The sequence below is a fragment of the Schistocerca gregaria genome, chromosome 9, assembly GCF_023897955.1.
Source record: "Schistocerca gregaria isolate iqSchGreg1 chromosome 9, iqSchGreg1.2, whole genome shotgun sequence".
NCBI lineage: Eukaryota > Metazoa > Arthropoda > Insecta > Orthoptera > Acrididae > Schistocerca > Schistocerca gregaria.
Genome location: NC_064928.1, coordinates 209,647,882 through 210,750,514, shown reverse-complemented (window position 1 = coordinate 210,750,514; position 1,102,633 = coordinate 209,647,882). Strand labels below are relative to the sequence as shown.

The 1,102,633-nt window shown below is 41.7% G+C and overlaps 2 protein-coding genes, 4 long non-coding RNA genes and 1 other non-coding gene across 30 annotated transcripts; 3 read left to right on the top strand and 4 right to left on the bottom strand.

The window, feature by feature from the left end:
- Positions 1–12,228: 12,228 nt before the first annotated feature.
- On the bottom strand, positions 12,229–38,114 carry LOC126291926 (uncharacterized). The gene is made up of 3 exons (XR_007551920.1): positions 38,013–38,114; positions 35,279–35,325; positions 12,229–12,538 (listed from the first exon to the last, which is right to left on the bottom strand). It is a non-coding gene; the product is annotated as an uncharacterized LOC126291926 (long non-coding RNA).
- Positions 38,115–61,960: 23,846 nt separating this feature from the next.
- On the top strand, positions 61,961–247,154 carry LOC126291927 (uncharacterized). Of its 2 annotated transcripts, none has more exons than XR_007551922.1 (3): positions 61,961–62,080; positions 218,259–218,305; positions 245,995–247,154. It is a non-coding gene; the product is annotated as an uncharacterized LOC126291927 (long non-coding RNA). The 2 variants fall into 2 exon arrangements; XR_007551921.1 differs by lacking the exons at positions 218,259–218,305; positions 245,995–247,154 and adding exons at positions 64,749–64,795; positions 87,333–87,758.
- LOC126291931 (uncharacterized) lies at positions 117,132–124,563 on the bottom strand. The gene is made up of 4 exons (XR_007551939.1): positions 124,480–124,563; positions 121,836–121,884; positions 118,059–118,149; positions 117,132–117,176 (listed from the first exon to the last, which is right to left on the bottom strand). It is a non-coding gene; the product is annotated as an uncharacterized LOC126291931 (long non-coding RNA).
- LOC126291928 (uncharacterized) lies at positions 185,783–406,514 on the bottom strand. Of its 10 annotated transcripts, none has more exons than XR_007551928.1 (5): positions 406,431–406,514; positions 400,922–400,970; positions 397,104–397,213; positions 275,925–275,969; positions 275,405–275,461 (listed from the first exon to the last, which is right to left on the bottom strand). It is a non-coding gene; the product is annotated as an uncharacterized LOC126291928 (long non-coding RNA). The 10 variants fall into 10 exon arrangements; XR_007551930.1 differs by having other exon boundaries at positions 397,123–397,213; XR_007551927.1 differs by lacking the exon at positions 397,104–397,213 and adding an exon at positions 276,834–276,943.
- A 2,000-nt stretch (positions 406,515–408,514) lies between these two features.
- Positions 408,515–408,587, top strand: Trnaa-cgc (transfer RNA alanine (anticodon CGC)). Its single transcript has one exon. It is a non-coding gene; the product is annotated as a tRNA-Ala (tRNA).
- Positions 408,588–419,621: 11,034 nt separating this feature from the next.
- On the bottom strand, positions 419,622–453,253 carry LOC126291515 (transmembrane protein 50A-like). Its single transcript, XM_049985020.1, has 3 exons — positions 453,222–453,253; positions 426,842–427,005; positions 419,622–421,118 (listed from the first exon to the last, which is right to left on the bottom strand). The coding sequence occupies exons 1-3, from the start codon at positions 453,251–453,253 to the stop codon at positions 421,012–421,014; spliced, it is 303 nt and encodes a 100-aa protein (XP_049840977.1). The 3' UTR covers positions 419,622–421,011.
- Positions 453,254–526,858: 73,605 nt separating this feature from the next.
- Positions 526,859–1,079,269, top strand: LOC126291618 (echinoderm microtubule-associated protein-like 2). 14 transcript variants are annotated; one of them, XM_049985155.1, is made up of 21 exons: positions 526,928–527,317; positions 756,976–757,065; positions 959,003–959,254; positions 970,567–970,717; positions 980,517–980,786; positions 987,628–987,699; positions 1,015,769–1,015,924; positions 1,019,501–1,019,650; positions 1,021,281–1,021,353; positions 1,025,395–1,025,448; positions 1,027,306–1,027,407; positions 1,031,231–1,031,326; positions 1,038,696–1,038,933; positions 1,044,471–1,044,628; positions 1,052,155–1,052,409; positions 1,053,132–1,053,269; positions 1,058,323–1,058,439; positions 1,065,078–1,065,122; positions 1,067,099–1,067,186; positions 1,072,716–1,072,942; positions 1,078,228–1,079,269. In XM_049985155.1, exons 2-21 carry the CDS (start codon positions 757,011–757,013, stop codon positions 1,078,351–1,078,353), a joined length of 2,823 nt encoding a protein of 940 aa, XP_049841112.1. In that variant the 5' UTR covers positions 526,928–527,317; positions 756,976–757,010; the 3' UTR covers positions 1,078,354–1,079,269. The 14 variants fall into 14 exon arrangements, with proteins under 14 accessions (XP_049841121.1, XP_049841122.1, XP_049841116.1 ...); XM_049985154.1 differs by lacking the exons at positions 526,928–527,317; positions 756,976–757,065 and adding exons at positions 800,449–800,600; positions 897,693–898,057; XM_049985159.1 differs by lacking the exon at positions 1,065,078–1,065,122 and having other exon boundaries at positions 526,909–527,317.
- Positions 1,079,270–1,102,633: the final 23,364 nt, after the last annotated feature.

Below are 1,102,633 nucleotides of genomic sequence, written 5' to 3'. Positions count from 1 at the left end.
GTTGGGCAGCTACCTCACGCATTTCTACTACTCAGTGGCTTTAATGTGCATAATCCCCTTAAAGGTTCTCCTAGAACCTGGCAGAGGTGCCCTCTTGGCTGACCTTAATCAACTCAACCTCTTCTGCCTTAACACTGGAGTTCCCATTTTCCTTCCCAACTCCTCACATACTCACTTCCATTTGGACTTATCCTTTTGCAATGCGCAGCTTGCTATCGTCTTGAGTGGTCCGTTCTTTCTTACGCCTACGAGAGAGACCATTTCCCATGTGCTGTATGCTGACTCCTACCCCATCTGTGTGCATACCCAAATTGCAACTTACTAAGGTTGATTAGCAGCTGTACTCCTCCCTGGCCACATTCAAAGAACAAGATTTCCAGTCATGATGACCAGGTGCAATATCTCACAAGCATTACCCTTTCTGCTGCAGAATGTTCCATTCCTCAAACTTCCTCTTCACCACATCATGTCCCTGTCCCTTGGTGGACTGAGGCATGGGCTAACACAAATCCTGCCCTGATTTGTCCTCTCAGTATTTTTAACAGTCATCCTATGGTGGCAAACTGCATTCATTACAAAAAGAAGCATTCCAAGTAGCTCTCTGGGACCGAGATCAATTTGCCAGTTATCGGCCTCCTGTTAGAAATGCCACCAGAGGGTACTACCCATGGTTCGGAGCAGACTTTGTCGGGATAGTTTACATATGTCTTAAAGGGTCTACCATTTCAGTTCCCCCAATGTCTCTGTGACACTCTGCTATGGCATAAACAAACCTGTAGCAATTTGTGCTGCCCCTCCTTGTATACATGAAATATCCCCTCTTAGTAGTATGTGGTACAAGTCTGACACACGTGAGCAATTTCTAAGATGGATCACATGACTGACTGCTTTTTAATCTCTTTCGTAAACTGATTGCACTTCACCAGTATTATACCAATCACTGAAATCTACCACCTGCTTTACCCATGAGTGAACCAATGTGAACATTAGATTTCATTTACCCAAAATATAGGATACTATGGTTCTTTTCCCTTTTGTAAAGTGCACAGTTCTAAATTTCTGACCATTTAGAGCATGTTGCCAATTTCTGCCCCATGTTGCAATCTTATCAAGTAACTGCATCATCTCCAAAACGCCTGATTTTACTATTAATATGGTCTGCAAGATCATTAATATACAATACGAAAAGCAAGGGACCAACACACTTCTCTGGAGCACATCCCAGTTACTTCCAAATCTGACGATGACTCTCCATGTAAGATAAAATGATGTGTCCTCTACCACAAAGTTCTCAATTCAGTCATAAATTTCACTTGATACCCCATGATTGTATTTTTGACAATAAGCGTAGTTGCGATAATAAGTCAAATACTTTGTGGAAATCAAAACACTGTGTCTACCTGGTTGCCTTGATCCAAAGCTTTCAATATGTCATCTGAGAAAAGTGCAAGCTGAGATTCACACGATCAAAGTTCCCAAAAACCATGCTAGCTGAAAACTGAAGACACCATTCTGTTAAAAATACCTTATTATGTTTGAACTCAGAATATGTTGTAAGATTCTACAAGAAATCGTCATAAATACTGGATGGTAGTGTTGCGGATCGCTTCTACTACTGTTCTTGTAGACATGTGTGACCAGTGCCTTTTTCCAAGAACTAGGCATGGTTTTTTGTTTGAGGGATCTACAGCAGATTATAGGGAGAAGAGGGCTAATTCAACTGTAAATTCAGTATAGAATCTGACAGGGATTCCATTGTGCTCTGTAGCTTTGTTCACTTCTAACAATTTCAGCTGTTTCTCAACACTACAGACACAAATACTTCTTTCATTCATTTTTTCAGTGGTACAAGGATTATTTGGGGCAATTCTCTTGGGTTCTCCTGTGTAAAGGGACATTTACAGAGTACTTCCATATTTATCTATGCAGTGTGTGGCCAGTTATTCTTTTAAATTTGAGCCAGAGTTAGTCTACATGCTAGTTTACTGAACACACCCATCTTTCTACTTGTTTTAGTTGTGCTTTAAGTTACCATTGTTCCCACAACCACGTCATGGTCAGTGATACCAGTGTCGAAGTGGACATCCTCAAAGATGTCTGGTATATTTGATGAAATTAGAGCCAATATATTTCTATTGCGAATGGGTCCCCTGAATCTGTTTAGTACAATTTCACAGGATGTCTTACCACACCAACCACTAACAAAATTATTTCCCCAATTAATTATTGGATGATTGAAGTCTTCACCGATGTTCAGTGTGATTGGGTAGCTGGAGTACAAGTGAACTGACATTTTCTCAGAACTTTGCGGTTACATGAGGAGATGAGTCTGGTGGGCGATAAGTTCCTATCATTATTTTATACCCACCCCTGCTACTGAGTCTTGTCCAATCAGGCTCACATGCAGTTTTTCTACTTCAGTGGATCCGAGTTTTTTGTCTACAGTGTCAAATACACCATCACCTTTCTCCATTTGCCTATCCTTTTGATATACGTTTAATTTTTCCTCAAAAAATCTCATTGCTTTCAATTTCAGGTTTCAAGCAGCTTTCATTGAGTTTCATTGCTTTTCACAAGTACTTCAAAGTCTTGCACTTCGTTATGAATGCTTCGGCAGAGTACCACCTCTCACCTGTGAGAGGCATTTACACTTATACTTGTGGGTTTCCTACAGCCCCTGGATGGTGAGCTGCCTAACCTAAAAAAAAATCTCTTGGGTGCACTGCACAGTCAGTAACCTGAGTAGCAGCCTCTGATGTGTAGTGCACATGTGACCTATTTATGGGGACCCTACAGTTCACAACACTACAGCACAGGCCCAGGAAGTTGCAGCCTCGCTTGTCACAGAACTTCCGAAGTGTCTGGTTCAGTCCTTCCACTCAACTCACCACCAAAGGGCCACGATCAGTTTTGGAGACAATGCTGCATATTGTGAGCTTCATTGAGACTTAATGCACAAGGCCGGTATATCAAGTTTCTCTGCCAGTCGCTGGAATGACCCAAGAGTCACTTATTCAGTGCCCAGACGAAAGGCATCATGTGTTCCAATGCACACCTCAATCAGCAGTTTGTTGTACTCTGTTCCCTAAATGGCTGCCAGAATAGCATCACACTGAGTGCACCTGGTGTCCTTTCCTGTCCCTCGCTGACATTTCCCGAAGGGATACAACCATTCACCATACATTTGGATTGCCAATGATTGAGACCCCTACCTTTTTGTGTTTTCCCAAAACAGGTGAAGTGAGTCCCACTGTCTTAGTTTTTCAGTGAAAGACAGCACATAAAACTTCTTGGTTATGGGGATTGGTATAACACCTTGAGTCCTCCCTGGCCCCAAGTCGACCCCCCACATGACGCCTAGATCCACCATTGACAGGCTACTTGCAGGGAAGTGGATGAGTAATGACAGATGCAATACTGTCTGCAGAGGAGACAAGATGTATACCAGAGGAATGTACTTAAGGTACCTCTGGTACAGTTACCACAGGTACACAAATCTCAGCAGCTCTTCAAACACACTGATTCACAACAGCTGACAATCGTTTTACAGTAGTCGGGGTGATTTCCAGTTGCTTACAAATGTCAACCAACTCACCCCATGTCTGGTAACAGCAATCACAGTGGAGCTGCATTTTGGCTGTTGCAGTGTATTACAGGTCAGTGAACAAAGGGCTATAAATTAAACCTGCTCATTATTTCTTAATCTGAGCTAAAACGGTGCTAATTCCCTATAAGGACTGAAGCAGATACACAAAAAGATTTCTGTTGAGGCAACACAAACATTATAGAATTCACTAGTTTCCTAAAACGTTTTTATGTTTATTACAGTTGTTTGCAAACTGGAAAACAGACTTATGATAAAGGCAGAGAATGTATATGACTACTCTTCCTAATGGGAAATGAGATTGTAACACAAAATGTTAGTTAGAATATCTGCTACAGTAATTAAAACCCCAATTGTTTGTAGATTATGTGAAGCAGGATTGTAGCTTCCAAAAATTTTGAAATGCACAGTCATTTGCATTGATACACAACTAAATTCAGGGTTGATGTATACTTTGGCAGAACTGTGACCCACAGATGCTGATTTTCTATGAATTATATTAGATACCAAGACACTGTTACCACTAACTTATGAAAATATAGTTTTGTCATTCTCAGAAAATTCTGAAAGTGGACTATTCCTCATGTAATTAGACAAGGAATTAGCAAAATGTTGTTTTGAAGAATGCTAGCCCTACTGTACTTGAAAATTTTGAAAGACAATCTAAATTCATCCTACAATTGACAACACTAGTTTTTACAATATACCAACAGCTATTGATACAGTAAGTGAAGGATCACACAGGACAAGTGATGCAAACAAGATCACATGCAAATATACAACTTGAAATCTACACACAATCTTGTGCAAGCAGTCTCAAACAAGAAAAGATAAGGAAGCTGGCTTTTATATGTAAATAAATTTGTGTATTGTGCAGGTTTGTCACTTTGCTTATTCTGTGCACACTTCTACACTTGGGTACAAAGAAAAAACACTGCAGTGTAAGTTTATCTAGATCAACATGATGAAGCTGTGCAACCGCAACAAAAAAAGCACATCATCTGTAATAATCTTCGTTACTTTCAAAACTGTCCCTGATTGTGACCTTGTGCCATTAAGTGTCCCTAAAATAAACAGGACAAGCAGCATTATTACAGCATGCCTCACACACATGGGGCTTAACATTGACAAGGGCCATAATTCCTGCTGTTATCTCCTCCTTAATTACAACAGCATCAGAATATTTAAAATAATGAATTGCAGCTTTTTTATGGGATCCATTGACCCGTAACTTGTCTATTTCAGTATAGTGACAAATAGTGGCTAATGCAACAGTACCAAGCCTTTGTATATGGTAAAAAGCATTTTATTTTTGCAAAGGGCAATGTTTCATCCATTTGTCTGAACTCTAGGTAACTTGGCCACAATAGCCAATGACGTACAACCTCGAACTTTGTACATCGGGCTGGATGAAATAAGTTTAGAAGAGACGCTTGAACATCTATCATTTTTTTGGTGCAGATCAATTCAGATTTAGTGAGGGGACCTGCAAGAGTACTAAGTCATCATTTCAAACATTACAGAAAGTTCTAAAGTTAAGACTAACTTGTGGCTAAACACGGTACAAAGTCTTGCTAGATAACAATTGCCTTTCTCATCAGACAGAACTCTCAGGTGTACACTACAGAATGTGAAGTTTAGATCTGGTGTACTGAGAGAACACATTGGTTCCCTCAAGATCAAAGTGCATCTCATGTTATCAGAATTAAGACATGCAGTTCTTATGATAATCAGTTTAGTTTGATTCCACCACTGGAGTAATAACCGAATATTGGCTGTATCATTTGTAATGTTACTATACCACCTGCAAAATTTTGTTCTGAAAAAGTAGAACAATAGTTCACCATTATACTTGGCCTTCCTTCCAAAGTTCATATGTCGTGAACACAATTACTGCAATTGTCACCGAATGTGAGGCATCTGGTATGAAAATTGATCATGTGGTATCTGATGTGTGTGCAAAATCAAGCTCTATGGCTAGAGTTCAGAACTACAGTTGGTAGGTTTATTAATTGTAGAGACTCTGGGTAACATTCTCATAAGAGGAAGCTAATTTTGCTAGCTGATCCAATACATTTTAAAATATTCGAGAAAACACTTGGTCAGTGGGCAATCAATCTTTCTTCTGCAAAATACTATTGGAAAAAGGTTTCCATTTAATGAGGTACATATCAGTCATATGAAGCAGCTATTTGAGACACACTGGTTTACACTTGAAACTGGAACCACAACAGCACAAGAGCTGCTTGATGCAAAACTAGTGACAGAATGACATATGGTTTAGTTACTTCTGATAAACATTGACTGTTCCTGCCATTGAGTATGCTGTCAAGACAGGGAAAGTTCTGAGGAATGCTTTGACCACAGTATGGTTCTTAAAGGATGTTCGTAACTTGTTTTGTCTCATGACATCCAGAGCTCCAAGTATGCCACTTGGTGGCAGTAAAAAACAAATGTAAGCAGTCAGGTAGATATACCGATAAAAAGTGCCTATTTACAGCTTTTGTACGAGATTGTGTGTTCTTTACCACCACCTTTGTTCCTTGCTTGTTGTGCTTTCCTTTCATAATTTTGCTCTCCAAAAGTATTTCCCGTACGTCACATTTCTCTAGGTACAGATATAATACGTTATTTCATTACAAACTAGCTTTGTTAATGAGTATATTCTTTCACAAATTGGGAAGAAACAAGTCAAAATCTATAGAATTATAGTCAGTATGTGCACAGGCTTTAAAAAGTACGAGTAATTTTCGGTAATCAGTGCTCATCTTTGGACAGTGTAACATGTTTTTCTATGTCAAATCACGATCTAGCAGTTCAAAATGGAAAACATAATCGACATTTTATCAAAAGCCAGAGAAAATAGTTGATGCAGTATACTAGGAAGTCTTCCTGCTTTGGTTAGATGTAACAAGGCTACCGTTACTGATTGTATTTTTAGTATGTATAATGCATTTGTGTCCCACATTACACTGTTGCCCAAAACTCCTTTGTCAAAAATGTTACATTAATATTATGTCACTGTATACAGTAATAAGCTTTGTACCTTGACAATAAATGACACTGAATACTGTGCTCTAAAAAAAGAAAGGTATTGCAGTTGAAAATGTTGCTAGTTTAAAGTCATGGTGGTTGTGCTGGCGTATGGTTGTTACTGCTAAATTTTTTAAAATTGTCAAAACTTTAGAAATAAGATGTTTGTCTGCAGCTTTAAATTTTCCTTGTAGCAACGATATTTTGCAATCTAATATTTGTTACTCTATATTTGAGGAATCAGTAGTACCCTACAGATACTTGCAGCAATACAAACTATTTGAGCTTGCTGAAGTTCTAGTAAGTAGAACTACAAAACCTGGCACTGAAGTTAATCATGATGAAAACTAGGAAGAAAAATATTGTCACATTATGCTACTATTTTTGTTGCTGGAAATCCAGATGTTTGGTTCAAACCTGGTGCACTACCATATCAATACATTCAGCAACTGGGTTGCATTATAAGGCAGTGGCAGTGTAGTGTGCTGGAGCTCGTAACAACTTGATAGCTGCGAATTATGTGACATTAGTATTAATGCAAACATTTTGTTACGAAATTTTCACTTTATGGGGTTAATTAATTGGGCAGACAAGGGTACACAATGTCAGCCAATGAGTAGGATCGGCATTAATTATTTGCTTCATGACCAGTTGTTGCCATCATCAGCACAGTTCGCCACCTCTGCCTTAAGAAAAATTTTACACGACAGTTAAGATGGCTCTTATTTTAAAAATAGCCAAATACATTGTTGCAACCCATGGGTACATAGCACAATGGGACACAGTATGGTCGCCCTGAAAAGCAGACCATACCACAGTAGTCAGAGCTTGATGGTGATAGTTGGAGACATTGAAGCGAAGTTTAGTCACTGATTTCAGCCAAGGTGAAGCATGCAGTTTTATTCTGTCTTGTTATCTGGAAGTGTGAAGACTTATCGAGGGAACATGGGCGAGTTAGTAAATCTTGGTGAGCTGAAGAATTATCAGTGAGAACAAAAAGAGGGCGATTGGCTAACATAGGAAAATAGTGTACTCACAGCATTTTACTGTGGATTGGTTGTAGTTTTACACTTTCGGGTACATGGATGCTGTTTTGTTCACGATCTATGGTGACTAGATAATTCTGTGTCAATATTTTTCTCTCTCTCCATAGCAAACTAGTGTTCATGTGTTAGCTACTAGATGTATAAATGTTAGCCTCAACTTAGTTAGAAAAAGTGAATATATCTACATGGGCACTGATGCATCTTTAGATGTTTGAGTTGTAAAGCCTATGTCACATGGATTTTATAACTATGCTTAAATTGGTATTGCAATAATATTGTATTGTTATTTATTGAGCATTTATTTTATCATATACAGTGATTAGCAATTGACATGTTACATTGAGTTTGTAATTATACAGTAAATTAATAACATAGGACTACAGTGGTAAACCCTAAATAAATTACCAGGTGATGAAGTCGGTATAAATTTGGAAACTGAATAAATCATGGAATAATGTAGGTAGAGAGGTGCAAATCGACACTCATGCTTGAAATGACATGGGTTTTATTAGAACCAAAAAATACAAAACTTCTAAAAATTTCTGACAAATGGCACTTATATGATCAGAATAGCAATAATTAGCATAACAAAGTAAGACAAAGCAAAGATATTCTTTACAGGAAATGCTCAATATGTCCATCATTCCTCAACAATAGCTGTAGTCGAGGAATAATGCTGTCAACAGCACTGTAAAGCATGTTCGGAGTTATGGTGAGGCATTTGCGTCGGATGTTGTCTTTCAGCTGAACTAGAGATGTCAGTCAATCACAATACACTTGCCACTTCAGGTAACCCCAAAGCCAATAATTGCACAGACTGAGGTCAGGGGACCTGTGAGGCCAAGCATGACAAAAGTGATGGCCGAGCACAGGATCACCAAACGACGTGCGCAAGAGATCTTTCACGCGTCTAGCAATATGGGGTTGAGTGCCATCCTGTATAGACATCGTACGTTCCAGCAGGTGAATATCAGCCAGGCCGGGGATGATGCGATTCTGTAACAAATCCCAGTACCTCGCACCAGTCACGGTAGCAGTTACAAAACCAGAATCGTGTAATTCCTCGAAGAGAAAGGCCCAGTAACGGTAGATGTGGTAAATGCAACGCATACCGTGACTTTCTCGTTGTGCAATTGAGTTTCCATGACTGTGTCCCTCGCCATATTAGGAACTATAACACTGTGTCCGTAAGTAACTGTGCAAGCGTATTTACAAACAATGCACTCAGTGCATACAATGTCAAAATAGTAAGTATGGTTAAGTTTCAATAAAAATGTGAAAGTTTACTCGCCTTTGCAAAAATGACAATAACAGCCTTGCCAACAATGTGACTGCTGGTACAACACTGAATGTTTCATAAATGAAGCATGTTTTGTTGCTACTTCATACAGTATTGCTGGTGGTACCGCCTACTGGTTTTGTTTTCAAATTACAGTGATTTCCAAAACTTGCCCCCTATGGAAAACTTGCCTGTACTTAGCTGAATTCCTCAGTTTGATGTGATACTGTTCTCTTATGCCACTGTCTCAGTTGTAATGTCTCTAATGTATTTCAATTTTAATTTTCAGCATATGGACATCCGAGGCACCAGAAGTCTTAAGGTATTCTTCGTTCATGTTCAAAAGCCTCGAAAAAATTATTCAGTAGCATTGGTACTTATTTGCGTGCGCATGCGCACGCCTCATGATGTTTTTTTTTCTTTTAGTTGGGCAACTGCGATGCAGTAGACAATCCAGAGGCGCTGGAATTTCAGAGGTATGGAATGGTCATGGGAAGTGGATTAGTGATTAATCATTAAGCACTGGTGTCAGCTAACAATTTTAGTAAAAGCACTTACCTAGGACGGGACTAGACATTGCATGTCTATGTATATAACCTATCCATATTTGATAGCTGGTTCCTCTGTGCATTAAAATACAATTACCAACATAATACATCCCTAAATTTATTTTAATCCATTGGATGCTTTGCTCAGTCAACTTTCATTACTAATGTGATGCTCATTTGGTTTATTCTGGGAAACTGATAAATTATCCAGAATTTTTCAATTTCAACTTTGATAGAATGTTTTCATGAATTATTGGTAGATAATACTTTGGAACTGATGGGGCATACTGACAGTCCTTTAAATCTTTCATTTAGTTTTCTCCACACCCTCAAATTTGAGACATTTCTCAGACTTCATCAGATAGGTTGACCTTCCAGAGAGACTGTACTAGGATATTGATGTTCATAAAGTCATAAAATACATACTCCACCCCACCTGGAGTGCTGCTTGGTTTTAGAATGCAGCTTGTTATTGCAATATAATTGTGGGTTTTTGTATGCTGTTGCAGCCTGTTTACACTGAGTAAACATCTGTACATGAATGTCAAAAATGTACATAAAGCTCAGCCAAATATACGAGTAAGTGCAGCAAAGATGACTTTGGCTTTTCAACCATTTTTTTCTGTTTACCTTATTAAAGGAAATGGTTGTGTTCCACATAATACAATATATGAAACATTTCATAATGGGTTTAATGCATTTGTAAGAGTTTAGTTTCATTAACTGGCTACAAACATTAGCAAGTTTACTGGTATTTTCTAGTTCAGCCTTTATAACCATATTATAAATTTAATGTGGCTGAAAAGTGCAGCAGTAGCTCTTGTAAGTATTTGTGGCCATTGTGTAGTATAACAGTTCAGTGAATGAAGTAATGTACTGTGCCAGGAAAGATTTATAAATGGTACAATTGCTGTTTTAGGCTTGGTCCTGACGTCTGAAGGAAATGGACCCCCTAGAATCAGTGTCGCACCAGGTAAGTTATGTGCACACATAATGGGCGTATTGATGACTACTTCAAAACTTTGAAAATGCAATGATTTATTCATTTAACTTGGGCATGGATTTGGTGTCATTTTATAGGCAAATGATTTACCTTACACTTCCATAGGCCCAATGTGACTCTTTGGGTACACAGCACACACTCCACCTGAAGCAGAGGTCTTGGCAATGTGACCACAGTGTCACATATGACTTGTTCAGTTGCGGGGTATTCTGACTCAGAAATACAGTAGAGATGTCGAGGAATGTTCATGGGATTTTCACTGATGCAAATTCTACTTTTCATTTATTTAACCACTTGCATGAGAAGTTGACTACACAGTAAAGATAGCCTTTCCATTGTATCTTTCATCCAAATTGTTACACTACCACACGAGATCCTTTAATCAATCAAGAGCAGCGATGGGCGCTCTTTTTTGTTACGAAATTCTATGTCCATTTGATAAACTACTTCTGCTTCCTGCAAGTACCTATTAGTAATTTTTCTTTTTCTTTTAGTTCAACTGTGATGGTGCAGCAGTCAACATTACATCCAGATGAACCTGAATTATGAAGGTAGGGAATAGGCATATCCAGTGGACCAGCATCACTGTAAATCTTTGTGCACAAGTGTCAGTTTGGCTGTGATCCAAAGTAGAATGTGAAGCTAATTATTTTACATATAGATATTTGACTGGCTGCAGTGTTTCTACAAACCTAGCATACACAGGAAAATTCCCAGTTATGAATATAATTCACACATCTCCACCTTTTCCCCCCTCAGTCCCTACTTGAGCTTTCTGAGCTTTACGATGCTGCAAAGTTTTTCTGTTGATTACAAATCTGGGGGGAGTTCTGTTGTGACACTTCTGGCATGACTGCTGTGACAACACAGAGTATGCAGGCGCACGTGTGCACGCACGTTTGTGTTTTTCTTTTAGTTTGGCTACTGTGATGGTGCTGGAGTCGACATTGAATCCAGAGGTACCAGAATTTCAAAGGTATGGAATGGGCATGTTTAATGAAATTGGCGATAAATCTTTTTGCCGATGTCAGCCGACAATGAGTAAATGCACTTATGATGTTACTGGAAATTGAATTTCACATTTGATAGGCTGTTTCTGTGGAACACAATATAAAAAATTGTGCCCTCAAATTAATTTACTCACTTTGGAGGCTTTGCTCAGTCCTTTTTCCTTACTGGCGTGACACTTACGGGGTTTGTTCTGGGAAACCATGATAAAATGTCTAGAATTTATCAGGTTGCACTTTGATAGAATGCTTTCATGGATTATTGACAGAATAGTTTCGAATTGATGGGACATATCGACAGTCCTTTGGATCTTCCCTTTAGTGCTCTCCGCACCCTCTAATTTGACAAATATTTGTTTCACAGGTTTAATAAGATAGATTGACCTTATAAAGACACTGCACACAGATATTGATGTTCATGACATCACCGATCCAGCCCCTTCCCTGTTTCCATTCCAGCACTACACAGCCGTCATTTCACCGCCACACCCAGTCTTAATTTCTTTTATTTTTATTTCTCTCCTTTCTGCTACTTACCCCCCCCCCCCTCCACACCTTCTCTCCTACCCTCCATCTAAACTGCAAAGGCCTTAATGGCAGAAAGCTATGGTTGTGTCAATCTTCTTATTGTGCCTATTGCGACTCAGCATCTACGCTAAATGGCAAGTAGCAACTTCCCTTCTCTCGTATTGTTACATTCCATCCTGGATTTTCCATTGTTTCACTTCATGTTTGTTCATTAACAGCGTAGTTAGTGAAGTTCGGCTGAATGTCGACAATGTCGTACAGAGCGAAGCAATTGTTACAGCACATCATTTGGAATTAAGCGTGTAAGGGACTGCTGGGGCACACATCCTGTCCGCTGTAACAGCGATGGCGTGTTGGGGTGGCACCCGCGCGGCTGCAAACTGCGCCGAACCATTCAGCAATATCAGTGTGTTGCAGTTGTTTCCTGTGACCGGCTGGCTGGCAGCATGGCACCCATCTCTGTTTCTCTGCATGGCTCCCATTAAAACGCCTGAAACAAATATTCCACAATGGTGTACTGGCTTTAAGGGTACAGGTTATTAGCTGTGGAAGAAGATGCAACTTGGTTAAAAGCATTTATTGTTCAGTAAGCTGATTTTTCGCTGTTCTGAGAATTTTTTGGCGTGATAACGGGTTTATTGTGGCTTCACAACTGAATTGCACTGTGACTGCTACTTAGGGTATGTCACACACACATTGTACTACACACTTACATTTGTTCTTATGGTCGATGCGCTGCCCGAGCATCTCAACACACAAAATGCTACACATCACACACTAAATGTTTCTGTCGAGCGAAATTTGTTTTAATTGACTCCGAACGGATCACTATCTACTATTTTTATACAGTCAATTTACTGTTCACTGAGCACTGCACTATGACCATCACTCAACAGTTGACTTATCCTGACATATATTGGTGCAGATTCAACCGTCATTTTCTGTCCCTGCTACACAGAATATTCTGTCCTCCCCTAGATTGTTTATGCACACAGTTTGTTTTTAATGCATATGAACTGTTCCTGCCAATCACTCTTCTATATTGAGTTCATTGTGTTTACCACATTCATTACACACTTTTAGTATTGTTACTAGGCATATATGACTTTTGTAATTATTTCAATGATTTGTGATTTTTGCTACATAGTTTTCTTTTCCTTTTTCGGTGTAGCTTGCCAGGTTATCACCCACCTAGCAAACAGATTTTACCATGTGCATGACAGCTGGACTTCGGCATATTGCTCAATAAATACTTCATTTACTATTAGAATTTTTTAAAAAATGATCTGTCCTACCGGACTCCAGTGTAGTTTCTGCGTAGACTCGCGATTCGTGTACTGCGTAATTAATATTCGAGGACCTGCACCAAGTACACAGGCTTCAATTGAAGCATCGTTACATACAAAGTGTAGGTTACACGAAACAGGTCTGTCTTTGAATATTGCTCCAGTGCCTTTCTCTGATCGCATTACTCCACATAATTATTTTGTACTGCAGTCATTTTTTCCAGTAGAGACCCTCTCAGGGTTCCTTAATTCGAACACAGTTACACCTATTACATTACTATATGAAATCGCATAATTAATTGTACATACTACCTACAAATGAAAAATGATTCAAGAAATTATTCATTACTTTGTCAAAAAAATTGTTCATTCCTTGGTGAGCATATAGTATTTTACAGACACTAATTGTCTGCTAACAAAATCTTCAATTTGCATGTTATTGCCTAGTTTATCGAGTCTATTTTCATGCTGTGTTTACCTATTACATGTCTTTCTCAAAATTTTGAATACACACAAATTCTTTCTTAAAACTAACATACTTAAACGCTAAAACACAATTGAAATCATCTTACTGCTACTATTTACATCTGGCAGGTCATTGAATAAATAATTTCACATCTTTACGTGGATACAATCTTTATTTTCCCCATCTGGGGGTGTGCTAACAAACAGCTGCAGCATTCGTGCGGCACCTTTCCACTGTATTTCTGTTTGTTGGTTACACCTCTGTCGTACTTTTTTCTCTTCGCAGCAAAACTGGTGAAGTTGTCCCATACCTCTTCTCTTTTCCTCTCGTTTCCACCCTGGCTAGTAGTCTCAGGAAAGGCGTCAGCGATTCATTCTTTGTCATATAAATCCCTTTCAATATCTCTACTGGTGTGTATTCTGTACTCGATTTGGGCGCTAAATTATGTATTTTTACAAATTTAGGTACCCACTCAGGTCATTTTGTGTGTCGGTTTGCAATGTAAATTCTAAGGAACTCATTCAATTCTCTGAATGTTCTTTTGACTAAACTTTCTTCTGGATGAAACCCGGATACCAGAACATGCTGTATACCTTGTTCCTGTAGATAATTTTTCCAAGTGTGACCCGTGAAGTAAGTGGCATCGTCAGCTATGGTTTCAGGTTTCCCCACTTGAGGCAAGTATTGTTGATTGATCCATTCGACTATGCTTTTGGCAGTAGCTGATTTCATACAATAAATTGTCAAGTATGTGGAAAAAATATACAGTGCCAGTATATATTTCGTACCTCCTCTGGCCGTGGGATAGGGATCTGCTATATCCAACGATACTAACTGAAGCGGCTGGAGTGGAACAAGACTAAAGGAGAAACTTATATCTGGAAATGAAAACCACTTTCACAGAGGAAACTGAGGAGCAGATCAACCATCCGTGGATTGTCTGCTAATATTAAATTTAAGGAAGCAGGAAGACAATACTTAGCACAGAGGGTCGTAAGAAGGGGACATGCCACCAATAAGAGATATCGTCAGTCTGACACCACAACCACATTTTGGGGGTGGGTCATCACATAGTGGGAAACAATGGGTGAGCCATGTATGGCCGATATGTAAAAGGCATGAAACAGTGGATTCCTTCTGAGAGGGGTGGAAAGAAGTGCCCCAAACTGCAGTAGACTCCTTGATTGTGCAGAGTTTACTACTATGAGCGGTAGCACTCCAGATGGCATTCCACTGTTGGGCAAAGAGATTTGACGTAGATCTGCATATCCACAGCTGGAATCGTGAAAGGAAATGGGGGTAAAGTATCTGCTTTTCTAGCCAAATGGTCAGCCAATTCATTCTGTGGACTTGGGACACACAATGATGACTGAACAGGTGACAAGGGCTGAGAGGTGGTCATGGATGGCAGAGACCAAGGGGTGATGAGAGCAGCATTGTTCAATAGCCTGTAGGCTGCTCAAGGAGTCAGAACAAACTAAAACACTATGGAAGGAGGCCTGAGAGACAAAAAGGGAGGGCACTGAATGGCTAGAAGCTCTGCTGTAAATAAACTACATGATCCTGGCAACAAGTGATGCTTGAAGCCAGTGGGGGATGTGAAAGCATATCCCACCTTATGAGTAGTCTTAGAACCATCTGTGTAAAAGATAGTAGCAACCTGGAACTCTGCAAGGACTTCACATACAAGACACCTGTATACCACAGGAGCAACAGAGACCTTAGGACCCTGGAAGAGATTGGCCCTAATCCGTGGTCTAGGCTCTGTCCAAGGGGGGAGGGATACGGGAGGAAAGACACGGGGTGCAGTCCAGTGAGCGCAGAGAGATCCTGGCAAGGGATAGTGAGACGTATGCCAACCGGCAATCCCACCTGTGGGCGGGTGTTAGGAGGGAGAGATCCCTCATTGGCAAAGAGCACAGGGCACACAGGATGGTCAGGGAATTGGCGAATGGTGACTGTGTAAGAAACAGTTGGTTCGGTCGGATGTGTGGAGGGGTATCCCTGCTTCTGTGAGGAGACTAACAACAGGATTATGTGCAAAAGGCGCTAATAGCCAGACGCACCTGTCAATGATGGACAGGGTCATGGAGTTTCGAAGTGGAAGGAGCTGCTGAACCATAAACCTGACTGCCATAATTTGAGTCTGGACAAAACTAGAGCACAGTGAAGATGGAGAAGAGTGAAACAGTCTGCATCCCAAGACATGTGGGTTGGTTGGTTGGGGTTTAATGGACCGAACAGCAAGGTCATCAGTTACTTATTTCAAATGTGGTCCATTCCAATAGTGTGACATCTCAGAAATATCAGAACAATAAAAGGGAAAAGGCTAAAAAATATAAAAGGGCAGTCATGTTGTCAATGGTAAAAACAAAATGATGTAAGTCAGCAAGAGACCAAACCTAACGCTATGCTGAAGCAGCAGAAGCAAGATCATCTGTGATGTAAAAGGTGCAACCGCTAGAATGTAGACATACGTATGGGAAAAGGAGACTAACCAATCCTAAAAAAAATTATGAAAATGGAGTAAAAGGGAAGAAAAGAGGATCTCGGTCAGGGAGGGGAGACTGGAATCTCCCAACACTTCTTACAGTGGGAGATACCCCAACACTCACTGCCCTGCCCCAACACCAGAGAGAAATTAAAAACCTTAAAACTGAGAATAAAAACCACTTTCCCAGAGGAAACCGAGAACCAGGTCAACCATCCAGGAATCGTCAGCCAACATCAAAGGTAAAGTGCGGGGAGAGTCTGTACTTGGCACACAGAGCTAAAAGAAGGGGCATTCAACTAAAATGTGGGCTACTGACAAAGGCTCCACAACCAGAAAGTGGGGGTGGCTCATCACGCAAAAGAAAACCATGGGTCAGCCTGGTATGGCCAATGTGAAGACGACGTGTGGTGAAGTCCTTTCGGGAGAGGCGAAAGGAAGAATGCCACAAGCCTGGTGACACCTCAATTGCACAAAGTTTATTAGACAGGGAAGTATCCTCCCAAGAGTTGGCCCATGATTGTGCAAAGTGGGATTTGATGTGAAGCCGTAAATCCGCTGCAGGAGGGGTTACAGAAAACGAGGGATAAGTGACTGCTCTCCCAGCCAAACAATCAGCGAGCTAATTACCCGGGATACTGAAATGGCCAGGGACCCAAAGGAAGCCAACGGAACTAGCAGCACGGTGAATATCAGCGAGATGGTCATGGATGGCAGTGACCAAGGGATGCCGCGAAAAACACCAGTCAACAGCCAGAAGGCCACTCATTGAGTCCGTACATAACAAAACACGGTTGTGTGGGGACTGTTTAATAAAGGTAAGGACCTGGGAAATTGCCATCAATTCCGCAGTAAACACCCCACATTTAAGTGGCAGCAGATGATTTTCGGTTCCAACTTGGAACATGAAGGCATATCCCACATGATCAGCAGATTTAGAGCCATCAGTGTAAAAAACAACAGCATCCCCAAACTCTCATAAAATTCGGCGGAAAAAAGAATGGAACACCATCGGGGGGGATGGACTCTTTCTGACCTTAGTGGAGATCCATTCCAATTCGAGACCAAGGAACTAACGGGGGGGGGGGGGGTCTAGGAATACAGGGCAAAGAAGCAAGCTGAAAATCACGGCAAAGAGAGACAAGGCGGAGCCCAACAGGTAAACCCACCCTCGGGCAGTAATCAGGTGGGTGACGTCCATGGTCTTTGAACAAGATAGACTAGGAAGGTTGAGTGGGAAAGGAACAGACAGCGAGTGCATAAGACACCAGAAGCTGGGACTGTCAAACAGAAAGGGAGGGGGATTCCAGCTTCAACCAGGAGACTATCAACACGGCTAGTAGGCAAGAAACCTGTGGCCGAACGGATACCACGGTGGACTGGATCCAGCACGTGCAGTGTGGAAGGAGCAGCCAAACCATAAACTTGACAACCATAGTCCAAGCGAGACAGAACTAGAGCACGATAAAGACTGAGAAGGAGGAAGTGGTCCGCACCCCAAGAGGAGTGGGCAAGGAAACAAAGGACATTGAGTTTACGGCAACATCCTACCTTCCGAAGTCTGATATGGGGCAGCCAAGTGAGCTGCTTGTTGAAAAGAAGACCCACAGGCAGTCTGTGCATTGAGATAGAACTCTGGATCAGGGTGGATCGTATTACGGTGACAGAAGTGGACTACCCACGATTTTAAAGGAGAGAATTGAAATCCATGCGAGAGGATCCATGCAGAGGCACACCGTATAGCTCCCTGGAGCTGCCACTCTGCAGAGGCCATTGAAGAGGAACTAACCCAAATGTAGAAATCTTCAACATACAGTGCAGGGGTGACCAAAAGGGACCGACAGAGGCCATAAGTCCATTGACAGCAATGAGGAAAAAGATACTCAGGACAGAACCCTCTAGGATGCCTGTCTCCTGGGTCCGTAGAGAACTACAAATAGTACGAACCCGAACTCTGAATGACCGATGGAACAGGCACTGACAGATAAAAATCTGGAGTGGGCCCCGAGGACCCCACTGATGAAGGGTAAGAAAGATGTGATGGCGCCAGGCCTTGTGTAGGTCAAAAAAATACTGCAACCAAATGGCAGCACTGGGAAAAAGCCTGCCGAACTGCAGATTCCAAGCGAAGTAAATGGTCGATTGGAAACCATCTCTCTCGGAAGCCACACTGGTAAGGGGACAATATATCCCGAGATTCGAGGACCCAATTGAGCCGACTGGCTACCATCTGTTAAAGTAACTTACAAACAACATTGGTCAGACTATTTGGCCGATAGCTGTCAACAAATAGGGAGTTCTAAATGGGCTTAAGGACAGGAACCACAATGCTATCCCTCCACTGAGAAGGGAAGTCACCCTGGAGCCAGATACACTTAAACACCTGGAGAAGATGTTGCCGTTGTGGAGCACTGAGATGATGAAGCAGTTGGTTATGAATGGAGTCTGTGCCAGGGGCCGTATCATGAGAAAAAGAAAGTGCGGAAAGAAATTCCCATTCAGTAAAAGGTTCGCTGTAAGATTGTGACTCACAAGGGGTAAAACATAAGGTGGAAGCTTCAGCCCTCTGTTTCCGGTGGAGGAAAGCAGCCGGATAGGAAGCTGATGCTGATGCCATTGCAAAATATGTCGCAAGATGTTCTGCGAGAATCAATGGGTCCGTGCAAAGGCCATCTGGGAGGTGAAGGCCGGGAAGGGTGGACTGCCGATGGCAACCTTGGAGAGAGCGAAGTTTAGCCCAACATATCCACTTGCTCTGTTTGATTAAATAACTGGCTTTAGCACGAAGGCGCTTAAAGGTAATAAGGCTGGCAATGGATGAGTGCCTCTTAAGGTGTTGCAAAGCTCGACGGGAATCACGGACGGCAATGGCAATGGCTGTACACCACGGGACTTGTCGGCCACTAAATGGTCCAGAATAGTGTGGTACAGCAAGGCTAGTAGTGCGAACAATTGCATCAGACGCACCATGGTGGACATCATCAATACAGCCCGACAAAGAGGGAGAAAACACGACCTGTGCAGCATAGAGAGACCACTCAGCGCATTGGAAAGACCGACGCGGTAACCTGCCCATCGGGGAGCGGTAAGGGAGAAAGAATCAACGGGAAATGGTCACTATCACAAATGTCATTGTGTGGCAACCAGTGTAATGAAGGGAGGGGAGAGGGAGAAGAAAACAAGATCTATGGCAGAAAAGGTACCATGACCGGCACTGAAATGAGTAGGGGAGCCAGCATTAAGAAGGCACAAGTTGTGGTCTGCAATAAACTGATCTTAAAGAAGATCTCGTGTAGATGGAAATGCACTGCCCACAAGGGATGATGAGCATTAAAATCCCAGGAACGAGGAAGGGAGGATGAAGTTGCTGAAGAAGGGCAGTCAAGGGAGCAGGTGTAAGAGTCCTGTCAGGAGGGAGATAAAGATTGCAAACTGTGACCGAGTCCAGGTGGACCCTAACGGCAACCGCTTCCAATGTAGTTTGAAGAGGAATCCGCATGCTAGCAATGTCTCTAAGGACCAAAGTACAAATGCCACCAGAAGCCGGCAGGGGTCCGACCCAATTTCGACAGAAAAAACAGAACCCACAGATGGTCGGTGAGTGATCAGTAAAATGAGGTTCCTGCAGATCCACACAAGCTGCAGAGTAAGATGAAATAAAGGATTTCAATTCTAGAAGGTGATTAGTATCCATTACAATTCCATTGGATAACCACAGAACAATGATTTAAATGGGGTTGAACAGGCTAAAGCCAGTCATACCGCCGGGTCACCGCCCATCAACAAGTAGGGAGGTGACATCCATGAATGACACGTCAGAATCTGGTGGTGAAGGCAGGGATGGGACTTCTGGTACACCAGAGGCTCTTTCTCCCGGGACATGTTTCTTCTTCTTTCCTGATTGAGATCGAGGAGGGCTGTGTGGCATAAGGAGCCAGCTGCAGCAAGATTGGGAACAGAAAGAGATCAGGCGACGTGGGGGCCTACAGAAGCCGGTTCTCGCGTGGCAGCAGACCTTTGGCCTGGAATGGGGGCGCCCTTGACCAGCAAACACCGAAGGATTGGGGTAAGGAAAGGGGAGGAAGGGGTGAAAATTTAACTAAAGCCTAACCAGATGTCATGGACACATGGTGAAGACGTGTATACTTCTTACAAGCCTGTGTGTAGGTTAAACGATCAAGGGACTTATACTCCTGTTTCTTCTTTTCCTTCTTTTATACTGGGCGATCTGGTGAAAGTGGAGAATGATTGCCATGACAATTAACACAAACAGGAGGGGGAACACAGGGACTCCCCTCATGGAGTGGATGTCCACAGTCACCACAGAGACAGGCCTGCAAACAGCTGGAAGACATGTGTCCAAAACGCAAGCACTTAAAACACTTCATAGGAGGTCAGATGTACGGCTTCACATCACATCACTAAACCATAATCTTTACTTTATCAGGGAGGGTATCCCTCCAAAGGCCAGGATAAAGGCACCAGTATCAATATGATTGTCGTTAGTACCCTTCTGAACACGCCGAACAAAGTGAACACTGCCGCCCGAGATTGTCCCGAAGTTCCTCATCAGTTTGAAGGATGAGGTCCCTGTGAAAAATCACACCTTTAACCATATTTAGAGACTGGCGGGGGTAATGGACACAGGAATTGTGCTAAGATGGGTACAGGCACAAAGGGCCACAGACTGGGCAGCTAAAGCAGTTTTGATCACCAACTAACCCGACCGCATCTTGCTCAGGGAGTTCACTTCGCCAAACTTGTCTTCAATGTGTTCCACAAAGTGGGGGAGAGGTTTCGCCCCTAGCCGACAGGCCTGACCCTCTTCCCAGGGGGTAGCCATGGAAGGGAAGGCCAAAGGGGCAAGAGAAGCAACACTCAGAGAGACGGCTGCAGAAGAACGGCCAGAGTTCTGGAACCCGTATGCATTTCATTTGCATAGCGTCTGCCCTGATACCACCCACTCCGGTCAGGGAGTGTCAAAAGGAGGTGATTACACAACAAAGCCAAATTGTAAAACCAACAGAACCAGGAGGATAGCGGGGGCCAACATAAGCAAGGACACCAGGAGATGGAGGGGGGGGGGGGGGTGAGTGAGGGGGAAGGGGAAGGAAATGCAGCCCTGGAAAGAATGAAGGCTGCAATAGCTCGAGGCCCCGTGCTCGCGCCACGCACGTATCCACAAATGAGTTGTGGACCCCCTTGGGGGTGGTGAAGTAGGCATGGAAATTAAGTTAAAAAGTCAGGTAATGAAAATCAGCAGGGAAACTGAAGGCTTATGGCTGTAATGGACAAGTTATTGAAGTATGTGCTTCAGGACAAATAACGATCTGAGTCAAATACAAGTGACACATGCACTTTTTATGAGGGATTCTAGCTAAGATGAGGTGGGACAAAATAAGAAGTTGAAGTATGGAAATTCAGATCAATCTCAAAGAAAACTGAGTTAAATGGGCTGAAATGGTTTGGTCATCTTAAAAGAATGGGAAAAGAAATGCTACCATGAGCAGCTCTGGAAGGGGCAAAATGTGGATGAAGACCAATATCAAGAGCATAAACAAGACAGAGCAGGTGAAGGATGAATAACGAGTGAGGACTACAATGAGCATAAATGCTGAAGAATATACTCTAACAAGATAGGAGGCTTTGGAAGTGAGTGGCACATGCACAAAAAATTCAGGAAGAACAAGACAGCTAACATGCATTTTACCTGCAATTCTCATGTGCAACAGCACAACTATGACCCTTAAAATTTTTGGTTAACTATAGGAGTAACATTATTACCAGCAGAAATACACAGCTATAAATGCTGTAAGAAATACAGTACAAACCACACAACGTTTTCGAAATATTCCATCCAAACACTAATCACATTCAGTCCAGTTACAGGGACAGATTATTCAACAGTTCACCCAATACTAGTTTGACACACTGTGACCAGCCACAGAACACAGGCAATGTGAGGGAAGATCATCAACTACTGCACAATTACGAGCAAAAATATGGAAGCATAGAAGGTAGGTTCACCATTTCACAGCACACACCACAAACACCCTTGCAACATGGGACAAGACTACCTGCATTTTCCATGCATATCACAAGTGTCCCAGTCCGAGCTGACAGGCAGACAGAAATGGGGTGTCCTCATGGCAGTGCAGTTTGGTTGTATTGCACTGTAGTGTAAAACCTGAAATGAAAACTTCTGTCACCTCCCAAGTGCTCCAAGTTAACGTAAGAGGTAACAGTTGCTACAGCATGAAGCACAAATAGGATTTTTTAATATTTATACCTGGCAAGTAACCTACACAATTAGCATTAACAATATGCTTTAAGTAGGTATCCATACATTGTTAAGTGTCATTGCAGATTCTTTTTACATCACCTCCAACGAGAGTGAGCTTTCCAATTTGGCCCAGTGAGCATATCCGATCTATTCTTTGAACTCACTACACTTAATCGCTGCATTGGAACTTTCTGGTGAAAGTCCATGAATGTGAGAACAAAGTTCTTTGCCAGTAAGTACTGTCAGCATGGCCAGGTCAATTTCCCCACTGGTGGGTGCTGCAATATACATGTGAGTGATAAGTCTACAGTCGACAGGACACAAACATTCTCCTTTCGAGTGAGGTTCTTTGGAGAAGACTGTCAGTGTTCGTTTCCCACATTATCGTATGTATGTATTGCATTCGTGCGGTACAATAAAAGTGATTATTGCCAGTATAAAATCCACACAAAGGTTTCCCTTTATATAGTGAAATTACCCCGTAACTACGTAGTGTTACAGTAGACAAGTTTCTTTAGCTATTTTCCGCACCGTCTCATATTGACACGTCATCTGCACACAACCTCTTCCACAACATCGACGGCGTCATTGAGCATATCAAGAAGCTTGACACGATGCAGCAAATCCCCTAAGTTCACAGTGCCACAGATTCCTACAGCCAATACCGACTTCATCCACAACATTACGTTTCCAACTGCACCGGGTGTACTGGCAGTTCCTGGATATTGCCTCGGAAAACCAGCCCAAAGGACACGCCAATATTAGACCAAATGTGCTCCCAATTTCATCACCCGCGTCGGTACCCCTACCACGAGTTTCAAACATTCCGTCCACCGGCTCTCGTGGTCCACCAGCATTGCAGTTACAAATTCAGCCCCCACCTTTTGTTCCCAAACATCCAGAAATTTGGTTCACTACTATGGACAACATTTTCATGCTGCAACATAGTCAATGATTTTGAACAGTTCACGCTAGTGATATGCAACCTGGATCAACATGCTTCGTCAGTGGTATCAGATATAATTATGCAACCACCACCACCACAAGCCTACGCCACCCTCAAGACGGCATTAATTTTGCGTTTCACAAAATCTGTGGACTGGCAGATAACACAGCTCCTGTACCACGAGAAATGCGGTGACAGGTCACCTTCCGACTTTTACCGGCATTTACATGCTATGGTGGACCCTTCCGTTTTCTCAGACATTACTTGTGCACATCTGGCAACAGTAGTTACATCCACAAGTGTCCTTAACCTTAACTGCTTTCAAGGGCCGGCCATTAAGCGAGTTGGTGCAAGTGGCTGATACAACGCACTCCCTGCTCAACTTGCACACCACAGTGGCCGCCGCCGCCCCAACCACCTCAGCCAACGACACCAGCTGAGCATGGCCGGAGCCGAGTGACGCGGCGCCTCCAGTCTGTGTTGCTAGGACCGCACAACGAGCGCCAGACGTGACCGAAGGTTTCTGATCTCTCCACGTTGCCGTCTGTCAGCTGACCGCCCAGCTGCAGTGGCTAGAGCCACATGACGTTGCAGCAGCTGACACGCACATTTGCGTCATTGCCAGCCGACACGCCCGCAGTGTCACGCAAACAACGGCACCGGTTATTGCTGGTTCCACCAGCGTTTCAGCCCGCAAGCTACGAAGTGTACGGCACTGTGCTCGCACCCAAATGCATCCCACGCCCCAAATGCCTCCCACTGCCTGCTTTAGTCGCAGCCAATCATGACAACAACAGCACCTAAACTCACAGATGCATGGGAGGAGAACACCCCCCCATTTCAGCACAAGCCGCCTACATTATGCGGATTTTCTTCTCCCACAGCTTCACAAAGACTTTTCATTCCTTATCACTGAAGGATGTATGTTTTTGGTTGACGCCGGCTTAGATGTCAGCACTGCCTGTACACTTCTTCCCTTCAGACAAACGTGCCGAAGAGACCATTCTGAAAGCAGTCAACAATTCAGTCATCCACAAATACGGACAGAAAATATTGACAGTGGACATTTAGCTAACAGAAAAATGCAATTGGACCTTCATCATTGCCGATATCGACCAACCTATACTAGGTGTTGATTTCCTGGCAGAACATGCACTGTCCGCCGATTTACACAAGTCACAATCGTCCATTCTGCCAATGGATGGGTTAACCCAGGAATACAAGGATGCCCGAGGGTAGATAGCATCAGCACATCCACCTGGGAGGACACCATAGCGACGAAGGAATCTGACCTGCAGATGGCTCAAATGACATCAAAACTGTTGACAGCACAACAGGCTCTTGCTCTTTCAGCCACAAAGGTGACACCCAAGCCACAACGTGGAACAAGAAAAAACAGGGCAAAGCATGAGACGGAGCACCACATCCGTACAACTCCAGGCCCACCAGTCTCCTCACACGTTCACAGGCTTGCACCCGATCACTTGCAAGAAACCGAGACCATTTTCAACGAGATGCTACAAGAAGGAACTATACAGCCATCCAACAGTCCGTGGTCCTCTCCTCTACACCTCGCCCATAAAAATAATGGGTCATGGCACCCATGTGGTAATTATCAAGCTTTGAATGCCCAAACTGTTCCAGACAGATACCCTGCGCCACATATACAGGATTTCACCTATTCACTGGCCAGGGCGACCATATTCAATGTTATAGACTGCCGTAAGACTTATAATTAGGTCCCAATGGCAGAGCAGGACATACCAAAGACTGCAGTGACAACCCCGTTTGGGCTGTTTGAATCTTTGGTGATGCCATTCAGGCTGAAAAATGCTGCCCACACATGGAAACAGTTTCTGGGCAGCGTGCCAAGAGGGCTACCATATCGTTTCACTTATTTAGACAATATTCTGATGTTTTCGGGGAATGTTTCTGACCATCAGAAACGCGTAAACGAGGTGCAAATCATAAACGAGGTGCAAAGCAGGCTTAGTGCTCATGGAATAACACTTCACAAGGACAAGTGTGTGTCTGGGGAACCCGTGATTACCTTCCTGGGTTATGAAGTGTCAGCTCAGGGCATTTGGAGTTGTGTAACCTACCACGGCCTCAAAACTACCACGATCTCCGACGATTCCTAGGAATTATAAATTTCTATCGTCGCCACCTCCCTGGAACGGCAGCAATCCAGATGCCACTGAACAATGCCTTGGCCGGACACTCCCATAGACACCTGAGATGGATTCTGCTTTCAAGGCACTGCAAAACAGCCTTCACAATGCAGTGGGGCTTGCACACCCTGCACCAGGAGCTCAGATTGCCCTAGTAGTGGACGCAAGCCAAGTTGCAATCGGTGCAGCACTGCACCAGAGAGTGAAGGGTCATTGGCATGTTTCTCGCAAAACCTATAGACGAGTCAAACTGAGTGCATACGACAGGGAACTCCTTGCAATGTATGAAAGTGTCAGGCACTTCTGCCCTTTCATTGGGGGCAGGCAATTCACCATATACACTGACCATAAACCACTCGTGGCACCTTCCTACAAAATCAGCGATTCATGTTCCCCGCTAGGCCCGCCATATGGAGTTTATATGCCAGTTTTCAACAGACTTGCATCACATCCATGGTGCCGACAACATTGTGGCAGACTATTTCTCGCACATTAATGGGATAAGTCCAATGTTGGATTATTCCAAATTGGCAAGGGCACAGGCTTCAGACCACGCAAGATGGCATTGAGTGAACATTTTTCGTTTAGTGATGTCTCAGTTTCTTTAAAAAGTGATAGTGAGGTTTGTAAAATTTGCGTGAAGGAGGTCAAAAGAGGTATCCTGAGTGCCGACTGCAAGTACTGGTACCACGATAAATGCGTCAAAGTCAATTTGAAATATATAAAAGATGAACATGACTGGACATGCCGACAGTGCTTCTTAAGTGCCACGGAAAATGAATTGACGAACACGCTGAAGACAAAAGAGATAATAAGCATGTTAACAGATGATTTAGTGTCAATCAATACAAAATATCAAGAACTTTTGAGGAGACATCAAGAGTTAGAAACTAAATATAAAGCAGTGGATTGGAATTATCACCTAACTCTAGGCAACGCCGTTGTTAATAGTCATTCCGCACAGAAAATGTGGCGTGTGCCGTTAAAAAACAAGCAAGCAAGAACCACATGTAAGTACAGCCCTAGTGATACCATTATCAAACAAATTCTCAGCACTAGTAGCAGATTGCAGTAACGCAACAGACATTAACGAACCAGAAAGTAATCACGAAACTCCCACTAAAGAACCAAAAAAGAACTTGCCAACCTTAAGATGCACCAAAGAGCTGCTTCTGTATGCCAACAGTCTTGGAAAAAATCTATCCAAACATTTTCACAAAATTAAGACTTCAAAGCATTCAGTTTTCACGAAAATGAAGCCTAGTGCAATGTTAAATGCAGTGGTGGAGAATATTACAACAGAAACAAGTCAATTTAACAAAGATGCTCACGTTGTGATTATTGGCAGCAGCAATGACGTATACGAAAACGAAAGCAAGACAGCCCTGCGATGCTTCCTTAACATATTACCAAAACTATATCAAACGAACATAGTCACCACAAACGTGCCAGTGGACATGATTTACCACTGTTTTGTGTAAACAAGGAGATTTGACACTACAATTCTGAGCTACAGAAACTGTGTGATAAATTTAGCCATGTACATTTGATAGATTTAATTAAGATGAGTCATGATGAACATACGAAACACGGATTCCGCTTAAATAGGAAAGGAAAGGCCAAGCTAGTTTCCCACATAAGCAAACTGTGTGAAGAAAGCTCCAATTGCTCTGGGCTACAACCACGAGACTTCTTTAGAATAAAGGACCATAATAATAGTTTTCAGGGATGTATTTCCGTTATTACTGAGTCCCGTTCGTGCAAAGAAAACCCAGGCTGTGAAATAAGTGATCAATCATTGCAGGTCAGTTCTAAAAAGACCAGTGTCTGCAAAATGTTGTAAAAAGTGTAACTCAATTTTGATTCATGCAATATGGTTAATAAACAAGAAGGGGTAACACCCTTAAAGTTAATGCAGTTAAATGTGCAATATCTCAGAAACAAACTAGACATTCTACAAATATTCACAGAGGAACACTTGCCACATGTACTAGTACTAACGGAACATGGTCCAAAATGCAGTGAAATAATTTATTGTAGATTAGAAGGTTACATACTAGCAAATAAGTTACTGTAGGCAAAACCATAAAGGTGGTGGTGTGGCCATTTATGTTAAGGATATAGAAGCTAAAAAATCCTTTCTTGAACACCACACCAAAGAAGGATCAATTGCAAATAACTGGTATTGTAGATTGTATTTTATTGGTCCTGTTGTCTACATAGCAGCTTCTGCTTAAGACACTGGACAAGTCATGTTATAAATATACAGGCTGAAAGTCATTTCAGGGCATACATATTTACGCTTACAATAATACACTTAAGTATTTATATAACATTTCATTAATTTAAATATTCAATGGACTAAAAGGAGGGCTGTAAATATGACTAGAGATTTTCCAAATGTATTGACCTCAGTGATAGCTTTTATGTTTTCAGGAAGTTTGTTATAAAGCTTAACTCCCATGTGAAAAGTACCTTTTTGGCACAGTGCTGTGCTGATCTGAGTCATATGTAAGTTTGTTTTGTCTGGTAAAGTGCCCATGTATATCAGTTTTTTTGCAGTCTCCGGTCCTTGCCTATTGCATTTAATTTAAAGAACAAAAGGGTTTCCATAATGTGTACACATGGTAATGGAGGAATACCGGATTTCTTAAACAGGGGTTTACAAGAGTCTCTAGGCTTGGACCCAAACAAGATTCTAATGGCCCTTTTTTGTAGTTTAAAAGTGCTATTAGCTGTTTTAGAGTTTCCCCGGAAGGTGACCCCATATCTAAGACGTGAATGAAAGTACACATGATATGCATTCAATAGTGTTTTCTCACTACAGCATGATTTTAATGAACAAAGAAGGTAAGATGTTTTGCTCAGTTCTGCATTGAGATGTTCAATATGCTTATTCCATCTGATGTTACTCTGCAGCCAAAATCCTAAGAATTTGGTTTCATTACTGTTACCAACTGGTTCGCCATAGATAGACTGATGGGATAAACATGTCCTTGTTAGGAACATTGTGGAATTTTAGAGCACCGGTTTTCTTACTGTTTATTACAAGCGGATTACTCTGTGCCTAGCTCCTAAGTTGTTTCGTGACCGTGTTTACTGTCTGCTGTAACTGTTCATCACCGTCTCCTTTTCGTAGAATCATGGTGTCATCTGCAAATATGATTTTTTGTGTGCATCAATATTTAGGCTTAGATCATTTATGTACCGAAGAAACAGAAGGGGATCCCAATACGGATCCTTGGGGTACTCCACATTTTATTTGTTTATAGTCAGATAAGTTATTAGATACAGTTTTTAGTTCAATATTTGTGTGCTTGACGCACACTGCCTGCATACGATTAGTCAGGAAGGAACTGATGCCCACTTGTTGGACAGACCTCGAATACCATATCTTTCTAGCTTTGATAGCAGAATTTTATTGTTCACCATGTCAATAGCTTTTGACAAGTCAATAAAGACTCCTATTGTTTCCTGTTTTCTGTCCATCAGGTTTAGGATGGAACTGATGCACTCACACAGCAGTTGTCGCTGGCCTCTAATTTCTGAATACATGTTTATTACATAGGATGCTGTTTTTATTTATAAATTTCATAAGTTTCTCATACATAACTTTTTCCAGTACTTTAGAGATGCAGGATGAAATTATGATGGGTCTGTAGTTATTTACATTGTCTGTATCCCCTTTTTTATATACAGGAATAACTTTTGATGTTTTCAACACATCAGGGAAAGTGCCTGCCTGAAGTGAGCAGTCGCATAAGTGTGCGAGTACTTCAATTAGGTTTGAAGCGCTCCTCTTTAACACTGTTGCAAGTATACCATCAATACCTGCCGATTTGGAATTTCTTAGTCCTTTTATTGCTTTAGCTACTTCATCTTGAGAAACAGAACTGATGTACATTGAACCTCTACGTGCACTTATTTTATATTCATTTGCCTGGATGCTCTTAAAGTTTGATTGTAACATTTTCAGCAACACCTGTGAGTTGTTAAATGTGTTGGCTACTTCTAAGGGATTTTTTACTTTTTATTTTTTATGATAGTGTTATATTTTTGCAAGGTTCTCTGTATTCTCCACAGAGTATTTTTATAGTATGCACGTACTACAGGTGAGGAATTTTTTGAGTTACATATTTCATGCAGTATGTCTTTTCGTAAACCCTTATTCCCTTTGTGATCCAGCTGTATGTTCTACAGTTTCCCTGTATGGTTAATGTTTTCAGTGGGAATGCAAGTTCAAAGAAATGGGTACTCTGCAGTAATGATCTTAAGTTACCATAGCATAAAGTAATTGGCGTATATAGGCCACCAATTGCTGATGTAATGCTGTTTATGGATAAACTTGGTTGTGTTATTGGTCAGGCTGGTTCTAATTACCTTACTTATATTAGGTGACTAATATAGATGCAAACTCAAATAGTATAGTAAACTTTAAACTCAGTGATGTACTGACCTCATACAATCTTGTAAATATAGTGAACTGACACCAGAGTGACGGACACACATTCCACTAGAATAGATTATAGCATAATCAACAAAGATGTTATAGATAAGGTAAATTACAGTAACTCAGATTTTCTTTATTCTGGTCACTTCTGTCAGGTGATAGAATACAACAATTCAGTTGTGCCTAAAATAAAAATTGTGCTACATAAAGGAATGCTAAATACCTCAAATATTAATGCTCTTAAAGACAAACTAGCGAATGAGAAATGGGATTGTGTGTACCAGGTAAAAGGGTAGGATGAGAAATTGAATGAATTCTACTCAACCCTACTGCATCATTATGAATATAGTTGTCCAGTCAGAAATCCAGAAGGTAGTTAAACACTGTCAAAATGGAAGTAATCCTAGACAAACTCCCAACAAATCCGATTATGCTCAGGCACAAAGTACATGATCTAAACCAGCTTTATAAAGCTACTGCTATGCAAGATTTCAAGGAAAAATACAATAGGGCTAAGCAAACTTTTAAAACTGAAATTGTCCACCTAAGAAAGCAGATTAACATAAGCAAAGCATCTTGGAAATTGATTGACAAATACCAAAAAGGTCCCAACAAGATGAACATGGAACCACTCAGCATAAGACATGGTGGTAACATTATAGAAGACCCAGATACTATATAAAATTTTTAATAACTACTACATTTCTGGGGAACAATCAACCCATATTATAGATTAACAGATAGAGACCCAATGCCATCTCACCCAGTGTACCGAATTTGAATTTGTGGAAGTGAATGAGCAGGAAATTTGAGGGCAATATACATGCTAAAGAAAACTTCATCTGGACTGGATGGTGTATCCAGTACTATTACTAAAGCGTGCTTAAAATAAATCTCTAAACCTCTTACCTGGTTAATTGCAGCATTAGAGGAAACATGTATCCAATGGTTCTAAAAATGAATGTAGTGAAACCAGTGTATAAAAAGGGAATAAGAAAGACATCTCCAACTACAGACCAGTATCATTAATTCCAACTTTTAGTAAGATATTTGAAAGCATTATCCTCTCTCAGCTAAGTGCCTTTTTCACAAAACAAACTGCTTGTAGATTCGCAGCATGGCTTCAGAAAAGAGCTAAGTACAACCAAAGCAGTTACACAGTTCATCCACGAAGTTTACTGTCTGTTGGACCAAAAGATGCAGACTGCATGTATATTTTTGGAGCTGACAAGAGCATTTGATACGACAAACCATGGGATACTTCTTAAAAAGCTGAACTCCTAGTATTGGGGATCAAGCCATGAATCTTATAACCACATACCTGCTGAATCTTAAGCAAAACACTAAATTGTCATACAAGCTAGATAATAAAATCATGAACTCCCAGTCCACCAGTGAACCTGTATTACAAGGTGTACCACAGGGCTCAATACTTGCACCTTCTCCCTTATCTATATTAACAACATTGCACAACCCATTAACTCCCATATTGTAAGCTATGTAGATGACACGTCAATCTTATTCTATGGGAGTGAATCTAATGTGCTAGAATCTCTTGCTACTAGTGGTGTAACTGAAGTAACAAAATAGTTCAGTGAGCAGGGACTCGAGGTGAATGTCACCAAATCTCAACTACCGACATTTCAACCAGGCAGTTCTCACCACAACAATATGAATAGTGTGTGTGTGTGTGTGTGTGTGTGTGTGTGTGTGTGTGTGTGTGTGTGTGTGTGTGTATAATATCTCTGCAACAGAAAATAGTCACTGTAAATTCCTGGGTGTGTATGTTTATGAAAATTTGCGGTGGACGTACCACATTAATTTCGTATGCTGAAAAGCCAGTAGTGCCATATATCTCTTCAGCCAGCTCGCAAAGATAGTTCCTAACCAAGCACTGAAATTTGTACATTATGGAAAACTTAACCCCCTTCTCAATTACGGAATTGAACTGTGAGACTATGCAGCTGATGTACATCTAAAAAGAATACTACTACTACAGAAAAGAGCAATAAGACATACATGGGATGGGACAGAGATTCATGTCACGAAATGTTTGTGCAGCACAAATATCTGACAATATATTCTCTCTACATCTTCAAAATAGTTGTATTTTTTATAAGTTAACCAACAGCAGCTATCAAGGGCAGCGATGTACATGATAACACTAGAAAAAGTAACTATTTCCATAACAGAACAATGTTAAAAATGATTGATAGAAGTCCATATATCAGTGGTTTGATTTGGTATACCAAGCTACCAAACACTAAGAACGTACACGGGAAATGTTTTCAAAACAAAATTAAAATCTTTTCTAATAGAAAAATGTTTATATTCTCTCAACGAATTTTGAGGTAGTGATTGTAACATGAGGCATTAGCATATCAGCTGTAATGTGATAAATGTAAAAAAAAAAATAGAAGAAGAAACAGCTACAGAATAGTGTATTTTATAAGTGTAAATATAACCATAGTATTAAGTCTAACATTTGCAAAAGCCATCATTACGATGGCTCCACACAGAGAAAAGGTAAATAAATAAATAATGTGCAGCTGCAGTCCTTGTGGGTGGACTCTTCCACTGGCCTACATTCACAACTTGTGGACACCCCCTGCAACCCATTTCAGATATGGTGCGACACATCAATGGTTAAACCACGCCCATACACGAGTCCCCAGTTCCGACGAAAGGTATTTGACAGCATTCACAACCTGGCACACCCAAAATCCAATGCCTCAGTGAAGTTAGTGACAGACCATTTTGTGTGACCTTCAAGAAAGATACATGGGAGTGGGCCCACAGCTGCTATCAGTGTCAACGTAGCAAAGTGGGATGCAATGTTCACATACCAGTAGGACAATTCCCAACCCCAACAGCACGTTTTGGGCATTTACACATTTACTTGGTTGGACCCCTCCCCCCTTCAGAAGGTTATAGGTACTTGCTTACAGCTGTGGACTGTTGCACACGGTGGGCAGAGTCTACACCAGTAAGGGACATTTCCGCAGATACTACTGCACGGGCATTCTTGGAAACTTGGGTAGCTCATTTTGGGTGCCAATATTTCGCTACCAAGGACGCCATTTTGAGTCGACACCGTTCCAACGACGGTCTAAATCCTGCGGCTTCCAACGTAACCAGTCAACTAGCTACTTCAAAGGCTGCTCTGATGTGCCACGAGGACTGACTCGAGCATTGCCATTGGTTTTGCTGGGGGTTATGGACCGCATTGAAAACAGACATCAGTCGTCCCTCGGCAGATTTCGTATATGGAGAACCACTATGTGTTCCAGCAGAATTCCTCGCACCAGTTCCTCTCCCAGATGAGACAACTACCCCAACTCTTGAAACAAATGAGGAAGCAGGCAGAGATGCTATGTGCAGTCCCGATGTCTCAGCATGGCATGCACCCAGTGTTCATACCCAAGTCCTTCGATACTTGTTCCCACATCATGCTCCGCACAGACCTGGCCCATCATTCTTTACAGCCACCATACACTGGACCGTACCAAGTGCTAGGACGGGGCGCGCACACAATGGATATCTTCCTCCAGGTAAAGTCGACCAAGGTTTCCATTGAGCGGGTAAAACTCGCTCGGACAATGACAGCACCGACTGCAATCTCACAGACAACCTCAGGCACAACTCGCAACGAACCCACACCGGAGCTCCACACCAGGGGACCTGACGCAGCAGCAGCGGAATCATCAAGCAGCACCCACTCCCGCACTATCTGGACTTGGGCAGGCTGGGAGGTGAAGTTTAAGTACCCCACCATACAGGGCGCTCCGCACTTCGAGGGGGGGGGGGGGGGAGTGTCAAGTCAATAGGACACAAACATTCTCTGTAAGAGTGAGGTTCTTCGGAGGAAACAGTCAATGTTCGTTTCCCACGTTAATGTATGTACGTACTGCGTTTGTGCGGTAAAATAAAACTGATTATTCCCAGTATAAAATCGATATAGTGAAATTACCCCTACATACATCTATCTGAACTGAACTTGGCATCTGGCTATGCTCCCCATCAGTGTCACTACTATTATGTTTCGTACTACACTAGCCACCGGTTTACATATTTTATCTTCCTTCTGCTTCATGATCAACTACTGATTAACACCAAATCTGGTATTAGGATGAAAACCATGTATAAAACCATTAATCTCTCAATATCATGTTTCCCAACAATCACAATAAATCATATTGGAAAATGTGTTTTGGAAAGAGATTTTACGCTGTGGATATTTTTTGCATTTTCAGTTCTAAACCCAAGATATTTAATATCCTGTCTTGTGTTCAATCTGCAGGAATTATGAGCTTGCCCAATGGAACACTGATGTTTTCAGATTCATGGGTCTTTTGCTGGGATTGTGGTTATTGGATGAATAGTTAATTATTAGGTCAAGCCGCGACAAACCTTCACTGGCTTGTGCTATATAGCATGATCAAGGAAAAACTCACTCCCCATCAAGAGCTCTTATATTTGTGCAACATCTAACATGACACATTTATATGAAATTAGTAATGAGATCTCTAAATCTTTTTACCTTATGTATCCCACCATGTTCTTACAACAAATTGTACCAGTGATGACATTTTCAGGTGACCTTCCAAGTCAGAGCTCTACAGCATTTATCAATAGGTCTTTTTCTGAGAGACAATAGCTACTGTAAAATCACTACAGAATCTGTTGGATCTTAAAGAAACTCAATATTACAGAAAAACAGACTTCACAAAATATAAGCCTACCACCCATTCAACATAGTTGAAGTTCAGTATTTTAACAAACTGCTTGCTTTATTGAAAAAGCAAACTTCAATACATTGGCCTACTGTTACTGTTTCAATAGGAAAGTGCATTTAATATCTAAAGACAAAGCATTTGACTTAAGATAGCTAATGTTTCTTGGCTTAACCATTTCTAAGCAGTTTATTGTGCCTCTAACAGTAACTGAAATGTGCTTATGTGCAGTAACACTAGGATCAAGAACAGACATTGAGGTATAGCTGCATGAATAAGTGGCATACTGCTGTTGAATGACAAACAGCAACTCCAAGGAAAACACAGGAAAATGACAGGCATTAATAACTAATCTAACATGCCTTCAGCACAAGATGTGCTTATGTAACATGCAGATACATTACCGGTACATCGTCTTTATCTCGTCAGAAATGTTGACAGCATGGACAATCTGGAAGGGAAAAAAGCACAGATCATTACATTGCCACAAATATTTGAACAGAAGGTAAAATCAATTAATCTTACCGACACTTTTAGCAGTTACATGCACAGTTGTAGAAAACATTTATTTCCACTGTGTAGCCTTTATATTTATGGAAAGTACTAAACAGGACCTGTGCCCAACTATTCATGCATTCAAACTACTTAAGTGTGAATTAATCTTTAGAATAAATCAAGTACCAGTAAATTTTAATCAAAGCCATTATTTGAATCAGCAGTTACTCATATTGCACTGTATCAAAAGCTTTAATTCACTGTGGTTTAGTTGGCCAACAACTTTTGAGACATTGTTTACAGTATTTATAAATAATCCACTGAATTAGTTCCTAGTCAATGGAAGCCTAATGCAACGTATGTCCCTCTGACTAAATACTGTTCCTGATTTATATCAGTGACAGTTTGTAATAAGGTGTTACTGTTTTCTGTGAACACTACTCTTTCTGCCAAAGGAAAAAAGTGCTACACATGCTGTAGCAGCAGCAACAGGTGTGCTCTCTGGAAACAATGAAGAGTGGTAGATCAAAAATTAAAATTTACAGAGAAAAGACATGATCTTATATGCTGCCTCAGCAACACTGAATGCCAGGATAAAATGAAGGCTGTCAGACAGCTGAGCTTCACATTTCACAGTGAAGTATCAATGACAGTTTGCACAGTGCTGCTGTGATGGTGGCACCCCTACTGATACACACAAATTAATGCGACAAAAAGATGGTCAGGATCATACCAAAAGAACGGAGCACCTCTTAGGGAAATGATCAATTTACTCATGCCTCATCAGTGTCAAGGAAAATGAATGAGGCTTTCAGTAAGAAGCTGATGCCATCCCATAGAAAGAGCAGCACTGAAATGCGAAGTCTAAAACACACCTACAGTGAAAGCAAGAGAAAGATGAAGAAAGTCTGCTAAACTGAATGCATACAAAAGCAACTTGGCAGAAACAATACCATGTCAGTTATCAAAAATAGCCAGACTGACCCCAATTTTTACAACCATTACCTAAGAACACAGAAAATTACTGCAACCTGCAAAATGCTTATAGACTACATCACTGAAAGCAGATAATGCAAGCAAAGCTATCTCAGGAAAGAGGAATTATTGGTAAAAAAAAAAACACCTGGAAACAGCACAGATGCAGATCTACAACTCAAAGGAACCAGAAATCTTAATGAATGAATACTCAAGTCACATTGCTAGGGAATCGCAAGAGAAATCTCCAGGTGTTTTTCACCTGAAGGACTAGCCACCACTCACAATGGTGCTTTCTCAAAGCAAAGAAAATATGCAATTTAAACAAAAAATTCGCAGGCTTACATGATATCCCAGTCAATGTCCTTAAATGCATACACATAAAAACTCAACAATAGTAATTAATGAACCTTACAATCTGACCGCTTTCCTGCATACACGAAACCAGCAGAAGTAATACCAATACTAAATTTTGGTGATGCAAAAAAATTTAGAAAAACCACACCAATTTCTTCATTATCTAGCATTTATGAAACTATAGAAATGAAAACTTGCCTAATGACATACCTACATAAACACAACCTTCCCTGCAATCAACAATTCACTTTCAGGCCTGCAAGAGGTAAACAGTCAACTATAGTGCAGTTTATTGGAGTTGCACTCCAAGCACTAGACACGGGCAAGAAAGTAACAGCATGTTTTTGGATCCATCTAAGGCATCTGACAGCACTTATCCTTTATTGATAGATGTAACTTGAGAAATAAAATTGAGTAGTATGTCGACGAACTGGTCAAGTCATTATTAGAAAACCAGATGTAAAGAGTTGAAATCTCGCACTTCTGAAAAACTAGTAGTAAAGTATTTATCTAACTCAAAACATAAGCATAATAATAATAGTGTTATATGAAAAACAATACTACTCGTACAGCTATACATATCGTTATGTACTTTTGATGCAGTCATAACTGGTAAAAGACGCATATCTATTAATATAGCAATACTGACGGAAGTTGCAAAACATTCTGTAAAATTATCTACCGGTATGTAACTTTCTGTTGACATCTACAACCATCCTCACAGAACGTAAATAACAGCATATGGAGACAAAAAGGTGTCAGATATCGAATAGAACATTTGCCTTACAATCTATACCCAAACATGCGACCAGCATCATTATTATAAATTAAGTAACGAGAGACTTTACTGGATTCAAGAACACGTATGGTATCAACAGCAAAATATAGACGGCGTTATACTGCCGGATAAACAAACCAACCTACAAATTACCCACACTTTATATACCATTACTCTGAAGAAGGCGAAATCTTTAAGACCAGTACGTGGATAACATCGTGCAGATGCTTACACTATTATTACAATACCGGTTGAAGTATAATTATGAAGTTAATGTGACCTAGGCTTTACAACTTTAAACATCAGCGCCATTTCGATTTATTTATACATCTAGTAGCTAACACGAAAGCTATTTTGCTACGGAATAAATAAATATATATATGCGACGCAGAATTACTTAAAATCTCCGTAATGGGTGAACAAAACACGGAATTCGTGAACCGGAAAGTGTACAACTACAGCCAATCCAAAAGCAAAACGCTATGAGCACACTATTTTCCTATGTTAGCCAACCGTTCTCTCTTTTTACTTACTGCTAATTCTTCAGCTCACCAAGTTCTATTAACTCAACCATGTTCCATCGATCACACTTCACACTGGCGGACAACAAGACAGAATGAAACTCCGCGCTCAGCCTTGGCTGCAATCAGTGACTCAACTTTGCTTCAATGTTGCCAACCCTATCGCCATTAATCTCTGAGTAGGGTTGAATGGTCTGCTTTTCAGAGAGACCAGACAGGGACATGGGTTACAACAACGTATTTGGCTTTTTAAAAATAAAAAAGTCATCTTATTTTCCTGGTAAAATTTTACTTATGACAGCGTCGGCGAAACGTGCTGATGTTGGCAACGACTGGTCATGACGCAAATAATTAATGCTGATCCTGCTCATTGACTGCCATATTATTGTGTGTACCCTCGTCTGCACAATGAATTAATTAATTTTCCCCATAAAGCGAAAATTTCGTAACAAATCGTTTGCATTCATACGAACATCACATAATTCCCAGCTATCAATGGTCGTTGCCAACTCCAGCACACTACGCAACGATCTGTCTGCGCAAATGTCTGCGCACATTACATCTGCGCAGACAGATCGTTGCATGTGGACAGAAGATTTGCGCCAACCTGAAGTGTGTGCAAACCTGGAAGTTGGAGTTGGAGGTTTGAGCGAAACCTTTCAAATCTGTGGGTTCAAACCACATCTGCGCAGACAAGTTGGAGCGTGTGGACAGGAGATCGCCGCAAATCTGGCGCGAAACAGCTGTTTGCTCAGTCCAGTGTTTGTATTTGTGCGCATAGGACATTAAAATGACTGATACTCGTCAGTGTTATTGAGAGTTTGGAAGTGAATTCATTCAAATATATAGAAACCACCCATGTTTGTGGAAGATTAAAAGTAAAGAATATAGTGACCCAAGACAAAAAGACTGCAGCATACAATGCTCTAATTGAAAAATTGCGGGCAGTTGACGCCTCGGCAAACAGAGAAACAGTAATAAAAAAAGAAAAAAATCGTAGCGAACTGGCGAAATTATTTGCAGATGGATGTCTAAACTTATAATTATCTCTTAAGGCTTGTAACCCCTCATGTTATGAGAAAAAATACTTGTATGAGAAAGGCAATTTCTCCTCATAAACGGCTAGCGTAACATTAAGATTCCTAGCAGCAGGAAGGAGCTACAAGGATTTGGAATTATCAACCGCAATATCGAAACAAGCATTAAGTAAAATAATACCCAACACATGTGAAGCTATTTACACTGTCCTGAAGGATAAGTTCATGAAGGCAAGTCAAGTAAATTAAGTCTGTCAGCGAACTGTTTACCGAAAAGAGTTATCCAAAGTTCAGAAATCTAGAAGATCTGGTGTAAGAGTAGATCAAGTATACCAGCCAACGTTATGGTATTTTGATCTGCTTGGCTTTCTTAGTGATCAAGAAACGCCGAGACCAAGCAGGAGTGCAACTGAAGATGAAATTGGAGTGTCAATGTGCCAGGAAATGGAACACGAGGTAATGTAAAACAAAACAGGTTCGCCCTGCAACTCTCGCTGTAAATGTACGTGAGAAAACTGCTTTCGCTTTAGCAGCCACTGTCAGCACCATTTTGACCGCCTTCTCTGTTTCCTGCGGTTGGTCTGAATGTTTTTTGCAACACAACTTGCGAACACAGACCACAACAGAACTTCTTCCATTTCTATATTTCAAATTTAACTGAATTAAGTTTTTGACGTTTACGGGGAGCGTAGTCGCTTGTCACTGACATTTCTTTTCTACACCGACAGATGGCGGGCGAGTAGTAGATTGGGGTTGTGTCGTGTGAACACACCACATTTGCAGCAATCTTTTCCATGTACAGATATCTGCGCCAATGTCTGCGCAGACAGATCGTTGCGTGTGGACCGGGCTTTATAACGCAACCAAGTTGGCGAACATAATAATAATAATAATTTTACTGTCGTTCAGCTGATGACAGCAATAGACTAAGTCAAGAGCATATATTTCGACATAAACTACTATATCGATGTAAATTCGTTTACATAAAATAGGTACACGTTAGAATACAATATTTTCATCTTCAAAGAATTCATCAGTGGTGTAAACCGGATTGTTCACTAGTAGCTTGTATAATTTAGCTTTAAAGATATTTACGGGCAGTTCTTTAAAGTCAGCACTTAGTCTATTAAATATCCTTAGTCCAAGAACTAGGTAAGAGTTATGCGATTTTGATAATGTATGATATGGTACGTCTACAGATGTTATGTTTCTAGTATTATGGCTATGGATATCACTTCTCAACACAAAATTGGACACATTGTTTCTAATGTACATTAAAACATTGTAGATGAACAAGTTTACTACTGTCAAGACACTGCAATTTAATGAGCAGAGGTTTACAGTCTTCTCTTTTATCAGAATCCGTTATTATTGTTATTACTTTCTTCTGCAAAAGCAAAATGTCATTTACATGACAGCTACTACCCCACAGTAAAATTCCATAAGAGATGATGCTTTGGAAGAAGGCAAAATATGCTCATCTCACATAGTCATTGGGAACATGTCTTTTTAAATTTCTGATTAAATAAATAACATTAACCAAATTTCATTTCTCCCTACCAATACACACAATTTGTTGACGGTTCTCTAGAAAAGACCTGAACATATATATACTGTTGTCATAAAAATCATAGTAAACTAGCTTATTCAGCACAGTGTCATGCTCTACACAGTCAAAGGCCCTGCTCAGGTCACAAAATGTAGCCTGGGCATAGTCCCTAGCCTCGAACACATCTAGGACTAATTTTACGAGGGAGTCAATTGCATCCATTGTGGATTTACCTTTCCTAAATCCAAACTATTTATCACTAATTATATTTAGTTTACCCAAGTAGGCGCTAACTTGCTCATACATAATCGTTTCCAAAATTTTTGAAAAACTGGGGTTATGGATATGGGTCTGTAATTAGTGCGGCAGTTCTTTTCCCCTTATTTGTATATGGGCACAACTCTAGAAATTTTTAGTATTTCAGTTAACTTACTTTCAACTAGGCATTTGTTAACATAAAAGTTTAAAGGATAAATCATACAATCACTAACATCTTTCAACAAATTACATGACATATCATAGTAATCGACACTAACTGAAGGTTTGAAGTTTTTCACTATTTTTAGGATATTATTTGGACTCACTTCTGTGAAAGTGAATGTGCTAGGGGGAAGCTTTTCAAAGCAGCTGCCCATAATACTAAGTGCATTTTCAGGAGTTTGATTATTGAACTACTAATTTCTTCAATGGACTGAATGCAATATTTATTAAATTCTTCTGGGGTGATGGCAATTTGCTCTTTGTGTTTAGTGTGTGCAATGGCGTTTATTACACTCGAGGCCTTCTTGCATTTATTTTTAGATTTTTCAATGTTTACTACGTTATGCAGATTCTTTGCTTCATTTATTGCCTTCATATACTTGCATTTAGCTTCAGCATACAGGTCTTTATACAGTTGTGATTTACTGGTTCTGGACAGACTAGAATACAGCGTAACAGTATTTTTCAGTTGCCCTAACTGTTGAGTATACCATTCCTTCGTTTTCCCTTTCTTGTAATTACTGCTAATATTCACTGTACATTTTTTCAGAGGGATGTTATTTTCAAATACATTTAAAAAAATGGAGAAAAACTTTGTGAATACAATATCAGCTGAACAGTGTTGAAGCCTAATAAAACATGTCTCCCAACTGAAATAAGTGAGGGCATGTCTAGAACTATCCATCCTCTCTCTGCTCACTGGTCTAGTAATCACAGTTTTAGATTCTGGTTTCGTGCAGTCTGAAGTTACATTATTAAGACTAAGATATACTGCATCATGGTCCGAGAAAGGGACACTAATTACATCAGTGGACATACCAAGTTCTCTTAATATTTGTAAATATATTGTCTAGACAGGATGAGCCTCTGGTAGGTTTGCAGTTAACATAGTACAGATTAAATTGTCGAAGCACATTTTTGAGCTCTGTCACAGTTTTTCTGTCCTGCAGGACATCAAAACTTGATTGATATCCCCTCCAATGACAACATTGTATTTTTTCCATGTCAGTATACATATGTGCATTAAGATTCCTCAAGTTTCTCCAGAAAGATATGGGGGTCTCCACTAGGTGGCCTGTACACTACTACTACCATTAGTTTAAGGCTCTCAATTATTAGACTTGACATTTCAAAATGCATTTCATCACAAAGGGTATTGAGATCTATCCTGCCACAGTTTGGTGCAAGAGGTGTTTTTGCATGTATTGCTACCCCACCACATAAGACTGTACTCTTATTGACACACTATAATTCTGAAGATTTTGACTCCTTTGTTTCTTCCCAATTTATAAATGAATATACTCATTAACAAAGCGAGTTTGTAACGAAGTAATGTACATGTTTCCCGTATCAAGTGACATACTGATAGTTGCAAATACTTTTGGGACCAGAGAGAAAAAATATAAAAGGAAAGCAAAACAAGCAATGATCGAAGGTGGTGGTGAAGCGCAACACACAAAAGGGTGTAAACAGGCACTTTTTATCCTTGTATCTACTTGACTGCTTACATTTGTTTATTACTACCAGCAAATGCCATAGTTGGACCTCTGTATGTCATGAGACAAAACAAGTTATGAACATCCTTTGAGAGCTATACTGTGATCAAAGCATTTCTCTGAAAGTTTCCCTGTCTTGAGAGCATACTCAATGGCAGGAGCAGTCTGAATGTTAATCAGAAGTAACCGAACCATCTCTCATTCTGCCACGGCAGTTTCCAATAACATTTTGGGGAAGGAAGAGTGATTGCCCACTGACAAAGTTGTTTCTCAAACATTTTAAAATGTGTTGGATCAGCTAGCAAAATAAGCTTCCGCTTATCATCAGGATGCTACCCAGAGTATATTAATTTCATACACCTACGTGCAGTAGTTTAGAACTCTAGCCATAGAGCTTGATTTTGCCCATACGTATCAGATACCGAATGATGAATTTTCATACCGAATGCCTCCCATTCGTTTACAAGGGCAACAGTTGCATTCGTGACATATGAACTTTGCAAAGAAGGCCAAGTATAATTGCAACTTATTGCATGCTTCCGTATTGTAAACATTTTCAGAACACAATGTAGTGTACACCTGAGGGTTCTGTCTGAAGAGAAAGGTAATTTGTTTTCTAGCACGACTTTGTGCCCTGTTTTGCCGCAAGTTAGTCTCTCTTTAGAGCTTCCTGCAATGTTTCATCTGATGACTTGCTACTCTTGCAGGTCCCCACTGGTAAAACTGAATTGAAAAATTATGTAGAACCGCAAAGAACTTGTCGTTTTCAGCAAAAACCTTTCTCTCCCATTTCTGAGGGAGGTTCAAGTGTCTCTTCTAAACTTGTTTCATCCTGCACCTCATGTACAAAGTTCTTCGAGATTGTAACCTTATTGGCTGTTGTGGCCAAGTCACCTAGAGTAATACTGATCGTGTGCTCTACTGAAACTGCTTCAGTCTATCAGACAAATGGATAAAACTTTGCTGTTTGCAAAAATAAAATGGTTTTCATCACATACTAAGTTTTGATACTGTTGCTTGAGCCACTAATTATATCTCATTATAGTGAAATGGATAAGTTACAGGTGAATAGATCTCAAATCTGCAATTCATTATTTTAAAAAGACAAACAAAACCTTGATATGACAAACAATATTCCAACACTGTTGTAATTAAGAAGGGCGAAATACTTGCTGTTATGGCCTTTGCCATTACTGTTAAGCCCCATGTGTGTAAGGTATGCTGTAATAATGCTGATTCTCAGGTTTAATTTAGGGACCGTTACTTAATGGCACAAGTTCGCAGTCAAGGACAGTTTTGGTAATAACTGAAAGATTGTTAGCAGATTATGTGCTTTGTTGGTGCTACACAGTTTTATTATTTTGATCGAGATGAACTTACCAAGTGAAAAACCCTTGCAATACACACATTTATTTACATATAAAAGGCGGCTTTCGAATCTCCCCTTGTGTGAGACTGCTTGCACAAGATCATGTGACAATTTTATGTTCTGTGTTCGCATGTGTTACTGTTTGCTTCACTTCTCCTGTGTAATCCTTCACTGATTGTATCGATAGCCGTTTGTTTTATGATATTTTATGAAATTTCGAGCATCTGCAAGCTCTGTGATAAACTAGTGTTGTTATCGTCAATTGTAGGCTTAAGTTAGATGGTGCTCTTTCAAAAGTTTTAAGGACATTAGGGGTATCCTTGTTCAAAACATCCTTTCTCTAATTCATTATCCAATTACATGAGGAATAGGTCACTTTCAGACTGTTTGGACGCTTACAAAACTATATTTTCAGAAGTTAGTGGTACAAGTGTTTTGGATATGTATTTTAATTTGTAGCACATCAGCATCTGTGTGTCACAGTTTAGCCAAAGTATACATCGCACCTGTATTTCATTGTGTATTAACGCAAATAAATGTGCGTTTTTTAAAATGTTTAGTAGCTACAATTCTCCTTTGCGTAATCAACGAGCAATTGGGGTTTAATTACTGTAGGAGATATTCTAATTAACATTTTGTGTTATATGTCATTTCCCCTTAAAGAAGAGTAGTCGTATATGTTATCTGCATTCATCATAAATTAAATCTGTTTTCCAGTTTGCTAGCAACTGTAATTAACATACAAATATTTTAGGAAACTAGTGAATTCTATAATGTCTTTGTGTTGCCTCAACAGAAATCTCTTTTTGTGTATCTGCTTCAGTCTGTATGGGCAATTAGCACCTTTTTAGCTCAGATTAAGAAAAAATCAGCAGGTTTAATTTATAGCCCTTTGTACACTGACCTGCAAAACACTGCAACAGCCAAAATGCAGCTCCACTATAAATGCAGATCGACTGTGATTGCTGTTACCAGACATGGGGTGTGTTGGTTGACATTTGTAAGCAGCTCGAAATCACCCCAACTACTGTAAAACGATTGTCAGCTGTGGTGAATCAGTGTGTTGGAAGAGCTGCCGAGAGTCGCATACCTGTGGTAACTGTACCAGAGGTACCTTAAGTACACTCCTCTGATGTGGATCTTGTCTCCTCTGCAGACAGTACTGCATCTGTCATTACAAAAATGTTGTAAGAAAAGCTAAAACAATGGCAAATGACAAATACATTGAAAATTCAAAAAACTAATCTAAAGCTATATGGGAAGTTATAAAAAATCAAACAACAAGTGAAACTAAACAATATAAAAATATGGACTTATGTTATGAAGGACAAATGATTTCTTGCCCAACAGAAATTGCAGGGATCTTCAACAAATATTTTGCAAATGTAAGTGAACAGTTGGTGAGTGGACCGGACGAACACAACAAAATATCACCTCCATGATGCAATAGTGTGAGAAATGTGTCTTCATCTTTGTTCCTTTCACCCACAAATTCTGAAGAAATTTTATCAGTTATAAAAACCTTGAAAATGTGGTACTCCTGTGGAATTGATGGAATACCAGATGCAATTATTAAAAAATGCTGTCTTGCCTTAGCTGAACCCTTGACACATTTGTGGAACAGCTCACTGGCATCAGGAACCTTGCCCTCATGCTTGAAAACAGCAAAGCTGAAACCACTGTTCAAAAAAGGAAATCCAGAATGTGTTTCAAATTATAGACCAATAGCCCTACTGCCTGTATTTTCTAAAATTTTAGAAAAAGTTTTTATAAGAGATTGTTTGATTTCCTAAATAAAAATAAAATTCTATCTCCTTCACAACATGCCTTCAGGAAAGGCTATTCAAGTGAAAGTGCAATATTTGAATTTCTTAATGAAATATATGCTAAACTGGATGCAAGTGAGTTTGTGACAGGCATATGTCTCGATTTATCTAAAGCTCTTGACGTCATTGACAATAATGCCTTACTGCAGAAGCTTGACCAGTTAGGAATTAGAGGTATATCCAGTGAGTGGCTCAAGACATACCTATGTGGTCGCAAACAGGTGGTTGAAGTGCAATATACTGACCATAACAAAATCAGCTACTTCTATTCAGGATATGAAAATGCGAAATATGGTGTCCCTAAAGGATCAGTATTAGGACCCAGTCTGTTTCTCCTCTGTGTCAATGATCTTATGTAGAACAAGTAATTGCCAAACTACCCTCCAATTTGCAGACGATACAAGCTTCCTTATTAGTGGTAAAACATAAGAAAAACTAAAAGACTCCACTATACAAACAATGAACAGTGTAGAACAGTGGTTCATCTACAACAAGCTAATTATAAACAAAGAAAAGACAGTAGCACTGAACTTCTATAATGTTACAGGAAGACACCACCCAAATATAGAAATAGAACTTAGGGACAGAGTTCTTGAAAGTGTTAACAGCACTAAATTTCAGGGACTCTGGCTCCAGAACAACACAAAATGGGAGGTACATATTGAATATTTGCAAAGAAAACTAAGCATAACCTGTTACATGAAATGGATCTTAAAAACTTGTTGCAGCAAAGCCAGCCTGTTAAATGTATACTACTCCTATGTGCATTCTGTAATTAAATATGACATAATCTTCTGGGGCAATACAACAACAAATATTAAACTTTTCAGAATGCAAAAGAGAATACTAAGAATTATTGAAGGGGTAAACAATACGAAATCGTGCAGACCCATATTCAAAAAACTGTCAGTTCTTCCTCTTCCTTGCATTTTTATCTACGAAACATCAGGTTTCATCAAACAATATATTGATAGACACGCACATACCTTATTAAAAAATGAAGATATACATGCACACAAAAATCTGACCTTCATGTGACACAGATGAGAACATCATTGTGCCAAAAAGGCACACTAGATACTGGGATAAAGATTTTCATAATCTACCTAAACATATTAAATCAATAGGTAAACCCTGTAGTTTTAAGGCTGAAGTGAAGGTATATTTAATTGATCTTTGCTTTTACAGTCTGACAGAATATATAAAAGCCAAACAACAAAAATAAACACGCATTATTAATATTATACTTTGTATGTTGCCTGTGATGTTTGTTGTATTTAAGAATCTGTGCTAAATTACCTGACTATCTAGTCCTTAGCATTGCAATACAAACTGTATTTTTATCTTGTAAATACCTAACCATGTCCAATATCCTTGTATATATTCTATACATATAGGATTTGAAGGACTAAATAAATAAATAAATAAATAAACTCATCCACTTCCCTGCTACTAGCATATCAGTGGTGCATCTAGGTGTCATACGGAGGGTGGACTTGACCATGGATGACTCAAGGTGTTATACCAAACTCCGTAACTAACAAGTTTAAAGTGCTGTCTTTCACTTAAACAAACTGAGCCAGTGGGACTCACTTCACCTGTTTTGGGAAAACACGAAAAGGTAGGGGACTATAAATCATTGGCAATCCAAATGTATGGCATATGATTGTATCCCTTCGGAAAATTCCAGCGAGGGACAGGAAAGGACACCAGGCGCACTCAGTGTCACGCTATTCCAGCAGCCGTTGAGGGAACACAGTTCAACAAACTGCCGATTGTGGTGCACACTGGAAGAAATGATGCCTTTCGTCTGGGCACTGAAGTGACTCTTGGGTCATTCCAGCGACTGGCAGAGAAAGTTGAGGAGACCAGCCTTGTGCATTAACTTTCAATGAAGCTCACAATATGCAGCATTGTCTCCAGAACTGATCGTGGCCCTTCGGTTGTGAGTTGAGTGGAAGGACTGAACCAGACACTTCGGAAGTTCCGTGAAAAGCGAGGCTGCAACTTCCTGGACCTGTGCCATAGCGTTGTGAACTGTAGGGTCCCCATAAATAGATCAGATGTGCACTACACAACAGAGGCTGCTACTCAGGTTACTGACTGTGCAGTTCACCCATCTACATCTACATCTACATCTACATCTACATGACTACTCTGCAATTCACATTTAAGTGCTTGGCAGAGGGTTCATAGAACCACAATCATACTATCTCTCTACTATTCCACTCCCGAACAGCGAGCGGGAAAAACGAACACCTAAACCTTTCTGTTCGAGCTCTGATTTCTCTTATTTTATTTTGATGATCATTCCTACCTATGTAGGTTGGGCTCAACAAAATATTTTCGCATTCGGAAGAGAAAGTTGGTGACTGAAATTTCGTAAAAAGGTCTCGCCGCGACGAAAAACGTCTATGCTGTAATGACTTCCATCCCAACTCGTGTATCATATCTGCCACACTCTCTCCCCTATAACGCGATAATACAAAACGAGCTGCCCTTCTTTGCACCCTCTCGATGTCCTCCGTCAATCCCACCTGGTAAGGATCCCACACCGCGCAGCAATATTCTAACAGAGGACGAACGAGTGTAGTGTAAGCTGTCTCTTTAGTGGACTTGTTGCATCTTCTAAGTGTCCTGCCAATGAAACGCAACCTTTGGCTCGCCTTCCCGACAATATTATCTATGTGGTCCTTCCAACTGAAGTTGTTTGTAATTTTAACACCCAGGTACTTAGTTGAATTGACAGCCTTGAGAATTGTACTATTTATCGAGTAATCGAATTCCAACGGATTTCTTTTGGAACTCATGTGGATCATCTCACACTTTTCGTTATTTAGCGTCAACTGCCACCTGACACACCATACAGCAATCTTTTCTAAATCGCTTTGCAGCTGATACTGGTCTTCGGATGACCTTACTAGACGGTAAATTACAGCATCATCTGCGAACAACCTAAGAGAACTGCTCAGATTGTCACCCAGGTCATTTATATAGATCAGGAACAGTAGAGGTCCCAGGACGCTTCCCTGGGGAACACCTGATATCACTTCAGTTTTACTCGATGATTTGCCGTCTATTACTACGAACTGCGACCTTCCTGACAGGAAATCACGAATCCAGTCGCACAACTGAGACGATACCCCATAGCTCCGCAGCTTGATTAGAAGTCGCTTGTGAGGAACGGTGTCAAAAGCTTTCCGGAAATCTAGAAATACGGAATCAACTTGAGATCCCCTGTCGATAGCGGCCATTACTTCGTGCGAATAAAGAGCTAGCTGCGTTGCACAAGAGCGATGTTTTCTGAAGCCATGCTGATTACGTGTCAATAGATCGTTCCCTTCGAGGTGATTCATAATGTTTGAATACAGTATATGCTCCAAAACCCTACTGCAAACCGACGTCAATGATATAGGTCTGTAGTTAAATGGATTACTCCTACTACCCTTCTTGAACACTGGTGCGACCTGCGCAATTTTCCAATCTGTAGGTACAGATCTATCGGTGAGCGAGCGGTTGTATATGAGTGCTAAGTAGGGAGCTATAGTATCAGCGTAATCTGAAAGGAACCTAATCGGTATACAATCTGGACCTGAAGACTTGCCCGTATCAAGCGATTTGAGTTGCTTCGCAACCCCTAAGGTATCTACTTCTAAGAAACTCATGCTAGCAGATGTTCGTGTTTCAAATTCTGGAATATTCCATTCGTCTTCCCTGGTGAAGGAATTTCGGAAAACTGCGTTCAATAACTCCGCTTTAGCGGCGCAGTCGTCGATAACAGTACCATCGGCACTGCGCAGCGAAGGTATTGACTGCGTCTTGCCGCTTGTGTACTTTACATACGACCAGAATTTCTTCGGATTTTCTACCAAATTTCGAGACAATGTTTCGTTGTGGAACCTATTAAAGGCATCTCGCATCGAAGTACGTGCCAAATTTCGCGCGTCTGTAAATTTTAGCCCATCTTCAGGATTTCGCGTTCTTCTGAACTTCGCATGCTTTTTCCGTTGCCTCTGCAACAGCGTTCGGACCTTTTTTGTGTACCACGGGGGATCCGTTCCATCTCTTACCAATTTATGAGGTATGAATATCTCAATTGCTGTTGCTACTATATCTTTGAATTTGAGCCACATCTCGTCTACTTTCGCATAGTCAGTTCGGAAGGAATGGAAATTGTCTTTTAGGAAGGCTTCTAGCGGTACTTTATCCGCTTTTTTAAATAAAATTATTTTGCGTTTGTTTCTGATGGATTTGGAAGAAATGGTATTGAGCCTAGCTACAATGACCTTGTGATCACTAATCCCTGTATCAGTCATGATGCTCTCTATCAGCTCTGGATTGTTTGTGGCCAAGAGGTCAAGTGTGTTTTCGCAACCATTTACAATTCGCGTGGGTTCGTGGACTAACTGCTCTAAATAATTTTCGGAGAATGCATTTAGGACAATCTCGGAAGACGTTTTGTGCCTACCACCGGTTTTGAACAAGTATTTTTGCCAACATACCGAGGGTAGGTTGAAGTCCCCACCAACTATAACCGTATGAGTGGGGTATTTATTTGTTACGAGACTCAAACTTTCTCTGAACTGTTCCGCAACTGTATCATCGGAGTCTGGGGGTCGGTAGAAGGAGCCAATTATTAACTTAATTCGGCTGTTAAGTATAACCTCCACCCACACCAATTCGCACAGAGTATCTACTTCGACTTCACTACAAGATAAACCACTACTGACAGACACCAACACTCCACCACCAATTCTGCCTAATCTATCTTTCCTGAACACCGTCTGAGACTTCGTAAAAATTTCTGCAGAACTTATTTCAGGCTTTAGCCAGCTTTCTGTACCTATAACGATATCCGCTTCTGTGCTTTCTATTAGCGCTTGAAGCTCAGGGACTTTTCCAGCGCAACTACAACAGTTTACAACTATAATTCCGACTGTTCCTTGATCCAAGCACGTCCTGTAATTGCCAAGCACCCTTTGACATTGCAGCCCATCCCGCACTTTCCCGAGGCCTTCTAACCTAAAAAACCGCCCAGTCCACGCCACACAGCCTCCGCTACCCGTGTAGCCGCCAGCTGAGTGTAGTGAACTCCTGACCTATTCAGCGGAACCCGAAACCCCACCACCCTATGGCGCAAGTCAAGGAATCTGCAGCCAATACGGTCGCAAAACCGTCTGAGCCTCTGATTCAGACCCTCCACCCGGCTCTGCACCAAAGGTCCGCAGTCGGTTCTGTCAACGATGCTGCAGATGGTGAGCTCTGCCTTCATCTCATAAGCAAGACCGGCAGCCTTCACCAAATCAGATAGCCGCTGGAATCCAGAGAGAATTTCCTCCGATCCAAAGCGACACACGTCATTAGTGCCGACATGTGCCACCACCTGCAGCTGGCTGCACCCTGTGCTCTTCATGGCATCCGGAAGGACCCTTTCCACATCAGGAATGACTCCTCCCGGAAAGCACACGGAGTGCACACTGGATTTCTTCCCCTCCTTAGCCGCCATATCCCTAAGGGGCCCCATTACGCGCCTAACATTGGAGCTCCCAACTACCAGTAAGCCCAACCTCTGCGATTGCCCGGACCTTGAAGGCTGAGAATGATCCTCTGAAACAGGGCAGGCAGCTGCATCTGGCTCAGCCAGAGACAGTGCCTGAAACCGGTTTGTCAGACGCACCGGGGAGGCTTTCTGGTCAGCTTCCGGGGACGCCTTTCGCTGCCTGCCACGCCTTGGAACGACCTCCCAATCAACCACAGGCGAGGGCTCAGCTCCACTGCGGGCAGCAACCGGGGCAACCACAGCGGCAGACCGATCTGGGGACAGACGGGACGAGGTTGACATCCCCGTGATACCCGAGTCCGGCTCCCCACAGTGGTGCCCTTTGGCAACAGCCTCAAGCTGCGCGACCGAAGTCACCGCCGATTGCAGCTGTGAGCGAAGGGATGCCAAGTCAGCCCTCATCCGAACACAGCAATCGCAGTCCCTGTCCATTCTAATCGATGTTTAACAACAGTTACTGAAACACGAGTCGGTGCCTAGATAACGCAAGCGGAACACGCAAAGAATGTATCAACTAACCTGTACAAATGCCTAACGACTGCGCTACAATCTGCTGAATTTACGATTACAGTAACTAAAACTCGAAACTGCACCTCCTATACGAAACTCACACGCAATTTAAATAAGAATCTACGAAGTAAACACTAAAGCGCGATGCTACAACTGTCAAATACTATAATACGCCCGAAATATACGAATTAAACAAAGCAAGTACCCAAAAACACGCAAAGAAATTAAACTATGTAACAAATAAGAAGCTAGGGTTATACGGCTTGCTGCTGCAGCTGCTTATCCAACGGCGGCAGGGAGCACACTGACTGGCCAACCGACTCTGGCCGTTCACAACAAAAACAGAAGACAGACGACTACGCGAATTTGCACTATTCAGGTACTAAGGCGCGATGCTACAACCCTCAAATACTATAATACGCCCGAAATATACGAATTAAACAATGCAAGTACCCAAAAACACGCAAAGAAATTAAACTATGTAACAAATAAGTAAGCTAGGGTTATACGACTTGCTGCTGCAGCTGCTTATCCAACGGCGGCAGGGAGCACCCAAGAGTTTTTTTTTATTTTTTTAGATTAGACGGCTCTCCATCCAGGGGCTGTGGGAAACCCAGAAGTGTAAGTGCAAGACTGAAAGAAATGCCTCCCACAGGTGAGAGGTGGCAAACTGCAGATGCATTCCTAACAAAGTGCCAGAGTTTGAAGTGCTCGTGAAAAGCAAGGAAGCTCAATGCAAGCTGCTTGAGACCTGAAATTGGCAACAGTGAGATTTTTGAGGAAAAATTAAATGTATATCACAAGGATACGCAAATGGGAAATGGAAACGGTGTGTTTGTCACTGTAGACAAAAAACTCAAGATGCACTCAGGTAGAAACTGAAACTGCATGTGATCCTGATTGGACAAGAGTCAGTATCAGTGGTGGGTATAAAATGATAATTGGATCCTTCCATCACCCACCAGACTCGTCTCCTCATGTAAGAGCAAAGTTCTGAAAAAACGTCAGTTCACTTGTACCCAAGTTCCCCAAACACACTATTATCATTGGTGGAGACTTCAATCATCAAACCATTAAATGGGTAAATTACAATTTTGTTAGTGGTTGGTGTGGTAAGCCATCCTGCGAAATTGTACTAAAAGCCTTCACTGAAAGCTACCTAGAACAGATATTTAGGGAACCCAGTCACAATAGAAATATACTTAATCTAATGGCTTCAAATAGACCTGACATCTTTGATTATGTCCACATCGACATAGGTATCTGTGACCATGACATTTTTGTGGGAACAGTAATTACCTAATGACACAGGACAAGTAAAACAAGTAGAAAGATGGATGTGTTCAGTAAAGTAGATAAATAAATCAGTGTGTATCTCAAAGTGGATCTTATAACTTTCATCATAGGGCAGGAGCATGTAGAGGAAGTCTGGCTCAAATTAGAAGAATAATTGACCACATGCTGCATAGATAGGTATTTAGTAGAGCAATTCACAATGTGAGGGAACCTCCATTGAACACAGCCACTGAAAGAAACTTTTAAAGGAACAGATTATGTTATAAAAGGGGTTAAAAAATTGTAGGGCTATAGATAGAGAGATACTGAATGAATCACAAATGGCTGTCAAGAGAGCAATGCTTGATGCCTTAAATGACTACAGTAGCAGACTATTATCAAATGACATTTCACAAAATCCTAAGAAATTCTGGTCATTTGCAAAGGCTGTTAGTGGCACCCAAGTTAGTATCCAGTCTTTAGTGAATGAGACAGCAACTGAAATTGAGGGGAACAAAGCAAAAGCTGAAATGCTTGACTCTGTTAGTAAATGTTCGTTTACAAAGAAAAACCTAAGAGAATTGCTCCAATTAATCCTTGTACCACTGAAAAGATGAACGAAATAAGTATTTGTGTCCGTGGTTTGGAGAAACAGCTGATATCGGTAAAACTGAACAAAGCTTCAGAGCACAATGGAATCCCTGTCAGATTCTATACCAAATTGTATCTGAATTAGCCCCTCTTCTCACTATAATCTGTCGTAGATCCCTCAAACAAAAAACCATGCCCAGTTCTTGGAAAAAGGCACAGGTCACACATGTCTACAAGAAGAGTAGTAGAAGCGATCCACAACACTACCATCCAGTATCTATGACGTTGATTTCTTGTAGAATCTTGGAACATATTCTAAGCTCAAACATAATGAGGTATTGTTAACAGAATGGTGTCTTCAGTTTTCAGCTAGCAGGGTTTTTGGAAACTTTGATCATGTGAAACTCAACTTGCACTTTTCTCAGATGACATATTGAAAGCTTTGCATCAAGGCAACCAGGCAGACACAGTGTTTTGAATTCCACAAAGGATACCATCCCCTTGATGCCTCAGAACATGTCCTACCAACCGATCCCTTCTTCTGGTCAAGTTGTGCCACAAACTTCTCTTCTCCCCAATCCTGTACAATACTTCCTCATTAGTTATGTGATCTACCCATCTAATCTTCAGCATTCTTCTGTAGCACCACATTTCGAAAGCTTCTATTCTCTTCTTGTCAAAACTATTTATCGTCCATGTTTCACTTCCATACATCGCTACACTCCATACAAATACTTTCAGAAATGATTTCCTGACACTTAAATCTATACTCGATGTTAACAAATTTCTCTTCTTCAGAAACGCTTTCCTTGCCATTGCCAGTCTACATTTCATATCCTCTCTACTTCGACCATCATCAGTTATTTTGCTCCCCAAATAGCAAAACTCCTTCACTAATTTAGGTGTCTCATTTCCTAATCTAATTCCCTCAGCATCACCCGACTTAATTCGACTACATTCCATTATCCTCGTTTTGCTTTTGTTGATGTTCATCTTATATCCTCCTTTCAAGACACTATCCATTCCGTTCAACTGCTCTTCCAAGTCCTTTGCTGTCTTTGACAGAATTACAATGTCATCGGCGAACCTCAACAGTTTTACACTCCTGGAAATGGAAAAAGAACACATTGACACCGGTGTGTCAGACCCACCATACTTGCTCCGGACACTGCAAGAGGGCTGTACAAGCAATGATCACATGCGCAGCACAGCGGACACACCAGGAACCGCGGTGTTGGTTGTCCAATGGCGCTAGCTGCGCAGCATTTGTGCACCGCCGCCGTCAGTGTCAGCCAGTTTGCCGTGGCGTACGGAGCTCCATCGCAGTCTTTAACACTGGTAGCATGCCGCGACAGCGTGGACGTGAACCGTATGTGCAGTTGACGGACTTTGAGCGAGGGCATATAGTGGGCATGCAGGAGGCCGGGTGGACGTACCGCCGAATTGCTCAACACGTGGGGCGTGAGGTCTCCACAGTACATCGATGTTGTCGCCAGTGGTCGGCGGAAGGTGCACGTGCCCGTCGACCTGGGACCGGACCGCAGCGACGCACGGATGCACGCCAAGACCGTAGGATCCTACGCAGTGCCGTAGGGGACCGCACCGCCACTTCCCAGCAAATTAGGGACACTGTTGCTCCTGGGGTATCGGCGAGGACCATTCGCAACCGTCTCCATGAAGCTGGGCTACGGTCCCGCACACCGTTAGGCCGTCTTCAGCTCACGCCCCAACATCGTGCAGCCCGCCTCCACTGGTGTCGCGACAGGCGTGAATGGAGGGACGAATGGAGACGTGTCGTCTTCAGCAATGAGAGTCGCTTCTGCCTTGCTGCCAATGATGGTCGTATGCGTGTTTGGCGCCGTGCCGGTGAGCGCCACAATCAGGACTGCATACGACCGAGGCACACAGGGCCAACACCCGGCATCATGGTGTGGGGAGCGATCTCCTACACTGGCCGTACACATCTGGTGATCGTCGAGGGAACACTGAATAGTGCACGGTAGATCCAAACCATCATCGAACCCATCGTTCTACCATTTCTAGACCGGCAAGGGAACTTGCTGTTCCAACAGGACAATGCACGTCCGCATGTATCCCGTGCCACCCAACGTGCTCTAGAAGGTGTAAGTCAACTACCATGGCCAACAAGATCTCCGGATCTGTCCCCCATTGAGCATGTTTGGGACTGGATGAAGCGTCGTCTTACGTGGTCTGCACGTCCAGCACAAACGCTGGTCCAACTGAGGCGCCAGGTGGAAATGGCATGGCAAGACGTTCCGCAGGACTACATCCAGCATCTCTAGGATCGTCTCCATGGGAGAACAGCAGCCTGCACTGCTGCGATAGGTGGATATACATTGTACTAGTGCCGACCTCGTGCATGCTCTGTTGCCTGTGTTATGTGCCTGTGGTTCTGTCAGTGTGATCATGTGATGTATCTGACCCCAGGAATGTGTCAATAAATTTTCCCCTTCCTGGGACAATGAATTCACGGTGTTCTTATTTCAATTTCCAGGAGTGTATTTCTTCTCCATGGATTTTAATACGTACCCTGAATTTTTCTTTTGTTTCCTTCACTGCTTACTCAATATACTGATTGAATAACACCGGGGAGTGACTACAACCCTGTCTCACTCCCTTCCCAACCACTGCTTCCCTTTCATGTCCCTCGACTCTTATAACTGCCATCTGGTTTCTGTACAAATTGTAAATAACCTTTCACTCCCTTTCTCTTCAGACAGAACTCTCAGGTGTACACTACAGAATGTAAAGTTTAGATCTGGTGTACTAAGAGAACACATTGGTTCCCTCAAGATCAAACTGCATCTCATGTTACCAGAAGTAAACATGCAATTCTTATGATAGTGAGTTTGGTTTGACTCCACCATTGGAGTAATAACTGAGCATTTGTAATGTTAGTATACCACCTGCAAAATTTTGTTCTGAAAATGTTTACAATATGGAAGCATGCAATAAGTTGCAATTATACTTGGCCTTCTTTGCAAAGTTCATATGTCACGAATGCAACTGTTGCCCTTGTAAACGAATGGGAGGCATCGGTATGAAAATTCATCATTCGGTATCTGATACGTATGGGCAAAATCAAGCTCTATGGCTAGAGTTCTAAACTACTGCACGTAGGTGTATGAAATTAATATACTCTGGGTAGCATCCTGATGATAAGCGGAAGCTTATTTTGCTAGCTGATCCAACACATTTTAAAATGTTTGAGAAACAACTTTGTCAGTGGGCAATCACTCTTCCTTCCCCAAAATGTTATTGGAAACTGCCGTGGCAGAATGAGAGATGGTTCGGTTACTTCTGATTAACATTCAGACTGCTCCTGCCATTGAGTATGCTCTCAAGACAGGGAAACTTTCAGAGAAATGCTTTGATCACAGTATAGCTCTCAAAGGCTGTTCATAACTTGTTTTGTCTCATGACATACAGAGGTCCAACTATGGCAATTGCTGGTAGTAATAAACAAATGTAAGCAGTCAAGTAGATACAAGGATAAAAAGTGCCTGTTTACACCCTTTTGTGTGTTGCACTTCACCACCACCTTCGATCATTGCTTATTTTGCTTTCCTTTTATATTTTTTCTCTCTGGTCCCAAAAGTATTTGCAACTATCAGTATGTCACTTGATACGGGAAACATGTACATTACTTCGTTACAAACTCGCTTTGTTAATGAGTATATTCATTTATAAATTGGGAAGAAACAAAGGAGTCAAAATCTTCAGAATTATAGTGTGTCAATAAGAGTACAGTCTTATGTGGTGGGGTAGCAATACATGCAAAAACACCTCTTGCACCAAACTGTGGCAGGATAGATCTCAATACCCTTTGTGATGAAATGCATTTTGAAATGTCAAGTCTAATAATTGAGAGCCTTAAGCTAATGGTAGTAGTAGTGTACAGGCCACCTAGTGGAGACCCCCATATCTTTCTGGAGAAACTTGAGGAATCTTAATGCACATATGTATACTGACATGGAAAAAATACAATGTTGTCATTGGAGGGGATATCAATCAAGTTTTGATGTCCTGCAGGACAGAAAAACTGTGACAGAGCTCAAAAATGTGCTTCGACAATTTAATCTGTACTATGTTAACTGCAAACCTACCAGAGGCTCATCCTGTTAGACAATATATTTACAAATATTAAGAGAACTTGGTATATCCACTGATGTAATTAGTGTCCCTTTCTCGGACCATGATGCAGTATATCTTAGTCTTAATAATGTAACTTCAGACTGCACGAAACCAGAATCTAAAACTGTGATTACTAGACCAGTGAGCAGAGAGAGGATGGATAGTTCTAGACATGCCCTCACTTATTTCAGTTGGGAGACATGTTTTATTAGGCTTCAACACTGTTCAGCTGATATTGTATTCACAAAGTTTTTCTCCATTTTTTTTAAATGTATTTGAAAATAACATCCCTCTGAAAAAATGTACAGTGAATATTAGCAGTAATTACAAGAAAAGGAAAATGAAGGAATGGTATACTCAACAGTTAGGGCAACTGAAAAATTCTGTTATGCTGTATTATAGTCTGTCTAGAACCAGTAAATCACAAATGTATAAAGACCTGTATGCTGAAGCTAAATGCAAGTATATGAAGGCAATAAATGAAGCAAAGAATCTGCATAACGTAGTAAACATTGAAAAATCTAAAAATAAATGCAAGAAGGCCTCGAGTGTAATAAACGCCATTGCACACACTAAACACAAAGAGCAAATTGCCATCACCCCAGAAGAATTTAATAAATATTGCATTCAGTCCATTGAAGAAATGCACTTAGTATTATGGACAGCTGCTTTGAAAAGCTTCCCCCAAGCACATTCACTTTCACAGAAGTGAGTCCAAATAATATCCTAAAAATAGTGAAAAACTTCAAACCTTCAGTTAGTGTCGATTACTATGATATGTCATGTAATTTGTTGAAAGATGTTAGTGATTGTATGATTTATCCTTTAAACTTTTATGTTAACAAATGCCTAGTTGAAAGTAAGTTCCCCGAAATACTAAAAATTTCTAGAGTTGTGCCCATATACAAATAAGGGGAAAAGAACTGCCGCACTAATTACAGACCCATATCCATAACCCCAGTTTTTTCAAAAATTTTGGAAAGGATTATGTATGAGCAAGTTAGCGCCTACTTGGGTAAACTAAATATAATTAGTGATAAATAGTTTGGATTTAGGAAAGGTAAATCCACAACGGATGCAATTGACTCCCTCGTAAAATTAGTCCTAGATGTGTTCGAGGCTAGGGACTATGCCCAGGCTACATTTTGTGACCTGAGCAGGGCCTTTGACTGTGTAGAGCATGACACTGTGCTGAATAAGCTAGTTTACTATGATTTTTAAGACAACAGTATATATATGTTCAGGTCTTTTCTAGAGAACCGCCAACAAATTGTGTGTATTGGTAGGGAGAAATGAAATTTGGTTAATGTTAGGTACAGAGTGCCTCAAGGGTCTGTGCTTGGACCTTTACTGTTTATACTAATGATTAATGACCTCCCTTATTCATAAATTCTCATACAGTATTGTATGCCGATGACACAACTTTTCTACATAAAAGCTCTGATCTAGGTACACTGAAAACACTGACCGAAAATACCCTTGCTCAGTCCTCATTATGGATCAAAGCTAATGGCTTCTTGCTAAATGAAAACAAAACCCAGACACTTTACTTTAGCCTCAAAGAGATTCCTAACTACCAGGAATTAGGAGCTGTTCAATTTTTAGGTGTTACTATTGACAATAAATTGACGTGGGAACCACACATTAAAAATATATTGGCTAGGCTTTCAAGAGTTATTTATTTAATCAGAAATTTAAAAAGACATGTTCCCAATGACTATGTGAGATGAGCATATTTTGCCTTTTTCCAAAGCATCATCTCTTATGGAATTTTACTGTGGGGTAGTAGCTGTCATGTAAATGACATTTTGCTTTTGCAGAAGAAAGTAATAACAATAATAACGGATTCTGATAAAAGAGAAGACTGTAAACCTCTGCTCATTAAATTGCAGTGTCTTGACAGTAGTAAACTTGTTCATCTACAATGTTTTAATGTACATTAGAAACAATGTGTCCAATTTTGTGTTGAGAAGTGATATCCATAGCCATAATACTAGAAACATAACATCTGTAGACGTACCATATCATACATTATCAAAATCGCATAACTCTTACCTAGTTCTTGGACTAAGGATATTTAATAGACTAAGTGCTGACTTTAAAGAACTGCCCGTAAATATCTTTAAAGCTAAATTATACAAGCTACTAGTGAACAATCCGGTTTACACCACTGATGAATTCTTTGAAGATGAAAATATTGTATTCTAACGTGTACCTATTTTATGTAAACGAATTTACATCGATATAGTAGTTTATGTCGAAATATATGCTCTTGACTTAGTCTATTGCTGTCATCAGCTGAACGACAGTAAAATTATTATTATTATTATGTTCGCCAACTTGGTTGCGTTATAAAGCCCGGTCCACACGCAACGATCTGTCTGCGCAGACATTGGCGCAGATATCTGTACATGGAAAAGATTGCTGCAAATGTGGTGTGTTCACACGACACAACCCCAATCTACTACTCGCCCGCCATCTGTCGGTGTAGAAAAGAAATGTCAGTGACAAGCGACTACGCTCCCCGTAAACGTCAAAAACTTAATTCAGTTAAATTTGAAATATAGAAATGGAAGAAGTTCTGTTGTGGTCTGTGTTCGCAAGTTGTGTTGCAAAAAACATTCAGACCAACCGCAGGAAACAGAGAAGGCGGTCAAAATGGTGCTGACAGTGGCTGCTAAAGCGAAAGCAGTTTTCTCACGTACATTTACAGCGAGAGTTGCAGGGCGAACCTGTTTTGTTTTACATTACCTCGTGTTCCATTTCCTGGCACATTGACACTCCAATTTCATCTTCAGTTGCACTCCTGCTTGGTCTCGGCGTTTCTTGATCACTAAGAAAGCCAAGCAGATCAAAATACCATAACGTTGGCTGGTATACTTGATCTACTCTTACACCAGATCTTCTAGATTTCTGAACTTTGGATAACTCTTTTCGGTAAACAGTTCGCTGACAGACTTAATTTACTTGACTTGCCTTCATGAACTTATCCTTCAGGACAGTGTAAATAGCTTCACATGTGTTGGGTATTATTTTACTTAATGCTTGTTTCGATATTGCGGTTGATAATTCCAAATCCTTGTAGCTCCTTCCTGCTGCTAGGAATCTTAATGTTACGCTAGCCGTTTATGAGGAGAAATTGCCTTTCTCATACAAGTATTTTTTCTCATAACATGAGGGGTTACAGGCCTTAAGAGATAATTATAAGTTTCGACATCCATCTGCAAATAATTTCGCCAGTTCGCTACGATTTTTTTCTTTTTTTATTACTGTTTCTCTGTTTGCCGAGGCGTCAACTGCCCGCAATTTTTCAATTAGAGCATTGTATGCTGCAGTCTTTTTGTCTTGGGTCACTATATTCTTTACTTTTAACCTTCCACAAACATGGGTGGTTTCTATATATTTGAATGAATTCACTTCCAAACTCTCGATAACACTGACGAGTATCAGTCATTTTAATGTCCTATGCGCACAAATACAAACACTGGACTGAGCAAACAGCTGTTTCGCGCCAGATTTGCGGCGATCTCCTGTCCACACGCTCCAACTTGTCTGCGCAGATGTGGTTTGAACCCACAGATTTGAAAGGTTTCGCTCAAACCTCCAACTCCAACTTCCAGGTTTGCACACACTTCAGGTTGGCGCAAATCTTCTGTCCACATGCAACGATCTGTCTGCGCAGATGTAATGTGCGCAGACATTTGCGCAGACAGATTGTTGCGTAGTGTGCTGGAGTTGGCAACGACCATTGATAGCTGGGAATTATGTGATGTTCGTATGAATGCAAACGTTTTGTTACGAAATTTTCGCTTTATGGGGAAAATTAATTAATTCATTGTGCAGACGAGGGTACACACAATAATATGGCAGTCAATGAGCAGGATCAGCATTAATTATTTGCGTCATGACCAGTCGTTGCCAACATCAGCACGTTTCGCCGACGCTGTCATAAGTAAAATTTTACCAGGAAAATAAGATGACTTTTTTATTTTTAAAAAGCCAAATACGTTGTTGTAACCCATGTCCCTGTCTGGTCTCTCTGAAAAGCAGACCATTCAACCCTACTCAGAGATTAATGGCGATAGGGTTGGCAACATTGAAGCAAAGTTGAGTCACTGATTGCAGCCAAGGCTGAGCGCGGAGTTTCATTCTGTCTTGTTGTCCGCCAGTGTGAAGTGTGATCGATGGAACATGGTTGAGTTAATAGAACTTGGTGAGCTGAAGAATTAGCAGTAAGTAAAAAGAGAGGACGGTTGGCTAACACAGGAAAATAGTGTGCTCATAGCGTTTTGCTTTTGGATTGGCTGTAGTTGTACACTTTCCGGTTCACGAATTCCGTGTTTTGTTCACCCATTACGGAGATTTTAAGTAATTCTGCGTCGCATATATATATTTATTTATTCCGTAGCAAAATAGCTTTCGTGTTAGCTACTAGATGTATAAATAAATCGAAATGGCGCTGATGTTTAAAGTTGTAAAGCCTAGGTCACATTAACTTCATAATTATACTTCAACCGGTATTGTAATAATAGTGTAAGCATCTGCACGATGTTATCCACGTACTGGTCTTAAAGATTTCGCCTTCTTCAGAGTAATGGTATATAAAGTGTGGGTAATTTGTAGGTTGGTTTGTTTATCCGGCAGTATAACGCCGTCTATATTTTGCTGTTGATACCATACGTGTTCTTGAATCCAGTAAAGTCTCTCGTTACTTAATTTATAATAATGATGCTGGTCGCATGTTTGGGTATAGATTGTAAGGCAAATGTTCTATTCGATATCTGACACCTTTTTGTCTCCATATGCTGTTATTTACGTTCTGTGAGGATGGTTGTAGATGTCAACAGAAAGTTACATACCGGTAGATAATTTTACAGAATGTTTTGCAACTTCCGTCAGTATTGCTATATTAATAGATATGCGTCTTTTACCAGTTATGACTGCATCAAAAGTACATAACGATATGTATAGCTGTACGAGTAGTATTGTTTTTCATATAACACTATTATTATTATGCTTATGTTTTGAGTTAGATAAATACTTTACTACTAGTTTTTCAGAAGTGCGAGATTTCAACTCTTTACATCTGGTTTTCTAATAATGACTTGACCAGTTCGTCGACATACTACTCAATTTTATTTCTCAAGTTACATCTATCAATAAAGGATAAGTGCTGTCAGATGCCTTAGATGGATCCAAAAACATGCTGTTACTTTCTTGCCCGTGTCTAGTGCTTGGAGTGCAACTCCAATAAACTGCACTATAGTTGACTGTTTACCTCTTGCAGGCCTGAAAGTGAATTGTTGATTGCAGGGAAGGTTGTGTTTATGTAGGTATGTCATTAGGCAAGTTTTCATTTCTATAGTTTCATAAATGCTAGATAATGAAGAAATTGGTGTGGTTTTTCTAAATTTTTTTGCATCACCAAAATTTAGTATTGGTATTACTTCTGCTGGTTTCGTGTATGCAGGAAAGCGGTCAGATTGTAAGGTTCATTAATTACTATTGTTGAGTTTTTATGTGTATGCATTTAAGGACATTGACTGGGATATCATGTAAGCCTGCGAATTTTTTGTTTAAATTGCATATTTTCTTTGCTTTGAGAAAGCACCATTGTGAGTGGTGGCTAGTCCTTCAGGTGAAAAACACCTGGAGATTTCTCTTGCGATTCCCTAGCAATGTGACTTGAGTGGTTCCTTTGAGTTGTAGATCTGCATCTGTGCTGTTTCCAGGTGTGTTTTTTTTTTACCAATAATTCCTCTTTCCTGAGATAGCTTTGCTTGCATTATCTGCTTTCAGTGATGTAGTCTATAAGCATTTTGCAGGTTGCAGTAATTTTCTGTGTTCTTAGGTAATGGTTGTAAAAATTGGGGTCAGTCTGGCTATTTTTGATAACTGACATGGTATTGTTTCTGCCAAGTTGCTTTTGTATGCATTCAGTTTAGCAGACTTTCTTCATCTTTCTCTTGCTTTCACTGTAGGTGTGTTTTAGACTTCGCATTTCAGTGCTGCTCTTTCTATGGGATGGCATCAGCTTCTTACTGAAAGCCTCATTCATTTTCCTTGACACTGATGAGGCATGAGTAAATTGATCATTTCCCTAAGAGGTGCTCCGTTCTTTTGGTATGATCCTGACCATCTTTTTGTCGCATTAATTTGTGTGTATCAGTAGGGGTGCCACCATCACAGCAGCACTGTGCAAACTGTCATTGATACTTCACTGTGAAATGTGAAGCTCAGCTGTCTGACAGCCTTCATTTTATCCTGGCATTCAGTGTTGCTGAGGCAGCATATAAGATCATGTCTTTTCTCTGTAAATTTTAATTTTTGATCTACCACTCTTCATTGTTTCCAGAGAGCACACCTGTTGCTGCTGCTACAGCATGTGTAGCACTTTTTTCCTTTGGCAGAAAGAGTAGTGTTCACAGAAAACAGTAACACCTTATTACAAACTGTCACTGATATAAATCAGGAACAGTATTTAGTCAGAGGGACATACGTTGCATTAGGCTTCCATTGACTAGGAACTAATTCAGTGGATTATTTATAAATACTGTAAACAATGTCTCAAAAGTTGTTGGCCAACTAAACCACAGTGAATTAAAGCTTTTGATACAGTGCAATATGAGTAACTGCTGATTCAAATAATGGCTTTGATTAAAATTTACTGGTACTTGATTTATTCTAAAGATTAATTCACACTTAAGTAGTTTGAATGCATGAATAGTTGGGCACAGGTCCTGTTTAGTACTTTCCATAAATATAAAGGCTACACAGTGGAAATAAATGTTTTCTACAACTGTGCATGTAACTGCTAAAAGTGTCGGTAAGATTAATTGATTTTACCTTCTGTTCAAATATTTGTGGCAATGTAATGATCTGTGCTTTTTTCCCTTCCAGATTGTCCATGCTGTCAACATTTCTGACGAGATAAAGACGATGTACCGGTAATGTATCTGCATGTTACATAAGCACATCTTGTGCTGAAGGCATGTTAGATTAGTTATTAATGCCTGTCATTTTCCTGTGTTTTCCTTGGAGTTGCTGTTTGTCATTCAACAGCAGTATGCCACTTATTCATGCAGCTATACCTCAATGTCTGTTCTTGATCCTAGTGTTACTGCACATAAGCACATTTCAGTTACTGTTAGAGGCACAATAAACTGCTTAGAAATGGTTAAGCCAAGAAACATTAGCTATCTTAAGTCAAATGCTTTGTCTTTAGATATTAAATGCACTTTCCTATTGAAACAGTAACAGTAGGCCAATGTATTGAAGTTTGCTTTTTCAATAAAGCAAGCAGTTTGTTAAAATACTGAACTTCAACTATGTTGAATGGGTGGTAGGCTTATATTTTGTGAAGTCTGTTTTTCTGTAATATTGAGTTTCTTTAAGATCCAACAGATTCTGTAGTGATTTTACAGTAGCTATTGTCTCTCAGAAAAAGACCTATTGATAAATGCTGTAGAGCTCTGACTTGGAAGGTCACCTGAAAATGTCATCACTGGTACAATTTGTTGTAAGAACATGGTGGGATACATAAGGTAAAAAGATTTAGAGATCTCATTACTAATTTCATATAAATGTGTCATGTTAGATGTTGCACAAATATAAGAGCTCTTGATGGGGAGTGAGTTTTTCCTTGATCATGCTATATAGCACAAGCCAGTGAAGGTTTGTCGCGGCTTGACCTAATAATTAACTATTCATCCAATAACCACAATCCCAGCAAAAGACCCATGAATCTGAAAACATCAGTGTTCCATTGGGCAAGCTCATAATTCCTGCAGATTGAACACAAGACAGGATATTAAATATCTTGGGTTTAGAACTGAAAATGCAAAAAATATCCACAGCGTAAAATCTCTTTCCAAAACACATTTTCCAATATGATTTATTGTGATTGTTGGGAAACATGATATTGAGAGATTAATGGTTTTATACATGGTTTTCATCCTAATACCAGATTTGGTGTTAATCAGTAGTTGATCATGAAGCAGAAGGAAGATAAAATATGTAAACCGGTGGCTAGTGTAGTACGAAACATAATAGTAGTGACACTGATGGGGAGCATAGCCAGATGCCAAGTTCAGTTCAGATAGATGTATGTAGGGGTAATTTCACTATATCGATTTTATACTGGGAATAATCAGTTTTATTTTACCGCACAAACGCAGTACGTACATACATTAACGTGGGAAACGAACATTGACTGTTTCCTCCGAAGAACCTCACTCTTACAGAGAATGTTTGTGTCCTATTGACTTGACACTCCCCCCCCCCCCCCCCCTCGAAGTGCGGAGCGCCCTGTATGGTGGGGTACTTAAACTTCACCTCCCAGCCTGCCCAAGTCCAGATAGTGCGGGAGTGGGTGCTGCTTGATGATTCCGCTGCTGCTGCGTCAGGTCCCCTGGTGTGGAGCTCCGGTGTGGGTTCGTTGCGAGTTGTGCCTGAGGTTGTCTGTGAGATTGCAGTCGGTGCTGTCATTGTCCGAGCGAGTTTTACCCGCTCAATGGAAACCTTGGTCGACTTTACCTGGAGGAAGATATCCATTGTGTGCGCGCCCCGTCCTAGCACTTGGTACGGTCCAGTGTATGGTGGCTGTAAAGAATGATGGGCCAGGTCTGTGCGGAGCATGATGTGGGAACAAGTATCGAAGGACTTGGGTATGAACACTGGGTGCATGCCATGCTGAGACATCGGGACTGCACATAGCATCTCTGCCTGCTTCCTCATTTGTTTCAAGAGTTGGGGTAGTTGTCTCATCTGGGAGAGGAACTGGTGCGAGGAATTCTGCTGGAACACATAGTGGTTCTCCATATACGAAATCTGCCGAGGGACGACTGATGTCTGTTTTCAATGCGGTCCATAACCCCCAGCAAAACCAATGGCAATGCTCGAGTCAGTCCTCGTGGCACATCAGAGCAGCCTTTGAAGTAGCTAGTTGACTGGTTACGTTGGAAGCCGCAGGATTTAGACCGTCGTTGGAACGGTGTCGACTCAAAATGGCGTCCTTGGTAGCGAAATATTGGCACCCAAAATGAGCTACCCAAGTTTCCAAGAATGCCCGTGCAGTAGTATCTGCGGAAATGTCCCTTACTGGTGTAGACTCTGCCCACCGTGTGCAACAGTCCACAGCTGTAAGCAAGTACCTATAACCTTCTGAAGGGGGGAGGGGTCCAACCAAGTAAATGTGTAAATGCCCAAAACGTGCTGTTGGGGTTGGGAATTGTCCTACTGGTATGTGAACATTGCATCCCACTTTGCTACGTTGACACTGATAGCAGCTGTGGGCCCACTCCCATGTATCTTTCTTGAAGGTCACACAAAATGGTCTGTCACTAACTTCACTGAGGCATTGGATTTTGGGTGTGCCAGGTTGTGAATGCTGTCAAATACCTTTCGTCGGAACTGGGGACTCGTGTATGGGCGTGGTTTAACCATTGATGTGTCGCACCATATCTGAAATGGGTTGCAGGGGGTGTCCACAAGTTGTGAATGTAGGCCAGTGGAAGAGTCCACCCACAAGGACTGCAGCTGCACATTATTTATTTATTTACCTTTTCTCTGTGTGGAGCCATCGTAATGATGGCTTTTGCAAATGTTAGACTTAATACTATGGTTATATTTACACTTATAAAATACACTATTCTGTAGCTGTTTCTTCTTCTATTTTTTTTTTTACATTTATCACATTACAGCTGATATGCTAATGCCTCATGTTACAATCACTACCTCAAAATTCGTTGAGAGAATATAAACATTTTTCTATTAGAAAAGATTTTAATTTTGTTTTGAAAACATTTCCCGTGTACGTTCTTAGTGTTTGGTAGCTTGGTATACCAAATCAAACCACTGATATATGGACTTCTATCAATCATTTTTAACATTGTTCTGTTATGGAAATAGTTACTTTTTCTAGTGTTATCATGTACATCGCTGCCCTTGATAGCTGCTGTTGGTTAACTTATAAAAAATACAACTATTTTGAAGATGTAGAGAGAATATATTGTCAGATATTTGTGCTGCACAAACATTTCGTGACATGAATCTCTGTCCCATCCCATGTATGTCTTATTGCTCTTTTCTGTAGTAGTAGTATTCTTTTTAGATGTACATCAGCTGCATAGTCTCACAGTTCAATTCCGTAATTGAGAAGGGGGTTAAGTTTTCCATAATGTACAAATTTCAGTGCTTGGTTAGGAACTATCTTTGCGAGCTGGCTGAAGAGATATATGGTACTACTGGCTTTTCAGCATACGAAATTAATGTGGTACGTCCACCGCAAATTTTCATAAACATACACACCCAGGAATTTACAGTGAGTATTTTCTGTTGCAGAGATATTACACACACACACACACACACACACACACACACACACACACACACACACACACACACACACACACACACACTCTATTCATATTGTTGTGGTGAGAACTGCCTGGTTGAAATGTTGGTAGTTGAGATTTGGTGACATTCACCTCGAGTCCCTGCTCACTGAACTATTTTGTTACTTCAGTTACACCACTAGTAGCAAGAGATTCTAGCACATTAGATTCACTCCCATAGAATAAGATTGACGTGTCATCTACATAGCTTACAATATGGGAGTTAATGGGTTGTGCAATGTTGTTAATATAGATAAGGGAGAGGGTCCAAGTATTGAGCCCTGTGGTACACCTTGTAATACAGGTTCACTGGTGGACTGGGAGTTCATGATTTTATTATCTAGCTTGTATGACAATTTAGTGTTTTGCTTAAGATTCAGCAGGTATGTGGTTATAAGATTCATGGCTTGATCCCCAATACTAGGAGTTCAGCTTTTTAAGAAGTATCCCATGGTTTGTCGTATCAAATGCTCTTGTCAGGTCCAAAAATATACATGCAGTCTGCATCTTTTGGTCCAACAGACAGTAAACTTTGTAGATGAACTGTGTAACTGCTTTGGTTGTACTTAGCTCTTTTCTGAAGCCATGCTGCGAATCTACAAGCAGTTTGTTTTGTGAAAAAGGCACTTAGCTGAGAGAGGATAATGCTTTCAAATATCTTACTAAAAGTTGGAATTAATGATACTGGTCTGTAGTTGGAGACGTCTTTCTTATTCCCTTTTTATACACTGGTTTCACTACATTCATTTTTAGAACCATTGGATACATGTTTCCTCTAATGCTGCAATTAACCAGGTAAGAGGTTTAGAGATTTATTTTAAGCACGCTTTAGTAATAGTACTGGATACACCATCCCGTCCAGATGAAGTTTTCTTTAGCATGTATATTGCCCTCAAATTTCCTGCTCATTCACTTCCACAAATTCAAATTCGGTACACTGGGTGAGATGGCATTGGGTCTCTATCTGTTAATCTATAATATGGGTTGATTGTTCACCAGAAATGTAGTAGTTATTAAAAATTTTATATAGTATCTGGGTCTTTTATAATGTTACCATCATGTCTTATGCTGAGTGGTTCCACGTTCATCTTGTTGGGACCTTTTTGGTATTTGTCAATCAATTTCCAAGATGCTTTGCTTATGTTAATCTGCTTTCTTAGGTGGACAATTTCAGTTTTAAAAGTTTGCTTAGCCCTATTGTATTTTTCCTCGAAAACTTGCATAGCAGTAGCTTTATAAAGCTGGTTTAGATCATGTACTTTGTGCCTGAGCATAATCGGATTTGTTGGGAGTTTGTCTAGGATTACTTCCATTTTGACAGTGTTTAACTACCTTCTGGATTTGACTGGACAACTATATTCATAATGATGCAGTAGGGTTGAGTAGAATTCATTCAATTTCTCATCCTACCCTTTTACCTGGTACACAGAATCCCATTTCTCATTCGCTAGTTTGTCTTTAAGAGCATTAATATTTGAGGTATTTAGCATTCCTTTATGTAGCACAATTTTTATTTTAGGCACAACTGAATTGTTGTATTCTATCACCTGACAGAAGTGGCCAGAATAAAGAAAATCTGAGTTACTGTAATTTACCTTATCTATAACATCTTTGTTGATTATGCTATAATCTATTCTAGTGGAATGTGTGTCCGTCACTCTGGTGTCAGAGTTCACTATATTTACAAGATTGTATGAGGTCAGTACATCACTGAGTATAAAGTTTACTATACTATTTGAGTTTGCATCTATATTAGTCACCTAATATAAGTAAGGTAATTAGAACCAGCCTGACCAATAACACAACCAAGTTTATCCACAAACAGCATTACATCAGCAATTGGTGGCCTATATACGCCAATTACTTTATGCTATGGTAACTTAAGATCATTACTGCAGAGTACCCATTTCTTTGAACTTGCATTCCCACTGAAAACATTAACCACACAGGGAAACTCTAGAACAAACAGCTGGATCACAAAGGGAATAAGGGTTTACGAAAAGACATACTGCATGAAATATGTAACTCAAAAAATTCCTCACCTGTAGTATGTGCATACTATAAAAATACTCTGTGGAGAATACAGAGAACCTTGCAAAAATATAACACTATCATAAAAAATAAAACGTAAAAAATCCCTTAGAAGTAGCCAACACATTTAACAACTCACAGGTGTTGCTGAAAATGTTACAATCAAACTTTAAGAGCACCCAGGCAAATGAATATAAAATAAGTGCACGTAGAGGTTCAATGTACATCAGTTCTGTTTCTCAAGATGAAGTAGCTAAAGCAATAAAAGGACTAAGAAATTCCAAATCGGCAGGTATTGATGGTATACTTGCAACAGTGTTAAAGAGGAGCACTTCAAACCTAATTGAAGTACTCGCACACTTATGCGACTGCTCACTTCAGGCAGGCACTTTCCCTGATGTGTTGAAAACATCAAAAGTTATTCCTGTATATAAAAAAGGGGATATAGACAATGTAAATAACTACAGACCCATCATAATTTCATCCTGCATCACTAAAGTACTGGAAAAAGTTATGTATGAGAAACTTATGAAATTTATAAATAAAAACAGCATCTTATGTAATAAACATGTATTCAGAAATTAGAGGCCAGCGACAACTGCTGTGTGAGTGCATCAGTTCCATCCTAAACCTGATGGACAGAAAACAGGAAACAATAGGAGTCTTTATTGACTTGTCAAAAGCTTTTGACATGGTGAACAATAAAATTCTGCTATCAAAGCTAGAAAGATACGGTATTTGAGGTCTGTCCAACAAGTGGATCAGTTCCTTCCTGACTAATCGTATGCAGGCAGTGTGCGTCAAGCACACAAATATTGAACTAAAAACTGTATCTAATCACTTATCTGACTATAAACAAATAAAATGTGGAGTACCCCAAGGATCCATATTGGGATCCCCTTCTGTTTCTTCGGTACATAAATGATCTAAGCTTAAATATTAATGCACACAAAAAATCATATTTGCAGATGACACCATGATTCTACTAAAAGGAGACGGTAATGAACAGTTACAGCAGACAGTAAACACGGTCACGAAACAACTTAGGAGCTAGGCACAGAGTAATCCGCTTGTAATAAACAGTAAGAAAACCGGTGCTCTAAAATTCCACAATGTTCCTAACAAGGACATGTTTATCCCATCAGTCTCTATCTATGATGAACCAGTTGGTAACAGTAATGAAACCAAATTCTTAGGATTTTGGCTGCAGAGTAACATCAGATGGAATAAGCATATTGAACATCTCAATGCAGAACTGAGCAAAACATCTTACCTTCTTTGTTCATTAAAATCATGCTGTAGTGAGAAAACACTATTGAATGCATATCATGTGTACTTTCATTCACGTCTTAGATATGGGGTCACCTTCTGGGGAAACTCTAAAACAGCTAATAGCACTTTTAAACTACAAAAAAGGGCCATTAGAATCTTGTTTGGGTCCAAGCCTAGAGACTCTTGTAAACCCCTGTTTAAGAAATCCGGTATTCCTCCATTACCATGTGTACACATTATGGAAACCCTTTTGTTCTTTAAATTAAATGCAATAGGCAAGGACCGGAGACTGCAAAAAAACTGATATACATGGGCACTTTACCAGACAAAACAAACTTACATATGACTCAGATCAGCACAGCACTGTGCCAAAAAGGTACTTTTCACATGGGAGTTAAGCTTTATAACAAACTTCCTGAAAACATAAAAGCTATCACTGAGGTCAATACATTTGGAAAATCTCTAGTCATATTTACAGCCCTCCTTTTAGTCCATTGAATATTTAAATTAATGAAATGTTATATAAATACTTAAGTGTATTATTGTAAGCGTAAATATGTATGCCCTGAAATATACTTTCAGCCTGTATATTTATAACATGACTTGTCAAGTGTCTTAAGCAGAAACTGCTATGTAGACAACAGGACCAATAAAATACAATCTACAATACCAGTTATTTGCAATTGATCCTTCTTTGGTGTGGTGTTCAAGAAAGGATTTTTTAGCTTCTATATCCTTAACATAAATGGCCACACCACCACCTTTATGGTTTTGCCTACAGTAACTTATTTGCTAGTATGTAACCTTCTAATCTACAATAAATTATTTCACTGCATTTTGGACCATGTTCCGTTATTACTAGTACATGTGGCAAGTGTTCCTCTGTGAATATTTGTAGAATGTCTAGTTTGTTTCTGAGATATTGCACATTTAAGTGCATTAACTTTAAGGGCGTTACCCCTTCTTGTTTATTAACCATATTGCATGAATCAAAATTGTTTGAGTTACACTTTTTACAACATTTTGCAGACACTGGTCTTTTTAGAACTGACCTGCAATGATTGATCACTTATTTCACAGCCTGGGTTTTCTTTGCACGAACGGGACTCAGTAATAACTGAAATACATCCCTGAAAACTATTATTATGGTCCTTTATTCTAAAGAAGTCTCGTGGTTGTAGCCCAGAGCAATTGGAGCTTTCTTCACACAGTTAGCTTATGTGGGAAACTAGCTTGGCCTTTCCTTTCCTATTTAAGTGGAATCCGTGTTTTGTATGTTCATCACGACTCATCTTAATTAAATCTATCAAATGTACATGGCTAAATTTATCACACAGTTTCTGTAGCTCAGAATTGTAGTGTCAAATCTCCTTGTTTACACAAAACAGTGGTAAATCATGTCCACTGGCACGTTTGTGGTGACTATGTTCGTTTGATATAGTTTTGGTAATATGTTAAGGAAGCATCGCAGGGCTGTCTTGCTTTCGTTTTCGTATACGTCATTGCCGCTGCCAATAATCACAACGTGAGCATCTTTGTTAAATTGACTTGTTTCTGTTGTAATATTCTCCACCACTGCATTTAACATTGCACTATGCTTCATTTTCGTGAAAACTGAATGCTTTGAAGTCTTAATTTTGTGAAAATGTTTGGATAGATTTTTTCCAAGACTGTTGGCATACAGAAGCAGCTCTTTGGTGCATCTTAAGGTTGGCAAGTTCTTTTCTGGTTCTTTAGTGGGAGTTTCGTGATTACTTTCTGGTTCGTTAATGTCTGTTGCGTTACTGCAATCTGCTACTAGTGCTGAGAATTTGTTTGATAATGGTATCACTAGGGCTGTACTTACATGTGGTTCTTGCTTGCTTGTTTTTTAACGGCACACGCCACATTTTCTGCGCGGAATGACTGTTAACAACGGCGTTGCCTAGAGTTAGATAATTCCAATCCACTGCTTTATATTTAGTTTCTAACTCTTGATGTCTCCTCAAAAGTTCTTGATATTTTGTATTGATTGACACTAAATCATCTGTTAACATGCTTATCTCTTTGGTCTTCAGCGTGTTTGTTAATTCATTTTCCGTGGCACTTAAGAAGCACTGTCGGCATGTCCAGTCATGTTCATCTTTTATATATTTCAAATTGACTTTGACGCATTTATCGTGGTACCAGTACTTGCAGTCGGCACTCAGGATACCTATTTTGACCTTCACGCAAATTTTACAAACCTCACTATCACTTTTTAAAGAAACTGAGACATCACTAAACGAAAAATGTTCACTCAATGCCATCTTGCGTGGTCTGAAGCCTGTGCCCTTGCCAATTCGGAATAATCCAACATTGGACTTATCCCATTAATGTGCAAGAAATAGTCTGCCACAATGTTGTCGGCACCATGGATGTGCTGCAAGTCTGTTAAAAACTGGCATATAAACTCCATATGGCGGGCCTAGCGGGGAACATGAATCGCTGATTTTGTAGGAAGCTGCCACGAGTGGTTTATGGTCAGTGTATATGGTGAATTGCCTGCCCCCAACGAAAGGGCAGAAGTGCCTGACACTTTCATACATTGCAAGGAGTTCCCTGTCGTATGCACTCAGTTTGACTCGTCTATAGGTTTTGCGAGAAACATGCCAATGACCCTTCACTCTCTGGTGCAGTGCTGCACCGATTGCAACTTGGCTTGCGTCCACTACTAGGGCTAGCTGAGCTCCTGGTGCAGGGTGTGCAAGCCCCACTGCATTGTGAAGGCTGTTTTGCAGTGCCTTGAAAGCAGAATCCATCTCAGGTGTCTATGGGAGTGTCCAGCCAAGGCATTGTTCAGTGGCATCTGGATTGCTGCCGTTCCAGGGAGGTGGCGACGAAAGAAATTTAAAATTCCTAGGAATCGTCGGAGATCGTGGTAGTTTTGAGGCCGTGGTAGGTTACACAACTCCAAATGCCCTGAGCTGACACTTCATAACCCAGGAAGGTAATCACGGGTTACCCAGACACACACTTGTCCTTCTGAAGTGTTATTCCATGAGCACTAAGCCTGCTTTGCATCTCGTTTATGATTTGCACCTCGTTTACGCGTTTCTGATGGTCAGAAACATTCCCCGAAAACATCAGAATATTGTCTAAATAAGTGAAACGATATGGTAGCCCTCTTGGCACGCTGCCCAGAAACTGTTTCCATGTGTGGGCAGCATTTTTCAGCCTGAATAAAGATTCAAACAGCCCAAACGGGGTTGTCACTGCAGTCTTTGGTATGTCCTGCTCTGCCATTGGGACCTAATTATAAGTCTTACGGCAGTCTATAACATTGAATATGGTCGCCCTGGCCAGTGAATAGGTGAAATCCTGTATATGTGGCGCAGGATATCTGTCTGGAACAGTTTGGGCATTCACAGCTTGATAATTACCGCATGGGTGCCATGACCCATAATTTTTATGGGCGAGGTGCAGAGGAGAGGACCACGGACTGTTGGATGGCTGTATAGTTCCTTCTTGTAGCATCTCGTTGAAAATGGTCTCGGTTTCTCGCAAGTGGTAGGGTGCAAGCCTGCGAACATGTGAAGACTGGTGGGCCTGGAGTTGTACGGATGTGGTGCTCCGTCTCATGCTTTGCCCTGTTTTTTCTTGTTCCACGTTGTGGCTTGGGTGTCACCTTTGTGGCTGAAAGAGCAAGAGCCTGTTGTGCTGTCAACTGTTTTGATGTCATTTGAGCCATCTGCAGGTCAGATTCCTTCGTCGCTATGGTGTCCTCCCAGGTGGATGTGCTGATGCTATCTACCCTCGGGCATCCTTGTATTCCTTGGTTAACCCATCCATTGGCAGAATGGACGAGTTGTGACTTGTGTAAATCGGCGGACAGTGCATGTTCTGCCAGGAAATCAACACCTAGTATAGGTTGGTCGATATCGGCAATAATGAAGGTCCAATTGCATTTTTCTGTTAGCTAAATGTCCACTGTCAATATTTTCTGTCCGTATTTGTGGATGACTGAATTGTTGACTGCTTTCAGAATGGTCTCTTCGGCACGTTTGTCTGAAGGGAAGAAGTTTACAGGCAGTGCTGACATCTAAGCCGGCGTCAACCAAAAACATACATCCTTCAGAGTGATAAGGAATGAAAAGTCTTTGTGAAGCTGTGGGAGAAGGAAATCCGCATAATGTAGGCGGCTTGTGCTGAAATGGGGGGGTGTTCTCCTCCCATGCATCTGTGAGTTTAGGTGCTGTTGTTGTCATGATTGGCTGCGACTAAAGCAGGCAGTGGAAGGCATTTGGGCCGTGGGATGCATTTGGGTGCGAGCAGTGCCGTACACTTCGTAGCTTGCGGGCTGAAACGCTGGTGGAACCAGCAATAACCGGTGCCGTTGTTTGCGTGACACTGTGGGCGTGTCGGCTGGCAATGACGCAAATGTGCGTGTCAGCTGCTGCAACGTCATGTGGCTCTGACCACTGCAGCTGGGTGGTCAGCTGACAGACGGCAACGTGGAGAGATCAGAAACCTTCGGTCACATCTGGCGCTCGTTGTGCGGTCCTGGCAACACAGACTGGAGGTGCCGCGTCACTCGGCTCCGGCCATGCTCAGCTGGTGTCGTTGGCCGAGGTGGTTGGGGCAGCGGCGGCCACTGTGGTGTGCAAGTTGAGCAGGGAGTGCGCTGTATCAGCCACTTGCACCAACTCGCTTAATGGCCGGCCCTTGAAAGCAGTTAAGGTTAAGGACACTTGTGGATGTAACTACTGTTGCCAGATGTGCACAAGTAATGTCTGAGAAAACGGAAGGGTCCACCATAGCATGTAAATGCCGGTAAAAGTCGGAAGGTGACCTGTCACCGCGTTTCTCGTGGTACAGGAGCTGTGTTATCTGCCAGTCCACAGATTTTGTGAAACGCAAAATTAATGCCGTCTTGAGGGTAGCGTAGGCTTGTGGTGGTGGTTGCATAATTATATCTGATACCACTGACGAAGCATGTTGATCCAGGTTGCATATCACTAGCGTGAACTGTTCAAAATCATCGACTATGTTGCAGCATGAAAATGTTGTCCATAGTAGTGAACCAAATTTCTGGATGTTTGGGAACAAAAGGTGGGGGCTGAATTTGTAACTGCAATGCTGGTGGACCACGAGAGCCAGTGGACGGAGTGTTTGAAACTCGTGGTAGGGGTACCGACGCGGGTGATGAAATTGGGAGCACATTTGGTCTGATATTGGCGTGTCCTTTGGGCTGGTTTTGCGAAGCAATATCCAGGAACTGCCGGTACACGCGGTGCAGTTGGAAACATAATGTTGTGGATGAAGTTGGTATTGGCTGTAGGAATCTGTGGCACTGTGAACTGAGGGGATTTGCTGCATCGTGTCAAGCTTCTTGATATGCTCGATGACGCCGTCAATGTTGTGGAAGAGGTTGTGTGCAGATGACGTGTCAATATGAGACGGTGCGGAAAATAGCTAAAGAAACTTGTCTACTGTAACACTACGTAGTTACAGGGTAATTTCACTATATAAAGGGAAACCTTTGTGTGGATTTTATACTGGCAATAATCACTTTTATTGTACCGCACGAATGCAATACATACATACGATAATGTGGGAAACGAACACTGACTGTCTTCTCAAAAGAACCTCACTCGAAAGGAGAATGTTTGTGTCCTGTCGACTGTAGACTTACCACTCACATGTATATTGCAGCACCCACCAGTGGGGAAATTGACCTGGCCATGCTGACAGTACTTACTGGCAAAGAACTTTGTTCTCACATTCATGGACTTTCACCAGAAAGTTCCAATGCAGCGATTAAGTGTAGTGAGTTCAAAGAATAGATAGGATATGCTCACTGGGCCAAATTGGAAAGCTCACTCTCGTTGTAGGTGATGTAAAAAGAATTTGCAATGACACTTAAAAATGTATGGATACCTACTTAAAGCATATTGTTAATGTTAATTGTGTAGGTTACTTGCCAGGTATAAATATTAAAAAATCCTATTTGTGTTTCATGCTGTAGCAACTGTTACCTCTTACGTTAACTTGGAGCACTTGGGAGGTGACAGAAGTTTTCATTTCAGGTTTTACACTACAGTGCAATACAACCAAACTGCACTGCCACGAGGACACCCCATTTCTGTCTGCCTGTCAGCTCGGACTGGGACACTTGTGATATGTATGGAAAATGCAGGTAGTCTTGTCCCATGTTGCAAGGGTGTTTGTGGTGTGTGCTGTGAAATGGTGAACCTACCTTCTATGCTTCCATATTTTTGCTCATAATTGTGCAGTAGTTGATGATCTTCCCTCACATTGCCTGTGTTCTGTGGCTGGTCACAGTGTCAAACTAGTATTGGGTGAACTGTTGAATAATCTGTCCCTGTAACTGGACTGAATGTGATTAGTGTTTGGATGGAATATTTCGAAAACGTTGTGTGGTTTGTACTGTATTTCTTACAGCATTTATAGCTGTGTATTTCTGCTGGTAATAATTTTACTCCTATAGTTAACCAAAAAATTTCAAGGGTCATAGTTGTGCTGTTGCACATCAGAATTGCAGGTAAAATGCATGTTAGCTGTCTTGTTCTTCCTGAATTTTTTGTGCATGTGCCACTCACTTCCAAAGCCTCCTATCTTGTTAAAGAGTATATTCTTCAGCATTTATGCTCATTGTAGACCTCTCTCGTTATTCATCCTTCACCTGCTCTGTCTTGTTTATGCTCTTGATATTGGTCTTCATCCACATTTTGCCCCTTCCAGAGCTGCTCATGGTAGCATTTGTTTTGCCATTCTTTTAAGATGACCAAACCATTTCAGCCCATTTAACTCAGTTTTCTTTGAGATTGATCTGAATTTCCATACTTCAACTTCTTATTTTGTCCCACCTCATCTTAGCTAGAATCCCTCATAAAAAGTGCATGCGTCACTTGTATTTGACTCAGATCGTTTTGTCCTGAAGCACATACTTCAATAACTTGTCCATTACAGCCATAAACCTTCAGTTTCCCCTGCTGATTTTCATTACCTGACTTTTTAACTTAATTTCCATGCCTACTTCACCACCCCCAAGGGGGTCCACAACTCATTTGTGGATACGTGCGTGGCGCGAGCACGGGGCCTCGAGCTATTGCAGCCTTCATTCTTTCCAGGGCTGCATTTCCTTCCCCTTCCCCCTCACTCACCCCCCCCCCCCCCCTCCATCTCCTGGTGTCCTTGCTTATGTTGGCCCCCGCTATCCTCCTGGTTCTGTTGGTTTTACAATTTGGCTTTGTTGTGTAATCACCTCCTTTTGGCACTCCCTGACTGGAGTGGGTGGTATCAGGGCAGACGCTATGCAAATGAAATGCATACGGGTCCAGAACTCTGGCCATTCTTCTGCAGCCGTCTCTCTGAGTGTTGCTTCTCTTGCCCCTTTGGCCTTCCCTTCCATGGCTACCCCCTGGGAAGAGGGTAGGGCCTGTCGGCTAGGGGCAAAAGCTCTCCTCCACTTTGTGGAACACATTGAAGACAAGTTTGGCGAAGTGAACTCCCTGAGCAAGATGCGGTCGGGTTAGTTGGTGATCAAAACTGCTTTAGCTGCCCAGTCTGTGGCCCTTTGTGCCTGTACCCATCTTAGCACAATTCCTGTGTCCATTACCCCCGCCAGTCTCTAAATATGGTTAAAGGTGTGATTTTTCACAGGGACCTCATCCTTCAAACTGATGAGGAACTTCGGGACAATCTCGGGCGGCAGAGTGTTCACTTTGTTCGGCGTGTTCAGAAGGGTACTAACGACAATCATATTGATACTGGTGCCTTTATCCTGGCCTTTGGAGGGATACCCTCCCTGATAAAGTAAAGATTATGGTTTAGTGATGTGATGTGAAGCCGTACATCCGACCTCCTATGAAGTGTTTTAAGTGCTTGCGTTTTGGACACATGTCTTCCAGCTGTTTGCAGGCCTGTCTCTGTGGTGACTGGACATCCACTCCATGAGGGGAGTCCCTGTGTTCCCCCTCCTGTATGTGTTAATTGTCATGGCAATCATTCTCCACTTTCACCAGATCGCCCAGTATATAAGAAGGAAAAGAAGAAACAGGAGTATAAGTCCCTTGATTGTTTAACCTACACACAGGCTTGTAAGAAGTATACACGTCTTCACCATGTGTCCATGGCATCTGGTTAGGCTTTAGTTAAATTTTCACCCCTTCCTCCCCTTTCCTTACCCCAATCCTTCGGTGTTTGCTGGTCAAGGGCGCCCCCCTTCCAGGCCAAAGGTCTGCTGCCACACGAGAACCGGCGTCTGTAGGCCCCCACGTCGCCTGATCTCTTTCTGTTCCCAATCTTGCTGCAACTGGCTCCTTATGCCACACAGCCCTCCTCGATCTCAATCAGGAAAGAAGAAGAAACATAAGTCCCATCCCTGCCTTCACCACCAGATTCTGACGTGTCATTCATGGATGTCACCCCCCTACTTGTTGATGGGCGGTGACCCGGCGGTATGACTGGCTTTAGCCTGTTCAACCCCATTTAAATCATTGTTCTGTGGTTATCCAATGGAATTGTAATGGATACTAATCACCTTCTAGAATTGAAATCCTTTATTTCATCTTACTCTGCAGCTTGTGTGGATCTGCAGGAATCTCATTTCACTGATCACTCACCGACCATCTGTGGGTTCTGTGTTTTCTGTTGAATTTGGGTCGGACCCCTGCCGGCTTCTGGTGGCATTTGTACTTTGGTCCTTAGAGACATTGCTAGCATGCGGATTCCTCTTCAAACTACATTGGAAGCGGTTGCCGTTAGGGTCCACCTGGACTCGGTCACAGTTTGCAATCTTTATCTCCCTCCTGACAGGACTCTTACACCTGCTCCCTTGACTTGCCCTTCTTCAGCAACTTCATCCCCCCTTCCTCATTCCTGGGATTTTAATGCTCATCATCCCTTGTGGGCAGTGCATTTCCATCTACACGAGATCTTCTTTAAGATCAGTTTATTGCAGACCACAACTTGAGCCTTCTTAATGCTGGCTCCCCTACTCATTTCAGTGCCGGTCATGGTACCTTTTCTGCCATAGTTCTTGTTTTCTTCTCCCTCTCCCCTCCCTTCATTACACTGGTTGCCACACAATGACCTTTGTGATAGTGACCATTTCCCGTTGATTCTCTTTCTCCCTTACCGCTCCCCGATGGGCAGGTTACCGCGTCGGTCTTTCCAATGCGCTGAGTGGTCTCTCTATGCTGCACAGGTCGTGTTTTCTCCCTCTTTGTCGGGCTGTATTGATGATGTCCACCATGGTGCGTCTGATGCAATTGTTCGCACTACTAGCCTTGCTGTACCACACTATTCTGGACCATTTAGTGGCCGACAAGTCCCGTGGTGTACAGCCATTGCCATTGCCATTGCCGTCCGTGATTCCCGTCGAGCTTTGCAACACCTTAAGAGGCACTCATCCATTGCCAGCCTTATTACCTTTAAGCGCCTTCGTGCTAAAGCCAGTTATTTAATCAAACAGAGCAAGTGGATATGTTGGGCTAAACTTCGCTCTCTCCAAGGTTGCCATCGGCAGTCCACCCTTCCCGGCCTTCACCTCCCAGATGGCCTTTGCACGGACCCGTTGATTCTCGCAGAACATCTTGCGACATATTTTGCAATGGCATCAGCATCAGCTTCCTATCGGGCTGCTTTCCTCCACCGGAAACAGAGGGCTGAAGCTTCCACCTTATGTTTTACCCCTTGTGAGTCACAATCTTACAGCGAACCTTTTACTGAATGGGAATTTCTTTCCGCACTTTTTTCTCATGATACGGCCCCTGGCCCAGACTCCATTCATAACCAACTGCTTCAACATCTCAGTGCTCCACAACGGCAACATCTTCTCCAGGTGTTTAAGTGTATCTGGCTCCAGGGTGACTTCCCTTCTCAGTGGAGGGATAGCATTGTGGTTCCTGTCCTTAAGCCCATTTAGAACTCCCTATTTGTTGACAGCTATCGGCCAAATAGTCTGACCAATGTTGTTTGTAAGTTACTTGAACAGATGGTAGCCAGTCGGCTCAATTGGGTCCTCGAATCTCGGGATATATTGTCCCCTTACCAGTGTGGCTTCCGAGAGATGGTTTCCAATCGACCATTTACTTTGCTTGGAATCTGCAGTTCGGCAGGCTTTTTCCCAGTGCTGCCATTTGGTTGCAGTATTTTTTTTTTTGACCTACACAAGGCCTGGCGCCATCACATCTTTCTTACCCTTCATCAGTGGGGTCCTCGGGGCCCACTCCAGATTTTTATCTGTCAGTGCCTGTTCCATCGGTCATTCAGAGTTCGGGTTCGTACTATTTGTAGTTCTCTACGGACCCAGGAGACAGGCATCCTACACGGTTCTGTCCTGAGTATCCTTTTCCTCATTGCTGTCAATGGACTTATGGCCTCTGTCGGTCCCTTTTGGTCACCCCTGCACTGTATGTTGAAGATTTCTGCATTTGGGTTAGTTCCTCTTCAATGGCCTCTGCAGAGTGGCAGCTCCAGGGAGCTATATGGTGTGCCTCTGCATGGATCCTCTCGCTTGGATTTCAATTCTCTCCTTTAAAATCGTGGGTAGTCCACTTCTGTCACCGTAATACGATCCACCCTGATCCAGAGTTCTATCTCAATGCACAAAGACTGCCTGTGGGTCTTCTTTTCAACAAGCAGCTCACTTGGCTGCCCCATATCAGACTTCGGAAGGTAGGATGTTGCCGTAAACTCAATGTCCTTCGCTTCCTTGCCCACTCCTCTTGGGGTGCGGACCACTTCCTCCTTCTCAGTCTTTATCGTGCTCTAGTTCTGTCTCGCTTGGACTATGGTTGTCAAGTTTATGGTTTGGCTGCTCCTTCCACACTGCACGTGCTGGATCCAGTCCACCGTGGTATCCGTTCGGCCACAGGTTTCTTCCCTACTAGCCGTGTTGATAGTCTCCTGGTTGAAGCTGGAATCCCCCTCCCTTTCTGTTTGACAGTCCCAGCTTCTGGTGTCTTATGCACTCGCTGTCTGTTCCTTTCCCACTCAACCTTCCTAGTCTATCTTGTTCAAAGACCATGGACGTCACCCACCTGATTACTGCCCGAGGGTGGGTTTACCTGTTGGGCTCCGCCTTGTCTCTCTTTGCCGTGATTTTCAGCTTGCTTCTTTGCCCTGTATTCCTAGACACCCCCTCCCCCCCCCCCCCCCCCCGTTAGTTCCTTGGTCTCGAATTGGAATGGATCTCCACTGAGGTCAGAAAGAGTCCATCCCCCCCGATGGTGTTCCATTCTTTTTTCCGCCGAATTTTATGAGAGTTTGGGGATGCTGTTGTTTTTTACACTGATGGTTCTAAATCTGCTGATCATGTGGGATATGCCTTCATGTTCCAAGTTGGAACCGAAAATCATCTGCTGCCACTTAAATGTGGGGTGTTTACTGCGGAATTGATGGCAATTTCCCAGGTCCTTACCTTTATTAAACAGTCCCCACACAACCGTGTTTAGTTATGTACGGACTCAATGAGTGGCCTTCTGGCTGTTGACTGGTGTTTTCGCGGCATCCCTTGGTCACTGCCATCCATGACCATCTCGCTGATATTCACCGTGCTGCTTGTTCCGTTGGCTTCCTTTGGGTCCCTGGCCGTTTCAGTATCCCGGGTAATCAGCTCGCTGATTGTTTGGCTGGGAGAGCAGTCACTTATCCCTCGTTTTCTGTAACCCCTGTAATCCCACTTTGCACAATCATGGGCCAACTCTTGGGAGGCTACTTCCCTGTCTAATAAACTTTGTGCAATTGAGGTGTCACCAGGCCTGTGGCATTCTTCCTTTCGCCTCTCCCGAAAGGACTTCACCACACGTCGTCTTCACATTGGCCATACCAGGCTGACCCATGGTTTTCTTTTGTGTGATGAGCCACCCCCACTTTCTGGTTGTGGAGCCTTTGTCAGTAGCCCACATTTTAGTTGAATGCCCCCTTCTTTTAGCTCTGTGTGCCAAGTACAGACTCTCCCTGCACTTTACCTTTGATGTTGGCTGACGATTCCTGGATGGTTGACCTGGTTCTCGGTTTCCTCCGGGAAAGTGGTTTTTATTCTCAGTTTTAAGGTTTTTAATTTCTCTCTGGTGTTGGGGCAGGGCAGTGAGTGTTGGGGTATCTCCCACTGTAAGAAGTGTTGGGAGATTCCAGTCTCCCCTCCCTGACCGAGATCCTCTTTTCTTCCCTTTTACTCCATTTTCATAATTTTTTTTAGGATTGGTTAGTCTCCTTTTCCCATACGTATGTCTACATTCTAGCGGTTGCACCTTTTACATCACAGATGATCTTGCTTCTGCTGCTTCAGCATAGTGTTAGGTTTGCTCTCTTGCTGACTTACATCATTTTGTTTTTACCATTGACAACATGACTGTTTCACTCTTCTCCATCTTCACTGTGCTCTAGTTTTGTCCAGACTCAAATTATGGCAGTCAGGTTTATGGTTCAGCAGCTCCTTCCACTTCGAAACTCCATGACCCTGTCCATCATTGACAGGTGCGTCTGGCTATTAGCGCCTTTTGCACATAATCCTGTTGTTAGTCTCCTCACAGAAGCAGGGATACCCCTCCACACATCCGACCGAACCAACTGTTTCTTACACAGTCACCATTCGCCAATTCCCTGACCATCCTGTGTGCCCTGTGCTCTTTGCCAATGAGGGATCTCTCCCTCCTAACACCCGCCCACAGGTGGGATTGCCGGTTGGCATACGTCTCACTATCCCTTGCCAGGATCTCTCTGCGCTCACTGGACTGCACCCAGTGTCTTTCCTCCCATATCCCTCCCCCCTTGGACAGAGCCTAGACCACGGATTAGGGCCAATCTCTTCCAGGGTCCTAAGGTCTCTGTTGCTCCTGTGGTATACAGGTGTCTTGTATGTGAAGTCCTTGCAGAGTTCCAGGTTGCTACTATCTTTTACACAGATGGTTCTAAGACTACTCATAAGGTGGGATATGCTTTCACATCCCCCACTGGCTTCAAGCATCACTTGTTGCCAGGATCATGTAGTTTATTTACAGCAGAGCTTCTAGCCATTCAGTGCCCTCCCTTTTTGTCTCTCAGGCCTCCTTCCATAGTGTTTTAGTTTGTTCTGACTCCTTGAGCAGCCTGCAGGCTATTGAACAATGCTGCTCTCATCACCCCTTGGTCTCTGCCATCCATGACCACCTCTCAGCCCTTGTCACCTGTTCAGTCATCATTGTGTGTCCCAAGTCCACAGAATGAATTGGCTGACCATTTGGCTAGAAAAGCAGATACTTTACCCCCATTTCCTTTCACGATTCCAGCTGTGGATATGCAGATCTACGTCAAATCTCTTTGTCCAACAGTGGAATGCCATCTGGAGTGCTACCGCTCATAGTAGTAAACTCTGCACAATCAAGGAGTCTACTGCATTTTGGGGCACTTCTTTCCACCCCTCTCAGAAGGAATCCACTGTTTCATGCCTTTTACATATCGGCCATACATGGCTCACCCATTGTTTCCCACTATGTGATGACCCACCCCCAAAATGTGGTTGTGGTGTCAGACAGACGATATCTCTTATTGGTGGCATGTCACCTTCTTACGACCCTCTGTGCTAAGTATTGTCTTCCTGCTTCCTTAAATTTAATATTAGCAGACAATCCACGGATGGTTGATCTGCTCCTCAGTTTCCTCTGTGAAAGTGGTTTTTATTTCCAGATATAAGGTTCTCCTTTAGTCTTGTTCCACTCCAGCCGCTTCAGTTAGTATCGTTGGATATAGCAGATCCCTATCCCATGGCCAGAGGAGGTACGAAATACATACTGGCACTGTATATTTTTTCCACATACTTGACAATTTATTGTATGAAATCAGCTACTGCCAAAAGCATAGTCGAATGGATCAATCAACAATACTTGCCTCAAGTGGGGAAACCTGAAACCATAGCTGACGATGCCACTTACTTCACGGGTCACACTTGGAAAAATTATCTACAGGAACAAGGTATACAGCATGTTCTGGTATCCGGGTTCATCCAGAAGAAAGTTTAGTCAAAAGAACATTCAGAGAATTGAATGAGTTCCTTAGAATTTACATTGCAAACAGACACACAGAATGACCTGAGTGGGTACCTAAATTTGTAAAAATACATAATTTAGCGCCCAAATCAAGTACAGAATACACACCAGTAGAGATATTGAAAGGGATTTATATGACAAAGAATGAATCGCTGACACCTTTCCTGAGACTACTAGCCAGGGTGGAAACGAGAGGAAAAGAGAAGAGGTATGGGACAACTTCACCAGTTTTGCTGCGAAGAGAAAAAAGTACGACAGGGGGGTAACCAACAAACAGAAATACAGTGGAAAGGTGCTGCACGAATGTAGCTGTTTGTTAGCACACCCCCAGATGGGGAAAATAAAGATTCTATCCACGTAAAGATGTGAAATTATTTATTCAATGACCTGTCAGATGTAAATAGTAGCAGTAAGATGATTTCAATTGTGTTTTAGTGTATAAGTATGTTAGTTTTAAGAAAGAATTTGTGTGTATTCAAAATTTTGAGAAAGACATCTAATAGGTAAACACAGCATGAAAATAGACTCAATAAACTAGGCAATAACATGCAAATTGAAGATTTTGTTAGCAGACAATTAGTGTCTGTAAAATGCTATATGCTCACCAAGGAATGAACAATTTTTTGACAAAGTAATGAATAATTTCTTGAATCATTTTTCAATTGTAGGTAGTATGTACAATTAATTATGCGATTTCATATAGTAATGTAATAGGTGTAACTGTGTTCGAATGAAGGAACCCTGAGAGGGTCTCTACTGGAAAAAATGACTGCAGTACAAAATAATTATGTGGAGTAATGCGATCAGAGAAAGGCACTGGAGCAATATTCAAAGACAGACCTGTTTCGTGTAACCTACACTTTGTATGTAACGATGCTTCAATTGAAGCCTGTGTACTTGGTGCAGGTCCTCGAATATTAATTACGCAGTACACGAATCAAGAGTCTACGCAGAAACTACACTGGAGTCCGGTAGGACAGATCATTTTTTTAAAAATTCTAATAGTTAATGAAGTATTTATTGAGCAATATGCCGAAGTCCAGCTGTCATGCACATGGTAAAATCTGTTTGCTAGGTGGGTGATAACCTGGCAAGCTACACCGAAAAAGGAAAAGAAAACTGTGTAGCAAAAATCACAAATCATTCAAATAATTACAAAAGTCATATATGCCTAGTAACAATACTAAAAGTGTGTAATGAATGTGGTAAACACAATGAACTCAATATAGAAGAGTGATTGGCAGGAACAGTTCATATGCATTAAAAACAAACTGTGTGCATAAACAATCTAGGGGAGGACAGAATATTCTGTGTAGCAGGGACAGAAAATGACGGTTGAATCTGCACCAATATATGTCAGGATAAGTCAACTGTTGAGTGATGGTCATAGTGCAGTGCTCAGTGAACAGTAAATTGACTGTATAAAAATAGTAGATAGTGATCCGTACGGAGTCAATTAAAACAAATTTTGCTCGACAGAAACATTTAGTGTGTGATGTGTAGCATTTTGTGTGTTGAGATGCTTGGGCAGCGCATCGACCATAAGAAAAATTTAAGTGTGTAGTACAATGTGTATGTGACATACCCTAAGTAGCAGTCACAGTGCAATTCAGTTGTGAAGCCACAATAAACCCGTTATCACGCCAAAAAATTCTCAGAACAGCGAAAAATCAGCTTACTGAACAATAAATGGTTTTAACCAAGTTGCATCTTCTTCCATAACTAATAACCTGTACCCTTAAAGCCAGTACACCATTGTGGAATATTTGTTTCAGGCGTTTTAATGGGAGCCATGCAGAGAAACAGATGGGTGCCATGCTGCCAGCCAGCCGGTCACAGGAAACAACTGCAACACACTGATATTGCTGAATGGTTCGGCGCAGTTTGCAGCCGCGCGGGTGCCACCCCAACACGCCATCGCTGTTACAGCGGACAGGATGTGTGCCCCAGCAGTCCCTTACACGCTTAATTCCAAATGATGTGCTGTAACAATTGCTTCGCTCTGTAAGACATTGTCGACATTCAGCCGAACTTCACTAACTATGCTGTTAATGAACAAACATGAAGTGAAACAATGGAAAATCCAGGATGGAATGTAACAATACGAGAGAAGGGAAGTTGCTACTTGCCATTTAGCGGAGATGCTGAGTCGCAATAGGCACAATAAGAAGATTGACACAACCATAGCTTTCTGCCATTAAGGCCTTTGCAGTTTAGATGGAGGGTAGGAGAGAAGGTGTGGAGGGGGGGGGGGTGGTAAGTAGCAGAAAGGAGAGAAATAAAAATAAAAGAAATTAAGACTGGGTGTGGCGGTGAAATGACGGCTGTGTAGTGCTGGAATGGAAACAGGGAAGGGGCTGGATCGGTGATGTCATGAACATCAATATCTGAGTGCAGTGTCTTTATAAGGTCAATCTATCTTATTAAACCTGTGAAACAAATATTTGTCAAATTAGAGGGTGCAGAGAGCACTAAAGGGAAGATCCAAAGGACTGTCGATATGTCCCATCAATTCGAAACTATTGTCAATAATCCATGAAAGCATTCTATCAAAGTGCAACCTGATAAATTCTAGACATTTTATCATGGTTTCCCAGAACAAACCCCGTAAGTGTCACGTCAGTAAGGAAAAAGGACTGAGCAAAGCTTCCAAAGTGAGTAAATTAATTTGAGGGCACAATTTGTTTTATATTGTGTTCCACAGAAACAGCCTATCAAATGTGAAATTAAATTTCCAGTAACATCATAAGTGCATTTACTCATTGTCGGCTGACATCGGCAAAAAGATTTATCGCCAATTTCATTAAACATGCCCATTCCATACATTTGAAATTCTGGTACCTCTGGATTCAATGTCTACTCCAGCACCATCACAGTAGCCAAACTAAAAGAAAAACACAAACGTGCGTGCACACGTGCGCCTGCATACTCTGTGTTGTCACAGCAGTCATGCCAGAAGTGTCACAACAGAAATTCCCCCAGATTTGTAATCAACAGAAAAACTTTGCAGCATCGTAAAGCTCAGAAAGCTCAAGTGGGGACTGAGGGGGGAAAAGGTGGAGATGGTGTGAATTATATTCATAACTGGGAATTTTTCTGTGTATGCTAGTTTTGTAGAAACACTGCAGCCAGTCAAATATCTATATGTAAAATAATTAGCTTCACATTCTACTTTGGATCACAGCCAAACTGACACTTGTGCACAAAGATTGTGATGCTGGTCCACTGGATATGCCTATTCCTTACCTTCATAATTCGGGTTCATCTGGATGTAATGTTGACTGCTGCACCATCACAGTTGAACTAAAAGAAAAAGAAAAATTACTAATAGGTACTTGCAGGATGCAGAAGTAGTTTATCAAATGGACATAGAATTTCGTAACAAAAAAGAGCGCCCATCGCTGCTCTCGATTGATTAAAGGATCTCGTGTGGTAGTGTAACAATTTGGATGAAAGATACAATGGAAAGGCTATCTTTACTGTGTAGTCAACTTCTCATGCAAGTGGTTAAATAAATGAAAAGTAGAATTTGCATCAGTGAAAAACCCATGAACATTCCTCGACATCTCTACTGTATTTCTGAGTCAGAATACCCCGCAACTGAACAAGTCATATGTGACACTGTGGTCACATTGCCAAGACATCTGCTTCAGGTGGAGTGTGTGCTGTGTACCCAAAGAGTCACATTGGGCCTATGGAAGTGTAAGGTAAATCATTTGCCTATAAAATGACGCTAAATCCATGCCCAAGTTAAATGAATAAATCATTGCATTTTTAAAGTTTAAGTAGTCATCAATACGCCCATTATGTGTGCACATAACTTACCTGGTGCGACACTGATTCTAGGGGGTCCATTTCCTTCAGACGTCAGGACCAAGCCTAAAACAGCAATTGTACCATTTATAAATCTTTCCTGGCACAGTACATTACTTCATTCACTGAACTATTATACTACACAATGGCCACAAATACTGACAAGAGCTACTGCTGCACTTTTCAGCCATATTAAATTTATAATATGGTTATAAAGGCTGAACTAGAAAATACCAGTAAACTTGCTAATGTTCGTAGCCAGTTAATGAAACTAAACTCTTACAAATGCATTAAACCCATTATGAAATGTTTCATATATTGTATTATGTGGAACACAACCATTTCCTTTAATAAGGTAAACAGAAAAAAATGCTTGAAAAGCCAAAGTCATCTTTGCTGCACTTACTTGTATATTTGGCTGAGCTTTATGTACATTTTTGACATGCATGTACAGATGTTTACTCAGTGTAAACAGGCTGCAACAGCATACAAAAACCCACAATTATATTGCAATAACAAGCTGCATTCTAAAACCAAGCAGCACTCCAGGTGGGGTGGAGTATGTATTTTATGACTTTATGAACATCAATATCCTAGTATAGTCTCTCTAGAAGGTCAACCTATCTGATGAAGTCTGAGAAATGTCTCAAATTTGAGGGTGTGGAGAAAACTAAATGAAAGATTTAAAGGACTGTCAGTATGCCCCATCAGTTCCAAAGTATTATCTACCAATAATTCATGAAAACATTCTATCAAAGTTGAAATTGAAAAATTCTGGATAATTTATCAGTTTCCCAGAATAAATCAACTGAGCATCACATTAGTAATGAAAGTTGACTGAGCAAAGCATCTAATGGATTAAAATAAATTTAGGGATGTACTATGTTGGTAATTGTATTTTAATCCACAGAGGAACCAGCTATCAAATATGGATAGGTTATATACATAGACATGCAATGTCTAGTCCCGCCCTAGGTAAGTGCTTTTACTAAAATTGTTAGCTGACACCAGTGCTTAATGATTAATCACTAATCCACTTCCCATGACCATTCCATACCTCTGAAATTCCAGCGCCTCTGGATTGTCTACTGCATCGCAGTTGCCCAACTAAAAGAAAAAAAAAATTATCATGAGGCGTGCGCATGCGCACGCAAATAAGTACCAATGCTACTGAATAATTTTTTTGAGGCTTTTGAACATGAACGAAGAATACCTTAAGACTTCTGGTGCCTCGGATGTCCATATGCTGAAAATTAAAATTGAAATACATTAGAGACATTACAGCTGAGACAGCTGAATTCCTCAGTTTGATGTGATACTGTTCTCTTATGCCACTAAGTACAGGCAAGTTTTCCATAGGGGGCAAGTTTTGGAAATCACTGTAATTTGAAAACAAAACCAGTAGGCGGTACCACCAGCAATACTGTATGAAGTAGCAACAAAGCATGCTTCATTTATGAAACATTGTGTTGTACCAGCAGTCACATTGTTGGCAAGGCTGTTTTTGTCATTTTTGCAAAGGCGAGTAAACTTTCACATTTTTATTGAAACTTAACCATACTTACTATTTTGACATTGTATGCACTGAGTGCATTGTTTGTAAATACGCTTGCACAGTTACTTACGGACACAGTGTTATAGTTCCTAATATGGCAAGGGACACAGTCATGGAAACTCAATTGCACAACGAGAAAGTCACGGTATGCGTTGGATTTAGCACATCTACCGTTATTGGGCCTTTCTCTTCGAGGAATTACACGATTCTGGTTTTGTAACTGCTACCGTGACTGGTGCGAGGTACTGGAATATGTTACAGAATCGCATCATCCCCGGCCTGGCTGATATTCACCTGCTGGAACGTACGATGTGTACAGGATGGCACTCAACCCCATATTGCTAGACGCGTGAAAGATCTCTTGCGCACGTCGTTTGGTGATCCTGTGCTCGGCCATCACTTTTGTCATGCTTGGCCTCACAGGTCCCCTGACCTCAGTCTGTGCGATTATTGGCTTTGGGGTTACCTGAAGTGGCAAGTGTATTGTGATTGACTGACATCTCTAGTTCAGCTGAAAGACAACATCCGACGCAAATGCCTCACCATAACTCCGAACATGCTTTACAGTGCTGTTGACAGCATTATTCCTCGACTACAGCTATTGTTGAGGAATGATGGACATATTGAGCATTTCCTGTAAAGAATATCTTTGCTTTGTCTTACTTTGTTATGCTAATTATTGCTATTCTGATCATATAAGTGCCATTTGTCAGAAATTTTTAGAAGTTTTGTATTTTTTGGTTCTAATAAAACCCATGTCATTTCAAGCATGAGTGTCGATTTGCACCTCTCTACCTACATTATTCCATGATGTATTCAGTTTCCAAATTTATACTGACTTCATCACCCGGTAATTTATTTAGGGTTTACCACTGTAGTCCTATGTTATTAATTAACTGTATAATTACAAACTCAATGTAAGATGTCAATTGCTAATCACTGTATATGATAAAATAAATGCTCAATAAATAACAATACAATATTATTGCAATACCAATTGAAGCATAGTTATAAAATCCATGTGACATAGGCTTTACAACTCAAACATCTAAAGATGCATCAGTGCCCATGTAGATATATTCACTTTTTCTAACTAAGTTGAGGCTAACATTTATACATCTAGTAGCTAACACATGAACACTAGTTTGCTATGGAGAGAGAGAGAGATATTGACACAGAATTATCTAGTCACCATAGATCGTGAACAAAACAGCATCCATGTACCCGAAAGTGTAAAACTACAACCAATCCACAGTAAAATGCTGTGAGTACACTATTTTCCTATGTTAGCCAATCGCCCTCTTTTTGTTCTCACTGATAATTCTTCAGCTCACCAAGATTTACTAACTCGCCCATGTTCCCTCGATAAGTCTTCACACTTCCAGATAACAAGACAGAATAAAACTGCATGCTTCACCTTGGCTGAAATCAGTGACTAAACTTCGCTTCAATGTCTCCAACTATCACCATCAAGCTCTGACTACTGTGGTATGGTCTGCTTTTCAGGGTGACCATACTGTGTCCCATTGTGCTATGTACCCATGGGTTGCAACAATGTATTTGGCTGTTTTTAAAATAAGAGCCATCTTAACTGTCGTGTAAAATTTTTCTTAAGGCAGAGGTGGCGAACTGTGCTGATGATGGCAACAACTAGTCATGAAGCAAATAATTAATGCCGATCCTACTCATTGGCTGACATTGTGTACCCTTGTCTGCCCAATTAATTAACCCCATAAAGTGAAAATTTCGTAACAAAATGTTTGCATTAATACTAATGTCACATAATTCGCAGCTATCAAGTTGTTACGAGCTCCAGCACACTACACTAGACTGCCACTGCCTTATAATGCAACCCAGTTGCTGAATGTATTGATATGGTAGTGCACCAGGTTTGAACCAAACATCTGGATTTCCAGCAACAAAAATAGTAGCATAATGTGACAATATTTTTCTTCCTAGTTTTCATCATGATTAACTTCAGTGCCAGGTTTTGTAGTTCTACTTACTAGAACTTCAGCAAGCTCAAATAGTTTGTATTGCTGCAAGTATCTGTAGGGTACTACTGATTCCTCAAATATAGAGTAACAAATATTAGATTGCAAAATATCGTTGCTACAAGGAAAATTTAAAGCTGCAGACAAACATCTTATTTCTAAAGTTTTGACAATTTTAAAAAATTTTGCAGTAACAACCATACCCCAGCACAACCACCATGACTTTAAACTAGCAACATTTTCAACTGCAATACCTTTCTTTTTTTAGAGCACAGTATTCAGTGTCATTTATTGTCAAGGTACAAAGCTTATTACTGTATACAGTGACATAATATTAATGTAACATTTTTGACAAAGGAGTTTTGGGCAACAGTGTAATATGGGACACAAATGCATTATACATACTAAAAATATAATCAGTAACGGTAGCCTTGTTACATCTAACCAAAGCAGGAAGACTTCCTAGTATACTGCATCAACTATTTTCTCTGGCTTTTGATAAAATGTCGATTGTTTTCTATTTTGAACTGCTAGATCGTGATCTGACATAGAAAAACATGTTACACTGTCCAAAGATGAGCACTGATTACCGAAAATTACTCGTACTTTTTAAAGCCTGTGCACATACTGGCTATAATTCTACAGATTGACTATTGTTTCTTCCCAATTTGTGAAAGAATACTCATTAACAAAGCTAGTTTGTAATGAAATAACGTATTATATCTGTACCTAGAGAAATGTGACGTATGGGAAATAAATACTTTTGGAGAGCAAAATTATGAAAGGAAAGCACAACAAGCAAGGAACAAAGGTGGTGGTAAAGAACACACAATCTCGTACAAAAGCTGTAAATAGGCACTTTTTATCGGTATATCTACCTGACTGCTTACATTTGTTTTTTACTGCCACCAAGTGGCATACTTGGAGCTCTGTATGTCACGAGACAAAACAAGTTACGAACATCCTTTAAGAACCATACTGTGGTCAAAGCATTCCTCAGAACTTTCCCTGTCTTGACAGCATACTCAATGGCAGGAACAGTCAATGTTTGTCAGAAGTAACTAAACCATATGTCATTCTGTCACTAGTTTTGCATCAAGCAGCTCTTGTGCTGTTGTGGTTCCAGTTTCAAGTGTAAACCAGTGTGTCTCAAATAGCTGCTTCATATGACTGATATGTACCTCATTAAATGGAAACCTTTTTCCAATAGTATTTTGCAGAAGAAAGATTGATTGCCCACTGACCAAGTGTTTTCTCGAATATTTTAAAATGTATTGGATCAGCTAGCAAAATTAGCTTCCTCTTATGAGAATGTTACCCAGAGTCTCTACAATTAATAAACCTACCAACTGTAGTTCTGAACTCTAGCCATAGAGCTAGATTTTGCACACACATCAGATACCACATGATCAATTTTCATACCAGATGCCTCCCATTCGGTGACAATTGCAGTAATTGTGTTCATGACATGAACTTTGGAAGGAAGGCCAAGTATAATGGTGAACTATTGTTCTACTTTTTCAGAACAAAATTTTGCAGGTGGTATAGTAACATTACAAATGATACAGCCAATATTCGGTTATTACTCCAATGGTGGAATCAAACTAAACTGTTAATAAGAACTGCATGTCTTAATTCTGATAACATGAGATGCATTTTGATCTTGAGGGAACCAATGTGTTCTCTCAGTACACCAGATCTAAACTTCACATTCTGTAGTGTACACCTGAGAGTTCTGTCTGATGAGAAAGGCAATTGTTATCTAGCAAGACTTTGTACCGTGTTTAGCCACAAGTTAGTCTTAACTTTAGAACTTTCTGTAATGTTTGAAATGATGACTTAGTACTCTTTCAGGTCCCCTCACTAAATCTGAATTGATCTGCACCAAAAAAAAAAAATGATAGATGTTCAAGCGTCTCTTCTAAACTTATTTCATCCAGCCCGATGTACAAAGTTCGAGGTTGTACGTCATTGGCTATTGTGGCCAAGTTACCTAGAGTTCAGACAAATGGATGAAACATTGCCCTTTGCAAAAATAAAATGCTTTTTATCATATACTAAGGCTTGGTACTGTTGCATTAGCCACTATTTGTCACTATACTGAAATAGACAAGTTACGGGTCAATGGATCTCATAAAAAAGCTGCAATTCATTATTTTAAATATTCTGATGCTGTTGTAATTAAGGAGGAGATAACAGCAGGAATTATGGCCCTTGTCAATGTTAATCCCCATGTGTGTGAGGCATGCTGTAATAATGCTGCTTGTCCTGTTTATTTTAGGGACACTTAATGGCACAAGGTCACAATCAGGGACAGTTTTGAAAGTAACGAAGATTATTACAGATGTGCTTTTTTTGTTGCGGTTGCACAGCTTCATCATGTTGATCTAGATAAACTTACACTGCAGTGTTTTTTTTTTTGTACCCAAGTGTAGAAGTGTGCACAGAATAAGCAAAGTGACAAACCTGCACAATACACAAATTTATTTACATATAAAAGCCAGCTTCCTTATCTTTTCTTGTTTGAGACTGCTTGCACAAGATTGTGTGTAGATTTCAAGTTGTATATTTGCATGTGATCTTGTTTGCATCACTTGTCCTGTGTGATCCTTCACTTACTGTATCAATAGCTGTTGGTATATTGTAAAAACTAGTGTTGTCAATTGTAGGATGAATTTAGATTGTCTTTCAAAATTTTCAAGTACAGTAGGGCTAGCATTCTTCAAAACAACATTTTGCTAATTCCTTGTCTAATTACATGAGGAATAGTCCACTTTCAGAATTTTCTGAGAATGACAAAACTATATTTTCATAAGTTAGTGGTAACAGTGTCTTGGTATCTAATATAATTCATAGAAAATCAGCATCTGTGGGTCACAGTTCTGCCAAAGTATACATCAACCCTGAATTTAGTTGTGTATCAATGCAAATGACTGCATTTCAAAATTTTTGGAAGCTACAATCCTGCTTCACATAATCTACAAACAATTGGGGTTTTAATTACTGTAGCAGATATTCTAACTAACATTTTGTGTTACAATCTCATTTCCCATTAGGAAGAGTAGTCATATACATTCTCTGCCTTTATCATAAGTCTGTTTTCCAGTTTGCAAACAACTGTAATAAACATAAAAACGTTTTAGGAAACTAGTGAATTCTATAATGTCTGTGTTGCCTCAACAGAAGTCTTTTTGTGTATCTGCTTCAGTCCTTATAGGGAATTAGCACCTTTTTAGCTCAGATTAAGCAATGATCAGCAGGTTTAATTTATAGCCCTTTGTTCACTGACCTGTAATACACTGCAACAGCCAAAATGAAGCTCCACTGTGATTGCTGTTACCAGACATGGGGTGAGTTGGTTGACATTTGTAAGCAACTGGAAATCACCCCGACTACTGTAAAACGATTGTCAGCTGTTGTGAATCAGTGTGTTTGAAGAGCTGCTGAGATTTGTGTACCTGTGGTAACTGTACCAGAGGTACCTTAAGTACATTCCTCTGGTATACATCTTGTCTCCTCTGCAGACAGTATTGCATCTGTCATTACTCATCCACTTCCCTGCAAGTAGCCTGTCAATGGTGGATCTAGGCGTCATGTGGGGGGTCGACTTGGGGCCAGGGAGGACTCAAGGTGTTATACCAATCCCCATAACCAAGAAGTTTTATGTCCTGTCTTTCACTGAAAAACTAAGACAGTGGGACTCACTTCACCTGTTTTGGGAAAACACAAAAAGGTAGGGGTCTCAATCATTGGCAATCCAAATGTATGGTGAATGGTTGTATCCCTTCGGGAAATGTCAGCGAGGGACAGGAAAGGACACCAGGTGCACTCAGTGTGATGCTATTCTGGCAGCCATTTAGGGAACAGAGTACAACAAACTGCTGATTGAGGTGTGCATTGGAACACATGATGCCTTTCGTCTGGGCACTGAATAAGTGACTCTTGGGTCATTCCAGCGACTGGCAGAGAAACTTGATATACCGGCCTTGTGCATTAAGTCTCAATGAAGCTCACAATATGCAGCATTGTCTCCAGAACTGATCGTGGCCCTTTGGTGGTGAGTTGAGTGGAAGGACTGAACCAGACACTTCGGAAGTTCTGTGACAAGCGAGGCTGCAACTTCCTGGGCCTGTGCTGTAGTGTTGTGAACTGTAGGGTCCCCATAAATAGGTCACATGTGCACTACACATCAGAGGCTGCTACTCAGGTTACTGACTGTGCAGTGCACCCAAGAGATTTTTTTTTAGGTTAGGCAGCTCACCATCCAGGGGCTGTAGGAAACCCACAAGTATAAGTGTAGATGCCTCTCACAGGTGAGAGGTGGTACTCTGCCGAAGCATTCATAACGAAGTGCAAGACTTTGAAGTACTTGTGAAAAGCAATGAAGCTCAATGAAAGCTGCTTGAAACCTGAAATTGAAAGCAATGAGATTTTTTGAGGAAAAATTAAACGTATATCAAAAGGATAGGCAAATGGAGAAAGGTGACGGTGTAGACAAAAAACTCGGATCCACTGAAGTAGAAAAACTGCATGTGAGCCTGATTGGACAAGACTCAGTAGCAGGGGTGGGTATAAAATAATGATAGGAACTTATCGCCCACCAGACTCATCTCCTCATGTAACCGCAAAGTTCTGAGAAAATGTCAGTTCACTTGTACTCCAGCTACCCAATCACACTGTGAACATCGGTGAAGACTTCAATCATCCAATAATTAATTGGGGAAATAATTTTGTTAGTGGTTGGTGTGGTAAGACATCCTGTGAAATTGTACTAAACAGATTCAGGGGACCCATTCGCAATAGAAATATATTGGCTCTAATTTCATCAAATATACCAGACATCTTTGAGGATGTCCACTTCGACACTGGTATCACTGACCATGACGTGGTTGTGGGGACAATGGTAACTTAAAGCACAACTAAAACAAGTAGAAAGATGGGTGTGTTCAGTAAACTAGCATGTAGACTAACTCTGGCTCAAATTTAAAAGAATAACTGGCCACACACTGCATAGATAAATATGGAAGTACTCTGTAAATGTCCCTTTACACAGGAGAACCCAAGAGAATTGCCCCAAATAATCCTTGTACCACTGAAAAAATGAATGAAAGAAGTATTTGTGTCTGTAGTGTTGAAAAACAGCTGAAATTGTTAGAAGTGAACAAAGCTACAGAGCACAATGGAATCCCTGTCAGATTCTATACTGAATTTACAGTTGAATTAGCCCAAGTCTCACTATAATCTGCTGTAGATCCCTCAAACAAAAAACCATGCCCAGTTCTTGGAAAAAGGCACTGGTCACACATGTCTACAAGAACAGTAGTAGAAGCGATCCGCAACACTACCATCCAGTATTTATGACGATTTCTTGTAGAATCTTACAACATATTCTGAGTTCAAACATAATAAGGTATTTTTAACAGAATGGTGTCTTCAGTTTTCAGCTAGCATGGTTTTTGGGAACTTTGATCGTGTGAATCTCAGCTTGCACTTTTCTCAGATGACATATTGAAAGCTTTGGATCAAGGCAACCAGGTAGACACAGTGTTTTGATTTCCACAAAGTATTTGACTTATTATCGCAACTACGCTTATTGTCAAAAATACAATCATGGGGTATCAAGTGAAATTTATGACTGAGTTGAGAACTTTGTGGTAGAGGACACATCATTTTATCTTACATGGAGAGTCATCGTCAGATTTGGAAGTAACTGGGATGTGCTCCAGAGAAGTGTGTTGGTCCCTTGCTTTTCGTATTGTATATTAATGATCTTGCAGACCATATTAATAGTAAAATCAGGCGTTTTGGAGATGATGCAGTTACTTGATAAGATTGCAACATGGGGCAGAAATTGGCAACATGCTCTAAATGGTCAGAAATTTAGAACTGTGCACTTTACAAAAGGGAAAAGAACCATAGTATCCTATATTTTGGGTAAATGAAATCTAATGTTCACATTGGTTCACTCATGGGTAAAGCAGGTGGTAGATTTCAGTGATTGGTATAATACTGGTGAAGTGCAATCAGTTTACGAAAGAGATTAAAAAGCAGTCAGTCATGTGATCCATCTTAGAAATTGCTCACGTGTGTCAGACTTGTACCAGATACTACTAACAGGGGATATTTCATGTATACAAGGAGGGGCAGCACAAATTGCTACAGGTTTGTTTATGCCATAGCAGAGTGTCACAGAGACATTGGGGGAACTGAAATGGTAGACCCTTTAAGACATATGTAAACTATCCCGACAAAGTCTGCTCCGAACCATGGGTAGTACCCTCTGGTGGCATTTCTAACAGGAGGCCGATAACTGGCAAATTGATCTCGGTCCCAGAGAGCTACTTGGAATGCTTCTTTTTGTAATGAATGCAGTTTGCCACCATAGGATGACTGTTAAAAATACTGAGAGGACAAATCAGGGCAGGATTTGTGTTAGCCCATGCCTCAGTCCACCAAGGGACAGGGACATGATGTGGTGAAGAGGAAGTTTGAGGAATGGAACATTCTGCAGCAGAAAGGGTAATGCTTGTGAGATATTGCACCTGGTCATCATGACTGGAAATCTTGTTCTTTGAATGTGGCCAGGGAGGAGTACAGCTGCTAATCAACCTTAGTAAGTTGCAATTTGGGTATGCACACAGATGGGGTAGGAGTCAGCATATAGCACATGGGAAATGGTCTCTCTCGTAGGCGTAAGAAAGAACGGACCACTCAAGACGATAGCAAGCTGCGCATTGCAAAAGGATAAGTCCAAATGGAAGTGAGTATGTGAGGAGTTGGGAAGGAAAATGGGAACTCCAGTGTTAAGGCAGAAGAGGTTGAGTTGATTAAGGTCAGCCAAGAGGGCACCTCTGCCAGGTTCTAGGAGAACCTTTAAGGGGATTATGCACATTAAAGCCATTGAGTAGTAGAAATGCGTGAGGTAGCTGCCCAACAAGCTACAGGAAGTCTGACCTGGTGACATCGAATAATGGAGGGATATAAACGGTACAAAGGGAAAACATCAGGTGAGGCAGGAAAAGGTCAATTGCAACAACTTGAAGATGGGCTGTCAGTGAGATGGGTTGCCTATGAATCTCATTCAGCATGATGCCTGCAGGAGATGGAATGCTGACCTTGGGAGGGGGTGGTGGGGGGGTGGGGAGGTGTAAACAAACTGGAGAGAAATGTGAAAGCTCAAAGCAGTCATAAGAATAGAATTTTCTTTGCTGAAGGCAGAGTACAAGGGGATGGTGTGATGCTAAAAACAGCCATAAATTTTCTTTGTGGGGCAGAAGGCTACCAATGTTCCATTCGAGGCGGCATGAGGAGGAAGAAATGAATGGGCGTCATCTCAGTACTGTTGATTGACAGTCTGAAGACTTGCAGCTACACTGCATAGGAGGAGGATCCTGCTCCATGAGGTCAACAGAATCATCGACTTGCTTGTGCTGTAAGTGTGTGGAGTGCAACGCAGGAAACCTGTTTGTGGTGGGCAGTGGCGACATACAAGCTGGTCAGGCTAAGGTATCACATGGCAAAACCATTGAAGAGAATCTTCAAGATGGCCATGGAGAAGACTGTTTGCCTTTGTTGGACTTCTTTGAACCTTTCCAGTTAGCAGAGGAAGACACTGGTGTTTGGCTGGAGGGATGTAGGGAGTGTTCACAGGAGAACTCCTTTTGTCTTCCGGTCACAGGTTGTGTACCTGGTGGCTTCACTCCTTGAGGCTAGAGTCTGGTGGCTTGTTGCACAACTGGACAGAGGGATGGTGATGCTATTTTGATACTGGGCAATTTCACAGTCTCAGAGCTGAATTTGAGGTCACATGTCTGTGTGGCCATGTCATTCATGGAGTGAGAGGTAGCAAGAAGAGAACTAAGTGGAGAACACACAGCTTGCGACTAGCCAATAACTTGCAGGTGACTGGGGAAGGCTCTTTTTCCTTTATGTGGATCTCCTGCTGATAATGATACACAGGACAATCCCAAGAGGCAGCAGCATGACTGCCATGAAATTGATACAGCACAGAGAAGGAGGTGGACGATGCCCTCATATGCATCCTTACCACAGGTTAGATATTTGGGTGCGTGTCACAAGACGTTCTGGTGTGGTTGAATTTATGACACTCATAGCAGGGTATAGGGTTGAGAATGTAGGGTCAGACTGTGGTAATTTCATAGCCTATTTTGATTCTGGACGGAAGCACTACTTTGTCAGAGGTGAGAAAAAGAAAGCAGGTGTGCACTTATGAGAAATCTACCTTTTTGATCACCCGGCAACTTAATCTGAGAGGTTAGATTGGATTTCAGCCTCCGTCAGACTGTCTAGCAGCCTAATGTATGGAACACCACAGGAAGAATTCTAAGTTCTATGGACAATGACACAGAAAGGATAGCCAGTTGTTCAGCTTGAGAATCCGAAGTTGTCTACAAAAGCAAAGTGCCACACCTCTAAACGAGAGCAGGATTTCAAAGGCCGGCAATGGCATAAACACAATTTTGAAAAATGAACCGATTTACCATTGCTAAGGACTGACCATCTTCAATACGTGAAACCACAAGGAACCACGTTGCAGCTGACAGGGTCTTTGAGTTATTAGCCTCATTACCTTTATGTTTTGTAGATGTTAATTGTGATGATCGGTTCATTGTGAGAAAATCTCCACGATTGCCAGCATCTCCAGTAGCATGCTCTTTCTAACTGGAGGTCCCCTTCACAGGGGGGCACACCTGCCTTTGGTGATTGTTTACACCTCAGGTCACACCTCCGAACACCTGACTGAAGGACCATTTGGGAATTTGGCAGCTCAGGCAATCACCCCTTCCTGGGCCAGGGTGTACGTAAAAACCCTGCCTGTTGACCCAGGGCTAAAAATCACATGTTACACAGTCACCTGTTATGCAGCAGACATGTGTGCCGGCCATCAGGAGCGTATGAGAAGGAAGAAAGAGGAACCTCAAATGCCCAAGTGCAGTAAAGAAGGGAGAAGGGAATCAAGCAAATGAGGGAATGAAAGACAGTGGTGAGACTGTTCTTATGTCAGTGACAGACAATGTGGAACATCCAGATATGTTTCCCACAGAAAAGGAAAAAGAATAGGAGGAGGATAGACATGCACCACAGAAGGGAAACGATGCTATGAAGGCTGGGGACGTGTGGTAGCCAAGCATGAACCCCTCAAAGTGTGATGAGCCCCCAGAGGGTACACCATGTGTGGTAACTGCACTAAGTAAGCATAACAGACTGCTGAGTCGTGTTTGTTGTTATTCAAACTATGAACCACTTTAAAACTGTGACGAACTTCAGTTGTGTGAATTGTTAATGTTCTAGTGAATGAACAGTGACAGTTTACATTCATGCTAGAGCGACACTTCACACAACACAAGACAATACATGTGCTACTCAGAACATTTTTCCTATGTTGCTACAGTGTGCAGTGATATATGGAAGACTTATTCTGCCATATTTTATGTTTTTCACAAATGGAACAACCATCAATTGGATTGGCAACACGTGTGCCCACACAGCAACCCAGCTCCATCACACGTGCCTGCTTTCATTGTCCCACCGGTCAGCAGCAAGATACATGAAATGTGCCGTGTGACAGTGACGTCACTCCTACGAGATGGAGTTAGTGGCAACAGTGCCGCCACTGCTTATCAACTTGCTTCACTTGTCTGCACAGTTGATGATGTGCTCGGAGCGATGACTGTTCTCACCACACTGCCGCCACTGTGTGCTCAAGCCAGTACATTTTATCAGCAGACCAAACTAATGAAATGTCCAAAGCAGAAATTTTTCGATGAAACATGGACAAGTGCATGCCAAGAGTACAGTAAAGAATACATTCATGCGTTTTCTCCTTTGTCAAATTATGTTTACAGGTGAAGTGACATTTATGGAACTTATGACTTTTACCATAATTTGTGGATGTTTTAATGAGATGACTGATCTGTCGGACCATAAAGATTAAAGACAATTGTTGTAAATACCAAAATTAAAAAAGTTCCTATGTGAAAGTTTACCTGCTACCTGACCACTACATTCAATTGAATTCAACTTTTTATTTTCTATGTTATAAAACTAAAAAGTATCTTTCAAAGAGGGCAATGAAACATTTATTTTTGTGTGTAGGTAAATGTAAGCCCCAAAGGTATTTTCTTTAAATTGCCTTATAATGTAAAATTGTAATAAATTCTTAAATGTGGCAGCAGAGATGTTAGAAGCAATGAAGGAGAGCAACTGTATTTTTAATTGGCAAATAGCACATGGGATTGAGTTACAGCAAGGAAGAAAGAGAAGGGCGGAAGGAATCCATGCTGTAGATGCTTGGGAGCGAAGTTCTTCCCCGAATGGCAAATATCAGGGAGAGGAAATGTAGGTGAGGAGGTCAGTCCACAAAGGAGGACCAGAAACACTGAAAAAGAAAGACAAGGAGAACAAGAACAGGAAGGAATACAAGAAATGTGACGTATCCAGGTCGACATGAGAGCGCCGAGAGATTGGAAAGAGTGGGCAGAGGTGAAGGAGCCCACGAAAAGAGGGGCATAATAAAGGAAACAGCATGGGAATGAGCCACAGTAGCTCAGGGCCCAGTGTGCACCATACACAAACTCGTGTAAGAACCACAAGTCCCCTGGGGGAGGTGTTGGTTGGTTGGTTGATTGGGGTTGAAGGGACCAAACAGCAAGGTCATCAGTCCCTTGTTACAAAGACGGTCAGTTCCGACAGAGGGACAGCTCAGAAGAGTCAAAAACGATAAAGGTAAAAAGTAAAAGGCTAAAAAAAAAAGTGCAGTTGTGTCGTCAATGATAAAAACACAAGGAGGGAAGTCAGTAAATGGGCAAACTCAAGAGAGGAAATATCCCACCTGTGAAGCAGTACAAGCAAGACCACATGCTATTTAAAAGCGTTCAACCGCCAGAGTGTAAAAGGGCGGATTGTAAAAGGGATTAAACAAACCTAAAAGGCGATAAAAACAGTAAAAGGGAAAAAAGATAGAACATGGCCAGGGAGGGGAGTCAGGAATCTCCAAGCACAGCCTACAGTGGGAGACATCCCAACCCTCACCGCCCTGCCCCTACTCCAGAGGGAGATGAAAATCCTTAAAACTGAGAATAAAAACCACTTTCACGGAGGAAACTGAGAACCAGTTCAACCATCCGGGAATCGTCTGCTAATATTAAGGGTAAAGTGCAGGGAAGTCTGTACTTAGTACGCAGAGCTAAAAGAAGGGGGCATTCCACCAAAATGTGGGCCACTGACTGGAAAGCTCCACAACCACAAAGTGGGGGTGGCTCACCACGCAAAAGAAAACCATGGGTCAGCCTGGTATGGCCGATGCGAAGACGACAGAGGGTGGTTGAGTCCTTTCGCGAGAGGCGTAAGGAAGAACGCCATGGGACAGGTGTCACCTTAATCGCACGAAGTTTATTAGACAAGGAGGTAGCCTCCCAGGATGTGGCCCATGATTGCGCAAAGTGGGATTTGAGATGAAGCCGTAAATCCGCCACAGGAGGGGTGACAGGGAATGGGGGGTAAGTGACTGCTCCCCCAGCCAAACGATCAGCAAGCTCATTTCCTTGGATGCCCACATGGCCAGGGACCCAAAGGAAGCTAACAGAGCAAGCAGCATGGTGGAGATCAGCGAGATGGTCATGGATGGAGGAGACCAAGGGATGACGGGAGAAACACTGGTCAAGTGCCTGAAGGCCACTCATTGAGTCTGTACATAACAAAACGCGATTGAGCTTGGACTGTTTAATAAAGGCCAGGGCCCGGGAGACCGCCATCAATTCCGCAGTGAACACCCCACATGCATTTGGCAGGAGATGATTTTCCATGCCTACAGAGGAGGTGAAGGCATAGCCCACACGATCAGCAGATTTAGAGCCATCAGTGTAAAACACAACAGCATCCCGAAACTCAGATAAAATGCGGCGGAAAAAACAACGGAACACCATCGGGGGAACGGAATCTTTCGGACCTCGGCAGAGATCCATCCGAACTCGGGGCCGAGGAACTAACCAAGGAGGTGTGTTGGGGAGGGAACGTGAGATACAGGAAAAGGAAGGAAGCTGAAAATCACGGCGAAGAGACGCTAGGCGGAGCCCAACCGGTAAACCCGCCCGAGGGCGGGAGTCAGGTGGGCGACTTCCTTGGGCAGGGAACAGGATAGAATAGGAAGGATGAGTGGGAGAGGAACGGACAGCGATTGCATACGAAACCAGAAGCTGGGAGCGCCGAACGGAAAGGGGGGGGATCCCAGCCTCAACCAGGAGACTATCTACAGGGCTAGTCGGGAAGGCACCGATGGCCAAACGGATACCACGATGGTGGACCGGATCCAAGAGGTGCAATGTAGAAGGGGCAGCTGAACCGTAAACTTGACAACCATAGTCCAAGCGAGACAACACTAAGGCCCGATAAAGGTGGAGGAGAGTGGAACGGTCAGCACCCCAAGAGGTGTGTGCAAGGAAGCGAAGGACATTTAGTTTACGGAAACATCCTATCTTCAGGCGTCTGATATGAGGCAGCCAAGTGAGCTTGTTGTCGAAAAGAAGGCCAAGGAAACGAAACTGTGGGACCACAGGTAATCGTTGTGCATTGAGATAGAGCTCTGGATTGGGGTGGACTGTCACACGGCGACAAAAGTGGACCACTCGCGATTTTAAAGGAGAAAACTGAAATCCGTGTGAGATGGTCCATGCAGAGGCACGCCGTATAGCACCCTGGAGCTGACGCTCTGCAGCGGCCATCGAAGAGGAACTAACCCAAATGCAGAAATCATCCACATACAGAGCAGGAGTGACCAAAGGACCGACGGAGGCCACAAGTCCATCTATAGCAATGAGGAACAGAAGTACACACAATACGGAACCCTGAGGGATGCCATTCTCCTGGGTTCGCGGAGAACTCAAAACTGTACCAACCCTAACCCTAAACGAACGATGAAACAAGAACTGGCGGATAAAAATCGGGAGTGGGCCCCGAAGACCCCACTCATGAAGTGTAAGTAAAATATGATGGCGCCAAGCCGTATCATAGGCCTTGCGAAGGTCGAAAAATACAGCAACCAAATGGCGGCGCTGGGAAAAGGCCTGCCGAACTGCGGATTCCAAGCGAAGTAAATGATCGATCGGAGACCGTCCCTCTCGGAAGCCACACTGGTAAGGGGACAACAGACGCCGAGATTCGAGGACCCAAGTGAGCCGACGGGCTACCATCCGTTCAAGTAACTTACAAACAACGTTCGTCAGACTAATTGGCCGATAGCTGTCGACGAACAGGGGGTTCTTACCGGGCTTAATGACGGGAACCACGATGCTATCCCTCCATTGAGAAGGGAAGTCACCCTGGAGCCAAATACGGTTAAATACCCGGAGAAGATGTCGCTGTTGTGGAGCACTGAGATGTTGAAGCAGTTGGTTATGAATGAAGTCTGGGCCAGGGGCCGTATCATGAGAAGAGGAGAGTGCGGAAAGAAGTTCCCATTCAGTAAAAGCGTCGTCGTATGATTCTGACTGGCTGGGGGTAAAACATAAGGCGGAAGCTTCGGCCCGCTGTTTCTGGGGAAGGAAAGCAGCCGGATAGGAGGCTGATGCCGACGCTGTTGCAAAATGGGTCGCAAGGTGTTCCGCGAGAATCAACGGGTCCGTGCAAAGGCCATCCGGGAGGTGAAGACCCGGGAGGGTAGACTGCCGATGGCAACCTTGGAGAGAGCGAAGTGTAGCCCATACCCGCGACAGAGGGACAGCAGAACCGAGGGAAGAAACAAAGCGTTCCCAACACATCCGTTTGCTCCGTTTGATTAAGTAACGGGCCCTTGCGCGAAGGCGTTTAAAGGTAATAAGATTGGCAACGGATGGATGCCTCTTAAGGTGTTGCAAAGCTCGACGGCGATCACGGATGGCAACGGCAATGTCGGAACTCCACCAAGGGACCTGCCGGCGGCGAAATGGTCCAGATGAGCGCGGGATAGCAAGGCTAGCAGCGTGAACAATCGCGTCAGACATGTCACGTATGACATCATCAATACCATCCGACAATGAGGGAGAAAAAACGACCTGTGCAGTATACAGAGGCCAATTGGCACGTTGGAAGGACCAACGAGGTGATCTGTCCATGGGGGAGCGGGAAGGGAGCGAGAGAATCAACGGGAAGTGGTCACTATCGCAAAGGTCGTCGTGCGGTGACCATTTTAGGGAAGGGAGGAGGGAGGGAGAAGAGAGAGAAAGATCAATGGCAGAAAAGCTACCATGACCGGCACTGAAATGGGTTGGGGAGCCATCGTTAAGAAGGCACAAGTCGTGGTCGGTAATAAACTGGTCAATGAGATGACCCCGACTAGATGGAAATGCACTGCCCCACAAGGGATGATGTGCATTAAAATCGCCAAGTATAAGGAAGGGAGGAGGAAGTTGCTGAAGGAGGGCACTTAAGGAGGCAGGTGTAGGAGTTCTGTCAGGAGGGAGATACAGATTGCAAATTGTGACTCCAGAGTCCAGGTGGATCCTAACAGCAACTGCTTCCAATGTAGTTTGGAGAGGAATCCACGTGCTGGCAATGTCCGTTCGGACCAACGTGCAAACTCCACCAGACGCCCGTAGGGGGCCGACCCGATTTCGACAGAAAGCACGGAAGCCACGGAGGGTTGGTGAGTGACCACCAGTAAAATGAGTTTCTTGTAGAACCACACAAGCCGCAGAGTAAAACGAAAGAAGGGATTGCAACTCCGGTAGGTGACGATAATAGCCATTACAGTTCCACTGGATAGCCAAAGAACGATGAGTCAATTGGGGGGTGAACAGGCTAATGTCAGTCATGCCGGTGGGTCACCACCCGTCACCGACAAGGAGGGGGCGACATCCATGAATAACAGGTCAGAGTTAGGTTGTGAAGATGGGGACGAGACCTCTGGCGATACCAGAGACTCCTTGTCCCGGGACTTGTGCTTCTTCTTTCTTTCTGTTTGGGATCGTGGAGGGCTGTGCAACAAAATGGAGCCAGCCACAGCAAGATCGGGAACAGAAAGAGAGCGGGCGATCTGAGGGCCCGCAGACCGTGGTTCTCGTGGTGGCCGCGTGGCAGCAGACCTTTGGCCTGGAAGGTGCCGGGAAGGGGGATCCCGCGAGGGGCGCCCATGACCGGCAGACGCCGAAGAAGCAGGACACTTCTCCAGCCGGGGAGAGGAAGCGGTGCCCGGGGGGGATGGTGTGGGAACCGCAGGGGGAGGGCGGAGGAAAGGGGTTTGGGACTGGGGTAAGGAATGAGGAGGAGGGGGTGAAGATACTGCTGAAGCATAACTAGTTGTCAGGGTCACTGGATGAAGGCGTGTATACTTTTTACGGGCCTCGGTATAGGTGAGACGATCAAGAGTCTTATACTCCTGTATCTTTTTCTCTTTCTGATACACTGGGCAATCCAGTGACCGTGAAGAATGATTTCCACGACAATTTACGCACACAGGAGGGGGAACACAGGAACTTCCCTCATGGAACGGATGTCCACAGTCACCACAGAGGGGGGCCTGCGAACAGCGCGAAGACATGTGGCCAAAACGCAGACACTTGAAACATCGCATAGGTGGTGGGATGTATGGCTTCACGTCACACCGATAGACCATAATCTTGACCTTCTCAGGGAGGGTGTCCCCTTCAAAGGCCAAGATAAAGGCACCAGTGTCAACGCGGTTGTCCTTCGGACCCCTCTGAACCCGCCGAACAAAGTGAACCCCCCGCCGGCTTAGATTGTCCCGAAGTTCCTCATCAGATTGAAGGAGGAGGTCTCTATGGAAAATTACACCTTGCACCATGTTCAAGGACTGGTGTGGGGTAATTGACACAGGAATCGTACCAAGATGGGTACAGGCACGGAGAGCTGCAGACTGGGTAGCTGAAGCGGTTTTAATCAACAGCGACCCAGACCGCATCTTGCTGATAGAATCCACCTCGCCAAACTTGTCTTCGATGTGTTCAACAAAAAACATAGGTTTCGTATGAGTAAAAGTATCCCCATCAGTTCTGGCGCAAACCAGATAGCGAGGGAAAGGTTTCGCCCCCAGCCGACGAGCCTGGCCCTCCTCCCAGGGGGTAGCCACGGAAGGGAAGGCGGAAGGGGCAGAGGAAGCAGCACGTGAAGAATCTTTTCCAGTCAAAGAGACGGCCGGAGAACGGCCAGAGTTGTGGACTCTTATGCGTTTCATGAGCATAGTGTCCGCCCTGATACCACCCACTCCGATCAGGGGCTCTCCTCATGGGCGCCACCCAGCCACAGCAAGGGCCGTCTGGCACGGCGGCCATTGCTGGGAGTTCCGATGCTCCAGGACGACAAGCAACCACTCCTAGGCTTACATGAGGAGGTCACAGCTCAGGCATCAGACGTGTGATCCCTGTGTTTTCAGGGGGCTCAACCAAAAGGGTACATAGCGACCCCACCACACGGGCTGGCTACCGTGCTGGCTATGGACCCTAGCGTCAAACAACGACGTAAAGGAAACGATGGAATCAATGATGATGGCACACGCCGGAGACACTAGGTAAGGTGCTCTTCCCCAAATGGCTCACACTACGGAAGAAAATTTAGTGATGGAGGTCAAACCCCAGAGGGGACCAGAGAATACCAAAAGGATGAAGGAATTACAGAACAAGGCCGAATTGCAAGGTCAACAGAACCAGGAGAATAGCAGGGCCAACATAAGGAAGGACACCATAAGTAGGGACACCAAGAGAGGGAGAGGAGAGGTCGGAGGGAAGGATGAAGGACAGGAAAGGAGGGGAAGGGAAAGGAAATGCAGCCCGGAAAAAGAAGGAAGGCTGCAATAGCTCGGGGCCCCGTGCTCGCCACGCACGTACTCACGAAAGGACCGCGAGCCCCCTGGGGGGCTGGGGGAGGTGTGGAGGGGTCTACTTAATTTCTTCTTACATGTACAGGTGAATCTCTGCCATTTGAGTTAACACGTAGTTTTATTTAGACGAAATTTAGTGGAATGCGTTGCATCACGAACCAGATGACTAGCATTCATACTCTTCTCATTGCTGCAACCACAGGAAACACCCAATTTCAATAGGACGTGTTTTGTAGTTGTGTTCACAGACAACAGCAGCTGAGCTTAGGTCTGTTCTGCTAATATAGTCAAGCATTCCCCACTGCAACGAGAATTCAGTGGCACTCAGTGTGCTGATGTCAGCCAGTAAGAGCACTTAACACAATCTTAAAGTGGTTGCCGATTTATTCCATTTGTCATTGCTGACGGTTGTGGAATGTGACAAATACTACATAAACAAGGAGAAATGTATGGGATACATGCTTTCTTCAAGCTCAAAAGTCCAGTATGGACATACCGCTAATGTCACTTGAAACCATCAACACAATAATTAGTCCTGCCTTGACCTGCACTGCTATTGTTCATGAGACCAACTGTAGTAGACTTCTTGATTATACGGAGTTCCTTCTTTCACAATGAATTGGTTTTTTTAAATTTAATGTGAGGCAAGCGAGCACTGTGGCCAACTTATTACACTGACTCTTAGTATGGCCTGACGTGGGAACAGTTCACAAGACTGTGCATGGGACTTTCTGAGGTCACATGCTGTATTCATGAAGAGCTGTCTATTGACATGTGTGATCATTCAGTTGAAAATGCATGAGGCAAGCATGACATCCAATACAATAACAATAACCTCAAGTAAAGATATCTTTGGTTTATGCTTTCTCTTTACTGAAGGGTAAGTTAGCCCCTAATTTTTTTTTATAAATATGTGACGTTCTGCATTCATGAGGACCAGCCAGTGGTGAAAGGAGAGACTGAAGTGCTTGCACGAGTTTATTTTGAAACTTACTATGTTTTCTTAATACACCAACCCAGGAAGTGATACTCGCCGATTTACAATCAATACATAGAGGTAGAATTATATTAATGGTACAAGTCTCATACCTTTTAGAAACACCAACCCAGAAAGAAATGTAAGAGCTCACATCACAGGACACGAACCAGCTATTTCATACTTTGTTACTCTGCACTTATAATTATTACACCATGATCAAGTTGTGAAACTTTAGTGTTTGTTGTGCTGTAGCTGAGGCATCATGAAGGCCTTAACTGTCTTATCATTTGACAATTTTAACAAATCATACAAAAAATTTATTTTTTAAATATTTCATATGCTGTTCCCTTCAGATACTTGCTTTCGTAACATGCTTATTACAGTACACAAACTGTCAAGTAGGAAATCCAGTATGGTACTTCCCAATAACCCTTCATTTAACAGTAATTGATATCTATGGTAGTTCCTGCAGTTTTTGATATAGCCTGTCTCTTGGCAGCTGCCAGAGAATTAGTTGCCAATTGGTTGACATTCACAGTGTCATAAGAAATGCAGAAAATATCAAACAACTCCACCTGGTGAACTGACCTGTACAGAGTTCTGACAGAAGTCATGTCACACTCCTATTGGCCAAAGTCTTCAATTGCGGACCTGCTCACAACTGTCGTTCTGCAACATCTAATCAAAATCAACTGTGGACAGGAGCACTGTTTATCTAAACAGGTTCGAGTGTGACGAATCTCAATGTGGTTGTGGCAAACCAATTCGAGGCTTAGTCAGAGCTGTACTGAGAGGTGACAGAAGTCGTGTGGTACCTCCTAATATCTTGTTATCTCCATTTGCCCAGTGTAGTTCAGCAGCTGGTGGCATGGAGTGAACAAGTTGTTGGAAGTTCCCTGCACAAATACTGAACCATGGTGCCTCTACAGATGTTCTCAATTGGTGAAGTGTTGCCAGTGAAGGTACTGAGCATGAACTGACATCTCGAGTATATCCCGTAAGTGTTCAATTCGACTGATGACGTGGAATGTGAGTGGCTAAACCATTTGCTCGAACTGACCATAATGCTCTTCAAGCCAGATGCAAACAGTACTAACCTAGAGACATGGTATGTTGTCATCCATAAAAATATTATCTATTTTTGGTCACCAAATGGCTGAAAACAACCATTCCAGCCAATATTTCTGTTGGACTACAGGACCCATTCCATTCCATGTAAACACAGCCATCACCACTAGCTTGCACAGTGTAGTGTTAATTTGGGTCCATGGCTTCATGGGGCCTACACCACACCAACCATACCATCAGCTATTACCACCTGAGATCTGGTCACCTAGGGTCCAACTGATATGCTCCGAGGCCAACAAGAGGTGCTGCTGGTGATTTCCTGATGTTAGCGAAGGCATTTTCGTCAGTCTGCTGCAATAGCCTATCAATACCACATTTTCCTGCACCGTCCTAGCAGACACTCATTGTAAATCCCACATTGATTTATGTGGTTATTTCACAGTGTTGCTTGTCCGTTACTACTGTCAACTCTATACAAATGCCACTGACCTGTCATTAAGGGTGGACCGTCAGCCACAGCATTGTCTCCAATACGAGAAAATGCCTGAAATTCACTGAAACCACCAAACCTTAAGTATTTATTGGAATCTGCCATTACTAACACAGAACCTACGACAAATAGCCAGTCACCAAGCCTCTATCCTTGCCAACCTCAAGATGAAGTAGCTGGCTGACGGCCACAGACACCAAAGATGTTGAGTGGACTAGCTTCATGACAGCATACACACACATCTTTTTGAATGTTTTTGTTAATCAATTGGAGAAAGTTATCATAAACATAGAGTAGTTAATTAGCTCCGGTGAGAAAAACGTGACCAATTTTTCTGCAATACATTTTACATTCGCACGAGAAAACATTGCCAATTCATACTAACCACGAAAAAGCCCACAGCTAAATTTTTCACCTGTGTAGGTGTGTTCCATTTTTAGTCATAATTGCATTTTCTTTAAAATTGGACAAATAATTGTTCTGCAGAAGTTGATGGGGACTAGGAGCATACTTACGTCTTTTGTGAATACTCACCGAGTTATGATGAGAATGAAAGTGGCTGTGTCAGCCACTTGTATTACGTAGCAAATGGGACAGAAGTGAACAGGCGACAGATTTGGAAATATGGGGAAATATAAGAAAAAGCCACTGTATTTGGAAAAATAAATGTTCTCATGTCCCACAAACTCAGAAATAAACATTTGGAAGGAACAGCCAAGTACTTCTGAACCACAGTAAGCTGGAATACACAGCCATTTTTCTTAATTCATTAGATGAAACTTGTCCCAGATAATGTTCCAACAGACACTGCTTATGAAATGTAGTACTAAATGCAATTGACTTAATATAAAAAATTAGTTTCTATTTTTGTCTACTTTTATTATCAAAATATAGGTGATCAATAATTTTTATACTTAGTCACAATACTCCTTGTCAATAAAATGTTGTCAAAGAGCTTCTTGAGAAAGGATGGTCTTATTCTGGTAACAGCAATTTTCTTTAACTGCCTTACAGTTTTAGTTTTTAAAGCAAAAAGTGTTCTACATATGCCACATACTCAATATTTACTTAAAAATCAATTGAATCTTTCAGTTAAGGTGTATTAGCTATATGTAATACAATAAATACATTAATAATATTGATACAAACTGTAAGAGGCACACAAATTATTTTTTTTTTACTTTAGAAACACCTGGGTTCCCTGATCACCACTGGGGTACCAGGCTTGATGCGTTACTCTTTGTTTTACATGGCGAGTTTCCCCAGTAGGCCTATTACCCATGATGTCCACACATGCACACACAAGAATCTAGTTGATTCTTGGAGCAAGCATGACACTACAGTACAGGGTGTATTAGAAAAGAACTTTACAAATTTGAAAATTTAGACCAACTTATACAGGTAACTTACAGACAGGCTTGGTGCCATGTTGACAGAAAACTGACTGTTTTGACTTGTGTGATACGCTAGTACAAAATTGTGCTAACCCAAGCAGAAGCAGCAGATGGTGTGTGCTTTATTTTGACGAGTGTGGGCCAACTACACAATGTAATTTTTGTACAGAATATGGTGAAGATCCTCCTCGTAGGCCTATCATTTTTGAGTGGTCGAAGTGTTTTACTGGAAATATTCAGTATGACATCCTGAAGTCATCCCTTGGCACATGGCAAACATCAAGTGGGACTAGGCCTTATGTTCAGTCCTACAAAAATCAACCCAGCATTCTCTTCTACAGCTCCAGTCCCATGTACAACTGCCATGTGTGAAGTAAATATACGCACTTCAAACCGTACAAGACCTAAAAAACAGTAGGACTGATTATAGGATCTTGTGTGGAAGAGTAACAATTTGGATGAAAGATACAATGGAAAGGCTATATTTACTGTGTAGTCAACTTCTCATGCAATAGGTTAAATTAATGAAAAGTAGAATTTGCATCAGTGAAAAACCCATGAACATTCCTCGACATCTCTACTGTATTTCTGAGTCAGAATACCCCGCAACTGAACAAGTCATATGTGACACACTGTGGTCACATGGCCAGGACCTCAGCTTCAGATTGAGTGTGTGCTGAGTAACCAAACAAAGTCACATTGGGACTATGGTAGTGTAAAGTAAACATTTCCTTATAAAATGACACCAAATCCATGCCCAAGTTAAATGAATAAATCATTCAATTTTCAAAGTTGTGAAGTACTCAATACACCCATTATGTGTGCACATAACTTACCTAGTGCAGCACTGAGTCTAGGAGGTCCATTTCCTTCAGAAGTCAGGACCAAGCCTAAAACAGAAATTTTACCATTTACAAATCTCTTTCCTGGCACTGTACATTACTTCATTCACTTAACTGTTATGCTACACAATGGCCACAAATACTGACAAGAGCTACTGCTCCACTTTTCAGCATTCGAAAGTTTCAGTGTACACAGGAATGTTTCTGGAAGCATTAAATTTATAATATGGTTATAAAGGCTGAAACTAGAATGTACCAGTTAACTTGCTTGTGTTCATAGCCAATCAATGAAACTAAACTCTTACAAATGCATTAAACCCATTATGAATTGTTTCTTACATTGTGTTACCTGAAACAACCATTTCTTTTAATACAGTAAGCAGAAACAAAATGCTTGAAAGGCCAAAGTCACATATGCTGCACTTTAACTCTCATATTTGGTTGAGCTTCATTAACATTTTTGACATGTAAGTACATATGTTTACTCAGTGTAAACAGGCTTCAACAGCATACAAAAACCTACCATTATATTGCAAGAACAAGCTGCATTCCAAAACCAAGCAGCAATCCAGATGGGGTTGGAGTATGTATTTTATTACGTCATGAAAATACATATCCTAGTGCTGTCCCTTTGGAACGTCAACCTATCTGATGAATTCTGTGAAATAGATGAGTCTCAAATTTGAGGGTGTGGAGAGCACTAAATGAAAGATTCAGAGGACTGTCAGTATGCCCTATTAGTTGCAGAGTATTATCTTCCAATAATCTATGAACACATTCTATCAAAGTTCAAATTGAAAAATTCTGGATGATTTTTCAGTTTCCCAGAATAAACCACCTGAGCATCACACTAGTAATGAAAGAGGACTGAGCAAAGCATCAAATGGATTAAAATAAATTTGTAATTTTATTTTCATGCACACAGGAACCAGCTATCAAATATGGATAGGTTATATACATTGACATTCAATTTCTAGTCCCATCCTAGGTAAGTGCTTTTACTAAAATTGTCAGCTGACTCCAGTTCTTAATGATTAGCACCAATCTACTTCCCATGCCCATTCCATACCTCAAATTCGGCTGCCTCCGGATTCAGTGTCGACTGCATCGTAGTTGCCGAACTAAAAGGAAAAACAAACATGGTTATCAGATGGTACGTGTACACACACACACACACACACACACACACACACACACACACACACAGTGAAAAAACATGCTCAATCTCTAAAGAACGTTCCATAACTTAACTGAATTTCAAAGTTCTGCATGAGACTGAATTGGGGTAGTGCAAGTTCTGTGCCAGTCAGATTCCATATTTTTGCTAGAACCATAACTTCTGCCGATTTTGGACACATTATGCAGTCTGAAGTGAGAGTTACTGGACAGAACTAGAACTAAGAATTGTTTTAACATTGCACTACAAGAAACCTTTTAGACTTTTGTACTCCGTGTGACAGCAGAAGTAGGTGGTGGTGGTGTGGAGCAGCCCACACTGGAGGCATGTGGAACAGTTCGTAACCCGAGTGTGACACTCGGGTAATACTATGAAGAGCTATTCAAAATAAAGCACTCAGTAATGACTACTTGTGGTGGTTTCACAAAACAATGCCCTAACAGTTATCAGTTACCAGTCATTAGCTCAATTTACATGGGGCTTTAACATATGCCCCTGCCCAGGCTATGCTCCGAACAAGGTCTACCTGTGCATCCACAATGAAGTGGGTTGGCAGCAACACTGACAAACTTTGTGATGCTGTAACAGGCTACATGCAACCTCAGTTGGCAGAATTTTGTGCAGGTGCATTTTGTCAACTTCTTATAAATGCTCACACTTGAACAGGCCCCCAAGGAAACAATAAAATATGCAATTTTATGATTTTTCTAATTAAATTATTTCAATTATACCAGTACTTTATCTGTAACTGGAAAGAGGACTATGCACAAAACCCTGTGCACTTATGACTGTTCCATTTCTGAACAATCCCATGAACATACAAGTCATACTTCTGATGCCATGTCTTACCGTTCATACTACTATAGAAAGACAAGATGCTCAATGTTCCCATGTCTATGTTCTAGTCCAGTTTACTTGATTTTACACAATACTCCAATAAACATTCTGACAGACAATCTCAATAATTTTGAAACAATGTACAGTTTACTGTTGAAACTGACTGCACGAAATAAAATGATGGCTGTGAAAATATGCTGTTTTTCTTTCTCACTGTCAAACCACAACAGCACAGCATCTAAACCATTAGAGAAATTTCATCTTCCACATAATCTTACTCTCATGTAGTTTTAAGACAAACTGGATACAAAACAGTGAGCCAATTTTTTTTTCTTCCTCAGTTGATTTTAACAGGAAACAGAGACTGCAAGAAAAGTAAAAATTACCTATTAGCAGAAGGTACTTGCAGGAAGCAGAGCTAAATAGTTTATCAAATGAACATGTAATATGGGAACAAAACGTGCCCATTTAAAACACACACACACACACACACACACACACACACACACACACACACACACACACACACACACACACAGTTACATGAGTACCACACAAAATGAATAAAAATTTGAGACAAAAATGAGAATACGATACCTTACAAATTCTGGTGCTTCTGGATTTAATACAGACGTCCATATGCTGAAAATTAAAATTGAAATACATTAGAAAGAGACATTACAAATGAGAGTGACATTAACAGAACATTAAGAAATATGCTAAGTACTGGAAACATAGTGTTGTGGGAAGACATTGAGCAGGAACTGAAAACTAAATAAGACTTCTCACAGGATGCTGAGGAAGTAGGCATAGAAATAAACTGAAGTCAGGTAGTAAAAATCAGCAGGGAAAAGGAAGGTTTTTGGTTGTAATAGACAAGTTATTGAAATATGTGTTTTCAAATATCTATGAAGCATGCAAACCAGGACAGGAAACCACACAAAAAATTTCCGACAGGGCAGAAAAACTACTCGCAATTTTGTTATGTATGAGGCAATTAGCGAAAACAAAAATCATAGTATAACAATGTACTCTGTAAGAAGACAGGGTGCTTTGAAAATGAGCTGCACATGCACAAACGTTTCAGGAAGAACAAGACACATGCATTTTACCTGCAATTCTCATGTGCATCAGCACAACTAGGACCACTAAAATTTATTTAATTAACTGTAAGAGTAAAATTAGTACCAGCAGAAATGCAGCTATAAAGGCTTCAAGAAATACTGTACAAACCAAACAATGTTTTCAAAATAGCATTTAGTTACTCTCAACTAACATTCCATTCAGACACTAATCACATTCAGTCTGTTATAGGAATAGATTATTCAACAGTTCACCCAATTCTACTTTGACACACTAACAGTGACCAGCCACAGAACACAGGAAACATCTGAGGAAAGATCAGATACTGCTCACTATTTAGCAGGAATATGGAAGCAAATAAGGTAGGTTCACCATTTCACAGCACACCACATACACTCTTGCAACATGGGACAAAATGTTACCTTCATTTTCCATACGTACCACGAGTGTCCCAGTCTGAGCCGACAGGCAGACAGAAATGAGATGTCCTTATGGTAGTGCAGTTTGGTTGTATTGCACTGTGGTGTAAAATCTGAAATGAAAACCTATGTCACCTCCGAAGTGCTCCAAGCTAACTTAAGATGTAACAGTTACTACAGCATGAAGCACAAACTGGATATTTTAATATTTACACCTCGCAAGTAAACTACATAATTATTTACTAGTGACAATTGCTTTACGTAAGTATCCGTACATTGTAAGTGCCACTGCAGATTCTTTTTACATGACCTCCAATGAGAGTCCACTTTCCAATTTCGTCCAGTGAGCATATACTGTCTATTCTTTAAACTCACCATACCATAAAACTGCATTGGATCTTTTCCTGGCAATAGTCTGTGAATGTAAGAACAGAGTTCTTTGCCAGTGAATACTGTCAGTTGGTACAGCTTACGTAGGGATATTGGAGTGTTTTATTTTTGATGTGTTGTGGTTTTGTTTTTTGTGGTTGTCAGTGTTGGTTTTTTCGTATCAGTAGTTATAGTTGACCTATACATATCAAGGAAAATGACCTATTCCAATTTTCATATTTTTAAATGTAGGTGCATGTGTTTTGGTACCTTCTGCAGCTGTGAAGGGAAATATACGATTCCAATTTTCATTGTTTTTCTTTTAGGCATTGGTGTTTTTGTACTGTCAGCTGCCGTTAACCTATATAGGTCAAGGTAAGTGTCCAATTTCTGTAGATTTTGAATTATTTTTTGTTCGTCATCTTCTGTGTTTTGGAATCATCATGCGTTTTTTTTACTGTTTTATTTAGCTTGTTCACTCCTATAACCCCCAATATCCTGCAGCTGTGCCATTAGTTTTATTCTATTTTTGGAGGGAGATGATATTGCCTACACGTATTTTCGTGTTCGTTGCCATGTGTATCTAGTGAGACAGGCGCCATATTGGAGATGCTTAGAACAGCAATTTCCACCATATTGATGACATCTTGGATCAAAGCAGATGGGTGGAATCTGACACTTCTGTATTCCCAAACCTCACACTGTAAGGCCGGTAAGGAGGACCGCCACAGTTTTGGTACCCTTTACCATCCTGAGCTTGTTCAGTGAAGAAAATGTGCCATTCTGCATTCCAAAGTCCCAAAACCTGACGATGTAATGCTGAGCGAAGGTCTATTTCCAGAAAGCCAATAGCAAGAGATGGCCTGTTAGTAGCCAATTTAGCCAGGCGATCACCAAGCTCGTAGTCAGTGATCCCAACATGGCCTGGGGTCAAAATGAAAACTGCTGAGCACCCACGACAAAGGAGAGGAAGGGAGTCCTGGATAGCTATGACCAACAGATGGCAAGGGAAGCACAGGCCGATAGCTTGCAAACTGCTCAAGGAGTCACTGCAGATAGTGAAGGACAGTCTCAAGCAGAAGCGGACATGGTCCAGTGTGTGCAAGGTGGCTAACAATTCTGCACTAAAGAAACAACCATCTGCACCAAATCTAATATCAGGATAAGAACCGTGTACAAAAGCACATTTATCTCCCATTATGTTTCCAAACCATCACAATAAACCGTACTCAAAGGGGGTTTTTGGGAAGATATATACAATATATATAAAATAGAAAGAAACTTCCACATGGGAAAAATATATTAAAAACCAAGATTCCAAGACTCACCAAGTGGGAAAGCCCCGATAGACAATAAAATAACACACTAACACACACAAAATTTCGAGCTTTCGCAACCGGCAGTTGCTTTGTCAGGAAAGAGGGAAGGAGAAGGATAGATGAAAGGATGTGGGTTTTAAGGGAGAGGGTAAGAAGTCATTCCAATCCCGGGAGCAGAAAGACTTACCTTAGGGGTAAGTAACTGTTGGTTGCAAAAGCTAGAATTTTGTGTGTATGTTTGTGTGTCTATCAATCTGCTAGCACTTTTGTTTGGTAAGTCCCATCATCTTTGTTTTTATACATATAAATCTTCACTGCACCCTTTGTTTTTTGCATTTTCCGTTCTAAAACAAAGACATTTTACAATCTGCCTTGTGTTTAATTTGTAATACATTTGAGCTTGCCCAATGATGATTCCACACTCACAGGCCTTGTGCTGTGATTGTGGTTACTGGATGAATAGTTAATGGTCACAATCAAGCAGTGATAAAAATCTTAATAGTATTTTATTCGCTAAGATGTTCGCAGACAAACTCACTCCAAAGAGCATTTGTATACATGTAACATCTATTATGGCACCTCATTTTTGTATGAGTAAGGTGGTCCCAAACTCTTAGGAACACTGAGGAGAACAAAAATAAACAGACAATAGCTAACGAACCTATAAACTTTTGACTTGCTCACTCCACAGCTGAGGCTGTATCTATTACACTACCAAAGTGTGAATCTGCCATGTCATTTATTAAAGTCACCAATGGGTTATTAATAATTTATACTAAGAATGGCCATTTTTGTATCTCATGAAAGCACCATTGCCTTAATAGTGCAAGTTTTAATAGCATAACAACAAAATATGAAAATTCTTTAACCATTACATTACGTTTCCCACCATGTTCTTACAACATATTGTACCAGTAATGACATTTTCAAGAGATCCTCCATGCCTGTGCCCTGAAAGATTTATTGATAGGTTCTAAGTTATAGAAGCCACCAAACATGAGCTTCAGTTGATTAGAATTAAAGTCCATATATCATTTCCCAAATATTGCTCGAGATGCAGACATGACAGAAGACATCTGACGGCAAAGGCTGATGTGACAGTCTTCAGGAATCCTGTAGTAGCTGAACTCCGTAGCAGCCGCATTTCACAGCACAGTTGAGAGACCCAACTACTCCTGTCCAAAAAACATCACTCGTAGTATTTCACTACAAGCTCTCATATCCAAATTCACTGGCTTCACAAATGCAAGGCAAATATCTCCTCAACCTATACCCCAAACTACACTTTAGATCACGGTCAATACAACCTCCATTCCGAAAGTAATGTCTATGTAAAAATAATACTGCCTAGGTTCTCTTCCTAACTGCAACATCACACTGCTCATCTTATTATGGGATGAAGCTGACATCCAGTAACACGTTCAGATAACCGTTAAGCACATTTTAGTCCGAAAGGGACTAGGCTAATGAAAGTATCTGAATTCATACCTACCTCCACTTGAGAACTATCACTTATGGCAGTTTACAAGTTTTCTATGTAACAAAGTGACAATTACAACATATTACTTTACTTCCACATAAATCTGAGTGCCTTTGAGCCTCACCAGTGCTAATTATCTGTTTTTCTGAGAAACAGCTATTCTGTCACTAAGGAATCTATCAACCTATCCTTTTTGAGATAATTACAGAAAGGCCACTCCACAGACTTTACAAAATATGGGCCTACCATTCATTTGACATAGTTTAACTTAACTACGTTAAACGGCTTGATTTATTGGAAAAGCAGTCTTCAATCCTTTGACATAATATTACCATTTCAGTAGCTACAGTCAAACCATTTAATTCTGTGAAGAGATCTAATGTTTCTTAGCTTAACCATTTCCAATGAATTTATTGTGCTTCAGACAATAAGTGAAATTTACTAGTGTGTAGTAACACTTCGATCAGCATGAAACATTAAAATGCAGTTGCATTTATATAGTGCTAGCATGAGTACATGTCACACTGCTGTTTAGTGAAAAATAACTCCAAAGCACACAGTACAATGACAGGCATTAATGACAAACATACTTTCAGCACAACATGTGCTAATGCAACATGCAGATACATACCGGTACAACATCTCTATCTCGTCAGGAAACTGTTGACAGCATGGGCACTCTGGAAGGGAAAAAAAGCATACATCATTACTTCGTCACAAATATCTGAACAGAGGTTAATTGATTGATCTTATTTTAACTTTTACTAATGACATGCACACTAGTCCAAAACATTCCTACAATTTACACATCTCCACTGTGTATCCATAACATGTACAGGAAACACTGGATAGGACTTTTGCCTAACTTTTCATACACAGGAACTAACAACTAACAACATTATATTTAAAGTGAGTGCAAAACAGCAGTTACCTATCTACATAGTTTACTACTTCAATTTTTGAGTCGTCGTTTACATTATTTGTATGTGGTGCTTTATTGAATTTGTCCCTGGTAAAGGGAAACTCGAAAGGTCATGTCCATCAGTAAATTCAGTTCCTTCTTTATGTCAAGGTCAGTGTGTAAGAACAAGTATGTTTGTTGTTGACACCACCCTTTCGACTGAAGGAAAGACTGCCAAGCTCTACTGTCAAACATGTTCTCTCTGAAATCAACATGGCTCATGAAAAATTAAATTAATCATGGAAAAAATCATATGCAGCTTCAGCAACACTGGATGCCAGGATCATATGAATTCTGTCAAACTGATGGGTTTCATGATTGTGCTCTTTCGAAGTATTTGCGATCCTCGTAAGACATGGCAAGACTAAATCATGCATTAACTGCCCAGCAGCTTGGGACAGTGTATTATGCACCATTACATAGCCACATTAGGTATGTTTCACTGTTATGGGGATGCTTCATGTTAATGAATATAAAGCTGTCATGATCATAAAATCATGCACAAGACTGGAGCACAACTTGTTAGGAAAATGAAAATTTTCAGCCAGTGTGTTTTTATACCTCATGGCTTTCATTCCAAGGCAAACAGATACAAGGACATAAAATGAACACTGAAATACCAGCCTGGAACAAGACAGCACTCCAATTGTCTCAAAAATTTCAACACACTTCCTTTAACAGTCAATGCCTAACACCAGGTTTATTTAAAAAGAAAGTGCAAAAATCTGAAACAGCATCCATTATACTCCGTACACCCAAGTGACTTAAAATGATACTGTTTTTGTCACATACAATAAGGTAGAGGCACCACTTATGCCATGTTAAGGAAAACACAAGACACTAGATGATTACTGTAAGGAAAAATTTACACATTACTTGAAAATCATATGTTTGAGAGTCTGTACATCGCAACCGTGTAGGAACAAATCTAAGTTCAATAATGAAAGCAAAAAATAAATTGTATATTTCCCTAGTTTCGGCCACAAATTCTAGGCACAAAGTCTTTTCCTCACTTTTTGCCTCTGCATATTATAAAACTGTGGCTTTCATAACTGCATTATTAATTGCTAGGAAGTAATTTGTTCTTTACACATGCACACAGCAATTCAATGGAACAATTAAGAAGTATTGTAATTACTGGCTGAGAAAAATATGCCTTTTCAATGCATTTTTGCATAGATTCACTAGAGATTTTCCTTACAGTGCAGCACCGAACCAAGTCTATCATCACACCACCCCTGAAGACAGAATGTGGGCTACTGTGCACAGCATATTCTAGGGGATATAGGTACGAATTTTTAATTCTTTATGTTCAGGGAATACTATAAAACGCTTGGAGTAGCAGTCATTTTCTCAGTAACAACTTCCAGCACAACTTTTATGCGAAAATACTTTTATTTCTTATTCTTTGGATGACTCAAACATTTAGCAAAAAAGTGTTATATATTTCGTAACTTTTTGTATATTTTACTATGCTTCAAGGATTAATATCATATGCTCAGTCAAAAATTACGTTTATCTTGGTATAACAATATGAAAACTATTTAAATAAGCCTACTTCAACTAGCATCGTTAGAATCTGTATTACCGACAATTTCTACAAATTTTTAAAAGTATCCAAAATAGAATGTATGCACTTATAGCTGTAAGCATGGCCATAACAGAGAAAACTATGGATCTGCTGACTCTGGCATGTCTTTGGGCACTACCATACTGAACTTCTAAGAAATAAAACTATAATACTTAACCAATATATCCCAACACATCAAGTTTCTTATGTCTTATTCAAATGCGTGGAATATGAAAAATCAGCTTATGTTGCTTAAGGAGAAACCATAAAACCGCAAGATACACCTTTTCATAAAATTGTGACACCAAATAGAAACAAAGAAGCAAGTGCTTCCATGTCTGAAAGAATAGCACTTCATGTTTTTGTAATAAGCTATTGTAAAATTGATATTCAAAAGAAGCTTAAAATTCATTAGGCCTAACTGCATCGAAGTACCCATAAGGGGTTTAGTGAGCCGAACTGGAGCCTTGAGCCTATATCCTCAATGTGAACAATCATTTCTGAGTATTAAAAACTATACTCTCATGTATAAACTACGCACGTGACCATGACAGTTTCTTCAGTCATTACTGGTAAATAACGCAAATGTATTAGGAGAATTACTTAGAAACCCTAACACCGTGAACAAATTGCTGCGCAAGTAGATTAATGCGAAATGAAACACGACGCGTTCCACTGCCTTATTTAACTAGTCCAATAGCTCGTCCTCTATCCCCAAACCAACCTGTAGTTTATGTGACTTACCCATTATGCTTCCGCTACCACTCAGCCAAATAACACTGACGACTGCTACACCAAGACTGACGTCTAACTAGAACTGCGCGCTCCGCCTTGGCGGAAATCAGTGACTCATCTTTGCTTCAATGCCGCCAACCTTACCACCGGCATCAGCAGCGCACAACTTTCAAGCTCAGTCGGAAATTACTGAAAATTTTTCGAAATGACCTCTAATGAAATCATTCTTGCTGGCGTTATTCGGTTCGTTCGATTAAAGATGTTGTGATATATCATGACTGTTTGTAAATGGTCTTACTGCGCAAGCGCAATGCCATGATCATCCTGACATCTTTGTTGTCTTTCCGTTACTCGAACCCACATTTTGTATTTTCAGAACGCGAAACATCCTTCAACATTATATTCGATTTCATTCTTTCGAAGCTACATTACCATATTTTACATATAACGTATTGTAAGTCCAACTAAGCATGGTAATAAAATGACATGCTTAGTTGCACTGAAAATTCCACATCGTTGTATGAACGTATTACCTTCAGTCTAGTTCTGTCGCTTAATTTGGGAGGCACAAATCCCATCCTTGTACGCATATAATTGACATAAAATAGTTACACAGTTGTACAAGTGGAGCGCAGTTTCAACAGGTCGGAACAATATTTGAAAAAGCACAATTTCCCTCTAATATTACCTTTCTTTTCACTCTCGCAATCAATTTTCGAAATGGTATGTACATCTTGATGTACGCAACAGGTGCATTAAGGTATAACAGATGTCACAATAGGTAATGACTTTGTGTGTATTCACCCTCCACACATGGCTAGCAAAGAAAAACATTGAGATGGTTGCAGTCCACGTAGCCTGCATACAAAAAACATTCTCTCACATCCAATTTGCATGACTGCTTAATTTTGGACTTGCTAATTTCGTATTTCTTTGATCGTGTATGAGAATAAAGATATGTTTCAACAGATAGTGATGAAGCAAACAGGCTCTACTATTCTCGGTAAAAAATGTGTTTCATTTATGTTGACAAGTTGTACATTTGAATTCCTTATTAGAAAGTTTTCTTTTTTATATAAAAGTTTCTGTTGTGTGAACATGGAGATTCATTCTTTTTTCTTTATTAGGACTATTCCGTTAATTGCTGTTATTTCCAGACAGGCTTAGATGTTCTTAGTGTATAGGCAGTGCCAAGTACCGGTCATTCCTCTCGTGGTTGTTTTCTAAGATAATGATTATGACGATAAAACCATGGAGGTAGAATAAGGAGAGATGGCGCTACAGACTTACGCTGTAAGTTGTTTTGAAGCCACTGGGCGGGGCCTGCCGCCATCTTGGATCCCCTAAAACATTAGCAGACGAGTGTTTGCAATTGCTTCTTGTTTATTATTTCTGTCTTGTGCATGCGATATTTATTTTATATAGTAAATGTTACACTATTTTAGAGAACAACACAGCATAAGGAACGCAACTTCAAACCTTTTTTGGTCTTAAATGCGTACTCGATACAGTAATACGACACGAAAATATGACGCTTCTGGCCTCAGACCGTAATTCCTTTTTGTTTATACACTTCGAATAACCGAGATTATAAGTATGTGCTATGAAAAGCGTGCTTTCTTAATCCATGTCCATTCACTTTCATTGTATTTGTGTTGATAATTAATAAAGCAGAACTCCAAAAGCAATGATTGATAGTTTAGAGGCACCTATTTGTATTCGTTGCATTTTCAAGTAAAATGGCAATTTTAAACGTTCAAGTTCGCAAGAAACTTACCTTATTTCCTTTGGTGTCTCGTAGATGTATGGAGGAATGATATGAACAAGTCATCTGTCATGTCAACAAAGTGAAAGATTCGTTAAATTACGAAGGAAAAGAACGGAATGTAAGATTGTCAGGCCCAATGTAGCTTACACATCTGCTTTGTTCATAAATTGTACCTACCAAGTGACATTCAGTGTGCCAAATAACATCAATTTACAGGGTAACAGGACGACACAGTGACTAATGTAATGATCTAAATAGCCTGGACTTATCCCAATAGGGAACTTTGCTTTAACAAATATGGAACCCTTTAAGTCAATCAATCAATCTCTTTATTCATCCGTTAACAATATACATTGTATGGATGTAGTCAATTACAATATAGTTTCTGATATTTTATGTGTTGCAAAAACTTGCATAATAAATCCGAATATTTTACATCACTTTATATAAATAATCTTACTTTCCCCTATTAGACAATTACAATATAATTTCTGTTATTTAATGTGTTACAAAAATTTGCATAATAAATACAAGTATTTTACTTCACTTTATATAAATAATGTTACTTTCCCATATTTAGATATTCTTCAATGTTGTAAAAACTGTTTCTTATTAAAAATTGTTTAAGATCTACTTTGAATTTATGACATTCTTTAATTTTCTTTATTGCAGCAGGCAATGCATTAAAAAGTATTTTGGGCTGGTAGTTGACACTTTTTTGGTATAGTGCTCCTTTGTGGGCCTCTCTGTGAAAATCATCTCTATTTCTTGTTTCGTGTTTATGAATCTGATTATTTACTGTTGAAAATTCCTGGTGAGGTTTCAGAAAGCACACACATTCATATATGTATAAGCTAGGAAGAGTCATTATTTTAAATTCTTTAAATATTTCCCTGCATGACATTCTACGGGGAACCCCTTTCATTATTCTAATAGCCCTTTTTTGAAGTTTGAAAGCTTGTTTTGCCATACCTGTATTTCCCCAGAAGATCACACCATATCTAAGCAAACTGTTCATATAAGCATAATAGGCACACAGCAATGATTCAGTGTTGCAACAGTCCCGAAGCATTCTAAGCACATAGCAGCATTTACTTAGTTTTTTACTCAAAGCTTCTAGATGCTTTTCACATCTCAAGTGCTCATCCACCCATATACCTAGGAATTTTGTATGTGGAGCTTGTGCAATAACATAGCTCCCTAGCTCAGCTTTTACTGTTCTTCTAGTTTTATTTTAATATTACTGAAATTCATCAATGCTATTTTATCCTTATTTATGATCAACGCATTATCACTAAACCATTTTCCTGTCTCATTTATTGTCCTTGAGACACTCTGTTGTAGATGAAAATGCTAGTTTCATCAGCGAACATCACCGTTTCTGCCACTGTCAGATGCTTTGGCAAATCATTTATAAACACCAAGAACAACAGAGGGCCTAACACGGAACCTTGGGGCACTCCATAGCTAGTTTTTTTGAAGTCAGAAAGATACTCTTTGCCTTCATGGTATATTTGTACTTTCTGTTGTCTATCCGAGAGATAAGACTTGAACCATTTGAAGGCAAGTCCCCGGACCCCATAAAATTCTAGTTTCATAAGCAATAAATCATGGCTGATTAGATCAAACGCTTTAGATAAATCTAAGAATATCCCGCAGCTTAACTCATTCTTGTCCAAGGCATTTAGGACCATTTTCATGAATTGGAAGACTGCCGTTTCTGTGGACCTGTTCTTTCTAAACCCATTTTGAGCATTAGTCAGTATTTTATTTTTATTCAGAAAGTCAGCTAGCCTTTCATACATTACTCTTTCTATTACTTTAGAGAAACCTGACAATAATGACACTGGCCTATAATTATTTATGTCAGCTGTACTATCCTTTTTGTGTAGTGGCTTTACTATGGAGAGTTTTAGTTTTGATGGGAACACCCCTGTCCTGAAAGAAGTATTAATAATGTCAGCTAGGTTAGTATCTATACTGGTAGAACTGTGTTTGATTACCTTGTCTGGAATTCCGTCAATACCACAAGACATTTTATTTTTTAGTTTATTAATAGCATTTCTAACTTCACATTCTGTTACTGGGTACAGAAACATCGTCTTTTCACAAGTTGGTACTTTTATGTTTTTGTTGTTTGAATTGCATAGACCTTTAATTAGGTTCGGTGCTATGTTCACATAATGTTCATTGAATATATTGGCTATCTGTTGAGCATCTTCTATCACTTTCCCCTCACTTTTAATTTTGAAGTTATGGGTCTTGGTTTTACGTTTTCCTATGCTATTGTTTATAACCTTCCAAATAGATTTTGATTTATTGCTTCCCTTGTTAATGTATGAATCATTGCTTAGCCTTTTTGCTGCCTGTAAAACTTTCCTATAGACCCTTCTATATTTCCTATAGTATGGTTTAATTGTTGTATTTATTCTAGCATGTTTGCTTAGGTTTCTAAGGGTGATTGCTGACTTTTTAATCCCTTGTGTTACCCATGTTTTTGTCTTCTCACTAACTTTAATTCTTTTTAACTGGAATGCCACATCGTAGCAATATTTATAATCAGTAAAAAAACTGTCATACTTTTTGTCTACATCATCAGTTTGTTCTACGCCCCACTGCACCCTTTTTAGCATACTATTAAAAACCCTTATGTTGTTTGCATTAATAAGTCTTCTTTGTACATATTTTTCAGTGATCGTGCATTTCTTAGTGTTCTCATTCCTTATCATCATTTTTAAAGCCATATGGTCAGAAAAGCCTGTATCTATTACTTCAATATTGTACTCACAGCTTTGTTTGTTGGTAAATATCTGATCAAGTGTTGTTCCAGACCCCTCCCCATATCTGGTAATTTCCCACACAGTAGGTTGCATGTTGTATGACTTAAACAGATGTAGTAATTGTGCCTTGTTCTTATTACTTTTGTTAAAATTAATGTTGAAGTCACCAAGAACTATTGTGCATTTTGACCTGCCTCTCAATTCATTTAAAAGATCATCTATATAATATAAGAATTGGTTAAAGTCACCTGATGGAGACCTATAGATGCAAGCAATGATAGTTTGACAGTCTGTAAGTTCACAAATACAACATTCAAAATCTTTTTCTGCACACTTCACCTTGCTAGGTTTTATCTCTTTAGATTTAACATTGCTTCTAACATAGATGCATACACCTCCACATTTATAATTTTCCCTGCAAAAGCGACTTATTAAGTTAAAGTCTGGTATACTTGCTGCACAAATCTATGTGTCCCGAAGCCAGTGCTCATTGATACACACCACAGAAACCTCCTTAACATTACAATTTAAAATTACTTCCAGCTCACTCATTTTGTTGCATAGTCCTTGTACATTCTGATACAGCAGGGTCCAGCTACCTAGATTTGGTGCACAGCTCACCGTAGTGTCCCCTTCAGGCTGCCTGGTAGAAAAAAATCCTTCAAGTGTGAGGGTCTTGTCACTCTTCTTCTGATTGGCAGTCTACTAATTGTGTCTATTGGACTGGATGCTGTTGTCGACGGTGCTGGTGTGTCTGCTGCAGCTGCTAAAGCTGACAGATTCTCTGCTGCTACTGGTTGTTGTTGATCTGCAGCTGATGATGATGATGCTTCTGTTGCTCGTTGTTGTGCTGCTGCTGTTTCTGGTAATGTCGGAGACCCAACTGTTACCGCTGATAATCCTGGTTCTACTGTTACACGCGAATCTTGTTTTGGTGGAATTGGGATTGGAGTCCCTTGCTCTATCGACGACTCATTAATGAATTTAATTATTTCCGCACTCATAATTTTTTTCCCTCTTGTGTTCATGTGGAGACCGTGACTTGTAAAGTGCTCTCTATTCACACTTTCTATCTTTATAAACGTCGCATTCACGTAACCTCTACAGATTTTCTCATATATTGTGTTTGCTCTCACAATTTCAATGTTTACGCACGAGTTTTCCATCAGATCGTGCCTTCGTGGAACACTGACAATGTAGAAATGTACTTTAGGCATTCTCTTGATTTTTTCCTTCAGGATTCTCGTTGCACGCGAAGTTTCATTGCAATAAACATCATTCGCGCCCCCGATTACGATGCAATTGTTACCGGGCGTCAGAATGTTGTCACAGCTCTTCAAAACTTCGCGTAGTGGCGCGCCTGGCTTGATAATTCCTGTTACGTTAAGGTCAGGGTGATTATTTCTCATAATTTCTGTAAGTCCTCTACCATGACTGTCAGCAAATATATACGTCTGTTGCTTGGATTCTTGTTTACACATCGCATTGCTCTTTAGGTTTCGTCTACGAATATTCACTTTCCCTTTTTCAGCATGGCTATTTAGGTCTAAGTTTCTTTGTCTTATAATACTCACATTGTCTTTTTCCACAATTAATTCACTTTTATGTTTTTGTGTGAGTAGGTTGTTCATATATCTGATCATGGTCGCACTGTTTACACTTTTCAAGGTCTGATCTTTACGATGTTTACAACTAGCACTTACTAAACCGTCTTGCCTTACCGGTATATGAGACACTTCAGACGATTCCCGTAAGCATCTTGCCGCATTTTCTAGTGTTTCCGTATAGTCCCTGATGGCGTCAAGCTCTTTCTGAAGTTCGTCGAGTATATTTAATTCTAAACCTGCGTAGCACATTTCAGTTGCGTTTTCGCGGCCGTTACACTCCATGTTACAGTCACATTGAATTCGTACATCTTCTTGAATAAAGCAATACGAATGGCTCCATTTATGATTGAACTCGCATATCCTAATACCATTTAGCACAGTTTCCCCACATATAACGCACTTGGTTGATACTACATCGTTAAAAACTGCAGAGCGATTTAAAATTACGCGTATACTTGCCGCCATCTTGACCACATTCTTATAATTTAACCACTGTAACAGGTGTTCCGCACATTTTAATAAAGATTTAACTAACTACATGTAGTTACATTACTTTTATATTAAATTATTGCATTTTAAAACATTAGTCCCCATTTCCAGGATATTTCTTGCCAGAACTTTTCAGCTACTTGGGAATAACCAAACACTGAAAACCAAGTGTATTGCTCACCTCCAGAGAGCTCTTCGTGATGGATTGATGGGGAATCTGAAGTCAAATCACAGAAATAAAACCATACTGTAAAACTTTACAGTGCATCAGAGTTTCAAGTATATATAAGGAAATAGCGCTTAAATAAGTCCACTTACGAATGAAATGAGACTTGTTTAAACTTTAGACTACAATCAGAACGATTAGTACACCCGTAAGCGACGCAAGCTGGCATTTTTTTTTTTTTTATCGAAACACTTCACAACTAAACGGAATCAAACCACCAGAAGCGAATGTTTTGGGGTAGCTAACATGGCGATTCTTCACTTGGGTTGGCTTCAAGTTTGTGACGTCATGACAACTCCTCTTATTTTTACCTCCACGGATAAAACACTATATTCTGTTAATCAATAATGTACCAAAGATTGGAATTCTATAAATTTCAGGTGTAAACGACTGTAGTTAAGAAGTAACGTGAAGCCTAGAGAAGGTAATACGTATATGTCGAAATATTTCTTGTGAAGGCAGTGTTTCATTCCGCGTTACTAACCAATTTCTACTGCGCAGCCATTTTCAGGTAAAAGTGTATCAGTGTTCGTACATAAAGCAGTAACAGATCATAGAAACATCATATGTCATACAAGAAATAAAACATTAGAGAATATATCATTAATACCTAATTTTGTAAACCACATTACAAAAAAAACCATATCCTTAATCATAGTTACAAAATGCATTCGTAGGCTACGGCCAGATTCATGATGACGTAGCCGTGTTTGGTGTTAACGCTTTTCATTGTGATTTTCGGATTCCCAGTTTTCCGAGTATTCTCTCGTGAATCATTCTTTATCATGGTACTGTATATGATCTGTTAATGCTGTAAGTGCGATGAAACGAAAATGGAGACTAGAGGCTGAATGAACAGTTGAAACTAGGCAACAATGTGAAATTAAACGTTCTGTTTCAAATAAATTGGCATGCTCCACGGAAAAGAATAGGCTATTTCAGTTAAATATGTACATAACCACGGGAAAAATCAGATTTGTAGAAGCACAACTTTTTCAAAAATAACTGCAACGTTCTGCAAGCGATTTATGCTTGCTTTGCTAATAATCAAATCAGAGAATTCAAATAAGTCATTACAACAAATAAAACATGCGAAGTGAATATATTTAAATTCACTCGACAGCTCCCATCCACAGTAACTACATTTGTTTTCGTTTGATGCTTCTTATGCACAGAAGCGAGCAATAAGAATTCTGTGGGGAGTACATCCTAGGCACTCGTACAGCGATCTGTTTAGAGCTCTACAAATCCTTGCAACACCTGCCAAATGGATTTTTTCTCTGATGTGCTTTGTTTCAAAAAATAGCAACTTATTCAAAATCAATACCACATACCACAGTTAGAACCCCCGAAGGAAACTGGATAACCAATATGAGCAAAAAAGGAAAAGCATGGTCCATAAGGGGGGTTTTATACAGAGGCACCAAGACTTTTAATGCCCTCCCACTGCGCATTAAAGAACTGGTTGGAAAACATACCAAAGTTTAAAGAAAATCTGAAGCAGTTCCTTTTAGATGAATCTTGTTACAGTATTGATGAATTTCTTAGCAAAAATGCATGGAGTCTCTTGTTTGTGCTTAAACCTTACTGTGTGACCTGTGCAATTGATTAATCATACTTGGTAAGTACAGTGTAACTTAATGCAATACCCAAATTTATGTATGTCTGTATATGACACCTGTATAACTTAAGAACTATACCCAAATTTATGTATGACTGTATATTCTTTCAGGTGTCCTGTATCTTAACTAGTATGTAAGGGTATATGCTAAACTTAACAGTTTCTTTAATCTAATGATAAGATCAGTGTATCTGTGACAAAACAATAAGCTGTAAAAACCTTGACTCGTTCTATATCCAGGGATATGTTCCCATATGGATCTATAGAACACGAAATAAATAAATAAATAAATACTCAAGGAAAGCTGCCTTACCGTAAAGCACATATTAGCTTTGCAGCCGTTGTCTTTGGAATCGACGGCATAAATTCCTGTGAGTGGTCCAGATGGTTCTGAACTCCTGATTATCCAATGGATCTCAGTAGAAGGGGCTATGGCTAGTCAGGGTCGACTGGAAATTGGAGAATCTCGTGGCAGAACTTAGATCCCTGATCTAATCGTTTCTCGGATGGACCTACTGTTGTACGGATTTTTCGATTTTTGTTCAAAATGATAATCCCCACAAGAGCGACGAATAGCACCTATGTTTCCCCAGGGGACAGCTGTACAATCTCATGATAAATCCAGAAATAGCTTATCGTGGAATAATTAAACCACTGCATAACATGGTGATTTGATTGATTGATCGACCTGTCTTTAAGCATTTTACATGTACCTGATAGCATTTTACACACATTGTATAGTGGCTTAATAAGTCACATTTTGAACATGTTACAGAAATATAAATGGATTATACTACACATATGTAACAATCAGTAAATATAAATACATTAGCCAGAATGTAAAAAGGAGGAGCAATATATGTGTGGCAGTACTTGTGCTGAGACAATCATTTTAACAGATATAAATGAAATATGCTTTAAACATGTTAATCATTCAGTAGAAATTGGAGTATGAAAATACAGCACAGAAAAGTATGACATAATAAACGTAATAAACAAAAATAGCACAAATAATATACTGTTCACATCATCAGCAATTTTAGTGGATTAGATCATTCATATAACATATTTTTGATTCTGTCTCATAGGACATGTTGTGTGCTGAAGTTTGTGACATATTAAATAATTGTGTACCTGTGTATGTGTAATTATTTTAGTTTTTTTTTTATTTTTGTGACTGGGATCTAAATCATCTGCTTTGACATGGGTCACACTTATGCATAATCTTTCACAATTCATGGCTGTCTTGGATTTCCTTGGTATGCACCGAGCAGCTGAGAAAAGAGAGGAATGTGTCAGTACATGATGCATAGTTTTTTACTCAGCAATGCACGACATGGCAATTTTCTGCCAAATAAATATTATTTTCGCCTCTTAACAGTATTGCATAAATGAGGTGGCTGTGCAAGAAGGGATAAGTGTTCAGCAATAGCATGTCAGTCACACAAGTTATAAGTTTACGTAGTAAATATGTGACTTGGGCTAACTTTGTGTGTACGTAGTTAGTGCGAGTTTCCCATGGTAATTGCAAATTGAGATGAATGCCAAGAAGCTTAAGTGAGGTACTTCAAGAATATTTAGAGTGGTTAATCTGTAATTAATTTACTCAGAACCATGTAATGGAAATTCTGAGTTATTGTGTACTTTTCTGCTTGAGTGTGTCCGAGTCCCTATCAACTGTATTAAAGGTGGTGTCATCTGCATATAAATCATTTATGTGAATCATGAAAAGGAGAGCTGCGTGGATTGGCTGCGTTATCTGAGGTGCCATATCATATACTGTGTGGCCCCTACTACCGGTGGTTTGAGTCCTCCCTCGCGCATGGGTGTGTGTCTTTTTCTTAGCACCTCAGAAGTTAGTTTAAGTAGTGTGTAAGTCTAGGGACCAATGACCTCAGAAGTTTGGTCCCTTAGGAATTCACATATTTTTTATGAAAAGGAAAGGTCCAAGCACAACACTAAGAATGTTGTTAGCAGATAGATACTTACGGATTTGGAGTAGGGGACCGAGCGAGGTGGCGCAGTGGTTGGCACACTGGACTCTCATTCGGGAGGACGATGGTTCAATCCCGTCTCCAGCCATCCTGATTTAGGTTTTCCGTGATTTCCCTAAATCGTTTCAGGCAAATGCCGGGATGGTTCCTTTGAAAGGGCACAGCCGATTTCCTTCCCAATCCTTCCCTAACCCGAGCTTGCGCTCTGTCTCTAATGACCTCGTTGTCGACGGGACGTTAAACACTAACCACCACTACCACCTGGAGTAGGGGTTGCAAGCAGTACTTTGTTAATGAAATGGCAACAGTTTTCAGAGACTTTAGTGATCTCGTACAGATATGATTTCATGAATGAAGACTGAAACGGTGAGTGAAAATACGAACCAAGGCCAGGAATCGAACCGAGGTTTCCAGTTTACCAGGCAAGTATGTACGCTACTAAGCCACAATATAGATCATGTGATCTTAACATATTCAATGGGTGACGCTGCTTTGACATCTTTAACTTTATTTCACTATCTATATCTCCAAAAATTAGTATTCTATAGTTGCAATATTAGGAAAATGCAAGATGGGTGAAGTAAATACGTTGTTGATGATGGTGATGTTTCGGTGAGGGATTGGGATGTGGAGTTGTGTAATTATTTTCCATCATTTGATGCAGTTATATTCTCATATATCATGAGGCAGAATTGTCAGTTCTGTTAAAAATAAACACAAATTTAAAAAGATACATACAGCAACAGATGGTAAAAAAAATTCTCAAAAAGGCACAACATGTTTGGTTCTGCTCATCTAGGGGCACTATGCCAGTGGAAAGTGAAACACGTGATGAGGAAATAATAAAAAGGGTGGAAACTACAACATTCTTAGGTGTCCATATTGATGAGAGTTTAAATTGGAAAAAGCACATTTTGAAACTCTTAAAACCACTTAGTTCAGCCACATTTGCATGTAGAATCATTTCAAATTTTTGAAATCAGTAAGATGACATACTTTTGCAAATTTTCATTCAATAATGTCATTCCTCATGAGCCATGGACCTTGCTGTTTGTGGGGATGCTTGTGTGCCTCAGCGATACAGATAGCCGTACCGTAGGTACAACCATAACGAAGGGGTATCTGTTGAGAGGCCAGACAAACGTGTGGTTCCTGAAGAGGGGCAGCAGCCTTTTCAGTAGTTGCAGGGGCAACAGTCTGGATGATTGACTGATCTGGCCTTGCAACATTAACCAAAACGGCGTTGCTGTGCTGGTACTGCGAACGGCTGAAAGCAAGGGGAAACTACAGCCGTAATTTTTCCCGTGGACATGCAGCTTTACTGTATGATTAAATAATGATGGCATCCTCTTGGGTAAAATATTCCGGAGGTAAAATAGTCCCCCATTCGGATCTCCGGGCGGGGACTACTCAGGAGGATGTCGTTATCAGGAGAAAGAAAACTGGCGTTCTACGGATCGGAGCGTGGAATCTCAGATCCCTTAATCTGGCAGGTAGGTTAGAAAATTTAAAGAGGGAAATGGATAGGTTAAAGTTAGATATAGTGGGAATTAGTGAAGTTCAGTGGCAGGAGGAACAAGACTGCTGGTCAGGTGACTACAGGGTTATAAACACAAAATCAAATAGGGGTAATGCAGGAGTAGGTTTAGTAATGAATAGGAATGCGGGTAAGCTACTACAAACAGCATAGTGAACGCATTATTGTGGCCAAGATAGATACAAAGGCCACACGTACTACAGTAGCACAAGTTTATATGCCAACTAGCTCTGCAGATGACGAAGAAATTGAAGAAATGTATGATGAAATAAAAGAAATTATTCAGATAGTGAATGGAGACGAAAATTTAATAGTCATGGGTGACTGGAATTTGAGTGTAGGAAAAGGGAGAGAAGGAAACATAGTAGGTGAATATGGATTGGGGCTAAGAAATGAAAGAGGAAGCCGCCTGGTAGAATTTTGCACAGTGCACAACTTAATCATGGCTAACACTTGGTTGAAGAACCATGAAAGAATGTTGTATACATGGAAGAATCCTAGAGATACTAAAAGGTATCAGATAGATTATATAATGGTAAGACATAGATTTAGGAACCAGGTTTTAAATTGTAAGCCATTTCCAGGGGCATATGTGAACTCTGACCACAATCTATTGGTTATGAACCGTAGATTAAAACTGAAGAAACTGCAAAAATGTGCGAATTTAAGGAGATGGGACCTGGATAAACTGACTAAACCAGAGGTTGTACAGAGTTTCAGAGAGAGCATAAGGGAACAATTGACAAGAATGGGGAAATAAATACAGTAAAAGATGAATGGGTAGCTTCGAGGGATGAAGTAGTGAAGGCAGCAGAGGATCAAGTAGGCATAACGATGAGGACTAGTAGAAATCCTTGGGCAACAGAAGAAATATTAAATTTAATTGATGAAAGGAGAAAATACAAAATTGCAGCAAATGAAGCAGGCTAAAAGGAATACAAACATCTCAAAAATGAGATTGACAGGAAGTGCAAAATGGCTAAGCAGGCATGGCTATAGGAGAAATGTAAGGATGTAGAGGCTTATCTCACTAGGGGTAAGATAGATACTGCCAACAGGAAAATTAAAGAGACCTTTGGAGAAAAGAGAGCCACTTGTATGAACATCAAGAGCTCAGATGGAAACCCAGTTCTAAGCAAAGAAAGGAGTATTTAGAGGGTCTATACAAGGGCAATGTACTTGAGGACATCATTATGGAAATGGAAGAGGATGTAGATGAAGATGAAATGGGAGATATGATACTGCGTGAAGAGTTTCACAGAGCCCTGAAAGACCTGAGTCGAAACAAGGCCCCCAGACTAGACAACATTCCATTGGAACTACTGACGGCATGGGAGAGCCAGTACTGGAACACGTGAGGCAATACTGATCCTATGACTTATCTTAGAAGAAAGATTAAGGAAAGGCAAATCTATGTTTCTAGCATTTGTAGACTTAGAGAAAGCTTTTGACAATGTTGACTGGAATACTCTGTTTCAAATTCTAAAGGTGGCAGGGGTAAAATACAGGGAGTGAAAGGCTATTTACAATTTGTAGAGAAACCAGATGGCAGTTATGAGTCGAGGGACATGAAAGGGAAGTAGTGGTTGGGAAGGGAGTAAGACAAGGTTGTAGCCTATCCCCGATGCTTTCCAATCTGTATACTGAGCAAGCAGTAAAGGAATCAAAAGAAAAATTCAGAGTAGGTATTAAAATGCATGGAGAAGAAATAAAAACTTTGAGGTTCGCCGATGAAACTGTAATTCTGTCAGAGGCAGCAAAGGACTTGGAAGAGCAGTTGAGTGGAATGGACAGTGTCTTGGAAGGAGGATATAAGATGAACATCAACAAAAGCAGGACGAGGATAATGGAATGTAGTCGAATTAAGTCGGGTGATGCTGAGGGAACTAGATTAGGAAATGAGACACTTGAAGTAGTAAAGGAGTTTTGCTATTTGGGGAGCAAAACAATTGACGAGGGTCGACGTAGAGAGGATATAAAATGTAGACTGGCAATGGCAAGGAAAGCGTTTCTGAAGAAGAGAAATTTGTTAACATTGAGTATAGATTTAAGTGTCAGGAAGTCGTTTCTCAAACTATTTGTATGGAGTGTAGCGATGTATGGAAGTGAAACATGGACGATAAATAGTTTGGACAAGAAGAGAATAGAAGCTGTCGAAATGTGGTGCTACAGAAGAATGCTGATGATTAGATGGGTAGATCACATAACTAATGAGGAAGTATTGAACAGGATTGGGGAGAAGAGAAGTTTGTGACACAACTTGACCAGAAGAAGGGATCGGTTGGTAGGACATGTTCTGAGGCATCAAGGAATCACCAATTTAGTATTGGAGGGCAGCGTGGAGGGTAAAAATCGTAGAGAGAGACCAAGAGATGACGACACTAAACAGATTCAGAAGAATGTAGGTTGCAGTAGGTACTGGGAGATGAAGAGGCTTGCACAGCATAGTGGAGCATGGAGAGATGCATCAAACCAGTCTCAGGACTGAGGACCACAACAACAACGTCAAATGGAATAATGTTGTGGGTTAACTCATCTTCAGGAATGAGTCTTCATTCCACAGAAATGCACTGCAAGAAAAAGTATGTAGTGCTCACCCACAATCACCGAGTACACATCTCTTTAAGGGAATTCTGGCTACTGGTTCACAGTATATTTATTCCGTCATAAAGTTTGTTGTAAATAATCCACTACAGTTCAAAAGAAACAATGATATTCATTATTACAATATCAGGAGGAGAAATGACATATATCACTCCAGATTATGATTGTCTTTAGCACAAAAAGCAATGCACAGTGCTAAAACAAGACTTACGTTCACTTACACAGCGATATCAAATGTCTTGATAATGTCCTGACAAATGATCATGGTAGTGAGTGTTATATTAAAATGTTTTACGTTTTTTATGTTACACTTTCTGAAATGTTCCACACCCATGGGAATCATTTCGTTTTTTGTGTCTATGGAATGAAAACTGAATCTAGTCTTATCTAATTTAACCACACAATAAAATTTGAAAATAAACTGAGAACGTTTTTCTTTGACAACTTCTGTTTCATAGAAGAATTTCTGTTATGGTAATGTGTAAAAAGGAGTCATTAGGTATCACTAACTGACATCTGTATATCTTCTTCCTTTTTGTAAGACAGAAATGTTCAGAATGTAATCATACATACAAATGAGTTTGTGATGTGAATGTAAAATGTCTCATTCCACATAATTATGATATATCATGTAAAATGATCCATGGAACATGTAACTAACTGACACCGGTACTCTCAGAATCAGCCGTGAGCAGCATTTTGCAGCTTGTGCTCTAGAAGCAGAAATTAATGACAAGGTCATAGTTTTACGTTTTAGTTCATGAAGTACAAAATGTAAAATTTTATGAAAAGAAAAAAGTACTATCTTATGGCTATAATACCAATGAGTCATTGTTGAAATCAGCTAACTCATCCAAAAACGTGGGTGTAACACTTTGTAGGGATATGAAATGGAATGATCAAGTAGGTTCAGTTACGGATAAAGCAGGTGGCAGCCTTCAGTGTATGGTGGAATACTGTATAAATGCAATATGTCTACCAAAGAGATTGCTTACAAATCACTCGTGTGACTGGTATTAGAATATTGCTCAAGTGTGTGGGATCCATACTAGATAGGACTAACAGGGGAGACCAAACGTGTACACAGAAGGGCAGCACAAATGCTCACAGGTATTTTTAATCCATTGGAGAGTGTCACATAGAAACTGAAGGAACTCTTGAAGACAGATGTAAACTACCGCAAGAATGTCTGTTAACAAAGTTTCAAGAACTGGCTTTAAATGATCACTCTAGAGATATGTTACAACCCCCTATGTATTGCTCACAGAGGGATCTTCAATCAATCATTCTTCCTGCATACTACACTTCACGCATGAACTGAATAGGAAGGAACCCTAATAACTGGTTCAATCGGATGTAACCTCTGCCATACACCTCACAATGGTTTGCAGAGTATAGATATACAGGGTGTTACAAAAAGGTATGGCCAAACTTTCAGGAACCATTCCTCACACACAAAGAAAGAAAATATGTTATGTGGACATGTGTCCAGAAACGCTTCCTTTCCATGTTAGAGCTCATTTTATTACTTCTCTTAAAATGAGATTAACAATGGAACGGAAACACACAGCAACAGAATGTACCAGCGTGACTTCAAACACTTTGTTACAGGAAATGTTCAAAATTTCCTCCGTTAGCATGGATACATGCTTCCACCCTCCGTCGCACGGAATCCCTGATGCGCTGATACAGCCCTGGAGAATGGCGTATTGTATCACAGCCGTCCACAATAAGAGCACAAAGAGAGTCTACATTTGGTACTGGGGTTGCGTAGACAAGAGCTTTCAAATGCCCCCATAAATGAAAGTCAAGAGGGTTGAGGTCAGGAGAGGGTAGAGGCCATGGAATTGGTCCGCCTCTACCAATCCATTGGTCACTGAATGTTTTTGAGAAGCATGCAAACACTTCGACTGAAATGTGCAGGAGCTCCATTGTGCATGAACCACATGTTGTGTTGTACTTGTAAAGGCACATGTTCTAGCAGCACAGATAGAGTATCCCATACAAAAACATGATAAAGTGATCCACTGAGCATAGGTCACAGAACATGGGGCCCAATCGAGAAATCTCCAACAATGCCTGCCCAAACGTTCACAGAAAATTGGTGTTGATGACGTGATTGCACAATTGCATACGGATTCTCGTCAGCCCACACATGTTGATTGTGAAAATTTACAATTTGATCACGTTGGAATGAAGCCTCATCTGTAAAGAGAACATTTGCACTGAAATGAGGATTGACACATTGTCGGATGAACCATTCGCAGAAATGCACCCGTGGTGGCCAATCAGTTGCTGATGGTGCCTGTAAACGCTGTACATGGTACAGAAACAACTGGTTCTCCTGTAGCACTCTCCATACTGTGACGTGATCAAAGTTACCTTGTACAACAGCAACTTGTCTGACGCTGACATTAGGGTTATCGTCAACTACACGAAGAATTGCCTTGTCCATTGCAGGTGTCCTCGTCGTTCTAGGTCTCCCCAGTCGCGAGTCATAGGCTGGAATGTTCCATGTTCCTAAGATACCAATCAATTGCTTCGAGCCTCTTCCTGTCAGGACACCTTCGTTCTGGAAATCTGTCTCGATGCAAACGTATCACGCCACGGCTGTTGCCCCTTGCTAATCCATACATCAAATGAGCATGTGCCAACTCCGCATTTGTAAACATTGCACTGACTGCAAAACCATGTTAGTGATGAACACTAACCTGTTGATGCCACGTACTGATGTGCTTGATGCTAGTACTGTAGAGCAGTGAGTCGCATGTCAACACAAGCACTGAAGTCAACATTACCTTCCTTCAATTGGGCCAACTGGCAGTGAATTGAGGAAGTATAGTACATACTGCTTCCCCCCATGAACCATGGACCTTGCCGTTGGTGGGGAGGCTTGCGTGCCTCAGCGATACAGATGGCCGTACCGTAGGTGCAACCACAACGGAGGGGTATCTGTTGAGAGGCCAGACAAACGTGTGGTTCCTGAAGAGGGGCAGCAGCCTTTTCAGTAGTTGCAGGGGCAACAGTCTGGATGATTGACTGATCTGGCCTTGCAATATTAACCAAAACGGCCTTGCTGTAATGGTACTGCGAACGGCTGAAAGCAAGGGGAAACTACAGCCGTAATTTTTCCCGAGGACATGCAGCTTTACTGTATGATTAAATGATGATGGCATCCTCTTGGGTAAAATATTCCGGAGGTAAAATAGTCCCCCATTCGGATCTCCGGGCGGGGACTACTCAGGAGGATGTCGTTATCAGGAGAAAGAAAACTGGCGTTCTACGGATCGGAGCGTGGAATGTCAGATCCCTTAATCGGGCAGGTAGGTTAGAAAATTTAAAAAGGGAAATGGATAGGTTAAAGTTAGATATAGTGGGAATTAGTGAAGTTCGGTGGCAGGAGGAACAAGACTTCTGGTCAGGTGACTACAGGGTTATAAACACAAAATCAAATAGGGGTAATGCAGGAGTAGGTTTAATAATGAATAGGAAAATAGGAATGCGGGTAAGCTACTACAAACAGCATAGTGAACGCATTATTGTGGCCAAGATAGATACGAAGCCCACACCTACTACAGTAGTACAAGTTTATATGCCAACTAGCTCTGCAGATCTGAAGAAATTGAAGAAATGTACGATGAAATAAAAGAAATTATTCAGATAGTGAAGGGAGACGAAAATTTAATAGTAATGGGTGACTGGAATTCGAGTGTAGGAAAAGGGAGAGAAGGAAACATAGTAGGTGAATATGGATTGGGGCTAAGAAATGAAAGAGGAAGCCGCCTAGTAGAATTTTGCACGGAGCACAACTTAATCATAGCTAACACTTGGTTTAAGAATCATGAAAGAAGGTTGTATACGTGGAAGAACCCTGGAGATACTAAAAGGTATCAGATAGATTATATAATGGTAAGACAGAGATTTAGGAACCAGGTTTTAAGTTGTAAGACATTTCCAGGGGCAGATGTGGACTCTGACCACAATCTATTGGTTATGACCTGTAGATTAAAACTGAAGAAACTGCAAAAATGTGGGAAATTAAGGAGATGGGACCTGGATAAACTGAAAGAACCAGAGGTTGTACAGAGTTTCAGAGAGAGCATAAGGGAACAATTGACAGGAATAGGGGAAAGAAGTACAGTAGAAGAAGAATGGGTAGCTCTGAGGGATGTAGTAGTGAAGGCAGCAGAGGATAAAGTAGGTACAAAGAAGAGGGCTGCTAAAAATCCTTGGGTAACAGAAGAAATATTGAATTTAATTGATGAAAGGAGAAAATATAAAAATGCAGTAAATGAAGCAGGCAAAAAGGAATACAAACGTCTGAAAAATGAGATCGACAGGAAGTGCAAAATGGCTAAACAGGGATGGCTAGAGGACAAATGTAAGGATGTAGAAGCTTATCTCACTAGGGGTAAGATAGATACTGCCTACAGGAAAATTAAAGAGACCTTTGGAGAGAAGAGAACCACGTGTATGAATATCAAGAGCTCAGATGGCAGCCCAGTTCTAAGCAAAGAAGGGAAGGCAGAAAGGTGGAAGGAGTATATAGAAGGTTTATACAAGGGCGATGTACTTGAGGACAATATTATGGAAATAGAAGAGGATGTAGATGAAGACGAAATGGGAGATACGATACTGCGTGAAGAGTTTGACAGAGCACTGAAAGACCTGAGTCGAAACAAGGCCCCCGGAGTAGACAACATTCCATTAGAACTACTGACGGCCTTGGGAGAGCCAGTCATGACAAAACTCTACCAGCTGGTGAGCAAGATGTATGAGACAGGCGAAATACCCTCAGACTTCAAGAAGAATATAATAATTCCAATCCCAAAGAAAGCAGGTGCTGACAGATGTGAAAATTACCGAACTATCAGTTTAATAAGCCACGGCTGCAAAATACTAACGCGAATTCTTTACAGACGAATGGAAAAACTGGTAGATGCAGACCTCGGGGAGGATCAGTTTGGATTCCGTCGAAATGTTGGAACACGTGAGGCAATACTGACCTTACGACTTATCTTAGAAGAAAGATTAAGAAAAGGCAAACCTACGTTTCTAGCATTTGTAGACTTAGAGAAAGCTTTTGACAATGTTGACTGGAATACTCTTTTTCAAATTCTAAAGGTGGCAGGGGTAAAATACAGGGAGCGAAAGGCTATTTATAATTTGTACAGAAACCAGATGGCAGTAATAAGAGTCGAGGGGCATGAAAGGGAAGCAGTGGTTGGGAAAGGAGTGAGACAGGGTTGTAGCCTCTCCCCGATGTTATTCAATCTGTATATTGAGCAAGCAGTAAAGGAAACAAAAGAAAAATTTGGAGTAGGTATTAAAATTCATGGAGACGAAGTAAAAACTTTGAGGTTCGCCGATGACATTGTAATTCTGTCAGAGACGGCAAAGGACTTGGAAGAGCAATTGAACGGAATGGACAGTGTCTTGAAAGGAGGATATAAGATGAACATTAACAAAAGCAAAACGAGGATAATGGAATGTAGTCAAATTAAATCGGGTGATGCTGAGGAAATTAGATTAGGAAATGAGACACTTAAAGTAGTAAAGGAGTTTTGCTATTTAGGAAGTAAAATAACTGATGATGGTCGAAGTAGAGAGGATATAAAATGTAGACTGGCAATGGCAAGGAAAGCGTTTCTGAAGAAGAGAAATTTGTTAACATCGAATATAGATTTATGTATCAGGACGTCGTTTCTGAAAGTATTTGTTTGGAGTGTAGCCATGTATGGAAGTGAAACATGGACGATAACTAGTTTGGACAAGAAGAGAATAGAAGCTTTCGAAATGTGGTGCTACAGAAGAATACTGAAGATAAGGTGGATAGATCACGTATCTAATGAGGAGGTATTGAATAGGATTGGGGAGAAGAGAAGTTTGTGGCACAACTTGACTAGAAGAAGGGATCGGTTGGTAGGACATGTTTTGAGGCATCAAGGGATCACAAATTTAGCATTGGAGGGCAGCGTGGAGGGTAAAAATCGTAGAGGGAGACCGAGAGATGAGTACACTAAGCAGATTCAGAAGGATGTAGGTTGCAGTAGGTACTGGGAGATGAAGCAGCTTGCGCAGGATAGAGTAGCATGGAGAGCTGCATCAAACCAGGCTCAGGACTGAAGACAACAACAACAACAACAGTACATACTGATGAAGTTATAATGAGCTCTAAAATGGAAATTAAGTGTTTCTGGACACATGTCCACATAACATCTTTTCTTTATTTGTGTGTGAGGAATGTTTCCTGAAAGTTTGGCCGCACCTTTTCGTAACACCCTGTAGATGTAGTTGAAACTTTCATGAGTGACAGCAAAGTGCGGTAATGGTGCAGAAAGCTTGAAGTAGGACATACAGACATTCATAATGTAGAAGTAGATGTTTGCAAAACATGGTGACATAGGCAAGTTAGTTCTTGAGATTCTTTCATAATATCGCAGTCTGTGCACGGGACAGAAAAAAAAGTTGAGCTGGTGGGGAAAATTAGGACCTTTAAGACATGACTTTCAGTGCTATAAAAGAAATGGAAAGCTTAAGGCCAGAGAAGGTAACTAGCAGTTGGAAATGCTAGCAGGAAAGAAAGGCCACAGGAAGAGAACAGTATGAGAGAGCTTTCTCACTGGTACTGAAAATAGTTTGTCCTGTACCTTAGCTAAATAAGAATGTAACCATACATGTAGATGTAGGCTAATCACAGCAGGCTTTCAGCAGAAAAGCAGCAATTTTAGGAAAAAGCAGCAAAGAGGAGGAAAGTCCTAATAGTTAGTAGTCACGGAAGAGGTGTAGACCAGTTGTTATGCGAAGAAGTAGGGACTGCATGCTAGGTCACAATTTTTTACAACCCAAGTGCCAGTCTTATGTAAGTGATAGAGGATGTAGGTTATATGAGTAAATATTTTGGAGAGGATGAATACAGTGTAATAGTGGGTAGAGCAGGAAGCAGTATTCTCAGGGACAGTGGTTACAATATCAAGAGCGACCTGCTAAATATAGCTTCAGCGACAACCTGTACAAATGCTGAAATGTTTCCTGTTCTGAGTATTACATATTAGTATACAACCCAAATACCAAATATCTCCCATCTCTGTATATTTTACAAATGCGTATTGTCACACACTACATGGCAGAATGCAATGTTAATGAAACCTATGAAGCTTTGAGTAGCTAACCAAGTAACAGTAGTATTTAGAAGTAATTTATCAAGAAAAATTGTAAACAAACAGAATGGTTTGAGATTTTGATAAAACCTGTATGTTTCACAAAAACAACTTACGATCAAACTAAGCAATACATTTGGAACTTAAGGAAATGTTAGCTACAAAATCCAAATTTTAAATTACAAGAAAATCAACATTATAGGTTTTGCATTATTTGATCCACCATTAAAATACTTGTTTGTACAGAAAATCATGAAATCCAAGGTAATCATTATTATGTGCTAATTTGGTGATTTATTACATGTAAAACCACAGTAATGGAAACATAGGTAATTGGCTTTTTAAATTACGAGAATACAACATGTATTGTAAATATATATTATATTTTCATATTTTGTCAAAATCTGATAACTTCATAATAATAATAAAAAAAAACAGCTTAATGAGGATATCAAGGAATATGTCTGGAATTCATGAAAATGTCATCCACAAAAGCAAATTTATAACTAAGAAGAAAATCAATATTTTGCATTTTGCATTAATGGATCAGATATAATAGATTATTTTGTACAATAAATTATGAAATTCACAATTAAAACCACTATGTATCAATTTGGCAATTCAAAATAAGTACCAAGAAGATTTAAAGTGGTGTTAGTTTTTAGAAAACCTGGATCCAGCCTGCAAAGACAGGTTTACACCCTGGATTCTACATAGAGGACTACCAAAGACAAATACTTGTATGAAGGTTCACTGCTGGTCAAATGTAAAGCATAAACATTCATGCTTGATTTGTAGATGGTATGTAATGCTATGCACAGTATACATTAACAGTGGTGGCAAGTGACAGTTTATAAACTTAGCACCTTTGGACATGCTTCCACTATTGGCCTGAAAGCCAATGATCATGCCATTTTGTATCAAATAACTCACCCTGTTCCTGTAGCACGACAATGACTGTACTATTTCTCACATTGCCCCCCCCCCCCCCCCTCACCCACATTGACATACTTCATATACCCTGCACTGCTAGTGCTGCCACATGGTGTCTGCAAGTAGTTATTATACAGTGACGTCAACCATAGGTGATGGTCACATTAATGTGACCTTGTGACCTGACTGCGTATATCTAAACAGTAATAGGAAAAAATAATTTAATAGGATAGATAAATAAAAAATCTACTCACCAAGTGGTGGCAGAAAAAACGTAAAAGAATGTTATAATTAGGCAAGCTTCCAGAGCCAGTGGCTCCTTGTACAGACAGAAGGGTGGAAGGGGAAGAAGAGGGATGAAGGGAAAGGACTGGAGAGGTCTAGGGAAACAGGTATAGTTCAGGAAAGTGATCCACAACTGCGGTCAGCTGAAACTTACAGCAAGGGATGGGAAGGAAAGTCTTTCCTTATCCCGTTTGGTAAGTCTCGCCTGACCTGCAGTTCTGGGTGACTTTTCTGAAATCTACCCCTTTTCCTAGACCTCTCCAACCCTTTTCCTTCACCTCTATTCCTTTCCCTTCAACCCTTCTGTCTGAAGGAGTCACTGGCTTGTAAGGCATGCCTAATTATAACCTTTTTTTTATGTGTGTGCCACCACTTGGTAAGTAGATTTTTTATTTATCCTTATTTTACCAGTAATAGGAAAAGAATGATTGCAGAATCTTCAATAGGAGGACACAAAAACCTCATGGGAATATTCCTGTAGTCATTGTCATTACAGCAGCACTTTTTTGGACTAATCTGATTTAAGGTTATCAGTATTAAAATAATTAAATGTACCTGAAAATTCAGAGTTTAAAAATGTGAAGACAAAAGAAGGGTAAAATACACATATTCTAACAAAGTATTACAAGGCTAAAAACTAAAACCAATGAACTATATGTTTTTCTGAATATAATTTGATAACAGACAGAGGTATGCTGAATATGGATGGATATAATGTAACATCCAGTTACTGCATATTAGGTGTGTGAAAGGAGGAGTTGCTATTTAATTTAGGATGGGATATAAAGACAATGACACTTGTTGATTTTGCAGTGATCAGCATTTTGAAAATTGTGATGCAGAAGTACATTTTCATGGAATGGCAATAACAATAGTCACAATATACAGCGCTCCATCTGGAAATTTTCAATTATTCATGAAACAACATTGTGCACGATCAAATTTCTTGATTATTAAGCAGAATGAGGTAATATTAAGTGGAGATGTAAATTTAATTTTTTAAGAGCATACCTATGCTAGGGTTATAACTGAGCTCCTTGGCATTTCATATAATCTGGCTCCCCTCATATGATTTGCAACAAGAGCTATGGAAACCAGGAGCACTGCTTTTGACAACATTTTTATAGGTATATCAAGACTGCAAAGTTCTAGTTTAATTCCCATAGGTAATGGAATGGCCTCTCAGACCACGATGCTCAATCGCCGATGTTCAGAGTGCATCACATAAGTAAAAACATTGGAAAACTGCCAAGGAGTCAATTTTAACCAGGGAAATGATTAAGACAATGACTAATAATAGCATGGTTGCAGTTAAAATGCACTTTATTATTTGCAGTGTTACAATCTCATAAAAGTTTAACAGGCCTAAAGCTCAGAGTACACAACTCTCCTCTCGAGATATTCGACTTGTGTCTGCCACCACACTGGTCAAAGAATCTTATCTCCTGCACTGCTGCTATAGCTGGTGACGTCTCCACAGCACCTGAGAATCCATAATTTGGAATATTGTCTTCATTTTCCACTTGGAATTGCATATCAGGTATTCCACTGTTGCTCGTAATTGTTCAGGAGGTGAGGTGCAAGGGTGGTTTGAAAAGTTCTCGGAACGGAATAGAAAAATGTACTTACATTACTCAAACTTTTTTATTTTTCAATGTAGGCTCCTTGTAGAGTAATGCACTTGGTCCAACAATGTTCTAGTGCCTTGATTCCATCTCGAAAATGAGTTTCCTCCAGGCCTGCAAAATAGTTGTCAACTCCAGGTATCAATTCTTCGTTTTAAGTTAATCTTCATCCAACAAGAAAAATGTTCAGTTTTAGGAAGAGATCGAAGTCTGACAGAGCCCTATCAGGTGAATAAGATGGGTGTAGCAACAATTCATACCTTAGTTTGTATAATTTTGCCGCCACAGCTACAGCACGTGTATACGGGCCATGCATTGATCAGGTCGTGGCACCGATCTTGCACATAATCTTTTTCGTTTCTAATTCTTCAGTTAAAACGTGATATACCCTCTCAGATGACATCTGGCAAATGTGAGCAATTTCATGCACTTGCAATCAGCAATCCTCCATGACCATTTTGTTCACGTTTGCAATGATTTCTGGAGTAGTGACACATCTTGGCCGGCCACTGCGCTGATCATTATCTAAGCTCTCCCAACCAAATTTAAATTCATTTGTCCACTTCGCAATAGTTGAATATGAAGGAGCAGAGTTCCCCTGTGTATTCTGGAAATCGGCATGAATGTCCTTTGCTTTCATACCCTTCCTTATGAAGTACTTACTCACAGCTCGAATCTCGATTTTTTTCATCTTTGCAAATCACTACACAGGAACAACAACAGAGCCATGTTACCACCACAGCTCTCTTCCATGAACACTGACTTGACATTTGTTTACAGACAACAGTCCAATGAATATCGCATGAACAACTTGTTGCCCTAGCGATGACCTCTTGTGATGATTCTGAGAACTTTTCATAACACCCTTGTAATCACTTCTGAACCCATGTTAATGAGAAAATATTCGTTTTGAATGTGGTCAAAGATGTACAGTCTGGTAGTAAAGTGAGAAGGGAGCAAGCAGAACATTTTGCTGGCATATCATGGAGTTAGGCATCTTGAACTGCTGTTATAATCCGATGGTCCTATAGCAGGTCATCCTACCCATTAGGGTTGTTGCGAAGTGGCCTACAGCTTCGTGCTTCATTGCCAAATTGTGTGTGAAACCAGTAGAGTGTGGCCTTGACACTGCATCTGTGTACAGTATACTGTTGCGAGATGCACAAGTGTTTTGATTGTCTGTAGGTCACAGCCCCGTGGAGTGGGGTTAACATTGTGCTCGATATGGTATGGCGTGGTCAGGTCTGTTCAGCTACTTCTTGCTGCTTGGTGTGACCTAATTTGCTGGGTGTCCCATTACATGGCTTTGTTGTTGGCAGTATTCATACATGATCTATGTTGCAACACTTTAAAAATCGTATCTGCAATGTTAATTTCTGCTCCAGTGCTTTGTGTTCATGCAAAATCAATGTGAGTTGCAATTGGGGCTGGTAGTTTGACAATTCAGAGTGTCCAAAGTGAGTAATTGGGCATGAGATTAATGTCGAAAAGCATATGTAGCCAGCACCAAAGATGAGAAGAGTGTCCTGGTTGCCATATGATTGTGCTATATATCTTGTTTTAATTATGGCTGTGGTGCCTGTTGAGAGCACTGGGGTAGTGCTGACTTCACAGCATCATATTTATTGTTATTTGGGGAGGGGGGGGGGGGTGCCAGATTATGTCTGATAATGTCTGTAATTTGCCTAGGTTCCACAATAATGCGGTGAGTTTTACTATCGCCAGAAATGCTGTGGATGGCTAGTAAGCAATCAGCAATTGTGAAACACGTTGCCATTTGGTCTGGATGGAATGACAGTAACTGAAGGTATGAACTAAAATGTACAGACATGCCACAGATGTATGACTATGCTAGTTGCCCTGTTGGTGTCTGGAGGGACAGAATGAATGAACTCTCAGTTTATGAATGAAGAGCAGTTTTAAGTCTGGTGCGGATGTCTGTAAACAACTATGTGGTGTGGTAAGAGTGGGTTGATTGGATCCATACACAGCAGGGTGGTCATGCCAGTTTCAACGAACTAATCCTGATTTGCGTTTGCAGCAGTCTGTCACACTGTGCCTTGATGGTATGCATGCAGTTTACATTCATGAACAAAGTCAACCAAGTAGATTTTCCCTGGGTACCCATTGTTCAGTGGTGTTGTGAAGACTGGCAGCACTGCACTGAAACATGTATTCCTCTTTCACCAGTGGCAGCTACTGAACACATTTTCATGTAGTTCATGATGATGCATCCTTTTGAAAGTCACTGTCTTGTCACCAAATTTTTGATGCATTATAGTTGTAGAATGGCTCAATGTTTATGTGCAGTAGTCAGTTCCTGGAACAGATATGATGGTGGACATATTGAGCATTTCCTGTAAAGAACATCATCTTTGCTTTGTCTTACTTTGTTATGCTAATTATTGCTATTCTGATCAGATGAAGCGCCATCTGTTGGACATTTTTAGAACTTATGTATTTTTTTGGTTCCCTGATGTATCACTGGAGTATTGTGTCTGGTTTCACAGCCTTCTGTAATACAGGTATGGAGACTTTGAACATATTGTACTGGGATTCCATTCATAAAAGGTAAGAACTTTCATTCAAATGCCTCCACAAATAAAAGTTGAGTGGATTTTGGTATGGAGAGCATGAAGGCCATGTTACTACCTAACTATATGTCACAATCTGTTATTTAGAAGCCAGCGGACATTAACACTAAAATGAGGCAATGCTCCATTGAGCACGCAATATACGAATTGTGACAATAAAGTAATGAGGCTGATTTTCTTTGCAAGATGTGGCCAGGCTTGCATAGCCACAATATCTTTGACCTTGGTTTATAAGCTGCTTCTAATTTAAGTGTTACATCGATGCAACAGCTCAGTCGTGAAATGTGCTTTAATAAGTTAACACTTACTTGTATCTCTCATGGAAATGGGACCACATAATATTGCTCAACGTTATGCCATTTCTTTTTGCGCTAAATTGGTTGAAACGTGATGGCAACTTACGGTTAGATTCAGAAGGCTTTTGGAGAGGAGATTATGTCAAGAGCTCAAGTTTTTAATTGGCGTAAAATGTTTAGTGAAGGCAGAACTAATGATGAAGATGAAGACCACAGTGGATGACCTTAAACCTCATGAACAGGTGTCAACTTGGCCAAGGTGGGTCAACTCATATGATCTGATCGAAGATTATACGCAAAAATGATTGCAGAAGAACTGAACATCAATCGATAAACAGTTCATCTAATAATAACTGAAGATCTTGGTAGGAGAAAGGTTTATGCAAAAATGGACCCCAAAGATCTCACACCACAACAGCGAGAAACATGGAAAAATGTGGCAGCTGATCTGTTAGAGCAAATGGAAATCAATCCAGAATTACTTGTTTTGTAAATAAAACTGCCTTTTCCTGCTGCAGGAAACCCATCAAAATATTGCCCCATAACATGCCTACCAACAATATACAAAATATTAACTTCAGTCATTACACCGAAATTAATGACACATTCAACACAGAACGAAATTATAAATGAAGAACAAAAAGGCTGCTGCAAAGGAGCACGAGGATGTAAAGAGCAACTGATAATAGATACAGAGGAGACATATCAAGCTAAAACTAAAAGGTCGCTGCACTACGCATACGTCGATTACCAAAAAGCTTTTGATAGTGTACCCCACTCATGGTTACTACAAATATTGGAAATATACAAAGTAGATCCTAAATTGACACAGTTCCTAAACATAGTAATGAAAAATTGGAAAACCACACTTAATATCCAAACAAATTCAAATAATATCACATCACAGCCAATACAGATTAAGCATGGAATATACCAAGGAGATTCAGTAAGTCCTTTCTGGTTCTGTCTTGCTCTGAACCCACTATCCAACATGCTTAAATAATACAAATTATGGATATAATATTACTGGAACATACCCACATAAAATAACACATTTGTTATACATGGATGATCTAAAACTACTGGCAGCAACCAATTACTAAAGGTAACAGAAGTATTCAGCAATGATATAAATATGGCTTTTGGAACAAACAAATGAAAGAAAAATAACATAGTCAAGGGAAAACACACTAAACAAGAACATTACATATTGGATAACCACAGCAACTGCATAGAAGCGATGGAAAAAACAGATGCCTATAAATATCTAGGATACAGACAAAAAATAGGAATAGATAATACAAATATTAAAGAAGAACTAAAAGAAAAATATAGACAAAGACTAACAAAAATACTGAAAACAGAATTGACAGCAAGATACAAGACAAAAGCTATAAATACTTATGCTATACCAATATTGACCTACTCATTTGGAGTAGTGAAATGGAGTAACACAGGCCTAGAAGCACTCAATACACTTACATGATCACAATGCCACAAATCTAGAATACATCACATACATTCAGCAACAGAAAGATTCACATTAAGCAGAAAGGAAAGAGGAAGGTGATTTATTGACACAAAAAGCCTACATTACGGACAGGTAGACAATTTAAGAAAATTCTTTATAGAACGAGCAGAAACTAGCAAAATACACAAAGCAATCACTCATATAAATACATCGACTACTCCATTGCAATTTCATAACCACTTCTACAATGCTTTAGATAACATAGCTTCAACAGATACGAAGAAAGTAAATTGGAAAAAGAAAACACTGCAAGGCAAGCACCCGTATCATCTAACACAGCCACACATTGATCAAGACGCATCCAACATGTGGCTAAGAAAAGCAATATATACAGTGTTAAAGAGTTTGGTATGCCATTTATGACAATCAGTGACTATGCTGCAATCGGTATTGTAATAATAGTGTTGTTGTTGTGGTCTTCAGTCCTGAGACTGGTTTGATGCAGCTCTCCATGCCACTCTATCCTGTGCAAACATCTTCATCTCCCAGTACCTACTGCAACCTACATCCTTCTGAAATAATAGTGTATTGTCATTTATTGAGCATCCATTTTATCATATACAGGGTGTTTCAAAAATGACCGGTATATTTGAAACGGCAATACAAACTAAACGAGCAGCGATAGAAATACACCGTTTGTTGCTATATGCTTGGGACAGCAGTACATTTTCAGGCGGACAAACTTTCGAAAGTAGTTACAATTTTCAACAACAGATGGCGCTGCAAGTGATGTGAAAGATATAGAAGACAATGCAGTCTGTGGGTGCGCCATTCTGTATGTCGTCTTTCTGCTGTAAGCGTGTGCTGTTCACAACGTGCAAGTGTGCTGTGGACAACATGGTTTATTCCTTAGAACAGAGGATTTTTCTGGTGTTGGAATTCCACCGCCTAGAACACAGTGTTGTTCCAACAAGACAAAGTTTTCAACGGAGGTTTAATGTAACCAAAGGACCGAAAAGCGATACAATAAAGGATCTGTTTGAAAAATTTCAACGGACTGGGAACATGACGGATGAACGTGCTGCAAAGGTAGGGCGACCGCGTACGGCAACCACAGAGGGCAACTCGCAGCTAGTGCAGCAGGTGATTCAACAGCGACCTCGGGTTTCCGTTCGCCGTGTTGCAGCTGTGGTCCAAATGAGTTTACACCTCTATCCATACAAAATTCAAATGCGGCAACCCCTCAGCGCCGCTACCATTGCTGCACGAGAGACATTTGCTAACGATACAGTGCACAGGATTGATGACGGCGATATGCATGTGGGCAGCATTTGGTTTACTAACGAAGCTTATTTTTACCTAGACGGCTTCGTCAATAAACAGAACTGGCGCATATGGGGAACCGAGAAGCCCCATGTTGCAGTCCCATCGTCCCTGTATCCTAAAAAGTACTGGTCTGGGCCGCCATTTCTTCCAAAGGAATCATTGGCCCATTTTTCAGATCCGAAACGATTACTGCATCACGCTATCTGGACATTCTTCGTGAATTTGTGGCGGTACAAACTGCCTTAGACGACACTGCGAACACCTCGTGGTTTATGCAAGATGGTGGCCGGCCACATCGCACGGCCGACGTCTTTAATTTCCTGAATGAATATTTCGATGATCGCGTGATTGCTTTGGGCTATCCGAAACATACAGGAGGCGGTGTGGATTGGCCTCCCTATTCGCCAGACATGAACCCCTGTGACTTCTCTCTGTGGGGACACTTTTAAAGACCAGGTGTACCGCGCCAGAATCCAGAAACAATTGAACAGCTGAAGTAGTACATCTCATCTGCATTCCGCCAGACACGTTGTCAAAGGTTTCGGGTAATTTCATTCAGAGACTACGCCATATTATTGCTACGCACGGTGGATATGTGGAAAATATCGTACTATAGAGTTTCCCAGACCGCAGCGCCATCTGTTGTCGACAATTGTAACTACTGTAATTTCGAAAGTTTGTCTGCCTGAAAATGTACTGTTGTCCCAAGCATATTGCAACAAACGGTGTATTTCTATCGCTGCCCGTTTAGTTTGTATTGCCATTTCAAATATACCGGTCATTTTTTAAACACTCTGTATATAATAAAATGGATGCTCAATAAATGACAATACACTAGTATTTCAGAAGGATGTAGGTTGCAGTAGGTACTGGGAGATGAAGATGCTTGCACAGGATAGAGTGGCATGGAGAGCTGCATCAAACCAGTCTCAGGACTGAAGACCACAACAACACTATTATTACAATACCGATTGCAGCATAGTTACTGATTGTCATAAATGGCATACCAAACTCTTTAACACTAGCTAATGCTCAAAATGAGACTGATTTGTAACAAAGTAGAAATAACAAAAGAAGAAGCAGGAAAATGGTTAGAGATAACTGTTTGTTTGTAAATGAGAGGAAAAAAAGAGTAGGGATGAATTTCAGCCACGTATCGAATAAAGTAAAGCCCAATATACTTTTGAAACTAGGTGAACAGAAGATTTTACAAACTTCAAACACATAATTTTTAGGTATCTGGTTAGACAAGCATCTAAAGTGGGATAAACACATTAAAATGCTAAATAAAAAGCTAAGTAAATGCAGCTGCATACTCAGAATGTTGAAAAACTGCTGCAGTGGAAAAAAAACAGTAATATGTGCTTGTTATGCTCTTATGCATAGTCTAGCGCAGTATGGTGTCTTATTTTGGGGTAATTCAAGTCTGGTAACCCGGTCTTTCGTTATTCAAATATGAGCATTAAGAATAATGAAAGGGGCTGCACCAAGAGAGTCCTGCAGGTAAATTTTCAAAGAATTTCAAATAATGTCGCTTCCATCATTATATATCTACTAAAGTATCTGCTTTTTCAAATCTCACCAATTTTCTTCTTTAAATAGTGAGTGCCATGATTACCCAACAAGACACAGGAATGATGTCCACAGATAAACACACAAAACAGCCCAATATCACAAAAGTGCAATATATCACCCCAAAATCCTTTTTAGTGCTCTTCCCTTAAGCATCAAAAAGATAGAAAAGTTTTACATTTTTTAAAATAAGCTTAAAAACCGTTATTAAGAGAATGTTTTTACATTGTTACAGAGTACATGGATTTTCAGAATCTAGTGACATAGTGGTCAATGATAATTCATGTTTAAACAAATGTATGAAAATAGTCTGCCTGTAAACACTATAATTAATTATTGTTTGTTCTGTTATTCTCTACTATACGCTGAATGAGATATACTGGGTGGTCAAAAAGTCAGTATAAATTTGAAAAATGAATAAACCATGGAATAATGTAGATAGAGAGGTAAAAATTGACTCACATGCTTGGAATGACTTGGGGTTTTATTAAAAGGTCACAAAATGTCTGACAGATGGCGCTGGACAGCAAACGTCAGTGAAGGTCCATTGACAAATGCAGCTATGGCGAGAATGATTTCAAAGTTCAAAGCCACGGGTTGTTTAGACGATATACCCCATAATGGTCGACCAAGCACAAGGCGTAATGCTGCTGAAACAGTTCAGGAAGAAATGGAGACTGTAGCGGGTTCGTCTATGCACGGAGAAGTCAGTGCTCGTAAAGTCGCACATCGCACTGGCATTCCATACACTACTGTTTGGTTGGCACATAGGCGTACCCTCCGATGCTATCCGTTAAAAATCCATCGGCATCATGAACTGTTACCTGGCGATTTAGTGAAGCGGAGGGCATTTCTAGTGTGGGCGTTTTAAAAGATGGCGGAAGATGACAATTGGTTGAGTAACGTGTTGTGGACCGATGAAAGCTCATTTCACCCTCCGAGGGTCTGTCAACACCCAGAACTGCAGAATCTGGGCTACCGAAAATCCTAGAACTGTCATGTAAACAATACTGCACAATGAGAAAGGCACGACATGGGTTGTACCACATATACCATTATCGGGCCTTTTTTCTTTGAGGAAATGCACGATTCTGCTTTTGTAACTGATACCGTGACTGGTGCAAGGTACGGTGATATGTTACAGAATCGCATTATCCCTAGCCTGGGTGATAAACACCTGCTAGAACGTACAATGTTTATACAGGATGGCACTCAACCCCATATTGCTAGACATGTGAAAAATCTCTTGCACATCTCATTTGGTGGTGATCGCTCAGCCATCACTTTCGTCATGCTTGGTCTCCTAGGTCCCCAGACCTCAGTCCGTGCGATTATTGGCTTTGGGGTTACCTGAAGTCGCAAGATTATCGTGATCGACCGACATCTCTAGGGATGTTGAAAGATAACATCCGACGCCAATGCCTCACCATAACTCCGAACATGCTTTACAGTGCTGTTCACAACATTATTCCGATTATTATTATTATTATTATTATTATTATTATTATTATTATTGTTGTTGTTGAGGAATGATGGTGGACATATTGAGCATTTCCTGTAAAGAACATCTTTGCTTTGTCTGTCTGACTTCGTTATGCTAACTATTGCTATTCTGATCAGATGAAGCGCCATCTGTCGGTCATTTTTTGAACTTCTGTATTTTTTTGGTTCTAATAAAACCCCATGTCATTCCAAGCATGTGTGTCAATTTGTACCCCTCTATCTACATTATTCCATGATTTATTCAGTTTTTAAATTTACACTGACTTTTTCATCACCCAGTATATGTAGGTTTTACCATCGTAGGCCTATGTTATTAATTTACTCTATAATTACCAACGCAAATAATGTAACATGACAACTCCTATATTATTGTATATGATAAAATGGATGCTCAATAAATGACAATAACAATCACTATTATTACAATACCGATTGAAGAATAGTTATGAAATCAATGTGACATAGCCTTTACAACACAAACGTCGAATGATGCATCAGCGCCCATTTAGATTTATTCTCTTTTTCTAACTCAGTTGAGACTAACATAACTTATACATCTAGTAGCTAACACATCAACGCTAGTTTGCTACGGGGAAAAAGAAAAAAATGCGATGCAGAATTATTTAAAATCACCATAAATGGTGAACAAAACACAGCATTCGTGTACCTGAATGTGTACCACTCAACCAAAACCACAGTAAAACGCTATGGGTACACTATTTTCCTATTCTATCCAATCCCTCCCTCCCTCATCCTCCCCCCCCCCCCCCCCCCCCCCCAAAGCAAATTCTTCACCTCATCAAGATGTATCAACTCACCCATGTTCCCTAGAACACTCTTCACACTGACAGAACAGGAGAGAATGAAACTGCGTGCTTCACCTTGGCTGAAATCAGTGACTCAACTTTGCTTCAATGTCGCCAACCCTATCACCATTAAGCTCTGAATAGGGTGGTATGGTCTGCTTTTTCAGGGCGGCCACACTGGGTCCCAATGTGCTGTGTACACACGGGTTGCAACAAAGTATTTGGCTTTTTTTTTTAAATAAAAATGTCATCCAGTACAATTTTTCTTAAGGCAGCGGTGGCAAACTGATTATGTTGGCAAAGACTGGTCGTGAAGAAAATAATGCCGATCCTGCTCAATGGCTGACATATTATTGTGTGTACCCTTGTCTGCACAATTAATTAATTAACCCCGTAAAGCGAAAATTTCGTAAGAAAACATTTGCATTAATACGAACGTCACTAAATTCCCAGCTATCAATGGTCGTTACCAACTCCAGCACACTATGCTGCCATTGCCTTATAATGCAACCCAGTTGTTGAATGTATTGATATGGTAGAGCACCAGAATCGAACCAAACATATGGATTTCCAGCAACAAAAAATAGTAGCATAATGTGACAAAATATTTTTTTCCTAGTTTTCATCATGATTAACTTCATTCACAGTGACAGGGATGGATTTTGTAGTTCTCTCCTTACTAGAGCATCAGCAAGCTCAAATAGTTTGTATTGCTGCAAGTATCTGTAGGGTGCTGCTGATCATTTAGAAGCCTCACTTATATGAAGAGTAACAAATATGTTGCAAAATATTGTTGCTACAAGGAAAATTTAAAGACGCAGACAAAAATTCCATTTCTTAAGTTTTTGTTACAATTTTAAAGAATTTAGTGGTAACAACCATACGCCAGTACAACAACCGTGACTAAACTAGCAACATTTTCAACTGTAATGCCTTTCTTTTTTAAAACACAGTATTCGGAGTGTCATTTATTATCAAGGTACAGTCAAAGTTTATTACCAGTGACGTAATATTATTGTACCATATTTTTGACAAAGAATTTTTGGGGCAACAGTGTAATGTTGGTCAAATGCATTATACATACTAGTAATACGAAAAACCGTCAACTGCAGCCTTGTTACATCTAAATAAGGAAAGCAGGAAGACCTAGTATACATCGTGAACTATTTTCCCTGCCTTTTGATAAAATGTCAATTGTGTTTTTCATTTTGAACTGCTTGTTCATGATCTGACATAGAAACACACATTACACTGTCAAAAGATGAGCACTGGTTACCGAAAATTACTGGTACTTTTTAAAGCCAGTGCTCATACTTACACTATAATTCTACAGATTTTGACTATTGTTTTCCCAATTTATGAAAGAATATACTCGTTAACAAAGCTAGTTTGTAATGAAATAATGTATATTATTTCTGTACCTAGAGTATTATTTGACGTACGGGAAATAAATACTTTTGGAGAGCAAAATTATGAAAGGAAAGCACAACAAGCAAGGAACAAAGGTGGTGGTAAAGGACAACACACAATCTCGTACAAAAGGCCTAAATAGGCACTTTTTATCGGTATATCTACCTGACTGCTTACATTTGTTTTTTACTGCCACCAAGTGGCATACTTGGAGCTCTGGATGTCACGAGACAAAACAAGTTACGAACATCCTTTAAGAACCATACTGTGGTCAAAGCATTCCTCAGAACTTTCCCTGTCTTGACAGCATACTCAATGGCAGGAACAGTCAATGTTTATCAGAAGTAACCTAACAATCTGTCATTCTGCCACACTAGTTTTGCATCAAGCAGCTCTCGTGCTGTTGTGGTTCCAGTTTCAAGTGTAAACCAGTGTCAGTCTCAAATAGCTGCTTCATATGACTGATATGTACCTCATTAAATGGAAACCATGATTTTCCAGTAACATTTTGGGGAAGGAAGATTGATTGCACACTGGCCAAGTGTTTTCTCGAATATTTTAAAATGTATTGGATCAGCTAGCAAAATTAGCTTCCTCTTATGAGAATGTTACCCAGAGTCTCTGCAATTAATAAACCTACCAACTGTAGTTCTGAACTCTAGCCATAGAGCTTGATTTTGCACACACATCAGATACCACATGATCAATTTTCATACCAGATGCCTCCCATTCGGTGACAATTGCAGTAATTGTGTTCACGACCTATGAACTTTGGAAGAAAGGCCAAGTATAATGGTGAACTATTGTTCTACTTTTTCAGAACAAAATTTTGCAGGTGGTATAGTAACATTACAAATGATACAGCCAATATTCGGTTATTACTCCAATGGTGGAATCAAACTAAACTGATTATCATAAGGACTGCATGTCTTAATTCTGATAACATGAGATGCAGTTTGATCTTGAGGGAACCAATGTGTTCTCTCAGTACACCAGATCTAAACTTCACATTCTGTAGTGTACACCTGAGAGTTCTGTCTGATGAGAAAGGCAATTGTTATCTAGCAAGACTTTGTACCGTGTTTAGCCACAAGTTAGTCTTAACTTTAGAACTTTCTGTAATGTTTGAAATGATGACATAGTACTCTTGCAGGTCCCCTCACTAAATCTGAATTGATCTGCACCAAAAAATGATAGATGTTCAAGTGTCTCTTCTAAACTTATTTCATCCAGCCCGATGTACAAAGTTCGAGATTGTACGTCATTGGCTATTGTGGCCAAGTTACCTAGAGTTCAGACAAATGGATGAAACATTGCCCTTTGCAAAAATAAAATGCTTTTTATCATATACTAAGGCTTGGTACTGTTGCATTAGCCACTATTTGTCACTATACTGAAATAGACAAGTTACAGGTCAATGGATCTCATAAAAAATCTGCAATTCATTATTTTAAATATTCTGATGCTGTTGTAATTAAGGAGGGGGTAATTACTGCTGTTATGGCCCTCACTGCTAATGTTTTTTAATGTTAACCGCGTGCGCGTGGGGGGGGGGGGGGTGGGGGGGGGCGCGCATGGTGTAATAATGCTGTTTCTCAGGTTTAATTTAGGGACACTTAATGGCAGAAGGTCACAATCAGGGGCAGTTTTGATAGTAACTGAAAGATCGTTACAGATGATGCACTTTGTTGTCGCTGATGCACTGTTTCGTTATATTGGTCTCGATGAACTTACACTGCAGTGTTGTTCTTCGGCACCCCAGTGTACAAGTGTGCACAGAATAAGCCAAGTGAAAAACCTGCGCAATACACACATTTATTTACATATAAAAGCCAGCATCCTTATCTTCTCTTGTTTGCGACTGCTTATACAAGATTGTGTGCAAATTTTTAGTTCTGCATTTGCATGTGCCCTTGTTTGCATAATCCTTCACTTACTGTAGAGATCGCTCTTTGTATTATGATATATTGTAAAATTTCGAGCATCCACTAGGTCTGCAATAAACTGATGATGTTATCGTCAATTGTAGGATGAATTTAGATTGTGGTCTTTCAATATTTTTAAGTATAGTAGGGCTATCTTTGTTCAAAACAACTTTTTGCTAACTCCTTATCTAATTACATGATAAATAAGTCAGTTTCAGAATTTTCTGACGCTTACAAAACTATATTTTCTTAAGTTAGTGGTACCAGTGTTTTGGGTATGTATTTTAATTCGTAGCAAATCAGCATCTGTGGATCACAGTTCTGCCAAAGTATACATCACCCCTGAATTGCTTTGTGTATCAATGCAAATAACTGTGTGTTTGATAATTTTTGGAAGCTACAATCCTGCTTAATGTTATCTACAAGATATTTGGGGTTTAATTACTGTAGCAGATATTCTAACCGACATTTTGTGTTACAATCTCATTTTCCCTTTAAGAAGAGTAGTCATATACATTCTCTGCCTTTATCATAAGTCTGTTTTCCAGTTTGCAAACAACTGTAATAAACATAAAAACATTTTAGGAAACTAGTGAATTCTATAATGTCTGTGTTGCCGCAACAGAAATCTTTTTGTGTATCTGCTTCAGTCCTTATAGGGAATTAGCACCTTTTTAGCTCAGATTAAGAAATAATGAGCAGGTTTAATTTATAGCCCTTTGTTCACTGACCTGTAATACACTGCAACAGCCAAAATGCAGCTCCACTGTGATTGCTGTTACCAGACATGGGGTGAGTTGGTTGACATTTGTAAGCCACTGGAAATCACCCCGACTACTGTAAAATGATTGTCAGCTGTTGTGAATCAGTGTGTTTGAAGAGCTGCTGAGATTTGTGTACCTGTGGTAACTGTACCAGAGGTACCTTAAGTACATTCCTCTGGTATACATCTTGTCTCCTCTGCAGACAGTATTGCATCTGTCATTACTCATCCACTTCCCTGCAAGTAGCCTGTCAATGGTGGATCTAGGCGTCATGTGGAGGGTCGACTTGGGGCCAGGGAGGACTCAAGGTGTTATACCAATCCCCATAACCAAGAAGTTTAAAGTGCTGTCTTTCACTGAAAATCTAAGACAGTGGGACTCACTTCACCTGTTTTGGGAAAACACGAAAAGGTAGGGGTCTCAATCATTGGCAATCCAAATGTATGGTGAATGGTTGTATCCCTTCGGGAAATGTCAGCGAGGGACAGGAAAGGACATCAGGTGCACTCAGTCTGATGCTATTCTGGCAGCCATTTAGGGAACAGAGTACAACAAACTGCTGATTGTGGTGTGCACTGGAACACATGATGCCTTTCGTCTGGGCACTGAATAAGTGACTCTTGGGTCATTCCAGCGACTGGCAGAGAAACTTGAGATACCGGCCTTGTGCATTAAGTCTCAATGAAGCTCACAATATGCAGCATTGTCTCCAGAACTGATCGTGGCCCTTTGGTGGTGAGTTGAGTGGAAGGACTGAACCAGACACTTCGGAAGTTCTGTGACAAGCGAGGCTGCAACTTCCTGGGCCTGTGCTGTAGCGTTGTGAACTGTAGGGTCCCCATAAATAGGTCACATGTGCACTACACATCAGAGGCTGCTACTCAGGTTACTGACTGTGCACTGCACACAAGAGATTTTTTTTTAGGTTAGGCAGCTCACCATCCAGGGGCTGTAGGAAACCCACAAGTATAAGTGTAAATGCCTCCCACAGGTGAGAGGTGGTACTCTGCCGAAGCATTCATAACGAAGTGCAAGACTTTGAAGTACTTGTGAAAAGCAATGAAGCTCAATGAAAGCTGCTTGAAACCTGAAATTGAAAGCAATGAGATTTTTGAGGAAAAATTAAATGTATATCAAAAGGATAAGCAAATGGAGAAAGGTGATGGTGTATTTGACACTGTAGACAAAAAACTCGGATCCACTGAAGTAGAAACAAACTGCATGTGAGCCTGATTGGACAAGACTCAGTAGCAGGGGTGGGTATAAAATGATAATAGGAACTTATCGCCCCCCAGACTCATCTCCTCATGTAACCGCAAAGTTCTGAGAAAATGTCAGTTCACTTGTACTCCAGCTACCTAATCATACTGTGAACATCGGTGAAGACTTCAATCATCCAATAATTAATTGGGGAAATAACAATTTTGTTAGTGGTTGGTGTGGTAAGACATCCTGTGAAATTGTACTAAACAGATTCAGGGGACCCATTCACAATAGAAATATATTGGCTCTAATTTCATCAAATATACCAGACATCTTTGAGGATGTCCACCTCGACACTGGTATCACTGACCATGACGTGGTTGTGGGAACAATGGTAACTTAGCACAAAGGACAGAGTACAACTAAAACAAGTAGATAGGTGGGTGCGTTCAGTATACTAGCATGTAGACGAACTCTGGCTCAAATTTAAAATAATAATTGGCCACACACTGCATGGATAATGAGGGAAGTACTCTGTGAATGTTCCTTTACAAAGGAAAACCTGAGAGAATTGCCCCAATTAATCCTAGTACCACTGAAAATCAAATAGGGGTAATGCAGGAGTAGGTTTAATAATGAATAGGAAAATAGGAATGCGGGTAAGCTACTACAGACAGCATAGTGAACGCATTATTGTGGCCAAGATAGATACGAAGCCCACACCTACTACAGTAGTACAAGTTTATATGCCAACTAGCTCTGCAGATGATGAAGAAATTGAAGAAATGTACGATGAAATAAAAGAAATTATTCAGATAGTGAAGGGAGACGAAAATTTAATAGTAATGGGTGACTGGAATTCGAGTGTAGGAAAAGGGAGAGAAGGAAATATAGTAGGTGAATATGGATTGGGGCTAAGAAATGAAAGAGGAAGCCGCCTAGTAGAATTTTGCACAGAGCACAACTTAATCATAGCTAACACTTGGTTTAAGAATCATGAAAGAAGGTTGTATACGTGGAAGAACCCTGGAGATACTAAAAGGTATCAGATAGATTATATAATGGTAAGACAGAGATTTAGGAACCAGGTTTTAAGCTGTAAGACATTTCCAGGGGCAGATGTGGACTCTGACCACAATCTATTGGTTATGACCTGTAGATTAAAACTGAAGAAACTGCAAAAATGTGGGAAATTAAGGAGATGGGACCTGGATAAACTGAAAGAACCAGAGGTTGTACAGAGTTTCAGAGAGAGCATAAGGGAACAATTGACAGGAATAGGGGAAAGAAATACAGTAGAAGAAGAATGGGTAGCTCTGAGGGATGTAGTAGTGAAGGCAGCAGAGGATAAAGTAGGTACAAAGACGAGGGCTGCTAGAAATCCTTGGGTAACAGAAGAAATATTGAATTTAATTGATGAAAGGAGAAAATATAAAAATGCAGTAAATGAAGCAGGCAAAAAGGAATACAGACGTCTCAAAAATGAGATCGACAGGAAGTGCAAAATGGCTAAACAGGGATGGCTAGAGGACAAATGTAAGGATGTAGAGGCTTATCTCACTAGGGGTAAGATAGATACTGCCTACAGGAAAATTAAAGAGACCTTTGGAGAGAAGAGAACCACGTGTATGAATATCAAGAGCTCAGATGGCAGCCCAGTTCTAAGCAAAGAAGGGAAGGTAGAAAGGTGGAAGGAGTATATAGAAGGTTTATACAAGGGCGATGTACTTGAGGACAATATTATGGAAATAGAAGAGGATGTAGATGAAGACGAAATGGGAGATACGATACTGCGTGAAGAGTTTGACAGAGCACTGAAAGACCTGAGTCGAAACAAGGCCCCCGGAGTAGACAACATTCCATTAGAACTACTGACGGCCTTGGGAGAGCCAGTCATGACAAAACTCTACCAGCTGGTGAGCAAGATGTATGAGACAGGCGAAATACCCTCAGACTTCAAGAAGAATATAATAATTCCAATCCCAAAGAAAGCAGGTGCTGACAGATGTGGAAATTACCGAACTATCAGTTTAATAAGCCACGTCTGCAAAATACTAACGCGAATTCTTTACAGACGAATGGAAAAACTGGTAGATGCAGACCTCGGGGAGGATCAGTTTGGATTCCGTCGAAATGTTGGAACACGTGAGGCAATACTGACCTTACGACTTATTTTAGAAGAAAGATTAAGAAAAGGCAAACCTACGTTTCTAGCATTTGTAGACTTAGAGAAAGCTTTTGACAATGTTGACTGGAATACTCTTTTTCAAATTCTAAAGGTGGCAGGGGTAAAATACAGGGAGCGAAAGGCTATTTATAATTTGTACAGAAACCAGATGGCAGTAATAAGAGTCGAGGGGCATGAAAGGGAAGCAGTGGTTGGGAAAGGAGTGAGACAGGGTTGTAGCCTCTCCCCGATGTTATTCAATCTGTATATTGAGCAAGCAGTAAAGGAAACAAAAGAAAAATTTGGAGTAGGTATTAAAATTCATGGAGACGAAGTAAAAACTTTGAGGTTCGCCGATGACATTGTAATTCTGTCAGAGACGGCAAAGGACTTGGAAGAGCAGTTGAACGGAATGGACAGTGTCTTGAAAGGAGGATATAAGATGAACATTAACAAAAGCAAAACGAGGATAATGGAATGTAGTCAAATTAAATCGGGTGATGCTGAGGGAATTAGATTAGGAAATGAGACACTTAAAGTAGTAAAGGAGTTTTGCTATTTAGGAAGTAAAATAACTGATGATGGTCGAAGTAGAGAGGATATAAAATGTAGACTGGCAATGGCAAGGAAAGCGTTTCTGAAGAAGAGAAATTTGTTAACATCGAATATAGATCTATGTATCAGGAAGTCGTTTCTGAAAGTATTTGTTTGGAGTGTAGCCATGTATGGAAGTGAAACATGGACGATAACTAGTTTGGACAAGAAGAGAATAGAAGCTTTCGAAATGTGGTGCTACAGAAGAATACTGAAGATAAGGTGGATAGATCACGTAACTAATGAGGAGGTATTGAATAGGATTGGGGAGAAGAGAAGTTTGTGGCACAACTTGACTAGAAGAAGGGATCGGTTGGTAGGACATGTTTTGAGGCATCAAGGGATCACAAATTTAGCATTGGAGGGCAGCGTGGAGGGTAAAAATCGTAGAGGGAGACCGAGAGATGAGTACACTAAGCAGATTCAGAAGGATGTAGGTTGCAGTAGGTACTGGGAGATGAAGCAGCTTGCACAGGATAGAGTAGCATGGAGAGCTGCATCAAACCAGTCTCAGGACTGAAGACAACAACAACAACAACCACTGAAAAGATGAATGAAAGAAGTATTTGTGTCTGTAGTGTTGGGAAACAGCTGAAATTGTTAGAAGTGAACAAAGCTACAGAGCACCATCTGTCGTAGATCCCTCAGACAAAAAATCATGCCCAGTTCTTGGAAAAAGGCACTGGTCAAACATGTTTACAAGAAGAGAATTAGAAGCAATCCACAACACTACCATCCAGTATCTATGATGCTGATTTCTTGTAGAATCTTAGAACATATTCCAAGCTCAAACATAATGAGGTATTTTGAATGGAATGGGGTCCTCAGTTTCCAGCTAGCATGGTTTTTGCAAACACTGACCATGTGAAACTCAACTTGCACTTTTCTCAGGTGACATATTGAAAGCTTTGGATCAAGGCAACCAGGTAGACACAGTGTTTTGATTTCCAAAAAGGATTTGACTCATTATCACATCTATTCTTATTGTTGAAAGTACTATTATATGGGGTATCAAGAGAAATTTGTGACTGTATTGAGAACTTTGTGGTAGAGAGTTGACAGCATCTTATCTTAGATGGGAGTCATCGTCAGATTTAGAAGTAACTGGGAGTGCTCCAGCTAAGTTTGTTTGTCCCTTGCTTTTCGTATTGTATATTAATGACCTTGCAGAGTATATCAATAGTAAAATAAGGCTTTTTGCACATGATGCAGTGTTATTTAATGAAGTACTGTCTGAGACAAGCTGTATAAATATTCAGTCACTTCTTGATAAGATTGCAGTATGGGAAAGAAATTGGCAACATGCGCTAAATGTTCAGAAATTTAGAACTGTGCACTTCACTGATATATGTCGCTGTTATATGAAATGCAATGTTTGCATAGCTTCACTCATGGGTAAAGCAGGTGGTAGATTTTAGTTGATTGAATACTGGGGACAAGCAATCAGTCTACAAAAGAGATTAAAAAGCAATCAGTCATGTGATCCATCTTAGAATTGCCTGGATCCGCCTAGCTCGATTTCTCACCAGGTTATTCCACAAACTTTACCTACGTATGACATTCCAACTCACAGTTTCTCAGCAGTACTTTTGTGCATCAAGTGTAATATTGATGATCGGCATATGGCCAACGAACAATGTGCAAGGTCAGTCCACTCCACTGTTTCAAAGCAGGTTAGACAAATACTAATTAATTTTCTCTCTTAGTGGTAAATTTGTGTGCGATTGTGATAATTTATAACTATTATTTTACTTGGCTGCTTCTTTTAATTAATGGCATTCCAGTTAATTTCCTATGATAAAAATTTATTTTTTCCATTACCACTACACAGCACCACACTAAAAAAGAGAAAATGTCCATTTCTAAAATAATTATTCAACTGCCACCCAGCGTGGGGGCTCAAACTAAAATTCATTAAGGTACATATCTCTTGTTTTACTTTTCGTGAACGAACTGCACCAGTGCAGTCCTGAGGAAATAGATGTGGAAGTGGAAAATAGATTCCTGTCAGAGATGATGAATTTCACCTTGGCTCCACACTGCACTTCTGCATAAAAGCTACGGTTGCTTAGATGTTGCTATCTTAGTATACTGCAGTAGTTAGATCCTGCACAGTCATATTTTGTGGTCAGTAGAATCATTTCATTGTGCTTTCAGCGTAGAGTATTATAGCTATTTTTGCACTCTAGCATGAAATTAGAGCTATCACTAAGCTGTTATATGTTGAAGTGACCTCGTTTCATTTCGTTGTTGAGGTTAGAGTGAAGGAGCGTTCCATTTTTTGGCATAGTTGTTTGTGAAATAGCCAAAAATGAGTAAATTCGCAAACATGGACACTGTACAAGAAACTACTAACAAAGATGTTGCCAATGTTAGCAACGTTGCAGCTGACTTGTTAGCAACTTAAACTGAGCCAGATAATGTAACAGTAGATGTAACCGAGTAGTCTCAATCTGCAGTGGATGCCGAACAAAGTCCTGCACCCGCTGCAGACCCAGTTGCTGCTTTATTAGGCAGAATCTCACACCTGAACAGAGGCAATGAAGTGAAAGCTGCAAAAGAAAGAACGCGAGTAAGCACAAGCTGCCAGGGAAAAAATAATATGATAAAGTGCTCATTAAACAAATCCCAGAACCAATCAGGACATGCGATGAAATGCAACCTGCAAGAGAAAATAACACTAAGCACTAGTAGTGAATCTGAATGCCAGCTTCCACAGTATTGCTAAAGAAGTGTCAGTAATGCCCAAGGTCACTGAAGACTGGCCAAAACAGTAACTAAATTAATAGGTAATGTCAGTGCTTTGCAAGAGCCACAGAAAACCACTGAAGAGACAATAGAATCAATGCAAGCAGTGCAAAAGAAGATGGAAGTGTCTATTGTGCAATAAGCACAGGTAGTAAGTAGTTTCTCTCTCCAACCAGATCCAGCTGCTACAGGTAAAATAGCCGAGCAAAGTGAGACTACAAATAAATTCCTCAACTGGTTGAGAGAAAACAAAATTGTAAATGATCCCAAAATTAATAAAATAATAGCCACTAATATAGTGCAGGTTAAGCAGGTTGTTTTGTTTTAGGGCACAAACCCAAGCAGCAATATAAACAGTTAAAAAATGGACATTCTGTCAGGAAGTGGCGGATAGTTAAAACTTGGGCACAATGTGTACGAAGTGGTGGGGAGGAACCATTATCAAATGATGGCTAAACAGGCAGTGCCCGAAATGCAACCCCCAAAATGCAACCTACTTAAAATGACAACCTCCTGGCAGGAGGGCTAACACGAGGTCTTGCAAGCTGCTGAGACCTAATAAGACTGAGCTTATTCCAATGAAGGGAGGACCAACAGTGATGCCAAAGGGACAAAACCTCCTGACAGCAACACAGATCATCGGAGGGAATATAGGAACTCGCAGTCTGAGGTGAGAGGACTGCAGCCTCATCAACAGCGTCAACAGCCTAATTTCCTATCACCAGGAACCCGCATAAAGATCACAGTGGCTCCACCAAGAGTGAGCAAGTTGTAAGCATACTGTCATATCGCTGGCTCGGTTGTGGAGTATCTTTGTGGGCAGCCGCACCTGTAGAGTCGAGTACGGGACACCGAACTGTTCTTTGTGGATAGCTCTGCATGTATGAAGCATTGTTAGTAGCGTGAGAACGCGCATTCGATCATTGCGTTTCCGCATCATCATTAATGACCCGCGTCATGCCGGTTACACATGCGCTTGTCCGAATGATGATATGGACTATTAATCATTCATTAATTGGGATAACACTTCTGAATTAGAATGTAAACAGTGCAACCTGCGACTTACTTTTATCGTCTCAGAATATAGTTGTTCATATCAGACGTAGAACAGTGTTGTTTTTTGACATTGAGTGGCTCCTCTAACTTGCTTGCATATTTCTGTAGGTAATTCCAGGCAAGCCAGCTGTGGAGCAAAATAATACGACCACCGTGAAATTACCAGGTACACAGTGTGGGCAGGGCGCATAGTCGAGAACAGCAGAAGTGGAGAGAGCAGTTTAAGGTACCCCCAACCCCATTTGTACTCACGGGTGTGCTACATGGTGACGTGTATTCAGGACCTGCAATTTCAGATAAGAAGTGCTGTATAATTAATTTGGTGAGTGAACTATTTCTGTATAACTGTTAATTTGGATTGTTGAGTGATGGCACACTAGCTGTGGGATGTGTACATCAAAGAACTTTTAAAACAGTGTATATACTCGTCCGATCCATGACGGTGCAAAGAGCTAGTGCTACGAAGTAAACATATTCCACAGCGGTGTGCTTTTGGTGATACTAGCAGCATCTATGTGCAAAAAGGAACAGTTATTTGGCAGCCATTACGGAAGACGACACTAGTGGCATCTATGAAAACTTTTTGGCAGCTATAATGATGTATGACGTGAACGACACCTAGGAGCGACGCTGCAAATATTACCACGTTTTGCAGAGAGTGTGCAGTGCTGACAGCCAGACAGCATCAATTGAGTCACCGCTACTGAACACCCGTGACTACAGAGCCAGCAGACAATGCTAAGTAAATCTCCCATCACAATGTTACCTCATGCAAGTGAAACAATGATAGTAATTCACTGGCAGTGCAGATAATTACGTAATTACGAACTGTGACAGTTAAAACTCTTTTGTATCATTAATTTAATATTACGAGACATTGCTTACTTGCCGCTCATATACTAAAGTAAATGTCACTACCCGACCCTGCTTACTTAGTGGTCTAATTTTAACAACAGTTAATACAATTGCAAAACTGTACTTACATTAGCTTATACTTCATTCTTTTTCTTCTGTACTTGATCTTGTATGTTATGTGTGCTTCTGAACACGAATTACAGTATTGAATGCATACAGTGTTGCAGTTTGGTTGTGGTTATTGCCATCCATTCTATGCTACGAGTGTTACAGCACTTTGTTTATTTTTTTGCCTGGGTGGTTCAATATGTCAAGTAATGAGCTTGGTATAACTGCAGTAGACAAGGATATGAAAGCAGTCTCTTTAGGCAAAGTAATCAGTTGGAGACAAAAACAGAAGCAAGGAGTAATGAATTGTTGGATTCCAGTATAGGGGACAGTAGTTTATTAACAGAGATGGGAAGTCCAAATGTGGTGTCGTCACCAATCATGGAAACACCAAAGAGAGATGAGTGTAAACTTAGGCCTGACGTGTCCATCATTGACATGCTCAAAACTTGATTGCAGGACAACCACAAACAATTAAGGGAAGATATTAAGTGATCAGTAGAGCATAACAACAAACAATTGAAGAAAGATATTAGGCCATCAGTAGAGCAGATGAACGACTCAGTAAAAAGATCAGCGAGATTAATGAGGCTAAGAAAATAGGCTGAGTAAAATTATCAGAGGCTAGATGAACTTACCATTCGGTTTGAGGAGAATGTTGCAGGCAGAACTAGATGTTTTGAAAATGTAGAATCTGAAGTCAGAGAAGTGAGGGAAGAACTTACTACAAAGGTTGAGGTTTACGATGAGCATTTTGAAGAACTGGAAGTGAAACACTAAACACAGGATATCAGCTGTTGCGCTAAAGCAGGATGCGTGCGCACGGCAAGTAGAAGTGGTGTACAGTGAGGTAGGCAAGACTAAGGAACAGGTCGGTCAGCAGGTGAAAAGTGAAGTGAAATCACTATTGCATGATGGAAGCATTGCTAGAGGTAGGTCAACTGGTATACAAAATGATGAGGTCTTCCTTTGCATAGGGAATTTAAAAGAACTACGAAGCAAATGGGAGATGGCATCCTAAAGATTTCTTAGATCAATTTAAGGGCATGTTACCTGAATTATGGGATGAACAAAGAAAGGTATGCTTCGTTGCAGCAAGATTGGAAGGTGGGCTACTAGGTAAGACACATAGGAAGTTTCCTATCGAGCATGAACCCTAGGAATTCTTTAGTTCCAGTGGGAGGCAGGCCAGGATACCAGTTCTCCAGCAGGAGTCTTAGGCCTTCTCCAAATTCAAAAGGACAGGAAGTCTGGGATTTCCACATAAACCCAGTCACGACACAGGTGGACAAGTGGACAAAGTAACGAGATCGAGAATTGCCGAACACTGCACTCAAAATCCACACTGTGCATTTGTCATAAAAGGGTGAGACTCTAGCCGCCATACCAGATGGGTACAAATCACATTCCATCATGCAGCAAAAAAAACATGAGAGAGAGCTAGAAGGAAGATACTTGTCCTTCCCAGAGAGAGAGCCAGAAGGAAGATATTTGTCCTTCCCAGACTTTACACCAACATCTAGGAAGTGAGCCATCTGCCCAGATGCGGTTGTATGTTATTGCCCACAAGAGAAAGGTTCTACAATGTCTGGACAGTATCTGGCCTTGTGGCACCACTTTTTTCCGATTGAGGAAAGCAGGGTGATAGTGGGAAGAGGTCAAAATTTCTGAAAAATGGCTGTCCTAAGTGTTGGAGATTGCAACAGGGTCCACAATGACACTGTCCGCTACTGTCAGGCCAGTAACTGGCAAATTGATCTTGGTCCCAGAGAGCCTTTGGAGTTTGGCCCGTATCACAGAAGAAGGGGTGGAACTGTTAAAGTAAGTATTGAATGAAATCCAGCTAGATTTTTTCTATCCCAATGAATACAACAACACTTTGCACACAGCTGTATGTAATGGATGCAGTTTGCCACCATAGGATGACTGTTAAAAATGCTGAGAGCACATATCAGTGAAAGATTTATGTCAGCACATGCCTCAGTCCACCAGGGGAGCGGGACATGATGATGTGAAGAGGAAGTTTGATTAATAGAATACTCTGCAGCAGAAAGGATAACGCTTCTGAGGTATTGCACCTGGTCATCATGACTGAAAATCTGTTCCTTTGAAGGTCACCAGGGCACGTACTGCTGCCTATCAGCTTTAGTAAGCTGCAATTTGGGTATGCACACAGATGGGGTAGGAGTCAGCAAACTGACAGCACATGGGAAATGGTCGCTCTCGTAGGTGTAAGAAAGAACGGACCACTCAAGATGATAGCAAGCTGCGCATTGCAAAATGATAAGTCCAAATGGAAATAGGTGTGCGAGGAGTTGGACAAGAAAACGGGAACTCCAGTGTTAAGGCAGAAGAGGTTGAGTTGATTAAGATAAGCAAAGAGGGCACCTCTGACAGGTTCTAGGAGAACCTGTAAGAGGACTATGCACATTAAAGTTACCAAGTAGCAGAAATGCTTGAGGTAGCTGCCCCACAAGCTACAGGAAGTCTGACCTGGTGACATCGAATAATAGAGGGATATAAACAGTTGTTGTTGTTGTTGTTGTTGTTGTTGTTGTTGTTGTTGTTGTTGTCTTCAGTCCTGAGACTGGTTTGATGCAGCTCTCCATGCTACTCTATCCTGTGCAAGCTGCTTTATCTCCCAGTACCTACTGCAACATACATCCTTCTGAATCTGTTTAGTGTAGTCATCTCTTTGTCTCCCTCTGATTTTTACCCCCCACACTGCCCTCCAATACTAAATTGGTGATCCGTTGATGCCTCAGAACATGTCCTACCAACCGATCCCTTCTTCTGGTAAAGTTGTGCCACAAACTTCTCTTCTCCCCAATCCTATTCAATACTTCCTCATTAGTTATGTGATCTATCCATCTAATCTTCAGCATTCTTCTGTAGCACCACATTTCGAAAGCTTCTATTCTCTTCTTGTCCAAACTAGTTATCGTCCACATTTCACTTCCGTACATGGCTACACTACATACAAATACTTTCAGAAACAACTTCCTGACACAAATCTATACTCTATGTTAACAAATTTCTCTTCTTCAGAAATACTTTCCTTGCCATTGCCAATCTACATTTTATATCCTCTCTACTTCAACCATCATCAGTTATTTTGCTCCCCAAATAGCAAAACTCCTTTACTACTTCAAGCGTCTCATTTCCTAATCTAATTCCCTCAGCATCATCCGATTTAATTCGACTACATTCCATTATCCTCATTTTGCTTTTGTTGATGTTCATCTTATATCCTCCTTTCAAGACACTGTCCATTCCATTCAACTCCTCTTCCAAGTCCTTTGCTGTCTCTGACAGAATTACAATGTCATCGGCGAACCTCAAAGTTTTTATTTCTTCTCCATGGATTTTAATACCTACTCCAGATTTTTCTTTTGTTTCCTTTACTGCTTGCTCAATATACAGATTGAATAACAGGCTACAACCCTGTCTCACTCCCTTCCCAACCACTGCTTCCCTTTCATGTCCATAAACTCATAACTGCCATCTGGTTTCTGTACAAATTGTAAATAGCCTTTCGCTCCCTGTATTTTACCCCTGCCACCTTCAGAATTTGAGAGAGTTTTCCAGTCAACATTGTCAAACAGTTTCTCTAAGTCTACAAATGCTAGAAACATAGGTTTGCCCTTCCTTAATCTAGCTTCTAAGATAAGTCTTATGGTCAGTATTGCCTCACATGTTCCAACATTTCTGCGGAATCCAAAATGATCTTCCCCGAGGTCGGCTTCTACTACTATTTCTATTCGTCTGTAAAGAATTTGCGTTAGTATTTTGCAGCTGTGACTTATTAAACTGATAGTTTGGTACGAAGGGAAAACATCAGGTGAGAAAGGAAAAGGTGACGTGCAACAACTTTAAGATAGGTAGTCAGTGAGATGGGTTGCCTATGAATCTCCTTCAACATGATGCCCGCAGGAGATGGAATGCTGACCTCAGGAGGGGGAAGGGAGGGAGAGGGTGCGTGTGTGGAATGGGGGGCAGGTGAGTGGGGAGGAAGGTTAAAACCAACTGGAGAGAAATGTGAAACCTCAAAGCAGTCTTTAGTATGCAATTTTGTTTCCTGAAGGAAGATTAGAAGGGGCATTTGATGCTAAAAGCAGTCAATTCTCTTTGTGGGACAGAAGGCTACCAATGTTCCGTTCGAGGCGGCATGAGGAGGAAGAAATGAATGGGCGTCATCTCAGTATTGTTGATTGACAGTCTGAAGACTTGCAGCTACACTGCATAGGAGCAGGAGGATCCTGCTCCATGAGGTCAACAGAGTCATCGACTTGCTTGTGCTGTAAGTGTGTGGAGTGCAACGCAGGAAACCTGTTTGTGGTGGGCAGTGGCGACATACAAGCTGGTCAGGCTAAGGTATCACATGGCAAAACCATTGAAGAGAATCTTCAAGATGGCCATGGAGAAAACTGTGTGCCTTTGTTGGACTTCTTTGAACCTTTCCAGTTAGCAGAGGAAGACACTGGTGTTTGGCTGGAGGGAAGTAGGGAGTGTTCACAGGAGAACTCCCATTCTTTACAGTCACCAGTTGTGTACCTAATGGCTTCGCTCCTTGAGGCCAGAGTGATGGCTAGTTGCACAGCTGGACAGGGGGATGGTGATGCTATTTTGACACTGGACAATTTCACAATCTCAGAGCTGAATTTGAGGTCACATGTCTGTGTGGCCATATTCATGGAGTAAGAGGTAGCAACTAGAGAACTATGTGGAGTACACACAGTTTGCGACTAGCCACTAACTTGCAGGTGACTGGGGAAGGCACTTTTTCCTTTACCTGATCTCCTGCTCATCATGAGACACAGGACAATCCCAAGAGGCAGCAGCAAGACAGCCACGAAATTGATACAGCACAGAGAAGGAGGTGGACGTTGCCCTCATATGCATCCCTACCACAGGTTAGACATTTGGGTGCGTGTCCCAAGACATTCTGGTGTGGTTGAATTGATGACACTGGTAACACGGTATAGGGTTCAGAACGTAGGGTCGGACTGTGGTAATTTCATAGCCTACATTGATTTTGAACTGAAGCACTACTCTATCAAAGGTGAGAAACCAATTGTGACAACTGCGCAATGAATAAACTGTGTTAGCAGATGCTTCATAAATGCCTGCTCAGAAACACAAATAACTGTGCTAAGCAACAGACTTGAGTCTGTGTGTTATTCAAACCACAAACCACTTTAAAACTGTGTGACAAACTTCAGTTGTGTGAATTGTTAATGTTCTAGTGAATGAACAGTGACAATTTACATTCATGTTAGAGTGACACTTCACACAATGCAACACATGGGCTAATTAGAATGTTTTTCCTATGTTGCTACAGTGTGCAGTGATATATGAAAGACAGTCTGCTATATTTTATGTTTTTCACAAATGGAACAGCCATCAATTGGATTGGCAACACGTGTGCCCACACAGCAACCCAGCTCCATCACACGTGCCTGCTTTCATTGTCCCACCGGTCAGCAGCAAGATACATGAAATGTGCCGTGTGACAGTGACGTCACCCCTACGAGATGGAGTTAGTGGTAACAGTGCCGCCACTGCTGATCAACTTGCTTCACTTGTCTGCACAGTTGATGATGTGCTCGGAGCAATGACTGTTCTCACCACACTGCCGCCACTGTGTGATCAAGCCAGTACATTTTATCAGCAGACCTAACTAATGAAATGTCCAAAGCAGAAATTTTTCGATGAAACATGGACAAGTGCGTGCCAAGAGTACAGTAAAGAATACATTCATGCGTTTTCTACTTTGTCAAATAATGTTTACAGGTGAAGTGACATTTATGGAACTTATGACTTTTACTATAATTTGTGGATGTTTTAATGAGATGACTGATCTGTCAGACCATAAAGATTAAAGACAATTGTTGTAAATACCAAAATTAAAAAAGTTCCTATGTGAAAGTTTACCTGCTACCTGACCACTACATTCAATTGAATTCAACTTTTTATTTTCTATGTTATAAAACTAAAAAGTATCTTTCAAAGAGGGCAATGAAACTATTTTTGTGTGTAGGTAAATGTAAGCCCCAAAGGTATTTTCTTTAAATTGCCTTATAATGTAAAATTGTAATAAATTCTTAAATGTGGCAGCAGAGATGTTAGAAGCAATGAAGGAGAGCAACTGTATTTTTAATTGGCAAATAGCACCTGGGATTGAGTTACAGCAGGGAAGAAAGGGAAGGGCGGAAGGAATCCATGCTGTAGATGCTTGGGAGCAAAGTTCTTCCCCGAATGGCAAATAGGGAGAGGAAATGTAGGTGAGGAGGTCAGTCCACAAAGGAGGACCAGAAACACTGAAAAGGAAAGACAAGGAGAACAAGAACAGGAAGGAATACAAGAAATGTGACATATCCAGGTCGACATGAGAGTGCCGAGAGGTTGGAAAGAGTGGGCAGAGGTGAAGGAGCCCACGAAAAGAGGGGCATAATAAAGGAAACAGCATGGGAATGAGCCACAATAGCTCAGGGCCCAGTGTGCACCATACACAAACTCGTGTAAGAACCACAAGTTCCCTGGGGGAGGTGTGGAGGGGTCTACTGAATTAATTTCTTCTTATATCTACAGGTGAAGCTTTGCCATTCGAGTTAACATGTTTTATTTAGACAACATTTAGTGGAATGTGTTGCATCACAAACCTGACGACTAGCATTCATACGCTTCTCATTGCTGCAACCACAGGAAATATCCAATTTGAATAAGACTCCTTTTGTAGCTGTGTTCACAAACACAGGCAGCTGAGCTTAGGTCTGTTCTGCTAATGTAGTCAAGCGTTCCCTGACTGCGACAAGAATTCAGTAGCACTCATCTCAGTATGCTTCTGTCAGCCAGTACGAGCACTGAACACAATCTTGAGAATGTGGTTGCCGATTTATTCCATTATTCATTGTTGACGGTTGTGGAAAGTGACAAATACTACATAAACAAGGAGAAATGTATAGGATACATGCTTTCTTCAAGCTCAAAAGTCCTGTATCGAAATACCGCTAATGTCACTTGAAACCATCAACACAATAATTAGTCCTGCCTTGACCTGCACTGCTATTGTTCATGAGACCAACTGTAGTAGACTTCTTGATTATACGGAGTTCCTTCTTTCACAATGAATTGGTTTTTTTTAAATTTAATGTGAGGCAAGCGAGCACTGTGGCCAACTTACTACACTGACTCTTAGTATGGCCTGACATGGGAACAGTTCACAATACTGTGCATGGGACTTTCTGATGTCACATGCTGTATTCATGAAGAGCTGTCTATTGACATATGTGGTGATCAGTTGAAAATGCAAGAGGCAAGCATGACATCCAATACAGTAACAATAACCTCAAGTAAATTTATCTTGAGTTTATGCTTTCTCTTTACTGAAGGGTATGTTAGCCCCTAATATTTGTTTATAATATGTGTAACATTCTGCATTCAAGAGGGATAGCCAGTGGTGAAAGATATTCAAGTGTTTGCACGAGTTTATTTTGAAACTTACTACTGTTTTCTTAATACACCAACCCATGAAGTGATACTCGCTGATTTATGAGTAATACGGAGAGGTAGAATTTCCATACGTTTTAGACTACCGGAGAACTAGTTGCCAGTTGGCCGACATTCACATCGTCAAACGAAACACAGACAATATCTAACAATGCCACCTGGTGAACTGACCTGTACAGAGTTCTGACAGAAGTCTTGTCACACTCCTATTGGCCAAAGTCTTCAATTGCGGACTTGCTCACAACTGTCGTTCTGCAACATCTAATCAAAAACAACTGGACAGGAGCACTGGTTATCTAAACAGGTTCGAGTGTGATGAATCTCGATGTGGTTGTGGCAAACCAATTCGAGGCTTAGTCAGAGCTGTACTGAGAGGTGACAGAAGTCGTGTGGTACCTCCTAATATATTATCTCCATTTTCCCAGTGTAGTTCAGCCGCTGGTGGCATGGAGTGAACAAGTTGTTGGAAGTTCCCTGCACAAATACTGAACCATGGTGCCTCTACAGATGTTCTCAATTGGTGAAGTGTTGCCAGTGAAGGTACTGAGCATGAACTGACATCTCAAGTATATCCCATAAGTGTTCAATTGGACTGATGATGGGGAATGTGAGTGGCTAAACCATTTGCTCTAACTGACCATAATGCTCTTCAAGCCAGATGCAAACAGTACTAACCTAGAGGCATGGCATGTTGTCATCCATAAAAATTCCTTCTATTTTTGGTCACCAAATGGCTGAAAACAACCATTCCAGCCAATATTTCTGTTGGACTACATGACCCATTCCATTCCATGTAAACACAGCCGTCACCACTAGCTTGCACAGTGTAGTGTTAACTTGGGTCCACGGCTTCATGGGGCCTACACCACACCAACCATACCATCAGCTCTTACCACCTGAAAACTGGCCACCTAGAGTCCAAGTGATATGGTCAGAGGCCAACTAGAGGTGCTGCAGGTGATTTCCTGATGTTAGCGAAGGCATTTGCGTCTTCTGCTGCGATAGTCCATCAGTGCCACATTTCCCTGCACCATCCCAGTAGATACTCATTGTAAATCCCACATTGATTTATGTGGTTATTTCACAGTGTTGCTTGTCCGTTACTACTGTCAACTCTATACAAATGCCGCTGACCTGTCATTAAGGGTGGACCGTCAGCCACATCATTGTCTCCAATACGAGAAAATGCCTGAAATTCACTGAAACCACCAAACCTTAAGTATTTATTGGAATCTGCCATTACTAACACAGAACCTACGACAAATAGCCAGTCACCAAGCCTCTATCCGTGCCAACCTCAAGATGAAGTAGCTGGCTGACAGCCACAGACAACAAAGATGTTGAGTGCACTAGCTTCATGACAGCATACACACTCCTCTTTTTGAATGTTTTTGTTAATCAATTGGAGAAAGTTATCATAAACATAATCAGTAGTTAATTAGCTCCGATGAGAAAAACGTGACCAATTTTTCTGCAATACATTTTACATTCACACGAGAAAACATTGCCAATTCATACTAACCACGAAAAAGCCCACAGCTAAATTTTTCACCGGTGTAGGTGTGTTCCATTTTTAGTCATAATTGCATTTTCTTTAAAATTGGACAAATAATTGTTCTGCAGAAGTTGATGGGGACTAGGAGCATACTTACGTCTTTTGTGAATACTCACTGAGTTATGATGAGAATGAAAGTGGCTGTGTCAGCCACTTGTATTACGTAGCAAATGGGACAGAAGTGAACAGGCGACAGATTTGGAAATAGAAGAAAAAGCCACTGTATTTGGAAAATATAAATGTTCTCATGTCCCACAAACTCAGAAATAAACATTTGGAAGGAACAGCCAAGTACTTCTGAACCACAGTAATCTGGAATACACAGTAATTTTTCTTAATTCATTAGATGAAACTTGTCCCAGATAATGTTCCAACAGACACTGATTATGAAATGTAGTACTAAATGCAATTGACTTAATATAAAAAATTAGTTTCTATTTTTGTCTACTTTTATTATCAAAATATAGGTGATCAATAATTTTTATACTTAGACACAATACTCCTTGTCAATAAAATGTTGTCAAAGAGCTTCTTGAGAAAGGATGGTCTTATTCTGGTAACACAGCAATTTTCTTTAACTGCGTTACAGTTTTAGTTTTTAAAGCAAAAAGTGTTCTACATATGCCACATACTCAATATTTACTTAAAAATCAATTGAATCTTTCAGTTAAGGTGTATTAGCTATATGTAATACAATAAATACATTAATAATATTGATACAAACAGTAAGAGGCACACAAATTATTTTTTTTTTTACTTTAGTAACACCTGGGTTTCCTCATCACCACTGGGGTACCAGGCTTGATGCGTTACTCTTTGTTTTACATGGCGAGTTTCCCCAGTAGGCCTATTACCCATGATGTCCACACATGCACACACAAGAATCTAGTTGATTCTTGGAGCAAGCATGACACTACAGTACAGGGTGTATTAGAAAAGAACTTTACAAATTTGAAAATTTAGACCAACTTATACAGGTAACTTACAGACAGGCTTGGTGCCATGTTGACAGAAAACTGACTGTTTTGACTTGTGTGATACGCTAGTACAAAATTGTGCTAACCCAAGCAGAAGCAGCAGATGGTGTGTGCTTTATTTTGACGAGTGTGGGCCAACTACACAATGTAATTTTTGTACAGAATATGGTGAAGATCCTCCTCGTAGGCCTATCATTTTTGAGTGGTCGAAGTGTTTTACTGGAAATATTCAGTATGACACATCCTGAAGTCATCCCTTGGCACATGGCAAACATCAAGTGGGACTAGGCCTTATGTACAGTCCTACAAAAATCAACCCAGCATTCTCTTCTACAGCTCCAGTCCCATGTACAACTGCCATGTGTGAAGTAAATATACGCACTTCAAACCGTACAAGACCTAAAAAACAGTAGGACTGATTATAGGATCTTGTGTGGAAGAGTAACAATTTGGATGAAAGATACAATGGAAAGGCTATATTTACTGTGTAGTCAACTTCTCATGCAATAGGTTAAATTAATGAAAAGTAGAATTTGCATCAGTGAAAAACCCATGAACATTCCTCGACATCTCTACTGTATTTCTGAGTCAGAATACCCCGCAACTGAACAAGTCATATGTGACACACTGTGGTCACATGGCCAGGACCTCAGCTTCAGATGGAGTGTGTGCTGAGTAACCAAACAAAGTCACATTGGGGCTATGGAAATGTAAAGTAAACATTTCCCCATAAAATGACACCAAATCCATGCCCAAGTTAAATGAATAAATCATTCCATTTTCAAAGTTGCGAAGTACTCAATACACCCATTATGTGTGCACATAACTTACCTAGTGCAGCACTGAGTCTAGGAGGTCCATTTCCTTCAGAAGTCAGGACCAAGCCTAAAACAGAAATTTTACCATTTACAAATCTCTTTCCTGGCACTGTACATTACTTCATTCACTGAACTGTTATGCTACACAATGGCCACAAATACTGACAAGAGCTACTGCTGCACTTTTCAGCATTCGAAAGTTTCAGTGTACACAGGAATGTTTCTGGAAGCATTAAATTTATAATATGGTTATAAAGGCTGAAACTAGAATGTACCAGCTAACTTGCTTGTGTTCATAGCCAATTAATGAAACTAAACTCTTACAAATGCATTAAACCCATTATGAAATGTTTCTTACATTGTGTTACCTGAAACAACCATTTCTTTTAATACAGTAAGCAGAAACAAAATGCTTGAAAAGCCAAAGTCACATTTGCTGCACTTTAACTCTCATATTTAGCTGAGCTTTATGCACAGTTGACACATATGTACTGATGTTTACTCAGTGTAAACAGGCTTCAACAGCATACAAAAACCGACCACTATATTGCAAGAGCAAGCTGCATTCCAAAACCAAGCAGCACTCCAGATGGGGTGGAGTGTGTCTTCTATTATCTCATGAACATCAATATCTGAGTGCAGTCTCTTTGGAAGGTCAACCTATCTAAGTCTGTGAAATAAATGTTGATCTCAAGTTTAAGTGTGCGGAGGGAGAGTACTAATTGATTCACAGGACTATCAGTATGCCCCATCAGTTCCAATAATCCATGAAAACATTCTATCGAAGTTCAAACTGAAAAATTCTGGATAATTTATCAGTTTCCCAGAATAAACCACCTGAGCATCACACTAGTAATGAAGGAGAACTGAGCAAAGCATCCAATGGGTGAAAATAGATTTCTAATTGTATTTTCCATGCACACAGGAACCAGCTTATTTGTAGTCCCATCCTAGGTAAGTGCATTTACTAAAATTGTCAGCTGACACCTGTGCTTAATGATTTATCACCAATCAACTTCCCATGCCCATTCCATACCTCAAATTCTGGCGCCTCCGGATTCAATTTTGACTGCATCACCAGCACAGTTGCCGAACTAAAAGAAAAAAAAATAGTAACATTAATATATCTGAAAAACAACATTAATATCTGAAGATGTACACTCACTCAGTCACTCAGCTTGGGAAGCCATGTAACTCCCTGTGTTGTTACAGCACCCGTGCCACAAGCTTCACAACGGAAATCCCCAGATTTGTAATCTACATAAAATCTTTGCAGCACTGAAAAGCTCAAAGCTATTTACACTCACCACAAAATTAGAGCTCTACAAGGGCGAATTGATAGAGAGAACTTAAGACAAATTGTGAAAAAAACATGCTCTATCATCAAGATAACTTTTCATATCTGCCAAATGTTTATTTCGAAGTTGTGCACAAGACTGAATCAGGGTAGTGCAAGTTCTGTGCCAGTCGGATTCCATATTTTTGCTAGAACCATAACTTCTGCCGATTTTGGACACATTATGCAGTCTGAAGTGAGTTACTGGACAGAACTAGAACTAAGAATTGTTTTAACATTGCACTACAAGAAACCTTTTAGACTTTTGTACTCCTTGTGACAGCAGAAGTAGGTGGTGGTGGTGGTGGTGGTGGTGGTGGTGTGGAGCAGCCCACACTGGAGGCATGTGGAACACTTCTTAACCCGAGTGTGACACTCTGGTAATACTATGAAGAGCTATTCAAAATAAAGCACTCAGTAATGACTACTTGTGGTGGTTTCACAAAACAATGCCCTAACAGTTATCAGTTACCAGTCATTAGCTCACTTTACATGGGACTAACATATGGCCCTGTCCAGGCTATGCTCCGAACAAGGTCTACCTGTGCATCCACAATGAAGTGGGTTGGCAGCAACACTGACAAACTTTGTGATGCTGTAACAGGCTACATGCAACCTCAGTTGGCAGAATTTTATGCAGGTGCATTTTGTCAACTTCTTATAAATGCTCACACTTGAACAGGCCCCCAAGGAAACAATAAAATATGCATTTTTATGATTGTTCTAATTAAATTATTTCAATTATACCAGTACTTTATCTGTAACTGGAAAGAGGACTATGCACAAAACCCTGTGCACTTATGACTGTTCCATTTCTGAACAATCCCATGAACATACAAGTCATACTTCTGATGCCATGTCTTACCGTTCATACTACTATAGAAAGACAAGATGCTCAATGTTCCCATGTCTACGTTCTAGACCAGTTTACTTGATTTTACACAATACTCCAATAAACATTCTGACAGACAATCTCAATAATTTTGAAACAATGTACAGTTTACTGTTGAAACTGACTGCACGAAATAAAATGATGGCTGTGAAAATATGCTGTTTTTCTTTCTCACTGTCAAACCACAACAGCACAGCATCTAAACCATTAGAGAAGTTTCATCTTCCACATAATCTTACTCTCATGTAGTTGTAAGACAAACTGGATACAAAACAGTGAGCCAATTGTTTTTCTTCCTCAGTTGATTTTAACAGGAAACAGAGAGACTGCAATATGGTTTGTAGGCTTATGACCAGAATACTACTGTGATACAGAAATCAGAAGTTTTGTATTCCTACCAATTTGCAGGTGACATGACTATACTTTCACTGAAGCTACTGTCCACAGGTCCATCAGCTGAGGCTTCCCATAGCTCATATAGCAATGATATCAAGCTACTGTCTTACCCATTTTCATCAACTTCAGTTCCTAACAAATGTTACAATACACAGAGGGAGGCAATGGGGATTGAAGAGCACAGGGGAGGGGGTGAAGGAGAGGCAAGAGAAAGATGACCGAGGAGAAAGGACTGAGGAAGAGATGTATGAAATATTCAATTACCATACATATTTAGTAACTGGGAAGCTTTGCATATGCGATTTTTATAGTCACACAGCAGTCAATCAAATATGTGCATAAAATGATTACATAGGTTGACGGCTACCTTGTGTCACATCCTAAGTGCTTTTACACAAAAATTTGAAACTGCTACTAGTGCAGTAACATTTATCAGTGATGCTGATCCACTGGTTATGTCTATTCCATACCTTTGTAATTCAGGTGCATCTGGAGGTAACGATGACTGCTGCACCATCACAGTTGAACTGCAAGAAAATAAAAATTACTAATAGTGGAGGGTACTTGCAGGAGGCAGAGATAAATAGTTTATCAAAAGAACATGTAATACGGGAACACACACACACACACACACACACACACACACACACACACACACACACACACACACAGACACAGAGAGAGAGAGAGAGAGAGAGAGAGAGAGAGAGAGAGAGAGAGAGAGAGAGAGAGAGAGAGACTGATACATAAGTACCAGAGCAAATGAATAAAATTTTTCGAGACAAACGTGGGAATACAATACCTTACAAATTCTGGTGCTTCTGGATTCAATACAGACGTCCATAAGCTGAAAATTAAAATTGAAATGCATTAGAAAGAGACATTGCAACTGAGAGTAACATTAACACAACATTAAGAATTATGCCAAGTACTGGAAACATAGTGTTGTGGGAAGACATTGAGCAGGAACTGAAAACTAAATAAGACTTCTCACAGGAAGCTGAGGAAGTAGACATGGAAATAAATTGAAGTCAGGTAGTAAAAATCAGCAGGTAAAAGGAAGGTTTTTGGTTGTAATAGACAAGTTATAGGAATATGTGCCTTCAAATATCTATGAAGCATGCAAACCAGAACAGGAAACCACAAAAAAAAATTGGACACATTGTTTCTAATGTACATTAAAACATTGTAGATGAACAAGTTTACTACTGTCAAGACACTGCAATTTAATGAGCAGAGGTTTACAGTCTTCTCTTTTATCAGAATCCGTTATTATTGTTATTACTTTCTTCTGCAAAAGCAAAATGTCATTTACATGACAGCTACTACCCCACAGTAAAATTCCATAAGAGATGATGCTTTGGAAGAAGGCAAAATATGCTGATCTCACATAGTCATTGGGAACATGTCTTTTTAAATTTTTGATTAAATAAATAACTCTTGAAAGCCTAGCCAATATATTTTTAATGTGTGGTTCCCACGTCAATTTATTGTCAATAGTAACACCTAAAAATTGAACAGTTCCTAATTCCTGGTAGTTAGGAATCTCTTTGAGGCTAAAGTAAAGTGTCTGGGTTTTGTTTTCATTTAGCAAGAAGCCATTAGCTTTGATCCATAATGAGGACTGAGCAAGGGTATTTTCGGTCAGTGTTTTCAGTGTACCTAGATCAGAGCTTTTATGTAGAAAAGTTGTGTCATCGGCATACAATACTGTATGAGAATTTATGAATAAGGGAGGTCATTAATCATTAGTATAAACAGTAAAGGTCCAAGCACAGACCCTTGAGGCACTCTGTACCTAACATTAACCAAATTTCATTTCTCCCTACCAATGCACACAATTTGTTGACGGTTCTCTAGAAAAGACCTGAACATATATATACTGTTGTCATAAAAATCATAGTAAACTAGCTTATTCAGCACAGTGTCATGCTCTACACAGTCAAAGGCCCTGCTCAGGTCACAAAATGTAGCCTGGGCATAGTCCCTAGCCTCGAACACATCTAGGACTAATTTTACGAGGGAGTCAATTGCATCCGTTGTGGATTTACCTTTCCTAAATCCAAACTATTTATCAATAATTATATTTAGTTTACCCAAGTAGGCGCTAACTTGCTCATACATAATCGTTTCCAAAATTTTTGAAAAAACTGGGGTTATGGATATGGGTCTGTAATTAGTGGGGCAGTTCTTTTCCCCTTATTTGTATATGGGCACAACTCTAGAAATTTTTAGTATTTCGGGGAACTTACTTTCAACTAGGCATTTGTTAACATAAAAATTTAAAGGATAAATCATACAATCACTAATATCTTTCAACAAATTACATGACATATCATAGTAATCGACACTAACTGAAGGTTTGAAGTTTTTCACTATTTTTAGGATATTATTTGGACTCACTTCTGTGAAAGTGAATGTGCTTGGGGGAAGCTTTTCAAAGCAGCTGTCCATAATACTAAGTGCATTTCTTCAATGGACTGAATGCAATATTTATTAAATTCTTCTGGGGTGATGGCAATTTGCTCTTTGTGTTTAGTGTGTGCAATGGCGTTTATTACACTCGAGGCCTTCTTGCATTTATTTTTAGATTTTTCAATGTTTACTACGTTATGCAGATTCTTTGCTTCATTTATTGCCTTCATATACTTGCATTTAGCTTCAGCATACAGGTCTTTATACAGTTGTGATTTACTGGTTCTGGACAGACTAGAATACAGCATAACAGAATTTTTCAGTTGCCCTAACTGTTGAGTATACCATTCCTTCGTTTTCCTTTTCTTGTAATTACTGCTAATATTCACTGTACATTTTTTCAGAGGGATGTTATTTTCAAATACATTTTAAAAAAATGGAGAAAAACTTTGTGAATACAATATCAGCTGAACAGTGTTGAAGCCTAATAAAACATGTCTCCCAACTGAAATAAGTGTGGGCATGTCTAGAACTATCCATCCTCTCTCTGCTCACTGGTCTAGTAATCACAGTTTTAGATTCTGGTTTCGTGCAGTCTGAAGTTACATTATTAAGACTAAGATATACTGCATCATGGTCCGAGAAAGGGACACTAATTACATCAGTGGACATACCAAGTTCTCTTAATATTTGTAAATATATTGTCTAGACAGGATGAGCCTCTGGTAGGTTTGCAGTTAACATAGTACAGATTAAATTGTCGAAGCACATTTTTGAGCTCTGTCACAGTTTTTCTGTCCTGCAGGACATCAAAACTTGATTGATATCCCCTCCAATGACAACATTGTATTTTTTCCATGTCAGTATACATATGTGCATTAAGATTCCTCAAGTTTCTCCAGAAAGATATGGGGGTCTCCACTAGGTGGCCTGTACACTACTACTACCATTAGCTTAAGGCTCTCAATTATTAGACTTGACATTTCAAAATGCATTTCATCACAAAGGGTATTGAGATCTATCCTGCCACAGTTTGGTGCAAGAGGTGTTTTTGCATGTATTGCTACCCCACCACATAAGACTGTACTCTTATTGACACACTATAATTCTGCAGATTTTGACTCCTTTGTTTCTTCCCAATTTATAAATGAATATACTCATTAACAAAGCGAGTTTGTAACGAAGTAATGTACATGTCTCCCGTATCAAGTGACATACTGATAGTTGCAAATACTTTTGGGACCAGAGAGAAAAAATATAAAAGGAAAGCAAAACAAGCAATGATCGAAGGTGGTGGTGAAGTGCAACACACAAAAGGGTGTAAACAGGCACTTTTTATCCTTGTATCTACTTGACTGCTTACATTTGTTTATTACTACCAGCAATTGCCATAGTTGGACCTCTGTCTGTCATGAGACAAAACAAGTTATGAACAGCCTTCGAGAGCTATACTGTGATCAAAGCATTTCTCTGAAAGTTTCCCTGTCTTGAGAGCATACTCAATGGCAGGAGCAGTCTGAATGTTAATCAGAAGTAACCAAACCATCTCTCATTCTGCCACGGCAGTTTCCAATAACATTTTGGGGAAGGAAGAGTGATTGCCCACTGACAAAGTTGTTTCTCAAACATTTTAAAATGTGTTGGATCAGCTAGCAAAATAAGCTTCCGCTTATCATCAGGATGCTACCCAGAGTATATTAATTTCATACACCTACCTGCAGTAGTTTAGAACTCTAGCCATAGAGCTTGATTTTGCCCATACGTATCAGATACCGAATGATGAATTTTCATACCGAATGCCTCCCATTCGTTTACAAGGGCAACAGTTGCATTTGTGACATATAAACTTTGCAAAGAAGGCCAAGTATAATTGCAACTTATTGCATGCTTCCGTATTGTAAACATTTTCAGAACACAATGTAGTGTACACCTGAGGGTTCTGTCTGAAGAGAAAGGTAATTTGTTTTCTAGCACGACTTTGTGCCCTGTTTTGCCACAAGTTAGTCTCTCTTTAGAGCTTCCTGCAATGTTTCATCTGATGACTTGCTACTCTTGCAGGTCCCCACTGGTAAAACTGAATTGAAAAATTATGTAGAACCGAAAAGAACTTGTCGTTTTCAGCAAAAACCTTTCTCTCCCATTTCTGAGGGAGGTTCAAGTGTCTCTTCTAAACTTGTTTCATCCTGCACCTCATGTACAATGTTCTTCGAGATTGTAACCTTATTGGCTGTTGTGGCCAAGTCACCTAGAGTAATACTGATCCTGTGCTCTACTGAAACTGCTTCAGTCTTTCAGACAAATGGATAAAACTTTGCTGTTTGCAAAAATAAAATGGTTTTCATCACATACTAAGTTTTGATACTGTTGCTTGAGCCACTAATTATATCTCATTATAGTGAAATGGATAAGTTACAGGTGAATAGATCTCAAATCTGCAATTCATTATTTTAAAAAGACAAACAAAACCTTGATAAGACAAACAATATTCCAACACTGTTGTAATTAAGAAGGGCGAAATTCTTGCTGTTATGGCCTTTGCCATTACTGTTAAGCCCCATGTGTGTAAGGTATGCTGTAATAATGCTGATTCTCAGGTTTAATTTAGGGACCGTTACTTAATGGCACAAGTTCGCAGTCAAGGACAGTTTTGGTAATAACTGAAAGATTGTTAGCAGATTATGTGCTTTGTTGGTGCTACACAGTTTTGTTATTTTGATCGAGATGAACTTACCAAGTGAAAAACCCTTGCAATACACACATTTATTTACATATAAAAGGCGGCTTTCGAATCTCCCCTTGTGTGAGACTGCTTGCACAAGATCATGTGACAATTTTATGTTCTGTGTTCGCATGTGTTACTGTTTGCTTCACTTCTCCTGTGTAATCCTTCACTGATTGTATCGATAGCCGTTTGTTTTATGATATTTTATGAAATTTCGAGCATCTGCAAGCTCTGTTATAAACTAGTGTTGTTATCGTCAATTGTAGGCTTAAGTTAGATGGTGCTCTTTCAAAAGTTTTAAGGACATTAGGGGTATCCTTGTTCAAAACAACCTTTCTCTAATTCATTATCCAATTACATGAGGAATAGGTCACTTTCAGACTGTTTGGACGCTTACAAAACTATATTTTCAGAAGTTAGTGGTACAAGTGTTTTGGATATGTATTTTAATTTGTAGCACATCAGCATCTGTGTGTCACAGTTCAGCCAAAGTATACATCGCACCTGTATTTCATTGTGTATTAACGCAAATAAATGTGCGTTTTTGAAAATGTTTAGTAGCTACAAATCTCCTTTGCGTAATCAACGAGCAATTGGGGTTTAATTACTGTAGGAGATATTCTAATTAACATTTTGTGTTATATGTCATTTCCCCTTAAAGAAGAGTAGTCGTATATGTTATCTGCATTCATCATAAATTAAATCTGTTTTCCAGTTTGCTAGCAACTGTAATTAACATACAAATATTTTAGGAAACTAGTGAATTCTATAATGTCTTTGTGTTGCCTCAACAGAAATCTCTTTTTGTGTATCTGCTTCAGTATGTATGGGCAATTAGCACCTTTTTAGCTCAGATTAAGAAAAAATCAGCAGGTTTAATTTATAGCCCTTTGTACACTGACCTGCAATACACTGCAACAGCCAAAATGCAGCTCCACTATAAATGCAGATCGACTTTGATTGCTGTTACCAGACATGGGGTGTGTTGGTTGACATTTGTAAGCAGCTGGAAATCACCCCAACTACTGTAAAACAATTGTCATCTGTGGTGAATCAGTGTGTTGGAAGAGCTGCCGAGAGTCGCATACCTGTGGTAACTGTACCAGAGGTACCTTAAGTACACTCCTCTGATGTGGATCTTGTCTCCTCTGCAGACAGTACTGCATCTGTCATTACAAAAATGTTGTAAGAAAAGCTAAAACAATGGCAAATGACAAATACATTGAAAATTCAAAAAACTAATCTAAAGCTATATGGGAAGTTATAAAAAATCAAACAACAAGTGAAACTAAACAATATAAAAATATGGACTTATGTTATGAAGGACAAATGATTTCTTGCCCAACAGAAATTGCAGGGATCTTAACAAATATTTTGCAAATGTAAGTGAACAGTTGGTGAGTGGACTGGACGAACACAACAAAATATCACCTCCATGATGCAATAGTGTGAGAAATGTGTCTTCATCTTTGTTCCTTTCACCCACAAATTCTGAAGAAATTTTATCAGTTATAAAAACCTTGAAAATGTGGTACTCGTGTGGAATTGATGGAATACCAGATGCAATTATTAAAAAATGCTGTCTTGCCTTAGCTGAACCCTTGACACATTTGTGGAACAGCTCACTGGCATCAGGAACCTTCCCCTCATGCTTGAAAACAGCAAAGCTGAAACCACTGTTCAAAAAAGGAAATCCAGAATGTGTTTCAAATTATAGACCAATAGCCCTACTGCCTGTATTTTCTAAAATTTTAGAAAAAGTTTTTATAAGAGATTGTCTGATTTCCTAAATAAAAATAAAATTCTATCTCCTTCACAACATGGCTTCAGGAAAGGCTATTCAAGTGAAAGTGCAATATTTGAATTTCTTAATGAAATATATGCTAAACTGGATGCAAGTGAGTTTGTGACAGGCATATGTCTCGATTTATCTAAAGCTTTTGACGTCATTGACAATAATGCCTTACTGCAGAAGCTTGACCAGTTAGGAATTAGAGGTATATCCAGTGAGTGGCTCAAGACATACCTATGTGGTCGCAAACAGGTGGTTGAAGTGCAATATACTGACCATAACAAAATCAGCTACTTCTATTCAGGATATGAAAATGCGAAATATGGTGTCCCTAAAGGATCAGTATTAGGCCCCAGTCTGTTTCTCCTCTGTGTCAATGATCTTATGTAGAACAAGTAATTGCCAAACTACCCTCCAATTTGCAGACGATACAAGCTTCCTTATTAGTGGTAAAACATAAGAAAAACTAAAAGACTCCACTATACAAACAATGAACAGTGTAGAACAGTGGTTCAGCTACAACAAGCTAATTATAAACAAAGAAAAGACAGTAGCACTGAACTTCTATAATGTTACAGGAAGACACCACCCAAATATAGAAATAGAACTTAGGGACAGAGTTCTTGAAAGTGTTAACAGCACTAAATTTCAGGGACTCTGGCTCCAGAACAACACAAAATGGGAGGTACATATTGAATATTTGCAAAGAAAACTAAGCATAACCTGTTACATGAAATGGATCTTAAAAACTTGTTGCAGCAAAGCCAGCCTGTTAAATGTATACTACTCCTATGTGCATTCTGTAATTAAATATGACATAATCTTCTGGGGCAATACAACAACAAATATTAAACTTTTCAGAATGCAAAAGAGAATACTAAGAATTATTGAAGGGGTAAACAATACGAAATCGTGCAGACCTATATTCAAAAAACTGTCAGTTCTTCCTCTTCCTTGCATTTTTATCTACGAAACATCAGGTTTCATCAAACAATATATTGATAGACACGCACATACCTCATTAAAAAATGAAGATATACATGCACACAAAAATCTGACCTTCATGTGACACAGATGAGAACATCATTGTGCCAAAAAGGCACACTAGATACTGGGATAAAGATTTTCAATAATCTACCTAAACATATTAAATCAATAGGTAAACTCTGTAGTTTTAAGGCTGAAGTAAAGGTATATTTAATTGATCTTTGCTTTTACAGTCTGACAGAATATATAAAAGCCAAACAACAAAAATAAACACGCATTATTAATATTATACTTTGTATGTTGCCTGTGATGTTTGTTGTATTTAAGAATCTGTGCTAAATTACCTGACTATCTAGTCCTTAGCATTGCAATACAAACTGTATTTTTATCTTGTAAATACCTAACCATGTCCAATATCCTTGTATATATTCTATACATATAGGATTTGAAGGACTAAATAAATAAATAAATAAGTAAACTCATCCACTTCCCTGCTACTAGCATGTCAGTGGTGCATCTAGGTGTCATACGGAGGGTGGACTTGACCATGGATGACTCAAGGTGTTATACCAAACTCCGCAAATAACAAGTTTAAAGTGCTGTCTTTCACTTAAACAAACTGAGCCAGTGGGACTCACTTCACCTGTTTTGGGAAAACACGAAAAGGTAGGGGACTATAAATCATTGGCAATCCAAATGTATGGCATATGATTGTATCCCTTCGGAAAATTCCAGCGAGGGACAGGAAAGGACACCAGGCGCACTCAGTGTCACGCTATTCCAGCAGCCGTTGAGGGAACACAGTTCAACAAACTGCCGATTGTGGTGCACACTGGAAGAAATGATGCCTTTCGTCTGGGCACTGAAGTGACTCTTGGGTCATTCCAGCGACTGGCAGAGAAAGTTGAGGAGACCAGCCTTGTGAATTAAGTTTCAATGAAGCTCACAATATGCAGCATTGTCTCCAGAACTGATCGTGGCCCTTTGGTGGTGAGTTGAGTGGAAGGACTGAACCAGACACTTCGGAAGTTCCGTGAAAAGCGAGGCTGCAACTTCCTGGACCTGTGCCATAGCGTTGTGAACTGTAGGGTCCCCATAAATAGATCAGATGTGCACTACACAACAGAGGCTGCTACTCAGGTTACTGACTGTGCAGTTCACCCAAGAGGTTTTTTTTATTTTTTTAATTTTTTTAGATTAGACGGCTCTCCATCCAGGGGCTGTGGGAAACCCAGAAGTGTAAGTGCAAGACTGAAAGAAATGCCTCCCACAGGTGAGAGGTGGCAAACTGCAGATGCATTCCTAACAAAGTGCCAGAGTTTGAAGTGCTCGTGAAAAGCAAGGAAGCTCAATGCAAGCTGCTTGAAACCTGAAATTGGCAACAGTGAGATTTTTGAGGAAAAATTAAATGTATATCACAAGGATACGCAAATGGGAAATGGAAACGATGTGTTTGTCACTGTAGACAAAAAACTCAAGATGCACTCAGGTAGAAACTGAAACTGCATGTGAACCTGATTGGACAAGAGTCAGTATCAGTGGTGGGTATAAAATGATAATTGGATCCTTCCATCACCCACCAGACTCGTCTCCTCATGTAAGAGCAAAGTTCTGAAAAAACGTCAGTTCACTTGTACCCAAGTTCCCCAAACACACTATTATCATTGGTGGAGACTTCAATCATCAAACCATTAATTGGGTAAATTACAATTTTGTTAGTGGTTGGTGTGGTAAGCCATCCTGCGAAATTGTACTAAAAGCCTTCACTGAAAGCTACCTAGAACAGATTTTTAGGGTACCCAGTCACAATTAGAAATATACTTAATCTAATGGCTTCAAATAGACCTGACATCTTTGATTATGTCCACATCGACATAGGTATCTGTGACCATGACATTTTTGTGGGAACAGTAATTACCTAATGACACAGGACAAGTAAAACAAGTAGAAAGATGGATGTGTTCAGTAAAGTAGATAAATAAATCAGTGTGTATCTCAAAGTGGATCTTATAACTTTCATCATAGGGCAGGAGCATGTAGAGGAAGTCTGGCTCAAATTAGAAGAATAATTGACCACATGCTGCATAGATAGGTATTTAGTAGAGCAATTCACAATGTGAGGGAACCTCCATTGAACACAGCCACTGAAAGAAACTTTTAAAGGAACAGATTATTTTATAAAGGGGGTTAAAAAATTGTAGGGCTATAGATAGAGAGATACTGAATGAATCACAAATGGCTGTCAAGAGAGCAATGCTTGATGCCTTAAATGACTACAGTAGCAGACTATTATCAAATGACATTTCACAAAATCCTAAGAAATTCTGGTCATTTGCAAAGGCTGTTAGTGGCACCCAAGTTAGTATCCAGTCTTTAGTGAATGAGACAGCAACTGAAATTGAGGGGAACAAAGCAAAAGCTGAAATGCTTGACTCTGTTAGTAAATGTTCGTTTACAAAGAAAAACCTAAGAGAATTGCTCCAATTAATCCTTGTACCACTGAAAAGATGAACGAAATAAGTATTTGTGTCCGTGGTTTGGAGAAACAGCTGATATCGGTAAAACTGAACAAAGCTTCAGAGCACAATGGAATCCCTGTCAGATTCTATACCAAATTGTATCTGAATTAGCCCCTCTTCTCACTATAATCTGTCGTAGATCCCTCAAACAAAAAACCATGCACAGTTCTTGGAAAAAGGCACAGGTCACACATGTCTACAAGAAGAGTAGTAGAAGCGATCCACAACACTACCATCCAGTATCTATGACGTTGATTTCTTGTAGAATCTTGGAACATATTCTAAGCTCAAACATAATGAGGTATTGTTAACAGAATGGTGTCTTCAGTTTTCAGCTAGCAGGGTTTTTGGAAACTTTGATCATGTGAAACTCAACTTGCACTTTTCTCAGATGACATATTGAAAGCTTTGCATCAAGGCAACCAGGCAGACACAGTGTTTTGAATTCCACAAAGGATACCATCCCCTTGATGCCTCAGAACATGTCCTACCAACCGATCCCTTCTTCTGGTCAAGTTGTGCCACAAACTTCTCTTCTCCCCAATCCTGTTCAATAGTTCCTCATTAGTTATGTGATCTACCCATCTAATCTTCAGCATTCTTCTGTAGCACCACATTTCGAAAGCTTCTATTCTCTTCTTGTCCAAACTATTTATCGTCCATGTTTCACTTCCATACATCGCTACACTCCATACAAATACTTTCAGAAATGACTTCCTGACACTTAAATCTATACTCGATGTTAACAAATTTCTCTTCTTCAGAAACGCTTTCCTTGCCATTGCCAGTCTACATTTTATATCCTCTCTACTTCGACCATCATCAGTTATTTTGCTCCCCAAATAGCAAAACTCCTTCACGACTTTAGGTGTCTCATTTCCTAATCTAATTCCCTCAGCATCACCCGACTTAATTCGACTACATTCCATTATCCTCGTTTTGCTTTTGTTGATGTTCATCTTATATCCTCCTTTCAAGACACTATCCATTCCGTTCAACTGCTCTTCCAAGTCCTTTGCTGTCTTTGACAGAATTACGATGTCATCGGCGAACCTCAACATTTTTACAGTCCTGGAAATGGAAAAAGAACACATTGACACCGGTGTGTCAGACCCACCATACTTGCTCCGGACACTGCAAGAGGGCTGTACAAGCAATGATCACACGCGCAGCACAGCGGACACACCAGGAACCGCGGTGTTGGTTGTCCAATGGCGCTAGCTGCGCAGCATTTGTGCACCGCCGCCGTCAGTGTCAGCCAGTTTGCCGTGGCATACGGAGCTCCATCGCAGTCTTTAACACTGGTAGCATGCCGCGACAGCGTGGACGTGAACCGTATGTGCAGTTGACGGACTTTGAGCGAGGGCATATAGTGGGCATGCAGGAGGCCGGGTGGACGTACCGCCGAATTGCTCAACACGTGGGGCGTGAGGTCTCCACAGTACATCGATGTTGTCGCCAGTGGTCGGCGGAAGGTGCACGTGCCCGTCGACCTGGGACCGGACCGCAGCGACGCACGGATGCACGCCAAGACCGTAGGATCCTACGCAGTGCCGTAGGGGACCGCACCGCCACTTCCCAGCAAATTAGGGACACTGTTGCTCCTGGGGTATCGGCGAGGACCATTCGCAACCGTCTCCACGAAGCTGGGCTACGGTCCCGCACACCGTTAGGCCGTCTTCCGCTCACGCCCCAACATCGTGCAGCCCGCCTCCAGTGGTGTCGCGACAGGTGTGAATGGAGGGACGAATGGAGACATGTCGTCTTCAGCGATGAGAGTCGCTTCTGCCTTGGTGCCAATGATGGTCGTATGCGTGTTTGGCGCCGTGCAGGTGAGCGCCACAATCAGGACTGCATACGACCGAGGCACACAGGGCCAACACCCGGCATCATGGTGTGGGGAGCGATCTCCTACACTGGCCGTACACATCTGGTGATCGTCGAGGGAACACTGCATAGTGCACGGTAGATCCAAACCATCATCGAACCCATCGTTCTACCATTTCTAGACCGGCAAGGGAACTTGCTGTTCCAACAGGACAATGCACGTCCGCATGTATCCCGTGCCACCCAACGTGCTCTAGAAGGTGTAAGTCAACTACCATGGCCAGCAAGATCTCCGGATCTGTCCCCCATTGAGCATGTTTGGGACTGGATGAAGCGTCGTCTTACGTGGTCTGCACGTCCAGCACAAACGCTGGTCCAACTGAGGCGCCAGGTGGAAATGGCATGGCAAGACGTTCCGCAGGACTACATCCAGCATCTCTAGGATCGTCTCCATGGGAGAACAGCAGCCTGCACTGCTGCGATAGGTGGATATACATTGTACTAGTGCCGACATCATGCATGCTCTGTTGCCTGTGTCTATGTGCCTGTGGTTCTGTCAGTGTGATCATGTGATGTATCTGACCCCAGGAATGTGTCAATAAAGTTTCCCCTTCCTGGGACAATGAATTGACGGTGTTCTTATTTCAATTTCCAGGAGTGTATTTCTTCTCCATGTATTTTAATACCTACCCCGAATTTTTCTTTTGTTTTCTTCACTGCTTACTCAATATACTGATTGAATAACACCGGGGAGTGACTACAACCCTGTCTCACTCCCTTCCCAACCACTGCTTCCCTTTCATGTCCCTCGACTCTTATAACTGCCATCTGGTTTCTGTACAAATTGTAAATAGCCTTTCGCTCCCTTTCTCTTCAGACAGAACTCTCAGGTGTACACTACAGAATGTAAAGTTTAGATCTGGTGTACTAAGAGAACACATTGGTTCCCTCAAGATCAAACTGCATCTCATGTTACCAGAAGTAAACATGCAATTCTTATGATAGTGAGTTTGGTTCGACTCCACCATTGGAGTAATAACTGAGCATTTGTAATGTTAGTATACCACCTGCAAAATTTTGTTCTGAAAATGTTTACAATACGGAAGCATGCAATAAGTTGCAATTATACTTGGCCTTCTTTGCAAAGTTCATATGTCACGAATGCAACTGTTGCCCTTGTAAACGAATGGGAGGCATCGGTATGAAAATTCATCATTCGGTATCTGATACGTATGGGCAAAATCAAGCTCTATGGCTAGAGTTCTAAACTACTGCAGGTAGGTGTATGAAATTAATATACTCTGGGTAGCATCCTGATGATAAGCGGAAGCTTATTTTGCTAGCTGATCCAACACATTTTAAAATGTTTGAGAAACAACTTTGTCAGTGGGCAATCACTCTTCCTTCCCCAAAATGTTATTGGAAACTGCCGTGGCAGAATGAGAGATGGTTCGGTTACTTCTGATTAACATTCAGACTGCTCCTGCCATTGAGTATGCTCTCAAGACAGGGAAACTTTCAGAGAAACGCTTTGATCACAGTATAGCTCTCAAAGGCTGTTCATAACTTGTTTTGTCTCATGACATACAGAGGTCCAACTATGGCAATTGCTGGTAGTAATAAACAAATGTAAGCAGTCAAGTAGATACAAGGATAAAAAGTGCCTGTTTACACCCTTTTGTGTGTTGCACTTCACCACCACCTTCGATCATTGCTTGTTTTGCTTTCCTTTTATATTTTTTCTCTCTGGTCCCAAAAGTATTTGCAACTATCAGTATGTCACTTGATACAGGAAACATGTACATTACTTCGTTACAAACTCGCTTTGTTAATGAGTATATTCATTTATAAATTGGGAAGAAACAAAGGAGTCAAAATCTGCAGAATTATAGTGTGTCAATAAGAGTACAGTCTTATGTGGTGGGGTAGCAATACATGCAAAAACACCTCTTGCACCAAACTGTGGCAGGATAGATCTCAATACCCTTTGTGATGAAATGCATTTTGAAATGTCAAGTCTAATAATTGAGAGCCTTAAGCTAATGGTAGTAGTAGTGTACAGGCCACCTAGTGGAGACCCCCATATCTTTCTGGAGAAACTTGAGGAATCTTAATGCACATATGTATACTGACATGGAAAAAATACAATGTTGTCATTGGAGGGGATATCAATCAAGTTTTGATGTCCTGCAGGACAGAAAAACTGTGACAGAGCTCAAAAATGTGCTTCGACAATTTAATCTGTACTATGTTAACTGCAAACCTACCAGAGGCTCATCCTGTCTAGACAATATATTTACAAATATTAAGAGAACTTGGTATGTCCACTGATGTAATTAGTGTCCCTTTCTCGGACCATGATGCAGTATATCTTAGTCTTAATAATGTAACTTCAGACTGCACGAAACCAGAATCTAAAACTGTGATTACTAGACCAGTGAGCAGAGAGAGGATGGATAGTTCTAGACATGCCCACACTTATTTCAGTTGGGAGACATGTTTTATTAGGCTTCAACACTGTTCAGCTGATATTGTATTCACAAAGTTTTTCTCCATTTTTTTAAAATGTATTTGAAAATAACATCCCTCTGAAAAAATGTACAGTGAATATTAGCAGTAATTACAAGAAAAGGAAAACGAAGGAATGGTATACTCAACAGTTAGGGCAACTGAAAAATTCTGTTATGCTGTATTCTAGTCTGTCCAGAACCAGTAAATCACAACTGTATAAAGACCTGTATGCTGAAGCTAAATGCAAGTATATGAAGGCAATAAATGAAGCAAAGAATCTGCATAACGTAGTAAACGTTGAAAAATCTAAAAATAAATGCAAGAAGGCCTCGAGTGTAATAAACGCCATTGCACACACTAAACACAAAGAGCAAATTGCCATCACCCCAGAAGAATTTAATAAATATTGCATTCAGTCCATTGAAGAAATTAGTAGTTCAATAATCAAACTCCTGAAAATGCACTTAGTATTATGGACAGCTGCTTTGAAAAGCTTCCCCCATGCACATTCACTTTCACAGAAGTGAGTCCAAATAATATCCTAAAAATAGTGAAAAACTTCAAACCTTCAGTTAGTGTCGATTACTATGATATGTCATGTAATTTGTTGAAAGATATTAGTGATTGTATGATTTATCCTTTAAACTTTTATGTTAACAAATGCCTAGTTGAAAGTAAGTTCCCCGAAATACTAAAAATTTCTAGAGTTGTGCCCATATACAAATAAGGGGAAAAGAACTGCCCCACTAATTACAGACCCATATCCATAACCCCAGTTTTTTCAAAAATTTTGGAAACGATTATGTATGAGCAAGTTAGCGCCTACTTGGGTAAACTAAATATAATTATTGATAAATAGTTTGGATTTAGGAAAGGTAAATCCACAACGGATGCAATTGACTCCCTCGTAAAATTAGTCCTAGATGTGTTCGAGGCTAGGGACTATGCCCAGGCTACATTTTGTGACCTGAGCAGGGCCTTTGACTGTGTAGAGCATGACACTGTGCTGAATAAGCTAGTTTACTATGATTTTTATGACAACAGTATATATATGTTCAGGTCTTTTCTAGAGAACCGTGAACAAATTGTGTGCATTGGTAGGGAGAAATGAAATTTGGTTAATGTTAGGTACAGAGTGCCTCAAGGGTCTGTGCTCGGACCTTTACTGTTTATACTAATGATTAATGATCTCCCTTATTCATAAATTCTCATACAGTATTGTATGCCGATGACACAACTTTTCTACATAAAAGCTCTGGTCTAGGTACACTGAAAACACTGACCGAAAATACCCTTGCTCAGTCCTCATTATGGATCAAAGCTAATGGCTTCTTGCTAAATGAAAACAAAACCCAGACACTTTACTTTAGCCTCAAAGAGATTCCTAACTACCAGGAATTAGGAACTGTTCAATTTTTAGGTGTTACTATTGACAATAAATTGACGTGGGAACCACACATTAAAAATATATTGGCTAGGCTTTCAAGAGTTATTTATCTAATCAGAAATTTAAAAAGACATGTTCCCAATGACTATGTGAGATCAGCATATTTTGCCTTCTTCCAAAGCATCATCTCTTATGGAATTTTACTGTGGGGTAGTAGCTGTCACGTAAATGACATTTTGCTTTTGCAGAAGAAAGTAATAACAATAATAACGGATTCTGATAAAAGAGAAGACTGTAAACCTCTGCTCATAAAATTGCAGTGTCTTAACAGTAGTAAACTTGTTCATCTACAATGTTTTAATGTACATTAGAAACAATGTGTCCAATTTTGTGTTGAGAAGTGATATTCATAGCCATAATACTAGAAACATAACATCTGTAGACGTACCATATCATAGATTATCAAAATCGCATAACTCTTACCTAGTTCTTGGACTAAGGATATTTAATAGACTAAGTGCTGACTTTAAAGAACTGCCCGTAAATATCTTTAAAGCTAAATTATACAAGCTACTAGTGAACAATCCGGTTTACACCACTGATGAATTCTTTGAAGATGAAAATATTGTATTCTAACGTGTACCTACTTTATGTAAACGAATTTACATCGATATAGTAGTTTATGTCGAAATATATGCTCTTGACTTAGTCTATTGCTGTCATCAGCTGAACGACAGTAAAATTATTATTATTATTATGTTCGCCAACTTGGTTGCGTTATAAAGCCCGGTCCACAAGCAACGATCTGTCTGCACAGACATTGGCGCAGATATCTGTACATGGAAAAGATTGCTGCAAATGTGGTGTGTTCACACGACACAACCCCAATCTACTACTCGCCCGCCATCTGTCAGTGTAGAAAAGAAATGTCAGTGACAAGCGACTACGCTCCCCATAAACGTCAAAAACTTAATTCAGTTAAATTTGAAATATAGAAATGGAAGAAGTTCTGTTGTGGTCTGTGTTCGCAAGTTGTGTTGCAAAAAACATTCAGACCAACCGCAGGAAACACAGAAGGCGGTCAAAATGGTGCTGACAGTGGCTGCTAAAGCGAAAGCAGTTTTCTCACGTACATTTACAGCGAGAGTTGCAGGGCGAACCTGTTTTGTTTTACATTACCTCGTGTTCCATTTCCTGGCACATTGACACTCCAATTTCATCTTCAGTTGCACTCCTGCTTAGTCTCGGCGTTTCTTGATCACTAAGAAAGCCAAGCAGATCAAAATACCATAACGTTGGCTGGTATACTTGATCTACTCTTACACCAGATCTTCTAGATTTCTGAACTTTGGATAACTCTTTTCGGTAAACAGTTCGCTGACAGACTTAATTTACTTGACTTGCCTTCATGAACTTATCCTTCAGGACAGTGTAAATAGCTTCACATGTGTTGGGTATTATTTTACTTAATGCTTGTTTCGATATTGCGGTTGATAATTCCAAATCCTTGTAGCTCCTTCTTGCTGCTAGGAATCTTAATGTTACGCTAGCCGTTTATGAGGAGAAATTGCCTTTCTCATACAAGTATTTTTTCTCATAACATGAGGGGTTACAAGCCTTAAGAGATAATTATAAGTTTCGACATCCATCTGCAAATAATTTCGCCAGTTCGCTACGATTTTTTTCTTTTTTTATTACTGTTTCTCTGTTTGCCGAGGCGTCAACTGCCCGCAATTTTTCAATTAGAGCATTGTATGCTGCAGTCTTTTTGTCTTGGGTCACTATATTCTTTACTTTTAATCTTCCACAAACATGGGTGGTTTCTATATATTTGAATGAATTCACTTCCAAACTCTCGATAACACTGACGAGTATCAGTCATTTTAATGTCCTATGCACACAAATACAAACACTGGACTGAGCAAACAGCTGTTTCGCGCCAGATTTGCGGCGATCTCCTGTCCACACGCTCCAACTTGTCTGCGCAGATGTGGTTTGAACCCACAGATTTGAAAGGTTTCGCTCAAACCTCCAACTCCAACTTCCAGGTTTGCACACACTTCAGGTTGGCGCAAAACTTCTGTCCACATGCAACGATCTGTCTGCGCAGATGTAATGTGCGCAGACATTTGCGCAGACAGATCGTTGCGTAGTGTGCTGGAGTTGGCAACGACCATTGATAGCTGGGAATTATGTGATGTTCGTATGAATGCAAACGTTTTGTTACGAAATTTTCGCTTTATGGGGAAAATTAATTAATTCATTGTGCAGACGAGGGTACACACAATAATATGGCAGTCAATGAGCAGGATCAGCATTAATTATTTTCGTCATGACCAGTCGTTGCCAACATCAGCACGTTTCGCCGACGCTGTCATAAGTAAAATTTTACCAGGAAAATAAGATGACTTTTTTATTTTTAAAAAGCCAAATACGTTGTTGTAACCCATGTCCCTGTCTGGTCTCTCTGAAAAGCAGACCATACAACCCTACTCAGAGATTAATGGCGATAGGGTTGGCAACATTGAAGCAAAGTTGAGTCACTGATTGGAGCCAAGGCTGAGCGCGGAGTTTCATTCTGTCTTGTTGTCCGCCAGTGTGAAGTGTGATCGATGGAACATGGTTGAGTTAATACTACTTGGTGAGCTGAAGAATTAGCAGTAAGTAAAAAGAGAGGACGGTTGGCTAACATAGGAAAATAGTGTGCTCATAGCGTTTTGCTTTTGGATTGGCTGTAGTTGTACACTTTCCGGTACACGAACTCCGTGTTTTGTTCACCCATTACGGAGATTTTAAGTAATTCTGCGTCGCATATATATATTTATTTATTCCGTAGCAAAATAGCTTTCGTGTTAGCTACTAGATGTATAAATAAATAGAAATGGTGCTGATGTTTAAAGTTGTAAAGCCTAGGTCACATTAACTTCATAATTATACTTCAACCGGTATTGTAATAATAGTGTAAGCATCTGCACGATGTTATCCACGTACTGGTCTTAAAGATTTCGCCTTCTTCAGAGTAATGGTATATAAAGTGTGGGTAATTTGTAGGTTGGTTTGTTTATCCGGCAGTATAACGCCGTCTATATTTTGCTGTTGATACCATACGTGTTCTTGAATCCAGTGAAGTCTCTCGTTACTTAATTTATAATAATGATGCTGGTCGCATGTTTGGGTATAGATTGTAAGGCAAATGTTCTATTCGATATGACACCTTTTTGTCTCCATATGCTGTTATTTACGTTCTGTGAGGATGGTTGTAGATGTCAACAGAAAGTTACATACCGGTAGATAATTTTACAGAATGTTTTGCAACTTCCGTCAGTATTGCTATATTACTAGATATGCGTCTTTTACCAGTTATGACTGCATCAAAAGTACATAACGATATGTATAGCTGTACGAGTAGTATTGTTTTTCATATAACACTATTATTATGCTTATGTTTTGAGTTAGATAAATACTTTACTACTAGTTTTTCAGAAGTGCGAGATTTCAACTCTTTACATCTGGTTTTCTAATAATGAATTGACCAGTTCGTCGACATACTACTCAATTTTATTTCTCAAGTTACATCTATCAATAAAGGATAAGTGCTGTCAGATGCCTTAGATGGATCCAAAAACATGCTGTTACTTTCTTGCCCGTGTCTAGTGCTTGGAGTGCAACTCCAATAAACTGCACTATAGTTGACTGTTTACCTCTTGCAGGCCTGAAAGTGAATTGTTGATTGCAGGGAAGGTTGTGTTTATGTAGGTATGTCATTAGGCAAGTTTTCATTTCTATAGTTTCATAAATGCTAGATAATGAAGAAATTGGTGTGGTTTTTCTAAATTTTTTTGCATCACCAAAATTTAGTATTGGTATTACTTCTGCTGGTTTCGTGTATGCAGGAAAGCGGTCAGATTGTAAGGTTCATTAATTACTATTGTTGAGTTTTTATGTGTATGCATTTAAGGACATTGACTGGGATATCATGTAAGCCTGCGAATTTTTTGTTTAAATTGCATATTTTCTTTGCTTTGAGAAAGCACCATTGTGAGTGGTGGCTAGTCCTTCAGGTGAAAAACACCTGGAGATTTCTCTTGCGATTCCCTAGCAATGTGACTTGAGTATTCATTCATTAAGATTTCTGGTTCCTTTGAGTTGTAGATCTGCATCTGTGCTGTTTCCAGGTTTTTTTTTTTTTTTTTTTTTTTTTTTTTTTTTTTTTTTTACCAGTATTTCCTCTTTCCTGAGATAGCTTTGCTTGCATTATCTGCTTTCAGTGATGTAGTCTATAAGCATTTTGCAGGTTGCAGTACTTTTCTGTGTTCTTAGGTAATGGTTGTAAAAATTGGGGTCAGTCTGGCTATTTTTGATAACTGACATGGTATTGTTTCTGCCAAGTTGCTTTTGTATGCATTCAGTTTAGCAGACTTTCTTCATCTTTCTCTTGCTTTCACTGTAGGTGTGTTTTAGACTTGGCATTTCAGTGCTGCTCTTTCTATGGGATGGCATCAGCTTCTTACTGAAAGCCTCATTCATTTTCCTTGACACTGATGAGGCATGAGTAAATTGATCATTTCCCTAAGAGGTGCTCCGTTCTTTTGGTATGATCCTGACCATCTTTTTGTCGCATTAATTTGTGTGTATCAGTAGGGGTGCCACCATCACAGCAGCACTGTGCAAACTGTCATTGATACTTCGCTGTGAAATGTGAAGCTCAGCTGTCTGACAGCCTTCATTTTATCCTGGCATTCAGTGTTGCTGAGGCAGCATATAAGATCATGTCTTTTCTCTGTAAATTTTAATTTTTGATCTACCACTCTTCATTGTTTCCAGAGAGCACACCTGTTGCTGCTGCTACAGCATGTGTAGCACTTTTTTCCTTTGGCAGAAAGAGTAGTGTTCACAGAAAACAGTAACACCTTATTACAAACTGTCACTGATATAAATCAGGAACAGTATTTAGTCAGAGGGACATACGTTGCATTAGGCTTCCATTGACTAGGAACTAATTCAGTGGATTATTTATAAATACTGTAAACAATGTCTCAAAAGTTGTTGGTCAACTAAACCACAGTGAATTAAAGCTTTTGATACAGTGCAATATGAGTAACTGCTGATTCAAATAATGGCTTTGATTAAAATTTACTGGTACTTGATTTATTCTAAAGATTAATTCACACTTAAGTAGTTTGAATGCATGAATAGTTGGGCACAGGTCCTGTTCAGTACATTCCATAAATATAATGGCTACACAGGGCAAATAAATGTTTTCTACAACTGTGCATGTAACTGCTAAAAGTGTCGGTAAGATTAATTGATTTTACCTTCTGTTCAAATATTTGTGGCAATGTAATGATCTGTGCTCCACAACGGATGCAATTGACTCCCTCGTAAAATTAGTCCTAGATGTGTTCGAGGCTAGGGACTATGCCCAGGCTACATTTTGTGACCTGAGCAGGGCCTTTGACTGTGTAGAGCATGACACTGTGCTGAATAAGCTAGTTTACTATGATTTTTATGACAACAGTATATATATGTTCAGGTCTTTTCTAGAGAACCGTGAACAAATTGTGTGCATTGGTAGGGAGAAATGAAATTTGGTTAATGTTAGGTACAGAGTGCCTCAAGGGTCTGTGCTCGGACCTTTACTGTTTATACTAATGATTAATGATCTCCCTTATTCATAAATTCTCATACAGTATTGTATGCCGATGACACAACTTTTCTACATAAAAGCTCTGGTCTAGGTACACTGAAAACACTGACCGAAAATACCCTTGCTCAGTCCTCATTATGGATCAAAGCTAATGGCTTCTTGCTAAATGAAAACAAAACCCAGACACTTTACTTTAGCCTCAAAGAGATTCCTAACTACCAGGAATTAGGAACTGTTCAATTTTTAGGTGTTACTATTGACAATAAATTGACGTGGGAACCACACATTAAAAATATATTGGCTAGGCTTTCAAGAGTTATTTATCTAATCAGAAATTTAAAAAGACATGTTCCCAATGACTATGTGAGATCAGCATATTTTGCCTTCTTCCAAAGCATCATCTCTTATGGAATTTTACTGTGGGGTAGTAGCTGTCACGTAAATGACATTTTGCTTTTGCAGAAGAAAGTAATAACAATAATAACGGATTCTGATAAAAGAGAAGACTGTAAACCTCTGCTCATAAAATTGCAGTGTCTTAACAGTAGTAAACTTGTTCATCTACAATGTTTTAATGTACATTAGAAACAATGTGTCCAATTTTGTGTTGAGAAGTGATATTCATAGCCATAATACTAGAAACATAACATCTGTAGACGTACCATATCATAGATTATCAAAATCGCATAACTCTTACCTAGTTCTTGGACTAGGGATGTTTAATAGACTAAGTGCTGACTTTAAAGAACTGCCCGTAAATATCTTTAAAGCTAAATTATACAAGCTACTAGTGAACAATCCGGTTTACACCACTGATGAATTCTTTGAAGATGAAAATATTGTATTCTAACGTGTACCTATTTTATGTAAACGAATTTACATCGATATAGTAGTTTATGTCGAAATATATGCTCTTGACTTAGTCTATTGCTGTCATCAGCTGACGGCAATAAAATTATTATTAATATTATGTTCGCCAACTTGGTTGCATTATAAATCCCCGGTCCACACTCAACGATCTGTCTGCGCAGACATTCTCGCAGATATCTGTACATGGAAAAGATTGCTGCAAATGTGGTGTGTTCACACGACACAACCCCAATCTACTACTCGCCCGCCATCTGTCGGTGTAGAAAAGAAATGTCAGTGACAAGCGACTACGCTCCCCATAAACGTCAAAAACTTAATTCAGTTATTTTGAAATATAGAAATGGAAGAAGTTCTGTTGTGGTCTGTGTTCGCAAGTTGTGTTGCAAAAAACATTCAGACCAACCGCAGGAAACAGAGAAGGCGGTCAAAATGGTGCTGACAGTGGCTGCTAAAGCGAAAGCAGTTTTCTCACGTACATTTACAGCGAGAGTTGCAGGGCGAACCTGTTTTGTTTTACATTACCTCGTGTTCCATTTCCTGGCACATTGACACTCCAATTTCATCTTCGGTTGCACTCCTGCTTGGTCTCGGCGTTTCTTGATCACTAAGAAAGCCAAGCAGATCAAAATACCATAACGTTGGCTGGTATACTTGATCTACTCTTACACCAGATCTTCTAGATTTCTGAACTTTGGATAACTCTTTTCGGTAAACAGTTCGCTGACAGACTTAATTTACTTGACTTGCCTTCATGAACTTATCCTTCAGGACAGTGTAAATAGCTTCACATGTGTTGGGTATTATTTTACTTAATGCTTGTTTCGATATTGCGGTTGATAATTCCAAATCCTTGTAGCTCCTTCCTGCTGCTAGGAATCTTAATGTTACGCTAGCCGTTTATGAGGAGAAATTGCCTTTCTCATACAAGTATTTTTTCTCATAACATGAGGGCTTACAAGCCTTAAGAGATAATTATAAGTTTCGACATCCATCTGCAAATAAATTCGCCAGTTCGCTACGATTTTTTTCTTTTTTTATTACTGTTTCTCTGTTTGCCGAGGCGTCAACTGCCCGCAATTTTTCAATTAGAGCATTGTATGCTGCAGTCTTTTTGTCTTGGGTCACTATATTCTTTACTTTTAATCTTCCACAAACATGGGTGGTTTCTATATATTTGAATGAATTCACTTCCAAACTCTCAATAACACTGACGAGTATCAGTCATTTTAATGTCCTATGCGCACAAATACAAACACTGGACTGAGCAAACAGCTGTTTCGCGCCAGATTTGCGGCGATCTCCTGTCCACACGCTCCAACTTGTCTGCGCAGATGTGGTTTGAACCCACAGATTTGAAAGGTTTCGCTCAAACCTCCAACTCCAACTTCCAGGTTTGCACACACTTCAGGTTGGCGCAAATCTTCTGTCCACATGCAACGATCTGTCTGCGCAGATGTAATGTGCGCAGACATTTGCGCAGACAGATCGTTGCGTAGTGTGCTGGAGTTGGCAACGACCATTGATAGCTGGGAATTATGTGATGTTCGTATGAATGCAAACGTTTTGTTACGAAATTTTCGCTTTATGGGGAAAATTAATTAATTCATTGTGCAGACGAGGGTACACACAATAATATGGCAGTCAATGAGCAGGATCAGCATTAATTATTTGCGTCATGACCAGTCGTTGCCAACATCAGCACGTTTCGCCGACGCTGTCATAAGTAAAATTTTACCAGGAAAAATAAGATGACTTTTTTATTTTTAAAAAGCCAAATACGTTGTTGTAACCCATGTCCCTGTCTGGTCTCTCTGAAAAGCAGACCATACAACCCTACTCAGAGATTAATGGCGATAGGGTTGGCAACATTGAAGCAAAGTTGAGTCACTGATTGCAGCCAAGGCTGCGCGCGGAGTTTCATTCTGTCTTGTTGTCCGCCAGTGTGAAGTGTGATCGATGGAACATGGCTGAGTTAATACAACTTGGTGAGCTGAAGATTTAGCGGTAAGTAAAAAGAGAGGACGGTTGGCTAACATAGGAAAATAGTGTGCTCATAGCGTTTTGCTTTTGGATTGGCTGTAGTTGTACACTTTCCGGTACACGAACTCCGTGTTTTGTTCACCCATTACGGAGATTTTAAGTAATTCTGCGTCGCATATATATATTTATTTATTCCGTAGCAAAATAGCTTTCGTGTTAGCTACTAGATGTATAAATAAATAGAAATGGTGCTGATGTTTAAAGTTGTAAAGCCTAGGTCACATTAACTTCATAATTATACTTCAACCGGTATTGTAATAATAGTGTAAGCATCTGCACGATGTTATCCACGTACTGGTCTTAAAGATTTCGCCTTCTTCAGAGTAATGGTATATAAAGTGTGGGTAATTTGTAGGTTGGTTTGTTTATCCGGCAGTATAACGCCGTCTATATTTTGCTGTTGATACCATACGTGTTCTTGAATCCAGTAAAGTCTCTCGTTACTTAATTTATTATAATGATGCTGGTCGCATGTTTGGGTATAGATTGTAAGGCAAATGTTCTATTCGATATCTGACACCTTTTTGTCTCCATATGCTGTTATTTACGTTCTGTGAGGATGGTTGTAGATGTCAACAGAAAGTTACATACCGGTAGATAATTTTACAGAATGTTTTGCAACTTCCATCAGTATTGCTATATTAATAGATATGCGTCTTTTACCAGTTATGACTGCATCAAAAGTACATAACGATATGTATAGCTGTACGAGTAGTATTGTTTTTCATATAACATTATTATTATTATTATTATGCTTATGTTTTGAGTTAGATAAATACTTTACTACTAGTTTTTCAGAAGTGCGAGATTTCAACTCTTTACATCTGGTTTTCTAATAATGACTTGACCAGTTCGTCGACATACTACTCAATTTTATTTCTCAAGTTACATCTATCAATAAAGGATAAGTGCTGTCAGATGCCTTAGATGGATCCAAAAACATGCTGTTACTTTCTTGCCCGTGTCTAGTGCTTGGAGTGCAACTCCAATAAACTGCACTATAGTTGACTGTTTACCTCTTGCAGGCCTGAAAGTGAATTGTTGATTGCAGGGAAGGTTGTGTTTATGTAGGTATGTCATTAGGCAAGTTTTCATTTCTATAGTTTCATAAATGCTAGATAATGAAGAAATTGGTGTGGTTTTTCTAAATTTTTTTGCATCACCAAAATTTAGTATTGGTATTACTTATGCTGGTTTCGTGTATGCAGGAAAGCGGTCAGATTGTAAGGTTCATTAATTACTATTGTTGAGTTTTTATGTGTATGCACATTTAAGGACATTAACTGGGATATCATGTAAGCCTGCGAATTTTTTGTTTAAATTGCATATTTTCTTTGCTTTGAGAAAGCACCATTGTGAGTGGTGGCTAGTCCTTCAGGTGAAAAACACCTGGAGATTTCTCTTGCGATTCCCTAGCAATGTGACTTGAGTATTCATTCATTAAGATTTCTGGTTCCTTTGAGTTGTAGATCTGCATCTGTGCTGTTTCCAGGTGGTTTTTTTTTTTTTTTTTTTTTTTTTTTTTTTTTTTTTTTACCAGTATTTCCTCATTCCTGAGATAGCTTTGCTTGCATTATCTGCTTTCAGTGATGTAGTCTATAAGCATTTTGCAGGTTGCAGTACTTTTCTGTGTTCTTAGGTAATGGTTGTAAAAATTGGGGTCAGTCTGGCTATTTTTGATAACTGACATGGTATTGTTTCTGCCAAGTTGCTTTTGTATGCATTCAGTTTAGCAGACTTTCTTCATCTTTCTCTTGCTTTCACTGTAGGTGTGTTTTAGACTTGGCATTTCAGTGCTGCTCTTTCTATGGGATGGCATCAGCTTCTTACTGAAAGCCTCATTCATTTTCCTTGACACTGATGAGGCATGAGTAAATTGATCATTTCCCTAAGAGGTGCTCCGTTCTTTTGGTATGATCCTGACCATCTTTTTGTCGCATTAATTTGTGTGTATCAGTAGGGGTGCCACCATCACAGCAGCACTGTGCAAACTGTCATTGATACTTCGCTGTGAAATGTGAAGCTCAGCTGTCTGACAGCCTTCATTTTATCCTGGCATTCAGTGTTGCTGAGGCAGCATATAAGATCATGTCTTTTCTCTGTAAATTTTAATTTTTGATCTACCACTCTTCATTGTTTCCAGAGAGCACACCTGTTGCTGCTGCTACAGCATGTGTAGCACTTTTTTCCTTTGGCAGAAAGAGTAGTGTTCACAGAAAACAGTAACACCTTATTACAAACTGTCACTGATATAAATCAGGAACAGTATTTAGTCAGAGGGACATACGTTGCATTAGGCTTCCATTGACTAGGAACTAATTCAGTGGATTATTTATAAATACTGTAAACAATGTCTCAAAAGTTGTTGGTCAACTAAACCACAGTGAATTAAAGCTTTTGATACAGTGCAATATGAGTAACTGCTGATTCAAATAATGGCTTTGATTAAAATTTACTGGTACTTGATTTATTCTAAAGATTAATTCACACTTAAGTAGTTTGAATGCATGAATAGTTGGGCACAGGTCCTGTTCAGTACATTCCATAAATATAATGGCTACACAGGGCAAATAAATGTTTTCTACAACTGTGCATGTAACTGCTAAAAGTGTCGGTAAGATTAATTGATTTTACCTTCTGTTCAAATATTTGTGGCAATGTAATGATCTGTGCTCCACAACGGATGCAATTGACTCCCTCGTAAAATTAGTCCTAGATGTGTTCGAGGCTAGGGACTATGCCCAGGCTACATTTTGTGACCTGAGCAGGGCCTTTGACTGTGTAGAGCATGACACTGTGCTGAATAAGCTAGTTTACTATGATTTTTATGACAACAGTATATATATGTTCAGGTCTTTTCTAGAGAACCGTGAACAAATTGTGTGCATTGGTAGGGAGAAATGAAATTTGGTTAATGTTAGGTACAGAGTGCCTCAAGGGTCTGTGCTCGGACCTTTACTGTTTATACTAATGATTAATGATCTCCCTTATTCATAAATTCTCATACAGTATTGTATGCCGATGACACAACTTTTCTACATAAAAGCTCTGGTCTAGGTACACTGAAAACACTGACCGAAAATACCCTTGCTCAGTCCTCATTATGGATCAAAGCTAATGGCTTCTTGCTAAATGAAAACAAAACCCAGACACTTTACTTTAGCCTCAAAGAGATTCCTAACTACCAGGAATTAGGAACTGTTCAATTTTTAGGTGTTACTATTGACAATAAATTGACGTGGGAACCACACATTAAAAATATATTGGCTAGGCTTTCAAGAGTTATTTATCTAATCAGAAATTTAAAAAGACATGTTCCCAATGACTATGTGAGATCAGCATATTTTGCCTTCTTCCAAAGCATCATCTCTTATGGAATTTTACTGTGGGGTAGTAGCTGTCACGTAAATGACATTTTGCTTTTGCAGAAGAAAGTAATAACAATAATAACGGATTCTGATAAAAGAGAAGACTGTAAACCTCTGCTCATAAAATTGCAGTGTCTTAACAGTAGTAAACTTGTTCATCTACAATGTTTTAATGTACATTAGAAACAATGTGTCCAATTTTGTGTTGAGAAGTGATATTCATAGCCATAATACTAGAAACATAACATCTGTAGACGTACCATATCATAGATTATCAAAATCGCATAACTCTTACCTAGTTCTTGGACTAGGGATGTTTAATAGACTAAGTGCTGACTTTAAAGAACTGCCCGTAAATATCTTTAAAGCTAAATTATACAAGCTACTAGTGAACAATCCGGTTTACACCACTGATGAATTCTTTGAAGATGAAAATATTGTATTCTAACGTGTACCTATTTTATGTAAACGAATTTACATCGATATAGTAGTTTATGTCGAAATATATGCTCTTGACTTAGTCTATTGCTGTCATCAGCTGACGGCAATAAAATTATTATTAATATTATGTTCGCCAACTTGGTTGCATTATAAATCCCCGGTCCACACTCAACGATCTGTCTGCGCAGACATTCTCGCAGATATCTGTACATGGAAAAGATTGCTGCAAATGTGGTGTGTTCACACGACACAACCCCAATCTACTACTCGCCCGCCATCTGTCGGTGTAGAAAAGAAATGTCAGTGACAAGCGACTACGCTCCCCATAAACGTCAAAAACTTAATTCAGTTATTTTGAAATATAGAAATGGAAGAAGTTCTGTTGTGGTCTGTGTTCGCAAGTTGTGTTGCAAAAAACATTCAGACCAACCGCAGGAAACAGAGAAGGCGGTCAAAATGGTGCTGACAGTGGCTGCTAAAGCGAAAGCAGTTTTCTCACGTACATTTACAGCGAGAGTTGCAGGGCGAACCTGTTTTGTTTTACATTACCTCGTGTTCCATTTCCTGGCACATTGACACTCCAATTTCATCTTCGGTTGCACTCCTGCTTGGTCTCGGCGTTTCTTGATCACTAAGAAAGCCAAGCAGATCAAAATACCATAACGTTGGCTGGTATACTTGATCTACTCTTACACCAGATCTTCTAGATTTCTGAACTTTGAATAACTCTTTTCGGTAAACAGTTCGCTGACAGACTTAATTTACTTGACTTGCCTTCATGAACTTATCCTTCAGGACAGTGTAAATAGCTTCACATGTGTTGGGTATTATTTTACTTAATGCTTGTTTCGATATTGCGGTTGATAATTCCAAATCCTTGTAGCTCCTTCCTGCTGCTAGGAATCTTAATGTTACGCTAGCCGTTTATGAGGAGAAATTGCCTTTCTCATACAAGTATTTTTTCTCATAACATGAGGGCTTACAAGCCTTAAGAGATAATTATAAGTTTCGACATCCATCTGCAAATAAATTCGCCAGTTCGCTACGATTTTTTTCTTTTTTTATTACTGTTTCTCTGTTTGCCGAGGCGTCAACTGCCCGCAATTTTTCAATTAGAGCATTGTATGCTGCAGTCTTTTTGTCTTGGGTCACTATATTCTTTACTTTTAATCTTCCACAAACATGGGTGGTTTCTATATATTTGAATGAATTCACTTCCAAACTCTCAATAACACTGACGAGTATCAGTCATTTTAATGTCCTATGCGCACAAATACAAACACTGGACTGAGCAAACAGCTGTTTCGCGCCAGATTTGCGGCGATCTCCTGTCCACACGCTCCAACTTGTCTGCGCAGATGTGGTTTGAACCCACAGATTTGAAAGGTTTCGCTCAAACCTCCAACTCCAACTTCCAGGTTTGCACACACTTCAGGTTGGCGCAAATCTTCTGTCCACATGCAACGATCTGTCTGCGCAGATGTAATGTGCGCAGACATTTGCGCAGACAGATCGTTGCGTAGTGTGCTGGAGTTGGCAACGACCATTGATAGCTGGGAATTATGTGATGTTCGTATGAATGCAAACGTTTTGTTACGAAATTTTCGCTTTATGGGGAAAATTAATTAATTCATTGTGCAGACGAGGGTACACACAATAATATGGCAGTCAATGAGCAGGATCAGCATTAATTATTTGCGTCATGACCAGTCGTTGCCAACATCAGCACGTTTCGCCGACGCTGTCATAAGTAAAATTTTACCAGGAAAAATAAGATGACTTTTTTATTTTTAAAAAGCCAAATACGTTGTTGTAACCCATGTCCCTGTCTGGTCTCTCTGAAAAGCAGACCATACAACCCTACTCAGAGATTAATGGCGATAGGGTTGGCAACATTGAAGCAAAGTTGAGTCACTGATTGCAGCCAAGGCTGCGCGCGGAGTTTCATTCTGTCTTGTTGTCCGCCAGTGTGAAGTGTGATCGATGGAACATGGCTGAGTTAATACAACTTGGTGAGCTGAAGATTTAGCGGTAAGTAAAAAGAGAGGACGGTTGGCTAACATAGGAAAATAGTGTGCTCATAGCGTTTTGCTTTTGGATTGGCTGTAGTTGTACACTTTCCGGTACACGAACTCCGTGTTTTGTTCACCCATTACGGAGATTTTAAGTAATTCTGCGTCGCATATATATATTTATTTATTCCGTAGCAAAATAGCTTTCGTGTTAGCTATTAGATGTATAAATAAATAGAAATGGTGCTGATGTTTAAAGTTGTAAAGCCTAGGTCACATTAACTTCATAATTATACTTCAACCGGTATTGTAATAATAGTGTAAGCATCTGCACGATGTTATCCACGTACTGGTCTTAAAGATTTCGCCTTCTTCAGAGTAATGGTATATAAAGTGTGGGTAATTTGTAGGTTGGTTTGTTTATCCGGCAGTATAACGCCGTCTATATTTTGCTGTTGATACCATACGTGTTCTTGAATCCAGTAAAGTCTCTCGTTACTTAATTTATTATAATGATGCTGGTCGCATGTTTGGGTATAGATTGTAAGGCAAATGTTCTATTCGATATCTGACACCTTTTTGTCTCCATATGCTGTTATTTACGTTCTGTGAGGATGGTTGTAGATGTCAACAGAAAGTTACATACCGGTAGATAATTTTACAGAATGTTTTGCAACTTCCATCAGTATTGCTATATTAATAGATATGCGTCTTTTACCAGTTATGACTGCATCAAAAGTACATAACGATATGTATAGCTGTACGAGTAGTATTGTTTTTCATATAACATTATTATTATTATTATTATTATGCTTATGTTTTGAGTTAGATAAATACTTTACTACTAGTTTTTCAGAAGTGCTAGATTTCAACTCTTTACATCTGGTTTTCTAATAATGACTTGACCAGTTCGTCGACATACTACTCAATTTTATTTCTCAAGTTACATCTATCAATAAAGGATAAGTGCTGTCAGATGCCTTAGATGGATCCAAAAACATGCTGTTACTTTCTTGCCCGTGTCTAGTGCTTGGAGTGCAACTCCAATAAACTGCACTATAGTTGACTGTTTACCTCTTGCAGGCCTGAAAGTGAATTGTTGATTGCAGGGAAGGTTGTGTTTATGTAGGTATGTCATTAGGCAAGTTTTCATTTCTATAGTTTCATAAATGCTAGATAATGAAGAAATTGGTGTGGTTTTTCTAAATTTTTTTGCATCACCAAAATTTAGTATTGGTATTACTTATGCTGGTTTCGTGTATGCAGGAAAGCGGTCAGATTGTAAGGTTCATTAATTACTATTGTTGAGTTTTTATGTGTATGCACATTTAAGGACATTAACTGGGATATCATGTAAGCCTGCGAATTTTTTGTTTAAATTGCATATTTTCTTTGCTTTGAGAAAGCACCATTGTGAGTGGTGGCTAGTCCTTCAGGTGAAAAACACCTGGAGATTTCTCTTGCGATTCCCTAGCAATGTGACTTGAGTATTCATTCATGAAGATTTCTGGTTCCTTTGAGTTGTAGATCTGCATCTGTGCTGTTTCCAGGTGGTTTTTTTTTTTTTTTTTTTTTTTTTTTTTTTTTTTTTACCAGTGTTTCCTCTTTCCTGAGATAGCTTTGCTTGCATTATCTGCTTTCAGTGATGTAGTCTATAAGCATTTTGCAGGTTGCAGTACTTTTCTGTGTTCTTAGGTAATGGTTGTAAAAATTGGGGTCAGTCTGGCTATTTTTGATAACTGACATGGTATTGTTTCTGCCAAGTTGCTTTTGTATGCATTCAGTTTAGCAGACTTTCTTCATCTTTCTCTTGCTTTCACTGTAGGTGTGTTTTAGACTTCGCATTTCAGTGCTGCTCTTTCTATGGGATGGCATCAGCTTCTTACTGAAAGCCTCATTCATTTTCCTTGACACTGATGAGGCATGAATAAATTGATCATTTCCCTAAGAGGTGCTCCGTTCTTTTGGTATGATCCTGACCATCTTTTTGTCGCATTAATTTGTGTGTATCAGTAGGGGTGCCACCATCACAGCAGCACTGTGCAAACTGTCATTGATACTTCGCTGTGAAATGTGAAGCTCAGCTGTCTGACAGCCTTCATTTTATCCTGGCATTCAGTGTTGCTGAGGCAGCATATAAGATCATGTCTTTTCTCTGTAAATTTTAATTTTTGATCTACCACTCTTCATTGTTTCCAGAGAGCACACCTGTTGCTGCTGCTACAGCATGTGTAGCACTTTTTTCCTTTGGCAGAAAGAGTAGTGTTCACAGAAAACAGTAACACCTTATTACAAACTGTCACTGATATAAATCAGGAACAGTATTTAGTCAGAGGGACATACGTTGCATTAGGCTTCCATTGACTAGGAACTAATTCAGTGGATTATTTATAAATACTGTAAACAATGTCTCAAAAGTTGTTGGTCAACTAAACCACAGTGAATTAAAGCTTTTGATACAGTGCAATATGAGTAACTGCTGATTCAAATAATGGCTTTGATTAAAATTTACTGGTACTTGATTTATTCTAAAGATTAATTCACACTTAAGTAGTTTGAATGCATGAATAGTTGGGCACAGGTCCTGTTCAGTACATTCCATAAATATAATGGCTACACAGGGCAAATAAATGTTTTCTACAACTGTGCATGTAACTGCTAAAAGTGTCGGTAAGATTGATTTTACCTTCTGTTCAAATATTTGTGGCAATGTAATGATCTGTGCTTTTTTCCCTTCCAGATTTTCCATGCTGTCAACATTTCTGACGAGATAGAGACGATGTACCGGTAATGTATCTGCATGTTACATAAGCACATCTTGTGCTGAAGGCATGTTAGATTAGTTATTAATGCCTGTCATTTTCCTGTGTTTTCCTTGGAGTTGCTGTTTGTCATTCAACAGCAGTATGCCACTTATTCATGCAGCTATACCTCAATGTCTGTTCCTGATCCTAGTGTTACTGCACATAAGCACATTTCAGTTACTGTTAGAGGCACAATAAACTGCTTAGAAATGGTTAAGCCAAGAAACATTAGCTATCTTAAGTCAAATGCTTTGTCTTTAGATATTAAATGCACTTTCCTATTGAAACAGTAACAGTAGGCCAATGTATTGAAGTTTGCTTTTTCAATAAAGCAAGCAGTTTGTTAAAATACTGAACTTCAACTATGTTGAATGGGTGGTAGGCTTATATTTTGTGAAGTCTGTTTTTCTGTAATATTGAGTTTCTTTAAGATCCAACAGATTCTCTAGTGATTTTACAGTAGCTATTGTCTCTCAGAAAAAGACCTATTGATAAATGCTGTAGAGCTCTGACTTGGAAGGTCACCTGAAAATGTCATCACTGGTACAATTTGTTGTAAGAACATGGTGGGATACATAAGGTAAAAAGATTTAGAGATCTCATTACTAATTTCATATAAATGTGTCATGTTAGATGTTGCACAAATATAAGAGCTCTTGATGGGGAGTGAGTTTTTCCTTGATCATGCTATATAGCACAAGCCAGTGAAGGTTTGTCGCGGCTTGACCTAATAATTAACTATTCATCCAATAACCACAATCCCAGCAAAAGACCCATGAATCTGAAAACATCAGTGTTCCATTGGGCAAGCTCATAATTCCTGCAGATTGAACACAAGACAGGATATTAAATATCTTGGGTTTAGAACTGAAAATGCAAAAAATATCCACAGCGTAAAATCTCTTTCCAAAACACATTTTTATTGTGATTGTTGGGAAACATGATATTGAGAGATTAATGGTTTTATACATGATTTGGTGTTAATCAGTAGTTGATCATGAAGCAGAAGGAAGATAAAATATGTAAACCGGTGGCTAGTGTAGTACGAAACATAATAGTAGTGACACTGATGGGGAGCATAGCCAGATGCCAAGTTCAGTTCAGATAGATGTATGTAGGGGTAATTTCACTATATCGATTTTATACTGGGAATAATCAGTTTTATTTTACCGCACAAACGCAGTACGTACATACATTAACGTGGGAAACGAACATTGACTGTTTCCTCCGAAGAACCTCACTCTTACAGAGAATGTTTGTGTCCTATTGACTTGACACTCCCCCCCCCCCCCCCCCCCCCCCCCAAGTGCGGAGCGCCCTGTATGGTGGGGTACTTAAACTTCACCTCTCAGCCTGCCCAAGTCCAGATAGTGCGGGAGTGGGTGCTGCTTGATGATTCCACTGCTGCTGCGTCAGGTCCCCTGGTGTGGAGCTCCGGTGTGTCACAGCTGTCTGGCTCTGCGGAGGTGTGGGTTCGTTGAGAGTTGTGCCTGAGGTTGTCTGAGATTGCAGTCGGTGCTGTCATTGTCCGAGCGAGTTTTACCCGCTCAATGGAAACCTTGGTCGACTTTACCTGGAGGAAGATATCCATTGTGTGCGCGCCCCGTCCTAGCACTTGGTACGGTCCAGTGTATGGTGGCTGTAAAGAATGATGGGCCAGGTCTGTGCGGAGCATGATGTGGGAACAAGTATCGAAGGACTTGGGTATGAACACTGGGTGCATGCCATGCTGAGACATCGGGACTGCACATAGCATCTCTGCCTGCTTCCTCATTTGTTTCAAGAGTTGGGGTAGTTGTCTCATCTGGGAGAGGAACTGGTGCGAGGAATTCTGCTGGAACACATAGTGGTTCTCCATATACGAAATCTGCCGAGGGACGACTGATGTCTGTTTTCAATGCGGTCCATAACCCCCAGCAAAACCAATGGCAATGCTCGAGTCAGTCCTCGTGGCACATCAGAGCAGCCTTTGAAGTAGCTAGTTGACTGGTTACGTTGGAAGCCGCAGGATTTAGACCGTCGTTGGAACGGTGTCGACTCAAAATGGCGTCCTTGGTAGCGAAATATTGGCACCCAAAATGAGCTACCCAAGTTTCCAAGAATGCCCGTGCAGTAGTATCTGCGGAAATGTCCCTTACTGGTGTAGACTCTGCCCACCGTGTGCAACAGTCCACAGCTGTAAGCAAGTACCTATAACCTTCTGAAGGGGGGAGGGGTCCAACCAAGTAAATGTGTAAATGCCCAAAACGTGCTGTTGGGGTTGGGAATTGTCCTACTGGTATGTGAACATTGCATCCCACTTTGCTACGTTGACACTGATAGCAGCTGTGGGCCCACTCCCATGTATCTTTCTTGAAGGTCACACAAAATGGTCTGTCACTAACTTCACTGAGGCATTGGATTTTGGGTGTGCCAGGTTGTGAATGCTGTCAAATACCTTTCGTCGGAACTGGGGACTCGTGTATGGGCGTGGTTTAACCATTGATGTGTCGCACCATATCTGAAATGGGTTGCAGGGGGTGTCCACAAGTTGTGAATGTAGGCCAGTGGAAGAGTCCACCCACAAGGACTGCAGCTGCACATTATTTATTTATTTACCTTTTCTCTGTGTGGAGCCATCGTAATGATGGCTTTTGCAAATGTTAGACTTAATACTATGGTTATATTTACACTTATAAAATACACTATTCTGTAGCTGTTTCTTCTTCTATTTTTTTTTTACATTTATCACATTACAGCTGATATGCTAATGCCTCATGTTACAATCACTACCTCAAAATTCGTTGAGAGAATATAAACATTTTTCTATTAGAAAAGATTTTAATTTTGTTTTGAAAACATTTCCCGTGTACGTTCTTAGTGTTTGGTAGCTTGGTATACCAAATCAAACCACTGATATATGGACTTCTATCAATCATTTTTAACATTGTTCTGTTACGGAAATAGTTACTTTTTCTAGTGTTATCATGTACATTGCTGCCCTTGATAGCTGCTGTTGGTTAACTTATAAAAAATACAACTATTTTGAAGATGTAGAGAGAATATATTGTCAGATATTTGTGCTGCACAAACATTTCATGACATGAATCTCTGTCCCATCCCATGTATGTCTTATTGCTCTTTTCTGTAGTAGTAGTATTCTTTTTAGATGTACATCAGCTGCATAGTCTCACAGTTCAATTCCGTAATTGAGAAGGGGGTTAAGTTTTCCATAATGTACAAATTTCAGTGCTTGGTTAGGAACTATCTTTGCGAGCTGGCTGAAGAGATATATGGCACTACTGGCTTTTCAGCATACGAAATTAATGTGGTACGTCCACCGCAAATTTTCATAAACATACACACCCAGGAATTTACAGTGACTATTTTCTGTTGCAGAGATATTACACACACACACACACACTATTCATATTGTTGTGGTGAGAACTGCCTGGTTGAAATGTCGGTAGTTGAGATTTGGTGACATTCACCTCGAGTCCCTGCTCACTGAACTATTTTGTTACTTCAGTTACACCACTAGTAGCAAGAGATTCTAGCACATTAGATTCACTCCCATAGAATAAGATTGACGTGTCATCTACATAGCTTACAATATGGGAGTTAATGGGTTGTGCAATGTTGTTAATATAGATAAGGGAGAAGGTGCAAGTATTGAGCCCTGTGGTACACCTTGTAATACAGGTTCACTGGTGGACTGGGAGTTCATGATTTTATTATCTAGCTTGTATGACAATTTAGTGTTTTGCTTAAGATTCAGCAGGTATGTGGTTATAAGATTCATGGCTTGATCCCCAATACTAGGAGTTCAGCTTTTTAAGAAGTATCCCATGGTTTGTCGTATCAAATGCTCTTGTCAGGTCCAAAAATATACATGCAGTCTGCATCTTTTGGTCCAACAGACAGTAAACTTCGTGGATGAACTGTGTAACTGCTTTGGTTGTACTTAGCTCTTTTCTGAAGCCATGCTGCGAATCTACAAGCAGTTTGTTTTGTGAAAAAGGCACTTAGCTGAGAGAGGATAATGCTTTCAAATATCTTACTAAAAGTTGGAATTAATGATACTGGTCTGTAGTTGGAGATGTCTTTCTTATTCCCTTTTTATACACTGGTTTCACTACATTCATTTTTAGAACCATTGGATACATGTTTCCTCTAATGCTGCAATTAACCAGGTAAGAGGTTTAGAGATTTATTTTAAGCACGCTTTAGTAATAGTACTGGATACACCATCCAGTCCAGATGAAGTTTTCTTTAGCATGTATATTGCCCTCAAATTTCCTGCTCATTCACTTCCACAAATTCAAATTCGGTACACTGGGTGAGATGGCATTGGGTCTCTATCTGTTAATCTATAATATGGGTTGATTGTTCACCAGAAATGTAGTAGTTATTAAAAATTTTATATAGTATCTGGGTCTTTTATAATGTTACCATCATGTCTTATGCTGAGTGGTTCCATGTTCATCTTGTTGGGACCTTTTTGGTATTCGTCAATCAATTTCCAAGATGCTTTGCTTATGTTAATCTGCTTTCTTAGGTGGACAATTTCAGTTTTAAAAGTTTGCTTAGCCCTATTGTATTTTTCCTTGAAATCTTGCATAGCAGTAGCTTTATAAAGCTGGTTTAGATCATGTACTTTGTGCCTGAGCATAATCGGATTTGTTGGGAGTTTGTCTAGGATTACTTCCATTTTGACAGTGTTTAACTACCTTCTGGATTTCTGACTGGACAACTATATTCATAATGATGCAGTAGGGTTGAGTAGAATTCATTCAATTTCTCATCCTACCCTTTTACCTGGTACACACAATCCCATTTCTCATTCGCTAGTTTGTCTTTAAGAGCATTAATATTTGAGGTATTTAGCATTCCTTTATGTAGCACAATTTTTATTTTAGGCACAACTGAATTGTTGTATTCTATCACCTGATAGAAGTGGCCAGAATAAAGAAAATCTGAGTTACTGTAATTTACCTTATCTATAACATCTTTGTTGATTATGCTATAATCTATTCCAGTGGAATGTGTGTCCGTCACTCTGGTGTCAGTTCACTATATTTACAAGATTGTATGAGGTCAGTACATCACTGAGTTTAAAGTTTACTATACTATTTGAGTTTGCATCTATATTAGTCACCTAATATAAGTAAGGTAATTAGAACCAGCCTGACCAATAACACAACCAAGTTTATCCACAAACAGCATTACATCAGCAATTGGTGGCCTATATACGCCAATTACTTTATGCTATGGTAACTTAAGATCATTACTGCAGAGTACCCATTTCTTTGAACTTGCATTCCCACTGAAAACATTAACCACACAGGGAAACTCTAGAACAAACAGCTGGACCACAAAGGGAATAAGGGTTTACGAAAAGACATACTGCATGAAATATGTAACTCAAAAAATTCCTCACCTGTAGTACGTGCATACTATAAAAATACTCTGTGGAGAATACAGAGAACCTTGCAAAAATATAACACTATCATAAAAAATAAAAAGTAAAAAATCCCTTAGAAGTAGCCAACACATTTAACAACTAACAGGTGTTGCTGAAAATGTTACAATCAAACTTTAAGAGCACCCAGGCAAATGAATATAAAATAAGTGCACGTAGAGGTTCAATGTACATCAGTTCTGTTTCTCAAGATGAAGTAGCTAAAGCAATAAAAGGACTAAGAAATTCCAAATCGGCAGGTATTGATGGTATACTTGCAACAGTGTTAAAGAGGAGTGCTTCAAACCTAATTGAAGTACTCGCACACTTATGCGACTGCTCACTTCAGGCAGGCACTTTCCCTGATGTGTTGAAAACATCAAAAGTTATTCCTGTATATAAAAAAGGGGATACAGACAATGTAAATAACTACAGACCCATCATAATTTCATCCTGCATCACTAAAGTACTGGAAAAAGTTATGTATGAGAAACTTATGAAATTTATAAATAAAAACAGCATCCTATGTAATAAACATGTATTCAGAAATTAGAGGCCAGCGACAACTGCTGTGTGAGTGCATCAGTTCCATCCTAAACCTGATGGACAGAAAACAGGAAACAATAGGAGTCTTTATTGACTTGTCAAAAGCTTTTGACATGGTGAACAATAAAATTCTGCTATCAAAGCTAGAAAGATATGGTATTCGAGGTCTGTCCAACAAGTGGGGATCAGTTCCTTCCTGACTAATCGTATGCAGGCAGTGTGCGTCAAGCACACAAATATTGAACTAAAAACTGTATCTAATCACTTATCTGACTATAAACAAATAAAATGTGGAGTACCCCAAGGATCCGTATTGGGATCCCCTTCTGTTTCTTCAGTACATAAATGATCTAAGCTTAAATATTGATGCACACAAAAAATCATATTTGCAGATGACACCATGATTCTACTAAAAGGAGACGGTAATGAACAGTTACAGCAGACAGTAAACACGGTCACGAAACAACTTAGGAGCTAGGCACAGAGTAATCAGCTTGTAATAAACAGTAAGAAAACCGGTACTCTTAAATTCCACAATGTTCCTAACAAGGACATGTTTGTCCCATCAGTCTCTATCTATGACGAACCAGTTGGTAACAGTAATGAAACCAAATTCTTAGGATTTTGGCTGCAGAGTAACATCAGATGGAATAAGCATATTGAACATCTCAATGCAGAACTGAGCAAAACATCTTACCTTCTTTGTTCATTAAAATCATGCTGTAGTGAGAAAACACTATTGAATGCATATCATGTGTACTTTCATTCACGTCTTAGATATGGGGTCACCTTCTGGGGAAACTCTAAAACAGCTAATAGCACTTTTAAACTACAAAAAAGGGCCATTAGAATCTTGTTTGGGTCCAAGCCTAGAGACTCTTGTAAACCCCTGTTTAAGAAATCTGGTATTCCTCCATTACCATGTGTACACATTATGGAAACCCTTTTGTTCTTTAAATTAAATGCAATAGGCAAGGACCGGAGACTGCAAAAAACTGATATACATGGGCACTTTACCAGACAAAACAGAAACTTACATATGACTCAAATCATGGGAGTTAAGCTTTATAACAAACTCCCTGAAAACATAAAAGCTATCACTGAGGTCAATACATTTGGAAAATCTCTAGTCATATTTACAGCCCTCCTTTTAGTCCATTGAATATTTAAATTAATGAAATGTTATATAAATACTTAAGTGTATTATTGTAAGCGTAAATATTTATGCCCTGAAATGACTTTCAGCCTGTATATTTATAACATGACTTGTCAAGTGTCTTAAGCAGAAGCTGCTATGTAGACAACAGGACCAATAAAATACAATCTACAATACCAGTTATTTGCAATTGATCCTTCTTTGGTGTGGTGTTCAAGAAAGGATTTTTTAGCTTCTATATCCTTAACATAAATGGCCACACCACCACCTTTATGGTTTTGCCTACAGTAACTTATTTGCTAGTATGTAACCTTCTAATCTACAATAAATTATTTCACTGCATTTTGGACCATGTTCCGTTATTACTAGTACATGTGGCAAGTGTTCCTCTGTGAATATTTGTAGAATGTCTAGTTTGTTTCTGAGATATTGCACATTTAACTGCATTAACTTTAAGGGTGTTACCCCTTCTTGTTTATTAACCATATTGCATGAATCAAAATTGTTTGAGTTACACTTTTTACAACATTTTGCAGACACTGGTCTTTTTAGAACTGACCTGCAATGATTGATCACTTATTTCACAGCCTGGGTTTTCTTTGCACGAACGGGACTCAGTAATAACTGAAATACATCCCTGAAAACTATTATTATGGTCCTTTATTCTAAAGAAGTCTCGTGGTTGTAGCCCAGAGCAATTGGAGCTTTCTTCACACAGTTTGCTTATGTGGGAAACTAGCTTGGCCTTTCCTTTCCTATTTAAGTGGAATCCGTGTTTTGTATGTTCATCACGACTCATCTTAATTAAATCTATCAAATGTACATGGCTAAATTTATCACACAGTTTCTGTAGCTCAGAATTGTAGTGTCAAATCTCCTTGTTTACACAAAACAGTGGTAAATCATGTCCACTGGCACGTTTGTGGTGACTATGTTCGTTTGATATAGTTTTGGTAATATGTTAAGGAAGCATCGCAGGGCTGTCTTGCTTTCGTTTTCGTATACGTCATTGCCGCTGCCAATAATCACAACGTGAGCATCTTTGTTAAATTGACTTGTTTCTGTTGTAATATTCTCCACCACTGCATTTAACATTGCACTATGCTTCATTTTCGTGAAAACTGAATGCTTTGAAGTCTTAATTTTGTGAAAATGTTTGGATAGATTTTTTCCAAGACTGTTGGCATACAGAAGCAGCTCTTTGGTGCATCTTAAGGTTGGCAAGTTCTTTTCTGGTTCTTTAGTGGGAGTTTCGTGATTACTTTCTGGTTCGTTAATGTCTGTTGCGTTACTGCAATCTGCTACTAGTGCTGAGAATTTGTTTGATAATGGTATCACTAGGGCTGTACTTACATGTGGTTCTTGCTTGCTTGTTTTTTAACGGCACACGCCACATTTTCTGCGCGGAATGACTGTTAACAACGGCGTTGCCTAGAGTTAGATGATAATTCCAATCCACTGCTTTATATTTAGTTTCTAACTCTTGATGTCTCCTCAAGTTCTTGATATTTTGTATTGATTGACACTAAATCATCTGTTAACATGCTTATCTCTTTGGTCTTCAGCGTGTTCGTTAATTCATTTTCCGTGGCACTTAAGAAGCACTGTCGGCATGTCCAGTCATGTTCATCTTTCATATTTTTCAAATTGACTTTGACGCATTTATCGTGGTACCAGTACTTGCAGTCGGCACTCAGGATACCTATTTTGACCTTCACGCAAATTTTACAAACCTCACTATCACTTTTTAAAGAAACTGAGACATCACTAAACGAAAAATGTTCACTCAATGCCATCTTGCGTGGTCTGAAGCCTGTGCCCTTGCCAATTCGGAATAATCCAACATTGGACTTATCCCATTAATGTGCAAGAAATAGTCTGCCACAATGTTGTCGGCACCATGGATGTGCTGCAAGTCTGTTAAAAACTGGCATATAAACTCCATATGGCGGGCCTAGCGGGGAACATGAATCGCTGATTTTGTAGGAAGCTGCCACGAGTGGTTTATGGTCAGTGTATATGGTGAATTGCCTGCCCCCAACGAAAGGGCAGAAGTGCCTGACACTTTCATACATTGCAAGGAGTTCCCTGTCGTATGCACTCAGTTTGACTCGTCTATAGGTTTTGCGAGAAACATGCCAATGACCCTTCACTCTCTGGTGCAGTGCTGCACCGATTGCAACTTGGCTTGCGTCCACTACTAGGGCTAGCTGAGCTCCTGGTGCAGGGTGTGCAAGCCCCACTGCATTGTGAAGGCTGTTTTGCAGTGCCTTGAAAGCAGAATCCATCTCAGGTGTCTATGGGAGTGTCCGGCCAAGGCATTGTTCAGTGGCATCTGGATTGCTGCCGTTCCAGGGAGGTGGTGACGATAGAAATTTATAATTCCTAGGAATCGTCGGAGATGGTGGTAGTTTTGAGGCCGTGGTAGGTTACACAACTCCAAATGCCCTGAGCTGACACTTCATAACCCAGGAAGGTAATCACGGGTTACCCAGACACACACTTGTCCTTGTGAAGTGTTATTCCATGAGCACTAAGCCTGCTTTGCACCTCGTTTACGCGTTTCTGATGGTCAGAAACATTCCCCGAAAACATCAGAATATTGTCTAAATAAGTGAAACAATATGGTAGCCCTCTTGGCACACTGCGCAGAAACTGTTTCCATGTGTGGGCAGCATTTTTCAGCCTGAATAAAGATTCAAACAGCCCAAACGGGGTTGTCACTGCAGTCTTTGGTATGTCCTGCTCTGCCATTGGGACCTAATTATAAGTCTTACGGCAGTCTATAACATTGAATATGGTCGCCCTGGCCAGTGAATAGGTGAAATCCTGTATATGTGGCGCAGGGTATCTGTCTGGAACAGTTTGGGCATTCAAAGCTTGATAATTACCGCATGGGTGCCATGACCCATAATTTTTATGGGCGAGGTGTAGAGGAGAGGACCACGGACTGTTGGATGGCTGTATAGTTCCTTCTTGTAGCATCTCGTTGAAAATGGTCTCGGTTTCTTGCAAGTGATCGGGTGCAAGCCTGCGAACGTGTGAGGAGACTGGTGGGCCTGGAGTTGTACGGATGTGGTGCTCCGTCTCATGCTTTGCCCTGTTTTTTCTTGTTCCACGTTGTGGCTTGGGTGTCACCTTTGTGGCTGAAAGAGCAAGAGCCTGTTGTGCTGTCAACTGTTTTGATGTCATTTGAGCCATCTGCAGGTCAGATTCCTTCGTCGCTATGGTGTCCTCCCAGGTGGATGTGCTGATGCTATCTACCCTCGGGCATCCTTGTATTCCTGGGTTAACCCATCCATTGGCAGAATGGACGATTGTGACTTGTGTAAATCGGCGGACAGTGCATGTTCTGCCAGGAAATCAACACCTAGTATAGGTTGGTCGATATCGGCAATGATGAAGGTCCAATTGCATTTTTCTGTTAGCTAAATGTCCACTGTCAATATTTTCTGTCCGTATTTGTGGATGACTGAATTGTTGACTGCTTTCAGAATGGTCTCTTCGGCACGTTTGTCTGAAGGGAAGAAGTGTACAGGCAGTGCTGACATCTAAGCCGGCGTCAACCAAAAACATACATCCTTCAGTGATAAGGAATGAAAAGTCTTTGTGAAGCTGTGGGAGAAGAAAATGCGCATAATGTAGGCGGCTTGTGCTGAAATGGGGGGGGGTGTTCTCCTCCCATGCATCTGTGAGTTTAGGTGCTGTTGTTGTCATGATTGGCTGCAACTAAAGCAGGCAGTGGGAGGCATTTGGGCCATGGGATGCATTTGAGTGCGAGCACAGTGCCGTACACTTCGTAGCTTGCGGGCTGAAACGCTGGCGGAACCAGCAATAACCGGTGCCGTTGTTTGCGTGACACTGCGGGCGTGTCGGCTGGCAATGACGCAAATGTGCGTGTCAGCTGCTGCAACATCATGTGGCTCTAGCCACTGCAGCTGGGTGGTCAGCTGACAGACGGCAACGTGGAGAGATCAGAAACCTTCGGTCACGTCTGGCGCTCGTTGTGCGGTCCTGGCAACACAGACTGGAGGCGCCGCGTCACTCGGCTCCGGCCATGCTCAGCTGGTGTCGTTGGCCGAGGTGGTTGGGGCGGCGGCGGCCGCTGTGGTGTGCAAGTTGAGCAGGGAGTGCGCTGTATCAGCCACTTGCACCAACTCGCTTAATGGCCGGCCCTTGAAAGCAGTTAAGGTTAAGGACACTTGTGGATGTAACTACTGTTGCCAGATGTGCACAAGTAATGTCTGAGAAAACGGAAGGGTCCACCATAGCATGTAAATGCCGGTAAAAGTCGGAAGGTGACCTGTCACCGCGTTTCTCGTGGTACAGGAGCTGTGTTATCTGCCAGTCCACAGATTTTGTGAAACGCAAAATTAATGCTGTCTTGAGGGTGGCGTAGGCTTGTGGTGGTGGTTGCATAATTATATCTGATACCACTGACGAAGCATGTTGATCCAGGTTGCATATCACTAGCGTGAACTGTTCAAAATCATCGACTATGTTGCAGCATGAAAATGTTGTCCATAGTAGTGAACCAAATTTCTGGATGTTTGGGAACAAAAGGTGGGGGCTGAATTTGTAACTGCAATGCTGGTGGACCACGAGAGCCGGTGGACGGAATGTTTGAAACTCGTGGTAGGGGTACAGACGCGGGTGATGAAATTAGGAGCACATTTGGTCTGATATTGGCGTGTCCTTTGGGCTGGTTTTGCGAGGCAATATCCAGGAACTGCCGGTACACGCGGTGCAGTTGGAAACGTAATGTTGTGGATGAAGTCGGTATTGGCTGTAGGAATCTGTGGCACTGTGAACTGAGGGGATTTGCTGCATCGTGTCAAACTTCTTGATATGCTCGATGACGCTGTTGATGTTGTGGAAGAGGTTGTGTGCAGATGACGTGTCAATATGAGACGGTGCGGAAAATAGCTAAAGAAACTTGTCTACTGTAACACTACGTAGTTACGGGGTAATTTCACTATATAAAGGGAAACCTTTGTGTGGATTTTATACTGGCAATAATCACTTTTATTGTACCGCACGAATGCAATACATACATACGATAATGTGGGAAACGAACACTGACAGTCTTCTCCAAAGAACCTCACTCGAAAGGAGAATGTTTGTGTCCTGTCGACTGTAGACTTATCACTCACATGTATATTGCAGCACCCACCAGGGGGGAAATTGACCTGGCCATGCTGACAGTACTTACTGGCAAAGAACTTTGTTTTCACATTCATGGACTTTTACCAGAAAGTTCCAATGCAGCGATTAAGTGTAGTGAGTTCAAAGAATAGATCGGATATGCTCACTGGGCCAAATTGGAAAGCTCACTCTCGTTGGAGGTGATGTAAAAAGAATCTGCAATGACACTTAAAAATGTATGGATACCTACTTAAAGCATATTGTTAATGTTAATTGTGTAGGTTACTTGCCAGGTATAAATATTAAAAAATCCTATTTGTGTTTCATGCTGTAGCAACTGTTACCTCTTACGTTAACTTGGAGCACTTGGGAGGTGACAGAAGTTTTCATTTCAGGTTTTACACTACAGTGCAATACAACCAAACTGCACTGCCACGAGGACACCCCATTTCTGTCTGCCTGTCAGCTCGGACTGGGACACTTGTGATATGTATGGAAAATGCAGGTAGTCTTGTCCCATGTTGCAAGGGTGTTTGTGGTGTGTGCTGTGAAATGGTGAACCTACCTTCTATGCTTCCATATTTTTGCTCATAATTGTGCAGTAGTTGATGATCTTCCCTCACATTGCCTGTGTTCTGTGGCTGGTCACAGTGTGTCAAACTAGTATTGGGTGACCTGTTGAATAATCTGTCCCTGTAACTGGACTGAATGTGATTAGTGTTTGGATGGAATATTTCGAAAACGTTGTGTGGTTTGTACTGTATTTCTTACAGAATTTATAGCTGTGTATTTCTGCTGGTAATAATTTTACTCCTATAGTTAACCAAAAAATTTCAAGGGTCATAGTTGTGCTGTTGCACATGAGAATTGCAGGTAAAATGCATGTTAGCTGTCTTGTTCTTCCTGAATTTTTTGTGCATGTGCCACTCACTTCCAAAGCCTCCTATCCTGTTAAAGAGTATATTCTTCAGCATTTATGCTCATTGTAGTCCTCACTCGTTATTCATGCTTCACCTGCTCTGTCTTGTTTATGCTCTTGATATTGGTCTTCATCCACATTTTGCCCCTTCCAGAGCTGCTCGTGGTAGCATTTCTTTTCCCATTCTTTTAAGATGACCAAACCATTTCAGCCCATTTAACTCAGTTTTCTTTGAGATTGATCTGAATTTCCATACTTCAACTTCTTATTTTGTCCCACCTCATCTTAGCTAGAATTCCTCATAAAAAGTGCATGTGTCACTTGTATTTGACTCAGATCGTTATTTGTCCTAAAGCACATACTTCAATAACTTGTCCATTACAGCCATAAACCTTCAGTTTCCCCTGCTGATTTTCATTACCTGACTTTTTAACTTAATTTCCATGCCTACTTCACCACCCCCAAGGGGGTCCACAACTCATTTGTGGATACGTGCGTGGCGCGAGCACGGGGCCTCGAGCTATTGCAGCCTAAATTCTTTCCAGGGCTGCATTTCCTTCCCCTTCCCCCTCACTCACCCCCCCCCCCCCCCTCCATCTCCTGGTGTCCTTGCTTATGTTGGCCCCCGCTATCCTCCTGGTTCTGTTGGTTTTACAATTTGGCTTTGTTGTTTAATCACCTCCTTTTGGCACTCCCTGACCGGAGTGGGTGGTATCAGGGCAGACGCTATGCAAATGAAATGCATACGGGTCCAGAACTCTGGCCGTTCTTCTGCAGCCGTCTCTCTGAGTGTTGCTTCTCTTGCCCCTTTGGCCTTCCCTTCCATGGCTACCCCCTGGGAAGAGGGTCAGGCTTGTCGGCTAGGGGTGAAACCTTTCCCCCGCTTTGTGGAACACATTGAAGACAAGTTTGGCGAAGTGAACTCCCTGAGCAAGATGCGGTCGGGTTAGTTGCTGATCAAAACTGCTTTAGCTGCCCAGTCTGTGGCCCTTTGTGCCTGTACCCATCTTAGCACAATTCCTGTGTCCATTACCCCCGCCAGTCTCTAAATATGGTTAAAGGTGTGATTTTTCACAGGGACCTCATCCTTCAAACTGATGAGGAACTTCGGGACAATCTCGGGCGGCAGTGTTCACTTTGTTCGGCGTGTTCAGAAGGGTACTAACGTCAATCATATTGATACTGGTGCCTTTATCCTGGCCTTTGGAGGGATACCCTCCCTGATAAAGTAAAGATTATGGTTTAGTGATGTGATGTGAAGCCGTACATCTGACCTCCTATGAAGTGTTTTAAGTGCTTGCGTTTTGGACACATGTCTTCCAGCTTTTTGCAGTCCTGTCTCTGTGGTGACTGTGGTGACTGGATTGCCCAGTGTATCAGAAAGAGAAAAAGATACAGGAGTATAAGACTCTTGATTGTCTCACCTATACCGAGGCCCGTAAAAAGTATACACGCCTTCATCCAGTGACCCTGACAACTAGTTATGCTTCAGTAGTATCTTCACCCCCTCCTCCTCATTCCTTACCCCAGTCCCGAACCCCTTTCCTCCCCCCTCCCCCTGCGGTTCCCACACCATCCCCTCCGGGCACCGCTTCCTCTCCCCGGCTGGAGAAGTGTCCTGCTTCTTCGGCGTCTGCCGGTCATGGGCGCCCCTCGCGGGATCCCCCTTCCCGGCACCTTCCAGGCCAAAGGTCTGCTGCCACGCGGCCACCACGAGAACCACGGTCTGCGGGCCCCCAGATCGCCCGCTCTCTTTCTGTTCCCGATCTTGCTGTGGCTGGCTCCATTTTGTTGCACAGCCCTCCACGATCCCAAACAGAAAGAAAGAAGAAGCAAAAGTCCCGGGACAAGGAACCTCTGGTGTCGCCAGAGGTCTCGTCCCCACCTTCACAACCTGACTCTGACCTGTTATTCATGGATGTCGCCCCCTCCTTGTCGGTGACGGGTGGTGACCCACCGGCATGACTGACATTAGCCTGTTCACCCCACAATTGACTCATCGTTCTTTGGCTATCCAATGGAACTGTAATGGCTATTACCGTCACCTACCGGAGTTGCAATCCCTTCTTTCGTTTTACTCTGCGGCTTGTGTGGTTCTACAAGAAACTCATTTTACTGGTGGTCACTCACCAACCCTCCGTGGCTTCCGTGCTTTCTGTCGAAATCGGGTCGGCCCCCTACGGGCGTCTGGCGGAGTTTGCACGTTGATCCGAACGGACATTGCCAGCACGTGGATTCCTCTCCAAACTACATTGGAAGCAGTTGCTGTTAGGATCCACCTGGACTCTGGGGTCACAATTTGCAATCTGTATCTCCCTCCTGACAGAACTCCTACACTTGCCTCCTTAAGTGCCCTCCTTCAGCAACTTCCTCCTCCCTTCCTTATACTTGGCGATTTTAATGCACATCATCCCTTGTGGGGCAGTGCATTTCCATCTAGTCGGGGTCATCTCATTGACCAGTTTATTACCGACCACGACTTGTGCCTTCTTAACGATGGCTCCCCAACCCATTTCAGTGCCGGTCATAGTAGCTTTTCTGCCATTGATCTTTCTCTCTCTTCTCCCTCCCTCCTCCCTTCCCTACAATGGTCACCGCACGACGACCTTTGCGATAGTGACCACTTCCCGTTGATTCTCTCGCTCCCTTCCCGCTCCCCCATGGACAGATCACCTCGTTGGTCCTTCCAACGTGCCAATTGGCCTCTGTATACTGCACAGGTCGTTTTTTCTCCCTCATTGTCGGATGGTATTGATGATGTCATACGTGACATGTCTGACGCGATTGTTCACGCTGCTAGCCTTGCTATCCCGCGCTCATCTGGACCATTTCGCCGCCGGCAGGTCCCTTGGTGGAGTTCGGACATTGCCGTTGCCATCCGTGATCGCCGTCGAGCTTTGCAACACCTTAAGAGGCATCCATCCGTTGCCAATATTATTACCTTTAAACGCCTTCGCGCAAAAGCCCGTTACTTAATCAAACGGAGCAAACGGATGTGTTGGGAACGATTTGTTTCTTCCCTCGGTTCTGCTGTCCCTCTGTCGCGGGTATGGGCTACACTTCGCTCTCTCCAAGGTTGCCATCGGCAGTCTACCCTCCCGGGTCTTCACCTCCCGGATGGCCTTTGCACGGACCCATTGATTCTCGCGGAACACCTTGCGACCCATTTTGCAACAGCGTCGGCATCAGCCTCCTATCCGGCTGCTTTCCTTCCCGAGAAACAGCGGGCCGAAGCTTCCGCCTTATGTTTTACCCCCAGCCAGTCAGAATCATACAACGACACTTTTACTGAATGGGAACTTCTTTCCGCACTCTCCTCTTCTCATGATACGGCCCCTGGCCCAGACTCCATTCATAACCAACTGCTTCAACATCTCAGTGCTCCACAACAGCGACATCTTCTCTGGGTATTTAACCGTATTTGGCTCCAGGGTGACTTCCCTTCTCAATGGAGGGATAGCATCGTGGTTCCCGTCATTAAGCCCGGTAAGAACCCCCTGTTCGTCGACAGCTATCGGCCAATTAGTCTGACGAACGTTGTTTGTAAGTTACTTGAACAGATGGTAGCCCGTCGGCTCACTTGGGTCCTCGAATCTCGGCGTCTGTTGTCCCCTTACCAGTGTGGCTTCCGAGAGGGACAGTCTCCGATCGATCATTTACTTCGCTTGGAATCCGCAGTTCGGCAGGCCTTTTCCCAGCGCCGCCATTTGGTTGCTGTATTTTTCGACCTTCGCAAGGCCTATGATACGGCTTGGCGCCATCATATCTTACTTACACTTCATGAGTGGGGTCTTCGGGGCCCACTCCCGATTTTTATCCGCCAGTTCTTGTTTCATCGTTCGTTTAGGGTTAGGGTTGGTACAGTTTTAAGTTCTCCGCGAACCCAGGAGAATGGCATCCCTCAGGGTTCCGTATTGAGTGTACTTCTGTTCCTCATTGCTATAGATGGACTTGTGGCCTCCGTCGGTCCTTTGGTCACTCCTGCTCTGTATGTGGATGATTTCTGCATTTGGGTTAGTTCCTCTTCGATGGCCGCTGCAGAGCGGCAGCTCCAGGGTGCTATACGGCGTGCCTCTGCATGGACCATCTCACACGGATTTCAGTTTTCTCCTTTAAAATCGCGAGTGGTCCACTTTTGTCGCCGTGTGACAGTCCACCCCGATCCAGAGCTCTATCTCAATGCACAACGATTACCTGTGACCATAGTTTAGTTTCCTTGGCCTTCTTTTAGACAACAAGCTCACTTGGCTGCCTCATATCAGACGCCTGAAGATAGGATGTTTCCGTAAACTAAACGTCCTTCGCTTCCTTGCCCACACCTCTTGGGGTGCTGACCGTTCCACTCTCCTTCACCTTTATCGGGCCTTAGTGTTGTCTCGCTTGGACTATGGTTGTCAAGTTTACGGTTCAGCTGCCCCTTCTACATTGCGCCTCTTGGATCCGGTCCACCATCGTGGTATCCGTTTGGCCATCGGTGCCTTCCCGACTAGCCCTGTTGATAGTCTCCTGGTTGAGGCTGGGATCCCCCCCCCTTTCCGTTCGGCGCTCCCAGCTTCTGGTTTCGTATGCAATCGCTGTCCGTTCCTCTCCCACTCATCCTTCCTATTCTATCCTGTTCCCTGCCCAAGGAAGTCGTCCACCTGACTCCCGCCCTCGGGCGGGTTTACCGGTTGGGCTCCGCCTAGCATCTCTTCGCCGTGATTTTCAGCTTCCTTCCTTTTCCTGTATCCCACGTTCCCTCCCCAACACACCTCCTTGGTTAGTTCCTCGGCCCCGAGTTCGGATGGATCTCTGCCGAGGTCCGAAAGATTCCGTTCCCCCGATGGTGTTCCGTTGTTTTTTCTGCCGCATTTTATCTGAGTTTCGGGATGCTGTTGTTTTTTACACTGATGGCTCTAAATCTGCTGATCGTGTGGGCTATGCCTTCACCTCCTCTGTAGGCATGGAAAATCATCTTCTGCCAAATGCATGTGGGGTGTTCACTGCGGAATTGATGGTGGTCTCCCGGGCCCTGGCCTTTATTAAACAGTCCAAGCTCAATCGCGTTTTGTTATGTACAGACTCAATGAGTGGCCTTCAGGCACTTGACCAGTGTTTCTCCCGTCATCCCTTGGTCTCCTCCATCCATGACCATCTCGCTGATCTCCACCATGCTGCTTGTTCTGTTAGCTTCCTTTGGGTCCCTGGCCATGTGGGCATCCAAGGAAATGAGCTTGCTGATCGTTTGGCTGGGGGAGCAGTCACTTATCCCCCATTCCCTGTCACCCCTCCTGTGGCGGATTTACGGCTTCATCTCAAATCCCACTTTGCGCAATCATGGGCCACATCCTGGGAGGCTACCTCCTTGTCTAATAAACTTCGTGCGATTAAGGTGACACCTGTCCCATGGCGTTCTTCCTTACGCCTCTCGCGAAAGGACTCAACCACCCTCTGTCGTCTTCGCATCGGCCATACCAGGCTGACCCATGGTTTTCTTTTGCATGGTGAGCCACCCCCACTTTGTGGTTGTGGAGCTTTCCAGTCAGTGGCCCACATTTTGGTGGAATGCCCCCTTCTTTTAGCTTTGCGTACTAAGTACAGACTTCCCTGCACTTTACCCTTAATATTAGCAGACGATTCCCGGATGGTTGAACTGGTTCTCAGTTTCCTCCGTGAAAGTGGTTTTTATTCTCAGTTTTAAGGATTTTCATCTCCCTCTGGAGTAGGGGCAGGGCGGTGAGGGTTGGGATGTCTCCCACTGTAGGCTGTGCTTGGAGATTCCTGACTCCCCTCCCTGGCCATGTTCCTTCTTTTTTCCCTTTTACTGTTTTTATCGCCTTTTAGGTTTGTTTAATCCCTTCTACAATCCGCCCTTTTACACTCTGGCAGTTGAACGCTTTTAAATAGCATGTGGTCTTGCTTGTACTGCATCACAGGTGGGATATTTCCTCTCTTGAGGTTGCCCATTTACTGACTTCCCTCCTTGTGTTTTTATCATTGACGACACAACTGCACTTTTTTAGCCTTTTACCTTTTACCTTTTATCGTTTTTGACTCTTCTGAGCTGTCCCTCTGTCGGAACTGACTGCCTTTGTAACAAGGGACTGATGACCTTGCTGTTTGGTCCCTTCAACCCCAATCAACCAACCAACCAACCATTTTTCACAGGGACCTCATCCTTCAAACTGATGAGGAACTTCGGGACAATCTCGGGCGGCAGAGTGTTCACTTTGTTCGGCGTGTTCAGAAGGGTACTAACGACAATCATATTGATACTGGTGCCTTTATCCTGGCCTTTGGAGGGATACCCTCCCTGATAAAGTAAAGATTATGGTTTAGTGATGTGATGTGAAGCCGTACATCCGACCTCCTATGAAGTGTTTTAAGTGCTTGCGTTTTGGACACATGTCTTCCAGCTGTTTGCAGGCCTGTCTCTGTGGTGACTGGACATCCACTCCATGAGGGGAGTCCCTGTGTTCCCCCTCCTGTATGTGTTAATTGTCATGGCAATCATTCTCCACTTTCACCAGATCGCCCAGTATAAAAGAAGGAAAAGAAGAAACAGGAGTATAAGTCCCTTGATTGTTTAACCTACACACAGGCTTGTAAGAAGTATACACGTCTTCACCATGTGTCCATGGCATCTGGTTAGGCTTTAGTTAAATTTTCACCCCTTCCTCCCCTTTCCTTACCCCAATCCTTCGGTGTTTGCTGGTCAAGGGTGCCCCCATTCCAGGCCAAAGGTCTGCTGCCACGCGAGAACCGGCGTCTGTAGGCCCCCACGTCGCCTGATCTCTTTCTGTTCCCAATCTTGCTGCAGCTGGCTCCTTATGCCACACAGCCCTCCTCGATCTCAATCAGGAAAGAAGAAGAAACATAAGTCCCGGGAGAAAGAGCCTCTGGTGTACCAGAAGTCCCATCCCTGCCTTCACCACCAGATTCTGACGTGTCATTCATGGATGTCACCTCCCTACTTGTTGATGGGCGGTGACCCAGCGGTATGACTGGCTTTAGCCTGTTCAACCCCATTTAAATCATTGTTCTGTGGTTATCCAATGGAATTGTAATGGATACTAATCACCTTCTAGAATTGAAATCCTTTATTTCATCTTACTCTGCAGCTTGTATGGATCTGCAGGAATCTCATTTTACTGATCACTCACCGACCATCTGTGGGTTCTGTGTTTTCTGTCGAAATTGGGTCGGACCCCTGCCGGCTTCTGGTGTCATTTGTACTTTGGTCCTTACAGACATTGCTAGCATGCGGATTCCTCTTCAAACTACATTGGAAGCGGTCGCCGTTAGGGTCCACCTGGACTCGGTCACAGTTTGCAATCTTTATCTCCCTCCTGACAGGACTCTTACACCTGCTCCCTTGACTTGCCCTTCTTCAGCAACTTCATCCCCCCTTCCTCATTCCTGGGATTTTAATGCTCATCATCCCTTGTGGGCAGTGCATTTCCATCTACACGAGATATTCTTTAAGATCAGTTTATTGCAGACCACAACTTGTGCCTTCTTAATGCTGGCTCCCCTACTCATTTCAGTGCCGGTCATGGTACCTTTTCTGCCATAGATCTTGTTTTCTTCTCCCTCTCCACTCCCTTCATTACACTGGTTGCCACACAATGACCTTTGTGATAGTGACCATTTCCCGTTGATTCTTTCTCCCTTACCGCTCCCCGATGGGCAGGTTACTGCGTCGGTCTTTCCAATGCGCTGAGTGGTCTCTCTATGCTGCACAAGTAGTGTTCTCTCCCTCTTTGTCGGGCTGTATTGATCATGTCCACCGTGGTGCGTCTGATGCAATTGTTCGCACTACTAGCCTTGCTGTACCACACTATTCTGGACCATTTAGTGGCCGACAAGTCCCGTGGTGTACAGCCATTGCCATTGCCATTGCCGTCCGTGATTCCCGTCGAGCTTTGCAACACCTTAAGAGGCACTCATCCATTGCCAGCCTTATTACCTTTAAGCGCCTTCGTGCTAAAGCCCGTTATTTAATCAAACAGAGCAAGTGGATATGTTGGGCTAAACTTCGCTCTTTCCAAGGTTGCCATCGGCAGTCCACCCTTCCCGGCCTTCACCTCCCAGATGGCCTTTGTACGGACCCGTTGATTCTCGCAGAACATCTTGCGACATATTTTGCAATGGCATCAGCATCAGCTTCCTATCCGGCTGCTTTCCTCCACCGGAAACAGAGGGCCGAAGCTTCCACCTTATGTTTTACCCCTTGTGAGTCACAATCTTACAGCGAACCTTTTACTGAATGGGAATTTCTTTCTGCACTTTCTTTTTCTCATGATACGGCCCCTGGCCCAGACTCCATTCATAACCAACTGCTTCAACATCTCAGTGCTCCACAACGGCAACATCTTCTCCAGGTGTTTAAGTGTATCTGGCTCCAGGGTGACTTCCCTTCTCAGTGGAGGGATAGCATTGTGGTTCCTGTCCTTAAGCCCATTTAGAACTCCCTATTTGTTGACAGCTATCGGCCAAATAGTCTGACCAATGTTGTTCGTAAGTTACTTGAACAGATGGTAGCCAGTCGGCTCAATTGGGTCCTCGAATCTCGGGATATATTGTCCCCTTACCAGTGTGGCTTCCGAGAGATGGTTTCCAATCGACCATTTACTTCGCTTGGAATCTGCAGTTCGGCAGGCTTTTTCCCAGTGCTGCCATTTGGTTGCAGTATTTTTTTGACCTACACAAGGCCTGGCGCCATCACATCTTTCTTACCCTTCATCAGTGGGGTCCTCGGGGCCCACTCCAGATTTTTATCTGTCAGTGCCTGTTCCATCGGTCATTCAGAGTTCGGGTTCATACTATTTGTAGTTCTCTACGGACCCAGGAGACAGGCATCCTAGAGGGTTCTGTCCTGAGTATCTTTTTCCTCATTGCTGTCAATGGACTTATGGCCTCTGTCGGTCCCTTTTGGTCACCCCTGCACTGTATGTTGAAGATTTCTGCATTTGGGTTAGTTCCTCTTCAATGGCCTCTGCAGAGTGGCAGCTCCAGGGAGCTATATGGTGTGCCTCTGCATGGATCCTCTCGCATGGATTTCAATTCTCTCCTTTAAAATCGTGGGTAGTCCACTTCTGTCACCGTAATACGATCCACCCTGATCCAGAGTTCTATCTCAATGCACAAAGACTGCCTGTGGGTCTTCTTTTCAACAAGCAGCTCACTTGGCTGCCCCATATCAGACTTCGGAAGGTAGGATGTTGCCGTAAACTCAATGTCCTTCGCTTCCTTGCCCACTCCTCTTGGGGTGCGGACCACTTCCTCCTTCTCAGTCTTTATCGTGCTCTAGTTCTGTCTCGCTTGGACTATGGTTGTCAAGTTTATGGTTTGGCTGCTCCTTCCACACTGCACATGCTGGATCCAGTCCACCGCGGTATCCGTTCGGCCACAGGTTTCTTGCCTACTAGCCGTGTTGATAGTCTCCTGGTTGAAGCTGGAATCTCCCTCCCTTTCTGTTTGACAGTCCCAGCTTCTGGTGTCTTATGCACTCGCTGTCTGTTCCTTTCCCACTCAACCTTCCTAGTCTATCTTGTTCAAAGACCATGGACGTCACCCACCTGATTACCGCCCGAGGGTGGGTTTACCTGTTGGGCTCCGCCTTGTCTCTCTTTGCCGTGATTTTCAGCTTGCTTCTTTGCCCTGTATTCCTAGACACCCCCCCCCCCCCCCCCCCCCGTTAGTTCCTTGGTCTCGAATTGGAATGGATCTCCACTAAGGTCCGAAAGAGTCCATCCCCCCGATGGTGTTCCATTCTTTTTTCCGCCGAATTTTATGTGAGTTTGGGGATGCTGTTGTTTTTTACACTGATGGCTCTAAATCTGCTGATCATGTGGGATATTCCTTCATGTTCCAAGTTGGAACCGAAAATCATCTGCTGCCACTTAAATGTGGGATGTTTACTGCGGAATTGATGGCAATTTCCCAGGTCCTTACCTTCATTAAACAGTCCCCACACAACCGTGTTTTGTTATGTACGGACTCAATGAGTGGCCTTCTGGCTGTTGACTGGTGTTTTTCGCGGCATCCCTTGGTCACTGCCATCCATGACCATCTCGCTGATATTCACCATGCTGCTTGTTCCGTTGGCTTCCTTTGGGTCCCTGGCCGTTTCAGTATCCCGGGTAATCAGCTCGCTGATTGTTTGGCTGGGAGAGCAGTCACTTATCCCTCGTTTTCTGTAACCCCTGTAATCCCACTTTGCACAATCATGGGCCAACTCTTGGGAGGCTACTTCCCTGTCTAATAAACTTTGTGCAATTGAGGTGTCACCAGGCCTGTGGCATTCTTCCTTTCGCCTCTCCCGAAAGGACTTCACCACACGTCGTCTTCACATTGGCCATACCAGGCTGACCCATGGTTTTCTTTTGCGTGATGAGCCACCCCCACTTTCTGGTTGTGGAGCCTTTGTCAGTAGCCCACATTTTAGTTGAATGCCCCTTCTTTTAGCTCTGTGTGCCAAGTACAGACTCTCCCCGCACTTTACCTTTGATGTTGGCTGACGATTCCTGGATGGTTGACCTGGTTCTCGGTTTCCTCCGGGAAAGTGGTTTTTATTCTCAGTTTTAAGGTTTTTAATTTCTCTCTGGTGTTGGGGCAGGGCAGTGAGTGTTGGGGTATCTCCCACTGTAAGAAGTGTTGGGAGATTCCAGTCTCCCCTCCCTGACCGAGATCCTCTTTTCTTCCCTTTTACTCCATTTTCATAATTTTTTTTAGGATTGGTTAGTCTCCTTTTCCCATACGTATGTCTACATTCTAGCGGTTGCACCTTTTACATTACAGATGATCTTGCTTCTGCTGCTTCAGCATAGTGTTAGGTTTGCTCTCTTGCTGACTTACATCATTTTGTTTTTACCATTGACAACATGACTGCCCTTTTAGATTTTTTAGCCTTTTCCCTTTTATTGTTCTGATATTTCTGAGATGTCACACTATTGGAATGGACCACATTTGAAATAAGGAACTGATGACCTTGCTGTTCGGTCCATTAAACCCCAACCAACCCACATGTCTTGGGATGCAGACTGTTTCACTCTTCTCCATCTTCACAGTGCTCTATTTTTATCCAGACTCAAATTATGGCAGTCAGGTTTATGGTTCAGCAGCTCCTTCCACTTCGAAACTCCATGACCCTGTCCATCATTGACGGGTGCGTCTGGCTATTAGCGCTTTTTTCACATAGTCCTGTTGTTAGTCTCCTCACAGAAGCAGGGATACCCCTCCACACATCCGACCGAACCAACTGTTTCTTACACAGTCACCATTCGTCAATTCCCTGACCATCCTGTGTGCCCTGTGCTCTTTGCCAATGAGGGATCTCTCCCTCCTAACACCCGCCCACAGGTGGGATTGCCGGTTGGCATACGTCTCACTATCCCTTGCCAGGATCTCTCTGAGCTCACTGGACTGCACCCCGTGTCTTTCCTCCCATATCCCTCCCCCCTTGGACAGAGCCTAGACCACGGATTAGGGCCAATCTCTTCCAGGGTCCTAAGGTCTCTGTTGCTCCTGTGGTATACAGGTGTCTTGTATGTGAAGTCCTTGCAGAGTTCCAGGTTGCTACTATCTTTTACACAGATGGTTCAAGACTACTCATAAGGTGGGATATGCTTTCACATCCCCCACCGGCTTAGAGCATCACTTGTTGCCAGGATCATGTAGTTTATTTACAGCAGAGCTTCTAGCCATTCAGTGCCCTCCCTTTTTGTCTCTCAGGCCTCCTTCCATAGTGTTTTAGTTTGTTCTGACTCCTTGAGCAGCCTGCAGGCTATTGAACAATGCTGCTCTCATCACCCCTTGGTCTCTGCCATCCATGACCACCTCTCAGCCCTTGTCACCTGTTCAGTCATCATTGTGTGTCCCAAGTCCACAGAATGAATTGGCTGACCATTTGGCTAGAAAAGCAGATACTTTACCCCATTTCCTTTCACGATTCCAGCTGTGGATATGCAGATCTACGTCAAATCTCTTTGCCCAACAGTGGAATGCCATCTGGAGTGCTACCGCTCATAGTAGTAAACTCTGCACAATCAAGGAGTCTACTGCATTTTGGGGCACTTCTTTCCACCCCTCTCAGAAGGAATCCACTGTTTCATGCCTTTTACATATCGGCCATACATGGCTCACCCACTGTTTCCCACTATGTGATGACCCACCCCCAAAATGTGGTTGTGGTGTCAGACTGACGATATCTCTTATTGGTGGCATGTCCCCTTCTTACGACCCTCTGTGCTAAGTATTGTCTTCCTGCTTCCTTAAATTTAATATTAGCAGACAATCCATGGATGGTTGATCTGCTCCTCAGTTTCCTCTGTGAAAGTGGTTTTTATTTCCAGATATAAGGTTCTCCTTTAGTCTTGTTCCACTCCAGCCGCTTCAGTTAGTATCGTTGGATATAGCAGATCCCTATCCCATGGCCAGAGGAGGTACGAAATATATACTGGCACTGTATATTTTTTCCACATACTTGACAATTTATTGTATGAAATCAGCTACTGCCAAAAGCATAGTCGAATGGATCAATCAACAATACTTGCCTCAAGTGGGGAAACCTGAAACCATAGCTGACGATGCCACTTACTTCACGGGTCACACTTGGAAAAATTATCTACAGGAACAAGGTATACAGCATGTTCTGGTATCCGGGTTCATCCAGAAGAAAGTTTAGTCAAAAGAACATTCAGAGAATTGAATGAGTTCCTTAGAATTTACATTGCAAACCGACACACAGAATGACCTGAGTGGGTACCTAAATTTGTAAAAATACATAATTTAGCGCCCAAATCAAGTACAGAATACACACCAGTAGAGATATTGAAAGGGATTTATATGACAAAGAATGAATCGCTGACGCCTTTCCTGAGACTACTAGCCAGGGTGGAAACGAGAGGAAAAGAGAAGAGGTATGGGACAACTTCACCAGTTTTGCTGCGAAGAGAGAAAAGTACGACAGAGGTGTAACCAACAAACAGAAATACAGTGGAAAGGTGCCGCACGAATGTAGCTGTTTGTTAGCACACCCCCAGATGGGGAAAATAAAGATTCTATCCACGTAAAGATGTGAAATTATTTATTCAATGACCTGTCAGATGTAAATAGTAGCAGTAAGATGATTTCAATTGTGTTTTAGCGTATAAGTATGTTAGTTTTAAGAAAGAATTTGTGTGTATTCAAAATTTTGAGAAAGACATGTAATAGGTAAACACAGCATGAAAATAGACTCAATAAACTAGGCAATAACATGCAAATTGAAGATTTTGTTAACAGACAATTAGTGTCTGTAAAATACTATATGCTCACCAAGGAATGAACAATTATTTTGACAAAGTAATGAATAATTTCTTGAATCATTTTTCATTTGTAGGTAGTATGTACAATTAATTATGCGATTTCATATAGTAATGTAATAGGTGTAACTGTGTTCGAATTAAGGAACCCTGAGAGGGTCTCTACTGGAAAAAATGACTGCAGTACAAAATAATTATGTGGAGTAATGCGATCAGAGAAAGGCACTGAAGCAATATTCAAAGACAGACCTGTTTCGTGTAACCTACACTTTGTATGTAACAATGCTTCAATTGAAGCCTGTGTACTTGGTGCAGGTCTTTGAATATTAATTACGCAGTACACGAATCAAGAGTCTACGCAGAAACTACACTGGAGTCCGGTAGGACAAATCATTTTTTTAAAAATTCTAGTAGTAAATGAAGTATTTATTGAGCAATATGCCGAAGTCCAGCTGTCATGCACATGGTAAAATCTGTTTGCTAGGTGGGTGATAACCTGGCAAGCTACACCGAAAAAGGAAAAGAAAACTATGTAGCAAAAATCACAAATCATTCAAACAATTACAAAAAAGTCATATATGCCTAGTAACAATACTAAAAGTGTGTAATGAATGTGGTAAACACAGTGAACTCAATATAGAAGAGTGATTGTCAGGAACAGTTCATATGCATTAAAAACAAACTGTGTGCATAAACAATCTAGGGGAGGACAGAATATTCTGTGTAGCAGGGACAGAAAATGACGCTTGAATCTGCACCAATATGTCAGGATAAGTCAACTGTTGAGTGATGGTCATAGTGCAGTGCTCAGTGAACAGTAAATTGACTGTATAAAAATAGTAGATAGTGATCCGTTCGGAGTCAATTAAAACAAATTTCGCTCGACAAACATTTAGTGTGTGATGTGTAGCATTTTGTGTGTTGAGATGCTCGGGCAGTGCATCGACCATAAGAACAAATGTAAGTGTGTAGTACGTGTGTGTGACATACCCTAAGTAGCAGTCACAGTGCAATTCAGTTGTGAAGCCACAATAAACCCGTTATCACGCCAAAAAATTCTCAGAACAGCGAAAAATCAGCTTACTGAACAATAAATGCTTTTAACCAAGTTGCATCTTCTTCCACAGCTAATAACCTGTACCCTTAAAGCCAGTACACCATTGTGGAATATTTGTTTCAGGCGTTTTAATGGGAGCCGTGCAGAGAAACAGAAATGGGTGCCATGCTGCCAGCCAGCCGGTCACAGGAAACAACTGCAACACACTGATATTGCTGAATGGTTCGGCGCAGTTTGCAGCCGCGCGGGTGCCACCCCAACACGCCATCGCTGTTACAGCGGACAGGATGTGTGCCCCAGCAGTCCCTTACACGCTTAATTCCAAATGATGTGCTGTAACAATTGCTTCGCTCTGTACGACATTGTCGACAATCAGCCGAACTTCACTAACTACGCTGTTAATGAACAAACATGAAGTGAAACAATGAAAAATCCAGGATGGACTGTAACAATACGAGAGAAGGGAAGTTGCTACTTGCCATTTAGCGTAGATGCTGAGTCGCAATAGGCACAATAAGATTGACACAACCATAGCTTTCTGCCATTAAGGCCTTTGCAGTTTAGATGGAGGGTAGGAGAGAAGGTGTGGAGGGAGGGGGGGGGGGGGGTAAGTAGCAGAAAGGAGAGAAATAAAAATAAAAGAAATTAAGACTGGGTGTGGCGGTGAAATGAGGGCTGTGTAGTGCTGGAATGGAAACAGGGAAGGAGCTGGATCGGTGATGTCATGAACATCAATATCTGAGTGCAGTGTCTTTATAAGGTCAATCTATCTTATTAAACCTGTGAAACAAATATTTGTCAAATTAGAGGGTGCAGAGAGCACTAAAGGGAAGATCCAAAGGACTGTCGATATGTCCCATCAATTCGAAACTATTCTGTCAATAATCCATGAAAGCATTCTATCAAAGTGCAACCTGATAAATTCTAGACATTTTATCATGGTTTCCCAGAACAAACCCCGTAAGTGTCATGCCAGTAAGGAAAAAGGACTGAGCAAAGCCTCCAAAGTGAGTAAATTAATTTGAGGGCACAATTTTTTATATTGTGTTCCACAGAAACAGCCTATCAAATGTGAAATTCAATTTCCAGTAACATCATAAATGCATTTACTCATTGTCGGCTGACATCGGCAAAAAGATTTATCGCCAATTTCATTAAACATGCCCATTCCATACCTTTGAAATTCTGGTACCTCTGGATTCAATGTCGACTCCAGCACCATCACAGTAGCCAAACTAAAAGAAAAACACAAATGTGCATGCACACGTGCGCCTGCATACTCTGTGTTGTCACAGCAGTCATGCCAGAAGTGTCACAAGAGAAATCCCCCCCAGATTTATAATCAAAAGAAAAACTTTGCAGCATCGTAAAGCTCAGAAAGCTCAAGTGGGGACTGAGGGGGAAAAGGTGGAGATGTGTGAATTATATTCATAACTGGGAATTTTTCTGTGTATGCTAGTTTTGTAGAAACACTGCAGCCAGTCAAATATCTATATGTAAAATAATTAGCTTCACATTCTACTTTGGATCACAGCCAAACTGACACTTGTGCACAAAGATTTACAGTGATGCTGGTCCACTGGATATGCCTATTCCCTACCTTCATAATTCAGATTCATCTGGATGTAATGTTGACTGCTGCACCATCACAGTTGAACTAAAAGAAAAAGAAAAATTACTAATAGGTACTTGCAGGAAGCAGAAGTTGTTTATCAAATGGACATAGAATTTCGTAACAAAAAGAGCACCCATCGCTGCTCTTGATTGATTAAAGGATCTCGTGTGGTAGTGTAACAATTTGGATGAAAGATACAATGGAAAGGCTATCTTTACTGTGTAGTCCACTTCTCATGCAAGTGGTAAAATAAATGAAAAGTAGAATTTGCATCAGTGAAAAACCCATGAACATTCCTCGACATCTCTACTGTATTTCTGAGTCAGAATACCCTGCAACTGAACAAGTCATATGGGACACTGTGGTCACATTGCCAAGACCTCTGCTTGAGGTGGAGTGTGTGCTGTGTACCCAAAGAGTCACATTGGGCCTATGGAAGTGTAAGGTAAATCATTTGCCTATAAAATGACACCAAATCCATGCCCAAGTTAAATGAATAAATCATTGCATTTTCAAAGTTTTGAAGTAGTCATCAATACGCCCATTATGTGTGCACATAACTTACCTGGTGCGACACTGATTCTAGGGGGTCGATTTCCTTCAGACGTCAGGACCAAGCCTAAAACAGCAATTGTACCATTTATAAATCTTTCCTGGCACAGTACATTACTTCATTCACTGAACTATTATACTACACAATGGCCACAAATACTTAAAAGAGCTACTGCTGCACTTTTCAGCCATATTAAATTTATAATATGGTTATAAAGGCTGAACTAGAAAATACCAGTAAACTTGCTAATGTTCGTAGCCAGTTAATGAAACTAAACTCTTACAAATGCATTAAACCCATTATGAAATGTTTCATATATTGTATTATGTGGAACACAACCATTTCCTTTAATAAGGTAAACAGAAAAAAATGCTTGAAAAGCAAAAGTCATCTTTGCTGCACTTACTCGTATATTTGGCTGAGCTTTATGTACATTTTTGACATGCATGTACAGATGTTTACTCAGTGTAAACAGGCTGCAACAGCATACAAAAACCCATAATTATATTGCAATAACAAGCTGCATTCTAAAACCAAGCAGCACTCCAGGTGGGGTGGAGTATGTATTTTATGACTTTATGAACATCAATATCCTAGTACAGTCTCTCTGGAAGGTCAACCTATCTGATGAAGTCTGAGAAATGTCTCAAATTTGAGGATGTGGAGAAAACTAAATGAAAGATTTAAAGGACTGTCAGTATGCCCCATCAGTTCCAAAGTATTATCTACCAATAATTCATGAAAACATTCTATCGAAGTTGAAATTGAAAAATTCTGGATAATTTATCAGTTTCCCAGAATAAATCAACTGAGCATCACATTAGTAATGAAAGTTGACTGAGCAAAGCATCTAATGGATTAAAATAAATTTAGGGATGTACTATGTTTGTAATTGAATTTTAATGCACAGAGGAACCAGCTATCAAATATGGATAGGTTATATACATAGACATGCAATGTCTAGTCCCGTCCTAGGTAAGTGCTTTTACTAAAATTGTTAGCTGACACCAGTGCTTAATGATTAATCACTAATCCCCTTCCCATGACCATTCCATACCTCTGAAATTCCAGCGCCTCCGGATTGTCTACTGCATCGCAGTTGCCCAACTAAAAGAAAAAAACATTATCATGAAGCAACAAAGCATGCTTCATTTATGAAACATTCAGTGTTGTACCAGCAGTCACATTGTTGGCAAGGCTGTTATTGTCATTTTTGCAAAGGCGAGTAAACATTCACATTTTTATTGAAACTTAACCATACTTACTATTTTGACATTGTATGCACTGAGTGCATTTGTTTGTAAATACACTTGCACAGTTACTTACGGACACAGTGTTATAGTTCCTAATATGGCGAGGGACACAGTCATGGAAACTCAATTGCACAACGAGAAAGTCACGGTATGCGTTGGATTTACCACATCTATCGTTATTGGGCCTTTCTCTTTGAGGAATTACACGATTCTGGTTTTGTAACTGCTACCGTGGCTGGTGCGAGGTACTGGGATATGTTACAGAATCGCATCATCCCCGGCCTGGCTGATATTCACCTGCTGGAACGTACGATGTCTATACAGGATGGCACTCAACCCCATATTGCTAGACGCGTGAAAGATCTCTTGCGCACGTCGTTTGGTGATCCTGTGCTCGGCCATCACTTTTGTCATGCTTGGCCTCACAGGTCCCCTGACCTCAGTCTGTGCGATTATTGGCTTTGGGGTTACCTGAAGTGGCAAGTGTATTGTGATTGACTGACATCTCTAGTTCAGCTGAAAGACAACATCCGACGCAAATGCCTCACCATAACTCCGAACATGCTTTCCAGTGCTGTTGACAGCATTATTCCTCGACTACAGCTATTGTTGAGGAATGATGGACATATTGAGCATTTCCTGTAAAGAATATCTTTGCTTTGTCTTACTTTGTTATGCTAATTATTGCTATTCTGATCATATAAGTGCCATTTGTCAGAAATTTTTAGAAGTTTTGTATTTTTTGGTTCTAATAAAACCCATGTCATTTCAAGCATGAGTGTCGATTTGCACCTCTCTACCTACATTATTCCATGATGTATTCAGTTTCCAAATTTATACTGACTTCATCACCCGGTAATTTATTTAGGGTTTACCACTGTAGTCCTATGTTATTAATTTACTGTATAATTACAAACTCAATGTAAGATGTCAATTGCTAATCACTGTATATGATAAAATAAATGCTCAATAAATAACAATACAATATTATTGCAATACCAATTGAAGCATAGTTATAAAATCCATGTGACATAGGCTTTACAACTCAAACATCTAAAGATGCATCAGTGCCCATTTAGATATATTCACTTTTTCTAACTAAGTTGAGGCTAACATTTATACATCTAGTAGCTAACACATGAACACTAGTTTGCTATGGAGAGAGAGAGAGATATTGACACAGAATTATCTAGTCACCATAGATCGTGAACAAAACAGCATCCATGTACCCGAAAGTGTAAAACTACAACCAATCCACAGTAAAATGCTGTGAGTACACTATTTTCCTATGTTAGCCAATCGCCCTCTTTTTGTTCTCACTGATAATTCTTCAGCTCACCAAGATTTACTAACTCGCCCATGTTCCCTCGATAAGTCTTCACACTTCCAGATAACAAGACAGAATAAAACTGCATGCTTCACCTTGGCTGAAATCAGTGACTAAACTTCACTTCAATGTCGCCAACTATCGCAATCAAGCTCTGACTACTGTGGTATGGTCTGCTTTTCAGGGCGACCATACTGTGTCCCATTGTGGTATGTACCCATGGGTTGCAACAATGTATTTGGCTGTTTTTAAAATAAGAGCCATCTTAACTGTCGGGTAAAATTTTTCTTAAGGCAGAGGTGGCGAACTGTGCTGATGATGGCAACAACTGGTCATGAAGCAAATAATTAATGCCGATCCTACTCATTGGCTGACATTGTGTACCCTTGTCTGCCCAATTAATTAACCCCATAAAGTGAAAATTTTATAACAAAATGTTTGCATTAATACTAACGTCACATAATTCGCAGCTATCAAGTCATTACGAGCTCCAGCACACTACACTACACTGCCTTATAATGCAACCCAGTGGCTGAATGTATTGATATGGTAGTGCACCAGGTTTGAACCAAACATCTGGATTTCCAGCAACAAAAATAGTAGCATAATGTGACAATATTTTTCTTCCTAGTTTTCATCATGATTAACTTCACAGTGCCAGGTTTTGTAGTTCTACTTACTAGAACTTCAGCAAGCTCAAATAGTTTGTATTGCTGCAAGTATCTGTAGGGTACTACTGATTCCTCAAATATAGAGAGTAACAAATATTAGATTGCAAAATATCATTGCTACAAGGAAAATTTAAAGCTGCAGACACATCTTATTTCTAAAGTTTTGACAATTTTAAAAAATTTAGCGATAACCATACGCCAGCACAACCACCATGACTTTAAACTAGCAACATGTTCAACTGCAATACCTTTATTTTTTTAGAGCACAGTATTCAGTGTCATTTATTATCAAGGTACAAAGTTTATTACTGTATACAGTGATGTAATATTAACGTAACATTTTTGACAAAGGAGTTTTGGGCAACAGTGTAATGTGGGACACAAATGCATTATACATACTAATAATACAAAAATCAGTAACGGTAGCCTTCTTACATCTAACTAACCAAAGCAGGAAGACTTCCTAGTATACTGCATCAACTATTTTCTCTGCCTTTTGATAAAATGTCGATTATGTTTTCCATTTTGAACTGCTAGATCGCGATCTGACATAGAAAAACATGTTACACTGTCCAAAGATGAGCACTGATTACCGAAAATTACTCATACTTTTTAAAGCCTGTGCACATACTGACTATAATTCTAGATTTTGACTTGTTTCTTCCCAATTTGTGAAAGAATATACTCATTAACAAAGCTAGTTTGTAATGAAATAATGTATATTATTTCTGTACCTAGAGTATTATGTGACGTACGGGAAATAAATACTTTTGGAGAGCAAAATTATGAAAGGAAAGCACAACAAGCAAGGAACAAAGGTGGTGGTAAAGGACAACACACAATCTCGTACAAAAGGCCTAAATAGGCACTTTTTATCGGTATATCTACCTGACTGCTTACATTTGTTTTTTACTGCCACCAAGTGGCATACTTGGAGCTCTGGATGTCATGAGACAAAACAAGTTACAAACATTCTTTAAGAACCATACTGTGGTCAAAGCATTCCTCAGAACTTTCCCTGTCTTGACAGCATACTCAATGGCAGGAACAGTCAATGTTTATCAGAAGTAACCTAACAATCTGTCATTCTGCCACACTAGTTTTGCATCAAGCAGCTCTCGTGCTGTTGTGGTTCCAGTTTCAAGTGTAAGCCTATGTCAGTCTCAAATAGCTGCTTCATATGACATATGTACCTCATTAAATGGAAACCATGATTTTCCAGTAACATTTTGGGGAAGGAAGATTGATTGCCCACTGGCCAAGTGTTTTCTCGAATATTTTAAAATGTATTGGATCAGCTAGCAAAATTAGCTTCCTCTTATGAGAATGTTACCCAGAGTCTCTGCAATTAATAAACCTACCAACTGTAGTTCTGAACTCTAGCCATAGAGCTTGATTTTGCACACACATCAGATACCCCATGATCAATTTTCATACCAGATGCCTCCCATTCGGTGACAATTGCAGTAATTGTGTTCACGACCTATGAACTTTGGAAGAAAGGCCAAGTATAATGGTGAACTATTGTTCTACTTTTTCAGAACAAAATTTTGCAGGTGGTATAGTAACATTACAAATGATACAGCCAATATTCGGTTATTACTCCAATGGTGGAATCAAACTAAACTGATTATCATAAGGACTGCATGTCTTAATTCTGATAACATGAGATGCAGTTTGATCTTGAGGGAACCAATGTGTTCTCTCAGTACACCAGATCTAAACTTCACATTCTGTAGTGTACACCTGAGAGTTCTGTCTGATGAGAAAGGCAATTGTTATCTAGCAAGACTTTGTACCGTGTTTAGCCACAAGTTAGTCTTAACTTTAGAACTTTCTGTAATGTTTGAAATGATGACTTAGTACTCTTGCAGGTCCCCTCACTAAATCTGAATTGATCTGCACCAAAAAAATGATAGATGTTTAAGTGTCTCTTCTAAACTTATTTCATCCAGCCCGATGTACAAAGTTCGAGGTTGTACGTCATTGGCTGTTGTGGCCAAGTTACCTAGAATTCAGACAAATGGATGAAACATTGCCCTTTGCAAAAATAAAATGCTTTTTATCATATACTAAGGCTTGGTACTGTTGCATTAGCCACTATACTGAAATAGACAAGTTACAGGTCAATGGATCTCATAAAAAAATCTGCAATTCATTATTTTAAATATTCTGATGCTGTTGTAATTAAGGAGGAGATAACAGGAATTATGGCCGTTGTCAATGTTAAGCGATGTGTGTGAGGCATGCTGTAATAATGTTGGTTGTCCTGTTTATTTTAGGGACTCTTAATGGCACAAGGTCACAATCAGGGACAGTTTTGAAAGTAACGAAGATTATTACAGATGTTGTGCTTTTTTTGTTGCTGTTGCACAGCTTCATCATGTTGATCTAGATAAACTTACACTGCAGTGTTTTTTCTTTGCACCCCAGTGTAGAAGTGTGCACAGAATAAGCAAAGTGACAAACCTGCACAATACACAAATTTATTTACATGGAAAAGCCAGCTTCCTTATCTTTTCTTGTTTGAGACTGCTTGCACAAGATTGTGTGTAGATTTCAAGTTGTATATTTGCATGTGATCTTGTTTGCATCACTTGTCCTGTGTGATCCTTCACTTACTGTATCAATAGCTGTTGGTATATTGTAAAAACTAGTGTTGTCAATTGTAGGATGAATTTAGATTGTTGTCTTTCAAAATTTTCAAGTACAGTAGGGCTAGCATTCTTCAAAACAACATTTTGCTAATTCCTTGTCTAATTACATGAGGAATAGTCCACTTTCAGAATTTTCTGAGAATGACAAAACTATATTTTCATAAGTTAGTGGTAACAGTGTCTTGGTATCTAATATAATTCATAGAAAATCAGCATCTGTGGGTCACAGTTCTGCCAAAGTATACATCAACCCTGAATTTAGTTGTGTATCAATGCAAATGACTGTGCATTTCAAAATTTTTGGAAGCTACAATCCTGCTTCACATTATCTACAAACAATTGGGGTTTTAATTACTGTAGCAGATATTCTAACTAACATTTTGTGTTACAATCTCATTTCACATTAGGAAGAGTAATCATATACATTCTCTGCCTTTATCATAAGTCTGTTTTCCAGTTTGCAAACAACTGTAATAAACATAAAAACGTTTTAGGAAACTAGTGAATTCTATAATGTCTGTGTTGCCTCAACAGAAATCTTTTTGTGTATCTGCTTCAGTCCTTATAGGAAATTAGCACCTTTTTAGCTCAGATTAAGCAATGATCAGCAGGTTTAATTTATAGCCCTTTGTTCACTGACCTGTAATACACTGCAACAGCCAAAATGCAGCTCCACTATAAATGCTGTTCTCAGACGCGATGCGAGTTGGTTGACATTTGTAAGCAGCTGGAAATCACCCTGACTACTGTAAAACGATTGTCAGCTGTGGTGAATCAGTGTGTTGGAAGAGCTGCCGAGATTTGTGTACCTGTGGTAACTGTACCAGAGGTACCTTAAGTACACTCCTCTGGTGTATATCTTGTCTCCTCTGCAGACAGTACTGCATTGTCATTACTCGTCCACTTTACTGCAAGTAGCGTGTCAATGGTGTATATAGGCATCCTGTTCAGGGCAGGAGTGAGCCAGTGAGGACTCGGGGTGTTATACCAATACCCTTAACTAACAAGTTTGAAAAGCTGTATCACTGAAACAAACTCAGCCAGTGGGACTGACTTCACCTGTATGGGGAAAAACACAAGGGTAAGGGTCTGTAAGTCATTGGCAATCCTAATGTATGGTGAATGGTTGTATCCCTTCGGGAAATGTCAGCGAGGGACAGGAAAGGACACCAGGTGCACTCAGTGTGATGCTATTCTGGCAGCCATTTAGGGAAAAGAGTACAACAAACTGCTGATTGTGGTGTGCACTGGAACACATGATGCCTTTCGTCTGGGCACTGAATAAGTGACTCTTGGGTCATTCCAGCGACTGGCAGAGAAACTTGAGATACCGGCCTTGTGCATTAAGTCTCAATGAAGCTCACAATATGCAGCATTGTCTCCAGAACTGATCGTGGCCCTTTGGTGGTGAGTTGAGTGGAAGGACTGAACCAGACACTTCGGAAGTTCTGTGACAAGCGAGGCTGCAACTTCCTGGGCCTGTGCTGTAGCGTTGTGAACTGTAGGGTCCCCATAAATAGGTCACATGTGCACTACACATCAGAGGCTGCTACTCAGGTTACTGACTGTGCAGTGCACACAAGAGATTTTTTTTAGGTTAGGCAGCTCGCCATCCAGGGGCTGTAGGAAACCCACAAGTATAAGTGTAAATGCCTCCCACAGGTGAGAGGTGGTACTCTGCCGAAGCATTCATAACGAAGTGCAAGACTTTGAAGTACTTGTGAAAAGCAATGAAGCTCAATGAAAGCTGCTTGAAACCTGAAATTGAAAGCAATGAGATTTTTGAGGAAAAATTAAATGTATATCAAAAGGATAGGCAAATGGAGAAAGGTGATGGTGTATTTGACACTGTAGACAAAAAACTCGGATCCACTGAAGTAGAAAAACTGCATGTGAGCCTGATTGGACAAGACTCAGTAGCAGGGGTGGGTATAAAATGATAATAGGAACTTATCGCCCCCCAGACTCATCTCCTCATGTAACCACAAAGTTCTGAGAAAATGTCAGTTCACTTGTACTCCAGCTACCTAATCACACTGTGAACATCGGTGAAGACTTCAATCATCCAATAATTAATTGGGGAAATAACAATTTTGTTAGTGGTTGGTGTGGTAAGACATCCTGTGAAATTGTACTAAACAGATTCAGGGGACCCATTCACAATAGAAATATATTGGCTCTAATTTCATCAAATATACCAGACATCTTTGAGGATGTCCACTTTGACACTGGTATCATTGACCATGACGTGGTTGTGGGAACAATGGTAACTTAAAGCACAAAGGACAGAGGACAACTAAAACAAGTAGAAAGATGGGTGTGTTCAGTAAACTAGCATGTAGACTAACTCTGGCTCAAATTTAAAAGAATAACTGGCCACACACTGCATAGATAAATATGGAAGTACTCTGTAAATGTCCCTTTACACAGGAGAACCCAAGAGAATTGCCCCAAATAATCCTTGTACCACTGAAAAATGAATGAAAGAAGTATTTGTGTCTGTATTGTTGAGAAACAGCTGAAATTGTTAGAAGTGACCAAAGCTACAGAGCACAATGGAATCCCTGTCAGATTCTATACTGAATTTACAGTTGAATTAGCCCAAGTCTCACTATAATCTGCTGTAGATCCCTCAAACAAAAAACCATGCCCAGTTCTTGGAAAAAGGCACTGGTCACACATGTCTACAAGAACAGTAGTAGAAGCGATTCGCAACACTACCATCCAGTATTTATGACGATTTCTTGTAGAATCTTACAACATATTCTGAGTTCAAACATAATAAGGTATTTTTAACAGAATGGTGTCTTCGGTTTTCAGCTAGCATGGTTTTTGGGAACTTTGATCGTGTGAATCTCAACTTGCACTTTTCTCAGATGACATATTGAAAGCTTTGGATCAAGGCAACCAGGTAGACACAGTGTTTTGATTTCCACAAAGTATTTGACTTATTATCGCAACTACGCTTATTGTCAAAAATACAATCATGGGGTATCAAGTGAAATTTATGACTGAATTGAGAACTTTGTGGTAGAGGACACATCATTTTATCTTACATGGAGAGTCGTCAGATTTGGAAGTAACTGGGATGTGCTCCAGAGAAGTGTGTTGGTCCCTTGCTTTTCGTATTGTATATTAATGATCTTGCAGACCATATTAATAGTAAAATCAGGCGTTTTGGAGATGATGCAGTTACTTGATAAGATTGCAACATGGGGCAGAAATTGGCAACATGCTCTAAATGGTCAGAAATTTAGAACTGTGCACTTTACAAAAGGGAAAAAAACCATAGTATCCTATATTTTGGGTAAATGAAATCTAATGTTCACATTGGTTCACTCATGGGTAAAGCAGGTGGTAGATTTCAGTGATTGGTATAATACTGGTGAAGTGCAATCAGTTTACGAAAGAGATTAAAAAGCAGTCAGTCATGTGATCCATCTTAGAAATTGCTCACGTGTGTCAGACTTGTACCAGATACTACTAAGAGGGGATATTTCATGTATACAAGGAGGGGCAGCACAAATTGCTACAGGTTTGTTTATGCCATAGCAGAGTGTCACAGAGACATTGGGGGAACTGAAATGGTAGACCCTTTAAGACATATGTAAACTATCCCGACAAAGTCTGCTCCGAACCATGGGTAGTACCCTCTGGTGGCATTTCTAACAGGAGGCCGATAACTGGCAAATTGATCTCGGTCCCAGAGAGCTACTTGGAATGCTTCTTTTTGTAATGAATGCAGTTTGCCACCATAGGATGACTGTTAAAAATACTGAGAGGACAAATCAGGGCAGGATTTGTGTTAGCCCATGCCTCAGTCCACCAAGGGACAGGGACATGATGTGGTGAAGAGGAAGTTTGAGGAATGGAACATTCTGCAGCAGAAAGGGTAATGCTTGTGAGATATTGCACCTGGTCATCATGACTGGAAATCTTGTTCTTTGAATGTGACCAGGGAGGAGTACAGCTGCTAATCAACCTTAGTAAGTTGCAATTTGGGTATGCACACAGATGGGGTAGGAGTCAGCATACAGCACATGGGAAATGGTCTCTCTCGTAGGCGTAAGAAAGAATGGACCACTCAAGACGATAGCAAGCTGCGCATTGCAAAAGGATAAGTCCAAATGGAAGTGAGTATGTGAGGAGTTGGTTGGTTGGTTGGTTGATTGGGGTTGAAGGGACCAAACAGCAAGGTCATCAGTCCCTTGTTACAAAGACGGTCAGTTCCGACAGAGGGACAGCTCAGAAGAGTCAAAAACGATAAAGGTAAAAAGTAAAAGGTTAAAAAAAAAAGTGCAGTTGTGTCGTCAATGATAAAAACACAAGGAGGGAAGTCAGTAAATGGGCAACCTCAAGAGAGGAAATATCCCACCTGTGAAGCAGTACAAGCAAGACCACATGCTATTTAAAAGCGTTCAACCGCCAGAGTGTAAAAGGGCGGATTGTAAAAGGGATTAAACAAACCTAAAAGGCGATAAAAACAGTAAAAGGGAAAAAAGATAGAACATGGCCAGGGAGGGGAGTCAGGAATCTCCAAGCACAGCCTACAGTGGGAGACATCCCAACCATCACCGCCCTGCCCCTACTCCAGAGGGAGATGAAAATCCTTAAAACTGAGAATAAAAACCACTTTCACGGAGGAAACTGAGAACCAGTTCAACCATCCGGGAATCGTCTGCTAATATTAAGGGTAAAGTGCAGGGAAGTCTGTACTTAGTACGCAGAGCTAAAAGAAGGGGGCATTCCACCAAAATGTGGGCCACTGACTGGAAAGCTCCACAACCACAAAGTGGGGGTGGCTCACCACGCAAAAGAAAACCATGGGTCAGCCTGGTATGGCCGATGCGAAGACGACAGAGGGTGGTTGAGTCCTTTCGCGAGAGGCGTAAGGAAGAACGCCATGGGACAGGTGTCACCTTAATCGCACGAAGTTTATTAGACAAGGAGGTAGCCTCCCAGGATGTGGCCCATGATTGCGCAAAGTGGGATTTGAGATGAAGCCGTAAATCCGCCACAGGAGGGGTGACAGGGAATGGGGGGTAAGTGACTGCTCCCCCAGCCAAACGATCAGCAAGCTCATTTCCTTGGATGCCCACATGGCCAGGGACCCAAAGGAAGCTAACAGAGCAAGCAGCATGGTGGAGATCAGCGAGATGGTCATGGATGGAGGAGACCAAGGGATGACGGGAGAAACACTGGTCAAGTGCCTGAAGGCCACTCATTGAGTCTGTACATAACAAAACGCGATTGAGCTTGGACTGTTTAATAAAGGCCAGGGCCCGGGAGACCGCCATCAATTCCGCAGTGAACACCCCACATGCATTTGGCAGGAGATGATTTTCCATGCCTACAGAGGAGGTGAAGGCATAGCCCACACGATCAGCAAATTTAGAGCCATCAGTGTAAGGAAGGATGAGTGGGAGAGGAACGGACAGCGATTGCATACGAAACCAGAAGCTGGGAGCGCCGAACGGAAAGGGGGGGGATCCCAGCCTCAACCAGGAGACTATCAACAGGGCTAGTCGGGAAGGCACCGATGGCCAAACGGATACCACGATGGTGGACCGGATCCAAGAGGTGCAATGTAGAAGGGGCAGCTGAACCGTAAACTTGACAACCATAGTCCAAGCGAGACAACACTAAGGCCCGATAAAGGTGGAGGAGAGTGGAACGGTCAGCACCCCAAGAGGTGTGGGCAAGGAAGCGAAGGACATTTAGTTTACGGAAACATCCTATCTTCAGGCGTCTGATATGAGGCAGCCAAGTGAGCTTGTTGTCGAAAAGAAGGCCAAGGAAACGAAACTGTGGGACCACAGGTAATCGTTGTGCATTGAGATAGAGCTCTGGATTGGGGTGGACTGTCACACGGCGACAAAAGTGGACCACTCGCGATTTTAAAGGAGAAAACTGAAATCCGTGTGAGATGGTCCATGCAGAGGCACGCCGTATAGCACCCTGGAGCTGACGCTCTGCAGCGGCCATCGAAGAGGAACTAACCCAAATGCAGAAATCATCCACATACAGAGCAGGAGTGACCGAAGGACCGACGGAGGCCACAAGTCCATCTATAGCAATGAGGAACAGAAGTACACTCAATACGGAACCCTGAGGGATGCCATTCTCCTGGGTTCGCGGAGAACTTAAAACTGTACCAACCCTAACCCTAAACGAACGATGAAACAAGAACTGGCGGATAAAAATCGGGAGTGGGCCCCGAAGACCCCACTCATGAAGTGTAAGTAAAATATGATGGCGCCAAGCCGTATCATAGGCCTTGCGAAGGTCGAAAAATACAGCAACCAAATGGCGGCGCTGGGAAAAGGCCTGCCGAACTGCGGATTCCAAGCGAAGTAAATGATCGATCGGAGACCGTCCCTCTCGGAAGCCACACTGGTAAGGGGACAACAGACGCCGAGATTCGAGGACCCAAGTGAGCCGACGGGCTACCATCCGTTCAAGTAACTTACAAACAACGTTCGTCAGACTAATTGGCCGATAGCTGTCGACGAACAGGGGGTTCTTACCGGGCTTAATGACGGGAACCACGATGCTATCCCTCCATTGAGAAGGGAAGTCACCCTGGAGCCAAATACGGTTAAATACCCAGAGAAGATGTCGCTGTTGTGGAGCACTGAGATGTTGAAGCAGTTGGTCATGAATGGAGTCTGGGCCAGGGGCCGTATCATGAGAAGAGGAGAGTGCGGAAAGAAGTTCCCATTCAGTAAAAGTGTCGTTGTATGATTCTGACTGGCTGGGGGTAAAACATAAGGCGGAAGCTTCGGCCCGCTGTTTCTCGGGAAGGAAAGCAGCCGGATAGGAGGCTGATGCCGACGCTGTTGCAAAATGGGTCGCAAGGTGTTCCGCGAGAATCAATGGGTCCGTGCAAAGGCCATCCGGGAGGTGAAGACCCGGGAGGGTAGACTGCCGATGGCAACCTTGGAGAGAGCGAAGTGTAGCCCATACCCGCGACAGAGGGACAGCAGAACCGAGGGAAGAAACAAATCGTTCCCAACACATCCGTTTGCTCCGTTTGATTAAGTAACGGGGTTTTGCGCGAAGGCGTTTAAAGGTAATAATATTGGCAACGGATGGATGCCTCTTAAGGTGTTGCAAAGCTCGACGGCGATCACGGATGGCAACGGCAATGTCCGAACTCCACCAAGGGACCTGCCGGCGGCGAAATGGTCCAGATGAGCGCGGGATAGCAAGGCTAGCAGCGTGAACAATCGCGTCAGACATGTCACGTATGACATCATCAATACCATCCGACAATGAGGGAGAAAAAACGACCTGTGCAGTATACAGAGGCCAATTGGCACGTTGGAAGGACCAACGAGGTGATCTGTCCATGGGGGAGCGGGAAGGGAGCGAGAGAATCAACGGGAAGTGGTCACTATCGCAAAGGTCGTCGTGCGGTGACCATTGTAGGGAAGGGAGGAGGGAGGGAGAAGAGAGAGAAAGATCAATGGCAGAAAAGCTACCATGACCGACACTGAAATGGGTAGGGGAGCCATCGTTAAGAAGGCACAAGTCGTGGTCGGTAATAAACTGGTCAATGAGATGACCCCGACTAGATGGAAATGCACTGCCCCACAAGGGATGATGTGCATTAAAATCGCCAAGTATAAGGAAGGGAGGAGGAAGTTGCTGAAGGAGGGCACTTAAGGAGGCAGGTGTAGGAGTTCTGTCAGGAGGGAGATACAGATTGCAAATTGTGACTCCAGAGTCCAGGTGGATCCTAACAGCAACTGCTTCCAATGTAGTTTGGAGAGGAATCCACGTGCTGGCAATGTCCGTTCGGACCAACGTGCAAACTCCACCAGATGCCCGTAGGGGGCCGACCCGATTTCGACAGAAAGCACGGAAGCCACGGAGGGTTGGTGAGTGACCACCAGTAAAATGAGTTTCTTGTAGAACCACACAAGCCGCAGAGTAAAACGAAAGAAGGGATTGCAACTCCGGTAGGTGACGGTAATAGCCATTACAGTTCCACTGGATAGCCAAAGAACGATGAGTCAATTGGGGGGTGAACAGGCTAATGTCAGTCATGCCGGTGGGTCACCACCCGTCACCGACAAGGAGGCGGCGACATCCATGAATAACAGGTCAGAGTTAGGTTGTGAAGATGGGGACGAGACCTCTGGCAATACCAGAGACTCCTTGTCCCGGGACTTTTGCTTCTTCTTTCTTTCTGTTTGGGATTGTGGAGGGCTGTGCAACAAAATGGAGCCAGCCACAGCAAGATCGGGAACAGAAAGAGAGCGGGCGATCTGGGGGCCCGCAGACCGTGGTTCTCGTGGTGGCCGCGTGGCAGCAGACCTTTGGCCTGGAAGGTGCCGGGAAGGGGGATCCCGCGAGGGGCGCCCATGACCGGCAGACGCCGAAGAAGCAGGACACTTCTCCAGCCGGGGAGAGGAAGCGGGGCCCGGGGGGGGATGGTGTGGGAACCGCAGGGGGAGGGCGGAGAAAAGGGGTTTGGGACTGGGGTAAGGAATGAGGAGGAGGGGGTGAAGATACTGCTGAAGCATAACTAGTTGTCAGGGTCACTGGATGAAGGCGTGTATACTTTTTACGGGCCTCGGTATAGGTGAGACGATCAAGAGTCTTATACTCCTGTATCTTTTTCTCTTTCTGATACACTGGGCAATCCAGTGACCGTGAAGAATGATTTCCACGACAATTTACGCACACAGGAGGGGGAACACAGGAACTTCCCTCATGGAACGGATGTCCACAGTCACCACAGAGGGGGGCCTGCGAACAGCGCGAAGACATGTGGCCAAAACGCAAACACTTGAAACATCGCATAGGTGGTGGGATGTATGGCTTCACGTCACACCGATAGACCATAATCTTGACCTTCTCAGGGAGGGTGTCCCCTTCAAAGGCCAAGATAAAGGCACCAGTGTCAATGCGGTTGTCCTTCGGACCCCTCTGAACCCGCCGAACAAAGTGAACCCTCCGCCGGCTTAGATTGTCCCGAAGTTCCTTATCAGATTGAAGGAGGAGGTCTCTATGGAAAATTACACCTTGCACCATGTTCAAGGACTGGTGTGGGGTAATTGACACAGGAATCGTACCAAGATGGGTACAGGCACGGAGAGCTGCAGACTGGGTAGCTGAAGCGGTTTTAATCAACAGCGACCCAGACCGCATCTTGCTGATAGAATCCACCTCGCCAAACTTGTCTTCGATGTGTTCAACAAAAAACATAGGTTTCGTATGAGTAAAAGTATCCCCATCAGTTCTGGCGCAAACCAGATAGCGAGGGAAAGGTTTCGCCCCCAGCCGACGAGCCTGGCCCTCCTCCCAGGGGGTAGCCACGGAAGGGAAGGTGGAAGGGGCAGAGGAAGCAGCACGTGAAGAATCTTTTCCAGTCAAAGAGACGGCCGGAGAACGGCCAGAGTTGTGGACTCTTATGCGTTTCATGAGCATAGTGTCCGCCCTGATACCACCCACTCCGATCAGGGGCTCTCCTCATGGGCGCCACCCAGCCACAGCAAGGGCCGTCTGGCACGGCGGCCATTGCTGGGAGTTCCGATGCTCCAGGACGACAAGCAACCACTCCTAGGCTTACATGAGGAGGTCACAGCTCAGGTATCAGACGTGTGATCCCTGTGTTTTCAGGGGGCTCAACCAAAAGGGTACATAGCGACCCCACCACACGGGCTGGCTACCGTGCTGGCTATGGACCCTAGCGTCAAACAACGACGTAAAGGAAACGATGGAATCAATGATGATGGCACACGCCGGAGACACTAGGTAAGGTGCTCTTCCCCAAATGGCTCACACTACGGAAGAAAATTTAGTGATGGAGGTCAAACCCCAGAGGGGACCAGAGAATACCAAAAGGATGAAGGAATTACAGAACAAGGCCGAATTGCAAGGTCAACAGAACCAGGAGAATAGCAGGGCCAACATAAGGAAGGACACCATAAGTAGGGACACCAAGAGAGGGAGAGGAGAGGTCGGAGGGAAGGATGAAGGACAGGAAAGGAGGGGAAGGGAAAGGAAATGCAGCCCGGAAAAAGAAGGAAGGCTGCAATAGCTCGGGGCCCCGTGCTCGCCACGCACGTACTCACGAAAGGACCGCGAGCCCCCTGGGGGGGTGAGGAGTTGGGAAGGAAAATGGGAACTCCAGTGTTAAGGCAGAAGAGGTTGAGTTGATTAAGGTCAGCCAAGAGGGCACCTCTGCCAGGTTCTAGGAGAACCTTTAAGGGGATTATGCACATTAAAGCCACTGAGTAGTAGAAATGCGTGAGGTAGCTGCCCAACAAGCTACAGGAAGTCTGACCTGGTGACATCGAATAATGGAGGGATATAAACGGTACAAAGGGAAAACATCAGGTGAGGCAGGAAAAGGTCAATTGCAACAACTTGAAGATGGGCTGTCAGTGAGATGGGTTGCCTATGAATCTCATTCAGCATGATGCCTGCAGGAGATGGAATGCTGACCTTGGGAGGGGGTGGTGGGGGGGTGGGGAGGTGTAAACAAACTGGAGAGAAATGTGAAAGCTCAAAGCAGTCATAAGAATGGAATTTTCTTTGCTGAAGGCAGAGTACAAGGGGACGGTGTGATGCTAAAAACAGCCATAAATTCTCTTTGTGGGGCAGAAGGCTACCAATGTTCCATTCGAGGCGGCATGAGGAGGAAGAAATGAATGGGCGTCATCTCAGTACTGTTGATTGACAGTCTGAAGACTTGCAGCTACACTGCATAGGAGCAGGAGGATCCTGCTCCATGAGGTCAACAGAATCATCGACTTGCTTGTGCTGTAAGTGTGTGGAGTGCAACGCAGGAAACCTGTTTGTGGTGGGCAGTGGCGACATACAAGCTGGTCAGGCTAAGGTATCACATGGCAAAACCATTGAAGAGAATCTTCAAGATGGCCATGGAGAAGACTGTTTGCCTTTGTTGGACTTCTTTGAACCTTTCCAGTTAGCAGAGGAAGACACTGGTGTTTGGCTGGAGGGATGTAGGGAGTGTTCACAGGAGAACTCCTTTTGTCTTCCGGTCACAGGTTGTGTACCTGGTGGCTTCACTCCTTGAGGCTAGAGTCTGGTGGCTTGTTGCACAACTGGACAGAGGGATGGTGATGCTATTTTGATACTGGGCAATTTCACAGTCTCAGAGCTGAATTTGAGGTCACATGTCTGTGTGGCCATGTCATTCATGGAGTGAGAGGTAGCAAGAAGAGAACTAAGTGGAGAACACACAGCTTGCGACTAGCCAATAACTTGCAGGTGACTGGGGAAGGCTCTTTTTCCTTTATGTGGATCTCCTGCTGATAATGATACACAGGACAATCCCAAGAGGCAGCAGCATGACTGCCATGAAATTGATACAGCACAGAGAAGGAGGTGGACGATGCCCTCATATGCATCCTTACCACAGGTTAGATATTTGGGTGCGTGTCACAAGACGTTCTGGTGTGGTTGAATTTATGACACTCATAGCAGGGTATAGGGTTAAGAATGTAGGGTCAGACTGTGGTAATTTCATAGCCTTCTTTGATTCTGGACGGAAGCACTACTTTGTCAGAGGTGAGAAAAGAGAGCAGGTGTGCACTTATGAGAAATCTACCTTTTTGATCACCCGACAACTTAATCTGAGAGGTTAGATTGGATTTCAGCCTCCGTCAGACTGTCTAGCAGCCTAATGTATGGAACACCACAGGAAGAATTCTAAGTTCTATGGACAATGACACAGAAAGGATAGCCAGTTGTTCAGCTTGAGAATCCGAAGTTGTCTACAAAAGCAAAGTGCCACACCTCTAAACGAGAGCAGGATTTCAAAGACCGGCAATGGCATAAACACAATTTTGAATAATGAACCGATTTACCATTGCTAAGGACTGACCATCTTCAATACGTGAAACCACAAGGTTCCACGTTGCAGCTCACAGGGTCTTTGAGTTATTAGCCTCATTACCTTTATGTTTTGTAGATGTTGATTGTGATGATCGGTTCATTGTGAGAAAATCTCCACGATTCCCAGCATCTCCAGTAGCATGCTCTTTCTAACTGGAGGTCCCCTTCACAGGGGGGCACACGTGCCTTAGGTGATTGTTTACACCACAGGTCACACCTCCGAACACGTGACTGAAGGACCATTTGGGAATTTGGCAGCTCAGGCAATCACCCCTTCCTGGGCCAGGGCGTACGTAAAAACCCTGCCTGTTGACCCAGGGCTAAAAATCACATGTTACACAGTCACCTGTTATGCAGCAGACGTGTGCCGGCCATCAGGAGCACATGAGAAGGAAGAAAGAGGAACCTCAAATGCCCAAGTGCAGTAAAGAAGGGAGAAGGGAATCAAGCAAATGAGGGAATGAAAGACAGTGGTGAGACTGTTCTTATGTCAGTGACAGACAATGTGGAACATCCAGATATGTTTCCCACAGAAAAGGAAAAAGAATAGCAGGAGGCTAGACATGCACCACAGAAGGGAAACGATGCTATGAAGGCTGGGGACGTGTGGTAGCCAAGCATGAACCCCTCAAAGTGTGTTGAGCCCCCAGAGGGTACACCATGTGTGATAACTGCACTAAGTAAGCATAACAGACTGCTGAGTCGTGTTTGTTGTTATTCAAACTATGAACCACTTTAAAACTGTGAAGAACTTCAGTTGTGTGAATTGTTAATGTTCTAGTGAATGAACAGTGACAGTTTACATTCATGCTAGAGCGACACTTCACACAACACAAGACAATACATGTGCTACTCAGAACATTTTTCCTATGTTGCCACAGTGTGCAGTGATATATGGAAGACTGATTCTGCCATATTTTATGTTTTTCACAAATGGAACAACCATCAATTGGATTGGCAACGTGTGCCCACACAGCAACCCAGCTCCATCACACGTGTCTGCTTTCATTGTCCCACCGGTCAGCAGCAAGATACATGAAAAGTGCCGTGTGACAGTGACGTCACTCCTACGAGATGGAGTTAGTGGCAACAGTGCCGCCACTGCTTATCAACTTGCTTCACTTGTCTGCACAGTTGATGATGTGCTCGGAGCGATGACTGTTCTCACCACACTGCCGCCACTGTGTGCTCAAGCCAGTACATTTTATCAGCAGACCAAACTAATGAAATGTCCAAAGCAGAAATTTTTCGATGAAACATGGACAAGTGCATGCCAAGAGTACAGTAAAGAATACATTCATGCGTTTTCTCCTTTGTCAAATTATGTTTACAGGTGAAGTGACATTTATGGAACTTATGACTTTTACTATAATTTGTGGATGTTTTAATGAGATGACTGATCTGTCAGACCATAAAGATTAAAGACAATTGTTGTAAATACCAAAATTAAAAAAGTTCCTATGTGAAAGTTTACCTGCTACCTGACCACTACATTCAATTGAATTGAACTTTTTATTTTCTATGTTATAAAACTAAAAAGTATCTTTCAAAGAGGGCAATGAAACTATTTTTGTGTGTAGGTAAATGTAAGCCCCAAAGGTATTTTCTTTAAATTGCCTTATAATGTAAAATTGTAATAAATTCTTAAATGTGGCAGCAGAGATGTTAGAAGCAATGAAGGAGAGCAACTGTATTTTTAATTGGCAAATAGCACATGGGATTGAGTTACAGCAGGGAAGAAAGGGAAGGGCGGAAGGAATCCATGCTGTAGATGCTTGGGAGCGAAGTTTTTCCCCGAATGGCAAATATCAGGGAGAGGAAATGTAGGTGAGGAGGTCAGTCCACAAAGGAGGACCAGAAACGCTGAAAAGGAAAGACAAGGAGAACAAGAACAGGAAGGAATACAAGAAATGTGACATATCCAGGTTGACATGAGAGCGCCGAGAGGTTGGAAAGAGTGGGCAGAGGTGAAGGAGCCCACGAAAAGAGGGGCATAATAAAGGAAACAGCATGGGAATGAGCCACAATAGCTCAGGGCCCAGTGTGCACCATACACAAACTCGTGTAAGAACCACTAGTCCCCTGGGGGAGGTGTGGAGGGGTCTACTTAATTTCTTCTTACATGTACAGGTGAAGCTCTGCCATTTGAGTTAACACGTAGTTTTATTTAGACGAAATTTAGTGGAATGCGTTGCATCACGAACCAGATGACTAGCATTCATACTCTCCTCATTGCTGCAACCACAGGAAACACCCAATTTCAATAGGACGTGTTTTGTAGTTGTGTTCACAGACAACAGCAGCTGAGCTTAGGCCTGTTCTGCTAATATAGTCAAGCATTCCCCACTGCAACGAGAATTCAGTGGCACTCAGTATGCTGATGTCAGCCAGTAAGAGCACTTAACACAATCTTAAAGTGGTTGCCGATTTATTCCATTTGTCATTGCTGACGGTTGTGGAATGTGACAAATACTACATAAACAAGGAGAAATGTATGGGATACATGCTTTCTTCAAGCTCAAAAGTCCAGTATGGACATACCGCTAATGTCACTTGAAACCATCAACACAATAATTAGTCCTGCCTTGACCTGCACTGCTATTGTTCATGAGACCAACTGTAGTAGACTTCTTGATTATACGGAGTTCCTTCTTTCACAATGAATTGGTTTTTTTAAATTTAATGTGAGGCAAGCGAGCACTGTGGCCAACTTATTACACTGACTTAGTATGGCCTGACGTGGGAACAGTTCACAAGACTGTGCATGGGACTTTCTGATGTCACATGCTGTATTCATGAAGAGCTGTCTATTGACATGTGTGATCATTCAGTTGAAAATGCATGAGGCAAGCATGACATCCAATACAATAACAATAACCTCAAGTGAAGTTATCTTTGGTTTATGCTTTCTCTTTACTGAAGGGTAAGTTAGCCCCTAATTTTTTTTTTATAAATATGTGACGTTCTGCATTCATGAGGACCAGCCAGTGGTAAAAGGAGAGACTGAAGTGCTTGCACGAGTTTATTTTGAAACTTACTATGTTTTCTTAATACACCAACCCAGGAAGTGATACTCGCCGATTTACAATCAATACATAGAGGTAGAATTATATTAATGGTACAAGTCTCATACCTTTTAGAAACACCAACCCAGAAAGAAATGTAAGAGCTCACATCACAGGACACGAACCAGCTATTTCATACCTTGTTACTCTGCACTTATAATTATTACACCATGATCAAGTTGTGAAACTTTAGTGTTTGTTGTGCTGTAGCTGAGGCATCATGAAGGCCTTAACTGTCTTATCATTTGACAATTTTAACAAATCATACAAAAAATTTATTTTTTAAATATTTCATATGCTGTTCCCTTCAGATACTCGCTTTCGTAACATGCTTATTACAGTACACAAACTGTCAAGTAGGAAATCCAGTATGGTACTTCCCCATCACCCTTCATTTAACAGTAATTGATATCTATGGAAGTTCCTGCAGTTTTTGATATAGCCTGTCTCTTGGCAGCTGCCAGAGAATTAGTTGCCAATTGGTTGACATTCACAGTGTCATAAGAAATGCAGAAAATATCAAACAACTCCACCTGGTGAACTGACCTGTACAGAGTTCTGACAGAAGTCATGTCACACTCCTATTGGCCAAAGTCTGCAATTGCGGACCTGCTCACAACTGTCGTTCTGCAACATCTAATCAAAATCAACTGTGGACAGGAGCACTGTTTATCTAAACAGGTTCGAGTGTGACGAATCTCAATGTGGTTGTGGCAAACCAATTCGAGGCTTAGTCAGAGCTGTACTGAGAGGTGACAGAAGTCGTGTGGTACCTCCTAATATCTTGTTATCTCCATTTGCCCAGTGTAGTTCAGCAGCTGGTGGCATGGAGTGAACAAGTTGTTGGAAGTTCCCTGCACAAATACTGAACCATGGTGCCTCTACAGATGTTCTCAATTGGTGAAGTGTTGCCAGTGAAGGTACTGAGCATGAACTGACATCTCAAGTATATCCCGTAAGTGTTCAATTGGACTGATGATGTGGAATGTGAGTGGCCAGACCATTTGCTTGAACTGACCATAATGCTCTTCAAGCCAGATGCAAACAGTACTAACCTAGAGACATGGTATGTTGTCATCCATAAAAATATTATCTATTTTTGGTCACCAAATGGCTGAAAACAACCATTCCAGCCAATATTTCTGTTGGACTACAGGACCCATTCCATTCCATGTAAACACAGCCATCACCACTAGCTTGCACAGTGTAGTGTTAACTTGGGTCCATGGCTTCATGGGGCCTACACCACACCAACCATACCATCAGCTCTTACCACCTGAGATCTGGTCACCTAGGGTCCAACTGATATGCTCCGAGGCCAACTAGAGGTGCTGCAGGTGATTTCCTGATGTTAGCGAAGGCATTTTCGTCAGTCTGCTGCGATAGCCTATCAGTGCCACATTTTCCTGCACCGTCCTAGCAGACACTCATTGTAAATCCCACATTGATTTATGTGGTTATTTCACAGTGTTGCTTGTCCGTTACTACTGTCAACTCTATACAAATGCCACTGACCTGTCATTAAGGGTGGACCGTCAGCCACAGCATTGTCTCCAATACGAGAAAATGCCTGAAATTCACTGAAACCACCAAACCTTAAGTATTTATTGGAATCTGCCATTACTAACACAGAACCTACGACAAATAGCCAGTCACCAAGCCTCTATCCTTGCCAACCTCAAGATGAAGTAGCTGGCTGACAGCCACAGACACCAAAGATGTTGAGTGGACTAGCTTCATGACAGCATACACACACCTCTTTTTGAATGTTTTTGTTAATCAATTGGAGAAAGTTATCATAAACATAATCAGTGTAGTTAATTAGCTCCGGTGAGAAAAACGTGACCAATTTTTCTGCAATACATTTTACATTCGCTTGAGAAAACATTGCCAATTCATACTAACCACGAAAAAGCCCACAGCTAAATTTTTCACTGTGTCAGCCACTTGTATTACGTAGCAAATGGGACAGAAGTGAACAGGCGACAGATTTGGAAATAGAAGAAAAAGCCACTGTATTTGGAAAATATAAATGTTCTCATGTCCCACAAACTCAGAAATAAACATTTGGAAGGAACAGCCAAGTACTTCTGAACCACAGTAAGCTGGAATACACAGTAATTTTTCTTAATTCATTAGATGAAACTTGTCCCAGATGTTCCAACAGACACTGATTATGAAATGTAGTACTAAATGCAATTGACTTAATATAAAAAATTAGTTTCTATTTTTGTCTACTTTTATTATCAAAATATAGGTGATCAATAATTTTTATACTTAGACACAATACTCCTTGTCAATAAAATGTTGTCAAAGAGCTTCTTGAGAAAGGATGGTCTTATTCTGGTAACACAGCAATTTTCTTTAACTGCGTTACAGTTTTAGTTTTTAAAGCAAAAAGTGTTCTACATATGCCACATACTCAATATTTACTTAAAAATCAATTGAATCTTTCAGTTAAGGTGTATTAGCTATATGTAATACAATAAATACATTAATAATATTGATACAAACAGTAAGAGGCACACAAATTATTTTTTTTTTTACTTTAGTAACACCTGGGTTTCCTCATCACCACTGGGGTACCAGGCTTGATGCGTTACTCTTTGTTTTACATGGCGAGTTTCCCCAGTAGGCCTATTACCCATGATGTCCACACATGCACACACAAGAATCTAGTTGATTCTTGGAGCAAGCATGACACAGTACAGGGTGTATTAGAAAAGAACTTTACAAATTTGAAAATTTAGACCAACTTATACAGGTAACTTACAGACAGGCTTGGTGTCATGTTGACAGAAAACTGTTTTGACTTGTGTGATACGCTAGTACAAAATTGTGCTAACCCAAGCAGAAGCAGCAGATGGTGTGTGCTTTATTTTGACGAGTGTGGGCCAACTACACAATGTAATTTTTGTACAGAATATGGTGAAGATCCTCCTCGTAGGCCTATCATTTTTGAGTGGTCGAAGTGTTTTACTGGAAATATTCAGTATGACACATCCTGAAGTCATCCCTTGGCACATGGCAAACATCAAGTGGGACTAGGCCTTATGTACAGTCCTACAAAAATCAACCCAGCATTCTCTTCTACAGCTCCAGTCCCATGTACAACTGCCATGTGTGAAGTAAATATACGCACTTCAAACCGTACAAGACCTAAAAAACAGTAGGACTGATTATAGGATCTTGTGTGGAAGAGTAACAATTTGGATGAAAGATGCAATGGAAAGGCTATATTTACTGTGTAGTCAACTTCTCATGCAATAGGTTAAATTAATGAAAAGTAGAATTTGCATCAGTGAAAAACCCATGAACATTCCTCGACATCTCTACTGTATTTCTGAGTCAGAATACTCCGCAACTGAACAAGTCATATGTGACACACTGTGGTCACATGGCCAGGACCTCAGCTTCAGATGGAGTGTGTGCTGAGTAACCAAACAAAGTCACATTGGGGCTATGGAAATGTAAAGTAAACATTTCCCTATAAAATGACACCAAATCCATGCCCAAGTTAAATGAATAAATCATTCCATTTTCAAAGTTGCGAAGTACTCAATACACCCATTGTGTGTGCACATAACTTACCTAGTGCAGCACTGAGTCTAGGAGGTCCATTTCCTTCAGAAGTCAGGACCAAGCCTAAAACAGAAATTTTACTATTTACAAATCTCTTTCCTGGCACTGTACATTGTTTCATTCACTTAACTATTATGCTACACAATGGCCACAAATACTGACAAGAGCTACTGCTGCACTTTTCAGCATTCGAAAGTTTCAGTGTACACAGGAATGTTTCTGGAAGCATTAAATTTATAATATGGTTATAAAGGCTGAAACTAGAATGTACCAGTTAACTTGCTTGTGTTCATAGCCAATTAATGAAACTAAACTCTTACAAATGCATTAAACCCATTATGAAATGTTTATTACATTGTGTTACCTGAAACAACCATTTCTTTTAATACACTAAGCAGAAACAAAAATGCTTGAAAGGCCAAAGTCACATATGCTGCACTTTAACTCTCATATTTGGTTGAGCTTCATTAACATTTTTGACATGTAAGTACATATGTTTACTCAGTGTAAACAGGCTTCAACAGCATACAAAAACCTACCATTATATTGCAAGAACAAGCTGCATTCCAAAACCAAGCAGCAATCCAGATGGGGTTGGAGTATGTATTTTATTACGTCATGAAAATACATATCCTAGTGCTGTCCCTTTGGAACGTCAACCTATCTGATGAATTCTGTGAAATAGATGAGTCTCAAATTTGAGGGTGTGGAGAGCACTAAATGAAAGATTCAGAGGACTGTCAGTATGCCCTATTAGTTGCAGAGTATTATCTTCCAATAATCTATGAACACATTCTATCAAAGTTCAAATTGAAAAATTCTGGATGATTTTTCAGTTTCCCAGAATAAACCACCTGAGCATCACACTAGTAATGAAAGAGGACTGAGCAAAGCATCAAATGGATTAAAATAAATTTGTAATTTTATTTTCATGCACACAGGAACCAGCTATCAAATATGGATAGGTTATATACATTGACATTCAATTTCTAGTCCCATCCTAGGTAAGTGCTTTTACTAAAATTGTCGGCTGACTCCAGTTCTTAATGATTAGCACCAATCTACTTCCCATGCCCATTCCATACCTCAAATTCGGCTGCCTCCGGATTCAGTGTCGACTGCATCGTAGTTGCCGAACTAAAAGGAAAAACAAACATGGTTATCAGATGGTACGTGTACCCCCCCCCCCCCCCCCCCCACACACACACACACACACACACACACAGTGAAAAAACATGCTCCATCTCTAAAGAACGTTCCATAACTGACAACTGAATTTCAAAGTTCTGCACGAGACTGAATTGGGGTAGTGCAAGTTCTGTGCCAGTCAGATTCCATATTTTTGCTAGAACCATAACTTCTGCCGATTTTGGACACATTATGCAGTCTGAAGTGAGAGTTACTGGACAGAACTAGAACTAAGAATTGTTTTAACATTGCACTACAAGAAACCTTTTAGACTTTTGTACTCCATGTGACAGCAGAAGTAGGTGGTGGTGGTGTGGAGCAGCCCACACTGGAGGCATGTGGAACAGTTCTTAACCCGAGTGTGACACTCGGGTAATACTATGAAGAGCTATTCAAAATAAAGCACTCAGTAATGACTACTTGTGGTGGTTTCACAAAACAATGCCCTAACAGTTATCAGTTACCAGTCATTAGCTCAATTTACATGGGACTAACATATGCCCCTGTCCAGGCTATGCTCCGAACAAGGTCTACCTGTGCATCCACAATGAAGTGGGTTGGCAGCAACACTGACAAACTTTGTGATGCTGTAACAGGCTACATGCAACCTCAGTTGGCAGAATTTTATGCAGGTGCATTTTGTCAACTTCTTATAAATGCTCACACTTGAACAGGCCCCCAAGGAAACAATAAAATATGCAATTTTATGATTGTTCTAATTAAATTATTTCAATTATACCAGTACTTTATCTGTAACTGGAAAGAGGACTATGCACAAAACCCTGTGCACTTATGACTGTTCCATTTCTGAACAATCCCATGAACATACAAGTCATACTTCTGATGCCATGTCTTACCGTTCATACTACTATAGAAAGACAAGATGCTCAATGTTCCCATGTCTACGTTCTAGACCAGTTTACTTGATTTTACACAATACTCCAATAAACATTCTGACAGACAATCTCAATAATTTTGAAACAATGTACAGTTTACTGTTGAAACTGACTGCACGAAATAAAATGATGGCTGTGAAAATATGCTGTTTTTCTTTCTCACTGTCAAACCACAACAGCACAGCATCTAAACCATTAGAGAAGTTTCATCTTCCACATAATCTTACTCTCATGTAGTTGTAAGACAAACTGGATACAAAACAGTGAGCCAATTGTTTTTCTTCCTCAGTTGATTTTAACAGGAAACAGAGACTGCAATATGGTTTGTAGGCTTATGATCAGAATACTACTGTGATATAGAAATCAGAAGTTTTGTATTCCTACCAATTTGCGGGTGACATGACTATACTTTCACTGAAGCTACTGTCCACAGGTCCATCAGCTGAGGCTTCCCATAGCTCATATAGCAATGATATCAAGCTATTGTCTTACCCATTTTCATCAACTTCAGTTCCTAACAAATATTACAATACACAGAGGGACGCAATGGGGATTGAAGAGCACAGGGGAGGGGGTGAAGGAGAGGCAAGAGAAAGATGACCGAGGAGAAAGGACTGAGGAAGAGACGTATGAAATATTCAATTACCATACATATTTAGTAACTGGGAAGCTTTGCATATGCGATTTTTATAGTCACACAGCAGTCAATCAAATGTTTGCATAAAATGATTACGTAGGTTGACGGCTACCTTGTGTCACATCCTAAGTGCTTTTACACAAAAATTTGAAACTGCTACTAGTGCAGTAACATTTATCAGTGATGCTGATCCACTGGTTATGTCTATTCCATACCTTTGTAATTCAGGTGCATCTGGAGGTAACGATGACTGCTGCACCGTCACAGTTGAACTGCAAGAAAATAAAAATTACTAATAGTGGGAGGTACTTGCAGGAGGCAGAGATAAATAGTTTATCAAAAGAACATGTAATACGTGAACACACACACACACAGACACACACACACACACAGACACACACACACACACAGACACACACACACACACAGACACACACACACACACAGACACACACACACACACAGACACACACACACACACAGACACACACACACACACAGACACACACACACACACAGACACACACACACACACACAGACACACACACACACACAGACACACACACACACACAGACACACACACACACACACACAGACACACACACACAGAGAGAGAGAGAGAGAGAGAGAGAGAGAGAGAGAGAGAGAGAGAGAGAGAGAGAGAGAGAGACTGATACATAAGTACCAGAGCAAATGAATAAAATTTTTCGAGACAAACGTGGGAATACAATACCTTACAAATTCTGGTGCTTCTGGATTCAATACAGACGTCCATAAGCTGAAAATTAAAATTGAAATGCATTAAGAAGAGACATTGCAACTGAGAGTGACATTAACACAACATTAAGAATTATGCCAAGTACTGGAAACAGTGTTGTGGGAAGACATTGAGCAGGAACTGAAAACTAAATAAGACTTTTCACAGGAAGCTGAGGAAGTAGGCATGGAAATAAACTGAAGTCAGGTAGTAAAAATCAGCAGGGAAAAGGAAGGTTTTTGGTTGTAATAGACAAGTTATAGAAATATGTGCCTTCAAATATCTATGAAGCATGCAAACCAGAACAGGAAACCACAAAAAAAATTTCAGACAGGGCACAAAAACTACTTGCAAATTTGTTATGTATGAGGCAATTAGCTAAAACAAAAATCATAGTATAACAATGTACTCTGTAAGAAGGCAGGAGGCTCTGCAAATGAATTGCACATGCACAAAAATTTCAGGAAGAACAAGGCAGCAGGTAACTCATTTTACCTGCAATTCTCATGTGCATCAGCACAACTACGATCCTTCAATATTTTTGTTTAACTATGAGAGTAAAATAGTACCAGCAGAAATGCAGCTATAAATGCGTCAAGAAATGCTGTACAAACCACACAATGTTTCCAAAATAGCATTTAGCTACTCTCAACTAACATTCCATTCAAACACTAATCACATTCAGTCCATTACAGGAATAGATTATTCACCAGTTCACCCAATACTACTTTGACACACTGAAGTGACCAGCCACAGAACACAGGGAACCTCTGAGGAAAGATCAGCTACAGCACAATATTGAGCAAGAATATGGAAGCAAATAAGGTAGGTTCACCATTTCACAGCACACCACATACACTCTTGCAACATGGGACAAAACGTTACCTTCATTTTCCATACGTACCACGAGTGTCCCAGTCTGAGCCGACAGGCAAACAGAAATGAGATGTCCTTATGGTAGTGCAGTTTGGTTGTATTGCACTGTGGTGTAAAATCTGAAATGAAAACCTATGTCACCTCCGAAGTGCTCCAAGCTAACTTAAGATGTAACAGTTACTACAGCATGAAGCACAAACTGGATATTTTAATATTTACGCCTGGCAAGTAAACTACATAATTATTTACTAGTGACAATTGCTTTACGTAAGTATCCGTACATTGTAAGTGCCACTGCAGATTCTTTTTACATGACCTCCAATGAGAGTCCACTTTCCAATTTCGTCCAGTGAGCATAAACTGTCTATTCTTTAAACTCACCATACCATAAAACTGCATTGGAACTTTTCCTGGCAATAGTCTGTGAATGTAAGAACATAGTTCTTTGCCAATGAATACTGTCAGTTGGTACAGCTTACGTAGGGATACTGGAGTGTTTTATTTTTGATGTGTTGTGGTTTTGTTTTTTGTGGTTGTCAGTGTTGGTTTTTTCATATCAGTAGTTATAGTTGACCTATATACATATCAAGGAAAATGACCTATTCCAATTTTCATATTTTTAAATGTAGGTGCATGTGTTTTGGTACCTTCTGCGGCTGTGAAGGGAAATTTACGATTCCAATTTTCATTGTTTTTCTTTTAGGCATTGGTGTTTTTGTACTGTCAGCTGCCGTTAACCTATATAGGTCAAGGTAAGTGTCCAATTTCTGTAGATTTTTAATTATTTTTTGTTCGTCATCTTCTGTGTTTTGGAATCATCGTGCGTTTTTCTTTTACTGTTTTATTTAGCTTGTTCACTCCTATAACCACCAATATCCTGCTGTTGTGCCATTAGTTTTATTCTATTTTTGGAGGGAGATGTTATTGCCTACACATATTTTCGTGTTCGTTGCCATGTGTATCTAGTGAGACAGGTGCCATATTGGAGATGCTTAGAACAGCAATTTCCACCATATTGATGACATCTTGGATCAAAGCAGATGGGTGGAATCTGACACTTCTGTATTCCCAAACCTCACACTGTAAGGCCGGTAAGGAGGACCGCCACAGTTTTGGTACCCTTTACCATCCTAAGCTTGTTCAGTGAAGAAAATGTGCCATTCTGCATTCCAAAGTCCCAAAACCTGACGATGTAATGCTGAGCGAAGGTCTATTTCCAGAAAGCCAATAGCAAGAGATGGCCTGTTAGTAGCCAATTTAGCCAGGCGATCACCAAGCTCGTAGTCAGTGATCCCAACATGGCCTGGGGTCAAAATGAAAACTGCTGAGCACCCACGACAAAGGAGAGGAAGGGAGTCCTGGATAGCTATGACCAACAGATGGCAAGGGAAGCACAGGCCGATAGCTTGCAAACTGCTCAAGGAGTCACTGCAGATAGTGAAGGACAGTCGCAAGCAGAAGCGGACATGGTCCAGTGTGTGCAAGGTGGCTAACAATTCTGCACTAAAGAAACAACCATCTGCACCAAATCTAATATCCGGATAAGAACCATGTACAAAAGCACATTTATCTCCCATTATGTTTCCAAACCATCACAATAAACCGTACTCAAAGGGGGTTTTTGGGAAGATATTGAATGATATATATAATATATATAAAACAGAAAGAAACTTCCATATGGGAAAAATATATTAAAAACCAAGATTCCAAGACTCACCAAGTGGGAAAGCCCCGATAGACAGACAATAAAATAACACACTAACACACACAAAATTTCGAGCTTTCGCAACCGGCAGTTGCTTTGTCAGGAAAGAGGGAAGGAGAAGGATAGATGAAAGGATGTGGGTTTTAAGGGAGAGGGTAAGAAGTCATTCCAATCCCGGGAGCAGAAAGACTTACCTTAGGGGTAAGTAACTGTTGGTTGCAAAAGCTAGAATTTTGTGTGTATGTTTGTGTGTCTATCAACCTGCCAGCACTTTTGTTTGGTAAGTCCCATCTTTGTTTTTATACATATAAATCTTCACTGCACCCTTTGTTTTTTGCATTTTCCATTCTAAAACAAAGACATTTTACAATCTGCCTTGTGTTTAACTTGTAATACATTCGAGCTTGCCCAATGATGATTCCACACTCACAGGCCTTGTGCTGTGATTGTGGTTACTGGATGAATAGTTAATGGTCACAATCAAGCACTGATAAAAATCTTTATTGTATTTTACTCGCTAGCATGTTCGCAGACAAACTAACTCCAGAGCATTTGTATACATGTAACATCTATTATGGCACCTCATTTTTGTATGAGTAAGGTGGTCCCAAACTCTTAGGAACACTGAGGAGAACAAAAATAAACAGACAATAGCTAACGAACCTATAAACTTTTGACTTGCTCACTCCACAGCTGAGGCTGTATCTATTACACTACCAAAGTGTGAATCTGCCATGTCATTTATTAAATTCACCAATGGGTTATTGATAATTTATACTAAGAATGGCCATTTTTGTATCTCATGAAAGCACCATTGCCTTAATAGTGCACGCTTTCATAAAAAGCAAGTTTTAATAGCATAACAACAAAATATGAAAATTCTTTAACCATTACATTACGTTTCCCACCATGTTCTTACAACATATTGTACCAGTAATGACATTTTCAAGAGATCCTCCATGCCTGTGCCCTGAAAGATTTATTGATAGGTTCTAAGTTATAGAAGCCACCAAACATGAGCTTCAGTTGATTAGAATTAAAGTCCATATACCATTTCCCAAATATTGCTCGAGATGCAGACATGACAGAAGACATCTGACGGCAAAGGCTGATGCGACAGTCTTCAGGAATCCTGTAGTAGCTGAACTCCGTAGCAGCCGCATTTCACAGCACACTTGAGAGACCCAACTACTCCTGTCCAAAAAACATCACTCGTAGTATTTCACTACAAGCTCTCATATCCAAATTCACTGGCTTCACAAATGCAAGGCAAATATCTCCTCAACCTATACCCCAAACTACACTTTAGATCACAGTCAATACAACCTCCATTCCGAAAGTAATGTCTATGTAAAAATAATACTGCCTAGGTTCTCTTCCTAACTGCAACATCACACTGCTCATCTTGTTATGGGATGAAGCTGACATCCAGTAACACATTCAGATAACTGTTAAGCACATTTTAGTCCGAAAGGGACTAGGCTAATGAAAGTATCTGAATTCATACCTACCTCCACTTGAGAACTATGACTTAGGGCAGTTTACAAGTTCTCTATGTAACAAAGTGACAATTACAACATATTACTTTACTTCCACATAAATCTGAGTGCCTTTGAGCCTCACCAGTGCTAATTATCTGTTTTTTCTGAGAAACAGCTATTCTGTCACTAAGGAATCTATCAACCTATCCTTTTTGAGATAATTACAGAAAGGCCACTCCACAGACTTTACAAAATATGGGCCTACCATTCATTTGACATAGTTTAACTTAACTACGTTAAACGGCTTGATTTATTGGAAAAGCAGTCTTCAATCCTTTGACATAATATTACCATTTCAATAGCTACAGGCAAACCCTTTATTTCTGTGAAGAGATCTAATGTTTCTTAGCTTAACCATTTCCAATGAATTTATTGTGTTTCAGACAAAAAGTGAAATTTACTAGTGTGTAGTAACACTTCGATCAGCATCAAACATTAAAATGCAGCTGCATTTAAATAGTGCTAGCATGAGTACATGTCACACTGCTGTTTAGTGAAAAATAACTCCAAAGCACACAGTACAATGACAGGCATTAATGAAAAACATACTTTCAGCACAAGATGTGCTAACGCAACATGCAGATACATACCAGTACAACATCTCTATCTCGTCAGGAAACTGTTGACAGCATGGGCACTCTGGACGGGAAAAAAAAGCATACATCATTACTTTGTCACAAATATCTGAACAGAGGTTAATTGATTGATCTTATTTTAACTTTTACTAATGACATGCACACTAGTCCAAAACATTCCTACAATTTACACATCTCCACTGTGTATCCATAACATGTACAGGAAACACTGGATAGGACTTTTGCCTAACTTTTCATACACAGCAACTTTATAAAGATTAATTTATCTCTACAATAAATCTAGTACGAGCAACTAACAACATTATATTTAAAGTGAGTGCAAAACAGCAGTTACCTATCTACATAGTTTACTACTTCAATTTTTGAGTCGTCGTTTACATTATTTGTATGTGGTGCTTTATTGAATTTGTCCCTGGTAAAGGGAAACTCGAAAGGTCATGTCCATCAGTAAATTCAGTTCCTTCTTTATGTCAAGGTCAGTGTGTAAGAACAAGTATGTTTGTTGTTGACACCACCCTTTTGACTGAAGGAAAGACTGACAAGTTCTACTGTCAGAGATGTTCTCTCTGAAATCAACATGGCTCATGAAAAATTAAATTAATCATGGAAAAAATCATATGCAGCTTCAGCAACACTGGATGCCAGGATCATATGAATTCTGTCAAACTGATGGGTTTCATGATTGTGCTCTTTCGAAGTATTTGTGATCCTCGTAAGACATGGCAAGACTAAATCATGCATTAACTGCCCAGCAGCTTGGGACAGTGTATTATGCACCATTACATAGCCACATTAGGTATGTTTCACTGTTACGGGGATGCTTCATGTTAATGAATATAAAGCTGTCATGATCATAAAATCATGCACAAGACTGGAGCACAACTTTTTAGGAAAATGAAAATTTTCAGCCAGTGTGTTTTTATACCTCATGGCTTTCATTCCAAGGCAAACAGATACAAGGACATAAAATGAACACTGAAATACCAGCCTGGAACAAGACAGCACTCCAATTGTCTCAAAAATTTCAACACACTTCCTTTAACAGTCAATGCCTAACACCAGGTTTATTTAAAAAGAAAGTGCAAAAATCTGAAACAGCATCCATTATACTCCGTACACCCAAGTGACTTAAAATGATACTGTTTTTGTCACATACAATAAGGTAGAGGCACCACTTATGCCATGTTAAGGAAAACACAAGACACTAGATGATTACTGTAAGGAAAAATTTACACATTACTTGAAAATCATATGTTTGAAAGTCTGTACATCGCAACCATGTAGGAACAAATCTAAGTTCAATAATGAAAGCAAAAAATAAATAGTATATTTCCCTAGTTTCGGCCACAAATTCTAGGCACAAAGTCTTTTCCTCACTTTTTGCCTCTGCATATTATAAAACTGTGGCTTTCATAACTGCATTATTAATTGCTAGGAAGTAATTTGTTCTCTACACATGCACACAGCAATTCAATGGAACAATTAAGAAGTATTGTAATTACTGGCTGAGAAAAATATGCCTTTTCAATGCATTTTTGCATAGATTCACTAGAGATTTTCCTTACAGTGCAGCACTGAACCAAGTCTATCATCACACCACCTCTGAAGACAGAATGTGGGCTACTGTGCACAATATATTCTAGGGGATATAGGTACGAATTTTTAATTCTTTATGTTCAGGGAATACTATAAAACGCTTGGAGTAGCAGTCATTTTCTCAGTAACAACTTCCAGCACAACTTTTCTGCGAAAATACTTTTATTTCTTATTCTTTGGATGACAAACATTTAGCAAAAAAGTGTTATATATTTCGTAACTTTTTGTACATTTTACTATGCTTCAAGGATTAATATCATATGCTCAGTCAAAAATTACGTTTATCTTGGTATAACAATATGAAAACTATTTAAATAAGCCTACTTCAACTAGCATCGTTAGAATCTGTATTACCGACAATTTCTACAAATTTTTAAAAGTATCCAAAACAGAATGTATGCACTTATAGCTGTAAGCATGGCCATAACAGAGAAAACTATGGATCTGCTGACTGGCATGTCTTTGGGCACTACCATACTGAACTTCTAAGAAATAAAACTATAATACTTAACCAATATATCCCAACACATCAAGTTTCTTATGTCTTATTTAAATGCGTGAAATATGAAAAATCAGCTTATGTTGCTTAAGGAGAAACCATAAAACCGCAAGATACACCTTTTCATAAAATTGTGACACCAAATAGAAACAAAGAAGCAAGTGCTTCCATGTATGAAAGAATAGCACTTCATGTTTTTGTAATAAGCTATTGTAAAATTGATATTCAAAAGAAGCTTAAAATTCATTAGGCCTAACTGCATCGAAGTACCCATAAGGGGTTTAGTGAGCCGAACTGGAGCCTTGAGCCTATATCCTCAATGTGAACAATCATTTCTGAGTATTAAAAACTATACTCTCATGTATAAACTACGCATGTGACCATAACAGTTTCTTCAGTCATTACCGGTAAATAACGCAAATGTATTAATACTGACGCAAGCTGCAGCACATGTCTGTATAACTTTCTGGTGAATTTTGCAGTCATGTTCAAGGACTACGCAGCAGCATATGGAGGTAAACTATGGTTCGTTCGTAATTTCCTTATAACCTAAGTGCACATCTTACATTGTACACTTAAGCATGTGACCAGTACCATTAAAATTAATTGAAAGAAAAAAAGGTGCCAGTTTCAGGAGGGTGTGTAGGTATCAAGAGGGGAAAATATGGTTGACATTCTGTCGCAATACACACAGTAAATTAGCCACGGTTTATGTATAATTTCTGTGTAGGACGGCGGAAGCTTCTAGAATGGCACATGAATAGAATCGTGCACATGATTGCGCTGTTTAGACTAATAGAAACCGATGTCTGATATGGTATTCAGTATATAACACAAGGTACCACAAATCAACATCGAATGATACCATACTAATGGCAATTTAATCCATGTTTTCTATGTCAGGTGAGGCTAACGCAATGACACAGTAACAGACGAATGATAAGTTGGTTACGGAGAATTACTTAGAAACCCTAACACCGTGAACAAATTGCTGCGCAAGTAGATTAATGCGAAATGAAACACGACGCGTTCCACTGCCTTATTTAACTAGTCCAATAGCTCGTCCTCTATCCCCAAACCAACCTGTAGTTTATGTGACTTACCCATTATGCATCCGCTACCACTCAGCCAAATAACACTGACGACTGCTACACCAAGACTGACGTCTAACTAGAACTGCGCGCTCCGCCTTGACGGAAATCAGTGACTCATCTTTGCTTCAATGCCGCCAACCTTACCACCGGCATCAGCAGCGCACAACTTTCAAGCTCAGTCGGAAATTACTGAAAATTTTTCGAAATGACCTCAAATGAAATCATTCTTGCTGGCGTTATTCGGTTCGTTCGATTAAAGATGTTGTGATATATAATGACTGTTTGCAAATGGTCTTACTGCGCAAGCGCAATGCCATGATCGTCCTGACGTCTTTGTTGTCTTTCCGTTACTCGAACCCACATTTTGTATTTTCAGAACGCGAAACATCCTCCAACATTATATTCGATTTCATACTTTCGAAGCTACATTACCATATTTTACATATAACGTATTGTAAGTCCAACTAAGCATGGTAATAAAATGACATGCTTAGTTGCACTGATAATTCCACATCGTTGTATGGACGTATTACCTTCAGTCTAGTTCTGTCGCTTAATTTGGGAGGCACAAATCCCATCCTTGTACGCATATAATTGACATAAAATAGTTACACAGTTGTACAAGTGGAGCGCAGTTTCAATAGGTCGGAACAATATTTGAAAAAGCACAATTTCCCTCTAATATTACCTTTCTTTTGACTCTCGCAATCAATTTTCGAAATGGTATGTACATCTTGATGTACGCAACAGGTGCATTAAGGTATAACAGATGTCACAATAGATAATGACTGTGTGTATTCACCCTCCACACACGGGTAGCAAAGAAAAACATTGAGATGGTTGCAGTCCACGTAGCCTGCATACAAAAAACATTCTCTCACATCCAATTTGCATGACTGCTTAATTTTGGACTTGCTAATTTCATATTTCTTTGATCGTGTATGAGAATAAAGATATGTTTCAACAGATAGTGATGAAGCAAACAGGCTCTACTATTCTCGGTAAAAAATGTGTTTCATTTATGTTGACAAGTTGTACATTTGAATTCCTTATTAGAAAGTTTTTCTTTTTTATATAAAAGTTTCTGTTGTGTGAACATGGAGATTCATTCTTTTTTCTTTATTAGGAGTATTCCGTTAATTGCTGTTATTTCCAGACAGGCTTAGATGTTCTTAGTGTATAGGCAGTGCCAAGTACCGGTCATTCCTCTCGTGGTTGTTTTCTAAGATAATGATTATGACGATAAAACCATGGAGGTAGAATAAGGAGAGATGGCGCTACAGACTTACGCTGTAAGTTGTTTTGAAGCCACTGGGAGGGGCCTGCCGCCATCTTGGATCCCCTAAAACATTAGCAGACGAGTGTTTGCAATTGCTTCTTGTTTGTTATTTCTGTCTTGTGCATGCGATATTTATTTTATATAGTAAATGTTACACTATTTTAGAGAACAACACAGCATAAGGAACGCAACTTCAAACCTTTTTTTGGTTTTAAATGCGTACTCGATACAGTAATACGACACGAAAATATGACGCTTCTGGCCTCAGACCGTAATTCCTTTTTGTTTATACACTTCGAATAACCGAGATTATAAGTATGTGCTATGAAAAGCGTGCTTTCTTAATCCATGTCCATTCACTTTCATTGTATTTGTGTTGATAATTAATAAAGCAGAACTCCAAAAGCAATGATTGATAGTTTAGAGGCACCTATTTGTATTCGTTGCATTTTCAAGTAAAATGGCAATTTTAAACGTTCAAGTTCGCAAGAAACTTACCTTATTTCCTTTGGTGTCTCGTAGATGTATGGAGGAATGATATGAACAAGTCATCTGTCATGTCAACAAAGTGAAAGATTCGTTAAATTACGAAGGAAAAGAACGGAATGTAAGATTGTCAGGCCCAATGTAGCTTACACATCTGCTTTGTTCATAAATTGTACCTACCAAGTGACATTCAGTGGGCCAAATAACATCAATTTACAGGGTAACAGGACGACACAGTGACTAATGTAATGATCTAAATAGCCTGGACTTATCCCAATAGGGAACTTTGCTTTAACAAATATGGAACCCTTTAAGTACTTATAATTTAACCACTGTAACAGGTGTTCCGCACATTTTAATTAAGATTTAACTAACTACATGTAGTTACATTACTTTTATATTAAATTATTGCATTTTAAAACATTAGTCCCCATTTCCAGGATATTTCTTGCCAGAACTTTTCAGCTACTTGGGAATAACCAAACACTGAAAACCAAGTGTATTGCTCACCTCCAGAGAGCTCTTCGTGATGGATTGATGGGGAATCTGAAGTCAAATCACAGAAATAAAACCATACTGTAAAACTTTACAGTGCATCAGAGTTTCAAGTATATATAAGGAAATAGCGCTTAAATAAGTCCACTTACGAATGAAATGAGATTTGTTTAAACTTTAGACTACAATCAGAACGATTAGTACACCTGTAAGCGACGCAAGCTGGCATTTTTTTTTTTAGCCAAACACTTCACAACTAAACGGAATCAAACCACCAGAGGCGAATGTTTTGGGGTAGCTAACATGTCGATTCTTCACTTGGGTTGGCTTCAAGTTTGTGACGTCATGACAACTCCTCTTATTTTTACCTCCACGGATAAAACACTATATTCTGTTAATCCATAATGTACCAAAGATTGGAATTCTATAAATTTCAGGTGTAAACGACTGTAGTTAAGAAGTAACGTAAAGCCTAGAGAAGGTAACACGTATATGTCGAAATATTTCTTGTGAAGGCAGTGTTTCATTCCGCGTTACTAACCAATTTCTACTGCGCAGCCATTTTCAGGTAAAAGTGTATCAGTGTTCGTGCATAAAGCAGTAACAGATCATAGAAACATCATATGTCATACAAGAAATAAAACATTAGAGAATACATCATTAATACCTAATTTTGTAAACCACATTACAAAAAAAAAAAAAACATATCATTAATCATAGTTACAAAATGGATTCGTAGGCTACGGCCAGATTCATGATGACGTAGCCGTGTTTGGTGTTACGCTCTTCATTGTGATTTTCGGATTCCCAGTTTTCCGAGTATTCTCTCGTGAATCATTCTTTATCATGGTACTGTATATGATCTGTTAATGCTGTAAGTGCGATGAAACGAAAATGGAGACTAGAGGCTGAATGAACAGTTGAAACTAGGCAACAATGTGAAATTAAACGTTCTGTTTCAAATAAATTGGCATGCTCCACGGAAAAGAATAGGCTATTTCAGTTAAATATGTACATAACCACGGGAAAAATCAGATTTGTAGAAGCACAACTTTTTCAAAAATAACTGCAACGTTCTGCAAGCGATTTATGCTTGCTTTGCTAATAATCAAATCAGAGAATTCAAATAAGTCATTACAACAAATAAAACATGCGAAGTGAATATATTTAAATTCACTCCACAGCTCCCATCCACAGTAACTACATTTGTTTTCGTTTGATGCTTCTTATGCACAGAAGCGAGCAATAAGAATTGTGTGTGGAGTACATCCTAGGCACTCGTACAGCGATCTGTTTAGAGCTCTACAAATCCTTACAACACCTGCCAAATGGATTTTTTCTCTGATGTGCTATGTTTCAAAAAATAATAACTTAATCAAAATCAATACCACTTACCACAGTTATAACCCCCGAAGGAAACTGGATGACCAATATGAGCAAAAAAGGAAAAGCATGGTCCATAAGGGGGTTTTATACAGAGGCACCAAGACTTTTAAAGCCCTCCCACCGCGCATTAAAGAACTGGTTGGAAAACATACCAAAGTTTAAAGAAAATCTGAAGCAGTTCCTTTTAGATGAATCTTGTTACAGTATTGATGAATTTCTTAGCAAAAATGCATGGAGTCTCTTGTTTGTGCTTAAACCTTACTGTGTGACCTCTGCAATTGATTAATCATACTTGGTAAGTACAGTGTAACTTAATGCAATACCCAAATTTATGTATGTCTGTATATGACACCTGTATAACTTAAGAACTATACCCAAATTTATGTATGACTGTATATTCTTTCAGGTGTCCTGTATCTTAACTAGTATGTAAGGGTATATGCTAAACTTAACAGTTTCTTTAATCTAATGATAAGATCAGTGTATCTGTGACAAAACAATAAGCTGTAAAAACCTTGACTCGTTCTATATCCAGGGATATGTTCCCATATGGATCTATAGAACACGAAATAAATAAATACTCAAGGAAAGCTGCCTTACCGTAAAGCACATATTAGCTTTGCAGCCGTTGTCTTTGGAATCGACGGCATAAATTCCTGTGAGTGGTCCAGATGGTTCTGAACTCCTGATTATCCAATGGATCTCAGTGGAAGGGGCTATGGCTAGTCAGGGTCGACTGGAAATTGGAGAATCTCGTGGCAGAACTTAGATCCGTAATCTAATTGTTTCTCGGATGGACCTACTGTTGTACGGATTTTTCGATTTTTGTTCAAAATGATAATCCCCACAAGAGCGACGAATAGCACCTATGTTTCCCCAGGGGACAGCTGTACAATCTCATGATAAATCCAGAAATAGCTTATCGTGGAATAATTAAACCACTGCATAACATGGTGATTTGATTGATTGATCGACCTGTCTTTAAGCATTTTACATGTACCTGATAGCATTTTACACACATTGTATAGTGGCTTAATAAGTCACATTTTGAACATGTTACAGAAATATAAATGGATTATACTACACATATGTAACAATCAGTAAATATAAATACATTAGCCAGAATGTAAAAAGGAGGAGCAATATATGTGTGGCAGTACTTGTGCTGAGACAATCATTTTAACAGATATAAATGAAATATGCTTTAAACATGTTAATCATTCAGTAGAAATTGGAGTATGAAAATACAGCACAGGAAGTATGACATAATAAACATAATAAACAAGAATAGCTCAAATAATATTCTGTTCACATCATCAGCAATTTTAGTGGATTAGATCATTCATATAACATATTTTTGATTCTGTCACATAGGACATGTTGTGTGCTGAAGTTTGTGACATATTAAATAATTGTGTACCTGTGTATGTGTAATTATTTTAGGTTTTTTTTATTTTTGTGACTGGGATCTAAATCATCTGCTTTGACATGGGTCACACTTATCCATAATCTTTCACAATTCATTACTGTCTTGGATTTCCTTGGTATGCACCGAGCAGCTGAGAAAAGAGAGGAATGTGTCAGTACATGATGCATAGTTTTTTACTCAGCAATGCACGACATGGCAATTTTCTGCCAAATAAATATTATTTTCGCCTCTTAACAGTATTGCATAAATGAGGTGGCTGTGCAAAAAGGGATAAGTGTTCAGCAATAGCATGTCAGCCACACAAGTTATAAGTTTACGTAGTAAATATGTGACTTGGGCTAACTTTGTGTGTACGTAGTTAGTGCGAGTTTCCCATGGTAATTGCAAATTGAGATGAATGCCAAGAAGCTTAAGTGAGGTACTTCAAGAATATTTAGAGTGGTTAATCTGTAATTAATTTACTCAGAACCATGTAATGGAAATTCTGAGTTATTGTGTACTTTTCTGCTTGAGTGTGTCCGAGTCCCTATCAACTGTATCAAAGGTGGTGTCATCTGCATATAAATCATTTATGTGAATCATGAAAAGGAGAGCTGCGTGGAGTGGCTGCGTTATCTGAGGTGCCATATCATATACTGTGTGGCCCCTACTACCGGTGGTTTGAGTCCTCCCTCGCGCATGGGTGTGTGTCTTGTTCTTAGCACCTCAGAAGTTAGTTTAAGTAGTGTGTAAGTCTAGGGACCAATGACCTCAGAAGTTTGGTCCCTTAGGAATTCACATATTTTTTATGAAAAGGAAAGGTCCAAGCACAACACTAAGAATGTTGTTAGCAGATAGATACTTACGGATTTGGAGTAGGGGACCGAGCGAGGTGGCGCAGTGGTTGGCACACTGGACTCTCACTCGGGAGGACGATGGTTCAATCCCGTCTCCAGCCATCCTGATTTAGGTTTTCCGTGATTTCCCTAAATCGTTTCAGGCAAATGCCGGGATGGTTCCTTTGAAAGGGCACAGCCGATTTCCTTCCCAATCCTTCCCTAACCCGAGCTTGCGCTCTGTCTCTAATGACCTCGTTGTCGACGGGACGTTAAACACTAACCACCACTACCACCTGGAGTAGGGGTTGCAAGCAGTACTTTGTTAATGAAATGGCAACAGTTTTCAGAGACTTTAGTGATCTCGTACAGATATGATTTCATGAATGAAGACTGAAACGGTGAGTGAAAATACGAACCAAGGCCAGGAATCGAACCGAGGTTTCCAGTTTACCAGGCAAGTATGTACGCTACTAAGCCACAATATAGATCATGTGATCTTAACATATTCAATGGGTGACGCTGCTTTGACATCTTTAACTTTATTTCACTATCTATATCTCCAAAAATTAGTATTCTATAGTTGCAATATTAGGAAAATGAAAGATGGGTGAAGTAAATACGTTGTTGATGATGGTGATGTTTCGGTGAGGGATTGGGATGTGGAGTTGTGTAATTATTTTCCATCATTTGATGCAGTTATATTCTCATATATCATGAGGCAGAATTGTCAGTTCTGTTAAAAATAAACACAAATTTAAAAAGATACATACAGCAACAGATGGTAAAAAAAATTCTCAAAAAGGCACAACATGTTTGGTTCTGCTCATCTAGGGGCACTATGCCAGTGGAAAGTGAAACACGTGATGAGGAAATAATAAAAAGGGTGGAAACTACAACATTCTTAGGTGTCCATATTGATGAGAGTTTAAATTGGAAAAAGCACATTTTGAAACTCTTAAAACCACTTAGTTCAGCCACATTTGCATGTAGAATCATTTCAAATTTTTGAAATCAGTAAGATGACATACTTTTGCAAATTTTCATTCAATAATGTCATTCCTCATGAGCCATGGACCTTGCTGTTTGTGGGGATGCTTGTGTGCCTCAGCGATACAGATAGCCGTACCGTAGGTACAACCATAACGAAGGGGTATCTGTTGAGAGGCCAGACAAACGTGTGGTTCCTGAAGAGGGGCAGCAGCCTTTTCAGTAGTTGCAGGGGCAACAGTCTGGATGATTGACTGATCTGGCCTTGCAACATTAACCAAAACGGCGTTGCTGTGCTGGTACTGCGAACGGCTGAAAGCAAGGGGAAACTACAGCCGTAATTTTTCCCGAGGACATGCAGCTTTACTGTATGATTAAATAATGATGGCATCCTCTTGGGTAAAATATTCTGGAGGTAAAACAGTCCCCCATTCGGATCTCCGGGCGGGGACTACTCAGGAGGATGTCGTTATCAGGAGAAAGAAAACTGGCGTTCTACGGATCGGAGCGTGGAATCTCAGATCCCTTAATCTGGCAGGTAGGTTAGAAAATTTAAAGAGGGAAATGGATAGGTTAAAGTTAGATATAGTGGGAATTAGTGAAGTTCAGTGGCAGGAGGAACAAGACTTATGGTCAGATGACTACAGGGTTATAAATACAAAATCAAATAGGAGTAATGCAGGAGTAGGTTTAGTAATGAATAGGAATGCGGGTAAGCTACTACAAACAGCATAGTGAACGCATTATTGTGGCCAAGATAGATACAAAGGCCACACGTACTACAGTAGTACAAGTTTATATGCCAACTAGCTCTGCAGATGATGAAGAAATTGAAGAAATGTATGATGAAATAAAAGAAATTATTCAGATAGTGAATGGAGACAAAAATTTAATAGTCATAGGTGACTGGAATTTGAGTGTAGGAAAAGGGAGAGAAGGAAACATAGTAGGTGAATATGGATTGGGGCTAAGAAATGAAAGAGGAAGCCGCCTGGTAGAATTTTGCACAGTGCACAACTTAATCATGGCTAACACTTGGTTGAAGAACCATGAAAGAATGTTGTATACATGGAAGAATCCTGGAGATACTAAAAGGTATCAGATAGATTATATAATGGTAAGACATAGATTTAGGAACCAGGTTTTAAATTGTAAGCCATTTCCAGGGGCATATGTGGACTCTGACCACAATCTATTGGTTATGAACCGTAGATTAAAACTGAAGAAACTGCAAAAATGTGCGAATTTAAGGAGATGGGACCTGGATAAACTGACTAAACCAGAGGTTGTACAGAGTTTCAGAGAGAGCATAAGGGAACAATTGACAAGAATGGGGAAATAAATACAGTAAAAGATGAATGGGTAGCTTCGAGGGATGAAGTAGTGAAGGCAGCAGAGGATCAAGTAGGCATAACGATGAGGACTAGTAGAAATCCTTGGGCAACAGAAGAAATATTAAATTTAATTGATGAAAGGAGAAAATACAAAATTGCAGCAAATGAAGCAGGCTAAAAGGAATACAAACATCTCAAAAATGAGATTGACAGGAAGTGCAAAATGGCTAAGCAGGCATGGCTATAGGAGAAATGTAAGGATGTAGAGGCTTATCTCACTAGGGGTAAGATAGATACTGCCAACAGGAAAATTAAAGAGACCTTTGGAGAAAAGAGAGCCACTTGTATGAACATCAAGAGCTCAGATGGAAACCCAGTTCTAAGCAAAGAAGGGAAAGTAGAGAGGTGGAAGGAGTATTTAGAGGGTCTATACAAGGGCAATGTACTTGAGGACATCATTATGGAAATGGAAGAGGATGTAGATGAAGATGAAATGGGAGATATGATACTGCGTGAAGAGTTTCACAGAGCCCTGAAAGACCTGAGTCGAAACAAGGCCCCCAGACTAGACAACATTCCATTGGAACTACTGACGGCATGGGAGAGCCAGTCCTGACAAAACTCTACCATCTGGTGAGCAAGATGTATGAAACAGGAGAAATACCCTCAGACTTCAAGAAGAATATAATAATTCCAATCCCAAAGAAAGGAGGTGTTGACATATGTGAAAATTACCGAACAAACAGTTTAATAAGCCACAGCTGCAAAATGCTTACAGGAATTCTTTGCAGGCAAATGGAAAAACTAGTAGAAGCCTACCTCAGGAAGATCTGTTTCGATTCCGTGGAAATACTGGAACACGTGAGGCAATACTGATCCTACGACTTATCTTAGAAGAAAGATTAAGGAAAGGCAAATCTATGTTTCTAGCATTTGTAGACTTAGAGAAAGCTTTTGACAATGTTGACTGGAATACTCTGTTTCAAATGCTAAAGGTGGCAGGGGTAAAATACAGGGAGAGAAAGGCTATTTACAATTTGTAGAGAAACCAGATGGCAGTTATGAGTCGAGGGACATGAAAGGGAAGTAGTGGTTGGGAAGGGAGTAAGACAAGGTTGTAGCCTATCCCCGATGCTTTCCAATCTGTATACTGAGCAAGCAGTAAAGGAAACAAAAGAAAAATTCGGAGTAGGTATTAAAATGCATGGAGAAGAAATAAAAACTTTGAGGTTCGCCGATGAAACTGTAATTCTGTCAGAGGCAGCAAAGGACTTGGAAGAGCAGTTGAGTGGAATGGACAGTGTCTTGGAAGGAGGATATAAGATGAACATCAACAAAAGCAGGACGAGGATAATGGAATGTAGTCGAATTAAGTCGGGTGATGCTGAGGGAACTAGATTAGGAAATGAGACACTTGAAGTAGTAAAGGAGTTTTGCTATTTGGGGAGCAAAACAATTGATGAGGGTCGACGTAGAGAGGATATAAAATATAGACTGGCAATGGCAAGGAAAGCGTTTCTGAAGAAGAGAAATTTGTTAACATTGAGTATAGATTTAAGTGTCAGGAAGTCGTTTCTCAAACTATTTGTATGGAGTGTAGCGATGTATGGAAGTGAAACATGGACGATAAATAGTTTGGACAAGAAGAGAATAGAAGCTGTCGAAATGTGGTGCTACAGAAGAATGCTGATGATTAGATGGGTAGATCACATAACTAATGAGGAAGTATTGAACAGGATTGGGGAGAAGAGAAGTTTGTGACACAACTTGACCAGAAGAAGGGATCGGTTGGTAGGACATGTTCTGAGGCATCAAGGAATCACCAATTTAGTATTGGAGGGCAGCGTGGAGGGTAAAAATCATAGAGGGAGACCAAGAGATGACGACACTAAACAGATTCAGAAGGATGTAGGTTGCAGTAGGTACTGGGAGATGAAGAGGCTTGCACAGCATAGTGGAGCATGGAGAGCTGCATCAAACCAGTCTCAGGACTGAGGACCACAACAACAACAACGTCAAATGGAATAATGTTGTGGGTTAACTCATCTTCAGGAATGAGTCTTCATTCCACAGAAATGCACTGCAAGAAACAGTATGTAGTGCTCACCCACAATCACCGAGTACACATCTCTTTAAGGGAATTCTGGCTACTGGTTCACAGTATATTTATTCCGTCATAAAGTTTGTTGTAAATAATCCACTACAGTTCAAAAGAAACAATGATATTCATTATTACAATATCAGGAGGAGAAATGACATATATCACTCCAGATTATGATTGTCTTTAGCACAAAAAGCAATGCACAGTGCTAAAACAAGACTTACGTTCACTTACACAGTGATATCAAATGTCTTGATAATGTCCTGACAAATGATCATGGTAGTGAGTGTTATATTAAAATGTTTTACGTTTTTTATGTTACACTTTCTGAAATGTTCCACACCCATGGGAATCATTTCGTTTTTTGTGTCTATGGAATGAAAACTGAATCTAGTCTTATCTAATTTAACCCCACAATAAAATTTGAAAATAAACTGAGAACGTTTTTCTTTGACAACTTCTGTTTCATAGAAGAATTTCTGTTATGGTAATGTGTAAAAAGGGGTCCTTAGGTATCACTAACTGACATCTGTATATCTTCTTCCTTTTTGTAAGACAGAAATGTTCAGAATGTAATCATACATACAAATGAGTTTGTGATGTGAATGTAAAATGTCTCATTCCACATAATTATGATATATCATGTAAAATGATCCATGGAACATGTAACTAACTGACACCGGTACTCTCAGAATCAGCTGTGAGCAGCATTTTGCAGCTTGTGCTCTAGAAGCAGAAATTAATGACAAGGTCATAGTTTTACGTTTTAGTTCATGAAGTACAAAATGTAAAATTTTATTAAAAGAAAAAAGTACTATCTTATGGCTATAATACCAATGAGTCATTGTTGAAATCAGCTAACTCATCCAAAAACGTGGGTGTAACACTTTGTAGGGATATGAAATGGAATGATCACGTAGGTTCAGTTACGGATAAAGCAGGTGGCAGCCTTCAGTGTATGGTGGAATACTGTATAAATGCAATATGTCTACCAAAGAGATTGCTTACAAATCACTCGTGTGACTGGTATTAGAATATTGCTCAAGTGTGTGGGATCCATACTAGATAGGACTAACAGGGGAGACCAAACGTGTACACAGAAGGGCAGCACAAATGCTCACAAGTATTTTTAATCCATGGGAGAGTGTCACATAGAAACTGAAGGAACTCTTGAAGACAGATGTAAACTACCGCAAGAATGTCTGTTAACAAAGTTTCAAGAACTGGCTTTAAATGATCACTCTAGAGATATGTTACAACCCCCTATGTATTGCTCACAGAGGGATCTTCAATCAATCATTCTTCCTGCATCCTACACTTCACGCATGAACTGAATAGGAAGGAACCCTAATAACTGGTTCAATCGGATGTAACCTCTGCCATACACCTCACAATGGTTTGCAGAGTATAGATATACAGGGTGTTACAAAAAGGTATGGCCAAACTTTCAGGAACCATTCCTCACACACAAAGAAAGAAAATATGTTATGTGGACATGTGTCCAGAAACGCTTCCTTTCCATGTTAGAGTTCATTTTATTACTTCTCTTAAAATGAGATTAACAATGGAACGGAAACACACAGCAACAGAATGTACCAGCGTGACTTCAAACACTTTGTTACAGGAAATGTTCAAAATGTCCTCCGTTAGCATGGATACATGCTTCCACCCTCCGTCGCACGGAATCCCTGATGCGCTGATACAGCCCTGGAGAATGGCGTATTGTATCACAGCCGTCCACAATAAGAGCACAAAGAGAGTCTACATTTGGTACTGGGGTTGCGTAGACAAGAGCTTTCAAATGCCCCCATAAATGAAAGTCAAGAGGGTTGAGGTCAGGAGAGGGTAGAGGCCATGGAATTGGTCCGCCTCTACCAATCCATTGGTCACTGAATGTTTTTGAGAAGCATGCAAACACTTCGACTGAAATGTGCAGGAGCTCCATTGTGCATGAACCACATGTTGTGTTGTACTTGTAAAGGCACATGTTCTAGCAGCACAGATAGAGTATCCCATACAAAAACATGATAAAGTGATCCACTGAGCATAGGTCAAAGAACATGGGGCCCAATCGAGAAATCTCCAACAATGCCTGCCCAAACGTTCACAGAAAATTGGTGTTGATGAGGTGATTGCACAATTGCATACGGATTCTCGTCAGCCCACACATGTTGATTGTGAAAATTTACAATTTGATCACGTTGGAATGAAGCCTCATCTGTAAAGAGAACATTTGCACTGAAATGAGGATTGACACATTGTCGGATGAACCATTCGCAGAAATGCACCCGTGGTGGCCAATCAGTTGCTGATAGTGCCTGTAAACGCTGTACATGGTACAGAAACAACTGGTTCTCCTGTAGCACTCTCCATACTGTGACGTGATCAAAGTTACCTTGTACAACAGCAACTTGTCTGACGCTGACATTAGGGTTATCGTCAACTACACGAAGAATTGCCTTGTCCATTGCAGGTGTCCTCGTCGTTCTAGGTCTCCCCAGTCGCGAGTCATAGGCTGGAATGTTCCATGTTCCTAAGATACCAATCAATTGCTTCGAGCGTCTTCCTGTCAGGACACCTTCGTTCTGGAAATCTGTCTCGATGCAAACGTATCACGCCACGGCTGTTGCCCCTTGCTAATCCATACATCAAATGAGCATGTGCCAACTCCGCATTTGTAAACATTGCACTGACTGCAAAACCATGTTAGTGATGAACACTAACCTGTTGATGCCACGTACTGATGTGCTTGATGCTAGTACTGTAGAGCAGTGAGTCGCATGTCAACACAAGCACTGAAGTCAACATTACCTTCCTTCAATTGGGCCAACTGGCAGTGAATTGAGGAAGTATAGTACATACTGATGAAGTTATAATGAGCTCTAAAATGGAAATTAAGTGTTTCTGGACACATGTCCACATAACATCTTTTCTTTATTTGTGTGTGAGGAATGTTTCCTGAAAGTTTGGCCGCACCTTTTTGTAACACCCTGTAGATGTAGTTGAAACTTTCATGAGTGACAGCAAAGTGCGGTAATGGTGCAGAAAGCTTGAAGTAGGACATACAGACATTAATAATGTAGAAGTAGATGTTTGCAAAACATGGTGACATAGGCAAGTTAGTTCTTGAGATTCTTTCATAATATCGCAGTCTGTGCACGGGACAGAAAAAAAAGTTGAGCTGGTGGGGAAAATTAGGACCTTTAAGACATGACTTTCAGTGCTATAAAAGAAATGGAAAACTTAAGGCCAGAGAAGGTAACTAGCAGTTGGAAATGCTAGCAGGAAAGAAAGGCCACAGGAAGAGAACAGTATGAGAGAGCTTTCTCACTGGTACTGAAAATAGTTTGTCCTGTACCTTAGCTAAATAAGAATGTAACCATACATGTAGATGTAGGCTAATCACAGCAGGCTTTCAGCAGAAAAGCAGCAATTTTAGGAAAAAGCAGCAAAGAGGAGGAAAGTCCTAATAGTTAGTAGTCACGGAAGAGGTGTAGACCAGTTGTTATGCGAAGAAGTAGGGACTGCATGCTAGGTCACAATTTTTTACAACCCAAGTGCCAGTCTTACGCAAGTGATAGAGGATGTAGGTTATATGAGTAAATATTTTGGAGAGGATGAATACAGTGTAATAGTGGGTAGAGCAGGAAGCAGTATTCTCAGGGACAGTGGTTACAATATCAAGAGCGACCTGCTAAATATAGCTTCAGCGACAACCTGTACAAATGCTGAAATGTTTCCTGTTCTGAGTATTACATATTAGTATACAACCCAAATACCAAATATCTCCCATCTCTGTATATTTTACAAATGCATATTGTCACACACTACATGGCAGAATGCAATGTTAATGAAACCTATGAAGCTTTGAGTAGCTAACCAAGTAACAGTAGTATTTAGAAGTAATTTATCAAGAAAAATTGTAAACAAACAGAATGGTTTGAGATTTTGATAAAACCTGTATGTTTCACAAAAACAACTTACGATCAAACTAAGCAATACATTTGGAACTTAAGGAAATGTTAGCTACAAAATCCAAATTTTAAATTACAAGAAAATCAACATTATAGGTTTTGCATTATTTGATCCACCATTAAAATACTTGTTTGTACAGAAAATCATGAAATCCAAGGTAATCATTATTATGTGCTAATTTGGTGATTTATTACATGTAAAACCACAGTAATGGAAACATAGGTAATTGGCTTTTTAAATTACGAGAATACAACATGTATTGTAAATATATATTATATTTTCATATTTTGTCAAAATCTGATAACTTCATAATAATAATAATAATAAAAAAACAAACAGCTTAATGAGGATATCAAGGAATATGTCTGGAATTCATGAAAATGTCATCCACAAAAGCAAATTTATAACTAAGAAGAAAATCAATATTTTGCGTTAATGGATCAGATATAATAGATTATTTTGTACAATAAATTATGAAATTCACAATTAAAACCACTATGTATCAATTTGGCAATTCAAAATAAGTACCAAGAAGATTTAAAGTGGTGTTAGTTTTTAGAAAACCTGGATCCAGCCTGCAAAGACAGGTTTACACCCTGGATTCTACATAGAGGACTACCAAAGACAAATACTTGTTCGAAGGTTCACTGCTGGTCAAATGTAAAGCATAAACATTCATGCTTGATTTGTAGATGGTATGTAATGCTATGCACAGTATACATTAACAGTGGTGGCAAGTGACAGTTTATAAACTTAGCACCTTTGGACATGCTTCCACTATTGGCCTGAAAGCCAATTCCACTATTGGCCTGAAAGCCAATGATCATGCCATTTTGTATCAAATAACTCACCCTGTTCCTGTAGCACGACAATGACTGTACTATTTCTCACATTGCCCCCCCCCCCCCCCTCACCCACATTGACATACTTCATATACCCTGCACTGCTAGTGCTGCCACATGGTGTCTGCAAGTAGTTATTATACAGTGACGTCAACCATAGGTGATGGTCACATTAATGTGACCTTGTGACCTGACTGCGTATATCTAAACAGTAATAGGAAAAATAATTTAATAGGATAGATAAATAAAAAATCTACTCACCAAGTGGTGGCAGAAAAAACGTAAAAGAATGTTATAATTAGGCAAGCTTCCAGAGCCAGTGGCTCCTTGTACAGACAGAAGGGTGGAAGGGGAAGAAGAGGGATGAAGGGAAAGGACTGGAGAGGTCTAGGGAAAACAGGTATAGTTCAGGAAAGTGATCCACAACTGCGGTCAGCTGAAACTTACAGCAAGGGATGGGAAGGAAAGTCTTTCCTTATCCCGTTTGGTAAGTCTCGCCTGACCTGCAGTTCTGGGTGACTTTTCTGAAATCTACCCCTTTTCCTAGACCTCTCCAACCCTTTTCCTTCACCTCTATTCCTTTCCCTTCAACCCTTCTGTCTGAAGGAGTCACTGGCTTGTAAGGCATGCCTAATTATAACCTTTTTTTTATGTGTGTGCCACCACTTGGTAAGTAGATTTTTTATTTATCCTTATTTTACCAGTAATAGGAAAAGAATGATTGCAGAATCTTCAATAGGAGGACACAAAAACCTCATGGGAATATTCCTGTAGTCATTGTCATTACAGCAGCACTTTTTTGGACTAATCTGATTTAAGGTTATCAGTATTAAAATAATTAAATGTACCTGAAAATTCAGAGTTTAAAAATGTGAAGACAAAAGAAGGGTAAAATACACATATTCTAACAAAGTATTACAAGGCTAAAAACTAAAACCAATGAACTATATGTTTTTCTGAATATAATTTGATAACAGACAGAGGTATGCTGAATATGGATGGATATAATGTAACATCCAGTTACTGCATATTAGGTGTATGAAAGGAGGAGTTGCTATTTAATTTAGGATGGGATATAAAGACAATGACACTTGTTGATTTTGCAGTGATCAGCATTTTGAAAATTGTGATGCAGAAATACATTTTCATGGAATGGCAATAACAATAGTCACAATATACAGCGCTCCATCTGGAAATTTTCAATTATTCATGAAACAACATTGTGCATGATCAAATTTCTTGATTATTAAGCAGAATGAGGTAATATTAAGTGGAGATGTAAATTTAATTTTTTAAGAGCATACCTATGCTAGGGTTATAACTGAGATCCTTGGCATTTCATATAATCTGGCTCCCCTCATATGATTTGCAACAAGAGCTATGGATACCAGGAGCACTGCTTTTGACAACATTTTTATAGGTATATCAAGACTGCAAAGTTCTAGTTTAATTCCCATAGGTAATGGAATGGCCTCTCAGACCACGATGCTCAATCGCCGATGTTCAGAGTGCATCACATAAGTAAAAACATTGGAAAACTGCCAGGGAGTCAATTTTAACCAGGGAAATGATTAAGACAATGACTAATAATAGCATGGTTGCAGTTAAAATGCACTTTATTATTTGCAGTGTTACAACCTCATAAAAGTTTAACAGGCCTAAAGCTCAGAGTACACAACTCTCCTCTCGAGATATTCGACTTGTGTCTGCCACCACACTGGTCAAAGAATCTTATCTCCTGCACTGCTGCTATAGCTGGTGAAGTCTCCACAGCACCTGATAATCCATAATTTGGAATATTGTCTTCATTTTCCACTTGGAATTGCATATCAGGTATTCCACTGTTGCTCGTAATTGTTCAGGAGGTGAGGTGCAAGGGTGGTTTGAAAAGTTCTCGGAACGGAATAGAAAAATGTACTTACATTACTCAAACTTTTTTATTTTTCAATGTAGGCTCCTTGTAGAGTAATGCACTTGGTCCAACAATGTTCTAGTGCCTTGATTCCATCTCGAAAATGAGTTTCCTCCAGGCCTGCAAAATAGTTGTCAACTCCAGGTATCAATTCTTCGTTTTAAGTTAATCTTCATCCAACAAGAAAAATGTTCAGTTTTAGGAAGAGATCGAAGTCTGACAGAGCCCTATCAGGTGAATAAGATGGGTGTAGCAACAATTCATACCTTAGTTTGTATAATTTTGCCGCCACAGCTACAGCACGTGTATACGGGCCATGCATTGATCAGGTCGTGGCACCGATCTTGCACATAATCTTTTTCATTTCTAATTCTTCAGTTAAAACGTGATATACCCTCTCAGATGACATCTGGCAAATGTGAGCAATTTCATGCACTTGCAATCAGCAATCCTCCATGACCATTTTGTTCACGTTTGCAATGATTTCTGGAGTAGTGACACATCTTGGCCGGCCACTGCGCTGATCATTATCTAAGCTCTCCCAACCAAATTTAAATTCATTTGTCCACTTCGCAATAGTGGAATATGAAGGAGCAGAGTTCCCCTGTGTATTCTGGAAATCGGCATGAATGTCCTTTGCTTTCATACCCTTCCTTATGAAGTACTTACTCACAGCTCGAATCTCGATTTTTTTCATCTTTGCAAATCACTACACAGGAACAACAACAGTGCCATGTTACCACCACAGCTCTCTTCCATGAACACTGACTTGACATTTGTTTACAGACAACAGTCCAATGAATATCGCATGAACAACTTGTTGCCCTAGCGCTGACCTCTTGTGATGATTCTGAGAACTTTTCATAACACCCTTGTAATCACTTCTGAACCCATGTTAATGAGAAAATATTCGTTTTGAATGTGGTCAAAGATGTACAGTCTGGTAGCAAAGTGAGAAGGGAGCAAGCAGAACATTTTGCTGGCATATCATGGAGTTAGGCATCTTGAACTGCTGTTATAATCCGATGGTCCTATAGCAGGTCATCCTACCCATTAGGGTTGTTGCGAAGTGGCCTACAGCTTCGTGCTTCATTGCCAAATTGTGTATGAAACCAGTAGAGTGTGGCCTTGACACTGCATCTGTGTACAGTATACTGTTGCGAGATGCACAAGTGTTTTGATTGTCTGTAGGTCACAGCCCCGTGGAGTGGGGTTAACATTGTGCTCGATATGGTATGGCGTGGTCAGGTCTGTTCAGCTACTTCTTGCTGCTTGGTGTGACCTAATTTGCTGGGTGTCCCACTACATGGCTTTGTTGTTGGCAGTATTCATACATGATCTATGTTGCAACACTTTAAAAATCGTATCTGCAATGTTAATTTCTGCTCCAGTGCTTTGTGTTCATGCAAAATCAATGTGAGTTGCAATTGGGGCTGGTAGTTTGACAATTCAGAGAGTCAAAAGTGAGTAATTGGGCATGAGATTAATGTCGAAAAGCATATGTAGCCAGCACCAAAGATGAGAAGAGTGTCCTGGTTGCCATATGATTGTGCTATATATCTTGTTTTAATTATGGCTGTGGTGCCTGTTGAGAGCACTGGGGTAGTGCTGACTTCACAGCATCATATTTATTGTTATTTGGGGAGGGGGGGGGGGGTGCCAGATTATGTCTGATAATGTCTGTAATTTGCCTAGGTTCCACAATAATGCGGTGAGTTTTACTATCGCCAGAAATGCTGTGGATGGCTAGTAAGCAATCAGCAATTGTGAAACACATTGCCATTTGGTCTGGATGGAATGACAGTAACTGAAGGTATGAACTAAAATGTACAGACATGCCACAGATGTATGACTATGCTAGTTGCCCTGTTGGTGTCTGGAGGGACAGAATGAATGAACTCTCAGTTTATGAATGAAGAGCAGTTTTAAGTCTGGTGCGGATGTCTGTAAACAACTATGTGGTGTGGTAAGAGTGGGTTGATTGGATCCATACACAGCAGGGTGGTCATGCCAGTTTCAACGAACTAATCCTGATTTGCGTTTGCAGCAGTCTGTCACACTGTGCCTTGATGGTATGCATGCAGTTTACATTCATGAACAAAGTCAACCAAGTAGATTTTCCCTGGGTACCCATTGTTCAGTGGTGTTGTGAAGACTGGCAGCACTGCACTGAAACATGTATTCCTCTTTCACCAGTGGCAGCTACTGAACACATTTTCATGAAGTTCATGATGATGCATCCTTTTGAAAGTCACTGTCTTGTCACCAAATTTTTGATGCATTATAGTTGTAGAATGGCTCAATGTTTATGTGCAGTAGTCAGTTCCTGGAACAGATATGATGGTGGACATATTGAGCATTTCCTGTAAAGAACATCATCTTTGCTTTGTCTTACTTTGTTATGCTAATTATTGCTATTCTGATCAGATGAAGCGCCATCTGTTGGACATTTTTAGAACTTTTGTATTTTTTTGGTTCCCTGATGTATCACTGGAGTATTGTGTCTGGTTTCACAGCCTTCTGTAATACAGGTATGGAGACTTTGAACATATTGTACTGGGATTCCATTCATAAAAGGTAAGAACTTTCATTCAAATGCCTCCACAAATAAAAGTTGAGTGGATTTTGGTATGGAGAGCATGAAGGCCATGTTACTACCTAACTATATGTCACAATCTGTTATTTAGAAGCCAGCGGACATTAACACTAAAATGAGGAAATGCTCCATTGAGCACGCAATATACGAATTGTGACAATAAAGTAATGAGGCTGATTTTCTTTGCAAGATGTGGCCAGGCTTGCATAGCCACAATATCTTTGACCTTGGTTTATAAGCTGCTTCTAATTTAAGTGGTACATCGATGCAACAGCTCAGTCGTGAATTGTGCTTTAATAAGTTAACACTTACTTGTATCTCTCATGGAAATGGGACCACATAATATTGCTCAACGTTATGCCATTTCTTTTTGCGCTAAATTGGTTGAAACGTGATGGCAACTTACGGTTAGATTCAGAAGGCTTTTGGAGAGGAGATTATGTCAAGAGCTCAAGTTTTTAATTGGCGTAAAATGTTTAGTGAAGGCAGAACTAATGATGAAGATGAAGACCACAGTGGATGATCTTAAACCTCATGAACAGGTGTCAACTTGGCCAAGGTGGGTCAACTCATATGATCTGATCGAAGATTATACGCAAAAATGATTGCAGAAGAACTGAACATCAATCGATAAACAGTTCATCTAATAATAACTGAAGATCTTGGTATGAGAAAGGTTTATGCAAAAATGGACCCCAAAGATCTCGCACCACAACAGCGAGCAACATGGAAAAATGTGGCAGCTGATCTGTTAGAGCAAATGGAAATCAATCCAGAATTACTTGTTTTATAAATAAAACTGCCTTTTCCTGCTGCAGGAAACCCATCAAAATATTGCCCCATAACATGCCTACCAACAATATACAAAATATTAACTTCAGTCATTACACCGAAATTAATGACACATTCAACACAGAACAAAATTATAAATGAAGAACAAAAAGTCTGCTGCAAAGGAGCACGAGGATGTAAAGAGCAACTGATAATAGATACAGAGGAGACATATCAAGCTAAAACTAAAAGGTCGCTGCACTACGCATACGTCGATTACCAAAAAGCTTTTGATAGTGTACCCCACTCATGGTTACTACAAATATTGGAAATATACAAAGTAGATCCTAAATTGACACAGTTCCTAAACATAGTAATGAAAAATTGGAAAACCACACTTAATATCCAAACAAATTCAAATAATATCACATCACAGCCAATACAGATTAAGCATGGAATATACCAAGGAGGTTCATTAAGTCCTTTCTGGTTCTGTCTTGCTCTGAACCCACTATCCAACATGCTTAAATAATACAAATTATGGATATAATATTACTGGAACATACCCACATAAAATAACACATTTGTTATACATGGATGATCTAAAACTACTGGCAGCAACCAATTACTAAAGGTAACAGAAGTATTCAGCAATGATATAAATATGGCTTTTGGAACAAACAAATGAAAGAAAAATAACATAGTCAAGGGAAAACACACTAAACAAGAACATTACATATTGGATAACCACAGCAACTGCATAGAAGCGATGGAAAAAACAGATGCCTATAAATATCTAGGATACAGACAAAAAATAGGAATAGATAATACAAATATTAAAGAAGAACTAAAAGAAAAATATAGACAAAGACTAACAAAAATACTGAAAACAGAATTGACAGCAAGAAACAAGACAAAAGCTATAAATACTTATGCTATACCAATATTGACCTACTCATTTGGAGTAGTGAAATGGAGTAACACAGGCCTAGAAGCACTCAATACACTTACATGATCACAATGCCACAAATCTAGAATACATCACATACATTCAGCAACAGAAAGATTCACATTAAGCAGAAAGGAAAGAGGAAGGTGATTTATCGACACAAAAAGCCTACATTACGGACAGGTAGACAATTTAAGAAAATTCTTTATAGAACGAGCAGAAACTAGCAAAATACACAAAGCAATCACTCATATAAATACATCGACTACTACATTGCAATTTCATAACCACTTCTACAACGCTTTAGATAACATAGCTTCAACAGATACGAAGAAAGTAAATTGGAAAAAGAAAACACTGCAAGGCAAGCACCCGTATCATCTAACACAGCCACACATTGATCAAGACGCATCCAACATGTGGCTAAGAAAAGCAATATATACAGTGTTAAAGAGTTTGGTATGCCATTTATGACAATCAGTGACTATGCTGCAATCGGTATTGTAATAATAGTGTTGTTGTTGTGGTCTTCAGTCCTGAGACTGGTTTGATGCAGCTCTCCATGCCACTCTATCCTGTGCAAACATCTTCATCTCCCAGTACCTACTGCAACCTACATCCTTCTGAAATAATAGTGTATTGTCATTTATTGAGCATCCATTTTATCATATACAGGGTGTTTCAAAAATGACCGGTATATTTGAAACGGCAATACAAACTAAACGAGCAGCGATAGAAATACACCGATTGTTGCTATATGCTTGGGACAGCAGTACATTTTCAGGCGGACAAACTTTCGAAAGTAGTTACAATTTTCAACAACAGATGGCGCTGCAAGTGATGTGAAAGATATAGAAGACAATGCAGTCTGTGGGTGCGCCATTCTGTATGTCGTCTTTCTGCTGTAAGCGTGTGCTGTTCACAACGTGCAAGTGTGCTGTGGACAACATGGTTTATTCCTTAGAACAGAGGATTTTTCTGGTGTTGGAATTCCACCGCCTAGAACACAGTGTTGTTCCAACAAGACAAAGTTTTCAACGGAGGTTTAATGTAACCAAAGGACCGAAAAGCGATACAATAAAGGATCTGTTTGAAAAATTTCAACGGACTGGGAACATGACGGATGAACGTGCTGCAAAGGTAGGGCGACCGCGTACGGCAACCACAGAGGGCAACTCGCAGCTAGTGCAGCAGGTGATTCAACAGCGACCTCGGGTTTCCGTTCGCCGTGTTGCAGCTGTGGTCCAAATGAGTTTACACCTCTATCCATACAAAATTCAAATGCGGCAACCCCTCAGCGCCGCTACCATTGCTGCACGAGAGACATTTGCTAACGATACAGTGCACAGGATTGATGACGGCGATATGCATGTGGGCAGCATTTGGTTTACTAACGAAGCTTATTTTTACCTGGACGGCTTCGTCAATAAACAGAACTGGCGCATATGGGGAACCGAGAAGCCCCATGTTGCAGTCCCATCGTCCCTGTATCCTAAAAAGTACTGGTCTGGGCCGCCATTTCTTCCAAAGGAATCATTGGCCCATTTTTCAGATCCAAAACGATTACTGCATCACGCTATCTGGACATTCTTCGTGAATTTGTGGCGGTACAAACTGCCTTAGACGACACTGCGAACACCTCGTGGTTTATGCAAGATGGTGGCCGGCCACATCGCACGGCCGACGTCTTTAATTTCCTGAATGAATATTTCGATGATCGCGTGATTGCTTTGGGCTATCCGAAACATACAGGAGGCGGTGTGGATTGGCCTCCCTATTCGCCAGACATGAACCCCTGTGACTTCTCTCTGTGGGGACACTTTTAAAGACCAGGTGTACCGCGCCAGAATCCAGAAACAATTGAACAGCTGAAGTAGTACATCTCATCTGCATTCCGCCAGACACGTTGTCAAAGGTTTCGGGTAATTTCATTCAGAGACTACGCCATATTATTGCTACGCACGGTGGATATGTGGAAAATATCGTACTATAGAGTTTCCCAGACCGCAGCGCCATCTGTTGTCGACAATTGTAACTACTGTAATTTCGAAAGTTTGTCTGCCTGAAAATGTACTGTTGTCCCAAGCATATTGCAACAAACGGTGTATTTCTATCGCTGCCCGTTTAGTTTGTATTGCCATTTCAAATATACCGGTCATTTTTTAAACACTCTGTATATAATAAAATGGATGCTCAATAAATGACAATACACTAGTATTTCAGAAGGATGTAGGTTGCAGTAGGTACTGGGAGATGAAGATGCTTGCACAGGATAGAGTGGCATGGAGAGCTGCATCAAACCAGTCTCAGGACTGAAGACCACAACAACACTATTATTACAATACCGATTGCAGCATAGTTACTGATTGTCATAAATGGCATACCAAACTCTTTAACACTAGCTAATGCTCAAAATGAGACTGATTTGTAACAAAGTAGAAATAACAAAAGAAGAAGCAGGAAAATGGTTAGAGATAACTGTTTGTTTGTAAATGAGAGGAAAAAAAGAGTAGGGATGAATTTCAGCCACGTATCGAATAAAGTAAAGCCCAATATACTTTTGAAACTAGGTGAACAGAAGATTTTACAAACTTCAAACACATAATTTTTAGGTATCTGGTTAGACAAGCATCTAAAGTGGGATAAACACATTAAAATGCTAAATAAAAAGCTAAGTAAATGCAGCTGCATACTCAGAATGTTGAAAAACTGCTGCAGTGGAAAAAAAACAGTAATATGTGCTTGTTATGCTCTTATGCATAGTCTAGCGCAGTATGGTGTCTTATTTTGGGGTAATTCAAGTCTGGTAACCCGGTCTTTCGTTATTCAAATATGAGCATTAAGAATAATGAAAGGGGCTGCACCAAGAGAGTCCTGCAGGTAAATTTTCAAAGAATTTCAAATAATGTCGCTTCCATCATTATATATCTACTAAAGTATCTGCTTTTTCAAATCTCACCAATTTTCTTCTTTAAATAGTGAGTGCCATGATTACCCAACAAGACACAGGAATGATGTCCACAGATAAACACACAAAACAGCCCAATATCACAAAAGTGCAATATATCACCCCAAAATCCTTTTTAGTGCTCTTCCCTTAAGCATCAAAAAGATAGAAAAGTTTTACATTTTTTAAAATAAGCTTAAAAACCGTTATTAAGAGAATGTTTTTACATTGTTACAGAGTACATGGATTTTCAGAATCTAGTGACATAGTGGTCAATGATAATTCATGTTTAAACAAATGTATGAAAATAGTCTGCCTGTAAACACTATAATTAATTATTGTTTGTTCTGTTATTCTCTACTATACGCTGAATGAGATATACTGGGTGGTCAAAAAGTCAGTATAAATTTGAAACATGAATAAACCATGGAATAATGTAGATAGAGAGGTAAAAATTGACTCACATGCTTGGAATGACTTGGGGTTTTATTAAAAGGTCACAAAATGTCTGACAGATGGCGCTGGACAGCAAACGTCAGTGAAGGTCCATTGACAAATGCAGCTATGGCGAGAATGATTTCAAAGTTCAAAGCCACGGGTTGTTTAGACGATATACCCCATAATGGTCGACCAAGCACAAGGCGTAATGCTGCTGAAACAGTTCAGGAAGAAATGGAGACTGTAGCGGGTTCGTCTATGCACGGAGAAGTCAGTGCTCGTAAAGTCGCACATCGCACTGGCATTCCATACACTACTGTTTGGTTGGCACATAGGCGTACCCTCCGATGCTATCCGTTAAAAATCCATCGGCATCATGAACTGTTACCTGGCGATTTAGTGAAGCGGAGGGCATTTCTAGTGTGGGCGTTTTAAAAGATGGCGGAAGATGACAATTGGTTGAGTAACGTGTTGTGGACCGATGAAAGCTCATTTCACCCTCCGAGGGTCTGTCAACACCCAGAACTGCAGAATCTGGGCTACCGAAAATCCTAGAACTGTCATGTAAACAATACTGCACAATGAGAAAGGCACGACATGGGTTGTACCACATATACCATTATCGGGCCTTTTTTCTTTGAGGAAATGCACGATTCTGCTTTTGTAACTGATACCGTGACTGGTGCAAGGTACGGTGATATGTTACAGAATCGCATTATCCCTAGCCTGGGTGATAAACACCTGCTAGAACGTACAATGTTTATACAGGATGGCACTCAACCCCATATTGCTAGACATGTGAAAAATCTCTTGCACATCTCATTTGGTGGTGATCGCTCAGCCATCACTTTCGTCATGCTTGGTCTCCTAGGTCCCCAGACCTCAGTCCGTGCGATTATTGGCTTTGGGGTTACCTGAAGTCGCAAGATTATCGTGATCGACCGACATCTCTAGGGATGTTGAAAGATAACATCCGACGCCAATGCCTCACCATAACTCCGAACATGCTTTACAGTGCTGTTCACAACATTATTCCGATTATTATTATTATTATTATTATTATTATTGTTGTTGTTGTTGTTGTTGTTGTTGTTGTTGTTGTTGTTGAGGAATGATGGTGGACATATTGAGCATTTCCTGTAAAGAACATCTTTGCTTTGTCTGTCTGACTTCGTTATGCTAACTATTGCTATTCTGATCAGATGAAGCGCCATCTGTCGGTCATTTTTTGAACTTCTGTATTTTTTTGGTTCTAATAAAACCCCATGTCATTCCAAGCATGTGTGTCAATTTGTACCCCTCTATCTACATTATTCCATGATTTATTCAGTTTTTAAATTTACACTGACTTTTTCATCACCCAGTATATGTAGGTTTTACCATCGTAGGCCTATGTTATTAATTTACTCTATAATTACCAACGCAAATAATGTAACATGACAACTCCTATATTATTGTATATGATAAAATGGATGCTCAATAAATGACAATAACAATCACTATTATTACAATACCGATTGAAGAATAGTTATGAAATCAATGTGACATAGCCTTTACAACACAAACGTCGAATGATGCATCAGCGCCCATTTAGATTTATTCTCTTTTTCTAACTCAGTTGAGACTAACATAACTTATACATCTAGTAGCTAACACATCAACGCTAGTTTGCTACGGGGAAAAAGAAAAAAATGCGACGCAGAATTATTTAAAATCACCATAAATGGTGAACAAAACACAGCATTCGTGTACCTGAATGTGTACCACTCAACCAAAACCACAGTAAAACGCTATGGGTACACTATTTTCCTATTCTATCCAATCCCTCCCTCCCTCATCCCCCCCCCCCCCCCCCCCCAAAGCAAATTCTTCACCTCATCAAGATGTATCAACTCACCCATGTTCCCTAGAACACTCTTCACACTGACAGAACAGGAGAGAATGAAACTGCGTGCTTCACCTTGGCTGAAATCAGTGACTCAACTTTGCTTCAATGTCGCCAACCCTATCACCATTAAGCTCTGAATAGGGTGGTATGGTCTGCTTTTTCAGGGCGGCCACACTGGGTCCCAATGTGCTGTGTACACACGGGTTGCAACAAAGTATTTGGCTTTTTTTTTTAAATAAAAATGTCATCCAGTACAATTTTTCTTAAGGCAGCGGTGGCAAACTGATTATGTTGGCAAAGACTGGTCGTGAAGAAAATAATGCCGATCCTGCTCAATGGCTGACATATTATTGTGTGTACCCTTGTCTGCACAATTAATTAATTAACCCCGTAAAGCGAAAATTTCGTAAGAAAACATTTGCATTAATACGAACGTCACTAAATTCCCAGCTATCAATGGTCGTTACCAACTCCAGCACACTATGCTGCCATTGCCTTATAATGCAACCCAGTTGTTGAATGTATTGATATGGTAGAGCACCAGAATCGAACCAAACATATGGATTTCCAGCAACAAAAAATAGTAGCATAATGTGACAAAATATTTTTTTCCTAGTTTTCATCATGATTAACTTCATTCACAGTGACAGGGATGGGTTTTGTAGTTCTCTCCTTACTAGAGCATCAGCAAGCTCAAATAGTTTGTATTGCTGCAAGTATCTGTAGGGTGCTGCTGATCATTTAGAAGCCTCACTTATATGAAGAGTAACAAATATGTTGCAAAATATTGTTGCTACAAGGAAAATTTAAAGACGCAGACAAAAATTCCATTTCTTAAGTTTTTGTTACAATTTTAAAGAATTTAGTGGTAACAACCATACGCCAGTACAACAACCGTGACTAAACTAGCAACATTTTCAACTGTAATGCCTTTCTTTTTTAAAACACAGTATTCGGAGTGTCATTTATTATCAAGGTACAGTCAAAGTTTATTACCAGTGACGTAATATTATTGTACCATATTTTTGACAAAGAATTTTTGGGGCAACAGTGTAATGTTGGTCAAATGCATTATACATACTAGTAATACGAAAAACCGTCAACTGCAGCCTTGTTACATCTAAATAAGGAAAGCAGGAAGACCTAGTATACATCGTGAACTATTTTCCCTGCCTTTTGATAAAATGTCAATTGTGTTTTTCATTTTGAACTGCTTGTTCATGATCTGACATAGAAACACACATTACACTGTCAAAAGATGAGCACTGGTTACCGAAAATTACTGGTACTTTTTAAAGCCAGTGCTCATACTTACACTATAATTCTACAGATTTTGACTATTGTTTTCCCAATTTATGAAAGAATATACTCGTTAACAAAGCTAGTTTGTAATGAAATAATGTATATTATTTCTGTACCTAGAGTATTATGTGACGTACGGGAAATAAATACTTTTGGAGAGCAAAATTATGAAAGGAAAGCACAACAAGCAAGGAACAAAGGTGGTGGTAAAGGACAACACACAATCTCGTACAAAAGGCCTAAATAGGCACTTTTTATCGGTATATCTACCTGACTGCTTACATTTGTTTTTTACTGCCACCAAGTGGCATACTTGGAGCTCTGGATGTCACGAGACAAAACAAGTTACGAACATCCTTTAAGAACCATACTGTGGTCAAAGCATTCCTCAGAACTTTCCCTGTCTTGACAGCATACTCAATGGCAGGAACAGTCAATGTTTATCAGAAGTAACCTAACAATCTGTCATTCTGCCACACTAGTTTTGCATCAAGCAGCTCTCGTGCTGTTGTGGTTCCAGTTTCAAGTGTAAACCAGTGTCAGTCTCAAATAGCTGCTTCATATGACTGATATGTACCTCATTAAATGGAAACCATGATTTTCCAGTAACATTTTGGGGAAGGAAGATTGATTGCACACTGGCCAAGTGTTTTCTCGAATATTTTAAAATGTATTGGATCAGCTAGCAAAATTAGCTTCCTCTTATGAGAATGTTACCCAGAGTCTCTGCAATTAATAAACCTACCAACTGTAGTTCTGAACTCTAGCCATAGAGCTTGATTTTGCACACACATCAGATACCACATGATCAATTTTCATACCAGATGCCTCCCATTCGGTGACAATTGCAGTAATTGTGTTCACGACCTATGAACTTTGGAAGAAAGGCCAAGTATAATGGCGAACTATTGTTCTACTTTTTCAGAACAAAATTTTGCAGGTGGTATAGTAACATTACAAATGATACAGCCAATATTCGGTTATTACTCCAATGGTGGAATCAAACTAAACTGATTATCATAAGAACTGCATGTCTTAATTCTGATAACATGAGATGCAGTTTGATCTTGAGGGAACCAATGTGTTCTCTCAGTACACCAGATCTAAACTTCACATTCTGTAGTGTACACCTGAGAGTTCTGTCTGATGAGAAAGGCAATTGTTATCTAGCAAGACTTTGTACCGTGTTTAGCCACAAGTTAGTCTTAACTTTAGAACTTTCTGTAATGTTTGAAATGATGACATAGTACTCTTGCAGGTCCCCTCACTAAATCTGAATTGATCTGCACCAAAAAATGATAGATGTTCAAGTGTCTCTTCTAAACTTATTTCATCCAGCCCGATGTACAAAGTTCGAGATTGTACGTCATTGGCTATTGTGGCCAAGTTACCTAGAGTTCAGACAAATGGATGAAACATTGCCCTTTGCAAAAATAAAATGCTTTTTATCATATACTAAGGCTTGGTACTGTTGCATTAGCCACTATTTGTCACTATACTGAAATAGACAAGTTACAGGTCAATGGATCTCATAAAAAATCTGCAATTCATTATTTTAAATATTCTGATGCTGTTGTAATTAAGGAGGGGGTAATTACTGCTGTTATGGCCCTCACTGCTAATGTTTTTTAATGTTAACCGCGTGCGCGTGGGGGGTGGGGGGTGGGGGGGGGGGCGCGCATGGTGTAATAATGCTGTTTCTCAGGTTTAATTTAGGGACACTTAATGGCAGAAGGTCACAATCAGGGGCAGTTTTGATAGTAACTGAAAGATCGTTACAGATGATGCACTTTGTTGTCGCTGATGCACTGTTTCGTTATATTGGTCTCGATGAACTTACACTGCAGTGTTGTTCTTCGGCACCCCAGTGTACAAGTGTGCACAGAATAAGCCAAGTGAAAAACCTGCGCAATACACACATTTATTTACATATAAAAGCCAGCATCCTTATCTTCTCTTGTTTGCGACCGCTTATACAAGATTGTGTGCAAATTTTTAGTTCTGCATTTGCATGTGCCCTTGTTTGCATAATCCTTCACTTACTGTAGAGATCGCTCTTTGTATTATGATATATTGTAAAATTTCGAGCATCCACTAGGTCTGCAATAAACTGATGATGTTATCGTCAATTGTAGGATGAATTTAGATTGTGGTCTTTCAATATTTTTAAGTATAGTAGGGCTATCTTTGTTCAAAACAACTTTTTGCTAACTCCTTATCTAATTACATGATAAATAAGTCAGTTTCAGAATTTTCTGACGCTTACAAAACTATATTTTCTTAAGTTAGTGGTACCAGTGTTTTGGGTATGTATTTTAATTCGTAGCAAATCAGCATCTGTGGATCACAGTTCTGCCAAAGTATACATCACCCCTGAATTGCTTTGTGTATCAATGCAAATAACTGTGTGTTTGATAATTTTTGGAAGCTACAATCCTGCTTAATGTTATCTACAAGATATTTGGGGTTTAATTACTGTAGCAGATATTCTAACCGACATTTTGTGTTACAATCTCATTTTCCCTTTAAGAAGAGTAGTCATATACATTCTCTGCCTTTATCATAAGTCTGTTTTCCAGTTTGCAAACAACTGTAATAAACATAAAAACATTTTAGGAAACTAGTGAATTCTATAATGTCTGTGTTGCCGCAACAGAAATCTTTTTGTGTATCTGCTTCAGTCCTTATAGGGAATTAGCACCTTTTTAGCTCAGATTAAGAAATAATGAGCAGGTTTAATTTATAGCCCTTTGTTCACTGACCTGTAATACACTGCAACAGCCAAAATGCAGCTCCACTGTGATTGCTGTTACCAGACATGGGGTGAGTTGGTTGACATTTGTAAGCCACTGGAAATCACCCCGACTACTGTAAAATGATTGTCAGCTGTTGTGAATCAGTGTGTTTGAAGAGCTGCTGAGATTTGTGTACCTGTGGTAACTGTACCAGAGGTACCTTAAGTACATTCCTCTGGTATACATCTTGTCTCCTCTGCAGACAGTATTGCATCTGTCATTACTCATCCACTTCCCTGCAAGTAGCCTGTCAATGGTGGATCTAGGCGTCATGTGGAGGGTCGACTTGGGGCCAGGGAGGACTCAAGGTGTTATACCAATCCCCATAACCAAGAAGTTTAAAGTGCTGTCTTTCACTGAAAAACTAAGACAGTGGGACTCACTTCACCTGTTTTGGGAAAACACGAAAAGGTAGGGGTCTCAATCATTGGCAATCCAAATGTATGGTGAATGGTTGTATCCCTTCGGGAAATGTCAGCGAGGGACAGGAAAGGACACCAGGTGCACTCAGTCTGATGCTATTCTGGCAGCCATTTAGGGAACAGAGTACAACAAACTGCTGATTGTGGTGTGCACTGGAACACATGATGCCTTTCGTCTGGGCACTGAATAAGTGACTCTTGGGTCATTCCAGCGACTGGCAGAGAAACTTGAGATACCGGCCTTGTGCATTAAGTCTCAATGAAGCTCACAATATGCAGCATTGTCTCCAGAACTGATCGTGGCCCTTTGGTGGTGAGTTGAGTGGAAGGACTGAACCAGACACTTCGGAAGTTCTGTGACAAGCGAGGCTGCAACTTCCTGGGCCTGTGCTGTAGCGTTGTGAACTGTAGGGTCCCCATAAATAGGTCACATGTGCACTACACATCAGAGGCTGCTACTCAGGTTACTGACTGTGCACTGCACACAAGAGATTTTTTTTTAGGTTAGGCAGCTCACCATCCAGGGGCTGTAGGAAACCCACAAGTATAAGTGTAAATGCCTCCCACAGGTGAGAGGTGGTACTCTGCCGAAGCATTCATAACGAAGTGCAAGACTTTGAAGTACTTGTGAAAAGCAATGAAGCTCAATGAAAGCTGCTTGAAACCTGAAATTGAAAGCAATGAGATTTTTGAGGAAAAATTAAATGTATATCAAAAGGATAAGCAAATGGAGAAAGGTGATGGTGTATTTGACACTGTAGACAAAAAACTCGGATCCACTGAAGTAGAAACAAACTGCATGTGAGCCTGATTGGACAAGACTCAGTAGCAGGGGTGGGTATAAAATGATAATAGGAACTTATCGCCCCCCAGACTCATCTCCTCATGTAACCGCAAAGTTCTGAGAAAATGTCAGTTCACTTGTACTCCAGCTACCTAATCATACTGTGAACATCGGTGAAGACTTCAATCATCCAATAATTAATTGGGGAAATAACAATTTTGTTAGTGGTTGGTGTGGTAAGACATCCTGTGAAATTGTACTAAACAGATTCAGGGGACCCATTCACAATAGAAATATATTGGCTCTAATTTCATCAAATATACCAGACATCTTTGAGGATGTCCACCTCGACACTGGTATCACTGACCATGACGTGGTTGTGGGAACAATGGTAACTTAGCACAAAGGACAGAGTACAACTAAAACAAGTAGATAGGTGGGTGCGTTCAGTATACTAGCATGTAGACGAACTCTGGCTCAAATTTAAAATAATAATTGGCCACACACTGCATGGATAATGAGGGAAGTACTCTGTGAATGTTTCTTTACAAAGGAAAACCCGAGAGAATTGCCCCAATTAATCCTAGTACCACTGAAAAGATGAATGAAAGAAGTATTTGTGTCTGTAGTGTTGGGAAACAGCTGAAATTGTTAGAAGTGAACAAAGCTACAGAGCACCATCTGTCGTAGATCCCTCAGACAAAAAATCATGCCCAGTTCTTGGAAAAAGGCACTGGTCAAACATGTTTACAAGAAGAGAATTAGAAGCAATCCACAACACTACCATCCAGTATCTATGATGCTGATTTCTTGTAGAATCTTAGAACATATTCCAAGCTCAAACATAATGAGGTATTTTGAATGGAATGGGGTCCTCAGTTTCCAGCTAGCATGGTTTTTGCAAACACTGACCATGTGAAACTCAACTTGCACTTTTCTCAGGTGACATATTGAAAGCTTTGGATCAAGGCAACCAGGTAGACACAGTGTTTTGATTTCCAAAAAGGATTTGACTCATTATCACATCTATTCTTATTGTTGAAAGTACTATTATATGGGGTATCAAGAGAAATTTGTAACTGTATTGAGAACTTTGTGGTAGAGAGTTGACAGCATCTTATCTTAGATGGGAGTCATCGTCAGATTTAGAAGTAACTGGGAGTGCTCCAGCTAAGTTTGTTTGTCCCTTGCTTTTCGTATTGTATATTAATGACCTTGCAGAGTATATCAATAGTAAAATAAGGCTTTTTGCACATGATGCAGTGTTATTTAATGAAGTACTGTCTGAGACAAGCTGTATAAATATTCAGTCACTTCTTGATAAGATTGCAGTATGGGAAAGAAATTGGCAACATGCGCTAAATGTTCAGAAATTTAGAACTGTGCACTTCACTGATATATGTCGCTGTTATATGAAATGCAATGTTTGCATAGCTTCACTCATGGGTAAAGCAGGTGGTAGATTTTAGTTGATTGAATACTGGGGACAAGCAATCAGTCTACAAAAGAGATTAAAAAGCAATCAGTCATGTGATCCATCTTAGAATTGCCTGGATCCGCCTAGCTCGAATTCTCACCAGGTTATTCCACAAACTTTACCTACGTATGACATTCCAACTCACAGTTTCTCAGCAGTACTTTTGTGCATCAAGTGTAATATTGATGATCGGCATATGGCCAACGAACAATGTGCAAGGTCAGTCCACTCCACTGTTTCAAAGCAGGTTAGACAAATACTAATTAATTTTCTCTCTTAGTGGTAAATTTGTGTGCGATTGTGATAATTTATAACTATTATTTTACTTGGCTGCTTCTTTTAATTAATGGCATTCCAGTTAATTTCCTATGATAAAAATTTATTTTTTCCATTACCACTACACAGCACCACACTAAAAAAGAGAAAATGTCCATTTCTAAAATAATTATTCAACTGCCACCCAGCGTGGGGGCTCAAACTAAAATTCATTAAGGTACATATCTCTTGTTTTACTTTTCGTGAACGAACTGCACCAGTGCAGTCCTGAGGAAATAGATGTGGAAGTGGAAAATAGATTCCTGTCAGAGATGATGAATTTCACCTTGGCTCCACACTGCACTTCTGCATAAAAGCTACGGTTGCTTAGATGTTGCTATCTTAGTATACTGCAGTAGTTAGATCCTGCACAGTCACATTTTGTGGTCAGTAGAATCATTTCATTGTGCTTTCAGCGTAGAGTATTATAGCTATTTTTGCACTCTAGCATGAAATTAGAGCTATCACTAAGCTGTTATATGTTGAAGTGACCTCGTTTCATTTCGTTGTTGAGGTTAGAGTGAAGGAGCGTTCCATTTTTTGGCATAGTTGTTTGTGAAATAGCCAAAAATGAGTAAATTCGCAAACATGGACACTGTACAAGAAACTACTAACAAAGATGTTGCCAATGTTAGCAACGTTGCAGCTGACTTGTTAGCAACTTAAACTGAGCCAGATAATGTAACAGTAGATGTAACCGAGTAGTCTCAATCTGCAGTGGATGCCGAACAAAGTCCTGCACCCGCTGCAGACCCAGTTGCTGCTTTATTAGGCAGAATCTCACACCTGAACAGAGGCAATGAAGTGAAAGCTGCAAAAGAAAGAACGCGAGTAAGCACAAGCTGCCAGGGAAAAAATAATATGATAAAGTGCTCATTAAACAAATCCCAGAACCAATCAGGACATGCGATGAAATGCAACCTGCAAGAGAAAATAACACTAAGCACTAGTAGTGAATCTGAATGCCAGCTTCCACAGTATTGCTAAAGAAGTGTCAGTAATGCCCAAGGTCACTGAAGACTGGCCAAAACAGTAACTAAATTAATAGGTAATGTCAGTGCTTTGCAAGAGCCACAGAAAACCACTGAAGAGACAATAGAATCAATGCAAGCAGTGCAAAAGAAGATGGAAGTGTCTATTGTGCAATAAGCACAGGTAGTAAGTAGTTTCTCTCTCCAACCAGATCCAGCTGCTACAGGTAAAATAGCCGAGCAAAGTGAGACTACAAATAAATTCCTCAACTGGTTGAGAGAAAACAAAATTGTAAATGATCCCAAAATTAATAAAATAATAGCCACTAATATAGTGCAGGTTAAGCAGGTTGTTTTGTTTTAGGGCACAAACCCAAGCAGCAATATAAACAGTTAAAAAATGGACATTCTGTCAGGAAGTGGCGGATAGTTAAAACTTGGGCACAATGTGTACGAAGTGGTGGGGAGGAACCATTATCAAATGATGGCTAAACAGGCAGTGCCCGAAATGCAACCCCCAAAATGCAACCTACTTAAAATGACAACCTCCTGGCAGGAGGGCTAACACGAGGTCTTGCAAGCTGCTGAGACCTAATAAGACTGAGCTTATTCCAATGAAGGGAGGACCAACAGTGATGCCAAAGCAACACAGATCATCGGAGGGAATATAGGAACTCGCAGTCTGAGGTGAGAGGACTGCAGCCTCATCAACAGCGTCAACAGCCTAATTTCCTATCACCAGGAACCCGCATAAAGATCACAGTGGCTCCACCAAGAGTGAGCAAGTTGTAAGCATACTGTCATATCGCTGGCTCGGTTGTGGAGTATCTTTGTGGGCAGCCGCACCTGTAGAGTCGAGTACGGGACACCGAACTGTTCTTTGTGGATAGCTCTGCATGTATGAAGCATTGTTAGTATGAAATTCAAGTGTTGCTACAAGTACTATTACAGTAAAGTGATGAAACATGGAAGTGATTCAGAGGAAGGTGCGTAAAGATGTAATTAAAAATGAGCAGTGCTGCTGATAACATATTTGTGTATCCTCTCGTTGCGCGTGTCACACAGCATCAATCATTTGCACCATGTTCAGTCTCCCAGAATGACCTGATGCGAATCAGTAGAAATTAGTCACCATAAAAGAGTGCACCCAAGTGCCAGTGTTTTGTAGCTAGCGTGAGAACGCGCATTCGATCATTGCGTTTCCGCATCATCATTAATGACCCGCGTCGTGCCGGTTACACATGCGCTTGTCCGAATGATATTATGGACTATTAATCATTCATTAATTGGGATAACACTTCTGAATTAGAATGTAAACAGTGCAACCTGCGACTTACTTTTATCGTCTCAGAATATAGTTGTTAATATCAGACGTAGAACAGTGTCGTGTTTTGACATTGAGTGGCTCCTCTAACTTGCTTGCATATTTCTGTAGGTAATTCCAGGCAAGCCAGCTGTGGAGCAAAATAATACGACCACCGTGAAATTACCAGGTACACAGTGTGGGCAGGGCGCATAGTCGAGAACAGCAGAAGTGGAGAGAGCAGTTTAAGGTACCCCCAACCCCATTTGTACTCACGGGTGTGTTACATGGTGACGTGTATTCAGGACCTGCAATTTCAGATAAGAAGTGCTGTATAATTAATTTGGTGAGTGAACTATTTCTGTATAACTGTTAATTTGGATTGTTGAGTGATGGCACACTAGCTGTGGGATGTGTACATCAAAGAACTTTTAAAACAGTGTATATACTCGTCCGATCCATGACGGTGCAAAGAGCTAGTGCTACGAAGTAAACATATTCCACAGCGGTGTGCTTTTGGTGATACTAGCAGCATCTATGTGCAAAAAGGAACAGTTATTTGGCAGCCATTACGGAAGATGACACTAGTGGCATCTATGAAAACTTTTTGGCAGCTATAATGATGTATGACGTGAACGACACCTAGGAGCGACGCTGCAAATATTACCACGTTTTGCAGAGAGTGTGCAGTGCTGACAGCCAGACAGCATCAATTGAGTCACCGCTACTGAACACCCGTGACTACAGAGCCAGCAGACAATGCTAAGTCAATCTCCCATCACAACGTTACCTCATGCAAGTGAAACAATGATAGTAATTCACTGGCAGTGCAGATAATTACGTAATTACAAACTGTGACAGTTAAAACTCTTTTGTATCATTAATTTAATATTACGAGACATTGCTTACTTGCCGCTCGTATACTAAAGTAAATGTCACTACCCGACCCTGCTTACTTAGTGGTCTAATTTTAACAACAGTTAATACAATTGCAAAACTGTACTTACATTAGCTTATACTTCATTCTTTTTCTTCTGTACTTGATCTTGTATGTTATGTGTGCTTCTGAACACGAATTACAGTATTGAATGCATACAGTGTTGCAGTTTGGTTGTGGTTATTGCCATCCATTCTATGCTACGAGTGTTACAGCACTTTGTTTATTTTTTTGCCTGGGTGGTTCAATATGTCAAGTAATGAGCTTGGTATAACTGCAGTAGACAAGGATATGAAAGCAGTCTCTTTAGGCAAAGTAATCAGTTGGAGACAAAAACAGAAGCAAGGAGTAGTGAATTGTTGGATTCCAGTATAGGGGACAGTAGTTTATTAACAGAGATGGGAAGTCCAAATGTGGTGTCGTCACCAATCATGGAAACACCCAAGAGAGATGAGTGTAAACTTACGCCTGACGTGTCCATCATTGACATGCTCAAAACTTGATTGCAGGACAACCACAAACAATTAAGGGAAGATATTAAGTGATCAGTAGAGCATAACAACAAACAATTGAAGAAAGATATTAGGCCATCAGTAGAGCAGATGAACGACTCAGTAAAAAGATCAGCGAGACTAATGAGGCTCTAAGAAAATAGGCTGAGTAAAATTATCAGAGGCTAGATGAACTTACCATTCGGTTTGAGGAGAATGTTGCAGGCAGAACTAGATGTTTTGAAAATGTAGAATCTGAAGTCAAAGAAGTGAGGGAAGAACTTACTACAAAGGTTGAGGTTTACGATGAGCATTTTGAAGAACTGGAAGTGAAACACTAAACACAGGATATCAGCTGTTGCGCTAAAGCAGGATGCGTGCGCACGGCAAGTAGAAGTGGTGTACAGTGAGGTAGGCAAGACTAAGGAACAGGTCGGTCAGCAGGTGAAAAGTGAAGTGAAATCACCATTGCATGATGGAAGCATTGCTAGAGGTAGGTCAACTGGTATACAAAATGATGAGGTCTTCCTTTGCATAGGGAATTTAAAAGAACTACGAAGCAAATGGGAGATGGCATCCTAAAGATTTCTTAGATCAATTTAAGGGCATGGGATGAACAAAGAAAGGTATGCTTCGTTGCAGCAAGATTGGAAGGTGGGCTACTAGGTAAGACACATAGGAAGTTTCCTATCGAGCATGAACCCTAGGAATTCTTTAGTTCCAGTGGGAGGCAGGCCAGGATACCAGTTCTCCAGCAGGAGTCTTAGGCCTTCTCCAAATTCAAAAGGACAGGAAGTCTGGGATTTCCACATAAACCCAGTCACGACACAGGTGGACAAGTGGACAAAGTAACGAGATCGAGAACTGCCGAACACTGCACTCAAAATCCACACTGTGCATTTGTCATAAAAGGGTGAGACTCTAGCCGCCATACCAGATGGGTACAAATCACATTCCATCACGCAGCAAAAAAAAACATGAGAGAGCTAGAAGGAAGATACTTGGCCTTCCCAGCCTTTACACCAACATCTAGGAAGTGAGCCATCTGCCCAGATGCGGTTGTATGTTATTGCCCACAAGAGAAAGGTTCTACAATGTCTGGACAGTATTTGGCCTTGTGGCACAACTTTTTTCCGATTGAGGAAAGCAGGGTGATAGTGGGAAGAGGTCAAAATTTCTGAAAAATGGCTGTCCTAAGTGTTGGAGATTGCAACAGGGTCCACAATGACACTGTCCGCTACTGTCAGGCCAGTAACTGGCAAATTGATCTTGGTCCCAGAGAGCCTTTGGAGTTTGGCCCATATCACAGAAGAAGGGGTGGAACTGTTAAAGTAAGTATTGAATGAAATCCAGCTAGATTTTTTCTATACCAATGAATACAACAACACTTTGCACGCATCTGTATGTAATGAATGCAGTTTGCCACCATAGGATGACTGTTAAAAATGCTGAGAGCACATATCAGTGAAAGATTTATGTCAGCACATGCCTCAGTCCACCAGGGGAGCGGGACATGATGATGTGAAGAGGAAGTTTGATGAATAGAACACTCAGAAGCAGAAAGGATAACGCTTCTGAGGTATTGCACCTGGTCATCATGACTGAAAATCTGTTTCTTTGAAGGTCATCATGGCACGTACTGCTGCCAATCAGCTTTAGTAAGCTGCAATTTGGGTATGTACACAGATGGGGTAGGAGTCAGCAAACTGACAGCACATGGGAAATGGTCGCTCTCGTAGGTGTAAGAAAGAACGGACCACTCAAGATGATAGCAAGCTGCGCATTGCAAAATGATAAGTCCAAATGGAAATAGGTATGCGAGGAGTTGGACAAGAAAACGGGAACTCCAGTGTTAAGGCAGAAGAGGTTGAGTTGATTAAGATCAGCAAAGAGGGCACCTCTGACAGGTTCTAGGAGAACCTGTAAGAGGACTATGCACATTAAAGTTACCAAGTAGCAGAAATGCTTGAGGTAGCTGCCCCACAAGCTACAGGAAGTCTGACCTGGTGACATCGAATAATAGAGGGATATAAACGGTTGTTGTTGTTGTTGTTGTTGTTGTTGTTGTTGTTGTTGTTGTCTTCAGTCCTGAGACTGGTTTGATGCAGCTCTCCATGCTACTCTATCCTGTGCAAGCTGCTTTATCTCCCAGTACCTACTGCAACATACATCCTTCTGAATCTGTTTAGTGTAGTCATCTCTTTGTCTCCCTCTGATTTTTACCCCCCACGCTGCCCTCCAATACTAAATTGGTGATCCGTTGATGCCTCAGAACATGTCCTACCAACCGATCCCTTCTTCTCGTCAAGTTGTGCCACAAACTTATCTTCTCCCCAATCCTATTCAATACTTCCTCATTAGTTATGTGATCTATCCATCTAATCTTCAGCATTCTTCTGTAGCACCACATTTCGAAAGCTTCTATTCTCTTCTTGTCCAAACTAGTTATCGTCCACATTTCACTTCCGTACATGGCTACACTACATACAAATACTTTCAGAAACAACTTCCTGACACAAATCTATACTCTATGTTAACAAATTTCTCTTCTTCAGAAATACTTTCCTTGCCATTGCCAATCTACATTTTATATCCTCTCTACTTCAACCATCATCAGTTATTTTGCTCCCCAAATAGCAAAACTCCTTTACTACTTCAAGCGTCTCATTTCCTAATCTAATTCCCTCAGCATCATCCGATTTAATTCGACTACATTCCATTATCCTCATTTTGCTTTTGTTGATGTTCATCTTATATCCTCCTTTCAAGACACTGTCCATTCCATTCAACTCCTCTTCCAAGTCCTTTGCTGTCTCTGACAGAATTACAATGTCATCGGCGAACCTCAAAGTTTTTATTTCTTCTCCATGGATTTTAATACCTACTCCAGATTTTTCTTTTGTTTCCTTTACTGCTTGCTCAATATACAGATTGAATAACAGGCTACAACCCTGTCTCACTCCCTTCCCAACCACTGCTTCCCTTTCATGTCCATAAACTCATAACTGCCATCTGGTTTCTGTACAAATTGTAAATAGCCTTTCGCTCCCTGTATTTTACCCCTGCCACCTTCAGAATTTGAGAGAGTTTTCCAGTCAACATTGTCAAACAGTTTCTCTAAGTCTACAAATGCTAGAAACATAGGTTTGCCCTTCCTTAATCTAGCTTCTAAGATAAGTCTTATGGTCAGTATTGCCTCACATGTTCCAACATTTCTGCGGAATCCAAAATGATCTTCCCCGAGGTCGGCTTCTACTACTATTTCTATTCGTCTGTAAAGAATTTGCGTTAGTATTTTGCAGCTGTGACTTATTAAACTGATAGTTTGGTACGAAGGGAAAACATCAGGTGAGAAAGGAAAAGGTGACGTGCAACAACTTTAAGATAGGTAGTCAGTGAGATGGGTTGCCTATGAATCTCCTTCAACATGATGCCCGCAGGAGATGGAATGCTGACCTCAGGAGGGGGAAGGGAGGGAGAGGGTGCGTGTGTGGAATGGGGGGCAGGTGAGTGGGGAGGAAGGTTAAAACCAACTGGAGAGAAATGTGAAACCTCAAAGCAGTCTTTAGTATGCAATTTTGTTTCCTGAAGGAAGATTAGAAGGGGCATTTGATGCTAAAAGCAGTCAATTCTCTTTGTGGGACAGAAGGCTACCAATGTTCCGTTCGAGGCGGCATGAGGAGGAAGAAATGAATGGGCGTCATCTCAGTATTGTTGATTGACAGTCTGAAGACTTGCAGCTACACTGCATAGGAGCAGGAGGATCCTGCTCCATGAGGTCAACAGAGTCATCGACTTGCTTGTGCTGTAAGTGTGTGGAGTGCAACGCAGGAAACCTGTTTGTGGTGGGCAGTGGCGACATACAAGCTGGTCAGGCTAAGGTATCACATGGCAAAACCATTGAAGAGAATCTTCAAGATGGCCATGGAGAAAACTGTGTGCCTTTGTTGGACTTCTTTGAACCTTTCCAGTTAGCAGAGGAAGACACTGGTGTTTGGCTGGAGGGAAGTAGGGAGTGTTCACAGGAGAACTCCCATTCTTTACAGTCACCAGTTGTGTACCTAATGGCTTCGCTCCTTGAGGCCAGAGTGATGGCTAGTTGCACAGCTGGACAGGGGGATGGTGATGCTATTTTGACACTGGACAATTTCACAATCTCAGAGCTGAATTTGAGGTCACATGTCTGTGTGGCCATATTCATGGAGTAAGAGGTAGCAACTAGAGAACTATGTGGAGTACACACAGTTTGCGACTAGCCACTAACTTGCAGGTGACTGGGGAAGGCACTTTTTCCTTTACCTGATCTCCTGCTCATCATGAGACACAGGACAATCCCAAGAGGCAGCAGCAAGACAGCCACGAAATTGATACAGCACAGAGAAGGAGGTGGACGTTGCCCTCATATGCATCCCTACCACAGGTTAGACATTTGGGTGCGTGTCCCAAGACATTCTGGTGTGGTTGAATTGATGACACTGGTAACACGGTATAGGGTTCAGAACGTAGGGTCGGACTGTGGTAATTTCATAGCCTACATTGATTTTGAACTGAAGCACTACTCTATCAAAGGTGAGAAACCAATTGTGACAACTGCGCAATGAATAAACTGTGTTAGCAGATGCTTCATAAATGCCTGCTCAGAAACACAAATAACTGTGCTAAGCAACAGACTTGAGTCTGTGTGTTATTCAAACCACAAACCACTTTAAAACTGTGTGACAAACTTCAGTTGTGTGAATTGTTAATGTTCTAGTGAATGAACAGTGACAATTTACATTCATGTTAGAGTGACACTTCACACAATGCAACACATGGGCTAATTAGAATGTTTTTCCTATGTTGCTACAGTGTGCAGTGATATATGAAAGACAGTCTGCTATATTTTATGTTTTTCACAAATGGAACAGCCATCAATTGGATTGGCAACACGTGTGCCCACACAGCAACCCAGCTCCATCACACGTGCCTGCTTTCATTGTCCCACCGGTCAGCAGCAAGATACATGAAATGTGCCGTGTGACAGTGACGTCACCCCTACGAGATGGAGTTAGTGGTAACAGTGCCGCCACTGCTGATCAACTTGCTTCACTTGTCTGCACAGTTGATGATGTGCTCGGAGCAATGACTGTTCTCACCACACTGCCGCCACTGTGTGATCAAGCCAGTACATTTTATCAGCAGACCTAACTAATGAAATGTCCAAAGCAGAAATTTTTCGATGAAACATGGACAAGTGCGTGCCAAGAGTACAGTAAAGAATACATTCATGCGTTTTCTACTTTGTCAAATAATGTTTACAGGTGAAGTGACATTTATGGAACTTATGACTTTTACTATAATTTGTGGATGTTTTAATGAGATGACTGATCTGTCAGACCATAAAGATTAAAGACAATTGTTGTAAATACCAAAATTAAAAAAGTTCCTATGTGAAAGTTTACCTGCTACCTGACCACTACATTCAATTGAATTCAACTTTTTATTTTCTATGTTATAAAACTAAAAAGTATCTTTCAAAGAGGGCAATGAAACTATTTTTGTGTGTAGGTAAATGTAAGCCCCAAAGGTATTTTCTTTAAATTGCCTTATAATGTAAAATTGTAATAAATTCTTAAATGTGGCAGCAGAGATGTTAGAAGCAATGAAGGAGAGCAACTGTATTTTTAATTGGCAAATAGCACCTGGGATTGAGTTACAGCAGGGAAGAAAGGGAAGGGCGGAAGGAATCCATGCTGTAGATGCTTGGGAGCAAAGTTCTTCCCCGAATGGCAAATAGGGAGAGGAAATGTAGGTGAGGAGGTCAGTCCACAAAGGAGGACCAGAAACACTGAAAAGGAAAGACAAGGAGAACAAGAACAGGAAGGAATACAAGAAATGTGACATATCCAGGTCGACATGAGAGCGCCGAGAGGTTGGAAAGAGTGGGCAGAGGTGAAGGAGCCCACGAAAAGAGGGGCATAATAAAGGAAACAGCATGGGAATGAGCCACAATAGCTCAGGGCCCAGTGTGCACCATACACAAACTCGTGTAAGAACCACAAGTTCCCTGGGGGAGGTGTGGAGGGGTCTACTGAATTAATTTCTTCTTATATCTACAGGTGAAGCTTTGCCATTCGAGTTAACATGTTTTATTTAGACAACATTTAGTGGAATGTGTTGCATCACAAACCTGACGACTAGCATTCATACGCTTCTCATTGCTGCAACCACAGGAAATATCCAATTTGAATAAGACTCCTTTTGTAGCTGTGTTCACAAACACAGGCAGCTGAGCTTAGGTCTGTTCTGCTAATGTAGTCAAGCGTTCCCTGACTGCGACAAGAATTCAGTAGCACTCATCTCAGTATGCTTCTGTCAGCCAGTACGAGCACTGAACACAATCTTGAGAATGTGGTTGCCGATTTATTCCATTATTCATTGTTGACGGTTGTGGAAAGTGACAAATACTACATAAACAAGGAGAAATGTATAGGATACATGCTTTCTTCAAGCTCAAAAGTCCTGTATCGAAATACCGCTAATGTCACTTGAAACCATCAACACAATAATTAGTCCTGCCTTGACCTGCACTGCTATTGTTCATGAGACCAACTGTAGTAGACTTCTTGATTATACGGAGTTCCTTCTTTCACAATGAATTGGTTTTTTTTAAATTTAATGTGAGGCAAGCGAGCACTGTGGCCAACTTACTACACTGACTCTTAGTATGGCCTGACATGGGAACAGTTCACAATACTGTGCATGGGACTTTCTGATGTCACATGCTGTATTCATGAAGAGCTGTCTATTGACATATGTGGTGATCAGTTGAAAATGCAAGAGGCAAGCATGACATCCAATACAGTAACAATAACCTCAAGTAAATTTATCTTGAGTTTATGCTTTCTCTTTACTGAAGGGTATGTTAGCCCCTAATATTTGTTTATAATATGTGTAACATTCTGCATTCAAGAGGGATAGCCAGTGGTGAAAGATATTCAAGTGTTTGCACGAGTTTATTTTGAAACTTACTACTGTTTTCTTAATACACCAACCCATGAAGTGATACTCGCTGATTTATGAGTAATACGGAGAGGTAGAATTTCCATACGTTTTAGACTACCGGAGAACTAGTTGCCAGTTGGCCGACATTCACATCGTCAAACGAAACACAGACAATATCTAACAATGCCACCTGGTGAACTGACCTGTACAGAGTTCTGACAGAAGTCTTGTCACACTCCTATTGGCCAAAGTCTTCAATTGCGGACTTGCTCACAACTGTCGTTCTGCAACATCTAATCAAAAACAACTGGACAGGAGCACTGGTTATCTAAACAGGTTCGAGTGTGATGAATCTCGATGTGGTTGTGGCAAACCAATTCGAGGCTTAGTCAGAGCTGTACTGAGAGGTGACAGAAGTCGTGTGGTACCTCCTAATATATTATCTCCATTTTCCCAGTGTAGTTCAGCCGCTGGTGGCATGGAGTGAACAAGTTGTTGGAAGTTCCCTGCACAAATACTGAACCATGGTGCCTCTACAGATGTTCTCAATTGGTGAAGTGTTGCCAGTGAAGGTACTGAGCATGAACTGACATCTCAAGTATATCCCATAAGTGTTCAATTGGACTGATGATGGGGAATGTGAGTGGCTAAACCATTTGCTCTAACTGACCATAATGCTCTTCAAGCCAGATGCAAACAGTACTAACCTAGAGGCATGGCATGTTGTCATCCATAAAAATTCCTTCTATTTTTGGTCACCAAATGGCTGAAAACAACCATTCCAGCCAATATTTCTGTTGGACTACATGACCCATTCCATTCCATGTAAACACAGCCGTCACCACTAGCTTGCACAGTGTAGTGTTAACTTGGGTCCACGGCTTCATGGGGCCTACACCACACCAACCATACCATCAGCTCTTACCACCTGAAAACTGGCCACCTAGAGTCCAAGTGATATGGTCAGAGGCCAACTAGAGGTGCTGCAGGTGATTTCCTGATGTTAGCGAAGGCATTTGCGTCTTCTGCTGCGATAGTCCATCAGTGCCACATTTCCCTGCACCATCCCAGTAGATACTCATTGTAAATCCCACATTGATTTATGTGGTTATTTCACAGTGTTGCTTGTCCGTTACTACTGTCAACTCTATACAAATGCCGCTGACCTGTCATTAAGGGTGGACCGTCAGCCACATCATTGTCTCCAATACGAGAAAATGCCTGAAATTCACTGAAACCACCAAACCTTAAGTATTTATTGGAATCTGCCATTACTAACACAGAACCTACGACAAATAGCCAGTCACCAAGCCTCTATCCGTGCCAACCTCAAGATGAAGTAGCTGGCTGACAGCCACAGACAACAAAGATGTTGAGTGCACTAGCTTCATGACAGCATACACACTCCTCTTTTTGAATGTTTTTGTTAATCAATTGGAGAAAGTTATCATAAACATAATCAGTAGTTAATTAGCTCCGATGAGAAAAACGTGACCAATTTTTCTGCAATACATTTTACATTCACACGAGAAAACATTGCCAATTCATACTAACCACGAAAAAGCCCACAGCTAAATTTTTCACCGGTGTAGGTGTGTTCCATTTTTAGTCATAATTGCATTTTCTTTAAAATTGGACAAATAATTGTTCTGCAGAAGTTGATGGGGACTAGGAGCATACTTACGTCTTTTGTGAATACTCACTGAGTTATGATGAGAATGAAAGTGGCTGTGTCAGCCACTTGTATTACGTAGCAAATGGGACAGAAGTGAACAGGCGACAGATTTGGAAATAGAAGAAAAAGCCACTGTATTTGGAAAATATAAATGTTCTCATGTCCCACAAACTCAGAAATAAACATTTGGAAGGAACAGCCAAGTACTTCTGAACCACAGTAAGCTGGAATACACAGCCATTTTTCTTAATTCATTAGATGAAACTTGTCCCAGATAATGTTCCAACAGACACTGATTATGAAATGTAGTACTAAAGGCAATTGACTTAATGTAAAAAATTTGTTTCTATTTTTGTCTACTTTTATTATCAAAATATAGGTGATCAATAATTTTTATACTTAGTCACAATACTCCTTGTCAACAAAATGTTGTCAAAGAGCTTCTTGGGAAAGGATGGTCTTATTCTGGTAACAGCAATTTTCTTTAACTGCCTTACAGTTTTAGTTTTTAAAGCAAAAAGTGTTCTACATATGCCACATACTCAATATTTACTTAAAAATCAATTGAATCTTTCAGTTAAGGTGTATTAGCTATATGTAATACAATAAATACATTAATAATATTGATACAAACAGTAAGAGGCACACAAATTATTATTTTTTACTTTAGTAACACCTGGGTTTCCTCATCACCACTGGGGTACCAGGCTTGATGCGTTACTCTTTGTTTTACATGGCGAGTTTCCCCAGTAGGCCTATTACCCATGATGTCCACACATGCACACACAAGAATCTAGTTGATTCTTGGAGCAAGCATGACACAGTACAGGGTGTATTAGAAAAGAACTTTACAAATTTGAAAATTTAGACCAACTTATACAGGTAACTTACAGACAGGCTTGGTGCCATGTTGACAGAAAACTGACTGTTTTGACTTGTGTGATACGCTAGTACAAAATTGTGCTAACCCAAGCAGAAGCAGCAGATGGTGTGTGCTTTATTTTGACGAGTGTGGGCCAACTACACAATGTAATTTTTGTACAGAATATGGTGAAGATCCTCCTCGTAGGCCTATCATTTTTGAGTGGTCAAAGTGTTTTACTGGAAATATTCAGTATGACACATCCTGAAGTCATCCCTTGGCACATGGCAAACATCAAGTGGGACTAGGCCTTATGTACAGTCCTACAAAAATCAACCCAGCATTCTCTTCTACAGCTCCAGTCCCATGTACAACTGCCATGTGTGAAGTAAATATACGCACTTCAAACCATACAAGACCTAAAAAACAGTAGGACTGATTATAGGATCTTGTGTGGAAGAGTAACAATTTGGATGAAAGATACAATGGAAAGGCTATATTTACTGTGTAGTCAACTTCTCATGCAATAGGTTAAATTAATGAAAAGTAGAATTTGCATCAGTGAAAAACCCATGAACATTCCTCGACATCTCTACTGTATTTCTGAGTCAGAATACCCCGCAACTGAACAAGTCATATGTGACACACTGTGGTCACATGGCCAGGACCTCAGCTTCAGATGGAGTGTGTGCTGAGTAACCAAACAAAGTCACATTGGGGCTATGGAAGTGTAAAGTAAACATTTCCCCATAAAATGACACCAAATCCATGCCCAAGTTAAATGAATAAATCATTTCATTTTCAAAGTTGTGAAGTACTCAATACACCCATTATGTGTGCACATAACTTACCTAGTGCAGCACTGAGTCTAGGAGGTCCATTTCCTTCAGAAGTCAGGACCAAGCCTAAAACAGAAATTTTACCATTTACAAATCTCTTTCCTGGCACTGTACATTACTTCATTCACTGAACTATTATGCTACACAATGGCCACAAATACTGACAAGAGCTACTGCTGCACTTTTCAGCATTCGAAAGTTTCAGTGTACACAGGAATGTTTCTGGAAGCATTAAATTTATAATATGGTTATAAAGGCTGAAACTAGAATGTACCAGTTAACTTGCTTGTGTTCATAGCCAATTAATGAAACTAAACTCTTACAAATGCATTAAACCCATTATGAAATGTTTCTTACATTGTGTTACCTGAAACAACCATTTCTTTTAATACAGTAAGCAGAAACAAAATGCTTGAAAGGCCAAAGTCACATATGCTGCACTTTAACTCTCATATTTGGTTGAGCTTCATTAACATTTTTGACATGTAAGTACATATGTTTACTCAGTGTAAACAGGCTTCAACAGCATACAAAAACCCACCATTATATTGCAAGAACAAGCTGTCATTCCAAAACCAAGCAGCAATCCAGATGGGGTTGGAGTATGTATTTTATTACGTCATGAAAATACATATCCTAGTGCTGTCCCTTTGGAACGTCAACCTATCTGATGAATTCTGTGAAATAGATGAGTCTCAAATTTCAGGGTGTGGAGAGCACTAGATGAAAGATTCAGAGGACTGTCAGTATGGCCTATTAGTTGCAGAGTATTATCTTCCAATAATCTATGAACACATTCTATCAAAGTTCAAATTGAAAAATTCTGGATGATTTTTCAGTTTCCCAGAATAAACCACCTGAGCATCACACTAGTAATAAAAGAGGACTGAGCAAAGCATCAAATGGATTAAAATAAATTTGTAATTTTATTTTCATGCACACAGGAACCAGCTATCAAATATGGATAGGTTATATACATTGACATTCAATTTCTAGTCCCATCCTAGGTAAGTGCTTTTACTAAAATTGTCAGCTGACTCCAGTTCTTAATGATTAGCACCAATCTACTTCCCATGCCCATTCCATACCTCAAATTCGGCTGCCTCCGGATTCAGTGTCGACTGCATCGTAGTTGCCGAACTAAAAGGAAAAACAAACATGGTCATCAGATGGTACGTGTACCCACACCCACACACACAGTGAAAAAACATGCTCCATCTCTAAAGAACGTTCCATAACTGACAACTGTGAATTTCAAAGTTCTGCATGAGACTGAATTGGGGTAGTGCAAGTTCTGTGCCAGTCAGATTCCATATTTTTGCTAGAACCATAACTTCTGCCGATTTTGGACACATTATGCAGTCTGAAGTGAGAGTTACTGGACAGAACTAGAACTAAGAATTGTTTTAACATTGCACTACAAGAAACCTTTTAGACTTTTGTACTCCTTGTGACAGCAGAAGTAGGTGGTGGTGGTGGTGTGGAGCAGCCCACACTGGAGGCATGTGGAACAGTTCTTAACCCGAGTGTGACACTCGGGTAATACTATGAAGAGCTATTCAAAATAAAGCACTCAGTAATGACTACTTGTTGTGGTTTCACAAAACAATGCCCTAACAGTTATCAGTTACCAGTCATTAGCTCAATTTACATGGGGCTTTAACATATGCCCCTGCCCAGGCTATGCTCCGAACAAGGTCTACCTGTGCATCCACAATGAAGTGGGTTGGCAGCAACACTGACAAACTTTGTGATGCTGTAACAGGCTACATGCAACCTCAGTTGGCAGAATTTTATGCAGGTGCATTTTGTCAACTTCTTATAAATGCTCACACTTGAACAGGCCCCCAAGGAAACAATAAAATATGCAATTTTATGATTTTTCTAATTAAATTATTTCAATTGTACCAGTACTTTATCTGTAACTGGAAAGAGGACTATGCACAAAACCCTGTGCACTTATGACTGTTCCATTTCTGAACAATCCCATGAACATACAAGTCATACTTCTGATGCCATGTCTTACCGTTCATACTACTATAGAAAGACAAGATGCTCAATGTTCCCATGTCTACGTTCTAGTCCAGTTTACTTGATTTTACACAATACTCCAATAAACATTCTGACAGACAATCTCAATAATTTTGAAACAATGTACAGTTTACTGTTGAAACTGACTGCACGAAATAAAATGATGGCTGTGAAAATATGCTGTTTTTCTTTCTCACTGTCAAACCACAACAGCACAGCATCTAAACCATTAGAGAAGTTTCATCTTCCACATAATCTTACTCTCATGTAGTTTTAAGACAAACTGGATACAAAACAGTGAGCCAATTGTTTTTCTTCCTCAGTTGATTTTAACAGGAAACAGACTGCAATATGGTTTGTAGGCTTATGATCAGAATACTACTGTGATATAGAAATCAGAAGTTTTGTATTCCTACCAATTTGCAGGTGACATGACTATACTTTCACTGAAGCTACTGTCCACAGGTCCATCAGCTAAGAAGTCTGTCATAGCCCATACAGCAATGATATTCATTGTCTTACCCATCCATTTTCATCAGCTTCAGTTCCTAACAAATGTTACAATACACATAGAGGGAGGCAATGGAAATTGAAGAGCACAGGGGAGGAGATGGGGTGAAGGAGAGGCAAGAGAAAGATGACCGAGGAGAAAGGACTGAGGAAGAGATGTATGAATTATATTCAATTACTATACATATTTAGTAACTGGGACCCTTTGTATATGCGAGTTTTATAGTCACACAGCAGCCAATCAAATGTGTGCATAAAATGATTACATAGGTTGACGGCTACCTTGTGTCACATCCTAAGTGCTTTTACACAAAAATTTGAAACTGCTACTAGTGCAGTAACATTTATCAGTGATGCTGATCCACTGGTTATGTCTATTCCATACCTCTGAAGTTCAGGTGCATCTTGATGTAACGGCGACTGCTGCACCGTCACTGTTGAACTACAAGAAAAGTAAAAATTACGGTCAGCAGAAGGTACTTGCAGGAAGCAGAGCTAAATAGTTTATCAAGTGAACATGTAATATGGGAACAAAACGTGCCCATTTAAAACACACACACACACACACACACACACACACACACACACACACACACACACACACACACAGTTACATAAGTACCACACAAAATGAATAAAAATTTGAGACAAAAATGAGAATACGATACCTTACAAATTCTGGTGCTTCTGGATTTAATACAGACGTCCATATGCTGAAAATTAAAATTGAAATAGATTAGAAAGAGACATTACAACTGAGAGTGACATTAACAAAACATTAAGAATTATGCTAAGTACTGGAAACATAGTGTTGTGGGAAGACATTGAGCAGGAACTGAAAACTAAATAAGACTTCTCACAGGAAGCTGAGGAAGTAGGCATGGAAATAAACTGAAGTCAGGTAGTAAAAATCAGCAGGGAAAAGGAAGGTTTTTGGTTGTAATAGACAAGTTATAGAAATATGTGCCTTCAAATATCTATGAAGCATGCAAACCAGGACAGGAAACCACACAGAAAAAATTTCCGACAGGGCAGAAAAACTACTCGCAATTTTGTTATGTATGAGGCAATTAGCGAAAACAAAAATCATAGTATAACAATGTACTCTGTAAGAAGACAGGGTGCTTTGAAAATGAGCTGCACATGCACAAACGTTTCAGGAAGAACAAGACACATGCATTTTACCTGCAATTCTCATGTGCATCAGCACAACTAGGACCCCTAAAAATTTTTTAATTAACTGTAAGAGTAAAATTAGTACCAGCAGAAATGTAGCTATAAACGCTTCAAGAAATACTGTACAAACCAAACAATGTTTTCAAAATAGCCTTTAGTTACTCTCAACTAACATTCCATTCAGACACTAATCACATTCAGTCTGTTATAGGAATAGATTATTCAACAGTTCACCCAATTCTACTTTGACACACTAACAGTGACCAGCCACAGAACACAGGAAACATCTGAGGAAAGATCAGCTACTGCACACTATTGAGTAGGAATATGGAAGCAAATAAGGTAGGTTCACCGTTTCACAGCACACCACATACACTCTTGCAACATGGGACAAAACGTTACCTTCATTTTCCATACGTACCACGAGTGTCCCAGTCTGAGCCGACAGGCAGACAGAAATGAGATGTCCTTATGGTAGTGCAGTTTGGTTGTATTGCACTGTGGTGTAAAATCTGAAATGAAAACCTATGTCACCTCCGAAGTGCTCCAAACTAACTTAAGATGAAACAGTTACTACAGCATGAAGCACAAACTGGATATTTTAATATTTACACCTGGCAAGTAAACTACATAATTATTTACTAGTGACAATTGCTTTACGTAAGTATCCGTACATTGTAAGTGCCACTGCAGATTCTTTTTACATGACCTCCAATGAGAGTCCACTTTCCGATTTCGTCCAGTGAGCATATACTGTCTATTCTTTAAACTCACCATACCATAAAACTGCATTGGAACTTTTCCTGGCAATAGTCTGTGAATGTAAGAACAGAGTTCTTTGCCAATGAATACTGTCAGTTGGTACAGCTTACATAGGGTCATTGGAGTGTTTTATTTTTGATGTGTTGTGGTTTTGTTTTTTGTGGTTGTCAGTGTTGGTTTTTTCGTATCAGTAGTTATAGTTGACCTATACATATCAAGGAAAATGACCTATTCCAATTTTCATATTTTTAAATGTAGGTGCATGTGTTTTGGTACCTTCTGCGGCTGTGAAGGGAAATTTACGATTCCAATTTTCATTGTTTTTCTTTTAGGCATTGGTGTTTTTGTACTGTCAGCTGCTTTTAATCTATATAGGTCAAGGTAAGTGTCCAATTTATGTAGATTTTTAATTATTTTTTGTTCGTCATCTTCTGTGTTTTGGAATCATCGTGCGTTTTTTTTTTACTGTTTTATTTAGCTTGTTCACTCCTATAACCCCCAATATCCTGCAGTTGTGCCATTAGTTTTATTCTATTTTAGGAGGGAGATGTTATTGCCTACACGTATTTTCGTGTTCGTTGCCATGTGTATCTAGTGAGACAGGCGCCATATTGGAGATGCTTAGAACAGCAATTTCCACCATATTGATGACATCTTGGATCAAAGCAGATGGGTGGAATCTGACACTTCTGTATTCCCAAACCTCACACTGTAAGGCCGGTAAGGAGTACTGCCACAGTTTTGGTACCCTTTACCATCCTGAGCTTGTTCAGTGAAGAAAATGTGCCATTCTGCATTCCAAAGTCCCAAAACCTGACGATGTAATGCTGAGCGAAGGTCTATTTCCAGAAAGCCAATAGCAAGAGATGGCCTGTTAGTAGCCAATTTAGCCAGGCGATCACCAAGCTCGTAGTCAGTGATCCCAACATGGCCTGGGGTCAAAATGAAAACTGCTGAGCACCCACGACAAAGGAGAGGAAGGGAGTCCTGGATAGCTATGACCAACAGATGGCAAGGGAAGCACAGGCCGATAGCTTGCAAACTGTTCAAGGAGTCACTGCAGATAGTGAAGGACAGTCTCAAGCAGAAGCGGACATGGTCCAGTGTGTGCAAGGTGGCTAACAATTCTGCACTAAAGAAACAACCATCTGCACCAAATCTAATATCAGGATAAGAACCATGTACAAAAGCACATTTATCTCCCATTATGCTTACAAACCATCACAATAAACCGTACTCAAAGGGGGTTTTTGGGAAGATATTGAATGATATATATAATATATATAAAATAGAAAGAAACTTCCACATGGGAAAAATATATTAAAAACCAAGATTCCAAGACTCACCAAGTGGGAAAGCCCCAATAGACAGACAATAAAATGACACACTAACACACACAAAATTTCGAGCTTTCGCAACCGGCAGTTGCTTTGTCAGGAAAGAGGGAAGGAGAAGGATAGATGAAAGGATGTGGGTTTTAAGGGAGAGGGTAAGAAGTCATTCCAATCCCGGGAGCAGAAAGACTTACCTTAGGGGTAAGTAACTGTTGGTTGCAAAAGCTAGAATTTTGTGTGTATGTTTGTGTGTCTATCAACCTGCCAGCACTTTTGTTTGTTAAGTCCCATCATCTTTGTTTTTATACATATAAATCTTCACTGCACCCTTTGTTTTTTGCATTTTCTGTTCTAAAACAAAGACATTTTACAATCTGCCTTGTGTTTAATTTGTAATACATTTGAGCTTGCCCAATGATGATTCCACACTCACAGGCCTTGTGCTGTGATTGTGGTTACTGGATGAATAGTTAATGGTCACAATCAAGCAGTGATAAAAATCTTTATTGTATTTTACTCGCTAGCATGTTCGCAGACAAACTAACTCCAGAGCATTTGTATACATGTAACATCTATTATGGCACCTCATTTTTGTATGAGTAAGGTGGTCCCAAACTCTTAGGAACACTGAGGAGAACAAAAATAAACAGACAATAGCTAACGAACCTACAAACTTTTGACTTGCTCACTCCACAGCTGAGGCTGTATCTATTACACTGCCAAAGTGTGAATCTGCCATGTCATTTATTAAATTCACCAATGGGTTATTGATAATTTATACTAAGAATGGCCATTTTTGTATCTCATGAAAGCACCATTGCCTTAATAGTGCACACTTTCATTAAAAGCAAGTTTTAATAGCATAACAACAAAATATGAAAATTCTTTAACCATTACATTACGTTTCCCACCATGTTCTTACAACATATTGTACCAGTAATGACATTTTCAAGAGATCCTCCATGCCTGTGCCCTGAAAGATTTATTGATAGGTTCTAAGTTATAGAAGCCACCAAACTTGAGCTTCAGTTGATTAGAATTAAAGTCCATATATCATTTCCCAAATATTGCTCGAGATGCAGACATGACAGAAGACATCTGACGGCAAAGGCTGATGTGACAGTCTTCAGGAATCCTGTAGTAGCTGAACTCCGTAGCAGCCGCATTTCACAGCACAGTTGAGAGACCCAACTACTCCTGTCCAAAAAACATCACTCGTAGTATTTCACTACAAGCTCTCATATCCAAATTCACTGCTTCACAAATGCAAGGCAAATATCTCCTCAACCTATACCCCAAACTACACTTTAGATCACAGTCAATACAACCTCCATTCCGAAAGTAATGTCTATGTAAAAATAATACTGCCTAGGTTCTCTTCCTAACTGCAACATCACACTGCTTATCTTATTATGGGATGAAGCTGACATCCAGTAACATGTCCAAATGACCATTAAGCACATTTGAGTTCGAAAGGGACTAGGCTAATCCAAGTACCTGAATTCATACCTTCTTCCACTTGAGAACTATCACTTATGGCAGTTTACAAGTTTTCTATGTAACAAAGTGAGAATTACAACATATTACTTTACTTCCACATAAATCTGAGTGCCTTTGAGCCTCACCAGTGCTAATTATCTGTTTTTCTGAGAAACAGCTATTCTGTCACTAAGGAATCTATCAACCAACCCTTTTTGAGATAATTACAGAAAGGCCACTCCACAGACTTTACAAAATATGGGGCTACCATTCATTTGACATAGTTTAACTCAACTATGTTAAACAGCTTGATTTATTGGAAAAGCAGTCTTCAATCCTTTGACATAATATTACCATTTCAATAGCTACAGTCAAACCCTTTATTTCTGTGAAGAGATCTAATGTTTCTTAGCTTAACCATTTCGAATGAATTTATTGTGCTTCAGACAATAAGTGAAATTTACTAGTGTGTAGTAACACTTCGATCAGCATCAAACATTAAAATGCAGCTGCATTTAAATAGTGCTAGCATGAGTACATGTCACACTGCTGTTTAGTGAAAAATAACTCCAAAGCACACAGTACAATGACAGGCATTAATGAAAAACATACTTTCAGCACAAGATGTGCTAATGCAACATGCAGATACATACCGGTACAACATCTCTATCTCGTCAGGAAACTGTTGACAGCATGGGCACTCTGGACGGGAAAAAAAAGCATACATCATTACTTTGTCACAAATATCTGAACAGAGGTTAATTGATTGATCTTATTTTAACTTTTACTAATGACATGCACACTAGTCCAAAACATTCCTACAATTTACACATCTCCACTGTGTATCCATAACATGTACAGGAAACACTGGATAGGACTTTTGCCTAACTTTTCATACACAGCAACTTTATAAAGATTAATTTATCTCTACAATAAATCTAGTACGAGCAACTAACAACATTATATTTAAAGTGAGTGCAAAACAGCAGTTACCTATCTACATAGTTTACTACTTCAATTTTTGAGTCGTCGTTTACATTATTTGTATGTGGTGCTTTATTGAATTTGTCCCTGGTAAAGCGAAACTCGAAAGGTCATGTCCATCAGTAAATTCAGTTCCTTCTTTATGTCAAGGTCAGTGTGTAAGAACAAGTATGTTTGTTGTTGACACCACCCTTTTGACTGAAGGAAAGACTGACAAGCTCTACTGTCAAAGATGTTCTCTCTGAAATCAACATGACTCATGAAAAATTAAATGAATCATGGAAAAAATCATACGCAGCTTCAGCAACACTGGATGCCAGGATCATATGAATTATGTCAAACTGATGGGTTTCATGATTGTGCTCTTTCGAAGTATTTGTGACCCACGTAAGACATGGCAAGACTAAATCATGCATTAACTGCCCAGCAGCTTGGGACAGTATTATGCACCATTACATAGCCACATTAGTTATGTTTCACTGTTACGGGGATGCTTCATGTTAATGAAAATAAAGCTGTCATGATCATAAAATCATGCACAAGACTGGAGCACAACTTGTTAGGAAAATGAAAATTTTCAGCCAGTGTGTTTTTATACCTCATGGCTTTCATTCCAAGGCAAACAGATACAAGGACATAAAATGAACACTGAAATACCCAGCCTGGAACAAGACAGCATTCCAATGGTCTCAAAAATGTCAACACACTTCCTTTAACAGTCAATGCCTAACACCAGGTTTATTTAAAAAGAAAGTGCAAAAATCTGAAACAGCATCCATTATACTCCATACACCCAAGTGACTTGACAAAATGATACTGTTTTTGTCACATACAATAAGGTAGAGGCACCATTTAAGCCATGTTAAGGAAAACAAGACACTAGATGATTACTGTAAGGAAAAATTTACAAATTACTTGAAAATCATATGTTTGAAAGTTGTACATCGCAACCGTGTAGGAACAAATCTAAGTTCAATAATGAAAGCAAAAAATAAACAAATTGTATATTTCCCTAGTTTCGGCCACAAAGTCTCTTCCTCACTTTTTGCCTCTGCATATTATAAAACTGTGGCTTTCATAACTGCATTATTAATTGCTAGTAAGTAATTTGTTCTTTACACATGCACACAGCAATTCAGTGGAACAATTAAGAAGTATTGTAATTACTGGCTGAGAAAAATATGCCTTTGCAATGCATTTTTGCATAGATTCACTAGAGATTTTCCTTACAGTGCAGCACTGAACCAAGTCTATCATCACACCACCCCTGAAGTCAGAATGTGGGCTACTGTGCACAGCATATTCTAGGGATATAGGTACGAATTTTTAATTCTTTATGTTCAGGGAATACTATAAAACGCTTGGAGTAGCAGTCATTTTCTCAGTAACAACTTCCAGCACAACTTTTCTGCGAAAATACTTTTATTTCTTATTCTTTGGATGACTCAAACATTTAGCAAACACGTGTTATATATTTCGTAACTTTTTGTATATTTTACTATGCTTCAAGGATTAATATCATATGCTCAGTCAAAAAGTACGTTTATCTTGGTATAACAATATGAAAACTATTTAAATAAGCCTACTTCAACTAGCATCGTTAGAATCTGTATTACCGGCAATTTCTACAAATTTTTAAAAGTATCCAAAACAGAATGTATGCACTTATAGCTGTAAGCATGGCCATAACAGAGAAAACTGTGGATCTGCTGACTCTGGCATGTCTTTGGGCACTACCATACTGAACTAAGAAATAACACTATAATACTTAACCAATATATCCCAACACATCAAGTTTCTTATGTCTTATTTAAATGCGTGGAATATGAAAAATCAGCTTATGTTGCTTAAGGAGAAACCATAAAACCGCTAGATACACCTTTTCATAAAATTATGACACCAAATAGAAACAAAGAAGCAAGTGCTTCCATGTCTGAAAGAACAGCACTTCATGTTTTTGTAATAAGCTATTGTAAAATTGATATTCAAAAGAAGCTTAAAATTCATTAGGCCTAACTGCATCGAAGTACCCATAAGGGGTTTAGTGAGCCGAACTGGAGCCTTGAGCCTATATCCTCAATGTGAACAATCATTTCTGAGTATTAAAAACTATACTCATGTATAAACTACGCACGTGACCACGAGTCTCTTCTGTCATTACTGGTAAATAACGCAAATGTATTAATACTGACGCAAGCTGCAGCACATGTCTGTATAACTTTCTGGTGAATTTTGCAGTCATGTTCAAGGACTACGCAGCAGCATATGGAGGTAAACTATAGTTCGTTCGTAATTTCCTTATAACCTAAGTGCACATCTTACATTGTACACTTAAGCATGTGACCAGTACCATTAAAATTAATTGAAAGAAAAAAGGTGCCAGTTTCAGGAGGGTGTGTAGGTATCAAGAGGGGAAAATATGGTTGACATTCTGTCGCAATACACACAGTAAATTAGCCACGGTTTATGTATAATTTCTGTGTAGGACGGCGGAAGCTTCTAGAATGGCACATGAATAGAATCGTGCACATGATTACGCTGTTTAGACTAATAGAAACCGATGACATAAGGTATTCAGTATATAACGCAAGGTACCACAAACCAACATCGAATGATACCATACTAATGGCAATTTAATCCATGTTTTCTATGTCAGGTAAGGCTAACGTAATGAAACAGTAACAGACGAATGATAAGTTGGTTACGGAGAATTACTTAGAAATCCTAACACCGTGAACAAATTGCTGCGCAAGTAGATTAATGCGAAATGAAACACGACGCGTCCCACTGCCTTATTTAACTAGTCCAATAGCTCGACCTCTATCCCTAAACCCATCTGCAGTTAATGTGGCTTACCCATTATGCTTCCGCTACCACTCAGCCAAATAACACTGACGACTGCTACACCAAGACTGACGTCTAACTAGAACTGCGCGCTCCGCCTTGGCGGAAATCAGTGACTCATCTTTGCTTCAATGCCGCCAACCTTACCACCGGCATCAGCAGCGCACAACTTTCAAGCGCAGTCGGAAATTACTGAAAATTTTTCGAAATGACCTCAAATGAAATCATTCTTGCTGGCGTTATTCGGTTCGTTCGATTAAAGATGTTGTGATATATCATGACTGTTTGCAAATGGTCTTACTGCGCATGCGCAATGCCGTGATCGTCCTGACATCTTTGTTGTCTTTCCGTTACTCGAACCCACGTTTTGTATTTTCAGAACGCGAAACATCCTCCAACATTATATTCGATTTCATTCTTTCGAAGCTACATTACCATATTTTACATATAACGTATCGTAAGTCCAGATAAGCATGGTAATAAAATGACATGCTTAGTTGCACTGCAAATTCCACATCGTTGTATGAACGTATTACCTTCAGTCTAGTTCTGTCGCTTAATTTGGGAGGCACAAATCCCATCATTGTACACATATAATAGACATAAAATAGTTACAAAGTTGTACAAGTGGAGCTCAGTTTCAACAGGTCGGAACAATATTTAAAAAAGCACAATTTCCCTCTAATATTACCTTTCGTTTGACTCTCGCAATCAATTTTCGAAATGGTATTTACATCTTGATGTACGCAATTGGTGCATTAAGGGATAACAGATGTCACGATATATAATGACTTTCTATGTATTCACCCTCCACACACGGGTAGCAAAGAAAAACATTGAGATGGTTGCAGTCCACGTAGCCTGCATACAAAAAAACATTCTCTCACATCCAATTTGCATGACTGCTTAATTTTGGACTTGCTAATTTCGTATTTCTTTGATCGTGTATGAGAATAAAGATACGTTTCAACAGATAGTGATGAAGCAAACAGGCTCTACTATTCTCGGTAAAAAAATGTGTTTCATTTATGTTGACAAGTTGTACATTTGAATTCCTTATTAGAAAAGTTTTTTTTATATAAAAGTTTCTGTTGTGTGAACATGGAGATTCATTCTTTTTTCTTTATTAGGACTATTCCGTTAATTGCTGTTATTTCCAGACAGGCTTAGATGTTCTTAGTGTATAGGCAGTGCCAAGTACCGGTCATTCCTCTCGTGGTTATTTTCTAAGATAATGATTATGACGATAAAACCATGGAGGTAGAATAAGGAGAGATGGCGCTACAGACTTACGCTGTAAGTTGTTTAGAAGCCACGGGCGGGGCCTGCCGCCATCTTGGATCCCCTAAAACATTAGCAGACGAGTGTTTGCAATTGCTTCTTGTTTGTTATTTCTGTCTTGTGCATGCGATATTTATTTTATATAGTAAATGTTACACCATTTTAGAGAACAACACAGCATAAGGAACGCAACTTCAAACCTTTTTTTGGTCTTAAATGCGTACTCGATACAGTAATACGACACGAAAATATGACGCTTCTGGCCTCAGACTGTAATTCCTTTTTGTTTATACACTTCGAATAACCGAGATTATAAGTATGTGCTATGAAAAGCGTGCTTTCTTAATCCATGTCCATTCACTTTCATTGTATTTGTGTTGATAATTAATAAAGCAGAACTCCAAAAGCAATGATTGATAGTTTAGAGGCACCTATTTGTATTCGTTGCATTTTCAAGTAAAATGGCAATTTTAAACGTTCAAGTTCGCAAGAAACTTACCTTATTTCCTTTGGTGTCTCGTAGATGTATGGAGGAATGATATGAACAAGTCATCTGTCATGTCAACAAAGTGAAAGATTCGTTAAATTACGAAGGAAAAGAACGGAATGTAAGATTGTCAGGCCCAATGTAGCTTACACATCTGCTTTGTTCATAAATTGTACCTACCAAGTGACATTCAGTGTGCCAAATAACATCAATTTACAGGGTAACAGGACGACAGAGTGACTAATGTAATGATCTAAATAGCCTGGACTTATCCCAATAGGGAACTTTGCTTTAACAAATATGGAACCCTTTAAGTACTTATAATTTAACCACTGTAACAGGTGTTTCGCACATTTTAATTAAGATTTAACTAATGTTTTGGGGTAGCTAACATGGCGATTCTTCACTTGGGTTGGCTTCAAGTTTGTGACGTCATGACAACTCCTCTTATTTTTACCTCCACGGATAAAACACTATATTCTGTTAATCCATAATGTACCAAAGATTGGAATTCTATAAATTTCAGGTGTAAACGACTGTAGTTAAGAAGTAACGTGAAGCCTAGAGAAGGTAACACGTATATGTCGAAATATTTCTTGTGAAGGCAGTGTTTCATTCCGCGTTACTAACCAATTTCTACTGCGCAGCCATTTTCAGGTAAAAGTGTATCAGTGTTCGTGCATAAAGCAGTAACAGATCATAGAAACATCATATGTCATACAAGAAATAAAACATTAGAGAATACATCATTAATACCTAATTTTTTAAACCACATTACAAAAAAAACATATCATTAATCATAGTTACAAAATGCATTCGTAGGCTACGGCCAGATTCATGATGAGGTAGCCGTGTTTGGTGTTACGCTTTTCATTGTGATTTTCGGATTCCCAGTTTTCCGAGTATTCTCTCGTGAATCATTCTTTATCATGGTATTGTATATGATCTGTTAATGCTGTAAGTACGATGAAACGAAAATAGAGACTAGAGGCTGAATGAACAGTTGAAACTAGGCAACAATGTGAAATTAAACGTTCTGTTTCAAATAAATTGGCATGCTCCACGGAAAAGAATAGGCTATTTCAGTTAAATATGTACTTAACCACGGGAAAAATCGGATTTGTAGAAGCACAACTTTTTCAAAAATAACTGCAACGTTCTGCAAGCGATTTATGCTTGCTTTGCTAATAATCAAATCAGAGAATTCAAATAAGTCATTACAACAAATAAAACATGCGAAGTGAATATATTTAAATTCACTCGACAGCTCCCATCCACAGTAACTACATTTGTTTTCGTTTGATGCTTCTTATGCACAGAAGCGAGCAATAAGAATTGTGTGTGGAGTACATCCTAGGCACTCGTACAGCGATCTGTTTAGAGCTCTACAAATCCTTACAACACCTGCTCAATGGATTTTTTCTCTGATGTGCTTTGTTTCAAAAAATAATAACTTAATCAAAATCAATACCACTTACCACAGTTATAACCCCCGAAGGAAACTGGATGACCAATATGAGCAAAAAACGAAAAGCATGGTCCATAAGGGGGGTTTTATACAGAGGCACCAAGATTTTTAATGCCCTCCCACCGCGCATTAAAGAACTGGTTGAAAAACATACCAAAGTTTAAAGAAAATCTGAAGCAGTTCCTTTTAGATGAATCTTGTTACAGTATTGATGAATTTCTCAGCAAAAATGCATGGAGTCTCTTGTTTGTGCTTAAACCTTGCTGTGTGACCTCTGCAATTGATTAATCATACTCGGTAAGTACAGTGTAACTTAATGCAATACCCAAATTTATGTATGTCTGTATATGACACCTGTATAACTTAAGAACTATACCCAAATTTATGTATGACTGTATATTCTTTCAGGTGTCCTGTATCTTAACTAGTATGTAAGGGTATATGCTAAACTTAACAGTTTCTTCAATCTAATGATAAGATCAGTGTATCTGTGACAAAACAATAAGCTGTAAAAACCTTGACTCGTTCTATATCCAGGGATATGTTCCCATATGGATCTATAGAACACGAAATAAATAAATAAATAAATACTCAAGGAGAGCTGCCTTACCGTAAAGCACATATTAGCTTTGCAGCCGTTGTCTTTGGAATCGACGGCATAAATTCCTGTGAGTGGTCCAGATGGTTCTGAACTCCTGATTATCCAATGGATCTCAGTGGAAGGGGCTATGGCTAGTCAGGGTCGACTGGAAATTGGAGAATCTCGTGGCAGAACTTAGATCCGTGATCTAATCGTTTCTCGAATGGACCTACTGTTGTACGGATTTTTCGATTTTTGTTCAAAATGATAATCCCCACAAGAGCGACGAATAGCACCTATGTTTCCCCAGGGGACAGCTGTACCATCTCATGATAAATCCAGAAATAGCTTATCGTGGAATAATTAAACCACTGCATAACATGGTGATTTGATTGATTGATCGACCTGTCTTTAAGCATTTTACATGTACCTGATAGCATTTTACACACATTGTGTAGTGGCTTAATAAGTCACATTTTGAACATGTTACAGGAATATAAATGGATTATACTACACATATGTAACAATCAGTAAATATAAATACATTAGCCAGAATGAAAAAAGGAGGAGCAATATATGTGTGGCAGTACACATGCTGAGACAATCATTTTAACAGATATAAATGAAATATGCTTTAAGCATGTTAATCATTCAGTAGAAATTGGAGTATGAAAATACAGCACAGAAAAGTATGACATAATAAACATAATAAACAAAAATAGCACAAATAATATACTGTTCACATCATCAGCAATTTTAGTGGATTAGATCATTCATATAACATATTTTTGATTCTGTCACATAGGACATGTTGTGTGCTGAAGTTTGTGACATATTAAATAATTGTGTACCTGTGTATGTGTAATTATTTTAGGTTTTTTTTTATTTTTGTGACTGGGATCTAAATCATCTGCTTTGACATGGGTCACACTTATGCATAATCTTTCACAATTCATGGCTGTCTTGGATTTCCTTGGTATGCACCGAGCAGCTGAGAAAAGAGAGGAATGTGTCAGTACATTATGCATAGTTTTTTACTCAGCAATGCACGACATGGCAATTTTCTGCCAAATAAATATTATTTTCGCCTCTTAACAGTATTGCATAAATGAGGTGGCTGTGCAAAAAGGGATAAGTGTTCAGCAATAGCATGTCAGTCACACAAGTTGCAAATTGAGATGAATGCCAAGAAGCTTAAGTGAGGTACTTCAAGAATATTTAGAGTGGTTAATCTGTAATTAATTTACTCAGAACCATGTAATGGAAATTCTGAGTTATTGTGTACTTTTCTGCTTGAGTGTGTCCGAGTTCCTATCAACTGTATCAAAGGTGGTGTCATCTGCATATAAATCATTTATGTGAATCATGAAAAGGAGAGCTGCGTGGAGTGGCTGCGTTATCTGAGGTGCCATATCATTTACTGTGTGGCCCCTACTACCGGTGGTTTGAGTCCTCCCTCGCGCATGGGTGTGTGTCTTGTTCTTAGCACCTCAGAAGTTAGTTTAAGTAGTGTGTAAGTCTAGGGACCAATGACCTCAGAAGTTTGGTCCCTTAGGAATTCACATATTTTTTATGAAAAGGAAAGGTCCAAGCACAACACTAAGAATGTTGTTAGCAGATAGATACTTACGGATTTGGAGTAGGGGACCGAGCGAGGTGGCGCAGTGGTTGGCACACTGGACTCTCATTCGGGAGGACGATGGTTCAATCCCGTCTCCAGCCATCCTGATTTAGGTTTTCCGTGATTTCCCTAAATCGTTTCAGGCAAATCCCAGGATGGTTCCTTTGAAAGGGCACAGCCGATTTCCTTCCCAATCCTTCCCTAACCCGAGCTTGCGCTCAGTCTCTAATGACCTCGTTGTCGACGGGACGTTAAACACTAACCACCACCACCACCTGGAGTAGGGGTTGCAAGCAGTACTTTGTTAATGAAATGGCAACAGTTTTCAGAGACTTTAGTGATATCGTACAGATATGATTTCATGAATGAAGACTGAAACGGTGAGTGAAAATACGAACCAAGGCCAGGAATCGAACTGAGGTTTCCTGTTTACCAGGCAAGTATGTACGCTACGAAGCCACAATATAGATCATGTGATCTTAACATATTCAATGGGTGACGCTGCTTTGACATCTTTAACTTTATTTCACTATCTATATCTCCAAAAATTAGTATTCTATAGTTGCAATATTAGGAAAATGAAAGATGGGTGAAGTAAATACGTTGTTGATGATGATGTTTCGGTGAGGGATTGGGATGTGGAGTTGTGTAATTATTTTCCATCATTTGATGCAGTTATATTCTCATATATCATGAGGCAGAATTGTCAGTTCTGTTAAAAATAAACACAAATTTAAAAAGATACATACAGCAACAGATGGTAAAAAAAATTCTCAAAAAGGCACAACATGTTTGGTTCTGCTCATCTAGGGGCACTATGCCAGTGGAAAGTGAAACACGTGATGAGGAAATAATAAAAAGGGTGGAAACTACAACATTCTTAGGTGTCCATATTGATGAGAGTTTAAATTGGAAAAAGCACATTTTGAAACTCTTAAAACCACTTAGTTTAGCCACATTTGCATGTAGAATCATTTCAAATTTTTGAAATCAGTAAGATGACATACTTTTGCAAATTTTCATTCAATAATGTCATTCCTCATGAGCCATGGACCTTGCTGTTTGTGGGGATGCTTGTGTGCCTCAGCGATACAGATAGCCGTACCTTAGGTACAACCATAACGAAGGGGTATCTGTTGAGAGGCCAGACAAACGTGTGGTTCCTGAAGAGGGGCAGCAGCCTTTTCAGTAGTTGCAGGGGCAACAGTCTGGATGATTGACTGATCTGGCCTTGCAACATTAACCAAAACGGCGTTGCTGTGCTGGTACTGCGAACGGCTGAAAGCAAGGGGAAACTACAGCCGTAATTTTTCCCGAGGACATGCAGCTTTACTGTATGATTAAATAATGATGGCATCCTCTTGGGTAAAATATTCTGGAGGTAAAACAGTCCCCCATTCGGATCTCCGGGCGGGGACTACTCAGGAGGATGTCGTTATCAGGAGAAAGAAAACTGGCGTTCTACGGATCGGAGCGTGGAATCTCAGATCCCTTAATCTGGCAGGTAGGTTAGAAAATTTAAAGAGGGAAATGGATAGGTTAAAGTTAGATATAGTGGGAATTAGTGAAGTTCAGTGGCAGGAGGAACAAGACTTATGGTCAGATGACTACAGGGTTATAAATACAAAATCAAATAGGAGTAATGCAGGAGTAGGTTTAGTAATGAATAGGAATGCGGGTAAGCTACTACAAACAGCATAGTGAACGCATTATTGTGGCCAAGATAGATACAAAGGCCACACGTACTACAGTAGTACAAGTTTATATGCCAACTAGCTCTGCAGATGATGAAGAAATTGAAGAAATGTATGATGAAATAAAAGAAATTATTCAGATAGTGAATGGAGACAAAAATTTAATAGTCATAGGTGACTGGAATTTGAGTGTAGGAAAAGGGAGAGAAGGAAACATAGTAGGTGAATATGGATTGGGGCTAAGAAATGAAAGAGGAAGCCGCCTGGTAGAATTTTGCACAGAGCACAACTTAATCATGGCTAACACTTGGTTGAAGAACCATGAAAGAATGTTGTATACATGGAAGAATCCTGGAGATACTAAAAGGTATCAGATAGATTATATAATGGTAAGACATAGATTTAGGAACCAGGTTTTAAATTGTAAGCCATTTCCAGGGGCATATGTGGACTCTGACCACAATCTATTGGTTATGAACCGTAGATTAAAACTGAAGAAACTGCAAAAATGTGCGAATTTAAGGAGATGGGACCTGGATAAACTGACTAAACCAGAGGTTGTACAGAGTTTCAGAGAGAGCATAAGGGAACAATTGACAAGAATGGGGAAATAAATACAGTAAAAGATGAATGGGTAGCTTCGAGGGATGAAGTAGTGAAGGCAGCAGAGGATCAAGTAGGCATAACGATGAGGACTAGTAGAAATCCTTGGGCAACAGAAGAAATATTAAATTTAATTGATGAAAGGAGAAAATACAAAATTGCAGCAAATGAAGCAGGCTAAAAGGAATACAAACATCTCAAAAATGAGATTGACAGGAAGTGCAAAATGGCTAAGCAGGCATGGCTATAGGAGAAATGTAAGGATGTAGAGGCTTATCTCACTAGGGGTAAGATAGATACTGCCAACAGGAAAATTAAAGAGACCTTTGGAGAAAAGAGAGCCACTTGTATGAACATCAAGAGCTCAGATGGAAACCCAGTTCTAAGCAAAGAAGGGAAAGTAGGTGGAAGGAGTATTTAGAGGGTCTATACAAGGGCAATGTACTTGAGGACATCATTATGGAAATGGAAGAGGATGTAGATGAAGATGAAGTGGGAGATATGATACTGCGTGAAGAGTTTCACAGAGCCCTGAAAGACCTGAGTCGAAACAAGGCCCCCAGACTAGACAACATTCCATTGGAACTACTGACGGCATGGGAGAGCCAGTCCTGACAAAACTCTACCATCTGGTGAGCAAGATGTATGAAACAGGAGAAATACCCTCAGACTTCAAGAAGAATATAATAATTCCAATCCCAAAGAAAGGAGGTGTTGACATATGTGAAAATTACCGAACAAACAGTTTAATAAGCCACAGCTGCAAAATGCTTACAGGAATTCTTTACAGACAAATGGAAAAACTAGTAGAAGCCTACCTCAGGAAGATCTGTTTCGATTCCGTGGAAATACTGGAACACGTGAGGCAATACTGATCCTACGACTTATCTTAGAAGAAAGATTAAGGAAAGGCAAATCTATGTTTCTAGCATTTGTAGACTTAGAGAAAGCTTTTGACAATGTTGACTGGAATACTCTGTTCAAATTCTAAAGGTGGCAGGGGTAAAATACAGGGAGTGAAAGGCTATTTACAATTTGTAGAGAAACCAGATGGCAGTTATGAGTCGAGGGACATGAAAGGGAAGTAGTGGTTGGGAAGGGAGTAAGACAAGGTTGTAGCCTATCCCCGATGCTTTCCAATCTGTATACTGAGCAAGCAGTAAAGGAAACAAAAGAAAAATTCGAAGTAGGTATTAAAATGCATGGAGAAGAAATAAAAACTTTGAGGTTCGCCGATGAAACTGTAATTCTGTCAGAGGCAGCAAAGGACTTGGAAGAGCAGTTGAGTGGAATGGACAGTGTCTTGGAAGGAGGATATAAGATGAACATCAACAAAAGCAGGACGAAGATAATGGAATGTAGTCGAATTAAGTCGGGTGATGCTGAGGGAACTAGATTAGGAAATGAGACACTTGAAGTAGTAAAGGAGTTTTGCTATTTGGGGAGCAAAACAATTGATGAGGGTCGACGTAGAGAGGATATAAAATGTAGACTGGCAATGGCAAGGAAAGCGTTTCTGAAGAAGAGAAATTTGTTAACATTGAGTATAGATTTAAGTGTCAGGAAGTCGTTTCTCAAACTATTTGTATGGAGTGTAGCGATGTATGGAAGTGAAACATGGACGATAAATAGTTTGGACAAGAAGAGAATAGAAGCTGTCGAAATGTGGTGCTACAGAAGAATGCTGATGATTAGATGGGTAGATCACATAACTAATGAGGAAGTATTGAACAGGATTGGGGAGAAGAGAAGTTTGTGACACAACTTGACCAGAAGAAGGGATCGGTTGGTAGGACATGTTCTGAGGCATCAAGGAATCACCAATTTAGTATTGGAGGGCAGCGTGGAGGGTAAAAATCGTAGAGGGAGACCAAGAGATGACGACACTAAACAGATTCAGAAGAATGTAGGTTGCAGTAGGTACTGGGAGATGAAGAGGCTTGCACAGCATAGTGGAGCATGGAGAGCTGCATCAAACCAGTCTCAGGACTGAGGACCACAACAACAACGTCAAATGGAATAATGTTGTGGGTTAACTCATCTTCAGGAATGAGTCTTCATTCCACAGAAATGCACTGCAAGAAAAAGTATGTAGTGCTCACCCACAATCACCGAGTACACATCTCTTTAAGGGAATTCTGGCTACTGGTTCACAGTATATTTATTCCGTCATAAAGTTTGTTGTAAATAATCCACTACAGTTCAAAAGAAACAATGATATTCATTATTACAATATCAGGAGGAGAAATGACATATATCACTCCAGATTATGATTGTCTTTAGCACAAAAAGCAATGCACAGTGCTAAAACAAGACTTACGTTCACTTACACAGCGATATCAAATGTCTTGATAATGTCCTGACAAATGATCATAGTAGTGAGTGTTATATTAAAATGTTTTACGTTTTTTATGTTACACTTTCTGAAATGTTCCACACCCATGGGAATCATTTCGTTTTTTGTGTCTATGGAATGAAAACTGAATCTAGTCTTATCTAATTTAACCACACAATAAAATTTGAAAATAAACTGAGAACGTTTTTCTTTGACAACTTCTGTTTCATAGAAGAATTTCTGTTATGGTAATGTGTAAAAAGGGGTCATTAGGTATCACTAACTGACATCTGTATATCTTCTTCCTTTTTGTAAGACAGAAATGTTCAGAATGTAATCATACATACAAATGAGTTTGTGATGTGAATGTAAAATGTCTCATTCCACATAATTATGATATATCATGTAAAATGATCCATGGAACATGTAACTAACTGACACCGGTACTCTCAGAATCAGCCGTGAGCAGCATTTTGCAGCTTGTGCTCTAGAAGCAGAAATTAATGACAAGGTCATAGTTTTACGTTTTAGTTCATGAAGTACAAAATGTAAAATTTTATTAAAAGAAAAAAGTACTATCTTATGGCTATAATACCAATGAGTCATTGTTGAAATCAGCTAACTCATCCAAAAACGTGGGTGTAACACTTTGTAGGGATATGAAATGGAATGATCACGTAGGTTCAGTTACGGATAAAGCAGGTGGCAGCCTTCAGTGTATGGTGGAATACTGTATAAATGCAATATGTCTACCAAAGAGATTGCTTACAAATCACTCGTGTGACTGGTATTAGAATATTGCTCAAGTGTGTGGGATCCATACTAGATAGGACAAACAGGGGAGACCAAACGTGTACACAGAAGGGCAGCACAAATGCTCACAGGTATTTTTAATCCATGGGAGAGTGTCACATAGAAACTGAAGGAACTCTTGAAGACAGATGTAAACTACCGCAAGAATGTCTGTTAACAAAGTTTCAAGAACTGGCTTTAAATGATCACTCTAGAGATATGTTACAACCCCCTATGTATTGCTCACAGAGGGATCTTCAATCAATCATTCTTCCTGCATCCTACACTTCACGCATGAACTGAATAGGAAGGAACCCTAATAACTGGTTCAATCGGATGTAACCTCTGCCATACACCTCACAATGGTTTGCAGAGTATAGATATACAGGGTGTTACAAAAAGGTATGGCCAAACTTTCAGGAACCATTCCTCACACACAAAGAAAGAAAATATGTTATGTGGACATGTGTCCAGAAACGCTTCCTTTCCATGTTAGAGCTCATTTTATTACTTCTCTTAAAATAAGATTAACAATGGAACGGAAACACACAGCAACAGAATGTACCAGCGTGACTTCAAACACTTTGTTACAGGAAATGTTCAAAATGTCCTCCGTTAGCATGGATACATGCTTCCACCCTCCGCCGCACGGAATCCCTGATGCGCTGATACAGCCCTGGAGAATGGCGTATTGTATCACAGCCGTCCACAATAAGAGCACAAAGAGTGTCTACATTTGGTACTGGGGTTGCGTAGACAAGAGCTTTCAAATGCCCCCATAAATGAAAGTCAAGAGGGTTGAGGTCAGGAGAGGGTAGAGGCCATGGAATTGGTCCGTCTCTACCAATCCATTGGTCACTGAATGTTTTTGAGAAGCATGCAAACACTTCGACTGAAATGTGCAGGAGCTCCATTGTGCATGAACCACATGTTGTGTTGTACTTGTAAAGGCACATGTTCTAGCAGCACAGATAGAGTATCCCATACAAAAACATGATAAAGTGATCCACTGAGCATAGGTCAAAGAACATGGGGCCCAATCGAGAAATCTCCAACAATGCCTGCCCAAACGTTCACAGAAAATTGGTGTTGATGAGGTGATTGCACAATTGCATACGGATTCTCGTCAGCCCACACATGTTGATTGTGAAAATTTACAATTTGATCACGTTGGAATGAAGCCTCATCTGTAAAGAGAACATTTACACTGAAATGAGGATTGACACATTGTCGGATGAACCATTCGCAGAAATGCACCCGTGGTGGCCAATCAGTTGCTGATGGTGCCTGTAAACGCTGTACATGGTACAGAAACAACTGGTTCTCCTGTAGCACTCTCCATACTGTGACGTGATCAAAGTTACCTTGTACAACAGCAACTTGTCTGACGCTGACATTAGGGTTATCGTCAACTACACGAAGAATTGCCTTGTCCATTGCAGGTGTCCTCGTCGTTCTAGGTCTCCCCAGTCGCGAGTCATAGGCTGGAATGTTCCATGTTCCTAAGATACCAATCAATTGCTTCGAGTGTCTTCCTGTCAGGACACCTTCGTTCTGGAAATCTGTCTCGATGCAAACGTATCACGCCACGGCTGTTGCCCCTTGCTAATCCATACATCAAATGAGCATGTGCCAACTCCGCATTTGTAAACATTGCACTGACTGCAAAACCATGTTAGTGATGAACACTAACCTGTTGATGCCACGTACTGATGTGCTTGATGCTAGTACTGTAGAGCAGTGAGTCGCATGTCAACACAAGCACTGAAGTCAACATTACCTTCCTTCAATTGGGCCAACTGGCAGTGAATTGAGGAAGTATAGTACATACTGATGAAGTTATAATGAGCTCTAAAATGGAAATTAAGTGTTTCTGGACACATGTCCACATAACATCTTTTCTTTATTTGTGTGTGAGGAATGTTTCCTGAAAGTTTGGCCGCACCTTTTTGTAACACCCTGTAGATGTAGTTGAAACTTTCATGAGTGACAGCAAAGTGCGGTAATGGTGCAGAAAGCTTGAAGTAGGACATACAGACATTCATAATGTAGAAGTAGATGTTTGCAAAACATGGTGACATAGGCAAGTTAGTTCTTGAGATTCTTTCATAATATCGCAGTCTGTGCACGGGACAGAAAAAAAAGTTGAGCTGGTGGGAAAAATTAGGACCTTTAAGACATGACTTTCAGTGCTATAAAAGAAATGGAAAGCTTAAGGCCAGAGAAGGTAACTAGCAGTTGGAAATGCTAGCAGGAAAGAAAGGCCACAGGAAGAGAACAGTATGAGAGAGCTTTCTCACTGGTACTGAAAATAGTTTGTCCTGTACCTTAGCTAAATAAGAATGTAACCATACATGTAGATGTAGGCTAATCACAGCAGGCTTTCAGCAGAAAAGCAGCAATTTTAGGAAAAAGCAGCAAAGAGGAGGAAAGTCCTAATAGTTAGTAGTCACGGAAGAGGTGTAGACCAGTTGTTATGTGAAGAAGTAGGGACTGCATGCTAGGTCACAATTTTTTACAACCCAAGTGCCAGTCTTATGCAAGTGATAGAGGATGTAGGTTATATGAGTAAATATTTTGGAGAGGATGAATACAGTGTAATAGTGGGTAGAGCAGGAAGCAGTATTCTCAGGGACAGTGGTTACAATATCAAGAGCGACCTGCTAAATATAGCTTCAGCGACAACCTGTACAAATGCTGAAATGTTTCCTGTTCTGAGTATTACATATTAGTATACAACCCAAATACCAAATATCTCCCATCTCTGTATATTTTACAAATGCATATTGTCACACACTACATGGCAGAATGCAATGTTAATGAAACCTATGAAGCTTTGAGTAGCTAACCAAGTAACAGTAGTATTTAGAAGTAATTTATCAAGAAAAATTGTAAACAAACAGAATGGTTTGAGATTTTGATAAAACCTGTATGTTTCACAAAAACAACTTACGATCAAACTAAGCAATACATTTGGAACTTAAGGAAATGTTAGCTACAAAATCCAAATTTTAAATTACAAGAAAATCAACATTATAGGTTTTGCATTATTTGATCCACCATTAAAATACTTGTTTGTACAGAAAATCATGAAATCCAAGGTAATCATTATTATGTGCTAATTTGGTGATTTATTACATGTAAAACCACAGTAATGGAAACATAGGTAATTGGCTTTTTAAATTACGAGAATACAACATGTATTGTGAATATATATTATATTTTCGTATTTTGTCAAAATCTGATAACTTCATAATAATAATAATAAAAAAAAGCAAACAGCTTAATGAGGATATCAAGGAATATGTCTGGAATTCATGAAAATGTCATCCACAAAAGCAAATTTATAACTAAGAAGAAAATCAATATTTTGCATTATTGGATCAGATATAATAGATTATTTTGTACAATAAATTATGAAATTCACAATTAAAACCACTATGTATCAATTTGGCAATTCAAAATAAGTACCAAGAAGATTTAAAGTGGTATTAGTTTTTAGAAAACCTGGATCCAGCCTGCAAAGACAGGTTTACACCCTGGATTCTACATAGAGGACTACCAAAGACAAATACTTGTTCTAAGGTTCACTGCTGGTCAAATGTAAAGCATAAACATTCATGCTTGATTTGTAGATGGTATGTAATGCTATGCACAGTATACATTAACAGTGGTGGCAAGTGACAGTTTATAAACTTAGCACCTTTGGACATGCTTCCACTATTGGCCTGAAAGCCAATTCCACTATTGGCCTGAAAGCCAATGATCATGCCATTTTGTATCAAATAACTCACCCTGTTCCTGTAGCACGACAATGACTATACTATTTCTCACATTGCCCCCCCCCCCTCACCCACATTGACATACTTCATATACCCTGCACTGCTAGTGCTGCCACATGGTGTCTGCAAGTAGTTATTATACAGTGACGTCAACCATAGGTGATGGTCACATTAATGTGACCTTGTGACCTGACTGCGTATATCTAAACAGTAATAGGAAAAAATAATTTAATAGGATAGATAAATAAAAAATCTACTCACCAAGTGGTGGCAGAAAAAACGTAAAAGAATGTTATAATTAGGCAAGCTTCCAGAGCCAGTGGCTCCTTGTACAGACAGAAGGGTGGAAGGGGAAGAAGAGGGATGAAGGGAAAGGACTGGAGAGGTCTAGGGAAAACAGGTATAGTTCAGGAAAGTGATCCACAACTGCGGTCAGCTGAAACTTACAGCAAGGGATGGGAAGGAAAGTCTTTCCTTATCCCGTTTGGTAAGTCTCGCCTGACCTGCAGTTCTGGGTGACTTTTCTGAAATCTACCCCTTTTCCTAGACCTCTCCAACCCTTTTCCTTCACCTCTATTCCTTTCCCTTCAACCCTTCTGTCTGAAGGAGTCACTGGCTTGTAAGGCATGCCTAATTATAACCTTTTTTTTATGTGTGTGCCACCACTTGGTAAGTAGATTTTTTATTTATCCTTATTTTACCAGTAATAGGAAAAGAATGATTGCAGAATCTTCAATAGGATGGGATATAAAGACAATGACACTTGTTGATTTTGCAGTGATTAGCATTTTGAAAATTGTGATGCAGAAGTACATTTTCATGGAATGGCAATAACAATAGTCACAATATACAGCGCTCCATCTGGAAATTTTCAATTATTCATGAAACAACATTGTGCACGATCAAATTTCTTGATTATTAAGCAGAATGAGGTAATATTAAGTGGAGATGTAAATTTAATTTTTTAAGAGCATACCTATGCTAGGGTTATAACTGAGATCCTTGGCATTTCATATAATCTGGCTCCCCTCATATGATTTGCAACAAGAGCTATGGAAACCAGGAGCACTGCTTTTGACAACATTTTTATAGGTATATCAAGACTGCAAAGTTCTAGATTAATTCCCATAGGTAATGGAATGGCCTCTCAGACCACGATGCTCAATCGCCGATGTTCAGAGTGCATCACATAAGTAAAAACATTGGAAAACTGCCAGGGAGTCAATTTTAACCAGGGAAATGATTAAGACAATGACTAATAATAGCATGGTTGCAGTTAAAATGCACTTTATTATTTGCAGTGTTACAACCTCATAAAAGTTTAACAGGCCTAAAGCTCAGAGTACACAACTCTCCTCTCGAGATATTCGACTTGTGTCTGCCACCACACTGGTCAAAGAATCTTATCTCCTGCACTGCTGCTATAGCTGGTGAAGTCTCCACAGCACCTGAGAATCCATAATTTGGAATATTGTCTTCATTTTCCACTTGGAATTGCATATCAGGTATTCCACTGTTGCTCGTAATTGTTCAGGAGGTGAGGTGCAAGGGTGGTTTGAAAAGTTCTCGGAACGGAATAGAAAAATGTACTTACATTACTCAAACTTTTTTATTTTTCAATGTAGGCTCCTTGTAGAGTAATGCACTTGGTCCAACAATGTTCTAGTGCCTTGATTCCATCTCGAAAATGAGTTTCCTCCAGGCCTGCAAAATAGTTGTCAACTCCAGGTATCAATTCTTCGTTTTAAGTTAATCTTCATCCAACAAGAAAAATGTTCAGTTTTAGGAAGAGATCGAAGTCTGACAGAGCCCTATCAGGTGAATAAGATGGGTGTAGCAACAATTCATACCTTAGTTTGTATAATTTTGCCGCCACAGCTACAGCACGTGTATACGGGCCATGCATTGATCAGGTCGTGGCACCGATCTTGCACATAATCTTTTTCATTTCTAATTCTTCAGTTAAAACGTGATATACCCTCTCAGATGACATCTGGCAAATGTGAGCAATTTCATGCACTTGCAATCAGCAATCCTCCATGACCATTTTGTTCACGTTTGCAATGATTTCTGGAGTAGTGACACATCTTGGCCGGCCACTGCGCTGATCATTATCTAAGCTCTCCCAACCAAATTTAAATTCATTTGTCCACTTCGCAATAGTTGAATATGAAGGAGCAGAGTTCCCCTGTGTATTCTGGAAATCGGCATGAATGTCCTTTGCTTTCATACCCTTCCTTATGAAGTACTTACTCACAGCTCGAATCTCGATTTTTTTCATCTTTGCAAATCACTACACAGGAACAACAACAGAGCCATGTTACCACCACAGCTCTCTTCCATGAACACTGACTTGACATTTGTTTACAGACAACAGTCCAATGAATATCGCATGAACAACTTGTTGCCCTAGCGCTGACCTCTTGTGATGATTCTGAGAACTTTTCATAACACCCTTGTAATCACTTCTGAACCCATGTTAATGAGAAAATATTCGTTTTGAATGTGGTCAAAGATGTACAGTCTGGTAGTAAAGTGAGAAGGGAGCAAGCAGAACATTTTGCTGGCATATCATGGAGTTAGGCATCTTGAACTGCTGTTATAATCCGATGGTCCTATAGCAGGTCATCCTACCCATTAGGGTTGTTGCGAAGTGGCCTACAGCTTCGTGCTTCATTGCCAAATTGTGTGTGAAACCAGTAGAGTGTGGCCTTGACACTGCATCTGTGTACAGTATACTGTTGCGAGATGCACAAGTGTTTTGATTGTCTGTAGGTCACAGCCCCGTGGAGTGGGGTTAACATTGTGCTCGATATGGTATGGCGTGGTCAGGTCTGTTCAGCTACTTCTTGCTGCTTGGTGTGACCTAATTTGCTGGGTGTCCCATTACATGGCTTTGTTGTTGGCAGTATTCATACATGATCTATGTTGCAACACTTTAAAAATCGTATCTGCAATGTTAATTTCTGCTCCAGTGCTTTGTGTTCATGCAAAATCAATGTGAGTTGCAATTGGGGCTGGTAGTTTGACAATTCAGAGAGTCCAAAGTGAGTAATTGGGCATGAGATTAATGTCAAAAAGCATATGTAGCCAGCACCAAAGATGAGAAGAGTGTCGTGGTTGCCATATGATTGTGCTATATCTTGTTTTAATTATGGCTGTGGTGCCTGTTGAGAGCACTGGGGTAGTGCTGACTTCACAGCATCATATTTATTGTTATTTGGGGAGGGGGGGGGGGTGCCAGATTATGTCTGATAATGTCTGTAATTTGCCTAGGTTCCACAATAATGCGGTGAGTTTTACTATCGCCAGAAATGCTGTGGATGGCTAGTAAGCAATCAGCAATTGTGAAACACATTGCCATTTGGTCTGGATGCAATGACAGTAACTGAAGGTATGAACTAAAATGTACAGACATGCCACAGATGTATGACTATGCTAGTTGCCCTGTTGGTGTCTGGAGGGACAGAATGAATGAACTCTCAGTTTATGAATGAAGAGCAGTTTTAAGTCTGGTGCGGATGTCTGTAAACAACTATGTGGTGTGGTAAGAGTGGGTTGATTGGATCCATACACAGCAGGGTGGTCATGCCAGTTTCAACGAACTAATCCTGATTTGCGTTTGCAGCAGTCTGTCACACTGTGCCTTGATGGTATGCATGCAGTTTACATTCATGACCAAAGTCAACCAAGTAGATTTTCCCTGGGTACCCATTGTTCAGTGGTGTTGTGAAGACTGGCAGCACTGCATTGAAACATGTATTCCTCTTTCACCAGTGGCAGCTACTGAACACATTTTCATGAAGTTCATGATGATGCATCCTTTTGAAAGTCACTGTCTTGTCACCAAATTTTTGATGCATTATAGTTGTAGAATGGCTCAATGTTTATGTGCAGTAGTCAGTTCCTGGAACAGATATGATGGTGGACATATTGAGCATTTCCTGTAAAGAACATCATCTTTGCTTTGTCTTACTTTGTTATGCTAATTATTGCTATTCTGATCAGATGAAGCGCCATCTGTTGGACATTTTTAGAACTTTTGTATTTTTTTGGTTCCCTGATGTATCACTGGAGTATTGTGTCTGGTTTCACAGCCTTCTGTAATACAGGTATGGAGACTTTGAACATATTGTACTGGGATTCCATTCGTAAAAGGTAAGAACTTTCATTCAAATGCCTCCACAAATAAAAGTTGAGTGGATTTTGGTATGGAGAGCATGAAGGCCATGTTACTACCTAACTATATGTCACAATCTGTTATTTAGAAGCCAGCGGACATTAACACTAAAATGAGGAAATGCTCCATTGAGCACGCAATATACGAATTGTGACAATAAAGTAATGAGGCTGATTTTCTTTGCAAGATGTGGCCAGGCTTGCATAGCCACAATATCTTTGACCTTGGTTTATAAGCTGCTTCTAATTTAAGTGTTACATCGATGCAACAGCTCAGTCGTGAATTGTGCTTTAATAAGTTAACACTTACTTGTATCTCTCATGGAAATGGGACCACATAATATTGCTCAACGTTATGCCATTTCTTTTTGCGCTAAATTGGTTGAAACGTGATGGCAACTTACGGTTAGATTCAGAAGGCTTTTGGAGAGGAGATTATGTCAAGAACTCAAGTTTTTAATTGGCGTAAAATGTTTAGTGAAGGCAGAACTAATGATGAAGATGAAGACCACAGTGGATGACCTTAAACCTCATGAACAGGTGTCAACTTGGCCAAGGTGGGTCAACTCATATGATCTGATCGAAGATTATACGCAAAAATGATTGCAGAAGAACTGAACATCAATCGATAAACAGTTCATCTAATAATAACTGAAGATCTTGGTATGAGAAAGGTTTATGCAAAAATGGACCCCAAAGATCTCACACCACAACAGCGAGCAACATGGAAAAATGTGGCAGCTGATCTGTTAGAGCAAATGGAAATCAATCCAGAATTACTTGTTTTATAAATAAAACTGCCTTTTCCTGCTGCAGGAAACCCATCAAAATATTGCCCCCTAACATGCCTACCAACAATATACAAAATATTAACTTCAGTCATTGCACCGAAATTAATGACACATTCAACACAGAACAAAATTATAAATGAAGAACAAAAAGGCTGCTGCAAAGGAGCACGAGGATGTAAAGAGCAACTGATAATAGATACAGAGGAGACATATCAAGCTAAAACTAAAAGGTCGCTGCACTACGCATACGTCGATTACCAAAAAGCTTTTGATAGTGTACCCCACTCATGGTTACTACAAATATTGGAAATATACAAAGTAGATCCTAAATTGACACAGTTCCTAAACATAGTAATGAAAAATTGGAAAACCACACTTAATATCCAAACAAATTCAAATAATATCACATCACAGCCAATACAGATTAAGCATGGAATATACCAAGGAGATTCATTAAGTCCTTTGTGGTTCTGTCTTGCTCTGAACCCACTATCCAACATGCTTAAATAATACAAATTATGGATATAATATTACTGGAACATACCCACATAAAATAACACATTTGTTATACATGGATGATCTAAAACTACTGGCAGCAACCAATTACTAAAGGTAACAGAAGTATTCAGCAATGATATAAATATGGCTTTTGGAACAAACAAATGAAAGAAAAATAACATAGTCAAGGGAAAACACACTAAACAAGAACATCACATATTGGATAACCACAGCAACTGCATAGAAGCGATGGAAAAAACAGATGCCTATAAATATCTAGGATACAGACAAAAAATAGGAATAGATAATACAAATATTAAAGAAGAACTAAAAGAAAAATATAGACAAAGACTAACAAAAATACTGAAAACAGAATTGACAGCAAGAAACAAGACAAAAGCTATAAATACTTACGCTATACCAATATTGACCTACTCATTTGGAGTAGTGAAATGGAGTAACACAGGCCTAGAAGCACTCAATACACTTACATGATCACAATGCCACAAATCTAGAATACATCACATACATTCAGCAACAGAAAGATTCACATTAAGCAGAAAGGAAAGAGGAAGGTGATTTATCGACACAAAAAGCCTACATTACGGACAGGTAGACAATTTAAGAAAATTCTTTATAGAACAAGCAGAAACTAGCAAAATACACAAAGCAATCACTCATATAAATACATCGACTACTCCATTGCAATTTCATAACCACTTCTACAACGCTTTAGATAACATAGCTTCAACAGATACGAAGAAAGTAAATTGGAAAAAGAAAACACTGCAAGGCAAGCACCCGTATCATCTAACACAGCCACACATTGATTAAGACGCATCCAACACGTGGCTAAGAAAAGCAATATATACAGTGTTAAAGAGTTTGGTATGCCATTTATGACAATCAGTAACTATGCTGCAATCGGTATTGTAATAATAGTGTTGTTGTTGTGGTCTTCAGTCCTGAGACTGGTTTGATGCAGCTCTCCATGCCACTCTATCCTGTGCAAACATCTTCATCTCCCAGTACCTACTGCAACCTACATCCTTCTGAAATAATAGTGTATTGTCATTTATTGAGCATCCATTTTATCATATACAGGGTGTTTCAAAAATGACCGGTATATTTGAAACGGCAATACAAACTAAACGAGCAGCGATAGAAATACACCGTTTGTTGCTATATGCTTGGGACAGCAGTACATTTTCAGGCGGACAAACTTTCGAAAGTAGTTACAATTTTCAACAACAGATGGCGCTGCAAGTGATGTGAAAGATATAGAAGACAATGCAGTCTGTGGGTGCGCCATTCTGTACGTCGTCTTTCTGCTGTAAGCGTGTGCTGTTCACAACGTGCAAGTGTGCTGTGGACAACATGATTTATTCCTTAGAACAGAGGATTTTTCTGGTGTTGGAATTCCACCGCCTAGAAGACAGTGTTGTTGCAACAAGACAAAGTTTTCAACGGAGGTTTAATGTAACCAAAGGACCGAAAAGCGATACAATAAAGGATCTGTTTGAAAAATTTCAATGGACTGGGAACATGACGGATGAACGTGCTGGAAAGGTAGGGCGACCGCGTACGGCAACCACAGAGGGCAACTCGCAGCTAGTGCAGCAGGTGATTCAACAGCGACCTCGGGTTTCCGTTCGCCGTGTTGCAGCTGTGGTCCAAATGAGTTTACACCTCTATCCATACAAAATTCAAATGCGGCAACCCCTCAGCGCCGCTACCATTGCTGCACGAGAGACATTTGCTAACGATACAGTGCACAGGATTGATGATGGCGATATGCATGTGGGCAGCATTTGGTTTACTAACGAAGCTTATTTTTACCTGGACGGCTTCGTCAATAAACAGAACTGGCGCATATGGGGAACCGAGAAGCCCCATGTTGCAGTCCCATCGTCCCTGTATCCTAAAAAGTACTGGTCTGGGCCGCCATTTCTTCCAAAGGAATCATTGGCCCATTTTTCAGATCCGAAACGATTACTGCATCACGCTATCTGGACATTCTTCGTGAATTTGTGGCGGTACAAACTGCCTTAGACGACACTGCGAACACCTCGTGGTTTATGCAAGATGGTGGCCGGCCACATCGCACGGCCGACGTCTTTAATTTCCTGAATGAATATTTCGATGATCGCGTGATTGCTTTGGGCTATCCGAAACATACAGGAGGTGGGGATTGGCCTCCCTATTCGCCAGACATGAACCCCTGTGACTTCTCTCTGTGGGGACACTTTTAAAGACCAGGTGTACCGCGCCAGAATCCAGAAACAATTGAACAACTGAAGTAGTACATCTCATCTGCATTCCGCCAGACACGTTGTCAAAGGTTTCGGGTAATTTCATTCAGAGACTACGCCATATTATTGCTACGCATGGTGGATATGTGGAAAATATCGTACTATGGAGTTTCCCAGACCGCAGCGCCATCTGTTGTCGACAATTGTAACTACTGTAATTTCGAAAGTTTGTCTGCCTGAAAATGTACTGTTGTCCCAAGCATATTGCAACAAACGGTGTATTTCTATCGCTGCCCGTTTAGTTTGTATTGCCATTTCAAATATAGCGGTCATTTTTGAAACACTCTGTATATAATAAAATGGATGCTCAATAAATGACAATACACTAGTATTTCAGAAGGATGTAGGTTGCAGTAGGTACTGGGAGATGAAGATGCTTGCACAGGATAGAGTGGCATGGAGAGCTGCATCAAACCAGTCTCAGGACTGAAGACCACAACAACACTATTATTACAATACCGATTGCAGCATAGTTACTGATTGTCATAAATGGCATACCAAACTTTTTAACACTAGCTAATGCTCAAAATGAGACTGATTTGTAACTAAGTAGAAATAACAAAAGAAGAAGCAGGAAAATGGTTAGAGATAACTGTTTGTTTGTAAATGAGAGGAAAAAAAAGAGTAGGGATGAATTTCAGCCACGTATCGAATAAAGTAAAGCCCAATATACTTTTGAAACTAGGTGAACAGAAGATTTTACAAACTTCAAACACATAATTTTTAGGTATCTGGTTAGACAAGCATCTAAAGTGGGATAAACACATTAAAATGCTAAATAAAAAGCTAAGTAAATGCAGCTGCATACTCAGAATGTTGAAAAACTGCTGCAGTGGAAAAAAAAAAAAAAAAAAACAGTAATATGTGCTTGTTATGCTCTTATGCATAGTCTAGCGCAGTATGGTGTCTTATTTTGGGGTAATTCAAGTCTGGTAAACCGGTCTTTCGTTATTCAAATATGAGCATTAAGAATAATGAAAGGGGCTGCACCAAGAGAGTCCTGCAGGTAAATTTTCAAAGAATTTCAAATAATGTCGCTTCCATCGTTATATATCTACGAAAGTATCTGCTTTTTCAAATCTCACCAATTTTCTTCTTTAAATAGTGAGTGCCATGATTACCCAACAAGACACAGGAATGATGTCCACAGACAAACACACAAAACAGCCCAATATCACAAAAGTGCAATATATCACCCCAAAATCCTTTTTAGTGCTCTTCCCTTAAGCATCAAAAAGATAGAAAAGTTTTACATTTTTTAAAATAAGCTTAAAAACCGTTATTAAGAGAATGTTTTTACATTGTTACAGAGTACATGGATTTTCAGAATCTAGTGACATAGTGGTCAATGATAATTCATGTTTGAACAAATGTATGAAAATAGTCTGCCTGTAAACACTATAATTAATTATTGTTTGTTCTGTTATTCTCTACTATACGCTGAATGAGATATACTGGGTGGTCAAAAAGTCAGTATAAATTTGAAAAATGAGTAAACCATGGAATAATGTAGATAGAGAGGTAAAAATTGACTCACATGCTTGGAATGACTTGGGGTTTTATTAAAAGGTCACAAAATGTCTGACAGATGGCGCTGGACAGCAAACGTCAGTGAAGGTCCATTGACAAATGCAGCTATGGCGAGAATGATTTCAAAGTTCAAAGCCACGGGTTGTTTAGACGATATACCCCATAATGGTCGACCAAGCACAAGGCGTAATGCTGCTGAAACAGTTCAGGAAGAAATGGAGACTGTAGCGGGTTCGTCTATGCACGGAGAAGTCAGTGCTCGTAAAGTCGCACATCGCACTGGCATTCCATACACTACTGTTTGGTTGGCACATAGGCGTACCCTCCGATGCTATCCGTTAAAAATCCATCGGCATCATGAACTGTTACCTGGCGATTTAGTGAAGCGGAGGGCATTTCTAGTGTGGGCGTTTTAAAAGATGGCGGAAGATGACAATTGGTTGAGTAACGTGTTGTGTACCGATGAAAGCTCATTTCACCCTCCGAGGGTCTGTCAACACCCAGAACTGCAGAATCTGGGCTACCGAAAATCCTAGAACTGTCATGTAAACAATACTGCACAATGAGAAAGGCACGACATGGGTTGTACCACATATACCATTATCGGGCCTTTTTTCTTTGAGGAAATGCACGATTCTGGTTTTGTAACTGATACCGTGACTGGTGCGAGGTACGGTGATATGTTACAGAATCGCATTATCCCTAGCCTGGGTGATAAACACCTGCTAGAACGTACAATGTTTATACAGGATGGCACTCAACCCCATATTGCTAGACATGTGAAAAATCTCTTGCACATCTCATTTGGTGGTGATCGTGTGCTCAGCCATCACTTTCGTCATGCTTGGTCTCCTAGGTCCCCAGACCTCAGTCCGTGTGATTATTGGCTTTGGGGTTACCTGAAGTCGCAAGATTATCGTGATCGACCGACATCTCTAGGGATGTTGAAAGATAACATCCGACGCCAATGCCTCACCATAACTCCGAACATGCTTTACAGTGCTGTTTACAGTGCTGTTCACAACATTATTCCGATTATTATTATTATTATTATTGTTGTTGTTGTTGTTGTTGTTGTTGTTGTTGTTGTTGTTGTTGTTGAGGAATGATGGTGGACATATTGAGCATTTCCTGTAAAGAACATCTTTGCTTTGTCTGTGACTTCGTTATGCTAACTATTGCTATTCTGATCAGATGAAGCGCCATCTGTCGGTCATTTTTTGAACTTCTGTATTTTTTTGGTTCTAATAAAACCCCATGTCATTCCAAGCATGTGTGTCAATTTGTACCCCTCTATCTACATTATTCCATGATTTATTCAGTTTTTAAATTTACACTGACTTTTTCATCACCCAGTATATGTAGGTTTTACCATCGTAGGCCTATGTTATTAATTTACTCTATAATTACCAACGCAAATAATGTAACATGACAACTCCTATATTATTGTATATGATAAAATGGATGCTCAATAAATAACAATAACAATCACTATTATTACAATACCGATTGAAGAATAGTTATGAAATCAATGTGACATAGCCTTTACAACTCAAACGTCGAATGATGCATCAGCGCCCATTTAGATTTATTCTCTTTTTCTAACTCAGTTGAGACTAACATAACTTATACATCTAGTAGCTAACACATGAACGCTAGTTTGCTATGGGGAAAAAGAAAAAATGCGACGCAGAATTATTTAAAATCACCATAAATGGTGAACAAAACACAGCATTCGTGTACCTGAATGTGTACCACTCAACCAAAACCACAGTAAAACGCTATGGGTACACTATTTTCCTATTCTATCCAATCCCTCCCTCCCTCATCCCCCCCCCCCCCCCCCCAAAGCAAATTCTTCACCTCATCAAGATGTATCAACTCACCCATGTTCCCTAGAACACTCTTCACACTGACAGAACAGGAGAGAATGAAACTGCGCGCTTCACCTTGGCTGAAATCAGTGACTCAACTTTGCTTCAATGTCGCCAACCCTATCACCATTAAGCTCTGAATAGGGTGGTATGGTCTGCTTTTTCAGGGCGGCCACACTGGGTCCCAATGTGCTGTGTACACACTGGTTGCAACAAAGTATTTGGCTTTTTTTAAAATAAAAAAGTCATCCAGTACAATTTTTCTTAAGGCAGCGGTGGCAAACTGATTATGTTGGCAAAGACTGGTCGTGAAGAAAATAATGCCGATCCTGCTCAATGGCTGACATATTATTGTGTGTACCCTTGTCTGCACAATTAATTAATTAACCCCGTAAAGCGAAAATTTCGTAAGAAAACATTTGCATTAATACGAACGTCACTAAATTCCCAGCTATCAATGGTCGTTACCAACTCCAGCACACTATGCTTCCATTGCCTTATAATGCAACCCAGTTGCTGAATGTATTGATATGGTAGAGCACCAGAATCGAACCAAACATATGGATTTCCAGCAACAAAAAATAGTAGCATAATGTGACATAATATTTTTTTCCTAGTTTTCATCATGATTAACTTCATTCACAGCGACAGGGATGGGTTTTGTAGTTCTCTCCTTACTAGAGCATCAGCAAGCTCAAATAGTTTGTATTGCTGCAAGTATCTGTAGGGTGCTGCTGATCATTTAGAAGCCTCACTTATATGAAGAGTAACAAATATGTTGCAAAATATTGTTGCTACAAGGAAAATTTAAAGATGCAGACAAAAATTCCATTTCTGAAGTTTTTGTTACAATTTTAAAGAATTTAGTGGTAACAACCATACGCCAGTACAACAACCGTGACTAAACTAGCAACATTTTCAACTGTAATGCCTTTCTTTTTTAAAACACAGTATTCGGAGTGTCATTTATTATCAAGGTACAGTCAAAGTTTATTACCAGTGACGTAATATTATTGTACCATATTTTTGACAAAGAATTTTTGGGGCAACAGTGTAATGTTGGTCAAATGCATTATACATACTAGTAATACGAAAAACCGTCAACTGCAGCCTTGTTACATCTAAATAAGGAAAGCAGGAAGACCTAGTATACATCGTGAACTATTTTCCCTGCCTTTTGATAAAATGTAAATTGTGTTTTTCATTTTGAACTGCTTGTTCATGATCTGACATAGAAACACACATTACACTGTCAAAAGATGAGCACTGGTTACCGAAAATTACTGGTACTTTTTAAAGCCAGTGCTCATACTTACACTATAATTCTACAGATTTTGACTATTGTTTTCCCAATTTATGAAAGAATATACTCGTTAACAAAGCTAGTTTGTAAGGAAATAATGTATATTATTTCTGTACCTAGAGTATTATGTGACGTACGGAAAATAAATACTTTTGGAGAGCAAAATTATGAAAGGAAAGCACAACAAGCAAGGAACAAAGGTGGTGGTAAAGGACAACACACAATCTCATACAAAAGGCCTAAATAGGCACTTTTTATCGGTATATCTACCTGACTGCTTACATTTGTTTTTTACTGCCACCAAGTGGCATACTTGGAGCTCTGTATGTCACGAGACAAAACAAGTTACGAACATCCTTTAAGAACCATACTGTGGTCAAAGCATTCCTCAGAACTTTCCCCGTCTTGACAGCATACTCAATGGCAGGAACAGTCAATGTTTATCAGAAGTAACCTAACAATCTGTCATTCTGCCACACTAGTTTTGCATCAAGCAGCTCTCGTGCTGTTGTGGTTCCAGTTTCAAGTGTAAACCAGTGTCAGTCTCAAATAGCTGCTTCATATGACCGATATGTACCTCATTAAATGGAAACCATGATTTTCCAGTAACATTTTGGGGAAGGAAGATTGATTGCCCACTGGCCAAGTGTTTTCTCTAATATTTTAAAATGTATTGGATCAGCTAGCAAAATTAGCTTCCTCTTATGAGAATGTTACCCAGAGTCTCTACAATTAATAAACCTACAAACTGTAGTTCTGAACTCTAGCCATAGAGCTTGATTTTGCACACACATCAGATACCACATGATCAATTTTCATACCAGATGCCTCCCATTCGGTGACAATTGCAGTAATTGTGTTCACGACCTATGAACTTTGGAAGAAAGGCCAAGTATAATGGTGAACTATTGTTCTACTTTTTCAGAACAAAATTTTGCAGGTGGTATAGTAACATTACAAATGATACAGCCAATATTCGGTTATTACTCCAATGGTGGAATCAAACTAAACTGATTATCATAAGAACTGCATGTCTTAATTCTGATAACGTGAGATGCAGTTTGATCTTGAGGGAACCAATGTGTTCTCTCAGTACACCAGATCTAAACTTCACATTCTGTAGTGTACACCTGAGAGTTCTGTCTGATGAGAAAGGCAATTGTTATCTAGCAAGACTTTGTACCGTGTTTAGCTACAAGTTAGTCTTAACTTTAGAACTTTCTGTAATGTTTGAAATGACTTAGTACTCTTGCAGGTCCCCTCACTAAATCTGAATTGATCTGCACCAAAAAATGATAGATGTTCAAGTGTCTCTTCTAAACTTATTTCATCCAGCCCGATGTACAAAGTTCGAGATTGTACGTCATTGGCTATTGTGGCCAAGTTACCTAGAGTTCAGACAAATGGATGAAACATTGCCCTTTGCAAAAATAAAATGCTTTTTATCATATACTAAGGCTTGGTACTGTTGCATTAGCCACTATTTGTCACTATACTGAAATAGACAAGTTACAGGTCAATGGATCTCATAAAAAATCTGCAATTCATTATTTTAAATATTCTGATGCTGTTGTAATTAAGGAGGGGGTAATTCCTGCTGTTATGGCCCTCACTGCTAATGTTTTTTAATGTTAACCGCGTGCTCGTGGGGGGGGAGGGGGGTGAGGTGGGGCGCGCATGCTGTAATAATGCTGTTTCTCAGGTTTAATTTAGGGACACTTAATGGCAGAAGGTCACAATCAGGGGCAGTTTTGATAGTAACTGAAAGATCGTTACAGATGATGCACTTTGTTGTCGCTGATGCACTGTTACGTTATATTGGTCTCGATGAACTTACACTGCAGTGTTGTTCTTCGGCACCCCAGTGTACAAGTGTGCACAGAATAAGCCAAGTGAAAAATCTGCGCAATACACACATTTATTTACATATAAAAGCCAGCATCCTTATCTTCTCTTGTTTGCGACCGCTTATACAAGATTGTGTGCAAATTTTTAGTTCTGCATTTGCATGTGCCCTTGTTTGCGTAATCCTTCACTTACTGTAGAGATCGCTCTTTGTATTATGATATATTGTAAAATTTCGAGCATCCACTAGGTCTGCAATAAACTGATGATGTTATCGTCAATTGTAGGATGAATTTAGATTGTGGTCTTTCAATATTTTTAAGTATAGTAGGGCTATCTTTGTTCAAAACAACTTTTTGCTAACTCCTTATCTAATTACATGATAAATAGGTCAGTTTCAGAATTTTCTGACGCTTACAAAACTATATTTTCTTAAGTTAGTGGTACCAGTGTTTTGGGTATGTATTTTAATTCGTAGCAAATCAGCCCCCCCATGAACCATGGACCTTGCCGTTGGTGGGGAGGCTTGCGTGCCTCAGCGATACAGATGGCCGTACCGTAGGTGCAACCACAACGGAGGGGGTATCTGTTGAGAGGCCAGACAAACGTGTGGTTCCTGAAGAGGGGCAGCAGCCTTTTCAGTAGTTGCAGGGGCAACAGTCTGGATGATTGACTGATCTGGCCTTGCAACATTAACCAAAACGGCCTTGCCGTGCTGGTACTGCGAACGGCTGAAAGCAAGGGGAAACTACAGCCGTAATTTTTCCCGAGGACATGCAGCTTTACTGTATGATTAAATGATGATGGCATCCTCTTGGGTAAAATATTCCGGAGGTAAAATAGTCCCCCATTCGGATCTCCGGGCGGGGACTACTCAGGAGGATGTCGTTATCAGGAGAAAGATAACTGGCGTTCTACGGATCGGAGCGTGGAATGTCAGATCCCTCAATCGGGCAGGTAGGTTAGAAAATTTAAAAAGGGAAATGGATAGGTTAAAGTTAGATATAGTGGGAATTAGTGAAGTTCGGTGGCAGGAGGAACAAGACTTCTGGTCAGGTGACTACAGGGTTATAAACACAAAATCAAATAGGGGTAATGCAGGAGTAGGTTTAATAATGAATAGGAAAATAGGAATGCGGGTAAGCTACTACAAACAGCATAGTGAACGCATTATTGTGGCCAAGATAGATACGAAGCCAACACCTACTACAGTAGTAAAAGTTTATATGCCAACTAGCTCTGCAGATGATGAAGAAATTGAAGAAATGTACGATGAAATAAAAGAAATTATTCAGATAGTGAAGGGAGACGAAAATTTAATAGTAATGGGTGACTGGAATTCGAGTGTAGGAAAAGGGAGAGAAGGAAACATAGTAGGTGAATATGGATTGGGGCTAAGAAATGAAAGAGGAAGCCGCCTAGTAGAATTTTGCACAGAGCATAACTTAATCATAGCTAACACTTGGTTTAAGAATCATGAAAGAAGGTTGTATACGTGGAAGAACCCTGGAGATACTAAAAGGTATCAGATAGATTATATAATGGTAAGACAGAGATTTAGGAACCAGGTTTTAAGTTGTAAGACATTTCCAGGGGCAGATGTGGACTCTGACCACAATCTATTGGTTATGACCTGTAGATTAAAACTGAAGAAACTGCAAAAATGTGGGAAATTAAGGAGATGGGACCTGGATAAACTGAAAGAACCAGAGGTTGTACAGAGTTTCAGAGAGAGCATAAGGGAACAATTGACAGGAATAGGGGAAAGAAATACAGTAGAAGAATGGGTAGTTCTGAGGGATGTAGTAGTGAAGGCAGCAGAGGATAAAGTAGGTACAAAGACGAGGGCTGCTAGAAATCCTTGGGTAACAGAAGAAATATTGAATTTAATTGATGAAAGGAGAAAATATAAAAATGCAGTAAATGAAGCAGGCAAAAAGGAATACAAACGTCTCAAAAATGAGATCGACAGGAAGTGCAAAATGGCTAAACAGGGATGGTTAGAGGACAAATGTAAGGATGTAGAAGCTTATCTCACTAGGGGTAAGATAGATACTGCCTACAGGAAAATTAAAGAGACCTTTGGAGAGAAGAGAACCACGTGTATGAATATCAAGAGCTCAGATGGCAGCCCAGTTCTAAGCAAAGAAGGGAAGGCAGAAAGGTGGAAGGAGTATATAGAAGGTTTATACAAGGGCGATGTACTTGAGGACAATATTATGGAAATAGAAGAGGATGTAGATGAAGACGAAATGGGAGATACGATACTGCGTGAAGAGTTTGACAGAGCACTGAAAGACCTGAGTCGAAACAAGGCCCCCGGAGTAGACAACATTCCATTAGAACTACTGACGGCCTTGGGAGAGCCAGTCATGACAAAACTCTACCAGCTGGTGAGCAAGATGTATGAGACAGGCGAAATACCCTCAGACTTCAAGAAGAATATAATAATTCCAATCCCAAAGAAAGCAGGTGCTGACAGATGTGAAAATTACCGAACTATCAGTTTAATAAGCCACGGCTGCAAAATACTAACGCGAATTCTTTACAGACGAATGGAAAAACTGGTAGATGCAGACCTCGGGGAGGATCAGTTTGGATTCCGTCGAAATGTTGGAACACGTGAGGCAATACTGACCTTACGACTTATCTTAGAAGAAAGATTAAGAAAAGGCAAACCTACGTTTCTAGCATTTGTAGACTTAGAGAAAGCTTTTGACAATGTTGACTGGAATACTCTTTTTCAAATTCTAAAGGTGGCAGGGGTAAAATACAGGGAGCGAAAGGCTATTTATAATTTGTACAGAAACCAGATGGCAGTTATAAGAGTCGAGGGACATGAAAGAGAAGCAGTGGTTGGGAACGGAGTGAGACAGGGTTGTAGCCTCTCCCCGATGTTGTTCAATCTGTATATTGAGCAAGCAGTAAAGGAAACAAAAAAATTTGGAGTAGGTATTAAAATTCATGGAGACGAAGTAAAAACTTTGAGGTTCGCCGATGACATTGTAATTCTGTCAGAGACAGCAAAGGACTTGTAAGAGCAGTTGAACGGAATGGACAGTGTCTTGAAAGGAGGATATAAGATGAACATTAACAAAAGCAAAACGAGGATAATGGAATGTAGTCAAATTAAGTCGGGTGGTGCTGAGGGAATTAGATTAGGAAATGAGACACTTAAAGTAGTAAAGGAGTTTTGCTATTTAGGAAGTAAAATAACTGATGATGGTCGAAGTAGAGAGGATATAAAATGTAGACTGGCAATGGCAAGGAAAGCGTTTCTGAAGAAGAGAAATTTGTTAACATCGAATATAGATTTATGTATCAGTAAGTCGTTTCTGAAAGTATTTGTTTGGAGTGTAGCCATGTATGGAAGTGAAACATGGACGATAACTAGTTTGGACAAGAAGAGAATAGAAGCTTTCGAAATGTGGTGCTACAGAAGAATACTGAAGATAAGGTGGATAGATCACGTAACTAATGAGGAGGTATTGAATAGGATTGGGGAGAAGAGAAGTTTGTGGCACAACTTGACTAGAAGAAGGGATCGGTTGGTAGGACATGTTTTGAGGCATCAAGGGATCGTAAATTTAGCGTTGGAGGGCAGCGTGGAGGGTAAAAATTGTAGAGGGAGACCGAGAGATGAGTACACTAAGCAGATTCAGAAGGATGTAGGTTGCAGTAGGTACTGGGAGATGAAGCAGCTTGCACAGGATAGAGTAGCATGGAGAGCTGCATCAAACCAGTCTCAGGACTGAAGACAACAACAACAGCAAATCAGCATCTGTGGATCACAGTTCTGCCAAAGTATACATCACCCCTGAATTGTTTTGTGTATCAATGCAAATAACTGTGTGTTTGATAATTTTTGGAAGCTACAATCCTGCTTAATGTTATCTACAAGATATTTGGGGTTTAATTACTGTAGCAGATATTCTAACCGACATTTTGTGTTACAATCTCATTTTCCCTTTAAGAAGAGTAGTCATATACATTCTCTGCCTTTATCATACGTCTGTTTTCCAGTTTGCAAACAACTGTAATAAACATAAAAACATTTTAGGAAACTAGTGAATTCTATAATGTCTGTGTTGCCTCAACAGAAATCTTTTTGTGTATCTGCTTCAGTCCTTATAGGGAATTAGCACCTTTTTAGCTCAGATTAAGAAATAATGAGCAGGTTTAATTTATAGCCCTTTGTTCACTGACCTGTAATACACTGCAACAGCCAAAATGCAGCTCCACTGTGATTGCTGTTACCAGACATGGGGTGAGTTGGTTGACATTTGTAAGCAACTGGAAATCACCCCGACTACTGTAAAACGATTGTCAGCTGTTGTGAATCAGTGTGTTTGAAGAGCTGCTGAGATTTGTGTACCTGTGGTAACTGTACCAGAGGTACCTTAAGTACATTCCTCTGGTATACATCTTGTCTCCTCTGCAGACAGTATTGCATCTGTCATTACTCATCCACTTCCCTGCAAGTAGCCTGTAAATGGTGGATCTAGGCGTCATGTGGAGGGTCGACTCGGGGCCAGGGAGGACTCAAGGTGTTATACCAATCCCCATAACCAAGAAGTTTTATGTGCTGTCTTTCACTGAAAAACTAAGACAGTGGGACTCACTTCACCTGTTTTGGGAAAACACGAAAAGGTAGGGGTCTCAATCATTGGCAATCCAAATGTATGGTGAATGGTTGTATCCCTTCGGGAAATGTCAGCGAGGGACAGGAAAGGACACCAGGTGCACTCAGTGTGATGCTATTCTGGCAGCCATTTAGGGAACAGAGTACAACAAACTGCTGATTGTGGTGTGCACTGGAACACATGATGCCTTTCGTCTGGGCACTGAATAAGTGACTCTTGGGTCATTCCAGCGACTGGCAGAGAAACTTGATATACCGGCCTTGTGCATTAAGTCTCAATGAAGCTCACAATATGCAGCATTGTCTCCAGAACTGATCGTGGCCCTTTGGTGGTGAGTTGAGTGGAAGGACTGAACCAGACACTTCGGAAGTTCTGTGACAAGCGAGGCTGCAACTTCCTGGGCCTGTGCTGTAGCGTTGTGAACTGTAGGGTCCACATAAATAGGTCACATGTGCACTACACATCAGAGGCTGCTACTCAGGATACTGACTGTGCAGTGCACACAAGAGATTTTTTTTTTAGGTTAGGCAGCTCACCATCCAGGGGCTGTAGGAAACCCACAAGTATAAGTGTAAATGCCTCCCACAGGTGAGAGGTGGTACTCTGCCGAAGCATTCATAACGAAGTGCAAGACTTTGAAGTACTTGTGAAAAGCAATGAAGCTCAATGAAAGCTGCTTGAAACCTGAAATTGAAAGCAATGAGATTTTTGAGGAAAAATTAAATGTATATCAAAAGGATAGGCAAATGGAGAAAGGTGATGGTGTATTTGACACTGTAGACAAAAAACTCTGATCCACTGAAGTAGAAACAAACTGCATGTGAGCCTGATTGGACAAGACTCAGTAGCAGGGGTGGGTATAAAATAATGATAGGAACTTATCGCCCCCCAGACTCATCTCCTCATGTAACCGCAAAGTTCTGAGAAAATGTCAGTTCACTTGTACTCCAGCTACCTAATCACACTGTGAACATCGGTGAAGACTTCAATCATCCAATAATTAATTGGGGAAATAACAATTTTGTTAGTGGTTGGTGTGGTAAGACATCCTGTGAAATTGTACTAAACAGATTCAGGGGACCCATTCACAATAGAAATATATTGGCTCTAATTTCATCAAATATACCAGACATCTTTGAGGATGTCCACTTCGACACTGGTATCACTGACCATGACGTGGTTGTGGGAACAATGGTAACTTAGCACAAAGGACAGAGTACAACTAAAACAAGTAGATAGATGGGTGCGTTCAGTATACTAGCATGTAGACGAACTCTGGCTCAAATTTAAAATAATAATTGGCCACACACTGCATGGATAATGAGGGAAGTACTCTGTGAATGTTCCTTTACAAAGGAAAACCCGAGAGAATTGCCCCAATTAATCCTTGTACCACTGAAAAGATGAATGAAAGAAGTATTTGTGTCTGTAGTGTTGGGAAACAGCTGAAATTGTTGGAAGTGAACAAAGCTACAGAGCACCATCTGTCGTAGATCCCTCAGACAAAAAATCATGCCCAGTTCTTGGAAAAAGGCACTGGTCAAACATGTTTACAAGAAGAGAATTAGAAGCAATCCACAACACTACCATCCAGTATCTATGATGCTGATTTCTTGTAGAATCTTAGAACATATTCCAAGCTCAAACATAATGAGGTATTTTGAATGGAATGGGGTCCTCAGTTTCCAGCTAGCATGGTTTTTGCAAACACTGACCATGTGAAACTCAACTTGCACTTTTCTCAGGTGACATATTGAAAGCTTTGGATCAAGGCAACCAGGTAGACACAGTGTTTTGATTTCCAAAAAGGATTTGACTCATTATCACATCTATTCTTATTGTTGAAAGTACTATTATATGGGGTATCAAGAGAAATTTGTGAGTGTATTGAGAACTTTGTGGTAGAGAGTTGACAGCATCTTATCTTAGATGGGAGTCATCGTCAGATTTAGAAGTAACTGGGAGTGCTCCAGCTAAGTTTGTTTGTCCCTTGCTTTTCGTATTGTATATTAATGACCTTGCAGAGTATATCAATAGTAAAATAAGGCTTTTTGCAGATGATGCAGTGTTATTTAATGAAGTACTGTCTGAGACAAGCTGTATAAATATTCAGTCACTTCTTGATAAGATTGCAGTATGGAAAAGAAATTGGCAACATGCGCTAAATGTTCAGAAATTTAGAACTGTGCACTTCACTGATATATGTCGCTGTTATATGAAATGGAATGTTTGCATAGCTTCACTCATGGGTAAAGCAGGTGGTAGATTTTAGTTGATTGAATACTGGGGACAAGCAATCAGTCTACAAAAGAGATTAAAAAGCAGTCAGTCATGTGATCCATCTTAGAATTGCCTGGATACGCCTAGCTCGAATTCTCACCAGGTTATTCCACAAACTTTACCTACGTATGACATTCCAACTCACAGTTTCTCAGCAGTACTTTTGTGCATCAAGTGTAATATTGATGATCGGCATATGGCCAACGAACAATGTGCAAGGTCAGTCCACTCCACTGTTTCAAAGCAGGTTAGACAAATACTAATTAATTTTCTCTCTTAGTGGTAAATTTGTGTGCGATTGTGATAATTTATAACTATTATTTTACTTGGCTGCTTCTTTTAATTAATGGCATTCCAGTTAATTTCCTATGATAAAAATTTATTTTTTCCATTACCACTACACAGCACCACACTAAAAAAGAGAAAATGTCCATTTCTAAAATAATTATTCAACTGCCACCCAGCGTGGGGGCTCAAACTAAAATTCATTAAGGTACATATCTCTTGTTTTACTTTTCGTGAACGAACTGCACCAGTGGAGTCCTGAGGAAATAGATGTGGAAGTGGAAAATAGATTCCTGTCAGAGATGATGAATTTCACCTTGGCTCCACACTGCACTTCTGCATAAAAGCTACGGTTGCTTAGATGTTGCTATCTTAGTATACTGCAGTAGTTTGATCCTGCACAGTCAAATTTTGTGGTCAGTAGAATCATTTCATTGTGCTTTCAGCGTAGAGTATTATAGCTATTTTTGCACTCCAGCATGAAATTAGAGCTATCACTAAGCTGTTATATGTTGAAGTGACCTTGTTTCATTTCATTGTTGAGGTTAGAGTGAAGGAGGGTTCCATTTTTCGGCATAGTTGTTTGTGAAATAGCCAAAAATGAGTAAATTCGCAAACATGGACACTGTACAAGAAACTACTAACAAGATGTTGCCAATGTTAGCAACGTTGCAGCTGACTTGTTAGCAACTTAAACTGAGCCAGATAATGTAACAGTAGATGTAACCGAGTAGTCTCAATCTGCAGTGGATGCTGAACAAAGTCCTGCACCCGCTGCAGACCCAGTTGCTGCTTTATTAGGCAGAATCTCACACCTGAACAGAGGCAATGAAGTGAAAGCTGCAAAAGAAAGAACGCGAGTAAGCACAAGCTGCCAGGGAAAAAATATGATAAAGTGCTCATTAAACAAATCCCAGAACCAATCAGGACATGCGATGAAATGCAACCTGCAAGAGAAAATAACACTAAGCACTAGTAGTGAATCTGAATGCCAGCTTCCACAGTATTGCTAAAGAAGTGTCAGTAATGCCCAAGGTCACTGAAGATCTGGCCAAAACAGTAACTAAATTAATAGGTAATGTCAGTGCTTTGCAAGTGCCACAGAAAACCACTGAAGAGACAATAGAATCAGTGCAAGCGGTGCAAAAGATGGATGAGTCCATTGTGCAATAAGCACAGGTAGTAAGTAGTTTCTCTCTCCAACCAGATCCAGCTGCTACAGGTAAAATAGCCGAGCAAAGTGAGATTACAAATAAATTCCACAACTGGTTGAGAGAAAACAAAATTGTAAATGATCCCAAAATTAATAAAATAATAGCCACTAATATAGTGCAGGTTAAGCAGGTTGTTTTGTTTTGGGGCACAAACCCAAGCAGCAATATAAACAGTTAAAAAATGGACATTCTGTCAGGAAGTGGCGGATAGTTAAAACTTGGGCACAATGTGTACGAAGTGGTGGGGAGGAACCATTATCAAATGATGGCTAAACAGGCAGTGCCCGAAATGCAACCCCCAAAATGCAACCTACTTAAAATGACAACCTCCTGGCGGGAGGGCTAACACGAGGTCTTGCAAGCTGCTGAGACCTAATAAGACTGAGCTTATTCCAATGAAGGGAGGACCAACAGTGATGCCAAAGGGACAAAACCTCCTGACAGCAACACAGATCATCGGAGGGAATATAGGAACTCGCAGTCTGAGGTGAGAGGACTGCAGCCTCATCAACAGCGTCAACAGCCCAATTTCCTATCACCAGGAACCCACATAAAGATCACAGTGGCTCCACCAAGAGTGAGCAAGTTGTTAGCATACTGTCATATCGCTGGCTCGGTTGTGGAGTATCTTTGTGGGCAGCCGCACCTGTAGAGTCGAGTACGGGACACCGAACTGTTCTTTGTGGATAGCTCTGCATGTATGAAGCATTGTTAGTATGAAATTCAAGTGTTGCTACAAGTACTATTACAGTAAAGTGATGAAACATGGAAGTGATTCAGAGGAAGGTGCATAAAGATGTAATTAAAAATGAGCAGTGCTGCTGATAACATATTTGTGTATCCTCTCGTTGCGTGTGTCACACAGCATCAATCATTTGCACCATGTTCAGTCTCCCAGAATGACCTGATGTGAATCAGTAGAAATTAGTCACCATAAAAGAGTGCACCCAAGTGCCAGTGTTTTGTAGCTAGCGTGAGAACGCGCATTCGATCATTGCGTTTCCGCATCATCATTAATGACCCGCGTCGTGCCGGTTACACATGCGCTTGTCTGAATGATATTATGGACTATTAATCATTCATTAATTGGGATAACACTTCTGAACTAGAATGTAAACAGTGCAACCTGCGACTTTCTTTTATCGTCTCAGAATATAGTTGTTCATATCAGACGTAGAACAGTGTTGTGTTTTGACATTGAGTGGCTCCTCTAACTCTTGCATATTTCTGTAGGTAATTTCAGGCAAGCCAGCTGTAGAGCAAAATAATACGACCACCGTGAAATTACCAGGTACACAGTGTGGGCAGGGCGCATAGTCGAGAACAGCAAAAGTGGAGAGAGCAGATTAAGGTACCCCCAACCCCATTTGTACTCACGGGTGTGTTACATGGTGACGTGTATTCAGGACCTGCAATTTCAGATAAGAAGTGCTGTATAATTAATTTGGTGAGTGAACTATTTCTGTATAACTGTTAATTTGGATTGTTGAGTGATGGCACACTAGCTGTGGGATGTGTACATCAAAGAACTTTTAAAACAGTGTATATACTCGTCCGATCCATGACGGTGCAAAGAGCTAGTGCTACGAAGTAAACATATTCCACAGCGGTGTGCTTTTGGTGATACTAGCAGCATCTATGTGCAAAAAGGAACAGTTATTTGGCAGCCATTACGGAAGACGACACTAGTGGCATCTATGAAAACTTTTTGGCAGCTATAATGATGTATGACGTGAACGACACCTAGGAGCGACGCTGCAAATATTACCACGTTTTGCAGAGAGTGTGCAGTGCTGACAGCATCAATTGAGTCACCGCTACTGAACACCCGTGACTACAGAGCCAGCAGACAATGCTAAGTAAATCTCCCATCACAACGTTACCTCATGCAAGTGAAACAATGATAGTAATTCACTGGCAGTGCAGATAATTACATAATTACAAACTGTGACAGTTAAAACTCTTTTGTATCATTAATTTAATATTACGAGACATTGCTTACTTGCCGCTCATATACTAAAGTAAATGTCACTACCTGACCCTGCTTACTTAGTTGTCTAATTTTAACAGTTAATACAATTGCAAAACTGTACTTACATTAGCTTATACTTCATTCTTTTTCTTCTGTACTTGATCTTGTATGTTATGTGTGCTTCTGAACACGAATTACAGTATTGAATGCATACAGCGTTGCAGTTTGGTTGTGGTTATTGCCATCCATTCTATGCTACGAGTGTTACAGCACTTTGTTTATTTTTTTGCCTGGGTGGTTCAATATGTCAAGTAATGAGCTTGGTATAACTGCAGTAGACAAGGATATGAAAGCAGTCTCTTTAGGCAAAGTAATCAGTTGGAGACAAAAACAGAAGCAAGGAGTAGTGAATTGTTGGATTCCAGTATAGGGGACAGTAGTTTATTAACAGAGATGGGAAGTCCAAATGTGATGTCGTCACCAATCATGGAAACACCCAAGAGAGATGAGTGTAAACTTAGGCCTGACGTGTCCATCATTGACATGGTCAAAACTTGATTGCAGGACAACCACAAACAATTAAGGGAAGATATTAAATGATCAGTAGAGCATAACAACAAACAATTGAAGAAAGATATTAGGCCATCAGTAGAGCAGATGAACGACTCAGTAAAAAGATCAGCGAGACTAATGAGGCTCTAAGAAAATAGGCTGAGTAAAATTATCAGAGGCTAGATGAACTTACCATTCGGTTTGAGGAGAATGTTGCAGGCAGAACTAGATGTTTTGAAAATGTAGAATCTGAAGTCAAAGAAGTGAGGAAAGAACTTACTACAAAGGTTGAGGTTTACGAGAACTGGAAGTGAAACACTAAACACAGGATATCAGCTGTTGCGCTAAAGCAGGATGCGTGCGCACGGCAAGTAGAAGTGGTGTACAGTGAGGTAGGCAAGACTAAGGAACAGGTCGGTCAGCAGGTGAAAAGTGAAGTGAAATCACTATTGCATGATGGAAGCATTGCTAGAGGTAGGTCAACTGGTATACAAAATGATGGTCTTCCTTTGCATAGGGAATTTAAAAGAACTACGAAGCAAATGGGAGATGGCACCCTAAATATTTCTTAGATCAATTTAAGGGCATGTTACCTGAATTATGGGATGAACAAAGAAAGGTATGCTTCGTTGCAGCAAGATTGGAAGGTGGGCTACTAGGTAAGACACATAGGAAGTTTCCTATCGAGCATGAACCCTAGGAATTCTTTAGTTCCAGTGGGAGGCAGGCCAGGATACCAATTCTCCAGCAGGAGTCTTAGGCCTTCTCCAAATTAAAAAAAAAAAAAAAACAGTAAGTTTGGGATTTCCACATAAACCCAGTCACGACACAGGTGGACAAGTGGACAAAGTAACGAGATCGAGAACTGCCGAACACTGCACTCAAAATCCACACTGTGCATTTGTCATAAAAGGGTGAGACTCGAGCCGCCATACCAGATGGGTACAAATCACATTCCATCACGCAGCAAAAAAAACACGAGAGAGAGCTAGAAGGAAGATATTTGTCCTTCCCAGAGAGAGAGCCAGAAGGAAGATATTTGTCCTTCCCAGACTTTACACCAACATCTAGGAAGTGTGCCATCTGCCCAGATGCAGTTGTATGTCATTGCCCACAAGAGAAAGGTTCTACAATGTCTGGACAGTATCTGGCCTTGTGGGTCCACTTTTTTCCGATTGAGGAAAGCAGGGTGATAGTGGGAAGAGGTCAAAATTTCTGAAAAATGGCTGTCCTAAGTGTTGGAGATTGCAACAGGGTCCACAATGACACTGTCCGCTACTGTCAGGCCAGTAACTGGCAAATTGATCTTGGTCCCAGAGAGCCTTTGGAGTTTGGCCCGTATCACAGAAGAATGGGTGCAACTGTTAAAGTAAGTATTGAATGAAATCCAGCTAGATTTTTTCTATCCCAATGAATACAACAACACTTTGCACGCATCTGTATGTAATGAATGCAGTTTGCCATAGGATGACTGTTAAAAATGCTGAGAGCACATATCAGTGAAAGATTTATGTCAGCACATGCCTCAGTCCACCAGGGGAGCGGGACATGATGATGTGAAGAGGAAGTTTGATTAATAGAACACTCTGCAGCAGAAAGGATAACACTTCTGAGGTATTGCACCTGGTCATCATAACTGAAAATCTGTTTCTTTGAAGGTCATCATGGCACGTACTGCTGCCAATCAGCTTTAGTAAGCTGCAATTTGGGTATGCACACAGATGGGGTAGGAGTTAGCAAACTGACAGCACATGGGAAATGGTCGCTCTCGTAGGTGTAAGAAAGAACGGACCACTCAAGATGATAGCAAGCTGCGCATTGCAAAATGATAAGTCCAAATGGAAATAGGTATGCGAGGAGTTGGACAAGAAAACGGGAACTCCAGTGTTAAGGCAGAAGAGGTTGAGTTGATTAAGATCAGCAAAGAGGGCACCTCTGACAGGTTCTAGGAGAACCTGTAAGAGGACTATGCACATTAAAGTTACAAAGTAGCAGAAATGCTTGAGGTAGCTGCCCCACAAGCTACAGGAAGTCTGACCTGGTAACATCGAATAATGGAGGGATATAAACGGTTGTTGTTGTTGTTGTCTTCAGTCCTGAGACTGGTTTGATGCAGCTCTCCATGCTACTGTATCCTGTGCAAGCTGCTTTATCTCCCAGTACCTACTGCAACATACATCCTTCTGAATCTGTTTAGTGTAGTCATCCCTTTGTCTCCCTCTATGATTTTTACCCTCCACACTGCCCTCCAATACTAAATTGGTGATCCGTTGATGCCTCAGAACATGTCCTACCAACCGATCCCTTCTTCTAGTCAAGTTGTGCCACAAACTTCTCTTCTCCCCAATCCTATTCAATACTTCCTCATTAGTTATGTGATCTATCCATCTAATCTTCAGCATTCTTCTGTAGCACCACATTTCGAAAGCTATTCTCTTCTTGTCCAAACTAGTTATCGTCCACATTTCACTTCCGTACATGGCTACACTACATACAAATACTTTCAGAAATGACTTCTTGACACTTAAATCTATACTCAATGTTAACAAATTTCTCTTCTTCAGAAATACTTTCCTTGCCATTGCCAGTCTACATTTTATATCCTCTCTACTTCAACCATCACCAGTTATTTTGCTCCCCAAACAGCAAAACTCCTTTACTACTTCAAGTGTTTCATTTCCTAATCTAATTCCCTCAGCATCCCCCGACTTAATTCGACTACATTCCATTATCCTCATTTTGCTTTTGTTGTTGTTGTTGTTGTTGTTCATCTTATATCCTCCTTTCAAGACACTGTCCATTCCATTCAACTCCTCTTCCAAGTCCTTTGCTGTCTCTGACAGAATTACAATGTCATCGGCGAACCTCAAAGTTTTTATTTCTTCTCCATGGATTTTAATACCTACTCCAGATTTTTCTTTTGTTTCCTTTACTGCTTGCTCAATATACAAATTGAATAGCATCGGGGAGAGGCTACAACCCTGTCTCACTCCCTTCCCAACCACTGCTTGCCTTTCATGTCCCTCTTCCTTAATCTAGCTTCTAAGATAAGTCTTATGATCAGTATTGCCTCACATGTTCCAACATTTCTGCGGAATCCAAAATGATCTTCCCCGAGGTCGGCTTCTACTACTTTTCTTATTCGTCTGTAAAGAATTTGCGTTAGTATTTTGCAGCTGTGACTTATTAAACTGATAGTTCGGTACGAAGGGAAAACATCAAGTGAGAAAGGAAAAGGTGACATGCAACAACTTTAAGATAGGTAGTAAGTGAGATGGGTTGCCTATGAATCTCCTTCAGCATGATGCCCGCAGGAGATGGAATGCTGACCTCAGGAGGGGGAAGGGAGGGAGAGGGTGCGTGTGTGGAATGGGGGGCAGGTGAGTGGGGAGGGAGGTTAAAACCAACTGTAGAGAAATGTGAAACCTCAAAGCAGTCTTTAGTATGCAATTTTGTTTCCTGAAGGAAGATTAGAAGGGGCATTTGATGCTAAAAGCAGTCATAAATTCTCTTTGTGGGACAGAAGGCTACCAATGTTCCGTTCGAGGCGGCATGAGGAGGAAGAAATGAATGGGCGTTGCCTCAGCACTGTTGATTGACAGTGTGAATACTTGCAGCTACACTGCATAGAAGCGGGAGGATCCTGCTCCATGAGGTCAACAGAGTCATCGACTTTCTGGTGCTGTCAGTGTGTGGAGTGCAACGCAGGAAACCTGTTTGTGGTGGGCAGTGGCGACATACAAGCTGGTCAGGCTAAGGTATCACATGGCAAAACCATTTAAGAGAATCTTCAAGATGGCCATGGAGAAAACTGTGTGCCTTTGTTGGACTTCTTTGAACCTTTCCAGTTAGCAGAGGAAGACACTGGTGTTTGGCTGGAGGGAAGTAGGGAGTGTTCACAGGAGAACTCCCGTTCTTTCCAGTCACCAGTTGTGTACCTAGTGGCTTCGCTCCTTGAGGCCAGAGTGATGGCTAGTTGCACAGCTGGACAGGGGGATGGTGATGTTATTTTGACACTGGACAATTTCACAATCTCAGAGCTGAATTTGAGGTCACATGTCTGTGTGGCCATATTCATGGAGTAAGAGGTAGCAACTAGAAAACTATGTGGAGTACACACAGTTTGCGACTAGCCACTAACTTGCAGGTGACTGGGGAAGGCACTTTTTCCTTTACCTGATCTCCTGCTCATCATGAGAGACAGGACAATCCCAAGAGGCAGCAGCAAGACAGCCATGAAATTGATACAGCACAGAGAAGGAGGTGGACGTTGCCCTCATATGCATCCCTACCACAGGTTAGACATTTGGGTGCGTGTCCCAAGACATTCTGGTGTGGTTGAATTGATGACACTGGTAACACGGTATAGGGTTCAGAACGTAGGGTCGGACTGTGGTAATTTCATAGCCTACATTGATTTTGAACTGAAGCACTACTCTATCAAAGGTGAGAAACCAATTGTGACAACTGCGCAATGAATAAACTGTGTTAGCAGATGCTTCATAAATGCCTGCTCAGAAACACAAATAACTGCGCTAAGCAACAGACTTGAGTGTGTGTTATTCAAACCACAAACCACTTTAAAACTGTGTGACAAACTTCAGTTGTGTGAATTGTTAATGTTCTAGTGAATGAACAGTGACAATTTACATTCATGTTAGAGTGACACTTCACACAATGCAACACATGGGCTAATTAGAATGTTTTTCCTATGTTGCTACAGTGTGCAGTGATATATGAAAGACAGTCTGCTATATTTTATGTTTTTCACAAATGGAACAACCATCAATTGGATTGGCAACACATGTGCCCACACAGCAACCCAGCTCCATCACACGTGCCTGCTTTCATTGTCCCACCGGTCAGCAGCAAGATACATGAAATGTGCTGTGTGACAGTGACGTCACTCCTACGAGATGGAGTTAGTGGCAACAGTGCCGCCACTGCTTATCAACTTGCTTCACTTGTCTGCACAGTTGATGATGTGCTCGGAGTGATGACTGTTCTCACAACACTGCCATCACTGTGTGCTAAAGCTGGTACGTTTTATGAGCAGACCAAACTAATGAAATGTCCAAAGCAGAAATTTTTCGATGAAACATGGACAAGTGCATGCCAAGAGTTCAGTAAAGAATACATTCATGCGTTTTCTCCTTTGTCAAATTATGTTTACAGGTGAAGTGACATTTATGGAACTTATGACTTTTACTATAATTTGTGGATGTTTTAATGAGATGACTGATCTGTCGGACCATAAAGATTAAAGACAATTGTTGTTAATACCAAAATTAAAAAAGTTCCTATGTGAAAGTTTACCTGCTACCTGACCACTACATTCAATTGAATTCAACTTTTTATTTTCTATGTTATAAAACTAAAAAGTATCTTTCAAAGAGGGCAATGAAACATTTATTTTTGTGTGTAGGTAAATGTAAGCCCCAAAGGTATTTTCTTTAAATTGCCTTATAATGTAAAATTGTAATAAATTCTTAAATGTGGCAGCAGAGATGTTAGAAGCAATGAAGGAGAGCAACTGTATTTTTAATTGGCAAATAGCACATGGGAGTGAGTTACAGCAGGGAAGGAAGTGGAGAGGGAGGAAGAAGGAATCCATGCTGTAGATGCTAGGGAGCGAAGTTCTTCCCCGAATGGCAAATATCAGGGAGAGGAAATGTAGGTGAGGTCAGTCCACAAAGGAGGACCAGAAACACTGAAAAGGAAAGACGAGGAGAACAAGAACAGGAAGGAATACAAGAAATGTGACATATCCAGGTCGATATGAGAGCGCCGAGAGGTTGGAAAGCGTGGGCAGAGGTGAAGGAGCCCACGAAAAGAGGGGCATAATAAAGGAAACAGCATGGGAATGAGCCACAATAGCTCAGGGCCCAGTGTGCACCATACACAAACTCGTGTAAGAACCACAAGTCCCCTGGGGGAGGTGTGGAGGGGTCTACTGAATTAATTTCTTCTTATATCTACAGGTGAAGCTCTGCCATTCGAGTTAACATGTTTTATTTAGACAACATTTAGTGGAATGTGTTGCATCACAAACCTGACGACTAGCATTCATACGCTTCTCATTGCTGCAACCACAGGAAATATCCAATTTGAATAGGACTCCTTTTGTAGCTGTGTTCACAAACACAGGCAGCTGAGCTTAGGTCTGTTCTGCTAATGTAGTCAAGCGTTCCCTGACTGCGACAAGAATTCAGTAGCACTCATCTCAGTATGCTTCTGTCAGCCAGTACGAGTACTTTACACAATCTTGAGAATGTGGTTGCCGATTTATTCCATTTGTCATTGCTGATGGTTGTGGAAAGTGACAAATACTACATAAACAAGGAGAAATGTATAGGATACATGCTTTCTTCAAGCTCAAAAGTCCTGTATCAAAATACCGCTAATGTCACTTGAAACCATCAACACAATAATTAGTCCTGCCTTGACCTGCACTGCTATTGTTCATGAGACCAACTGTAGTAGACTTCTTGATTATACGGAGTTCCTTCTTTCACAATGAATTTGTTTTTTTAAATTTAATGTGAGGCAAGCGAGCACTGTGGCCAACTTATTACACTGCCTCTTAGTATGGCCTGATGTGGCAACAGTTCGCAAGACTTTGTGCATGGGACTTTCTGATGTCACATGCTGTATTCATGAAGAGCTGTCTATTGACACATGTGGTGATCAGTTGAAAATTCAAGAGGCAAGCATGACATCCAATACAGTAACAATAACCTCAAATTTATCTTGAGTTTATGCTTTCTCTTTACTGAAGGGTATGTTAGCCCCTAATATTTGTTTATAATATGTGTAACATTCTGCATTCAAGAGGGATAGCCAGTGGTGAAAGATATTCAAGTGTTTGCACGAGTATTTTGAAACTTACTACTGTTTTCTTAATACACCAACCCATGAAGTGATACTCGCTGATTTATGAGCAATACGGAGAGGTAGAATTTCCATACGTTTTGGACTGCCGGAGAACTAGTTGCCAGTTGGTCGACATTCACATCGTCACACGAAACACAGACAATATCTAACAATGCCACCTGGTGAACTGACCTGTACGGAGTTCTGACAGAAGTCATGTCACACTCCTATTGGCCAAAATCTTCAATTGCGGACCTGCTCACAACTGTCGTTCTGCAACATCTAATCAAAAACAACTGGACAGGAGCACTGGTTATCTAAACAGGTTCGAGTGTGACGAATCTCAATGTGGTTGTGGCAAACCAATTCGAGGCTTAGTCAGCACTATAGTGAGAGGTGACAGAAGTCGTGTGGTACCTCCTAATATCTTGTTATCTCCATTTGCCCAGTGTAGTTCAGCAGCTGGTGGCATGGAGTGAACAAGTTGTTGGAAGTTCCCTGCACAAATACTGAACCATGGTGCCTCTACAGATGTTCTCAATTGGTGAAGTGTTGCCAGTGAAGGTACTGAGCATGAACTGACATCTCGAGTATATCCCGTAAGTGTTCAATTCGACTGATGATGTGGAATGTGAGTGGCTAAACCATTTGCTCGAACTGACCATAATGCTCTTCAAGCCAGATGCAAACAGTACTAACCTAGAGACATGGTATGTTGTCATCCATAAAAATATTATCTATTTTTGGTCACCAAATGGCTGAAAACAACCATTCCAGCCAATATTTCTGTTGGACTACAGGACCCATTCCATTCCATGTAAACACAGCCATCACCACTAGCTTGCACAGTGTAGTGTTAACTTGGGTCCATGGGGCCTACACCACACCAACCATACCATCAGCTCTTACCACCTGAGATCTCGTCACCTAGGTTCCAACTGATATGCTCCGAGGCCAACAAGAGGTGCTGCAGGTGATTTCCTGATGTTAGCGAAGGCATTTTCGTCAGTCTGCTGCAATAGCCTATCAATGCCACATTTTCCTGCACCATCCTAGCAGACACTCATTGTAAATCCCACATTGATTTATGTGGTTATTTCACAGTGTTGCTTGTCCGTTACTACTGTCAACTCTATACAAATGCCACTGACCTGTCATTAAGAGTGGACCGTCAGCCACAGCATTGTCTCCAATACGAGAAAATGCCTGAAATTCACTGAAACCACCAAACCTTAAGTATTTATTGGAATCTGCCATTACTAACACAGAACCTACGACAAATAGCCAGTCACCAAGCCTCTATCCTTGCCAACCTCAAGATGAAGTAGCCGGCTGACAGCCACAGACACCAAAGATGTTGAGTGGACTAGCTTCATGACAGCATACACACACCTCTTTTTGAATGTTTTTGTTAATCAATTGGAGAAAGTTATCATAAACATAATCAGAGTAGTTAATTAGCTCCGGTGAGAAAAACGTGACCAATTTTTCTGCAATACATTTTACATTCGCACGAGAAAACATTGCCAATTCATACTAACCACGAAAAAGCCCACAGCTAAATTTTTCACCAGTGTAGGTGTGTTCCATTTTTAGTCATAATTGCATTTTCTTTAAAATTGGACAAATAATTTTTCTGCAGAAGTTGATGGGGACTAGGAGCATACTTACGTCTTTTGTGAATACTCACTGAGTTATGATGAGAATGAAAGTGGCTGTGTCAGCCACTTGTATTACGTAGCAAATGGGACAGAAGTGAACAGGCGACAGATTTGGAAATAGAAGAAAAAGCCACTGTATTTGGAAAAAGTACATGTTCTCATGTCCCACAAACTCAGAAATAAACATTTGGAAGGAACAGCCAAGTACTTCTGAACCACAGTAAGCTGGAATACACAGCCATTTTTCTTAATTCATTAGATGAAACTTGTCCCAGATAATGTTCCAACAGACACTGATTATGAAATGTAGTACTAAAGGCAATTGACTTAATGTAAAAAATTAGTTTCTATTTTTGTCTACTTTTATTATCAAAATATGGGTGATCAATAATTTTTATACTTAGTCACAATACTCCTTGTCAATAAAATGTTGTCAAAGAGCTTCTTGAGAAAGGATGGTCTTATTCTGGTAACACAGCAATTTTCTTTAACTGCCTTACAATTTTAGTTTTTAAAGCAAAAAGTGTTCTACATATGCCACATACTCAATATTTACTTAAAAATCAATTGAATCTTTCAGTTAAGGTGTATTAGCTATATGTAATACAATAAATACATTAATAATATTGATACAAACAGTAAGAGGCACACAAATTATTATTTTTTACTTTAGTAACACCTGGGTTTCCTCATCACCACTGGGGTACCAGGCTTGATGCGTTACTCTTTGTTTTACATGGCGAGTTTCCCCAGTAGGCCTATTACCCATGATGTCCACACATGCACACACAAGAATCTAGTTGATTCTTGGAGCAAGCATGACACTACAGTACAGGGTGTATTAGAAAAGAACTTTACAAATTTGAAAATTTAGACCAACTTATACAGGTAACTTACAGACAGGCTTGGTGTCATGTTGACAGAAAACTGACTGTTTTGACTTGTGTGATACGCTAGTACAAAATTGTGCTAACCCAAGCAGAAGCAGCAGATGGTGTGTGCTTTATTTTGACGAGTGTGGGCCAACTACACAATGTAATTTTTGTACAGAATATGGTGAAGATCCTCCTCGTAGGCCTATCATTTTTGAGTGGTCAAAGTGTTTTACTGGAAATATTCAGTATGACACATCCTGAAGTCATCCCTTGGCACATGGCAAACATCAAGTGGGACTAGGCCTTATGTACAGTCCTACAAAAATCAACCCAGCATTCTCTTCTACAGCTCCAGTCCCATGTACAACTGCCATGTGTGAAGTAAATATACGCACTTCAAACCGTACAAGACCTAAAAAACAGTAGGACTGATTATAGGATCTTGTGTGGAGGAGTAACAATTTGGATGAAAGATACAATGTAAAGGCTATATTTACTGTGTAGTCAACTTCTCATGCAATAGGTTAAATTAATGGAAAGTAGAATTTGCATCAGTGAAAAACCCATGAACATTCCTTGACATCTCTACTGTATTTCTGAGTCAGAATACCCCGCAACTGAGCAAGTCATATGTGACACTGTCGTCACATGGCCAGGACCTCAGCTTCAGATGGAGTGTGTGCTGAGTAACCAAACAAAGTCACATTGGGGCTATGGAAGTGTAAAGTAAACATTTCCCCATAAAATGACACCAAATCCATGCCCAAGTTAAATGAATAAATCATTCGATTTTCAAAGTTGCGAAGTACTCAATACACCCATTATGTGTGCACATAACTTACCTAGTGCAGCACTGAGTCTAGGAGGTCCATTTCCTTCAGAAGTCAGGACCAAGCCTAAAACAGAAATTTTACTATTTACAAATCTCTTTCCTGGCACTGTACATTACTTCATTCACTGAACTATTATGCTACACAATGGCCACAAATACTGACAAGAGCTACTGCTGCACTTTTCAGCATTCGAAAGTTTCAGTGTACACAGGAATGTTTCTGGAAGCATTAAATTTATAATATGGTTATAAAGGCTGAAACTAGAATGTACCAGTAAACTTGCTTGTGTTCATAGCCTATTAATGAAACTAAACTCTTACAAATGCATTAAACCCATTATGAAATGTTTATTACATTGTGTTACCTGAAACAACCATTTCTTTTAATACACTAAGCAGAAACAAAAATGCTTGAAAGGCCAAAGTCACATATGCTGCACTTTAACTCTCATATTTGGTTGAGCTTCATTAACATTTTTGACATGTAAGTACATATGTTTACTCAGTGTAAACAGGCTTCAACAGCATACAAAAACCTACCATTATATTGCAAGAACAAGCTGCATTCCAAAACCAAGCAGCAATCCAGATGGGGTTGGAGTATGTATTTTATTACGTCATGAAAATACATATCCTAGTGCTGTCCCTTTGGAACGTCAACCTATCTGATGAATTCTGTGAAATAGATGAGTCTCAAATTTGAGGGTGTGGAGAGCACTAAATGGAAGATTCAGAGGACTGTCAGTATGCCCTATTAGTTGCAGAGTATTATCTTCCAATAATCTATGAACACATTCTATCAAAGTTCAAATTGAAAAATTCTGGATGATTTTTCAGTTTCCCAGAATAAACCACCTGAGCATCACACTAGTAATGAAAGAGGACTGAGCAAAGCATCAAATGGATTAAAATAAATTTGTAATTTTATTTTCATGCACACAGGAACCAGCTATCAAATATGGATAGGTTATATACATTGACATTCAATTTCTAGTCCCATCCTAGGTAAGTGCTTTTACTAAAATTGTCAGCTGACTCCAGTTCTTAATGATTAGCACCAATCTACTTCCCATGCCCATTCCATACCTCAAATTCGGCTGCCTCCGGATTCAGTGTCGACTGCATCGTAGTTGCCGAACTAAAAGGAAAAACAAACATGGTCATCAGATGGTACGTGTACCCACACCCACACACACAGTGAAAAAACATGCTCCATCTCTAAAGAACGTTCCATAACTGACAACTGTGAATTTCAAAGTTCTGCATGAGACTGAATTGGGGTAGTGCAAGTCCTCTGCCAGTCAGATTCCATATTTTTGCTAGAACCATAACTTCTGCCGATTTTGGACACATTATGCAGTCTGAAGTGAGAGTTACTGGACAGAACTAGAACTAAGAATTGTTTTAACATTGCACTACAAGAAACCTTTTAGACTTTTGTACTCCTTGTGACAGCAGAAGTAGGTGGTGGTCGTGGTGTGGAGCAGCCCACACTGGAGGCATGTGGAACAGTTCTTAACCCGAGTGTGACACTCGGGTAATACTATGAAGAGCTATTCAAAATAAAGCACTCAGTAATGACTACTTGTGGTGGTTTCACAAAACAATGCCCTAACAGTTATCAGTTACCAGTCATTAGCTCAATTTACATGGGGCTTTAACATATGCCCCTGCCCAGGCTATGCTCCGAACAAGGTCTACCTGTGCATCCACAATGAAGTGGGTTGGCAGCAACACTGACAAACTTTGTGATGCTGTAACAGGCTACATGCAACCTCAGTTGGCAGAATTTTATGCAGGTGCATTTTGTCAACTTCTTATAAATGCTCACACTTGAACAGGCCCCCAAGGAAACAATAAAATATGCAATTTTATGATTTTTCTAATTAAATTATTTCAATTGTACCAGTACTTTATCTGTAACTGGAAAGAGGACTATGCACAAAACCCTGTGCACTTATGACTGTTCCATTTCTGAACAATCCCATGAACATACAAGTCATACTTCTGATGCCATGTCTTACCGTTCATACTACTATAGAAAGACAAGATGCTCAATGTTCCCATGTCTATGTTCTAGTCCAGTTTACTTGATTTTACACAATACTCCAATAAACATTCTGACAGACAATCTCAATAATTTTGAAACAATGTACAGTTTACTGTTGAAACTGACTGCACGAAATAAAATGATGGCTGTGAAAATATGCTGTTTTTCTTTCTCACTGTCAAACCACAACAGCACAGCATCTAAACCATTAGAGAAGTTTCATCTTCCACATAATCTTACTCTCATGTAGTTTTAAGACAAACTGGATACAAAACAGTGAGCCAATTGTTTTTCTTCCTCAGTTGATTTTAACAGGAAACAGACTGCAATATGGTTTGTAGGCTTATGATCAGAATACTACTGTGATATAGAAATCAGAAGTTTTGTATTCCTACCAATTTGCAGGTGACATGACTATACTTTCACTGAAGCTACTGTCCACAGGTCCATCAGCTGAGGCTTCCCATAGCTCATATAGCAATGATATCAAGCTACTGTCTTACCCATTTTCATCAACTTCAGTTCCTAACAAATGTTACAATACACATAGAGGGAGGCAATGGGGATTGAAGAGCACAGGGGAGGGGAGGGGGTGAAGGAGAGGCAAGAGAAAGATGACCGAGGAGAAAGGACTGAGGAAGAGATGTATGAAATATTCAATTACCATACATATTTAGTAACTGGGAAGCTTTGCATATGCGATTTTTATAGTCACACAGCAGTCAATCAAATGTGTGCATAAAATGATTACATAGGTTGACGGCTACCTTGTGTCACATCCTAAGTGCTTTTACACAAAAATTTGAAACTGCTACTAGTGCAGTAACATTTATCAGTGATGCTGATCCACTGGTTATGTCTATTCCATACCTTTGTAATTCAGGTGCATCTGGAGGTAACGATGACTGCTGCACCGTCACAGTTGAACTGCAAGAAAATAAAAATTACTAATAGTGGAAGGTACTTGCAGGAGGCAGAGATAAATAGTTTATCAAAAGAACATGTAATACGGGAACACACACACACACACACACACACACACACACACACACACACACACACACACCTTGCAGGAGGCAGAGATAAATAGTTTATCAAAAGAACATGTAATAAGGGAACACACACACACACACACACACACACACACACACACAGAGACTGATACATAAGTACCAGAGCAAATGAATAAAATTTTTCGAGACAAATGTGGGAATACAATACCTTACAAATTCTGGTGCTTCTGGATTCAATACAGACGTCCATAAGCTGAAAATTAAAATTGAAATGCATTAGAAAGAGACATTGCAACTGAGAGTGACATTAACACAACATTAAGAATTATGCTAAGTACTGGAAACAGTGTTGTGGGAAGACATTGAGCAGGAACTGAAAACTAAGACTTCTCATAGGAAGCTGAGGAAGTAGGCATGGAAATAAACTGAAGTCAGGTAGTAAAAATCAGCAGGGAAAAGGAAGGTTTTTGGTTGTAATAGACAAGTTATAGAAATATGTGCCTTCAACTATCTATGAAGCATGCAAACCAGAACAGGAAACCACAAAAAAAATTTCAGACAGGGCACAAAAACTACTTGCAAACTTGTTATGTATGAGGCAATTAGCTAAAACAAAAATCATAGTATAACAATGTACTCTGTAAGAAGGCAGGAGGCTCTGCAAATGAATTGCACATGCACAAAAATTTCAGGAAGAACAAGGCAGCAGGTAACTCATTTTACTTGCAATTCTCATGTGCATCAGCACAACTACGATCCTTCAATATTTTTGGTTAACTATGAGAGTAAAATAGTACCAGCAGAAATGCAGCTATAAATGCGTCAAGAAATGCTGTACAAACCACACAATGTTTTCAAAATAGCATTTAGCTACTCTCAACTAACATTCCATTCAAACACTAATCACATTCAGTCCATTACAGGAATAGATTATTCACCAATTCACCCAATACTACTTTGACACACTGAAGTGACCAGCCACAGAACACAGGGAACCTCTGAGGAAAGATCAGCTACAGCACAATATTGAGCAAGAATATGGAAGCAAATAAGGTAGGTTCACCATTTCACAGCACACCACATACACTCTTGCAACATGGGACAAAACGTTACCTTCATTTTCCATACGTACCACGAGTGTCCCAGTCTGAGCCGACAGGCAAACAGAAATGAGATGTCCTTATGGTAGTGCAGTTTGGTTGTATTGCACTGTGGTGTAAAATCTGAAATGAAAACCTATGTCACCTCCGAAGTGCTCCAAGCTAACTTAAGATGTAACAGTTACTACAGCATGAAGCACAAACTGGATATTTTAATATTTACGCCTGGCAAGTAAACTACATAATTATTTACTAGTGACAATTGCTTTACGTAAGTATCCGTACATTGTAAGTGCCACTGCCGATTCTTTTTACATGACCTCCAATGAGAGTCCACTTTCCAATTACGTCCAGTGAGCATATACTGTCTATTCTTTCAACTCACCATACCATAAAACTGCATTGGAACTTTTCCTGGCAATAGTCTGTGAATGTAAGAACAGAGTTCTTTGCCAATGAATACTGTCAGTTGGTACAGCTTACGTAGGGATATTGGAGTGTTTTATTTTTGATGTGTTGTGGTTTTGTTTTTGTGGTTGTCAGTGTTGGTTTTTTCGTATCAGTAGTTATAGTTGACCTATACATATCAAGGAAAATGACCTATTCCAATTTTCATATTTTTAAATGTAGGTGCATGTGTTTTGGTACCTTCTGCGGCTGTGAAGGGAAATTTACAATTCCAATTTTCATTGTTTTTCTTTTAGGCATTGGTGTTTTTGTACTGTCAGCTGCCGTTAATCTATATAGTTCAAGGTAAGTGTCCAATTTCTGTAGATTTTGAATTATTTTTTGTTCGTCATCTTCTGTGTTTTGGAATCATCGTGCGTTTTTTTTTTACTGTTTTATTTAGCTTGTTCACTCCTATAACCCCCAATATCCTGCAGTTGTGCCATTAGTTTTATTCTATTTTTGGAGGGAGATGATATTGCCTACACGTATTTTCGTGTTCGTTGCCATGTGTATCTAGTGAGACAGGCGCCATATTGGAGATGCTTAGAACAGCAATTTCCACCATATTGATGACATCTTGGATCAAAGCAGATGGGTGGAATCTGACACTTCTGTATTCCCAAACCTCACACTGTAAGGCCGGTAAGGAGGACCGCCACAGTTTTGGTACCCTTTACCATCCTGAGCTTGTTCAGTGAAGAAAATGTGCCATTCTGCATTCCAAAGTCCCAAAACCTGACGATGTAATGCTGAGCGAAGGTCTATTTCCAGAAAGCCAATAGCAAGAGATGGCCTGTTAGTAGCCAATTTAGCCAGGCGATCACCAAGCTCGTAGTCAGTGATCCCAACATGGCCTGGGGTCAAAATGAAAACTGCTGAGCACCCACGACAAAGGAGAGGAAGGGAGTCCTGGATAGCTATGACCAACAGATGGCAAGGGAAGCACAGGCCGATAGCTTGCAAACTGCTCAAGGAGTCACTGCAGATAGTGTAGGACAGTCGCAAGCAGAAGCGGACATGGTCCAGTGTGTGCAAGGTGGCTAACAATTCTGCACTAAAGAAACAACCATCTGCACCAAATCTAATATCAGGATAAGAACCATGTACAAAAGCACATTTATCTCCCATTATGTTTCCAAACCATCACAATAAACCGTACTCAAAGGGGGTTTTTGGGAAGATATTGAATGATATATATAATATATATAAAATAGAAAGAAACTTCCACATGGGAAAAATATATTAAAAACCAAGATTCCAAGACTCACCAAGTGGGAAAGCCCCAATAGACAGACAATAAAATGACACACTAACACACACAAAATTTCGAGCTTTCGCAACCGGCAGTTGCTTTGTCAGGAAAGAGGGAAGGAGAAGGATAGATGAAAGGATGTGGGTTTTAAGGGAGAGGGTAAGAAGTCATTCCAATCCCGGGAGCAGAAAGACTTACCTTAGGGGTAAGTAACTGTTGGTTGCAAAAGCTAGAATTTTGTGTGTATGTGTGTCTATCAACCTGCCAGCACTTTTGTTTGGTAAGTCCCATCATCTTTGTTTTTATACATATAAATCTTCACTGCACCCTTTGTTTTTTGCATTTTCTGTTCTAAAACAAAGACATTTTACAATCTGCCTTGTGTTTAATTTGTAATACATTTGAGCTTGCCCAATGATGATTCCACACTCACAGGCCTTGTGCTGTGATTGTGGTTACTGGAAGAATAGTTAATGGTCACAATCAAGCAGTGATAAAAATCTTAATTGTATTTTACTCGCTAGCATGTTCGCAGACTAGCTCCAGAGCATTTGTATACATGTAACATCTATTATGGCACCTCATTTTTGTATGAGTAAGGTGGTCCCAAACTCTTAGGAACACTGAGGAGAACAAAAATAAACAGACAATAGCTAACGAACCTATAAACTTTTGACTTGCTCACTCCACAGCTGAGGCTGTATCTATTACACTACCAAAGTGTGAATCTGCCATGTCATTTATTAAATTCACCAATGGGTTATTGATAATTTATACTAAGAATGGCCATTTTTGTATCTCATGAAAGCACCATTGCCTTAATAGTGCACACTTTCATAAAAAGCAAGTTTTAATAGCATAACAACAAAATATGAAAATTCTTTAACCATTACATTACGTTTCCCACCATGTTCTTACAACATATTGTACCAGTAATGACATTTTCAAGAGATCCTCCATGCCTGTGCCCTGAAAGATTTATTGATAGGTTCTAAGTTATGAAAGCCACTAAACATGAGCTTCAGTTGATTAGAATTAAAGTCCATATATCATTTCCCAAATATTGCTCGAGATGCAGACATGACAGAAGACATCTGACGGCAAAGGCTGATGTGACAGTCTTCAGGAATCCTGTAGTAGCTGAACTCCGTAGCAGCCGCATCTCACAGCACAGTTGAGAGACCCAACTACTCCTGTCCAAAAAACATCACTCGTAGTATTTCACTACAAGCTCTCATATCCAAATTCACTGGCTTCACAAATGCAAGGCAAATATCTCCTCAACCTATACCCCAAACTACACTTTAGATCACGGTCAATACAACCTCCATTCCGAAAGTAATGTCTATGTAAAAATAATACTGCCTAGGTTCTCTTCCTAACTGCAACATCACACTGCTCATCTTATTATGGGATGAAGCTGACATCGAGTAACATGTCCAAATGACCGTTAAGCACATTTGAGTTCGAAAGGGACTAGGCTAATCCAAGTACCTGAATTCATACCTTCTTCCACTTGAGAACTATCACTTATGGCAGTTTACAAGTTTTCTATGTAACAAAGTGACAATTACAACATATTACTTTACTTCCACATAAATCTGAGTGCCTTTGAGCCTCACCAGTGCTAATTATCTGTTTTTCTGAGAAACAGCTATTCTGTCACTAAGGAATCTATCAACCTATCCTTTTTGAGATAATTACAGAAAGGCCACTCCACAGACTTTACAAAATATGGGCCTACCATTCATTTGATATAGTTTAACTTAACTACGTTAAACGGCTTGATTTATTGGAAAAGCAGTCTTCAATCCTTTGACATAATATTACCATTTCAGTAGCTACAGTCAAACCATTTAATTCTGTGAAGAGATCTAATGTTTCTTAGCTTAACCATTTCCAATGCATTTATTGTGCTTCAGACAATAAGTGAAATTTACTAGTGTGTAGTAACACTTCGATCAGCATCAAACATTAAAATGCAGCTGCATTTAAATAGTGCTAGCATGAGTAAATGTCACACTGCTGTTTAGTGAAAAATAACTCCAAAGCACACAGTACAATGACAGGCATTAATGAAAAACATACTTTCAGCACAAGATGTGCTAATGCAACTTGCAGATACATACCGGTACAACATCTCTATCTCGTCAGGAAACTGTTGACAGCATGGGCACTCTGGAAGGGAAAAAAAGCATACATCATTACTTCATCACAAATATCTGAACAGAGGTTAACTGATTGATCTTATTTTAACTTTTACTAATGACATGCACACTAGTCCAAAACATTCCTACAATTTACACATCTCCACTGTGTATCCATAACATGTACAAGAGACACTGGATAGGACTTTTACCTAACTTTTCATACACAGCAACTTTATAAAGATTAATTTATCTCTACACTAAATCTAGTACCAGCAACTAACAACTAACAACATTATATTTAAAGTGAGTGCAAAGCAGCATTTACCTATCTTGGACTGTATCAAAAACATAGTTTAGTACAATTTTTGAGTCGTCGTTTACATTATTTGTATGTGGTGCTTTATTGAATTTGTCCCCGGTAAAGCAAAACTTCAAAGGTTATGTCCATCAGTAAAAGCAGTTCCTCATTTATATCAAGGTCAGTGTGTAAGAACAACATCTAAGTTTATTGTTGACACCACGACTGAAGGAAAATCTGACAAGCTCTACTATCAAAGATGTTTTCTTTGAAATCAACATGGCCCATGAAAAATTAAATGACAATCATGGAAAAATCATATGCACCTTCAGCAACTCTGGATGCCAGGATCATATGAATTCTGTCAAACTGATGGGTTTCATGATTGTGCTCTTACGAAGTATTTGTGATCCACGAAGGACATTGCGAGACTAAATGGTGCATTAACTGCCCAGCAGCTTGGGACAGTATTATGCACCATTACATAGCCACATTAGTTATGTCCCACTGTTACAGGGATGCTTCATGCTAATGAAAATGAAGCTGTCACGGTCATAACATCAAGCAGAAGAGTGGCAACCGTGTAGCAACAAATCTAAGTTCAATAATGAAAGCAAAAAATAAAAAATTGTATATTTCCCTAGTTTTGTCCACAAATTCTAGACACAAAGTCTTTTCCTCAGTTTTTGCCACTACATATTATAAAACTGTGGCTGTCTTAACTATATTATCAATTTTCTGAAAAGTAATTTGTTCTTTATACATGCACACAAGAAAAATGTGCATGTAGTAGATAAAACTTCTTGTTGCTGTTGTTGTCGTCATCATCTTCAGTCCTGAGTGGTTTGATGCAGCTCTCCATGCTACTCTATCCTGTGCAAGTTTCTTTATCTCCCAGAACCTACTGCAACCCACATCCTTCTGAATCTGCTTAGTGTAGTCATCTCTTTGTCTCCCTGTACGATTTTTACCCTCTACACTGCCCTCCAATACTAAATAGGTGCTCCCTTGATGCCTCAGAACATGTCCTACCAACTGATAGCTTCTCCTTGTCAAGTTGTGCCACAAAATTCTCTTCTCCCCAATCCTATTCAATACTTCCTCATTAGTTATGTGATCTACTCATCTAATCTTCAGCATTCCTCTGTAGCACCGCATTTCAAAAGCTTCTATTCTCTTCTTGTCCAAACTATTTATCGTCCATGTTTCACTTCCATACATGGCTACACTCCAAATACTTTCAAAAACCACTTCCTGACAAACCTACACTCAATGTTAAATTTCTCTTCTTCAGAAACGCTTTCCTTTCCATTGCCATTCTACATTTTATATGCTCTCTACTTCAACCATCATCAGTTATTTTGCTCCCCAAATAGCAAAACTCATTTACTACTTTAAGTGTCTCATTTCCTAATCTAATTCCTTCAGCATCACCGGACTTAATTCGACTACATTCCATTATCCTCGTCCTGCTTTTGTTGATGTTCATCTTATATCCTCCTTTCAAGACACTGTCCATTCTGTTCAACTGCTCTTCCAAGTCCTTTGCTGTCTCTGACAGAATTATGATGTCTTCGGTGACCCTCAAAGTTTTTATTTCTTCTCCATGAATATTAATACCTACTCCAAATTTTTCTTTGGTTCCTGTACTGATTGCTCAATATACAGATTGAATAACATCAGGGAGAGACCACAACCCTTTCTCACTCCCTTCCCAACCACTGCTTCCCTTTCATGCCCCTCGATTCTTATAACTGCCTTCTGGTTTCTGTACAAATTGTAAATAGCTTTTCACTCCCTGTATTTTACCCCTGCCACCTTCAGAATTTGAAAGAGAGTATTCCAGTCAACATTGTCAAAAGCTTTCTTTAAGTCTACAATTGCTAGAAACGTAGGTTTGCCTTTCCTTCATCATTCTTCTAAGGTAAGTTGTAAGGTCAGTATTGCCTCACGTGTTCCAGTATTTCTACGGAATCTAAACAGATCTTCCCTGAGGAAGGCTTTTACTACTTTTTCCATTTGTCTGCAAAGAATTCGTGTTAGTATTTTGCAGCTGTGGCTTATTAAACTGAATGATCGGTAATTTTGACATCTGTCAACACCTGCTTTCTTTGGGATTGAAATTATTATATTCTTCTTCAAGTCTGAGGGTATTTCGCCTGTCTCATACATCTTGCTCACCAGATGGTAGAATTTTGTCAGGACTGGCTCTCCGAAGGCCGTCAGTAGTTCCAATGGAATGTTGTCTACTCCAGGGGCCTTTTTTCAACTCAGGTCTTTCAGTGCTCCGTCAAATTCTTCACGCAGTATCGCATCTCCCATTTTGTCTTCATCTACATCCTCTTCCATTTCCATAATATTGTCCTCAAGTACATCGCCCTTGTATAGACCCTCTATATACTCCTTCCACCTTTCTGCTTTCCCTTCTTTGCTTAGAACTGGGTTTCCATCAAAGCTCTTGATATTCATGCAAGTGGTTCTCGTATCTCAAAAGGTCTCTAATTTTCCTGTAGGCAGTATCTATCTTACCCCTAATGAGATAAGCCTCTACATCCTTACATTAGTCCCCTAGCCATCCCTGCTTAGCGTTTTTGCACTTCCTGTCAATCTCATTTTTGAGATGTTTGTATTCCTTTTAGCCTGCTTCATTTGCTGCAATTTTGTATTTTCTCCTTTCATCAATTAAATTCAATATTTCTTCTGTTACCCAAGGATTTCTACTAGCCCTCGTCTTTTTACCTACTTGATCCTCTGCTGCCTTCACTACTTCATCCCTCAAAGCTACCCATTCTTCTTCTACCGTATTTCTTTCCCCCATTCCTGTCAATTGCTCCCTTATGCTCTTCCTGAAACTCCGTACAACCTCTGGTTCTTTTAGTTTATCCATGTCCCATCTTAAATTCCCAACTTTTTGCAGTTTCTTCAGTTTTAATCTACAGGTCATAACTGATAAATTGTCAGAGACCACATCTGCCCCTGGAAATGCCTTACAATTTAAAACCTGGTTCCTAAATCTGTCTTACCATTATATAAACTATCTGATACCTGTTAGTATCTCCTGGCTTCTTCCATGTATACAGCCTTCTTTTATGATTCTTGAACCAAGTGTTACCTATGATTAAGTTGTGCTCTGTGCAAAATTCTACCAGGCGGCTTTCTCTTCTATTTCTTTGCCCCAGTACATAATCACCTACTACGTTTCCTTCTCTCCCATTTCCTACTACCGAATTCCATTCACATATGACTTCAATTTTCATCTCCCTTCACTATCTGAATAATTTCTTTTATTTGATCATACATTTATTCACTTTCTTCGTCGTCTGCAGAGCTAGTTGGCATATAAACTTTTACTACTGTAGTAGGTGTGGGCTTCGTATCTATCTTGGCCACAATAATGCGTTCACTATGCTGTTTGTAGAAGCTTACCCGCATTCCTACTTTCCTATTCATTATTAAAAACTTACAGCAATTCAATGGAACAATTGGGTAGTATTCTAATTAAAGGCTGAGAAAAATCTGCCTTTTCAATACATTTTTGCATAGATTCACTAGAGATTTTCCTTACAGTGCAGCACTGAACCAAGTCCATCATCACACCACCCCTGAAGACAGAATGTGGGCCACTGTGCACAATATATTCTAGGGGATATAGGTACGAATTTTTAATTCTCTATGTTCAGAGAGTACTATAAAACGCTTGGAGTAGCAGTCATTTTCTCAGTAACAACTTCCAGCACAACTTTTCTGCGAAAATACTTTTATTTCTTATTCTTTGGTTGACTCAAACATTTAGCTAACAAATTGTATTTTCGTAACTTATTGTTTATTTTACTATACTTCAGGGATAAATATAAGATGCTCAGGCAAGAATTATGTTTATCTTGGTATAACAATATGAAAACTATTTTAAATAAGCCTACTTAGAAGTAGCAAAGTTAGTATCTGTATTACGGATACTTTCAACAAATTTTTAAAAGTTGCCAAAAACAATGTATGTACTTGTGGCTACAAGCATGGCCATAACAGGGTAACAATACTATGGAGCTGCTGACTTTGGCTTGTCTTTGGGCACTACCATATTGAACTAAGAAATAAAACTATAATATTTAACCAATATATACCAACAGACCAAGTTTCTTATCTCTTATTTAAATGCTTAGAATATGCCAAATCAGTTGTATATTGCTTAAGGAGAAACTATAAAACCGCAACACAGACCTTTTCACAAAATTATGACACTTAATAGAAACAAGTGCTTCCATGTCTAATTGAATAGCACTTCATGTTTTTGTAATAAGCTATTGTAAAATTGATATTCAAAAGAAGCTTAAAATTCATCAGGCCTAACTGCATCCAAGTACGCATAAGAGGTTTAGCAAGCCAAACTGGAGCCTCGAGACTATATCCTCAATGTGAACAATCATTTCTAAGAATTAAAAACTATACTCATGTATAAACTACGAACGTGACCACGAGTCTCTTCTGTCATTACTGGTAAATAACGCAAATGTATTAATACTGACGCAAGATGCAGCACATTATCTGTATAACTTTCGGGTGAATTTTGCAGTCATGTTCAACGACTACGCAGCAGCATATGGAAGTAAACTATGGCTCGTTCGTAATTACCTTATAGCCTATGTGCACATCTTACATTGTACACTTAAGCATGTGACCAGTACCATTAAAATTAATTGAAAGAAAAAAGGTGCCAGTTTCAGGAGGGTGTGTAGGTATCAAGAGGGGAAAATATGGTTGACATTCTGTCGCAATACACACAGGAAATTAGCCACAGTTTATGTATAATTTCTGTGTAGGACGGCGGAAGCTTCTAGAATGGCACATGAATAGAATCGTGCACATGATTACGCTGTTTAGACTAATAGAAACCGATGTCAGATATGGTATTTAGTATATAACGCAAGGTATCACAAACCAACATCGAATGATACCATACTAATGGCAATTTAATCCATGTTTTCTATGTCAGGTAAGGCTAACGTAATGAAACAGTAACAGACGAATGATAAGTTGGTTACGGAGAATTACTTAGAAATCCTAACACCGTGAACAAATTGCTGCGCAAGTAGATTAATGCGAAATGAAACACGACGCGTTCCACTGCCTTATTTAACTAGTCCGATAGCTCGTCCTCTATCCCCAAACCAATCTGTAGTTTATGTGGCTTACCCATTATGCTTCCGCTACCACTCAGCCAAATAACACTGACGACTGCTACACCAAGACTGACGTCTAACTAGAACTGCGCGCTCCGCCTTGGCGGAAATCAGTGACTCATCTTTGCTTCAATGCCGCCAACCTTACCACCGGCATCAGCACGCACAACTTTCAAGCGCAGTCGGAAATTACTGAAAATTTTTCGAAATGACCTCAAATGAAATCATTCTTGCTGGCGTTATTCGGTTCGTTCGATTAAAGATGTTGTGATATATCATGACTGTTTGCAAATGGTCTTACTGCGCAAGCGCAATGCCGTGATCGTCCTGACATCTTTGTTGTCTTTCCGTTACTCGAACCCACGTTTTGTATTTTCAGAACGCGAAACATCCTCCACCATTATATTCGATTTCATTCTTTCGAAGCTACATTACCATATTTTACATATAACGTATTGTAAGTCCAGATAAGCATGGTAATAAAATGACATGCTTAGTTGCACTGCAAATTCCACATCGTTGTATGAACGTATTACCTTCAGTCTAGTTCTGTCGCTTAATTTGGGAGGCACAAATCCCATCATTGTACACATATAATAGACATAAAATAGTTACAAAGTTGTACAAGTGGAGCTCAGTTTCAACAGGTCGGAACAATATTTAAAAAAGCACAAATTCCCTCTAATATTACCTTTCGTTTGACTCTCGCAATCAATTTTCGAAATGGTATTTACATCTTGATGTACGCAATTGGTGCATTAAGGTATAACAGATGTCACGATAGATAATGACTTTGTGTGTATTCACCCTCCACACACGGGTAGCAAAGAAAAACATTGAGATGGTTGCAGACCGCGTAGCCTGCATGCAAAAAACATTCTCTCACATCCAATTTGCATGACTGCTTAATTTTCAACTTGCTAATTTCGTATCTCTTTGATCGTGTATGAGAATAAAGATATGTTTTAACAGATAGTGATGAAGCAAACAGGCTCTACTATTCTCGGTAAAAAATGTGTTTCATTTATGTTGACAAGTTGTACATTTGAATTCCTTGTTAGAAAGTTTTCTTTTTTATATAGAAGTTTCTGTTGTGTGAAGATGGAGATTCATTCTTTTTTCTTTATTAGGAGTATTCCGTTAATTGCTGTTATTTCCAGACAGGCTTAGATGTTCTTAGTGTATAGCCACTGCCAAGTACCGGTCATTCCTCTCGTGGTTGTTTTCTAAGGTAATGATTATGACGATAAAACACTATATGCTGTTAGTCCGTAATTTACCAAAGAATGGAATTTTATAAATTTAAGGTTTAAACGACTGTATTTAAGAAGTAACATGAAGCCTAGAGAAGGTAACACGTATATGTCGAAATATTCCTTGTGAAGGCAGTGTTTCATTCCGCATTACTGACCAATTTCTACTGCGCAGCCATTTTCAAGTAAAAGTGCATCAGTGTTCGTGCATAAAGCAGTAACAGATCGTAGAAACATCACATGTCATACAAGAAATAAAACATTAGAGAATACAGCATTAATATCAAATTTTGTAAACCACACTACAAAAAAACATATCAGTAATCATAGTTACAAAATGCATCCGTAGGCTAGGGCCAGATTCATATTGAGGTAGCTCTATTTGGTGTTACGCTTTCCACTGTGATTTTCGGATGCCCAGTTTTCCTAGAGTATTCTCTCGTAAATTATTGTTTCTCGTGGTATTTTATATGATCTGTTAATGCTGTAAGTACGATAAAACGAAAATGGAGACTCGAGGCTGAATGAACAATTGAAACTAGGCAACAATAAGAAATGAAACGTTTTGTTTCAAATAAATTGATATGCTCCACGGAGAAGAATAGGCTATTTCAGTTAAATATATACTTAACCACGGGAAAAATCAGATTTGTAGAAGCACAAGTTTTTCAAAAATAACTGCAACGTTCTACAAGTGATTTATGCTTGCTTTGCTAATAATCAAATCAGAATAAGTCATTACAACAAATAAAACATGCGAAGTGAATATATTTAAATTCACTCGACAGCTCCCATCCACAGCAGCCACATTTGTTTTCGTTTGATGCTTCTTATGCACATACGGAGCGAGGTGGCGCAGTGGTTAGCACGCTGGACTCGCATTCGGGAGGACGACGGTTCAATCCCGTCTCTGGCCATCCTGATTTAGGTTTTCCGTGATTTCCCTAAATCGTTTCAGGCAAATGCCTGGATGGTTCCTTTGAAAGGGCACGGCCAATTTCCTTCCCCATCCTTCCCTCACCCGAGCTTGCGCTCCGTCTCTAATGACGGGACGTTAAACACTAATCTCCTCCTCCTCCTCTTATGCACAGAAGCGAGCAATAAGAATTGTGTGTGGAGTACATCCTAGGCACTCGTTCAGGGATCTGTTTAAAGCTCTACAAATCCTTACAACACCTGCCCAATATATTTTTTCTCTGATGTGCTTTGTTTCAAAAAATAATAACTTAATCAAAATCAATACCTCATACCACCGTTATAACACCCGAAGGAAACTGGATATGCAATATGAGCTAAAAGGGAAAAGCATGGTCAAGAAGGGGGTTTTATACAGTGGCACCAAGATTTTTAATGCCCTCCCACCGCACATTAAAGAACTGGTTGGAAACATGCCAAAGTTTAAAGAAAATCTGAAGCAGTTCCTTTTAGATGTATCTTGTCACAGTATTGATGAATTTCTTAGCAAAAATGCATAGAGTCTCTTGTTTGTGCAGAGAGGGATGGGTCAGCACCAAAGGAGAGAATAAAGACTGTGGGTGTGTCGGTGGATTATGGGGCTGTGTGGTGCTGATGTGTGAACAGGTATGGCAGTAGGGGGCTGTAGGACAATGAATAACAAAGATTAAGGACGGGGGAGGTTACAGGAACATATGATATTTTACAAGGAGTGTTCCCACTTGTACAGTTTAGTAAAGCCGGCGTTGCTTGGAATGATCCAGGTGTAACACGTTGTAAGCAGTCATTAAAATACTCAGCAACTGGGTGATCCAGCTGTTTCTTGGCCACAGTCTATTGGTGGCCATTCATGCTTGTTGGTTGTCATGCCCACATAGAATGTGGCACAGTGGTTACAGTTTAAATTGTAGAACACTTGCCTGGCTTCACAGGTAGCGCTGCCTATGCTGGGATAGGTGATGCTAGTGAATGGACTGGAGTAAGTGGTGATGGGACGATGTATGGGACAGGTCTAGCATCTAGGTCTATTACAGGGGTATGGACCATGAGGTAAGGGGTTAAGAGGTGGGGTTGTGTAAGGATTTTCTGTTGTTTGATACAATTATATTCTCATATATCATAAGGCAGAATTGTCAGTTCTGTTAAAAATAAACACAAATTTAAAAAGTTAAATACAGCAACAGGTGGCAAAAAAATTCTCAACAGTATCATTGAATGGTTTTCTGCAAATAGTCTCACCCTCAATTTAAAAAAAAAAAAGGCACAACATGTTTGGTTCTGCTCAACTAGGGGCACTATGCCAGTGGAAAGTGTAACATGTGTTTAGTAAATAATAAAAAGGGTGGAAACTTCAATATTCTTAGGTGTCCATATTGATGAGAATTTAAATTGGAAAAAAGCACATTTTGAAACTATTAAAACCTCTTACTTCAGCCACATTTGCATGTAGAATCATTGCAAATTTTTGGGAGAGCCAAATCAGTAAAATGACATACTTTTGCAATTTTTAATAATGTTCTGGGTTAACTCATCTTCAGGAAAGAGTCTTCATTCCACAAAAATGCACTAAATCAGCTAACTCATACAAATACCTGGGTGTAACACTTTTTAGGGATATGAAATGGAATGATCACGTAGGTTCTGTTATGGATAAAGTGGGTGGCAGACTTTGGTGTATGGTGGAATACTGTATAAATGCAATATGTCTACCAAAGAGATTGCTTACAAATCACTCGTGTGACTGGTATTAGAATATTGCTCAAATATGTTATGTGGACATGTGTCTGGAAACACTTACTTTCCATGTTAGAGCTCATTTTATTACTCCTCTTCAAATGACATTAATCATGGAATGGAAACACACAGCAACAGAACTTACCAGTGTGACTTCAAACACTTTGCTACAGGAAATGTTCAAAATGTCCTCCATAGTGAGGATTCACCCATCCACCCTCCGTCGCATGGAATTCCTGATGCAGCCCTGGAGAATGGTGTATTGTATCACAGCCTTCCACAATACGAGCACGAAGAGTCTCTACATTTGGTACTGTGGTCGCGTACACAAGAGCTTTCAAATGCCCCCATAAATGAAAGTCAAGAGGGTTGAGGTCAGGAGAGGGTGGAGGCCATGGAATTGGTCTGCCTCTACCAATCCATTGGTCACCGAATCTGTTGTTGAGAAGCGTGCGAACACTTCGACTGAAATGTGCAAGAGCTCCATTGAACATGAACCACATGTTGTGTCGTACTTGTAAAAGCACATGTTCTAGCAGCACAGGTAGACTATCCCGTATAAAATCATGATAACGTGATCCACTGAGCATAGGTCGAAGAACATGGGGCCCAATCGAGAAATCTCCAACAATGCCTGCCCAAACGTTCACAGAAAATCTGTTTTGATGACGTGATTGCACAATTGCGTGCGGATTCTCGTCAGCCCACACATGTTGATTGTGAAAATTTACAATTTGATCAAATTGGAATGAAGCGTCATCCGTAAGGAGAACAGTTGCACTGAAATGAGGATTGACACATTGTTGGATGAACCATTCGCAGGAGTGCACCCGTGGAGGTCAATCAGCTGCTGATAGTGCCTGCACCCGCTGTACATGGTACGGATACAACTGGTTCTTCAGTAGCACTCTCCATACAGTGACGTGGTCAACGTTATGTTGTACAGCAGTAACTTCTCTGACGCTGGCATTAGGGTTATCGTCAACTGCATGAAGAATTGCCTCGTCCATTGCAGGTGTCCTCGTCGTTCTAGGTCTTCCCCAGTCGCGAGTCATAGGCTGGAATGTTCCATGCTCCTTAAGACACCGATCAAGTGCTTTGAATCTCTTCCTGTCGGGACACCTTCGTTCTGGAAACCTGTCTCGATACAAACATACCGCGCCATGGCTATTGCCCCGTGCTAATCCATACATCAAATGGGCATATGCCAACTCCCCATTTGTAAACATTGCACTGACTGCAAAACCACGTTTGTGATGAACACTAACCTGTTGATACTACGTACTGATGTGCTTGATGCTAGTACTGAAGAGCAATGAGTCACATGTCAACACAAGCACCGAAGTCAACATTACCTTCCTTCAATTGGGCCAACTGGCGGTGAATTGAGAAGTACAGTACATAATGACGAAACTAAAATGAGCTCTAACATGGAAATTAAGTGTCTCTGGACACATGCATATTGTCACATCCTACATGGCATAATGCAATGTTAATTAAACCTATGAAGCTTTGAGTAGCTAACTAAGTAACAGAGTAGTATTTAGAAGTAATTTTTTATCATGAAAAATGGTAAACAAACAGCATGTTTTCATATTTTGATAAAACCTGTATGTTTCACAAAAACAACTTACGATCAAACTAAGCAATACATTTGGAACTTAAGGAAATGTTAGCTACAAAATCCAAATTTTAAATTACAAGAAAATCATCATTATAGGTTTTGCATTATTTGATCCACCATTAAAGTACTCGTTTGTACAGAAAATCATGAAACCTAAGGTAATCATTATTATGTGCTGATTTCGTGATATATTACATGTAAAACCACAGTTATGGAAACTTAGGTAATTGGCTTTTTAATTACAACCCTACAAAATGTATTGTAAATAGATATTATATTTTCATACTTTGTCAAAATCTGTTAACTTCATCAAAAAAAAAAAAAAAAAAAAAAAAAAAAAAAAAAAAAGCTTAATGAGGATATCGAGGAATATGTATGGAACTTACGAAAATGTCATCCACAAAAGCAAATTTGTAACTAGGAAGAAAATCAATATTTTGCATTTTGCATTAATGGATCAGGTATAAAAGATAATTTTGCATAATAAATTATGAAATACACTATTTACAACCACTATGTATCAATTTGGCAATTCAAAATAAGTACCAAAGAGGTTTAAAGTGGTGTTAGTTTAGAAAACCTGGATCCAGCCTGCAAAGATAGGTTTACACCCTGGATTCTACATGGAGAACTACCAAATGTGAGATTAGTATTCCAGTCTACTAAAATTACTTGTAGTGACAAATACTTGTTTCAAGGTTCACTGCTAGTTATATGTAAAGTATAAACATTCATGCTTGATTTGTAGATGGTACATAATGCTATGCACAGTATACATTAACAGTGGTGGCAAGTGAAAGTTTATAAACTTAGCACCTTTGGAGATGCTTCCACTATTGGCCTGAAAGCCAATGATCATGCCATTTTGTATCAAATAACTCACCCTGTCTCTGTAGCATGACAATGACTGTACTTTTTCTCACATTGCCCCCCCCCCCCTCACCCACATTGACATACTTCATATAACCTGCACTGCTAGTGCTGCCACATGGTGTCTGTGAGTAGTTATTATACAGTGACGTCAACCATAGGTGATGGTCACATTAATGTGACCTTGTGACCTGACTGCGTATATCTAAACAGTAATAGGAAAAAATAATTTAATAGGATAGATAATTAAAAAATCTACTCACCAAGTGGTGGCAGAAAAAATGTAAAAGAAGGTTATAATTAGGCAAGGTTCCAGAGCCAGTGGCTCCTTGTTCAGACAGAAGGGTGGAAGGGGAAGAAGGGGGATGAAGGGAAAGGACTGGAGAGGTCTAGGAAAAACAGGTATATTTCAGGAAAGTGACCCACAACTGCGGTCAGGTGAAACTTACAGCAAGGGATGGGAAGGAAAGTCTTTCCTTCTCATCCCGTGTGGTAAGTCTCGCCTGACCTGCAGTTCTGGGTGACTTTCCTGAAATCTACCCCTTTTCCTAGACCTCTCCAACCCTTTTCCTTTTGCTTCAACTCTTCTGCCTGAAGAAGGAGCCACTGGCTCATAAGGCATGCCTAATTATATCCTTTTTTATGTGTGTCCCACCACTTGGTAAGTAGATATTTTATTTACCCATCCAATTAAATTATTTTACCAGTAATAGGAAAAGGATGATAGCAGAATCTTCAATAGGAGGACACCAAACCTCATGGGCATATTCCTGTAGTCATTTTCATGACAGCAGCACTTTTTTAGACTAATTCAGATTTAAGGTTATCAGTATTAAAATAATTAAATGTACCTGAAAATTCAGAGTTTAAAAATGTGAAGACAAGAGAAGGGTAAAATACACATATTCCAACAAAGTATTACAAGGCTAAAAAATAAAACCAATGAACTATATGTTTTTCTGAATATAATTTGATAACAGACAGAGATATGCTGAATATGGATGGATATAATGTAGCATCCAGTTACTGCATATTAGGTGTAGTGAAAGGAGGAGTTGCTATTTAATTTAGGATGGGATATAAAGACAATGACACTTGTTGATTTTGCAGTGATCAGCATTTTGAAAATTGTGATGCAGAAGTACATTTTCATGGAATGGCAATAACCATAGTCACAATATACAGCGCTCCATCTGGAAATTTTCAGTTATTTATGAAACAACATTGTGCGTGATCAAATTTCTTGATTATTAAGCAGAATGAGGTAATATTAAGTGGAGATTTAAATTTAATTTTTTAAGAGCATACTTTATGCTAGCGTTATAATGGAGACCCTTGGCATTTCATAGAATCTGGCTCCCCTCATATGATTTGCAACAAGAGTTATGGAAACCAGGAGCACTGCTTTTGACAACATTTTTATAGGTATATCAAGACTGCAAATTTCTAGTTTAATTCCCATAGGTAATGGAATGGCCTCTCAGACCACGATGCTCAATTGCCGGTGTTCAGAGTGCATCACATAAGTAAAAAAATTGGAAAACTACCAGGGAGTCGATTTTAACCAGGGAAATGATTAAGCCAATGACTAATAACAGTATGGTTGCAGTTAAATGCACTTTATTATTTACAGTGGTACAACCTCATAAAAGTTTAACAGGCCTAAAGCTGTCTGCCGCCACACTGGTTAAAGAATCTTATCTCCTCCACTGCTGCTATAGCTGGTGAAGTCTCCGCAACACCTTCCCCCCACCCCCAACCCTGGGAGTGCAGAGCATTGGGGAAGGAGACAGTCAAGAGCCATCAGTGCTGCTAACCTCTCGGCACTGGTGCGTGTGACCAGCCGTGCTACGGCTGGCTGCAATGCTTGACATGGCTGCACCGTTTCTTTGTGTGTAAGGGGAGAGAGCTCAATGACATTGAATGTAGATGGTGTTGCCTGAGGTGGGGGAGAAGCCAGCGTGACAGCCACGGTGGAATGATCTACGACGGTTTGTGTTGGTACAGAGCTCATACGTGCATGCGGCAAGGTGGAGGAGCAGCGACATTAGCATCCGTAGGAATGGTAGTAGGTGATTGTAGTGTTCTGTGGGCTGTAATTGTGACAAAACCCTCAGTCGATAAACTAGGTGTAATCGCACCTGAATCTCCATCACCGTGGAGTTTATAACTGTGAGTAAACTGACTGGAGATAAAGCCTTTGTTGATTGTGTTCCTTGTGCTTCCCTTCAACAATGAGGAAGTTATCTGCAGCTTGAAGTGGATATCATCCAGCAGAAACTGCTGTAAATTGACTTGTACCACAAATGTGGTGCAGTTGTTTGGAGTGGGTGATGCATAGTCCCGTTCTGAAATGACGTGAATGGTGGCATTGGTCTGAATGGCTTCTACTTCAATGGTATGAGCGATGTTGCACAAGATCCAGCATGTTTAAAGTGGTTATTCACAATCTTATTTGATGACTTTGTGTGATCTGTAGTAAGGCAGCTGCAGAACAAGTCGAGTAGTGTAGCCTGTAACATAACAGTCACACTCTGCCGGAGCTTTATAAACAAAAACTTTTGGTGTGCTGTGCACCTGTGGTGGTGGCATTCCAAGCTGTGGGATGTGTTGTTTAACTCATATTACAAGTGCGAGGATAGTCATAATCAGTATGTGTGGAAAGGGTTTTTATTCTCAATAGAAAGTCTTCAATGATGTTGCACACACTGTGAAGGTGTCTGACATCTGTTGTGAATTGTGTATTGCAGTCCAGATGCTGGAACTATTGGGAGCAGGAGTCTTTTGATGGGTTGCAAATAGTCTGCCAAAGGCCAGTACTCTGTGTAAATGATGAGATGTCTGTCCTCGACATCGTCTTTAAACTGGCAGACAACTTCACATGATGCGAACAATTCTCCATCATAGACTGTCCACTTGCCCTGAAAGTCTGTCAGAAAAACAGTGGCTGTTGTACACCTGCCACTTCTCCAATGACAAAAATGCTTGCATTCGACTTTGCATGTTTACTTGCATTGATGTAGAATGAAATTCAGGGATGATATACACTTTGGCTGAACTGTGAACCACAAATGCTGGTTTGTTACAAATTTAATTTGTGTGTCCAAACCACTCGTACCACTAACTTAGGAAAATATAGTTCGTAAGCATCTGAAACTAACCTATTTCTAATGTAATCGTACAATGAAATTAGAGATAGATTGTTTTGAATGAGGATAGGCCTACTGTGCTTAAAAATTTTGGAAGAGCACAATTTAGTTTAAGCCTACAATTGGCAGTAACAATGCTACTTTATCGCAACACCCAAGAATATTCAAAATTTCGCAATGCAAATGGGTACCGATACAATCAATGAAAGATTATGCAGAAGTGACACTAACAGTAAAATATGTGAATATAGAACTTTAAATTGACACATCTTGTACAAGTGTTCTCACACAAGGGAAAATTCGGAAGTCTGTTTTTATATACAAACAAACTTGTGTATTGCACAGATTTTCTTCTTAGCTAATTCAATGCACTTTCCTACACTGGTGTGCCAAAGAAGAACACTGCAATCACAATTGCTGAAGTGTGCAACACTGAAAGTATGTCTTCTGCCTATTGCAGCTAACAATGTAATACTGCATATATGGAAGGGGCAAGTCATTTGAATGTGTTCAAAATCATCACCTTTAGTTTTCTTCTTTGCATATTATCACCTTGTTGTCACTCAATCTTTGGAACATGTGAAGTACAATTCTGGCAATGGAAGCTTGTGAAGTTCAGTTTTAAGCTGAACAGCAACTCCACAACAAGATGAGTGATACAAACAAAATGATAAAAGACTTGGTTTGCTAGCTAGAATTTATGTCTGAAAAGGAGTGAGAGTAAAATATGTGGGAAATTAATTTGACTATTTTATCATCCAAAAATACAACAAAGAAAAAGTACGTAAGAAATCAATTCAAAAGAAGTCAAGAAAGGTCAAGATGGGACTTACCAGTGAAATGTCTGAACAGGGTTTCCAATATCCTCTATTAAGTTGTAACAGCAGAGTTATCAATGATACATGTCGTACACGTCAGATAATGGGAGAAGAATCTTACAGGAAGCAGATATAAACAAAGAATAAAAGAGAAAAAGGATGTAAATGATGTTTGAGGGAAACAAAAGACAGGAGAGGCAAATATTTCCTGAGGTCTTGCAAGCGAAAACAAACTGGCGGGTGCAGCCTCAACAATAATCTATCGTTCTTGTGAACTTTACCTGTGATGTAATGCTAACTCTTGTTCAGCTCATAGAAAAAATAAGTATGTGGAGAACAGAGGGGATATATTAAAAGTGTTAGCAAAAACAGGAATTAACAAGCAACTGAAATAATTAGATTTATTATTGAATATATTATTCATAACTTTATCACAATATTCTAACAAAATTATTTTCGGAAGATTTAAGAATGTGCACACTTCTGAAAAACATAATACTTCAAACATTCTGGTTAATTTATAACAGAAAGCCATCTTCACTATTACTAATTAATATGTTTTAGACTTATCACAAACTAATTGCTATAAACAGATCTAGGGTAATCATAACCATCCACAATATGACTTCTCATAATGAAAACCTTCAGCACAATATATATATCCTCTTTCTCCTGTTCCCTACGAAAATCAAGAAAGACGACGAGTGTCTGGTGCCATAATTCAGATATTTCGTAAGCATTTCTAATACACTTGACAAATAGCCTTCTTGTGCATGTGAACAAGCATGATGTATGTTATACATATAGATTATTATTTTATCTCAATGTTTCATCAAAGAAAAACAATTTACATTATTGCATGTTACATCAATAAAGGCACTACCAGGTGACTATGATTTGATGTATTATTGCCAACATCCAACTGAAGAATCACAAAATAATTAAGAATAAGAGAACACACAATTTATAGCCCATGAATATTCAAAATAAAAAGTTTTATAGCAACCTTTCCTTTCTATAATGTCAGCGGTATTCCAACCTGGACTTTCCATAGTTTGAGTTCTTAACAAAATTATACCAAAATAACTAGAGCACAAGTACATGTTACGATGGTTGGCTATGATATCACTAACTACTTAATCCTTGAGTGGGTGACTGTTTTTACCACATGAGGGGAACATGATATACTTTGCACATGTATAGGATAGTGGTCTTCATGTTGTCACAGTAATGAGCAAAATCAGAGTTTTACCTTAGTTTAACTAAACAACAAAAAATAAACCTACATTCTATGAGCTAAATCATTGCTTAATTAAACTAAAATAAAAGAACTGTCATCATTTCACCCCGCTGCCATGCAAAAGTGTTATAGTAATGACCCACCTTAGTCATTAAAAAACATAGTTGCATCAGGTCCCAACAATCACTTACTCGATTACAAATTCCTCATTGTGAGATTGTGCCACCTGCTTTAGAACCTGCGTCATTTTCTTGCATGGATCATAATTTTTTCTCACCTAGCTTGCCGTTTATTGTATATTATTGCTGCTCACTTGGACATATGACAGCATGACTTAGCAGTGTGTTATCTGAAGCAATAATGAAGGAATAGATAATGGGCTCTCAATTGTAAAACAGCAATGGAGTAGTACAAGACAATGTTATTGTGAATGGTGCCCCTTATGTGTAGGGTTGCATGCTTGAGGGTTAAACCTCAACAACAAAGCAATCTTTTGTGTATATGCAAACTGAGCAGTTGTCAGACACCAGACAGCGTTATTGCACCAACTTTTGGAATGTACATCAATACACATCCCTATTCCATTTTACGTATGTTCAACAATGTTTCACCATATACTTCAAAACATGGTGCATTACAAATAATAGCTAAATTAGTATATACATCTTGGCAAAAAACGTACATGAAGAGATTTTTTAAATACAAGACAAAAGTCTTACAAAAATTTGCGATTCACATATGAAATTATTTTGTATCTCATTCATGACTATTTTCATTGAGAAAATCCACACACTTATTATACCTGATTTAATAATGGTCAATGTGAACACACAAATGAAGCTAATATGCAGCCTTTCACAGATGGTTATGTACACGAAGTTTGAAACAAATTTGTGGTCAACAATTTCTAATACAAGATCCTCCCAAATAAAATCTGTGGGCTCCCAAATACATCAAATGTTCACATATTCACTTCCAACGTCCGTAGATGATAGCCTGACATTTTAAAATACACCGAACACTGACAGTATTATGTCAGATGGACCTTTCACACAATGGAACATGTTTGAACACCAAGTATTTGTGACTATGCTACCCAGAGAAATTAGCTACCCAGATGAACACGCATGGACATAAAATTGCATTTAATGACACTTATAATGATGCCTAATGGTTTCTAGAAACTGTAACAGAAGAAGTTATTGATATAGAAAAATATAACCATCAATAAAGACAATGGTTTGCAGCTGAATACACCATGGACACAGCCACTGCAAGGAATACAACAGATGTGGCAGGCACAGGATAAAAACAATGCCTTGTATGACGACGAACTGAGTATCTGTGATGTGACATCTGATGCGATGGCTATACAAAACAAGGCAAGCAATGTCACAGTTAGTTGCCATTTAACAATGGCCGAGGAGCACTGTTGAAAGCTCGTGGATGTACAGGCACTTTATGCTGCTGGAAGCATGAGAAGATATTGCAGCGAGATCGTGCATTCGTAGAAAATTCTGATAAATGTGTGACCTCAATTTAACAGCACAAGCATCACCCTTTTCCAAACACACTAGTAATCATATGAAATGCTGAGAGATTCCAGACTTTGAGTATGATGTACACAAATACGAACAGCTTGTATTAGCTTGCTAGATACAGCATAAGAAAGAATTTCTTTTCTCTGATGTAATTTTTAAAATTGTTACTGTTCCAAAAACATAGGATATTTAGAGGTTCAAGCACAGGTAGACAAAGATGACGACATGAGTTGGCTTATGACTTGTTGAAGGGATTTTGATACATCCAAAAACTTTTCAAAGTAAAGAAATACGACCCTTCCCCAAATGTGTGTCCAACATCTCATCCAATGCATCATCTCATCTGGTTTCAATTTTTGAACCAACTGGAGTATGTTAGTACGTAAGGCCCACCTAGAACTGGCCTTAAACTAAATGAATATATGTGATTCCAAAACATGTTATGATGCATAGATTGTCACAAGAAATGACTGGTAACTTAAATTCTGAATTGAAATTTTTGCTCTTCACATAATAGGGCTATAACAAAGTAGTCATCAAAGCTCCCTTTAAAAAAAATGCATACAAAAGACCTAATATCAAACAACAGGCAAGTGTTCTGCAGTTTTGTTCATCATACTAAACTTGTGAGAGGCTGCAGCTAAAATTATCAGAAAGATAGAAGCATATTTCCTGCATCAATTGATTCTATTATAATCTATACAACACATACACACAAAACAATGATAAACACACAGTATACTTTAGCCAGCATACCTTATGTACAGAAAAAAACTTAGCTAATAGCAAGAGGCTATGTTACTTGCTCTCTACTTTCTTGTGGTACTCTAGAAGCAGAGGCACATATTTCATGGGTGTTCACAGAAAAAGTGATACAGTATATCAATATTTAAAACTGAATTATACAAAGCAGACAATGCAATTTATTTTATCATAAAAATCCTCTTTATCAGGGTTACAGCTTCTATGTATGAAATGTTTAAAAATACTTTAGTTTAATTACTGTGAAAATTTTTAACACCGACATGTAGTTTATTGTGAAAATTTTTAACACTGGCATGATTGCCTAGATATCAAGGGCAGCAACTGATAAGTTTCCACAATTCAAATAAAAAAAATCATTTCATTCTAACAGATGAAAAATAACACAAACAGATGCTTGGTTTTAGACACACACTTCCATGTTCAGACAACAGGTTACTGCTTCCATGCTGCTTCAGCAATCTGCCACTGACAATACTCAGAGCCGAATGATGTGATGATGATACACTTTTTCAGTGCTGTACATCAAGGAGATAAATCCTCCAGGCTGTGTGAAAATTTCTTTAAACCACATACCTAACAGCATATAAAAGCGGCAACTTGAAAAATGTCTAGTAAACCTCTAGTTTTATATATCACAGTATGCAGTTCAGTTCCAGTGGTCTTCGACTCTACCAAACTTAAATACAAGGGAGCCGATGAAAATAAATGCATTCTGAAGAAAAAGACCAACGCCTGGATATGACCTTTCTTGGCCTGAAAATCAAGAAAAAAAGGTTGTTACAACAAAATAAAAAAATTATACAATTGCTTTATCAATCTTCACAAAAACACTATCACAAAATACGATCATGAGTCAAAATAAAATTAATATGTATTTCTATAGGCATAAGTGTGGTTTGAAATTGCAATATATACATATACACTACTGTTGACAAGTTACACTCTCAAGTCACATTAATGAAGCACCGACAGACAGCAGGTGACAGCACCAGCTGTGGATTGTGTATAAAGGGGCACACAGAAGACAGTGCAGTTCGAAACAGAGTGATTTATTTGACATCCAAAAGGGTACGATCATTGGCATTTGGGCAAAAGGTGGAAGCACTTCTGATATGGCTATGTTTATTAACTGTTCTAGTGTTGCTGTAGCTAAATAGCACTGTGCATGGCAAAATGACACTATCCAAAAGTGGCACTGAGGCAGCTATGGTGCACCACGGACCATAGACAGGGCTAACTACGGCTGCGGAAATGTGTACGAGTGAATAGCATGCAACTGTTGAGCAACTGACCACCCAGATGAAGTGCGGGGCTACCAACTGTCTCTCCTCACTGACCATTCTGCAAATGTTGATGCGTATGAGCATCAGCAGCAAGTGCCTGTTTCTTACACCCATGCTCACAGCTGTTCATTGACAATGAAGGCTGGATTTTGCATGCCAGTACTGCAACTGAAGTCCACTTTGTGGCAACAGGTGGCCTCGTCAGATGAATCACGTTTTATGCTCCATTGGATAGAAAGCAAATACTCTGCAATGATCATTAGAGCAGGGAGCATTATGGTCTAGGAAACATTTTCATGTCATTCCTTGGGTGATATCATTCTGAATGGCACAATGGAGCAACACAAGTATGAAATTGTCCTTTGGGACCATGTTCACCCATGAAAGTAATTTGTTTTTCCTCGGCACAACTGCACCTACCGGCAGGAGAAGTCACGTGTACGTGTGTTGTTCGAAGAGCTCCAGGATGAGTTTACTGTATTCCCTGTCCACCAAACTTTCCAGATGTAAACCCAATCGAGAATCTGTGGGGCCACCTCGATGGCTCCACATTCCTGTTAGTACCTTTCAGAACCTCAGACCCCGCTTGCATATGTGGCAGCTGTCTGCACTGCAAAATATGATTATTCAGCCTATTGACAGGTGGTCATTTTAACGTGACTGGACAACATTTGTTCAAGGTGGACTAGTTTCGCTTGCTTGACATCACTCCTAATACAAATGATATTCCTTTCAATTTATTTCTTTTCCTCTACCAATCCATACACCACAAGTACACAAAGTACAAAAATCCTTTTACATTCTGTGCTGTCATAATCCTTATTGATCAGTATGACAGACTTATCTGACAACAGAAAAGTTGATATTTTACATAAAAACAATTTTATTTAACGAAATTTACAAAATGTAAAATTCTTTGATACCAGTTGAACTTAAAAATCCAGCTACAGAAGTAAGTGTTTTATGACTGACATACCTATACCTCATTTGAAAACTATATTTCTCTAATATGCCCTCTTCCAGAATGTCTTAATTCAAATTCTAGAATGTAAATCTTTCAAAAATCAAATTTTACTGTCTTGTAGCCCTAATTTTGTCTGTATTCAAATCTATACAATCTTATCAGAAAAAAACATTAGTTAAATCTCAAATATAAAATTTTTGTTTCTAGAATATTCTTGACAAGCTTTATCAGAAAATGCAGGAAAAACTGCACACCTTCAAAGACTCCTTACTCCTGAAAACATAACCTAATATTAATACCATTTGATTTGAAGAATACACAGCTGATCAAAATAACTTCATTACCAATTGTGAATAACTACCTATCATTCATATCTTTTGTACTGTCACTGAATATGTAATTGGTTTTTATTTCAATATTTCATACACATCATCATCTATCAATAGGCACAGTGGGCCATGCCACAGTAAGTCCTTGCTGATCATTCTTTCAAAAATGTTGCTAGAGTCACTGTTCTCTCTGATATCTTCAAAATCAGTACTGTCATACTAGAAACAGGCTGCATTTTGTGAAGTCTTTAAAAAATGCTGCATTATTTTGTAAAAATGAAAGACTCTGCTAAAAGAACGCTGCTCGTCAATAATGCATTTTACAAAAAATAAACGTGCATTGACAGTGAAGTAACACTGGAAATGTTGTCTTGGTTCTTCATAACTGTTTCAAGTACTTATTTGTTCATAGCCCTCGTAAATGCACCTTTAAGGATGCTTCTATCTCCTTGGAAGTCACAAGTCAGTCATGCTGGCATAAATGCTTTCTTTTTTTCTTTTAAACAACAAACAATTTTGACTGACCTTCATGTAATTAATCTCTGCCTTTCTAACGAAATTCTGCAAATGAACTGCAAGCACATGACTGACAGCCAAGAGTTGAATGAAATGGTCGGTGGCATTGTTGTCAAGTTAGCCCTTTTCAAAAATTATAAGAAATCGTCTAATGAAAGAAAATCTTCAAAACATTACCAGTTTATCACAACACTGCTCCTTTAAACAATCCCAGTGAACAAGCTAGTTGGACAATTACTGAGCAGCCATTTTTAAAAGTAAGGAAGCATTTTAAAATCTTATCAAGATCTGATGGACATTGGTGAAGCTTTGACAGTACTTCAACAATATTAGGAAAAGGATAGACTGCTACTCAACATAAAGATGACAATTCCAAGAGCACATAGGCACACCAAAAAGACCAGTACACATTCAGCGTTCAGCCAAAGCCTTCTTCAGAAAAAGAGGGGGGTGTGCGCGCATCGTCCCACCCACAAACACAAATAACACTCACCTCAAGCACATATAACCACCATCTCTAGCAGTCCGGAATTGGAATGTGTTCTGGTTGGAGCTGCCAGAGATAGTGACCACATTTGCGTAAGGGGTGTGTGTGTGTGTGTGTGTGTGTGTGTGTGTGTGTGTGTGTGTGTGTGTGTGTGTGTGTGTGTGTTTTGTCTTTCCTGAAAAAGGCTTTGACCGCAAGCTGAGTGTGTCCTCCTGCAACTCAACATGTCACCTTTATGGTGAGTTGCAATCGATCCTTTTCTTAATATTTTTTATATTCCAACCTCGACTTTCCATTATTTGGCAGTACTTCATTACAGGTAACTACACCATCTACGAAAACTGTAAGATTGCTATTAATGATGTGTGGCACATCATTAACATACAACATGAGCAGCAATGGATCCAGCATACTTGCCTGTGGCAGAAGGCAAGGAAAGCTGCACTTCAACGACTTAACAGACAGACTCAGCCATATAAGCAGTTATCCCGTACTGTCACCTGGTAGGAGTTCATCATCAGGATGTTGAAGAGGATGAAATTAAAATACATTTTGTTTCTGTTCAGAAGCATGTGCTGCTTCCAGACACATGGAATAGTTTTGCTTTGAATCAAGGCTTTCAGGACATTATGAGTAAACCCCAAGGTGGGTTTCACATGACAAATGTTTTCAGAATCCGTACTGGCTGTCATCCATTTTGCTCGAGGTACCTTGTTATGTTTGAGCCTAGATTAAGTCCCAACATTCTGCAACATATGAATGTTACAGATATTGGACAGCTCTGAGTATCATTTCTATTGCTCTTCTTGTAGACAAGTGTGACCTCTGCTTTCTTCGAACTACTGGGTACAGATTTTTGTTAGAGGGATCTACACTACGGTATGGTTACAGGAGGGGTTAACTTAGCTGCAAATTGAGTATACAATCTGACAGGGATTCCCATGGGCCCTGTTCAGTTTTATATACTTCAGCTGTTTCTCAGTGCCATTGACATTAATACCTGTTTCACTTATCTTTGCAGTGGAGTGAATATTAAACTGGGCTATTACCCCTGGGTTTTGCTTTGTAAAGGAACATTTTACAATAGATTTCAGCATTCTGCTTTTGCTTTGTTACCTTCATTTCCTGTTTCTGTGTCATCTGTGAGTCCTGAACACTAAATTTGGTGCCCCTGACAGCCTTTACATATGTTGTCTCAGTAACCTCCATGTTCCTCTACTCTATTGTGCTTCACTAACTCCTACCTGTATATCAACATGTGAAAAGCCTACTGCCTTGGCTGCACTTGAGAGGTATCCTTGACACAATACAGTGTGTATAAAAAAGAATCATCCGAATTAAAGACATAACTATTATGTTATTTGTGATACGTGCATGAGAAATGTACAGTTGGAAAGAGCAAACTCTCGAGTTTTATGTGGTTCCCACAAGGTAGCAGTAGTGTGCATCCATTTCAGTTCTGGTAAAAATGGTGTTGGGACAACAGAAAGCATTTTGTTTTCTGCATTTTGCGCATGTGGGTCAGTAATAACTGTTCAGCATAACTTTCATACCAGGTATGGTGTCGATTCTCCTATAGCACAGAGCATTAAATGATGGCATTAACAATTCCGAGAAGCAGGTGGTCTGTGTAAAGGCAAATCACCGGGCCATTCCTGAGTGACTGAAACAGATGTCTAATGCATCCGTCATAGCTTCACAAGGAATCTGCAAATATCCATTCGCCGTGCAACTCGACATGAAACCATGCAAAATTAAGCTGTTACAAACTCTTTCTGAAGGAGATAAACAATGAAGTGTGGAGTTCTGTAATTTCGTTCTTGGCAAGATGGAGGGACACATTTTTCTTCCACACTTTAGTGACGAGGCAACACTCCATTTAAGTGGAACTGAACCATCAATGTGGGAATATGGGGTATGGAACAACCACATAAAGTTGTACAACAGGAGAGGGACTCTCCAAAATTTAATGTGTTTTGTGTAGTTCCACAGGAATATGTGTATGGTCCATTTTTCTTTCCCAAGAACACTTTACAGGAAGCACATATCTCAATATGCTTGAGAACTTTCTTTTCCCACAGTTGGAGACTAATTCGAACGACTTCATTTATGACATGGTGGGGCACCACCACACTGGCATCTGAAAGTGCAGAAATTTTTAAATCAAATAATTACTGAATGTTGGATTGGTCGCATTTGACTAAACGATTCAACCTTACATTACTGGCCTCCAAGGTCACCGGACATGACTGTATGCGGTTATATCTCGTAGAGATTTATGAAAGATTCTGTTTATGAGCTTCCATTACCAACGACAATGAATGAACTGAGACATCATATAACAGCACGTGTGGAATCTGTAACTCAAGATGTGCTCAATCCAGTGTGGGAACAACTAATACTGCATTGACATATGCTGTGCATTTCCAGGGGGGCATATTGAACATCTATTGGAGGAGGAGGAGGAGGAGGAGGGGGGGAGTTTTATGTTTCCTGTTCATAAAAAAGCAAAATACGTTGTATATGTTTATTAATTTCAGAAACATATATGCCAAAAATCAGATGATTTTTTTATACAACCTGTATTTCCTTCCTACACACTTTAAGACAAACCACTGTTCATCTCATCTCATTTGCTCCAACAAACTCAACCTCTATCCCAGTCAGGAAGAAATGCCAGGACACTACATCCTCTGAAGCAGAATACAAATCTGTAAGCTAAACTATTACTTTCCAGTTCTTAACTACACACCTGTTCATAACAACACATAATTATACTACATTATATTTCATATCAATGAGCAGTCAGGTTCTGGGCCAGATTACGAACCCTGTGTTAAATATATTGATTAACACTTTGAGTATTACTTTGTTTTACAGATGTTCTCTCAACTTACTTTTATTGGTGACATATTCTGCAAGCAGGATCCAGCAAGAGGCAATTACAGCACCGAATCCCATAACAAAGCCAAGGAAGAGCCAGGCATGTGCTCCTCTTGGACCAAAGCAACCTCCTGAGTAGCCATCTCCACGTACGAGAGCATTTGATACTGAGTTTATCCTGGAATACAAATTGTACACCTCAGCCCTCCTTCACAAGCAATGGAATCTTTAATAGAATTATTATTGTCTTAACATAATATTCAATAACACCCAACACATCATACAAGGGTTGAATGAAAAGTAATGGCTTCACCTTTGTTAATTGTGTTTGGATGGGAATATTTTAATAAATCAAATGCAAAAATAATCCTTAGAATGTGATCTTTAATTACCAATATTCACTTTTTCACATAATCACTGGCTCATTGGATATATTTCTGCCAATGATGAACAAGTTTTCTGAAGCCGTCATGGAATAAGTAGACACACTGTTTCCACAACCACGATCTCCACAGTTCTTTCTCTCAACATCTTCATCAGAAGCATAATGATGTCCCAGCAGATTGTCTTTCATTATCGGAAAGAGATGGATGTCAGACAGTGCTAAATCTGTACTGTATGGGGATGCTGTACGGTGGTGAGATTCAGTCTCCAAAGTTCTGCTGTGGTGGCACATGAACTGTGGGGTCTGGCATTGTCATGCTGCACGAAAACATTTCCCTTTTCCTTTCGGACCGGTGTTAGCTGTCGTTTCAGAGTTTGCAGTGTTATGTTGTAACGCTCTGAATTTATTATTGTTCCACGATTACAGAAATCAATGTGGATAACACCATCTGCATCTCAGAACACTGTGGCCATGATTTTTCCAGCTGAGGGCTCTGTCTTGAATTGCTTTTTCTTGGGGAGTCTGTGTTGATATTCCATAGACTGACGTTTCGTCTCCAGGTAGTAATGGTGTATCCACGTTTCTTCTCCTGTCGCAATTGAATGGAGAAAGTCGTCACTTCATTCTCGTAACACAAGAAGAGTTCCTTGCAAATTTCAAGTGTGTGCACTTTCATTTCAGGAGTCAGCATCTGGGGTACCAGTTGTGCGAAGATCTTCCGATATCCAAGCAAAGCAATAATGTGACCCACACATTCCTGTGAAATGCTGATGCGCTTGCAATATGTCTCCGATTGATACAATGATCGTCCTGAATAAATATGTCAACATTTTGCTTGTTAAACTCTGTGGTTGCTGTCACAGGATCTCAAACACTGTTTGTCACGCAGGTTTCCTGACTCAACATCTTTAAATGGCATGACTTGACACTTACTTGCTAGTGGTTACATACTGAAACCATACATTTACCCTGATTGGTAGTAATGATTTGTGGCACAAAAAATGTAAATTTAAAAACATATCAAAACTGTCAACAGAAACTGACGCGCTCTGAAATGTATAATCATGAACAAATAACTTGCAAGAAAACCACAAGTCACACCAGTCAAACAATGGAAGGCAGGAAATGTGTGCTATTCCAGAAAAGAGTACTGGAGGCAGCCATTAGAGATCACACTTTTTGATAAGCTAGGTAGTATACTTAGAAGAGGTGGTTTCACACAATAACTTCTGGCAAATTAAGGGTTAATTTGCTGAGTTCCAAAACCTTGTGGATAAATGTAGCAGATGAGAACCACAAGGATTAAACAGATAGACAAACAGAAGAACACCTTTAGGGACAAACAGTTGCAGATAGGAAAATTTTCTTAGAGGAGGAGACAACTCAGCTAGAACATACTGTACTGAAGGCAACATAAATTCTCCCTCTGTACCGGATTATTTAATAGTACAGATAACTCTGTATACTATTGGCAAGAGCTGTGCCGCACTGTCTTCACTTTTTATTGTTGTCATTGCTGAATAAACACAAAATTACACTTAGAAAATAATCTTGTTCATAAAGCAAAGAAAATGTTTTCTACTTGCATTGGGCGCAGTATGAAACACCTAACGAGCTGTCTGAGTCAACATACGAAAAAAAAAAAAATCTTGGAATATGTTTCAAAACAGTGGAGAACAGCTATCTGGCATAAGTAACTCTAGCACATGACACCACTCCCCCCCCCCCCCCCCCCCCCCAATACGCTGTACATTGTATTGAATACTTCTCTTTGTAGCTAAGGTTGCTAGAAAAGTAAAACAGCAGACAATAAACTCCCACACACATCAGAATTTTCCCTGTATTTTTAGTCTGGCACAGTTGGCAGTACAGTTGACACCTTTGAGAAACATCGGAACCGTTTGACGTGGCACCTCATCGGTAACAACTGTCTGCCTCACTGAGCGATTATATTCTCCGTAAGATAAGCCAGTTGCAAAGTTAGCTTTTTGCTAGGATCAATGATTCTTCATCCACTAGAGCTAAGTATATAGTACATAGTGCTGTGCAATTTTCCTTAATATATGAGGCTATCAAAAAAGTTTCTGTTTGAGAGCATTGCTGCTGTGTACACACACAATGCCGTGTGACTTCAATGTGGGTATGTATGGGGAAGTAAGTCTGTCAAATATCACCACTGCAGAATGGAGCATCAAGGTGTGCAGCTACTTCATGATAATGCATGACATATTGCATATCTCATAATGCAGACATTATGTCAGTTCAAGTGAGAAATGCTCAAGCACTTACCCTATAGCCCTGATCACTCCCCATGTGAATATAATGCCTTTGATTGCATTAAAAAAGGCCTTAAAAAGTTGACAATTTTTGTGAGACAGTTTTAGACTCCTACAGACAGCAGGGCACCATGTTTTATTTTTTAAAAAACACTGAGCTTATATGTAGAATGGAAATCATTACCAGTGTAAGTGCAAAAATTCTGAGTTACTCAGCCTTTTTATGACAAAAATGTACTGACAGAACCTCGATATTTTTTATGTATTGCCTACAGGGTGTAAATCTTATGTTGACAAACCAGAATAACTCAAAAAATTAGCTTCACACGAAAAAAATGTGTGGAATCCAAAGTTGATTATTTTCGAGGAGGGCAGCTGCTGGTGCTAAAATTAGCAGGAGGCAACTTTAAAATTTCAAATAGTAACCTCCATTTTTTAAAAATCAGAATCAGATTCTACATAAAGAACCACATACATTTTGTCTAAAGCATTTATTTTGATTCTTGGTACTTGGCACTGTAATTCAAGAAAATCAATGTTTTCATTTTTGCATGGAAAATGGTTATGGATAAATACAAAATACTTATTTACTTCATAAATTTTGATTTGCTAAAACTAAAATTCTCCCTCTCTCCATATGGTGTGGTTTGAGAGAGAGGAATTAAGAGTTGGTTAAACATTTGTAAAAATCTCAAATACTGCTTCCTTGCCTATACACGTCAACCAGTGTGCACTTTCACTCGTGAAGATGACAGCAATGACAGGTGCCAGAAGTCTAGATTTTATTCAGGCATGCAATTACAAAAGATCCTATGGACAAATAATTCGAGGGCTGTTTTTCATTTTTCAACCTCTGATTGGGGAGAAGAGAAGTTTGTGGCACAACTTGACCAGAAGAAGGGATCGGTTGGTAGGACATGTTCTGAGGCATCAAGGAATCACCAATTTGGTATTGGAGGGCAGCGTGGAGGGTAAAAATCATAGAGGGAGACCAAGAGATGAATACACTAAGCAGATTCAGAAGGATGAAGGTTGCAGTAGGTACTAGGAGATGAAGAAGCTTTCACAGGATAGAGTAGCATGGAGAGTTGCATCAAACCAGTGTCAGGACTGAAGACCACAACATCAACAACCTCTGATAGGCTATAAATAAAAGACAAGTTCATAGAAAACAGTTATTTTATTACCAAAAGTTTTGTACACTTATGGTTACTTTTCAACATAATCACCAAAAAGATTGAGACATGTATCGTACCTGTGCACAAGCTTTGCAGTACCCTCTTCAAAAAATGTTCAGTTCAGGGAAAAAGTCGCTGGGTGCAAGGTCAGGACTGCACGGCAGATGATTGAAAATGTCCCACTGGAATTGTTCAAGGGGCTGGCCAGCAGTGTGTGGATGAGTGTTGTCATGGATCAACACAATTCCTGAAGTCAAATGCAAATTTGGTCATTCAAAACAAACAAAAAGGAATGCTGACTGAGGATGTGGCAAGCATTCTTCTGTAGCACCACATTTCGAAAGCTTCTATTCTCTTCTTGTCCAATCTATTTATCGTCCATGTTTCACTTCCATACATCGCTACACTCCATACAAATACTTTCAGAAATGACTTCCTGACACTTAAATCTATACTCGATGTTAACAAATTTCTCTTCTTCAGAAACGCTTTCCTTGCCATTGCCAGTCTACATTTGATATCCTCTCTACTTCGACCATCATCAGTTATTTTGCTCCCCAAATAGCAAAACTCATTTACTACTTTAAGTGTCTCATTTCCTAATCTAATTCCTTCAGCATCACCGGACTTAATTCGACTACATTCCATTATCCTCGTTTTGCTTTTGTTGATGTTCATCTTATATCCTCCTTTCAAGGCACTGTCCATTCCATTCAACTGCTCTTCCAAGTCCTTTGCTGTCTCTGACAGAATTACAATGTCATCGGCGAACCTCAAAGTTTCTATTTCTTCTCCATGGGTTTCAATACCTACTCCGAATTTTTCTTTTGTTTCCTTTAGTGCTTGCTCAATATACAGATTGAATAACAACGGGGAGAGGCTACAACCCTGTCTTACTACCTTCCCAACCACTGCTTCTCTTTCATGTCCCTCGACTCTTATAACTGCCATCTGGTTTCTGTACAAATTGTAAATAGCCTTTCGCTCCCTGTATCTTACCCCTGCCACTTTCAGAATTTGAAACAGAGTATTCCAGTCAACATTGTCAAAAGCTTTCTCTAAGTCTACAAATGCTAGAAACGTAGGTATGCCTTTCCTTATTCTTTCTTCTAAGATAAGTCGTAAGGTCAGTATTGCCTCACGTGTTCCAGTGTTTCTACGGAATCCAAACTGATCTTCCCCGAGGTCGGCTTCTACTAGTTTTTCCATTCGCATGTAAAGACTTCGTGTTAGTATTTTGCAGCTGTGGCTTATTAAACTGATTGTTCGGGGATTTTCACATCTGTCAACACCTGCTTTCTTTGGGATTGGAATTATTATATTCTTCTTGAAGTCTGAGGGTATTTCGCCTGTTTCATACATTTTACTCGCATAGCCGATTATGTGGACAAAGCCCTCATTAACGAACAAGCTGGATTTCGACCAGGAAAATCATGCTGTGGCCAAATCCTTAATCTCACACAGTACATCGAAGACGGCTATCAGAGAGGACAAGTAACTGGGATCGCATTCCTGGATCTCAGTGCTGCATATGACACAGTTAACCATAAGTTGCTTACCCAAAAAGTGTATAATGTCACTAAGGACTACACCCTTTCTATGTTCGTGAAATGCATGCTACAGAACAGACGCTACTATGTAACCTTACAATCTAAAAACAGCCGATGGAGGACACAGAAAAATGGACTTGCACAGGGTAGTGTCTTGTCTCCAATATTATTTAACATCTATACCAATGATCTTCCCATCAGCCACCAGACACGAATGTTCATATATGCTGATGATGCAGCAGTGGCCACACAGGATAAAACCTTTGAACAAGTGGAGGAGAATCTCACAGGAGCCTTAACAGAACTTGCTACCTATTACGACGGCAATAATCTCAAACCAAACCCTAGTAAATCTCAAGTATCCGCCTTCCATCTTAGGAACAAACAAGCCAAACGGAAACTCCGTGTTATGTGGCAAGGGGAAGAGCTGAAACATACAAACAGCCCAAAATACCTGGGAGTAACATTGGACAGAGCACTTACTTTTAAGCAGCACTGTCACAACACTAAAAAAAGGTCTGTGCCAGGAACAACATACTGCGGAAGCTGACAGGTTCATCGTGGGGAGCTCAACCACATGTTTTGCGCACCACGGGTCTGGTGCTGAGTATCTCAGCAGCGGAATTTGCGGCGCCATTTTGGGGGAACTCTGCTCACACTAAGCAAGTTGACGTCGCCGTAAACGAAACTGTACGTATTGCCACAGGATGCCTCAAACCAACTCCCACAGACATCATTTATCCCATCATAGGCATAGCACCACCCACTATCCGCAGACAAGTAGCCGCCGAGATAGAAAGATCAAAACAAATGAATGATCCCCGACACCCGTTGCATATGCACCGAAAACAACGTGTCCGGCTGAAAGCCCGCAGGAGTTTCATTGAAACTACTGAAGAGCTCGCCACCAAGCCCGCCGCAAGGCGGCTATCTCTTTGGGAAGAAATGGTGCCACACTCCACAATGGAACTACTTGAGGAGGGATCTGCAGGATTTCAACTACCTTTTACAACTTGGAGGTCATTAAACCGGCCGCGTACTGGAGTAACTGGGTGCAAATCAAACCTATTTAAATGGGGTTACAGTGATAGCGATAGGTGTGAATGCGGAGCAATACAGGACTTGGACCACCTACTGATTTGCCCAGATATGTCTATAACATGCACTAAAGATGATATTTTGAAAGTCAATGACAAAGCAAACTACGTTGCTAATTACTGGGAAGGGAAGATATAATTGGTGCATCCGGATACGGAAAAAAACCAGATGGTAGAGTTTTGTCAGGACTGGCTCTCCCAAGGCCGTCAGTAGTTCCAATGGAATGTTGTCTACTCCGGGAGCCTTGTTTCGACACAGGTCATTCAGTGCTCTGTCTAACTCTTCACGCAATATCATATCTCCCATTTCATCTTCATCTACATCCTCTCCCGTTTCCATAATATTGTCCTCAAGTACATCGCCCTTGTATAGAACCACCTTTCTGCTTTCCCTTCTTTGCTTAGAACTGGGTTTCCATCTGAGCTCTTGATGTTCATACAAGTGGTTCTCTTATCTCCAAAGGTCTCTTTAATTCTCGTGTAGGCAGTATCTATCTTACCCCTAGTGAGATAAGCCTCTATATCCTTACATTTGTCCTCTAGCCATCCCTGCTTAGCCATTTTGCACTTCCTGTCGATCTCATTTTTGAGACGTTTGTATTCCTTTTCACCTGCTTCATTTATTGCATTTTTATATTTTCTCCTTACATCAATTAAATTCAATATTTCTTCTGTTACCCAAGGATTTCTACTAGCCCTCGTCTTTTTACGTACTTGATCCTCTGCTGCCTTCACTACTTCATTCCTCAAAGCTACCCACTCTTCTTCTACTGTATTTCTTTTCCCCATTCCTCTCAATTGTTCCCTTATGCTCTCCCTGAAACTCTGTACAACGTCTGGTTCTGTCAGTCTATCCAGGTCCCATCTCCTTAATTTCCCACCGATTTGCAGTTTCTTCAGTTTTAATCTACAGGTCAGAGTCCACATCTGCCCCTGGAAATGTCTTACAATTTAAAACCTGGTTCCTAAATCTGTGTCCTACCATTATATAATCTATCTGATACCTTTTAGTATCTCCAGGGTTCTTCCATGTATACAAACTTCTTTCATGGTTCTTAAACTAAGTGTTAGTCATGATTAAGTTGTGCTCTGTGCAAAATTCTACCAGACGGCTTCCTCTTTCATTTCTTAGCCCCAATCCATTTTCACCTACTATGTTTCCTTCTCTCCCTTTTCCTACACTCGAATTCCAGCCACCCATGACTATTAAATTTTCGTCTTCCTTCACTGCCTCAATAATTTCTTTTATCTCATCATACATTTCTTCAATTTCTTCGTCATCTGCAGAGCTAGTTGGCATTAAACTTGTACTACTGTAGTAGGTGTTGGCTTCGTATCTATCTTGGCCACAATAATGCGTTCACTATGCTGTTTGTAGTAGCTTACCCGCATTCCTATTTTCCTATTCATTATTAAACCTACTCCTGCATTACCCCTATTTGATTTTGTGTTTATAACCCTGTAGTCACCTGACCAGCAGTCTTGTTCCTCCTGCCACCGAACTTCACTAATTCCCACTATATCTAACTTTAACCTATCCATTTCCCTTTTTAAATTTTCTAACCTACCTGCCCGATTAAGGGATCTGACATTCCACGCTCCGATCCGTAGAACGCCAGTTTTCTTTCTCCTGATAACGACATCCTCTTGAGTAGTCTCCGCCCGGAGATCCGAATGGGGGACTATTTTACCTCTGGAATATTTTACCCAAGAGGACGCCATCATCATTTAATCATACAGTAAAGCTGCATGCCCTCGGGAAAAATTACGGCCGTAGTTTCCCCTTGCTTTCAGCCGTTCGCAGTACCAGCACAGCAAGACCGTTTTGGTTATTGCTACAAGGCCAGATCAGTCAATCATCCAGACTGTTGCCCTTGCAACTCGCTACTTTCAGTGAATCTTACGTTTACAATGCAGATCAGTCCGGTTTTTAAAAAGAAATGCGTGCAAAAATAACACCGTCATTTAAAGGGGAAAAACATACACCGGCGACTGCGTAGTCCACGAATGCAGTCACATTCATACACTATAATGCCCATAATTAGTCTAGACTATCCATTGCTGCCTCAGCTATGTCTTCAAGAATCAGCCGGACGTTTTGGACCACGCGACAAAAGAACAATGCCGTACACAGACAGTCTTTTGGTACGCGTATCGAGTGCAGGAAAAATGTGAAATCAAACGTTACAGTTTTCATGCGTCATACTTTTCTTCCGTTCTGCGGGAAGAAATCTCTTCTCATTCTAGATTCGTGGTCAGGTCATACAAAAGTGGTGTTTCATTAAACGCTGTACTTTGAGCTCACCCTGACAAAGAAGTAGAGATACGTCAGATGGTGGTGGTTGTTGAGATGTTTAAGGGGGACTAAACAGCTAAGGTCATCAGTCCCCCAGATACGTCAGATTCCACCCGGCACGACGAACGTAATTCACCCTTTAGATAGAGAATTTTTCCGGCGGTGGAAGGCATTTGACATGAAACTAACAGAGAAAATTATTGTGTGTAGATCATTGCAATTTCCAGTCTACCACAGTGCCAATATTCCCAAGTTGCAATCAGTAGTACATTCTCAGTTTCCTTTTCCACAGTTTCAAAATTTGATTTAAATATGTGTAGCACTCCTCGAAATAATCTGATATTAGGACTGATTCATTTCCAGGACCAGTCCAACTTTGTCTAAGGACGTCTAATAACGTCTGTGACTCGTAGGGTTTCATTTTTCTTCGTTGTTATTTCATCTCCCGGGCAGCGGGTTGTGTTGTCACCGGGTACAATTTGACGCTCTTCAGACACATGAAAAAAAAAGAAACAAAATTTGAAAATTGGACGTGGTGTTCGACGAAAACAAGCGTACTGTACAATAAAAAGACATATCGTCAATGTCATTAGTTAAAATAGAAAAGGTTTATTCGGTGATTAATTAAAATATAGACACAGATGAACAGAAAATGAATGAAATTAAAATGAAATGAACATCCTTAGTTGCTTACAGGCTTTGACATACGAGAACGGGGTCAGTTGAAAATGTGTGCCCCGACCGAGACTCGAACCCGGGATCTCCGGCTTACATGACAGACGCTCTATCCATCTTTTTTTTTCAATCTCATTTTTTTTCGTTTTCGTTCGTTGTATCTGCTCTGGGCGGACGTCGAAAGGCACCCGTTTTTTAGTTCGTTGTTGATGCGTTAACTCAGTTTTTTTTTTATTACAGAGGGTAGCTAGCCCTCTGACCGAACACGCTGAGCTACCATGCCGGCGGTGTTCGACGAAAACGAGCGTTTTGTACAATAAAAAGACAGATCGTCAATGTGATTAGTTAAAATAGAAAAGGTTTATTCTGTGATTAATTAAAGTATAGACACAGATGAACAGAAAATGAATGAAATTATAATGAAATGAACATCCTTAGCTGCTTACAGGCGTTGACATACGTCAACGGGGACAGATGAAAATGTGTGCCCCGACCGGGACTCGAACCCGGGATCTTCTGCTTACATGGCAGACGCTCTACCCATCTCGTTTTGTTTTGGTCGTTGCGGACGTCACATGACATCCGTTCAAGTTCGTTTTATACTTGACACCTGAGAAATTCCTCTCGAAATATGTGATCACCTAGGCACCGCTGCTGATGCGACCAAATGGGTGCGAAGCCCTATTCGTAAAGTGCAGACACTCCAAGGCTGCACTCACGTTGACACCGCTGCAAGCCATTGCAAGACAGAAGCCAGCATGAGCCATCACTCTCACACCGCCGCCGACAGCATGTCAAAGTCATCTCTACGTTCGAGCGTTATACTGACATCACACGTCTATCTAAATAAACCCTTAGTCATCCTCTGGACTTCACATGCATGTGTTCACTGCTGCTGGTGTGATCCCTCTCTGTACCTGTGGTCCAGCGAAGATCTAATTGCCGGCCGACTCAGCCTCGCAGGTGCTGCAGAAATCCGTTTCAGAACAGCACAGGGTGCATTGTTCCTCGTGATCGTAATGGAACATGGGTGACGTGCATACTGACATCTCAGATCGTGCAATGGAAATCTCTTCGACTACTCGCGATGGTAATGGGACATGCATGAGATGTGGCTCACGTTTCGCTGCACGTAGCGACATGCCATCGCAAGTGCAGACGTCTCAATGGAGAGGCCTATTGGAGTGTAGAGTTATAGCTGACTTAACCGCGTTGTCCTCTAGACGACCGAATAGCGAACTAATACTTAGTATGTGTTCCCAGTTCTAAGCAAAGAAGGAAAAGCAGAAAGGTGGGTCTATACAAGGGCGATGTACTTGAGGACAATATTATGGAAACGGGAGAGGATGTAGATGAAGATGAAATGGGAGATATGATATTGCGTGAAGAGTTAGACAGAGCACTGAATGACCTGTGTCGAAACAAGGCTCCCGGAGTAGACAACATTCCATTGGAGCTACTGCCAGCCTTGGGAGAGCCAGTCCTGACAAAACTCTACCATCTGGTTTTTTTTCCGTCAAAATATCATCTTTAGTGCATGTTATAGACATATCTGGGCAAATCAGTAGGTGGTCCAAGTCCTGTATTGCTCCGCATTCACACCTATCGCTATCACTGTAGCCCCATTTAAATAGGTTTGATTTGCACCCAGTTACTCCAGTACGCAGCCGGTTTAATGACCTCCAAGTTGTAAACGGTAGTTGAAATCCTGCAGATCCCTCCTCAAGTAGTTCCATTGTGGAGTGTGGCACCATTTCTTCCCAAAGAGATAGCCGCCTTGCGGCGGGCTTGGTGGCGAGCTCTTCAGTAGTTTCAATGAAACTCCTGCAGGATTTCAGCCGGACACGTTGTTTTCGGTGCATATGCAACGGGTGTCGGGGATCATTCATTTGTTTTGATCTTTCTATCTCGGCGGCTACTTGTCTGCGGATAGTGGGTGGTGCTATGCCTATGACGGGATAAATGATGTCTGTGGGAGTTGGTTTGAGGCATCCTGTGGCAATACGTACAGTTTCGTTTACGGCGACGTCAACTTGCTTAGTGTGAGCAGAGTTCCTCCAAACTGGCGCCGCAAATTCCGCTGCTGAGATACTCAGCACCAGACCCGTGGTGCGCAAAACATGTGGTTGAGCTCCCCACGATGAACCTGTTAGCTTCCGCAGTATGTTGTTCCTGGCACAGACCTTTTTTTTAGTGTTGTGACAGTGCTGCTTAAAAGTAAGTGCTCTGTCCAATGTTACTCCCAGGTATTTTGGGCTGTTTGTATGTTTCAGCTCTTCCCCTTGCCACATGACTCAGAGTTTCCGTTTGGCTTGTTTGTTCCTAAGATGGAAGGCGGATACTTGAGATTTACTAGGGTTTGGTTTGAGATTATTGCCGTCGTAATAGGTAGCAAGTTCTGTTAAGGCTCCTGTGAGATTCTCCTCCACTTGTTCAAAGGTTTTATCCTGTGTGGCCACTGCTACATCATCAGCATATATGAACATTCGTGTCTGATGGCTGATGGGAAGATCATTGGTATAGATGTTAAATAATATTGGAGACAAGACACTACCCTGTGCAAGTCCATTTTTCTGTGTCCTCCATCGGCTGTTTTTAGATTGTAAGGTTACATAGTAGCGTCTGTTCTGTAGCATGCATTTCACGAACATACACTCCTGGAAATGGAAAAAAGAACACATTGACACCGGTGTGTCAGACCCACCATACTTGCTCCGGACACTGCGAGAGGGCTGTACAAGCAATGATCACACGCACGACACAGCGGACACACCAGGAACCGCGGTGTTGGCCGTCGAATGGCGCTAGCTGCGCAGCATTTGTGCACCGCCGCCGTCAGTGTCAGCCAGTTTACCGTGGCATACGGAGCTCCATCGCAGTCTTTAACACTGGTAGCATGCCGCGACAGCGTGGACATGAACCGTATGTGTAGTTGACGGACTTTGAGCGAGAGCGTATAGTGGGCATGCGGGAGGCCGGGTGGACGTACCGCCGAATTGCTCAACACGTGGAGCGTGAGGTCTCCACAGTACATCGATGTTGTCGCCAGTGGTCGGCGGTAGGTGCACGTACCCGTCGACCTGGGACCGGACCGCAGCGACGCACGGATGCACGCCAAAACCGTAGGATCCTACGCAGTGCCGTAGGGGACAGCACCGCCACTTCCCAGCAAATTAGGGACACTGTTGCTCCTGGGGTATCGGCGAGGACCATTCGCAACCGTCTCCATGAAGCTGGGCTACGGTCCCGCACACCGTTAGGCCGTCTTCCGCTCACGCCCCAACATCGTGCAGCCCGCCTCCAGTGGTGTCGCGACAGGCGTGAATGGAGGGACGAATGGATACGTGTCGTCTTCAGCGATGAGAGTCGCTTCTGCCTTGGTGCCAATGATGGTCGTATGCGTGTTTGGCGCCGTGCAGGTGAGCGCCACAATCAGGACTGCATACGACCGAGGCACACAGGGCCAACACCCGGCATCATGGTGTGGAGAGCGATCTCCTACACTGGCCGAGGGGACACTGAATAGTGCACGGTACATCCAAACCGTCATCGAACCCATCGTTCTACCATTCCTAGACCGGCAAGGGAACTTGCTGTTCCAACAGGACAATGCACGTCCGCCTGTATCTCGTGCCACCCAACCTGCTCTAGAAGGTGTAAGTCAACTACCCTGGCCAGGAAGATCTCCGGATCTGTCCCTCATTGAGCATGTTTGGGACTGGATGAAGCGTCGTCTCACGCGGTCTGCATGTCCAGCACGAACGCTAGTCCAACTGAGGCGCCAGGTGGAAATGGCATGGCAAGCCGTTCCACAGGACTATATCCAGCATCTCTACGATCGTCTCCATGGGAGAATAGCAGCCTGCATTGCTGCGAAAGGTGGATATACACTGTACTAGTGCCGACATTGTGCATGCTCTGTTGCCTGTGTCTATGTGCCTGTGGTTCTGTCAGTGTGATCATGTGATGTATGTGACCCCAGGAATGTGTCAATAAAGTTTCCCCTTCCTGGGACAATGAATTCACGGTGTTCTTATTTCAGTTTCCAGGAGTGTAGAAAGGGTGTAGTCCTTAGTGACATTATACACTTTCTGGGTAAGCAACTTATGGTTAACTGTGTCATATGCAGCACTGAGATCCAGAAATGCGACCCCAGTTACTTCTCCTCTCTGATAGCCGTCTTCGATGTACTGTGTGAGATTAAGGATTTGGCCACAGCATGATTTTCCTGGTCGAAATCCAGCTTGTTCGTTAATGTGGGCTTTGTCCACATAATCGGCTATGCGAGCAAGATGTATGAAACAGGCGAAATACCCTCAGACTTCAAGAAGAATATAATAATTCCAATCCCAAAGAAAGCAGGTGTTGACAGATGTGAAAATTACCGAACAATCTGTTTAATAAGCCACAGCTGCAAAATACTAACACGAAGTCTTTACAGACGAATGGAAAAACTAGTAGAAGCCGACCTCGGGGAAGATCAGTTTGGATTCCGTAGAAACACTGGAACACGTGAGGCAATACTGACCTTACGACTTATCTTAGAAGAAAGAATAAGGAAAGGCATACCTACGGTTCTAGCATTTGTAGACTTAGAGAAAGCTTTTGACAATGTTGACTGGAATACTCTGTTTCAAATTCTGAAGGTGGCAGGGGTAAGATACAGGGAGCGAAAGGCTATTTACAATTTGTACAGAAACCAGATGGCAGTTATAAGAGTCGAGGGACATGAAAGAGAAGCAGTGGTTGGGAAGGGAGTAAGACAGGGTTGTAGCCTCTCCCCGTTGTTATTCAATCTGTATATTGAGCAAGCACTAAAGGAAACAAAAGAAAAATTCGGAGTAGGTATTGAAACCCATGGAGAAGAAATAGAAACTTTGAGGTTCGCCGATGACATTGTAATTCTGTCAGAGACAGCAAAGGACTTGGAAGAGCAGTTGAATGGAATGGACAGTGCCTTGAAAGGAGGATATAAGATGAACATCAACAAAAGCAAAACGAGGATAATGGAATGTAGTCGAATTAAGTCCGGTGATGCTGAGGGAATTAGATTAGGAAATGAGACACTTAAAGTAGTAAATGAGTTTTGCTATTTGGGGAGCAAAATAACTGATAATGGTCGAAGTAGAGAGGATATAAAATGTAGACTGGCAATGGCAAGGAAAGCGTTTCTGAAGAAGAGAAATTTGTTAACATCCAGTATAGATTTAAGTGTCAGGAAGTCATTGCTGAAAGTATTTGTATGGAGTGTAGCGATGTATGGAAGTGAAAGATGGACGATAAATAGTTTGGACAAGAAGAGAATAGAAGCTTTCGAAATGTGGTGCTACAGAAGAATGCTGAAGATTAGGTGGGTAGATCACATAACTAATGGGGAAGTATTAAATAGGATTGGGGAGAAGAGAAGTTTGTGGCACAACTTGACGAGAAGAAGGGATCGGTTGGCAGGACATGTTCTGAGGCATCAAGGGATCTCCAATTTAGCATTGGAGGGCAGTGTGGAGGGTAAAAATCGTAGAGGGAGACCAAGAGATGAATACACTAAGCAGATTCAGAAGGATGTAGGTGGCAGTAGGTACTGGGAGATGAAGAAGCTCGCACAGGATAGAGTAGCATGGAGAGCTGCATCAAACCAGTCTCAGGACTGAAGAACACATCAACAACAACAACCACATTTTAAGGTTAACTGTTGAAGTAACTAATCCAACTTTGAGAAGCTTAAATTCTTTAGCGGCTATCGTGTTGGCAGTAGTTAACTACCAACCACGTGCAGTTGTATGACACCAAATAGCTTTTGTCGGTCTTCGGTAAACAGCTCAAAAGTCGCAAATTTAACTCTGTCGCAATTGTCAGTCGACTTCTACGTAGTCCAGTGACTTCCTTTTTCATCTGTAGAATTCAGTTAAAACCTGACAAAGCAATATTTATAGTGAAAAGCCAGAGAAACTGATACAGCTGCCTAGTATCGCGTAGGACCCCCGCGAGCAAGCAGAAGTGCCGCAACACGATTTGGCATGGACTCGACTAGTGCTTGAAATAGTGTTGGAGGGAACTAACACCACGAATTCTGCAGGACTGTCCGTAAATCCGAAAGAGTACGAAGGGATGGAGATCCCTTCTAAACAGCACGTTGCAAGACATGAGATATGTTCAATAATGTCCATGTCTGGGGAGTTTGGTGGTCAGCGGAAGTGTTCCTGGAGACACTCTGGACGTGTGGGGGTCGCATTGTCGTGCTGGAATTGCCCAAGTCCGTCAGAGTGCACAATGGACATGAATGGGTGCAGGTGATCGGAAAGGATGCTTACGTACGTGTCACCTGTCAGAGTCGCATCTAGACGTATCAGGGGTCCCGTATCACTCCAACTGCACACGTCCCACACCATTACAGAACCTCCAACAGCTCGAACAGTCCCCAGCTGAGGTGCAGGATCCATGGATTCATGTCATTGTCTCCATACCTCTACACGTCCACTCGCTCGATACAATTTGAAACGAGACTTGTCTGACCAGGCAACATGTTTCCTGTCATCAACAGTCCAAAGTTGGTGTTGACGGGCCCAGCCGAGGCGCAAAGCTTTGTGATGTGCAGTCATCAAGCCCATACCGATGATGTTTCGTTGGATGGTTCGCACGCTGACACTTGATGGTGGCCCAGCGCTGAAATCTGCAGCAGTTTGTGGAATCATTGCACTTCTGTCACGTTGAAGGTTCCTCTACAGCCGTCCCTGGTCCCGTTCTCGCAAGATCTTTTTCCGGCTGTAGCAACGTCGGAGATTTGAAGTTTTACCGGATTCCGACGTAATGCAGAATGGACACGAATGGATGCAGGTGATCAGACAGGATGCTTACGTACGTGTCACCTGTCAGAGTCGCATCTAGACGTATCAGGGGTCCCATATCATTCCAACTGCACACGTCTCACACCATTACAGAACCTCCAACACTTCGAACAGTCCCCAGCTGAGGTGCAGGATCCATGGATTCATGATGTTGTCTCCATACCTCTACACGTCCACTCGCTCGATACAATTTGAAACGAGACTTGTCTGACCAGGCAACATGTTTCCAGTCATCAACAGTCCAATGACGGTGTTGACGAGCTCAGGCGAGGGATAAAGCTTTGTGTCATGCAGTCATCAAGGATACACGAATGGGTCTTCGGCTCTGAAAGCGCATGTAGATGATGTTTCGTTGAATGGTTCGTACGCTGACATTTGCTGATGATCCAGCATTGAAATCTGCAGCTATTTGCGGAAGAGAGCCAACACCGTTTTATTAAAGGAGGCCGAAATGCACGCGTTTTAGCTCACGCAGGCTGGCGTGAGGTCTGGAACATGACAAGGAAATTAGAATTTAGAAAAAAACGGACGTAGCTGGTGGAATACTTAACTTTCATCCATTAATGGTGAACGTCGCTCTTGACGGTACATGATTCACAATATCAATATCAATAGTAACTGAATAATGGCGCCTTGCTAGGTCGTAGCAAATGACGTAGCTGAAGTTTATGCTGAACTATCGTCTCGGCAAATGAGAACGTAAGTAGGCAGTGGACCGTCGCTAGCAAAGTTGGCTGTACAACTAGGGCGAGTGCTAGGAAGTCTGTCTAGACCTGCCGTGTGGCGGCGCTCGGTCTGCAATCACTGATAGTGGCGACACGCGGGTCCGACGTATACTAACGGACCGCGGCCGATTTAAAGGCTACCACCTAGCAAGTGTGGTGTCTGGCGGTGACACCACAGGTTGCACTACTGTCACGTTGAACGATTCTCTTCCATCGTCGTTGATCCTGTTATTGCAGGATTTTTTTCCGACCGCGGCGATGTCGGAGATTTGATGTTCTACCGGATACCTGATATTCATGGTACACTCGTGAACTGGTTGCCGACCGCAGCGCCGTATTCTGCCCGTTTATGTATCTCCGTATATGAACACGCTAGCCTATACCAGTTTCTTTGGTGCCTCAGTGTATTTAGATCCGTACTGACACGTAGGCGTTTCTTACCACTTTCATTGAACCAGGACATCGCCGCTTTTTCTTTGTCTGATAAGGTAATTTTAGTTCTGGATTTGCTTTCGGAGGACTATACGTGGCACTATCACCTGAAGAGTCCTCATGAGTACAACTTTCTTCACCTTCTTTGCCGTCTGTGGATTCGCAGACTGCAATATAAAGTGTTTCACTCGTTTCTAGCCACATGTCTGTGCTATTTAATTGTACAAGCTCGTCTAGAGCTGTAGCTTCCATTTCGCACATCACATAGCCTTCACACGTGTTTTCTGTTGATGGCTTCATTTGGCGTCTGTTTGTATATGTGCACAGGAAGCAGCGAAAGATTTAAAGGGTTCGCTATCATCTGTGAGGGGAGAACGAATGTTCTGTGTAAAGTAGCTTGAGGAGTATACATGTAGATGTAAGAATATCTTTCAAAACTCGAACTAGCGTCAGGACGGTATGTTTCTAAATACGTACCAGAAATGGAAAGGAGTTGCACCCCAAAAAACGAATATTAGTTTACCATTTTCACCAAAACCTTGTAGCGATTTTCCTCTTTCGTGAACATTGCGACATGACTGCCGCATTTCCCGGCCATGAGAGCACAGGGGTGGTCAGCTTTCACAGCAAGCTCCAAGAAGGGGAAAAAAACAGTCGTTTTCGTTATTTCGTCAGGTGACTTCCAGATCATTTCAGCAGCTACAATTTACGTAAAATTAACAGTGGTAAAAAAAATCAGTACATGTTTCGATGCGAGGTGCTGGGGCTAGCAGTGTATTTAATACTAAATTCTTCTCGAATCTTCATATGGAAATGATGCTCTAAGCCCTCCCCCCCCCTTTTCTAACTCCTACTTTCGCTGTTGCACATGGATTAAGAAGAAACGCGAACTGACTGTAATCGACCCTGCAAGTGGAGTAGAAAAGAGTTTGGCACCTGCAATAATTTAATTGGATAGAAATTAAGAAAAGTTTCATTAATGAAGTGAGAAATGAAAGGGCTGCTCTACCGACTAACAGAATGAAAGTTCCGTCCAAAATAACAATTTGATTTATTATGACTAAACTCAAATTAATAAACAAAACACACGAAACCTTTACAGTACATCACATTGGATACTCAAATAAAGGCTGTGAAGGTGAAGTTGTCCATAAACTAGATTGTGACATTTATGACCAAGTGGTATGTGGAGCCAATTCCTTGCAACTCAAATCTTAACATTAATTGCTGCTACAGTAGTGATAACTCAGACAATGAACACCAAAGACAGAACAAAGTTAGAAAAGACGAACAGGCGCGCTCTGCTGAGCTCTGATTATCACCTAACAAAATTGCCTGCTTTGCCGGTGCTGCGGATGTACATTACCAAGCTGTCTTCTTAAGTGCAAGGACACGATCTGGCATACCGGAGGTGATGGCTGGTTGCTTCGACGTCCCGTCGTGGTAATGATAATGTCGTGAGTACAGCCTGAAACAAATTCTCCTGGTCTGGTTGTTCCAGACTAAAGACTCCCTAGTAACACAAATACGCCTCTGAGGGAGATGAAGAAGGCCTTCCATACAATCACTGACGGTACAGTGAGTGATTTTAGCAAGCGAAGTCACACAGTAACTCCGATACAGTCAACTTTAGCCAAAACTGCCCAAGACAGACATCATAGGCCGCTTGTACACAGGATGCTCAATTGCCAAATGTACTCAGAAAGTTACGTTGAACTCGAAACTTCAGCAACTTCGTCAAACAGATACAATCAAATGAAAGAATGTTAGACAGCCAACGGAAGGCAGGCTGTCCAGAGCAGCAAAAGCTCAGTCATGTAACCTACTCCGACCGAAAGGCGAGAGTCGACTCCTGAAGAGCAACTGTACAAACCGAACACAGAACATTCCCACCCCCACGACAGTGGCCGTGGTTAAACGTTCCAATCAGCAACTCGAAAACCGGCGGAAAATTCCACTCTATTGCCGAAGCACTACCATTCCACCAATAGAGATTCTTGGCGCCAATTTCTGCGCCGATTTTGCTACGTCACGGAGCTATGCCCTGAGCAAGCCAATCACAGTTACGATTCTGCAGAAAACGCGGGAATTTGCCCGCCAAGATTGCCTGGGAACACAAGTCATTCCCACGCCTCGCTGGTATCCCGCCAGAAAGTGTTTTCACTAAGTTTCTGCGAAGTAACGGAATCTCTAGCCCAGCCGCTCCTTCAGGCCCCTGTGGGCGTGTCGCCCCCGCTCTTATGACAATGTTGTCGTCTGGAAAGCATCCACTCGGCTCCCTCACACACGTCGGCTTAACCCTTTCAAGATCAGCAGAACCCATCTGTCACCGGACCACCTGCGTGACGAGAGACGCTGTGTGGGAAGTCCGCGTGTGAAGGAATAGCAAATTTTCACTGCATGCAATTAGAGAGGAAAATCGAATAACTCAGAGTAAGATAGAAATATGAGACGGGCCTCCTGCCACTCTCATCGGCATAAGTCTGACCATTCCCTTGTTAGACAAAATTTCTAGTTGGTATGATGAATGGCAGCTAGCTCTAAATGTATAAAAATGTAAGTTAATGCAGATGAGTAGGAAAACCAAATCCATGATGTTCGAATACTGCATTATTAGTTGTGTTGCTTGACATTGTTATGTCGGTTTTATATCGCGCCACAACACTCGATAGTGATTTGAAATGGAACGAGCGTTATAGCGGTAGTAAGGAAAGCGAATTGTCGACTTCGGTTAAATGGGAGAATTGCACGAAAGTGTAGCTCATCTATGAAAGGAAACCACATATGAAAAAGTAGTGCGACCCATCCTTGAGTACTGCGCGAGTGTTTGGGACCCGCACCAGGTCGGGTTAAAGGAAGACACGAACGGGCCTCTCTGGAGGAAACACGACATTATTTTCGCGGAATGCTATTGAGCAAAGTTAGAGAATTGCCAATTGAAACTGACTGTAGAACAATTCTACAGCAGCCAATGTTCCTCTCGTGTAAGGACTTCGAAGGCGAGATAAGCAAAATTGTGGCTCATGTGGAGGCATAAATATAGTACACTACTGGCCATTAAAATTGCTACACCAAGAAGAAATGCAGATGATAAACGGGTATTCATTGGACAAATATATTATACTAGAACTGACATGTGACTACATTTTCATGCAATTTGGATGCACAGATCCTGAGAAATCAGTATCCAGAACAACCACCTCGGGCTGTAATAACGGCTAGTTACGTCTGGGCATTGAGTCGAACAGAGCTTGGATGGCGTGTACAGGATTCAGCTGCCCATGCAGCTTCAACACAATACCAAAGTTCATCAAGAGTAGTGACTGACGTATTGTGACAAGCCAGTTGCTCGGCCTCTATTGAACAGACGTTTTCAATTGGTGAGAGATATGGAGAATGTGCTGGCCAGGGCAGCAGTCGAACTTTTACTGTATCCAGAAAGGCTCATACAGGACCTGCAACATGCGGTCATACATTATCCTGCTGAAATGTAGGGTTTCGCAGGGATCGAATGAATGGTATAGCCACGGGTTGTAACACATCTGAAATGCAACGTCCACTGTTCAAGGTGCCGTCAATGCGAACAAGAGGTGACCGAGACGTGTAATCAATGGCACCCCGTACCATCACGCCGGGTGATACGCCACTATGGCGATGACGAATACACGCTTCCAATGTGCGTTCACCACGATGTCGCCAAACACGGATGCGACCATCATGATGCTGTAAACAGAACCTGGATTCATCCGAAAAAATGACGTTTTGCCATTCGTGCACCCAGGTTCGTCGTTGAGTACACCATCGCAGGCACTCCAGTCTATGATGCAGCGTCAAATTAAACCGCAGCCATGGTCTCCGAGCTGATAGTCCACGCTGCTGCAAACGTCGTCGATCTGTTCGTGCAAATGGTTGTTGTCTTGCAAACGTCCCCATCTGTTGTTTAAGGGATCGAGACGTGGCTGCACGATCCGTTACAGCCATGCGGATAAGATGCCTGTCATCTCGACTGCTAGTGGTACGAGACCGTTGGGATCCAGCGCGGCGATCCGTATTACCCTCCTGAACCCACCGATTCCGTATTCTGCTAACAGTCATTGGATCTCGACCAACGCGATCAGCAATGTCGCGATACAATAAACCGCAATCGCGATAGGCTACAATCCGACCTTTATCAAAGTTGGAAACGTGATGGTACGCATTTTTCCTCCTTACACGAGGCATCACAACAACTTTTCACCAGGCAAGATCGGTCAACTGCTGTTTGTATATGAGAAATCGGATGGAAACTTTCCTTATGTCAGCACGTTGTAGGTGTCGCCACCGGCTTCAGTCTTGTGTGAATGTCCTGAAAAGCTAATAATTTGCATATCACAGCATCTTCTACCTGTCGGTTAAATTTCGAGACTGTAGCACGTCATCTTCGTGGTGTGGTAATTTTAATGGCCAGTAGTGTAGTTTTCCCTCGCTCTGTTTTTGGGTGGAGCAGGAGAGGAAATGACAAGTAGTGGTGCAGGGTATCCTCCGCCTTGCAGATGTTGATGTAGAAGTGGAAAAGCTAATGAACAATCGAAGCTAAATGAGGACGAAGGCAGACTCGTACTGACGGACACGGAACGTGGATGGTTGCAAAAAATCGCATCAAATCAGCGGAAGGAATGACTCGTTGGTGATGATGATGATTGCTTTGTAGGGCGCTCAACTAAGCGGTTATCAGCGCTCGTACAGAGTTCCGATTTCGACACTGTCCAATTTTTACACAGTCGAGTCTAGCTACTGTCACGAATGATGATGATGATGATGACGATGATGATGGAATGATGAGGACAACACCCGTCCCCGGGCGGAGAAAATCCCCAGCCCGGCCGGGAATAGAACCCGGGACCCCCTGATCCAGAGAATCGATCGTGAGTTTCAAAGTCTCACCAGCAGTCCAGATAGCCAGTGACTGTGCATAGGGAGTTAAAAAGAATGGGATGCAATCGTAGAACTTATAATTCCTCTTCCTTTCAAACAAAAGGTTGTAAGACGTGTATATTTCTTTTGTCTATTATCAACCCACAATTTATGAAAGATGTTTATATTTTATTAATAGGATTAAGTAGGAATAATTAATATTTGTCATGTTGGAAATAATTGAGGTAGCATGGAATGTCTGCACCAAAGTATTGTTGGCAAGAGAGACCACAAATTTTCAAAAGGGCGGGAGAGACCGCGTATGGATACAATTTAAGAAAAGAACGGGAAAGACCGCTCATTAATACATTTTGTAATTGTGGCAGGGATTGTCTGCACCAGAAAGCATTGTTGGCAGGAGAGACCGCACTTTAGCGTTCGTAGGAAGTCAGTAGTAGGTTAGGTTAGGTTAGTGTTGTTTAACGTCCCGTCGACAACGAGGTCATTAGAGACGGAGCGCAAGCTCGGGTTAGGGAAGGATGGGGAAGGAAATCGGCCGTGCCCTTTTCAAAGGAACCATCCCGGCATTTGTCTGAAACGATTTAGGGAAATCACGGAAAACCTAAATCAGGATGGCTGGAGACTGGATTGAACCGTCGTCCTCCCGAAGTCAGTAGTAAGCGAGATGTGAAGCGAGTTGGTAGCAGGTCTGAAGCGAGATGTTGAGAGGAGCAGCGTGCCTGCCAGCCACCAGCTATGATTTACAAGAGATTATAAACGGATGAACAGAGGCATCAACTAACTATTATCATAAGAGGAACTAATATTATTGAATTATTTTCTTTGCGAAACTCAGGACAACTGAAGGTGTGTTTGCACAATGCTAGTTGTAAGATTACTGTAAAAAGTAAGTCCCATTTGAACGTTTGTAAAATCATTTCATTAGTAACAGTAAATATTTGAAGCGTTTTCAGAACGTAATTAATTTTTGCCAGCAATGTTGCATTACTGATTATAATCCATCCCAAAAACCATCAACGTAAAACTTTGCAAAAGTTTTATTGTTGTCAAGAAAAGGTGTTACTATAAATTACGTAACTTCAGTCAAATTAAATAAAGAATAACGTCAGCCTTGCTATTAAAGAATAACGTCAGCTTTGGCAATAAATACAGCCATTTATTATGACAGCCCACCAGCAATTAATAGAGTATAGTAAATAAGAGTAAGTATATTCATGTCGCAGTTCGATGTAGCAGTCAGATGGCGATCCAGTAGCAGTAAAAAAGGTAAGGAACAGTTGTGGGTTATTGCAGATAACTTCTGAGGGCCACGACGACGACACATTCTATGTTTCGTCGAAATAATCAGCAAATCACTTTTAATAAGCAGCATTTAAATTTGCATGCGAAGATTGCCCTTATTATTATTGAGAAAGAGAATCCATTTCAAAGGGCAGATTTTATTTGTTATTATTGAGTTAACCAAGAGATAGAAATCCTATGGAAAGATTTCATAGGTTATTGTAGAAGCGAAGGTTTCGTAAAAAAAAAAAAAACAAAAAAAAACACAAAGATAGAGAGAGAGATAGAGGAGACGGGAAGGTTTGAAGGTTAAAGGTTGACTATTTGGTTACTAACAAGAGAAGCAAAAAATGGCATAATCAGTGGTCGATGATTCACTGCTAACAGGGTGAACTGGTATTTCAATGCCCGTATGGGCGTTTGAATGCAATGATTCTGTATAAAACACTGGAATTCGTGTAATAAATTTAGAATGCATGCAAGTTCTATTATTGACCGTGATATATGCAGTTAAGGCAGCATGTAATGGCGGCCGGTCAATGGAATCACAGTACTAGCATCCTCCACATTAAATCGTCCCTCACCGTCACAAACTCTGTAAGCAGTCAGTATTAGGACATGAAATGTTGATAATACTGAATGAAAACACCATTCTCTTAAGATTGTCTTTTTAATGTAAGATATACAAAACTGAAATGTCGCTATCTTATAACAGCCGCAGTGTCAAGAGACGCAAAAAAAAAAAAAAAGTGAGTTGCAGAAAGTTAAGATTTTTGTATCACTTGTCACTTAAACAAAAACCAAACAATCATCCAGAGTTTACACATATTACAAGCGTTCATAATATCCTACATACAGGATGACAATTAATCAACTATTACAACTACTACGTGATCAGGCCCAGTGGACCGCACGCATCTACAAGTTTCCTCCTCCACTGTCTTCTGTCCATTGCTGCTATCAGCCATCCGTTCATATCTATTGACACTTGGTTTAAATCTTCATGGAGTGCATCCCTCCAACGCTTCTTGGGTCTCCCTGGCGGTCTCTTTACTGTGGGTGTCAAATCCAGGAGCTTCCGAGGCCATCTGTGATCCTCCATCCGGGCCACATGGCTGGCCCACTGCATTCGTTTGGCTTTGACAGTTCCTGCTATGTTGGGCTGCTGGTATAGTTCCTCAAGCTCTTGGTTGTACCTGTTCCTCCATTCCCCTGCATCTGCATCCAGAACCGGACTGAAGATCTTCCGGAGCACGTTTCTCTCAAAAACAAGAAGCTTATGGAAGTCATGTTTCCGGATACTCCATGTCTCACAGCCATATAGAACAACAGGCTGGATCAGGGTTTTGTACAGTCGAATCTTGAACTGTCTGGAGAGATATTTGGACCGAAGCAGTTGTGCTAGGCTGTGGTAACATCGGTTTCCTGCTTGTATTCTGGCATTGATCTCTGCTTCACATGACGAGTTCTCAGAGAAAAGTGCCCCTAGGTATTTGAATTCTTGCACTCTCTTGTAGGAATGGTCTCCAACCTGCTGTGAATGTAGATGATCAGCAGTCTGACTTTGACCACGGGTCATAACGAGGTACTCTGTCTTGGCTTCGTTTATGTTTAGCCCAAATTTTCTGGCAGCCTCCTTTATTGCTTTGGTCATTTGCTCCAACTCCTCTTCCTACCTAGAGAGTAAACAGATGTCGTCTGCATAGGCTAAGGATGCCAGCCTCTTTCCTTCGATTTCAATCCTTTCGTTCTCTTGGAAGGTCTCGCGTACGATCTTCTCGAGGGCAAAGTTGAACAGGATAGGGGACAACTCAGCTCCTTGCCTGAGTCCTGTCACAATTTCAAACTCCTCAGTTACGCGATTTCACATCTTCACCTTTGCACGTGTTTCGTTCAGACAGTTCTTTATCAGATTGATGGGTTTCTCTACTATGCCAAGCTCCCTTAAACAGTTGAGCAGGCTCTTGCGATGTATGCAATCATGGGCCTTCTTAAAATCAACGAATAAAATATGCAAATTTTTACCATATTCACCCAGTTTCTCAGTGAGCTGCCGGAGACTGAAGATGTGATCTACTGTTGACCGTCCTGGCCGGAAACCTCCCTGGTACTCCCCAATCACCAATTCTGCCACTGGCTGAATTCTATGTATGAGGCAATTGGACAGGATCTTATAGCAGACGTTCAGCAGGCCGATTCCTCGATAGTTGTCACATTTCAGTTTGTCCTCCTTAAGTATTGAACATATCAGAGCTGTTTTCCATTGTCCTCGTAGTTCTTCTTTGGTCCATATTGGCTGTATCAGTCGGTGTATTTTTTCTGCAAGTTTCTCTCCTCCTGCCAGGATCATTTCAGCCTGTATTCCATCTTCACCTGGACTCTTATTCTGTTTAAGGTGTCTGATTCTGGTTTTTATCTCATCGGCTGTAATTGGGTACTGGAAATAAAACTGCAGTTTGGGTTCATCACAAATTAGCAGCTGTCGAAAGTACTCTTTCCATCACTCAGCTATGTCACTATCGTTCGTCAGGATCTTACCATGGGTATCTTTGACAAATATCTGCTTGGCCTGGTGGCCTTTGCAGAGGTACTTCACCCTCCGCAACATTTCCCTAGTCTTTTGTCCTCTGAAGTCTGTTATTATTCAACTATATGAAATAAAATCCTCATAACTTCTGAACGGTTTCCGTTAGGACGTTCAAACTGCACGCTTGGTCGCGGGGCGTGAAGGGAATCGGTATACGCATGCGCAAGCACCTTGTTGTTGTCGGCCATTTTCACCAGAAAATGTCACGGTACAGCGTGTTTGAGCGTGTAGCGCTTGTGAAGGCCTGCTGTGCGAGAAAAAACAGCAAGCTGCTGCTGCTCAAAGGAAATTTGCGACCGAGTTCAAGCAGAAGTCAACCGGTCCTATTGTGCTAACAACCAAGAATTTGATTCGCAAGTTTGAGAGAACGGGTAGGGTTCGTGATGCTAGTGTTGGCAATGTCGGTCGTCCAAAAAGGGTGAAAACGTCTGAAACATCGAGAAGACACACGCTGTGTTTCAAACCAGCTCCAGGAAATAGATCAGACGACCTTCAGATCAGGTGGGAATCGACCTGGAGACACTGCGACAAATTGTTGTTGCTGATCTGCATCTCTCCCCATACAAAATTCAAACCCATCAGCCATTAAGTCCCAGGGCCATGGAACAGTGGTTGTGTTTCGCCACAACTATTGTCCACAGCACTGATGAACAGGACTTTGATGTGAATACGGTTTGGGTTAGTAACAAAGCCCAGTATGATCTGGGGACTGATGGCCTTTGTAGTCTAGTCCCTTCAACCCCACATAAACCAACCAACCATCATTTGAATGGGTTTGTCAATAAGTAAAATTGGAGCATTTGGAAATTGGAGAATCCGCATTTCGTGATCGAGAAATCTCTTCAACCTCAATGGGTGGCTGGTGTGCAGTGTCCAGTCATGGGATAGTTGGTGCGATATTCCTTGATGGCACAGTGACTACCGAACGGTACGCGAAGGTTTTGGAAGAGAATTTTATCCTCATTTTCCAAAGTGACTCTGATTTCAACAAGCTATGGTTCATGCAAGATGGAGCTCGGCCCCATCGAAGCAGGAGAGTGATGTCCTGGAGGAGCACTTTGGGGACCACATTCTACATCTACATCTACATTTATACTCCGGAAGCCACCCAACGGTGTGGGCGGAGGGCACTTTACGTGCCACTGTCATTACTTCCCTTTCCTGTTCCAGTCGCGTATGGTTCACGGGAAGAACGACTGCCGGAAAGCCTCCGTGCGCGCTCGAATCTCTCTAATTTTACATTCGTGATCTCCTCGGGAGGTATAAGTAGCGGGAAGCAACATATTCGATACCTCATCCAGAAAGGCACCTTCTCGAAACCTGGACAGCAAGCTACACCGCGATGCAGAGCGCCTCTCTTGCAGAGTTTGCCACTTGAGTTTGCTAAACATCTCCAAATAACCCTGTGACGAAACGCGCCGTTTTTCTTTGGATCTTCTCTATCTCCTCTGTCAACCCGACCTGGTACGTATCCCACACTGATGAGCAACACTCAAGTATAGGTCGAACGAGTGTTTTGTAAGCCATTCTCGCCCTGTGGTACCCAGTAGGCACTGGCATGGGCCTCGATTGGCCTCCATATTCTCCAGATCTGAACACATGCGACTCCTTTTTGTGGGGCTATATTAAACTCAAGGTGTACAGCAATAACCTCAAAACCATCGCTGAGCTGAAAACACTCTTTCGGGAGGTCATCGACAGCATCGATTTTCCGACGCTTCAGCGAGTGATGCAGAATTTGGGTTTTCGTCTGCGCCACATCATCGCCAGTGGTAGGCATATTAAACTCGTCATAACCTAAATCTGAATATCTATAGTGACGTTTACATGTTGAATAAACTGTGTGCACGCCGTAGGTGGTAAGTTCAAAATGGTTCAAGTGGCTCTGAGCACTATGGGACTTAACTTCTGCGGTCATCAGACCCCTAGAACTTAGAACTACTTAAACCTAACTAACCTAAGGACATCACACACATCCATGCCCGAGGCAGAATTCGAACCTGCGACCGTAGCGGTCGCGCGGTTCCAGACTGGAGCGCCTAGAACCGCTAGACCACCGCGGCCGGCGTCGTACGTTCCAGTCATTTGTACCTTTTTTTTTTGGAACGTACGACGTTTATGCAGGATGGCGCTCCATCCCATATTGCTAGACGTGTTAATGATCTCTTGCGCGCGTCGTTTGGTGATGATCATGTACTCAGCCGCCACTTTCGTCATGCTTGGCCTCCCAGGTCCATAGACCTCATTCCGTGCGATTATTGGCTTTGGGGTTACCTGAAGGCGCAAGTGTATCGTGATCGACCGATACTAAAATACAACATGCGACGCGAATGCCTCACCATAACTCCGGACATGTTTTACAGTACTGTTCACAACATTATTTCTCGACTACAGCTATTGTTGAGGAAAGATCGTGGACATATTGAGCATTTCCTGTAAAGAACATCATCTTTGCTTTGTCTTACTTTGATATGCTAATTATTGCTATTCTCATCAGATGAAGCGCCATCTGTTGGACATTTTTTGAACTTTTGTATTTTTTTGGTTCTAATAAAACCCCATGTCATTCCAGGCATGTGTGTTAATTTGTACCTCTCTGCCTATATTATTCCGTGGTTCATTCAGTTTCCAAATTTATACTGACTTTTTGATCACCCAGTACGTAAAACAAAGAGTAATTAGGAGAAACCAGCAGTATTTTCATGTCAGTGCCTGTCTGTCGCGCTGCCCCTTCCCCCGCCATCACCGAGCAGTGAACTTCTGTTGTTATCCTCCAGTTCACAGTACCTCTTCACTCTGTGCTGTTCACGTGTTCTTGTTACTGGTGCTTTAAAGTAGTGACTTTTCTTGTGTCGTGAAGCTGTTTTATGGACAATGCACAATGGCTACCAGAGGATGTATAAACTCGCCAGATTGCTTCTGCCACATTTGTGGAAACTATACCGTTAAAAAGCAACAAAGAAACATTTACGATTTTGTTGAAAAAGTATATTTCGCCTATTTTGCTATGAAGTTAGGCGATCAAGATAAGCCTTGGGCCCCACACGAAGTTTGTTCAGTGTGTATTGAAGAACTGAGGCAATGGTTTCAACGTAAAAAGCAGTCCTTACGTTTTGGAAGACCAATGGTTTGGAGGGAGCCCAAAAGTCATAGCGATGACTGCTATTTTTGTTCTTGCAACATACGAGGTTTCAATTTGAAAAACCAAAAGGATATTTCTTCCCCTAGCATTCAATCAGCCATTCGCCTTGTTCCTCATGGACCTGAAGTACCAATACTCTCTCCTCTAGATTCTTTGGATGATATAGATGCTCACGAGCCATTGGCTCAGCAAGGTGATAGTGAAGAAGACAGAGATTGCTATGAGCATGTCACAACCGACCCCATTCCATTCTCACAATCTGAACTGAACGATTCAGTTAGAGATCTAAGCCTTCCTAAAAAAAATCGGCAGTGTTTCCTCAAAGAGTCCACAGCCGGAAAAGCAATAAAAGCAGCTTCGACAGAAAGCGAAAGCGTTGTTACAAGAACTTGTGAGCTTAAAGAGAAATGAAAGTGTACTAAAAATATAGTTTAGAACATGATTTATAAATAAAATAAAATTTTATAACGTTGGAAAAATGTGATAAATTGCTTAAATTTTGTTATTTTACCCAAAAATACTCCATTTTTGTGAGAAAACCTGACGTGATACAAAAAAGTGGATTGAATTTTTTAAATCAGCGCTAAAAAGTACATAAAAGTCAGTTATCAATTTTTTTTATTTTATTTTTTTTTTTTTTTTTTTTTTGCAGACCTGTGTTGTCGCTGTATGACAACGCACCCTCTTAAAAAATAGCATCTGTAAATCAACGACCGCCCGTGTGGCCGAGCGGTGAGCGGTTCTAGGCACTTCAGTCCGGAACCGCATTGCTCCTACGGTCGCAGGTTCGAATCCTGCATCGGGCATGGATGTGTGTGATGCCCTTAGGTTACTTAGGTTACTTAGGTTTAAGGGGGTTTGGACGTCAAACAGGCCGACTTGGAGCAGGAGAGGCACCACAGGACATTTTAATTTCCACTGTCTATACTTTTACAACAAATTAGTAAAACCTTGTCAGCATGACCAGGAAGGATTCTGGATTCACACTAGTAGCAGTGGAAGTTCAAAAACATAACAAAATAAATTTTTTACATGTGAAATTTCATCATTTTTTCGCTTACTATTGGCTGCATTTGTTGCTATAGGTACATATTTCTTCACAAGTAAGAGAGATTCTTTGATGAATTTTGCACAGCATACAAACTATACTTAAAGGTGTATGAAACTCTAGAATTTTCCAAATCTATTAAAAACTGTGGTAAAAATTGAGATAATTAACTACAAAATTTGATTTTTTCTAAACATAAAGTTTAAAACGTAACAGTTCATTCATTTTTTCAGACACCTGTAAGTATGGTTTGTATGCTGTGCAAAATTTATCGAACTATCTCTCTTACTTTTGAAGAAAAGTGTACCTATACCAAGAAATGCAGCCAATAGTACGTGAAAATGTGATGAAATTTCGCATGTAAAAAAATTATTTTGTTATGTTTTTGAACTTCCGCTGCTACGAGTGTGAATCCTGAATCCTTCCTGCTAATGCTGACGAAGTTTCATGAATTTATTTGTAAAAGTATAGACAGTGGAAATTAAAATGTCCTGTGGTGCCTCTCCTGCTCCAAGTCGACCCGTTTGATGTCCTACCCCCTTATGTAGTTCTAAGTTCTAGGGGACTGATGACCTCAGATGTTAAGTCCCATAGTGCTCAGAGGCATTTGAACCATTTCTATATCAGCGATTTGTGGACAATAACGTTCCTGAAATGTTTTTAATAAAACGCCAGCAATAGTTACTCCATTTCTTTTTATTTTGAAAACTACGACCGGTTACAGTTACGAAGAGGGGGTTGTTTGGGGAAGGAGACCAGACAGCGAGGTCATATGTCTACAGTCACGAAGACCATAACTGTGTGGTGTATGTCAGATGTCCTGAGAAAACACAGGTATGATGGGCATAATACACTCCTGGAAATTGAAATAAGAACACCGTGAATTCATTGTCCCTGGAAGGGGAAACTATATTGACACATTCCTGGGGTCAGATACATCACATGATCACACTGACAGAACCACAGGCACATAGACACAGGCAACAGAGCATGCACAACGTCGGCACTAGTACAGTGTATATCCACCTTTCGCAGCAATGCAGGCTGCTATTCTCCCATGGAGACGATCGTAGAGATGCTGGATGTAGTCCTGTGGAACGGCTTGCCATGCCATTTCCACCTGGCGCCTCAGGTGGACCAGCGTTCGTGCTGGACGTGCAGACCGCGTGAGACGACGCTTCATCCAGTCCCAAACATGCTCATTGGGGGACAGATCCGGAGATCTTGCTGGCCAGGGTAGTTGACTTACACCTTCCTAGAGCACGTTGGGTGGCACGGGATACATGCGGACGTGCACTGTCCTGTTGGAACAGCAAGTTCCCTTGCCGGTCTAGGAATGGTAGAACGATGGGTTCGATGACGGTTTGGATGTACCGTGCGCTATTCAGTGTCCCCTCGACGATCACCAGAGGTGTACGGCCAGTGTAGGAGATCGCTCCCCACACCATGATGCCGGGTGTTGGCCCTGTGTGCCTCGGTCGTATGCAATCCTGATTGTGGCGCTCACCTGCACGGCGCCAAATACGCATACGACCATCATTGGCACCAAGGCAGAAGCGACTCTCATCGCTGAAGACGACACGTCTCCATTCGTCCCTCCATTCACGCCTCTCGCGACACCACTGGAGGCGGGCTGCACAATGTTGGGGCGTGAGCGGAAGACGGCCTAACGGTGTGCGGGACCGTATCCCAGCTTCATGCAGACGGTGGCGAATGGTCCTCGCCGATACCCCAGGAGCAACAGTGTCCCTAATTTGCTGGGAAGTGGCGGTGCGGTCCCCTACGGCACTGCGTAGGATCCTACGGTCTAGGCGTGCATCCGTGCGTCGCTGCGGTCCGGTCCCAGGTCGACGGGCACGTGCTCCTTCCGCCGACCACTGGCGACAACATCGATGTACTGTGGAGACCTCACGCCCCACGTGTTGAGCAATTCGGCGGTACGTCCACCCGGCCTCCCGCATGCCCACTATACGCCCTCGCTCAAAGTCCGTCAGCTGCACATACGGTTCACATCCACGCTGTCGCGGCATGCTACCAGTGTTAAAGACTGCGATGGAGCTCCGTATGCCACGGCAAACTGGCTGACACTGACGGCGGCGGTGCACAAATGCTGCGCAGCTAGCGCCATTCGACGGCCAACACCGCGGTTCCTGGTGTGTCCGCTGTGCCGTGCGTGTGATCATTGCTTGTACAGCCCTCTCGCAGTGTCCGGAGCAAGTATGGTGGGTCTGACACACCGGTGTCAATGTGTTCTTTTTTCCATTTCCAGGAGTGTATATTACGGGGGAGAGGCAAAATAACACGAACACCTGTACTTACTTGGGAATAGCTTATTAATAAAGGAGTGGACCTCCATTTAAACCGTAATACAGCTGCGATTCTTCTCGGAATACTAGCATATAAGGATTGTGTAGTTTCCAGCGCAATGCTATATCATTCTTCGATCAGAACCTCTTGTAAGTCCTGAAGCGACAAGGGAGGCAGAAATCTGCTCTGGAGTCTGTGTTCCAATACCGCCCTCAAAGATTCGATAATGTTCAAGTCCGGGGACTGTGCTGGGCAGGTAAGACGCTGCAGTTCAGTTGCATGCTCCTCATATCACGATTTTACTGTCCTGGCTGTGTGAACGGGTGCATTATCATCCTGAAATATGGCATCATCGATGGGGAACAACGTTTTGATCATGTGGTGCACCTGATCATCTAAAATGTTCACATAATCGTTGGCTGTAATACGACCTTTGATAGCAACGATGGGACCAGCAGAATACCATGATATGGTGCCCACGGCACCAAACTTCCACCTGCATGCTTAGCCATTGGAATCAAGCAATGAGGATTATAGGCTGCCTTTGGCATTCTCCAGACCTAAACCCGGTCGACGTATGAAGTGATGAAAACGTTGACTCGTCGGACGTGTTTCCACTGATCAGCTGTCCAGGATTTTTGCTCCTGACACCATGTTTTATGCTTCTTTGAGCTTGCCGTCGTCACTAATGGGTTCGTCATAGCAGCTCATCTATGAGAGCAGACAGCTTTGAAACTGTTGAACAGAACTTGTCGGAAGCCCTCGAACAGCTTGCCACCTACTATAAGGGGAATCATCTCAAACCTAACCCAGGGAAAACCCAAACCCTCGTCTTCCACCTAAAGAACAGACAATATGTAAGGAGACTACAACTTAACTGGGAAGGAGTGCCCCTGGAACATTATGAAACACCAAAATACTTACGCGTCACCTTGGATAGAGCACTCACCTATAAAAAAAGCACTATATGAACAGTAAACACAAAGTAGCCGCGAGAAACAACATTGTGCGCAAACTAACAGGCACTACATGGGGGGCACAGCCTGGAATAGTGAGAACCACAGCTCTTGATTTGTGCTGTTCAACAGCGGAGAACGCGTGTCCAGTGTGGTACAATTCTAGCCACGCGAAGAAAGTGGACATACCGCTTAACGAATCCTGCCGCATCATCACAGGCTGTCTGAGACCAACCCCGACTGATAAACTGTACTGCCCGGCAGGTGTGGCTCCACCAGATATTAGAAGGGAAGTAGCAGCCAGGAAGGAAAAGACAAAGGCGTTGACCTCACCTGCCCACCCGCTGTACAAACACCAGCCAGCTCTCCGTCGACTAAAATCTAGAAAAAGCTTCCTGCACACAGCAGAAAACGTCGTCGGGACACCGCAGTAGGTGAGGCTGGCAATGTGGCGAGAAGAAAACGTGCACCTTCGGGAATGGTTAGTCCCAAACAGAGAACCCCCACCTGGCCATATGGAAGGATGGACGACATGAAAATCTCTTAATATCTGCAGTCGGGTGTCACACGATCCAAAGAGAATATGCGCAAATGGGGCCTCTCAAATGAACCGGCGCTGTGTGACTGTGGACACACTCAAACCACCACCCACCTCACGCAGTGTTTGCTGTGCCGAAGAACCTGCAGCATCAAGGATTTCATGAATGCCACCCCGGAAGCACTGGATGTGACCAGGTTCTGGTCCAAGACTTCATAAAATTAAAAACTACTTGACCCTGCTTATATATCTGTATACTTTTATACTCTTTTTGTATTTGTTATATACTTGATATGTATGTGTTAACTATTCTGATTTTGTGTACGATACTTCTGACACGATTAAATAAAAAAATAAAGCAGCTCATCTGTGAATATTAGCTTTATGGAGTTCTCGGTGGACAGTGTCGATAAACATGGGGTCCCGAAGATGGCTATTGAACTCTGGAGTCACTTTAGCCGCCGTAGTTTTATATTATTTCCGCACAATTCATGTTAGCGTAAGACATTCTACCTCGTTTAGTTATGATTTGCGCCCACTATTACGTTCACACGATGATGTCTTTCCATGTTTTGTGTCATGACTGTTCAAACAGTTGCTCTTGTAACTGTTACTTGAAACGGTTACTGATGCTCCAGCTAATCGGGCCCCCACAATCTGCCCTCTTTGGAACTCTGTTAGGTCTTTCACTACAAGTCGATTTCGGCCTCAGAATGCAAATACGAAGTGTGCACTACTCGTAAACAACCTGCGCTGATGCCTAGTCTGTGTTGAACACGCACAGTCCAGCGCAACACGTGCCCCGTCAAACACAACCATCCCATTACTACCACTGTTCACATTATTTTGTCTGTCCACTGTATCTCTAATGGGAACAAACGAACCTGGCATCTATGAGGATGATCACATAGAAACTGGCTTCAAAGACCACGAGGTAACTGTGTAGCAATGATAACCAAAGTATAAAGGGAAACTGAGACAAGTAGAAAGATTTATATGTTCTGCAAACTAGACATAGAAGAGATAGTGTCACACGCCAACGAGGAACTTCAAACATTTAGGACAGGAACCTGTAAAATAACTGTGGCTCAGGATCAAAAGAATAACTGACAATAAAGTAGATACACTGTGTGATCATAGGTATCCGGACGCTTGGCTGAAAATGACTTACAAGTTCCTGGCGTCCTCCATCGGTAATGCTGGAATTCGGTATCGTTTTGGCCCACCCTTAGCCTCGATGACAGCTTCCACTCTCGCAGGCATACGTTCAATCAGGTGCTGGAAAGTTTCTTGGGGAATGGCAGCCCATTCTTCACGGAGTGCTGCACTGAGGAGAGGTATCGATGTCGCTCCGTGAGGCCTAGCACGAAGTCGGCTTTCGAAAACATCCCAAAGGTGTTCTATAGGATTCAGGTCAGGACTCTGTGCAGGCCAGTCCGTTAGAGAGGTGTTATTGTCCTGTAACCACGCCACCACAGGCCGTGCATTATGAACAGGTGCTCGATCGTGTTGAAACATGCAATCGCCATCCCCGAATTGCTCTTCAACAGTGGGAAGCAATAAAGTGCTTAAAACATTAATGTTCGTCTGTTCTGTGAAAGTGCCACGCAAAACAACAAGGGGTGCAAGCCCCCTCCATGAAAAACACGACCACACCATAACACCACCCCCTCCAGATTTTACTGTTGGCACTACCCACGCTGCCAGATGTTCACTGGGCATTCGCCACATCCACACCCTGCCACCGGATCGCCACATTGTGTACCGTGATTCGTCACTCCACACAACGTTTTTCTACTGTTCAGTCGTCCAATGTTTACGCTCCTTACACCAAGCGAGACGCCGTTTGACATTTACTGGCGTGATGTGTGGCTTATGAGCAGCCGCTCGATCATGAAATCCAAGTTTTCTCACTTCCCGCCTAACTATCATTTTACTTGCAGTGGATCCTGACGCAATCTGGAATTCCTGTGCGATGATCTGGATAGATGTCTACCTATTACAAATTACGACTCTCTTCAACTGTCGGCGGTTTCTGTCAGTCAACAGACGAGGTTGGTTTGTAAGCTTTTGTGCTGTACGTGTCCCTTCACGTTTCGATTTCATTATTACACCGGAAACAGTGGTTCAAATGTGTGTGAAATCTTATGTAACGTAACTGCTACGGTCATCAGTCCATAAGCTTACACACTACTTAACATAAATTATCTTAATGACAAACACACACACCCGTACCTGAGGGAGGACTCGAACCTCCGCCGGGACCAGCCGCACAGTCCAGGAAACAGTGGTGCTAGAGATGTTTAGGAGTGTGGAAATCTCTCGTACAGACGAATGACACAAGTGACACCCAATCATCTGACCACGTTTGACCTCCGTGAGTTCTGCGGAACACCACATTCGGCTCCAGCATGATGTCTTATGGCTACTGAGGTTGCTGATATGGGGTACCTGGGAATAGGTGGCAGCACAATGCACCTAATATGAAAAACGTATGTTTTTTGGGGTGGCCGGATACTTTTGATCACATAGTTACGTAAATACCTTGCAGAACATTTCACTATGGAAAGGATGCCCCTTGGTATGCAGTCAGTGCAAAAAAATGTTGGACGGATGCTCCATGGTATACAGTCAACGTTGTGTTGGTATGATGCAGCTCTCCATGCTCCTCTGTCCTGTGCAAGCTTCTTCATCTCCCAGTACCTACTGCAGCCTTCATCCTTCTGAATCTGCTTACTGTATTCATCTCATGGTCTCCCTCTACGATTTTTACCCTCCTCGCTGCCCTCCAGTACTAAATTGGTAATCCCTTGATGCCTCCGAACATGTCCTACCAACCGACCCCTTCTTCTAGTCAAGTTGTGCCACAAACTTCTCTCCTCCTCAGTCCTATTCAATACTTCCTCATTAGTTATGTGATCTACCCATCTAATCTTCAGCATTCTTCTGTAGCACCACATTTCGAAAGCTTCTATTCTCTTCTTGTCCAAACTAGTTATCGTCCATGTTTCACTTGCATACATAACTACACTCCATACAAATACTTTCAGAAACGACTTCCTGACACTTAAATCTATACTTGATGTTAACAAATTTCTCTTCTTCAGAAACGCTTTCCTTGCCATTGCCAGTCTACATTTCATATCTTCTCTACTTAGACCATCATCAGTTATTTTGTTCCCCAAATAGCAAAACTACTTTACTATTTTAAGTGTCTCATTCCCTAATCTAATTCCCTCAGCATCACCCGACTTAATTCGACTACATTCCATTATCCTCGTTTTGCTTTTGTTGATGTTCATCTTATACCCTCCTTTCAAGACCCTGTCCATTCCGTTCGACTGCTCTTCCAAGTCCTTTGCTGCCTCTGACAGAATTACAATGTCATCGGCGAACCTCAAAACTTTTATATCTTCTCCATGGATTTTAATACCTACTCCGAACTTTTCTTTTGTTTCCTTTACTGCTTGCTCAATATACAGATTGGAAAGCATCGGGGATAGGCTACAACCCTGTCTCACTCCCTTCCCAACCACCGATTCTCTTCCATACCACTCGACTTTTATAACTGCCATCTGATTTCTGTACAAATTGTAAATAGCTTTTCGCTAACTTATTTTACCCCTACCACCTTCACAGTCAACGTAAAAACTCTAGAGAAAAACAGAGACAAATAATTAGTAGGTGCATAACAAAATATAGGGATGTAAGAGGTTCGTGCCAAAAGTAGTTTCGTCATTGTTTTTGAAAGAGTCTATGGTACACGTGGTGGCACAAACAAACATATGAATCTACACCCCTTGCTGCTTCAACATCGGAATGGGCATCAGCGGAGGAGGAATGATGCAGGCGCTGAGCGCCAAAGAAGAGAAATTAGCAGCAGACTAATGTGCACGAGGTTATTAAAGTACAAGGCACGACAGCATGCGAACGTGTACTGACAACGTGGTCGCTATTGAAAGTGCTTGCTGTTGTTTGCATCAGCACGTGGGACTAGTGTGTCCATCATCCAAGAACGCCTACAGAATGTGTGTGGTGAAGAGGTCATATCTCGTCAAATGGTTGGTCTCTGGTGTTGCATGCTCAGAGAGGGAAGACTGAGTGTGCAGGATGAAGATCAAACTGGTCGTCCCTTCACATCCACGAAAGAAAGCAACAGTGTTAGAGTACAGAACATGGCGTTAGTGGACAGGCACGAAGCAGTGTTAGACACGGCGTCCACACTCCGTGCTTAGGGCCATCACATGCTCCATGAAGTGTTGGGTTAGCGAAACGTGCCTGCAAGAAAGCTGAGCCCAGATCACAAAGAGGTCACGAATGGGTATCAGCCTCGATAACTTGATGTGGTACGTGCCAGAGGGAAATGAGTTCCTGATCAGAATCATCATAGGCGATGAGACATGGATTCACCACTTTACACCAGAATCCTAGGTCGCCTCGGTGACGTGATAACACCCCAATTCAAATGAGGAAAAAATTGGAAGTGTAAACCACACCCAGGAAGACTCATACAGGATCAGATTCGTCACTTCGGAAAAAGAGGGTTTATCATCCAACCTACAGCACCAATCTTGTCCCATCAGACTTTCACCCGTTCAATGCATAGAAAGCTGCACTCTCCCGACGTCGCCTCCAAACCAATGCTGAGCTGGAGCTGACTGTGGGACAATTCCTTCCATCGCAGTGCACCAAGTTTTACCAGAATGGTTTGGTTGGTTGGTTGATCAGGGGCAGGGGACCAAACAGCGAGGTCATCAGTCCCATTGGATTAGGGAAGTATGGGAAAGGTAGGCAGTTGTGCCCTTTCAAAGGAACCATCCTGGCATTTACCTGAAGCGAAGTAGGGAAATGCCGGGAAAACTAGATCAGGATTGCTGGACGTGGGTTTGAACTGCTGTTCTTCTGAATGCGAGTCCATTGTGGTAACCACTGTGCCACCTCCCTCGGTCAGACTGGTTTCTTCAAACTGATTTCACGTTATGACAAATAGTCTCAATGTCGGTGGCGACTATGTAGAAAAGCAGTGCAAGGTGTTTTTGGGAACAAAGTTTCCATGTGAAAAACAGTAACGAAACTTACTTTCGGAACGTCCATCATAGATAGACACTGAAGGAAACACGCATGGCTGTCAAGAGGATAATGTTTGAAAACTTCAACCACTGCCTTGTGTATTGTGTATTGAACTGAGGACCTGAAACGACAGAGAGGCTTCGTCCCGCCGTAGGCCTCATTGGTTCACAACCCCACAACAGGCCACAGCAGTCCACCCACCCCACCAGTGCCCCTCACCGAACCCAGGGTTATTGTGCAGTTCGGTCCCCAGTGGATCCCCCCCCACCCGGGAACGTATCATACCAGACGAGTTCAAATGGCTCTGAGCACTATGGGACTTAAAATCTGAGGTCATCAGTCCTCTAGAACTTAGGAACTACTTAAACCTAACTAACCTAAGGACATCACACTCACCCATGCCAGAGGCAGGATTCGAACCTGCGACCGCAGCGGTCGCGCGGTTTCAGGTAGAAGCGCCTAGAAACGCTCGGCCACACCGGCCGGCAAACCAGGGTTTTTACTCTGAGAAATGTACCTTTGTATGTATTCCTAATTAACAGGAATAGGTCTTTCCTCGCAAACTTCCCGCGCTGGACGGCAAAAGACTGAAATATGGTTCGGAAGAATCTGTAGAGAGGGAGAATATTCCGTGATTTCGAGAATATGATTCACTTTCTGCAGTTACGATGGAGGGGAGCTAAGCTTTGCTGGGAAGGCAATGGTGAAGATAGTCTTCCGTATTGAGCGCCCGTGTTGACAGTCGCTCAGTGAATGAAATGAAATGATCGTATGGCATTGTTGGCCGGGAGGCCCCATGCGGGGAAGTTCGGCCACCGTATTGCAAGTCCTTTTTTAGTTGACGCCACTTCGGTGACTTGCGAGTCAGTGATGGTGAAATCATGATGAAGAACACACAACACCCAGTCATCACGAGGTAGAGAAAATTCCTGACCCCGCCGGGAATCGAACCCTGGACCCCGTGCGCCGGAAGCGAGAACGCTACCGCACCACCACGAGCTGCGAACAGTTGCTCAGTATCAGCTTTTGTTGGAACAGACGGACGTGCTGTCTTTGCTCTCAGCAGATTTTATAGTTAGAACGGTAAGGCATTGTACTGTTGCGAACTTAAACTATTCTGGAGTTCGCCTCTGGGTAGGGAGTCGTCGTTGAGTACGCAGCGTTCAGTCACTGAGAGCACTTCTTTTGCCTACACAGGGTGAAAAGTATTTAAACCGACAAACTCCGGGAGGTTGTAGGGGACATCAAAATAAATATTTTTCCCTAATGTCATTTTTTTCCTATGTGGATTATTTCAATCGGTGGAGGCCGTATTACGCTCTTCAGTTGTTAGAGGGCGTGTTACGGTCTTCAGTTGTAGGCAACTACTGTCCACCAGTGCAGTAGTGCATTGTTGTCTCTTGGTCATAAAAAATAGAAAAGTGTTTGTCGGTTTAATTAATTTGCCGCCAGAGAAATCTTCCTATACCGGTTTAAATATTCCTCATAGGAAAAAATGACCTTAGGGAAAAATATTTGTTTTGATGTCCCCTACAACCTCCCAGAGTTTGTCGGTTTAAATACTTTTCACCCTGTACTCACGTTGAGGCATTATCTGAGGTCTGTCGTTGTGGCTGAGAGTTCGTGTTTCTCGTCTGTAGAACACAGAGAGGAGAAGACAGTATTAGACAATACTAGTCAGATGACCGCCTTCTGCCGTCCTAGTGTCTGAATGAGGGTTTTTTAAAAATATTTTGTCGCTGGAGTTCTTCCGTCGTCGCAGACGTGTATGAGAACCATCACTCCGAGGCACCGGACGCAGTACATACGGTGATGTTGCAAATTGCCTCGGTTTATTAGGGCTATGAAGCTAAACAGCTGTGATCACGTAAATTTTATTTCCACTGAGGTTGCACACCACTATAGATCATCTTTGAAAGTAGTGTCTTCTAGAGTTTGGTACATAGATGATGTCAGTCATCTCGCGTTATTTATATTAGATTGCGTAGCCATGAAAAGGGGCAGGTGTGGGCAATTGATCAATCGTATTAGTTAGGAAATTCATTTGTATCTCTTTATGTCTATTGGACATTGGTATATAAACATATGTAACAGATAAAGGGGTTTTAATCTGCAATAAATGTGTGGTGTCACCGCCAGACACCACACTAGCTAGGTGGTAGCCTTTAAATCGGCCGCGGTCCGTTAGTATACGTCGGACCCGCGTGTCGCCACTATCAGTCATTGCAGACCGAGCGCCGCCACACGGCAGATCTAGAGACACTCCCTAGCACTCGCCCCAGTTGTACAGCAGACTTTCCTAGCGATTGTTCACTACCTACATACGCTCCCATTTGCAGAGACGACAGTTTAGCATAGCCTTCAGCTACGTCATTTGCTATGACCTAGCAAGGCGCCATATTAAGTTACTATGAATGTATTCTGAACAGATAATATTGTGAATCATGTATCGTCAAGAGCGACGTTCATCAATGGATTAAAGTTAAGTATCAAACTAGCTACGGCCGCTTTCTGAATTCTAATTCCTTGTCATGTTCCACACCTCACGTCAGTATAGTTCTTCTCTCCTCTCGCCAGCTTGCGTGAGCTAAAAAGCGTGTATTTCGGCCTCCACTAGTAACACGGTGTTGGCTCTTCTGCCAACACAACAAAATGCATAAGCAGAAACAGCATTTATAATTTTGCAGTCACTAGTTCCCTTAATCATTCATTTATGTTTATGTTGTAATTTATATGTTAAAGAGCAAATAGGAGGAGATAATATCACCATTAAGAGATCCTAAGATTTGCTTCAGAGGGTAGTGAAACAGGGCTAAATCTTCATTTTCGCAATCAGTATGTTCCGTTGCGCACATTCATTTTACACCCGCCTGGAGTAGCATCTTGGAAGTAGATTAAAAAGCAGTATTTGATGAGACAACATCAAGAGGTATTGAACATGGAAAGTAATACAAGTTCCAGTTAAAAGGAAGATTTCACAATTGTAACTGCAGTCTATAGACAATTTCAATAAAATAATAGAACTCAACGAATACAGGAAAATGGAGGAATATGTAGAGACAGACAATATGGAAACTAATGAAAAACAGATAGGTTTATGTGAAGTTCAAGAGAGGGGAACTATTAAGCTGTGTCTGGTCGTTTAAGATTATGTCTGGACTGTGAGGTAGATGTTTGTTAATTTCCAACATTTCTAGCAGGTTCGGCTTTTGGCCTTTGTTTGCTAAGTGAAAGACCTGGGACTCTGACCAGCATCTGAGGCCCTCACTCAGTAAGTGCTCAGCAAATGTAGAGTCAGAATTCTGCAACCTCCTCTGTGCTCATGTTCAGCCATCCTAGTTGCTATGTCTCTGTCTGACTGACCAATGTAAAACTTCTCACAATCAGAACAGGTAATATTGTATACACCACTGTTGGCTAATAACTGGATTTTATCTTTGTTGTTGCAAATACATTGGGCTGTGCTGTTCTTAACGTAGTAGGAAAGCCTATCGTTTAATCGACGATGGGACATGATGTCAGCTGTGAATACGTTGCATGAGACATGTTGTTGTTGTGGTCTTCAGTCCTGAGACTGGTTTAATGTAGCTCTCCATGCTACTCTATCCTGTGCAAGCTTCTTCATCTCCCAGTACCTACTGCAGCCTTCATCCTTCTGAATCTGCTTAGTGTATTCATCTCTTGGTCTCCCCCTACGATTTTTACCCTCCATGCTGCCCTCCAATACTAAATTGACGATCCCTTGATGCCTCAGAACATGTCCAACCAACCGATCCCTTCTACTAGTCAAGTTGTGCCACAAACTTCTCCCCAAACCTATTCAATACTTCCTCATTAGTTACGTGATCTACCCATGTAATCTTCGGCACTCTTCTGTAGCACCACATTTCGAAAGCTTCTATTCTCTTCTTGTCCAAACTGTTTATCGCCCATGTTTCACTTCCATACAAATACTTTCAGAAATGAGTTCGTGACACTTAAATCTATATTCGATGTTAACAAATTTCTCTTCTTCAGAAACGCTTTCCTTGCCATTGCCAGTCTACATTTTATATCCTCTCTACTTCGACTATTTTGCTCCCCAAATAGCAAAACTCCTTTACTACTTTAAGTGTCTCATTTCCTAATCTAATTCCTTCAGCATCACCCGATTTAATTCGATTACCTTCCATTATCCTCGTTTTGCTTTTGTTGATGTTCATCTTATATCCTCCTTTCAAGACCCTGTCCATTCCGTTCAACTGCTCTTCCAAGTCCTTTGCTGTCTCTGACAGAATTACAATGTCATCGCCGAACCTTAAAGTTTTTATTTCTTCTCCATGGATTTTAATACCTACTCCGAATTTTTCTTTTGTTTCCTTCACTGCTTGCTCAATATACAGATTGAATAACATTGGGGAGAGGTAACAACCCTGTCTTTCTCCCTTCCCAACCACTGCTTCCCTTTCATATCCCTCGACTATTATAACTGCCATCTGGTTTCTGTACAAATTGTAAATAGCCTTTCGCTCCCTGTATTTTACCCCTGCCACCTTCAGAATTTGAAAGAGAGCATTCCAGTCAACATTAAAAGCTCTCTCTAAGTCTACAAATGCTAGAAACGTAGGTTTGCCTTTCCTTAATCTAGCTTCTACATCTACATCCATACTCCGCAAGCCACCTGACGGTGTGTGGCGGAGGGTACCCTGAGTACCTCTATCGGTTCTCCCTTCTATTACAGTCTTGTATTGTACGTGGAAAGAAGGATTGTCGGTATGCTTCTGTGTGGGCTCTAATCTCTCTGATTTTATCCTCATGGTCTCTTCGTGAGATATACGTAGGAGGGAGCAATATACTGCTTGACTCTTCGGTGAAGGTATGTTCTCGAAACTTTAACAAAAGTCCGTACCGAGCTACTGAGCGTCTCTCCTGCAGAGTCTTCCACTGGAGTTTATCAATAATCTCCGTAACGCTTTCGCGATTACTAAATGATCCTGTAACGAAGCGCGCTGCTCTCCGTTGGATCTTCTCTATCTCTTCTATCAACCCTATCTGGTGCGGATCCCACACTGCTGAGCAGTATTCAAGCAGTGGGCGAACAAGCGTACTGTAACCTACTTCTTTTGTTGCTGGATTGCATTTCCTTAGGATTCTTCAAATGAATATCAGTCTGGCATCTGCTTTACCGACGATCACATTTATATGATCATTCCATTTTAAATCACTCCTAATGCGTACTCCCAGATAATTTATGGAATTAACTGCTTCCAGTTGCTGACCTGTTATTTTGTAGCTAAATGATAAGGGACCTATCTTTCTATGTATTCGCATCACATTACACTTGTCTACATTGAGATTCAATTGCCATTCCGTGCACCATGCGTCAATTCGCTGCAGATCCTCCTGCATTTCAGTACAATTTTCCATTGTTGCAACCTCTCGATACACCACAGCATCATCTGCAAAAAGCCTCAGTGAACTTCGGATGTCATCCACCAGGTCATTTATGTATATTGTGAATAGCAACGGTCCTATGACACTCCCCTGCGGCACACCTGAAATCACTCTCACTTCGGAAGACTTCTCTCCATTGAGAATAACATGCTGCGTTCTGTTATCTAGGAACTCCTCAATCCAATCACACAATTGATCTGATAGTCCGTATGCTCTTACTTTGTTCATTAAACGACTGTGGGAAACTGTGTCAAACGCCTTGCGGAAGTTAAGAAACACGGCATCTACCTGTGAACCCGTGTCTAAGGCCCTCTGAGTCTCGTGGACGAATAGCGCGAGCTGGGTTTCACACGACCGTCTAAGATAAGTCGTAGGGTCACTATTGCCTCACGTGGTCCGATATTTCTACGGAATCCAAACTGATCTTCCCCGAGGTCGGCTTCTACTAGTTTTTCCATTCGTCTGTAAAGAATTCGCATTAGTATTTTGCAGCCGTGACTTATTAAACTGATAGTTCGGTAATTTTCACCTCTGTCAACACCTTAATTCTCTGGGATTGGTATTATTATATTCTTCTTGAAGTCTGAGGGTATTTCGCCTGTCTCATACATCGTCGTCACTCAAAATACAGAGTCCAAGGCAATGAGCCGCTAAACTCTCGTAGCTTTCATATATCTTCGCTACGGCGGCGCTTCCAAGCAGCTAGCTTCTATAAACACACTGGAAACGATGTGATGTGGAGAAGCACGTTCATATGAAGCTTTATTTTGGAGCTTGTGTGGAGCTATAAATTGTAGCAATCATCAGAAGTGTAATCCAAAAATGTCATTTTCTTGTTTCCAAAAGCTGCTGAGGGGCAAGTGAATAATTCTATGAATAACGAATGCTCTCTTTAGGAAGTTTTGAGCATTTGAGATGATGTTTAACATTTCTATTCATTCTTCGTATCTTCAGAATATCTTTCCTTGTTAGTGCGACTTTTAGGGACTGGAGCATGTATGGTGGACTGGAGTGACCTTAGCTGTCTCCAAGTCTGCGGATGATGTATTGCATAGCACTGTTACCCTGACACGCAGAGAGAACCACTCACCTGCTGCACTTGCTGTGCCTAGACCGTGAAGGCATCTGTCTTCATCACGTACTGTACGTGTTTCTCACCGAGGTAATAAAATAATTAACAGAACAGAGATAGGGGGAAAGCTACAGTATGTGGAAGACAATAAATGAACTGTTGTGCGCTCCACTGCAAAATACGATTGTTTTTAGTTTACTCTGCCGTCCATTGTGGCCGAGCGGTTCTAGGCGCTTCAGTTTGTAACAGCGCGATTGCTACTGTCGCAGGTTCGAATCCTGCCTCGGGCATGGAGGTGTGTGATGTCCTTAGGTTACTTAGGTTTAAGTAGTTCTAAGTTCTAGGGGACCGATGACCTCAGTTGTTAAGTCCCATAGTGCTACATCTACCTCTTCATTTATACTCCGCAAGCCACCCAACGGTGTGTGGCGGAGGGCACTTTACGTGCCACTGTTATTACATTCCTTTCCTGTTCCAGTCGCGTATGGTTCACGGGAATAACGAGTGCCGAAAAGCCTCCGTGCGCGCTCGAATCTCTCTAATTTTACATTCGTGTTCCCCTCGGGAGGTGTAAGTAGGGGAGAGCAATATATTCGATACCTCATCCAGAAACGCACCCTCTCGAAACCTGGACAACAAGTTACACCGCGATGCAGAGCGCCTCTCTTGCAGAGTCTGCCACTTGAGTTTGCTAAACATGTCCGTAACGCTATCACGCTTACCAAATAACCCTGTGACGAAACGCGCGACTCTTCTTTGGATCTTCTCTATCTCCTCCGTCAACCCGACCTGGTACTGATCCCACACTGATGAGCAATACTCAAGTATAGGTCGAACGAGTGTTTTGTAAGCCACCTCCTTTGTTGATGGACTTCATTATTTAAGGACTATTCCAATGAATCTCAACCTGGCACCCACCATACCAACAATTAATTTTATATGATCATTCCACTTCAAATCGTTCCGCAAGCATACTCCCAGATATTTTACAGAAGTAATTGCTTCCAGTGTTTGTTCCGCTATCATATAATCATACAATAAAGGATCCTTCTTTGTATGTATTCGCAATACATTACATTTGTCTATGTTAGGGATCAGTTGCCACTCCTTGCACCAAGTGCCTTTCCGCTGCAGATCTTCCTGAATTTGCTGCAATTTTCTAATGCTGCAACTTCTCTGTATACTACAGAATCGTCCGCGAAACAAATGCTACCAGTGTTTTTTGGTCAGAGCCATTTGAACCATTTTTTGTTTTGTTTGCTCCACTGTGGAGAAAGTTAGTCTGCTTTGGTGAACGTTCCAGTCTAACATTTGCTTTCTTTTGCTCTCCAAGCTTCTCTTCAATATGTCAGCCTATCAAGACCGAAATATCACCCATTCAGTGAGATAAAGCTTCAACAGTTTCCTTGATTTTGGTCTATTCGTTAGATGAGCGGTTCTGCATAGCTATACCCTCATAATTTCTTTTTCTTCTTTTTTTTTTCAAATTTCGACTGTATCGTATTCTTAGCGATAGGAACTACTGGATTAATCTTTGTCGCAATGTCAGACTGCTCAGCGTCATACGAATTTGCTTTTCGGCAGTCGAATTTAGTGAATGAGAGCTTTTTCTTCGGGAATAGAGTCGATTGGGTCAACATTTCGCGCATTGCGGGCTTGTTCTTCACACATGCGAGTCCCAATACCTTCAATGCATTCTGATTCTGCTAACATATCAGTAATTTTTTTTATTGGTAACCTGTAAACTTTTGCTTCTGGGGTAGCTTCTGGATTCAGGAGCCGGTTGTAATGGTACTTGAATTACGTAACCATTACGTCACCTTACCTCAACCTCTCGATACCAGCAATATTCTACTGTGTTTCTGTAAAATACTTAACATATTTCTGTGACAACATTCAGATTTGATTTCATTAATGTAGAGGTACTTCGATACATCGACATGCATATATTGCAATGATATTATTCTTATGTGTATTCCTTCTTTTGTCACTATGATCACTGAGGTACTTATAACTCTGATTTTTGGGCGGGTAAGCGGTTATTAGAGAGTCAAGTTTTGGTCGTCATGTTAAAAAGACGCAAATTATAGTCAGTTTATGAAATGTGAACTTTAACAGCGAGGAAGATATTTTAAGTTTGTTTTATAGTGTGAAGTGATGTTTTGGAACGAGTTACGTGATATCGCAACAAAAGTAATAAAAAAAGAAGTGTAACTTAATTCGGAGTGCTGATTACTTTTTTTACATCACCATTGTTCTAACTTGCAAAAGTTTAATCTTTAAGAATGGTTTATGAAACACATCTATAAAACTTTTGAATATCGCAGAATAAGACCTAGGCCTCTTAGCATCCGAGTTTGTAATCATCACTACCTAGATTTTCGACGATTGAGCCATGAGTCCACAACGAGACCAGCGTGGGAAACACGAAAATATGAGTGCCTAGTTTATCCATTATTTCAAGAAATGACTTTATTAACTGTGCTCTAATGACACCTGCCACATAATATAAGTTTGTTGTTGCCCGAAAATGCAATATTTAGCAGCGTGAGCAACACTACAATCATAATTAATTTTTGACATTTGTTGTGGTAGGGTTGTTAGATGGTGATCCCACATCATCTGACCTAGACCCAAAGCGGCTAGGTAAATCCATCGTAAACATTGATATAGTCTTTAAATCATAAATAATTAAGAATAATCACTCTTGGTTATTAAATGCAGTTAATGATCCTAAACGTGGCAAGACTAGTCCTCAACACATGCAACATTGGCTGATCAGTAAAATAGTCACATAGCACCTCCGGCAGGAACCCAATGTATATGCTGTGCTCTCGAAGTAGTTTCCCTAAATCCACAACAAAAATTCAAATTATTACTGATGATAAAATTCTGAAAGCTACAGCTGTTGCTCAATGTCATTATACTTAAAGGAAAATTTCTATTGTTAGTCCTCAGTGCAGAATTCTACTGTGAAGTTTAGAACAGAGATAAAATTTTTGTCAACTTGTATGTCAAATCCAGGCGAATAGATTTCTGAATCTGGCTATTTCCGTGCAGGTTTCTGTATCCCTGGTCCACGTCCAGATCTTCATTGCACATGCAACAAAATTCAAAAAACGCATTCATTATTTCCTCCCAAATAAAATATGTATAATAAACATACTAAATTTTACAACAGTTCTTTAGTTTTAGCTTGTAGGTTCGTTGGGATAAACGTTCCAGCATTCTTTGCACGATGTTGCCACTTCTCACGGCTTGAAGGTGTTCATTAAATCTGGGGGCTCTTGGTCTCCCTTTACGATTTTTACCCTCCACGCTGCCCTCCAATACTAAATTGGTGATCCCTCGATGTCTCAGAACACCTCTTACCAACCGATCCCTTCTTCTAGTCAAGTTGTGCCACAAGCTCCTCTTCTCCCCAATTCTATCCAATACCTCCTCATTAGTTATGTGATCTACCCATCTAATCTTCAGCATTCTTCTGTAGCACCACATTTCGAAAGTTTCTATTCTCTTCTTGTCCAAACTATTTATCGTCCATGTTTCACTTCCATACATCGCTACACTCCATACAAATACTTTCAGAAGCGACTTCCTGACATATAAATCTATACTTGATGTTAACAAATTTTTCTTCTTCAGTAAAGCTTTCCTTGCCATTAGCAGTGTACATTTTATACCCTATCTACTTCGACCATCATCAGTTATTTTGCTCCCCAAACAGCAAAACTCATTTACTACTTTAAGTGCCTCATTTCCTAATCTAATTCCCTCAGCATCACCTGACTTAATTCGACTACATTCCATTATCCTCGTTTTGTTTTTGTTGATGTTCATCTTATATCCTCCTTTCAAGACACTGTCCATTCTGTTCAACCTCTCTTCCAAGTCCTTTGCTGTCTCTGACAAAATTACAATGTCATCGGCTAACCTCAAAGTTTTTATTTCTTCTCCATGGAATTTAATACCTACTCTGAACTTTTTTTTGTTTCCTTTACTGCTTGCTCAATATACAGATTGAATAACATCGGGGAGAGGCTACAACCCTGTCTTACTCAATTCCAAACCACTGCTTCTCTTTCATGTCCATCGACTCGTATGACTGCCATCTGCTTTCTGTACAAATTGTAAATAGTCTTTTGCTTCCTGTGTTTCACCCCTGCCACCTTCAGAATTTGAAAGAGAATATTCCAATAAATATTGTCAAAAGCTTTCCCTAAGTCTACAAATGCTAGAAATGTAGCTTTGCATTTCCTTAATCTGTCTTGTAAGATAAGTCATAGGGTCAGTATTGCCTCACGTGTTCCAACATTTCTACGGACTCCCAACTGATCTTCTCCGAGGTCAGCTTCTATTAGTTTTTCCATTCATCTGTAAACAATTTGTGTTAGTATTTTGCAGTTGTGACTTTTTAAACTGATAGTTTGGTAACTTTCACATTTGTCATCACCTGCTTTCTTTGGGATTGGAATTATAATATTCTTCTTGCAGTCTGAGGGTATGTCGCCTGTTTCATACATCTTGCTCACCAGATGTTAGAGTTTTGTCAGGACTGGCTCTCCCAAGGCTGTCAGTAGTTCAAATGGAATTTTGTCTACTCCGGGGACCTTGTTTCGACTCAGGTCTTTCAGTGCTCTCTCAGACTCTTCACGCAGTATCGTATCTCCCATTTCATCTTCATCTACATCCTCTTCCATTTCTATAATATTGTTCTCAAGTACATTGCCCTCTATATACTCCTTCCGCCTTTTTCCTTTCCCATCTTTGCTTAGAACTGGGTTACCATCAAAGCTCTTGATATTCATGCAAATGGTTCTCCTCTCTCCAATGGTCTCTTTAATTTTCCTTTAGGCAGAATCTATCTTATCCCTAGTGAGATGTGCCTCTGCATCCTTATATTTGTCCTCTAGCCATCCCTGCTTAGCCATTTTGCACTTCCTGTCGATATCATTTTTGGGACGTTTGTATTCCTTTTTGCCTGCTTCATTTACTGCATTTTTATATTTTATTCTTTCATCAATTAAATTCAATATTTCTTCTGTTACCCAAGGGTTTCTAGTAGCCCTCGTCTTTTTACTTATTTGATCATCTCCTGCCTTCACTATTTCATCCCTCAAATATAAATTTTTCTACATGACTCTACTGAGCGAGGTGGCGCAGTGGTTAGCACACTGGACTTGCATTCTGGAGGACGACAGTTCAATGCCGTATATTGCGATGCAGTCAACGCCATTGTGTATGTGCTTTGTCATGTTATGGATTGCTCAAAAAAAAAAAAACATACGAGGTCCATTTAAAAACAACATAAGTTTGTATTAAAAAACACATATGCTTTCGTTTTAGAATGTTTCCAAATATGTACATTCATGGGCCCCAGCCCTACATTGATAACGGTGAAAGTCGTTTTCCAATAGCTGTTATGTTCCAGAGATATTTTGGGTGGACAAGATAGCTGGGACACCCTGTATATATCAGTTCATGACATCCAGTCTTACGAATTTACTCTCTCTAATGGACACACGTACAGATCATCCGCTCTCAAAACTCCGCCATCTCACTCCCCACATCCACCACTGCTGGCAGCTCACCTCCAACTGCGCAACACTACGCGCTGTTGACACTCAACTGCCCAACACTACAATAGCGACTATTCCAACAATGTCAACCAGCCACAGACTTCACACAGCACAGTCAGTGATTTTCATATAGAGCGGTACATGGCGTTACCAACTTAAAAACCTAAACAGCCTTCTTACAAAGGGCATGGCCGACATCCTTCCCCGTCCTTCCCTAATCAGATGAGACCAATGACCTCGCTGTTTGGTCTCTTCCCCCAAACAACCCAATCCAATCCATACACGACTTTGGATAACACAAAATATTTTTCCCTGGACGTCAGAACATTGACCATTTCACTGTTTCTGCTGCTTATCAGTGTATTCTGTGAACATAAAGGTGATAGAAATTCGTTGAGATGGATAATTAACAGCCGGAAATGTATTATCTACCTTCTGTTTTGTTCTGAGCACAGCACTAATCGCTTGGCCCACGTACAATAAGCAATAGTCTAAATATGTTTGTGTTTTTCTTATGCTCCAGTAATTATACATTGAATTACACTTCTTTAAAATGGTGGTTCGATACCTGCGACAGAACTTTACTGAGAAGCGTCTAGATTAATGTTTCAATAAACCTGAACACGTATTTCGCTAGTCCACGTCCCCATAAGAGAAAGATAATTGAAAAACCAAAGTGACACAAAAATACTATTTAGGGTTTAAATTTTAAGTTGACAAACCAGAACATAAAATAAATGAGAACATGGTGTTTCTTGAATTACAGCGCCAACTACCAAGAATCAAAAGAAATGTTTAAGACAAAATGTATATAGTTTTTTATGTAGACTCTGATTCAGCAATAAAAAATGGGTGTTTCAGTTTGAAGGTTTAAAGTTGCCTCCGGCCCCACCCTCAGGGGTGGTGGGCTAATTTTAGCACCAACAGATGTGCCCCTCAAAAATAACAACTTTGGATTCTACACATGTTTTCGTGTGAAGCTTATTTTTCGAGTTATTCTGGTTTGTCAACATAAAATTTACACCCTGTATATCGCTGTATTGGTAAATGTCACAGAGGACAGTACATTTGAATCATATCGTAAGGCAATGAAATTTCAACTCTGGAGATGCGAAAATTACATTGAGGTATTACCCCCATTACACCTTTTCTCTAGCCCAATCCCAATTGTGAGTGGCTTGGCTAGTTGCAGACCTGTTATCAGACAGGCAATTACTCAAGGGTACATCAAATGCACAATGAACACTCATAAAAATTTAGCACAGCTCCGAGACAGCACGGGAACTGATTATAAGAGATGAACCACGACACATGGAGAGCTGCATGCCATGCGTTCTGAAACAATCACAAGGGCATTACTGTGGTTGTCGCTACCTTCCTGCCACAAAATGTGTTGTACCATACTATGATGCATTCTTCGCGCAAAGCTTCTCGCAAATATAGATAGCAAACGAAGCACTCTAAAGCCCGTTTTAACGACATATTTTGTGGTCAAAACAGATTACTCGGCGTGCACATTCCTTTCGCTCCTACGTATTATTCAGCTACCAATCACGACGCAAATTTGTCTGTGACGTCACTGACGTATGCAGTGATCATACAGAACATTACGACCACTTAATTCATAGCCATTGTGTCCACCATCTATGATACATGAACGAGTTGTTGGCTGCGGGAGACGATCGTTAGGAGTGTTGGCGCACTGTGTGTTCAGACACACTTGTCCTCTGCTCAGCATTAAGGTCAGATTTTAGTTCCACCACAGTTCGCAGCTTGTCCAGTCTGTCCAGCCTACGACGTCCGACATATGTAATGAGGGGAGGCAGCCAGTAGAATGTTTTTGTGTGTTCTGGACCACTAGACCAATCTTATAAAAATAAAAAATTACACACTAACACTCGCAATATTTTATTTTCGATAGGATTGAACGCTTGATCCAGAACATACAAAAGCATTCTACATTCCCTTTTACCTAATAATGATATAATATACTAAAATAATATAATAATAACTATAATAAAAACATTTATTTTACATACATTTCCCATAGGTGAATGTAACGTAATTATATATATATATATATATTTTAATAAGTCACTATTATTTTAAAAACAATTTCAAAAGGGCATTTTTTACATCACTTTCTTAGCCCCAAAAATTGTCTTATTTTTGTCTTTTGTGAAAAACATGTTTTTTAAGATTATACTAAAGAGTAAGTATATCAAAATGATTACTTTACAACTTATTAATAGTACTAAATGTTGTCCTACTTTGACTTTTGAAAAACGTGTTTATAAAAATTATATTAAGCATAAGTATATAACAAAGCATTTTTACAACATTTTCTTTTTCCAAAAATTGTCCTAATTTTGACTTTGGTGAAAAACATGTTTTTAAAAATTATATTCAAGAATAAGTAGATAAATTTATTTACTTTCTGCTATAGCACACATAAGATCATTACGAGTTGTTGTTTGTAAATGTTTTTGAGATAAAACTTATATACAGTTTTCATCATTCACAAGTATCTTTAATTTTACTACGTTCTTTGCAGCATTCTTTACACACACCTGTTCGATATTTATCTATATGGAATTCTTCAATACTTTTTTAAATAATACATTCACCACACTGTCTTAATTGTGGCCTAGTGCTGTCCATTTAAATAATTAAAAATAAATTAGAAATTTATTTTACATTGTGAACATAAGTAAATGTACCAGTTAACATAAGTAAATTTTTTACATTGTGAACTCTATATCACGAAATTCATTATTTCTATTTTAAGTTTCTTCATTACTTTATATTTCAGTTTCATTTGTCCTTTTTCAAGTACTTTAAATTCCCAATGACCAATTAATTTGTAATATTGATTTGGTAAAATAACTTTAAAATAATTATTAAGCTCCATACAAATTTTTACTCTATATATAGTACACTCCTGGAAATGGAAAAAAGAACACATTGACACCGGTGTGTCAGACACACCATACTTGTTCCGGACACTGCGAGAGGGCTGTACAAGCAATGATCACACGCACGGCACAGCGGACACACCAGGAACCGCGGTGTTGGCCGTCCAATGGCGCTAGCTGCGCAGCATTTGTGCACCGCCGCCGTCAGTGTCAGCCAGTTTGCCGTGGCATACGGAGCTCCATCGCAGTCTTTAACACTGGTAGCATGCCGCGACAGTGTGGACGTGAACCGTATGTGCTGTTGACGGACTTTAAGCGAGGGCGTATAGTGGGCATGCGGGAGGCCGGGTGGACGTACCGCCGAATTGCTCAACACGTGGGGCGTGAGGTCTCCACAGTACATCGATGTTGTCGCCAGTGGTCGGCGGAAGGTGCATGTGCCCGTCGACCTGGGACCGGACCGCAGCGACGCACGGATGCACGCCAAGACCGTAGGATCCTACGCAGTGCCATAGGGGACCGCACCGCCACTTCCCAGCAAATTAGGGACACTGTTGCTCCTGGGGTATCGGCGAGGACCATTCGCAACCGTCTCCATGAAGCTGGGCTACGGTCCCGCACACCGTTAGGCCGTCTTCCGCTCACGCCCCAACATCGTGCTGCCCGCCTCAAGTGGTGTCGCGACAGGCGTGAATGGAGGGACGAATGGAGACATGTCGTCTTCAGCGATGAGAGTCGCTTCTGCCTTGGTGCCAATGATGGTCGTATGCGTGTTTTGCGCCGTACAGGTGAGTGCCACAATCACGACTGCATACGACCGAGGCACACAGCGCCAACACCCGGCATCATGGTGTGGGGAGCGATCTCCTACACTGGCCGTACACCTCTGGTGATCGTCGAGGGGACACTGAATAGCGCACGGTACATCCAAACCGTCATCGAACCCATCGTTCTACCATTCCTCGACCGGCAAGGGAACTTGCTGTTCCAACAGGACAATGCATGTCCGCATGTATCCCGTGCCACCCAACGTGCTCTAGAAGGTGTAAGTCAACTACCCTGGCCAGCAAGATCTCCCGATCTGTCCCCCATTGAGCATGTTTGAGACTGGATAAAGCGTCATGTCACGCGGTCTGCACATCCAGCACGAACGTTGGTCCAACTGAGGCGCCAGGTGGAAATGGCATGGCAAGCCGTTCCACAGGACAACATCCAGCATCTCTACGATCGTTTCCATGGGAGAATAGCAACCTGCATTGCTGCGAAAGGTGGATATACACTGTACTAGTGCCAAAATTGTGCATGCTCTGTTGCCTGTGTCTATGTGCCTGTGGTTCTGTCAGTGTGATCATGTGATGTATCTGACCCCAGGAACGTATCAATAAAGTTTCCCCTTCCTGGGACAATGAATTCACGGTGTTCTTATTTCAATTTCCAGGAGTGTATTTAAATGTAAACAGTTAGTAATATTGTATAAAACATTAATCTCCAGTTCAGTTATTTTTTAATCTCTTTTGAGACACTAACATCATTAAGCTTCTTGATTATAGTCTCCATTTATATAGAATACGTTTTATCAGATTTATATATAATAATTTTTATTAGATTTTCAATAATGAGTAATGATCATATTGTAATGTATCTATTCTCTTTTCTAAAACATATAAGGACTTAGATCCTTATTATTTACTCGAATTGTATGTATTTCATTTTTTCACTTTTAATTAAATTAAATATTCTATATTGTTCTATATTGTTAAACACACAATCTCTATAATCTTCTAAAATTACTTTGTTTTTAACAACACATTTTTTAATTCCTTTAGATTTCTTTTCTAATTTGTCACCAACTCTATAAGCATACATTTTTGCTCTTAAACCACAAAATTCTTCCATTATTTTTCCATTACATTCATCTTCCATTTTACCAATAACTTTTCTTATATATATTATCCGTTGAATAGTCACTTGTATCAAAATAATCAGTCATTGATTTCATGTTGTTTGTTGTTGTGGTCTTCGGTCCTGAGACTGGTTTGATGCAGCTCTCCATGCTACTCTGTCCTGTGCAATCGTCTCCCAGTACCCAGTACCTTCAGAGTCTGCTTGTGTATTCATCTCTTGGTCTTCCTCTACGATTTTTACCCTCCACACTGCCCTCCAATACTAAATTGGTGATCCCTTGATGCCTCAGAACATGTCCTACCAACCGATACCTTCTTCTGGTCAAGTTGTGCCACAAACTTCTCTTCTCCCCAATCCTATTCAATGCTTCCTCATTAGTTATGTGATCTACCCATCTAATCTTCAGCAATCTTCTGTAGCACCACATTTCGAAAGCTTCTATTCTCTTCTTGTCCAAACTATTTATTGTCCATGTTTCACTTCCATACATGGCTACACTCCATACAAATACTTAAATCTATACTCGATGTTAACAAATTTCTCTTCTTCGGAAACGCTTTCCTTGCCACTGCCAGTCTACATTTTATATCCTCTCTACTTCGACCATCATCAGTTATTTTGCTCCCCAAATAGCAAAACTCCTTTACTACTTTAAGTGTCTCATTTCGTAATCCAATTCCCCACAGCATCACCTGACCTAATTCGACTACATTCCATTATCCTCGTTTTGCTTTTGTTGATGTCCATCTTATATCCTCCTTTCAAGACCCTGTCCATTCCATTCAACTGCTCTTCCAAGTCCTTTGCTGTCTCTGACCGAATCACAATGTCAACGGCGAACCTCAAAGTTTTTAATTCTTCTCCATGGTATTTAATACCTACTACGAATTTTTCTTTTGTTTCCTTTACTGTTTGCTCAATATACAGATTTAAAAACATTGGGGACAAACTACAACCCTTCCCAACCACTACTTCCCTTTCATGCCCCTCAACTCTTATAACTGCCATCTTCTGTACAAATAGTAAATAGCTTTTCACTTCCTGTATTTTACCCCTGCCCCCTTCAGAATTTGAAAAAGAGTATTCCAGTCAACATTGTCAAAAGCTTTCTCTAAGTCTACAAATCCTAGAAATGTAGGTTTGCCTTTCCGTAATCATTCTTCTAAGATAAGTTGTAAGGTCAGTATTGCCTCACGTGTTCCAGTATTTCTACGGAATCTAGACAGATCTTCCCTGAGGTAGGCTTTTACTACTTTTTCCATTTGTCTGCAAAGAATTCGTGTTAGTATTTTGCAGCTGTGGCTTATTAAACTGATAGTTCTGTAATTTTCACATATGTCAACACCTGATTTCTTTGGGATTGAAATTATTATATTCTTCTTGAAGCCTGAGGGAATTTCGCATGTCTCATACATATTGCTCACCAGATGGTAGAGTTTTGGCAGGACTGGCTCTCCCAAGGCCGTCAGTAGTTCCAATGGAATGTTGTCTAGTCCGGGGGCCTTGTTTCGACTCGGGTCTTTCAGTGCTCTGTCAAACTCTTCACGCAGTATCGTATCTCCCATTTTGTCTTCATCTACATCCTCTTCCATTTCCCTAATATTGTCCTCAATTACATCGACCTTGTATAGACCCTCTATATACTCCTTCCACCTTTGTGCTTTCCCTTCTTTGCTTAGAACTGGGTTTCCATCTGAGGTCTTCATGTTCATACATGTGGTTCTCTTATCTCCAAAGGTCTTTTTAACTTTCCTGTAGGCAGTATCTATTTTACCCCTAGTGAGATAAGCCTCTACATCCTCACATGTGTCCTCTAGCCATCCCTGCTTAGCGATTTTGCACTTCCTGTCGATCTCATTTTTGAGACGTTTGTATTCCTTTTTGCCTGCTTCATTTACTGCATTTTTATATTTTCTCCTTTCATCAATTAAATTCAGTATTTCTTCTGTTACCCAAGGATTTCTACTAGCCCTAGTCTTTTTACCTACTTTATCCTCTGTTGCCTTCACTACTTCATCCCTGAAAGCTACCCATTCTTCTTCTCCTGTATTTCTTTCCCCAATTCCTGTCAATTGTTCCCTTATGCTCTCCCTAAAACTCTGTACAACCTCTGGTTCTTTCAGTTTACACAGGTCCCATCTCATTAAATTCCCACCTTTTTGCAGTTTCTTCAGTTTTTATCTGCAGGTCTTAACCAATAGATTGTGGTCAGGAAATGTTTTACAATTTAAAACCTGGTTCGTAAATCTCTGTCTTACCTTTATATAATCTATCTGAAACCTTTCAGTATCTCCAGGCTTCTTCCATGTATACAATCTTCTTTGATTTCATATCTTCATAGAAATCTCCTGTTTTAATATTATAAATATAACTATCTATGTCTTGATAACATAATTTATAATTTCCTCCATATTTACGTTTCATAAATCTATAGTGAAAAATCATACATTAATTCTCTAGATAAATCAAGTATACTTAATCCAACATAAGTAGGTTTATTAAATATTATTTTAGTTTTACTCATATGAATCACAACTAGATTTTGACTAAATATAATTCTATTTTAAAATTTGGTTTAGCTACAAGTTTATCACATACTTTACGATTTGAAACTAATTTTATATCTTGTCTATTTCTTATAATCTCCATTGTGTTCCCAAATACAGAATTATTCATTAATTTATAGAAATCTTTTTGAAAATCATTTTTTAACTTAAGTTCTTTACTGTGTCTTTAGATCAATATCCTTCTTTAACCAGTGAGATTGCATAAATTTTAAGTAAGTTTAATTCCTAAAGATAAATAGTGTTTAACATTTCTATAATGTACTATGTAGTTATGTTTTTTAAATAAAGTAGTTATTAATTTACTTTAATTTCTACCTGGAACAAGTTTTGATTCCAGAGCTAGCAGTAATTCTTTATGTAAATCATGTAATTCCTTTGGATATTCTTGATCTTCTAAAATATATCCACTTTGACTATTGCTTGACATTTCACTTATTCTGGTACAATTAAAATTATTTGGTTCATTCCATTTAAATCCACCATATGGTAAATATTGGTTCATAGCATGACCATATAAATTATTTGCATCTAGATACATCATATAATTTATTATTTGCTTATTATTATAAACTTTTAAATATTTATTATTTGCTTTTTCATATCTTTTACAACATCGAGAATTCCAACTCTTATTCCTGTTTCAACCTTTAAAAGCATATAATAATCATATAATAATTCAAGTTTTTGATCAGTAATTTTTAACATTGCTTTCGAAGATAAACCTGGTACAGTAAAATGTTTTTCTAATTTTTTAAAAACATCACTTAATAATAAAAAATCCGTTTTAAGATATAAATCATGATATTCACCAAGATTTTTAATATTGAATATATTCCAAAACTAATTTTGCATGCTAATAATCTTCATCACTTATGTCACAATCATTTAATTCACTATAAAATATTTCTTCTGTTGGTAACTTCATTTCTTCAAATTTTTTCCAAGAATCCAAGTAATCATATTGATAAACACCTTTTCTAATTAATGAGTTAAATAATTCTGGGGAAACGTATATTTTAATATTTTTTAATCGATTGTTCTTTAAATTTGATGAAAGTCTATCAAGTGAAGAAGACATAAATCGAAATGTATCAACAAATCTCATTTTTAATTTTTTTGTATGTTTACCAAAACTAAAATATGTATTTTCATTTTTCTGTATTAGTTCAGTTTTTTTATCATCATAACGAAGTTCTCTTATAAATAGATGTGAATCATAACCAGATACATTATGTAAATGAATAGGTTAATAGTGTTAAATTATACATATTTCATAATGGAGCAATATATTTTCAAGTTAAATGATCATGATGGCATACGTTTAATTCTTTTTTGTATAAGGGCATTTACATAATGTACAATATCTAGATTTATGAAACATTTTGTATTCATAAAGTATAAGTGGTTTTTTCTTGAATTAAAAATAAATTCTTCCAATTTCTTCAACTGCTTGTTTTATACATTCTATAAATTTTTTATGACAATTCCATCCTCTATAAACAACAGAATATTTAAGATTTCCATATATTTAATATAATAACAAAATCCACTTGGTTCATGTTTTTGATATTCATTGTATATGGTGTTTCGGGATTTGGTTAAAAAAAATCCATTTTTAAAAGTAAACTTTCAAAACCAGCATTAATAACTAATGAAACTTTTTGTGTAAATCGATAATTTCAAAAAATATATACATACTCCTTCACCTGAAATTTCAGCATTTAATAGTTAGTTAGTTAAACTTTTTTGTTTTTCTATCAGAAGGATCGTCTACAGGGAACAAAGCTGATTTTATAGACCACAGAAAACATTTTCGATCATATCTTTTAACATTATACATGCTCTTTATTTCTAATATTAGCTAGTAAACCAATATCAGATGCTTCTGTTAGTGGTACATATTTGTTAATTGCTAATTGTAAACCAATAATTCTATGTATTGACCATACAAATCCCTGTGCCTGATATTTCTAAATTTTTTCTAAAATATGTCGTTTACCATATTTAAATTTTTTATTAAAATCTTTTTCTGTTAAAATAGTATAGTTCGGTGTTTGTTGTCCAAATTCTTGACATTTTCATTCATTTTACTGTATGTAGTTTTTATTCACAATATAAATCAAAATATATCTTAACACCATGTTGTACTTGCAAATAGTCTATAACAGTATTAAAAATTTTTGATTTTACTGCGTTTAAGAAATGGTTAGGAACAAGTTCATATAAATTATTTTCTAAATTTATAGTTTTTAATCTGTCTGCAAATGGTTTTTCAACTAAGTAATCTTTAATTGTTTTTCAATCTTTTGGTATTAAAATTTTTTTTGTTAAAATGGGAATATTTTTTAATGGTTTATCATTTTTAGTTAGAAAAACATCATAAATATCATAAAATGGTAGCTTTTTCACTTACTTCAGATTTATTGTTTTTAATAATATTTGATTGATTATCACATACTTTATCAGCAACTGCTCTCACAGTCTCAGAACTGAGTTCCGGTGTCTGAATTTAGCAATATTTTTATATTTTTTCTTATTTCAGTTAAATAATTGTTATGATTGTCACATACTTCAGATATATTATTAGTTTTAACAATATTTATATTATTTTCTGAAGTATTAATTTCACTTACAATAGGTGTATTTTTTATAACAATATATAGATAATAATTAATAATAACTAGACGATTACTAATAATAAATCTAATTAAATCAGCTTTACATAAACTTGATTATATTTGTATATTATTGGTTTTACAAAATTCATGAAGTCTTACAACAGTATATTGATGTAGTCGGTAAGCATTTTGTTCTAGTTAACCACCAACGTCACTTTCCATTTCGCTCTTACATTTATTAAAATAAATTTATAGATTTAAAAAAATAATAGCATGATAATTATTTAATAGAATGATAAGAATTGTTATTTAATAATTAATTAATAAAAAAGAGAAACAATTTAAAAAAGAATTAGTTTTCAAACAATAAGTTTAACAATCAATTAATTTGGTATTCTATTTAATACAAAAAATTCATTAGAATTGTAAAAATAATTTTTTATAATAAAATGATTTTTGTTTAAAGTTAAAGGTTTCTTGTTCTTAATATATTCCAAAGTACATTTCTTACATTTTTATTAATAATATGATAATTATTTAAAACTAAAAATTTCTTATTGTTAATATATCCTGAAGTACATTTATTACATTTATTATTATATTTATCTTAATGTGATGGATGTATATAAAAGCTATTTAAACCTTTAGTTTCTTGACAAATTTTAGATTTCTTATTTTCCTTCACTTATAGCTTCCTTATTATTCATTTTAATTTCATTTTATATTTTCGTAGGTCCTTCACTTGGATTTCGTCTTACATGTTCCTTGAAATAATGTTTAGCAACACTTTTTCCATATACACAAGGAATTCGATTTTTTAAATAATTTCCACAAGATATTTACTTAAACATGGTCTACATATAGTTCTGTAACCTGTTTTGTGTATTTTTGTAAAGTAAAATTACCAATTTATTTCTTTGTATTACAATATTCAGGATTTTAGTTTTTGAAAAACAATCTTGTTGAACTTGAACTGGATCCATTCATATAAAAAGATTTAGTAGACTTATGAAAAAGTAAATTCTTTTAATCTTAAATTATTCATATAAATTATTATAAAGATAATCATAATCATAATCATCATCATTAACATAATTGTCAGATTCATAGTCCTGATTTCTAAATTGTAGCTTTCTCTCAAATAAAGGACCAAAAGAGCTTGTAGATAATGGTAAAGAATCAGGGGCAAATATTATATCTTTTAATGTTGGTTCATAATTTTTAAAAATTCTCCTACATAGTGGACAATATTCTTTTTCCTTTAACCATTCATCACTTCATTCGTTATGAAAAATATACTTTCGGCTTGTTTTAAAGGAACTGATTATTATTCTCATCACTTAAACAATTAGGACAATCAATATGTTTATCACATACCTTTTAAAGTATGTAATTTTCCTCTAGTTTAGTTTGTATTTCGTTTTGGTTCTCCATTTATAAGAAAATAATTTTATTAGATTTATAAAAACGTTAAATTCTCTAACTTATTTTAATCATAAATACAAACTTCAAATTTCATAATTTTTTTGCAAAACTAATAAAAAAAATTTCTCTTAAATGGTATCAATTGTAGATTTGTTCATCAACATGCTTAATTACAACAATATACAAGTTTTTATGATTACTGATGAAAAATATAATCCATGGCTTAAAGCTAAGATTTTAGGATACTTCAATTCATAACAATCTATTAGAGTAAATGTTGGTGTTGATGATCGAATTACGTTAGAAAATTTATTAGACCAATGCCTCCTATCGAATAGCATACATTATAATAAACAAGAAATACTATATTTATCAATGAACCAGGATTATATTGATTAATTTTTATCTTCTAAAAAAGAAGAAACTAGACAATTTAAAAGATGGATTACACACGTTTTAGCATCAACTTACCATCAATTAGAAAACATGGTGAGTATAAGATAACAAAAGAGTTGATTTATTCCTATTAATATCAAATAAAACATAATGATGATTGTACACATCAACTACAAGAATTGAATAAATTAAACACAGCAATAATTAAATGAAAAGATGATAGAATTAGGAAAATAGATGATCATATTCAATGGTATACTACCACATGTAGTTCCTAAAACAATTGATGACAGTTTAAGACCAACATTCATTCTTTTAAAATTATTTGATGATTAATGTGAATATGACTATTATCTCATTAGAACAGAAGGAAAAAATATACAGATATAAAATAGAAGATAGACATCCAAATTGTGAAGAAACGTTAAGATTGAATTATAATGCTAATTCAGTAAATCGGTATCAAAGAATGAAAGAAAATTTATGGATTGTCTGTTATCTGAATTATTTTACTATTTTGGGTAGCTATACGAAAGAACAGTTGATTAATGATATAATTAGTCTGCATCAGCATCACACTGAACTTTCATAACGTAACTTTGTCGTTATTTACCCAACTGTTATGCAAAACTTTACAATTTATCATAAACTTTATTATCTTCCTTTTTTAAAACTTTTTCAACTAATTATGCATCTGGATATTTCGTTTTCTGTAGTTCTAGTTCATAAACATGTCCTTTTATATGTAATTGGATTAGAATAAATAACATCTTCAATTTCAAATATTTTTGTTGATCAATTAGCTGTATATCGTTTTTCAAAAAGGCCATACATTTATTAATTCTCACTTTATCACCTTTTTTAAAATTAGTGTCACTTTCATTAGAGACAATATTAGTTATTTTCAAATTTTCTTCATTTACTTCTACTGGATTCATTCTTATTGAAGAATGTTTTGTATTATTCTATTCATCAATTAGATCTTTAGCTAGATTGATCCATTTATAATTTCCTTGTAATTCAAATTCCTTCCACATTTTTCTTTAATTGCTCTGTTCAATCGTTCAACAATAGATGCTTTTAATTTTGAAAAAGTTGAATAATGATGAATGTTATATTTCTCCATTAGTTCTTTCAAGTTTTTGTTATAGGATTATTTACCACTATCGGTTTGTAAATTATTTGGTCATCTATCTATAAAAAATTTTGAGAAGCATTATCTACATCTTACTTGTTTTATTTTTAATTGCAACAGCAAATATATATCTTGGAAAAATATCATTTACAGTTGATAAATATTTATATTCTTTGTTAAATTAAAAATTCTTTTTAAATTACCTAAATCCATTTTAACTAAATCATCTTGCCATAAATCATCTATACAAATCGAAACAACATTTCTTCTTTAAAAATTCTTTTGCATTGGTTTATGTTATTCATTAATTATATTTTCACGAAAATTATTATTATTTAAACTTTCACCATCGACTCGTTCAACAGACTTAGAACTTTGTTAATCTACAAAGAAAGTTTAATAAATGTTTTCATTTTAGATTTGCAAATTGTACAAAGATATTACTCTATGTGTATTATGTGTATCAGTAAACTTTTTACACTTTAAACAATAAATATGATAATCATGTGAAGTATGATTTTCCATTTATATAGATAAAAAATTTATTAAATTTTAAATTGTTTCACCAAATGCTATTATATTTACATCAATAACAACAGTTTTAACAGAATCTTTCAATATTACAGTTATAAAATTTGATTTAAGTACGATTCTTGATTGAATAAAATTATTTATTTTATATAGGTTATCAGCTACATTGACTGTTATATCAAAATCATCGAAGTATAATTATCTATTTACATTTAAAAACTATATTTATATTTTTACCAACAACATGAAACCTATTAATAATTAGATCGTATTTGAAAGTGTATATTTTTTGCTCACCACCAGTCACAAAAGTAAATTCAATTATTTCCTTATCATATACTTTTCTTTAAGATCACTTAACTGTTCTAAGTATTGTGTTAAATCTGTTTTTGAGAAATAATATGAAAAAGCTTTTTCTATTTCTTTTTTTGTAGAGAAATTCTTATGAATCTTATTAATTTTTTCATTAAATTATGTATTGTTGACATATTTATTAAATTGTGTTAGAATGCTTGTATATTCTGGTTTTGTAACAAATTCCTTTTCTAAATATTGTTTAGTAACAGCACCATAACCATTTAGTGGATCTTTTATATCTACTATACTTCTACCTCTAAAATCAACAAAAGTTTTACTTATTTTAAAAATGCCTCGTCATTCTTTCTGGAATTTTAAGATTAAATAATCTATTTTTGGTTCTAAATTTTTTTAATTTTTGATGCCAATGTTCTTATTTCCAAAAATTACCCATGTATTAAATCTAAAATATTATTAAAATTATAATTTTCAGATAATAATTTTAAAATTAATAAACATAATGACCACATATTACTTCATAAAAGCTATGTATTCTTTCTGTATTGTAATGCGTTCATTTTTTTTAAATAGTTAACTTATTGTTTTGGTATATTACCACCAAGTGAATCATCAACAAATTTTTTATCTGTGTTTTTATAATAACAAATCCAATGTTTACCCTAATAATCAGATGTATTTAAATTTACTATATCACATTCAGTTTTAAATGGTTTATTTACTAATTCATGAATCATATATACACCATAAAAAAGTTCAGTTGTTAATTGCTTCGTAAGTTCTTCGATATCATAATTACTTAATGCATTAAGATAGTAATTAATTACTTTTAGAATTTTTTTTGTTTTCCTTTTTTCAGTTCCAGCTTTCTTTTCCATTTCTAAGATATGTCTTTTTTGTTCTTCTAATTCTTTATCAGCTTTTTTTCTTGTTTGTAAGTGCGTTTGCAATTGCTGCACAACCACCAGCTAATGTACCAAATGTTGCTAAATATGTTAAAGCAACTAATAATAGTGGTAAAAATCCGTCTTCATGTTGTGTTAATTTTCCCATCTTTCCTTTTTGTTGGATATTCAATAATTTTTTAACAACAGGAATAGCTAATGTAACAAGCAAATTTCCACCAACTTTCTTTTCTTTTCTCTTTTTTCGAACATCTGTTAAGAATGTTTCAATTGCATTTAATTGTTCATTATTTAACTTTAATTTAATTGACTTTGGTTTTGTCTTTTCACTAGGTAGCTTAGTATAATCAATTGTAAAGTTACCTATTTTTAAAGTTGAAGATTTAATAAAGATTTTTAAATGTCTATTCTACATAACTCCATAAAAGCTTCATTCAATAGTTTTTCTTTACTTCGTTTCATTGGCATTCTAATTTTAATTAATTTTTTTTCATTTTCACACCATTTTGAATCTTGCGTATGTTTATGATAATAATCTCTTCTAACTTTCCGTAATTCTCTTGGTCTATTGTGTTTTCATGATTGCAAATAAATGTTAAAAGTACATTTAATAAAATTGACTTATAAAATTTTTCTGTTTCATTCTGCTCTTCTATTCTGAGTTCTTTTCTTCGTGAAACTACAACTGATTTTACATATTCAATTCGAAAATTTTAAATTCCTAAATGTCTCATATGAACTGTAATAGGTTTTGGATTTCTATTTCTTGCATCATATCGAAGCTATACATTTTGACACATAATTTTGTTGTTGTACTTCCTATCTATATTTTATTGTCAATGCTGTTTGTAATCTTTTAAATTGTGCCATGTAATACATTCATTTAATAAAGGAAATTTTATTAGAGAAAAAATGTTAACAAACATTTCATAAACCCCAACCATTTCCATCAACATTAATTCCCATACCTAATTTTCGTTTTCCATACATTATTCCTCTAACTGCTGCAATTTTCTCTTTCAAGCTAGCATCACATACATTCCTTCTTTTGCAATTAACTAGAGTTGTTTATCTGCATCATTTCTAGATTGTACATCTTTATGATAGCTGTATGCAACATTATTCTGCTTACAAGCTGCATCTAGTGGATTTATTCCTGGATCACCACGTTCTAATCTTTCTTCAAGTTTAGTATAGGGTCCACAGTGATTATGTCCTGGTAGATGCATCTCAGGAATTGGAACATTATTTAAAACCCAATTGACTAATCCTTATCCATATTTTTCACTTTTCCAAAATGTTTGTGGAAGTTTATTTAAAAATGTAATTACATATGGAATTCCTTTTCGATTATCAATTATAAAATCACTAAATTTATTTGTTAACACTTGTGCAGTACTAAGGTTTTCATTATGATAATTCTTATATCCATCTAGTTCTTCACCATGAATAAATGCTAGTATATTAATTAATTGTCTAACATCATTCGTCCAACCATATTCAACTGATTTATCTATATAGTTTTTAATTAAACATTCACCTATTTTTTCAGGAGAATTTGGTTCTGAAGAGTCTATAGTTTGTCTTCTTAATTTCGGTAAATAAACATCAACAATTTCTTTTATTAAGTAATTATATTTATTTCCTCTACTTGATCTTATATTATTTGGATTATTATCAGAATATAGTGCTCCTGAATTAAATAAAATATCTGCATAAATTGATAAATTTACAGGATCAAACTTTTTATTTAAATCTTGTTTTTCAGTTAAAAGTCTCATTAATCCATTTGTACTTTAATATATTTTTTTACCAATTTTTAAATTCTAACCATTGAATTCTACAGGTAAATTACCTACATATTTAAACATGCCACCAGGTTTTAAACCAAAAACTTTATCTTCACTATGATTAATGTACTTTAACATTCTTTCTCTAACATTTATCTTTTCAGTTTCATTTCTCTTTTTATTTTCATTTTGATGACTACTTGATTCTTTTTCTTGTTGGTATTTATTTGATACATCTTGATTTTCTGATTCACTTAATGTATAATCATATTTTTCAGAAATATCATCAGACCAATTTTTTAATGGTTTAATTGGTGATAAATCTCCAAAATTTTCTCTATGATGATGATATGGAATCATTTTACAAATTCTCTATTTTCTTCAATTGCCTTTAAAACATTATGACCTAAACCTTTAATACCTTGATATACTTTTTTAATAGCATCAATAACAGGTTGGTATTCCTTTTTATTTTTTTCATATTCTGTCTATTGGTTGCTTTTTCCGAAACTTAAATTGCTCTTTTAATTCTTCAGCTATCTTTTTATTTTGTTTAGCTTGTTAAACAGCTGTTTCATCGAACCTTGCAAACATTTATTAAGGAAGAAGAAACATTAATTATGTTTATGTTTCTGTTTATGTTTAATGTTTATGTAAAGCATTTATGTTCATGTTGACATTTATGTTTAATGTTTATCTTTAATGTTTATGTTCACATTTATGTTCGTGTTTATATTTAATGTTTGTTCATCAAAATTAATAAGGTAACGTCTTTTACTTGTACATTTATCATCATAATAACAACCACATGTGTGTGGTCCACATGTAGCATTATCGTTAGTCCATGAACAATTTGTAAATTGCAGACTATAAAGTAATTCCACTTTTTGTGATTTTTATATTTTTTAAGTAATCAAGAGCTTCTTTACATTCATTTATATGTTCAGGTAAAACACCATCATCATGGTCTAATAGATATGTAATATCATTTTTGAAGCGTCCATTGATTAGAGATAAAAACTTATTAAAGATTTATAAAATGTTGTATTTTATTTCTAAACTTACCTTCATTTGGTTTTCTACACATATCTATTGTGAAAAATCCTAACTCACCATGATAACATTTACTACACAATTCTTTAAAATTATCAAACTTTAAATCTCCACCAACAAATTCGTGATAAAAATGATTTAAATTTGTATCATCATGTCCAAAGATATTTAAAAAATTTAGATTGTGTCTAACTAACTGTTTAGGTATTTTCGAATAAGTTTGAGCTAAATAAAAGCGATCTATACCTTTGTGTCTGCCTCTAGTAAAGTATTCTCTTACAATATCTTGTTTTTCTAAAATGAAATCATCGAATACGACAACTGAATTATCTTCACATCCATCTAAAGGAATAATTTCTTCGTTATTTTCAATAAAACTAATAATATTTTCATTAATTTTATCTTCAATTTTTTACATTGTTTTGTTAATTCTTGATACTTTGGCTGATCTAAGCTTTTCGAATAAACATATAAATAATTAATTTTATTCCAGTTTAACCATCCTGGAGCTAAAATATAATTATCAATTATTAATGTTATTTTTCCACAACCACTTGGTACAATTATAGCACACCTAATAGAATTTGGTAAAAGTTTACCATATTTGTTGCTTAACTTTTCTCTGGAATTCTTACTTTAGCTTCCCAATCTGTTTTATTCATTTATTTAATAATTTTTTCAGTAGTAAATGAGTAGATTATTTTAACTTAGTGATAAATCTTCAGCCGGCCGCGGTGGTCTCGCGGTTCTAGGCGCGCAGTCCGGAACCGTGCAATTGCTACGGTCGCAGGTTCGAATCCTGCCTCGGGCATGGATGTGTGTGATGTCCTTAGGTTAGTTAGGTTTAAGTAGTTCTAAGTTCTAGGGGACTAATAACCACAGCAGTTGAGTCCCATAGTGCTCAGAGCCATTTGAACCATAAATCTTCAATACTTAGAAAGAGATTAACTGTTCCAATATATGAGAGTTATATCAATGTTTCACTAGTTTGTTTTTATTCAACTTTGTTAACATCAAATATTACAAAAGGAAGCAATGAACTTTATTGTGATGGAGAAATGATTCCTGTATGTCAGTATAGTCTGAAAAATTTAGAATCATTTATTCATTCAAAAAAACTTAATATACATATTAAAGGAGATGAAATTTTAAACTGAATTGTTATTGAAAGCGATGTAAAATTATATATGGATATAGAAGATAGTATTGGAAGTTTACTTGGTTTTAGTATTCAAATTATTTTACCTAGTGAAAAAGCTGTAGCTAAAGATGCTCCTATAATTATTCATTTTGAATTAATAAATTTAAATTTTAATCTTGCTGATTCAATGTATGTAAAACATAATGATGATTTTCATAAAGAAATTAATATTATTGCTTCATTTAAACATAATGCAGAATTTTGTGGTCCAATAATTTATGAACCAAAATATCCTGTTAATGTTCCTATTTTTGATATGATTCTAGATTTAGAAGTTACTATAACTGATGAAAATGATACTTTAATTGAATTTAATGCTGCTACTGTAACGTTGTTTTAGATATATCTTAATATCTTAGAAATGAAGTTTTTCGTCATGAAGTGTGAAGTATGAATCCGTCAAATAATTTTCTTAAAGCATATGATGCATTTCTTGATTTTAAAAGACTTACTTTACTAAAATCAGATACTGATATTAGTTCATTTAGTTTTATAAATAATTATCCAATTTATGTAATCAATATGAGATGCAGAAAGAATGTTCTAACTACACAGAAAACTACTATGAAACTTCGTGCAACTTTTAATGATAAAATACCAAATGATACACTTGCTTATGTAATTATGTATGACAAAAAGAATCTTATGTATGATGCCCAACATAGAATAGTTACTGAAAATTTTTAATTATTTACATTTGCTTCTATATAAATAAATGAGAAACTTAAAAAATTTATAAAAGTGTTAACTTCTAGCTTATATACATTTCTGAAACATTTTAAGAAAGATAGAAAAAATAAAACTGACTATTTTAGTATCTTACTTAATAAATTATTGCTGATTTGTTTAATTTAATCTTATGGACACTACAGCAGAAAGTTGATAATTTAAAAAAATAAGTTTTTCACAGAAGTCAAAAATAGGACAATTTTTGGGGCTAAGAAAATGATGTAAAAATGCTTTTTTAAAATTGTTTTTTAAAATAATAGTTAATTCTCTAATTTATTTAATTACGTTACCTTCACCTACAGGAAATGTATGTAAAATAAATGTTTTTATTATAGTTATTATTATATTATTTTATTATATTACATTATTATTAGGTATGTTCTGGATCATTAGATTAATCTTATGGAAAATAGAAAATTGTGAGTGTTAGTGCATAATTTTTTTATAAGATTGGTCTAGTGGTCCAGAGGATACGAAAACATTCTATTGCCACCCAAGGCCACGAGATCTGGACGTGGTTTCACCTTGCTTCTGTCGAAGACACTCACTACAGCACTCCTCGAACAGCCAATAAGTCATGCAGTTTCCGAAATGCTCATGCCAAGCCTCCAGGCCATCACAGTCTACCCTTGGTCAGATTCAGATAGATCGAGCAACTGCTCCATTCTACAGACAGCACCTCCACTGATAATACACACATCAAAAAAGGTTTGCAGCACCCCAGTTTCCACGACTCCTGAAGATAGACGTTTGACTGTGGATATTGTATCGCAGACACAGTCTCTTTGGCTGTTCAGAGGTGTCACTAAACCCTCCCAAGCCGGCCGTTAGTGGCCGAGTGGTTCTAGGGGCTTCAGTCTGGAAGCTCGCGACCGCTACTGTTGCAGGTTCGAATCCTGCCTCAGACATGGATGTGTGTGATGTCCTTAGGTTAGTTAGGTTTAAGTAGTTCTAAGTTCTAGGGGACTGATGACTTCAGATGTTAAGTCTCATAGTGCTCAGAGCCATTTGAACCATTGTTTAAACGCACCCAAAGATGTAAACAACCATGCATGAGCAGCGCCTGTTAGACAGAGGGGTCTGACAGCCAATTAGTTCCAGTCATTCCACCAGGAAGGAGGTACACGGCTCGTGTTGCCTATAGTTCAACCATGTCTAGACGGTCAATACCGCAGTTCGATCACTTCCGCATTGTTTCTTTGTGCCAGGAAGGGCTCTCAACTAGGAAAGTGTCCAGGCATTTCAGGGTGAACCAAAGCGATGTTGTTCGGACATGGAGGAGATACAGAGAGACAGGAACTATAGATAACATGCCTCACTCAGGCCGTCCAAGGGTCACTAAAGCACTGGATGACCGCAACCTACGGATTATGGCTAAGAGGAATCCTGACAGCAACGCCTCCATGTTGAATAATGCTTTTCGTGCAGCCACAGGACGTCGTGTTACGACTCAAACTGTGCGCAGTACGCTCCATAATGCGAAACTTCATTCCTGACGTCCATGGGGAGGTCCATCGTTGCAACCACTACACCATGCACCGCGGTACAGATGGACCCAACAATATGGCGATTGGACCGCTCAGGATTGGCATCACGTTCTCTTCCCCAATGAGTGTCGCATATGCCTTCAACGAGACAATCGTCGGAGACGTGTTTGCAGGCAATCTGGTCAGGCTGAACAACTTAGACACACTGTGCAGCGAGTGCAGAAAGGTGGAGGTTCCCTGATGTTTCGGGGTAGCACTATGTGGGGCAGACATACGTTGCTGGTGGTCATGGAAGTCTCCGTTACGGCTGTACGATACGTGAATGCCATCCTCCGATCGCTAGTGCAACCATATCGGCAGCATAATGGCGAGGCATTTGTTTTCATGGACGGCAATTCGCGGCTCCATCGTGCACATCTTGTGAATGACTTCCTTGAGGATAACGACAACGCTCGACTAGAGTGGCCAGCATGTTCTCCAGACATGAAACCTATTGCCTGGGATAGATTGAAAAGGACTGTTTATAGACGATGTGACCCGCCAACCACTCTGAGGGATCTATGCTGAACCATCGTTGAGGAGTGGGACAATCTGGACCAACAGTGTCTTGATGAACTTGTGGATAGTATGCCAGGACGAATACATTCATGCATCAATGCAAGAGGACGTGCTACTGAGTATGAGAGGTACTGGTGTGTACAGCGATCTGGAACATCACCTCTGAAGGTCTCGCTGTATTGTGGCACAAAATGCAATGTGTGGTTTTCATGTGCAATAAAAATGGCGGAAATGATGTTTATGTTGATCTTTATTTCAGTTTTCTGTACAGATTCTGGAACTCTCGGAACCGAGGTGATGCAAAACTTTTTTTTATGTGTGTACGTCTTACATGCTCGTGGCTGGCTAACAATCATTCCTCGCTGTGTTGCCGCTATAACGTGAAAGGCTTTACATCGGTAGTAGGTCGGTGGTCATAATGTACCGGCTGATCAGTGAATAGCAGCCCTGTACTCATCATGTATTCTTGATAAATGAAATACCGCAACAGCTGTTACATGATCCTTTATGTAAACTATCAGTTTTGCAGCTTATTGGTGCACCTTCAGGTGTACATTGGAGTAGAAAAATGGGGAAAATAAACAGTAATGTCTATACCCACAAGTTGAAACGGGATGTAATAAATAACAGAGAAGAGTATTCTCAATCAGTTCATATGAAATCCAGGCTGGTTAAATGCACGCCCCATCTTTCTCAATCGAATGAAAATATAACGTCCCTCAGAGGAACGGCACGGTAGTCAGGTAATAAAATCGGCAGAATGATGTGTCGACCACCGCAAATAGCAAGGGATCCTACAGAATTCAAAGTTTAAAAACATGGAATTAAAATGAATTAATAAAATGGGTATAAAATTACCATTGGGAGAGCAACATAAAATCAAATACACTACTGGTCATTAAAATTGCTACAACAAGAAGAAATGCAGATGATAAACGGGTATTCATTGGACAAATATATTACACTAGAACTGACAAGTGATTACATTATCCTACTGAAATGTAGGGTTTCTCAGGGATCGAATGAAGGGTTGAGCCACGGGTCGTAACACATCTGAAACGTAACGTCCACTGTTCAAAGTGCAGTCTGTGCGAACAAGAAGTGACCGAGACGTGTAGCCAATGACACTGCATACCATACGCAAATATGGCGATGACGAATACACGCTTCCAATGTGTGTTCACCGCAGTGTCGCCAAACGCGGATGGGAACACCACGATGCTGTAAACAGAATCTGGATATCCGAAAAAATGACGTTTTGCCATTCGTGCACCCAGGTACGTCGTTGAGTACACCATCGCAGGCGCTCCTGTCTGTGATGCAGCGTCATGGGTAACCGCAGCCAGAACCTGGAGTCATCCGAAAAAATGACGTTTCCCATTCGTGCACCCAGGTTCGTCGTTGAGTACACCATCGCAGGCGCTCCTGTCTGTGATGCAGCGTCAGGGGTAACCGCAGCCGTGGTCTCCGAGCTGTTAGTCCATGCTGCTGCAAACGTCGTCGAACTGTTAGTGCAGATGGTTGTTGTTTTGCAAACGTCCCCATCTGTTGACTCAGGGATTGAGACGTGGCTGCACGATCCGTTACAGCCATGCGGATAAGATGCCTGTCATCTCGACTGCTAGTGATACGAGGCGGTTGGGATCCAGCACTGCGTTCCGTATTATCCTCCTGAACCCACTGATTCCATATTCTGCTAACAGTCTTTGGATCTCAACCAACGCGAGCAGCAATGTCGCGATACGATAAACCGCAATCGCGATAGGCTACTATCCGACGTTTATCAAAGTCGGAAACGTGATGGTACGCATTTCTTCTCCTTACATGAGGCATCACAACAAGGCCCGTGAACTGCTGTTTTTGTATGAGAAATCAGTTGGAAACTTTCCTCATGTCAGCAAGCTGTAGATGTCGCCACTGGCGCCAACCTTGTGTGAATGTTCTTAAAAGCTAATCATTTTCATATCACAGCATCTTCTGCCTGCCGGTTAAATTTATCGCCTGTAGCATGTCATCTTCGTGGTGTATCAATTTTAATGGCCGGTAGTGTAGATTCGTTTGCCACGCAGGGTACCACGTGCTTATACAATTGTTTGACCCATCAGGTTAATAGTAAGATGATAGTAACCAGTTCGAGATTTTGTAAATTGCGTTTCGATGTAATTTATTTTAATTATCAATATTACTGTGGAGTTACACTCTTTGTGTAAACCAAGTTGACCACGTGAAGCTTGTAGTGTAATCATCAAAGTAATCCTCAGCTATTCTTTTCGGGAAGATTTCACAGAGAGTTAGTATGAATTTAGTATACCAGTGTGTGGTAATTTCATGACGGACAGGATTGCGCTACGAACGTATTTTCTTTGGGTGAAAATTGAATCGGTTGTTTGTGATTAATTTCCTCTTGATTATGTTTCAACGTTCTTCGTATGGTTTTTTTTATGAATACAGTGTTGTATGCAGTCTCCTTCACCTTTGGCTCCATAGTTGGTGTGTTCTGTAAGATTACAAACTCACATTTTCACAGTCCTAAATAACAGTTTAGTTATGAATCAAGTTTAATATGCTGAAATTTTAACGGAACAATGATCAATGTTTAAAATAAATGTCCAAATATAAACTGATTTATTTCTTTTTACCGCTGGATATATTTCGTACACCACATCAAATACTGACGAATCGATTCCACAGACCGAACGTGTGGAGAGGGGCTAGTGTTATTGGTTAATACAAACCATAAAAAAATACACGGAAGTATGTTTTTTAACACAAACCTACGTTTTTTTTTAATGGGACCCCGTTAGTTTTGTTAGCACATCTGAGCATATAAACAAATACGTAATCAGTGCCGTTTGTTGCATTGTAAACTGTTAATTACATCAGGAGATATTGTAACCTAAAGTTGACGTTTGAGTACCACTCCTCCGCTGTTCGATCGTGTGTATCGGAGAGCACCAAATTACGTAGGGATCCAAAGGGAACGGTGATGGACCTTAGGTACAGAAGAGACTGGAACAGCACATTACTTCCACATGCTAACCCCTTTTTATTGGTCTTTTTCACTGACGCACATGTACATTGCCATGAGGGGTGAGGTACACGTAAACATGTGGTTTCCGTTTTCAATTACGGAATGGGATAGAGTGTGTCCCATCATGTCAGGCCAATAGATGTTCAATGTGGTGGCCACATTTGCTGCACACAATTGCAATCTCTGGCGTAATGAATGTCGTACACGCCGCAGTACATCTGGTGTAATGTCGCCGCAGGCTGCCACAATACGTTGTTTCATATCCTCTGGGGTTTTAGGCACATCACGGTACACATTCTCCTTTAACGTACCCCACAGAACGAAGTCCAGAGGTGTAAGATCAGGAGAACAGGCTGGCCAATTTATGCGCCCTCCACGTCCTATGAAACGCCCGTCGAACATCCTACCAAGGGTCAGCCTAGTGTTAATTGCGGAATGTGCAGGTGCACCATCATGCTGATACCACATACGTCGACGAGTTTCCAGTGGGACATTTTCGACCAACGTTGGCAGATCATTCTGTAGAAATGCGATGTATGTTGCAGCTGTTTGGGCCCCTTCAATGAAGTGAGGACCAATGAGGTGGTCGCCAATGATTCCGCACCATGCATTTGCAGTCCACGGTCGCTGTCGCTCTACCTGTCTGAGCCAGCGAGGATTGTCCACGGACCAGTAATGCATGTTCCGTAGATTCACTGCCCCGTGGTTTGTGAAACCCTCTTCATCGGTAAACAGGTAGAACTGCAACGCATTCTCTGTTAATGCCCATCGACAGAATTGCACACGATGATTAAAGTCATCACCATGTAATTGCTGATGTAGCGACACATGAAACGGATGAAAGCGGTGACGATGCAGTATGCGCATGACACTACTTTGACTCAGTCCACCGACTCTCGCAATGTCCCGTGTACTCATGTGTGGGTTCATGGCAACAGCAGCTAACACACCAACTGCACCCGCTTCTCCTGTGACGGGCCTGTTACGGACCCGTTTGCGTGCTACGGCCATACCTGTTGCATACAGTTGGCGGTAGATGTTTTGCAATGTGCGGCACGTTGGATGCTCTGTGTCCGGGTACCGTTCTGCATACACCCTGCAGGCTTGAGCTGCATTTCGTCGACACTCGCCATAGATGAGTATCATCTCCGCCTTTTCAGAGTTCGAATACACAGTGGTCACAGTTCCTACAACACTACACTATCATAGACGTCTGGTAACACGGTGTACTACAGTTGCTCTGCGTGCGGAGACGAATGCAGAATAACAATAGCAGCAAGCGCTACATGCGGACACTGCGACAGCTAGACCAAACCAAAACAGTGCACTACAGCCACACTCGTAAACACGGTCGTCATCGTAAACATGTGCCTGAAGATGCTGCTCGCCGACCGTGGCCCGTGTTTGTTACAACACGCAACTGAACGTCGGAGGTTTCAAGCGTCAACATTAGGTTACAATATCTCCGGATGTAATTAACATTTTACAATGCAACAAACGGCACTGATTACGTATTTGTTTATATGTTCAGATGTGCTAACAAAACTAACGGGGTTCCATTTAAACAACGTAGGTTTGTGTTAAAAAACATACTTCCGTGCATTTTTGTATGGTTTGTATTAAACAATTACACTAGCTCCTCTCATCACGTTCCGTCTGTGGAATCGGTTCGTCAGTATTTGATGTGGTTTACGAAATATATCCAGCGGTAACTTTAGGTAACTCACCCTATATATATATATATATATATATATATATATATATATCGGTTTATATTTGGACATTTATTTTAACATTGATCCTTGTTCCGTTAAAATTTCAGCATATTAAACTTGATTCATAACTAAACTATTATTTAGGACTGTGAAAATGTGAGTTTGTAATCTTACAGAACACACCAAATATGGAGCCAAGGTTGGGAGACTGCATACAACACTGTATTCATAAAAAAAACACACGAAGAACGTTGAAACATATGCAAGAGGAAATTAATCACAAACAACCGATTCAATTTTCGCCCAAAGAAGTTACGTTCGTAACGCAATCCTGTCCTTCATGAAATTACCACACATTGGTATATTAAATTCATACTAACACTCTGTGAAATCTTCCCGAAAAGAATAGCTGAGGGCTACTTTGATGATTACACTACAAGCTTCACGTGGTCAACTTGGTTTACACAAAGAGTGTAACTCCACAATAATTTTGATAATTAAAATAAATTACATCGAAACGCAATTTACAAAAGAAAAATCTCGAACTGGTTACTATCGTTTTACTATTAACCTGATGGGTCAGACAATTGTATAAGCACGTGGTACTGGTCTCACAAAGTCCTACGGACTTAGCAGAGACGCACTTAGCCTGAGATCTTAGCACTTCAGACGCTCGTCGCGGACAGGCTGGCGTGGGCTCCTACCGAGGGTGCTTCACAGATACAAAACGGAAGTGACCAGAGAGGCAGCTTCCTATACCAGGGACGAACAGGACCATACTAAGAATAGAAACCTCTTTGCTTCTAGAAAGGGTAGTTACCTGTTTCGACGTTGGTCCTACTGTTCTCTAGCAGCCAGGCTTGTCTGCTACCATCAAGCATGCAACTAGAAATACATTTGCTCATTCATCCTTTCACACAGAAGGGAAGGAGATTGACAGTATCTTATCATATACAGTACATAAAAGAAAGCATATGTAGGTTCCGTATGAGACTGTGTGACATGAATTACATATAAGCTATGTTTTAAAGTGTAGTAGTGTGACAGATCGTTCTTGATTATGTGTAAAAGTAACACGTTCCGCTGCTCAGTCTCCTCTTAGATACTCAGAAACACTACAGTAAATTTAGAAGTGGAATGTATGCCGTAAATGACGACAGTTTTAAGAAATTAACATGAAAGTAATCCAACAGAGACCTTTCAACAGGTGTGGAGAAATAGACTAAGGAAAAGATGCTGAAAAATGGAAGAAGGACTGTATTAACGAACTACCAGATTTCGAAATTCAGTACTCATGTAGCCGGAAGAAATACAGGTGAGACTCAATGGAACACTGAGTGCAGGGGGCAAAGAACCAGCTCGAGAGGCCAGCGCATACAGATTAGGTGATACGCGACACCACACGAGGGTAAGAGAAGCAATAAGTGTTACGAATTAATGGGACAGGGAAAGCTGGGCGGCGTCCTTACGTAACTGATTAATACGAAGGTGACGAAATGGAATTAAAAATACCGTGTATTAACTACGGATACAGTCGTAAGCTTAGAATAATTATGAACACTCTTGGTTTAAGAAGCTGAGAGGTGTACCTCTCTTCTTGAGATCCTCTTCACATCTTTCAGTTCTGTTATCTATCATTTACTACAGCTTTTTGTAACTTGGGGTATAGATAATACTGTTTATTTTATTTTTCCCCAATTTTTCTACTCGGGTGTATACTTTAGGGTGCAGCCATAAGCTACGAAACAAAGCATCATTTGCAGGGCTTATTTCAATAGTGGTACAAGTCCATTTTTGTTCATTCTGAGATACAGAGTCCTAAAGTTAAATGAGCGCTGAAAAATCTGCAGTTGCTACCAGAAATATTCAAACATATGGCTTATTGCTATAGATGAACCTTTCTTACTGTATGTTTGGACCATTAATGTCAGAACCATTATAGACAGAAAAGTGGAAGTAATCGACTTGTACCACTATTGAAACAAGCCCTTCATTTAACAGCTGTTGCAGTTCTTCGTTTATCAAGAAGTATTTTCACAGCTGTGGCTGTCCATAATGTAAAGTTGTGACTTCCCCTTTTGGCCCTCTCTTCCGTTTCTCCTCTCTCTCTTCTCCTCTTCCTCCTTCCGTCGTCGTACCGCGGTTCTCTCTCAGGGTTTTCAACACAAAAAGGGAGGTAGAAAGTGCCACGTGTGTGTGATTGATCGAGATGACGTAGCGCTATGTGTGAGTGTCACCCGTACCTCCATTTTGAGAACATTGATGACTGAAACAGAAACATTCCTCTGTGCTCTCTTTTTTTTTTAAAAAAAAAAGGTAAATAGTAGTGTGCACTAAGTTTCCTTTATTTATTTCCTTTAAATTAGAGGAAACTTAATACATATACGGGTCAGTGTGTTTTTTCGCGACGGTGTCGCAGCTTGTGAAAGTAGTATGGACTGTCTATCGTTCTACCAAACTTAAGGAACAAGACACAGTTTGTAAAGTTTCAACTTCGGATGAAGTTTATTGATCCCAAGGAGCTGAAACAAAACTCATCCGTTCCAACTGTCATTCACAACGAGAGTACTTGGTTTTCTGGTGTGTGTATGTGTGTAGTGGTCACTAATGACTGAAATGATCGTTCCGATAACTCTATCAGAATCTGTTTATGGGTTGCCAAGCAACGTATCAACTAGCTGACTATTCCGTGATTAATATCTGTCGTATTCAAACAGTAAATCAACTCGCTTTAAGCATCATGAACGCTTTATATTCCTTGCGATAATTCTTTGATAATTATTATTAAGTTAATATTAATAAAACACGGTCAGTGTCACTTAATCCTTCACGCGATTATAACGCGCTATAGCGTACCGCGTATCTCAAACTTCGCGCCGATATTTCAAAGTCCGCGAGCGATTTGTTTGTAACTAAGTTTGGCCGTGGTTCCCTAGAGTATTTTCCAAACCAACTCCGGGCTGCGAATGGTCAGTTCTATGTCCATCCATAAAAGTTGCAGAGGACCCACACTCTATTACGACTTGTACGCGCACTCGAGCAACTCAGAAGGTATCATCCTTCCCATAGAGAAAAAATATCACGCATAACGCAGCATTGCGATCTGCTCCGTCAGAACACATTTATATCCATAAAGACTCATTACCTATTGATCCTAAAACACATTGTACTTAATTAAGACTCATTACCTATTGATTCTAAAACACATTGTACTTAATTAAATTCTGTACTCCATAAGTAACTAATAAAATTTAGAAATGATTTACATGTGTACCGTGTCAATCACACAGCAAAGATTTCACAACAACAAAATCTCGAGATGACGTCACGGGTTATTACCTGTTTTGACTCTCCTACTCTCACGTGACACAAGGTATATCCGACTTTAATGAACATCCCCACAACATTATTTATTAAAGATTTCGAGGGCTATATGGACAATTACCCGTGTAATGCTACAAAATGTTTTGTTATCTTGTATCGTTCGTTGTCCATGATTCCAGCTCCACTGCTCCATATAAATGTTTGAGACGATCTTTTACCGTTGTTGTTGTTGTTGTGGTCTTCAGTCCTGAGACTGGTTTGATGCAGCTCTCCATGCTACTGTCCGCAGCTCGTGGTCTTGCGGTAGCGTTCTCGCTTCCCGCGCCCAGGTTCGATTCCCGTCGGGGTCAGGGATTTTCTCTGCCTCGTGATGACTGGGTGTTGTGTGATGTCCTTAGGTTAGTTAGGTTTAAGTAGTTCTAAGTTCTAGGGGACTGATGACCATAGCTGTTAAGTCCCATAGTGCTCAGAGCCATTTGAACCACCTCCATGGTACTCTATCCTGTGGAAGCTTCTTCATCTCCCAGTACCTACTGCAACCTACATTCTTCTGAATCTGCTTAGTTTATTCACGTCTTGGTCTCCATCTACCATTTTTACCCTCCACGGTGACCTCCAATGCTAAATTTTTGATCCCCTGATGCCTCAGAACATGTCCTACCAACCGGTCAGTTCTTCTTGTCAAGTGGTGCCACAAACTCCTCTTCTCCCGAATTCTATTCAGTACCTCCTCATTAGTTACATGATCTACCATTGTAATCTTCAGCATTATTCTGTAGCACCACATTTCGAAAGCTTCTATTCTCTTCTTTCCCAAACTATTTATCGTCCATGTTTCACTTCTATACATGGCTACACTCCATACAAATACTTCCAGAAACGACTTCCTGACACTTCAATCTGTACTCGATGTTAACAAATTTCTCTTCTTAAGAAACGCGTTAACCATACAGTAAAGCTGCATGCCCTCGAGAAAAGTTACGGCTGTAGTTTCCCCTTGCTTTCAGCACAGCAAGGCCGTTTTGGTTAGTGTTGCAAGGCCAGATCAGTCAATCATCCAGACAGTTGCCCCTGCCATTACTGAATAGGCTGCTGCCCCTCTTCAGGAACAACACATTTGTCTGGCCTCTCAACTGGATACCCTTCCATTGTTGTTGCACCTACGGTATGGCTATCTGTATCGCTGAGGCACGAGAGCCCCCCCACCAACGACAAGGTCCATGGTTCATGGGGGAGGGGGGGGGGGGCTTTTACAGTTATAAATAACAAATAAACTCTTGGAATAATCTTGGTTTATTATTATGCTGTTCATGAAAAACGCAAGATCGATGCACTGAATGACGGAAGCGCCTTGCTGCCTCAGTGAGTCAGTGTTGACGTCTTCACCCTAGGCAATAACAAATTAACGCCATCTTGGAAACATACACACATCTGTCGTCTGCTTGAGTGACTGACACGGCTCTCTGCACGACAAACGGCCACGCCAACTGCTGTTGTCAAACAAAGAGCTTCCGCAGAGGCTGCTGCCTTTCTGCTAGTAGCCAGTAACGTCATTGCCTAGGCGTCAGTCAGCCCCTACGTCAGAACTACAACTTCTCTCTCGCCTTAAATATTGTGTATACTGTTCAGCTGTACATAGCTTCTCCCGTGCCTAGGATATGTTGAAACGTTCTCTTTGAAAAATGTATGAATGATTGAGCTCATAAATCCCTTACGTTATTTGATTATCAAACAGGTGATTTGATTTTCAAAAAAGCTGAGCAGAACTGAACGTACTCAGACATTTCTCTCTTTACTTATTCTGATCACAACTAAACTGACACACAATATTTTTAGCTCAACGCAATCTGACTTTCAATCATCTCTACAAAAGAATGGCCCTAATAATAACCTATACCTTTTATGAATCACTTACCTCACAGAAATCTTCGTTACTCGAACTACTGCAATACAGCGAGCGCCATTACCGCCAGCTAAATAATAGATTCTAACTACTGAAGGCACTAACTACTGATAGGCATAGTTAGCAAATGAAACATTTTGATAGAGAACAAACAATGTATTTACCTTAATAGTGTTCTAAAGTTCAGTTCATGATATCCAGTCTTATCATCCGCTGTCACAATTCCATTTCTCTCCCCACATCCACCACTGCTGGCGGCTCACCACCAACTGCGCAACGCTACGCGCTGCTCACATCCAACTGCCCAACACTACAATAGCGACTATTACAACAATGCAAACCAACAACAGCCTTCACTCAGCACAGTCAGTGATTTTCATATAGAACGCTACGTGGTGTTACCAGCATAAAAACCTAAACTTCAACCAAGCTAATAAAGTAAGTGCGGTGCTGACGGCATCTACCTTGATTGCGGCTGGCACTCTGCAGTAATGGATGGATGGATATGGTGGATATGGGCGCTCAACAGTGTAGTCTCTGCAGTAGTGTTGTTGTCAAAGGATCGATATATCGCTATCGTTACCAAAACATATCGATACACGCGTGCGGCACTTTCCCCCTTACACCAGCATATCGATACCAAAATGCAGGGGTACATGATATTTGAAATTGCCCTTCTGAAATTGTAGTAGAACGTAATTTTACTTTCAGTATGTATAGGAGTCTTATTACTTTTTGAGCTTTCATCACGTCTAGCCCTTGTCTTTGACTATGAGTAGCAAGGCACAAAGAAGTGCGGTTGCACTATGGGTTGGTGGGGGAGGGGGTGTGGGAATAAAATAAAAAGATTTCCGATTTCCAATGTGAAGAAATGTAGCACACCACTTACGTTAAAAAAACAATTTTTAACGCAACTAGAGTGCTGTTTCTTCGCGTCGTCAGTCTTCAAAAACAGCTGCTGAAGCTGCTGAACTAAAACGTAAATGACAAGATTGGTCTCTGCAGTTGGCGGAGACGTGCGAGGGCAAAGGCTGACGTAATCGGCACTCGAGCGCTGCCAACAGAAACTGCAAACTTTAGCTTCACAACGCAATTTTGGCACCGCAACTGCTAGGTCGCTGGCGTTGGCGGAAATGATGGAACAGGGAAGTCGACATGAAGTGTTCTGGGCAAGTGCAATTTGTGATGAGACCGAACAATAGACCCATCGGACACCTTTTGTTGTCCCACTTGTATGCAGTTACAATAGTTAGCAATGTGGTTCTCGCCAAGCCTGAACGTGCATTGCTATCCTTTCAGTTCTTGATCTAAGGTTTACTGGCAGGCTGCTACCTTGTTGATGTACAGAACATCTAATAATTAATTACTACTTGAATTTGCAGATCTAAAACCAGCACTATGTTTAGAATGTGCATCCAATATTTTTATAGGCTGTTTCCCAGATTTCTCCCATCGATGTATCGAGATATCGATATATTTTTCAGTAATTTCCGAAAATAATTGCCTATCGACGCTGTGGTTTGCAAACGATACATTTCGAACGTGCGTACGTAAATCGATCATGCGACTCTGGAGGCGTGCGTTCAATTATTTGTGATCGTCATTTTTATCTGTTTTCCTTCGCTCCCTTACTTGCTCTAAATTACATACCTCCGCAAGTTATTTGTGAGTTGCTAGGGAATCCCAACCGATTTATGTCGTTAGTGAGTGGGATGTCTGCTGTTCTTGACGATTCTTCGACGGATTGTCTCACATGAAAAAATCTAATCCAGCGTAGAAAATTGTTCGACTTCTTGTCGCAAATATGGATTACTACTGGATGAGGAAAGAAGGGACTGTGTAGACTGTGGTGGTGCGAAGTGTGTAAAACTCCGTCAGAACAGTTTCGATGCTGAAATACCGTTTACAATTTCATTGTGGACAGTGTGGGAAACGAACGAGTATCAGAAAAAATACATGGTTCTTCCAGACTATCCATCCAGACCACTGTAATGGACTTTCACATTATGACAACATCAACGACGAGTAAGGTGTCTCCTTTGCAATTACAAGTATTTTTGTAACGCTCTTCTTTTCTCGTTGCTGTAGCGAACACCCTAAACTAACTCATAACGCCTGCCACCATAGTCGCATGAGCGATTTACGATCGCACTTTCGATATGTATCGTTTGGACACCGCAACTTCGATAGACAATCAGTCTTGGAAATTACCCACTTTCGATATAATGAGGACAGGGAGTGCCATTTTTTAAACATGGATGTATCAGATTCCCGATATTTTTAAAATATCAGCAGTCCTACGCTGCACGCCGCTTACTGCTACGCGGGAGACGCCACTTTTAATCCTTCCACCAGCACACGACCGCGCTAGCTCCCTCTTCCATTGTTTGCTGTTCTTTGATGGACGGCGCTACACATAAGCACCCCAGAGGATACCGAATCCACATGACCTAACTGACTGGTCGGTCGTCTTTTTAAGCAGCTGCAATTCAGAGCTTCACCAGAGACTCGGTGAATCTACTGATTGATCAGCCTTAGTAAAAGACTGCAGTGGAGATACTACACTAATGGCCATTACAATTGCTACACCAAGAAGAAATGCAGAGGATAAAGGGGTATTCATTGGATAAATATACTATACTAGAACTGTCATGTGATTACATTTTCATTCAATTTGGATGCATAGATCCTGAGAAATCAGTACCCAGAACATCCACCTCTGGCCTTGATACACCTGGGCTTGAGTCAAACAGTGGCGTGTAAAGGTGTAAGTAGGCTGTTTAGGTTTTCTTATTGGTAACGCCACGTAGCGCTCTGTATGAAAAATCACTGGCTGTGCCGTGTGCAGTCTATGGCTGGTTTGCATTGTTGTCTGCCATTGTAGTGTTAGGCAGCGGCAGCTGGATGCTAACAGCGCGTAGCGTTGCGCAGTTGGAGGTGAGCCGCCAGCGGTGGTGGACGTGGGGAGAGAGATGGCGGAGTTTTGAAATTTGTAAGAATGGATGTCATTATATATATATATATATATATATATATATATATATATATATATATATATATATATATATATATATATATAATGACTATTAAGGTAAATACATTGTTTGTTCTCTATTAAAATCTTTCATTTGCTTACTGTGCCTATCAGTAGTTAGTGCCTTCCGTAGTTTGAATCTTTTATTTAGCTGGCAGTAGTGGCACTCGCTGTATTGCAGTAGTTCGAGTAACGAAGATTTTTAGTGAGGTAAGTGATTTGTGAAAGGTATAGGTTAATGTTAGTCAGGGCCATTCTTTTGTAGGGATTTTTAAAAGTCAGATTGCGTTGCGCTAAAAAATATTGTGTGTCAGTTTAAGCACAGTCGTGTATAATTTTTCTAAGGGGACGTTTCAAAGTTACAGCTGCCCATGCAGCATCAACACGACACCACAGTTCATCAATAATAGTGACTGACGTATTGTGACGAGCCAGTTGCTCGACCACTGTTGACCAGACGTTTTCAATTGGCGAGAAATCTGGAGAATGTGGTGGCCAGGGCAGCAGTCGAACATTTTCTGTATCCAGAAAGACCCGTACAGGATCTGCAACATGCGGTCGTACATTATCCTTCTGAAATGTAGGGTGTCGCAGGGATCGAATGAGGGGTAGATCCACGTGTCGAAACACATCTGAAATGTAACGTCCACTGTTCAAAGTGCTGTCGATGCGAACAAGAGGTGACCGAGATGTGTAACCAATGGCACCCAATACCATCACGCCAGTATGGCGATGACGAATACACACTTCCAATGTGTGTTCACCGCGATGTCGCCAAACACGAATGCGACCATCATGATGCTGTAAACAGGACCTAGATTCATCCGAAAAAAATGACGTTCGTCGTCGAGTACACCATCGCAGGCGCTCCTGTCTGTTATGCAGCCTCAAGGGAAACCCCAGCCATGGTCCCAGAGCTGATAAGTTCAAATGGCTCTGAGCACTATGGGACTCAACTGCTGTAGTCACCAGTCCCCTAGAACTTAGAACTACTTAAACCTAACTAACCTAAGGACATCACACACATCCATGCCTGAGGCAGGATTCGAACCTCCGACCGTAGCAGTCGCACGGTTCCGGACTACGAGCCTAGAACCGCGAGACCACCGCGGCCGGCCAGAGCTGATAGTATATGCTGCTGCGAACGTCGTCGAACTGTTCGTGCAGATGGTTGTTGTCTTGCAAACGTCCCCATCTGAGGCATCGAGACGTGGCTGCACGATCCGTTACAGCCGTGCAGGGAGATGCCTGTCATCTTGACCGCTAGTGATACGAGGCCGTTGCGATCCAGCACGGCGTTCCGTATTACCCTCCTGAACCCGCTGATTCCATATTCTGCTAACAGTCTTTGGATCTCGACCAACGCGAGCAGTAATGTCGCGATACGATAAACCGCAATCGCGATAGGCTACAATCCGACCTTTATCAAAGTCGGAAACGTGATGGTACGCACTTCTCCTCCTTACACGAGGCATCACAACAACGTTTCACCCGGCAACGGCGGTCAACTGCTGTTTGTTTATGAGAAATCGGTTTAAAACGTTCCTCATGTCGGCACGTTAGAGGTGTCGCCACCGGCGCCAGCCTTGTGTGAATGCTCTGAAGAGCTAATCATTTGCATATCACAGCATCTTCTACCCGTCGGTTAAATTTCGCGTCTGTAGCACGTCATCTTCGTCGTGTAGCAATTTTAATGGCCAGTAGTGTACATTAATGTAACGTGACGCTACAAAACTTTCCTACCCGTCATTGTCTTATATAATTGACTCAGCATTCAAGACTATTTGTTTGTATTAAGAACATTACTATCATTAGGGGATGTCCATCATTCACCCTCTGTCTCCCCATGTGACGTTTATCCCTTAGTTGGGTACAAGTATTTAAAAATGAATTTTTTGTTTTCAACACTGTTTCAATCTAATAAAACCATGTATAACTTCTTAGGTAAATTAACCATTGTTTTAACACATGATTATAATCACTCTATTTTAAACAGGTCAACCCTGTGTGTAGTATTTGGACAGAGAGTGAGGCATAAAAGCTCCACAAAAGTAGTATTAGTTGGTTTGACAAATCATTAAAACATTGATCTTTTATTGGTATGTTCAATACATCAAATGACATTGAAACATTACATACTTTGTAGATGAACGAACATTGTTTATAACTTCAATTGAACTATTTGATTACATAGCTTTGCAATCTGTTTGTTTACATGACCACTAAGAGAATTCTTGTCAGTGAACAACAACTTACGTTCCTCCTGCAAGTGATTAACTTCTTGCTCACATGTGCGATTCGACTTGCCGACGTGCCGCTGAACATAAGCAGTGTACAAATTTTGATACAAATTCATGTTGAATACAATTAGATTAGCTTTATACGTATTGCTGAATATCATGAATGACTGACTGACAGACACACAGTGATTTTGATCGGCGCAACAGAAAACTCCCAGAATAAAATCTAACACTTGTGCGGCACTTATTTCAAACTGATGATACCAGGCGTGTACACATGTAAAGCATTTAGTTCAGTTCAGAGATACCATAAAGATTCATTAATTAAAACTTCCGGGCTGAATTGCCGTGGTCCATATATAAAACTTCTTCTCCTTCCTGACGTTTGGTTGCCTTCTGCGGGCAACATCTTCAGAGGTGAGTCGGCAACTGACTGCTAGGCGCTGGAGGTCCCGCTTATATACAGCGCTTAGATGGCGCCACCACTCATCACTTGCTTCCGACTTTAAAACTACCTCTGGCTAGTGCCATCTCTCTCGATTATAGGTAATCGATAGTCACTTAGTTGGTACAGGGTCGACCGCCATATCTTGTCTACTTTTAATGATTCTTCTTTTTCATTAAAATTATTTTCGTGCTTGTAGATCTCTATAGCTTCTCTATACACGTGATGACGTCCTAGCTATCACGTCTGTCTCGCCAAATTTTATTTCGTGATCACAGTCTTTGAAAACGTGTTGCGCTACAGCTGATTCGTCAATTTGTCCCAATCTACAGTTCCTTTTGTGTTCCGTTATGCGGGTATTAACACTTCTTTTAGTTGTATCAATATAAACCATGCCACAGATACACGGAATTTTATACACAGCTGGGGTAGCTAAGGGGTGTTGTACGTCTTTCACCGATCTTAAACTTTCACTAATTTTCTTGGTAGGTCGAAAGTTTGTCTCCACTTGAAACTTGGCCAAAACTTTCCCAATACGATTCGTGATGTTATGAATAAATGGAAGAAAAACTTTTTCCAGCCGACGATTGTTGTTGTGTATTTTCGACGGCTGTTGCTGTCGTGTATTTTCGGACACTTTTCTTCTAGGGTGGAGTGCTCAATCTATTTCGTTGTCAGTGTACCCATTTCTCTTGAAAGCCGTTCGCAAACAGCTTAATTCATCTTGCAAGTAAATTGGCTCACAGATGTTATTATCCCTCTCCACTAAAGTTTTTATGACTCCTCTCTTGTGCCTAGGCTGATGATTCGAATCCTTATGTAGGTAACGATCGGTGTGTGTGCCTTTCCTATATACCTTGTGCCCTAAAGTCCCATCTGCCCGTTTAATAACCAATACATCCAAAAAATTTAGTTGTTCATTACTCTCTTTTTGCATGGTGAATTGCATCTTTGGATTGAAGCTGTTTATGTGCACCAAATTTTTTTGGATGTATAGGTTATTAAACGGGCAGATGAAACTTTAGGGCACAAGGTATATAGGAAAGGCACACACACCGATCGTTACCTACATAAGAATTTGAATTATCAGCCTAGGCACAAGAGAGGAGTCATAAAAACTTTAGTGGACAGGGATAATAACATCTGTGAGCCAATTAACTTGCAAGGTGAATTAAGCCATTTGTGAACGGTTTTCAAGAGAAATGGGTACCCTGAGAACGAAATAGATTGAGCACTCCACCCTAGAAGAAAAGTGTCCGAAAATACACGACAACAACATCCTTCGGCTGTAAAAAGTTTTTCTTCCATTTATTCATAACATCACGGACCGTATTGTGAAAGTTTTGGCCAAGTTTCAAGTGGAGACAATCTTTCGACCTACCAAGAAAATTAGTGAAAGTTTAAGATCGGTGAAAGACACACGACATCCCTTAGCTACCCCAGGTGTGTTTAAATTCCGTGTAGCTGTGGCATGGTTTAAATTGGTGCAACTAAAAGGAGTGTTAACACCCGCATAACGGAACACAAAAGGAACTGTAGATTGGGACAAATTGACGAATCAGCTGTCGCGGAACACGTTTTCAAAGACGGTGATCACGAATAAAATGTAGTGAGACTAACGTGATAGCTAGGATCTCACATTATTTTACCCGCATGTATAGAGAGAAGCTACAGAGATCTACAAGCACGAAAATAATTTTAATAAAAAAGAATAAGGATTAAAAGTAGATAAGATATGGCAATCGACTCTGTTCCAACTAAGTGACTATCGATTATCTACAATCGAGAGAGATGGCATTAGCCAGATATAGTTTTAAAGTAGAAAGCACGTGATGAGTGGTGGCGCCATCTAAGCGCTGTATATAAGCGGGACCTCCAGCGCCAGTCGCCGGCTCACCTCAGAAGATGTTGCTCGTAGTAGGCAACGGAACTTCAGGAAGGAGAAGCAGTTTTATATATGGACCACGGCAATTCAGCCTGGAATTTTAATTAATGAAGATGCGGGCAGTGAAAGCTTACATGTTATGACCATAAAGATTGCTGGGCGTTGCAATGTTACTTATAGTAGGGATTAATTGTGTAAAACAAGTGTTACAGCCGAAACCGGTTAATAAAGAAATATTATTCCGATCTCGACTGTTAATTTTTAAATATAGATACGCTGCTCTCCATGAACTATGGTGTCAAAATTTATGAAAATGCTACAGATGAGGCAGAAAAAGGTTGCTAATGCGCAGTGACCAATTTTCGTCCAAAGCGCAGGGCGAGTTCATTTGTTTCTTTGGAAGGGGAGGCCAGCTCGGTCTGGTACCTTTCGGTCGGTCGGCGCTCTGCAGTCTTTCTCCGACGATTATACAGAAACTATTCGGTAAAAAGAAATTCATTTTTTCCTTACTTACAGCTTTATAGCTCTGGTTCATGATTTCGTTAATGGTCGTAATTATTGTGATGTTTATGTGGAAGTTAGAAGCTGCGTGAAATTCCAGTGAGTTTGAAATGAAAAACATGGGTCGCTATGATTTTGCGTTCGGTGTATGTTGCTGCATTTGAAATTTAGCTAACATATTGAATATTTCTTTAGACTTGGGTGGTTGTCTCTATCTGAAACCAGTCTCGAGAGAACTCAACTGACGTAGCACACTAATTTGCGATCGCGCTACGTCAGCGATAAAGCCAGAGTGCAGTATCCACAACGTTACTCATATTCAAAAATTGTTTGAGATATCGAAATGAGATTGTAGCAAATGATAGCTCGCAAAGAGGAGAACATTTTTCCGTGTGGTTATCTACCGTGTGATTTCCACTAACTACAGACTTTTTCGATGAAAGAATGTAATTTTTAAGGGCCATCAATAGCTGGCGAAACAAGAAATGCAGTGAGTTTTCCAATAAGATAAATTAAGACATTACACGTTTATTTTGTACCGTGGATGTTGTACCCCTACTTCCATCTATTGTCCACATTAAACAATAAGCAAAGTCTTCTCTGAAGATTTGAGAGGAGCGAAGATTACAATAAACTTTCTAGTTTACTTAGCCTGTCATCTTGACTTGGCTCCAGTTTTCTTGTCTAGGGGTTGGATTCTTGGAGCTGAAAATCTCATATTTTAGGTCTCCACAGTTGGATTGAACTAAATTAATTTGAAGATTGTTTTTACTTAAATACGTTTTCTCACATTTTAGTGTATGATACAGTCTTTTGATTTTTCACATTAACATAGCCGAAATTACATTGTGCGCTCAAAAATAAAAAGTATTTCCGATCACCACAGAGGCATGCTTACGACTCTCACACTCTGCAGAAGTAACAGTATTCCAAAGGATTCAAAAATTTTCTTAACAAATCAATTTCTACTAGGTTTACTTTCGATTATTATTTCATAAATGATCCCAGAAATAAACATAGTAAACAGAACTGGGTTATGTAATTAATAATAGACATTTTAAGTATGCAAATATTTCGTAATTTCGAATGTTTCTTAAAAAGATAATTTTAACTGTACATTCCGAACTAGTACTTATCGATTATAACATCGAGACTCACATAATTTATAAAGTAATTTATTTTCATAAATTTTAGCTCGAAATATAACATACTATGTTAAGATTATATGAAAGTTTCCAGAAAAGCAACTGCAATAATACGGCCCTGTCCAAAATTGGAAACGTAATACTGGTGTCGACAACTACTGTTGACGAAAAGTCAAATGCTAGAGGAGGGTGTCCTGTTACAATGTGTTTTTCACCAGATACACACCTTACTTTTCCTGAGTTCCTCACTTAATAAACAAAATAAACGACAGTTTCAAAAGTCTCTTGCGATTGTGCCTATACAGCTGTGTTTTAGCAAAAGAAGCAAATTTTAACATGGCAACAAGAGAAATGTGCAGATCTTACTCAAAATTCGTCAGTCGAGACACTCCTCTGAAAGTTAGAAATGGTTAACAAGCCAGAAGAAAAGAAATCGTTGCATTTTCGGCAGAATTCTTTATAAATACTAACCCAAGCAGAGGTTTCAGACCATTTTGAATGCTCATGGAGGGGCCCCATTTAATATTTACAAAAAAATGTGAGTACAGGCTTCACTTTAGAATGGCACTTCCCCTCCAGCACTCAGCATTTCCCCTACAGTGTGTGCCCACAAGCCCCACCACTACCCCTCTCCCCAGACATACCGTGCCGTCTGTGCCTCTACTGGCGAATGCATTCTGCCCAGACTCTATCTGTCATTATAATATATATAACGTGAATTAAAAAGTTGATGTGAGATTTTCATTACACTGTTACATCAGTAAATATACACTCCTGGAAATGGAAAAAAGAACACATTGACACCGGTGTGTCAGACCCACCATACTTGCTCTGGACACTGCGAGAGGGCTGTACAAGCAATGATCACACGCACGGCACAGCGGACACACCAGGAACCGCGGTGTTGGCCGTCGAATGGCGCTAGCTGCGCAGCATTTGTGCACCGCCGCCGTCAGTGTCAGCCAGTTTGCCGTGGCATACGGAGCTCCATCGCAGTCTTTAACACTGGTACCATGCCGCGACAGCGTGGACGTGAACCGTATGCGCAGTTGACGGACTTTGAGCGAGGGCGTATAGTGGGCATGCGGGAGGCCGGGTGGACGTACCGCCGAATTGCTCAACACGTGGGGCGTGAGGTCTCCACAGTACATCGATGTTGTCGCCAGTGGTCGGCGGAAGGTGCACGTGCCCGTCGACCTGGGACCGGACCGCAGTGACGCACGGATGCACGCCAAGACCGTAGGATCCTACGCAGTGCCGTAGGGGACCGCACCGCCACTTCCCAGCAAATTAGGGACACTGTTGCTCCTGGGGTATCGGCGAGGACCATTCGCAAGCGTCTCCATGAAGCTGGGCTACGGTCCCGCACACCGTTAGGCCGTCTTCCGCTCACGCCCCAACATCGTGCAGCCCGCCTCCAGTGGTGTCGCGACAGACGTGAATGGAGGGACGAATGGAGACGTGTCGTCTTCAGCGATGAGAGTCGCTTCTGCCTTGGTGCCAATGATGGTCGTATGCGTGTTTGGCGACGTGCAGGTGAGCGCCACAATCAGGACTGCATACGACCGAGGCACACAGGGCCTACACCCGGCATCATGGTGTGGGGGGCGATCTCCTACACTGGCCGTACACCTCTGGTGATCGTCGAGGGGACACTGAATAGTGCACGGTACATCCAAACCGTCATCGAACCCATCGTTCTACCATTCCTAGACCGGCAAGGGAACTTGCTGTTCCAACAGGACAATGCACGTGCGCATGTATCCCATGCCACCCAACGTGCTCTAGAAGGTGTAAGTCAACTACCCTGGCCAGCAAGATCTCCGGATCTGTCCCCCATTGAGCATGTTTGGGACTGGATGAAGCGTCGTCTCACGCGGTCTGCACGTCCAGCACGAACGCTGGTCCAACTGAGGCGCCAGGTGGAAATGGCATGGCAAGCCGTTCCACAGGACTACATCCAGCATCTCTACGATCGTCTCCATGGGAGAATAGCAGCCTGCATTGCTGCGAAAGGTGGATATACACTGTACTAGTGCCGACATTGTGCATGCTCTGTTGCCTGTGTCTATGTGCCTGTGGTTCTGTCAGTGTGATCATGTGATGTATCTGACCCCAGGAATGTGTCAATAAAGTTTCCCCTTCCTGGAACAATGAATTCACGGTGTTCTTATTTCAATTTCTAGGAGTGTATATGAATTGTATAAATACGTAAACAATAGAACTAAAAGGATGAATGTGAAAAGGCATGCATAATTTCAAACAATTTTGTGTAGCAGCCGAAATTGTCAGGTATGTTACATCAGAAGCAAATTTTAGGTTATAAAAGCGGTTTTCACATGAAGCAATCGATTTGGAATATATTATCTGATCATGAATGATCTCTCATTGATAAACCGTGAGACAAGCTGTCTGTCTGATGGTGCAAACCTGCTGTGCTAGGGTCACGTAGCAGTTGGCGCATCTGCTTAGTGGGTAGGAGATCCAGGTTCGAATCCTGTCATTGGTTCAAATTTTGATTTGTCACTTCAGTCTGCATATGTATGTCATAGATGCTTGAGAGTTGAATAGGTCTCTGGAAAGTAGTTTTATTTGATCGAAGCACTTATTCCTGGATTTCAGGCAGGATCCCCCATTCCTTTCGATGCTGAGATGCTGTTCCAATATGGTTGGAGAGCCTCTGCAATGATGTTCTGGTTTAGGAGGGATACCAAGGGAACTGAGGCATGAATGGGAGCTTGTATTGAGGAGGGTGGCATGCTAGGGTGGTTTGCGGAATTGTGCAAAGCCACTGTGCCAGCGGGCATTAGTGGTTGACATACCTGCTTAGTAAGCGGAAGAACCAGGTTCGAATCCTGGCCTTGGTAAAAATTTTAATTTGTCACTTCAGGCTGCATAAATGCATGAAGGGGGGGGGGGATGATTTGAAGCAATTTTGTGTACTGTCTGAAACTGACTGTTACGTAGCATCACAAGCAACTTTTATTATGTAGAATTTAGGTCATCGGAGCTGTTTTCATGTGAAGCAGTCGATTTGGAATATATCAGTTGCTCACGAATGATCTCGATTTTATGAGAAGAGCCAGAAGGAAAGAAATCGTTGCATTTTCGGCGGAATTCTTTTTTAAATACTAACCCAGGCACAGGTTTCAGACCATTTTGAATGGTCATGGAGGGGCCCCGTTTAATATTTACAAAAAATGTGAGTGCAGGCTTCAGTTTAGAATGGCACTACCCCTCCAGCACTCAGCATTTCCCCTACAGTTTTTGCCCACAGCCCCCACCCCTCCCACATACACATACCGTGCCGTCTGTGCCTCTACCGGACAATGTATTCTGCACAGACTCTATCTGTCATGATAATGTATATAATCTGAATTAAAAAGTTGATGTGAGGTTATCATTGCACTGTTACGTCAGTAAGTATATATATAAATATATAAATCGTATAAATACATAAATCATAGAACTAAAAAGATGAATGTGAAAAGGCACGCATAACTTCAAGCAATTTTGTGTAGCAGCCGAAATTGTCAGGCATGTTATATCAGAAGCAACATTTAGGTTATCACAGCGGTTTTCACATGAAGCAATCGATTTGGAATGTATCGTCTGATCATGAATGATCTTTCATTGACGAGCAGTCTGTCCGGTTCCGCAAAGTTGCTGTGCGAGGGTGGCGTAGTGGTTAGTGCATCTGCGTAGTGAGTAGGTGATCCAGGTTCGAATCCTGGCGTTGGTTCGAATTTTCGGTTGTCGCTCCAGTCTGCATATACAGTGTGGTCCATTGATAGTGACCGGTCCAAATATCTCACGAAATAAACGTCAAACGAAAAAACTACAAAGAACGAAACTCGTCTAGCGTGAAGGGGGAAACCAGATGGCGCTATGGTTGGCCCGCTAGATGGCCCTGCCATAGGTCAAACGGATATCAACTGCGTTTTCTTAAACAGAAACCCTCATATATTATTACATAGTCGTGTAGTACGTAAAGAAATATGAATGTTTTAGCTGGACCACTTTTTTCGCTTTGTGATAGATGGCGCTGTAATAGTCACAATCGTATAAGTACGTTGCATCACGTAACATTCCGCCAGTGCGGACGGTATTTGCTTTGTGTTGCATTACCCGTGTTAAAATGGGCCATTTACCAATTGCGGAAAAGGTCGACATCGTGTTGATTTATGGCTGTTGTGATCAAAATTACCAACCGGCGTGTGCTATGTATGCTGCTCGGTATCTTGGACGACATTATCCAAGTGTCCGGACCATTCGCCGGATGGTTACGTTATTTAAGGAAACAGGGAGTGTTCAGCCACATGTGAAACGTCAACCACGACCTGCAACAAGTGGCGGTGCCCAAGTAGGTGTTTTAGCTGCTGTCGCAGACTAATTGAGCGAGAATCGGGAATCTCAAAAACTACGGTGTTGAGAATGCTACATCAACATCGATTGCACCCGTACCATATTTTTATACACCAAGAATTACATGGTGGTGACTTTGAACGTCGTGTATAGTTCTGCCACTGGGCACAAGAGAAATTACGGGACGATGACAGATGTTTTTGCACGCGTTCTATTTAGCGACGAAGCGTCATTCACCAACAGCGGTAACGTAAACCGGCATGATATGCACTATTGGGCAACGGAAAATCCACGATGTCTGCGACAAGTGGAACATCAGCGACCTTAGCGGGTTAATGTATGGTGCGGCATTATAGGAGGAAGGGAAATTGGCCCCCATTTTATCGATGGCAATCTAAATGGTGCAATGTATGCTGATTTCCTACGTAATGTTCTACCGATGTTACTACAAGATGTTTCACTGCATGACAGAATGGCGATGTACTTCCAACATGATGGATCTCCGGCGCATAGCTCGCGTGCGGTTGAAGCGGTATTGGATAGCATATTTCATGACAGGTGGATTGGTCGTCGAAGCACGGTATCATGGCCCGCACGTTCACCGGATCTGCCGTCCCCGGATTTCTTTCTGTGGGGAAAGTTGAAGGATATTTGCTATTGTGATCCACCGACAACGCCTGACAACATGCGTCAGCTCATTGTCAATGCATGTGCGAACATTATGGAAGGTGAACTACTCGCTGTTGAGCGGAATGTCGTTACACGTATTTCCAAATGCTTGAGGTTGACGGACATAATTTTGAGCATTTATTACATTAGTGTGGTATTTACAGGTAATCACGCTGTAACAGTACGCGCTCTCAGAAGTGATAAGTTCACAGAGGTACATGTATGACATTGGAACAACCGAAATAAAATGTTCAAACGTACCTACGTTCTGGATTTTAATTTAAGCTACCTACCCATTACCAACTGTTCGTCTAAAATTGTGAGCCATATGTTTGTGACTATTACAGCGCCATGTATCACAAAGCGAAAAAAGTGGTCCAACTAAAACATTCATATTTCTTTACGTACTACACGAATATGTAATAAAAATGGGGGTTCCTATTTTTAAAAAACGCAGTTGATATCCGGTTGACCTATGGCAGCGCCATCTAGTGGGCCATCCGTAGTGCCATCTGATCTCCCCCTTCAAGCTAGGCATGTTTCGTTCTTTGTAGTTTTTCGTTTGACGATTATTTCGTGAGATATTTGGCCCAGAAACGATCAATGGACCACCCTGTATACGTCATAGATATTTGTTACTTGAATAGGTCTCTGGAACGTAATTTTATTTGATTGAAGCACTTATGCCTGGATTTCAGGAAGAATCCCAAATTCATTTCGATGCTGAGGTGCTATTCCTATATGGTTGGAGAGCCTCTGCAATGTTGCTCAAGGTTAGAAGGGATACCAAGTGAGCTGAGGCGTGAATGGGTACTTGTATTGTGGAGGGAGGTGTGCTAGGGTAGTCTATGGAATTATACAAAGCCACTGTGCCGGCAGGCCTTAGTGGTTGACACATCTGCCTAGTAAGCAGAAGAACCGGGTTCGAATCCCGACCTCAGTAAAATTTTTCATTTGTCTCTTCAGTCTGGATAAATGCCTGAAGGGGGCGTGGGATCATTTGAAGCAATTTTGTGTACTGCCCGAAACTGACTGTTACATTACATCACAAGCAACCTTTATTATCAGAATGAAGTTTTCACTCTGCAGCGGGAGTGTGCACTGATATGAAACTTCCTGGCAGATTAAAACTGTGTGCCCAACCGAGACTGGAACTCGGGACCTTTGCCTTTCATGGGCAAGTGCTCTGCCAACTGAGCTACTCAAGAAGCACGACTCCCGTCCCGTCCTCACAGCTTTACTTCTGCCAGTACCTCGTCTCCTACCTTCCTAACTTTACAGAAGCTCTCTTGCGAACCTTGCAGAACTAGCACTCCTGAAAGAAAGGATACTGCGGAGACATGGCTTAGCCATAGCCTGGGGGATGTTCCCAGAATGAAATTTTCACTCTGCAGCGGAGTGTGCGCTGATATGAAACTTCCTGGCAGATAAAAACTGTGTGCCCGATCGAGACTCGAACTCGCAGGAGAGCTTCTGTAAAGTTTGGATGGTAGGAGACGAGGTACTGGCAGAAGTGAAGCTGTGAGGACCAGGCGTGAGTCGTGCTTCGGAAGCTCAGATGGTGTGGTGTGCGTACTGTAAGTCCTTCGGTACACGCACCATCAGATTATTTGACTTGTCGCTCTAACGAAGTAGGGGAGTGTCACCAATATGTCTCGTGGTCTTATCGTGGCGTGTTTATCTTCTTCCGTTAGGTCAGACGATAGAAGTGCCACCTGCACGCTTAGAGTAGCAGATTGACGGTGACCAACTTTAAACAGAACTTGATTAATTTTCACACACATTTATTAAAATAATAACAAGCATAAAAATAACTCAACTTGATTCTGGATGCTATTTACAATTGACAATCTGAAGTTCCTTTGGTCTTACTACGTTAATCTTATTCTCACATATCTCTCATAGTTGACAAAGTGTCTACACATTTATCTTCATGGCTATGTACAGGAATATGACAATCTTATTAGGCACAGACTGAAACTTGACTATAGACTGGTACAGACAAATGCAGACTGGTGCCGACTAATGCAGACTAATGCAGACTATCTAATCGGAGGTCTGTACACTCGTTATAATATCTTGCGCGTTCAGGTATCACTGAGGGAGTGTGATCCGCAAAGAGAAAAGGTTCTACATTAGCAGAAATCTCTTTGGCTGCGTTACATATTAATACGCGGATCGGCGGAAGCAGAATTTGGTCCGTCTCTAAGACAGCGCCATCTCGTAGTGCGGAGATGGGCGAGCGCTGCACCTGCGCTGTTGTGCTTAGTGGGGCACGCTCTACTGGGAAAGGTGTATACGCGCTGACTACGCAGAACTATGTACACAACAGTTGGTTAGCCGGCACGGTAGCTCAGCGTGTTCGGTCAGAGGGCTGCGCGCTCTCTGTAATAAATAACTGAGTCAAGGAATCAACGATCAACTTGAACGGATGTCTTGTGACGTCCGCCCAGAACAATCGCAACGAACTATATCGACGGAAAAAAAATAAAAAAAATAAACAAGATGGTAGAGCAGTTGCCTGGAAAGGCAAAGTTCCCGAGTTAGAGTCTCGGTCGGGCACACAGTTTTAATCTGCCAAGAAGTTTCAATTTTTATTATGTAGAATTTACGTCATCGGAACTGTTTTCATGTGAAGCAGTCTATTTGGAATATATCGATTGCTCGCGACTCATATCGATTTTATGACAAGAGCTGCTGAATAGTGCTATATCACAAGATAAAACGACGGTCGCGGCGCACGGCGATATCAGCGCCTTGTCGGCACAGATGTTTGCGATACGGGCAGTAGCATCGCAGCGGTGTGGCGCTACCTGTTGCGGGCGGACGTTTTCTGCGCGGGCCGTAGCAGCGGCTACCTGTTGGCAGCGGGCGGGGGGCACGGCTCGGTTCGGCTCGCCGGCTGCCTAATATTCCGTAGGCGAGCCGCGAGCGCGAACGGGCGTTCGCAGCGCCTGACGCAGCGCGGCAAAACCCGTTTGTACTCCCGGCGCAACACTCCCATTCGCCTTGTCAGTCGCCAGCAAGCTTCGGCCGAGTGCGGTGCTGTTCCGCTTCGCCTTGACGCGTGTTTTCCACCTGCCGACGTGGCAAGCCACGCGATAACCCGTCCGTGTGTTTACTATACGTCTGCCGTCGAAACAGCACGGGCTGCGATTTGGCTAGTGCGGTGACTCGCGAAACTAACGAAAACAAAAGCGTGTGCTCCCCGCGAGTGCCTGTAGCTCCAGGGTCGAGCTTTTGCCGTTGTGTTCATGGATTAAACAGCCGAGATACCGTAGAAGAGTCGACACCTGCCGTCCGAGATAAACCTCTTTAAGGTGAGTGGTTTAAATGCCTCCTAATCGTGAGTGATGCGGTGCAGATAAACACACGCTCCAAACTTCCTCTAGGAATGGTCAGTTTCCTGGACGATTAAAGTAGCCAGTACTGAACCGCTTCATGAAAAACCGTATAAATACTAGCAGGACTCTCGTTCCGACTTAATTATGCACATAAATAATTCCTCAATGCGTTTTGACGAGTGAGTTTGCGAATGTCAAAATGTATAGCATAAATGGTCGTATCTTTTGACTGCATTGACATTGAAGCTTCAACTTTTTACACCTTCAAGGGACGGCGGATCTTAGTATTTGACGTATATTTGAACTTGCTACCTGTACTTCCTGAGAAAAAATGGGCCTTTGGACAGACAGTCCTTTTCTACCGATCGCGGTGCCGAACCCTCAAAAATAACTTTAGACCGAAATGAGATTTTCACTCTGCAGCGGAGTGTGCGCTGATATGAAACTTCCTGGCGGATTAAAACTGTGTGACGGACCGAGTCTCGAATTCGGAACCTTTGCCTTTCGCGGGCAAGTGCTTTACCAATTTTTTTTTTTTTTTTTTTTGTTTTGTTTAAATCTCATTGTGTTCGTTTTTGTTCGTTGATCTGCTCGGGGCAGACGTCTTAAGACACCCGTTTAAGTTCGTTGTTGATCGATTAACTCAGTTTTTTTTTTTATTACAGAGGGCAGCTAACCCTCTGACCGAACGCGCTAAGCTACCGTGCCGGCAACCAACTGAGCTACCCAAGCACGACTCACGCCCCGTCCTCACAGCTTTACTTCTGCCAGTACCTCGTCTTCTATATTCCAAACTTTACAGAAGCTGTCCTGTGAACCTTGCCGAACTAGCACTCCTGAAAGAAAGGATATTGCGCAGACATGGCTTTGCCACAGCCGGGGGGATGTTTCCAGAATGAGATTTTCGCTCAACAGCGGAGTGTGCGCTGATATCAGGTCCGGCACACAGTTTTAATCTGCCAGGAAGTTTCAACTTTAGACCTATTTCTATGCAATCTCTGTTTGTAGAAGTTATTGAAAAGGTTTTGTTTATAATGGCAATTGATTACTGTAATTTACATAATTTGCTGCCAAAGGCACTGTTCGAATTTGTAACTTTTTTAAACAAGTGATAACTCTTTTCCGTGTGAGGCACTGGATGCATTAAGGAAAGCATTGGAACGTTAGGCGTCTTAATGGAAATTGGCGTAATGTCCTTGGAGTTAAAACCGGTATCACTGGTATTAAAACTGAATAATTATCCGTCTTGATTAAATTAATTTTTTTAAAACGACTGGGTTCGTCTCGACAGGAACCTTCCTCAAATCTGAAGAGAACAGTAAAACAGACTTATCAGCAAAATACGCTAAAGTTATAGTATCATGATGAAACCCAACTTCAAGTGCACCAGGACGCACCTGATTGCATAGGTCACAAGGTTAACCAGTCCAGCTATTCGCAAAATTTACAACCTACGTCACTTAATAAAATATTGGTTTGGTGGACTCCACGTTATTAATGTACTCCGCAAGTCCACAACCAACAGGTGGCGATCTGTTGCATTTGTCACATTTGAATAAAACACATACAGCAACACCATAAATAATATTTTTTGTATGTTTGATGAAAATACTGTTCTTGGAGGTACTTAATTAAAATCTGTGGCTTGTCAAGATGAAAACACATTATTTGTTATATTTTATTTTGTAATATGGACACCATGCCTTTTTGAAATTACAACATTTTTTATGATGTTTATAATGACTTTTAATCTTGACAAGCCGCAGATTTTAATTAAGTACCTCTAAGAACAGTATTCTCACACCAAAAATATCATTGCATGTGTTTTATAAGATGTACTCGGTGCTATATGTTGGTAGTAGCCTTATAGACTATATTAATTATGTAGGTTCTACCAAACTTCTATTTTTGTATGTGATGTAGCATGTACATTTTGCTGGTAGTTTGGCGGGTTGCGCTTCTAACCAATACAATCAGGTACGTTCTGATGCATTTGATGTTTGATGCTGAGGTAGCATGAAAACGTTTATATTTCGTGGCGTACAGTATTTCCTGATTGGTTATTTTACTGTTGTCTGCAAATCTAAGGATGGTTCGTCTCGAACCGAAGATAATCAATTAAAAAAATTAATTCAACATCAAGATGGGTAGTAAATCATTTTTACTAAGCATCTTCTTCCCAATTTAATTAAGCATCTGATGGCGTTACACGAAGTACTCGTATTACCGATACTGCAGAGACTGGATCATTATGGAATAAGAGTAGTAGCTCACAATCGTTTCTTCTCATCAGTGTGCGATTTGTGCTTTTAGCAGTGGGGGGGGGGGGGGGGGGGAGGGGGTGTCCTAGAGGGTTAGTATAATTATATATGTTACTAGCTTGGACCGTAGCGTTACCCATGGTTAAACAGTTAATTATAAATAGATGTTAATGCCAAAACTCAAAACTCACTATTCACGCGTATGCACTATCAGAAAAGCCATCCCTTGTTATATCTTTAAAAGTACATAACAGGTAAAGCTTATTTACAAAATCATCTACATACAGGTATACGAGGGGAATTCAAAAAGTAAAGGCACATTTGTGAAAAGCTGTACTTATTCTGATGATATAAAACTGAAACATGCGTTATTTTTCTACGCAGCCTCCTTGGACTTCAATGCAGTTTCCCCGACGTTTTACGAGTTTGTTTATTTCATCAGAAAATACGTTTATCGGTTGCATCTGCAACCAATTTTGCACCGCAGCAATGACATCTTCATCACTTTCAAATCTTCTTCTCTGTAGTGCTTCCGTTAAGGGTCCAAACATGTGAAAATCGCTTGCGGTCAGATCTGGACTGTATGATGGATGTTCTAACACCTCGAACCTCAATCCTTTATTGCGTCGGCTGTCCGTCTGGCAGAATGTGGGCGAGCGTTATCTTGCTGCAGGATGGCACCTCTTCACAGATTTCCACGACGTTTGGATCTGATTGCAGGTTTTAGTTTCGTACGCAACACATCACATCCACCATACAATACAGACCTGGCTCTAAAGCCTCGTTTACACTGGGGTGACGTCTTGCAACACTGTGGCATGCTACGGAAATGTGGCGTGCTTCGTCTAGTCGTTTAGTTCTAAATGTTTTGAAATGCTGAACTACTACGTAACACTTTTTCAAAATTAATAAGCATACATATTAATAGTATTAATAGTAAACTTTCAGTGTTCGGTTCCACAAATTTAAATTATATGTAAAGTTTTACTCCAGTGCGTGGGAAATAAACATCCCAGATTGGGATGCATAAATTAAAACCAGAGTAGGGGATGGTCTGATGCAGAGGGGGGGAAATCCCCCCCCATCCTCCCCTCCCCTGCAAATCGCACACTGCTTCTCATACTTTAAGAACAGACAGCAAAAGGTTATTCTACAGAGTAGTGAGAACGGCACTATTAAGTGGCATTGCTTCAGGGGGCAGTTCTGTGACAGCTACTGATATTTGTAAAAGATATGCTTTTTAAAATGACAGGTGATTGTAAAGCATTTCTGTTTCCTCATGACACTCACTTGATAGTGAAGAATGTCGAGTGCAACACTGGCGATGTATTAAATAGTGCACTACACTTGGTTCAAGAAACATAAAAGAAGGTTGTATACATGCAAGAATCCTGGAGATACTAAAAGGTATCAGATAGATTATATAATGGTACGACAGGGATTTAGGAACTAGGTTTTAAATTGTAAGACATTTCCAGGGGCAGATGTGGACTCTGACCACAATCTGTTGGTTATGACCTGTAGATTAAAACTGAAGAAACTGCAAAAAGGTGGGAATTTAAGGACGTGGGATCTGGATAAGTTGAAAGAACCAGAGGTTGTACAGAGTTTCAAGGAGAGCCAAATATCTCACGAAATAATCATCAAACGAAAAAACTACAAAGAACGAAACTCGTCTAGCGTGAAGGGGGAAACCAGATGGCCCTATGGTTGGCGCGCTACATGGCGCTGCCATAGGTCAAACGCATGTAAACTGCGTTTTATTAAATGGTATCCCCCATTTTTATTACATACTCCTGTAGTACGTAAAGAAGTATGAATGTATTAGTTGGACCACTCTTTTCGCTTTGCGATAGACGGCGCTGTAATAGTTACAAACGTATAAGTACGTGGTATCACGTAACATTCCGCCAGTGCGGACGGTATTTGCTTCGTGATACATTATCCTTGTTCAAATGGACCGTTTACCAATTGCGGAAAAGGTCGGTATCGTGTTGATGTATGGCTGTTCTGATCAAAATCCCCAACGGGTGTGTGCTACGTATGCTGCTCGGTATCTTGGACGACATTATCCAAGTGTCCGGACCATTCGCCGGACAGTTACGTTATTTAAGGAAAAAGGAAGTGTTCAGCCACATGTGAAACGTCAGCCACGACCTGCAACAAATGATGATGACCAAGTAGGTGCTTTAGCTGCTGTCGCGGTTAATCCGCACATCAGTATCAGACAAATTGCGCGAGAATCGGGAATCTCAGAAACGTCGGTGTTGATAATGCTACATCAACATCGATTGCAACCCGTACCATATTTCTATGCACCAGGAACTGCATGGCGACGACTTTGAACGTCGTGTACAGTTCTGCCACTGGGCACAAGAGAAATTACGGGACGGTGACAGATTTTTTGCACGCGTTCTATTTAGCGACGAAGCGTCATTCACCAACAGCGGTAACGTAAATCGCCATAGTATGCACTATTGGGCAAAGGAAAATCCACGATGGCTGCGACAAGTGGAACATCAGCGACCTGAGCGGGTTAATGTATGATGCGGCATTATGGGAGGAAGGTTAATTGGCCCCCATTTTATCGATGGCAATCTAAATGGTGCAATGTATGCTGATTTCCTACGTAATGTTCTACCGATGTTATTACAAGATGTTTCACTGCATGACAGAATGGCGATGTACTTCCAACATGACGGATCTCCGGCGCATAGCTCGCGTGCGGTTGAAGCGGTATTGGATAGCATGTTTCATGATAGGTGGATTGGTCGTCGAAGCACGGTATCATGGCCCGCACGTTCACCGGATCTGACGTCCCCAGATTTCTTTCTGTGGGGAAAGTTGAAGGATATTTGCTATCGTGATCCACCGAGAACGCCTGACAACATGCGTCAGAGCATTGTCAATGCATGTGCGAACATTACGGAAGGCGAACTACTGGCTGTTGAGAGGAATGTTGTTACACGTATTGCCAAATGCACTGAGATTGACGGACATCATTTTGACCATTTATTGCATTAATGTGGTATTTACAGGTAATCACATTGTAACAGCATGCGTTCTCAGAATTGAAAAGTTCACATAGGTACATGTATCACATTGGAACAACCGAAATAAAATGATCAAACGTACCTACGTTCTGTGTTTTAATTTAAAAAACCTACCTGTTAGCAACTGTTCGTCTAAAATTGTGAGCCGCATGTTTGTGACTATAACAGCGCCATCTATCACAAAGCGAAAAAAGTGGTCCTACTAAAACATTCATATTTCTTTACGTACTACTCGAGTACGTAATAAAAATTGGGGTTTCTATTTTTTAAAAACGCAGTTGATATCCGTTTGACCTATGGCAGCGCCACCTACAATATAGCAGATCAGCAGCTGGAAGCAGTTAATTCCATAAATTATCTGAGACTAGGGATTAGGAGTAATTTAAAATGCAGTGTCTCTCTCTGTGAGCGTGGGGTTGATCTGAGATTCTGTTAGTCTGCGCAACCGATTAATCTGAGATGTACCCTTTACCCTACGGCTCCTGCAAGATGCAATTTCCACCTCCACACTACTACAGAAGTCAGACAGACGCTTCTAACGATCTAAAGAGAAATGCCTGAAAAACTTTCAGCAATAAATATCTTCTGGAGTCGTCCGCTGTAAGGAAGTGACACAAAAATTCACAAAATTTCTTACGTAACTAGTGGGATACTTGGGTACTGGAGTAGTGCTAGTTAGTGTAAGAAAAACATGAAACTAACGAAAATTATTATTTATTTTTTAAAAATTCTGAGAAATCAGAATGGCACTTTTAGTTATGAATTGAACAAGTTATATCCTGATTCTTTTCGGAATATGAAGTTACCTTTCAAAGATAAGACACACTAATGAAATTTCTATACAAAGTTTAAGATTGTTGTCGACTTGGCAGAATGGCTGAGAGGCGCGCCTATTCAATTTGAATAATTATCCTTTAGAATATTGCTAGGTACAGTCGAGGCAGTCGCGTATGAAATGCAGTGAAGTGTACTGTTGTGGAGGAAATATGGGGCTCGCAATAGCTGCAGCGCACAATACCGTAAGCTGCGATGACTGCTGTTTGCGCCGCTCGCTGCTGATAAATAAGATAACTCTCGTTCTATCTGGATTGACCTTCGCCAATCAAACTCTCCCTACGCCTTGATGAAGTCAAGGATTCTTATTTGCCCTTAGTCTAACCATATCTCTGTCCATTCACACCACACAATAAGTGTGTTGGCCAACACAGTGAACAATGCTTAATCGCAAGGACTCAATATAGAGAGTCACACTTCGATTCGCTCTTGACAGAGGTCTTCTCCCAGTGAAGTACTGAGGAGAGACTTGTTCCTCGCTCCTAGAGCGACAACAGAATGGCGCCTCTCCACGCCAGACGTGAAGGGCTATATCTTTCGGTCTCTTCCATTACTCCTTCAGCTCAAGGTGTCAGAAATATCGTCTGCCAATCAGCATTCCTCTTCTAAAACGGGAGAATGACGTTTCGTTTAAGGCGACCAATCCGGAAATCTGTAGTATCAGAATTTGGCGTTTGCTGTCTCCTTGTGAAAATCTCTGAAACTGAGTGCTATGTGTAAAGAATGCGTAGGCTGACCGCTCCTACACAATGTAGTGGAATTTACTTTTAAGCCGAACACAGGGTCGTTCCTCCTTTCCCTCGGGTGAATGCTGTCTGCTCCACGGGCGTCCACCAGCCGACGTAGATAGGTTGGGACCGGATTCTTGGCATGCGGTTGCCTCTCTCGAAATAAAAGCTCCTGTGACCGTCGTGTCTGGAATGTATATGTGTACGCCAGCCTCGTGTATTTCAACCACGCTGTGCACTTCCTATTTATTAGTTATTTGCGTATCGTTTACATGAATTCATACAACACTGACTTTATCTTACCGAGTTTGGGTGCAAATGAAGCGTCTTGATGTGCGGAATATGACTGTGAGGGCGGAATATGTAAGCAATGAAGGTCAAGAGATCACGACGTCTTACATCCCTTGGCAGAGTGGCTTCTACGAGCAGGGCAATGCAACGTGTCACACAGCTCACAGTGGCCGTGCATGGTTCGATGAGCACCAGGATGAGATTATGATGCTCCCCTGGCTACCAAACGCCTCGGATTTAAACCCAGTCGACAATCTGTGGGACCACGTCGATCGGGTTGTTAGCGTCACGAGATCCTCAACTGAGAAACCTTGCGCAGCAGGCCTCGCACTGGAGTCAGCATGACTCCCCATTCCTGTCGGTCTCTCCCAGAACACTGGCACTCTTACTGCATGTCTCGTCTAGAGATGGGCAAACTCGTTCAACCTTGGGATCTAGTTCACTGCTCATCGTTCTTTTTTGGGAACCGTTCATTTTTACTCGTTCACCGTTCATTTGTGCTTGGTATATGGTTCTTATGAAAAACTGAAAACTAGTCGTGTAGGCGACTGAAGGATGGAGGGCACCAAGAGGGGGCACTTGCCTCCCCCCAGGAGTATAGAGTTGTTATTCATTACAGCATTCTTATACACTTTTAGAAGCAATTTCTGTGATTCTCGTTTAGCCAACCGTAGCCTTGTGTGGCTGATCACAGGGAAATGATATAGGATGGCGCACGGAAAACCGGCCCGAGTACAGACTCGGTAATGCAAATTGAAACAACCAAACTTAAAAATAATTAGAGCTCTCCTAAATGTAATGTTTTGTATATGAAAGATACACGAAAATCGTTTTATATGAATTTTCTTACACTAAAAATTAAGCAAATTATTGAAAGTTAGCTGCTAAATCAAGTCGATGAAACCGAAAAATATATGAATAACAAAATAACTTGCCCCTTGTTATGTCTTTTGCTGTTCATCAATATAATGAAGTGAACTGATATGCCCTTTTGTTACGTGAAAAGACGTACCCATTCATACAACGTAATTTTTATGTAATTTACGTAACTATAAAAATCTTTTTGATTACCGGTCGTGGACGCTGGATAGCCAGAACCAAGTGCAAGAACAGTTTGGAACACATGTAAAATAGGCGAGCGCAGTGAACGAAACGAACGACTTGATACTGAACTAACTAGGAGCAGTCGGCAGTGGAACTGAGACAGGTGGTCGTACAGAGAACGACGAGTGCGGCCGAGGGAGACCGAGACTGAGGCGAGCACGCGACCCAGGCTGGAACGGGAACTGCCCAAGTGACCGCCGCGACCGAAGTGAACTACTGAGCTATGGACCTATCGTTCGTCGTTCCTGGGAACTATAAGTAGACCCCCGCGACCGAAGTGAACTATGAACCGATCGTTCCTCGTTCCCAGGAACTATAAGTAGACCGCCGCGACCGAAGTGAACAGCGAACCGATCGTTCCATGGAATTCGATCTTCGGTCCTTTCGTTCATCTTGGTGAACCGTTCTTTTGCACCCGTTCGTTCGCGAACTACCCATCTCTACTCTCGTCGTCGTCTGCACTACAAAAGATTGGTTTTCAGGCTTTTGACATATCACCGTTACTGTGACTGGAGAGTGTACTTCACTCTTCTGCCCATTATGGTTCTGTGCTGGATCTAATTCTGTTCTGGAGCTTATGACAGCCTAAATGTTTTACTAGAAATTGACACTGTTGTAAATACCTGTATTTGCATTTTTTTCCTGAACCCTTTGTATCTCTTGGATGTTGTATGTTTTGGTTCCCATGTTCAGAAGAAACTGCATTATGTAATGCGGCGACTTCATCTGGTCTATTCTAAGGATGCCCCAAGGACAATAACCCTTCCCTTACCGACGATGTCAGACATCTGTTGTTGATAATGCTTCCGGGTTATACGGCCGTGGTCCATGGAATTCTTCTATTCCTAACGTTTCGTCCAATGCTACGTTGGACATCTTCAGAGGTATGGCTGGTCCTGCTGAGTCCTGCCGACTCAGGAATAGAAGAATTCCATGGACCATGGCCATATAACGCGGGAGAATAATCAACAACAGTACCATCCGGTCGTGAAAGTCTTCATTGTATGATGTCAGACATCCTCGCTATCTGGCTACACAGTTCTAGGTTCGCTTGTATTCTACGCTGGCTGTCTGTAAACGTTCGAGGTCGCACTGCAACCAAAACAAAAAACAAATGCATTCCACAATATCGCCGGCCGGGGTGACCTAGCGGGTCTAGGCGCTACAGTCTGGAACTGCGCGATCGCTACGGTCGCAGGTTCGAATCCTGTGTGATGTCCTTAGGTTAGTTAGGTTTAAGTAGTTCTAAGTTCTAGGGGACTAGTGACCTCAGAAGTTAAGTTCCATAGTGGTCAGAGCCATTTGAACCATTTTTTTCCGCAATATCAAAACAAGTGCACGAAGTAATCAGATAGCAGTTGCCATAAACAACATAAAAACTTGAATATATTTAGAGTCAGTGAAAGTGCTATATGCAATAGTTTACGACATATGTGTGGAAGAACGTTAAGAATTGCGTAAGAAATATAATAATCGAGGGCGACGACAATAATTTTATACAGTGTATAGTAGTAAGTTAAGGCATGAGAATTGTTCATGGCCGCGCGGGATTAGCCGAGCGGTCTGGGGCGCTGCAGTCATGGACTGTGCGGCTGGTCCCGGCGGAGGCTCGAATCCTCCCTCGAGCATGAGTGTGTGTGTTTGTCCTTAGGATAATTTAGGTTAAGTAGCGTGTAAGCTTAGGGACTGATGACCTTAGCAGTTTAGTCCCACAAGTGAAAACGTTGTAAAGAACTGTATAAAATTTACATAGTCTAGTTTCCTGTTAAAATACTTCGAAATTATTCTATTCATATAGAATGTCAGCAGTAGTTTATATCGTCTACATAAAAATCCGTTTATACAGTATGATAATTGTTTATAAATGAAGCCTTAAAGACACACCTATATCCAAGGGTTGCTAATATGCATTAAGCTTGATCGCATCACAGTAGGCAATCATTTGTAGACACATTTACGTTCTAACTTATATAAATAACGCTACAATACATGAAGCCTGCACACAGTGGTGTGAACTCAAGAACATCCAGCAGAAGCCTCTTTAGGGAACTAGGGATACTAACTACTGCTTCCCAATATATTTATTCTTTAATGAAATTTGTCATTAAATATATCACTTTTTCAAACCAAAAGCTCAATTCATGAAATCAATACTAGAAATAAGAATAATCTTCACAAGCATTTAAAGTCACTTAGTCTTGTACAAAAAGGTGTGCATTATTGAGGAACACACATTTTCAGTAACTTGCCACCGGCCATAAAAGGCTTAACAACCAATGAAATTCCGTTTAAGAGAAGCCTAAAGGATTTATTGGTGGTCAACTCCTTCTACTCCATCGATGAATTTCTCAGTAGAACCAACTGATATAACTTCTGCACAGTGCAGTAATGTGTTCATTGTAAATAAGTATTATAGTAGTTGTATTACATGTTTATTACCATATAAATAAATGAAAAACTTTAAATTCAGTGCATTAGTATTTGTAAAATGATTCTTTCATATATTTTTCATTAAAAAATGACGATCATTCAACTTGGGACCTGTAGAATGGTACATTGGATTATTTGTTTCAGTTGTAAAAATTTGCCATGTATTGTTGTTTTTCTGACATGTTCTACATCCTGGAGGACCTCCCCACTACGTATCAATTGGAATGAAAGTAAATCTAATCTAATCAAAACAGTGTTTTGGCATCCTTAAAATGGCGGCGTGCATGCGCCGCTAGTTTCACGATTACTGAAGTCAGGGAGTCTCCAAAGATTCTAAACCTCCTTGGTGTGTGTGGGGTCTTTTAAATTCGTGGCTTGATATGCAACAGGTTGGGAGAGCATCTTCGCAGGCGATATGCTTTGGCATGCGCGCTGCGTTCTCTGCGTGCCTGCGAATTGGCTCGCGCGCGCCCCTCCTCCTTTTTTTTATGCGCGGACCGTTAGGCACGCCGGCTGTGATCTGCATCTAGAATTCTCGCCGCACAGCCTTCCCGCGCGCGTTCGGAAGGTAACAATCCAGTTACCCAACCGACTGCGGCGGGCGGTTGGGCTTTGCGACCTGGTTCCCGGCTAGCGCGCGATAATGGCTGTCACATATGGTGGCGTGGAAGCCTGCAAAGCGAACTAATCGCATTAGTTAACTCGCCGCTTCGTACGGCGTTTCTTTTAAGGACGCTGCCTTGTGACTCAGACAGTTTTATGCTTCCTGGCGGTGTTATAGTGTGTCAGGTGGCTGGTAACCGCCGTATATCGCATGTTCCGTTTAAACGTCCTGACACTCTCTCTACGAGATTTTATTACGTCGGTGTGAGATCATTTTTGGAAAACGTGTTCAAATACCCGTCTCATCAATAGGTCACAGACCGAGATGGCTGACACATGCTTGTCCAAGGTTAGCAGGTTTTCTCTGCGGGACATTTACTTGATTCATAACCCAGTGTCCCCAATAGTATCTCTAACGCTACACTGCCTGAAAGAAAAGTGAAGTACACAGAAGAGATGGTCAAAAGTCAGTACAACTTTGTACAAATAAACACTATCGGCGGATATGTAAATGACTAGAGATCCAGTTCTCTGTGAGAGGTAGAACGTCCACAAGAGCCCGTTAATGTTTTACTTATTTAGCGTTGTTAGGAGGCCCGGTAGGGTATACTAGGAGTGTGAACACTGTCAGGTGTTGAGTGATTACTGTGAAGGACGCGCCGATGACATATACTCGTGTAGACAATGTTATCAGCACCTTACAGATGTAATGACACATTCCGATGCAGAGACATACAATGCCTTAAAGGCAGCGCCAAAGATTAAATTGAGAGGGATGTAGAATATAATCTCTGTAATGTGCATATTGGATTCTCTTTTGTTTCATACTCCAAGAAGGAGTTAAGAGACACTTTCGATTGTTGCCTTATAGAGGGTGGATGTAATTTTTGGTGTGTGCGGAAAGCAGCCATATTGTTAGTGTTTACAGTTTGTGCAACGAGCAGAGCAAGTCTTATTGTGTTGTGAATAATAAATAGTGAGAAGTAACGAAGTGTTACGAAAATTATTTAAAGTGACGTAGCGTTTTATTCCTTGGTTTTCACCGTCTTCGTGAAGTGAACAGATGCCGACTCAGGAAGATACACTCAGTCAACAAAGAGAAGAACATCGACGGCGACTAATGAATTAATATTGTGGCAGAAGGACGAATTCTACATATAAGGTGAGAACTCTGAATAAATCAACAATGACGTAGAATTCAAAAATGTAATTAATCGAAATGATAAATTATATTACAGGCAAATTTCACACAGTACTGAATTTGTCTGCATTGAAGCCGGTCAATACAGTCCGTAAATAAGCATTTCACAAATTCTAAATTTACAGTTCCATAATCATAATTTTTTCTCTTTTCCAAAAATCAATAAATTTAAGGTATTTATTTATTTATTTATTTAATCCGACTACATTCCCTTATCCTCGTTTTGATTTTGTTGATGTTCATCTTATATCCTCCTTTCAAGACACTATCCATTCCGTTCAACTGCTCTTCCAAGTCCTTTGCTGTCTCTGACAGAATTACAATGTCATCGGTGAACCTCAGTTTTCATTTCTTCTCCATAGATTTTAATACCTACTCCGAATTTTTCTTTTGTTTCCTTCACTGCTTGCTCAATATACAGATCGAATAAAATTGGGGAGAGGCTACAACCCTGTCTCACTCCATTCCCAACCACTGCTTCCCTTTCGTGCCTCTCAACTCTTATAACTGCCATCTAGTTTTTGTACAAATTGTAAATAGCCTTTCGCTCCCTGTATTTTACCCCTGCCACCTTTAGAATTTGAACATTGTCAAAAGCTTTCTCTAAGTTTACAAATGCTAGAAACGTAGGTTTGCCTTTCCTTAACCTAGCTTCTAAGATAAGTCGTAGGGTCAGTATTGCCTCACGTCTTCCGATATTTCTACAGAATGCAAACTGATCTTCCCCGAGGTCGGCTAATACTAGTTTTTCCATTCGTCTGTAAAGAACCCGCATTAGTATTTTGCAGCCGTGACTTATTAAATGGATAGTTCGGTAATTTTCACATCTGTCAATACCTACTTTCTTTGGGATTGGAATGGAGCACGTTAAACATAAATTTAAAAAAATAGCCTCTTCACATTTGCGCTGCCATCGGAGAACAAGTATTGGCCTACTAGCAACATTCCATGTCATCTGGCACTATTGGTCACAGACTAGTAAGAGCAGGACTAGGTACTTACTGTCACATACTGAGGCTGCTGGAAACACAACACAAACAGCTGTAATTGCATTGGTCGTGTGCCCATGTGTATGCTACCATTAACAACACAACAACACAACATTGATACGTAATCAGCATGGTTTCAGAAAACATTGTTCTTGTGCAACGCAGCTAGCTCTTTATTCGCACGAAGTAATGGCCGCTATCGACAGGGGATCTCGAGTTGATTCCGTATTTCTAGATTTCTGCAAAGCTTTTGACACCGTTCCTCACAAGCGACTTCTGATCAAGCTGCGGGCCTATGGAGTATCGTCTCAGTTGTGCGACTGGATTCGTGATTTCCTGTCAGGAAGGTAGCAGTTCGTAGTAGTAGACGGCAAATCATCGATTAAAAGTGAAGTGATGTCAGGTGTTCCCCAGGGAAGCGTCCTGGGACCTCTGCTGCTCCTGATCTATATAAATGACCTGGGTGACAATCTGAGCAGTTCTCTTAGGTTGTTCGCAGATGGTGCTGTAATTTACAGTCTAGTAAGGTCATCCGAAGACCAGTATCAGTTGCAAAGCGATTTAGAAAAGATTGCTGTATGGTGTGGCAGGTGGCAGTTGATGCTAAATAACGAAAAGTGTGAGGTGATCCACATGAGTTACAAAAGAAATCCGTTGGAATTCGATTACTCGATAAATAGTACAATTCAGCTAAGTACCTGGGTGTTAAAATTACGAACAACTTCATTTGGAAAGACCACATAGATAATATTGTGGGGAAGGCGAGCCAAAGGTTGCGTTTCATTGGCAGGACACTTAGAAGATGCAACAAGTTCACTGAAGAGACAGCTTACACTACACTCGTTCATCCTCTGTTAGAATATTGCTGCGCGGTGTGGAATCCTTACCAGGTGAGATTGACGGAGGACATCGAAAGTCTGCAAAAAAGGGCAGCTCGTTTTGTATTATCACGTAATAGGGGAGAGAATGTGGCAGATATGATACGCGAGTTGGGATGGAAGTAATTAAAGCAAAGACGTTGTTCGTTTTTCCCGCGCGCTGTTCGGGAGTGGAATGGTAGAGAGATAGTATGATTGTGGTTCGATGAACCCTCTGCCAAGCACTTAAATGTGAATTGCAGAGTAATCATGTAGATGTAGATGCAGACGCCTGAGTTTGGAGTGGTTCCATGACTGGAAAGCACGACTGGCGCCGAATTGTGTCCAGTGATGAGTCGTGGGTCTGTGCTATTCCACATGACCACCGTTGGCGTGTATGGCGGTGATACAGGGCGACGTACCATTCGTGCAATGTTACTATTGGCGTCACACTGTGGGGAGCCATCGCGTATGACTTGAGGTCACTGTTGGTGGTGATTGAGGGAACTCCGGCAGCGCAACAGGACGTCACGTACACCTAGCGTCCTATCGCGGTGCCAGTCTTCAACAGAACAATGCTCGACCACATGCGTCTATGAGCTGAGATACACCTGTGGCCACGCCGTGTCCCTAGATCTGTCCCCTGTAGAAGATGTGTGGGATTAGCTCGGACGTTATCGCCATCCAGGTGCTAGTATCTATAATATCAAGGGCCAGTTGTGTTTAAAAGATCGCACCCGAGTAGAGGTGGGGCAGCGATTTTGCCGACGTGCGAACCACCTATCGCACGAAAACTTATTATTGTTCAGACCGATGTTACGTGTGAAGATCACTCGAAAGTTTACTCTGTCTGTTTGAAAACATACTAGGGTCACTCCAAAAGAAATGGACACTATTTCTTTTAAAATCCATATTTTATTCTATATACTTGAGAGTTTTACAGTGTGTAGATACATCCTTTAGAAACAATATTTTCATTTCTCCACATAATTTCCATCCCACTCAACTGCCTTACGCCACCTTGGAACCAGCGCCTGTATACCCGCACTGTAAAATTCTGGACCAACCTGTTGGAGAAACTGTTTGGCGCTTGCACAAGGGAGTCATAATCTTCAAACCTTGTTCCACGAAGAGGTTCTTTCAGTTTCCCAAAGAGATGAAATGAAATGTCGTGTGACGAGGACCTCCCGTCGGGTAGACCGTTCGCCTGGTGCAAGTCTTTCGATTTGACGCCAGTTCGGCGACTTGCGCGTCGATGGGGATGAAATGATGATGATTAGGACAACACAACACCCAGTCCCTGAGTGGAGAAAATCTCCGACCCAGCTGGGAATCGAACCCGCGCCCTTAGGATTGACAGTCTGTCGCGCTGACCACTCAGCTGCCGGTGCGGACCCCAAAGAGATGATAGTTACATGGAGCCATGTCAGGACTGTAAGATGGGTGTTTCAGTGTTGTCCATCCGAGTTTTGTGATCGCGTCCATGGCTTTTGACCGACATGTGGCCGTGCATTGTCGTCCAACAGCAAAACATAGAGCTTGAAGTTTCTTCGGTGTCGTCACATATGCTTCAGAATTTATGGTGGTTCAACTTGGCATGATGTCCACAAGCAAGAGTCCTTCCTTTTCCAGCAGAAGGCGTGCTTTTGAATTTTTTTCTCTTGCGTGAATTTGTATGATGCCACTCCACTGATTGCCTCTTCGTCTCTGGTGAAAAGTGATGAAGCCATGTTTCAACACCTGTCACAATTCTTCCAAGAAATTCATCTCCACCATTCTCGTATTATTCCAGAAGTTCGCTTCATACCGTTTTTCTTGTTCCTTTGTGAGCCATTGTCAACAACCTGCGAACCCACTTGGCACAAACGTTTTTTAACGCCAACACTTTCAGTATTCTGCAACCACTTCCTTTCCCTATCCCAACGTAGCGTGACAATTCGTTCACTGTGATGCCTCTGTCAGCAGCCACCAATTCGTTAACTCTGTGCACATTGTCCGGAGTGTGTGCAGTACGAGGACAATCTTCAATATTGACGTGCCCGCTCTCATCACGTAACCTGCTTGCCCACCGAATAACTGTACTGCGATCGACAGCAGCATCTCCATACAATCTTTTCAACCTCTTGTGGATGTTTCCCACTGCCTCATTTTCACAACACAGGAATTCTATGACAATACGTTGCTTCTGACGAACGTCAAGTGTAGCAGCCATCTTGAAGACATGTCACGGCGCCACTCACGGGAACAGGTTGAACTAAGTTTGAAAACAAGCGAGAAGGATGTATCTACACACCGTAAAACTTTCACACATGCAGAATGAAAACTGTATTTTTACAAAAAAGTGTGCATTTCTTTTGGAGTGACCCTCGTACTTCATTCGAAAATTGTTGTCGCGGAATATCATGTCATACAAATAGTTACTCTCCCCATCCCACTGTTTAAAGAAGGGTTATCATCACATATTACCACACTGCACCATATGGTATGCAGCAGATTGAATATTGTTAGGAAATTTTATTACAACATAGAAATTCAGCTCAACCGCTGCTTCTTACTGTTTGCTGTTGTGCTTTCGAGTAATCTGCGACAATGTTTTCAAGACGCGAGGAGAGTCGAAATTTTGATTATGGCCAGATAAATTGTTGTACTTAATGTAAAGACAACTTGAATTCAGACCACTTACAGTTCAATTAAAACTAGATTCTGTTTAGTCAAAGGTTAGCATAAGAATTTAAGTGGAGTCAGAACGGAAAAATATTTCACATTACGGATTTTTATCTCACTATATAATTAGCAATTTTCCCAATAAAATGATATATATAGCAAAAAGGAATACAAACGACTCAAAAATGAGATCGACACGAAGTGCAAAATGGCTAAGCAGGGATGGCTAGAGAACAAATGTAAGTGTGTTGAGGCTTATCTCACCAGAGGTAAGATAGATACTGCCTACAGGAAAGTTAAAGAGACCTTTGGAGAAAAGAGGACCACTTGTATGAATATCAAGAGCTCAGACGGAAACCCAGTTCTAAGCAAAGAAGGGAAAGCAGAAAGGTGGAAGGAGTTTATAGAGGTTCTATACAAGACTGATGTGCTAGAGGACAATATTATAGAAATGGAAGAGAATGTAGATGAAGATTAAATGGGGGATATGATAATGCGTGAAGGGTTTGACAGAGCACTGAAAGACCTAAGTCGAAACAAGGCCTCGGGCGTAGACAACATTCCATTAGAACTACTGACCGCCTTGGGACAGCCCGTGCTGACAGAACTCTACCATCTGGTGAGTAAGATGTATGAGACAGATGAAATACCCTCAGACTTCGAGAACAATATAATAATTCCAAACCCAAAGAAAGCAGGTGTTGGCAGATGTGAAAATTACCGAAAATCAGTTTAATAAGCCACTGCAGCATAATACTAACACGAATTCTTTACAGAGGAATGGAAAATGGGTAGAAGCCCTCAGGGATCATCAGTTTGGATTCCATAGAAATGTTGGAACACGTGAGGCAATATTGACCCTACGAGTTATCTATGAAGAAAGATTAAGGAAAGGCAAACTTACGTTTCTAGCATTTGTAGACTTAGAGAAACATTTTGACAATGTTGACTGGAATACTCTCTTTCAAATTCTGAAGGTGGCAGGGATAGAATACAGGAAGGGAAAGGCTATTTACAATTTGTACAGAAACCAGATGGCAGTGATAAGAGTCGAGGGACATGAAAGGGAAGCAGTAGTTTTGAAGGGAGTGAGACAGCGTTGTATCATATCCTCGATGTTATTCAATCTGTATATTGAGCAAGCAGTAAAGGAAACAAAAGAATAATTCGGAGCAGGTATTAAAATCCATGGAGAAGAAATTTGAGGTTTGCCAATGACATTGTATTTCTGTCAGAGACAGCAAAGGACCTGCAAGAGCAGTTGAACGGAATGGACAGTGTCTTGCAAGCAGCATATAAGACGAACATCAACAAACGCAAAACGAGGATAATGTAATATAGTCAAATTTAATCAGGTGATGCTGAGGGAATTAGATTGGGAAGTGATACACTGGAAGTAGTAAATGATTTTTGCTTTTTCGGCAGCAAAATAACTGCTTGCGGTCGAAGTAGGGAGGATATAAAATGTAGACTGGCAAGGAAAGCGTTTCTAAAGACGAGAAATTCGTTAACATCGAGATTTAGGTGTCAGGAAGTCTTTCCTGAAAGTATTTGTATGGAGTGTAGCCATGTATGGATGTGAAACATGGACGATAAATAGTTTAGAAAAGAAGAGAACAGAAGCTTTCGAAATGTGATGGTACAGAAGAATGCTGAAGATTAGATGGTTGAAATGGCTCTAATCACTATGGTACTCAACATCTGAGGTCATCAGTCCTCTAGGCTTAGAACTACTTAAACCTAACTAACCTAAGGACATGACACACGCCAAGGCTGGAGGCAGTATTCGAACCTGCGACCATAGCAGCAGCGCGTTTCCAGGCTGAAGCGCCTTGAACCGCAAGATTAGATTGGTAGATCACGTAACTAATGAGGAGGTATAGAATAGAATTGTGGAGAAGAGCAAATTTGTGGCACAACTTGACTAGAAGAAGGGATCGGTTGGTAGACACAGTCTAAGGCGGCAAGGGATCACCTATTTAGTATTGGAGGGAAGTGTGGAGGGTAAAAATCGTAGAGGAAGGCCAAGAGGTGAATACACTAAGCAGGTTCAGAAGGATGTAGGTTGCAGCAGTTACTCAGAGAGGAAGAAGCTTGCAGAGGAGAGAGTCGGATGGAGTGCTGCATCAAACCAGTTACTGGGCTGAGGACCACAACAACATCAAAATTATCCAAGTCCAAAGGCTTTGCTACAGTTCCCATCAGATCACCAAAGTTAAGCACTGTCGGGATCGGCTAGTATTTGGATGGGTGACCATCTAGGTCTTCCGATCAGTGTCGGCAAGCAGGGTGCACTTAGCTCTCTTTGTGAGATCAGTCGAGAAGCTACTTGACTGAGAAGTGGCGGCTCCGGTCTCGAAAACTGACAATGGCCGGGAGTGCGGTGTGCTGACGACATGTCCCCTCATCTTGTGACGCCAGTCGGCTGAGGATGAGACGTCGGTCGGACGGTACCGTCGGACCTTCTGGAGGCCTTTTCGGACGGAATACTTTCTGAAGTCCCTACGTCAGTAATTTCCCAGAGCCAGGAGAGGCCGGCGCCACAGGACTGTGCTGGTCGATGCACGCCCAGACGCAGCTGTCAGCGATTGTCGTGGCGAGGTCACGCATCTCTGGTAGCGCAGTCGGGAGCGGCGGCAGGCGGGGTCACATTGTTTGCAAATGCCCGTCCCGTCCCAGCCGAGATGCTTTGCTTGCGAGCGCTGTCGCGATGATGTAATCTGCAGACATGGGTTGACTTCCTCGATGCTCAGCGATATAGCGTTACTCTCCGCTGGCGTACGATTCTTCATTTCAGCTCCGTACGGCCTCACGGCTCACTTGTAGGGTTGTAAGACTACCTTACGTTGCCGTAAGTAAGCGTAGAGTACTCTAGTTTTCCTATTAGCTTTGGTAAGTTAAGGTAGTACCCGCATTACCTCTAGTAGTGTGTGTTGCTTACTATCTGGCGTGACCTCATAACGACCGCTTTCTTTAGGCCTGAGATCAATGTCTTACTTGATTCCCCTGAAAACCGGAGGTGGTTAATCGTCTAGAGACTGAGTGAAGCTACATAAAGGGCCGGGTAATCTACGGAACATTTTCGTTCTATATAGTTGTTCTGCTGTCTGTTACTTAACAATAAACAGTATTTATAGGAAAAATGAAATTTTCGATGTTTAATTTAGGTGTTATACGAATATTGTTGATTTGTAGCGTGAAACAGAGGGATGTTACAGTAAAAATAAATAAAACAATACTGAATCATGACAGTACTATAAAACACATTTTTCTCAACAAAAAGATCAGCGAAAAAAACGTAAAACGTAAATACACCAAACATCACTTCAATATTTTATCGAACTTATCTGAAACACGTTTCTGCTATTCAGAAACAACATTCGCATTTATAACTAAAAACAGCAAGCTCCTGCCTTTGGTCATAATGATGAACGTTCTGTTAGTACAAATAAACAAAATAATTCTCTCTCTCTCTCTAACGGTGAGAACGGGGCGTGAGTCGTACTTGGGTAGCTCAGTTGGTTGCCCGCGAAAGGCAAAGTTCCAGAGTTCGAGTCTCGGTCCGGCACACAGTTTTAATCTGCCAGGAAGTTTCATAAACATCGCAAGTTGGTGCTGTTACACCATCAGTAATAGAAAATGAGGCTGACATACAGAACTATAAACATTATAATACGTAATAAAGTACATTCCAGGTCAGTCATCATTATAAATAATAATTTGTGTGAAATGCATTGTGACCCCAATGCTTCAGACTTGCTTTTCACATCTTCTTTATTTATTGCTAGAGGTTCCGAGCATAGCTCAGTTTCAAACGGTATCTAAATATAATCAAGTTACTGTCAGTATATATGTTCCATATTGGAATTTCAGTCTGTAGCGGCGTGTGCGCTGATATGAAACTTCCTGGCAAGTTAATACTGAGTGCCGGACTGAGAATCGAAGGAGTGAAAATTTCATTCTGGAAACATCCCGGAAGACGTGGCTAAGCCGCGTCTCCGAAATATCCTTTCATCTAGGGGTCCTAGTCCTGCAAGTTTCGCAGGAGAGCTTCTGTGAAATTTGGAAGATACGAACCGAGGTAGTGGCGGATGTAAAGCTGTGAGTACTGGTCGTGAGTCGGCTTGGGTAGCTCAAATGGTAGAGCACTTGCTTGCGAAAGCCAAAGTCCCCGAGTTCGAATCTCGATCCGTCACAGAGTTTTAACCCTCCAGGAAATTTCATTACAGACCATGCGGTACCCATAAAAAGACGGAATAAAGTTGCCGTGGGTGGAGCTTGCGTAGTACGCATTTCTGCCGCTAGGCGAGTACAGCGCAACTCATTGCCAGTTCAGCGCCGCCTGTGTTGTCGACCTGGCTTCTTTCGTTCGTCTGCAGTGATTGCTTTTGCTAGCGCTGTTTTGTTCTTGTTTCGTTTTTTTTATGATGCAGCTGAGAAATTTTGTTTTCTGGTCGTTAAAAATGCTGTTAAAACTGTCGTGATGATGAAAACAGCTTACCAAGGGGCGCTAAGGGAAAAAACTCAAGTGTGCAAGTGGTTTGCTCGATTTAAAAACGGCGACAATTCGATTAGCCTCTTCTGGACGGCGATCAGCTGCCTGAATCGATGAAAATATTTAAAAAATTCGAGAGCATCAACAGACAAGTGATCAACTGTCAGAGATTAGTGGATTGTCTTGGAGCTTGGTCCAGCGAATTTTGACAGAAGATTTGGGAAAGAACGGGGATGCTGCCAAGTTTGTTCCTCGGGTTCTGATAGACAGTTAAAAGGAACGCTGAGCTGAAACATGGCGTGCTTTGAAACACCATCTTGAACCTGATCCAGATTTTGCTGTCGAGGGTCATTACTGGTGATGAATCATGATGCTACGCTTGCGACCTAGAAACAAAGCAACAGTCAAACAAATGGAAGGTGTCATCGCCACACTGTCCAAAAAAATGTCGTAAAGTCATATCAGACATCAAAACAGTTCTAATTCCCTTTTTTGATGCCAAAGGCGTAGTTGATTCAGAGTTTGTTCCTCCAGGTCAGACCATCAATCAAACCTTTTATTTGGAAGTTTAAAGAAGACTGCACAACAATGTTCGTCAAAAAAGACCCGATTTGTGGCAGACAGGAGAGTGGTTCTTCCACCTCCACAACGCACCTGCACACACAGCCATCTCTGCTATACAGTGTTTTGCTAAAATGGCATAGTTCCACTGCACCACGCACCTTACTCACCTGAGCTGGCCCCGTGCGACTTTTTCTTGTTCCCACACATGAAAAGAGCCGTTAAAGTACACCGATTTCACAACACCGAAGAAGTGAAGAAAAGGACGAGGGAGAAGCTGTCAGCCATTTCTAAAGATGAATACAAAGAATGTTTCGAACAGTCGAAGCACCAGTGGGACAAATGCATTAGTTGCAGTGGAGAGTATTTTGAAAGGGATGAGGTTGTTTTGTAAACAATTTGAAAATATACAGCTTTTAAAAAATAATTCCGGTTTTGGGGTGCCCCTCGTATACATGAATGTGTAATATCTTGTTAGGTAAATGAAACTGCATGGTTCCAGACACTTTTTCATGTCTCAGACATATATGATGTATACATGTAGAATGAACCATATGTACATCATAGATATTTGAGACATGAAAAGGTCTCTGCACCTATATAGTTTCATCTGATTGAAGCACCTATGTCTGGTTTTCAGTCAGGTGCTCGATGCTGAGATGCTATTCCAATATAGTTGGAAACCATCTACAGTGCTGTTCGCGTTTAGAAGGAATAACAAGTGGACTGAGGTATGAATGGGAATTTGGATTGAGCAGGGAGGCATGCTAGGGTAGTCTGTGCAGTTGTGCAGAGCCAATGTGCCAGTTGTTAGTGCATCTGCCAAATGAGCACGAGACCCAGTTTCAAATCCCGACTTTGGTACAAACTTTCATTCGTCGTTTAAGACTGCACATACAGATAATATTTAGATGTTATATATATATATTTTGCTTATGCTGTAAGGTTATAAATGCTGTTTTTCAAATAGGACGTGTTCTGTTGTGTTGTACGTTAACCGGGGACCTAGAAAAGACGGAGAGGCTCCGTCCCCGCCGCAGCCGCAGTGGTCCACAACCCCACGACGACTACCGCAGTCTACTTCACCCCTCCGCCGCCCCACACCGAACCCAGGATTATTGTGCGGTTTGGCCCCCGGTGATCCCGCCAGGGAACGTCTCACACCAGACGAGTGTAACCCCAATGTTTGCGCGGTACAGCAATGGTGGTGTACGCGTACGTGGAGAACTTGTTTGCGCAGCAATCGCCGACATAGTGTAGCTGAGGCGGAATGATGGGAACCAGGCCGCATTCGCCGTGACAGATGAAAAACCGCCTAAAAACCATCCACAGACTAGTCAGCTCACCGGACCCCGACACAAGTCCGCTGGGCGGATTCGTGCCAGGGACCAGGCGCTCCTTCCCAGTCCGGAAAGCCGTGCGTTAGACCGCACGGCTATGTGTCAGAAATATATTATATTTTTAAATTTTTATCTTTGATGAAAATCGATTTAGGAATCTAAGATTGACTTTCCTTCTGAATTTCTTATCAGCAATAAGAGTTTTGTTGAATTTCTCAATACACTTTTTATTTTGGAGTTCTTTTTGTTAATTTAGGATAGTACCTGGGTTTTTTGCCAAATGTGTGTTAATTTCTGTTTCCTTCTAAATGGTCATTCAAAAGATATTTTCAAAATAACGATCTGTTCTTTTTTATAATATTGAAGCATGATGTCCAATACTTTTTGTACTCCACCACTGCTTAAAATCAAACTATGAACTACTCAATTGTAACACTAAAACTTGAGTCTATGTTTATACATTCATCTTTACTTTGTGATGTTGTGGGTTTGTTATTACATACATGGTGAATATTTCTCCCACTATTAAGATATTATGTTAGTTATGCAAAATATTTATTTTGTTGTGTGAAGGGCGCCTGCGTTGGAACCCTGCAAAAGAAAACAAATAAAAAATAAAATTCTTTCGTTTAGACGTTGGCGGCAAAATTGCCTGTTTGTGATTGGTGCCTCTCTGCTGTGAGGCTTTGACGATTGAGCGATTAAAACGAGGTTATGAGGGGGGTGTCCTTACAAAAAGTCGAAATATAATGACAGAGAAAGGAACTAGCAGAAGCAATAGAATTTATTAATGACCTAAGCAAAATTAATTCCGGATGCTTTTGACAAAATCGAATAAAAAATTCTCCACACTGCTGCCAACTGAAGCATTTTTAAATATCAACATTCCTCTGCTCGTGAAAAGTTAATGTAGTACCTTCTTACTATATCCTGTGTGTCTTGCTTTCTTCTGAAGCACGACATAATACCAAAAACTATTTTCAGTAGAACTAGCTTATATCGTTTAAACATTTCTCGTTACAAAAATTTTTCATCTATTTACCTACTTTTTTGCACAATGTACGCTTTTTCTTTGTCGAAGTGTTGTGAAATGTAAATATTTTTTTGCTGCCAAGAATACGGTATTTCTATAAAACTGTAAAGGCTTTCGTGGCCAGTTGTTTGTTGTCTCTCTCGTGGGAGCGCCATTGCAGGAAACATAATTCTCTTGTACCCCTTGCGACATGTCTTTTTACAAAAGAATATTCTAGAATGCGAAAGTTTCTGTCATCAGTAACTTTTCAAACTGATTTTGTTTGACAAAAAAAGGAAAATTAGTTATCGAAAGTGGGGAGAAGAGGTTTAAATTTAAGTATATCAATGGCAACACAATTTTGGGCAATACATACTTTGTAGGTATCGTAGTTTTCATATTGCTTTAAATGTAATGTTTTTATTGAAAGTAACTACAGTATTACAATCAGAAAACAGATAACTAAATAAAAACTGAATAGTAAAGTATTATATTCAACACCTTTAATAAAAAAAGTTCAGTGATTTCTGGTCCATGTTGATTAGTCATTATTTATTTAGTAGACAGCGCAAAAGAGATATTAAGTGTTATTTGGATCATTAATTCCCCCTTGGTTTTTAATTACTTATTTTATTTAAAAAATCATTTGAAGACGAACTTTTGTTACTGTATGTTGCACTTGACTGTACCCAAAAAGTAATTCTTTTATTAGTTACAGACCTTCTGAATGAAATATTTACTTATATGTGAACACATGTGTCGCATAATTCAAATATAAGTTTCCAGTACAGTAAGGGAAATTCCCCCCCTACATTTCAGCTTCCTCAATCTCCACGGATTTGTTTTTGTCCAGTTCACTGGTAAACATGTGGCCGTGGTAAGAATTGGCTTCCAGTAGGAGAAACGCCAATTTGATAAATTTGAAGAGTGCTAAATAAGATTCTGTGCTAACCCAGTGTCCTGACTGTCGTCAGGAAATGAAGAAGTTGGTCGTTCTATTGTTAGGCCCATGTACGACAGTTGTGTTTGATAATTTAATACGCCTCCGCTTCGATTTCGCGTATATAAATCCAGCAGAGGCGCACGGGGAAAAAAACCAGGTATGGAATAATAAAGACGCCTTCTAAGACGTGAGATTGTGACTGAGAGAAGCTTGCATGCGAAGCACGTTAACAGATGACCAATCTGTGTTTACTGCAGTTCTGTCGGCGTGGCGTCAAGGCCGTTTACGTAATGAGCCAGTTGGGGAAAGGTGATTCCTGCATCTCAGCTTCGAGAAAGTGTGCCTTCCTCATGTCGAGAATGACCGCTGTTAGACACCTCTTTAAGAAAGGTTAGAAGAGAGAAGTCAATAACTACCGACTTGTTTCATTGCTGGCTTCATTTTCCAAAATTTTTGTGCTGTTTTCTAGAACAGTATCTCACCTTAACAACAAAAATATTCCCAGCAAATTATAATTCGGGTATCAGAAGCTCTGCGCTACTGAGACTGGCATTTACATGTTAAGTCGCCAGATTTTGCAAGCATTAAAAAATAAGGTAGCGACAGTTTCTATTTTCTGCGATCTGTCTAAGGTATTTGGATGACTAATTGAACTGAATAAGACTAATTTGAATAAGACTAATCATTTGAATAAGACTAATCAGAATGTCAATGACAGAGACAAAAGCAAAAGTAAAGGTCCTTAGCAGAACAAGTGAAAGCTTTGACTTTAATAAAGATGTGAAGCAAGGGGATAGTCTCTCCACTGTCCAATTCAATATAGCCTTGCATAGTGTAGTAAATAAAATCAACCAAAGAGACACCATATTTATGAAAACTAGCCAGATACGTTCATACGCTGATGACATTGCTATAGTAGGAAGAAATACCAATACACTCCTAGAAACATACCGGGCAATGGAAACAGCAGCCTTAAAAATTGGCCTCATAGAAAATGATAACAAAACAAAATATATGGTAATGTTACAATGTGAGGCCAGAAGAACCCCTAAAAGCCTAAACATCAATCGGAAATGCTTCAATGAAGTGTCCTCTTTTAACTACTTGGGAGCCCTAATAACAAATGATAACAGGATTGGAAAGGCCATAAGGCAGAGAATACAAGCAGGAAATATGCAACTTTTCAAAAATAGCATTGTTACAAAAAAACTAAACTGCTAATATATAATTCCTTAGTCCGCCCAGTTATCACATACGGCTCAGAGGTATGGACGTTGACAGAACACGATAGAAATGCACTGAGAACCATCGAGCGGAAAATACTACGCAAAATCTTTGGGCCAATAAGGGAGGAAGAAGGCTGGAGAATACGCTACAATGCCGAATTACAAGAGTTAATACGAGGTAGGGACAAGTAAAATTTGTGAAATCACAGCGAATACGATGGCTAGGACACTTGGAGAGAATGGCAGAGGATAGAATTCCAAAGAAAATGATGAAAGGTATGATGCATTCAGTTAGGCGAAAAGGGAGACCTAGAAGAAGATGGATCGACGAGGTAATAGTGGATATCACCAGTACGGGAGTCCGGGGGTGGAAAAGAGCAGCAAATAACTGAGAAGTGTGGAGGAAGATTGTTGAAGAAGCCAAGGCTCACCAAGGGCTGTAGCGCCACTGAAGAAGATGTATGTAAACGATCTTCCGTCTAATATGCGACCAACATAATTAGTTCTTTTTACAGATAACGCTAGTATTATAACCAATCCAAACATACAATAGAAGCAGAAGAAATGATAAACAGTTAGGTAGGAGACGAGGTACTGGCAGAAGTAAGGCTGTGAGGACGGGGCGAGAGTCGTGCTTGGGTAGCTCAGATGGTAGAGCACCTACCCGCGAAAGGCAAAGGTCCCAAGTTCGAGTCTCGGTCCGGCACACAGTTTTAACCTGCCAGGAAGTTTGATAAACAGTTGTTAATAAGTATCATTGACTGGTTTTCTACGAATGGTCTCACCCTCAATTTTAAAAAGACACATAATTTTCGGTTCTGCCTCTCTAGGGGTATTACACTTGTGGTACGTCTAACTCATGGTGAGGAAATAATAAATAGGGTGGAAACTTTAATATTATTAGGTGTCCATATCAACGAGAATTTGAAGTGGAGGAAGCTCATCTTGGATCTCCTAAAACAATTTAGTTCCGTCACATTTGCACTTACACACACTGCAAACCAGTACGTTGACATATGTTGCATATTGTCATTCAGTAATGCCATATGGAATAATGTTCTGGTGTAACTCAACTTTAGGAAAGAAAGTCTTCATTGCTCAAAAACGTGCTGTAAGAAAAATAAGTGGTGCTCACCCATGATCATCTTGTAGACATCTGTTTAAGGAGTTGGGCATTCTGACTACTGCTTGACAGTATGTTTTATTCCCTCGTAAAGTTTGTTGTAAACAACCCACTACAGTTCAAAAGGAACAATTATGTGCGTAAAATTACAATGCAGAAAGGGAAAATTGCATTCATTACTCGACATTAAGGTTGCCTTTAGCACAAAAAAGAGTGCACATTGCTGTAAGAAATGTTTTTCATCACTTATCTAGCTATATAAAATTTCTGACAGACAGCAAAGTAAACTTTGAAAGCAAACTGAAAAAGTTTCTCCTTGACAACTCCTTCTGTCTCTTAGAAAATTACCTGTTATTCTAAGGAGTATAAGGGAGTGAGTAGGAACTGCTAATTCACATTTACATATCTTTTTCCTTTTTGTAAGAAAAAGCTTAGAAATGCTCAGAATGTGACCATATACACAACTTAATTTGCGATGTGAATGTAAAACGACTCGTTCCCTGTCATAATGATTTAGCGTGCGAAATGATCTGTGGAAAATGAAACTCTCAATTTTCGGGAAGCTTAGCTGACTCTCAGGTGTTCTTTCAGGAGTATGTCTCAGGTGTGGTTATATACGAAAGAAGAAACCATAATATGATTTCTTTGCCCCCTTCCTTCTTACCCACCGTCAACCCCACGGCCTCCCATCCAGTCTCCCTATACCCAAAGATAGTCATAAACTCCATGAAGAGTATCATTTTATTTCTGTGGATAAAATGGATTCATATTACGTCGTTCGTGCACGTAAAATGTGTTTGTAATTAAGAACATTACAGAAAGACAGAGAGGAGAAATGCGTACCATCACGTTTCCGACTTTCATCATGATCGGATTGTAGCCTATCGCGATTGCTGTTTATCGCATCGCGACATTGCTCCTCGCGTTGGTCGAGATCCGATGACTGTTAGCAGAATATGGAATCTGTGAGTTCAGGAGGGTAATAAGGAACGCCGTGCTGGATCCCAACAGCCTCGTGTCACTAGCAGTCGAGATGACAGGCATATTATCCGCATGGCTGCAACGGATCGTGCAGCCACGTCTCGATCCCTGAGTCAACAGATGGGGACGTTTGCAAGACAACAACCATCTGCACGAACAGTTCGACGACGTTTGCAGCAGCATGGACTATCGGCTCGGAGACCGTGGCTGCGGTTACCCTTGACGCTGCATCACAGACAGGAGCGCCTGCGATGGTGCACCCAACGACGAACCTGGGTGCACGAATGGCAATACGTCATTTTTTCGGATGAATCCAGGTTATGTTTACAACACCATGATGGTCGCATCCGTGTTTGGCGACATGGCGGTGAACGCACATTGGACGCGGTGAACGCACATTGGAAGCGTGTATTCGTCATCACCATACTGGCGAATCACCCGGCGTGACGGTATGGGGTGCCATTAGCTACACATCTCGGTCACCTCTTGTTCGCATTGACGGCACTTTGAACAGTGGACGTTACATTTCAGATGTATTAGGACCCATGGCTCTACCCTTCATTCGATACCTGCGAAATCCCACATTTCAGCAGGATAACGCACGACCGCATGTTGCAGGTCCTGTACGGGCCTTTCTGGATGCACAAAATGTTCGACTTCTGTCCTGGCCAGCACATTCTTCAGGTATTGGAAACGCCTGTTCAATGGTGGCCAAGCAACTGGCTCATCACAATACGCCAGTCACTACTCTTGATGAACTGTGGTATCGTGTTGAAGCAGCATGGGCAGCTGTACCTGTACACGCCATCCAAGCTCTGTTTGACTCAATGCCCAGGCGTATCAAGGCCAGAGGTGGGTATTGATTTCTCAGGATACATGCACCGAAATTGGGTGAAAATGTGATCACATGTCAGTTTTAGTATAATATATTTGTCCAATGAATACCCGTTTATCATCTGCATTTCTTCTTGGTCTAGCAATTTTAACGGCCAGTAGTGTATGTTATAGGCCATTTGGAGAGTTTTACTTCTGATGCACTCATACTAATACCTAAAGAGTTCTTTTTTGCAACCGAGGGCTGTTATTGTTTTAATTTTACTTTGTAAATGGTCGATGACCACGTAGCCATGTTCAAAACTTTAAGCGTGTGTTAGATTAACTTTTCGCACTTGCAGGGGACCGTACACCTTACACCTGACATAAATTTGAACTTGATGCCTCTACCCGTTACTGAGAAAAAGGGGTCTTCATAGGCGGACTAGAAAGTGGTCCTGTATGGATCACCAAAGTGATTCTATAAGGGTGCCGTTTCTACCGATTGAGCCACTCGAATGCACACCTCGTCTAATGAAGCTGAAACGGGCGTCATGAGGATCCTTGCGACACACTGCTTCCTGACTGAGAGGCAAGCCGGCTGTCCCCTGTGTGGGAGTGGTGGCGAGGCGGGGGAGGAGGAAGAGACCAAAGAGGCGAGAGGCGAGAGGCGGTCTTGTCTTTGCTTTTACTTTCCCTTTCCGTGCGGTGTTTGCGGACGGCTTGAGTACACAGGGGACGGGCAGGTGCGACCGCTGGGAAATGTCAAGCGCCGCGGTTGGCGGACTCCGGCCGTGGGCGGCTGTTTGCACGGTTGCTGTGGCTGGCTGCGGACACGGGCTACGACTTAGCTGCTCGTCAAACGCGCCAGCCTGGGGCATCCCACGGCTGCGCGCCTCTCCTGCATTTATAAGAAGGTCGTTCCGAAAGTAATGCATCCTATTTTTATTCACGGGAACTACAGGAGATATACACACTCAGGAGCCAAAGAAACTAGTACACCTTCCTAATACAGTGTAGGGCCCCCGCGAGCACGCAGAAGTGTCAGAACACGACGCAGCATAGACTCGACTAATGACTGGAGTAGCGCGGGAGGCAACTGACGCCACGAATCCTGCGCGGTTGTCCGTAAATCCGTTGGTCCTACTGATCACTGACTGGACATCATATTCGGCTACTTGGAGACCATTTGCAACCATCCGTCGACTTTATGTTCTCTAACCTGTCGCCAGGTGAGAGTTGTTCGCGATTAGTTCGAAGAACTTTCTGGACAGTTCGAGTGAGCGATTTAGCCACCCAGATCGGCCGACATGAATCCCATCGAACATTTATGGGTCTTAATCGAGAGGTCAGTTCGAGCACGAAATCCTGCACACACTTTAGCAGTTATGGACTGCTGCAGAGGCAGCATGGATCAGTATTTCTGCAAGGGGAATTCCAACGACTAGATTCCATGCCAGGTCAATTTGCTGCACTACACCGAGCAAAAGGAGGTCCGACACGATGTTAGGGTGTATCCCGTGACTTATGTCACCCCAGAATGCAGATAGAAAGCGTGCGAGGGGCGTTTCATCTCTAATGTTTATAGAAGATATTAGAGGGTGTCCGGGAAGTAGGGACTAATATTAAAGTGCTAAAGAACATAGAAAATTCATTGAAAATTTAATTTTTTTCATAAACACAATAAGTAGCTACTCCCATTTATGTATGAAAAATTATATCCTCCACATGACCACCCAAGGCCGCGCGGAAGGAGCAACGCGTTCATTGAAGTTCAGGTTCAAATGGCTCTGAGCACTATGCGACTTAACTTCTGAGGTCATCAGTCGCCTAGAACTTAGAACTAATTAAACCTAACTAACCTAAGGACATCACACACATCCATGCCCGAGGCAGGTTTCGAACCTACGACCGGAGCGGTCGCTCGGCTCCAGACTGTAGCGCCTAGAACCGCACGGCCACTTCGGCCGGCGAAGTTCTTGATGACGTCATTGATAGCCCATTTACTCTCATTCTTCAATTCGTGTATTGTTTGTGGTTTGTTGAAGTATTCTTTGGATTTCACAAATACCCACGACAAAAAGTCGCAAGGCGTAGGATCGCATGATCTCGCAGGTCGTTTAAGGAGCGGTTTACTATATTTTGGTTCAAAAAATCGATTTTTTATATTGCATTTTTGGATCCATAAAAATGTTTAGAATCCACCCCTAAAACGGTTTTTACGAATACGGAACGGAAATGTTTGTTATTCGCGGTTGAACAAAAAAATGCACCTGCCTTAAATCGGCCTTTTTCACGCACCAGTGTTTTTCTTTCGGAGGACGAGTTATTGTACCGGTGCTTTGGAGGAAACACACAAAATTCAAATGAAAGTTTGAACGCTTGTGTTTGGAAGTTACCCCCAAGCATATGCATTCTGGTGCGAAGACTGTGGAGATTGCGACTTTCCTGGTAGTGAGCAGCTTCAACGAAGGGTATTCAGCAATTCTGAAGACCATGACAACGATGGACGTCACTCAGGGACTCTATTCGACGCAGCTCGCCAAGCATTCAGACGACCACCGGATTCAAGCGGCCGAAAACCGCTTGTCACCGGCCGTACGAGCGGCTCTGGAGCAGCGCAGGATGGCCCAGATCGAGCAGAACGCCCTCTATTAGGAAGAGGAAGGACTAGTTTATGGACCCGGAATAGCAGATTGAACGTACGTTGCATAATATTGCATTTATATGTAGTCAAAACTTCAAACGCGTTTTTCTCGAAATGATGTTTTTTTTTTTTTATCGCGCGGTGTGGTAACTTCAAATGTATTGCACCGATTGGCATGATTTTTTATTTCCGGCGAAGCTAACTAAATTGTCTAGGAGTTATACCGATTTTATTACAACCCATCAACTATAAACATTTTTACTTGGCCGACGAAGTGGAAAAATCGATGAAAAAACCCTATTTTTTTCAAATGGCCGCAATTTTGTATCCTATGGTCCAAATAACATAAGCGAGGTACAACTCCTAAAGAATCTTATATACTTCGCTAACATCAACTCAATTTTGGCTACAGACGAGCCGGCTGACCTGTGACATACCGCGCGTGGAGGTCTACATCGGAATTTTGTTTCGCTCCGACGGCACTTCCGCCTTTGCTTTCGACATTTCCGGTCGAAAAAATTCCAATTTGTAGAGGAAATATCAATAAGCATTTTGATCAAATTTGACATCGATATCTATAACACATCTCGAGAAAAAAAATTCTCAAAGAAGATGCTATGTTCGGGCCAAAGATAGTTCACTCCTCCTGCCCAGAACCCACACCACGCAGTCGTGCGTTGTGGATGCGTCTCATCTTCCACAGTCCCTCGTGAATTTTCGCTACCCCAAATTCTGCAGTTCTGCTTATTGACGAACCCAATGAGGTGGAAGTGCACCTCGTCTGAAAAAATTATTCCTTTTGTGAAGTTCTCGTCCTCCGACTGCCGAGCCAAGACCCCCTGAGCAAATCGACGTCTATTTCCATGATCTGCAGGAGGAGTCTTGTGTAAGCTGAATCTTGTTCACATGCATTTTCAGGTCTTACGAGACGATTTCGTACAGTGAAGTTGGTGATAAATTCAATTGCTGAGCTCTTCGGCGAACCGATTTTCTGGGGCGCAATCACGACAGCAGTGTTTTCTTGTGTTCGAACAAAACACGGTCGTCCTGTTTTCTTAACATTTGAAACATTACCCATGTTCTCACCCTTTCGGATCAACTTTCGAACTGATGATTCGGCTGCAGTCGCATTACTTCCGAGTGTCACACGCAATTCACGAACGGTTACCGCGGTACTTTCACTGTTTTTGTAGTAACTTTTTATCACTTGGATACGTTGCTCACTTGTCGTCTGCTCGATGACAAAAATAAACATCAAACCATAATCCTCACTGTAATGGGTAATTTGAAGTTTTATATAATGTTGACGTCGTGGTGTGAAGGTGTTATTGTAAAACATATCAAAATGTAGCAACAACAATAACAGTATTATTTGAAAGAAAGAAATAAACTCTGATAATTCTTATTTATATGCTGCTGAGCCCGACCATAAAGAGTTTCAATAATTCCATGCTTGACATTCAAATGTATGCACCAAACAACTAACTATCACACCACCACCTCTATCCGTAACAACACTGGTGTCGTAAATATTTCTATTTAAAGTCACTGACGAGTTAGTTTTGGAAAAAAACAAACTTATGCACTAGCCATAAAATTATTTAATTACGTGAAGTCTAAGATTGTTTTACTGAATGCTATTTTCGCTTTTACAATACAAAAATAATAAATTGCTGTGGGTTCTTGTCCTCGGGTTTCAAATATTGCAATATCGGAAGAATTAGTGTCTTATTATTTCTACGGTGTAAAATTGCCACTCCATAAGCTCACGTAATGACGGCAAACAAAGCACAGTCTGGATTGCTCCGGAAACAAAACTTAACACATTCATAGTTGGTTATTTAGTAACAAATAAAAGTCCGTACACTAGAATTGCATTTAGTAAATTTTACGTTATATTTTTTCCTTTGACCACGTATGACTATCTTTTACAATATTTAAAGGAACAGACCTCATCTTATCTTCGATCTCATCCGCTTCATACAACATAGAGAAGAATAACGTGAGAAGGAAGAATTCCACGACAATACAAAGCCAATACACTCGTTTAGTGCTATTACCTTTTGTTATGTGGTTATTCTTTGTAGGAAACTGGTTGTAAAATAATACAACATATTGCCGTTATTTCAAATTACAAACTACTGGTCATTAAAAATTGCTAAACAAAGAAGAAATGCAGATGATAAACGGGTATTCATTAGACAAATAAATTATACTAGAACTGACATGTGATTACAATTTCACGCAGTTTGGGTGCATACATCCTGAGAAATCAGTACCCAGAACAACCACATTTGGCCATAATAACGGCCTTGATACGGCTGGACATTGAGCCAAACAAAGCTTGGATGGCGTGCACAGGTACAGCTGCCCATGCAGCTTCAACACGATACCACAGTTCATCAAGAGTAGTGACTGGCGTATAATGACGAGCCAGTTGCTCGGCCACCATTCACCAAACGTCAATTGGTGAGAGATCTGGAAAATGTGCTGTCCAGGGCAGTTGTCGAACATTTTCTGTATCCAGAAAGGCCCGTACAGGACCTGCAACATGCGGTCGTGCGTTATCCTGCTGAAATTTAGGGTTTCGCAGGGATCGAATGAAGGGTAGAGCCACGGGTCGTAACACATCAGAAATGTAACCTCCACTGTTCAAAGTGCCGTCAATGCGAACAAGAGGTGACCGAGACGTGTAACCAATGGGCACCCCATACCATCACGCCGGGTGATAGGGCACTATGGCGATGACGAATACACGCTTCCAATGTGCGTTCACTGCGATGTCACCAAAAACGGATGCGACCATCATGATGCTGTAAACAGAACCTGGATTCATCAGAAAAAATGACGTTTTGTTATTCGTGCACCCAGGTTCGTCGTTGAGTACCCCGTCTAAGGCGCTCCTCTCTGTGATGCAGCGTCAAGGGTAACCGCAGCCACGGTCTCCGAGCTGATAGTCCATGCTGCTGTAAACGTTGTCGAACTGTTCGTGCAGATGGTTGTTGTCTTGCAAACGTCCCCATCTGTTGACTCAGGGATCGAGACGTGGCTGCACGATCCGTTACAGCCATGTGGATAAGATGCCTGTCATCTCGACTGCTAGTGTTACGAGGCCGTTGTGATCCAGCACGGCGTTCCTTATTACCCTCCTGAATCCACCGATTCCATTCTGCTAACAGTCATTGGATCTCGACCAACGCGAGCAGCAATGTCGCGATACGATAAACCGCAATCGCGATAGGCCACAATCCGACCTTTATCAAAGTCGGAAACGTGATGGTACGCATTTTTCCTCCTTACTCGAGGCAGCACAAGAAGGTTTGACCAGGCAACGCCGGTCAACTGTGTATGAGGAGTTGGTTGGAAATTTTCCTCATGTCAGCACGTTGTAAGCCAACGAAACAGCGCAAAATTAAAATTCGTCCTTATTTCCAGGACACGCTTTAGAAAGAACCCAGACAATTAAAGCACTGAGTTACCTTTACAGAAACACGAACTAAAGGCAGAGAGGCAGGTGGCGTCCACAATGGCGAAGCTCGGCGCGCTCCCAGTTGACGCGGATAATTGCCCGGGAACGCCTCTGCCTGGTCTCGAACGCCTGCCCACACGGAGCGACCACGCAACCGCTCCCAGCTGCCGTGCCACCTCTAGATAAATAAGGAGCGGCCGGGCGACGCACTGCGCTGCTTGCGGAGCAGAAGTGTAGTGAGACACTTCGTTTCCGCGGCCGGTGCCAATCTCGTTCAAATCCTCCTCGATGTACCGACCCGTCGCCTTGAAGTTCTAAACTAATTCGACGTTTCTACCAGTTGCAGCTGCGTTACCAGAGTAAAGACTTAGTTGCTTTTTTTCTGCATTGTAATTTAAATTCCCGCGATGCGGCTAGCACGCAGAGGATAAATGGCTCTGAGCACTATGCGACTTAACTTCTGAGGTCATCAGTCGCCTAGAACTTAGGACTAATTAAACCTAACTAACCTAAGGGCATCACACACATCCATGCCCGAGGCAGGATTCGAACCTGAGACCGTAGCGGTCGCTCGGCTCCAGACTGTACCGCCTAGAACCGCACGGCCACTCAGGTCGGCGGAGCGGATAAAACCGATCTTCAGTCAAAGGTTACACATATAGCTCCCGGCAAGAACAAAAAAAATGGTTCAAATGGCTCTGAGCACTATGGGACTCAACTGCTGTGGTCATTAGTCCCCTATAACTTAGAACTAGTTAAACCTAACTAACCTAAGGACATCACGCACATCCATGCCCGAGGCAGGATTCGAACCTGCGACCGTAGCGGCCTCGCGGTTCCAGACTGTAGCGCCTAGAGCCGCACGGCCACTTCGGCCGGCTCGGCAAGAACAGTGACACAAGTAAAGTAATAAAATAAGTTTCCTTTAATTTACGTCTATGGTCACAAACATTTTGTTAACAGATTACCGGTTTCGGTCGATAATGACCATTATCAGATCTGCAGCAAAAAATGGGAAAAACAGAAATATACTTACAGATTGTCTACAGCTTAAAAACAATACATACACCATAATGAAAAGTACTACTGACAAACATATGCATTTGCTTTTAAGTATGAATAGGCATACCTGTTTTATAAAAATGAAGTCCTAATGTACTGCAGCCATAGTAGCACCGTCAAATGTTACATGCAGACTCAACACCAGCATCGTCAAATCCATATAAATAACATCACATGCACGCGCCATGTTGCCAGTAGCACTACTGTTGTAAACAAGCTGCCGTACAGCAGCCACAAGATGTTTGTGTTTTAAGTTCACCAGATATCGCTAATGTCGGCGTACACTAGTTTTCAACAATTAATTGCACATCGAAACTAAAGGGGGATACAATAGTTGATGTCTGTAATGAACTTATACCGTATATAACACACTACAGTAATAAAAAGCAATGAAAAAGAACACGACAAAGGTAAGATTGTTAAAAAGAGGAAGAGTTAAGAAACAGTAGATGATATCTGCTCTCGTGCCAATATTCTAGATAATGATATAAATGATAAACACCTTTGATAGTGCACTGGATAATGTAAAACAACCATACAACAATCGCTAAAGAAGGTACAATGAAAGAAAACATAGTGTTGCACATAGTCAGCGCCCTCTGTTAGCGCTAACACCAGAATTCCGCATAAGCCGGAAGTGGTTGAAGGAACGTGACCACGAGAGAGCCCCTTGTGAAATTATAAAATACTTGAGAAAATTTGGCTTTAAGTATTCTATGAAACTTATTTTGAAAATCAGACAGTATCAAAGAGAATCACCCGAATTAAAAAAAATATAAGTATGTTATTTGAGACATGTGCCTGAACAACGTCTGTTGAAAAGAGCAAGTGTCGAGTTTCACATCGTTCCCCCTAGGTAGCAGCAATGTGCGCCCACTCCAGTTCTAGTGATGGAGCAACAGAAAGATTTTTGTGTTCAACGTTTTGCGCTGTGCGGGTCAGCAATAACTGTTCGGTGTGACTTTCGTACCATAGTGTGGATCCTCCTACAGTACAGAGCATTAGACGTTGGCATGGACAATTCTGAGAAACAGACCGTCTGTATAAAGGCAAATCACCGAGCCGTCCCCGAGTGCCGGACACAGACGTCGAACGCATCAGCCATAGTTTCACACTTGAGAACTTTCTTTTCCCACAGCTGGAGACTGATTCGAACAATTTCATTTACCAACAGGATGGGGCACCTCCGCAATGTCATCTGGAAGTGCGGGAATGATGGATGGGTCGCACTTTACCAAATGATTCAGCCTTACATTACTGGCGTCCTAGGTCACCGGACCTGACTGTATGTAATTATTTCTTGTGGGGGTCTGAGACATCGCATAACAGCAGCTGTGGAAGCTGTAACCCAAGACATGCTCACTGCAGTGTGGGAACAATTTGAATACCGCCTTGACATATGCCGTGCACCTAAAGGGGGCCATATTGAACACCTATGAAGAGGTATGAAAAAAATTTTTTTGAGTTTCCCATTCTTAAAAAAAATCGTTGTATATGTTTATTAGTTTCAGAAATATAGGCGTGCCAAATCGGATGATTCTTTTTGATACACCCTGCAGTATAAGCGCCCTTTAAATTTCTAGTGAGTAGTTTTTCCTGTAAATTCCATTATACTTTATATGACAGTAAAGTGAACGTATATTTCTGTACTCGTCGTATGTGAGGTGTTTTAGGTAATTATTAATTCTTTGTATTGTCTGACTTTTGTTGATTTTCTAAAAACTTCTTTGTTTTTGTTGTGGCCCCTTGTGTAATACTTCTACCACATTTTCCCCCAAATATTTTTTTTTTTTTTTACTCACGGTAACATAATACTTCGTTCGAACCTCCATCAGGCAAAATTAATGCTTAAGTAAAAATAAAAAATGAAAAACAAGTCGATTTGTCGTATTAGAAAAATACTTAATTCAAAATTGTAATTACGAAAATTAATACAATTTAATAAGGACAATCAGTTAGGTACAATTAGAAAATAATAATTTACAGAAACACAGAATTATAAATGGGCTTACATAAGGTAGGAATACTTTCCGCCGAGAAAAAGGAAGGAGTATTGGGTTTACCGTTCCGTCGACATCGAGGTCATTAGAGATGGAGCACAAGCTCGGATTGTGTCAGGGAGCCACAATATGGTGAAAGTTATGGCGATCTCGTGAAAGACTGTGATGGTGTTACCCTAACGCATTACGTTCCTTCACTGCAGACCGTCAATGCACAGAATTACTATTCGTTTTTGGAGCATCACCTGCGACCAGCTTTGCGAAAGAAGCGGCGACGCTTCTGCGGAACCCACCCATCATTTTGCACGACAATGCGCGGGCGCATACAGCGCAAGCTGTGGCTGCTCTGTTCGGTCGATGGGACTGGGAAGTACTGTACCATCCACCGTACTCCCCGGACTTAAGTCCTTCTGACTTTGATTTGATTCCGAAGATGAAGGAACCACTTCGTGGCATTCGCTTTCCAGACATTCGACAGGCAGTAGATAGCTCTATTCGCACCACACACAGAACAGGCTCTGCTAACGGTATACTACGCCTCCCACATCGCTGGCAACGGGTTCTACACAACGCTGGTGACTACTTGGAAGGACAGTAACAGGTACAAACATGTAACTCTTTTGTATCGGTGTGAATAAATAGTTGCCACTACTTAAGTTCCAACCCTCGTATTTTGCAGTGGCAGAAACTAAAAATTGGTGTTTTTTGACTCACCACTTTTCTTGTCGAGGTGCGACATGTAAAATATGTTTGTAAAATACATAAAACGGATGACAGTAAATTAAAAAAAAAAAAAACACGTTGGTGGACGATATTTACGATTTTTAAAACTTTTTGATTATTTTATATAACAGTTTAAAAAAATCACTGGTGATTTTTTAACGGTGCTATGGTATAATGGTGATCCTTGTGGTGCACGAAAATGAACATTCTCATGATCGACGTGTAATGAGTGTGGTCACGGGCCAATGAGAACTAAAGGTCAATGAGAGGAAGGAAGGGCGAAGTAGGGAAATGGAAGGATGGTGTGAAGAGTTTAGGATGCTTGTGCGATTGTACTCGCGCATAAATCTCCCATCTGACCCATCCTTACATCAAGCCGCTCGTATTAGCCGCGCTGTCTGAGGCGCCTCTTCACGGCTCCCGTGGATTACCCCCCTTCGGAGGTTCGAATCCTTCCTCGTGCGTGTGTGTGTGTGTTGTTCTTATCATAAGGTAGTTTAAGTTAGATTATGTAGTGTGTAAGCTTAGGGACCGATGACCTCAGCAGTTTGGTCCCATAAGACGTTACCACAATGTTTCCTTACATCAACGTTGCCTGGATCTCTGCATCCACTAATTTCTACAAGTCTCATGAAATCCTGAAAAGGCATTCACTCTGCCTCGTCTTCAGGACCCGCGTGCCTTCGCCAACCCAAGTTTATGCCAACTCAACCACTTCCGAGACCTACTTCTCTTCCTACAGCACCTTCGGGTCGGATTCAGTAATCGCAAAACGCAATCGTGATACCCAGTATCCCTATCTAACGTCTCTCGCCGGAATTTCAGCCGGCCACCACTCCTCAATGATGAAATGCGTGGAGCATTGTGACTAGGCTTTGAAACAGAGGTATGTTTCGGGGCGAATTTTATCGTTGACGAGTGGCGGCTGGCTAAAATTCTGTCAGGAGGGAATGGATAAGGCATGAAGGCGCTTGGAAGGTGGAATATGGATGTAGCGCCGCAGCAGGGTACGTTAGGGGATGGGATATTGGGTGTCGCGGCTGGGTTTTGCGATTAATGTTTTCGATCCGAAGGTTCTCTAGGAACAGAAGTAGGTATGGCAAGTGGTTGATTTTTTATGGTGAAGGTAGGCGTATGCGGAAGGCGAGGCAGAGCGAAAGTCTTTCCAGGATTTCGCGACACTTGTAAAATTTAGCGGATGCGGAGATCCAGGCAGCGTTGATATAAGGGTGGGGCAGATGAGGAATTTGTGAGGATAATCCTACAAGGATCTAAATCCCAGGTGCGGCCTATTCTAATTTCGGGCATTGAGCTGCATATGGAAGGAGGTTTTACCTGGAAAGTGCGTGCTTCAGTACAGGTCGATTCCATGACAGTGTTACAAAGTATCAGGGATGATGACGAAAAGTAAATTCGAGGTAACGGACCTGGGTCCGGAAACGACTGAGTCGGAAGTTATAACTGAAAACCATTCTGATACCTCTGACAGTGGAAAACATGTACTGGTACTGTTGTTGTCAAGACTGCAGGGAGGCAACTTCTAGAGGTGGTAGTATTGACTGAAACAAAAAGAAAAAAAAAAGTGGTAGAAATTGGCTCTACAACCGCATAGCTAGAAACCTATAAGCAATTGTTTATCTTCGATAAGGACATCTCTTCTGCTACAAGCTCTTTTGTTTCCTTTTTTGTTTTTTGTTTTGGAGGAGGTGCTACAAAGCAAAACAAGGAAAAAATTTCCAGTAAATATAGGCTCTAAAACGCATACCTTAAGAAGTATAGGCACTTGCCTAGTAGAAGAAATGTTTCATAGTATCGAAGGTGAACAAGTACTCATAGCTCTTAAGGTATGCATTTTACTGCTCATGTTTAATAGATATTTGTTTCTTTTCTTATTGGTCCATACTACCGCCTCTGAAAGTTACCTACCCTACAATCTTAGCAACAACAGTACCGCTACATGTATTGCACTATCAGAGGTAGCAGAACGATTTCCGCTAGTAACTTTCGACTGTTGTTTCCAGATAGGGGTCCCTTGCATCAAATTGATACATTTACCCTTCTTCACCACCCCTCAAAGTTTGTAACATCATCACGGAATCGTGTAGACAGCTGTAAGAACTTAGACATAAAAACAACTCACTCCATTCTTGGACACTGTTAACCATGTGAGTCTCTAAATTTATGGCCAGTCTTTTCTATACAAGCCGTTTGATATTTCTTGTTCATGATCTTCCAGCCTAGAACACATAGTGTTATTTTTCGTCTACAATCTGTGATTCGATTCTCGCCTTTATAATTTTTCCATATAATATACCGACTGAATGTGTTACAGAAATTCTTCCAATCCATGTGTGGCATACAGCAAACCAGTGCTTAACAGTATTGGCTAAAAACAGTCTTGGTTGCAATTTTACTTTTTTTATTTCTTCAACTACGCGTTTCGCCTTATTTAGGCATCTTCAAGTTGATTGTTTGTTCGTTTTGAAGGGAAACCAGAGTCATCTTCAGGTTGATCTTAATTTGGTATTTCTTAACAGTGTAGCCAAAGGGTATCGTCGAATACATGCACCACCATTATGCTTACTACCTTAGCCCCATCTTATTCTATTAATCGCTCCTGTGAACAGGAACACGTTATGCAGATCTTTGAGTCACTCGCGTCGATCTAAAAAAGTTTTTATTGAGTTTAACGAAGGCGATGTTTGCGTCATGTATTCGACGATGCCCTTTGGCTACCCTATCTAAAGGATCGTGTCAAGAAATACGCGTGGTTGAAACAATAAAAAAAAACTAAAATTGCAACCAAGACTGTTTTTAACCAATGCTGAATTTGTTACTCTTATTCGTCTACAATTTGATCATTTTTTCCTGTCACCCGTTTTTAGGTATTCCTCTGTTTCGATTTTATTGGCCCTGTAAGAACAATGGTCGTTGTTCAAGTAGTTTAAATGGCCCATAAAATTGCATATTGTACATTCATGTTCAGAAAAATAACAGAACACTTTGCACGAGTAGAGACAGGATGTCCATATTCACAGGACTTGAACATTAGTATGTTCTGCAGAAATGATTAGTATTTGAAGAATGTCGGCCTGGGGATCGAGGTCAACATCGGTTGCGCTGTGCAGCACCACCTATGGGTAAAATATGCCTGCAGCTTTCATTGTCCCTATAAACAGAAGGTAATGGATCAGTGTGAATTGATGCAGGATGCCTCGCAGAGGCAACTGTCAAATCAGAGAGTTTGAAAAAGGGCACATATTTGGCATCAGAGAATGTAATGCATCTATCTGGGAAATTACTGCTCGTGTGGGACAAAGCGTTTCGGCAGTGGAACGGGTGTGTGCAGAATGGTTCACAGGAGGCCGTAGGACATGAAGAGATGGGTCAGGTCGCACCACACAGAGATCACTCCCCGAGAAGATCGACTCATCATCTGAATGACATTACGAGACAGATGTGCGTCCTCCTCGGCTCTGGGGCAACAGTATAACACATATTATGCGAGGTGCGACAATAAAGTAATTAGACTGATTTTCTTTGCAAGATGTGGCAACCCTGCAGGCTTCCGTAGGCACAATATCTTTGACTTTTGTCTATAAGCTGCTTTTAGTCCAAGCAGCACATCGATGCAACTGCTCAGTCGTGAGTTGTGCTGTAATAAGTTAACACGTGTTTGTGTCTCTCTTCACGGAAATGGAACCGCATAATATTGCGCAACGGTACGTCATTTCTTTTTGCGTTAAATTGGATGAAAACGCGATGACATCTTATGGTAAGCTTCAGAAGGCTTTTGGAGAGGAGGGTATGTAAAGAGCTCAAGTTTTTCATTGGCATAAAATGTTTAGTGAAGGCAGAACGAATGTTGTAGATGAAGACCGCAGTGGAGGGCCATCAACCTCATGGACGTATGTCAACTTGGCCAGAGTGTGTGGACTCGTATGATCTGATCGATGATTATCAGTGAAAATGATTGCAGAAGAACCAAACAACAACTGAGAAACTGTTCGTCTAATAATAACTGAAGATCTCGGTATAAGAAAGATTTATGCAGAAATGGTCCCCAAAAATCTCACACCACAACAGCGAGAAACAAAGAAAAATGTGCCAGCCGATCTGTTAGAGCAAACAGAAATCAATCCAGAATTGTTGAGCCGTGTTATCACTGGTGATGAAAGTTGGTTTTTTCAGTACGATCCAGAGACAAAACGCCAAAGTTTGCAGTGGTGCTCAAAGGATCACCCAGACCAAAAAAAGCTCGCATGCCAAAGTCAAAAGTGAAATGCATGCTTGTGTGCTTCTTTGATTCCAAGGGAATTGTTCATAAAGAGTGGGTGCCTCCTGGACAAACAGTTAACCAACATTACTACAAAGAAATTTTAGAAAGACTTCGTAAAAGAGTTCTTCGTGTCGGTCCCAAAGTTGCTGATACTTCGATTCTGCAACACGATAATGCACCATCCCATACTGCTCTGTCAGTACAGCAATTTTTAACCTCAAAACAAATTTCAGTACTACCACAGCCACCTTATTCACCAGGTATCGCTCTGTGCGACTTTTATCTATTTGCAAGAGTCAAAACGGCGGTCAAGGAACACCATTTTCAAACAACCCAAGATGTCCAAAAAGCTGTGACGAGGGTCTTGGTGGATATTACAGAAGATGAGTTCCAGAAATGTTACCATCAATGGCAGAAGCGCTGGAGGAAGTGTGTGCAATCAGAAGCGAACTAAAACTTCCTGGCAGATTAAAACTTTGTGGCAGACCGAGACTCGAACTCGGGACCTTTGCCTTTCGCAGGCAAGTGCTCTACCACCTGAGCTACCCAAGCACGACTCACGCCCCGTCCTCACAGCTTTAATTCTGCCAGTATCTCCTCTCCTACCTTCCAAACTTTACAGAAGCTCACCTGCTAACCTTGCAGAACTAGCACTCCTGAAAGAAAGGATATTGCAGAGACATGGCTTAGCCGTAGCCTGGGGGATGTTTCCAGAATGAGATTTTCACTCTGCAGTGGAGTGTGTGCTGATATGAAACCTACTGGCAGATTAAAACTGTGTGCCGGACCGAGACTCGAACTCGGGACCTTTGGCTGGTAGAGCACTTGCCCGCGAAAGGCAAAGGTCCCGAGTTCGGGTCTCAGTCCGTTACACAGACTTAGAAGCACTCAATACACTTACACGATCACAATGCCACAAATATAGAATACATCACATACATTCAGCAACAGAAAGATTCAAACTAAGCAGACAGGAAGGAGGAAGGGGATTTATCGACATAAAAAACCTATATTATGGACAGGTAGACAATTTAAGAAAATTATTTATAGAACTAGCAGAATCTAGCAAAATACACTAAGCAATCACTCATATAAATACATCGGCTATACCATTGCAATTTCATAACCACTTCCACAACCCTTTAGATAACATAACATCAACAGATACGAAGAAAGTAAATTGGAAAAAGGAAACACTACATGGCAAGCACCCGTATCATCTAACACAGCCACACATCGATCAAGTCGCATCCAACACATGTCTAAAAAAAGGCAATATATACAGTGATATGGAAGGATTCATGATTGCAATACAGGATCAAACAATAAACACCAGATATTACAGCAAGAATATTATTAAAGATCCCAATACCACAACAGATAAATGCAGACTTTGCAAACAACAAAAAGAAACAGTAGATCACATCACAAGCAGATGTACGATACTAGCAAATACAGAATACACCCGAAGACATGACAATGTAGCAAAAATAATACATCAACAATTTGCCATACAACATAAACTAATAACACAACACGTTCCCACATACAAGTATGCACCAAAAAATGTGCTGGAGAATGATGAATGCAAATTATACTGGAACAGAACCATTATAACAGATAAAACAACACCACAGAACAAACCTGACAACATATTCACCAATATAAAAAAAAATTAAGACAACTAATCGAAATATCCATACCCAACACAACAAATATACAGAAGAAGACAGGAGAAAAAATTTGAAAATACCTCCAACTGGCTGAGGAAGTCAAAGACATGTGGCATCAGGATAAAGTTGACATCATACCAATTATACTATCAACTACAGGAGTCATACCACACAATATCCATAAGTACATCAGCGCAATACAGCTACATCCAAACGTATATATACAACTACGGAAATCTGTAATTATTGACACAGGTTCAATTACCCGAAAGTTCCTAAATGCAAAGTAACATATACCGTACAGTTAAAAGGAAGTCACGCTTGATCATGGTCCGCGTCACTTTCCATTTTTAACCAGACATAACGTCTGAGAAAGGAAATAAATAATAATAATAATAATAATAATAATAATAATGCAACATTGGTGGCGGCTGCTCGGTTTTTAAGCACGACACTGTAAACTATTATTTACCTCCCGACGCGATTCTAGTGTAAACACTTCTGCAAATGCTTGCGGGAAAGTCCTGCGCAAGTTTTTGTTCTAATGTAAACAATCCAGCTAGTTCTTGCACAACCTGCTTGCGGTAGTTACTTGCTAATGGATACACGCTTTAACAGAGCTACCGGTTTCCACAATGTAGTTGGCACCCAACTCGACGCTGTTATCTTGTGCGACGTTGAGGGCTTTGAATGCGTGGATCCTATGGCCACTTCAGAAAATTGGTTTGGCGCCTCTTCGGCGAAGCACCTTGCCCACTCGATCAGTGACGACCTTGACCTAAGGTAAGCGGACCAATGGCAGCTTTTATTTGATTTTCTGTGTCTGACTTCCTACTGAACTTGAGAGCCCTTCTTCTTCTTTTATTTTCGTAAGCGTTGGCGCGGATGGAATCAAGCAGCTCTTTTAATTCCAGATAGTAAATGTGACGTCGGTATTGTGGTGACACCGCTAGATAAGACGTCATCCACTCCTCAGCTATTTAGTCTTTGCCCTGAGGAAGGCTGATAGAGCTCGGGCGAAACGTCGGTTTGTTTTATTATTATCAGTTTGTTCCACGTACGATGCAATTACTATACCAGTACTACCAACCAGACCTTGGTACCATGGACTCAAGTATACACGGAAATTTGCTGTTACCGGCTTGCGGCTAAATGGGTGATTCGTCATCGACTTGCATATGTGGTGGTAGGTATTAATCCACCCTCAAACATCAGTGCATTTGATGTTAAGCGATGAATTAAAAAAAAACAGTATAAAGAGCATCACACAAATACAGTAGATCCCCTGTAATTCGAGACCTGGTAGTTCGAGGTTCCGTGTAATTCGAGCTGGTCTTAAAAAAATTAAAATTTTCATAAAACTAGAGAAAAAACCAGTTTTCATATGTTGTCTATATGTACACTTTACGCACTTTCGAATGTGTTACATTTTGAACTTACATTCAATTTTCCATGTACAATACAGGTAAAACTGTCCTACTTAGGGTTTTCGTTCGTAATGCACAAAAATAACCATGGCCTCAGTCTACTAATGCATTTCTATTACAGATGAACATGTACCATTAGATTTCAAGGACTGCACTTTCTCTTTCTTTGTCCACCTTTCACTAACCGGGAACGCCTGACAATCAGTTGCACAATGCATACCACCCCTATTGTTGTGTATACTCAGCAACAGTGGTCATTAGAACACAGCACGCCTAGGTAACAGTACAGTGCACATATTACAACACTGGCTGACAGTTGCTGAATGTTCTGTAGCTGATTGTGTAGCAACATTTGTGCCGTAGTTAGTGCCCAGTATATATGCAACTGTGTGTTTCTTAATGTTTTAATTCATACATTACGTCATGGTAGGAGTAAGAGAAAAATTATGTTGTTGGATGTGAAACTGGAGGCTTTGAAAAGACTAGACAAAGGAGAAATATTAAAACATGCTCCTGAGTATGGAGTCGGTGAAGTGACAGTTCGAGACTGGCGTAGAAACAGAGACAAAATTGAGAAGTTTTCATCGAACAAGTGTTCTACTACGTCATTTGAACGGATGTCAGTGAAGGAATGTGAGTATGAAAAAACAAGTGAAGTTTTGTTCGTTTAGTTAATTCAACAAAGACAAAAAGGAAATGCAATATGAGGGCATATTCTGCAAGAAAAAGCTGTACTTTTTAGAAATGAGTTAGAGGAACCTGATGACGATTTTACAACAAGTTCAGAATGTTCAGATAAGTGGAAGAAGTAATTCGGTTTATGGCAGCTTGAAATCTGCAGGCACTAAATCGGTACTGCACGGTGGATGTGGTAAGACAGTGCAGACGAATTTTGCAGTGAGTTGCTTGGCCGCAAAACTGGTGTGGCGACTGACGTTATCATGTTGCAACTGAAAGCTGGTTTCTTCTCTGATGTTACGTTGGAAATTTGGGCTTTCAGCTTAGTCAGTGTCGTCTTGTAGCGTGCTGTATTGATAGTTTCTCAAGGCTCCAGGACATCCAAAAGAACCATACCGTAGCTATCCCAGAAGACTGCGCACATAGCTTTGTTTGCAGACGGCTTACGGCAAGAAAAGAATAATGAACTGACTGTTGGTGTTAATAACGATCATCCTTCTTTACCTCCTCTGCATTACTGCAGATGAAATGTCACTGAGCACATTTGTTCTGTGCATGCAGTACACGTGAGGTGCCTAGTTGTTTCCACTGCACTGTGTGGAATACGAAGGATATGTTACAGTTCACTAACCTGCTGTCCTCAAGTTGATGTCCCCAGCGCGGAAAACAGCACGCTGGTCGTAGGTTCTGTATCTTGAGGCTGAAACTGACTTTCAGCCAGGTTCTGTTCTGAAATAATGTATCACTTCTTTGGGATGCCACTCGCGTATTTTAATATAGCCACACGAGAAGACTACATGATCTTAATACAACACCTTCTGATACAGCAAAGTACATGATCAAACACAATGTGACACGCGTCTGTGCCTCATGACTACCGGAGTGAATCTTTTAATACTGAATACTGGCAAACACATCCTGCGACAGACAACATGACTGTACATCTCGACTGCCTAATCCAGATTGACGAACAGCCCGAAACACTTCGCGCGCCATACCAGAAAAGGCGTGACCCGAACGCTTCCGAAGTACTTCGTCCGCAATTTCGTCATTCCAATGAGTAGTTTAACTAATAATAATGACTATACATTAACGTTTTGGCGCCCTTGCTCCGAACACAGTAGCTAATCACAGAGCAGTGACATTATGCAGGCGGTCTTTCTCACGGGAATGGCACCGAATCTAAAATCTGTCACAGGTACCTTACACCACATTTCGTCATCTATATACTTCTTGCATCTCCACTGCTTTGAGAACAGCTTCTTCGAGCCTAATATGATGGCTGATTAAACCAGAAATATTTTTTAAGCATCCGCAGGACCCATCTAGTACAGACTTTGCAAACAACCAAGGGGTTCCAACATCGTTTCCAAGGCGTCACAGCCAACTTTGAGCTCTGCACACAATTCTATTGTCGTTATCCGCCGATCAGCGCGGATGAGTTGATCAAGATACTCTTCATTGCGAGGGGCTTGTCAAGCACACCCTTCTCACAACCTTGAAAATGCCGTACCTATCGCCTCGCATTGCTCACGTCTATTACACCGTCAAGCATCGATTGATTTCAATCGGCACAATTTCTTCATCAGTGAGGAATTCAATCATACTTTGCTGTTTTATATGCGCCTCCATATCAGACTCCATTTTGGAACACTCCTCTGCTGGCGCAAAATACCGCAGAACAACAGAAACACCTGGAAATGAAGGAGGAAGGTTCGGGCAATATCACTACACCAAACACATCTGACACGAACAGGCAGCTTCCTATACCAACATGACAAGAGACGGACAGGACCATACTAAGAATAGAAACCTCTTTGCTTTTAGAAAGCGTAGCTACCTGTTCCGACATTGGTCCTACTGTTCTCTAGCAGGCAGGCTTGTCTGCTACCATCACGCATGCAACTAGAAATAAATTTCCTCATTCATCCTTTCACACAGAAGGGAAGGGGGATGACAGTATCGTATCATATACGGTATATAAAAGAAAGCGCATGTAGGTTCCATATGAGACTGTGTGACATGAATTACATATAAACTGTGTTTTAAAGTGTAGTAGTGTGGCACATCGTTCTTGATTATGTGTACAAGTAACACATTCCACTGCTCAGTCTCCTCTCAGATAGTCAGACACACCACAGTAAATTTAGAAGTGGAATGTATGCCGTAAATGACAACAGATTTAAGAAATTATCATGTAAGGAATCGAACAGAGACCTTTCAATATATCGAACAAATAATTGACGCCTTGTAGTACAAGAACTACTCTGAGGTTGACACAAGAGAGTAATTCGTCGTGGGTCACATGAAACCAGTCAGAAACTGACGACAAAGAATAAAATGAACGATCATGGGTCCTGTAATGTGCCTTTGTCCAAGAAATTTCGGCGTGGCGTCCAATTCTGTCCCATAGAAGTCCCTGTAAAGTAGGGTGTTGGGTGGTTCAGTAATGAGTCGTGCTTACAGAAGAACCGCCATTGTACTGTGCCTTTGTTTTCGGTAGCTGTCGCTATACATACTCGTCGGAGTTGTGTGGTTCGCTAATAAGTTGTCCTGGGAGAAATGGCCTGCCACGGCTTCGCTGCAGCTCTTTTCTTTCTGTCGCTAGCTGCCACGTGTGGCAGGACAGGCGAGTTGGCGGTTAATGGAGGCGTCTGGTATCGCGCTGAGCTGCTGCACAGTAGACTGGAGTGTGGAGTGTAGAGTGTAGACGGGCTGCAGCAGACTGCGACCCCAAGGTCAGCACAGCCGCCGCTTTCGCAACACCGTCGCGTCCCACCGCCTCCACGGGCCTCTGCATGCCTGGCTGTACTGCGTTAATCTTAAGAATAATTCTGATGTAAACATTACAGCATGTGTTCTTCCGTGTTTGCTGGGGCCTTATTGGATTTCGTTTTACGTGGGGCGGAAGCCAAGCTGTACAGTCAGGGAAGCCGTTTGAAAGGCGGTAAAAACGGAGAAGATACGATTGTTTTCATTTTTCTGACGCTATTGTGATTATAGATTATTTTCAATTTAGAATGAAATTTCCACTCTACAACGGAGTGTGCGCTGATATGAAACTACTTGGTAGATTAAAACTGTGTGCCGGACCGAGACTCAAACTCGGGACCTGTGGCTTTCGCGGGCAAGTGCTCTACCAACCGAGCTACCCAAGCACAACTCACACCCCGTCCTCACAGCTCTACTTCTGCCACTACCTCGTCTCCTACCTTCCAAACTTTACAGAAGCTTCTGGTTCGCAGGAGAGCTTCTGTCAAGTGTGGTGTCTGGCGGTGACACAACAACAACAACAGTTATATTGTTGCCCAGAAAGCAAAGCCTATTTAGTACTTTGTGTCTCTTGTTTCCTAATCTAATTCCCTCAGCATCGCCTGATTTAATTGGACTGCATTCCATTAACCTTGTTTTGCTTTTTTATGTTCGTCTTATATTCTCCTTCCACGACACTGTCCATTCCGTTCAGCTGCTCTTCCAGGTCCTCTGCTGTCTCTGGCAGAATTACAATTTCATCAGAAAACCGTAACGTTTTTATTTCTTTATCCTGAGCCATAATTCTTACTCCAAATTTTTCCTTGCTTTCCTTTACTGCTTGTTCAATGTACATATTGAATAACATGGGGGAAAGGCTACAAACCTGTCTGTCTGGAGTCTATACAAGCTGTAAATAGTCCTTCGCTCCCTCTATTTTACCCCTGTTACCATACAATTTCAAAGAAAGTATTCGAGTCAACATTGACAAAAGTTTTCTCTGGGTCTACAAATTCTATAAACGTAGGTTTGCCTTTCGTTAACCTATCTTGTAGGATAAGTCATAGGGTTCGTATTACCTCACATCCAACGTTTCTCCGGAATCAAAACTGTAGTTTCCAGTCCTTCCATCCTTTTGCATAGAATTCGTGTTAGTATTTTGCAGTCATGACTTATTCAACTATTAGTTCTGCAATTTTCTCGCCTGTCAGCTTTCCCTTCTTTGCTTAGGACTGGTTTTCCATCTGAGCCCTTGGTATTCATTCAGTTGCTTCTGTTTTCCCCCAAAGGCCTCTTTAATTTTGCTGTAGCGGTATCTATCTTTCACCTAGTGAAATAGCCTTATATTTTTCCTCTACCCATTCCTGCTTAGCCGTTCCTGCTTCGCCATTTTGCACTTCCTGTCACTCTGCTTTTGTAAACGCATGTTTACCGTTCTCCTGATTCATTTGTTGCATTTTTATATTTTCTCCTTTCATGAATTAAATTCAGTATCTCTTGTGTTATTCAAGGATTTTTACTAGGCTTTGTCTTTTTACCTATTTGATCCCCCTGCTTCCTTCTCTATTTCATCTGTTAAAGCTACCCAACCGTCTTCTACTGTAATCCTTTCCCCTGTTCTAGTCACCGAGCGAGGTGGCGCAGTGGTTAGCACACTGGTCTCGCATTCGGGAGGACGACCGTTCAATCCCGTCTCCGGCCATCCTGATTTAGGTTTTCCGTGATTTCCCTAAATCGTTTCAGGCAAATGTCGGGATGGTTCCTTTGAAAGGGCGCGGCCGATTTCCTTACCAATCCTTCCCTAACCCGAGCTTGCTCTCCGTCTCTAATGACCTCGTTGTCGACGGGACGTTAAACACTAACCACCACCACCACCACCACCCTGTTCTAGTCAACCGTTGCCTAACGCTCTCTTTGAATCTCCAGGGAACCTCTGATTCTTTCAACTGAGCCAAGTCTCATCTCCTTAATTTCTTACGTGTCTTCCAATTTCTTCAGTCTGCAGTTCATAACCAATAAATTGTGTCAGAGTCCACATCTGCCCCTATAAATGTGCTACGGTTTAAAATCTGGGTCCTAAATCTCTGTCTTACCATTAAATAATCAAGGTGTAACCTTCCTGCGTTTCCAGGTATCTTCCACGTATACACCCTTCTCTTATGATTCTTAAACCCTGTGTTAGCGATGTTTAAATTATGCCCTGTGCAAATTTCTACCAGTCGACTTCCTCTTTTATTCCTTAACCCGGGTCCGTTTTCATAAACTACTTTTCCTTCTCTTCTTCTTCCTATTATCGAATTCCAGACCCCATCACAATTAAATTTTCATCTCCTGTAAGTATCTGAATAATTTCTTTGATCTCTTGATATATTTATTTAATCTCTTCATCATATGCGGTGATAGTCGGCTTCTACTCTTGTAGGCGAGGGCTTCGTATCTATCTTGGCTACGGTAATGAGTTCACTATGCTGTTCATAGTAGCTTACCCGCGTTCCTATTTCTTATTAATTACTAAATCCACTCCTGCATTACCTCTATTTCATTTTGTATTTAGAACCTCATAGTCATCTGATCAGATGTTCTGTTTCTCCTGCCACAGAACTTAATAGCCACTGTATCTAACTTCGACTTGTCCATTTCCTCTTTTAAATTTTTTAATCGACCTGCCCGATAAACGAATCAAACAGTCCACGCTTCGACCCGTAGAACGCCCTTTTGTTTCTCCTGAGTAATCTCTGCCCAGAGATCCGAATTGGGGGGGGGGAGGGGATATTTTACCTCCAGAGTATTTTACCCAAGAGGACACCATCATCATTTAACCATACAGTAGAGTTGCATGCCTCCGGGAAGAATTACAGATGTAGTTTTCCGTTGCATTCAGCCGTTCGCAGTACCAGCACAGCAAGGCCGTTTTGGTTAATGTTGCAAGGCCAGATCAGTCAATCATCCAGACTGTTGCCCCTGCAACTACTGAAAAGGCTGCCGCCCCTCTTAAGGAACTACACGTTTGTCTGGCCTCTCAACAGATACCCCTCCGTTGTGGTTGCAGCTACGGTACGGCCATCTGTATCGCTGAGGCACGCAAGCCTCCCCACCAAAGGCAAGGTCCATGGTTCATGAGGAGGTGGGTTTACCGCCTAAAAAATAATTGAATTCAAGTCTAAATGGTCTGTATTGGTTGACGTCGCATTCGATGACGAAAAATTGTGGCCGGCCGCTGTGGCGGAGCGGTTCTAAGCGCTTCAGTCCGGAACCGCGCTGCTGCGGTCGCAGGTTCGAATCCTGCCTGGATGTGTGTGATGCCCTTATCTGATGACCTCAGATGTTGAGTCACTTAGTGCTTAGAGCTATTTGAACCATTCTTTTTAATAATCGTGAACGTAATGAATATTCTTACAAATAGTTACTTTATAATATGTTAATTGGATTTCCTATAAAGATGCAGGTTCCAATTCCAGAAAATAAAATAACTAACGACAGAGATCTTACGGCTCTCGCTCGCTGCGCCACCAAGGAAGTCACTTCAAGCTTAAATTAAGTGACCGAACACGATCTGCTTCATACAGTTAATACAGGAGAACTGAAAGTTTGATCTTTCACAAAATAAAGCACATTTTCGAAAGAGAACAAAGTTTACAACGAAGGCACTTAGATCTGTATCGTGCCGCTGCCAGAAGCGGCACAAGGAAATAAGTACATCCTGGTCCATTGGCTGTAGAAGTGGTGTAACATTTGGCAGCAAACACTTCTCCACAATTTCTCCATCACATAATTCCTCAGTGCTGGGGTGAGATGGCGCGTTATCAATCGAAAGGATTGCATGGGGAGATAACTTTAGAAAACCGTCGAACAGAGGGAACAAACTGGCCGTGAAACCATCGTTTGAACAGCTTACCGTCCATCCATGCTTTTTTCTGGTTGCGATAATATACGGGCAGGGACTTAAATGTTGCAGTTTTTAAAAGCTCTGTGACTGGCAGATCTGCCGGTCAGCGTTAAAGGCAGTTTGTGATTACCAGCAGCGTTGCTGCACGCTAATAACGTCACACGATCCTTGCACGTTTTAAAACCAGGAGCGTGGTCTTCTGCTTTTGATGCCAGGCTTTTTGTTGGCAGCGCCCTAAAATTAAGGTCAGTCAAACAAAAATGTTCACATTGCAGAATAAATAAAAATGAAAACCCACTGATGATGGCACAGTGGTACCGAAACATGTTTGGGTACTGAGAAAAACGGTGTTTTGCGTAACTGGCGGACCTCAAATCCCCTCCCCCCCCCCCCCCCCCCCCCAAAAAAAAGAAGGTAGGGAACCACTGCTGTAAAGACAAGACAGCCACCGAGTATGACGCAAGCGAGATAAAGCGTCACTTGCTTGGTTCTCCTTTCTCGTCGTCGGTAGGGGCGGTTGACCGCCCGTGCCTTGCGGTGAGGTGTGTTGTGTGGGTGGGAGGGGGGGGGGGGGGCATGCTGGCGGCGCCCCGGCTTTGTCTGCCGCTCGCCCTCCCCCCTCCTACACTATTACCGCCCCCACCAGCGCCGCCGCCGCACGTATCCGCAAGCGAGGACAATGCGCGCCAGATAAGATGAGGCTACAGTCATGTCGCGCGAACCACTAGCGGAGTTCCGGCCACCGCGGCCATCCTCAGTGCACGTCAGCTCCCTCAAGGTCCCAAGACTGCTTTCACTCCAAGACCAGAGCGGGCAGCGTGCCCAGCTTCTCGGTGGAACTATTCACAAGAGGAAGGCCTTAGACACGGCCAACCGATTCGGCTCAAATTTGGCAGGCCGCGCTTGTGTACAACTTAAAACGAAGGATATTTTGGGTCAACACCACCGCAATTTTGAGAAAATCATCCCTAAAAGTTATGACGAGCAAGCGACTCAAAATTGGAGGGATCGATAGATAATTGTAAATAGAGCATTTTTCATCATCAGGTACGGGGCCCACAAACGCAAAATTTTTGCATAAATCGAGGAAAGAAACTTTTATAACTGCCGCTTCTGTACCCACACGGTAAACGCCTTTCGCCGATAGCGCAATGGCCAAGGTAATTGGCTGGGAATCGGAAAACCCGGGTTCGAATCTCGAAGAAACGTTGCGGATGTTATTTTCGTCTGTATTTTTCCATATCTCAATTGATAGGGATAGTAGGGTCAATAAGATAAGTAAATCAATAAGGAAAGATAATAATACTTACCTTATTAACCCTCCTATCCCTATTAATTGAGATATGGAAAAATACAAACGAAAAGAACAACATCCGCTAGGTTTCTTCGAGATTCAAACCCGGGTTCTCCAAGTCCCACCCAGTTACCTTGGCTGTTGTGCTATCGGTGCTGTCGGCGAAAAGCGTTTACCATGTGGGTACAGATAGCGGCAGTTGTAAAAGTTTCTTACCTCGATTTCTAGAAAAGTATGCATTTTCGGACCCCTTACCTGATGATGAAAAATGCTCTATTTACAATCATCAATCGGTCCCTCCAATTTTGAGTCGATTGCTGGTCATAATTTTTAGGGGCGATTTTCTCAAAATTGCGGGGGTGTTGACCCAAAATATCTTAGATTCCTTCGTTTTAGGTTGTACACAAGCGCTTGGCCGTGTATGAGGTCTTTCCCTTGTCAGTTCTTTTACGCTTGTTTCTGCGTGACCATCTTCCGCAGTAGCTGTTTCAATCAGTTATTATACGAGGTGCGACAATAAAGTAATGAGACTGATGTGAAAAAAAAGTTGTTTACCTTTTAGTCAAGTTTAGTATTGTCTCCTTCTGATTGCGCACACTTTTTCCAGGGCTTCTGCCATTGATGGTAACATTTCTGGAACTCATCTTCTGTAATATCCTCCAAGACCCTCGTCACAGCTTTTGGACATCTTGGGTTGTTTGAAAATGGTGTCCCTTGACCGCCGTTTTGACTCTTTGGGAATAGATAAAAGTCACACGGAGCGATACCTGGTGTATAAGGTGGCTGTGGTAGTACTGAAATTTGTTTTGAGGTTAAAAATTGCTGCACTGACAGAGCAGTATGGGATGGCGCATTATCGTGATGTAGAATCTAAGTATCAGCAATGTTGGCAACGACACGAAGAACTCTTTTACGAAGTCTTTCAAAAATTTCTTTGTAGTAATGTTGGTTAACTATTTGTCCAGGAGGCACCCACTCTTTATGAACAATTCCCTTGGAATCAAAGAAGCACACAAGCATGCATTTCACTTTTGACTTTGACATGCGACCTCTTTTTGGTCTGGGTGATCCTTTGAGCACCACTGCAAACTTTGGCGTTTTGTCTCTGGATCGTACAGAAAAAAACAACTTTCATCACCAGTGATAACACGGCTCAACAATTCTGGATTGATTTCCATTTGCTCTAACAGATCGGCTGCCACATTTTTCCGTGTTTCTCACTGTTGTGGTGTGAAATTTTTGGGGGCCATTTTTGCACAAATCTTTCACATACCAAGATCTTCAGTTATTATTAGACGAACCATGCCTCGATTGATGTTCAGTTCTTCTGCAATCATTTTCACCGATAATCTTCGATCAGATCGTACGAGTTCACACACTCTGGCCAAGTTGACATCCGTCGGTGAGGTTGATGGTCGTCCACTGCGGTCTTAATCTTCAACATTCGTTCTGCATTCACTAAACATTTTATGCCAATGAAAAACTTGAGCTCTTGACATAACCTCCTCTCCAAAAGCTTTCTGAAGCTTACCTTAAGTTGTTGTCGCCTTTTCGCCCAATTTAACGCAAAAAGAAATGGCACACCAATGCACAATATTATGCTGTTCCGAGACACAAACAGGCATTAACTTATTACAGCACAACTCACGACTGAGCAGTTGCATCGATGTGCTGCTTGGACTAGAAGCAGCTTATAGACCAAGGTCAAAGGTATTGTGCCTACGCAAGCCTGCACGGTTATCACATCTTGCAAAGAAAATCAGTCTCATTACTTTATTGTTGCACCTTGTAGGTTTCCCTGTCTTAGGTTTGCTTACAGTTGCCACTTGTACTTCATTATAAAGTTCGTTATTTCAGCAAATTGTTCTACATACATTATGAAAACACTTCATTTTGCACTGTTTTATTTTTTCCAGGATTCACTTTACATAATTCATTAAAATACCAAAAAAGTTGTTCCTAATTTTGCATATAATGGATCGGCTGAGTGAATGAACTGTGATCAAAGTACTGGTTCTCGTTTTTGAACGCAGCCTAATATCAAATGCCAATATCGCCAATAAAATTAAAAGTAATTGTGCGATTTTTGTCCATCTCATTAGCGCAGTTGAAAATTTAAAGCTCCATAAACTCAGTTTAGATATGGATGATCTTTATGAGGAAGTTGCTCCTTTACACAAATTGTGTGTTCAAAAAACCATTAATATACATAGACAAACGTTCTTGTTGGTGCTTCTCATTTTATGTTTGTTCTGTGTGCCGGTGTATTTTCGAACCGATCTTGCACACGGGAGAATCGTAGTACAGCGTCAAAGTGGCGTCTACATACGACTCACCTTACAAGCAGCGTGCTGTTGTTGAATTCTTGTGTGCAGAAATAGAAATCGTAGTGAACATCCATAAACGTTTCTATGCAGTGTTTGGCGATTCTGCAGTTGATAGGAGTACAGTTGGATGATGGGTAAAGAAAGTTACAGCGTCAGAAAATGCAGAAACAGAGCTCCATGATCAGCCATGCTTGGGACGTCCTGTCACAGTGAAACTTCCCCTTTGAATGTAAGTGCTGGAAAAAACTCTTACGTTATTTGATTTTCAAACAGCTGGGCAAAACTCAACGTACTCAGACATTTCTCTCTTTACTTATTCTGATCATCACTACACTGACACACAATATTTTTAAGCGCAACACAATCCGACTTTCAATAATCCCTACAAAAGAATGGCCCTGACTAACAATAACCTATACCTTTCATCAATCACTTACCTCACTAAAATCTTCGTAACTCGAACTACTGCAATACAGCGAGTGACAACACTGCCAGCAAAATAAAAGATTATAACTACTGAAGGCACTAACTACTGATAGGCATAGTTAGCAAATGAAAGATTTTGATGGAGAATAAACAATGTATTTACCTGAATAGTGTTTAAAATTCACAATATATCAGTTTATGATATCCAGTCTTACAAATTTCCTTTTTCTAACGGACACACGTCCAGATCGTCAGCTCTCAAAACTCTTGCCATCTCTCTCTCTCTCCCCACATCCACCACTGCCGGCGGCTCACCTCCAACTGCGCAACGCTACGCGCTGTTCACATTCAACTGCCCAACACTACAATAGCAAATATTCCAACAATGCAAACCAGCCACAGATTGCCCACAGCACAGTCAGTGACTTTTGAAAATTATTAAGGTAAATACATTGTTTGTTCTCTAACAAAATTTTTCATTTGCTAACTATGTCTATCAGTAGTTTTGCCTTCAGTAGTTAGTAGCTGGCAGTATTGGCGCTCGCTGTGTTGCACTAGTTCGAGTAACTAAGATTTTTGTGAGGTAAGTGATTTGTGAAAGGTATAGGTTAATGTTAGTCATGGCCATTCTTTTGTAGGGATTGTTGAAAGTAAGATTGCGTTGCGCTAAAAAATGTTGTGTGTCAGTTTATTGATGATCAGAACAAGTAAAGAGAAAACTGTCTGAGTAAGTTGAGTTTTGCTCAGATGTTTGAAAATCAAATAACGTAAGAGTTTTTGCAGCACTGTCATTCACTACATTTAAAGGGGAAGTTTCAACAGCCACTGCTGCAGACATACTGAATGGTGCAGATGCCATTATTCGTGCCGCATCACATTTCGACAATTGGCTCTACCGTTATCGGTCAGCGTTGGAAGTGCGTCTCCAATAATCGAGATTCTCGGATATTCAAAGCTGTGGTCACGATGGTTTCCACAAATGCTCACAGCGGACCACAAGATTCGAACAAAGACCATTTCATTTGAACTGTTGTAGCTTAAAGCTTCTCTATGGGTAACACATTTTGAAGATGACGAGAGTATCGGCCACGCAGTGAAAACATGGCTATGCCTACAGGACAAGACCTTTTACCAGCAGAGAATACATGCTCTTCCACAACCTTGCCTTGCGGCCATAGAACGTGATGCACACTACGTAGAAAAATAGGAAATGGACAAGACATGTTGATGTTTATTGTCATCAAATTCGACTCTTAACGATAAATACGTGCTGAGAAAGAAAATGTGGGGCGTTACTTATTGAACGACCCTCATACTTGTGAAGGTTTTGCAGAATTATCCACTGCACAAAAGAAGCAACAAATGTTTAATAGGACAAATGATTTTGCAGATTTGTGCAAATTAATTTCATTTCTGTTCTCGGCAGTCCTCGGATAGAGAAAATCTACGCCATGATTAGAACCTGGGACCCGTGATCAAGAGGCAGCAACGCTAGCCATTAGACCGCGAGCTGCGGCTTTTAACAAATACAGGAACCCTAAGAAGTGTAGCAGTTAGAGCACACTAACAAGTGTAGCAGTTAGAGCACACTAACAAGTGTATCAGCAGCAGGAACACTAAGAAGTGTAGCAGTTACAGGAACCCTAAGATGTGTAGCAGTTACAGGAACCCTAAGATGTGTAGCAGTTACAGGAACCTAAGAAGTGTAGCAGTTACAGGAACGCTAAGAAGTGTAGTAGTAGTTACAGGAACACTAAGAAGTGTAGCAGTTCAGCACAGCTGCTCGTGCGAGCTGGCTCACGCTCGTACCACAGCAGTGAGCAACCTCGTATCGCTTCACGGTGGCTCATTAACAGCCCTCGTGGCAAATTTATTTTTAAGACTGTTGTATTAATGAGAACGGACAAAGAAATTCAACATAATGACAACTGACAATGAAATTCATCAACTCTTTTTCGATGATGCAAAGAATGGAGGGCATCTAAGTAAGAAACATAGCATTTCTTACGACTGTTGCAGCGTAATGATGACTGCCATTTTAGACAGAAATTTAGATTGATAAATTCGTGTTTCGTTACCATTTTATTTAACTGTTAAACGTAAAAACAAAAAAATGTCAATGGATAATACTACTGAAGGATTAATATCTGAGAAAGCTTTCTGGGTAAGGCAAGCTCAAGTTGAGACCTGTGAGTGAGCTTCTGTCGATGGATTTCGTTCTCTTTGTTGCGTAAAAAGAAAGCAGCATCTGCATTTAAGTGTAAACATCGGCTAGTCGTAGCTGTAGACTTGAAAGGCTGTGAAAATTTGTATTGAGGAAACAGATGTCTAAGAGACTAATTTTGGAATGAAACTGATCACGCAAACGTCACGCTGCATCTGTAGCTGCAGGTATCCTGCTTCTGGAGCACGCGTTCCACGACCGACAGCGTCCTGGGCTTCGAACGAATGTCAACACATTTGCTCTCCGTACAAATGTCACTCCCAGCAAGCGTCACAGACTCATCTGCAAGAGCCTGCTCCACCAGCAATATTGCTCGGCCACACTGCAGTATTGCCGTATATTGCACACATGTTTCAGAAATGTCGGCAACAACATTGTAGCTACTTCCACCTTTTCGAAGAACTGCGTCGCCTGATCCGCCTGCTAGAGAGCCTGTTGTCGTTTTCCGCCTTTCTAATGTTACAGTGGCGACCGGGGGCAGAACTGCGTTCAGGCCGGAACGGAGCACGCGCCACGGCTCCGCCCTTGACGTCACTTCCGCTGCCGCCGGAAACGAGCGCTGCCACCTGGCGCACGCCCCGAGGAGCAAAAACCGTTTGTCCGTTGTTTCCTAACGTCCGCCGCGAAAGAACGGCGCCGTGTCGCTCCCCCCGTTCTAGCACCTGCTAGCTTAGCGCAGCTATTCTACACCGGCACTTCTCGTCTTGGAATCCCTGTATATACGCTGGTGAACCAGAACCACCTGCCACACAGCAGTCACTCTTCGTAGCCTGGATTCGACAAGTGCTCCGTAGGTTTCCAAACATATGTGACACCAGACGGTTTGGAACACTTGTGCGGAATATTGTGGTTAGTACTTGGTACGCGCTCATTTCCACTTCATAGTCTCACGCTTTCTCCTTCGCATTTTGGAGTGGATTTCACCAGAGATTCTGTTGTCTGCACTGTAAATTTGCGCCATTCCTCTAGCAGAGCGTTCTGTACATCATCTCTAGGAGAGTGTTTCTACTAGATATAGCAGATAAGCAGTTATTAGCATCTCACTTAGACAGTGAACTAGCATCACTTGGATGTAGATAATGCGGATGTAAAATGTTGGACGTACAGGAATTATGGGCGAAAGTTTAAACTGTAAATCGTGGTCGAGAGAATTATGGGCCTAGTAAGTGGATAAAGGATGGAAAAAAAACCACATCTACATCTACATCCATACTCCGCAAGCCACCCGACGGTGTGTGGAGGAGGGTACTTTGAGTACCTCTATCGGTTCTCCCTTATATTCCAGTCTCATATTGTTCGTGGAAAGAAAGATTGTCGGTATGCCTCTGTGTGGGCTCTAACACCTCTCATTTCATCCTCATGGTCTCTTCGCGAGATATATGTAGGAGGAAGCAATATACTGCTTGACTCCTCGGTGAAGGTATGTTCTCGAAACTTCAACAAAAGCCCGTATCGAGCTACTGAGCGTCTCTCCTGCAGAGAGATCTATCATCTCCGTAACGCTTTCGCGATTACTAAATGGTCCTGTAACGAAGCGCGCTCCTCTCCGTTGGATCTTGTCTATCTCTTCTATCAACCCTATATGGTACGGATCCCACACTGCTGAGCAGTATTCAAGCAATGGGCGAACAAGTGTACTGTATACTTTCTTTCTTTTCGGATTGTATTTCCTTATGATTCTTCCAATGAATCTCATCCTGGCATCTGCTTTACTGACGATCAACTTTAGATGATCATTCCATTTTAAATCACTCCTAATGCGTACTCCCAGATAATTTATGGAATTAACTGCTTCCAGTTGCTCACCTGCTATATTGTAGCTAAATGATAAGGGATCTTTCTTTCTATGTATTCGCATCACATTACACTTGTCTACACTGAGATTCAATTGCCATTTCCTGCACCATGCGTCAATGCGCTGCAGATCGTCCTGCATTTCAGTACAATTTTCCATTGTTACAACATCTCGATATACTACAGCATCATCCGCAAAAAGCGTCAGTGAACTTCCGATGTTATCCAGAAGATCATTTGTGTATACCGCTGCAAGAAGGGGGCAAGTTCCTTCGCGTACTCTGTGTTAAATCGACCTGGTATGCCATCAGGTCCAGCGACCTTTCCTGTTTTGAGCGATTTTAATTGTTTTTCTATCCCTCTGTCGTCTATTTCGATACCTACCCACATGGCTTAATAACGAAATTCGGAGGGTGCTGAGAAAGCAGAGGTTGTTGCACTCGCGGTTCAAAAGGGAACGCACGAATGGCAACAAGCGAAGTTTAGAAGAGATTCGTGCGTCTGTGAAAAGACCTATGCGCGAACTATACAACTACTACCAGCGTCAAACCTCAGCAAAAGATTGAGCGTAGAAGCCGAGGAAATTCTGGCCTTCTATAAAATCGCTGACCCGGCCTACGCCTTCCATTGTCCCTTATTGGCCAGTCTGGTGCGCCAGTTGAAGACAGCAAAATGAAAGCTAAAGTTTAAACTTTCACGTTCAAATTTTCACGTTCAAGAAATCGTAAAAACATACCATCATTTGACCATAGGACAGACTCCCGTATGGACTACGTAGTAATAAGCGTCCCTGGCGTAGAGAAACAACTAAACGTTCTGAAAACAATTAAATCACCAGGTCCGGATGGAATCTCAGTTTGATTTAGCAAAGAGTACTCTACAACATTGGGCCCGTACCTAGCTTGCATTCATCACGATGTATCGCTCAGCACCAAGTCCCAAGCGACCGGAAAAAGGCGCAGGTGACTCCAGTACATAAGAACGGTGAAAGAACGGACCCGTAAAATTACAGACCAATATCCCTCACTTCTGTTTGCTGCGGAATCCTTGAATATATTCTCAGTTGGAATACAATAAACTTTCGTGGGACTTATGACCACGAAGCAGCATGGTTTTAGAAGGCACCGCTAGTTCGAAACTAAACTTGCCCTTTTCTGACAAGATTGTAAGTAGGCTGTTTAGGTTTTTTTTTATTGGTAACGCCGCCGCCACGTAGCGCTCTGTATGAAAATCACTGGCTGTGCCGTGTGCAGTCTGTGGCTGGTTTGCATTGTTGTCTGCCATTGTAGTGTTGGGCAGTGGCAGCTGGATGCTAACAGCGCGTAGCGTTGCGCAGTTGGAGGTGAGCCGCCAGCAGTGGTGGACGTGGGGAGAGAGTAATTTTTCTAAGGGGACGTTTCAAGATATACAGCGAACTGTGGGTAGGCAACAGGCAGATTCCATACTCTTAGATTTCCGGAAGGCATTTGGCACTGTTCCCCCTTGCGGGCTGTTAACGAAGGTACGAGCATATGAAATAAGTTCGCAGATATGTAAGTGGCTCGAAGACTCCTTAAGTAACAGAACCCAGTATGTTGTCCTCGACGACGAGTGTTCATCAGAGACAAGGGTACGTCAGGAGTGTCCCAGGGGAGCGTGATAGGAACACTGTTGTTCGCTATGCACATTAATGCTTTGTCGGACAGGGCGGGCAGCAATCTGCAGTTGTTTGCTGATGATACTGTGGTGTACAGTAACGTGTCGAAGTTGAGCGACTGTAGGAAGTTATAAAACGACTTAGCCAAGATTTTCATTTGCTGTGGTGAATGGCAGCCAGCACTAAATGTGGGAAAATGTAAGTTAATGCAGATGAGTAGGAAGATCAAACTTTTAATGTTCGGATACAGTATTACTAGTTTCCTGCTTGACACAGTCCCGTCGTTTTAATATGTGGGCGTAACAATGCAAAGTGATATGGAATTGAACGAGCATGTGAGAACTGTGGTAGGGAAGGCGAACGGTAGACTTCGGTTTATTGGAAGAATTTTAGGAAAGAGAGATCCACGTGTAAAGGAGACCGCATATAGGACGCTGGTGCAACCTATTCTTGACTACTGCTTGAATGTTCGAGTATAATGACTTTTCTGGAGACTAGAAATCTACTCTGTAGGAATTAGCATGGGTTTCGAAGAAGACGGTCGTGTGAAACCCAGCTCGCGCTATTCGTCCACGAGACTCAGAGGGCCACAGACACGGGTTCACAGGTAAATGACGTGTTTCTTGACTTCCGCAAGGCGTTCGATACAGTTCCCCACAGTCGTTTAATGAACAAAGTAAGAGCATATGGACTATCAGACCAATTGTGTGATTGGATTGAAGAGTTCCTAGGTAACAGAACGCAGCATGTCATTCTCAATGGAGAGAAGTCTTCCGAAGTAAGAGTGATTTCAGGTGTGCCGCAGGGGAGTGTCTAAGGACCGTTGCTATTCACAATATACATAAATGACCTTGTGGATAACATCGGAAGTTCACTCAGGCTTTTTGCGGATGATGCTGTGGTGTATCGAGAGGTTGTAACAATGAAAAATTGTACTGAAATGCAGGAGGCTCTGCAGCGAATTGACGCATTGTGCAGGGAATGGCAATTGAATCTCAATATAGACAAGTGTAATGTGCTGCGAATACACAGAAAGATAGATCCCTTATGATTTAGCTACAATATAGCAGGTCAGCAACTGGAAGCAGTTAATTCCATAAATTATCTGGGGGTAGGCATTAGGAGTGATTTAAAATGGAATGATCATCTAAAGTTGATCGTTGGTAAAACAGATGCCAGACTGAGATTCATTGGAAGAATCCTAAGGAAATGCAATCTGAAAACAAGGGAAGTAGGTTACAGTACATTTGTTCGCCCACTGCTTGAATACTGCTCATCAGTGTGGGATCCGTACGACGTAGGCTTGATAGAAGAGACCGGGAAGATTCAACGGAGAGCAGCGCGCTTCGTTACAGGATCATTTAGTAATCGCGTAAGCGTTACGGAGATGATAGATAAACTCCAGTGGACGACTTTGCAGGAGAGACGCTCAGTAGCTCGGTACGGGCTTTTGTTGAAATTTCGAGAACATTCCTTCACCGAAGAGTCAAGCAGTATACTGCTCCCTCCTAGGTATATCTCGCGAAGAGACCATGAGGATAAAATCAGAGGGATTAGAGCCCACACAAAAGCATACAGACAATCCTTCTTTCCGCGAACAATAAGAGCCTGGAATAGAAGGGAGAACCGATAGAGGTACTCAAGGTACCCTCCGCCACACACCGTCAGGTGGCTTGCGGAGTATGGATGTAGATGTAGATGTACATGTTTGCTATCTGTACCAGGTCACACTGAAGGAAGACACCGAAGGAATTCAGAGGCGGGTTGCTAGATTCGCTACCGCTAGGTCTGAACAACCCCTAAGTGTTACGGAGGTGCTTCGGGAACTCAAATGGGAATCCCTGGAGGGTAGGCGACGTTCTTTTCGGCAACACTTTTGATAAAACTTAGAGAACCGGCATTTGATGCTGATTGCCGCGAACGTACATTGTGCTTAAGGACCACTGAAATAGCATACGGGAAATTAGGGGTTATATGCAGGCATATAGATATTTGTTTTTCCCTTCACACCGAAGGAAGACATCGTAGAAATTCAGAGGCGGGTTGCTAGACTTTTTACCGCTAGGTTTGAACAACACCGAAGTTTGTGAGTGGAACAGGAAAGAAAATGATTAACAGTGGTACAGGGTACCCTCCGCCACGCACCGTTCGGTAGCTTGCGGAGTATATGTGTAAATGTAAATATCTGTGTAAAAATATAATCCTTAGAAACACACACATTCTTCATAGTTATGGATAGATGAGATTTAGGATGTTTATGTAACTCTTGTGGCTCTCAATTCCATCAATAAAACACAAATCCCCCCCACATTATTTGTGCACTGATGCATCCCTAGACAAGTACCAGATCTCCTGCACGTTTAACTGAGGCTGTTGTATTTCACTCTTCTAATTCTCCACATTGTGACTCCCCATTTCACTTAAAAAGCTCAAATAGAGTCGCCGAAAGTGTTCTTACAGAAATAAAATCCATCGGTTTCATTTTCTCTAGCTGATTAAACTAGCTTCCTTTTGTTGATTTTGCTGACGTATGGTTTTCTACTGACTGTTTGGTCTCCATACCCAGCTTCATAAAGAACATTTTTTACAGTGTGTGCCGAAACAGACTTTCGCGGATGCTCTATAAATAGGGGGAAATATCCGTTTTTGTCTGATTATACGATTAAGTAACAATCACTGAAAGCACTCACATGCATAAAATATCTGGGTATTTCCACACAGCGAGTTCTGAAATTAAGTGGTACACAACGTTAATCGCAGGTAAGAGAATTGCGAGACCAAGATTCATTGGAAGAAACCTCAGAAACTGTAGTTCAGCCACAAGGGAGCTAGCTTATAGCATAAGATTCGATAGGTTTGCTAGAGGAAACATGGAAGTTCCAGAGAAGAGCAGCGCATTTTGTCAAAGCTTCGTTTAGGAAGCGCGAAAGCGTCACGAAGCTGTTCAAACAACTCCAGTGGCAGACGGTGCAAAGCGGTGTGGTTTACTGTTAGAAGTTCGAGGAGCTTACGTTCACAGAAGGCCCGGCCAATGTATTGCTTCCTCCCAAGTATACACAGCGAGAACGGTATCGCGTCGGGAAAAAAATCTCCTGCTTTCTGCTCCCATCACCTCCTCTTCCCTTTCTCTGTCCATTTCCACCTCTATCTCTCTCTCTCTCTCTCTCTCTCTCTCTCTCTCTCTCTCTCTCTCTCTCTCTCTCTGTCTGTCTTTGTCCATCTCCTCCCATTCCCTTTCTTTGTCCAGTTCATCTTCTACCTCTGTTCAGCTCCTTTTCCCCCTCTCTCTGTATATCTATTCCTCCTCCTGTCTTTGCCCATCTCTTCCTTTCTCCTTTCTCTGCCGAGCTCCACCTCTCTCTTCTCTTGTCCATCCCCATCTTCCCCCTGTCTGTGTCCATCCCTTCATTCCCCATTTCTGTCTCCATCTCCTTCGACCACCTCCTTTCTACATTACCAGCCAGCCGGTGTGGCCGAGCGATTATAGGCCCTTCATCTGGAACCGCGCGACCGCTACAGTCGCTGGTTCGAATCCTGCCTCGGGCATGGATGTGTGTGAAATCCGTAGGTTAGTTAGGTAAGTAGTTCTAAGTTCTAGGGGACTGATGACCTAAGATGTGAAGTCTCATAGTGCCCAGAGCCATTTGAACCATTCTACATTGCCACCTCCACCTCCTCTCTCCATGATACAGGGTGTTTCAAAAATGACCGGTATATTTGAAACGGCAATAAAAACTAAACGAGCAGCGATAGAAATACACCGTTTGTTGCAATTTGCTTGGGACAACAGTACATTTTCAGGCGGACAAACTTTCGAAATTACAGTAGTTTCAATTTTCAACAACAGATGGCGCTGCAAGTGATGTTAAAGATATAGAAGACAATGCAGTATGTGGGTGCGCCATTCTGTACGTCGTCTTTCTGCTGTAAGCGTGTGCTGTTCCCAACGTGCAAGTGTGCTGTGGACAACATGGTTTATTCCTTAGAACAGAGGATTTTTCTGGTGTTGGAATTCCACCGCCTAGAACACAGTACCGAGCGAGGTGGCGCAGTGGTTACACTGGACTCGCATTCGGGAGGACGATGGTTCAATCCCGTCTCCAGCCATCCTGATTTAGGTTTTCCGTGATTTCCGTAAATCGTTTCAGGCAAATGTCGGGATGGTTCCTTTGAAAGGGCACGGCCGATCTCCTTCCCAATCCTTACCTAACCCGAGCTTGCGCTCCGTCTCTAATGACCTCGTTGTCGACGGGACCTTAAACACTAACCACCACCACCACCACCACCACATAGAACACAGTGTTGTTGCAACAAGACGAAGTTTTCAACGCAGGTTTAATGTAACCAAAGGACCGAAAAGCGATACAATAAAGGATCATGTTTGAAAAATTTCAACTGACTGGGAACGTGACGGATGAACGTGCTGGAAAGGTAGGGCGACCGTGTACGGCAACCACAGAGGGCAACGCGCAGCTAGTGCAGCAGGTGATCCTACAGCGGCCTCGGGTATCCGTTCGCTGTGTTGCAGCTTTGGTCCAAATGGCGCCAACGTCCACGTATCGTCTCATGCGCCAGAGTTTACACCTCTATCCATACAAAAATCAAACGCGGCAACCCCTCAGCGCCGCTACCATTGCTGCACAAGAGACATTCGCTAACGATATAGTGCACACGATTGATGACGGCGATATGCATGTGGGCAGCATTTGGTTTACTGACGAAGCTTATTTTTACCTGGACGGCTTCGTCAATAAACAGAACTGGCGCATATGGGGAACCGAAAAGCCCCATGTTGCAGTCCCATCGTCCCTACATCCTCAAAAAGTACTGGTCTGGGCCGCCATTTCTTCCAAAGGAATGATTGGCCCATTTTTCAGATCCGAAACGATTACTGCATCACGCTATCTGGACATTCTTCGTGAATTTGTGGCGGTACAAACAGCCTTAGACGACACTGCGAACACCTCGTGGTTTATGCAAGATGGTGCCCGGCCACATCGCACGGCCGACGTCTTTAATTTCCTGAATGAATATTTCGATGATCGTGTGATTGCTTCGGGCTATCCGAAACATACAGGAGGCGGCGTGGATTGGCCTCCCTATTCGCCAGACATGAACCCCTGTGACTTCTTTCTGTGGGGACACTTGAAAGACCACGTGTACCTCCAGAATCCAGAAACAATTGAACAGCTGAAGCAGTACATCTCATCTGCATGTGAAGCCATTCCGCCAGACACGTTGTCAAAGGTTTCGGGTAATTTCATTCAGAGACTACGCCATATTATTGCTACGCATGGTGGATATGTGCAAAATATCGTACTATAGAGTTTCCCAGACCGCAGCGCCATCTGTTGTTGACAATTGTAACTATTGTAATTTCGAAACTTTGTCTGTCTGAAAAAGTACTGTTGTCCCAAGCGTATTGCAACAAACGGTGTATTTCTATCGCTGCTCGTTTAGTTTGTATTGCCGTTTCAAATATACCGATCATTTTTGAAACACCCTGTATCACCTCCACGTCAACAGAAGGCTGATGGTTCTTATCGCCACAGTATTTCTTACCAGATCGTGATTAATGCAAACATCAAAAAATGTTTTGCATCCTTCCGGTTCCCAGAACAACTGAAGATAGACGTTGTCTGTAAATATTGTACAGACACAATCCGTTTGACTGTTCAGAGATGTCACTAAGCCCGCCTAAAGACGTAAACAACCGTGCATGAGCAGCGCCTATAGACGCAGGGGGTCGTTCCACCAGGAAGGAAGTACACGGCTTCTGTTGTCTGTAGTTCAACCATGGTTAGACGGTCAGTACCTCGGTTCGATGGCATTCGCATTGTTTCTTTGTACCAGGAACGGCTCTCAACAAGGGAAGTGTCCAGGTGTCTCGGAGTGAACGAAATCGTTGTTGGGACATGGAGGATATACAGAGGCACAGGAACTGACGATGACGTCTCACTCAGGACGCCCAAGGCCTACTACTGCAGTGGATCACCGCTACCTGCGGATTATGGCTCGGAAGAACCTTGACAGCACCGGCACCATGTTGAATAACGCTTTTCGTGCAGCCACAGGACGTCGTGTTACGACTCGAACTATACGCAATAGGCTTCATGATGCGCAACTTCACTCCCGACGTCCATGGTGAGGTGCATCTTTTTGCAGCCACGACACCACGCAGCGCAGTGCAGATGGGCACCAACAACATGCCGAATGGTCCGCTCAGGATTGGCATCACGTTCTCTTCACCAGACAATCGTCGGAGTCGTGTTTGGAGGCAACTCGGTCGGGCTGAACGCCTTAGACACACTGTTCATCAAGTGCAGAAAGCTGGACGTTAAAAAAAATGGTTCAAATGGCTCTGAGCACTATGGAACTTAACTTCTGAGGTCATCAGTCCCCTAGAACTTAGAACTACTTAAACCTAACTAACCTAAGGACATCACACACATCCAAGCTTGAGCTAGGATTCGAACCTGCGACCATAGCGGTCGCGCTGTTCCAGACTGTAGCGCCTAGAACAGCTCGGCCACTCCAGCCGGCGGTGGACGTGTTTTGGGGTGGCATTATGTGGGGCCGACGTACGCCGCTGGTGGTCATGGAAGGCGCCGTAACGTGAACGCCGTCCTTCGACCGATAGTGCAACCATATCGGCAGCTTATTGGCGAGGCATTCGTCTTCATGGACGACAATTAACGCCCCCATCGTGCACATCTTGTGAATGACTTCCTTGAGGATAACGACATCGCTCGACTAGAGTGGCCAGCATGTTTTCCAGACATGAACCCTATCGAACATGCCTGGAATATATTGAAAAGGGCTGTTTGTGGACGACGTGACCCACCAACCACTATGAGGGATCTACGCCGAATCTCCCTTGAGGAGTGGAACAATCTGTACGAACAGCGCCTTGATGAACTTGTGGATAATAAGGTGCGATGAATACAGGCTTGCCGGCCAGTGTGGTCAAGCGGTTGTAGGCGCTTCTGTCTGGAACCGGACGACAGCTCCGGTCGCAGGTTCGAATCCTGCCTCGGGCATGGATGTGTGTGATGTCCTTAGGTTAGTTAGGTTTAAGTAGTTCTGAGTTCTAGGGGACTGATGACCTCAGATGTTAAGGCCCATAGCGCTCAGAGCCATTTGAACCATTTGAATACAGGTATGCGTCAGTACAAGAGGACGTGCTACTGGCTATTAGAGGTTACCGGTGTGTACAGCAATCTGGAGCACCTCTGAAGGTCTCGCTGTATGGTGGTGCAACATGCAATGTGTGGTTTTCATGAGCAATAAAAAGGGCGGAAATGAAGCTTATGTTGATCTCTATTCCAATTTTCTGTACAGGCTCCAGAACTCTTGGAAGCGAGGTGATGCACAACTTTTTTTTTTATATGTGTCTGTGTTCCAAATTTGGTTGAAATCGTTTCAGGGGTTGAGATGAGCTTTTTATTCTCCGGATGTCACATGTATTTGTACACATACCTGTATATCTAGGGAATTTGGATCTGGAATTTTTTTCACACAGCTTAACGTTTGGGACGTCGTACCTTGTGACTGCGTGCTTTACAGTGACGTAATTTTGCAGGTTCATCGAGTGGTATGTGCGTACTATCTGCGAAATTTTTCAGGAATGTAGTCAGTAATAACGAAGTAATAAATTTAAACATCGGGCTTCATGCGGCAGTTTTACTACATGGACAGCGAAAATGTGTTAAGTGATAAAACTTTTATCCTTTCATCATTTTGTGGGAGCTGTCAGCGAGAAAACGTTTCATGAAGGTTGGTTATTACGTGTAAAGTTTGTTGCAAGTCAGAAAATGTCCTCATGCTCAAATATTGTTGTGCTCTTCAGTCCAGAGACTGGTTTGATGCAGCTCTCTATGCTATTCTATCCCTTGCAAGTTTCTTCATCCTCCGGTACCTACTGCAACCTAAATGCTTCTGAATCGGCTTAGTGTATTCATCTCTTGGTCTCCATATAGGAATTTTACCTTCCACGCTGCCGTCCAGTACTAAACTGGTGATCCCTTGATACCTCAGAACGTGTCCTACCAACCTATCTCTTCTTCTAGTCAAGTTGTGCGACAAATTCCTCTTCTCCCCAATCCTATTCAATACCTCCTCATTAGTCACGTGATCTACCTATCCGACCTTCAGCATTCTTCTGTAGCACCACGTCTCGAAAGCTTCTATTCTCGTCTTGTCTAAACTATTTATCGTCCACGTTTCACTGCCATACATGGCTACACTCCATACAAATACTTTCAGAAATGACGCCGTGACATTTAAATCAATACTCGATGTTAACAAACTTCTCTTCTTCAGAAACGGTTTCCTTGCCATTGCCAGTCTACATTTATATCCTCTCTACTTCGACCATCATCAGTTATTTTACTTCCTAAATAGAAAAACTCCTTTACTACTTTAAGCGTCTTATTTCATAATCTAATTCCCTCAGCATCACCCGATTTAATTTGACTACATTCCACTATCGTCGTTTTGCTTTTATTGATGTTCATCTTATATACTCCTCTCAAGACACCGTCCATTCCATTCAACTGCTCTTCCAAGTCCTTTGCTGTCTCTGACAGAATTACAATGTCATCGGCGAACCTCAAAGTTTTTATTTCTTCTCCTTGGATTTTAATTCCTAATCCAAAGTTTTATTTGTTTCCTTTACGGCTGGCTCAATATGCAAATTTAATAAGATCTGTTTCACTCCCTTCTCAACCACTGATTCCCTTTCATGTCCCTCGACTCTTGTAACTGCCATCTGGTTTCTGTACAAATTGTAAATAGACTTTAACTCCCTGTATTTTACCCCTGCCACCTTCAGAATTTGAAAGAAAATATTCGAGTCAACATTGTGAAAAGTCTACAAATGCTGGAAACGTAGCTTTGCCTTTCCTTAATGTATCTTCTAAGAGAAGTAGTAGGGTCAGTATTGCATCGCGTATTCAAACATTTCTACGAAATCCAAACTGATCCCCGAGGTCGGCTTCTACCAGGTTTTCCATTCGGCTGTAAGGAATTCGTGTTAGTACTTTGCAGCCGTGACTTATTAAACTGACAGTTCATAATTTTCACACATGTCAACACCTGTTTTCTTTGGAATTGGAATTATTATATTCTCCTTGAAGTCTGAGGGTATTTCGCCTCTCTCATACATCTTGCTCACCCGATGATAAAGTTTGTCATGGCTGGCTTTCCCAAGGCTATCAGTAGTTATAATGGAATATTGCCTGCTCCTGGTGCCTTGTTTCGACTTATGTCTCTCAGTGGTCTGTCAGACTCTTCACTCAGTATCATGTCTCCCATTTCATCTTCATCTACATCCTCCTTCATTTCCACAATATTGCCCTCAAGTACGTCGGCCTTGTATAGCCCCTCTATATAGTCCTTCCACCTTTCTGCTTCCCTTCTTTGCTTAGAACTGGGTTGCCATCTGAGATATTCATACAAGCGATTCTCTTTTCTCCAAAGGTCTCTTAAATTTTCCTGTAGGCAGTATCTATCTTACCCATAGTGATATATGCCTCTACACCCTTACATTTGTCCTCTAGCTATATCTGCTTAGCCCTTTTGCACTTCCTGTCGATCTCATTTTTGAGACGTTTGTGTTCCTTTTTTCCCACTTCGTTCACTGCATTTTTATATTTCCTCCTTTCATCAATTAAATTCATCTTTTCTGTTACCCGTTCCCTTCGTTCTCAAATACTGGTCGAATAAAGTACGGGTACCCGCGAGTCAGGGCCTACGCTTCTTTTCCACCTCCACCCCCATTCCTTTGATGGATAGGTATATGTAAGGTGTCCTGTGTGTCCGTTCGGGGTATAACCTGTCTCCATTCTAAATTTCATCCAAAGCATTCTAGTAGCCACAGCCGTTTCAGCGTGAAGCAATAACGAATGTACTCACACAAGCGCGCGCGCGCACACACACACACTCACTCACACACACACACACACACACACACACACACACACACACACAGAACTTTCCCCTTCCTAATGTATAAGACAATTTGCAGTATCTGAATACTCATTTTACTGTTTCACTTGCTTTTTCAATCAATCCCCTTCCAGCTTCTCGGCGTAAACATGACTACGCTGCCACAGTGGTCAGATCCCCAGTTGGTGTCGCCTGGTAACAATGATGTGTTTCTCACAATCTTTAATATAATCCTGGTATGAAGCGTGTGAGCCCCTAGAATTTTCAGTCGTTCTTGGCCAGGATCGTTTTCTTCACTGCTGCACAGTGAGTCGAGAGAAATCGCTTGCTTTCCACCGTGCGTAGATTCTCACTGACCTGCGCGCTATATCCCACGGTGTGACCTAGTTCCCACGGAGCGACCCATTTCGTGTCCTGAAGACGTGCCCAGTAGCCGCGTGGGATCCGAAACATCACGCGCGTTTTCGTGACGAGTAATGCAGGATTTTCGCTGTGGGTGAAGACTTTTCTTTTCTTTGGCGTCCGTCTTCTGACTGGTCAGAAGCGGCTCGCCGAGAATTCCTCTCCTGAGCTATCTTCTTCAGCTAAAAAAGAAACATCGCCAACTCGACCGCATAATTTAAGGCGAAAAGAGTACACCTGCACTATATCAGCCGCAGAAAACGATTACGCACGAAAATTTGGTTCATAACTGTGTTACTACGCATTTACGACCTTCTGAAAGGACGGCTTTTAAACCTTTGCGCGCATCCATCCTTTGTCATTCGCTCCGCCCCATTACGCCTGCCTAATGCCCGAACACGAAGTGCCGTACGGTGGAGTAATAACCAGAGACCTCCTATTCTCCGGATGTTGAAGGGGAGGGAAGAAGAGAGGGAGATGGACTCGTCTCTTAAATGTTTTACGAAGTCTTGCCCAAGGACACACAAAAAATAGGTGAGTTATATGACTACAGTACAGTATGTGTTGTTGTTGTTTGTTGTGGTCTTCAGTCCTGAGACTGGTTCGATGCAGCTCTCCATGCTACTCTATCCTGTGCAAGTCTCTTCATCTCCCAGTACCTATTGCAATCTACATCCTTCTGAATCTGCTTAGTCTATTCACCTCTTGGTCTCCTTCTACGATTTTTACCCTCCACGCTGCCCTCCAATACTAAATTGGTCATCCCTTGATGCAGCAGATCATGTCCTGCCAACCGATCCCTTCTTCTAGTCAACAAGTGCTACAAACTCCTCTTCTCCCCAATTCAATTCAATTCAATACCTTCTCATTAGATATGTGATCTGCCCATCTAATCTTCAGCATTCTTCTGTAGCACAACATTTCGAAAGCTTCTATTATCTTCTTGTCTAAACTATTTATCGTCCATGTTTCACTTCCGTACATGGCTACACTCCACACAGAAACGACTTAAGTCTACACTCGATGTTAACAAATTTCTCTTCTTCAGAAACGCTTCCCTTGCCATTGCCAGTCTACATTTTATATCCTCTCTACTTCGACCACCATCAGTTGGTTTGCTTCCCAAATAACAAAACTCCTTTACTACCTTAAGTGTCTCATTTCCTAATCTAATTCCCTCAGCATCACCCGACTTAATTCGGCTACATCCCATTATCCATGTTTTGCTTTTATTGATGTTCATCTTATATCCCCCTTTCAAGACACTATCTATTCCGTTCAACTACTCTTCCAAGTCCTTTGCTGTCTCTGACAGAATTACAATGTCGTCGGCGAACCTCAAAGTTTTTATTTCTTCTCCATGGATTTTAATACCTACTCCGAATTTTACTTTTGTTTCCTTTACTGTTTGCTCAATATATAGATTGAATACCATTGAGGAGAGGCTACACCCCTGTCTCACTCTCTTCCTAACCACCTTCCCTTTCATGTCCCTCGACTCTTATAACTGCCATCTGGTTTCTGTACAAATTATAAATAGCCTTTCGCTCCCTGTATTTTACCCCTGTCACCTTCAGAATTTGAAAGAGAGTATTCCAGTCAACATTGTCAAAAGCTTTCTCTAAGTCTACAAATGCTAGAAACGTTGGTTTGCCTTTCCTTAATCTATCGTCTAAGATAAGTCGTAAGACCAGTATTGCCTCACGTGTTCTAACATTTCTAAGGAATCCAAGCTGATCTTCCCCGAGGTCGGCTTCTACCAGGTTTTCCATTCGTCTGTAAAGAATTCGCGTTAGTATTTTGCAGCCGTGGCTTATTATGGCTTAACGTCACGAATATACAAAGTGATTCAACTGACCCTGCCTGTGGGTTTTATGCAACCCATAATGCCTTCAAATAAGACGAGAAAGATTTTCGTAGTTTCTCCCTCGCTACAAGCAATCTGTTAGCCCTGCAGAAAAAGAAGAGGACTTTTTGTAGGAAATTTTATGTAATTACTGTTTGCAATGGGATACATTTTCACTAGAGGCTATGGTTTTCGAATTATCAAGAAAAAGTACAAAAGTGAGCTTCAGATGCGTTTTTCTTGATTAACTCGAAAACTGTGGTGTACAATGCAAGGCATTCCCATACAAAATTTAACTACGTTAAATTTCCTACAAAAAGGTCCCACCCCTTTTTTCTCTACGACTAATAATTTGCACGTAGTGAGTGAGAGAAAATGAAAATCTTGCACATGGTTCTTTAAGGTGCAGGTGCTGCATAAATCCCATAGGCATCTGTGTATTCGGTATTCTTCGTCTTCTTTTGCCTTTATCCCGTACCTACATGCGATTAATCCTAACGTTAGGAGGTGGCTGGATGCCCTTCTTGTCGCCATCCCTTAACCCCCTTCCATATTCTGCACTCAGCAGATTGTTCTTTCCACTCAATTAATCTCACGGTTTTTCCTCACTTTCGCTGATGATATCAATGTCATTAGCAAATCCGATCATTGATATTCTTCCACGTCGAATTTTAATTCCACCTCTAAGCCTTTCTTTTATTTCTGTCTTTGCTTCTTCCATACGTAGATTGAACACACTGAATTTTAATTCCACTTCTAAGGCTTTCCTTTATTTCTGTATTTGCGTCTTCCATATACGGGTTGAACAGTCTTTTGAATTCGATTAATTCTTTCAAGGTCCACCACTCATATGTTTCGCTCTTGGTTCTTTTATGTTTATACTACTACACAAGTTGATTCAGCTGCCTCTACCACAGGGCATGCAGCCCAGATATCACTCAGAGTTTTCCTATCCCCTCGCTCACATGAGCAGGCTATTAGTCCTACAGAAAAATGAAATGGACCTTTTTGTATGTATTTTAATGTGGTTAAATTTTGTACTAGGATGCGTTTTCGGCAGAGGCCGTTGTTGGGCGAATTATTCAAGAAAAACGCGTTTGAAGGTCGTTTACGTACGTTTCTCTTGAATAATTCGCCCAACAACGGCCTCTGCCGAAAACGCATCCTAGTACAAAATTTAATAACATTGTTAAAGGTGCAATGGTAATTCGACTTTAGTGTAGAGGAGAGAGGGAGCAGATGGAAAGAGTTCATTGAAGGCCTCTGTGAGGAGGAGGACTTGGTTGATGACGTGATAGAAGAAGAGGCAGGGGTCGAGAGGGAAGCGATGGAGAAACCAGTGTTAGGATCAAAATTTAAAATATTTTGGAAGATTTGAGATGAAATAAGGCAGAAGGGATAAACAATACTGTGGTGTCACCGCCAGACACCACACTTGCTAGGCGGTAGCCTTTAAATCGGCCGCCGTCCGGTAGTATACGTCGGACCCGCGTGTCGCCACTAGCAGTGATTTCAGACCGAGCGCCGCCACACGGCAGGTCTAGTCTAGAGAGACTCCCTAGCACTCGCCCCAGTTGTACAGCCGACTTTGCTAGCGATGGTTCACTGACAAAATACGCTCTTATTTGCCGAGACGATATTTAGCATAGCCTTCAGCTACGTTATTTGCTACGACCTAGCGAGGCGCCAATATCCGTACTATTGATATTGTGAATCATGTACCATAAAGAGCGACGTTCGTCATTAATGGATTAAAGTTAAGTATTCCACCAGCTACGTCCGTTTTTTCTCAATTCTAATTCCCTTGCCATGTTCCAGACCTCACGCCAACCTGCGTGAGCTAAAACGCATGCATTTCGGCCTCCTCTAGTAACACGGTGTTGGCTCTCCTGCCAACCACAACAAATACTCTTCGTACATCCATAGTTGCAATGTAGGACAGTGGGACGTCAGCTGGTATAAAATTATATTAAAAATGAAGAAATTCCTCCAGCTGTATTTAAGGTGTCGATTTTATTCTGGCAACTAGTTTCAACGTTGTAACAACGTCATCTTCAGGCCCATACACTTGTTCACGTCAACTGCGTGTGGCGGTTACTAGAACTCAGTGGTGAAATACGGACGTGCTCCGTGTGGAAGGTGGTTAGTAACGAAGATTTCATTCCTGTCTTTTAACCTTCCCAATGCGAGCACTCCATTCTAGGTCACTAACCACCTTCCACACGGAGCACGTCCGTATTTCACCACTGAGTTCTAGTAACAGCAACACGCAGTTGACGTCAACAAGTGTATGGACCTGAAGATGACGTTGTTATAACGTTGAAACCAGTTGCCAGAATAAAATCGACACCTTAAATACAGCTGGAGGAATTTCTTCATTTTTAATATAAATAATATTCTACCGGAATTTCTAAAATCATTGGGGGAAGTGCCTACAAAACTGCTACTCACGTTGATGTGCAGAATATGAGACTGGCGATGTACCATAAAACTTTCGAAAACACGTCATCCACACAATTCCGAAGATAGCGAGAGCCGACAACTGCAAGAATTGCCATTTTACCAGGTTAACAGCGTATGCATCAAACTTTCTGACAAGAATATTATACAGAAGAACGGAAAAGAAAATTGAGGATGTGCTAGATGAAGATCAGACTGGCTTTAGGAGAGGTAAAGGCACCACAGAGGCAGTTCTGACGTTGCACTTGATAATGGATGCAAGACTAAAGAAAAATCAAGACACGTTCATAGCATTCGTCGACTGGAAAAAGTGTTCGACAATGTAAAATGGTGTGAGATATTCGAAATCCTCAGAAAATAGGAGTAAACAGTAGGGACAGAAGGGGAATATAAAGTATGTATAAGAATGAAGAGAGAAAAATAAGAATGGAAGACCAAGAATAGAGTGCTCGCATTGGAAAGGTTATAAGACAGGGATGAAAATATTCAGTCTACACATCGACAAGCAGGACGTAAGGTTGAGGGAGTGGGATTAAAAATTCAGGTTGAAAAGATATGATTCGCTGATGAGTGAAAGAGAATTAGAAGATTTGTTGAATGGAATGAACAGTCTAATGAGGTTATCTTTGTACTGAGGTCAACCGAAGAAAAATTAAGTTAACGAAGGTTGGCAAAAATGACATTAGCTATGAAGTTAAAGTCAAAATTGAGGACCACAAAGTAGGCAAAATGAAGGAATTCTGCTACCTTGGGAGCAAAATAACAAATGACAGCCGAAGCAAGCTGGACACAAGAAACAGTCTAGCATAGGCAAAGAGGCCATTTCTGGCCAAAAGAAGTCTGCTAGACTCAAATATCGGACTTAAATTCAGGAAGAAGTGTCTGAGAATGTACGTTAGGAGCACAGCATTATATACAAGTGTGGTGTGCGTACTGTAAGACCTTCGGTACACACACCATCAGATTTTTTGACTCGTCGCTCTAACGAAGTAGGCGATTGTCAGCAATATGTCTCGTAGTCTTATCGTGGCGTGTTTATCTTCTGCCGTTAGGTCAGACGATAGAAATGCCACTTGCACGCTTAGAGTAGCAGATTGACGGTGACTAACTTTAAACAGAACTTGATTAATTTTCACACACATTTATTAAAAGCCGACCAGAGGGGTCGTGCGGTTCTAGGCGCTACAGTCTGGAACCGCGTGGCCACTACGGTCGCAGGTTCGAATCCTGCTCGGGCATGGATGTGTGTGATGTCCTTAGGTTAGTTAGGTTTAAGTAGTTCTAAGTTCTAGGGGACTGATGACCACAGCAGTTAAGTCCCATAGCGCTCAGAGCCATTTGAACCATTTTTGAATTTATTAAATTAATGAAAAGCATAGACATTACGTAACTTGATTCTGGAGGCTGTTTACAATTGACAATCTGAAGTTCCTTTGGTCTTGGTACGTTAATCTTATTCTCACATATCTCTGATACTTGACAAAGTTCAAAAATGGCTCTGAGTACTATGAGACTTAACTACTCTGGTCATCAGTCCCCTAGAACTTAGAATAACTTAAACCTAACTAACCTAAGGACATCACACACATCCATGCCCGAGGCAGGATTCGAACCTGCGACCGTAGCAGTCGCGCGGTTCCGGACTGCGCGCCTAGAACCGCTAGACCACCGCGGCCGGCCACTTGACAAAGTGTCTATATATTTATCTTCATGGCTATGTACAAGAATATGGAAATCTTAGTTTGCGCAGACTGAAACTTGACTATAGACTGGTTCAGACTGGTGTAGACAAATGCAGACTGACTAATTGGAGGTCTGTACACTCATCATAATACCTCGCGCATTCAGATATCACTGCGCGAGTGTGATCCGCGAGAAGAAAATGTTCTACGTTAGCAGCACTCTCATTGGCTGCGTTACATATTAATACGTGGATCGGCGGAAGCAGAATTTGGTCCGTCTCTAAGGCAGCGCCATCACGTAGTGCGTAGATGAACGAGCGCTGCGCCTGCACTGTTGTGCTTAGCGGGGCGCGCTCTAGTGGGAAAGTTGTGTACGCCCTGACTATGCGGAACTATGTACACAACAACACGTGAGTCATGGACTTTAGGAAAATCAAAAAATAAGTGAATGGAAGTGTTTGAGATATGGTGCTACAGAAAGATGTGGTACATTAAGTGAATGAATAATATAAGAAACTAGGAGGTTCTCCAGAGAATCTGTGGAGAGAGGCACATGTTGAAAACATTGACAATAAGAAGCAATGTGATAGTACATGTGTAAGACACAGGGAAGTAACTTGAAGGTTCTGTAGTCGGTGACAAGAGCAGGGGAAGACAGAGTTGGTATACTCGCAACAAGTAATTGAGGACCTAGGGTGCAAATGCTACTCTGAGATGAAGAGATTGACAGAGGAGGGACATCAAACCACTCAGAAGACTGATGACAAAAAAATCCAAAACGTTCTGTTTACCGGAGTGGTCGCGCGGTCTTGGGCGCCATGTTACGGATTGCACGGCCCCTCTCGCTGGAGGTTTGAGTCCTCGCTCGGGGTGTTTGTGTTGTCTTTAGCGTAGGTTAGTTTAAGTAGTGTGTAAGTCTAGGGAACGATGACCTCAACAGTTAAGTCCCTTAGAAATTCGCGCACACACGCACACACGCACACACACACACACACACACACACACACACACACAAAGTTATGCAAAACTGATTATTTTCAGTTCGAAATTACCGCCATACGATGCTATTTTCTCATTGGTCAATCCAATGCCATTCTTAACACTGCTGCCAGTGCTATTCTTGACCGCCCAAGAGTCTCGTGCTAATAACCGGCCAATCCGTCAGACGCGATGGTGAGTTGTATTACAGCTACTCCAGTTGCAAATGTGAAACTAGAGATTTAGAGGCAGGGTGAAATACAGAGCCATTCTTTTTGATTTGCTGCAACATTTTGATAACTGATGTCAAGATTTTTGATGAAGTAATGTACATCTACATCTACATGACTACTCTGCAATTCACATTTAAGTGCTTGGCAGAGGGTTCATCGAACCACAATCATACTATCTCTCTACTATTCCACTCCCGAACAGCGAGCGGGAAAAACAAACACCTAAACCTTTCTGTTCGAGCTCTGATTTCTATTATTTTATTTTGATGATCATTCCTACCTATGTAGGTTGGGCTCAACAAAATATTTTCGCATTCGGAAGAGAAAGTTGGTGACTGAAATTTCGTAAAAAGCTCTCGCCGCGACGAAAAACGTCTATGCTGTAATGACTTCCATCCCAACTCGTGTATCATATCTGCCACACTCTCTCCTCTATAACGCGATAATACAAAACGAGCTGCCCTTCTTTGCACCCTCTCGATGTCCTCCGTCAATCCCACCTGGTAAGGATCCCACACCGCGCAGCAATATTCTAACAGAGGACGAACGAGTGTAGTGTAAGCTGTCTCTTTAGTGGACTTGTTGCATCTTCTAAGTGTCCTGCCAATGAAACGCAACCTTTGGCTCGCCTTCCCGACAATATTATCTATGTGGTCCTTCCAACTGAAGTTGTTCGTAATTTTAACACCCAGGTACTTAGTTGAATTGACAGCCTTGAGAATTGTACTATTTATCGAGTAATCGAATTCCAACGGAGTTCTTTTGGAACTCATGTGGATCATCTCACACTTTTCGTTATTTAGCGTCAACTGCCACCTGACACACCATACAGCAATCTTTTCTAAATCGCTTTGCAGCTGATACTGGTCTTCGGATGACCTTACTAGACGGTAAATTACAGCATCATCTGCGAACAGTCTAAGAGAACTGCTCAGATTGTCACCCAGGTCATTTATATAGATCAGGAACAGTAGAGGTCCCAGGACGCTTCCCTGGGGAACACCTGATATCACTTCAGTTTTACTCGATGATTTGCCGTCTACTACTACGAACTGCGACCTTCCTGACAGGAAATCACGAATCCAGTCGCACAACTGAGACGATACCCCATAGCTCCGCAGCTTGATTAGAAGTCGCTTGTGAGGAACGGTGTCAAAAGCTTTCCGGAAATCTAGAAATACGGAATCAACTTGAGATCCCCTGTCGATAGCGGCCATTACTTCGTGCGAATAAAGAGCTAGCTGCGTTGCACAAGAGCGATGTTTTCTGAAGCCATGCTGATTACGTGTCAATAGATCGTTCTCTTCGAGGTGATTCATAATGTTTGAATACAGTATATGCTCCAAAACCCTACTGCAAACCGACGTCAATGATATAGGTCTGTAGTTAAATGGATTACTCCTACTACCCTTCTTGAACATTGGTGCGACCTGCGCAATTTTCCAATCTGTAGGTACAGATCTATCGGTGAGCGAGCGGTTGTATATGAGTGCTAAGTAGGGAGCTATAGTATCAGCGTAATCTGAAAGGAACCTAATCGGTATACAATCTGGACCTGAAGACTTGCCCGTATCAAGCGATTTGAGTTGCTTCGCAACCCCTAAGGTATCTACTTCTAAGAAACTCATGCTAGCAGATGTTCGTGTTTCAAATTCTGGAATATTCCATTCGTCTTCCCTGATGAAGGAATTTCGGAAAACTGCGTTCAATAACTCCGCTTTAGCGGCACAGTCGTCGATAACAGTACCGTCGGTACTGCGCAGCGAAGGTATTGACTGCGTCTTGCCGCTTGTGTACTTTACATACGACCAGAATTTCTTCGGATTTTCTACCAAATTTCGAGACAATGTTTCGTTGTGGAACCTATTAAAGGCATCTCGCATCGAAGTACGTGCCAAATTTCGCGCGTCTGTAAATTTTAGCCCATCTTCAGGATTTCGCATTCTTCTGAACTTCGCATGCTTTTTCCGTTGCCTCTGCAACAGCGTTCGGACCTTTTTTGTGTACCACGGGGGATCCGTTCCATCTCTTACCAATTTATGAGGTATGAATATCTCAATTGCTGTTGCTACTATATCTTTGAATTTGAGCCACATCTCGTCTACATTCGCATAGTCAGTTCGGAAGGAATGGAAATTGTCTTTTAGGAAGGCTTCTAGTGGCACTTTATCCGCTTTTTTAAATAAAATTATTTTGCGTTTGTTTCTGATGGATTTGGAAGAAATGGTATTGAGCCTAGCTACAATGACCTTGTGATCACTAATCCCTGTATCAGTCATGATGCTCTCTATCAGCTCTGGATTGTTTGTGGCCAAGAGGTCAAGTGTGTTTTCGCAACCATTTACAATTCGCGTGGGTTCGTGGACTAACTGCTCGAAATAATTTTCGGAGAATGCATTTAGGACAATCTCGGAAGACGTTTTCTGCCTACCACCGGTTTTGAACAAGTATTTTTGCCAACATACCGAGGGTAGGTTGAAGTCCCCACCAACTATAACCGTATGAGTGGGGTATTTATTTGTTACGAGACTCAAACTTTCTCTGAACTGTTCCGCAACTGTATCATCGGAGTCTGGGGGTCGGTAGAAGGAGCCAATTATTAACTTAATTCGGCTGTTAAGTATAACCTCCACCCACACCAATTCGCACGGAGTATCTACTTCGACTTCACTACAAGATAAACCACTACTGACAGACACCAACACTCCACCACCAATTCTGCCTAATCTATCTTTCCTGAACACCGTCTGAGACTTCGTAAAAATTTCTGCAGAACTTATTTCAGGCTTTAGCCAGCTTTCTGTACCTATAACGATATCAGCTTCTGTGCTTTCTATTAGCACTTGAAGCTCAGGGACTTTTCCAGCGCAACTACAACAGTTTACAACTATAATTCCGACTGTTCCTTGATCCAAGCACGTCCTGTAATTGCCAAGCACCCTTTGACATTGCAGCCCATCCCGCACTTTCCCGAGGCCTTCTAACCTAAAAAACCGCCCAGTCCACGCCACACAGCCTCCGCTACCCGTGTAGCCGCCAGCTGAGTGTAGTGAACTCCTGACCTATTCAGCGGAACCCGAAACCCCACCACCCTATGGCGCAAGTCAAGGAATCTGCAGCCAATACGGTCGCAAAACCGTCTGAGCCTCTGATTCAGACCCTCCACCCGGCTCTGCACCAAAGGTCCGCAGTCGGTTCTGTCAACGATGCTGCAGATGGTGAGCTCTGCCTTCATCTCGTAAGCAAGACCGGCAGCCTTCACCAAATTTTTTGTTGTTATGCGACACCTTTTACAAACAATGTAGATACGTTGACACAAAATTTTTCAGGTGGTATGCATACGAGTTTAGTTACAGCCTGAGATCAGCTGAAAGAAACATTTGATCGCGTACCTCTGTTGGATTTCTACAAAATCATAACTGCCGAGAGACGAATATCCCTTGCTACACAGTCATGTGTTATTTATGTCACATTTATATGGAGGCATGCACGCTTGAGAACAGTTATTTTCAGGAGTAAAGCACACAAAGAGTAGTCGGCCGGAGTAGCCGTGCGATTCTAGGCGCTACAGTCTGGAACCGAGCGACCGCTACGGTCGCAGGTTGGATACCTGCCTTGGGCATGGATGTGTGTGATGTCTTTAGGTTAGTTAGGTTTAATTTGTTCTAAGTTATAGGCGACTGATGACCTCAGAAGTTAAGTCGCATAGTGCTCAGAGCCATTTGAACCACACAAAGAGCAAAAACAGGGTGAAAACCACAGATGATATCTTGAGACTACCCCGAGAATTGCGATCACTTCGATTGACCCTGATACTGATACATTAGTTTCCCAAACTTAGAGTCAAATTCGTATTAGTTCTATGATTTCTAATTACTTTTATAGAAAATTATTAGAGAAATCTAATATATAAGATGACAAATTAGTGCCATCTTGTTTTTTAAATAAAAATCACAAACTAATAAATTCTAAATTACACTACTGGCCATTTAAATTGCTACACTCTGAAGATGACGGCCTACAGACGCGAAATTTAACCGAAAGGAAGAAGATGCTGTGATATGCAAATGATTAGCTTTTCAGAGCATTCACACAAGACTGGCGCCGGTGGCGACACCTGCAACGTGCTGACATGAGGAAACCTTGCAGCCGATTTCTCAGACACAAACTGCAGTCGACCGGCGTTGCCTGGTGAAAAGTTGTTGTGATCCCTCGTGTAAGGAAGAGAAATGCGTACCATCACGTTTCCGACTTTGATAAAGGTCGGATTGTAGCCTATCGCTATTGCGATTTCTCGTATCGCGACATTGCTGCTCGCGTTGGTCGAGATCCAATGACTGTTAACAGAATATGGAATCGGTGGGTCCAGGAGGGTAATACGGAAAGCTTTGTTGGATCCCAACGGCCTCGTATCACTAGCAGTCGAGATGACAGGCATCTTATCCACATGGCTGTAACGGATCGTGCAGCCACGTCTCGATCCCTGAGTCAACAGATCGGGACGTTTGCGAGACAACAACCACCTGCACGAACAGTTCGACGACGTTTTGCAGTATCATGGACTATCAGCTCGGAGACCGTGGCTGCGGTTACCCTTGACGCTCCATCACAGACAGGAGCGCCTGCGATGGTGTACTCAACGACGAACCTCGGTGCACGAATGGCAAAACGTCATTTTTTCGAATGAATCCAGGTTTTGTTTACAGCATCATGATGGTCGCATCCGTGTTTGGCGACATCGCGGTGAACGCACATTGGAAGCGTGGATTCCTCATCGCCATATTGGCCCATCACCCTTTGTGATGGTATGGGGTGCCATTGGTTACACGTCTCGGTCACCTCTTGTTCGCATTGACGGCACCTTGAACAGTGGACGTTACATTTCAGATGTGTTACGATCCGTGGCTCTATCCTTCATTCGATCCGTACGAAACCCTACATTTCAGTAGGATAACGCACGACCGCATGTTGCAGGTCCTGTACGGGCCTTTCTGGATACAGAAAATGTTAGACTGCTGCCCTGGCCAGCCCATTCTCCAGATCTCTCATCACATGGAAACGTCTGGTCAATGGTGGCCGAGCAACTGGCTCGTCACAATACGCCAGTCACTACTCTTGATGAACTGTGGTATCGTGTTGAAGCTGCATGGGCAGCTGTACCTGTACACGCCATCCAAGCTTTGTTTGACTCAATGCCCAGGCGTACCAAGGCTGTTATTAAGGCCAGAGGATGGTTGATCTGGGTACTGATTTTTCAGGATCTCTGCACCCAAATTGCTTGAAAATTTAATGACATGTTAGTTCTAGTGTAATATATTTGTCCAATGAGTACCCGTTTACCATCTGCATTTCTTCATGGTGTAGCAATTTTAATGGCCAGTAGTATACTTATATGTGTTAACTGTATACCTATTTTCTTCTCACTAGCTGTTGTTAAGTATATTACATGCAACCCAAAAATACTCTTCTTCTTCCAGTGTGGCCCAGGCAAATTAAAAGGTTGGACATGCGTGGTATAAGAGTTCCGTTTTTACGGATTGAGGTATAGGGCCGTAAAAAGAAAAAAATAGGCTGGAGCCGACTTGCCATCACTTTGGTCCCTACTCTTCCACACAACGACACTACGTTAGTTGCAAAGCTGTCAAACTTAGCATGAATCAAAGCCACAAGTAATTTTGAGAATCGAGAACAAATTAGCCGAACATGTGTTACTCGTAAATGTGGAAGAGGAACGTATCTGCGTTCTTGAAGGCTACGGAGAGAGGACTTTCTAATTGCTGAGGACGAAAGGTCGGAGAAGGCGGAAGAAAGTCGACGCAGGAATGCCGCCGGCGTCGTACCAGGAGCGAGAGTCGCGGAAGGAAGCTCCGCTAATTAAGGTCAGTGTCGCGAGGACCGGCTGTAGGTACGGGATAGGCGCGGAGGAAACTGTTTCTGGCCCACAGACAGGCAGAGAGAGAGAGAAAACCGTTTGCTGCTGGTGTCGATACGGCTGAACCCTCACACCAGCAAAATATTTTTTGAAGCATCAGTCATTGTGCCAGCTTGATGATGTCTTCCTCCAACTACTTGTATCTTCTGCTAAACGTTTCATCTCTATGTAAATGGTACACTTAGCATTCTCTGTTATCCATTTTGCACTTTCTGGTCCTTCATTCTACAGCTTTTACAAACGTATTGTTATCTAGAATGAAATTTTCACTCTACAGCGCAGAGTGCGCTTATATGAAACTTCCTGGCAGATTAAAACTGTGCGCCGGACCGAGACTCGAATTCGGGACCTTTGCCTTTCGCTGGCAAATGCTTTACCACTGAGCTACCCAAGCACGACTTACGCCCCATCCTCACACCTTTAATTCCGCCAGTACCTCGTCTCCTACCTTCCAAACTCCACAGAAGCTCTCCTGCGAGCCTTGCAGAACTAACTTCTGTGCAGTTTGGAAGGTAGGAGACGAGGTATTGGCGGAATTAAAGGTGTGGGGTTGGGGCGTGAGTCGTGCTTGGGTAGTTCAGTGGTAAAGCACTTGCCCGCGAAAGGCAAAGGTCCCGAATTCGAGTCTCGGTCCGGTACACAGTTTTAAGCTGCCAGGAAGTTTCATATAGTTATCTGTTTGTGGTCGTCATAGCAGAAGTCTCGCACTCCCATCTTCTGACCGGGGTATTCCATAATCTCATGATTTTGTACATTATTCTGTCCACCTAATGAATTACTCTCTTGTCACAAGTCAAAGAGCTACATACACCTTGTATCACAGTCACTGTTTTCAAGTAAAAAGTAATTATACATCTACATTGTACTCCGGAATCCACCTAATGGTGTGTGGTGGAAGTCACTTTTGGTACCACTATCTGATCCCTTCAACTCTGTTCCACTCGCGAATAGTGTGTGGGAAGAATGATTGTCGGTAAGCCTCTGTACTGGCTCTGATTTGTCGAATTTTGTTGTCCGACGTCTCCTGAAAACTGCTGTCACGAAATTTCAACAGTAAATCTCTCCGTGATGCAGAACGCCTGTCCTGTCTGCCAGTGGACTTTGTTTAGCATCCCCGTAAGGCTCTCTCGCCAACTAAACGGTCCCGTGACGAAATGCGCCGCTCTTCGTTGGATCTCTATCTTCTGTATCAGTCCTACCTGATAGGAATCCCATATAGGTGAACAATACTCAAGAATCGGGCAGACAAGTGCCTTATAAGCGACTTCTTTCGTAGGTGAGTTACATTTCCTATAGATTCTTAAAACATCATTGTACGTCTGTGCTGTGATAGTGCCACGCAAAACAACAAGGGGTGCAAGCCCCCTCCATGAGAAACACGACCACACTGGTGTTTCATTTTCATTACTTACTTTGTCAGTCGCTGTCCCATGTTCACTAGAAGGATGAACGTTCACAAGTTATATACTGGCGTTCTATGTGCTCGTTCAATTTCATATTGCTTCGTAATGTTTCGTCTAGATGATTAATCGACGTGGCTCTGTGAAGTATCGTGGCTGAGATATGCAAGAGAGAAAGGGGGAAGCCCTACACCAAGGGAAAAAAAATGATTTCCCGAACGTAGGCAGAAACGAAAGGGAGAAACAACATCTCATTTATACGCTCGTACAGATAAAATCCGTCAACAACGGGTGGAACACTGATAATCCTGCGTCCATGCTTCTATTTTCTATCTTGCAAATTGCGACGTTATCAAAAATTTGTATTTATTGTTGTTATAGATCTCAAATTAACTGCCTAACACATGTACTTCTCAAACTTTCGGACGTATGGTTTTCAAAGGACATATTTTCGTGAACGACAATTACTTGGACGTCATGCTAAAGCAGTGTACTGTCACAGAATAGAAAATTATTCTTTTGTTCATATTATTAATTCACTGAGGAGCGAAAGAAAGTGGTACACCTGCCTGATGTCGCGTAGGTCGAGCATGCAGAAGTGCCGCGACACGACGTGGCATGGACTCGACTAAAGTATTGCTGGAGGGAACTGACACCATGAATCCTGCAGAGCTGTCCATAAATCCGTAAGGGTACGAGGGGATTGAGATCTCTTCTGAACAGCAAGGCATCCCAGATACGTTCATGTCTGGGTAGTTTGGTGGCCAGCGCGAGTGTGTAAACTCAGAAGAGTGTTTCTGGGAGCCACTGTGTAGTAATTATGGACGGGTGGGGTGCCGCGTTGTCCTGCTGGAATTGCTCAAGTCCGTCTGACTGCACAATGGACGTGAAAGGATGCAGGTGATCAGACAGGTTACTTAAGTACGTGTCAGAATCGTACCTAGGCGTATCAGGCGTCCCATATCATTCCAACTGCACACGCCCATACCATTACAGAGCCTCCACCAGCTTGGACAGTCCTCTACTGTCAAGCAGGGTCCATGGATTCATGAGGTTGCCTCCATAGCTGTACACGTCCATGCGCTCGACATAATTCGAACCGAGACCCATCCGACCTGCCAACATGTTTCGCGGAAGGGTTGCACTTCTGTCACGTTGAACGATTCCCTTCAGTCGTCGTTGGTCCCGTTCTTACAGGATCTTTTCCGGCCTCAGCGGTGTCAGAGATTAGATGTTTTACCGTATTTCTGATCATCACGGCACACTCGTGAAATGGGCATCTCGGAAACTCCCCACTTCATCACTACCTCGGAGATGCTGCATTCCAGCGCTCGTGCACCGACTGTAACACCACGTTCAAACTCACTTAAATCTTGATAACCTGCCATTGTAGCAGCAGCAACCGCTTTAACAGCTGCGTCAGACACTCTTTGTCTTACATAGGCGTTGCCGGCTTCAGCCCCCTATTCTGCCTGTTTACATACCTCAGTATGTGAATACGCATACCTATACCAGTTTCTTTGGCGCTTCACTATAGTTATAAATACTACCTATAAATGAATATATTTGCTCAACATCTTCAGCGTCACACTCATTTTTTTTCACATGGCATTTTGGCATCTACCAGCAGGACAATGCAACGTGTCAGACGGCTCAAAGTGTATGTGCATCGTGCGAAGAGCACACGGACGAGTTTACAGTACTCCCTGGGTCACCAAACCAACCGGATTTAAACCTAATCAAGAACCTGTGAGACGATTTGGCTGTTCGCCCTACAGATCCTCAACTAGGAGACTTAACACATCTGGCCACGGCACTAGAGTCGCCATGATTCCACATCCTTCCTGAACTTCACTGACAAACTTTCTGCACGTGTGCACTGCGAAAGGCTTTTGACACGTGGTCACATTAATGTGACTGGACTGTGAATATTTGAAATGTAAACTTTTCGATTAAATTCGCGACTAATGGGGTTCAAATCTGACGTAATCCCATATGCTGTTCATCAGTTACCACATCCTCGAAGTATTTCATTTAGTGTGTAGTCAGGGTTACGAGGTGCTCTTTCTCCCAAAGAGATTTTATACATGAGGGTGCCTTCTGCGTCTGTAGCGAGACGTTGCAGGACTACTTGAGGAGTTTTCACTTGTGCGACCTTGGAGAACGTGGCACGTCCGTAACAGGGCGTCAGTACGCTTTGTTGTTGATTCAAGACCACATCTAATTCGGATGTTCAGAGATGAAGAGGCCTCTGGTCCTTTTTATCTTGATTCAGCTCAAATGTGAGGTGTACGGTACTCCGTAGATATGGCTGAAGACATGGAGAAGCAGATTCATCTGTCTTGTCAAGCTTTACTAAATGATCTGGGGGTGTTTCAAAGAATTCTTAACTAACTGTGGAAACGAGTGCAATGCTGCATCGAAAACGTATAGTGTAAATGTAACGTGCTGAGGTGGTATTACAACTGTTATTACAGTAAGCCTTTGGCGTAATTTGAACCCAATTAGAAGGGGAAGTACTTGAAAGACTTGCACATCAAATGCGTTTTTACTAAATGGTGCAGTATTCGACATCGAAGGCAGAAGTTATTCGTAACCATACTTTCACAGTTACCTCGCAAACAGTTAATTTTTGGGCCATTGTTTGGCTCTGAGCACTATGGGACTTGACATGTGTGATCATCAGTCCCCTAGAAATTAGAACAACTTAAACCTAACTAACCTAAGGACAACACACACATCCATGCCCGAGACAGGATTCGGACCTGCGGCCGTAGCGGACTGAGCGCCTAGAACCGCGAGACCACCGCGGCCGGCGGCCCTTGTTTACTGGAACGTTTTGTTTGCATAGTCGTGAGCAGCCACCTGCGCCGATTCCCGCTATTAATGATGGTATTCCAGTGTCTGTCTTCCCCTATGATTTATCCTCTGCGCCAATCTCTTATAACATGGGAGTGACACTCTGATGTTTTAACACATATAGTATTCTGTCCCTTCTAGCCAGCATTTATAGAATTAAGACTGGAACAGTAAAAACACAGAGAAGAAAGAACTGGATAACATTTGTAATTGGGTGCCTTCAGAGAATATTTGAAAAACTTAAGTCGTGTAATGTAACCCGTATAAAAAAACAAGACGAAAGAAATGAATTGCTAATTCATGCACTTCATTCTTCCAAAAGCTTACTTATCAGAAGTGCGATACGTCACAGCGACATGAAAACTCCTCCATCACCTGTTTTGTTCGTCTTCTATAAGGATAGAAGCTGAAGTAATTAATTAACTTTTCTACCACGGTCGGAACTTGAACCCAGGCCTCCTGCTTTCTAGGCAGATGCGCTATCCACTACACCAACCTCGTATTCAGGTGCTAAGTTGTTGTTGGGGAGCAGAAAAGCAGGGATCGAATGAAGGGTAGTGTCACGGGTCGTAACACATCTGAAATGTAACGTCCACTGTTCAAAGTGCCGTCAATGCGAACAAGAAGTGACCGAGACGTGTAACCAATGGTACCCCATACCACCACGCCGGGTGATACGCCATTATGGCGATGACGAATACACGCTTCCAATGTGCGTTCACCGCGATGTCGCCAAACACGGGTGCAACCACTAAGGTTCTGTAAACATAACCTGGATTCATCCGAAAAAATGATTTTTTGCCATTCGTGCACCCAGGTTCGTCATTGAGTTCACCACCACAGGCGCTCCCGTCAGTGATGCAGCGTCAAGGGTAACCGCAGCCGTGGTCTCCGAGCTGATAGTCCATGCTGCTGCAAAACGTCGTCGAACTGTTCGTGCAGAAGGTTGTTGCCTCGCAAATGTCCCCATCTGTTGACTCAGGGATCGAGAAGTGGCTGCACGTCCGTTACAGCCAGTCATCTCGAGTGCTAGTGATACGAGGCCGTTGGGATCCAGCAGCTCGTTCCGTATTACCCTCCTGAACCCAACGATTCCATATTCTGCTTACAGTCATTGGATGTCGACCACCGCGATCAGCAATGTCGCGATACGATAAACCGCAATCACGATAGGCTACAATCCGATCTTTATCAAAGTCGGAATCGTGATGGTACGCATCTCTCGTCCTTACACGAGGCATCACAACAACATTTCACCACGCAACGCCGGTCAACTGCAGTTTGTGTATAAGAAATCGGTTGGAAACTTTCCTCACGTCAGCACGTTGTAGGTGTCCCCACCGACGCCAATCTTGTGTGAATGCTCTGGAAAGCTGATCATTTGCATTTCACACCATCTTCTTCCTGCCGGTTAAATTTCGCGTGTGTATCACGTCATCTTCGTGGTGTAGCAATTTTAATGGCCAGTAGTGTAAATGCCACTGCAAAAATTATTTTTGGGACTGACCCCCGTTGCCTCTTCACAGTCCTGGCCCGGTCTTATTTCCCTCCTCCCCACTCTCCTCTATCCGTACCGAATCGCGTAAGTGCAGACACAGTGGCTTTCCGGCTCGTGGAGGATACCGAGCTTGTGGAGAAACCGCTGCGCGCCTCGCCTGGGGCTGTCGACGCGCATGCGCGCTAGATCGCGATGAATGACCGAGAGAGAGACTGCGGCCCAGTTCCAGCGGAGAGAGCTCAAGGTCGGGCCTCCAGACGAAGAAGAGCTGGAATGGACTGGACTGGACGGCGCGGCTAGCGAAAGGAGAACACGTTGCAGGGATGGCGCTGCTCGAGTCCGGAGTGAATGGAATCGGACACATCGGGCAGTGCTCACTGCCACCCGCTGGTACTTGGAAACGATCGTAGAGATCGGTCTCTTTTGCGCTGTCTACAACAGGATAGACGGCGATATGGGGCAGATCTGACAGCAGAGTACAATGCTAGAGGAGGCATAACTGTTTCGGAGCACACCGTTCATCGCACGCTGTTCAACATGTGCGTGTTTTCATGTTGACACAATGAAATTTTCTATTATGATTACAACTTGATAATCAAATGAAACATGTAAAAATATCTAAACAAATGTTAAAAGCACAGACTGTTGTACTAACTGACACAGCAGGTCTAAAACAACGTATAATAATTGTAGGCGCCCCGGTGGTCCCGGTCGCCTACGGTGGACTAGAGGCCGAGCGGTGACCTCTCCAGTTGTCAAGGTGCTAGGAAATGGCTGTAGAAGCGTAAGAAACGCCAAAGAAACATTATTAATTCATGACACCTATATTCCTCCCGAGTACAATGTGGCCCACGGAACACAGGCTGGCTGAGCTTCGTGATATCAGCAACCTTCCTCGAGTCCTCGCTGACTCGGAGCAATGACATCAGCTCCGTGTTGCACCACTCTTGCTAGCGCAGCACCGCGTGCTGTGATGTAGCAGTGGAATGTCCTTACTTTGGCTGCGCGTGGATGGCAGCACCTGGCTGGCTGGCCGGCTCGCCGCCATCGGAGGCTCCGGGTTGGAGTCCCGGCGCTGTCGGCACGAGAAGCGTTCTCATAGTGCGGAGTGTACTCTATCCCTGCACCTCCTGGTGGCTCGTCCACGGTGGACGGGCGGAAGGGGCTGCAGTCCCCCCGGCGTCGTCGTCTCACCCGGTTGTGACGGCGGATGCACAGGGCCTAGGCCCAGCACGATCTCGACGATGGCTCACTGATGTGGTCTGCATTGGCGGCGAGTGAGTCTCCCGCGATGTCTGCTAATCCTGTGTTGATGATTGACAGTGGCAGCAGAGAGGACCAGAGCTGGTACTGTCCCCTCACGTCTGCTGCTGGATGGGCCGCCCTCACTGCAACATCTCCTTAATAAAGATTAACATGTCGATCACCGAGCTGAGCGCTACGCAGCGCCCCAGTACACATCTAACTGCAAGTCTCACTGCGAGTGCCCTGTTGCTATCAAAGCCGGCGTATTTAAAGGAAGCACGAGCGACATCCTGACGTCATGCTCGTTTGTAATGAACGCATTCGTTCCACTTATACTGCTGATTTATCTGTCGTACTCGCCCCTTAGGTGTTCTTGGGACAGAGTTACGTGTTACAACAGACTTACGCGAAGTTATGAAATCCAGTACAGCTGATGCTATACCTTTGTCTTACACTCTACGAAAGTCTCCATCTAACACAAACGCGCGTGCTAAGCAATTCTCTCTCACCTGTTGTGTGTAACCAGGCCACTGCCCCTGCGTGACGACACATTCCGATACATGTGCAATCCTCTTACCTCTTGGCTAACCTACTGCCTCTGGCTCTCGGCATAGGCAACGAAACTTTGACAATATTCAACGTTTCCAACTCTTTACTATGCCGCGACACTACATAATAAATATAAGAGACGGTCAAAAATTTTCCATTCGAAACCTGTGCAGTGCAGGATTGGTATGCCAATCACGCAAAGTCGCTGTAAGGGTGGAGGCACTCATCCCACCGAAGCACCAGGGTGAAGATACGCCTTTGGTAAAGCACCGTGCCCTTCTGTGTGAAGAAGTCTGTAACTGGCTGCTGCACACCGTCGTCCGACAGGAATTTACGAGCCTTGAAGGTCTTTTTTTAAGAGACCGAGGGCTTGATAATCGCAGGGGGAGTGATCGAGACTATAGGGCGGGTGCTGGAGTGCATCCCACTTGCGTTGGCATAACTTCTGCATTACGACATTTGCCTTACGGGGACGTGCCTTGTCATGAAGGACCAGCACTCTTTGTCGCAGTTTTTCCCAGACGTTTCGCCTCACGCATACACATACACATTCTTCATTCTCCGATGGATGTGTTTTTCCTTCACGGCCAAGAAAAGAATAACAGCGCTATGGTCCTGTTTGGGCGCATTTGCTAATAACGTCGCCATAGTTCACGTTTCCATATTTGCCGCATGTACCTCGGAAAGGCATGAATGGCACACCAATGCCACACTGTACTTTGCGATCAAAATAAAGAATCAGGAAAAAGGAAAGAAGGGCTGTGATCGAGATGTTAGGAAAAAGAGCAACTGTATATTTGCAGTAAGAAGTGTAAAAGTACGAGAAAAAAGTTACAAATGAAGTTAGAAAACAGAAACTCATGTTAGAAGAGCTCATCCCAAGGGTGAGTCGTAGCATAACAACATTCTGGAAAATTAGGAGGCAAACCTAATTGGGTTAAGAAAATGCATGAAGTAATAAATTGATATAAATAAGCATGTAATTGGAGAAATGGAAAAAAAAGCAGAGAAGCAAAAATTAAGGTATCATAGGGTTTTGCACGAAAAACTATCCGCAGGAGGCAGGCACGAAACAGGACAACAGAAGAGAGGAAAAACAAATGTGGAAGATTGAATATTGAAGAAAGCGTAAAGCTAACTTCACGGCTTATGCAACAGTAGTTCGAAATATGTGCTAATCACCTAGTTAGATGCACGAAATGTTTTCGTGGTGCAATTTTTGCTAGTGAAATACATGCACAAAAAATAATTCATGAATTATTGAGAATATGTAGTGGTCCCTGTGTCCTGATCATGTCCTGCTACAGAATTAATTCTAAAATTTGAGTCCAAATCCAAGTAAAAAAGTTAAGTGAAAGTTAAAAGTCGACTTTCTAAGTCATTATAGACATGAGTTGGGCAAGAAAGAAGATAAAATGGATTTGAACTCAGTTCCTTCAATGTATGTTGGTATGTATTTTAATCGATTAAAAACGAATTGTTACTAACCACTGTAATTTTCATTGTGTGTTTCTATGTTAAGAGTTTGCAATTAAGTCTGAGAAAATAAAGTGGGCATTCGTTACTCTGCTGGTTGTAGAGTGTTCTTTTTATATGTACTTATTTATCTGTACACACACATACACACACACACACACACACACACACACACACACACACACACACACACACACACACACATGCACACACACAAAGTGTAGTGAATATTATGTGGGACAGTAACTGAAATTATGTTATAAACCATACACCAAATTAATATTGTTTCAAAATATTTGTATGGTACATATCCATGCTTTCCTGATACACTCTGTATATCTCCCCCCCCCCCAACCCCCTCCCAAACCCCTGGATCTATTTCAATGGGAAAAAGCAGGCCACATGAGTATCAGCACTGTACGGTTTATGACCTCCTAGTTCCAATAGGAGCAGAGATATGGACAAAAAGGTGTTTTTCTTTGCCAGCTCCTGGTGTATAGACTGTCTGCATTATAGGATTGCTGTGTGAGAGCAGTACTGGCCTGCCAAATCAACCTGCTTTGCATGGCGAACTATACATTAGGTGCAAATACATGATTTTCACGCCCCTGATTTGTAGCCTGCCCTGCATGACAGGTGTGTTGTGGGAGTAGTAATGGTCTGCATTACTGAAGTGTGTTTCAGGTGGCTACACATACTGATGATCATGGCCAGGGACAGGTAGAGGTGAGGGACAAAGCAAGGGGAAGGAGGAAATGGACAGAGAGAGACAAGGAGGGGAAGATGTTTGAGGCAGGTGGAAGGTGTGGAGGGGCAGGTCAAAAAGGAAGAGGCAGAGGAGGATACGGTCAGAGAGAGGGGGTGGTGGAATGGACAAAGAGAGGGGGAGATGAATAGTCAGAGTAGGGGGAAAGAGAGAGACAGAGAGGGATGGGAGAGTGGTGTGGACAGACACTCCATCTTCAGGCCACGAGTGGTCTACCAGGACCATCCGACCGCCGTGTCATGCCCGGTGGAGGATGCGGATAATGGGGGGCGGGGGGGGGGGGGGCGGCGTGGGATCAGCACACTGCTCTCCCACTCATAAGATGGAATTCTTGACCGAAGTCGCTACTATTCGGTCGAGTAGCTCCTCAGCTGGCATCACGATTCTGAGAGCACCACGAAAAATGGCAACAGTGCATGGCAGCCTGGATGGTCACCCACCCAAGTACCGACAACGCCCGACAGCGCTTAACTTCGGTGATTGCACGGGAACCGGTGTATGGTGTGGACAGACAGAGGCATGAAGTTATGGAGACACGAAGGGAGAGGAGGAAGTGTCTTCAATATAAGTGTAGAATGCATGTACAGGTTAAATCTGAGGAGAAGTCTAATTATCACTAAGTATGGCCTTTGCCTCTAGCAGTACTTTGCGTATGATAAAAATGGTAAGTTTCAGTTTGGTAACGTATCATTAACTGAGTTTGTACAAATGGAATGTCCTTGTGTGAACTAAAATGAATTAATCATCTGTTACACACTTCTTGAAAAGTTTTGACATTGGTGAATATTATGTGCGACAGTAACTGAAACTATGTTCTAAACCAAAAAACCCAAATTAATATTGTTTCAAAATATTTGTATGCTACATATCCATGCTATCCTGATAAACCTGCTCTTTATTTAATAATAATTTCTTTCTTTCAGGTAACAGCAACTCTAAGATGATCAATACGTAACTCCAAATCCAAACACCAAGTAAGCCAGAAATTTTTTTATTATTGCAGCCAAATGTTACCGAAGCAAACGTTGAAACACAACGGAGGTTAAATCATTAATTTATCACTATTTTCAATATGTCACTCACGAAATTTTTTTTCTTCTTTCTGCTTTTGTAAATAAGAACTGAATCAGCATGTACTGAAAAATGTATTCCATAAACATTACAGCTACAGTAAATTTATATCAGCTATCACAATCAAATATGTGATAAATCACAGACTGTGCTCCGCTATGATATTCTTCCATTTACCATTATTTTGTGCTCAGTGTATGACTAAATCTGTCAATAGAGCTGTCATTTGAAATTCAATCTTTAATTTGAAAAGTGTGCCATTATACCATACAGGAATTGATAACCAATGAGTACATCACTTTTAAAAAGAAAATGCAAAATTATGTCAATACCTACCGGCCAGCCTCTTCTGTGAATCGTGAGAGAGGAAAAAGAATAATTGATTTCTGTAATAAATTTCAGCTAATAATAGCGAATCACAAGAGGAGGAGGTAGGAAAAGGCCCGGCGATGCAGGAAGATTTCAGTTAAATTACATCATGGTCAAATAGAGATTCACAAATCAGATACTATATTGTAAAGCGTACCCAGGAGCAGACATAGACTCAGATCACAATATAGTAGTGATGAAGAGTAGGCTGAAGTTTAAGACGTTAGTCAGGAAGAATCAATACGCAAAAAAGTGGGATACGAAAGTATTAAGTAATGACGAGATGCGCTTGAAGTTCTCTAAGGCTATAGATACAGCAATAAGGAGTAGTAGCTCAGTAAGTAGCACAGTTGAAGAGGAATGGACATCTCTAGAAAGGGTCATCACAGAAGTTGGAAAGAAAACTATAGCGACAAAGAGCGTAACTGCGAAAAAACCGGGGATAACAAAACAGATACTTCAGTTGACCGATGAAAGGAGGAAGTACAAACATGTTCAGGGAAACTCAGGAATACAGCAATACAAGTCGCTGAGGAATGAAATAAACAGGAAGTGTAGGGAAGCTAAGAAGAAATGGCTACATGAAAAAGAAGAAATCGAAGAAGAAATTATTGTCGGAAGGACAAACTCAGCGTACAGAGAAGTCAAAACAAAGTTGGGTGACTTTAAAAGTAAGAGTGGTAACATTAAGAGAGCAACGGGAATTCTACTGTTAAATGCAGAGGAGAGAGCGGATAGGTGGAAAGAGTACATCGAAGGCCTCTATGAGGAGGAAGACTTGTTTGGTGTTGTAGAAGAAGAACCAGGAAACGATTTAGAAGAGACAGAGGGTTCAGTGCTAGAATCAGAATTTAAAAGAGCCTTGGGGGACTTAAGATCAAATAAGGGAGAAGGAATAGATAAGAGTCCATCAGAATGTCTAAAATCATTGGGGAAAGTGGCAGGAAAAAGACTATTTACGTTTGTCTGTAGAATGTATGAGTCTTGCGACATACCATCTGACTTTCGGAAAAATATCACCCTCACAATTCCAAAGACTGCGAGAGCTGAGAAGTGCTAGAATCGGCCTAACAAGTGCTAGAATCCGCCTAATAACCCACGCATCTAAGTTTCTGACAAGAATAATATACAGAAGAATGCAAAAGGAAATTGAGGATGTGGTAGACGACGATGAGTTTGGCTTTAAAAAAGTTAAAGGCACGAGAGAGGGAATTCTGACGTTGCGTTTGATAACGGACACTTTCATAGGATTTGTCGACATTTAGAATGGTGCAAGAAGTTCGAAATTCTCATAAAATATTGGTAAGCTATAGGGAAAGCCGGATAATATACAATATTTTTGCAGGAACTAAGAGGAAATAATGACACTGAAGAACCAAAATCGAAGTGATCGAATTAAAAGGGATGTAAGACAGAGTTGTAGTCTTTTGCCCCTACTCTTCAATCTGTACATCGAAGAAACAGTAATGGAAATAAAAGAAAGGTTTAGGAGTGGAATTAAAAGTAAAAGTGAAAGGATATCAATTCGCTGATGACATTGAGTTAAAGAAGAATTAGTTGATCTGCTGATTGGAATGAACAATCTAATGAGTATAGAAAAATGATTGAGAGTAAATCGAAGAAAGACGAAACTAATGAGAGGTAGGAGAAGTAAGAACATCAAGAAACTTAACATCAGGTTGATGGTCACGAAGTTGATGAAATTAGGGATTTCTGCTACCTACAACTGGCTGAAAATGACTTACAAGTTCGTGGCGCCCTCCATCGGTAATGCTGGAATTCAGTATGGTGTTGGCCCACCCGTAGCCTTGATGACAGCTTCCGCTCTTGCAGCCATACGTTCAATCAGGTGCTCTGTGATAGTGCCACGCAAAACAACAAGGGGTGAAAGCCCCCTCCATGAAAAACACTACCATACTATAACACCACACCTCCGAATTTCACTGTTGGCACTACACACGTTGGCAGATGACGTCCATTGGGCATTCGCCATACCCACACCCTACCATCAGATCGCCACATTGTGTACCGTGATTCGTCACTCCACACAATCTTTTTCCACTGTTCAATTATCCTATGTTTACGCTCCTTACACCAAGCGAGGCGTCGTTTGGCATTTACCGGCGTGATGTGTGGCTTATGAGCAGCCTCTCGACCATAAAATCCAAGTTTTTTCACCTCCTGCCTGTCATAGTACTTGCAGTGGATCCTGATGAAGTTTGGAATTCCTGTGTGTGGCCTGGATAGATGTCTGCCTATTACACATTACGACCCTCTTCAACTGTCGACAGTCCCTGTCGGTCAACATAAGCTTTTGTTGTGTACGTGTTACTTCACACTTCCACTTCAGTATCACATCGGAAAACAGTGGACCTAGGCATGTTTAGGAGTGTAGAAATCTCGCGTACAGACGTATGACACAAGTGACACCCAATCACATGACCACGTTCGAAGTCCGTAATTTCCGCGGAGCGCCCATTCTGCTCCCTCACGATGCCTAACGACTAGTGAGGTCGTTGATATGGAGTACCTGGCAGTAGGTGGCAGCACAATGCACCTAATATGAAAAACGTATGTTTTTGCTGGTGTCCGGATACTTTTGATCATTTAGTGTACCTTCTTTGGAAAGGAAACTATTACGTTCTTCGTCAAGTCTGAGAGTACTTCGTCTGTCTTGTAAATGTTGCACACCACGTGGAATAATTTTGTCATGGCTAGCCACCCCAAGGGCCACAATAATTGTGAGAGAAGGTAACCTACTACAGGACTCTTCTCCACCGAGGCCTTCCAGTACTGTTTAAAATCCTTCTGGCAGTATCAGTCTCCTAGGTCGTCTTCACGCACGTCCCTTTCACTTTCTACAGTATTATCATCAAATTTGTTCATCTTATGTGGGCTCTGTATTCATTCCTTCTACCTTTGAGCTTATCCTTCTTTACTTAATATTCGCTGGACATCTGAGCTCTTGATACTCATACAGCTGTTCGTCTTTTGTCCAGTCTCTTTAATATTCCAAAAGGCAGCGTTTGTGATATATATATATATATATATATATATATATATATATAATTTTTAAACGTCTGTATTCCATGCTGCATTTTTTTACATTTTTTCCCTTCATGAGTTAAATTGAATATGTCCTCTGTGTTGTCCAGGGACTGCTGCTATTAATGAGACCTTCTGATGCCTTCCGTATATCATCTCTCGAACCTACCCACTTGTCTAATATCGTATTCATTTGCCTTGTTGCAGTCCAACGTTGCCTGATAGTCCCTGTAAAATTCTGAACAATCTATCGTTCCTCCGAGCTACCCAAGTTCCATATCCTTACATCTGTATCTACATGAGTAGTCTGCAAATCACGCCGAAGTGCCTGGCAGGGTTCATCGAACCATTTTCACACTATTGGTCTAAGGTTCCACTCTCGTATAGCGCGCGGGAAAAGGAACACTCAGCTCTTTCTGTGCGAGCTCTGCTTTCTCTTACTACAACGATCATTTCTCCACATGCAAGTGTGTGTAAACAAAATATTTTGCATTCGTGGATAACAATGGAGATTAAAATTTCGTGAAAAGATCTAGCCTCAATGAAAAATGTCTTTGTTTCAACCAGCTCTACTTTTGTATAACATCCATGAGTCTCTCTCTCTCTCTCTCTCTCTCTCTCTCTCTCTCTCTCTCTCTCTCTCTCTTCCACCCTCTCTCTCTCCCCTATATTTTGCGATGATGCAAACGAGCTGACCTTCTTTGGACTTTCTCGGCGTCCGTCAGTTCTCTCTGTTAATGATCCCATACCTCACATCAGTACTCTAGCAGAGGACAGACAAGTGTACGTTAGGCAGTTTCTTTGGCAGATCTGTATCGTCTGCCACTGAATCGCAGTCTCAAGTTGGTTGATTTGGGGAGGAGGAGGGGGAGGAGGGGGAAGGGGGGGGGAGGAGCAAACAGCGAGGTCATCGGTCCCATCGAATTAGGGAAGGATGGGGAAGGAAGTCGGCCGTGCCCTTTCAAAGGAACCATCCCGGGCTTTGCCTGAAGCGGTTTAGGGAAATCATGGAAAACCTTAAATAGGATGGCCGAACGTGGGATTGAACAGTCACCCTCCCGAATGCGAGTCCAGTGTGCCAACCAATGCGCAAACTGTAGTCTTAGGTTTGCCTTCCCCACAGCATTATCTATGTCATCGATCCAAGTTAACTTGTTCATAATTCTAATTCCCAGATCTTTTGCATTGGAAGCCTCTAGATTTGTAAGATTCATGGTGTAACCGAAATTTAACGGATTCCTTTTAGTGCTCATCATTTAGGGTCCGTTGCCACTTTTCCCACCATACAGATACCCTGTCTACATCATTCTACAAATGACAATATCGTCTCCAGACAGTCTAAGAGGGCCGCTCAGATTGTCCCCCCCAGTCGTTTATTTAGATTAGGAACAGTAGAGGGCCTATAACATTTCTGTCGGGAAGGCAAGATATCACTTCTGTTTTCCTCCGTAACTACCCGGCAGTCTCTACGAACTGTGACCTTCTTGACAGAAAATCAAGAATCCACTGGTACAATTGAGGCGGTACTCCAGAGGCACGCAATTTGATATGAATTCGCTTCTGAGGAACGGTATCCTTAACTTCCTACCTTCCCGAAATTTCTCGATTTTCAATCTGCAATTTATAAGCAATGAATCATGGTGGGAGTGCACATCTGCTCTCCAAATGTGCCGGCCGATGTGGCCGAGCGGTTCTAGGCGCTCCAGTCTGGAACCGCGCGACCGCTACGGTCGCAGGTTCGAATCCTGTCTCGGGCATGGGTGTTTGTGATGTCCTTAGGTTAGTTACGTTTAAGTAGTTCTAAGTACTAGGGGACTGATGACCTCAGATGTTAAGTCCCATAGCGCTCAGAGCCATTTGAACCTCTGCGAATGTCTTAAGAGTTTAAAATGAGTTTCGGGTGCTACGCGAGAAAATACGTGTAAAGGGAGAGCGGGGGAGGAATAGGAGGAGGAGGAGGAGAAGACGAAGATGATGAAGAGAGAAGGGAGGGAGAAGAAGATGGAGAGGGGAGGGAGAAGAAGATGGAGGAACGAGAGAGAGAGAGAGAGAGAGAGAGAGAGAGAGAGAGAGAGAGAGAGAGATACACTCAGTCGTACAAGTATGCGGACAGCACGTAACGGCGCATAATTTTGCAGTTTGCTGCATGAACAAATACAGAAATTGCACTTTGTAATGTATTTGGGATTCTGGGTACCATGTCTCAACGCGAAACACCCCTCAAATACATGTGTCTGTTACGTAATATTTCCTGAAAACGACATGGGAAGTGCAACAAAAGTATTCGGACAAAAGTGGACAACGTGAGAGAATAGTTCATTCCGAGACGCACAGAGGTTGAAGCGACTGCAGTCTGTCTGACATTTCGGCGAGACGATAGCGATGATCGGTAAACACGTAATCGCGAGCCTGTGCAGATCGACAATGGGACGCAGAGGGAAGTGTTCTACTTTCGAGCAAAGGCAACTTGTCGTTTACCATCACGCGAAGGGGAAAACCTGCAGGGAAATTGCCGCAATAGTGAACGTGAAGAAAAGTACAGTTCACGTCATTATTAAACGGTTCGAGAAAGAAGACCGATTGGAATTCCGTTGCAGTACAGGACGGCCACGGACATTTTCACAGAGAGATGAACGTGTGATTGTGCGAAAGGTACAACAGAGTCTGAAAATATCTGCCACACGAATTGCAAGTAAGGTGGAGGGAGACGTTGGTATAAAAGTTCGTCCCGAAACCGTGCCGAGAGTACTAGGACGATCGAGTGGCACGGCTAAAGACATTCATAAATGCAGTGAACCAGAAGAAACGTATGCAGTTTTCGAGGGAATACGCCGTCAGGCTTGGTGGAATCGGGTGATATTTTGCGAAGAATGTAAATTTACATTATGGTAAAGCGACGGAATGGCAAACGTGTGGTGAAAGACCAATGAAGAGCTGAATCCCTGGAACCTCAAGCCAACAGTAAAGTTTGGAGGTGGGAGCAACATGGTGTGGGAATGCATGTCGGGCAATGGTGTGGGCGATTTAGTGTTCATTGATGATACGATGAACAAGGAAGCGTGTTTGAATATACCGCGAGGACATTTGAAGCAGAGTGCACTACATCTAGGTATTGCGAACAACTTTCATTTTTAGAATGAGATTTTCACTCTGCAGCGGTGTGTGCGCTGATATGAAACTTCCTGGCAGATTAAAACTGTGTGCCCGACCGAGACTCGAACTCGGGACTTTTGCCTTTCGTGGGCAAGTTCTCTACCATCTGAGCTACCGAAGCACGACTCACGCCCCGACCTCACAGCTTTAATTCTGTCAGTATCTCGTCTCCTGCCTTCCAAATTTTACAGAAGCTCTCCTGCGAACGTAGCAGAACTAGCACTCCTGAAAGAAAGGATACTGCGAAGACAGGGCTTAGCCACAGCCTGGGGGATGTTTCCAGAATGAGATTTTCACTCTGCAGGAGTGTGTGCGCTGATATGAAACTTCCTGGCAGGTTAAAACTGTGTACCCGACCGAGTTCGAGTCTCGGTCGGTCACACAGTTTTAATCTGCCAGGAAGTTTCAACTTTCATCGTTATCGGCATAATGATCCCAAGCATACCGCGCATTTTGTACAAATGTGGTTGCTCTTCAATTGCCCGAAAGTATTGCACCCCCCTCCCCAATTACCACACCTTAACCCAATCGAACATTTGTGGGATAAATTGAAACGGACCCCCGCGCGGACAACATCTAAACGAAGGAGACCTTGAAAGAGAAAGCGCCAAGAATGGGCAAATATAGCCCCAGATTTCACGAAGAAACTTGTGGGAAGTACGCCTAGTAGATTGGAGGAGCTGGCCGGAGTGGCCGTGCGGTTCTAGGCGGTACAGTCTGGAACCGCGAGACAGCTACCGTCGCAGGTTCGAATCCTGCCTCGGGCATGGATGTGTGTGATGTCCTTAGGTTAGTTTGGTTTAAGTAGTTCTAAGTTCTAGGGGACTGATGGCCTCAGCAGTTGAGTCCCATAGTGCTCAGAGCCATTTGAACCATTGGATTGGAGGAGGTATTGAAAATGAAAGGTGGACCCACAAGGTATTGACATTTTCGTCGTACAACTTATGAACATTTATTGGACAGTGTCCGAATACTTTTGTAGCAGCAGGGTGTGCAGGATATTTCATTTTTGTTGTTAATTTTTCTGTTGTTTATGTTTTGGAAACGAAATAATACAATAATTCTTTTGTAATTAATGTTGTTACGCATATATATTGCTAATAAATATGTTTGGGTTTCATAGTCAGTGTTTCTCGAGTACTCGTTGTGAAACTTCCCACTGTCCGAATACTTTTGCCGGCAGGCAGGTAGGTAGGTACTGGAATTTGCACCGCTCGGTAACCGGACTGCCATATACACACGATCGCTGCGATCCGCCGTTTGTAGGTCGGCACGCACGACGACGTGTTTACAGAACTCTCGGCGGCTTGCGTGCTCGCTACGTTTGTTCTAGTGATGTTCTCCAGCAGCTGCACTTAACTGGAGGCAGCACTGTATGCCTCCGGTCGCTGTGCCAACTGTCGTAATCACATGTACAAGTAGAGACACATGTGATCTGACATATTCTACTATCCATTAGGACAGGAATACCATGAAGACTGCATTCAGTGAACGTCAATTAGGCATGAAGTGCCCAACGTATTTGGACATGGAAATTATGAGCATTACAGCACAACCGCAGAAAGTAGGTTGTAATTGTGGTGTTCAGTACGAAGCCTGGTCCGATTCAGCTCCCCATGCTATTCTGTCCTGTGCGAGCGACCTCATCTCCGAAAAACTACCACAACCTACATCCTTCCGAATATGTTTACTGTGTTTGTCTATTGGTATCCCTCGACGATTTTTACCCTTCGCGCTTCCCTCCAATACCAAATCAATGATCTCTTGATGTTTCAGAATGTGTCCTATCAACCGATCCCTTCTTCTATTCACGTTTCCTTCCTCCCCAGTTCTTTCAGTACCTCCTCATAAGTTACGTGATCTACCTGTCTAATTTTCAGCATTCTTCTGTAGCCCCGCATTTCAAAAGCTTCTGTTCTTTTCTTGTCTAACCTGTTTATCGTCCGTGTTTCATTTCCATATAAGGCTACACTTCACACAAATATCTTCATAGAAGGCTTCCTAATAAACTACTAGCCATTAAAATTGTTACACCAAGAAGAAATGCAGATGATAAACGGTTATTCATCGGACAAATATATTATACTAGAACTGACATGTGATTACATTTTCACGCAATTTGGGTGCTTAGATCCTGATAAATCAGTACCCAGAATAACCACCTCCGGCTCTAATAACGGCCTTGATACGCCTGGGCATTGAGTCAAACAGAACTTGGATGGCGTGTACAGGTATAACTATCCATGAAGGTTCAACACGATAATACAGTTCATCAAGAGTAGTGACTCGCGTATTGTGACGAGCCAGTTGCTCGACCATCATTGACCAGACGTTTTCAGTTGATGAGAGATCTGGAGAATCTGCTGGGCAGGGCAGCAGCCGAACATTTTCTGTATCCAGAGAGACCTGTACAGCACCTGCGACATGCAGTCGTGCGTTATCCTGCTGAAATGTAGGGTTTCGCTGGAATCGAATGAAGGGTAGAGCCATGAGTTGAAACACATCTGAAATGTAAAGTCCACTGTTCAAAGTGCCGTCAATGCGAACAAGAGGTGACCGAGACGTGTGGCACCCCATACGATCACGCCAGGTGATACGCCATTATGGCGATGACGAATACACGCTTCCGACATGCGTTCACCACGATGTCACCATACACGGATGCGACCATCATGATGCTGTAAACAAAACCTGGATTCATCCGAAAAAATGACGTTTTGCCATTCGTGCACCCAGGTTCGCCGTTGAGTACACCATCGCAGACGCTCCTGTCTGTGATGCAGCGTCAAGGGTAACCGCAGTCATGGTCTCCGAGCTGATAATCCATGCTGCTGTAAACGTTGTCGAACTGTTCGTGCAGATGATTGTTATCTTGCTAACGTCCCCATGTGTTGACTCAGGGATCGAGACATGGATGCACGATCCGTTACAGCCATGCGGATAAGATGCCTGTCATCTCGACTGCTAGTGATACGAGGCCACTGGGATCCAGCACGGTGTTTCGTATTACCCTCCTGAACCTACCGATTCCATATTCTGCTAACAGTCATTGGATCTCGACCAACGCGAGCAGCAATGTCGCGATACGATAAACCGCAATCGCGATAGGCTACAATCCGACCTCCATCAAAGTCGGGAACGTGGTGGTACGCATTTTTCCTCCTTACACGAGGCATCACCTCACCGCTTCACCAGGCAACGCCGGTCAACTGTTGTTTATGTATGAGAAATCGGTTGGAAACTTTCCCCATGTCAGCACGTTGTAGGTGTCGCCACCTGCGCCAACCTTGTGCGAATGCTCTGAAAAGCTAATCATTTGCATAACACAGCATCTTCTTCCTGTTGGTTAAATGTCGTGTTTGTAGCACGTTATCATCGTGGTGTAGCAATTTTAATGGCCACTAGTGTACTTAAGTCTATATTCGATGTTAACAAAATTCTCTTTTTGAGAAAAGCTTTACTTTCCATTGCCAGTCTACATTTTATATCCTCTCCACTTCGGCCATCATCAGTTACTTTGCTGCTCAAACAGCAAATCCAATCTACTACTTTAAGTGTCCCGTTTTCTAATCTAATACCTTCAGCATCAGATGATTTAATTCGACTACATTCTATTATCTTTGTTTTGCTTTTGTTGATATCTATCTTATATCCTCCTTTCAAGACACTGTCCATTCCGTTCAACTGCTCTTGAGAGTCCTTTGCTGTATCTAACAGAATCAGAATCTCATCAGCAAAAACTCAAACTTATTTATTTCTTCTTCCTGAAGTGGAATTCCTACTCCAAAATTTTCTTTGGTTTCCTTTACTCCTCGCTCAGTGTACAGACTGAATAACATCAAGCATAGGCTACAACCATGTTTGACTCCCATCTCAACCACTGCATCCCTTTCATGCCCATCAACTCTTATAACTGCCGTCTGGTTTCTACGGAATTTGTGTGTTTTACCGCTGCTGCCTTCAGAATTTCAGAGACAGTGTTCCAGTCAATATTGTCAAAAGCTTTCTTTAAGTCTACAAATGCTGTAAATGTAGGTTTGCTTTTCCTTAACCTATCATCCAGGATAAGTCGTAGGGTCAGACTGCATCATATGTTGCTACCCAAACTGATCTTCCTAGAGGTCGGCTTCCACCAGTTTTTTTCCATTCTTCTGTACAGAACTCGTGTTAGTATTTTGCTATGATGACTTCTGAAACTGATAGTTCGGTAATATTCACATCTGTCAGCACCTGCTTTCTTTGGAACTGGAATTATTATATTCCTCTTGAGGTCTGAGGATATTTCCCCTGTCTCATACGTCTTGCACATCAATTGACATCGGTAGTTTCTTCATGGATGTCTCTCTCAAGCCTATCAGTAGTTCCATCGGAACGTAGTATGTCCTGGAACCGCGCCACCGCTACGGTTGCAGGTTCGAATCCTGCCTTGGGCATGGATGTGTGTGATGTCCTTAGGTTGGTTAGGTTTAAGTAGTTTTACGTTCTAGGGGACTGATGACCTCAGATGTTAAGTCTCGTAGTGCTCAGAGCCATTTGAACAATTTTTTTGAACTAGTTCAGGAACCTGGTTTCGACTTCCGTCTTCGTAGATCTTACAGCTTGCCCTGATTTACATCGCAATTGTTTTTCTTCTGAGGTTGATACTCACACAGCTGCTTCTCTTTTCTCCAAACGCCTTTTTAATTTTCCTATAGGCAGTATCACCATTTAACTAGTGAAAAATGCTTCTAAAATCTGATACACACATAAAACAAAGTTTTGCATCCCAGTTCCCAGAACTGTTGAAGATAGATGTGGACTGTGGATATTGTATCACAGACACAGTCCTTTGACTATTAAGAGATGTAACTAACCCCGCCCAAAAATGTAAACCACCATGCATGAGCAGCGCCTACTAGACGGAGGGGGTCCGACAGCAGATCAGTACTAGTCATTCCTACAGGACAGCTCGTGTTGTCTGTAGTTCAACCATGCCTAGACGGCCAATACTGCGGCTCGATCGCCTCCGCATTGTTACTTTGTGCCAGGAAGGGCTCTCAACAAAAGAAGTGTCCAGTCATCTCGGAGTGAACCACAGTGGTTCCGACATGGAGGAGATACACAGAGGCAGGAACTGTCGATGACATGCCTCACTCAGGCCGCCCAAGTGCTACTACTGCAGTGGATGACCGCTACCTTTGGATAATGGCTCGGAGGAACCCTGACAGCAACGCCACCATTTTGAATAATGTTTTTCGTGTAGCCACAGGACGTCGTGTTACGACTCAAACTGTGCTCAGTAGGCTGCATGATGCGCAACTTCACTCCCGACGTCCATGGCGAGGTCCATCTTTGCAAACACGATACCATGCAGCGTGGTACGGATGGGCCCAGCAACATGCCGAATGGACCGCTCAGGATTGGCATCACGTTCTCTTCACCAGCGAGTGACACATATGCCTTTAACCAGACAATCGTCGGAGACGTGTTTGGCGACAACCTGGTCAGGCTGAACGCCTTAGACACACTGTCCAGCGAAGCAGAGAGGTGGAGATTCCCTGCTCTTTTGGGGTGGCATTATGTGGGGCCGACGTATGCTGCTGGTGGTCACGGAAGGCTCCGTAATGGCTGTACGATACGTGAATGCCGTCCTCCGACCGTTAGTGCAACCATATCGGCAGCATATTGGCGAGGCACTCGTCTTCATGGACGACAATTCGCGCCCCCATAGTGCATATCGTGTGAATGGCTTCCTTCAGGATAACGACATCACTCGACAAAAGTAGCCAGCACGTTCTCCAGACATGAACCATATCGATCATGCCTGGGATAGATTGAAAAGGGCTGTTTATGGACGACTTCACCAGTGAGTGACGCATATGCCTTTAACCAGACAATCGTCGGAGACGTGTTTGGAGACAACCTGGTCAGGCTGAACGCCTTAGACACACTGTCCAGCGAATGCAGAGACTTCACCAACCACTCTGAAGGACCTATGCTGTGTCGCCGTTGACGATTGGGACAATCTGGACCAACAGTGCCTTGATGAACTTGTGGATAGTATGCCACGAGGAATACAGGCATGCATCAATGCAAAAGATGTGCTCCTGGGTATTGGAGGTACCGGTGTGTACAGCAATCTGGACCACCACCTCTGAAGGCCTCACTGTATGGTGGTACAACATGCAATATGTGCTTTTCAAGAGCAATGAAAAGGGCGGAAATGATTGTCGATCTCTATTCCAATTTTCTATACAGGTTCCAGAACTCCCGAGGTTATGGAAATTTTTTTTATGTGTATGCAATAGCAAGAACGATGATGGATTGAAGCTGCAACTAGGTGGTGTCTGCATGGAATCCCGTACTGAAGTGACTCCTATTGCAAGTGGGGTGAGCGTCTGCCACTGGACTGCCATACCGTGTTGGAGAGGTCGATCGTAGTCTAGAGCTGCTAGAGGTATGGCTCAGCGGGAGCGCTCCATCGGGTCCACCAAAATCTGTAGGACTGCTTTCAACGTCTCACAGAAACTACCCATTCCACCTCCAACTTGATAAGCTGGTAGGGTGGTATCGATAAATGATATGACATTGTGTTCCACCATCAACTGAGATTTGTCATAAATGTGTGGGGTGGGATTATTCACTGCCATCTGACTGTCTCATATCTTCTGCCTAAAACGCTCAGTCGAGGAAACTGCCGTACCTTTCTCCGTGAAGTTGTACTGTAAATGTTGGATAGTGTCCCATTAGAAGTCCGACAACGATTACGGTTGTAGTATGATGGGGCACCACCACACTTTGCCGCTGACATCAGGGATTATTTAGATAAAGTTTGCGCTAGTTTTTGGATTGGGAAGGGTGGCCATGATCGTGGTCATCACGTTCGCCCCACCTCTGGATTTACTTTCTTTTTTATGACTTATTTTTGGTGAGGTTAGATGAATAGTTTGGTGTTAGAGACATTGACGGCCATCCGGGATGGCCATGCGGTTCTAGGCACTACAGTCTGGAACCGCGCGACCGCTACGGTCGCAGGTTCGAATGCTGCCTCGGGCATGGATGTGTGTGATGTCCTTAGGTTAGTCAGGTTTAAGTAGTTTTAAGTTCTAGGGGACTGGTGACCTCAGAGGTTAAGTCCCAAAGTGCTCAGAGTCATCTGAACCAAGAGACAATGATGGACATGCCTGAAGGGATGGCTGCCTGGTGACCTCAGAGGTTAAGTCCCAAAGTGCTCAGAGTCATCTGAACCAAGAGACAATGATGGACATGCCTGAAGGGATGGCTGCCTGTTGGCTGAAGCTGCAGCCACTATTCGTGAAACACCTGGTTGTTTTGAGTGTGTTAGATAATGACTAGTGTGCAGATGCCAGTGATGTAAACGGAGGACATTTACAGCACCACATATTGGGCCTACAACTCTACTTCTGCCATTTTTCCTCGAATTTTGAGGCTCTGTTGTGAAAAACACTCGAAGAGTTTACTATTGGAAGTACTGACCATTGATGGCCACTACTTTCTCCCCGCTTTCGAGCAGCATACCAATCCCGCGGCGGATGAAAGGACGTCTTTTGAGGAGATCCACGAATCGATCGAATTTTGCTGTTGTTGATAGGAGATGAGGTGCTGGTCATCCAGGCCGTATGCTATACAACGAAGAGGGTGGTATCTGAGGACTTCCCATTTCAGAGTTTCCAAGTATGTCTTAACGGGTTTTGCGACATGGGCGCTAGCATTGTCATTCCTCAGAATTATCTTTTCACGTCTGTCGCTGTACTGACTGGTTCAAATGGCTCTGAGCACTATGGGACTTAACACCTGAGGTCATCAGTCGCCTAGAACTTAGAACTACTTAAACCTAACTAACCTAAGGACATCACCCATGCCCGAGGCAGGATTCGAACCTGCGACCGTAGCGGTGGCTCGGCTCCAGACTGTAGCGCCTAGAACCGCCCCGGCCGGCGGGATCAGACAGTGGTACCGAAAGTGCCCTCCACCACACACCATTAGGTGGCTTGCGGAATACAATGTAGATGTAGAATCACTTTTTAACCTGAAAACAGTGACTGTGATACGAGGTGTATGTGGCTCTTTGACTTGCGACAAGAGATTAATTCATTAGGTGGACAGAATAATGTACGAAATCATGAGATAATGGAATACCCCAGCCAGAACATGGGTGTGCGGGGCTTCTGCTATGACAACCACAAACAGATAACCATATGAAACTTCCTGGCAGATTAAAACTGTGTGCCGGACCGAGACTCGAACTCGGGACCTTTGCCTTTCGCGGGAAAGTGCACCACTGAGATACCCAAGCACGATTCACCCCCCATCGTCACGCCTTTAATTCTGCCAGTACCTCGCCTCCTTCAAACTCAAATATGGTTCAAATGGCTCTGAGCACTATGGGACTTAACATCTGACGTCATTAGTCCCCTAGAACTTAGAACTGCTTAAACCTAACTAACCTAAGGACATCACACACATCCATGCCCGAGGCAGGATTCGAACCTGCGACCGTAGCGGTCGCATTGTTCCAGACTGAAGCACCTAGAACCGCTGTACTCTATCCGCTTGTGTTTTAGTGCTGCGCTCAGACACATCAACTGCTCTCGGTAACGATCTCCTCTGATTGTTTCCGTCTGTCTCAGTAGCCCTGAAAAAACACCTCTCTTTCATTTTATGACGATCTTCGACGTCAAAATCATGAAGTTGAAAGAAATAGCCAGCCAGCTGCAAACCAAACGTTTATTTAGACCGTTACTCACGTTTCGATATTTAAAAAAAATATCTTCTTCAGGCCGAGCAGGCATTGTTACTTTACATCGTGGTAAATTACATGTACAATGCCCACTGCTTCTGAAGCAGATATTTTTATAAATATCAAAATCTATGTCAACGGCTTAATAAAGCTTTGGTTTGCAGCTAATTAGCAGAAATTTTTTTTCAGGCTCTTCAAATTTATGCAGTTGCTGAATTGCAGCCATGTTTAAGATTTTGATTGAAAAGTAACTGTACACACTTGGTAGGTGTAATGTATACATCATCACCGAGCGAGGTGGCGCAGTGTTTAGCACACTGGACTCGCATCCGGGAGGACTACGGTTCAATCCCGTCTCCGGCCATCCTCGTTTAGGTTTTCCGTAATTTCCCTAAATCGTTTCAGGCGAATGCCGGGATGGTTCCTTTGAAAGGGCACGGCCGATTTCCTTCCCAGTCCTTCCCTAACCCGAGCTTGCGCTCCGTCTCTAATGACCTCGTTGTCGACGGGACGTTAAACACTAACCACCACCACCACCACCACCACCACCTAATGTGTACATCAAAATAAGACTAAAATGTCGAATAAAGTTTCGTCTGAATTTGCTAAATTTCGGAGTTTTGCAGCAGAGCAGAGATCACAAGTGCAACACAATATTAATTATTCTCAGAAAGTAACAACACGAATGGACCAGAAATTCACCACCACTTCGTACTGTACGTTTACTCCAGGACAGGTTCAAAAGAATACCCACGTAGACGAAGACAGTGAGGTTCTCGACGTTTTAGCGCGCTCGGAGTATTGCAGGCTCCGTTCATCTCATTCTGCATAATGTCCGCCCCCGGTAGCTGAGTGGCAGCCGGCACGGTTGCTCAGCGTGTTCGGTCAGAGGGCTGCATGCTCTCTGTAATAAAAAAAACTGAGTCAAAGAATCAACGATCAATTTGAACCGATGTCTTGTGACGTCCGCCCTGATCAAACGCAACGAACTATATCGAACAAAATGAGTAAATAAAAAAAAGTGGTCAGCGCGACAGGATATCAATCCTAAGGGCCCGGGTTCGATTCCCAGCTGGGTCGGAGTTTTTCTCCACTCAGGGACTGGGTGTTGTGTTGTCCTAATCATCATCATTTCATCGTCATCGACGCGCAAGTCGCCGAAGTGACGTCAAATCGAAAGACTTGCACCCGACGAACGGCCAACCCGACGGAAGGCCCTAGTCACACTACATTTTTTTATACCCCAGTCAAGTAAACAAAGGCGTTTCTTTTCAGAACCAACCGAGGAGTGTAGGGGGGGGGGGGGGGAGGGTGTACGAAGCAACAACAGTCGCTGCGAACACGACACGCTAAACACCTGTACAGGCATATGCTGTGATGCCTGCCACAAAAGACATTATGCATCATACCGCGGAAATAAAACAGTTTCAGACAAAACTATATTTCACATTTTACTCCTGTTTTGGCTGATACATTACACCCATGGAGTATGTATAGTTACTCTTGAATCACTATTTATATGAGTAGATATTTAAGACAATTCTCATTTTCTTGTCCACTGAGAACACCAGTTGGTTTGCTGATGCAATTACTTAGAACTGAAGATGATCCAGAATGATCCAAACATGTAATCGAATTAAAAATATATCCAACTGAGGCGGAACAATAAACGATAATTGTATGAAACATCCATTTCCTGTACGTTCTTCCATTAACAGGTACCTCAGGACCGGTCCTACCCCAGAATTTTATGAGCCCCAGTCGCAGATTTCTTCATGTTAAAGCAGGTAAGCTTTCCGCAAATGACGAGAATTAGGCTCGAAAGTTAATATATTCGGTCGACAATAATTAATTTTTTATTTAATTTTATCCATATTTAGCAGTTTAAAAAGTGGCTGTGTTCAATACACTGGAAGTATGAATTAAAAAAGCCTTCAATCGCAAATTTTCGTCTTTCATTAAAGGTGGCAGGGGTAAAATACAGGAGCGAAAGGCTATTTACAATTTGTACAGAAACTAGATGGCAATCTAGGGGCATGAAAGGGAAGCAGCAGTTGGGAAGGGAGTGAGACAGGGTTGTAGCCTATCTCCGATGTTATTCAATCTGTATATTGAGCAAGCAGTAAAGGAAACAAAATAAAAATTCGGAGTAGGTATTAAAGTCCACGGAGAAGAAATAAAAACGTTGAGGTTCGCCGATGACATTGTAATTCTGTCAGAGACAGCAAAGGACTTGGAAGAGCTGTTGAACGGAATGGACAGTGTCTTGAAAGGAGGATATAAGATGAACATCAACAAAAACAAAACGAGGATAATGGAATGTAGTCGAATTAAGTCGGGTGATGCTGCGGGTATTAGATTAGGAAATGAGACGCTTAAAGTAGTAAAGGAGTTTTGCTATTTGGGGAGCAAAATAACGATGGTCGAAGTAGAGAAGATATGAAATGTAGACTGCCAATGGCAAGGAAAGCGTTTATGAAGAAGAGAAATTTGTTAACATCGAATATAGATTTAAGTGTCAGGATTTCGTTTCTGAAAGTATTTGTATTGATTGTAGCCATGTGTGGAAGTGAAATATGGACGATAAATAGTTTGGACAAGAAGAGAATAGAAGCTTTCGAAATGTGGTGCTACAGAATAATGCTGAAGATTAGATGGGTAGATCACATAACTGATAAGGAGGTATTGAATAGAATTGGGTAGCTTGTGGCACAACTTAACAAGTAGAAGGGACCGATTGGTAGGACACGTTCTGAGGCATCAAGGGATCACAAATTTAGCATCGGAGGGCAGCATGGAGAGTAAAAATCGTAGAGGGAGACCAAGAGATGAATACACTAAGCAGATTCAGAAGGATGTAGGCTGCAGTAGGTACTGGGAGATGAAGAAGCTTGCACAGGATAGAGTAGCATGGAGAACTACATCAAACCAGTCTCAGGACTGAAGACCACAACAATATTAAATACACGATACATTTCGGACCCTGTAGGTCCATCATCAGGTGTATCTTGATTTGATACATGATTTCCATTTACCTATTGAGTGAAGCGATGTTTATGAACAGAATGGAGAAAAGGATATACGATAGTGTTAAAAAGTTAAAATCACTTTTTTTTGATTATGTGGAATATGCATTTCACCTCATACAAGAGTAAAAAGAAATCATGTATTAAATCAAGTTACACCTGATGATGTATTATATATTTAATAAAATACGAAAATTTGTGACCGAATGCGTTTTTAATACATACTACCAGTGTAGAGAACAGTTGTGTGATGAAATCACAAATCGACTAATATTTTAATGGCGCTATGTTTACAAAACTCTAAGCTTACTCTGCGAGACTTACGACCCACCACACGCGCTACCACTTAACGCCACTGACATCTATTGCAAAATAGTGGAAGCCAAGTTGTACACCTAATATAGAAAACATTATTCGTCACACGGCAGATTGGACACCGTCTCTGAAAGTCAAAACCTTCGCGGAGACCGAGTGGGGAAACGCTCACCTATTACATTTTCGTCACGCAAAAAATGTTTCTTATCCTCTGAATTTTGTACATGTAAAATCTTATATATCCTGTAACGTGTCCCACACGTCGCGGATAGATCGTGACAGCGGATCGTTTATGACAGGCGATAGCACGCAAAGGAGAGAATATTTTCATGTTCTGTACTCTCAGATCTTTTATCTACCGTGTTATCAAACTAATTATTGCATTTTAGTAGCAACGACGTACATGTTTTAAAAGGCAGTTGACACATCGTGATAAGGAGGATATGGTTATGTAACGGTTGTTAACGTTTAATGTGGAACCAAAAGTGGCTGAGGAGGACCAAGGCTTTGAATCGAAGCGTAATTACTTAACAAGAGAGTGTGGAAAGTGCGCTTTGTCGTCAGCCACAGCCGAAGCATTTAGCACATTACATGGATTTCTTGTCAAAAAATGTTGAATTGTAGATACGATAAAAGCCTTACATTTCATAAACTTTTCAGTGTCACAGACGATAAAATATTTAATCTCGTCAAAGACCACTATCCAACTTGAAGAAGAATTGCAAGAGAGAAAAATGAAAATCAAAAAGTGGAGAACTACAGTGATGACAGAACTGGGAAAACAAGATACGAAAGCGTACAACAGAATGCAACAAATTGAACAGGTTTCACAGAACAGATATTTGTAAAGCACGCTAATTGATTACTGTGTGAGTGAAGAAGACAAAAGATTAATAAATGCAATGGCAAAGCAATATTTTTAGGAGAATAAACTTATTATGCAGCAAATTGGAGTTGGAGTGAACGGAAAGGGTTGGTTAAATTCTTGGCAGGGATCCGTTTTTGCCTATCGGGCTCAGCTTTCGTGATACAATACCCTCTGTCTATAAAATAACTTGAAAATTGGTTGTTTGGTATTTTTTAAGTACTGTTATTTTTTGTGGAAGTACTTGCTGTTAGACATTCGAAATACATACAAGGAATTCCATACGTGATCCTCAATTCTGACATTCAGCGCCAGGATGCAAAAGTGGCCTATGACTCTTGCTCTGGATCGCATCTCGTTGTTTTTGTTACACCAGTCTCACTACTGAGAGTGCTCTGACCCTGTGAAGTGAGATACTGCAGGATCGTGAAGGATTGTGTTTTCTGTGAACTCAGAAGAAGGTATGCTTTGACCCTGTATAAATAACAAAGATTCTTTTTGTTGTATCTATGCTAAGTTAATTCTGAAATAGCAAAAACTAAAACTTAATCCTCTTGTAACAAAAAATACCATGAACTTCATTTTGGGTCTAAGGTTGGCAGCCAAGACAAAAGAGTGGCCCACACCAAATACTGTTTGATATCAAGACAAAAGAGTGGCCCACAACAAATACTGTTTGACATCAAGGCAAGAGAGTGGCCCACAACAAATACTGTTTGACATCAAGACAAAAGAGTGACCCACAACAAATACTGTTTGACATCAAGACAAAAGAGTGGCCCATAACAAATACAGTTTGACATCAAGACAAAAGAGTGGCCCACGATAAATACTGTTTGACATGTGTTTTTGTCGTGACAGGCTGTTTAAAAGGCTCACGTCACATGTCCGTTGATGCCCCCATGATCTGAAGGGAACCAATGGATCACACAACAGATTGTTGTTTCTGTGTGCCAAAAACAGTCACCCCTAAAACAAAGAAAACTGTGCAATATCCTAATTTACTCCAGTTTTGTGAGGCTACTGATAGAAACAAAAGGTATCACAGGAAATAGGGAAGTAAATATCATTACCTATGTTTATTTACTTTTCTTTACTCTTATGTTGCTCATTTATTTATACATTTGTTTACTTACACAGGCTTTTTTGTTTTTCATTTCTTTTTATGCCAGACATACATAATGATATAATCATTATAAACAAGGGTACCGTCACAAGTGCCTCAGGGAAATGTGATCCGATCGCTGTTGTTCTCAGTATACATAAATGATTTGACGGGCAGCAATCTACGCGGCTGTTTCCTGATGATGCCTTGGTGTGCGGTAAGGTCGGAGTTGAGTGACTGTGGGAAGACACAAAATCTCCAGTTAGTAAAAAACGACTGGTTAAAGTGATATCAAGGAATCTTTATTCATCACAGTCGCAGTGTCCTCATCCATAATGGACAAAAGTTTTATTCCAGTTGGTGCGACGAATGGCAGTTACCACTAAATGTCGAAAAATGTAAGTTAATGTGGATGAGTAGGAAGAACAGACCTGTGATGTTCGGATACAGTATTACTAGTGTCCTACTTGACACAGTCAACTCGTGAAAGTATTTGCGTGTAGCGTTGCAAAGTGACATGAGGTGGAGTGGGCACGTGAGAACTGCGGTAGGGAAGGTGAATGGTTGACTTCGGTTTAATAGGAAAATTTTAGGAAAGAGTGGTTCACCTGTAAAGGAGACCGCAAATAGGACGCTGGTGCGACCTATTCTTGAATGCTGCTCGTGTGTTTGGAATCCGTACCAGGTCGGATTGAAGGGAGACATCGAAGCAGTTCAGAGGCAGTGGCTCTGAGCACTATGGGACTTAACTGCTGAGGTCATCAGTCCCCTAGAACTTAGAACTACTTAAACCTAAGGACATCACACACATCCATGCCCGATGCAGGATTCGAACCTGCGACCGTAGCGATCGCGCGGTTCCATACTGAAGCGCCTAGAATCGCTCCGCCACACCGGCCGGCGGGGTTCAGAGGCGGGCTGCTAGATTTGTTACCGGTAGGTTCGAACAACACTTAAGTGTTACAGAGATGCTTCGGGGACTCATATGGGAATCCCTAGAGGGAAGGCGACGTTCTTTTCCAGGAACACTATTGAGAAAATTTAGAGAACCGGCTTTTGAAGCTGACTGCCGAACGATTCTACTGCCGCCAACATACATTGCGCGTAAGGACTACGAAGATAAGATACGAGAAATTAGGGTCCATACGGTGGCGCATAGACGGTAGTTTTTTCCTCGCCCTATTTGCCAGCGGAACAGAAAAGGAAAGTAATGGTTCAGGGTACCCTCCGCCAAGCACCGTACGGTGGCTCGCGGAATATCTACGTAGATGTAAATGTACACAGACTGACGTAAGCATTTCCAAAAGACAGTACCACATGGGAACAGAGGCCGATACAGAAATTTTGAAATTAGATCTGGATTCAGGGATGAATTTGTACCCATAAATAGTGTGTTTTTTGTGACTAAATATTTTTGTTTATCAGTGAAATCGGACACTGAGGAGGAGAGAAATAGATGAAACTGAACCATTAGAGGGGTGGGTTTGGAGGGGAATGGAGAAAATACAGGGTAGTCAGAAACAGTCTAAAAAAACTTTTAAGGATATTGCTGGGTAGTTTGTGCTGAGAAATAATTGTTCAGAAAAATTCGATACGTTACGCCCCTTCCAAGATAATATCCATTGAAGATAACCAATGTTGCCTTTGCGCGTGCCAGTTCAAGTGGCCCGCCAGATACAACTACACTGCTACACTGTTGGCCATTAAAATTGCTACACCACGAAGATTACGTGCTACAGACGGGAAATTTAACCGACAGGAAGAAGATGCTGTGATATGCAAATGATTAGCTTTTCAGAGCATTCACACAAGACTGGCGTCGGTGGCGACATCTGCAACGTGCTGACATGAGGAAACCTTGCAGCCGATTTCTCATACACAAACAGCAGTTGACCGGCGATGCCTGGTGAAACGTTGTTGTGATGCCTCGTGTAAGGAGGAGAAATGCGTACCATCACGTTTCCGACTTTGATAAAGGTTGGATTGTAGCCTATCGCGATTGCGGTTTATCGTATCGCGACATTGCTGCTCGCGTTTGTCGAGATCCAATGACTGTTAGCGGAATATGCAATCGGTGGGTTCAGGAGGGTAATACGGAACGCCGTGCTGGATTCCAACGGCCTCGTATCACTAGCAGTCGAGATGACAGGCATCTTATCCGCATGGCTGTAACGGATCGTGCAGCCACGTCTCGATCCCAGAGTCATCAGTTGGGGACGTTTGCAGTACGACAACCATCTGCACGAACAGTTCGACGACGTTTGCAGCAGCATGGACTATCAGCTCGGAGACCATGGCTGCGGTTACCCTTGACGCTGCATCACAGACAGGAGCGCCTGCGATGGTGTACTCAAAAACGAACCTGGGTGCACGAATGGCAAAACGCCAATTTTTCGGATGAGTCCAGGCTATGTTTACAGCATCGTGGTGGTTGCATCCGTGTTTGGCGACATCGCGGTGAACGCACATTGGAAGCGTGTGTTCGTCATCGTCATACTGGCGTATCACCCGGCGTGATGGTATGGGGTGCCATTGGTTACACGTCTCTGTCACCTCTTGTTCGCATTGACGGCACTTTGAACAGTGGACGTTACATTTCAGATGTGTGACGACCCGTGTCTCCACCCTTCATTCGATCCCTGCGAAACCTTACATTTCAGCAGGATAATGCACGACCGCATGTTGCAGTCCTGTACGGGCCTTTCTGGATACAGAAAATGTTCTACTGCTGCCCTGGCCAGCACATTCTCCAGATCTCTCACCAATTGAAAACGTCTGGTCAATGGTGGCCGAGCAACTGGCTCGTCACAATACGCCAGTCACTACTCTTGACGAACTGTGCTATCGTGTTGAAGTTGCACGGGCAGCTGTACCTGTACACGCTATCCACGCAATGTTTGACTCAATGCCCAGGCGTATCAAGCCCGTTATTACGGCCAGTGGTGGTTGTTCTGGGTACTGATTTCTCAGGATCTATGCACCCAAACTGCGTGAAAATGTAATCACATGTCAGTTCCAGTATAATATATTTGTCCAATGAATACCCGTTTATCATCTTCATTTCTTAATGGTGTGGCAGTTTTAATGGCCAGTAGTGTGGTTGTTCTCACAACTTAATTGACGGCGGACGACGCTGTTCAGCCCCTGGCTGGTCTTCGGTCCTGACTACCGCCCCACCTCCACTTTTTGTATCGCTCTCTTGTTCGGGCTTAGGAAACGAAACGGAGAACACTTTTGGCGACACCGTCTCTGGCGGGCCGCTTAATTCGCGTGCGCTACAATCTGATTGGCTAAATTCAGTGCTAATTAACTCAGAAATGACGCAACGCATCGAATTTTTTTTCTTTGCAACCTGCCCTACGAGACCCTTACAAGCTCTTCAGACTCTTCCTGACCATTCCGATTAGTGGGTGTAAGGAGTATTACTATCTGTGATGAAGTAGCGATGTTGTACCTACTCATCGCTGGATTCTGGAATTTTCGAAGTTTAGCACCGTTTTTTTCTGACTGAACCAGTGTCCTGCTTTCAACGTCGACAATGACTAAGCGCTTTCTAGTCTTGTGCTGGTTTGCATGTATGTACGTATGTCTTGCGGCTACGTAAGAACCCGTTGCGAGCAGCTGCCTCGGGCACATGTTGTCTGAAGAATGTGTAAGTGAATGGATGATTATAAGTTGACAATACTAGGTCGAATTGTAGGGTAAATGCATCTTCTTTACACGTTGATAAACCTTCAATGTTTACAGATATGATTGTAATGATTGGCTCTGATACGGGCCTTTCTCTGAAAATCAAACTGCGAGTCAGCTCGTCGAGAGCGGCAAATCAAGTAAAGTCGAACAACTGATGTGCCAGGAAAACTGCATACTCTCTTCCCATTTTGCAATGGAAAATTTGAATAGAGCACTGAATAAATGCAAAACTGGCAAGGCGGCAAGTATGGATGACATCTGCATTGGACAACTTAAAAGTTTTCGTCCTGCTAGTAACCAATGGCTCTTGGACTAATTCAGCAATTGCATCAACTGCTGCAAAATCGCTAAACTGTGGAGAAAACCCAGAGTTATTGCAACACTCAAGTCTGGCAAGAAAGGAAGCGATCCCAAGAACTACCGACGAATCCCCTTATTGTGTCATTTATATAAAATCTTGGCAACAATGATTTTGGACAGGCTATGTGATGTGGGAGGACCATTGCTCATATTGGAACAAGCCGGATTTCGACCATAGAGACGCAGTACTTCATCTAACACAATATATAGAAGATGGCAATGAGAAAAACAACGTCACTGGTGTAGCTTTTATTGACTTGACATCAGCCTACGATACTGTTAACCACCGTACATTACTAAATAAAGGGTTTAACATAACTGGGAATTACAAACTCACCCAAATGATTGAGTTCTTTCTTCAGAACGGAAGGCTTTTTGTTGAATTTCAAGGTCAGTGTAGCAGATGGAGGAATGTAGAGAACGGCCTTCCACAAGGGAGTGTGCTAGCTCCTACACTTTTTAACATCTACACAAATGATCAGGCCTGTCCGCAAGGGACAAAGAGATTTATTTATGCTGATGATGTCGCTCTAGCCCAAGGAACATCTTTTGAGCTCTCTCATGCTCTACAAAATCTAAGTGGCTATTACCAAGACAACCAGCTGAAGCAAAACCCAGAAAAAACACAAATTCCTGCATTCCATCTTAGAAACAGACATGCAGCAAGGAAATTGCAGGTGTTCTGGGAACGTAAGCAATTAGAACACTGATTCACCCCCAAGATATCTTGGTCGAACACTTACCTACAGAATACATTGCTTGAACACCAAACGGAAGGTATCTACAAGGAACAACATTTTCCGGAAATTTTAATGGCCAGTAGTGTAGATTAGATGTATGCAGTATAAGTAAAACTGCATATACTGAACGTTATAAGGAAAGCTAGAATAATATGCCTGCAGTCTCAGGTATGATTTTGCCGGCCGCGGTGGTCTCGCGGTTCTAGGCGCTCAGTCCGGAACCGCGCGACTGGTACAGTCGCAGGTTCGAATCCTGCCTCGGGCATGGATGTGTGTGATGTCCGTAGGTCAGTTAGGTTTAAGTAGTTCTAGGTTCTAGCGGACTGATGACCACAGATGTTAAGTCCCATAGTGCTCAGAGCCATTTGAACCATTTTTTTGAGGTATGATTTGTTGTAAATAGTCTAAATTAGACTGTTGAAACTCTAACATTCTTTTATGGACACCCTATGTACTTGGTGAAGTGGAAAAGGTACGGTTCTTAAATTCCTTATTTTTACTTTGATTTTCATGTTTTCCATTATATTTGGTGAAGATTCGGACACAAGCAATTTTTTTTTAAATTTCGTGATTGCGTCAGACATACAATAAAACTTTCTATTGTGAAAATTCTCGCACCACAGTTCGCTTACGAGTATCACTTGTCCTCTTCATGAGTATACCACGTACGAGCCTCCGGCTCTTCTATTCGCCGTCCAAGTTGCGGACTTCGTGCTAGGGGATTGGTGAACCTTTCCTCGACCTCATCAGGGCGCAAATTTCACTGGGGGGCAGATTCCAGGACACAGTTGCGACATTCGGCGTGACTGTATGGAAGTCGTCGTTAATGGATGAGATACGAGGCGAACTCTGCGACGTCCGCTGTGTGGATGTGGCTCGCGTACGTACCCGGAGATCGGGTGCCGCTGTCCGATATGAATCAGAAGTTGTGACGTCAGCAGCAGGCGATTGTGGGCTATGAGGCTGACGCAAACAGCACTTAAGAGAGCTGGGCGTTGTCTGCGTGTGTACACGCACACACACCTGGGCCTCTCGGCTGCTTAGGATCGTACTCAAGCTGCCGCACCGTAAGAAATACCCTCAGAGAACCACTGATTGCGTTCCAATGGTCCACACACGACTCGAATGACAACACCAGCTGTGAGGAAGTGCACCAGCTGATGATACCTTCCTATCTCTAAGGGCGCTGGGCAAAACAAGAACCAGCCCAAGACATAACGCTAATAGACGGTTCGAAAACCTCTATTAAGCCACTAAGCCACCATATTGACACGGAAATGGAATAAGGCTGAAATACTGAAGACGGTCTTCCGAAATTGTTTCTCCATGGAAGATCGTAATACAGTCCTTCGTTTCTATACGTAAGAACGTCGTAATTGCAAATATTCAGATAACCGATGGCGGTATAGAAAAACAACTACACTCTCTTAATAGTGGAGCAAGCGAGATACTTATAAGATGCCACAAAGATTATGCGAAAGAACTTGGTACCTTTCTAGCAGCAGTAGTTTACCGTAGATCGCTGGACAAACGAAGGGTACATAGTGGCTGGAAAAAAGCACGGAGCATTCCCCTTTTGGAGAAGGACCATACGACAACTGCACATAATTAAAGGCCTGTAACGTTCACCTCAATCTATGGTACTTTTTTCTCGGTCGTCAGTCTTATCACAGGTTTGATGGAGCCCAACGATTTTTTTTTTCATCTCAGAGTAGCACTCGCTACCTACGTCCTCAATTATTTGCTGGATGTATTCCAATCTCTGTCTTCCTCTACATTTTGTGCCTTCTGCAGCTCCCTCTAGTACCATAGAAGACATCCCATGATGTCTTAACAGATGTCCTATCGTCCTGTCTCTTCTCCTTACCGGTATTTTCCACATATTCCTTTCCTCTCCGATCTACATCTACATCTATACTCCGCAAGCCACCTGACGGCGTGTGGCGGAGGGTACCCTGAGTACCTCTATCGGTTCTCCCTTCTATTCAAGTCTCGTATTGTTCGTGGAAAGAAGGATTGTCGGTATGCTTCTGTGTGGGCTCTAATCTCTCTGATTTTATTCTCTTGGTCTCTTCGCGAGATATACGTAGGAGGGAGCAATGTACTGCTTGACTCTTCGGTGAAGGTGTGTTCTCGAAACTTTAACAAAAGCCCGTGCCGAGCTACTGAGCGTCTCTCCTGCAAAGTCGTCCACTGGAGTTTATCTATCATCTCCGTAACGCTTTCGCGATTACTAAATGATCCTGTAACGAAGCGCGCTGCTCTCCGTTGGATCTTCTCTATCTCTTCTATCAACCCTATCTGGTACGGATCCCACACTGTTGAGGAGTATTCAAGCAGTGGCCGAACAAGTGTACTGTAACCTACTTCCTTTGTTTTCGGATTGCATTTCCTTAGGATTCTTCCAATGAATCTCAGTCTGGCATCTGCTTTACCGACGATCAACTTTATATGATCATTCCATTTTAAATCATCCCTAATAGGTACTCCCAGATAATTTATGGAATTAACTTCTTCCAGTTGCTGACCTGCTATTTTGTAGCTAAATGATAAGGGAACCATCTTTCTATGTATTCGCAGCACGTTACACTTGTCTATATTGAGATTGAATTGCCATTCCCTGCACCATGCGTCAATTCGCTGCAGATCCTCCTGCATTTCAGTACAATTTTCCATTGTTACAACTTCTCGATACACCACAGCATCATCTGCAAAAAGCCTCAGTGAACTTCCGATGTCATCCACAAGGTCATTTATGTATATTGCGAATAGCAACGGTCCTATGACACTCCCCTGCGGCACACCTGAAATCACTCTTACTTCGGAAGACTTGGGTGCAGGACCCCCTCATTCCTTACCATACCAGTCCACCTGATTTTCAACATTCGTCTGTAGCAGCACATCTCAAATGCTTCGATTCTCTTCTGTTCCGGTTTTCCCACTGTCCATGTTTCGCTATCATACAATGCTGTACTCCAGACGGGCATTCTCAGCAATTTCTTCCTCAAATTAAGGACTATGTTTGATATTAGTAGACTTCTCTTGCCCAGGAATGCCCTTTTTGCCATTGCTAGTCTGCTTTTGATGTCCTTGCTCCGTCCGTCAGTGGTTATTTTACTTCTTAGGTAGCAGAATTCCTTAAATTCATCTACTTTGTGACCATCAATCCTGATGTTAAGTTTGTCGCTGTTCACATTTCTGCTACTTCTAATTATTTCGATTTACTCTCAATCAGTATTCTGTACTCATTGGGCTGTTCACACTATTCAGAAGATTATGTAATTCTTCTTCACTTTCTCTGAGGGTAGCAATGTCATCAGCGAATCGTATCATTGATATTCTTTCACTCTGAATTTTAATTCCACTCCTGAATCTTTCTTTTATAGTGACAGGAAAAAAGCGCAGGGCATTCCCATTTTCGAGGAATGTCATAGGACAGAGGCACACAAAGGCCTCTTCCGTTCGCGTCAATTTGTTGCACAATTATGGAACATATGGTATGCTCAACAGTTACGACGTTCTTGGAAAATGAAAGTCATTTCAATAAAAATCAACATTGATTCTGCAAACACAGATCTTTCGAAAGTCGGCTCACTCTATTACTGCATGTGATCCACAGCACCGTAGACAACGGCGCTCAGGTTGATGCATTGTTCCTTGACTTCAGGAAGGCATTTGGCACCGTACCGCACTACCGATTAATGAAAAAAAAATTACGAGCTGACCGAGTATCGGACCAGATTTGCTACTCGATTCAAGACTTCGTTGTAAATAGCACTCAACACGTCGCACTTAACAGAACAAAAACGATGGATGGTAATCTCCCGAGACCCAAAGTAAGTGTGATAGGACCGTTACTGTTTACAACGTATACGAATAATCTAGCAGAAAGTGTGGGAAACTGTTCGCAGATCACTTGGCTGTCTACAAGAAAGTAGCAATGCCACTAGACAGTGCAGGTTTGCAGAGCATTGATGATTAGTGCAGGCTCTGGCAGATGACGCTGAATGTAAATAAATGTAATATACTGTGCATACGCAGGAAAAAAGTCCGTTATTGTACAACTACACAATTGATGAGAATGTCTATCGTAAAATACTTGGAGTAAGTGTCCAGAGCGATCTTAAGTGGGATGCCCATATAAAACAAATAGTGGGAAAACCAGACGCCAAACTGAGATTAATAGGAATAATCTTAAGAAAATGGAAAGAAGTGACTAACAAGGCGCTTTTTCCAAAGTTTCTTTAGTATTATTCATCTGTCTGGGATCCTTACCAGGTAGGACCGGTGCGAGAGAAGATCCAACGAAGAGCGGCGCGTTTCGTCACGGAATCGTTTAGTTGACAAATTCTAGTGACAGACGTTATAAAAGAAGCGTTGTGCATTACGGAGAGGTTTAGCATTTAAATTTCGATAGAGCACTTTCCGGGAAGAGTCGAACAACATATTACTTCCTCCTATACACATCTCGCGAAATGATCAAGACGAGAAAGTTGAGAATTTGGAGCCAATACAGAGGCTTACCGACAATCATTTCTCCCACGCGCCATTCGCGAGTGGAGCAGGTAAGAAGAGATCAGTTAGAGGTGTCAGAAGTACTCTCCAGCACACACCGTTAGGTGGCTTGCAAGGTATGATGTAGATACAGATGTAGAATTACCGTATATTAACGCTTCCAGCCTTCAGAATGGCTTGAAACGTTAAGATACAGAGACTGGATAGTAGCCGGCTGGGAACATGTAGTGTGTCGTGACGAGTTGCAATTTTGTCTCCAGTCAAGTAATGTAAGGAGTGTCCCTCACCTATGGCCCCATGACGGGTTTAAACCGCAGTGGGTGGAAGGTGTAGCTCAGGGTGGAGGTAGTTCTGTGCTGTTTTGGGGGCGTTTCTCGTACCATGACATGTGCCCCAATACTCGAGGCCACCGTGAGCATGAATGTAAAATTAGAGAGACGAATGTAAAATTAGAGAGATTCGAGCGCGCACGGATGCTTTCCGGCAGTCGTTCTTCCCGTGAACCATACGTGACTGGAACAGTAAAGGGAGGTAATGACAGTGGCATGTAAAGTGCCCTCCGCCACACACCATTGGGTAGCTTGCGGAGTATAAATGTCGATGTAGATGTAGACATTGCTGCCTGTGACTATCGCCTTGTTCGATCGAGTCTTGTGCAGTGGAACCAACATTGAGATCATTGTCTGATTACACCACTGCCTGTACTGCTGCACTCTTCTGAGTTGTGCATGCATGAGATGGTATCTTTCTATCTTTCAGGCCATAGGTTTAACACAAATTCCTCGAAACACTCACATAGAGTCTTTGTGCAGCTGTGGTAGTAAGGTAGATCAGAACCAGTCTCACACGGTTAGGTATATTATTGATATTGTTTAAGTTCCTCATATATTATGTAGTTACATTGGTAATTCTTTCTTAATTGGTTCGAGTGTGACTCTCCACGTTTTACACCTCCTGCAGTGGTTTTCCCAAGTATTTTATTGGTTTTGTTTATTAATATGAACTGTTATGTAGACTTGCTGTTCCATTTTCGTGTTAGTTTTGCATTTTTACTCCTCTTATATTTGCTTACTGTTCACCTGTTTACATTGCATTACCACTGCACTGTCAAAGATGTTATTTACATTTCTCCTTCATTGTACATGTGCAATATGTTTTCCAGAGTTGTTTACAGACAAAGCAACTTCGTTGGTGACAATAATCAGCAAATGCCTGAAGATGGCCTTGTAAGCTGAAAACCGCTTAACACGAAAAAGGCAATACTGTAGAACAAAAGCAAATTTATTGTAATGTTGTTCTACAAAGAACTGACGGAACATTCAGTTAACATAAAAATGTCTGTCTGTAAGCTTTGTATGAGTCTTAATTTACCTTCTCTTATCTTGTCTTCACACTTATTACGTTAAACGTATGTCAGGGACTGTAGGATCATTCTTAAGTCTGTCACAAGTTATGGGGTCTCTAAACTTTCAGAACAGTGTTTCACAGTAGGAATGTCTCCTTTCCTCCAGGGAATGCCATTTGATTTCAAGGAGTATTTACGTAATACTCGTACGTTGATCAAACCTACCACTAGCAATCATAGTAGCACACATCTGAATTGCTTTGGTGTCTTCCGATGAGTCGGACGTGGTGGGGGTCAGAGACACTGATATAGTACTCAAGAATGGTTCTTTGTACATGTTCGTATAAGGGACGGTGGAAATTTCTGTCTTCAGTCCAGAATTTAAGCCAAACAAGCAAATTGCCAGGGGCATTGAGGCAATCATGACAACGACACACCAGGCTGAAGATACCCATTTGGTAAAACACAGTGAGCTGCTGAGTGAAGAAGTCCTTAAATGCCTACTGCTCATAATCCATACTCAGGACAGGAATTGTCGACCCTTCAAAGCCTTTTTTAAGGGAGCAAAGGCGTGATAATCGCTTGGAGAGGGATCAGGATTATATGGAGAGCCCATCTGTTGTCCTTAATGGATGAGGCGGGAGTCCCAGAACGACTGGGGCCTCATATCGAATCAAGACGAGCACGTAACTTGGAGCACCATTCCACAAGGCGTGGTTTGCAGCAGACTTGCTGCCGTGCACACATTCTTCCTTCTCCGATGAATGTCTACCGGTGTTTGTCGTCCGGCTTCTGAGAAAAGAATAGCAACATGTTAGTCCTGTTTGGACGCATTTGGTAATAGTGTCGCCATAGTTCATTTTGCTTCATTTACCGCAGGAACGTCAGGGAGACGCATATGTCACAGTGATCCCTTGCCTTTATGTCGGTGCTTCTATACTCGCTGCAGCGACGCCCTCAAACGAAAACTTTTACATTACCCAGTAAACCAAAGTCGACCATTCGTGTTCCCTACAAGCTACCTTAAATTATTGTTCTACTTCATATTACTTTGCAACCTTGTGCCTACATTTTTAATCGACGCGGTCCAGTGTCAAATGGCACAACATTAATACTGTATTCGAACAATGCAGGATTGCTTTTCCCCACTCGACTGCATTAAGTTACATATTTGTAAATTAAAATAAGATCCCATTCATAATTCTTTCTAAGTCACCCTGTGTCTCCTTATAGTCATCTGACAACGATTTCCCTGTATAATACAGCATCAACAGCAAGCAGTCGTGGGCTGCCTATCACCATTCGCACCAAACTGATTACATACATAGAAAACAAAAGCCGTCTTATCACAGTTTCCTGGTGCACTCCTGACGATACGCTTGTCTTTGATAAATTCTCCCATCCAGAACAGCATACTGGCTTCTGTTACTAAAACTTTTGAACAACTCACATATCTGGGAACCTATTCTGTATGCTCACACTTTAGTTAGCACCTTGCAGCGAGGCGCTGCCATACGCTTTCGGAAATCTAGACATTTAGACACCACTTGTTATGCGTAATAATACAAGAAAACATGTTTGAATAAAAAATGAAGTGAGATACGAAAACAAAGCGCTTCAGAAATATCTGTGATTAGTATCTTTCCTCTTCATGTAATACTCTTTTATACCTTACTGTCGCTTCACTGTTTATAATTAACTTTTTCTTTATTTTCAGGTAATAACAACCATAAGGAGACATAGCATTTCCAATCTGCTCGGCAAGTAAGCTAAGAATTTTTGAATCACTACCATCGAATTTAAGGAATCCATTTTACAGTAAGAAAACAATGTTACTCTTGTACAGTACAATTGGAATATTATCAGTTGCCTTTTGTAGGGTAACAACGAATGGAGTCGCTCAGAGAGAGATAAATTTGTCGCAAACTATACATGGCCTAGACAACACATGGGCATCTATCCCTCTGTGATGATGTGTTTCCTGAAACAACTCTTGGGCACAGCCCGCATGCACGGTATGGAAAGATAATAGGGCCAATGTAAACCGCCGATGGTGGTTTTTTAGACGGCACAGGTGGCGCACTGAGTGAGGTAGCACAGTGGTTAGCACACTGGACTTGCATTCGTGAGGACAATGGTTCAAACCTGCATCCGGTTTCCCAATTTGAGTTTTCAGTGATTTCCCTAAACAGCTTCAGGCAAATGCCAGAATGGTTCCTTCGAAAGGGCATGGCTGATTTCCCTCCCCATCCTTCCCTAACCCGATGGGACTGATGACCTCGCTGTTTGGTTCAAACCTGCATCTGGTCATCCTAGTTTCAGTTTTCAGTGATTTCCCTAAAGAACTTCAGGAAAATGCTGGGATCGTTCCTTCAAAAGGGCATGGCTGATTTCCTTCCCCAACCCGATGGGACTGATGACCTTACTGTTTGGTCCCTCCCTCAAATCACCCAACCGAGCACAGGTTGAATTACATAAGCCTATAAGCCTGGGAGGGAAGTGGGAGGAGGGATTGAAGAGAGTCACTGATAAATTGGGAGAAAGTAGGGGCTTCAATATCGATTACCAGTTCCCATCTTTGACAGAATATCATTTTACTTCTGACAAGTATCGCAATTGTGGTCTAAATCTGGTGTCTAAGGAGATACAGAGGAGGGTAGACACATGGCACATGCCTTCAGACGCTAGAAAAAGGTTTATGAATAGTTTTATGGTCTTTAGAATGTATCATGGTCGCAAGCACTGTAAAAACTAAATAAAAAATAACAAGCCATCTAGTCATTATATACACTTTTCCATTTTCGGTGAAGTGGTGTACTGCAAAGCCACCAAAAACAGAGTACATACTGAACTACATAACATACTGTCAGTTATACAGTACAATTGCAAATCTAATTACATATAGCAGGATCTTTCTAATTGCAATAAAAGATTCCACATGACATTGTGTTTACAAAGGTACAGTTGTTTACGAAGTTTTCATTTCTCGTCTTGTTGGTCTGCCAGGTCCTACAAGTTAATTTATCAATTGTCATTTTCATTTTGAAGTTCAAGTTGCGAACTTGTGCTTGAGTTTGCATACTTGAATTTTGTCATCTGCAATTGTGACTTGTGGGGCAATTCTATTGTGTCGTTTAAATGTGTTGCACATATTTGCCAACGATTAAACTGCCGGCATAGTTTTTGTCTATGGTTTTTCTAATGGAAAAGCTGCTGCTCCTGCTTGGAGACAATACAGTAGAAGATTTTCTATCTGCTGAGTTCCATATTCTAAATATACATACATCATCCACAAGCTACTATACAGTGCATGGCGAAGGGTACCATGTACCACTGCTAGTAATTTCATTTCCTGTTCCACTCGGAAATAGAAACACAGGAAAAACGACTTTCAATCTAATCTCATATTCGTTGTCAGTATGTGAAATATATGCTGGCTGCAGTAGAATCGTTGTGCAGTCACCTTCAAATGCCGATTTTCTAAATTTTTGTCAGTAGTGCTCTTTGAAAAGACTGTCCCTCCAGGGGTTGCCATTTGAGCTGTAACACTCGCCTGATGTTCGAACCTACCAGTAACAAATCTACCAGTCTGTATTTGCATTGCTCTGTCTTCCTTTAACACGTTCGGTGCCCCACCACGCCAGCCATGGTAACTCAGGGAATGGCAGGTGGTCATCAGCACACCTATCGTGTTCTGAGTATTGGCGCCAACTAGTCTACAATATTTTACATTTACTGTATGGGCCAAGTTTGCCTCAGTTTTCAACTGAAAAATGTGTTGACCATCAGCTGTTTTTGTTTTAAACCCAAATATCAACCAGTTTCAGTCACCTTCTCATCAGTCATCTTCTCATCAGTCATCTTCTTATCAGTCATCTTCTCATCAGTACCACTCTGTTATATGGTTATGGAAAAACAACAGTAATGATCGAATTTATATTGAGGATGGTGAAATTGGAAAAATTGATCATTTGTGTGTTTATTCTAAAAGTTTAGATCAATCAAAATATCAAGAATTTAATAATTTGATAAAAACAATTGTTGAAGAATATTTTGCTGGTTTTTCAGACAGAAGTATTAATGATTCATGTCAAAATGTTGCTGAAGGTATAGCAAAAAAAGATTCAGAAAATCCAGTTGAATATATTTGGATAAATGATGTTAATCAATAATTGATAGATCAATAGTATACCATGGAGAAGAATTAGCAGAAAATAAAAATTATTAAAATGACAAAAGCTGGAAAAAATGTTTACTAACAAAATTAATGATTATATAATTAACACTCGAAAAGGAATTACATATTTTATTACAATTTTGAATAATTTACTGCATTTTGGGAACATCAATAAGGAACAGGCTTAGTTAATTATGTAACTAATAATTTACCATTTGAAATGGATTTACCTGGTTAAAATTGATGTGGCTCTGGGACTGAAGGAAATAAAAGAACAGCACATGGAGATAAAGGAATAAATCCTTTAAATGAAGCATGTAAAGAACATGTTATTTTTTACAGAGTTAACAAAGAATTAGAGAAAAGATGTGAAGCTGATCAAGAAAGTTTCAAGTAGCAGGAAAAGAAAGAATATATTGTTCAGATGCTACAATTGGTGAAACATTAGCTGCTATTGCAGTTAATGGAACAATGTATGGAAAACGAAAATTATGACTTGGATTAAATGTTCATGAAAATGGATGAAGATTATACAAAAACTCTTCATTAATTTATAACCTATATAAATGTGTAGCTGTTGTACCAATTATACTAATTTTTCAAATGGTGAAATAAAACCAAATACAATTAGAGTTAAATTACATAATGAACAATTAAATAGTATTGAACCCTTTTTAACTGATGCACAAAAAGAATAAGATAATAAACTAGAAATTTGCTAATTACATTTGGTATTCCTCTTCTGAAAAAACTAGTGGATAGTTAATGTATGAAATGAAACAAAACACTAAGTGGATCTCTCCATTATTATTGTTACGTTTACCAGTTTAATTTGCAGCTGCATCAATTGTGATAAACACTCAGAAGAAAAAAGGCAATTAAACAATGGAAATTGAAGTAAACTGTTTAGAAAATGGAAATAAATTCAATGACATAATAGCAAATATAATAATCCTTTACCTAATTTAGTCATTTAAGAATTGGTTAAACAATTAAAAGTTAAATTTTTATGGCATTTTATGATTGTTTAATTACATCATAAACCAAAAAATTTAGAATGTGGAATAATAAATTTAGATATTTAGATGTTGCCTCATTGGATTTCTTCATAAAAATAAAGGTTTAAAATTTTGTTTTAGAGTCATGTGGGGGAAATTAACAAAATAACTAGTAAATAATTTATAAAAGCTGACTCTAATTATAACATTGAAAGTATACTAAATTTAACGAATTTATTGCCAGTCATTTGTATCTATTTGTTTTAAAACTGTTGGTTATGAAAAATAAGTAAACGGTATAGAAATATTTGTAAGTGGGGATTTCTGTAAATATGTTAATACCATAAAATACAGATTTCAAAAAAAATTAAAATTTTCGCTACTAGAATCAAAAACTTATGCTAAATTAATTATTGAAATTTTTCAATCAAATATAAATATTTTCAATCAAATAAATAATATACCTACAATCATCAATAAATCCAAAAATAGAAATTTTATCAGACTGTTAGAAATAAAAAAAATTAACAAACAGAAAAAACTGTCAGTAGAAAAAATTGTAGATATTCATAGTTTTCAATCTTCAGTAAACCCAAGAATAAATGGACTAATCAAGCAATAACATTTTTATATAGTAGAAGTTATATTTATTTTAAAGGTAGAAGCTGAGCAAATGTAAGTGGTCCAATGGCATGTAGTGAACAAACAATTTTTAGAAAAGGAACTAGCTAATCGTGTAACTCAAGCTGAATAGACAAGTATTTTAATACATACATCACACTCGCTTTACATTCATAAAACGTTTTTCAGTAAAGTTAATGAAAGTAATCTAACTAACTTCTTTCCAAAAAAGAAATAGAAAAAACATTTTCAGAATATTTCTCATAAACAGATTTAACTCCATACTTAAATGATTTGACTAACCTTAAGGTGTATAATAAACAAATGATTAAATATATTTTTAATGTTGTAGGTGAGCCAAATATGGATATTTAAATGAATATGATTCTATTCTTAAGACGTTGTTGTTGTTCACTGTAAGTGAATTAAAAGCATCTTTTTCTGAAAGATGTAATAGAATATTTAAAGAAAAAATTATGAACAAATTTGACTGAAAAGAACATTATAAATTGGTTGAACTAGTTTAGAAATTTGTTGATGAACATAATAACACAAAATATTCAAAAAACAAATGAAACTAAGATGTGTAGACAAAGAAATTGAAATTTTTTAATTGAAAACAAATTTCTTAGATACAAATGCTAAATCTAAAATTGGAGATAAAATAAGAATGAGTAATTAAAAGGAAATTACGAAAAAGGATATGCAGCAAGAACTATTGAAAACAGATTTTACAGTTGTTTATTTTATTGAAAACTTTTTAAATAAGAAAAGTAATAAAGTGAATGTGAAGTTCCCATAATTCAAACAATAGATTGTAAATAAAATGTTTGTAAAACATTTTGCATACAAGTGCAGTTAGTTGTTGAAAATTGAGATATATTTGGTATTGAATATAAAATTTGTTTGCTTATTGTTGTATTAAAGAAGCTGGAGTATATTTTGATAGGAAAATAAAGGCTAACAAAAATGATTTAATTCTGGAATTATTTGAAAATTTTTAATTTGAATTAATGGACTCTAGTAGTATAATCAATTTTGTTCATTTGATATTATAAAAATGAGTCTGGAAGTTATCTAAAACTTAACTATGAAAAAGGTACATTATAAATTTAGTTTTATACTCTAAGACACATTCGCTGGATTACTTATACCATCATACAATTGTTCACATGAATAATTATTTAATATAGGGAAATAATTTCTACAGCAAATGATTCTTGAAGTTTCTTTAATTCTCTTGACTGTAGATGTCTATATCTGATTATGATCAAATAATATAATAATCATAACTAAAATCATTATCATGTAATCTTAAAATAACAAAAGTAGATCTACAATTTTCATCAGTTAATTCAGGAACAACATGTGGTAATAAAGTAATTATATCGTCATTTCCTTCATATAAAGTTTATACAGTACTTAAATATATTTCATCTGATTCTTTAGATAGTGACACAGTATTTTTTAGATCATTTAACTGGTTTATGTAACCTTCATCAAGTTGCTTCACATTGACCTTTATTTTATGTTCACTATGTTTTCGATTTGATGGTAAATATTGTATACCCCAGTTTTAAATTGTTTTGCTCCTTCTTTTTAGATTTAAAAATAATAGGAAGAAAATCTTCTTCATCGACTGTAAAAGTTGATCTTTCATTTCGTTTCAATATTTGCACATTGGAGTGTTTAACTTTTCTAATGTAATAGTATCGTCATCAATGAAATGTTTGAAGACTTGGTCTACTTTCTTAATGTGTAGGCACATCTTTGGCTTCAAAACATGGATTATTATTAACATTAATATATTTTAAAACTATTTTATCATTGTATTTATGTTTTTTTAAAATTCAGATAAATTTTTTCTTTATAAATGGAAAGTAAAAAATATTATTTGCAATTGTGCAAACAAGAAACAGAAATTCACGAAGAAATAAAAATTACAAAAAGAGTACACTTCTAAAAATGTGTTGCATTGATTGTATAAAAAAGAAACAAAAAGAATATAGATAAAATAAATATTAATATATAAAAAAACTTACTAATAACTGGTTTAAAAATCATTTACTTGCGAAAGTTATACAAATGAAATTAAAAATTCTATAATCAAAACACAAAGAAGATATCATAAAGTTAAACATTCTATGAATTTTCGATAATTTTAAAACAAGATTTAAATGTTGTGTGAGGTTTCCATGATGTAAATTTATTTTTCCTTATTATTTAATGTTGTTAATAATTTATTTCCTCCTTCTAATACTTATGGTAAATCTTTCTGTAAATAATGTAATTCTGTTTTGATATTATGAATTGACTTGGAAAATATCACCATATTTACTATCGTCTGGTATTTAAAGAATTTTTTCAGAATTAAGACATTTTAAATATAACTAAATAAAAATGCTAAATGGTAAAATTTGAGACACTACCCAAATATATAAATTGTCTGTATCTCAGTATACAATATAATTTGATTCTTTTTCTGGCTCAAAGTTTTTCACATATTTCATATTTGATTTAGCATTTTTAATCCTTTGTGGAATTTCACCTCAGGTTAATTTTCAAAAATTAAAATCATATCATAATCCTTTAATAAATTATCATGTCATTTGTAACATAGAATCCAAGGGGCTGTAAAATACCAATGTGGTTGGAGTTTACAAGATTTCATACATCTCCAAAATTTTCAAAAATATCATCTAGTATTAAAATATCAGATTTATTATCCGATTTCGTGTATTTGTCTAAATTTGTAATATAGTTTTTTTTCAAAACTAGTTTTGCATGAGAAATGATTTTTAATCAAATCTAGAATGAATTTCTTCATAATTCATATATTCACAAGGATAAACTCCTTTTTTAATCATTAAATCTAATTGTACACCTTCGAAATATTTTCCTACTTCTCTAAATTGATCTTTTGTAGAATTTGAGTTCATTTGCCAATAACTACGGTCACAAATTGAAACGTATCTAAGAACTTTATGTTTATTCACCATCAACAAATTTACTAAAAGAAATATATTTTTGTTCATTATTTGGAATAGGATTATTATTGAGACTATATTTTGATAATTCTGTGATAAACAAGTGAGGAGTGTAATTTGATAAATTATGAACATAAACTGTAAGAAAATTAGGTTCTGGATAATTAAGAATATGGTCTACATGTGCTGATCCTCGATATTTCCCTGTTAAATGATTATGACCTGTTACTTTTTCCCCTTTAGTATAATCTTTTTCAAAAATAAAAGAATTTTCTGAATTTATAAAATTTATTTTACCCTCATTTGTCTTTATCATTGGAATATTTCGATCATATTTTTCAGCAGTTTCTCCAGGTTCTTGCTTTAACATTGCAACGAATTTTTTGATATGTTTTCACAAGTATGTGTTGAGGGTTTTGTAATAATTGTTAAAATATTTAACATAATAACCAAATGAAAGTGGTATATGTTTTTGAAATTTATTAATGTAAGTTTTTTCAAAATTTGGTTGACAAGTCTTGACATCTTTTAAGACATTTGAAATCTGAATAAATTACAAAAGGTATTTGTAATGGATTTTATAATTTCGAAAATGAATTTTTCACCTTCTAGAGACAGCCCAATTTTTCCTTTTTTGTGTTCTCTACAAAAATTTTCATAGTTTCTAAGTTTTCTTGAAAATAAAAATATCTTAAACTTCTATCACAAGGATACATTTGATGTCCATTTTTAGTTGATTGAGAACTAATTAATATATTTAAATTTTTTACCCAGTAATAATGAGAATACATGTCTTCTGAAATTAAATGATTAATTTGTTTTCCTTTGTTATTTTTATATGGTAATAAAAGATATATAATAAATTTTTCATCACACATAGACATTCACTGAAGTACTAGACTTCTTCTAAAATTTTGGAATATTTGTTAATTGAATAGGAAAACATATTTTCTCTTTTTCAAAAAATTACATCTAATTCTATATTTCTACCATTTTTAACTCTTTTGCTAAATATGAAACTAATTTATTGTATACTGAAGATATATTTTTATCTGTATTTTTTACATTAATTACAGGTTTTTTATCTAACTGCTTTTGGTAAATCGATAAAAGAAGAACCAGAAAATTGATTTTGTATGTTAAAATTTTATTATAAACTGTCTATATAAAATGAACAACAACCCAATATTTTCTTTGCATTTCTTCCATTTCAGTTCATAGTTTATTTGTTGATTTTTCATAACAATCTTCTACATCAGTTGTTGTTAAGAAAACTTCATTACTTTTAGAAAAATTAAATTTCATCTTGCCTTTTAAAATCACAAAAAATTTTATATTAGCTTTAATCATTCTTCTTTGTATCAAAATGTTCGTAAATTTAGTGTTTACTTCTTCTTTAACTTAATTAAAAATTTCTTGTGGCTTAGCAATAGTGTCGACATTATTAATTTTATAAGTTATTATACCAGATTTAAAAGGCAAAGATTTTCTATTAATTCGTTTAGTTGATATAAAAATCATCATCATCTAGAAAATTACACCCTGAAATATTTTTCAGATACGTTTTTGTTTAACATGTTGATATAATATCTACTAGAATCTTTGGAAATAATTCTCATTGATATTAATCATATTACCCTCAGATCTATTGATAAGATCGATTAATTTTTACTTTAAAGTTTAGAATATTTTTTAATTTTTTTCCCTTTACAGTTTTTATGGAGATTTTATTATTGAATTTGTTATCAATATTATTAATATTGCCCTTAGATTTTTTGACAAAATCTATTAATTGTTGTTTCTAATTTTTTGATTTCCTCGTTTTACAAATGGTTTCCAGTTCTTTTATATTTTCATATCTTAGTTCTCAACTTCTTCGTTACTTTCATATTAAAATAATCAAGAAATTCCCCTAGATCCTGTCTAGTTACATTTCAGTAACCTTTTTCCTTAAAATAATTTTCTAAGTTTTGATATAGCTCAGCTTTGGAGTACATTTTTTTATTTATATAGAAAAAATTTAACTTTTTAGAAAATTAAAATGTTTACAATAGAAATGTACCCTTGACTTTTCAAATGAAATTACAGTAGATGATGTAGATAGATGAACTTTGATAGGGCTTATTCATAAAGAGAGGAAATTGTTCAGGTTAGCCAACAACACTAATGTGCTTTTTCCTGGACTTGGGTAGGTGAACTGGCATCAGCTTTAATCTGCCTGGTAGATGTATGAGAAGGGCCATCCCAGCCTGTCTGGATGTGGGCTTTTAGGCGGTTTTCCACATCCCACTAGGTAAATACTGTGCAGGTCCCCATGTCCTGCTTCAATTACATGACTCGAAGACATCTGAACCCATTCACGCTATTCCATGGATTACAGTAGATGCAGACATATGAGGTACACTCATTCCATCTTGGGCGTATGGGGTGGCAGCAGGAAGGTCATCCGGCCACTCCTCAACATTAACTTTGCGAACTCCATTCCTAAGCACACCGACCCTGCAAAACCATGGGATAAAGGCACAAGTGAAAGAAAGATTTATAAAGAGAGAAAATTATTAGATTTTGATCTTTTAAATAAATGAAAATATCGTTTGCAAATATAGAGAAACACAATATCTGAAAACCTATTTACAGTGAAAAGATTTAATAGATTTTTAATTTTTTAAATAAATGATTATTTTGTTAATGGGTATATATAAATTTTTAAATGGGAGAAACAACTAAACTCTTGGTTTTAAATCTGAGCATTTTTAAATAATATGTTCCGTACTGTAGAAACAGCATACATACACTACTGTGCTGCTCTCTTAAAACAATATGAAGACCTCAGAAGAGCTACAAGTGATGTTATCGGGATGAGTAATCACATTCTCATTGTTATTATTATTAATATTATTATTATTATTATTATTATTATTATTATTATCCTTGCATTTCCAGTGTTCAGCTATAAATCGCCATTTTCAGTGGATTTGAGTGACCTTGCTCGTAAAAGTAAATTACATGACTGGTGTGTAGGCAGAAGGAAACTGTTGTTGTAAACAACAATTCCAGTTTACTTTTGTCTATACACTAGCCAAGTCATAGATTGACATGTACTGCTGCGAGTTTGCTTGATTTTAATTCACTCAAATGCGCTGTAGATGCCTTCTTTATAGGTGGGATATGGATACTCCAGAAGAAAAAACAATCTGTGGGATGGTGACTGATGACACTTTCTTAAAATAGTCTACAGTCACTGTGAAAAACCGTCCCTTATGCAATCAAAGTTGGTTAATCATTGTTATATTGTGGAAAGGAGAGATTACTAGTGACCATATAGTGGAGACGCTGAGTCGCAGACAGGCTTAACTAAAAAGACTCCGATACAAGTAAGCTTTTGGCCCAAAGGTCTTCTTCTCAATCAGACAACATACATACATACATTCACGAATATGCAACTGACACATACATGACCATACTCTCTGGATGCTGTGGGGTGGGGTAAGGAGGAGGCTGGGGCAGGGAGGAGGGAGATATTAGGTTAGGTATTTGTGACAGCAAAGTGCTGCTAGTGGGTGTGTACAGGAAAAGGTGGAGAGAGGCTAAGGCAAGAAGAGACGCAAAAAGATTGTGAATGCAATAGAAGTCTATGTAGTTCTGGAATGGAAATGGAGAAGGAAGTAGGTGAGTGAATGACAATGATTAATCAAGTTTAATTCCAGGAGGGTTATGGGAACATAGGACATATTGCAGAGAGAGTTCCCACTTGTCCAGTTCCGAAAAGCTGATGTTAGGGAGGATCCAGATGGTGCTGCTGTGAAGCTGTCATTAAAATGAACAATATTGTGTTGGGCAGCTTGCTCAGCCATTGGGTGGCCCAGTTGTTTCTTGGCCATTGTTCGTTTGTGTCCATTCGTGTACATAGACATGCTGACATAGAAGACAGCAAAATGGTTGTTTAGCTTGTAGATCACATGTCTGGTTTCATGGATAGGGATAAATGATGTTTGTGACCGGACAGGAGTATGTGGTGTTGGGAGGATGTATGGGACAGGTCTTACATCTAGGTCTATTACAGGGATATGAGCCCTTAAGCAAGGGATTGGGAGCAGGGGTTGTGTAGGAACAGTGGTGGTGGAATATCACTGCAGAAGAGCTGGGAAGGTTAGTGAGTGGTGGTGGAATATCACTGCGGAAGAGCTGTGAAGGATAGTGGGTAGGACATTCCTCATTTCAGGGCACAACGAGAGGTAGTCGATAACTTGATGTGAGAATGAGCTCCAGTTCTGGGTGGTACTGAATCATGGGGGGAATGCTCCTCCATGGCTAGATGGTGGGAGTTCGGGAGATGGTGTGTGTGGAGAGATAAGGCATTGGAGATTTTTGTCTGAACAAGAATTGGAGGGCAGTTACAGTTCGTGAAGGACTCAGTGACGCCCTTCCTACATTTCGAGAGGGTCTGTTTGCCACTACACATGTGACAACAACAGGAGCTAGATTGTGTGGAAGCGACTTCTTGATACTGAATGGGTGGCAGCTCTTGAAGTGGATGCATTGCTGGTGTATGGTAGATTTGATATGGAAAGATTTGATGTGGGGGTAGACCACAGCCAGTTTGAGGAGTGTACTGAGTCAGACTTGGTTCAATCTGATTGATAGGGTTGATGGCGAAAAAGTGTTTCCACTGTATGGACCGGTAGAAGGAGAAAAGGATTTTTAACAAGTCCAGCATTAATGAATTTTGGAGTGGGGCCAAAGGTAAGGCCTTTGGAACAGTTGAAATTTCCGAAGGGCTAAGGCTTTTGTAGAAAAGGTTCATGACTGTGTTTTGGGTCTGTTTAGGTTCTGGATTCTGTATGGTTGGGGTAGTGAGTTTTTAAAGGTGGAGTAAATTTAGTAGGTGTTTGAGGTAAGGTTTCTTAGCTAGGAGGGGCTTTGAGGAGGTTTGGAGGTTGTTATAGAGCTGATGGACAATGGTAGTCCCAGGCGGGAGTAAAAAGTGAACAGGATGGAGCGTTCTTTTTAGTGGTATTGTGCATGCTGCTCTATTTCCTGGAAGGCAAAGCGTTTCAATACGTGAGATAGCATCCAGGAATTTGGAATTCCACGGCAGTAGAATTTTACAGATGAAGAGAAGGCACTGCAAGGAGGTTTCCTGCTAAAAATACGAGGTCTACTTGATCATGTTTCCTTGTAAGTTGAAAAGTTAATTATAAGTCGAGTTACTTGACACTGAATTTGTAACGTATCTTTTGGGACATATTTTCTCGAACAGATAACTTGAGGTATTTTTCAGCGATTGGCCGACACGTTTCCTATTCTTTCAGCTTTTATGAGTGTCAAGAATTTACCATGAGACCTCCGTCCAAAACGTCCACTATGAATTTTTATTTGGCCAAAATAATCTTTATTTCGTTTCTGGGTCCTACATTCTGTTTCTACACTACTGGCCATTAAAATTGCTACACCACGGACATGACGTGCTACACACGCGAAATTTAACCGACAGGAAGAAGATGCTGTGATATGCAAATGATTAGCTTTTCAGAGCATTCACACAAGGTTGGCACCGGTGGTGACACGTACAACGTGCTGACACGAGGAAAGTTTCCAACCGAATTCTCATACACAAACAGCAGTTGACCGGCGTTGCCTGGTGAAACGTTGTTGCGATGCCTCGTGTAAGGAGGATAAATGCGTACCATCACGGTTTCCGAATTTCATAAAGGTCGAATTGTAGCCTATCGCGATTGCGGTTTATCGTATCGCGACACTGCTGCTTGCGTTGGTCGAGATCCAATGACTGTTAGCGGAATATGGAATCGGTGGGTTCAGGAGGATAATACGGAACGCCGTGCTGGATCCCAACGGCCTCGTATCACTAGCAGTCGACGTGACAGGCATCTTATCCGCATGGCTGTAAAGGATCGTGCAGCCACGTCTCGATTCCTGAGTCAACAGATGGGGACGTTTGCAAGACAACAACCATCTGCACAAACAGTTCGATGACGTTTGCAGCAGCATGGACTGTCAGCTTGGAGACCGTGGCTGCGGTTACCCTTGACGTTAAATCACAGACAGGAGCGCGTGCGATGGTGTACTCAACGACGAACCTGGGTGCACGAATGGCAAAACGTCATTTTTTCGGATGAATCCAGGTTATGTTTACAGCATCATGACGGTCGAATCCGTGTTTGGCGAAATCTCGGTGAACGCACGTTGGAAGCGTGTATTCGTCATCACCATACTGGCGTATCATCCGGCGTGATGGTATGGGGTGCCATTGGTTACACGTCTCGGTCACCTCTTGTTCGCATTGACGGCACCTTTAACAGTGGACGTTGCATTTCAGATGTGTTACGACCCGTGGCTCCACCCTTCATTCGATCCCTGCGAAACCCTACATTTCAGCAGGATAATGCACGACTGCATGTTGCAGGTCCTGTACGGGCCTTTCTGAATACAGAAAATGTTCGACTGCTGCCCTGCCCAGCACATTCTCCACATCTCTCACCAATTCGAAACGTCTGGTCAATGTTGACCGAGCAACTGGCTCGTCACAATACGCCAGTCACTACTCTTGATGACCCGTGGTATCGTGTTGAAGCTGCATGGGTAGCTGTACCTGTGCACGCACCCAAACTCTGTTTGACTCAATGCCCAGGCGTATCAAGGCCGTTATTGCTGCCAGAGGTGGTTGTTCTGGGAACTGATTTCTCGGGATCTATGCACCCAAACTGCGTGAAAATGTAATCAAATGTCAGTTCTAGTATAGTAAATTTGTCCAATGAATACCCGTTTATTATCTGCTTTTCTTCTTGGTGTAGCAGTTTTTATGGCCAGCAGTGTACACTTCGGTTTTTTGTAAAAAGGATATGCCTTCATAATTTCACTGTCGCCTTTCACATGGCGAACTACACAACAGACAGTGCTCAAAAAACTCGATATTTCGGTCGAGGATGTGTAGATGAACCCACTCGTGACAGGTGGAACATTATGAAAATGAAACGCCACATCCACTGCAGTACACTCACTTTCGACTATAGTTCAATTATTTTATCTTGGCGGTTCGCGCATGCCCGCCCAGACGCGCGAGATTGCTGCGTTGCCAGTTGCACGCGCTAAGAGAAGCAGCGCCATAGTATAGTACAGTATAGGTCGTAAACTTACGTTTAGGGGGGAGCGCGCGGTTTATGAAGTAAAGCCTCCACGGCCGCACTAACCCTTTCGCTGCAACAGAGACGTGCTCCCCGCATTCCGCGCTGTGCGCGATTTTGTCATCACTGCACTGCTCGCCTGAGCAGACACATGGTGTTTCGACTGCTTTGACACACTTATCATTCGATCTCGCAAAAACTATTTGGCCCAAAAATTTGATTTTTATACATCATCTTGACTGATACCTCCCCCCCCCCCCCAATAATGACTTAATTTTGTTTCGATGTTCAACGCAATTATTGTGCATCATTAGATGTAGTAAAGCATTGCACGAAATTGTGAAGAGTTTGCAGAGGTAAAAGCCCATAGCGTGTACTTTCCGTATGGTCGATTTTAGTTGCCACTAGAAATTTCAAAAACTTACATACAAACAAATTAAATTCATAAAGTAAGACACTTCGATATTCTTTTAAAATGAAGAATATATTAAGCACCGAATAAGGTTTGAACTCAGAACCTTTCATTTAGCATCCAAACACTTCAGCCACTATACTAACATAGCTCCGCATTCGATGACACTCCCGGAGGACTTTAAAATATCAGGCAAAATACCGGCAAACACTGTTGCTCCGACTATGAATTACTCACGTTTCGTCGAAGCGCAATAGGAAATAAACAATTACCGCTGTCCTTTATTGCGAAAAAAGCGGTTAGTGAGAATGATACAAACACCTTTCGTTGCTCTCGCCTGAATTAGGAGGCTTATTGCTTGTTTGGTTTAATTAATTAATAGAATATGAAGCAACTGGTATAAAGAATGCTTTTTCCAAACTTACTATTAAAGAAAGTCTGCTATCAAGACATTGCTCTTGTTCAATTACTTTATTTATGACTGAACGTTTCTAAAACTGAAGCCACTTGTCTGTGGTCTGCACTGCAGTCAAGCTCTGGCAATGTCGTTCTCTGTTCATTGGCTGACTGTGTTTTGTGATGTCAGATGCTCAGGACGAACCTAAACTCGGCCTCCGTCGTAAATGACGCGCACTTTAGTAGTCGATCGAGACAAGGAAGTCGCTTGAATGATCACTTTGGAAGAGCAGAGGGTCCTGCGACTGCTTTCATACTCTACTCTGCAGTGGGCCACCACCTCGACCGTAAGCCCAGTGTGTCGGCTGCCCCGGCAGCGGGACTCCACGTGGCCAACGCTCCGCACTCCTGCGGCATTCCTCGCCTCGCGACGGCCGCTTTCTCTGCCGGGCTGGGCGTGGCCTAGGCAGGGCGTGTGTCGCGAGTCGCGAGCACGCGTCGATAGCCGCGAAGCCAGTGCAGGTCGCGTAGCGCAGACCACTCCTCCGGCGACACGGGGACGCCTCCACGGCGTCTGCACCGTCCGTGGGCAGCGGCAGGGCCGCGCCTGCACTGCATCGTACCGCACTGCAGGGCCTCTGTGCGACTACAGCCGTTACGAAATACACTGCATATATTCGCAGTTGCCAATACAGCTAATGCTCCTACATATTCGCAATTGCGAATACATTTAATGTACAAAGTGACAATTACTGAACTTTATGAAATAAAATCGTCATAACTTCCGAACAGTTTATGTTAGGACGTTCACATAGCGTGGTTCGCCGCGGGGTAAGATGGGAATTACACTACTGGCCTTTAAAATTGCTATACTAAGAAGAAATGCAGGTCATAAACGGGTATTCATTGGACAAATATATTATACTAGAACTCACACGTGATTATATTTCCACGCAATTTGGGTGCATAGATCCTGAGAAATCAGTACCCAGGACAACCACCTCTGGCCCTAATAACGGCCTTGATACGCTTGGGCATTGAGTCAAACAGAGCTTGGATGGCGTGTACAGGTACAGCTGCCCATGCAGCGTCAACACGATACCACAGTTCATCAAGAGTAGTGACTGGCGTATTGTGACGAGCCAGGTGCTCAGCAACCATTGGCCAGACGTTTTCAGTTGGTGAGAGATCTGGAGAATGTGGTGGCCAGGGCAAGAGTCGAACATTTTCTGTATCCAGAAAGGACCGTACAGGACCTGCAACATGCGGTCGTGCATTATCCTGCTGAAATGTAGGGTTTCGCAGGGATGGAATGAAGGGTAGAGCCATGGGTCGTAAAACATCTGAAACGTAACGTCCACTGTTCAAAATGCAATCAATGCGAACAAGAGGTGACCCAGACGTGTAACCAATGCCACCCCATACTATCACGCTGGGTGATGGCCGGCCGGCGTGGCCGAGCGGTTCTAGGCTCTACGGTCTGGAGCCGCACCACCGCTACGGTCGCAGGTTCGAATCCTCCCTCGGGCATGGATGTGTGTGAAAAATGACGTTTTGCCATTCCTGCGCCCAGGTTCGTCTTTGAGTACACCATCGCAGGCGCTCCTGTCTGTGATGCAGCGTCAAGGGTAACCGCAGCCACGGTCTCCGAGCTGATAGTCCATGCTGCTGCAAACCTCGTCGAACTGTTCGTGCAGATGGCTGTTGTCTTCTAAACGTCCCCATCTGTTGGCTCAGGGATCGAGACTTGGCTGCACGATCCGTTACAGCCATGCGGGTAAGATGCCTGTCATCTCGACTGCTAGTGATACGAGGCCGTTGGGATCCAGCACGGCGTATCGTATTACCCTCCTGAACCCACCGATTCCTTATTCTGCTAACAGTCATTGGACCTCGACCAACGCGAGCAGCAATGTCGCGATACGATAAATCGCAATCGCGATAGGCTAGAATCCGACCTTTATCAAAGTCGGGAACGTGATGATAAGCATTTCTCCTCCTTACGCGAGGCATCGCAACAACGTTACACCAGGCAACGCAGGTCAACTGCTGTTTGTGTATGAGAAATCGGTTGGAAACTTTCCTTATGTCAGCACGTTGTAGGTGTCACCACCGGCGCCAACCTTGTCTTAATGCTTTGAAAAGCTAATCATTTGCATATCACCGCATCCTCTCCCTGTTGCTTAAATTTCGCATCTGTAGCACATCATTTTAACGGTGTAGCAATTTTAATGGCTAGTAGTGTAGTATGCGCATGAATGGTTTAGTTTAGCGACAAAGCCCACTTTCATTTGGATGGATTCACCAATAAGCAAAATTGGCGATTTTGGGGGTCTGAGAATCCTTGTTTCGCGATCGAGGAGTCTCTTCACCCCCAATGGGTGACTGTATGGTGTGCAAAGCCCAGTCACGGAATAATCGGTGCGATACTCCTTGATGACACAGTGACTACCGAACTGTACATGAAGGTTTTGGGAGATGATGTCATCCACATTATCCAAAGTGACGCAGATTTGGACGGGATGTGGTTCGTGCAAGACGGAGCTCGACCCTATCGAAGCAGGAGAGTCGTGTCCTAGAGGAGCACCTTGGGGACCACATTCTGGCTCTAGGTTACCCAGACTACACTGGAATTGGCCTCGACTGACCGCCATATTCTCAGGATCAGAACACAGATGACTCCTCTTTGTGGGGCTGTATTAAAGGCAAGGTGTACAGCAATAACCGCAAAACCATTGCTGAGCTGAAAACAGCCATTCAGGAGATCATTGACAGCATCGATGGTCCGACATTCAGCGAGTCATACAGAATTTCGCTATTCGTCTGCGCCACATCATCGCCATTGATGGGAGGCATATTGGACATGTTATAACTTAAATCCTAGCGACGTTTGCATGTTCAGTTAAGTGTGTGTACGCCGTAGTCTGTAACTAACGTACGTTCTTTTCATATGGTTCAATAATTGTCTCCCGCGTCCGGCCATTCTGATGTAGGTTTTCCGTCATTTCCCTAAATCGCTCCGGGCAAATGCCAGGATGGTTCCTTTGAAAGGGCACGGCTGGCTTCCTTCCCTAATCCGATGAGACCGATGACCTCGCTTTCTGGTCTACTCCCTCAAACAACCCAACCCAATCAATAGTTGTGACCCTGTGTTTCGTAGCGGGTGTAGTCTCCGCAGTGCCTGCATGTCGAAAGGAAATTTGCATCGTAATTCGGAATAACACAGGCACTGCAATATCGTATTTATCCGCCGACACCGGACAAGTGACATCGAAGTAAAATGTCTCACCTCTGCGGCAATATACACAATGAATGTATGAGTACCGGTTGTAGACGCGCTGTTGACAGCAAATGGAAGTCTGGGTCAGGCAGTGAGATGTTCCTCTACCTTTATGATGTACTTACACAGAAAATAATATGAAAAACCATACGGTGTAGTACGTCTTGTTGCAAGTTGGCTGGCCTTGCGGCCGAGCGGTTCTAGGCGCTTCATTCCCGAACGGAGCTGCTGCTACGGTCGCAGGTTCGAATCCTGCCTCGGGCATTGATGTGTGTGATGTCCTAAGGTTAGTTAGGTTCAAGTAGTTCTAAGACCGAACACCTCAGATGTTTTGTCCCATAGTGCTCAGAGCCATTTGAACTTCTTTTTTTTCAAGGTGGTACCACCGCGTACGTATAAATACTGCGACGCAGCTGCTGGAGTGAACAGTTGACGTGCCAAGTCTCTGAGGTTATCTTTCAGTCTTATACGCTTCGTTCTGCGACAGTTAACACAAGTGATCAGCGAAATGTGTAATCACTTTGACTTCGAAAAAGGGCTGGTGTGCGGTTAGCGGGAGCATATGTGACGAAAACGGCTGAACTGTTTAACGTTTCAAGGGCCACAACATCGACAGCAATGTTAGCATACACAGAACGCGGCAAAACATCAATAATGAAGAGGAATAGAGGGCGAAAACAAGTTAACTGCCAGAGGTAGACAAGCATTAAAAAGGACTGTGACCAGACAACATATAACGACCGCGGAAAAAGTGACCAAAGAACTCAGCACTCACTTGTATACTTTTGGCAATAAAGACAATACGCCGGTAGCTTCAGAAGGCTAACATCATGGAAGGTGAAACTGCGAAAGAAGCGGTGCCACTATCATATAACCTGGATTGTCGATGACTGGAAGAATGTGGTATGAATCATCGTTTACACTGTTTCCTTCAAACGACCGTGTTAACGTATGGAGAATCCCAAAAGAACCTCATAATCCGGCCTGTCTGCTTTTTACAGTCATACATTGTGAGGTTCCGTTATATCCGTTGGCGGATGTATCGTGGTATTCAGCTGGTCCTGTCATTACCCTCACAGGCCGGAATACTGCGAATATCTGGACATCCTCGAAAATGTTGTGCTTACTATGACTAGCATATTGCTGCCAAACACTTCCATATTTCAAGATGATACTGCGCCAGTACACACACATACAACCAAAAAGATTCAGCATCGGCACCAGAATGTGGAGCATCAGAATATTATCAAGCATCTTCGCCAGACCTCAACGTCACTATCAGAGAGTGAGGAGCAGATTTCCAGCCCCCAACATTGTTGAAGTAACTGGCGGATATTTTCGAAGAAGAATGGGGCAATAATCCGTTGAAAACTATTCAGACACTATTCGAAACTATTCCGCGAAGAGATGCAGCTGATCTGAAAGCCAATGGCGGTCCAACTTCTTATTAATAAATACATGTCGTGTATACGGTAGGTGGCCCTATTATTTTGTCCACCCACAGTATGTCAGCGAATAACAGTTTCCAAAATTCGGGTTTCTTCTTCCGCAAGCCACGTCACGTGTAAACAAAATGGTTCAAATGGCTCTAAGCAGTATGGGACTTAACATCTGAGGTCATGAGTCCCCTAGACTTAGAACTACTTGTTGTGTTGTTGTGGTCTTCAGTCTGGTTTGATGCAGCTCTACATGCTACTCTATCCTGTGCAAGCCTCTTCATCTCCCAGTACCTAATGCAACCTACATCCTTCTAAATGTGTTCAGTGTATTCATCTCTTGGTGTCCCTCTACGATTTTTACCCTCCACGCCGCCCTCCAATACTAAACTGGTGATCCCTTGATGCCTCAGAATATGTCCTACCAACCGACCCCTTCTCCTAATCAAGTTGTGCCACAAATTTCTCTTCTCCCCAATTCTATTCAATACCTCATCATTAGTTATGTGATCTACCCATTTAATCTTCAGCATTCTTCTGTAGCACCAAAGTTCGAAAGCTTCTATTCTCTTCTTGTCCAAACTAGTTATCGTCCATGTTTCACTTCCATACATGGCAGCACTCCATACAAATACTTTCAGAACTGACGTCCTGGCACTTAAATCTATACTCGATGTTAACAAATTTCTCTTCTTCAGAAACGCTTTCGTTGCCATTGCCAGTCTACATTTTATATCCTCTGTGCTTCGACCAAAATCAGTTATTTTGCTCCCCAAATAACAAAACTCATTTACTACTTTGTGTCTCATTTCCTAATCTAATTCCCTCAGCATTACCTGACTTAATTCGACTACATTCCATTATCCTCGTTTTGCTTTTGTTGATGTTTATCTTATATCCTCCTTTCAAGACACTATCCATTCTGTTCGACTGCTCTTCGAAATCATTTGTTGTCTCTGACAGAGTTACAATGTCGTTGGCGAATCTCAAAGTTTTTATTTCTTCTCCATGGATTTTAATACCTGCTCCGAATTATTCTTTTGTTTCCTTTACTGCTTGCTCAATATACAGATTGAATAACATCGGGGATATGCTACAACGCTGTCTCACTCCCTTCAAATCTACTGCTTTCCTTTCATGCCCCTCGACTCTTATAAGAGCCATCTGGTTTCTGTACAAAATGTAAATAGCCTACCGCTTCCTGTATTTTACCCCTGCCACCTTTATAATTTGAAAGAGAGTATTCCAGTCAACATTGTCAAAAGCTTTCTCTAAGTCATACTAGAAACGTAGGTTTGCCTTTCCTTAATCTATTTTCTAAGATAAGTCGTAGGGTCAGTATAGCCTCACGTGTTCCAACATTTCTACGGAATCCAAACTGATCTTCCCCGAGGTCGGCTTCTAACAGTTTTTCCATTCGTCTGTAAAGAATTCGTGTTAGTGTTTTGCAACCGTGGCTTATTAAATTGATCGTTCGTAATTTTCACATCTGTCAACACTTGCTTCCTTTCGGATTGGAATTATTATATTCTTCTTGAAGTCTAAAGGTATTTCGCCTGTCTAACACATCTTGCTCACCAGATGGTAGAGTTTTGTCAGGAGTGGCTCTCCCAAGGCCGTCAGTAGTTCTAACGGAATGTTGTCTACTCCCGGGGCCTTGTTTCGACTTAGACCTTCGAATGCTCTGTCAAACTCTTCACGCAGTATCATTTTACTGCCGCCAACTTATATTTCGCGGAAAGACCACAAAGATAAGATAAGAGAGATTTGGGCTCGTAAAGATGCATATAGGCAGCCATTTTTCCCTCGTTCTGATTGGGAGTGAAAAAGGGGGACAAGGTGATAGTTGTGGTACGAAGTACCCTCCGCCACGCACCGTATGGTGGATTGCGGAGTATGTATGTAGATGTAAGTATCTACCATTTCATCTTCATCTACATCCTCTTCCATTTCCATAATATTGTCCTCAAGTGCATCGTCCTTGTATAGACCCTCTATACAGTCCTTCCACCTTTCTGCTTCTTTGCTTAGAACTGGGTTTCCATCTGAGCTCTTGATATTCATACAAGTGGTTCTCTTTTCTCCAAAGGCCTCTTTAATTTTCCTGTAGGCAGTATCTATCATACACCTAGTGATATACACTCCTCGAAATGGAAAAAAGAACACATTGACACCGGTGTGTCAGACCCACCATACTTGCTCCGGACACTGCGAGACGGCTGTACAAGCAATGATCACACGCACGGCACAGCGGACACACCAGGAACCGCGGTGTTGGCCGTCGAATGGCGCTAGCTGCGCAGCATTTGTGCACCGCCGCCGTCAGTGTCAGCCAGTTTGCCGTGGCATACGGAGCTCCATCGCAGTCTTTAACACTGGTAGCATGCCGCGACAGCGTGGACGTGAACCGTATGTGCAGTTGACGGACTTTGAGCGAGGGCGTATAGTGGGCATGCAGGAGGCCGGGTGGACGTACCGCCGAACTGCTCAACACGTGGGGCGTGAGGTCTCCACAGTACATCGATGTTGTCGCCAGTGGTCGGCGGAAGGTGCACGTGCCCGTCGACCTGGGACCGGACCCCAGCGACGCACGGATGCACGCCAAGACCGTAGGATCCTACGCAGTGCCGTAGGAGACCGCACCGCCACTTCCCAGCAAATTAGGGACACTGTTGCTCCTGGGGTATCGGCGAGGACCATTCGCAAGCGTCTCCATGAAGCTGGGCTACGGTCCCGCACACCGTTAGGCCGTCTTCCGCTCACGCCCCAACATCGTGCAGCCCGCCTCCAGTGGTGTCGCGACAGGCGTGAATGGAGGGACGAATGGAGACGTGTCGTCTGCAGCGATGAGAGTCGCTTCTGCCTTGGTGCCAATGATGGTCGTATGCGTGTTTGGCGCCGTGCAGTTGAGCGCCACAATCAGGACTGCATACGAACGAGGCACACAGGGCCAACACCCGGCATCATGGTGTGGGGAGCGATCTCCTACACTGGCCGTACACCTCTGGTGATCGTCGAGGGGACACTGAATAGTGCACGGTACATCCAAACCGTCATCGAACCCATCGTTCTACCATTCCTAGACCGGCAAGGGAACTTGCTGTTCCAACAGGACAATGCACGTCCGCGGTCTGCACGTCCAGCACGAACGCTGGTCCAACTGAGGCGCCAGGTGGAAATGACATGGCAAGCCGTTCCACAGGACTACATCCAGTATCTCTACGATCGTCTCCATGTTAGAATAGCAGCCTGCATTGCTGCGAAAGGTGGATATACACTGTACTAGTGCCGACATTGTGCATGCTCTGTTGCCTGTGTCTATGTGCCTGTGGTTCTGTCAGTGTGATCATGTGATGTATCTGACCCCAGGAATATGTCAATAAAGTTTCCCCTTCCTAGGACAATGAATTCACGGTGTTCTTATTTCAATTTCCAAGAGTGTAGATCCTTACATTTGTCTCCTAGCCATCCTTGCTTATCCATTTTGAACTTCCTATCGATCTCATTTTTGAGACGTTTGTATTCCTTTTTGCCTACTTCATTTACTGCATTTTTGTATTTTCTCGTCGCATCAATTAAATTCAATATTTCTTCTGTTACCCAAGGATTTCTATTAGCCCTCGTGTTTTTACCTACTTGATCCTCTGCTGCTTTCAGTATTTCATCTCTGAAAGCTACCCATTCTTCTTCTAATGTATTTCTTTCCCCCATTCCTGTCAATCGTTCCCTAATGCTCTCCCTGAAGCTCTCTACAACCTCTGGTTCTGTCAGTTTATCCTCACTAACCTGAGGACATCACACACATCCATGGCCGACGCAGGATTCGAACTTGCGACCGTATTAGCAGCGTGGTTCCCGACTGAAGCTCCTAGACACACACACACACACACACACACAGAGAGAGAGAGAGAGAGAGAGAGAGAGAGAGAGAGAGAGAGATGTGTTGGTACCAGCAGCGAGACGTCTCCCAGCTCCGCCTGTGGGGCAGGCAAGAGCAGCCAGACGGCAAAGTGCGTGGGCGTTGGCGCGCGCGATGCGTCACGCAAGGGCGGATGCGTGATGCGTGACGCTGCGTGCGCAGCTTCCGCGCCAGCAGGTGCCTCCCGGGCAGTGACTGCGCGCCGAGAGAACCGTGTCACCAGGGCTACGGCTGTTTACAGCTGACGGGGCGCAAGCTGCAGACTCTGTTTTGGACTCTTCCGCTCCCCTTCAGCGAATATCGTCAGTACAAAATTTTACATTGCTATTGCGCTCTTCAGCCAGCTGACGCGTTTGCTGTAGTTCTCCGCACTAGTCTATTCTCTGTACGCTACAGAGTCTGCATACAGAGAGATTGGTTGATCGGGCGCGATACTTTTTTTCTCACGGGCTGGAGCATTGATCACTTCGCTCCCACTTGTTCTTTAACATTTATTTTGGAAATTTGTTTTAGGTTCCTTTGGGACCAAACTGTTGAGGTCATCGATCCCTAATCTTACACACTACTTAATGTAAAACTAAATTACGCTAAGGACAACACACACACACACACACACACACACACATGCCTGAGGGAAGACTCTCACCTCCGACGGGAGGAGCCGCGCGAACGGTGACAAGGCGACTCAGACCGCACGGCAGTTTAACATTTATACCTAAGACCTATGACTACTAAAAGCCTTGGGAGAGCCAGGCCTAAAAAAACTCTACCTTCTGGTGAGCAAGATGTATGAGACAGGCGTAATTCCCTAGACTTCAAGAAGAATGTAGTAATTCCATTCCCAAACAAAGCAGGTTTTGGCAGATGTGAAAATTACCGAACTATCAGTTTAATAACTCACAGCTGCAAAATACTAACGCGAATTGTTTACGGACGAATGGGAAAACTGGTAGAAGCTAACCTCGGGGAAGTTTGGATACCGAAGAAATGTTGGAACTCGTGGGGCAATACTGACCTTACTGCTGATCTTAGAAGAAAGATTAAGGAAAGTCAAAGCTAAGTTTCTAGCATTTGTAGACTTAGAGAAAGCTTTTGACAATGTTGACTGGAATACTATCTTTCAAATTCTGAAGGTGGCAAGGGTAACATACAGGGAGCAAAACTCTATTTACAATGTGTACAGAAACCAGATGGCAGTTTTAAGAGTCGAGGGGCATGAAAGGTAAGCAGTGATTTAGAAGGGAGTGAAACAGTGTTGTAGCCTATCCCCGATGTTATGCAGTCTGTATATTGAGCAAGCAATAAAGGAAACAAAAGAAAAATTCGGAGTAGGTATCAAAATCCATGGAGAAGAAATAAAAAACTTTGAGGTTCGCCGATGACATTGTAATTCTGTCAGAGACAGCAAAGGACCTGGAACAGCAGTTGAAGGGAATGGACAGTCTCTTGAAAGGAGGGTATAAAATGAACATCAACAAAAGCGAAACGAGGGTAATGGAATGTAGTCGAATTAAGTTGGGTGATGCTGAAGGAATTAGATTGGGAAATGAGACACTTAAAGTAGTAAAGGAGTTTTGGTATTTGGGGAGCAAATTAACTGATGATGGTTGAAGTAGAGAGGATATAAAATGTAGACTGGCAACGGCAAGGAAAGCGTTTCTGAAGAAGAGAAATTTGTTAACATCGATTATAGATTTAAATGTCAGGAAGTCGTTTCTGAAAGTATTTGTATGGAGTGTAGCCATGTATGGAAGTGAAACATGGACGATAACTAGTTTGGACAAGAAGAGAATAGAAGCTTTTGAAATGTGGTGCTACAGAAGAATGCTGAAGATTAGATGGGTAGATCACATAACTAATGAGGAGGTATTGAATAGAATTGGGGAGAAGAGGAGTTTGTGGCACAACTTCACTAGAAGAAGGGATCGGTTGGTAGGACGTGTTCTGAGGCATCAAGGGGTCACCAATTTAATATTGCAGGGCAGCGTGGTGGGTAAAAATCGTAGAGGGAGACCAAGAGGTGAATACACTAAATAGATTCAGAAGGATGTAGGTTGCAGTAGGTACTGGGAGATGAAGAAGCTTGCACAGGATAGAGTAGCATGGAGAGCTGCATCAAACCAGTCTCAGGACTGAAGACCACAACAACAACAAGCTGACTACTTTGTCAGATAGAGCCGGCGTGTGTGGCCGAGCGAATCTAGGCGCTTCAGGCTGAAACCGCGCGACCGCTATGGTCACAGGTTCGAATCCTGCCTCGGCCATGGATATGTGTGATGTCCTTAGGTTAATTAGCGGACTAGTTAAGTTCTAGGGGACTGGTGACCTCAGATGTTAAGTCCCATAGTGCTCAGAGCCATTTGAACAACTTTTGTCAGATAGAATTAGTACACTCCAATATGCTTACGATCTGCGTATTTATGCTACTGATGCTTTCTTGGAGGGTGTTAAAAATAACTTATGTGGAACACTACATCACATCGAACACTGATTACAGGAGAACAGATTTACCATTTCATCCAGAAAGTCGGCAGGCAGTATATACGCTTGACACAGACTGAAAACGATTGAAGCCGTATAACTAGGTGAGCTCCAGATTGCCTTTAAAGGATGTATTATATGTCTAGCCCTTCGTACAGAAAACTGAACTTCAGTGGTCCCATCTCGTAAACCACGTTACGGTGTAAAGTCAAGCGCCAACACGCCAGTCGGAAACTATAGAACAGAGACTGTAAGTCTGCTGTTTAGGTTTTTAGGTTTTTAGGTTGGTAACGTCACATAGCGCTCTATATGAAAATTACTGGCTGTGCTGTGTGCAGTCTGTGGCTGGTTGGCATTGTTGGAATATTCGCTATTGTAGTGTTGAGCAGTTGGATGTGAAGAGCGCGTAGCGTTGCGCAGTTGGAGGTGAGCCGCCAGCAGTGGTGGATATGGGGAGTTTTGGGAGCGGATGATCTGGACGTGTGTCCATCAGAGAGAGTAAATTTGTAAGACTGGATGTCATGAACTGATATATATATTATCATTTTTGAACACTATTAAGGTAAATACATTGTTTGTTCTGTATCAAAATCTTTCATTTGCTGACTATGCCTATCAGTAGTTAGTGCCTTCAGTAGTTTGAATCTTTTATTTAGCTGGCAGCAGTGGCGCTCGCTGTATTGCTGTAGTTCGAGTAACGAAGTTTTTTTGTGAGTTATGTGATTCATGAAAGGTATAGGCTGTTGTGAGTCTGGGCCATTCTTTTGTAGGGATTATTGAAAGTGAGATTGCGTTGCGCTACAAATATTGTGTGTCGGTTTATTGGTGATCTGTATAAGTAAAGAGAGAAATGTCTGTGCACTTTCAGTTTTGCTCAGCTATTTGAAAATCAAATAACGTAAGGGGTTTATCAGCACAGTAATTCATAAATTTTTCTAAGGGGACGGTTCAAGACGGCCCTGAGAAGACGTCGCACGCTGCCCGTCCCTCTCCAGGATGACAACGCGACATCGGCGGCCCCTATGCGAAGAGGACATAAACGCCGCACCCGACTGGTCACAGCCCATTTCTACACCAGCTTCAAGCCTTGAATAGAAGCGTCAACTCTAATACCTTGCTTGCACTGTCTATGTAACACGGACTTCAGAATTGTTATACTGAAGACATTTCTTACTTTTTCTGTCGTCCTCTGCTTGTGACACAGCTGTGTAACACAAAGATAGTATTGTAATCTTTTCTTTTTGTAATAAAACTCATTAATACGATTTGTTTGAACGCTGTCTAGCGATCCGAGAAAGCAGATTTCCTAGACACCCCATATTCGACGACTAGACTGATTTAAGAATCCACGTCAAAGGCAAGTGTAAAACGTTCTGAATATACACTACTGGCCATTAAAATTGCTACACCACAAAGAACTGCAGGTGATAAACGGGTATTCATTGAAGAAATATATTATACTAGAACTGACATGTGATTACATTTTCCCGCAATTTGGGTGCATAGATCGTGAGAAATCAGTACCCAGAAGAACCACCTCTGGCCGTAATAACGACCTTGACGCGACTGGGCATTTAGTCAAGCAGAGCTACGATGGCGTGTATAGGTACAGCTGCCCGTGCAGCTTCAACACGATACCACAGTTCATCCAGAGCAGTGACTGGCGTATTGTGACGAGCCAGTTGCTTGGCCACCATTGACCATAGGTTTTCAATTGGTGAGAGATCTGGAGAATGTGCTGGCCAGTGCAGCAGTCGAACATTTTCTGTTTCCAGAAAGCCCCGTACAGGACCTGTAACATTCGGTCGTGCATTACCCTGCTGAAATGTAGGGTTTCGCAGGGATCGAATGAAGGGTAGAGGCACGGGTCGTAACACATCTGAAATGTAACGTCAACTGTTCAAAGTGCCGTTAATGCGAACAAGAGGTGACCGAGACGTGTAACCAACGGCACCCCATACTATCACGGCGGGTGATACGCCAGTATGGCGATGACGAATACACGCTTCCAATGTGAGTTCAGCGCGATGTCGCCAAACACGGATGCGACCATCATGATGCTGTAATCAGAAACTGGATTCATCCGACAAAATGACGTTTTGCCATTCGTGCACCCAGGTTCGTCGTTGAGTACACCATCGCAGGCGCTCCTGTCTGTGATGCAGCGTCATGGGTAACCGCAGCCACAGTCTCCGAGCTGACAGTCCGTGCTGCTGCAAACGTCGTCGAACTTTTCGTGCAGATGGTTGTTGTCTTGCAAAGGTCCCATCCTGTTCACTAAGGGAAATAGACGCGCCTGCACGATCCGTTACAGCCATACGGATAAGATGCCTGTCATCTCGACTGCTATTGATACGTGGCCATTGTGATCCAGCACGGCGTTCCGTATTACCCTCCTGAACCCACCGATTCCATATTCTGCTAACAGTCATTGGATCTCGACCAAAACGAGCAGCAAAGTCGCCATACGATAAACCGCAATCTTGATAGGCTACAATCCGACCTTTATCAAAGTCGGAAACGTTATGCTATGCATGTCTGCTCCTTACACGAGGCGTCACAACAACGTTTCACCAGGCAACGCTGGTCAACTGCTGTTTGTGTATGAGAAATCGGTTCGAATCTTTCCTCATGTCAGCACGTTATAGGTGTCGCCACTGCGCCAACCTTGTGTGAATGCTCTGAAAAGCTAATCATTTGCAAATCACAGCATGTTCTTCCTGTAGCACGTCATCTTTATGGTGTAGCAATTTTAATGACCGTTAGTGTACTTCGTGTCAGGACGGGAAACACATAGAATATGGATCTTGTGATAGATGTACGTTGTATGTATCGCATGCTACTGAGCCAAAAATAGAAATCTCTGTGACTATGCATAGGAACTCTTAGATCCCCACCAACGAAAACGTTATTAGGGGGAACAATGGAAGCATCCTTATCAGTATGTCGATGATATTTCAGTAGAAAATGTATTATGAAGCACCTACACCATTTGGGGAATGTGCTGAAAAACAAAATTTGCAACCCTACATTACGCTGCTGCACTACTATTATTTGATTCATAAAAACCATCACTTTTAGAGACATTTTCAATGCTCAGCAAGTACCAAAACATCATTCAAAGAACACGACACGTATCCTAATTGGAGCAAGCGTACGATCATATCAACCAGATATGAGATACGCATTATATCTACATCTACATCTACATCTACATGGATACTCTGCAAATCACATTTAAGTGCCTGGCAGAGGGTTCATCGACCGACCTTCAAAATTCTCTATTAATCCAATCTCGTGTAGAGCGCGGAAAGAATGAACACCTGTATCTTTGCATACGAGCTCTGATTTCCCTTATTATATCTTGCTGATCGTTCCTCCCAATGTAGGTAGGTGTCAACGAAATATTTTCATAGTCGGAGGAGAAAGAGAATATAATATAGATTACTCTGATAATCGGGTAATCAATAACAGTAATTTAGGAAACCTTCTCAAATAACGACCTTGTGCGCTGCGTATACAACAAAAGCTGGTGAAATGTAGCAATCAACATTCCCGCCATTCGGTAGCTCCAACGGCATCTGACGCTCCACCTGGATATGATGTGTCTGAAGAACCTTGTTGTCTGTCTTCCTCGTCAAATGATCTCTCCTGGCGCTGACGTAATTTTTTTGCTCGGTGAGATTACGTCACCCACTAGACCATCTCCACACGTAGGAGTCCGTGTGTCTCACAGGCAACGTAGCTCGCTGACATCGGCGTCGCCGGCCTCTGATGTCTGCAGCTTCGCACACGAGAAACCTCACATCCTGAGAGAGGCCCTCAGTTTCGTGACCCTTTTGTCTAGTTTTTCTTTGAGGAGCATTAGTTTGAGCAGCAAATAGTTGAGGACGTAGATTGCAAGTTCTACTCTGAGATGAAGAGGTGTGGGCACAGAAGAGGAGTTCGTTGGCTGGCAGCATCAAACCTGTCAGAAAACTGACGACTCAAGAAAAAGTTTGAGGAGCCATAAACGGTGAAGGGCGGAAGTCGCGTCTAAACGTTTGCAACACACGCCCACTTCACGTCCTAGATACGTAAGTGCTGGGACCATTACGTACTTCAAAAACCGAGCATGCAGTAACGGGAACCAACGACACACTCAAGGAGAAAAAAAAATACATTGAGGTTTGATCATGACACTGTAATTCTAGTAAAGGACTAGGGAGAGCAGTTCATCGGAATGAAAAGCGTCCTAAAAAGAAATTGTAAGATGAACGTCAACAACAGTAAATAAAGGGTAAAGGAGTCTTCTCGAACTAAGTCAGGCGATGTTGATAAACGGAATAAGTAAGGATGTAAAATGCAAGCTGGCAGTAGTAGTAAGAACTTTTCTGAAAAGGAGAAATTCTTTAACAGTGAAATTAAACTTAAATGGTACGACATCTTTCCTGTAAGTGTTTCTGTAACGTGTAGCCTTGCGAGAAAGTGAAACTAGGATGATTAACAGTTCAATTAAAAAGAGAGTAGAAGTACCTAAATTTTCATGGTAAAAAAAAACGTAATAAATGAAAAGCGCTAGTCTGCTTTTGTTCAACGCTGTTACTTTCATTGTGCTTACATAGCCATCCTCAGACATCTACTGAGTATTGTCACCAGAGAAGTTACAATGCTTGTAAATAACATTGGAAGAGAAGTTACACGTCTAGGCTGAGGCAGAAATGAACAGTAAATAACATCGTTACAATGTGGTGGCAAAGCAATGCAAAAATTAAAAAAATGAACAATAAATAAATAAAAACTGAGTAAACAGGAAAAACTTAACACAAAACACGAACAATAAGCCTGCATAACAGTTATTATTAATAAACAAAACCAATAAAATAAAATAAAATTAGTACTGACAAGCCTACTGCATGAGAGATACAACACGGAGAGTGATACACAAACCAATTAAAAGAAGAAAGAATTATCAATGAAACTACAGAATATGTAATGCACTTAAGCAATATAAATAGATAAACAGAAATAAATAGATGCAGGAATGTGGAGGAGTGTGAGGGAACATACAGTAAATGAAATTTTTGAGAGTGTGGTGGTACTGCATTTTAAAAGGTAAAAAAGGGGGCTGAACAATACACAAATACAAAAGGAGCAAACGCGAAAAACATTAACATTTTACTCAAGACCATGACTATGTAACAGTTTGCATTAGATAAATGAACCAAACAAAATAAAAACAATACTTGATGATACAACAACAATAGGTATTAAACAAGGAAAGTAGTACAAACACCAGTTAAAAGAAAGATTTAACAATTGAAAGGACAGTCTATGTGGCTTGCATAGACAATTTCAATAAAATATAAGAACTTAATGAAAACAGGAAAATTGGAATATGTAGGAACAGACATTGCGGGAAGTAACGAAAGTCAGAGAGGATTATGTTAAGTTTAGGAGAGGGTCATTTACGATCAGATCTAGAATGTGAGCCAGATGTTTGTTGACAACGACCAGACACAGCTTAACACTTCCCTTCTCCTATACTTCACACAATCCTCTCTGTTTTTCATTACTTCACGCGCTGTCTGTTCCTACATATTCCTATTTTCTTGTTTTCATTAAGTTCTTTTATTTTATTGAAATTGTCTATGTAATCCATATGGACTATAGTTTCAATTATTAAGACTTTCTTCTAACTGGTACTTGTTTTACTTTCCTTGTTCAATACCTCTTGCAGTTGTCTCACCAAGTATTGTTTTTATTTTACTTGATTCATTTATCTAATGCAAACTGTTACATAGTCACAGTTTTGAGTAAAATGTTAATGTTTTTCCCGTTTACTCCTTTTGTATTATCCGCAGCTCGTGGTCGTGCGGTAGCGTTCTTGCTTCCCACGCCCGGATTCTAGGGTTCGATTCCCGGCGGGGTCAGGGATTTTCTCTGCCTCGTGATGACTGGGTGTTGTGTGATGTCCTTAGGTTAGTTAGGTCTACATTCGAAGATGAACAATACAGAATCTGTATTTACTTCGTTGGATAATGTATGAAAATGCAGTGGTCGAAACTCTGGGCGGAGAAAAAGAGCTCTCTTCTACCTTTTTTTAAAAAAAGATTATTTACTGACGCAGAGGTTTTGGCGCCAGTATTTATCTTTGTGCCTACAAAGCATACCTGTGACCATAGATGTTAAGTCCCATAGTGCGCAGAGCCATTTGAGCCATTTTTGAACCTTTTGTATTTGTGTATTGTTTAGCCCCCTTTTTTTTACCTTTCAAAATGCAGTACGACCACACTCTCAAAGATTGCATTTACTGTACGTTCCCTCACACTCCTCCATTTTCGTGTGTTTATTCGTTCCTGTGTATCTATTGATATTGCTTAAGTTCATTATATATATTGTAGTTATACCGATATTTTTTTCTTCTTTTAATTGGTTTGTGTATCTCACTCCATCTTGTATAACTCCTGAAGTAGCCTTGTCAGTACTTATTTTATTTTATTGGTTTTGTTTATTAATATAAACTATTATGTAGGCTTACTGTTCCCGTTTTGTGTCAAGTTTTTCCTGTTACTCCGTTTTTATTTACTTACTGTTCAATTTTTTTGTTTTTTACTGTGCTTTACCACCACATTTTTAGGGTGTTACTTACTGTTTCTGCCTCAGTCTAGACGTGTAACTTCTATTCCAATGTTATTTACAAACATTGTAACTCCTTTGGTGACAATACTCAGTGATGTGTGAATATGGTTTTGTAATCCGGAAACCGGTTAACTCAATGAAAGTAATACTGTAGAACAAAATCAATCTAGCGCTTTTCATTTATTATAATGTTGTACTACCAAGAACCGACGAAAGGCTCAGTTAACCTAAATCCTTAACATTAGATTGCAACGTCAGACAACCGGTGAAGAGAGAAGTGAATCGAGATGAAAATAGACATATTGCGCAACTTGATCAAAAGAAATGGCGAGTTGTTAGAGCATGTCGCAAGGCCTCAAGGATCTGTCGTTTTGTTAGTGAAAGAAAGTGGGAGAGGGGGGCTGCTAAAATTATAGTGAGGGACTTAGTGTTGTGCACTGTAACGAGATTAGAATGGAAATAGGTTGCGGTAGTTACGCACAGATGTATAGGCCTGCGCAGGATAATCTAGCGTGGAGATGCGCGTCAAGCCTGTCTTTGAATTGCCGGCCGGAGAGGCCGAGCGGTTCTAGGCGCTACAGACTGGAACCGCGCGACCGCTACGGTCGCAGGTTCGAATTCTGCCTCGGTCATGGATGTGTGTGATGTCCTTAGGTTAGTTAGGTTTAATTAAGTTCTAGAGGACTGATGACGACAGCAGTTAAGTCCCATGGTTCAAAAATGGTTCAAATGGCTCTGAGCACTATGGGACTTAACATCTATGGTCATCAGTCCCCTAGAACTTAGAACTACTTAAACCTAACTAACCTAAGGACATCACACGACACCCAGCCATCACGAGGCAGAGAAAATCCCTGACCGCGCCGGGAATCGAACGCGGGAACCGCACGACCACGAGATGCGGGCTAAGTCCCATCGTGCTCAGAGCCATTTGATTTTTTGTCTTTGAATTTAGCAACAACAACAAGATGTTGGCTCGGTTTTCACGAAGACTCTTTCCAAAACCCTACATCATCTGACATAGCTTGCGTTGCAAAGTGCTTATCGCATGAAGATTGTGTGGAGCATTTCTTTGCGAAATAAACGTCACGGTGAGAATCCCCTTTTTCGTAAAGAAGTATACACCTTCATAGAATTTGTCAATCTAGAAATAACGTTCGAAATTCTCAGGAAAAGAGATGTAAGCGTTTCATTGGCAGGACACTTAGAAGATGCAACAAGTCCACTAAAGAGACAGCTTACACTACACTCGTTCGTCCTCTGTTAGAATATTGCTGCGCGGTGTGGGATCCTTACCAGGTGGGATTGACTGAGGACATCGAGAGGGTGCAAAGAAGGGCAGCTCGTTTTGTATTATCGCGTTATAGGGGAGAGAGTGTGGCAGATATGATACACGAGTTGGGATGGAAGTCATTACAGCATAGACGTTTTTCGTCGCGGCGAGACCTTTTTACGAAATTTCAGTCACCAACTTTCTCTTCCGAATGCGAAAATATTTTGTTGAGCCCAACCTACATAGGTAGGAATGATCATCAAAATAAAATAAGAGAAATCAGAGCTCGAACAGAAAGGTTTAGGTGTTCGTTTTTCCCGCTCGCTGTTCGGGAGTGGAATAGTAGAGAGATAGTATGATTGTGGTTCGATGAACCCTCTGCCAAGCACTTAAATGTGAATTGCAGAGTAGTCATGTAGATGTAGATGTAGATGTAGATGTAGAGAAAAAGACAGATAACATATCATCTACAAGAGCCACGGGTAATAATAAGACTGGAAGACCAGTAACGAAACGCTTGTATTAAAAATGTCGTAATACAGGGATGCAGTGTTCCGCCCCTACAGTTCAATTCCTAAATGTAAGAGACAATGATGAAAATGAAAGAAAGTTTCGAGAGTGGAATTAGAACACATGGCGAAAGAATATCAATAATAAGATTCGCTGATGACATGGCTACTTTCGGTGAAACTGACGAACAATTATAGGATATGTTGAACGGTACGGTGCAATAGCTGCAGAAATTGGATTGAGAGTAAACTGAAGAAATACGCAAGTAATGAGGAGTAGCAGAAATGAAATCAGGAATAAATGTAGCATCAAAATTGATGACGCCAGAGTAAACGAAGCTAAGCAATTCTGCTACGTTGGAGGCAAAGTGGTACATGACGGACGAAGCAAGGACCACATGAAAACAGACCAGCATAGAGAAAGATGGCAAGGCTGACCAAGAAAGATATACCAGTGTCCAACACCAGCCCAAATTTAAGGAAGAGGTTTCTGATAATGTACGTTTGGGGCATAGATTTGTATGGTAGAAAATCGCGGACAATGGGAAAACTGAAATAGAAGAGAATGGAAATATTTCACATGTGGTGCTACATAATAATGTTGAAATGTAGGTAGACTGACAAGGTAAGGAACGAGGAGGTTCGCCGCTCATAAAACATTCATTTCTTGCCAGGCATAGAAAATACATTGGCGCCCAGTTGAGCATAAACTACATCCCAAATAGGGGTGGTAACTTGTCGCTCTAAAACTGGTAATAAACAGTACGTGTTACATTTTTCCGCTAAAATAAGTGACGCTTTGAGTATGTTACGCACAAATCCTCGCCACACATTCCTAGCAATGCAAATATGATGCCTTGTATCCATCTCACTGCCCACATTACCAGTAAAAAATGAGCACTGACCGTCAACACAAAGAGCGCCTGCATCACTTACTGTTGGCCGATGTCGACTTAAGTAACATGGGCTACATCGCAACTAGATTTTGTTCCAGGCATATGATTATAGGACTTTTTGTCTTATTTTCGACGTGGGACACGTGTTTTCCACGCTTTGTACATCTTCCAGATGCACGGGCAAGAATACACTCCTGGAAATGGAAAAAAGAACACATTGACACCGGTGTGTCAGACCCACCATACTTGCTCCGGACACTGCGAGAGGGCTGTACAGGCAATGATCACACGCACGGCACAGCGGACACACCAGGACCCGCGGTGTTGGCCGTCGAATGGCGCTAGCTGCGCAGCATTTGTGCACCGCCGCCGTCAGTGTCAGCCAGTTTGCCGTGGCATACGGAGCTCCATCGCGGACTTTAACACTGGTAGCATGTCGCAACAGCGTGGACGTGAACCGTATGTGCAGTTGACGGACTTTGAGCGAGGGCGTATAGTGGGCATGCGGGAGGCCAGGTGGACGTACCGCCGAATTGCTCAACACGTGGGGCGTGAGGTCTCCACAGTACATCGATGTTGTCGCCAGTGGTCGGCGGAAGGTGCACGTGCCCGTCGACCTGGGACCGGACCGCAGCGACGCACGGATGCACGCCAAGACCGTAGGATCCTACGCAGTGCCGTAGGGGACCGCACCGCCACTTCCGAGCAAATTAGGGACACTGTTGCTCCTGGTGTATCGGCGAGGACCATTCGCAACCGTCTCCATGAAGCTGGGCTACGGTCCCGCACACTGTTAGGCCGTCTTCCGCTCACGCCCCAACATCGTGCAGCCCGCCTCCAGTGGTGTCGCGACAGGCGTGAATGGAGGGACGAATGGAGACGTGTCGTCTGCAGCAATGAGAGTCGCTTCTGCCTTGGTGCCAATGATGGTCGTATGCGTATTTGGCGCCGTGCAGGTGAGCGCCACAATCAGGACTGCATACGACCGAGGCACACAGGGCCAACACCCGGCATCACGGTGTGGGGAGCGATCTGCTACACTGGCCGTACACCTCTGGTGATCGTCGAGGGGACACTGAATAGTGCACGGTACATCCAAACCGTCATCGAACCCATCGTTCTACCATTCCTAGACCGGCAAGGGAACTTGCTGTTCCAACAGGACAATACACGTTCGCATGTATCCCGTGCCACCCAACGTGCTCCAGAAGGTGTAAGTCAACTACCCTGGTCAGCAAGATCTCCGGATCTGTCCCCCATTGAGCATGTTTGGGACTGGATGAAGCGTCGTCTCACGCGGTCTGCACGTCCAGCACGAACGCTGGTCCAACTGAGGCGCCAGGTGGAAATGACATGGCAAGCCGTTCCACAGGACTACATCCAGCATCTCTACGATCGTCTTCATGGGAGAATAGCAGCCTGCATTGCTGCGAAAGGTGGATAGACACTGTACTAGTGCCGACATTGTGCATGCTCTGTTGCCTGTGTCTATGTGCCTGTGGTTCTGTCAGTGTGATCATGTGATGTATCTGACCCCAGGAATGTGTCAATAAAGTTTCCCCTTCCTGGGACAATGAATTCACGGTGTTCTTATTTCAATTTCCAGGAGTGTATATATTCATTCTATGTACACCGCGAAAAGACCCACGGTCTTACCGTTGGCTGATAAATAACCGAATGCAGGCTTGTAGAGCACCTCCTTAACTGTGTATGTCAGGACATATAAGAGGAGCGGGTGTACTGGAAAGACACGGAGACACGAGAATATTCCAGCTGCATTACATCACGGTCAGACAGAGATCCCGAAAACAGATATTGGACTACAAGCGTACCACGTGCAGACACAGACCTGAACCATTATTTAGTAATCGTGAAGAGCAGGCTGGAGCTCAAGAGAACCGCCAGTAAGGATCACCGTGGGGAGTAGTAAGATACTGAACCGTTCAGGAATGACGTGCGAGGTTCTCTCAGACTGCCGCTTCTGCGGTAATGAAAACCGACACTGCCAATTCCGTTCAAGACGAAAGGACGTCTCTATAAAGGGCAGTAACATACATAGATATTAGGAAGGTGATTGTGAATAAATCTGGGGTGATAGAAAAAATACTTCAATTCGTGAACGACAAGGGAAGGAACTACGTGGGTTGCCCAAAAAGTAATGCACCACATATTTTTTCTTCAACAATTTTTCATTTAATTTAATGAGAATTACACACACGAAAGAATGGTAGTTTATCTACACACCTTATTTTTCCACGTAATCCCCATCCCGTTCTATGGCCTTCCTCCAGCGCGAAACAAGGGCGTGTGTGCCCTGTCGGTACCAACACATGTCATGGTGGCGCAGCCATTCCTTCGCTGTGTGAATCATCTCCTCATTGTCCTCAAAATGTCTTCCACGAATGGCTTCCTGTAATGGCCCAAACAGGTGGAAGCCCAAGGGTGCTAGGTCAGGTGTATCAGGTGTGACAGCCGTGGATGGTCTCCCCAACCGCTGCAAATCGTGGAGTTCCGCCGAATCGCTTTCTGATGACGTGCCCAGAGTCCAGAGCTGCAGACACAACTGTAAGGCAATGGTCTGTGGACATTCCTGAAATGGATTGACATGCCCAGAGTGCCGAGCTGCAGCCACAACTGTGAGGCAACAGTCTGTGGACGACAACATTCCTGAAATGGACGTGTGTGCAGCGACTAACTGTACTTCTGTCGACAGCAGATGCTCCACAGACTTTGCACAAGCGTTTTTGAATATTCCCCACTGTTTCTTTCTCTGCAGTGAGAAATTCAGTCATGGCACCTTGCTTGTAACGTACCGGGTGATCAAAAAAGTCAGTATAAATTTGAAAACTGAATAAATCACGGAATAATGTAGACAGAGAGGTACAAATTGACACACACGCTTGGAATGACATGTGGTTTTGTTAGAACCAAAAAAATACAAAAGTTCAAAACATGTCAGACAGATGGCGCTTCATCTGATCAGAATAGCAATAATTAGCATAACAAAGTAACACAAAGCAAAGATGATGTTCCTTACAGGAAATGCTCAATATGTCCACCATCAACAACAGCTGTAGTCGAGGAATAATGTTGTGAACAGCACTGTAAAGCATGTCCGGAGTTATGGTGAGGCAATGGCGTCGGATGTTGTCTTTCAGCATCCCTAGAGATGTCGGTCGATCACGATACACTTGCGACTTCAGGTAACCAAAAAGCCAATAATCGCACGTACTGAGGTCTGGGGACCTGGGACGCCAAGCATGGCGAAAGTGGCGGCCGAGCACACGATCCTCACCAAATGACGCTCTCAAGAGATCTTTCACGCATCTAGCAATATGGGGTGGTACTAATAAAACCCCATGTCATTCCAAGCATGTATGTCAATTTTTACCTCTCTACCTACGTTGCTCCGTGGTTTATTAAGTTATTAAATTTATACTGACTTTCTGATCACCCGGTACGTCATCTACAGACGCCATTTTGAAACTGTCCTGCAGCTACGCTATCCGTCGGAAGTGATGGAAACTTGGCGCGCTCACTCAGGAGACTTCAGATGAGACATACGTAACGTTTCGCATTCGTATCATTGTTTTCGGCTGAGAAAAAAAAATGGGGGTGCATTACTTTCTGGGCAACCGTCATAAAAAAATTACTGATCAAATGACAGATTTGTATGAGTCACTTATGAATTAAATTACTAGCACTTACCGTCTTTGAGCAAACTGTCCTAACACGTAATTTCAAACATTCTCTCCCAGACGTTCCCCACGTAACAATGAAAGGAAATTGTTTATCGCTTCCCGCTTCCATCACTCTTGCTGTTCACACCGTAAAATTTTAAATGGAAGTATGGAAGTGAGTTTTTAAATTATTACCGCTTTACTGCTAACTCTATTCGCAACACATTTTGCAGACAGTATCCACATAAAATTTCCTAGCAGATTAAAACTGTGTGCCGGACCGAGACTCGAACTCGGGACCTTTGCCTTTCGCGGGCAAGTGCTGGCTCTGAGCACTATGGGACTTAACATCTGAGGTCATCAGTCCCCTAGAACTTAGAACTACTTAAACCTAACTAACCTAAGGACATCACACACATCCATGCCCGAGGTAGGATTCGAACCTGCGACCGTAGCGGTCACGCGGTTCCGGACTGCAGCGCCTAGAACCGCACGGCCACCGCGGCAAGTGCTCTAGGAGCACAGCTTCATTTCCGCCAGTACCTCGCCTCCTACCTTCCAAGCTTCACAGAGGAGGACAGGGCGTGAGTCGTGCTCGGGTAGCTCAGTTGGTAGAGAACTCGCCCACGAAAGGCAAAGGTCCCGAGTTCGAGTCTCGCTCCGGCACACAGTTTTAATCTGCCAGGAAGTTTCATATCAGCGCACACTCCGCTGTAGAGTGAAAATTTCATTCTAGTATCCACATATATCACTGAAAATACATGGAACACTGTACGATTGCACAACACATAGTTCTGGTGATATGATGTCATTAACATTAAGATGCGTGAACAACTATCATTTCTTAGAGTGTACAACTCTGCATAAACTGTATCTCCCACATCATCGTAGGTGTAAAGAAGAAGAACAGAGGCGCCGCAGATATCTCAAAGCTTATTCATAAGATTTCGCCGTAGATCTGGTTCCTCCAGATTCTCTCCCACAAGTCGTTAAGATCAAGCTATAAATTAAGCGCTGAAGCTGCGATGACGCCATAAAGCCAAGCCACGCGTATCGACTTAATCCCCAGGATAACTCTTTAAGATACATAAGTACCACAGAATACCTCGCTGATGATGTCACAAGCGTACTTCTTTACAGCGAAGAGGAAAGGGACAGTCTTTTGCACGAAGCTGTCACACCACGACAAGTTGTAACGTTTCCTAAAAATAGTGCTATCCTACTTTCCCCTCCCCTGTTTATCAGGACAATTGGTCATCATACTTTTGTTCAGCTCCATTCATGTTACACGGTTTCTTGTGAGGCGATGCTGTGGCTGTTAGATAAGTGAATGAGATGCTCAAGGTAGAAGACGTGTATTGCTGTTTCGTCAGCAAAACAACTGCTGAAATCAGAAGTATAGGCAATTTGGCCCGCCCGGTTGGCCGTGCGGTCAAACGCACGGCTTTCCGGGCGGAAAGGAGCTCTTGGTCCCCGGCACGAATCCGCCAGCGGATTTGTGTCGAGGTCCGGAGAACCTACATCTACATCTACATCCATTCTCCGCAAGCCACCTGACGGTGTGTGGTGGAGGGTGCCTTGAGTACCTCTATCGGTTCTCCCTTCTATTCCAGTCTCGTATTGTTCGTGGAAAGAAGGATTGTCGGTATGCTTCTGTGTGGGCTCTAATCTCTCTGATTTTATCCTCATGGTCTCTTCGCGAGATATACGTAGGAGGGAGCAATATACTGCTTGACTCTTCGGTTAAGGTATGTTCTCGAAACATTAACAAAAGCCCGTACCGAGCTACTGAGCGTCTCTCCTGCCGTCTTCCACTGGAGTTTATCTATCATCTCCGTAACGCTTTCGCGATTACTAAATCATCCTCTAACAAAGCGCGCTGCTCTCCGTTGGATCTTCTCTATCTCTTCTATCAACCCTATCTGGTACGGATCCCACACTGCTGAGTAGTATTCAAGCAGTGGGCGAACAAGCGTACTGTAACCTACTTCCTTTGTTTTCGGATTGCATTTCCTTAGGATTCTTCCAATGAATCTCAGTCTGGCATCTGCTTTACCGACGATCAACTTTATATGATCATTCCATTTTAAATCACTCCTAATGCGTACTCCCAGGTAATTTATGGAATTAACTGCTTCCAGTTGCTGACCTGCTATTTTGTAGCTAAATGGTAAGGGATCTATCTTTCTATGCATTCGCAGCACATTACACTTGTCTACATTGAGATTCAATTGCCATTCCCTTCACCATGCGTCAATTCGCTGCAGATCGTCCTGCATTTCACAACCTCTCGATATGCCACAGCATCATCCGCAAAAAGCCTCAGTGAACTTCCGATGTCATCCACAAGGTCATTTATGTATATTGTGAATAGCAACGGTCCTACGACACTCCCCTGCGGCACACCTGAAATCACTCTCTACTTCGGAAGACTTCTCTCCATTGAGAATAACATTCTGTTATCTAGGAACTCTTCAGTCCAATCGCACAATTGGTCTGATAGTCCATATGCTCTTACTTTGTTCATTAAACGACTATGGGGTACTGTATCGAACGCCTTGCGGAAGTCAAGAAACACGGCATGTGTCTATGGCCCTCTGGGTCTCTTGGACGAATAGCGCGAGCTGGGTTTCACACGACGGTCTTTTTCGAAATCCATGCTGATTCCTACAGAGTAGATTTCTAGTCTCCAGAAAAGTCATTATACTCGAACATAATACGTGTTCCACAATTCTACAACTGATCGACATTAGAGATATAGGTCTATAGTTCTGCACATCTGTTCGACGTCCCTTCTAGAAAACGGGGATGACCTGTGCCCTTTTCCAATCCTTTGGAACACTACGCTCTTCTAGAGATCTACGATACACCGCTGCAAGAAGGGGGGCAAGTTCCTTCGCGTAATCTGTGTAAAATCGAACTGGTATCCCATCAGGTCCAGCGGCCTTCGTCTTTTGAGCGATTTTAATTGTTCCTCTATCCCTCTGTCTTTTCTGCCAAGTCAGTACATAGAACTTTACTTTCGAATTCATTGAACGCCTCTCGCATAGCCCTCCTCACACTACATTTCGCTTCGCGTAATTTTTGTTTGTCTGCAAGGCTTTGGCTATGTTTATGTTTGCAGTGAAGTTCCCTTTGCTTCCGCAGCAGTTTTCTAACTCGGTTGTTGTACCACGGTGGCTCTTTTCCATCTCTTACGTTCTTGCTTGGCACATACTCATCCAACGCATATTGTACGATGGTTTTGAAGTTTGTCCACTGATCCTCAACACTATCTGTACTTGAGACAAAACAGACAAAACTGTAGTGTTGAGCCGTCAGGTACTCTGTAATCTGCTTTTTGTCACTTTTGCTAAACAGAAAAATCTTCCTACCTTTTTTAATACTTCTATTTACGGCTGAAATCGTCGATGCAATAACCGCTTTATGATCGCTGATTCCCTGTTCTGCGTAAACTGTTTCAAATAGTTCGGGTCTGTTTGTCACCAGAAGGTCTAATATGTTGTCGCCACGAGTCGGTTCTCTGTTTAACTGCTCAAGGTACTTTTCAGCTAAAGCACTGGATTCTTTGTCCCTGCCACCCGTTATGAACGTTTGAGCCTCCCCGTCTATATCCGGCAAATTAAAATCTCCACCCAGAACTATAAAATGGTGGGAAAATTTACTCGAACCGGCCAGTCTGTGGATGGTTTTTAGGCGGTTTTCCATCTGCCTCGGCGAATGCGGGCTGGTTCCCCTTATTCCGACTCAACTACACTATGTCAGCGATTGCTGCGCAAACAAGTTCTCCACGTACGCGTACTCCACCATTACTCTACCACGCAAACATAGGGGTTACACTGATCTGTTGTGAGACGTTCCCTGGTGGGACCACCAGGGGCTGGACCGCACAATAACTCTGGGTTCGGTGTGGGGCGGCGGTAGTCGTCGTGGGGTTGTGGACCACTGCGGCTGCGGCGGAGACGGCGCCTCTCCGTCGTTTCTAGGTCCCCGGTTAACGTACAATACAATAGGCAATTTACAATGCAGAAAATTCGTAGATATCTGATTGGTACTTGATGGTGTAACCATTTCCATTCCGTCAATATAATTGACACATGAGACGTGAAACGAGCGCTCGATCTGATGCTTCGAGAATATTATTGCGACCAGACTTTCTGTGCAGCTGTTAGTATCTGTAATACACGTTACATTTGAGTGAAACTTGCTGCCAGTTTAAAAAACTATACCGGACCGGGACTCTAACCTGGGACCTTTTGCCTTTTGGGGGCTAGTACTCTACCGACTGAGCTATCAGAGCAAAGGCTGAGGTTCGATTCCTGTCCAGCACATCGTTTTAATCTGCCATGAAGTTTCAAAACGGCGCACACTCCACTGCAGACGGAAAATTGATCATGGGTTACATCTGAGTATTACTCGCCAGGTTAGCTGAGAGCGCTAACACGCTGCTTCCTGGACTCGGGCGAGCGCGCTGCCCCCGGATCGAATCCGCCCAGTCGACTACCGACGTCGGCCGGTGTCCCAGCCAGCCTGGATGTGGTTTTAGGCGGTTTTCCACATCCCGCTAGGTGAATACAGGGCTGGTCCCCACGTTCCGCCTCAGTTACGCGACTTGCAGAAATCCGAACATGTTCGCACTCTTCCATGGATTACACTAGGCGCAGACAGTTCGGGTACAATCACTCTGTCCTGGGGAGTACGGGGTGGCAGCAGGAATGGCATCTGGCCTCCCCTTACAACTAACCTTGCCAAATCCGTTCCTAACCGTGCCGACCCTGCGAAACCACGGGACAAGGCACCAGCAAAAGAAGAAGAAGAAGTTACATCTGAGTATTAGATCAACATACATGGGGGCGATGTTTCCGTTAGAAGGCAGTGCAATCTAGAATAGATATGGCAATCACTACAAATCACCGTGGGCATTGAGGCAATCATCCTGCCGAGGCAGCAAGATACTTGTTTGCTGGAACAAAATGTCCTGCTGCGTGAAGAGATCCACAGCTGCCTCCTGCACATCGTCGTCCGGCAGTAAATGTCAGACCTTCAAGGCCTATTTTAAGGGACCAAAGGGCGGGTGCTCGAGTATTTTACACTTGGCCTCGTAGTTCGTAACATCCGTGTCCTTTGACTTCCGAATCTCTTTTTTCATTCATCTGTTGTATGAACATGAGCTTGTGTAGTCGGTGCGACAAGCACGACATTTAATGTAAACCTTGTTTACTACCTCACATGCCGCTGTGTCACGTTCTTCGTGTTCCCGGAATGCTTTATCACCATACTTTATACAGATGATAGAGATTCTTTGCTGTATTTGGATAAGTTATGTTGATAGCATCCATGTTATGTACATATGCGCCACGCGCCATAACGTCTAACTTCATTGAGATTATGTGTGCTTACCTGTATGCTTCCGAGATTAGACGATCGTAACTTAAACTGCCGAAACAGATAAAGTTACAGGTATCGATCTTGGTTGTTGAAGGTTTTTCTTCTGAATTTCAGAACACAAATGTAAGTATGATATTGTAGTACCTTTGTCGCTCAGAAGCATCCATGCATGCATGTTCAAAGGAACATTGCATCGTAGACCTACTTCTGAACTGCAATGTCGTATTTATCCGTCGACACCGGGCAAGCGACTTTCAATTAACATGTATCCCATACAAGGGAATATATATATATATATATATATATATATATATATATATATATATATATATATATATATATAATGGATGCAAAGGTTCAATAGAACAATTAGAACGACGATTAGCGGCAAAGGTCGGATTGCAAATTTCGTTTGAGAAAACAGAAATGATGCCCAGCTTCGCAGCTGACACATTCCATATCATACTCTATAATGGTCAAAAAATTAAAGTAGTAAAAAAAGTTTAAATATCTTGGTGAGATTATTACCTGGAATGTTAATGAAAGAGCATCAATAGATAGTAGAACATTAAAACGTCAGCGAGCGCAGAGAATCACATGGCCAACCTACAAAAAACGATCTCTCTCAATAAATGCTAGATTTCGACATTACTCCTCCGTCGTTAAACCGGAAGCAACATATGCAAGCGAAACACTACTCAGAGTAAACACTCAAGTAACAACTGACAAATTTCAGAAAGTTGATAGAGGAATACTCCAAACAATTATCAGTAAAAAAATCAAGGTAACTGGCAGTGCAGACATTTGCCCAATTCAGTAGTGTATAAGGAAAGTGAATCCATTATTGATACAATGCGGAAAAGAAGGATTGCATTTTTCGCCCACATATCTCGCCTACCAAATACTAGAATCCTGAAGCATCTTTTTGACTACTTCTGGAACAGTAAAACCAAAAACATCTGGTTTAAAGAAGTACAAAGTGATTTGGATGAACTGAACATTACCACAGATCAAATTCAACACAAAGAAGAGAAATTGCTTCTGAAGAACAAATGCACACGGCTGACATTCAAACCGTCAGAAGTAATACGTCATATGTGCAGAAGAACGAGCAGCCAGATCACAGCGAATGAAGAAGTTTTGGGAAACGAAGAAATTGCTGACTGTTAAGACCTAAACTTAATCATTGTAGACTCTGTTGTGTTAAGTTTGATTTTAGTAAATAAATAAATAAATGGATGTACGAATGCCGGTTTTAGACACTGGCTCGCGACATATGGGAGTTTGGGTTCTGGCCACGAGGCGTGGTCGGATAGCCTAATGGTAAGCTTACCACAACGGGAAATCCCAGTTCGTTGTAGTCAATCCACTATAGAGGTGATGGTTGTCCGAATTCGCAAATGCAAATATATTTCGTATAATAAATTCAACTCTCAGGTAGTCTTTTCTGAAACTTTTTGTCTGGCGTGTGGCCATGTTCAGACGTAAAAAATGGACGATAAGCAGTTAAATAAAGAAGAGAACAGCACCTCTTCTCCTAGTCATCCAGAACGTTGGTTTTCGATAGACAAACTGTCCCATGGGTAATGGAATGTAGTCGAATTAAGTCGGGCGATGCTGAGGGAATTAGATTAGGAAATGAGACAAAGTAGTAGATGGGTTTTGCTATTCGGGGACCAAAATAATTGATGATGATCGAAGTAGAGAGGATATAAAATGTAGATTGGCAATGGCTAGGAAAGCATTTCTAAAGGAGAGAAATTTGTTAACATCGAGTATAGATTTAAGTGTCAGAAAGTCGTTTCTAAAAGTACTTGTATGCAGTTTGGCCATGTATGGAAGTGAAACGTGGAAGACAAATAGTTGAGACAAGAAGAGAATAGAAGCTTTCGAAATGTGGTACTACAGAAGAATGCTGAAGATTAGATGGGTAGATCACATAACTAATGAGGAGGTATTGAATAGAATTGGGGAGAAGAGAAGTTTGTGGCATAACTTGACTAGAAGAAGGGATCGATTGCTAGGACATATTCTGAGGCATCAAGGGGTCACCAGTTAAGTATTGGAGGGCAGCGTGGAGGGTAAAAATCGTAGAGAGAGACCAAGAGATGAATACACTAAGCAGATTCAGAAGGATGTAGGCTGCAGTAGGTACTGGGAGATGAAGAACCTTGCACAGGATAGAGTGCCATGGAGAGCTGCATCAAACCAGTCTCTGGGGTGAAGACCACAACAACAACAACACTGTCGCATTTGGTAATAACATCGCCGTAGCTCTCGTTTCCCCATTTGTAGCGCGCACGTTAGGAAGGCAAGAATGTCGCAGTAATCCTCTGCTTACATGTCGGTGGTTGTATACCGCACCGGAGTCGCGCTACGTTGCATATACGCCGCAGAAACGTCCTCAAACGGAAACTTTGCAATAGCACCTCATACAAGTTGCAGTTCTTGCCCGCAGTTCGCCGTGTAGCTAAATACATCAGTGATTCGCGACTTGATATGCGCCTTGGGTGGTACAGATCGGGCGGGCGTAACCGGGACCCACTTCCTGCGTGCACGCACTCCTATGGGGACAGCACAGCGCCACACGTTACGGTACACGCAACGGCTCGCTTCCTCGACCAGGAGCTGGCTCCCCCACCCCGCCATATAAGAGGACGCCATAACGTGGCGACATGTTTCGTACCGAGAGTAAACGAATTCCGCTGCGTTTCTTCCGTTCGATGTTTTTGTAGTCTCCAGCCCAGAAAAGCGTTGATGTAGATCTTCACACTACTCTATCCGCTGCAAGCCTCTTCACTTACGAATAACTACTGCAGATTTCATCATTTTGAACGTGATAACTGTACTCGTCTCTTGGTCTACCTCTACAACTTTTATACTCCACATTTGCCCCCGATACTGAAGTTGTGATTCCTTCATGTCTCAGGGGTAGTTCCGATTTATAACGAATCTCTTATTTTAATGAAGTTGTCTCAAAAATTTCTCTCTCCGCAGTTCTGTTCACTACATCCTCATTACTTAAGCGATCTACTCATCTAATCTTGAACATTCTCCTCCAGCACTACATTTCAAAAGCAACTATTCCTTTCTTGTTTGAACTGCTTATCGTCCACTTTCACTTCTCTACAAGGCCACAATCCAGACAAAAACCTTCGGAAAATACTTCCTGACACTATAATTTATGACACGAAATGTACTCGCAGTTACGAATATAGACAAACATCAGCTGTTCATTGGATTGACCAGAATGAAAATCTGTCCCGGACGTGCACTCGAACTCGGAGTTAACGCTCATCGCGAGGGGGAGCCTTATCATTAGCCTATCCCAGCACTGTGCAATGTGTAACACTTTAGAGACAATCAGCAGGACAATACATCCTGTCATGCAGCTGCGACTGTGGGCCAGTAGTCGGTGGACAACAACATTCCTGAAATGGACTGATGTACCCAGAATCTGGAGCGCCGCGGCCACAATTGTGAGGCAATGGTCTGTGGACAACAACATTCCTGGAATGGATTATTGTGTCCCGACTCCAGAGCTGCAGGCACAACTGTAAGGCAACAGTCTGTGGACAACAACATTCCTGAAATGAATTGGTGTGTGCAGAGTCCCAAACTGCAGTCACAACTGTGTGGCAATGGTCCGTGGACAACAACATTCCTGGAATGGATTGATGTGCCCAGACTCCTGAGCTGCAGGCACAACTGTAACGCAATGGTCTGTGGACAACAAACAGTCCTGAAATGGACTGGCATGGCCAGAGTCTCATGCTGCAGCCACAACTGTGAGGCAATGGTCTGTGGACAACAACATTCCTGGAATGGATTGATGTGCCCAGACTCCTGAGCTGCAGGCACAACTGTAAGGCAATGGTCTGTGGATAACAACATTCCTGAAATGGACTGACGTGGCCAGAGTCCTGTGCTGCAGCCACAACTGTGGGGCAATGCTCTGTGAACCACAACATTCCTGAAATAGGATGGTGTGTGCAGAGTCCCAAACTGCAGCCAAAACTGTGAGGCAATGGTCTGTTGACAACAACATTCCTGAAATGGACTGACGTGACCAGACTCCAGAGCTGCAGGCACAACTGTAAGGCAATGGTCTGTGGATATTAACATTCCTGGAATTGACTGGCGTGGCCAGAGTCCTGTGCTGCAGCCACAACTGTGAGGCAATGGTCTGTGGACAACAGCATTCCTGTAATGGATTGATGTGCCCAGACTCCAGAGCTGCAGGCACAACTGTGAGGCAATGGTCTGTGGACAACAGCATTCCTGAAATGGATTGATGTGCCCAGACTCCAGAGCTGCAGGCACAACTGTAAGGCAATGGTCTGTAGACAACAACATTATTGGAATGGATTGCTGTGCCCAGACTCTAGAGCTGCAGCCACAACTGTGAGGCAATGGTCTGTGGACAACAACATTCCTGAAATGGACTAATGTGTCCGAGGTCAACCACATGGGACACCTTTGGGATGAGTCAGAGCGTAGACATCGCCCCAGACCTCAGCGTACAAGATGACTGCACTCCCTGGTGTTGGCTCTTGAGGCATAAAGGGCTCCCATTCCTCCACAGACGTTCAGACATTTGATTGAAACTGTCCGCAGCAGAGTACAAGCTGTCATTAAGGGGGTGCACACACCACATTTAATGTCCGCTAATAGGTGTTCCGGTACCTTTGCTCACATAGTGTATATATTACACATGTTCGTCGAACAGCCGAATGCTGAGTGAGGTACCACCCATGTCCAAAAGCAGCTAAATCGGGATTGGCTAGAAGGTCAAAAGTACACTCCTGGAAATGGAAAAAAGAACACATTGACACCGGTGTGTCAGACCCACCATACTTTCTCCGGACACTGCGAGAGGGCTGTACAAGCAATGATCACACGCACGGCACAGCGGACACACCAGGAACCGCGGTGTTGGCCGTCGAATGGCGCTAGCTGCGCAGCATTTGTGCACCGCCGCCGTCAGTGTCAGCCAGTTTGCCGTGGCATACGGAGCTCCATCGCAGTCTTTAACACTGGTAGCATGCCGCGACAGCGTGGACGTGAACCGTATGTGCAGTTGACGGACTTTGAGCGAGAGCGTATAGTGGGCATGCGGGAGGCCGGGTGGACGTACCGCCGAATTGCTCAACACGTGGGGCGTGAGGTCTCCACAGTTCATCGATGTTGTCGCCAGTGGTCGGCGGAAGGTGCACGTGCCCGTCGACCTGGGACCAGGACCGCAGCGACGCACGGATGCACGCCAAGATCGTAGGATCCTACGCAGTGCCGTAGGGGACCGCACCGCCACTTCCCAGCAAATTAGGAACACTGTTGCCCCTGGGATATCGGCGAGGACCATTCGCAACCGTCTCCATGAAGCTGTGCTACGGGCCTGCACACCGTTAGGCCGTCTTCTCTACGATCGTCTCCATGGGAGAATAGCGGCCTGCCTTGCTGCGAAAGGTGGATAAACACTGTACTAGTGCCGACATTGTGCATGCTCTGTTGCCTGTGTCTATGTGCCTGTGGTTCTGTCAGTGTGATCATGTGATGTATCTGATCCCAGGAATGTGTCAATAAAGTTTCCCCTTCTGGGACAATGAATTCACGGTGTTCTTATTTCAATTTCCAGGAGTGTATTTGCGAGTGGGTCGCGAACCACCCAGTGTCTCAGTCCACCAGAGAGCTCAAACTCTGTTGGTAAATATGAAAGTCGACATCTCGAAAGACCAGGCAGATCAGCGGCGCATGAAGTTGAGATAGAATTAGCGCACTTTGTCTGTATGTAGCCATTGTTAAATCTCCCCTCTTGCCTACTTTCCGGGACACACGCTTCTTTCATATTCCAAGAGGATTCGAGGCTGCAACCGGATGACACTGATATCTTACTACGATATTTCGATTGTCAACCCTACGCTTAACTTCAGATTTATTTTAGATAGTTAAAATTCATCTCGTAATGGCAGCCTGATTGTCAGCCGAAATATCGCAGCAAGCCGTCGAAGTCATCTGGCTACAATCTCGAAACCTCATCAAATGCTCTTTATGGTTGCCAAATTTGCAAAAATCACGAGGTTCTTCCGTCTGCTGAATATGTTGTTCCGCCCATAAGGGAAGCTGTTACGGTCGAGTGAACATTTCACTTCCTTTCAGTTAATCGGCGATTCCCTCTCCGTCAGAACAGCAGCCTGGGATGTAACTGCACCACACAGCATACAGTAGCCGCTCACTCTTTACAGCTGGTTTTAAAGCCAGGAGCAATGCAGCAGACGTTTGCGAGTGCCTGTGGCTCCAGAAGGTCAGGTATCGAGGGGCGGGACGCTGGTGGTCGATGAATTTTGTGGCTGCGTTGTCAAAGGATTTACTCGGAGGGATCACGGCTGCCCTGACTTCACACAGTTAGGTGCGACTCACTGGGGTCAGGCGGTATTGATGAGCCAACCGTGGTGTGTGGAGCACTGCATACGCTGTAGAACTTGTACCAAGTGGCCACGTGACCCTTTTAACAAACCGCTACAAATGTTATGATAAACTGAAGTTAATTTTAACCTGTAATTTGCTTCAAAATAAGTCGCGAAGCTATTTACATTTTCTGATACAATTTTATCAGATAGTTACTGCGTCAGTACTTAACTTCTGATTTCTTTGCGACTGTCACAATTGCTTCGTCGCAGCAAATATAAACTGCGTTTTCAACTATTCGTGCGTGTAGGATTACATTCATGCACTGTAAAAAATAACAAACACTGATTTATATCTATTTAGACGATCCATTGAAACAAAACTTTTCACGCAATAGGAGTCCACGCTTCTACACACATCAAAAAAAGTTTTGCATCACCTCGTTTCCGAGAGTTGCGGAACCTGTACAGAAAACTGGAATAGAGATAAACATAAACACCATTTCTGCTCTTTTCATTGCTCATGAAAACCACACATTGCGTGTTGTACCACCATACAGAGAGACTTTCGGAGGTGATGGTCCAGATTGCTGTACACACCGGTACCACTAATACCCAGTAGAACGTCCTAATGCATTGATGCACGCCTGTATTCGTCTTGGCATACTATCCACAGGTTCATCAAGGCACTTTTGGTCAAGATAATCCCGCTGCTCAACGGCGATTCAGCGTAGATCCCTCAGAGTGCAGAGTGGTTGGTGGGTCACGCCGTCCATAAGCAACCCTTTTCAATCCATCCCATGCACGTGCGATGGGGTTCACGTCTGGAGAACATGTTGGCCACTCTAGTCGAGCGATGTTGTTATCAAGTTATTGACAAGATGAGCACGATGGGGTGCGAATTGTCGTCCACGAAGACGAATGCCTCGCCTATATGCTGCAGATATGATTGCACTATCGGTCGGAAGATGGCATTCTCGTATCGTACAGCCATTACGGCGCCCTCCATGACCGCCAGCGGCGAACGTCGGCCCCACACTAATGCCACATAATGCCACCCCAAAACAGCAGGGAACCTCCACCTTGCTGCACCCGCTGGACAGAGTGTCTAAGTCGTTCAGCCTGACCGGGTTGCCTCCAAACACGTGTCCGACAATTCTCTAGTGGAAGGCATATGCGCCACTCACCGGTGAAGATAACGTGATGCCAATCCTGAGCAACCCATTCGGCATGTTGTTGGGCCCATCTATATCGCGCTGCATGGTGTTGTGGTTGATAAGATGGACCTCGCCATGGACGTCGGTACTGAATTTGTGCATCATGCAGCCTATTGCGCACAGTTTGACACGTAACACGACGTACTGTGCCTGCACCAAGATAATTATTCAACATGATCTCGTTGCTGTCAGCGTTCTACCGAGCCGTAATCCGAAGGTAGCGGTCATCCACTGCAGTAGTAGTCCTTGGGCTGCCTGAGCGAAACATGTCATCGACAGTTCCTGTCTCTCTGTATCTCCTCCATGTCGGAACAACATCGCTTTGGTTCTCTCCGAGACGCCCTGACACTTCCCTTGTTGAGAGCCCTTCCTGGCACAAAGTAACAATGCGGACGCGATCGAACCTCGGTATTGAGCGTCTAGGCATGGTTGAACTACAGACAACACGAGCCGTGTACCTCCTTCCTGGTGGAAGGACTGGAACTGATCGGTTGTCGGACCCCCTCCGTCTAAAAGATGCTGCTCATGCATGGTTGTTTACATCTTTGGGCGCGTTTAGTGACATCTCTGAACAGTCAAAGGGACTGTGTTTGTCATACAATGTCCACAGTCAACGTCTCTCTTCAGGAGTTCTGGGAACCAGGGTGATGCAAACCTTTTTTTGGTGTCATCTCTCCTTGTTTGAGCTGTTAGCGTTTCTCTTTACGATTGCAATGTCGACATTATGCCATTTTCAAGCATGAACAAGACAAAACACAATGTAAGGAGACAAGTTTAAAGTGGGATTAACACTAGGTACAACCACCTTTGTGGTTTGTTAACTTTTTACACATACTTAGAAGATTTTTGACTTGTATGTTTACGTTAGGCGGAGATGACATAATATGCCCATCAAAGAACAACTAGTCAGCGGTAGTAGCGATATCAGACAGAATGGCCAATAATTTTCGTTAAACTAATGTACGAATCGGGTTCCACACAAAGAACAATGTATGGGTGATAGACAGACACACAACACACAAAGCACAACCGTTTGCACATCCAGGTATTTATGAAATCAGATGTGGTGAAAGTAAATGTTTCTGTGTGGGACAGACAGGAAGATGTTTCCTCACCAGAGTCAGAAAGAAAACAAGCATAAGCAAGAACCGTAAATCTTCATTTAGTGCACATCTCCGAAACTAGAGTGATAGCACCAGCATCTTTGAGAAATCCTTAAAGATACTACATAAAGGTATAGGAAGGTAGATTAATGGATGCTTTACAAGAAACTGAAATTAATAACGCCTTCAAAGAACAGCCGCAATACACACTCAACCAACAATCAGATCTCAGAAAAAAATTTGCTCCATTGTTTTAGACATTTACTCTAAAGTTTTATTAGTACACACTTTTATATGTGCTAACCTGTCGCAATGTAAAGAAATGCACTCAAAATTGCAGTACGTAAAATGAAATACTTGCTGGTACTGCTGAGTAGTTCTTCTTTGAAGTGCTTATTGCGTTGTTCTCTCTGCCTGGCGTGAACCTATTTCTCAGAATCTTGTAAGCATGTAAAAAGGTCAACAAACCACAAAAGTGGTTTACATTGTTCTCATAACGTTTTATTATGTTCTGCAGACAACTGACAATGGCAAAACGCCAAAATTGCAACCACGAAATAAAACAATAACACCTGCAAGCAATATGTACTCGTAAAATGACATGCTGCCACTTTTATTTACTGATCTTGTTACAACATGGCGTTGACGTCTGGCAGTTCGTGGGGAGCCAATATTTTTCTTAATTTATGGCCAATTTTGAGCTTGATGTCGTACAATATACACTCCTGGAAATTGAAATAAGAACACCGTGAATTCATTGTCACAGGAAGGGGAAACTTTATTGACACATTCCTGGGGTCAGATACATCACATGATCACACTGACAGAACCACAGGCACATGGACACAGGCAACAGAGCATGCACAATGTCGGCACTAGTACAGTGTATATCCACCTTTCGCAGCAATGCAGGCTGCTATTCTCCCATGGAGACGACCGTAGAGATGCTGGATGTAGTCCTGTGGAACGGCTTGCCATGCCATTTCCACCTGGCGCCTCAGTTGGACCAGCGTTCGTGCTGGACGTGCAGACCGCGTGAGACGACGCTTCGTCCATCCCAAACATGCTCAATGGGGGACAGATCCGGAGATCTTGCTGGCCAGGGTAGTTGACTTACACCTTCTAGAGCACGTTGGGTGGCACGGGATACATGCGGACGTGCATTGTCCTGTTGGAACAGCAAGTTCCCTTGCCGGTCTAGGAATGGTAGAACGATGGGTTCGATGACGGTTTGGTTGTACCGTGCACTATTCAGTGTCCCCTCGACGATCACCAGAGGTGTACAGCCAATGTAGGAGATCGCTCCCCACACCATGATGCCGGGTGTTGGCCCTGTGTGCCTCGGTCGTATGCAGTCCTGATTGTGGCGCTCACCTGCACGGCGCCAAACACGCATACGACCATCATTGGCACCAAGGCAGAAGCGACTCTCATCGCTGAAGACGACACGTCTCCATTCGTCCCTCCATTCACGCCTGTCGCGACACCACTGGAGGCGGGCTGCACGATGTTGGGGCGTGAGCGGAAGACGGCCTAACGGTGTGCGGGACCGTAGCCCAGCTTCATGGAGACGGTTGCGAATGGTCCTCGCCGATACCCCAGGAGCAACAGTGTCCCTAATTTGCTGGGAAGTGGCGGTGCGGTCCCCTACGGCACTGCGTAGGATCCTACGATCTTGGCGTGCATTCGTGCGTCGCTGCGGTCCGGTCCCAGGTCGACGGGCACGTGCACCTTCCACCGACCACTGGCGACAACATCGATGAACTGGAGACCTCACGCCCCACGTGTTGAGCAATTCGGCGGTACGTCCACCCGGCCTCCCGCATGCCCACTATACGCCCTCGCTCAAAGTCCGTCAACTGCACATACGGTTCACGTCCACGCTGTCGCGGCATGCTACCAGTGTTAAAGACTGCGATGGAGCTCCGTATGCCACGGCAAACTGGCTGACACTGACGGCGGCGGTGCACAAATGCTGCGCAGCTAGCGCCATTGGACGGCCAACACCGCTGTGCCGTGCGTGTGATCATTGCTTGTACAGCCCTCTCGCAGTGTCCGGAGAAAATATGGTGGGTCTGACACACCGGTGTCAATGTGTTCTTTTTTCCATTTCCAGGAGTGTATGTTAATGACATAAACTCAATCACTTGAAAAAGGCGTAAAAGGCCGAGACCCGGGTCGTAATTAAATAAACAACAATACAGTCAGATGGCGGTGTGTTCATTTAAAAACGCTCAGCAACATCAAAAACTGTAAACGTAGTGTAGGCAGTCACTTTAGTACACCCGTGGCGTTTTTCGCCAATAAAACGTAGTCTTCGGTTTCACTTCCCCAGAACATTATCTGTGTATCGTTCCAATTTAAATTTTTTTGTAATTGTAATTCCTAGATATTTAGTCGAATTGGCAGGATTTAAATTTGTGTGAGTTATCGCCTAATCAAAAGTTAGAGGATTTCTTTTTGTACTCACGTGGATGACGTCACATTTTTCGTTACTGAGACACAATTTGCACTTTTCGCGCCATACAAACATCGTGTCTAAGTCTTTTCATGTTCTGATGACTTGCGATCTTAATAGGTTGCTCGTATTATCTCTTAAATCGTTGTGCAGATGAGGGACAAAAGAGCAATTATAACACTTCCTGGGGAATGACGGATTTCACTTCTGCCTTACTCGATGATTTTCCGTCGATTACTACGTACTGTGACATTTCTGAGACGCAATCATGGGTCCAGTCGCAGAACTGAAGCGATACTCCATTGACACGCAATTTGATTAGGAGTTGTTTGTGAAGAATGTTGTCAAAAGTCTGGAAATATAGAAAGATGGAATCAATTTGACATCCCTTTCGATATCACTCATTACTCTGTGCTTGTAGTGTTTCACAGGAACGACATTTTGTGAATCCATGCTGACTGTGTGTTAGTAGACCATTACCTTCGAGATAATTGATAATGTTCGAATTCACTATAGGTTCCAGAATGCTAGTGCAAATCGATGTTACTAACATGGGTCTGTAAGTCATCGGATTACTTGCGTTTCCTTTCTTGATCTGTGCAGCTTTCCAGCCTTTTGGCTCGGATCTTTCGGCTAGCGAGCGGTAGTGTATCATTGCTAAGTATAGTGCTATTGTTTCTGCATACTCTGAAAGGAAACTTATTGGTTTGCTACCTTGACCAGAAGACTTGCCGTTTGTGAGTGATTTAATCTGCTTCTCTACTGCGTGGATATCATCTATGATTCTTTGATGGCAGCTGTTCTCGACTCAGATTCTGAAATATTTACTTCGACTTCTTTGGTGAAAGAACTTACGAAGACTGTGTTTAATAACTCCCCTTTAGTGGCGCTGTCATCGATAATGAAGCCAGTGTCGGTCTCCATAGGCTGCTCGGCACTGCTGCGGGCTGCCGTGATGCCACGATGTGACCATGTGCGTGCACGCATCAGCGAGCTCGACCTTGGGCGACATCACATACCAGAGTCGTGGCAGCGCCCAGATAAGCCCCTGACAAGGCAGCGGGCGGCGCCTATCTGTACCCATCGCCAGTGCGACACGCCCACCGCCGGCATCTGGACGTAATCGTGTATCGATAGCACGATCTGCACAGCCAGAGTCGCTTAGCTAGTAGAGCAGAAGTCGCCAGACCGGACCATTTAGGGCACAGGAACGTGGATTTCAATTCGTGTAAGCTCCATTGGATAACATTTCAGTTGTGAAACGAGAATACGCGAATATTTTCGATTAGGCTTTACCGTGACTGTCTCTGATATAGAATGAAACAACTGGTTTACTGTTACAAGGCACTGTTTGACAGCAGTCTGTATTATTAAATTTGCAACGCACTGACATTCTCTCATTTGCCTCATTTACAAATACCACCAATACATCAACAACTTGTAACTCCTGTCAGTGTGAGACACTGTGTACAGGGTGAAAAGTATTTAAACCGACAAACTCTGAGATATTGTAGGGGGCATCAAAACAAATATTTTTCCCTAATGTCATTTTTTCCTACGAGGAGCGTTTAACCGGTAGAGGAAGATTTCTCTGGCAGCAAATTAATTAAACCAACAAGCACTTTTCAATTTTTTTTATGACCAAGAGACAACACATTAACGCAACCCAATTTCAATTACAGTAGATTTTCAAAAATGCCTCTATTGACACGTAAACAAAAGTTACAAGAATGGTTCAAATGGCTCTGAGCACGATGAGACTTAACATCTGAGGTCATCAGTCCCCTAGAACTTAGATCTACTTAAAGCTAACTAACCTAAGGACATCACTCACGTCCATGCCCGAGGCAGGATTCGATCCTCTGACCGTAGCGGTCGCGCGGTTCCAGACTGAAGCGCCGAGAACCGCCCGGCCACACCAGCGGGCCAAAGGTTACACCGTCAGATCATGTTCTGTCTGACACAGGCAAAAACCCCAGAAATATCCTAATTGTTCCTGCTGCTGCTGCTATCCAAGCAACCAGATCCTCCTCTGATGCAACAGGAGTTGCGTAAACAAGGTTGCGCATCTTTCCCCACACAAAAAAGTCCAGAGAGGACAAATCTGGGGATCGAGCAGGCCATGGTACAGGACCACCTCTGCCAATTCACGTTTCTGGGAACCGTCGGTCCAGAAATCGACGCACATGACGACTGAAAAGTGCCGGCGCCCCGTCATGTTGGAACCACATGCGTTGTCTTGTAGGGAGCGGGACGTCTTCCAGCAATTCTGGCAATGCTCTGGCGAGAAAATTGTAATAGTGCCTGCCATTTAAAGGCCTAGGTAGCAGATACGGACCAATTAAACAGTCCCCCACAACACTGACCCACACATTAACGAAGGGTCGCACATGATCAGCGCTAGTAACTGTGGTACGTGGGTTATCCTCACTCCAAACATGCGAATTGTGCATGTTGAGGACTCCATTACGCCCGAACGTTGCTTCATCGGTAAACAACACTGTGGATGGAAATGTAGGATGCATTTCACACTGTTCCAGGTACTACAGCGTAAACTGTGCTCTGGGTGGATAATCAACTGGTTCCAGGTTGTGGACACGCTGTAAGTGAAATCGACGTAACAATTACGCTCGAAGGACTGTTCTTACATTCTGATTCGTCCCCATGTTACGTGCAATTGCACGAGTGCTGATTGAAGGATCCCGCTCCGCATATTGCAAGACAGCTTCCTCAAATTGCAACGTTTTTACCGTGTGACAGCGTCCGTGTCCAGGTAATCTGCTAAATGACCCGGTCTCACGCAGACGTTGGTACACAGCAGCAAAGGTCGTATGATGTGGGATACGGCTATTGGGATCTTGTTGTTGATAAACCCGGTGTGCAGCTCGTCCGTTGTGGTGCGCTACGTAGTACGCACCAACCGTATCAGTGTACTCACTCCAGGTGTATCGCTCCATTAGTAAACAGAGACAATGCACTGCTACACTGGTGGATAGCAGTTGCGTACAACCGAAAAGCGCAATACACCCTCTAACAACTGAAGATCGTGATACGGCCTCTAACAACTGAAGAGCGTAATACAGCCTCCACCGGTTTAAATAATCCTCATAGGAAAAAATGACAGAACGGAAAAATTTTTTCTTTTGATGTCCCCTACAACCTCCCAGAGTTTGTCGGTTTAAATACTTTTCACCCTGTATATCAATAGATAACATAAATAGTATATCTGTCTGCATAGTTTAAAGCATAATCAATGTATTACTCCAACATTTGCCCCCCCTCCCCCATGTATCTATCCGTCTATGTAATCTCTATCTATCTATCTATCATCTACCTCTCTCTCTCTCTCTCTCTCTCTCTCTCTCTCTCTCTCTCTCTCTCTCTCTCTCTCTCTCTCTCTCTCCCCTTTCTCTCCGGCCCATTAGCTGAATGGTCAGTGTGTTGGATTGCCATGCACGGGGGCCTGGGTTCGAATCCCGGCCGGGGAGGGAGATTTTCTCCCCTCAGGATCTGGATGTTGTGCTGTCATCATCATCATCTCTTCTTGAGCGCCCTAAGCACGAGTAAAAAAATCATCATCTCATCCCCGTTGTCGACGCGCAGGTCGCCCAATGTGGCGTCGCACTCAGTAAGATCTGCACTTGGCGGCTGAACTTCCCACCTGGGAACTCCCGGCCATTGACGCCATACGATCATTTCCACTTTCTCCCTCGCTCTCTTTCTTCATCCTCTCCTTGATATTTTCCAAGAATTAATTTAGCTATTTGCCTGTTTCGTTCGATATTTTGTAAATGAACAGTAACATGTCGAACTCACAAAACTCAATAGAACCGCTCAAATAAAGCCAACAGTTTGTACCCCGTGTCACCCTGATATTGAGTTTATCTGTTTGTATTATCAAGAATCTATCTTTCCGCAAGTCTTTCACTCGGAATCAACGTATTGCTTCAGCATTTGCTTAGTTATAACACGTAAGTTTAACAGACACACAGTATCAACATATCCAGAACTTACTTCTCTTTCATTCAGTCTTTTCATCCTCGCTCTCTCTGAATCCCACTCGAAATTATTACATGTGTTTCATTTTGACAACATAACTGATCCACTTCAGATTGTGACATGACACCTGATTACATAAACGAGTACAGATGTTGAACCGTATAAACTTTACAGAAAAGGACTTGTATACCACTTGAAATATTTACTCTAACATAAGTATTTATCAACTCAACCGGAGATCTCCATACTGCTATAAAACTTACTCTGAAATAATAGTGTTGTTTTTCTATATGTTCTTTGTACTTCGAAATAATGTTTCTGTTTTTGCCATATGTTCTTTCCACCCACTATTCAAACACCATCTTCGTTTACAAAAAGTATCAGTTTATACGTGATGTAGTATTACGACAGAGAAAGGACCTTGTGTCCTTTAGAGGTATTCTATTTTAGTTGTTTTGTCTTCAAGTTTACGGTTAGTTTTTAGTCAGAAACCTCCCCAAAACCATGTTCTGAAATGCTGTTTTATTTCTCCACTAGACAGTACCACAGCTTACCCAAAAGTCGTAACATAACACACAAGTCACATTAACGCATGAATCCATGTGATGATGGAGGTTTAAACCTATGCATCTCATTGTGGAGCTTTCGCCAAGGTTGACTGGAATACACTCGTCGAAATTTTGAAGGTAGAAGGAATAAAATACAGCGAGCAATGTGTTATTTACACCTTGTACACAAACCAGACTGCAGTTATAACTCGAAGGAAATAAAAGGGAAGAAATGATTGAGAACAGAGTGAGACGGGGTTAAAACATATCCCCGATGTTATTGAATCTGTACATTGAGCAACCAATAAAGGAAACCAAGAATAAACTGGCAAAGGGAATTCAAATTGATTGGTTCATTGAGAAAAAATAAAAACTTTGAGGTTTTCCGACGACATAGTAATTATCTCGGAGACAGAAAAGGAATTCGAAGAATAATTGAACGGAATGGGCTCTCTCTTGAGGAGAGGTTCTGATTTTGTTCCTCATCGATGTTTTTGGAAATCCAACAACTGTGGTATTCATTATTGAAATAATGAAAAACTGCACCCGTTACTTATTTTTTCATGTGTAGCACAACGCGTTGCAAGAATTTATTCTCATTTTCAAGCGCAGTTGTTCACATAAATATTTTTTGTGATGCTTACATGTGTGATTTTTTGACACTCTTGTAGTATAATAGTCTTTCCGAGGTTGTGCTGCAATCGTAAAATCGGACAAATGAATTTTGGAAGGGTTTTTTACACGCCAATGTAAGAGAGAGTATTTTTGTTTTTCTGCTTGCAAGTATTGTGTCTTCTCCATAATACAAAATATCACATTCACGAAAATCATCACTCAGAGTGTTTGTTTTCGTAATCAAAATACGCTACAGAGGTATTATGACAGTATGCGCTTACATACAATTTGTATAGTCATAGGTGTTTATCAAAAATGGTTCAAATGGCTCTGAGCACTATGGGACTTAACATCTATGGTCATAAGTCCCCTAGAACTTAGAACTACTTAAACCTAACTAACCTAAGGACAACACACAACACCCAGCCATCACGAAGCAGAGAAAATCCCTGACCCCGCCGGGAATCTAACCCGGGAACCAGGGCGCGGGAAGCGAGAACGCTACCGTACGACCACGAGATGCGGGCAATGAGTTATCGGTTACGTTTCTATTTTGTTGTAGATGTTGAGTGGAGTCTATGGGATAACGTAAATATTTTTCGGAAATTGCTACAGTTATGATATGGAGGAGAAACGATAGAAAATATTTGACTGATTCACTATCTGGTTACTCATTGAGAATTTTTGCTTCTTGCTTTTTGTGGTGCACTAAAATTTCCAGCTCCTCCGTCAAATCCATTGTAAGAGATATTCTGAAGTGATGGAGTATCTTAAGATCTCCATCTATGTTTTCGAATGAGTATCCAGTGGTTCTCATTGCTTTTGATGATTTCGTAAATTGGTTACGTGCGTAATGGTTTATGTGTTCAGTGTATCTAATCTGAAAGTTCCTGGCAGTCTGCGTAGATAATAGCATAAGTAAGTTTTACATGTTATTCTGTATGTTTCTGAGGCTGAGAGTTTATCTTTTTGATTGTTTAAGGGGTGGACTAATTGCAGTTTGTTGTTTCTGAAGAAAGTTACTTTCACTTTATGTGACCTAAGTAAATTTGCTATTTTCTGAGAAATATTGGCTATTTAAGGTAATGGTAAAATAAATTTTTATAATTGACTGCTTCATGTACATAATGTGATCTTCACAAAATGTCACACCTCAGACAGATACAAACTATATGAAAGTGTGGTGTCTGTTCTTTTGGGACAAGTCCGAGAGAACAGGTACTCTGCGATTCGCTTCGATGGGCAACGAATCCACCTTCTTCGGTGGGGACACGTAAATATGTCCAACCTCCCGGGGGAATCTCAGAGTAGCGAGCATGGAGGCAAAGGACAGACTCTGCAGAAAGGTGGCGCTCGGCGGGAGTGTAGGTCGCACAGTAGCGATAAACACTGTGTCTGGGTAGCGCACGTGCAGGGGTTCCCAGGTTCAAATCCCAGTCTGGCAGACACTTTCACTCGTCGCCGCTAATTCCACATGAAGTCACGATGCAGCTGACATCACTAGTCCTTTACCTTTCTTCCCCCCTCCACCTTCAATTTTCATGTATAGCCCCCCTCCCCCCTCCCCACACATTCTATCAGTCCCTCCAGATCCTCGAGCGCCATGCCCTCTGCCTCGCCTTCCATATACGCCTCCCATCCCCCACACAGATCCTCTACGACCTGATTCCTTTCCCCCATCTGCTCGAACATATCCGTGTCCTCTCACCCCCTGGTTGCTCCTCTCTTCTCCAACCCCTGCCCTCTGCCACTCCTTCACTGTTGTGTCCCTCTTACCCCCCACTGCAACACCCTTCATCTCCTTTCCCAAGCTGGCTTCTGTCGACTCCCCCACCCAGATGATGCCCTCTCTCCTTCCATTTACCCTTCCTATCAACTCTGATCCTCACCTCCCCCTCCCTCCCTCTGTCCTTTTCCTGGGCTCCCTCTTCCCCCCCCCCCCTTCCATCCAGTTTTTTCCCCTCCTACCTTATCTTTGCCTCCCTTCTCTCCCCTGAGTCCGTTTTGCTCTCCCCTCCACTACCTTTCCCTCTCCTTCTCGCGTCCGCCCTGCCCCATTTTTTCTTTTCCTCTCCTCCCTCACTTTTTCCCCTCATCGATCTGGGTTCCCAACCCTCCCCCCCTCCTCTGCCGCCGTGTCACCTCTACAGTGCTGTTTTAAGCGAGTGTTCAGTGTTGTGCGTCCCCTGTCAGTGTTGCGAACAGCCACCATACTGTCGCGAGTAGTGTTTTCTTATCGCGTGCGAACAGAAACCAGACTGCCACCTTTTTATTTTAATTGTGCCTGTTTACTTATTTTGTGTCTTCATCCGCATCGTCACCACAGTGTTTTTATATTTTAAATTCCACAACATTCCGCCATTTTGCAGTTTTTTTTATAATTCCACCGTCTTATCGCCTTTTTCTTGTATGTTTACATTCTCATTACGCTTTTTTAACTTTTCTGTAGGCTGTAGAGCAGTAAATTACGCTGCTGCTGGTCCCCTCCCCCCATCTGGGGGTGAGGGGGGAATCGAAATGCAATAAAGGGGAAAAAAAGAAACCATAATGTCGTAATAGCTCTGTAGCATGTTTTGATTACAACAACAGTCTAAGCGACGATTAGTGTGTGAGTGATATTCTTTGCAATGGAGGAGCCATAACATTTGTATGTACGAAAACAAAAATGCTATCTCTAACATTAGCATACAGAAAACATTCAAAAAGACAGTTGCAGTGCAAGAGGTGAATCACACATGCAGACACCACAAAAAATGCTCGAACAGTCCACGGGTATACTGCCGGTTCATTGTGTCTAACGGGCCCGTTGGATACTATGAACCGGCAATATACCCGTGGACTGTTCGAGCAACAAATACGCCGGGAGAAACTGAAGAATCACATCACAGAAAATATTTATGTAAACAAACGCACTTGAAAATAAGAAGCTATTTTCGAGGCGCGTTGTGCTACGCATGAAAAATAAGTCACTGGTGCTGTTTTTCATTATTTAAATCGTGAAACGAATATGATGTACACCAACAAGAGTAAAAGAAGGCGCCTGAAGTGTGCTGCTGTGGTCTTGAGTCCTAAAATTGGTGTGATGCAGTTCTCAACGCTACTTTGTCCTGCGCAAGCCTCTTCGTCTCTGCATAACTACCACAAACTACGTCCATTTGTACCTCCGAGCGAGGTGGTGCAATGGTTAGCATACTGGAGGACAACGGTCCAAACCTGCCTCCAGCCATCCAGATTTAGGTTTTCCATGGTTCAAATGGCTCTGAGCTCTATGGGACTTAACTTCTCAGGTCATCAGTCCCCTATAACTTAGAAGTACTTAAACATAACTAACCTAAGGATATCACACACATCAATGCCCGAGGCAGGATTCGAACCTGCGACCGTAGCGGTCGAGCGGTTCCAGACTGAAGCGCCTTGAACCACTAGGCCACCAGCGGCCGGCTTAGGTTTTCCAGGATTTCCCTAAATCGTTCCAGACGAATGCCGGGATGGTTCCTTTGAAAGGGCACTGCCGATTTCCTTCCCTATCCTCGACACAAAGCGAGCTTGTGCTCCGTCTCTAATGACCCCCATGTCGACGGTACGTTGAACCCAATCTTCCTTCTTTTTCCTTCCGTTTTAAGCTGTTTACTGTATCCAAGCCTTGGTCTCCTTCTATAAAATTTCACGATCCACACTGATCTCCGTCACTAAATTGAAGATTCCTTGATGCATCGGGATGTGTCCTATCAAACGATCCCTCCTGTTTTCTCTCCAACTGGATTTAGTACCTCATCATTTGTTATTCGACGTACCCATCTAAAATCTTCAGCATGTTTCTGTACCACCGCATTTGAAAATCTTCTATTCTCTTCTTGTCTGAACTGAATCTATTGCCCCCCTTCTTGCAGCGGTGTACTGTACGTCTCTAGAACGTAGCGTTCCAAAGAACTGGAAAAGTGCACAGGTCATCCCCGTTTTCAAGAAGGGACGTCGAACAGATGTGCAGAATTATAGACCTATATCTCTAACGTCGATCAGTTGTAGAATTCTGGAACACGTATTATGTTCGAGTATAATGACTTTTCTGGAGACTAGAAATCTACTCTGTAGGAATCAGCATGGGTTTCGAAAAAGACGATCGTGTGAAACCCCGCTTGCACTATTCGTCCACGTGAATCAGAGGGCCATAGACACGGGTTGCCAGGTAGATGCCATGTTTCTTGACTTCCGCAAGCCGGCCGCGGTGGTCTCGCGGTTCTAGGCGCGCAGTCCGGAACCGTGCGACTGCTACGGTCGCAGGTTCGAATCCTGCCTCGGACATGGATGTGTGTGATGTCCTTAGGTTAGTTAGGTTTAAGTAGTTCTAAGTTCTAGGGGACTTACGACCACAGCAGTTGAGCCCTATAGTGCTCAGAGCCATTTGAACCATTTTTTTTACTTCCGCAAGTCGTTCGATACAGTTCCCCACAGTCGTTTAATGAACAAAGTAAGAGCATATGGACTATCACACCAATTGTGTGTTTGGATTGAAGTGTTACTAGATAACAGAACGCAGCATCTCATTCTCAATGGAGAGAAATCTTCCGAAGTGAGAGTGATTTCAGGTGTGCCGCAGGGGAGTGTCGTAGGACCGTTGCTCTTCACAATATACATAAATGACCTTGTGGATGACATCGGAAGTTCACTGAGGCTATTTTCGGATGATGCTGTGGTACATCGAGAGGTTGTAACAATGGAAAATTGTACTGGAATGCAGGAGGACCTGCAGCGAACTGACGCATGGTTCAGGGAAAGGCAATTGAATCTCAATGTAGACAAGAGGAATGTGCTGCGAATACATAGAAAGATAGATCCTTTATTATTTAGCTGCAATATGGCAGGCCAGCAACTGGAAACAGATAGTTCCATAAATTATCTGGGAGTAGAAATTAGGAGCGATTTAAAATGGAATGATCATATAAAGTTGATCGTCGGTAAAGCAGATGCCAGACTGAGATTCATTGGAAGAATCCTAAGGATATGCAATCCGAAAACAAAGGAAGTAGGTTACAGTACGCTTGTTCGCCCACTGCTTGAATACTGCTCAGCAGTGTGGGATCCGTACCAGATAGTGTTGATAGAAGAGATAGAGAACATCCAACGGAGAGCAGCGCGCTTCGTTACTTTATGTATGTTCGAGCGTAGTAATCACGAAAGCGTTACGGAGTTTATAGATAAAATCCAATGGAAGACTCTGCAGGAGAGACGCTCAGTATCTCGGTACGGGCTTTTGTTAAAGTTTCGAGAACATACCTTCACCGAGGAGTCAAGCAGTATATTGCTCCCTCCTACGTAAATCTAGCGAAGAGACCATGAGGATAAAATCAGAGAGATTAGAGCCCACACAGAGGCATACCGACATTCCTTCTTTCCACGAATAATACGAGACTGGAATAGAAGGGAGAACCGATAGAGGTACTCAAGTACCCTCCGCCACACACCGTCAGGTGGCTTGCGGAGTATGGATGTAGATGTAGATGTAGATGTAGATGTAGGATACACTCCAGACTTCAGAACCGTTTGCGAAGAGCGTCATTGCCGTTGTCAAACATAACATTTGTACAAATCGTTAACAGTAATTGGAGTGAATAGTCTCTTGTAATGGTCTTTTACAGTATTACTAGTGTCCTACTTGACACAGCCAAATATTTTACATGTCTGGGAGTAACGTTGCAAAGCGGTATGAAATAGGGGAAGCGTGTGAGAACTGCACTAGGGAAGGCAAATGGTCGACTTCGGTTTATTGGGAGAATATTAGGGAAGGGTGGTTCACCTGTAAAGGAGTCCGCATACATGGCGCTGGTGGGACCTATTCTTGAGTGCTGCTTTGTTGCTTGGGATCCGTACCAGGTCGGATTAAAGGAAGGAATCAGAGGCGGGCTGCTAGATTTGTTGCGGAGATGCTTCGGCAACTCAAATGCGAGTCTCTGGATGGAAGGCGACGTTCTTTTCGAGAAACACTACTGAGAAAATTTGGAGTACCGGCATTTGAAGCAGACTGCCGAACGATTCTACTGCCGCCATCATACATTGCGCGTAAGGAGCGCAAATCCGAGAGATTAGGGCTTATACGGAGGCATGAAGACAGTTGTTTTTTCCTCGCGGGTGGAAAAGCAAATGGAATGACAAGTAGTGTTACAGGGTACCCTCCGCCACACACCGTACGCTGGCTTGCGGTGTATCTATGTACATGTAGTTGTCGTGGTAGTTTTTCATGCGACGATTTTCCTCGTGAGGAGTGACGCGTTCAACCGTGTTTGCAAGAAAGTCCTGTGGTTAGAAATGTAGTCCAATACCTGTTATGCTCACATTTTGTCCACTCCACTCCTTCCACAAGACAAGGAACACGGCATTAAGGGGAGATTTACTATTTTTTGTTCAAAAATCGATTTTTTTTTTAAATTGCGTTTTTGGATCCATAAAAGTGTTTAGAATCCGGGCCTGAAACGGTTTTTCCGAATACGGAACGGAAATGTTTGTTATTCGCCGTCAGACAAAAAAATGCACCTACCTGAATTCAGCCTTTTTCACGCACCATTTTTTTCTTTCGGAGGACTTGTGTCGGTGCTTGGGAGGAAAGACAAAATTCAAATGCAAGTTTGAACGCTTGTGTTCGGAAGTTAGCCCCCAAGCATTTGCATTTTGGTGCGAAGACAGTGGAGATTGCGACTTTCCTGGCAGTGAGCAGCTTCAACGAAGGGCATTCAGCAATTATGAAGACCGTGGCACTGATGGACGTCACCCTGCGACTCTATTTGACGAAGTTCGCCAAGCATTCGGGCGACCACCGGATTCCAGCGGCCGAAAACCGCTTGTCACCTGCCGTACGAGCGGCTCTGGAGCAGCGCAGGATGGCCCAGATCGAGCAGAACGGCCACTATGAGGAAGAGGAAGGACTAGTTTATGCGCCCGGAGTAGCAGATTGAGCGTAAGGTGCGTAATATTGCATTTATATGTAGTCAAAACTTCAAACGCGATTTTCTCGAAATGACTATTTTTTATCGCGCGGTCGGGTAACTTCAAATCTACTGAACCGATTGGCATGATTCTTGGTTTCCGACGAAGCGAACTAAATTGTCTAGGAGTTGTACCACTTTTATTTTGTTCGATCACTATAAATATTTTTACTTGGCTGACGAAGTCGAAAAATCGATGGATAAACCACATTTTTTTTGAAATGGCCGCCATCTTGTTTCCTATGGTCCAAATAACTTAATATAGGTACAACTCCTAAGCAATCTTATATACTTCGCTAACGTCAACTCAATTTTGATTTCAGACCAGCCGGCTGACCTGTGACATACCGCGCGAGGAGTTCTACATCGAAATTTTGTTTCGTTTCGACGGCACTTCCGTCTTTGATCTTTGACATTTCCGCTCGAAAAAACTTCAGTTTGTAGAGGAAATATCAACAAACATTTTGAACAAATTTCACGTTGATATCTATAGCACACCCCGACACAAAATCTCAAAGAACATGCTTCTCTCTGTCCAAAGATAGTAAACCTTCCCTTAACCCGGGCGCCAGTATGTACCTCCGATAAACTGCTGTCAGATCTGGAACTATTTTTTACGTACAAACTGCGTAGAATTGTGGCATTTCCTCATTAGGTCCCTTACCCGCTACTGAGCGACTTCAGTACTTCTTTTTCCGACGTAGGCGCGATAATTCAAATGAAAGACCCTTTTACGATCTCCCGAATTATGTATTTCAAACATTTTCCTGTTGTCTTCCGTAAGGAACGGATGTGGACGATCACTGATAGACTGGATAGATGATCCCAGAATGATATTTTCACTCTGCAGCGGGGTGTGCGCTGATATTAAACTTCCTGGCAGATTAAAACTGTGTGCCGGACCGAAACTCGAACTCGGGACCTTTGCCTTTCGCGGGCAAGTGCTCTACCATCTCAGCTTCTGTAAAGTTGGGAAGGTAGGAGACGAGGTACTGGCAGAATTGAAGCTGTGAGGATGGGTCGTGAGTCGTGCTTTGGTAGCTCAGATGGTGGAGCACTTGCCCGCGAATGGATAGATGATGTTTACCTACATGTGGATGCCATAGTCGTAATAATACTGCCCACAAACGAGGAAGTCCCGTGTTGGGATCTCTGTGCAGTACGTTATTTTAATCTGCCATGAAGTTTTAAACAGCTCAACCTCTATTCCGGAGTGAAGTATTCATTATCTAATTTCATCCTGTCAGCCACAAATCTCACATGTCGATACGTATACTGTAGTATCAATTTACGAACGTCCAATTCTTTCAGTATACCCCTGCATGAGCTGTAATTTCCAAATATGTGATTACGAATACAGAATGAGGCAGGTGTACCATAAGACTTTTGAAACCGTAACGCTGAAGTCGCAGAACGGCATACGACGCAATAGCCGAGGCAATACCGCGCGGGCCGTTGCCAGCGAACTGTTTTGCGCAACCATCAGCTGTTGCGTCCACCGTCAGCTATTAATCTGACGACGGCGCGCTCCACAGGGATCAGTTGTAGGGCCCACGCAATCCGCAACGCGAACAAAGCAGAGCGGAAATCAGCTTCCTCCATCGGCGAATCGTTATTGTTTAATGGCGATTTGTATTACTGTTTATATCATATATTCAGTTCGAAGTCCGCTCCAGGTGGCACTCTCTGATTTAGATAATTATACAATAATTTCCGAAGGATGCATGGGTTTGAATGTAAGAATTAAGCTCACTCTAGTAGGCGAAGGAATTCTGCTGCCTCGGAAGCAAAATAATGCATGACTCTCTAAGAAGGAAAATATGTGAAACACACTACCACAGGCGAAGAAGTCTACTAGTATCCCAAACATTGTCCTTAATTTGAAAAAGAAACTTATGAATCTGTACGTCGGGAGCACAGAATTGTACAGAGGAATGTGGGAAAACCGAAAAACAGGAGTATGACGCTACAGAAGGATGTTAACAATTAAATGCAGCTATAAAAAAACATGTTCTCCACACAGTCGACTAGGAAAGGAAAATGTGGAAAAGAAACGACAGCATAGTATGGCACATCAAGAGACCAGGAGATAACTTCCATGGAACTTTGGGGAGCTGGGGAGTGCCACACATGTAGGAGGAGACAGAGATTGGAACATATACAGAAAATAATTGATGAAGTAAGATGAAGAAATTGACACAGCAGAGGAAATGGTTGTGGACCGTATCTTATCAGCCAAAGGAGTTATGAAAATATGTGCTCCAAGCACAGTTATTTGCTTCATTCTGGAATTTGAGACTTCTTCTGAGTGTACTATTAAGGTAAATGTAAAATACATAAAAATATCCTACGTTATGGTCGTGTTGGGATGCCTTCTCGGGATATGTTTGTAAAGGCTGCTCCAAGAGAAATAAATATTTCAGGAAGTGATAGCACAGACAGAAAGGTTTAGGAGTGGAATAAAAATACAGGGTGAAAGCATATCAGTGACACGATTCGCTGATGACATTGCTATACTGAGTGAAGAAGAATTACATGATGTGCTGAATGCAATGAACAGCCTAATGAGTACAGAGCATGGACTCAGAGTAAATCGGGGAAAGACGAAGGTAATGAGAAGTAGTAGAAATGACAACAGCGAGAAACTTAACATCAGGATTGAGAGCCACGAAGTAGATGATATTAAGGAATTCTACTAGGTAGGCAGCAAAATAACCAATGACGGACGGAGCAAGGAGGACATCAGAAGCAGATTAGCCCTTTCAACAAGGGCATTCCTGGTCAAGTGAAGTCTACTAGCATCAAACATAGGCCTTAATTTTAGGAAGACATTTCTAAGAACGTACGTCTGGAGTACAGCATTGTATGGTAGTGAAACATGGACTGTGGGAAAACCGGAAGAGAATCGAAGCATTTGGGATGTGGTGTTACAAACGAAGGTAAAGAACGAGGAGGTTCTGCGCAGTGAGGTTCGGGATGTTGGATCCATACGGATTTCAGTCTTTCTGTTGAGGATCCTTGACGAGAATTCATCCTGGACAATTAAACTACATCCTTGTGTTGATCCAGTGTGCCTTCCAGATTGACTAGATCGCCCAGGGAACCCATCCAAAACGTTCGCTACACCGTATCGCTGCCTCCCCCGACGATTGTTGCAAGGTGTTTGGTTTCCGGTGTTTCGCGACGCTCGCGCCAACGGCCATCAGTCTGACCGAGCTTAAAACGTGATCCACCTGAAAAGCGACACAGAAGACGTCCAATTGCGGTAAGGGCGTGTAGATTCCAGCTTTCGTCGCCGATTGAGATTCATTGGAAGAATCCTAAGCCAATGCAATTCGAAAACAAAGGAAGTAGGTTGAAGTAAGCTTGTTCGCCCACTGCTTGAATACTGCTCAGCAGTGTGGGATCCACACCAGATAGGGTTGATAGAAGAGATAGAGAAGATCCAACGGAGAGCAGAGCGCTTCGTTACAGGATCATTTAGTAACCGCGAAAGCGTTACGGAGATGATAGATAAACTTCAGTGGAAGACTCTGCAGGAGAGACGCTCAGTAGCTCGGTACGGGCTTTTGTTAAAGTTTCGAGAACATACCTTCACCGAGGTGTCAAGTAGTATATTGCTCCCTCCTACGTATACCTCGCGGAGACCATGAGGATAAAATCAGAGAGATTAGAGCCCACACAGAGGCATACCGACAATCCTTCTTTCCACGAACAATATGAGACTGGAATAGAAGGGAGAACCGATAGAGGTACTCAAGGTACCCTCCGCCACACACCGTCAGGTGGCCCGCGGAGTATGGATGTAGATGTAGATGAACGGCAGTCAGAAAGAGTGCGTGCGTGCCTGAGCAACGTTCGCTGAACGGTCTTTCAGAAGACACTGCTGGTACCTCCTCGGTTCATTCGGGAGGTCAGTTGTTCAACAGTAGCGTTAGGTTAGTTAGGTTTACGTAGTTCTAAGTTCTAGGGGACTGATGACCTCAGAAGTTAAGTCTCATAGTGCTCAGAGCCGTTTGAACCACTTTTTTTTTTATCGGTTGTGAATCAATAGTTGCCATTATTTAAGTTCCAACCGTCGTATTTGGCGTGACCCAGTACATCACTTGTTTTACAGATCCAGTCATTAATAGCCACAGAAATTGCTCGTCTACTCGTTGACGGGTTCTATTCAACGAGATGCAGTACGCACTCTTCCAGTTCGGGTACGCGGCTTCTCCATGGAGCACAACAGGCACGGCTTCTGACGGCGAAGGTACCTCCTGGTCGCCTGATTCTTTGGTTGGTTGATTTATTGGGGGGATGGAACCAAACAGCAAGGTCATCGGTCTCATTGGATTAGGGAAGGATGGGGAACGAAGTCGGCCGTGGCCTTTCAAAGGAAACACTTCAGCATTTGCCTGAAATGATTTATAGAAATCACGGAAAACCTAAATCAGGATGGCCGGACGCCGGTTTGAACCATCGTCTTTCCGAGTGCTAAGAACTGCACCACCTCGCTCTGTGAAGGTACCCTTTCTCGAAGGTGTTGCGTAATTGTGGTGAAAAGACTCGGGCATGGGTTCCTATTCAAAATATTATGTACCCACTCCTCTTCAGAAGGGTTAAAAATTTGTAACAGGAATTTCCGAACGCTCTGTATTTTGATTCTCGCAAACTCACTCATCAAAGTCTGTAGGGTACTTTCCGTTGATCTAGAATCATGTAAGTTGACAGAGTGCAAGATTCTACAGCACAGTTAAAAGAAAAAACTCGGAAAACTGTTAATTTGTAACTATATCATAGAAAAAAATTACCAGTTGTTGTCCGCTACAAACTCCTCTTCTCCCCAATTCTATTCAGTACCTCCTCATTAGTTATGTGATCTACCCATCTAGTCTTCAGCATTCTTCTGTAGCACCACATTTCAAAAGCTTCTATTCTCTTCTTGTCCAAACTATTTATCGTCCACGTTTCACTTCCATACATTGCTATACTCCATACGAATACTTTCAGAAACGACTTCCTGACATTTAAATCTATAATCGATGTTAACAAATTTCTCTTCTTCAGAAACGCTTTCCTTGCCGTTGCCAGTCTACATTTTATATCCTCTCTACTTCGACCATCATCAGTTAATTTGCTCCCCAAATACCAAAACTCCTTTACTACTTTAAGTGTTTCATTTCCTAATCTAATTCCCTCAGCATCCCCCGACTTAATTCGACTACATTCCATTATCCTCGTTTTGCTTTTGTTGATGTTCATCTTATATCCTCCCTTCAAGACGCTATCCATTCCGTTCAACTGCTCTTCCAAGTCCTTTGCTGTCTCTGACAGAATTACTATGTCATCGGCGAACCTCAAAGTTTTTATTTCTTCTCCGTGGATTTTAATACCTACTCCGAATTTTTCTTTTGTTTCCTTTACTGCTTTCTCAATATACAGATTGAATAACATCGGGGAGAGGCTACAACCCTGTCTCACTCCCTTCCCCGCCACTGCTTCCCTTTCATGCCCCTCGACTCCTGTAACTGCCATCTGGTTTCTGTACAAATTATAAATAGCCTTTCGCTCCCTGTATTTTACCCCTGCCACCTTCAGAATTTGAAACAGAGTATTCCAGTCAACACTGTCAAAAGCTTTCTCTAAGTCTACAAATGCTAGAAACGTAGATTTGCCTTTCCTTAATCTAGCTTCTAAGATAAGTCGTAGGGTCAGTATTGCCTCAAATGTTCCAGTATTTCTATGGAATCCAAACTGATCTCCCCCGAGGTCGGCTTCTACTAGTTTTCCTTTCGTCTGTAAAGAATTCGCGTTAGTATTTTGCAGCTGTGGCTTATTAAACTGATTGTTCGGTAATTTTCACATCTGTCAACACCTGCTTTCTTTGGGATTGGAATTATTATATTCCTCTTGAAGTCTGAGGGTATTTTACCTGTCTCATACGTCTTGCTCACCAGATGGTAGAGTTTTTTCAGGACTGGCTCTCCCAAGGCCGTCAGTAGTTCTAATGGAATGTTGTCTACTCCTGGGGCCTTGTTTCGACTCAGGTCTTTCAGTGCTCTGTCAAACTCTTCACGCAGTATCGTATCTCCCATTTCATCTTCATCTACATCCTCTTCCATTTCCATAATATTGTCCTCAAGTACATCGGCCTTGTATAGACCCTCTATATACTCCTTCCTCCTTTCTGCTTTTCCTTCTTTGCTTACTACTGGATTTCCATCTGAGCTCTTGATATTCATACAAGTGGTCCTCTTTTCTCCAAAGGTCTCTTTAATTTTCCTGTAGGCTGTATCTATCTTACCCCTAGTGAGATAAGCCTCTACATCTTTACATTTGTCCTCTAGCCATCCCTGCTTGCCATTTTGGACTTCCTGTCGATCTCATTTTTGAGACTTTTGTATTCCTTTTTGCCTGCTTCATTTACTGCATATTTATATATTCTCCTTTCATCAATTAAATTCAATATTTCTTCTGTTACCCAAGGCTTTCTACTAGCCCTCGTCTTTTTACCTACTTGATCCTCTGCTGCCTTCACTACTACATCCCTCAAAGCTACCGATTCTTCTTCTACTGTATTTCTGTCCCCCATTCTTGTCAATTGTTCCCTTATGCTCGCCCTGAAACTCTGTACAACCTCTGGTTTAGTCAGTTTATCCAGATCCCATCTCCTTAAATTCCTACCTTTTTGCAGTTTCTTCAGTTTTAGTCTACAGTTCATAACCAATAGATTGTGGTCAGAGTCCACATCTGCCCCTGGAAACGTCCTACAATTTAAAACCTGGTTCCTAAATCTCTGTCTTACCATTATATAATCTATCTGAAACCTGTCAGTATCTCCAGGCTTCTTCCATGTATACAGCCTTCTTTTATGATTCTTGAACCAAGTGTTAGCTATGATTAAGTTGTGCTCTGTGCAGTATTCTACCAGGCGGCTTCCTCTTTCATTTCTTAGCCTGAGTCCATATTCACCTACTATGTTTCCGTCTCTCCCTTTTCCTACTACCGAATTCCAGTCACCCATGACTATTAAATTTTCGTCTCCCTTTACTATCTGAATAATTTCTTTGATTTCATCATACATTTCTTCGATTTCTTCGTCATCTGCAGAGCTAGTTGGCATATAAACTTGTACTATTGTAGTAGGCGTGGGCTTCGTGTCTATTTTCGCCACAATAATGCGTTCACTATGCTGTTCGTAGTAGCTTACCGGCACTCCTATTTTTTTTATTCAGTATTAAACCTACTCCTGCATTACCCCTATTTGATTTTGTATTTATAACCCTGTATTCACCTGACCAAAAGTCTTGTTCCTCCTGCCACCGAACTTCACTAATTCCCACTATATCTAACTTTAACCCATCCATTTACCTTTTTAGATTTTCTAACCTACCTGCCCGATTAATGGGTCTGACATTCGACGCTCCGATCCGTAGAACGCCAGTTTTCTTTCTCCTGGTAACGACGTCCTCTTGAGTAGTCCCCGCCCGGAGACCCGAATGGGGGACTATTTTACCCAATTTTACCCAAGAGGACGCCATCATCATTTAACCATACAGTAAAGCTGCATGCCCTCGGGGAAAATTACGGCAGTAGTTTCCCCTTGCTTTCAGCCGTTCGCAGTACCAGCACAGCAAGGCCGTTTTGGTTAATGTTACAAGGCCAGGTCAGTCAATCATCCAGACTGTTGCCCTTGCAACTACTGAAAAGGCTGCTGCCCCTCTTCAGGGACCACGCGTTTGTCTGTCCTCTCAACAGATACCCCTCCGTTGTGGTTGCACCTACGGTACGGCTATCTGTATCGCTGAGGCACGCAAGCCTCCCCACCAACGGCACGGTCCATGGTTCACGGGGGGGGGGGGGGGGGGGGGGGGACGTATCAAATGGAAATTTACGTCACATACTAAAGTCTACGGTCTCTTCCCGGTGTAAAAAATTCTTCTCCTTCCTGGATAGTTTTTGCTTATGCAGGTCGTTCAGAGAGCCTATCACAAACTTCTCTTTTCTCCCACAGCCAATCATTTAACACCTCGTCCCATTTGCCCTTTCTGTTTCACGTCATCCTTTTTTGGTCTTCCTATCTTGTTCGTCGTCTTCCGATTGGTCTTCCTCCAGATTCTATACGTTACAGCGCTCTTTTCTGATGTCTTTATGAACCCATCCATGCTTATTAAAAAACTAAACTCCGCCCGAACAGGCCATGAAGGCCCAACGGTACCGATCGGTCGCCGTGTCATCCTCAGCACACAAGCGTCACTTCAGGAGCGGATATGGAGCGACATGTGGTCAGCACACCGCTCTCCCTGCCGTGTTGTCAGTTTACGAAAGCGGAGTCGCTACTTCTCTATCGTGTATCCACGCTTATTACTTTCCGTAAGTTCTTTTAGGGGACTGATCTCTAGAGCGTTTTATATTGTTTCATTCCATCCCTTGTCGTCTCACCGAAGATCCCCGTAGAAAGCACTTCTCCGTTGACTATATTCTGCTCAGGTCTTCTTTGTCCAAGTTCAACATTGTGGCGCAGGACGGTGTGACCGAGCGGTTCTAGGCCCTTCAGTGTTGAACCGCGCGACCGCTACGGTCGCAGATTCGAATCCTGTCTCGGTCATGGATGTGTGTGATGTCCTTAGGTTAGTTAGGTGACCTCAGATCTTAAGTCCCATAGTGTTCAGAGCCATTTGAACCATTTTTTTTCAACATTCTGATCCATAGGTCAAAATTCAGAAGGATGTAGGTTGCAGTAGGTACTGGGAGATGAAGAAGCTTGCACAGGATAGAGTAGCATGGAGAGCTGCATCAAACCAGTCTCAGGACTGAAGACAACAACAACAACAATAGGTCAAAATTGGCAAATAATATGACTTCATGATTTTTGCTTTGCAGGTATTTTCCAATTTCTATTCCCGATACACAGTAATAAAATTTCGAAGAATTTCCTGTTCTTTCCGAAATTTCGTCCTTCATGTTTCTTTTCTTGGTTGTTTCCTGTCCAGATACGTAAAGGCACCAACTTCTTCAATAATTTTTCTACTGCAAGTTACATACTTCGTCTTTTTCATTTTTCCTGTTAATTTTCATTACTTCACTCTTTGTTAAGCTTGTTTCCAAGCCTGTTTCTTCATCTACTCTCCATCAGGTATTCAGCTGTTCTTCCAATTTCTGCTCATTTTCTTCCCAAACCATCACATCGTCTGCATATGCTATGTTTTTCATATGATCTGCTAATGACTCTGGGTGGACGATGCTGTCCACATTTTGACATCTTGCTAGTATCGATATCGATCGGTGAGATTCTGCAGTCCCATGATGGGACAACGTAAGTTTGTATGGAACCCTCGGTGCACGAGTTCTGCTCGTACTTCTTCTTCTTCTTCTTGCGTTACGGCCTCTGTAGGACCACTGGTAGGCATTTTCCTCTTCTTCTCCCAGAACCTCTTCATTCTTCCTCTTCTTCTCTCCCGCTCTTCTTCCGAGATCTTCAGTTTCCGTTTCTCCTGTCGGCTTCACTGGTGACACTCTAATCTTTCCCTGTATTCTTCTCTGTCATTGATCTCCGGCATATTGATAGGTCTATATTTTTTCCTCCAACATTCGTTTCCTTCGAACTTGATCCCCAATTCCAATCAGTCCTTCCGAAGTTCAACAACCCACTTGGTTCCTGTCTTTCTCCTTGTCCTCCCTGTTGTTTCCCACACTCTCTTCGTCATTCTGTCCATACTCATCCTAACTACAAGTCCAGCAAACCTTGCTCTTTTAAGTCTGATTTCCCCGGATATTGTTCTCATGTTCCGGTACAATTCTTCCCTAGATCTTCGCATCCATCTCTCTCCAACTCTTTTGGGATTAGTATTTTTCTCATTATTCTTCTCTCTTCTAGTTGTTCTGCCTCATTTCTTCGTAGTGTCACCGTCTCAGCAGCATATAATACTCCATTCCTCACCGTTGCCCTGTAGTGGCTTATGTTTGCCTCTGTGAATATAGTCTTTTTTTTTGTGTATGTGTCTCGTCATGCAGAAGGCTGACCTCATCTTCTTTATCCTCTCTGTTATTGCCTCCTTGCTCCTGTCCCCTCCTGTCATAAATTCTCCCAGGTATTTAAATTTGTCCACCATTTGCACAGTGCCTTCCGGTGTTTCCCAGTCTGTAGTGGTAGTTAAAGTCTTTGTCTTGTTATAGGCGGTCCTCGGTCCCACCTTTCTGGCTACCTTACTACTCGTACTTGCGCGTATTTTTTAGTTCTAGACGTAAATTCTACGTCCCGCTTGGACCGCGCAGTACCGAAACGGCGCCTGTCAGAGGTGGGTGGGGTCAGATGGTCGCGAGACGGCGACTGCACGCTTGCGGGCTGCCTGGCTGCTCCGTTGTGTAACGGCGCGGCCGCTGGCGGCGCCAGCACGCTGACGGTGAAAGTCTCCGTGTTTTGGCGCCGCGTCCCGCCGGTGACGTCACACCCGGACAGGGCGCAGCGGTGACGTCACGGGTGCCCGAGGCCACATGGAACAAGGCGAGACGGATCTGTGAGCTGGCGACAGAATGGCGGGTGGAGACCTACTGGCTCAGACAGCGGGGTGGTACCCCAGCGGGGTCTCTCTTAGAGATGGGTCGTTCGCGAACTAACGGGTCCACTGGGTGCACCCGACTGCAAAGTGTTGCTCATGTCGGCACCAGTGACTCCTGCCGTTTGGGTTCAGAGGTCATCCTCAGTTCGTACAGGCGGTTGGCGGAATTGGTGAAGGCGGAAAGCCTCGCTCGCGGGGTGGAATCAGAGCTAACTATTTGTAGTATCGTTCACAGAACCGATCGCGGTCCTCTGGTTTGGAGCCGAGTGGAAGGCTTAAACCAGATGCTCAGACGATTCTGCGGAGATCTGGGGTGCAAACTTCTCGACCTCCGCTATCGGGTGGAGAAATGTAGGATCCCCCTGAATAGGTCAGGCATGCATTACACGCCGGAAGCGGCTACGAGGGTAGCGGAGTACGTGTGGAGTGCACATGGGGGTTTTTTAGGTTAGAGAATATCCTCCCTAGGCCCGACAAGACGCCTCCTGAGACGCGGCAAGGTAGGAGTAGGCAAAATGCAACAGGGAATAACAATATTAATGTGCTAATAGTAAACTGCAGGAGTGTCTATAGTAAGGTCCCAGAACTGCTCTCATTAACAAACGGTCACAAAGCCCATATAGTACGAGGGACAGAAAGTTGGCTGAAACCAGACGTTAACAGTAATGAAATCCTAAACTCAGACTGGTATGTATACCGCAGAGGCAGTCTGGACAGTGAAAAAGGAGGCGTGTTTATAGCGATAAGAAGTGTAATAGTATCGAAGGAAATTGACGGAGATCCGAAATGTGAAATAATTTGGGTGAAGGTCACTGTTAAACCAGGCTCAGACATGGTAATTGGATGTCTCTATAGGCCCCCTGGCTCAGCAGCTGTTGTGGCTGAACACCTGAAGGATATTTTGAAAATATTTCGAGTAGATTTCCCCACCATGTTATAGTTATGGGTGGAGATTTTAATTTGCCGGATATCGACTGGGAGACTCAAACGTTCATTAAGGGTGGCAGGGACAAAGAATCCAGCGAATTTTTTTAAAGTGCTTTATGTGAAAACTGCCTTGAGAAGTTAAACAGAGAACCGACTCGTGGCGATAACATATTACACCTTCTGGTGACAAACAGCCCCGAACTATTTGAAACAGTTAGCGCAGAACAGGGAATCAGCGATCATAAAGCGGTTACTGCATCAATGATTTCAGCCGTAAATAGAAATATTAAAAAAGGTAGGAAGATTTTTCTGTTTAGCAAAAGTGACAAAAAGCAGATTACAGAGTACCTGACGGCTCAACACAAAAGTTTTGTTTCAAGGACAGATAGTGTTGAGGATCAGTGGACAAAGTTCAAAACCATCGTACAATATGCGTTAGATGAGTATGTGCCAAGCAAGATCGTAAGAGATGGAAAAGAGCCACCGTGGTACAACAACCGAGTTAGAAAACTGCTGCGGAAGAAAAGGGAACTTCACAGCAAACATAAACATAGCCAAAGCTTTGCAGACAAACAAAAATTACACGAAGCGAAATGTAGTGTGAGGAGGGCTATGCGAGAGGCGTTCAATGAATTCGAAAGTAAAGTTCTATGTACTGAATTGGCAGCAAATCCTAAGAAATTTTGGTCTTATGTCAAAGCGGTAGGTGGATCAAAACAAAATGTCCAGACGCTCTATGACCAAAATGGTACTGAAACAGAGGATGACAGACTAATGGCCGAAATACTAAATGTATTTTTCCAAAGCTGTTTCACAGAGGAAGACTGCACTGTAGTTCCTTCTCTAGATTGTCGTGCAGATGACAAAATGGTAGATATCGAAATAGACGACAGAGGGATAGAGAAACAATTAAAATCGCTCAAAAGAGGAAAGGCCTCTGGACCTGATGGGATACGAGTTCGATTTTACACAGAGTACGCGAAGGAACTTGCCCCCCCCCCCCCCCCCCGCCTTCTTGCAGCGGTGTACCGTAGGTCTCTAGAAGAGCGTACTGTTCCAAAGCATCGGAAAAGGGTACAGGTCATCCCGTTTTTCAAGAGGGGACGTCGAGCAGATGTGCAGAACTATAGACCTATATCTCTAACGTCGATCAGTTGTAGAATTTTGGAGCACGTATTATGTTCGAGTATAATGACTTTTCTGGAGACTAGAAATCTACTCTGTAGGAATCAGCGTGGGTTTCGAAAAAGAAGGTCGTGTGAAACCCAGCTTGCGCTATTCATCCACTAGACTCAGAGGGCCATAGACACGGGTTCCCAGGTAGATGCCGTGTTTCTTGACTTCCGCAAGGCGTTCAATACAGTTCCCCAGAGTCGTTTAATGAACAAAGTAAGAGCATATGGAGTATCAGACAAATTGTGTGATTGGATTGAAGAGTTCCTAGATAACAGGACGCAGCATGTCATTCTCAATGGAGAGAAGTCTTTCGAAGTAAGAGTGATTTCAGGTGTGCCGCAGGGGAGTGTCGTAGAACCGTTGCTATTCACAATATACATAAATGACCTTGTGGATGACATCGGAAGTTCACTGAAGCTTTTTGGGGATGATGCTGTGGCATATCGAGAGGTTGTAACAATGTAAAATTGTACTGAAATGCAGGAGGATCTGCAGCGAATTGACGCATGGTGCAGGGAATGGCAATTGAATCTCTATGTAGATAACTGTAATGTGCTGCGATTACATAGAAAGAAAGATCCCTTATCATTTAGCTACAGTACAGCAGATCAGCAACTGGAAGCAGTTAATTCCATAAATTGTCTGGGAGTAGGAAGTATGAGTGATTTAAAATGGAATGATCATATAAAGTTGATCGTCGGTAAAGCAGATGCCAGACTGAGATTCATTGGAAGAATCCTAAGGAAATGCAATCCGAAAACAAAGGAAGTAGGTTACAGTACGCTTGTTCGCCCACTGCTTGAATACTGCTCAGCAGTGTGGGATCCGTACCAGATAGGGTTGATAGAAGAGATAGAGAAGATACAACGGAGAGCACCGCGCTTCGTTACAGAATCATTCAGTAATCGCGAAAGCGTTACGGAGATGACAGATAAACTCCAGTGGAAGATCCTGCAAGAGAGACGCTCAGTGGCTCGGTACGGACATTTGTTGAAATTTCGAGAACATATCTTCACCGAGGAGTCAAGCAGTATATTGCTCCCTCCTACATACATCTCGCGAAGAGACCATGAGGATAAAATCAGAGAGATTAGAGCCTACACAGAGGCATATTGACAATCTTTCTTTCCGCGAACAATACGAGACTGGAATAGAAGGAAGAACCGATAGAGGTACTCAAAGTGCCCTCTGCCACACACCGTCAGGTGGCTTGCGGAGTATGGATGTAGATATTGGAAAAAACGACATTTTTTCTGTGGAGTGCGTCATTGATTCTTTTGTAAAATCTTTTTTCCTTACTTATAGGCACAATCACATGTTTAACCCGTTTCGGACTCACAATGACCATTTTCAGATGCTAAAGGCGTCGTACACGGAACACAGGTCCATGAGTTGTCAAACTACTTATAGTTCCCGGGAACGGGAAACGGTCGGTCTCGTTCCCGCAACGGCCCGTCGGCCGGTCCCGTTCCTCAGTCTCGGTCGCGTTCCCGTCTGTCTCTGTGTCGGTCTCCCTCGGCCGGACTCGTCCTTCTTCGCGTAGCCACTCGTCGCAGGCTCATAGTTAGTTCTGAATCGAGGTATTGTTCGTTTCGTTCGCTGCACACGCCCATTCTAGATCTGTGTCAAACCTTTTTTGAACCCTGGACTTTGGTTCTTTTCATAATCTGTTCAGTGGTCACGATTGGTAATTAAAATGTATTTTATAATTACGTAAATTACATAAAAATTACGTGGTATGTAACACATACATCTTTTCAGGTAACAAAAGGACAGGCAGGCTGTTGTGGCCGAACCGGGCGACCACTTCGGTCACAGGTTTGAATCCTGCCTCGGGCATGGATGTGTGTGATGTCCTTAGGTTAGTTAGGTTTAAGTGGTTCTAGGGGAGTGATGACCTCAGATGTTAAGTCCCGTAGTGCTCAGAGCCATTTGAACCATTTGAACAAGAGGACATATCAGCTTGCTTCACTGTTTCGATAAACAGCAAAAGACACACTTATACTTTGTTATTACACATGCAAAGGAAGTCGGTACGGCACACACAAGCGGCCATTTTCCGTCTTTTTTTTTATCCAGGGTAAAAGAGCATGTTCATGGTTATGGAAGGCAGACCGACTTACAACCGAATGAAGTCCGCGCTCCATTATCGGATGTGTGCTATCAAAATTTGTAAAGAAAATACGCTAACTTCTACAGTATTATTTCAGTGGTACAGTGTGGCGCACGAAAAATCGGCCCCGAGTTCTAGACCGCTCATTGTCGCCCACCAATCGTCATCTATTGTCTCGAAGTCGTTGTTTTCACTGGTTTATTTGTTGTTTCTACACTGCCTAACTATTACATGTTTATCTATTCTGCTCGTAGCAGTCGACAAATAGTGCGTAACTGGCGAACAGTCTGTACTCGGGGGCGGTTTTTCGTGCGCCACCTTATATTATCTCACTACGATCAGCCACATAACGCTACAGCTGGCTAAACGAGAGGCTACGATGTGCCAGTGGTAGTAGTATATTTAACACTAAATTATTCTGGAACCTTCATATGGAAATGATGCTCTAAGCCTCCCCCCCCCCCCCCCACCCTTTCTCACTCCGACTTTTGCTGTTGCACATGGATTAAGAAGAAATGTGAACTGACTGTAATCGTCCCTACAAGTGGAGTAGAGAAGAGTTTGACACCTCCAATAATTTAATTTGACAGAAATTAATTTGATAAGGGAAAGTTTCGTTAACGTAGTGAGAAACGAAAGGGTTGCTCTACCGATCTACAGTATGAAAGTTCTGTTCAAAAGAACAATTTGATTTATTATCACTAAACTAAAAATAATAAACAGAACACATGAAACTTTTACAATACGTCAAATTGGATACTCAAATAAATGCTTTGAAGGTGAATTTGTCCATAAACTAGCTTGTGACATTTATGACCAAGTGGTATGTGGAGCCAATTCCTTGCAAATCAAATCTTAAGAGAAACTCCTAGCCAACCCAACATTAATTGCTGCTACAGTAGTGAGAACTCACACAATGAACACCCAAGACAGAACCACGTTAGAAAAGACGGGAACAGGCACGCCCTACTGAGCTCAGATTGTCACATAGTAAAATTCCCTAAACAGCCGGTGCTGCGGACATACATTACCAAGCTGTCTTCTTAACTGCAAGGACACGATCTGGCATACCGGAGGCGATGGCTGGTTTGGTTACTTCGACGTCTCGTCGTGGTGATGATAATGTCGCGAGTAAAGCCCGAAACAAATTACCGTGGTCTCGTCGTTCCAGACTAAAGACTTCCTAGCAATACAAATGCGCCTCTCAGGGAGACGAAGAAGCCTCGCCATACAGACACTGACGGTACAGTAATCGATTTTAACAAGGGAAGTCACACAGTTACTCCGATACAATCAACTCTGCCGGCCTTGTGGCCGAGCGGTTCTAGGCGCTTCAGTCTGGAACCACGCGACCGCTACGGTCGCACGTTTGACTCCTGCCTCGGGCACGGATGTGTGTGAGTGTGTGGATTCCAGCCGGGGTGGTATTCGCAGAGTTTGGGCGTCTTAGTGTAGTGTACGTGATTCGAGCCCGAGAACAGTTTGCTCGGCCCGGCACACACAGTGTTGGTAACAGCCTCGACGGCCAGTGAAGGAGGCGGCGGCCGCGCCCCGGTGTGGGGGCGGAGGCGACAGCTGCCGGCCGGCGTCCTTTGTCTCCGCTCGGCTGCTCCGCAAGTGTTTTACAGCGCCCGGGAAACCTGACCTCGGACCAACCCGCGCCTCACGCAACATGCGCCGGGACGCATATGGCGAACTCCTTCGCTGCGGCCGCGGTGTCGTGGGCCTACCGAACGTCGACTTGGTGACCCGTCATGTCAACGGGATGCTCCCCACCACAAATTCACTGGTGCGCAAAGCTCGACGACGAAAGTAACCTGACCCTGATGTGTCAGTGCCAAGTAGCATACGAGGAACGTTTTTGTTACACTCTCATGGTTGGTAAGCTTTATTTTTTGAGCGATCGTTTAAAGAAATTCAGCCATAAACAGAGTACAATTCACTGCAGCCAATGTAGTGTAACGACGCGTATGATTCAATGATTTTTGTTTGAAATATGACCATGTGCGACTTCGTCACCTACGTCGTTTACAAAACACTTCAAAAGAATTATTTAAATTCTTTTAAAGTTCTCTATAAAAGATTCTTGAACGAAACTGTAATGAAAACACCTTCAGTTGAGTCGTTTGTGCAAAATTACGTCACTCAGTCCAACTGGTTTGCGCAAACTTTTGAAATTTAGATGTCGTTTGTTTCTTCTTGGAAATTGTATTGTAGCAAGTTATCTTATTTTTCCCATATTAAAATCAGACTGTTAAACCTTTAAGATTCAAAAATCGAAATCAAACTCTTCTGAAAATTTATATCTTGGAAAAATTCAGTAATAATTCTTCCTCAATATAACTCTTCATAATTAATTCTCGAACACGTATTTAAGCTTTAGAGCATATACTGTTTTATTGTCTTTGTATATGGTAAATACAGATGTGAACATCAGACTCGAAAAAACAGAACTGAACAAAATACAACATGAACTAAACATTCTGTGACGTCATTACAATGGAAAATTACAAATTTTTATTTATTTGAATGTTGGAGGTTCGACGCTATAACCCGGTCACAGGATCTTCTGCTGCTCTTTGGCCGTTGACTCGCGACGTCCAGTGGCCAGCAATTTTCTGTCTGGTTCTGGCAGTGAAGGTGCTGTTTCCGCGAGTTGCGCTGCTCTCTCCATACGTGATACATACAAACAAAAATGCAAAAACTTTAAATATTTTACAAACATAACAAAATATTACAAATACATAAACAAAACACTAAATTAAACTTATATTTACCTGCAAACTGAGCTAATCCTTGTGGAAGGGTGACTAATTTCGCGTCCCATTACACCAACTACACTCATGCTCATGAATTAAGGATAACTGCAGAATGTGGTGCCATACAACGTGGCACTACACAAAATTGGCGCTAATAGCATAGGCACATAGGGATCACACCTCTGTAAGTCCACGGTATTGGTGATAAGTTGAGAAAACCGTCCCGAAACACATGTGCTACAAAACGCCACTGTTTCCTGCGCATGTGCCCCGACATCAGTATGGGATATGATCACCGTGCACGCTTACACAGGCAGCACAACGGGTTGGCAAACTCTGGATCAGGTGATCGAGCAGCTGCTGGGGTATAGCCTCCCATTCTTGCACCAGTGCCTGTCGGAGCTTCTTAGCTGTCGTAGGGGTTTGAAGACGTGCAGCGATACGTCGAAGACGAGCATCTCAGACGTGATCGATGGGGTTTAGGTTTGGAGAACAGGCAGGCTACTCCATTTTCCAGATATCTTCTGTTTCAAGGTACTCCTCCACGATGGCAGCTTGGCGAGGCCGTGCGTTATTATCGATCAAGAGGAAGTTGGGACCCGCTGCACTCCTGAAAAGGCGGACATACTGGTGCAAAATGACGTCCCGATACACCTGACCTGTTACAGTTCCTCCGTCAAAGACATGCAGGGGTGTACGTGCACCAATCATAATCCCACCCCACACCATCAAACCACGACCTCCACACAGGTTCCTTTCAAGGACATTAAGGGGTTGGTATCTGGTTCCTGGTTCACGCCAGATGAAAACCGGCGAGAATCACTGTTCAGACTATACCTGGACTCGTCCGTGAACATAACCTGGGACTACTGTTCCAATGACCATGCACTGTGTTCTTGACACCAGGCCTTACGGGCTCTCCTGTGACCAGGGGTCAGTGGAATGCACGTTGCAGGTCTCCGGGCAAATAAACCATTTCTGCTCAGTCGTCTGTAGACCGTGTGGAGACAACTGTTCCAGTGGCTGTGGTAAGGTCCCGAGCAAGGCTACCTGCAGTACTCCGTAGCCGTCTGCGGGCATTGATGGTGAGACATCGGTCTTCTTGTGGTGTTGTACACTATGGACGTGCCGTACTGTAGCGCCTGGACACGTTTCCTGTCTGCTGGAACCGTTGCCATAATCCTGAGATCACACTTTGTGGCACACAGAGGACCCGTGCTACGACCTGCTGTGTTTGACCAGCCTCCAGGCGCCCTAGTATTCTACCGCTCATAACGCCATCAATATGTGTTCTTTGAGCCATTTTCAACGCACAGTCACCATAGCAAGTCTGAAATAGTCTGCACACTTACTCGCTGCACCGTACTCTGACATGCACCAACACACCTTTGCGTATGTGGACTGCTGCCAGCGCCACCGTGCGAAGACCGCCGGCCAAATGCACTGCATGGTCATAAGCCGAGGTGATTTAAACCCGCAAACCGCCCACCAGAGCGTTGTTTCACCACGTATCGGCATTATCCTTAATTTATGAGCATGAGTGTATCTTAGTTGTTCAGTGTGTCGCCTGCGACTGAACAATGGAGAACACCGAGTTTCGTGGTGTTGTTAAACATTTTCGTTTGAAGGGTTGGAACAGAAATGGATGCAGTTCAGGGCGCAAACACTGCACCATCGGCCTCTTACTTTTTGATTAATGAGCTTAAACGTGGCGGACAAGCGGCGACGACGAAACACGCTCCGGCATTCCATCTGAGCTCTCCACTGTACAGCGTACAGTTCATTGTTGACAGCTGTCTGAAGTGGTGTTATTGAACCTTTACATATGAAAGGTTGGACTGTCACAAAAATCAAAACACAACTGAATGGAGTTCACGTGGATTCTATACCATCTTTGAAGACCAATTTGTATGGATTAAAGAATTTAAACGCGGTCAGACAAGCATCGATGACGAATCGGAGCCATTGACAAAATCCGTGGTACGGTAATGGATGGTCGCCGAATAAATATTCTAGATTGCTAAGACTTTAAATATCTCAACTGAGCGAGTGCAAAAAAAGCCTGCATGGATCATTAGTTATGAAGAAGCTGTGTGGGAAGTGTTTGCCGCGATTGCCCGCAGTTGACCAAAAAATGGTTCTTATGGCTCTAAGCACTATGGAACCTAACATCTGAGGTCACCAGTCTCCTAGACTAGAACTACTTAAACCTAACTAACCTAAAGACATCACACACATCCATGCCCGAGGCAGGAATCGAACCTGCGACCGTAGCAGCAGCGCGGTTCCAGACTGAAGCGCCTAGAACCATATTTACTTTACTTGACCATAAGTGATTTCTTCCTGTTGCAGAACTTGAAACTTTGGCGTGCTGACAGAAATTTCCATCAGATAAGAATGTGGTAATTGCAGAGTTTGACAGAACGTATTTTTTCGATGGGATGAAAAAGCTGTAGGATTGCTAGAGCAGTTGTATATCCCTCAAAGGTGACTCTATTGAGAAGTAAGGTGAGTTGTTTATGAAACAAACATTTCTTCTTTCTTTTCTACTAGACTTAGCGAACCACTCTCGTAGCTCGATTTAACGAGGACCGTGCATAGAAATAAGTGCTATAGCAGACATGGGCGGCCATCTGTGATCCGCGGGTCTGATTCACACACTTACTTACGATCGGTGATCGCCTCGTCGCGCGAGGCGACACCACTTAGAGATGGGCAGACTCGTTCATCCTTGGGAAATGGTTCACTGCTGATCGTTCTTTTTTGGGAACCGTTCATTTTTACTCGTTCACCGTTCATTTGTGCTTGGTATATGGTTCTTATGAAAAACTGAAAACTAGTAGTATAGGTGACTGAAGGATGGAGGGCGCCAAGAGGTGGCAGTTGCCTCCCCCCCGGAGTACAGAGTTTTTATTCATTACAGAATTCTTACACACTTTTAGAAGTAATTTCTGTGATTCTGCAGAACCTCTCGTTTAGCCAACCGTAGCCTTGTGTGGCTAATCGCAGGAAAATAATACAGGGTGGCGCACAGAAAACAGGCCCCGAGTACACACTGCTCGCCAATTACAATCGATGTGTTGCCCGTTACGAGCAGATACAACAAACAGACAAACATGTAATAATTAGGCAGTGAAGAAATAACAAGCTAATGCAAGCAACAATGGCGAAACAATCGATGACGATGTGTAGAGAGCTGGAGAGGAAAACATGAAAATCTCACGCGACACGCATTGGCCATAGCTCATGAAGTATTGTAAACCAGTTGGTGACTGTTTCCCAACTTAATAGACTACAAGTGTCTTGTATAAAATTCTTTGTTTCGACTTCCACTACATAGCGATGCTACGTTGTAAACAATAATCGTATACACCCTATATATACACTCCTGGAAAATGAAATAAGAACACCGTGAATTCATTGTCACAGGAAGGGGAAACTTTATTGGCACATTCCTGGGGTCAGATACATCACATGATCACACTGACAGAACCACAGGCACATAGACACAGGCAACAGAGCATGCACAATGTCGGCACTAGTACAGTGTATATCCACCTTTCGCAGCAATGCAGGCTGCTATTCTCCCATGGAGACGATCGTAGAGATGCTGGATGTAGTCCTGTGGAACGGCTTGCTATGCCATTTCCACCTGGCGCCTCAGTTGGACCAGCGTTCGTGCTGGACGTGCAGACTGCGTGAGACGACGCTTCATCCAGTCCCAAACATGCTCAATGGGGGGACAGATCCGAAGATCTTGCTGGCCAGGGTAGTTGACTTACACCTTCTAGAGCACGTTGGGTGGCACGGGATACATGCGGACGTGCATTGTCCTGTTGGAACAGCAAGTTCCCTTGCCGGTCTAGGAATGGTAGAACGATGGGTTCGATGACGGTTTGGATGTACCGTGCACTATTCAGTGTCCTCTCGACGATCACCAGAGGTGTACGGCCAGTGTAGGAGATCGCTCCCCACACCATGATGCCGGGTGTTGGCCCTGTGTGCCTCGGTCGTATGCAGTCCTTATTGTGGCGCTCATCTGCACGGCGCCAAACACGCATACGACCTTCATTGGCACCAAGGCAGAAGCGACTCTCATCGCTGAAGACGACACGTCTCCATTCGTCCCTCCATTCACGCCTGTTGCGACACCACTGGAGGCGGGCTGCACGATGTTGGGGCGTGAGCGGAAGACGGCCTAACGGTGTGCGGGACCGTAGCCCAGCTTCATGGAGACGGTTGCGAATGGTCCTCGCCGATACCCCAGGAGCAACAGTGTCCCTAATTTGCTGGGAAGTGGCGGTGCGGTCTCCTACGGCACTGCGTAGGATCCTACGGTCTTGGCGTGCATCCGTGCGTCGCTGCGGTCCGGTCCCAGGTCGACGGGCACGTGCACCTTCCGCCGACCACTGGCGACAACATCGATGTACTGTGGAGACCTCACGCCCCACGTGTTGAGTAATTCGGCGGTAAGTCCACCCGGCCTCCCGCATGCCCACTATACGCCCTCGCTCAAAGACCGTCAACTGCACATACGGTTCACGTTCACGATGTCGCGGCATGCTACCAATGTTAAAGACTGCGATGGAGCTCCGTATGCCACGGCAAACTGGCTGACACTGACGGCGGCGGTGCACAAATGCTGCGCAGCTAGCGCCATTCGACGGCCAACACCGCGGTTCCTGGTGTGTCCTCTGTGCCGTGCGTGTGATCATTGCTTGTACAGCCCTCTCGCAGTGTCCGGAGCAAGTATGGTGGGTCTGACACACCGGTGTCAATGTGTTCTTTCTTCCATTTCCAGGAGTGTACTTCACATTGTCTCTGATTTCGTTGGTGAAGTAAAGACTTTGTGGAAGCATAAAATAAAATGTGGTTTCCTCATACTTGCCTGACACTCTTTGTGAAAATTAGGTTTTTGTGTTGCATTATTAAAATTAATGCAGCAATGATGATAATAATAATAATTAAGTTCGCAGTAATAAAGTTTTTGGTTTGAAACCTCGTTCTGTACAAAATGTTTTTGAGATAATAAGTAAATACGATTTTATGGCAATCTATGTCTTTTCAAATGGAGAGGCACCGCTTTTGTTACTGAGCCAAAATGAGCCACAACCCACTTTTTTTTTCTTCAAAGAAACCAAACTAGCAGGTAATTCAAATTGGAAACAACCGAACTTAAAAGTAATTAGATCCTTCCTAAATGTAGTGTTTTGTATATGAAAAAGGCACGAAAATCGTTTCATATGAAGTTTCTTAGACTAAAAATTAAGCAAATTATTGAAAGTTAGCTCCTAAATCAAGTCGATGAAATCAAAAAATACATCAATAACAAACAAAACTTGCCTTGTTATATAAGTATGTCTTCTGCTGTTCATCGATATAAGTGAGCTGATATGCCCTTCTGTTACCTGAAAAGACGTACCTATTACCTACAACGTAATTTTTATATAATTTACGTAACTATAAAATACCAGGCGTGAACGCTGAATAGCCAGAGCCAAGTGAAAGAACAGTGTGGAACACATGTAAAACGGGCGAGCGCAGTGAACGAAACGAACAACTGGATACTGAACTGACTAGGAGCAGTCGACAGTGGAACTGAGACAGGCGGTCGTGCGAAGAACGACGAGTGCGGCCGAGGGAGACCGAGACTGAGACGAGCACGCGACCCAGGCTGGAACGAGAACTGCCCAAGTGACCGCCGCTACCGAAGTGAACTACTGAACAATGAACCGATCGTTCCTCGTTCCCAGCAACTGTAAGTAGATCGCCGCGACCGAAGTGAACTATGAACCGATCGTTCCTCGTTCCCAGCAACTATAAGTAGATCGCCGCGACCGAAGTGAACTATGAACCGATCGTTCCTAGGAATTCGTTCCTCGGTCCTTTCGTTCATCTTGGTGAACCGTTCCTTTGGACCCGTTCGTTCGCGAACTACCCATCTCTATCAGACAACAGCGCTCCTAGAGCATGAACTCAAAACTATAACGTCCGTGACGTTACCGTTTGTACGGTAACGCATCGATACGAATAGTATCCCTTTCTCGTCACGCCACGCCAGCAAATTATTCTTCAAAACATGCGGTTTTGAGAGGACATACATTTTATGTTTAGGCCATCTTCAGATGTTTATATTTACTTACGCGTCGTCAACATTGTTTCTTTGCAGTAGCTGTCTTCAGAATTATCTTTAAAATTTTCTGCAACGCTGTTAGTTAAGAAACAACGTTCGCGTCACGTAAATAAATGTAAAGAATTGGAGATGGGATAACAGGCATCTTGAAAAGTCATGGAAAAATAAACCTATACAAAAGCAACAAGATGTAGCTACATATTACCTCCAGTTCAACAGTCGGATTAGTCTAATGCGCCCACAACGGACAAGGATTACTAACACTGACGAAAAAATCGTCAAATCAAAAAATAATAATTAATGAAAATTGGGGAATATATTTGTATAGTTAATATATTTAAATGACTAACATTGCTAGGTCACAGGTAAGCGCGAGATAAGCCACTGAAAATGTGAAATGCTGTTATACGGGGGGGAGTCAAATGAAAACCTCAAATTTGTAATAACAAATCGAAATTTGACGCCGTTATCCTGTAAGTTGGTAACCGCGCTGCAAACAGCGTGCAGAATGCCCTGTAGGTGGCAACGTAGTGCAGATGCACACATACCGTCGCAGTATCAGTATAAAGATGGCCACCTCAATTGCGACTTGCACCAGGGAAGAACAGCGCTCTGTTATTCGATTTTTGCGTAGTAAAGGTGCGAAACCTATTGAAATTCATCGACGAAAGAAGGTTCAGTATGGTGATGCATGTTCGCCACATCAGCAAGTCTACGAATGGAGTACGAAGTTCGCAAATGGTGTGACTTCAGTGGAAGATGCTCCTCGTCCAGGTCAGGCACAACGAGTTGTGACTTCACAGAACATTGTGATAGTGAAGGAAAACCGCCGGGTGACACTGAATGAGATTGCAGCATGTTTACAGATTAGTCATGGCTCAGCACACCACATTGTGCATGATGTGCTCCAGTTTCACAAAGCGTCTGCAACATGGGTACCACGGCAGCTGACTCCTGAAATGAGAGAACGACGGTTGATGCTTGTGAAGAACTTCTTCGGTGCTTTGAACGAGAAGATGATGGCTTCCTTGCAAGAATCGTTACTGGGCACGAGACCTGCGTTCACTTCCACCAACGGGAAACGAAGAGAGCGAGCAAGGAATGGCGCCATTCCTCATCGCCAAAGCCAGAGAGGTTTCGAACAGAACCATCACCAGGGAAGGTTATGCTGACTCTCTTTTGGGATGAAAAAGGCGTCATTTTGGAGCATTACATGCCTAGAGGGACCGCTGTCACCAGTGCATCATACACAGATCTCCTAAAAAATCATCTGCGACCTGCAATCAAAACAAAGCGACGTGGATTGCTGTCAACAAGTGTTCTTTTGCAACATGACAGTGCAGGGTTCAAATGGTTCAAATGGCTCTGAGCACTATGGGACTTAACATCTGAGGTCATCACTCCCGTAGAACTTAGAACTACTTAAACCTACCTAACCTAAGGACATCACTCACATCCATGCCCGAGGCAGGATTCGAACCTGCGACCGTAGCGGTCCCGCGGCTCTAGACTGAAGCGCCTAGAACGCCTCGGCCACACCGGCCGGCGACAATGCAAGGCCCCACACTGCCAATGCAAGAGCTGCAACAATCACAGACTTGCATTTTGAGTGTCTTCCTCATCCACCATACTCAGCAGACCTTGCCCCGAGTGATTTCCGTATGTTTGGGCCACTCAAAGACGCAATGGGAGGAAAGAAGTTCCGTTATGATGAAGAGGTACGCCACGCAGTGCATGAGTGGTTGCGCAGACTACCAAAAGAATTTTTTTCTAAAGGAATTTATGCACTTTGTGAGCGCTGGAGGACTTGCATTGAGCATGGGGGAGATTGTGTTGAAATGTGATACAGCTTTGTACCATTTCTGCTCAATAAATAATATTTTAAAAAATATTTAAGGTTTTCATTTGACTCACCCTCGTATTAATAGCAGGTGTAGCCGACAGAACTTTGAATGTAAGCTTGCAAACATGGATGCATTGTGTTGTAGATGTGCCGGATGCCAGTTTGTGGGATGGAGTTCTATTACCGTTGTATTTGATCGGTCAATACATGGGCGTTTAAGGCTGGTTTTCTGTGACGCCATTCTCGTCCGGTGATCTCCCATATGTGCTCGATTCGAGACAGATCTGGTAATCGAGCAGGCCATGGCAACATACCGACACTCTGCATAGCATGTCGGGTTACAACAGCGGTATGTCGGCGAGCGTTATTCTGTTGGAAAACACCTCCTAAAATCCTCTGCATTTATGGCAGCACCACAGCTCGAATCCCCAGATTGACGCACAACTTTGCACTCGAGGTGGAATAAACAAGAGGGCGTTCCTGCTGTCACACGAAATCGCACCCGCAGACCATAACTCCAGATGTACGTCCAGAGAGTCTAGCATGCAGACAGGTTGGTTGCATGCCGTCAACTGGCTTCCTCCTAACCAACGCACGGCCGTCACTGGCACCGTGGTAGAAACAGCCTTCATCAGAAAACACAACACACCTCCACCCTGATTTCCAGTAATCTCTTGTTTGACACCACTGAGGCTGCCAACGGCGATGGTTTTGGGTCCGTGGAATGGTAACTACAGGGCGTTTGGTTCGGAGCTGTTGTTAAAGAAACAGATTTGTAACAATGCACTTTGGTTCCAACTGCTGCTCAAATTGCTGCTGCAGACGCGGTTGTTACACAAGAGCCATGTGTCGAACACGATGGTTTTCCCCCGATGTGGCCGTCTGGAGCCCGGGCTCCTTGCGGCCGAGCATTCCCGCGATCAGCCGTCATGTGTAGCGGCTATACACTTGCCAAGATATTCCGCAATATCGGAGAAGGAACATCCAGGTTCTCGTTGCCCTATTACACAAGCTCGTTCAAGCTCAGTGAGGTGTTGATAATGGCGTCATTGTAGCTTTAAAGGCATTCTTGACTAACATCAACTCACCACTCACTCACGATCGTTGCAACGCGCTGTTAGAGCAAACCTGATTTCCATCTGCTTGCAGAGCCACTCTTATGCGACTGGCGCGAAATCCGAACAGACGTCATCTTTCAGATGTAGAAGCACACCTACCAACCTTCATTTACGTCTCGCAACTCCTTGTTGTAGCGAATTTTTTCCGTCAGCATGTTAATGTTAATTCGAGAAAGAATACGGCAATGATACAGAATTCGGAGGTTTTATAGATCGTTTAGCCAGGATCCCAGCCACCTGGCTCCAATACCAACACGAGCGAGGGCCCGTAATTTCGGCACACCAGTGTATTATTATCATAAGCGCAGCAGGAGATATGTGATATACACACACATAGCAAAAAAAGTTTCGCATCACCTCGGTTCCGAGAGTTCCGGAACCAGTACAGAAAATTGGAATAGAGATCAACTTAAAGATCATTTCCGCCCTTTTTATTGCTTATGAAAACCACACATTCCACGTTGTACCACCATACAGCGAGACCTTCAGAGGTAGTGGTCCAGATTGCTGTACACATCGATACCTCTAATACGCAGTAGCACGTCCTCTAGCATTGATGCATGCCTGTTTTCGTCGTGGCATTCTATTCACAAGTTCATCAAGGCACTGTTGGTACAGATTGTCTCACTATTCAATGGCGATTCGGCTTAGATCCCTCAGAGTGGTTGGTGACTCACGACGTCCATAAACAGCACTTCTCAATCTATCCTAGTCATGTTCGATAGGGTTTATGTCTGGAGAACATGCTGGCCACTCTAGTCGAGCGATGTCGTTTCCTGAAAGAAGTCATTCACACGATGTGCACAATGGTGGCGCGAATTGTCGTCCATGAAGACGAATGCCTCGCCAATAAGCCTCCGATATGGTTGCACTGTCGGAGGATGGCATTCACGTATCGTACAGCCGTTACGGCGCCTTCCATGACCACCAGCGGCTTACGTCGGCCCCACATGCCACCCCAAAACATCAGCTGCGCTCGGTGGACAGTGTGTCTGAGGCGTTCAGCCTGACCGGGCTGCCTCCAAACACGTCTCCGACGATCGTCTGGTTGAAGTTTTATGCGACACTCATCGGTGAAGAGACCGTGATGCCAATCCTGAGCGGTCCATTCAGCGTGTCGTTGGGTCCATCTGTACCGCGCTGCATGGTGTCGTGGTTACAAAGATGGACATCGCCATGCACGTCAGGAGTGAAGTTGCGCATCATGCAGCCTATTGCGCACAGTTTTGAGTCGTTACACGATCTCCTGTGGTTGCACGAATAGCATTATTCAACATGGTGGCGTTGCTGTCAGGGTTCCTCCGAGCCATAATCCGTAGGTAGCGGTCACTGACTGCAGTAGTAGCCCTTGTGCGGCCTGAGCGAGGCGTGTCATCGACAGTTCCTGTCTCTCCTCCATGTCCGAACAACATCGCTTTGGTTCACTACGAGACGCCTGGACACTTCTCCTGTTGAGAGCCCTTCCTGGCACAAAGTAACAATGCGGACGCGATCGTACCGCGGTACTGACCGTCTACGCATGGTTGAACTACAGACAACACGAGCCGTGTACCTCCTTCCTGGTGGAATGACTGGAACTGATGGGCTGTCGGACCCCCTCCGTCTAATAGGCGCTGCTCATGCATGATTATTTACATCTTTGGACAGGTTTAGTGACATCTCTGAAGAGTCAAAGGGACTGTGTCTGTGATATAATATCCACAGTCAACGTCTATATTCAGGAGTTCTGGGAACCGGGGTGATGTAAAACTTTTTTTTGCTGTACGTATGATCAGCATGCTCAATCAGTACTTAATCTGTATAATACCAAGTGCACATATGTAAGGCATCTCACAGAGTATACCACAACTACCAACTACAGAATATCGTGTAGTGTTCTGACATGCAACACTCCGAGTTATGTGTCAATACACGCAAACACAATATGGCTACATAAACAGCTCGAAGTTTTATCGAGACCTTCTCACCTGAAATAGGTTGTTATCAACCAACAAGCTACTTAGCATGTATTACACACCCATATACGAGGGTTATCCAGAAAGTAAGTTCCGATAGGTAGCGATATGGAAACCACAGTGAAAACCAAAACGTTTTATTTGCAACAGTTAGGTACACCCTCCACCTACGTCTCTACATAGTCGCTGCTCCAACTTCGAGTTCTGTCGTTGTGTTGTATCAGCCTTCCAATATCCTCGTCACAGAAAGAATCCGCCTGTCTTTCGGCCAGTTATCTGCACTGGTCTGCAGCTCGTTGTCTGTAGAAAAATTTTGTCTTCATAGCCATCGGATCTTGTGAGCAGAAATTAGACTCAGGGGGACCCAATTACGGACTGTATGTGGGTGATCATACATTTCTCATCGGAAACGCTGCTGGAGCGTTTTCATTGCCCCTCCAGAGTGCGGGCGAGAATTGGCGTGAAGAAGGAACTGTTCAACAGTTGTGTTATATGGGCTGCATGACGCAGGCGAAATCTCTAACCAGGCCATCATATTTGGCGGGAGACGCCAATCCCTGCGCATCTTTACGTGCTCACTGTTAACTGAAAACTGAAAAGAGCGATGCGACACGATCGACGGCCATACTAGAGACACTGCCCAACACATCTGTGCAAAGCTTTATCGGAGTTTCCAAGTGGTTTCCATTTCGCGACCGATCGGAACATACTTTCTAGACCACCCTCGTATATCACTTCCTTCTACATACTGCACCTTATTTTGGCCACACTTACTGTATTACAGTTTTTTAACATATGCATTATATAAATTATATTCTCCTCAACTAGGTGGAAATAAATCATGTACAGCGATTTTAACAATTGTAAAGCATTCAATTCTCTGTTATCTTAGAGAAATTCTTATATATTATGTTCTCTATATTATTTAAACAAGCATTACCAACTATATAAATAAGATTGTAATAATAAGTCTTTGCTGTTGGATTTAGAAGCATCCAACCCACCTTGCATTTCAAGGCGGTGGGTTATTCTGTAATGTTAATGAAATAAATAAATAAATAAATATGACCAGGTACGACAGACAGATAAGATGTGTGGGAACGTACGTCATCTGGCGACGTCACATGTTCAACATTTGTCATCCACTTTTGGGGTATTTCCCGACATTTGCGAACTTATGTATCTCATATTAATTTGCTTGTCTCAGTGTCACCTAAGTCCCTTCGGAGTTAATAAGAATCATCCTGTGTAGAGATTTGTGTTTTTATTGGTATACTTTAACATTTTAGTTTGTACTTATAGTTTATTTTTGAAATTACAGTGAAATGAATACCCCTAGCTGCATACAGGCGTTGATATAAGTCAACGGGGACAGTTGAACATGTGTGCTCCAAACGGGACTTGAACCCGGGATCTCCTGCTTACATGGCAGACGCTCTATCCATCTGAGCCACCGAGGACACAGAGGATAGTGCGACTGCAGGGTAGCTCTGATGGTAGAACACTTGCCCGCGAAAGGCAAAGGTCCCGTGTTCGAGTCTCGGCCTGGCACACAGTTTTAATCTGCCAGGAAGTTTCAAATCAGCGCACACTCCGCTGCAGAGTGAAAATCTCATGCTGGAAACATCCCCCAGACTGTGGCTAAGCCATGTCTCCGCAATATCCTTTCTTTCAGGAGTGCTAGTTCTGCAAGTTTCGCAGGAGATCTTCTGTAAAGTTTGGAAGGTAGGAGACGAGGTACTGGCAGAAGTAAAGCTGTGAGAACGGGGCGTGAGTCGTGCTTGGGTAGCTCAGTTGGTAGAGCATTTGCCCGCGAAAGGATAAGGTCCCGAGTTCGAGTCTCGGCCTGGCACACAGTTTTAATCTGCCAGGAAGTTTCATATCAGCGCACACTCCGCTGTAGAGTGAAAGTATCATTCTATATATATATATATATATATATATATATATATATATATATATATATATATATATATATATATATATATATATATATATATTGCTTATTATTGACTGAACACGTGAGTCACCTACCATTCATGCGTGTCTATTGACACACACTGGGGGGAAGGACATAGAAATAACTGTATGCATCTGTTTGGTTGCAGGAGCGAGGCGTAAGACGGCGTTCAAGGTGGACCCCATGAGAATCAACGGTCGCCATGGCTCCGCGACTGGGAGCGCTGCCACAACCTCTGGTAAGTCCGTCTTTCTCCCGTAGGAGGCTTCTTCAGTCCGTTTCACATCATAGCCGGGACTATCCAGTTCCCTTGGTGACCATATCTACTCCAGATTCCGTGGAAACCAGGGCTTCTCCACTTGCCTTGGAAACCATGTCTAGTCTAGTTTCCATGGAAGCCAGGGATAGTCCATTTGCCTTGGAAACCATGTCTAGTCCAGTTACAATGGAGGCCAGCGCTAGTCCACTTGCCTTGGAAACCATGTCTAGTCCAGTTTCTATGGAGGCCAGGTCTAGTCCACTTGCCTTAGAAACCATGTCTAGTCCAGTTACAATGGAGGCCAGCGCTAGTCCACTTGCCTTGGAAACCATGTGTAGTCCTGTTTCCATGGAGGCCAGGTCTAGTCCACTTGCCTCAGAAACCATGTCTAGTCCAGTTACAATGGAGGCCAGGTCTAGTCCACCTGCTTTGGAAACCATGTCTAGTCTAGTTTCCATGGAAGCCAGGGCTAGTCCACTTGCCTTGGAAACCATGTGTAGTCCAGTTTCCATAGAGGCCAGGTCTAGTCTACTTGCCTTGGAAACCATGTCTAGTCCAGTTACAATGGAGGCTAGCACTAGTTCACTTGCCTTGGAAACCATGTCTAGTCCAGTTACAATGGAGGCCAGGTCTAGTCCACTTGCCTTGGATAACATGTCTCGTCCAGTTTCCATGCAGGCCAGGTCTAATCCACTTGCTTTGAATACCATGTCTAGTCCAGTTTCCATAGAGGCCAGGTCCAGTCCACTTGCTTGGAAACCATGTCTAGTCTAGTTTCCATGAAAGCCAGGGCTAGTCCACTTGCCTTGGAAACCATGTCTAGTCCAGTTTCTATGGAGGCCAGGTCTAGTCTACTTGCCTTGAAAACCATGTCTAATTCAGTTTCCATGGGAGCTAGTTATCGTCCTGTTATCACAGACGTCAGCTCTGTTCCAGGTACCATAAACCTATGTCCAAAGGAAGGTACTGCAATTTCGTATTTATTTGCTGACCTCGGGTAAACGACTTTCTGTTAAAATGTCTGCACTGTATGGGAACATACATAATGGATATACGAGTACAGGTTGCAGGCAATGGGTGACGACATGAGGAAATTTGGGCTTGGCCGCGAGTCGTGCTTGGATGCAGAAAGCAGGAAATTCGGGTTCGAGTCCGAGTCCAGCACATATTTTCTCTGTCGCATTCCATTATACAGCTGACAGTTATCCAACTGCGAATATGTTTCATGTAGATATTCCATCAACCCAGGCAATATTTATTTCATTTCAAATCCACTTACGAACTACAAATGTTAATCAAGTTATTACTTTCGGTCAACATTGACTTCCTTCAGACCTGTGTAGAGGCAGTGTACTAGACCTCCTCCCGAACAGGCCATGAAGACCCAATGGCACCGACCGGTCGCCATGTCATCCTCAGCCCACAGGCGTCACTGGATGCGGATTGGAGTGACATGTGCTCACCACACCGCTCTCCCGGCTGTATGTCAGTTTCCGAGACCGGAGCCGCTACTTCTCCATCAAGTAGCTCCTCAGTTTGCCTCACAACGGCTGAGTGCACCCCGCTTGCCAACAGCGCTCGGCTAATCAGACGGTCACCCATCCAGGTGCCAGCCCAACCCGACAGCGCTTAATTTCGGTGATCTGACGGGAACCGGTGTTAGCACTGTGGCAAGGCCGTTAGCATACTAGACCAAATGTGTCATTATATAAATAGATAGTACAGTCATGGCTAATTACGATGGCTTTTAGGGCAGTGAGATCCAATCAGTCATGAAAAGGAGACCACAGTGAAACCCCGACGAAGCTTTGCACACATGTGTTGGACAGTGTCTCAAATATGCCCGTTCATTGCGTCACGTCGCTCTTTCCAGTTCTGGGCGCACAGTGAGCACGCAAATAGGCCTACGAAATAGTTTCTCCCGCCAAATATGAGTGTCTCTGAGAGATTTCAGCGGATTTCATGCAGACCACACATCGTACCACTGAACCGCTGGATGTGAAGACATTTTGGCGCAGACAACAGCCTGCAGATCAGCGTAAAGAATTGGCAGAATGCACAGCCTGCTGCCTGCTATGTCAAGATTATTGGAAAGTTGCCACAACGCTACGAAAAATGCCTCAGTCAGAGCGGCGACTATGTAGAGAAGTAGCTGGAAGGTGTGGCTTACTGTTGCAAATAATTTTCTTTTTATTGTCACTGTGTTTTCATTCTACTGTCCATAGGACCTTACTTTCCGAATGCCCTCGTATTATGGCTGTACTATCTGCATATGTAATCACACGGTATGTTTAGTATACTGCATCTACTCAGTGCTGAATATCTCATTGTTGAGCGAAATTAATAATCTGATTGATAAACATTTGTGGTTTGTTAATGGATTTACAATAGAATAAATAATCCACTTACTTTGGAAGACAAGTGTAGTTCAGTTCCGAAGGCATTAAGAACAAAAAATTTTAGCTTTGCTGTAGTTATACTACTTGTGTATATTTTTAGTGGCCTTGAAATTCCCCTTTGTCACTAAAAAACGTGGAAGTCACGTCAACATTTCGTTGTATCTTCCGAGTTCGTTGTAGATAGCGAAACCCCTGCGCACACCGACGATGTTATCTGCTCTGCAGCTCTGTGTTGCGGGCTGCCTGCATTCCAGGCTACTAGCTGCTGACAGGAACTGCTGTTGCGCACAACACACACGACAAACTTGTTATTTCAAAACAAGTCAACGTTAATGCGGAGTGTACCTAGACACCAGTGACAGATCAATCTGATCTGTGTAGGCTGCAAAAATTGTGTCAACTATGCACGACACACGATTCCAACGGAGTATTCATATTTTGTATGGTATGTCGATGAGAGGACGTATGAAAAAATGCGCAGTTACATATAAGCTATTGTAACTTGAGAGATAATTGAACCAAATTTTGCTCATCTTATCATTAAGCTGTAATATGAAATTTTTTCATTCTATTTTTGTCAAATCATTCGACCCGAGCGTTTAGCTTTTAGAACACCTATTACCACACGAGGAACATTTTCTGAAAGGTTGCTTTATTTACCACTTTCACAACAGAGCAGGTTATTCTCAGTAATAAAATAAAAGAACCTTTGTACAAGTTTTTTAATATCTGTTTTTTAATTTTTTTAATTTATGTGATACATAACAATTTTCAGTTCACAAAAATTTATATATGTTTGAAAGTAACACATTTTGAAGACTTTTGTAGTGCAAGAAGTTGTTACATTATGTAGAAAATCTGTAGCAAATTTCGCCTTTTTATGTGCAACGGATCGGCAGAAAATGTTCCTTATACACTGTAAACTGAAAGACGCAGAAATCGCCAAAACAAGATTTTATTAGCATGTTTGCCACAAACAAGTACCTCACTGTTAGCATAGCCGTTCAATTGGTCTTCTTGGTATTCGCGAAGCTCTGTTCCTCTAGTCTTATCCTCCTGGCAATATCACTGACTGACATTTCAGAACTGGAAATATGCACATTATCTATCCTCTTCAGTAGGTCTTTAATGAAGCAACCTGCACCAATCCTAGTGTCGAGACAGTTCTGAATCTTTCAGTGTTACCATCACGGAACATGAGGCAAGAATCATATTAAATAATTTTGACAACAGTAGATAAGCAAAACATTGCCTTTGGGTATCTCTTCTAAATGAGGTTATTACATATTTCGTTCGTCTTTTGCGTACCACCATGTGTGTATTTCTTTAATAAATCGGAATTAATGGCATCATGAATGAGCTCATGGCCTTCTATACTCTTCAGATGCTTCCCTGACGGCAGGAGATAATAAAAGATCGCAAAGAAGGACAAAACGTGTAGAAAAGGGGGTGTGGCACTGCGCATTGTTTGAAACAAGACGGCTTTCACATCATTTGTAGCACGAATTAAGATCTGAAAATTGAGTCCAATATCACTGTTAACTATTTCTTATCCTATCGTCCTGAGTTGCGTGTAATATTATGTTGGTGATTATTACTTTAGATCTGTCTGATCATAACTGAATGAAACAATTTTTTCCTGCCATACACTTTACGCCTTTGTTATTTGCAAGGTATCTACAGTGGCCTGGAATATATACATATTTGTGTTTAAATCATTTTGTTCTATATTTTGGACATTGAATACTGAGGTGATAAAGAGATATATTTTACACCACACTACTACTCTTTCTGATGGCAGCACACACGATAGACATTTAAAAAAGATGGTCCTGCTTCATGTGAGTAACACAAACCATATGTTCAAAGGTGTTCCAGTGGTAAAGATGTTAGATTACCGTTTTTCTGAAATAGTGTGGACGTACTAAAACACGTCTTTACCACTGCAACGGAATTAATTTAAATATTTTAAAAGAGAATTACTGTTTATTCAATAATTTCCAGTATGCTGAATGGTTTGGATAACTCATACAAAGAAACGTAAAGAAACAGTACCAAACACTGAGTACAGTACATAAACACTATAAGGTAACTTTTTTGTTCTAGTGATAAAGCTAAGTTTGAACATGGAATCTATAGTTGCATTTTATATTGTAAATAGTAATAGTTTAATATACCACTTTGTTTTATTTAAATGTGAATTATACGATAAAGGTACAGGTAGCTTATACAATATTCGTAGAAAAATTGTAAAAAAATTTCTTATGAAACAACTTTTAAAGATCAGGAAGCTATAAAGTGAACTGTAATAACTGTCCAAAATTATACGTTGGCCAAACAGCTAGAACTTCTGAAGCAAGGTGTAAGGAACACCCAGATGCTGGACGACTTAATTACTTAAGCAAGTCAGCCTTTCCTATCCAACTTTCAGAAAATTTTAACCTAAGACCATAAAGAAAACAACCTGCAGATCACATACATTACAGGTAAGGGTGACGTAACAAATGTTCTGTAAGGTACTGAGACTCATATATGTAAGAACAATTTTCCTGATCTCGTTCTGAATTAACAAACAGAATTGTCCAACAAATATTTCATAAATAATTTCAAAGAGGTCCTCTCATCGATTAAACCAACATAATATTCCCACAGTCCAAGACAGCCTTAGTAATCTCATTATTGTACAGAACTGATTATAGTGCGTTTCCTTAAAATTTAGGGAGAATCGTCCGTTTTCAGAGAATGTAAGAAAAAAAACAGACTATGTTTTCTGGTGAATTTTCCATGTTGTTCGGTCGTGATCCATGAAACTTTCTTTCCCGTAACGTTCCGTGCGGAACTTATTTTGACATCTTCAGACGTAGGCCTACTACACAACTGCTGTACTGGTGACTAAATGAGAAGCCACCGGCTGATAAACCAGTGACTTTAATTGCGGCGTTTCGAATAGAACCCACCATCAGATTGTCTGCAAAACAAAAATACATAACAACTAACGGAGAGTGAAACTATACAAAGAATATACATGAGTATGAAGCGACAAATACGGTCCAAATTAAGCACCTGATATACACAACATAAACGTCTTTATCATATATAAAGTCAGAATGTAACAAATTGTCATGGCGGACGGACTAGCTAGAACGCAATAAACAAAAAGATATTTTAAGCCCCCACAAGGCGGTGATAAATACGAAAGTAGCGCCATGTAGCGAGAAAAGCAGATTTTTTTATTTTTCATAAGAAGTATATTTCAGTACACAAAATTAAACAATTACAAAAGTTTATGGAGTGTGAATAATAAAATGAATGATGAATGGAAATTTACTATTGCATGAAAGTTCCACAGACAGAAGTGATGTATATGTAAACTCACAGATGAACAGAATAAAAGATTCATGTACCATACGGAGGTTTGAACTTATGTAAGTGCTCTGGAATTTTTATTGTGTTTACCTGTTTGTTTACATGTAAGTCACTTTTAGTCGATGGTATTTTTTATGCAACAGTAAATTTGTATTCTTTCTACATTTTATTACTCGCACTGCCGGCCGCTGTGGCCGAGCGGTTCTAGGAGCTTCAGTCTGGAACCTCGCTGCTGCTACGGTCGCAGGTTCGAATCCTGCCTCGGGCATGGATGTGTGTCATGTCCTCAGGTTAGTTGGGTTTAAATACGTCTAAGTCTAGGGGACTGAGGACCACAGATGTTAAGTCCCATAGCGCTTAGAGCCATTTTGTTATTCACACTTTGTAACCTTCTGTAAAATTTTTTAAGTTTGTATATAGTACATTCCCTATGAAAATAATTTTCTGCTTTTGTTGCTACATGGCACTACTTTCGTATTCATCACCGCCCTCTGGTTCCAGTTATTGCGTTGTAGCTAGTTACTTAGTCTGCCTCGACGGCTTTGTTTGTTACGTACTGTCTTTATATATCTGATCAAGATATTCATGGTGTGTATTTCAGCTGTTTAATTTTGACAATACTTGTAGCTTCATTCTCTTATATATTCTTTGTATAGTTATATTTTTCGTTATTTGGTATGCATTTCTAATTTGAAGACAATCTGATGATGGGTTCTACCAAAAAAACGCGTCAAATAAAGTCACTGATTATTGTCATAACTATGCCAGATGAGAAATCGATATGTTTTAGTTACTCGTGAATCTTCCGAGCTGTATGACCCTGTTCCATGTTGCTGTTGTTCCTAACGTTCCGACCAGAGGTACGTTATCTTTGGCAAGGATTGTATTGCCGATCACTCCCTTTTTCATGATCACTCTCCGACGTCCGACCTGTCAGTGTGCAGCTGGTGGCTTTTTACTTAGTTACCAATACAGCAATTGTTCGATACTCCTACTGATTTGCAATATTGTCGAATTCTTCCGGCGTGACTACGTCACAATTACATAGAATGTTAACGGAGTTTAACCGCTAACATATAAAGTTAGCAGCTTTCATATTGGCTTTACATTTCCTTAATTGGAACTTTATAGTAGGGGTTCAGAGTCGCTGTGGGTTTCTTGAGAGAAGTTGTTTCCCTGCGTATCGGTAGGCTGTTCTAGTTTTGAAATAACCACTTTATTTTATTTCATGACTTAGCTATTAGCCAATTTCGCCCCCTTGGGCATTATTAACCAACCTCATTAGTTGCTATATGCTTACAATTTTTCATTATGATGCATCACATATTCCAGACACCTTTGTGGAGGAAATAGTGTGTAGTGGAGTCCTCTGTAACGGTTTCGCACAACTATGTCAGTTAATGTCATAACTATGCCAGATGAGAAATCGATATGTTTTAGTTACTCGTGAATCTTCCGAGCTGTATGACCCTGTTCCATGTTGCTGTTGTTCCTAACGTTCCGACCAGAGGTACGTTATCTTTGGCAAGGATTGTATTGCCGATCACTCCCTTTTTCATGATCACTCTCCGACGTCCGACCTGTCAGTGTGCAACATCAAGCGGAACCAGCAGTAGCTACTCCTGTTGATGACGATGTATATATCCTTTAATTTAGCAACACAACCTAGACCAGTGCCTTGTTTTGAAAGGACTACCTGTGCAGATTGTGTTGAAACTGCTTGGAAAGCTTTTTTTAAGTATGGATACCCAAACAAAATAGACATTCACACTCACTGCTACGTTATATATTTTCTTTTGGGATTTGAACCTCGCCCACTGCGTCACGACTACTTCTCAAGAGGAGCGTTTTTCTCTGCTTGACTAAAATCCTTCTTTTTTTATTTGTAGACAGCGAACTTTCGTTAGTGGTTCATCATTGACCATAGTGAGTATAGAGGACGCTGTTACATTTGTTACGGCTGAAGCTACAATTTTACCGAGTGACATGAAATGTTAGCTCGCTTTCTGCGGCCGCTATAAAGCTTGGGAGCTGCCAGCTAAAGGTTACCACCAGGCACATTGCCAGGACTGGCGAAGCGCTTGCGCCGGGAAAGGCCGCTTACCCGCCCAGCAGCAGAGTTCTGCGGGTTGCTTCGTAGCTGTTCGCAGGCGGTGCTTTTTCGCACAAATTGCACGGAAGAAACAGTGAATATGGGAGACACGTAGCCGTATTTCACTTTGTATTGAGTTGCACTCCCGACGTAATGCTAAGTGCTCTTATGGCAACAGAATACAAACTTTTCCGCGAAAAGGGACCGCCGTCCGCTGTGTAACATCGCTAAAAGTCATGTTGTTCTTTGAAAGAAAAAAAACCTTAACCCCGATCATCAGTCTTTTAGACCCATCGTTCATTTTAAAGAATGAATCGGTAGCAATGCAATAAATCACGTTCTCCCTTCTTAAGTATCTTGATCTTAATACCTGCCGTGTGTAAAGCAACAACTGACAAACTGTTTTACTTCGTCAGTCTAGCGCTAAAGTATATTATTTAAAGCTGAGCTCGAAATTGGGTGAGTGGAATATCACATGCTTCTATTACGTTTGATAATTAAGTAACTCCAGTAGACCACATGTTTCTAATGACTCTATATTTTGGTTTCAATTACTTTTTTTTATTTTTTTAATTTTATTTAATTTATTTTATGCATTTATTTTACCTGGCAAGATTAGGGCCTTCAGGCCCTCTCTTACACCTAACCAGCCATACTCAGATTGAACGAGTTACAGTTTCTAAATAACATTAAGGACATTTAACGTATTATGCAGTATTTATGTTAAACAAAAAATTGAGATTATAACAGTAGTACAATGATAATTATAACAATAAAAATAATTATAACAATCAAGAATAATAATGATAATAATAATGATAATAATAATAATAATAATAATAATAATAATGATAGTGACTAAGTATATGAAAGTAAACATACATTTCTTTTGTGAATGTCAGTCCCATTCTTAGTTGGGAATTTTCTCGTTAAATTCTTGCAGCTTGTGAGTTATTCTCATCGAGCAGAGACATAAGACGATAGAATGGGGTGAAAGAGATACTTATTTGACAGCACATAATTATACAGGGTGGGGGAAACACAAGTGGTCTGGTGAACAGCGTTCCAGGGATAAAAGAAACACAGCAGATGAAAGGAGATACAGAACTTACCCGATTATATCAAACGTTGAAAGTGACCGCCATTCATCGCTTGGCACTTTTGGGCCCTGCTCAGCAAATTGTTGAAGGCGGACCGAAGCTGGACTGCAGAAACTGTTGCAATCTCATCTGCAATGTTTTGCTGCAGTTCTTGAAGACTACAGGGTTGTTGTGATTAATCCTAGACTGGAGAGCTTCTGACACAAAGTGTCGCACACTGACACATGAGGAGAACTGGTTGGCCATATAGGGCAGGGTGCAGACTGACTTCTGCTAACAGCTCTGTCAACTGTAAAGATTGTGTAGACGTACTGCAAGGCTCGGGCGGCTGTATGGACAGTTGCTCCGTCACGTTGAGGTGTGGTTACGCGCATACATTCACGTTCAGTCGTATTCACTCACCTGGCCCACTTTTATTTGCCCCACTCTGTATGTGTGAATCGTGTTATGTTGCAGCTTTAGCGCGGAGCGATTTCCTAAGAGGTGAAAAATGTCTGCAGAAGATAGATAGTTTGAAGCTTGGTTGCAAGAGCAGTTAAGTGATATAGGTGAAGAGGAATATGGGAACTATTACAACATGCTATCTTGTCGAAAACTGACATTCTGAGCCCGTGAGCGTGCGCAAAATATTGGTTAATTCTTACAAAGAAGACAGCAGCAACCAACTGTGGGTCCTTGTCCTACTGCCTTGTTCCTGCCTTGGCTGTACCATTCTGTACTGCCGAGGAAACAAAGTGTCTCTCCTCTTGGGTGCTAGTCACGTGGGGTCTTGTATGGCGTTGCCGACGTGAAGCCATCTATTCCACTTTGTTATGGCAGTTGTGGCAACCCGACCAACGTGACCAGCAGTTTCAGGAAACGACCAAAGCACACGATATTGCAGACTCTTGCGGGCACACATTTCTCTTCTTACAATAAGCGTGATACGGCCTCCCCACCAACAACCACCATTCAGTGAGAGTTCTGAATAAGAAGTAGTTTCCGTTAAGGGTGCTCCATTGATAGTGACCGGGCCAAATATCTCATGAAATAAGCGTCAAACAAAGAAACTACAAAGACGAAACTCGTCTAGCTTGAAGGGGGAAACCAGGTGGCGCTATGGTTGGCCCGCTAGATGGAGCTGCCTTAGGTCAAACGGATATCAACTGCGTTTTTTTTTAATTTTAAATAGGAGCCCCAATTTTTAATTTCATATTCGTGTAGTACGCAAAGAAATATGAATGTTTTAATTGGACCACTTTTTTCGCGTTGTGATAGATGGCGCTATAATAGTCACAAACATATGATTACCTGTAAATACCACAATAATGCAAATAAATGCTCAAAATGATGTTCGTCAACCTCAACGCAGTTGGCATAACGTGTAACGACATTCCTCTCAACAGCGAGTAGTTGGCCTTCCGTAATATTCGCACATGCGTTGAAAATGCGCTGACACATGTTGTCAGGCGTTGTCGGTGGATCACGATAGCAAATATCCTTCAACTTTCCCCACAGAAAGACATCCGGTGAACGTGCGGGCCATGGTATGGTGCTTCGACGACCAATCCACCTGTCAGGAAATACGCTATTCAATGCCGCTTCAACCGCACGCGCGCTATGTGCCGGATATCCATCATGTTGGAAGTACATCGCCATTCTGTCATGCAGTGAAACATTTTGTATTAACATCGGTAGACACTACGCAGGAAATCATCATACATTGCACCATTTAGATTGGCATGGATAAAATCCCATAATGAAGCACCATACGTCAACCCACCAAGGTCCCTGATGTTCCACATGTCGCAGCCATCGCGGATTTTCCGTTGCCCAATAGTGCATATTATGCCGGTTTACGTTACCGCTGTTGGTGAATGACGCTTCGTCGCTAAATAGAACGCGTGCAAAAAATCTGTCATCGTCCCGTAATTTCTCTTGCGCCCAATGGCAGAGCAGTACACGACGTTCAAAGTCGTCGCCATGCAGTTCCTGGTGTATAGAAATATGGTACCGGTGCAATCGATGTTGATGTAGCATTCCCAACACCGACGTTTTTGAGATTCCCGATTCTCACGCAGTTTGTCTGCTACTGATGTGCGGATTAGCCGCGCCGGCAGCTAAAACACCTACTTGGGCGTCATCATTTGTTGCAGGTCGTGGTTGACGTTTCACATGTGGCTCAACACTTCCTGTTTCCTTAAATAACGTAACTATCCGGCGAACTGTCCTGACACTTGGATGATTTCGTCCAGGATACCGAGCAGCTTACATAGCACACGCCCGTTGGGCATTTTGATCAAAGTAGCCATAGATCAACAAGATATCGACCTTTTTCTGCAATTGGTAAACGGTCCATTTTAACACGGATAATGTATCACGAAGCAAATACCGTCCGCACTGGAGGAATGTTACGTGATACCACGTACTTACACGTTTGAGACTATTACAGCGCCATCTATCTCAAAGCGAAAAAAGTGGTCCAACTAAAACATTCGTATTTCTTTACGTACTACACGAATATGTAATAAAAAAACGGGGGTTCCTATTTTAAAAAACGCAATTGATATCCGTTTGATCTGTGGCAGCGCCATCCAGCGGGCCAACCATAGCGCCTTCTGGTTTCCCCCTTCAAGCTAGACGAGTTTCGTTCTTTGTAGTTTTTTCATTGGACGCTTATTTCGTGAGATATTTGGCCCGGTCACGATCAATTGACCACCTTGTATAAAGAATGTAAATGGCGTCCCCGGTACCTACTTTATGTGGCTGCGCTGACATGTAGTCGTTTGCTTATCCAACCATGCAGTACACATCGTGGTGACCTGACCTCCATCTGCTGCACGCCACCTTCTTGGTGCTGCAGTCTGAAGCTCCAGCAGGGTAGCTGCCCCGCGGTGCGCTGCTGTGCGAGCAGTGCACGCGCTACGCAGCATCGTCGCATGCGCCCGTCGACGCGGCGTCGTTATCGATCTGTTTATCTTGAGCCGGGTTGGAGGCCTCTCGTCTCGACTGGTAGGCGCCAGCGCTCTGCCGCCGTCCTCATAGATGGCCAAAGCATTCAGCAGTCACTGCGGAGCATACAGCTGCCGGCCCATAGGAGAAAAAGGCGACACAGCCTCACATCTAAAAAGGGCACAGAATGACGTTTTCCGTTTTTCTTCGCTCTTTTTGGCGTGTCACCTGTAAAGAGCTTTCTCATACACTATATGACCAAAAATATCCGGACACCTGGCTGAAAATGACTTACAAGTCTCTGGCGCCCTCCATCGGTAATGCTGGAATTCAGTATGGTGTTGGCCCACTCTTAGCCTTGATGACACCTTCCACTCACAGAAGCACACTTTCAATCAGGTGCCGGAAGGTTTCTATGGAAATGGCAGCCCATTCTTCATGGAGTGCTGCACTGAGGAGAGCTATCGATGTCGGTCGAAATGGTTCAAATGGCTCTGAGCACTATGGGACTCAACATCTGAGGTCATCAGTCCCCTAGAACTTAGAACTAATTGAACCTAACTAACCTAAGGACATCACACACATCCATGCCCGAGGCAGGATTCGAACCTGCGACCGTAGCAGTCGCGCGGTTCCTAACAGTAGCGTCTAGAACCGCACGGCCACCACGACCGGCGATGTCGGTCGGTGAAGCCTGGTACGAAGTCGGCGATCCAAAACATCCCAAAGGTGTTCTATAGAACAGGACTCTGTGCAGGCCAGACCATTACAGGGATGTTACTGTCGTGTAACCACTCCGCCGTGCATTATGAACAGTTGCTCCATCGTGTTGAATGATGCAATCGCCATCTCCGAAGTGCTCTTCAACACTGAGAAGCAAAATGTTCCTTAATACATCAATGTAGGCCTATGCTGTGATAGTGACACACAAAACAACAAGGGGTGCAACCCCACTCCATGAAAAACTCGGCGGCGCCATAACACCACCGCCCCCGAATTTTACTGTTGTCACTACACACGCTGGCAGATGACGTTCACCGGGCATTCGCCATACTCACACCCTGCCAACGGATCGCCACAATTTGTACCGTTATTCTTCACTCCACACAACGTTTTTCTACTGTTCAATCGTCCAGTGTTTACGCTCCATACACCAAGAGAGGGATAGTTTCGTGTTTACCGGCGTGATGTGTGGCTTATGAGCAGCCTCTCGACCATGAAGTCCACGTTTTCTTACATCCCGCCCAAGTGTCTTACTACTTGCAGTGCAGCCTGATCCAGTTTGGAATTCCTGTGTGATGGTCTGGATAGATGTCTGCCTATTACACATTACGACCCTCTTCAACTGTCGGCAGTCTCTGTCACTCAACAGGCGAGGTCGGCCTGGACGCTTATGTGCTGTACGTGTCCCTTCACGTATCCACTTCACTGTCACATCGGAAACAGTGGACCTATGGATGTTTAGGAGTGTGTGTGTGTGTGTGTGTGTGTGTGTGTGTGTGTGTGTGTGTGTGTGAAATGTTACGGGGATTTAACTGCTAAGGTCATAAGCTCTAAGCTTACACACTATTTAACCTAAATTATCTTAAGAACAAACACACACACCCATGCCCGAGGCAGACTCGAACCTCCGCAGGGACCAGCCACACAGTCCATGACTGCAGCACACCAGACCGCTCGGCTAATCCCGCGCGGCGTTTAGGAGTGTGGAAATCTCGCGCACAGACAGACGTTTGACCCAAGTCACACCCAATCACATGACCTCGTTCGAAATCCATGAGTTCCGCGGAGCGCCACATTCAGCTCTTTCACGATGTCTAATGACTACTGAGGTCGCTGACACGGAGTACCTGGCACTAGGTGGCAGCACGATGCATCTAATATGAGAAACATTTGTTCTTGGGGGTGTCCGGATACTTTTGATCACATAGTGTACGTTTACTATGTTTAGATTTATTTTTAATGACCTTACCAACGGCCAAATAAAGGCAACTGATGTCTGAAGGAGGGGGGACGTCAAATTATATGTCGCCCATGTAGAAATATGCTGTCGAACCGGTACTGGTACGGAGAAAGTATGTATCAAGCAGTCGATGTCAGAGGGGCTACTTAGATAATGGTTTGTTACAATGCAACATCAATTACGAAATGAATGTACACTACTGGCGATGTAAATTGCGACACCACGAAGATGACGTGCTACGGACGCGAAACTTAACCGACAGGAACAAGATGCTGTGATATGCAAATGATTAGCTTCTCAGAGCATTCACACAAGGTTGGCGCTGGTGGCGACACCTACAACATGCTGACATGAGGAAAGTTTCCAACCGATTTCTCACACACAAACAGCAGTTGACCGGCGTTGCCTGGTGAAACGTTGTTGCGATGCCTCGTGTAAGGAGGAGAAATGCGTATCATCACGTTGCCGACTTTGATAAAGGTCGGATTCTAGCCATCGCGATTGCGGTTTATCGTATCGCGACGTTGCTGCTCGCGTTGGTCGAGATCCAATGACTGTTAGCAGAATATGGAATCGGTGGATTCAAGAGCGTAATACGCAAAGCCGTGATGGATCCCAACGGCCTCAAATCACTAGCAGTCGAGATGACAGGCATCTTATCAGCATGGCTGCAACGGATCGTGCAGCCACGTCTCGATGGGGACGTTTGCAAGACAACAACTATCTGTACGAACAGTTCGACGAAGTTTGTGGCAGCATGGACTATCAGCTCGGAGATCATAGCTGCGGTTACCCTCGACGCTGCAACACATTCAGGAGCGCCTGCGATGGTGTACTAAACGACGAACCTGGGTGCACGAATGGCAAAACCATTTTCTCGTGTCCGTGTTTGCGACATCGCGGTGAACGCACAATGGAAGCGTGTATTCCTCATCGCCATACTGACGTATCACCCGGCGTGATAGTATGGGGTGCCATTGATTACATGTCTCGGTCACCTCTTGTTCTAATTGGCGACACTTTGAACAGTGGACGTTACATTTCAGATGTGTTGCGACCCGTGGCTCTACCCTTCATTCGATCCCTGCGAAACCCTACATTTCTTCAGGATAATGCACGACCGCATGTTGCTGGTCCTGTACGAGTCTTTCTGCATACAGAAAATATTCAAGTGCTGCCCTGGCCAGCACATTCTCCAGATCTATCACCAATTGTAAACAACTTGTCAATGGTGCCCAAGGAACTGGCTCGTCACAATACGCCAGTCACTCCTCTTGATTAAATGTGGTATCGTGTTGAAGCTGCAAGGGCAGCTGTACCTGTACACGCCATCCAAGCTCTGTTTGACTCAATTCCCAGGTGTACCAAGACCGTTATTACGGCCAGGAGTGGTTGTTCTGGGTACTGATTTCTCAGGATTTATGCACCCAAATTGCGTGAAAATGTAATCACATGTCAGTTCTGGTAAAATATATTTGTCCAATGAATACCCGTTTATCATCTGCAGTTCTTCTTGGTGTAGCAGTTTTAATGGCCAGTAGTGTAGTTTCTGCTTAAAATGTGGGTCATTGAATTTGAGCGGTACGGTATTCAGGGAGGAAATGAAATAATTTTAAACGTGAGCGGCGTCTCGTGTCGTGGTGACATAACGCGCGACGTGCACTGCATGACGCTATTGGTTGTCATGACACGGTTATTCTGGAACGTGTCGTGGTACGGTTCTCAGGGAGAGACTTACCGGCGGAAGAGCCGTTGTGTGGCGTGACTCACCTCTGTGTGTGCTGCGTGTGTCCAGCAGCGGGTGCGGCAGCACCCGCCACTGGCCTGTTGTCTTCTCAGGCCACAAAGTAAGTCGCGCCCTGAGGTCGCAAATGCGCTCGTGGCATTTCAGTGATTGCCCTTTCAGGAGCATCAGGTGCTGTCGACACGCTTCTCTGCTTTTCTTACTGGTGTGTGTGTGTGTGTGTGTGTGTGTGTGTGTGTGTGTGTGTGTGTGTGTGTGTGTGTGTGTATGTGTGTGTGTGTGTGTGTTTGTAAGAGAGAGAGAGAAAGAGAGAGAGCGAGAGAGACCGCTTAAGCACACCATCTTAACCTACACGACTATTCTGCAGTTCAGATCCAGGTGCAGGACAACACTAATTTGTAACAGCTCTATAGAATGGAGAGATAAAATTCCGTTTTAAAATTCATTTTGTTTGCAACCGATATGTTCCAGCGACACCGGATGTTGTATGAAAGACGTGACGAGCAGTATTTTTGTGGAGCGACTCCAGCTACACATTGCAAAGACGAAATAGCAAATACCGCGAGAAACACCAAAGAAAATCAGGTTGACAACTCTTAGGAGATGATGTTGATGATGTTTGGTTTGTGGGGTGCTCAACTGTGCGGTCATCAGCGCCCATACAAAGTCCCAATTTTTACTCAGTCCAATTTTTTTTACTCAGCCCAGTCTAGCCACTGTCACGAATGATGATGATGAAACGATGAGGACAACACAAACACCCAGTCCCCGGGCAGAAAAAGTCCTCAACTCGGGCGGGAATCGAACCCGGCACCCCGTCCTCCAGAGGATCGACACTAGACCACAGCTGTGGACACTCTTAGAAGAAACAGCTTGTGCACCATGGAAACAGTGTTGTTCAAAATAGCTCTGAGCACTATGGGACTTAACATCTGAGGTCATCAGGCCCCTAGAACTTAGAACTACTTAAGCCTAACTAACCTAAGGACATCACACACATCTTTGCCCGAGGTAGGATTCGAACCTGCGACCGTAGCAGTCGGGTGGTTCCGGACTGAAGCGCCTAGAACCGCTCGGCGACCGCGGCCGGCTAGACAGTGGTATTAACCGTACTGAATTGGTGAAGTGATTCCTTTCGCGGCCTACGCGGCATGCCATTCGAAGTTGGTACTGTTGAAGTCCAAAGCCTGTCTGATGAGTACCAAGCATTCCTCCAGAGATTCTTTAGTTGTGACCAATACGTTCGAGGGAAACTCCAAAAAAAAAAAAAGAAAAAAAAACATGAAATATACTGTGCCAAAATGCAGGAATATTTTCACAGAGTGGGCGAGCGATTCTAGGCGCTACAGTCTGGAACTGCGTGAGCGCTACGGTCGCAGGTTCGAATCCTGCCTCGGGCATGGATGTGTGTGATGTCCTTAGGTTGGTTAGGTTTAAGTAGTTCTAAGTTCTAGGGGACTGATGACCTCAGAAGTTAAGTCCCATACTGCTCAGAGCCATTTGAACCATTTTTATTTTCATAGACTAGCCGACTGGTGAAGGAACTGATACTTGATCCTCGCCGGCCGCTGTGACCGAGCGGTTAGAGGCGCTTCAGTCCCAAACCGCGCTGGTGCTACGGTCGCAGGTTCGAAACCTGCCTCGGGCATCGATGTGTGTGATGTCTTTAAGTTAGTTATGTTTATGTAGTTCTGGGTCTAGGGGACTGATGAGCTCAGATGTTAAGTTCCGTAGTGCTTAGAGCCATTTGAACCATGATCCTCAACGTCAATACCCTACATGATTGGAGAGCAGAGAGCATACCGGAGGCGACATCGGGCCTCTACTTTGTTTTTACAACAATAAATGTTTGGAGTGCCGTCATAACTCCCATTACGAAGTCTCCTTTATTTATTGATGGTGATCAGTTTCGAACTTTTCGAGCTTGCGTCCATTCCCAAACCATTCTGTGGGAACAGAATTACAGTACATGTTATAATACTATCTAAGGCAAAAGAAAAAGACAAACCAGAAGGATTTAAGCGAATGGGACGGAAATCGGTAGACGTGATGTTCCTGTAGAGACAAACATATGACAAGTTTAAAAAAAACTGGGGTCGTGGAGTATCATCGACGTATCGGTGCGCTGTAAGGGTGTCGCGGATGTCAAACAAAGAAATTTCACCCCAGACCACCACTCCTGGAGCAGTATGGCTGGTGAGATTAATTTTTTTTTTTTTTAAATTTGTCGTAAGGTCTTATGAGACCAAACTGCTGAGGTGATCGGTCCTTAAGCCTACACGCTACTTAATCTAACTCACACTCCGGACAACAGACACACCCATGCCCGAGGGAGGACTCGAATCTTCGACGGGGGTGGGGAGGGTGCCGCGCGAACCGTGTCAAGGCGCCTAAGACCGCACGGCTATCCTGCGCGGCGCTGGTGAGACTCAGGTTGGTGGCCCACCGCAGTCTGGTCATGGGGGCTCTGTTCAAAGCTGCATTCGTCACCGAATACAATTCTTTTCCAGTGAGATTCCAGGGCAAAAACATGTCTGGAGACGCCCTCTCTGGCATACGAACCTAACCGTCACCCGCCATTTGGCTCGAGAACCAGGAGTCATGGTCTCGGGTGGCATTTATTTTCGTAGCAGGACCGCTTTAGTTCCCATCCGCTGCACCGCTACAGCACTTCGGTACGTCGACGACATTCTACGCCCCATACTGTTGCCCTCCCCTGCAAGTCGCCCTCGGCTTACATTTCAGCAAGATAATGCTCACCCGCAGACGGCGAAAGTTTCTGCTGCTTGTCTTCGCGCATGCCAAACGCTACAGTGGCCAGAAAGGTCGCCGGATCACTCCTCTATCCAGAACGTTTGGAACATTATCATCAGGGCCCACCAACCAACTCAGGCTTTTGCCATCTAACGCACCAGTTGGACAGAATCTGGCACGATATCCCTCAACAGTACATCCAACAATGCCAATCCGAATATCTGCTTGCATAAGGGCCGGACATGGACGAATGAGTTACATCTTCGTAAGTAATTGAATATAGTTATGTATACAGGGTGTTACAAAAAGGTACGGCCAAACTTTCAGGAAACATTCCTCACACACAAATAAAGAAAAGATGTTATGTCGACATGTGTCCGGAAACGCTTAATTTCCATGTTAGAGCTCATTTTAGATTCGTCACTATGTACTGTACTTCTTTGATTCACCGCCATGATTTCATACGGGATACTCTACATGTGCTGCTAGAACATATGCCTTTACAAGTACGACACAACATGTGGCTCATGCACGATGGAGCTCCTGCACATTTCAGTCCGTACGCTTCTCAACAACAGATTCGGTGACCGATGGATTGGTAGAGGCGGACTAATTCCATGGCCTCCACGCTCTCCTGACCACAACCCTCTTGACTTTCATTTGAAAGCTCTTGTCTACGCAACCCCGGTACCAAATGTAGAGACTCTTCGTGCTCGTATTGTGGACGGCTGTGATACAATACGCCATTCTCCAGGGCTGGATCAGCACATCAGGGATTCCATGCGACGGAGGGTGGATGCATGTATCCCCGCTAACGGAGGACATTTTGAACATTTCCTGTAACAAAGTATTTGGAGTCACGCAGGTACGTTCTGTTGCTGTGTGTTTCCATTCCATGATTAATGTGATTTGAAGAGAAGTAATAAAATGAGCTCTAACAAGGCAAGTAAGCGTTTCCGGACACATGTCCACATAACATATTTTCCTTCTTCGTGTGTGAGGAATGTTTCCTGAAAGTTTGACCGTACCTTTTTGTAACACCCTGTATATGCATGGAACAACAGGAGCAAATAATCCAAATGGAAGTATAGATAGTTAAGGATATGGTAGACAGGTACCATGAGCAGCGCGAAGAGAACTGGTGCTGGAGTTCACCAATGGTTACCAAGTTACAGCGCCAGAACCAGCCACGGTGTGCGCATAGGACAATGTGTTTATTATCTGACACGGTCCTAATACTGTCATTTTATGGTGAGAAAGAAAACATGGTCCAGGTAGGCTGTAATCTGTTTACTACTCGGCACAGTCGACCAATTTCAACCGTAGGGCATTTTCAAGCATATATTTTAAGCTTTACGCTTCATTTCTTTGGATGCCAGCAAATGGACGTAAGCAGACACACTGTTGTACTGTTTCGTGCCATGACGTCTTCCTGTCCACATGCACCAGCAATGTATTACATTCAAAATGTAAAATTGGCACATTTATTATTTTATAAATGTCATCCGTACTGCCAGTCTTTCACGATGATTCCGTACTTATACCCTATCATACGTTTTTAGTCATAATTCTGTCACTATGTTACAGAATATAGACCATTCTTTGTTTTAAATTCTGAGGGAGACACTCCTAGCAGTGTTGAGACCAGGATTATTTGTTAAAAATAGTGACCGAGGGCTGTTTCTCTTTCAATTGTGACAAAATGTGAACTGAAATGGGTACAGTGACCTGCAAATAAAACAATGACAATCCAAAAGCTGACTAAAAGTGTTAAGAACGTTTTCTTCTGATGTCTCCGACCTATCATTAGCAGAGAACTTTGGAAGAACCTACAAATGTGGACATGTGCCAAAGTCTCACCCTTTACATTTAGGGATATTCACATTCGGCAAAATTTCATAATACACGTAACGCTTGCTCTAAAACTGAGAGCCAGCCCCTGTCGACCCTCCGGTCCGCAGACGCGGGTCTCAGAGCTGATAAGCGTCAGGGTTAAGTGAGTCCTGACCCTGGCGACGGTCAACAGGACGCCATTTGGGTCTGGGAACGTAGCGCCGAGATCCGCGCTTGATTGGCACACGAGTTGCTTAATGGGCTCTCGGCCGGCAGCTCGAGGGGACAGATGGACGCGAGACATCTCTTCAGCTGGGCTTCAACTCACTCCGGTCAGTATCTACTTTCCGTACGCTGCGTAAGAACTGAAAATCTTTCGTATCTTCAGACACTGCAAGTATAAGGTCATTTACGCATATGACGTCCTAAAATAGAGCCCTGTGGTATATCTTCCAACCATATGGAACTGATACACTCCGTGTCCTCTTATTCAGCTAAAGTGAAATCTGAGAAACAGCTGTGTCTACTAGTCTATAACATTTTAACCTTTCCGCGAGGGGATCGCCCGTTTATTACAACTGAGCATTTGTCTACCATACTCATGAGATGCTTTGCGCTGTAACAACGTATCCGCATCACACATACACTACTGGCCATTAAAATTGCTACACCACGAAGATGACGTGCTACAGACGCGAAATTTAACCGACAGGAAGAAGATGCTATGATATGCAACTGATTAGCTTTTCAGAGCATTCACACAAGGTTGGCGCCGGTAGCGACACCTACAACGTGCTGACATGAGGAGAGTTTCCAACCGATTTCCTCGTACACAAATAGCAGTTGAACAGTGTTGCCTGCTGAAACGTTGTTGTGATGCCTCGTGTAAGGAGCAGAAATGTCTACCATCACGTTTCCGACTTTGATAAAGGGCGGATTGTAGCCTATCGCGATTGCGGTTTGTAGCACCGCGACATTGCTGCTCGCGTTGGTCGAGATCCAATGACTGTTAGCAGAATATGGAATCGGTCGGTTCAGGAGGGTAATACGGAACGTCGTGCTGGATCCTAACGGCCTCGTATCACTAGCAGTCGAGATGACAGGCATCTTACCCGCATGGCTGTAACGGATCGTGCAGCCACGTCTCGATCCCTGACTCAACAGATGGGGACGTTTGCAAGACAACAACCATCTGTACGAACAGTTCTACGACGTTTCCAGCAGCATGGACTATCAGCTCGGAGACCTTGGCTGCGGTTACCTTTGACGCTGCATCACAGTCAGGAGCGCCTGAGATGGTGTACTCAACGACGAACTGGGTGCAAAAAATGGCAAAACGTCATTTTTTCGGATGAATCCAGGTTCTGTTTACAGCATCAAGATGGTGTTTGGCGACATCGCGGTGGACGCACATTGAAAGCGTGTATTCTTCATCGCCACACTGGCGTATCACCCGGCGTGATGGTATGGGGTGCCATTGGTTACACGTCTCGGTCGCATTGAAAGCACGTGTAACAGTGGACGTTACATTTCAGATGTGTTACGACCCGTTTCTGTACCCTTCATTCGATTCCTGCGAAACCCTACATTTCAACAGGGTAATGCAGGACTGCATTTTGCAGGTCCTGTACGGGCCTTTCTGGATATAGAAAATATTCGACTGCTGCCCTGGCCAGCACATACTCCAGAGCTCTCACCAATTGAAAGCGTCTGGTCAATGGTGGCCGAGCAACTGGCTCGTCACAATACGCCAGTTACTACTCTTGATTAACTGTGGTATCATGTTAAAGCTGCATGGGCAGCTGTACCTGTACAAGCCATCCAAGCTCTGTTTGACTCAATGCTCAAGCGGATGAAGGCCGTTATTACGTCCAGAGGTGGTTGATCTGGGTTCTGATTTCTCAGGATCTATGCACCCAAATTGCGTGAAAATGTAGTCAGATGTCAGTTCTGGTATAATATATTTTTCAATGGAAACCCGTTTATCAGCTGCATTTCTTCTTGGTGTAGCAATTTTAAGGGCCAGTAGTGTATAAACATTACAAATTGTACTTATTTTAATGATGATGCAAACGTGTGCTGTATACATTGCCGTAAGCATACAGAGGAATTCTGTGATGGCGTTAAAAACGTTCATGGAGGATGAGGAAGAGTGAATGAATCTATCTCAGGTAAGGGACCCTGGTCCGGAGACAACAGAGTCGAAAGTTAAAAGGGAAAATCTTTCTTGTGACAGTGAACCTTTTCCACTGCCAGCTCTCTGTTTTCGGTATTTTGGAAGGAGGTAAAATGGACCAAAACAAGAAAAAATTGTGTAGTAAACATGGTCTCGAAAGTGCATACTTTAAGAGCTATGAGCACTTGTTCTGTACAAGAAATGCTTTTCACAGTAGCGAAGATGAACATTTGCTCATAACTATTGTGGGAGACACTTTAGAGCCAATGTTTGCTGGACATTCTTTCTTGTTTCGGTCCATACCGCCTCCTTCCAAAATATGAGAAAGTAAAAGCTTGCAGTGGAAGACATCCGCTGCCAGAGATATTAGAACGATTTTCGCCTGTGACGATGGACTCAGTCTTTTCGAGAGCAGGTTCCTTCACCTCAAACCGATACATTTACCCTTGTCCATGATTTCTGGAAGCTTGCAACATCATCGCAGGATCACCCGATACATTTCCTAGTGACACGCTTAGACTTTGTGCGGGTATCACTTCCCAGTTCAACATCGTGACCGACGCCATTGTCATTCGTTGTCGCTCGATGTTGCGTATGTTGATCTTGGACCGCTCACTGTTTCTATTTTGCTTCTTTAATCCACAGTTCAGTACTCCTTCTTCCTATTTTCGTGCTTGATCTGTGTTCAGTTTTTGACGGACTGTCCAAAGGACCACCTGATAACTAAATCTGTGTGGGGTGCGATGGGAGTTTCCTTGGCCGGGTGAATTGTCCGCAGCAGCGTTTGCACACCACTGCATAGACGTATAATTACGATTTAGAGATAGCGTTAGATAGCTGAGTATTAACTCCAAATTCTAGCACGACTTCAACGATTTTAATAGCGTGCTGCAGGAAAGTTCTCAGGAACCGCGACTTAATTGACGAACGTCATTATAGTACAACCACTGTGCTCTAAATGTTTATAAATTATATACGCAAACCATCCTCGCGAATAAGTCTATTACTGAAAACAGTATCAAAATCCCCGCAGTAGTTCCTGAGATTAGCCTTCACATCCAGGCAGAAAAACGGGGTGGGAGACCTGAATTTGTCATGGGTAATGATGCTGTGTGTTCGTTAAATGTTCTGGAAGTGAGCACTGATTAAAAATTTGCTTCTCGTGACGAAGCAATAGACTAGCTTACTATTGAATGAAGGATTCTAAGAAGGACTGGATTCCCACATTACTAAGTTTTTGGTAGATGTGGAACTAAGTAACCCTACTAAAGAGATAGTGATCCAGAGTATGGTTCAAATGGCTCTAAGCACAATGGGGCTTAGCATTTGACGTCATCAGTTCCCTAGACTTAGAGCTACTTAAACCTAACTAACGTAAGAACATCACACACATCCATGCCCGAGGCAGGATTCGAACCTGCGACCGTAGCATCAGAGTAAAATTTTGTTAAGACTGTGTGCACAAGTCAAGGTATCACTAGAGACTTAATGCTGCGATCACTTTACGTTTTCCTTGCAGATGGTTTACGTCACGTTCAATTGCTCGTACGTCTTCCTGTCGGAACACCTTCGTTCTGGAAATCTGTCTCGATACAAACGTACCGCGCCACGGCTATTGCCCCGTGCTAATCCATACATCAAATGGGCATATGCCACCTCCGCATTTGTAAACATTGCACTGATTGGAAAACCACGTTCGTGATGAACACTAACCTATTGATGCTACGTACTGATGTGCTTGATGCTAGTACTGTAGAGCAATGAGTCGCATGTCAACACAAGCACCGAAGTCAACATTACCTTCCTTCAATTGTGCCAAATGGCAGCGTACTTTACAGCGCTTTACAGTGGGTATTATATAGAGTGGGAGCCTGTTGATGAAAATGTCGCTAACATTTTAACTACACTTTTCCTTCGTCTTTTAAAGTACTACTGCGCGCTATGGGGTAATCTTGAATCGAAGCTCACGGACGACTTCGAAAAAGTGGAAAGGGCAGTTCTTTTTTTTACTATAGCGAAACAGTTAGCGGATGTGATATGCGAGTTAGCGTCGCAGTCGTTAAAACACAAGCGTCTTTCGTTGCGGCTAGATCTCTTCACAAATTTTCTCTCAACTTCCTCCTCCAAGTAAGAACATATATCGTTGGCTCATATCTACACAGAGAAAAACTACCAGCGCGATAAAATAAATCAGAGATGGCACGTAAAAATTTAAGTGTTAATTGTTCCCAGCTGCCGTTCTTTAGTGGAACGATAGGAAAGTACTCCGTAAGTGGTTCGATGTACCCTCTGCCAGGCACTAAAGTGTGAATTACAGAGTAGACATGTAGAAAGAAAGTAACTAGCATTCTGATTGTTAGTGAGTACATTCTCACAGTGTTGTAGCTTTTAAACGTGAAACTCATCGCGCAAAAATTCCAATCAGTAACGCAAGAGGTGATAGTCCAGTGCCTATTAATACATCTTCCCACCACCATGTTAGCGCCAGAAAGTTATGTCTTGTTTCCTTTTTACGCTACTATCGCACGACTCGTGCCATTTCAGGGTATAAGGGGTACTCATCTTTTAAATTGTTATTACTTGTTTATAAAACTGCAGCAGAACTCCGCTGTAAGCTTTGGCATGAGGTCAATGATAGTGCTATCGGCGCCAAGGCTGCCCCGGAGAAGTTCTTCTTACGTAAGGGAGAGTGCCTTCTTTACACGGTGGCGTCTCTTTTGCCCGGCGTCAAACGTTGCCGCTGTGGTCGAACTACAGACCTATATCATTGACGTCGCTTTGCAGAAGGGGTTTTGGAGCATATACTATATTCAAACATTATGAATCACCTCGAACGGAACGATCTATTGATAAGTAATCAGCAGGGTTTCAGAAAACATCGTTCTTGTGCAACGCAGAAGTAATGGCCGCTATCGACAGGGGATCTCAAGTTGATTCCATATTTCTAGATTTCCGGAAAGCTTTTGACACCGTTCCTCACAAGCGACTTCTAATCAAGCTGCGCGCCTATGGGGTATCGTCTCAATTGTGCGACTGGATTCGTGATTTCCTGTCAGGAAGGTCGCAGTTCGTAGTAATAGACGGCAAATCATCGAATAAAACTGAAGTGATATCAGGTGTTCCCCAGGGAAGCGTCCTGGGACCTCTGCTGTTCCTGATCTATATAAATGACCTGGGTGACAATCTGAGCAGTTCTCTTAGGTTGTTCGCAGACGATGCTGTAATTTACCGTCTAGTAAGGTCATCTGAAGACCAGTATCAGTTGCAAAGCGATTTCGAAAAGGTTGCTGTATGGTGTGGCAGGTGGCAGTTGACGTTAAATAACCAAAAGTGTGAGGTGATCCACATGAGTTACAAAAGAAATCCATTGGAATTCGATTACTCGATAAATAGTAGAATTCTCAAGGCTGACAATTCAACTAAGTACCTGGGTGTTAAAATTACGTACAACTCCAGTTGGAAAGGCCACATAGATAAAATTGTGGGGAAGGGGAGCCAAAGGTTGCGTTTCATTGGCAGGAACTTAGAAGGCGCAACAAGCCCACTAAAGAGACAGCTTACACTACACTCGTTCGTCCTCTGTTAGAATATTGCCTGGTGGGATTGACGGAGGGCATCGAAAGGGTGCAAAAAAGGGCAGCTCGTTTTGTATTATCACGTAATAGGGGAGAGAGTGTGGCAGATGTGATTCGCGAGTTTGGATGGAAGTCATTAATGCAAAGACGTTTTTCGTCGCGTCGAGATCTATTTACGAAGCTTCAGTCACCAACTTTCTCTTCCGAATGCGAAAATATTTTGTTGAGCCCAACCTACATAGGTAGGAATGATCATCAAAATAAAATAAGAGAAACCAGAGCTCGAACAGAAAGGTTTAGGTGTTCGTTTTTCCCGCGCGCTGTTTGGGAGTGGAATGGTAGAGAGATAGTATGATTGTGGTTCGATGAACCCTCTGCCAAGCACTTAAATGTGAATTGCAGAGTAATCATGTAGATGTAGATGTAGCAGTAGTATCGTTTCTGATGAATTGTCGTTTACATATCCGAGAATTCTTCGGTGATACGTTCATTTGTTCAAACTTACAAAACGAGGAAGGGAAAACCGGTATTGGTTTTTCCTAAGTGCTATTACAGAGTGAAATGGTCGAGGAATAGTCTGAAACTGGTTCGATTAACGCTCTGCCAAACACAAGTGTGAAGTAGAGAGTAATCATGCAGACGTAAGTGCAGTTTCGGAGTTCTGGTTCTCGAGGTACGGGCGGTTTTGGACACGTAGAGGAATTCGTGCGCTACGCAGCAGAAGCGGCAGAGTTCGGGTGAGGCGTCTGCTGCAGGCGATGTAGCAACGGAACTCTAGCAGGGCCGCTCTAACGTGTGAGGTGGTGCATTGTCACGCCGCGATGTCGTAACGGCAAGTAGCGGTCCAGCCGCTAGCAACAGTGTCTGGCCGAAGTGAGGGCCATGCGTGAGGCCTTCAGCGGATTCGACAGTCAAGTTCTATCAACCTACGTGATAGTTCAGCAGTTGCAGACTATTTCCACAAAGTCGTCAACTTCTAACCCTCACTACCTCTTATAACACAAAGTCGATTCATTAATTTTGAAGTAAGTTTAAATCTGGGCGGCTGGACATAATTTCGCAGCACTTGGGGCGCTGAGATTGTGACACACTGCAGAGAGAGGTGGCAATGGTAGAATTCAAAAAAAAGGTTTCATAGTACTCATTTGTTATTGTTGTTCGTTATTCTAGAAAACAATAGTTTCGTAATCCATGTCCATTCTAGATTCTGAAATGCAACTTTATATACAGGTCTAGGGAATGCTTCATTTTATTAATGTAGTTGACTTTCTGTTGTGGAATAAATAAACTATGTAATCAAAAGTATCCGGTCACCCCTAAAAACATATGTTCCTCTTATTAGGTGCATTATGGTGCCACCTACAGGCAGGTACTCTATATCAGCGACTTCAGTAGTCATTAGACATCGTGAGAGAGAGAATGAGACGCTCCGCGCAACTCACGGACTTCGAATGTGGTCAGGTGACTGGGTGTCACTTGAGTCATACTCCTAAACATCCCTAGGTCCACTGTTTCCGATGTGATAGTGAAATGGAAACGTGAAGGGACACGACAGCACAAAAGCGTACAGCCCGACCTCGTTTGTTGACTGACATAGACGGCCAACAGTTGAAGAGGGTCGGAATATCTGCTAGACAGACATCTGTCCAGACCATCACACAGGAATTCCAAGATTCGTTGGGGTCCACTGCAAGTATTATGACAGTTAGGTGGGAGGCGAGAAAACTTGGATTTCATGGCCAAGAAGCTGCTCATAAGCCACACATCACACTGGTAAATACCAAACGATGCCTCGCTTGCTGTAAGGAGTGTAAACATTGGACGATCGAAAAAACGTTGTGTGGAGCGACGAATCACGGTACACAATGTGGCGATCTGATGGCAGGATGCGGGTATGGCGAATGCAGGGTAAACGTCATCTTCCAGCATGCGTAGGACCAACAGTAAAATTCGGAGGCGCTGATGTTGTGGCGTGGGCGTGTTTTTCATGGAGGGGGCTTGCATCCCTTGTTGCTTTGTGTAGCACTATCACAGCATAGGCCTACATTGATGTTTTAAGCACCTTCTCGCTTCCCATTGTTGAAGAGCAATTCGAGGATGGTGATTGCATCTTTCAACACGAGGGAGTACCTGTTCATAACGCATGACCTGTGGAGGAGTGGTTGCACATACCTGTAACGGACTGGCCTGCTCAGAGTCCTGACCTGAACCCTATAGAACACCTTCGGGATGTTTTGGAACGCCGAGTTCGTACCAGGCCTCACCGACCGGCTTCGATACCTCTCCTCAGTGCAGCACTTCGTGAAGAATGGCCTGTCATTCCGCAACAAACCTTCCAGCACCTGATTGAAAGTATGCTTGCGTGAATGGAAGCTGTCATCAAAGCTAAGAGTGGGCCCACACCATACTGAATTCCAGCATTACCGATTGAGGGCGCTACGAACTTCTAAGTCGTTTTCAGCCACATGTCGGGATACTTTTGATCACATAGCGTATATTTCTATTATTTTACTTCACGATACAGTTAAGTTCAACCTCCATGCTAACTAAATACATACATAACTCGTACTCCATACTCGTACTGAACAAGTACAAAGATTTGCCTACAACAACATGTAGCAAACAAAGTACCATCGTGTATCGATCTATTCATGCAAAATCATCTTTGGAGAATACATTACAGATACAAAGTACAAATAATTGTTTATCATTGCCTAACTTTTTATGTAACCAAAATTGGAACGATCGCATAGATAATGTTGTGGGTAGAGTAAACCAAATGTTGCGATTCATTGGCAGAACACTTAGAAGGTGCAGCAGGTCTACTAAAGAGACTGCTTACACCACGCTTGTCTGCCCTGTTCTCAAGTACTGCTGTGCGGTGTGCGATTAGCATCAGGTGGGACTGACAGATGACATCGAAAAAACTCAAAGAGGGAAGGCTCGTTTTGTATTATCGTGGAATGGGGGAGACAGTGCCACAGACGCGATACCTGAGTTGGAGTGGCACTCATTCACACAAATGCGTTTTTCGTTAAGATGCGATCTTCTCGTGAAATTTCAATCACCAGTTTTCTCCTCCGTTTGCGAAAACATTCTGTTGGCACCCACCTACAGGGGGAGAAATGAGCACCACGATAAAATCAGAGTAATCAGGGCTCGCAGAGAAAAATTTAATTCTCGTTTTTCCCGCGCGCCGTTCGAGAGTGGAAAGCTAGAGAGACATCTTGAAGGTGGTTCACTGAACCCTCTGCCAGGCACTTTATTGTGAACAGCAGAGTAATGACGAAGATGTAGAAGAAGTCCATAATAATCATAGTAATTACATAAAGTGTTTATGAACGTTGACATTTATACATTTTCGTGTAGCTCTTTGGTGGTAGATTTCTGGACTTTGAATTTTAAACTTGGGAATCAGTCTTTTCATATTATTCAAGAGCAATTGGTGCACTTTATCCCACTATAATCAGTTTTATTGCCGCTCAGGGTAGCCGCGCGTACTGAGGCGTCTTGTCACGCTCCGTGCGCCTCTCCCGTCGGAGGTTCAAGTCCTCCCTCGTGTGTGAGTGTGTGTGTGTGTGTGTGTGTGTGTGTGTGTGTGTGTGTGTGTGTGTGTGTGTGTGCGTTATCCATAGCGTAAGTTAGTTACATTAAGTAGTGTGCAGTCTTAGGGACCGATGACCTCTGCAGTTTGGTCCCATAAGACATTACCACAAATTTCCAAATTTCAGTTTTATTACAAGCTGCGCAAGGAAACCTCTATTTGCTTCATTGCACTGGTTACGACAGCTTGTACTGTCACCTTCAGAAGTGAAACAGGCTTACAGCCAACACCAAACTCAGGATCGGACGGTAGTTTCCTTTGCTGCAGAGTCAGTAAAACAGAGTGACACCTCTACAAATAAATGATGCGTGCAATGGCTAGGAAACAATGAACTCTCAAACTTCACATCGTAGATTGTATGTGGCAGAAAAATCAGCTTGGCGGTTGACTTTTCTCGCACATACTGCGAAAGATGTGAAATTTGACAGTCAATTGTTTAATAGAACGAAAAACCAGTCCAAGTTGCAAATAGTTCATTTTTCATTCGATAACTATTTTCGGACCAAGGCCCATTTTCAAATCAACATAACAAAATCGAAAATGGCATTTCCGAAATGTCAACAAAATGTATAATTTACATTCACAGTGCATACAGTTATCTGTATATGAATATACATTACACGTTTTTTTTTTACATTTATTTGTATGCACTATGAATATACATTACACGTTTTTTTACAGTTATCTGTATGCACTGTGAATGTACATTATACATTTTGTTGACATCTTCGCAAATGCCATTTTCGACTTTGTTATTTTGATTTGAAAATGGGGTCTTGGCCCGAAACGAGGCATCGAATAAAAAAATGAAATAGTCGCAACTTGGACCCGTTTTTCTGGTCCATTGATTAACAGAAGTTAGTGGCCCAAGTTACTCCAATGTGCTGGAAGTTAGTTAATTGTTTGCCATTCGTCGCACGCGCCATTTATTTTTAGAGATGCCACTTTGTTTTATTAACTCTGTGGCAAAAGACATTGCCGTCCGATTCTTATTTTGAGGTTGGCTGTAAACCTGTTTCACTTCTGAAGATGGCAGTCTAAACTGTCGAAACCGGTAAAGTGAATAAAAAAAAGGGTTTTCTTGTGCAAATGACGACTGACTTTTTATCTTTTGTGGAATCTTAAGAGGTTTGTGTCTAACGTTGATTATGCTGTCACATCGTAGCCATCTATCCACTCTGCGACTTAATGGCTCAGAAATGGAAGATGTAAGAGAGGATGCAGAAAAATTTCCTTTAAATGTTCAGAAACGTAAAACTGTCCACGAAAACGAAAATAAAAAAACCGTTGCCTACAGGGTCTGAGCAGAAATATGGAAACACCGCGAAACATGCATTCTTGAACATGAACGCAGAAGCCAGCCACGCCTGCTGTTTGTGCTGCTATATTTGACTGCCAACGGCACCTGTTCGGTGTCCTGAGAAAGTTGCAAGTATCAATCGTGGCCAGAACACTGTTGCGTGTAGTTGTGGGTGCATTAAGTCTCAGGTAAGTGAATTCGGACGAGGACAAATTGTTAGAGCTCGTATGGTGGGTGGTTCCGTAACCAAGGTGTTTCGTGTTCCAAGAGGAACCGTATCGAAGACTCATACCGCATACAGGGAAAGCGGAAAATCTTCATCCGCCAAGAGACAACGCGGACGAAAGTGTGGTGTTGAGTGACCGTGTCAGACGGTCATTAAAAAGTTTGTAACGAAAAGTAAGAGGACGATGGCTGCAAAAGTCGCTGCATAACTAAATGTCGCACTCACGAACACTGCCAGCGGCAAAACAACACGATAAATCAGCCCAATCTAAAAGCCGTAAATGCCTAGGTATTACAATTACGAACAACTTAAATTGGAAGGAACACATAGAAAATGTGGGGAAGGCAAACCAAAGACTGCGTTTTATTGGCAGGACACTTAGAAAATGTAACGGACCTACTAAGGAGACTGCCTACACTACGCTTGTCCGTCCTCTTTTAGAATACTGCTGCACGGTGTGGGATCCTTACCAGATAGGACTGACGGAGTACATCGAAACAGTTCAAAGAAAGGCAGCACGTTTTGTATTAACGCGAAATATGGGAGACAGTGTCGCAGAAATGATACAGGATTTGAGATGGACATTATTAAAAGAAAGGCGCTTTTCGTTGCGACGCACATAATTTGAAGGTGGTTCAATGAACCCTCTGCTAGGCACTTAAATGTGATTTGCAGAGTATCCATGTAGATGTAGAAGATAGCACTATTTACAGAGAATTTCGGGACCAGTTGGCATTCCAAAAGCCCGTGACAGGAAAACGTGGTACCGATGCCGTATAACGTTGACTATGGAGCAAAGGAAAAAACTCGCTTGGGAGGATGAGTCTTGCTTCACGCTGTTTAAAACTGTTAACTTGCCAAGAGTGAAACGTGGCGGGGGTTCGGTGTTGATTTGGGCAGCCATACCGTGGTGTCCCATGGGCTCTATGAATACTCTGCAAGCTCGCATTACTGCCAAGAAGTATACCGGGCGTTCGGGAACTAAGGAAGACAGAATTTTGCGCCATTGTGTCATATCACGCTTGGCAGCCGTGGGTTTTTGCTGTTTGTCATCCGTGAACCTTCCCCTTACTACCCTGATAGCTTTTATGTGGTGAGCGTCGTTGTTTGATGTTTATTTTCATCACGGAGCAGATCACACTGGGCAACGTATCCAAGTGAGAGTCCCGCGACGACCGTTAGTGAAATGCAAACCTTTTTCACTTTTAAAGATGACAGTACAAACTGTCGAAACCAGTGAAGCGAATGAAACAGAGGTTTCCTTGCACAGCTTTTAATAAAACTGATTATGTTGAGATGAACTGCACCAGTCGATCTTGGATAATATAGAATGACTAAATCCCACGATGTTGTTGTTGTTGTTGTGGTGGTCTTCAGTCCTGAGACTGGTTTGATGCACCTCCCCATGCTACTCTATCCTGTGCAAGTTTCTTCATCTCCCAGTACCTACTGCAACCTACATCCTTCTGTATCTGTTTAGTGTATTCATCTGTTGGTCTCCCTCTACGATTTTTACCCTCCACGCTGCCCTCTAATACTAAATTGGTGATCCCTTGATGTCTCAGGACATGTCCTACCAACCGATCCCTTCTCCTAGTCAAGTTGTGCCACAAGCTCCTCTTCTCCCCAATCCTATTCAATACCTCCTCATTAGTTATGTGATCTACCCATCTAATCTTCAGCATTCTTCTGTAGCACCACATTTCGAAAGCTTCTATTTTCTTCTTTTTGAAACTATTTATTCTCCATGTTTCACTTCCACATATGGCTATACTCAATACAAATATTTTCAGAAACGACTTCCTAACACTTAAATCTACACTCGATGTTAACAAATTTCTCTTCTTCAGAAACGCTTTCCTTGCCATTGCCAGTCTACATTTTATATCCTCTCTACATCGACCATCATGTGTTATTTTGCTCCCCAAATAGCAAAACTCCTTTACTACTTTAAGTGTCTCATTTCTTAATCTAATTCCCTCAGCATCACCCGACTTAATCTGAGTACATTCCATTATCCTCGTTTTGCTTTTGTTGATGTTCATCTTATATCCTCCTTTCAAGACACTATCCATTCCGTTCAAGTGCTCTTCTAAGCCCTTTGCCGTTTCTGACAGAATTACAATCTCATCGGCTTCACTGCTTGCCGTTAAAGATTCAAAAACCAAAAATCTACCACCAAATACCTACATGAAAATGTATCAACACCAACGTATATAAACACTTTATGTAATTACTATTATTATTATTGTTGTCTTCTTCTCTATCTACATCTACGTGATGACTCTGCTATTCACAATAAAGTGCCTGGCAGAGGGTTCAGTGAACGACCATCAAGATGTCTCTCTACCGTTCCACTCTCGAACGGCGCGCGGGAAAAACGAGCACTTAAATTTTTCTGTGCGAGCCCTGATTTGTCTTACTTTATCGTGATGATCATTTCTCCCTATGTAGGTGGGTGCCAACAGAATGTTTTCGAAATCTGAGGAGAAAACTGGTGATTGAAATTTCTTGAGAAGATCCCGTCGCAACGAAAAACGCCTTTGTTTTAATGATTGCCACTCCAATTCACGCATCGTGTCTGTGGCGCTTTCTCCCCTATATCAGGATACAACAAAACGAGCTGTCCTTCTTTGAACTTTTTCGATGTCATCTGTCATCCCACCTGATGCGAACCACACTCCGCACAGCAATACTCGAGAACAGGGCGGACAAGCGTGGTGTAAGCAGTCTCTTTGGTAGACCTGTTGGACCTTCTGCAGTTTGGAAGTTGATCTGGAAGTTTGAAACCAAGGAGTCTGTTTCAAGCGTTAAGAAAACAGGACGACCACGTTCTGTTCGAACACAAGTAAGCAGTGATGTCGTGCGTGACAATATGACCGTAAGCCCCAGAAAATCGGTTCTCCGATGAGCTCGGGACTATTGAATTTGTCACCAAGTTCATTGCTTGAAGGCCTTTCAAAAGATCTCAAAACGCATTCGCACAAGAGTTGGCGCCTGCAGATCATGGAAAGAGATATCGATTTGCTTAGTGGGTCTTTGCTCGACAAGCGGAGAAAGAGAACTTCACAAAAAGAATAATTTTCTAAGATGATGCGCACTTCCACCTCAGTGGGTACCTCAATAAGTAGAACTGCAGAATTTGGGGTAATGAAAATCCTCAAGTGACTGTGCAGGATGAAATGCACGACTGTGTGGTGTGGGTTCTGTGCAAGAGGAGTGATCGGTCCGTACTTTTTTGAAAATGTGGGAGCTGCCTCCTCTGTGGACGGCTACCGTTACCGAAACATGCTTTCTAATCGGTTTTTCTCTCTTATTAATGAAAATGACGATTATTGGTTTCAACAAGATGATGCGACATGGCACACTTCCCTTGAAACGATTGCTCTGGTGAATGAAAATCTTCCTCAAAAAATATGACTTTGCATCGCAACCAGGATGAGCCTGCTAAATCATGCGGTCTTACGCCTTTTTTTGAATCTGTGAGATCAAGACAATTGAAGGGTGAAATTGGAAGGGTTATTAACGGCATCCCATCAGATGTTTGTGAACACCTCATCGAGAACTTGCGCGCAGTCCGGAACCGTGCGACTGCTACGGTCGCAGGTTCGAATCCTGCCTCAGGCATGGATGTGCGTGATGTCCTTAGGTTAGTTAGGTTTAAGTAGTTCTAAGTTCTAGGGAACTGATCACCACAGCAGTTGAGTCCCATAGTGCTCAGAGCCATTTGAACCATTTTTGAACCATCGAGAACTTAAAAAAATGGTTTGAATGGCTCTGAGCACTATGGGACTTAACTGCTGTGGTCATCAGTCCCCTAGAACTTAGAACTACTTAAACCTAACTAACCTAAGGACATCACACACATCCATGCCCGAGGCAGGATTCGAACCTGCGACCGTAGCGGTCGCGAGGTTCCAGACTGTAACGCCTAGAACCGCTCAGCCACTCCAGCTGGCCATCGAGAACTTCAATGAACGCATTGCTCGTTGCCGCGCGGCCTTGTGCTGTCATATGGAGGACATAATTTTCCGTACAAAAATGGAAGTAGTTACTTAATGCGTTCGTAAAAAAATTACATTTTCAATAAATTCTTTTTTTTTCGTCGTCGTTCTTCTGACTGGTTTGATGCCGTATGCCACGAATTCCTCTTCTGCTCCAACCTCTTTATCTCAGAGGAGCCTTTGCAGCCTAAGTCCTCAATTATTTGCTGGATGATTCCAGTCTCTGTCTTCTCTTCCTCTACAGTTTTTGCCCTCTACACCTCCCTCTAGCACCATGGAAGTCATCCGCTCGCACACACCTCTCTGAGAGATTCAGAACAACTGCCAATGACATCTTCAACTGTTGCACTGTCTGCCATCTTGTTTTCACACCTTCTACTGTTCCACTGAACGCCATTTTGTTACTACAGCTGGTAAACAGTGACAGTGACAACTCAGAACATAAAAACAGACAATGAAGAAAAGAAACTGTAAGTGAAAAATAAAAACATAATGTAAATAGATACACACACTCATACACACACACACACACACACACACACACACACACACAGAGCGGTTATGGGCGCTGCAGCCTGGAACCGCGGTCGCAGGTTCGAATCCTGCCTCGGGCATGGATGTGTGTGATGTCCTTAGCTTAGATAGGTTTAAATAGTTCTAAGTTCTAGGGGACTGATGACCTCAGAAGTTAAGTCCCATAGTGATCAGAGCCATTTGAACCATTTTTGAACACACACACACACACACACACACACACACACACACACACACACACACACGCACACGCACCTTTCACATGAATTATTAATCTCAGGCATAGCCATAACCGTTTAGAAATTGTAATTTTTGCGTAAATATTTTGCCTTCATTCAGTTGTATATAGTTGCAGGTTACAAACTGTAAAGAAAAACAGTGACTGTAAAAACGTAATTCAGCAGGAAAACCACACCATGTGGTAAGAAGTTACGAATACACACTTTATGTGCTCTTCAGAAACCTGTATTACTATGTAGAAAGTAATATTTATATGTATTTAAACAGTAAAGAACATTCCTTATGTTTAACAGCAATAATAATAAAAAAACACTGATGATGCTGTAACTGCATTGAAACATGTCTGGGACAAAAAACAAAATTGTGTTTTGCTAAAGGCGGACACCACTCAAAATATGTTCTCGTATCGAAACCTGTAAGATACTTTCCGTTGATCTAGAACTATAAAATTTGGCAAGAAGCAAGGTTTCACAATACATGTAAAGAAAAATGCCAGAAAAATGTCTGTTCGTGATAATAATAAGCGAAAAAAATATTTCCTTGTCATTTGGTGTCCGACTGTTTGTCTCGTCTGTAAAGATCCCTTTTTCTCAGAACCAGGTGGGCGTAAGTTGAAATTCGTGTCACATACTAAGATATATGGTTCCTTAGCGATGTAGAAAACTTATCTTCTCAATCAGTACAATCAAAAGAAACGGTCTTGTGCGTCATGTGTTTTGACACTCGCAAACTCATTCATCCAAACCTGTAGAATCATGACATTTGGCAAGACGAATGGCTACATAGTACAAGTTAAGGAGAAAAAGCGAAATTCTTTATTCGTAATCATACAGCAAAAAATTTTTTTGGCATTTGTCATCTGATTGTGTCTTCGTCTGTCCGTGTGATAAGGTGGCGTTTTCTGCGAAACGGGACGGCGTATCGAGATGGAATTTACATCACATACTAAGGACCCTTGGCGGTGAAAAAATATTAAGCTTCTAAGTTAGTGCAGTCAAAAGATACGCTCATTTATGTCATATTTTTTGATACTGCAGAAACACATAATAAAACCTACGGGCACTTCACATGGACCTAGAACCCTGAAACTTGACAAGAAGCAAGGTTTCACAGTGCAAGGAAAGGAAAAAATTAGAAAATCGTTGATTTTTAATTACATCGCGCGGGAAAAAGTGTTTCATTCCTCTTTAGTTATCTGACATCAACCATAATTTTAAATCATTCGCAAGATCGATATCTTACCCTATTAATGTCTATAACGTCCGCCCCCGGTAGCTGAGTCGTTAGCGCGACAGAATATTAATCCTAAGGGCCCGGGTTCGATTGCCGACTGGGTCGGAGATTGTTCTCCGGTCTGGGACTGGGTGTTGTGTTGTCCTAATCATCGTCATTTCATCCCCATTGACGCCCAAGTCGCCGAAGTGGCGTCAAATCGAAACACTTGCACCCGGCGAACGGTCTAACCGGCGGGAGGCCGTAGCCACACGACATTCACATTTTAATGTCGATAACAGGCAAAAATTATGGAGATTGTCGACTCCTAGAATGGATCAATTGTCTGTGTACATAATTAAGTTGCATGAAAACCTCAAACCCAAGTCCTACTATAATCTGGCCAGTTTTTTCCTCCATCTGTTTAGTTTTTATTTGTGTGCAGCTTATAGATGGACGGAGAAGTGAGCGCGGGGTAAAAAATCAACTAAAATCATAGTCTTATCGATGTATCGCTATGTATTACATAGCTATAGCCGTCTGCAATCGCTTATTCATTTTCAGTTCCCGCCGTCTCGGGTGGCCTTTATGCAGTCACTGTCGTGTTGGTAATGGTATGGCACTTCTTTTATTTCGAGAGACCCAACAATACCTGTACATAGGCTACTATTACATCTACCTCTACATGGATACTCTACAAATCACATTTAAGTGCCTGGCAGAGGGTTCATCGAACCACCTTCACAATTCTCTATTATTCTAATCTAGTATAGCGCGCGGAAAGAATGAACATCTATATCCTTCCGTACAAGCTCTGATTTCCCTTATTTTATCTTGGTGATCGTTCCTCCCCATGTAGATCTGTGTCAACAAAATATTTTCGCATTCGGAGGAGAAAGTTGGTGATTGGAATTTCGTGAGAAGATTCCGTCGCAACGAAATACACCATTTTTTTAATCATGTCCAGCCCAAATCCAGTATCTTTTCTGTGACGCTCTCTTCCATATTTCGCGATAATACAAAACGTGCTGCCTTTCTTTGAACTTTTTCGATGTACTCCGTCAGTCCTATCCGGTAAGGACCCCACACCGCGCAGCAGTATTCTAAAAGAGGACGGACAAGCGTAGTGTAGGCAGTCTCCTTAGCAGATCTGCTACATTTTTAAGTGTCCTGCCCATAAAACGCAGTCTTTGTTTAACCTTCCCCACAACATTTTCTGCATGTTCCTTCCAATGTAAGCCGTTCGTAATTATAATACTTAGGTATTTAGTTGAATTTACAGCTTTTAAATTAGACTGATTTATCGTGTAACCGAAATATAACGAGTTCCTTTTAACACTCAAGTGGTTGACCTCACACTTTTCGTTATTTACGGTCAACTGCCACTTTTCGCAATATTCAGATATCTTTTCTAAATCGTTTTGCAGTTTGTTTTGGTCTTCTGATGACTTTATTAGTCGATAAACGACAGCGTCATCTGCAAACAACCTAAGACGGCTGCTCAGATTGTCTTGAAAAATCGTTAATATACCGGGCGATCAAAAAGTCAGTATAAATTTGTAAATTGAAGAAATCACAGAATAATGTAGATAGAGAGGTACAAATTGACACACATGCTGGGAATGACATGGGGTTTTATTAGAACCAAAAAAATACAAAAGTTCAAAAAATGTCCGACAGATGGCGCTTCATCTGATCAGATGGAAATAATTAGCATAACAAAGTAAGACAAAGCAAAGATGATGTTCTTTAAGGGAAATGCTCAATATGTCCACCATCATTCCTCAACAATAGCTGTAGTCGAGGAACAATGTTGTGAACAGCACTGTAAACCATGTCCGGAGTTATGGTGAGGCACAGATGTTGTCTTTCAGCATCCCTAGAGATGTAGGTCGATCACGATACACTTGCGACTTCAGTTAACCCTAAAGCCAATAATCACACAGACTGAGGTCTGGGGACCTGGGAGGACAAGCGTGACGAAAGTGGCGGTTGAGCACACGATCATCACCAAACGACGCGCGCAAGAGATCTTTCACGCGTGTACAATATTTTTTTTTGTTTCTAGTAAAACCCCATGTCATTCCAATCATGTGTGTCAATTTTTACCTCTCTATCTACATTATTCCCTGGTTTATTAAGTTTTCAAATTTATACTGACTTTTTGTTCACCCGGTAGATAAGGAACAGTAAAAGGCCTGTAACACTACCTTGGGGAATGTCTGAAATCACTTCCGTTTTACTCAGTTACTACGAACTCTGACCTCTATGACAGGAAATCACAAATCCAGTCACATAACTGAGACGATATTCCAATAGCACGCAATTTCACTACGAGCCGCTTGTGTGATACAGTGTCAAAAGCCTTCCGGAAATCCAGAAATAGGGAATCGATCTGAAATCCCTTGTCAATAGCACTCAATACTTCATGCGAATAAAGAGGTAGTTGTGTTTCACAAGAACAGATGTTTTCTAAACCCATGTTGACTGTGTGTCTAAAAATGGTCCAAATGGCTCTGAGGACTATGGGACTTAACTTCTGAGGTCATCAGTCCCCTAGAACTTAGAACTACTTAAACCTAACTAACCTAAGGACATCACACACATCCATGCCCTAGGCCGAATTCGAAACTGCGAAAGTAGCGGTCGCATGCTTCCAGACTGTAGTGCCTAGAACCGCTCGGCCACCCCGGCCGGTGACTATGTGTCAATAGAGATATTTCATAATGTTCGAACATGATATATGTTCTAAAATCCTGCTGCATATCGACGTTAACGATATGGGCCTGTAATTTAGTGGATTACTCCTACTACCTTTCTTTAACATTGCTGTGACCAGTGCAACTTTCTAGTCCTTGGGTACGGAGCTTTCGTCAAGCGAAAGGCTGTATATGATTGTTAAGTATGGAGCTAATTCATCAGCATACTCCGAAAGGAACCTAATTGTTATACAGTCTGGACCAGAAGACTTGCTTTTATTAAGTGTATTAAGTTGCTTCACTACTCCGAGAATATTTACTTCTACGTTACTCATGTTGGGAGTTGGTCTAGATTCGAATTCTGGAATATTTACTTCGTCTTCTTTTGTGAAGGCATTTCGGTAGGCTGTGTTTAGTAACTCTGCTTTGGCAGCACTGTCTTCGATGGTATCTCCATTGCTATCGTGCAGAGAAGGCATTGAATGTTTCTTGCCGCTAACATACTTCACATACGGCCAGAATCTCTTTGGATTTTGCCGCGCGGGATTAGCCGAGCGGTCCAAGGCGCTGCAGTCGCGGGCTGTGCGGCTGGTCCCGGCGGAGGTTCGAGTCGTCCCTCAGGCATGGTTGTGTGTGTTTGTCCTTAGGATAATTTAGGTTAAGTAGTGTGTAAGCTTAGGGACTAATGACCTTAGCAGTTAAGTCCCATAGGATTTCACACACATTTGAACATTTTCTTTGGATTTTCTGCCATGTTTCGAGACAAAGTTTCGTTGTGGAAACTGTTATAGGAATCTCGCATTAAAGTCCGCGCTAAATTTCGACCTTCTGTAAAAGATCGCCAATCTTGTAGATTTTGCGCCTGTTTAAATTTGGCATTACCAAGGCGTAGAAATGATACTGCCAGTTCCTCCCACCTCCTTGCCCGCATCTCGTGGTCGTGCGGTAGAGTTTTCGCTTCCCACGCCCGGGTTCGATTCTCGGCGGGGTCAGGGATTTTCTCTGCCTCGTGATGGCTGGGTGTTGTGTGCTGTCCTTAGGTTAGTTAGGTTTTGGGTAGTTCTAAGTTCTAGGGGACTGATGACCTTAGATGTTGAGTCCCATAGTGCTCAGAGCCATTTGAACCACTTTTCCTCCCTCCGCCCCCACCACTGCCCTTCGGGAGGAATTTCTGTACATCTTGCGTCTGCGTGTAGTGTAATCGCATGGTCAAATGTGACATTGTGGGACAAAACTTTTAGGCATCGTGTATCTGAGATGGGGCGTAGGCACCAACCATGCAGTTGAAAAGGTGGATGTGGAAAATTGCCTAAAAACCACGCCCCTTTGTCTCCCTCTTTAACGCGCACGGCTGTCCTGGTGAGTACATTTCTAATTGCCCTAAAAAATATATACTACTAGCCATTAAAATTGCTACACCACGAAGATGACGTGCTACAGACGCGAAATTTAACCGAAAGGAAGAAGATGCTGTGATATGCAAATGATTAGCTTTTCAGAGCATTCACACAAGGTTGGCGCCGGTGGTGACACCTACAACGTGCTGACATGAGGAAAGTTCCCAGCCGATGTCTCATACACAAACAGCAGTTGACCGGCGTGGCCTGCTGAACCGTTGTTGTGATGCCTCGTGGAAGGAGGAGAAATGCGTACCATCATGTTTCCGACTTCGATAAAGGGCGGATTGTAGCCTATCGCGATTGCGTTGGTCGAGACCCAATGACTGTTAGCAGAATATGGAATCGGTGGGTTCAGGAGGGTAATACGGAACGCCGTGCTGGATCCCAACGGTCTCGTATCACTAGCAGTCGAGATGACAGGTATCTTATCCGCATGACTGTAACGGATCGTGCAGCCACGTCTCGATCCCTGACTCAACAGATGGGGACGTTTGCAAGACAACAACCATCTGCACGAACAGCTCGACGACGTTTGCAGCAGCATGGACTATCAGCTCGGAGACCATGGCTGCGGTTACCCTTGACGCTGCATCACAGATAGGAGAGCCTGCGATGATGAACTCAACGACGAACTTGGGTGCACGAATGGCAAAACGTCATTTTTTCGGATGAATCCAGGTTCTGTTTACAGCATCATGATGGTCGCATCCGTGTTTGGCGTATCACCTGGCGTGATGGTATGGGGTACCATTGGCAACACTTCTCGGTCATCTCTTGTTCGCATTGACGGCACTTTGAACAGTGGACGTTACATTTCAGACGTGTTACGACCCGTTTCTGTACCCTTCATTCGATTCCTGCGAAACCCTACATTTCAACAGGGTAATGCAGGACTGCATTTTGCAGGTCCTGTACGGGCCTTTCTGGATATAGAAAATATTCGACTGCTGCCCTGGCCAGCACATACTCCAGAGCTCTCAGCAATTGAAAGCGTCTGGTCAATGGTGGCCGAGCAACTGGCTCGTCACAATACGCCAGTCACTACTCTTGATTAACTGTGGTATCATGTTGAAGCTGCATGGGCAGCTGTACCTGTACAAGCCATCCAAGCTCTGTTTGACTCAATGCCCAAGCGGATGAAGGCCGTTATTACGTCCAGAGGTGGCTGATCTGGGTTCTGATTTCTCAGGATCTATGCACCCAAATTGCGTGAAAATGTAATGACATCTCAGTTCTGGTGTATTATATTTGTCCAATGAATACCCGTTTATCATCGGCATTTCTTCTTGGTGTAGCAATTTTAGTAGCCAGTAGTGTAAAATCATACTATTATCGATGTATCGCTATGCATTACATAGCTATAGCCATCTGCAATCGCTTTTTCATTTTCGGTTCCCTACGTCTCGGGTGGCCTTTATGCAGTCAGTGTCGTGTAGTGGGAATGTTATAGCACTTCTCCTATTTCGAGAGACCCAACAATATCTGTACAAAGGCTACTATTACCAAGGCGTAGACAACGACACTGTAAATTCTTCCCCCCCCCCCCCCCCCCCCCCCTCCGTCCGCCCCCACCTTTGCCCTTGAGGAGGAATTTTTGTACTGCTTGCGTCTGCGTATAGTGTAATCGCATCGACAAACGTGACATCAAGGCACAAAACTTTTAGTCGTCGTGTATCTGACGTGGGGCGTAGGCACCAGCCCTGCATTTAATAAAGTGGATGTGGAAAACTGCCTAAATACCATAGCTCTTTGTCTCCCTCTTTAACGCGCACGGCTGTCCTGGTGGATACATTTCTAATTGCCCTGAAAAATATATTTTGACCCAGGAGTACGGGGAAGTCTCGGATACACTGTGGGTTTCATTTTGACCTCGCGTCTAGGAGGGCTGAGTAGCTGAATTGCACTTCGCGTCAGCTGAGAGAGAAAATCGGGAAGACCGGGAGAAAGTGGTAGTCGAGAAAAGCGCGTTGCTAACAGCTGGCTTCCCGCCGCCGCAAGGGCACCCTTTGTGCTCCGCGGCTAGGCGTTAAGAGAGCTCCAGTTCCCGCTGATGTTCGTGCATGTCTTCTGTCTGCCGTTTTTGTGCAGCGTGTCCCCTCGGCGTTTCATTCGGAGCCCCTCGGGCGCACGGCAGCCCCTCTGCGCATGCGCCGTCGTCCATCAATTGTCAGGCGCTCCCCCTCTGCGCGCTTCATTAGGTCATTCCTTTCAGTCGCGCCGCGGACGCCAGCGAGTGAGGTTGTGTTCGGAGGGCGCGGGGGAGTGCAAACCGCCACGCGTCTCCGTCGTCTTGGTGACCGACACCGCGACGCCATGGGAGCGTAGCAGCTGCAGCCGCCGTCTCCGTCGCACATATCACGTCGTGAGTGTTCACCCACTGTGCAGAACATCCTCTCGCAACTGTTGAAGATGCAACAGATGTTGTAGCATATGCTTGCTATGTTGTTCAACCGTGCGATGCGATATTGGAGGCTGCGTCGTGTCAGATAACGCCGGATTACGCCATATTGTTGTTTTTCTGAATTGCTAGTGAGTCAAGCTATTACATTATTGTGATAAACTGATAGTCTTAGAGATAAATGCAAATGCTGCCTAAGAGCGGGTTTGATTCGTTTAATATATGTCAAATATTGGTGAGAGTGTGGGGATATGCCCACCTCATTCTGAGATGGTGAAGCTAACAAATATGACTACGAAGTAAACATCGTTGTGACGAACATGTTGTGTAGCGTAGCCCGATGTCTAGTTTCAATCCGTATTCAGTGCACTTATTCTTATGAATAACGAAAATTGATAGGTAAATTGTAAATTGCTGCGTTATCGAAAATCACTAAGACTTATTTCCCGAATTTTTTCCTTCACTTGCGTTCACAATAATGACTAGTTTTAAAGGTATTTGTTGGTTTTTCAAACCATTTCCTGAGATTTCTTTTAAGAACAGCCCTCATTTGATGAAATCAGTTCATTAATACACTGTGAAATTATTTCATTTACATGAGTGGCCTAGGTAAGGGTTTGAAAATGAGCCAACACGTATGAAACTAGTCGCTCTACGAACTCGAATGTAAACTTATAAGACAGGTTGTGGCAATGCGATGTTGGAATCCACATGAAGAATATGTTTGTAGAGATTATGTATATAATTTATGAATTTCATAACTCTTAGGCTTGAATGCGGAAGCATTATAGTGTACATCACTAATGTCGGGGACATGGAAGAAATATGCATATTGGTGCGTTCATATTGAATGCATCTTCTCATATCCATTGCGCATATGTTTCCTCTCATTTCACACCCCGCTTTCCCAATATTTCGCGCGATTGTCACGTATACTTTTTGTCGAAAATCATTACTGTTTCACTGTATGGTTGCTTATAGACACACCGTACTGTCATGCTGTTTTTACAATACAACGCGCAATCTTTTTGAGGAATTTTACTGTTACGTGAGAGAGAGAACAAATGGGAGAAGAAGAGTAAGCTAGAAACAATACACTCTCCAGTTAGAATTTGCATATGCATTTCTCGCCATTCAAACGCAGAACTATGTTTTCCGCTTCTGTCCAAGAAGTTCTCAGGATTATACAATCAGTCCGTCTGTTTTCCCTTGTTTTATTGTTACAATCAAGCATATAGCCCGTTTATATACAGGAAATTTTCCGATAACTGTCACAGTATTGATAAGATTGTCTTACAACTTTTTCGCACTAACTGAAGACATTAATATTGAGTTGGTGGGGGGGGGGGGGGGGATGCGAAAGCCTTTTTGTTTCGACCATTGATGTCGCTAACTTATCTGTGGTGACAGAATCATGTGCAACGCGACATTATATCTTGAATATTTTGAAAGGAGCTCGTTTGTAAGTTGGCGTGGCAAACGAATGTGTCATAACAGAAACAAATTTTTGAAAAAGAAGTATATGGTGACTCCTCGATCTACCCAGCGTGTTTCATAGATTCCATCACCAGGAATCAAGATACTAGTTAGTAAAAAGACTAGGAAATCATAGAAACCTAACCTCTATTAACAATAAATTATCGTTGTATTGCTTGATGCTATTCATGCTTATGCCAGCTAATCGTACATGAGTAAATTAACAAAAACCGGTCTTTTTTTATAAAATGCTTTTGCCTCCTCATTTACACTGTGAGGGAGGGTGTGTGTGGGGGGGGGGGGGGGCGATGTCTTCTCATTTGTTTGGTTTGATAGAGCCTGCCACGAATTTCTCTCCTGTACCAACCTTTTCATGTCAGACTATAACTTGCAACTTACATCCTCAATTATTTGCTGGATGTGTTCCAATCTCAGTCTTCCTCTAGAGCTTTTACCTTCTACAGCTTCCTCTAGTACCAGGGAAGTTATTTCCTGGTGTCTTTAACACACTTCCTACCACGCTGGCCCTTTTTCTGTTCAATATTTTCCACGTATTCGGTTCCTCGTTGATTCTTTGGAGAACCTACGTTCTTCTCTTATCAGTCTTTATGGTTTTCTGGATTTCAAAGGCTTAGATTTTCTTTTGTTCTGCTTTACCCACAATCCAAGATTCACTTCCATACTATGCAGCGCTGTACCATACAGCTGTTGTTTACCTGTAGTTGTTAATGTAAAACTAATTTGATTACAACATCTTATTTCGAAGAAAGTACTTGCCTATGTCGGTAATTACTGAGTTCTATTTACGGTACATTATTATTTACCACCCGTAGCTTTACAACCAACACCGGTACTTCGCATGCAGCTAACAAACATGCCAATCCCTGAATTTAGATAATGAGATAACCTGTAGAAAGAGTGGCTAATGAGGTATAATAAACGAGAAAATATCGTCCGGAGTAAAGTTTCTTTTATAATCGAGAACCGGTTGTGGTCGAACCTGTAGATCGTTAGGTCTGGCTACGCAAGGTGCAGTTTGGCAACAGCGGTATGAATGACATAAACATTATTACGCTAGTTTTACCTCATGTCATAGTTGACAAATGTATCTTTCGGGGCCAGATCTGAAGATGATTTGCAGGGAAGACCAAAAGCGGTACACGGTTGTTAAAAAAGAGGGCAAGACAGCGTTATTCATTTATTATAATAGCAGAGATCAAGGATCCTAAGACATGATTGCAATTATGTAATGAAACACGTGATATGTTCTTTCCAGATGAATTCAGAATTTCTGGTTTTCGCGTTGGTGGGAGCTTATTGAGTAATTGCGACAGTGTAGGACTACATTACTCCGTTCTGAGCCCTTCTTATTGATCTTTTAGTGAATAAACAGTTAGTTACTTCGGGTTTAATGCCGTAGAACATATTGTAAGACAACAGCGAGTGGAAAAACGCGACATAACCCAGACTCTTCTCTTTAGGTCAGTACAAGGAAAGATGTCTACATCGATAGGACTATTCCGCAGTTCATTCTTAAATGATTGGCAGAGGGTCCATTGAACTATTTTTACTATTTTCCTGCCGTTCCACCCTCGAATAGCGCGTGGGAAGGACGAAAATCTCAATCTTCCCGTGCAAGATCAGATTTTTCATATTTTATTACTATGGTCATTTCTCCCTGTGTAGGTGGATGTCAACAAGGTATTTTCACACTCTGAGCATCCGCGACAGAACACGCTGGGCGGAACGTTTTGATTGGTTTATCTGTGTAATGACTCCATATTGTGTTATCCAGTTGGACGCCAGTCACTTGTAATACGGAGCCCGTAGTCAGAATCTATCGTTTTCTTCTTTTAGACCAATCCCTATCGGAGCTCCGAAACTTGATTCAAGGGCTATATTGAGGTTTTTTGTGAGCTGTATCCGTTTCAGTTCATCATCTGGCAGTAAATGAACGACGCTGTTATCGTTCAGACAAGATAAAGGAAATAAAGTATTATTAATGATTTCTTTCATCTTCTGCGTTGGCAAAAGACTGCTACATATTCACTTGCACTTCAAATAGGGTAATATGATTATTGCTTTACTACAGTATTCATAGTAGTGCCACTTAAAAATCAGGTTTACGTTCTTGAGTGTACTGCGGCTGATTTGAAATGCTTATTACTGAAAAGCATACCAGATCGTATTCAATGCAAAAGTAATTAACTACCAATACTATGAATTGTTTTATTTTATCTGTTTAAGTAAACGATAGTAATAAAATAATTGTTTCTTTAATACTCCCTAGATTCACAAATTTGTCATTCGGGTAGCGTAGTGCAGCTGAAACCACGTTGCATTTTACGAAGTTTAAGTGCAAATGTGGAAGGTTTTCATCCGTAAGTAAGATGAACGTATCGTCGCGAAATAGAGGAAACCGTCAATTGTCATTTATTTCGGCAGGGGTTATTCGCCGTAAAACTAAGAACCACACTGTTCGCTTGTTGCTAGGTGATAACATGTTGCAGCTGTAACGTCCCGAAAATTGTCGCATTGGACTAAACTATTATACTGAACACGGTGGATTGCTAGCACAAATATTCCTGATGCAAATATTGATGACGAGTGCATTTGCTTATTGTGTAATGGTGTGAAATCTGAGTATCCTGATAAAAAATTCTGTAGCGCAGCTTGAGGTGTAGGTTAGTTTGGAAGGAGAGAGTTTGTGAAGCCAACGAATGTGGTTAGGAAATGTAGGTTGTGATAAGACTAATTTATAGCATAACCCGAGGTCTCTGTTCGCTCCACAAATAACTAAAGCTTATTAGTAAGGCCAGAGAAGATGGAATACACAATAGTCAAATGTCCGACTTTCTGTTATATTTGTGCATATATGACACGTCAATTACGCGACACTTACCCATATATTCTGCCTCGCAGGCAGATGTTATTGATTCTGGAATGTTATCTTACCGTAGCTCGCATGAATAAGTTCAATGAAAGGGAGAATCGACCTGCGCTACAGTGTTTAAGCGGGTGTCTGTAACGCGATAGTACACATTTTGGTTTGTAAACACATCCCGGCTTGTATGTATTGTCACAGTACTTTTTAAGTTTAGCTCTTTGGCCGAATATTATATACCCTTCACATTTGTGAGAGCAAAATTATTTTCTTTTTCATGTTTGGGGCAAAGAAAATTGTGATAAACATATCGAACTGTTCACATTCTCCTATGAGCAATTACGTAATTTGCGATAGGTATTTATAGCGCGAAGTGTTAAGTTTGGACTGGTGATTCTAATATGAGGTGCATGTTTACACTATTATTTCAAGAGCGAGCAAATGCCTTTCAAGGTTGGAGCGTGGCGGCGCTACTTACACAGTACATGGTTTCGCTTTATGTTCACTGGAGGTACATCCATGAAGTAAGAGTTCTAGTTCTCATTTTTGCGTGAAAAATGGTTACGGATAAATAAAAAATACTTATTTACTTCATAAATGTTAATTAGTTATCTAGTCAGGTGATTTGTCTGACAATTCAATGTTGTGTGGCCTCGTGGCCACCAAGGGAACAAAACTTATCCGAACCTGCGGAAAAAATAAACATTTGGGTCAACATTTGTAAAACTCGAATTCCTTTCTCCCTCCAACTCCACCTTGAGGGGAGGGAGGGAGAGCTTTAGTTTTAGCGAATCAATATTTCCGAAGTACACAAGTTTTTTTTTATTTATCCGTAACCATTTTCCACGCAAAAATAACACGGATTTTCTTGACTTACAACGCCAACTACTAAGAATCAAAACAAATCCCAATGACCTTCGTTCCACTGCTGATTATTTTATTAATTTCTACCTCTGAATTTCCCTGCAACTCTAAAGTGGATCCAAATGACAGAAAGTATTGACCTCCTTAACTTTCTTTCCCTGTATGTATGAATCGTGTGAGATATTCTGTTTTCTGGTAATTAATCTTCAATTCCCAGTTTCTATATTCCGTTACTAATTGTTTACACACATAATTTGCATCCTCCCCGTCTCATGCTATAACATATCACCAGTAAATAGTAGGTGATGTAAATAAACTCCATCTATAATTTCTAGCCCCAGTCCATTGCATTCACGAGACCATGTCTTGAGACTGATATCTATATAGATTTTAAATAATGTTGGTGACTGGGGCAGCCTTGTAACAGACCCTTGCTCGTTCTACATTTCTGTGAAATTGTACTACCAGTTTTCACACGACATGTTATCTTTATACATTTCCTGTATTACTTTAATTAAGACACACTTCATGTTTGCCAGATGTAATGCGTTCCAACGTAGTTCTCTCGGGACAGTATCATATGCTTTTTTCCAAAATCTATAAAAATTAATCCTATCTTTTTTATTTTTGCCTGTATTTCTCTCGTAATGCGAAAATATGGTCTACACACTATTTACCAACTGTGAAGCCACATTGTTCTTCCTGGATTTTAAAATTTATTTCCAGCTAATTTTTAAGTGTTTTCCCAAAAATTCTCAATAATCGAGAAGATAAATGTCGCAATAATGTTGCACCGCTCTGTGGAATGGTCACGTAACATTCAGCTTAAAAAATGATTTAGTTTGTGAGAGGAAACAAACCGATGCCTTTCGTCGACCACTGGAAGTCTCATTAAAGACGTGATCAGCACTGTTTGTTTGGTTGACTCATGCTACGCATCGGAAAAACGAAATTGCAAATACCTGCCGAAAAACCTGAGAAAATGCGCCTCGCTACAACCTGCATACAGGGCGATGTTGGTAAATGGAGACAAACTTCAGGAAATGCTTCCTGACAGGATAAGTAGCAAGAAAGATCGCACGTATATATTCTGAGAATATTTAGTTCCATAGAAGATAAAACCCTGCTGCATTCAAGGTTTTTCTTTATTTGTTCATCGTGTGTTGTATGGCAGACTCCTACACAGGAGGACTTGGTCTCGTGCTATTGATAAAGCCATTATAACACTTGACTATTGATTTTTGTGTTGATTACGACGAAAAAGCGAATTACGAGCCCTCAAAATGATTAATTCACAGTAGATTATTCGAGATTTCGTCGTAATCAATACAAAACTTGTCAAGTATTATAGTGGCTTTATCAATAGCATGAGACCAAGTCTTCCAGTGCAGGAATCTGCCATACTGTACATATGCATGTATGGCCAGAAATGGGTTCCAAGGGACGTACACCGACGTGGAGGTGTAGGTAAAGGATCTTTGACAGTGTATATCTGAATGATAGAAAGCACACGTGACAACACACCTGGTAAATGGGAATGTTGTCTCTGTGCTAGTGTTTTAGCTCCGCACTCAAAAGGATGGCAATGTTTCCATGACCAGAGTGAGTCGGCAATAACATTGAGGGGGAGTGCACCCCTGTACCGATATGCGAGCGCGCCGCCGTCGTCGACATTTGCCGTCTTGAGTGTGGATTTGGATTGGATTGTTTGGGGGAAGAGACCAAAGAACGAGGTCATCGGTCTCATCGGATTAGGGAAGGATGTCGGCCGTGCCCTTTCAAAGGAACCATCCCAGCATTTGCCTGGAGCGATTTAGGAAAATCACGGAGAACCTAAATCAGGATGGCCGGACGCGGGATTGAACCGTCGTCCTCCCGAATGAGAGTCCAGTGTCTTGAGAGTGGACCTAAAATACCAGTACATATAGAAAATTCCTACTCGCCTGGTGTGTTCTTTCATATGTGCTTTGTCACTGAAACCTACTCTATCGAAGCTCGTTTATCTACATCTTCAGATGGATGTACCTTCCTTGGAACGCATTTCCGACCACGACACCGCTTTGGCCTTGATTCTATCGGGCACTGTTTCGTGCAGTTTGCTTCCATGTGATAAAATCGCTCAGTGTATGCGGCTGAACGTATACTCTGAGAATTATTCTTTGAATGGTTGTATTTTGAAACACACTGTAATAGATTAGTTTTTCTTGAAATACTTAAGTTCCTCAACACAATATTCTTCAGAAATGGATCGTGATGAGAGAGAGAGAGTGTACTGAGGATGAAATTTTGAGACAGAATTCTTTGAAACTCTTTGGAAAATTAAAACTGTGTTCCGATTCGCGGACAATGCTATTAAGGTACGGCCCGCCCTGTAAAGGCTGTATGTCCGCCAGTGCGATCCTCATGCGTTCTGAGCCTCGGAGAGGGTCTGCTGCATACCTTGCAGGATTAGCTTTCTTGGGAGAAAGTATATTGCGGAGAAAGTTACTTAAATACATGATCCATACTTCATCTGGCAATGTTGACTGGAATACTCTTTCAAATTCTGAAGGTGGCAGCGGTCAAATACAGGGAGCGAAAGGTTACCTAGAATTTGCACAGAAAGTAGATGGCAGTTATGAGTCGAGGGGCATGAAAGAGAAGCAGTGGTTGTAAAGGGAGTGAGAGAGGGTTTTACCTTATCAGTATGTTGAGCAAGCAGTAAAGGAAACAAAAGAAAAATTCGGAGTAGGAATTAAAATCCTTGGGGAAGAAATGGAAACTGAGGTTCGCCGATGACATTGTAATTCTGTCAGAGACAGCAAAGGACCTGGAAGAGCAGCAGATTGGAATGGACAGTGTCTTGAAAGGGGGATATAAGATGAACATCAACAAAAGCTAAGCGAGGATAATGCAATATAGTAGAATTAAGTCAGGAGATGCCGCGGGAATTAGATTAGGAAATGAGACACTTAAAGTAGTAAATGAGTTACGCTATTTGGGGAGAAAAATAACTGATAATGGTCGAAGTAGAGAGGACGTAAAATATAGACTGGCTATGGCAAGGAAAGTGTTTCTGAAGAAGAGAAATTGGTTAACATTGAGTATAATTGTGTCAGGAAGTATTTTCTGAAAGTATTTGTATGGAGTGTAGCCATGTATAGAAGTGAAAGTGGACGATAAATTAGACAAGAAGAGAATAGCAGCTTTCGAAATGTGTTGCTACAGAAGAAAGCTGAAGATTAGATGGGTAGTAACTAATTAGGAGGTACGAAATACAACTGGGGAGAAGAGGAATTTGTGGCACAACTTGACTAGAAGAAGGAATCGGTTGGTAGGACACATTCTGAGGCGTCCAGGGTTTACCAGTTTAGTATTGGAGGGCAACGTGGAGGGTAAAAATCGTAGAGGGAAACCAAGAGGTGAATACACTAAGTAGATTCAGAAGGATATAGGTTGCAGTAGGTACTGGGAGATGAAGCTTGCACAGGATAGAGTAGCATGGAGAGCTGCATCAAACCAGTCTCAGGACTGAAGTTCACAACGACGACGACCTCTACTGAAAGATCCTTTTGTCGAAATGATGCGGAATGAGTCAGTTTACTGGATATGTATACATCATTCCTGTTAAAATAAATGAACACACCAGGCCTACTCGTGCAACTACACTTAAATATTCTTCTTTCAGTCAATAAAATTTTTCTGGGTTTGTGACCGCTTTGTCATTATGCTGAAGTGCCGAAGTTTTGGCCACTGAAAAGGGTTACTTGCAACAGTGACCAAAACGTAGTAGTTTTACATTTTGTCATAGCGTTTACAAACCCAGGAAGCCTGCTTTTATGTATTCTTCTTTCAGCTTTTAAAGAGAAATTCGTCAGTGTGATAGGAAAAGGTTGTCCAGGGGGAACTAATAATTTTAAATTAGAATTAAAACTTGCCTTGTTATCTGTCAAACATTTTATGTTATTGGGCAAATGATCTAAAATATTCGTCGGTGCATACTGAACTCTCTGAGCCACTGACAGCTTTAGCAATGGGTAATAAAGGTCATTTTCCGCTCGAATGTTGTAGGTATGTAAATCACTAATCTTCTCGAATTGTGATTAATTATTAATGACGAATTTCATTACCGAATATGTTTATTGTGGCGGTGTAGTTAGAATGTCTGATTCCTTGAAGAGTCAAAAAGACATGAGGTCCGTGGGTGAACATCACATGTTCGCCATTGTGAAATCAGTTCTTTGTATGTGATGATTTACTCCGAAAAATTGTTCCGTACGGCATAATTGAGACTATGCAAAATATGTCAGGAGGTTGCTTGATTTGCTTCCAAGATTAGCAATTACATGAAGAGCAAAAGTAGCTGAACTTAATTCTGTGAGAAGCTCAGTAATATGTTTTTTCCAATTAGTTTTCGTCAGTATGTAGACCCAAAAATCTGGGGCGACGTACCGTACTTATGACTCCTGCTCATGTGCCATATAAATTTCTGGTATGTGTATTTGTGGCACAGAACTGAATATACCTTTAACTCAGGAAGAATGAGCTAGCCACAGCGTATGATTCCAGTCTCGACCCAGCACACAGTTTTAATCTGACAGAAAGTTTCAAATCGGCGCGCACTCCACTGCAGAGTGAAAATTTCATTCCGGAAACAGTCATATGCTGTGGCTAACCCATTACTCCCCAATATCAAGAGTGATACTCCCGCAAGGTACGCAGCAAAACTTACCTTAGAATGGAACGTATGAGAAGAGCTACTGCCGGATGTAAAGCTTGTACCTGGTCATGAGTCATGCATGGATGGTTCGGTCAGTAGAGACTTTCTCCGCGAAGGACGAAGGTTCCGGGTTCGATTCACGGCTGAGCAAACGTGCCAGGAAGTTAAAATCCGCGCACAGTCCGCTACAGAAAGGAAGCTTCCTTACGATTCTTTAGCTATTGCCTTCATAAGGATTTCTCGTATATTCAGGCGCAGAGGTGTGTTTTCCCTTGTGTCCAAGAATTTCGCAATATCATGCAGTCAGTTCGTTTTCGTCCGTTTCGTCATTAGAATAAAACGTCGCTCCATAACCAGTTTCCTTACAGCAAGTTTCCCGAAATTTGTCGCTATAGCGATGAAAAAGTCTCTTAACTCTCGTAGGAAATTGTTTTAATGAAAGAGGGTAGCGGAAGCCTACCGGATGTATAGAGGATCCAATGTATAAAAAAAAAATTGTACTATGAGAATTTTCTCATCAGGGTTAGTAGGTGTCCTCATTTAGGCGAGGTTGTCGCCACTTTCCTGCTGAAAGCCGGACTGCAGATTAAACCTTGCGCGGTGCATAAAAATCACTATTCTGACACTTTCATATAATACTGTCGGTTCACTACATAAATGTCAACAAAACTGAAATTAAAATTTTTGCGTCTAGTATGAATATAGGTAATATGGCAAACCTGCACTCAATAGCCTTTGGAGCGAACTTACTCGCATCCAGTAGCCAGTCAGAAATCGGAAAAAATAATTGGTTCCTGTTATTCTGTTATTGTGTGTTTCAGTGTGTGAGCCTTTTTTTACAGGTTCATTTGTCGCCAGACAGCGAAACTAATGTGCCAGTCCCGAAAAGAAGCAAGATGAAAAGCGTGAAGTTCGTAGAAAGCCCCGACTTTTTTGAAAAGAAGTGCAACTAGGAGGGACATGTGTGTCTGGGTAAAACCAATAGCCGGTTCTTGTCTAACTTAACAGCAGTTCTACAGGGCGCATGGAGTTCGTGAGCAGTTGCCAATCGCGTGACATGACGCAGCGCTGAGAAGGATCTCCTGTCCCAAGGTCACAGATGCTAGCCCCTGGGACAGAGAGAGAGTTGCTCTTTGCGTTGGTACTTCGCAGCTAGGTGAGGTATGAATGACCGAAAGTGTTGTCTGTCCGTCACCGAAAAACGGACCGTGCAGTCACCACATTCATCTCGCTATTTCCATCGCTACTTCCTAATTAAATTTACAAGACGCTGCCTCCCTCAGTAACCGTGCTCTCGCCTCGTATTAACACTCCGCGATTTCATAACACTGTCTAGCGTCACTTGCGTTATTTTCCTAAGGGCGGAGATATTGCAGAGTTCGCGTTTCTACGCGGGGCTTTCAAGAAGTAATGCGACACATGCATTTCTTAAAGCAGGTTGGTTTTATCCAGCATTCCATTACTCTATATTATTTCCCACTCTTTTGGCTGTAAAATCCTACTTTTCAACATAATCTCCTTTCAGTGTGATAGGCTGTATGCCCGCAGCAATAACTTCATCCACGTACTGCTTTCTGCAGATTGAGCCAAACAGATGGAATTCGGAAGGTCTGAGGTATCGGCTGTAGGGTGAAGGAGGAAGAACTGTCCAATGAAGCTTTGTGAACTTCCGTTGGGTGCGCAGATTTGTGAGAGACTTTGCGTTGTCGTGGAGAAGGAGAATTTCGTTTGCATTTTTGTGGCGTCGATCATGCTAAAGTTGTTTCTTCAATTTCCTGAGGGTAGCACAGCACGTTGCAGAGCTCATAAGTGCGCTAAGAGGGAAGAAAGCAAACAGAATATCCCCTTCAAGAGTCCCAGAAGACATCACTTTACCGGCAGACAGTCTTGGTACTTTTTCGTGGGGGGGGGGGGGGGGGGTCATGGCGTGCCACCACTCCATGGATTGCCTTCCGTTTACGGTTCAAAGAAATGAATCCTACTTTCATCACCTGTGACGCTATTCGAGGAAAATTGTCGCGATCAGCTTCGTAACGTGCAAGCAATTCCGCGCAGATTGTGCTTCGTTGCTCTTTATGGTCTTTTTTCAGGCAGCTTGGAAGCGAGCGGACACACGGCCTCGAGAACCCCAGCCGGTGGGAGAGTGGTTCGGGACTACAGAAAGAGACGTCCAGTTGTGCAGCGAGATGTTCGATTGTGATGCGGCGATGACTTCGAATGAGATTGAAATTACAATTAAATCCAGACCTTTTAAGCTGCTTACAGGCATTAATAAACATCAACGGGGACAGTTGAAAATGTGTGCTCCGACCGAGACTCGAACGCGGGATGTCCTGCTCACATGGCATACCTCTATCCGACTGAGCCATCGAGGACACAGATGATAGTGCGATTGCAGGGACTTACTTCCGGCACGCTCCCTGTGAGACCCACATTTCGGACATGTCCGAAAGAACTGCTACCATATTCATATTTATACACTACTGGCCATTAAAATTGCTACACCACGAAAATGACGTGCTACAGACGCGAAATTTAACCGACAGGAACAAGATGTTGTGATATGCAAATGATTAGCTTTTCAGAGCATTCGCACAAGGTTGGCGCCGGTAGCGACACCTACAACGTGCTGACATGAGGAGTGTTTCCAACCGATTTCTCATACACAAATACACTCCTGGAAATTGAAATAAGAACACCGTGAATTCATTGTCCCAGGAAGGGGAAACTTTATTGACACATTCCTGGGGTCAGATACATCACATGATCACACTGACAGAATCACAGGCACATAGACACAGGCAACAGAGCATGCACAATGTCGGCACTAGTACAGTGTATATCCACCTTTCGCAGCAATGCACGCTGCTATTCTCCCATGGAGACGATCGTAGAGATGCTGGATGTAGTTCTGTGGAACGGCTTGCCATGCCATTTCCACCTGGCGCCTCAGTTGGACCAGCGTTCGTGCTGGACGTGCAGACCGCGTGAGACGACGCTTCATCCAGTCCCAAACATGCTCAATGGGGGACAGATCCGGAGATCTTGCTGGCCAGGGTAGTTGACTTACACCTTCTAGAGCACGTTGGGTGGCACGGGATACATGCGGACGTGCATTGTCCTGTTGGAACAGCAAGTTCCCTTGCCGGTCTAGGAATGGTAGAACGATGGGTTCGATGACGGTTTGGATGTACCGTGCACTATTCAGTGTCCCCTCGACGATCACCAGAGGTGTACGGCCAGTGTAAGAGATCGCTCCCCACACCATGATGCCGGGTGTTGGCCCTGTGTGCCTCGGTCGTATGCAGTCCTGATTGTGGCGCTCACCTGCACGGCGCCAAACACGCATACGACCATCATTGGCACCAAGGCAGAAGCGACTCTCATCGCTGAAGACGACACGTCTCCATTCATCCCTCCATTCACGCCTGTCGCGACACCACTGGAGGCGGGCTGCACGATGTTGGGGCGTGAGCGGAAGACGGCATCCGTGCGTCGCTGCGGTCCGGTCCCAGGTCGACGGGCACGTGCACCTTCCGCCGTCCACTGGCAACAACATCGATGTACTGTGGAGACCTCACGCCCCACGTGTTGAGCAATTCGGCGGTACGTCCACCCGGCCTCCCGCATGCCCACTATACGCCCTCGCTTAAAGTCCGTCAACTGCACATACGGTTCACGTCCACGCTGTCGCGGCATGCTACCAGTGTTAATGACTGCGATGGAGCTCCGTATGTCACGGCAAACTGGCTGACACTGACGGCGGCGGTGCACAAATGCTGCACAGCTAGTGCCATTCGACGGCCAACACCGCGGTTCCTGGTGTGTCCGTTGTGCCGTGCGTGTGATCATTGCTTGTACAGCCCTCTCGCAGTGTCCGGAGCAAGTATGGTGGGTCTGACACACCGGTGTCAATGTGTTCTTTTTTCCATTTCCAGGAGTGTAGCAGTTGACTGGCGTTGAGTGGTGAAACGTTGTGATGCCTCGTGTAAAGAGGAGAAATGCGTACCAGCACCTTTCCGTCTTCGATAAAGTCGGATTGTAGCCTATCGCGATTGCGGTTTATCGTATCGCGACATTGCAACTCGCGTTGGTCGAGATGCAATGACTATTAGCAGAATATGGAATCTGTGGGTTCAGGAGGGTAGTACGGAACGCCGTGTCGGATCCTAACGGCCTCGTATCACTAGCAGTCGAGATGACAGGCATCTTATCCGCATAGCTGTAACGGATCGTGCAGCCACGTCTCGATCCCTGACTCAACAGATGGGGACGTTTGCAAGACAAGAAGCTCGGAGACCGTGGGTGCGGTTACCCTTGACGCTGGCTCACATACACGAGCGCCTGCGACGGTGAACTCAACGACAAACCTGGGTACACGAATGGCAAAACGTCATTTTTTCGGATGAATCCAGGTTCTGTTTAGAGCATGATAATGGTCGCATCCGTGTTGGGCGACATCGCGATAAACGCACATTGGAAGCGTGTATTCGTCATCGCCGTACTGGCGTATCAACCGGCGTGTTGGTATGGGGTGCCATTGGTTACACGTATGTCACCTCTTGTTCGCATTGAAGGCACTTTGAACAGTGGACGTTACATTTCAGATGTGTTACGACCCGTGGCTCTGCCCTTCATTCGTTCCCTGCGAAACCCTACATTTCAGCAGGATAATGCACGACCGCATGTTGCATGTCCTGTACGGGTCTTTCTTGTTACGGTAAATGTTCGACTGCTGCCCTGGCCAGCACATTCTCCAGATCTCTCATCAATTGAAAACGTCTGGCCATTCGTGGCCGAGCAACTGGCTCGTCACAATACGCCAGTCGCTACTCTTGATGAACTGTGGTATCGTTTTGAAGCCGCATGGGCAGCTGTACCTGTACACGCGATCCAAGCTCTGTTCGACTCAATGCCCAGGCGAATCAACCCCGTTATTACGGCCAGAAGTGGTTGTTCTGGGTACTGATTTCTCAGGATCTATGCACCCAAATTGCGTAAAAGTGTAATCACATGTCAGTTCCAGTATAATAATTTGTGCAATGAATACCCGTTTATCATCTGCATTTCTTGTTGGTGTAGCAATTTTAATGGCCAGTAGTGTAGATGAGGTTTACTGGCCAATGGTTATCTTCAGTGCGGATTCACTCACACTGCTCAAACTCTTACGGGATTCGGTAGATTGCATTCCGCTAGTAATGAGTATAGTGTGCAGGGCCACTACAAATGTAGTGTGTGGACGATAAGTTGGAAATGTGGGTCTCATGGGGAGCGTGCCACAGGTAAGTCCTTGCAGTCGCACTATCCTGTGTGTCCTAGATGGCTCAGTCGGGTAGAGCGTCTGCGATGTAAGCAGGAGATCCCGGGTTTGAGTGCCGGTCGGGACACACATTTTCAACTGTCACCCTTGACGTTTAACAACGCCTGTAAGCAGCTAAAAACGTCTGGATTTCATTGTATTTTCATTCTTTGAGAGCTGCAATATTACCAACGGTGTCTGTACTTTCGGACATGTCCGAAAGAACAGATACCATTTTCAAATGTATCGAATGAGAGTGTCCGCACGTTCCAGCACTGCAGGAGTTAACAACTGTGTACATCCGGCCGGCATGTGGGATATCGGAAAGGTCCAAGAGATCGTGTTGCGATGATGGCAGACGCCTCGCCCAACGACTCACCCTGCTTTTGTTCACTACCAGGTCTCCGTAGTCATTGTGCAAGAGCCTATGAATAACTGCGATGTTCTGGTTTTCCGCGAAAAGGAACTTATTGACAGCTTTCTGGTTGGAACACACCTCTGTTACAGAGGCCATTTTGAAGGCTACGTGTAACACCGGTACCTAACGGACTTCATGGAAGTATAGGTGCTGAAACCGGAAGATTTCACGACGTCCCACAACATATTCCGCATTTTTGCAACCGAAATTGGCGGAGAAAAATCTGTTGCTTTAGTTATCGAACGCCTCACAGTTCATACTGTTGTTAACTTGGTGCAAGTACATCTGCCAGCAACTACATGTGGACACGACTATTCGTTAATTATTTATATCGCACGCACTCATTTCTTTGAGACCGCACAAAACATTAGTCAGCTCCTTAAAAGACACAGAGTACGCATTTATAGCGCTATGAATGGCTTGCAGCTGGTACCAAGCGGTCGTTTCAGCCTCCGTCGTGACAGTGAAGCGGTGTGTTTGTTCCAGTCGGTTGTATGCAATCAGCACAGTAGCATAGGCCGACGTGGAGGCGCAAAACGTAGCTATCGTGTTTGAACATGCCCCATTACCACATTGTGAATAAAGTTAGTGTATTTGTTGGATGTGACTAAGTGTTTTCAAGGAATGGCGTACCACTGGCAACAAGGCGTAGGAATTGTGGTCGTAAAGAGAGTACGAAGCGACAGGGACTGCGGGGAGCATCATGTCTCGTCAACATTATCCCAGTTCCTTTCCTTGTCCCTCCCTTTATCGTTTTCCGATTACTCTGCCTCATTCCCTTCTTCCTGAGAACCTCCACACACTTACACTCACAGTTACTTCTTCGTATAACACCAAGGGTTTGTACAGTTGCGCCGGCCGCTGTGGTTGAGCGATTCTAGACGCTTCGGTATGGTACCGCGCTGCTGCTACGGTCCTAAGGTTAGTTAGCTTTAAGTAGTTTTAAGTCTAGGGTACTGATGACCTCAGATGTTAAGCCCCATAGTGCTTAGAGCCATTTGAACCATTTTGTACAGTTGCTGACTACCAACAGACTCGGTTCCCACTTCGCGTCAAGGATTAATTTGGAATGTAATGAATACTAAGTGAACGCGTAAATCGTTTTAAAGACACCAATCCGTACAGATATTTCGAAAATAATGGTGTGTTAGTACACCGTTCCCATGTAAATGTGTTAAGCGGTTAATTTGTGATGTGAACACACCAGGACGCGCTGAAAAGTAACGCCTCCGATTTTTTCGTAAAATCTCTTAAACCTTTTATTTTAAAACTTTATTAACATTCTGCATCGTTACTCTTTGTGTCTACATATTTAATTCGCAACATAATCACCCTGGTGACGGACTTTTTTTTCCAAAATGGTTCAAATGGCTCTGAGCACTATGGGACTTGACATCTGAGGTCATCAGCCCCCTAGACTTAGAACCACTTAAACCTAACTAACCCAAGGACATGGACATCACATACATCCAAGCCCGAGGCACGATTCGAACCTGCGACCGTAGTAGATATATCAGTTCTGAGCGCTTCAGTCCGTAACCGCGCTCCTACTACGGTCACTATGGAATGTTTGACTTTGTTGCTGGAACCATAATCTCAGCTCATCTTGCACCACTTCATCACTATCAAACTGAAGTCCAGAAAGGTCTTAAGTTTGCAAACAGATGAAAATCTGTTGGGCCAAGTCGGGACGGTATGGAGATTGATCGGCAACACTGAAACCAAGGCGCCGGATTGTTGCAGATGTCGCTGCGCTCGTGTATGGTCTGGCATTGTCGTGCTGAAAGACTGGGTACTCCGTGTGCTGACGAACTCTCCGACTTTGAAACCCAGTTTCAGCAAGCTGTTCACGCATCTATACGCCACCATGTTAAATGCAACTATTCGGAGCGCTCTAGTAGCAGAGGACTGCAAATATACAGACATGAAGAATTGACACGTAGAGTCTTACCAACGTTTGTGTTGTTCAATAAAAATAGAATGTAGTCGAATTAAGTCGGGTGATGCTGAGCGAATTAGATGAGGAAATAAGACACTTAAAGTAGTAAAGGAGTTTTGCTATTTGGGGAGCAAAATAACCGATGATGGTCGAAGTAGAGAAGATATAAAATTTAGACTGGCAATGGCAAGGAAAGCGTTTCTGAAGAAGAGAAATTTGTTAACATCGAGTATTGATTTAAGTGTCAGGAAGTCGTTTCTGAAAGTATTTGTATGGAGTGTAGCCATGTATGGAAGTGAAACGTGGACGATAAATAGTTTGGAAAAGAAGAAAAAATAAGCTTTCGAAATGTGGTGTTACAGAAGAATGCTGAAGATTAGATGTGTAGATCACATAACTAATGAGGAGGTATTGAATAGAACTGAGGAGAAGAGGAGTTTGTGGTACAACTTGACTAGGAGGAGGTATCGGTTGGTAGGACATATTGTAAGGCGTCAAGGGATCACCAATTTAGTATTAGAGGGCAGCGTGGAGGGTAAAAATCGTAGAGGGAGACCTAGAGATGAATACACTAAGCAGATTCAGAAGGATGTAGGTTGCAGTAGGTTCTGGGAGATGAAGCAGCTTGCACAGGATAGAGTAGCACGGAGAGCTGCATCAAACCATTCTCAGGACTGAAGACAACAACAACAACAACAACAATAACTGTAATTCCAATTTTGTTTGCTTGGAACATTTCCTGTTTAGTCAGTAACTCAAAAAGTGGTTCAAATGGCTCTGAGCACTATGGGACTTAAATTCTGTGGTCATCAGTCCCCTAGAACTTAGATCTACTTAAACCTAACTAACCTAAGGACCTCACACACATCCATGCCCGAGGCAGGATTCGAACCTGCGACCGTAGCAGTCCCGCGGTTCCAGACTGCGGGCCTAGAACCATAAGACCACCGCGGCCGGCCTCAGTAACTCAAAAAGGAAGCAATTTCGATTATATAATGATAACACTAGTGCAACTTTCCCACGAACGTCCCTTTGAAGGAGACGACCGATTTACTTAGCGAATCAGAATTTCTGCTGCATCTCTAATGACGATGTCATCAAAGGGACGTTCAAACTTTCATCTTCCTTCCTACTAAAATTTTGGCAACAGCCTTGCTTCAGTGGATACACTAGTTCCCGTCAATCCACCGAAGCTAAGCGCTGTCGGGCGTGGCCGGCACTTGGATGGGTGACCATCCGGGCCGCCATGCGCTGTTGCCGTTTTTCGGGCTGCATTCAGCCTCGTGATGCCAATTGAGGAGCTACTCCGGTCATAGAAAACCATCATAACGAGCGCGTGAGCGGTTTGCTGACCACACGACCGTCCTATCCGCATCCTCAGTAAGGATGACACGGCGGTCGGATGGCCCAGGTGGGCCACTTGTGGCATGAAGACGGAATTCTGTTAAAAATTTTACAGCGGGAGCCAATGAAGGGAAACTCGTCGTGGCTTTGCCTGTAGTAGGCGTGACTAGGGCGTAACACGCGCCACAGTTGCGTGTGACTGTGTATACGCTCAGTTGGCAATAAACAAGTGACAGCGCTCGTACACCAGTGGCTGACGTAACGTTTGCTTTTTTGAACGTCTAGACGCCGCAGGGGCGTTAGTCTGCAGACCGCAGCGCCGTCGGTTTCTTGGGCGCCCGTTCAGCTGTGATTGTCGGAGCTTGGAGCTAGGTGATACATGGATCTGCCAGCGTGTGGGTTTTTCTACTGCTGGTTGTGCGTGTGCGAGTGCGTGGGCTCTGAATGACGACTGTCTAGTGGCCTCGTTAGCTCTTCTCCTGTTCCTTCTGAACGAACTCCGAACACTCATAAATTTGAGAGACGTAACAGCCTTTCCCTTCAAAGAACAAGACGGGAGGATAGCATTTGGTGTAGCCCTTTTGGGGTTACATACAAGTGAGCAGCATCCACAGAAGGCATCGCACTAAAGCCGGGTTTCCACAGCCGTGAATTACTTGCACGTCTTTCCCCGTACTACTGCCCTTCAGCGGGCGAGGTGGCGCAGTGACTAACGCACTGGACTCGCATTCGGGAGGACGACGGTTCAATCCCGCGTCCGGCCATCCTGATTTAGGTTTTCCGTGATTTCCCTAAATCGCTCCTCGCTGTCTGGTCTCCTTCCCCAAACAACCCAACCCTACTCTATCCTGTGCAAGCTTCATCATTTCCCAGTACCTACTGCAGCCTACAGCCTTCTGAATCTGCTTAGTGTACACATCTCTTGGTCTCCCTCTACGATTCACTAGATCGCTCCAGGCAAATGCCGGGATGGTTCCTTTGAAAGGGCACGGCCGACTTCCTTCCCCGTCCTTCCCGAAGCCCATGAGACCGATGACCTCGCTGTCTGGTCTCCTCCCCCAAACAACCCAACCCAACTGCTGCCCTTCACATGCGTTTTAGCCTTCCCACAAGCCGAAGTTGGAAACGCTACTCACACAGCTTTCAAGACAGCGACGGATGAAGTTATTCGTATGGGATTCAGTACGGTTGCGAGCACAGCTTTTAGACGAAGATCTTATAGTGACGTTGACGAGGAAAAAGGAGTCGCACAAATGTTGGATACGGAAATGGGTATCTGATGGCAAACGTTTCGGAACATACAGGGTGAACATGAAGAAAACACACTGCAGGAACGAATTAATCACTGAAAATGGAGGCAAAAAGGTCCTACAAACATGTGCACGGATATGCATCGTTGCCGCAATAGATGGTGCTGGCGAATGGAAGTTCATCTGATCACGTGCCGTGTGTACCTTGTGTGTTGGCGGACTGTGTGATTGGTTCAACGTACTGTAAGCAGCAGAATAGTCCAGTACTCATGTCTGAAACAATCCGAGATGGTGTTTTGTGCACGGCGAAGCAGATGGAAACGGTCTAGAGGCAGCTCGGCTATACCAAAACAAGTATGCTCCCAGACACCAACCACATCGCACAACATTTTTTGGGTGCCTGTGTGATTATGGGTCCTTTCAGACGTGCGTTTACAGGTATTGAAGGACAGGGTGCTTTAGGACATTGAGACGAAACCTACTACACTACTGGCCATCAAAATTGCTACACGAAGAAGAAATGCAGATGATAAACGGGTATTCATTGGACAAATATATTGTACTAGAGCTGACATGTGATTACATTTTCACGCAATTTGGGTGCATAGATCCTGAGAAATCAGTACCCACAACAACCACCTCTGGCCGTAATAACGGCCTAGATACGCCTGCCCATGCAGCTTCAAAACGATACCACAGTTCATCAAGAGTAGTGACTGGCGTATTGTGACGAGCCACTTGCTCGGCCACCATTGACCAGACGTTTTCAGTTGGTGAGAGATCTGGAGAATGTGCTGGCCAGGGCAGCAGTCGAACATTTGCTGTATCCAGGAAGGCTCCTACAAAACCTGCAACATGCGGTCGTCTATTATCCTACTGAAATGTAGGGTTTCACAGGGATCGAATGAAGGTCAGAGCCACGGGTCGTAACACATCTGAAATGTAACGTCCACTGTTCAAAGTGCTGTCAATGCGAACAAGAGGTGACTGAGATGTGTAAACAATGACACGCCATATCAACACGCCGGGTGATACGCCAGTATGGCGATGAGGAATACGCGCTTTCAATGTGCGTTCGCAGTGATGTCGCCAAACACGGATGCGACCATCATGATGTTGTAAACAGAACCTGGATTCATCCGAAAAAATGACGTTTTGCCATTCGTGCACCCAGTTTCGTCGTTGAGCACACCATCGCAGGTGCTCCTGTCTGTGATGCAGCGTCAAGGGTAACCGCAGCCACGGTCTCCGAGCTGATAGTCCATGCTGCTGCAAACGTCGTCGAACTGTTCGTTGTTGTCTTGGATCTAGACTCAGGGATCTAGAGGTGGCTGCACGATCCGTTACAGCCATGCGGATAAGATGCCTGTCATCTCGACTGCTAGTGATACGAGGCCGTTGGGATGCAGCACAGCGTTCCGTGTTACGCTCCTGAACCCACCGATTCCATATTCTGCTAACAGTCATTGGATCTCGACCGACGCGAGCATCAACGTCGCGATACGATATACCGCAATCGCGATAGGGTACAATCTGACCTTTATAAAAGTCGAAAACGTAATGGTACTTATTTCTCCTCCTTACACGAGGCATCCCAACGACGTTTCACCAGGAAACGCCGGTCAGCTGCTGTTTTGTGTACAAGAAATCGGTTGGAAACTTCCCTCATGTCGGCACGTTGTAGATGTCGTCACTGGCGCCAACTTTGTGTGAATACTCTGAAAAGCTAATAATTTGCATATCAGAGCATCTTCTTCCTGTCGGTTAAATTTCGCGTCTGCAGCACGTCATCTTCGTGGTGTAGCAATTTTAATGGCCAGTAGTGTATGGTGAATATGACCACAGAACGTGTGATTAATGAACTGTAAAAAAAAATATCTAATATTACATTCGAAGTTCTCGTCTATACAATACAAATGTCCATTTTCGTTCTCTTTTATTATGTTCTATGAAAATATTTTTAAATACAAAATATTGAGTAAGATTTCGGTTTATTTACGGTATAAGTGAAGTCGTTGTTGTTGTGGCCTTCAGCCCTGAGACTGGTTTGATGCAGCTCTCAATGCTACTCTATCCTGTAACGAGCGAGGTGGCGCAGTGGTTAGACACTGCACTCGCATTCGGGAGGACGACGGTTCAATACCGCGTCCGGCCATCCTGATTTAGGTTTTCCGTGATTTCCCTAAATCGCTCCTCGCTGTCTGGTCTCCTTCCCCAAACAACCCAACCCTACTCTATCCTGTGCAAGCTTCATCATCTCCCAGTACCTGCTGCAGCCTACAGCCTTCTGAATCTGCTTAGTGTACACATCTCTTGGTCTCCCTCTACGATTCTTACCCTCCGTGCTGCCCTCCAATACTAAATTGGTGATCCCTCGATGTCTCAGAACATGTTTCTCCAGGCAAATATAAGTAGAAATTAAAAATAAAAAACATTCCGCATATGTGCTGGACCCCACGATCTCCGGATTACCGTTCTGCAGTCTTAGCGCTGCGCCAACGCCAACATACGACTACACGGCTCATGCCTCATTCCTCGCTCAAGCCGCGCAAAAAATGCTGTTTTGTTCTAAACGCTTGGCCATCTGGAGCTGCCACTTCTGGCCAAACTCTGCATATGCCACAAGTTAAGACGACATAGGTGACGACTAACGGGCGCGGTCCCCTTATTAGTCGCTTACAGTGCTGAATTGTACGTTTCGGTTATAGTTCACGGTAACCTCAGTTAAGTCTCACCATAGCAGCCAACATGACGGCTCATATGGCAGTGGCGCTGTCTGCTGCTATTTCCACACCCTCCTGTCGAAATTTTACTTGTACTCTTAGGACATAGCGTCATCTGAGATTAGTCCTATAGGCACTGGTGTTGTCATTCAAGTTGTGCATTATAATTGAGCGTAGAATACAAGAAGAAGTAGAAAAAACTTAAATGTTGGATTTAGAAGTGGGTTTTGCGCATGAATAACACAGGCGCATCAAAACACTGACAAATAAAGTAGTACTCGTAAACGAAAATACATTGTTCAACAACTTTTGGATGAAAAAAGTAAGTTTAGAGCATTTGTTGAGTTGCATATCGTGCTCTATTAAAAACGTTGACACTCACAGCAGAGTTTCAGTGCTTGCTCGAATGGCACTAAAAGTGACACTTTGATATTTGACATCTGACGATCACCTGTTATCTCTCCAGTGTTTATACCAGGACATTAAACCTGAAATTTCAGTGATCCTAGATTAAAGCTGATGTACAAAGAATTTTGGAGCAATGCTTCGTGCAAGTGGAGTAAAAGATACTATAATATAGTCTGTATCCTTTTTTAAAAGCTACATTCAATCTGAAGTTATTCCGCCATCTGATAAGTTGTTACTTCCTTTCTCAAATCAACTGAGAAAATGTTTAAGAGCATTGAAAGCGACGTACTACAATCTGAATATATTACCTTAACTAACACCAATCGTAGAATTAAGTGTACTGCTGTAAAACTACAAATCACGTTTCATTACTTACTCAACAGTACTTGCTTACTCTCACACAAATCTTATCCATGCTTCGTATGACAAAAGTATCATAAACTTTCACCACGTAAATTCACGATAATGACTCATATAGGCGAAGTGGCACTTCCCGTGACTGTACCACAACAAACTGTACTAAGAACCACGCATTTTTTAGAGTCCTTCAATGCAATATCATTGAAAATGCATATTTTCATAATATACTGCTGTAAATACGAAAACCAGCGAATACGCATGTAACCTTCGGAAACAGTGAAATCAAGATGACTGCTACTCGATTTGCTTCTGGTGCTAATCTGTGGTGGAGGAAGGAAAGCAAAGTCACAAAATTAAAGCGACTTCATTCATTGAGGCACTGCTAAAAGTGGCGTCGTTCGAGTGGCGCCACAGGAATTTGGTTGTTACACACAACTGTGGTGGCGGCACTCGAGTGCTGACCAAGTGACGTCACTTTTGTTGCATGTGCAGACCCTGCTTTAGTGGCTCCCAAGCCGTGGTGCTACAAACAATTCCAAAACAACATATAACTGCGTCCTGATTGACTTACGTCCTTCCCAGACAGCATCAAACGCCACAAAGGGCCTACTCTTACTTTGTGCACCACTAAACAAAGATCTGAGGATAGGACTTGCCAAATGTTATGTCTGGAGCGTTGCACAGACCTGGATATTGAGGAAGGAAGATGAAAGAAGATTGGAGGCGTTAGAGATGTGGATATGGAGAAGAATGGAAAAAGTGAAATGGGAATACCGAGTAAGGAATGAAGAAGTATTAAGAAGAGTTTGAGAAGAAAGAAACATGCCGAGAGTCATCAGAAAGAGAAAAGTGAACTGGATTGGACATTGTTTGAGGAGGGACTGTTCATTGAAGGAAGGAATAGAAAGAATGGTGATGTGAAAAGGGGAAGAGTAAAAACAAGGTATCAAATGCTGGACAATATCAAAGGAGCAAATATTCAGGGATGAAAGGACTGGCTATGGACAGACAGAAGTGGAAGGGGCGTAACCCCTGTCAAGGCCTGCCGTAAGGCAGAATACCATACTGCTATTACTACTGGCGACCACATCGTTAATGCTCGTATTCCCTGTACAGCCGTGCGAAAGATGACCACACGTATCTGTCATCCGTAGGGTGAATTCTCCTGCTGCTAGCTTCATGTTGTTGTTTCAACGCGAAGATCATAAGGCCTCCTTCCTTTCAAGCATCTTACGAACGTCAAACTAGCAGATATTGAGATAACCGATCACGGAATAGAAAGCAACCAGAAACTCTGAGTAGTGGAAACTTACAAGGGATCAGGCTCAGATGAGACACCTATGCTAAAGAATTTGCCCCTTTCCCCTCCTTCTAGGCCTTTATCGTTGATATCAATCGGTTGTAGAATTATGGACCAAGTTTTATGCTCAAGAACTGTGACGTTTTTGGAGAACGAAAATCTGCCACGTAAATGTCAACATGGATTCCGCAAAAAGAGGTCTTGCAAAACACACCTCACTCTCTTTCTTCCATAGCGCTGTATACAACGGAGTTTGAGACCCGTCTCGCACTGCCGTTTCTTCTTGTCTTGAGTGGGCCTACTTTGGACCACGCTTGTTCAACTATTGGGCTTTGATCTCTGCCCAGTACTGTCGCATCCTCTGTATGACGTTTAATGAACAAACTAAGAGCATATGGACTATCAGGCCAATTGTGTGATTGGATTGAAGAGTTCCTAGATAATAGAACGCAGCATGTCTTTCTCAATGGAGAGAAGTCTTCCGAAGAGTGAATTCAGGTGTGCCGCAGGGGAGTGTGGTAGGACCGTTGGTATTCACAATATACATAAATGACCTTGTGGATGACATCGGAAGTTCACTGAGGCTTTTTGCGGATGACGCTGTGGTATATGGAGAGGTTGTAACAATGGAAAATTGTACTGGAATACAGGAGGACCTGCAGCGAATTGACGCATGGTGCAGGGAATGGCAATTGAATCTCTATGTAGACAAGTGTAACGTGCTGTGAATACATAGAAAGATCCTTTATCAGCTACAATATAGCAGGTCAGCAGGTGGAAGCAGTTAATTCCATAAATTATCTCGGAGTAGGCATTAGGAGTGATTTAAAATGGAGTGATTTAAAAGTTGATCGTCGGTGAAGCAGATGCCACACTGAGATTCATGGAAGAATGCTAAGGAAATGCAATCCGAAAACAAACGAAGTAGGTTACAGTACACTTGTTCGCCCACTGCTTGAATATTGCTCAGCAGTGTGGGATCCGTACCAGGTAGGATTGATAGAAGAGATAGAGAAGATCCAACGGAGAGCAGCGCGCTTCGTTACAGGATCATCTAGTAATTGCGAAAGCGTTATGGAGATGACAGATAAACTCCAGTGGAAGACTTTGCAGGAGAGACGCTCAGTAGCTCGGTACGGGCTTTTGTTGAAGTTTCGGGAACATACCTTCACCGAGGAGTTAAGCAGTGTACTGCTCCCTTCTACGTATATCTCGCGAAGAAACCATGAGGATAAAATCAGAGAGATTATAACCCACACACAGGCATACCGACAATCTTTCTTTCCACGAACAACACGAGACTGGAATAGAAGGGAGAACCGATAGAGGTACTCACCCTCCGCCACACACCGTCAGATGGCTTACGGAGTATGGATGTAGATGTAGGTGTAATTCCTTCCTTCCTTTCTTCTGTCCAAGGGGTACCTTTTCTTCGGGTCAGATGGCTTACGGAGTATGGATGTAGATGTAGGTGTAATTCCTTCCTTTCTTCTGTCCAGGGGGTACCTTTTCTTCGGGTCTTTTCCTGAAATCCTCTGACTTCCTTCAGGGCGTGTCTCACAGACTGTCTGTTCTGGAGATCAGTTATTCCCAGTTCTTTAATCTCCTTCTCGGTTTCTGTCAGCCAAATGGCGCGAACCATTTTGTTTTGCCAGAAGGTGAATAGACGGTTGGTCAACCTTTTTGGAGGCAATCTTGCAACATGGCTATAGAAAGCTACCCTTCTTTTCCTTGCACTGTCAGATAGGTTCTCGATATGTTCGTAGAGCTCCGAGTTATGCCGCCTTCTGAATTCCCCAGCTTCTTCTACCAGGCCTAGCATCTTCCTGAGGATTCTCCTCTCTCTGACTTCCAGTTTTCAATCAGACCTCTCTGGTTCATAGAAAGACATTCCATGGCATACAGGGCTTCTGTTCGTACGACTAATGTGTAGTGGGAAAAAAATTGGAGCTTACCGAGTATGGGACCAGATTTGGGACTCAAAACGCCGCTCTTAACGGAACAAAATCAACAGATGTAAAGGTAATTTCCAGAGTACCCCAAGTAAGTGTGACAAGGCCGTTACTATTTACAACGTATATTAATGACCCAGTACAAACTGTCGGAAGCTGTTTAAGGCTCTTCGAAGATGATGCGTACGTCTATAAGAAAGTAGAAACGACGGAAGGCAGTATCGAGTGCAGAACGACCTGCGGAGGATTCATGAAAATCAATAAACATAAATAAATGTTACGCGTAAGCTGGAGCTGAAGGGGGTGGGGGCGGGGAAAGGAAAGGGATTACTGATGTCAGGTGCTTCGGGACATTACGCGGAATCAGCGGCGAAAAGGGAAAACATGTGCCAGGCTGGGACGGGACTCGAACCTGGGATCTCCTGTTAACTGGATAGGTGCGGAAACTTCTGCGCCATCCGGGGGACAATGTAACGCAACTACGCAGACGATCTCACGCCCACCGATCGTCAGTTTTGCTGGGCTGTGTGGGATCCGCATCAGGTGGGACTGACGGATGACATCGAAAAAGTACAAAGAAGGGCAGCTTGTTCTGTATTATTAGCGAATTGTGGGAGATAGTGTCACAGACATGATACGCGAATTAGAGTGGCAATCATTAAAATAAAGGCGTTTTTCGTTGCGGCGGGATCTTCTCATGAAATTTCAATCACCAGTTTTCTCCTGCGATTGCGAAAACATTCTGTTGGCACCCACCTACATAGGGAGAAATGATCATCACGATAAAATAAGAGGAGAGGCCGTGCGGCTCTAGGCGCTACAGTCTGGAGCCGAGCGACCGCTACGATCGCAGGTTTGAATCCTGCCTTGGGCATGGATGTCTGTGATGTCCTTCGGTTAATTAGGTTTAGTTAGTTGTAAGCTCTAGGCGACTGATGACCTCAGAAGTCCCGAAGTGCTAAGAGCCATTTGATAACATAAGAGATATCAGGGCTAGGACAGAAAAATTTAAGTGCTCGTTTTCCCCGCGTGCCGTTCGAGAATGGAACGGTAGAGAGACAGCATGAAGGTGGTTGAATGAACCCTCTTCCAGGCACTTCATTGTGAATAGCAGAGTCATCACGTAGATGCAGACCGTTGAGCGCCCATAAGCACCAAACACACACACACACACACACACACACACACACACACACACACACACACACGCACGAGAAAATTCGAGAAATTAGAGCCAATAAGAGGCTTACCTACCACCTATCATTCTTACGGCGCACAATTCGCGAGAGGAACAGGGAAAGGTGGGGGGTGGGGTGGTCAGTCAATTGTTGTTTTTGTTGTTGTTGTTGTTGTTGTCTTCAGTCCTGAGACTGGTTTGATGCAGCTCTCCATGCTACCCTATCCTGTTCAAGCTTCTTTATCTTCCAGTACCTCCTGCAGCCTACACCCTTCTGAAACTGCTTAGTGTATTCATCTCTTTGTCTCTCTACCGTTTTTACCCTCTACGTTGCCCTCCAATACTAAATTGGTGATCCTCTGATGCCTCATAACTTTTCCTACCTACCGGTCCCTTCTTCTTGTCAAGTTGTGCCACAAATCCCTCTTCTCCCCAATTCTATTCAATACCTCCTCATTAGTTATGTGATCTACCCATCTAATCTTCAGCATTCTTCTTAATTGTACTAGAAGTAATCTCCGCCACACACCGTTAGGTGGCTTGCGGAGTACGATCTAGATGAGTGTGTAGATGAACTATTGCCCGAACTATAGCAGTTAGTCATACTTTTCTATGCGACATCGACGCGATGCTTTCTCGGCAGCATCCAGTACTTTTCAGAAGGGAAGTCGATTGTTCGACGTGCTTTCTCCGGGCGTTTGGAAAGGCAGCTTCCCGCCGTAGTACGGATGATTGCCACGCTGCCGGATGCTGCCTGCGTCCACCACAAAGACCGGTCGCGGAGGAAGCTGCCGCCAGTCACAATCGGGCATTAAAAAGTATCGCTTCCGTTGCTTCGCGCTCGAATCACCACTCTGGTGCGTCAATCGACAAAGGTCGGTGCTTGAGCACCTGCAAACCGTTTCCTGCTGGAAGGATTCGATTAAAGGTGCCGCTTAATGGGGTGGTCTGATACAAAATGAGACTTTTTCCTTAATTAATCGCCGGCCGAAGTGGCCGAGCGGTTCTAGGCACTTCAGTCTGGAACCGCGCTAGCGCTACGGTCGCAGGTTCGAATCCTTCCTCGGGCATGGCTGTGTGTGATGTCCTTAGGTTAGTTAGGTTTAAGTAGTAGGGGACTGATGATCTCAGATGTTAAGCCCCATAGTGCTCAAAGCCATTTGAACCTTAATTAATCAGTTGATCACAAATTTTAAACATGCAGTTCATACATATTACTAACTACGAAGTTACTACTCGATCTGTCCAACAGTTTTAAAAAATTATTATTTTATTTTGAAGAATTTTTGAAAATTTTCTCTTATACAATAAATACGCTTTAATGTTATTTAATAACATAGGCTGACACTTTTGTCTAATTTTTTTTTGGATATCTTTTAGGGTGACCTTAAAAATTTTCCGAAGTTGCGAATATTTTTATATAAATAATCAAAATTTTTACATATCAACATTATTCCCCAAATGAAAGATAAACGCAACAGAGCGAGGTGGAGCAGTGGGTAGCACACTGGACTCGCATTCGGGAGGACGACGGTTTAATCCCGCGTCTGGCCATCCTGGTTTAGGTTTTTCGTGATTTCCCTAAAGCGCTCCAGGCAAATGTCGGGATGGTTCCTTTGAAAGGGCGCGCCGACTTCCTTCCCTAATCCGATGAGACTGATGACCTCGCTGTTTGGTCTCTTCCCTCAAACAACCCAACCCCAACCTAAAGATAAACGCAGTCAGTTACAGTCACCGGTCCTTGCTCTAAAATCCACCTCGGCTCCAAGTTGTTCTCTCTGTTCCTCAACTTCTATGGCCGTCGATCTGGATGCACCTCGCCTTTTTTTATTTTTTATTTATTTTTTCCAAATTCTAGGCACCGTTTAGTTGTCTGCATCCTTCTTCGTTCGCCTCGATTTTCGGCCGTTTGCATCCTTATTGTTCACAGTGGAGTGGTCTTTGTTGTTCTTGATACTCCTGTCAGACAGCACCCTTGGTTGAACTGTGAAACCGCTTTAGTCACGGCTGATTCTACTTTTCTTTTGGATACAAATACATCTTGTAGACACTTTGATCAGATTATGCTATGTAGACACTCATTTACATTCTTTAGTCTTTCCAGCGGTGCATTTGGTAAGAATTGTTTCTGATGTCAGCCTCTGATAAACAGATTGTCTCAGAACGTCATGGATATCAGTTTTATGTGATTCTGCTTGTTCTCCTTTGCCAACTGCACGGTTAAAGAAACGCAAAGATTTGCGGTTTCTCATCACTTGCTCGTGGAGTGGTGCACTGTTGCATACACCGCACTCAGAATTGCCTTAACACTTGGAGTATCGCCTGCAATGGCTTCTCTGTAATAATGAGTCAGCTTTACAACCGTTTCTTATTTCAAACTTTTATGTGATTTCCCACCCAGAGTCACGTTTTGTGCCTGTTTGTGTATGAGGAATCGGTTGGAAACTTTCCTCATGTTAGCACGTTGTATGTGTCGCCACCGGCGCCAACCTTGTGTGAAAGCTCTGAAAAGCTAATCATTTGCATATCACAGCATCTTCTTCCTATCGGTTAAATTTCGCGCCTGTAGCACGTCGTCTAAGTGTTGTAGCAATTTTAATGGCCGGTAGTGTAACTTATTGTGTCAAACGGTTATTCTGATACAAATTTCTATAATCAGGGCAGGATTTTGTGCCCACCCTGTATTTTTTCTACATTTTCCTTTCGTGGGCATTTGATGAAACGACGCGAACGGCCCTTAACTCGGTGTGTTCCGATTTTATACAATAGCCAGATCAAGAGTATAGGAGCACCTTTTAGTGGTCATTAATATGGCGTGTGTCCATCCTTCGTCTGTATGACTGCTTGATATCCGTCGACGTTACTTTCATTGGGGCGTCAGAATGTCCGTGGAGAAATGGCATCCCAGTTTATCAGTCACAAACCATTGCCTCAGAAGCGCGGCTCTATGGCACTGTCCGTTGTCATGTTGATACAACCTCCTTCTCCGAACTGATCAACAGCTAATAGTACACAGCGCCGTACAGTGTTTTATGTCCTCCCGTGTTTAGCGTTTTCTTGAGACCAGTAATGGAAAGACACCATAAAGAACTCAACTATACCGTAACATGATTTCCTCCTTACTTCACTGTTGACACTACACACAGTGGCAGAGAGAAATAGTGGGGGGAATGGAGGCAGAAAAAATTCTATTGAGTAACCACGGTTTGACCACAGTAAGATATGGCTTGCAGTAGTTACCGGAAGTGAAGAGACTTGTACACGACTGACAAGCGTGGACAACTGCTTCAAAACAGACTTCGGACTGAGATGACCCAATAAAAATGTTACTCATACATAACCTTTCAAAAGACATCTCGTAATGTAACCTTTGAAACATCCCCTTAGAAAAATTAGTGAATTATGGTGCTGATAAACCTCTTACGTTATTTGATTTCCAAACAGCTGAGCAGAACTGAACGTACTCAGACATCTCTCTCTTTACTTATTATGATCAACACTAAACTGACACACACTATTTTATAATTCCTACAAAAGAATGGCCCTAACAAACAATAACCTATACCTTTCATCAATCACTTACCTCACAAAAATCTTCGTTACTCGAACTACTGCAATACAGCGAGCGCCACTACCGCCAGCTAAATAAAAGATTCTAACCACTGAAGTCACTAACTACTGATAGGCATAGTCAGCAAATTAAAGATTTTGATAGAGAACAAATGCCGGCCGTAGTGGCCGAGCGGTTCTAGGCGCTACAGTCTAGAATCGCGCGTCCGCTACGGTCGCAGGTTCGAATCCTGCTTCGGGCATGGATGTGTGTGATGTCCTTAGGTTAGTTAGATTTAAGTAGTTCTTAGTCTAGGGGACTGATGACCACACACAGCAGTTAAGTCCCATAGTGCTCAGAGCCAAGAGAACAAATAATGTATTTTACCTTAATAATATTCAAAAGTCATCATTATATATAAGTTTACGATATACAGTAGTACAATTTTACTCTTTCTGATGGACACACGTCCAGATCATCCGCTCTCAAAACTCCGCCATCTCTCTCCCCACATCCACCACTGCTGGCGGCTCACCTCCAATTGCGCAACGCTACGCGCTGTTCACATGCAACTGCCCACCACTATACCAGCGAATATTGCAACAATGCCAACCAGCCACAGACTGCACACAGCACAGCCAGTGATTTTCATACAGAGCGCTACGTGGCGTTACCAATATAAAAACCTAAACAGCCTACTTACACCTTTCAATAATTAACTGACTGTGGATCTAAACTCGTAAATCTGGACGTCAGCAGTGCTGCGTCATGGCCCAGAAAAATCATTCTGAATAAACTGAAAATTCTTACCTCAATGATGTCGCCGGATAACGCGTATATATCTGTTCTTATAAGAAATTTTTCTGGCACAGCGCAATGCAACGGTGGCCACTAGATTTTCTTATGTATGAATTAAACAACTGATTTTCTTTGCGATAATCGGCATGACTATGGATAGGAGAAATCAGTAAAAACGTTAAATTCAGATGAATGACTGTCAAAAGCTATCTTTATAACAAAGATTATTATTGAAAGATTTTTGAAAACATTTACATCGAACTTTGATATAACAATGGCACAAAAATCAGTTGTAGCAATTAACATATGCGTGCGGCAATAAAGAACAATAATAGTTTGCTTTCACCTTATGCTACATCGCTGACACCGCCATCGTTCTCCATGACCGGCCATCGTACACTACTGGCCATTAAAATTGCTAAACCACGTATATGACGAGCTACATACGCGAAATTTAACCGACAGGAAGGAGATGCTGTGATATGCAAACGATTAGCTTTTCAGAGCATTCGCACAAGTTTGGCACCGGTGGCGACACCTACAACGTGCTGACATGAGGAAAGTTTCCAACCGATTTCTTATACACAAACAGCAGTTGACCGGCGTTGCCTAGTGAAATGTTATGCCTCGTGTAAGGAGGAGAAACGCGTACCATCACGTTTACGACTTTGATAAAGGTCGGATTGTAGCCTAATGCGATTGCGATTTATCGGATCGCGACATTGCTGCTCGCGTTGGTCGAGATCCAAAGACTGTTAGCAGAATATGGAATCAATGGCTTCAGGAGGGTAATATGGAACGCGTGCTGGATCCCAACGGCCTCGTAACACTAGCAGTCGAGATGACAGGCATCTTATCCGCATGGCTGTAACGGATTGTGCAGCCACGTCTCGATCCCTGAGTCAACAGATAGGGCCTTTCCGAATACAGAAAATGTTAAACTGCTTTCTGGCCAGCACATTCTCCAAATCTCCCACCAATGGAAAACGTATGGTCAGTGGTGCCCGAGCACCACAATACCCCAGTCTCTACTCTTGGTGAACTGTGGTATCGTGTTGAAGCTGCATGGGCAGCTGTACCTGCACATACCATTCAAGCTCTGTTTGACTCAATGTCCAGGCGTATCAAGGCCGTTATTATGGCCAGAGGTGGTTGTTCTGGGTACTGATTTCTCAGGATTTACGCACCAAAATTGCGTGAAAATGTAATCACATGTCAGTTCTAGTATAATATGTTTGTGCAATGAATACCCGTTTATCATTTGCATTTCTTCTTGGTGGTTAGTAACGTACTAATGAGAAAAGGTTGGCTGTTATTTTGTAAGCGTATTGTAAGTGTTCGTCAAAGAGTAAAAATGGATTATCAATACCCCTAACGCTCTAGAGTGAAAGGTATGATTGACCCTTTTATATTTAAGTCCACTGTGTCCGGATGTTCGAAATGCACTCGCTGGCTTTTCGAGTGCAGGGAGTTGGACAGAAATGGCGCGAGGACCCGGCTCTGGAAAACCCGCAGGGTGACGAGCGCTATTACACCTGCGAGGGATTTCACGCCCGACTCGGTGGCCGGTCTACCTGCAGAAACAGTTAGCTTCGGGCCAGCCGCTTCTTCTGTCCGTGGCGCGGGGTTTGCCGGCGTCCGGCCATTTTCTCCTTCGCCTGTTTGCCCACTCGGATCTCCCTACACCCCCTGTGAGTCACTCCCACAACAAACCACCCTCCTGTCCGCGTCTCTGATGCGCTCTTTAGTTGGGTATACAGACGAGGAGCCGAGTGTAGGAGGAAGGGTACGATAATGCAAGTCTTCCCCCTAGCACCTCCCAAGTACGAGGCGTGTTTTTTTTAAGTAAGTACCGTCTTTAAATTAAAAAAGACGTGCTAAGATATCTCAATAGTTTTATTTTTACATGAAAGCCTGTACCTCTTAATCTACTTTTCTACATAATTTCCATCAATATTGAGGCACTTGTCATAACGTTGTACCAGTTTTTGAACACCCAAAGTGCGCGCAATTTTCGGTAATTCGAGTGATCGGTCACAATGTCATACTAAACACTACGAGCAACATTAGGAAAGTCATCCCACAAGGAGGAAATCGTAAAGCGTCTGTTTTCTCTCACCTTATTGTGCACTTCCTGCACCAGACTCTCAGTAACGACCGAAGGACGCCCACTCCGTTGTTCATCATGCACATTTGTGCGGCCATCTTTAAATGCTCTCACCCACTTTCTTACCATTCCATCACTCATAATGTTTTTTCCGTAAACTGCACAGATCTCACGATGAATATCGATCGCTTTTAAGTCTTTAACACTATGAAATCTTATAACAGCCCGTACTTCACAGTCGGCGGGACTCAGGATTATCGGAGGCATCTAAAACACTCAGTATACAACGTAAACAAGGAAGAATCAGACTGTAATAGCGTCAGTGCGTAGATTAAGGTACAGGCTTTCATGTAAAAATCTTAGCAAGTCTTTTTTAATTTCAAAGCGGTACTTACTTAAAAAAACACGCCTCGTACATGGCAATGAGACGAGCAAAAATCACACTTCTACGAGGTGTATGAGAAAATTACTGAGAAAGATCTTTTATCTACCAAAGTTTTTATTTTTTCAAACAACAATATTGCCCTCTTCACAGTACAATGAAGATCCAAAGAAACTGGTACACCTGCCTAATGTCGTGTAGCACCCCCGCGAGCACGCGGAAGTGCCGCAACACGACGTGGCATAGACTCGACTAATGTCTGAAGTAGGGCAGGAGGTGACACCATGAATCCTGCAGGGCTGTCCATCAATCAGTAAGAGTACGAGGGGGTGTACCTCTCTTGTTAACAGCACGTTGCAAGGCATCCCAGATATGATAATGTTGTTGAAACCAGAATGAGATTTTCACTCTCCAATGAAGTGTGCGCTGATATCTACATCTACATCCATACTCCGCAAGCCACCTGACGGTGTGTGGCGGAGGGTACCCTGAGTACCTCTATCGGTTCTCCCTTCTATTCCAGTCTCGTATTGTACGTGGAAAGAAGGATTGTCGGTATGCTTCTGTGCGGGCTCTAATCTCTCTGATTTTATCCTCATGGTCTCTTCGCGAGATATACGTAGGAGGGAGCAATATACTGCTTGACTCTTCGGTGAAGGTATGATCTCGAAACTTTAACAAATTCCCGTACCGAGCTACTGAGCGTCTCTCCTGCAGAGTCTTCCACTGGAGTTTATCTATCATCTCCGTAACGCTTTCGCAATTACTAAATGATCCTGTAACGAAGCGCGCTGCTCTCCGTTGGATCTTCTCTATCTCTTCTATCAACCCTACCTGGTGCGAATCCCACACTGCTGAGCAGTATTCAAGCATTGGGCGAACAAGCGTACTGTAACCTACTTCCTTTGTTGTCGGATTGCATTTCCTTAGGATTCTTCCAGTGAATCTCAGTCTGGCATCTGCTTTACCGACGATCAACTTTATATGATCATTCCATTTTAAATCACTCATACTTCCTACTCCCAGACAATTTATGGAATTAACTGCTTCCAGTTGCTGATCTGCTGTACTGTAGCTAAATGATAAGGGATCTTTCTTTCTATGTAATCGCAGCACATTACGGTTATCTACATAGAGATTCAATTGCCATTCCCTGCACCATGCGTCAATTCGCTGCAGATCCTCCTGCATTTCAGTACAATTTTCCATTGTTGCAACCTCTCGATACACCACAGCATCATCTGCAAAAAGCCTCAGTGAACTTCCGATGTCATCCACCAGGTCATTTATGTACATTGTGAATAGCAACGGTCCTATGACACTCCCCTGCGGCACACCTGAAATCACTCTTACTTCGGAAGACTTCTCTCCATTGAGAATGACGTGCTGCGTTCTGTTATCTAGGAACTCCTCAATCCAATCACACATTTGATCTGATAGTCCGTATGCTCTTACTTTGTTCATTAAACGACTGTGGGGAACTGTGTCAAACGTCTTGCGGAAGTCAAGAAACACAGCATCTACCTGTGAACCCGTGTCTAAGGCCCTCTGAGTCTCGTGGACGAATAACGCAAGCTGGGTTTCACACGACCGTCTTTTTCGAAACCCATGCTGATTCCTACAGAGTAGATTTCTAGTCTCCAGAAAAGACATACTCGAACATAATACGTGTTCCAAAATTCTACAACTGATCGACGTTAGAGATATAGGTCTATAGTTCTGCACATCTGTTCGACGTCCCTTCTTGTAAACGGGGATGACCTGTGCCCTTTTCCAATCCTTTGGAACGCTTCGCTCTTCTAGAGACCTACCGTACACCGCTGCAAGAAGGGGGGCAAGTTCCTTCGCGTACTCTGTGTAAAATCGAACTGGTATTCCATCAGGACCAGCGGCCTTTCCTCTTTTGAGCGATTTTAATTGTTTCTCTATCCCTCTGTCGTCTACTTCGATATCTACCATTTTGTCAACTGTGCGACAATCTAGAGAAGGAAGCACAGTGCAGTCTTCCTCTGTGAAACAGCTTTGGAAGAAGACATTTAGTAATTAGGCCTTTAGTCTGTCATCCTCTGTTTCAGTACCATTTTGGTCACAGAGTGTCTGGACATTTTGTTTTGATCCACCTACCGCTTTGACATAGGACCAAAATTTCTTAGGATTTTCTGCCAAGTCAGTACATAGAACTTTACTTTCGAATTCATTGAAAGCCTCTCGCATAGCCCTCCTCACACTGCATTTCGCTTCGCGTAATTTTTGTTTGTCTGCAAGGCTTTGGCTATGTTTATGTTTGCTGTGAAGTTCCCTTTGCTTCCGCAGCAGTTTTCTAACTCGGTTGTTGTACCAGGGTGGCTCTTTCCCATCTCTTACGATCTTGCTTGGCACATACTCATCTAACGCATATTGTACCATGGTTTTGAACTTTGTCCACTGATCCTCAACACTATCTGTACTTGAGACAAAACTTTTGTGTTGAGACATCAAGTACTCTGAAATCTGCTTTTTGTCAGTTTTGCTAAACAGAAAAATCTTCCTACCTTTTTTAATATTTCTATTTACGGCTGAAATCATCGATGCAGTAACCGCTTTATGATCGCTGATTCCCTGTTCTGCATTAACTGATTCAAATAGTTCGGGTCAAACTTCCTGGCAGACTAAAACTTTTTGCCGGACCTAGACACAAACTCGGGACCTTTGCCTTTCGCGGGCAAGTGCTATACGAATTTTAATCTGCTAGGAAGTTTCATATCAGTGCACACTCCGCTGCAGAATGAAAATCTCATTCTGGAACCATCCCCCAGGCTGTGGCTAAGCCATGTCTCCACAGTATCCTTTCTTCGAGGAGTGCTAGTTCTGCTAGGTTTGCAGAAGAGCTTCTGTAAAGTTTGGAAGGTAGGAAACGAGATACTGGCAGAATTGAAGCTGTGAGGACTGGGCGTGAGTCGTGCTTTGGTAGCTCAGATGGTAGAGCACTTGCCTGCGAAAGGCGAAGGTCCCAAATTCCATCCAGTCTCGGTCCGGCACACAGTTTTAATCTGCCAGGAAGTTTCAGTAAAGTTGGTGTCTTGGGAATTTGGTGGCCAGCGGAAGTGTTTACACACATGAGAGAGTTCCTGGAGCCACTTCGCAGCAATTCTGGACGTGTGAGGTGTCGCATTGTCTTGCTATAATTGACCAAGTCCGTCGGAGTGCACAACGGCCATGAATGGAATGCAGGTGATCAGACAGGATGCTTACGTACGTGTCAACTGTGAGAGTCGTATCTTAGACTGTCAAGGGTCCGACATCACTCCAACTGCACACGCCCCACAGTATTATAAATCATCCACCAGCTGACATGCAGGGTCCATGGATTCACGAAGTTCTCTCCATACCTGTACACGTCCATCCGTACGATACAATTAGAAACGAGACTCGTCCGACCAGGCAACACGTTTCCAATCATCAACAGTCCAATGTCGGTGTCGAAGGGCCCCTGCGAGACGTTAAGCTTTGTGTCGTGCAGTCATTAAGGGTACACCAGTGGGCCTTTGGCTCCGAAAGCCCATATCGATGATGTTTCGTTGAATGGTTCGCACGCTGACGTTTGTTGATAGCCCACAATTGAAATCTGCAGCAGTTTGCGAAAGGGTTGTACTTCTCTAGCGTTAACCGATTCTCTTCAGTTGTTGTGTTCCCGTTCTTGCAAGATCTTCTTCCAGCCGCACCGATGCCCGGTCGATGTGGCCGTGCGGTTCTAGGCGCTTCAGTCTGGAACCGCGTGACCGCTCCGGTCGCAGGTTCGAATCCTGCCTCGGATATGGATGTATGTGATGTCCTTACGTCCTTGGGTTAGTCATTAATTAGTTCTAAGTTCTAGGCGACTGATGACCTCAGAAGTTAAGTCGCATAGTGCTCAGAGCCAGCCGCACCGATGTCGAATCTACTTCTACATCACATGACCACTCCGCAATTGACATTTAAGTGCCTAGCAGAGGGTCTTCTCGCTCTCTCCGTACGTTCCACTCTCGATTGGCGCGCTGGAGAGACGATCACGTACATCATTCTGCGCGAGCTCTGATTTCTCCCTTTGTAGGCGGGCCCCATCAAAATATTTTCGCACTCTGAGGGGAGAGTTGGTGACTGGAATTTCACGAGAAAATCCTGCGGCAACAATAAACGCCTTTATGTAGCCAGTGTCCCTCCGAACGTTTGTTACAGTATTGTGTAAAAATCTCAAGTAAATCAATAACTTATCGACATTTTTGCTAACACTGTTAAACAGCGACTTGTGTTTATTAAGTAGTATGGCTGTGAATTAGGAATTCTGTGTTTCATCTCGTACTCTGCTGTAAATAAATCACGGTTAGTTCGGGTATTGGTTGGCCAAACTCGTGTACCTAAATTGACTTATAGTGCTCAACCTGTAACCCACAGACCACCGGTTCTTTAAACAATGGTGCTACCATGTATAAAATAGTTTCAAACGTGGGCTTCGAATAACTGCGCTCTGTCTCGAGGAAAGTTAGTTTTCCCACGCAGCTCAATGTTCATGACCACTGAACTAAACGGTATAACTTTGCAGGTACTTTATGTGTTATAATTAGGTGGGTACCGCTTCCAAAATGTGGTGCGTATAGAGTTAGTAGCCAAGAAGTGAGAAATTAAAGCATCATGCCTCTTGCTGCAGTTGCACTGCACGAACAATTAAAATGTATCCAGAATGAGATTTTCACTCTGCTGCGGAGTGTGCGCTGATATGAAACTTCTTAGAAGATGAAACCTGTGTGCCGGAACGAGACTCTAACTCGGGACCTTCGCCTTTCGCAGGCAAGTGCTCAACCAACCGAGCTACCCAAGCACGACTCACACCCCGTCCTCACAGCCTTACTTCTGCCAGTGCCTCAACAAATAGTACTTTCTGAATAGTTTGAAATTATGTGTAAAGTTCGTTGGAACCCGATAAGCGATTCTCGTTCTCAAATACTGGATGAATAATGTCTTGGTAATTTACCTGCAGCAAGTAACGCTGGCTCAAAGACGTGTACACGGCTCCTAACTGCAATACTTCGTGTCTGACCTCCTTAACTACGATTACACCTCTTAGTGAGTTCATTATGGCGAGTTCATTATGGCGAGTTCATTATGGCGAGTTCATTATGGCGAGTTCATTATGGCGAGTTCATTATGGCGAGTTCATTATGGCGAGTTCATTATGGCGAGTTCATTATGGCGAGTTCATTATGGCGAGTTCATTATGGCGAGTTCATTATGGCGAGTTCATTATGGCGAGTTCATTATGGCGAGTTCATTATGGCGAGTTCATTATGGCGAGTTCATTATGGCGAGTTCATTATGGCGAGTTCATTATGGCGAGTTCATTATGGCGAGTTCATTATGGCGAGTTCATTATGGCGAGTTCATTATGGCGAGTTCATTATGGCGAGTTCATTATGGCGAGTTCATTATGGCGAGTTCATTATGGCGAGTTCATTATGGCGAGTTCATTATGGCGAGTTCATTATGGCGAGTTCATTATGGCGAGTTCATTATGGCGAGTTCATTATGGCGAGTTCATTATGGCGAGTTCATTATGGCGAGTTCATTATGGCGAGTTCATTATGGCGAGTTCATTATGGCGAGTTCATTATGGCGAGTTCATTATGGCGAGTTCATTATGGCGAGTTCATTATGGCGAGTTCATTATGGCGAGTTCATTATGGCGAGTTCATTATGGCGAGTTCATTATGGCGAGTTCATTATGGCGAGTTCATTATGGCGAGTTCATTATGGCGAGTTCATTATGGCGAGTTCATTATGGCGAGTTCATTATGGCGAGTTCATTATGGCGAGTTCATTATGGCGAGTTCATTATGGCGAGTTCATTATGGCGAGTTCATTATGGCGAGTTCATTATGGCGAGTTCATTATGGCGAGTTCATTATGGCGAGTTCATTATGGCGAGTTCATTATGGCGAGTTCATTATGGCGAGTTCATTATGGCGAGTTCATTATGGCGAGTTCATTATGGCGAGTTCATTATGGCGAGTTCATTATGGCGAGTTCATTATGGCGAGTTCATTATGGCGAGTTCATTATGGCGAGTTCATTATGGCGAGTTCATTATGGCGAGTTCATTATGGCGAGTTCATTATGGCGAGTTCATTATGGCGAGTTCATTATGGCGAGTTCATTATGGCGAGTTCATTATGGCGAGTTCATTATGGCGAGTTCATTATGGCGAGTTCATTATGGCGAGTTCATTATGGCGAGTTCATTATGGCGAGTTCATTATGGCGAGTTGGGTATAGCAAATATTATATTTTTAAATTCGTTCAATAATTACAATGAGATGGCAAAACTCACAGGTAGCGATATGGCGGTAGTATCGTGTACGCAACGTATAAAAGAGCAGTGCATTGGCGGTGATTCGTGTGAAAATGTCTCCTACGTGATTATGGCCGCACGACGGGAATTAAGTCACTTTGAACGCGGAATGATAGTTGGAGCTAGACGCATGGGACATTCCATTTTGGAAATCGGTAGGGAATTAAATATTCCGAGACGACAATGTCGAGACTGAGCCGCGAATACTAAACTTCAGGCGTTACGTCACACCACGGGAAATGCAATGGCCGACGGATTCACTTAGAAGATAGGGACCACTTGAAAAATTATACGGTAAAAAAAAATTTGCATCCCTAAATTGCTCTATTGAGCTGTTTGTGTGTATCTTGAAATAGTGTAGGCTCGTACTTTTCCTGTCACACTGAGTTTCATTTGGGCCCAACGTTCCATAGAACTCGCCGTATCGAATTATTTTCTCGGCTTGCTCGTCCGGCTATTGATCCTGTTCGGGCCACATTCCACCGGAACTACAACAGCCAGCCACTCGCCTGGTCTTAGCAACAGACACAGGACAACAGAGGGCGTCTTTAAGCTGCTGTTTTTAGCAAAAGTGGCAATGCGCTTAGCGCCGCTTCAAAAGGCGCGTGTCGCCGGAAGACGTGGCTGTTTACCAAGGATCAAATGCCAACTGTAACTACACTACTGGCCGTTAAAACTGCTACACCAAGAAGAAATGCAGATGATAAATCCGTATTCATTGGACAAATATATTATACTAGAACTGACATGTTATTACATTTTCACGCAGTTTGGGTGCATTGATCCTGACAAATCAGTACCCAGAACAACCACCTCTGGATGTAATAAAGGCCTTGATAAGCCTGGGTATTGTGTCAAACAGAGCTTGGATGGCGTGTACAGGTAAAGCTGCTCATGCAGCTTCAAAACGATACCACAGATCATCAAGAGCAGTGACTGCCGTATTGTGACGAGCCAGTTGCTCGGACACCATAGACCAGACGTTTTCAATTGGTGAGAGATCTGGAGAATTTGCTGGCCAGGGCAGCAATCGTACATTTTCTGTTTCCAGAAAAGCCCGTACAGGACCTGCAACATGCGGTCGTGTATTATCCTACTGAAATGTAGGGTTTCACAGGGATCGAATGAAGGGTAGAGCCACGGGTCGTAACACATCTGAAATGTAACGTCCACTGTTCAAAGTGCCCTCAATGCGAACAAGAGGTGACCGAGACGTGTGACCAATGGCACCCCATACCATCACGCCGGGTGATACGCCAGTATGACGATGACGAATACACGCTTCCAATGTGCGTTCACCGCGGTGTCGCCGAACACGGATTCGACTATAATGATGTTGTAAACAGAACCTGGATTCATCCGAAAAGCCTGACGTTTTGCCATTCGTGCAGCCAGGCTCGTCGTTGAGTACACCACCGCAGGTGCTCCTGTCTGTGATGCAGCATCAAGGGTAACCGCAGCCACGGTCTCCGAGCTGATAGTCCATGGTGCTGCAAACGTCGTCGAACTGTTCCTGCAAATGGTTGTTGTCTTGCAGACGTCCCCATTTCAGGGATCGAGACGTGGCTGCACGATCCGTTACAGCCATGCGGATAAGGTGCCTGTCATCTCGACTGCTAGTGTTACGAGGCCGTTGTGATCCAGCACGGCGTTCCTTATTACCCTCCTCAACCCACAGATTCCATATTCTGCTAACAGTCATTGGATCTCGACCAACGCGAGTTGCAATGTCGCGATTCGATAAACCGCAATCGCGACAGGCTACAAACCGACTTTTATAAAAGTCGAAAACGTAATGGTACGCATTTCTCCTCTTTACACGAGGCATCACAACAACGTTTTCACCAGACAACGCCGGTCAAATGCTGTTTGTGTATGAGAAATCGATTGGAAATTTTCCTCATGTCAGCACGTTGTAGGTGCAAGCTAATCACTTGCATATCGCAGCATCTTCTTCCTGTCGGTTAAATTTCGCGTCTGTAGCACGTCATCTTCGTGGTGTAGCAATTTTAATGGCCATTAGTGTAGATGATGGTCACATTAATGGACCGTATATCTATAGGTTGGTAGGGAAGTAGGTGTTTATGTAGACAGACGCCGGCCAGACCACGTTGGTTCCATTGTGGTAGTATCACAGTGTTGACCTGGACATTATTTTAAACATTTCGGTGATATGGTGGGTGTATGAATATTCTGCTTTGGCTCAGCAGCACAGTATGGCCGTTCTGTGTAACTCACTTATTCTGTCACAGGCCACCCTGGAAGTCACAGGCACTTAACCTACGCCCCACAAGCATTTATTACAGCGCCATCCTTGGAGCAGCTGAAAATTTAAGGCGAAAATCTGTTTAAGACGGAAGGCATGCTACGCAGTCTCCCTGGAAATGGTGCGACCGGACATTCTGACTTAAGTTGTCGAAAGTCACGCCTGTTTATTTATGCTTCCTCTGTTGCCACTGTACAAATCGAATGGCTCCGAGCACTATGGGACTTAACATCTGAGGTCATCAGTCCCCTAGAACTGCTTAAACCCAACTAAGGACATCACACACATCCATGCCCGCAGCAGGATTTGAACCTGCGACTGTAACAGCAGCGTGGTTCCGCACTGAAGCGCCTAGAACCGCTCGGCGACAGTGGCCGACGCCACTGTACAGGCGGTTAACCCTAGCGCCTGTATTAGCTGATGTTAGCGGTTTCTTACCTAGGTACAAAAAGGATGAAATTACCAAATAAGCAGCAACCAGTCGCAGGATCGCGTTTTCTTTATTTACTTTTGCAAATCGATTTCAACTGATTAACAGCCATCATCGGTGCTTTCAACGTGTATGTTCCCTGAGTAGTAACACTGTCTTAAGCAGACCCCAAACATAAGGCCAACTTTACACGTTGAAAGCACCGATGATGGCTGTTAATCAGTTGAAATCGTTTTGCAAAAGTAAATAAAGAAAACATGATCCTGCGACTGGTTGCTGCTTATTTGGTAATTTTTGGTTTACGGTCGCTGCAGAACTTTGGACCCATATGGGGCCCACCATACACAATAAGGATGCTCATAATAGCAAGGTGCACAGACGAGAAGTATGGTCTATTTAAGCCACTTCGTCAGCAGCTCATGGTCGTGTGGTAGCGTTCTCGCTTGCCGCACCCGGGCTCCCGGGTTCGATTCCTGGCGGGGTCAGGGATTTTCTCCGCCTCGTGATGAGTGGGTGTTGTGTGATGTCCTTGGGTTAGTTAGGTTTAAGTAGTTATAAGTTCTAGGGGACTGATGACCACAGCTGTTAAGTCCCATAGTGCTCAGAGCCATTTTTTTAAGCCTCTTCACCTCAGTTGACGTCCAGCTGATTTGTTAAAAGACGGTTGAAACGTCACTTTGACGCTTGTTAAGGAGAACGGGTAGTTTAACCGCAAGGTGTACCTTAAGAAATATGAAAGAACAGAAGCGTGCGAAATGAACTTCCTGCACTCATTGCTGTTGCTCATGCGGCGCGGTTCACACAAGGTTTTTGGGAGGATCTAGATAAACTGAACTGTTTAAATATATACACAAATTTTATAATTAGTCGTTTAACGTTTTATGCGCTGTGCTAGTAGGTGAGACGACGAAGTATGGGACAATTCAAAGTTTGAATTCGAAGAGATAAGGGAAATCTGAAAATCGAAATACGTATAGCACGACTTGAGTATTTTTTTACTGTATGTTTTAGGGGAACTACAGTGTAATAGTGAGTATTTAATTTAGTATGTTTTAGGGGAACTACAGTGTAATAGTGAGTATTTAATTTAGTAATTAAAGTACCTTATAAATAAATTCATTGCATTTTGTTTAGGCAGACTACACCCTAATTTTATTAGTAATAAATAGCACATTTTATTTTCAGGTTACAATCTTCTGTGGTGTTCTGTACAAATATGGAAAAGAAATGAAAGATTGACAGTGAATGTAGAATTTTTAAAGAGCAGTGGGGATGTCAATATTTCGTGGTGGGGTCAAGCAACAAACCAATGTGTATTATTTGCAATGAAGCAATACCAGCCTTCAAAGAATAAAATATAAAACGTCATCATGAGACTAAGCACTCTCAGAATTACTCCAAGTTTACAGGATGCGAACGGTTAGAAATGTACGAGTCTCTGAAACGCCAGCTAAAAACCCAGGAGTCGCTGTTTAAGAAAGTAAATGCTAAAGAACATGCAGCAACTCGTGCTAGTTTTCGTGTGGCTCATTCAGTAGCTAAACAGTGCAATCCGTTAATGAAGAACAGCATTATTGCAAAAGCAGAATAAATGTTTTCGCCGAACTAGTCTATTAACAATTTTTTTTTCACTATCGCACGGAGAATTGTCTGTCTGTTTATTAAGGATAGCATCAAGTTTAACCAAGACCTTCCTCTTTGTTAAGATAGAGCTCCGACAATGTCGCGGTGTATTGGTGGCGATAGGCCTTGAAACTCAGCTGTTGGCAGTATAGGTACCACCTCAAATATTTGGCGGGCCGGTGTGTCGGTAAACTGAAGAGCGAGCGCGCCAGTCCCCACTCCGCCTACCCTGCTACGTCACAGGGCGCTCCTACGGGCTGTTCACAACGTAGTACAGTCCTGGCCGCGGCGCGCGCTTTAAATCTGTGGCGACGACGTGTACAGATACGTCCCGGCTGCGTTTATTTTTAGACAAATGCGTTAAGAGTATAAGGAAAACAAAAGACGATAGCTTCTTCGAAACAAAACATTATAGAGTAAATAATATTAACATAATAACGGAAGTCAGGATTCTACTACAAACATACAACCAAACGCCTATTCATATGAATGTGTGTTCCTCCATTCGTAAGACGAACCAGATATAGTGCAATAAGTCTGTAGAATTTAAGGCTTGTTCTTATTTTGCGTTTCTACTAAACGGTAGAAGTTTTCTTTGAAGGGCTGCATTGAAACTTAACAATTGTTGCAACACGAAAAATGTTTACAAAGTAATCAGACATTTATAATTTCATGTGTTATACAAGTTCGATTTGCACTGCTTTTTTTGTCGCTGTATTCGTAAACGTGTCTGAAAAATATTTCCAGGTGAATCCCATTTCACGCAATGTCTTGTGTAAAACATCTTTCTGCAAGGAAACTGTAATTATTGTTACACGCCAGTAAGTAATTTCCGCAATGGGGGCACTATTTTTTGGTTTATGTAAAAGTGTTCCATCGTTTGTCGAATGACCAATTTTGTGCAACTGTCTATATAGATGGGTTTCCTCCCTAAATTATTAGTTTTCTTTTGCGACGATTCCAGTAAACCGCGCGGCTTATTTTCGCGTTCCTTCCTTATGCGTCCTCCTGTGGGGAGGCTGACGTCTGCATAAGCTGCAGCCCTTTGATTGGGACTGGAAATATTAGCCAACCGTTCGTTTTGTGTCGCCTGCTCAACACACGCTGTAATAACGTTAGAGACGATCGAACGCTCGTTCTCCGCAAATATCTCCTCTTGTTCGTATTCTGCACATTTTCTTGTAATTCAGAGCGATTATACATCACGTCCGGATACTGACGTATATCAGTGAGTGCACAAAGTTAACTGACTGAGATTGGCAACTAAGATCCCACGAACAGAAACGACGTATACCGATGCACGCCGAACTACACCGCTGGACAGGTAACGAACGGGCAATTGATTTTGGGTTGCCCTGTAGGCTAGTGGCAGCGTTCTTCCGGGAAAGGCCACTTCACCCACCAAAAGCACTGCTCGCTCTTGAGTTTACAGACAGACTATACCGGGGATGTCCGGCCAGCTAACGCGGGCCGGTTTTCGGTCCGCGGGCCGTTGTTTGGAGACCCCTGCCCTAGAACGTACAACTACTTAAACCCAACTAACCTATGGACATCACACACATCCATGCCCGAGGCAGTCGCGCGGTTCCAGAGTGGCGCGCCTAGAAGCCCTCGGCCACCGCGGCCGGCGAATTTGTTTAGTGTTGTGAGGAATAAAATAAGGTGAAGAAGCAAATATTAATACCAACAAGATGCGAACCCAAGCTCACATATTACCAGGTTCGGTCGTCAGCTACAGCCCCTCGGTCTGACAGTACCTGCCCTCGCGCTGCGGACCACCTCGCTGCTCTCGTCCAAAGCCGAGCTGCCTGACACACACGACGACCCAGGTGCTAGCCGTGGCACCAAACATAGTACCACAGTACTGGCTATCGATAACGGCTGCTGCTGCAACTCGGGGACAAACAACACTAGCAACTCACAAGGGGACCTCCCCATCGCACCCCTCTCAGATTTAGTTATAAGTTGGCACAGTGGATAGGCCTCGAAAAACTGAACACAGATCAATCGAGACAACAGGAAGAAGTGTGTGCAACTATGAAAAAATTAAGCAAAATATACAAACTGAGTAGTCCATGCGCAAGATAGGCAACATCAAGAATACTACGGGCTCAGCAGCGCTTTGGTCCCGTGGTTAGCGTGAGCAGCTGCGGAACGACAGGTCCTTGCTTAAAGTCTTTCTTCGACTGAAAAATTTAATTTTTTATTTTCAGACAATTATCAAAGTTCAGGCAATCACACATAATCAACTTCGCTCTCCAAAATTCCAGCACATGTTCAGATTTGCTTGGACATGCGCAGGTTTTGACAATCTACACACGGAAAAATTTGAAAACGTTAAAAACATATGTTTTGACAGAGCACGGGGAAAACTATGCGACTGTAAAATTGTTGCATTCATTTGTTCAGTTTATGTCACAAACTCTTATGTTTTCACCACTTTTTTTGGAGGGATTATCATATCCACGAGAAAACCTAAATCGGGCAAGGTAGAAGAATCTTTTTACCGATTCGCCAAGTGTACAAGTTAGGTGGGTCGACAACATATTTCTCTCATGTGACCCACATGCCGTCACCAGTGTCGTATAGAATGTATCAGACGTGTTTTCCTGTGGAGGAATCGGTTGACCTATGACCTTGCGATCAAATGTTTGCGGTTCCCATTCAAGAGGTACGTCTTTTCGTCTACTAATGGCACGGCATTGCGTTGCGGTCGCAAAACACAGACACTAAACTTATTACAGTGAACAGAGACGTCAATGAACGAACGGACAGATCGTAACTTTGCGAAAATAAAAAAGGTAAACTTTTTACTCCAGGGAAGACTTGAACCAAGGACCGCCCGTTCCGCAGCTGCTCACGCTAACCACGGGACCACGGCACTCCTGAGCTCACACCCTCCTTGATGTTATCTATCTTGAACATGGACTACTCAGAGTCTATATTTTGCTTATTTTTTTCGTAGTTCCACACGACTTCTTCCTATTTTCTCGATTCATCTGTGTTCAGTTTTTCAAGGCTTATCCACTGCGCCAACTTATAACTAAATCTGAGGGGGGTGCCATGGGGAGGTTCCCTTGTCAGTGGCACCATTAACACAAGAAGCAATCGAGACGCCACTGCCGTTATTATACGACGCATTAGCCGCACATGGCTTATATTTATCGTTTGATATTTATTTTATACGTGATATGCCAGTCTGAATGTTTTACTTCTGATGAAGAACTTAATTTTTGCGACCGAGGACTGTTGTTGCTTTAATTTTACATTCATTTCATGTATGCGAAACATCAAAACTGGAAATAAAGTAAAATGCGCCTTTGTCTGCAAATAAGGGGTATCTCAGAAGTGGAAGAAATAGCTTGAAGATAGTTCGACGAACCCTCTGCTACGCACTTAATTGTGAATTACGGAGTTCAAAAATGGTTCAAATGGCTGAACACTATGGGACTTAACTGCTAAGGTCATCAGTCCCCTAGAACTTAGAACTACTTAAACCTAACTAACCTAAGGACATCACACACATCTGTGCCCGAGGCAGGATTCGAACGTGCGACCGTAGCGGTCGCGCGGTTCCAAACTGTAGCGCCTAGAACCGCTCTGCCACCCCGGCCGGTTAATTACGGAATAGTCATGTTGATATTTGTGTAGACTCGGCACGCATAAATTACAAAAAGATTGGTCAATCTAACAGGAGTCACCTAGCACCTACGCAACGAATCGTCTTCAACAACCGACACCAGACTATATTTCTAGTTTAAATGCGTAAGTTGACATGCACCTCTAAGTTTCTATCTTGTTTCACTTAGAAGATATGGTCTTGTATAATGAGACGAATCTTTCTGAAACATCTGACGTAATAAATCGTCAAAGCACATTATGATTCCCAACAGGAGAAGACAGAGCAGCAAGTGTATTTAGTAACCATCCGACGCAACACTCTTGCATCGACGTACAGTATAGAGGAAACGCAGGGTTACCGTACGGGTGTAATCCATGTTTGACAGAAGTCAAAATTTGCAGGTAGTAAGTTAAAATTGGTTCATTCATACCAGACCATTAGCCCAGTCACCGAAGACTGACGGAAAAAAAATTCGTCTAGTCGCAAATTTTTGTACAGCGAAGGAATGCCATGAAAAACACTAAGCATCCTGAGTGGTGGGTTGTGCGTGAAGGGGCGTGCAGGCAGGATGGGGTTGGGGCACGTAAAGGTAACTTTGTAGGCCTTTTTATAGTATCTCGAAAACTGCGGAATCTTGCGAAAACATTTCCCATTACAAAATTAAACGAAATTGAATTTCCTACCAAAATTGTTGTATTCTTCTTTTCTGTAGGATTAATAGTTTTCACAATGCAATGGTGGATAAATCGCAGTTTATTAAAAATATTGTTCGAATGGCGCAAAAGTAATGCTAATGTTAATGTTAATGTTGGAACGAAGAAGGTTAAAAACAAATGTTAAATGTGTGTACCACATCTAAGCGCAGTAGAGCCGTATCAAGGGGTAAATTGTATTCTCGGACAGGTGATTCCCAACTCTGTCTATGCCAATACGCGACAAGAAGCAACCACAGGGTGTTTAACAAAGTTGTACCTACTGTTCCGAAACTCGCCTTATGAATCACCGACGATTCAGTGCGCGCACACTCCAGAAGGTGGGGCAAGGAGGTGGAGGGGAGGGGTATTGTCCACAAAGGGTGATAACACTACATTGAATACAGATATGAGGTTCTAGTAAAACAAACGCAGGGTGAGCACACGAACATGTATGCGATTTCCTGTCAGAGAGGTCACAGTTCGTAGTAATAGACGGAAAGTCATCGAGTAAAACAGAAATGATTTCAGGCGTTCCCCGACGTAGTGTTAAAGGCCTTTTGCTGTCCCTTATGTATATAGACAATTTGGGAGACAATCTGAGCAGCCATCTTCGGTTGTTTGCAGATGACACTGTTGTTTATCGACTAATAAAGTCATCAGAAGATCAAAACAAATTGCAAAACAATTTAGAAAAAATATCTGAATCTTGCGAAAAGTGGCATTTGACCCTAAATAACGAAAAGTGTGAGGTCATACACATGAGTGCTAAAAGGAACTCGTTAAACTTCGGTTACACGATAAATCAGTCTAATCTAAAAACCGTAAATTCAACTAAATACCTAGGCATTACAATTACGAACAAGTTAAATTGGAAAGAACACATAGAAAATTTTGTGGGGAAGGCTAACCAAAGGCTGCATTTTATTGGCAGGACACTTAGAAAATGTAAAGACCTACTAAGGAGACTGCCTATACTACGCTTGTCCGTCCTCTTTTAGAATACTGCTGCGCGGTGTGGGATTCTTGCCAGATAGGACTGACGGAGTACATCGAGAAAGTTCAAAGAAAGGCAGCACGTTTTGTATTATCGCGAAATATGGAAGAGAGTGTCACAGAAATGACACATGATTTGGGCTGGAAATCAGTAAAAGAAAGGCGTTTTTCTTGCGACGGAATCTTCTCACGAATTTCCAATCACCAACTTTCTCCTCCGAATGCGAAAATATGTTGTTGACACCGACCTACATAGGGAGGAAAGATCACCACGATAAAAAAGGGAAATCAGAGCTCGTACGGAAAGATATGGTGTTCATTCTTTCCGAGCGCTATACGAGATTGGAATTATAGAGAATTGTGAAGGTGGTTCGACGAACCCTCTGCCAGGCACTTAAATGTGATTTGCAGAGTATCGAAGTAGACGTATGTTATTCATTACACTCCCCCCTCCCCAACCACTGTCCAAAAATTTACGGTCGGACATTTCCCCACCCGCCCGCTGTGGCCGAGCTTTTTTAGGCGCTTCAGTCTGTAACCGCGACGCTGCTACGGTCGCAGGTTCGAATCCTGCCTCGGGCATGGATGTGTGTGATGTCCTTAGGTTATTTAGGTTTAAGTAGTTCTAAGTTGTAGGGGACCGATGACCTCAAATGTTAAGTCCCATAGTGCTTGGAGCCATTTGAGACATTTTGACATCTCCCCAGCATTTTCTGTGCAGTTCTCTTATGTAAGTAGACAAAAAAAAGGTTTGGGACGGTGCTGGAAGTGTGCTCGGATAGCCAAAGTTGTTAAGGCGACCGCTCGCGTAAAGTGCGAAATCGGGGTTCGAGTCCTGGCCCAACACAGATTTACATATTCATCAATAAACTGTACAGATGGAGTCTCTGTCGTATTCGCAATTGTGAAAATTTTTCCTACTAACTTTCCTTTGTTGAATGCAGTTGCGTCTAGAGAGGTACCGCGTAGCCGCAGCTCAAGCCTTCACATCGTGCGTTAGTTACCTGTGCCACACGGACGTGCTCCAGAATTTGCAGAGAAAAGAAATTTATGGTGCAGCTGAGGCATCGAGGTAATGGAAGTTAGTGTGGGGCAAAAACTGTAGGAAACAGAGACTTGGCTACGGTAAGTAGGTTCAAGTGGTTGTAGGCGTCACTCGCTAGGTCTGTTTGCGTCTCCGCCGCTGCCTCGAATGTTTGACACAGCCGTCTTTGCCGCAAGGCCAACTACTGGCTTCTTCACCGCAAGAAACGTGATAGTCTGGTATTAAGAGCTATCGCAACTGCTCTCAAGCGTTCGGAGAGCATTCTATCTGACATTTCCTCAGAGTACAGAGCTCATTTCAGCGTTACTGTGTTGTTGAGACCGAAGACTGGTAGTCTACTACACAAGCCTTTTCCTCCGCTTAGCTACTGCATATACGTTTTTTAGAACCTGTTTACTAACAAGTGGAGCCACAACGTTATCATCACGAATTTACTTCAAACTTTGTACACTTTAATAGTCCATTAGAACAACATAATGTGCAAGTGTCTTGAAAGGAGGGTATAAGATGAACATCAACAAAAGCAAAACGAGGATAATGGAATGTAGTCGAATTAAGTCGGGTGATGCTGAGGGAATTAGATTAGGAAATGAGACAAAGTAGTAAAGGAGTTTTGCTATTTGGGAGCAAAATAACTGATGGTCGAAGTAGAGAGGATAAAAAATGTAGACTGGCAATGGCAAGGAAATCGTTTCTGAAGAAAAGAAATTTGTTAACATCGAATATAGATTTAAGTGTCAGGAAGTCGTTTCTGAAAGTATTTGTATGGAGTGTAGCCATGTATGGAAGTGAAACATGGACGATGAATAGTTTGGACAAGAGGAGAATAGAAGCTTTCGAAATGTGTTGCTACAGAAGAATGCTGAAGATTAGATGGGTAGATCACATAACTAATGAGGTATTGAATAGAATTGGAGAGAGGAGAAATCTGTGGCACAACTTGACTAGAAGAAGGGTTCGGTTGGTAGGACATATTCTGAGGCACCAAGGGATCGCCAATTTAGTATTGGAGGGCAGCGTGGAGGCTAAAAATCGTAGAGGAAGACTAAGAGATGAATACACTAAGCAGATTCAAAAGGATGTAGGTTGCAGTAGGTACTGGGAGATGATGAAGCTTGCACAGGATAGAGTAGCATGGAGAGCTGCATCAAACAAGTCTCAACAACTTAAGACCACAACGGCAACAACATGAACCTCCTGTCAGGTGATTAAGGTGTCTGTTCTCCTTATGTAGTCTTCGCAGTTGTCATACTATTCGTAGGTTATAGAATATGAGTCGTGCAGGAAGAATATATTACCGTCGCAAGTAAATGTGATGAATATAGAATAGTGTGAGCAGGTGAGATGCCGCATACACCTCTCCTCTCACAGCAATGAAAACAACAAATAAACGGTTGTCAACTGTGTTACAACGAAGTAATTCAAGAGTCACCGCGACACACACACACACACACACACACACACACACACACAAACAAACTTGAATATAGCGAACAGACACGTCAATGAGCGGACGGACAGTTCATAATTTTGTGGGAAAAAAAGGCTCGAGGAAGATTTGAACACAGATCTCCCTGTTCGCAGTTCGTGACCACATAACCAGGAAACCATAGCTATCCTAATCGCTCGATGTTGCATATTTTGAACTTGGACCATTAGTTGTTTAGATTTTGCATCTTTTTTCACAGTTTAGTGCAACTCCTTCCTGTTTTCAAGCTTGATCTGTGTTGAATAAAACAATACCAATCACCGTTATTTAGGCTTTATTATTAGGCTATCAGTCTCGACGATACATTACGTCATCTTCAGGCCTGCTTCAGTCGAGTAGCCTGAAGATAATGTAATGTGTCGTCGAAACTGGTAGCCTAAAAATAAAACCTATATAACGGCGATTGGTATTGTTTTACTGGATATCGACCAGCCTTGGCGATCAAGCTCCGTAATCGCCATACCACTATATCCCGCTGATTTTTGTTCGTTTTTTAAATGTATATTTTTCAGCACAGGTCACTTTATTTCTAATGAAAAATGTGTTTATTTGCATAACTTCCTGTACTATACTCCCTGAGGGTGATTCTCAAAAAATTCGCACGTACACTACTCGTTCTTACTAGATGAGAATAGTTGCACCGCTATGCAAGTTAACTGTCGAATGGGGCCTGTCTGTATGTATTCGATCGAAGCGTAGTTAAAGCAGATCTGGCTACCTTACCCGATTACCGGTGTACAGGATTTCGCAAATCACGTACTGGCATACCTGTTCAGGAAAACTTAATGTGTTTCGTCGTTTACTTAGTGAAGAGCATGTTTATTGTTATAATTAAAATTAGTTAACATCCAAATAGCGTGGAAATTCGAGAAAGGTTCACGCATATGTGTTGAAAAAACCATCATTAAAGAAGAGAAAGATGGGTGGGATTGGATTACAGCCGCCACCTCATTATACGAGTCGCAGTGCATTGGTACATATTAGACACGTAAAACTTCACTTGCCATTTTCTCGAAATTGCCTAAGAAGTATTACTTGCACATCATGTTGTTGTCCTAGTGCACTGCTGAAAGTGAATCCACGATCCGAACGTCGTGCCCCCCCCCCCCCCCCCCCCCCCGAGTCCAATCCTTGGTCTCCCTCCACCCCTACTCACTACACACACTTTGTTCCATTACTGTCAACCTGTTCCATCCTGTAATCAGGTCGTGTCAGATATTTTGTCCTCGATTTTATTCACAATCAGCATCTCTTCACTTGTTACCTGATACACCCGCCGATTCTTCAGCGATCTTCTCTAATACCACATGTAATAAGCTTCTCTTCTTGAACACAGCGTCATTCCGCTGCCCCTAACGATTTAGTTTTATGCAACCTGCAATGTTTCAACTGGCATTTCATATTCTCACGCTCGCTGTGCGCGATCTGTTAGTCGTACAGAAAAAACGAACATACTTTCCTGTAGGAAATTTAATGCAGTTATAGTTTATAGTTGGATATGTCTTCGCTGGAGTCCATAGTTTTCGAGTTATTCAATAAAAACGCACAAAAGTGACCTGCGAGTGCACCCCTATTCCCTCACCCGACCAGTCAGGATTTCTAATATGTTGTTCATGGCATTCCCTCCTACCACTGTCCAAAGTTTGCGACTGCACGATTTCTTTACCACATTCAACCTTTCTTGGTCCCCATTGACTGGTCTTACTAGCCTCTGTCGTAATCAAGTGCTTACAAATTGAAAAACTGACTTTCACCTATCAAATTTGTGTTTTTTAATAACATAAACAGTTTCGTCGATTCATTGGGCTTTCTGACTACGGACCTACTGTGCGTGTAAGAGTTAGTTAGGAACGAACTGTCAATGTAATCAATTTTAGCATAACATACTCAAAAGTTGTTTTTCTTTCATTACCCTCACGGACAGTTTTAGATTAATAATGTTAACAAAATAGGGACTACACTGATGGTGTAATAGTCCGATCAATAGACATATCATGAATAGTTCGTGTAGGTGGAAGTTTTTGTACAGTGGTAGGATAGAGTTCCACGAACAACATACTAGAAATCCTGACTGGTGAGGGATGAGTGTGTGGGTGGAGGTGCGTTTGTAGGTTACTTTTCTATGTTTTTCTTAAATAATTCGGAAAACGTGGTCTCCGGTGAGAACGCATCCAAGTACAAAACTTAACTACATTAAATATCTTACAAAAATGTCCTGTTCACTTTTTTCTGTAGAACTAAGAATTAGCGCGAGTGAGCGACAAAATATGAAAATCTCGCGCTTGTTTGGAAAATCTCGTGGGTGTTTTTGAGGGCCACATATAAAATCGCGGGTTGCATAAAACATCGGTAGGGACATCTAAATCACCGTGTATACCGTTTATCGTCCACATTTCACTCGTATATAAGGCTGTATATACAGGGTGTTACAAAAAGGTACGGCCAAACTTTCAGGAAACGTTCCTCACACACAAATAAAGAAAAGATGTTATGTGGACATGTGTCTGGAAACGCCTAATTTCCATGTCAGAGCTCATTTTAGTTTCGTCAGTATGTACTGCACTTCCTCGATTCACCGCCAGTTGGCCCAATTGAAGGAAGGTAATGTTGACTTCGGTGCTTGTGTTGACATGCGACTCATTGCTCTACAGTACTAGCATCAAGCACATCAGTACGTAGCATCATTGGTGATGTCTTGATTGGGGCCTATGTTCTTCCACCTACGGCCAAAGGAGCACGTTATCATGATTTCATACGGGATACTCTACCTGTGCTGCTAGAACATGTGCCTTTACAAGTACGACACACCATGTGGTTCATGCACAACGGAGCTCCTGCACGTTTCAGGCGAAGTGTTCGTACGCTTCTCAACAACAGATTCGGTGACCGATGGATTGGTAGAGGCGGACCAATTCCGTGGCCTCCACGCTCTCCTGACCTCAACCCTCTTGACTTTCATTTATGGGGGCATTCGAAAGCTCTTGTCTGCGCAACCCCGGTACCAAATGTAGAGACTGTTCGTGCTCTTATTGTGGACGGCTGTGATACAATACGCCATTCTCCAGGGCTGCATCAGCGCAGCAGGGATTCCATGCGACGGAGGGTGGATGCATGTATCCTCGCTAACGGAGGACATTTTGAACATTTCCTGTAACAAAGTGTTTGAAGTCACGCTGGTACGTTCTGTTACTGTGTGTTTCCATTCCATGATAATGTGATCTGAAGAGAAATAATAAAATAAGCTGTAACATGGAAAGTAAGCGTTTCCGGACACATAACATATTTTCTTTCTTTGTGTGTGAGGAATGTTTCCTGAGCCGGCCGCGGTGGTCTCGCGGTAAAAGCGCTCAGTCCGGAACCGCGTGACTGCTACGGTCGCAGGTTCGAATCCTGCCTCGGGCATGGATGTGTGTGATGCCCTTAGGTTAGTTAGGTTTAAGTAGTTCTACGTTCTAGGGGACTGATGACCACAGATGTTAAGTCCCATAGTGCTCAGAGCCATTTGAACCAATGTTTCCTGAAAGTTTGGCCGTACCTTTTTGTAACACCCTGTAGACAGTCACTTACAGCAGAGACTTCCTACGCTTAAATTTATGTTCACCATCAACTTATTTGTACAAAAACGTTTGTCTGCATTTTGTAACCTTTCTACTTTCGCCGCTCGTCAGTTATTTTTCTACACGAGCAGCAAAACCCATGTATTACTTTTAGCGTCTCGTATCACAATCTAATTCCCTCAGCTTCACTCATTTCATTAGACTACATTCCCTTACTCATGCTGAAGCTTTGCAGATTTCATCTTGCGGGCAGTTTTCAAGCCAAAGACCCTTTCCCTCTCTTTGTTACCTGGGATAGGACACCCAAGGCGCCTAAGTGGCGTCCCATTGAACGACTTGCGCCCGCCCTTGAACCGTACAAAATTTTAAGAACTATAGATTCCATATATGGTGGATGTTCCTGAGAAGGGAAACTCCAAATCGCGTAGAACACCCCCCCCCCCCCTTTTCCCCTCAGATTTAATGGTAAAATGTCATAGTGCATAGCCCGTGAAAAAGTGAACACAGATCAAGCATGAAAACAAGGAGGAGATCTACTGAACTGTGAAAAAAGGAGCAAAATAGGAGCAGTGAACGGTCCAAGCTTAATCGAACGACTTGCAAGAATCAGGGTGTCGTGGTTCTGTGGTCACGGTGTTGGACTGCAAAGCGGGAGATCCGTGTTCAAACCTCTCTCATGGTCCAATTTTTTTCCACAAATTTATGAACTGACCGTCCGGTCATTGGCGTGTCTGTTGTCCTCCTGTAGTCTTGGCAGTTGTACTATACATTGCTCATAATATATGAATCATGTGACCAGAATATAAGAGTATTACCGTCGCAAGTAAATGTGATGAACAGCGATAACAGGCGAGATTCCTCATAAACTTCTCACTGAATCAAAATCAACTAATAAATGGGTGTGAACTATGTTACAACCAACGTTTATTTAGTTTGGTTTCTAATTCTTGAACTGTTTCACCTACACGAAATTTCTTATGTTCTTGATGATCAGTGTAAACTTTATATCGGGGCACTGAGTAACATCTTACTAATGTGGTATGGATAGTTATATATCATTCCAGCAGGGAGGGATCTTACACATGGGATTCCTGTTAGTTTTAATTTTTTGGCCCCATTATAGATTTTTCCGTTCCTACCTGCTCTTAATGCAGTAATATGGACCATAGGGTGCAAACCTGCCTGCGTTTGATGTCACTCGAAAATACATCTGCGAGCTGCAAAAATTCCTTCGTCCTAATGGAATATTTATGGAATAGCACAAATCTGATTTTCTCACCAGACTCGGCCTTCTTTCCCTTTGCCATTTCTTTACGATCCCCCGACCTATCATTGCTTAATTAAAAGTTGGCGCGTTTGGCGTGCCTCGGCGAAATTGCCTGTAAAAAGTTACACCCCCGTTCGGGGCTCCGCTATGCTGGTATTTAATTGCTGGGCCGTTACCCAGTTCGGCACCGAAGCCACCCTCTGCCATGCAATTAGCGCTGCACGAATCTAGCGCGGTTGTGGCAGCTGGGCTGAGACGTTCAAGACAGTGCTAGAGATTTGCAAACTAGTTTAATAAAAGTATTTAAATTCAAAATGCAAACACCGGGTTACTTTTTCTATTTCAGATGTAGACTGATGAGCCAAAACATTGTGACCACCTGCTTAATATGCTTCGGGCTTGGATGTGTGTGATTTCCTTAGGTTGGTTAGGTTTAAGTAGTTCTAAGTCTAGGGACTGATGACCTCAGCTGTTAAGTCCCATAGCGCTCAGAGCCATTTGAACCTGCTTAATCGGTTATTTGTCCGTCTTTGGAACGAAATACCTGGTGATCAAAATGTCAGTATAAATTTGAAAACTGAATAAATCACGGAATAATGTAGGGTTCACACAAATGCTTGGAATGACATGGGGTTTTATTAGAACAAAAAAAAATACAAACGCTCAAAAAATGTCCGACAGATGGCGCTTGATCTGATCAGAATGCTGCTTCGCTGCACTTTTCTTGAGCAGCTTCCCTCCTGGAGCAGTTTACGGGCCGACTATCTTAAAGATGACCACTGAGAATGCTTCAGCTATAATGTTGGGAAAGAAATACATTTTTTTCACTGTCAGAAAAGTATAAAATTTATTGGAAATTGACCCTGTGCCAGATATGTAAGCCTTTTCGTTTTTTTGGAATAATTGTATGAATGAATTACAATGAAACTAAAGCTTTCTGGCTGATAAGGCTCTGCGCCGGACCGAAACTGGTACCTTTTCCGTTGTGGGCAAGTACTCTACTGACTGAGCTACCCAAGCACGACTCAAGACCCGTCCTCACAGCTTTACTTCTGCCAGTACCTCGTCTCCTACCTCCCAAAACTTACAGAATCTCTCCTGGAAGAAAGGATACTGTGAAGAAATGGCTTAGCCACAGCGTGGAGGATTGTCTCCAAAATGAATTTTCACTCTGCTGCAGAATTAAAATTCATTATGGATACAATAAAACTGGTTCATGGTGAAAATACAGAAATAGTGAAAAAATATAAAAGTAAGTAACGAGGTTCAAATTATTTAGTAAAAGTTTGAACATAAGGAAAAGTAAAACAGTTCAAGTGTTTGGGGGACATTATTCAAGAAACTGTTTATGAAAACATACTTTAGAGGAAAGCATGCACAAGATGGAGAAAGTGTATAGCATAACTAAGAATATCTAAAAAAACCTTGAAGTACATAGTAGTGAAACCAGAATGCCCATATGCTGGCGAGTGTCAAATATTAAATTATAAACACGATAAATTATGTCCTAAGAAAAATTCCACATTTTTGGAAGTAAAGAAGTCACAATGGAATTTGTTAGAAACAGTAAGGAAGAAGAGAGTACTACTTTTTGGACGTATTTATAGTTTGGAGAACAGTAGACTTACAAAGCAAATCTGCAAATGCCATATCTTGAGGAAAAGAATTAACAACAACCTGAATTTAAGAGAATAGGGAAGACTTTGAAAGGGATAAATCCAAAAGATATTTTTAGGAAAAATTTATTAAAACTAGGACTTCAGGGCAACAATAAAATATAAATGGCGCAAAATGGTTTGAAGGATGAAAAAGAAACATCATGAAACAACAAACGATAAAAAAATTGCAGTTAGAATGTGGTTCCTATAAAGACCTCAACACGAGAAGAAGAAGATGAAGAGAAAACCAAACAAATCGTTTTAATGTGATTAATTACAGTTTAAAAAAGTGTTCAAACTTACATGATTGCTTCAACTGTTACCAACTTCTGACACACTACGTAAAACACGAAACATCGGAAATACGGACACAAAAAAGTAAAATTGAACAGAACGTTAATATAGGCCTTCAAAATAACAATTAACTGGTTTCTGTAGAAACTTTTAGCTCTTCGAAGGCTGGTAGATTTGTAGCTATTGAAGGAAAATTCGTAAAGCAGTTTGATGAAACCTTGAAAAAAATTTACAGCCTGCAGTTTTCTTGGTCCTGTGGCAACTAGTAATATTCCATTAAATTATAAACTGATTTTAATAATTCTGTCACGGCTCCCGCCGTCGGAGGTTCGAGTCCTCTCTCGGGCATGGGTGTGTGTTTTGTCCATAGCGTAAGTTTAGTAATGTGTAAGCTTAGGGTCCGATGTAGTAAGCAGTATGGCCCCATAAGATCTTACCACACATTTACAAAAAATAATTCTGTTTGGCTTTGGGGCAAAGAACAATTGTTTTGATGTTTAAGATATTCGATCTGTAGTGAAGCAATGAATGAAACTGTGCACACTATGCCTGAACCATTGTCTAACTGCTACATCTTTTCACATCCTCAGCATAGTGTTGAGAATATCTTCAACAAGGAACTTAAAAGTGTATACCACTCTTAAGTTCCTCTCATACTATAGACTCAACAATTTTGTAACACCGTCTTTTTCTACTTTTTTTCTTTTAATTGGATATGTTTTTGATCAGATTGATAAGTTGCCCCACAAGGTTTTTTCTGATTTCTCCAAGTTTGTGTTGTACTACTGTAAACGTCGTGGTACAGTGTTTTGTACTGCTTAATTGCAAACTTCCTATGATAGATGCCTAGAGTAATTACTAGCATCATCAGTAAATAGAACACATTTTTGACGCTTGTATGTTCAATGATCGTATCCACACAAATAAGAAAGAGTAATGGGTCCATGGCTGAGCCCTGAGGAACACCGTCTTTTATGGGCAATTTATCGCAAAAAATGACTTTAGAAATCATTTGGAACTTGGCCCTCACACTCAAGTGATCCGTTCTGTCGGTGTTTTCGTAGATAAGAACACAACCAGCTGTGTAGCACACTTCTTACACCCCATCTTGCTACTTTTTCAAGAAGGATTTTGAGGTCAAAGACCTTTGTTTTTTATACAGGCTTTTTAAAAGCACGACATACCGTCTAGTGTAACGACAGCACCATTGGATTATAAGGTGACCTTTCGTTTCACAGAAGAGTCACAGATCGGCGCGGGATGGCGGGAGTTGGCCTACTGCTGGTGACGTCAGCCACTGTGCCCCCAGGTCGCGCATCCGGCCGCGACGGTGGCGCCGCGCCCAAGGACGCGGCCTCCAGCGGCAACAAGAGGCCCGCCCACCGCCAGGCGATATAGCACGGATAACAAAAACATACAGTCACGCAAAAACGCCGCGATCTGACCGACACACATACAGCTCAAACATGTGGCCGGCTGCTGCTAAATGTTAGCATCTGGCGCACCAGAGCCTCTTTTACAGGCGGCAAATCGCAGCCAGAGGTCTGGTGGATACTGCTGTGCATGTCTCCAGGAAGTTGAAGATTTTCACCAAATTTGGAGAGACATTTTGGTAGTGGGCGCCCGGTGCATAGACTGATATCTGACTGAGCATGTTTCACACCTGTAGTGGCTGTAGAGAGGACTTCCTAGATAATCTTTTGATAAAGAATGTCCGGAAATGAAGTTTCCATATAAAATAATAAGAATACCACGCGCTGCATTCTAAAAGATTGTCACCATAATCTTCGCAGAAAAGGACCTGTTTTGTATTTGATCCACCTTTTTTTCCCGAAGTTTGAGGCTTTATTGAGAAACTTTACGATTCATAAAAGAAGACGAAGTAAATATTCCGGAATTCGAATCTCGAACAGCCGCCAACATGGGCAACGTAGAAGTAAATATCCTCGGAGTAGTGAAGCAACTTAAATCACTTAACAAAAGCACTCAAGTTCGAATCCTGCCTCGGGCATGGATGTGTGTGATGTCCTTAGGTTAGTTACGTTTAAGTAGTTCTAAGTTCTATGGGACTGATGACCATAGATGATAAGTCCCTTAGTGCTCAGAGCCATTTGAACCACTTTTAACAATCGTATACAACCGTTCGCTCAACGAAAGATCCGTACCCAAAGACTGGAAAGTTGCACAGGTCACATCAATATTCAAGAAAGGCTGTAGGAGTAATCCACTAAATTACAGGCCCATATCATTAACGTCGATACACAGCAGGATTTTAGAACATATATTGTGTTCGAACATTATGTATTACCTCGAATGAAACGGTCTATTGACACACAGTCACCATGGGTTTAGAAAACATCTCTCCTGTGAAACCTCTTTATTCACATGAAGTGCTGAGTGCTATTGACAAGGGATCTCAGATCGATTCCGTATTTCTGGATTTCCGGAAGGCTTTTGAGACTCTACCACTCAAGCGGCTCTTAGTGAAATTGCGTGCTTGTGGAATATAGTCTCAGTTAAGTGACTGGTCACAATTTGTAGTAATTGACGGAATGTCATCGAGTGAAACAGAAGTGGTTTCAGGCGTTCCCCAAGGTAGTGTTATAGACCCTTAGCTGTTCCTTATCTAAATAAACGATTTGGGAGACAATCTGAGCAGCCGTCTTCGGTTGTTTGCAAATTACGCGGTCGTTTATCGACCCATAAAGTCATCAGAAGATCAAAACAAAGTGTAAAACGATTTAGACAAAATATCTGAATTGTGCGAAAAGTGGACGTTGACTTTAAATTACGAAAAGTGAGGTCATCCACATGAGTGCTAAAAGGAACTCGATAAACTTCGGTTACACGATAAATAAGTCTAATCTAAAAGCCGTAAATTCATTTAATTACCTAGGTATTACAATTACGAACAAGTAAAATTGGAAGGAACACACAGAAAATGTTGTGGGGCGGTGAACCAAAGGCTGCGTTTTATTGGCAGGACACTTAGAAAATGTAACAGACCTACTAAGGAGACTGCCTATACTACGCTTGTCCGTCCTCTTTTAGAATACTGCTGCGCGGTGTGGGATTCTCACCAGATAGGACTGACGAAGTAGATCGAAAAAGTTGAAAGAACGGCAGCAGGTTTTGTATTATCGCGAAATATGGGAAAGAGTGTCACAGAAATGATACAGGATTTGGGCTGGAAATCATTAAGTGGTTTTTGGTTGCGACGGAATCTTCTCACGAAATTTCAATCACCAACTCTCTCCTCCGAATGCGAAAATATTTTGTTGACACCGACCTACATAGGAAGGAACGATCACCACGATAAAATAAGGGAAATCAGAGCTCGTACGGAAAGATATAGGTGTTCATTCTTTCCGTGTGCTATATGAGATTGGAATAATAGAGAACTGTAAAGGTGGTTCGATGAACCCTCTGCCAGGCAGTTAAATGTGATTTGCAGAGTATCCGTGTACATTTAGAAAGTACTTGTCATCGATGGCCACTGCTTTCTTCGACCTTGCGGGCAGCATACGAATGCCACGACGGAAAAAGTTGGCGTCTTTTGAGGAGATCCATGGATCAGTCCAATTTTTGCACTTGTTTATATGACCGGAACAGCTGGTCAACCAGGCCGCGTGCCATTGACATTGGAAATCAGGAGGAGAAATGAAACTTATTGGCAGATTACAACTGTGTGCCGGACCGAGACTCTAACTCGGGACCTTTGCCTTCCGTGGGCAAGTGCTCTACGAACTGAGCTACCCAAGCACGACTCACGCCCCGTCCTCACAGCTTTACTTCTGCCAGTACCTAGTCTCCTAGCTTCTGTAAAGTTTAGAAGGTAGGAGACGAGGTACTGGCAGAAGTAAAGCTGTGAGGACGGGGCGTGAGTCGTGCTTGGGTAGCTCAGTTCGTAGAGCACTTGCCCACGGAAGGCAAAGGTCCCAATTCGAGTCTCGGTCCGGCACACAGTTTTAATCTGCCAGGAAGTTTCATATCAGCACACACTCCGCTTGCAGAGTGAAAATCTCATTCAGGGGGAGAAATGTCTTGAGAATATGGCGAGTGTGATACGACTTCCCATTTCAACGTTTCCAAGTGTGTTTCGACGGGTTTTGCGACATGGGGTCGAGCGCTGTCGTGCTGCAAAATCGTGTTTTCGTGTCTCTCTCTGTACGACGCTCCAGGTACACTGCGAAGTTGCTGTCCGCGTAGGGATCCGGATGGGCTTGGTGGCTCTCCGGGAGGCTGGTGGTCCGGTCGCCCCGCCATTGAGAAGTGCTGACGGCTGACTGGTGTGCGTTCCCGTGTGTAACGCGAGCCGTGCGAGACACACCGCCGGCGGAGCGCGGCGCCAGAACCCGACACCTCAGCACTGCGCTGCGGACAGCCGATACCCCGGCCACCCTACACGACGCGCTGGCCAGATTCGCACACACGACAGACCCGATCACCTGTCGACTGCTGTTTGACCCTGAGAGGCGGTCCCCAAGCGGCCTTACTTTAACCTGTCCCGTCGTCTCTCTTACTTTGCTGTTTCTGATCTCATGTTTCCTATTTGTCTGTTGGCGCGCGGGCGCGCTGGCACGTGTGGGTGTGTGTGGGGGAGGGGGGAGATAGCGGGGGGGGGGGGGGGCGAAGAGGAGGGGTGGGGGACAAGTGAGGTTGGTTGGTTGGCCATACTCGCAACCTACACAGAAAACAAATGAACACACACAAACACTGTGTTAATTGAGGAGCACTTGAAACTACGAGGTGCCCGAGCTACCAGTGTATATAACACTAAATTCTTCTTGCATCTTCATATGGAAATGATGCTCTAAGTCCGTCCCCCCCTTTTTCTAACTCCGACTTTTGCTGTTGCACATGGATTAAGAAGAAACGCGAACTGACTGTAATCGAGCGTGCAAGTGGAGTAGAAAAGAATTTGGTACCTGCAATAATTTAATTTGATAAAGGAAAGTTTCATTAACGTAGTGAAAAATGGAAGGGTTGCTTTACCGATGAAAGTTCTCTCCAAAACAACAATTTGATTTATTATGACTAAACTCAAAATAATAACCAAAACACATGAAACATTTAAAATACATCAAATTGTATACTCAAATAATTGCTGTGAAGGTGAAGTTGTCCATAAACTAGATTGTGACATTTATGATGAAGTGGTATGTGGAGCCAATTCCTTGCAGCTCAAATCTTAAGAGAAACACCCAGCCAACCCAACATTAATTGCTGCTACAGTAGTGAGAACTAAATGAACACCCCGGAGAGAACCACGTTAAAAAAGACCGGAACAGGCGTGCTCTGCTGAGCTCTGATTATCACAGAGCAAATTCCCTAATCTGCCGGTGTTGCGGACGTACATTACCGAGCTCTCTTCTTAACTGCAAGAATACGGTCTGGCTTACCAGAGGCAATGGCTTGTCGCTTCGACGTCCCGTCGTGGTGATGATGATGTCGCGAGTACAGCCCGAAACAAATTATCCTCGTCTGGTTGTTCCAGACTTCCTAGCAACACAAATACGCCTCTGAGGGTGACGAAGAAGCCTCGCTACACAATCATTGACGAATTTTAACAAGCGAAGTCGCACAGTAACTCCGATACAGTCAACTTTAGCCAAAACTGCTCAAGACAGACAACATTGGCCGCTTGTACACAGAACGCTCGATTGCCAACTGTACTCGGAAAGTTAAGTTGAAGTCGAAACTTCAGCAACTTCGTCAAACAGTTACAATTAAATGAAAGTATATTAGACAGCCAACGGAAGGCAGGCTGTCCAGAGCAGCGAGAGCTCAGTCTTGTAACCTACTCCGACCGAAAGGCGAGAGCCGACCCTCTCAAGAGCACCTGTACAAGCCGAACACAGAACATTCCCGCCCTCATGACAGTGGCCGTTGTTAAACGTTCCAATCAGCAACTCGAAAACCGGCGGAGTACTATTCCACCAATGGAGATACTTGGCGCCAATTTCTGCGCTCCGTCACGGAGCTATCCCCTGAGCAAGCCAATCACAGTTATGATTTTGCAGAAAACGCGGTAATTTGCCCGCCAAGACTGCCTGGGAACACAAGTCATTCCCACGCCTCGCTGGTAGCCCCCCAGAAAGTGTTTTCACTAAGTTTCTGCATAGTAATGGAATCTCTAGCCCAGCCGCTCCTTCAGGCCCCAGTGGGCGTGTCGCCGCCACTCTTGTGACAATGTTGGCGTCTGGAAGGAATCCACTCGACTCCCTCACACCCGTCGGCTTAACCCTTTCAAGATCAACAGAACCCGCCTGTCACCGGACCACCCGGGTGACGAAAGACGCTGCGTGGGAAGTCTGCGTGTGAAGGAAGGAATAGCAACTTGTCACCGCATGCAACTAGAGAGGAAAATCGAATTACTCAGAGTAAGATAGAAATATGAGAGGGGGCTCATGCCACCGCTCAAAACTGCTCTACTATTCCTCGTGATAAGTTTACAACACTGAGGTCAAGTTGAAAAAAGCCGAAAATGTCCGAATAGGACTCGCACCCTGAAGATTCCGTACAAATTTAATTATGTGCTCGAATAACCTCCATACACAAAAGGAAATATCTTGACCGACTCATCATCGTCCAGCCCAAACCAGTAAGAAAGAAATTTGAAATTTGCAAAATCTGTTGATCTTATAGCGTAGGCATAGTTGAAGTATGTGCTAGATAACAATCGGTTTGGGTTTAGAAAAGGTAAAGGCACGAGAGAGACCATTCTGACGTTGCGGTTGATAATGGAAGATAGACTAAGGAAAAATCAAGACACATTCATAGGATCTGTCGACCAGGAAAAAGCGTTCGACAATGTAAAAAAGGTGCAAGATCTTCGAAATTCTGAGAAAAAATAGGGGTAAGCTCTAGGAAGAGACGGGTAATATGCAATATGTACAAGATCTAAGAGGGAATAATGAGAGAGGACGACCAAGAACGAAGTGCTCGGTTTATAAAGCGTGTAAGACACGGATGTAGTCTTTCACCCCTACTGTTCAGTCTACATCTCCATCGATACTCGGCAAATCACATTTAAGTGCCTAGCAGAGGGTTCATCGAACCACCTTCACAATTCTCTATTATTGCAATATCGTATAGCGCGCGGAAAGAATGAACACCTATATCTTCCCGTACGAGCTCTGATTTCCCTTATTTTATCGTGGTGATCGTTCCTCCCTATGTAGGTCGGTGTCAACAAAATATTTTCGCATTTGGAGGAGAAAGTTGGTGATTGGACTTTCGTGAGAAGATTGGGTCGCAACGAAAAACTCCTTTCTTCTAATGATTTCCAGCCCAAATCCTGTATCATTTCTTTGACACTCTCTCCCATATTTCACGATAATACAAAACGTGCTACCTTTTTTTGAACTTTTTCGATGTACTCCGTCAGTCCTATTTGGTAAGGATCCCACACAGCAGTATTCAAAAAGACGGAAAGGCGTAGTGTAGGCAGTCTTCTTAGTAGGTCTGTTACATTTTCTAAGTGTCCTGCCAATAAAACGCAGCCATTGGTTAACCTTCCCCACAACATGTAGATGGAAGAAGGAGTGATGCGAATAAAAGAAAGGTCCGGTAGTTGAATTAAAATTCAACGTGAAAGGACATTAATGATACTGATCGCCGATGACGTTGTTATCCTGAGTAAAAGTGAAGATGAATTACATGATCTGCTGAACGGAATGAACAATCTAATTAGTACAGAATATGGACTGAGAGTAAATCGAAAAAGACGAAAGTAATGAGAAGTAGCAGAAATGAGAACAACTAGAAACTTGACATCAGGATTGATGGTCACAAAGTAGATGAAATTAAGAAATTCTGCCACCTAGGCGGTAAAATAACCAATTACGGACGGAGCAACGAGGACATAAAAAGCAGAGTACCAGTGGCAAAATGGGCATTCCTGGCCAAGAAAAGTCTATGTTGTTGTTGTCCTCAGTCCTGAGACTGGTTTGATGCACCTCTCCATGCTACCCTATCCTGTGCAAGCTTCTTCATCTCCCAGTACCTACTGCAACTTACATCCTTCTGAATCTGCTTAGTGTATTCATCTCTTGGTCTCCCTCTACGATTTTTACCCTCCACGCTGCCCTCCAATGCTAAATTTGTGATCCCTTGATGCCTCAAAAAATGTCCTACCAACCGATCCCTTCTTCTAGTCAAGTTGTGCCACAAACTTCTCTTCTCCCCAATCCTATTCAATACCTCCTCATTAATTACATGATCTATCCACCTTATCTTCAGCATTCTTCTGTAGCACCACATTTCGAAAGCTTCTATTCTCATCTTGTCCAAACTAGTTATCGTCCATGTTTCACTTCCATACATGGCTACACTCCAAACAAATACTTTCAGAAACGACTTCCTGATACATAAATCTATATTCGATGTTAACAAATTTCTCTTCTTCAGAAACGCTTTCTTTGCCATTGCCATTCTACATTTTATATCCTCTCTACTTCGAGAAAAGTCTACTAGTATCAAAAATGGGCCTTAATTTGAGGAAGAAATTTTTGAGAATGTACGTCTGGGGTACAGCATTGTATGATAGAGCATCATGGACTGTGGAAAAACCGGAACAGAAGAGAATCGAGATGTGGTGCTACAGACGGAAGTTGAAAATTAGGTGGACTGATAAGGGAAGGAATGAGGAGGTTCTGCGCAGAATCGGAGAGGAAAGGAATATGTCGAAAACACTGATAAGGAGAAGGGACAGGATGATAGTACATCTGTTAAGACATGAGGGAATGATTTCCACGGTACTAGAGGGAGGTGTAGAGGGAAAAAAACTGTAGAGGAAAACAGAGATTGCAACACATCTATCAAATAATTGAGGACGTAGGTTGCAAGTTCTACTCTGAGATGAAGAGGTTGTCATAGGAGAGGAATTCATAGCGGGCAACATCAAACCAGTCATAAGACTGATGACCCGCAGAAAATTTTTAAAGAAGGCATGTTTTCGAAATTCCGTTCCTCGGGGGGTGAAATAGGGGTGAGAGACATTCCTGAAAAATTGGCGTTATTAATGCAATTTTGGAGCCAGAACTACGAAAATTCCTTTTTGGTTTCTCGGACGGAAATAAAGAAATACATGTTTCCGCATTTTCAGTATTTTAACACCTTGGGGGCGAAATAGTGGGTGAATTTTTTTTTACATACGCTGTTATTGTAGAACAACTAAGGCATTTTTAAAGCTACATCTACGAAAATTATCTGACTTCTCGGATGGAAATACAAAAATACTTCTTTCAGTGTTTGTGGAAAGCTCAACCTGTAGTGGGGTAGTTTAGAGGATGAAAATTTTTATGGAAATATTTCATTATGAAATCATTTTTAAGATTAATCTTTGAATCCTCCTCGCTCGGTGTCCCACACTTGTCCGCCCTATTCTGGAGTACTGCTGTGCGGTGTGGGATCCGCATCAGGTAGGACTAACGGATGACATCGGAAAAGTAGAAATAAGGGCAGCTCCTTTTGTATTATCGCGATGTAGGGGAGATGGTGTCACAGACATGATACGTGAATTGGAGTGGCAATCATTAAAACAAAGGAGTTTTTCATTGCGACGGGATCTACTCATGGAATTTCTGTTACCAGTTTTCTCCTCCGATGGCGAAAACATTCTGTTGCTATCCACTTACATAGGGAGAAATGATCATCAAGATAAAATAAGAGAAATCAGGGCTCGCACGGAAAAATTTAAGTGCTCGTTTTTCCCGCGTGCCGTTCGAGAGTAGAACGGTAGAGAGAGACAGCATGGAGGTAGTTCATTGAACCCTCGGCCAGGCACTTCATTGTGAATAGCAGAGTAATCACTTAGACGTAGACGTGATGCATGCCAGACATATGAAACGAGTTGTATAAATAATTCTAGCACCAGCTAGAGGTGGTACTTGGACGTTTTTCAGTTTTTTTAATAGGACGAGGCAGAATAGAACTGCAGTCGGTGTCAGCCGTATCAGGCGCGGGTCCGCGTCTGAGCTAGGATGCTCTAGGCTGGGCTAGGGAATCGCGGTCAGTGCGCCTGTGTTCGCCAAGGCCGCCTAAAAGCGTCGCCTGTGTGTCTGTGTACCTGGCCTGTCGCCACAGGTTGCGCGTTGCCTCAGCGAACGAACGCGAACGGCCGCCGGCGGTTATAGCTCTGCACATCCACCGCCCACTGCTTATCAAAGCCCCTCTATCCGGGAGCCAATAGAAGCGGCCGCGCATTCGCAGACAGTTCGCCGGTGTTCATTACAATTCGCTTCTACATCTACATGGTTACTCTGCAATTCACACTTCAGTGCCTAGCAGAGGGTTCATCAAACCATTTTCTTCATACCACTTCTCTACCATTCCACCCTCGAATGGCGCGTGGGAAAATGGAATACCTAAATGGTTCCGTTCGAGCTCTGATTTCTATTTTATTATGATGATTATTTCTCTCTACGTAGGTGGGTGTCAAAATATTTTCGCATTCCGAAGAGAGAGTTGGCGATGAAACTTCGTAACTAGATCTCACCGCAAAGAAAACCGCCTTTGTTTCAGTGACTGCTACCCCAACTCGCATATCATATCAGTGACACTCTCACTCCCTATTGCGCGATAGCACGAAACGAGCTGCCCTTCTTTGGACTTTTTGGATGTCCTCCGTCAATCCTACCTGGTAAGGATCCCATACCGAACAGCAATATTCCATCAGAGGACGGACAAGTGCAATGTAGGCTGTCTCTTTAGTCGCATCTTCTAAGTGTTCTGCTAACAAAGCGCAGTCTTTGTTCCGCCTTCACCACACTATATGTGGTCTTTCCAATTAAAGTTCCTTCTAATTCCTCGGTATTTAGTCGAATTGACAGCCCTTAGATTTGTGCGATTTATCGTATACCCTAAATTTGTCAGATTTCTTTTAGTACACATTTGGATGACCTCGCTTGTTATAATTAAGGTGCAACTACTCAGAGTGTTCCGTTGTGGGCTGTAATTATTGAACGGCAGCGGAACTTGGTACATTTTCTAAGCCGTTAATGCGGAACCGATTTACGCGAGAAAAACAATTAGTTCCAATTTTGGCCACCAGATGCAAATCTGGCATTGTGAATGGAACAAGAAAGTGTAGAAATGTTTTCAGATGTAATGGATTAGGAACAAGACGTGGGGAGAAAAGCTCAAACAAGAGGGAAAAGCAAAACGTTGATTTTATTATTTCCCGTCGCTTACACAGTTCGTTCAGTAACAGCACTGCAGGCGTCGACTAGATGCTGCATCCGCCTGCATTGTAATGCAGACCACAAAACAGTCCGTACTGTTTGACCATGAGATGGACAGTTCACGTGATACTGTGCAAGCACTACCGCTTCCCGGCGCACGTGCTGCACGGTCAGTTCAAATGGCTCTGTCCTCTATGGGACTTAACATCTGAGGTCATCAGTCCCCTAGAACTTCTTAGAACTACTTAAACCTAACTAACCTAAGGACATCACACACATCCATGTCCGAGGCAGGATTCGAACCTGCGACCGTAACAGTCGCGCGGTTGCGGACTGAAGTGCCTAGAACCTCTCGGCTACCTCGTCCGGCCCAAATACCGTCATCATTTATATATGAAATATCTCCTGACTGACTGACCATCGCCCAGCCCAGCTACAGATAGAAACTTATAATTTGGACAAGGTGTGGATCTTATTCTGTAGGCGTCGTTTAAGTCGTTTAAGAAGGTATTTTTCGATGTTCCAACCGTTAGGGGGTAAAATAGAGGATGAAGGTTTTTTTTATGTCGCTATTAAGACAATTTTGAAGCTAATTCTACGAAAATTTGTATTTGATTTCTCGGTCGGAAATAAAAAAATAAATGTATCAGCATTTTTGAAATTTTAACCCTATGGGGAGGGAAATACTGCCCCTAAGGGAGAGCAATAGCGGATGAAAAATTATAAGAAAATAATCCGTCACAATAAAAAAAATTTAAAGCTAGATTTATGAAAATCGGTATAAAGAAATATTTGTTAGGGGATGAAGTTACTCTGGAAATATCTCCACAAGAACGCGAAAGTCATCATTAACCAAAACCTTGAACTCGAGCTACCACACTCGTTTTGTCCCATAGCGCTCAGAGCCATTTGAACGATATTTGGTTTGTGGAGCGCTCAACAGCGCGGTCATCAGCGTTCGTGCAAAGTCCCAATCTTCACACAGTCCAATCTACCCGTTTTCACGAATGATGACGAAATGAGGAGGACAACACAAACACCCAGTCCCCGCCTAGAAAAAATCCCCAATCCGGCCGGGAATCGAACCCGCAACTCCGTTATCTAGAGACAGCAACGCTAGCCACTAGACCGCGAGCTCCAGCCATTCATATATAAAGATTATTTAGAGTGTGACACAGAGATATCTTCAATCTTATCAATTACCGTTCTTTCTAAGTACCAAATAACCAAAAAAACTACTTTCTCCTTCGATGGAACTGACCTTTTCGCTGTTAAAAAATTATTGATGCAAAATCTTTAATCCATCAGTGTCCTTATTTATGCATGGTTTATATCTGCTTCTACAACAGTATTCCGTGAGCCACTCTACGGTGTGTGGCGGAGGGAACTTTGTGTACCAAAGTCAATCCGCCCTTTCCTGCTCCACTCGCTGATGATCAGAAGGAAGAGAGATTGCTGGAAACCTCCGTGCGATATCGAATGTCTCTAACTTCTCCTTCATCGTCTTTACGTGGAATAAACGCAGGAGGAAGTAATATATTAATCGACTCTTCTGGCAACTTATGCTGTCTGTGTTTCGACAGTAAACCTCAGAGTGATGGACGACACCTCTCTTGTAGCGTATTCCACTGGCGTTGGATGAGCATTCCTATAACGCTTTCGTGCTTCGTAGGTGAAGCGGTAACTTCTGTCAACCCTGTCTGGTATGGATCCCAGACTGATGAAGAGTATTAAAGTATTGGTCCAACGAGATTATTGTAAGTTCCCTCCTTTGTGTGTGGACTAAATTTGCTGATGGTTCTACTAGCAAATCTGGCTGCACCTGCCTTACCAGCTATTACCCTTATGCGGTCGCTCCAATTCAAAACGCTCCCTTCGCATACTCATAAATAATTTATGGCATTAACTTCTTCTAGTGATTGTTCTACTATCGTTTAATCATACAGTAAATGGTCTGGCTGTCGATGTACTCGCAATACGTTACATTTGTGTAGGTTCAGGGTCACCTGCGAATCCTTTCTCCAAGCGTCGATTCTCTTCAGGGCTTCCTGCATTTCGCTACAATTTTCTAGCGTTGCGACTTCGCTGAATACAACAGCATTACCCACGAAAAGCCTCGCCGAACCACCAAAGTTATCTACTACTTCATTTACGTACACTCGAAGACAACAAACACACACCGCGAAGGAATTATCAGCATGGGACAGAAATCGGTAAATGTGACGTACGTCTACAGAAAAACAAGTGCTCACAATTTTAGAAAAATTAAATGATTTATTCAAATGGAGTATATAGAGGGTCTACACAAGGGCGATGGTCTTGAGGGCAATATTATGGAAATGGAACACGATGTAGATGTAGATGACGAAGAACATGAAATGGGAGATATGATACTGCGTGAAGAGTTTGACAGAACACTGAAAGACCTGAGTAGAAGCAAGACCCCGGAAGTAGACCACATTCCGTTAGAACAGCTGACAGCCTTGGGAGAGCCAGCCCTGGCAAAACTCTGCCATCCGGTGAGCAAGATGTATGAGACAGGCGAAATACCCTCAGACTTCAAGAAGAATATAATAATTCCAACCCCAAAGAAATCAGGTGTTGACAGATGTGAAAATTACCGAACTATCAGTTTAATAACCCAAGGCTGCGAAATACTAACACGAATTCTTTAGACGAATGGAAAAACTGGTAGAAGCCGACCTCGGGGAAGATCAGTTTGGATTCCGTAGAAATATCGCAACACGTGAGGCAATACTGACCTTACGCCTTATCTTAAAAGAAAGATTAAGGAAAGGCAAACCTATGTTTCTAGCACTTGTAGACTTAGGGAAAGCTTTTGACAGTGTTGACTGGAATACTCTCTTTCAAATTCTAAAGATAGCAGGGGTAATATACAGGGAGTGAAAGACTATTTACAATTTGTACAGAAACCAGGTAGCAGTTATAACAGTCGAGGGGCATGAAAGGGAAGCAGTCGTTGGGAAGGGAGTGAGACAGGGTTGTAGCCTATCCCCGATGTTATTCAATCTGTATATTGAGCAAGCAGTAAAGGAGACAAAAGAAAAATGCGGAGTAGGTATTAAAATCCATGAAGAAGGAAATAAAAGTTTGAGGTTCGCCGATGACATTGTAATTCTGTCAGAGACAGCAAAGGACCTGGAAGAGCAGTTGAACGCAATGGACAGTGTCTTGAAAGGAAGATATAAGATGAACATCGACAAAAGAAAAACTAGGATAATGGAATGTAGTCGAATTAAATCGGGTGATGCTGAAGGAATTAGATTAGGAAATGAGACGCTTAAAGTAATAATGACTTTTCCTAATTGGGGAGCAAAATGACTGATGATGGTCGAAGTAGAGAGTGTATAAAATGCAGACTGGCAAGGGCAAGGAAAGCGCTTCTGAAGAAGAGAATTTGTTAACATCGAGTATTGATTTAAGTGTCAGGAAGTCGGTTCTGTAAGTATTTGTATGGAGTGTAGCCATGTATGGAAGTGAAACGGGGACGATAAATAGTTTGGACAAGAAGAGAATAGAAGCTCTCGAAATGTGGTGCTACAGAAAAATGCTGAAAATTAGATGGGTAGATCACATAACCAATGAGGAGGTATTGAATAGGATTGGGGAGAAGAGGACTTTGTGGCACAAGCTGACTAGAAGAAGGGATCGGTTGGTAGTTTGTTGCGGGCGGGCGTTATCTTGCTGAAGTGTAAACCCAGGATGGCTTTCCCTGAAGGCAACAAAATGGTACGTTGAATATAGTCGACCTATCACTGTGTCTGCTTCTCTTAGTGCTTGCCAAACCCTTCCTTGGCCAGAAAGAACTCCGGATCTCTTTCGCCTGTTGCGAAAATTTGGAGCGTTATGGACAGGATCACCCAACATTCTCTAGATTTTAATAATCTAACTGGACAGAAATCTGAGTTGGACCGAATTTAGTACGATATCTCTCAGGATCCCTAGATGTACATCTAGCGGTTATCTGCTGACGCTAGCGTTTGAATGTTATGCCGTACGAGTGCTGTAATCGCTACAGCAGCACGCGTCTGCTCTTGTCATCAGTTTTCTGTGGTGGGGTTTTGAACTTTATCCTTAGCAACAATGGTGTAAATCAATATGGTAATGGCAGAATCGATCGCTCACACAGAAGATGCCACGTTATTACAGGAGGAGAAGGCGTACGCGCCTTACCGTTTATAAAGCAATATACAATACTTCTGTCAATACCGAGAACTATGTAGGCGCAAAAGTCGTCTTGCATGGTCCATGAGTTTTCTTTATCAATCAACGACAAGCCGAATAACTGCTTGCATAGGGGCCAGCGGTGGACCAACAGGTTACTGACTTGCCCAGTTTGTGGACCTATTTCCATTTTTTCCAGAAATTGTGAAATTGGAACCACTTGTTTGTCTGTACACGGACATCTTTTTCTGTAAAGAATGTATGCGCCTAGATAGTAATGATCGTACAACTCTCTCTGGCGTGCATACGCTCTTATTTGCTCAGTAGGCATCAGTGTGGAACCGTATCGACCACCTTCGAGAAGTCAAGCAACAAGGCATGTAACTGAGCAGCGGCATCTTGATTTTGTACGCATTTTTTCGTCTAGTTATTGCAAAATTTAAATCATTTTTCTGTTCAAAATATGAGAGGCGTTCAGTAAGTAATGCAACACACTTTTTTCTCGGCCAGTTTCGGTTGAAAAATGCAGATTTCTTTCTGGGACATTTTGAAATATTCGCGCTTGAGCCCGTATAGTTATATGGTCTGAAAGGTGACCTTGCTATATGTAGCCTTCAGAAAACGGAGATGCCTACCAAGCAGAGAGCTGTCTTTGAGTTTTTTGGCGTAAAAAACTTGAGCATCGCAGATATTTATAGGCGCTTGCAAAATGTCTATGGAGACCTGAACGAAAGAACGGGTAGGAGTCTGCCATCACCGCAACAAAGTCGCACAAACCTGTCCGATCTCCCGCTTGTTGCGATATTGGAACGTGCGGACACTCTCATTCGAGGTGATATATAGATCACAATGTAACGCCTCTTTTTCCATGACAACGCAAGACGTCACACAGGTCTGCGAACCCGATAGGAGCTCGCAAAACTTTATTGGGCTGTTCTTCCTCATCCACCGTACAGCCTGGATCTCGCCTCTTCCATGTTTGGCCCAGTGAAGAATGCACTTCACTGGAAGCAGTATGCGAATGGTGGGCAAGTTATCAATGATGTAGCAGAACGTTTGCTTCGACGTTGACTAGTACAACGGTACCATGCGGGGATACCGGCTCTCCTAGTAATGTGGAGTAAGGCCGTCGCATTGAACGAAGATTATGTTGAAAAATAGGATCTTGTAGCCAAAAGTCAGGAATAATGTGAATCGGAAACCTGAATTAAACGAACCTTCTTTCAGAAAAAGAGTTGGATTACTAATTGAACGCCCCTTGTATTTGGTCTCTTTTATGGAAGAACACACACCGGTTAGAAAAATATTCAAATCCGCAAGTGTGTCACTAAGATAAGGCGGGCAATTACAAATTAAGAAGACGCAAAACAACGATATCCATTACTTTGACATTTAGTAACTGGAGCGTGAGCAGGTTAGCAGTTTTAGCAGGCGACGAAACTCGTTCTCTTCTCATCCACATCTACATGATTACTCTGCAATTCACATTTCAGTGCTTGGCAGAGGGTTCATCAAACCACATTCATACTACCTCTCTACCACTCCACTCCCGAACAGCGCGTGGTAATAACGAACACCTAAACCTTTCAGTTAGAGCTCTGATTTCTCTTATTTTACTTTGATGATCATTCCTACCTATGTAGGTTGGGCTCAAAATATTTTCGCATTCGGAAGAGAAAGTTGGTGACTGATATTTCGTAAATAGATCTCGCCGCGACGAAAAAGTCTTTGCTTTAATGATTTCCATCCCAACTCGCGTATCATCTGCCACACTCTCCCCCCGATTACGTGATAATACAAAACGAGCTGCCCTTTTTTTGCACCCTTTCGATGCCCTCCGTCAATCCCACCAGGCAATATTCTAACAGAGGACGAACGAGTGTAGTGTAAGCTGTCTCTTTAGTGGACTTGTTGCATCTTCTAAGTTCCTGCCAATGCAACGCAACCTTTGGCTCCCCTTCCCCACAATTTTATCTGTGTGGCCTTTCCAACTGGAGTTGTACCAAGGTACTTAGTAGAATTCTCAAGGCTGACAATTCAATTATTTATCGAGTAATCGAATTCCAACGGATTTCTTTTGGAACTCATGTGGAACACGCCACACTTTTGGTTATTTAACGTCAACTGCCACCTGCCACACCATACAGCAATCTTTTCAAAATCGCTTTGCAACTGATACTGGTCTTCGGATGACCTTACGGTAAATTAGAGCATCATCTGCGAACAACCTAAGAGAACTGCTCAGATTGTCACCCAGGTCATTGATATAGATCAGGAACAGCAAAGGTCCCAGGACGCTTCCCTTGGGAACACTTGATATCACTTCAGTTTTACTCGATGATTTGCCGCCTATTACTACGAACTGCGACCTTCCTGACAGGAAATCACGAATCCAGTCGCACAACTGAGACGATACCCCATAGGCCCGCAGCCGAAATCTTGGTCTCTTTCTGCTGGTGGCCTGTGTAATAGCCGCCACTTGGAGAACTATGTGCAGTGTTTTGATATTCTCTTTCCTCTCGTCAGTTCTGAATCGGTCGTTACAAGCTTCCTCGTGCCGAACAGCGAACGCCTGTAAGTCGCTTCTTGTCGATGTAACCCACCGTATGGTCTGGTGCGGTCAGCAGTCGCTGCGAAGACCGAACGGTATCTGCGGACGCGGCGAAAGCTACGCCGCGAATTCCTCGCCATTCCACGAAGCTATTTAAGGCAGAAAGGTGGTCACACAGAGAACAGCAGTAACGGCACTCAGGGATGACACAGCCGTTAAGATTCAAACTTGAGGCGTTTCAGCTGCCCTATTTTACAACAATGTGTGGCCGTTGTGTCGTTCTCGTCAACATTGCCGCAATATGGGTGCAATAGACGGCAGTACTGGTGCACGGCCTGGCAATGTTGCTGGTGGAGTAGGCTGTTGTCAATAATTCTCGAGGTATGGCCAGGTGTTGCCGAAGTTGTCCACCAACTGGTACGAAAATACTAAGAAAGTATCCCTTAATTACTTCCAAAATTTGCTGTGGCAATTCGGATTCATCCAGTATGTGCTTCACGATCTTCGATGCACGACCTCCTGATACAATTCCTCCTCCGCTCTTCTGCAGATCCGCGACTCCTTGTGCTATTCTAATAGTCGTCTTGTGTTTCGGCTCTGCACATTATGTAATACGGCCTTCGATGTCTGCGTCGAAGTGGAGATGGGGGAGGGGGGGGGGGGGGGCGTATCGCGTGACCGGCTGTATCGAATCAAGCACCTTGGCGGGGTCTCCAGAGGCCAGGAGCCACTCGCAATGGCGAAAGAGACGCGCCCTGCTCTTCAAACCGTTCATGTCTGTGCACGTAACGTCGCACAAGTGTCTAGGAATATGTATTTACGTGTAAGACAATGACCTTATTCTAGTTGCAGGTTGCCTATGTAACAGCTTGTTGGGGAAACAGGAGGCGGCGAAGGAGATGACTGGTTAACGTCCCGTCGACAACAACGTCATTAGGGACGGAGCGCGACCCAGGATTAGGGAAGGATGGGGACAGAAATCGGCCGTGCCTTGCCAAAGGAACTATTCTGGCAATTGCCTGAAGCGGTTTAGGAAAATCACGGAGAACCTAAATCTAGGTGGGCGGACGCGGATTTGAACCGTCGACCTCCCGAATGCGAGTCCAGTGTGCTAACCACGGCGCCACCTCGCTCGGTGGTGGAAACAATTTGACTTTCAGTATTCGTATAATAATCGATTGTATTTAAAAATGCGTCCTAATGGGGTGTCACCGCGAGACACCACACTTGGTAGGTGGTAGCCTTCAAATCAGCCGTAGTCCGTTAGTATACGTCGGACCCGCGTGTCGCCACTATCAGTGATTGCAGACCGAGCGCCGCCACACGGCAGGTCTAGGCTACAGGGACTCCCTAGCACTCGCCCCATTTGTACAGCCCACTTTGCTAGCGATGGTTCACTGTCTACATACGTTCTCATTTCGAGAGGCGATAGTTTAGCCTAGCCTTCAGCTACGTCATTTGCTACGACCTAGCAAGGCGCCATATTCAGTTACTATAATTACTTCAAGAATGTATTATGAACAGATAATATTGTGAATCATGTATCGTCAAGAGACGTTCACCAATAATGGATTAAAGTTAAGAATCAAACTAATTACGTCCGCTTTCTGAATTCTCATTCCTTGTCATGCTCCAGGCTCACGTCAGTATAGTTCTTCCCTCCTCACGCCAGCGGGCGTGAACTAAAACGCGTGCATTTTGGCCTCCACTCGTAACTCGGTGTTGGCTCTTCTGCTAACACAAAACCTAATCTACTCATTACGGGAGGACGTATGAGAAAACACATGGGTACATGTAAGCTAATGTAACTTTCACTGTTTGAGAGATAATTGAACCAAATATTGCCGTGTTGTCATTATGTTATTGATATGTTATTGATATAATGTGCATTTATTTACAGTTTGATCAGGTTGTTGCTGGATACTTTCAGAACACTTACACTGAAGTGCCAGAGAAACTGGTACATATCGTTTAGGGCTCCCACGAGCACGCAGAAGTGCCGCAACACAATGTACCATGGACTCGACTAATGTCTGACGTAATGCTGAAAGGAACTGACGCCATGAATCCTGCAGGGCTGTCCATAAATCCGTTAGAATACAAGGGGGTGGAGATCTCTTCTGAATAGCATGTTACAACGCATCCCAGCTATACCCAATAATACTCATGTCTGGGGAGTTTGGTGGCGAGCGGAAGAGTTTAAACTGGGAATGTTCCTGGAGGCACTCTAGTAATTCTGGACAACTGGGGTGTCGCATTGTCCTCCTGGAATTGGCCAAGTCTGTCGGATGTCTGCACGATGGACATGAATGGATGCAGGTGACCAGACGGTATGCTTAGATACGTGTCACCTGTCAGAGTCGTATCTAGGCGTCCCATATCACTCCAGTTGCACACGCCCCACACCATTACAGAGCCCCCACCAGATTAAACAGCCCCCTGCTGACATCCAGAGTCCATGGATTCGTCAGGTTGTCTCTCTATCTGTACTCGTCCATACGATCGATAACATTTCCAAAGGAGACTCATCCGACCCGGCAATATGTTTTCTGTCATCAACAGTCCAATGTCGGTGTTGACGGGCCCAGGCGAGGCGTACAGCTTTGTGTTGTGCGTCATCAAGGGTAGTACCATGCAGAAATTCTGAGCCACGATGCTTCCACGGCCGTACATAACTGTGAATGTGTTGCTGTTGCAGGTTTTTGTGCACGGACTGACCTCTCGATTAAGTCCAATAAATGTTCGATGGGATTCATGTCGGGCGATCTGAGTTGCCAGATGATTCGCTCGAATTGCCCACAATGTCTTTCAAATCAATCGCGAACAGTTGTGACCCAGTGATATGGCACATTGCCATCCATAAAAATTCCATTGTTGACTATGAACGTGTATTTCGTGAATGACTGCAAATTGTCTCAAAGAGTTTCATTTGGACCAGAGGACCCAATCTAGTCCATGTAAACACAGCCCACACCACTATGGAACCACCGTGAACTTGCACAGTGCCCTGTTGACAACTCGGGCCCACGGCTTCGTGGGGTCGGCGCCACACAGTGACGTACAATCAGTTCTTGCCAACTGAAATCAGGACTCATCTGACCAGGCCACGGTTTCACAGTCGTCGAGAGTCCAACTGGTATGGTCGCGAGCCCAGGAGAGGCGCCCGTAGGCTATGTTGTGCTGTTAGCAAGCGCACTCGCGTTGATCGTCTGCTGCCACAGCCCATCAACGCCAAATTTCACCGCACTGTCATAAGGATACATTCATCGCGGTGAGGACATTAACCACACCGGACAGCTGCCACGATTTTACCTGCTCGGAAGGGTTGCTTCCCTTGTCTCCCCCCCTCCTCCTCCTCCTTCCTCTTCTTCTTCCTCCTCCTCTTCTTCTTCCTCCTCCTCTTCTTCTTCCTCCTCCTCCTCTTCTTCTTCTTCCTCCTCTTCTTCTTCCTCCTCCTCCTCTTCTTCTTCCTCCTCCTCCTCTTCTTCTTCCTCCTCCTCTTCTTCTTCCTCCTCCTCTTCTTCTTCCTCCTCCTCTTCTTCTTCCTCCTCCTCTTCTTCTTCCTCCTCCTCTTCTTCTTCCTCCTCCTCTTCTTCTTCCTCCTCCTCTTCTTCTTCCTCCTCTTCTTCTTCTTCTTCTTCTTCTTCTTCTTCTTCTTCTTCTTCTTCTTCTTCTTCTTCCTCCTCCTCTTCTTCTTCTTCTTCTTCCTCCTCCTCTTCTTCTTCTTCCTCCTCCTCTTCTTCTTCTTCCTCCTCCTCTTCTTCTTCCTCCTCCTCCTCTTCTTCTTCTTCTTCCTCCTCCTCTTCTTCTTCTTCCTCCTCCTCCTCTTCTTCTTCTTCTTCCTCCTCCTCTTCTTCTTCTTCTTCCTCCTCTTCTTCTTCTTCCTCCTCCTCCTCCTCTTCTTCTTCTTCTTCTTCCTCCTCCTCTTCTTCTTCTTCTTCTTCCTCCTCCTCTCCTTCTTCTTCTTCTTCCTCCTCCTCCTCCTCTTCTTCTTCTTCCTCCTCCTCCTCTTCTTCTTCTTCCTCCTCCTCCTCCTCCTCCTCCTCCTCCTCCTCCTCCTCTTCTTCCTCCTTCCTCCACCTCACCCACTGCCCGACCCATAGAAGTGCATTTAGTAACTCCACTTTAGTGGCACTGTCATCGGCTACGTGGGGATTCCTATCGTGGGGTTTCCTACGAGGATGCAGCAGAGCAACCGGTTCCCTAACGAGGTGTTTGCGAACTGAGCCTCCCCCGCTGCTTGCCTGACCCAGTCGCCCACCCTCAGTTCAGGAGTTGTCACCGTTTCTCAGACAGTGTCGTCGTCGATCAGCATCAATAATTTCGCAAAGTTAACTTGCCGATTCTGGAGTTTCGTCATACATGTCATGTTGTTGTTGCGGTCTTCAGTCCTGAGACTGGTTTGATGCAGCTTTCCATGCTACTCTATCCTGTGCAAGCTTCATCTCCCAGTACCTACTGCAACCTACATCCTTCTGAATCTCCTTAGTGTATTCATCTCTTGGTCACCCTCTACGATTTTTACCCTCCACACTGCCCTCCAATACTAAATTGGTGATCCCTCGATGTCTCAGAACATGTCCTACCAACCGATCCCTTCTTCTGGTCAAGTTGTGCCACAAACTTCTCTTCTCCCCAATCCATACGAAACTAATTATGTGTGTTTGGCGGATCTCATTTACAAAAGTACGCTTGTAACGGCATTTCTAAAGTTCTAATAAATAATCTGCTGTTTATTGAATTTTTATCTCAACAAAACTGAAATTTTATTTGGTAAATTTCTTGCATAACATGGTCACTCGTCCTGTGAAGCTTCCAGAATTTTTGGTGAGGAAGGTGGAATGAGGACTCAGACAGCTAGTTGCCCATTTTTCTGTCAGAGACTTTGACACGATCGTATTTGCCTTTATTGTGCTCCAACAGGACTATTTTTTAGCTGATTGTTATGTAGTTCATTTTATAAAGATGAAATTCCAACTAGATGAATTTTGGTGGGGTCATCTATATTAAGCAACGAAATCTATCATCTGTAGACATCAATAACAACACTCTAGTTCTCGAGACTTTATACGCCACATCTAATCATAGGGAAATATTCTGTAATTTCTTCCAGATGAACACGCCCATTGTCGCGTAAATCTTTATCAAACGGCTCTGAGCACTATGGGACTTAACATCTATGGTCATCAGTCCCCTAGAACTTAGAACTACTTAAACCTAACTAACCTAAGGACATCACACAACACCCAGTCATCACGAGGCAGAGAAAGTCCCTGATCCCGCCGGAAATCGAACCCGGGAACCCGGACGCGGGAAGCGAGAACGTTACCGCACGACCACGAGCTGCGGACAAATCTTATCTAATTACTATCTGTAAACCCGGCGTTGCCCGTATATTTATCCATCCCAGTTTTATGCCAGTTCATCCCCTCTTGCCTCATCCCTCGTCTATCCACTGCCTCCTTCTGTCCATCCGTCTCTCTTTCCATCTCCTCCATCTGCCACCCTCTCTCACAACACTTCCTCCTCCTCACCATTCTCCTCTCCTTCTCCATCCATCTTCCCGTCTCTGTCAATCATCTCCTCCGCTTTTTTTAATAGTACGTCAAATTCACAATAACACTCCTAATTTATGTATTTATTACAGTGTTCCATTAGTCATTCATCACCTTCCCCCTTTCTCTGTTTGCCTGCTGCTCCCTCTCTGTTTTAATCTGCTTCTCTCACTTCTCTGGATGCACCACCTTCCCCCTCCCCGCCCCCATCACGTTCTCCTCTTTCCGTATATCTCCTCCTCCGCCTCCGTTATGCCATCTCCTCTTTCCCCGTCTATGAAGAATACATATATCTGCCAACTTTCATACTGATGGACGAGACGATGTTGAATTCATTTAAAGGTAGGCCAACCATCTAGCACACGTTGGCTTGTGTAAATGCCTTCACCACGAGAACATACATACATGAGCCAACTCCCAAGCTGATCAGTAAAATGGTGTGTAATTCTGTTGAAAGGCACCCTCCGCCATACACCGTACGAAATTTCACGTTGACGGTGAGGTCCCCTTATTTTGAAGATCAAATGTACAAAATTTCATCAAGATCGGAGCAACACTGTGGCTTTAGTTGAAATCCGTAAGTAAAGTACCTTCCACCATGCACTGAACGAAGTTTTTTGTAGACAGTGACCTTGGTTTGGGAAATAGGAATTCATTTTTATACACCCCACTCGCTTATGATCATATAATGATTTCTGTCGTATAAGGGGCAACGTAGCTATTAAATAATAGTAACGAGATTACGAGAGCAGTCACTTTCAGTGTTACGTAAAATAACGTTATACCTTGTGAATTATCACGACACAAAATGAAGATAAGCTATGTGGCACTTCCTTCTGTTTGCGTTTGAAACGCTCGGAGAACTCCTGCGTGGTGAGGAGGATGGGAGGAGTCAGCAAAGGGAGCCTCGATTTGTTTCGCCGGCCCGGGCCTCTGGCAGGTTTAGTGTGACACTGCTCGTAGGAAACCACACGGGAGGAAACCCCCACGACACCCTGTCATCAGTAACATTACCGTCGCTGTCGCGCAGTATAGGTACTCACTGAGCCTCTCCCCCGGTTTACTTAACATAGGTCCAGAGTCTCTTTGGATTTTCCGTCACATTTCTGTAGAGAGTTTCATTGCGGAAAGTATTAAATGCATCTCACATTGAAATCCGCACCAAATTTCGAGCCTCAGTAAAACTTCGCCGATCTTGGAGATTTTACGTTCGTCTAAATTAAAAAAAAATGGCTCTGAGCACTATGGGACTTAACTTCTGAGGTCATCAGTCCCCTAAAACTTAAAACTACTTAAACCTAACTAACCTAAGGACATCACACACATCCATGCGCGAGGCAGGATTCGAACCTGCGACCGTAGTCGCGCGGTTCCAAACTGTAGCGCCTAGAACCGCTCGGCCACGCTGGCCGGCCGGCTAAATTATACGTGCCTTTTTTGGTGCTGCTGCTGCTGCGGCAGCTTTCGGTCGTGTTTTGTGTATCATGTAGGATCAGTTCCGTATCCTCTTAATTTATTTGGTATGAATCTCTCGAGTGCTGTTGATACTATTTCTTTAAACTTAAGCCACATAGGGTCTTCACTTACACAGTTTGGAAGGATTGGAGACTCTCTCTTAGAAAGACGTCAACCGAATTTTTAGCTGATTATATAAATAGATATAGTTCGCGTTTAGTTCTGGTTAATTTCTTTGTTACGGAATTGAGCCTCTCTAGTACTGTGTGTCCACTAATTCCTGTACCCGTCGTGATTCTCAGGATTGTTTGTGGCTAAGAGGTGAAGTGTGTTTTCGTAACCATTTACAATTTGAATGCCCGCGTGAACTAATTATTCAAAATATTTTTAAAAATGTATTTTTGTCAACATATGGAAGGTAGATTGAAGTCACTGCCGACTATAATTGTATGAGTAGGGTGCCTATTTGTGATGAGACTCAAATTTTCTTTGAACTGTTCAGCAACTGTGTCATCTGAGACCGGGGGTCGGTAAAAGGAGCCAGTTATTTATTTATTCCGGTTGTAGAATATAACCTCTGCCCATACTAAGTAACAGGAACTATCTGCTTCAATGTTGCTTGTAAGCAGGAACACACATTTCTTTATTTTTCTTTAAGTTGCGCTTCTTGTTTCTGTTGTAGTCCAGATCATCACAATTACGGCTTTTCCCTCCAAAACCTAGAATGCTTTCTCTGTAACCCTGTAAATACCAGAGCTAAACAATGTAGAACAACAACGTACGTTACAAGCATAGCATTCTGTATTACTTCATTTCCTTATTTGTAACATTTTAAAATTGTACGTCGACTTTAGTTGACATTTCAGTCATAGATATTCTTATCTCTACTTAGTGAACGTACTTTGTCATGTTCTGAACATTGTCCCCTACACTTTATAAACTAATGTTTCGCCGCAAGGGATATCGGATTTTACAGAGTAAATTAATATGGAGTATGTCGTTCTTTTCAAATATTCGCATACCCATTTCTTCTTTCTTTCTTTGCTTATTGTCTTTTGGGCATGCAGTTGTAGTAATTAAAGTAGACACAAATGCAGCGATCAAAAGGAAATGATTAGCGTACATTCGCATTCTCTTTATGTAGTTCATTTCTTGTTGCTCATGGCGATGGACTGTTTCTTTCGCAATCAGTAAGCGTGAAAGGAATCTACCGTACAGATAGAGCGATCCATATTTATACTTGGCAGAACTAATTACATACTGACATAATCGTCGGAATTGCTTTCGTTTCCTAGAAGATATAAGTATTACGATTTCGGATAAGAAGCTCAGTATTTGGCCAAGATGTCGAAGAAGAAGGTCCCTTACGTACTGGTTGTATCGAGTAAGATGTGGAGACGGCGGTTTGAAAGCGGACAGTAGTAGTACGAGGAAGGGCGTCCCTTACCTGAGGGATCGCTACTCAAGCTACCTGGCGAAGGGGCAAGTGTGGCAAATGTCCGGCATTCGTTCGTCGCATGTCCCACATTTATTTCTGGTGTAGTTTCACACAGTGTCGCTTGTCTGTTAGCACTGACAACTCTTCGCAAATGCCGGTGCTCTCGGTCGTTAAGTGAAGACCGTCTGCCACTTCATCGTCCTTTGTAAGAGATCATGACTGAAATATAGCGTTCCTGACACATCCTTGTCACCGTGGATCTCGGAATGCTGGCGTCCCTAATGGTTTCCGGAACGTATTGTCCTATGCGCCTAGCTCCAACTACCGTTCCACGTTGAAAGTCTCTTAATTCCGTCGTGCTACCATAACCACGGCGGGAACCTTTTCATATGAATCACCTGTGTACAAATTACAGCTTCGCCAGTTCACTTCCCTTTTTACACCTTGTGTATGCGATACCAGCGCCATCTGTATATGTGCAAAACGCCATTCCACGACTTTCCTGTGTGTATGTACCAGCTGCGCCATCAGGAGCAGTGTCTGTTCTGTCGGCCATGTCTGACAAAACAGACACCACTTAAATATGTGTAAATAAGACTATATTCTCAGTACATAACCTTCGAAGTTTTGCTTTCATATGGACAACAATAACCTACCTCACGGAGCTGCCATCACAAGGGAACCTCCCCATCGCAGCTCCCTCAGATTTAGTTATAAGTTTTCACAGTGGACAGGCCTTGAAAAACTGAACACAGATCAATCGAGAAAACAGGAAGAAGTTGTGTGGAAGTATGAAAAAAAAAGCAAAATATACAAACTGAGTAGTCCATGCGCAAGATATGCAACACGAAGAAGAGTGTGAGTTCAGGAGCGCCGTGGTCGCGTGGTTTAGCGTGAGCAGCTGCGGAACGAGAGGTCCTGGGTTCAAGTCTTCTCTCGAGTTAAAAGTTTAATATTTTATTTTCAGACAATTATCAAAGTTCAGGCAATCACACATAATCAACTTCGCTCTACAAAATTCCAGCACATGTTCAGATTTGCTTGGACATATGCAGGATTTGACAGTCTACACACGGAAAAATTTGAAAACGTTAAAAACATATGTTTTGACAGAGCACAGAGAAAACAGTGCGACTGTGAAACTGTTGCATTCATTTGTTGCAGTTTATGTGACAATCTCTTATGTTTCCATCACTTTTTGGGGAGTGATTACCACATCCACAAGAAAGCATAAATTGGGCAAGGTAGAAGAATCTTTTTACCCATTCACCAAGTGTACAAGCTAGGTGGGTCGAAAACATATTCCTGTCATGTGACGCACATGCCGTTACCAGTGTCGTATAGAATATATCACATGTGTTTTCCTGTGGAGGAATCGGTTGACCTATGACCTTGTGATGAAATGTTTTCTGTTCCCAGTGGAATGGCACGTCCTTTCGTCCACTAATCGCACGGTTTTACGGTGCGGTCGCAAAACACAGACACTAAACTTACTATAGTGAACAGAGACGACATTGAGCGAAAGGACAGATCATAACTTTGAGAAAATAAAGAAAGTAAACTTTTTCACTTGAGGGAAGACTTGAACCAAGGACACCTAATTCTGCAGCTGCTCACGCTAACCACGGGACCACGGCGCTCCTGAGCTCACATTTTCCTTTATGTTTCATATCTTACGCATGGACTACTCAGTACGTATATTTTGCTTATTTTTTCCATAGTTACAATCCCAAAGAATGCAGGTGTAGACAGATGTGAAAATTACCGAACTGTCAGTTCAATAAGTCACAGCTGCAAAATACCAACGCGAATTCTTTACAGACGAATGGAGAAACTGGTAGAAACCGGCCTCGGGGAAGATCAGTTTGGATTCCGTAGAAATATCGCAACACGTGAGTCAATACTGACCTTACGCCTTATCTTAAAAGAAAGATTAAGGAAAGGCAAACCTACGTTTCTAGCTTTTGTAGACTTAGAGAAAGCGTTTGACAGTGTTGAATGGAATACTCTCTTTCAAATTCTGAAGGTGGCAGGGGTAAAATACAGATAGCGAAACGCTATTTACTATTTGTACAGAAACCAGATGGCAGTTATTAGAGTCGAGGGGCATGAAAGGGAAGCAGTGGTTGGGAAGGGAGTGAGACAGGGTTGTAGTCTCTCCCCGATGTTATTCAATCTGTTTATTGAGAAAGCAGTAAAGGAAACAAAAGTTTGGAGTATGTATTAAAATCCATGGAGAAGAATTAAAAACTTTGAAGTTCGTCGATGACATTGTAATTGTCAGAGATAGCAAAGGACTTGGAAGAGCAGTTGAACGGAATGGACAGTGTCTTGAAAGAAGGGTATAAGATGAACATCAACAAAAGCAAAAGTAGGATAATGGAATGTAGTCAAATTAAGTCGGGTGATGCTGAGGGAATTAGATTAGGAAATGAGACACTTAAAATAGTAAAGGAGTTCTGGGAAGCAAAATAACTGAGGATGGTCGAAGTAGAGAAGATATAAAATGTAGACTGGCAATGGCAAAGAAAGCGCTTCTGAAGAAGAGAAATTTAACATCGAGTATTGATTTAAGTGGCAGGAAGTCGTTTCTGAAAGTATTTGTATGGAGTGTAGCCATGTATGGAAGTGAAACGTGGACGATAAATAGTTTTGAGAAGAGGAGAATTGTGGTGGTATAGAAGAATGCTGAAGATTAGATGGGTAGAGCACATAACTAATGAGGAGGTATTGAATAGAATTGGGGAGAAGAGAAATTTGTGGCACAACTTGACTAGAAGAAGAGATCGGTTGGTTGGACATGTTCTGAGGCATCAAGTGATCACCAATTTAGTATTGAAGGGTAGTGTTGAGGGTACAAATCGTAGAGGGAGACCAAGAGATGAATACACTACGCAGATTCAGAAGGATGTAGGTTGCAGTAGGTACTGGGAGATGAAGAGACTTGCACAGGATAGAGTAGCATGGAGAGCTGCATCAAACCAGTGTCAGGACTGAAGACCACAGCAACAACTACAGTTCCACACAACTTCTTCCAGTTTTCTCGATTGATCCGTCTTCAGTTTTTCAAGGCCTATCCACTGTGCCAACTTATAACTAAATCTAAGGGGGGGGGGGGGGGGCGATGGGGAGGTTCCCTCGTCAATAGATCGTTCCGTGTCGGTTGCGTTACGGCAAGAACAACAGGGGAGTTGCGGTGACGAAATGCGCGGCTGGTCCCACGCTTGTATTGCCCGGCTACGTCGGAGCGCCCTGGTGTGCCTTTGTACCTTGTGCTGTGGGCGGGCTATGAGCCAGCTGTTGAGGTGGACCCTCACAGGGCAGGCCGCGGTTTCTCTTTCACAAGCGGGGCACACCCCCATTTCCCGCTCCCCCTCTCGACTGAATCGCCGGCAGTTGTTTCCTGGGCCCGCCATTGTTCCCGTCTCTACTGCAGTGGTCTTCCTGCCGCTGATTGAGCCGCCAGCGACGTGCACCCACTAGCACTGCGTCACTCGCCAATCACACACTGCGTGACGAAGGGAGCAGAGCCCCGCAACCAATGGCGGGAAGGAAATGAAGCTGCGCCCACGGTGATTGAATCGATCAATCAGGCCGGCGACTTAATGGGCGCAGTTCGTATTGGGTTATAGCCTAAATTCGTAGCGTTTTTCCGCAAGTTTAACAATCACAATAGACACACATAACAGAGACTTGAGTCATCAATAGGGTGACCACATGCAATTGTTTAAAAATGAGGACAAACGATGAAAAGAGGACACATCAAACAGGTCAACTGCAGACTTGGGTACCAACCGTCAGCTTTGGACAGGTCACGTGACTGCCGGTAATTACCTGTAAAATTAGCAGTTAATTCATCAGGTTGTCCTCCATGAGGTGGGTGCACGCAACGACTGTGGTTATGTTGGTTTAGATAGAGCAGCAATCAGTCGTAGAATTAAGTTGCTTTAATATGACATTTATAGTCACAACGCAGATCATATTTCGACTTGTCAGGTCATTATCAATGCTAAAACAAATACAAGAGTATATATTTTAATGTGTTTTACAAAAGTTATAAGTCCATCACATCGTTGTCTTTTAATGTTAACATTACATACCAGTGCAGAATTGTAGCAGCTGTTCGTGCTCAAGTGAATGCTTACACAGTTCAACCATTACTGTCGTAAAATTATATGTTGGTTTCACAGTTTTTTTGTCATCAGTCTGCTGACTGGTTTGATGCGGCCCGCCACGAATTCCTTTCCTGTGCTAACCTCTTCATCTCAGAGTAGCATTTGGAACCTACGTCCTCGATTATTTGCTTGACATATTCCAATCTCTGTATTCCTCTAGAGTTTTCGCCCTCTACAGCTCCCTCTACTACCATGCAAGTCATTCCCTCATGTCTTAGCAGATGTCCTATCATCCTGTCCCTTCTCCTTATCAGTGTTTTCCACATATTCCTTTTCACAGTACATATCGGTTATGCGTATGGCACCCTCTGAGTTTCGCCTGAAGTTTTCAGTTTTGACGACGTTTTTTGTAATATTTATGTTGTATAGTAACTAAGTAGTAACATGAAATTATTATGAGTAAAACTATGTAAAATTACAATTCTTACTTTTCCTCGTGTCTGTAATGTGCTGGATGTTTAAAATTACTATAGCACGTAACAGTGACAGTTTATGCTAAAACTAATTGAAAAACTGATATGGCTACGTAAAGTACGTTATAGGAAATATTGCATATTTTGTCGTGTTGGGACCTGTCTTAACTTAATTAGTTGTCACTTGACAAAAGATATAACGTGAGCGCTATTTACAAAATGCTCTTTGTTGGCGCTAGTAGCGCTTGTAAGCATCATTTCAATATGTCGTTCTTAGTGGCCGAGAAATAAGAACAATATGATAAAGCGTGATCTTTTGAACACTTATTTTGAAAAATGACAGTTTTACGCATTAATTGTTGCTAATAGTTACCCTCATGAGTTTGTGTGTTATTCTAATGCAATAAGTTACGTAAATACAGTGTTATGAAAGTGGTACTCGTTTAGATCTTATGCAAGTGGCTGCTACATAATGGCGTGAGGTTACGACTGATTTGCATTGTGACTATAAATGTCATATTAAAGCTACTTAATTCTACGACTGATTGTTGTTCTATCTAACCCAATAGTAGCTAATAGTTACTGATAGTCAAGTGGTGGTTAACTGAGCAATATAAAAAAATTGAAAACATTGATTGTGGCGACAGTGTGGCGTCAATTGTTTTGTTATATCAACAACACGGAATTGTTTACAAAGCGTAAAACGTAAGACCATTCACCTCCCTCCATTCGATGCACCGCTACCAACATCTACAATTCAAGCAGCAGTTGACGACATGTAAACTGCACTTCAACCTTCGGAATACAAATAAATTGCATGGCTATGAAACAATAAAATAAAACCGTGACAATCTGTCGAGTTATTTCTTTCATTTATTAGCCACTGAGACGTACGTTCCAGCTCCACATATCTTACATTCCGCTTAAAATTCATTTCTCCCTTTCTTGAAAGCTGGATATTTGCAGGAAAGGACATCAGAAAATGTACACTTTCGTTTAGGGCATAGCCAAATCTTTTACGTAACTCACAAATCACACGTGCACTACAGGAAGCCAAGCCGATACAAAGCGAACATACGAAACGAAAATTTTAAATAATCGATATTTGCATTCGCTTATAGGTCGATCAACGGTAACATCGACGATCCTGGTGCCACCTAATAACACCGCCTTCGTGCGTGTTTATCACGATGGCTGTGCCAATAGTTAAAGTATTTAAGAAAAGAACGATAGAACGGGACGAATTGTAAATTTAACTGTACTAGGCTCAAATTTGCGAAAAAGCCGGACACTGTAAAAATCCGCCCGAACCCCGGACAAAGAGCTAAAAAGACATGTCCGGATTGATCCAGGCGTCTGGTCACCCTAGTCATCATCAATATACAGGGCTATTCCATACTATGTATTAATAATTATTTGATAATTAGAAATGTGATAAATGATCAATGTGTCCACCGATGGCTGCACGGCACACATCGACGCGGTCGCAAAACTCGTACACACGCGAAAGCCTATCTGCTGTTACTGAGTGCACGGCAGCAGTGATCCGGTTCCCCAGATCGTTCAGCGTCGTCGGTAGAGGCGGGACCCAAACAGCTACCGCCACATAATCCCATAAGAAATAGTCAAATGTTCAAATGTGTGTGAATTCCTAAGGGAGCAGACTGCTGAGGTCATCGGTCCGTACATTTACACTCTACTTTAACTTATGCTAAGAACACACACACACACACACACACACACACACACACACACACACACACACGAGGGAGGACTCTAGCCTCCGCCGGGACCAGCCACACAGTCCGTGACTGCAGCGCCTTAGACGCACAATCCGTGATTGGCGCCTTAAACCGCGCGGCCACCCAGCCCGGCTAAGAAGTAGTCGCTGGGTGTGAGATCAGGAGATCTCCGAGATCGCGTTCTCGCTTCCCGAGCACGGGGTCTCGGGTTAGATTCCCGGTGGGGTCAAGGATTTTAAATTCAAAATTAACAGCCTCAGTTGCGGAGTCACCTAGATTTACCTAGGTTTCAATTGGGATCACCCAACCTCCTTCAGAATTACACTTACTAATGCTTGTCCATAATGGACATTGTCAAACTAAAAATACAAATATGGACAAACATTAGTAAGTGTAATTCTGAAGAAGGTTGGGTTATCCCAATTGAAACCTAGGTAAATCTAGGTAACTCCGCAACTGAGGCTGTTAATTTTGAATTTAATATTTATACAGTTGCTGACAGGGCCGCGAAATGCTGAAAGTATTCAAGGATTTTACCTGCTTCAAGATGACTAGGTATTTGTGTTGTCCTCCTCATTTCATAATCATTCATCAAACTGGCAAGATTGGGATGAGGAAAGGTTGTAATTATTCTGTCCTAAGACAGGTCATTTGCTTCAACTGTGTTTCTTATTTGTCTGAACACCTACTTTTTACGTCCAGAGTTTTAAAAAAAAATGTTGTTAATTTAGGATACATATGACGTAACAAACGGCGTATATTACAGTATGAAATGTCAAAACGAAATTAGCAAATAAAAAATTGCGCTCCAACCCAGGATCGAACCCACGACCTCCTGCATGCTGACCCAAAACTCTATCCTCTGCACCAACTGTGCAGTACACTCCACATCGGCCTAAGTAAGGTAGTTACTATACAAGTGTTTACAGTGTTGCCAGATTGCTACTCTTTAACGTCCTTTTTCTTACGGATGCACTCGCCGGACGAAATTTTGCAACAGACATTTTTTCATCGCTGGCATGTGAGAAGTCGCGCTGCGAAGTCTGTGTGCGGAGTATTTCGCTTCACCCTGTATACACGAGGGCGCGTTGAAAAGTAATGCCTCCGAATTTTTGTATGAAAACGCTTAAAGCTTTTTAAATACCACGACCGTTATTAACATGTTATATCTATATTCTTCATGTCTACATACTTATTTCTGAAAATAGTCACCCTGGCGACGAACACATTTCGCCCAACGAGGGACCAGTTTGTTGATACCGTCACTGTAGAATCTTTGACATTGTTAACGGAGCCACAACCTATTCTCTGTTTGCACCGCCTCGTCACTATCAAACTGAAGGCCTCGAAGTTATTTACGTTCTGGAGAAAGATGAAAATCGGAAGGGGGCGAAGTCGAGACTGTACGGAGGATGATCGATGACAGTGAACACAAGGCGTCGGATTGTTGCAGCTTTCATGTGTGTTCTGGTATTGTCATGCTGAAAGAGAGTGTGCTCCATGTGTGGACGAAATCTCGGAATTCGAAACTTGATTATAACAAGCTGTTTCTCACGCACTGACTTAGTTGCGTTACACACCGCACGTTACATGTAAAATTCGGCGCCCTCTGTCGGCACAGGGCTGCAAATATACAGACGTGAAGAATAAAAATTATTATATTAATAACGTTTGTTTTATTTAAAAAGCTTTGAGAGTTTGCTCATTAAAAATTCGGAGGCATTACTTTTCAGTACGCTCTTCTTACCAACAGCAGCTATCTCCGAAATTTTAATGCGAATGGGGAAAAAAGTAACTAAGTAAATACTTGCTTTTTCGCTGTATCCTGACTCTTCGGTAAGGAATACTGTCGCCATATTTCATCTGTTGCAGAATCTTAAAATTTCGTCTGAGATCAAACATATTTAGGTATGATCTCCTTTACGGATTCCACAAACATCGTCGATTTGAAACCTAACTCCTACGTTAAGCAATTTTGACTATTTTTCGACCTTGACTGTCTCAAAAAAATATGTAGAGGTGTTTTTAAATTACCGCTACCAGTCACAAACTTTTATGACTACTGTATTACTTATTTATTTAGCGACATGTTTCGAGGGAATACCTCATCTTCAGGCTACATGGCGTTACAAAAACAATTTTACAATTAAGTCATACTGATGTTACATAGTTTTTTTAAGTAAATGCCATGTTATCCTGTGGAAGAAGAGAAAACCTATGCGATGTCACTTCGGAAGTTGGACTGATATTTGCATGAAAATGTTTCGTAAAAGGCACTCACTTTGTTCTTCTGGCGTGCCAGTCTCGTTGTGATGCGCTGAGGTGCTCCCATTTCCGTGTTTCTCTTGTCTTTCTTGGTCACTGTTCTCAAATTTTCACTAACGTAACAGTGACATGAAAACACGATCACAAAAACCAATCTGTAGTGCAGTTGACAAGATCTTGGAAGAAATGGAAATACTCATCTATGGCCACATGGTGAATAACGAGATCCTAAATGAAATGACAGATTTCAAAAATTCACATTTCTTTTACCATTTTACTGCAGCACTCTTAGAATAAAAGATACGTAACATGACAGTCGTTTGACTCTAGCCCCAGCAATAGCTTAGAAATATGCAAAATAAATAGTTTATACATGGTGTGTACAATAATATTGTAACAGATGCTCAGTTTGTAATGTATTTCGTCAACCTACATCTGTAATACGATAACAAGACGTGCAGAAGACACGTAAACATCTGACGCCGCACAGAACGAGAAATAGTCAAAACTAAACCGGCTGTATTTCGACCGCCATATTGTCCACTGCCCTACAGATTTGTTTTTGTGATCGTGTTTCCAAGTTACTGTTACGTTAGTGAAAATTTGTGAACAGTGACCAAGAAAGACAAGAGAGCCACGGAAATGAAAACACCTTATCGCATCACAACCAGACTGCCACGCCAGAACAACAAAGTGAGTGACCTTTACAAAACATGTTCATGCAAACATCAGTCCAGCTTCCAAAGTAACATCGCCTCTTACTAATTTTTCTCTTCTTCCACAGGATAACCACAGCATTTACGAGAAGACTATGTAACATCAGTATGACCTTATTGTAAAATTGTTTGCCATTTAGCCTGAAGACGAGGTGTTGCCTCGAAACGTGTCGCTAAATAAATAATACAGTAGTCATAAAAGTTTGTGACTGGTAGCGGTAATTTAAAAAGCCTTTACAACTCCTGTTTTTTCTCATACGACATCCTGAAGTACACGGTTCATGGCTATCAGGTGGATCCAATATTCGTGAATGTGATCAGTGAGCCGGTTGGAGTGGCCGAGCGGTTCTGGGCGCTATAGCCGGGAACCGCACTGCTGCTACGGTCGCAGGTTCGAATCCTGCCTCGGGCATGGATGTGTGTGATGTCCTTTGGTTAGGTAGGTTTAAGTTCTAAGGGACTGATGACCTCAGATGTTAAGTCCCATAATGCTCAGAGCCATTTGAACCATTTTTTTGTGATCAGTGTTCGCCACTGGTAGTCAACAAATGGCTCTAAGCACTATGGAACTTAACATCTGAGGTCATCAGTCCCCTAGACTTAGAACTACTTAATCTTAACTAGCATATCCGTGCCCAAGGCGGGATTCGAACTTGCGACCGCAGAAGCAGCGCGGTTCCGGACTAAAGCGCTTAGGGTAGTGAACGAGGCACCTGTGCCCGCTAAATCACTATTACATTAGAATCGGTGAACGGTTAGAAAATTCTACTAGTAACAGAGATAACAAAAGTGGGTTGTAGGTAAAAAGGTTGACTACCCCTGGTATACACAATCATTTATAATTTTTTTTATTGTCTGATTTCATGATGTATTTGCGGGCAATGCTATAATTTGTCGAATAAAATTTTGTACAAAGGAAAAATTTTCTGTAACAATACAGACTACGGAAGACGAATGTTTAGAGTTTTGTCCTAGTCCGACACACACAGTTTTAATTTGTCAGACGTTTAAAGATTAGTAGTCGCTTCATTTCTGTGATGGTTATTTTTCCGGCAATACACGACGCAGCCTCCAAAATCCGCGGACGTCACGGTCGCGAGACGTGTGACAAGTGTTCAGTTCTTGAGGAAGGACTTTCTCCGCCAGATAAGCTGCGAGGCTGCTCAGAAGACTACCCGACGCGTCCCAGCTGGTGGCCCGCGGCTCCATCCTCTTCTGCTTCCTTACTGGGAAGACTGGGCGACCTTGGCTCCTCTTGGCATCTCGTCTTCCTCCTCTACACCCGCACTGCCTGCATCTTGTTTATTTTCCCGCGGCTCGCCACGTGGGATCGCCCGGGGCGGCGTGTTTGTGTGGACTGAGGAGCATGCCGCCGCTGTGAGAGCCACCTGTCGGCGCGCGGCCGCACCACGACCACCTGATGTACCTGTCGCGGATATCGGAGGGCGCCACGGGCGCGCCTCTCAAGTCGCCGGGCGCCGACGTCAACGATGACGTCATGGAGGCGTGGAGTAAGTAGGGTGCAGACGTGTTGTGTTGGTACGGAATGTGTCCACTTCCGGAAGTCATTTGCAGCATTTAGCCCCTCTGTGATTATTACTCACCTTACTGCTCTCTTAATAACTGCCGCAATGGCCGGCTTGCCATGTACGTAAACAACCCTCTTGGTCTTAGGCGGGGTATGACACAGTGACCTCCAGGTCTGGGGATAAATATGTAAGCAAAGCATTACCAAGTTCTAAACAAAGAATCAAAGTATTTCCAGATTCTGTTAGGATTAGTTGAAATAACAACCACGTGAGGAATCTACCTCCACAATTTTTTACTTTCTTCTTTTTTTGTGTAACTTTACCATCCTCCATAAAAAGAATACATGAATATCAGAACATAAAACATTTTCCTTGTTAGTTGCATGATCCATAGATCATATGAACGAGTCTTTTATCGATTTCTGTATACATGATCAGTATTAACATTAATGAACATAATTCCAGCCCCACTCACGCAACTAGGCTTAAAAAAACAAGGGTAAGCTACCTATCAGACATGTTAAGTTATTCGGCAAATAATCAAAGATTTTTGTTGCTGCATATTGAACTCCTTTCTGAGCTACTGAAATCTTTGATAATTAATAATAGTCATTTTTCCCTTTAGTCTTATTGGTATGGACAAATCTCCTTTCTTCTTAAATTGTGATGCATTACTTGTGGGGAATTTCATTAGCGAATATGTGTATTGTAAAGGCGCAGTTAAAACGCCTAGCTCCTTAAAAAGTTTCTTACTTAACGTCCGTGGGTGAACACGACATCTCTCTTTTTGTTCGCTTTTGTGCAATCAGTATTTTCTTTCTAAGTGATGAGTTACCCCAGATAATCATTCCGCAACACATTATTGAGCGGAAATATGCAAAATATATCAGGAGGTTTATTGGTTTGTTTCAAAGATAAGCAAGTATAGGAATAGCAAAAGAGCTGAACTTAATTGCTTAAGAAGCTCCACATTACGTATCTTTCACTTAAAGTTGTCATCAATATGTACACTCAAAAATTTTTGAACATTCTGTCCTTCTTACTGACTTGTACTCATGTGTCTCATCTAATGTTAGTACGACTCTGTTATACAGGATTGAACATAATGTGTTTGGGAAGAGTCCATTTTTTCGAGAACCACTTTATAATTCTTTGGAAAACATTTACCAACTTTTCTGTTGCTTTCTCTGTAATGGGATTTATTATAATACTAGTATCATCTGCAAAAGTACCAATTCTGCTTCTTGAATTTTAAGTGGACGGTCATTCACATGTTCACATATGTAAGGAATAGGAATGGTCCCAAAATTGAACCCTGTGCTCCTGCCTTTGTGATTTCTTCCCAGTCACTGAAATTTTCTGGGCTTCGAACGTTGTTTCAGTTATTCAGCACAACCTTTTGCATTCTGTTTGTTGACTATGTTTGTTTACTGTGCGTTAAGTCGTAAGTTCCACAGAACTTCAGGTTTTCTACACAGTCAAACATCTTGTAAAGATCACAGAAAATACCAATTACCGATATCTTTCTAGCTTCGGCATGTACTATTTGATGAGAGAACACATAAATAGCATTCTCCGTCGAGCGACCCTTGTGGAATCGAAATTATGGTACGCTAAGTAAATTGTTTCCACTGAAATTTGAAGCTACTCTTGAGTATAATACTTGTTCGAATATTTTTAATCAAACAACGTTCTGTTTGGGATTATACTTAAGAAATCTGATTCCTGTCTCCAGCCGTGGTTACATTATAACATCCCACGCACGTTCGGCGTCTTCTTTTCACACTAGACTTCCAGACCGAGTCACTCCAGTTATGAACAGACCGTGTTTAACCACATGGAGAATTACAAGCAGCATTTCGTTTTTATTTACTGGGCTACCGAAGAGCATAGTAAGTCACTCCTCGCCTTGAGTCTATAACATTACTGAGCTGTGGTTCACCTCACCATGCCTTTTCACCAGCTGTGCGTGTAACTATTTGTAGAAAACGAAGACTCAGCTGAAGTTGGAAGTGTAATGACCATTTAAGGGGAGGTTTACTATCTCGTACCTTCCAAACTTCACAGAAGCTCTCCTGCGAACCTTGCAGAACTAGCACTCCTGGAAGAAGGGTTCGAGTCTCTGTCCGGCACACAGTTTTAATCTGCCAGGAAGTTTCAAGAATCTCAATATTTGCGATTCCCTACACGCAAATTCTGGTGTCCCCCCCCCTACCCCCACCTCACTGTTTTTATTTCAGAGCATCTCCAACGCAGGCATCACAACGCGAATAAGAATACCAAAATAGATACAGCAGCAGCTGGTGACACTGTAAACAGTAGGCACACAACCAATACACACACAGTGAAAGTGAAGTGTTTGGGTGAAATGTGCTTGCAAACGCCAAAATCTCATTTCTCGCTGTATGCAGAAAAACCAAAAAAAATTGGAGGAGGACGCAAAAAGTCTCAAAATAACTTGATAATTGGCTAATCAGTGTAAGAAACAATTCTATGATTCTACATATGTTGTAGAATGCATCTGTTGATCCAATTTTTATATTCAGTCTCATCACTTTAACAACAATGGATGAAAGCATGTTTTATTGTGCTGTTGTATTTTACTCTATATATTGTTAATAAATACAATGCCCATGTCGGACGCTGGTACTATTAAATGTAAAAATGCCTTATCTGTTCGCAATGTAACAGATATTACATCTGATTCCAGTATGCACCCTTATACGTTCTTTGTATGTAATTTTTGTTTGTGTAATCTTAGCCATTCAAGAGAACGCCACATTAGAATTTATTGTACATAATTTTTCTTATCTTTTGGACGCTTAAATTAATTTCATCGCTCTACCAAAGTCATATTTTACTGGCCCATATACCACATACATCTGTAACTTAACATTCTTATTGCTCTAACTTCTTTGAAACTAGTGTTTCTGTTACACATTCGAAGGTAGTCCACGTTTTTTTTAGTGTTGAGAATGTGCGCTGCCAAGAAAAGTAATATAGTCGCTGGTATAGTAGTTTACAGAGAATTTAATAGCGCTCAAGTAATGCATTAGCGAAAATGTCTTAACTTCATAACGCAGAAAACACACACATGACGAATTCATAGAACAGAAACACCAACCGCGTAAGTTTTAGCAACATTTCCTGTCTTACTAACTTAAAGATCATTGGATGAATGTGTCTGTGACGCTCAGAATAAGATAAAAATTCTCGCAGGTTTACCGAATTTTGAACGAAAACTCTCACGCCAGTAACGAACACAAAACGAGGCCCCAGCGGGAAAGAAACGAAAGCTGTAAGAACAATCTGCAGATGGATTTGTAATAAATGCGAACCTGGTAATTGTTTGAGTTAAATAAACTTCTGTAAACCATACTTGTGGCTGGCTGCTGCTTACATTTTAAACCTTATTATCGAACAAGTTACACCTGAGACATGCTGCAGCGAGTCTGCCAAGAAATCGGCTCCATATAGTACGAGCACCACATAGCCAATTGAAGTCACTTTCAATCTGTTTACCTGTAAGGTAAAAAAACCTTATGCAGTTTTCGAAAAAAAGAAAAAAGAAAAAGTAGGAGGGAGGGAGGTCATTGATCTCCCTGTCGTCACCCCATTGGGATTTTCCAAGCTTTCCGTCACAGTGAAAAACTATAATCACACACCAAATGAAACTATGTATTTCCAGAGACGTTTTCAAGTCTGACATCTATGATGCAGATTGAAGTGACAAATGAAAATTTGTGCCAAGGCTGGGGTTCGAACCTGGGTCTCCTGCTCAGTAGACAGATGTATTAACCACTACACCACAATGGCTTTGCACAAACTACCTTCGCACGTCTCTCTCCTCTAATCCAAATTCTCATTCATAACTCAGTCCACTTGGTGTTCCACCTAAACTCGAACAGCCTTGCGCAGCTGTATAGAGTAGCACCTAAGCATCAAACGAAACGCAGGCATAGCTGCGTCAGTCAAATCAAACAGAATGGTTCCAGAGCCCTTTTAGAGTCCTACACATCTATGATTTATATATGCCTGGGTTTCAAGCAGGTTCGGTGCTGAGGTGCTATTCCAATACATTCGGAGAGCCTCTGCAATTCTGTTAGAATTTGGGGGAAATACCAGTGGGCTGACGCATGAGTGGGAATTTGGATTGAGGATGTAGGCGTGCAAGGATAGTGCGTGAAATTGTGCAAGCCACTGTGTAACGATTGTAGCTGAATGTTACTGAAGTTTCTTCTGGCTGGTCCATTGATAAATGAATGTGAAATTTTCATGGTAAACAAAATGTCATTCACATTAACATCCGAACTGCACACTTGGCATGTAAACATAACACAGACTTTACAGATCTCTTTGACTTCCAAACAGACTCTCTAGCAGACTCAACAACAACTAACTGACTGACTGAAATCCATTGAATGAACTGAACTGTCGCAGAATCGCTTTGTATAGAATTTTAACAATAACTTCCAAAATAGTCCATTATTAAATTTGCACAATTTTAATGTTAATATTAAAATTTACAAAACGTAAAGACTCATATTACAGCCGAATAAGGTATAAAATACAATTTTCTAATAACAATCTTCTGTAGCATTGTGACCTTTAATTACAATAATACCTCTCGTATTATTTTAGTTACATAATTAATTACAGCTTGGATTCGGTTCCTAACATATACTGGTAGTACAGAGCTCGTGCTTTACTCGATTAAATACATAGAAAGTACAGATAAGGCATCAATTTCTGCAAATGGAAAACTGTGAGATGTAAACAGTTGGAAAATTAATTAGAAATTTAATTACAAGGACTATTAATTGCAGAGGAAGACATAAAAATAAATAACAAATGAAAATACATCGCTTGGTAATAACTTTTAAGCTGCTTTTCAAGATAATATGGTTCTTTGTGTTACTCGATTGTAATTACGGTAATTAGAGGCGCCGGCCGCCTATGCCAACACTTCTACATCATTTTATTACCTGTTCCTGTTTATTTATTCCTTCAGTTTGTCAATTATCTACATCTACATCTATAGTCCGCAAGCCACCTGAAGGTGTGTGGCGGAGGGTACCCTGAGTACCTCTATCGGTTCTCCCTTCTATTCCAGTCTCGTATTGTTCGTGGAAAGGAGGATTGTCGGTGTGCTTCTGTGTGGGCTCTAATCTCTCTGATTTTATCCTCATGGTTTCTTCGCGAGATATACGTAGGAGGGAGCAATATACTGCTCGACTCTTCGGTGAAGGTATGTTGTCGAAACTTTAACAAAAGTCCGTACCAAGCTACTGAGCGTCTCTCCTGCAGAGTCTTCCACTGGAGTTTATCTATCATCTCCGTAACGCTTTCGCGATTACTAAATGATCCTGATTATAATTTTGTTAATGACAACAATCTCTTGATAATGACACTATACGTTTTTCCAGAACCTTCTATTTGCTTCCACAATGAATATAAAGTATTATTAGGAAATTGGATACACACACACACACACACACACACACACACACACACACACACACACATACAAGTCCCTAGGAAGCACTAAATTGTCCGATTATTATCCGGATCCATATAAAAAAAAGGTGGTATCAGACATTTCATATGAATTTTGGGCAAGGCTGTATCATAACTGTACCGAGCGAGGTGACGCAGTGGTAGTCACTGGAGCCGCTTCTGGAAGACGACGGCTCAAACCCGAGCTCCAGCTGTCCTGATTTAGGTTTTCCATGATCTCCCTATATCACTACAGGCAAATGCCGGGATGGTTCCTTTGAAAGGCCTCGGTCTCTTTCCTTCCCTATCTCAGTCTCTGATGACCTCGACGTCAACGGGACGTAAAATCCTATCTTCCTTCCACATTCAAGCCAATGGTTAGCACATCTGCCTACTGTGCAGGTGTCTTGGATTCGAATCCCGGCTTTGGTACAAATTTTCATTCGTTGCTCCAGTATGAATATAAAAGTTCAGAGGAGTTATGTGTGGGGAACGTGGTGGATACTCCAGAGCACCTCTACGGCCTATCCATCTTCCTGGTAGATTTTCGTCGAGATACGCCCTAACACGATTCTGGTAGTGGGCTGGGGCACCATTTTGTTGAAAGTAAACTCTTCCGTCTCCATACAAGTCTCGGATGGCAGGTAAAATAGATGTCTGAAGCTTGTGAAGTTACACCTCACCGGTAACTGTGCCAAAGAAGAATGGACCAATCAAGCCCCGGTAAGACAACCCACACCACACATTTACTCCTGGCAAATTCACGGCTTTGTCTACACGAACGTTCAGATTTTCGGCGGCCCAGTAGATGCAATTGTGGCGATTTACTGTACCATTGAGTTTGAACTGTGCCTCATCAGATCACACAATCATCTCTGCAAACTCGTCATTGCGCACCATGTTAGTAAACCACTCGCAGTACTCCATTCTACGATCTGGGTCGTCCTCGTTCATTGCGTGTAGCAATCGTGGGATGCAGCATTTCCACTTCGCCATCTTCAAAATTCGCCGAACACTTGAGCGACTCACTCCAGTTTCACGGGCACACTGTCTCTCAGACTTCTGTCGTGAGCGAGTCAATTGTAACACACGACGGGAGTTAGCTAGACTTGTTACTGTTACAGGTCGTCCAGATTGTTGTGTACATCTTTAACACAGCCTTCAGCTTCAAATTTGTCTCGAATGCGACGAAGTATTAAACGTGTCGGTGGCTCTGTTTGATACACATTTCGCCATTGCCGTTGAACCTCATTAATGTTTTCGTGCTTAAAATACCACTTCAAAACTGACTTCCTTTCCTCGAATGTAAGCCTTGCGTCAGCCATGTGTTTACTCGAGTAACTAGGTGCAACTAAGAACAAAACACTATCTGGAGACTGTCATCCGACAAAACAAAACACAATACAACGTTTCTGTGGTGAGTACCGGAACTACAAACTATTACGCTATCAGAGATGATACAACTCCGTCAGTTAGTTTGCCAGTTATGGACTTTTTAACAGTGGGAACACTTTTTTGGATCCCTCTGTCTAAAAATAATAGCTTGTCTTATTTTCCACAAATTAGTGTGGAGGAAACTCCACGCAATGGTACCTCTAATAAAGGTCGCCTATTGAAGTATTTGTGATGGGCAAAACATAGATGTGAATTCCGTGGATAAAATAATAAAATCCAACCATCATGCGAATCTTTGACGCCGTACCAATGTCACCCACACTAAACTCGTTGGTTCGTGTTTAAAATAAAACTGCAGATGACATGGTCAACGTCTAAAAATCAAATGGCATGGCGATAAAGACCCGCATTAGGATTGCATTTTACACACGCAATTCACTCCTACGTTGTGCCCGTTACCACTACATTCAAAAGCAACATTATGGATACTGTTAGATGGAGCTTCCATCACACTGATTTCTTGAAAATAAGAAACGTGATTATACTTCTTCACTGTGACCGAAGTAGCTTGAAAATGCCCGAGGAGGCGAAATCAGCAAATAGCGCAAAATAATGACAAAGTGAAACTTCCAGACAGATTAAAACTGTGTGCCGGACAGAGACTCGAAGTCGGAACCCTTATCTTTCACGTGCAAGTTTCGCAGGAGAACTTTAGTGAAGTTTGTAAGGTACGAGATAAGATACTAACGGAAGTCAAGCTACGAGGACGGGTCGTGAGTCGTGCTTGGTTAGCTCAGCCGTTGGTGCACTCGCTCGCGATTGGGAAACGTCCTGAGTTCGAGTCTCTATCCGGTACACAGTTTTAATCTGCCTGGAAGTTTCATATCAGTGCACACTTCGTTGCAGAAAGACATAAAATGTTTATTTTTTTTTAAAAAAAGCTTATGCAGGACAATGGCTTTCCCGAAGAAATCTGCAGCGGCTATGCACCCATATATAAAGGAGAGTCGGCCCTTCAAAACTACGGTTCTGTAGTTTTGGTACAGTACATACTGACGTAGTAGATGGTAGCATTACCAGCAGTGTTAGAAAAATTGGTATGGAAAGAAAAGTAAACGAATGTATGAGAGAGAAATCGACACCTTGCGACTTCCCTTTGGTTTTTTTCTTTGAGTGTTTGTTTTGCACATAATTAGAACAGAAAATTATTCAGTGGTAGTGTATTATACTCTTACACAATATAAATTCAGTTTTATCAATAATAAACATTTGTTGATGACATAACTTCTGCCCTTTTATATAACCAGAGCAATTAATTTCGATGTAAGGAGCTTACTTGGGGAAACATGAAAAAAATTTTATAATTTATTGTTGTTATTTTGTACTCAATAGAACGTTCATCATGATGAAAGGTAGGAGTTACATATTATAATTGATAAATGCGAAAATTGTTATGAATAACAGAAATATGATTCATGTAAGTTCGACGAAGTATTGAAGCGATGTATCATATATGTTTGTTTTAAGAATTTTTTGTTTTACCTTTTTCTTGAAGAAATTGTTTTCTAGTGTTATATGATAGATGTGTATCGTTTTCTTTATTTTTACAACGACACCCCTCTGTTTCACGTTACAGACCAACAACTTTCGAATTAAACCTGAATTAAACTGTGACAATTTGTTTGCTGTAAATGCTCTATATTCTTCAGTAACAGACAGTCGCATAAATAAGTAGAACAAAGATGTTGTTCAGATTACCCGGCCCTTTATATACCCTCATTCGGTTTCTAGACGTTTCACCGCCTCAGCATTTTTGGGGAATCAAGCAAGACACTGACGACATACATAATGAAAGCGAGCGTTATGCGGCAGCGCCCGGTCGGTATGCAACACACCTGACGTACAGGAAATGCGGGTACGACCTTAACTGACCAAGGCTACTAGGAAAGTACTGTAGTGTGTGCTTACTTACGGAAGAGTACGGTAGTGTGTGGTGGTTTTACAGCTCTACAGAAGACGAAAAGTTCTACAAGTCATTGATATAAGTTTTCGAAGTTGTGAGGTCTTTGTAGAAACGCCGTGTATGTTTCGGAGGTGATGCAGTGGGCCAGAAAGATAGTACCGGCGCCTGCTGTTGCGCTGTGTTCTCACGTCACATCACATTACGTGACGTGACGTCACGGCGTGTTTTCCTGCTGGCCATTAGAGGGGGGCAATTAGGTGACGGCTGAGTCGGCGTTTAGCGGCCAAGGCGCAACGCAACACAGCGGACTCTTGCACGTATCTACGAGGCAATACGCGCCAGCACACACATTATTTCCAGCAAAACGTAACACACTATATTCTGACTGGCATCTGCTGTCAGCAGCACAAAACAAGATATCCGGCAACTTTCTGTTTCGATTTTTCGGTACTTCCCGTCGGATCTGTCGCACATAGGTGCAAGCGCCACAATATTTCATCGAAGCAACTTTTCGGCGTCTTCAGGCGGCGGTTTCAGCTGCAAGACGCGACTGGTAATCTATGCCGCCAGGGACACCAATAACGAATGGAAGGTGAGAGACTCACAGTTGGGTGAAAGTAGCGCTCATATAGTGCCCTCTCCCGGGAGCTAGTGAGAGGCCTTTCGCTAGCATGCATTGGTCAGTTACTATCCTGCCGTAGGCAAATCTCCGACAAACAAATGACCAGGGGCCGATGGCTTACCGACAGAATTTTATAGGATTAACAGGGCAGTTACCAGGACTACAGTGACGCAGACAGTGAAAGTAGTACAGAGGAGAACGAAACTATCGAAAGAGTTCGAGGATGGCAAAACAGTACTCATTCGACGTGCCGTGGATCCATGGAGCAGCTTGCTGATAAAGGGGAGTAACGTTCTGAAATCCTCGTGGTCACGTGTTTCATTGTCTACCTGCCCTCCTTATTATTTTCTGGTTTGTACCCGACCCTCAGAGTTTCACTCGGTCGGCTCTTTGGTCATAAATATAGGCCTTAGTATTCTACTAGTCGTTGTTTGAAAATTTGTCCCGCTGTTACATTGCCTTTCCTTTCTGGTTAGTACCCGATCATTGTTCTAATCAATCAGCTCCTGATCGTAAATACAGCCGAACAACTCTACTAAGGCACAGACTGCCGTTAAACAAAGAAGGATCTTGTGGTTAGATTTAGACGTTGACCGGTTCAATTCAAAAAATGGTTCAAATGGCTCTGAGCACTATAGGACTTCACAGCTGAGGTCATCAGTCCCCTAGAACTTAGAACTACTTAAACCTAACTAACCTCAGGACATCACACACATCAATGCCCGAGGCAGGATTCGAACCTGCGACCGTAGTGGTCGCTCGGCTCCAGACTGTAGCGCCTACAACCGCACGGCCACACCGGCCGGCCCGCTGAGTGAGTTCTCTTGTAATAAGTGTTCGCAAGTAATGTTTTAAGACGTTCCGTCAGAGCGGTCTTAATAACTTACAATCAGTTTAACCTTGAAAATATTAACAGCCAACTGTCGGCAGGGCTTTAGTCAAAATAAAATTGCCAGAAGGGACGGTTCGAATCCAGCCGCATCTTGGTTGCCGATTGAAACTAAGAGTTTGGCTGCTTTGAAGTAAGCCTTATCATTGCCATATTGTTTGCTAATCTGTTTAACCTTTAAGCACAGGTGCGCATCTTAACCACGAACCTTTCGACATACAGCTTTCAAATTAAAAGTTACGTCATCTGTTTTGGGTAATTGAATAACTCTTGCCATTAATGGTGCTTGTACAGTTTTCATGTGTCGCAGAATGGCATTTAATGAGACAGACTGTGTCCAGCGCGGTAGTTAACACCGCTGTTTCACCCGGTAACGGGCGGGTTGCAGGTCCGGCCGTCTTGTAATCTTTCTCATATTTTTTGCCGTTTTGAATTTTTTTTTGCAAAAGCTTATTCAACTTAAGGTTTAAGGTCAAAATAATTTTGCAAATTGTCCATTTTGTGACAAAAATTATGGTTAGGGTAAGGTGGGATAAATCCGACCTAGTAATTTCTTGTGGCTAGAAAACACTTATCCGTGGTCGGACCTTAACGTTATACAAGTTAAATTATATGTAATATAAAGGAGCAACCGTTTGAAAAACATTTTATTTACACCATCAATAGTTTTTGAGATATTCGTATTTTAAGAAACGTCCATTTTTGCCATTTGCAAAAATAGTGAGGTAAATCCGACTCCCTATTTGTTTGGCTGATTTTGCACAGAAACAGTTCTAAATTAACGATATTTTTGGGAAATAATTATAAGCAATTGTGTTTTTTACATAAATGAATAAAATGTATTCAAAAAATAACAATGTTTTGAGTACTAAATGTACTGAAAGTTAAATGAATGTAAATTTTATTTGAAAAAAGATGATTTCATGGCACGGCGGTACAACAGCAATCTCGATCTCGGAATGTTAAAATCACAAGCGAAAACTCGTAAAGACATATCTATTTGCATTGCAGCAACTGCTCGGCGAATATCGTTTTGATTGCGTTTAGTCGTTTGTAATTTCGTACAATTTTACTAAAAATAAACAAAAATTCACTTTGTTTTCATAAATAAATAATTCCATACCATAAAAAGTATGCTGTCAGAATTACCCCACCATGCCATTTTTCATTTACCACACACAGAAATAATTCACATGAAATTTCCAACATAAGCGATACATACACTGAATAGGTCACTAAATCCACTAAAAAATCACTTACCGTTTGTTTTGCAACCGTTTTATTTAATAAGGTAAATCTAGTGATGCAATCTGCACAATAATTAAATTGAAACAATCGAAAACACACTTGTTGTCTATTGTGTGTCCAAATATCAAATGCGGCAAAGCTGTCAAGGTGACATTTTCGTTATTTAGAATGCTCTATATGGTAACAGTAATGCGAAATCGCTCCGCTTTGCCGTTTCTCGTAAATAGAGGGCGGTCGGGTTTACCCACCCGGTCGGATTTACCTCACCTTACGCTATATATTCATAAATAAACAGATTATGTGAAAAGAAAGTTATATTGGTGGGTCCTCACTTACATGTTTTCCTTAGTTCCAGTAAGTACCATGTATCACACTGGAGTCTCATACACAGGTGACTGTAGACACCCTAGATAACGTCATAGGAAAATAATGAAGGGGATTCAGGTCAGCCGGCCGCTGTGGCCGAGCGGTTCTAGGTTCTTCAGTCTGGAACCACGCTGCTGCTGCGGTCGCAGGTTCGAATCCTTCCTCGCGCCTGGATGTGAGTGATATCCTTAGGTTAGTTAGGTTTAAGTAGTTCGAAGTCTAGAGGACTGACCACTTCAGATGTTAAGTCCCATAGTGCTTGGAGCCGTTTGAACCATTTGATTCGGGTGAGGTGACCCTGCCGGCTATGAAATAGGACCTCCCCTTCCAATCCAGCGACCAGGAAATACAGCACTGAGATTGTTGCGTACATCCGCACTGAAGTGAGGCGGTGCACCGCCATTTTGTATCCACATCCTCTCACGAACAGCCAAGGCTACGTTCTCCAACAACTCAGTAGAAGTCCTTGCACCAACCTCAAGTACCGCTGGCTATTCGGACGACCAGGTAAAAAGATACGGCCCATTGAGATTGTCGCCTACAATGCCGGCCCAGATATTCACAGTGAAACGTACTTGATGGTGTGACTCTGCTACAGCCTGAGGGCTCTCCTCATCCCACTCGTGGCTGTGCCTGCTGTTCGAAATACCATCACGATCACATGAGGTCTCTTCAGTAAACAGCACATCACCATGATGTTCTGCCAAAAGGCAGGTTTTCACATGCCAGTTCTCCAGGCTGTCCGGTCTTCTGCCATCCTCTTCAGGTCTGCATAATTTCCTCTTCCCTTTATGTCGTCTATCATCTCCTTCTTCCTCTGTCTTCTCCCACAAACCAATCCTTCCAAAGCATCTGCTAGTAAGCACTCCCTTCTCAGTGAATGTCCCAACCAGTTCTTTTCCTTCCTCTCACAACTCTTTCATTACTCACTCTTTCCATCCAGCTTAATCTCTCGATTCTCCTCCACATCCACAACTCAAATGCTTCTAACCTTTTTTTATCCTCTCGTCTCAGCGTCCATGTTTCTGCCCCATATAGTGCCACACTCCAGACTAAACATTTGCCAAGCCTTTTCCTTAGTCCTTCATCTAATTTTCCACATAAGTGTCTCCTCTTTCTGATGATTGCCTCCTTTGCTATGGCAATTCGAGTGACATCTCAAGTCGTCAGTTGTTGTGCTTCTAAGACATTTAAATGCACTTACTTGGCTAATGATAGATTGTCCTATTTTAATATTTGACAGTCTGCGTCTTGTACTGATGACCACACTGTTTGTTTTTGCTGTGTTTATTTGCATCCCATATTGCACACAAGCTTCATTCAGATCTTTCAACATGTTATTCACTGTCCGCTCGCTTTCTGTCAATAATACCATGTCATCAGTAAATCTTATAATTCTGTTTCCACCAATACCTATTCTTCTTTTCCCATCTAAGCTTTTCGCAAAAATCTCTTCAAAGTATACGTTAAACAACAGCGGGGAAAGGCGAGATTCCGGAGTAAACAGCACGATTTTGAGCAAATCAGATCTATCAATACATTGTTGGAGCAACTACTGACCCAGTGCGACCCTTGGTGCAAAGTCAGTCACAAGCATTGCATGTAATCGTTCTGCGTGATACAGGTGGATTACTCGCCACACGCAGTGTGTGCAGCGCCCATGTCACGTGCAATACGACGAGCACTTGTAGTGGGGTCCGCTGAAACAGGTTCCGTCACCACCTCTTCAGAATCGGGTGTGCGAGTGGTCCTCATGTTGCCAGGTCCCTCGATTCTTCTTTCCGATGAGCCAGTCTCCCGCATTCCTCAATTGAGAGAAGTACACACTCGTCGTGACGGACGATCCCTGTTCGGAAATCGTTCCCTGTACATCCTTTCAGCAGAGAGAGCATCCTAACGTACTTCCCCACATACAAGGTGCATGTCAACGAGTTCCTGTACCGGTACTGCTCCATTGTGGAGCCGGTTGGAAGGGCTGTAGTGACGAGGGTGCACGACCTCGCCGCAAGCCGGATCCAGCAAGCTTTAAGTTGAGTGCGTTTCAATCCAAGTAGAGAAACCTCCACCATTGTGGTATCTCGCGATTCTCCAGTGACTTGGGTTCGTGTTGCTGCTCGTAGAGTCGCTGAAGCGAGGAGCAGCGAGTGGAGTGCTTGGGGAAGGCGGATCTGATCAGCTTTCCTCGACTGCTTATTACTATTTACTGTGTTCAGTTTGTTACAATTTAAGTTCAACCAGCGGTAATTTTTCTTGCCTGGTGGACGCAAACGCCCCAGTTACCTGCCCTGGCAGTTGGTGTACGTAGCGGCAGCGTAAGTTTTTTCGCCTTGCCTTCCAGTAAGGTTTTTAGTTTTGACAGCTTTCTTGATTGTAGGCCGGTTGTTGATTCTTCTACTCTGGTGGAAGTGATTCCTATCTCGTTCCGGCCGCTCTGAACACAGTATTCTGGGGACGTAGTGCAGACCGCCGGTTCCGGCTTCGGCGTATTGTTCCATCGTTGCATTTCGTTTATCGGACGTCAGGTAGCTTCAGCAAGATTATCATTAGTCATTCGTTAGACTGCCACTAGTCTGAGTTATCACCTTGTGAAGTGAATTCAACTCTTGGCTGCCTATCTCATCGCTCACGAAAGTGTTTATTCTCAGAGGTCGATTCTTGGAGCACCATCTGACTGGTCCTTGTGTTTTATTATTATACACTACTGGCCATTAAAGTAGCTACAGCACGATGATGAAGTGCTACAGACGTGAAATTTAGCCGACAGGAAGAAGATGCTGTGATATGAAAATGATTAGCTTTTCAGAGCATTCACACAACGCTGGCGCCGGTGGCGACACCTACAACGTGCTCGCATGACGAAAGTTTCCAACAGATTTGTCATACACAAACGGCAGTTGACCGGCGTTGCCTGATGAAACGTTGTTTTGATGCCTCGTGTAAGGAGCAGAAATGCGTAACATCACGTTTCCTACTTTGATAAAGGTCGGATTGTAACCTATCGCTACTGCGGTTTATCGTATCGCGACATTGCTGCTCACGTAGGTCGAGATCCGAACGTGAACCGTATGTGCAGTTGACGTACTTTGAGCGAGGGCGTATAGTGGACATGCGGGAGGCCGGGTGGACGTACCGCCGAATTGCTCAACACGTGGGGCGTGAGGTCTCCACAGTACATCGATGTTGTCGCCAGTGGTCGGCGGAAGGTGCACGTGCCCGTCGACCTGGGACCGGACCGCAGCGACGCACTGATGCACGCCAAGGCCGTAGGATCCTACGCGGTGCCGTAGGGGACCGCACGGCCACTTCCCAGCAAATTAGGGACACTGTTGCTCCTGGGGTATCGGCGAGGACCATTCGCAACCGTCTCCATGAAGCTGGGCTACGGTCCCGCACACCGTTAGGCCGTCTTCCGCTCACGCCCCAACATCGTGCAGCCCGCCTCCAGTGGTGTCGCGACAGGCGTGAATGGAGGGACGAATGGAGACGTGTCGTCTTCAGCGATGAGAGTCGCTTCTGCCTGGGTGCCAATGATGGTCGTATACATGTTTGGCGCCGTGCAGGTGAGCGCCACAATCAGGACTGCATACGACCGAGGCACACAGGGCCAACACCCGGCATCATGGTTTGGGGAGCGATCTCCGACACTGGCCGTACACCTCTGGTGATCGTCGAGGGGACACTGAATAGTGCACGGTACATCCAAACCGTCATCGAACCCATCGTTCTACTATTCCTAGACCGGCAAGGGAACTTGCTGTTCCAACAGGACAATGCACGTCCGCATGTATCCCGTGCCACCCAACGTGCTCTAGAAGGTGTAAGTCAACTACCCTGGCCAGCAAGATCTCCGGATTTGTCCCCCATTGAGCATGTTTGAGACTGGATGAAGCGTCGTCTCACGAGGTCTGCACGTCCAGCACGAACGCTGGTCCAACTGAGGCGCCAGGTGGAAATGGCATGGCAAGCCGTTCCACAGGACTACATCCAGCATCTCTACGATCGTCTCCATGGGAAAATAGCAGCCTGCATTGCTGCGAAAGGTGGATATACACTGTACTAGTGCCGACATTGTGCATGCTCTGTTGCCTGTGTCTATGTGCCTGTGGTTCTGTCAGTGTGATCATGTGATGTATCTGACCCCAGGAATGTGTCAATAAAGTTTCCCCTTCCTGGGACAATGAATTCACGGTGTTCTTATTTAAATTTCCAGGAGTGTATATTTGTCCAGTGAATACATGTTTATCATCTCCATTTCTTCTTGGTGTAGCAATTTTAATGGCCAGTAGTGTATTACTTCTTATAATACCTTGAAATGCCTGCACTAAAGGTTATGTATGCCTAGTTAACAGTTCTGGTCGCCTTCTGGAATAAAGCTACTACTGTAAGATGCGAATGTCGACTTGCTGGGGGTGTTTGCACGTTAAAGAACGTGCGGAAGTGTGTTCTGCAAGCGACTTGTAGTAGTTCACTTGCTAGTTGATACGCTCGCCTACTTCTTCCTGTTGGGAGTTGTTCCCTTGGCAGCGGACAACACGCTGGCCTTTCCGTTGCTGGGCGAGACTCGTCTGCCCGCTGCCTGCCTTCCTTCCGTGTTGTCCCGCTGACCCACCGACCTCGACCTTATCCCGGCAGAGCGAATGAACTCGCCGGTTATCGAACCACGCCCCTCTGCCGCGATAAACGCCCTCCCTCCAACTCTCCAGATAATGGCCTCTGCGGGGGCGTAATGCGGCGCTTCCCGGCCCACAGCTGTCAGTCTCCCACGAAACCACTGCCGGCACTCCACGACGTGTTACACACCGCCCTATAACGAAGCGCGCCACACGAAAAATTTGCATCAGGTTCTCATTCAAATGAGGAAAAAATAGCCAAGACAATGGAGAGACATACATAAGCTCTGTTTGGGGAATATGTTTCAACTTTTAGATTTTCGATACGAAAAAAAAACAATGGCGCCCGTAATTATGATTTGATCAAGGGCCTGCGAGTTTGAATTACGCAGACTGTGTGCAGTCTAGCCTCTTAGGAGTTATCTGATAAAAAAGGATAACGTCAATCGCCGGCCACTGTGGCCGAGTGGTTCTTGGCGCTTCAGTCCGGAATCGCCCTGCTGCTACGGTCGCAGGTTCGAATCCTGCCTCGGGCATGGGTGTGGGAGATGTCCGAAGGTTAGTTAGGTTTAAGTAGTTCTAAGTCTAGGGGACTGATGACCTCAGCTGTTAAGTCCCGCAGTGCTTAGAGCCATTTGAACCAGTTTTTGATAACATCAATCGATACTACATTAATTTTTTTTTGGGGGGGGGGTCTAATACCGAACCACAATTAAATAAACTTAAATTTAACAATATAGTGCTAACTCGAACTTTGAGTCCGATTTTTGGGTTTTTTCACTCTTCACGAAATTTTTGAAATTTGTGGTTAATTCCTATGGGACCAAACTGCTGAGGTCATCGGTCCATAGGCTTACACACTACTTACACTAACATAGGCTAAGGACAAAACACACACACACACACACACACACACACACACACACACACACACACACACACACACACACACACACGCCAGAGGGGGGACTCTCCGACGGGGGGGGGGGGGGGGGGGGGACCGCGCGAACCGTGGTAAGGCGACCAAGACCGCGCAGCTACACCAGCGGGACACTCTTAATGGCTTTACAAAAAAATAGTTAATATTAACAAATTAATATATTATAGGTATAAGCTCCCAAGAAAAGTGTTTGCTTATCGGGGAATAAATGCAGGAGTTAACATGAGGATAATCCCAAAAGTAAGGTATATATATATAAACTCCGTTTGTGTGGCAGTTGGTCACACTGTCATGAAGAGTGGTTCAAGCGCTGTGTGTAAACATGCGCACGCCGCGCTGAGGCGCTCAGTCTTGGCTAGGGAGCCGTCGAGAATGAGCTCCCGTTGGATGTTACCGCCAAGTGCGAATTGCGCTTAGACATTCTGTTTTTGAACTCAAAGGCCACTGCGTCGATTGAAATTCATCGCCAATTGACGGAAGTGTACGGTGAGACGTGCATGGATGTCAAAAATGTTCGTAAGTGGTGTAGAGAGTTTGCAGCTGGTCGGACCGAAATTCAACAAAGGGGCAGAACACTGTCAATTTCTGAGGAGACAGTGTTGAAGGTTGCGCAAAGCATCCAGGGCGGATCAGCCTGGATGATCTATGCATGCTGGTTCCTGACGTTTCACGAAGCACAGAATTTTAACGGAGACATTGAACTACCGGAAGGTGAGCGCAAGATGGGTGCCACGCATGCTGACTGAGGACCACATGCGGCAACGAGTTGATGCTCCCCGCGCATTTCTGCACCGCCTTACACTCGAACAGGACAACTTTCTGGACTCATTTGTCACGGGTGACGAAACCTGGGCATACCACTTTACACCTGAGACCAAGCAACAATCACGCCAGAGGCGGTATCCTTCTTCGCCAAAGCAGCGGAAATTCAAATGAGGACAGTGTGCCGGTAAAGTCATGACAACCGTTTCTTGGGGTCGGAAAGGGGTATTGTTGGTCGACTTCATGCCAACTGGGACCACAATTAACGCTGACAGGTACTGTGATACTCTGAAAAAACTCAAACGGGCAATTTAAAACCGGGGAAGAGGAATGTTGAGCAAGGGCGCACACATTCTCCATGACAACGCTCGGCCACACATCGCTCGGCAAACCGTTGCTCTCCTGCAACAGTTTCAGTGGAGCATAATCACCCACCTATCCTATAGTCCTGACTTGGCGCCCAGTGACTATCACCTGTTTTCTAGGGTGAAAGAACATTTGGCAGGAAAGCGATCCAGCTCCGACGACGAGGTGAAAGAAGAGTTTCAAAACTTCCTGAACAGCATGGCGGCGAGCTGGTATGGCATGGGCATACAAAAACTGCCACAGCGTCTACAAAAATGCATCGACAGAAATGGTGCTTATGTCGAAAAATACCTAAATGTTCAAGCTGTAAACTGATGTAAACCATTGTAAACATAAACAGGTCTATGTACTTACAAAAAATAGACCTTACTTTCGGGATTACCCTCGTAGGTTGCATTGCTTTTTTATTTTATGCTGCAATGAACCTGTCTAAACTATATAGAAGTTTTTATATGTATTGTTAGTTCAATCTGCATAAAACGTGTTGTTATATTTTTGGTGTCGCTGAACACAAATATGAAGTTATATATTCAATATGACTAATATAATATGGAGAACAAAAAATTGTTTTTACCAAAATTTGACCAAAAAAGTGTGTTTTCGTTCCTGACGTTTGGTCTGCAATTCCAGGACCGTTCATCAACCCTTCCTCTAACTAATTGTAGCTGGAGAGCAATTCCCTTGCTCTTCTTGGGGACAAAAGCCGATCTGGATATGTTGCGTTCGGCAGCCTGCACACGTTGTTCGTCAGCCTTTTCGGCGAATAAGTTGGCATGCATACTGCAGTATAAATCATTTCGTGAACGTGCGTCACGTCACAAGTTTTCTACCTGAGCCGGGCGTCTCCGGCCGAGAGTATACCAACGGAGGCCGTGGCACTACTCCAAACAATGAGCTGTAGAAGCTTTGGTAACGCACGGATTACAAAACCTCTTCGTCACAACCTCCAAGACACACACAACTCTGAAAAAAAGCAGTAGAGAATCTAATCCTTGGCCATTTTGAAGTCAGTGACGGGGTCAAGCGCTATGTAGAGAGATCTGGACATCAATGTTGCCTACATCTACATCCATACTCCGCAAGCCACCTGACGGTGTGTGGCGGAAGGTACCTTGAGTACGTCTTATCTGTTCTCCCTCCTCTTCCACTCACGTATTGTTCGTGGAAAGAAAGATTGTCGGTATGCCTTGGTGTGGGCTCTGATCTCTCTGATTTTATCCTTATGGTCTCTTCACGAGATATACGTAGGAGGGAGCAATATACTGATTAACTCCTCGGTAAAGATATTTTCTCGAAACTTCAACAAAAGCCCGTACCGAACTACAGAGCGTCTCCCCTGCAGACTCTTCCACTGGAGTTTATCTATCATCCCCGTAACGCTTTCGCGATTTCTAAATGATCCTGTAACGAAGCGTGCTGCTCTCCGTTGGATATTCTTTCTCTCTTCTATCAACCACCCACACCGCTGAGCGGTATTCAAGCAGTGTGTGAACAAGTATACTGTAACCCACTTCCTTTGCTTTCGGACTGCATTTCCTTAGGACTCTTCCAATGAATCTGTCTGTCATCTGCCTTACTGACAATTTTATACGATCATTCCATTTTAAGTAACTCCTAATGCGCACTCCCAGATAATTTATGGAATTAACTGCATCCAGTTGCTGACGTGCTATATTGCAGATAAATGATAAAAGAACTTTCTTTGTATTCGCAGCACATTACACTTGTCTACATTGAGATTCAATTTCCATTCTCTGCACCATGCGTGAGTTCCTTGCAGATCCTCCTGCATTTCAGTACAATTTTCCATTGTTACAACCTCTCCATATACTACAGCATCATCCGCAGAAAGCCTCAGTGATCTTCCGATGTTATCCACAAGGTCATTTATATATATTGCGAATAGCAACGGTCCTACGGCACTCCCCTGCGGCACACCTGAAATCACTCTTACTTCGGAAGACTTCTCTCCATTGAGAATGGCATGCTGCGTTCTGTTATCTAGGAACTCTTCAATCACACAATTGGTCTGATAGTCCATATGCTCTTACTTTGTTCATTAAGCGACTGTGGGGAACTGTATCGAACGCCTTGCGGAAGTCAAGAAACACGGCATCTGCCTGGGAACCTGTGTCTTTGTCACTCTGAGTCTCGTGGACGAATAGCACGAGCTGGGTTTCACACGATCGTCTTTTTCGAAACCCATGCTAATTCCTACAGGGTAGATTTCTAGCCACTGCAATGGTGGGGTTTAAGTAGACTACACAGTGTAACCTCGCTAACAGAGAATGTGCTTGCTTTCGGCAGTAATTGGCGCTTTGTGTATATTTTCGAATCGCAAACTGCATTGTTATGTTTAAAAATTATTTAGGGGAGACCAGGGCACGATTAGGCACATGAGGTTTCTAGCAAACCAGTCTTCCTAGAGCGCTACCCTCCAGCTGAGGGCTCCCACAAACTTCACGGCACCAGGTGAGTCGACGTCTCACCGCGAACGGCGTATTTGTGTTTTTGCGCAATGTGACTAAATTTTGTTACTCAGATGTCGAGACTCTGAGGAAGCATACCTCGTAGAATTGAGAAAAGATGAATACATGTTCGTTTACAGATTATTCTGCTTCGGAAGATAAATTTGTATAATTTGAAAACCTGAAAGTTGTTACTGCAATTTCAGACCAACTCAAACATGGCGATACGGCACATTTACGTAATTTTCCATTGCCATCCTATATGATACCCCAGTCAACGGGACTGTTGGAAACGCACTATGAAGGCAAGGGGGAATAAGTGGTAAAAATTGCTTAAAAAAATAAGAAAAGCCTATTTGATTCTAGTGAAAGAATTTTGTGAGAGCAGGGACTGATAAGGTTACGAAATTGCTAAAAGCAAGAACAAGAAAAAATGTGTACAGGCCTGCTTCTGAAGTCGTCATTAGTGTTCCGAGCAAAGGAATGTTTCCACATGATATTTCTCCATGTTCTCCAGTTTTGTGTCATCCGCTGCAGGCCCTCGTAATGTATTATCTTGTATTTTCTCCTTCTCAATCTCCTCTCAGAAACAAGTTCTCCCAAAAGTCGCTTAGCAAGCACTCTCGTTTCAACAAATGTCCCCACTTGTGCTTCCTGTCTCTTATAACCTAGAGTGGTCTTATGAAATGAAAATTATTTTTGTATTTGCTGCTTAAAATGATACAACCAATCAATCAAACAAAATCAAGAATGGGCCCGCTGGCTGATGTAAAAGGAGAGCTTACTACGATTGAGTCGCAGAAATCACATTACTTTTTGTGTGTGTAAATTTCCACTCGCACGGGGATGATGATTAGTTCTTTAATTGAAATTCAAACTACTATAAGGCCATATCATACTAATACGTGCAAGTTTGCCAAAAAATGGTTTACTGCCAGTAAAATTGTTGTTTTTTATCATGTTAATGTGAGAAAGTCTGTAATTTTGAAAATTTTTGTGATGTGTTTTGTTTACTCATTGTTGTGTTCTACGATACGCGTAAACGTGTCCCCCATAGATCCGTAAACTTGCCTCATATCTGAAAGTGAACTTGAAAACGTCAATGTCATTACATCTGGAATTTGCGGTTGTATTGTGTTACAGTTTTGGTAGGTACTAGGTCGTAGTGTAATCTCTCAGGTACTCACGTTAGTCGGTTGGCTGCTTGCGTTGAAAACGCAGAACAGACCAAAACTCTTCTACGCAGCAGTAATTCAAAAATACGCCATCTTACTGTTGACAATAGGGAGAAGATTTTAAAAGCTGTAGAGGGAATTCTGACGACTTCTGTTCCTCACCTAGGTATCTGTGTGGAATGGGGGTCTCTTAAAGAAGCGAAGAGATTGGTGTTGTAGTGTGTGCTGTGTGTTAATTTATTACGTTCTTGCCTTCCACTGAACCCTTGTGTATACAGTGGGCTGAATGGCTATCGAATGCAGGCGATAGTACCTACCTTGTTTTGTAGCGCGCCGGAGTTTCAGTAAATTTCGTGAATATTTGACATAATGGTGTTCGTTATCTGTCGACAGTGATTGATGTGATAGCCACTAATGTTACGGATTTTTGTTTTTTCGCAAATCAATAAAAGATTTTCCGACAGACTGAGTTGTCATACTTTCGCAGAACAGCTTCCCAGGACTTAGCCTTTTAACGCAATTCGAACTTATCTTCTTCAGGAACATCTCGAGGAAAACAGACAAGGAAGTGGCCTTAATCTGCTTACGCTTGATTCGACAAAACGCAACCCACAAAGTGAGCAAGCACAGCGAATTTTCCTGGACCAAGATTTAAGCTAGCAAACGCTTACACCGAGCGAGGTGGCGCAGTGGTTAGCACACTGGACTCGCATTCGGGAGGACGACGGTTCACTCTCGCGTCCGGCCCTGCTGATTTAGGTTTTCCGTGATTTCCTTAAATCGCTCCAGGCAAATGCCGGGATGGTTGCTCCGAAAGGGCACGGCCGACTTCCTTCCCTAATCCGATGAGACCGATGACCTCGATGTTTGGTCTCTTACTCCAACCAACCAACCAACCAACCAACCAAACGCTTACAGCGCCTAGAACTCTACCGATGGGTTAGGTGTGTAAAGACAGTATAAACAGAGAGACGTTGCATTCTGAAACTGGCCTGTATTTCACAAGGCGTTTCGCTGTACGGTTTCATACCACCACGTTAGCGTACTTACAGAGGCCGAAAGTATAGTATAAATACCGCGGTTGGGGGGCGGGGAGGGTTAGATCTCTGGTCGACCCTAGAGATCTTTTCGGCAGTTTTGGTGGAACATTGTTTATTTGCACTTGTTGATCCCAAAAGCTATGTTTTGGTCAGGTGTTTGTATGTACCCAAAACATAGACAGTGGGGAAAACCGAAATGGAACGATTAGAGTACACTGAAATGTGGCATGAAATGTGATTTGATCGAACAATGCAATGGGAAAGAACATAGTGAACAGAGGAGAGACAGCGGTTTGGCACGTATTGCGAGTCGTTTCTCAAAATAATAACGCAAGGTTGTTCGATGGTTTTTAGCTGCTATGTTGCTGATCTGACTTCATTCGCACAGTCCTTTACTTGAGCACACACATGTAAAATGTACCTCCTTCGCGTCCAGTAGAGATAACACTACCTAGCTTGTTCTGCGCACCTACGTCACGCATACTCCTACAGCCAATGAGCATTCACTAGTTATAAATGCCGTAGCTAACGCGAGCACTAAACGTGGTCGTAGCGAGTTGCTCAGTGAATTTATACTTCATGTGTTGCGAGTTGTCATTGCTGATGGTGGTGGCAAGCGATAAACTCTGCATAAGCAAGCGAGAGACATACAAAAAAAAAAAAAAAAAAAAAATGGCTCTGAGCACTATGGGACTCAACTGCTGTGGTTATCAGTCTCCTAGAACTTAGAACTACTTAAACCTAACCAACCTAAGGACATCACACACATCCATGCCCGAGGCAGGATTCGAACCTGCGACCGTAGCAGTCTCGCGGTTCCGGACAGAGCGCCTAGAACCGCTCGTCCACCACGGCCGGCAGGGGCCATTGTTGCGGTGACTATCGCTGAGCATCTTGTTTTACTGTACGTTACTGTGCAGTTTTATCATTTGTTGGTATTAGAAAACGTCGTTGTTTGCTTTATTCCGTGTTCTCTACAGTACTTATTACTGTAGATTCACGCGGATTTCAGACAACGATGCAAAAAACGCTTTTTACATCGCCCTTCAATAAATCGAGCAGAATCCAACTTCAGCTCCAATGGACGTTGTGTGGAAAAAAAGGGACGCTGCAGCTAAATCTAGAATAACATCTGCTAAACAAAATGTATCACTGACTTTTTTCCAAGTAATTTGTTTTCGTTTTTACTGTAAAAACAATACATACAGTATAATCATTTCTTAGTTTATTGATACAGTAGTTTATTTCTTTGTAAAAAATTTCTTTTTTATATACAGTGCTATAAATTTTTTTAGTTTACAGTATATATAATTTATAAGTTATTAAGTACAGTACAGTGCTGTACTGTAACTTGTTTGTTGTTTTCCCTTATAAAACCAATACATATTACAGTGTGTGTAGACGTTTTTTAGTTAATATATTGTTTAACACTGTGTAAAAAACATCTTTTTATATTACAATAGACGTCTTTTAGTTCTTAAATCGTAGAATTTTTTGTACGAAATGTCATTTTACATTTTTTGCAATAAATATTAGATTTTCCTGATAATCCGACCTTTTTTCCTTTCCGACCGTGGCCCCGGTCGCGAAGGTGACGGATTGGAGGGGTTCTCCCGTGCCGCAGCTGTCGCTTGGACTCGTCAACAGTGCCATCCCCGTCCGTGCCTCGACCTGCGCGTACCACCGCCGTCCGTGGATCGCTCTATAGCGTCGCTTCCGTTGCGTTCTCGTGTCCGTGTTGGTCAAGGAGGGCATTCGAGTGATTCTCAAGCAACTGTACGTCGAATACAGTTAAGAAAAGGGCCTATGTTTACTCGAAGTTTCTTGTTCAGAATGTCCAATGTGATCATCCCTCAAAGCACATATCTTTCCTACTGACTCATCCTGTATTCTGGGCGATTTCCGCTCCGTTTCAAGCAAAAGCTAGCATTTCATGTATATCTATGTTCTTGACGACATATCTTCTAAACTGTAGGTCGTATAACGATATAATTTTGCCAGGTACTTTCAGAGGTATATGTGGATATTCGCCTCGAATACCATTCGCATTAAAGAAGTAGGGCCTAATAAATTGAAACGTCGTGCATGTTTCTGAAGTTTTACTCCGTGACAGCGAAAATGTAGTAAGCGGTAAACATTTTCCTTTCATTACTGTGTGCTGGATGCTGGCGAGATAAAAATGTGGATATTTAAAATTACCTGGAAGTTTGTTATTAGTCGGTCAGTGCTCTCCATTCTCATATACTGGATGAATATAGTCTTGGTGATTTGCGCGCCATGATTTATGCTCGCTGAAACATAATACAGTTTCTAACTTTATTACTTGACTGACTTTGTTAAGTCATTACCGTAAGATGATACCTCATAATGAATAGACTAAGAGCATTGTGAATTTTTATATGAAATATTGCAAACCTAATTTTTTCTCCCATGAAAGCCTTTACATAGGCAATCAACAACTGGGATTGGCTGACTGCTGTAGCCTTCCAGTAACACAATTAGCCGGACTAGCTACCACTGCTTCCGTTATTATTTTGAGAAACGACTCGTACTCTACTAAGTGCCAAACGGTTCTCTCTCCTCAGTTCACTACGTTCTTTCCCACTGCAAGGTGTCTAATTTCATTGCTCCCCGCCTTTCCCCGCCTTTCCCCGCCTTTCCCCGCCTTTCCCCGCCTTTCCCCCCTTTCCCCCCTTTCCCCGCCTTTCCCCCCTTTCCCCGCCTTTCCCCCCTTTCCCCCCTTTCCCCGCCTTTCCCCGCCTTTCCCCGCCTTTCCCCGCCTTTCCCCCCTTTCCCCCCCTTTCCCCCCTTTCCCCCCTTCCCCCCTTTCCCCCCTTCCCCCCTTTCCCCCCTTCCCCCCCTTTCCCCCCTTCCCCCCTTTCCCCCCTTCCCCCCTTCCCTCCCTTCCCTCCCTTTCCCCCCTTCCCCCCCTTCCCCCCTTCCCCCCTTCCCCCCTTCCCCCCCTTTCCCCCCCTTTCCCCCCCTTTCCCCCCCTTTCCCCCCTTTCCCCCCCTTTCCCCCCCTTTCCCCCCCTTTCCCCCCCTTTCCCCCCCTTTCCCCCCCTTTCCCCCCCTTTCCCCCCCTTTCCCCCCCTTTCCCCCCCTTTCCCCCCTTTCCCCCCCTTTCCCCCCCTTTCCCCCCTTTCCCCCCCTTTCCCCCCCTTTCCCCCCCTTTCCCCCCCTTTCCCCCCCTTTCCCCCCCTTTCCCCCCCTTTCCCCCCCTTTCCCCCCCTTTCCCCCCCTTTCCCCCCCTTTCCCCCCCTTTCCCCCCCTTTCCCCCCCTTTCCCCCCCTTTCCCCCCCTTTCCCCCCCTTTCCCCCCCTTTCCCCCCCTTTCCCCCCCTTTAACCCCTTTAACCCCTTTAACCCCTTTAACCCCTTTTACCTCGCTTAAGTTATTTGAAACATAGGAAACAAAATACCGGCCATTTAAAAAAAATAGTTTTTCATCGATTTTCTACTTCGCGCCAAGTACAAATATTTATAGTTGATGGATCGGAATAAAAATGGTACGACTCCTAGACAATTTAGTTAGTTTCGTCTGAAACAAAGAATCATGTCAATCGGTTCAATAGATTTGAAGTTATCCTACCGTCCAATAAAAAGTCATTTCGAGAAACACGCGTTTGTAGTTTTTACTACATATTAATTCAATATTATACAACGTACGATCAATCTGCTATTCCGCGTCCATAAACTAGTCCTTGCTCTTCCTCATAGAGGGCGTTCTGATCGATCTGGGCCATCCTGCGCTGCTTCCGGTGGCAAGCCGTTTTCGGTCGCTCGAATCCGGTGGTCGTCCGAATGCTCGGCGAACTGCGTGGAATAGAGTCCCAGGGTGACGTCCATCGTTCTCATGGTCTTCAGAATTTCTGAATACCATTTGTTGAAGCTGCTCAGTGCCAGGAAACTCGCAATCTCCGCAGTCTTCGCACCAAAATGCAGATCCTTCGGGGGCTAACTTCCAAACACACGCGTTCAAACTTTCATTTCAATTTTGTGTGTTTCCTCTCAAGCACCGGTACAATAAAGTGTTCTCCAAAACACACACACTGGTGCGTGAAAAAGGCCGATTTCAGGCAGGTGCATTTTATTTTGTTCAACCGCGAATAACAAACATTTCCGTTCCGTATTCGGGAAAATCGTTCCAGGGGAGGATTCTAAACACTTTTATAGATCCAAAAACGCAGTTTAAATAAAATCGATTTTTTGAACCAAAAGACAGTAAACCTCCCCTTAAAACAAACCTAGTGTATTTTGATTTTATCCATACTGGATGAGAGGTCGTGGTTGTGAATTTCAATGTTAAAAAATATATCGGCTCAACCACTGACGCGTTTCGGAAGTCAAGCTTCCATCATCAGAATAATAAAAAGTAAAAGAACCTGTTAAAACTCTCTCAAATGTAACATGCACCAGGCACAATAAAACTGATAATAAAATTAAAACATCGTGGCTACTTCCCTTGTTGCAGTCGTGTCTTCCAAGGTGCATCTCCACATAGCCGTCAAAATATAAAAAACTCTAAAATGGTGTCGCCTATGGTGTTCAACATCTAACCACATGGCTCTTCCCTCTTTCGTCATAAACCGCCCGTGCGTCTTCGTTGATACCACACACCACATTGCCAAACTCGACACAACGAGTTTCTTATATTTTGACGAATATGTGGAGATGCACCTTGGAGGACACGGCTGCAACATGGGAAGTAGCCATGTTGTTGTTGTTGTTGTTGTTGTTGTTGTTGTCGTCTTCAGTCCTGAGACTGGTTTGATGCAGCTCTCCATGCCACTCTATCCTGTGCAAGCTTCTTAATCTCCCAGTACCTACTGCAACCTACATCCTTCTGATCCTGCTTAGTGTATTCATCTCTTGGACTCCCCCTACGATTTTTCCCTCCACGCTGCCCTCCAGTACTAAATTGGTGATCTCTTGATGACTCAGAACATGCCGTACCAACCGATCCCTTCTTCTAGTCAAGTTGTGCCACAAGCTCCTCTTCTCACCAATTCTATTCAATACCTCCTCATTAGTTATCTGATCTACCCATCTAATCTTCAGCATTCTTCTGTAGCACCACATTTCGGAAGCTTCTTGTCTAAACAATTTATCGTCCATGTTTCACTTCCATACATGGCTACACTCCATACAAATACTTCCAGAAACGACTTCCTGACACTTAAATCTATACTCGATGTTAACAAATTTCTATTCTTCAGAAACGCTTTCCTTGCCATTGCCAGTCTACATTTTATATCTTCTCTACTTCGACCATCATCAGTTATTTTGCTCCCCAAATAGCAAAACTCCTTTACTACTTTGTCTCATTTCCTAATCTAATACACTCAGCATTATCCTACTTAATTCGACTACATTCCATTATCCTCGTTTTGCTTTTCTTGATGCTCGTCTTATATCCTCCTCTCAAGACACTATCTATTCCGTTCAATAGCTTTTCCAAGTTCTTTGCTGTCTCTGACATGCCATTATGTTTTTAATTTATTATCAGTTTTATTGTGCCTGGTGCGTGTTCCATTTTAGCGAGTTTTAACATGTTCTTTCACTTTTTTTATTCTGATGGTAGAAGCTTGACTTCCGAAACGCGTCGATCTTAGTGTTTTACACTATGAAGAAGTGCTTGAGCCGATATATTTTTTAACATTAACCTCGTGTATACTCTACCAACAAATCCATTGTTGAGAAAAATGTCAGATTGAAGGGTGAATTTGTACGGGAAGACTAATACCGTCAAGTTCCGTGGTCGTAGCTTGATTGTTTTCGAGTTGTTGATTATAACTTGGTAAGCGAGACGACCGGCATGACTTAGCAGGTCCGGCAGAACGGCCGCAGAGCCGTGAGTCGGCAAGTTTGACGCGCTGGTCGATGAGACGAGTCTTAGCCGCCGCACGGTCGAACAACATTAATAACTGACGCACGGGCCCGGGAGCCACGTGTAGGCCACGTGCACAACACTGAAGGCTGGTGAGACTCGGGAAACGAGAGCCCCGATCTATCTGGGAAAAACTGCATCTCGCGACATAAAGCAGGAAGAGAAGCTTGAAATTTTGTCGACATACCGACAGATTACCCACAGGGTTCACTCACAGAATTGTGTCGTTTATTTGATTATTTTATTTGTTTGTTTTCCATATAGCAATCAGTTTTCGGACATGGTCATAGATTGCAGTTCGGATATACAAACGTTTAGTTAACATACCATAAGTGCACACAATGTCGCAAAAACAAATTTATGCTATACACACTGTTGTAGAGGTTGTTGTTGTTGTTGTTGTTGTTGTTGTTGTGGTCTTCAGTCGTGAGACTAGTTTGATGCAGCTCTCCATGCTACTCTATCCTGTCCAAGCTTCTTCATCTCCCAGTACCTACTGCAGCCTACATCCTTCTGGATCTGTTTAGTGTATTCATCTCTTGGTCTCCCTTTACAATTTTTACCCTCCACGCTGCCCTCCAATGCTAAATTTGTGATCCCTTGATGCCTCAGAACATCCCCTACCAATCGGTTCCGTCTTCTTGTCAAGTTATGCCACAAACTCCTCTTCTCCCCTATTCTATTAAATACCTCCTCATTAGTTAAGTGATCTACCCATCTAGTCTTCAGCATTCTTCTGTAGCACCACATTTCGAAAGCTTTTATTCTCTTCTTGTCCAAACTAGTTATCGTCCATGTTTCACGTCCATACATGGCTACACACCATACAAATACTTTCAGAAAATACTTCCTGACACTTAAATCAACACTCGATGTTAACAAATTCCTCTTCTTCAGAAACGTTTTCCTTGTCATTGCCAGTCCACATTTTATATCCTTTCTACTTCGACCATCATCAGTTATTTTGCTACCCCAATAGCAAACCTCCTTTACTACTTTAAGTGTCTCATTTCCTAATCTAATTCCCTCAACATCAACCGACTTAATTTGACTACATTCCATTATTCTCGTTTTTCTTTTGTTGATGTTCATCTTATACCCTCCTTTCAAGACACTGTCCATTGCGTTCAACTGCTCTTCCAAGTCCTTTGCTGTCTCTGACAGAATTACGATGTCATCGGCGAACTTAAGAGTTTTTATTTCTTCTCCATGGATTTTGATACCTACTCCGAATTTTTCTTTTGTTTCCTTTACTGCTTGCTCAATATACGGATTGAATACCATCGGTGAGAGGCTACAACCCTGTCTCACTCCCTTCCCAACCACTGCTTCCCTTTCATGCCCCTAGACTTTTATAACTACCATTTGGTTTCTGTACAAATTGTAAATAGCCTTTCGCTCCCTGTATTTTACCCCTGCCACCTTCAGAATTTGAAAGAGAGTATTCCAGTCAACCTTGTCAAATGCTTTCTCTAAGTCTACAGATGCTAGAAACGTAGGTTTACATTTCCTTAATCCTTCTTCTAAGATAAGTCGTAGAGTTAGTGTTCCAACATTTCTACGGAATTCAAACTGATCTTCGCCAAACTGATCTTCGGCCTCTACCAGTTTTTCCATTCGTCTGTAAAGAATTCGTGTTAGTATTTTGCAGCTGTGACTTACTAAACTGATAGTTCGGTAATTCTCACATCTGTCAACACCTGCTTTCTTTGGGATTGAAATTATTATATTCTTCTTGAAGTCTGACGGTGTATGAAAAAGAATCATCCGATTAGGTATGTCTATATTTCTGAAACTAATAAACATACGCAATATAAAATATTGTTTTTTTGGTGAACTCGAAACTCAAGGAGCGTTTTTACGTATACATATATTTTCATGGGTGTTCAGTATGCCCCGCTTGAGAAGCACGGTGTATGTCAATGCGGTATTCAAACTGTTCTCACACTGCAGCGGTCTTGCCTTGAGTTGCACCCTCCCCAGCTGCTGTTATGCGATGTCTCGGTTCATTCATTGTTGTTGGTAACGGAGTCTCACAAACAGTCTTTTACAAACCCGCACGAGAAATAATCACAGTCAGATCCTGTGAACTTGGAGGCCAGTAATGTGAGGCTTAATGATATGGTCCAGTGCTACCTATCCATCGTTCAGTAATCCTTTGATTTAAAAATTCCCTCACTTCCAGATGCCGGTGCTGCTACCTAGCGAGAACCATCTAAAACTCGAGTGTTTTTTCTTTCCAATAGTACTTTGTTCACGCACATATCTCAAATAACATAGTAGTTACGATTTTTTAAAAATGCGTACATTGATATAAAGGATGTTAAGTCCCATAGTGCTTAGAGCCATCTGAACCATCAAGATTTCAGTGAGTCTGAACGTAGTGTTATAGACGGCGCACGGGCGATAGGACACATCATCTCCGAGGTAGCCATGAAGTAGAGATTTTCCCATACGGCGATTTCACGAGTGTACCGTGAATATGAGGAATCCGGTAAAATATCAAATCTCCAACATCGCTGCGACCGAAAAAAGATCCTACAAGGACGGGACCGACGACGATTGAAGACAATCGTTCAACATGACAGAAGTGCAACCCATCCGCAAATTGCTGCAGATATAAATGCTGGGCCATCAACAAGCGTCAGCGTGCAAACCATTCAACGAAACGTCATCGATATGGGCTTTTGGAGCCGAAGGCCGTCTGGTGTACCCTTGATGACTGCAAGACACAAAGCTTTATCCCTCGCCTGGGCCCTTCAACACCGACATTGTACTATTGATAACTGGAAACATGCTGCATGGTCGGACGACTGTCGTTTCAAATTGTATCGAGCGGATTGGACGTGTACGGGTATGGAGAGAATCTCATGCATCCATAGACCCTGCATGTCAGCAGGGTACTGTTCAAGCTGGAAGCAGCTCTGTAATCGTTTGGGGCATGTGCAGTTGGAGTGATATGGGGCACCTGTTACGTCTAGATAAGACTCTGACAGGTTCCACGTACGTAAGCATCCTGTCTGATCACCTGCATCCATTCGTGTCCATTGTGCATTCCGACGGACGTGGGCAATTCCAGCGGGACATTGCGACACCACACCCGTCCCGAATTGCTACAAAATTGGGTCCAGAAACACTCTTCTGATTTTAAACACTTCCGCTGGGTACCAAACTCGTCAGACGTGAACAGTACTGAGATGCGTTGCAACGTGCTGTTCAGAAGAGATCTCCACCCTCTCGTGCTTTTGTGTGTTTATGGACAGCCCTGCAGGACTGATGGTGTCAGTTCCCTGCAGTACTACTTCAGACGTTAGTAGAGTCCATGCCAAGTTGCGCTGCGGCACTTCTGCGTGCTGACGAGGATCCTACACGATATTAGGTAGGCGTACCATTTTCTTGGGCTGTTTAGCGTATTTTTATAGTGCTTCCAGCGCTACAATTCTTTCGGTCCATCCGTCTTCGCGCTATTCACCTTTCCGACAGTGAAATTTGGAGTGTGATAGGACCGTTGCTATTTACAATATACATAAATGACCTGGTGGATGACATCGGAAGTTCACTGAGGCTTTTTTGCGGATGACGCTGTGGTGTATCGAGAGGTTGTAACAATGGAAAATTGTAATGAAATGCAGGAGGATCTGCAGCGCATTGACGCATGGTGCAGGGAATGGCAATTGAATCTCTATGTAGACAAGTATAATGTGCTTCGAATACATAGAAAGATAGATCCCTTATCATTTAGCTACAAAATAGGTCAGAAACTGGAAGCAGTTAATTGCATAAATTATCTGGGAGTACGCATTGGGATTTGAAATGGAATGGTTCAAATGGCTCTGAGCACTATGGGACTTAACAGCTATGGTCATCAGTTTCCTAGAACTTAGAACTACTTAAAACTAACTAACCTAAGGACATCACACAACACCCAGCCATCACGAGGCAGAGAAAATCCCTGACCCCGCAGGGAATCGAACCCGGGAACCCGGGCGTGGGAAGCGAGAACGCTCCCGCATGACCACAACATGCGGGCTAAAATGGAATGATCATATAAAGTTGATCGTTAGTAAAGCGGATACCAGACTGAGATTCATTGGAAGAATCCTAAGAAAATGCAATCCGAAAAGAAAGGAAGTAGGTTACAGTACGCTTGTTCGCCCACTGCTTGAGTACTACTCAGCAGTGTGGGATCCGTACCAGATGGGGTTGATGGAGGAGATAGAGAAGATCCAACGGAGAGCAGCGCGCTTCGTTACAGGATCATTTAGTAATCGCGAAAGCGTTACGGAGATGATAGCTAAACTCCAGTGGAAGACTCTGCAGGAGAGACGCTCAGTAGCTCGGTACGGGCTTTTGTTAAAGTTTCGAGAACATACCTTCACGGAAGAGTCAAGCAGTATATTGCTCCGTCCTACGTATATCTTGCGAAGAGACCAAGAGAATAAAGTCAGAGAGATTAGAGCCCACACAGAAGCATACCGACATTCCTTCTTTCCACGAACAATATGAGACTGGAATAGAAGGGAGAACCGATAGAGGTAGTCAAGGTACCCTCCGCCACACACCGTCAGGTGGCTTGCGGAGTATAGATGTACATGTAGATGACATTTTCATACTGGTACTGAGCACACTAAACTTGCACTGATTTGAGAAAAACTTAGCAATTGGCAAGGATGACAAGTGACAGTACTCACAACAAGATGCAAGAAACTGGTTCCACTAACTTGCGGAAGTTGCACGTGGATGGTAACGCAACCTCCGTAAGTCAACTTGGTGCCGGTGTTTCCATGTCAAAGCTGCTTCTCCAAGTGACTCGAGGAAGTTTACTTTTATAGTGGAGACACGCCTCTACACCTGTGGATACAACGGAAGGCGGCAGTTCTTCTTTTACTGGCAGTAAAATTTTTCTTGCTTTCAGTATTGCGGCGGCAAAAGGAAATACACCGGCAGAAAATAAAGCTTGTGACACACACTCGCCTGGCAGTTGCAACAGTAAAAGTCTGTCTTTAAAACAATAGGGTTCACTTACTGGTGCGTGCTCTGCATGTCGTCGGGTGATAATGGTGACTGGGAGGCAGCTTTAGTGCCACACTGAAGAATGTTGAGCTCGTACTGGATTTCTGAAAGGCTTTGACACGGAACCCATTCGTCGATTATGAGCAAAGAAAATGTTGTAAGCAGAAGCTTCACAGGATGTTGGATGTTGACACTATTATAGGTACAAACAAATGAAGCGAGCAGAGGACAGTGAAACAAGTAAGTAATCGTAATAAACACCGGCCTGGAAAACAATGTCTTCCCCGATACGACGCATGACGAATGACAAGAGAACCTCGCCTACTCGGCTTTACCGATGCCGTCCAGATTTATGGTATTTTTTGGTGTTGCCCAGAAATTAAAGTGGTACAAATGGGAGCCACAGATCGACGAGGATTTGGAAGCAAATAACATTTCTGGCTCGGTTGGGGGAGGCATAAGCCATTTATGTTAAAGTAGGCAGCCGGTCGGAGTGGCCGAGCGGTTCTAGGCGCTACAGTCTGGAGCAGCGCGACCGCTACGATTGCAGGTTCGAATCCTGCCTCGGGCATGGATGTGTGTGATGTCCTTAGGTTAGTTAGGTTTAAGTAGTTCTAAGTTCTAGGGGACTGATGACCACAGCAGTTAAGTCCCATAGTGCACAGAGCCATATAGACCATTTTTTGAACTTCATAGGCAGCGGTTAGCCTAACGGGAAGAGTACAGTACAAACTTCTGAGGCTCGCCGGTTCGAGTCCTTATGTGGAAACCAGTTTTTTTCATTATCAATTATTGCGTTACTTACACTGCAAATAAACCGAAGTATGAGCAGAGTAACCCACATCTATACAGTGCAGTATGATATAATCGTTTCTGCAAAATTGTTACCGATAGTGTGCGTATGCTTGCAAGAGAGTAGTGGCTCTTTTCTACCGAGGATTCAAAAACCGAGTACGAGGCAGCGTATGAAAAAGTTGTTACGTTGTCCAAATCTGGTAAACTTAAAACAGACCCATGCAAAAAAAAAGTATGCCGTGATACAGCGCTACGTGCAGCAGAACAAATTCGTTCTGTTAACTAACTCGTGGGGACGAAAAATTCATAAATATACGAGATTTTTCGAGATAATGAAGGATTCCCACCGTGCGATGTCTATTTTTATCGGCAGTTCAAGAAATTGATCAAAAAACTTAAACTCCTATGTCATCGATAAAGAAAATGAAATCACATCCCGAGCCACTGTATCAAATTACATTACACTGTGGTCACAAAAGTCAAGAGACAGCAATATACAGATACACAAATGGCGGTAGTACCGCGTGCACAAGGTGTAAACGGGCAGTGCACTGGCGAAGCTGTCGTTTGTACTCAACTGGTTCACGTGAAAAGGTCTGCAACGTGGTTATGGCCGCACGGTGGGAATTAACAGACCTTGAATGCGGAATAGTACTTGGAGCTAGACGCATGGGACATTCCATTTCGGAAATCGATAAGGAATTCAATATTCGGAGATCCACAGTGTGATGAATGTCCGAGAACATCAAATTTCAAGGGTTACCTCCCACCATGGACAATGCAGTGCCCATCGACCTACACTTAACGACCGAGAGCAGCACCGTTAGTGCTAACAGACAAGCAACACTGTGTGAAATAAGCGCAAAAATCAACGTGGGACTTATGACAAACGTATCCGTCGGGACAGTACGGCAAAATTTGGCGTTAATGGGCCATGGCAGCAGACGACCGACGTGACTGCCTTTGCTAACAGCACGACATCGCTTGCAGCGCCTCTCCTGGGCTCGGGACAATATCTGTTGGACTCTAGAATACTGGAACACAGTGGCCTGATCAGGCGAGTCCCAATTTCAGTAGGTGAGAGCTAATAGTAGGATTCGGGTGTGGCGGAGACTCTACAAAGCCATGGACCCAAGATGTCAACAAGGCACTGTCCTAGGCGGTGGTGGCTCCATAATGGTGTGGACTTTGAGTACATGGAATGGTCTGGGTTCTCTGGTCCAACTGAACCTCAGGAGATCATTTGTAGTCCTTCAAGGACTTCAAGTTCTCAACCAACGATGGAATTCTTATGGATACTGCAGTGAGCCATGCACCACGCTCCAATTGCTTTTGAAAAACATTCTGGTCAGTTCGAACAAATAATCTGGTGATCTGGCAGTCCAGGAGGTCCGACACGATTTTAGGAGGTATCCAAAGACTTCTGTCGCCTCAGTTTATACATCTGAGTTTTACTTCCATACGTGCGTGGTACACCGAGCGAGGTGGCGCAGTGGTTAGCACACTGGATTCGCATTCGGGAGGACAACGGTTCAATCCCGTCTCCAGCCATCCTGATTTAGGTTTTCCGTGATTTCCCTAAATCGTTTCAGGCAAATGCCGGGGTGGTTCCTTTGAAAGGGCACGGCCGATTTCCTTCCCAATCCTTCCCTAACACGAGCTTGCGCTCTGTCTCTAATGACCTCGTTTTCGACGGGACGTTAAACACTAACCACCGCCACGTGCGTGGTACAAAGTATATGTCTACTTGGGGTACTATGGAAGAACTACTAAGATGCTGATACATTCGTTCCACAAGCTGTAACCTCCACCACGTTGTGCTACGTATTATTACTGGTATTTAAAAGAAGATTCCAGCAAGTGCGAGAAGGACCCGCTCACTGAAGATTTCGTACAAACTTAGTTACATCTGTAGAATGCTTTTTACGAATATCAGTTCTGGCAAGATAAGCGTCTACCCTTTTCTGGGAAAAAGGGGTCTTAACATACGAACAGACGCAGACGAATAACAAATGACAAATATTTTTTTAGTGTCATATACATTGAAGCGCCAAAGAAACTGATATAGGGGTGCGATATTCAAATGTATGTAAACAGGCAGAATACGGCGCTGCGGTCGGCATAACCTATGTAAACAACAATCGCAGGCAGTCAAGATTTAAGTGAGTTTTAACGTGATGTTATAGTCGGCCCACGAGCGATGAGACACATCATTTCCGAAGTAGCGACGAAGAGAGGATTATCACATGCGACCATTTCACGAGTGTACCGCGCATATCAGGAATCTGGTAAAACAACAAATCTCCCACATCACTGCGGCCGGAAAAAGATCGTGCATGAACGGGACCAACGACGACTGAAATTTCTGCAGATTTCAGTGCTCGGTCATCAACAAGTGTCAGCGTGCGAACCGTTCAACGAAACATCATCGATATGGGCTTTCGGAGCCGAAGACCCACTCGTGTTCCCTTGACTGCACGACACAAAGCTTTACGTCCCGCCTGGAGCCGTCAACACCGACACTGCACTGTTGAAACCTTCCCTTTTACAATAACCTATGAAACCTTCCCTTTGGATTTCTACCTCTTGCTTAATAACAACAAATGAAATCTTCCCTTTTAAATTAATTCTCTTTCTCAATCTTCGCATACAAATTTAAATGCTGCTCATTAAAAGTTATTTTCTGGTTATTTCGACGAAACATAGAATGTGTCGTTGTCGTGGCCCTCAGTCGTTAACTATAATAACCCAAAACTGTTCCTTACCTTTTTTACTGTTACTGGATCGCCATCTGACTGCTACATCGAACTGCGACATGAATATACTTACTCTGGTTTACTATACTCTATTTGCTGCTGGTGGGCTGTCATAATAAGTGGCAGTATTTATTACCAAAGCTGACTTTATTCTTTAATAGCAAAGCTGACGTTATTCTTTAATTAATTTGACTGAAGTTACGTAATTCATAGTTAAACTTTTTCTTGACAACAATAAAATTTTGCAAAGTTTTACGTCGATGGTTTTTGGGATGGATTTTTATTAGTAATGCAGTATTGCTGGCAAAAGTTAATTATATTCTGAATGAAATGATTTTACAAAGTTTCAAATGGGACTTACTTTTTACAATAATCTTACAAATAGCATTGCGCAAACATACCTTCAGTAGTCCTGAGTTGTCAAAAAAACAATTCAATAATATTGGTTCCTCTTATGATAAGTTATTTGATGTAACTGTACATCCATTTGTAATCTCTTGTAAGTCATAGCTGGTGGCTGGCAGGCAAACTGCTCCTCTCAACCTCTCGCTTCAGACCTGCTACCGACTCGCTTCACATCTCACTTACTGCTGACTTCCTACGAACGCTGAAGTGCGGTCTCTCCCGTCAACAACGCTTTCTGGTGCAGACAATCCCTGCTACCATTACGAAATGTACTTCCAACATGACGAATATTAATTATTTCTACTTAATCCTATTAATAAATTATAAACATATTTCATAAATTGTGGTTTGACAATAGAGAATAGAAATACACAAGTCTTACAACCTGTTGCCTGGTCGGACGAGTCTCGTTTCAAGTTGTATCTAGAGGATGGGCGTGTACGGGTATGAAGACAACCTCATGAATCCGTGGACTCTACGTGTCAGCAGGGCATTCTTCAGGTTAGTGGAGGCTGTGTGACGGTGTGGGAGGTGTGCAGTTCCAGTGATACGGGACCCCTGACACGTCTAGATACGACTCTGACAGGTGACACGTACGTAAGCATCCTGTCTGATCACCTCCACCCGTTCGTGTCTATTGTGCGTTCCGACAGACTTGGGCGATTAAAGCAGGACAAAACGTTCAGAATTACTACCGAATTTCTCGAGGAACACCTTCAGAGTTTGAAAACTTCAGCTGGCCACCAAACTCCCTAGACATGAACATTATTAAGCTTATTTGGCATGCCTTGCAATGTGCTGTTCACAAGAGATCTCTACCCCTTCGTACTCCTACAAATTTACGGACAGCCCCGCAGGATTTGTGGTGTCAGTTCCCTGCAGCAGTACTTCAGTCATTAGTCCAGTCCACGCCACGTCGTATTCTGACACTTCTGCGTGCTCGCGGAGCCCATGCTCGATATTAGGCACGTGTACCAGTTTCTTAGAATCTTCAGTGTAATTACAAATAAACAGTTTTAGGGATTATTTTCGTTAGCTTGTATTGCCAGATTTCGAGATTATAGGCGAAAATCAATGACCCTTTGCGTTTTAACGAGTGATTTTGCGAGTATCAAAGTATGTGTCATAATAATCCTTTAACTGCATTAACTTAGAGGCGTAAAATTCTTCACCCCCAAGGAACCTTAGAACTCAAACATTTGCCATAAATTTGAATTATGTACGTCTACCCGTTACTAAGGAAAGGAGGTATTAACAGTCGGGGCGGCAGACCAATGGGAATGTGGATCGGCTCAGCTAGACCAATCGAATTATATTGACTTTCGGAAAAAAGTTCGCTACAATTCCGCACTGTCGCCTGATAAACAAAGTAAGAACCTAGGGAATATCAGACCAGCTATGTGGCTGGATTGAAGAGTTTTTAGCAAACAGAACACAGCATGTTGTTCTTATGGAGAGACGTCTACAGACGTTAAAGTAAACTCTGGCGTGCCACAGGGGAGTGTTATGGGACCATTGCTTTTCACAATACACATAAATGACCTAGTAGACAGTGTCGAAAGATCCATGAAGCTTTTCGCGGATGATGCTGTAGTATACAGAGAAGCTGAAGCATTAGAAAATTGCAGCGAAATGCAGGAAGATCTGCAGCGGATTGGCACTTGGCGCAGGGAGTGGCAACTGACCCTTAACATAGACAAGTGTAATGTACTGCGAATACATAGAAAGAAGGATCCTTTAGTGTATGATTATATGATAGCGGAACAAACACTGGTAGAAGTTACTTCTATAAAATATCTGGGAGTATGCGTACGGAACGATTTGAAGTGGAATGCTCATCTAAAATTAATTGTTGGTAAGGCGGGTGCCAGGTTGAGATTCATTGGGGGGGGGGGGGGGGGGGAGGGGGGTCCTTAGAAAATGTACTCCATCACCAAGGAGGTGGCTTACAAAACACTCGTTCGACCTATACTTGAGTATTACTCACCGGTGTGGAATCCGTACCAGGTCGGTTTGACAGAGGAGATAGAGAATATCCAAAGAAGAGCGACGCGTTTCTTCACAGGGTTATTTGGTAAGCGTGACAGCGTTACGGAGATGTTTAGCAAACTCAAGTGGCAGACTCTGCAAGAGAGGCGCTCTGCATCGCGGTGTAGCTTGCTGTCCAGGTTTCGAGCACGAATGTAAAATTAGAGAGGTTCGAGCGCGCACGGAGGCTTCTCGGCAGTCGTTCTTCTCGCGCACCACACGCGACTGGAGCAGGAAAGGGAGGTAATGACTGTGGCACGTAATGTGCTCTCCGCCACACACCGTGGGGGGTATAAATGTAGATGTAGAATGTGTGCTGTCTGTTCTTTGGGACAGGTTCGTTGTACTTTTTTGAAATAAAATGCTTCACGGCAATAGTCCCTTTATTTTACATCCACACATCCTATGTGAAAGCTGGCCGAGAAATGTGCACCTCGCACGTTTAGTTTGTTAAAGCGTGGGGCGAGACTGGTTTTACCACTCGCGCCCCTGTCTCTCGGGCACTCTCGGCTGTATTGTAGGAGAGCAGAGCAGGGCAGTGAAGTGCGAAGAGTCGGCGCTCTACGCAGCTGTCACGCGTTTATCGCAGGGTCGATAGCACGTGCGGTTTGCGTGCCGCGGTTTTGCGAGTCGTGATTCGGTTACGCCGCCAGAGGGGCAGGGGACTCCTCAGGCCATTAAAATGACAACGCCAGCAAGGGTATCAAGTAACGACTGCTTGCTCGTTGTCCGTGTACAGCATATTAGCAAGAATACATGATACAATTTGTAGTTGATTTGCCGATATTCGCGGTGTGAAAAGCAGTATACATTTGTTACTTGTGCCTTTTCATATGAAATTTGCAGCATCATCTTTGGGTCTACGTCATAAACCTTTTGTGGCACCATCTTTTTCTTGTCTTCCTTTCAGTTGGCTTAACTTCATTCCCAGCGAAGGCTTGCTGTCTCCGCAGCTGCATTAAAAAGTATTTGTGAAAGTTCGTTACTTCTTCTCACGGCTGTCTCGACCTCAAAGGGATATCTTACTTCCTCTCGAATCGTTTTTTAGTCTTACAAGGAGACGGCACGACCGTGGGGTCCGGGATTTGTCCGAAATTGTGTGTGGTGACAGAGGACCTCTTACACCTCACGTGGTTAAAATATTAGGACGCACTACCTGGAAAATCCCGAGAAAAATCGATCCACGATACGATGCAGCGCGGTACAGATGCACCCAACAATATGCCGAATGCACCGCTCAGGACCGAAATCACTTTCTCTTCACCAATAAGTGTCTCATAAGCCTTCAACCATACAATCGTCGGTCAGGCTCAACGCCTTAGACAGACTGCCCAGCGAGTGCAGCAAGGTGGAGGTTCCCTGATGTTTCGGGGAGGCATTATGTAGGGCCGACGTACGCCGCTGGTGGTCATGGAAGGCGCCGTAACGGCTGTACGATACGTGAATGGCATCCTCCGACCGATAGTGCAACCATATCGGCAGCATATTGGCGAGGCATTCGTCTTCATCCACGACAATTCGCGTCCCCATTGTGCACATCTTATGAATGACTTACTTCCAGATAACGACATCGCGCGACTGCATGTTATCCAGACATGAATCCTATCGAACATGCCTGGGATAGATTGAAAAGGGCTGTTTATGGACCCACGTGATGCACCAACCACTCTGAGGCATCTATGCCGAATCGCCGTTGAGGAGTGGGACAATATGTACCAGCAGTGCCTTGATGAACTTGTGGACAGTATGCCACGAGGAATACAGGTATGCATAAATGCAAGAGGACGTGCTACTGGGTATTAGAGGTACCGGTGTGTACAGCAATATGAACCACCACCTATGAAGGTCTCGCTGTATGGTGGTACAACATGCAATGTGTGGTTTTCGTGAGCAAAAAAAAAAAAAAAATAATAAAATAAAATAAAAGGGCGGAAATGATGTTTATGTTGATCTCTCTTCCAGTTTTCTGTACAGGTTCCGGAGCTCTCGGAACCGAGGTGATGCAAAACTTTTTTTGATGTGTGTATTTCTCTACGGCTGCCCTTTCGAACAGCTCGTGTGAAAAACGAACACTTAAGTCTTTCTTTGCGAATTCCGACTTCTTTTATTATTATGATCGTTTGTAGCTATGTAAGGGAGCGCCTACAAATATTTTTACACTCTTGGGAGAAAGTTGGTGATTGAAATTTCATAAGAAGATGCCGTAGCAGCGAGAAATACTTTTGTTTTAATGATTGCGATCCCAATTCGTGCATCATATCCGTGGCACTCTCTACTCTATTTCTCGATAGTTCCAAAAGAGGGCGGACAAGCGTGGTGTAAGGAGTCTCTTTAGAGTAGCCCTGTTACTTTTTCTAAATGTTCTTCCACTAAAACGCAGTCTTTGCTTTGCTTCCTCTACAACATTATCTAAGTGATAGTTCCAATTTAGGTTATTCGTAATTGTAATCCCTAAGTATTTAGTTGAGTTTACAGCTTTCAGATTTGTGTGCTTTATCGTGTAACTGAAATTTGGTTGATTCCTTTTAGTGCTTATGTGAATACTTACACGCTTTTCATGATTTAGGGTCGATTTCCACTTTTTCCACCATACAGACATTGTGTCTAAATCTTTTACATTTCATTTCAGTCATGCGATGACAATATATGACAGTAAAGGGTAGAATCATCTACAAACAATTGAAGAGGGGTGCACACATTGTCTCCTAAATCGTTTATGTAGTTCAGAAACAGCAGAGGACCTAAAACACTTCCTTGAGGAGACATTACTTCAGTTTTACTCGATGACTTTCCGTCAGTTGCTGCAGGATTCTGTTTATTGGGACAGATTTAGAAAGTGTGGTTCACCTGTAAAGGAGACCGCATATAGGACGCTAGAGTGACCTATTCTTGAGTAATACTCGAGTGCTTGGGACACCACCAGATCGGACTAAAGGAATTCAGAGGTGGGCTTCTATATTTTTTACTGGTGGGTTCGATCAAAACACTAGCACTATGGAGATGCTTCCGGAACACAAATGGGAATCCCTCGAAGGAAAACGACGTTGTTTTCGAAGAGCAGATTTGAGAAATAGCAATGAAATATTATATAGAACAGTCTTGACCGCATAAAAACCCTTTTATTCGTAAGTGGTATCCGGTTTCGCATCGATGTGGATCGACTTCGGACCATGCTGCTGTGATGACGTGTGGAGGTGAGGCATAGAGCAGGAATTAAGGGCACCACCCAGAAACGTCACGTATCATGACAGCAAAATGGAGAGGGCACGGTGGAATTCAGACTTCCATCAGTCTCCAATTGCAGTCCTAGGAAAAACCCAAGCGTGTCAGTGTAACTTGGACTTTTTATCGTTTGCTCTATTAAAGAAAGAACTCTCCATAAATCATAGTTTTGGTCATTCGTAGCCATACGTTCCGTTCCGCGGTGTTTCTCCCATTCTTGCAACTCGTGTGGATTATTGTCTCCCGTATCAGGCAATTGTGTCGGTTCACAAAACTACGTATGTTGCATGAGGTCTCGTCTGAGTACAGATGATTACCTGAGGAGTTTTCATTTTCTACGGCGCTCAGAGTGTCAGCACTAGAGTTGTAGAACTACCACAGGCTGCTATAAACTACCAGTAGTAAGCGTAGATCACGGTAGCTTCCCTGGTAGTTTCGGTCAGGTCAGGTGGAACGCGCGTTAGCTGTACGTTGGGTGTGTTGCATACCTATCGGGCGTTACCTCATAAATATCTCTTTGCATTTGCTAGTATTATCTTACTAGCTTACCCTAAAAACTGCAAGTGCTGAACCGTCTAGAAACAGAGTATATGTAAAGGACGGGGGTAATCTACGTAACATTCGTATTCGCATAGTTACCCTCTTGCCTGTTAATTGAAAATAAATACTATTTGTAGCACAACTGAAGTATTGGCAATGATTAATTCAGGTTTTATTCGAAGACTTTTGATTTGTAACGTGAAACAGAGGTATGTTGCAGTAAAAATAAAGAAAACCACACAGATTTATCATATATCGCTAGAAAAAGCAATTCGCACAAGAGAAGGTAAGATAAAAAAACGCAAATTAAAAGTATATCAAACATCACTTCAGTACTTCGTCGAACTTATATAACACTTGTTTCTGTTGTTCATATACTGCTTTTGCATTTATCAATAACAGGAAGCTGTTCTCTTTGATCATCATGAAGAACTTTCTGTTAAGTACAAAATAACAATAATTGTCTAATTGGGCGGTGTTATCATCTGTTCCGGTCTCTATCATCCATGCATCCATCTCTTACGAAGTCTGCCTAGTTCTATCGTTCCCGTCGGCTCATAATTCATTACTTTTTTTTTGCAATCCTTCTATTTTCTTGTGTCTTGCCATTAACTGAAAAGCTTTTTGAATCTGATGTTATTGTTTCGTCCCTTGTGTTAAACAGGAAGGAAGGCAGTTGGGCTTAGCGTCCCGTCGACGTCGAGGTCCTTAGAAAAGGATCACAAACTCGGATTTGATCAAGGATGGGGAAGGAAATCGGCCGTACCTTTGCAAAGGAACAATCCCGGAATTTGCACGGAGCGATTTAGGGAAATCAAGGAAAACCTAAGAGTTTGAACCGTCGTCTTCTGAGCTTCATCTCTGCTGCTCGTATACGTGATTTTTCTTTTTTTGTTGCTATGCATGATTCGGAACCATATACAAGAGTAGGTTCAACAATAACTTGTAGAATTTCATTTGTGTTTCTTTTTCTTACTTTTCTTCTCAAAGTTCTTCCAATTCTTTCCCAGATAAGTTAATATTTACTATCCCTCTTTTCAATGTCTTCGTCATAATTATAAATGTCTCATCCTAGATAATTGGAGCGAGACACTTGGTCTAAAATTGTCTCATTATTTTCGGTCTGATTGGCTTCTTTCCTTTGAAGTCCATAATCTTTGTCTAATTTGCAGAAATATTTAAGTTTGTTTGTGTGTGTAAAGTGTACTTGCATCGAAAGTAACTGCTTTGGTTACATGAAAGCGCAGAAGTTATGCAATCTGATAATTTTTATTACTTACAAAATGCAATTTATGTTCTGCAAGGATATAAATTCATAATGAATTAACACTGAATGATGTGCGGTTCTGATTATGTGCAAAACAAACAAACAAACAAAAAACAAAGGGAAGGCGTCGGTTCCCATTTTCTATATTAAACATTCATTTATGTTGCTTTTCCTATGCCAATTCTACCAATACTACAGGTAATCCTGCCGTTTCTGTGGTGTCACCGCCAGACGCCACACTTGCTAGGTGGTAGCCTTTAAATCGGCCTCGGTCTGTTAGTATACGTCGGACCCGCGTGTCGCCACTATCAGTGATTTGCAGACCGAGCGCCTCCACACGGTAGGTCTAATCTAGAGAGACTCACAGCCGACTTTGCTAGCAATGGTTCACTGTCTACATACGCTCTCATTTGCAGAGACGACAGTTTAGCATAGCCTTCAGCTACGTCATTTGCTACGACCTAGCAAGGCGCCATATTCAGTTACTTTAAGTACTATCTTCAAGAATGTCTTCTGAGCAGATATTATTGTGACTCATGTACCGTCAAGAGCGACGTTCATCATTAATGGATTAAAGTTAAGTATCAAACTAATTATGTCAGCTTTCTGAATTCTCATTCCTTGTCTTGTTCCAGACCTCACGTCAGTATAATTCTTCCGTCCTCACGCCAGCGTGCGTGAGCTAAAACGCGTGCATTTCGGCCTCCACTCGTAACACGGTGTTTGCTCTTCTGCTAACACAAAATTTACTCCGTCATTTATGTAGTGTACCAGAACTACTGAACCGCGTTTTTGGTGGAGCCTAACTCGTAGTCAGCACACATTTCCACAAAGGGCGGCATAATCCTTCTTGAGATGATGCTCCATCTGCATGCGGTATGCCGTCTTCTTCGGTGTGAAGCGAAGAGTACGCCAGACGGTGGATGGTCGAATGTTTAACTCACGGCTCTGCCGACGAACGGAAGCGCGTGGGCTCCATGTTCCGGAGTGCATCGTCAGATGTTTGATAGTCGTCCAAGGCAAAACTCAGAAGCCTAATTGTGGCGGCTCTTATCCGTGTCTTCGACGGTACACTCGCGCAGCCCCTATGCATCACCGCCTAGTTTCCAGGAATCAGTGGCTTTGTTTCTTCGACAAAGAGCGTATCAGAGACTTGCGAAAGAAAAATTGAGGCACTGAGAACCGAAAAGAGTCCAAAGAACAAAGTTTAGAAATAAATAAAGACTGTCAAATTTGTACGCAACCTCCTGCTCATAGTTTGACTTGCTTTTTACCAAAGTCTCAACATTCTATTCGCCCTATTAAAAAATAAGGTATCACTTGATGTTCTGAAATTGTAACACAGGCCAACGATGGAAAAACGTTTTTTGCTGAAAATACCTTATTCTTATGTTTTTTAGGGTGGGAAATCCAAATAGGATACTTACAAAACTGTATCACCCACCATTTCTTCACATTTTTCAGTTAAATTTATTAAATTAAGCGATTCTTGTACAGAATTTAACAGCTTTTGTATAGTTAAAATAATTTTAAAAAAAGAGGTGTAATGAATGCAAATGACGTTCGTAGCACTGCTGAAAAACATTTGCTGGCAAATAAAGGTCTATTCTATTTTTATGTTAACAGATAGTATTACTGTCAAGCTGACCTCACTTTCGCGTTTCCTCTACATGTGCTCAGTACAATGTCTAATCGTGGTTGTAAAAGCTCTGCTGACAGTTTTGTTATATTTGTGGTGAATTTGTGATTAAAAAACACCAAAGAAACATGACAGACTTTGTGAAAAAGGCTTATCTATCATTCTTTGGATCTAAACCTGGTGATTAAGATAAATCTTGGGCGCCGCATAAAGTACGTTATGTGTGTGTTGAAGATCTGAGAAAATCGTCCAAAAAGGATATAAATAAAGTCGTGTGATTAGGGCCTCCCGTCGGGTAGACCGTTCGCCTGTTGCAAGTCTTTCGATTTGACGCCACTTCGGCGACTTGCGCGTCGATGGGGATGAAATGATGATGATTAGGAAAACACAACACCCAGTCCCTGAGCGGAGAAAATCTCCGACCCAGCCGGGAATCGAAGCCGGGCTCTTAGGATTGACAGTCTGTCGCGCTGGCCTCTTTTTTTCCGCTCCTCATTTTGTTCGTTGTTGATCGTTGTGGTTGGTCGTTGCGGACGTCACATGACACCCCTTCAAGTTCGTTTGTTGATCCTTCCACTCAGTTTTCTTTTTCTTTTTTCTCTTACAGAGGCCAACTGGCTCTCTCACCGAACACGCTGAGCTAACGTGCCGGCATCCACTCAGCCACCAGGGGCGGACGTCCAAAAAGGAGAAAACAGTCTTTAGATTTGCTGTTCGTTTGATATGGACGGAGCCAAGAAATCATTCCGACGATTGCTACTTTTGCAGTGTTGATATTAAAGGGCATAACTCGAAAAACAAAAAGATAAGCTAACCTAACCGCCCGTCCGCCATCCGACCAGTAGGGCAAGGTGTAGATTTGCCGTTTCCTGAATCACCAGATTTAAATTCTATTCCAACAGAAGTATTTTCTGATGCACAATTTGATTTAGATGAACCAGATGATGATGAATTCCATTGTAATAGAGAAATTCTAGAGCCTGAATTGTTTACTCAGACCGAGCTTAACGATTTGGTTAGGGATCTGGGGTTAACGGAAGAAATAGCTGAATTGATTGTCTCTAGATTAAAAGAAAACAACTTATTGGCAGTTGGAACCAGCATATATGTACAGAGAGAGAGAGAGAGAGAGAGAGAGAGAGAGAGAGAGAGAGAGAGCAACAATTTTCCAAGTTTTTTCAACTAGGTGATTTAGTGTACTGCTCAGACATTCCCGGTCGTATGAATGACTTTCGTATTGAATACAAAAAAGAAGAGTGGACACTATTGATTCATCCAAAACTAGTGGTGGAAAAACGCTACCAAGGCCGCTGGAACGCCAACATGATGGCGGACTACTGTTGGTCACTTCACCGAGAAGTTCAGCAAGCGACTCATCGAAGAAAAAGCTACACAAGATGCTTCGAAGAAAGAAAGAGAAATAAAATAGAAACCTCCGGCCGCTGTGGTCGAGCGGTTCTAAGCGCTTCAGTCCGTAACAGTCCTGCTACGGCCGCAGGTTCGAATCATACCTAGGGCATGGATGTGTGTGATGTCCTTACGTTAGTTAGGTTTACGTAGTTATAAGTCTAGGGGACTGATGACTTCAGATGTTAAGTCCCATAGTGCTTAGAGCCAAAATACAAACCAATTCCAGCCGACAACTGAAACCTCTATTAACACACATTGTTTTAAGGAGTTTACTGTAAATACAAACCATGCTTATGTTGTAACAAAGCGTTTCATTAAATTCCCTGTTTACCGTAGAGCATAGGATTTTTACCCTATATAATAAAAATCCTAATTCTCGAAAACTCTGGGCGACACAAAAAAACTAAGGCTAGATTTGAATTCAGCTCATAAAAATCTATAAAGATCAGCTATCAAAGTAAAAAAAAAAAAGATTTTAAAAAAAATCTTCGTTGGTCTGTGTAATTAATATTTAGGATTTATTATTATTAATGTTAATTTGCAAAATGTTCATATCTAGGCTAGTACCAATAGTGTCTGACTGTTGTTGTGTTTGTAATTTGTGAGAAACTAGGATTATAACACAAAGAACAGACACACTGACACGCCAAAACCTTATGACAACCTGGTTAATAGGCTGTATGTCCGTCTTTGGAAGGAAAGACATCACAATTGCGTGTAACAGCGATCCGACAGTTTATTGGTAGGTTTGTGGAGGTATCTGGCATTATATGTCTACGCACACGTCATGTTATTCGCGTAAATAACGGGCCGCTGATTTGTGTACGCGGTGATGGCACCCGATAGCGACCCAGATAGGTTCCTCAGGATTTACATCAGGCGAACTTGGACGCCGAGACATTAACGTGAGTTCCCTGTATGCTCCTCAAACCAATGTAGCAGGGTGCTGGCTCCGAGACACGGACAGTTATACTGCAGAAAGACGACAACGCCGTCGGGGAAGGCATCGAGCATGGAGGGACGCAGGTGTTTCGCAGGTGTCGGCTTGTCTTCGACTGCTACCACAGGTCCCATCCAAGCCCAGGAGCACGTCTCCCTTAGCAGACTACTGCTCCATCCAGTGGGGCGCTGCACCTTTCGAGCCGCTGTTTGTAACCTGCCCCTTATTAACTGGCCTATCCTGCTTGCGATTTAAAATATGACCGTGGACCGCATGTATGCCTGATGGATTTTTACTAGTTGGATAAGGTTATCTTTCCCGAAGAAATAATACCGATAAGTAGGAGGAGAGTGTACAACAGACCCTTCTGACTGAAAAGTCTACTAAAAACAAAGTAATTAAACCAAACAGGATTATAATTTGGAAAAATTGAACTTATTTTGTGCGTTCACTCACGAACAACACAGGACACAAAAGGGGTACCATTCATCATGAATCCAAAAATTACCCTAATGAACGAAAAGGAAATAATCAACGGTCGTCAGCCCAATAGGGCGATTTACATCCAAAATCCTGTACAAGATGATGAGGAAGAAAAACATGTGTTGTTAAGCACTGACGTGTCAACTGAATGTTGTCACGTTTTTTGACCCTAGTTTTGAGTATGTAATGATAAAGAAAACTTGTAAGTTACTCTTACGTTATGTTTGTCATTAAATTAAAAAAGAAACAATCGAGTAATGATTTGAATATATGCAATTAAACTGTACGTTAGTATTGAACTTAGGTACGTGTACAATGACTTTCAGTGGCCTCAACGTAACGTCATCAAAGAAATTAAAAAAAAAGCAAGCACTTTCATTTTGCAGTTACTTATTTTGCAAATTGGATTTCAAATTATTGTCTGAACAACTGAGCCTTTTTTACTGACTTGAACAGAAATAATAGAATATGTACCAAACCAAGCCATGTCCTCCAAGCTATATGTAAAATAAATAAAACTTCCGCACTCTAAATTTGTGCATATCTTTAGATTTGGGTTTTTTCCAGTCATTGAATCCCCATTGAACCTCAAACTTGAAAAATGAAGTTGTTTTACTTTAGTCATATACTGAAGCCTCTGTTGTACAACAGTTAATTGAAAGTAGGCTGAAGCTAAAATTCTAAAAAGTGAAATTATTCATTAATAAACTGGCTGTAACTATTCACTTTGTTTCTTACGACACTGTCAGCATATAAGGGAAAAAAAGGAACAAGGATCCTGTTTGGTAACAATGTCTGGGGCAGTGAGGACACAATCGCTCTGAGTTTAACTGATTGTTATTTAAATAAATTTTGTCAATCAAATCACATTCAGTTGTGCTGCTGGGTTAGCCGTTAACACTTTCTACCAATGAACAGTCTTACTTCAGTGCTGTGCGTCCGACGGAACTCTGAGCCGACGACGAATCTGTGTTGCTGGAATGCTCCTGTTGTTGAAGACGGAAGCATCTTGTGCAGCACGGCTAATTACAGGAATGGTCAATCATAATTAATGCAGCCTCTTCCGCTCGTCCACTGTCCTTCCTCCTGCTACTGGACATCTGGCCGGCGCGATTACATGATGCCGCCGAAATGGTACTCTACTGAGAGACCGTTAACATCACACTTCCGCACACTACAAGCGCTGAAACCCGTCTCTCTCTCTCTCTCTCTCTCTCTCTCTCTCTCTCTCTCTCTCTCTCTCTCTCTCTCTCTCTCTCTCACCCCTCTCCCCCAATGCGCTCCGCACAACTCCTACCCAATGATTTTATAACGCACAAGCACAGCTATTATCCATGCTAGTCGATGCAAATAACAATTCCTTTCGCTTTTTCCCAGAGCTTATAAGTTTACTTCTACCTCAATTTACAAATACAGTGAAGAAATGTCCTTACTTATTAAAAGAAAGCATTTAAATTACAAATATTTACATACAATTGAGCAAAAAAATGATATATCGGTAGCAGGTGCCATGCATCTTGCATTTTCGGTGTTCACTTCGATGACGGCGTTCGTGGAGACGATCAGCAGCCTATTGTAGCAAAAATGTGATTAACCCGAAGAGCCAACACGTTCCCATTGATCGATGGTCGAATCCCATTGGTTTCGTTCCCACTGCAATCGTAAATAATGCTGTCGTTGGGTCAACACGAGAACGCATAGCGGTGCTCAGCTATGGAGTTCCATGTTCAACAGTGTACGATGAACGCAGTGCTGCGAAACACTTGTGCGTGCTCTAGCATTGTGCTCTTTTGGCAAAGATGCCACTGATCCTACTTTACAGAGCAGAGAAGCCTCCGAACCCCCAGCGCCCAGAGGTAGTTTCACTGTCCTTCTACCTCTCCACAGATGCTCACGACATCAGCACTTGACCATTCGACCATCTTCGCCATTTTCGAGATACTCGTTCGCAGGCTGTGTGTAATAATAATTCGCTCTCAATAGATTTCCCCCATTTTCAGTCCATATTCGCTAGGGTGATATCCGTCCGTGTCTGTTCCGCTTACATTCTTTCGTTACCGCGTCACTTGTTCATAATGCCACCAGGTGGCATCCAAAGTCATGGTGGGCAGTGATTATAAAGTTTTGGCTGGTCAGTTTATGACCTATTTCATACTTCATGGTCCTCGTTTACATTAAGCACAGTCTGTACCTTGAGGCTCAGTTGTAACAGCATACTGAATTCAGGTATGAAATCTAGTAATTCATTAAATCTGCGTGTTTGAAGCTTGATATTTGCCTTCCACCTAAGTATTTGTGCACTAAATTTTGCAAGACATGTACATACTGGGGGGGGGGGGGGGGGGGGGAATAACGAACTGAGATCTCCCTGGAAGTGAATTGAAAAAAATGGTGACCTCCAACCACTCCAATGAAGAATATGTTACTTTAAACAAGAAGTTCATGGTAAAATGGTGAAAACTAGATCATTGTAAAATTTCTGACATTTACCTCCACGAATATCAACTTTTAGTTTGGTAGTGAGGCTCTGAAATACTCACCGTCCATTTTATAGACGAGAATGCTGAAACGATGGAAGTTGAGGTTACGGTGTTGCATTCCTTCAAGACCTTCCACTTTTTATCTACATCTACGTGATTACTCTGCTATTCACAATAAAGTGCCTGACAGAGGGTTCAACGAACCACCTTCATGCTGTCTCTCTACCACTCCACTCTCGAACGGCACGCGGGAATAACGAGCACTTAATTTTTTTTACTTTCGGGACACCCAGTAAATGGTTCAAATGGTTCTGAACACTATGGGACTTAACTTCTGAGGTCAACAGTTCCCTAGAACTTAGAACTACTTAAACCTAACTAACCTAAGAACTCTTTATTCGCACGAAGTAATGGCCGCTATCGACAGGGGATCTCAAGTTGATTCCGTATTTCCAGATTTCCGGAAAGCTTTTGACACCGTTCCTCACAAGCGACTTGTAATCAAGCTGCGGAGCTATGGGGTATCGTCTCAGTTGTGCGACTGGATTCGTGATTTCCTGTCAGGAAGGTCGCAGTTCGTAGTAATAGACGGCAAATCATCGAGTAAAACTGAAGTGATATCAGGTGTTCCCCAGGGAAGCGTCCTGGGACCTCTACTGTTCCTGATCTATATAAATGACCTGGGTGACAATCTGAGCAGTTTTCTTAGACTGTTCGCAGATGATGCTGTAATTTACCGTCTAGTAAGGTCATCCGAAGACCAGTATCAGCTGCAAAGCGATTTAGAAAAGATTACTGTATGGTGTGTCAGGTGGCAGTTGACGCTAAATAACGAAAAGTGTGAGATGATCCACATGAGTTCCAAAAGAACTCCGTTGGAATTCGATTACTCGATAAATAGTACAATTCTCAAGGCTGTCAATTCAACTAAGTACCTGGGTGTTAAAATTACGAACAACTTCAGTTGGAAGGACCACATAGATAATATTGTCGGGAAGGCGAGCCAAAGGTTGCGTTTCATTGGCAGGACACTTAGAAGATGCAACAAGTCCACTAAAGAGACAGCTTACACTACACTCGTTCGTCCTCTGTTAGAATATTGCTGCGCGGTGTGGGATCCTTACCAGGTGGGATTGACGGAGGACATCGAGAGGGTGCAAAGAAGGGCAGCTCGTTTTGTATTATCGCGTTATAGAGGAGAGAGTGTGGCAGATATGATACACGAGTTGGGATGGAAGTCATTACAGCATAGACTATTTCGTCGCGGCGAGAGCTTTTTACGAAATTTCAGTCACCAACTTTCTCTTCCGAATGCGAAAATATTTTGTTGAGCCCAACCTACATAGGTAGGAATGATCATAAAAATAAAATAAGAGAAATCAGAGCTCGAACAGAAAGGTTTAGGTGTTCGTTTTTCCCGCTCGCTGTTCGGGAGTGGAATAGTAGAGAGATAGTATGATTGTGGTTCGATGAACCCTCTGCCAAGCACTTAAATGTGAATTGCAGAGTAGTCATGTAGATGTAGATGTAGATCACACACATCCATGCCCGAGGCAGGATTCGAACCTGCGACCGTAGCGGTCGGTGGCTCCTGACTGTAGCGCCTAGAACCGCTCGGCCACTCCGGCCAGCGAGACCCTGTACTTTCTGGACGCACGTCGTATCTTAGTTGGCAGGTTAGATACCGCCCGGCTCTAGTGCAAACAGTGTTGTCATGCAAGGCCTCGACGCGCCCCTGGTAGCGAACCTTAGCGGCACGGTACAGTGTGAGAGGACGCAGCAGTCGGAGCAACTGTGGTCGCATTAGAGCAGACCACGACCCGAGCAATTACGGGGAGGAAAAGCTAGGACTGGAGCCAGGTGGCGTGAGGCACGGACAGAGCGGCTGTGTGCACGCGATGGTCTGGCCGCCGACTCCACACGTGGCGGACGGGCTGAAGGTCTGGGCCGCGGAGAATCGCTCGCAGCTGCAACGGGTTAAACGATCACATTTACGACTGCACCTAAGTTCCGGTCTGCCAGTACAGGCGTGTCCGCGCGCGCCAGAAAAAGCTACCTCGGCTGATACTTCTGGAGAAGAAGCGGAGCCGGATTCTTTACACAGGTGTCAACTGAGGAATTCGGTGAATTTTATTAAGTGAAGCCGTGTTTACCGAAAGTGGAAAGTGAGGTGTACCATGATCGAGGAAAGTGAGAAGCTGCTTACGGCCAGCTGACGGAAGAAAGCTACCAACAAGCCTGCTACATCTATGTCGTCGTTTACATACATAACCGGGAAAGCAGCATATGGGGCGCGGCGAAAGATACCTTCTACCACTACCAATCATTTCTTTTCCTGATCCGCTCGCAAATGGAGCGAGAGAAAATTGTCTAGTGTCTCCATGGCAACGGTTTTGCCGCAGTGGATACACCTGTCCCCGTGGGATCACCCAAGTTAAGCCCTGTCGGACGTGGCCGGCACCTGGTTGGGTGACCATCCAGGCCGTCATGCGCTGTTGCCATTTTTCGGGGTGCACTCAGCCTCGTGATGCCAATTGAGGAGCTACTCTACCGAACAGTAGCGGCTTAGTCAAGAATACCATCATAACGACCGGGAGAGCGGCGTGCTGACCCCACGACCCTCCTATCCGCATCCTCCATGAGGATGACACGGCGGTCAGATGGTCCCGGTAGGCCACTCGTGGCCTAAAGACGGAGTGCTAGTGTCTCCATAAGAGACCTGATTTCTCTCATGTTCGCGGTCCTTCACGTGAAATGGGCGGCAGAAGAATCGTTCTGCAGTCAGCCGCAAATGCCGGTTCTCTAAACTTTACTTCCTTGTGTTCTCGAAAAGAACGTCACCTTCGCTCCACGGATTTTCATTTGAGTTCACGGAGCATTTCAGTTAACACCAGCGTGGTGATGCAACCTACCGCTGACAAATCTAGCACCACGCTCTGAATAACTTCGGCGTCGTCCTTTAATACGATCCGGTGCGGATCTCAAACTCCTGCACTACTCAAGACTGGGTATGTACTCTCCTTTAGAGATGAGCTACACTTTTCGCTAACTCTCCCAGTAAACCAAAGTCGACCATACGCCTTCCCTACAACCGACCATACCTGCTCGTTAGATTGCAAAGCAATAGTACACTTAGATATTTAATCGGCCTGACTGTAACAGTACAGTACTAATGCTGTATTCGATAATTACAGTATTGTTTTTCCTACTCAGCGGCACCAAGCTACAATTTTCTACATATGGACCCAGTTGCCATTCATCACACGGACTAGAAATTTTGTGTAAGTCATCTTGTATCTTCCTAAACTCACTCAATGAAGACTTCTTCCGTGCACGACAGCATCATCAGCAAATATCCGCAGATTGCTGCTTACCCTGTCCGTCAGATCATTTATGTGCATAGAGAATAGGAGCGTCGCTTGAACGGAATGGGCAGTGTCTTGTAAAGAGGATATAAGATGAACATCAACAAAAGCAAAACGAGGATAATGAAATGTAGTCGAATTAAGTCGGGTGATGCTGAGGGAATTAGATTAGGAAATGAGACACTTACAGTAGTAAAGGAGTTTTGCTATTTGGGGAGCAAAATAACTGATGATGGTCGAAGTAGAGAGGATATAAAATGTAGACTGGCAATGGCAAGGAAATCGTTTCTGAAGAAGAGGATTTTGTTACCATCGAATATGGATTTAAGTATCAGGAAGTCGTTTCTGAAAGTATTTGTATGGAGTGTAGCCATGTATGGAAGTGAAACATGGACGATAAATAGTTTGGACAAGAAGAGAATAGAAGGTTTCGAAATGAGTTGCTACAGAAGAATGCTGAAGATTAGATGGGTAGATCATATAACTAATGAGGAGGTATTGAATAGAATTGGAGAGAGGAGAAATCTGTGGCACAACTTGGCTAGAAGAAGGGTTCGGTTGGTAGGACATATTCTGAGGCACCAAGGGATCGCCAATTTAGTATTGGAGGGCAGCGTGGAGGGTAAAAATCGTAGAGGAAGACTAAGATATGAATACACTAAGCAGATTCGAAAGGATGTAGATTGCAGTAGGTACTGGGAGATAAAGCAGCTTGCACAGGATAATGTAGCATGGAGAGCTGAATCAAGCCAGCCTCAGAACTGCTCTGGTACAAAGGGGGCTGACAAGCTGTCAGACTGATAAGCTTTTATGGCTCCATACCTCAACCAGTAAAAAAGCATCCCTAACAGGATGGCTTTGTTGTCAGTACGTCTGTCTGCCTGTCTCCCTGGCAGTTAAGATCTTTTTTTTATCAGAGACGGGTAGCTGTTGAACTTTATGTCACATACGAAAGTCCTCAGTCTCTTGGCTGTGTGAAACATTCAAAGTTCTATGTCAAAGCAGTCAAAAGATACGGCTAGTTTTGTCACATACTTTGGTACTGGCACACTCACTCATTAAAACCTATAGTATACGCCCCGTTGACCTACTACTAAGAAATTTGGCAAGAAGCAAGGTTTCACTGTACAAGTAAAGGAAAAAAATCCCAAAATTGTTAAATTATAATTACATGACATACAAATATGTTTTTGTCATTAGAACTTGCACTGCAATCATCATCCGCCAGACATAATAGGAAAATATTACTGCATGCAAGAACATAAAAAGAACATAAAAATATAGGCTGCAGTCATGTTTGAGCAAATAAACAAAAATAATTCAATTAATTTTCTTCCTCTGCATATATAAACAGAAGTCCCCCGCCCGCATCTTTTTGTGGGTCGGGGCTAGTCTCGGGAGCTACTGCAGACATTTTGATACGGCCTTGGAACTGCTTGTTATCGATATCGATAACAGACAAAAATCGTAGATATTAATCATGTTAATCATGTTTGATCGCCGAAATATTGTGCCCGTTGGACACTATAGACCGGCAGTACACCCGTGGATATTTTGATTATCAAATACGCCGGGAGAAACTCAAGAATCACATCGTAGATATTGTCGAGTCCCTGGATGGATGAACTGCCTGCCTACATAATCAAGTCTGTACGAAACCCACAGTGACACGAGTCCTACCACGGCTTGGGCAGTCTCTTAAAACGACTCTGAATTTCATTCGTTCGATCGTTGTACAAGATCCGCGATTCTAGAATTGTATCACAACTGTCAACACATGTACCGAGCATGCATTCTCTACCCGTACTCCACTTTAAAGTTTCGTATTGTAGGAGGACAGCTTTAGCTTACTATTTATGACGTACAGGTTCCACAATAGGCAATCGGAGGACTGATGGGAATTTCCAGCGTGAAATTGCCATGTACCAGTGTCCCACAGGTAAATAGAAGCCTCCTAATGATTTACAGAGTTCTTATAATACAGATTGCACCTGCAGGTTATGCTGTCTTCGAGTTTCACTGTTAATGCTCCGCTCAGCACTGCCCCATCGTGCCGGCCTCTGTGGCCGAGCGGTTCTAGGCTCTACAATCTGGAACCGCGCGACTGCTACGGTCGCAGGTTCGAATCCTGCTTCGGGCATGGATGTGTGTGATGTCCTTAGGTTGGTTAGGTGCAAGTAGTTCTAAGACTCGGTGACTGATGACCTCAGATGTTAAGTCCCATAGTCCTTAGAGCCATTTGAACCATTTTTTGATGTTCCGTAACAGGGGACTGATGACCTCAGACATTAAGTCCCACGGTACTCAGAGCCATTTGAATCATTTTTTTGTCCCATCGAGTTAGCCGGCTCCTGCAGACAGCCAAACCAATGAACGGATTTGCAAACTTCCCGGACAATTCGTATCGATGAGTTACACGCGCGTATTGACCTTCCCGTTTCTTCTCACTTTATTATGATCATTTCTCTATGTAGGTGGGCGCCAACAAAATATTTGTACACTCAGAGGAGAAAGTTGGTGATCAAAATTTCGTGAGGAGATCGTGCCGCAATGAAAAACGCCTTGGTTTTAATTATTACCACCTGAATTTGCTTATCATATCTGTGGCACGCTCTCCTCTATTTGCCGATAACACACAACCAGCTGCAGCTCTCTGGAGTTTCTCGATGTCTTCCGTCAATTCTGCCAGATGCGGATCCGTCATGTAGTACGAACGGCGACCTCTCAGACAGGAAATCACGAATGCGGTCGCACAACTGGGACGATGCCCCACAGGCACGCGATTTGATTAGAAGTCGCTTGTGAGGAATGGTGTGAAAAGCATTCCGGAAAACATAAAAACAGTCCGACATCCCCTGTCGATAGCACTCATTACTTCATGAGAATGAAGAGTTAGTCCTGTTTCACGAAATTTTCTGAATCCGTGTTGGCTATTTGTGAGTCGTTTTCTTCGAGGTAATTCACTATGTTCGAAGACAACATATCCTCCAAAATAGACTTTAGTTATATGGGTCCGTAATTCAGCGGATTACACATTTCTTTTCTTAGGTATTGGTGTGAGTTGAGCAACTCTCATTCTTTAGGTAAGAACCCTTCGTTGAGCGAGCGCTTGAATATGATTCAGTATGGATCCCTTGCATCAGCATACTCTGAAAGGAAACTGACTGGTATGCTGTCTGGATCAGAGAACTTGCCTTTATTAAAATATTTAGGCTAGTTCCCTTCGCCGAGGATGTCTGCTTCTAAGTTACTAATGTGAGCAATTGTTCTTGATTCGAAGTGTCAAATATTTACTTCATCTTCTTTGGTGAAAGAATTTCGGAAAACTGTGTGTAGTAACTCTCCTTAAGTGGCCTTGTCATCAATATCATAATCCTTGCTCTCTCACAGTGAAGTTATTGAGTGCTATTGGTGTATTTTATATACGACCATAACCACCTCTGTTTTTTTACCACATTTTGAGACAGAGTTTCATTGTGGAAACTAATAAAATCATCTCGCATTGAAGTTTGCACTATATTTCTACCTCCTCTAATACTTCGTCAGTCGTCGCGGTTTTGGATTCTTTTAAATTTGGCATGCTTCTTTTTTCGTTGCTCCTGCAACAATGTTGTGACCTGTTTTGTGTAAAGTGGTGGCTCAGTACAATCTCTCATTAGTTTATTTTGTATACGTACAAGGCGTGTGAGAAATGTAGTGAAACAGACAATACTGCAAGTGAAATGCCAAAGTTTTGTTGTTCTACTTTTGTAGACCGGTGAGTTCATCCCTTCCAGCTATCCAGTCCGTACAGCAATCATGTGACATCTGAGAGCGCTGTTAGTGAAGTTGTTGTTTACGTCGTGTGCTACGAAAATGGAACAGCGAAATTTAGAGCAACATTATGCCATCAGGTTTTGTGTTAATCTTGCGGAATCTGCGAGTGCGACCTTTCAGAAGTTGAAACGGAGCTATGGGGATCATTCCTTATCAAGAGCACAAGTTTTTCGCTGGCGTAAATCATTTTTGCAAGGTCGACTACACGTTGAAGATGAACCCCACTCAACGAAACTTTCAAATTCAACACTTAACAAAACGCAGAGTCCACAGATCGTCGTCTAGTGGCTAGCATTGCTCCCTCTGGATCACAGCATGCTGGGTTCAATTTCCGGCTGGGTTGGGGATTTTCTCTTCCTGGGGACTGGGTGTTTGTGTTGTCTTCATAATTTCATCATCATCATCATTTGTGACAGTGACTATATTGGATTGTGAAAAAATTGGACTTGGTAAACAAGCTTTGGACTTGGTAAACAAGCTTTGGACTTGGTAAACAAGCTTTGGACTTGGTAAACAAGCTTTGGACTTGGTAAACAAGCTTTGGACTTGGTAAACAAGCTTTGGACTTGGTAAACAAGCTTTGGACTTGGTAAACAAGCTTTGGACTTGGTAAACAAGCTTTGGACGTGGTATGGGCACAGGTGACTGTGCAGTTGAGTGCCCCACAAAGCAAAGATCGAACATGTTGAATGTATGCGTGTTCTTGAGAGATTTTTCCTCCAGGACAAACTTGGTGTTCTAAAAATATTTTGCTGAAAGGGTCAAGAAAAGGTTGACTCGAGTGAGACTGGACATTGCAGGCATCTGGGTTCAGCATCGTGACAAGGGCCGCATGTCACACGCTCATTTCCATCATGGAGTTTTTGATTTCACAAGGCATTTCTGTTGTTCCACAGCCCTCATATTTAATTTACCTGATCTGAGTCTGTGTGACTCTTTTCCTTTCTCGAAAGTGAAACAGTCTTACGAGGACGTCATTTTGGGACTCTGGAAAACTTTCAAAAGATTGCAATTCTAAAAGACCATACCAGTTGGTGCCTACTACTAAGACTAGGCCAGTGTGTAGCTGCCAGAGAGAACTGCTTCAAAGGCGACAATATTGTTGTTTAAAAAAAAATCTTTGCTAGGTGAAAATAAGAGAGATTACTTTCTTCTCACTTGTAGACCTGTGAGCTCATCCCTTGCAGCTGTCTACTCAGAGTTTCAGCTCCGTAGAGCAATCATGTGACATCTGAGAGCGCCGTTATTGAAGTTGGGTTTACTTTGTGTGCTACGAAAATGGATCAGCGGAAGTTAGAGCAACATTATGCCATCAAGTTTTGCATTAAACACTGTACGTCCCATTGTCCTCGTGTTGGAAAACTAAATGGCAGGAAATGTTTCCTTTGATATTGTTGCTTCTGACTGCACCAATTAAAATACCCATCCACTGATGTCTTTCACTCCGAAAAAAAATAGTCAATGTGATGAGACGAGGCTGTGCCATGTTGTGACGTAAGAGGTGTGTAGTGTAATGCAGTGCTGCTGTTGTGTGTTGCAGGCGATATGATGGAGGCGGACGGCGAGTCCCTGCGGGAGCGCGTCTCGCAGCTGGAGCGGCGCGCGCTGTCGCAGGCGGACGAGCTGGTCTGCCTGCGGGCCACGCTGGCGGACGCGCTGCGCAGGTTGGCAGCCCTGGAGGCCCGCACTGGCCAGCCTGCCCCCGCCGCCTCGCCGGCCATCACCACCACCACCACCTCCTCCAGCGGCAGCCAGCAGCACCACGGCACTCTCACCAGGAACGGCGTGCGCGGTCAGTCCTCGTTATTTATTTACTAGCCAACTTGCCAGTGTTTCGCAATTGCTAAATACGAGGGTCATTTCAAAAGTCCTGCGCAGTGTAATATGGAACTGAAGGAAAATAATTACACTTACAAGCTACTTTTACATGCCTCCAATACAAAGAGGTAACAAAAGTCATGGGAAACCTCCCAATATCATCTGGGACCTCCTTTTCGCTGGCGTAGTGCAGCAACGCGATGTGGCATGGGCTCAGTAAGTCATTCGAAGCCCTCTGCAGAAATATTGAGCCATGCTGCCTAAGTAGCCGTCCATAACCGCCAAATTGTTGCCAGTGCAGGATTTTGTACACGAACAAACTACTCCTTTATGTCCCATAAATACACTAAGTGATCAAAAGAAACCGGACACCTGGCTGAAAAAAGTCTTAAAAGTTCGAGACGCCCTCCATCGGTAATGCTGGAATTCAATATGGTGTTGGCCCTCCCCAAGCCTTGATAACAACTTCCACTCTCGCAGGCATACATTCAGTCAGGTGCTGGAAGGTTTCTTGGGGAATGGCAAACCATTCTACACGGGGTGCTGCGCTGAGAAAGAGGTATCGCTATCGGTCGGCGAAGCCTGGCACGAAGACGGCATTCCATAACATCCCAAAGGAATTCTGTAGGATTCAGGTCAGGTCTCTGTGCATGCCAGTCCATTACAGGGATGTTATTGTCGTGTAACCACTCCGCCACAGGCCGTGCATTATTAACAGGTGCACCATCGTGTCGAAAGATGCAATCGCCATCCTCAAATTGCTCAACAGTAGGAAGCAGGAAAATGCTTAAAACATCAGTGTAGGCCTGTGCTGTGATAGTGCCATGAAAAAGGACAAGGGGTGCAAGCCCCCTCCATGAAAAACACGACCACATCATAACACCACTGTCTCCGGATTTTACTGTTGACACTATACACGCTGGCAGATGACGTTCACCGGGCATTGCCGTACCCACACCCTGCCATCGGATCGCCACTTTGTGTACCGTGATTCGTCACTCCACACAACATTTTCCACTGTTCAGTCATCCAACTTTTACGCTCCTTAAACCAAGCGAGCCATCATTTGGCATTTACCGGAGTGATATGTGGTTTAGGAGCAGCCGGTCGACCACGAAATCAAAGTTCTCTAAACTCTCGGCTGTCATAGCTCTGACAGTGGATCCTCATGCAGTTCGGAATTCCTGTGTGATAGTTCTGGATAGATGTCTGCCTATTAGACATTACGACCCTCTTCAACTGTCCGCGGTCTTTGTCAGTCAGCAGGTGAGGTCGACCTGTACGCTTTTGTGCTGTACGTGTCGCGTTGATGAATTTCAATAGGTTTCACACCTTCACTACGCAAAGGTGCAAGTCGCAAGTGGGGCGGCCATCTTTATACCGATACTGCGACGGTATGTTTGCATCTGCACTATGCTTCCACCTACAGGCCATTCTGCACGCTGTTTGTAGCACCGTTACCAACTTCCAGGATAACGGCGCGAAATTTCGATTTGTTACTACAAATTTAAGGTTTTCATTTGGCCCACCCTCGTATAAACAGATACGACATTTTTACATATTTATTAATACTGTAGATAAACGGGAAAAGTTGTTAACATAAATCTTTAAAATTGGTTGACCAATATACTTTACTTTTTACACAAAGCTCTAATAAACATTCAGATGGACACAGGCTCTGATATTTTCTTTATAAACAACAATGGGCAGGTTTTCTGTAAAAACAAATCAGAAAAAGGAAATGCTGCTCTGCGAAATGTTTGTTTTCATTTTCTATATCGCAGTCAGTTTTTAATTACGATAGCAGGCCCGTTAAACCATCCCCCCTCGCTCTCCTTAGGGGGCGCGGCAGGCAAGAACGCTACAAACGCACTACGTTATTAAAAAAAGTATATATTTTATCCAGAGAAATGGACGATGAACTGTCTACTGGGTACCCAGTATTTCCTGTGTTCTCAGAGATTCATTTTCGTCATAGATCATCAGCCTGAATGTAAACGCAATAACTGACCTGCGAAAACATGGCGGATCGTCGCACGTCGGCCTGATTTGGAACACTTCGTGCCAACTGTCATCTGTAAAGGATTTCTCACAGCTTCAACGATGTGGTAATTCTTGTCGGTAGTGGCTTATGTTTCTAAGCAGCGTTGGTGGCCCTCGAGTTTTAGTTGAACTGACTTGTTCAGTCAGGATCGATCAAGCATGCAGTTTAGCAGTTTGTAGTTTGATGTGAAAGTGAACAGTCGACTTGTGAAACTGTTTTTAAGCTGCTTCTTTCTTTATTTCGTCGTGAATTTGTCGAAGGAACGCAAGTACAGTGAAGACTACATTAAATACGGTTTCGTTCCTCTACAAAGTAATTCATTGCGGCTGGTCAACATTATCTGTTATGAGCCATTGAGCAATGACCCCATTGACACCTTGTCGGACCGAACCATACTTGTTGACTAGTTATTTGTTACAAAGCAATGATACTATGAGACCTTATCGTCTCTAATGGCATTTGTCGACCAAACATAGTCCGTTAAAAGGTAAGCCGATGGGTTTTTTTGCTGCTAAATATGCGGGTTTGAACGAATAAAGTTCTACAGTATTGGATCCATTGCATAGTCTTCTGAGAAAGCGATCCTAGGTTCCGATGAGCTATCACTACCCATCGCTAAGGCTAAGAAAAGTCATATTGTCGGAGAAACACATATCAAACCCTGTTTGTTAAAACCAGCTGATATTGTTCTTGGACCAGAAAGTTTCTAGTTTCGCTGAAATGAAATGAAATTAAATGTCGTGCGGCTAGGGATTCCCGTCGGGTAGACTTGTCGCCTGTGGCAAGTACGCCACTTCGGCGACTTGCGTACCGACGATGATGACGACGATGATGACGACGATGATGACGACGATGATGACGACGATGATGACGACGATGATGACGACGATGATGACGACGACGACGACGACGACGACGACGACGACGACGAAACACCCAGTCGCTGAGCGGAGGAAATCTCCTACCCAGCCGGGAATCGAAGCCACGCTCCTTTGCGTGGTATTCCGTCGCGCTGACCACTCAGCTACCGAGGCGGACTCTAGCTGCACTAGTCACTTATAGGGTCTTTACAACGCAGCTGCTAAGTCGCATGAAACCGTTGGCTGAAGGGATCGTTGGTCCCTATCAATGTTGCTTCGTCTCTCGACAGTCGGTTCTTGATTATAAGGGGCATTCAAAAAGAAACGAGCCGGAGTCATAATTACAGACACTAGTACCTGTATGTTACAAGTATTGACCCTGGATTTTATATTCGTCTGTCGTTTCCCATAACATGGAAAGTCTATGTTGTGATGAACTTGTAGAAAACCAATGACGACGAGGTGCTAATTCCCGATCGAACTCGTAAGAGTTTTTATCTGCCTCATGATATATATGTAAAAGGGGTGTTAAAAAATAAAAAAGAAAAACGAGCCGGAGGCTTATTACAGAAACCTGTAGCTATATTTGAAGTATTGACCCTGGCTGTTGAGACACTCGTCCCACTGTGACACAAGGCGGTTAATGGCTGCCCCATAAAATTGCCGGGGCTGCGATGTTACCCAGTTCCGCACGTACAGCTGGACGTGGTCGACCGAGGTTAATCGTTTGCCCCTATGCTGACGTTCGTTGGCTAAGATGGCCCCCTTCCTGCAGCACGAGACAACAGTGAACGCCCAGCGTTACTCGCAAACCTTGACCACCCTTCGCCAAGCGATCAAATGAAGACGACCAGGCAATCTCACTCGTGGGATCATTCTGCTCCACGGCAATCCAAAACCTCATACGGCCAACAAAGTCGCGGCGCTCCTGCAGAAATTCAAATGGGAGGTTCTCGGCCTCCCTCTATACAGTCCAGACCTCTCTCGCTTTGATTACGCCATATTTGGTCCCCTTAAAAAGGCTCTGAGGGGCAAACAATTCACCTCGGAAGACGACGTCCAACTGTATGTGCGGATCTGGTTAACATCGCAGCCCCGGGAATTTTATGAGACAGCCATCCACCGCCTTGTGTCACGGTGGGACAAGTGTCTCATCAGCCAGGGTCAATACTTCAAATATAGTTACTGGTTTCTGTAATAAGCCTCCGGCTCGTTTTTCTATCTTTTTTAGTTTTTTATTTTTTTAACACCCCTTTTACATATATACCATGAGGCAGATAAAAACTCTTAAGAGTTCGATCGGGAATTAACACCTCGTCGTCATTGGTTTTCTACAAGTTCATCACAACATAGACTTTCCATGTTATGGGAAACGATAGACGAATATAAAATCCATCGAAATTCATCTGACTAATTACACGTTGTTACTCTGTCAGTTTGTGAAGTATAGTTCGGCAACCAACTAACGCCACCATTCAGTATTCGAACTGGACTTAGACAAGGCGATCCATTCGCGACAACACTATTCACTCGAAAAAGAAATGATTGTCGGAAGCACTGACTCAGCATATAGGAAAGGCAAAACAACCTTCGGCGAAATTAAAAGCAAGGGCTGTAACATAGAGTGCAACGGGAATTCCACTGTTAAATGCAGAGGAGAGAGCAGATAGGTGGGAAGAGTACATTGAAGGCCTCTGTGAGGGGGGACATTAGTCTGATGTGATAGAAGAAGAAACAGAAGTCAATTTAAAAGAGAGAGGGGAACCAGTATTATAATCAGAATTTAAAAGAGCTTTCGAGGACTTAAGATCAAACAATGTAGTAGGGATAGATAACATTCCACCAGATATTCTAAAATCATTGGGAGAATTGGCAACAAAACGACTATTCACGTTGATGTGTAGAATCTATGCGGCTGGCGACGTATCATCGGACTTTCATCCACACCATTCCGAAGGCTGCAAGAGCTGACAAGTGCGAGAATTCTCGCACAATCAGCTTAAAAGGTCACGCACCCAAGTTGCTAACAAGAATAATATACAGAAGAATGGAAAAGAAAATTGCGGATTTGATAGATTACGATCAGTTTGGTTTTAGGAAAGGTAACGGCGCCAGGGCGACAATTCTGACGTTGGGTTGATAATGGAGGCGAGACTAAATGAAAATCAAGACACGTTCATAGCATTTGCCGACCTGGAAAAAGCCTTCGACAATGTACAATAGTGCAAGATGTTCGAAATTCTGAGAAAAACAGGGGTAAGCTATAGGGAGAGATGGGTAATATACAATATGCACAATAGTCAAGACGGAATAATAAGAGTGGACGACCGAGAACGAGGTGCTCGGATTAAGAACGGTGTAAGACTACATCCTTGTCTTTTGGACCCACTGTTCAATCTGTACGTCGAAGAAGCAATGATGGAAATATAAGAAGGGTTCAGGAATGTGATCAAAATTCAAGGTGAAAGGATTACAATGACAAGATTCGCTCATGACCTTGCTATCCTGAGCGAAAGTGAAGAAGAATTACATCATCTGCTGCATGAAATGACCAATGTCATGATTACAGAATATGGATGAGGGTAAATCATAGAAATACGAAAGTAATGAGAAGTCTCAGAAGTGAGAACAGCAAGAAGCTTAACATCTAGGTTGATAGTCATGAAGTAGATGAAGTTAAGGACTTGGGCGACCTAGGAAGCAAAATAACCAATGACGGATGGAGCAACGAGGATATCAAAAGCAGACTAGCACTGGCGAAAAGGGTATTCCAAACAAAAAGAAGTTTTCTAGTATCAAACATAGGCCTTAATTTGAGGAAGAAGTTTTTGAGAATGTACTTCTGTAGTACAGCATTGTATAGTAGTGAAACATGGACTGTAGGGAAACCGGAACAGAAGAAGATCGAAGCGTTTGAGACGTGGTATTACAGAAGAATGTTGAAAATTAGGTGGAGTGATAAGATAAGGAATGAGGTTCTGCGCAGAATTGAAGAGGAAAGCAATAGGCGGAAAACACTGACAAGGAGAAGGTACGGGATGATAGGACATCTGTTAAGACTTGAGGAAATGACTTCCAGTTCCAGACTGTAGCGCCTAGAACCGCTCGACCAACCCGGCCGGCGAGACTGTAATTCATTCGGCAAATAATTGAGGACGTAGGTTGCAAGTGCTACTCTGAGATGAAGAGGTTGGCACAGGAGAGGAATTCGTGGCGGGATGCGGCAAACTATTCAGAAGACTGATGACTCAAAACTGTTCAACTTTGGAAAAAGTAAGTTGTGACACTCGTGGAATCGGGAAATGGAGATGGTGGGAGTAGACACAATCCTTATACTTGCTGGCGATGTTGTGTTTCTTAGCGACGCCCAAGAGCAAGTACACGCTGATCCTTCCCAAATTCTCCATACGGAAAAGAAAATTGAGCTGGTGGTTGTTTTGCTGAAACCGGCTGGCCGGTGTGGCCGAGCTGTTCTAGGCGCTTCAGTCTGGAACCGCGCGACCGCTGCGATCGCAGGTTCTAATCCTGCCTCGGGCATGGATGTGTGTGATGTCCTTAGTTGGGTTTAAGCAGTTCTAGGGGACTGATGACCTCAGATGTTAAGTCCCATAGTGCTCAGAGTCGTTTATTTTTTAGGTCTGAAAGCAAATAAATCACTTGATCCGGATGGAATCCCAATTCAATTTTACAAAGAGTATTCTACGGCATTGGCCCCTTACGTTGCCTGCATTTATTTATCTTACCCAGCACAAAATCCCAAGCGACTGGAAAAGAGCGTAGGTGACCATAGTATATAAGAAAGGTAAAAGAATGGACCTGCAAAATTACAGACCAATAATCCTAACTTTGGTTTGTTGCAGAATCCTTGAACAAATTCTCAGTTCGAAACAATAAGCTTTCTTGAGACTGAGAATCACCATCGTCATAGATTTAGAAAGCATTGCTCGTGCGAAACTCGGCTATCCATTTTCTCACATGATATACTGCGAACAATGGATGAACGGCAACAGGAAGATTTCACGTTTCTCGATTTCAGGAAGCATTTGACACGGTGCCCCATTGCAGGCTGTTAACGAAGGTACGAGAGTGTGGAGTAAGTCCACAAATAAGTGAGTGGCTCGAAGACTTCTTAAATAACAGAACCCAGAACGCAGTACGTTTTCCTCGACGGCTAGTATTCATCAAAGACAAGGGTATCGTCAGAAGCGCCCCCGGCAAATGTGATAAGGCCGCTTGGTCCCTATATGCAAAAATAATTAGGTTGACAGGACAGGATGGGCAGCAATCTGCGGTTGTTTGCTGATGATGCCGTGGTGTACTGTAAGCTGTCGAAGTTGAGTGACTGTAGAAAGATACAAGACGAGTTAAACAAAATTTCCAGTTGGTGTGATGAATTGCAACTAGCTCTAAATGTGGAAAAATGTAAGTTAATATGGATGAGTAGAAAGAACAAACCTGTAATGTTCGGATATAGTAGTATTACTTCTGTCCTGATTGTCACAGTCAAGTCGTTTAAATATCTGGGGGCAACACGTCAGAGCCATATGAAATGGAACGAGCATGTGAGAACTGTGGTAGGGAAGGCGAATGGCAGACTTCGGCTCTTTGAGAGAGTTTTACGAGAGAGTAGTTCACCTCTAAAGGAGATCGCATATAGAACGCTGGTGCGACCTATTCTTGAGTACTGCTCGAATGTTTGGGACCCATACCAGATCGGGTTAAAGGAAGGCATCGAAGCAGTTCAGAGGGGTAGTTCGAAAACCACCCAAGTGTTACGGAGATGTTTCGGGAACTCAAATGGAAATCCCTGGAGGGAAGGCGACATTCTTTCCGACAAACACTACTAGGAAAATTTACAGAATCGGCATTTGAAGCTGACTCCAAACGATTCTACTGCCGCCACTTGCGCGTAAGGACCACGAAGATAAGATACGAAAAATTAGGGTTCTTACGGAGGCATATGCATCTATATCTACATCATCGCTCTGCTATTCACAATAAAGTGCCTGCCAGAGGGTTCAATAAACCACCTTCAAGCTGTCTCTCTACCGTTCCACTCTCGAACAGCACGCGGGAAAAACGAGCACTTAAATTTTTCTGTGCGAGCCCGGATTTCTCTGATTTTATCGTGATGATCATTTCTCCCTATGAAGGTGGGTGGCAACATAATGTTATCGCAATCGGAGTAGAAAACTGGTGATTGAAATTTCATGAGAAGATCCCGTCGCAACGAATAACGCTTTTGTTTTCATGATTACCACTCCAATTCACGTATCATGTCTGTGACACTATCTCCCTTATTTCGCGATAATCAAAACGAGCTGCCTTCTTTGTACTTGTTCGATGTCATCCGTCAGTCCCACCTGATGCGGATCCCACACCGCACAGCAGTACTCCAGAATACGGCGGACAAGCGTAGTGTAAGCAGTCTCTTTAGTAGACCTGTTGCACCTTCTAAGTGTTCTGCCAATGAATCGCAGTCTTTGGTTGGCTCTACCCACAATATTATCTATGTGATCGTTCCAATTTAGCTTAAAGTAATTGTAATCATTAAGTATTTACTTGAATTTACAGACTCCAGATTTGGGGTTACTTCTGTTTTACTCGATGACTTTCTGTCTATTACTAAGAACTGTGACCTTTCTGACAGGAAATCACGAACCCAGTCGCACAGCTCAGTCGATACTCAATAGGCACGCAGTTTAGTTAGAAGACGCTTGTGAGGAGCGGTGTGGAAAGCCCTCTGGAAATCTAAAAATATGGAATCAATTTGACAACCCCTGTCGATAGCACTTATTACTTCACGAGTATAAAGAGCTAGTTGTGTTTCACAAGAATATTTTCTAAATCCATGCTATGTGTCAATAAATTGTTTCCTTCGAGGGCGGAACGGGAAAGAAAACGACTAGCTGTGGTACAATATACCCTCCGCTACGCGCCGTACGGTAGCTTGCGGAGTATCGATGTAGATGCAGAAGGAATCACTCTTGAGTTCCGAAGTGCTGCTAACAGTCCATCTAGCACAATGACTGTGCGTAGCGGATTAAACAGAGTAGGGTGTAATGATCGAGCAGATACTCGTATGGCAAACATTTCTATAATCAATCCTAAGTGACGCTTGAGGTGGTGTAAAGAGCAGCGGATGACTGGAAAGGCGTGATATGCTCGTTGGATGAGGGCCTTGAATGTATTGAGTTGAGTGTGGCTGAGAAGTCGATGATTTGGCTTTCCACAGTTGGCATTTCGAGTTATGCGTGGATGAGGTCTGTGCTTGTCCACCATGGTGCTGTACCCTGTAGCAATCTGAAGGAAGGTTGCGGCTTTGGCGAATGCCTGTAGAACATTGTATGCCATCTTGATTAGCGCCAATAGTGAAGTACAGATGAGGAGGTTTTAGCAACATGGCAGTGTTTTTCCTGGTTAGTGTGTGGGTCCTCTTACTGCACTCAAGCAAGCACTGAATGCAGGATGATGATGATGATGATGATGATGATTGCACAGTCATGCTGATATAATCAACTAGCCAACCAGCCATAAAGCAGCAAGAAAGGTGGTAGGAGTAATCCACTAAATTACAGGCCCATATGGTTAACGTCTATATGCAGCAGAATTTTAGAACATTTATTGTGTTCGAACCTTATGAATTACCTCCAAGGAAACGTCTATTGACACACAGTCAACATGGGTTTAGAAAACATCGTTCCTGTGAAGCACAACTAGCTCTTCATTCACATGAAGTGCTGAGTGATACTGACAAGGGATTTCAGATCGTTTCCGTATTCCTGGATCTCAAAAGGCTTTTGATACTGTACCACACAAGCGGCTCGTAGGAAAATTGCGGGCTTATGGAATATCGTCTCAGTTATGTGACTGGATTTGCTATTTCCTGCCAGAGAGGTCACATTTCGTAGTAATTGACGGAAAGTCATCGAGTAAAACAGAACTGATTTCAGGCGTTCCCCAAAGTAGTGTTATAGGCTCTTTGCTGTTCCTTATCTATATAGACGATTTGGAAGACAATCTGAGCAGCCGTCTTCGATTGTTTGCAGATGAGGCTGTCGTTTATCGATTAACAAAGCCATCAGAAGATCAAAACAAACTGCAAAACGATTTAGAAAAGATAGCTGAATGAGGCGAAAAATGGCAGTTGACCATAAATAACGAAAAGTGTGAGGTCATCTACATGAGTACTAAAAGGAACTCGTTAAACTTCGGTTACACGATAACTCAGTCTAATCTACTAGCCGTAAATGCAACTAAATACCTAGGTGTTGCAATTACGAACAACTTAAATTGGAAGGAACACACAGAAAATGTTATGGGGGAGGCTAAACAAAGGCTGCGTTTCATTGGCACAACACTTAGAAAATGTAACAGACCTACTAAGGAGACTCCCTACACTACTCTTGTCCGTCCTCTTTTAGAATACTGGTGCGCGGTGTGGCATCCTTACCAGATAGGACTGACGGAGTACCTCGAAAAAGTTCAAAGAAAGACAGCACGTTTTGTATTATCGCGGAATATGGGAGAGAGCTTCACAGAAATGATACGGGATTTGGGCTGGGAATCGTTAAAAGAAAGGCGTTTATCGTTGCAACGGAATCTTCTCACGAAATTCCAATCACCAACTTTCTCCTCGGAATGCGAAAATCTTTTGTTGACACCGACCAACATAGGGCGGAACGATCACCACGATAAAATAAGGGAAATCAGAGCTCGTACGGAAGGATACAGATGTTCATTCTTTCAGCGCGCTATACGAGGTTGGAATAATAGAGAATTCTGAAGGTGGTTCGATGAAGGCTCTGCCAGGCACTTAAATATGATTTGCAGAGTATACATGTAGATGTAGGTTTGTGGACAACAAAATTCCTGAAATGGACTAGCTTGCCCAGGGACCCATCCTGAACCCAATGGAACACCTTTCGGATGAATTAGAACGTTGATTTCATCCAGACCCTGGTTTCAGCTCTCGAGAAAGAAAGGGCTGACATTTTCCCGCAGACATTCATTGAAAGTGAACCTGTGATAAAGGCAAAGGGCGTACATGCTCCATATTAATGTCCACTGATTGGTGTCCAACCAATGACCACTGTAGTCTGGTCCCTTCGACCCCACAAACCAACCAATTGGTGTCCAAATACTTTTGCTCAGTGCACATTTAAAATCGTCCATACGAAATAATACCCTGTAGATACTCTCCCGGCATCTTTACTAACACAAGAAAGAAAAAAAAACTGCGTGAATTGGACTGACACGACACGCAAAAATACACAAACGCCGCAACTATTTGTTCACAGCTTGCATGCCCAGGTAGAAAGTGCTGTTCGTGCAGCAGTTATGAAGGCTTGTGGTGAGTCGGGCGTGTATTTGCTGTTTCAGGAGCGTCGAACCACGTGGGCTCAGCGACGACGCCGCGCCTGCGCCAGCCGCAGTACCAGAGCCAGGGGGACGCTGGTTCGAGTTCGGTCAGCACCAGCCGCGACGCCGTGCGGCGAGCCTCCAGCTACGCGCCGTCCTCGCTGCCGCAGAGGTCAGTCAGCCACTGTGACGTCACAGCCACGCGCTGATGTACTAATGATCTATACTTAGCTTTGGGGAATTACATACACACACAAAAAAAGTGTTGCATCACCTCGGTTCCGTAGATTCTGAACACTCACGTTGAATGTGTACACTAATCGCCATTAAAATTGCTACACCATGAAGAAATGCAGATGATAAACGGGTATTCATTGGATAAATATATTATACTAGAACTAACATGTGCTTACATTGTCAAGCAATTTGGGTGCATAGATGCTGAGAAATCAGTACCCAGACAACCATCTCTGGCCGTAATAACGGCCTGGATACCCCTGGGCATTGAGTCAAACAGAGCTTGGATGGCGTGTACAGGTACATCTGTCCATGCAGCTTCAACAAGATACCACAGTTCACCAAGAGTAGCGACTGGTGTATTGTCACGAGCCAGTTGCTCGGCTATCATTGACCAGACTTTTCAATTGGTGGTAGACCTGGAGAATGTGCTGGCCAGGGCAGCAGTCGAACATTTTCTGTATTCAGAAAGGCCCGTACAGGACCTGCAACATGCGGTCGTGCATTATCCTGCTGAAATGTAGGGTTTTGCAGGGATCGAATTAAGGGTAGAGGCGCGGGTCGTAACACATCTGAAATGTAACGTCCACTGTTCACATTAACGTCAAAGGGAACAAGAGGTGACCGAGACGTGTAACCAATGGCTCCCCATACTATCACGCCGGGTGATACGCCAGTATGACGATGACGAATACATCCTTCCGATGTGCGTTCACCGCGATCTCGCCAAACACGGATGAGACCATGGTGAAGCTGTAAACAGAACCTGGATTCATCCGAAAAAATGGCAGGTTCGTCTTTGAGTACACCATCGCAGTTGCTCCTGTCTGCGATGCAGCGTCAAGGGTAACCGCAGCATGGTCTCCGAGCTGATAGTCCATGCTGCTGCAAACGTCGTCGAACTGTTGGTGCAGATGGTTGTCGTCTTGCAAACGTCCCCATCTGTTGACTCAGGGACCGAGACGTAGCTGCACGATCCGCTACAGCCGTGCGGATAAGATATCTGTCATCTCGACTGCTAGTGATAGGAGGCCGTTGGGATCCAGCACGGCGTTCCGTATTACCCTCCTGAACCCACCGACTCCATGTTCTGCTATCAGTCATCGGATCTCGACCAACGCGAGCAGCAATGTCGCGATACGATAAACCGCAATCGCGAAACGCTACAATCCGACCTATATCAAAGTTGGAAACGTGATGGTACGCATTTCTTCTCCTTCCACGAGGCATCACAACAACGTTTCACCAGGCAACGCCTGTCAACTTCTGTTTGTGTTGGAGAAATCGGTTGGGAACGTTCCTCATGTCAGCACGTTGTAGGTGTCGTCACCGGCGCCAACCTTGTGTGAATGTCCTGAAAAGCTTATCATTTGCATATCATAGCATCTTCTTCCTGTCGGTTGAATTTCGCGTCTGTAGTACGTCATCTTCGTGATGCAGCAATTTTAATGGCCAGTAGTGTATATTGCGTCAGCAACACAATTCCTTAGACTGTTCAGCCAACAGTATTTGTGCAGTGGTAACAACGGTTGGTAACACCTGTTTCCATCTGATCAGAGAAGTTAAGCGCTGTCGGGGTTGGCTAGCACTTCAGTGGGTTACCGTCCGCGTCTGCCGAGTGCTGTTGGTAAGCGGGGTGTACTGAGCCCTTGTGATGCCAATTGAGCAGCTACACTACGGGATCAAAAGTATACGGACAACCCCAAAAACGTACGTTTTTCATATTAGGTGCCTTGTGCTGCCGCCGGGATGGTTCCTTTGAAATGGCACGGCTGATTTCCTTCCCTAACCCGAGCTTGCGCTCCGTCTCTAATGACCTCGTTGTCGACGGGACGTTAAACACTACCCACCACCACCTTGTGCTGCCACCTATTTCCAGGTACTTCATATCGGCGACCTCAGTAGTCATTAGACATCGCGAGAGAGCAGAATGGAGTGCTCCGCAAAATTCACGGACTTCGAACATGGTCAGGCGATTGGGTGTTACTCGTGTCATACGTCTGTTCGCGAAATTTCCACACTCCTAAACATCCCTAGGTCCACTGTTTCCGATGTGATAGTGAAGTTGAAATGTGAAGGGACACGTACAGCACAAAAGCTTACAGGCCGACCTCATCTGTTGACTAGCGGAGACCGCCGACAGTTGAAGAGGGTCGTAATGTGTAACAGGCAGACATCTATCCAGACCATCGCACAGGAATTCCAAACTGAGTCAGTATCCACTGCAAGTACTATGACAGTTAGGCGGTAGGTGAGAAAATTTGGATTTCATGATCGAGCGGCTACTCATAAGCCACACATCACGCCGGTAAATGCCAAACGAGCCTCGCTTGGTGCATAAGGAGCATAAACATTGGATCATCGAACAGTGGAAAAACGTTTTGTGGAGTGACAAATCACAGTGCAAAATGTGGCGATCCGATGGCAGGGTGTGAGTATGGCGAATGCCCGGTTAATGTCGTCTGCCAGCATCTGTAGTGCCAACAGTAAAATTCGGAGGCGGTGATGTTATGGTGTGGTCCTGTTTTTCATGGAGAGGGCTTAAACCCTTTGTTGTTATGCGTGGCACTATCACAGCACAGGCCTACAATGATGTTTTAAGCACGTTCTTGCTTTCCAGTGTTGAAGAGCAATTCGGGGATGGCTATTTCATCATCAACACGATCGGTCACCTGTTCATAATGCACTGCCTGTGGCGGAGTGGTTGCACGACAATAGCATCCCTGTAATGGACTGACCTGCACAGAGTCCTGACCTGAATCCTATAGAACTCCTTTGGGATGTTTTGGAACGCCGACTTCGTGCCATGCGTCACCGACTGACATCGATACCTCTCCTCAGTAAAACACTCCGTGAAGAATGGACTGCCACTCCCCAAGAAACCTTCCAGCACCTGACTGAACGTATGCCTGAGATAGTGGAAGCTGTCATCAACGCTAAGGGTGGGCCAACACCATACTGAATTCCAGTATTACCTGTGGAGGGTGCCACGAACGTGTAAGTCATTTTCAGCCAGGTGTTCGGATATTTTTGATCACATAGCGTACTTGATTGAGAAGTAACGGCACCGGTCACAAAAACTGACAGGGGCCAGAATAGCGGTATTCTGACCACATGCCCCGCTGTATCCACATCCGGTGACACCAAGAGCTGAGGACGACACGGCGGCAGGCTGGTGCCGTTGCCTGTTGAGGCCTGTTCGGGCGGTGTTTCGTTTGTTTTATATTATTTATGGATGTCACTCAACCCACAGTAGGATGTAAATAACCATGCATGCACAGTGCCTATGACGCAAAGTGGATAAGACAGCCAATCGGTTCCAGCCATAACACCAAGAGGGAAGTACACTATTTGTGTTGTCTTTAGTTCCGCTATGCTTAGAAGGTCTATCCTGAAGTTTAATCTTACCTGCATTGTTAATGTTGTGGCGGTAAGGGCTTTCATGAAGCGAAGTTTCGAGATGTCTCAGTGTTAACCAAAGTGATGTTGTTCGGACATGTCGAGATGGAGGCCACCATGCTGAATAATGATTTTAATGCAACCACAGGACTTCGTGTTTCGACTCAAACTGTGTGAAATAGGCTCCACGATGTGCAATTTCACTCCCGACATCCATGGCGAGGTCCAACTTTGACAGCTAGGCAGCCTGCAGTGCTGCACAGGTGGGCCCAACAATATGCTGAATGGACTCTTTAGAGTTGGCATCGAATTCTATTCGCTGATGACTCTTATATGCCTTGAAACTGACAATCGTCGGAGGCGTTTTTGGAGGCAGCCTGGAGAGCCTCAACATCTTAGACACATTGCCCTGCGAGTGCTGGAAGGTGATGATCCCTTGATGTTTTGGAGTGGCATTATGTGGGGGCCAACCTACTCCACTGAAGGCAATCAAACAGCTGTACGAGACAGATGACATCTTCTGACTTACAGTGCATCCATATCGACAACATTCCGGAGAGGGATCCGTCTTAAGGGACGACAGTTCTCGAGCTCGTGCTGCACGTCTTGTGAATGCATTCCTTCATGCTAACGAAATCTCTAGATTAGAATGGCCAGCATATTCTCCAGGCAAGAACCCTATCCAACAAGCCTGGGATACACTGAAAAGGCTGTTCCTGGACGACATGACCTACCAACCATTCTGAGAGATCTATGCCGAATCATTATCGAGGAATGGGAGAATCTGTTCCAATAGTACCTTGATCTAGTGGACAGTATCCAATGACAAATACAGAAGCATCAATGCAAGAGACCGTGTTACTGAGTGTTAGAGGTACTGGTGTACGGTGCAATCTGCAACACACATTCAGAAAGTCTAGATTATTGTCGTAAAACTTGGATCTTTTGTTTCATGAGTGGTAGAGCGAGCTGAAATGTTGTTTTGGTATACCTCTATTCCGTTTTTATGTAAAGGGTCAAGAACTGCTAGAACCGCAATGTTTCAACACCTTTTTTGATGGGTTTATTCTCAGTACTTACCGACTCCCTTCAGCTAATCTTCCAAGCCTGTTGCTGCCTCTGATAGTTTCACATTGTCTTTGACAAGCAAGCTTTTTGAAACTTTTTGGCAGATTAAAACTGTGGGGTGACTGGGACTGAGACATAGAACCTTTGTCATTCCTGGACACCATGTCTACCAGCTGAGCTATCCACACACGATTAACAGTAACCCCCCTCCCCCTCCCCCTCCTCTCCCTCATAGCTTTACTTCCGCCAATGCCTCACTTCCCACCTTCCAGACTTAACAGTTCTCCTGCATATCTTGCAAAGAAACAGCTTAGTCACATCCTGGGGGATTGTCCAAAATGGTTCAAATGGCTCTGCGCACTGTAGGACTTATCTTCTGAGGTCATCAGTCCCCTAGAACCTAGAACTACTTAAACCTAACTAACCTAAGGACGTCACACACATCCATGCCTGAGGCAGGATTCGAACCTGCGACCGTAGCAGTCGCGCGGTTCCAGACTGTAGCGCCTAGAACCGCTCGGTCATCAAGGCCGGCGATTGTTTCCAGAATGAATTTTTCACTCTGGAGTGAAGTGTGCGCTGATTTGAAACTTGCTGCCAGATTTAAACTGAGTTCCGGACCGCGACTTGAACCTTTGTCTTTCGCGGAAGAATACCAACTGTCCGCAATAAAGACGGTGTTCAACTGTTAGGAAGTTTCAAACCAGTGCAATACGAGGTCTGTTCAAAAAATTCAGGAACATTCGTAATTATGCGCCAATCGTCTGTTGGAGCGAAATGCAGTTGGCATCCCTGCACACGCCTATGTTTAATGTGCAACTGCCGTAAGTTTCATTGTTGTTTGTCGCTGAATGCTGTGTTGAGTAGAACGTTGTGTCCCACAGTTTGCTAATTTCGAGATGGTAAACGTAGAGGAGCAATGCCTCTGCATTAAATTTTGTGTGAAACTCAAGATGAGCTGTGTAGAGACACACCAAATGATACAGGAAGCCTACGGTGATGAGTGCTCAAGCCATACTCGGTGTTACGAATGGTTCGTACAATTTAAGGGGAATAGGGCGTGAAACGGGCTGACTTGGAGCAGGAGAGGCACCACAGGACATTTTAATTTCCACTGTCTATACTTTTACAAGTAAATTCATAAAACTTTGTCAGCATGACCAGGAAGGATTCAGAATTCACACTCATAGCACAGGAAGTTTGAAAACATAACAAAACAATTTTTTTTTACATGTGAAATTTCATCATATTTTCATTTGGTATTGGCTGCATTTGTTGCTGTAGGTACACTTTTCTTCATAAGTAAGAGAGATTCTTCGATGAATTTTGCACAGCATACAAACCATACTTACAGGTGTATGAAACTCTAGAATTTCCCAAGTCTGTTAAAAAATGTGGTAAAACTTGAGATAATTAGCTATAAAATTCAAGTTTTCTCTAAACACGAAATTTAAAACGTAACAGCCCATTCATTTTCCATAGATTAAATAAATTCTAGAGTTTCATACACCTGTAAGTATGGTTTGTAAGCTGCGCAAAATTCAACAAAGAATCTCTCTTGCTTATGAAGAAAAGTGTATCTATAGCAACAAATGTAGCCAACAGTAAGTGGAAAAAAAATCATGAAATTTCACATTTAAAAAATATTATTTTTTCGTGTTTTTGAACTTCCACTGCTTGTGAATCCTTCTTAGTCATGCTGCCAAATCTTAGTATAGACAGTGCAAATTAAAATGTCCTGTGGTGCCTCTTCTCGAAGTCGGCCCGTTTGACGTCCAACCCCCCCCCCCCCCCCCCCCCTTTCCCAAGGATGGCCAAACGGAAGTAAAGGTTACCGTAGTTCAGGACCCGTTTCGACATCCATCGACGACGCTCGTGCCGGGAGCGTTAACGAAATTGTGTGCGCCATTGGAAGACGAACTGTTTGAAAGCTTGCAGAAGAATGTAACATTTCAGTTGGGTCATGTCATGAAATCGTGACGCAGCATGTTGGAATGCGTCGTGATGCCGCTAAGTTCGTCACACGGCTCATGAGTCAACTCCAGGTAGAGCTTCGCCTCGCAATCTGTGAAGAGCTTTTGGATCGTACAAATGAGAGTGAGATGTTCTCTGACAGAATTAGTGATGAGACATGGGTCTACGGTTTTGATGTTAAGAGTAAGGTTCATTCTTCACAATGGGCTGCCCCCAAGTTTCTCCAAAATCAAAAAAGCTCTTCAAATCAGGTCAAAGACGTGCAATTAGTTTCCTTTGACTTTGAAGGATTAGTTCATCATGAATTTGTGTCACAGGAACAAGCTGTTAATCGCTGTTGCCATCGGGACGCCTGCGAGAAAATGTGAGAAGGAAGCGGCGTGGATTGTGACGAGACAATTCATGGCTTTTGCATCACGGTAACGCACCTGCACATTCATCCCTGTTGGTGCGTGACTGTTGCAGAAGAAACGAAATCACTGTGCTGCCTCATCCTCTGTACTCTCCTGGACTTTTGTTTGTTTCCGAAGTTGAAAACCTTGTTCAAAGGGCGAAGATCTGCAACGATAGACGAGATGAAAGATAATTCGCAGGCGGCGCTTCGTGGGATCCAGGAAGGGGCGTACGAAGACTGCTTCCGGAAATAGAAACGGCGTTGGGAGCAATGTATCAGTTTTGGAGGAGAGTATTTCGAAGGAGAAAATGCACAATAAGTAAATGATAAGCACAGAAAAATTTTGTGGGCAAAATTCCGGAACTTTTTTGAACAGATCTCGTATTTGGCGTCGAGCAGGTGGGCGAGAAGTAGTTTGGATAAGGTTTGAAATAGCCTTTGCTGTTTATTGGATGTTGTTAAATGCTCTCATCGTCGAACACCGGATGATTATAGCATAGGTAATTTGCGCCCTATTTCAAGCAAAAACTGTTTTTTCACGTGTCTCATTTGTTAATGACGTAAAGTTTGAAGTACGATCAGTGGTATATGTAGATACTATCTGCACAATGTGTTGCGGACAGATTTGGCGGTAAAGAAGTAATTCCATGTCTGATGCTGAAGTTTGCACGAACATAAATTTGTGAGGAGTGTCATCGTGAAAGGTGTTGTAAAGGTTTGAAATTATTTCCAAAATTTGTTGGGTGTCACGAAGTGCGCTCATTCTCAAATAAAGCATGACTATGGTCTTGGTAATTTCCACACTGAGAGTTAGATTGCATCACAACATACAGAGTAATATTATGATAAGATTTCAAAGTGGTATAAGATTGGTAACTTGCTCTCAGTGTTTAGAATTGAAAAATTGTGCTCTTCACGAAACTAAAAAAAATGTAGTACCCTGTGATCATAATATCAATGAGTCACTGTTGAAATCAGCGAATGTGTACAATAATGGGTGTATCGCTTTGTAGGAATATGAAATGGAATGATCACATAGGCTTGGTCTTGGGTAAAGCAGGTATTAGACTTTGGTTTATTGGTAGAATACTGGGGAAACGCAATCAGTCTGCAAAGGAGATTGCTTACAAATCACTCTTGCGATCCATTGTTGCATATTGCTAGAGTATGTGGAACATATACCAAACAGGACTAACAGGGGTGTTGAACATATATATTGAACATATACAAAGAAGGGCAGCACAAATGGTCACAGGTTTGTTTAATCTGTGGGAGAGAGTTGCAGAAATACTGGAGGAACTGAAATGGATACTGTCCATAGAAACTCTGTTAACCAGCTTTAAATCATGACTCTTACTTATATACTACAACCCCCCTATCTATTGCTCACAAAGGGATCGTGAGGATGAGATTAGAATAATTGCTACACACACACACACACACACACACACACACACACACACACACACACACACACACACAGGTATTCCATCAATCTTCGTGCACTACATATGTGAGTGAAACAGGTCCAATGGGATGTGCTTTCTGCCGTGCACCTCACTGTGGTTTACAGAGTATAGATATAGATGTAGACAAACAGTTTCTAACTGTATTACTGGATTTATTGTGTTAAATCTTTGACATAACTTTATTCTTCACAATTAGTATATTATGGCCATTTCAATTTTTTTAATTTGGTCAATAAATATATGAAATATTAAAAATCAAATTTTTGTTGATCATGGGAGCCATTAGAAGGCAACCTGCAACTGGCACTGTGCTGTGTGCACCATGTTAGCCATTTATTAGTATAAGTAACTAGAGAAACTACACGAAAAAGTGGCAAAAAGTGGGCCCTGAATTTTATATGCAAAGATGGAGTGTGTGGAACAGACAAAAATGTGTCCTTCACCCCCAACACCAAAGTTTTGAAGAGTGGACAGTGAGATAAGGTTTCTGCTCCCCCAAATTCACTAGAGATGTTCATTTTCCATATGCAGAACCAGCATTAAAAATTATGCTGTATGTCAGCAGAAATGCAATTAGTTTTCTAGTTGACAGCAATTACTGCTTATGAGTGAATCAAACTGTTGCATTCTTGAAGCTACTACTTATCAGACAATGTTAAACATTGTGTCACTCCAAGTTCATTCTGCAAGGAATGGAATATCTCGTAAATTGGAATGGTTTCTTTCTTATCCATGGCTACTTATGACGAAAAGGGTGACAGTGTTTTCTGCTACTACTGCATTAGGTCTGTCCAAACAGTCAGCAAAGTAAGCCCACAGAAAGAAACTGCTTTTAAAAAGGCTTCTGTGACTGCAAAAAAAGCTACAGAAAAGTTCAAAATAAATGCAAAAGTCTTTTTATCAAGAGTTTCACAATAATTCAGTAATGCGAAAATTGCACACCTGTGATAGACCACTTCACGTGACGTCTGCTTGCTGATCGGTAGGAAACTGAAAGCACTTTCTAGTATCTAGTAATTATCAGTTCACTCGGGTTGCTGCGTCAAGGAGGAAACACAGTGAGAGGTCATGAAACAATCACTGGAATCTTCGTGTGACTTCTCGATGAGAGGATTGATTGGTTTTGAAATCAAATCTAACAGCAGATAATCAACATACATGGTAATATAGTGTAACAGGATTGATAACCCATCATTGACACAAACTGGGAAGAGTATGGGACTCTGGCAGGCAGCCAATACTACCTGTCTCCGTTGTGACTTTGTGATCACGGGCATGATGCATTGTTGGTAGGATTTCAGCTACAAGTGAAACCGTATGTATTGTTTTGGTTCCCCAATATCTTTCACCCTCTCTGTACCAAACAAAGTGGTGCAGTGGTTATGCGTGCTGGACTCTTCTTTGGGAAGATGGCATTCCTCTGTGTACAGGCGCGCAGTGCATTACCAGTCGACGGGCTCCCTGCACTCTGACAGCCCCAGTTCGAGCAGTGCTTCGCCAGTGCCCACGTCTCCACCCCCGCAGCAGGTGCCTCCGCCGCAGCAGCCTCAGCCGCCCCCGCGGGGGCGTGCGTCGCCCACTGCGTCGAGCCTGGCACTGTCCAAGCGCTGGAGCTCCACGGGGGACTTCGGTCACGCGGGCATCGTGCAGTCGGCCACACCCCAGCACCAGCCACAGTATCACCACGGCATCGCATCCAGGTACTGCCAGGGCCGACGCGTGCACTCGAGTGCTGACGACTCGCAAATGAGAATCAAATTTTTGTATCGTCCACTCACCCCATTCTTCTCTCTCATCAGTGTCATCTTGTCTCAAATTTCCTCATTCTATGAACTTTTATTGTTTTCAGAGCACTCGGAAAGTTCTTGTTGGTGTCACTTTCAAGCTCCAAGTCAAGTCCGGTTTGACGAAGCTGTCCACACTAATCTATCATATGCAAATGTCATCTGTGTTTAACTACCTGAGACACACACACACACACACACACACACACACACACACACACACACACACACACACACACACACACACACACACTTACCATCCTTGACATTAGCAAGTCTAAAAGTGTCTCTTTCTTCCACCATGATCTTTAATTCCCTTTCCAAATAAAATCTTAATTTCTTTACTGCTGCCCAATTAGCAGATTGAATACCATTAGTGACAGGCTACAACAGCGCTTCACTCGTTTCCGAGTTACTGCTTCTCTTTTACATCCTTTGACTCTCATAATTGCAGTATGTTCTTCGTGCAGATTGTAAGTATCTTTGTTGCTCCTCATATTTTATCCCTTTTTACCTTCAGAATTTGAGTGAGTCACAAAGCAAGTTTTATGTAATCACTGATGCTGTCTTGGGCATTTATTGATGTCTTGCCTGACAGCATCTGTTTTAGGTTCTTTCTCTGACAACTGTTCGATTCAAAATTTCTCATTTCATCAGCAATGGTTATCTCAAAGAAGTTATCCTCCATTGCTTGTGACGGACTAAAGTCACTCGGAAGCCTAGCAGTTTATTCTCGCAAACAAGATACGAGTTTATGTGAGATTTTTGCAGTGTTCTGCATCACTGAATTTACGCTCAGCCACAGCCATTTCTCGATCTGTCCCTTGCGTGTGAATTCATTTGTGTTCCTCGAGTCTTGTGTTAGATGATCGTCCTGTAATTGCATTATACCATTTGCCATGAATGCGTAATATTCTGTAAATTCTGCTGTTAATGGATCCCTTTCCCTCTTTGGCCAATTTGAGATACTGAATTCTGTGGTGAGTCTGTAATTCTATGGATCAGTGGGTATTCCATGGACTCCAACAAAAGTGTCCAAAGCCCAACATATCAACATCTTTCAAGAAGAAAATTCAGAGACTATGAGCTACATACTTTAGAAACACATTATAAAGGCGATATACAGACCATCCAAAAAATCAGTGAGACTACAGATCTGTGATGGACAAACAGGATCATTAACAGCAGAAGGAATTTACTTGATACTGTGCCCTTTTGCACTTTATATCTTAATCCAATTGCATATTTAAACAGAGTTAACTTGCAAGTGATTTTTCTTGGCAAGATAACCCACATGTGTCACCATATGGCAGGAAGGAAATGGATACTGTTAGAACACTAATAAATTATACTTTACATGACTTTGATGCAGGATAACAGGTCCAAGATCATTGTCACAAATGAGTAACCTGACACACATTTCTGATCACATCCTTTTTATTTTTTCTTCAGGCACAAGACAAGACTACAAATGTATTCACAGTTCGTACCTTCTACTCACATATAAACTTATACACAATACAGAGCTCAGCCAATTCTGCCATTCCAATATTGTTTAAAATAAAAACTGTTCATCCATTATTTGCCAACAACATGAGATGTTTGCAAAATTTTTAGTATTACAAAGCCATATTCCATTGTTGAGATGCTTAAATATGATTAAAGCCATTAATTTACAAACAGTTATAAACTTTTCTGGTATTTTTGAATGATTAAATCTGGGTCTTAATGTTTTCAATGCACAACTGTTCATGAATTTTGAAATATAACTAATGAAATATATCACGGTTTGTCAATCGCAGCATCCTATTGAAAGGTGATTCTTAGCATTATAGTTAAAACTAAAATGATGAGCATTTACTTTGAATATGTCACTTTTCCTTTCTGCGTTTTCAAAACCAACAAGCATGTAATATTCATAAAGTTGAACTTCCACTTCTTTATTTGTCTAATTGCTGCAGCTTTAGTTTTTGATAGAAAGAGCCACTTAACAAGAGTAACATAAATTAAGTAGCAACCCAGGATGGTTGTTCATATCGGCAGTGAATGAGCATGCATAGAGTGATGCAGAACAGTGTATAAAATTCACTGAATCTCAAGCACTATTTAGTATACCCACTTGTTCCAAAAAGCCGTCAAGATCTAAGAGCATGGTAATTACTTCAAAAAGAAAGTGGGAAACCTGAGGTTAAATGGATGTTGGATTCCTGTATTACAGAGAACAATGGTTGAAGGTAGGAAATGGTAAGGTAAGACATTAACTTCAGTACACATAAACAGTAAAAGATAATGCTTTGAGAATGACAGCCACTCCTACTGGTGAAATATCATAAACTAAGACAGCCAGACATTGAATGAGAGACATGAAATGGATGCCTTCAGGCAATATATCAGAGTTAGTTTTGGCAAACATTCCTAGCCTCTACACCATTTTTCCTTAGTGTGCACCTTCACAAACCTTGCCCACAATGTCTGCATCACTGGGAACTTGTTCCTTACAGTTTTTGACGGGACAGACAATTATACTGCAATCTATACACTCTCTCAACTTGTTTTTAAGCAGCCCTTGTATGGAAACAGACTGATACTGCTAAGCACTCTTTGCTTTAGCTGGAAGCAAGAGGAGAGGAATGAAGGAAATGAGACACCCAAATGATTGAGCAAAGAAATCACTCAAAATCACCTGCTGTGGTCTGAATATTTTGAAAGTGTGTTTGCTTACTTAATAGTAATGACGTGGGACCACAGGGTACCACATTTTTGTTTTCTCAACCCAAATGTAATCTGTAACACAAACTGTTATCAGTTACTGTGCTAGCACATCTCCAAACGTCCCTTTGAAATAAATGCAAATCTTTTGATCTATGGTTTTCACAACACGCACAAATATCTAATACCATTGCACCATCTCAAAAACTTGGTGCCTAAGACATAGAAACACAACATGCACTTCAGATAATTGTTGCAGCATGATTTCACACACACTGTCTCATTCTGCTACACTTAGCATAGTTTAGTGGTGGGTAGTTAGAAATCCAGCTGTCGAACATTTGTTTAGTCTGCTGTAGAAAATTTATGTGACAGCCTCTGTGAAATCATATCTTAAAATGCACAGTGATATTTTACTGGGTGCAGCATGAACATAATGTGGATGAAAATTTTCAGTTTTTAGATATCAGCTCCATCTGTTGGAGGACAAATTTAAATACTTGGTTGAAACAATCACAGAATTTGCAAGAGCTACAAATTTCTTTAAATATATTGTAAGTGGCTTTTATTTGCTAAGACTTGTTAAATTAATTTCCCTCTTAAAAGTTTAAAATTGAACATTTTGTGTATTTTTTAAGCTTACCTGCATCTAACTCTCATTTAAAGTGTTACCAGAATACACAATACACTCACTTATGGTATGGGTTCCTGGAGACAGTCACATACATGCATTCAAAAGCATATACAGGCCAACTTTGCTAAATGAGAGGATTGTGGGGCAAAGAAAGTTGTTTGGACATATGGTCAGAAATGTGGTACACCATGAGGTGCAGCCACTTGCAGCTGGAGATAAAAGATGTTTGACAGTGTAGGTTTGAGTGATACAAAGCACACTTGAGGATGCACCAGGCAAGTGGGAATGTGCTGTCTGTGCTAGTGTTTTCCTGGTATGTTGGCAGAGAACCATCAGCACTGTTTCATCCTCAGTGTGTGTTTGGGGATTACTGGTGACCACCCATAACACCAGTCATCGTTCCAAGTCTCTCAAAAAAGGCGTATCGGCGTTCGTGCAGGAAACCCTACTTCTGCAGCTGGAAGGAGGCAGCCCTACCTCTGCAGCTGGAAGACACGTGTTCTGTGGTATGAATGGTAATGTGGCTATTACATGATGATGCTCCAGGTAACTCTCGTATTTCCCTGTGGAGGCATCTCAATAACATATACTATGACCACACATTGCAGCTGAAATGGTGCTGATAGTTCACTGTCACTGGATCACTAAAACATTAGTACAGACAGAACATTGCCACTTACAATACATGTATGATTTCGACTATTGAAACCTACACTATCAAAGATCTTTATCTCTACCTTCAAGTTGGTGTAACTTGACTTAGAATGTGTGTCAGGCTACAGGTCCATGTGACCTTTTTTGCACCTCATTCTTTAAGGGACCATTTCCTGCAGTTTGTCTGCATTTTGCAACAGCACCATGTATATTTTGTATTGGGCAGCACAGCCACAACCGCAACAATAACAACTTGAGACTAAGTTTCCCTTGTAGTCAGTCTGATTACCACACACTTTCCTTCCCTTCTACATGCATAATGCATAAATAGCATTTTCTTGAGAAACAGTGGTAACAGGAACTAGCAGAGTGCCTTGTCTTGACAGTTGACAGACAGATTATTTGAAAAGAATAAAATTTCTGTACCAGTACTAGAAATTTTTAAGGTTGGTCAGCGTATTCTCTATCTTTAAATTAAATTATTTAAAATTATTTTAATTATCTTTAAACAATTGATAATTGAAATGTACATGATTAAATTACAATAAATGAATGTGTACATTAAAAGCAAAGCATTGATGTATATTAACACAATGATTTGTTTTAATGATAAATAGTCTATAGAAGCATACTTAAAGGTGCATGTACTTAAATCCATTTGTGCCTGTGACATTTGCAAATTAGAAATATGACTTCAAAAATGCTGAGTGGCCAAAAGTCTTTGGAAGGCACTGTGATAAGGCAGTCATCAGCTGCCTGAAAGATTTCCAGGTGCCAAAACCATAAAAATCTGTGATATTGATTTCTTTTATATCAAATGAAAGCAGTAACTGTTCTTTTCTCTTTCACCTTTTCAATAATAAACTGTTATTATGCATAGTTACAAAGTTCTGGACTGAATGGATGTAAAATCAACTCTCATTCAGATTATACACAACTTTTCATTGTATATGTTAGCCATTATTATTATACTTGTTAATTGGTGGGTCATATTGTGTCATATTCTAAGGCTTCCCTTATGCAATCTGTGCAATGTCGGTAGCTCCATGCCATACTTGCTGTGATGTAAGGGGATCTGCTGTACGCCACCCCAAGAGTACCTCAAACAAAAAATACAATACAATACATTACAAGACAAAACACCTATTTGGATTAACACAAAATATGCTATACCTAAAAATGATGTTCTTTTTTCATACTTAAACCTCATCACTATTGTAATGAAATTGATTACAAAGACACTTACTCATTCATGGATGGTGGGGATACAGAACAGTCTGCACCATTTAATACTTTCGGGGAAAAAAGTACCATAACACCACATTTGGCAAAAAGTGACACCGAATTTGGCAAAAAATAGCACCAAAAAAGGGCAATATATAACACCAAAAGTGACAAACAAAAAATAACAATGCAACTGGCAAACTAATGCCTAATTTGATAAAAAATAGTACCAAAATTGGCCAAAAATGACATTGAAATTACAAACAATACTGAGTGTTGCAAAAAACATCAACACTGAAACTGGTAAGAAAAACCAACACCAAAACTAGTGAAAAATAACACTGAAATGGCAGAAGATAATCCTGAATTTGTTAAAAAAAAAGAATATCACCAATTTGGCAAAAACAGCACCAAAAGTGGAAAAATAAATATGAGAATTGCAGAAGATAACACCAAATTTTATAAAACAAAAGGTCACTGGATTTGGCAAAACGAAAAACACTTCAAACTGATAAATAAAATTTCACTTAAATCGGCAAAAAAAACACTAAATTTGGCAAAAACTCGCCAAATTATCCACATTCATAAAATAAATTTTACCAAGAACACACATACTCTCCATGAAAGCCTATATTCAACTTCTGGCAGTTTAAAACTGTGTGCCAGACCAAGACTCTAACTCAGAACTTAATATCAGGAGGTTGGAGATGAGGTACTGGTGGACTTTCAACTGTAACGACAGGTCATGAGTCGTGCTCGAGTAGCTCAGTCAGTAAAGCAATCGCCCACAAAAGGCATAGATCCTGAGTTTGAGTCTCGGTCTGGCACACAATTTTAATCTGCAAGGAACTTTCAAATCGGCGCACATTCTGCTGTAGAGTGAAAATTTCATTCCGGAAAACATATATTGGATATAGGATATAGCTGGATATTCATCGCACATTTATGCTTGTCCTGTGCAGGGGTTTACAAGTGTGCTAACATGCTACAATATTAAAGACTCATCATAGACACTATTGAGCTGAGAGACCCGAATTCTTATGTTATTTCGTATGTGTTATGACCACTCGTGTGTGCAGCACAGTTTATCTCTCCATGTTCACATTCCACTCACAATGTTTTGCCATGTTTGCTGCATGCCTGTCTGTAACAGACTGTTCAAGTATTGTGTCTGTATACATGCCATGTGCCACTTTTAGCCACAACATTCACACGTTGTGTGTCTTCAAATGGGATAGCCCTTCCTGTGACATTTGGCCACTCTGCTTATGTCTGTTGTCAATTTCATATGCTTGTCTGTAAACAGTACCTTGTGGCATGTTGCACTAGAATATTTTGTTTAGTCACCATAGCCTTAAATCAGCATTCTGTACATAGTAATCATCCATGCTGTTTCTTACATGATGCTTTTAAAGATGTTGACTGTTACAGTGAAAAGGCACCGAGTCAGTAGAGTGCTATGTGATAGTGTTGCACCGCTGGCAGAGGAGTTGCATGCCTGCATGCTGCATGTTTTGTTCTGGTCTCTTGTTCTAGACTTGCGACCAAGTCTCTGTTTAATCTGCACCTGCGCTCTCAAATGCAGGGACAGCACCAGCTAAAGCACGGGTATGCACCATCTCAGTCTTTGTCTCTGCTTCTCTTTTTGCACACATTTCACTTTGCAATCGCTGTAGCACACCACATTTTTGCTGTACCACTAGTTTAAGGATATGTTTTATACTTAAAGAATGTTTTATAGTGTGTTTGAAATTAAGAAAGCAATTGTTTTATCTCAACATAATTTGAAAAACACACACACACACGCACATTCACAGACAGTACATGTGCTTTAAACTGTTTTATTCTACCTTTTTTTATTTACTTTTATTTGAGCCTCTGTGGACTATGTGTTAACAATAAGTATCATTTTTAGTATCTACGTCTAGTTGTTCTACCAATATGGTAATAGCAGGTCCACCTTGATGATGAGAATACTTTATGAAGATTGGACACACTCATCGCAGGGAGTTAGCAACAAGTATGTGTGAAATATTTTAAATGCACAAGAAATATATTTGACATTTGTGTAAGTGTTAAAGCCATGGATAAAACACTCATTCTAAACACATGGAACAACTTCAACCAAATTTTGAACACTATGTTAGTTATGGTCTGAAAAGAAATACTGTGGGGTAAGCCCCATCAGCCTCCTATTGAGGTGAGTATGATAACATGGTGAGACAAGGGAGATGGAGACATTTGGGAGGGACAAGATGGTCAGAGAGAGGAGGAGGGGCAAATGGACAGAGGTGGGGGAAAGAGGAGATGGACAGAGAAAGGAAAGCGGAAGAGATGGACAGAGAGGGGGGCAAAGAGAGATCCAGAGAGAGGGAGAGGAGGAAATGGACAGAGAAAGCGAAGAGGAAATTAACAGAAGGGGGGGGGGGAGGAGAAGATGGCCTAATAAAAGAGTAGAATAAATACATATCTGGGCCACACCAGGTACTCAGTTTTAATAGGAAGTGAACAGAATGCCAGTGTGGTTTTATCATATCACAGTGAAACTCATAGTTCCACTACAAGTGGTTACTCTGTAACTAGGAGATATGGTATGTAATACAACTTTTGTACTGTAATTATATAGACAAAGTTTTTAGCTTTGTAGCATTGTAAGCTCAGGATTAAAATCCGATTATAATTCATATTTATTGTTTAACAAATCTGGCAATATGCAACATTGCCCAAAGTCAGTGACTTTGAAATAAAAACTGCCATCAACAGATAGAAAATTAGTCTATTTTGAAAACATTTTGTTTTATGAGGTGTATTTGTTGGCGACAACTTGCCTTCAGATGACAAAATATTTAGTGCTTCTGATAGAGACGTAGAATGTACACAACACTGTCCTGCCTTTCAGAACTAATAGTTCCTTCCCTGGGGAAGAGAGGGGGTAGTCTCATCCCTCACATCCTGGCGTCTGAGTGACCTGCCTTACCTTTTTAAACTTCCCCAACCTATCATTCTTAGAGGAATGGACTAATAGTTCCAAAAGCTAGGTCAGTGTTGTGTAGTTTTACTTTTCTACATTTGTGTATCAGCAGCACTAAATATTTTGTCTGGTGTAAGGAAGGCCTGGCTAGAAATTCTGTCTTATAATTTTATAGTTTCCTTGACTGAATTTTACTTTTGATATGAAAACTTTCATTTTTTATAACCAAACTCAATTCAACAATAACACTGCAGTATCAGTGGGTTTTACGTTCTTTCACTTTCTCTGTTCCTTACGTGCCACTACAAAAATAACCTGTTTTATTTCCTTGCACACAATGTCCTGGTTTAGCCTTGATTTGATTGCTAACTATTTAAAAAAAACTTCATCTTTCTGTGTACACAAGTAGCTATTCAGTCTTTTGTAACTGTATAGTATTATAGAGAACTGAGTTGGACTTGGTGAAGTGTGAACCTGCATACCATAAAGTCCCAGGATCAAATTGTGGTCATCTTTCAATCTGCCTTTAACCTAACATTAACCTCTTAATGAGGTGAAGATATGCCAGGCACAACATGTGGTCCAGATTCCACTGTAAACTACAGGTCCACTTTCCCGGAAAAGATTACTGGGGTAGCTTAAGGACACGCAAGTCAGAGGAGTGATGTCTGATGAAAAGAACTTGCAAACAGGCAACTCAACAATGCCTTTGAGAGTCTCCCATCCAATCATACCATGTGACTTTGCTTTATTGAGGACTGAGCAGTTGCTCATTTAGACTTAAATGTCATGCTTTTAAAGTGGGTACCTAGTAAAAAGAGGTCAACACGTGACATTTTATATGAGGGGCAGCCATAAAGTTTTAATAGTCACATTGAAAAAATATGGTCATGTAGTTAATGTTTTGTATGCTTGTGGGTACATGTCTACATTCCTCATGCACACTGAAATTTCTGTGCCACAGTATTGTAGCATTCTACTAGGGAAATGAAAACAAAATGGTTCCAGGCACATTTGTGAAGTGGAGCACCGTGTGGGAGTTGCACCGTGTGGGAGTTGCACCACATCCAAACCATTTCACCAAGCTAGGTGGTGCAGTGGTTGGCACACTGGACTCCCATTCAAGAGGATTACAGTTCAGATCCCTTTCTGATCATCCTCATTTATGTTTCTCTAAATTGCTCTGGGCAAACACCGGAATGGTTCCTTAGAAAGAGCAGGCCAATTTCCTTCTCCATTCTTGAAATAATGTGAGCTTATGCTCCATCACTGATGGCCTTGTTGTCAATGAGACACTGAATCTTAATCATTCTTCCTTCTTTCAGATTACTACTTTAGTTATCTGCATTGGCATGACACAGCTGCAACTTTTCTGCTGATGCCAAGAATAAATTACTGCATTATACAATTGCCACACAACACTCAAGTTTTTCAGTGTAGCTACACCATTTTGTTTTTGTTCCCCAAGCACAGTGCTGTGATACTGTGGAATGGGGATCTCAGTGTGCACAAGGACTGCAAGCATTTATCTGCAGACAAAGAAAAAGTTTTTAAAATTTTGTTCCTGTGGAGGTCCACTGCTTCTAAATGTTTAACAAAAGAAAACCTGGTCCTTAGTAGCCTGTAATGTAGATGATCTTTATTTCAGTTTTGCAATTAGCTGATTTCAAGGACTTGTTATTTTCAAGCACTTCTGTAGTATTATGTATTACAGGTCGTAACTGTCAATTATTTTTCTCTACTCATAAAAAGTAGACATTATCTTCTGTCTGTACATTGTGAGTGGATTCACAATAATGTGACAACTGTGACAACTTCAAACATCATAATTATGTAATGTATAAAGTTGTTACAGCATTATGCTGTACAAAATGTGACTTGCTTACTTTTTTATTTCATCTTTGATGGATTTGTGAATACTAATAATAATAATTGTGAAACCAGTTGCTGGAAAAATATGCAAACAGTTGCTTGTTAAGTGTATAAAGGCATGTTGTTTACTTTTGTAACATAAATATCAGTTGTGTTTTATGCAGTAAGGCAAAATCCTAGGCGAAATATAATTAGTCGTATGAAAAAAGTAAAACACCATATTTTTAAAAAAAATGGTGGTTAATTAACTAGCACACAGATAAGATCTGATGTATAGATTGGAAATGCTGATCACCAAACTGTTGTACAAGAAAATCTTGCAATGCCATAAACAGTATGATGTCGTGAATCGAAAAAATCTGTGTTTCTCTCTGTTCAAAAGGTTTAGTAGGGTCTGCAGTTGAGATTATCAGAATTGTTAAGAGTGTAGCATCTTTTTTTTAGTTGGCTCACATGTAGGTGACATGCAAGCACACCAGCTTGTCTGCGAAATGAACATCTGGTGTTCAGAGTATCTCTCTCCATATGATATGGATGTCTGAGAAATGTTTCAGTTTGAGGACACTGCTAAATGTTGTTAATTCTTGTCTGAAGTATTGTTGGTAATGACTTGTGGCACTCAGAAAGGTACAGAGGCACACAAGACCTATCAGTTAACTCACTGTAAGTTTACAGAGTAAAATAACTTACTGGACTGTATGTATCGAAATGCTGGTATCCATGAAGGGACCTCTGCAGGTCATTTGGTTCTCAACTTCACACTATATTCTTGCTGTTTTCTTTTTGTGCATTTGTTAGTTAATGGGCGTTAGCTGCATTGCTCCATATGATAACAGGGAGTGAATGTATGCAAAATATTATGGCAATTTATATCTGGTCAGCAAGATAATGGGAAATGTTTCTTGCTGCATAGCAAAATGCTTCTTGGTGCACAGCAAATGGAAAAGTCATTTCTTGATAAGCTTATCACTGCGTTTATTCCATGTACAACTGTTGTCTTACCACAGCAGGAAATTTTGGATTTGTGTTTCTGTATGGCAAGTGATCAACGTTACATATTATTCGTATGTGCAAGTCTTTATTATTATGCTTCAGCTTCACAAGTAGTGTGCACCTATTTATTTTAGTTTGTTGCTTATTCTTTGGGTCATGTACACATCAGTTATTATGTCCAGCATGTTAAATATTATTATTATTATTATTATTATTATTATTATTATTATTATTATTATTAATGCCACATGGCCAATAGCCTGGTACAAATCTTTCAGCTGGATGCTACTATGGCGATTTTCATCTATCTGAGCCAACAGCACCCAGCATACGCAGACCCATCCAAGTACTAACCTGACCCGATGATGTGTAAATTTGGCCATCAGGTGAGAACCAGTGTCTCCAGCAAAGCAAGGCCATTGCTGTTCTTCATACTTAATGAGGGACAGAGCATTTTACAGAGTGATTCTTTGGAGAATGACTTAGTAACAGTGTATGGTTTATTTCAAGACTGTGTTGTCATCACTGTAAAAGTGCCTTCCTCCAATATCTCACTTAAAGTTAAAAATCAAGTGGTAAGCAGAAAGAGTGAGATCAGGACTGCACAGCAGGTGATCCAACTGCTCCCAACAAAATTGCTGAACAAGGTTTTGAATGACACAAGCAGAATGGGGATGTGCATTATCATGAAGCAATACAATGCCTTAACTGGCCATTCCACATCTTTTTTGTTTTGAATTGCACACCAAAGTTATCCCATTGTTCCACAGTATCATACCATGTTGAAGTTGTCACCTGGGAAGGAACTCAACAAGTAGACTGCCCTGTGTGTCCCAGTGCACATGATTGCTTGTGCTGATAATGTTGTTTTAAATTTTCTTTTTTTTTGGGGGGGGGGGGGGGGGGGGAGGGGGGATTGTGAGTGCCTCCACTCCATTTGATTCTGGAGTGACATGACAAACTCAGATTCCATTACCGGTCACAATTCTGTTAAAGAATTCATGTTACTCATCACTTTGTTTGGAAAGAAATGTCAAAGCACTGGCCATGTTGCTTTATTTTGTGGACATCTATAAGAATTTTCAGAACCCAACTAGAATTGATATTGTATATGTGGTGTCCGTTCTTTCAGACATGTCTGAAAGAACAGACACCATTTTCATCCAAGAGCCACTATGAATAAAGACACAGATGTATTACAGACATTGGCTGTGAGTGGGTATTGTCTTAAATCAGCGGGGAAAGTTGAATATTTGTGCTGTACTGTGATTTGAACCTGTCTCTCCTGCTTACTAGGTGGATGCTCTGACTACTGACTCAAACTCAGGTCTCCTGCTTTGTAGGCAGATGCCCTAGTAAGTAGGAGACGTGCATTGAAATCTTTGTCCAGCTCAAATTTTCAATTTTCTCCATTGATTTAAATCAATGTCCCATCACAACCAATGCCTGTAATACCTTTGTGTCTTATGAATTAATTTGTGAAAATTTAAGTGATTTGTGGCAATCTCATGCAAAACAGTTTTTTTGAAATTTGTGGAAGCTGATCACAGAGCATTGTTATTGTGAACTGTCTGTTTTCACAAATTTTCTCATACACTTTCCCAACCAAACTGTCATTGATAATAGAAGGCTACTCACTCCATGGTTTGTCATGAACATTGGTGCATCCATCATAGAATTGTCTCACCTAGCTTATCACTGTTTCATCAGTCATTTCATATTCACCAATAAGTTGACAATGAATTTCAGGTGGCTTAATAAACTTTGTGTCAGAAAACAGTATTACACGATGCACTTCAGTCGGTGGGCTCAGAAATTGACCTAAACATTTTGAATGCTCACAAATTAGTGTAAGCACAATATAAACCAGGTGCAGTGCTATTACTGGAAAGACAACAAAGAAAAGGGAAAAGTATGAATGTGTGGCACTGCAACACTAGTGCTGCGGTGATGGTAGAATGAAATGGTACTTGCTTTTCGTACACACATTTTGTTATTTGTTATTTCAACAATGGATCATTAACACATTCATTCATTCATTCATCTTCTGTAGATGCTATCAAGAAAGAGATGTGGAAAAAATGGAGGTGCACATTAACATATGAAAAAACATCATAGAATCCTAATATTTCTTTAACATTAAACTGTCACTATAATGCTTAGAGCTATTCACACTGGTGCCATATAAATTTGAGTGTATTAGTGATAAAGCTGCTACTTTGAAACAGCTGCTGCCTCCTCAGTTTTACTTGATAGCTGTTGTTTTTCTGCTATTAGTTGCTTAATATTTAATTGATCACAATGATGCTACCCAAAGAAAAATATTTTTCACGTCTGTAAATAATGAGCACTATTTATAGCTATGTTCCATGTAGCTAAGAGAAGATTTCAGTACTTGAATCCATACTGATAATTTTTAGAGTGTGGTTAACGATAGTAATTCTGTGTAGCACAGTAGCCTGGTGCAAGTCTTTCAACTGGAAGCCACTTGAGCAACTTGTGTGTCCCTAACCAGCAGCATTTATCCAATCATGGAAATGAGGCCTACAATATATAATAGAATCTTAACTGTGTGACATTTCTATTGAATCACCACATTATTGAAAGGTGAAGGCTAAGTTAAAAGTGGATTAAAAAAAACATCTGTGCTCCAAGCAGTACTTGATCCCACAACTTTTCAGTTTCCATGTATGCATTTTGCTGCTAATGTGTGGCTGTGTGTGTGAATGTGTGTACTTTTACCAGAAAAAGAGCTATTGTGAAGAGTGTTTCCTCTTATGTGTTTACATGCTCCACATATCAGTCGGGTATAAGTGAGTGTTTGCCTTTCCCATATTTTGCACATTGTTCTGTCCAGGAATTTCCATTTTTGTTATACTGTGTAACAAATGAGTCAATTTACATTCATAATACTGTCTTATGGTGAAAATATGGCAACTTGCTGATAATTTACATGAATGCCCTTCACATTAATCTTAAGAACTCATCTATTTTCTAAACGTTCCTCACATTATTGGGTCTGCGGTCACAGATTTTTGTGGCTGAAGTCTTACTGCTTTCTGTCACACAGTGAAGTTTAGTGATTGGTTTGATATGGTGAATGGACAGCACCTGCTATTTACAATATGAAATAGCTTTTTTTCAAGAGTGCATAAGAAAAACAGCATTGTATACTGGGGTAAAACAAATGAGTTTGTTGTTAACAAGTGTCTATTTATTCGGGAAGATGGAGGCTCCAGTCTCTGTCTTGATGTCCTGATTTAGGTTTTCTGTGGTTTCTGTAAACTACTTTGGGCAAATCCCAGTTGCTTCTTCTATTCTACTACTACTACTGCTGCTGCTGCTGCTGCTGCTGCTGCTGCTGCTGCTGCTGCTGCTTGGGTGATAACCTGTACAAGATATTTATCCTAGTATCATATTTATGAATGTTACTGTTGTTGTCTAAACACAATCCATTGTTATGACTTTTTATTGGTCCAATTTTATTATACATCACAAATTGCACAATTAATAGTGACAGGTCAAAATGAGGATACAATCTTATTTAGTGTCAGCCACGAAGTGAAAGTAAGTAGGTGTAATCTAAGTTTATTAGTAGCTTTTTAAGGACAGGTCAAAAAAAGATATAACAACACATAGTATCTGCAAAATAGTACCTATATTAAAATTAGATACCTATTCTTAAAATATAATTTTTTAAAGTAACATTTATTTTACATCCTCAGAAATTCTTTCACAGAAAAGAAACAGTGCTTCATTAGTAATACCTTCAGTTTCATTTTAAATATTTGACTTCCCCTGGTATCGTATCGTGTAGTATCACACCATTGTTAATTATACTCCTCTGATAGGATGCTACCCTGGAATATGTTCGGTATATTTTTGATTTCTCTCTGGTATAGTGACTGTGAACATGATTGTACTGTAGTAGTTTGCCTGTTATCAAGTGGTAGTTCCTGGGGAACAAGATAGTTTCATAAATGAATACACGTGGAATATTCAGGACACTGAGCTCTGTAAAGTGAAATTTACATGACTCTCTCTTTTTAAGTCCACAGTTATTCTTAGAGCTTTTTTTCTCTTTTTTTTCTAAAAAAGAGAAAAACTGTGCACAATATGCCTGCAATACTCTTATTTTGCTTGTAAACAACAAACGTAACAGTGGATTAAATGAAATATTAGGCCACTGTCATTGTGTCTAATTGTTTACAGGACAGTTTTTGTAGAGTGCTGTGTGTTCTCAGTACTTCATATGAATGTGTTGTGTTGATTATGCTTGGTGTGATAATTGTCAATGGATATCTTTTGAAGCATTACATTTAAAGTCAGAAGAACAAGTGTCTTGAGAACTGAGTTTCCCTTTGTGCATACTTTGCAGTCCACCCGTGGGAAAGCATAGCTGACCTGGGAAGTCCCTTGACCTTGAGCAGTGCTGCTTGGTTGCTGGTGCATTTACTATGACTGTACCAATGGTGGAAGTATGGGGAAGTGAAGCAGTAGTAGTGGTGGGGGCAGGTGGCAGGATGGAGAGTGTTGGAAGGGGAAGGGAGGGGATGAGGAAGTGGAGGGGAGTTTTGAGAGGAGGGGGGGAAGGTGACGTCATGCGTGGCTGTGTCAGTGGTCTGTGTGGGCACAACAGGTTGCACCAGTGTAGTGGGCACTGCAGTGGCAGCAGCAGCGATGGACACAGAGTGAGTCATGTCTCAGGTTTAGCTGATGTGCTCTTCTCCCAGAATTTAATACACTTTAGGCCTACTTTCTGCCCCAGATGTTACATTTTTCACTACTATTTTCGGTTCAGCAGTATTGTGTAATTACCGGTGTGTTTGTAAACAAAAAGTTCTCTGTTTACACTTCTTAGAACGTTGAAAGTTACTTCAGTGTTTGATTTCATATTTTAATCTAACTGTAGCAGCTTTCTTCTTTGTTCTGTTTGTCAACAGTTTTTGTGAAGTGATTTTTTAAATGTGCCTATGTGGCATCTTGGAAGTGCAAAGTTACTAGTGTCAAATATGTGACAGTTGATTTTGTAATGTAAAGAAAGATGATTATTTTTGTTAATATATTACAGCTGGTTTTGTTGAGGAAACAGGAATAGTATCAGCTTTGTTGTTTCTCTCTGCCCTTATTACATTATTGTTTTCCAACAGTCATTTCTATAATCATTATTTTCCTATTTTTCAATCAGACAGATTTTCCATTTAACCCATCTCCTAATATTGACTTCATTACTATGCACCATTTTACGTAATTTGTATAGCATTCTTTCTCTTTGTGAAGCAATATTAAATAAACATAGTCGTTTTTGAGTGAAGGTTAAGTAAATTTAACACGATACATTTTGAAGAGTAGGAAAGCTGGAAATCCAATCAGACTCTGAGAGAGAGAGAGAGAGAGAGAGAGAGAGAGAGAGAGAGAGAGAGCATTAATTGGCATATTTAGGTCGGAGAGACCATAGGAAGTGCTGTATCAGTGCAGGCAGGAAGTGCCAGGTGGCAGTGATAATTAGCTCTGTGGTTGCTGGACTGTGCAGGTGCACTTGTTGTGGCCTGTGCTGCCTTTTTCAAACTGAGTGCTTGGTTCACAAGTCTGCTAATCAGTTATAGTTCAATAGGAAACAATAGTCACTTTAATTGAGTCTCATATGTATAGTAAGCTACATAAGAAATTATATTGTTCAATAGAAATCCGACTTATTCCATAATTTAAAGTGTGTCATCTATGAAGAATGATGTTAATGTAACATTTGATTTTTGAAAATAATTTTTGGCCAATAATGCAAGCTGTTAAAAGATCAGAATATAGTATGACATGTGCCTTTGGCAAGGAACATGAGTGACCTGTCTTTAATGACTTTTGTGAAAGTGTACAACATAGGCACTTCATAGTGTCATGTCTGTGAATTGTAACCCATTCCATGTCTTTGAGTTTTCCCACCATGGAGTGTGAAAGAATGAATACATTATTTAGCCACACCAATCACTTCTCACCACGTCATTCTCCTTATTAATGAATTTGGCTGCAATTGCCATATTTGCTGGGCCTGGTCTCCTGATCACTCACTCACTCACTCACTCACTCACTCACTCACTCCCGACCTTCAGGAAAGCAGACACTCCCCTTTCTCACTGACTTGTCAGACACACTGTCGCCCATCATACATTGCCACTATCCAACAATGAATATCAACAAGTTTAACCTCTTCAGCAGTCAGAAATATGATAACATCTCACTGCTCCTCAATTGTTGAATTTTGCAGTGTGAATGCCACAATGTCCTTGCATGCAATCCCCTGTCAGATGGATGGGACATAAAACTTTCCGTTTCTCTCTTTCATCATGTGCCCACACAAGCACATGACAATGCCAGACACTTCATTTGGGTTCCTAGATGTCCCACTACATTACCAGCATTTCCAAATTTCAAATTATTTGATTGTTACAACGTTTTCTACCATTCCATTTCAACACTCCTTATAAATATGCTGTTGACTCTTCAAGAACAGTAATTGTACATTCCCCAATACAGAAAAGTAAAGTGCCAGAAGGCAATGAGGAAACAAAATTAAATTTCATGGGTTGTGAGATTGGTGTTATTTCAGTGATACCACTGTCAAGTCAAATTTATGAAGAATATGACAGTATGAACCCATTTACCAATATAACACTGCACCCACTCTGGCCTGGATGCATGCACAGGTTCGCCCAGGACAGGTGTTGAGGCAAGGTGGCATACTACTGTTGTAACTGGTGAATCTACATCTACATCTACATCTACATCTACATTTACCCTCCCCAAGCCACCCAATGGTGTGTGGCGGAGGGCACTTTACGTGCCTCTATCATTACCTCCCTTTCCTCTTTCAGTAGCGTATGGTTCATAGGAAGAACGACTGCCGGAAAGCCTCCGTGCATGCTCAAATCTCTCTAATTTTACATTCGTGATCTCCTCGGGAGGTATAAATAGGGGGAAGCAATATATTTGATACTTCATGCGGAAACACACCCTCTCGAAACATGGACAGCAAGCTACACCGCGATGCAGAGCGCCTCTCTTGCAGAGTCTGCCACTTGAGTTTGCTAAACATCTCCGTAACGCCATCACGCTTACCAAATAACACTGTGAAGAAACGCGTTGCTCTTCTTTGGATCTTCTCTATCTCCTCTGTCAACCCGACCTGGTACGGATTCCACACCGATGAGTAATACCCAAGTATAGGTCGAACGAGTGTTTTGTAAGCCACCTCCTTGGTGATGGACTACATTTTCTAAGGACTCTGCCAATGAATCTCAACCTGGTACCCGCCTTACCAACAATTAATTTTATATGATCATTCCACTTCAAATCGTTCCGCATGCATACCCACCAGATATTTTACAGAAGTAACTACTACCAGTGTTTGTTCCACTATCATATAATCATACAATAAAGGATCCTTCTTTCTATGTATTCGCAATACATTACATTTGTCTATCTTAAGGGTCAGTTGCCACTCCCTGCACCAAGTGCCTATCCGCTGCAGATCTTCCTGCATTTCGCTACAATTTTCTAATGCTGCAACTTCTCTGTATACTACAGCATCATCCACGAAAAGCCACATGGAACTTCAGACACTATCTGCTAGGTCATTTATATATATTGTGAAAAGCAATGGTCCCATAACACTCCCCTGTGGCACGCCAGAGGTTACTTTAGCATCTGTAGACGTCTCTCCATTGAGAACAACATGCTGTGTTCTGTTTGCTAAAAACTCTTCAATCCAACCACACAGCTGGTCTGATATTCCGTAAGCTCTTTCTTTATCAAGCGACAGTGCGGAACTGTATGGAACGCCTTCCGGAAGTCAAGGAAAATGGCATCTACCTGGGAGCCTGTATCTAATATTCTCTGGGTCTCATGAACAAATAAAGCGAGTTGGGTCTCACACGATTGCTGTTTCCGGAATCCATGTTGATTCCTACAGAGTAGATTCTGGGTTTCCAGAAACGACATGATACGCGAGCAAAAAACATGTTCTAAAATTCTACAACAGATTAACGTCAGAGATATAGGTCTATAGTTTTGCACATCTGCTCGACGGCCCTTCTTGAAGACTGGGACTACCTGTCCTCTTTTTCCAATCATTTGGAACCTTCCGTTCCTCTAGAGACTTGAAGTACATGGCTGTTAGAAGGGGTGCAAGTTCTTTCGCATTCTCTGTGTAGAACTGAATTGGTATCCCGTCAGGTCCAGTGGACTTTCCTCTGTTGAGTGATTCCAGTTGCTTTTCTATTCCTTGGACACTTATTTCGATGTCAGCCATTTTTTCGTTTGTGCAACGATTTAGAGAAGGAACTGCAGTGGGGTATTCCTCTGTGAAACAGCTTTGGAAAAAGGTGTTTAGTATTTCAGCTTTACGTGTGTCATCCTCTGTTTCAATGCCCTTGATACTGGCACTGGGAAAAAGTTGACATCCATTCTGTTCTGGCACATGATATCACAGACAGATATGGAGATTTTGCTGGGTAGGAAGAGCTTAAACATCACTCAGTTCAAACACAAAAGTTGTGTCAACAGGCATTGTGCTAATGAAAAAAAAAAACACCACGGTACTATCACTTGAGAGGTAACATGAGGACACAACATGTGCGCGATGTACCGTTCTGCCTTTAGAATTCTCTCAATTGCTAGCAGCCATGACCTAAAGTCACACCTGTTGGCTCCTCACATCATGACACTGCTGTCTCTCTCCAGAACATTGGAAGAATGCGACCTCTTCCCAAGTCACAGCCATACTCGCAGACTGTGGATCTCCTAGGATAGTGCCAAAATCCAACTCATTATTGAACACAATGTGATGTCATTGTTTAATGGTCCATGCTTCCTAGTCATCCCACCTCTGCAAATGCAGCCATGCTGTGCAGTTAACAGTACCGTACATAAGAGACAGCTATTCACTAGTGTAGGTGCTGCTAGTCTCTGACTATTGGTGTGGGGTGAAACTAAGTTGCGTGGTGTCCATTACTCATTCTGGGGTGGCAACTGTGGAAGTGAAAGGATTAAAATGTGTTTTGTACATTTAATGGGGATCCAGCCTTGTGGTGGTCAGAAGTGATAGACTGGAACCTTGATGACCAGTACGCCAGCCAAGGATTCATGTGCAGGCCGACACTGGGTAGGGGCACATCCAAATGTCCCTCAACTCTGGATGTCACACAGGTTTGCCGGTGGCCATAATTGAGTCCTCCAATGAGGTCCTTCCAATGCTGCTTCATATGCTGCTAACTCTCTTTTACAAGTACACAGCATCTCTGTATCCTTCAGTGATCACTCAACATGTGACACTGTTCGTGCCGCTCATTACACTACCAGGCCTAGTAACAACAATAAACATCAACAACAGTAAATCACTCTGGTGGCAGTTCTACCTCTCGCAGAGAAATGCAACTCGTAAATAATTTCTGTACTTGCTGATGGTGTGTACATATATGAAGTTATATTGATATCTGACCACATCTTTTGGGTTGTACACCTTTTTTGTGAGACAGTGTATATTTCACGAGGGGTCTTTTTGTTATAAAGATTGGTTCCTAAAGTGCCAACTGAAATTTTCAAACTCAGTTTACAAATATTGAGGCACTTTATAGAAGGGCTAATGAAATAGCTTTTAATTTAGTTTTGAATATAATTATTCATTCCTGGTTTCCTACTATAGTCTTTGATCAGTTTGTTTAGACAAAACAAGAAATGGACCAGAATATAAATTTCTCCTTTTTTTATCTACACAGGAATCCAGAATTGAGATGAAAATACTTTTAAATCTGGTATTATGGTAATATCTACAACAGTTCATGGAACTTTGACTGTTATTGTCAAGAATAATATAAAAAATATATACTCTTAAATACCCTGTCATCTAAATGTAACATTTCAGAATTTATAAGCAGCTTGTACAGTACTTTCAGTTAGAAACGTTACATATCATCTTATCTACATTATACCAAAAGGTTATTAACAAGATAGCAATGAAGGAACTATGCAAAATAAGATGATATTTTTGTTGGGTTGTTAAGGCAACTATAAAGACTAAAGATCAAAGCTGTATGGACAGTGTATTGCAAACAGCTTACTCTGTTTTAAATCTACACATGAAGGTACAGCTAGAAAGTTACTCAAAATGTATTATATTTCTAGATCTTGTAAATGGGCTATAGTTAAGAGTTCAGCAAAAAGCTTTTGTACAAGCAGAAACAGTGATAGACCTTTGAAACACACAAAATTTGCTCTCTTGGAGATCAGATAACTGCAGTGCATACTGTCATGGGATCAGCATTAACAGCTTGATCCTGTGAGCTGAACTGCAGCTGATAAGATATGTTTGTTTATAAACTGACTCACAGCCTGGGTCCTGAGTCAGTTGCTGCAGAGACCCCCAAGCAAGCAGTGGGAATGTTTTCCAGGAAGCCCTACAGGTTTTTATTTTGTACCTAACAATACACTTAAGTATTTAGAATTGCTTATTAATTGTGTTGTGTTTTGGAAATATTTCTGCTGATAATGAAACATAGAATCTGATGGTGAGCCCCACTCACACATCTGTCTAAAGGTTACCACATGTATCTCTATTACTTTACAAAATACCTTATAATGAAGTAAGGAGTGCCATTTCAGTACACTCATATATATTTTACACAGTTTATTGTTGGAAAAAAGTTACCTTCATGCAGTCCTTGAATTCACACTTCATACAAATAAGGGGCACAGTTATATACTATGCTTATGGCATGTATAGCTCTTGACTTGGCTCTAAGGGAGCTTAAATTAGAGTACAGTGTTAACATTTATAGTATACATATTTCATGTTTTTTAAACTTTGCCATGACTGGTTCAATAATTTAATCATACAAAAAAAAAAAAAACACTCTATTTGTAGAAGAATCAGTTATGGTTGTGTGACGTGTCTGTGATATGTACTACTTAGGGAGTATTTATGGGAAATGTAAGTAAATCCACTGAATTTCATATGGAAAGATTTTGCTGCTGTCAGAATAAGCATACTTTCAATCTGTTTTGATTCCAATAACTGGAAGCTGGATATCACATTCAAAAAAGTAATATTCAAACAGGTATGAACTAACAAAAAATCATTATTAATAGGCATAGGTAACAGAAACATGCCTTTCCAATAAATTTTTACAGTAGTGAATTATATTGGTTTTATTATTAAACAATGTGTAGCGTGTAGTCATATAGCATAGAAGTGTCACTGTAGACAGAGTTGAAACTCAGCTTTCCCAAGCACAATCAAAGTGATGAGTGAACAGGTCTAGACTATAGCAAATGTTTCTAGCCTTAGTGGTACAGAAGCTCACACTTGACTGATTCAGACAAATATAAGTAACCTCTCCTGACCTGAAATAGATATTAATGGTGCTACATTAAAAGAAGCTACAATTTAAATTCCAGTAAACGTAATAGAGCAGCTTAGGTAGACATGTTTCATGCTTAGAAATATCAACAATTGTCTTGACTTGAAGGTAAAAAGTACAAGCTTATGCTTCCACTTATTATTGTCTTATTAAGTTATACCCTGGGACAATGTAGTAGTAGTAGTAGTAGTAGTAGTAGTAGTAGTAATAATAATAATACAGCAAAATTTAGCAAAGTTGGTAACTACCCTTGCATAGACATCCTAACTTCCTGTGTGCAGGGTGCAATGAAAAGGTATGACCAAATCTCCAGGAAAGCTTCCTCAATTGAGGCTGGTTGGCAGAATATGAGGCCCTGACAAACAAATCATCAAGAATGCCAGCCTAAAGGCTAACAGGAAATGGTGCACAAATTCTCGACAGCCCATAAAAGCAGACTAAGTTTTCACATCAGATCTTGTTGAAATGAAGCTCATCCATGAGCAGCACATTTTCACTAAAGGGAGAGTTGACACATTGGTTGCTGATAGTGCCTGCACACACAGTGCATGGTATGGATACAGTTCTCATGCAGCACTCTGTCAACATTACTTGTTGTAGCTGATCATCTTATGCTGATACTAGGGTTGCCAACAGCAGCATGAAGAGCTTCCTCTTCCAGCTGAGGTGCTGTCATCCTACTAGGCCTCCCCAAGTCTTGAGTAGTAGGCTTAAATGTCCCTTGCTCCCCAAGATGACAGTCAGTTGCTTCTAAAGTTCTCCTGTCAGGCACCAGCATTTTAAAAATCTCTCCCAGTACAAACATTGAGTGTCATGGCTATTGCCATCTGCTAATCCATACAGCAAACAGCATCTACCAACTCTGGCTTTGTGTACACTTCCACTGCACATCACCAGAAGCTAAGTCAGAGATGAACAATGAACAGTTGATACTACATGCTTGATACTAGTTGATCAATGAAATTAGTCACATGTGAAACAAGCAGTGAAGTGAGTTACATGTCAACATTACCTTTATTCTATTGAGACAACAAACACTGGTTGTGCCCTAAGAATTAAAACTTACAGTTTACCAGACGTAAACAAGAGGGTATTTTGAACATTTTATGCGAGGAAATGTTTCACATAATGCTGGTAGTTTCCCCTCTCCCCAATGATTTTTGTGATTATGAATAGGAGTAGGAAGTGACCTCTAACATGGAAATAGTGTTTCCGGACAACACTTTATAGCCTATACATTTTTGTCACACATTGTAACATTAACGATCTTTGTGAGTAATAATAAAATTCAGTTTGTTGGATGGCTCCTGCAATACAAGACTGAAGAATAATGTTTTGTCTATGCTTCAGAGTAGGGTTTTGAATTTGAGAATGGTCTTCAACAAATCAATCGCGTGGATGCAGTATTTCTTGACTTCCAAACAGCTTTTGACTCAGTACTGCACTGATATGTATTAGGGAAAGTACAGTCATCAGGAATATCAAACAAAAATATGACTGACAAAGAAAATAATCAATTTTTGACAGTATAATGAAATTGTATGGATAAAAAATATACTCACAAAGTGGTGGCAGGAGAACACATACATAAAAAAAAGATTTTAGCTTTTGGAACCAGTGGCTCCTTCTTTCAGAAGAGGTGTTGAAGGGGAAGGAAGAGGGGTGAAGGGAAAGGAACTGGAGAGGTTTAGGAAAAGGGGTAGAGTTCAGAAAATTCACCCAGAACCCCAGGTCAGGGGAGACTTGCCAGACAGGTCGAGAAGGAAAGACTGATTGTTTCCTGAAAGTTAGGCCATGTATTTTTGTATATGATTGAATTGTGGATTTGTTGGTGAAGGGTATGCAGCATGATATCTCAGATGGAGTATTCAGGCCCTAGGGAAGGGTATTGGTCTCTTGCTGATGGTATTGTGTATTAATGATTTGGTGAATAATGTTATGAGTAACCTCAGAAAATTACAGCTGATGCAGTTAACTGTAATGAAATGACATCTAAAAAAAAATCCATGCACAAGTATTCAGTCACTTTTGGTAAGATTGGTATAAAGTTTGGCAACTTATTTTAAATGTGTATATATGTAAAATTGTGCTTGTCACAAAATGGGGGAAAAAATGCTGTTCTGTGACTGCAATATCAGTGATCACAGCTGGATTCATGCAGTTCATACTAATTCCTGGGTGTAAAATTGTTTTATATGAAATACAATGACCACAAAAGCTTAGTCCAAGGCAAAGCAGGTGGCAGACTCCTGTTCATTGCTACATTAATGGGAAACTACAGTCATTATATAAAGAAGTCTGATTACAAAGCACGTGTGTGTCCCATCTTAGAATATTACTCACATGTGTCAGACCCATACCAAATTATATTGGCAAAAGATTCTAAACACATGCAAAGGAGGGCAGCATGAATTGTGACACATTTGTTTGACTGCTGTGTGAGTGTTATGCAAATTGTGAATGATTTGAATGGCAGATGCCTGACTGTAGGTACCAACTATCCCGCAAAAATATGTTTAAACAGGTTTGAGGACCAGTGTTCAGTGAGAAACCTAGGGATATACTTCAGGCCCACAAATATGATTCTCAGAGGTTTCACAAAGATGAGACCATATAAGATTACATTAACCACAGTGCACATGGAACCACTTAACCTAGGGATGACTGAGAATCCGACACACAACCTGTGCTCTGTTTAGCTTGCTGTAGCTATCTCACCTGGCTGCACACTGCTTGAGAGCCAGGCCATGTTAAGAGTGAGGAGGGGAAGAGAGGAAAATGTGAATACATCATATTTAAGTGGCATTGGATACTGTTTGGTTCAATATTTCTCAGCAACATATATCAAAAACAAAACAAATTTTCAGTGTTACTTAATTTTTTTTGCACACTGAAGACCTAATTTTCATCTGATTTGAATTATCAGCATACAGATGGACACACAGTTTCACAGCTTTTTGCACTCAGGTTTCCACATATTTGTGACTTGAGTGATTGGATGATTTTTTTATTGTGAAAATAAATATGTTTAAAATGTTTTATCATGTTTGCAACCTTGTTATGGCAATGTGAAACTCTTTTGCAGGGAAACAATGTAGACCTCCTGGACAGTTTTAACATAAAAGAAGTTATCAGGGAATTATGTTGCAGGTCAATCAGTTCCATCTGCCATGTGCACAGGGTTGCTTTCAACTTAAAAGGCAAATTGTCTCAAAAACAGATGTAAGATTCACAGTGTCCTCATGTTTAAAAAAATTATCATTGTAATTCTTTCAAGGCCACTATGAATTCTTCAAACCTCATGGTCTCTTTAATGCCAGTTAGTTTAGGGAAATGGATGGCACTTTTGGGTGACTTTGTCCCTTCCACAATGTGGTTTCTATTTAAATGCATCTCCATCATAACATAGATAAGTTGTTCCTCACTTTGTAGTTTCTTACTTTGGCCAGTCTGCAGTAAGGTCCACTTAAAAAGTCAGAGGTCTGCAATCTATTTTGGATGTTCTAATTTTTGTTCCTGCACTCCTTTTTCCTTCATAAATTCAGCAATAGTGGGTTTTAAATTGACATAACTTACCAGATATGCCCCTTCACTTAACAGATGTACTTTACAGTAATATATAAAGTCTCCATACTCTTCATTCAGTGGCATAATGTACACAACTTCAGAAAGTTTACAATTCATACCATTAATTTTATCTCATGTTTTGTGTCTGTAAATTTAGTACAAAGTGCTTCTTGATGTACAGAACAATGAGTCCCATCGGTTGATCACAGTACTTTTTGCACTTTTTTTATCATCCAAATGTTTTCAGTTCTTTATGCATTATGTTGTAATGTCATTTAATATCAAATTTTCAGTACCTCTCGATTATGCATCTACATAATAGACATTGAGAATTCTCATCCTTCTCGTCTTTCATTCCCATTGATTTTTAGTCTTGTGACAGTGGATCACTATACTGTCTCTTTATGAGCAAGTAGCCACTATACCTATGAATTTCCTCTATACCTTGAACAGGTAGTGAAGGTTAAACAGTACTAACAGCACAGTTCTGCCAAGCTAAAGAGGGTTGTGCTGACGGAAAAATGCCACACCGTAACACTAAATGAAACATCACACTGTACTGAGTACATCATAGTAGAACAGAGCAAGGCCGAGACTGGCAGAGTGCAGGCCACATGTGTCCTCCACACAGTCTCATGTGCGATTTGGCATGATATGGCTGACTCTGATTTAAGCATTCATTTTTTGTGTGCTTCATGTGTGAATGGAATGGGAAGATTCCCTAATACACAGTAGTATGGGAAGTACCCTCTGTCACACACTGCATGGCAGTTTATCAGAGTATGAATGTAGACTTAGACACCTGCTGTTACAAGAAACTCTTTAGAATGGCACATCAAAAGAAAAAGAAGAGCAGTTTCTATACTGGCATTTTATACAATGTGTTTCATAATTCCTATTACAGACTTCTAAGGGTCGCATAGACGATTTGGTAAATAATGGTTTGATTCGAAGCCATGTCTGGAAATGTACCATTTGGAAATAAAATAAGTTTGAATGTCAGGCCACTCTTAAATCTTCTGCTTCACAGTACAAGCACAAAATTAGAATAACGCATCATTGTCAGCCCCTGTTGTAATTATGACATCACATTCAGCCGACTAAAGCTACGTCTGCAACAAACTGATACATTTTCAACTAGGAGGGTTGACTGTAGAGCTTCAGGTGCCCTGCAGTCTTGACGCTGAAGCAATCGTCCTTCATCATGTAGAAGATAACCCAACTGAAATATTCAAAATATGTGATGAAATTAAATAAATTCTGACGTCGACCCCAACTAGGTGTCAAAAGAAATTCAGTGGTTTTTACTTACATAGAACCTTCTGTCCACTATACTCATTTGTTCACTGCATTATGCTGGATTCCTACGAGATTTTATGAGAGAAACTGCATCTGCAGACAACGCAGATGTATAAGTACTTGAAAGACTCCCATGCCATAGGCTCCTGTAGAGCACACAGGTCAGAATTCATTGCCTCCACTGTGTGTTTATCATAAATTGCGAGATTTGAATGTGATCCAATCTTCACACTTAGTTTACATCCTGATGTTACATTTCCTGACATGGGTTCCTCATAAAAACATGAGTGTGCCTGAAGCTCTACAGTCAACCCTCCTAGTTGCAAATGTATCAGTTTATTGCAGCTGTAACTTTAGTCAGCCGAATGTGATGTCATAATTACAACAGGGACTGACAATGATGCTCTATTCTAATTTTGTGTTTGTACTGTGAAGCAGGAGATCTAATAGGGGCCTGACGTTCAAACTTATGTTATTTTGAAACACTCTGTATGGACTGAGAACTAAAAAGTGCTATTAGCAACTTGAAGATTAAGTGTCCTGTGTAAATGCTTGTTCTTTACAAGTGAGTGAGGTGGCATGGTGATTAAGAAGAGAGATTCATGTTCAGACCAGCCATTTGGATTTGTGTTTTCTGTATTTCTGAAGATAATGTCAGTGCGGTGGTAAAGCCTAGTCTTTCTTCTAATATGTATGTATTTTCAGGAAATTTATCATACAGTCACAAAAACATTAAACAAGTGATAGAAGATTCGGGGAATACCAGGTGAGCTGAGGTGTGAATGGAAATTTGGGCTGAGGAGTGAGGTTTGCTAGGTTAGTCAGTGCAGTTGTGCAAAGCCACTGTGGCAGGGTGATGTAGTAGTTAATACATCCGTGTAGTTAGCAGGAGACATGGCTTCAAATCTTGGCTGATGAGCACTTGTCAGTCATCTGACAAGTTGTCATTATTTTCAATCTCTAATGAAGTGTAGTGTCTCATTTTTCTTTGCTTTCTGAGCCATTAAATTCAGTATCAAACTCAGGATCACTATAGCCATCTATTTTTGGAAGCACTGCCTAAACAGTAGCATGGAACAGGGCTAAGAGCTCGCATTTTTTGTCAGCTATCAGAAACTACACACAGTAAAGATAATATCTGTTGGAAGTCACCTCAAACAAAAGATGACAGCCAGGCTACAAATGTAGGACTGGATGCTCTTCAGTGGACAAACATTTAACCATTAGTGCTGAAATGGATATAAATGAGGTTTTATTTTTATGAAATGTCTGTTCATAAGTTTTCAGAGAATATGTGGAATTTTGAGTTTGTCAAAATAGTAAGAACGAGATAACTTGGGACTGTATGTTAAGGGGCAGAATAAAATATAAGTGAGAAGATAATATGATAGATAGGCAAAAATTCAAGTCCAGGTCCAGCAACTAGTTTTCGGCTGTCAGGAAATTTCATATCAGTGCATAGTCTGCTGTATAGTGGAGTATTTGTTCTAGACACAGCCCTATACTCGTGGCCAAGACATTTATTATCAGTATAATTTCTTCCATGAGTCAGTGGTCCAGAGGTGTTCACGAGAACTGTCATAAATGTGCTGTTTGAGGCTCTGTTGTCTAATCTCCACAATATTTCCATGAGGCAGCTTGTAATGTCTCTTGCAGTGGTCTCTCTGCGATATTTTCAGAAATTTTATAAATTATATAACTCGGTACATATCTCGAAATATCTCTTCTTATCTTACCGATTACCAATGCAAAGTAGTTTCAAGCCCAATTATTCCTTGGAGCGTCCATTTACTCCATGGAATAGCTTCTCTGCTATCTATGTTTTCTCTTCTGAAAAGAATGAAGAAATGCTTGCCGATTAGTCGTGAAAGGAGGAGGTTGTATATGTATGTATTTTTGAGCTAGTCGTCATCTTGATGAGATTCTGTGCGAGATGGAATTTAATACATGAACTAAAGTAAAGTAAGTGTGGTCACATATTATTTAACTGATTATTATTGACAGTGTCTGCTTACTACGCTGTGTTGCACGGGATCAGTGGGGAACGTCTGATTTACACTGGACGAACCTGCCATTTTGTATGCTCAAGATATCCAGTTACTTAAAATAAATAGGCTAACACGGTCTTACCAGCAGATCTCCGGTCTTCCCCATGTGATCACCAAAAGTTAATAATTATTACAAATGTTTCCAGGAGATCTTTCGCCGCACTGAGACTTCGAAATAGCTTCACTGTCTTATGGAATTTAAGTTAAGCTCGATTTAATCAGGATAGATCAGTATTGAACTGCTTGAACGTGGTAAGTCTGCTTTGTGAATGAAAATTCCCTTAACATACGCATGTTTTCACTATCCTGATCAGTGAAGCTAAATCAGGCAGGTGTGTGAGAGGTTTTTAAATTTTAGATTCCACAAAAAATATTAAAAGCTGTTCATAATAGTATTAAGGTGTGAGTGGGTCAGTCACATCTGGAGATGATGAACAGCTGCTTCATGAAAGTAGCATGTGGTTTAGACAATATGATTTAGTGAGTGCTATGTCTAAGGACCTTTAAGCAACTTATGTGAAGTTTATAAGTTAGGATGATAAAATTTAGACTTAAGACTGTGCACTGGGTAAATGTTCTGCACACAATTTTGAATTACAGGGTCAGTTAATTAAATGGCAGCTGTCAGGATCACTTGACAAGTTGTTGTACTCATTGCTGTGTGTTGTGACCACATGAACCGAGTATCTCCATCCTGGAAAGGTAGACTGGAGATCTTGATGTGATCCATCCACCTGCTCACGGCTCTTCTCCTCAATCTCTTGCCCTTCATCTTCTCTTCCATGATTACTCTCTTTAGGTTTTCTCCATCTCTTCTCACAATATGACCAAAGAGCTGGAGAATTTTGCTTAACATGAAAAGAAAGGCCCCTGGAGACAATGATTTGGTCAATAATGGATATATTTGTTGTTCTTCCAGTCCATTTTATCCTCAGCATACTGCTCCAGCAGCAAAGCTCAAATGCTTCGACACACTGCCTGTCCCTCGCAACCATAAAAGAGATGGAAAATATGAGTGTTTCAACAAGCTGGACCATTCTGATGTTCATTATTGCTTTGTTCTGCCAGATCTTGGTGAGAGGCTTCTTAGCCACTCACCTTGCCATGGTCCATCTTCATGTCATCTTCACAGCTTCTCCCATTTTGCAGATTGGTGGCTGACCAAGTTAGAATAAGGAAGCCTGCAGGGCCTGATGGGATAGCTGCAGAACTAATCAAGCATGCTAGAGCAGATGTGGTAAAAGAATGTATTAAGTTGTTCCATAGTGTTTGAGAGCAGAATAGTATCCCAAAGGAATGGAAGAAGAATGTAATCATACCACTGCATAAGTCACGACTGCAATAACAACAGAGCTATCTGCCTATCATCAGTAGTCTATAAAGTCTCTATTTGAGTATTGTAAATGCAACTGAGAAGGGGACCTACATTATAAGAACAATCACTGAGAAGAGCATAGCCAAGAACCAAGACATTTCTGAATCTCAAAACTGCATTTTGACTCTGTGACAAGTCAATACATGTGGGAAGCACTGGTAGCAAAGAGAAATACAAATTCCTTGAAGAGTGTGTATGAACAACCAGGGGGGCTGGTTCGTATTGGTGTTGAAATGTCATAAGAATTCCCAATGGAGAATGGAATCAAGCAAGTCTCTAATGAAGTAACAAAAATGTGTGCGTGGTGAACCCAAAGAACAAAGCATGGAATGTAGAGACTGCAACCAGTCTAAATGAAAACATTGCTGTAAGCAGGTACTATTGTATTGGTGGCTGACACACCAGAAAGACTTCAGCAGGCCATATTGGAATGGTATGAAGAACTGAAGAGGAATGGGCAACAGTGTATGGAAATAAAAGCAAAGTACTTTGGGTTTCAAAACAGAACAGGCAGGAAGAACAACTCTATATACTTTGTAATGGAAAGCCTCTTAAAGAAGTAGACAATTTTGAATGTCTTGACACCATACTAAGAAGTGGTGGTGGAATAGAAGAAGGCATTATGAATAGAAGTAATAAAGCAGCCTTAGCCTACCATCAGATGAATAACATGATAGGGAAGAAAGAGATAAGTAAGGAAACTAAAATGCAAATTTACTGTGAAATTATGGCACCAATTACAGCATATGGTACGAAGAGTTTGGCACTACAAGAGAAACACATAAGTAGAATTACTGTCACAGAAATAATGCTTGTTAGGAGAGCTGTAGGAAAGACCAGAAAAAATATTTAGAAATGAAGGAATATGAGAAGAGAATAGGCAGAAGGAAGTGATTTGTGTGATGGTTGAGGGGCATCAGTTGATGTGGTACAGGCATTTAAGAGAACAGGAGAGGAAAGAAAAGCTAAACTAGTATTTGAAATGTGTGTGCAGGGAGGAGCTGGATGAGGAAGATCTTGCATCACGCCAAAGGACAAGGTCAAAAAACGTGGGCGGAGGCATGGAAAAATAATCAGGGAAATGGGGAGGTCGTGTGAGAATAGAGTGCAATGGAAGAAATGTGTAGTGGGGCTACACTGGTGCTTGAAAGTGTAAGAGATGGAGGAAGAAAACGAAGAAAAAGAAAAAATTACTGGCTTCAGGTTGTAGGAAGCTATTGAGAATCAGGAGGGCCCTGGTTTTACGTCTGTAGCACACTAACAGCCACTGTGCAGGAAGCGGCAGTCACACTCGAGTGAGAGGCAATTAGTGGTGGTCTGCTGAACCTGCCTCACCTTGCTTAGGTAATGCCACCGCACTGACTTCATTGTGCTGCCAGCTCATGCCTCCCCCAGTTGCAACACAGCTGTGAGGCCACAGAAGGGAGCAAAAAACTGTTAAGGTCACAGGAAGTGCTCAAAGTCCTCCATTCCATTATGTTTGTAGCTGTCAGGAAATTGAGGCAATTTATTTTCATGTCAATTCTTTACAAATTGGTTCTTTGTGCTTAGTGTGATTCATAGTACTTATCTTCCCAATACAAAAATGTTTCCTTTTCTTGTACACATTGTCTATATAAACACTGGTGATATATTGTATAAAACGCATGTACACAAAGTAAGTGCCATTTTGGAGAAAGGACTCATAAAAAAAGTGTTTTCAAACCAAAATTTATTTTACAAGAAGAACATTTTCAAACTATTTTTCTACGTAGTTGCCACCATTGTTCAGACATTTATCATGGTGGGAAACCAACTTTTCTAAGCCCTCTTCATAGAAAGATGCCACCAGTGAAGGCAGCCACTGCTGAACATATTTTTTGCTTCATTATTATTATTTATTTATTATTTAGCATATGGCTGATACAGACATATCATAAAATTAAATTACATATACATATGTACATATTGACACACAAGAAACTTTAAAGCTTGACTTTACAATTGAATAGCCAGTGCTTCAATCCAGCGCATTGCATCTGGAGTTGCTAGCAGGAAGTCCTCTTCAGCACCGTGATAGGCTCGAATCCTGCATTCGCTGACAATGTGGTGAATGGTATGGTATGGAGCCCTGCAGTCGCAGGCTGGATTGGGCAGCTTCTTCCACCTAAAGAGAGCATCCCTGCATTGGCCATGGCTGGTTCGGATTCTGTTGAGAGTAGTCCAGGTCTTGCGTGGTAGGTCTAATCCACTTGGGAGTTTAGCACCTGAGAAGATGTTATGCAGGCACACAACTGTCACTGCATCCCACCGACCTTTCCATTCTTCAAGAGGTTTGAAATCCTTAGCACCCATGTCAGCATCATTGCACAGAGTTGGATGGCGTGATTTCAGTTTCTTATGATTTAAAAGTGGCAGGTTGCTATGCGCGGGTAGGTTAGAATTCCTGAAGATCTTGTTGAATTCTCTCATTAGGGCAGTACATCTGCGTAGATCAGGAGGAATTATACCGTTTATCAGTGGAAGTCAATAAACGGGAGTTGATCTGATTGCACCAGATATTATGTGCATTGTCGTATTCAGCTGAGTGTCGACAAGCCTTGTATGATGACTATTCATCCAAACAGGTGCACAATACTGCTTGTTGAGTTCCTTCCCATAGGTGAAACCATCAGTGCAGTACAACGCTATGAAACACTGAGAAAACATTGGTGCAAAATCCAAAACAAAAGGCATGGAGGACTCAATCAAGGCATCGTGTTTTTTCATGACAATGCACATCCCATCCCCAATCTGCTGATGTCACTCAAAACCTTATTCAGCAATTCGGTTGGGTGCAATTCAGTCACCCACCATACAGCCTTGATCTCAATCCTTCTGACTACAAATTGTTCTTGAACTTAAAGCATGGTTTTGGAGCAATGTGCTTTACTGTGATGATGACCCAAAAAATGGTGTTCAGCAGTGGCTGTCTTATTAAAAATAAAAAAGAAACATATTCCATGAGGGGGAAAAACAGCAGTTTTATAGTCACTTGTATAGAATGGGCAAGAACAAACTTGCAAGGAATATTCTAAACTTAGCTCAGTCAATGAAAAGAACCGTAACATAACAGTAAAGCAAGTAAAATATTATTTTGAGGCAACTATATCATCCCATAATCAACCATGATAAGATCCTGGGACAGCTACTAATGTGTCAGAACTGTACACATTTCCTCACACATCTGAAGAACACAGCTGCTGTGAACAGTCCATACACTGCCACTTGCCCTTGGTATGGTTGACAGTGTGAAGCTTCACATAGCAACACATTTAGGTTGGCAAACTGTGGCACAATGTGAAAAGTGGTTTCTTGTAATGAAAGCAGTACTCTTACTTGTCATCCCTGTGTGTATGTGTGGGACATGGGGGGGGGGGGGGGGGGGGGATTTTTCATCTTTAATCTGAGAATTAAATTAATTGTATAATTTCAAGAAAAATGATAGCCTTGATACTTGCCAATGGAGAGAGAGAGAGAGAGAGAGAGAGAGAGAGAGAGAGAGAGAGATAGATAGGGGGGGGGGGGGGGGAGGGTTATGAGATTTACTGAAAATGAAATTCACACAAAAGCAAAATATACTCCTATTGATGAAGTAAGAAAGGAGAACATCAGGAAGAAAGTAAGGTTATTTGATACAAATGAAAAGATAGAACAAAACTATAAATAGCATTAGCACCTCTAAGTAATGTAAAATCGAAGTTGTGCAATAAATGCCTTGCTTAATTAGTCAGAGAGATGTAGAACAATTGTAGAATCAATGGGAATATGTCAAACTTATATTTGAGTGAAATGGACTATATGGTTGATGACGTTTATTATTATTATTATTATTATTATTATTATTATTATTATTATTACAACAGAATTAGGATACACTGGTGAAAAAGTATGGTTAATGTATTTGAACCATTTATCTGATACATTAATATATTTAAGTGTGCTTTCATAATATCAATTATTATGCCTGTGACCCAGGAATGAAGCAACAAACTGAACTGTGCAGTGTGTTGTTATTCCTGTTTTGTCCTCCATACCTCCATGCAGTTGTGGTTGACTTGTGCTTATTTTTGGACAGTTTTAATCTTCTCGCAGAAGTTTTGCATTGCTGTGGTATTTATTGCAGGACAAGAGATGCAAGTTACAATGAGGAGGAGGGCACGGTGCGGTTCTTCTTGCGGGGCCGGCCCATCATCCTGCACGCACCTTCTCCTCTCATTGAGGGCTTCGACCTCAGCAAGGTCAACCCGGCACCTCACACCAGGTTGAAGCTCGAGTGGGTGTATCCTTTACCAATTATTGTTTCCTTCGAGGAAAGAAGTGTGGAATAATTCTGGAAATCACAGATTCTATATATTTCATGATGTCTCATTTAAATTCCCTATCCCTTTTTCATTAACATTAGACAACATTAGTAAAGAATAGTGAACTTCTGTTCATATCCTTGTTTGTAAGCCATGATTTTTTAATACTGCAGCAAGGTGGTGTGGATTATGAGCATGTAACAGAACAATTTGCACTTAATCGATGGCACTCAGCTTTCTGTTGTATTCTCTGACAGATGCAAAAGGCAGAGCAGTAATTTCCTGGATGCCACTTGAGACAGAACTTTGTGTAGATGTCTTCATCAAACATCAGTGTAGCTTTGGTTTATTTTACAGAGTCTGTAGAAGAAAGGTGTTTGATGCTGATACAACTTTATCAACAGCAACCAACATTTTTGTAAGTGAAGGCTTCTGCAGCTGTTGTCACTGTCAATAAAATTCTTCAGGGTCTATGACCATATTGTCAATACATAAAACTCTCCACAGTTTTGGCCACTGTTACAAACAACCTTCAGCAGTGTGTTGAGCTGACAGCTAACTTTTTCTCACTAAGCAACCAGCTCAATGCCCTGAGGAAGGGCATATACAACAGTGGTTGAAATTTTGCATATTAACAATGTTGCCTCATATGCTGAATAATTTTGCTGGCAGAAATGAATATTGCTGGATATTGAGCATCCAGATTATGGGAAAGAAAACTTAAGAGGTGACAGTTTGACTGAAATGGGGAGAGTAATGGGTACAACAACAGACCTTCTCAAAAACAATGCTAATGCTGCTGTCTGGATTTCATAGAGAAAGGGATCAGAAACTGGATTAAGTACAGTAATTATGGTATAGTATTGTTACCATCAGAGAAGTTGTTCTTGAAGCTATTGATGAGAAGGGCATTGATAATTTTGTGTAGTACTAAATTAAACTCCATCTGCACAGCCCTCAGAAGGCCCAACTGTACTGATGGACCACCATGTCATCTTCAGTTGAGAGGTGTCACTAGATATGGGTATGGAGGAGCATGTGGTCAGCACACTGCTCCACTGACCATTGTCAGGTTTTGTGGCCAGTGCCATTACTCCTGTCAAGTAGCTCCTCAATTGGCTTGACAAGGCCAGAGTGCACCACATTTGCCAATAGTGCTCGGCAGACCCATATGGTCATCCATCCAGCCAAGTCCACAGCAGTTACCTCTGATGCCCTGCCAGAACTGGTGTTCCCACTGTGGTAAGGCTGTTGCCAATCTTCTGCAGTACATAGCACTAAAATTAAGCCACACTTGCCAGTATTTCCAATAAGTTCACTGGAAGTTTTTACACATGCTGTGAGGTTGTGCTTGTTTGCTGTAGTGACCACACTCTTCCACAGAAGCAGACATCAATTAGTGGAGGGTGCCCAATGTCTGAAATACGAGCATGAAGTATTCATTTTGATGATGACAGAGGTTTTCTTTTAATTGACGGTGGTCTGTGGGATGGATTTGTTGAGAATAAATCATAACACTATTCACAGTAAATCTCTCTCTCTACCCTGCCTACCTGTTCATGACAAATCCTACTACCGTTGCTACATTTTCTGCTGCTGTTGGTATTACTCTATATTCTTCTGAACAAAAATCCTTCTTCCCATTTCACTTCACTGACTTAATAGTATTTAGATTGAGCCTTTGCATTTCTTTTTCCAGATTTTCTACCCTCCCTACCATGTTCAGTCTCCTGGCATTCCTTGCTCCAACTAATAAAATGTTACCCCCCCCCCCCCCACACACACACACACTTGTTTTAAGTGTTCCTGTTGTACAGAATATTCCATCTTTAGAGTGTGCATCCAGGATAGTATTGCTTCTTTTTCTGATATTTTGACTGTTAATATTAGTCATCTTTAAGGAACAGAAAATGCTGTAACGGCAGTAGTATTTGTCATGTATAGGAAGGTAGAGCAGATTGTGAGGTTTAGTGACGATACTAATCTCATGAGTACTGACAGTGAACTCCCCTTTTCACACAACCTTCCCAACTTAATGGAAAAAAAGACGCATCATGAAGAAATTATCCAGTTGGGGTGGAAATCGGTAGATGTGATGTGCATGTACACAGAAACAAATTATTACAGTTTCAGAAAAATTGGATGATTTAGTCAAGAGAGAGAGCTTTACAAATTCAGTAAGTCGATATCATGTTAATCGACCTCTGGCCTTTATACAAGCAGCTATTCAGATTGATGTTAACTGATAGTTGTTGCATATCGTCCTGAGGGATATTGTACATAATTCTGTCCAATTGGCACATTAGATCATCAAAATTTGGACAATCCTACCCATAACAGCCAAACTTTCTCCGTTGAAAGAGATCCAGCGACCTTGGTGGCCAAGATAAGGTTTGACAAGCATGAAGACAAGCAGTAGAAACGCTCGCCTTGTGCAGACGGGCATTATCTAGCTGAAATGTAAGACCTGGGTGGCCTTATATCCTTGACATAACACTGTGGGTTAAGAGTGCTGTGGATGATGATCGAACATCGCTGCTTTGGAATAACACCGGAGACCATCACTCTTGGTTGGGGCCATATGGCAAGTGATAGTCTGTGTGGTATCCCACTGCTGCCCAAGGTGTCTGCAAACATGTCTTCGCTGGTCACCAAGGCCTGTAATTTCATTGGCTGTAGTTGAATTGTCTTCAGTGATTAGTCCAGCTGCAAATTTAGCCCTTACGACTAGTGAAGCAATGTCTAGACACACCCTGGACAGTGGTGGGAAACCAACCTGACTAGCACCCCCTATGGCCCGACAACCTAGAGTGATTGTCGAGGTGCAATTTCTTTTTTTAGCAGCATCCCTTTGGTCGTCATCCACAGAACCCTTGCAGCACAGTGTATGTTGACAATATTCTACACCTCATTTTGTTCCCTCTCATGGCCAGCCATCCTGTATTTATATTTCAGCAAGATAATGCATGCCTGCACATGGCGAGAATTTCTACTGCTGCTCTTCATGCTTGCCAAACCATACCTCGACCAGCAAGATCATGGGACCTGTCCTCAATTGAGAATGTTTGGAGAAGCTTGCCCACACTGCTTCAATCAGCCAAGGATTTTGATGATATAACACACCAATTGCACAGAATTTGGCATGATATCACTCAAGATGACATCCAACAACTCCATCAATCAAAGCCAAGCCAAATAACAGTTTGCATAATGGCCAGAGGTGGGCCAGCATATTATGTGGGCCAGTATATTATTGATTTGCTGAAGTTTTGAAGCTCTTTCTCTTGAACAAATCTTGCAGTTTTTCTGAAACTGTAATCATTTGTTTGGCTATACATGTACGCCCCTTCTACCAATTTCCCATCTCATTCAGGTAATTATTTATTTATTTATTTATTTTTTTCTTCTAAGCGTGTAATACTACCCCTGATGCAAGCCGGAAAGAAGATGGGATATGTTGCCCTTTGTTGGTTACTCAGTATTTTTCTCATTGTTACCTCCTCTTTGCTACCACTGCTAAAATAAAATGTGGGGAAGTCCTTGACAAACAACAGATACGGCTACCGAGGGCGAGACTGTCGCCACAACCTGCAGCTGTTGCCAACTGGTGAGATGGTGTACTTCGTGGCGGCAGTGGTGGTGCTGCACAACGTGGAGGAGCAGAGCCAGCGGCACTACCTGGGACACACTGACGACGTCAAGAGGTGAGTGCTGCTGCCTGACTGCAACCACTTTGTAGAGACCTACTGATGTCCTTTAACATACCATAAGCAGGTTGGTGCTTCCAGGAGGAAATTTGTTTCTTGGGCGGTGTTGTCATTGTTGTTGCTTTTCAGAACGAAATTTCTGGTTATTATTGGTTAGATGCAGCTCTCTATACTGGTCTATACTGTACAGGTCTCTTCATCACACACACACACACAAAGCGTGTGCACGCTAGCACATCTCACATGCATTCTGGCCTCGGTGAGCAGAGACAATGGTTGCACGCACATGGGCATGAGTGTTGGACAAATAGGCTCACTTATTTAATTTTGGTGTGCTTCTCTGTATCTCAGAATATCCACTCTATGTTGAGTAGCAGTCTATCCTTCGCATAATATTGTCATTATTCATTATTCCATACTGGATTTTCCATTGTTGAGAGTCTAAGTTAATGTGGGTGAGCAGGGAAAACAAATCTGTAATGTTTGGATACAGCATTAGCAGTGTCCTGCTCGATACATTCACGTCATTTAAATATCTGGATGTTAAGTTGAAATGTGATATGAAATGGAATGATTATGTGAGAATTGTTGTAAAAACATTGAAGCAAATCAGAGACTGGGTGCTAGGTTTGTTATGGTAGGTTCAAACAAGACACAAGCATTATGGAATCCCTGGAGGGAAGGCGATGTTCTTTTCAAGAAATGCTATTGAGAAAATTTAGAGAATGATATTTGAAGCTGACTGCAGAAAGATTCTTTCCTCTCAACATACATTTTCCGTAACAACATTGAAGATACGAGAAATTAGAGCTCATACGGAGGCATATAGATAGGCATTTTTCCCTCACCCTAATTGCAAGTGGATCAGCAAAGGATCAGACAAATGCCTTAAGTAAACACTTCTGTCAATACTTGACATTAATTAATGGATAAATTGTTGGCCAGGGTGTTGCAGAGTCTTTGCGTCAGATGTCTATTTGTGATACAGCACATCACAGGGAACAAATTTCATTAGAGGCAAAAGTTCGCTGATGCGCTCCAGTGACGGTAGATGTCCTTTTCTACTTGCTTATGCCCCAGATGAGTGGTAGGCATGTGGCGTGAGTATGCCTTGTGTGTTGCCTATAATTCATTTGTCTACTCCATACAAAAAGGGATGGCTCACCAAAATTGAAGTTCCTGATTTGCTTCTAAAATATCTTGTTCCACATACACATGCACTCATTCTTAAGGTTTTCTTTCTTAACATCACCCTATATATTTTGTAGGGAAGCAGCACACCTGATTAGTATACCCTGCTAGTGCAGTGAAATCTCATTGTCCCATAGGTAGCAAATACTAAGGGGCACCTAGTGTCCCCAGTGTCCCCAGGAAGTTTCAGCGAACATTTTGTTCCCAATCTTCCCCCCCCCCCCCCCCCCCTCTCTCTCTCTCTCTCTCTCTCTCTCTCTCTCTCTCTCTCTCTCTCTCTCTCTCTCTCTCTCTCTCTCTCTCTCTCTCTCTCTGACTCCATCTGTTCCCCCTCCCCCCCACTGCCAGACTGTTTTCTGCTGCCAGGACACAAGATTGTCCAAAAGTTTGCATGTCCCCATAATATATGCTCACAAACTTAAATTTTTCTTTTCAGCCTGTGTGTCCATCCAAACAAGTTGCTGGTAGCAACAGGTCAGACAGCTGGGCATGACCGCCGAGAAGGCAGGGTGAGTAAATGTTTTAAGATGGTACTCGTTTGTAGTTTCCCATGCTCTATATAAGTATGTAAACTGGTGCTGAAAATAGTGTTTAATGGATATCAGCATTGCTGCCATTAAACTATAGTTAACATGGTATGGATGGATGGATTTTGTGGCATCTGTTCTGTTATACGTGTCCAGCAGAACAGTTTGTGTGTGTGTGTGTGTGTGTGTGTGTGTGTGTGTGTGTGTGTGTGTGTGTGTGTGTGTGTGTGTGTGTGTTACACTGATGGACATGAAAAGTGCAACACCATGAAGTCAACACATGACAAACATCAAAGCCACATGGACAGTGCTACAACATTGACTGTCGGTAAGGCAGCCACTGTTGCAGCTTCCCCTGATGTGTGAACAGAGAGATGCAGTGATAGTGGTGTGCTCCAGAGTCATTACTGAATACTGAGTAATACCACATACATGAAACAATGATGTGGTACCATTCTAGTGACCAGTACTGTTGCTGGGTGTAAAACTGTCAGTGCCCTTTCTCTGTTGCCATGTCGGAGAAAACTGCGACAGTGGTTACCATTTTGACAGTCCGTGGTGCTCCAGCTATCGCTGCACAGTCTATGTGATGACTTGTCTTGCTGCAGACAAGCACATTTCCTGACTCTTGGTGAATTACACAGCTGCACAGATGAGTGAACAGTATGTCTGTCCTCTGATGCACTATTCACATGAGGCTTGTTAAGACCCTGCACAAAACAGAATATGGTCTTCTAGAGCCTACTGATTTCCTTTTCAAATTACGGTTATGTGAACATGATCAATGCAGGCAGGAATGTAGTGGAAATAAATCATAATCTTGCTAGGCCACAACCTCAGCTCTTTCAAAGCCTGACGTGCTGGTATAAGGGGCAATCAAATGAAAACCAACAGCAATCAGAAGAGGACTGGGGAATGGTTCCATTCAAAAGTAATCACCATAGGCATTATTACATTTATTTCACTTAGAGACGAGATGATCAATGGCTGTTTCATAGAATGTGGGTGGTTGGTTGTTGACAGAGCCACAACTGCACCCACTTCCTTGTCCATCTGAAACTGATGTCAACACACGTTTTTCTTTAGATCGCCAAAGATGTGACAATTACACCATACAACTTCCAGGCTGTGCAGAGGGTGTTGCAGCATTTCCCAACCAAGTTGCTGTAGCATAGCCTTCGTCTGATTGGCAGAGCAGAGGGGGGGGGGGGGGGGGGGGGGGCACGGCTGGGGGCTATATCTTGCAACATGATGATTCCCTCTGACGGCATTCGTGGGCATTTTGACTTTACGGTGCATCACAGTCTCTGTAAGGAGTCTTCATAGCGCTGTGCATTGACAGTGGTTCCATGCACAAGGAACTCGACCATCAGAGTGTCTCTGCAGTCGAAGGAGGTCATCATAATCTTACTGGTTCTTGTGTGAATAGCTTTGGTTCTTTTGGCAGGGGAGATGTGGAGTATTTGCACTAGTGGCTTGATCGTTTTCTGTCGAAATGGTGTCATGCAAAATTGTCCTGTTGCATGAAAATGCCCGCCTCCACACTGCTGACTGGATGAAGGCTATGCTTCAGTGATTTGGTTGGGAAACACAGCAACACCCTCCATACAGTCCAGATCTTTCACTGTGGTATGTGATATTTCACATATTTGGTGACCTGAAGAAAGATGTGTATGGATGTCAGTTTCAGTTAGACAAGGAAGTGCAAGAGTGAGTGCGGCTGTCGATCCATTAGCCGCCAACTGTGCTCTAAAAAACAGGAATTGATTCTCACATTACAGTAGGTAAATGTCTTAACATATGTGGTGATTACTTTTGAATGGAACCATTCCACGGACCTGTTGTAATGGGTGTTCAGATTTCATTTGACTGCTCCTCATACACATTTCTCCTTCTTGGTAGAATCTTCCCATGAACACCATTTTAATTAGTGAGTTGTGTGTGAGAAGCCATCTACATATTTTCTTAAATAAAGAACGCAGATAGCATTGCATTACTTCATGTGGTTGTGTTGAAATGCTAATAACTACCATATCGTTCACATTTAACTTTTGTTACAGGAGTTCCAGTTTAAGTGACTAGCAATATATGTGTTCTGTAGTAATTAACTTTCCTTGGACTTTCTTTTGTGTCAATTCCTTATCAAGTATATTGTGACAGTCATTGGCTCACAGTGACATCCAAAGCTGTTCTTGACATAAGATACCCAGTACTATCTAGGAACACACTAGTAATTTTTCAATATTTGTGAAGCAATAAATCATAAAAATGTGTGTAGTTATTTCTACAAATAAGTCAGATCTAAATGACCTCCAATTTTGGTGGTCTACATTAAGAGCTGATATGTTCAGATTAACAGCCCACATTAGGTAAGCTCATATGATGTGTTCTGTTATCAGTACTTTCTAAATTAGAATAAGAACCAACCTTTCTCATTCATCAAAAACACAAAAACAATACATGGTAGTGAGTTATATTTTCTGTGCAATTACATATTAGTTGATGTGACTCATTGGCAGCCATCAGAACAAGAAGATAAGTTTAATGCAATTAAACAATTCATGAATTCAACATGTAATGGAAAATGCTGGCATACAAAAAGATTACACAGCTGATAGTTACTTAAAAGTGTTGTATTTATACTTTTTTCAAATGGAACAAGTTAAACAATGAAATTTTGTGGCAAATTAAAAGTGTGTGCCAGACAGAGACTCAAACCTGGACCCTTTACCTTTCACGGGTAAGTACTCTACCCAAATGAGTTATCTCGGCATTACTCATAACCTGTCATTACAGCTTTTGTTGTTGTCTCCTCTCCTGCCTTCCAAAATCCACAGAAGTTCTTTTGTATATCATGTAGGACCAGCACTCCTGGAAGGTGGGAGCTGAGATACTGGTAGAAGTGAAACTGTGAGGGCAGATTATGAATCTTGCCCAGGTACCTCAGTCAGTAAGAGCATTTGCCTGTGAAGGCAAAGGTTGTGGGTTCAATTTCCAATCCAGTGGCACCACCACCACCACCACCACCACCACCACCACCACCTCCTCCTCCTCCTCCTCCTCCTCCTCCTTTCTTAATGTATGCCTATTCATTTCTTTTCTTTCTTTTTATCACATTCATTAATCATTTTTGCTCTTCTTCCCTTCTCACTACCTGTTTACTTTTCATTATTCTCATCCATCTTATCCTTTCTATCCTCTGCCATGTCCACACCTCAAAAGCCTCCAGCCTTTCTCTGCCTTCCTTCCTCATCGCCCATATTTCAGCACCATACAGCAGGACACTCCATACATATTGCTGCAAAAAATTCTCCTTTGCTATCTTGTTTTTAATTTCTGTGCTACTCTTCATTGGTTTGTATCTTGTTTTGCACATGTTCTAATATTTCTCCATTTAGCATTATCTACAATCATTTACTTCCTCTTTTGCGTCCTCCATGCAGATTTTTATTCCTTTAATCATGCAGTTAGCTTAAATGGTATCCACTATATCCTGAACATTTTTTCACCTGTTGCTAGAAGGACCATGTCATCTGCAAATGTCACACAAGAGTCTTGTCTTAGTCCTTTTTCTAGTTCTATCCAGTTGGTACTTTCTCCTCTCCATTTCACTGATAGTTTTTTATTTAAATATAATTTGTAAGAGATCTGATTTCCTAATCCGCTTTCTTCTCCCAGTCTGGCAAACAGATTTAATCTGCCAGAAAGTTAAAACTTGTTGCACAGGCAGCTGCAGTGTGCAAATTCTTTCTGGGCATCTATGTTTTGCAGCATTTCTGAAAAGGCGTCCCCTCATATATCTTTAATCCCATTATAGTGGTCTATTTTAGTTGTATATGTTAACATAAAAATTCATTGTTTGTATTGGAGGCTGTGGATTATACTGTCAAAATGTTTGGAAATGAAAATAAATGTATGTATGTATGTATGTATGTATGTACGTGCAAGCAGCATGGAGTATGAAAGCTGTGAAGTAAGAGTTGTGACAATGAAAGGAGTTTTCTCTCTGTTGTTATGCTATAGTCATGGAGACTGAATCCACCGCCTGACAGAAATGCTCCGGAGGCGGAGATGTGGGTACGTCAGTATGTTACTGCCTGAGGAATGCCCTGTCCTGTCTTGTGTGTCTTCCTCCTACTGCCTTGGCTGTTTTGTGTCTCTTCCCTGAAATTTTGTGTTACTAGTTCTGGCTGTTCACTTTACATCTTAAGGAATGACTGGGCTTTATGGAAATCTTTCTCGCTTTTAATGTATTGCTCCTACTCCACTGTATCTCTGTTAATCAAGCACTTTTGTTTTTGGAGGGAGTGAGGGCTAGGAAGGGAGAGGGGGGGGAAGAATTTCTACTGACATCAATTATGTACATCACTTTCTTATATTTGTAGTTAATTATCTCTTGTTTTTTAGATGCATCTGACAAAAGAGAATCTATATCACTTTCAGGTTTCTTTCCTGTACTTCGCATTTTTCTAAACGTAAGGATAGAGTTTGATCAAACACAGCAGGCTTTCACCAATGGTATTTGTATCTTTGTTTTATGGGCATTAGGCATAGTATAAAGCATGTTTTTGCGCAAATACAGGAGACATCATCTGAAACTATAAAGACAAAGCTCATTAATTTTAAGAGGTAAACTTACTTAACAAGACAAAAAAGTTTGGTAGTCACTACTTGCTAAAGAATCATACATTCAAAAGTTGTCTTGGTGTTGTTATTTTCTGATGATGTCTACTGTAGTTAGAGGTCAAACATTAAGGACAGAAACATGCCATAGACCATGACCTAATGACCATAAAACTGTCACCAATTGAAGAATATTTTTTTTCCCTGCGGCTCCTGTAGTTTTGATCCTGCTTGATTCTTGATCTAATGAATTTCTGAAAACTAAAAATTCAGGAGTTCTCTATTTATATTTTTTATTTTATTTGTGTCACGCCAGTGTTGCTTCAGGTGTTTGTTTTGGGTGCTGGCCTTTTGTCCGAAGTATTTTTAAATGCAAGAAACAAAATTGTACAGATACACAGTGCACCAGTGATGTTCCGCATATGTTAGGTGTTTTATTTCTTTTAAGAGGCTGTGTAATTAATTATATGAATGTATCACCATTGGAGAGAAAGGTCTTGATAGCAAATCTGAGTTTAAGCTGGCATTGTTCTTTCAGTCTGTCAAATAACACTGCAGGACTCACGCACTTTCATCACTGGCATAAGCTAACTGAACAATTCTACAATATTTTCATATTATTGAATAACAACATATTTAACTGGAGGTGTGAGGAACTACATGTGTACTCAAATTAATAAAAAATTAACTATAATTTAAATTAAAATCAAACCACTCAATGTGTGTTCATAAAAAATTTAACATTTATTGTGTAAGCTAAGGAGGTCTGGTCTGTGTGATGGGGCAACTGACTTTGTATTAAAGAAATCACCTAAATTAATTTTTAAAAATGAATTCTGACTATGCAATTAACAGGTACTTCTAAGAGCTTTATGTTAAATAAATATCTAATGTTATTTTTACAGTTTTGGTAACACACATAAATAACATGTCAAGATATAAATTATGAGAATAGTAATTCAGTTTGTAGATTTTTATGAAATATACACACCGTGAGTGTATGTAAAGCAGTGTGTGAACATAAGAAAAACGTGATAGCTGCGGTTAAAACATATTTAATATTAATGTGAAAATTTTTTATTTCTGTGTTACAAAATACCTTAAAACTGTTGGCTATAAATTATTGCAATAATTTTTTTCTTATTCTTAGTTTGGAGCTCTGTTTCATATTATGTACAGAGTTAGGTAACAGAAAAAACAGCCACACCTCTCTCTTAACCTTAATTACATCTCCACATCCCCTTATTGTCCAAAATCTGGTAGAATAAAATAATGTATTTGTATAACTGATGGAAGTTTTTCCCCACACAGCCTCACATCCGGATTTGGAATTCGGTGAGCCTGGCCACTGTCGCAGTGATTGGCATAGGCGAGTTTGAGCGCTCCATCTGCTGCCTGACGTTCTCCAAAGCGGTGAGTAATTTACCAATACAGTAATCATAAAAAGAGTTTGTATTTGTTGTTCAATACAAGAAATTTTAAAAGTGGCTGGGATTCATGTGGATCGGTGCAAGATTTTTGTGCTGAGCAGTTCAAAATGTCTTTTTTTATTCTACAGGACAGTCATTACATATTGAAGTGTCCTGTTTTTCCAATTTAGATGCTTCTAAGAATCAAATATTCTCCTGAATAGAATATATACGAACCAATGGCCACCCAGTTATTCTGAACACAGCAGCTGAGAGAGGTGCAATACAAGAAGTGAATTTGTATCCCAGACACCCAACTGTTTTGCACAGTTGCACACTTTCTTGTTCTCAAAACACAATTATTTTATGAACACACCTTATACAGAACTTCTTCTGTTTCTTAAAGTTGTTCGCATATTTCCTGAAGATTTTCCTCTGAATTTTTATGTTCCTAATTTTTCATTACTAAATACAGCATATGTAATAATGAAATTTATCCACTGATGTGCTTGCTGTAGGATCTGAAAACTGCTGTGTACACTTCATTGTTATTTGACCATGTGCTCATATACTGTGAGCACCATATTTCATGTAGCCACGTATCTAAATATATAGTTGTGCTATATTTATTATCTCTGCAGTCTCAGGTTCTTGTTGGGAATATTTATTATTAGTATCCAGGTACTACTATAATTTTCTTGCTGACCCAAAATCAACACTATCAGATTGTTATTCCATTTCGTTGCTGTAGCAACAACCAGAGATAATTTTTTTGCTAGTTTGTTACTACAAGGTAAACTCGAGATGTATTTTCCTTTTACAAGACATTTGAGATGTTACTCAACTTCTACATACCTTAAATTATTTTGTGTTTTATTTGTATCTGCAGAAATTATGTATCATGCCTTTCTTTCTTTCACCTAAACTTTTTTACCCTTTGTAATTAACTTTCCAACACAAGGGGATAAAGACAGTAGGACTGTAATAGACAAATTTCTTTTTGATAAAGCTCAAATCAAGAAAAAACTGTACACACAGTAACAAATGCTCACTTTGGTCCTGATGCAGAGTTAATTAGAATAATTACTGATTCCATGACAATGTTTTTACAAATGGTTTAAAAGAGGAGTGGGAGGAAATTTTGTTATGAACCAAATGCTGATGTTAAATTTAATCTTCCCCATGATAAATTCATATCATTATTTGAAAATAGCTTTCCACATAAGCTGATGAGAAAGGCCATTAAAGAGCCATGTAAAAGACCATGGAGCACTAGAGAGATTAAAGTACCTTGTGAAAGAAAGAGAGAAATGTATTCATTGGCAAGAACAAGTAGATACCTGCAGTTGTTGCACACTACAAAAACTACCCAAAATTAATAACGAAAGTTATTAAAAAATCAGGGCACATGAACATTGTCAGAAATCAGTAATTCCAACAACAGACTTAAAGCTATTTGAAATGTAGCGAATCTAGAGACAGGACAACTGGGCAAAAAATAGGATAACATTACTACTAAATTAACATTTAAGTGTTAAACATGTGGAGAAATCCTTATGTATGAAATGTTTTCTATTATTATGCCATTTTTTTAAATGCAGACTTTAGTTATGTATCAAATGTATTCCTTTATTATGTATGTTCTTTTAAAATGTTTACTTAGCTTTGTGTGATACCTCACAATAGTTATATTTATTAATATTTAAATTGTACACTACTCATGACATCGATTGCACGTAAATGCTTAAAGATGGATAAATAAATAAATAAATAAGTGGAAGGGCTACAAACAAGCCATCACAGGTAGCAAATGTTTTTAATAATCATTTCTTAAATTTAGAAAAAAATATAGGGGCAAACAGTTAAAGAGAAAAAGTGCAGCACTTTGTTCAAAAAATAACTTTCACAAAATTCAGTTACATGAAAGTATCACAAAATACTCCCTCTGAAATTGAAAATATATAACTAAACAAATATTGTTTTTAGCCTTGTATCACAATTTTTTTAAAATGTTGTTGCACAACCAGGGTTTCAGGTTATAAGTGCATTTTCAAGTACATTACTTTATTCCCAAAGATCACAGTGCACAGATAAACATGATAAGACAAAGATAACCATCTCAACTTCTTAAGGTATCTATCCATAGCTTAAAGTACAATTACGGCAATGACCATTTTTACCAAATTACATATATTATTACACATTCACCAATTATACTACAATGACCAGACTAAAGATATGCATCAGCTAAGATATTTTTAACTATAACAGACTGGGGCCCAAAGTTTTGCTTCTATCCTGGGGTTGTGATCTCACCAAAAAGAGAGATTTGCTGGATAAATAGTAGGTGTGGAGATATGTATATCAGTTTTTTTCATTTTTTAAATTTCTAATTGGTTGAGTTTGGCCCCCTTTTCCTCTGCACGTAGGACTTGTATATCTCTTGTGTATTTGTGGTTATTCGATCTACCCATCTAATTTTTAGCAGTTTCTTTGTAGAACACATCTCAATGTTTCTACTATCTTCTTCCCTGAATTGATTATAGGCCAAATTTCATTTCTGTACAGGGCTATACCCAAACAAACACCTTCAGGAAAGACATCCCAGCACTTAAATTTTTATTTAGTTTTAACAACTTTCTTTTTTTAGGAGTGCTTTTCTTGCTGTTAGCAGTCTAGATTTTACACTCCCTCTACATTGGTCATATCAATTTGTATTGCAAGCCAAATAGCGAAACTCTCCTGCAGTTTCCAGTGTCTCATTTCACAATGTAGTTCTGTCAGTACTACCAGATTTAATTCAACTAAAATTGGTTACTGTTGTCTGACATTGAATTATGTTCCCCTTGTAAGCTATTTTCAAGACATTATCTGCTGCCCAAGTCCTTTGCTATCTTTGACAGCATTGCCATGTCACTGGCAAATGTCAAAGTTTTAATTTCAATATGTAATTTGCTTTCCAATTTTGTCCTTGGTTTCTTTTACTGCTTGCTCAATGTACTGATCAAATAACATTGTGAAAGACTACAACCCTGTCACATTCTCTTCTTAACAACTCGTTCCCTTTCACATTCTTACTCTTTCTTACAACTGCAGTCTGGTTTCCGTAGATATTGTAGATAACTTTTTGCACTCTGTATTTCATACCTGCTATCTTCAGAATTTCAAATAGTGTGTTCCAGTCAACATTGTCAAAATCTTCCTCTCAATCTATAAATGCTATAAACATTGGCTTGCCTTTATTCAACATATCTTCTAAGATAAGTCATACAATCAGTACTGTCCTGCATGTTATGAGTACGTCTCTAGAACCCAAACTGATTTTCTTCAAGGGCAGCTTCTACCAGTTTTTTCATTTCTCTGTAAATAATTTGCATTGTTATTTTACACCCATGTCTTATTTTGCTGATGGCTAGGTAATATTCATGCCTGTTGGCACTTGTCTTCTTTTGAACAGAAATTACTATGTTCTTCTTGGAGTTGGAGGGTATTTTACCTGTTCCATACATCTTAGTTAACGGAAGCAAATAACTTGAAGTTTGGAATTAAATAATTAAAGAGGCAATGGTAAATGACACTAAAATGTCTAGTGCTTCAGCATAAATACAAGACCACAAGGAACCAAAAAAAGAATAGCTGACACAGATATATACCAAAGGATATAATTATTTACTGCATTTATTTTAGTCCATTGAACTCTTGGTAGTTTGTCTAGGCAGTGGCACTATATGTCTGGGTGTGCAGTTACTCAGTTAAAGGGTAATTTTTGTGCCTTCATTTATGCACTGTTCAGAGATGCACTGAGTGTGTATACTGTGTTTTCACAGGATGGAGGGACCTTGCTGTGTGCAGTGGATGAAGCCCCTGACCACAACATCTCCATCTGGGACTGGCAGAAGAGCCACAGGATCACAGAGACCAAGGTGAGGATTTTGAAGCCAGTTTTCAGAACAGTGTTCATCATGAATGGTAATTGTGGAAAGAAGTGTTGTAAATGGTGCCACGTGTTGATCATGGTGGAAGTAACATAGCAAGACAAGATCCTTCATAAAATACTCACTGTATTTATGGGAAAAAAGGCACTGATGAGTCACAGCTGACACTAGTGCCCTGTTCGTTTTAGTATCCATGGTGGAGGTGATGGAGAACTGGGAGAGAGATGAATTTGGGGCCATAAATGCTGAGTTCAGCAACCTGGACGTGTGAGTGGATCTTACTTGCAGAGGGATTTCTGGCTGAAGCTCTCACAAATATCCCGATCCTTATTAATACCCCTCTAGTACTTCCAGCTACAGGAGTTAACAGTGCTGCAGCTCATGGTTGTACAATTTCCCTCCTAAACTCCTCAGTTTCTGAGAATTGCAACACACACAAGGTTCTCCTCTATGTAGGTTGTGTATAATACTCTGACAGAATGGGAATTGTTACACTGTGAAACAGTGGACCAGTATTATCAGACTTAACTGATCACTCTCAGTTCCTGGTAGAACAAGATTAAAATAAATGGAAAAATTCAATATAGTGCTTTTCATATATTAACAAATTTCATGGAGACATTCATCACATAAAGAGTATTTATTTCTTAAATTATCAATTCTTTCAGAATTGAGGTCACCCAACAACAGTATCAGTTGTGACCCCATGGGCATGAATACACTCTTGTATTTGATGTGGGGTGGAAATAGAAAACCTTCCAAAGCTACACTGAGCAATTTCATGTTATGCCTGAAACACTTTCTGTGTCAGTTATTGCTGGCTGGTTCAAAAGTATTGTCTTCCCAAGCTGTACAGATGACAAATCTGCGGTTCCTGGAGGACAGTGAAGAATCCATAGACTTCTAAAGATGTTTGTTGAGTAAACTGCAGTTGGGGTCTTGCTTTATCATGCTGAAGCATTCCATTTCCAATATTGTGAAAATTATACATTGTTACTCGCCATAAAGGTGACATACTGAGTTGCAGCCATGCACAATGAAAAGATCATTACAGATTGAGCTTTTGGCCAATGCCATCTTCAGGAAGGAGACAGAGCAGCCAGAGATAGTGGTAATCTGCGCATGAGGGGTGTGTGTGTGTGTGTGTGTGTGTGTGTGTGTGTGTGTGTGTGTGTGTGTGTGTGTGTGTGCGGCCTTTCTGAAGAATTCAGCTGAAAACTCATTGTGTAACAGTCTTTTCATTGTGCCTGTCTGGAGCTCACTGTATCAGCTTTATGGTGAGTAGCAATCTATCCTTTACATACCATTGTTAGTATTCCAACTTGGACTTTCCACTGTTTGAAATATCCCACTTGGTACCATGGTCATGAGGGGTATGGAAACAGGGATTGCCATTCCTTCTACAGTGGAATTTTGATTGTACGTTCCCCAATTTTATATTTTTCAAGATTCCACAACATAAATTCATAGTCCTTGTGAAAAACCCATAAGATAAATGCTAAAAATTCCCAATTTTACATTTCTTCCCAGTAAGGTTTACCTCATCTCTACATTCTTACTTGATGTGTCACTTGACTTCATCCCGTTTTCTTCTTATTGACATTTGATGTGACTGAATGTGTTATAAGTGGCACAAAAAACACATGGTTTGCACCGTGGGTGGTTCTGGATTTAAGGGAATATTTTAGGCCGTTGTGAAGAGAGGAGACACGAGAGAGGAAATACTGATGTAAGTCATGATCGGCATTGCCAGCACACTTGAAACATTTAGCTTCATCATGCAATTGTGATACAACCATTTCTAGGTTGCGACAGCAATGGAAAAACAGGCCAGTCGAAGCAAAGTGATCCAGACTGAGCCAATATGGAACAAAGGGGCCCAGCTACCACCTCTCTGCTGCCTTTTGTAGTTCAGTGTTGTCTGTTCGAATATATTCTGATGTACTGTATTCAGGAACAGTATTGATTGTCAATCTTTCAAATTCAAACACTGTGTCTTGGAGGATATGCTCAGTCAAAATCATGGTAACATCGGCCATTTCTGGCTAGTGAGATCTTACCAGCTGGTGACATGTTAAGTCACCCAACAGCCAGTGCACCTACCACATCACACATAAACTGAGCTTGCCTGCTGGATGTGTGGAGAAGGGCATTGGCCCTTCAGTGGCAGGAGTGCAGTTAGGGGTGAAATCATTTTGTGAATTGCTGAAAATATGCTTTTCGTGTAGATCATGTGCTACAGATATTGAACTATGGTTTTATGATAGCACATTTTAAAGATTTTCTTTTTCATATCTGGCATGATACAGTTGCAATCTTGATATGAAAAGTTCTGTTGATGGTAGATATACAGTAGCTATTATGTATCCTTCATCATCTGTAGAAGCAACTGTTTCCCACTGAAAACAGGCTCATTTGGGAATGAAATTTTAATCAATGTATCTCACAGGTATTGATATACTGAGATATGTTTGGTGGCATTCAGTCAAGGTGTAACACTTTCTATTCCTGTTGAGTGTATAATTGTTCTTTGCATCACACCCTATAGATTGTAAAGATTGGCAGCAGTGATAGAAGGTATGAAGTGAAACCATAGTGTCTGAGCTTTCTTTTAAATTTAAATTTTACAAATTTTATAGAAATTCATCTAATAAGCTTGTAATGTCAATCAGGAAAGTAAACTCATTTTTCCACATCTGTTTCTCCAAGGAGAAGGAAACCACACGCTCTACAGTTTTCAGTTTAATTCACCATGTTCGACAATTTTTGCTTTATTCTGAACACAAAGGAGAAATCTCTCAAAAATTACAGCATGTTGGAAAATCACTCAGTTACCTTGTATCCAGATACCAGTTTGTTTGACGATTTTTTACTTACTCTTTAAAATCTATGTTTTTTTAAGGACTGATGAAATTCATTACAACAAATTATTGCATAAATATTGTATTGTACATTCACTGATCCAAATTTTATACAAACTATGGAGAGGGTTACAATTTTTAATCATGTATACAAGTTACATAAGTTTCTGCATGTATTTTGGGAGTTTTAACCTTTTCCTGTCTGCACCACACACAAAAATAGAAAGGTGTTTAACTGAACATGCTGGTGAGCATTCAGCCTTCTTTCAATGATTACCAAGTCAGTCTTGCTGCCATATCCAACAGTTGCCCATACCATCATTCCAGAAACTGAAGACTTCAACACACCACCCACAGTCACTTCCTCTGACCTTTCACAATATTGTGCATGCACACATTGATCTGACTGTCACAAACTGAAGCAAGAGTCATGGCTGAACATCACAGATTGTCCCAGTTGACTCTGGGCGTATACCATGCAACTCTTTGTGTTACGGTGTCAGTCGTAAACAATGCAAGACAACTCAAGATCTTGCCACAGCTTCCAGTAATCTGTTCCTGACAATTCATGTAACCTCTGCCTCCACTCATAAGTGGAACAGGGAAGGAAATGTCAAGTATTGATTCAAAGTATGCTCTGCCATGCACTGTGAGGTGACTTGCAGAAAAAGTTTGTAGACGTAGATGCACAGATTTTGGTTGTTGTCATCAGTCAATTCATCAGAATGGCAATCAATCTTACATTTGTTGTGGAGGACCTATGCTTGTTTTCCTTGCCACAGTGTGCCAAGCCTGTGTGATCTTTTGCTGTGATGCTACCATATACCTCATACCAATGATATGACCTTCCTCAGAGTCCAAAAGATGGTGATAAATGCATGTGATGTGCACTGGGCAGGCTATGAGAAGGTCTGTTGATGGTAGACACACAGTAGCTGTACCCTTCATCTGTAGGAGTGACTTTCCCTGTTGAAATTATGCTCTCTGAAGAATGACATTTGAATCAGTATATCTCACAGCATGGATATACTGGGGTATGTTTGGTGGCATCCAGTCAAGGAGTCACACTTTCAATCTTCGTGAGTGTATAATTGTATCGAAAGGAAAATCCACTTTGGAAAACTGTAAAACTACAATCAGACACAAAGGCTGATCAGTGTTTCTAAGTACAGCCAATAGACACAGTTAAAAGTAGAAGAGACTATTCCTACTTCTCAGGCTGCTAGTTCCTTCCCAAGGGGGCAAAGAGGAGAAGTTTGTGAAGGACTGATTAGTTGCTGAGATCTCTGATTGAGAGAGAGACCCACTTACTGTGAGGCAGACATCAGCAAGAGTTGGTGGCCAAAGATAAGTCCACATCTGAAATAAGATTGTCTCTTCCTAACGTCCAACTCATGTCACCCATGGTCACTTTATGTTGCTGTCCTAACCTCCTTAGCACCCTGTTCATAGCATATGACTGCCCCAGACTATTATGTATACCCCCAGGGTCCTCTCGTGTGCAGTCTCCAACCTTTTACTCTATCCAACACCACCTTATTCATCTGTCTCTCTCAATCTCCCAACAATTTGGTTACTGTCAGCCACCAAAATACATCACCACAAGCAATGAAATGGCTATTGTTAGAACACAAAAATGTGCTATTCCTAACTTTGAGACAGATAATTTAAAACTGTATTTGCATAACTTTTCCTTCATTTTTTCAGAAGCAAGAGATAGTTAAACATCTTTCCAGTCACCAACTCAGACTTGATTATAAATTACCATCTGAACTGCATCATCTTTGTACTATGTAAAATCAGGAAGTACTGACAACCAAACACTGCCCTGAACAGAGTCACACAGTTGCAGCCATTTAATCTTTGACATTGACAATGAATTTAAATTTTCTTCTTCATTACAACTCATCACATAGTTGGATTTTTAAAATTCATCTGATTTCATATTGCAGATAGCTTGACCTTTTTAATTAGACATAATTTTGTTTAATTGATGATGAGTTTCTGTGTTTTTGTTCTATTTCTTCTAATTCAATGATATCTTTAAATTTTACACAAAAAAATTCAGACGTTTACTAATGTATTAACTCTTTCAATATATCAGACTTTTAGAAAACTTACTTCTTTTTACGAAAATTTTGAGATTTTAGTTACATGAAAAATACACTGTTCCATACATAACTTGTTATTGACTGACATTATTTTTGTTTTTACAGTTATTCAGTAGAAGTTATAAATACGAGAGCTCTGAAAAATAATCAAAACTTAGAAATAATTATGTGAATTGAAGTCAATGTAAAGACTGAAGAGAAAGAATATGAGCATGAAATATATATATATATATATATATAAAACAGAAAGAAACTTCCACATGGGAAAAATATATTAAAAACAAAGATTCCAAGACTTACCAAGCGGGAAAGCGCCGGCAGACAGGCACATGAACAAAACACACAAACACACACACAGAATTACGAGCTTTCGCAACTGGCAGTTGCTTCGTCAGGAAAGAGGGAGGGAGAGGGAAAAATGAAAGGATGTGGGTTTTAAGGGAGAGGGTAAGGAGTCATTCCAATCCCGGGAGCGGAAAGACTTCCCTTAGGGGAAAAAAAGGACAGGTGTACACTCGCGCACACACACACACACATATCCATCCGCACATACACAGACACAAGCAGACATATTTAAAGGCAAAGAGTTAAGGGCAGAGATGTCAGTCGAGGTGGAAGTACAGAGGCAAAGAAGTTGTTGACAGACAGTTGAGGTATGAGCGGCGGCAACTTGAAATTAGCGGAGGTTGAGGCCTGGCGGATATCGAGAAGAGAGGATATACTGAAGGGCGAGTTCCCATCTCCAGAGTTCGGATAGGTTGGTGTTGGTGGGAAGTATCCAGATAACTCGGACGGTGTAACACTGTGCCAAGATGTGCTGGCCGTGCATCAAGGCATGTTTAGCCACAGGGTGATCCTCATTACCAACAAACACTGTCTGCCTGTGTCCATTCATGTGAATGGACAGTTTGTTGCTGGTCATTCCCACATAGAAAGCATCACAGTGCAGGCAGGTCAGTTGGTAAATCACGTGGGTGCTTTCACATGTGGCTCTCCCTTTGATCGTGTACACCTTCCGGGTTACAGGACTGGAGTAGGTGGTGGTGGGAGGGTGCATAGGACAGGTTTTACACCGGGGGCGGTTGCAAGGGTAGGAGCCAGAGGGTAGGGGAGGTGGTTTGGGGATTTCATAGGGATGAACCAAGAGGTTACGAAGGTTAGGTGGACGGCGGAAAGACACTCTTGGTGGAGTGGGGAGGATTTCATGAAGGATGGATCTCATTTCGGGGCAGGATTTTAGGAAGTCGTATCCCTGCTGGAGAGCCACATTCAAGGTCTGATCCAGTCCCGGGAAGTATTCTGTTACAAGTGGGGCACTTTTGGGGTTCTTCTGTGAGAGGTTCTGGGTTTGAGGGGATGAGGAAGTGGCTCTGGTTATCTGCTTCTGTACCAGGTTGGGAGGGTAGTTGCGGGATGCGAAAGCTGTTTTCAGGTTGTTGGTGTAATGGTCGAGGGATTCAGGACTGGAGCAGATTCGTTTGCCACGAAGGCCTAGGCTGTAGGGAAGGGACCGTTTGATATGGAATGGGTGGCAGCTGTCATAATGGAGGTACTGTTGCTTGTTGGTAGGTTTGATGTGGACGGATGTGTGCAGCTGGCCATTGGACAGATGGAGGTCAACATCTAGGAAAGTGGCATGGGATTTGGAGTAGGACCAGGTGAATCTGATGGAACCAAAGGAGTTGAGGTTGGAGAGGAAATTCTGGAGTTGTTCTTCACTGTGAGTCCAGATCATGAAGATGTCATCAATAAATCTGTACCAAACTTTGGGTTGGCAGGCTTGGGTAACCAAGAAGGCTTCCTCTAAGCGACCCATAAATAGGTTGGCATACGAGGGGGCCATCCTGGTACCCATGGCTGTTCCCTTTAATTGTTGGTATGTCTGGCCTTCAAAAGTGAAGAAGTTGTGGGTCAGGATGAAGCTGGCTAAGGTGACGAGGAAAGAGGTTTTAGGTAGGGTGGCAGGTGATCGGCGTGAAAGGAAGTGCTCCATTGCAGCGAGGCCCTGGACATGCGGGATATTTGTGTATAGGGAAGTGGCATCAATGGTTACCAGGATGGTTTCTGGGGGTAACAGACTGGGTACGGATTCCAGGCGTTCGAGAAAGTGGTTGGTGTCTTTGATGAAGGATGGGAGACTGCATGTAATGGGTTGAAGGTGTTGATCTACGTAGGCAGAGATACGTTCTGTGGGGGCTTGGTAACCAGCTACAATGGGGCGGCCAGGATGTGTACCAATATTACAGATATACCTGTTGTGCAGGCAGCCTACTGACCATTTTCTGGGGAATGTGTATGTATCTGTGCTTGTGGTAGAATGTCTCATACCTCATTAAGTATGTGTAAAATTATTGTGTACTAACCGAATGTGGTCATCACGAACAGTGTTCTGCAGACACGGTAGTCGCAGCAGAGTTCCACCCCCTGGACAAGAACAGCATTGTCACATGTGGCAAGTCGCATATCAACTTCTGGACACTCGACGCTGGTGGAACCCTCTACAAACGGATGGGTATCTTCGAGAACAGGGATAAACCAAAGTATGTCACTTGTCTCGCTTTCACCGGCCAGGGTGATGTCGTCTCTGGAGACTCCAATGGGAACGTCATTGTCTGGGGAAGAGGTTAGTATTCACTTGCATCCATTTCTTGGTCACAGTCTCCTTCCCTCTAGTCACTGTTTATTCAAATTCATAGCACTTACTTGTGCACACTTTGATATTCTGAAGGAAGCAGGAATAAAATACAGGGAGTGAAAAGTTACTTACAAATTATACAGAAACCAGACTTTAGTAATAAGACTCTTAAGGACATGAAAATAAGCAGTAGTTTAAAAGGGTGTAAGATGAGGTTCTAGCTCATCTCTATGATAGTCTGTGCATTGAGCAAAGTGTCAAGGAAACTAAGAAGTCTGGAAAGGACATTTAAGTTCAGAGAGAAGAAGTTAAAACCTCAAGGTTTACCAGTTCCATTATAATGTTGTCATAAGTGGCAAATGGCCTGCAAGACTAATTGAAAGGAATAGGTAGCAGTTTGAAAAGAGATTATAAGATAAACCTTGACAGAAGAAGACAAAGGTAATAGTGTATAGTCAAATTAAATTAGGTGATGCAGATGGAATTAGATTAAGAAATGAGATGATGAAAGTAGTAGACTTTGGGTAGCAAAATAACTTAAAATGGGCAGAATGCAACAGCAAGAAAAGTGTTTCTGAAAAAGAGAAATTTGTTGATTTTGAACTTATCTGAAATTTTTCTGAAGATATTTATCTGTATTGTAACCATATGTGGAAGTGAAATGTTGATAGTTACTTCATAGAGAAGAGAACGGAAGCATTTGAAATGAGTTGATACAAAGAAAGCTCAAAATTAGATGGGTAGATAGAATAGAAAATGAACAGATACTGAATCAAGTTGAGAACAATAATTTATGGCATAGCTTGACTAAAATAAATGATCAGCTAATAGGACACATCTTGAGGCATCAGGAATAGTAAATTTGTTAATGAAAGGAAGTGTGAGGGTAAAAATAGTAGAGGGAGACCAAAGTTTCAGTACAGTAAAGAGCTTTAAATTTACAAGTGTTGCAGTAGTTATGCAGAGTGAAGATGCTTCCACAGGGGAACTGCATCAAACTGATCACCACAGCAGCAGCAATGACTTATGACTTGTAGTCCTTAAATGTGTATCTTGCATCTGTAAATGTGTGCTTTTTTGTTTGAATGTAGAAGACCACATCATTTCTCTAATTCTTGTCTGTTAGATTTTATGATATAAATGTATAATATGTACATCCAACATCCACACATGTTGTTTTTCAGGTTGCCAGAGATTCAAAAGTCACAATGTGAAAAATCCACACTGAACAGCGGGTGTTGCAGTGTTTCCCAACCAAATTTCTGAAGCATAGCCTTCGTCCAATTGGCAATGCGATGAGGAGGAAGGGAGGCGAGGGCAGCATTATCGTGCAACAGGATGAGTCTGTCCGATAGCGTTCCTGGGCTTTTTGGCTTTATGGCATGTCACAATTTCTAAAAAGTGTCGACATAGTGCTGTGCACTGGAACGGTTCCACACTCCAGGAATTCGACAAACAGATGCCCACTGCAGGTGAAGGAGAAGGTTGCCATGACCTTACCGGAACTTGGTTGAGCAGTTTTGGATTTCCTTGGCAGGGTAGATGTGGAATGTTTCCACTTTTGTCTTTGCCATGTGATCTTGCACTGTTAGAATGCTGTTGCAAAGTAATGACCACACCCACTCTGCCAATCGAATGAAAGCTATGGTTGAGCAATTTGGTTGGGAAACACAGCAGTACCCTCTGTACAGCTCAGACTTTTCACCATGTGGTTTTCAATGGTTTTCAATTCTTTGGCAAACTGAAGAAAGACATGCAGGGGCATTGGTTTGTCAGATGAGGAAGTGCTAAAGTAGGTGCGGGAGTTGATCTATCAGTGGCCAACAACATTCTACAAAATAGTAATTGATTGTCTTATCCCCCCAGTGAGTTAAATGTCTTACCATGTGTACTGACTGCTTTTGAATGGAACAATTCCATGGTCTCATTGTTTGGTTTTCGTTTGAACCTCCCCCCCCCCCCCTGCCCCCCTCCCAGTTAAGAGACAAGGAAACATCTAAATACAATCTTTCTTCTGTAGCAAAAAAAAAAAAAAAATATAATAATAATAATAATAATAATAATAATAATAATTGCGGGCCTAGAATGCAGCTGATCAGAAAGACAAGCCGATTATTGTATCTGTAATATTATACTAGAACCAAACACTAAATGGCACACTGAGCAAAAATCCTTGGTGTACAGTTGGAGGTTAAAACTGAGTCAACAGTCTATATTACTAAGTGACTATTGTAGGACACAGAACCTGGATCCAGTTGAAGGTTGCATATCTAATGGCTTCCAGGGCAACAAAAGTTTGATTTTCAATATTTCCTATAAATAGTGACTAAATTTAAAATGCTGACTCCATCTACTAATTATGAGGTATAATCTTATATGTAAAGTTCAACACAGAAAGTCAGGTATCAATATTTAGAAAATGTGTATATGACTGGAAGAAATGTAACCTACTCTAAGAAAATAGACAGACTATAGCCATTCAGCATTTGAGATTGAGAATGCTTAGTGACTTAAACATATTTTGTGCATAATTTCAAACCTTTTCTAAGCTTTTTCTCACTCGCATTCTCCACAAAATGATAAAAGGAAAAAAGTTTCACTTTAACTTAATTTTCACTGTTCATGCAGTAAAACTGCCATGTCAGGCATGATGTTTTGATTTATTACTTGCTTGTTACTACTAACTATATTTGCAATAGATTTTGCAGACAATATTCACATAAACCGATGAATGTAGCTGCAAAATTATATCACACAGAGCGCAGGAGATATGACGTCATGCACGTTGACTCATGAACTAGCTTTTGCTTAAAATGAGCACAATTTGTGCATAATGCATTCATCCAGTGTCTGACAATGAGAGCACTTAGTGGCTTCCAATAAACATAATTTTAAACCTTGTCAAAGTTTTTCTCACTAACATGCTTAACTTCAAATATTTAACACATTAACTCATTTCTATATTATTCACAAATTTGAAGCTGTTTTATACAGGTGAGTTGTATTCTTTAAAGAATTGGGGTTTTACTGGTAGTAAATTAATCAAGCAGTACAGTACAACACAGCACAGCACAGCAGTTTTTTCCCTTAAAAGTACTTTCTAATTGTGCTTGCGTTTAGACAAGTGTGTTGGCTTCTTTTGCATATTTTCACTGCCTGTTCTGTTAGGCAAGTAGCTTCTGATGCAGAGTCACCCAAAACAAATAAATTATTTGTTCATCATAACTGAATGGTAAGAATATTATGTGAAATGAGTAACCACACATCTTTAGAGTGCTCCCCATTTGCTTATGGTGAATGGGGGCAGGGGGTTCTTTTGGTACAGTCAAGACATAATAAGCCTAAACATCTTTGTTTTATAAGTAAAAATGTAAGTACCACATACAAACTGTTCAAAAAGACATGTTGACTCTATACAGCATCTTGACAGACTAGAATAAATATAAAAAAATTTCATGGATCACTCAAATTTTTCTGCAACAGTCACATCTTCTGTCCTCTTTCCTTTAACAACCTTGAAACTCCTACATTCACTTCCCAAAAACATTTACTCTGCTGTTAAGGTGTTAAAGACGTTCTCATATAACATAAAGTGATAAATTGTGAGTTGCTACCAATTTAAAAGAAAACAGAGCTGTTCCTTTTACAAATTATCTGAATAGTTAGATAAAAGTTTGAAAGTTCATGTTGGCCACATTGTACAGTAAGTGTTCATACTAAAGTGAAAGTAGCTGTGAATGGTTGTCTAATGTAAGGATGACTCGGTATTTACGGAAGTGAATAAGTATTTCCTTGTTGAAATATATTTGTAATGAAATAAAGATTTTGCTACAAATAACACATAAAAGGTAAATACATGGTAAAAAAAATGCAGAAGTAGTTGCTTCCCTTCTACTGTAATGATCATATATATGCAAACAAGCCACACATACTTTTTCCCAAATTTAGTGACAAAAAACTAGGGTACACAGATTAATTGCAATAATGTTGGTACTGCCCTGAATCCAGCAATAGATCTCATTATTATACAGCTTTTCTGCAGCCTGTGATATATCAGTAGTGTGTTAAAAGTGAAGTATTAACTGCATGTTTAATTGTTAATTATGCCTACAAGCTCTTGTTGCCACTCGTACATGACTACAGAAAAACTTAAGATTGTTGAAGAAGCAGAAACTGGATAGTGGGAAGAACATGTGGTGTGAGAGGGGGTTGTATTTGTGACTGGCAAAAAACAAAATGTGGATTAAAGAAATAAACAGTAATTGTCAGGCATTTTGGAGCAAAGTATATGGACCTCAAAAAAGGGCTCTGTGATTATAAAGATGAGAAGCAACATTATGGATGTGCAGTGACTTGTGAAATGTGCCAACTCAAAGCACTAGCTTAAGCCAAAGATTAGACATCACCAGTTTCAAAGCTAGCCAGGACTGGCTGGATATCAAATTTTTTCAAATGAAATGGATTAGGCTTCCAGAGGAAACTGACCTTCACTCAGCAGCTTCCAGGCAACTACAAGCAAAATGTAGTGCATATTCATTGCTACATGATAAATTCACACTGCGAACATTCCTATGGTAACATGGATGAAAAGGGGAATCATGTTCCATAATACAAACTGGCAGCAATGAGAAGCAAAGGTGCGGAGTGACGTGTGTAACTGGCAGTGGATGAAAGCTACCAACTCACAGTGGTGCAGATTGTTTGCATATATATGGTAGTTACATTTAGATACACAACCATTGCCACTGTGATAACCATCATCATCCTGCCTTTGACAAAATTAGTTTGAAACACAAGCTTCTTCACCTTCTTTTGTTTTATCACCCCATCTCTGTCAATACTCTGGTCCAGTCTTATTATGTCTTATGTTTACTTTCGTCCAATCTTCAGGCTTTCCTTTGCTCTCTTGCCCTCCATCTTCACCTCATGTGTCTTCCTAGGCATCCCTTCACATGTGTGTACCATTTAAATCTTTTTTTATGTTAGTTTTCCATTCCAGTGGTTCTTAATGTGTTATCTTTCCATCACTTTAACTTGCAATATCTTCAGTTTTTGATTAAAAATGTAATTTCACTTGCTCACTCTGTAATTTTCCTCTTTTCTTTGTGACCGAGCTTTATGCAACATACAACAGAAATGGCGTGTAATATTGGTACGTTTGTACACAACCATCTTACAGAAAAATGAACTCCCCCATAAAAGTATCATTCATCTCACAAAGCTGTCAGCTTCCCTTACATGTAATCTTACCCATTTGTCATTCCTCCCATTTTCCTGCATTACCCACCACAGGTACAGAAGCTTTCCACCATTTTCAGCTGCTCTGCACTCCGTGTCATTTGTGGTAGGTCTAGCGTTATTCCTTGTTGTAACTGTAATCTCACACTTCTATCACTATGGCAATAGTTCACTGTTAATGCAGTTTGCAGTTTAAGATTCAGCTATTTTCTCAACTTTTATTAGCATATACTTTGAGTTTTTCCACACTCTCGGAAGTTCTCCTTCTAGAGTCCAACTTGTTGCAGGGACCAACACAATCTCAAAGTTTGTCCGAGGAGTTCACGAAGGCTCAGTGTTCAGCATTTGTGCTCTGAAGGAGGGCAGCATCGTGACCGGAGGCGGGAAGGACGGCCGGCTCGTGCAGCTAGATGCGAGCATGAACCCGACAGGAGTCGAAGCTCAGGTATGCTGAGTAGTGATTTGGTTTGGGTGGTTTGCTATTCTATGTGCTTGGTTACTAATACTCTAATGGCAATTTTCTTCTCAAGTTACTTTGTTTGTCTACTACAGTGCCTGTCAAAGTGTGAAGCACCCAGGAGACATGGTTGGATGTCAGTTCGATTTTGTGAATGTGCACACCATCAGGGTTTGTCTTTAATGTTGTTAACAGGCCTGGTAGGGTTTATAAAGAGCACAAATAGTGTCAGATATTCAGTGATCACCATGAAAAGTATGTATGAGACAGTGTTATCAGTACCTGACACAGTTTGAAATGGACTTCATAGTGGTTCTCCATTTCATATGATATCCTGATTTGTGGGGCATTTGAATGTGACACTGGCCCAGTGTTGGAGTATATAGGAATATGAAGGCAGATATACTTGTCATCAAGGTTTTGGTCAACCACGTCTGGCCACCAGAAGGGAGGACCACTGTATTGTGCACTGAGCACATTTTATCCCATTTACACCTGCTATCTGAGAACAAGTGATGGACTCCATATAACATTCTGTGCCATCCTGCACCATTGCTCAGAGACCAGCAGCAGCTTTACTGGAGAATTACTGTTCCATGTGTAGCCTGCTTAATTCCATGAGACAAATGGCTGCATTTGGTGTGGTGACACTAGCAGGAAGCACGGATTGCTAATGACTGGCACTGCATTGTTTCAGTGAAGAATTCTGTTTCCGCAGCTCCCCAGATAAACACTGTCAGGGATTATCAAAGTGATTCGGGGAGAGGTCCCTTTATACCACTGCTTTGGGGAGCTCAGCGGTATTACTTGTGGCATTGTTGTGTAGAGAGATGTCTGGTAAGATTTCAGGTAGTGACTGAGAGAACTGTAATGGCACAACATAAGTCACGGACATCCTGCATTCTCACGAGTTACCTCTCACACGACAATAGTTTGGTACCATTTTTCCAAAGGACAATGCTCCTCCAATTGCAGAAAGTGTGTGTATGAATTGTTTGTGTGATGTTACGTTACTGATGTGGCCAGAAAGATGCCAAATCTATGTCCAGTAGAACATGCATGGACCAGCTGCGTGCCAGTATCCGGGATGTTGAGGACTAAGTACAGCAGTTGTGGGCCAGCTAGACTTAAACTAGGATACCGTGGCATTATGACAGCCCTCCCAACTGTATCATGCATCTGGGCCTGAGTGGGTACTGAACGGTGAATTTACTTTCAAAACCTTTTTTTAAGAACCTACTTTATTTACTGGTGATTCATCAAGAACATAAACACATTTAATGACACTATGTGAGCGTGGTGGAAATTTTATTCCTAAAAGGTCCTTTTTTAAAATGATCTTTTGGGCTGAGACCTTGCCGCTCCCTTTTAACATGGCCGTAGTCACAACCGCACACAACCACCTCTGAAAGACTACACTGGTGCAAATGTGCAAATCTGCAACACACCAGATTACTTTAAACTAAAAATTTTAACAACTCACACAAACTATGCACCCCATAAGAGGGATGGAAATGATACAAAACACTCACATGAAAAATTAGTTGCCACCGAAAGTGCAACTTATTTTTAAAACAACTCTTATGGTGGAAGGGTGGCAACTTTATATACTAAAAGGACTATCTAAATAAAATCCATGAAATACAGTTTTACATAAAATGTAAATGCTCTACATTACACACAGACCACCTCGCAAGATGATACACAAGATAAAAACATATTTCAGGAATTCGGCCTTTACAGCTTAAGCAATAAATTCGTTAATACCGAATCCGATAAACATGACATAGGCAGCTATTAGGAGACTGATGACCTCAGATGTTAAGTCCCATAGTGCTCAGAGCCATTTGGGGCAGCTATTAACATATGGCAGGCCGACAGACAGACAGACAGACAGACACACACTAACTGCCTAACAAATGCGGACAGGAGACAGACAAGCAAGCGGGGATGAGAGACTAAGAAAATTAGTAGATTTTAACAAGTAATGAAACAACATATCACGAATCAGTTGTTGTTGTTGTTGTTGTTGTGGTCTTCAGTCCTGAGACTGGTTTGATGCAGCTCTCCATGCTACTCTATCCTGTGCAAGCCTCTTCATCTCCCAGTACCCACTGCAACCTACTTCCTTCTGAATCTGCATAATGTAGTCATCTCTTGGTCTCCCTCTATGATTTTTACCCTCCACACTGCCCTCCAATACTAAATTGGTGATCCCTTGATACCTCAGAACATGTCCTACCAACCGATCCCTTCTTCTGGTCAAGTTGTGCCACAAACTTTTCTTCTCCCCAATCCTATTCAATACTTCCTCATTAGTTATGTGATCTACCCATCTAATCTTCAGCATTCTTCTGCAGCACCACATTTCAAAACCTTCTATTTATCGTCCATGTTTCACTTCCATACATGGCTACACTCCATACAAATACTTTCAGAAATGTCTTCCTGATACTTAAATCTATACTCGATGTTAACAATTTTCTCTTCTTCAGAAACGCTTTCCTTGCCATTGCCAGTCTACATTTTATATCCTCTCTACTTCGACCATCATCAGTTATTTTGCTCCCCAAATAGCAAAACTCCTTTACTACTTTAAGTGACTCATTTCCTAACCTAATACCCTCAACATCACCCGACTTAATTCGACTACATTCCATTGTCCTAGTTTTGCTGTTGTTGATGTTCATCTTATATCCTCCTTTCAAGACACTGTCCATTCTGTTCAACTGCTCTTCCAAGTCCCTTGCTGTCTCTGACAGAATTACAATGTCATCGGCGAACCTCAAAGTTTTTATTTCTTCTCCATGGATTTTAATACCTACTCCGAATTTTTCTTTTGTTTCCTTCACTGCTTGCTCAACATACAGATTGAATAACATCGGGGAGAGGCTACAACCCTGTCTCACTCCCTTCCCAGCCACTGCTTCCCTTCAAAGTCCCTCGACTTTTATAACTGCCATCTAGTTCCTGTACAAATTGTTAATAGCCTTTTGCTCCCTGTATTTTTACCCCTGCCACCTTCAGAATTTGAAAGAAAGTATGCCAGTCAACATTGTCAAAAGCTTTCTCTAAGTCTACAAATGCTAGAAATGTAGTTTTGCCCTTCCTTAATCTAGCTTCCAAGATAAGTTGTAGGGTTAGTATTGCCTCATGTGTTCCAACATTTCTACGGAATCCAAACTGATCTTCCCCGAGGTCGGATTCTACTAGTTTTCCATTCGTCTGTAAAGAATTCGCGTTAGTATTTTGCAGCTGTGACTTATTAAACTGACGAATCACTTAACTTCTAATAAACTACGATTTCTGGCAAAGACCTGGCGCAGCACCCCCAAAACGCTCTCCCGAACCATCCACTGCCAGCTGCTTCAATGGACGCAGGAAGGCGTGCCGATCTCCCGTCTCATGGTGTCGCAGCTCGCACTGACAAGAGTGACATTGTGGGTCAACTCCCGTTGCTCTCATGTCGGCCGCGAAGCCACCACCCCTTGCCGTACGGCGCGGTCCTCTGGACCGAGGTGGCCACCCCACACGAACTGACACTCATGGCGGGCAAGTCATCCTGCGTCCCAGTGAGCGAATGACCAACCGATCGATCCAACTACCAACGACTACTGCCCGAACAAACTTGAGCAGGCTGACGACCTAACACATACTAGCACTCCGGACGACAGACACAGTGACTGCCCCACACTGACCCGGCTGACCAACTGACTGGCTGGTAAGCTCATAGTGCCCCTTAAACCCACGTGAACAGGCAACCTTTCCAAAGCTGTGACGCCAAAGCTGTGATTGCCACAGTGACGCCACCGTCAGAAACAAAAGGCGACTGCTTTACACTACGCGCTGCGGTGCGCTCTTCAAAACAGCAAATTTTACAATGGCTCAGGTACAGTGTGATACTGACAAGTGAGCTTATACTGCTTTGTAAATTTGACTTGGTTTCACAATCACTGCAATGGCATCACATACCCTGTCAGTTTATGAAGTTTTATTTATTTATGTTTTCCTCTTCATTTTCTGAGTGTTTCACTTATTTTCTCAGGCAGTGTATTTCTAAAAATAAAAAAAAAAATTGAACATGGCCTTCTTTCACTAGGTTGTTCTGAAATAACCTTGGCTGAGTGATGTGATTGAAATCACACATTGCAAATAACTGTTTGTTTATTATCCACGACTAAACTTGGTACACATTTAGAGGACAAAGTTCCATACTCGAGTACACCTGAAAGCCCATCATGACAATGTGTAGCGGGTGCTTACTCTGCTCTGATGATGATTGTTGTTAGTGATGATGAGTCAGGAGGTACTGTGGATGAGCAGCAGTGCTGCACCATGAGGCTATGAGCCGTGGGCCATGAAGACACGGGTCCACCTGAGGTAAAGAATTGGCCATGCTTGGGCCACAAAGCACAGGCATGAGTGTAGTGGCCAAATATGCAAGGACCTAGCTCTCCATATACAAAACCTTGTCTGTGAACAGATATAATTCTTTGTTGCTTCAAATGATGATGCAGATGTACAGGGCAGTGATAGGAGCAAGTTTGTTGCACCATTGAGGAGGATTGTGTTTTAGTACACAGAGTGTGTGTGTGTGTGGGGGGGGGGGGGGGGGCAGTGCAGTGGGCAGTGCAGTTATGAACGACTGTACAGCCAAAGTCGTTTTTTGATGGCGGTCAATTTTGTAGAGCAGAGATGTTGGAGACAAGAATTTTGAGCATTTGCTGTAGAAAATGATATTTGAAAATGAGAAACTGTATTTAAAATTCAATTTTTTATTTATTTTTCCCCACAATCTTAGTTCACACTTTCTGATATACTGCATTTGTTAGATTAAAAGTTCATACTTATTCTTTGTGTACTGGTAAATATTGGAATACATGCGCTTCAGATTTTGTCATCAACAACATCACACCTTGCAGTTGCACACCTTGACAGACTCACTGCAGTGCTCTTTCTGCAGTATGGCTTATTATCTTGAATAAATTAATGGCATTACAATACTTTTAGTGCTGTTAATTTTATTGTAGTGGATGGATGTGCAGTGGCCACTATTAAAATGTGGCAGTCGCTATTTGGGTTAGTCACGAGGCATTCGGTTCTCCCACATAGGTATACTGGGTTTGTAAGGCTAGTGAGGGAGACGTGAGCCTGTTGTAGGTGGCTACTGCAAGACAGTTGGTGTGCATGAAGATTCAGTGTTAATTCAGTAATCTTGAATAGTTACACGTGTACAGCCTGTTCCTGGGTGCAGCTTGGTGTCGAACTGTGTTGTCCCCATGTTGGTGTGGTAGATGTCCTTGGGTTCACGAATGTTGTTGGGAAGGTGTGTGTGTGTGTGTGTGTGTGTGTGTGTGTGTGTGTGTGTGTGTGTGTGTGTGTGTGTGTGTGTGTGCGCGCGCCTTCCCTCCCCTCCCCTCCCCTCTGGCTGGCAGTCACTGGTAGACAACTGAAGGCTTCTAGCCTGGTGGCCCAATGGTACATTGATGCAGCAGATGGTGGTGTTGCCCACCATCTTTTGAACAAGACATAAATTGGCTCAAAATGTTAATTATAAATTGGATTTTACTCAATTACTAAATGAGATATTTTGCAAGTCATAGAAGTTTTAGAGCAGGAGACAAAGCTTTTATTGTCTGTACTTATCTGGAAAAATTAAAGGGCAGTGGTGATTGTTCATCTTGATTGTCCATCACTCTTGCGAGCCACAGAAAATATTTGGGTCACTCTCTTGGAGTATGTTGCATCCGTACATCATGAGAAATAATTTTCTCACAACCAGTTTGTTTGTAATTCTTAAATTATATAACTTATTCACTTCTCTATTGCAACACTAATTGCTCTGAGTAACTATTGTTACTAATTAGAATCTGTAACTAACTTTAACAGCTACTTTACTGCTTTAGCGTAACAATGGCCCTTATATAGGTTTTACATATCATAATTTCAGTATTATTACAATTAGTGTTTTATATATTTTACAAGGAAAACATATTAATACAAATAATTTCACATGTGACACAAAAGTCTGCAGAGAACAGAAATATAACATCATTTAACTGTGTTATGACTGGTAAAGTTTTCTATGCTAAATTTTGTAAAATAAATCTCCTTAACAATTAATGCTATGAAACGTAAGTTTTCATAAAAAATAGTTCTTTTTATTGCCTGTCATAGTGGTGTCTTTAATTGTAAAGCTTTATCATTTTCTACAAAATGTGTTGTTCTAATATATACTAAAGAGTAGAAAATTGAAGATTGTTTGTTATGTACAAATGATTTATTCATTTTATAAAATTGTATGAAGTGACTTTCCTTTACTGTCTGGTAACTAATCTTTGTGCTTTTGTACAATGACAAGTTGGAATTCAGAACATACATATATGTGTAATTAATGAAATCAAGTATCGCAATGTTTAGTAATCAAATAGATCATGTAGTTTAATAAGTGGATTTGTCTTTTACATTACAGTGTGCATGCACATCCTCCCTCCCCCCCTCCTTTCTCCCCTCTCAAAGCAGCTGCTTCCTCTTACACTTTTCATCCATAGATTTATTTTTAAACAGGTTGATGTGACTAGAAACCACAGGTGTTTTGTGAGTTTCAGTGTGGTCGCTGTCCAACAATACCACCACTTGAAAAGTAGGTTAGAAATCAGATTAATAATGTTTCTCACACAGCATATGTTCTCTTTATCGGGCAACAACAAAGTTATTAACTGTGGATGGTATCGTCAGAATGGAAATAATGAGGTCACTGTAAATAAGTCATTAATTTGGCACTTATCTTGAATGGATTCCCACGTAGATTTTCTCGAAGTTGTTATGGCTCATCTTGTTGATTCTAGGGTGATTCCACTTTGACTGCTGGAAGGGCTAGATCTGTATTTTAGCAATATTTGAAGACCTAACAAATGCGTTGTTCAGGAAATTCTTAATGATCAAGCAATCCCAGATCAGAACAATGGTATGGTAGAAGTAATTTTTGACTTGGTGTTCACGATCCACATTTTTATTAAACTTCTTGTAAAATCACATATACTACTTCTGAATTGTCACATCATCAAGAAAACAGTTTTGTATCAATCTTCATACATTTAATTTCCACTTTAACCAAATACAAGGCTTGACTGTTCTTTCACAAAGCGAAATAGCAACTTAACTTCTGCCAAAGTGAAACAGAGACTGCTCTGTGCGCATTCGCGCCAAAATGGATACAAGTAAGTCAAAGATTATGACAGTCTCACAGAAATGAATACACACAAGGACCATATTACTGTAATATATTGATACATCGGAGTACCTATACATTAATAAAACCAAATGTGAATATTGTCACAAAAATATGTCTGTTATTTTGCAGAAAAGTAGTACAATATTACTGGTATCAAGAACTGGGGTTGGACTGCCGTAATAGTCACGTAAATAGAGAACCATTACAGCTGATCATGTTAAAACTGCAGGACCAGTGAGTATTATGGTTTAAATCTGTGTTTCTTTTTTGGGACGACCAGGTACCGGAGCACTTGGGCGGCGTGCGGTGCATATCGGAGGGCCGGGGCAGCCTGCTGGTTGGCACGACGCGGTCGGCGGTGCTGACGGGCGCCCTGGAGCTGGGGCTGTCGGCGGCGGTGTGGGGCCATGCGGACGAGCTGTGGGGTCTGGCGCGCCACCCCACATTGCCGCAGTTTGCCACCGCCGGCTTTGACCGCCTGCTGCACGTCTGGGACTCCATGAGCCACTCCACCGTCTGGAGCAAGGATCTGGCAGTGCGTAATGTGTATCTCAACCCGCAGTGGCTCTGCTCTGATACTGTTTGCGAGAAGGCTTTATGACTGGACTTGTTCAGTTTTCATATTACTTGTAGGATTTGAAAAATGTTGCTTGAATGTCAGTACAACAAAATTCTCAAAATAAATAAATGCAATAAAAATTAAAAAATACATAAGGTACTTTAAAGATTATAAGATTTCAGAGCAAAACATGAAACTGATGTCTGTGCACTGATGTTCAAATTCTACAAGTGAGTAAAAAGTTGAAGAGACGGTAAGTTTGCCTTATGAGTTATGCACCTGAAAGTGCTGTCACTCTTGTGATATAGATCAATGTAAGGTTCTTTTATTTTTAAGTATGAAAGTTGTGAAAACTTTAAAATTTTCATTAAATGAAAATTTCACAGCTTTTTTTAGATGACTTGGTCTAATCTACTATAAACATATGTTTGTAACTTTGATATGGCTCCATTATCTCTGATTTATCTCCTAGGAGAAAATGTAGTGGAATTAATTTCCCCAAAACATGAATGAATATTAGAGCATGTAACACATTTTACATTGTTCTGCCTTACAGATGCATTTTTAAGTGGAAGTGCTCACCAGTAACTGTCTGAATTAGTATGCAATTTATTTGTTGGTATATTGCTGTGCAGAGCTTGTATGAATGTATTGTATAGTGTTATGCTACAGTTTTATGTATGTGTGCACTTCTGCAGGAGCCCTTGCAGAGTGCGGGCTTCTCCCCTGACGGCTCACTGTTGGTAGTGGGCTGCGTGTCTGGTCGCTGGCTGTCGCTGGATGTGGAGACGAGGGAGGTGCTCACATCCTACACGGACGGCAATGAGCCAATACAGGTAGGGGCTCTGTCTGACTGGGAGTGGCTTGGGGAGGGAGAAGGTTACTACTGAGATTTTGTGGGCACACAGGAAATGCTGTAGTCTCACCATTGAGCAACTTAGGAAAGCTAGTCATAATTCTTATTTATTTAATCTTGAAATGTTAGTCCACAAAGCATATCATAGACCCAGCCATAATGGGGACTAATTTGATCATGTGACTAGTGTAACATAATTTTACTTCATCTGAACATTACCAAAAATGAGATTTTCATAAAATTAATTCAGCAGTTGACATGCCAGAGGTGAAGTGGACATTGTAGAAAAATAATAATTACTCATCACACTTAAGTATGGGGGCACAATTAACTGTTTCTGTGGCTTCTTTAGTAGTAGTAGTAGTAGTAGTAGTAGTAGTAGTAGTAGTATTTACAACTGTTTGACAATGAACTTCAGCTTAAGAGCTGACATTGTCAAAAGAGGAAGAGACAGCAATCTGTATTACTTTAAATTTTAATGGTCTTGATTGCAATGTAATGTAATAACAAATAGATAACAACCTAATTTTGGTTGATTAGGAAGTGTCCTTACACTTTAATTCGTACCTAAATACAGTGTTAACCATCATGATAACAGGCTAATCAGAGCATAACCGTTAGTGTATACAGATGGCTGGTTTTGTACATGATTACATTATGCTGCAATAAAGATCATTAATATTTACATTATCAAACTTTCAAGTCTATCTTTTTAAATTAATTAATTTAAAAAAGTAATTTCACAATAGATATCTTAGTGCAGACTGGCATTTCTGTCATAATAACTATCATAATTTAGTATTAACATTTCCATTTTCTAATGAAATTTTTGTAATTTCTCTGTTACCATTCACTTATTATTTCATATTTTCCTGATTTTAACTTCTACCCACATAAATCTGAACTTTTGTTATGATGTTTACTTTTGCAATAAACACAATTTTTGTAAAACTGATGTCTTTTTAGAGAGATATCACTGGAAACTAATCAAAACTGATGAATGTCTATTCAAAGCAAGAAAACAGAAAAATTGCAATTTCTGAGACAAATTACAAATATGAAATATACATATATATATATGTATTGTACACATCTTACGTGTATCATTTTCTTCAATACTGCTTGACATTGGGAGTTACATTACACTAGGCACTGCTATGTTCCAATTCAACATGGTTCATGATGATACCTTGCAGTGCAGTCTAGGAAAAAACCATTGCAGACATAGTCAACAGCTCACTGCTGATGCCATTAAATTTATTCACGATCAGGAGGAGAAGAAATGTTACTGCTGACAGAATATACAAGCAAACTATTAAAGTTGAGTAAGTTGTTGCTGTGCAAATGATGTCAGCAGAAAATGATGCTGAGCAGAGTAGTACTAGAGTTTCCAGAAGCAAGTGCCACACAACAAATATGCCATTAACATTATTAACAACAAATTCTCTTGACAGCAGTTTCTGTGAGGTTATGAACAATGCACACACTGACTTCAGCAAAAACTGAAAAGCTTTTGTTAGTCACCACCAACTTCAACACTAACATGGAAACTCTAAGAAAAATGATTTGATATAAGGGATTTTATTTTCAGAAAATGCCAGAATTAATTATTTGAACAGTGGAAAATCTAGGTTGGAATGTAACTATATTATGAGAAGGAAAATTGCTACTCACCATATAGTGGGAGATGCTGAGTTGCAGATAGGCACAACAAAAAGGCTCTCACATAATTGTGTGAATAGCAAATTTCCTCCTCATAATTAGAATTAATGGTTTATCATGCTATCAGGAGTCGAGGGGCGTGAAAGGTAAGCAGTGGTTGAGAAGGGAGTGAGACAGGGTTGTAGCCTCCAATGTTATTCAATCTGTATATTGAGCAAGCAGTAAAGGAAACAAAAGAAAAATTTGTAGAAGAAATAAAATCCTTGAGGTTTGCTGACAACAATGTAATTCTGTCAGACAGAAAAGGACCTGGAAGAGCAGCTGAACAGCATGGACACTGCCTTGGAAGGTGGATATAAGATGAACATCAACAAAAGTAAAATGAAGATAATGGAATGTAGTCAAATTAAATCAGGTGGTGAATTAGATTCAGGAGTGAGGCACTTAAAGTAGTAGCTGTGTTTTGCCATTTTGGAAGCAAAATAATTGATCGTGGTTGAAGTAGAGAGGATATAAAATGTAGACTAGCAATGGCAAGGAAAGCATTTCTGAAGAAATGAAATTTGTTAACATCGAGTATAGATTTTGTTACAGGAATTCTTTTCTGAAAGTATTTGTGTGGAGTATAACCATATATGGAAGTGAAACATGGAGAATAAATAGTTTCAACAAGAAGAGAATAGAAGCTTTTGAAATGTGGTGCTATAGAAGAATGCTGAAGATTAGATGGGTAGATCATGTAACTAATGAGGAGGTACTAAATAGAACTGGGGAGAAGAGGAGTTTGTGGCACAACTTGACAAGGAGGGACCGGTTGGTAGGACATGTTCTGAGGCATCAAGGATTCATCAGTTTAGTATGGAAGTGCAGAGGGTAAAAATCATAGAGGGAGACCAAGAAACAAATACACTAAACAGATTCAGAAGGATGTAGTTTGCAATAGTTCCTTGGAGATGAAGCTTGCACAGGATCGAGTCACATGGAGAGCTGCATCAAACCAGCCTCTTGACTGAAGACCACAACAGCAACATGCTAGCAAATGATAAACACAGTTTCAACAATGGCATACTATATTAAACCTTACAAATTTATGGAACACCAGAATTAAAGCCGTGAATGATTTATTTGCACAAAGCATGTCTCCATGCTCTTTACACTATGAACTAATCTTGTCAAAGTGTCTGAGAAGGATGGTCAAATGAAAGTTCTCATCAATGTTTAATAGTTGTGCCATGCATAACATGTAATGTGTTACAGTGTTACACTTCAAAGAATGTTGGAATGTATGCTGTTTCTTGGCTATGAACATGATGGTGGTTTGGCCTATTGAATTAGGGCAGCTTTAGTGCTGTTGTGAGCAGTGGCCTTTCATAAGGTACTCCACTCCAGATGTCTACTGCATACAGTTTACTTCACGTGTTTGGCAGTTTACTTCACGTGTTTGGCAGTTTACTTCACGTGTTTGGCAGTTTACTTCACGTGTTTGACAGTTTACTTCACGTGTTTGACAGTTTACTTCGCGTGTTTGACAGTTTACTTCGCGTGTTTGACAGTTTACTTCGCGTGTTTGACAGTTTACTTCGCGTGTTTGACAGTTTACTTCGCGTGTTTGACAGTTTACTTCGCGTGTTTGACAGTTTACTTCGCGTGTTTGACAGTTTACTTCACGTGTTTGACAGTTTACTTCACGTGTTTGACAGTTTACTTCACGTGTTTGACAGTTTACTTCACGTGTTTGACAGTTTACTTCACGTGTTTGACTGGAAATTGGTTGAGACTGACCTGCAATTTTTGTAACATTTGAAATCTGTTGTCGTTAACAAGGTGTGACACTTCTCTCCATACTTGTCAATTAGAATATATTATGTACTGTTTTCTGTTGCTGGTAAACCTTTTGTGGTATGATGTTGTGGCCCACAAAACTGTTCTGTTCACAGTGTTTCATCCAGAAATGTGTTCGGCATCTTCAGAGGCATCTTCAGAGGCATTGTACCTCCATAGAGTCCTGCTAATTATGTCATTATTAGCAACACTGGAGAAGTGTTTTTCACACACCTCTAGAGTAGTATGCTCTAAAACACCATCTCCTGCTGTTACTGAGGAGTAAATATGACTTGATGATGATACTATGAGAAACCAAAATGGGTCACCAAACTAAATAAATAACACACACACAATCAAGACTGTATCTATTGAAATAATTTGACTAACATTTTCTGATAATATTATTTAAATATATTATTGTCTTGTCAGTGGGAAAGAAATATAAATGGATTGAGTGCCAAATAGGAGGAACAAAGTTAGAACAGGTGGACAGTTTCAAGAACTTAGGATGCATATTCTCACAGGATGGCAACATAGTGAAAGAACTGGAAGTGAGGTGTAGCAAAGCTAATGCAGTGAGCGCTATGTTACGGTCTACTATCTTCCGCAAGAAGGCAGTCAGTACCAAGACTAAGTTATCTGTGCACCGTTCAATCTTTCAGCCAACTTTGTTGTATGGGAGCGAAAGCTGGGTGGATTCAGGGTACCTTATCAACAAGGCTGAGGTCACGGATATGAAAGTAGCTAGGATGATTGCAGGTACTAGTAGATGGGAACAATGGCAGGAGGGTGTCCACAATGAGGAAATCAAAGAAAAACTGGTAATGAACTCTATAGATGTAGCAGTCAGGGCGAACAGGCTTAGATGGTGGGGTCATGTTACACGCATGGGAGAAGCAAGGTTACCCAAGAGACTCATGGGTTCAGCAGTAGAGGGTAGGAAGAGTCGGGCCAGACCAAGGAGAAGGTACCTGGATCCGGTTAAGAATGATTTTGAAGTAATAGGTTTAACATCAGAAGAGGCACGAATGTTAGCACTGAATAGGGGATCATGGAGGAATGTTATAAGGGCGCTATGCTCCAGGCTGAATGCTGAAAGGCATAATCAGTCTTAAATGATGATGATGATGATGATGATGATGATTATTGTCTTCAGATTTTTATTTCACAACCAAAGCAAGCCCTCCAGAGCAATACTTGTGATTGTATCAATTGAAGAAACATTTAAAAAAAACCATTGGCAATACAACAATATGAAAAGGGTGGAGCACTCTTCAACACAGAGGAGGCAGTGAGTTACTGTCAGTCACAGTGAAAACATAGCACCTGTCTACAACTCAACTCCACTGTGTAGTGAGTAGCAGTATATGCTTTTCATATTTTTGTTATTCTATCCTGGAGTTTCATTGTTTGATTGCTGATACAGTTGCTGCTGTACAATCTAACATGAAATGGAGTGAAAGGAACCTGAACATGCTAAATATTTAGTTCATTTTTTGCCACAGTCTGTTCTCACAGACTATCATGGTGATTCTGCATGTCTCTAGGTGGTGCAATTCTCCCCCAATGGCCAGCTGCTGGCTCTGGGTTCACGAGACAACAACATCTACATTTACCAGGTGGCAGATGATGGGAGAAAGTTCTCAAGAGTTGGCCGGTGTTCGGTAAGTTGCCACTTCGTGAAGATGTGTTCTGGTGTTACTGCCTCATAAGATTTGTTGCCTACTGAGTATGATTATCTTAATCTGTTGTTGTGAAATGTGTTCTTTGTATTAAAAATTTCTACAGTGTGTGAGGGATATAACTTATGATAGGAGAAGTAATGTCCAGATATTTTCATACATGAGTAAAAAATAGTGAAATAGTGTCACAGATTGGCACAGGAAAGGATATTCCATGCATCATGGTTACTGAAAGAGCACTGAAAACAGGGGAGCTAGGAAATGGAAGGAGGTGGTCTAGAAATACAAAATGAATTATAAAGAAGTAAAGTGGGCATGATAGGGATATTTAAAAAAAGTGTTGATGAAAGTAACAAAATGACATATTAAAGTGTGTGTCAAAGATAGATATGTGGGAAGAGGACAGATTGGTGTGGGGGGTTCCCACAATGTTTATTAGTTGTTAGGAACATAAACTAAGGAGAAAGAAAAGCATGTATATAAAATATGTCAGAGCATAGACATAGCATATATTAAGGTCTCCAGGAGAAATACAAGTATTGTGTACTTTCATGTTACAAAAAATGGAGTAACATCAGAGAAGATGATATATTGACTATGCTCTTTTTATTTTCAGGTAAGCTGTAACCCAATAATGGAACTTCCATATTTTTCTTGTGTGCTACCATATCTAGCCACCATTGCATGATTTAAACCAGTAACATTAGCTCCCTCCCTCTTCACCAATATGGCATCTAAATTCCAATCAAGTAATTGTTTATATTGTTTCCATCATGTACACACACACACACACACACACACACACACACACACACACACACACACACACACACAATATAAACTAAATTCCAATGAAGTAACAAGATGTTGCATAACACAAATTAAGTACCTTTCAGTAGCTAGAGATCTATATCCCTTCCCTTTATGAGGATACCAGAATCCTAAAGGGAATGGTTAGCTCTCATTATGTTTACTTGTAATCCAACTCGCAGAAGACAAAAATTGGATTTCAGAAAATCAATTTTTGCAGTTTTTGGCAGTGTTCAATAAAGCCACCTTGAATGCAGTTTAATGTCATATTGAAATCACTGGCACACCAAAGAAAAGACACAATTTCCAGATTGAAGAGACACCTGCAAAGAGGAATGAGGAGGAGGAGGTTGTTGTTGTTCAATAAAAATGTTCTATAATCTTATTCACCTCAACTGGCAAACATGAAACTCTTGATCATGCATGTTGTGGGGGAAAAGATGTATGCATAGTTTGAAAAGTTTTGAATGAATGAAGACAAGTACCCATTCTTGTTCACAGAATGAGTAAGTGGCTTGTTGCCAGGTATTAGTGTAAGAGAGATTTTTCCTCTACAGGAAAGAGGGTATAGCAGTTCACAACTTAACTAGCTGGGAGGGGGGGGGGATGAAATGATCGTATGGGATTCTTGGCCAGGAGGCCCCATTCGGGGGAGTTCGGCCACCATATTGCAAGTCCTTTTTAGGTGACACCATATCGGCAACTTCTGAGTCAATGATGGTGAAAATCATACTGAAGGACACACAACACCCAGTCCCCTGCCGGGAATCGCTACTCACAGTATATGGGAAGAATGTGTAGAAGAAGTGTACAAGAAAAATGAAGATCAAGGCAGTGTTATAGAAAGGGAAGCATTAGTAGATAAGATGATATGACATTTGTGATACCGTAAGAATAATTTGATGGAGCCCTGAAAAACGTAAGTCGAAACAAGTCCACTGGAGTATGTGATATTCCCCAGAATTATTGAGATCCATGGAAATGCCAGCCAAGACCACATTATTCTTTCTGCTGTAAGAGAGATACACTTCCAAAAAGGATAAGTTTTGGTATCTGCCGTATTGCACTTAGCAGTTATTGAGAACAGTTTGTGTTCCCTAATTGTGATTTTATCTTTCACAAATAAAACACAAAACAAATAATCGTAGTTTCCATAAAAAGAACAGAGATATCAAACAGAAAACAGAATGGAAACAGTCATTCTTCATGTCATCCTGGGTGCTTTACATTGGACTTCGAGAGCTTCCTCAACACATATGCCCTCAGTGAGCATTTATCACTGCCTGAAACCTGTGTGGCATATTTTGCATAAGTCTACAAAGATGATCCTATGGTATCCGTTCCCATTCTTCAGTCATGGTCGATTAGAGTTCTTGGAGAGTCTGTGGTGGAACAGGACTAATATGAACACGTCTGTTGAGCATGTCCCACATAGGTTTAGGTTAGAACTCACTGCCACTCCAATGTCTAGGCTTCATAAGACATCCCTGCATCCACCCACCACATAGGCTGTGGTATTAGAAGGAATTCACAAGCACCACCACTGCCACCACCACATGCAGCAGCCATCACACCATTGAACAGGATCTGTTCAATGTACTGCCTGTGGGTAAGGCAACTGTGGACAAAAAGTTCTGTATGGCTGTCAACAATGAAGCTTCCCCACATCATCACAGAACCTTGGAAACTGTTGATTTGCTGGATAACATTTGGCAGGCACCACTCACACAGTCTTCACACAAAGGCTGGCCATCACCTTGTGGCAAACAATATCTGGACTCATTTGTGAATAACATATTTTGTCAGTGACAGTCGCCACAATATCTCTTGTCAAGTCGGGCACTCAAATAGGATGTCTGGGTTGTAAGTGCTTTCTCATAACTTGTTCATTAGTCTGATCAGACACAGCAGCTCTAGTGGCCCTTCTGAGATCATCTTGCAGTGCTCTGGCAGTATCTGTATGATGCTGCAACAGAGAGATGGCCAGATATCGGTCCTTAAATGGGGTCATAATGTGTTGGTGATCTCGTCCAACTCACCTCGTTTACTGACCTGTCTCTTTGTAGTGTGTCCACAACCTATGGATGACACATCAAGAGGTGTTGCAGCAACATGACCGAAAGTCAATTGTTTTTGGATCAACCGAACTGCCCTCTCAACCTGCACTGCATTAAACTGTCACATTGCATGTGCTTGGTTGAATAAAACATCCACAAATGACAACTTACATCTGTATACCTCACTAGAAAACAGTGGGACATAAGTACTCACTTCCTGCTAAGGGTCACCTGACACTGTAATACATAACACAGCTAATAGATGGCAAATGATTTTTAAGTTTTGCCAACATTGAAGGTTAAAATCTCGAGCCATGCAATAAGAAAAGAGGAGCAGCCTGTATCAAAACATATTTAACATACCGTATTTACTCGAATCTAAGCCACACTCATATCTAAGCCGCACCTGAAAAATGAGACTCGAAATAAAGGGAAAAAAAAAATTCACGAATCTAAGCCACACCTGAAATTTGAGACTCAAAATTCAAGGGGAGAGAAAAGTTTTAGGCCGCACCTCCAAATTGCAACAAAGTTGGTCCATTGTAATATGAAACACAATTTAGGTCGAATGAATGATGATACAGCTACAGTAGTTTGGTTCGAGTCATAAGCTTAGCAGTTAAGCTTTACCAGGCAGTCATTGCTATGCGTCAGGTGCTCCGTCCGTATTTATACAGGTACCCTTCCTTTTTCACGTGCGTTGTCTGGTTTGAATCCATTGCTTATTTTGCTTTGATCTGATAAGTGTTGTTTTCTTTGTTATAGGTGTTTACGTCACTCTAAGCTGAAAATGCATTACTGTACTGTGTCATGCATAGTTTGTTGTATTCTGATAGTGCCGCTCACAGCATGGCTTGCTTTTGTGTGCGCTACCGCCACTTAAAATTAAAAAAAAGAGAGAGAGGAATCGTCTCATTAGCGAAACATTGGCAAGAGACTGCTATTTGTTGTTACTTACACTGCTGCTTTCTTTGATAATGATCAACAAGAACCAAATAATAGGGTGCGTGTGATAGAACATGTTCTGAACGAAAGTTAGGCGAAAATTTTTCTCCATTTGAAAATCGCTGCGGCCGCTTCTTTAGTACATCAAATTCTGCACAGAAATTAGTCATCTTAGATTAAAAAATCTAGTCAGTTGCCGTGCTTCATCTCTGACTGTATCACTATTAGGCATAAGAATAATACGAATATAAACATGACATGATACGTATATTCTTCCGCGTTTACTGTTGTCTCACTCTAGTAGGAAAAAATTCAGACTGTAGAGTTGGCCATATTAACAAACATCCCAAACAATCTTGCCAGTCAGATTTTCATAGCACATTTAAATTCTGCTACATTCGAAGATGAACAATACAGAATTTGTATTTACTTCGTTGGATAATGTATGAAAATGCAGTGGTCGAAACTCGGGGCAGAGAAAAAGAGCTCGTCTTGTACCTTTTTTTTTAAAAAAATTTATTTACTGACGCAGAGGTTTTGGCGCCAGTATTTATCTTTGTGCCTACAAAGCATGCCTGTGTAGCGCTACATATATTCGACGGCAGAAGTTAGTTGTGGCGGCACCTACCAACATTTTTCAGAACTTCCACTTGCTTTGCACTCAATACTAAACCACAGGTGGTTTTTTGGATTACAAAAACCGGAAAAAAGTGCGGCTTAGATTCGAGTAAATATGGTACTGGACATTATCACTTAATTCCTTTGAACAGTGTATATGAGCCAGATGGGATGCATTCAGACTTAAAGAATAATTCAAATTCCAAAGAAGGCAGGTGCTGACAGGTGTGAATTTGACCAAATCATCTGTTTCATAAGTCAGGGTTGCAAAATGGATGTGAATTATTTGCAGAAGAATGGAAAAACTGGTGGAAGTTGACCTCAGGGAGGATCAGTTTTTGTTCCAGGGAAACATAGGAACACGCAAGACAATACCTGGACAGAAAGATAAAAGATGGGCAAACCTACATTTATAGCATTTGTAGATTTGTCTAGAATACACTAGTTGAAATTCCGTCAGCAGCAAGAATAAAATACAGGGAGTGGAAGGCTATCTGCCACTTGCACATAAAGCAGCTGCAGAGCAATATGAAAAGATAAGAGTCAAGAAGTGAGACAAGGTTGCAGCCTCTTCCCAATGTTGTTTAGTCTATATATTGAGGAAGCAGTAAAGGAAACCAAGAAAAATTTTGAACCAGAATTTAAAGCTCGGAGAGAAGAAATGACTTGACGTATTGCTGATGACATTGTAATTCTGTCAAAGACGGCAAAATATTTAGGTCAGTTGAATGTTTGGGTAATGTCTTGAAAACAGGTTATAAGATGAAATTAACAAAAGTAAAACGTAAGTGATGGAATGTAGTCGAATTAAATCAGGTGGTGCTGAAGGATTTGGTTAAGAAATGAGATCTAAAAGTAACAGTTTTGGTATTTGGCAGCAATATAAGCCAAAGTAGAGGGAATATAAAATGTAGACTGACTGTGACACAAAGAGCTTTTCTGAAAAAAGAGAAATTTATGTATATCTAATATAAACTGAAATGTTGGGAAGTGTTTTGTGAAGGTATTTGCCTGGAGCATAGCCTTGTACAGGAATGACATATAGATGATAAAAAAATTCAGGCAAGGAGATACTAGAAGCTTTTGAAATTCGGTGCTATGGAAGAATGCTGAAGATTAGATGTGTAGATTAACTGCAGTGGAGGTACTGAAACAGATAGTGGAAAAAAGAAATTTATGGCATAACTTAATGACGTAAGAGAGTGGTGGATAAGGCACATTCTAAGGCATGTAGAAGTCATCATTTTGGTAATGGAGGGAAATATGAGAAGTGAAAAGTGTAGAGGGAGACCAATGGATGAATACAGAAAACAGGTTCAAATGAATGTATGTTGCAGTAGTAATTCAGAGATGAAGGGGCTTGCACAGGATAGAGTAGCATCAAGATCTACAATGGATGTTGGGTCTTTTACAAGCAGAAATATGTGATACTGAGCAAGTAATTTACACCAGTTTTTTCCCAAATATAGTTTACAGTAACAAGAGTATTATTCCAACCTGCTATCACTGCATACACTCTCCAAACAGTTTTATGTGGACTCACCAGTATGACTTGAGAAAGAGTGACACTTTGTCTAATCCTTGACTAGCTAAACAGTTTTTCCACTGATAGTTTACAACCAGCAGTTGCCCAGGGAATCAGCTGTCGAAAGATTCTGTAGCAGGCACTCACCTGTATTAATACAAGCAGTTCGTCAGCATTTCTGAGACAGTGGCAACTATGGGCAACCATACAAGTTGCTGTGTGGAAGCTTTTAGTCCTTAACTCAATTTGGTAAAAAAATATGTACTAGAGGCAAAATTAACTTCTTGGCAATAAGAAGGTGGCTTCTCTAGTTTCATTCTGGGCACTAACAGGAATTCTTTGTGGCTGTCAGTGAGCACACCAGCACGAGGCACAGTTGAACTTCATGTATTATTAATTTTAATGAAGAGCTATGATGAAATGTTGCTAGCACAATGTCATATCTTTCCACTTGATGTTTCTTATTACTTTAATCATGCCTCATATAGTGTCCCTTTTATTTTGCCAAATACTGCTTATGTCTTTCGTATTGATGAATGTTTAGTTAAATCTGGCAATTTCCACTTTAGCTTTTTTTCTGTAGTTTACTTTATGTATCTCACAGAATGTTGTGTATCAGATGTGTGCTTTTTTCCACTTTCTCCCCTTACGAATTTCTTGGACAGCCGGAAAGGAGACAACGAAGAACCAGCTCTCTGTCTTCCCTGCTGGTATGTCCTGTTTGCTAAATATGCATGTCTCCTGACTGTTTCATGTGATGCGTGTTGCATTTTGAAGCTGTTTTCACAGCACAGGGGTTGGTTTTGCTGTCGTTTGTGTGTGTGTGTGTGTGTGTGTGTGTGTGTGTGTGTGTGTGTGTGTGTGTGTGTGTACAGTCCATTATAATGTATGTACATTTAGTGCCTGTGTTTACTGTAAATATTTTGTACAGTCTGCATTCGTCTTCATTGTAAATCCATTGTATGGTTAAGTGTGTGGCTTCATTGTAAATTGTAAGCATTTTATGTTGATTTAATAGCACAGGTATGCCTTCTGGATTGTATTTTGCTCATCTTAAGAAAAATTTATGTTGCAGTAATTCTTGCATGGAAATAAAAAAATCAAGCAGTTAAATAACTTTTTATGCCAGCGTTAGATGCTGGTAATACAAGTCATGTATTGTCTTAAGTCAGTAATGTTACTTGCACTTTTAGCTGTAAGGCATGCATAATTAGCTCAAGATCTCTCCCCCCCCCCCCCTCTTAATTAAAAAAAAAATATTTTTTACATTTTTTTCCCAGAGGGAACTAATATAATAAAACTGTAATATGATTTTCTATTTAAAAGCAGCTTTGATTGGTAATTTCAGTTTTATTGTAGCTTATGAAAGTATAACACATTTTAAAATGGTTTTACTGTAAAAAAAAAAAAAAAAAAAAGTCAACAAAATGAATTCTTTTAATGTTCACATAGTACACATTCCATCAATACACTCATGTGACACATGAAAGAAGTATTTATTTCAGAAAGTAATATAGATAGTGAAACATTTCTTATTAGTTTCAGCTGGCATCCAGTCTGTTATACTAATCAGCTTTTATTTTTTAATTGATCATAGTGGCATGAAAATGTGATGATAAATTTTACAAATTCTGTTTTCCAGCAAATAGTAATGACTAATTTAAAGCATGAAAAAATATAAAGGGGTACTATTTTGAACATTACTTTCACAGTTGAGTTGTCAGTATTGTTGTTTGTTTGACATCACTGTTGACCAGCATGCAAGATTACGTAGTTTGGAACAGAGTCTTACCTTTCAGATGTTCAGTTTGAGGATATACATAGGTGGGCTCACATTTTTGTCGCTCGTGGCTGTTAGTTAAATATTTAGAAAAATTGTGGACTTGCTGTCACAAAGAGAATGAGTATGTCATTCATATTTTACATTTCCCAGTGTTCAGTGGTCAGAGTGGTCTAACATTGCCCTAACATTGTACTTCATTCTTTACTTTTCCAAATATTATGGCAGCTCTTTGTAATACATGAATTTAAAGTGTGCCGTGATTTGCCTGTACAGCTTAAACAATTACCCTGAGTTACTGATCCAGTAACTGTGCAGTTTAACACAACAGGTATTAATTGAAGTAATTGCACATGCATTTGTGTGTTTGTCATTGATTGGATGCCATTTTGTAGCTGTAGCTTTGCAACAGTGCATTTCTCATCTGTTGGTATCGAGCAAGTTTTGCGCAATCCAGCATCACCTATCCCACTCTGACCTTATTGTCAGGTCAGGTATTCCCTCCCCCAATCATGTATATGAGTAAATGGACTCCCATCAAGTGCTTCAACTCTTGCCGTTTAAGAGCACATGCCTGAGGATGATAAAAAAAAAAAAAAATCGTGAACATGTTCATGATCCTCTTCATGCACAGAATGAACAATACAATCACAGTTGAAATTGTGTTTGCTTCTGTGGGGGAAGGGGGCAATAGAGAGTGAGAGATTGTCGCCTGTTGTGATGTTATACATTACTATATAGAAGCATGAGCATTGTAGAAGTTGGTTGCTTCATGTGTCTTGTTACAGTGAGTGCTTCGTGACTTCGTGAAAGGCAATGACCTGGAGGGTTGCATGAAAACTGTATTTGTAAGGGTCTGTGTAGTTTGTCTGCAGGACAGATGTTGTACTATGATTCCATTTTCAGGGCCACTCAAGCTACATTACACACCTGGACTGGTCAGAGGACAGCCAGCACATCAGGAGTAACTCAGGAGACTATGAACTCTTATACTGTAAGTTTGATATTTACAACTCTTGTTACATATGGTATTTCACAGCATTTGGTAGTTTTACCATGTAGGCTACAATACCAAACTATTACAGCTAAATCCTTGTTAAAATTAATAACTCTTTGTTAGTGTACTGACAGAGATGAACTGTTTTTAGGAAGATTATGATTCAAGCCTATAGTTGTCAAGAGGGGTCATAGTCTTTCTTAAGAATCCTGAACAACTTACAGGAAATAGGAGGGCAGCTTCTTTTGAAAGGCAACAATAGTATACATTGAGTAATGCTCCATACAACTGAAATGTTAACTCCAAAAACTAAAGATTTCTCTAAAATTAAAATTCAATGTTCAAGTAAGCTAGGGGAAATGACTTTCCCAATCATGATTGAGAGATCCAAAACAGAGATGAATGTAAAAAGAAACAGCAAAATATTTATCATAACTGTATTGCTGCTATTATTATTATTATTATTATTATTATTATTATTATTATTATATCCTCAGGTCACTTTTCCATTTCAATTTCCTGTTTTCTTGTAGTTTCCTTTTCTTCAATACACTTTCATATGTTCCATTTTTTCTTCCTGTCCCTTGACCACTTCATACTGGCCTTTTTCACTCTCATACCTTGGAGTCATTCCATATTTAATACTTTCCCCTGAATACTTCTGTTCATTGTTTCTTCAGCCTTTATATATTTTTTTCTACATTCTTTTTTGCTTTGTGGATCCAACTTGTTGACTTCTTATCTCAAGAAGATTTGAAGACATTTTGGTTCACCTGGCGACTTCCAATAGATATAAATGTCCAAGAGATACTAGTCTTCTTTTTCTCATAACTTTGATATATTTTAATAAATTTCCTTGTTACTTAGTAACCTCCAATCTTCCATAGGTTTTCAGGGGGCTAATATTTTCCTAATAATTTGTCTTTGTAGTTTTTGAATTTATCTAAAATGTAGTGTAATGCTAGGCATGTTCTTGATATAGAATTCTGGTTTCACTACTGTATGGTAAGGCCTTATCTTTGCATTTTTGGACAGGCATTATTTTGTTGTAAGCATTCAGTTACACCACATGCCCTTCCCATTTTATGTATCTCTTCTTCTATAGCAGCTGTTTCTAAACCGTTTTCTCGGCTTATCTCCTCAAATATTTAATTTCTTTAACCTTCTCTATTTGGCCAATATCTGTATTCAGAAATTTTGGTGTATTTTTAAGATTTGTTCAAAATTTTTCATCTGTAGTGACTCTTAAGCAGGTTCTGTGGGCTATTTCTTTTAAAAGACTAATTTGTGTTGCAGCAAATACCTCATTTTACTATCAGCATCATAATTTATTTAATGACTTTTATTGATTACTTTGCTCAATTATACAAAGAGGTGTTGTTATTCAATAATAAAATTCAGTCCAATAATAATTCAATAAGATAATTCAATAATGCATTGGCTATTGAAAGATTATTGCAGTTTGTTATATAAAGGGCTTTTTGCTCTTCTGACTGCCCAATATTTCTTCATTCTTTCAGATATTTTCTTTCTTTCTGTAGCCCTTTCATTGATCTTAATCTCTAGTCCAACATGCGTGTCTTTCAGGGTTTTGGTTTCCTCCATTTAGTTTTCTAAGCTATCTACTGTAATTTGGAGTTCTCTTACATCTTCCTTAATTTCTATGGTGCATTTAATGTTGCTCTACTATTCCACAATTTTTTATTATTCTCTAATTCCGTTTTCTGGTGTCTCACCAGATGAGCAAAGAATGTGATGTGTTTGCTCCTGATCGGTTCGTTACTATTATTATTATTTGGCTCACTCATTTTTAGATGGTAGTAATTTAATAACGTGGTTTACAAGACAAGTTATCGCTAAGTTAACTGTGTTCTTTGAGACCCCAATGAACTATTCTGCAGGTACTCAGGACAACTGCATTCTGCAGTTCACACCAGAGCTAAGAATAATGTGTTAGGTCCTTTAGCCTGTTCTTTATTTTGAGTGTATGCCAGTTATTATAACGGGCATTCAAATGAAGATGAGATGGATGGAAAATAGTAAGTAAAGTGTTTATCGTTTCAAAAGTAATTGCCATTACTATTAATACATTTATCACATTGTGAACCAATATGGACAGTGCCTTCACAGAAAAGAGTTTGCAGCAGGTTACAGAACTATGACTGTACCTAGCCAACCATCTCCTTGTCTGAAGTTAATCGACAGCCACAATGTTTTTTCTTTTTTTTTTCTGAACTCCAAAAGTATGTAAATCGAATAGGGGCAGATCAGGACTGTTTGGAGGATTTGTAAGAGCTTTCCTGTGAAACTTCTACAGTGTAGTCGAATCAGACTTCTCACAACGTGAGCGAGTTCTTACACACCCTCCATACAGTCCCGATTTCTCCGCGTGTGAATTCTGTATTTTTGGTACCCTGAAAGAGACACCTGTTGCTGTCAATTTGCTTTGAATGAAGAGATGCATGCCTGGGTACAACTGTGATTTCATAGGCAATTGAAAAGATTTTTCCATGAAGGTATAGCTGCCATGTTTAACACTGGAATAAATATATTATCATTGAAGGTGTTTACTTTTTAAATAAGGAATGGTTTATGAACTTTTTTTCCCCTCTGCTGCCTCTTCATTTGACTGCCCCTAATGTTGTTATTTGTCTTTGATGCAGTAATTATGTTTTTGATTCACACAAAAATAAGTTTCACATTGATACTGTCTTCTTACCCAGGATGGTTATATGCTTTGATGCAAAGATATTCACCAAGTTCACATCCGACATAAAGTAAGAGATTGGGAATCCAGACTAACTGAAAAGAAAATTAAGAACATGCCTGATAAGCATGCTTGCAAATTATTTTGATATTTACTAGCAGGGGTTGAAAATTTCTATTGAATACATGACAAATAACAGTATTAATTGTGCAGCTGCATGGCACGTAGCAGCTCGTAGTATAAATATGTCATCATATCGTAGAAGATTAACAGCCGCTACTTAATATACACTGCCTGACAAAAAAGTTGAACACTCCAAAGGTGTGGTCATAGATTAATGTAAATTTGCACTTGTTCACACAATCAGTGGGAATCTAAATAATTGGTTGCAATTCTCTTTGAGAATTGGAACAGGTACCAGAGTGCATTATTTTTGTTCATTTTTAGTGTATTTACCAGTTCCGTGAGGGTACATAAGGGGCACAAACAGCATCAGGTGTTGAGTTATTACTGTGAAGGGTACAGACATGGTGTTTTATCATGTGAGGCAGTGTTACCAGTTTGAAAAGGTCTTCTGGTTGAGTTGTGCAATATCAAGATCGGTAGAGCATTCTGATGCGAAAGGGGCCTAATATTGAACTGTACGGGAAAGTGGGTGCGGGCATACTCTTCGTTGAGGTTCTGGTCGACAACTTATGATCAGCACAAGATCATTAAATCATAATGTAAGTATCTTGACAAGATACAGGATCTGGTACTAACTCTGTTAAACTCACTTTGAATATTCACACTGTTGCGACAAAAAGGACAGAAAGTCGACTGCTTCATGTGTTTACAGTGAGGTGACAAAAATCATGGGATACATTCTAATATCATGTCAGATCTTCATTTGCCCAGAGTAGTATAGCAGCTTGACTTGGCATGGACTCAACAAGCCTCTGAGGTCCCCTGCAGAAATGCAGGGGCATGTTGCACTATAGCCGTCCGTAATTGTGAAAGTGATGCCGGTGCGGTACTTTGTGCACGAACTGACCTCTCGATGATGTCCCATGTTGGACAATATGGGTGGCCAAACCATTCGCTTGAATTGTTCACAATGTTCTTCAAACTAATCACAAACAATTGTGGCACGATGACACTGAACACTATCATCCATAAAAATTCAGTCATTGTTCGGGAACCTGAAGTCCGTGGGTGGCAGCAAAAGGTCTGAAAGTAGCCAGACATGACCATTTCCAGTCAACAGTTGGTTCTGTTGGACCAGAGGGCACAGTCCATTCCATGTAAACACAGTGCAAATCAGATTGCACAGTGCCTTGTTGACAACTTGAGTCCACAGTTTCATGTAGTCTTCACCCCTCTCGAACTCTGCCATCGGCTCTTACCAATAAAATTCAGGACTCGTTTGATCAGGCCATGGTTTCCAGTCATCTAGGGGCCAACCGACATGGTCACGAGCCCAGGAGAGGCACTACAAGCAATGTTGTGCTGTCAGAAAAGGCACTTGCATAGGTCATTTGCTGCCACAGCCTATTAACACCAAATTTTGCCACACCATCCTGACTTGCACAATCGTTGTACATACCACATTGATTTCTGCAGTTATTTCAAACAGTATTGCTTGTCTGCTAGCACTGACAGCTCTACTCAAACGCCACTGCTCTCCATAGTTAAGTGAAGGCTGTTGGCCACTGCGTTGTCTGTGGTGAGAGTAATGTCTGAAATTCAGTATTCTCAGCACACTCCTGATATTGAATTCCCTTAAGATTTTCAAAACGGAATGTCCCGTGTGTCTAGCTGCAACTACCATTCTGTGTTCGTCAGTTAATTCCTGTTGTGTGACCATAATCATATCAGAAACCTTTTCACGCGAATCGCCTTAGTCAAATGAAAGCCCCACCAGTGCACTGCCCTTTTACATGTTGTGTAAATGATACCACCATCTATATTTGTGCATAATGCAATCCCATGATTTTCTTTGCATACTAACAGAGCATGCTGTTACTGGGAAGTGGTGCTGAAGTGAGTTATTTCAGCATATCCATTATTTCCTGCTGCTCTTCATATTTTTCGTGTCTGTGTTGCACCACGATTTCAGTAGAACCCTGTTAGTGTGTTCCACCAGTACCTAGAAAATAACAGGAATATACTCAATTGAAACACTGTGAAGTATCAGCAGTATTATTACATTGTATTTTGATGAATGTACTGCAGTGTCCTGCGACAGCGTGGCACTGTTTCAGTGGCCCTGTAGAATCAAAGATGAAATGGAACTGCTGTTAATGAACTTAAAATGATAACTTTTTTGAGATTTTGGGTGGTACGTCACACACAAGTTCCTAAAAAAGGTTGTTCTCAGACCTTTTGGCATGGAATATCAATCTTAACCCAACAGAAAATATATTTACAACGAAATTCTCTGAAAGTTTAGTTACAAACTAATAAAAATGAAAGAAAACTTTCACATGAAAGTTAGGCAATGCCTTAGCATTTGAAACTAAGGTTGCTTCATTTAACTTCAGAGGAAAGACATACTGGCCAAAATTTAATGTATCAAGCTGCCCATATTTTTTCCTCAGTAAACTACATTTTTACTTGTCATTTGCAAAATATTATTTTTCAGGATCTTCAGCAAGTCAGTAATGAAAACTATTAAAAATTTGGCAGTTAAATTTTTGTTCTTGAATACGATTTCTTTCTCATGATTTAGTTTTGAATAATTATTGTGAAGTATTTTTTGTGATCTTCCCTTTCATTCATGTCTCACATTTCTTCAGAAGCATAGTTCTGTTACTACACTGTTCTCCCTCTGCCTACAGGGAATGCTGGTCTGTGTAGGCAGATACAGCAGTCCTCTTCAATGAGAGACATCACGTGGGCAACAACTAACTGCACCATCACTTTCGACACAGTCGGCATCTGGCCGGAGGGCGCTGACGGCACGGACGTAAATGGCTGCTGTCGAGCCCACGAGGCTCCGCTGCTCGCCACAGCTGACGATTTTGGCAAAGTCAAGCTGTACACATTCCCTGCCTCACAGCCTAAGGTATGAACATTGTGTGTGTGATATATATATATATAATATATATATATATATATAAATAAAACAGAAAGAAACTTCCACATGGGAAAAATATATTAAAAATAAAGATTCCAAGACTTACCAAGCGGGAAAGCGCCGGCAAACAGGCACATGAACAAAACACACAAACACACACACAAAATTGTGTGTGTGTTTGTGTGTTTTGTTCATGTGCCTGTTTGCCGGCGCTTTCCCGCTTGGTAAGTCTTGGAATCTTTATTTTTAATATATATATATATATATATATATATATATATATATATATATATATATATATATATATATATATAAAGGCAACTCACTCACCCTCCACAACCTTTCCAACAAACCTCAACCTCCTCTCATTGCACACAGACCCAGTCTCTCCCATCTACTCAATCTCCCACTTCCAGCTCCACTCCCCCCAACACCTCAAAATTCTAGTCAACACAATCTGGAACCACAACAACCCAATTCAGTAGTTAACCTTTCCTCCAAACCCCTCTCCCAATCCGAAACCTCTGTCCTATCCAAAGGCCTCACCTTCAGCCCCACTCCCAGGTTCAACCAAACTGCCCTTGTCAAGGATTTACTGTCCTACACTCGTAGTCTCTGCTGGAAATATCACTTTGCCATGAAGAAAAATAATCCTGATCCCACTCCTAATGATTCAACTCCCCAAGACACTATCCAAATTGAACCCTGCCTGGAACAGTTCCGTCCTCCATCACAGCGGGACCCACCTCCTCTTCCTCAAAATCACCCTCTCCAAACCTTCCAGGAATTTCTCACTTCCAGCCTTGCCTCTCAGTCTTTCTTGAAAAACCTTAATCCTGCTCCCAACATCACCACAGCCAAAGCCCAGGCTATCCGTGATCTGAAAGCTGACCGATCCATCATCATTCTTCCGGCTGACGAGGGTTCCACGACCGTGGTACTTGATCGTCGGGAGTATGTGGCTGAGGGACTACGTCAGCTTTCAGACAACTCTACATACAAAGTTTGCCAAGGTAATCCCATTCCTGACGTCCAGGAGGAGCTTCAAAGAATCCTCAGAACCTTAGGCCCCCTACAAAACCTTTCACCTGACTCCATCAAACTCCTAACCCCACCGACACCTCGCACTCCTACCTTCTACCTACTTCCTAAAATTCACAAACCCAAACATCCCTGCCGCCCCATTGTAGCTGGTTACCAAGCCCCCACAGAACATATCTCTGCCTACGTGGATCAACACCTTCAACCCATTACATGCAGTCTTCCATCCTTCATCAAAGACACCATCCTTGTAACCATTGATGCCACTTCCCTATACACAAATATCCCGCACGTCCAGGGCCTCGCTGCAATGGAGCACTTCCTTTCTCGCCGATCACCTGCCACCCTACCTAAAACCTCTTTCCTCATCACCTTAGCCAGCTTCATCCTGACCCACAACTTCTTCACTTTTGAAGGCCGGCCATACCAACAATTAAAGGGAACAGCCATGGGTACCAGGATGGCCCCCTCGTATGCCAACCTATTTATGGGTCGCTTAGAGGAAGCCTTCTTGGTTACCCACGCCTGTCAACCCAAAGTTTGGTACAGATTTATTGATGACATCTTCATGATCTGGACTCACAGTGAAGAACAACTCCTTTGGTTCCATCAGATTCACCTGGTCCTACTCCAAATCCCATGCCACTTTCCTAGACGTTGACCTCCATCTGTTGTCCAATGGCCAGCTTCACACATCCGTCCACATCAAACCCACCAACAAGCAACAGTACCTCCATTATGACAGCTGCCACCCATTCCATATCAAACGGTCCCTTCCCTACAGCCTAGGCCTTCGTGGCAAACGAATCTGCTCCAGTCCTGAATCCCTCGACCATTACACCAACAACCTGAAAACAGCTTTCGCATCCCGCAACTACCCTCCCAACCTGGTACAGAAGCAGATAACCAGAGCTACTTCCTCATCACCTCAAAGCCAGAACCTCTCACAGAAGAACCCCAGAAGTGCCCCACTTGTAACAGAATACTTCCCGGGACTGGATCAGACCTTGAATGTGGCTCTCCAGCAGGGATACGACTTCCTAAAATCCTGCCCCGAAATGAGATCCATCCTTCATGAAATCCTCCCCACTCCACCAAGAGTGTCTTTCCGCCATCCACCTAACCTTCGTAACCTCTTGGTTCATCCCTATGAAATCCCCAAACCACCTCCCCTACCCTCTGGCTCCTACCCTTGCAACCGCCCCCGGTGTAAAACCTGTCCTATGCACCCTCCCACCACCACCTACTCCAGTCCTGTAACCCGGAAGGTGTACACGATCAAAGGGAGAGCCACATGTGAAAGCACACACGTGATTTACCAACTGACCTGCCTGCACTGTGATGCTTTCTATGTGGGAATGACCAGCAACAAACTGTCCATTCGCATGAATGGACACAGGCAGACAGTGTTTGTTGGTAATGAGGATCACCCTGTGGCTAAACATGCCTTGATGCACGGCCAGCACATCTTGGCACAGTGTTACACTGTCCGAGTTATCTGGATACTTCCCACCAACACCAACCTATCCAAAGTCCGGAGATGGGAACTCGCCCTTCAGTATATCCTCTCTTCTCAATATCCGCCAGGCCTCAACCTCCGCTAATTTCAAGTTGCCGCCACTCATACGTCACCTGTCTTTCAACAACTTCTTTGCCTCTGTACTTCCGCCTCGACTGACATCTCTGCCCTTACTCTTTGCCTTTAAATATGTCTGCTTGTGTCTGTGTATGTGCAGATGGATATGTGTGTGTGTGTGTGTGTGTGTGTGTGTGTGTGCGCGAGTGTACACCTGTCCTTTTTTTCCCCTAAGGGAAGTCTTTCCGCTCCCGGGATTGGAATGACTCCTTACCCTCTCCCTTAAAACCCACATCCTTTCATTTTTCCCTCTCCTTCCCTCTTTCCTGACGAAGCAACTGCCAGTTTCGAAAGCTCGTAATTCTGTGTGTGTGTTTGTGTGTTTTGTTCATGTGCCTGTCTGCCGGCGCTTTCCCGCTTGGTAAGTCTTGGAATCTTTGTTTTTAATATATTTTTCCCATGTGGAAGTTTCTTTCTATTTTATTTACATCATCATTATATATATATATATATATATATATATATATATATATATATATATATATATATAAAAAAACAGAAAGAAACTTCCACATGGGAAAAATATATTAAAAACAAAGATTCCAAGACTTACCAAGCGGGAAAGCGCCGGCAGACAGGCACATGAACAAAACACACAAACACACACACAGAATTCGAGCTTTCGCAACTGGCAGTTGCTTCGTCAGGAAGGAAGTCCTGACGAAGCAACTGCCAGTTGCGAAAGCTCGAATTCTGTGTGTGTGTTTGTGTGTTTTGTTCATGTGCCTGTCTGCTGGCGCTTTCCCGCTTGGTAAGTCTTGGAATCTTTGTTTTTAATATATATATATATATATATATATATATATATATATATATAATCACTGGTATTGCCTTCATATACTTCTTTTTTTTCCCTTCTAGCCTCACAAGTTCTTCGTACTTTCTCCTCTTAAATCCTCAGTACCTCCACCCTCCTGCTCGACTGATGATTGTCCTCCCTTTTCATGTATCCTCCTGTCTATGATCATGGGCATACTTTGTTGATGTTCATCTTATAACTTCTTTTCATTATACTATTCATTCTTTTCAACTGATCTTCTAGGGTTTTTCCCCCCTCCCCCCCTCCCTCCTCCAACTCTGGCAGAAATGCAATGTCACCTCCTAATTGTAATTTTTTATCCCTGAGCTTTAACTCCCATTCTTAATTTCTCCCTGGTTTCCTTTATTGTTCACTCAGTGTACAGATTCAGTAACATCAGGAATCGGCTATCAACCTGTCCCCTTCCATCTCAATTGCTGCTTCCCTTCCATATCCTTAGACTCATAACTGCGGTCTGTTTTCTGTACAAGCTGTGAATAACCTATCGTTCTCTGTAGCTACTATAATTTGAAAGTGTGTATACCAGTCAGCATTGTCAAAGGCTTTCTCTGAATCTACAAATGTTACAAATATAACTTTTGTGTAACTCTCTTTAACTATTATCTTGTAACAAGGAGAGGTTCCCAGTGCTTGGATTGGTTTTCTGAAACCATCTGTACAGTTATGAACATTCAGATCCAAGGCATTATACCTTACAGCCATTCACACTGGCGGATCCTCATTTGCAAGTAACTGATGGGAATTTTTTTTTTTTTTGATTTTTGCATCATGCTCTACAACTTTAAAGATAATAATTATATACACACTGCTTGGGTAATGTAATGGTTAACATACGGTCCTCATATGCAAAAGGTTGTAGGTTCAAATCTTGTCAGGTGCATAAAAACGTATTTTTAAATCCATATTGAAATAACTTTATTATTTTTATGCTGTTAATTGATTGCCATGTCATATTAATCATTGCATTAACTATTTCATTTGCCATTGTTTTAACTTTGTCATTCTTTTTCATTTGAAATATTTGTGCATGTGATTTTTTTTATTTACCTATCACAATATTTTAACCATTTGAAAATGTCATTGATTAAAAAACAAAAGACAAAATAATATCTATTTATATTGTCTATGCAGTGGTGTCAATTTTTTTTTTGCCATAAGGTGTACCCTTGTTGGGTGGTAATCATCATACAAACATTTAAAACATAAATTCTTATTGCACTATGGACAAGGTAATGGAGATAAAGATTTAAACAGAAGAAGAGACTGTTAGTGAAACAAAATTCAAGCAAAATGAAGAAAAGAAATAATGAATGCAATAACATGGACGAAAATATAAGATGATAAAATAGAAGACATTATATTGAAGTTAATAAATGACAATATGTAAAAGATTTCTAGTAGAAAAAGAATGATTGGAAGAAAAGTGAGAGCAAATGAAAAAGTTAACATCATAATTAATCTGGTGCACCATGGGAACAGAAATTCAAAAAAATACATTTAAATTAAATGATTTAATAAAAATAATAAGTCATTTTGATAAAGATTTAAAAATAAAAAATTTCATGTGACCAGAGAAGATTGGAACCCGCAATCTTTTGCATGTGAGAACTAAACCATAACTGTTAAGCTTCTTAGCACTTCTTTACTTAGCACGCTCTCTGCCAATGCAACCACCAGTCTTTCCCCTCTCTGCTCCTCCTCTTTTCCATACACCATGACATTATTTTTCCCAATTTTTCATGCAGTTCTTACTGAATATGTAAATTTTTCTTTTAGTCACTTTGCCACATTTACGGCGGTCACAGCAGCCATGTGACATCTGTGGCATTCCTGCATGACGACTCGCGACTCATCTCGACAGGTGGGCGTGACACGAGTGTCATGCAGTGGGCACTGGTCTGATTCAGCTGATGAAGTCACACTGTCAGTGAATTATTTATTCCCATAGTGAACGGAATGCAAAACAAGACATGTGTTCTTCCCACTGTAACAGACAGATGATTGTGTGTTTATTTTTTTATAAAAAGGAGCTACAGGCACTGTGTCAGTGGATAAAATGTGTGATTATAATAGTTCTGATGTATTCTGTCAGTAAGTGCTTGAGAATCTGATATTTGGAATTTTTTAAGGTGTGTCTACTAGAATATAATCACATTCTGCTGGGACAGTTGATAGAATGGAAATTTCAGTTAACCATCAGTTACAATACAACAGATTTTTGAGTAAAGTTATCAGAATGTTGTAATAATTGGAAGTTCTGATTAGGTGTTATTTTTTGTGCATTTTACAGATTGTCTGACTCAGGTTCAGAGGTCCTCTACCTGGGATATTATGAAACAAGTGCTCTTTCTCTTCCTCTCAGGGATAACAAAAATATGCCTATTATTTATTGGCTCATAGACCTTTTGGAAATGTTTGTCTGCAGATTATAGTAGAACATTAAGAGCTGTCTGCAAATACTTGATAAGAAACTAGATCTTGCATTTTTTTTACTCCATTTTACTGGTGAGGAAAAAGTAGAAAGCTGTTGGCACCAGCAACAGATGTATATCATTTATGCTTGAGTAAGAAAGAGTATTTCTGCTATGCATAATTGGAAAATGATGTGCCTTCTGCAATTCTTAACTGCTGTGCAGCTGCAAATGCATTAAAACTGTGCTAAGTTTGTGAATATACACTACAATTATGTTGAAATTTTGTACAGTTTATTACACTGAGTTTATGATGTATTTCATGAAATGTATTGTGCTAAACTTAATAATTTATTAATTAATGTAGTACTGTACAGTAAAATGTCCATAAAACCACTGTTAATGAACTAGACTGTTCATTTGTCCATTGTATTGTTTTACTAATACACATGAAATTTAACAGCAAAAAGTATGAATGTTTGATCAATTTCGCTTTTCCCACTGGTTTGTAAGTAGCACGTGAGCACTGTCTTTGTATTAATCACTTCCGTATGAACTTTTTTTTGGATTGAAATGAGCACTGTCAGACCACCACCACCACCACCACCACCACCATCACCATCATCATCTTAGACCTGCTGGTGATAAATAGACCCAAATATTTTGACTCATTGTAGAACAGGGATTCAGTGATCATAAGGCCATTAGAGAATTACTAAAAGTGGCTGTAAATAGGAATACAAAGGAAGGTACGAAGATCTTTGTTTAGCAAGAGTGACAGAGGTAGATTTCGTATTACCTGACAGGTCAACATACAAATTTCATCTGCAGCACTGATAATTTTAAGCATCAATGTACAAAAATCAAAAGCATTGTACAATATGCTTTTAGACCTGTATGGTCCAAGCAAAATTGTGAGAGATGGAGAAGGCCCACTGTTGTTAGACAACCACATTAGGAATCTGCTACAAAATCAAAGTGAGCTTCACTGCCAATTTAACTGTCAAAGCCTCACAAACAAATAAAAGCTTAACAAAACTAAAATTATCATAATAAAGGTAGTGCATGAAGCATTCATCAAACCTGAAAGCAAATTCTGTCTGCCAACTTAACAGAAAATCTTAAAAAATTTGGTTCTTACAATCAATCGGCAAATGGATCAAAGCCATCTGTCCAGGTGCTCTGTGACCATGATGGCACTGAAACTGGGGAAGACACAGAAAATCCAAGCATCTCATTCCAAAACTGTTTCACGGAAGATTGCTCTTAAAATGACAGATATCGAAATAAGTAACCAAGAGATAGGAAAGCAAACTAAAATCACTAAACAAGGGAAAGGCCACTGGATCTGACGGGATACCATTTTGATTCTACAGAGAACTACAAAAGAATTCCATGTCTTCTAGCACCCAAGTGCTGTAGGTCTCTAGCAGAATGAAGCATTCCTATTGATTAGGTAAAGGCACAGTTCATTACCGTTTTCAAGAAGGATCAGCAAACACGCCCACAGAACTATAATCCTATACAAGTGGAGTATCAGATCAACTGTGTGACTAGATTGAAGAGTTTGTAGTAAACGGTACACAGCATGGCATTCTAAAGAGGGAGAAGTCTTTAGACATAAATGCAGCTTTAGGGATGCACCAAGGAAATGTTACAGGACCATTACTTCTCACAAAATACAAAGTGGAGAAAAATTGTGTCGTGAAATTTTAATCCTGAATAGCTGATGCCAGTAGGAACTAAAATTAATAACAATTTGTAGGTCGAAAACGCATCATTTTTAAACCACGGAAACTTGGCACCACGTGCTCCGATTGGCAGTGGTATTGCCCTGTTGCCATTTGTCGGTTGACTGGCAGTGCTATGGTTGTCGGTTCACACACACAAACATCCTTCGCCCTGTCATTGCCCCAATGTGATACGCACACATGTAGAATAGGTCTTGCTGTGTGTCTTTACCTCATCAGAGGCATTCACATGTAAGCTTCACTTCGGAGCGCACACATCACCTGAAATTTAGTCATACAGTAAGCATGATGGCACAGTATTCATTTGAAGAATGAGATTCGGGAGGATGACGGTTCAATCCCGCGTCCGGCCATCCTGATTTAGGTTTTCCCTGATTTCCCTAAATCACTCCAGGCAAATGCCGGGATGGTTCCTTTCAAAGGGCATGGCCGACTTCCTTCCTCATCCTTCCCTAAGCCGATGAGACCGATGACATCGCTGTCTGGTCTCCTTCCCCAAAACACCCAACCAACCTAAATCCTGTGGCGGACTATGAGCACAGGCAAGGGTTTTGCCGGTGGTTTCTGCAACATGTTACACAAGATCCCGACTTTCCTGCCATTGTGTTGTTTACCAACAAGTGCACCTTCCATCAGGATGGCCTTTACAACACTTGAAACATTCACTACTGAACAAGAGGAAAACCTCACGTGATGTATGTCCATGGACACCAGGAACGATTTTCATTCAGCATTTGGCAGGCGTTGTGGATGACCACCTGACTGGGTCAGTCTGTCTACCTCCTTGACTTACTGGGTCAAATTACCTTCACTTTTTGCAAGAAACTCTATCCGGCCTGGGGGAAGATGTTCGCCAGGACATATGGCTACACATGTGGTTGCAGCAAGATGGAGAGCCCGAATATAACACTCGTGCTGTGTGCGGATATTTAAATGAACTTTTCAATAGCCAGGTAATTGGCAGAGGGGCTCGTAGGACATGGCAGACATGATCACCAGATCTCACACCACTGGACTTTTCCCTGTGGGCATTCTTCAAGGCTCTAGTTCACCCACCCGGACGCAAACCACCTATAAACAAAGAGGAATTAATGGATCACATTCAACACACCGCCAATCACGTCAGGGCAATGCCAGGAATCTTTGAAAGAGTTCGGCAAACACTGTTCGACGTTATCAAGCTTGTGCAGCATCAGAGAGTTGCCAGTTCGAACAGCTGCTTTAAGTAAACAATGTCCTAGCTACAAAAAAAGGCCCTTTTTAGGGCCGACACAATTTGTAAAAGACTTTCTGTATGTGAACTAACAGCTGTTGATTGTATGACATAACATGAAACTAAAATGGATGTGTCAGGACCCCAGCAGATTCACCCCCAGAGTGGAAGGCTGCTGCACTACCACCGAGCGTGCGGGTCACCTCGGATACGTCGCAGTCTCCAGTAGGCAAACCATTCACGGTCATGCTTTGTCCAGAGCATCCAGAACCAGGGCAATCTCGCAGCCAACCTGAGCGTGTGACATCATGTTTCCATATTTTAAAAATTGTGCGTTGTCAGCCTACACAACATTAGCAATTTTCATTTCTACTGGCATCAGTTATCCTGGGTTAAAATTTTGTGACACAATTTTTCTCCACCCTGTATAAAAATAGCATAGAATATGCCAGAATTTCCATGAGGCTGTTTGGATGATCCTGTTGTTCAGAGAGAAGTCACAATGCTAGAAAATTGTAGCACAATATGGGGATACCAATACTGGATTAAGGGAGTGGCAACTGGCCCTCAACATAAGCAGGTGTAGTATATTCCAAATACATACACAGGAAGATCCTTTATAGTATGAGTGTACGACTTCAGAATTGCTGGAAGCAGTTAGTTACGTAAAATATCTAGGAGTGTGCATACAGAGAGATTTGAAGTAGGACAATCACATAAAATTAACTGCAGATAAGGCAGATCCCAGATTGATATTGATTGGAAGAACCCTCGGGAAATGTAGTCCATCAACAAAGGAAATGTCTTACAAAACACTTGTTTGCCCAATACCTAAATATTACTTGTAAGTGCAGAATCTGCACTAGATAAGATTGATAGAGCAGCATGTTTCATCACAGGTTCATTTAGTAAGTGCAAAAGTCTCGTGGAGATGGTGAGCCAACTCCAGCAGCGGACACTGCAAGACATATTCTGCATCATGGTGTGGTCTTCTGCTAAAAGTCTGAGAGCGAACATTCCAAGGAGAGTCAACAAATATATTGCTGCCTACTACATATATCCTGCAAAAGACCACAAAGATAAAATCAGGGAGATACAAGGTCGAAGGGAAGCTCACCAGCAGTTGTTCTTCCTGTGAACTGTATGCAGTTGGAGCAGGAGAAGGGAAAGTGACAGTGGTACACAAGTAACCTCTGCCACACACCGTAAGGTGGCTTGTAGAGTAAAGATGTAGGTGTAAAACTAAATCTTTATCCATGCTCAGTAAACCACTTCGAAGGTTGTGGAAGAGGTTGTCTGGCATCACATAATAGGATTTCTTCCCAAATGTGTTGCAGGAAGTATGTTTAAATGCCGCTTGATATTCTGTGATCCATCTGCTGTCTTTGTAGACCTCACAGGAGTGATGTGTATATGGATGTAGTATAACATTGCTTGAGTTCTCATTTAATACTGGTTCCTGAAACATTAAGTAGGCTTTTGTGGGATAGTTACATTGAATTTTCAGGCATCCACCTATTCAAATTTTTTTGCATTTCCGTGCTGCCCTCCCAGGAGTCAAACAAATCTATGACCATTTGTGCCTGTCCTCCTTTGTATATATCCTCTGTTAGCCCAAACTGGTGTGGGTTTCATGAACTACAGCTGTATTCTAGAAATGACACACAATTAGTGATCAAAGCTTCTCAGAACAGCCACATATGAAGACAATTCCCCCACAAGCCCCAAGGTTTGATCGTTCAAATAACCCAATAAAGCTTTAAGAAACGTCTCTAGCAAGCCCATTGATTGCATCACATTAAACTTGTTAATTCTAAGCATGCAGTAAACACACACACACATGCCTAGAACAACAGTCTCCTGCAAAGTAAAGTGCATGTTGCCATTCAGTTTCTTTGTGCTGAGAGGTGTGATGCAGCCAAAGTTCATCAACGAATGAATAATGTGTACGGCAAAATTTCGCGAGTGACGGGAAAGTTTGGCAATAGTGCAGGATGCACAGGTTTTCATAATGAAGGTAGTCAGGGAAGGAAGCATCAACCAGTTCTTTTGTGCAGCATGTGGATCGTATGATTCAAAAGGATCATCTGTTGAGTCTGTGTTAAGCGATTTGTTTCCCAGAATTTCAAGCACTCTGTATGATTATGAGTGAGATACTTCATTGTCAGGATGTGCAAGATGGGTTGCCAAGATGCTGTCCATCACAAAACACAGCAAATGAGCTCTGCCTTAACATTTTTCCAGTGCAACCGTGATAGAGGCAACTATTTTTGGAACAAAATTCTCATAGGGGACGAGACATAGCTCTTTCTCAAAAATGAAGAAACAAAAGAGCAATCCGAGCAATAGATGCATTCTGATTCCCTCCCAAAAAGAGCAAAGACATGCAAACAAACCACCTCCTTCAGAAAATGTGTGGCTACTGTGTTCTGGTGGAATTTGTGGAACATTGCAGCCTCAAATAGTGTGACACTTCAATGTCTATGAAGGGCAACTCAGAACATGCAAACAGAAATGTTGTCATTGGCCATTGCCCATCTTCACAAAAATTCTTAGCCACACACTGCTGCTGCAAAAAAGATGCTCCTGCTGCGTTTTTGTTGGGAAATGTTGGCTCATCCACCAAACAGCCCAACTTGGCTCCCTCTGATTATTGTCTCGCTGCTCAAACGAAATACTGGCTAAAAGGTAATGACAGTGGGCTTCAGGCCAGAGAAGAGAAGTGGCTGAAAGTACAGGGAGCTGCCTTCTATGAGGAGAGTGGTCGAAAGTTGGTACCACTCTGTGACAAATGCCTTAAGTCAGAGCAGCAACTGTGCAGAGTATCTGGAAGTAGCAGCTACAGGTTGTAAATTAAACATCTTTGATTTTCCCTGTGCTTTCCATTTCATGACTGATCGGGCCTTAAAATCTTCATAAATGTTCTCTGTTTACTTGTAGAATCAAATTAGGTTTTGCAAGAACAACTTCAACCAGGACAGAGACACATGGAAGTGAGCTCTCGATGGTGAGAAAAAAACAGAGAAATGTGCTGAATTGTTTACATTAGTACAATAACACAGGCCCCACCAGAGCAAACACAGCCACAATCTCTGGCAGCATAATGTTCACTGAGCAGTAGCAACTGGCTACGGTTACCATAACAGCAGCCAAGACAGTCTATTGGTCCAGACAAAAATCGTGGAGAATTTTGACAAAAACTCTGGATTTAACTCAGATTTCATCTGACAAACTGAGAACATGTTCTACAAGAACATATGATTAAACCAGCTTCCTTTGTAGAGTGACAGCATTTTCCCAGTATCCTGCTAATGATGTGAATACTGCAACCTGCTGTACTTATGACCCCATGTTATCATTCCATTCCATATACCTACAAATTATTATTGGATATTTGTTGCCTGAGTACAATCATGACTCATCAGTGTTGTGATCAGGACACTACTTTTTTGCACTTTGTGAAGTGCACAGTTGTACATTTCTGAAAATGTAAAGCAAGTTATTTACCTTTGCACTACTTTGAAACCTTATCAACATCTGACTGGAAATTTGTTTAACTTTCCCTAGATAGTATTTTATTACAGATGACTGCATTATCTTCAGAAAGTATAAAGAACTATAAATATTGTCTGCCAGGTCACTACTGTACAACATGAACAGCTTCCCTGTGGCACAGGTGAAGCTACTTCCAAGTGTGTTAATGACTCTCTGACGAAGGTAATGTGCTGAATTCTCCATACCGAGACATCCGTAATCCAGTCACACATTTCATTTAATATCCTATTTGGTAACGCTTATGTTAATAAATACTGGTGTGGTACCAAGCCAAATACTTTTCAAAAGTCAAAATACACTGAGTCTTCGTGATGTGTTGATCCATACATTTCATTCTGTCTTGATAAAAAAGCACAAGTTACGTTTCAAAAGACCAATGTTTTCTGAAATTCATGCTGGTTCACATAAATGAGGTCATGCTATTTCAGATACCTCATTATGTTTGAGCTTAGAACTGTTGCTCCCAACCTGAGGGTATTACTGCCTGGAGGGTGAAATGAAATTAAGAGTTCAGTTCTGCCTTGGTCATTAAAGTAAATTATTTTTAAAATATCGGTATTTTTAATACTGATTATATAAGTTACCTGTTATAAGATTATTATTATTTCAAATACTAGAATACACAGGCAGCACAATATTTTGGAGGCTGTAGCTTGCAAAATAATTATATGAACATGGTCCTCAAATAGTCCATCCGCTACAAATATACTTTGTACTTTCTACCACACATCTATGACAGTAAAACTGAGACCTGAACTTCTCATATATTCACTGTTTTTTCTTATTTTCTCTTCTATCCATTTCTTTCTTGTCTTCTTCTCGTAAGAGTGTTGGCTGAAATTTCTGTTTTCAAATTTTGTTTAAGAGTGTTTGCTGAAATTTCTGTTTTCAATTTTTTTTGTCTGTAAATTTCCCTGTCTGTCTTGTCTTCTGTGGAGATGTTTAGTTTCTTGAGGTCTTCCATTGTTTTCTGCATCCAGTTGATTTTCACTTTATTAGTCATCACTATGTTAAAAATTTTCTTGGTCCATCTATTTTCATTCATCCTATATATGTGCCTGTATAACTTTGCCCTTCTTTTCCTGGTGTTTTTTTGTAATTGTCTGTCCATACAGTTCCTTTGTCAGTCTCTTTATCCAGATACCCTGTTTCTGAACCAACCTGTAAGTCCTTCTCAGTGTTTTCCTCTCTTGTTTTTCCGTCTCCTTGATTACTGTTGTTTCTGAGGAGGCATACAAGGCCTCTGGTGAGTCTATAATACAGCAGTGTGTCTGGCATTGATGGAAATCCTCCTTTTGTTGTAATGGTTCTTGTAGGTCTGTATGCTTTTTTTATCCTTTCTTCATTGGATGTAGAGTTCAGTTCTGTTTTCTGTATAATCTCTATCAAATATTTGAAACTTTTTACTTGTGTAATTTTTCTATATTTTATTACCAGTTGGTATCTGTGAATTTTGTGTCCATGTACTGTGTTTCTTCCATAGGAAATGTGCAATCCAGTTTTGGCTCAGGTTTTGTGCAGTGTCTCTAGAGCTTCTTTGGCTTCTCTTTTGTTATGATGGCCACATATTTTATGTCGATGGTTCTATACTTGTCTCTCCCCATCTTTACTCCATTGACTGCTTTGTCCTGAGTCTTGATTATTTTCTCCAGAACTGAATTAAATAGAATGTATGACAGGCCATCTCCATGCCATCTTGATTTCAAATGATTCCAAGATCTCTCCCATAAACTTCACTTTGGATGTCCCTGGATTAACTTTCTGATCTAGTTGTCCATGCTTACTTCTTCCAGTGTTTCAAGACTGTTTCTCTATCTATGGAGTCGTAGGCCTTCTTAAAGTTGACATGTTATTATTGTGGTGTTCGTGAACTTTCTTGTTGTTAATATTATTCTCAGGCACCAGATCTGTTTACTGCACAATCTTCCCTGTTTGAAACACCTTTGGAATTCTCCTATATGTGGATTTGTTTGATGCTCTAGCTGATTTAATAGCACTTTGGATATAATTTTTTGTCAAAGGCAACTGTGAAATTCCTCTGTAGTTATTAGGGTCTGTTTCATCCCCTTTCTTGTGGAGGGGACATTTTGGCACTGACTCTTCTGGTACCTTTTCTGTCTCCCAGATGCTTTTGATGACCCTATGTATTTTGGACCTGCACATTAGTGACACTGGCCAGAGATAAGGCATTGGAAACCTGTAGTCTTCCCACGGGCACCATTTCAAAAGCAAGGAGTTGAGCACTCAAGTGATCTACAAAACTGTCAGTATAGTGCACACATTTTAACTTGGTTGATTTTAAATGGGGACAAAGGGTGTGGGTGAAGTGAGCATTGATAGGAAAAGTAATGGTGCATAAGAAACACATTTTATAACACGTCTACCCTTTAGTTTTCTTTTCTGAAATGGAGTTGAAACTATCACACACGATGCACTGAGATCTGCATCACTGTACAGAATAAGGTTGTTAATAATAAACAGTACCAAATGCCTCCTGACTCATTAGTTTGTAAGTTAATAAAATATCTACAAAAACAAAGTACTGCGTACATTTCATCATTTTAAAAATAAAAGTGTTGAAAGAAAATTATTTTCATTCTAAAGTTTAGTTAGGTGCTAATAAAGGGGGTTGGCTGAGATGCTAGCTAATATCAGATGTCACTCAGGGGTACAGGTTTCAGAAAGGCTGGGGACAACTGGCTTAGAACATGCTCTAAAATTCTGCAACAGATTGAATGTATTCATTATGGGTGGCAATTTGTGGATGACTTTGATACTGTTTCTGAAGACAGGTGTGACATGTGCTCTCTTCCAGCCTTAGTGCACAGTTTTTCATTTGAGGAACCTACAATATATTTGGTTAAAAGAGATCAGTAGCTATTGCCACAGTGGTCTGGGTCAGGCATTGTTACAACTGTTGGAGTTTATTCACATAAGAGCAAAACTAGGACAGAATTGCACTAAGGTGATTACAAAATAGCAAAAATTGTCCATTATAAATGTAACTGAGAGCACACTGAATTTCTGGACCATGGCATAGTTTAGTAATGTAAGAAATTGAGTGTGTGTATAATTCATCTTAGTACATACTAATTTAGTGTACCATAATTTCTGCCATTTGCAGACAAATTTATCACATTTTTGTTTGCAAATGAAGTGACACAATGGCTGAACTCCAGATAGTGCTTCATTATCTGAGTAATTCCACTAAAAGTGTTTCCTAATGAAATTAGGATGGATACATTTAGTTCTCATTTTCTCAATCTTTTTATTCCGACAATTGGTGTTTAATTTGGACTCTGATGCCTGAATGCCTTTCATTAGAAAATAATTGAGGCCTGGACTTTTTGTTCTTTCTCAAATTAATTGCAGGACTTCGGTAGATATATATTGCAAAAATTAACCAGAAATTGGTTTAATGCTGATTGAAACAGTCAACAGAAACTACACTGTTTCAATGAAACAGAAATGTCGATAGGTGTGATTAATAATTTACGTAAGACTACTTTCACGTTCATGAACTAGTTTTTTAAGCCTTCTGATGAGAACTGGAACCATAAGGATTTATCTGATGGCCAAATCCTCCCCCTCCTCCTCCTCCTCCTCCTCCACTGAGAAGTTTCTTAGAAACTACTAACATACACATTATTAATTATATGAGGGGCATTCATTAAGTAATGGCACACACTTTATTTTTCTTGGCCAATTTCAGTTGAAAAAAATGCAGAATTTATTGAGCGACATCATGGAATATTCCTGCTTCAGACCCTATAGTATCATGAATGTTCTGATACATGGCAGTGCTATATGCAGCCTTCAAAATGGCATCTGTGAGGGAGGTGTGTTCCAAGCAGAGAAATGTCATTGAGTTTCTTTTGGTAGAAAACCAGTGTGTCACAGAGATTTGTAGGTGTTTGCAGAACGTCTGCAGAGACTTAGCAATGAACAAAAGCACAATGAGTCATCGGGCATGGTGTCTGTCATCATAAGGTCACGCAAATCTGTCCGATCTCGTGCAAGCCAGTTGACTGCATACAACCGTGAGACTTGCAATGTTGGAACGTGTTGACACACTCATTCGAGGTGATCAATATATCACAATCACCTTGCTGCTGAACTGGATGTCTCTGTTGGTAGTGCTGACATACTCATCCACCAGTTGGGGTACTCAAACGAGTGTGGCCACTGGTTCCTCACTACCCAACAGAAGATCATAAATCATCGCAGACTTCAAACAAAAAATATGGCAATCCATTGAGTGAGGCCATACCACCTCTCCTCCAACAATAAAGTTCAAAACGGCACCCTAAGCTGGTAAACTCATGGTGACTGACAGTCTTCTTGGATGCTGAAAGGTTTATTTTGTTTGATGTCCTCAGTTGTGACAACATGTTGTTGTTGTGGTCTTCAGTCCTAAGACTGGTTTGATGCAGCTCTTCATGCTACTCTGTCCTGTGCGAGCTTCTTCATCTCCCAGTAACTACTACAACCTATACCCATCTGAACCTGCTTAGTGTATTCATCTCTTGGTCTCCCTCTCCGATTTTTACCTTCCACGCTGCCCTCCAGTACTAAATTGCTGATCCCTTGATGCCTCAGAACATGTCCTACCAATTGATCCCTTCTTCTAGTCAAGTTGTGCCACAGATTTCTCTTCTCTCCAATTCTATTCAATACCTCCTCATTAGTTATGCCATCTACCCATCTAATCTTCAGTATTCTTCTGTAGCAGCACGTTTCGAAAGCTCCTATTCTCTTCTTGTCTAAACTACTTATCGTCCACGTTTCACTTCCATACATGGCTACACTCCAAACAAATACTTTCAGAGACGACTTTCTTACACTTAAATCTATACTCGATGCTAACAAATTTCTCTTCTTCAGAAACGCTTTCCTTGCCATTGCCAGTCTACATTTTATATCCTCTTTACTTCGACTATCATCAATTATTTTGCTCCCCAAATAGCAAAACTCCTTCACTATTTTAAGTGTCTCATTTCCTAATCTAATTCCCTCAGCATCTCTGACAGACTTACAATGGCATCTGCGGACCTCAAAGTTTCCATTTCTTCTCCATGGACTTTAATACCTACTCCGAATTTTCTTTTGTTTCCTTCACTGCTTGCTCAATATACAAATTGAATAACATCGGGGAGAGGCTACAACCCTGTCTCACTCCCTTCCCAGCCACTGCTTCCCTTTCATGCCCCTCGACACTTATAACTGCCATGTGCTTTCTGTACAAATTTGTAAATAGCCTTTCACTCCCTGTATTTTACCCCTGCCACCTTCAGAATTTGAAAGAGAGTATGCCAGTCAACGTTGTCAAAAGCTTTCTCTAAGTCTACAAATGCTAGAAACGTAGGTTTGCCTTTCTTTAATCTAGCTCCTAATATAAGCCGTAGGGTCAGTATTGCCTCACGTGTTCCAATATTTCTATAGAATCCAAACAGATCTTCCCCGAGGTCAGCTTCTGCCAGTTTTTCCATTCATCTGTAAACATAGAGGTGCCAGTTGTGAAATAGGAGACAGTCAATTTTGGCAGCTGTGCCATCTAATACCAGTAATGGTGATTCAGCACTGAGTAACACCAACAATGTTTTCTCATTTCAATCCCCAGTGCAAAGAATTTTATTTTTACACAAAGAGATGGGTTCACAAAATATTTAGTGTGCTAGCTGAGAAACCTGGGATTGCCCATGTCACAATATATGGCATGGGAGAATGCATGAGTACCATTCCAGATATGAGATGAATACAGACATATTACGAATGCAGTTATCCTGTTAGCAAGGCAGTTTGGTCACTGTGGGTGGCAGTAGGTGAGGTGGGCCAAAATCCACGAAATATGGAGATAAAGCTAAGTAATACATGAAAAATCTGGGAAGGAATATAACAATATAATGAAAAGTTAAGTTGCTGCTCACCATACAGCTGATATGCTGAGTCACAGATAGGCACAACAAAAAGACAGTCACAAGCTAAGTTTTCGGCCACCAAGGACTTTGTCAAACATAAACGACAGACACACAAACAAACAAACATGCAAATGCAACTGACGACCACATGACTGCAGCCTCTGGTAGCTGAAGCCGAACTGCGAGCAACAGCAGCAATACGTGGTGGGAGTGGAAAATGGGTGGGGTAAGTAGGTGAAATGTAGTCGAATTAAGTCGGGTGATGCTGAGAGAATTAGATTAGGAAACAAGACACTTAAAGTAGTAAAGGAGTTTTGCTATTTGGGGAGCAAAATAACTGGTGATGGTCAAAGTAGAGAGGATATAAAATGTAGACTGGCAATGGCAAGGAAAGCGTTTCTGAAGAAGAGAAATTTGTTAACATCGAGTATAGATTTAAGTGTCAGGAAGTCATTTCTGAAAGTATTTGTATGGAGTGTAGCCATGTATGGAAGTGAAACATGGACGATAAATAGTTTGGACAAGAAGAGAATAGAAGCTTTTGAAATGTGGTGCTACAGAAGAATGCTGAAGATTAGATGGGTAGATCACATAACTAATGAGAAAGTATTGAATAGGATTGGGGAGAAGAGGAGTTTGTGGCACAACTTGACCAGAAGAAGGGATCGGTTGGTAGGACATGTTCTGAGGCATCAAGGGATCACCAATTTAGTATTTCAGGGAAGTGTGGAGGGTAAAATTCGTAGAGGGAGACCAAGAGATGAATACTCTAAGCAGATTCAGAAGGATGTAGGTTGCAATAGGTACTGGGAGATTAAGCTTGCACAGGATAGAGTAGCATGGAGAGCTGCATCAGACCAGTATCAGGACTGAAGACCACAACAACGACAAGGAGGTGGCTGGGGCAGGGAAGGGGAGGGATAGCAGGGTAGGGGCAGGGGACTGAAGAGTACTGCTGTGGAGCTCGCAAGGACGAGGTGGAGAGGGGGAAGGGCAGCTAGGTGCAGTTGGGAGGTTAAATGGTGAGCAGGGCAGAGGTGGGGAGGGGGGGGGGGTCGGAAAAGGAGAGAAGTACAAAGTCTGTGTAGTGCTGGAAAGGGAACGTAGACTCGATGGATGACAAAAATGACTAATGAAGGTTGAGGCCAGGAGAACTACGGGAACATAGGATATATTGCAGAGAGAGTTCCCATCTTTGTAATTCAGAGAAGCTGGTGTTGGTGGGAAGGACCCATATGGCACAGGCTGTGAAGTAGTCACTGAAATGAAAGATGTTGTGTTGGGCAGTGCACTCAGCAACAGGGTGGTCCACTTGTTTCTTGGCCACAGTTTGTCAATGGCCACTCATGCGAACAGGTAGCTTGTTGGTTGTCAAGCCCACGTAGAATGAAGCACAGTACTTGCAGCTTAGCGTGTGGATTACATGACTGGTTTCACAAGTAGCCCTACCTTTGATGGGGTAGGTGACGTTTGTTACTGGACTGGAGTAGGTGGTGGTGGGAGGATGTATGGGACAGGTCTTGTATGGGTCTATTAGAGGAATATGAGCCGTGAGATAAGGGGTTGGGAGCATGTGTTGCATAAGGATGGACGAGTATATTGTGTAGGTTCAGTGGACGGCGGAATACTTCTGTAGGAAGGACATTTTTCACTTCAGGGCATGGCGAGAGGTGGTCAAAATCCAGGTGGAGAATGTAATTCAGTTGGTCCAGTCCTGGGTGGTACAGAGTTGTGAGGGGAACGCTCCTGTGTGGCCAGATGGTGAGGTTTTTGGAGAATGGAAAGATAAGGCACGGGAAATTTGTTTTTGTACAAGGTTGGGAGGAAAATTTTATAATTATAGTCTGTGAAGGCCTCAGTGAGACCCTCAGTATATTTTGAGAGGGATTGCTTGTTACTGCAGATGTGACTACCACTAGTGGTTAGGCAGTGTGGAAGAGACTTCTTGGTACGGAACAGGTGGCTCCTGTCAAAGTGGAAGTATTATTGCATGTGGTTAGTAGGTTTGATATGGACAGAGGTACTGATGTAGCCACCTTTGAGGTGGAGGTCAATAACTGGGAAGGTGGTTTGTTGGGTTGAGTAGGACCAGGTGAAGGAAATGGGGGAGAAGCTGCTAAGGTTCTGGAGGAGTGTGGATAGGATGTCCTCACTCTTGATTCAGATCGTAAAGACGTCATCAGTGAATCTGAACCAGGTGAGGGGTTTAGGAAGGATTCCTCTAGATGGCCCATGAATAGGTTGGCATAGGATGGTGCCATGCAGGTACCCATAGCCATACCTCGGATTTGTTTGAAGGTAATGCCATCGAAGGAGATGTAACTGTGGGTGAGAATATAGTTGGTCATGGCAACTAGGAAGGAGGCTGTTGGTTTGGAATCTATCGGGCTGTGGGAAAGATAGTGTTCAACAGGGTAACGCCATGGGCATTAGGGATGCTAGTGTAAAGGGAGTTGCTATCAATAATGATGAGCAGAGCACCATGTAGGAATGGGACAGGAACTGTGGTGTTGGTGGAGGACGTTGTTGGTATCTTTTATATAGGAGGGTAGGTTCCAGGTAACAGGCTGAAGGTGTTGGTCTACAAGAGCAGAGACTCTCAGTGGGGCCAAAGTGGGAGCAGTTCCTCTCGAAGTATACTGAGGATGTCACTGAGGCCTCCACAGACTGTAATTATTCTCCCAGTCTTGTACCAAAACAAATCTTCCATGCCTTATCTTTCCAGTATCCCACAACCTCTAAAAGTCTCACTGTCCGGCCACACAAAAATGTTCCCCTCGTAAAGGCAGTGGAGCAATTGAATTACACTCTTCGCCAGGGTTTTGACTACCTCTCATTGTGCCCTGAAATGAAAAATGACCTGCTTACTATCCTTTCCATCCCTCCCATGCTGGTATTCCACTGTCCACTGAACCTAGACAATATACTTGTCCGTCCCTACACAAACCTTCCTCCCAACACCTTACCTCAAGGCTCATATTCCTCTAATAGACCTAGAAGCAACACTTGTCCCATGTATCTTCCCACCACCACCACCACCTACTCCAGTCCAGTCACAAACATCACCTACCCCATCAAAGGCAGGGCTACCTGTGCACCAGTCATGTAATCCACCAGCTAAGGTGCAACTACTGTGCTGCATTCTATGTGGGCATGACAACCAACAAGCTCTCTGTCCGCATGAAAGGCTACCGACAAATTGTGGCCAAGAAACAAGTGGACCACCCTGTTGCTGAGCACTCTGCCCAACATAACATCTTTCATTTTAATGACTACTTAACAGCCTGTGCCATATGGTTCCTTCCCACCAACACCAGCTTTTCTGAATGGCACAGGTGGGAACTCACCCTACAATATATCCTACGTTCCTGTAAGCCTCCTGGCCTCAACCTCCGTTAGTCATTTTTTTCATCCATCGAGCCTCTTTCTTCTCTGTTCCCATTCCAGCACTACATAGCCTTTATTCCACCAGTGCACCCAGTCTTTTTACTTCTCTCCTTTTAGGCAACCCCACCCCCCCCCCCACACCCGTCTCCCCTCCACCTCTGCCCTGCTCTCCGTCTCACCTCCCCACTGCACCTAGCTGCCCTACCCTCTCTCCACCTCATCCTTGCGAGCTTCCCAGCAGTACTTCACTGTCCCCTACCCCTACCGTGCTATCCCTCTCCCTCCCCATCCCAGCCTCCTCCTTACTCCCACCCAGTTGTCAATCCCATTATGCACTGCTGCTGTTGCTTGCGGTGTGCCTTTAGGTGCCAGAGGCTGCAGTCATGTGTTTGAGTTGCATCTGCTTGTGTGTCTGTCGTCTATTTTCAACAAAGGCCTTGATGGCAGAAAGCTGATAGTGAGAGTCTTTTTGTTGTGCCTCTCTGCGATTCAGCACCTCCTCTAGATGGTGAGTACCTTTTCATAATATTTTAAAATAATATATGACATACAAATGTTATCATATATGTGAAAACCTTTTTATTGTTTCATTCACAATGCAGTTTAATGACAAAAATCCTCAGTGTATCTCATCCATATTGTGGTTGGCCGATCTCTGTATAATGTGCGATGTCAAACACTTGGTTCTAGTGAATATACTCATTTACACAATCCTCACTGTGTTTCATCAATACTGGATAAGCATTATGTTACACAGACATATTTAACTGTGGGTAACACCATGGGGTTAATATTGTAGTTTAATAATAATGTCTTTAAATAACAGTGTTTAAATGAAGCTGGACAGGAATGGAAGTTACTTTATTTCATTAGGCATTATCGAAGGGGTTGACAAAATTACGCTAAATTATGAAAGGGACTATATTCATAAAGAATAAGCAAACTGTTTATCCAAAATCACTGTACTGTACTGTACCATTTGATTATTCATTTGTTAGTTATGAGTATTTCTATCTTTTGAGTCTTATCTGGGTGTTTTTCTTTGTATCTCTTTTGAGTGTTGGTAAATTGTGATTGGCAAAGGTGTGCTGAGAGATTAAAAACTTATCTATTTGACATTATATGTTGTTATTAAAGTCAGAAAGATGAAACTGTGAATCATATTATGTCTCACAAATGAAACAATAAATGCATTTTCACACGTACGGTGAAGTTTGTAAATCACAGAGCAAATAGCTTTTCATAAGGCTATTTATTGCTCAATAGTTTGCTGCAGTGGGTGGTCATTGAGAAAAGTCAGTCAGTATGTACACACATAAATGGATGAAGTCAAGATATTGCTTGCTAGGCAGCAAAATAGCATATTATGGATGGAGCAAGGAGAACCTAAAAACCCGACTAGCACTGGCAAAAATGGCGTTCTTGAGCAAAAGAAGCCTATTAGTATCAAATATAGGCCTTAATTTGAGGAAGAAATTTCTGAGAACATATGTTTTGAGCACAGCATTGTATGGTAATGAAACATGTACTGTGAAAACTGGAACAGAAGAGAATCGAAGCTTTTGAAATGAGGTGCTACAGAAGAATGTTGAAATTAGGTGGACTGATAAGACAAGGAAGGAGGAGGTTCCCTGCAGAATCAGCAAAGAAAGGAATACATAGAACATGCTGACACGAAGAAGGGACAGGATGATAGGACATGTATTAAGACATCAGACAATAACTTGCATGGTACTAGAGGGAGCTGTACAGGGTAAAAACTGTACAGCAAGACAGATTGGAATACATCCAGCAAATAATTGAGGACATAGGTTGAAATTGCTACTCTGAGATGAAAATGTTGGCACAGGAAAGAAATTCATGCCAGGCCCCCATCAAACCATTCAGGAGACTGTTGATTCAAGCTAAGTGAACCCCTTATACAGATTGAGCAAAGCCAGACATGCTCCACATAATGAAATGCTTTTGTGAAATCTAAGAAGATACCAACTGTCCTCAGATAATCATTTAGCTCCATAAGTGCCTCACAGGCACAAAACAATTAACTGCATTTTCTGTTCATGCCCCTTTTTTTTAAGCCAAACTGCAAGTTAAGGTAAAAATTTTTTGGAACAAAATTGGAGACCCATTTTAGAATGACCGTTCAATTGGATAATGTGCTGAAAATCAACAGGAAATCAGTGTGTCAAACCAGTGAGGGATTAAAAAATTTCAGTGGCACAAATGTGCAATTCTGTGAAGAACTGAAACTTTGTACTTGTGTACCATAAATCAGTGGGCGAAACACTACCAAATTTAAAAAGATTCTTATGGAACCACTGTGTATTTAACTCAAAGTAATATGCACTACAGAAAAGTGTGATGATTTCATTTACTAATTCAATGGTGAGGAATATGTGGGATGTGAATTGTGCAGACACTTCGTGACATTCTAGGTGGAGGAAGGTTCCAAGTTGCTTAACTGAATATTAAAAAAAAAAAAAGGATTGAAAAGAATATGGAGGCTCTCTCTGATGACAATTAGTTTGTTTCTAGGTAAGGGAAAGGTACTAGATAACCTGAGATGGAAAAAAAGTCATGGGATACCACCTAATATCGTGTCTGATCTGACGCTGGCACAGTGCAGGAACCCAATGTGGCATAGATTCAACAAGTTACTGGAAGCCCTTGCAGATATACTGAGCCCATGCTGCCTCCATGGCTGTCTATAATTGTGAAAGTGTTGCTGGTGCAGGAGTTTGTGAGCGAACTGACCTCTTGATTACGTCCCATAAATGAATGATTGTATTAATGTCATGTGATCTAGGTGATCAAATCATTCATCCAGATTGTCCAGAATGTTCTTTACACCAATTATGAAGAACGGTGGCCCAATGACAAGGCACATTGTCATCCACAAAAAATCCATCACTGAATGGCTGCAATGGTCTCCAAGTAGCCAAACATAACCATTCCAAGTCAATGATCAATACAGTTGGACCACAGCACAGTCCATTCTGTAACCATAGCCCACACGATTATAGTCGCAACCAGCTTGTGCAGTGCCATTTTAACAAGGTAGGTCTGTGGCTCTGTGCCACACTCGAACCCTACCATCAGCTCTTACCAACTGAAATTGGGACTCAACTGACCGGGCCACGGTCTTCCAGTCATCTAAGGTCCAACCAGTATGGTCATGGGACCAAGAGAGACACTGCATGCGATGTTAGCAAAGGCACTAGCTTCGGCAGTCTGCTGCCATAGCACATTAACACCACATTTAGCCGCACTGTCATAAGGGATATCTTCGTCATATGTCCCACAATGATTTCTGTGTTATTTCACGCAGTGCCACTTGTCTGTCTGAACTGAAAACTCTACACAATCACTGCTGCTCTTAGTTGTTAGGTTAAGAATGTTGACCATCATGTTCTCCACAGTAAGAGATACTGCCTGAAATTTGGTATTCTCGGTACATTCTTGACACTGAATGTTGAATTCCCTAACAATTTCGGAAACAGTGTGTCCCGTGCATCTAGCTTCAATTACCATCCTGTGTTCAAAGTCTGTTTATTCCAGTTGTGCTGCCATAATCACGGTGGGAACCTTTTCACATGACTTAACCTGAATAATAATGACACTGCCGACGCTCTGCCCTTTTATACCATGTGTATGTGATACTACCATCATCTGCAAAGGTGCATATCACTATCCCATGACTTTATCACCTCAGTGTAACTCTTTATCGTCCATGTTTCACTTCCATACATTGCTACGCTCCATACAAATACTTTCAGAAACGACTTCCTGACACTTAAAATCTATACTCGATGTTAACAAATTCCTCTTCTTCAGAAACTCTTTCCTTGCCATTGCCAGTCTACATTTTATATCCTCTCTACTTCAACCATCATAAGTTATTTTGCTCCCCAAATAGCAAAACTCCTTTACTACTTTAAGTGTCTCATTTCCTGATCTAATTCCCTCAGCATCACCTGACTTAGGTAATTCAACTACATTCCATTATCCTAGTTTTGCTTTTGTTCATGTTCATCTTATATCCTCCTTTCAAGACACTGTCAATTCCGTTCAACTGCTCTTCCAAGTCCTTTGCTGTCTCTTACAGAATTACAATGTCATCGGCGAACCTCAAAGTTTTTATTTCTTCTCCACTGATTGTAATACCTACTCCAAATTTTCTTTTGTTTCCTTCATTGCTTGCTCAATATACAGATTGAATAGCATCGGGGAGAGGCTACAACCCTGTCTCACTCCCTTCTCAACCACTGCTTCCCTTTCATGTCCCTCGACTCTTATTACTGCCATCTGGTTTCTGTACAAATTGTAAATAGCCTTTCTCTCCCTGTATTTTACCCCTGCCACCTTTAGAATTTGAAAGAGAGTATTCCAGTCAACATTGTCAAAACCTTTCTCTAAGTCTACAAATGCTAGAAACGTAGGTTTGCCTTTCCTTAATCTTTCTTCTAAGATAAGTCGTATGGTCAGTGTTGCCTCACGTGTTCCAATGTTACTGCGGAATCCAAACTGATCTTCTCTGAGGTCGGCTTCTACTAGTTTTTTTCATTCGTCTGTAAAGAATTCGCGTTAGTATTTTGCAGCTGTGACTTAATAAACTGATAGTTCGGTAATTTTCACATCTGTCAACACCTGCTTTCGTTGGGATTGGAATAATTGTATTCTTCTTGAAGTCTGAGGGTATTTCGCCTGTCTCATACATCTTGCTCACCAGATGGTAGAGTTTTGTCAGGACTGGCTCTTTCAAGGCCGTCAGTAGTTCTAATGCAATGTTGTCTATTCCCGGGGCCTTGTTTCGACTCGGGACTTTCAGTGCTCTGTCAAACTCTTCACGCAGTATTGTATCTCCCATTTTATCTTCATCTACATCCTCTTCCATTTCCATTTCGATAATATTGTGCTCAAGTACATCGCCCTTGTATAGACCCTCTATATACTCCTTCCACCTTTCTGTTTTCCCTTCTTTGCTTAGAACTGGGTTTCCATCAAAGCTCTTGATATTCATGCAAGTGGTTCTCCTTTCTCCAAATGTCCCTTTAATTTTCCTGTAGGCAGTTTGTATCTTATCCATAGTGAGATAAGCCTCTACATCCTTACATTTGTCCTCTAGCCATCCCTGCTTAGCAGTTTTGCTCTTCCTGTCGATCTCATTTTTGAGACATTTGTATTCCTTTTTGCCTGCTTCATTTATTGCATTTTTATTTTTTCTCCTTTCATCAATTAAATTAAATATTTCTTCTGTTACCCAAGGATTTCTACTAGCCCTCGTCGTTTTACCTACTTGATCATCTGCTGCCTTCAATATTTCATCCCTCAGAGCTACCCATTCTTCTTCTAATGTATTTCTTTCCCCCATTCCTGTCAAGTGTTCCCTTATGCTCACCCTGAAACTATCTGCAGCCTCTGGTTTAGTCAGTTTATCCAGGTCCCATCTTCTTAAATTCCCACCTTTTTGCAGTTTCTTCAGTTTTAATCTACAGTTCATGACTAATAGATTGTGGTCTGAGTCCACATCGGCCCCTGGAAATGTCTTACAATTTAAAACCTGGTTCCTAAATCTCTGTTTTACCATTTTATAATCTATCTGAAACTTTTAGTATCTCCAGGGTTCTTCCATGTATACAACCTTCTTTCATGATTCTTAAACCAAGTGTTAGCTATGATTAATTTATGCTCTGTGCAAAATTCCTCTTTCATTTCTTACCTCCAATCCATATTCACCTACTACATTTCCTTCTCTTCCTTCTCCTACTCTCGAATTCCAGTCACCCATGACTACTAAATTTTCGTTTCCCTTCACTACCTGAATAATTTCTTTTATCTCATCATACATTTCATCATCATCTGCAGAGCAAGTTGGCATATAAACATGTACTACTGTAGTAGGTGTGGTCTTCATGTCTATCTCGACCACAATAATGCGATCAGTATGCAGTTTGTAGTAGCTGACCCGCACTCCTATCTTTTTATTCATTATTAAACCTACTCCTGCATTACCCCTATTTGATTTTGTGTTTGTAACCCTGTATTCTCCTGACCAAAAGTCTTGTTCCTCCTGCCACCGAACTTAACCTATCCATTTCCCTTTTTAAATTTTCTAACCTACCTGCTGATTAGATCTGACATTCCACGCTCTGATGAGTAGAACGCCAGTTTTCTTTCTCCTGGTAACGACGTCCTCCTGAGTAGTCCCTGCCCGGAGTTCCGAATGGGGAACTATTTTACCCAAGAGGACGCCATCATCATTTAACCATACAGTAAAGCTGCATGCCCTCGGGAAAAATTACGGCTGTAGCTTCCTCTTGCTTTCAGCCGTACCCAGTACCAGCACAGCAAGGCCGTTTTGGTTAGTGTTACAAGGCCAGATCAGTCAATAATCCAGGCTGTAGCCCCTGCAACTACTGAAAAGGCTGCTGCCCCTCTTCAGGAACCACATGTTTGTCTGGCCTCTCAACAGATACCCCTCCATTGTGGTTGCACCTACGGTACGGCCATCTGTTCGCTGAGGCACGCAAGCCTCCCCACAAACGGCAAGATCCATAACTACTGATTTTTGCTGTACATAAACGCTTGGCATTGATTATGGTTTATTACAGTAAATTATACTAAAAAATAGTATCTACATACCTTGACCTTGCTGATTGCATGAGTGTAATGCTGAAGCTATTTTCTCTGCTGTAAAGAAGACACTTCAACGATTCAATTTGTGTTTTGAAAATGTAATGGGCATTGGTACAGGTAACACCTGTCACAGTAGGAGTAAATAACAGAGTATTTGCGAAATTTAAAGAAGAGGTACCACACATGATTTTAGTACATTGCTTTGCCATTGCTTGCAACTGGCTGTTTCACCTGTTGCAAAAGAATTTTTACTGAGTAATTTGGAGTTTTAATTAAAGAGACATATGACTGATTTAGTCACTCCTCTTCCAGACAGTTTCTTTATAAAAAATCTATACAAAACTGACAAATATGGACAAAAACTGTTAATAATAGTTCAAGCGTCCCAGACAAGGTGGTTATCAATCGAATCCGCTGTATCAAGAATACACACGCAATGGTCAGAGCTAAAAACACATTTCTCCATAGCTAAAGTGCGTGCAAGGTGTCACATGGCAGAGTTATTGCACACTATGTATGCGAAAACATTAATCACATATATTTCAATTTTATATCCAATGTTAACTGAAATGAAATGTCGTGTGGCCAGAGCCTCCTGTCGGGTAGACTGAGTCGCCTGGTGCAAGTCTTTTGAGTTGACACCACTTCGGCGACTCGCATGTTGACGGGAATGAGATGATGAAGACAACACAACACCCAGTCCCTGAGTGGAGAAAATCTCCAACCCAGCTGGGAATCTAACCCAGGGCCATTAGCATGACACTCCATCACACTGAGCACTCAGCTATTGGGGCAGAGCAATATTCACTGAAGTAAACAGAGTCAATAAACTGTTGCATAATTGGTGCATAACACTTTGAGTAAGTCTGACTGTGTGTGGGGGGGGGGGGGGGGGGGGGAGACAGGTTACCAGAAAATTTGAAATTGATGAAAAAAATTTCCCGAATATGTGTTGAACAAGCACTAAATCACAACAAGGAAAATCTAATTGATATAATGGCTCAGTTCAATTAAAGTGGACAATTTATAGCAACAGTGGCGACAAATTTATTTGTTGAACTGGAACAAGAGGAAAAAGAAGAAGAAGGCAGTATTGCATTTCAAAGACGCTCAAGGGGAATTCAGATTTGAGTAATTAGCGACTTTTGCGAAAACATTAATCACATATATTTCAATTACTCTCCTAATACTGCCTCATTCCAAAGCCGATGTCGAGAGACTATTTAGCAGCATGAATGGTATAAAAAACAAGCAGAGGAATAGAATGAAGTTAAATCTTTTAACTGCTATATTAAGAATACACTGGTTTGA

Coding starts and splice junctions, on each gene's coding strand:
- LOC126291618 (XM_049985154.1), top strand. CDS start 897,967: ATGTACCTGTCGCGGATATCGGAGGGCGCCACGGGCGCGCCTCTCAAG. Junction 970,718..980,516: donor CCGTCCTCGCTGCCGCAGAG/GTCAGTCAGCCA, acceptor CTCTGTGTACAG/GCGCGCAGTGCATTACCAGT. Junction 1,065,123..1,067,098: donor GCTCTCTGTCTTCCCTGCTG/GTATGTCCTGTT, acceptor TTCCATTTTCAG/GGCCACTCAAGCTACATTAC.
- LOC126291515 (XM_049985020.1), bottom strand. CDS start 453,253: ATGGCCGACAACAACAAGGTGCTTGCGCATGC. Junction 427,006..453,221: donor AACAAGGTGCTTGCGCATGC/GTATACCGATTC, acceptor TTTGTATTCCAG/GATAAACTCAGTATCAAATG. Junction 421,119..426,841: donor AGAATATGTCACCAATAAAA/GTAAGTTGAGAG, acceptor CTTGATTTTCAG/GCCAAGAAAGGTCATATCCA.